Raw genomic sequence first — 1,153,433 nt, 5'->3', positions numbered from 1 at the left:
ATATCTGACTTGTTTTTGAGATAGGGTCTCACTAACTTTTTGCCCAGGGCTTACCTCAAAACATGATTCTTCCATCTCTCAAAGTATCTGCTTTAAATCTATTTTTATCCACAAGATCAGCAAAGATAGTTGGAATGCAGCCATTTTATACCATCATCACTCCTTGACTGAAGGGAGTTCAGATCAATCCCTATTCCTCCAAACACAACAATGGCAAAAGAATTTCCAGTTAACTTTGAGGTTCAGTCATAATCAACTAATAAAATTGCAACTCCACTAAAACTTGGGTACACCCCTTCAAGTAACCTTAGCAGATCTTGAGCTGTAGACAGAGTGTTGGAGAGCTGTTTGTTTGGAACTAGAGAAATGAGAATGTTAATTTAAAAGGTGCCTTTGTCACTTTCAGTACTTTTATTTTTACAAGTCTCTCTTCATTCTTCTAACACCTTGCTCTACTGTGAAGAGCCAGCCTAGGATGATGGAAACCTCACTGAACCTGCAGCCCAAGAACTTAAGTTCGGTCACTCAGGACCCTGTAGGAGCTTGAGCAAAAGCCTTCCTCTTAGCCAGGCACTGGTGGCCCACGCCTATAAATCCTAGCTACTTGGGAGACTCAGACCAGAAGTTTCACAGTTTGAGGTCAGCAAGACAAATAGTTCGTGAGACCCCCACCTCCAGAATAACCAAAGCAAAGTGGATTGGAGGTGTGGCTCAAATAGTAGCGTGTCTGTTTTGTAAGCACAAAGCCTTGAGTTCAAATACCATCCCACCAAAAAAAAAAAAAAGACCCTTCCTCTTTTTATCTCCTTGCTGCATAGAAGAGCAGTTGAAAGCACACATTCTGGGGCCAAACATCCACTGCACCCTCCAACAGATACTTAATTCCTAGTGCCTTGATTTTTCACCTGTGTAAACCAGGGATTGCAATGCTACCTAGCTGGAGAATAACTTAGCTGCTGCATTGGAGGAGCTTAGAAAGAGCAGAGAAAGAATACGAGAAAACTGTTAGGGCTGGTGCTTCCTTCTAGCTCTAGACTCTTGGTCCCGTGGAAGGCTAAATGCTACACCCTGGGGAAAATTACTCTTCCTTAATTTTTTCCTCATTGAGGAAACCAGTGTCAATTTCTTTGTCTTACAGTCACTTGCTACTGTTGCATCATCACGCACACTTGAAGGAGCCAGGCCTCCAGCCTTGGCACAGCACAGATGGCACCAAGTGTCCTCTGTGTGCCTCAGCAACTCTTGGTCAATAAGAATCCATTTTTTTCCAGACCAACCATGGTAACTTCCTTTCCTCTTTGCTGTGTGATAAGAATTTCACTCCCTTTGCCATAACCAACCATTATGGTCTGTCTATAAAAGGAAAAACAAATTTTGTGTTTTGTTTTTAATGAGGAAAGTTTATTATTTGTTTCTTTGTTTTCTTGTGGCATTGGGATTGAACTCAAGACCTTGCATGTGCTAGGCAAGTGCTCTACCTCTGAGCTACATCCCTAGTCTTTGAAAGCCAACCCTTTTAAGTTGACAAATTCTACTGCAAATAACACAAATTGCTATGGAAACCACTCCCAGCCACAGCTGAAATGCGGTTGCTATGTATGTTCTTCAGATGTACATGCTGTAAGCATTGCATTTTAGCACACATTTGACTTCCAATTCCGTTTCCATAGCATTAGAGAGAGCCCAGCAGCTGGCGGTTTCTTTGTTCAGTCTTTGAGGACACTTTGCTATCTGGAAATCAAAAAAATCTTGTGATTCGTTCTGGCTGTGCTACTTCTGCCCTGCCCTTTTCCAACTATCGTGATCCAATAAAATTGCCCATAAATTCTTTGGAGTATAAAAATAATGATTAGAGGTTGAGGGAATAGCTCAGTAGTAAAGCACATCCTCAACATACCCAAGACCTTGGGTCCAACCCCAGTATCAAAAATAATAAGCAAATAAATAAAAATAAAGATGATCTCTCATAAGATGCAGGTGAAGAAATAAAGTGATATGTACCTAAGTATTTTACACAGTATGAAGTGATCTGTAAAGGTAAAATAGTTTCTATTCCAGAAAAGTTACCTACTGAATAAAATGCACATCTCAGATAACCTTTGGAATTCCTGTTTCTTCCTTAGAGTTGGTCATGAGAAGTATGAAGATGTGTAAAATGTATGCAAAGCTAGTGTGATTTAAAAAAAACCCAACAGCTTTACTCACTGTGTCATCTTGCTCAGATTACTTAACGTCTAAGCTTCACTTTCTTCATATTTGAAATGAAATGCTAAATTTATATCCAGAGTTACTACATAGATTAGAAAAAAATTAACCTCCAGACACAGAGCTTGGCAGATAATAAACACATAAAAATGGTACTTACTGGTAAAAACCATGTTGCTGGCCCAAGGTGACAACATCAATGAAATTAGAAACTACTCAGTAATTTGGAACTGGTCTTTACCAAAGGAAAAGACCAGTTCCAAATATTCTATTCTTTTCTCCTGAATATTCTATTCTTTTTTTTTTCCCCAGGATTCTAAACTGGGTTTACTTTATTTATTTATTTATTTTTAATTTTTTTTATTCCTCTGTGCATACAATATTTAGGTCATTTCTTAGTCTCTGTTGATTTCCTGGACTTCAATGGTGTTTGTTGTTATCTCCCCTTTTGCACTCCTGATTCTACTAATTTGGGTTTTTTCTCTCCTCATTTTAGTCAGGTTTGCCAGGGGTCTGTTGATCTTGTTTATTTTTTCAAAGAACCAACTTTTTGTTTCATTAATTCTTTGGTTTTTTTGGTTTCTATTTCATTGATTTCAGCTCTTATTTTTATTATTTCTCTCCTTCTATTTGTTTTGGGATTTGCTTGTTCTTGTTTTTCTAGGAGTTTGAGATGTATCATTAGGTCCTTGATTTGGGATCTTTCATTCTTTTTCATATATGCACTCATGGCTATAAACTTTCCTCTCAGGACTGTCTTTGCTGTGTCCCATAGGTTCTGGTAGGTTGTGTTTTCATTTTCATTGACTTCCAGGAACTTTTTAACTTCCTCTTTTATTTCATAAATGACCCATTGTTCATTAAGTAATGAGTTAGTCAGTTTCCAGCTGTTTGCATGTTTTTTGTCTTTACTTTTGCTGTTGAGTTCTAGTTTTATTGCATTGTGACAGATAGTATGCATGGTATAATTTCTATTTTCTTATATTTGCTGAGGCTTGCTTTGTGACCTAGGCTATGATCTATTTTGGAGAAGGTTCCATGGGCAGCTGAGAAGAATGTATATTGTGTAGAAGTTGGATGAAATGTTCTGTAGACATCTAGTAGGTCCATTTGATCTATTGTATATTTTAGATCTAAGATTTCTTTATTGATTTTTTTGTTTGGATGACTTATCTTTTGATGATAATGGTGTGTTAAAGCCTCCCACAACCACTGTGTTGGAGTTAATATATGCTTTTAGGTCTTTCAGGGTATGTTTGATGAAATTGGGTGCATTGACATTGGGTACATATAGGTTGATAATTGTTATTTCCTTTTGGTCTATTTCCCCTTTTATTAGTATGGAATGTCCTTCTTTATCTCGTTTGATCAATGTAGGTTTGAAGTCTACTTTGTCAGAGGGGCCATTGTCTTGGTAAATCTTCTTCCAGCCTTTCATCCTAAGCATATGCTTATTTCTGTCGGTGAGATGAGTCTCCTGTAAGCAACAAATTGTTGGATCTTCTTTTTTAATCCATTTTGTCAAACGGTGTCTTTTGATGGGTGAATTAAGTCCATTAACATTAATCGCTAGTACTGATAGGTATGTGGTGATTCCTGCCATTTAGTTATCTTAGTTGTTTGAAGGTTTGATTGTGTGTACCTAACTTGATGTTACTCTCTACTGTCTTGCTTTTTCTTATCCTGTGGTTTGGTGCTGCCTGCCTTTTCATGGTTAAGTTGGGTGTCACTTTCTGTGTGCAGGATCCCTTGCAGAATCTTTTGTAATGGTGGCTTTGTGGTCACATATTGTTTTAGTTTCTGCTTATCATGGAAGACTTTTATTGCTCCATCTATTTTGAATGATAGCTTTGCTGGGTAGAGTATCCTGGGGTTGAAGTTATTTTCATTCAGTGCCCGGAAGATCTCACCCCACACTCTTCTTGCTTTTAATGTTTCTGTTGAGAAGTCTGCTGTGATTTTGATGGGTTTACCTTTGTATGTTACTTGTTTTTTCTCTCTTGCAGCCTTCAATATTCTTTCCTTAGTTTCTGAACTTGTTGTTTTAATGATGATATGTCGTGGAGTAGTTCTATTTTGATCTGGTCTGTTTGGTGTCCTGGAGGCCTCTTGCATTTGTATGGGAATATCTTTCTCTAGATTTGGGAAATTTTCCGTTATTATTTTGTTGAATATATTACGCATTCCCTTCGCTTGCACCTCTTCTCCTTCTTCAATGCCCATGATTCTCAAGTTTGGTCTTTTGATGGAGTCAGTGAGTTCTTGCATTTTCTTTTCACAGGTCTTGAGTTGTTTAATTAGTAGTTCTTCAGTTTTTCCTTTAATTACCATTTCATCTTCAAGTTCTGAGATTCTGTCTTCTGTTTGTTCTATTCTGCTAGATTGGCCTTCCGTTTTGTTTTGCAGTTCTGTTTCGTTCTTTTTTCTGAGGTTTTCCATATCCTGGCTGTTTTCTTCTTTATTGTTGTCTATTTTTGTCCTGAGTTCATTTATCCATTTATTCATTGTGTTCTCTCTTTCACTTTGGTGTTTATACAGTGCTTCTATGGTTTCCTTTATTTCTTCTTTTGCTTTTTCAAATTCTCTATTTTTATTGTCTTGGAATTTCTTGAGTGTCTCCTGTACATTTTGGTTGACCCTATCCAGTATCATCTCTATAAAATTCTCATTGAGTACTTGTAGTATGTCTTCTTTTAAATTATTCTTGTAGGCTTCATTGGGTCCTTTGGCATAGTTTATCTTCATTTTGTTGGAGTCTGGCTCTGAGTTTCTGTTCTCTTCATTCCCCTCTGGTTCCTGTACTAATTTTTTGCTGTGGGGAACTGGTTTCCTTGTTTTTTCTGTCTTCCTGTCATTGTCCTTGGTGTTGTTACTGTCCCTGTACTGTGTGTAATTAAGTATTTTCTAGCTTGTAATAATAACAATGGTAATATTGAGAATGGAAGAGTGAGCTGAGATGGAAAGCAAGAAGTTAAAGAAAAGGGGGAAACAAATATACAGACAAGAGGGAGAAAGCAGAACAAGGTATCAGACAAGAGAGTTTCAAAGGTATAAACAGGGAGTGTTAGTGTACTAATCGACAGTAAGCTGAACAGACAATAGAGTGACAGAGAGAGGATTGAAAATCAAAGATAAAAAAAATAAAAAATAAGTATATGAAAGTAATATCTATTTATAAAAATGAATTAAAATAAAATGGAAAATAGAAAATTAAAAAAAACAAAAAAAACCCAAAAAACCAAAAAACTTCCAAGTTTATATGCAATGCAATTTCAGTCTTAATAATTTGGATGTCCGTCTCAATCTCCAGTCCTGGAGTTGGTGCCTCAGATGTTGTTCTGTAGTTGTCTCATCAAAGGGGATGCATAAAGTAGAACAAAACTACACTCACACACACACAGAAGAAAAAAAAAAAAAGCCCCACCAAGTGTCCCCAGTTCAAATGCAATACAGTTTCAGTAAGTTTTTCGGCTTGCAGGTGTAATTCGGTTGTTCTCTCATCAAAGGTAGGGAGAAAAAGAAAAAAAAGCGTCTGGAGGCAGTTCTGAGGGTAGTATCTGCAACTGTGGCCTGCCTGCCTGCTGCTCTCCACCTGTAGCTGGTGGCGTTATTTATGCAGATCTCTGGGGTGAGCTAGCACTCACCTGGTCCCACAGGCTTTGTTTGCTCAGAGTTCTCCTGTGCGGGGGAGGGGGGGCCTCTGCTACAGGCTTTTCCCTTTCCAAGCACTGGGAAAGGCGACACTGCCCCGCGTTGTCAGGCCTGCGTGTTTATTTACAGTTCACGTGGGAAGTGGGTCTTCCCTCCTCTCACAAGCGTCCCGGCTCCTGGTTGCTGGGCGCGCCCCGCTCCCGCCAGAGCCTCTCCGGCCAGCCCGGCTCGTTTATTTACAGTCCCGGGAAGGATTCCCTTCCCCCAATCTTCAGCGCTCAGGGCGCCCCACCCTCTTTCCAGCGTGTCTTAACTGTTCTTATTGCTTAGTACTCAGTTTCTCTTTTTTTCCCGGGTGGAGGTCAGTCTGTCCAGGGGGCTATGCTGCTCTGGCCCAGGCTTGTCTGTGGGGGAACCGCGGTACCGCGAAGCTCACCTGGTCCGCGTCTTCCCAAGCCGTATGGGCGCCGGCCACTGGTGGCCCGGGGGCCTCCTCGGTTCTCCGTTTAACGTGAAGTGGAGATGCTCTGCGCTGTCTGGAGATGTGGAGGGGTCAAAGTTATGCCTTTTCTCGGTGATTATGCCTGCAAAGTGTGTCTCCAGCGTCTCTCCAAGATTTCACTATAGGAGGGTCGCTTTCTGCTTCCTACCTCTAGCCACCATCTTGGAATTCTCGAGGAGTGCTATTGTTATAAAGGATGCCTATGGACCTTATTTCAGCCCAACAACTACCTTTTGTGCTAAGAAAGTCACCAAAACATTCACTTTGGATAGAAGTTGAAAGTATATAGCTTTCTTGGACCAGAACTGACCCTCATTCAAGAAAAGAAATAGGTCTAAATTGAAACAGAACTGCAGTAACTCAAAGAATGTTAAGCCAGAACCAAGAACAAAGGGATGTCTTGTTTGCAGTTTTAGGGAATGTTCAGCTTGGCCTATTTAGTAAATTAAATTTAGCTGTATCTCAGATGTGATGTACATAAGAAGTGCCTTGGCCATGGATCATGTATGATAAATGTCAATAACATTTCTGAGGTACTAGCAAAAACTATGTGTTTATCTGTGTAAGAATACACACACACACATACACACACACACACATGCACACATGCATGCACAACTGGATCCTGGATTAGGGTATGCTCTTTGTAACCCAGAGGATTATTCTTCTCAGGCCAGTAGTATGAAATGGCCTTTTCTTTCCTTCCCTTCCCTCCCCAGAAATTTCTTCCCTTTTCCTTATTCTTTTCTCTATTCCCCTCCTTCTCTTCTTTTTAAATTTGCTTTCCATTCCTAATTTTAAGGACAATATAATGCAAATGGAAGGACAAGTCTGTCACTTAGAACTGGCAAACTTCTCACTCGTATGCCAAGAATCTCATTTGGAATTTTCACCACTGAGATAACCATGGACGGCAGGTCTGCATCTTACAGTGGACTTCCCTTATGGGAGAAAGTTGAGTACTTTTAAGAGCCTCCCCCTGGGAAAATGTCTTGAGGAGTGAAATGACACCAAAAAGAGCTCATAATGCACTCCACAGAGGCTATGTGGAGGCACATTTTGAATAATACTTTTCTTTATAAGAAAATTGAATAAGAATGGGCATTTTTTCTGAGTAAAGTGAATGCAGAGTTGTAGAAACTCAATGAGTACCTGTTGAGTAAAACAATTTAGCAATAAGGAAGGAAGAAGCACCTGTAAAGTCAAAAAGATGGAGTATGAGATAGAAAGATTACTAAGTTCCCAAATGCCCCATATCTGTGTGCCTTTTCCTGCTTGAACTACAGATTCCAGTTTTCCTCCCATAATTGCCTTCCCATACTGCACATGCTCAGTCAGAACTGCATGCACACACAAACCTTTTCACCTTCGCTTAGGATCCCCACGACTGAACCTTGCACCAGGACTAAGTGGACTCCAGTCCCAATAGATATGTCTGGTGTCTGCTTCCAACATTAGAGACCCAGCTGTCAATCATGGAATTCCAACAGACTGACTCTGATTTGCCCATGCAGACCTTTGTGTGATGTTCCCATTTGTCTGGTTTTATGTGAAGGTGAAGGGATTGTGGGGAACCAGGAAAACCCGTTTTCTCAACTCCAATCCATTTCCCGGGGACCCTCTGTTTATAGCTGTTATGCTAACTTAGTCTGCTGAAACCAAGGAGAAGGGCATTTAGATAATGACTATTGGAGTAAAATATGCCAAGAGTGGAGGCTTTCAACTGGATGAGCCAGGATAAAGCTGGTATGTAGAACAGGAGGGCCAAAAAGGCAGACAGGGTCATGGCACCAGATAGTCTGGAAGTGGTTAGATGTAGAAGCTGTAGTTTAAAGAGATCACCGAAGGAAAAGGAATGGGTTAACAGCAAGCCCAAGCTTCATAAAACCCAGGCAAATGCAGGGAAGGCAGGAGAAACATAACAGTCTTGCTTTGTTTATTTATTTCTTTTAAAATCTATCACTCTATAAACTGAGGTACAGTTTACCTTAACCTGTATGCATCTCTCTCTCTCTCTCTCTCTCTCTCTCTCTCTCTCTCTCTCTCTTCTGGAGTAGGGGTCTTTGATTGCTTACTACAGGCACATACAGTCTAGCCCTGGGTATCCCAATGTGAGATAGTACACAGTGGTTAACAGAAAGCAATCTTCTCATCATTCAAACCTCCATTCAAGCACCACCTCCACAATATTTTACTGGCTGTGTGAACTTTGGCAAGTCACTTAACCTTCTTCCAAATTTAGTATCCCTATTCAGAAATGGGGGAATAATAGGTACTACACTGTTTGGTTGTAAGGACTGAATGAGGTGAAATGTGTGAAACACCTGAACCATGTCATGCTCTTTACAGCTGCTATATTGTTGAAACCTACCCATCCCAGCTCTCAGTAGGGCCTGTACATGAATTGCCTCTCCTGGGCAGGGAAGGGAGGCTCAGTCAGGGTAAGCAGCCTCAAGTCCACACTACTTACACTGTCTAAAGACATAGAATGGATCTGGAATTTGGACTGTCTGCCATGGTTTCAGTAATAGTGACAGGTGTCCTTGTTCCTTACAGCTACACCTCAGGAATATCTGGGTGTCAGGAGATGAAGTGAAACTCATAAAACACCTCAACCTCATGCAGTGCTCTAGTCCCATCTTGGTCTGACCTCTTGCCTTTTGTTTTTTCATTCTAGACACACAGCTCCCTGGCTGCCAGCCAAGAAGAGCTTGAGAAGCTCGGAGCAACAATCTAATCTGTAATGATGAAATCTTATGTCCAGCCATTCCCATCTGTCTACAGTGGAAATCTTAGTCTCAGGTAGGAGATTGTGCTCCCATTCAAGTTCATTTTGTAATAAACAATTTTCTGACTTGTTATTGTCTACTGTTGAGCGAAATAAAAAGGGGAAATGCTTTGTTAAATCATGTCTTTGGGATTACAAAATGAAATCCTTTCCAGTGTTTTAGGAAGAAATAAACCAACATCAGCATCACCACCAACATAAAACATAAGACATAGGCAAGGCTCAATAGTAGGTCTTGGTTAGATCTGCAGCTGGTTGGATGAAATGGTAAGAAATAAAATGCAGAAGAATAGAATTACTGTGTGTGACTGTCTGTGTGAAGGACAATAGACCCTCTGTGAGCTGAAGGTAGTCTGCTCCTAGCCTCAGATAAGAGGCAGCAGACAGAAGGCTGGACTCTCATTCCCTTAACCACCAGACCTCAAACACAGGTTTCTGCAGCCTGTGGACCTATTCATGTGCAATCCTATCAATGCTAATAGTGTGATGGTTTGTTACATGTTTTCTTTGAATCTTAGTTATCTTTCTTATCCAATCTTCTAATTCCACTCCAACCTTTATGGACTTGTCTAGCTCAGAACAAGGTACACCTGGGTTTAAGTGCTAGCCCTATATCTGATGATCTGTGATGAAGAACAAATTAGTCTTCTAACCTTTGTTTTCTCATCTGTAAAGAAACACACACTTCAAAGAGTGTTCTTAAATAACATAACATAGGTGAAGTGTCTGAGACACGCAAACAGGTAGACGTTCAGTACCTTAATCCCACTTCTCCACAGAGAACCAGGTGAAATGGCTCTGAATGTCATCTACAATTGGTAATAGTTCCTATTTTGTTTATTTTAAGATACTCTTTTGTCATTTTAACATCTTGCATTTGGTCTTATCTTACAGTTTCAGCCCCTGTGATGACACAGCTATTGTTGCTTACACACATGTGAATTTATTGTTATTCATGAAGGATGACAGGACTACTGCCTTCTTGACCATTGAAGAACAATTTGAGGAAGGAATGTGAGTCTTGGCCATGGGTGTAATTTTTTCTACTTCTGGTAGGATTTTAAAAACAAAACAGTATCCAACTATCAAAGCTTGAAAAATGGGCATCATCAGCAAGAAAGAAAATATCAGAGACAATGATGGAGCACTTCTTCAGAAATTGTTTGAGGTCCTCTCAGGAAAGCACAGCTACTCGTATAAGCTTGACCAAAGAATGGTCCTCCTCTTTGATGGTCCTTTTGAGGAAGGTCATCCTTTTCAACCAAGCATGCACCTTTGGTAGGGACACACATGGAGCAGTAAGGGGGGAAGGGGACCCCACCTAACCAGCCAGGTCAGCCCAATAAACTGTGGTGAAAAATAAAGTAATAGATGTCGCAGCAAGATTGCCCTCACATCCTGGAGCATTACCTAAAAAACAGAAGAATCATCAACGTATTTGATGGTCCAGAGGATGATATTAAGTGCAAAAACTTGGATGTCTTTGTACACATCAATAAGAGTGATTTGGTTGAGTCAAAATCTGAAAATTGAGAAGTTTTCAGAATACCTTAATGCATTTATTTTGTTATATTTTCCTTTCAACATACACACAAAAAGATATATAATAAGCTACTTTTGCATAAGTCTAAGAGAGCCTTTTAGACCCGTACAATAGAATGCTAAGTCATAAGAAAACATTCTGTCAAGATTGAATTAGCAACATTCTTTCAGTCTTAGTGCTTAATAAAATAATGTTCAGCTTATGACCAATGGCATCTTGGGTTCAACAAACTATGGTAAAAGTGGTTCTTGGTTTCTTATGAGAAACTGTGTATATAAGAATGCCTGATATAATAGCTAGCTAACACATGCTAATTGAATCTCATTATGAATTGTCATTCATAGATTCTTAGAGTTAAAAAAAGTAACCTTAAAGGTCATAACTTGGAATGCTTATATTCTTCTGATGGTTATATGGGTACCAACTTTATCTGCAGATGACTTTGGAAAATTGCTCAGACATATGCATCGCATGACACAAGTCCACATTTGGGCACATTTGCTTACAGCAGAGCCTAGATCATCTCCTAAAAGGAAAAGTCAGGGTTATGCAGTTGCTGATCTGGCGCTAGGGCTCAGCCTCACAGAAATGCATTTTTGGATGAGCCTCTCTCACACCCCTGATTCGAGATAATTGAGATGCACAGCCAACAGTAGAGTGGAGAGGAAGCTAAGGGATCTACAAAGAGAACAGAAGTCATCAGACAATACAACTGCCAAGAAGTAGAACCTAAGCAACAAAGCAGCAGAGGAATAAGAAAACCAGGAGAAAGAAGCAGAGACCAAGGAAACCTAAAGAAGCCTAATTAAATCAAATCCAACCTAGTCAGGACTTAGTGTGAAGCATTCCTCAAATTTCCCATTAATTGCAAGATTCTTACAATGAAATAGAATAGATTTTAGTTGTTTATTTATAAGTCTTTTCATCTTAAGTGATTTAGTGGTCTTTCTTCTTAAGACATCTTTGTGAACTATATAGAGGCTAAACGCAGATAATTATAATACCTATGGCAATTAAATAAAGCACTCAGCATTTCCATATGTCTTGCAATTCACAAGAACACAGATCACATTTAATTTTCCAGCATATTGTCTTAGGCAGCAATTCTCTCTTCTCAAAACTACCATTTTGAGAAATGATAATTTTCTTTAATGCATGGCATATTTTGCTATAATTAAAAACATACGTATTTTGTTCTCAGTTTAAGTTTCAAAAACTACAATCTGTGTTATGTTGTCACTGTATTTAACATATACAACATATTTATAATTAAACCTATGTACACTTTGTATGCATTCTCTGTAAGCTTAATATAATTATATTTCTAGCATATGTGCATAGATAAGGAGAAGGGAACTGTCCCACTGAATAATGCCACGTGCAGGCATGGACATAGGTATTTAGTATTTATTATTTCAATCTTCACAAAAGTTGTGAAAAGTATCTCTCTTTTATAACAATTTGATTGTTTCCTTGATTCCTGGAAAATATTTTTTTCCTCTTTTTAGAAGCCATTTCTTGGGCACAGAACAGTGCCAAATCCTTACAGTTGGTATCATCTTTTGTAGTGGACTCCTACTGACCAAGAGGTAAGTAAACTGTGGCCAGTGAAGTGGATGTGAGTTATTGTAATAATTTGCTTATTTCTGAGAAAGACTGAATAGTATCCAATTAATTGGAGAAAGAAGGTATGACATGTCATTATCAACTCTGGCACTGTTCAATTACCCATTCCTTTATTATTGGATGTCTTCAAGTGAGTGTTTGTTAAGGCTTTAAATAGGTCTTATTTCTTTCTGATCAATTTAGGTATTTTTTTTTACACAAAGACACAAAATAATAAAATATGTCCAAGAGTTTTTGCTCATTGAAAATTCTTTAAACTTTCAGGTGTTTTCCTTACTATGTTTTCAGATGTCACAGCATTATTGCATTTTACTTCTTTTTGGAAATGTGAGCTTCCCATCAATCTTTTGAGACACTAGTTTTTAAAATTGGTCAGCTACTACCTTGTTAAAATAATAATTGCTTGCATTTGTAAAGTACAATTGTTTTAAATTTTCATGTTTTTATTTTTATTAGCACATATTACTTATGCTTTTAGTTTTCATTTCTCTTCTTACCTTTATTTAATTGTATTTATGAATTTTCCTTTATTTTGTAATGAGATATTTTTACTCATTTTTTGCTCTTCCTCCTTACATTCTTTTCCTGTTTTTTCTTTTTAAATTCAACCTTGCACCTCTTTCTTTTATCCTTTCCCTGATCCTTCCTAATTTCATTCTTTTATTATTACTATTTTTTTTTATTGTTTTATTATTCATATGTGCATACAAGGATTGGGTCATTTCTCCCCCCTGCCCCCACCCCCTCCCTTACCACCCACTCCACCCCCCTCCCTCTCCCCCCCACCTCCTCAATACCCAGCATAAACTATTTTGCCCTTATCTCTAATTTTGTTGAAGAGAGAGTATAGGCAATAATAGGAAGGAACAAGTGTTCTTGGTTGAGATATTATTGCCACTTTTACCTTCATTAATTTTTAACTTCATAGTTTATTCTACAGTACTTTTATCACTTCTTTTTCTATGGCTATTGATGGTATAGTTACTGTCTTTAATTGATTTTTATTGTATTTATGTACCTTTTTTGTTTTGATATTGTTGCTATTATGGAAAATTGTTTCTCCTCTCTGAGTTGTATTGAGGACTAAGCCCTCAAGAGGAGATTGGTCACTCAGAAGACCCTCCCTATGAAAGACTGGAAGAGATAGTCATCCCAACTGATGTACAAATTACAACATGAGAAGAAATATGAAGAAGCAAGGCAATATAACTCCTCCCAAGTTTCAAAACTTTTTAATAGCTAAATCCAAAAATTGTTGAAATATTACTGAAATGATTGAAGTGCCAAAGACTTCAAAAGTCTAGTTTTAAAAATGATCAACTACTTGTAGGAGAATTCAAATAAACAGACAAATGAAGAAGTAAAGAAGTCAACTTAAGACTTGGATGAGAAATTCAGCAAGGAGATAAAGATTCTGAAAAAAACCCAAACAAATGGAAATTCTGGAAATGGAAAGTTCAATAGATCAAATAAAAAACTCAATGGAAAGCATCACCTATAGACTAGACTCTCATGTCCCACAAGAGCTCGTCCTAGAAGCCTTAACTGGGGGGCAACAGGAGATGCCAGAAAAGACAGACAAAAGACCAAACATGCATAAAGCTGGCATAAAGCCCAGGTAGGCTTGTGTGGTTGGATGGAGACACACCAGCACCCCCACCCCCAGTGTGTTTATTATACACAGTAGCAACATGAGGTGGAGAGGCATTTCTCCGGGGAGGGGGCATGACACCTTGATCCTTGGGAACAGGAGGAACCTGTGACAGCTTGTCTCCAAATGTAAACATTAAAGGAAAAAACAGCTGTACTACAACTTGCCCATTTCTGCAGATGAGGCTGTGCCAATCAAACATGCAATTTTACTGTGCACAACTCTACTTTCTCCCTTCTGTGATTTTGGGCTGTGCCAAACTCAAATGTGCAGCTTATTCAATACACCTGTTGGCTCCCCACATGTCCCCCACTTTTTTTTTCTTAAATGTTCACAATGAAGCCTGTCCCCTTAATCCAAGGAGTTGTCTTTGCACCATGCAGTATTTGACTAAAAAGAAAAAAAAAGAAAACAGGTGAACAATACCAGAAAGAGTACTTTAGCAACTTAAATGGATTGAAACTCTTGAATATAGTTTTTGCAACAGTAGCTGGAGAAACAACACTATCATAAGCCTTTTGCATGGCCAATATTTGTTGTCTTAATAGTCAGAATCCACAGTATCACAGTATCGTTTGCTTCGTTATGGGCACCTCATGTGCCCATAAGGTGACCTTTACCTGTAAAGCTATAGTCACTATATTGAGGCACCAAATGTCCTGAGGGATGACCTCCCATGTGCACCAGATCATCAGTAAAGATAGGTACAAGGTGGCTCTACCAAGTGGTAGGATGCACCATTGGCAGGTTGGGCATGAAAGTCCAGTATCCATCGCCTTGGACAACACCCACCTGCGTTGTAATGATGACCAATGCCACCAGCAATGTGGCTGTGGGATTCCCAGCCATCCTAGGCTACTGATTACCATTGTCACCTTGTCTATTAGTTTCTTAATTTGACCCCATATGGGTGGCTCACTGTCCCGTGTCTGTCTCGCCATCAGCCGTTTCCTTGTCCGCCCTGTGGTCAGTGGAGGAGTCAGCCTTAGCGGCTCCCTGTCCCAGGGTGAGTCTTCTAGGCTTAGCCTCCTCATCTTTGGAACCAGGGGATCCATGAGGCTTGACAAACTGTGATGGTACCCACACTGGGTGTTCTGCATCTTTAGGAAAAACACAAACATGCCCTCAACCCCACATAGCCAAACAGTGAGTGATGACATGCTTAGTGGCCTCACCAGTGTGTGCGGAGGTATAGATATAAATTGCCTACCCAAGGCTAAAGCATTTTGATGGTCATGACTTAGTTGGGCAGCTCTTATGGGTGCTACAGTTTGCATGGGCAAGCCCAAAGCAAGCCCAGAGACTAGATTATCTGCCCAGGCATTACTGTCAGCGAGTGGGCCAGGGAGGTTAGAATGTGAACACAAATGGCTCACAAAACAAGGAAAAAGGTGACTTTGCATCAGACTACACAACTGAAAGAAAAGATTAAATAATTCTTCACTACTAGTATGACCAATATAAGCAGTTTCAATGCAGTGTAAAACACCCACCACATAGTGACTGTCACTGTATAGATTAATAGGTTGTTGTGGGAAGTCCCTTAGGACCATAACGACAGCATATTCAACCTTATGGCAATCTTTGGTGTAATAGGCAGCAGTACCACTCCCAGAAACATCAGTGAAAATTGTCACAGCCTCCAGTAGAGGGGAGGACAGAATAATTTTTGGAAAAACAAACAGATGAAGGGTGGCAAACTGTAAAAGTTTTGGCTGTGGGAGATGTTCCCTGATATGTCCTGGAAAATTAGCCAGTGCAGATGGCCAAAAGTCTGAAAATTGCCATAACCAATGCTGTTATCCTCTGAAAATGGGACAACAGTATGACTGGGCTCATGCCCCAGCAATTCACAGCAATAAGTGTGTCTCTTAGCAATCAGCCTAGCTACAGCTCGTGATATGGTGTAAGAACCTTAGCAGAAGGGTGAACCAAGTATAACCATTCCAACACCCCCTTCCCTATAAAAAGTTGCCCATCGATATCTATTTTTGAGTGACATCCATTTGCCCAATGTTTTCCCCTCTGACATCAAGGACATATCCTGGGGGGGGGGGGGGCGGGTCAAGCCCTGGGCCCATTGGCCGGTTCCAGACCACGAGATACGTAGCTGTGGCTGGGGCTTATTCTGACACTCCCTAGCAAAATGTCCCTCTTTTCCACAGGAAAAACATGCTCCTTTTTTCCTTCCTCCAGGATGAAACACTTCCTTTAAGGGAGCAGCTAAAGCTATACCCTGGATGTGACTAGGCCCAACATCTACACAAATTCAAATCATTTCCTGCAGACTAGCTCTTTGTCTATATGGCTGAAGGGCTGCTTTACAAGCCTTATTAGCATTCTCGAAAGCCAGCTGTTTCACCAGTATGTTTCCAGCTTCCATATCCACCACTATCCTGCCCACATTTTGCAGCAGGCATGCCACAAACTCTTTTTTTTTTTTTCATTTTTCTTTTATTATTCATATGTGCATACAAGGCTTGGTTTATTTCTCCCCCCTGCCCCCACCCCCTCCCTTACCACCCACTCCACCCCCTCCCGCTCCCCCCCTCAATACCCAGCAGAAACTATTTTGCCCTTATCTCTAATTTTGTTGAAGAGAGAGTATAAGCAATAATAGGAAGGAACAAGGGGTTTTGCTGGTTGAGATAAAGATAGCTATACAGGGAGTTGACTCACATTAATTTCCTGTGCGTGGGTGTTACCTTCTAGGTTAATTCTTTTTGATCTAACCTTTTCTCTAGTACCTGGTCCCCTTTTCCTATTGGCCTCAGTTGCTTTAAGGTATCTGCTTTAGTTTCTCTGCATTAAGGGCAACAAATGCTAGCTAGTTTTTTAGGTGTCTTACCTATCCTCACCCCTCCCTTGTGTGCTCTCGCTTTTATCATGTGCTCATAGTCCAATCCCCTTGTTGTGTTTGCCCTTGATCTAATGTCCACATATGAGGGAGAACATACGATTTTTGGTTTTTTGAGCCAGGCTAACCTCACTCAGAATGATGTTCTCCAATTCCATCCATTTACCAGTGAATGATAACATTTCGTTCTTCTTCATGGCTGCATAAAATTCCATTGTGTATAGATACCACATTTTCTTAATCCATTCGTCAGTGCTGGGGCATCTTGGCTGTTTCCATAACTTGGCTATTGTGAATAGTGCCGCAATAAACATGGATGTGCAGGTGCCTCTGGAGTAACAGTCTTTTGGGTATATCCCCAAGAGTGGTATTGCTGGATCAAATGGTAGATCGATGTCCAGCTTTTTAAGTAGCCTCCAAATTTTTTTCCAGAGTGGTTGTACTAGTCTACATTCCCACCAACAGTGTAAGAGGGTTCCTTTTTCCCCGCATCCTCGCCAACACCTGTTGTTGGTGGTGTTGCTGATGATGGCTATTCTAACAGGGGTGAGGTGGAATCTTAGTGTGGTTTTAATTTGCATTTCCTTTATTGCTAGAGATGGTGAGCATTTTTTCATGTGTTTTCTGGCCATTTGAATTTCTTCTTTTGAGAAAGTTCTGTTTAGTTCACTTGCCCATTTCTTTATTGATTCATTAGCCTTGGGAGAATTTAGTTTTTTCAGTTTCCTATATATTATGGTTATCAGTCCTTTGTCTGATGTGTAGCTGGCAAATGTTTTCTCCCACTCTGTGGGTGTTCTCTTCAGTTTAGAGACCACTTCTTTTGATGAATAGAAGCTTTTTAGCTTTATGAGGTCCCATTTATCTATGCTATCTCTTAGTTGCTGTGCTGCTGGGGTTTCATTGAGAAAGTTCTTACCTATACCTACTAACTCCAGAGTATTTCCTACTCTTTCTTGTATCAACTTAAGAGTTTGGGGTCTGATATTAAGATCCTTGATCCATTTTGAGTTAATCTTGGTATAGGGTGATATACATGGATCTAGTTTCAGTTTTTTGCAGACTGCTAACCAGTTTTCCCAGCAGTTTTTGTTGAAGAGGCTGCTATTTCTCCATCGTATATTTTTAGCTCCTTTGTCAAAGATAAGTTGCTCATAGTTGTGTGGCTTCATATCTGGATCCTCTATTCTGTTCCACTGGTCTTCATGTCTGTTTTTGTGCCAGTACCATGCTGTTTTTATTGTTATTGCTTTGTAATATAGTTTGAAGTCAGGTATTCTAATACCTCCTGCATTGTTCTTTTGACTGAGTATTGCCTTGGCTATTCGTGGCCTCTTGTGTTTCCACATAAATTTAACAGTAGATTTTTCAATCTCTTTGATGAATGTCATTGGAATTTTGATGGGAATTGCATTAAACATGTAGATTACTTTTGGGAGTATAGACATTTTTACTATGTTGATTCTACCAATCCATGAGCATGGGAGATCTCTCCACTTTCTATAGTCTTCCTCAATCTCTTTCTTCAGAAGTGTATAGTTTTCCTTGTAGAGGTCTTTCACATCTTTTGTTAGGTTTACACCTAGGTATTTGATTTTGTTTGAGGCTATTGTAAATGGAATTGTTTTCATACATTCTTTTTCCGTTTGCTCATTGTTAGTGTATAGAAATGCTAATGATTTTTCTATGTTGATTTTATATCCTGCTACTTTGCTATAGCTATTGATGATGTCTAGAAGCTTCTGAGTAGAGTTTTTTGGGTCTTTAAGGTATAGGATCATGTCGTCTGCAAATAGGGATATTTTGACAGTTTCTTTACCTATTTGTATTCCTTTTATTCCTTCTTCTTGCCTAATTGCTCTGGCTAGGAATTCCAGTACTATGTTGAATAGGAGTGGAGATAGTGGGCATCCTTGTCTGGTTCCTGATTTTAGAGGGAATGGTTTTAATTTTTCTCCGTTAAGTATAATGCTGGCTGTAGGTTTGTCATATATAGCTTTTATAATGTTGAGGAACTTTCCTTCTATTCCTAGTTTTCTTAGAGCTTTTATCATGAAATGATGTTGGATCTTATCAAAGGCTTTTTCTGCATCTATTGAGATGATCAAGTGGTTTTTGTCTTTGCTTCTGTTAATGTGGTTTATTACGTTTATTGATTTTCGTATGTTGAACCACCCCTGCATCCCTGGGATGAAGCCTACCTGGTCGTGGTGAATAATCTTTTTGATGTGTTGCTGAATTCGATTTGCCATTATTTTGTTGAGGATTTTTGCATCAATGTTCATTAAGGAGATTGGCCTATAGTTCTCCTTTTTGGAGGTGTCTTTGCCTGGTTTTGGGATAAGTGTAATAGTGGCTTCATAAAATGTGTTAGGCAGTTTTCCTTCCCTTTCTATTTCATGGAACAGTTTAAGGAGGGTTGGTATCAGTTCTTCTTTAAAGGTCTGATAGAATTCAGCAGAGAATCCATCAGGTCCTGGACTTTTCTTTTTGGGGAGACTCTTGATTGCTGCTTCAATTTCATTTTGTGTTATAGGTCTATTCAGGTGATTAATTTCCTCTTGGTTCAGTTTTGGATGATCATATGTATCTAGAAATCTGTCCATTTCTTTTAGATTTTCAAATTTATTTGAATATAGGTTCTCAAAATAGTCTCTGATGATTTCCTGGACTTCCATGGTGTTTGTTGTTATCTCCCCTTTTGCATTCCTGATTCTACTAATTTGGGTTTTTTCTCTCCTCATTTTAGTCAGGTTTGTCAGGGGTCTATCAATCTTGTTTATTTTTTCAAAGAACCAACTTTTTGTTTCATTAATTCTTTGTATGGTTTTTTTGGTTTCTATTTCGTTGATTTCAGCTCTTATTTTTATTATTTCTCTCCTTCTATTTGTTTTGGGATTTGCTTGTTCTTGTTTTTCTAGGAGTTTGAGATGTATCATTAGGTCATTGATTTGGGATCTTTCAATCTTTTTAATATATGCACTCATGGCTATAAACTTTCCTCTCAAGACTGCCTTAGCTGTGTCCCATAGGTTCCGGTAGGTTGTGTTTTCATTTTCATTGACTTCCAGGAACATTTTAATTTCCTCTTTTATTGCATCGATGATCCATTCTTCATTAAGTAATGAGTTATTTAGTTTCCAGCTGTTTGCATGTTTTTTGTCTTTACTTTTGTTGTTGAGTTCTACTTTTACTGCATTGTGGTCAGATAGTATGCATGGTATTATTTCTATTTTCTTATATTTGCTGAGACTTGCTTTGTGCCCTAGGATATGATCTATTTTGGAGAAGGTTCCATGGGCTGCTGAGAAGAATGTATATTGTGTAGAGGTTGGATGAAATGTTCTGTAGACATCTACTAGGTCCACTTGATCTATTGCATATTTTAGATCTTGGATTTCTTTATTGAGTTTTTGTTTGGATGACCTATCTATTGATGATAATGGAGTGTTAAAGTCTCCCACAACCACTGTGTTGGCGTTTATATATGCTTTTAGGTCTTTCAGGGTATGTTTGATGAAATTGGGTGCGTTGACATTGGGTGCGTACAGATTGATGATTATTATTTCCTTTTGGTCTATTTCCCCTTTTATTAGTATGGAATGTCCTTCTTTATCTCGTTTGATCAATGTAGGTTTGAAGTCTACTTTGTCAGAGATAAGTATTACTACTCCTGCTTGTTTTCGGGGGCCATTGGCTTGGTAAATCTTCTTCCATCCTTTCATCCTAAGCATATGCTTATTTCTGTCAGTGAGATGAGTCTCCTGTAAGCAACAAATTGTTGGGTCTTCTTTTTTAATCCATTTTGTCAAACGGTGTCTTTTGATGGGTGAATTAAGTCCATTAACATTAAGTGTTAGTACTGATAGGTATGTGGTGATTCCTGCCATTTAGTTATCTTAGTTGTTTGAAGGTTTGATTGTGTGTACCTAACTTGATGTTACTCTCTACTGTCTTGCTTTTTCTTATCCTGTGGTTTGGTGCTGCCTGCCTTTTCATGGTTAAGTTGGGTGTCACTTTCTGTGTGCAGGATCCCTTGCAGAATCTTTTGTAATGGTGGCTTTGTGGTCACATATTGTTTTAGTTTCTGCTTATCATGGAAGACTTTTATTGCTCCATCTATTTTGAATGATAGCTTTGCTGGGTAGAGTATCCTGGGGTTGAAGTTATTTTCATTCAGTGCCCGGAAGATCTCACCCCACGCTCTTCTTGCTTTTAATGTTTCTGTTGAGAAGTCTGCTGTGATTTTGATGGGTTTACCTTTGTATGTTACTTGTTTTTTCTCTCTTGCAGCCTTCAATATTCTTTCCTTAGTTTCTGAACTTGTTGTTTTAATGATGATATGTCGTGGAGTAGTTCTATTTTGATCTGGTCTGTTTGGTGTCCTGGAGGCCTCTTGCATTTGTATGGGAATATCTTTCTCTAGATTTGGGAAATTTTCCGTTATTATTTTGTTGAATATATTACGCATTCCCTTCGCTTGCACCTCTTCTCCTTCTTTGATGCCCATGATTCTCAAGTTTGGTCTTTTGATGGAGTCAGTGAGTTCTTGCATTTTCTTTTCACAGGTCTTGAGTTGTTTAATTAATAGTTCTTCAGTTTTTCCTTTAATTACCATTTCATCTTCAAGTTCTGAGATTCTGTCTTCTGTTTGTTCTATTCTGCTGGATTGGCCTTCCGTTTTGTTTTGCAGTTCTGTTTCGTTCTTTTTTCTGAGGTTTTCCATATCCTGGCTGTTTTCTTCTTTATTGTTGTCTATTTTTGTCCTGAGTTCATTTATCCATTTATTCATTGTGTTCTCTCTTTCACTTTGGTGTTTATACAGTGCTTCTATGGTTTCCTTTATTTCTTCTTTTGCTTTTTCAAATTCTCTATTTTTATTGTCTTGGAATTTCTTGAGTGTCTCCTGTACATTTTGGTTGACCCTATCCAGTATCATCTCTATAAAATTCTCATTGAGTACTTGTAGTATGTCTTCTTTTAAATTATTCTTGTAGGCTTCATTGGGTCCTTTGGCATAGTTTATCTTCATTTTGTTGGAGTCTGGCTCTGAGTTTCTGTTCTCTTCATTCCCCTCTGGTTCCTGTACTAATTTTTTGCTGTGGGGAACTGGTTTCCTTGTTTTTTCTGTCTTCCTGTCATTGTCCTTGGTGTTGTTACTGTCCCTGTACTGTGTGTAATTAAGTATTTTCTAGCTTGTAATAATAACAATGGTAATATTGAGAATGGAAGAGTGAGCTGAGATGGAAAGCAAGAAGTTAAAGAAAAGGGGAAAACAAATATACAGACAAGAGGGAGAAAGCAGAACAAGGTATCAGACAAGAGAGTTTCAAAGGTATAAACAGGGAGTGTTAGTGTACTAATCGACAGTAAACTGAACAGACAATAGAGTGACAGAGAGAGGATTGAAAATCAAAGATAAAAAAAATAAAAAATAAGTATATGAAAGTAATATCTATTTATAAAAATGAATTAAAATAAAATGGAAAATAGAAAATTAAAAAAAACAAAAAAAAACAAAAAACCAAAAAACTTCCAAGTTTATATGCAATGCAATTTCAGTCTTAATAATTTGGATGTCCGTCTCAACCTCCAGTCCTGGAGTTGGTGCCTCAGATGTTGTTCTGTAGTTGTCTCATCAAAGGGGATGCATAAAGTAGAACAAAACTACACTCACACACACACAGAAGATAAAAAAAAAAAAAAAAAGTCCCACCAAGTGTCCCCAGTTCAAATGCAATACAGTTTCAGTAAGTTTTTCGGCTTGCAGGTGTAATTCGGTTGTTCTCTCATCAAAGGTAGGGAGAAAAAGAAAAAAAAGCGTCTGGAGGCAGTTCTGAGGGTGGTATCTGCAACTGTGGCCTGCCTGCCTGCTGCTCTCCACCTGTAGCTGGTGGCGTTATTTATGCAGATCTCTGGGGTGAGCTAGCACTCACCTGGTCCCACAGGCTTTGTTTGCTCAGAGTTCTCCTGTGCGGCAGCCTCTGCTACAGGCTTTCCCCTTTGCAAGCACTGGGAAAGGTGCCACTGCCCCGCGTTGTCAGGCCTGCGTGTTTATTTACAGTTCACGTGGGAAGTGGGTCTTCCCTCCTCTCACAAGCGTCCCGGCTCCTGGTTGCTGGGCGCGCGCCCCGCTCCCGCCAGAGCCTCTCCGGCCCGCCTGGCTCGTTTATTTACAGTCCCGGGAAGGGTTCCCTTCCCCCAATCTTCAGCGCTCAGGGCGCCCCACCCTCTTTCCAGCGTGTCTTAACTGTTCTTATTGCTTAGTACTCAGTTTCTCTTTTTTTCCCGGGTGGAGGTCAGTCTGTCCAGGGGGCTATGCTGCTCTGGCCCAGGCTTGTCTGTGGGGGAACCGCGGTACCGCGAAGCTCACCTGGTCCGCGTCTTCCCAAGCCGTATGGGCGCTGGCCCCTGGCGGCCCCGGGGGCCTCCTCGGTTCTCCGTTTAACGTGAAGTGGAGATTCTCTGCGCCGGCTGGAGGTGTGGAGGGTCAAAGTTATGCCTTTTCTCGGTGATTATGCCTGCAAAGTGTGTCTCCAGCATCTCTCCAAGATTTCACTATAGGAGGCTAGCTTTCTGCTTCCTCCCTCTAGCCGCCATCTTGGAATCTCCCCCCACAAACTCTTTATACGGCTCATCAGGACCTTGGAGCATGCTAGTTAATTCCAAAGTCTTTTCTCCTTACCTGGGTAGTTCTCATCATGCCCTTGTGCCTGTGATGGCACTCTGCAGATATGCCTAAAGGGGATACTCTAACTGATTATCTATGCCTTCAAAAGGTTCTCTTCCTATGAGCATATCTGCAGTGATATGCAGTCCATGGGCCAAATTACAGTTTGCTTGCTCCTGACATAACTCTACAGAACCTGTTTTCCACAGCAAGTAATCATCTGGAGAGAGGCATGCTTTTGCCAGCCCTGTCCAGTCATCTGGAGGCATAGCAGTTATCTCCTGCCACACTCTGCAATAGCCCCAGCGTAAATGGCACTAGAGAGCCATACATTGTGCAGGCTTGTTTCACCTCCTTTAAAGTTTTTAAATGGAATCTTTTCATGAACTCTCTGTTGCATGCCAGGTTTGTTAGGGTCTGGCCTCTTGAACAAGGTCACATTTAAAACCAACTGTATCCTCTCCCTGACTACGAGCTGCCTGCAAGGCAGCCTGCAGGGGACTCTTAGAAAGAGTTGAAAAATTCTTGGCCCATGGAGGGAACCCCAATGCATGGTTCTCTGTGCTTGATGTGCCAGAGCACCCTCCTCATCTGACATTAAACCAGAATCCAAATCGTTGTTGGACTGAATTTTAATTTTATGGGGAAACCTATCTTCATAAGGTGGAGCCTATGGCTCAGTGGCTTCACTGCCCACAGCACGTTTTTCTTTTAAGGGATATTGCCTGGTTGACTGAACCAGGATTCAACCTGGTTAAGTGAACCCCACATCCTAGCTTGAATACCAAAACTTTATGTGAGGAGTAGGCCCCAAACAATCTTTAATCAACGACCACAAAGCAAAAGTAAAAACAGGCATGCATTCCAGTCCCTCAGCCGCACAGCGTGCTCTCAGCCCATCCCCTACCTTGTTCCATGTTTCTAAATTTACAGTGCATTCTTCAGGAAACCATGGGCAGGTATCCTGTATAAAAGCAACCTGCCTCTGCTTCCTCTAATCTTTAACATAGCTTCTAAAGCCTGTGTATAGAGCTCTCGGTCCTTAGATCACCCTGTCCCATGGTTTATACCTGCCTGTACTCAACTCACTCCCCCCACACCTTACTTGTTTCTTATGCGCACTCTTGGAGAGTGTCTCCTTGTCTCAGGTTTTAAGTTCCCCCATTGTTAGTTTCTCATCCAGGTATCACCTCACTCTTAGTTCCCTGTTCAGGCGCCACCTCTCGCATCCTGCACAAGCTTGTCCTAGAAATCTTAACTGGGGGGGGGTGGGGCAACAGGAGATACCAGAAAAGACAGACAAAAGACCAAATGTGCAAAGCTGGGTCCAGGTAGGCTGGGCGCTCAGATGGAGACACACCAACCCCCTCCACCTCCAGTGTGTTTATTATACACAGTAGCAACATGAGGTGGAGAGGCATTTCTCAGGGCAGGGGTGTGACACGTGATCCTAGGGAACAGGAGGAACCTGTGACAGCTTCTCTCCAAATATAAACATTAAAGGAAAAAAACAGCTGTACTGCATCTTGCCCACTTCTGCAGCTGAGGCTGTGCCAATCAAGCATGCAATTTTACTGGGCATAACTCTACTTGTTCCCTTCTGCAGTTTGGGGCTGTGCCAAACTCAAACACGCAGCTTATTCAATACACCTGTCAACTCCCCACACTAGACCAGGTGTAAGAAAGAGGATTAGGGACTGAAGACAAGGTTGAAGAATTATTACATTAAGATAGCAATGAAGAAAAGTATTGCATGACCATAATATTGAAGCCCCTGGGACACACGTAAGAGACCAAACCTATGAATCTGTGGTAAAGAAGAGGGTACTGAGATACAGACTAAAAGCACAGAAAACCTGGTCAATGAAATCACAGAAAATAGGAAAGAAACATATATCTAAGAATAGGAGGCATTTAGAAAACCAAAAATATGTGACCAGGAAAGAACTTCTCCACATCATATTATAGTTAAAATGCCAAGAGTACAACAACAAAGAAAGAATACTGAAAGCTGCAAGAGAGAAGTGCCAAGTTACTTATAAATGCAAACCTATTAGAATAATAGCAGATTTCATAGCGGAAATTCTAAAAACAGGCAAGCACAGATTTATATATTTCAAGCCTGGAAACAAAATAACTGCTAACCAAGACTACTATATCTGGCAAAGTTATCCTTTAAAATTCAAGGAGAAATAAAGACCTTCCACAAGAAGCTTAAAGTAAAGCAATTCATGACCACAAAGCCAGCATTGCAGAAAATACTTAAAGGAACAGTATACACAGAAGAAGAGAAAAAGTTATACACAAGCACAAGAGCTTGGGAAAGAATAAATGCCATTAGAAGAACAGACAAACAAATGAGGAATAGGAAAGGATAAAACATGATTAACTCAGTAAACCAGTAAAGCGCTCAGATAAAGAAGGGAGAAATTATACATATCTTTCAATAATAACCCTAAATGTAAACAGTCTTAACTCTCCAATTAAAAGACACAGACCAGCTGGATGGTGTAAAAAAACATGATCCAACTGATTTCTGTATACACAAAACTGACCTCACTGGCAAAAATTAAAGACTGAAAGTGAAAGAAATGGAAAATGATATTCTGAGCAAATGGAATCTGAAAGCAAGTAGGAGCAGATATACTGATATCTGACAAAGCAGACTTTAAGCCAAAATTAGTCAGAAGGGATAAAGAAGGTCACCACATATTAATAAAGGAACAATCCATCAAGAAGATAAAACAATTGCAAATATATATCCACTGAACTTTGGTGCACGCAATTGCAGAAATACTATTGGATATAAAGGGACAGGTAAGATTAAATACAATAATAGTGGGTGGCCTCAGTAGCCCATTCTTATCAGTATATAGATCATCCAGGCCAAAAAACCAACAAGAAACTTCATAGTAAAACTCATACAGACCCCCAAAAAAAATCAACAGAGAAACTACAGAGTTAAACTGCACCATAGATGAATAGACTTAACAGGAATCTGCAGAATATTCCACCCAACAAATGCAGAATACAGATTCTTCTCTGTAGCCTATGGAACTTTCTCCAAAATAGACCACATTTTAGGTAAAAATTAAGTCTTAATAAATACAAGAAAATTGAAATAATTTCTTCTATCTTGCAAGATCATAATGGCATAAAATTATAAATCAATAACAAAAAAAAACTATACAAACACATAGAGATTGAGAAATACACTTTTGAATAATCAGTGGGTCATTAAAGATATCAGAGGGGAAATTAAAAATCCTTAGAATCAAATAAAAATGAAAACACAACTTACCAGAACCTTTGGAATAAAGAGAAGGCAGTTTTAAGAGGGAAGGTTATAGCTATGATTACTTACATTAGACAATCCGAGTAATCTCAAATAAAGTAGGTTTACTGATGTAATTCAAGGTCTTACCAAAACAAGAGCAAGTCAAACTCCAAATTCGTCAATTAGTAAATGGAAAGAAATAATAAAGACCAGGGTGGAAATTAGTGAAATGGACACTAAAAGAGAAATACAAAGGATCAATGAAAAGGAGTTGGCTCTTTGAAAAGATAAACATGATTAACAAATCCTTAGCCAAACTAACAAAAGGAAAGAGAAAGAAGATAAAAATCAATAAAGTCAGAGATAAAAAGGGTCTACTATAACAGATACAACTGAAATCCAGAGGATCTTTACGGAATATTTTGAAAACTGATATTTCAATAAATTGGAAAATCTAGAAGAAATGGATAAACTTCTAAACACAAGTGATCTACTAAATTGAGCCAACAGAATATAAACAACCTAAACAGGTCTATAAAGAGCAATGAGATGGAAACAGTGATAGTCCCCCCCACAAAAAAGTCTAGGAATGGACTGATTTACTGCTGAATTCTACCAGACTTTTAAACAAAAACTAACACCAGTGCTCCTCAAACTACTCCATAAAACAGAAAAGGAAAGGATGCTTCTAAATTCACTCTACAAAGTATTACACAGTTACCAAAACTGGAAAAGACATAACAAAAACAGAAAGAAAAAACTATCAACCAATTTCCTTGATGAGAATAGGTACAAAAAATTCTCAATAAAATACATGCAAACTGAATTCAACAGCATATTAAAAAAATCATACACCATAATCATATTGGTTTCATTCCAGGGATGCAAAGATAGTTCAACATGTGCATAAATAAATGTAATAGAGCACATCAACAGAATGAAGGACAAAAACCACATGATCACTTCAATAGATGCACAAAAAAAGCTCTTGAAAAAAACTTCAACATTCCCTCATGATAAAAGCTCTGAAGAAACTAGTAAGAGAAGCAACATACCTCAACGTAATAAAGATTATAGTTGACAAACCTCTAGACAACATTATACACAATGGGGAAAATGAAAGCGTTTCTTCTATAATCAGTCCACTCTCTCCACCCTTGAATTCCTAGCTGGAGCAATAAGGCAAGAGAAAGGGAGAGACACAAATAAGAAAGGAAGAAGTAAATTATCCCTGTTTGCAGATGATATGATCCTATACTTAAAAGACCCTTTAGGTCTTTTAAAGTAGTCCAGCTACTTTAAAAGTAGCTCGGCCTTATAAACACTTTTGGCAAAGTAGCAGGATACAAAGTTATCATACAAAAATTGATAGCTTTTCTACATAGTAATAACAAACACGTTGAAGAAAGAAATGAGGAAAATAATCTCATTCACAATAGCTTTTTTAAAAAAAGCTATAGAAATAACCTAACCAAGGAGATAAATGACCACTACAATGAAAACAATAAAACACTGAAGAAAGAAATGGAAGACAACACTAGAAGATGAAAAGACCTTTCGTGTTTATGAATTGACAGAATTAATATTGTAAAAACGATCATGTTATGAAAAGCAGCCAACATATTCAATACAATCCCCATAAAAATTCCAATAACACCCCATATAATGCAAAAAGATCATATAGAAGCACAAAAGAATCCAAGTAGCCAAAGCAATCCTGAGTGAATAAAGTAATTCTGGAGGTATCACAATACCTGACTTCAAATGATCCTACAGAAGCATAGTAACAACAACAACAACAACAACAAAGGCAAAGTATTGGCACAAAAAACAGACACATAAATCAATTGAAAAGAATACAGGACCCAGAAATAAGCCAATTCAGCCATCTCAACCAAGGTGACTAAAATATACATTACAGAAAAGTCAGCCTCTTTAACAAATGGTTCTAGAAAAACTAGATATTCACTTGTAGAAGACTAAAACTAGGTCCCTATCTCCCATCTTATACAAGGATGGATTAGAAATAGATCAAAGACCTTAAGGTAAGATGTGAACATTTGAAACTATTTGAGGAAACCATAGGAGAAACACTTCAAATATAGGCATAACCAACCACTTTCTGGATAGGACTCCAGCAACTTGGGGTATAAGAGTAAGAGTTGACAAGTGGGATTGCATTACATTAAAATGCTTCTGCACAGTAAAGGAAACAAATACCAGGGTAAAGAAACAACCTACCATATAAGAAAATCTTTTCCAGCTATGCATCCAAGAGAGGATTAATATTTAGAAATACAAAGAATTCAAAAACTTAAAAACCAAAAGAACAAATAACACAATCAATAGATGGGCAAATGAAATGAACAGACATTTGCCAAAAGAAGACATTCAAATGGTCAATAAATGCACGAAAAAATGTTCTACATCTTCAGCCATCACAGAAATGCAAATCAAAAGTACATTGAGATTTCATCTCCCCCCAGTCAGAATAGCTACCCTCAAGAAGTCAAAGAACAACAAATACTGGCAAGAATGTGTGGAGGGGGAAAGGAACCCTTATGCACTATTGGTGGGAATGTAAATTAGTGCAGCCACCATGGAAATCAGCATGGAATAGCCTCAAAAAACTAAAAATAGAACTCCCATATGACCCAGCTATATCACTCCTGGGTATAAACCTAAAGGAATCAAAGTGAGCATATATAGTGATATCTGCACATACGTTTATTGTGGGACTGTTTACAACAGCCAAATTATGGAGTCCACCTAGCTGCCCACCAATGGATGAATGGATAAAGAAAGCTGGACATATATACAATGGAAGTTTTTTTCAGATATAAAGAACAAAATTATGCTGTCTTCAAGAAAATGGATGGAACCGGAGAGCATCACATTAAGCAAAATAAGCCAGAACCAGACAAATATTGTATGTTTTCTTTCATATGTGGAATCTTGATTAAAAAATCCACAGAAGTAGAAGGGGAACTATTTGGGATGAGGAAGGGACTAGCAGGAGAGGGAAAGGAGAAGAAGTGAGGGTAACAGGATAAGTTTGATTAAAGTACTCATGTTTATGTACAAAAATGTCACAATAAAACTCATTATTTTGTACAGTTGATATATGCTAATAAAAAGTGTAATGTTTTATAATTTGTAAAGAAATTTCAAATGCTTTGCATGATTTAATCCTTGCTTTATCCCTGTGTTACAAATAGCAAAATAGGTTGAGAAAAGTTGGGGCACTTTCATTTTTGAAATAAAGAAAATGGTAAAGACTTGAGTCTGTCTACTTTGACCTCTCCCTCTTTCATTCTTAACTTTTTGCTTATGCCTTGACATGGAGAGGCTTTGCTAAAGACATCAGCAATCAGTGATCTTGTTGTGTTATGCTAAGTGGTTTTGGTAAAGGGTGGTAAGGGGGATATTCCAGCATACACAGGAGCATAACAGGAAACTTTATGTTAGCTTGGGAATGCATAATCACAGTGAAAAATATCTATTAATTCAAGGCAGCCTTTGATACGTTGCATGAAGACTTAAGCAATAAATGAGGCCTGGGAGCGTATAGGGAAAGGAATGGAAAGATAGCAGTCTGAGCCAGGCAGGAAGCAGACGGCAGATTCAAATTGGGCAATTTAAAGAGAGTTTAAATTTTTTTTTAAGCTATTTACAAGTGTGGGTGCTTCTGGGAAGAAAACCATAGAGAGTTCAGTATTTGAGATAAGGAAGCCAGTCAATGCCACTCATCTTCCTGGGATGCTTAGCAGGCTGGAGGGATGGAGAGGGTAGAGGATGGGTTTGGAGGAATAAATAGAGAAGGGAAAGAATCAGCATATGCTGGAATGTTGGGTTGGGTGGGGGGAGGCTACAAACAGGTGAAGTGGATCTTAACTTTGAAAGAATAGAAATAGAGTGAGAAAGGCTTGGCCTGGACCCAGAAGTTGTGGTTTGAGTCAGTGCTCGGCTGTGTATGAGCTGAACTTTTTCAGTCGATTATCTGGTCTCTCTGAGCCTCCATTCACGTCCTCCAAATTAGTTATTAATCCAATTGTGAGTTCGGTCAGCAAGATCTATGGACTGTAGAGGACCACATAGAGCTGATGTTATGCCTGATGCCTCTGAAAGCTTTGACTCTCTGGGCAGGATGAGTGAAGAAGCTGGATCTTGCCAAAGTATTAGCTTAAGCTCTCATTTCTCTTCCTTGCCAGAGCTGCTCTGTGGGATCAGATCTGATCGATCATTGTAAAACCTCAGCCTCCCTATTATCCCTCCACTGCCGGGTAAGGTAGTACGTTTTTTCCGACATGGCTTTCGGTTAGTTAATTAATTAGTTATTAAATCTTGGCTTATGTTCATTCTCCCAGCTCATGACCCAAATGGTTTTTTTCTGTTCTGCTTCCCGGAGCTTGTCATGGGGCTAGTTTGATTTGAGAACCATTCCTCCCAATGCTTGGTACTTTGGGGCCCATGTATTTTGGGCTACAATGCAAATTGAAGCCACAAGCCCCATTAAGTAAAATGAAATTTGGTCATTTTTACATTTTAAGGTTTCCATGCAGAAGCCTCTATGATTCCCTAATTAAAGCACCACTTTCATTTTTAGGCAATTTTTACATAATAATTAATTTTTCCCTTTCTTCCTGTTAGGAAATGTCTGAAGATCTGAAAGTAGCTATAAAATAGCATAGCCATTTAGAGATGCAGATGCTAAGTAGCTGGCTGGCTGGTCTTACTCATCAGCTGAGGCTCAAAACCATGAAGTCTAAGTTCACACTTCCACAAATTACAAATTGTCTCCGCCAAGGAATTCTAAGTTGGTTTTGAGTAATCAAAACCATGACTTTAATCTCTCTAAAGGCAAGATGTCCTTTAGCCCAGTGTTTCGGCAATGTTTGGGGGTGGGGGTTACAGAAGGAAGTAGTTTATAGCAGACAATGTGAATCTCAGTGTCCTAGTTTTAAAAAATCCTCAATGGTTGATTTTTTTTAATTCAACACAAATTCATAAACATTCACAAAGCCCTAGCCAAACCCAGGACACTGCTAGAAGCTTGGGGAGAAAGGCACAGGCTGACAAGATATGGCTCCTCTCATCTAAGTATGCACGGGGAAGATAAGTCTTAGATCATGAGGATTAATGACTCCATCTTCTGCTGATCTTCCGTCACTTACTCCACAGTTCCACCTTAGACCTGGCATTTCCGTGCGTCCACTCTCACACCTCCTGGTCCTATCTTTCCAGGCTACTTCCTCCAGTACTTCAACAATTCTTCAACTTCACCAAGACCTACAATTCACTCTTTTACTGTCCCTCAGCCCCATAAGGTCTTTACTTCCCTCCCTACTCAGCTTACACTCCCTGGTACATCATTAAAAATCCCTCACTTGGGACTGGGGGTGTAGCTCAGTTGTAGAGCTTACCTAATGTGTGAGGCCCTGGGTTTGATCCCCAGCCCTGCAATATATATGAAGATATATATATTTATCTAACTTGATTTTATACTCAAGTTCACTTTCCTTTTTTTATCATGTATGTTTGGTAAAAATCCTGCTTAAATCTAGCTCCCCTCCTACTCTACACCCTGTACCCCAGCAACTTATTGAAGCTGGAGAAGATCCCCACAACCACACTGACAAGTCTTATTTTAAACTCAAAACTCTCACACTCAATAGGCCCATGGATCTGCTGAAGTCCTTCTGTGTTGTCCTGGTCCATTCAGTCTTCTATTTCTTATAACTGATGTACATGTTCTCTGCACTCTTCAAGTCTGTAACAACTCCTCCATCCTTTCACCACTTCTTATTTCACTGGGCTTTGGAGGTATGTGTGATAGTGCTGGGGGTGGGGAATAGAAGTTCTTAGAAGAGATATTTCTTGTTCTCCAAACTCCCACTGCTCCTGACAGCATCTATGCATATATATCTTGCTTTCCTTCTTGTTGCTATGGATATTCTAGCTGGGTTCCTATCTATGCCAAACCCTTCTACTGTGCACCCAATCCCATCCCCTCTTGCCTATATGACTGATCACTTCATCTTTCTCAAGTGGATTCTTTGCTTGGCTTTCAGGACATCACTCCAGTTTTCCTCCTGGGTTACTTCTCAGTTTCCTTCACTCGTTCCTGTTCATCTTCCCAAATGTGCATACTGGAGGGCCTCAAGACTCACTCTCTCGGCAATATCTCCAGTTTCACAGCCTTAAAGATAATTTAAAGTGTTTGACTCCCAATTTTAGGTTTCCCCCTTAAACTCTATGCTCACATATCCACTGGATCTCTACATTGACATCTAACAGACACCTCAAATTCAACACATGTCAAAATGAACTCAAGATTCCTTCCTACTCAGAGATACTCTGCCCACAATCTTCTCTATCCTTCAGGTTGTTCAGACCAAAAATCTTAGAGTCATCCTTGACTCTTTCTTTCTTTCACACAATTTTCTCAATCCATCACAGAATCTTTTTCATTCCTTCTTTGAAACATGTCCAAACTCAAACCTTTCACTGCCCCCATGACTACATCTTGTCCAGTCTGCCACCATCTCTCACCACAAAAACTCTCTAGCTTTGTCTTTCCTGCTGTCCTTATTCCTCTGAAGTGTATTTTCAATGTACCATATAGCATGAATCTTTTAAAAATTCTAACTAAAATGATACAACTTCTCTGCTGAAAATCTTTCATGGCTTCCTGAGTCACTCAGTAGAAATCAAAGTTCTTCTCCTCACCAGCCAGCTCCTACCTTTCTGACCTCATCTCCCACCACTTCTTCCTTTTGCTTACTCTGCTCAGCCACACTGCTGTCCTTCCTAAAATGTACCAGGCTTGTCCTACCTTGGGGCCTTAGCACTGGTCAGACCTTTTACCCCACAGATCCTTCATGGCTCATTCCCTCTCCTCTAGTGTTACATTAGAGTGGTCTTTCTTGACCACCTGACTCAAAACACTATTTCTCCTCTCATCTTGGCACTCCCTCTTCTTCTTGCCCCATTTGTTTTTCTTCATATCATTTATGGCTATTTGATTTACTACATATTTATTTCTTATTCTTCCTCTTGCTTCACTGTACTATAAGTTCCCTGCTGTATTTCCAGCACCTAGAATAGTTCCTGGTGCAGAGTAGGTACTCAGGAAATATCTTTGAATAAATGAATGAATGAATGAGTGAATGCATTTGAAAAATGAACATGTTTGGCCTGTACAGATATTTCAGAGAAGATAGAAGACCACAGACTGAAGTCAAAAGAAGCTTGATGAGTTTGTAAATCTAGATCCTAAAGGATGAATAGGATTTTCAGGGGGGCAGGAAAAAATATTCGGCTAGGAGCAGGTTAAAAAGTCAAAGAAAGAGAACGCCAGTGTTTATTTATTGAGCATCTACAGCATGCCATGTTCTTTACATTCCTTATCTAATACTATCCTCATAAAGACAATAGTGGAGAGGTATAATTGTATGCATTTTACAAATGAGGAAACTGTGTCAGAGATTTTAAAACAAAGCTTTCCTCAAAACCTCCAGCCAATAAGTTCAAGCTATTCTTGTAATTGAGGTTTAATTCACTCCAGAGCCCATTCTCTTTGTCTTTTTTATTTATCATTATCATCACACCATGTCTAGTGCTATAGCCTTGGTACTGAATATCCCCGCAAAGGTCATTTATTGAAGGCTTGGTCCCCAACCAATGGTACTATTAGGAGGTAGGTTCTTTAGAAGGTAGGGTATAGCAGAAGGAAGTTAGGTCATTGGGACTTGCCCTTGAAGGGGATATTGGGAACCCAGTCTTTCTTCTTCCTATCTTTTCCTTTCCTGACATGGAGGTGAATGGTCTCCTCTGCAACACACTCCCCCCATGATGTGCTGTATCACCATAATCCCAAAGGCAACCCAGCCAGTTGTCATAGGCTGAAACTTCCAAAACTATGGACCAAAACAACCCTTTCCTCTCTGTAAGTTGGCTGTCACAGTCACAGTGATGGAAAACTAACTAATACAACTAGTATTAACTGCAAACATTATCCCCCTTTCATGTTCCCTCCTATGCTACCTGAGGAAGGACGACCTTTGTTGCCCAACCAAGTAATACATAAGAAACAATAGTGAAACAATGTATTCTCAAATTTTCCTAGTTAACCTCATAAAGGTGAAACCTCTTTGAACTTACATTGATGGCAGAACAAGATTTCAGCATGTGGTCAGCATTACCAAGCCATTTCCCCAGTGGTCCTCTCAGCGTGAAACATCTGTTTCTTTATTTTTCTTTGCTAAACCAGAATGGAATGTTCTGTCCCTGGAAAATAAAGCTTCAAGTTTAAGTTTGAAATCTTTATTTCTATATGGCAAATTGGCAATTCCCTCAACAATTTGGAAGGAGATGATGTTTCTGCTGCCATCAACTACAAAGTGTTGGATGCCCACAGTGCTATTTATCAGATTTACATGGATTTCAGGTGAATCTAATTCAGTGGCTACAAAGAGTGAGTATTTAGCTGATTGTTATTCTATTCTCCAAGATATGGAAAAATAAACTGAATATGAATGGAGACAGAAATTGAAATTAGGTTTTGTTAACCACTGAAATTCATATGACTGCCAGAAGCAAGAAGGGCAAATTTCTGTCGTCTTTTATAGTATTTGTAGTCTTTCAGAATAAAGTAAAATACATTTATTAGTCATCTTTGCTGAGGCAACAAGTAATCCTAAAATGTCAATTACTCACCTAAAAAACTAGCTAGCATGTGTTGCCCTTAATGCAGAGAAAGTAAAGCAGATACCTTAAAGCAACTGAGGCCAATAGGAAAAGGGGAACAGGTACTAGAGAAAAGGTTAGATCAAAAAGAATTAACCTAGAAGGTAACACCCACGCACAGAAATCAATGTGAGTCAATGCCCTGTATAGCTATCCTTATCTCAACCAGCAAAAACCCTTGTTCCTTCCTATTATTGCTTATACTCTCTCTACAACAAAATTAGAAATAAGGGCAAAATAGTTTCTGCTGGGTATTGGGGGGGGAGAGGGAGGGGGCGGAGTGGGTGGTAAGGGAGGGGGTGGGGGCAGTGGGGAGAAATGAACCAATCCTTGTATGCACATATGAATAATAAAAGAAAAATGAAAAATAAATAAATAAATAAAATGTCAATTACTTAGAATAATAAAGATTTGTTACTCATGTTATCTGTGAGTTATGTGCCATTGTGGATGCAACTGCGGGGCTGTCCCATGGGTCATGTTTCACTCCATAGTTCAGCCAAAGGATCTACTCTATGGAGTAAGCTACTCTAGTAGCAGAGGAAGAAAAAAAGCAAGAGAGCTTCTGGAAAGGAGGAATGGTCTTAAGGCTTCTACTCAAACATGGCATATGTCATGACTGTCCATATTTATGGCTAAAGCAAGTCACAAGTCCAAAGTCAATGGGGCTTAAATGTGTATTCCTCCTGTAGAAAGCACTGAAAGTTCCATGGCAATGATTCAAGACACATAATTCTTCTACCAGAAGGAAGCTGAAGAGCTGGGAATCATAGTAAAGTCTTAGCATTCAAATTCAGTCAGTCTTATCTTCCCCCATCCCCTATCTCATCTAAGCTCTGTTCACATTGCCTGGTGTTTGTTCCACTGAACACAAGGTCACATACTTTCATGTCTGTTTCCCAAGGTAGAAATTAAATATCCTCTGTTTTCTGCCAACTGAAGTTTTGCTCTCAGCCTGCAACGTCCAGTTCACATTCCACTTCCTTTACTTTCTCAGTTCTCCAGGCAAAATCACACTCCACCCCCACCCCCGCCTTTGAACTCATGGAGCAGACTGGTTGTACATGTATCCAGTTCTAATCTTGTTTGGAAAATCTGATAATTTCCATGGCAAGTTCTTAATTAGGGAGTCTGAATGAAAATATCTTGAAGAGCAGAAACCAGGAATTCCATTATCTTGGAGATCCTCTCTAGCCTCTGGAGGTCATAGACTTGACCATAACAGATGTAGTAAACTCCTTTGAGTGATGAAAGCAAGCTTACCCTTAATGTGAAATTGTGTCTTTTCTGTAACAGGTGCATGTGGCAAAACCACAAAGAGGACTCTTTGGGGATTCCTCAGATGGCAACAGTCACAGAGATTACTTTGTTGGTTCTACAGTCTGGTCTCTACCAGTTTGTGTGTGTGTGTGTGTGTGTGTGTGTGTGAGAGAGAGAGAGAGAGAGAGACAGAGAGAGAGAGAGAGAGAGAGACCTACCTACCTTCCCTATAAAGCATTTGGGGCATCTATTCTAATGGCAACACTCTTTCTCTTGCTGATGACTGTTGGGTTAAAAAGTGGTGTTTCTTTTCATTGCAGCATCATTTTCCACATTTGGCATTCTGTGTGGCGCACTTAGCCATGGCCACACAGCAGGAAGAAGTTGCAGAGTGAGGGTGGGCCACAGGAAGGATGCTGTGATACAGAGAAAGGAGAAGGAGCCTTACTGGCAGAGAACCTGGTTCAGGCTATTGTCTCCGCTCCTTGCAATTCACTTGCCTCTACAAGCCTTTATTAATTTTCTTATTCACTAAAGCAAAAGAAGGACTAGAGGTATGGCTCAAAGAGGTAGAGCACCTGCCTAGCAAGCATGACACCCTGAATTCAAACTCCACTATCATTCCCCCCCCAAAAAAAGAAAGAAAAGAAAAAGAGACTAAAGAAATAAGAAAGGATGTTATGTTGGCAAGAATGTGTGAATAGGGGCTCAGTATCATTGTGGCATATTTTGTGCTTAAAAAGCCATGCTTGAAGAATTCTTTTCTCCATGATAGATCATAGATTTACCTACTGTTACTATATCCAAATGATTTTGGTGTTTTGCCAGTATGGAATGATCCACTTGGTTCTTAACCAGCTTTCTCAGTCTCATCCCATCTGTTTACCCTTGGGCCTTAATAAGCCCACAAGTCAAATGGGGATTTTCTTACTTAATGACCCCATCTTGCTTTACATAGATATGGTAGTGGGAAAAAAAATCAATGTTGTTAGTGCTTGGGAAAGCCAGGCTTCACTGAGAAGCTGGGGAAACACAAGTTCATGATCTTCTCAGCTTTTACTTGAGTGTCAAAAGTGAAAGATCTCGATCAAAAAATCTGACTTTCCCTTTCAATGATGCTTTTTCCTTCTCTTCCCACTCAATAAAGGAGTCTGGAAGGTCCTTTGAATAGGTAAATGTCATATGCAAAACTCTGTCCAGAGTATAGGCAGGAAATCACAGGCCTTATCAGATTTCAGAGGTGTCTAGAGAAATCTAGTTTCAACACCACCACCTTTTTTTCCTCTGTAATTGTACTAGTTAGTGTTCTACAGAGAAGCAGCACCAACAATGTGTGTGTGTGTGTGTAGAGAGAGACAGAGACAGAGAGACAGAGACAGAGAGACAGAGATCTCTTCTTAGGAGTCAGCTCACACTGTTGTGGAGGCCTAAAGAGCCCAAAATCTGATGAGTGGGCCATCAGACTGGAGGCTCGGGGAAGAGGCGCATTTCAAATCCAAAGGGCAGAACCCCTTCTTCTCAGGAGAGGTCAGTCCTTGTTCTATGAGAGCTTTCAACCAATTGGACAAGACCTCCTACCTCATAGAAGGTTATCTGTTTTACTCCATGTACACCCATTTAAGTGTTAATTTTGTCAAAACAAAAAACAAAGAAACACCTTTCCAGAAACATCCAGAATAATGTTTTACCAAATGCCTGTGCACTATGGCCTTGCCAAGTTGACCCATTAGATTAACCTTCATAGTCATGTAAAACAAAACATCCCATTGATATGAGAAGTAGAATCATAGGAACTTAAAACTAAAAAGAATCTTTGAGACTATCTAGTCTGAAATCCCATCTTGCAGATAAGAAAATTGAGACTCAGAGATTGCATACCTCTTCAGCCAGAAAGCAGGAACTAGATGACAGGTCTTCTGATAGAACAATAACGTCACCATTTGTAAATCAGTGGCCATTTTATCCTCAGACCTCACTTGAGAAGCTCCCAAGGAAAGCCCCACCCTTAACAGAAATTCCTGCTCTAAGACAGCCCCTCCCCTACCATGTGCTAACTTCCTTAACCTCCCCCTTCTATAAAAGCCACGCCTGGCCCAGAGTCTGTGCTGCACCATATTTTCCCCCAGACCAGCCTGGCAGTTTGGGCCTGCCATTAAACTTTCTTCTTGGACATGAGACTTTTCTCGTGAGCTTTCTTTGTGAGCGGCGTTTTTCCTAACATTTTGGTGCCATGACTCGGATTGGGTGCGCTCCTGGCACTGACCTTGCTCTCCCAGCCTCCCCCACCCCATTTTGCTCTCTCTCTCAACTCCCATTCCCTTCCTCCAGGATCTGAGCTGCTTTGCTGGAACCCCGATCCTAGAAAACACCACTCCCTCACAGCTCACAGGGAATTTCCTCCACCCCAGCGTGACTCTATTGCCATCCACCACCAGCCAATCTTCCCTCAAGGTCCTCTCTCGGTGAGTCCTCACACGCAGAGCTGTGATCTCTCTCATTTCCTCAAAATCCTAGCTCTAGATCTCAGCTCTCTTCCATCCCTAGGAACTGGGTTCCCTAGGACTGTGGACCCCCGTGGGTACTCCACATCTCTCTCTCTCCTGAGGAACTGATATTTCAGGGACACCTGCCATATCTCTCCTCAAGTCAGGCCTCACCATAGGAGTTGGGCTGTCCCAAATTCCTTCAGACTCCCCAATGGGATGTCTCCTGGCCAACCTTGGGCCCCTCTGCCTAACACCTGATCTTAAGCCACGAAAGCTCATTTTTCTCTGTAATCAGGCATGGCAACAATACCCATTAGACAATGCCTCCAAATGGCCACTTAATGGCACTTTCAATCCCAATATTTTAAGGGATTTATACAATTTCTTTAAGCATGCTGGTAACTGGAAGGAAATACCGTATGCCCAATCTTTTTCCTATCTCCACACCAAACCCTCCCTATGTACTTCCTGTTCCCCTGTGCAGGTTCTGTTAGCCTCTAAACCAAATCGTCTCCTGAACCTCCTCCTTCCCCATGTAAGCAGACTTCCTTGCACTGCCCATGCTGCCTATCTCTTCTTATCTTCCTGAGGGACTTTCCCATCATGGTGTTAAACTAGCCACTCCTTGCCAACTCTGGCCTCAAGGCAATTCCAGCTCTGGGGAGCTCATGCTTCCTCCCTGTGGGCTGAGACCAAGCCTGGGGTTTATTCGGGTACTCCTCATGTTATGTTGGGGGAGTCCTATTTGATTATGGCATCTGATGACTGCTTCTCTACCCCCCTGCCGCCACCATCTAATGCCCCTTTTTCCTGAGACAGCAACCAGAGAGTGGAAGTTTTGTTTTGCTGAAAGTGTCCCAGTACCAGTCAATGGGAGTGACCTAGAGGCACAGGTGATGGCTAATCCCTCTGGTGTGTGTCATGCCTCCAGGCTCTGCCTTTCCCTCCCTTACCTAAGATGTCAGGACACCTTTTCTACTTCCTCTATGGTCTCACCATGTGTCCTTTGTCTCTGTCTGCCTTCCCCTCCCTGGGCTTACTAGGACCCTGCTTCTCATGAAAAACTTGTAGCATGGTACCTCATGACTTAAGTTATTCCAACTTTTAGTTTGCCAGGCCTCTCTGTCTAAAGTAACTTTAAATCAGCTACATGGCAAAAGTGCTTACAAAAAACTGCAGCTGCGATGTTAACGACCTAACTCTGCCCCCACAAGGGGAGGAGGGGAAGCAAATAGTCATGCTTGTGCACAGCGGGAATGCCTGCCATAGCTAAGAGAATCCATAGTCCAACCCAACACCCATCCTAGGCTGCCAGCTGCACGTGGCAGTTGTTGTGGCCCACTGCCACTTCCCCAGAATAAAACACATGCAGAGTACACAGGAAGGGGGGAGGGGCAACAGGCCATGGGATCAGGCCTAGGCAGTCAGGTTTGCTTGTTCTGGGTGTGTGTGGAGGGGGTTGGTGCCTTGCACACGCCCTGCTTCTAGCCCCACCTAACACCTCAGGGCACCAGACCCAGCCCTTGTAAGCCAATTGTTAGCTCAAGGTTATAGTCCCAGAAATCGCAAAATAGACAGTATGGTACTGCTATTGCCCCAGGATGCCCTCTGAATGCCCTTCTCTAACTTTACAGGTGATTTATTCCTTTGTTAAAAAAAGTAGCCTTTATTAAAGAGGCTACCTGCTGTTAGCTAAAAGACAGGATCCTAGCATTTTGTTCTTTCTAGATGGGACCTGCACCTTCCAGTCTTCTGGCTTGTAGATGTTAAAAGCTTTGTACTGAGGCCTGGCCTCAGTATGCCTTGGGTGACCAAGAGAAGTGGCCTTCACAGGATTTCTTAAATTACAATACCATACTCCAATTAGACCTTTTCTATAAGAGGGAAAAAAGTGAACTGAGGTCCCCTATATAAATTTCTACCTTCTAAGCCACCCCAATATTCAGAACCTCCTAATGGGTGCTTCCCCCTTCAATAGATAATGGTAGGAAGAGGGCAAATCTTATGTCCCCTTCCAGCTATCAGATCTAAGGGAAATTTAAAAACATCTGGACAGCTATACTGATGCCCAGACAAGCACATTCAAGCCTTTACCTCTGTAATCCAAACCTTTCAATTGACATGCAAGGATATTATGCTTCTAGTATAACCCATTAGAAAAGCAATGGGCTCTGGCCCAGGCCACTCAGGTTGGAAATGATTACCATTTACAATGATCCCCAATACCAGTGGCACCTGGAAATGAGGGAATGAATGTGCCTACCTACAGGGGCACAAGCAGTCCCCTTGACAGATCCACACCAAAAGGGTCTGGTGATATGGCTCAAGCAGTAAAGTGCTGCTTTGCAGGCATAAAGTCCTGAATTCAAGCCCCAGTACAGCCAAAGGGAAAAAAAAATATATTTGGGGATAAGGACGTAGCTCAGTGGGAGAGTGTCTGCCCAGGATGTGCAAGGTCCTGGGTTCAATTCTCCAACATTGCTAAATCAAAAAAAAAAAAAAAAGGTAAGGAAGATAAGTGGCGTTAATGTCACTTCAGCCATCTCATAGTGGAAGAAAGTAGTTTAACCTAGACCAGATCCCTCATTCTTCAAGTGAGGAAACTGAGGCCCAGAACAGTTCAGAGACCTGCTCTCCAGAGTATCAGGTGTCAATGTGAAATAACAACTTTGCTTTACAGCAACACCCTGAAGAAAATCCCTTTACCTTTCTGCAGCATCTTAAGGATGCTATCAGAAAGCATACCACAGTGGACCCAGAGTCACAGGTGAGAGAGGTTCTCTTCAAAGATAAATTTCTAACAGTCAGCCCCAGATATCTGTAGAAAACTCAGTCTGTGGCTGAAGGAGAAAAGTCATTGGATCAACTAATACAACTAGCCATGTCTGTATACTATAACTGGGACACTACTAAAAGGAGAGGAAAAGATAAGGGACACCATGACCTCATTGCTGCCCCCACCTGACTGAGGCCTGCATCCTGAACTTGCTACCATGGTGGACAGTAGGGGAACTTCTGCAGAGGATGCTCAAAAGGTGGGACAGCATGGGAGACAGCCCTGCCTCCAACTGGGACCCCTGCCCTCTCTGCAAAGGTAACTACTGGAGGTCTAAGTGCTCTCCCCCATCTCCAGATGGAAGGCAAGGTGCCACCTCCTATGAATTGATGGGTCCTGGCCCCCTGTCCACACTCCACTTCTTGGCATAGATGTTGAGGACCCTCATGGTAGCCATTATGGCAGAAAAAACAAAAGATCATTTTCCGGCTAGACAGTGGAGCTCATTTCTCTGTTTTACCTTTCTCTCCTGGTCCCTGGTCCAATGCCAAAAGTTATCATTCGGGACAAATCTGCCTGGCCTCTGGCCTGCTCTTGGGGAGACCTCCTCTTCTGTTATTCTTTCCTCATAGTTCCTGACACTCCAGTGTCCCTGCTGAAACTATCTCAACTAAAAACTCAAATTCTCCTTCCCCCAGGCAGCTACTTCTGCTGCCCCCTCCTTCAGGAACAAATAGATTCCACAGTGTAGACTGATGAGATGAGTGTAGGGCGAGCCTGGGCAGCCTTCCCTATTCAAATAAAACTCAAAAATCCCTCACAATTTCCACACCCAAAACAATATCCCTTCAAGCCTGAGGGACACAAGGCCTTATGCCTATCATAAATTCCTTAAAACAACAGGGGCTACTAATTAGTTGCTTCAGCCCCTAAAATAAATTTAAAATTCTTATAAAAGTTAATTTTAAAATACAAGTTGCAAAGCAAACAACTGGAAAGGATATAGATAGGTAGTGAATGTATTTTTGAGAAGTTAAAGGAAAAAGGAATGTTTTTGGATGAGAAAGGATTTTGTAAAGAAGGGTTTGTTCTAAAGATTGTTTCAAACAGGAGGGATAAGGACAAACCTTCAAAGGGTTTAGTATGTTGTACAAAGGTCTGAGTAAGTTTTAAAAGTGTATAATAAAAGCTTCAGTGTGTGATAAAGTTAAAGTTGACTATAATCTAAGAGTTGCCTAAAAGATTTTTAAGGTCATGTCAAACTAAAATCTAATTCTCTATGTCCATAAAATAATAAGGCTATCTTAATATTGTTCTGCTCTGAGTAACATCTACAAAAAAACTGTTATAGGGAAAATTTTATCAAAGAAATTACTTGTGTTTTCTGCTGATCTTGTCAAGATTTAAGTACTACTAAATCACAGTTCATTTACATATTTGCTCATGAGTCTTAAATGACCACCTTGTAACAGCATTGTGTCTATACTTTATCTAAATATGATACAAACATTTACAGAGTTAGAAGTGTCAATTTATACAAAATAATGAGCTAAAGCTCCTTTTTATCCAAAAGTGTTACATTTAACCTGCACTCTGACAGTTGGCCTCTATTTGCTTTTAAAGGTCCCACAAATGCTTCACAGCAACTAACCTGGTCAGTTTTGCCACAAGAATTTAAAGACAGCCCTCATCTTTGTGGACAGGCCCTAACCAGAGACTTATTAGATTGGCACTACCCAAAAGCCACCCTTCTTCAATATGACTTACTTCAGTGCAGAGCCACAGAGCCCCTCACCTGCAGGGTGACTGAGTCTTTTAAAAAAAAAACTCTTTGGGACAGACTCACTCCCCGAGTCATAAAAGCTTTCTTGGGAGTTACAGGATTTTACAGAATCCAGATCCCTAAATATGCAGCCTTTAGCAGACACCTTTTTATGCTCCTTCTAATATTCTTATTTGGGGCTTAAATAATATATGGCCACCCATTTCTCTTAGAAAACTTGTCTCCAACAGACTCTGCTCCTCTGGCTGACTATCTACCTTATCGTAACCTTCTCAGGGAACTTCTCAGAGAGCATGCAGACCAGATCCTGCCACACCCTATAACAATTTTTGTTAAACCAAGTGATCTTGTTCTCCTAAAGGATCTTCTACCCTCTCCATTGGGACTTCGATGGACCAGCCCTCATCTGGTCATTCTCATGACACCCACTGCTGTCAAGCTCAATGGGATCCCCCAGTGTCAGCACCTCTCAAGGAACAGTTAGAAATATGGAGAAGGGAGTTGGAAGACTCTTGGAATCCTTTAGGGAACAACATTTCACAGTGGTTCTCCTGGCTAATGCCCATCTTAATGCCTATATTTCTTGCTCTCATATTCTTAAGCTTCCTCCCTTGTATCATAAAAACAGTACAAAGATTTCTTTTAGACCGCATGTCTGCTATTGCTAATCAAAAGTGTAAGCAGTTGTACCTCCAGGGATATCAACCTCTCCAAAACCATCCAGAGGACTGCTATGAGGGCCCCCACCAGGACACAGGAATCTGAGGATTTCACCCCATACAACTCCCCCTGCCAGCAGGAAACAGCTAAGAGACTGATGCTTCACCCCAATTCCCGATCCTCAACCCCTACCCTCAGCATTATTAAAGAGAAAATGGGGGAATGATAGAACAATAACGTCACCATTTGTAAATCGGTGGCCATTTTATCCTCAGACCTCACTTGAGAAACTTCCAAGAACAGTCCCACCCTTAAACAGAAATTCCCACTCTAAGACAAGCTCCACCCCCACCAGAGACTACCGCACATGCACTAACTTCCCCACCAGAGACTACCGCACATGCACTAACTTCCTTAACCTCCCCCTTCTATAAAAGCCATGCCTGGCTCAGAGTCTGTGCTGTGCCATCATCTCCCCCCACCCCACCCAGTTTGGGCCTGCCATTAAACTTTGCTCTTGGACGTGAGACTTTCCTCCTAAGCTTTTTTTGTGAGCAGTGTTTTTCCTAACATTTCCTAATTCTTTCTATGACTGCCAATTTCAGTGGTGGTTTTGAAGTTCAGAGTGAGATACAATTTTATACTCTTCCATGAAAACTAGACACAGTCAATTTTAGATTTGGGTTAGTTGTGTGGTCAACTGCAAAGCAAATTACAGTTAGACCTGAGTTGCCTTTTAACACAATGTTTAAAAATATAATTTATGACATAAAACATAAAAAGAATAAGGCTTATGAGAAGCAGAGTTTTTGAATACTATTGAAGTTAAATTGGTATTAACTCAACCCAAGTTATTATATACAATTAGATGTTAATATAATCTGCTCTTTATGAGGTTGTCTAAGTCTCCATGGAAGAAGCTAGTAAGTGAGTTCCTGGGCCAGAAGTATTTGGTTTAAATATATAAGAAAAAATTATGCTTTAATGGAAAACTCTGCCTAGTCTAAGGCATACCTGCCTGGGTTATCTGGTTTAGATTCCATGGGAGCCTTTTAACTCTGCAAATGGTAGATAACCGATAGCAAGGCAAAATAGCTACTTCTATAGAAATGCAAATAAATTATGTTGAAGGAAGGACAACCCTTCCAGACTCCAAGAAAAAGTCAGTTTTACACCTATGTATAATCATTTACTCCATAAAAACTTGAGTACATGTGTCCCATGGTATCCTCAGGAGATTAGTTCCAGGATGCCCAAGTTCTTTATAGAAAATGGTATAGTATTTGCATATCACTTGCACACATCTTCCCACATACTTTAAATCATGTCTAGATTACTTATAATGATAACACCTAATATAATGGAAATTGTTCTCATGCCTTGTATTGTTTAGGAAATAATGACAAGAAAAACTCTGTATATGTTCAGTACAGATGAAATTTTTCCTGAAATATTTTCAATTCAATTGGTTGAACCCATAGGCATTGAACCCAAATACACACAGTCTGACAAATGCGCTTGTTTGTCTTCTCCTCTCAGTCAGTTATAACATCTCAATTAAAGTGTCAAATACATTCTGCAATACACTGGTTTGACATCTCTGAAAATCATGATTTTGTATTTTTGGGGGGAATTATCCTTTAATAAAGGCCACATCTTTACCAGTACATAAAAAGACTGCTCTGAGGAAATAAAACTGATCCTCTGCACAGCATCCATTCATCTCCATTCTGCTCTAAATCCCCACATTTGAAAAAAAAAAAAGTTCTATTTTCTATTGCAATTAGGAGTAAAAAAACTAGAAGTGAAAATAGAAATTCTAATAGCAAAAAAGAGTAAGAGAGGCAAAGGCACATAGATTCTTAACCACTTAGTAAAGGATCTGAAAAATTAGTCTGGAATTGGAGAAAGTAGATAGAGGAAAAAATGATAAACAATGGTTCAGAGCAATTGCCTTCGAGATCTGTCCAAATCATCAGTTATCTTCCCAATAAGCTGTTTCACTCCAACCCACACTCCACATGCACTCTTAAATAGATTATTAGTGTCTGGGACATGATGTCATCTCCGGAATGTATGCTGGTGTGATGTGACTGCCTGAGCTCTACCCTGCCTGGGAAACAGGCAGGGAGAATCTATGAAAGTTCTCAAGAAAATGACAAAGAAATGGGAGAGAAAGGGATTCAATCAGATCCTGACTTACATATCACTTAGTCAAGTCCTCCTTTGCTTCCTCTGTCATTTGGCTGCCAAAGTTCTAGAAAACTGTTGGGTCAGGGAGAGTGGGGCAGGTAACACAAACTCCCAAGCTAAAGCCAGGGCCCCAACTCAGCCTTCTTCAGTCTTCCACACTGTTTGTACAACTGACTGACAGACATTTTTTGTAGTTTCTGTCCCTGCCAGGTTGCTGCACTCCCAGCTTCTTGCTGGCCTTGCTGAAAGTCTGTTGCTATGGCTACAACTTTCTCTTACTGACACCTCTGTCAACAGCTCCATTATCTATCTGGCTACTTGCTTGGGGGTCCTGCTGCTTATTATTTCCAGACATGAAGCCTTCCTTTAACTCAAAGGGCCTTCTTTACTCCTCTCCACTCCTCTGAGAAGAGCACCTGGAGGGCAGTAGCAATTTACCTCTGCTCCTCTTTCCCCTGTGGCTAGATCCCTGAGCCAGCTCCTCATTAATAATTTTCTGGACCTCAAAACAATCTCATAAGTGGATTGTATTAGCTTGTGGGAACAAAATGACCTCAAAATCACAATGACTTAATGTAATAAACATTTAATTCTTGTTGCAAGTTTGGCAAGGTAGCACTCCCTGACAGTCTTTTGGACTCTGGCTGATAGAGACTTTTCTGTGTTCAATAGGTGGCTTCCAGGGCCTCAGTGGGCATCACATTTCAGTCAGCTTGAAAAGGCAATGCAAATGGAAAAATATGTATGAGGGTCCTTTGTGGGCTAGGCCTGCAAGTGGCACACATCCTATACTCTTATTCCATTAGCATAAACACTCACCTGGTCACACCTAAATGCAAGGGACTCTAGGAAAGGTAGACCAAGCATTTGTCCAAAGAAGCCCAAAGAAGGAGAGAATGAGTTTGGGAGACACTGGTAATTTCCACCACAAGGTTCTTCTGCTTCCTGTCCTGTCCAACTCCAGTCCTTTGGGGCAGCCATGCTCCAGAAGTTGAACCTGCCATTTCACAGCTGGCAAGCAGAAGAAGCAGCACCATGCCTGGCTATGTGTGACCCTGAAATCCTGCACTTTCACTACATCTCTTAGCTTCCTGTAACAGCTCTCCCCATCCCAGCTTCACTTCATCTCTTCCTCCTCTTTCAATGAAACCAGTCTCCAGAATGGGGAGGACTGGAGGCAAGGGGACTATTTATTCTCCTTTCTTCTCCCAACTTAAGCCTGGATGAGTGTGGAAATCACATTTCTTTCTCATCTCTTCTCAGCTGTTCCACTGTGCTTTGACCCCCAGGCCTCTTTCTGCTTTCTGCCTCTGCAATCTCACTTTGCAAATCCCAAGTTGTCACTGGATATGTGGAGTAAAGTCAAGCTGTACCTTGGTGACTGAGAGAAGGCTTTCCCCATCACTCTGACCCCCTGAGGTTTGGGTTTCCTATATTGCTTCTGTCTCACTTGCATCCTAATCTCAGGCCTATTGGTCAAAGAAAGTCACAGTCCACTCCAGAGGTCATGTGTAAGGGGAAGTTGACAGCATCTTTTGACAAAAGGTATGACAGTTACAAATAACAACAAAAAATAATAAGCATTTGCACAGTACTTGATAGTTCTGGTACTTTTACAACTATTATCTCATCTCAGAGGGGTAGACTTTATTTTTACTACCATTTTGCAAATGGAAAAGGATGTCATAGCAGAGTTAAATGACTTTCCCAGGACCATTTGTCCAGGAAGTGACAGAAAAGGAACTCATATTAGGTATTCCCCCTGATCTCATCCTGTTCCCACTGCCTCTCATTGTCTAGTTCTGGTCCACAATGGAAAAGATCACTTTCTTTTTTTCCATTTGTGTTTTCATTTGGCATCCCCCAACAAAAATCCTTCATAGCTAATGAAAGAGGTTGAAGAGCTATGAAAAAAAAATAGATTGAGGGAACAGATGAACCAAAACATATACTTAGGACTCTAAATTGTGGCGTTTAAGCTTTTCTGGCTATGCAAAAGGCAAAGCCCTAAGAAAGCTATCAACAGCTTTGGTATAGACGTAGTTCACCTTTATCAAACAAATGATTACAAACATTTCAATGGAAAAAATCATCCAGGAGAGGAAGGATTGATCTTGGTGTGATTTCCCTTTAGCCAATGACTTTACAAGATTAGTACAAGGGTGTAAGTCTCAATGCATTCTTCTGAAATGGCATCTCAGTGCCCCGAATGGGCTACACCAGCCACCTTAGCTTGTGGTGAGAAAAGAAAAAGGAAATAAAGAAAAAGGAGAGACCAGAAGAAGGCAGGAAGAGATGGGCCAGTAGATTATGCAGCCTAGGTCTCATCCAGCTGCATGACTTTCTCCCAGGCCCTCAACCACATTGAGGACACAGGTCTGCTAAGGTCTGTCAGGTACGGTTGAGTAGATTGCTCAGCTAAAGGGTCAATGGGGGCTGAAATCCAGCCTGTACTTTGCTTTTCAAACCATGCACTCTGGATAGCTGTACCTACTCAAGGTGGTGAAAGGAGAGTTCCCTGCCTTTCCCAAGGTTACATCTCTGTCCTGTGTCGTGTGATGGAGGGGGTGTCTTTTTCTAATTTGTCAGGAAGGTGCTTTATATGTCACCAGGGGCTTGACCCCAACAGCAGGTGAGCTGCTTGCGCAAAGAAGGCTTCCGTCTCATAAATTAAAGTCTCACTGGCACCTATTACCCTGTTACCCTGACCTAGACTCTCAGAGGGATCACAAAGTCAGTGGCCTCAAGGTGTGAAGTCCTTACTTCATGGAGAGAAGGGGCTGTTCCCCTGCTTGGACAGGTCCCTTAGCATTTCCATTCCTCTCACCCTTGTCTTAGAAATGAGGGAACTAGACCAGGGACATTGGTGTCCCTCCTAGTTATAATTCCAGGAAAAGCAATATGTCAGAGAATGGCTCAGATTCTCTAGTCTGGTCTGGGCTATTTTTTTTCTGTATGATTTTATGCTTTTTTTTTGACCATTTTGTTATTCCTATCACCTGTGGTGATCAAAGGACCACAGGTAAGCAAAGAAAGAAGATTATTAGATCTCTTCTTCTTATTCAGTTCACCTTTTTATCTAAGCACAGACATATTTATATGCACACACACACACACACACACACACACACACACACACACACACACACATACATTCTGAGCTTCCAACAGTGTCCTTTGTTTCAAAGCATAAACAATGCACTACATTTCCCCACAGGTAATCAGTTAGTGCACTCTACTTCAGTTCTCCAAAGCTCAGAACCAACCAAACTACTGAGAATCTGTACCCCAGGCATTTCTATTTATACTCACTCTATAAAATGTTTGGAGGAAGTATTTCAAATTTATAAATGAGTTGGTTTGCCTCCCCAAGTTTCCTCACAGTAAATGCTATCAAAAATCTCATAAATCATTCCACTACTCCCAGACTTGTCTTTGTAATAAAGGAAGCCCTACTCCACTCTGAAGCCTCTATTCATCTCCCCTTGGACTATGCATTTCCATTCTTTATTATTTTTCACAAAGCAAATGATTCCTCAACTAAGAAAAGCAGATAGGTAGATATTTTGTTACTTGTTATGCAGGTTATAAGGAGTGAAGAAAGTAGAATGGAGGTGGAAAGGCTGGTGGAAAAAGCCAGACTTCTTAGATTACATGTATGAAAATAGAGGAGATGGAAATTTGGGGACAGGAAATGCAAAGGAATTCAATTAACACTGATTTGACATTTATCCAGCACTATAGAGGCCATTGCCTCTTAGAGTGTTTACCAGGATATCCCAGGGGTACATGATAATCAGTACATCTCACAATGAACCCACATCCCCTCTTGCTATATAAATACATTTCTTGTTTCCCCTACACTGTGAACAGGACTCATCTTTCTAGGGACTTTCACATATTGCCTCATTTCATTCTCACATTCATCTATGAAATGGAAACATCACGCTTAGATAGCAGATGATGAAACTGAGGCCCGGAAAGCCTGAGTTTAGTAGTCTGTTTGGGCTTCCATGGTCCGTAACGTGGACTGGGTGGCTAAAACATCTTTTCTAACTCTTCTGGAGGCTGGAAGTTGCAAATCAAGTGTCATCAGGATTCTGACAAGCAGGCCTGTCCTGAGGACTCTGAGAGCCTTTCTCTCTGGCTTATAGTGGCTTGCTCCCCACATATTTTCACATCGTTTTACATGTCTGTGTCCAAACTTCCTCTTTCTATAATGTCACCAGTCATGTTTCATTAGGGCCCATGTTAATGACTTCATTTTAATTTGATTGCATTTGAAAAGAAACTATCCCGAAATAAAGACATATTCTGTGGTATTGGAGGTTAGGAATTCTATATATGAATTTAGGGGTAGGAGCACAAGTCATTCCATCATATTATTTAGCCCACAAGGCTTCTGGGAGGCAGCATTTGAAGAATGGAGTTGACTAAGTGAAAACAGGGGCAGTGAGCATGGAGTAGAGAGAATTCCATGGAGAGGGTACACTGTATGAAGAGCGGGAGAAGGGAAGGAGCAGGACAGAGCTATGTGCAGATAGTGGGAAAGAGTTTGAAGCTGCCAGGGAGGACCTGGGCCTTTTGTCCATAGGCCACTCATAGCTCAGCCAGCTGATTGCCAGGGTCAATCCCAGCACAGCATCCTTGTGCTCTCCATACATGCTTATCCTTGTTGATGGCTGATTGTTTCCAAGTGCACTATAAGGGGAAGAAAGCCAGAAATGGCCCAAAATATACCAAAGGGATCTTTGAGCTCTAAGAAGAGGTAGAGCCATGAAAGCAGTGAAGGTGAAGTGCAGGAATTCCAAGATGGCGGCTAGAGGTAGGAAGCAGAAAGCGACCCTCCTATAGTGAAATCTTGGAGAGACGTTGGAGACACACTTTGCAGGCATAATCACCGAGAAAAGGCATAACTTTGACTCCTCCACATCTCCAGCCGGCGCAGAGAATCTCCACTTCACGTTAAACGGAGAACCGAGGAGGCCCCCGGGCCGCCAGTGGCCGGCGCCCATACGGCTCGGGAAGACGCGGACCAGCTTACTGTCGATTAGTACACTAACACTCCCTGTTTATACCTTTGAAACTCTCTTGTCTGATACCTTGTTCTGCTTTCTCCCTCTTGTCTGTATATTTGTTTTCCCCTTTTCTTTAACTTCTTGCTTTCCATCTCAGCTCACTCTTCCATTCTCAATATTACCATTGTTATTATTACAAGCTAGAAAATACTTAATTACACACAGTACAGGGACAGTAACAACACCAAGGACAATGACTGGAAGACAGAAAAAACAAGGAAACCAGTTTCCCCACAGCAAAAAATTAGTACAGGAACCAGAGGGGAATGAAGAGAACAGAAAAACAGAGCCAGACTCCAACAAAATGAAGATAAACTATGCCAAAGGACCCAATGAAGCCTACAAGAATAATTTAAAAGAAGACATACTACAAGTACTCAATGAGAATTTTATAGAGATGATACTGGATAGGGTCAACCAAAATGTACAGGAGACACTCAAGAAATTCCAAGACAATAAAAATAGAGAATTTGAAAAAGCAAAAGAAGAAATAAAGGAAACCATAGAAGCACTGTATAAACACCAAAATGAAAGAGAGAACACAATGAATAAATGGATAAATGAACTCAGGACAAAAATAGACAACAATAAAGAAGAAAACAGCCAGGATATGGAAAACCTCAGAAAAAAGAACGAAACAGAACTGCAAAACAAAACGGAAGGCCAATCCAGCAGAATAGAACAAACAGAAGACAGAATCTCAGAACTTGAAGATGAAATGGTAATTAAAGGAAAAACTGAAGAACTACTAATTAAACAACTCAAGACCTGTGAAAAGAAAATGCAAGAACTCACCGACTCCATCAAAAGACCAAACTTGAGAATCATGGGCATCGAAGAAGGAGAAGAGGTGCAAGCGAAGGGAATGCGTAATATATTCAACAAAATAATAACGGAAAATTTCCCAAATCTAGAGAAAGATATTCCCATACAAATGCAAGAGGCCTCCAGGACACCAAACAGACCAGATCAAAATAGAACTACTCCACGACATATCATCATTAAAACAACAAGTTCAGAAACTAAGGAAAGAATATTGAAGGCTGCAAGAGAGAAAAAACAAGTAACATACAAAGGTAAACCCATCAAAATCACAGCAGACTTCTCAACAGAAACATTAAAAGCAAGAAGAGCGTGGGGTGAGATCTTCCGGGCACTGAATGAAAATAACTTCAACCCCAGGATACTCTACCCAGCAAAGCTATCATTCAAAATAGATGGAGCAATAAAAGTCTTCCATGATAAGCAGAAACTAAAACAATATGTGACCACAAAGCCACCATTACAAAAGATTCTGCAAGGGATCCTGCACACAGAAAGTGACACCCAACTTAACCATGAAAAGGCAGGCAGCACCAAACCACAGGATAAGAAAAAGCAAGACAGTAGAGAGTAACATCAAGTTAGGTACACACAATCAAACCTTCAAACAACTAAGATAACTAAATGGCAGGAATCACCACATACCTATCAGTACTAACACTTAATGTTAATGGACTTAATTCACCCATCAAAAGACACCGTTTGACAAAATGGATTAAAAAAGAAGACCCAACAATTTGTTGCTTACAGGAGACTCATCTCACCGACAGAAATAAGCATATGCTTAGGATGAAAGGCTGGAAGAAGATTTACCAAGCCAATGGCCCCCGAAAACAAGCAGGAGTAGCAATACTTATCTCTGACAAAGTAGACTTCAAACCTACATTGATCAAACGAGATAAAGAAGGACATTCCATACTAATAAAAGGGGAAATAGACCAAAAGGAAATAATAATCATCAATCTGTACGCACCCAATGTCAACGCACCCAATTTCATCAAACATACCCTGAAAGACCTAAAAGCATATATAAACGCCAACACAGTGGTTGTGGGAGACTTTAACACTCCATTATCATCAATAGATAGGTCATCCAAACAAAAACTCAATAAAGAAATCCAAGATCTAAAATATGCAATAGATCAAGTGGACCTAGTAGATGTCTACAGAACATTTCATCCAACCTCTACACAATATACATTCTTCTCAGCAGCCCATGGAACCTTCTCCAAAATAGATCATATCCTAGGGCACAAAGCAAGCCTCAGCAAATATAAGAAAATAGAAATAATACCATGCATACTATCTGATCACAATGCAGTAAAAGTAGAACTCAACAACAAAAGTAAAGACAAAAAACATGCAAACAGCTGGAAACTAAATAACTCATTACTTAATGAAGAATGGATCATCGATGCAATAAAAGAGGAAATTAAAAAGTTCCTAGAAGTCAATGAAAATGAAAACACAACCTACCGGAACCTATGGGACACAGCTAAGGCAGTCTTGAGAGGAAAGTTTATAGCCATGAGTGCATATATTAAAAAGATTGAAAGATCCCAAATCAATGACCTAATGATACATCTCAAACTCCTAGAAAAACAAGAACAAGCAAATCCCAAAACAAATAGAAGGAGAGAAATAATAAAAATAAGAGCTGAAATCAACGAAATAGAAACCAAAAAAACCATACAAAGAATTAATGAAACAAAAAGTTGGTTCTTTGAAAAAATTAACAAGATCGATAGACCCCTGGCAAACCTGACTAAAATGAGGAGAGAAAAAACCCAAATTAGTAGAATCAGGAATGCAAAAGGGGAGATAACAACAAACACCATGGAAGTCCAGGAAATCATCAGAGACTACTTTGAGAACCTATATTCAAATAAATTTGAAAATCTAAAAGAAATGGACAGATTTCTAGATACATATGATCATCCAAAACTGAACCAAGAGGAAATTAATCACCTGAATAGACCTATAACACAAAATGAAATTGAAGCAGCAATCAAGAGTCTCCCCAAAAAGAAAAGTCCAGGACCTGATGGATTCTCTGCTGAATTCTATCAGACCTTTAAAGAAGAACTGATACCAACCCTCCTTAAACTGTTCCATGAAATAGAAAGGGAAGGAAAACTGCCAAACACATTTTATGAAGCCACTATTACACTTATCCCAAAACCAGGCAAAGACACCTCCAAAAAGGAGAACTATAGGCCAATCTCCTTAATGAACATTGATGCAAAAATCCTCAACAAAATAATGGCAAATCGAATTCAGCAACACATCAAAAAGATTATTCACCACGACCAAGTAGGCTTCATCCCAGGGATGCAGGGGTGGTTCAACATACGAAAATCAATAAACGTAATAAACCACATTAACAGAAGCAAAGACAAAAACCACTTGATCATCTCAATAGATGCAGAAAAAGCCTTTGATAAGATCCAACATCATTTCATGATAAAAGCTCTAAGAAAACTAGGAATAGAAGGAAAGTTCCTCAACATTATAAAAGCTATATATGACAAACCTACAGCCAGCATTATACTTAACGGAGAAAAATTAAAACCATTCCCTCTAGAATCAGGAACCAGACAAGGATGCCCACTATCTCCACTCCTATTCAACATAGTACTGGAATTCCTAGCCAGAGCAATTAGGCAAGAAGAAGGAATAAAAGGAATACAAATAGGTAAAGAAACTGTCAAAATATCCCTATTTGCAGACGACATGATCCTATACCTTAAAGACCCAAAAAACTCTACTCAGAAGCTTCTAGACATCATCAATAGCTATAGCAAGGTAGCAGGATATAAAATCAACATAGAAAAATCGTTAGCATTTCTATACACTAACAATGAGCAAACGGAAAAAGAATGTATGAAAACAATTCCATTTACAATAGCCTCAAAAAAAATCAAATACCTAGGTGTAAACCTAACAAAAGATGTGAAAGACCTCTACAAGGAAAACTATACACTTCTGAAGAAAGAGATTGAGGAAGACTATAGAAAGTGGAGAGATCTCCCATGCTCATGGATTGGTAGAATCAACATAGTAAAAATGTCTATACTCCCAAAAGTAATCTACATGTTTAATGCAATTCCCATCAAAATTCCAATGACATTCATCAAAGAGATTGAAAAATCTACTGTTAAATTTATATGGAAACACAAGAGGCCACGAATAGCCAAGGCAATACTCAGTCAAAAGAACAATGCAGGAGGTATCACAATACCTGACTTCAAACTATATTACAAAGCAATAATAATAAAAACAGCATGGTACTGGCACAAAAACAGACATGAAGACCAGTGGAACAGAATAGAGGATCCAGATATGAAGCCACACAACTATAAGCAACTTATCTTTGACAAAGGAGCTAAAAATATACGATGGAGAAATAGCAGCCTCTTCAACAAAAACTGCTGGGAAAACTGGTTAGCAGTCTGCAAAAAACTGAAACTAGATCCATGTATATCACCCTATACCAAGATTAACTCAAAATGGATCAAGGATCTGAATATCAGACCCCAAACTCTTAAGTTGATACAAGAAAGAGTAGGAAATACTCTGGAGTTAGTAGGTATAGGTAAGAACTTTCTCAATGAAACCCCAGCAGCACAGCAACTAAGAGATAGCATAGATAAATGGGACCTCATAAAACTAAAAAGCTTCTGTTCATCAAAGGAAATGGTCTCTAAACTGAAGAGAACACCCACAGAGTGGGAGAAAATATTTGCCAACTATACATCAGACAAAGGACTGATAACCAGAATATACAGGGAACTTAAAAAACTAAATTCTCCCAAAACTAATGAACCAATAAAGAAATGGGCAGGTGAACTAAACAGAACTTTCTCAAAAGAAGAAATTCAAATGGCCAGAAAACACATGAAAAAATGCTCACCATCTCTAGCAATAAAGGAAATGCAAATTAAAACCACACTAAGATTCCACCTCACCCCTGTTAGAGTAGCCATCATCAGCAACACCACCAACAACAGGTGTTGGCGAGGATGCGGGGAAAAAGGAACCCTCTTACACTGTTGGTGGGAATGTAGACTAGTACAACCACTCTGGAAAAAAATTTGGAGGCTACTTAAAAAGCTGGACATCGATCTACCATTTGATCCAGCAATACCACTCTTGGGGATATACCCAAAAGACTGTTACTCCAGAGGCACCTGCACATCCATGTTTATTGCGGCACTATTCACAATAGCCAAGTTATGGAAACAGCCAAGATGCCCCAGCACTGACGAATGGATTAAGAAAATGTGGTACCTATACACAATGGAATTTTATGCAGCCATGAAGAAGAACGAAATGTTATCATTCGCTGGTAAATGGATGGAATTGGAGAACATCATTCTGAGTGAGGTTAGCCTGGCTCAAAAGACCAAAAATCGTATGTTCTCCCTCATATGTGGACATTAGATCAAGGGCAAACACAACAAGGGGATTGGACTATGAGCACATGATAAAAGCGAGAGCACACAAGGGAGGGGTGAGGATAGGTAAGACACCTAAAAAACTAGCTAGCATTTGTTGCCCTTAATGCAGAGAAACTAAAGCAGATACCTTAAAGCAACTGAGGCCAATAGGAAAAGGAGACCAGGAACTAGAGAAAAGGTTAGATTAAAAACAATTAACCTAGAAGGTAACACCCACGCACAGGAAATCAATGTGAGTCAATGCCCTGTATAGCTATCCTTATCTCAACCAGCAAAACCCCTTGTTCCTTCCTATTATTGCTTATACTCTCTCTTCAACAAAATTAGAGATAAGGGCAAAATAGTTTCTGCTGGGTATTGAGGGGGGGAGCGGGAGGGGGTGGAGTGGGTGGTAAGGGAGGGGGTGGGGTCAGGGGGGAGAAATAAACCAAGCCTTGTATGCACATATGAATAATAAAAGAAAAATGAAAAAAAAAAAAAAAAAAAAGGTGAAGTGCAGTGGTGAAGAACCAGAATGAAGATCAGTACATAGAGAAGAAGTAGGACAGAAGAGGAGCTCCTACTACCACCACCTCACCAGTCAGTGAGGGAAGGGCATGAGGAGGAGGAGAATGGCAGAAGAGGAAGAAAGCTGTATCTCCCTTCCTTCACAGTTTTGCCATTGACTATAAATAGGGGCTTTTAAAACATCAGGTAATGTGAAGTAAAGTGTCAGAGGGAACTGCACCAAAACCTAGAATAAGATTTTCACCAAGTGATGGAGTGGATCTTCATTTTATTCAGAGCCTTTGGCACCAAACATTGTCCAGTGCATGGAAAGAATCTGATGGACACTTGACATTTACTTCCTTGGTTACCTGAGAGGATGCCCTAAGGATACCAAGGGTTTCCAGGTGAATTCTGTGTCTCTCTCCCCAGCCTGGGCGACATGCCTCTGGGAGTGGGATAGTATTACAGTTTGCTCCATTTTAAAATCTCTTCATTGCTGACTTTGTTTTTGGTGGATTTTGTTGCCCAAGGCTTTTTAGTAGGGACATTAGGGTCAGATGAAGCACAGATCTTGGAATTGAACTGCTTGTCTCCAAGAGAGAAGACGTTTGTTCAATCTTTCAGAAAAATATTTAAAATACACAGTTTAATTACATAAGAAGAGCATACTTCATGTGAGGGTGTGGGTATTTTTAGAACACCTGCTTTGAATTTTATATTTTGGGGCATATTTACCTAGTTTAGGTCACATTTTTAACTTATCCCATTTTCTGACTTAAATCCAACTTTAAGTCAGCCTTGAAACCCAATACTTTGAGGACATGTGTCCAGAATTGCACCCAGAGTGCAAATCTCTCTGTCATTAAACTGCTACACTATTTATCAAACCTGTTGTTTGCTGTTTCTTTTATAGAGTGGCGTCATAATATCAAGGAATTGTCAGAGAAACTGTATTAATCATCCCCAAAGGAGAAACTCCAAGTAAATGAATCAGGAAGGAATGCTGGAAGCCTATAAAGTGATTTTTTTTTTTTTGCATCTCCTTTAACTGGCGACTTCAAACACTTTATCAAGAGACCAAAGAGAGAGAGTAGGTTAGGCCTAAAGGTCTACAGGAGCAGGGAAGCAGCTCTAAAAAGGTGAAGGAAGCTGCTGAGAACTCAGAGAAAGTGGCAGAGATGAGTGAAGGACAATTTAATATCTGCCATCTAGGTGCAATTGGGAATATTATGAAATAGATGGACATAAATTGAGGAAAAGATATGTGAAAAGTTTTTGATTTGAGGTTAGACATTGACAATCTTACCTTATTCAACCCTGGATATTTTTATATCAGCTGGCTATAATGAAATATTGGAGGCAGGCTACTTGTGAAGAAAAGAGGTTTATGTGGCTCACAATTATAGAAGTTCAAGGGAATGGTGTTGGCATCAGCTCAGCTCTGGTGAGGGCCCTGTCGGCTGCATCATAGCATGGCAGCTGGCAATGGTAGGAGCATGTACAGAAGCAAGTGATCACATCTCTGTAAAGGAAGCTGAAAAGAGACTAGGTGGGGCCAGGCTCAGCTAATTGCAGCTTGTTCTCATGGGAGATGCAATGCCCTCCATGAATTAAGGACTTCTAATCTGGCTCCACCTCCTAAAGATTCCATCAGCTCCCACATTGCCACACTGGGGACAAATCTCCCAACATCTAAATTCTGTCCAAACCATAGCGTCTTTAAACATTAATGAGATTTATACTGATGCACAATTAATTTATCTAGAAACTGATCCTTCTGGCTTTTAATTTTAAGGTTGTTTTTTTTTTAATGTGGGACGAGATCCATGTTTATTCTAGAGGTTTTTTTCTTTTTCAAATTTTATCGTTTTTACATTTACTTACATACATTATTTGGGCCACCTCCCCCCACCCCATTCTAGAGTTAATTTTGCTTCTTTCTTGAAGCAAAGACGTTTTCAGTATTTTAACCAATGCCCAATAAATGATGAAGTTTTTCACTGTGGCTGGTGGGACCAGAAACAATTGCTGGTTCTCCATGAGCCTCAGCTATGTTTCCGCTAATCCTTTTGGTTGGCTCATTTACTGGACCCATTAGCAGGTTTTCTCCCCTACATGTACCAATTGCTATGAAGCTCAAAACTCAAGGGAAAACTTCTGAAGATCTCTGGAGTACACTGTGTGTACAGCTTTCTCTTCTCTGCCATCCTTCTCTTAGGACTCCAGATGACTTGGCCTTCTCAGGCGCCCTGCTTCATCTCCTCACTCAGCGAGAACAGGGGGCACACTTGGGTTCCAACCTTCTGTGCCACTGTGTGGATATCTCTCCAGGCAGTGAGTGTGGCAATCATAGGACGCACAGTCTTTCACTGCTGATGTCTGTGGCTCTGGTTGTTTCACATATCTTGTCCAGTTGTTTTTTTCAGGTAGAAAGGCAAATTCTGTTCCTGTTACTCCATCCTTGGCCAGAGCAGAAGTCAACTATATATTCACTTGCTTTTATACCCAAGTCAAGAATCATAGAGAGAGACAGCTTAGGTCAGTCTGATTTGATAAAATTTCTTTATTCGCAGCAGTTTTCACTTTCTTAACATTGCCTCATCTTTCTATGTAGGTAATAATGGATAAAAAGTAACCCACAGGATCTCTGCTGATTCTCTTTTCTGCTCATTGTAATACTATTCCTGAAAAGGCTGGTACCAGGTACTAGTGTTTAAGTAATAAAAACAGAGAGTAAGTGTCTTTAGTCAGGCAAACCTGGCTTTCATTACTGACTCTTCCACTTTCTGTGTGACCTTTGCCAAGTGTTTTGATCTCACAGTGACTGTCTCTAGCAGCAAAATGGGCACGGTGAAAGATGAGATGTATTGAGAAAGATATTTGTACTATGCATGCCTCGTACTATATTATAAGGAGAGTGATTTTTTTGAAACCTTAAAAATAACTTAAAATAACCAAATGCAAAATAAATGGTTGTAATAAAATTGAATCTACAGAGCCATCAGTGAGTGGGGCAATCACAAGTATTAATTGAAATCATATTCATGCTCGATAAGGTAGAGATAACCTTTAGCCCCTCTTTCCTTGTTTCAAGAACATAGCAATAATACTTTAAATGGCCAGCTGAGTTTCACAGACAATGAAAGTGTGTCTTCTACAAAGGGTCCAAGTTGCCTTCTTTCTCTTCTACAAAATTCTGAGAGTCCAGTAGCATTTTACAAGAATAGTTTGGAATTCCTTAAATGTATATGGATGTTGCTGTACAGATTTGTGTGTGTGTGTGTGTGTGTGGGTGGGTGTATGGTACTGGGGTTTAAACTCAGGGGCGTCACCTTGAGCCACTCCACCAGCCCCATTTTTGTGAAGGGTTTTTCGAGGTCGGTTCTTGCAAACTATTTGCCCAGGCTGGCTTCAAATCACAATCCTCCTGATCTCTGCCTCCTGAGTAGCAAGATTGTAGACGTGAGCCACTGCTGTACAGATTTTTTTAATGAGCAGACTTCAAAATGTGTTGGCAAAGGAAGACTGTAGGTTATCTTTAAAATGAATGGGGATTTGGATTCATGATGGTAACTCATGGTAGAGACAAAGGAAGGGATATATTAAACTTAGTTAGAAAGTATAAATTAACTTGCGATTAATATCTATTGCCTGAGTGCAATTCATCTTGAACTAATCTTAACCTCTCTTTCTTTGAATTCCTGAGCCATACCTCACTTAGTTTTGTCTGACAGCCCAACTCTTGTACTCCTTCTGACTCTTAAAAAATAGTCTTCTCAACACTCAGTACAGGCAATCAGAATGTTCCCAGTTGGCCTGAAATCTGAACCCTTGTTAGCATCCTATAAAGGTTCATTTAAGAGATTCACCTGATAACCGAGCCCTACAATTTCCAGACCTTAGTTTTTGATGACCTCCTCTCCACTTCAGCCATCTACTCCCACCTTAGAAACTGTCACCAATTAGAAGAGTTGTCTTCATCTCTTTCCATGTGGCAACAATCTTTATTCTTTCATGACCAAATTTCATATGCCCTTATACTTTGATTATATAGGACTATTTTACCCAAAAGTTCCCCTCCTGGTTTCTCTTTCCAATCCTGTATCCTATGATGTGACCCTAAACCACTTTCTACAGTCATCATCTTCAAATTCCTTGACAACCCTTGCTATATCCATCCACAAAACATGGTACAAGGTCAGTATTACAGTTTTCTTTTTCTTTCTGCAAGAAATTGAGGACTGACAGAGAAAAACCCACAACCATACAGATTGATGCAATGCAGACTCATGACCTTGAACCTTGGCCAGGCTCTCAGGGCTGCTAGTCAATTATTATACATGGCTTCGATTTTTCTCAATGACTCACTCACATTTTCTTCATTTTCCTTAGGGCTTTTCATTCATTCACCCTTAGCAAATAATCTTTTCTTTTACTTTATTGAGAAAAAGAAGAAAATATCATTTTTCTGACCTCTTTAGCTTTCTGAACTTTCCCTATAAATGTATCTACTGTGATGCCTGTCCTTGATAGCAATGTACAGATCATGATAAACAAGTCTCCCATTCACTGTTATTCTTAAGCTGTGTACTTGCCAGAGAATCCCCAAAGTTTTTCTGACTGAATCAACCCAAATTCTTTCTTCCAACTTCAACTGGACAGGGACTGCTATCCATAGACTTTGGGGTTTGCCCAGGGTATGTCTCCCTTGCTCAGGTCTCCAAGGGTAGTTTAGCACTTCCTATGTCACTGAAATGAATGGGTCCCTCTGGTTCTCAGCTGTGTTCTTTGGGCCCCTTCTTTTCATTCCTTTAGAGATCTTCCTTTATGCCCACAATAAAGGAAGTAACCCCTCCCTGTGGCAGCCAATGCTGTCACCTATCATTTATAACTCTAGATCTTATTTATCAATTATCTTCTCTATCATCTGTACTTTTCAATCTCTCCATATTTTTCTAGTGAAGTCTCTCACAACTTTAAGAATAAAACAGAATAAAAATTTGAACTGCCTACCCAGTCAAACTTCCTCTTTCTTGTTCCTTCCTTTTATCAGAAAATAGTTTACAAGTCATTATGACTGACCTCCATTTCCTTTAAATTAATTTCTTACCTAACCATTTAAAATGTGGCTTCTATGCTCAATGTCTTACTGAACCTTCTCTCTTAAAGATTAAAGGTGTGTAACCCTCAAACCCAAGAGTCTTTCTTCTGCTGTTATCCAACTAAACCAATAAACCTCATGCTGAAGTACATGTAATTTTTTTACTTTCCACTTCTTAAAAAAGATGGGTTTTACTCTAGAATAGAATATGTATACAACTGTGAATGCCACATAAATACAGATTGGTGCATTGCTATCCATGTAATCCCTTTCCAGGATTAGAAATGAAACAGTGCCAACCTCCCAGGACTGAGCCGTGACTCTTCTAGTCCCTACTCTGCCTCCCAATGACAACCTCTACTCTGATTTTTTACATCAGTTACTTACTTGCTCTTCTTATTCTTTTACCTTTACTGTGCACCCTTCCATACTTAATTTCAATTGTTTGTGAGCATTATATAAATGGAACCACACAGTATATGCATTTTTGGATGTGGCTTATTGTTATACTTGTGAGATTTATTTCACAAATTAGCATTTACCTGTAGTTCATTCTTCACTCAACATTGTATTTGCAATATTTCTCTGTGTTCATTTTTATTATTTTTATAGTGCTCCACAAAATATACCACAAGGTATTTATCCATCCTACAACTGATGGTCATGAGTTATTTCCAGATATAACTAATATGAATTGTGTTGCTATGAAAACTCTTGTTGTCTGTGTCTTTTAATGAGGAGGCATACATCTGATGATATGCCTAAGAATGGAATTACTGACCATTATCTTTCACTTTAGTAAGCAATCCTACTCGGTTCTCCAAAGCATTCATCCTCCTTGACACCCTCACTGGCAGTACATCAGTTTCCACAGCTCTAAATCCTCACCAAATTGATGTAGTCATTCTTATTAATTTTAGCGATAAAGATAGATGTCTATTTTTAATTTGCTTTCCCATAATTACTAATTGAGAGTCTTTCCCATGTTTTGGACATTGGGATATTCCTCTTTTATGAAGTATCTTTTCAGTTCTTTTGCTATTTTCCCTCTGTGTTGCCTTTGATTATCTTATTTATTTGTAGGAATTATTCATATTGTATTCATCATGCTCAGCAGCAGTTAAATATGTTGTTGGTATCTTTCCTCTTTGCAGCTTGCCTTTTCAATCTCTATGATATTGTGACAATGTATTTGGTCTTCCTCTGGTTTCCTGGCATACAACCCCTAATAAGTGGAATCTTGGAAGTGGTGTCTTAATGTATGCTAATGAATTGACTGATGGTTGGCCCCTAGGTAGCTTCAGATTGGGGTTGGTCACTGGAAACACAGGGTTGGAGTGTTGAGACTTTCAGCCCCACACCCCCAACCTCCATGTCGGAAAGAAAGTTGAAGGTTAAGTTGATCACCAATGGCAAATGATTTAATCAATCATGCATATGCAATGAAGTCTTTGAAATGCCCCCAAAGGACTGGGTTCCAAGTGTTTCTGAATGTGTGGTGGTTCCTGTAGAGGATATGGAAGCTCCACACCTCTTCCCCACATGCCTTGCTCCATGCAGCTCTTCATCTCTGTCATTTCTAATACCTTTTATAATAAAACAATCAATAAATATAAGTATTTCCCCAAGTTCTAGGAGCCACTTCAGCAAATTAATCAAACCATGGAAGAGGGTTCTAGGAAGCCTGATTTATAGCCAGGGTCAAAATAACTAGCATAACAACTTGGGGTTTGTGATTGGCATCTGAAGGGGATAGGGGACATTCTTAGGGAATGAGTCCTCAACATGTGAGAACTGATACTATTCCAGGTAGAGTATTGAATTGAATTAGACTACACTCAGCTGGTGTTTGCTCCTTCCAAATTGCTTGTTTGCTTGCTTGCTGGTGAAGAGAAATCACCTCTTTTGAGACACAGAAGTCTTCTGTGTTAGCTGTTGTGGTGTGAAAGGAGCAAAACCATTTATTTTCCTAAGCACTTTCAACATTCACTTTTAAAGGACAAAAGTTGTAACTTTAAACTATTCCATCTTCTCCTTAAACATTCCTTTTGGTGTCCCATTTAAAACATAATCCCCAGCCTTATTTTTAACGTGCTTTCTTCTCAATGTTTCTGGTACCCTGCATATTGAGCTGTACTCTGTGTCTAGTGTGTATGCTTCTTCCTCAACTTTCACCTCTTGTCAGATCCATCCTTCTCCAACACTAGACCAAAGTAGCCATTTGCTGAAGAGTGTCATCCTATAGTTCAGTCCCACAACTCTATTGAGACATTTCTCAATATCAGGCATTGTACTAGGTGCTAGAGAAACTAAGGTGAACATCGCACAACCTCTTCTCTTCAGCAAACCACTGAATGACTTTAGCTAACTGGGAGGAGCTTGATGGAGAGTGACCTGGGGCTGGGGAGAACACTTATTCTTAGCTCTCTCTTCAGACTTCTGCTTAGGAAGTACTGGTGAGAGCATGCATTCCTGGGAGCAAGAACTTTCAGCTAAAAAACTGGAACCAGCCCAGGGCCCAACAACTGATGAATGGATAAATAAAATTATATATATATATATATATATATATTTAATGGAATATTGCTCAGCCACACAGAAAAAAGAAATTATGTTATTTTCAGGAAAATAGAACTGGAAATCATCATACTGAAAGAGATGAGCCAAGCTCAAAAGTCCAAATGTTGCATGTTCTCACTCATTAGTAGAACCTAAACCTAGAATGACAACGATGTTAATAATAATGGGACATGAATACATATGGGTGACCATGGGAGGAGGGGAGAATCAGCAGGACAGGGGAGGGGAAACGGAAAGTATACTGAGAGATAAGAGGAAAGAAGTATACTACATATTTACATATGAAGACAGTATAACAGAACCTACCAAATAGTGTTTGAAAGAGGAGATAAGAGATAGAAGGGGAATGTGAATATAATGGAGAAGGTGAATATTCAAGGTATACTGTATAAATATAAGGAATTATCATAATGAAGTCCCCTTACATTAATACCGTATAAATCAAAAATAAAATTAAAAACATTTTAAAAAGAAATAAATTCCAAATTCACTTAAAAAAATAAAGAATTGACCAAGTCAAAACTTACACTTCCCATGTGGTGACATGGGTGAGAAGAGTGTGGCAGAGGCAGCCAAGCAGAGGAAAGCCTCCAGAGCAGGAGGCTCTCATCCAGCTCTCATCTGCTAAACACTTGCCATTAATGCCATTTAATCTACTCAGTAAACTACCAGTCATAAATCAGAAAATGAACATTAGGTACATTTTGTAATTTCCCCAATGTCACAAAACTGGCAAGTGAGTAGTACGAATTTGAATCCAGGTTTACCTGACCCCAGAGTTGGAGCCTTCCAGGGAAATGCAGGGAGTGAGAAGGAAAGCAGAGTTGGAGGATTTTTTTTGGGGGGGAGTGGTTTGGGTAAGTCATTCCCACAAGGACTAAGGATCCCCCTGAGACTTCTCTCTTACAACATTTGTTTTCAATTCCAAATATCTTCAAGGCTTATTCTGTGTGCCTGGCCCAATGTTTAGTGGTGGTCTTGTAACCAAATATAATGGGTTCACATCTTAGTGACTGCAAAGCCAAAGCAGCCAAGATTTATTGGCTCAGCAGGTAAGGAAAGGAGGGAGTTTATTTCTAAAACAATGGCCTCTTCAAACAAAGGAAGAGGGGGAACCCAGGGATGTTCTTCAGGAAGAATGTACATAGTCATACAGGAAAGCATTTTGTGGGCAGGCACATTCTGGAGCATGCTTCAGAAAGGAAAGATGGCAGACATGGTTTGGGCATGCTTAGCTCAAGGTCATGAAGGCACGTTTGAAAGGTTAAAATGGCAGACTAGAACATCGTGGAGCATGCTTGGCTTGCTTTGTAAAAATGGTGGAATGGCGGACAGGAATGCCTCTCTCCATAAAGTTGTAGCTGAAGAAAAGGAAAGGACACTTAATTAATTCCTATATTGAAGGTCTTTAACATAGGAGTTAATTAAGGACAATATATTTGGGTCCTGTCACCTAGAGCAGGGTCTGGCACATGGCAGTTGTTTCATAACTGTTGGTTAATGAATCAGTGAATGCAGTTCTAGGGATTTCAAAAGCCTGGTGAAAGTAACATGGTGGTGGAATGATGAGTGAGAGAGCAGAAAAAGCTTGGTAGCAATTGTGGGGGCTCCTTCTCCTCCTTTTTCTCTTCCTCCTCCCCTTGAAGTACTGTGGTTTGAGTTCAGGACCTTGCTTGCCATGCACCCCCAGTTCTTTTTGCTCTAGTATTTTTCAAATACGATTTTGCACTTATTCTCAGGCTGGCCTGAACCACAATTCTCCTACTTATATTTCCTATGGAGATGGGAACCAAGGCCAGCTTTTATTGATTTTTGAAATGGAGTCTCATGAATTTTTTGCCTGGGCTATATCTCATGATCCTACTGACTTCTGCCTTCCAAGAGGCTAGGATTACAGGTTTGAGCCACTGTGCCCAGCCCTTTGGGGAGACTTCTGACATCCTGCAAGATCCCTGACTATCATAGGTCCAGATCAGATGTCCAGCTCCCAGAGAGCCCGGCTGTTGCCCATTTCCATGAACAGATGCCCTCTCACAGATGGCATCAGGAGAGCAGGAGGAAAAAAACATATTTTGCCTGAGGTCATTTTTAGAAGATGAGAGAGAATAGAATCATTTCTGTCCTGATGGCTGCTTGTTCAATTAAAATGAGCAAGACTCAGGGATGAGCAAACCATCAGTGTTAAAAAAATATGAAATGCTCTCACAAGATCCTGTGTGATCTTTTGAAAACTTAGTTTAGATGACACGCAAAACTGGTCACTGGTCTGTCTGGAGACGTGGCTCAAGTGGTAGAACACTCACCTAGCAATTGCAAAGTCAAGTTCAAACCCCAATGCCATCCTTCCCCAGAAAAATTAAAAACAAAACACCAAATATCTGGTCACTGATTGGGACATTTTGATGTCCATTTTAGTTCACTTATCTTATTTTGACCTCAAGATAGTACTGAGAAATCTACTACTAGTCAAAGTTTTAGAAAATAAATATCTCATCTTGACTATAAAGCAATTTTGAATATAAAATGATGTGACAGGGTGTCTTTCCTCCCTTAAAGGCATAATAAATTCTGCTTTGTTATTTATAGATTTCATAACCTGTGATTCATGTTCAAAGAGAAAGCAGCAGCCCACCAGGGAGTTGCTCACATGAAAAGCACACTTATTACATTAACTCAATTAGAGCCACATTAGAATCTGTTCTCCATGTGGAAGAAACTGAATAATAGCATATGAAATCACTGTTATTTGAGATCCTGAGCAGCATCCTGGGTTTCAAAATGACTCACAGGAAAATAATGAACAGCCCCAATCTCACAAATGAGGGTTTAAAAAAAATCTCCATAATTCATCCAATGTAGTGATGTAACAAGATTAGTAGTAGCCATAGAAATAATTATTGACTTAAGATGTTTGTGATATGGAGAATGAGAGGAGAAATGACTTATAGCTCCTGAGTCAATTGGTGAAAGTTTGCAATCTATTGAAGATAGATGATTTCAGATCATCATCAAATTATTTTTTCTATTTACTCATTTCCCTTGAAATTTATTAGTATCATTTGTATGTCTATACAAATATATTATCGATGGAAGATAATAACAAATTAATCTGAGGAGCTATGGTAAGGATTTATCCTTTTCATATACATGTATATGTGTATTTGTATATATATACATATACATCTATACAAATATATATTATATATATATATATACACATATATATGTGCACTTTTCTTATCCCAGTCTTTTCTGAAAACATTGTGAAGACAAATTATCCCAGGGAATCTCAGTACAGGAATAACATATGCATGGAGTGTAACAGTATAATTTTACTCAAGTTTTGTTGTCTTATCCTTAGGAACATTCTGGAGGAATTCAATTTGCACACCCAGAATGCTAAGAGATTGCTTAGTTAGAATAAATGGCCATATGAAACCATTGTACTGATAAACTCTGACTTTCTTTTCAGCTTCCTTAATGAAAACAGGAAAGCAGCATTCAGGCATTGGTTTTGCAATTTTGTCACAAATTAAGATCACTCTTTTCTCTCTGGCAGATCTGAAACTTATACAACTCTGACACCTAAATCAGTTTCTGATTGAGATGAATACAAGCAAGCTCTGAGACAGCTCTGTTCCAGGCTGTGGCAAGAAGAAAGTGATCACTTTTTACCCCATGTGGAATATCTATTCTAAAATGTGCTGTTTTGGCCATGGTAATAATTGCTGTGGGTGGAATTGAACCCCTCAAAAGCATATGCTGGAGTCCTAACCCCTGGTACCTGTGATTGTGACTATATTTGGTAGGCAGATACTCTGACCTATGAGTACACCACCAGCCCAACTCTGACTTTATTTGGGATAAGGTCATTGAATTTAGTTAAGATGAAGCCATACTGGGGTAGGGTGGGTCCTTAAACCAATGTGACTGGCGTCCTTATAAAAGAGAAGTGATGAGCCCAGTGCCGGTGGCTCACTCTTGCAATCTTAGCTACTCAGAGATCAAGAGGACTGTGGTTTGAAGCCAGCCACAGGCAAATAGTTCTCAAAACCCTATCTCGATAAAATCCATTACAAAAAAAAGGGCTGGTGGAGTGGCTCAGGTGGAAGAATGCCTGCCTTGCAAACATGATTCAAACCTTAGTACTGCCAAAAAAGTAAGAGAGAGAAATGACACAGACACAGAGGGAAGATGGGCATGTGAAGATGAAGGTAAAGATTGGCCATACGCTGCCGCAAGTCATGATCACCTGGACTACCAGAAGCTGGAAGGAGGCAAACTTCTAAGGGAACATGGTCCTGCTAACACTTTGATTTCAGTTCCTAGCCTCCAGAAGTACGAGACAATAAGTTTCTGCTATTTTACACCATTTAAGTTGTGATACTTTGTTAAGGAAGCCCCAGGAAATGAGCGTAATGATTGTAATAATAATATGAATAGGAACATTACTGTCCTATTTTTTAGTGTTTTCTGTATCAGTAACAATTGCAAGTGCTGTATATGTCCTAACTCATTGGTTTTATGGTCTCATTTTATAGATGAGGAAGCAAGCAGAGAAAGCCAAGAAAAGCCTGATCAAAATATGCAAATTTGTTTGCATATAAGTAAAACAAACCATCTAAGCAGACTTCAAAAGTAGGCATCTTTCCAGCACTGGCCTCCTGGCTGGAGTGTTGGAGAAGATGATAGGAGACACGACCTTGATTTTGTCACACACTACCTTGTAGTGCTTCTTGGGTCTCTATTTCCTTATTTGTAAAATGGGGGAGATTTGGTGATCTCAGAGGTGTCTCCCAGCTTTAAAACTGAAAGACTCCAATGGAAACTTATGTCTCAAGTACAAAATAGTGTATGGTCACTTTTTGGGGGCTAAGAGACACCTTGAAGTCAGGGTTGGACACTTGCATGGAATGTCTGTGCAATTTTTCATGACACAAGGTTTCTGGTTTTCTGCTTGGATCCATAGGCAAGTGTTGAGAGGTGGCTTTGGCCATCTGATCCCGGGCTTGACAGATAAGTGAAACATAGTGCTGGTGACTACTGGCCAGTGTAGGCAACTCCTCCTCCTTAACTTGCTGGAGGAGGGCCTGTGTGACCTCAGGGCCAGGGATTTTCCTAGCAAGGCAGCAAGCACTGATGGCTGAATGGTGATGTGACATCTAAGTCCTGTGATTCTAAAGTGCAAAAAATGGGAGAAAGACTCAAATTCACTGCCCTGGCTGTGCTGCGGCATCAAGTCCCTGTTCTGTGGTACGGTCTTAGGATGCCTCTCCTTCAACCCACTCACCAACAGACAGACCATGCCAAGACCTCAGAAGGTCTACCAGCCATGTATCTACTAGCCATTAACTTGTACTTGTGTAAAGCTAGGGTGTGCAAAGCCAGTCTGGTGAAAGGTATTTAGGGATATAAACCAGACATATGTAGGTAGAATACAGGGCTAAAACTCATATATTGCATCCAGCTTATCTGTGGAGAAGGTAATTTTTAAGGGTTTCTACCCAAGAGTAAAGCCTCAGCTCAGCTCTCCCAGATCAAACTGTTCTAGAAAAGTCTGGGATGTATTTCTACAGTAGCACCCCTCCCCCCCAGCTTCCACAGAGGCAGTAGACACAAGCATGTGGGCTCTAGGACTCTCCATTAGAACCCCAGGTTTAGCACTTCCTAACTTTGGGAGAGTTATGAACTGCTCTGGGCCTCCATTTCTTCATCTTTAAGATGCTCTATGAGCGTTACGGATTAGGTTATCCCCCCTCAGAATTCATTTCTGGAAGCCCCAGTCCTCAGAACCTCAGAATGCCACCTTGTTTGGAGACAGGATTGTTGCAAGTGTAACTGGTTAGGATGAGGTTATACTGAAGTAGGGAAGCCCCTAATCCAATATGACTGCCCTTATGTAAAGAATGTCATGTGATGAGAAGAATGACATACACACAAAGAGAAGGCAATGGAAAGAGACACAGGGAGAAGAAGGATCTCTATGAGCGATAGAGAGGGTCTGGGATCAGAGTGTTGCAGGCCAGTGTCAAGAGTTCTTGCCCTTACGGGCCAAAGAATTGGCCCCTGAGGCAGTGGATTGACTTCTGAGACAACAAGGTCAGCACACAAAGTAGGATTTATTATGGAGAAAGGAAAATCTGCCCTTAGAGATAGACAGGGAGCCCAGAAAATCGATAGCTCCCTGTTGTTTACATGGGGGGGGCGGTTATTTGGTCCTTTTTGTTGGGGAGGGGAGTCAGGAATCAGGGGTGGAGTGGTCTTTTGACATATCTCTACAGGAACATGTACACAGTCTTCTGAAAGCCTCCTGTTCATCAGCCTTGTGGCATTTTTGAGGCATCCCTAGGGGGCCATGAGTTGTGAAACTGCAAGTCCCTTTACAGGATGTGGGGTTCACAGTGCTCTCATGGGGGATGGGGGCACCGGCTCATTTTGTCTTCTGATCCCCCAGACCCAACAAGAGCCTCTCTCACAACTCTCAGGAGGAGCCAATCCTACCAACACATTGACTTTGGACTTGCAGCCTCCAAAACTGTGAAACAATAAATTTCTTTTGTCCACATCATTCAGTTTGTGTACTTTGTTGTGGTAGCACGAGCAAATGATATAATGGGATCCTGGTAAGGATTCAATTACTATATATTGTCAAAGAACAACAACTCAGCAGATCGGATTTAAAGATGTAATTGGCTTTTCTTAACAACTCATGACTTGAGCAGCTTCTCATCTTCCAAATAGAAAGGTGCTCTGATAAGCTGAGCAAAGAAAGGGGCTTTATAGGCAGAAAAGGCTGAGGAAAGTAGAAACAAGGAACAGCAGGGGAACAAGGAACCCTTGTAGGGTTAAAATGGAGAGACATTTTTATCGTACAGGCTCAGGTTGACTGGACAGCTTTGGATTGGTTGCAATAAATCTGTTTTTTTAAAAAATGGCCCATTTCTGAGTTCAGTTTGATTCTGTGGCACCTAGCACAGGTGACTCCATTCTGGTTTGATCTGATCTGGTGGGACCTTGAGCTGGAGCTCAGCACAGCATAATGGCCTTCCACAAATTTTATTTTAAAATATAAAGCACTTATAATAGCTTCTGATACCAAGGCAGAATAGATACATGATGCAATATGGAAATTAAAAATAATAAAAAGTATTTAAAGGGCTAGACTCAGGAACTAAAACAGAACCAGAAAGTAAAGTAAAGGTGAAAAATCAGACCAGCAGGCTTCCTCCCTTTTTGTGAAATCCTTTGAAAGGCTTTTTGTCTTGGATCACGACAAATTCCTGTGAATTTCATGGAAATTGGGTTGCTGAGGCCTTTCCTTTCTTGTAACAGTGTTACACAAGCAATGCACAACTGAAAGCTATTGCTCGTGTTTACACAATGGATTGTTACCTGAGCTACTTCCATTTGATAGTTAGATGCAGATCCCAAAAGCAGCTTCGGGATGCTTCCTGATGCTCTAGTTGACACACCTCCTGGTTCTGGATTTTCTCACACCTTTTGTTGTGAATGTAGTTCAGTTTAGTTTTTAATTAGAAAAATGATTTGTGTTCACTAATGAAAAATATAATCCTCAGAAAGGAGAAAAACATAAAAAACATCTTCCTTTAATTGCACATTGCCAGGGGCAACAAATTCTGCTGTATTTGCTTCTGATCTTTTTGATGCCTTCCTCACAGATCTCTTTTCCAGTAAGCACCATATAGGTTTCCATGCCAAACACCTCATAAGCACAGCTTTTAATACTTGCATAATATTACAGATAGGCACAATTAATTTTTAGTTTTCATCTATGTTGTTCATTTATCTGTATCTTTTCATTACCAAAGAACCTTCTTTTCATGCCTGAAGCTAACATCTGACAGACTAATTTTTTTTCCTCTCTTCTTCTCCCATGGATGACTTTTTCTCTCTCTTTTGGTTCACTCTGCTTCTCCCAATTTCAGCTTTACAGATTTACATTTATAATGTCTTTTCATTAATGCCACTTTTGCACTTGAAAAGTGTTTTCTCATATTTCTTCTTTTTGTTTCCCCTTTGGTGTACTGGGGTTTGAACTCAGAGCCTCGTGCCTGCTAGGTAGGTACTGTATCTCTTGAGCCAACCCCTTTTAGTTTAGTTATTTCAGGTAGGGTATGACTTTTTTTTTTTTTGCCTAAGCCAGCCTGAACCACAATCCTCCTACCTTACACCTCCTGTGTAGCTGGGATGACAGGCTTATACCACTACACCTAGTTTTTTTGAGGAGGTGGGGTCTCACTGTTTGCCCAGGATGGTCTTGAACCACAATCCTCCAATTTCTGCCTCCCAAGCATCTGAGATTACAGATGTGAGCTACAACATCTGGCCTTGTTTTCTCATGGACTTGATTCAGTGACTATACCAGTTCTTTCTTTTTTTTCATTTCATATCATTTTTTAAAAAAAAAAGCATTAGCTCCCAATTCTTTTTTTATAAAAATTATTATCATAGTATTGTTGTATTGAGGTACATTGTGATATTTACAAAAGTGCTTACAATGTATCTTAGTTAAATTCATTTCCTGCATCATTCTCTTTTACCCCCTTTATCCCTTTCTTAGAATAGTTTCAACAGATATCATTTTTCCATTTTGAGTACATAATATTTCTACTATATTCTATTCTCCCTCTTACATTCTTTCCTTATCTTCTCTTCCCTCCCATGGGTACCAACCCTCAGATAGGACCTGTTTTACCTTCCTGTCCTATGATTTTGTAAAAGACACATTTTTGTTTAAGATAGCTATGCAGCCCAACTTAACCATGAAAAGACAGGCAGCACCAAACCACAGGAAAAGAAAAAGCAAGACGGTAGAGAGTAACATCAACTTACATACACACAATCAAACCTTCAAACAACTAAGACAACTAAATGGCAGGAATCACCACACACCTATCAGTACTAACACTTAATGTTAACAGACTTAATTCGCCCATCAAAAGGCACCATTTGACAAAATGGATTAAAAAGGAAGATCCAAAAATTTTTTGCTTTGAGACTCATCTCACCGACAGAAATAAGCATATGCTTAGGATGAAAGGATGGAAGAAGATTTACCAAGTCAATGGCCCCCGAAAACAGGCAAGAGTAGCAATACTTATCTCTGAAAAAGTAGACTTCAAACCTACATTGATCAAACGAGATAAAGAAGGACATTCCATACTAATAAAAGGGGAAATAGACCAAAAGGAAATAATAATCATCAATCTGTACGCACCCAATGTCAACGCACCCAAGTTCATCAAACATACCCTGAAAGACCTAAAAGCATATATAAATGCCAACACAGTGGTTGTGGGAGACTTTAACACCACATTATCATCAATAGATAGGTCATCCAAACAAAAACTCAATAAAGAAATCCAAGATCTAAAATATGCAATAGGTCAAATGGACCTAGTAGATGTCTACAGAACATTTCATTCAACCTCTACACAATATACATTCTTCTCAGCAGCCCATGGAACCTTCTCCAAAATAGATCATATCCTAGGGCACAAAGCAAGCCTCAGCAAATATAAGAAAATAGAAATAATACCGTGCATACTATCTGATCACAATGCAGTAAAAGTAGAACTCAACAACAAAAGTAAAGACAAAAAACATGCAAAGAGCTGGTAACTAAATAACTCATTACTTAATGAAGAATGGATCATCAATGAAATAAAAGAGGAAATTAAAAAGCTCCTGGAAGTCAATGAAAATGAAAACACAACCCACCGGAACCTATGGGACACAGCTAAGGCAGTCCTCAGAGGAAAGTTTATAGCCATGAGTGCATACATTAAAAAGACTGAAAGATCCCAAATCAATGACCTAATGATACATCTCAAACTCCTAGAAAAACAAGAACAAGCAAATCCCAAAACAAATAGAAGGAGAGAAATAATAAAAATAAGAGCTGAAATCAACGAAATAGAAACCAAAAAACCATACAAAGAATTAATGAAACAAAAAGTTGGTTCTTTGAAAAAATAAACAAGATCGATAGACCCCTGGCAAACCTGACTAAAATGAGGAGAGAAAAAACCCAAATTAGTAGAATTAGGAATGCAAAAGGGAAGATAACAACAAACACCATGAAGGTCCAGGAAATCATCAGAGACTACTTTGAGAACCTATATTTAAAGAAATTTGAAAATCTAAAAGAAATGGACAGATTTCTAGATACATATGATCATCCAAAACTGAACCAAGAGGAAATTAATCACCTGAATAGACTAACACAAAATGAAATTGAAGCAGCAACCAAGAGTCTCCCCAAAAAGAAAAGTCCAGGACCTGATGGATTCTCTGCTGAATTCTATCACACCTTTAAAGAACAACTGATACCAACCCTCCTTAAACTATTCCACAAAATAGAAAGGGAAGGAAAACTGCCAAACACATTTTATGAAGCCAGTATTACACTTATCCCAAAACCAGGCAAAGACACCTTCAAAAAGGAGAACTACAGGCCAATCTCCTTAATGAACATTGATGCAAAAATCCTCAACAAAATAATGGCAAACCGAATTCAGCAACACATCAAAAAGATTATTCACCACGACCAGGTAGGCTTCATCCCAGGGATGCAGGGGTGGTTCAACATACAAAAATCAATAAACGTAATAAACCACATTAACAGAAGCAAAGACAAAAACCACTTGATCATCTCAATAGATGCAGAAAAAGCCTTTGATAAGATCCAACATCATTTCATGATAAAAGCTCTAAGAAAACTAGGAATAGAAGGAAAGTTCCTCAATATTATAAAAGCTATATATGACAAACCTACAGCCAGCATTATACTTAACGGAGAAAAATTAAAACCATTCCCTCTAAAATCAGGAACCAGACAAGGATGCCCACTATCTCCACTCCTATTCAACATAGTACTGGAATTCCTAGCCAGAGCAATTAGGCAAGAAGAAGGAATAAAAGGAATACAAATAGGTAAAGAAACTGTCAAAATATCCCTATTTGCAGACGACATGATCCTATACCTTAAAGACCCAAAAAACTCTACTCAGAAGCTTCTAGACATCATCAATAGCTATAGCAAGGTAGCAGGATATAAAATCAACATAGAAAAATCATTAGCATTTCTATACACCAACAATGAGCAAACTGAAAAAGAATGTATGAAAACAATTACATTTACAATAGCCTCAAAAAAAATCAAATACCTAGGTGTAAACCTAACAAAAGATGTGAAAGACCTCTACAAGGAAAACTATACACTTCTGAAGAAAGAGATTGAGGAAGACTATAGAAAGTGGAGAAATCTCCCATGTTCATGGATTGGTAGAATCAACATAGTAAAAATGTGGATACTCCCAAAAGTAATCTACATGTTTAATGCAATTCCCATCAAAATTCCAATGACATTCATTAAAGAGATTGAAAAATCTACTGTTAAATTTATATGGAAACACAAGAGGTCACGAATAGCCAAGGCAATATTCAGTCAAAAGAACAATGCAGGAGGTATCACAATACCTGACTTCAAACTATATTACAAAGCAATAACAATAAAAACAGCATGGTACTGGGAAAAAACAGACATGAAGACCAGTGGAACAGAATAGAGGACCCAGATATGAAGCCACACAACTATAACCAACTTGTCTTTGACAAAGGAGCTAAAAATATATGATGGAGAAATAGCAGCCTCTTCAACAAAAACTGCTGGGAAAACTGGTTAGCAGTCTGCAAAAAACTGAAACTAGATCCATGTATATCACCCTATACCAAGATTAACTCAAAATGGATCAAGGATCTTAATATCAGACCACAAACTCTAAAGTTGATACAGGAAAGAGTAGGAAATACTCTGGAGTTAGTAGGTATAGGTAAGAACTTTCTCAATGAAACCCCAGCAGCACAGCCACTAAGAGATAGCATAGATAAATGGGACCTCATAAAGCTAAAAAGCTTCTGTTCATCAAAAGAAATGGTCTCTAAACTGAAGAGAACACCCACAGAGTGGGAGAAAATATTTGCCAACTATACATCAGACAAAGGACTGATAACCAGAATATATAGGGAACTTAAAAAACTAAATTCTCCCAAAACTAATGAACCAATAAAGAAATGGGCAAGTGAACTAAACAGAACTTTCTCAAAAGAAGAAATTCAAATGGCCAAAAAACACATGAAAAAATGCTCACCATCTCTAGCAATAAAGGAAACGCAAATTAAAACAACACTAAGATTCCACCTTACCCCTGTTAGAATAGCCATCATCAACAACACTACCAACAACAGGTGTTGGCGAGGATGCGGGGAAAAAGGAACCCTCTTACACTGCTGGTGGGAATGTAGACTAGTACAACCACTCTGGAAAAAAATTTGGAGGCTACTTAAAAAGCTAGACACACAACAAGGGGATTGGACTATGAGCACATGATAAAAGCAAGAGCACACAAGGAAGGGGTGAGGATAGGTAAGACACCTAAAAAACTAGCTAGCATTTGTTGCCCTTAACGCAGAGAAACTAAAGCAGATACCTTAAAAGCAACTGAGGCCAATAGGAAAAGGTGACCAGGAACTAGAGAAAAGGTGAGATCAAAAAGAATTAACCTAGAAGGTAACACCCACGCACAGGAAATCAATGTGAGTCAATGCCCTGTATAGCTATCCTTATCTCAACCAGTAAAAACCCTTGTTCCTTCCTATTATTGCTTATACTCTCTCTACAACAAAATTAGAAATAAGGGCAAAATAGTTTCTGCTGGGTATTGGGGGTGGGGGGAGAGGGAGGGGGCGGAGTGGGTGGTAAGGGAGGGGTGGGGGCAGGGAGGAGAAATGACCCAAGCCTTGTATGCACATACGAATAATAAAAGAAAAATGAAAAAAAAAAAAAAAGAAAAATAACTTGGTATGATTTAAGGTTCCTGAAAATTCTGACTATATTAATGTATTAAAATTTGCTTATGAAAATTAAACTATAGCTGGATAAAAAAAAAAAGCTAGACATCGATCTACCATTTGATCCAGCAATACCACTCTTGGGGATATACCCAAAAGACTGTGACACAGGTTACTCCAGAGGCACCTGCACACCCATGTTTATTGCGGCACTATTCACAATAGCCAAGTTATGGAAACAGCCAAGATGCCCACCACTGACAAATGGATTAAGAAAATGTGGTATCTATACACAATGGAATTTTATGCAGCCATGAAGAAGAACGAAATGTTATCATTCGCTGGTAAATTGATGGAATTGGAGAACATCATTCTGAGTGAGGTTAGCCTGGCCCAAAAGACCAAAAATCATATGTTCTCCCTCATATGTGGACATTAAATCAAGGGCAAACACAACAATGGGATTGGACTTTGAGCACATGATAAAAGCGAGAGCACACAAGGGAGAGGTGAGGATAGGTAAGACACCTAAAAAGTTAGCTAGCATTTGTTACCCTTAACGCAGAGAAACTAAAGCAGATACCTTAAAAGCAACTGAGGCCAATAGGAAAAGGTGACCAGGAACTAGAGAAAAGGTGAGATCAAAAAGAATTAACCTAGAAGGCAACACCCACGCACAGGAAATTAATGTGAGCCAATGCCCTGTATAGCTATCCTTATCTCAACCAGCAAAAACCCTTGTTCCCTCCTATTATTGCTTATACTCTCTCTACAACAAAATTAGAAATAAGGGCAAAATAGTTTCTGCTGGGTATTGAGGGGGTGAGAGGGAGAGGGAGGGGTGGAGAGGGTGGTAAGGGAGGGGGTGGGGGCAGGGGGGAGAAATGAACCAAGCCTTGTATGCACATATGAATAATAAAATAATTTTAAAAAAAGATAGCTATGCAGAAGTTTGATTATGACATTTCCAGGTATATATGTATTGTATCCCAAATTATTTGATCTCCTCCATTTTCCTTCCTTTCTACCTTAATCCCCTTCTTACGGCTATTTCAACAGGTTTTAAAATTTTCTATTCATGATAAGGGCAGAATAGTTTCTGCCCAGTAGTGAGGGGTAAGATAGGGGAAGGAGGGGGAGAAGGGGGGGAATGGAGGGGGCAAGGGGAAGGGGGGAGAAATGACCCAATGTATGCACATATGAATAAAATAAAAAAATAAAATTTTTAAAATAAACAAAATAAAATAAAATTCTCTATTCATTCTTGTATAGAAGGTACATCACCCACATTCACCTTCTTAACTTCCTTCTTTTACCCTCCCTCTCCAGTTAGTACCTCCCCTTAGCACGATCTGTTTTCCATTCTTGTCTTTCATTGTTTCAGCATCTGTTCCTTGTTCAGTGGCTTTTTGCCTTGGTTTTGTGCTTCTGCATTAACTGTGCTTAATTCAGTCTAGCCCCCTCCATTATAATTCCTTGGCCTTTTCCCTCTATCCTGTATTGTTTAACAGTTTCCAGCCTGTTTCCTTGTGTCTTGTTCCTATACATGTGTGAGGTATTTCATAATTATTCACTTTCTTTCCTTCTTTTCCTCCTCCTTTGGTATCCTTCTGATGGTCCCATTTTCAATACGTGTTCTGTATATGTTTCTGTGTGTGTAGAGTATTGCTGAATTTGTATTGTGCCTGTATTCCACATTTGAGAGAAAACACACGGCCATTGGCTTTCTGAACCTGGATACCTTCACTTAAGATGATGTTCTCTAGTGCCATCCATTTACCTGCGAATGACAAAATTTCATTCTTATGGTTGAACAAAATTCCATTGTATAGAAATACATTTTTTAACCCATTCATCAATAGTGAGGCATCTTGGCTATTTCCACAGTTAAGTTATTGTGAATAGCACCGCAATAAACATGGGTGTGCAGGTGACTTTATTGTAACCTAACTTACATTCCTCCAGATATATTCCTAGGAGTGGAATTGCTGGATAGTATGGCAGTTCTATTTTTAGTTTTTTGAAGAATCTCCATACTGTTTTCCTAATTTACATTCCCACCAACAGAGTATGAGGTTTCCTTTTTCCCCCAAATCCTCATCAACATTTGTTGCTCTTGATGGAAGCCATTCTAACAGGAGTGAGGAGGAATCTTAACATGTTTTGGATTTGCATTTCCTTTATGGCCGGAGATCGTGAGCATTTCTTCATGTGTTTTTTAGCCATTTGAACTTCTTTAAAAAGCTCATGACAATTCTTTCCAATACATGTTTTTAAAAGCTGTGCAAGATTTACATAAGCTTAATAAAGTAGCTTTTCCTTGTTCATTTTCATTATGTGATTTATACATCTTGCATTCAATAATGGTTATAAGTTCTACCAAAAGTTTAAAATATAAAGAAAGACAAAATAACAAGCACTGTGGAGCTTAGCAAAGGCCTTAAAGAAGCATAAAATATTTTTTCAAATCTTGGCAGCTTCACCAAGCATTGCACTGGCCTCAATATGTAAATACCACCATACTTTTGAATTGACCGCACATTCAAAAATAAATGAAATACTAATTTGCTAATGAGTATATTCTGGGATTGCCTTCTGAGACCCCTAGCTATAGTCAATTCTCTCCCAGAAGGGTGCTAATAACCCTCATAATCTCTCTCTCAGCTCTGTCTTTTTATGTTTACAAAGCTGCCTTGCTCAGCCAAGAGCTGGGGGTCCCCTCCATGCAGGCCCTCCTGGGACACTCCACTTTCCTGTGGAATATGAAAAGAGCTAGGTCACCCGGGATTGCTCCCCTTGTCAGATGGTCTCCCCAAGTCAGCACCATCCCTGGTTTTCTATTTCCTTTTATCAAAGAAATAGAAAGTAACTGAAACATCTTAGTTTACATATGACCAAAGGTTAAACCCTTTGAGTTTATTGGCTTTTCAGGACAATGTTTTAGAAGCCACTATTTATTTCTATCACTGGTATAATTCTGGTACTTTCTGGTAATAACGGCATGTGCCAGACACTGTTCTGAGCAGCTTTTGCTCATTCATTTTATCCTCACAACAACCCTAGAAGGTGGATTTAATAATTGCTCCATTTTACAGATTGATAAATTAAGACACAAAGTTGTGTGACTTGCTCTAAATTATATAGACAGCAAGGGCCTGAGGAAGAATTTGGAGAAGACAATCCATATCCAGCTCCTGCTTGTACTCACTACATTACAGTAACATTTTAGTCACTGTGCTGGTTTACTTTATACACATTATCTTGTTTAACTTTCACACAAAAAATTACATTATTACCTCCATTTTACAGATGAGGAATGAGACCCAAAGGAATTAAGCAGCTTGTCCAGGCTCTACACAGGTAAGCACAATGAGATGGAACCAATTTCCCCTTGTATATATATAGCTATTGACCTAGTGGTGAGGCATCTCTGAGACTGCTCTGAACACTGATCAAAGGATCTTTCTAGAAATCAAGGGGCATGGTCAATAAACAGAAGCTGCAAAGGCTGCTCTGCCACTCTGCTCTGTGCAGCTGCATTTCTCTTTAGAAAAATAACTCCTGCACCACCATACAAAGCTAAGTAAGTCACCAGGGCGCTGAGAAGCAAGAGGAGTTGGTGACCAGCCATCAGATACAGAGGAACACTTTAAGGATGGGATATCATTTTCAGATTAGATATAAATATAGAGATGGTTAGACAACATACAGAAGAGTTCTCTGACCTTTATTTTGGGCAGAAAGCAAAATGCAGTGGGCACTTAATAAAAGGTACTCATGAAAGACACCCAATCTCTGTTACTACAACAGACATCTTGTCCTTGTGGAAAAGCGTGCTTGGTTTCTGAATATTTTTTGAGGGGACAGCACTGGTGTTTGAACTCAGGTCCTGAACCTTGAGCCATTCCACCTTTTTTTTGTGTGTGTGTGTGATGGGTTTTTTTCGAGATAGGGTCTCCCAAACTATTTGCCTGGGTGTCTTTGAACTGTGATCTTCCTGATCTCTGCATCCTGAATGGCTAGGATTACAAATGTGAGCCACTGGAGCCTAGCAGTTTTCGAGTAATTTTAAGCTTACATATTAATGTAATGGGTAGCTTAATTTGGGTGGCAAAGAGACCAACAAAGAAAATTAGAACCATTAACTAAGGCCCAACGAAAGCATGGAGCTGTTGATAAGAGGAAATTATATTTGTAGAACTATGCCATGGGGAGACAATAGATGAAGACAATAGAGGGGAGGTTGACCCTGAGGTTATTTTTCAATTAGTGTCAGGTAGGGTTTCATGAGACAACTTCTCAGATTGGAGATACATTCTTTCTGAAGCACAAATCCTCTGGTTATTTTATTGCACTCTGGGGGTGCATTTTGAAAATAAAAGAAAGTTAGTTTTTTTATGAGCTCATTGGTACTACAGACACTTGGGTATGCATTGTGATTCCAGCCATCATAATTGGACAAGCAGTGGGCTTGTTATTTAATTTTGGAATTTCCTTTCTCTGTCACTTCCTTCCAAAGTACCCCAGGCAGTCACACCTTCCACTCCAGGGAAGCAGGAGGTAATCTTGGCAAATACTGACACTTGTGGAGCTTCTGGGGAAATGGCTGACTAGCGGTGCCTAATATGCTTTTCCGCTCTAAAAAAAAGGACCAAGACAAAGAGTAAACGACAATTGTTCAACAAGAATATTTGTTTTTTTTTTATTTTATTATTCATATGTGCATACAAGGCTTGGGTCATTTCTCCCCCCTGCCCCCACCCCCTCCCTTACCACCCACTCCGCCCCCTCCCTCTCCCCCCCACCCCCTCAATACCCATCAGAAACTATTTTGCCCTTATCTCTAATTTTGTTGTAGAGAGAGTATAAGCAATAATAGGAAGGAACAAGGGTTTTTGCTGGTTGAGATAAGGATAGCTATACAGAGCATTGACTCACATTGATTTCCTGTGCGTGGGTGTTACCTTCTAGGTTAATCCTTTTTGATCTCATCTTTTCTATAGTTCCTGGTCCCCTTTTCCTATTGGCCTCAGTTGCTTTTAAGGTATCTGCTGTAGTTTCTCTGCATTAAGGGCAACAAATGCTAACTAATTTTTTACCTATCCTCTCCTCTCCCTTGTGTGCTCTCGCTTTTATCATGTGCTCAAAGTCCAATCCCATTGTTGTGTTTGCCCTTGATCTAGTGTCCACATATGAGGGAGAACATACGATTTTTGGTCTTTTGGGCCAGGCTAACCTCACTCAGAATGATGTTCTCCAATTCCATCCATTTACCAGCAAATGATAACATTTCGTTCTTCTTCATGGCTGCATAAAATTCCATTGTGTATAGATACCACATTTTCTTAATCCATTCGTCAGTGCTGGGGCATCTTGGCTGTTTCCATAACTTGGCTATTGTGAATAGTGCCGCAATAAACATGGGTGTGCAGGTGCCTCTGGAGTAACCTGTGTCACAGTCTTTTGGGTATATCCCCAAGAGTGGTATTGCTGGATCATATGGTAGATCAATGTTTAGCTTTTTAAGTAGCCTCCAAATTTTTTTCCAGAGTGGTTGTACTAGTTTACATTCCCACCAGCAGCGTAAGAGGGTTCCTTTTTCCCCCCCGCATCCTTGCCAACACCTATTGTTGGTGGTGTTGCTGATGATGGCTATTCTAACAGGGGTGAGGTGGAATCTTAGTGCGGTTTTAATTTGCGTTTCCTTTATTGCTAGAGATGGTGAGCATTTTTTCATGTGTTTTTTGGCCATTTGAATTTCTTCTTTTGAGAAAGTTCTGTTTAGTTCACTTGCCCATTTCTTTATTGATTCATTAGCCTTGGGAGAATTTAGTTTTTTCAGTTTCCTATATATTCTGGTTATCAGTCCTTTGTCTGATGTGTAGCTGGCAAATGTTTTCTCCCACTCTGTGGGTGTTCTCTTCAGTTTAGAGACCACTTCTTTTGATGAATAGGAGCTTTTTAGTTTTATGAGGTCCCATTTATCTATGCTATCTCTTAGTTGCTGTGCTGCTGGGGTTTCATTGAGAAAGTTCTTACCTATACCTACTAACTCCAGAGTATTTCCTACTCTTTCCTGTATCAACTTTAGAGTTTGGGGTCTGATATTAAGATCCTTGATCCATTTTGAGTTAATATTGGTGTAGGGTGACATACACGGATCTAGTTTCAGTTTTTTGCAGACTGCTAACCAGTTTTCCCAGCAGTTTTTGTTGAAGAGGCTGCTATTTCTCCATCGTATATTTTTAGCTCCTTTGTCAAAGACAAGTTGGTTATAGTTGTGGGGCTTCATATCTGGGTCCTCTATTCTGTTCCACTGGTCTTCATGTGTGTTTCTGTGCCAGTACCATGCTGTTTTTATTTTTACTGCTTTGTAATATAGTTTGAAGTCGGGTATCATGATACCTCCAGCATTGTTTTTTTGACTGAGTATTGCCTTGGCTATTTGTGGCTTCTTGTATTTCCATATAAATTTAATGGTAGATTTTTCAATCTCTTTAATGAATGTCATTGGAATTTTGATGGGAATTGCATTAAACATGTAGATTACTTTGGGGAGTATCGACATTTTTACTATGGTGATTCTACCAATCCATGAGCATGGGAGATCTCTCCACTTTCTATAGTCTTCCTCAATCTCTTTCTTCAGAAGTGTATAGTTTTCCTTGTAGAGGTCTTTCACATCTTTTGTTAGGTTTACACCTAGGTATTTGATTTTTTTGAGGCTATTTTAAATGGAATTGTTTTCATACATTCTTTTTCAGTTTGCTGTTTCAACTAGAATATTTGAATGGGTGTGCTGGAATATTGAAAGGAAGAAAATGGAACCGCTGAGGAATGTGGAGACTCAAGATGGCCCTTCAAAGAAAGTGACAAAGCACTTGGATCCGTCACCTTGTCAACCAGTTGAAATCAGCTCCAAACCCAGAGGGACTTTCTAGAGTGGGGAAAGGGTGAGAAGGAGCTCCCCAGCACCCCACTAACACCATGAACATCTGAACTCTTTGGTGTTGGAGAATCCTGCAGCACTCCTAGGTGCTGACTCCACTTTAAGGAGCTTTCTGAGGAAACTGCACCACTGTCTCACTCCAGAGAAGGAGTCCTGCCCATGTTCCTCTCCGTGTGCATTACTTTCCTTCCACCTCTGTAATAATGTTCCTTTACACTGCTGCTCCTGTCCAAATCACAACTATGCCCTATTTCCTCTCACTTCATAACCTGGGTTTTAGAGAGTTCCTTAGCCATCAGGCATTTAGTCTAGGTTTCCAACAAAGTTTCCCTCTGATTATTTTATAGCTAACATGTCAAATTGTGTAGTATTGGTACTGACACACTCAAGAGGCACACTTTCAGTTCAGTTATTTACATTATTCATTAAAAGAATAAGATACTAACTAGGCAGGTATGGTTGTACATGCCTATAGTCCCAGCACTTGGGAAGCTAAAGAGGATCATAAGTTTAAAGCCAGCTCGGGCTACATGGTGAACATAGTCCAACAAAGGACATGTAGTGAGACCCTACCTCAGAAAATAAAGAGGTGCTAGAACTCAGTACTTTCTCCAAAGACAGTCATTATGTTCCCCTTGAAGCTTAACACAAATGTCCAAATTATTACACAAAGCAGTCAGCTTGTAGGTTTCATATTAAAGATAAAATAAAATTTTAAAGAGAGCATAAAGGAAGGAGGAGTTGCATTACAGACAAGTTAATATATGCATAGGAAGATGTGGGGAGTGGTACGAATCCTATATCTTTGGGGAGTTACTATGAAATTTAGTTGTCATTCCATTTTACGCCAAGAGTTGATCAGCAAAGAGAAACATTCATACAGAAAGGAAGTGAAAAATAAGAGCATTTTCCTTCATCAGCAGTAATAACAATGGCTCCCATTTTGGAGAACTTTCTGTATGTTATACAATGTTCCAAGAGCTTTAAGTTACTAATTATGATGGACTAATTAGATAGGAGGCATTTTATTTATAAAGGAGATAATTAGATTAAACAACTTGCACAGTTAGTTACACCATTAATAAGTGGCCAGGCCAGGTTCAACCTCAACTGTGCCTGACTCCAAAGCTCCCCACCACCAGGCTGTTAACACCTATGCTTTCTGGCTGGTAGTATCTTCTTCCATGATTAGCACACGTAACATCAACTTGCTTCAAATAGGTCTTCCCCAAAGAAAATGAACCTGACCTAAGCAGATGTCTTGTGCATTCCAACAACTCAGCAAGCATCCTAGCCCTTGCTTACCCAAGGTGTCAGTTCTCTGAAGCTGGGTACAAGACTGCCATGTAGTCATATCATAGGACGATTTCCCACCAGCACAGACCTTGTCCCTTAGTCATCAAAGGCACACACCCTACCTGCTTACTCTGCTCATGCCCAGAGTCACACGCATCACCTGCAATGCTCTGGCCACCAGAGTCTTCCTCTGCCTTCCCATAGCTACTGGGGAGCCCTCCTGAGGGGCTAATCTAGCTCTGATGACAAGATCCTTAGGGAAAGGAACTGCTGGTTTTGAGTACTACCTGCACACAGGAACTCTACTAGACATTTTCCTTAAGCAATTTCATTTATAGAAACTTATCAGTAATAACAAGATAATGCAGTGCAGGCTTCAGAGCCAGATGTGGTCTTAAATCTAAGCTTCAATTAGTGTAAATTTCATCTGTAAAATGAGTATCGTGTTTCTCGGGTTTGGATCTTTAGTGTCCATCAAAGGACCACGCGATAGAACCGTGGTCCCCAGTTTGGCATTAATGGAAGGTGGTGGAAATTTTAAGAGGTGGGAGCTAGTGGGCAGTCTTTAGGTCATTGGGTGAATGCTTTGAACAGTTTAGTGGAACACGGTCTCTTTCTCTTTCTTCTTAACTTTCCTGCTATGAAGTGAGTGTTTTTTCACCACCATGTACTCCTGTCTTGACACAGGTCTAAAAGCCAGAGGACCAACTCATCATGGACTGGACCCTCCAAAACTGTGCAGTAAAATAAACATATTCTTTTTATAAGTTGATTATCTAAGGTACTTTGTACTGAAAGCTGACAGACACAGGATTGCTGTGAAGACTGAATGAGGCAGTCTAAAACCCTTAGCACTGCATGACCCACAGTATGTACTCAGTAACTGTTGACAATTGAGGATGGAAGAGTCAGAGCTAAAACTGTGATGGAAAAAGGTCTTTTGGAACCCAAATCTCCTAAATTGTAAAGGAAATACTGATTTTTGTTTATATTTTTGTCTAGATATTCAAAAATCACATATAAAATTTACTTTGCAGCTTGGGCCTCTATTTAGAAAAAAATGGCAACATACCTTCACTGATTCTTGTTTACATAAATTCTTATTTACATTCCCCATTCCCTAACCTGGATTCAAAATCTATGTTCATCAGGCTGTCACCTCGTGTCATCCCATATTGACCAGGTGGAAGACAGTGGGAATAGGCACTGGTTCTCCAACTAAGAGCTGTGTATTAAACATTGGGACATAAAAAAAAAAACCTCCTCCACTAATTCTAATAATGAGAAGCCAAGTTTGAGAACCACTGTGTAGGGAGAACACAGAACATAATTCTGGTAACCCAGAATTAGCTACATAATTCTATGTAGCCCAGGTTTGCCTCAAATCTCAATCCTCCTGCCTCAATATCCCTAGTGCGGGGATTACAGTGTGTGCATCCCTGCCCAGCACATAACAGCTATTTTTAAGTTTTATTGAGATGGGATTTTCATCCAACAAAAGTCACCTGCTTTAAATGTAGTTTGATGAGTTTTGACAAGTATATATAGTCTTGTAGCCACCCTTTAATTAAGACATAAGCAGTCCTTTCTTTACACAGTAGCATGGAACTGTAAAAATGACCACGCAAGCTGAGACCATGAAAAGTAGTCTTAATAAATAATAAGGAAAATTTGTGACCCTAAAACTTCTTGTCAAAATACTTAAAACTCTCTTACTGGCAGTTATAAATGAATAAACAAACAACAGTAAAACAAATGTTTGTTTAGTGCACTGTGATTTAAATCATGAGGAACATTAGGGTGAAAGTGTTCATTTACTTGTAGAATCTTATAGAGACTAGTTTGGACAGCTCTTGCCTCTGCTTGCCATATAATTTGCTATTCAGAGTATCATTTCTATGCCTTGGCGAATCCTTTCTAAGTTTAGATCAGTTTCCAACACTGGGTCTTTTGCATTTTCAAGGTTGTGAAATATCTCTCTGAAAATGCTTTTAACTTTAAATCTTTTTCTCCCCAGCACTTGGGATTGAACCCAGGCAAGTGCTCTACCACTTAAGCCACACCCCAAATCCTTTTTCTATTAGATTGTTTTTCAGACAGGAGATCCTCATGTCTCCACCTGGTTTTCAAAACACCATTGCTTTTTTTATCACAACTACTTTCCTCATTTATGCTGGTAAGTTCACTTTCACTGAATCCCTCTGGCTGCATATCTAATCTATTCCTTCAGTAATGTCATTTATGTTTAATTCAAACTTCACATCCAACCTTATCACTTTTGACTTCTTTGCTGAACTCTCATCTTTGTTGGCCAAACCTCTCCTTTGTTTATCCGTTTTTGTAAAACATCATTACTGGGAGAAGAGCAAGCAAATGCAGAGACAATGCTCTGCTGTTTGGGAGTGGCCTGGATGACAGGTGTGCAGTGAACAGCTTGAATCAATAGACTTTGGGCTGTCACTGATCCTGATACACATCTGTTATTTATGTAGTGACTTACACACTGAAGAGCCAGCAGCAGAGTTTGTACTTTACACAGTTACTCACACTTAAAGAGACTGTGGCAACTGAAATTTGGACTATGTTTGTTGGGAGACTTTTTTAACTAAACTGTGATAACTGAAATTATGAGAACTGAAAAATAGAAAACATGCAAAGTAAAGACTGTATTCAACATTTCCAGCTTATTAAAGAACTCCCTGGTGTCATATGCAGCCAGTCTTTCCCCAACCCCCAGGCTCTGACAAACACTGATCTGCCCTCTGTCACTGTAGCTGCGTATTACCTAGAATTCTGTATAGATGGAATCAACAGTGAAGCCTTTTGTGTTTGGCTTCTTTCATTTAGTAGGTGCTTTTGACATTTATTCATTTTGCATACATATGATGGCTATTTTTCTTTCCTTTCTTTTACTCCACTATTACTAGCTGTCATCTTAATTACAAAATACAGTGAAACAAAACCACGCAAACTTCCTTTGCTTTTACAGCCTCCCTTCAGCTGCTCTTATCTGTCTCCTCCACATGAGAGACTTTTTGAAATAATCATCTCTTCACTCTCTCTCTCTCCACTCTTTTTTCAACTCAGTGTTTTGATTTTAGCTCCCACTATACTGCTAATGCTTCCCTTAGCAAGGTACCAAACAACCCCATTTGTATACATCCAGTGGCCATTCCTTTTTTGTTATGCCTTTAGTTGCACTTGGCATAGTTGAGCACTGCTCCTTTAAAAAATCTCCAGGTTGTCTTCTTCCCTCTCTAACCCCTTCTTCTCAGTCACCTTGCAGAGTTCCTTTCCTTTATGGAAGGTTGTAAGGAGTGTATACTCCTAGGACTTCTGTCCTGGTCACTCTGGATCCCTGGACAAGCTCAACTATCCCTGTGGTTTTCTCCAGCTCCAAATGTGTGTCCCAAATTCCAGCCATGTGTATCCTACTGTGCAGTGGGCACTGACTTTCAATGCCAAATAGATACCTCAGAATCAAATGTTCAGCATTAAACTCATCGTTTCAGTTCCCTCTTTCCCTGGAAAGATTTCCTCCACTTACTTCCTAATTTTAGTGAATGATCTCAGTATCAACTCATTTGTCCAAACCCAAAACTAGATTCCTCCTGCTCCCTTACTCCCACGCTCCCCGCCCCACCACATTCAATAAATCAGCGCTGTCTCCCAAGTCTCAGGAATCTGAGCATTTCCCCCCCTCCAGTTCTATCACCATTGTGTCTCCCATGACCCTTTCCTTCCTGTGATCTGTTTTCACCACTGATTTTTTTAAAAACACAAACTGGATCTTTAACCTTCCTGTTTAAAACTATTCAGAATGTCCCCAATCCAAGCTCCTAAACAAAAAGATTTTCCATGACAAAGCCCCTATGACTAGCACCAGCTCAACACTCCAAATTTTAGTGAGAATCAGTATCTTGTGTCTGCCATTTGGGTGACCTCATCTGCTCCTTGGATCCTAAACAGCAGAAACTAGGACTGTAATGAAGTGGTAGGTTCTTGACTACATCTGGCAGGTTGCTATTTGCTTCTGTTTGCTTTCAGGTAGGATAAAACCCCCAGCCCAGAAGGCAGAGGAGCTATGCTCAGGTGATGACAAAACTTCCAAGCAAAAAGAAAGCCAAGACAATGGGGAAAGGAAAGGACCCCAAGTCCTTACAGGCCTTGTCTATAAATGCAGCCCCCACTGCATTGACAGAGCCTTCCTAGCTCTGTGCTTTCTACCACCCATATCCTCAATGATTTGGTCAAAGGACTCCTAATGAGAACAAGAGCATTGCTGATCCCTCATGACAATGCCGAGAATATTCTTAATCATCCAGCTTCTTTGGGGGACATGAGGTCTACTCCACTCCAGTCCCAGTTAGCTGAACCAAAACAAGATCTGAACTTGAGCTGCACCACGGGGTTCTGTTTTCAAGTGTTTACCTTTTGGGATTCCTTTCTGCTCCACACCTCATACCCCAATTTCTGTTCTTTGAGCAGAGTAATCTCTCCTTTGTGGAAGAGACTCAACTATCAGCAAGATCCCTACAGACATAGCAAGACACTTTTCTTGTTTCTGAGTTAAGCAGGAGGCAGCATAAATACACACTAAGACCTCCTGCAAATCAGGGGCACCAAAACAATTATTTTTAAAGAACTTGGTTGATAATCCCAAGAAAAGATTTCAAAACACTCATTGTAGAAAAAATGAGAATTTTACTGCACTTCTGAACACTCACTTTATAGCTTCATAGTGTTTTAATTTTAAGCTGTATTCCAAGGCAAGCAAGAGGTGTTAGAGAGCACTCTGCACTATGAAATCTGTTTGAAGACCAAACTTCCTCAGATAAGCACCTGAAAGAAGTCAGAGTGAAGAATGATGCTCCTGAGCAAGACAGATGCTTTCTGGATAAACTCATAGGCAGGGCCAGAGCAGTAAAGATGACCTTGGAGGTCAACCCATCCATCTCCCATTGCCCACTAAGGAAAATGAGATAAAGTGATTTGTCCAGGGTCAGGTGACTTACCCAGGATCCCACAGTTAGTTAGGCTGGTGTCTAAGCCAAGAGTACAAATCTGGTCTAACACTGAGATACTATTTTTCCTACAGGATCACAAGTAGTTCAACAATCATTCAGAGATCCCTTCCTTACCATTTACCTTCCCTACCTCTACTCCCAAATAGATACATCATACTTGGAACTTGTAAATTGCTTTTGAGTAATCAGAGTCCACGATTCTATCATTTGCAGGGCTGGGCAATGTTCTTCCCCTCTCCTTCTGGGGTGTAGGGCAGAGGGGAGGCTGGTGACCTCACCATAGACCAAGGAGTGAGTCACTGACTAAACCAACTTCCCAGCTTCCAGCTCCCTGATTTTTTTTCTGCTCTGAGTAAACTGAGCTGGTCAGCCTCCCACGATGTAAACACTCCACAGAGAAGGAAAACAAAGAAGCTGCTTGTTTAGAAAAGACCTGCCTCCCTACTGAGTCTTGCTACAGGTCTTTTTTTTACCTACTTGAACAGTCTCTTCCTGCAGGTGGTTGCATAGGAAAGATGCAAGAGGATGACCACAAAATAACCCTCCTCAAGGGTCTTGCTCCATGTCTTCATCAACAAAAAAGCTCACTGAAATCAAGGTGGGAATGCTAACGAGAATCAGAACTGAAGTGGAGGCCTTGGCAAAGATCCAAGCTGTTAAGGCCATTTAGCCACATGTGCCTTTGTTAGATCATTGCTCATAAAACCACATGGTCGGGAAATAAACATTACCCAGAGAGCAAGCTGCCATCTTCCTTAACAAAATCAAACTCCAGCTTACAAAGGAGGCTGGAAGGGAGGGAAAAAGAACCCCACCTCCCCATACTCTTTTCCTTAGGCAGTCCTTCTTAAACTATAGCAAGCACTTCTTTAAAATGCAGATGTTCAGACCTTGCTCCCACAAGGAGGGAGGCAGGTCTGGAGGAGGACAAGAGGACTGGGTATCTGCATTCTTAACAAGCACCCCAGGACCACAAATCTCCATTGCTATTGCTGCACAGAGTGCCTCTGAGGGGCGCTGCTCATCATTTACTGCTCTTACTCTAGTGTGTCCTCTTCCAAACATGGCTGGAATTCTTAAGCAAGACTGTTCTAAAGGCCTTGTCATGAAAACAAAACAAAACAAAATAACAACAGTAGATAGCAGAGAATAATTTGTAAGTAAATAATCTGGTTTAAAAGAGGTGGCTTTCTCATCTTCAGTATAGGATCCCTTACAGAGCTAACTCCCCAGCTGGACTGTAGCCTGTACATGCAAGAGGACATTTTTTTTTTTTTACCACCCAGGCGGACATGCCTTCATGAGTATAGCGCTGCCTAGAAGTCCAGACCCAGGAGAGGAGAGCTCAGGAGAGCATGGAGTTCCCTTTCCAGCCTACCACAAGCTTCCCTGCTGACTTTCACTTTCCTGTCTATGAAACTTCCTACCTCTGTACTCATCAGTTGTTTCTGGAAAAATCTAAATTGGTCAAGGAAGAAGATACACTCCCTTAAATGCTCATGGTTTTGCCTAAGGCAACTCTATATTTACATAAACATCAATTTCAGAAATTAAAATTTGAGGGAATTGAGGAGAGGGTGGCAGTGGTAAAACAGCTCAGTTCCCATCACTGGTTTCCAACAGACCTTGGTGATAAGGTCTTGGTGACATTAAAGGCAACAGCTTGCACACTAGATAAGCTTTGATATACAATTTAGCCATTTGTTCATTCATCAGTATTTTTTGAGCACCTTCTATGTACCAGACATAGTAAATACTGTAAAACAGTAAACAAGAGAGACTTCTGCTCCTGTCTTCACCACACTTAAAACCCAGCAGAGAAGACAACTAAGCTAGGGGTCCGCAGGTCATATCTGGGCTGATGTCACATTGTAACTATCAAGACATTTCCCACAAAAATTTGGATTTCAAGCTTCTTTTTAAAAATCAGAAAAGATGGCAAAAGTGGACTGGTAAGAAGCACTGTCTGTTTAGAGAAGCTTGCGTTTTGTAATTCTCCACACTCTCCACCACTCCTAAAAGTCTCATATTAATCCATTCTGCACCAGAACATGAAAGTTGAAGATGCTTGTGTAGAAGCATACAGAATACATAACCTAGTCTGGAGACCTTAAAGATGAATAGTGGCTTTCCAGGTGATTATGGGCAAAGAAAAGAGTAGGTGGGAAAGGTGAGCAAAGGCCCAGAGGTGAAGTCAGAGAGTGTGGGGGCAAGAGGACAGATGTGTTTGAGGAATCTAAAATGTTGCTCACAACTGGAGCTCTAGGAGAGGGGTAAGAGATGGAGCTAGAAATGTAGGCACCAGATACCTTGTGTTATCAGACTCTGGTCAGGGGCAGTGGTTCAAGACTGTAATCCTAGTTACTTGGGAGATAAAGCTATGGAGGATTGAGGTTTGAAGATAGTCCTGGCAAAAAGTTCGTGAGAACGCACCTCAACCAATGACCTGGTGTGGTGACACAGGCCTGTCATTCTCAGCTATTCGGAGAGGATCCACAAATAGGAGGATCATGTCCAGGCCAGCCTGGTCATAAAGTGAGACCTTATCTCAAAAATAATCAAAGCAAAAAGGGCTGGGGGCATGGCTTCAGTGGAAGTGTTGCAGGAATCTCAAACTGAGCTATGGGCCACTGAGGCAGTTTAGCAGGAAACGTTTTATTGTGCCAGCACAGACTCAGCGGACTTATGTCCAAAGGCTGAGCCCTGAGAACAAAAGGGTCTCACCTTATATACCCTTGCAAGCAGGTTACAGAAGCAAAAAGCAAAGCTTAACTCATATATGGTTGATGTGACTATTTTGGCTATTTCATTCCCCCAGTGCTTTGTGACCTTCTTCATGTTTCACTTCTTTTAAGTTTTATCTCTCTGCTATGCCATCCCTTCCCTCTGCTACACTATCAGAACACAAACTTGTCTGTTTCTTTTCTGGTCCTCCTTCCTGCTACAGTAGAGTGACTGCCTAGCAAGCACAAGACTCTGAGCTCAACCCCCAGTACTGCCAATAAAAAGAAAAACAAACCCAAACTTTATCCTTCACACAGAAGAAGAGGCTCCAAGAATTCAAACAGGACAATGCTCCCCATCTGATTATTTTTGGAAGGCTACTTGGCCTGCTGTATGGATGGCGGGCTCAAAAAGACATGATTGAGTTGGGGTCAAGATTTTAGGACATTCATGAGCAGTGCCTCTGTGCAGATTTGCAGTTCCCCTGAGCAGAAGTTACTCAGGAATGTCAAAGGATTGTGTCTGATCTTTTCTTCCTCTGAGCCCCTGCTGCTGATTTATAGCAGAATTCTGGGCACAGGGCAGGTGCTCAGAGAAGGGGTCTGACTCAAACCTCAATCAGAAACAAGGACAAAAACCTCTCAGTTCAGCAGTCATCTGGCTTTGCACAGAGGATGCTCTGGATTTGCATAGAAATGTGACACTTTCTCCTTGACCCAATAGGAAGAATAAATTTTTTAAAGTAATAACAAAAATTGAAGCTATTCTAAAGCTATTGACCTTCTTTGCCTTCTATTCAACTCATCTTTAATTTGGGTGACCCCTCTGTCTTGGACATGACTTTCCTGAATGTTGCCGAATCTCCCTCAGATATCCATCAAGTTTAAGGAAAAGATATGAAAATACTATAGGCTAATAAGAGGGGAAAGGTGCATATGCAAATAAAGCAGGAAAATGATACAAACAGCCAGAAAAAGACCATAGTTTCTATGTCTGATAGCAGAGGGAGCTAGGCACTTGCTGAGGGTTTTCTATCCATTGTCTCATTCAGTCCTCACAACAACCCCATTATCCTCATTTTGCACATTATTTCATGTTAATTAAGGCCTAGATTTGAACCCACCTCTGGCTCTGAAGGCTGTACTTCTTCACTCATGATCTCATTATTATTATCAATAGATTTTCCAAGAAAAAGTTTTGTTTTTCAGCCTGACACACAGATTGAGCTGGAGGTGTGGAGATCCATTAAAGTCAAATTGATTTAGAGAGAGAAGATACTGTTCATTTCAACAATACAGCTCCTCCCAACCCTCTTGCCACCAAAGTCTCAAATCTCAGCATGGGAGAAACCCATTAGAATTCTACTTTATAGAGCTAAAGTGATCTGCTTAGATTTCATCTACTGGATCATTTTCGTAGAATAAAATGCAAGTTCTCTGTAACAGTCAGGGGGGAATTACAATAGAAGGAAGAAGCATGTTGTTTTGTAGATAAACTCAAATCCCAAGTGTAACATTCTACTTGTTCAATCAACTGACTCTCGAAAGTCCATTCTCTCCTTTGCCTAATCTTAGCTCATCTGTTTTTTACTTTTCTGGTACTTGGGTCAAACCCAAGACCTCGCATGCATAATTATGTTACCACTTGAGCCATGGACCCATACCTTTCGTTTTGTCTTTTATTTCTGAGACAGGATCTTGCTAACTTTGCCAGGGCTGGCCTGGAACTGGTGATCTTCCTGCCTCCACCTCCTAAGTAGCTGGTATAACAGGCATACATCAGCCCTCACACACCCAGAAGCTAATGCCTTTTTAAAATAGATTTTTTTTCTCTCCAAATTATTGCAGAGACAAAGTGAGTTGTAGCTACTCAAATTAAGACATCCACTTACTGTTGGAGTAAGTGGTGAGGACTGGGACCCAAAGAATAAAATGCCCTGTTGCTTGAGCGACATACATCTAGCAAGAATCCTCCGAGAACCTCCATCCATTAAAGGCTCACAGCGCCTGAAAGAGCATAGCCCTGGGGCATTCACACCAAGCTTCTCCTTCATTTATTTCGAGAGGAAAGAAACTTAGCGGCTGGGGAGCATCTGGTGGTCTGTGAACCAGTAGGTGCTTGGCTTGGTCCTAATGGTTAGGTTAGTCTTTCAGCTGAAGACTACAGATTATAGCCTTAATACCTCAGCCCCCATCTTGCTTGCTTTAAATCAGTGGAGTGAGTCCTGGAGACATCAGTAACACTGCACAAAAACCCCTATCCCTAATTTTCATTTAATAAATATTTATGGGGCTTCTGGTATGTTGCCAAGAACTTTTCTGGACACTGAACTGAACAAAATTGGCCAAGTCCCTGCTCACATAGAGCCTGCATATTAGTGTAGGGAAAACAGACAAAAAAGCAGATAAGTAAATAATTACGCAGTGTGTAGGCAGAGGGAAGTAGGAGATGTGAAGAAGAAAGGATGGGGTTACAGGTAGTCCAGAAAAGCCATTCCAAGCAGGCTAACATTGGAGCAGAGACAAAAAAGAGAAAGCCACACACCCATGGAAGAGTACTCTGAAGATAAGAAAGGGCAAGGGCAAAAACTCTCAGGGGAAGATTATATAATTCCTGTTATCCTGTTGTACACACATTCCACATCCTTTTCTCTCCATTTCTCCCTCCCTTTCTTCCTTCTGTCTTCCCTGGTCCAAATCTTCCCTTACTAAATCAGACTCTCCAACCATTTTACTCTGGAGTAAGTACACTAAAGATGACAAATCTCAAGTGCATGTGTGTGTGTGTGTATGTGTGTGTGGTATTGGGTCTTGAACCCAGGGCCTTGCTATATTAGGCAAGTTCTCTACCACTTGAGCCATGCTTCAAGCCCCTTTGTTTTTATTTGGGTTTTGAGATAGAGTCTTGTTAACTTTGCCCAGGCTAGCCTCAAACTCATGATCCTCATGCCGCCACCTACCAAATAGCTAGGATTACAGATGAGTGTCACCACACCTGACATCTTACATGCTTTTGTGGAAGGACAAGTTTCCCTCTTCTGGAACCTGGTGACTCCTACAGCTCACAGAAGAAAGGCATGATAGTTAATCTTGATTGTCAACTTGATTGAATTGATAGACACCTAAAAGATTATTAAAACACACTTCTGGGTGTCTGTGAGGACATTTCCAGAGACAATTAACTAAATGTGGAAAACCTGAATGTGGGCAGCACCATCCAATAGGCTGGGGACCTGATGGAACCAAAGTGGAAAAGAAGGAAACCAACCAGCACAGGCTTTCTCTCTCTTCTCTCCCCCCTCTCCCCTCTCCCTCTCTCTCTGCTCCTGGCTGCCATGAGGTGAGCAGCCCTGCTGTACCACACCCTCCCTGCCATGAGGCTCTGTCCCAGTCCCAGAAACCTTGGACTGACACTTCTGCAACCATGAGCCAAAATAAATCTTTACTCCTTTAAATTGTTTCAGCAAGTATTTGTTACAGCAACAAAAATTGACTAACACAGGCTTTAAGGTTGAGAGAAGCAAGCATTGTCTTAGTACAATAACGTTTATGCTTGTCTAGAAGGAATAGTTTGTAGAGACTTCTCCTGTTCAGAGTCTGAAGAAGATGCCATCACTTCATAGCTTCACAGAGCAGAGAATGGCTGACATGTTACCTTGGGTATCAGAGAAGAGGCTGACCTAGGAAATAGGGAGCTGAAAATGAAGGGGCTTACAAGGGCCAAGGGCCTCTGTATTTGTGTGTGGTGGGACAGGGAAGGTGGGGCAGTACAAGGAAAATAAAAGAGGTAGGATGAGCTCTGCTGACTGAAGGCTTAGCTACAAGGTAGCCCTAGGAATCTACAGTGGTGTTCCTATGTCTATGGATGGATCTGGGGAGAAGATAGTTGGAACAGGAATGGCATCTCTGTACCTCCACCACCTTCTCTAGCTTCATAGCTACCCCCATACCCAGCTCTTGTTAATCCATATGGGTAGGATTATATCTCTTGAACTCAAAGAATTGAAATCAGAATTTTAGAATTTTGTATGTTTGGTTGTTACTGATAATCTGGCCCTTTATTGTAATATTAAGGGGCTGTACCACTTAATAAAGCTTTACAGTTTGGTGCTAGAAGCACAGTCAGTAGTAAAATGCTTTCCTAGCATGCACAAGACCTGGATTTGACCCCAAAATTGCCCAATAAATAAATAAATAAACAACAAGAAGAAAAACACCACACACTTCAGTTTACATGAGTTAACCTAGAAGTTAGCATCCTGTTTTCCCAGAATAGAATGCAATGAGAACCTTTGTTATTTTGCTTCTCTCTCAGTTTTTATCTACCTTTCCCCACCTGCAAGAATCCCATCTGTTCCTTTAAATGAGCTTATAACTCCCTCAGCATTAGTTAGTTGAAAATGCAACACCATTGTCCCTTCTCAGTGCCAGCCTCCAAAATAACTCTAGTCATTTGAATAAGGGGGTAGTAAAGACTTCAACTGAGTTTCACTCTGCATCTTAACAACCTAACTACAGGGCTGGTAAATCTAACTGCTAAATCGGCATCCTAATTTCACTTCTCAGCCTCTTAGCCATTAGCTTACACACACAAAAATCACTGTAGAATTTCCTGTTATTCATTGGAGGAGTGAGAATTCTCATAGGGCACATTCATCTGAAGCTTTTTCCTGCAAAATATAAACTGTAAACAGAGAATTATCAGGCCCAGCCTTGAGTGATCCTTTCTTAGATTTGGACCAGATCATCCCTTCAGTGTTAGATTACAGAGGATAGAATCATTACCTGTCGGATGTCAAGATAGCTCATCTAAATCTGGCATATTTGGATTGCTCACAAGTTTGAGTTATTCTCTTTCAGTAAAAATCTCTTACCTGAGTCCTGATTATGACCTTTTAGTCTTATTCTCTGCTAGGTTATATTACTCCTGTTCTAGCCAGCTTACTCCCAACCATATATTCACCTTGAATGCTGTGTTAAGTAGATTTGTTGCTATGACAAAATACCTGAGATAAACAACTTAAAGGAGGAAAAATTTATTTTGGCACATGATTCCAAAAGAGTTACTGTCCATTTATCTTGGTTTTGTCACTTTAACCTGAGGTGAGGCCAAACATCATAAAATATGTGGTGGAACAAAGCTGCTTACCTCATGGCAGGTGGGGAGAGGGGAAGAAAGAAAGAGAGAGAGAGAGAGCCAGAAGAAAGGGCCAGGGACAAGATATACCTTTTAATGGCATGCCCCAAGTGATCCACCTCCTAGTTCTTCCCAATCAAATAATTCCAATCAAATTATGGGTCTACCAATACATTAATCCACTTATTAAGTCAGAACCCTCACAATATAATCACCTCCCAATAAAAGGATTCACCAGCAGGGCACCAAGCCTTCAACACATAAGCCTAGGTTGTATCCCCAGCACTGTGCCAAAAGAAAAAATTCACAGATCTTACTGCTAGGAGCCTATTCACGTATAAACCTCTGGGGGCCTAAGAGAATTTGGAATTATTAGGTTTAGGATACTAGGCCAAAGGCACAGATTAAAGAAATTGAAAAAAAGGATAAACACATGGACTTCACTCTTACCCCTGGGGAGTTCAATGGATTCCACCAAATTATTCTCTCAGGACTCCACCAAGCCCAGTAAAATCCCATCTAGTCCAAATCAGCTAGCAGCCCTGGGTTACTCCCAGGTATAAAGTGCTGCTCTATTCAGAAAAGATCTTCTTACACCATTCTAGCCACAGGGCCCATCCCAAACCAAATTGAGCCATTTCAGGTACAACAATAAGATTAGAGATAGGGTGAATGACCATCTCAATGGGCACAAGATAGAAGGCGGTTCTGAGATGCAGGATTTTCAGTCCAAAATTGGGGATAGTCTATGCAAATCAAGATGAGGTAATCACCCTATCAGAGTGTAATTAGGTTAGGAATAAGCTTAGGTGCCACTCTTCCACTTCCAGTGATGTCACAGCTATAGATGCTTTACTTGGCTATGGATAGGAAACCATGATACTCATGTATAATCTATATGCACTCTGATGCTTATTTAAATAAAAGATTAGGGTATCTTTTGCAAACACTTAGAACTCAATCAGTGACATTCCAAAATTAGTTTTAAATGATAAAATTTTGTGTAATTATGACATCTCTAAAATAAGTGATTAAGTGCCTCAATAAAAAGGGAGAATATTCTGAAAACAAATTTCTGAGGAATTATAAATATTCTCTAAGATATTTGCCCAATTAAAGCTCTTTGGATCTTGTTTTTACATTTTTTTGCCAACAAAGGTTGCTTAGCAACTGTCAGCAGGCTCTTCTCTTTCATTAGTTTCCTCTCCCACCTTTGCTCCTATAGACTAAAGAAAAGTTAGTGCTCTATGATGTCCTCTTCTTCTCAATGATAAACAGGAAAATTAGAGTTTTTAAGTGTAACAGACCCTAGTACTTACACCAAGATTTTTACAGCCTAAAGGATGTGTTCCTGAAAGAAGATGAATTTTTATAGTGTCTTAACTAATTAAAGCCCATATAAAGGTGAGAAGGATGACTGCACCAACTATTCTGAACGGGCAATTGCTTACTTAGTCTAGTATATGTGTCTATCAAAACTGTAATCCAATTACCAGATCAAAGGGATTGCATTGTTGAGAAACAGCTTTGTGCCATGTGTTGACTAAGTGCTGATTTACTGGACTCTTAAAATTGAATTATCCTGGCTTGGGTGAGGGTTTGTTGGGTGGAGAGGGCAAGATGCAGTTAGGAAGAAGACCAAGATCATACAAGACTCAAGAAGGGGGTCCACAGTAAGACCTGGCCCCCTGGAACCTAAGACCATACTCTGGTCATTCTTGAGGATCTCAGTAGCAAGATTGAACCTATTTTTCCTCTAGTGCTCTGCCTTCACAGGAATCCACCACTCACTCTGCTCTTCTTGTATGGTTCATTAAGTTTCTTTTTGCTTCCTCTTCCTGCCCTGTATCATTACTCTAACCAGATAGCTCAACTTATTCAAATTCAGAGCTGTGCCCCATGTAACTGGTTTATTCAAGGGACTCTTGTCTACCTCAGGGACTCTCTTTTTCTTCTTTGTGTTTCTTTTAGTTTCCACTGTTCTACAAACTTCTTTGGTGTCTCTACACTTCCCAGTGCCTAGGAATGACTTCTCCATTCTGGGCAATGTCATAGACCAATAGCCAACTGTAAATCAACAAGTAACTGACCCTGGCTTAGTCAACTGGTACCAGGATAAAAGAGATATTAGGGTTTAAATTGTGTTCCCCTTCTTCCAAATTTGTATATTAAAATCCTAATTACTAGTACCTTATAATATGACTTTATTTGTAAATAGACATTGCAGAAGTAATTAAGATGAGGTCATAATGAAATATGGTAGGCATCTAATCCAATATGACTGATGTTCTTAAAATAAGGGGAAATTTGGGGGTTGGGGGTATAGTTCAGTGGTAAAGCACTTGCTTAGCATGCACTAGGCTCTGGATTTGATCCCTAGTATTACGAAAAGAGGGGAAATTTGGACATTGGTATGCACATAGGGAGAAAGCTATATGAAGAGAAGGAGAAGACAGACATCTACAAGCAAAGGAAAGAAGCCTGGAACAGAGCCTTCCAAAGGGGACAAACCCTACCAATACCTTAATATTGGACTTCTCTTCTCCAGAACTGTGAGAAAATAAATTGTTTTTGTCTAAACCAGTTTATAGTATTATGTTATGATAGCCCATGAAAATTAGTACAGATTTTGGTACCAGAAAGTGTGATGTTGTTGTTATAACAAAACTATGTGAATGGTCTTAGAATTGGGTAGTAGTCAGAGGTTGGAGGAGTTTTGAGGTGCAATATAGAAAAGGCATAGATTTCTTTGGAGACACTATTGATAGAAATATGAACATTAAAGGAGACTGGTGAAAGCTTAGAAAGAAAAAAGTAAGTAGTAGAGTGTACTGCTAATTTAAAGAATATATTTTTCATCATGAACACAATGTTACTAGAAATTTACTTCTGACAAAGTCTCAGACAGAAATGGGGAACTGCTGTTGGAAACTACAGAAAAGGTGATACCTGTTATAAAGTGATAGGACTTGGCTGAATTGTGTTCTGTTGACAGAAAGTAGAACATGTAAGCAAAGAACTTTGGTTGGGTGTTTGCTTGTTTCTAATCAAAGTACTGAAGGCACAACCTTGTTTCTCTTTTTTTGCTTATAATAAAATGGAGAGGAAAGAAATAAATTGAAGAAGAACTTGCTAAACAGAAAGAAACCGGCATCTGATAATGGTGATGACTCTCAACCTTCCTAGTATGTTCTAAAAAAGGGCCAAAGGTGTGGTTGGGTAACATTTTGCTAAAGAGGTTAGACTTTTAACTCATAGATCCAATCAACCATCTCAGCAAAGTCCAGGAATAGAGATACAGTTTTCAACAGAAGACTCTCTTGACTGAGAGCTTGGATGAGAGCTTAGTGGGGTGGCTGCTGACACTACGGCCCAGAGGGTACAGGTCCAGAGACCAAGGCCATACCCTCCCTGAAAGCAAAGGGTGAGTTGCTGCCAAGAGCCAAAATGAATATAGGAAGCCACAATGTCCTAAAGATGGTGGAATAGTTCCTGTCAGCAGGAAATTTGTGCACAAAATTTACCTTAGGATTCTGGCATGACAAATTTCTAATAGAGAAGCTTTACATGTTATGTAATTTAATCCTCACATCAGTTTTATTCTCACTTTACCAGCTAGGAGACTAAGCAACTTGCTGAAGGTCTTATTACTGGAAAGTGGAAAAACCAGGGTTTAAATCCACATCTGGTTTCAAGGTCTTTTGAGTTCACCAGAGAGGTTATTGAAACTGGGACATGACAACAAAAGGTAAGTAAAATTGCTCAAATTTACTCAATGGTTTGAAAACTAGTACACTTTACTTACTATTCATTTTCCTTAAGCATACGTGTGTGTGTTTGGAAATTTGATGCACAAGAGTACAAAACCAAGAATGCAATGATCCTTACAGGATGGATGTGCATTTATCTATGTGTCCGTATACCATAGCCCTGCTTGACCATAGTTTTACTTTCTGAGGTTTCAGTTACCTGTGATCAGCTGTGATCTGAAAGTATTAAATGGAAAATTCCAAAATTAATTAACAAATTTCAAGTTTCACACATTCTGAGGAACATAATGAAATCTCAGAATATCCAGTTTCACCCTATTCAGGGCTTGAGTCATCCATTTGTCCAGCATATTCTTGTTGTATATACCGCCTTCCTTAGTCACTTAGTAGCTGTCTCCATTTTCAGATTGACTGCCATGATATCACAGTGCTTGTGTTCAGGTGACTCTTATTTGACTTAATGGCCCCAAAGCACAAGAGTAGTGGCCTAGAGATTCAGATGTGCTAAAGAGAAACCAGAAAGTGTTTTTTTTAAGTAAAAATGTGAAAGTTCTCAATTTAATAAAGAGAGAAGAAAACTGTATTTTGAGATTGCTAAGATCTCTAGTACACCTTTATTACAGTATATTGTTACAATTTTTTATTTTATTTGTTATTGTTAACTTCTTACTGTTTGTAATGTATAAAGGTGAATATATGTATATGTGTGTGCATATATATGTATATATATATATACATATATGTATATAAGACTGTATGTGTAATCGTGTACATAAGGTTCAGTATACCCATGGTTTCAAGCATCCACTTGGAGCCTTCAGAAGATAAGGAGGGACTACTGTATGTATATCTCTATGTCTTTATCCATATTTATCTTGATACCCATATCCATATGTATGTATGTATGTATATATGTGTTTAGAAGTCTGATGCAGAAAGGTACAAAATCACTTATACAAGAGCCCTTCCAGAATGAGTGTGTATCTCTATATATCTAACATATCTTTATTTATACCTATATATGTGTCTCTATCTGTATCTATGGGGGGATGTATATTAAAAAAATAAACTGCATAAGGCCTGGGAATTGAACCCAGGGCCTTATACATGCTAAGCAAGTGCTCCACCACTGAGCCACATCCCTTCTTCTTAGCTAGGAGTTGTTGGAACCCTTAATCAAGAGTGTCAAGGGAAATGTCTCTTTTTCATTTACTGCCGAGCTATATTCTTTCCCTTGCTTATGGCATTTACCACTCTTACCATCTGTATTTGAGATGATTTCTTCCTCATAGCTGAGATTTTAATACTCTTCTAGAGAATTCACAAATCTCTTGGCAGCAATGTTTTGTAAAGTTCATTCTATAAGTCCTTATTGCATGCTAGAATTTAAGATTTATTCTTTAATACATTCTGCAAAATGCCAGCTGTAACTGCTTTCCACCTGGGAGATGCCTTGTTTCCATTTAAATTTCAAAGCATCTCTCTTCCCTGTCCTCTTGAACTTTTATTCTGATAGGTTTTGTGCTGTTGTTTGTGGTAACAGGGAGTCTTATAAACATATGGCCTTTGGACTAAACAAATCTCAGAATGATTCTCTCATTTAAAATGTCTCTCCAGCATAATAGTGCCTGGATTTTATGAAATTTCCTGATTCACCTCATAGAATAACCCCTTTGCATGCAGAAACACGGAGTTTCACAATGTATATATTTCATAGCCATTATTATATAGGCTTCATTAATATTAAAACAGCTAAAATAAAATTCCAGAAATTCAAGATCCAACCTCAAATACAGAAAGTTAGTTTCTCCTATTATTTCAGTCCTCCTGTTGCTCTTTTGCTGTGTTCTTTTTTTATGGGTAGATGTTAACTCTATTCTCTTTTGTTTTTGTCTGTCTTTCAATACTGGGCCACTTGCAGATTTTTTTAAAAATCAACCTAAATGTTCCATGGAGTGACAGATACACTTTGTCTGCCTTAAGGCCCTCTGGAGACACTCTCATTCTAATGGAGGTAACACAACAACATCCTATGTAAGCTCCATGAGAATTTCCTGTGTCTGCTTTGTCAGCAGTGTCAGCAAACCAGTTGGCGCATAGCAGGTGCAAAGTAAAGAGAAGAGAAATTAAAAGACAAATATCCTAAGTATAGGCTATAAACTTGGGAAGTCTAAAAAATTCAACTTCCTACAATTGCCATCAGAAGAAAAAAATGTATAGTGCATTTATAATTATACATGTTGTACTATCCAATTCATTCCTGGTGCAAGAGAATTTCTGGGTTGACCAAGTGTTGATGACAATGATCCCTTCATTTATAATTTTACATACCTGATACTTGGAAACTTTCCACAGACTATTATTGGCTCTGTATATTTTAAAACCCCAGGGCCAACTGGACACTTTTATTTACAGTATGATCTTTCACAATGTACCTTCACATGTAACGTGAGTCAAGCCAAAGGCACATTGGAGTATTCCGGGATCCATTTCTGCACCATAATAATGAACAGTGTCTTAATCATACATGGGAGTCATTGAAAATTATGTAAATATATCCCATTAAAGCCAAATCACATGAATGCTCAACTCAGCTCCACCTAGACAGATGCTCATGGTCGTCCAACATTCCTGGACACAGAGGAAGTGTAATGGAGCAAATGTCAGATGGAAAACATAGAAACAATTAAAAGAACTTCTCTTTACTGAATTTTATAATTCAGCTGTATTGACTTCATGGTAAATATAACCCTGATTTATTTAGAGGTGAACATGCCACCCAAAGATTAGGGTAGAGCGGTCATGGAGGGGGCACCCAGTCTTTCCTGGCTTTAGTCTATAGGAGGAGGGAGAATCAATTTCTCCTCTGTGCCTTCTGCTGAGCTTGCTAAACTAGAATAATGTGATGGGCCAGGATGTGAGAGCAAACAAGGCCAAACAGAGAGAGACCAATACAAAACCATTTAGAACTGTGTCTGAATCTCGCCACATCTCTATAATCTCCTTTTCTGTGAAACTTACTTTTTAAATTAAGCTAGTTTGAATTTAGATTTCTGTCATCTGAAGCTATGAGTCCAAGTAGTATTCAGGAAAATAGTGGTCAGCATTGTCTTAACCAATGTGAATCTGAGCTAGCTTTACATTGCTGAGAAAAAAGTAACTTAGGGCCACATAAACAACTTCTTCATTGGAGGCCTGGAACTTAATGATCCCCCTATACTCTGTTTTCTATTCCCTTTACTCGCCTGAACCAGAAAGCACAGGTGTCCCCCAATAATATTTTACATGTACATAGCACTTTAACATTTCAAATTTGCTATCTTATTTCATCATCCCAGGAGATAAATATTGTCATCAAAGTTTTTCAAATGAGGAAACGGAGGCTCAAAGAGATCAAGTGACTCACAGAAGGCCGCACAACTGGCACGGACAGAGCTAGGGCTAAAGCTTCCTAGTCTCCTATACATTCTGTGATGCACCATATATCCCTGAACAAACCTGTGGGCCTAGAACCTTCCATGCCCAGTAGAAAGAGTAATTCAGACCAGAAGACAAACACCTCTGGGGCTAGATATACTACTGGCCAATGGCTACTGCTTCTTTCACATTTGTCACCTTACTTTTTGGATTATTGAGTGCTACAACTAGATTCCAAGCTTCTAAACTTCTTCCCATATCCTAACCGCTGGGATACATGAACTAAATAACTTTTGCCTCAATAGGTAGATATGAAACTCCTATTAAAAGTTTAACTACTAGGATCTTCAAACATGATTTCTGTCCAATTACCTCTGCCCTATCTACCATGTACAATGAGTTCTTGAAGTTTTGACTCAACAGACTCCAATCCTCATCATTATGGCTCTCACCTTCTACTTCGATCCTTTTCTGATCCATTCTGCCCTGTTTTATTTCCGTAACAGAGAGAATCACCCACAAGCCACTGGTGTGTCTGTTCACACTGCCATGTGCTCCTTCTTTTTGTTTGGGATGGAGAATCTATCAGAGCTTATGAATCCACTTTGAGGACTTTGAAATGATGCTTTTCCTTAGGAATGGAATGTCAAGAAATGGCACCAAGTTTCAGAGATGTTTTACTGAAAACATCTCTGAAAGGGAGAGTGTTGACTCTAGAAAACAGGCCATTGATCACCATTTCAGTCATAAACTCCTAGCAGTCTGTATAAAGCAGCATTTCTCTGAGCAGTGTTTCTCTTTGCAGCATGACAGGATCATGAGAAGTCAGCATAGAGTAGCAAAAGTGCCCAAAAATGCTAATGTCACCTCCTATGACCATTTCCCATCTGAGAGCCTTCTGCAAGCACTGGGCGAGAAATACCTTTGTAAATAAAGTGTTTAGCACTGCCCTGAGTCTGAAAGGCAAGACACTGTGAATTCAGCCAGGGACATCTTCAGGAATAGGTAGAAAGCTGAGAGCTGTAATTTAGCAGACATTTAGTAGCACCACAGAAGGAGCTCAGGAACTATGGTTCAGAGACCATGGAAATAAACATTGTGAAAGTTTTGTAAAGCTTTGTAACTTTTCCATAATTCCTTATTAACCCCCTTTGTTTTCTATAATCTAAATGAAGAGAAAAACCTTATAACATGCAGTGGGAGTAAAAGTCCAAGAACTCCAAAGATTTTGGGGGGAACCCAAAGCAAACAATACCAAGGGATAGAATAGAAGGTGACAGTTTCAAAGTCCTTGAGGAGAAGTACATAGACTGTTTATTCTTGAGACACAGTCCTAGGACTTTGTAATAGGAACATGTAAGAGGTCCTTCTAGATGGAATTTTGTTGTCTCTTCCCAATCCCCAACCATACCCAGTATTATTTTTCCATATTTTGTTCCATCCTCTCCCAGGCTAGATCCAATTAGACTAAGCAATCAGAGTGGTCCTGTCCTTATCACTGATTAACTCACTGTTAATGCTTGTTCTGCTGAGTGACATGTGTGAGGAATTCTACTGAGCATCTGGGAAAGTTTTACCTGTGTGTCTTTTTAAGAGCTTACAATCAGAAATAAGACAAAGCTGTTTCTTCACATTCCTTCTATTCCATACTGTCCTGGCAATCCTGAACAGTGCAATAAAAGAAGCAGAAGAATTTAAGAGCATAGAAATTATAGTGGAATGAGTAAAGTTATTTTTATTCACAGATAACATGACTGCCATAATAAAGCTAATAAGTAAATTTAACCATTTCAAAGGACAAAAAAAATTGTATTTTTACAAAACAGCACCAAATAATTTGAATGTGAAAATTAAAACAATGTCATTTATGATAGCGTAGACATAGACATGAAATATTTGGGAATAAGTATCAAAATGTGGACAGAATTCTACAATAAAAACTCAGCACACTGATGGAGAAAATAAAGATTCAAATAAAGAAATGCCACCTTCATAGGTTGTATTACTCAATATTTTTAAGATGTTAATCATCCCTAAATTTACTTAGAGATTCATACATCTTAAGTCATAATTTCACCAGGATTTTTGGAAGAAATGTACAGGTGATTCTAAATTTATATGAAGATTCAAAGAATAAAGCAAAGTGGAATTAAGAAGAATAAAGTATGAAGACCTAACATTTGACTTTAGGACCTTTATACAGCTAGAGTAATCAAAACAAATAGATCCATGGAGCAGAGTCAAGAATGCACAATAAACCCTCACTTTTACAATCATTGAGTTTTCAACAAAACCATCAAAATATTCCAAGGGGAAAAAGAAAACCCTCTCCCCAATTGTTATTGAAAAGAACTAAATCTCCTTCATGCCATTCACAAAAGGTAATTCAAGGTGGACCACAACCCTTAACATCAAAGCTGAAACCATAGAAAAGAAGAACCATAAAAGAAAAAGTTAAAATTTTCTGTTTATCAAATAAAACATTAACAAAATGAATAAACAAAGTGTAGCTCGAGAGAAAATAGTAGCAAAACACATATTGACAAGAAGACTGATATTCTTAACACAGGAAGAATGCATTACAACTCAGTAATAAAATGACAAGCAATCCAGTAGAAATAGGTACACGATTTGAAAGAAAAAAAGAACTTCACAGAAGAAAGATATTCAAATAGCTAGTAAGCAAACAAAAAAGTGCTCAAAGCCACCAGTCATCATGGAAATGTGGATTAAAGTCACATGGCAAATGAGCATTAAGGGAACAGGTAGAATTAAGGTTGCTAATTAGCTGACTTTAAAGTAAGTAGGTTATCCTGGATCACCTGGGTGGGCCCACTATAATCAGCATCCTTTAAACAGAAAGACGACAGAGGCAAAGACAGAGAGTTTAGGAAAACACAATTACAGAAGAAAGATGGAAAAGTTGTAATATTGCTGGCTTCAAAGATGGAGAAAGGCGTTACCAGTCAAGGTCATGGGCACCCTCCAGAAGATGGAAAAGGTAAGGAAATGAGTTCTTTCCTAGAGCTTCCAGAAAGCAGCATAAACTGACAACTTGATTTTGGCTCAGGGATTCCCTGGCTGGATTTCTGACCTACAGACTGTAAGGTAATACATTTGTGTTATTGAAATTGATAACTTTGTAGTAATTTGTTACAATAGAAAGATAATATACTAACAAAGAGAAATGAAAGCATATGTCCACAAAAACCTTGTTCAAAAATGTTCTTGGCATTTTTATTCCTAACAGCCAAAATCTAAAAATAGAATGGATCTCCACCAATAGACTAACAGATAAACTATTGTATATTCATGTAATGAAATATTACTGACCAAGAAAGAGAAATAAACTATATGTATGTGTTATATACAATATGAATGAATCTCAAATGCATACTGAGTAAAAAAAAGCAATGCATGTATTATATGATTATATTTCATTTCATTTTATACGGAGTCCTACAATAGTCAAAAACAATCTATGGTGAAAAAAATAGAGACAGTCATCTCAGAATGAATAAGGAATTGACTAGGAAGTAATCTAAGAAACTTTTTGAGATGCATGCAGATATGGTTCTGCACCTTAATAAGATTTTCAGATATATATATATATATATATATATATATATATATATTTATATTTATACAATGGAGTATTATTCAGTCATATAGATGAAAGAAGTTATGTTATTTGCAGATAAATGGATGGAACTGATGATCATCATGCTAAAAAAAATAAGCCAGAATCATAAAGACAAATATTACTTGTTTTCTCTCATATGCAGAGTCTAGATCTAAAAACATACATGAATATGAAAGGAAGTCTGTTTGGGGGAGTAGGGAACCAATGGGAAGGGAGAAGGTAAAGGTAGGGTGATAGGTGAGCATGACTGAAGTACTTTGTATACATGTATGAAACTAGAATAATTAAACCCACTAAAAATTATTTTTAAAAGAAGGGCGAATAAGAAAGAAAAATAGAGTAGAGGGGTGAATTTGATCAAAGTACATTATGTGCATTATAGACACAACACAATGAAAACTCTTTGTATAATTAATGGACATTCATAAAAAAGAGAAAAGAATTAAAGAATTTTGTGTGCACAGGTGTATATATTTGTAAAATCTCATGCAGTGGGTTGTGTACTTTGTTACGGGTTGAATCATGTTCAGAAAGTTATTTGAAAAGTCCTAACACTTAGGACTCATGACTGATTTTATTTGGAAATAGGATCTTTGCTGGTGTAATCAAGTTAAGATGAAGTCATACTGCCTCAGGGTGGCCCTTAAGTCCAATAACTAATGTCATTATGAGAAGGCCGTGTAAAGATCCAGGGATATGGAAGCTCTAAAGGCGACCAGGTGATGGCAAGCGTGATACATCTGCAACCCAAAGAATGGTAAGGATTGTTGGCACTCACCAGATATTGGAACAGACTCCCTCAGAGCCTCTGGGAGGAACCAACCTTGCCAACACCTTGATTTCAGACTTCTGGCCTTCACTACTAGGAGGTAGACATTTCTGTTGGTCTATGCCACACAATTTGTGGTAGTTTTGGCAGCTCTAGGAAAAAATATACACTTAAATGTGAACATTTCAATATATGTAAATTTTATGTAAAAAAGAGCTATAAAAATATTGAATTCTTCTTTCTTGTATGTATATGAAGCATTCAGTAGTCAAGTGTATGAAACTAAGTTTGGATTATTAAATCTAACTGGAGTATATATGAGTGTTCGGTGAATAATTCTTTCAATTTTATTTATATTGGAAATTTTTCATGATAAAATATTGGGGAAATGATTATCAAACTTGGCTCATAATGGGAGATAAAATCAATGTAGTAGGTTAAGTAATCATTTTTAAAAAGTGAAATGAAGAGAATAGAACAGAACACTCAGGGAAGATGAGTTGCTAATGAAATTTTAATTATATATAGAAAAAATATGTATATATGTAAGTAGTGCATCATGATGTAATATTATCTTCTTTCTGCAAGTTACAACTATTTTAGTCTCCTTGGTTTCCTGACATTTCACCTTTTCTCTTCACACATTGCTTTAATATTTTTATGCCCACATCTAATCCAGGCATTGTTTGCACAGATTCAGAGCTCTTGCTAAGAAATGCTGCACATCCATCTCTCTTTGATCTATTATTACAGTTAATAAACCACGTTCTCCTAAAACAAAGAGTTCCTCTGAGGGACTTCACAGAACTCTTTGCAAGCTGTATTTATATCTTCATAATCCCAGGGTAACAGTGATTTTCTGCATCAGGACACTAAAAGCTTAAAAGAATTAGTAAAACTCTTACCAGATATTGTTCCTCTGTCATTTTTTTTGGAAAGCATAGGCAATAAAAAGTTTAGCCATAAACCTTCAGTGAAAGATCAATTCTGTACAGAAGGTATGTGAACTCATATAGAATCTTGGACAAAGGATACTGATTATTTAGAACTAATTGTTCTAATCTATTATAATGTTATGTTTACATTTTCAATAAGTAATGAGGTGTCCAGTTCACTTAGTTCAAAAAACACTTACTGAGGGGCTGGCAGAGTGGGTCAAGTAGTAGAATGCCTGCCTAGCAATCATGAGGCCCAGAGTTCAAACTCTAATATCGCAAAAAAAAAAAAAAATCACTCATTGAAATCCAGCCGTGTGTCAGGCACAATGCTGTAGGTGCAAAGGACATAATGGTAATTTTGATAAGCCCTAGCTCTTGAAGAGTTGGAGTATGGAAGGACAGACCATAGTTTATTTCAAGAGTCAGGTAAATGCTATTCACAGTTATACATGCAGGCTTCTAGAGGTGCACAGGTATCAAGTTGGTACTGTTAGGACCCGGAATCCTATTCCCCCGAGAGACAGAGAGCCAGGCGTGAATGCAATCTACAAAGCAGAGTTTATTGGGCTGGCTAGCCAGGGTCGAGCTCCCACACGGACACGCAGGACCGGTTAGGAAAAACACGACCCTGAGCCTCTTTAGGGGAAATCTTATATAGACCGCGGTGGCGTGCATATTTTCGTTATCAACATTGGGCAAGCAGGCAGAGCACATCTTGCGCGTACCTCACATCTTGCACGTACCTCACATCTTGCACGTACCTCCCGCTCACATTCCCCACATTCTATATGCCCTAACCGAGCCCTGCCACATTGTTTATCTTATCTACACGGGGTGTTTGGTACTGGTTTCTCCAACAAGGGGGTTGGGGCCCGCTGAGACCTCCTATTCCTTTTATTCCCCCCTTTTCTTACGGCCTAAATTGAGGAATCATTCTCAAGGGGATGAAGAGCCTGATATTGTTGGCGGAGGACCAGAAGTTGGATAGTATTAATTCGACTTTTGACAAAAGTCATAAGTCGGTTTAGAATCCAGGGTCCTATGGTAACAAGTAATAGGATGATTATTATTGGCCCTGCCAGTGCAGATAAAAGGGTAGCCAACCATGGGGACTGGTTAAACCAAGACTCGAACCAGCTTACCCCGGCCTCTTTTTCTCGTTTTCTTTGTTCCAGGCTCTTTCGAAGTTTAGACATGGAGTCACGAACAACTCCGGTATGGTCAGTGTAAAAACAACATTTTTCCCCTAGAGCAACACATAGTCCCCCCTTTTGGAGGAACAACAAGTCCAGACCTTGTCGGTTTTGAAGTACTACCTCAGACAGAGAAGTGAGGGATTTTTCTAGGTGGCTAATGGAGGTTTATATTCTCTCTATATCTTTGTCTATGGCTGCGCGCAGCGAAGACATCCCTTTCTGCTGGGTGGCTAAAGAAGCTATGCCGGTTCCTGCTCCCACTAACCCTAGGCTGAGTAGTGTAGTAATAGTTACTGCGGATATAGGTTTTTTCTTTTTTTTTTTTTAACCATTTTTGTATTCCAGTATGAATATAGACTCTCTTTTGAATGATAGAGGATGCGGGGCAGCACAGCCACTATAACACAGAATTCTTTAGAGCTGTTAAACACCTTAGTTGACAGGCATGGGGTGAGTCCAGACCGCGAGCATAGCCACCACCCATTGTCCTTTGGAATTACCCATTTAATAGCATTTTTCCAGGTAGAACTGGCGTTAATAACAGTACATAAGTCCCGTCTGTTCTTTGGCACTTTTCCTAAGCAGGTTCCTTGGCCGCTTACCTGCTGTATGGTCAGACCTCTCTTACGGTCTCCCCAGGAACATTGAGTAGGGTTTTCTTCAGATGAGGTATCGTGAGTGGTGTTTAGCCCTATTGCCTCATAGAATGGGGGCCTCACATCATAACATAACCAACAGGAGTTAGTCATGTTAGGGTTGGTGTGGTTTAACGTCAGGAAGGCAGCACCCACTAGTTCCCAGAGGGGGTCTTTAGATCCGGTCATGAGACTGGGCCTCACCAGGGGAGGGCTGGTTTCTGATGGTCTTGGAGTTGTAACATTAGCCCGGGCTATGGTTGAGGGAAGGTGATGAGCTGTGGAAGGTCGGGGAGGTGGCTTTACATAGGGTGGCCTAAGTACCTTATTAGGGCCTATTGTTAGAGTAGAGACTGGTTGTCGCACACGCCGCAAGGTAAAAAGGGCTCCTGGATGATTTGTTTTGTAGAGTCTGACTCCCCAGGATTTACCCAATTCCCAATTCGTTGCCTTTTTTTCTAAATCAGTGAAATTTATCATAATGGGATTACAATTGGGGGGAGTTGGGCATCCCTTATTTATAGGTCTAGGTTGGTGGTATGTAATGCCAGATTGAGAGACTCTACTTAATTGAATAAGGTCCCCCTGTTTGGGGGGTGTCCACCATATATCCCCTGAGCTCTCACAACCCCATGACTTACAATAATAGTCTGCGATTTCTCCACATTTTTTTTTGTGGTTGGGTTGGGGAGCGGGACAGACATAGAAGTAACTTTGGCGCAAATCCCATTGTCCCCTGCCAGTGAATAAGGCCCTTAAGTCAAAGTATAATTCTGGGAACCAGGTGCTGGGAGGGGTCACCTTGGAGGTCTGGTTAAGAATGTCTCCTGTGGATACATCTACAATCATCCAGGTCAGGTTAAAAGGTTGATGTGGATTTGTATGCCCCCAGCAAGTGGTGGACAGGGTTAGAAAAAGGAATAAAGTTACCGAGGTCCAGTATGAAGTTTGAGTTTGAAAGAATTGTCCTTGTGGTGGGACACCCTTCTTGTTGGCAGGAAGCCTTTCTTCATAGCTACCGGATCTGCCGGTCTGATGTGGGTGTAGTGGACCCAGGTGATAATCCCATTCTAGGAGGGCTGCGGAGCATCTGGAGTGTTTTTGTTTTTTGGAGCATCCCATATCAGCCGGAGCTTGAGTGGGTTTGTTGGATGCTTTCGTGTAGACCAATTTTCCTGTTTTTTCTCCGGAGGGTGAGCCCGTCTTACATGGGAATGGTGTACCCATGCTGTAATCCCGTCGACCTTGAGGGCAGTAGGGGTAGTAAACAGTACAACATAAGGTCCTTTCCATCTAGGCTCTAGGGTTTTGGACTGATGTCTTTTAACCCATACCATATCCCCAGGGACTATGCCATGCTCCGTGTTTGGGGTCCTCTCTGCAGTATGGTACACTTGAATTAGGGGCCATATTTGTTGTTGTACTTTAGCTAAAGCCTGTAGAGTAACACAATAATTTGGGGCCAGATCACCTAGTCTCGGGCTTAAGGTCCTCTGAATGATGGGGGGTGGAGCCCCATACAGGATCTCAAAGGGAGTTAGCCCGTGGACATATGGAGAGTTCCGGACTCGGAAGATGGCCAAGGGAAGGAGCGTCACCCAATCACCGCCAGTCTCCAGGGCCAATTTGGCTAAGGTCTTCTTTAGTGTCCTATTCATCCTTTCTACTTGCCCTGAGCTCTGGGGGTTATATTTACAATGTAGCTTCCAATTGGCCCCCATAGTCTGGGCTAGTCCCTGCAGGACTTTACTAACAAAAGCCGGACCGTTATCTGACCCAATTGCCTCGGGCACCCCATATCTGGGTATGATTTCCTCTAGCAAAGCCTTTGCCACTACCTGACTCGTCTCCTTCTTTGTAGGAAAAGCCTCCACCCAGCCCAAAAAGGTATCTATGAATACCAGCAAATATTTGTACCCAAACTTTTTCGGTTTTACCTCAGTAAAATCCACTTCCCAACTATTTTTTCGGAGCCCTCCCCCGTTCCCGAGTACCTGTATGGTGCCCCTCCCTTCGTCCTGGTTTCATGACTGTGCAGCTGGCACAATCTTTCACAATTTGGCGGACTGCTATGGTCTGGTTCGGAAATCGGAGCTGCGCAGATGTCAACAAGTCTAGTAATTTTCTCCGCCCCAAATGGGTGGACTTATGTAAGTTAGCCAACAGGAATCGTCCGAGTTTTTCAGGCAGAATTAACTTGCCTTCCAAGTCGCTTTTCCATCCGTCTTCCCCTTCTCTAAAGGGGGAGTGGGCTCTCATCCAAGTGAAATCCTCTGTGGAGTATTCTGGTCGGGGGGGGGGGTAGCGGAGGGAGCTCTGGGACTGGCACGTCTATCGCCGCAACCGTGGAAGGTTGCCCTGTCTCCATGGGAGGACTCACCATTGCTACTCTCTTTGCTTCTTGATCTGCTCTGTTGTTACTGACAGCTTTTGGCGTCTTGGCAGACTGGTGGCCTGGGACATACATCACTGCCACTGCCTTCGGTTTTTCCACTGCCATTAATAGACGCTGGACTTCGGCTAGGTTTTTTAGATGTTTTCCTTCTGCTGTGCGGAATCCTCTTTCGCGATAGATGGCCCCGTGGACATGGATGGTACCGAAAGCATAGCGGCTATCGGTGTAGATATTGACTCGCTTTCCTTTTGCCCTCTCCAGGGCCTCTGCCAAGGCAATTAATTCCACTTTTTGGGCTGATGTTCCGGGTGGGAGGGTGCTGCTCCATACCGTATTTCCTTCTTGGTCGACTACAGCTGCCCCTGCCCTTCGGGCTCCATCTTGGAAAAAACTGCTTCCATCCGTGTACCAGTTTAATTTGCAGCCGGACAGGGGGGTATCCTTTAGGTCAGCCCGTACCTGTGTAACTTTGGAGAGGAATTCTTTGCAGTTATGGACAGGTGTCTGCAGTTCCGGGTTAGGCAACAAGGTGGCAGGGTTCAGGATTACGGGATCTGTGAATGTGATCCGAGGGGAATCCAACAAGAGCCCCTGGTAGTGAGTGAGCCTGGCATTCGTCATCCATTTCCCAGGGGGTTGTTTAAGGATTCCCTCCACCGGGTGAGGGGCCGTTACCCAGAGGGCCTGTCCAAAGGTTAGTTTATCGGCTTCTCTCACCAGCACGGCAATGGCCGCTATGATGCGGAGGCAGGGGGGCCATCCTGCCGCTACTGCGTCTAATTTCTTGGAAAAGTATGCCACTGGTCTCTTCCAGGGACCTAGCTGTTGGGTCAAGACTCCTTTGGCTACTCCCTTTTTCTCATCTATAAACAGAGTGAATGGTCTTGTAGGATCTGGCAAGGCTAAGGCAGGGGCCTGCAAAAGAGCGTCTTTTAGCTGATCAAAGGCCTGTTGTTCTCTCTCTCCCCAACTCCAATCTGGAGCTTCTTTGGTGGCCTCATATAGGGGTCTGGCTATTTCCTCAAATCCTGGAATCCAGAGTCTACAGAACCCCGCGGAGCCCAGGAATTCTCTCACCCCCCTAGTGGATGTCGGGGATGGGATAGCCAGAATAGTCTGTTTCATGGCATCAGTCAGCCATCTTGCCCCATCTGCAATCCGATAATCCAAATATGTCACTGACCTTTTACAGATGTGAGTTTTCTTGGCACTTGCCCGATACCCCAGCTCACCTAATTCCGTTAGCAGGTGTTTAGTAGCCTTGATGCACTCCTCTCGGGTTTCTGCCGCTAACAGTAAGTCATCAACGTACTGTAATAGAGTGACTCGTGGGTGGCTCCGGCAAAAAGGTTCCAGGTCCTGGCTCAGGGCCTCATTAAACAGGGTGGGAGAGTTTTTAAATCCTTGCGGCAGTCTGGTCCAAGTGAGCTGTCCGGATTGGCCCCCATCTTTTTGCCATTCGAAAGCAAATAGCGGCTGACTAATTTCTGACAATGGAATGCTGAAGAAAGCATCTTTTAAATCAAGGGTTGTATACCATACTTGCGAGGGGGGTAGGTGGCTGAGCAAGGTATAGGGATTCGGAACGGTGGGATGAATGTCCTCCGTCCGCTCATTTACCTTTCGTAGGTCTTGCACAGGCCCATAGTCCCCGCTTCCCGGCTTTCGGACGGGGAGCAGAGGAGTATTCCAGGCAGACTGACAAGGCTGCAGTATTCCTTCCTTTATTAGCCTGTGGATATGAGGGGCTATGCCTCTTCGGGCCTCCTCAGGCATAGGATACTGTTTCACCCGAATGGGGAGAGCAGAAGCCTTCAATTGTATAACTACGGGTGGGAGGTGTTTGGCGAGGCCGGTTCCCGCAGTCTCTGCCCAGGCTGTGGGAAATCTTTTTACCCAATGAGTCATGTCCCCTCCTGGTTTCTGTTGACTCTCAAACAGACGATGCTCGTCAGCCAATGATAGGGGCAAGACATGAATTGGGCTCCCTTTTCGATCAGTCACAATTATTCCATCTGGTTTAAAATGGATATGGGCCCCTATTTTGGTGAGTAGGTCCCGTCCGAGCAGGGGAGCGGGGCTCTCAGGGACAACCAGGAAGGAGTGTGTGACCTGGTGTTTTCCTAAGTTCACCTTTCTTTTGGTAGTCCATGTACATAACTGCGTACCGGTGGCCGCCTGAACAACACTTGTTCGTGCCTTGTTCAAAGGTCCATATGCCTTGTTTAAAACCGAATACTGGGCGCCGGTATCCACCATGAACCCCATCGGCTTCCCCTCCACATGTATTGTTACCCAGGACTCGGGGAGGGGGTCTGAGCCCTGTCTCCTTCAGTCCTCTTCTCCGGCTAGGAGGACTCTGGCCTGCTCTACTGCTTGTTCCCTTTCCCTGTTTTCCCCCGGTCTCCTTCCAAACCCTCTTCTTCCCTTTAACTTAGGACATTCTCTCTTCCAATGCCCAGTTTTCTTACAGTAAAAACAGTGTTCCTTATCCGGGGTCCTGGCGTGGCCCCCTCCCCTGGGTTGGTCCCGGACACCCGCTAGGAAAATACGGGCCATTTTTCTCTGTTGCTTTCGGTTTTCCTTAGCCTGGAACTCCCAGTCCTCCTTTCTCAATTTCTCCTGGGCCTCCCTGTCTTCCTTTCTCCGTCTTTTCTCCCTTTCTTTTGGAGTTTCCCTAGCGGTAAAGACCTTTTCCGCTACCTGTAGCATTTCCCTTATAGTCATCTCCCCTAAGTTTTCCTGTTTATTGAGTTTTCTCCTAATATCTGGAGCTGCCTGATTAATGAATGAGAGTACCACAGCAGACCGGTGGAGGTCCGCCTCAGGGTCAATAGGGGTATATTGACGGTATGCCTCATAGAGGCGCTCTAAGAAACCGGCCGGGCTTTCGTTTTCCCTTTGAACGACTGCTTTTACTTTTGCAAAATTGGTGGGTCTTCTAGCGGCCGCTCGGAGACCGGCCATAAGAGTCTGGCGGTAGATCCGAAGACGCTCCCTACCTTCTGTGGTCCTGAAATCCCAATCAGGGCGGCGTAGGGGAAAAGCCTCATCTATGGCCGGTTGGAGAGTTGTGGGTCTCCCATTATCCCCCAAGACGTTCTTCCTCGCTTCATTGAGGATGCGCTCTCGTTCCTCCGTCGTAAAAAGAGTATTGAGCAGCTGATGACAGTCATCCCAAGTGGGACGGTGTGTATGCATGATGGACTCCAAGAGATCTATGAGACACTTGGGGTCTTCAGAAAAGGGCAGGTTCTGCGTCCTCCAGTTATATAGATCACTGGAGGAGAAGGGCCAGTACTGAAACTGTTGCCCTCCTCCCGGTCCCCCTTGGCCCACCGTCCAGACTGGAAGTGTAGGGACAGTTTCCTCCCCCTGTGTTGATGAGGAGGGCCTGTCTTCCCCCTCCCTTTCCCGGATCCCTCGGGGGCGAAGTCTTCGACTCATTCCTCCTCCAGCTGCCAGTCCTATTGAGGTGGATGAGGAAATTTCCTCCTCCGGGGCACTGGCTTGGCCAGGGGGAGTCATATATGGAGGCGGCCGATCTTCCTCTGCCCCTGCGAGGGATGGGTAAAGGGGGGAACTCTCTGGTAAGACCGGAGATGGTGAAGGAGATGCCCTAATTTGAGGACCAGTCAGGGTGGGAAGAGGAAGTTTTTCCTCCTCCTTTATGACCAAGGCGGGCGTGACTGGGGTTTTAGCCCCGGGGGCCAAACTGGAGGGGTGGGTCAGAAAAACTGTTAACCAAGGGGGAGGGTTCCTCACCAGATCCTCCCAAACCAAAATGTAAGGAACTTGGTCTGGATGGCCTCGACTGTCTGGCTGAAAAATGACTGCTTTAACCTTAGTGATCATGTCTAGGGAGAGGGAACCTTGAATGGGCCACCCGACTCCAAAGGTGGGCCACTCTGTAGAACAAAAGGTGTCGAACTTACCTTTCTTGATGACCAGACCTGCATTTAAGGCCCTTTCTTTAACTTCTGAAAAGTGAGAAAGGATCAAAGACTTTGGGGTTGTCTGCCCCTGTCCCATTGTGGAAGGAGAATCAAACACCAGGAGAGAGAGAACAAAAAGGGTGAAGACAACAATAATTCCACACACACAAAACACTCTCCAGCACTCGCTCGGACCGGTCCTTCTCTCACACTGGTGCGCACCCCATTCAACCTCCTCACCGTCCAACTGGGATATCAGGCCAAAAGGCGTCCACTTGATGGGTGATCGGTCGACTAGTTCAATTAGTTCTTCACCTGGCACCAGGGTTCCTAAAATGCTCGAGCCCAAATGAGAGGAAAGCCTCTCCCAATAGGACCCTGTGGTCCTCCTTGCGAGATTCCCAGAATGAATCTCCCTGGGGATTGGCCGAATCCCCGCCGCGGCCCAAATGGAACACTCAAGTTCCTCCAAATGAGGGTCTGGGATCCCCTCCCAACGCCTAGGACTTGGGACCGCCCCTGCTTTCTCGCAGGCAGGTTCTGTCTCTCGAGAAAATGGAATCTCGGTGGAACCTCCAAAAGTTAGGACCCGGAATCCTATTCCCCCGAGAGACAGAGAGCCAGGCGTGAATGCAATCTACAAAGCAGAGTTTATTGGGCTGGCTAGCCAGGGTCGAGCTCCCACATGGACACGCAGGACCGGTTAGGAAAAACACGACCCTGAGCCTCTTTAGGGGAAATCTTATATAGACCGCGGTGGCGTGCTTATTTTCGTTATCAACATTGGGCAAGCAGGCAGCGCACATCTTGTGCGTACCTCACATCTTGCACGTACCTCCCGCTCACATTCCCCACATTCTATATGCCCTAACCGAGCCCTGCCGCATTGCTTATCTTATCTACACGGGGTGTTTGGTACTGGTTTCTCCAACAAGGGGGTTGGGGCCCGCTGAGACCTCCTATTCCTTTCAGTACATGTAACACTTGATGAGTTGGGTCTTAAAGAATGTTGCAGAAGTTACAAAAGAAAGACCTGGGCAGGAGCAGAATGCGTTCCTGATTGAGTTCTACAGAGGGTAGAAGATTTTATTTTGCCAAATGGAGCTTGCAAACTCAGGACCAGAGCTGAAGTGCTCGGGACAATAGAGTCTCAGCCATGTGCTATCTCTGGGACCCTCCATCTCTACCTTCCTTTGTTCCATCAAACACTTGGTCCTCTCTAAATATCAGACAGCAAGTTGTCAAACAAATATTTAATGATGATCAGTTTGAATACCTGACAAATCATTACTTTGTCTAGTTTGTTTACTTATTTCGATACTCTGATAGTAGCAGGATGTTGAAAAAAGCAAACAGAAATATTAGAAAGAACTAGTGCCAAAGACAATGTTGGATTAGGGTTCAGTCACCATTCTGTGGATCAGATAGCAGTAAAGGTAAAACAATTACTTCAAAGAGTTGTCAAGCCCTGCTAGGCAGAACAGGAGACCCTAAGAACCAGAAGTGAAGTGACTTTTCTTCTAATACTGATGCTAAGTAAGGATTCAAGAACCAATGCACATTCTTTCAAGCTAACATGGACCAGAGCAGCAAGGCTTATATTTTTAATCCCGGGATCTAGACCCTTATGAAAACTTTATACATCAAGAATGTAGGACTGTCTATTTTGATTGGGGTGAGCTGGGATAAAGAATATCACATAACAACAACAACAACAACAACAACAAAAATCCTCTACTTTAACTCCTGTTAAATCTTAAAGACTTACTGCAGACACTTTCCTTTAAAAGGCAGAGTTGAGAATTTGTGCAAGGCTATTCTCTTCCCAAAGGTAAAAAACCAGAACTGTTGTTGAGAGGTTTCTATTTCTTCCCTAGTGGAAGGCAGGTAGGCACCAAAGCAAATTCACAGCAGACATTCACAGCAAGCCAGTACAGTAGGCAGAGAAGAGCCAAGTAAGTGCAGCCCAATCACCCTCTGGAGTCAGGACACCCATAAGCATAGAGGAAGGTAAACAGCATTAGCCTCAGGCAGAGTCTTCTATGGATGACAATGACCTTTTGTAAAGGTCTGCCCACATTTGTAAAATGTCATGGAAAGAAACAGCTAGTCCTGGAGCTGACTGTGCTCATCCAGAAAGCTATTAAGTTGGAACTAATCTTGGGCATTGGTGGCTCACACCTATAATCCTAGCTACTCAGGAGGCAAAGATCAGGAGGATCACATTTCGAAGCCAGACTGGGCAAATAGTTTGCGAGACTCTACCTCGAAAATATCTAATGCACACACAAAAAAAAAGACTGAAAATATCCATCACACACAAAAACAGGCCCTGAATTCAAGCCCTGGTACTGCAAAAAAAAAAAAAAAAAAAAAAAAAAAATGGGGACTGGTAAGCAAAGGTAACCAAACTTAGAGAAAGGGAAAACAGGTGACAGCAAGTTCTTCAGTGTTATACTGGAATATTGTTTAGCACACCCATTGAGGATTATTTAATATTTTAGGGAACTCTTTGGTTCATAGGTTGACCATATGTTTTTCAAATGACGTTTTATTGGAACATGGCTACGTTAATTTGTTTATATATTGTCTATGGTCTCTTTCAAGCTATAACAGAAAGATGAGTAGTTGCAACACAATCCAAAGTCTATTTTCTGTCTAGCTCTTTAAGAAAAGTTTGCCAAGCTCTGCTCTCTTAGGAGAATGCACTTTTGTTTGATTTAGTATTTGCTGTTGATTAGGGACCAGACTCTGTGGAGCTGTGAGGTAACATGTAGAAAATTAATATGTTACAGAAGATTTCTGCCAGTGAAAAAATATAACCCCATGGACCCTATTTAATTTTCCTGTAAGATATTAACTAGTTTTGCATCCAATCTTATTCCAATATTGCTTCCTTAATACCTATATATACTTAATATTTTGAGATTTTTTAAATAAATTTTTTTATTTTTAGAACAGTTGGAGAATTATAGAGTTATTGCAAGAATAGTATAAAAAATTTCCTCGTGTGCCATCCCATTTCTTCTATTATTAAAAAAATCCACTAATGACTCAATATTGATTATATTATTAATTAAAGTCCTTACTTTATTCAGATTTCCTCAGTTTTTCCCTCATATCCTTTTTCTATTCCAGGATTCCATAGACATTACTGATTGTGATAGCTTTTCAGATATCCCTTGTGTTTGGTAACTTTTAAGAGCTTTGAGGAATATGTCAGATATTTCATGGTTGTCTCCCAATTGAGATTTGCCTCATGTCTTTCTAATGACTAGACAAGTTATGGATTGGAAGAAAAAGACCAGAGAAATGAAGCATCATTTTCATTATGTTATATCAAGGGTACAAACTATCATGATGATAAGTCATATTTGATAAGTCAACATTGTTGATATTATCATGGTGTTCCTTGTTGGTCACCTGGCTTGAGGCAGCGTTTACCTGGTTTCTCCACTATAAAGTTACCCCCCCATCCAGTCCCTGTCCGTGTTGCTCTGTTTGGAAGGTAGTCTCTATCCATAAACTGCACTTAAAAAGTGAGTTTTATTCTGTCTCCTTAAGCATTGAGTATACGCATAAATTATTTGTAACTCTTTTTATCTATTTTATTTATTTTAACTTAATTGTTTATTTTGTTTTTTATTTAATCATTTAAATGATTTATCTGTTATTCCTCAGTTAATTATTTATGGCAGTATGAAGTTGTAGATATTTATCTTATAGACTTTACGTTATAATCAAATACTACTTTTTTGTTGTTTAGGTTATTCTAGCTTTGGCCAGTAGGAGAGCTTTCAGTTGACTCCTGTGTCCTATTGGTACATTTCCATCATTGTGGGTTTTTAATTTTGATCCTTTCTAGCTTTTTGGCACTATTAGGTGCTCCAGGCACGTCTTGTGTATTTCATGCTTTAGGCCTAGAAGCAACCACGTCTCCAAGGAGACACAGTTCCTTTTATTGTAGAATGTTATTTGAAATCAATATCTGGGCACAAGATGTGTTCATTTATTGGGGGTGTCATTGCTTTTTTGGCCCTGTAAGCTTACAGAAAGCTAGGAGATACATGTGTATATGTTTCTTTGTCTATATATTTTCTTTCATATAAAAACATGTATATAAACATTTCTGTATGTAACCACATGTATCCATATTAAGCTAAATATAAGTTATGCTAATTAATCCATTATTACAAGGGTCTTTCTAGTCTTTTTCACTGCTATCATGGGAAAGATGACCTACCATCTGTCATCCATTTGCTTAAAATTAATTCTAGAATACATGTATAGTGGCTTCATAATTGTTAACCTCTACTTCTGTGGAAAACAATGTTATCAAGCAGAGTACTGTTCTTACGTGAAGTTTATTTTATCTTCAGTCTCACAGATACTACTCATTTCCAAAGTTACTTAGAACATCACTCTTTTCCCCCACCCCTTCAGTGAAGAGGTCTCATACACTTGTAATAAAACTAGATTGTTTCATTATATTCTATATTCCATCTTGAGATCTTAAATTTTTAAAAAAATTTATACATTAAGGTTTATCCTTTGTGCTATAATGTCCTTTGGATTTTCACAAATGCTTAATATCTAATATTCATCATTACCATGTCATACAGAATAGTTTCATTGCCCTAAAAAAACCACCTGTACTTTACCTATTAGACCCCCAATTCCCATCCTCACCCCCTTGCTGAGCCCCTGGTATAATCCACTGATCTTTGACTCATGCTATACTTTTGCCTTTTTCAGAATGTCATGTAGTTGAAACGATATAATATGAAGCCTCTTTTGAAGGGCTTCTTTTGCTTAAAAATAGGCATTAAAGATTCATCTGTGCTTTTACATAGCTTTATACCCTATTCCTTTTTATTATTAAGTAATATTACATTGAGTGAATATACCAGAGTTTATCTCTTCACCTGTTGAAAGACTCTATGGCTACTGCCAGATTTTTGGAGATTATGAATCAAGTTGCTATACATTAACACTCAAGTTTTTATGTAGACATGTTTTGGACATAAGCACCCATTAGCAAGATTACTACATCATATGAAAGACAATTTTTGGTTTTGTAGGAAACAGCCAAAATGCCTTCCCATGTTTCTGTGTCATTTTGTATTCCAACAGCAACTAGTGATAATTCCTGTAGACCTGCATCCCTGCCAGCAAGTGGTAATGTTGCAGGAAATTAAAACTGAGATGTGGGACACTGAGGCAGATTAGCAGGACATTTTTTGTGCCAGCACAGACACAGCAGACTCATGTCCAAAGACTGAGCCCCGGGAACAAGGAGATCTCACCTTATATACACTTGCAAGCAGGTTACAGAAGCAAAAAGCAAAGCTCAACCCACATATGGCTGCATGTGACTTCATTGGCTATTTAATTTCCCCAGTGCTATGTGACCTTCATGTTTCAATTCTTTAAGTTTTATCTTTCTGCTTTGCCACCCCTCCCCCTGGCTCGTTGTCAGAGCACAGCTTCTCTGTTTCTTTTCTGGCCCCTCCTTTCCTTCTATATCATTCTCCCCTTTGAAGCTCAGACCCACCCAGGGTCAAAGAACATCCCCTTGATTGAGGGGTTTGTATTTCCATAACATCATTACATGTGTGGCCATTTTCCTTTCTATAACAGCTTCCATAATAGTCCTGATAGACCATAGCACGAGGGGAACCAGGCAGAGCAGTATTAAGCATGCTCCTAGGATCAGGCCCATTGCCCCTATCAGAGTTTTGAATCCACCTAAAGCAGAGAACCATCCTCCAAACAGGTCATTGGGATCCCATCCTCTCTAAGTCAGGATGGGGATATGGGTAAGCTTCCTCATTCTGTCTGTGATCTCTCTTATGACCTTTCCTTCATCATCAATCTGTAAGCAGGAGTTGCTCAGATTAAATTTCCTACAAACTCCTCCCTCAGAAGTCAGCAAATAGTCTAAAGGCAAGCAGTTCTGATAGATGGCATTGTGCATCTTACTGCTTTGTTTCGACAGCAAATTGAGAGCTCTTGTAGTTTCATTAGTTATGATTTCAACAACAGCCTGCAGCCTGATGATGTGGTTGAGGATATATATAGGGGTATGATAGCCCCAGGACCTGTCTTTTGCCCAGGTGGCAGTACCATAGTACTAGATGATTCAGTCAGGAGGCCATTCGTCATCTTTCCAATTGCCAATTTGTAAGGCACCCTGTTTTTGTCTACCTCATCTTTCTTCATATGTGGGGACTCCCAGTTTTTCACCTTGTCTGAGGGCAAGCAAGAAGAAGGATAGTCCTATTGAGCCTCGCACACAAGATCCAAACCAGCTGCTAGGTAGCACTGTATAAGCTTGTTTCCCACAGATCCAATATAGCCCCCTGGGTACCCACCAATCTATATTTGTGGTAAGATTGTCCCAAGCTTTCCTGAAATTGGAGAAGCTGGCCAGTGGGTGGGGCTGGGGTTCTGTATGGTTAGGAGCTCTGCACCATTGGGTCTCTTGGGCAGTGTCATTGTAAAACTTCTGTCCTAAACAAGTTAAATCTCCCACTGGGGTGGAGAATTGGCCTTCTGGGTGGAAGATACAATAATTTCCGATGATGGAAGTTTTTAGGAGCCAGATGCCTTTCCTGTGTTTTGGAAAAGCAGTCTCATTAACAGGCTCCTATGGGTCCAGCTCTCTTGCTTCCCAAGGCCAATGGTCTCCCATGTTGGAGCCCCCACAAACATAGCATGAAGTGATATTCAGTGTCTGGGCTATAGACTCAGCCAGTGAGAGGAACAAGTTTTTAGCTTTGGCAGAGATGGAAAATTTACTCCTCATCTCCTCACAAAAGGAGGGAAAAACTTGGTGTGAAGATATCTTATGGGTAACAGTTACTAATTTGAGGTGCATCAGACTCCCAGGGTCAAGGCCCTTTCCATCTATCCTTATGCCAATTACATGTCCCTGTGTCCAATCAGATGGCTTAAGTGCAGTGAAATTTACAGGGTTACAAGTGCCACGGGTGCAGCAAGAGGCAGCTTTCCCCTTATGAAGGAGGGCTGCATTTTTAGCCCTCTGCCATGTGGCCCATGAAACAAACGCCAGTAAGGACAATAATAAGAACACACATCATCACATGGCCAAGTGTGTCTCCCCAGCACATATAGTTATCATTTGATGTGTAGGCTCTTTCCCAAGCTAGACCCCCACAGCCACAGCCTATAGCTCCACATCCACCCTTGTCTATGCCTGCACATGCATCAAAAAACACTGATACTGGTTTATCAGGACTAAACACCTGGATGTGGCTGACAAGGTTTCCAGGGTTGTGGATGTTCCTGATCTCTAACCATTGCTCCTGGGGTCAGTAAGTGGGGTTGAAGCAGATATGTTGATTACTGTAGGAACACATTGAATAGATGGTATGGTTGTGAGTGCATGACGTGATGACAGTGCCTGCACAGGAATAGTAAGTATGGAGTAGCAAAGTCCTAGTGACAACACTTTCTGCCCAAGTAGTATGTATAAATAGGTCACAGGAGGAGGGCTCTGGGACCAAGAAGGGAAACCAGATCAATAACAATAAACAGTAATTAGGCATCCTGCCCAAAAGAGACAGAAGAGAGCTAATAAAAACCTTTCACTGTGAGTCCAATCAGTTGGGGCAAATTGGACTGCCAAGCCTATGGCAAACTTATGGCAAAGACTATGGTGAGAACTATAACAACAGATACAAACAAGGGGCGACAATGCATCACAGTGAGATAACTGCTGTAAAAACAGTCAGTGTGTCCTGTTAGAGAGTCAGCTCCTTAAATCTCTGCCGTGCATAGACTAGTCAGCTTCTGGGATGACTAGAGCAGGGCTGCCATCCCACCCTTCTTGATTCCCTGTTGTTTCCTGGGAAGAAGAATCCTGCTAAGGGAGAGCACTCAGGTTACAGAGGGTGATCCTACACAGTAAAGCTGGATCAGGGATGCACTCCCACTCAAGATAAGCTGGCTTGACTCAACTGTAGTGGATCCAAGGAGCAATCGCTGCTACTTTAACTGTGGTGGAAGTAGAAAAAGTAACAAAAGGGTCTCTCTAATGAGGCTTTAATGGTTGGACATTCCATTCCTTTACCCAGATGGCATCTCCTGGCCTGTATGTGTGTGGGGAGTTATCAGGCTAATGGGAATTCTCTTCCAGATCCAGTCATTAATCTTTGAAAGAGTTAACCCAAGAGCCTGCATCTGTTGCCTCAGAGTGAGGTCACCTATTTCCTTAAGGTCCCCCCTTGATTAAGGAGGATGGGTGTCCATAGAAGACTTCAAAGAGTAAGAGCCCCGTCCGTTTTGTGGGGCTAGACCTAATCCTAAATAATGCTATGGGCAATAATTGATTCCATTGTAGATGGGTCTCCTGACACAGTTTCCCTAACTGCGATTTTAGGGTTCTATTCATGTGCTCCACCTTTTCTGAACTCTGGAGGTGGTAGGCCATGTGCAGCTTCCAGGTGATTCCTAAGCCTTTAGCCATTAGTTGTACCACCTCGGCTACAAAGGCTGGCCCATTATCTGACCCAATAGACCGAGGGATGATTTCCTTTAGTAGACATCTGACCACCTCCCAGGCCTTTTCAGTCCATGTGGGGAAGGCTTTCACCCTCCTGAGAAGGTATAAACAAATACCAACAGATATTATATCTTCAAACTCAGTGAAGTCTACGATCAAGAGTTCCACCAACACCAACAGCTCTTGGCCCTTGTCTGGGGTTGTTTTTGGCACATAAGACACATCTCTCACATATTGTCATAGTTATGCTGGAAAGCCTGGGGACATAAAAATGCTGGGCCAGGGTGGTCTCAAGGGCTGTTCACCCTGAATGAGTTCCTTCATGGAACTGCTTGACAAATGTAGGGGCCAGCATCTCAGGGATAGCAATACAATCATCAGTAAATTTCCACCATCCATTTGGTAGAAAATTTCCTCCCTCAGTCTTAAACCATGCTTGTTCTTGTGGTGTGTACCCTGCATCCCATTCAGCGAAGGGCTATGGGAACAAGGCAGGTGTCAGAACAGTTGGGGCTGGTCCGCTTATAAAGGCTGCTTGTTTGACTTCCCTATCAGCCTTTTGGTTTCCCCAAGCAATTGTTGTATCTCCCTTCTGGTGCCCTCAGCAGTGCATAACTGCCACCCATTTAGGGGCCCACACAGCATCTAGCAGTTCAAGGATTTCCTGCCTGTACTTGATACTTTCTCCTCCCAAGTTAATGAGTTCCCTTTCTTTATACAAAGCTCTGTGAACATGAATGGTTGTGAAAGCATATTTAGAATCAGTATATATGTTCGCCTGTATTCCTGCAGTGAGCTGGAGGGTCCACGTGAGAGCCACAGTTCAGCCTTTTGTGCAGAAGTCCCTACCAGCAGTTTATGAGCCTCAATTACTGAGTCCAAAGTTACCACTGCATATCCAGCAAAGCATGTGCTGTCCTGGACAAAGCTGCTGCCATCTGTGAAATACTCAACATCTGGGTTGCTGATTGGCTGATCAGTTAAATCTGCCAGGCTTGAGAAAACCTCATCCATAACCTCTAAACAGTCATGCTCCAGGGATCTGGTGTTAATCGGCAACAGAGTGGCTGGGTTTAGAGTCTTAACAACCTCCATCCTCAGGAAACTGCATCAAGTTGCTTTGATAAATAGGCTACAGGGTGATGCCAGGAACCTGGCAGCTGGTCAAGATTCTGGTCTCTCATGTACATATAGGAAGAAGGGTTTCATCATGTCTGGTAGGCCCAGAGCAGGGGCATTTGTGAGTGCCTTTTTAATTTCTTTAAAGGCTTTTTCTTGTTCCCTTCCTTCCCCATACCAAAGGCTCCTGTTCCCCCCCACCCCCACCCTTTGTGGCCTCATAGAGGGGTTTGGCTAAGAGGGAGTAGTTAGGGATCCAGATTTGACAGAAACCTGTAGCTCCCAAAAATTCTGATTTGCCTGCGGGTCTTAGGGGCTGGAATGGAGTATACAGCCTGTTTCCTTTCAGGGCCGAGCTTGCATTGCCCCTGGGACAAGTGGAAGCCGAGGAATTTGACATTGCTTTGGTAAATCTGGGCCTTTCGAGAAATGAAGTGTTGTTTCTGGCTGACGATGGTGACTCTCAGCTTTAATTCTACTATTATTGGGGGCATATTTGGGGCCAGACCTGAGGGGGTATCTTCACCCTTATACCTGGAAACTTGAAGGGGAATTAAGGAATTTCAAGGAAGCTCCTTTCAGGGGCATAGAGCCACCATTCCTCCTCTTGGGCAACCATGAAGATTAAAGTAGTTTCCTCAGGTCTTCTCAACTTTAAGGCTGCTGTGCCATCTGAATCAAACGTTATCTGTGCCCTCAGTTTGCATAGCAAATCTCTGCATGACAGGCCCACAGGACAATCAGGGAGATAGAGGAATTCATGTTTACTTCATGACTCCCCAGATTGCATGGTTTAGTCATTAGAAGGGGTGGCAGACCTGGTCCCATGTAGCCCCAATAATAGTGGTGTGCTTGTTGGAAAGAGGGCCCACTGGTTGGGTCACAACTGAATGTTCAGCGCCTGTGTTCACCATGAGATCAACGGGGTGACCTCCTATTTTCATTTGGACCATAGGCTCCTGGGGGCCCAGTAGAATGGAGCCTGGTCTGTCCTAGTCTTCCTCATCACCTTCCAGGCCTGCCAGACCAACAATGTTTTCCTCCCAGGGGCTGGGTCCCTTACGGGTGTGCTGATATTTTCCTTCAATGACCTGGCCTTCACCTTTAGTCTTAGGGACTTTTGGGGAGTCCTTGCCTTCTTGGGACATTTATTCTTCCAATGCCCTTCCTGGCAACAGTAGGCACATAGGTTTCACCCCAGTTCCTCCCTAGGGTGGGGGTGTCCTGGAGGCATTTGTCGTTGCCCTCAGGAATTGCCTTTTCCTCTGCCTGGTTTGCTTTCCTGAGCCACCTGACTGTCCAGCAAAGACTGCTGCAAAGAGGTCCATTTTTCTTTTCATCTTCCTGTCAGCCTCCCACTTAGCCTCCTGATCTCGATGATAAAGACCTTAGTGGCCACCTCCAGGAGCTGGCTAGCATTCATTCCAGCAAATCCCTCCAGCTTCTGCAACTTTCATCTTATATCTCCCTGGGTCTGACCAACAAAAGTGACATTTATCATCCTCTGGGTTTCAGTGGCTTTTGGGTCAAAGGGGGTGTATAAATGGAAGGCCTCACACAAATGCTCATAGAACTGGCTGGGACTCTCATCTGGCCCCTGGAGGACTTGTGATATTTTGGTCATGTTCATGGCTTTTTCCCTCCTTCCTTCATGACTCCCAATAATGCCTCCTGTTACCGTTCAAGTTGCTGGTAATCTTGGCTATTATTGGGGTCCCAATGGGGTCTTGTTTGGGGAAATAGGCCTGAGCACATGCTTGAGCATTTAGGGTGCCTTCAGGGGCATGATCTTCTAACAGCTTTAGAGCTGCCAACATTATACAGCACCACTCTTCAGTGTTGAATAGAGTCAGGAGAAGGTGTTGACAGTCTGTCCAGGTGGGTTTGTGAGTCTGGATGACAGACTGCATCAAATCAATCAGAGCCTGAGGCTTTTCCATGAAGGAGGGGGTGTGACGTTTCCAGTTAAGGAGGTCTGTGGTGGTAAAGGGCTGATAGACAATTACCCGTCCTCCTCCTTGTATTTGGTCTTCCTGGTCATAATACATGGGGCTCTGAGCTTAACAGTCTTTTGGAAATTTTAGATGCTAGTTATTTATCAGATGTATATTTATCAGAAGAAAAATATAAATATTTTTCTTTGAGTCTTCATTCTCTTCAAATGTTTTTCTTAGAGTACAGTTTTTATTTTTTAGAAACTTCATCATTTTTTCATTTTTATTGGCATTATATTTCAAAACTCACTACAAACCTAAGGCTATGAAATTTTTCTCTGAGTTTTTTGAGAAGTGTCATACTTTTATATTTTACATTTATGTAGATGATTAATATTTGAACATTGAATTAATATGTTTTGCAAGATCTCTGTGTAGGGTCTTTGGTTTTTTTTTTTTTTTTTTTTGGCTTGTGGACATTCAGTTGTTCTAGCATCATTTCTTTCAAAAAATATTAACCATTCAACCATTCTCCATCTTATTACCTTTGCTTCTTTGCCTCAAATCAGTTAATAATGTTTGTATAGGTCTATATTCTGGATTCTGTTCTGCTTCACTGATCTATATGTCTATCCTTTTGGTAATATTGTGCCAAAAAATAAAATATTTATAAGTAAATCTAACAATATACATGTTAAAATTCTAAATATTCTGAAAAAGATTTAATGAAGAGGAAAGATACACCATATTCATGAATCAGAAAACATAATATTTGTTTTATGTCAATTTTTTTTCCAAATCTATCTTTAGACAGTGTATTCTAATCAAAACCCCAGTACACTTTTGTGGAGAAAGTGGCAAGGTTATCCTTAAATTTATATGGAAATGTCATAGACCTATAATATCCAAAACGATACTGAAAAGGATGAACAAAGTTGGAGTAGTCAGACTTCATCCCAAAATTTAATACAAACCCAAGTTAATAGTATTGCATTGGAAATATGATTGAGAGCTCAGAAATAAACCTTTGCATTTATGATCAACTGATTTTCAAGAAGGGTGCCAAGACCAGTCAATAGGAAAGAACATTTTTTTCAACAAATACAGAGAATAATGACAACAGACCTGTACCTCACAGCATAGACATATAGGGGAAAACTCAAAGTGGATCATAGACCTAAATAAATATAAGAGCTAAACAAATAAAACTAGAGGGAAACATAAGAGCAAATCTTCATGACCTTAGGTTGTATGATGAATTCTTAAATATGACACGAAAAGCACAAGAAAAAAAACAACAAAACCAATAAATTAAACTTCACCACAATTAAAAATGTTTGTGCTTCAAATAATACCATCAAAAAAGTGAAAAGTCAGCTCAGACAAAAATAAAAACACTGACAACACCAAATGCTGCAAGGGTGTGGAACAACAGGAACCTTCATTCATTGCTGGGAAGAATGCAAAATGATTATAACTATCATGCAGACAGTTTGCCAGTTTCTTACAAAACTAAACATACTGTGGGGGAATGACAGAGTGACTCAAGTGGTACAGCACCTTCCCACAAATGTAAGGCCCTGAGTTCAAATCCCAGGACTGCCAAAAAAAAATGAAGTATGCTCTTACCATACAATCCAGTAATCACCATCCTTGGTACTTATCCAAAAGAGATTTTTAAAATATACTTATGTCCGTACAAAAACTTGCATATACATGTTTATAACACTTTTATTCATAATTGCCAAAACCTTGTTGATGTCTTTCAACAACAAAGTGGATAAACCATGGTATCTCTAGGCAGTGAGATATTATCCAGTGCTAAAAAGAAGTGAGCTGTCAATCATGAAAAGACAGAGGAAGCTTACGTGTGTATTATTTGACGAAAGAAACAATCTGAAAGTGCACACTATCTGATTCCAATTGCATGACATTTGTAAAAGATAAACTATGAAGACAACAAAAAAAGTTTAGAGGTTCCAGAAGTTACATGGGAGGAAAGGAAGTACATGTGATTGGAATACAGAGGATTCTTAGGGCAGTGAAACTTCTCTATGTGGTAGTATATTGGTGGGCACATATCACTATATATGTCAAAAACCATAGAATACGGTTTTAGGGTTCATTAAGAGTGAACACTAAGCTGGGTGCAGTGGCCCAAGCCTGTAATCTTAGCTATTTGGGAGGCAAAAATTAGGAGGATCATGGTTGAAGGCTAGACTGGGCAAAAAATTCACAAGATCCCCATCTCAACCAATGGCTGGACACAGTGGTGCACGCCTGTCATCTCAGCTATGCAGGGAAGCACAAATAGGAGGATCATCATTTAGGCTGATCCAGACACAAAGCAAGACCCTATCTCAAAAATAACTCACACTTGCAAAGATAAAGGGGGCTGGAGGTGTGACTCAAGTGATAGAGTGCCTGCCTAGCAAGTATGAGGCCTTGAGTTCAAATCCCAGCGCTGAGAGAGAGAGAGAGAGAGAGAGAGAGAGAGAGAGAGAGAGAGAGAGAGAGAGAACCCTTGTAAACAATGGACTTTGGGTCATAAGGATGTGTCAATTTAAATTTACTAGTTGTAACAAAACTACCCATTGGTTAGGGATGTTGATAGGAAAACTGTGGATGTGTGAAGACAAGGGTTATTATGGGAAATTTTGGTACTTTCTGTTCAATTTTGAACCTAAAATTGCTCCAAGAAATAGTGTATTTTTAAAGGAAAGTCAACCCATAGAATGGGAGAGAATATTTGAAAGTTATATATCTGATATTAGACTTATTTATAGAATATATAATAAACTCATAATTCAACAATGAAGACAAATAACCCAATCAAAAATGGGCAAAAGATTTGAATAGACATTTTTCCAAAGAAAACCTAGATATCCACTAAGCATGTGAAAAGGTGCTCATTACCTCTGGTCATTAGGTTAATGCAAATCAAAATCACATTAAGACAGCACCTCACATCCACTAGAGGATAATACTAAAAACAAGACAATAACCAGTGTTGGTGAAAATGTGGAGAAACTGGAACCCACACACATTGCTGAGGGCAGTGTAAAATGGTGCTGCAGTTTCAGAAAATAAGTTTGACCATTCCTCAAATGTTAAAGATAGAATTGCCATGTTATCTAGAAACTCTTAGTCTGTACCCAACATGCAAAATTGAAAACAGGTGTTCAGACAAACACTTGTACACTCATGTTCATAAAAGCACTATTCACAACAGTAAAAGGTGTAAACAACTCCAGTATCCATCAAATGATTAATGGAAAAACTAAGTGTGATAAATCCATACAATGTAAAATATTCATCAGTAAAAAGATATGACATGGTGCTGGGGTTAACTCAGTGCTAAAGTGCCTGCCTAGCAAAGCACCAGGCCCTGAGTTCTATCTCTAGAACTGAAAAAAAAACAAAAAACAAAAAAACAAACATAGCACTTAATGTATGCTATAACAATGGATAAACCTTGGAAAATTTATGCTTAGCAAAAGAACCCAAACACAAAGGCCACATATTGTAAGATTGATTCAGATGAAATGTCCATAATAGACAAATCCATAGAAACAGAAAATAGATTAGTAGTTGTGGAGGGCCAAGGTGGAGGCGAGAATGAGGAGTGGTAGGTAATATGTGTGAGGTTTCTTTGTAGGCAGATGAAAATGTTCTAAAATTAGGTAATATTGAAGGTTTCACAGTTCTGTGCATAAACTAGAAAATACTGAACTGCACATTTTAAAAGGATGAATCTTATGGCATATTAATTATACTTCAAAAAGTCTGTTATGAAAATGATGAGTCTGGCTGGATAGGCAAAAACTCAATGGCTGGTGCATGATGAGACTTTATTAAGCTTTCCAGAGATTTCCTGGTATTATAAGCATACTTGCCATTTCTAGGAATATGTACATTTTGAGAAAATAAATCAAGTCAATGCTTGATTCGTGTTTTAAAACAAATTAATTAAAAGTCAATAGCCTAGTTCCTTAATTACTTCACAATGGCTATTACTACTTGTCTTGTTCTTTGGCAAAGCTTATTCACATGTTCCTTATCAAAGAGGTTTTCTGGACAGATCTGATAAAGCTGAATATACAGAAAAATTAAATTCCAGTTTATTCCCTAAAATGACCAGCTTGCAGAATATCTAATTCAAAAACTCCTTAATCTGTACTGAGAATGAAGCCATAAAACACAACCAATTTAAGTAACAATTTCCTCTCCACTGAATCTTTCATTCCAGAAAATAATTTGTCGCTTGACTAGCTATATGTATGATCTGGTCACTTTATTAACTGCTTCAAAAATCCCAGGTGGAGTGTTTATCCATAGTTTGCATCTTTTCATTCCATTGTCTCACTTTTGTTGCTAGGATACCATCCATTGGAATATGAAAAATGTATTTTTAATCAAGTTTGTATTCTACATGGCCTTAGGAAAAGAAGAAACCAATGTCCATGCACACTTAAAATAGCTTCCAAAATGGCTTTGAGTCTCTGGTAATATCTCTAAACTCATTTTTAAATTTAAGAATTGAAAATTCTGATTTTATCATTAAAATAGCAGATTTTATGTTTGTGCATTAGTTTAGCCATAGTAGAAGGGAAGTCATAGCTCAGAAACCTTTCTTTGTTCTAAAATGGCTGGTTGGTTTTTGTCTGCTAAAAACAACCTCACTGGGAGGTGCACACCTGTAATCCCAGCACTTGGGATGTTGACACAGGAGACCTGCCTAGTCTACATAAGTGAAGGCTACCTACATGACTAACCCCCATTAACAGCCCTGGACGCTGAGTCTCTAGTGAGACCCTGTATCAAAAAACAAAACAAAGAAAACACCCTCCAGGGCACAGAAAAAAGTCATCCTTTGGAGTGGAATTTCCTTAGCCCTACTTTATTTATTTATTTACTTATTTATTTATGATACTGGGGTTTGACTCAGAGCCTTAGATCTGCTAAGTAGGAGCTCTACTAGTAGAACCATACCTCCATACCTCCAACTGTTTTTGCTTCTTTTTTTTTTTTTTGATGGGACTAGAGTTTGAACTCAGTTTCACATTTATAAAGCAGGGACTCATCACTTGAGCTACACTTCCAGCCCATTTTGCTCCAGTTATTTTGCATTTTTAAGAAACTTCATTTTTTTGTTTTAATTTATTTTATTGTTTTTACATTTACTTACATATGTATACATTATTTGGGCCACCTCACCCCCCACCCCACCTGCTTCCAGGCAGAATCTGTTCCGCCCTCTTATTCTCCGATTTTGTTAAAGAGAAAACATAAGAGATAATAAGAAAAACATAGCATTTTTGCTATTACAATGCAAATTGGCTCATCTCTACCAGACCTCTTCACTACTTCCTAGTCCTCTTCCCATGGAGGCCTCTGTCAGTTTAAGATTACTTTATTCATTCCTCTACAGTGAGCACATCAACCACATTCAAGTTTTAGCTTTCCCTCCCTTTCCCTATTTCTCCTGTGCATGGTCTCCCCATAGTGTGTGACCCATGTCCAATAATATTACTGCACTTGTTTTAGGTCTATAATCTGCATATGAGGGAGAACATGTGATTTTTGACCTTCTAAGCCTGACTAACTTTGCTTAAGATGATGTTCCTCAGTTTCATCCATTTACTTGTGAATGACAAAATTTCATTCTTTAAGGCTGAACAAAATTCCATTATATAGAAATACATTATTTTAATCCATTCATCAATAGTGAGGCATCTTGGCTGTTTCCATAGCTTTGCTATTGTGAATAGTGCTGTAATAAACATGGGTGTGCAGCTTGCTTTGTAGTAACCTGAGTCACATTCCTTCCTGTATATCCCTAGGTGTGGTATTGCTGGATCATATTGGCAGATCTATGTTTAATTTTTTAAGAAGTCTCCATACTGTTTTCATAGTGGTTGTACTAGCTTACATTCCCACCAGCATTATCTGAGGGTTCCTTTTTCCCCACATCCTCACCAGCATTTGTTGTTGATGGTGCTCTTGATGGTGCAAGAGTGCAGTGGAATCTTAGTGTGGTTTTGATTTGCATTGTCTTTATGTCCATGGATGGGAAGCATTTTTTCATATGTTTTTTGGACATTTGGACTTCTTCCCTTGAAAAAGTTCTGTTTAGTTCAGTTGCCCACGTCTTTATTGGTTCATTGATTTGGGGGGAGTTTAGTTTTTTGTGCTCCTTGTATATTCTGGTTATCAGTTCCTTGTCTGATGTATAGCTAGTGAAGATTTTTTCCCATTCTATGGGTAGTGTCTTCAATTTAGAGACCATTTCTTTTACTGTGTAGAAGCTTTTTTGTTTCATGGAATCCCATTTGTCAATCTTTTCTCTTAGTTGCTGGGCTGCTTAAGTTCTACTGAAGAAGTCCTCACCTATACCTATTGCTTCCAGTGTATTTCCTGCTCTTTCCTGTACTAACCTCAGGGTTTCAGTTCTGATGTTAAGGTCCTTAATCCACTTTGAGTTGATACTAGTACAGGGTGATAGGCATGGATCTAGTTTCAGTTTTCTGCAGGCAAATAACCACTTTTCCCACCAACATTTGTTGAAGAGGCTGTCTTTTCTCCATCATGTTTTTGGCACCTTTGGCAAAAATTCGGTGGGCATAGCTGTGTAGATTCATATCTGTGTCCTCTATTCTATTCCACTGGTCTACATATCTGTTTTTGTGCCAGTACCATGCTGTTTTTATTGCTATGGATCTTCAGTATAGTTTGAAGTCAGGTATTGTGATATCTCCAGTGTTGCACTTTTTGCTCAATATTGCCTTGCCTATTCACAGTCTTTTGTGTTTCCAAATGAACTTTGGGTACATTTTTCAATCTCTGTGATTAATTTCTTTGGGATTTTGATGGAAATTGTGTTGAACATATAGATTGCTTTTGTCAGTATAGCCATTTTTACTATGTTGATTGTACCAATCCATGAGCATGGGAGATCTCCCCACCTTCTGTAGTCTTCTTCGATCTCTTTCTTCAATGGTTTGTAGTTCTCCTTGTAGAGGTCAGTCACATCCTTTGTTAAGTTAATTCCTAGGTATTTGATTTTTTTTTGAGGCTATTGTAAATGGAATTGTTTTCTTATATTCTTTCTCAATTTGTTCATTGTTGGTGTATAGAAAGGCTACTGATTTTTGTAAGTTGATTTTGTATCCTGTTACAAAAGCAGGAAGCTGTTTATAGTGTCTGGGAGTTTTTGAGTGGAGTTTTTTTTTGGGTCTTTGAGGTATAAGATCATGTCATATGCAAATAGGGAAAGTCTGACTATTTCTTTACCTATTTGTATTCCTTTTATTTCTTTTTCTTGGCTAATTGCTCCGGCTAGGAATTCCAGGACTATGTTGAATAGGAGTGGGGAAAGTGGGCACCCTTGTCTCGTTCCTGACTTTAAGGGAAATGGTTTCAGTTTTTCCCCATTAAGTATGATATTGGCTTTAGGTTTGTCATATATAGCCTTTATAATATTGAGGTACTTTCCTTTTATTCCTAGTTTTCTTAAAGCTTTTATCATGAAGTGGTGTTGAAGCTTATTGAAGGATTTTTCTGCATCTATTGAGATGATCAAGTGGTTTTTGTCTTTGCTTCTATTAATGTGCTATATTATATTTATTGATATTCATATGTTGAACCACCCCTGCATCTCTGGGATGAAGCTGACTTAGTCATGGTAAATGATCTTTCTGATATGTTATTGGATTCGGTTTCCATTACTTTATTGAGTATTTTTGCATCAATGTTCATTAAGGAGATTGGCCTGTAGTTGATAATTGGTATTTCCTTTTGATGTATTGCCCTTTTTATTAGTATGAAATGTTCTTCTTTGTCTCGTTTAACCAATGTAAGTTTGAAGTCTACTTTGTCTGATGTAAATATTGCTACCCCTGCCTGTTTCTGGAGACCATTAGCTTGGTAATTCTTCTTCCAGCCTTTCACCCTAAGCCAGTGTTTATTTCTGTCAATAAGGTAGGTCTCTTGTAAGCAACGGATTGTCAGAGCTTCCTTTTTATTCCAGTTTCCCAAACAGTGTCTTTTGATGGAGGAGCTGACATTCAGTGTTAATATTGATAGGTATGTGGTGATTCCTGCCATTGAGTTAGTTTTTTTAAGGATTTGAGTGTGTGCAGCTGAATCAATGCTATGCTCTGATTGCTTGTCTTTTCTTCTGCAGTTTAATATTTCCTGACCTCTTGTGGTTTTGTTTGCTTTCATTTTCTGTGTGCAGAATTCCTGGTAGAATCTCCTGTTGTGTTGGCTTGGTGGTCATATATTGTTTTAGTTTCTGTTCATTGTGGAAGACTTTTATCACTCCATCAACTTTGAATGATAGTTTTGCTTGGTAGAGTATCCAAGGGTTGAAATTATTTTCATTCAGTACCCAAAATACCTCACTCCCTGCTCTTATTACTTTTAAGGTTTCCATTGAGAAATCTGCTGTTATTTTGATAGGTTTATCTTTATAAATTATTTGTTTTTTCCTTCTTATAGCCTTCAATATTCTTTATCTGTTCCCTATGCTTTTTGTTTTAATGATAATATGCCGTGGGGAGGTTCTATTTTGGTCAGGTCTATTTGGTATTCCAGTTTCTGAATGAGCAAAATTTTCTAGAGATTTGGGGAATTTTATTGAACATATTATGTATCCCTTTGGCTTGTACCTCTTTTCCTTTCTCAATGCCCATGATTCTTAGGTTTGGTCTTTTGATGGAGTCACTGAGTTCTTGCATATTTCTTTCACAGCTGTAGAGTTGTTTGACTAAGAGTTGTTTTTTATTTAATTTCTATTTTATCTTTGAGCTCTGAGATTCTGTTTTCCATTTGTTCTAGCCTGCTGGAGTGACCTTCCACTGTGTTTTTTGTTTGACTAAAGGGACTTTTTATTTCCAGGATTTCTGTTTGATTCTTTTTCTGAGGTTTTCCACATCTCTGTTCAACTCTTCTTTTATATTTTGTGTTGTCTTCTTTAATTCATATATCTTTTTTTTCTATAATGCCCTTTGTTTCACTTTGGTGTTTGTTGAAGTCCAGTCTGAATTCATTCATTTATTTCTGTGTCTTCTCATGTTCTTTATTTTTGATGTAAATTAGAAATAACAAATTCACAGCCAGACCAGTGTTTACCTATTATATAGAAAACTCCTTTGTGATAATATCTATAAACAGGGGAGTTGGGGGGGTGGTAATGGTTGTTAGACTAGAAATAGAAACTTAGATAATTGTAAAGGTGGCACTAAAATGAAGGACAGATATATGATCCAGCAATACCACTCCTAGAGGTATACTTAAAGAAATGCAACCCCAGTTATTCCAAAGGCACCTGTACAACCATGTTTATTGCAGCCAAGCTATGGAAACAGACAAGATGCCTCACTACCAATGAATGGATTAGGAAAATGTGGTATTTATACACAATGTAATTTTATTCAGCCACAAAGAAAAATGAAATTTTATCATTCACAAGTAAATGGATGGAACTGGGGAACATCATTTAAGCGAAGTTAAGTCAGGCTCAGAAGGCCAAAAATCACATGTTCTCCCTCATATGCAGACTTTAGACCTAAAACAAATGCAGTAATATTATTGGACATGAGTCACACACTATGGGGAGACCACACACAGGAGAAATAGGGAAAGGGAGGGAAACCTAAAACTTGAATGTGGTTGATGTGCTCACTGTAGAGGAATGAATAAAGTAATCTTAAACTGACAGAGGCCTCCATGGGAAGATGACTGAGAAGTAGTGAAGAGGTCTGGTAGAGATGAACCAATTCAGATTGTAATACATATGTACATGGAAGCAATGCTAGGAATCTCTCTGTATAGCTATCTTTATCTCAAGCTAGCAAAAATGCTATGTCTTTCTTATTATCTCTTATGTTTTCTCTTCAACAAAATTAGAGAAGAGGGCAGAATAGGTTCTGCCTGGAAGCAAGGGTGGTGGGGGAAGAGGGAAGGGAAGCAGAGAGCAAGAGAGAGGTGGTCCAAACAATGTATGCACTTATGAATAAATATAAAAACAATAAAAAATAAAGTGGGGAGGCAGAGACAGGGAGAGTGAGGGAAGAGGAATGGGGGCTACTGGGTTTTGTGGTCCTTATGTGTGTTAGGGTGTATTTCCACTGTTATAGTGGAGGGTGCTTGTGTCAGGGATTGCAGGGGGCTGGGGGATGTGTACATTGGTATGGTAAGCTAATCAGTGGGTGGTGAATGTGTAGGGGGTGGGGTAGTATGGTGACAGGTTGGGGAAGGATAGGAGGGGGAGGCAAAGATGGGGGAGAGAGTAGATGAGAAGGTGCAGAAAGAGTAGTTGGGAGGGAGAACAATGGATTGTGGCATAGGAAAAAGAGGGAAATGAAGGAGGTAAGAACAGGGATAAGAAAATAGTGATGATATAGTTAATAATACAAAAAGAAAGAAAGAAAGAAAGAAAAAACACCAGGTACAGCAACAACAAAAAGTTCAGTCTGCTTAGTAAAAGTTCTGGAGTTATTCCTTTGGCACCCAATCTGGGTATTGGTGCTTGGTATTCTGGGCTTTGTGGAGAAGAGTACTGCCCCTCTTGTCAGACAACTGGGGTGGAGACAGCTAGAGGGGTTTTTTTCTTTTTGTTTTTTCTGCTTTCCTTGGTCTTGTGGGCCATGTGTTATAAGCTCTGATGTGGTCTTACCAGGTGACTGGCTTGTGAATAATATTTGGTTCTTTCCATCCACATGGCAGGTTGTAACTGGAGCCTGAGGTAACTCACAGCCAGTTCCTGCAAGGTGTTCAGAACTGTTGTTTTCACCAGGTGGCAGCTGCTTTGTCCTACAGCTGCAATTGTGGTTGGCACCTCCTCCAGCAAGGTGGGGCAATTCAGTTTTGAGTACCATGCTCAGTTCCACAGACCAGCTCAGGGATCCACCACCAGCCCCACTTTGGGAGGTTGGCTTGTTGCCCCACTCCCACTCTCAGTCTTTGTTACTTTTCCTGCCCCATCCCCACTCTCTGAGGCAGGTTCAGTTTTCCAACCCACCTCCGCTGTTCATTCTGAAGGTTTATGCAAGCAGCTTTGGAACTGGCCAGCAGGGATAAATGGTGTGCCACTTTTCTCAGTGCAGTGGGGCATAGGGAGGCTTTTCACAGGGTCTAGGATGTTGCAGAGATCAATTCTGATTGATGCTCTGTCTTCTGCTTATTGAGAGAGAGAGAAAAAAATGAGAAATGGCCAGGGGGGCTTTTTTCCCAGGGCAGATACACCCTGCTGACTGTGCTGTGCCAGGATTTTCCTGGCTGTTAGGTGCAATTAAAAGCTGTTTTAAGGGTCAGTCCTTGAATTTTATGTGCACCTAATGTGATGGTGGTTATTATTTTGGCTAGAAGCAATCAGAATTACCCAAGTGTACCTCGACCTCTCAAGTTGGTTTCTGGAGTCAGGGAGCTCAAGAACTCTGATTCCCTACCCTAACTGCCATCTTGGATCTGCTGCTCCAGTTATTTTGGAGATGGGATCTCAAGAATTATTTGCCCCAGCTGGCCTTGAACTGTGATCCTCCTGATCTCAGCCTCCCATGTAGCTAGAATTACAGGCATGAGCTCGTAATCCAAAGTGCCCGGCTTCTTTGGTTATTTTTGAGATAGGGTCTTGTTTTTATGCCCAGGTCAGCTTGGGTGATAAGTTCTTCAGGCTTCAGAACTTTTGCTGAATTTGGCCTCAAACCATGATCCTCCAGATCTCTGCCTCCTGAGTTTCTAAAATTACATGCATAAACCACTGCAGCAGCTTAGCCTTTGTTTCTCATGATTCCCAGGTTCAAAACTAGAAACTGGAACAATGTATTTTCCTGACTTCTAAAAGTGACAAAGAAGGTTAAAATGTTGGAAGTTGGACTGGCAGAGAGGCTTAAGTGGTAAAGTGCCTGCCAAGCAAGTGTGAGGCCCTAAGCTCAAATCCCACTACTGACAAGAAAGTTAAAATTGTTCCATCCATTTGTTTTCAAGTTAGTTCAATTCAATACTTTGTAGCGAGCCAGGTGCCAGTGGCTTACACCTATAATCCTGGCTATTCAGGAGGCAGAAATCAAGAGGCAGAGATCAAGATTTCCAGATTTGAAGCCAGCCCTGGCAAATAGTTTGTGAAACTCTGTCTTAAAAATATCCAACACAAAACAAAACTGGTGGAGTGGCTCAAGTGGTAGAGTACCTATCTAGCAATCATGAAACTCTGTGTGCAAATCCCAGTACCATAAAAAAATTGTTTTCAAAACTCACTATAGTAACCAACATGGCTAGTGTAAAGGTGAATATGCAATAGTCACTGTCTTCAAGATGGTCACAGTCTAGTGAGGAAATGGATGGGAACCAGGGTTGGTCTCCAGAGAAACAGGGGTCTGAGGTGCTCCATGCCTAAAGTGTAGATTTCCAGCACCTGCTCTGGGGTCTGCAGAAACACAGGTCTAGAGCCTGCATTGATTAGGTGTGAACAATATTCAGCATCCATCTGTATATCAGATTAGCACCACGGTAAGAACATGCAGTGGTACCAAACATGGGAAGACAATGTGTGAAAGAATTCATAAGTTGGGGCTTAGTTGGGCATTCTTTGGTAGTGCCTATGGCTTCCACCCTAACACTGAGGGGAGATGATAAAGAAGTGAGGTAGACTGGTGAGTACTGGAGCACAGGGCAAATTTATCTGTTGGGGAATGGCTGGGGTCCAAGAAACTCTATAAGCTGTATGGCAGTTGTGCTGAACTCTTAACTTTATCAATCAGAAGTAATAAGGAGGGCCACACAAAATACAAGAAAGAGGAAAGCAAAATGTGAAGGTGGGATGAGGTTGCTATATTAAAGCAATGGTTGGTATCAGTGGGCCAGCAGGTAAAATGTTTGCACCTGGGAGACAAAGACTCATTGTAGTAGAAGACAAACCTAGGACCTTGAGCCATGGTAAGGAGGGCCTCAAAATGCCAACCTAAGCAATTTGGACTTTATTCTGTATGTGTAATGAGGATCCAGTCAATGTTGCTGAGTAATGTGATGTTACAAAATATTACTTTTCAGTAAACTGACTTATCAACTTAGTTCAGAAATACTTAAAAATGATTTGTTTTTAAACTTGTCCTAGTAATTCTCTATTTGCCCCATGGGATCCATCTTTACCTTCTCTCTCCTGCTCTGTCTGTGCCATAGAGGTTGATTTCACCAAGGATCTGCCTTCCAGTAAGATGTGGTAAATACAAGGCACCCACAAGATATTGGAAACTAGGAGAAGAGAGGCAGTGCTTGGGCAGTGCTGTGCTTCTCCATAGGCTCTAGTTCTTGTAAATGTCCCTCTTCTGTGTGCATGAGGTATGGTAACTGCATCCTTCTCCTGCCCCTTAAAAATCTTTCCACTGTTGCTAGCCACTGGCTGCCTCCCCATTCTTTCCTGTTTCCCTTACCCTGCTGTTTGAGAGAGGGTCCCTAAAATCATTCCCAGGTAGACGATTCACTAAGAGAACTCATGTGTTTCAACATAGAGTTGTAGTCATGGCTAAGATTTATCACAATGAAAAGGTACAGAGTAAAATCTGCAAGGGTAAAAAGGTCCTGGGATGGCATATGGGTGAAGCCAGGCAAGTGCTCCAAGAATCCTCTCCCAGTGAAGTCTCACATGACATGCTGAATTCTTCCAACAGAGCTGTGACAGCATGGATGTTGTCTCTAGGTTTCTTCATTAAAGACTCAGTGCTCAGAGTTTTGATAGAAGGTTGGTCATGGAGGTACCTTTCCCTAGCACTTGCCAGAATTCCAGGCTCCCAGAAGGAACGCAGGTTTTCAGCACAACTCATATTGTTTGCAAAACACAGTTTAAACATAGTGAGCTATTCCTGTCAAGGCATAGAGGAACCCTCCCCAAGTTTCCAGTTACCAGCCAGGAGTCAAGCTTGTAAGGAAGCCATTCTAAAGATAACAGTGTATGTCACCTCTCCTGCACACCTGCTTGTACTTCTGTAAATAATTTCTTCATTTAAAACCCCTGTAAGTCAAACCTCCATAAGTGCAACACCTGTTTCCTCCTAGAGTTCTGACAAACACAAAACAATTGCTATATTACTATCTATCTATATCTATATCTATCAATCTAGCTAGCTAGCTGTGTGTGTGTATGTGTGTGTGTGTGTGTGTGTGTGTGTGTGTGTGTGTGTGTGTGTGTATAAAAGAATAGTTACTTCTGCAGACTTTCTCTCTCTCCAGTTTTATTTCAGAACTTCCCAGGTCTGATACTCACCAGGGCATGGAAGATCCAAGGCTCATGGTCTACTGAGCTCAGTCTTCCCCGTGAATCCGCCCCTATTTTCACATACCATGTGATTGAGTCTCTGTCTTCATTTGTCCCATAGCTCCCCCATGGAGATGGATTCTGTTCCTGACTTCTAGTCTAGAGCGAGTTTTTCTCAATCCTGTTACTCCTGAACCTAACTGGGCTAACTGGGGGCAATGGGAGATGCAGAAAGGACAAACAATAGATAGACAGACATGCAGAAAGTTGGGGTCAGGTGTGTTGGGTGCTCGGCCAAAAAGCCTCATTGCTTTTTTTCTCTATTATTCTCTTCTTTTACTTTGCTTCTTTTCTTCTCTAAGCTTTAAGGCCTTACTTCTAAAGTCTTTCTTTAAAACCTTGCTTCTAAAGTCGTCTTTTCTGTTCTTTAAAGTCTCTTTCCTTAGACTCACTCTGTCCCATGTTTTCTTTAACTTTTCTTTAGCATAATCTCTCTTAAAGTCTTTGCTCTCAGACTTGCACTGTCCCATGTTCTCTGTTTAGCTTTGTTAACATCTCGGTGCTCAGCCTTGCAAACCACCAGCAGCCGCGTCTAAAAACTGCATATGCATAACTCTTAAAGTCTTGGTCTTAGACTCTCACTGTCCCATGTTCTCTTTAGCTTAGCTTTCTAAAGCCTATGTATAAAGGTCTCAGTGCAGACTTGCACTGTCCCATGTTCCCTTTAATCTCTAGCATAACTCAGCAGCAGCAGCAGTCAGCTGTTTCATTTTTTTGATTTGGCAAGCAGCCAATCAAAAAAAAAAAACCTCCTGTCCTCCTTCAGCAAGTCTTTTATATCAGTGGTAAACAAGGAGGTGGAGCAGCAGTTCTTGGGGAGGGGCCTGACATTGTAACAACAAAAAAGCCCTGTGTTCCTACTTCTCTGAACATAAACAATTTAGGAAAAGCAGCTGTGCTGTATCTTGCCTAGGCTTCTCACTTGTCTGAGGTTCTGAAACTCTCCCATTACATAAAATCTCTTCTTTTGGGGCTGGGCCTGAATAAACCATTCAGAATAGCAGGATCTTGATGAACTCACCTTCTGATTCTGACCTCTTTTTAGAATCTCCTGCCACTCTACCCTTGATACTGTCACTGCCTAGATGTATCTTGAGTTTTTAAAGCCATAGTGGATGCAGTTATTTGAACTTTCAGGCATTTTAACCCCACCCTAGGATGCTCCTCACCCAGCTGGTGAGACTAGTCTTATCTGCTAGTCTCCATCTTTTTTATATCTTCACTCAGGCCCAAGACCACCCCAGCTTCCTTTTCTGCTTATGTAAACATTTTGCTTATCTATTGGCACATTTTAAAATTATCCCAAAATTTAGCAGCTTAAGATAGCAACCATTTTATTATGCTTCATGCTGTAATGGGTCAGAAATTTGGGAAGGGCTTGACTGAACAAGCCTCCTGTTCCACATTGCTATCAATTGGGTCACTCAGTCATATTCAATCAGCAGTTAGACTGTTGGAGGGTCCAAGGCTACTTAACCCTGGCTTGGTACATCCTCTCTCCACCTTCTTGTAGTCTCAAGGCCTCTCCATGTGGTTTCTCTAGCTATATTTCTTACATGACAGCCAAGGTTCTAAGAATGTATGGCCTTTAGCAGCAGACAGGCTCAATGACATCACAGGCGAGCAAGGACTCAGGAGAAAGAAGATAGATTCTACCGCCACTGGGAGGAGTGACAATAATTTATGGCCAAATTTATGGAGGTTCCCAGATATTTCACAGCCCACCATATTCAGAGTATGACCAAAAGGCTCTTTAAACCACCATAAAACCCAACTTCTGTATCCCAATGTGAGAATCATCAGTTAGAAGTGGAAACAACCAATTGACACATGGGCTAGGGAAGCTACAAGCTTTGTTCTTTGATTTCCCTCATCTTCCCTACATTACTGTGCATAGTAACATCTCAGGCTAAAGAATCATTTCCCTCTCTAGGCATTAAAATCTAAGTCTCTCATACCAGAAGGGTTATAAATCACAAATATGAGATTGGATTTTGCAGCAGAACAGGAGCCACAGATCTTTTGGCTGTGACTGTCTCGCCTTGTCCGCTTTTGCAGAGGAGCATCTGTCAGTAGATTTTGGTGTCATTTCTGTGCTGATGGTTTGTTTCCCTTCTGTTTCAGGCCAGGCCACCACCTCCAGGTGTGGAATGTCTATAATCTTCCTGAAGCCATTCCAGGATTCTGTGTTCAGGCCAAGCACCTCTAGGTGAAACCACCATATAGAAATACTCCTGCATTTCTGTATGATCCATGGAGGACATCCTAACAGATTCTGGTTTTAGAAAAGATGGAGCCAGTGAGATTCCAGCATCCACATGCCTTGCCTCTCCAGAAGGCACACTGCTCTCTGCACAAAATCGCCAATGGAAATATAGACCAACACCAATAAGAGAAAGAGAGTAAATTTGGAGAGAGGGGATTGTAAAGGACTTTGAACATATTGTTGAATAATATGGACCTTTACATTTACCGTAAGCAAGTGATAGCATGCACAAAACCTTTCTCAGTTATCGTCCTATGGGAATCTCACTTGATACTCTGTTGAAGTTCAGAACACTTAAATCAACTGCTCAAAAGTCACCTTAGTCTCTTTATAAGCAAATTGTATATGTTGATTTAAAGGAGAAAAAAGATCTTTTTCTCATTTAAGTTTAAAAATAGAACCAGAAGTTAAACCTGGGTTTCTATGCTCTTAAACAGGAATTTCCTATTATTCAACACCTCTTTGTCCATATGTATGTTTTCTGCCAAAGTTGGGAGCACATTGTCATTTTGTACCACGTTGCATGGTTGCTCTGGAGTTCTGGCTGCCAGTTTCAGATTCAGGCTATACTTATAAGATGAGGCCAGTGGCCCCAGAAAGCTCCCTGCTGATCATTTTGTGTACCACTGCTTAAGCTGAGGAACATATCAAGTTTTAGCACAAGAGATGTGCTCAGTACAAGTGGTGGTAACTATCTGGTCCAATCCTATTGGGTTGTTTTTTTTTCTGGAATTTGAACTTGAGGGGTGAGAAGGTCTGCAAAGAGTAGGTGAATAGCAAAGGCCATGAAGAACAGAGGTCATGAGTTGACAGAAGAGTAAGTAAAAGCATTAGAGGAATCAGAAGATATCATTAAAGAGCAAAAAGGAATAAGCAGAGGAGAACAAGGAGATACAAAAAAGAACAAAATTTAAGTAAAGGGATCTTAAGTAAGCAGAAGCTAGGTATATATAGTGGAACGGAGGGTGGGTGGTAGGGCAAATGACAGAGTCAAAGAGCTGAATCCCTGAAGAGCAGCTCAGTTGCAATTGACAGCTCTAACTGCTAAGGGAACATCTGGCTAACTCAGCCTCCAGGACCACACTGGTCTCTGAGTGACCTCTGAATTCACAAACCTTGCCCTACCCTTTCCCCATGAGGCCTGATGAGCAACTCTTCCCATGGTGCTTTGCCATGAAGCTGTTGGTCCTATCATATCTATTCTAAGAATATCTTAATGGTAAATGTCCTATTATTTGAAGATTAAAACAATGGTTGTAATGAAAAAAATCCCAAGTATACACGTCACAGACCAAATACAAGATAAGGAAAATGCCAATGTTCTCTAACGTTTGGTTTATCATTAGAGAGCACCATGTCATTGTGACAATTTACATTTAAGACATTACACATCTAAGAAGCAGTCATTTTTACATTTTCTCTGTACTTCTCCCAATGATGGAAGACACTTATAGCACACCTTTATATAAAGTTTCCAGGTCAAACCTCTAATTCAACCCAGACCCTAAGGCATCGTTCTACATATAAAAAGTGTTTGATAACTGCTGAAGCTTGCAACTTGATAGGCAATGCAAGATACGCTCTGACAGAGGTCATTTGAAAACAAGTTGGGACAGTCTTACTTGTCAATAACTGGGTCTTCTGGTAGTGTTTGATGAGAAAGAGTGACAGATTTCTATAATGCTCACAACAGTCTCATAGAATGAAGAATTATTCCAACAAAAATACAAGCACTGCCATTTTAGGAAGCACTGTATCTTCACACACATACATGTTGTAATCTGCAAACTATAGCCTGATAACATGGTCAGACCCAAGAAAATTCCTAACATAGCTATAGACCAATCCCATGCTAGTGTTCTGGCCTCTATTATGAAAGACAACAAATTCCCTTCAAGGGACACCCTTTCCCAGGGTAATATGCAAGAAGATATACTTGTCAGGGGGCTGGGGAAAAGAAAGAAAAATAAAGGGGGATAATCTGATCAATGTATAATATATACATGTGTGAAACACCATGGTGTAACTTCTTTGTACCATCAATATACACTATTAAAAATGCGTATTAAAAAAATAATAAATAGGATAAATTTATCGAAGTAAGAAGGTAGAACATTTTATTGAGCAATTTGTTGGCTTAATTTACATTACCCCTGAAAATTACTGAGTTTTGATTCCCATGCTTTCAGTTTCCTTCAGGCAACTGTAGTCTGAAAGTATTAAATGGAAAATTCCAGAAATATTTCATAAGTTTAAACTGCAGCCATTCTGAGTAGCATGATGAAATCTCATGTCATCTTGCTTCATCCTCCCAGGATGTAAATGATCCATTTGTCCATCCAATCTATGCTGTAGATCGCCCATTAGTCACTTCTTGATTATCAGACCTACTATCTCAGTAGCACAATGCTTGTGATCAAGTATCACTTATGTAATAGCTTAATACTGCAGCACAACGCCCATGTCACTCACCTCACTTCATGTCATAATGTGGGCATTGTACTATCTCAAATCATCAGAGGAAGAGAAAAGGCAAATATAAAGCAATAGGACATTTTGAGAGAGATGACAGTCAACTAACATTCATTACAGTACATTGATATAATTGTTCTATTTTGTTATTGTTGTTTATCTCTTACTATACCTAACATAAATTAATCTTTATCATAGGTTTAGATGTATAGGAATAGATATACTGTATATGGGTCTGGTTACAAGTATCTACTGGGGGTCATGGAACGTATCTCCAGGTAAGGGAGGACAACTATATTACTGGTGAATGCCTCATGGTACGTGGCACCATGTGTATTGTTGCCCAGGTACTACATAAGTTAGGAGTAGGCTTGTTCACACTCTAGTTTGCTAGCTTGAGTATAACTTAAAGAAATAAAGGCAAGTCATAAGACTCAGGGAAATACTTTTAATTAAATTATTTTAATCTAGAAGTTTAAATTCTCTTCATCTAGAGTTTAAATTCTGTTCCCTTGAGGAAAACTGAGAAGAGAACATTTTCCACATCACATGGACAGATGCCCTCACATTCATGTAGGGAGACCTGTCATTTTTTGGAAGGTTCATGGGTTTTGTAGTTCCCTGGGAATCAGCTATGTCTGTGCCCTTTAAGTCTCTGCTTCTCATCTGAACTTGAGAAAACCAGAGTGTTTTGTTCACAAATGCTCTTATTTTGTGCTAGAAAGTACATGTGCTCTTATTTTGGATAGAGCAGCTACATACCAAACATATTTCCTTTCATCACCCATTCATTACAGCATGCCAGTGGAAAGTCTCATCACTGACTTGCCTTTTAATGGTGTTGAAAAATTTTTCTCAAATGAATAATACAAAGCTTGTTAGTATTTTTTTCCTTTTTCTGGTGCTGGGGATCAAACCCAGGGCCTCAAGAATGCTAGGCAAGCACTCTACCACTAAACCATACCCCCAGCCCACCAAAGCTTAATGTTTCTATTAGAGGAGGGGTGAGGAACAATTTCCTTCCTTCCATTAAGAGCTGGCCTGGTGACCAGAGATATGTATTTCAATTCAGACTCAAGCTGGTAGAGTGACTCAAGTGGTAGAGCACCTGCCTAGCAAGTGTGAGGCCCTGAGTTCAAACTCCAGTACTGGCCAAAGAAAAAAGCCAAAATCAATTCAGACTCAATTTTAGGACAGTTTTTCCTTATGGTTGGTATCAGTTTCTATTTTCTTCTTCTTGATCATCTTGAAGATAGATAAATAGATAGATCAAACAGTATATTTAAATTTTCTTTCTGCTTTGAAGTCTTAATGCACAGAATGTTTTCCCTTCTTCTTTACAAAGCACCTAAAGTGATCCCTTTATAAAAAGTCTAATTGTAGCTTCCACATAATCATTTTGTCTTTTCACCTTTTTTAAAAAACTGTATGTTTTATGACAATCACCTATTTAATTTCAATCAGGCTTTGCATGGAAGATGGGAGTATTTCCTAAGGAACAAGAAGGCTGTTTTGTCCTTGGAGCTGAAAAGGGTGCTGTGTCTATGGTCTGTAGATCAAAGCTAGAACACTGGATAAAGAGTCAGGAGACAGCTCAGACAGTCTCCTTCTTAGAGTGGGAGGACCCAGGCTTTTCAAAGGTCATCATCAGACCAGGAGGTCTGTAATGCCACATGTTGATCCATTCATTCTGGAAGAAATCTATGGGGAATTTCAAAGAGGATCAGTGCAACTCTTCTCCAAGGGAAGCAACAATTTTTCTACTCTGTTTCCTCAGAGAAGTGAAAGCAGAAAGAGATGCATGTAATGTATTATTTCACTACGAAATCTCTCAGAAGTAGAGAGTTCTAATAATAGCAAATGCACATGTAACATCTTCTATGTGCCAGAAACTGTTCCAAGAGCTTTGTGTGTGTTCACACAGTTAATCCTCACTGCAACCCTGTTAGGCAGGTGTATTAGTCAGTTTTTCATTGCTGTGACAAAATACCTGATGTAAGCAATTTAAGGAGGGAAGGATTTATTTTGGCTCACAGGCACCATGGCTGGACTGTAGTGAGGCAAAACGTCACAGCAGGGAACATCTGGTGAAACAAAGCTGTTCTCATGGCAGCCAGGAAACAGAAGGAGCAAAGAGTCCAGGGGCAAGAGATAGCCTTCAATGGCACACTCCCCATGACCTACTTCCTATAAGTGGGCCCCACCTCCTAGTTTCTACCACCTCCAAATAATGCCATCAGATTACGACTCCATCAATGGATTAATCCACTAGTTAGGTCAGAGCCCCATGATCCAATAACTTCCCAAAAGCCCCACCTGTGAGCATTGCACTGTGACCAAGCCTTCAGCCCATGGATTTTGTATGGACATTTCATATCCAAGCCATAAAACAAATTAAAAATAAATAAATAACTGGGCACAGGTGGCTCACATCTGTAATCCTAGCTACTTAAGAGGCAGAGATCAGGAGGATCATGGTTGAAAGACAGCCTCAGAAAATAGTTTGTGAGACTCTACCTTGAAAATATCCAACACAAAACAAGACTGGTAGAGTGGCACAAGTGGTAAAGCACCTGCCTAGCAAGTGTGAGGCCCTGAGTTCAAACCCCAGTACTGCCAAATACATACATATGTACATAAGTAAATAAACAAATACATGGTAATCATTGAACTTTATCTAAATAGGTCCATGCAGAGTGAGTGTTTCACTCAAATATAGCAGTTGCCACGCCACCAATAAACATCCAACAGACATGGAACTAGATGAAGACAAATATTTTCACTGTATAAAATCAACATTAAATGATTGTCCCGTCCTGCAGGACACATCAGCGTGGGTAGCGAACCTAGAAGGGGAAGAATGAAGGGACAAGAGACACGAAGGATGACAGCAAGACAGGAGTTTTGATCAAGCTGCAAAATTTTATTGTTCACACAGGGGTATTTATGTGCTGAGGGAGTGAGGGGTATGAGGAGGTGCAGGCTGGTTGGCTGGTTCTGCTATAGGGTGCCCATTCGCGCCGGCGGCAAGGTAAACTCCCGGAAGAGAAGCAGGGACGGCGCCATCTTGTGCTGGAGATGGAGAAGTTGGGACAAACAACCGCAAAATGTTCCAGGGCAAGGTCAAGACAGAATGGCTCACAAAGGGAGCCTTGTCTCCGACAAATGATGTATCTCTAAGACCCATAACTCACTGAAGAGGAAAACTCCTATATGAGGAAAGCATATTATTATCAAAGAAACACCTATTAAATCAGTATGCTTTTTTTAAAATGACTTCCAATATGTCATAGACTGCTGGCAGCCTCATCAATTGATTTTTTAAAAACGCCTCTGAAAAATCTCTCTCTCTCTCTCTCTCTCTCTCATTCTCACTTTATGACTTATAATCACAATCCTAGGAACTTATCCTAAGGAAGTTATTTTTTTTTAAGGGGAAAAGATAGAAGGCCAGGAGACAGGTTCTAATGCTCACTGAGTGTTCACCATGCACTGCTTCCTCTGCTGGCACTTTACTGTGTCATCTCACTTAATCTTCATAAAAATACTGCAAAGAGATAAGAGTTTTCTTCCATTTAAAAAAAAATGCGGGTGCAAGAATGCTTGCAAGATCAGCATAGGGTTGAACAAAATCATCAAAATCCTTCCAACTATAGAAAAACTTCATGGAGGTGGTTAGAAATCACATGTTAGCTCAGTATGCTTAGAAGAGAAATAAATTCCAGAATGGGAGTCTTGGGTATATCCTAAAAAAAGTCTGAGGTGGACAAGGATACTTGACTCAGGAAGCAGTGGGGACTAGAGTAGAGGTTTTCAACTCTATAAAAGCCAAACTTATAAACAGTATTTCAAATCCAAAGTGCCATTTACAGATAACATAACTTGTTTACCTTTGTATTTATTAAATCAGTGTAATGGACCAATTGTTATATAAGGGAGAAATAAAAGGAAAGTGACTTATAATAAAAGTAATATGCACTGTGTGACACAAACCACTCTAGGGAGAAAAACTTGCCCCCCAAAGTTTCAAAATGTCATTGAGGGGGCAATACTGTGGCCATTACCAATGAATCAGAAATAACAGAGTAATAGATGGATTAGAAACAGGAAGGATAACAGCTGGAGGGGAAGATTTTTGACTGGATTTGATTTGGGTTCCATTCACTGGAGCCCTGAGGTGAACTGCAGATGGATACTGTGGAGCCCAAAGAGGAGACAATGACAGCAGCCTCCCACCAAAGCAAAGACAAATCTCTAGTCATGTGCAGCTTCCCACTGCAGCAAATCTGGCACATCTGAGCTAAATGAAGCTATTGTGACTTCTAGGCCATCCTCCTTGGATTCCTGGTGAGACAAGAGAAATATATTTTCCTATCTCAAAACTGTACTGAAGAAAAGTGTTACCCACTTTCAAGCAAGTTATATAGGATAAATGGACCAAGACAGAATTGAAGCCTACTCTGAAAGTTAGATTTCAGGGAACATCAGGAGCTAGGGGTGATTGTTCCCTGAATAGAGGAAGATGATAGAAAGGTCATACAGAAAACCTTAATCTGCTTGCCTACTCCAGGTTGTGACTGGCAGCACTCTCCAGAGCAATGCATTTAGGCCTTGGAGTTAGACACCTGCATTCAAGTACTAGCCCTGCTGCTTATCACCTGTGTTGCTTCAGGCAAGCCATTTAACTTCCCTAATCTTTATTGCATAGTTAACAAATCAGAAATGCTAATACCCGATCTCATAGAACTGTGATGAAAATTCCAAGAAAATGTGTGTTTGTAAGAGCTTGATAGTACTGGGAAATACTAGAAAAATATCTCCAATGTTTCTTATTATTACCTATTAAATTAATGCCAGTGAATCAACATTACTGAAAGGGAATAGCTCAATGACTTCAGAATAATGAATGATAAAGTGATCAGGTTTTATTGTGAAATTTTCAAAGTATCATTATAAATTAAGATGTCTTACAGAGAATGATGTTCAGGTGATGTCTCCTAGCTGGGTCAGTTGTCCTAAGAACTTCTCTAGGCATTTAGGTGAGAATAAATCAAAAGAAACTTTTCAATATGTCCCTCCCAAGCAAAAGGCTCAGCGTCTTGACAAGTATCTGGGGGAATCAAGGACAGATTACCAAGTCAAGCAGCACTGATTGCCAAACCTAGGCCTTTCTGGCACTGCAGGTGTTCCTGTGATTAATGTCTTTCTTACCAACATCCTTCAAGGAACAACTCTGGGGGAGGCTTTATATGGGAAGCACATAACAGAAGCTTCAGTCAGTACAGTTGCAACCCAAACAGTTCAGTGCTGGAGAGAAACCTTGTTAACTTGCCAAGAATCACTGAGCCCAGGAAAGTGTGGTGCAAATGGTATCAGGTAAGTAATGAACTTCACAGCTGCAAAATTAGCCTCTCCTTGTTTCTTCCCCGAGGAACAGAAATAGATTGTAAGTTAAATTCCTCAGGAAGAAAAGCCATTGGCTGTTCAGCAGTCTTCCCTCCGGAGAAACTGAAGTCAATGCCCAATGGCCAACTTGGCTCTGAAACTGAGTTTGGAAAACCTCTGAGATGCATAAATACTTACTGAAATATGCGGAAGCCATATTTCTTGCTTACCTTGACTCCAGACAGACATCACATAAACAGTGGAGTCTGCTCTAAGACTCAAGTTGGAGAGGACAGGAGCTCCTTGGGAGTGCTGAGCTCTTTTCCTGGTCCTATCTGGCTGTGGTGAGCTACAGAGCAGCAGCTTAATCATCCCATGCTTCATTGTCTTCATCCTGGAAATGGAGGCACCAGTTTATGATACAGGCCTAATTCCACAGAGAAACCCTCCCAAGTATTACACAGAGAGGCCCAATTCTCCTACAGTCATAATTAAGTGGTTTAGAAGCATAATCTGAGTGTCCTCCATAGCCTGGAAAATTCACTGGGCTCCTCCAGGGTGACCTTGAACTCTGGCTATATTCTTTTAAGAGCAACTCAATTTACCTTTAACTCCACAGTTACCATTCCTGTCATTAAGATGGCATCTTTGTCTTTTCTCATCTCTGAGCCCCATTATAAAGGTTTCATTATTTTTTCTTATATCTCCCTTCAGACAGTCTCGCAACCTGTTGCCAAAGGCATTTGCCTCTTTTGCCCTAGTGATATTTCTCTGTTTTCCAGTAAGGATTTCTTTTCCAATCTCCTCTCTCTGTCTCTGTCTCTGTCTCTGTCTCTCTCTCTCTCTCCCTCTCTCTCTAACACACACACACACACACACACACACTCACACACATGTTGCTAGTCTCTATTACAGATAAAAATGTCTAAATATAAGAAAGAAATCTCATTGTCTTGGTTGGGGTGTGGTGGAATTTATTATTGTGATAGCATTACTACATTATAAAACCTATTTTCAAACTAGTGAAAAAAATAAACAGAAGCTACGTGCATAGATCACTAGCACTCATAAATGTGATCCTAGAGGATCCCAGAGCCAAACTACCAGCATTCAAGTCCTGCTTCTATGAGTCATGTGACCTTGGAAGTTAACCTCTGTAAGTTTCCATTTCCATCTCTAAATAATGTCAAGTACCAATGTTAATACATAGAGATATTTTTGAGGGTTGAATAAAATAGCATCCATAAAGTACCTAAAATAGTGTTTGGCATTGTATATACTAGTTATTATTGAAATGAATTTGGCTTAAGAGGCTAATTTGTTTAAGCAAAGATCATTAAAAGCTACTTGAAGATAGCATAAGAAAACATGTATGTGCACATAAGAGATACATGTAAGGTCTTAGCACAGTGGCTGGCACATAGTAAAAGAACACTGTATATCTTGTAACTATCATGACATAGCCAAAACTCACATGACTAGAAGACAGTGCATTAAAAAGCTATTGTCATACATGGCCATAGCTGCTAGACTGTAGGCGGCTACACTTGCAAGAGAGTGATAGTTATATCAACAACCACATAAAAACACCTTGGTTAACGTTAGGACAACGTATTCTCTCTGGAGAGAGAACACTTAAGAAAGCATAGGCAGCTGGTTGGGGCTTATGCCTATAATCCTAGCTACTCAGGAAGCAGAGATCAGGAGGATAGTGGTTCCAAGCCAGCCTGGGCAAATAGTTTGAAAGATCCTATCTTGAAAATAACTAACATAAAAAGGGCTGGTGGAGTGGCTCAAGTAGTAGAGCACCTGCCTAGCAAGCCCCTGAGTTCAAATCCCAGTACCAAAAAAAGAAAATAAAGATATTATATTGCCTATCTCTGGAACGCTCAAGTACAACCCTTCCCCACACATCATAGACAAAGTAGTCAAGTTCTTCATTGTTAAGAGTGAAATGGCTATGCCAGAGGCGTCATCAGATTGTGAGTCTGCTGGTACTTAGAGATGACCTCACAGTCTGTCCCGTTTACTTGATAAGGATGAGGAAGCAGAGGACAGGATGCTGACACAAGAGTTGCCCTCAAGTCACGCAGCCTGCTAGTGGTAGAGCTGGACTGAATGAAGGCCTACTGGTTCTAATTTCACTACAATGCACTGTTGTCTCCCATTCCCACATCCTTTACCACCCACCCGGAATCTTAAACCAGATGGCAAATCTAGCTTCTCCCTGGATCCCTGGAAGGAACTCCTTTCTTGAGATACCACACCCATAGAGTCTCCTGAATACTTGTTCACTGCTGCCACCTAGAGAATTAAAGGGAATTCTCTTTGGGCTGCTCCCTTGGGCAACAGCCTCGCACCCCATCCTCATCAACTAGTACCTGTCTCCTTAAGGAATCACCCAGGACACTGCATGCTCAGCTCACTTTACAGCTATTCATATTCCAGGTATTCAAATGGTACCCATCTGATCCTTGCTTATGAACACATCCAGGTGTTTGTTCTTTATAATATTAGTATTTCCCTAAATATTCAAACTTTTGAGATTTTAAAAATATTATTTCGGAGAGTATGGACTAGTTGCTGAGATCTGATTTGATATCTGACTTTTTTCCAAAGTGCTGGTGAGAAAGGGCTCAATTGCTTCATTCAAACTTTGCAAGGAGAAAACGTCAGAACTACTGACCCAGGTTCAATGTGCCAGGACCTATGAAATCAAGTTCAGTGTTAGCCATAGTTCTACTTTTCCCTAATCACTCCCATTTGTATATGTTTTACAGCCAGATGCTAGAAGTTGGCAATAAAATAGTCAATAAGTCTCTTAACTTTAATTACTTGATGCCATTCATTGAACCAAAAACACCCAAGAACTAGATCCCCAGTGATAAGTCCATGGACTGGTTACATAAATGATGGACTAGGTGCCTGACAAGCAATGACAGTTCAGATTGACTTCCTATGCAATTAAAACCAAACTTCTGGAATTTCCAGAACAGAATAAATGAAAATAATCAGAGTTGATTATTTTTCTAAGCAGGAAAGGTTAGAAAGCTTCCTGTTTTAGCACGTAAGCATTTTTTCCCAGCTGCATCATCGTACCATGCCACATAAAGCTATGACTGCTCCCCTTCTGCTAACTATTGTTTCAGATTTTGAAAGAATCTGATGAATAGTCCTGTAGCCTTGAGTATTTTTCCATAGACCTAATACCCTTACTACATACAATATAACATAGGGGGTTAAGTAGTAGAGTTTAAAGACAGACCTAGATTTAAATCTGAACTTTACCAATGGCTGCCTGTATGACCTTGTGCAAGTATTTTTTTAATATCCCTAAGCTTCAGATGCCTCATCTATGAAATGATGATAATAATACTAACTTCATTGGTAGGGCCCCTATGAGAATTAAGATAGTAAAGGATTGGCGTTTAGCACATTGTTTGGCCTATAATAAGTGATCAATAAAAGTTAACTACTAGCATTGTCATCATTCATGTACTCATTGTCATTATAAGATCCTCAATTTCAAGGAGAAGCCAGAAAGTAGGGAAGAGCTCAAATAGCTCTTTTAAACTAGTTGATTCAGGCTTTGTAGCCAGGACTGGAAAATATATTTTAACTCAAATGATGACTTCAAATCCCAGGTCTGTATGAAGGTATTTAACTTCTCTGGTCCTTGGTTACTTCATCTGCAAAACAGAGGTAGTGCCAGCAACCATGCAGATAATTGTGAAATTTCATGAGACAACGACATTGAAAGAACCAAGACTGCTATCTGACCTACAGTAAGCAAATTTTCCTACTCTTCCCGACAAATGTCTTCAGTCCTTCCCCTTGGTCTAACCTCTGCTATGACTGTTACCTCCTACAGATAAAGGGTGAGTAGCAAGTCCAGATCAAGGGAACCTATCATCACGCTTCTGATCTTCTTATCCCATGATCCTAAATATAAAGAAGACCCATAGAGGTTTGTACCAAATATATGAGTTAAGAAATCTGGTGACGAGCCGAGCACCGTGGCTCATACCTGTAATCCTAGCTACTCAGGAGGAAGAGATCAGGAAGATCATGGCTTGAAGCCAGCCAGGGCAAATAGTATGTGAGACCCTATCTTGAAAAAAACTATCAAAAAATGGGCTGGTAAAATGGCTTAAGGTGTAGGCCCTGAGTTCAAACAAACTCCCCATACCACAAAAAAAAAGAAAGAAAGAAAGTGGGCTACAGAAAGCAGGCCCCAGGGATCATGAGGAATACCAGTAAATCTTGGTGGAGGCTACAAACCACAAATTTGTAGAGGGAGCAGAAAGGATAGGGGATGACTGGGACCTGGGACCTGGTGTTACCTGTAATCAGTGATCCCAGGTTCATCACTCATTCTCCTGGCTTTTGGCAGCCTAGACTGCAATGTCACTGAAGTTAAGTGAAACCTAGGCAGCATTTCCTCTAAAGCTATATTTTTTTTAAATGACAAATTTTGGGGCACAACATATTTTGCAACCTGAAGCAATACCCTGTGTTAATGTAGTTAAGTCAGTAAGAATGTCTGTCCGTGTGTATACCCAAGTGCATAATGTGCTCCCCCTCATGATGTAAAACACACTCACACAAGCATTTGTTTGGGATTTCACAGCCCAGAACTCTCCACCAGCTAACCTACTGGGCCTAATAGGTTCACAGAGGTGAAGGCCAGGTCAATACGCACTGTATCACTACTTGAGTAACTAAGCCTTCAATGCCGCTCACTTTCCAAACCAAACATACCAGCTTCTAACCCCTCTCTCTCCCCAACACCACACTAACAACTCCCAACTCTCTCCCTAGCACCATCTCCCCATAATGATCTCCCTCCCTTTCAGTTCTTCCCAGGAAAAGGAAACCTGAGCTCCCCCTAGTGGTTAACTGGTGGCAATTGCACTCCCAGGCTTTTTGTTTGCATGTTAACCAAGTTTTACCAGGCTGGCTATAGCCAATTTCAAGTGTCAAATTTAAGGACATTTTGGGCTGCAGTATAGAGATTTAGTTACACTTAAAGAGTTTAAAAGTCTTTGGTTCTGTGTGTCATCAGCTCAGATTTCTCTTCTTTATTTTTGTTAGTGTCCCTTTCCTACACAAGTGATAATGCAAGATTTGGTGGTCTCCCCAGGACCTGCCACGTCCTCTCTGACAAGCTGCCTCTCTGCTCTGATCTGTAGGTACAATTGAGGGAATGGTGAAGTGCATGTGAGAGAGATTGTCCCAGATGGCCAAAACCTCAGGACCCCATCAAAATCCTGTGTTTGTAAAGTTCTAGTCTAGTTGCTAGCAACTGCCCAGAAATTCATCTCATTAACACCTTTAAGGGCCTTAATGTGCAACATTACCACACCAAGAAAATAGTTCTACCACAACTCACTCAAAATATTTGTAGAATTAGTCAGCTCAAGGTATACCCATAGCAAGGACACACAGAAATTAACACTTATTGTAAGTCTGTTTCTAGGTACCTCAGTACCTAGAATGGCTCTAGAATCAATCTCTAGAATAGGAGGTCCTTAAATCAGTGGTTACAACATTTTCATAATTACTCCCAATAGCTAGCACAAAGTCCAATACATAATAAGTGATCTAAACTATTTTTGTCAGGGAAAGCATTATGTACTGAATTCTGTCCCCATGATGCCATTAGCAGCTTTATAAGAAGAGGAAGAGAGAGACCCAGTATGGCACACTTGCTCAGTCTTGTGGTGTGGTGTCTCCACCATGTTGTAACACAGCTAGAAGCTCCTTACCAAAGGCAGAGCAGATGCCAGTACCTTGCTCTTGGACTTCCAGCCTTCAGAACCATGAGTTAAATGAAGTCTACTCCTTATAAATTACCCAGTCTGTGGTATTTGATTCAATAGAAAATGTACTAGGGCATCACAACAGAATTCTAAACCCCAAAGGAGGTAAGACAGAAACTATGAAGTATTCAGAGTTGATAAATGTGGCAGCACTGGGTCAACTGCTTCTCAAGGGAATTCACCAATTGTCTTCATATGCAGCACTCCTGGGAGGCGTGTGTGCATCTATCCCAATGGCCGTGGGTGAAGCTTCGCCTTCCCTGTGCTCCCCCGGCCCCTGCTACCTGTACTTCCCCACCTGCTGGCTTTCAATGATCCATGGGTCCATGAGCTAGAAGTCAACTTGCCACCAAGGAAGATGGAGTTAGTCAGCTCTCCTGCTCCCCAGGTGTTGCTTCTGAAAGTCTCCATGAATGTCTGCAAGTACCCAGGAATGAATGTCATGTTTCTCATCCTAAATTGGATTTTATGGACTTCGTTACATTTTGATCAACAAAATTGAATGGGAAAGCTAGGTTTTCTGTGAGGAATGATTCAAAATGTGTCAGGTTTTCATCATGAAACTTTTCTTTCCCTTAAATAATAGATATCTCACCACCTACAAAAACATTACCAATGGTATTTAAATATATATCCGCTATAGATATGTCAGGGAGAGAAGGCTACTACTCCTGGACTTCAAGTGGCCACATCTGCATCTTTGATCATGGAAGATAGGCACATAGGTAAGAATACAGAGCAGTGTGTTGGGGCCACAAACACAAAATACACAATCCTCAATGCCACATCCAAAATGTTAAAATCCTGAAGTATCAAAATCACCAAAAAGTAATTCTAGAAAAATCGATTTTTAAAATTCTTTTTAAAATGTTGATTTAAAATTTTAAAATGGGGTTTATTCGATAACATAAATAATTTTGCAAGCATAAACATTCAGGTATAGTTACAATAGTGCCAATGGCATAACAGTTATAAACAGATGAACCATATTCATAAATAGGTCAAAAAGTGAAATCTGTAAACACACATGGGTAGTTGTGTGCACCCAGCCTTACAACCATGATTATCTGAAACACTGTGATGGACAACCTAAGTTATTTATGGGATGGATTAAAACTGTAATGGGTCAACAATCAATGCACATGCAGTCACCCAAAGAACAGAGATCTTGAGAAAAATTTTGTCTTTCGTAAATGCAGATGTATGAAAAGACATTTCTTCATTCGTTGATGAGAAAGTTTTCACATTCTCAATTTTTACATTCATTTTAAAACAAGCATAGAGCTTACAAAATCAACATTTTAATAATGTTTTTGGTTTTTGGTTTTTTGTAGGACTGGAGTTTGAACTCAGGGCTTCATATTTGCAAAGCAGGCACTGTACCACTTGAGTCACAGCTCCAGTCCATTTTGCTCTAGTTGTTTTGAAAATGGGGTCTCTCAAACCATTTGCCAAGGCTAGTCTGGAACTACAGGTCTCTAGATCTCAACCACCCAAGTAGCTAGGATTATAGGAATGAGACACAGTGCCCAGCTAATAAATGCACTTTTATATAGTCTAATTTGCAAAGATGCACAAAATGAGTTAGATCTTTCTAAAAGTTGTTATATAATTTATACCTCCAATACTGGAAATGATGTAAGGAGCAAATTGTGAAAAAAAAATGCTGACAATTTAAAACTGTGGTGAAAAACACTAAAAAAGAAATGTCAACATGCAAAAGTGCTTTACAGAGATATAGGTTATGGGCAATTGTATGGAGGTAAACCGTAAGAGCTGGGTAATATGCATGACCATTAGTAGATTCTAAGGTCTTTCACCCTGGTGAGGAGTTGCTTCTTTTTTCTTTGGCACTGTGGTTTTACCAGAGATTGCCTTCTCATTCATTTTCCACATGACACTGCTCTTCTTGAAACTTTCTCGTTTGATATATACCCACGTGAGCATTCTCTGTTAAATTTTCCCACCTTCTGTGCCACACATCTATGTGGTTTCAGGTATGTGTAAAACCCTTCTGCACACACCCACAGACAGGCCACAGATGTGGTAGAAATAATACTGACGACTGAACAACAGCGCCCTTGTGTGTCTTCTTATCCTACTGTGCACATAGTTATTTCCAACCCACCAGTAACTTCCCTAGCTTCTTAGACAAACACAGCTTTAATTAAAATCTCCTGGGACTTCATCATCTGGAAGGAATGCCAATGGACTAATGATGCATTTTTAAACTGAATTCTCTATTGCTGCCATATCACACGGCCAATCCCTTCCTCAGAATGCAAATTTCTACCCCTCTTTATTTCTCTTCATGTGAATAGAGGTTTTCAGAATTTGAGTTTTTGCAATTTTAGTATTTTTTAGATGGTGAATTTGGGGATTTAAGACTTTATAGCTGGCATCAAATTCATGGTCCTGTATTTTTCTCAGGCGATGCCCCTGAGTGGTGGACCACACTTTTGAGTATCACAGGCTTACAGATTCGGAAGATGAAGAAGAACCAGAAAAACAAGCATTTTCCCAAGCCATTTAAAATTTTTTAACTATTGTCTTTAATATTTAGGTATCTCAGAGGCCATGTTTCTTCTTAAACATCCTACTGTTGTCATTTAAATCATTTTAAACAATAAAGACAAATCTCTTTGTAATACCTCTTTGTCCCTAACTTTTAAATGAACAACTGATAAAGGAAAATGAAGAAGTGATGGAGCAGGCTCCAATGTAACACAGCCATCTAAGACGCAACCTCCCTACGTGTGCTCAAGCAAGATGAGCAATGTCTCTTACCACTGCTACGGAGTGAGTTGTTCCTTCTTCCCTATCCCTGGAGTTCATAAAGTGACCTGCAGCTCCTTCTGTGAAGTCACTGTATTATTAAATATTTGCCAGGCACCAGTGGTTCACACCTGTAATCCTAGCTACTCAGGAGACAGAGATCAGGAGGATTGCAGTTCAAAGCCAGCCCAGGCAAATAGTTTGTGAGACCCTATCTTGAAAAAAACCCATCACAAAAAAAAAAAAAAAAATGGGGTTGCAGCTTGGGGACAAGGATTTGGGTGTGCCAGTTCTAATACCAAGCACTACCCTCCGCTCAAGTCACGCCTGTATAGAATCACGGGCACCACAATTATAAACAAATCCTGGGATTTGGCCCACACTTCTTGGCTGTTTGGATTTCAGTGCCAGGGGTAGAGGATCTGAAAGACATGAAAAGAAGCAGCTGAATTCCAAGACACTCCTTCAGATAAAGTTTCCTTTAAAATATTTTAACCATTCTTCATCAATATTTATAAAGTGATGACTAGATATAGTCACATTCCTCCTGGGCTATGCCTAGAACACACCCACAGTACTTGATCAAAACACAACTATTGTTTGTTGGGGAAGGGGACACTTTGAGATGGGATATCTCAAACTATTTGCCTAGGATGTCCTCTAACCTCAATCCTCCTGATCTCAGACTCCCAAGTAGCTAGGATTACAGGTGTAAGCCACTGGCATCCAACTAAATGTAATTTTTTTTAAAGGCAACATGGTATGGCAGAAAGATCATGGAATCTGGCATCCAATTCACTTCTTGCTAGAGAGACTCAGAGCAAGTGAACCACCTTAACTTTCAGCTTCTTCCTTGGGGAGTATTATGGAAGTTATGATAAACACAGAGAGAAGCACAAAGTTTAGTTGATATATCTGGTCTCCGTAGAAGGAAGAATGTGAGTAAATATTTGCCAACATGTTGAGGGCTGAGAACCGTTAGGGTCTCATCTGGTATTCATAGTATAATCTTTGAGAAGCACTAGAAAAGCCATCTAACTTCCGAATAAGTCTTTCATTAGGCCACATGGTGCCTGGATTCCTAAATGACTTGTCTTTTGGGTTGAGTGGTTCTCATCCCTTGCTTATATAAGAATTTCCTGAGAAGAATTTTTGAAATGCCAATGCCCAGGCCCCACCTCAGTCAATTAAGGCCCTGCTTTTGTATTGTTTACAAAGCTCTCAGATGATCCTACTGTGTTGCCTGAGCTCAGAACCACTGAGTTACTGTCATCAGACACCAATTAAAAATCTAGGGAGGGAAAACTTACAAGCCACTTTTCTTCCAATGACCCTAATTTCAAGAATTTTGTCAGACTCCCAGACAGTCCCTCAGCAGTGCACCACAGGGACACAAATGGGTGAGTCTGGACATCCAAATGACATGCAAGAGAGAAAAGCAGGGAGCATCATAGAAGCACTGCACCTTCAGTGAGTCAGGGAGAGAAGGGGAGAGCCCATGGTGATAATAAACTTGTTCACCATCAACATCATCCTCAGCCAACATTTACTGGGTCACTAGTTGTCAGGTCCTATATACAAGCATTTCACATTTTCTTCTTACAATACCCCTGGAAAGTGAAAGCAGGGTCAGGGTAGTGGGTGTGGAGTAGCAACAGCGCAACATCTCTAGAAAACAATTCAGCAATGTGTCGAGAGCCCTCGTAATAAATGTCTGCACTGTTTGGCTTAGAATGCCCTGGGGCATCTATCCTGTGGAAAGGGTGACAAATGCAGATTTGTGCACAGGTGTTCATTGCAGCATGATTTATACTTGTAAGAAACTGGGAATATCCTAAATACCCGGCACACGTGTAGTGATTGCACAAATGTTACTACTTCATATACTGGAATATAACGCACACAAAGGATGTTTGCCTTTATAAATACATGTCACCCCAAGGAAATTTTTATGTAATAGAATGTAAAGTAAAACACAATATAGCATCTACATTATGGTTCAAAGTTCTAAGAATGGCAAATAATTGTAAAACTTGTCACTTTACAAAGCTGATTGCAGTTAGCAGGACTCCATTTGTATCGGTATCTTCTTCAGAGATCCACCTTCAAATGATTAAAAAGTATAATACCAAAATGCAAATCTTTTAATAGCAAACAGTCTAACTGATCATGCTGTGGTGCTGTGGAGTCAACCATGTTTTAGTCCCTTACTAAGGCTTCATGCTCCCCTCCTCCACTCCAAATGAAGCCAGGCAGGGAGGCAGATATAAATAGTGAGAAAAAATGGAAAACAAATGACAACTGATTTGTAATACAACCAAAATATTTGTTTCACAAGTTTTCCTCACTATTGGAATCAAATGTCTCTGTGGGTGTGAAAGGAAGAGCAACTGAGAAAGAAGGACGGACTACAGAAGAAAAAGCAAAAGGAAGTAGAGAATGTGGGAGGGGGGAAAAGCAAACAAATGCAGTTCAATTTTCAGGAATTTCAGATCTCCCAGTCCACTGCAGAAAATAGTTTTTCCTCACAGAGCCAGGTCTACAGTGAGGATGTTTCTTGTGTTCTGACATTTTGCTTCTATTCTGGAAACAGCCTGAGCAATGTAGACCCTATCACAGTTTTAGAGCCATATTCTTCTGCTATAAGCATCCTTTTCCACCCCCAGCCCCAAAGCCTAGGCTCCTGCAGCCCTCTGAAGACTTACACCCATCCTCATTTTAGAGCAAGATCCCATTCCCAAGACTGACAGTCCCAACATTTCCAATCTGAGACAACATTTTCATGTTAATAATTTTAAAAGGATAGATGGAGGAGAGGGAGAGGGAGGCATGCCATTTTTAGAGTAGTTGTGCTTTTATCATTCATGGATTGAGACTGTATAGAACGACCAATCTACTATAAATTCAAAATGGATTTTTAATGAAGTTGCATTTTAAGAATTAAAATACTATCCACAGACTTTTGAAGTTTTTGGAATATGTGAAGCATTTGACTTATGTAGCCTACAAAAAATGCTTCAAAAATAGGACTCTACCTACCTAGCACATTCACCTCTATCTATCCTGTTCTCTCAATGCCTGGAGATGAGACTGATCCTTCTGCTCTCATCCTGCCCTTCCTAGTGAGTTAGCTAATAAGCATCCATCCTGTAAGTGCCTATCACCAGAGGGAAGGACACTGACATTTATTGAATTCATGCTGCATGCCAGACCCTGTGCTGTGAAAAGAATAGTCACTCTTACTATCTCCATTTTACAAATGAGGAACCTATGGCTGGGAAGTTTACATTAGTAAATAGTAGCACTGGAATTTTGTGATTCCAGTGGTCTTTCACCCTGCAAACCACCTGAATTGCCTAATGGGTTATCTTCCTGGAAAAATAGCCTTTATAATGAAGTGGAAGTGGAACAACTAAGCAGAACAGTTTCCCCCTTCACACCACTCATGTGGGTATCTGTTTTCTGGGCTTGGTCATTTTGAGCATCCGGGACTGTTGATCAGGGCTATTTTTATTGTAGACACTGATGATATAATACTGAATACAATTATGATATACCGTAAAAAATAGGATAGTAATTTAGTTCTACCATCTGGAAAGGTAGGGTTCAATGAAAGCAGCACAACTAAAATTATGGAAAAGTGAACCTTCTTTGACCCCACTGGAATTTGATTCCATGTCAGGTGACTGTGCATTTGAATGCTAAAATTACTCTCCAAGTATTTCAGCAGCAAACAGATGAATTTTTGTTTAAAAACAAAGTGATTAAATCAAATCTGGCTTTGTGTTCCTTTGAGAATACCAATGCTGTCTAGAGGTTCCTTGTAATCCAGATGTTCAACTCCTCATTCAAATCTCTTTGATCAAGGTGATCCACCTGGGCACAAAACAAAATGCAGCCTTTCCTATGAGGCTTTTCTCTTTCTTCTTCACAGGTTGGTTCCTATTAAGTCAGAAGCCTTCCCGGTGACTTTGCTTTTGCATAATGGCTCTCTTGCTTCAAGACAGATCATATGTACATTTAAATTAGTAAGAAGAATTTGTAAAACTTACTTAAAGAAGCCAAATCCCTTCTCCAACATTGTGGAATCACATTCTCCACCTTCAGGTTCATTGTTTCTTTTAATGGTCAAACAAAATCACTATAATTCGAACTTTAAGAGAACAAGTGCTTTCCACAAAATTTCCAAGAAAACCCTCATTTCCTGGTGCCCACCTGTCACCTCTCACTCCAGACTTCCTCTGCAGACTCACTGCTCTTATGAGCTGTTGTCCTTTCATTATCACTTTATTCCCAGTGACAAACTACTGCTTCCTCACTCACCAAGGCTGCTATTTTGTGGAAGAGACTTTTGCTGCATGTTCAGAGGCAACAATGAAGAATCATTGTACAGATTAAGAAACAACTCAAGATTAAGTACACCATCTCCATGTTCTGGAATTTCCTTGGGCAGCCTGATTTTGCTTTCCTATCTTGCCATATGTTATAATGAGAAAGAAAGAGGGATACATGTGGCTGTACAAAAAAACAGCTATTAGCATTAGTCCAAGGCAGATTCTGTGTCCTAATCCCAGGGCCCACGTGGCCGAAACTCACATGACATTGTAGTCAAAGAAGCAGCTCAGAAATAAAAAGTCACTTCAGTCACATCTGCTGAAGGATATGAAAGGCATTCAGCCCATCATCCATTGACCCTCCCCCACCCCCTTCTCAGCTCCTGGGTTGTTCAGAGCCTCTCCCTCTCCAAAAGAATCTTCGCAATGCCCACCCAAAGTAGACTTTTAACCTCCCCATCTCCCTGTCTATTAACACCAGTTCACATCAGTTTAATCTCTCGGGCTTCCTTTATTTTCTGTATTACCCATTGTGATGATTCAACATAGTAGAAAAGAACCTAGCAGCTGACCATCAACCAAGAGTCTTTCCCCATGAGAAACTGGGGGTAGAAAGAGAAGGGACAGAGGGAGGAGACATTTGAAAATGTATACACTGATCATTCCTTTCCTACTACACATTAATGCAGCCATTCCTAGTGTCATGGGCTAGAGATGTCACGGGGGAATCCATGGACACGCTAATGGATTCTTGCTCTCAGAACACTCTCAAGAATGAGAGGCTAGAGCACTGGAGTTACAGGCAGGAAAAAAACCTTATTGATAGAGAAAAGCTGAGGGGAGAGACACACAGCGGGGTCTGGAAACCGGGTGCCCTGGAGCGCTGGAGTGGGGTGTGTGTGTGTGTGTGTGTGTGTGTGTGTGTGTGTGTTTGTCTTTCACCCTAACCTAAAGAACAGCTCATAGTGGAATCCTGTTCTTGGCACACGTGGGCCTCCAGTATCTCCTGGTCCCCTGGCCGAGCTGCTTCTCCCAGATTGTGGGAGCTTTCTCATTCCTAAAATGTTATGGGGCTGATTTATGTTATGAGACTGCTACAAATCCCCCTTATGAGTTGGAGCCCCTAACTGACATTAGGGAGATGAGATATTGATATCCAGTCTTTAGCTACTTCCTGCTGAGAGGGGGCAAAGAGGGGCTCCCACAGGAGTGAGGGGTCAAAACCCAAGGGGGTGTTCAAAGGTCCAATGGTAGTAAGAGTGGGTGCAGAGTAACAGTTGGAGTTTGATGGAGTCTAGGCAAGAAGAAAGGAAATGCATGAGAAGGTTAAGGAGGCATGGACCAAAGCACAGGACAGGTCCTATGACAGCAATGGGTCCCAGGAGAGGGAAAAGCCATGAGAATCACCCGCCATGCCAATCGTTAGGTTTCCACCCATCCCAAGTTGGTACGGGGACATGGGCAATTTTTCTGATGTTAGTGGCAATGTTTGTTTCCGCTTATCCATTGTCATCAATTTGAAGGCAACAGTCTGAATGGTTGAATTTGCCACATACACCCCCTTCCTCAGCTAAAAGATAGTCTAAGGCCAGGTGGTTTTGATATTTAGTAGCATGCATTTGGGTCTGTTGTCTGGCCAGTAATTCTAAGGCAGAAGCAGTCTGGTTGGTGATAATTTCTACCACTGCTTGTAACCTAATGATTCAATTGAGCATGCAAATGGGAGTCCAGTAACCCCAACTCCCATCTTGTGCCAAGTGCCTGGTTCATAGGGCTCAGTGATCCTCTGGGAAGGCCATTCCTCTTCTCACCTCCAATTTCCCCCTGTGCTGAGACTTTTTGTTCTGGTCCCCAAGGTTTCAAAGAGAAGTCCCAGTTGTTCTACTTGGGAGTTGGGCAAAAGGAAAAACCAAGGCTGGACAGTCCTTGTAGTACAATTTCCAAGTGGGAGGGAGTCTGAAGTAGGCCCATTTTCCACATATCCAGAATAACCATCACCCTGGGGCAGTGCTAGTGAGGTTATCTCAATATTTGCCAATCTCAGGGATACCTCGAAATAGATTTACCTCATTAGTAGTAGGACAATTATAGGCTGTGGTTGGTTAGAGATTTGTAGCATCGGGAGCCATTATTGGGTGGGGACAATGCCCAGTACCAGGTAGACTTTCAGGCCACCAGGTTAGATTTGTCTCATTGTAAGACAGTACCAGTTTACAAGGGATCTCTCCCACCCATTTATCATATATGGGCCCAGACTTTCCTCCCAGATCACTTCTGATGTGAGAATCCAGGATTGGGGTCGATCACTCTCTTTGATAGTTATAGAGTGATTCCGTAATAGAAGTTGGTAAGCATTTAAACTAGACCCTTTCCAAGGCCACTCCTGTCTCATGAAGGCACCTCCACATACCCAACAATTTGAGGCATTTAGTTCTCTGGCGATTTTCTCTGCCAGATCTATGAAGAGATTCTTTCCTATTGCTGGGAACTCTAACCCTCTCCCTATCTCACCTCTGAGTTCATTGTATAAACCGGGGTCTTGAGTGGCCATTGACTTTGGTTGGGATGAAAGCTTTTTTATTGTCTTCTTAACAGGCTGTTCCTGGACTCCTTCACCGTCTGACACTCCCCAGTGTCCAGGTAAGTCCAGCAGACCCATTCTTCTAATCTCTCATTGCAAATATACCCTGCTTTATTTCCCAAATTCCAGGTATATACAAACCTGGTGTATATAAGTAACATCCACTTGGTTGGGTGGGTGTAGGATGTAAAGTAAGAACATCTGGAGCCCCCAGCATAGATGGTTTTAAAACATTCAGTACATGGGGGTGGCTAGGTGAGGGCCACACTGAAAAGCAAGAGTTCAAGTGCGTAGAGGAGAGTCATGGTGAGCCTCATGGTTATCGATCCCAAGTATGTGCGGCCCCAGGGGAGAAAGCAGACAAGGTCATTTATCCTGAAGGACCTTCTTGAAGAGGAGTCAGAGGTCCTCTAGAGGCTTGCAGGAGTACTGTGCTTCATCTGAGTCTGAGTAGTGAAGAGAAGAGTCTTTTGAGGGGTTCTAGCACTTGACTTTGGAGATGTGGAGCCAAGATTCCAGTCCAATCACTTAGACTCCTGTTGAAGTGGAAAGAAGTACAGAGTGTGGTCCCTCCTATAGGGGCTCTGAAGGCTCTTTGGATGCATGAGGAATTTTAACCAGCACCAAATCACTGGGACAAAAGGGTGGAGGAGAAGAGGGGGCATGAGAGATGCCTTGGTGTAACTCAGTTAGAATTTGTTGGAACTTAGCTAGCTGGGTGATAAGGGAGGTAAGTCTAGCTGTTTTCACTATCCAGAATGAGGTCGTTAGTGAGAAATGGATGGCCATAAAGAGACTCAAAATGGGTGATAGCCAGCTTGCCCAGAGTGTTTCTGAGGTGGAAGAGAGCCAAGGGCAGTTTAGGGAAGATGTGTTTTCTGGGCCAGTTTGGATAGATGGTGCTTGAGTAACCCATTGGTCTGTTCCACCTTCCTCAAGGACTGGGGCCTCCAGGCACAGTGGAGGTGATATTTTATGCCTAGGGTGTTGGATACCATGAGTCATTTGGCTCAGAATGCTGGGCCATTGTTGCTTTGGAGGCTGTGAGGGAGAAAGAATCAGGGAATGATTTCCTGAATTAGAACTTTGACCACTTCCAGGGCCTTTTCTGTGGATCAAGGAAAAGCCTCAACCCACCCTGTAAAGGTGTTCACTAGCACTAGAAACAAAAAATGAGGACTCCCTGGCATGTGGGTGAAATCAATGTGCCATTTCTCTCCAGGATAGGAGCCTTGCCTTTGAGTCCCAGAAGGCAGGAGGGATTGGTTGTGAGGATTATTATGCTGACTGATCTCTCATCCTTTAATTATATCTTGTAGGGTCTCCCTAATTTTTACACCCTCAAACATGTGTTTGGCCAAGGACAGGGTGTTTTCTACTCCCAAATGGTAGGTTTGATGTAAAGTTTTGAGGACCTCCCACTGTAGGCTCTGGGGTAGAAAAAGCTTGTCTTCAGAGGAGACACACCATCCTTGGTGGTCTAGGCAGTAGCCCTGAGATGAGGCCACTTGAGCCTCAGAAGGGAAGTGATGAGGTCTCTCAGGTGGGAAAAGAAATTGTTCCCACAAAAGAAGACCCTGGATGTAGGGTTATTGAGCTTCCTCTTTTTCAGCTGTATCTTCATTTTTATTGCCCAGAGCTATGGGGTCATCAGTCTTTTGGTGTACTGGACAGTGGATAACTGCCACTTGTTGGGGCAAGAGGACAGCATCCAAAAGTTTTGGGATTGTCTGAGAATGTTTGATAGGAGACCCAGTGGCAGTGAGCATTTCCCGGTCCCTCCAGATGGCTGCATGGGTGTGTAAGATCAGAAAGGCATATTTGGAGTCAGTATAAATATTGACTCTTTTGCCCTGGGAGAGATGTAAGGCTTTGGTGAAGGCAATAATTTCAGCTAATTGGACACTGGTGTTGGGGGCAGGGGTTCTGGCCACAAATTTTGAGTGGACGTGATTACTGCCACTCCAGCCTATTGCTCTCCATTATTAACCAAGGAGCTCCCATCAGTAAAAAGGGTAAGATCTGGATCTGGTAGAAGCTTATTGAGGAGGTCAGGTGTTGGGGTATAATTTTCAGTCAAGACCTCCTCACAGAAGTTACTAAGGACATCCCCTTCTGTAGGGAGGAGGGAAGCAGGGTTGAGATTAGGGCAGGTTTTGAGGGTTACCCCCAGACATTCCAGGAGCTGTGCCTAGTACCTGAGTAGTTGGTTATCAGACATCCATAATCCTCCCTTAGAGCTTAAGATGCTTCCCAGGTCACGGGGGGTGTAAACAGTAGGAGGTTTTCCTAAAACAAGTTTTTGAGCCTCTGGTATCAGCATGGCCATCCCTTAGCTACATTGTCTAGCTAGTTCCTTGCTTAGATACCCCACAGATAAAGAAGTGTTTCCTCAAAATTGTATGATGACTCTGAGGGCCAGTACCCCCTTTTTCATAGACATATAGCGGGAAAGTATCTTGAGTGGGTAGACTTAAGGCTGGGGCTGAGCCAAAAGACTGCTTGAGCTTAAGAAAGGCAACTTGGCTTTCTTTGTCCCACTCAAGGAGAGATTGAGAGTGTTGTTGAGTCTCTCACTGAAGGCAACATAGGGGGCGAGCAATCTTGGTATAGCTGGGAATCCAGATTTGACAGAATCCAGTGACTCTCAGAAAAGCCCTTATTGTTGAAGAGTTTTAGGGAAAAGGATGGTTTACAATTGGGTGAAGTCACTCTGGGCCTAGGAACCTAGTTTGTTTTTCAAGAACCAACCCAAGGTATTTGACCTTAGGGTACATAACTGAGCTTTTTCCCTGGAGACCTTATAGCCCCAACTGGCCAGGAGGTTTAATAGGGACTCTGTGGCCCTGGAGATAGTGGGTTCAGTTGGACCACAAAGGAGAAGATCATCTCTGTATTGGAGTAAAGTAACCCCCTGAGAGTCCCAGTCCATTAAATCTCATGCCAGTATCTGGCCAAAAATATGAGGGCTATCCCGAAATCCCTGGGGCAGGACTGTCTAAGTTAGTTATCCTGCTGGTTTGGTGGGACCCTCAAAAGCAGAGAGCAGTTGGCTGTCTGGGTGGGGAGGTATGCAGAAGAAGGAATCCTTTAAATCTAGGCCACTTTCAGTGGGCCACTCTCTAGCCTGGACTTCCAGGCTATCAATGTGACTTCTTTATCAAGAAACTAGCATGTAACTTTTGGATATAGCAAGTCTTCATGGCAGTTTTAAAATCCTTTTTGATTCACAACCCTTGCAATTATCCACTGAAGGCCAAGGAATCCTTTCTCCAGAAAAATGCACATAAGCAAACACAGTATTTTACATTCATCACGAAAGGGTTTGCTGGACCAAGAAAAGAACCCTGGTGCCCCAGGCTTTAGGAAGAGAAGGAAGGCTTTTTTCAGCTTCAGGCTGACATTGACCTGCCCTTCCCAGCACTGTCTTGAAATGTTTCTCTTAGCCATTTTCCTAAACATTTGGTTTTTTTTAATGTTTATATTGCTAAAAGATTAAACAAGTCCTAAATATACAAAATATTCCCTGGCACCAGGGAGCCTATACAGTTTCCAAATTTTTTAGCATTGACCATCAAAGAGACTGTCTCTATTATTAATAAATAATATCAGTTCAGATTAGTGAACAGCTAAGAATACTTGTTTCTCTTGGTATCTGAACAAAATGAGATACTTAAAAAAAAAAAAACAATATTAGTGCTCCCTCCTGGTTTGTGGACATAAGAGAAGACTTGAGCTGTTAACAAAAAAATACAAAGGTAAGAAATAGACAGTTTGGTGGTTTCTTTAACCCCAAATGCAACAGAAAAAAAGTGGGAATTAAGAGACAGGAAGTCGTGGGGGGGGGAACATAAGTGAGAGAGAGAGAGAGAGAGAGAGGACACTGAATGTTGATATTTAGAATAATTTGAAATTAACCTTTCGTTTTTTTTTTTATTTTTCTTTTATTATTCATATGTGCATACAAGGCTTGGTTCATTTCTCCCCCCTGCCCCCACCCCCTCCCTTACCACCCACTCCTCCTCCTTCCTCTCCCCCACCTCAATACCCAGCAGAAACTATTTTGCCCTTATTTCTAATTTTGTTGTAGAGAGAGTATAAGCAATAATAGAAAGGAACAAGGGTTTTTGCTGGTTGAGATAAGGATAGCTATACAGGGCATTGACTCACATTGATTTCCTGTGCGTGGGTGTTACCTTCTAGGTTAATTCTTTTTGATCTAACCTTTTCTCTAGTAACTGTTCCCCTTTTCCTATTGGCCTCAGTTGCTTTAAGGTATCTGCTTTAGTTTCTCTGCATTAAGGGCAACAAATGCTAGCTAGTTTTTTAGGTGTCTTACCTATCCTCACCCCTCCCTTGTGTGCTCTCGCTTTTATCATGTGCTCATAGTCCAATCCCCTTGTTGTGTTTGCCCTTGATCTAATGTCCACATATGAGGGAGAACATACGAATTTTGGTCTTTTGGGCCAGGCTAACCTCACTCAGAATGATGTTCTCCAATTCCATCCATTTACCAGCAAATGATAACATTTCGTTCTTCTTCATGGCTGCATAAAATTCCATTGTGTATAGATACCATATTTTTTTAATCCATTCGTCAGTGGTGGGACATCTTGGCTGTTTCCATAACTTGGCTATTGTGAATAGTGCCGCAATAAACATGGATGTGCAGGTGCCTCTGGAGTAACAGTCTTTTGGGTATATCCCCAAGAGTGGTATTGCTGGATCAAATGGTAGAGCGATGTCCAGCTTTTTAAGTAGCCTCCAAATTTTTTTCCAGAGTGGTTGTACTAGTCTACATTCCCACCAACAGTGTAAGAGGGTTCCTTTTTCCCCAAATCCTCGCCAACACCTGTTGTTGGTGGTGTTGCTGATGATGGCTATTCTAACAGGGGTGAGGTGGAATCTTAGCGTGGTTTTAATTTGCATTTCCTTTATTTCTAGAGATGGTGAGCATTTTTTCATGTGTTTTCTGGCCATTTGAATGTCTTCTTTTGAGAAAGTTCTGTTTAGTTCACCTGCCCATTTCTTTATTGGTTCATTAGTTTTGGGAGAATTTAGTTTTTTAAGTTCCCTGTATATTCTGGTTATCAGTCCTTTGTCTGATGTATAGTTGGCAAATATTTTCTCCCACTCTGTGGGTGTTCTCTTCAGTTTAGAGACCATTTCTTTTGATGAACAGAAGCTTTTTAGTTTTATGAGGTCCCATTTATCTATGCTATCTCTTAGTTGCTGTGCTGCTGGGGTTTCATTGAGAAAGTTCTTACCTATACCTACTAACTCCAGAGTATTTCCTACTCTTTCTTGTATCAACTTAAGAGTTTGGGGTCTGATATTAAGATCCTTGATCCATTTTGAGTTAATCTTGGTGTAGGGTGATATACATGGATGTAGTTTCAGTTTTTTGAGACTGCTAACCAGTTTTCCCAGCAGTTTTTGTTGAAGAGGCTGCTATTTCTCCATCGTATATTTTTAGCTCCTTTGTCAAAGATAAGTTGCTTATAGTTGTGTGGCTTCATATCTGGGTCCTCTATTCTGTTCCACTGGTCTTCATGTCTGTTTTTGTGCCAGTACCATGCTGTTTTTATTGTTATTGCTTTGTAATATAGTTTGAAGTCAGGTATTGTGATACCTCCTGCATTGTTCTTTTGACTGAGTATTGCCTTGGCTATTCGTGGCCTCTTGTGTTTCCATATAAATTTCACAGTAGATTTTTCAATCTCTTTAATGAATGTCATTGGAATTTTGATGGGAATTGCATTAAACATGTAGATTACTTTTGGGAGTATCAACATTTTTACTATGTTGATCCTACCAATCCATGAGCATGGGAGATCTCTCCACTTTCTATAGTCTTCCTCAATCTCTTTCTTGAAGTGTATAGTTTTCCTTGTAGAGGTCATTCACATCTTTTGTTAGGTTTACACCTAGGTATTTGATTTTGTTTGAGGCTATTGTAAATGGAATTATTTTCATACATTCTTTTTCCGTTTGCTCATTGTTAGTGTATAGAAATGCTAATGATTTTTCTATGTTGATTTTATATCCTGCTACCTTGCTATAGCTATTGATGATGTCTAGAAGCTTCTGAGTAGAGTTTTTTGGGTCTTTAAGGTATAGGATCATGTCATCTGCAAATAGGGATATTTTGACAGTTTCTTTACCTATTTGCATTCCTTTTATTCCTTTTTGCCTAATTGCTCTGGCTAGGAATTCCAGTATTATGTTGAATAGGAGTGGAGATAGTGGGCATCCTTGTCTGGTTCCTGATTTTAGAGGGAATGGTTTTAGTTTTTCTCTGTTAAGTATAATGCTGGCTGTAGGTTTGTCATATATAGCTTTTATAATGTTGAGGAACTTTCCTTCTATTCCTAGTTTTCTTAGAGCTTTTATCATGAAATGATGTTGGATCTTATCAAAGGCTTTTTCTGCATCTATTGAGATGATCAAGTGGTTTTTGTCTTTGCTTCTGTTAATGTGGTTTATTACATTTATTGATTTTCGTATGTTGAACCACCCCTGCGTCCCTGGGATGAAGCCTACTTGGTCGTGGTGAATAATCTTTTTGATGTGTTGCTGAATTCGGTTTGCCATTATTTTGTTGAGGATTTTTGCATCAATGTTCATTAAGGAGATTGGCCTGTAGTTCTCCTTTTTGGAGGTGTCTTTGCCTGGTTTTGGGATAAGTGTAATACTGGCTTCATAAAATGTGTTTGGCAGTTTTCCTTCCCTTTCTATTTCATGGAACAGTTTAAGGGGGGTTGGTATCAGTTGTTCTTTAAAGTTCTGATAGAATTCAGCAGAGAATCCATCAGGTCCTGGACTTTTCTTTTTGGGGAGACTCTTGATTGCTGCTTCAATTTCATTTTGTGTTATAGGTCTATTCAGGTGATTAACTTCCTCTTGGTTCAGTTTTGGATGATCATATGTATCTAGAAATCTGTCCATTTCTTTTAGATTTTCGAATTTATTTGAATATAGGTTCTCAAAGTAGTCTCTGATGATTTCCTGGACTTCCATGGTGTTTGTTGTTATCTCCCCTTTTGCATTCCTAATTCTACTAATTTGGGTTTTTTCTCTCCTCATTTTAGTCAGGTTTGCCAGGGGTCTATCTTGTTTATTTTTTCAAAGAACCAACTTTTTGTTTCATTAATTCTTTGTATGTTTTTTTTGGTTTCTATTTTGTTGATTTCAGCTCTTATTTTTATTATTTCTCTCCTTCTATTTGTTTTGGGATTTGCTTGTTCTTGTTTTTCTAGGAATGTGAGATGTATCATTAGGTCATTGATTTGGGATCTTTCAATCTTTTTAATATATGCACTCATGGCTGTAAACTTTCCTCTGAGGACTGCCTTAGCTGTATCCCATAGGTTCCAGTAGGTTGTGTTTTCATTTTCATTGACTTCCAGGAACTTTTTAATTTCCTCTTTTATTTCATTGATGATCCATTCTTCATTAAGTAATGAGTTATTTAGTTACCAGCTCTTTGCATGTTTTTTGTCTTTACTTTTGTTGTTGAGTTCTACTTTTACTGCATTGTGGTCAGATAGTATGCATGGTATTTTTTCTATTTTCTTATATTTGCTGAGGCTTGCTTTGTGACCTAGGATATGATCTATTTTGAAGAAGGTTCCATGGGCTGCTGAGAAGAATGTATATTGTGTAGAGGTTAGATGAAATGTTCTATAGACATCTACTAGGTCCATTTGATCTATTGCATATTTAAGATCTTGGATTTCTTTATTGAGTTTTTGTTTGGATGACCTATCTATTGATGATAATGGGGTGTTAAAGTCTCCCACAACCACTGTGTTGGCATTTATATATGCTTTTAGGTCTTTCAGGGTATGTTTGATGAAATTGGGTGCATTGACATTGGGTGCGTACAGATTGATGATTATTATTTCCTTTTGGTCTATTTCCCCTTTTATTAGTATGGAATGTCCTTCTTTATCTCGTTTGATCAATGTAGGTTTGAAGTCTACTTTGTCAGAGGTAAGTATTGCTACTCCTGCCTGTTTTTGGGGGCCATTGGCTTGGTAAATCTTCCAGCCTTTCATCCTAAGCCTATGCTTATTTCTGTCAGTGAGATGGGTCTCCTGTAAGTAACAAATTGTTGGATCTTCCTTTTTAATCCACTTCGTTAAGCGGTGCCTTTTGATGGGTGAATTAAGTCCATTAACATTAAGCGTTAGTACTGATAGGTATGTGGTGATTCCTGTCATTTAGTTGTCTCAGTTGTTTGAAGGTTTGATTGTGTGTACCTAAGTTGAGGTTACTCTCTACTGTTTGCTTTTTCTTTTCCTGTGGTTTGGTGCTGGCTGTCTTTTCATGGTTAAGTTGGGTTTCACTTTCTGTGTGCATAATCTTTTGTAGTGGTGGCTTTGTGGTCACATATTGTTTTAGTTTCTGCTTATCATGGAAGACTTTTATTGCTCCATCTGTTTTGAATGATAGCTTTGCTGGGTAGAGTATCCTGGGGTTGAAGTTATTTTCATTCAGTGCCCGGAAGATCTCACCCCACGCTCTTCTTGCTTTTAATGTTTCAGTTGAGAAGTCTGCTGATATTTTGATGGGTTTACCTTTGTATGTTACTTGTTTTTTCTCTCTTACAGCCTTCAATAGTCTTTCCTTAGTTTCTGAACTTGTTGTTTTAATGATGATATGTCGTGGGGTAGTTCTATTTTGATCTGGTCTGTTTGGTGTCCTGGAGGCCTCTTGCATTTGTATGGGAATATCTTTCTCTAGATTTGGGAAATTTTCCATTATTATTTTGTTGACTATATTATGCATTCCCTTCGCTTGCACCTCTTCTCCTTCTTCGATGCCCATGATTCTCAAGTTTGGTCTTTTGATGGAGTCAGTGAGTTCTTGCATTTTCTTTTCACAGGTCTTGAGTTGTTTAATTAATAGTTCTTCGGTTTTTCCTTTAATTACCATTTCATCTTCAAGTTCTGAGATTCTGTCTTCTGTTTGTTCTATTCTGCTGGATTGGCCTTCCGTTTTGTTTTGCAGTTCTGTTTCGTTCTTTTTTCTGAGGTTTTCCATATCCTGGCAGTTTTCTTCTTTAATGTTGTCTATTTTTGTCCTGAGTTCATTTATCCATTTATTCATTGTGTTCTCTCTTTCACTTTCGTGTTTATACAGTGCTTCTATGGTTTCCTTTATTTCTCCTTTTGCTTTTTCAAATTCTCTATTTTTATTGTCTTGGAATTTCTTGAGTGTCTCCTGTACATTTTGGTTGACCCTATCCAGTATCATCTCTATAAAATTCTCATTGAGTACTTGTAGTATGTCTTCTTTTAAATTATTCTTGTGGGCTTCATTGGGTCCTTTGGCATAGTTTATCTTCATTTTGTTGGAGTCTGGATCTGAGTTTCTGTTCTCTTCATTCCCCTCTGGTTCCTGTACTAATTTTTTGCTGTGGGGAAACTGGTTTCCCTGTTTTTTCTGTCTTCCCGTCATTGTCCTTGGTATTGTTACTGTCCCTGTACTGTGTGTAATTAAGTATTTTCTAGCTTGTAATAATAACAATGGTAATATTTAGAATGGAAGAGTGAGCTGAGATGGAAAGCAAGAAGTTAAAGAAAAGGGGAAAACAAATATACAGACAAGAGGGAGAAAGCAGAACAAGGTATCAGACAAGAGAGTTTCAAAGGTATAAACAGGGAGTGTTAGTGTACTAATCGACAGTAAGCTGAACAGACATTAGAGAGACAGAGAGAGGACTGAAAAATCAAAGATAAAAAAATAAAAAATAAGTAAATGAAAGTAATATCTATATATAAAAATGAATTAAAATAAAATGGAAAATAGAAAATTAAAAAAAAAAAAAACCAAAAAACTTCCAAGTTTATATGCAATGCAGTTTCAGTCTTAATAATTTGGATGTCCATCTCAATCTCCAGTCCTGGAGTTGGTGCCTCAGATGTTGCTCTGTACTTGTCTCATCAAAGGGGATGCATAAAGTAGAACAAAACTATACACTCACACACACACACACACACACACACAAAAAGCCCCACCAAGTGTCCCAAGTTCAAATGCAATACAGTTTCAGTAAGTTTTTCGGCTTGCAGGTGTAATTCGGTTGTTCTCTCATCAAAGGTAGGGAGAAAAAGAAAAAAAAGCGTCTGGAGACAGTTCTAAGAGTGGTATCTGCAACTGTGGCTTGCCTGCCTGCTGCTCTCAGCCTGTAGCTGGTGGCGTTATTTATGCAGATCTCTGGGGTGAGCTAGCACTCACCTGGTCCCACAGGCTTTGTTTGCTCAGAGTTCTCCTGTGTGGGAGCCCCTGCTACAGGCTTTCCCCTTTCCAAGCATTGGGAAAGGTGACACTGCCCCCGCATTGTCAGGCCTGCGTGTTTATTTACAGTTCATGTGAGAGGTGGGTCTTCCCCCCTCTCCTCTGAGGTTTTCCTCCCACTGCCACTTTCAGAAGCTTTCCTGCTCCTGCTTATTGGGCAGTGCTGCTGCTCCTGCCAGCCGCCATGTTTATTTACAGTTGACGTGGGAAGTGGGTCTTCCCTCCTCTCCTGTGGAGTTTTCCTCCCTCCGCCACTCTCACAAGCTTTCCCACTCCTGGTTGCTGGTGCGCGCCCCGCTCCCGCCAGAGCCTCTCCGGCCCACCCAGCTTGTTTATTTACAGTCCCGGGAAGGATTCCCTTCCCCCAATCTTCAGCGCTCAGGGTGCCCCACCCTCTTTCCAGCGTGTCTTAACTGTTCTTATTGCTTATTACTCAGTTTCTCTTTTTTTCCCGGGTGGAGGTCAGTCTGTCCAGGGGGCTATGCTGCTCTGGCCCAGGCTTGTCTGTGGGGGTACCATGGTACCGTGAAGCTCACCTGGTCCACGTCTTCCCAAGCTGTATGGGCACCGGCCACTGGCGGCCCCAGGGGCCCTCCTCGTTTCTCTGTCTAATGTGAAGTGGAGATTCTCTGCACTGGCTGGAGATGTGGAGGGGTCAAAGTTATGCCTTTTCTCAGTGATTATGCCTGTAAAGTGTGTCTCCAGTGTCTCTCCAAGATTTCACTATAGGAGGGTTACTTTCTGCTTCCTACCTCCAGCCGCCATCTTGGAATCCCCCTGAAATTAACCTTTCTTATACATCTTGTAGATCCATGTATGTGCTACCTGACCAGTCATTGGCTCACCTGGGAATTTATTAAAAATGTAAACTCTTGGCCAAGGGCTAGGAATGTAGCTCAATGGTAGAGCACTTGCCTAGTTTGCACAAGACCCTAGGCTCATTCTCCAGTAACAGGATTAAAAAAACAAAAAAAGAATGGACACTTTCAGGCTCCACCCTAGGCTTTCTGGATCAGAAACTCAAGGATTGAGATTTAGTAATCTGGTTTTTTCTTTTCACAAATGAGGTGTTTTTAAAGGCTTTTTTTTTAGAACAGTTTTAGGTTCACAGCAAAATTAGAAGGTCTGGGGATTTCCAATATATCCTCTACCCCCTCACATGCAGAATACAAATACTTAGCCCCACTACTGTATTTGTTAGAACTGATCAACTTACAATGGCACTACATTACCCAAGTCCATAGTTTGTACTAAACTTCACTCTTGGTGAACCCATTTTGCCTGTGGGTATCTGTAATCATATATCAAACAGAATCATCTCACCATCCTAAAAATCTCATGCTCCTCCTACTCATCCCTCCTTCCTGATAGCTCCTGGCAACCAGGAATCTTTGTATTGCTGTCATAGTGTTACCTTTTCCAGAATGTCACAATGTTGGAATCATACAGTGTAGCCTTTCTGATTGACTTCTTTTACTTAGTAAATGCATTCAAGCTTCTTTTATGTCTTTCATAGCTCAGTAGCTCTTCTTTACTTTTTCTTCTTTTTTCTAAGAACTGAATAATATCCCCTCATCTAGAGTACTACAGTTTATCTATTCACCTGCTAAAGGATATCTTGGTACTTTCAAGTTTTGGAAATTGTGAATAAATCTGCTATAAACATCTGTGTGCAAGTTTTTGTTTAGACATGTGTTTTCAGCTCATCTGGGTAAATATCAAGGAGCACAATAGCTGGATTGTATGGATCAGTTTTGTAGGAAACTGATTTTCAAAATGGCCAGTGCCATTTTGTATTCCTGCCAGCAATGAATGAGAGTTTCTATTGCGCCACAGCATTGGGTGCTATGGACTTGGGCCATTCTGAGAGGTGTATAGTGGTCAGCAGTGTTTTTCAGAACCCCCAAGGTCATTCTTGTTGGGTCTAGGAACCTAAAGTTCAGATGAGTGAGTCAGTATCCCATCCTCCATGGACAGCACAAGAGCCCTGCACCCTGAGGAGAAGATACATGGTCTCATAAATCTGCCACAAGGCTGATAGATAGAATGCCCTCAAGGTTGTTTCCCCCTGATAAGGGGCAAATGGACCAACTCATTGAAGACAGTCTGAGAATGCAAATCCACAACCAACAAAAAGAACCCACCTAACCCTTATCCTAACCCAGAGTTAAAGCATCCATAAAAAGCCCCAGCCTTCTCCTGAGCAGGGAGCTACCAGTTTCTGGGCTCCACTGCACTGCTCTAGCAGCAGCCTTTTCTTTTTCTAATAAATCTACCTGTGTGTGCACAATCCGTGTCTTGTGAACTTATTCTTAAGCCGAATGAAGACAAGAACTCACATCACTGGCTCCTTACATTCTGATACACACTAAAGGCTGAGAACCAGTGTAGTGGTGAGATCTCTCACAGAAGTGACCCTCCCAATTGATTCTAAATCAATCCTCTGTCCTGCAGTGAAAGGAGATCATAAAAAGAGAATAGTGAAGAAACTCAAGTTTATACAATAGAAACATGTTTATGTTACCCTTCCATGAGCCTAAGACTTTTACTTTTGTGTCCATGTTAACAATTTTTGAAATGAGATTCCAAGGAATGTGACTATTCAACCTTACAGACCTACTAAATTGTGAGTTCACAATAAGAAATTTGGGAAGTACAAAAGTTATGGAGAAGAATGTGAGAATTACCCACTACCACTTTCAAATCAACCACTATTATCACTTAGTGTGCCTTATAGTATTTTTTTCCTATTAAACTGCTCTAAACTTAAAGGCTATTTTGGTCTCTTGGGTTCAGAGAGGGTTCTGTCCATGAAATCTGAAGACCCAAAACCAAATTCTTCTGCTACCAGCTTTGTTCTGATTGCCTCTAAAAGCAGGTGTTTCTCCCTCTGTCCTTATGGTTAATGACATAGAGAAGTAAGAGCTTAATAAAGTAAACAAGTGAGCTGAAGTGGATGCTGGAAGTTGACATAAAGTGAAGTGGGAGTTAAGACCTGTCCCTAAGACAGAACAGAAATGGATTTTGACCCAGATATGCTATTTATGCTCATTTCTTTAGGAAACTCGTGGAGCTTATTCTGAGACGTGTGTGCCTTGTGCTAGGGGCTGAAGGAGCTGGTTTCTGGAACACACTATAAGTGTCTGTCCTGGGCAGGACATCACCGACTGCACTGCAAGCCAGGCAGGGAATGGAAATCATCAAGATTCTGGATGACGCTCTGTGATGTTTGGATAGTTCTCATTTAACCCCCTGTGGAGGCCTGTGTGTATCTGTTTCATGCCAGACTCAGAGAAAATAGTAAAGAGAAAAGACAAGGGGGTTGGGCTTATAGATATTGTTTCATACAGTGTTTGTTTTCCTTGCTATAAAACCACTTGTCCAAGTAAATCATTTGGGGTTGCATTTTATTAAAGCACCTTAAAAAAAAAAAAAAAAAACACCAAAATGTTTTCACAATCTGTCACTGTGGGTGGCCCAAACATAATGAGCTTCCTCCCTCTGATAAAAAGGAAAGAAAAAAAAAGAAAGAAAGGAAAACTTAGGGCTTTTCCCCCCCAACACTGCCATTGATTCTATGAACCTGGAAGCAATTGCTTCCCTTTGCTCACAAGCCCATAGGTTTCATCCAATGTAAAATGAAAATCAAGATAACCTGGAAGGAATTTGTATGACAGAAATTTGTCATATTCGGCTTGTAGATAATTGAAACTTATAATAAACAATTTTATCAGAATTCCTTTTAGTCCCAGCAGTCCTTTATTATATATGTTAATAGAGCAGTTTAGGATAAAGGCAGGAAATCGGTTCTAAAAAAAAAAACCATCATTTTTATGTAAGTTAAGGAGTAATACAAAATATTCACTTTTGAAAGAGAAATTTTAACCTATTTTTCTTATCTACTTTTGAATAAATAATACATTCATATATTAAAATTAAATAGCACAAAAGGATAAATTGAAATAATCTGTTCACATAGCTATTTTCTACTTCATACATTTCCTCTCTGGGGATAGTCAGAGATTCCAGTCTTTTGTATTCTGTCAGAGATATATTATGCATAAAAAAGCAACACACGTCTGTTCTTACACTCTATTTTTAATGCAAATGGGAACATTCAATAGACTGTTTCACATCTTGTTTTTATGTTTGACAATGAATGTCTCTTCAATTTTTTTTCTTTCTTTCTTTTCTTTTTGTTTTTGAGACAATGTCTCAAACTGGCCTCAAACTTGCCTTCTAGCTCTGCTTTCATTCCAAGTTTTCTTTTCCATTCTTCTTATATTCATCTGGCTTAAAGGAAAACCAGGTCTTTGTGCTGTATTGACCCTAAGCTTCTAAAAACTCTAATAATAGCAGATATGAAGAAAATTCCTGAAGATGGGAGCTTGCACCTTTTCTGAAGAGATAAATATGCGAGAGGAAGTAAAGACCAAGGAGTAGGGACCAGACAGGAAGTGGAGTCATTATTAGACAAAGGCCATGTGAAAGAAATGGGTATTTGCAATAACAAAGAATCTGCATGATTGACCTAGTAAAAGTTGCTTTTCTTTGTGAGGAAACCATGGTAAATGTACAGAGGCAGCTAACTGTTAGGTCCCTGACATTTTTGGGGTGGGTGGAAGGTCCCAAGGCTAGCACTGAAGCCAGAGCCCCTGATTTATGACCACTTGTTTCTCCCCTGCTTATTTCCCTGCCTGATTGTTTCTCGGCTTGCAAACAACTCAGGAACTTCCAGTTACTCAATGAGCCAGGCATATCCGACCTGTTCCATCTGGTGATCGCAGATAATCAGAGACCAGAGACTCTCTCCTTCACCCATGGCTTGGCCTCTCCTATAAAGCCCACTACTCATTTCACTAAGCTGCTTCACTCTGAACCCAAAAGAGTGACAGTCCTGTGGTCTGGTTCCTAATAAATCTTTCTTTTCCACATGTGGCATGGTCTTTATTCGGCAGTATCTTACATCTCATGCTGAAACCCAGGAGAAGTTAACAGGACGCTCTGGCCCAGGGCTGGTCCCTTGGCCTTCGTGTCCTGCCCTCTCCCAAACCCAGACTGCTGAATTGACCCCACATGGCTCCGGGCTGTGGATCTCGGACCTTACTGCCTTGCCAGCTTTCCCATCCATCATTGGCCTTTCTCTTCCACTGCTCTCCACCTGATCTACTCCTCTCCTCAGACTTGGTAAGTGTCACCCTCCTCAGGGCCACCTGCTCTGTCTGGTCTGGTAGTCCTGGCACCATGCCAGGTATGCCTCCTACGCCCGCTCGGGTGCCCCTCTGCTTAGCACGAGGACTAACTCATTGGGCATTCTCCACGAATGGCAACCTAGGCTGGGGACGCCCACCCTTGGGAATCCGTTTGGGTGACACTTCCCCCTCCCTCTCACTCACTGTCTCTCTCTCATTCTCCCTCCCTGTTTTCCTTTCCTCCACCTAGGGTGAGAGCTCGACAGCCCTTCCAGCTTACTTTGACCAAACAGCAACCGGACGATTCTGCTCTCTTTGCCTGAGTCACATAAGGGAGGCCAGATCTTGGCCTAGGTCTATATTGGCCTGAAGGGTAAACTCACCAAGGCACCTGCCTCTCTCTCTCTCTTTCTCTTCTTCTACATTATGGAGACCTCCCACTCTACATTAGACACGTCCACTGGGATGCCTTCTCTGCTCCCTCAGGAACCTTGCTCTCCAAGATGATATAAAACCTAAGTGACTGATCTATTACTGCAACACTGTTTTGCCTCAGTACAAGCTAGACAATCATTCACAATGGCCGGAAAATGGTACTTCTGATTTTCACACACTTCTAGATCTTGACAATTCTGCCATCACAATGGCAAGTGGTCTGAGATTCCATATGTCCAAGCTTTTCTTTCTCTCCACTCTCAACCCTCCCTGCTCCAATCCTGTAATGCTGTCCAAATCCTCCTTGCCAGTGAGAAACTCCCCTCAAAGTCCAAAACTCCTCCTGACCCCTGTCCTGAAGACTCTTCTCTTACTTGTGACCTCACGGGCTCCATCTGTCCTCCTCCCAACTCCTCCCACCAGTCCTCTACTACAATTTCTTCTCCCACCTCATCCTCCCATGACTCAGACCCCCCTTCTTTCACCCCTGCTGGCTCTCCCAAACATCTGCCACCTTATTCCCCTTCTACAGTGGTCACAATTGACCCTGAGCCATCGGTTCCTCAGGAGCCAACACCGCCAGCCTGCATCCCATACCCACTCCCATACCTCCTCCCAAGCACACTCAGCCCACCTGTACCACTCTGGGAGGTGGCAGGAGCTGATGGCATCATCAGAGTTCACGTGCCCTTTACCATGACTGATCTCTCCCAAATTGAAAAGAGACTTGACTTCTTCTCTAATGACTCAGCCTCCTATATTAAAGAATTTAAATACCTAACCAAAGCATATGATATGACTTGGCATGATATATATGTTATTCTTTCCTGCACTTTAACTCCAGATGAAAAGGAAAGAGTTTGATTGGCAGCCCAGGCACATGCTGATGACGTCCACTGCACAGATCTCACTCTCCTGGTGGGATCTGTGGCTGTCCATGTGAGGACCCACATTGGGACTATCAGGACCCTGTCAGGCTAGCCACCCAAAATTATATGCTCACCTACCTCCTTGCGGGCTTACAGACTGCTTCCTACAGGGCAGTCAATTTTGACAAACTTAGAGAAATTATCCAACACCCAACTGAAAACCCCGTTGACTTCTTAGGGCACCTTACTGAACCTTAACCCACTATACTAAGCTAGACCCATCTTCCAAGGATGGAATAATTATTCTCAACTCTCATTTTATTTCCCAATCCTTCCCTGATATTCAAAGAAAACTTAAACAGGCAGAGGGTGGCCCTCAAACCCCCCAGGGAGAACTTGTGAAAATGGCATTTAAGGTATTTAATAACTGAAACAAGGCTTGAGACCAGGGAAAGCCCAGCTCTCGATGTCTGCCCTGAGGTCACCTCCTCCAACTTTGAGACGGCCGAACAACAATGCACACCTCCAGGGGCCTGCCTCAAGTGCAACCAGATGGGACACTGGCCAAAACACTGCCTTTCACCTCACCTGCCACGATGTGGCCAGAGTGAACACTGGAAGGATGACTGCCCCTCTTTGTCTCTGCAAGGTAGGTCAGTCTCCTATTCCCACTCTCAACAGAGTGAAGGCCTCACAGACCTCTTGGGCCTGGCAGCAGAAGACTGATGTGGCCCTGGGACCTCAGCCCCCTTTAAGATCAACTCAGAGGAACCCAGGGTAACCATCCAAGTAGCAGGTAGGCCTCAATCACCTACTTGGTGCTACCTGACTTTTCAGGTAAGCTTTATCCTTCACATATCTCCATCGTGGGGGTTGACGGTCTCATCCACCAGCCAAAAAGGAAAGACAGTTTTATTTAAATAAGACAGTTTTATTTAAATTTAACATTCTTATAAAAGTTAATTTTAAAATACAAGTTACAAAGTAAACAACTGGAAAGGATATAGATGAATAAACTTCAAAATATGATAAGGTTAAAGTTGACTATAATTTAAAGTTGCCTAAAAGATTTTTAAGATCATGTCAAACTAAAATCAAATTCTCTATGTCTATAACATAACAAGTTTATCTTAATATTGTTCTGCTCTGAGTAACATCTACAAAAAGACTGTTGTAGGGACAGATTTTATCAAAGAAATTATTTGTGTTTTCTACTGATCTTGTCGAGCTTTAAGTATACTAAATCAGAGTTCATTTACATATTTGCTCATGTGTCTTAAATGACTACCTTGTAACAGTATTGTGTCTATACTTTATCTAAATATGGTAAAAACATTTACAAAGTTAAAAATGTAAATTTATATAAAATAATGAGCTAAAGCTCTCTTTTATCCATAAGTGTTACATTTAACCTGCATTCTGACAGTCAGCCCAGTTTGCCTTTAAAGATTCCACAAACCCTTCACAGCAACTAACCTGGACAGTTTTGCCACAGGAGTTTAAAGACAGCCCTCATCTTTGTGGACAGACCCTAACCAGAGACTTATTAGATTGACACTACCCAGAGGCCACCCTTCTTCAATGCAGAGCCACAGAGCCCCTTATCTGCAGGCAACTGAGTCCTTTTTAAAACTTTCTGGCCTCCAGGGATACAAAGTCTCTAAGGAGAAGGCTCAATTTTGTCTCCCATAGGTCACCTACCTAAGTGTGTTCTTAAAGGGACAAACTTCCCAAAGCCCTTCCTTCTTGAGCCCCTTTGAAATAATGTATGGCCACCCATTTCTCTTAGCAAACTTGCTTCCAACAGACCCTGCTCCTTTGGCTGACTATCTATCTTATCTTAACCTCCTCCAGGAACTTCTCAGAGAGCATGCAGACCAGATCCTGCCCCAACCCATAACAACTTCTGTTAAACCATGGGTTCTTGTTCTCCCCAAGGATCTTCGACCCTCTCCATTGGGACTGGCCCTCATCTGGTCATCCTCACAACACCCACTGCTGTCAAAGCTCAATGAGACCCCCCAGTGGCAGCACCTTTCAAGGATAAAACATTGCCCACCAACTTCAGACTCTTCCACTACAGCAAAGGATGAGCACTCGTGTGTACTGCTGGGCCCCAAGCAGCTATGCCTCCCCTGCAAACTCTCTCCCTCTTCCACTCCTACATAAGTTCTTAGTTCTCATCTGGCTCTTGATCTGCTTTCCCTTTACAGCCCAGAAATCCAGAAATGTGACCCATGCATGCGCATTGCACAGGCAGGAAGTATTGTTACTAAGACTTTACTGTTCCACACTTAATATTCCTGTGCAGGCTCTGTTATTGGGTCATGCACTCACAATCACACCATCTATCAAGTGTGCTCCCATGATAATCAATTTACCTGCTTCAACCCCACTTATTGCCCTGTGGAGCAGTGGTGTGAATTCAGGAGTGGCCACCTCACTGGGAACATTGTTACTCGAACCCAGGTGTTCGATCCTAAAAAACCAGTGTCATTATTGTTTGATGCATGTGTGGCCATAGACAAACTATGTGGAGGTACAGGGTGTAGCTGTGGGGGCCTGGGTTGGGAAAGGACCTATACATCAAATGAAAAATATATGTGCTGGGGAGACAACTCCTGGCCATGTAATAATGAGGGTTATCATTTTTGTCCTTATTGGAGTTGTGTTTCATGGGTCACATGGCATGGGGCTACACACTTAGCCCTCCTTCAAAAAGACACTACTACCCATAACTGCAGTCAAGGCACCTGTAACCCTGTAAATTTCACTGTACTCAAGTCATCTGATTGGACACAGGGACAGATAATTAGCATAAGGATAGATGGCCAAGGCTTTGACCCTGGGACTCTGTTACACCTTAAGTTAACAACTGTTACCCATGAGAGTTCCCCATACCAGGTGTTCCACTCCATTTATGAGGAAATGCCAGATAAATTCCCCATTTCTGTTACAACTAAAAACTGGTTCCTCACACTGGCCGAATCTATAGCCCAGACACTAAATGTCACTTCATGCTATGTGTGCGGGGGAACCAACATGGGAGACCACTGGCCCTGGGAGGCAAGGGAGTTAGACCCACGAGTGCCATTCAATGAAAGTGCCTTCCCATGACACAGGACAGGCATCTGACTCCTTAAAACTTCCATTATTGGGAATTACTGCATCTCCCACCATGGAAAACAATTCTCTATCCTTGTCTAGGACAAAAGTTTTACAATGACACAGCACAAGAGACTCAGTGGTGGGGTAATCCAAATCATACAGAACCCCAGCCTCACCCACTGGCCAACTTTTCTAATCTCAAAACAGCATGGGACAATCTTACTGCAGATGTAAACTGGCAGGCTCCCAGGGGGCTGTATTGGATCTGTGGGAGGCAGGCCTATACAGTGTTGCCTAGAAACTGGTTTGGGTCTTGTGTGCTGGGCTCCATCAGACCATCCTTCTTCTTGCTCCACCTCAGACAAGGTGAAAACCTGGGAGTCCCCATATATGAACAAAGATTAAATAGAAAAAAATGGGGAAACTTGCAAATAGGCACTTAGAAGGATGACGAATGGCCTCCTGAGCAAATCATCCAATACTATGGTCCTGCCACCTGGGCAGAGGACAGGTCTTGGGGCTACTGCACCCCTATATATATGCTCAACCGCATCATCAGGCTGCAGGCTGCTGTTGAAATTACTACTAATGAGACTGCAAGAGCCCTCAATTTGCTGGCAAAACAAGGCACTAAGATGCACAATGCAATCTACCAAAACTGCTTGGCTTTGGACTATTTGCTAGCCTCTGAGGGAGGAGTTTGTGGAAAATTTAACCTGAGCAACTGCTGCCTGCAGATTGATGATGAAGGACAAGCCATAGAGGAGATCACTGAGGGAATGACAAAGCTTGCCCATGTCCCTGTCCAGGCTTGGAAAAGCTGAGATCCTAATAACTTGTTTGGAGGATGGTTTTCTACCATAGGTGAATTTAAAACACTGGTAGGGGCAGTGGGCCTAATTCTGGGAGCATGCACAATACTTCCCTGCTTCCTTCCCTTGGTTATATGATCTATTAGGTCCTCTATAGAGGCTACTGTCAAAAGAAAAACAGCTGCACATGTAATGATGCTATGGAAATACAAACCCTTAATCCAGGAAAATGCCCTTTAACCCTAGATGCCTCCAGGATCATTCAGGGAACTCAGCAGACAGACTTCCCACCAGATGCTACTACAACCTTCTCCCAACAATTAACCTTGTCTGCAAATGAAGCCTGAGAAAAACCATCAGCCTCCACTCCTGGGGACCCTACAAATTTCCAAATTCCAGCAAAACCCCCCTTAACAACACCCCCATTCAGCACGAAGCAGCTAGATTGATTGGTGTCCATAATACCAACAAAAGGCTGGATGTTAGGTCCGTGACATTCTTAGGGCAGGCAGAAGGTCCCAAGGCTAGCACTGAAACCAGACCTTCTGATTTATGACCACTTATTTCTCCCCTGCTTATTTCCCTGCCTGATTGTTTCTCAGCTTGCAAAACAACTCAGAAACTTCCAGTTACTCAACTAGCCAGGCATGTCGGCCTGTTCCATCTGGTGATCACAGATAATCAGACCAGAGACTCTCTCCCTCCCCCTTGGCTTGGCCCTCCTATAAAGCACACTACCCAATTCAGCCAAGCTGCTTCACTCTGAACCCAAAAGAGTGACAGCCCTGTGTTCTGGTTCCTAATAAATATTTCTTTTCCACACGTGGCATGGTCTTTATTCAGCAGTACCTTACACTAATACGTTAAAGCAGTAGAGGGATCATGCTGGAAGTGCAGACTAAAATGTGGGTGGTTAGTTACAGAAATTCATTCAATCTGTATACATGCAGCTGTGAGTTGATATATTTCAAGAGGCCAATTTGGAAAAAAACAATCTAAAGGATTAAAAATGTACCAACCCTATGGAATTATCCAGAATTTCTAATTATTTTAAGTAAACAAGGAGGAACAAAGTTTAGCAATCAAAAATTTAGAAACAATCTAAATATCTAATTTAAAGGATTAATGTAGTCAATTATGGCATATGCATAAACTGAAATGCTATCAGCTAGAAAATATATTTACAGGTATGGAAAATTGTTCTCTATATGAGGTAGGCTAAGATTAGGGAAAGTTGGGGACTCAGAAAAATATTATATTTTAGATTAACAATGCTTCAGCTTGTTATGTGCTGGTTTGAAGTATTGAGGGCTGTGTCCAGGGTCCTTGCCTTTACAGCCAGAGAACAGGCTGGTGAGGCAGCTGTTTGACTTGTGAGCCAAAGCTGGTATACGAAGTAGGGTTTATCAGAGAGAAAGGAAAGGCTGCAGCTAGAGCACTGCAGCGGAGCCCAGAAACCGGTAGCTAACTGCTCAGGTGAAGGCTGGGGTTTTTATGGACGTTCTAACTCTGGGTTAGGTGGGCTCTTTTCATTGGCCGTGGGTTTGTGGGCTTTCTCAGGTGAACTGGTTTGTTTTGCCTTTTTTGGGGGGAGGGGAAACAATCTTGAGAGCATTTTGCTCATCAGCCCTGTGGCAGATCTCTCAGACCCTGCATCTCCTCTTTAGGATGCAGAAATGCAGACTTACAACTCCTTCTCAGGATGCAGGAATGATAGTTCTCTCCATGGGGGGATGGGATACTCACTTATCTGCCTTAGGCCTCCAGACCCAGCAAGCTCAGGAAACCCCCGTCACCTGGCTGAGAACCCACCCATGCCCCTCCCCCCTCGTTGATTACTGGATAAGAATTACCTGGTTCCTCTTTTCCCACAGGTTAGTGTAGGTTTTGAAAGTACCTGAAGAGCAAAAGCACGTTCTCTTGGCCTCTGGCTTCCACCTGGGCCCCACCATGCTCTCCTTTGTATTTCCCTTCCCTAACTTTTAATAAAACTCTATTACACCCACATGTCCTGTCATGGATTCTTCTATGCAGGACAAAGAATTTGGAAGTCTTCTGATCACAGACTGCATGAGCACTGTTAACATATATATTTCAAAAGCTAAAAATATTAACAAAGTAAAATACATTTCAAAAAGCCTGAAGAAAGAATTTTGAGTGCTTCCAAAATAAAGAAATGACCAGTGTTTGAGGAGACAGATATGTTTACCCTGATGTGAGCGTTGCATGCATATTGAAACACCACATGGTACCTTGTAAATATGTACAATTTTTGCTTTTAATATCAGTTAAATATAAATTTATATAAAAAATGAAAAAAATAAATAGTTGGGCCAGCAGAGTGGTTCAAGTGGTTGAGCACCTGCCTAGCAAGCATGAGGCCCTAAGTTCAAACCCCAGTACCAACCACCAAAAAATAAAATAAAGAAAAAATTATACAGTTATTTCTCAGAATCTGCAGGGAATTGGTTCAAAGACCTCACAGTTACCCAAACACAGACACTCAAGACTCTTATACAAAATGGTGGAGTATTTCAAACTCAGAAACTGTAAAAGCCACAGGAGTTTATTTGAGGCCTTAGGAATTGAATTGAAAGGCACAGGTTTGGATAGCTATGAATCAGTTTTCCAAGAAAGAGAGAGAGAACTTGGGAGCTTAAGTGGGTAAACAGAACCCTTCGTAATAGAACTCTTTTGAAATTGGAAAAGAACAGATGTTATATGACAGGAATTATGCAACCAATAGAAGGTAAATAAAAGAACACATATACTTAGTAGCAATGTCCAAAAAACAAGACTCTGGTGACCTCTTGGTACATCTCAAGTCTCTGAGTACAATGTACTTGTCTATTCATATACCTGCAGTCAAATGTAAGCAAAGTTTACATTCCCAGGTAGCAGCTGCAATCCTGCAAAGTCCTCCTCTGATGGCCCCCAATACTCCTTCTGAAAGGCTCTTTCAATGATGTTTTCATCATAATTTTCCCACATAAAACCTACAATCTCCTCCCATGTACTTTAAATCATCTCTAGATTACTAATATTACCTAATACAATGTTTGCTAAGCAGGCGCTCTACCACTTGAGCCACTCTGCTAGCCCTTACCTAATACAATGTAAAAGCTATTTAAACAGTTGTTACACTAGTGTTTAGAGCATAATGACAAGAAAAAAAAACAGTCTGTATTTGTTCAGTACAATTGTTTTGGAATATTTTTTATCCACAGTTGGCTGGATATAGAGGGCCAACCATATAGCATAAAGGCTCACTCTGTGTATTTATTTTAGTGTGCTAACAATGGCAAATGTTTATTGAGATTCGCTTTACACCAGAAGCTCTTTACAGCATTTTAAATGTAACTCATTAAAGCTTACATTCCATAAATTAGACACTACAAATAATTTCCAGTTTGCCCTCAGGAAAACTGAGGCACAGCAACTTGGACCACAGTCAGAGTCATATGCTTAGCCACATGGGAAAATGCATCCTATGTGCGAGAAACCTAGAAACAAAATGGAGTTAGGTTTCTGAATGGTGACTGGGGGAACATGTGTCCCTGTATGGGGGAGACTCAAGAAAGTAGGTGCAAGAAGTCCATGCTTGTGTTGTAATGGTTCAGCTCTGAGAGCTTCATATGGGAAACTGAAGTCAAGGATAAAAGATAAATTTAATGAACCACCTCATTATCTCAAAGATGATTTAATTTAATCACAAAAGATGGCATGAAGCATTCAGATTTTTAATAAACAACAAACATACAAGTGTTTATAAAGTTGAATTTGCGATGCACTACTTATTTGTTTAATAAGTAATTTTTGTCTATCATTATTGCTTGAGATGTCTTTTGAAAGTGTGCTCTCCTTATGCACTTAAAATTTAAAATATTCAAATAAAATAATAAATGAGGCTCTTTATTATAGAATGGAACAAAGTGCAAAAAATCCCAATGTTCATTTTTACATATTGAATAGTTGTGTAGGAAAAAATTGGTCCTGTTTTATAACTTTTCTTGGATATGCATTCAAAACCACTTCCATTATTCATCATTTTACATTGTTTTTGAACAATCATTTCACCCACACTATTTGCCATAATTGTCACCAAATGACTGTTTTCAGAAGTTCAAACCTACTGACAAATGATGATTTGTCAGCATGGAGGATATTTGAATAAATGGACCCAGCTTTGTAAGACTCAAAGAAATATTCCCATAACACATTTAATAACTTCAACATTGCTGGAATAAGCTGGCTTCTGAGAAATTCCAACATTTTGGGTCAAAAACAAATGTCATATTATTTTATTATCATGTATGCACTTCATGATTATCTGTACATATAGCGTAAATTTGGCTATATTTATTTACACATACTTGAATTGTATCTCAGGGCACAGCTCTAAAAGTACAATAAACACAGTTTTCCTGTTCAGTGCATAATGGCCTGGGGCCTTGAGCAAACTAAAATAAACTACACTAATTTTTCAGTTGTATGTCAAATCCTTAAATCCAACACATAAATATTCCAAAGCAGTAAGCTGATGTCTGAGGGAAGGCACAATCAGATTACTCCTCTCCTTTGAGGGTACAGGGACCGTGGTTCTTGACCTTCTGTACTGAAAGGCTCCTTTTCATCTGGTTTCAATTCTCTTGTTTGTGCACCTTGCCGTATTTATTATTGAATTCCTGATTTCTTCTTCTTGTTTCATGTTCCATGTTCCAATGATTTATGAGAAATTGCTGATCTAGATGTTATCTTTGGCATCCAGAGAGTACACAGAGCCCCTTAAGAATTCTGGGAGAACAAGTGTGATTTGAGCTGCACGATATCCAGGCTGAACAGATGTCCATCAATGCATGAAAAAATGCCAGCTGAATATGCTGTAATAAGATAGATTTTTCTTTTAAACACAGCAGCAGCAAAGATATATTCAAAAATCACATATATTTTTCCCTACTTGGTACAATCCTTTGAAGAGAAATCTGCTCAAAGGTAGATGCTTTCCTTTGTTTAACTAAACATGATATAGCATATCTTCTGCATCCAGAAATTTGTCTTTTTTGATTGGCTAAAAAATGAAATATGGTAATTTCAGTTATTTCTTTTTTTTGAGATGGAGCCTTTCTATGTTGCCCAGGCTTGTTTCAAACTCCTGGGCTGAAGTAAGCCTTCTGCCTGAGCTTCTTGAGTTGCTAAGAGTTGAAGCACAGCCAACTAGCTGGCTCAGTTAATTTTTAAACATCTCTATGAAGATAATTTACAAATGTGTAGGAAAGGGCTTTTTAAAATGGTGACCAGTTTTCTCTTGTGAAAAATACTTAGCAGCCAAATGTGTTTGAAGAAAGTCATCTAATTAGATACATTTTAGAGGTTAATCAAAATGATTAGGGAATTTTCCCTGAACCTCCTCCTCTCCACTAGAGGGGGTTAAACACACTCCAGAAAACATTGCTCTGGCTGAGTTGTTTCTTTTTATGCAGGTCCCTCTGTGATTAAACTCACCAAAACAGTATGGCAAACATTCTAAAGTACACATGTGTACAGATCCTTTGGTGGGTTGGTGTTTTTGTAATATTGTAACTTTTCCCACAGAATTTAATAATTTTTTTTTCTATTTTTTGTTTTTTGCTGTGCTGGTGATTGGACTTCGGGGCTTACACAGGCCAAGCCAGAGTTCTGCTATTGAGCTATAGCCCAGCCAGAATATAACAATTTTAAAGAGTGATACATGTCTATTTAACACATCCTACTTATTTAAAGTTACAGTCTTCATTCGTTTTTATCTTATTTTTCAGAGTTAATTCAGAAAAGCAACACACAGAATAAAAGTAACGTGTAAAGAAGTCAAGAAACACTGAAATAAACTGCACTTGCAATAGAAGGTTTATAATAGTAAAAGGAGAAAAGATGTCCCATTTTTATGATGTTCACAATATTAAGGAAGACAATAGATTCTGCCCTCTGCTCTGTCCCACACATCTATCAGCTATCATAGAACACCTGACCAAGACCTTTCTAAATACTCAAAGAAATTTAACAAGGAAGCAAATAGTTAAAAATGATTTTAATAATCAAATGTTTGTTTCTGAAGTTCTAAACATTTAAATTCTATGGTACTTATGAAATAGTCAAAGTGACTAGACTTCTATAAATTTCAAAGTTGTTTTTTTTTTATTTTGGTGGTACTGGGGTTTGAACCCAGGGCCTTCTGCTAGCTAGGCAAGCGTTGTACCACTTGAGCCATGCCCCAAGCCCTTTTTGCTTTTGTTATTGTTTTGAATAGCATCTCATTTTCATGCCAGGGCGAGCCCTGGACCACCATCCTTCTGTTTGCTTTTCCCATGTCACTGGGGTGACAGGCATATGCCACTTATGCCCAGCTCTTATTATTTGAGATGGGATCTTGTGAACTTTTTCCATAGGCTGGCCTTGAACTATGATTCTACAGATGTCTACCTTCCTAATAGCTAGATTTATAGGCATGAACCACTGTGCCTGACTTCCAGATTTTTAAAGGACATATATACTTTAATCTTGGCTCAGGAAAATCTTTGATTTTCAGGATTGTCTTTTATAGAGCTCACCAATTTCATTTCTGAAATTTATTGTTAAACCTTTCAGATCACAAAATGATTATTTCTAGATGGTGAAATGAAGTATGATTCTCATTTTCTTCCTTATGCTTTCCTGTTTCTATGTTTTCATAGTATTTGTTACTTTCATAATTGGAGAAAAGGAAATTGAAAAAAAATTCTGGGCTACCAGATACACACAGAAGTGCAATGCATAAGTGAATGGGACAGTGATGAAGAAACAACATTTTTGTTTGTTTTTGAATATATAGGAGTTGCTCAGGGCCTCATGTTTCCTAGGCAGGTGCTCTGCCAATTGATCTACAGTGCCAGCCCTTTTTGCTTTGCTTATTTTGGAGATAGGGGCTTGCTTTTTGCCCCAGGTGGCCTGGATCTTGATCCTCTTATTTATACTGCTCTTGTAGCTGGGATGACAGGTGTGCACCACCATGCCTAGATTTTCTATTGGTTGAGATGGAGTCTCACAAACTGTTTGCCTGAGCTGGCCTATAGCTGAGATACTCTGGATCTTCACCTCCTGAGCAGTTAGGATGACAGCTGTAAGCCAATACCCCTGGCCAGCGACAGGTTTTTATAAGGATAACTTCTTATCTGCTCTACATTCTGGGATTCAGAAACTTCGCCATAAATGTATTCATCTAAGGTTCATTACCTAAGTGTCTTTTCCAAGAATTGTATACAAAGTTTAAGAAGAACCAACTAAGATATGATTGATAAAATTAATAAACATTCTGAAAACACAAGAATAATATAAAAAATATACAAATAAAACTGTATTACCTTCACACTGTTCTCCCTGGGATTCTGGAAAAACTGTTAACCATAAATAATTAGAGAAGTTACAGGAGAAGTCTAGATTCTTGTATTCCCTTACAACCTATTCAGGTATCATACATTTGCCACCTCTCTGTGCCCCACAAAGGACCATATCACATGCCACCCTGAGTCCTCACTGTAGGGTTTGAGTTCTTTATACTGTGCTAGTATTCTTAGTTTTTCTGTCTCCAATTGTTCAAATCTCGACTCTAAGAAACAATGTCTTCTTTAACTATATTGTTAGTTGTCAGTGACTTCAGTTTCTAATTGCTGTATCACAGACCATTGGTGTCATAACACTGTTCATTACAAGTGTCCTCTGTTATTCCCTGTTATAAAATATCTTCTCTCACAGACAATGTGTGAAGAGGGTTGTTAGACCCTCTAGACTTAGGGACTGCACTGTTTTCATTTATAACGAAGATAGGAGTTGTTACCTCGCCCTTGTAGGCTAACTCTGTGGTTAGCCCAGGGCCAGTAAGAATTTAGACCTCTGCCTTGTTTTAGAGAAGAAATTAAGTCATTTTCAGCATTTTAAGATTTTTTTAAAATAGATTTTACTAAACATTTCAAAGGGGAAGTAGAAGCTTTCTTAGATCTCAACAACTTCCACAGACATTCTAATCAGAGCAGACTTTCCTTTCCCACTCTAGCTTTTTGCCCCCTGGAGTTTTCCTTTCACCCTTCATCCTCCATGGAGACTCCAGTCCCAGTGGTTCTTTTCTTCTTCCAATCTCTCTCACTTCCAGCCTGCATGTTTAAATGCCCAGTGGTCAGCAAATTAAAAGCCTTCTTTAAGAAAGTGTATGTTGGGCTGGGATGTATCTCCTGTGTGGGGCCCTGGGTTCAATCCCAGAACCAAAAAAGAAATAACATGCTGGGCACCGAAGGCTCATGCCTGTAATCCTAGCTGCTCAGGAGGCAGAGATATGGAGGATCTCAGTTCGAGAGACTCTATCTTGAAAACACCCATCACAAAAAAAGGGCTGGCAACCCCGCTTAAGGTGTAGGCCCTGGGTTCAAGCCCCAGTACTGCCATAAAAAAGAAAGTATGTGTGTAGGGAAGTGTCAATAACAACTTACTTTCTTCTGTCACATTCACACTACTGCTCACAACAAGCTTCTGTGGTAAGTTTCATCATCCTGGTTTGCACTGAGGAAAATCCAGAATACAAGCTCTCCCCAGAGCTTCAAACACTGTGCAGGCTCTATTTCCTTTTACAATTATGAGATGTCTGTATAACCCCCATGCAAGTGAGTGTGCAATGCCCAAACATCAAAATCTATAACAGGTTCTTAGAAATAACTTTTGCTAAGAGGTACTGACTCCTTTCTTGGGCCCACAAGTTAACTAAAAGCAGGAGAAAATCATGCTTCCCTGCCTCTATTTTGCACGTCTTCTTTGCTGAGTCTCACCCTCTGTCACCCTGGATATCAGAATTACAGAACTGACATCTTTACGACAAGGGACCTCAACTATTCCCAAGGAATAGCAAAGCCTCACAGAATAGTCTACGAAATGGGGATGATTACCTAATGATGGTGAGGCTGCACCCTGGAGTAGGAGTAATCATCTCATGGGAAACAGACTGCTCAAGTTCTTAACAGTGATCACAAATTCTCTGCAGCCCCTTGCAGACCCAGATCTGAGATAATGATCAACCAGTCCACACTTTGCCCCTGACTGCTTAATTATGCATTCCACTCTCCCCTGCCCTAATTCTTCCTCAATTTAAGACCTAAAGCTCACATCAGTTCCTTAAGGATGAGCTGAAATGCTTTCTGCTCTTTTCCCACACATGGCTAGTGCATTAACAAATCTCCTTTCTCTGACCCTCACTACTATTCATCTCTTTAATTGGCATATTGGAGTGAGTGGTTCAACCTGAACAGGTTGGAATTGGGGGTGAGAGGGCTCTGGCCTAGGACTCAGGTTACAACTTCAGGCAGCTTTATATAAGGAATGATCTTCTAAAGCAAGACAGAAAATTGCCACAGTATTGCGAGGGACAAACTCTCAAAGTCAACTCAACTTTGGAATTTGCCTCTTTAAAAAAAAAAAAAAAAGCTAGGACAACCTATCCTACCTATCAGTTTCACCCCAAAAGAAGAAGCAATTTCAGCATCGGCCACGTGTTTTTAACCTCAAGCTAAAATAAGAGTTTTGAACCCAAGACCCAAACTCCTGGGATTCCACATTTCAGGTCTGACCACTTACTCTTATACACCAAATATGGAGACTTGGTGAAGGACACAGAAAGGAGACTTATTACCCAGCCTAGGATATGCTATGGAAAGAGGCAGAGTAAGCACTCAGCTCATCTTCAGCGATCTTTGGAGTACAGGCATGAGTTTAAGCTATAAATAGACAACAAATTAGGGTAGGGGACAAAAGGTATGCATAGTTAAACAGATCTAGTCACAGGCATGGCCTGGTTGGTCATCTCAGTCCTTATTCTTAGAGGGTTCCAGAAAAGTTGTTACTGCTGTCTTCACTTGAGGACAGCCATATGGTTCCCACAGGATGATCACTCCTGCTCCAGGGTATAGCCTCATCATCAGTAGGTAACTGTCCTCTTCTGGAGGATAGTCTGTCTTGCAAGGTACCATTGTCCCTTAGGGGTAGTTTTAAGTCCCTTGTCATGAAGAGGTTATCTATCATTCCTGTCCTTTTTTGATTTTAATGTAGCTGCAGGAGAGAATGGCTCAGAGCAAAGGACAATAAGTACAAAAGAAGTAGCAAGCTTTTTTCCTGTTTTTAGTTAATTCTTGGGCCCAAGTAAGGGGTCAGCACTTTTCAGCAAAAGTGGTCTAAGCATCTCTTATACAACATTTGTAAAGATACATGCAGTAACAAATACATTGTGTAGTGGGACCAAAGAAGTAGATTCTGTTGGGCCCCAACTAGGAAAAAAAATAACAGATGTGGGGCCCCGTTTAAAAAATAGCAGGGACATCGTCATTTCAGGCTCAGGCTCCTTTGTTCCTTAGCACTGACCTGAGCACAACCTCTCCCCTGGGATGCACCATAACCTGAGCATGAACCCTCCTCTGGAATGCACCACCTCAGCCCTGATCCAATCATAATTGAGCAAAGCAGGCCTTTGCCCAAGGTGACCAAAAAAAGGAATAACTCTGGCCACACTCCTGATTGATAGAACAATAATGTCGCCATTTTGTGAATCAGCCAAAATGGCAGCCCCGCCCTTAAACAAATTCCCGCGCTCTAAGACAGCCCCACCCCTACCAGAGACTACAGCACCTGTACTAACTTCCTTACCCTCCCCCCTCTATAAAAGCCACTGCTTGCCCAGGCTCTGGGCTGCGCCATCTTTTCCCTGGCCAGCCTGGCATTTTGGGCCTGCCATTAAACCTTGCTCTATGGACGTGAGTTTTCTCGTGAGCTTTCTTTGAGAGTGACGTTTTTCCTAACACCGATGACCAAGACACAATGGAGTAAAAACCAATTCCAATATGCCAAGACCCCCTCACCTGAATAACATCCAATCTGTTTACCCCTAGAGTGGGAAGTCCTGCCTCCTGCCCTTCCCCAATAAAAACCCTGCCGGGGTGAGGCTCAGGACTCTGTGCAGATCCCGCTGTGTCAGTGAGGTTGGAGAGCCCGAGCTTAAGCCCGAATAAAGGCTCTTTGTTTTTGCATGTGACTTCGGACTCCTGAGCGGTCTTTTGGTGTCTCGCGATCTGGGTACAACAGATTCCATACTTTAAAATCTGCATTTGAGAATTTAAAAAAGAGAGAATGAAAGAAATCCACATTTAGATTATTAGTGCTTAACAAAGAAGGGAACTTTGACTTCCTTCAGTTATGAACAGGGAAGTTGTAAAAAGATAACAATGAATGACTCTGAGTGAAGGAAAAGTGAGGGCCATGACCAGTTTTATGAAGATACTGTAAAAATGAGCTATGTTGCAAAATTTCAGTGTCTTCCCTTTCACCACGCTCCCAGCTTTGACCTACATCCCTGCACATAACCAAAAAGAGCTTCCTTTTTCTTGTTTTTAAACAGAGGAAACAAAGGTAATGTTGGGTCTGGAGACCTAAGGCAGATGAGTGAGCATCCCATCCCCCGTGGAGAGCAATATCATTCCTGCATCCTGAGGAGATGGAGGCCTGCATTCCTGCATCCTAAGGGAGAGATACAGATCTGCCACAGGGCTGATGAGCAAAATGCTCTCAAGATTGTTCCCCTCCCCCAATAAAGGTGCAAACCAAACCAGTTCACCTGAGAAAGCCCGTGAATCCATGGCCAATGAGAAAAACCCCCAACCCAGAGTTAAAACGTCCATAAAAACCCCAGCCTTCATCTGTGCAGCAAGCCACCAGTTTCCAGGCTCCGCTGCACTTCTGTAGCTGTAGCCTTTCCTTTCTCTCTAATAAATCCCACTTTACATACCAGCTGTGGCTTATCATTCAGCTGCGTCACGAGCCAGTTCTCTGGCCTGTGAAAGCAAGGGCCCTTGACACCGGCATGTAACAGTAACAAAGGAAAATCTAAGTATAGCACAGGTGACAAAGAAAAATCTAGTTACAGAAAGAGAGATGGCCTATGATCTTTGCAAAAGAAAAGTGCTAGAGAGGAGTTGTAAGTGAAGGCACCTAGAGAGCTTTCCAAATGAGACTGACTACCTATGTTTCCTACTCACACCAAGGCAGGCAAGGAGAAGGGAAAGGAGAAATCACAATGGGACTCTCCTTCCTGTCTCAGCCCAATGCTATCCTGTGCAGTTGTAAATTTCTTTTCAATTATAAATCTTAGCTATTGTAGAGTCCTCTTCAACTATAAATTATTTGCAGTTGTAAGTTTGCCAAAAGGAAGCCTTGGGGGAATTTCATCCTAGGTTATCTGTCAGGTAAAAGCCCTCTGCTTAAAACATGAATATTGGTCACACCTTATAAGCAAAATTAAAATACCTGAGAGTTAGCCTAAGTGCATGTGCAGAGAGTCCCTGTTGTATGACAAGACCTTGTCAATCAAACCTGTCAATCACCTTAGCCCATTCTGCAAAGATCACCCAGATTTTTCCTGCCCCTTCAATATGTAAAGGCCCTTTAAAAGACAGATCAGTGCTTCTATGCCATCTGCCAGGAGCTTTCTCTTGTAGTACCTTCCCTTCACCCTCAAATCACTTTCACTACATTTACATATCCTGCCTGAATTCTTCTCTGAAGGGATGCAAATGCCTAAAGAGCTTCTGATCAAGAGTCTTCAGAGACCATCCACCAGTAACAACCTTAGATTAGGAAAGAGGCCACTCTCCCACCTGCAGCTGGATTGTAAGAAGTGTATCAGTCAGTATGGCTAGATTTTGCTGCAGAAATAAAGAACTTAAACAAAAAATCTCAGGGGTTTAGAATAACAAATTTCCTGTTCATGTTTACATATCCATCACAGATTAGCAAGGCTGTTCTGCTCACTATAATCTCTCAGGGACCCTACTAAAGGAATCTCCATCACAACATGGGCTTCCACAATCACCCAGGCACAAAAAGGGAAAGTGGCAAAATGTGCCAGCTTTTAAAGTTGCCACTCAAACAGAACAACTGTCACTTTCCTCATCCCTTTCATTAACCAAAGATCATCATATGCCACAGTTAACAGCAAAGGGAATTGGGAATGTGCAGACCCCCCCACAGGGGGGTCTACAGATGCATATTTCCTGGGTTTTATTCTATTTCTTCCATAAATTTTAACTCTGCTATGGAAAGGGGAGAGAGAATGAGAGTGGCTCTTTCTCCAGTTATGGCCAAAACAGTAAGTCAATCCATATTCCATTATATATTTTTTTGCCATTTTTCTCTCAATGTGGATAAGTAAGTGAACCCAGAACCAGGCCTTTGACTGAGGCCTCTGGTAACATAAAGAATCATCAAAAGCTCTTACAAAAGAGATGACTCTATTTAGGAGCCTGACAATCACAAGCAGAACTCACTTCTGTATACTGTTGATGAGAATATAATCTGGCACAATCCTTTTGGAAGAAAATGGGGCAATATGTATCCAGAGCCTTAAATTATTTCTCTTTCTTTTAACTGTTGGAACAGCAACTCAACTGTTGGAAATCTATCCTAAAGAATTCCAAATATTGAAAAGCAAAATATGCTCATTGCTATACTGTTTGTGGTACTAAATAATTGAAAAGAAGCTAAATGTCCAACAACAAATGAACTATTTAAACAAATTATGATAAATCCACATGAGATATCTATTAAAACTGTAGTATGTAACTGTTAGGAAAAACACTGCTCTCAAAGAAAGCTCATGAGAGAAGTCTTACGTCCACAAAGCAAAGTTTAATGGCAGGCCCAAACTGCCAGGCTGGCCAGGGAAAAGATGGCACAGCCCCGAGTCTGGGCGAGCGGTGGCTTTTATAGAAGGGGGAGGGTAAGGAAGTTAGTACAGGTGCAGTAGTCTTTGGTGGGGGTGGGGCTGTCTTAGAGCATGGGAATTTGTTTAAGGGTGGGGTTGCCATTTTGGCTGATTCACAAAATGGAGACATTATTGTTCTATCATTCCCCCATTTTTTCTTTAATAATGATGAGGGTAGGGGCTGAGGATCAGGAATTGGGGAGAAGCATCAATCTCTTTAACTGTTTCCTGCTGGCAGGAGGCATTGTATGGGGTGAGATCCTCAGTCTCATGTGGTGTCCTGGATGGGGCCTTCACAGTAGTTTTCTGGGCAGTTTTGGAGAGGTTGGTATCCCTGGAGGAACAACTGGTTAAATTTTTGATTAACAATAGCAGACATGTAATATGATACAAGGGAGGAAGCTTAAGAATAGGAGAGCAAGAAGAAACAGGCATTAGGATGGGCATTGGCCAGGAGAACCAGTGTGAAACTTGTTCCCTAGATAATTTCAAGACTCCTCCAATTCCCTTCTCCATTTTCTAATTGTTTCTTGAGAGGTGCCACCATTGGGGGAACCCATTGAGCTTGACAGCAGTGGGTGTCATGAGAATGACCAGATGAGGGCTGGTCCATTGAAGTCCCAATGGAGAGGGTAGAAGATCCTTTTGGAGAACAAGATGCCCTGGTTTAACAGAAATTGTTATAGGGTGGGGCAGGATCTGGTTTGCATGCTTTCTGAGAAGTTCCCTGAGAACTCTGCCAGAGGAGCAGAGTCTGTTGGAGGCAAGTTTTCTAAGAGAAATGGGTGGCCATACATTATCTAAGACCCAAATAGGAATATTAGGAGGAGCATAAAAAGGTGTCTGTTCAGGGACTACATACCTAGGGATCTAAATTCTGCAAAATCCTATAACTGCCAGGAAAGCTGTAAGCTGTCTTATGGTATGGGGGTTGGGAAACGGAAGATTGGGTTGATGTATTTATGACTCAGGGAGTGAGTCTGTCCCTTTAAGGCCACACCTAGGTAGGTGACCTGTGGGAGTCAGGGGCTGTCAGGATTTAAGTGTAACACTCTTGGGTAAAAGAGAGCTTTAGCTCATTATTTTATATAAATTGACACTTTTGACCTTTTAAATGTTTGTACCATATTTAGATAAAGTATAACATAACACTGTTACAAGGTGGCCATTTAAGACACATAAGCAAATATGTAAATGAACTCTGATTTAGTAGTACTTAAAGCTTGACAAGATCAGCAGAAAACACAAATAATTTCTTGATAAAATCTTTCTCTGTAATGGTTTTTCGTAGATGTTACTCAGAGCAGAACAATACTAAGATAACCTTGTTATTTTATAGACATAGAGGATTTGATTTTAGTTTGGCATGACCCTAAAAATCTTTTAGGCAATTCTTAGATTATATTCAACTTTAACTTTATCACACACCAAAGTTTTTTATTATGCACTTTTAAAACTTACTTAGACCTTTATATAACATACTAAACCCTTTTATGGCTTGTTTTTATCCCTCCTATTTGAAACAATCTTTAGGATAAACCCTTTTTTAGAAAAATCCTTTCTTATCCAAAAACATTTATCTTTCCTTTAACTTTTCAAAAAATACATTTATTACCTATCTATATCCTTTCCAGTTGTTTACTTTGTAACTTGTATTTTAAAATTAACTTTTATAAGAATTTTAAATTTATTATAGGGGCTGAAGCAACTAATTAGTAGCCCTTATTGTTCATCCCTCAGGCTTGAGGGGATATTGTTTTCGGTGTGGAAACTGTGAGGGATTTTTGAGTTTTATTTGAATAGGGAGGGCCATCCTGGCTCACCCTACACTCATCTCATCAGTCCACACTGTGGAATCTATTTGTTCCTGAAGGAGGGGGCAGCAGAGATAGCTGCCTGGGGGGAGGAGAATTTGAGCTTTTAGTTGAGATAGTAAATCCTGTACCAGCAGGGACACTGGAGTTTCAGGTACTATGGGGAAAGAGTGACAGAAGAGGAGGTCTCCCCAGGAGCAGACCAGAGGCCAGATAAACTAGCGCTCTAGGGACTGGCCAGATTTGCCCTGAATGATAACTTTTGTCATTGGACCGGGACCAGGAGAAAAAGGTAAAACAGAGAAACGGGCTCCACTGTCTAGGAGGAAAATGACCTTTTGTTATTCTGCCATTATGGCTCCTCAACATTGATGCCAAGAAGTGGAGTGTGGACAGGAGGCTTGGACCCATCAATCTATAGGAGGTGGCACCTCGACTTCCATCTGGAGCACTTAGACCTCCAGTGGTTATCCTTGCAGAGAGGGCAGGGTCCTGGTTGGGGGGTGGTGCTGTCTCCCGGGCTGTCCCCCCTTAAGCATTCTCTGCAGAAGTGCCCCTTCTGTCCACCATGGTAGCAAGTTCAGGATACAGGCCCCAGTCAGGTGGGGCCCTCTCTGAGAGCAGAAATGAGGTCATGGTGTCTCTTATCTTTTTCTCTCCTGTTAGGAAGGTCCCAGACATACAGACATAGCCATAAATACAGACATGGCTAGCTGTATTACTTGGTTCAGTGACTTTTCCCTTCAGCCACAGTCCAAATTTTTTTATGAATATCTGGGGCTGACTGTTAAATTTATCTTTGAGGAGAACCTCTCTCACCTGTGACTCTACCGTGGTATGCTTTCTGATAGCGTCTTTAAGATGCTGTAGAAAGGTAAGAGGATTTTTTTTTTAGGTTATTGCTGTAAAGAAAAGTTGTTATTTTACATTGACACCTGACACTCTGGAGAGCAGGTCTCTGAACTGTTCTGGGCCTCAGTTTCCTCGCTTGAAGAGTGAGGGATCTGGTCTAGGTTAAACTACATTTTTCTACTATGAGATGGCTGAAGTGACATTAATGCCACTTACCTTCTTTACCATTTTTTTTTTTTTTAGTAATACTGGGGAATTGAACCCAGGGCTTTGCACATGCTGGGCAGACATTCTCCCATTGAGCTACTTCCTCAGCCCCAAATATTATTATTATTTTTTACTTTGGCTTTACTGGGCTTGAACTAAGGACTTTATGCTTGTAAAGTGGCACTCTACTGCTTGAGCCATATAATCATTTCCAACCTGAATGGCCTGGGCCAGAACCCATTGCTTTTCTAATGAGACAAGAATCTGGTCTAGTAGAAGCATAATAATATCCTTTCATGTCAGTTGAAAGGTTTGGATCACAGAGATAAAGGCTTAAGTGTATTTGTCTGGGCATCAGTACAGCTGTTTAGATGTTTTTAAATTTCTCTTAGATCTGATAACTGGAAGGGGACATAAGACTTGCCCTCTTCCTACCATTGCCTGTTGAAGAGGGAAGCTCTTGTTTAGAGGTTCTGAGTATTGGAGTGGCTTAGAAGGTTTACTTTTTTTTTACTTTTATAGAAAAGGTCTAATTGGAGTATGGTATTGTAATTTAAGGAACCCTGTGAAGGCCACTTCTCTTGGTCACCCAAGGCATACTGAGGCCAGGCCTCAGTACAAAGCTTCCAACATCTACTAGCCAGAAGACTGGAAGGTGCAGGTCCCATCTAGAAAGAACAAAACGTTAGGATCCTGTCTTTTAGCTAACAGTAGGCAGCCTCTTTAATAAAGGCTATCTTTTAAACAAAGAAATCATTTGTAAAGTTAGAGAAGGGCATTCAGAGGGCATTTCAGGCCAGGAACAGTGCCATATGGGACAACTAGTGTTAATATTTGGAGGGAAAAATTTATGCTGAGGCCAAAGGTATAGAAAATTCTAAATGAGAAGTTTAGAGACCACAGTAATGTCTATTTAGTTATTTCTGGAACTATAACCTTGAGCTAACAATTGGCTTACAAGGGCTGGATCTGATGCCCTGAGGTGTGAGGTGGGGCTAGGAGCAGGACTTGTGCAAGGCGCCACTCCCTCCACACACACCTGGGACAAATGACCCTGACTGCCTAGGCCTGATCCTGCAGCCTGTCACCCCTCCCCCCTTCCTGTGTACTCTGCGCACGTTTATTCTAGGGGAAGTGGCAGCAGGCCACAGCCATTGCCACGTGTGGCTGGCAGCCCAGGATGTACTGGGTCCTCTCTATGGATTTTCTTAGCTATGGCAGGCATTTTTGCTGTGTCCAGAAGCCGGCATCCTGTGCACAGGTGTGCCTGTTTGCTTTCCTTCCTCCCCTTGTGGAGTGGAGTTACAGCATGAGCGTGGCAGCTGCAGTTTTTTGTAAGTACTTTGGTAAAGCAGCTGATTCAAAGTTACTTTAGACTGAGAGGCCTGGCAAACTAGTTGGAATAACTTAAGTCATAAGGTACCATGCTACAAGTTTTTCATGGGAGGCAGGGTCCCAGTAAGCCCAAGGAGGGGAAGGCAAACAGAGACAAAGGACATGCGGTGAGACCATGGAGGAGGCAGAAAGGTGTGCTGACATCTTAGGTAAGGGACGGGAAGACAGAGCCTGGAGGCATGACACACACTTATGGGATTAGCCATCACCTGTGTCTCTAGGTTGATCCCATTGATTGGTATTGGCATGCTTTTAGCAAAACAAAACCTCCATTCTCCAGTCACCGAATAAATCTGGGGCTTGGTCTCAGCCCACAGGAAGGGAGCATGAGCTCTCCCAGAGCTGGCACCACCTTGAGGCCAGAATTGGCAAGGAGTGGCTTGCTTAACTCCATGACAGGGAAAGTTTTTCAGGAAAATAGGAGGAGATAGGAATGGTAAGCATTGCAAGAAGTCTGTTTACATGGGGAAGGAGGAGATTTGGGAGAGGAATTGGCTGATTTAGAAACTGGTTTACAGGATAATAGAATCTGTGCAGGGGAACAGAAAGTACAGAGGGAGGGTTTGATGCAGAGATAGGGAAAGGATTGGATGTAGGAAAGTTCCTTCCATTTACCAGCACGCTCACAGAGATTGCACAGATCTCTTAAAATATTGGGATTGAAAGTGCCATTAAGTGGCCATTTGGAGGCATTGTCCAATGGATATTGGGATCAGGCCTGATTACAGAGCTTTCGTGGCTTAAGATCAGGCGTTAGGCAGAGGGGCCCAAGGTTGGCCAGGAGACATCCCATTGGGGAGTCTGAAGGAATTTGGAAGGTCCAACACCCATGGTGAAGGCCTGAACTGAGGAGAGATATGGCGGGTGTCCCCGAAATATCAGGTCCTCAGGAGAGAGAGAGAGAAATGTGGAACACAACCCCCAGAAGGAACGTCTTGACCACGGAGGGGGGGTCCACAGTCCCAAGTGGGGAACCCAGTTCCTGGGACGAGAGCAAGCTGTGACCTAGCGCTAGGGTTTTCGAGGAAATGAGAGAGAGACCACAGCTCAGCATGCGAGGAGGACTCACCAAGGGAGAGTGGACCTTAAGGGAAGATTGGCCAGTGGTGGATGGCGGTTGGAGGCACGCTGGGATGGAGGAACTTCCCTGTGAGCTAGTGAGAGAGTGGCGTTTTTTAGATTGGGGGTCCCGGTAAAGCAGGGACAGCAAGGTCAGTGCCGGGAACTCAACCCAATCCCGTGTCTTGGCATCAAATGTTAGGAAAAACGCCGCTCTCAAAGAAAGCTCACGAGAAAAGTCTCATGTCCATAGAGCAAAGTTTAATGGGAGGCCCAAACTGCCAGGCTGGCTGGGGAAAAGATGGTGCAGCCCCGAGTCTGGGCGAGCAGTGGCTTTTATAGAAGGGGGAGGGTAAGGAAGTTAGTACAGGTACAATAGTCTCTGGTGGGGGTGGGGCTGTCTTAGAGTGTGGGAATTTGTTTAAGGGCCAGGCTGCCATTTTGGCTGATTCACAAAATGGCGTGACATTATTGTTCTATCAGTAACTGGGTGCATGTGGCTCACACTTGTAATTCTAGTTACTTGGGAAGCTGACATTGGGAGAATCACAGTTCCAGGCTAGCCCAGCAAAAAAATTTGCAAGACCCCATCTTAAAAGAAGTAAGTTGGGTGTGATGGCACATGACTGTCACACCAGTGATGGTATGAAGTTTAAAATAGGAGGATCCCAGTCCAGCCTGGCCTAGGCAAAAAACAAGACCCTTTCTCGAAAATAAGAAGAGCAAAAAAAGGCTGGAGGCATGACACAAATGGTAGAATGCCTGCCTAGCAAAGATGAAGCCCTGAATTTAAACCCCAGTTGAGTTTGTTGGGAAAATTATTATGCTATTAACTTTAAAAGGATATAAAATTATTCACATCAAACTTGTGATCAAATTTGTGTCGAATATATCTATATTATATAATTTGTACATATGTTGACATTTGTTGTGAACAAAGCATTTCATACAATGGCACTAAACAAGACGTATTTCCCTTTTGGTATGATGCATATTACATAGGCACAACAGTGGATTATTATTCTTCCCTTTTTTTTGTGGTATTGAGGTTTAGACTCACGGCTTACACCTTGAGCCACTTCACCAGCCCTTTTTTATTTTGGTGGGTCTGCAAAACCATTTCTTCAGGCTAGCTTTGAACCATGAAATCCTCCTGATCTCTGCCTCCTGAGTAGCTAAGGTTACAGGCGTGAGCTACTGGCACCTGGCTGCTATTACTTCTTAATTACTGAGAGACCATACACACCTGAGGTTGCTAATATTGTTATCTTGACTGGATTGAGAATCACAAAGGAGATTAGTAAAGCACACCTCTGAGTGTGCCTGTAAGGCACTGCTATTGATTATCTAAGGGGGAAGATCCTCTCTGAATGTGGGTAGCACTGTCCCATAGCCTAGAAGCCCAGATGGCATAAAATGGGAAAAAGGAAAGGGCATACTCCTGACCAACATGGCTGCCGTGAGCTGCTTTGCCACACCTTTCCCACCATGATGGGATGAAACCTCTGAAATCAAATTCCAAAGAAATCCTTCATTCCCTAAGTTGTGTATGTCAGGTATTTTGTCATACTGATGAAGTTCGACTAGTACATTTCTTGATAACGTAATAAGATTATGAGTTGATTTTAGAAAGTTGGAAGAGACAAAATGTGTGTGTGTGTGTGAGAGAGAGATAGAGATGTCCTTGTGCAAGTAAAAGAAAAAAGAGAATATTAGGTAATTCACTTGCATAAACCCATTTTTCCAGCTCAAGTGGCAGAGTGCCTGCCTAGCAAATGCAAGGCCCTGAGTTCAAGCCCCAGTACAGCAAAAGACAAAAAAAATTTCAAAATTGTTAGCAGGAATTGGTTTGTTATAAACAGATATGTCAGGAAGAGACCTAACAGACACATTATAAAGACTGAGACTGTTCTGGAGTATAGTTCTTGGATGTATATAAGAATGAACATCTTATAGAGAGGTAATCCTTCTGTGTTGACCCTTTAATATAACAATGCATACAGGATTAAGGCTACCTTTTTTTTTGAATAATAATAATGTTTGGGAAGTGGTTATGAAGGGAATTGAGGTTATTTAACCTGGAAATAGAAATGTGAGGCGAAAAATCAATAGGTATTTACTAACTTAAAACCATATTTTTGAGAATGCTGGTGAACACTTCCTGTATTTTATATTGTCGTTAACATCGATTCTATTAAATTTCTACAGAGCACAGATTTAAGACTTTCCTAAGTAGCAAATAACAAATAACATTCTTGAATGGAATGTGATGCTAAGAACATTTCAGCAGTCTTTCTCCAGAGGATTTGTTTTCTTTGAAGGAAAGGGAAAATGGCCACCTGTCTGTCAAGGATCTGAGGTGATTTTGCTTTGGCGAATCATAGCAATGGTCTCTCCATCAGTTCTCTCAGTGTTTCCCTTGCTTTTTGGTTTTTTCCCCCTTACTCTTTTGAAGACAACAAAAAATCAAGACTCTTTTAAAAAAGAAATTAGATAGCTATTATTTCAGTCATGTTACCTGTAATGAGCTGGGGTTTTGTGTGTGTGTGTGTGTGTGTGTGTGTGTGTGAGTGGTACTGGGGTTTGTGCTCAGTGCCTACACCTTGAACCACTCCACCACCCTCCCCTTTTTTTTAATGTGATGGGTTTTTTAGCGATAGGGTCCCACGAACTATTTGCTCGGGCTGGCTGCCCAGCTAATAAATTGTTTTGAATTAAAAATTTCTTACAACACTCTCAGAATAGTTTGTATATTTTTCTTTCTTGTTTACGAAATTAAAAAGTTATTATAGGCCCAAACACCTTGGAGAAAACAATATTCTGGAATCAGTACTTCACTCATTTTTAAAAAGATAATATTTGGTGTGGTGGTGCATGCCTGAAAATAGCAGCACCCAGGAGGTGTAGACAGGAGGATTATGAGTTCCAAGTGAGACTGGGATATACAGCAAGTAAGGTCCTGTGTCAAAACAAATAAAAAAATAGTTATCTATCTATCTACACACACACACACACACACACACACACACAGTGGATGGTACAATCAGCATAACACTTCCAATGAAATCTGGGGAAGTATTCATGATCAAACCACTGGTATTTCTGCAATAATACATACAAAAGCTCCTACAAAGTGATGTAAAGACTATAAATAGCACCACCTCAATTTAAGTTAAATTTTACCATCAAACAGTTACAAAAATCTTTAGTTTTTAAACTGAATTGCTCAAAAAACCCCAAGCAAACAAGAATATCTAACTTTTAATTTAATATAAACACCAAGTGTTTTTTTTGTTTTGTTTTGTTTGGGGGGGGGTATATGTGTGTGGGGGGGTGAGGGGTGGGGGAACAAATAATTTTTTTGTATATGTCACAAATATTGCATGGCATACACTGATACTAAAAAAGGAGAATTCAAGTTTTATTTCAATGTCTTATTTTTTTATTTGCTAAATATAGTTTTATGGATTTTTGAATCTCAAATAAGGGATTATGTGTCCATATCTAGAAGTGTCCTAAATTAAATACTATGAACACTGTTTTTTCCAGGAGTAGAGTGTGATTTGGGGCCTTTTGAAAGGACATATAGAAAACAAAGTTTTACTAAGTAAGCTTACATCCGCAATGTATGTGAAATATAAGGCCTGTGTAAAACCAACCAGACTAACAACCTGAGATATTTCAAATGTTTTTCTAAATACAATTTATGGGGTGCATTTTAATAAATGATTCATTTTCACTTTAAAATTCATCATCTATAAGGCATCCCGCTTATAAATTTACAAAATTCTCATGTAACAAAGATCTAGTTCCACCTAATGGGAAAAAATGCAATTGCAGCCCTTCATGGAACTAGGAGTTAATCCAGTAGTTCCATAAGAATTAGTAAGATGACACATCACCATGGTCTAAACACACACATACACAAATATTTGGATATGTTTTGGGTGTTCCTCCTTTTTGGAAGTCAGGATCTGAAAATACTTAGCAATGGCTCTTGCAAGAGTTGCTCTTTTCCTTGGATCCAACTATGAAATATTAATATGTTTTTATTGCATATAACCAGCATTGTAAACTCATTTCTACTTCCTATCCCACATTCACCTAAAAATATAACCATTACAGTGTTTTGGGGCAGAGTCTTGACATACAGTCTCCATCCTCCTGCTTCAACCTCCTGAGTGCTGGGATTACAGACCTGCACCACCACATCCAGCCTAGAGCATTTAATTTTCTGCCTTTGAGGATCTGCCTTTTTGAGGATCAAGGGCTTTAGAGATTAAAGTAGAGGTTCTGTATACTAGCTGAGTATTAGAATCATCTGTGAAGGTTAAAAACAAAATAAACAACAAAAACCCTGCTTGGTCCCACCAACAGAAATTCCTTCTTATTTAACTGGTCTGGGGAAGGGCCAGGCTTCAGTAGTGTGTAAAATCTCTCCAATGAATTCTAAGACCATTTTACATAGAAGAAACCATACCCCACTGAAGGGAAATGATTCTCTATCCTAGAATGTTAGTGACATACAAGAAATCACAATTCTTTCCTTTAAATAACATTGTTCTTACTCACCCTTTTTTTTAATATAAATCTTTCCCCTAAGGAAATATAGTAGAAAAAGTTTTATTTCAAAACTCAAACTCAGTGTCTCAAATCATAAATAAGAATTGTCCTCATTTCTGAGAATCTAGCTTCCAGGTTCAAATTATAGTCAATTTTTTCTCTCTTTTACTTTCATTCTTCTCTTTATTCCATCTTCAAGTCCTGTTACTACTTTTTGTAAGCTTTGTGTGAGCAGTGTGTGAACATTGTTTGGCTCATAGAAATCACTCAATAAATATGTGCAAAATAAACTAAGTAAAATTCACTTACAGCTATCTACTGCTTACTCTTGAGACAAAACTCTCAATTTTTCCTGCCTGGGTAACCAACCATTACTATCGCTTTAATTTTTTTTTTTTTTTTTTTTGTAAATGTCTTTGACTTTTTGAGGATTTCCCAACCTTCAGTCTCTCCCAACTACCACATTACTTTCAGCTTTCATCATTTGGTTCTTCTGCAACAACACCCACATCTGTGTTTGATTTCTTTATTCTCACTCCTCCATGACTATCTAGCATTTTCCCTACTGTCCCCTTCCATTTATGTCACGTTATGGTTCTATTTCTTCTGCTCATTCATAATCAGACCGATAGTAAGTAATTCAGATTCCAACTCTGCTATTTATTGCTCTGAATCTCAATTCACCCATAAAATGTATCAGTAGAAGATAAAATAATACATTTAAAGCAACTAGTACTGTCTTGTACATAGTATTAAGCTAACCCTTCAACAGTCTCTACCAACACCACTCAATCTTGATTCCTGTAGCTTTAAGACTTATATAAGTCTTAAAATCTGCTAGACCGAATCCTCCCATTGTGTTCTTTTCAAAGTGCATTTACCTGTTATAGGTCCTTTGCCTTTTCATGTGAATTTTAGCATCCACTACTTTTTGAGTGACAATGATATACTCCTGATTTCCTTGATGAAGTCACCCCTCCCCAACCCCTATCCCACACAGTTTGGGGGGACTCATCCCTAACTCATACCTTCAGTTCCAGAACTATGTCATGATTGGATTAAACTAATCAGTTTATTCCATCCCCTTTATGTAAGGAATTGGCTTAGGGAAGGACAATTGACTTAGTTCCAACTAAGGAGAACTTAGTCCTGAATTTACTTTTTCCTTACCTCACTTTGGATTGGGTTTTCTGGCATTTGCAACTTAATGAGTCTTAACTCTTGAGAAAGAGACAAGTTGTCAGGAACTGACCTGTCACTCACAGATAAAGCAACATATTCTGTTAAACATAAAACATTTCACAAAACATTAACAACAGACACAGTCACTCTGTGACTGAAAAAGCAAGGCAAAAACCAAGGCAGTTTCATAATCACATTTGAATACAAAAATAAGAATGCTGACAAAAACCACACAAATCCCCCCTTTCCTGGCTAATATAAAGAACTGATGTTGTTTTATATAAGCTTTAACCCTGATTTATTCTTCTCACCTCCTTAACAATTTATAAAGTTAACCACAGAATCACTCCTACTTCCTGATAGCCCCCAACCTTGAGCAAATTCCTGGATGCACAATCTCCTCCCAAATCACCCAAGTCCAAGTTCTATAATTTCCTTTACCACCTATACTGAGATGCCCCCCAAAGGACTAGTCACATTTGCTTCATTGTGTTCCCCAGAATGACCCCAAACTAACCCTACGCCAGAAGTGCTCTCTAAGATTCAGGCTCTGCTCTGCACTTACACTCGGTCTCAACCAAATGTAGATTCACTGTCAAGAAAAAGCCTGATCCACAAGGTATTTTTAACAAGACCTAACAGAGAAGGCAGCAGGGACTGAAGGTAGGGTCAGAGCAAAGAACACTCAAAACTAAAATCCATTCCTTCCAATATTTGACTTCATCAGCCTTCTTGTTAAATAAGGACAATTCAAGTTTTTTGCAGATTTTATTTTTCCAGTGTTATTTATATTTGCTTATTCCACCAGTTAGAAGAGAAAACCTTGAATTCTAGAAGTATTTCAGTTGACATTTCTCTGCACTAATTTTATATTCAAATAAGCCATGCCTTCCTTGTTTAAGATACCTTAGTAAGAAGTTATAATCAAAGGTCAGTTTATTTTGAAAATATCTCCCTCTTGAGGGCATTACTAGTTATGCATCAATATACTATAAACTTGAACCCTCTGACTTAGGTTAATGGGTAGAAGTGGAGGTAAGTGAACACAAAATTGTTGTTAAAAACAATTTAACAACATCTACTAACACTTAAAACCATGAGTGTAAAGACCTCTAGGATAGAACAGAAACTGAAGCACTATTTGGAGTCGTAAAAACTGTAAACTGCCTGAATGTCCCGCACTAAATGACCAGGCAAAAAAAAGTATGGTAATGCACACAATGAACTAACATGTAACTATTAAAAATCAGAATGTTAATATATATTAACATGGACTTATTTCCAAGATGTATTTGAAAATACATACTCATAGCTGCATAAAACACCTCTGATGAATACTGGTAATAGATTTTTGTCTCTGAGAGAAGAAACAGGTCAGTAAGTGGAAGTCAGGGAGAGGAAGACACACATTTTGCTGTATACTCTTACCATATAATAAAAGCTGATTTTTAAACCATTTATTTCCATTACCTGTGAATTAACAATCCAACAAATTAAATATCTTATAAAATTTTGAAATAGGACTTACATACAGAAAGTATACCAATCATAAGTATAGAGGGGACTAAATACTTATAAAGTTAACATACCCATGTAATGAACACTCATATCAAGGAAAAAAGTATTACTGGTATGTATTTAAAAGAAAATCCAAGACATTGGATACTTCAGTATATATCTCTTAACAAATAAAAATATAACCATAATACTATAATCATACCAAATAAAATTAACAATAGCTAAATTTTAAAATATTTAATGCTTATTTTTTTAAGTACCTAGTTCATGTTTATTTTGTTTCCTTGTCTCAAAAATATCTATTTGTATTTGGCTCTTGCTGGAGTATTTTTAGGGGGAGGGCAGTGTTCAGAGTTGGACCCAGAGCTTCTTGCACACAAAGCACCACTGTTCTACAGCCCAGTCCTTCTGCTTATATTTGGTTTGTTTGAATCATTTTCCAAAACACCCATAGATTAGTTACTTTTCTCATTCACTGTGACAAAATACCTGACAGAAACATCCTGAGGGAGGAAGGTTTTATTTTGGCACACAGTTAGAGATTTCAGTGCATAGTCCTTGGCTCCATTGATTCCAGGGGTGTGGTGAGGCAGAACATCATGGTAATGGGAGCATGCAAAGAAAGAGGTTCTTCATGGTGGACAGGAAGCAGAGAGAGAGAAAGGGAGTGGGGATCAGGTGACCCTCAAAGTCATCCCCCAGTGACAGACTTCCTGCACCGAAGCCCCATCTCTAAAGTTTCCAGAACCTCCAAAAATAGCATCACCAATTGGGGACCATGTGTTCAACACATGAACCTGTGGGGGACATTTCATACTCCACCCTAACAGCCCACCTGCTACATGTAGTGGTTTCCCTTAAATTTCTTATTCTGTAACAGTCCCAACCCCTCTGTTAATATGTACTTCTTTGTTGTTGAAAAAACTGGTCACTTATCTTGTAGAATTTCTCACACTGTGGAGATAAGTAGTTGAATCCTCCTGGCATCATTTAGCATATTCTTTAACCACCACATTTTTTGTAAGCCAATAAAGTTAGATCTAGAAAATCTAAATAAAGAATTGTACTGATGAAGAAAACTGGTGTATGACCCAGTACATTTGAAAATAATGTATATTTGGGGAACTCAGTGCATGAAGATTTATAACTAAGACCCAAAAAGTCCTGAGGTGAGAAAATGTTTCATTTTATTTAACTATGCATTTCCCATGTGCTTAGTTGTCATTATACTACCTGCGGTGTTCACATGGAACTAGAGTCCTGTTTAATACACTTGGGTAAACGGGTAACAGGAGATCTGTATGGTCTTCTTAGAATCCTATGGTGCTGTGAGACACATTGCAGGTGCACATAAAATTTTGATAACAGGTTGGCCCAGTAAACACATACAATTATATTTTCTATTTCTGTGCACTGTACTTGACAATACTATTTCTGTTTTTAAGAAGTAAGACTGAGTTTATGATTATGAATCAGCATGCGTCCAGGCAATAAACCATCATGGTCATTCATTTAAAGCACAAGAAAGCAAAAAATCACCTGAATACATTGCAGAGTTGTGCAGTACAGTGGCGTGGTAGGGTTCACCAGGAAGGGGCCAATGGAGAGCTCAGCTTTGAAATTCAGCTACAAGAATTCAAGGTAGGACAGAGCTGAAAAAAATACCAATACAATTTCTTGGTAGGCAAAGTATGTACTTTGGTTTTATTTCCTCTCCCCACTAGAGGTTTTGGGAATTTCTCTTTAGCTTTTGAAGTACTAAAATTTCTTTATGAAGTGTTTAGTTATGAGCTTTTCACTTTTCCCTTCCTGGCCTGTAGTCAGCTGATGGAAATTTTCTACTGTTACTGCAATCTGCTTCTGAGTCAATTGTTTTAATTTGTTTATTCCAATTGTTTGCTTTGCTATTGTTGGTTTTATTCATTTTTGGTGATTTTGGTTGCCTTTCCACATTTGTGAATAAAAGACAATGCTATCAGTTCTCTGACTTAGAATTCTTTTGTAGTTATTTGGGTTTGTTTACCCACAAATGTGCATAAAGATAAATTTGGCCTGTGACACACAAGGGAGATATGAGGATAGGTAAGACACCTAAAAAATTAGCTAGCATTTTTTGCCCTCAATGCAGAGAAACTAAAGCAGATACCTTAAAAGCAACTGAGGCCAATAGGAGAAGAGGACCAGGAACTAGAGAAAAGATTAGATCAAAAAGAATTAACCTAGAAGGTAACACACATACACAGGAAATTAATGTGAGTCAACTCCCTGTATAGCTATCCTTATCTCAACCAGCAAAAACACTTGTTCCTTCCTATTATTGCTTATACTCTCTCTTCAACAAAATTAGAGATAAGGGCAAAATAGTTTCTGCCGGGTAGGGTATCGAGGGGGTTGGGGGGAGAGGGAGGGAGTAGGGTGGGTGGTAAGGGAGGGGGTGGGGGCAGGGGAGAGAAATGACCCAAGCATTGTATGCACATATGAGTAATAAAAAAATTTTAAAAAATTAAAAAATTTGGCCTGTGAAATGTGAGGACTCAAACATAGTCTAGTGAGGGAAAAAAACCAAAATCTCCATCAGTATCAGGATGCTTATGGTGCAGTTTAAATGAAAAGGCAGTGGCATGATTTCGTACACTAGGGACTTCTGAGTATTCCTCTCCAGACTTCAAAAGGCTGCCTCTGACTCCCTAGTTTGGGCTGGAAATGGAGAGGACTGGCCAAGGAAAGGAAGGGGAAATAGGCGCTGACTTAATAGGTACAATTTAGTGATATGGCTCTCTGAACTTGAAGAAAGTTTAAGGCTTATTCCTTCTCTTGAAAAATTCATTTCTAAACTTCTCAAAGATTTGTCACTGAGAAGCTTTCATTGCAACATTTGTTTTTTTTTTTTTTTTTAAATTTTATTATTCATATGTGCATACAAGGCTTGGGTCATTTCTCCCCCCTGCCCCCACCCCCTCCCTTACCACCCACTCCGCCCCCTCCCTCCCCCCCCACCCCCTCAATACCCAGCAGAAACAATTTTGCCCTTATTTCTAATTTTGTTGTAGAGAGTGTATAAGCAATAATAGGAAGGAACAAGGGTTTTTGCTGGTTGAGATAAGGATAGCTATACAGGGCATTGACACACATTGATTTCCTGTGCATGTGTGTTACCTTCTAGGTTAATTCTTTTTGATCTAACCTTTTCTCTAGTTCCTGGTCCCCTTTTCCTATTGGCCTCAGTTGCTTTTAAGGTATCTGCTTTAGTTTCTCTGCGTTAAGGGCAACAAATTCATTGCAACATTTGTGACACAGGCAATGCCTTCTACCTGTAGGCTCTGAGCCTGTGGTGGCCCATTCTTCATAGACTCTCTGTTTGGGGTCCCACCTCTTTTCTAAGCAGTTCTCTCAGGGGATCTAGGCCTGGTGGGTCCCTATGGATCACATCTTCTCCTGGAGCAACATACATGTTTCTTTGCATCTGTGGAAATGAGCTTCTCCTTGCTCTGCTGTGGGCAAACTGCTCCAGCCACTGCCTTTGGCCTTAGTTCCTCAAGGAGAAGTCTAACATTTAGAGTTCTCAACCTCTCCAAGGTCCTGGAAGTATGCAAGGAACTAAAACTGACCAGACTGGAACGTGAGCACCTTTGTGGCAAGCTCAGCACAAATTTAGAAAGTGGAGATATTTGGCACCTTTGATTTTGTTCTCAGTCTTTGGGGGCTCAGCTAGAACAAAAGAGAAAAAGCCTTGTTACATGCCAAAATGAAAGGAACAGGAGTGATCAAATAATGACTCCTCTATACTGTTTCTTAAAGGCAAAGGGCCATCTCCCATGACTATTGACATTACAACAACAAAAGGGTGCCTGACAAACCTCTTTTAAACCAGTTTGTATGTATCAGGCAGGAAATCAATCAATCAATTATCAAAACCAGTTTCCTAAAAAGCTGAATGGTTCATAGACCTTGTTTTCCTAAGGAGTCAGCTGAACATACATTGTTAAGAGAAGGGATTGCCTGGCAGAGAGAAATTTAGAAACACTTGCACACTAGGGCATTTGTAGAACATGAACATTGCAGTCAGACAGACCTGGGGTTTAAGTTCAGTTTGGAACTTATAAGCTGCATGACCATAGACAGACTGGCACTCTGAGAACTTAGTTTTCCGATTTGTATAAGGAAAATACTACCTTGAAGTAAGATGTAATATGGAAAGCCTACAAAACAGAAAGCCCTCAGGGGGTAGTAGCCATCACCACACCCTCAGCCTGGGATCCCTTCTTCCTTCTTTTCTGCTCCATCAGTTGCCACTCTTCCTTAATGTCAGCCACCTCTTCCAGAAGGCCTCCTGGGAGTTCTCTTCCCACTCATATGGTGTAAATGTTTCTGAAGTATTTTATGATGTCTCTCTCATAGCATCAGCCACTCTTATCCACCATTGTCTGTGCCATACTTGCTTTTCACATCAGAACTGGAGGCTCCTTGAGTACAGACAGCACATCTCCATCACCTCCAGGAACACAGAGCCCAGCAGCACAGAAATCAATGATCATATCTCTGTGACACATATGGGGCTATAATTTATACTGTCCCACCTCAGAAAAATAGAGAAAAATTCATCAAAATGCAGATGGCAGATCCCTGATTCCCAGTGTGGTTTTTTGAATCAGAATTTTGGGGCCCCAAAAAAGTTCAGAGAGTGTCTCCTCATAGAAAAAGTATGTCACTCTCAGGGTACCTGCATGTCTTCAAAAAGACATATTTAACATCATAAGTTTATATTACAAAAGTTGTTCAAAAAACCTTACTTTGTTTTGTTTTGGAATACAAAGCTCCTCCTTTGTTGATGGGGCTGTTAATTCATTGGTCATCTCATGGATGGCAAGCAGATCTGGGATCAGGGAAACTTGAGGTATCTGTACATGTCCAGGGGAAGCAGTGAGAAACACACCTATTTCCAAACTTTTGTACATATACGTGAGTAAACTAAGGCCCAGAGGGATGAAGAGGTGTGTCCAGGTCACACAGATGCAAAGACGTAAAAGGGGACACATGACCCCCAGACTAGCAGTCCTCCACTGCAGCAAGCTTGACCATGGCCTGTGTGTAGGAGGAGCCTGGGGTAAGGAGTGAGAGGTGGGTGTCATGGCATGACCTTAGGCAAGCTTGCAACCCTGAATCTCAGATTCCTCATCTGCAAAATGGGGAAGATAATGTTCTGCCACACCAGCCTGCAGAAGGATCAAGAGAAGGGAAAGCTCTTTATTAACAGCAACGTGTTAAATGCCTTCTGGCATTTAAGTCATCCAGCTTGTAAAAGAGCAACACAGTAGACTCTCCAGCCACTTCAGCATAACCACAAACAAGGATTTCCAGACAAGTAGGAAAATCAATGCTAATCAGAACTTCCTGAGTACTTTTAATCAGAGATAATGCTATAAGTGGACTGTCACATGGGATAAGGTAAAATTGGATCCCCTTCTCAAATTGTAAACCAGGATAAATTCAAAAGAAACAGAAATCTCCATTTTAAAAAGTGAACACATACAGACACTACAGGAAAACATCAATGAGTTCTTGTCTAACCTGAGAATAAGGAAAACTTTTCTGATCATGGCTCAAATTTCTGAATCAATCAGGGAAAGATTTAGTAATTAATAGATTAATAATAGATGATTTAATAATCATAGATTCACATATTTAATTACATAAAATAAAATAATGCTTCTATAGCAAAAAACAAAACACCCTAAGTAGAGGAAAAAGACACATGAAAAACTGAAAAAATATTTTTTGGTAACTTGGAATTTATCCTGGTTTACAATTTGGTAACTTATATCACAGAACATGAGTTATTAGCCTTAATACAGAGGGAGCTTCTAAAAAATTTTTTACAAAATGAAAAGATGAGGAATACCACAGATATATATATATTAGATTATATACATATATAATCAGGCAGTTCACAGAAATAAAAGTGTAAATGACCCTTAATTTAATGACGCTAAATGTCACTGAAAAGCAAAATACAAATCCAACTACCCTGAAAAATGTGTCTCACTTGCCAGGTACATTTAAAACCTCAGGACTGGTGGAGTGGCTCAAGCACCTGCCTAGCAAGCATAAGACACTGAGTTCAAACCCCAGTGCCACCAAAAACAAAAATAAAAACAAAAAAAACCCTCAAATTGTGAGCTGATGCAGCTCCTGACCAAAAAGTTCATGAGACCCCCATCTCAAACCAATAAAACTTAGCATGGTGGAACCACATCCCAGCTACTTGGGAAGCCTAAGTAGGAGGATTTTAGTGTAGGCTGACCCTGGCAAAAATGCTAGACCCTATCTCAAAAATAACAAAAGCACAAAGTGTTGGGGGGGGGGGCGGTGTGCCCAGCAAGCACTAAGCCCTGAGTTCAAACCCCAGTATCACAAAAATAAAATAAACCAACCAACCAAATATCCCATCACCACCACCCCAAATTGGACCATATCATCTTTTGGTGAGTCTGTAGGAAAATGGGCATTTTCAAGCATTGTTGGTAGAAGACTAGTGTGAGGGCAAAATGATACAAACCCCCTGGAGAGAAATTTGGAAATCTAGTGAAATTATTTCATTTTTGTTCTGGTTATTTTGGAGATTGGGGTCTCCTGAGCTATTTTCCCTGGCTAGCCTCAAACCTCTATCCTCCCTAGCTCAGCCTCCCAAGTAGTTATGATTACTACTAGGTGTAAGCCACGGGTGTCTGCAACAAAAAGCTCTTAATTGCAGCGCTATTTATATGTAGTAGCAAAAGTCTGGAAACAACTCAGATGCTCCTGAGTAAGGGAATGAGTGAATAAATCATGGAACATCCAGAAGAGAGTGATTGATTCCAAGTCATTAAGTTGCTGTATTTGGATCCCAAATGCTCTCCAAAGGCCCATGTGTTAAAGGCTTGTTTGCCAGACAGGCACTACTAGGAGGTGATGGAATCTTTAAGAGGTAGAGCCCAGTGGGAGGAGGTCTGCCCTTGAAGAGAATTGTGGGATCCCCCCACCGACACACACACACTCCCTCTCTCTCTTTTTCATCCTTACTGATAAGATGGGTGGCTTTGCCCCACTTCCTGCTTCCACCATTATCTGCTACTGCTGCTGGTCCAAGCTACTTGGACCAATTGATCATGTACTGTAACCTCCAAAACTGTGAGCCAAAATAAACCTCTTCTCTCATTAGTTAATTATCTCTGGTATGTCATCATAGTGACAGAAAGCTGACTAACACATAAGTAAAAACAAGTAATGTGGAGAAAAGTGAGTATAGTAAGCTGTCATTTAACTAATGATGTATACATTTTTAAAATGGGTGGATAGGCCGTAATTTTCCCTTTAAATGGCTACCTATAGGACAGGAATTGGACAGAATGGAGAGGACTAATACAGAAGCTGGACTTCTTAAACCACACTTTCTTTTGTAGCTGGAACTTTGGAATCTTGTAAATACTTTACAGAATTACAAAACACAAAACTGGTTTAAGCAAACTTTTAAAATAAAAAAACAAAATAAAATAAATGAATTTGTGTATCACATTTGTGCCACATTCACAGAGATGGGCCATTTTTAGTGACTTTAAACATAAAGCTTTGTTCATTTCTAGTAGGATATACCATAAGGACAAAAGAACTACAAAGCAACCTTAAATGGCAAAGCTATTATATTTTAGGTAGTAATGCTGACATTTTTTTAAAAAGACTATTATATGTAAACTATGAGGTAAAGCAAGTAAACATTTGTACTGGCATCAATGAGAACTTGAATTTTCAGCATGGGAAAAAAGAGATACAACTATAAACTTGATGAAGTAAAACTCTTTTATCCTAATTTTTGCTTGGAATCACTCATATAAATTTCTTAAGTATTCTCTCTCTCCCACCTCTCCTTTGAATGGCCCCAAACTCTGAGGCCCAAGTGATCCCCTGGGCTCAAGTGAGATCCTTCTGTATCAAGTTCCTGAGTAGTTCGGACTATAGGCATCACTACACCTGTCTCTTAAGAAACAAAAATGTATTTCCTTGCTCTGACTGCTGAAAGGGCCTAGAAACAATGACCAATCCAGTCACAGCAAGCATCTCTAGCACTTAAAAATGGTCCAGAGCTCCTTTTAGAAATGGATGGCTCTAGATCTGAGACAAGCCAGAACCAACATCTTATCACACTACAAAGACAAATAAGATGTCAAAAGGCTACAACCCTGATTTGCTCAAAGTTAAAGTATTACCAAATTTAAACACTGACTGGGCATTGGATAATATATCATTGCTAATTTGTTATTGGTGTGATAATGACATGGTAGGCTTTTTGTGTGTCTGCTTTTCTTGAGACAGGGTCTTGCTATGTAGCCCAGGCTGACCTCAAAGTCGTGATCCTCCCGCCTCCATTTTCCAAGTGCTAGGATTACAGGCATACGCCACCATGCCTGGCTCAGTATGGTAATTACGCTTAAAGAATCTTTATCTTTTAGACACTAAAACTTAGATGAAATGATATGATGTAGAAAATTTTCTTTAAAATCAAATAATCTGGGGATGTGGGGAGTAGGCAGAAACATAGTTCTCTATTTTTATATATAATTGAAATGTTCCACAATAAATAAAAAAGTTCAAAAGAAAAAGTAAAAAGTTAAAAATAAAACAACTCCCAGTTGATGAAGACAGAGACCCTGCAAGGTAAGGAAACTGAGACTCTCAGTCCTTCAGAATAAAGCTGGCTTCACAACTATGAAGACACATGCCCAGAATGTACAGACTAAAAGCTTTCTCTGAAGTCCCAAAACTTTTTGTCAGAGACTAACAAAGTACTTCATTATAATCATTTACCTGTAACAGAAGTCAGATCAGGAAACTTCTCTGTTCATGTCTATAGTATTCAGGAAAATAGCTGAAGCGTTAACAGTAGCCTACAAAGCTCTCCCTACTGGATGTCCATTTGGTGGTCACCAGTCTTCAACAGGGCCACATAACGATCCTCCTCCCTGTACTCCAGCTCTGTACAATCCCCTTCCACTCTGCTCCAAGGTTAGACTGTGTAACCAGTAAAACAAAGTGTTAGGTCCCTGGCATTCTTGGGGCAGGTGGAAGGTCCCGAGGTTAGCACTGAAACCAGACTCCCTGATTTATGACTGCTTGCCAACCCCCCTCCCCCATCTGCTTGTTTCTCTGTTTGTTTCTCAGCTTGCAAAACAACTCAGGAACTTCCAGTTACTTAACTAGGCAGGCATGTCGACCTGTTCCATCTGGTGATCACAGATAATCTGAGACCAGAAACTCTCTTCCTCCCCCATGGCCCTTCCTATAAAGCCCACTACCCATTTTAGCCAAGCTGCTGCACTCTGAACCCAAAGAAGTGACAGCCCTGCAGTCTGGTCCCAATAAATCTTTCTTTTCCACACGTGGCGTGGTCTTTACTTGGCAGTACCTTACACAAAGCAGTAGGGGATGAAATGTAGTTTGAGATTAGGTCATAGACGCTGTGGCTTCTATCTTGTTTGCTTTCTTCCTCTTGTTCAGGGTCACTTGCTCTGAGGAAACTTCTTGTAGTGTCCTGAGCAGTCTCTGTGTGACAACATATCATAAGGAACTGAATTGTCCTGCCAATAGCTGAGATCCTCCAGCCCCATTTAAGCCTAAAACAAACTTTTTCTTAAAGGGCTAGATCGATCACAAATAGTTTACACTTTGCAGTCCATATGGTTGCTATTGCAACTACTTAACTCTGCACTGTACAAAATATGAAAGGTAAATGGGCATGGTTGTGTTCCAATAAAACTTCATAGAAACAGGCAGTAGTTTGCCAACTCTGTGGCACTGTAGCCCAGGCCCACAGCTTCACTTCAGATTCATGGAACCCTGAATCCCAACTATATGGCTGGTCTAATTCCAGAGACTCAGTAACTTGCAGGTAAATTTGTTTTAAGCCACTACATTTTTAGCATAATAGATAATTAATACAGAATCTTCCCTTTCCCCCAACACTCACTTCCTTTCACTTCTTAAATTCCAGCTCTAGTCATCACTCAGAGAGCCTTTGCTCTCTGTGCCTGGGATACTCCTCCCCCACATACGTACTTGGTTGGATTCAGTATCTCCTTTACAACTTTACTCAAATAAATCTTCGATGGCACCTCTACTTACAGGTGTAACGCTCTTTCCTCCCTACATTTCATCTTTAAAGGTACTGGGGCTTGAGCTCAGGGCCACTGCTTCAATCATGCCTCTAGCCCCTTTTGCTCTGGTTATTTTGCAGTGTCCCGCAGCTTTCTGCCCAAGCTAGACTCAACTGTGATCCTCCTAGTTCATGCTTCCCACCATAGCAAGGATGAAAGGCATGTGCCACCACACTCAGATTGTTTTCCAGTGAGATGGGGTGGGGAGGGGAGGGTCTCATGAATTTTTTTTTTTGACCCTTTTATCCTGAAACTGTGATCCTCCCAATCTCAGCCTCTTAGAGCAAGCTTTTCCTCACTCCTGGTTATTACCAAACCTAACTGGGGCTATCTGGGGTGGGGGCGGGGGTGACTGGAGATTCAGAAAAGACAAAGGATAGACAGAAAGTTGAGGCCAGGGGTGTTGGATGCTCAGGTGGAGACACACAACCCTCATTGCTTCTTTTCTCTATTATTCTCATTTACTCTGCTTCTTTTCTCTATCTATATTCTTTAAAAGCTTGCTTCTAAAGTCTTTCTTTAAAACTTTGCTTTTAAAGTCTTCTGTTCTTTAAAACTTCTTTCCTTAGACTTGTTCTTAGCTTTTCTTTAGCATAATCTCTCTTAAACAGATTTGCAGTCCCACTTTAGCTTCCTTAAAGCCTTGGTGCTTAGACTTGCAAACAAGAGCTGCACCTAAAAACTGCATATGCATAACTCTTGAAGTCTCAGTTCTTAAACCTGCACTGTCCCATGTTCTCTTTAGCTTTTTCTAAAGCCTATATATAAAGTTCTCAGTGCAGACTTCCTATCAATCCCTCTTTAGCAATTCTTTTCCCTTCTAAAGCCTCCCACATCAAAAAGCCTCCCTTCATCCAAAAGCCAAAAGCCCCAAAGCCAAAAAACCTCACGTCCTCCTTCATTGAGTCTTTTACATCCTGTGGTAAACAGGGTGGAGCAGCAGTTCTCAGGGAGGGGCATGACATTTTAACAAGAGAAACCTGTGTTCCTGCTTCTGTAAACATAAACAACTTAGAAGCAGCTGTTCTGCTTTTCCTCTATTGTGAGTGGGGCTATGGCAATCTCAGCATAAACAGTTTAGGAAAAGCAGTTGAGCTGCATCTCAGCTTGCTTATGTCCAGTTCTCATAGGCTTCTCATAATCCACTCTCCACAGCCTCCCAAGTAGCTAGGATTACAGGTGTGAGCTACGAGCACGAGGTTCTTTCTTCATAGCATTTACTACCACAAAACATACATTCTACTTCTTTTACTGTCTTCCACCACTGGACTTTAAGCTTCATGAAGACAGGACTTTCTACTTATTGCAATATCCCAGATATCTAGCATGCAGCTCTCAATAATACTTGCAAATCCTTAAAGGGACAGATATTTGGCAATGTACCCAGCCCCAGTACATATGTCAAATTTTGAAGAATTTTAAATGTAAACACTAGATGTGTTTTTGAATGCTTGCTGCAGAGGAACAGTTGGTGTTTGCCAATCCTTTATCCTCTCTATAAGCTCCACAGGCAATTTTACTTACCCTATTATTTCTTTGTGCAGGCTAGCAGATCTCTCACCCAGATCCTTACTTCCTGCTTAGTATCTTCTGGGTCTCAGGACACCTCAAATTCTTAACAGCCTGAATTAAAATGCTTTTCCCTGACTCTTCCTTTTCCATTGTGACCAAACTTGGCTAATATCATCTAATGGCATATGAGTCATTTATGAAATTTCTTTCACCAATGGTCCATGCTATGGTATGAATGTCTCTCCCTCTCCCCATTCCTATGTTGAAATCCTATTAGGAATTTAACTATTTGTGACAGCAGTGATAAACAATAAGAGACCTAGCTCATGCCTCCCACCAAATGACTCAAGTAGCAAATCCTTCCTAGCCCCCAGAACGTTGAGAAATTACCTGACTGAAGGTATTTCATTACAGCTAACATACCAAGTCCTACAGACTGTGCTCTAAACATCTCTTGAATCCATCTACTTCTCTCCATTTCCAACATCTTCCACAAGATACAGCAATAGCTTCCTGCACCCAATGAATCTACTGAAAGCTACCCCTGGACAATTTAACTTTCAAAACACCCATCTCCCTGCATACAAGTACTCTGCTTAAAACTGTTTCCCACTGCTCTCAAGATCAAAACAAGGACTTCAGTCCCACACCAGCTGGTTCCTTTCTTCCTGGATTCTCATAATCACATCTATTTCTAGATTATATACTCCATGCCCACCAGACTCCCAATATTCTGAGGACTTCAGTTAGCAGTGTTTGCCTGCTTGAAGCACTTCCTTCATCCAGATTTTGCGAATGTTGTACAGGTCAGCATTTTCAGTTGCCTTCTCTGGTCACATTTCTTTTGTGAACTGCTCTTACTTCCATTAGGGTGAAAAGCACATTGGGCATTTTTACACCCCCAAAATTAGTTTGGCATTAGGTTTCTGGCAAAATCTTCAGGTTGTTGTATAAAAAGGCACATCATTCTGTGTTTGTACTATCTGGATTTTGACATTCTGCATTAAAGAGCTTTCAAAGGCCTCTTTATTTGAAAGATAAGAGTACATCATCTGAAAGTTTACAAAGCGGGGTTAGAGTGGGGGGAGAGACAAGATTTCAAACAATGGACACAGAAGTAGATTTAGTCATAAGAGGCTCAGATTTAAAGTTTTGTTTCCTTTTTTTAAAGTTTATGGTGGCACCAGGCCCAGAATATTTTTAATAGACAATTAAATATCAGCTTAGAACTCACTCAGCCTTTATGCTAATTATCATCCTATGAAGGCAGGAAATAAGTCAGTAACTAAACACCTATGTGCAAGAATTGTTCTAGGCAACCAGGACACTTACAACTGTACAAAAACGAGACTGTTGGTTTTTCTAAATCCCAAAATGTAAGGCTATATATGAAATGTGCTTCAATTTCCTATACATTATATTGAAACGTGTATAAATAAAAATCAGAAATCCTGGCAAATTCTACTAGTTATAAACTTCTAAAATATTGCTACAGAACTCATCAAACGAAAATCAAAATCAAATACTATCTCTTAAATAAAAGAACAAGTTTAAGAGTACACTGTTTTTATTCACTGATAAAAATAAGCCTATTTGTCTCCCTGAAGAAGAGACCAAACTAGTCCTCAGATTCAGATCCATCTTCATCTTGACTAATCTGGAAATAACGAAGTTCGTAAGTCTCCTTGTCAGATGCAACCACACGAAGCCAATCACGAAGATTATTCTTCTTAAGGTACTTCTTGGTAAGGTATTTCAAATACCTTTAAAACAAAAACATGAATTTCATTAGGAAATGCAATCTCTACTATGCCATAACCGCAATTCCCTCTATATATTTCCTCCTTCCATTTATAGGAAGCATTGTACAAGATGGCTAGGGACAAATAAAAACCTAGTACAGTTTATGCTCTATGAAACTACAGTCTTCCATCTTCCTAAGATAATTGTTTATGTTGGAAGTTAGTATATACAGTAATGGTACCTTCCTCTTCATTCTTATTGCCACACACAAATTACTTAATTAAGCAACATGCAATTCCTTCACTGTCGATATCCCTAACCTCAATCTTACCTTGAATCAACTTGAGACAACATGGCAACTGGTGTTTGCCTTATTCTTAAATAAGATCTAAAGCCCTGCTCAGGGTTTAAGAGCTGGTCCTCCAACCAATCTTACACTCTTGAGAAAATACACTAGCTTCCTTACTATAAGTTTAATCTGTTAAGATTATGGCTCATTCTGCTTGAACAGTGGATTTGTTTCCAAACCACTTATACGGCATCTATCACTGTTTGACATTGTACTTCAATGTCTCTCTTTTCAAGTAGAGAAGCTCTTGGTGACGGTGGCTTGGGTTACCTGGTCCTGCTAGTGCTACCAGAGTATTCAATACTAAGTAAATTGGATGAATAAAAATGCCTTTGACTGGCAGTCTCTACTATATAACCCAAAACCTTAACTATTAAGAAAATGTTTGTATCAGAGAGTCAGGACATTTCTCCCAAGTATACATTAGACATCTCTTTGAACATATTCAAATACTAAGCACCCAAAACTAAATTATATATAATCTCATAAAGATTAACAAGGAAGCTTGGACAGGAGCTACCTATATTCTAATAATAAATTAGATACTGATAAACTGCCCTAAGCACTGACACCTACATACTAACTTATTTTCCACTCCTGCAAGTCTTTATTAAGTTCAAAGCACTTTCAAAATACCTCACCACCAACATTTGAGCATTAGACTAAGTGTGAGAATTAAATACTATGTAAAATACTCCACAGCTACTGGAATTTCTTTAGTTTGCAAAAAAAAGTACTAACCTTTTAGAGAACTGTTTTTCAGAAACAACTGTGATTTTATTTTTGAAGCGTTCAATGTGAACAACATTTCCAAGATTACCGGTTTTTCCATTGACTTTAACCTTCTCCCGAAGAAATTGTTCCTGTTGTAAAACAGACAAAATGCAAAACTAGGGAAGAAAACCCTAGATATTCACTAGGGAAGGTACCCTAGGAATACAGCTTACATTAATACCAAATTTTATGTACTTAAATTATCAACAACTACACAAGTACAGAAACAAATGAGAATGATACCTACAAAATTTCCAGAATCAAATATTCCATCTTCTACTGGATGAGTAAGGTCCAAATTAAACTTCCAAGTTGACCTCTTAGGCTTCTTGTCTTTCTGCTATACAAAGTTAATATAATTATAAGACAATTCATTCAGCATACGTATCAAATATATAAGGCTTTATATATACCTAGAAATGGTGAAAATTCTAAACCACTCAATTTTTATTGGACCTAACGTGACTATCTGAAAAGGGCACACTCCTTGATCTGGTTTAAACCAAGTTTTTGTTAATTCTGATGGAAATTTCCCTTTCCTACCACCTAAATGTCTCAGGAGTGCAAAACACAGAAATACTTGAAATACATGGTAAGGTACAATGACCTAAAAAGAATCCAATTTTTACTGCAACTGAAAAAAATTAATCAAGGGATATATTTTCCACTCCAAGTTAAAGCTAAAATAGCATGAACCTCTAACCAAGCCCAATTTGTTCAAGCTGTCAAAAGGCCTTTCCCGAGTTTCTCTTCCCCACTGGAGATGGGTAACAGACCATTCAACCCATAGTCCAAGCTCAGTTACATGCCAGAGTTAGGATTCCATTATGTCTGCAGAATTCAATTCTTATGTGGTTACAGTTAAGGAAAAAAGGGGGCTGGGTAGAGGCTTTATACGGTGATGTTTCTTTGAAATTAATGGCCACAGAGGCAAATGTGGTTAGTAAAAACAATGTAATGAAAACATCCACATTGTTTTTTTGACAGAAAATGTAACCTCCAAATTAGAGTCACCCAAATGGATATCAATTATTCCTCATGACCTTGCAAACTGTGTCACCTCTATTATTCAAAACTTGAAACTGGCAAAAAGATCTGTGAAAATGGTGGGCTTGACTTACTTTTGGCTAAGCGATCCTGGGTCAAGTTAATTTGGGGGATGCAAATAATTTACCCAGCGGAAGTAATAACTTCAGAGGATTTATCCGCCGAAGGAGCATCAATCAATTGTTGGTAAGCTGCCAACACCCACCTAACCTCTTCAAATGCCCTTTGGGTTATTTTAACAGCCTCCTATTGATGCCTTAATTTAAACAGCGCTATCGTAAAGCATTCGCGACTCTTGCTCCATAGAAAACTTCCTCCCAGTTTGGCTCGAAAGATTTCGGAAACTTTAGTAACCGAGGCCATAGCGTTAAGTCCCCCGGACTACGCCATCCCACCAGTCCGATTCCCCACCTCCACCTTCCTCCGGAGCAATGGCGCCTCCCTCCTCCCTGCGTCCCCAGGACCGCGGTCCTAAGCCAATCCCCCGGCCAACTCGAGCTCCTCCGGACCGCATGGCTGCCATGCAGTCTCTCCAGCAACCCCAGATTTTAACCTTTGTAACATTCCCGACTGGGTCTCTATTTCTCCACTCCCTTTATCTCAAATGAGACGTCCCTACCTGCCGCATGCAAAAATCATTCACACTGCCACAAAACCATCCCACCGAGACGGCGCGCACTCACCGGCGCCATCTTAATAGTCAGCCGTGGGATCCGAGAGGAAGTGAACGCCACACGCCGCGCATTTATACCAGAGCGCGTGTGTCACGCTCTGAGAACGTCAGATCGCCGCCTCCCGGAACAGCACGTAGGGAACGAGCCCGTAACCTAGGAAACTGGGGGCGTGGCCCAGGACCCAGAGTATCAGTTGGCACGTTTCCTGTGAGCGCCATCCAGCGGCCATAGTTGGAATGGTTCTCTGCTCTCTGCTGGCTACACAAATACATGGACCGCAGCGGGTCTCTGCAGTTAGTTGGTGGCTGATGCCAGACACACTAAGGATGTAGAAATCATCTTTCACTAATCACCTGGATCTTCTTTCCAATCAGGGCAAGGCAGAATAGCATCAGCTTGCTTTGGGATCTTTTCTCTTATATTGCAATTATAATCCTCCAGCGAAAAAGATATTTCCATATCTGTTTTGTGCAGGGAATCAGCGCTTTGGGATCAAAGATAAACCAGGTTGGAGTTGGGAGAATCTGAGCGAAACACAAGTAGTGCCTATCTCTTTTTTACACGTTGGGTGTAATTATTGTATTTTATCATGGCTTTTAGAGCTAATTCCAGATCTGCTGAGTTCCGTCCAAAATACCTCCCAGTTAAAATTCAGCAAATGGTTGCCATGACCTGACTGCCATGAGGAAGGAGTTGGCTTGATAACAAAAGACAAAAATAGCTTTTGAAGGATTGTAAATTGTCACAAAAGTAAGGTGGCATGTTTCTCAGTTTTTACCAGTAATAAGGTTTTGTGGAGATCAAACTATAGTGGCTAGGAGCTGCGGTGAAGAGTAGGATGGATTTTTGTTGTTAATTTGGAAAATGACCCTAGAAAGTGACAACTGTGTATGTCCCTTACACCCGCAATTAGTAATCGTGGACACTAAGCTTTAATAAAAAATACAACCTGTAGAGTTTGGAAAGAGGGACTTCATTCCTAGAGGAAATCTATTTCAGCAAGAGCTGTTAGTTGTTTACCTCGAGAACCACAATATCATTTCCTTTCCAAACATTAAGAGGGGAAAAGCAATTAGTATGTCCTTCTCAAGGGTTATTCTGACTGCACAGCAGAAATAACCTTTGTGCTATTGAATATTTTTAAATAAGCAGTTAATTGACATATTTACCATTTTGTTTTGCTTATCTTTGTCAGCCTTCCATGTCATGACAATAAACTCCTTAAAAACTATTAGGCCATTTGTACAAAGGGGATATAAAAAACTATGTGCTTCAAAATGGCAATCTCCAAATACCTAACTAGAAACTGTAATGGAGGAAAAAGACTTGTCTCAATTAGAAAAATAATTTTAAAACTTAAGAAAAATATTAACCAGAAATATGCTAATGGGAAGAATTCTTTCCAAATTGTGTGATTCTTTCCACAGAGTATATATTAACATGGTACCACAGAGCAGCTCAAAGTTTTATTTTGACTCTAATTATAAAACATACGAAATAATGAAAAGAGCCAAGAAAAATTAGAGGACTGCCTTTTTAACTATGTGAGGTGCTATAATATATGACATGTATTTATAAATTTCAGGCATTGGATCTATACAATGAATTCTGGATAGATCAATTAAAATGTAGAAGGACAAGGTAGATTAGATTTATAGAAAAATTCTGTAACATGTAGCCACCTAAAAATGGGTAGAATATCACTTATAAATAACTTTTAATGTATGTTTAAGCTTGTAGAAAAGCAAAAGAATATTTTGGAGGTCAAGGTGACTAACAATGGTCATGTGTGTTTGGAGTTTGAGTAAGTTCTGCCCAGATGGCATGAAAAAACTCCAGACAATCCAAGGTTGGATTGTTAGAGCCAGGCAGAGGCAAGTGCAAATGCTCTCTGGAGAAATGTATTTTAAATATAGGTACAAAACCTTTCCTGAGATAAAGTTCCAGAAATATGAACCAACAATTTTAAAAAATCACAAAATACATTGGAAACCAAGCCACTATGAATAAAACTCAATCTCCAAACTTATAAAATCAGACTAAAAGAGACTGCATATATCTGAAAATAAAAGATACAGAACATAAAATAAGTATTCTTAGTATGTTTAAGAACTAAAAATTATTTCAAAACATGATAAAGGGACCAGAGAAAGTCAAAATTTGCCAGCATTAAAAAAATAGAGTTAAAATGAACTTCTAAGAATTAAAAATAGAAAAACTGAAATTAGCAAAGTGGGTGAGTTAAAAGGACAATAGACACAGCTGAAGAGAAAATTAATGAATGGGAAATTACTTAGAATGCAACAGAGAAATAAAGAAAAGAAGTTGGGTATTGTAGGGCATACCTGTAGTCCCAGCTACTCATGAGGCTGAGACAGAAAGAATGCTTGAGCTCATGCTTTTAAGATAAGGCTGAACAACACAGTAAGACCGTGACAGAAAGCAAAGAAGGGGAAGAGAAGAGAAGAGAAGGAAAGGAAAATATGTAAAAGATAGGTTAAAAGACAAGATTTCAGAGCAAGCATATTCTAATCATGTTGGGTGGCAAATCCTGAAGAACATAATAGAGATAGTGGAGAAAAGGCAATATATAGAGGACAATGACTGAATTCTCCAATGGAGGAAGTCCAATAAACTCCAAGTCGGTCAATTTAAAAGAAATGTACACATACACACATTTTAGTGAAACACCAGGACAAAACTGTTCCATAAGAATCCAGAAAGGAAAAGAACAACATATCTAGTACTGGAGCCAAGCCCTGTTGGCTCACACCTAGAGTCCTAGCTACTCAAGAAGCAGAGATCAGGAAGATCTTGGTTCAAAGATAGCTTGGACAACTAGCTCTAGAGACCTTATCTCAAAAATATCCAACACAAAAACAGTGCTAGTGGAATGGCTCAAGTGGTAGATCACCCACCTAGCAAGTGTGAGGCCCTGAGTTCAAACCCCAGTAGTACAACAACAACCACAAATCCACTAAAGGAGTTATACTAACAGCTAACTTCACATCAGCAATAATGGAAACCAGCAACAAGTGAACATTATCTACTTAGCTACAAAATATAAAGCTGTTTCAAGGGGAAAGATGAATTTTAGGTCACAAAACTCAAAGTTCCCTACCAATAGATCCTCAGTAAAGGAATTCTGAAAGACATGCTTCAGGAAGAAAAAAAAAAGTCCTAGCAAGAAGGCCCACGTGGTAAAAGAAATGGTGAACAAAAGAAAAGGACTAATGTATGTAAATTAAATATCACCAATTGTGCACAATGATAATCATGTCTGCTATTGTGGCTTATGGTCTGTTAAGAATTTATTTCTTAAGCTTGATGTTCTATTCTCAAGTATGTTTAGTTTGTGAAAACTCATTAAGCTACAAATCATGATGTGTTCATTTTTCTGATACATGCCAATTAAAATAATAAAACAGTATCAATTACTGTACGTCAAATATAGCAAAGTAGGTGAAATGAAACTCCTAGAGAAATATAACATATCGAATTTACACAAAATAGTCCTATATTTCTTAAATAAATTAAATTTGTAATTAAGATCTTTCCACAAGGAAAACAGATAGCTTCATCAGTGAATTCTTCCAAATGTTCGAGGAAGAAGTAAAGGCAATTGCATCAGTTTTATGTCTGAACTCCCATTCTGTCACTTTAGCTTTTATTACAGAAGAGAGGATCATTTATCCAGTTTCCTGTCTTCCACTGATAAACGCTTCCTTGGGATGTTAACTTCTGTGTACTACCAGGTCGTAAATATATGAGTGTTGGTGGAGAGGTTCCCACCAGTGTCCCATACCTCATGTCAGAGAAACTCTGGGGAAGAGGTGAAAATCGTGTGGGGTTGGAGCCTCAAGGTACAAAACTGGCTGCTGCTCCCTTCTTTGTGTTGAGTGGACAACTCCAAAGGGCATTCTACATGACTGTAGGATTAAGCCTCAGCTGTCCCTTGTACATTTTTGTTTGTTTTTGCTCCTTCCCAGTTCTTCCTAGTTCTGTTAACTAGGATAATTTCCTAAATAAATCAACTGCACACAGCCAATAGGCCACAGCACCAATTTTACACAGACTTTCAAATAATAGAAGATTAGACAGATGAATTCATGGTGATAGGCCAGTATCACCTTTATACTAAAACTTGAAAAGGACCAAGGATATTTTGAGAGAGGAAAATTATAGTCATACTCATGAATATGTGTATACACACACACACACCATAGTCACAGATAAATTATTAGTACCCAGTGTGTCATGCAGCAAGTTGAGCAATAATGTCATTATTTACAGTTGATATAATTATAAATGCACAAAATTTAAAAGAATCTTATACATGACCAGAATTAGTATGTGTTTATCAAGTGCAAATACTAAAACCAATTGCATATATCTAAACCAGGAATAGATTAGAAAATGAAATTTGAAGAAGACCTCCTTTTCAATAACATAAAATATATTAAATGAAAAAGTAAAAATGTACAAGATCTCTATGTTGAATTATCAAATATAATCACAATTAAAGAAAACTAGTAATTAGAAGGACACTCTGTTCATGGATCCAAAGTCCCAGTGTAAGAAAGATGTCAATTCTCTAATGGTGAATTGTAGATCCAATGTGATCTCAACTGGCCTAACAAGTGCCCCCCAAACTAATTTGAAAATATGTACAAAGCACAAGGGTATTGGGGTAACATTTTGTACTATATATATATATATGCATATATATGTTTATGAAAGTTTATAAACAAGCTAATAAACATTTATGTGCCTAAGTATCAATATTTTTAAAATACTGTGTCATTTAGGCAAATAGGAATCTGAATGGAGTACTCTGTTATATAGAGTACTTATTAATTATTAAAATCTACCCTATTTGCTAAAAAATGATTTGTAAAAAGAAAAAGGATTCTTCAAATTTTCCTTTCCTGGAACAAACTTTACCAGTCATCAGTTATGACTGGTTAAACATTGTAAGAACAACATGTGGCAGAAATATAATTATGTGTCACAAAGTGGAGCAGATTGCTCAACATGGGGCATTGCACTACCCGTGTTTAGAAAAAATAGACTTGGATGACACTGAGGGGCAAACAGCATCATGGAAGCAAACTGCACAGCTTTGGCCAAGGATGAGATGCACCCTTTCTGTGCAACAACGATTCAGAGAACAAACCTATTACTAGTAAAGAATGTTGCTACGAAGTTGCAGTCCTATGTATGCCCATGTATGTTCTTTGTTAGATACTCAGTCATGAAAAATTAAGGGAAGCAGGCAGGGCAAATAGGAGCTCAAGTTGCTACTGCTGAAGACTATGATTAAAAAGGTTATGCTGATATATTAAGACTGTCTCAAAAACAGAAGAAATGATTCACGTTCGAGGAGATAGATATGTTTAACCTGATTTAAACATTACACAATGAATAGTGTATCAAAACCTCACATAGTAATTAATAAGTACAACTTTTGTTTTTGTGACATCAGTTCTTCCAGGACTTGTGTAGCCTTACTGTTTCCACTTAGATCTCTATTAAGAGTTTATTTTTAAGTGTGTTACCTAGAATTCATCTTTTAAAATTCTTTTTCCAATTGAAAAATTTCTGTTGTCTCAGCACATTCTATTTAAGCCAATCTTTTTCCAGTGACTTGCAATATTGCTTTTAGCATACACTAAATTCTATGTGCTTGATTTCCTCTGAATTCTTTGTTCTGTTCCATCAGTTTGCTCTCTTGCCTGTACTTCCCTGTACTGATCATGGAGGTGGTATAGTAGGATTGAATTTCTGGTACTGCTAAGCCCATCATAGCTCTTCTAGGTATTTTTCTAGGTATTTTTATATAATTATGCTTCCATATGAACTTTATTAGCAACTTGTTTACTCCGTAAAAACTTGTTGGTATTTTTTTTGAGACTGCATAAAATTTATAAATTGGATTAGGTAGACCCATCATTCTACCAAGAATAAGAACAAATGTCTTTTCATTTGTTCAAGTTGCTTCTGTGCTTTTCAGGAATACTTCATAGTTTTCTTCATGTAGGGTTTGACTATTTCTTGCTAAGTTTATTCACAATATTTTATTTTTTGTTACTATTTTATTTTCCTTCCAATTGTGTCTCCTATGAACTATGAATGATTGCATGTTAATTTTCTATTCTGCTACCTTGCTGAATAATTTCATTGGTAGAGTTAACTTTATCATTGAGTATCTAAGACCTTCCAGATATACTATCAATCATCTGAAAACAAAATAATTTAATTTTTATTCTACTTTTGCACTTTTTTGTTGTTTTGGTTTTTTTTGAGACAGGATCTTGCTATGTATCTCAGGCTGGTTTTAAACTCACAATCCTTCTGCCTTCACCTCCTGAGGGATGGGATTATAGGTATGCACTACTGTATCTGGTGTTACTTTTACTCTTCAAATGTGTCTAATTGTTTACTATTGCCCAACTGCACTAGCTAATCCTTCCAAAACAATGTAGTAGTGGCCAAAATAGTGGATGTGCTGGCCTAGTTATTAATTCCTGTTTTTAACTTGAGAAGCATTTGGTGTTTCTCCATTAAGCAAAAGACTAACGTTGGGATTTTACACACTCATGCACAGGTGTATATATACACACATAGATGGTATAAATGCACGTGTACACATATGCATATACACATACACGTTGTATGTTCCATGTTAACATAAATAAATATACTTATGCTAAATAAGCACTCACTCAACCCTATTTTCTAAAGAGGTTTATGTACAATTTTTTTTTCCTTGTGGTTCTGGGGTTTGAACTCAGGGCTTTGTGTTCTGTTGCTTGAGCCACACCTTCAGCTCTTTTTGCTCTGGTTACTTTGGAGACAGGGTCTTGCTTTTTTCCCAGGTCAGTCTGGACTTCAATCCTCCTATTTTACACTTCCCACCATAGCTGGGATGATAGGCATGCTCCATCATGCCCACCTTTTTTTTCTGTGGGGTAGTGGAGTCTGATGAATTTTTTTTTTTTTTTGCTCTGGCTGGCCTGGAACCACTATCCTCCCAATCTCAGCCTCCAGTATAGCTGAGATGGCAGGTGTACACTACCAGGCCAGCTGTTGGTTATGCTGGAGTCTTGTGAACTTTTTGCCCAGCTGGACTTGAACCACAGTCCTCCTGATCTCAGTCTCCCAACTAGCTAGAATTACAGGTATCAGCCATCTGTACCTGTGACTTTTTCAATTTCTAATGGAGAAAATAATGGTTTATTTCATTTAGACCTACTAATATTATTGAGACTTCTTAATGTATTAACACATACCTGTTAATGTATATATTATTATTAATACATTACTATCTTTCTTATGATAGTGAATTAGTATTTTCTAAAAGTGAACTATTCTTGTTTTCCTGTTGTTAACTCCATGTAGTCATGGGGTATTGTTTTCTTCATGTTGTAGTTGAAGTCTAAAAACTGCATTTAGGATTTTTGCACCAATATGTATTTTTTTAATCAGGTGCAGGTATCACTGTTATACTTGCTTCATAGAATTTAGAAGTTCTCATTTTTTTATGAGCTAAAACAATTTATGTAACATTGGGACATTGGTCTCAAAGGTTTGGTAAAATTCTACTGTGAAACCATTTGGACCTGGTTTCGTTTGTGTTTGGCTTTTTGTGGGAGTGTTTCCTGATAACCTTCTCTGTTTATTCTACTGAAATTATTCTGTTTTAGCTATCTATATGAAGTCAATTTTTTTTTTGTGACAATACTGAAGTTTAAATTTAGGGCTCTGTGCTTGCTAAGCAGGCATGCCTCCAGCCCTTGTGGTCAATTTTTAATGACTATGTTTCTAAGAAATTATATCATGTAAGTTTTCAAATTTTATTTCCATTGTATTGTTATTCTTGTCATTTCTCCTATTTGTGCTTTTTCTTAAATTAGCTACTGACTTTTCCATTTTGTTAACTTTAAGAAAACCCACAATTTAATTTGCTTTTCCTACTTATTTTCTGCTTTCATCTTTGTCATTTCCCCTTCATGCTTCCTTTTAGCTTATTTTTCTAGCGGTTTGATTCAGGAACTTATTTCACTTATGTTCATTGTTTCATTTTTATTGATATGGTGCTTTCATCATATTTCATATAGTTTCTGACATATAGTATATATTCTTTCATGAAATCTTTATGTATTTCCCCTTTCATATATGTATACTTCACACATGTATACTTGTGTAACAGGTTTAAAAATTTCCTGTTAGAAGGCCCGTTTCATTTTTGTTTTGTATTACTTGGAACTGGTATCATAGTGTGTTTTTTTTTGGGGGGCAGCATTGGGGTTTGAAGTCAGGGCTTTACACTTCATGCTTGTTAGGCAGGCACTCTTCCTGCTTGAGCCACTCCACCAGCCCTCAGTGTTATTTTGAATATTTCTTTTTTCTTTGGTTTTCTGAGGTTGAGTCTTATGTAGTCTCGGCTGGATTGAACTCACAATTCTCCTGCCTCAGCCTCTTGAGCACTGACTGGAATTAGTTGTGTGTCACCACACCCACCTAGTTTTAGCATCTCTACTTTATAGAAAACTTAAGTGTTTTCTTTATACTCTGAATATCATTTGTTTGTGGAAGTTCCACATGCCTTTGAAAGAATAGTATATTCCCTAATTCAGAATGCTTCTGCTTAACACATATCCAAAAGATTTCTGTCACTGACTACTACTGTGCAGCCCTGACATGGCTCACAGGTCAGGACAGAGAGGTTCTAGAATGGTACAGTGAGTAAAAGGAAAAAATCACTGAGCCACCTAGGGGTGAAGCTATCCAGGTCATGAGGTTCAGACATAGTGAAGACTGGAAAAGGTGAAGGGTTTGCTTCAAAACTCATCATCCACTTAGGTCACTGTGGAAAAAGAATGGCAATTCTAGCTGGAAGGGTAGGAACCCCTCCAACCCTGGCAGGCCAGCAGTGAGATAGAGGCCATTAATGGCTCTTGTATTAAGTCTCTCTGGAAGGATGCACAGACAATAGGAAGACATTTTTACTCTTTTGTGACTGTTGAATTCTGAACCAAGAGACTATTTTACATATTTTAAAAATTAATAGTCAGGAATGGTGATGCACACCTATAATCCCAGTACTCGGGAGCTGGAGACAGAGAAGCCCATTTGAAGTCAACCTGGGTTACATAGTGAGACCCTGTCTCAAGAAATCAAAATAAAAAAAACTATTATGAATTTACAAATGAAAAAAAATTGTACCTAATCTGGATAAAATTTAGAAATTAACACTCTTAGCTATACAGCTACTACAGTCTATAAAAATCACCTAATAAAATTACAAGTTAGGTTTTCTTTTAAAAGTCTAACTTTAAATAATATACTTTTGTAGCATGAAAACTTTTTAAGAATGCACATACACAAGAATAATGCAAGCTGTTAAATTAACTTTATTTTAATATAATGAAATTAACAAATATTTATTTATTGTAACAAAATGTTATAATTGATAAGATTCATCTACATTTTAAAGGATGTTTTAGTATAGCCAAAGATTTAACATTTGAATTTTACCCATTTTTGAAATGTAAAACAATTATAATATTCATACAACGTATCTTACAATTTTAAAGTTTTAGCTTAAACATTTGAAGTAAATGTCCACAAGTAAAAGCAAGAGTTCTCTTACACCTAAGACAAACAAAATGTATTACTAATAAAGTGCCAATGGATTAGACAATGTCATTTCAGCTCTTTCCTTTTGAGAGAGGATAAAAGTACATAATAGCACAGAAACTAGTCATTTTCATTATACTACATTTGAATTAGTAATTTGCAATATAGTTTATAATATGCACAGGTACTTATAGCAGATATTAACCACAATAGAGTTCCTTCCAAGAAAGAATACAACTATGATTTATGACAAGCTGATCAGTCCTTGCTGAATATAGTTTAGGTCTAGAATTTTAAAAAATGTAGTCTCAAACTAAGATAAACTGAATTCTACCAACATCAAGAAATAGTTTTAGGGACTTCATAGAAATGAAGTAATCTCTCTTTTTTGTTGTAAAATACGATCTTACCTATCCTAAGGAGAGGGGCAAAATTTGGTAATAAGTATGTTTTTAGCAAGTGAAAGCCTGGTATGCATTGCTATAAGATGCATCTTTCACATAAAGAAAATGTATTTATTAAATGTATACAGCACTTTTCAGGCACTTGACCTCACTTGGTAGTTAAGTTGGTGTTCAGATGTTTATTTGATGGAAAAACATCAAATTACATATTGATTTCAAGCCATGTTCCCACAGAACATCTGTGTTCTGTAAACTAAATCCAAATGTTCCCTGCCAAAATCAAATAATGATTCCATATACCCAATTCAAAGAAGAAACTTAATAAAGATTGAATTTTCTCAATTTTAAGATTTTCCATCATGAATTTTTCTTAAATCTTTGTTGCCTATTACTTGTCTGAATGCTAGCAGAAAAAAAGCTTGAAAACTGTAAAATACTATGCCTAAGTGATATTGGAAAATTTGAAACTGATTATCCGCACAATATATTCTAAATGGAAATATGCTTACAATTTTGCTCGTATACTACTTAAGAGCCATATTTTCTCATAGCAATGTGTTCCCAGCTCATATTACAGAATTCAGTATGTAAACATTTTAAGTAAGGTATCCAAAAGAATGTTAAGAACTTTCCGTGTGTGTTTTCCTTAAGTAAGTTTGAGAATCATTATGTCAATGTCTGGCTCCCAAATTATCTTTGGGGTCCATGCTAAAAAAGAATGCTACTAGATACATCACTAAGAATAGGGGTCTAAGAGAAGATCACTCAAGTCTATTCTAAAATGAAGAATATACCAAGATTCCAATATAGCTGCTACTAATGTATGCTTCCATTTTTTTCTTAAATACTTAACCATGTAGTTAAATATGTTGATATTAAGGATTATTTTATCTGCATGTATAACTGTATTACAATTTGGGAAAACTTTGTAATATACTTTCAGACAGTTAGCTTTAAAATAATGAAACTTCACCTCTTACACAAACAGCCCTGAGAATAATGCATTCAAATTACAGCTCAACTAGAAATAATCTAATTGAGAAACCTTAAAGTATAAAATCAAATTCTGGAAAAGTTGTGAGTTAAAAAAAAATTACCAACATTTGAGGCACTACCAGACTACAGTACTTTTAATAGTTGGAAGGACTTTGGAAAAAGAACAAACATACAAAACTATGTGTACACAGACACACACACTGTGCTGTAATGGAAAAAAAGTGTCTCCCAATTCTATAGCCTAAACATTTTACTGCAGCATCTCCTGTTAAAGATATGGTGGTCTGGCTGCAGGAGTTTGATAATTGATATATAAAGCACGGGTGCAGAAATTTGTACAGTAAGGGAAACAGAATAAGAGTGTGGTTGGCAACAATTTCTTTCAGTGGCTGACAGCCCTGGAGGGGCGCATTAAAGAAGCATCACAATTATGGTCATGATGCAGATGCAGTCAGAGCAGCAAGAGTTCATCCACATCGGAAGATACACAATTTTGTAGCAAATAAAGTATAACAAAGTCTTCACAGTAAAAATAAAACATGTTCTAGGAAGAAACAAATATTCAATTTGATAATACTGTCTATAAATTGGTGAAATGTGTACAGACAAAAATGGTGTATAGGTATACACCATCAACATGACAGTCTACATTCTACACATAGTAATTAGGGATATGTAACATTTGCTACAAAAAAGTACAACAAATACTAGGAATCAACTTTTAACATTTCTTTGATCTCAAAAAAGAATGAAGTCACTTCTATTCTATGTTAAAAAATTTATGTTCCCTACTTCCTTATAATACAATTTATAAAGCTTTACTAAATGGAATATTTTGTTCTAGAGAAACATCTATTGATTTATATGAAAATAATCAGTCCCATATCTTTAAAATCTACAATTACATGTTAGAGCATGGACACTTCATATTTATGCATAAATAGCTTTTGCCATTCAAGGTATGGAAACAGAGATGTGTTATATTTTGTACACCTCTGCATTGCAATGGAAATTTATTTATGTGAAGTCTGACAAGTTTAGAAAAACAAGGGCATACTAATCCAGAATTAATACTACATGAGAGCACTAGTACGGTAAACTGGGGCCAGATGAACAACCAGCAAATAGCACAGATTAATAACTTTCTGGAATTCCTCTGGGTAACAACGTCAGCCAGTACAAGTAAGATACACACTAGAATATAAAAAAATCTAGAGCAGTATGCAGTAGATACTTAAATAGAATACTGGGAAGAATTTAGCCTAATTCCTAATTGTGCTTTGATGGGCAAAAGCTAAAATTTCATGCTAAAATCAATTAACTACAATCTCAATATTTCTTGTGCTTTATAATTCTCTTCTTTGCAATTCCAAATTGGTATGCTGAGGCCAAGACAAAGTTTAAAAGTATATACACTAAAACCTTAGGATCTTGTTTTTCTAATGCTATAAGTCACTGATTAGATAAGTTACACTGTCATGTATGTTTTCTTCTAGAAGAAAGATAGGAACAGAGGTCAAGGCATGATGGGAGAGGTCTCAAAACCAGTCTTAGAGAATCAGGCATTACTGAGATAGTAACTTTGTTCTAAGTTTCAGTCCAGTATAATGATTGCTATTAAGTCAAAGTTTCTCACAAACCCTGGAACCATGTCTAAAATTCTGGAAATAATAGAATCCAAAAGACTGAACAGAAATGCAGTGATGTCACCTAAAACAGTTTTAAAAATAATTAAGTTTATATAATTCTTTCTTAGCTATATTTCACATCAGTAACTGAATTAAGTCACAAGACAATGAGAAAAAATACATACACTTAAATAATTTTCAAGTAACATTTTTTTCTACGAATCACTTTTCATTTCACTTTAGAAAAATGTACATAAATTTAACAAGTCAATTTAAAGTCAAGAATTCCAAATCAACTTAAGAATTCAGTTCAGGAGAACAATATTTTAATGTCAAAAATCTACTTAAAATGGTTGGAAAGACATGATTACTATTAATAATCAAAACTCACTCAACATGGTTGGAAAAGAGTACTGCATAGTTTCCTACAAAGCAGGTCAGTCCTTTCAATGCTGGGGATAGGGAACTGGGGGACAAAAGTTAAAAGCAAAAATACAACTAAGAAGGTGCTTTCTATTTTTATGCTGCTAACAAAGGTCTCAGTTTAAAATCTACAGTTTTAACAAGTTTCTTTGCCACTGTCCTTTGTGTCTTCTTTACAATCTAACTTGCTCATATTGACGCAAAAGTTCAATGTTCCTCTGTCAACTAACTGGCAGGGACTAAAACCACCATGTAAAGTTGTATTAAGTCTGCCAACAACTTGGCAAAGAATAGTATGACTGAGGTAATGTATGTGGTTGTACATGGCCACTAAAATAACTGACACTTTTGATCACACAATTTTTATGGATTTCTGTTTGCTACACACTGACTGAAACTGTGACAATTCCAATCCATAATCTACGCATTCTATTACTATGTCTGAAATTAATGCAGAGCAATTCAACTTGAATATGGTACTTCATCACCACTGATGCTACATAGTTTGATTTTAAACCCTGGTTTATTAATTATTTAATTAAAATTCAGGAATGATTTTCTCAGACAAATCACATCTGTTGCAGCTGTCTTGTCTGGTTCTTAGACTCAATGAAAACCACAGGAATGTTATAGGAAATATACCTATACAATTAAAAAAAAAAGAATTATACATCTTGATTTTTTTTTTTAAAGTTACCAACTGCCTGCAAAACTAGCCCAGCACAATTTCAAAAAAAAAAAAAAAAAAAGAAAATGAGGTTGCTTATGAAGGTCATAGCTTTGGCAGCAACTAGAACCAAACTTTAGATCTGCAGTTGATCCAGACCTGAACAGCTTGCTCATGCCTGCTGCTCCCTTTATTTGCAGGGCTTTATGGCGACAGCATATTCTTCACTCATTGCACACATGACAGACACCTAGAAGGAGAAAAACACAGACAAGAAGTTATTCAGAAACACTGTGTACAGGAAGACATATTTTGTTCACCATGAACTTTGTATTTGTGGATATTTTGTGTAGAATGAGTTTGGAAAGAGGTTATCCGAAACAAGCAATCTACTTTATGCTTTTCTGAAGTAGAAATTCTCAGATTATTGTTCAGTAAGACAATTTCCAAGGAACAAGGAGAAGAAGTATTTTCTTTGGTAATGGGTCTTTAAGGGTATCATTACTTTATTGAGATCATTTTCAACATTTTAGCAGTTATTTCTAAGTTACATGTCATAGTAGTATTTTATGCTAACTAGTTTAAGCCAAAGTTTAAATAAAATGGTTTTAAAGGCATAATCTTCCCATAGGTCTTTACCTGTACATCTTCACCTGCATTGTATTTTCCTTCTATTTCTTTGCCAAGTTCACCTTCTGGCAGTTTAAGATCCTCACGAACTTCACCAGTTTCTGTCAGCAGGGAAAGGTAACCATCTTGAATGCATATCAGCTGTCAGAAGAAAATATATCATTTGTACTGACTAGGATATCTACTCCTTTGTAATGTTTACATGATTAAACTGCAGTCCATATTAATTTGTATAAGAACACAGTACATTAATATATTCCCAAATACTAAAATACAAGAATATGACATAAATACAGAATAGAAGTATGAACTCACTCCTCCCTGTATTTTCCCCAACCAATCCCTGTATTACAAAGCAGCTGAGGCTTCTTTTATTTTTATATTTTGGTGGTACTGGGATTTGAACTCAGGGCCTTGTACTTGCTAGACAGGAGCTCTATCATGCCTCCAAGCCCTTGTATGCTTTAGTTATTTTTCAGGTTGGGTTTTGCACTTTTGCCCAGGGACAGCCTCCTGCATAGCTGGGATCACAGGCACAAACCATACTGGCTTATGTATTGAGATGGGGCCTACCTAACTTTTTGCTCAGGCTGGCCTTCAACTGCAATCCTCCTGATCTGCCTCCCAAGTAGCTGGGATTACAAATATGTGCCACCACTTCTAGCAAGCTTAGGCTTCTTTATAGTGTATCCTGAATCATTTATACTTTATGTACATAATACATAATATAGCTGCTTTTAAAGAAAAAACAGAATATAAGTATTTTTCATGAAGCTGTTTTCAATTAGTAGTATGCCTCAGAAATCTTTTCAGATCAGGAAATACAGACCTACCTTAATCTAACCACTGTACAAGTGCATGGGCATATGGTAACTGAATTAAGCATTTTCCCATTAATAAGCATACATGTTAATCTCATTCTTTCATTATGCAAACACTGCATTTTATAACTTGATTATAGCAAAGTTCAGTTGAAAAGTTTTGGTCTCCAGCTCACAACTAAGAACAAATTTAAAAAATCCCAACACTAGCTTATTGATGACATTAATGAAGCTATAAAAAAGCACACTTTTGGTACAACTGAATTCCTTTTATTACAACAATGGGGAAACAGAAAGCCCCTACTCATACTCATTTATTCTAAAGCACACATGCCATCAGTATCCTAGAATTCTAACAGGCTTTATAAAGGACAATACTAGCCGCTAACATACATACAAGGAGCCAAAGACACGGTCTTTGATCCCTTTATCCACCAAGATATAACTCAGTGTGCTTAGAATTTCTAGAGTTTAAAAGTTTCTCTCCACTTAACCAAATCTGGTATGTGACAGTCCACAAAAATTCCACCTACCATGAGACATTCAATCCTTTGCACGTCTAAATTCTCAGAATCAAAAAACAATCCTACAGAGCGACAACATTCTTAATTAACTTCTTAAGTCACTCAAATGTTTGTGAGGTGGTCGGTAGAGGAGTGAAGAGCAAAGAGTTTGAGGTAGAAGTATGAGGTTTAAATAACTAACCATTCTGATTTCTACTCTTTTAGCAATTCCCTGAAGTGTAACTTGACTATTTCAGGAGTTAAAGGTTCCTCGTGCCAATAGTGACTAAAACATAAGAGCCAAATAATACTGGTACTACTGATAATTATTTATAAATGGTGGCATTTTATTTTTAAGTGTTAAGAATTCATAAAATAAGCCAAGCGTCAGTGGCTCACATCTGTAATCCTAGCTACTCAGGAGGCATAGATCAGGAGGATTGTGGTTTGAAGCCAGACCAGGCAAATAGATTGTAAGACCTTATCTTGAAAACACCCAACACAAAAAAAGGACTGGTGGAGTAGCTCAAGGTGTAGGCCCTGAGTTCAAGCCCCAGTACCATTAAAAAAAAAAAATTCATAAAATAATCAGGGATGAAATATATAAAGCATTTCAAAGACAAAAATGTATAACTATCATATAAACATTGACTAAAATATGAACATTTTAGTTATTAAAATAAGTTGCTATATGAAATAACATTTTTCCAAATTAAAACTAAATTATAGGAAAATAAAATATTAAATAAAAATAAATTATTTGATCCTACAAGTTACTAAATCTTAACATTTGTTGAAAAGTTGCAAAAATAATGCAAAAATCCCTTATCCTTTACCAATTATTAACATTTAACCATCTGTGAAAATTTTTTCTTTATATATACATGTAAAATACATTCTTATACACATTCTTATTTTTACTAAATCTCATTTGAGAGTAAGTTTCATAGGTCATGACTTTTCAGCAATAAATATTTCAGTGTGTTCTTCCCTTAAGAACAAGGACATACTCTTACGTAATTAGTTTTTCAAAATTAGGAAATTTAAAATTGATAACCTATTACCTAATATGTAGACCATTTTCAAATTTGTCAATTAGTTTGATATTATCTTTGATAGCAACTTATCTCCCCAATTCCAGAACCACACCCTGCATTTATCTGTTTAGTTCCTTTTAATTTGAAACAGTTCCTCACCCTTTGTCTTTCATGACCTTGATATTTTTTAAGACCTTAGGTTTACTGTTTTACAGAATGTTCTTCAGTTTGTGTTTGTCTCATTCTTTCCTCATGGTTCAGGTAATGTACTTCTGGAAGGAATACTATTAGAAATGCTGTGTCCTCAGAGTATCAATCACACCAGGATACAAATGATGGCAATTTGTCCCATTTTTAGTAATGTTAATTTCGATCACTCAGTTAAGGGATTACCCGCCAGATTTTTCTGCTCTATAGGTATTCTTTCCCCTTGTAATTCACAATCCTAAAAAAAGAAGAAAGCCAATGGCATCACTGTTAAGTTTCAAGCATATTTTGGTGCAAATTTCTCATTTTTTCTCAAAGGCCTTTCTGATTCAGAGTTGAAAGGTGGCAACGGTGAAAAGACTACTGGAAACCACTTCTAAAAATTTCCCTGTGAGCCTTCACCTTTAACCAAACTCATTTGACAACTTTTAGATATTTCTGAGCAATTGCTTTTTTTGGTAGGGAGAGAAATCATTTTGTTAATACCAAGTGGAGAGAAGGCAAAGGTCAGGGTCAGAAAACTTGTAATACAGGTGTTAGCCATGCACTGGCATACCAGGCTCCTGACTAGAATGTGGTATCTTTCATTTCCTACAAAAAGAATCTAGGGTTCCTTGAAAAAAATGAACAATCCAATGCTCCAAGTGGGATATATATACGACAAACCAGGAGTGAGCTGTTATAGTGGAATATAAGAAGCTATTAAAGACCATTAATTAGGTCTATATCAAGGGGACTTAGGTATTAGTTTGAATAAGCTCCCACTGCTCAAAGATAGAACAATTTGAAAATCAGCATGGTGAACAACAATAGATTGAAACACAAATATGTTTAAATGCTCAAGTTCTCAGTGAGGTAGAGCACCTGCCTAGCAAGTATTGAGGTCCTGAGTTCAAACCCCAGTTTTGCAAAAAAAAATCAAGTTCACAGTGAAAAAAATATTTCATTGGTCATCTTCAGTGGATGCTAGGAATCAACTCATTTTGAAAATGGGTAATTAAAGCGAAAGAGTAAACATTTATACTGGCTTTCCTTGCATATGTGTACATACACACAGAGTATATATATCATACCTCAAGGTAAAAAAAAAATTGATGAATGGAACTTCTTATAGAAGTATCCTGGATTGAAAAAAATCATGAAGTGGACTGGAGGTATGGCTCAAGCAGTAGAGCACCTGCTTTGTGAGCAGGAAGCCCTGGGTTCAAACCCCAGTCCCACCAAAAAAAAAAAACAGAAAAAAACACCCCATGAAGCAGTAAGCAGTTAACAGACCATTACTTTTTCTCTTACTAAATTAATGCATTGAGGCAAAGATCACATACATATCTGATAACATTACAAAAACAGAAACATTTTATTAATTTATTGGATATTTGCACAGAATATCACCTACAGAATAGTCTTTAAAAAAAAAGCAGAAAAAAAGAAAAAGATAAACTGAAGCTGACCAAGCTTTTCCATCTTACTATGAAGTTTCAGGAAATACAATGACAGTGAGAAAAGTCTACAGAACAAACAATTCAGTCTCTTCATTGAAAAATTACAGAAACAGGGAGAAAGAGAGCTAGAACCCAAGTGAATGTTTGAGATAAGAAACTGCAGATTAGAATAGATTTATCAAGTAATCTTATTGTGTGGACTTTTTTAGGTCTTGATTTAGATAAACTATAAAATAAAAATAACTATCTTACTCAAAAGAGCTAAACAACTGTCTTAATTAGGCAAATGTAGATATGGATAGGATATATGATCTTTTAAGGAATGACTTTTTATGTGTCTTTTTTTTTTTTTATAGTTCTTAGCTTTTATTTATTTATTTACCGGACTGGGGTTTGAACTCAGGGCCTGTGCCATGAGCCACTTCACCAGCCCTTTTTTTGTGATGGGTTTTTTTTGAGATAGGGTCCTGTGAACTATTTGCCCAGGCTAGATTTGAACTGAAATCTTCCTGATCTCTGCCTCCTGTGTAGCTAGGATTACAGGTGTGAGCCACGAGCACCCAACTAGTTCTTAGCTTTTAGAGATGTATAACAAAATACTTACAAGTGAAATGATATAATACCTGGGATTAGCTTCAAAATAATCAAGAGTCAGAGACTATAGGAAGAAAAAACAAGCATGGGATATAGAGGAAATAAGATTGGCAATGTACTGATAATTGTTGATGCTGGGTGATGTGTATATGAGATTCTGATACTCTGAAAATTCCCACAGTAAAAAATTTTGGGATATATAAAACTCTATAAAGAGCACTATAACCACTAAATGTTAGGAGGCACAGTAAGCTAAAGAAGCAAAGGATGAACTAAAAGGAAGGGTGTAGGGTGAGTTAGTGACTATGAATTCTGTTCATGATATAGCCAGAGTAAGAAATGACACTCAAAGTGGGGAATTACAGGGAAATTTTTTTTGCCTGAATTTGTCACATTGGTGTGTAACAGAAGACTGGAAAAGATAATATTACCACAGGGCTTTCTTAGCCCTAATTTCCGAATTTCAGTTCTCAAAAATCTATTTCAAAAACATCAAACTTGTTTAGGGAAGACTTACATCTTTCTACTTCTTTTCTCCCAGCACTCTTAAGTTACTTCCTTAGAGTTGCTGGTCCTGGTAGAGACTGCGTTCTTGAACATTATTTATACCACCTAAGCAAGTAAGACCATCATCAACTGGGGTGCTGCCTGATTCATCAAGTCACAGCAACCTTCATCAGTAAGCAAAACCTGCAAATATGGGATCAACTAGAGCAGGTGCTAAAGGTACAAATAGCTGTGTAAGAAGCTCAGACACAGAAAGCATCTACTCTCACATTGACACGACCTCAACTCAAACCAATGGCTCAGATGGGAAATTCTCTATGACCAGTTCACAATGCAAGAACAAACTCAGAATGGTTTCTAGGTGAGTTATGCATTATGATGCACCAATTGGAGGTGGCCCTGACAAATTGTGGCAGGGATGGGAAGAGGGAGAATATCAAGCACTAGACCTGAAAGAAGAACCAGAGGTGTGGATTTATACTGATTATGGACAGGAGGTTAAGAGCTGGGCTGGAAGGTCAAGGGTGCTGAAAGAACAAGACAGGAAAATCACTGACAATAGGTTTACTGAAGTGGTATGCAGATAAATGTATCAAATAATATTAAGAGAATGCATCCACATGAATGCTCAGAAATATTCTCAGTAACACAGGCTTTCTCTCACTAAGGCTGACCTGCCATAGAAACTATTGAGAACCTCACAGAAAGAACTAATAGAGAGTCCCTAATATGGCACCTTTTTCCAGAGGAACAACTAGCCACTGGTAACACTGGAAGAGGCAGTGATTTGTACTTACTGCAATATGCTGTTTATCTACATACAGATTTGCCTGTGGTGCTTCTGCTAAAATTCCATCTGGATTTAAAGCATGCTCATTCCTGTTACAGTATCTCACCTGGCATCACTTTTGAATAAAACAGATAAAGTAATGAGACAACAGGATGATGCCCAGAGAATTCACTGGTTCGTGTACCTGGTCATTCCAAAGCAGCTTCCTGTGTGGACTGGCCTACCGAAGACTCACTTATAGTACCTGGTGGGTGATACTTCATTGATCTAACATGCTGTTTTACAGGTTAAAATATATTCTAACATGCAGTGCTATTTTTTCCTATAGGTAGAATACACAGGTCTAGGTACCAAAGATAGTGGCTCTTTTCACTATTACCCTTCTTGTCCCTGAAACATTGAACATGGTTCTGCTGCTTTAGAGGTTTTCTACTCCAAAGAAAGATGGGTTCCATGAGGGAATACAGGATTTCACAGAACATGGTAAAAGTATATAAACACTCTAAGCTCAGGAAAATTCACAGAATCATTTTCTTTGTTGTTATTTTAAGTTGCAACAATAAAGTTTAACTCACATACCTTAATATTCAAAAGAAATGTTACTTATTTGAAGAATATACTTTAATAGTCACAGTTTGGGCAATAATCCAAAGGTCTACAATATATTCTTTATGTGTTCTGTATTAAATAGTTTTCCTTCTGGGAAAGGTCTTCAAACTTTAGTGAATATAGAAAAGGCATTTAATTTGTAGTGGGGTGCACAGCAACACAGAACTTCCTAAAAAATATGATTCCAGAGAATACTGGAGCCTGCACAAGCACTTCCTACATTTAACAACTTGGGAATTCCCAAAGGTGTCTGAATGTTTTTGTGTTTTATACCATCACTGAGCCCCAGACAACTACTTCTAGGAGAAGTATTGGAAATTAGCAATTCTAATCCAAACTACTTTTGGAATGGAGGAGTCAGGAGACAAATTTTCTTTTCTTGTGGACTTATTTTAAGAATACATAAAATTAAAATTGTAAATATTAATGTTTCTTTTCCTAAACAAAGATTTACTTTTTAATTATTACAATGAATAGATGTGCATATTTCACTTTAGCTGACTGCCAAACTGGCACTCAAAATATTGAATTCAGCAAATTCATAGGACTACACATTGCCAAATAACAACAAAGGTAGGAATTTAATCAAGGCATTTGGATAGAAGAGTGCAGACCACCATGCATAATAAATGTAACTGAGAAGGTTCACAGAACTAATTTTATTTTAAATGAACAGAAGTAAGTATTCCAAGTTGACTTGATAAAAAGGAGGATGTGGATAATGAGTATTTACTATGCCAGGTACTGTTCTGAGTATTAACTAAGCCTCAAAATGACCCCATGAGGAATTCATTGTTCACAACCACATTTTGTAAATAAACAAGAGAAGTTAAGTAACTTGGCAACCAAGGTCACACAGCTAGTAAGTGCCGAAGTTGGATCTGGACCCAAACTGTTTAGCTGACATCATCCTTTGCTGTATGGACTACAAACTAAAGGCGGGACAAGGCTGAACCTTGTCTGGGGTACAAATTGAGAAGAACACAGAAAAATTCTCAGTAACCAAATAAATACTTTAATGAAATATCTTAATAGAATGCAAAAACTGCATGATGAACATCAAAATTTTAAATGAAGACAGGATCAGAATTACTGAGTTTTCCTGTTGCCTTAGGTTACTATATGGTTTGACATTGTTACTGGACCTGTCTTTATTTAAACTTTTACACTTAAAGCAAGGGCCTTGTTCACTTTGCTTGCTGAACTCCAGTCTGGTCCTTACACCAAATGATATCCAAACCAAATTTTCCTTTATGTTAAATTCTGAACTCCAATCAATGATTGGCTAATTTGACACAGTAGTAATTATGTCAACTATTGATATATCTTTCTGAAACATGCAACAGGTAAAAGCATTGTATGCTGAATAAATATTATGGAATATAATGACTACTGAATGACTACACTCACATTTTAGGGTGAGAGCCCATTTTTGGCAAAAGAAAATCTATGCTCAGTTGTAGTCTGTTGCACTATTCTTACCACATTGCCATATTGAGTAAACATGTATTCATTTAACAAATGTTTACTGAGCACCTTCTATGGACCACAGGACCATATGGATCACATTCAGTGATCCAACAATAACAGAATAATTAAGTGGAATTAAGGAAAATGGGAATCAGAACAGAAATACTTTTTGGTACACATCTACCTATGGGGTACATTTTCTTATTTCATCCTCATATAATCTTTGTTTTGTAGACTGAAAAACAGAGGCTCAGAGAAGTTGCATAATTTGTCAAAGATCACACAACTAGAAAGTGGCAAGACCAGATTCAAACCCAGGTCTGTGTGACTCAAATAAAGGCTCCCTGTTATATTAAAAAAATGTAAATTTCTACAAAGACTCCAAAGCTGTCTAGAAAACATTCATAAGTGAGAAAGTGAAAATGTTTACTAGATTAAAACTACATATAAAATGTTTGCATGTGGACAGAATAAAAAGAAATCATTAAGTGGGTGTAGCTGATAGCAAAATGCGTTAAAAAATTTATGTAATAAAAGGTATAGAAAGAAATCAGTTTAAGTCACACGAAAAACAGATCTAAGTGTCAAACTTGTATTTCTCATTATGTAAGATGAATAGAGTTGGATATATAATATGCCTCATACAGAAATGGAAGACTTTCAAGAACTGCCTTAGTTATGATTAATTGGAGTTTCCACATTCTGTGAAGTCAATGGTTGGGTTACAATCAATATGCCAGACAAGAAAATACTATCATTAAACATGACCTATTGAAAAGTATAATTAGAAATAAAACTTGAAGTTTATACATATAATTTAATAAAAGGTCACAGCATGGTCACTGAGTATAAATAAACTCATCACAGTTTTTTTATTTTCTTCACCATATTCAGTAACCATGTACTTTATTCTGCAAATTTAAGACTTTCGGATTATTTTCCTACTTAGAATACCTGATTCCCATTCATTAATATAAAAACTTGGTTGGTAAGAACATGAATTCTAATATTCCTTAAAAGTAAAAAGAAATAAAACTTCCAGGAGGTAGTTACTTAAATTTGAAATATTTTACAACAGAGAGAAAAGTTGATTTTTAAAATACTGGACTTAGTCACAATATGCTCAACTTGGTCTGAAAAATATTGAGAAGTGATCAACTTTTTTAAAATGCAAGAATGCTAAAAAAATAAAACATCACTATTTCTCTCCAATTTGTAAGATAGTTGGTGCCTAATCATTAGTTAGAAAAACCTACAAAACTGCTCAGGTTTTGTCAAGTTACTACCGCTAGTGGAACTTATCTTCACCTTTAAAAAACAAGCACTTACTTGATAATCATTCCTCTTAATATTTGGAACATCCATGTTGTGAGTAGAAGGGCAAATATCTTCATATTTCTTGCCTGTAAAAATATCAATTCCAACAAGGTGCACCTAACAGAGGACAAGAGGAAACCTGTTTAATATCTGCCAAGCATATCATTCATTACATACACAAGAGCACAGTACCAACACTGATTATAACAGATTCTTTCTCTTTCCAAGGTCATCCAATTTTACTTTCTCAAAAACCAAAGCAAACCAAAACAAAACCCCAAACTCGTCGTCACAGAATTAAGATTGTAGTAAACAACTAAACAGTCATGACATGTCAATACTCAAAATAGTGTATCATTCAGTAATTCAATTACAAGAAAAATTAAGACAGGTTTCTTAGAGCTGTTATAAGAGGTTTTCTTAACTGTAAACTGAAGAGATGGGCTAGGTCACTAGGATTCTGAAAGTTTCCATTGCCAGCTAATGAACCATTATAAGGGTCCAACAAGGGAATGCTTTCTCTAAATTCAAAGTAACAGCTGATCACTCAGTAACTAGGGGTGGAGGGTAGGAGGAGACAAAGTCTCTTATTACAAACATTTACGTATAGAAACCTTATGATCTGTATTGGAATACAAACGACCGAAATCTCAACACTGGAGCCAAATACTGACTTGGAAGGGCATTTACCTTGGCATGACCGTGCTTTCCAGTTTTGGAAGTTGACATCTCCACTATTTTGCATGGTCGTCCTTTGAGCACCACGAAGCCGTTTTTGCGCAGCGCCGAGCACTGCATAGGGTAAGTGCTGGAAGCGCCAGCATCTCCAGTAGTGAAATCAATTTCATCCGCCATGGTGGGCTGGGGAGATGACAGTTTTTCCGAAGTAACTACGCGAAAAGTTTGAGTTTGCTTTTTAACAATGGGCATTCAGGCAGGAAAGTATCTCATTTTGGGCAGTTTACGTGACAAGCACCATGGGTCCGTTATTTTTGCATTTATACATCACCCACGCTAGACTAGTAAGTACTTTCTAACTCTGGCTGCTGCAAACTTTTCCAGCCGTTGGAGGGGAGGTGGGGATGCGAGCTGCAGAGGAGCTCGCAGGGGGTGGGGACACCCATCTCTAGCGCTCAGGACCTCCTGGCTCCCATCGCCCCACCGCAGAAGCCCGCGCGACCTTCCTGCGCCGCACCGCCCGGCCCTCCGCGCAGCCCCGGTCCCACCGCGCGGTCCAGCCCAGGCCGCACGTCCTCGCCAAGGATGGGGGATAAACAGGACCCAGCAGCACCTGATCCTCGGGCAGCGCCCCCTGTTCTGCTGCCTTCGCGGCCCGGGTCGGCCCGGCCCGGCCCAGCTCCGCAAGGGCCTGAGCCCCGGCGGGTGCCGCGCTCGCCTCCCTTCTCCCATCCATCTTTCCTCCGTCCCTCGCTCAGAGCTCGGCTCTGACTGCCCTCCCCATTCCTGCTTGTTCCAGTGCCCCCAGCCAGCTTCTCCTCCGGTCTTCACCTTTCAGCAGGCACAGAGCGCCTTTCGCCTGCGTACCCGCGCCAGTCCCCTGCAGCTGCAGCGGCGGCGGCGGCGGCGGTGGCGGCCGCAGCAGTTCTAAGAGACGGGGCGGGGCCGCCACACTTTCCACACCCCGGCCTCCCCGCCCTTTCCCGCCCCCACCCCAGCCCAACTTCCGGGATAGGCCCCTGCGCGTCACAGGCACCGCCCTCCACGGCTACCATTGGCTACCCGGTTCCCGAGGCCCCGCCCAATCACGTGAAGCGCGCCCTGGCAACCCCACGTGCTGCGGATTAGTGCACTTCCGGCGTGGAGAGCGTTTTCAGGAGTCCGGTTGCTGAGGTTGGTACACTCGATAGCTGGGCGGGTTGCAAGCTGCGACTTCAGTTCAGGTTTCAGTTGACGTTAAAGGGAGCCAAGCCGCGAGCCCTGTGGCCCCTGTCCTCAGGTGCGTAGCGGTTGTCACGTGATGGTCTTGAGGCCTCGCGAGTTGCGCGAATTCTCCGAGGGTCCCTTGTAGCTGTGGAGGGAAGTTTGGATTCAAGATTTTTGGTACAGCTGGCATCTACTTGGGGTTGGAACCCGTGTTTGTTTCTTGAAGAAAAGCACAGGTGCAGGATTTTATTATGTGGCTTCGCATTGCGGTATCGCAGGTTACACTCCAGACACCCCGTTGGTGCCACCGGGTGCCCCGACAGTCAGCAGTGCTGTGGGGTGGGGAACTCCGGAAGCATGGGAGTTCCTCCCCCAGAGGTTCCTGGAGAGAAGTAGAGAGGGGTGCTCCATCCAGAAGGTGTGCTACTCAGCCCTTCGTGCCTATGGCCTTGGCATTCCCTAGACTTTGGGGTTCGTGCTTACCACCCGAGAGCCATTGGGTTGTCTTCGTAGTCCACCCAGAATGAATAGACTTGAAGAGGATTAAAAGACAAAGGTTCTTAAGCGTTTCCCTCCTCGTTTCGCAGTTCCATTGTGACCACATTTTTTTCCCACCTTGGAACTGTGTTGATCATACATTTCATATGTGTTATCTAATTTAACCATCACAATAAGTAAGTAACTTCCATAAACTGAGCTTAGCCTCTCGTTAATAGAAGAGGTAGATAGAACCTGGTTCATGAGTTCACTCTGTTTTTCCTTACACCACCTAACCTTTTCCTATCATTACAAAGATGTTAATATTTAAAAAGTATATGGGAAGATAGTGTACTAAACGTTTTATTTGCATTGTTTAATCCTGACTACTCTCTTGCTTAACCTCAGGTTTAAGTTATAATTTATATAAAATAAAATTTACTTTCAGTTCTATGAATTTTGAAAATCTAAGCAGTTATGTAAGCCACTACTGGAATCAAGGTATAGAATAGTTTCCCCTTTCCAAAAGTTTGGTGATCAGTCATGTTACCCACCCCCACCTTATCTTCAGATCTTGACATCCATTAACAACTACTCTTTTATCTACATTGGCATTACTTATGGACGAAGGCAGGGAAAATTAAGTAATTTGCCTGAAATCATGCAGCTAGCAAATTTCAGAGCCAAGACTGAAATCTAGGAAGTTTAGCTTTAAAATCACTGCTCCAACTATCACTATATATTGCATTCACATAAGATTTGGATTTAAAATCAAGTAATTGGGTTTCATTAATTCAGCAAATATATTCCATTCTCCTGAAGTCACTAGACCACTGAATTAGCAAATGCTGAGCTAATGCTCTTAGGGGATGTACCGGCTTAGGCACGTGTGAGCTTTTGATCAACAACACTGTCATTAACTGGTCAATGGAAGGGTTTATGGTGTGTTTTTCAGTTTAAAGACACTTTATTTAATATATATTGTTGATTCATTAGCATCAAACTCGACAAGCTACACTATAATTCATGCCTGAAAGGAACTTATCTACACAAATATTTTCTGTATTAGGAACATGATAGCCTTTTGGTGCTTACAGACACTGCAGCTCTTCAGTATGATGTTGGAGGCCATTTTAAGCATTGAAATCAACAAAAGGCATGAAAATGGAAAAAATAAAACATGATAGTAAATAAACTGAAAAGAACACTTTGTTTATAGTTTGACAGTTGAAACAAGAAAGCAGAGCACTTTTGTGTTTGACCTCAGCTAGAGAAATGTGCAAATCTCTGCATGATCACAAATAACCTAGAAAGCAGCACTAAGACTGACTTGGGGTTACCAGTAAATTTTATTGTATGTGCAAATCCTCAAACATGGAATCCAAAAATGAGGACTATTTATTTTAGCACCCTTCTGGAATTACCATATATATTAAGGCAGTCTTGTTCATAAGTTGCTTGCAGTTGAGTGCAAGAAACACTCTTAACAATTTTGAAAGATGAATGCTAGTAACGAAAGAACTATAGGACCTGAATAAAGGATCTCCTCCTTCTCTAGGTGTTGTCCAATTGAAATATATACCAATCCATGTATAATTTTGAGGTTTTTTATAGACATATTAAAAAGATTTTTAGAAGGTGAAGTTAATTTTAGTAATACATTCTACTTAATCCAATAAATATGTCCAAAATATTATTTCACATGTAACTAATACAAACATCATTGTTAAGCTATTTTACATTATTTTTTCCATACTAAGCCTTTAAAATTTGGTGTGTATTTTTCATTTATCAGTACATCTCAGTTCATACTAGCAACATTTCAAATGCTCAGCAGGTGTATATGAGTGATGGCTATCATATTCTCTTTCACACATTAGAAGAGTGTAGAGACTGCTTTTCTTGAATGGCAATCTAATTGGAGATTTGAAAGATGGATAGAAGTTAGCAAATGGAGAGGAATTTGGGAAAGGCATTTTAGCCAAAGAGAATGGGGGTACAAAGGCCTGTCTGTGACAGAATCATGGTATCATCTTATACTGCAAATGACTTAGTTTGACTGGTGTATACTGTAAAGAGAAATGGGTGATTTGAATTTTATCCCAAAGGCAATAAGAAGCACTGAAGCAATACGTAAGAGAAAATGACAAGAACATATATATTTTTTACTTTTTAGGGGAGAAACTTTCAAGTAGGAAATACATAATAAAGAAAACAATTGTTTTGGTGAACAAAGTGGTGACTGTGAGAAGACAGAATCAAGAATTATATGGGAAAACAGAACATCATAATTGAATGTTGGAGGTCAGAATGGGAGGCACAGGATGTAAAGAACTTACTGGTTTATTCCACAAAAATTGGATGAATAGTGGTACCATTTACTGAGATAAATGATGAAGGAGAAGAGAAGCAAGTTTTTAAGGAAAGTTGAGTTTGCTTTTGGGACGGTTGAGTTTAAAATTCCTGTGGGCAAGAGGAATCTTAATTAGAGATACATGTTTGTGAACCATCAGTATATAGATGATGATTAAAGTTTTGGGAGTGGAAAAAATCACTTGGAAGTATGCACAGTGAACCAAAGAGGAGAACCTAAGTGTCATGCTGTGTTTAAGGACTATCTAAGGGAAGAGAATGAGAAAGAACATTGTTACATTGAAACATTCTTAGGATTCTTTTGTGGTAAGCAACAGAAACCAATTCCTACCAATTAGAGTAAGAGGCAAGTGTAAAGGAATGATATGGAAGAGCTCAGGTCTGAAGGGAAGTTTTAAAGGATAGAAACCATGCAGCTTTATAGTTACTATAGAAAGTACTATTGTAATATTCTCATCTGATGCTGTTTGAATGAACTACCTATTTGTCAGTAGAGAGATTCTAAGAGTTAATGTTCTGGAAGTTGGAATTCTAATTGCTCTAGCTTTGACTTCCTGCCTACTCCTTGACAAGACCCCTTGTTACAACAGTCCTATTTCTATCTCTATATTATGTCAAGAAGTTTCGACCATGTTACTTTCCTGTAAAATAGCACTGGGTTCAGAATGACTCAGCATACTGTCTCACCTAGATACATAATGTATTCACTTTCCATTCCTATAACAAATGCTATAGACACTCAGCTTATAAAGAGAAAAAGATTTATTTTGGCTTATAGTTTTGAAGGGTCTAGTGTATAACCACTGGACTCCATTGCCTTTGAGCCTTTGGTGAGACTGCACATAAGGGCAGGAGTGTGTGGTGTAGCAAAACACTCACCTCAAAGCCTGAAAACAAAAGGGAGAGAGGAGAAGAGCCAAGATTCCACAGTCCCATGACACATCCCAGTGACCTAAAGACCTCTCACTAGGCCCCACCTCTTAAAGTTTCCAATACCACCCAAGAATCCCACCAGGGAATTCAAGCTTTTAACACATGGACTTTGAGGGCCATCCAATTTCCAAACTATAGCACAACACATTGACATACATACCCACACCAGCAAATTAAGCCTTTGCTCTGTGGTTGCATATATTCCACTTCCACAGTAATTTCCATTTTTTGTCCAAAGTTTCATTTTCTGCAGTTTTAGTTATCCCCTATAGTCAACCAGGATTGAAAATATTAAATGGAAAATCCCAGAAATAAATAATTCATGAGTTTTAAATTGCATGCTGTTTTAAGTAGCTTGATAAAATCTTATGCCATCCTGCTCTGTTGCATCTAGGACATGAATCATCCCTTTTTCCAGTATATCCATGCTGGACCCATTATTCACCTGTTAGTCACTAGACACCTTCATTTTCAGATGGTAGTGTGGTGGTATCACAGTACATGTTCAAGTAATCCTTGTTTTATTTAAAAATGGCCTCAAAGTGCAAGAATGATAATGCTGGCAAGTTGGATATGCCAAAAAGAAACTGTGAAGTGCTTCCTTTAAGTGTGAAACAAGCTCAGTATTCTTGACTTAATAAGGAAAGAAAAAAATTATATATTCAGTTCACTAAGATCTATGGTAAGAACAAGTCTTCCATCCATGAAATTGTAAAGAAGGAAAGAGAAATCCATGCTAGTTTTGTGGGTTACATCTCAAACTGCAAAATTTATGGTCACAGTGCATGGTAAATGTTGTCACATGGAAAAAGCATTAAATTACAGGGTTTCATACTATCTGTTGTTTCAGACATTCCCTAGGATTCTTTGAACATAATGCCCTGTGAAGAGGGGACAACTATATATGAATCATGAGATGCCTGTAACTGTGCTCAAACTTTCACTTCCAGATAGCCTACTTTTGCCTTCAACTTCCACTGTCCAAATTAGGGTTGGATGCCAGTCTAAGTAACAATGTAGGGTGGGGCATAAGGGAATTATTGCCTTCCTCTTCAGGGAGTGACAGTTTCCTCAGGCAAGGCAGAAATAGCTGATTTAAACAAGAGAAACTTTCCTAGTCAGGTACGTGACTAGTGTTAATAGTGTTTTCAAAGGATTTTGAGCTTTAGAACTTCCAATTCTGTCTTCTCAGATATCCCTGTTCTTCTTATAGGGTCTTTCCATATCAGGTATCAGTGTTCACAAATGAGACCTGTGACTCAAGCAGTTCAAGGCTCAAAGTCTTAAGTTTGCTTTAAAGCAAACCTTAGCTAGGATTTTTTCATCAAGATTTTTTTTCTTGTTTTAATGTAGGGTCTTAAGGTTTTAAAAAATATTGGAGGCTGGAATATAGTTCAGTGATAGAGCACTTGCCTAATGTGTACAGATCCTGGGATTCAGTCCCCAGTCCCACAAAATAATAATAATAAATAATAAATCATTTAGAAGAATTTAATGCATAGAATATTATACATTAAGTTTATTGTATTTACAAGAGTTACATTCATACTTGGAAAGTTTTACTTATTAGACTATTAATGTACTTAAAATTGATTGTGTTGAACTGTTTTTTTGTGGTACTGGGGCTTGAACTCAAGGCCTTCACCTTGAGCCAGTCTGCCAGCCCTTTCTTGTGATGGGTATTTTCGAGATAGGGTCTCATGAACTATTTGCCCAGGCTGACTTTGAACCGCGATCCTCCTGTTCTCTGCCTGCTGAGTAGGACTACAGACATGAGCCACAGATGCCTAGCCGAATGTGTTGAACTTTTAAAATACAATCTATAAAGTTTAAGAATGACTTAGTTGGTATCTGGGATTAATCACTAAGTAAAAGCTTACTTAAAATTGATTATAATTGCTATACTTATAAGTAGGATTGTGAATTTATAAATTTTATTTAAGAAAGTACCCATATGGAAATATAAATCTACTGGAAGGCAGGAAGAACTTCTGAAGTGGCAAATACTTAGGTAAATATAAAACTTTTCCTAGTTTCTTTAAAAATCGTAAGATTGATTAAGGCAAAACTTATAATGCATGTCACACTTTATTCTGGAGTTTATTTATATGTAAATGTATTATATATAATAGCATAAAGGAAAGTAAATGGAACTATATTATTATTACAGGGTCTTTAGATTTTAAAGATATAATATTAACTCTAATTAGTTTGAAACTAGATAAGAATGCATATTATAATCCACAGAATAACCACAAAAAGCAATATAAAGACGAAGAGCCTAACAGCCAATGAAAGAATTAAAATGGAACACTAAAAACAGATTAGATCCCTTCTTCCATAAGTAGAAAAATATAAACAAAGAACCAAAAATCAAAAAGGGCAAATAGCAAAAAGATAGACATAAATTTAATCAAAGCAATAATTATACTAGATATAAGCATCCAATTATATGTTAGCTACAAGAAACACTTTTGAGATGAAGATATATTTAGGCTGAAAGATAAAGGGTTGCAAAACAGGTGTCATTCAAACAGTAAATACTAAAATTTTAGAATTGTTGTATTGACGTCAGGTAAAGTAGACTTCAAGACAAAGAATGTTATCAAAGGAAAAGAGACATTTCATTATGAGTAAAGGATCATATAATCAGGAAAACCTGATTTATTGTGTATGCCTAATAACAAAAGTTAAAAATACATGGAGCAGAAACTGACAGAGCTAAAAGGAAGACATAGACAAGTCCAATATCATAGTTGGATGTTTTGAAATACCCTTCTCAGTTATCTATGAAGCAATAGCTATACCATCATTAAGAATATCATTTATTAGTTTTGTTTTTTAATTTAATTTTATTATATTATTGTTGTACTGGAGACACACTGTGACATTTATAAAAGTGCTTAAAATATATCTCAGTTAAATTCACCCCCTCCATTATCCTCCTTTATCCCCCCAACCCCTTCTTAGAATAGTTTCAACTGGTCTCATTTTTCCATTTTCATACATGAGTACATAATATGTCCACCACATTCACCTCCTACACCCTTTCCTTATATCCTCCCCCTCCCACTGGTGATACCAGTTTGAACTCAGGGTCTCATACTTGCTAGGCAGGCAGTCTACCTCTTGAGTCACTACCCCAGCCCTTTTTTGCTTTAGTTATTTTTTTCAGGCTGGGTCTCATGTTTTTGCCTGGTCCAACCTCAGACTGTGATCCTCCTGCCTATGCCTCCAGCATAGCCTGGAATGGCAGGTGTGTACCACCAGACCTGGATTATTGGTTGAGATGAAGTCTTGCTAATGTTTTGCCTAGGCTGGCCTCATACCATAATCTCCCTGATCTCCATCTCCTGAAACCTGGGATTATAGTGTGAGCCACTATGCCCAGCTAATTTGATAACTTTTGAAAAATATTTACAACCACGTAATATACATTTGATAAGATATAGAATATTTCCATTATCTAGAAAAGTACTCTTATGCCCCTTCCCAGACCATACTTAACCTTCACCCAGAGAAAATAATTTTTCAGATCTTTTTCCCCATAGATTAATTTTGCTCCTTCTGAAACATCATATAATTAAGTAGTTATAGTATGAATTATTTGTGTCTGGCTCCTTCCACTTAGCATAATGTTCTTCTTTCATTCATCCATATGAGAGAAAACATGCAATCTTTTTCTGAACCTGACTAATTTAAGGTGATGTTCTCCAGTTCCATCCATTTGCCTGCAAATGACAAAATTTCATTCTTCTTTATGGCTGAATAAAATTCCACTATATATAAATACCATGTTTTCTTAATCTGTTAATCAATTGTGAGGCATCTTGGCTGTTTTCATAGCTTGGATATTGTGAATAATGTTGCAGTAAACATGGATGTGCAGGTGTCTTTATTATAACTTTTGAGTGTATCCGTAGGAGTGATATTGATGGGTCATATGGCAGTTCTACTTTTAGTTTTCTGAGAAGCCTCCATACTGTTTTCCACAGTGGTTGTACTAATTTACATTCACACCAACAGTGTATGAGGGTTCCTTTTTCCCCACATCTTTGCCAACGTTTGTTGTTTTTTATGTTCTTGTGATAACCATTCTTACAGGAGCGAGGTATAATCTTAATGTGGTTTTGATTTAAGAATAAAATTTATATAAGACCATCAATTACTTTGACCTAATTGATAATTATCAGAGCATTGAATTCCAAAAACTATAGATTATATATTGATAATCATCCAATATATGCCATTTCTATTTTCAGAGCATGTCTTTCAACTCCAGTGGAATTAAATTGGAAAACAATGAAATATATTTAAAAACATCCCATGTTTAGAAATTGAATGATAGCAAAAAACCAACATAGTAAAGTTGTAGACTGGAGTTCAAAGAGCATTAGACAGAAAGCTATTACTAATTTAAAAAGAGAAAAAAAAGAGCTAGAAATCTATACCTTTAAATGTTTATTTTAGAAAAGGCTAAAGTGTTAAATCAATGGCATACGTTTCCTCCTTAAAAGCCTAGTGAAAGAAAATCCTATTTGCAAAACAAGAACCTAGGTGAAATTACACCTTTAAATGTTTATTTTAGAAAAGGAGAGAGGTGTTAAATCAATAGTGCAGGCTTCTGCCTAAAGAACCTAATGAAAGAAGGGCAAAATAAAACCAAAAATAAGGTCTGCAGACTTTTCCTAGGAAGGACCAGATAGCAATTATTTTAGGCTTGGTGGGCCATGCAGTCTCTGTTGCAACTACTGAACTCTGCTGGCGTAGTTTAGCATAAACAATATGTAAATATGAGTATGGCTGTATTCTAATAACATTCTATTTACAAAACGAGATGGGCTATATTATTCTGTGGGTTGTAGTTGTAGAACCATCCCATGGTCTGAATGTCCCCTCCAAAATTCATGTGTCGGACACTTAATCCCCAATGCAACAGTGTTGAGAGGTGTGGCACCTTGGGAGGTACTTGTATCATGAGGACGCCATCCTGATGAATAGGTTAAATCTTTTATGAAAAGGGCTTTTTGAGAGTAGGTTCTCTCCTATTCTTCTGCCATGTGATGACGCATAATTCATTTTCTTTTGCTCTTCCCTTGAGGACCCAGTAAGAAGGCTCTCACCAGATGCCAGTGCCTTGATCTTGGACTTCCCAGCCTTCAGAACTATGAGAGAATAAATTTCTAATTTTTAAAATTACCCAATCTTGGGTATTCTGTTATAGCAGTACAAATTGACTGAGACAGGCACTAATCCACCATGAGGCTCCATACTTATAACCACCTCTCAAAAGCCCTACTTCTGATTTTTATTGAGGCTATTGTAAATGGAATTGTTTTCCTGATTCATTTATCAGCCTATTCATTGTTGGTATATAAGAGAGCTACTGATTTTTATCTGTTAATTTTATATCTCACTTCATTGCTGAAACTGGTTATCAGATCTAGTTTTTTTTTTTTGGTGTGGAATCTTTAGGGTCTTTTAAGTATACAATCATGTCATTTATAAATTGGGATAATTTGATTTCTTCTTTCCTTACTTGAATGCCTTTTCTTTCTGTTTGCCTTATTGCTCTGGCTAGAACTTCCAGCGCTATTTTGAATAAGAGTGAGGAGAATGGACACCCTTGTCCTGACTTTAGAGAAAGTTATTTCAGTTCCCCACCCCATTTAGTATGTCATATGTAGCTTTTACTATGTTGAAGTAGGTTTCTTCTATTCTGAGTTTCTTCAGAGCTTTTGTCATGAAAGAATGTTGAATTTTGTCAAAGGCTTTTTGTGCTTCTATTGAAATGATTATGTGATATTTGTCCTTGATTCTGTTTATATGTTTATTGATTTGCATATGTTGAACCATCTTTGCTTCCCTAGAATGAAGCAAGCTTCATCATGTCATATGATTTTTTTAATGTGTTGTTGAATTTAGTTTGTAAGTATTTTATTGAGAATTTTTGGACCTATGTTCATCAAAGAAATTGGTCTATTTTTTTTGTGGTGTCCTTGTCTGATTTTGGTAACATGGTAATGCTTGCCTCATAGAATGAATTTGGTAATGTTCCTTGCCTTTCTACTTCGTGGAATAGTTTGAGGAACATTGATGTTGTTCTTCTTTAAAGGTTTGGTACAATTCAGCAATCAATCCGTTCAGTCCTCACTCTTCATTGTTGGGAGACTTTATTACTCCTTCAATCTCATTGATTGTTTAAGTGGTTTATGTCTTCTTGGTTCAATTTATTAGGTCAAATGCACCTAGAAATTTATCTCCAGTTTTTAGAATATAAGTTCTCAAAGTATTTCCTGATGATCCTCTAGATTTCTTTTTTTTTAATTGTTTTATTATTCATATGTGCATACAAGGCTTGGGTCATTTCTCCCCCTTGCCCCCACCCCCTCCCTTACTACCCACTCCACCCCCTCCCTCTCCCCCTTACCCCCTCAATACCCAGCAGAAACTATTCTGCCCTTACCTCTAATTTTGTTGAAGAGAGAGTATAAGCAATAATAGGAAAGAACAAGTGTTCCTGGTTGAGATAAGGATAGCTATACAGGGAGTTGACTCACATTAATTTCCTGTGCATGTGTGTTGCCTTCTAGGTTAATTCTTTTTGAACTAACCTTTTCTCTAGTTCCTGGTCCCCTTTTCCTGTTGGCCTCAGTTGCTTTTAAGGTATCTGCTTTAGTTTCTCTGCATTAAGGGCAACAAATGCTAGCTAATTTTTTAGGTGTCTTACCTATCCTCACCTCTCCCTTGTGTGCTCTCGCTTTTATCATGTGCTTGTAGTCCAATCCCATTGTTGTGTTTGCCCTTGATCTAATGTCCACATATGAGGGAGAACATATGATTTTTGGTCTTTTGGGCCAGGCTAACCTCACTCAGAATGATGTTCTCCAATTCCATCCATTTACCAGCGAATGATAACATTTCGTTCTTCTTCATGGCTGCATAAAATTCCATTGTGTATAGATACCACATTTTCTTAATCCATTCGTCAGTGCTGGGGCATCTTGGCTGTTTCCATAACTTGGCTATTGTGAATAGTGCTGCAATAAACGTGTGCAGGTGCCTCTGGAGTAACCTGTGTCACAGTCTTTTGGGTATATCCCCAAGAGTGGTATTGCTGGATCATATGGTAGATCAATATTTAGCTTTTTAAGTAGCCTCCAAATTTTTTTCCAGAGTGGTTGTACTAGTTTACATTCCCACCAACAGTGTAAGAGGGTTCCTTTTTCCCCGCATCCTGGCCAACACCTGTTGGTGGTGTTGCTAATGATGGCTATTCTAAAAATGGGTGAGGGGGAATCTTAGTCTGGTTTTAATTTGCATTTGCTTTATTGCTAGGGATGGTGAGCATTTTTTCAAGTGTTTTTTGGCCATTTGAATTTCTTCTTTTGAGAAAGTTCTGTTTAGTTCACTTGCCCATTTCTTTATTGGTTCATTAGTTTTGGGAGAATTTAGTTTTTTCAGTTCCCTATATATTCTGGTTATCAGTCCTTTGTCTGATGTGTAGCTGGCAAATATTTTCTCCCACTCTGTGGGTGTTCTCTTCAGTTTAGAGGCCACTTCTTTTTGATGAACAGAAGTTTTTTAGTTTTATGAGGTCCCATTTATCTATGCTATCTCTTAGTTGCTGTGCTGCTGGGGTTTCATTGAGAAAGTTCTTGCCTATACCTACAAACTCCAGAGTATTTCCTACTCTTTCCTGTATCAACTTAGTTTGTGGTCTGATATTAAGATCCTTGATCCATTTTGAGTTAATATTGGTATAGGGTGATATACATGGATCTAGTTTCAGTTTTTTGCAGACTGCTAACCAGTTTTCGTTGAAGAGGCTGCTATTTCTCCATCATATATTTTTAGCTCCTTTGTCAAAGACAAGTTGGTTATAGTTGTGTGGCATCATATCTGGGTCCTGTATTCTGTTCCACTGGTCTTCATGTCTGTTTTTGTGCCAGTACCATGCTGTTTTTATCGTTATTGCTTTGTAATATAGTTTGAAGTCAGGTATCGTGATACCTCCAGCATTGTTCTTTTGACTGAGTATTGCCTTGGCTATTCGTGGCCTCTTGTGTTTCCATATAAATTTCACAGTAGATTTTTCAATCTCTTTAATGAATGTCATTGGAATTTTGATGGGAATTGCATTAAACATGTAGATTACTTTGGGGAGTATCGACATTTTTACTATGTTGATTCTACCAATCCATGAACATGGGAGAGCTCTTCACTTTCTATAGTCTTCTTCAGAAGTGTATAGTTTTCCTTGTAGAGGTCATTCACATCTTTTGTTAGGTTTACACCTAGGTATTTGATTTTTTTTGAGGCTATTGCAAATGGAATTGTTTTCATACATTCTTTTTCAGTTTGCTCATTGTTAGTGTATAGAAATGCTAATGATTTTTCTATGTTGGTTTTGTATCCTGCTACCTTGCTGTAGCTATTGATGATGTCTAGGAGCTTCTGAGTTGAGTTTTTTGGGTCTTTAAGGTATAGGATCATGTCGTCTGCAAATAGGGATATTTTGACAGTTTCTTTACCTATTTGTATTCCTTTTATTCCTTTTTCTTGCCTAATTGCTCTGGCTAGGAATTCCAGTAGTATGTTGAATAGGAGTGGGGCTAGTGGGCATCCTTGTCTGGTTCCTGATTTTAGAGGGAATGGTTTCAGTTTTTCATCGTTAAGTATAATGCTGGCTGTAGGTTTGTCATATATAGCTTTTATAATGTTGAGGTACTTTCCTTCTATTCCTAGTTTTCTTAGAGCTTTTATCATGAAATGGTGTTGGATCTTATCAAAGGCTTTTTCTGCATCTATTGAGATGATCAAGTGGTTTTTGTCTTTGCTTCTGTTAATGTGGTTTATTACATTTATTGATTTTCATATGTTGAACCACCCCTGCATCCCTGGGATGAAGCCTACTTGGTCGTGGTGAATAATCTTTTTGATGTGTTGTTGAATTCGGTTTGCCATTATTTTGTTGAGGATTTTTGCATCAGTGGTCATTAAGGAGATTGGCCTATAGTTCTCCTTTTTGGAGGTGTCTTTGCCTGATTTTGGGATAAGTGTAATACTGGCTTCATAAAATGTGTTTGGCAGTTTTCCTTCCCTTTCTATTTCATGGAACAGTTTAAGGAGGGTTGGTATCAGTTCTTCTTTAAAGGTCTGATGGAATTCAGCAGAGAATCCATCAGGTCCTGGACTTTTCTTTTTGGGGAGACTCTTGATTGCTGCTTCAATTTCATTTTGTGTTATAGATCTATTCAGGTGATTAATTTCCTCTTGTTTCAGTTTTGGATGGTCATATGTATCTAGAAATCTGTCCATTTCTTTAATATTTTCCAATTTATTTGAATATAGGTTCTCAAAGTAGTCTCTGATGATTTCCTGGACTTCCATGGTGTTTATTGTTATCTCCCCTTTTGCATTCCTGATTCTGCTAATTTGGGTTTTTTCTCTCCTCATTTTAGTCAGGTTTGCCAGGGGTCTATCGATCTTATTTATTTTTTCAAAGAACCACATTTTTGTTTCATCAATTCTTTGTATGGTTTTTTTGGTTTCTATTTCATTGATTTCAACTCTTATTTTTATTATTTCTCTCCTTCTATTTGTTTTGGGATTTGCTTATTCTTGTTTTTCTAGGAGTTTGAGATGTATCATTAGGTCATTGATTTGGGATCTTTCAGTCTTTTTAATATATGCCCTCATGGCTGTAAACTTTCCTCTGAGGACTGCCTTAGCTGTGTCCCATAGGTTCCGGTAGGTTGTGTTTTCATTTTCTTTGACTTCCAGCAACTTTTTAATTTCCTCTTTAATTTCATCGATGATCCATTCTTCATTAAGTATTGAGTTATTTAGTTTCCAGCCGTTTGCATGTTTTTTGTCTTTACTTTTGTTGTTGAGTTCTACTTTTACTGCATTGTGATCAGATAGTATGCATGGTATAATTTCTATTTTCTTATATTTGCTGAGACTTGCTTTGTGCCCTAGGATATGATCTGTTTTGGAGAAGGTTCCATGGGCTGCTGAGAAGAGTGTATATTGTGTAGAAGTTAGATGAAATGTTCTGTAGACATCAACTAGGTCCATTTGATCTATTGCATATTTTAGATCTTGGATTTCTTTATTGATTTTTTGTTTGGATGACCTATCTATTGATGATAATGGGGTGTTAAAGTCTCCCACAACCACTGTGTTGGCATTTATATATGCTTTTAGGTCTTTCAGGGTATGTTTGATGAAATTGGGTGCGTTGACATTGGGTGCATACAGGTTAATAATTATTAATTTCCTTTTGGTCTATTTCCCCTTTTATTAGTATGGAATGTCTTTCTTTATCTCTTTTGATCAATGTAGGTTTGAAGTCTACCTTGTCAGAGATAAGTATTGCTACTCCTGCCTGTTTTCGGGGGCCATTGTCTTGGTAAATCTTCCAGCCTTTCATCCTTAGCCTATGCTTATTTCTGTCAGTGAGATGGGTCTCCTATAAGCAACAAATTGTTGGATCTTCCTTTTTAATCCATTTCGTCAAGCGGTGCCTTTTGATGGGTGAATTAAGTCCGTTAACATTAAGCGTTAGTACTGATGGGTATGTGGTGATTCCTGTCATTTAGTTGTCTTAGTTGTTTGAAGGTTTGATTGTGTGTACCTGAATTGAGGTTACTCTCTACTGTCTTGCTTTTTCTTTTCCTGTGGTTTGGTGCTGCCTGTCTTTTCATGGTTAAGTTGGGTTTCACGTTCTGTGTGCAGAATCCCTTGAAGAATCCTTTGTAGTGGTGGCTTTGTGGTTACATATTGTTTTAGTTTCTGCTTATCATGGAAGACTTTTATTGCTCCATCTATTTTGAATGATAGCTTTGCTGGGTAGAGTATCCTGGGGTTGAAGTTATTTTCATTCAGTGCCCGGAAGATCTCACCCCACGCTCCTCTTGCTTTTAATGTTTCTGTTGAGAAGTCCGCTGTGATTTTGATGGGTTTACCTTTGTATGTTACTTGATTTTTCTCTCTTACAACCTTCAATATTCTTTCCTTAGTTTCTGAACTTGTTGTTTTAATGATGATATGTCGTGGGGTAGTTCTATTTTGATCTGGTCCGGTTGGTGTCCTGGGGGCCTCTTGCATCTGTATGGGAATATCTTTTTCTAGATTTGGGAAATTTTCCGTTATTATTTTGTTGAATATATTACGCATTCCCTTCGCTTGCACCTCTTCTCCTTCTTCGATGCCCATGATTCTCAAGTTTGGTCTTTTGATGGAGTCAGTGAGTTCTTGCATTTTCTTTTCACAGGTCTTGAGTTGTTTAATTAATAGTTCTTCGGTTTTTCCTTTAATTACCATTTCATCTTCAAGTTCTGAGATTCTGTCTTCTGTTTGTTCTATTCTGCTGGATTGCCCTTCCGTTTTGTTTTGCAGTTCTGTTTCGTTCTTTTTTCTGAGGTTTTCCATATCCTGGGTGGTTTCGTCTTTAATGTTGTCTATTTTTGTCCTGAGTTCATTTATCAGTTTATTCATCGTGTTCTCTCTGTCACTTTGGTATTTATACAGTGCTTCTATGGTTTCCTTTATTTCTTCTTTTGCTTTTTCAAATTCTCTATTTTTGTTGTCTTGGAATTTCTTGAGTGTCTCCTGTACATTTGGTTGACCCTATCCCAGTATCATCTGTATAAAATTCTCATTGAGTACCTGTAGTATGTCTTCTTTTAAATTATTCTTGTGGGCTTCATTGGGTCCTTTGGCATAGTTTATCTTCATTTTGTTGGAATCTGGATCTGAGTACCTGTTTTCTTCATTCCCCTCTGGTTCCTGTACTAATTTTTTGCTGTGGGGAAACTGGTTTCCCTGTTTTTTCTGTCTTCCCATCATTGTCTTTGGTGTTGTTACTGTCCCTGTACTGTGTGCAATTAAGTATTTTCTAGCTTGTAATAATAATGATGGTAATTATTTAGAATGGAAGGGTGAGCTGAGATGGAAAGCAAGAAGTTAAAGAAATGGGAAAAACAAATACACAGACTGGAAGGAGAAAACAGAACAAGGTATCAGACAAGAAGGTTTCAAAGGTATAAACAGAGAGCCTTAGTGTACTAATCGGCAGTAAGCTGAACAGACTTTAGAGAGACAGAGAGAGGATTGAAAATCAAAAATAAAAAAAATAAAGAGAAGAATAAAAATAAAAAATAAGTAAATGAAAGAAAAATCTATATATAAAGATGTATTAAAATAAAATGAAAAAACAGAAAAAATTAAACCCAAGGAACCAAAAAAACCTCCAAGTTCAAATGCAATGAAGTTTCAGTCTTAATAATTTGGGTGTCCGTCTCAGTCTCCAATCCTGGAGATGGTGCCTCAGATGTTGTTCTGTAGTTGTCTCATCAAAGGGGATGCATAAAGTAGAACAAAACTACACACACATGCACGAAAAAAAACCCCACCAAGTGTCCCACCTTCAAATGCAATGTAGTTTCAGTAAGGTTTTTAGCTTGCAGGTGTAATTCGGTTGTTCTCTCATCAAAGGTAGGGAGAAAAATAAAAAAAAGATTCTGGAGACAGTTCTGAGAATAGTATCTGTGGCTGTGGCTTGCCTGCCCGCTCCTGTCAGCCTGCTGTTGCTGGAGGCGTTATTTATGCATATCTCTGGGGTGAGCTTAGCACTCACCTGGTCCCACAGGCTTTGTTTGTTCTGAGTTCTCCTGTGCGGGAGCCTCTGATACAAGCTTTCCCCTTTCCAAGCACTGGGAAAGGTGACACTGCACCCACGTTCTCAGGCCTGTGTGTTTATTTACAGTTCATGTGGGAGGTGGGTCTTCCCCCACTCCTGTGCAGTTTTCCTCCCACCGCCACTTTCACAAGCTTTCCTGCTCCTGATTACTGGGCGGTGCTGCTGCTCCTGCCAGCCACCATGTTTGTTTACAGTTCATGTGGGAAGTCGGTCTTCCCTCCTCTCCTGTGGAGTTTTCCTCCCTCCGCCACTCTCACAAGCTTTCCCGCTCCTGGTTGCTGGGCGTGCTCCCCCACTCCCGCCAGAGGCTCTCCGGCCAGGCTGGCTTGTTTATTTACAGTCCCGGGAAGGGTTCCTTTCCCTCAATCTTCGGTGCTCAGTGCGCCTCACCCTCTTTCCTGCTTGTGTTTATTGTTCTTATTGCTTAGTACTCATTTTCTTTTTTTTCCTTGGGTGGAGTTTGGTCTGTCCAGGGGGCTATGCTGCTCTGGCCCAGGCTTGTCTGTGGGAGTACTGCTTACCGCAAAGCTCACCTGGTCCAAATCTTCCCAAGCCGTCTGGGCGCTGGCGACTGGCCGCCCAGGGGCCCTCCTCGTTTCTCTGTTTAACGTGAAGTGGAGATTCTCTGTGCTGGCTGGATGTGTGGAGGGGTCAAATTATGCTTCTTCTCAGTGATTATGCCTGCAAAGTGTGTCTCCAGCGTCTCTCCAAGATTTCACTGTAGGAGGCTTGCTTTCTGCTTCCTCCCTCTAGCCACCATCTTGGAATCCCTTCAGTGGGAAACTCTTTATTGCTTCTTTGATTTCATTTTGTGTTGTAGATCTATTCAGGTGATTAATATCCTCTTGGTTCAGTTTTGGATGGTCATAAGTATCTAGAAATTTGTCCATTTCTTTAAGATTTTCAAATTTATTGGAATATAGGTTCTCAAAGTAGTCTGATGATTCCCTGAATTTCCATGGTTTTTGTTGTTATTCCCCTTTTGCATTTCTGATTTTACTGATTTGGGTTGTTTTCTTTCCTCATTTTAGTCAAGTTTTACAGGGGCCTGTCAATCTTGTTTATTTTTTAAAAGAACCAACTTTTTGTTTAGTTGATTCTTTGTATGGTCTTTTTTTGTTTGTTTGTTTCTATTTCATTAATTTTGGCCCTTATTTTTATTACTTCTTTCCTCTGCTTGTTTTGGGTTTTGCTTGTTCTTGTTTTTCCAGGACTTTGAGATGTACCATTAGGTCATTGATTTGAAATCTTTCTGTCCTTTTAATATATGCACTCATGGCTATAAACTTTCCTCTTAGGACTGCCTTTGCTGTTTCCCATAGGTTCTAGTAGGTTGTGTTTTCATTTTCATTAACTTCCAGGAACCTTTTAATTTCCTCTTTTATTTCATATGTGACCCACTGATCAATCATTGAGCAATGTGTTGTTTAGCTCCTAATTGTTTGCATGTTTTCTACTGTTGTTTTTGTTGTTCTAGTTTTAATGCATTTTGGTCAGATAGAATGCATGGGATTATTTCTGTTTTCTTATGTTTGCTGAGGCTTGCTTTGTGCTGTAAGATATGATCAATTTTGAAGAAAGGTCCATGGGCTGCTGAGAAGAATGTATATTGTGCAGAAGTTGGGTGAAATATTCTGTAGATATCAGCTAGGTCCATTTGATCTATGGTGTGTTTTAGTTCTAGAATTTCTTTATAGATTTTTTGTTTGGATTGCCTATCTATTAGTGATAGGGGGGTATTAAAGTCTCCCACTACCACTGTGTTAGAGTTTATATGTTTTTAGGTCCTTCAGAGTATGTTTGATGAAATTGGGTGCATTGACGTTGGTTGCATATAGGTTGATAGTTGTTATTTCCTTTTGGTGTATTTCCCCCTTTTATTAGTATGGAATGTCCTTCATGTCATTTGATCAATGTAGGTTTGAAGTCTACTTTGTCAGACGTAAGTGTTGCTATTCCTGCCTGTTTTGGGGGCTTTGGCTTGGTAAATATTCTTCCAACCTTTACCCTAAGCCAGTGCTTGTTTCTGTCAATGAGATGGGTCTCCTGTAGACAACAGATTATTGGATCTTCCTTTTTCATCCAGTTTGCCAAATAGTGTCTTTTGATGGGGGAGTTAAGTCCATTAACATTCAGTGTTAATATTGGTAGGTATGTGGTGATTCCTGTCATTTAGTTGTTTTTGTTGTTTAAGGGTTTGATTGTGTACAGCTGAATAGATGTTACTCTCTGATTCCTTGTCTTTTCTTCTCCTGTGGTTTGGTGCTGCCTGTCCTCTCATGGTTTTGTTTGGTTTCATTTTCTGGGTGCAGAATTCCTTGAAGAATCTTTTGTAGTGGTTGGTTGGTGGTCATATATTGTTTTAGTTTCTGCTTATCATGGAAGACTTTTATTGCTCCATCTATTTTGAATGATAGTTTTGCTGGGTAGAGTATCCCAGGGTTGAAGTTTTCATTCAGTACCTGGAATACCTCACTCCATGTCCTTCTTGCTTTTAAGGTTTCCGTTGAGAAATCTGCTGTGATTTTGATGGGTTTACCTTTGTATGTTATTTGTTTTTTCTCTCTTACAACCTTCAATATTCTTTCTCTGTTGTCTGTGCTTGTTGTTTCAATGATAATATGTCATGGGGTAGTTCTATTTTAGTCAAGTCTATTGAGTGTCCTGGAGGCTTCCTGTACCTGAATGGGCATAGCTTTCTCTAGATTTGGGAAACTTTCTGTTATTATTTTGTTGAATATATTATGAATCCGTTCTGCTTGCACCTACTCTCCTTTCTCAATGCCCATGATTCTTAGGTTTGGTCTTTTGATGGAGTTGGTGAGTTCTTGCATATTCCTTTCATAGGTCATAGTAGTTTGACTAACAACTCTTTAGTTTTTCCTTTAATTTCCATTTTGTCTTCAAGTTCTGAGATTCTGTCTTCTGCTTGTTCTAGTCTGCTGGAGTGGCCTTCCATTTTGTTTTGTATTTCTGCTTCATTCTTTTTTCTGAGGTTTTCCATATCATGGGTCACTTCCTGTTTAATATTGTCTAATTTCATCTTTAATTCATTTATCTCTCTATAGTATTCTCTGTTTCACTTTGGTGTTTATTTAGGGCTCCTATGAGTTCATTTATTTGTTTCCGTGTCTTCTCATATTCTTTATTTTTGGTGTCTTTTAATTTCTTGAGTGCCTCTTGTACGTTTTGTTTAATGTCTAGTAACAGCTCCATGAAATTCTCAGTGATTACTTGCAGGATTTCTTCCTTGAGGTTGTTCTTGTGGGCATCATTGGGTTCCTTGGTGTCATTTATCTTTGTTTTGTTGGAGTCTGGAACTGGTATCCGTTTTCTTCATTTCCCTCTCAATCCTGTACTAAATTATTTTGAAGGGGGGTGGGGCAGAATGGTTTCCATCCCTTTTTTTCTTCCCATTGAGCCACTTGTACTGTGTAACTGTGTTCTTAATAGGCTAGTTGGTGGTTTCAGTCACCTGTTTTCTTTCCCTTGGTTTAATTTTGTTTTGTGGCTATATTGGGTTTTTAGCTAAGTGTGTGTATGTGCTGTTTCTGTCCCTGGTCTGCGTTTTATTTAATATTAACTAATTCACAATAGAAAAACTAATGAAAACAAAAAACCCCAAAGAAATCAATGGAAAGAGATGAACAAACAAACAGGAAACAAAACAAACAAATGAACGACAAAACTTCCAGCTTCAGGAACTGTAGAATTTTAGTCTTAGTTTAAGTTCTGGTGTTACTCCTCCAGCATCCAGTCCTGGTGTTGGTATTTAAGCCAAACCTTTGTTGTAGTCTCGCCAGGTGGTTGGGTAGTTTTTTTTTTTTCTGTTTTTCAGTGGCAGCTGCTTTGTTAGTTCCTCCCTCAGTGCGGTGTGGCAGTTTTCAGTTTGTATGTTGTCCTCAGGTTCCAGAATCAGCTCTGTAGCCCACCAGCTGTCCTGCCGAGTTGTGTTTTTGCTGTACTTGTTTACTGGCAGCTTGCTTCTTTGTCTTGACCCCTTTCTCTGGAGCAAAGTCAGTGATCCGTCAGCCGGCCCCCTGCTGTCAGTGTATTGTGATGGTTTGCTGTTTGTTTTTCAATTTTGCAGTGCCATTTGACTTTGGATGTTGCTCATTGGTTCAGGAGATAAGCTTTGTGGACTGCTACCTGCCCTATTTCAGCCAGTGGCTTACCACTAGCCCTCTGTTGGTCTTCCTGCCTTTCTAGCCTTTGTTTACTGATAGTCCATGTGGAGATTAGCTCCTTGCCCCTTCCCCCTCTTCCAGTGCACTTTTAGCTTCCCGCCTCCTCTACTGTGTGCTAATTTTCAGTTCATTGTTCAGTTTTTGTGTGTGTGTGTGTGTGTGTGTGTGTGTGTGTGTGTGTGTGAGTCTGCCCAGGGTACTATACTGGTTTATCCCAGAGGTGGCTGGGGGAATACCGCGTGATGCTTGGCACTCACCTGTTTGGTCTGCTGAATGTCTCCCAAGCAGGTTTGGAGCCGGTGTCTGGTGGCGGCAGCCCTCCTGTTTTCTCAGTGTAATGTGGCATGGAGAAGCTTTCTAAGGGCTAGGGGTTCAGGGTGTCGAAGTTTTGATTCTCCTTGGTGCTTTATTTCTGCCAAGTGTGGCTCCAGCGTCTCAGCAAGGTTTTTGATTCATGGAGCTCATGCTGTCTGCTTCTGTGCCCTAGTTGCCATCTTGAATCCTCTGTGGTCTGTGTCTTAAGTCTAGTGACTGTTTCTTTTGCTGTGTAGAAGCCTTTTAGTTTGATGAAGTTCCATTTGTCTATCCTTTCTCTTAATTACCGAAACATTGGAGTTATATTTAGGAAGTTATTGCCTATGCCTATATGTTCCAGTATATTTCCTGTATTTATTTCTCACTCTAGTTACAGAGTTTTAAGCCTTTTATATTAAGGTTTTTGGTCCACTTTGAATTGATATTGGTACAGGGTAAAGGACAGGGATTTAGTTTCAGCCTTCTACATGTGGATATCCTGTTTTCCTGCCACCATTAGTTTGTGTGTGTGTGTGTGTGTGTGTGTGTGTGTGTGTGTGTGTGTGTGTGTGTCTGTTGCAGTGCTAGGGATTGGACCCAGGGCTTTGTACATGCTGGGCATGTGCTGTACCTCTGAGCTGTGTCTCCCATCCCTTCCCCCATCTTTTGTTGAAGGGGCTGTCTTTTCTTTACCATATGTTTTGGCTTCCTTTGTCAAAAAATCAGTTGGCTATAACTGCATGGATTTATGTCTGGGGCTTCTATTCCTGTTCCATTGGTCTTCATTATCTGTTTTTGTGCTAATACCATGTTCTTTTTATTGCTATGGCTCTGTAGTGTAGTTTGAAGTCAGATATTGTATCTCCAGCATTGCACTTTTTTGCTCAGAATTGCTTTGTCTACTAGAGGTCTTCTGTGCTTCCTTGTGAACTTTAGGATTGATTTTTCTATCTCTGTGAAGAATGTCATTGGAATTTTGATGAGGATTGAATTAATCATAGATTACTTTGGGTAACATAGCCATTTTCATAATACTGACTCTGCTGATCCATGAGCATGGGAGATCTTTCAGTCTTCTGATGTCTGTTTCGATTTCTTTCTTCAGTGATTTATAGTTTTCATTGAAAAAGTTCTTTCATTTTCTTTGTTAAATTTATTCCTAGGTATTTTTTTATGTTAATTTAAATCAGATTGTTTCTCTGATTTCTTTCTTAGTCTGTTGTTGGTATATTAAAAAGCTATTGATTTTTATACATTGATTTTGTATCCTGTTACTTTATCAAAAGTATTTATGATTTCTAAGAGTTTTTTGGGTCTTTTAGTTATAAGATCATGTCATCTGCAAATAGAGATAATTTGACTTCTTTCTTCCTTATTTTAATCCCTTTTCTTATTTCACCATTCATTTTTTTCTCTTTATTGTGCTGTGTAGGGATACATTATAGTATTTAGACAGGTTCTTACATTATATCAAATATATCATACTTGAATTCTCTCCCCCTTCACCATTCTCCTTTATTCCCCACTCCCTTGATTCCATGGAACAGTTTCAACAGGTATCATTTTTGCATTTACATACATGTGTACCCATTTTTTGCCCTGTATTCACCCTCCTATTTTTAGGTTTTGAAGGAGCCTCCATACAGTTTTCTATAGTGGTTGTACTAGCTTACATTCCCACCAGCAGTGTATAGGAGTTTCGTTTCTCTCCTGCATCCTTGCCAACATTTGTTGTTGCTTGTGTTCTTGATGATAGCCATTCTAACAGGAGTGAGGTGGAATCTTAGTGTGGTTTTGATTTGCATTTCCTTTATAGCCAGGGATGGTGAGCATTTTTTCATGTGTTTTTTAGCAATTTGCTCCTATTTTACTGCTCTGGCTAGGAATTCCAAAACTGTGTTGTATAAGAGCGGGGAAAGTGGGTATCCTTTCCTTGTTCCTGATTTTAACAGAAATGGTTTCAGTTTTTTTCTACTTAGTATAATGCTGGCTATAAGTTTGTCATACATAGCTTTTATTAAATTGAGGAACATTCCTTCTATTCCTACTTTCTTCAGTCATTTTATCATGAAAGGATGTTGAATTTTGTCAAAGCCTTTTCTGTATCTATTGAGATGATCCTGTGATTTTTGTCTTTGTTTCTGTTTATATGCTGTATTACATTTATAGATTTGCATATGTTGAATCATTACATTCCTGAAATGAAACCAGCTTTATCATGGTGTATGATCTTTTTGATGTGTTGTTGAATTCAGTTTACCAGTATTTTATTGAGAATTTTTTTGTCTATATTCATTAAACCTATTGGTCTGTAATTCCCTTTTTTTGGTTGCATCCTTGTTCGGTTTTGGCATGTGTATAATAATGGGGTATAGAATGAGTTTGGTAATGTTCTTTTCCTTTTTATTTCCTGGAAAAGTTTGAGGAGAATTAATATTATTTCTTTAAAGGTCTGGTAGAATTCAGCCCTGAACCCATCTGGTGTTCAGCTCTTTTTTGTTGGGAGATACTTCAATCTCATGACTTTTTGCAGATTTATTTAGGTGGTTTATGTCCTCTTTGTTCAATTTTGGTTGGTTAGATTCATCTAGAAATTTATCCATTTCTTCTAGATTTTGCGATTTACTTGAAAAAGTATTTTAAAAGTATTCCCTAATGATCTCCTGGATGTCATTGCCATTTTTGGTGATGTCCTGTTTTCATTTTTAATTTTGTTAGGGTCTTTTCCCTCCTCTATCTAGTCAAATTGACTAAGGGTTTATTGGTCTTATTAATCTTTTCAAAGAACCAGCTTTTTGTTTCATTAATTCTTTGTAGTTTTTTGGTCTCAATTTCATTGGTCTTGGCTCTGATCTTTATTATTTCTGACTGCTAGTTTTGGGGCTAGCTTGTTGTTGTTTTTCTAAAAGCTTAAGATGCATCATTAGGTTATTTGTTTGAGATATCTCTGCTTTGTTTTGTTTTTTAATTTAGACACTGATAGTTATGAACTTCCACTTACCTTGGTCTTTGCTGTGTCCCACAGGTTCTGATAAGGTTGTGTTTTCATTTTCATTAGATTCTAGGAACTTTTCAATTTCTCTCATTTTTTCCATGATCCATTAGTTATTCAACAATTGAGACCAGTTGTTGAATCTTCATGTTTTTGAATATTTTCTGTAGTTTCTTCTGTTGTTGTGTTCTAGTTTTATTCCATTGTGATCAGCTATGATACTGGAGGTTATTTCAGTTTTCTTAAATTTGTTAAGACTTGTCTTGTGTCCTAGAATATGATCTGTTTTGGAGAAAATTCCATAAGCTACTGAGATGATTGTATATTGTGTAGTAGTTGTATGAAATACTCTGTAGATGTCTATTAAGTCCATTTGGTCTATTGTGTCTGTTAATTCTGATGTTTCTTTGTTGATTTTTTTTGTCTGGATGACCTATCTATTTTTGAAAGTGGGGTTTTAAGGTCTTCCACTATAACTGCGTTAGGGTCTACCTGTGCTTTTAAGACCAGTAGTGTTTTGTTTTTTTACAGTAGATGGGTTCAGTGATGTTTGGTGCATATATGTTAGCAATTATTTCTTTTTGAGGAATTGTTCTTTTATTAATATGAAGTGGCCTTCATTGTCTCTTCTCATTTTAGTCTGAAGTCTACTTTGTCAGATATGAGTATTGCTATTCCTGCCTTTTTTCAGGGTCCATTTGCTCAGAAAATCTTTTTCCATCCTTTCACTCTACGCTAACGGTTTTGTCAGTGAGATGTGTTTCTTGTAAGCAGCAAATGGTTGGGTCTTGCTTTTTAAGCCCCTTGCTATTCTGTGTCTTCTGATTTGGTTGTTGAGGCCATTAATATTCTGTGTTAACATTGAGAGGTTTTTTTCTGATGTTTTATTTTCCCTTATTCCTTGTTTGCTAATCTGCTTCATCAGTGGCATTTAATTCTTTTTTGCGCTTTTCTGGCTGAGTCTTAACTACTTCTTCTGTGTGCAGGATTCCTTTAGGTAGCTGTGCTGGTTTGGTGGTCAGAAATTCCTTTAGTTTTTGTTGTGGAAGGTTTTTATTTCCCCTTAAATTGAGATGGATAGTTTTGGGGGTGAATTCAGCTATGATATATTGTAAGAACTTTTGATAATGTCAGATTGTACCCCCAGTACAACAATAATTTTTTAAAAATTTAAAAATAGAAGGATTCCTCTTAGGGTCTCCTTGCGTTTAGAGTTTGTGTTGAGAAATCTGCTGTTAGTCTAATGGGTTTGCCTTTATATGTGACCTGTTTTTTCTTTTTTGCACCTTTCAAATATTTTCTTGCTCAGTACATTGAGTCTATTGTAATATATCTGAGGGTGGTTTTTTTCTGATCCTACTGATTTGGTGTTCTGTTCCTGGATGTTCCTTCCTTTCTCAAGATTAGGGAAGTTTTCATTTATGGTATTGAGTAAGTTATCTAAGTCTTTAGTTTATATCTTCTCTCCTTCTTCTATACCCATGATTCATAGATTTGGTCTTTTCATAGTGTCCTAGAGGTCTTACATGTTCCATTCATATTTTCCTGGCATTTTTCATGGTCTTTGACTGATTGATTTAATTCCTGTACTTTGTCTTCTGTTCCTGATACTCTGTTTTCAACTTGCTTCACTCTTTTAGCTAAACTTTCAATTGAGGTTTTTATTTGGGATATTGCGCTATTCATTTCAAATTGATTATTTTTCCAGATTTCTATATCTTTATTGATTTCCTCTTTCATGTCCTGCATTGTCTTCCATATTTCATTTGTTTGCTTGAGTTCTCTTTGAGCCCAGCTATTCATATCTTCTTGGAGTTCAATTCACTAGCTTATATATCTCCTCTTTGAGCTCATTGATCATTCTTACTATTATTTTTGTGAAGTTAGTGATTGACATTTACTCCTCTTCACTATTGTTTAAGCCCTTAGTGGTGGAGCTGATTTTTCAGGGAGAGCTGCTGCCTTGGTGCTTCATGTTTCTGCATTTTTTCTGCATTTAGATTTACGCATCTGGGGTGGTTTTTGGTTGGAGAGTCCATTCTCCTGTGTCCCTTTGTTGAGGATTTCTGTAACATTATTTAGGTCTGGGTAGTGTTTCTTATCTCTAGATGGGGGGTGGAGTGTGGCTCAGTAGTCAACCCTTTAGCTTCTTGTTCTTACAGTGCTGGGTGCCACCCCCTATTCTGCACAGGAAGAGGAAGCTTAGCTACTAAGGCTATCACAGTTGCTAAGCTGCAGCCTTGAAATTACAGTGATCTCTAAAGAGGATCAATTATTGCTACTGTTCCAATATCTTCAGTTGTCTATTAGAGCAAAGATAAATCTTCGTGATCCTGGAGGAAGTCTACAGTTATGCATGGACATAGGCTTTTGTTATATTTCTTCACTGGTGGGAGTCTCTGTAGTGGAGTTGGAAGCATAGCTCACTGTTGCCTTGGCCACAGGTGCAGTTGCTGCTGTGTTCTAGGAATGCCACACAGTGCCATATTCTGTGGGATCTCTGTGGGCCACCACTTGTAGTCACTGGGTTCCAGCAGCTTTCCAGGGGCCAGTTTCTGCTCAGACACCAACCTTCTCTGCTGTTAATGCTGCTGCTACTATGAGCTCCAAGCAGCTTCTTTGTTCTAAGATGTGCTATGCAGTGCTATGTTCCTTGGGGTCTCTATGGGCCACCACTTCTACTCACTAGGTCCTAGCAACTTTCCTCAGCAGGTTTCATGGTGGACACTTTTCTCATTTGGGCACCAACCTTCTCTGTGGTTCTTGGAGTGAAGATTTCAACTTCCCTTCCCTCCTGGGAGAGCTGGTGCTTGACTGGAGGGAGTACAAACTTCACCTACTCTGTTGCTTCTATCTGGGTTTGAACAGAGCTTAGGTACTTTCTGGCTGTGGCACCTCATTACATGAACCCCCAGGGCCCTGAGATTCCTCCTCCTTTCAGGTTTGTGAGGGCTCCAGGATATGGTGACTGTCATCAATTCACTGTTTTGCTACCTCTGGTGATTAATTTTAACTGTCAACTTGATTGGGCCATGAGTTCCCCAGACATTTGGCAAAACATCCTTCTAGGTATGTCTACAGAGTAATTCTTGAAATCAGCTAATATTAGCCCTCTAACTTTGGTCTTCTTTAGCAGAGCTTTTTTTTGTTTTTTGGCTCTTTTAAGTTTATTATAAGAAGAATTGACATCTTAACATATTGAGTCCTTCCATCCATGAACAAGATACACCTTTTCATTTATTTAGGTCTTCTTAATTTTGTGGGAGGAATATTCTGTTGTTTTCAGTGTGCAGGTCTTTCATAACTTTCATTAGATTTATCTCTAAATATTTGATATTTTGGTGAGATTTTAAGTAGTGAAGTTAAAATTTCTATTTCAGGTTGTTTGCTCCAAATTTATAAAAATTATGTTAATTTTTGTATATTAATCTTGTGCTACCATGTTACATTAGTTTACTAGTTCCATAAGCTTTCTTTTGAAATTCTGTAACAACTTCATGTTGTATAAAATAAAGCAGTTTTACTTCTTTCCAATATAGATACCTTTTATTTTTATTTTTAATTTTTTTGTTTGATTGTACTAGCTATAAACGCCAGTTCAATGGTGAATAGTGATGATGAGAGTGGAATTCCTGTCTTATTCCTGACCTTAAGAGCAAAATACTCAGAGTTTCACTTTGAAGTATGATATTACCATATATCAGCTTGAGTATTTTCTCTTTTATTTCTAGTTTATTGAGGGTTTTTTTTTTTTTAATTAGAAGTGAACTTCTTTTTTTTTTTGCCATACTGGGATTTGAACTCATGTCTTTTCTTTTTTAAGTTGTTTCTCAGGTTTTTCTTTTTTTGTCACAGGATGGAAAATGACTAACACATCTAACAGCCCATAGTACCTTACACACATGCTGTGAATACTGAGGGAGATCCTGTGCAGATCTTGGGGGCTTTTTCACAAGGTAGCACTCTCTTCTCTGGTATTCTATTCTTTCAACTGGGAACTAAGCTTTTAATACTTGGGCCTTTGGGGCGGTCATTCCAGATCCAAACTCTAGCACTCCTCAGCTCTTGATACCTGTAAACCTGAGTTTGATTGTTTTAGATTCTATATGTAAGTAAGATCATACACTGTTTTTTTGCTGTGCTTGCTTATTTCACACAGCATCATGTCATTGAGGTTCATTCATGTGTAATGAATTCTTAAAATTTTATATTGCCTCAGCATCCATTTTTGTTTTTTGATGATGCTAAGGATGAACCCAGGACCTTTCACATGCTAGGCAGGTGTTCTACTACTGAGTTATACCCCAGCCTCAACACACATTTTGAACATAAGTTTAACTGACCAGAAGCAGGGCTTAGTCTCCACTGATACAGTTTCCAGTTCTACATTACAACCAAATGGCTCAAACTGGTGGCCAGAGGTAGCAACTTCGATGTATCTTTCCTGTTGCTTCCTGTAAGTGGCCATTCTGATGTTTTCCCACTCCTTAGTCTCTTATGTATACTGCTAATTGCCATGTACTCTGGTTTTCTCTGTCTGACAGTGCATTCCTGGAAGGTGGGTATGAAGGCCTGGGGATAGAGGAAGTTCTCCCTCCTCATTATGCCCTCCTTTCCCAGGATAAGTAAGTAAAACTAATTCTTGAACTTGTTTTCTGTTGTGATAATGCATTGAATCTGAAGAACCAGGGACTACAACAGGTTGGGTTTCCCCAAAGACACTGTTTTCTGTTGTGATAATGCATTGAATCTGAAGAACCAGGGACTACAACAGGTTGGGTTTCCCCAAAGACACTGGAGAGAACACAAGGTCAGGTATCCATCATCAGAGTGATGGTCAAGTGGGCATAAATAGAACACAGGTCAGACAAGATCCACAAGGGCATCTTCTAGTTAAATAGGTTTCCCTAGTGAGGGACTTCCTGGTGGCAGGTTTGACAACTTTAGACATTAGGCCATCTGTCAGGTGAAGAACTATCTCATGAAAGGCAGACAGAACTATCTCATGAAAGGCAGACTTTAACATCTTCATCCATCTCTTCTTATTTCAGAGTAGTTAGCTGCTATGGTACTAGAACCCCAGTTTTGCCAGTGGTAGGGAGAAGGATGGTTCTCAAAACACCATGTTGCCACAAATAGCAGAACTTTCTTTGAATATTTCATTGGACATATTTATACCATAGTTCTTTACCTAGTCATCTGAAGGATACCTGGGTGGTTTCCATATCTAGGGTATTATGAATAAAGCTGCAATGAATATTTCTTTGAGATAGTGACTTTATTTCCTTTGAATATGAACCCAGTAGTGATATTGCTGGATCATGTAGTTCTAGCTTTAATTTTTTGAGGGATATCCATACTGTTTTCCACAGTGTCAACACTAATTTACATCCCCACCAAGAATGTATTTCCATTTTCTCCACATCCTTGCCAATGCTTGTTATCGTTTCAGTTTTTGAGAATGACCATCCTAATAAGTATGAAGTAATATCTAATTGTGGTTCGATTCGCATTTCCCAATGACTAGTGATATTGAGCACCATTTGGCCATTTGTATATCTTCTCGGGAAAATGTCTACTTAGTTCATTTGCTCATTCTTTAAATTTAGTTGTTTGTGATTTTTTTGCTATTGACTTGTATGAGTTCCTTATATATTTTGGATATTAATCTCTTAACAGATGTATGGTTTGCAAATATTTTCTTCTATTCCATGGATTACTTTTTTATTTTCTTGATTGTATGCTTTGGTGTGCAGAAACATTTTAGCTTGACATAGTCCCACTTATTTTTGCCTTGGCCTGTTGCCTTGACTTTTGGGGTCATATCCAAAAAATTAATGCCAACATCAACAGCTTGTAGGTTTTGTCTGTGCTGTTTTCTAGGAGTTTTATAGCTTTAGGCATTAAATTTAACTCTGTAATCCATTTTGAGTTGATTTTTGAAAATGATGTAAGATAAGGATATAATTTCACTTTTTTTTACATGTGACTGTCCATTGCTCTTTTCCCATTTTGTTTTCTTGATGACTTTGTCAAATATCAGTTGATCATATGAATTTGTCAGCTTTTCATTGCTGTGACAAAATACCTGAGGAAATAGGGGGAAAGGATTTATTATGTACAGAGGTTTCAGTCCATAGTTTTCTGACTTTATTGCTTAGGGCCTGGGGCAAGGCAGAGCATCATGATCATAGGAGTATGTTACAGCATAAAGCAGCTCACCCCATGGCAGACAGGAGACAGAAAATGAGAACAAAAGAGGAAGGAACTAGGGAAAAGACTTACCCTTTAAAGGCAAAGCTAAATTGCCTACTTTCTACAACTAGTCCCAACTTCCTAATATCCAGTTCAGCTATAAACTCATCAATGGATTGAGCCATTGATGAGATTAGTGCCTTCATGATCCCAGTCAGTTTCTAGGCCCCATTTTTGAATGTTTGGTTCATTGAGGATCAAGTCTTCAATACATAAGTCTTTGAGAGGACACTTCATACTTATACCATAACATCACATATGTGTGGGTTTATTTCTGTACCATTCCACTAGTGTATGTGTCTGTTTTTATGCCAGTACCACACTGCTTTGATTACTATAGACTTATAATTTGAAATTAGTAAATGTGATGCCTCTGGCTTTGTTATTTCTGTGGAAAATGCTATTGGAATTTTAATAGGTGTTGCACTGAATTTTAATTGCTTTGGTAGAATGGACATTTTGACAATATTGAGTCTTCCAATCCATGAATACAGGATATCTTTTTTTTTGTTTCAGTTTGTTTCATTATTGTTGTATATCTTTCATCTCCTTAGTTAAATTTCTTTCTAAGTAAGTAATTCTTTTTGATGCTATTGCAAATGGAATTTTTTCTTTTCTTTTTTTTTATTAGGATATACTCATTGTATAGGGGGGATTCATTGTGACAATTCCAAATAGTCTTACATTGTCCATTGGTTAGATCACCCCTATCATCTCCACCTCTTGATGCCCTCCCCGCCCCAGTTGAAGTAATTAATTGTAAGAGATTTCATCATTCTATTTTGTGTGTATATGAAGTTCATCAACCATATTCCCTTATCTTCATCTCCTTCATTCACTCTCCCATCTTCCACTAGTACCCCTCACACACTGTACCTATTTTACAGTCCTGTGTTTTGTTATTAATTCCTAAGTCAATGTTCAAAGAAATTTCTTGATGTATCCCCACTGTGAGTATATTTTACTTTGGTAAGTTCAACTCCTTCCATCACTCTCCCTTACTCTTTCCCTCGCAACCCCCATTATTCATCAGCTTTCAGTACATATTGTTATATCCTCTACCTGCACAGAGGGATTTGATATTGTTGACACTCTGTCATTCTCCTTTGCTTTCCTTCCTCCCCTCCCAAGTACCATGGACTAGTTCCACTATTACTGACATGTTCTACATATAAGTTTGTATGTGATCATGGTTGTTTTGTGTGTATGTTTATCTTTTGGATCTATCTTTCACATATGAAAGAAAAAATGTGGCCTTTATCTTTCTGAACCTGGTTTACTTCACTTAACACGATGTCTTTTAATTCCATCCATTTACCTTCAAATCACATAGTTTCATTCTTCCTTATGGCTGAATAAAACTCCATTGTGTGTATAAAATATTTTCTTTATCCATTCATCAGTTGTAGGACAACATCTGGCTTGTTTCTATAACTTGGTTATTGTGAACAGTGCTGCAACAAACATTGGTGTGCAAGTGTCTCTATTGTATCTATTTTTAGCAGTTCTAGTCTAAACTTTTTTCCATAGTGGGTGTACTAATTTGCATTCCCACCAGTAGTGTATAAGGGTTCCTGTTTTGCTGTATCCTTGCCAACATTTGTTGTTGACTTTTGGGGCAGGATACAGAAAAAAAAAACAGCTATTAGAAATAGATAAAGTTGAGCTTCATCATAATTAAAAACTGATCACCAAAAGCCTAGAAAATAAATATGGTTTTAGAATGAGAGAAAAGATTCATAAACACATATATGATAATGAGTTGCTCCTCAGAAAATGGAAAGAACTCCTTCAGCTCAGTAATAAGATATACCCCAATTTGAACAGACACTTCATAAAGGGAGAAGTGCAGGTACCTAGAAAGCATATGGAAAATCAAGGTGTGGGTGCTAGATATGATTAGTGAATGGAACAAATAAGTTTTTTCCTTAAATCCTGAGTTCATATTGATATTTCCAATTAAAACATAACACTATAACATCCCTCCTTACCTCACTTTATTTTATGTGTACCTTTTTTCTCTTATAGTGAAATCTTAGTTCCTGCTTTCATGAATATGTTTTTTGCTTTATTCTATTATATATATATATATATATATATATATATATATATATATATATATATATATATATATAATAGTTTCAAAATTATAATGCCTATGTGATTACTGATAATATATCAAATAAGTTTGAAGATTTTCTTTTCGGTTTTACTTTGTCTTTACAATATACTCACTAAAATGTACAGAATACTTTGCTAACATCTATCTGAATCTCGTTTTTTTCTCTTATGTTGTTTTGTCAGTTTGATTTACAGTTAGGTTAATTTGTTTCCATTTAATAATAAATCTTAAAGGGTTGGTATCAATTGAAAATCATTATTTTTCAATTCACAATGTAAAACTGATTCAAATAAGAAACATCAACGTATGTTAAAACATTTGAGAAAAATTTATTGCAGAATAAGATATTCACATTCTCAAAATAACATCCCACAAATGTAAAATAGTTCAGACACTACAGAAATCAATTTGGATGTTTCTCAAGAAACTAAAAATAGAAATACCATATGATCCTGCTGTACCACTCCTGGAATATATCTGAAGGAATGAAAGTCAACATACAACAGAGATACCTGCACATCCATGTTTATAGCAGCACTATTAACAATAGCCAAGCTATAGAATCAGCCTAGGTACTCAGCAACCAAAGACTGGACAAAGAAAATGTGGTAAATACACATAATAGAATATTATTCAGCAATAAAGAAGAATGAAATTATGTCATTTGTTGCAAAATGAGTAGAACCGGGGATGTTGAGCGAGATAAGAAAGAATTATCACACATTTTTACTTACATGTGGAATCTGGACCTAAAAAATGGCATAATTGTGTAGAAGAGGAACTTTGTGGGGAACCAACATTTTCATATATATATACATATATATACACACACACATATATATATAAAAAGAGGATGGGGAAGAGAGAGGGTTATTTAAAAAGAGTAATATAGATGGGGTGGGTTTGATCAAAGTATATTGTATGCGTGCATATAAACATAACATTGAAACCACTTTGTTCAATTAATTTATGCCAATAAAAATTTTAACTTTTTAAATAAATGAATAAACAATCCTATACATGACACTAATTACATAGGGTAAATTTTGAGGTCACTACCTTACCCAAGTATGAAACAGTAATACCAGTAGTAGCACAACCTAACAGTACATTTCTTGAAATGATACAATAAGAAGTACACAAAGTCACTAATGAAGTCTTCCCATCAAAATATTTAATATTAAACATTGGGTAATAATTGGACAAATCCAGAAAGTAGGACATTCTACAGGATGGCTGACCTGGCTACTTCAAAAATGGCAATGTCATGGGAGGACATGAAAAAGTAGTGAGAATTATTCTTGACTAAAAGAGACCTCTGAAGCACACCAAGCAGGCAAAGCGGAAGCTTGATTAGATCCTGAGTTTAAAAATACAAAAGTATTTTAGTGACAACCAGGGAAATTTGAATATGTATGAAGCATATTAGTTGATGGTGTAAAATTGTTAATATTTCAGGTAAGGTGGTGGTACTGTGGTAATGCAGAAGATTTCCTTTTCTTAGGAATTAAAATTTTGGAAGTTGGAATTGAAGTGTATTCATGTCTATAATATATTTTCAACAGTTAGTATATATATATGTGTATGTATGTATACACACATACATAGGAAAAGCTAAAGTAAACGTGGCAAAACATTAACTTGTAATTATAGATTAGGGTATAGAAGTGTTTATTATAGCTTTTATGTAGCTTTTATGTTTCAATTTTTTTTCAAAATAAAAAATTGTCAACCTGTCAATCTGTCCTTTTGTCACCAGGTGGTGCTAGTGCCTTTCAAATAAAGCTAAATGACCCATTTGTGTCACTCAATAGTAGTTTAGGGAAAATTTGGATGGGGGAACTCAGACTATAACTTGAGTTTTAGATTTTATAGTTTTCCATCTTTCTTGCATTATTACATTTTATACAACTTAAAAATTGCAGGTATACACTTTATTTCTCAGTCTGCCTATCCCTTGACCTTTCTCATTTCCAGGCCCTTATTTACTTTTCACAAGGAACGTAAAGTAATTCCCTATACTTTACTCAGATGCCACTGAGTCACACACTATTGATTTCTCTCCTCTTCATTGCTTCCCTGTTTTTCTCTCCAATTAGTTTCCACTCCTTGGCAAAGTATTAAAATTTGACACCAATCTGCTTCCTCTGTGTATCTCTCCTTACTGTGTTACATTAATCCTATTCATGGGACACTGCAAAATTGAATTTCACACACTTTTTTGCCCTTGAGTAGTTTGCTTTTTATATCTCTACACCAGGCCCTTCTGCCCTTCTTTTGCACTCTGAAATTTTCTTATCAAACTAATCACTTTCCGTATTATGTAATAATTATATGCAAGCACTAAATTATAAATGCTTTCAAGGTCAGCAGTTTATAATCTGAGTTGTGTTAATTCTATATGGCATTTACTAAAAGGCAAGTGGAGTTCAATTTCAGGGTTATTCATATTCAGGGCTGTTATATTGGTAAAACACTGGCCAATCATGAACAATTGCCAGTCTTGCTCTGGCTGTTTGACTCACAGGTAAACAATAAAGAGCCATCAGAGTGAGAAATCATCCTGAACGAAGTATGCCCATGGATTAGCAGTCCCCACCTACCAAAAAAGTCATCAATTTGAAGTAAAATCCCATTCAATTTGATTATCTGTCAAAACTCTTAAATTTTTGTATGTCATTTGATGCCTGCATTATACTTCTAGGTGAGAATATGGTAAGAGGGCTTAAAGGTTTGCATAGAGTATTTGGCAGGATATGTTTATAAAAGCTGAAAAAATGGAAGCAGCCTTACTATCCAACAATAAAGGGTTGGCTAAGAAAATTTTAAAGTCCCATATGGTGCATTACAATGAAGCTCTTAGAGATGTTGCTAGAGAATAATATTTACTGGCATAGAATGAGGTCCCAAATGTATTATCAAGTAAAAATATTATAGAGTAATGTTGACATCACAATGACTTTTAATGGAAAAAATACACATAAGTATAGAGAAAGATTGAAAGTGATGAGATGTTTCTAGGTTAAGAGTGTTTTAAATATTCTTTCTTATATTTTTCTTTTAAGTTTAAACTGTGAGCATCTGCATTAATAAAACAAAGTTATTTTTAAGAAATGAATTATGTCCCTAATGTAACTCTGTTGTATACATAAAATTTAGCAATGCAAGGAGAAATTTCAGGCTCTAACACTAGTCCTTAGGCCTACCATAAACCAGGAGATAGGAAAAGCCAAACAGTAACACAGGGGAAGATAGTATTAGAGGCCAGAAAAGGTGAGGAACCCAGGCAGAAACAATAAGGGTTAAGGAGTGGAGTTACCATGTTCAAAAGCAGAAGTAGATACCAGGATTATAATGAAGTGGGAAGGCTACTACACTTAGAGATCTAGGTCCAATATTTAGTATTATTGCTTACTAGATAGATGATTTTGAGCAAATCATTTATACTTTAAAGGTTCAGAAAATACCTGGAAAGTATTTTTATTCCATTTTGCAAATGAGTAAGGTAGTGCTCAGAAATGTAAATGAGATCATATATATGTAAGCCAGGTTTCTCAGTCTTAACAGTGTTGGTATTTTGGACCTGATACTTCTTTGTTTCAGGGAGGGAGTCCTAAACAGACACATTAGTATAGGATAATAAGTGTGACATCAGTTTTAATGGACAGAGAAGGAGTTGCCCCGTGAGAAGGAAAGCTGTAGTGAGCCATTTTATAGTTCATCAAGCAACTAAACATTTACCATTTTACATAAAATCTCCCCAAATATCTCACCAAGGAGTATTTTCCCTTGATAGGGGATTCTAGAGAATGATGATACTTGTAGTTGACACACATACACCCCCAAATTATGCAAAGTCAAGTCACAGCACCAGCACACAGAGCATCTCATGTGATTGATTTTAAGTTTGGGTAGTTTTAAACTTGGATTTTAAGCTGTATAATTTTTTTCTTCGTAGGTGATTTTAATGTGCATACAGCGTTGAGAACTGCTGTATTAAATGAATGAAAGATTAGTGCTACTGTATGCAGCTGAAGCAGAGAGGCCATACGAGGCCAAATAAGAGATACTGGTGCCTACAACTAAGTGATAGTTTGGCTGTAGTTGACATTGGCAGCTAGGAAATGAGAGCAGCAGAAAGGCCACTTAGCCTGCAGCCATCCACAATGGCCTGGCATGGCTAATCATGCCACTATTGCCTGTGGTAAATAATAGTAATTTGGTCAGTAGTAGCTGTAGATATTTTGCAAACAATGGGCAGTCAACAATGGAAGCAGAAATTGCCAGTTATTCTGTTCTTAGTCTAAATGACTACAGTGCCAGAGTTTATCACCAGAATATCATCCTAGTGACCTTTGATAAGACTCCAAAGTGAGCTAAGTACTGGAATGTGTGAAAGGTGCAAAGGTGCTTTGCACTGGCTTCAATATAGCGGGCTTATAATGGGCCCTGGGGGACCTATTTGCACAAAGAATGAGGGAAGTGGGATAGAGGAAATACACTGTAAGATTAGATTTAAGAAAGCATTAGAAAGCCAAGAAAGCCTGTGTAACAGCTATTGCCTGTGGCAAGAGGAGACAATAGAAGGGAGGAAGGTTGCTTCCTCTGTTGAGTTCTCATGAGCTACCTTTACTATAGGGTCTGTCCTCAACTTTGTACCACCCAGAGATGGGACTCTCCAGTAGATAATTAGCTCCCAGGATAGCCACACACAGTATTATTCAGAGTATGAAAGTACTCTCCAGTGACCAGAACCATTTGTGTTCATTACGCAAAAGTCTCCATCTTTCCAAAGTTAGGAAACTGGAAATAATGAGTGAACATTTATTAAAATGTCAATGTCTCAGTCTTTTTATCTTTTAGGATTTTGTTTTCAGATGAGGAAACAAAGGCATGGAGAATGCATCCAAGTTCTCAAAGCTGGTTAGTGTGCTGAGGGCAAGATTCAAACCCTGGTGTCTCTGGCTTCATTTGGAAGGCAGCTTAAAGGACCAAGAAGAGGAAAAGAAATGATCTTGGTGGAAATGTCACGAAGGCCATAAGAATGCTTGCACTATACCTGAATAGTGCTGATGTGAAAATGCTGTTTATGATAGGTTTATTTCAGGTAAGTACCACGAGCACTAGTATACACCTAACTCATGCAATGGTCATGTTAACGGGGAGCTTGTAGTTCAACAAGGCATTTGGACTGTTAGAAAGTCATTGTTTATGACAGGCTGTAATCAGGTCGCTGTAGATTTTACTTGAAAGGTGTTACCACCTGAAAATGGAAGAGACTTCAGTTAGCTAGGTTTCAGTTCAATTTGATGAAGTAGCTTCCAACATTTAGAGCTGCTTAAATGAAATGGACTGCTTCAGGAGAAGTGTTGTTGTTGTTTTCCCCCATAGGCTTTTTTTTTTCACAGCAGTTTTAGATACACAGCAAAATTGAGAGAACTCTGTAAGAGAGTTCTCATATACCTCTTGCTCTTACACATTGCACAGCTTTCCCCTTTTCCAACATCCTCCACCAGAATGATCCATTTGTTATAGTAGATGAACCCATATTGACATATCGGATCACTCAAAGTCCATAGTACCTTAGGGTAAACTTTTGGTGGTGTATATTTTATATTTTGGCATTGTATATTCTATAGTTTTGGACAAATGTAATGAAATTCAACAGTATATTATCATAAAGAATAGATTCACTGTCCTAAAAATTCTCTGAGAGGGATGCTTTTATAAGTCAAAATAACCAGAAACTTACTTAGTTGCACAGTTCTGTAAATAAAATTCATGATTGCAAATTTCAGAGCTTATCTGTGCTACAAGTGGACTCTGAAATGCATTTGGAAAGCACATGAACTACAGCACATTAAACTTTGCCTTTGTTCTACAGTGGCACTGTTATCAACAAGCCAAACTTCAAATTACAGACTTGCATCAGGGCACAAGCATACTGTCTTGCACTGAAAAATTAATATTCCCACAACCCTCAGATTAAATTGGCTCCTTAACACACTCCTTTGCTACTTTTCTATCAGTGTAGTAAAATTTAGATTGTGGTACTCACAATTGAAACTATTAAAGACCCCTCAAAATATTTTTCCTGCAATGAAGATACATTGAAAACAAGACAAAAGGAACCATGCTATATTTTGTTAAACTGATTTCTAAGGCTAAAGTGAAGTAAATGTGCTTGTTATTGAATGAGATTTTCACCATAGGTTTCCTAGTGTGAAAAGTTTTTGACATGTTTTGTACTAATGGAAAACAGCCACACTTCAGAACAGATTTTAAGTGGGAGTTGATGTGTGCTGATCAGTTTTGAATTGATTTACAATTCATGAAGCCCTTAGATGGCAGAAAAGAATGACTACTGAGTGAGGTAGCTTGATGGAGGTCACAAGGATAATCAATGGAGGTCGACAGTGCATCAAGGCTGATAATGGATCCTGGCAGAAGCTCCTGTTATTGTTGTACTGGCCATTTGGTAACAGGGCAGGGCTGACTCTATGATATATGTCTCCTATCTTTTCCTGCATGGCATTTTCATATCCATCAAGACATGAACTATGTATATAACCATGCAGTTTATTCTCAGATGATATAACTCAGATTATTTCTAGGGTAAAACTAATGTAATACTCAGGAACTATTTAGAAATTTACATGGGAAAATTATAGTACAGTATAGTATACCATTATAACGTGGGTTTATAAAACAAGTTTAAGCCCTTCACTTTTAGGATTTTAACTCAGAACTGACTTCCTTACCTTCCTCTTGGAACCTCTTCTCTTTTTCCACTTAAGGTTGACATCATCCACTCAAGCCAGCCAGGTTCAAACCTGAGTCTCAGAACTGTGATGTCCCAAAATTGGAATGGACCTTGAATAGTTCTTAATATAATCACCCATGTGATGTTTGAGTCCTTTACCATCATAGAACTTGCAGTTCCCCAAGTATCTGAGGACATACTCAAGGTTAGGTACTAAGTTTATTCTATTGAATAATAATCTGAAAAATATTGAGCACCTTCTGGAAAAAAAGATTTAATCATAACAAGGCATAGCATGTCCCAGTCGAGGAGATAGCTGAGAACATTTTAATGTGATGTAGTGAATATTTTGTACAGGTAATACTGAGGACTACCAGGAAAAAAAGGAAGGTTACCTTACTGTGTTAGACTTTTCATCACTGTGACAAAATACCTGAAATAAGCAAGAGAAGGATTTATTTTGGATTACATTTCAGAGGTTTCAGTCCATAGTAAATGGGTTCTGTGTTTCTGGGCCTATTGTGAGGTAGTACATCTTGGTGGAATAGAATATTCAACTCAGGGCAGCCAGAGAAGGGAGAGATACAGGAAGGGGCCAGAGCAAGATACAGCCTCAAGGGCCTATTACTTCCAGTGGTGTACTTCCTCCAACCAGGCCTCACTTGCCAAAATTTCCACATCTCCCCAAATAGAACCACTAACTAGGGACCTAGTTTTCAACACATGAGCCTGTGGGGGATATTTCATTTCAACCACAACATTCTGACTATGGTCCTTAATGGATCATGGCCATTTTATAATGCAAAATGTATTTATTCTATCTTCAAGAGTCTCCAAAATGTCACCAGTTCCAGCATTGCTCAAGAGTTAAAGTCCAAAGTCGTCTTGGAGACTCAAGGCAAACTCTTAGCAGTGAGCCCTCATAAAATTTAAAACACAAATTACATACTTCCAACATAACAATGATGCATAGTAAACATTTGCATTATAAAAGGGACAAATGTATTTATGCTTCCCAAGTAGCTGGGATGACAGTCTGTGAACCACTACACCCACCTGTTTGTTGAGATGGGGTTTTATGAACTTTTTGCCTGGGCTGATCTTGAACCACCATCATCCTGCTCTCTGCCTCCTGAATAGCTGGAATTACAGGTGTGAGCTACCACGCCTGGCCAGCATTCTGTTTTTCTGAACTCCCACCAGAATCACTCAATAAGCAATGTTATAGCATTCTAGGGCTTCTCTAGCCCACATCCTCAGACTTTTCCAAAGGCTTCAGAACTACGTGGTCAGTTTTAGTGACAGTCACAGGAATGGCTCCACTCCTCTAGTACCAACTTTCTGTGTTAGTCAGTTCCATGGTCCTGTGACAGAATACCTGTCAGAACAACTTAAGAGAGGTAGGATTTATTTTGGTTCATGGTTTCAGAGGTTCCAGTCTACTATGGTGAGTAGGGGATGGTGTAGCAACTCACATTACAGTGGCCAGGAAGCAGAGGGAAAGAATACTTAAGCTGCAAACTTTCTTCTTTTGCCCCTTAATTCCACTGGGCCCCCAGATAATGGTGCTGCAAACATTCAGAGCTGGTATCTCTTCTCCCCTTGGTTAATCCTTGCTGGAAATCCCTTCACAGATACCCAGAGGTCTGCTTTACTAAGCTTGTAGGCACTTCTCAATCCAATTAAGTTGACCATCAGAATTAATCACACTTGCTCAGGGGAGACTCCATGAAAGATGAATTGGGTTCTGCCTATTGTAAAGGGAGCACTAGAACTGAGTCCTGAGGATGTTTAAGAGTGATCCAAGTGACTGGCAAATGTGTGTGCCAAACAAGGAAACTATAAGGTTAAAATCCCAGACAGACTGTATATCTCTCTTAATCTTGGTTTTCTCATGTGCAAGTCTTTATTTTATTGAAGTATTGTTAGAAATAAATAAGTAATTGTGCTTATAGAGGATCTAGTAAGTGCTTACAAAATTATTATTGTAACTACTACAATAGATACTTCAAACGTGTAAAAAAAAATCAGTATCCCTCAGGTCTGCAATTCTTGCCTTGTAAATTTACTAACATATTTGTAGATGAAATGTCCAATCTGGAACTATCTCAGAGGCTAATACAGCTAGATAATTAAGTTGTAATGATTCCCCTTGCTTGCTGATATTCCACGTTCACCTAGAACCATGTTGATTTGACTTCTCTTGCTCAGGTCAATCAGAGTCGTTCCTCATTGCAAAATAATTTACTCAGCAACTCTTTCCTCATTGCAAAATAATTTACCACTCTGGTATTAAGACTTGTCTCATCAGTTTCGTAAGAACATTCAGATAGCACTATGTGCCAGACACTGATCTTAACACTGTTCAAATATTAACTCATTTAATTCTCATAACAACTTTAGAAGGCAACTCCTACTATCATTATCACTATTTTTAAAATGCAGAAACTGAGGTACAGGGAAGTTAAGTAAGTTGCAGTAAAGAAGCAGCCCAGATTTAAACTGAGATAATGTCGCCAGATCCCTGTTACTTATTTCCACACACACTGCATCCCTGAAGCCTGTTCCCAGGCTGCTCTGGGACTTACCAGAGTGACTTCTGAGCCTACAAGGCTGGGGTTAGATGAACTATGATAAATGCGGCAAGACTGGGTGCCTTTGGGAGCTTGTCTTCCAAAATGTCTGGGTATCAACCTTGAACTATGGATTTTCCAGTCTCTCTTCATCAGACTAAAAAGAATGGTAGGTCATCTCTTGCTTTCAAGATATTACATGCAGGGTTGACAGAGTGGCTCAGGTGGTAGAGCTCCAGCCTAGAAAGTGTGAGGCTTTGAGTTCAAATCCCAGTACCAACACACAGACACAGATACACACACACACACACACACACACATGAAAGGCATTATACTCACTGCCTTTATTATGATTTTAGCTGACTTGCATTCCAAAGTTTTCCCTAATCTAAACTGAAGGGCCCATAAGTAAAACAGTTCTTCCACTGATTTCTGAATGGGAACTTATTCTGAGGCTTAAAAGTGCTTATTCCACTCCTGTAGAGAATGTTGCGGTTTGAATTTATCTCAACTCCCTCAGTACCATCTCCCTGAGGGAGCTATCTGCAGAAGAGAAAGAAAATATCTGCAGGAGAGAAAACATTGCTTATCTCCAACTCTTTTTTTTTTTATTTTATTATTCATATGTGCATACAAGGCTTGGGTCATTTCTCCGCCCTGCCCCCACCCCCTCCCTTACCACCCACTCCGCCCCCTCCCTCTCCCCCCTACCCCCTCAACCCAGCAGAAACTATTTTGCCCTTATTTCTAATTTTGTTGTAGAGAGAGTATAAACCATAATAGGAAGGAAAAAGGGTTTTTGCCGGTTGAGATAAGGATAGCTGTACAGGGAGTTGACTCACATTAATTTCCTGTGTGTGTGTGTGGTACCTTCTAGGTTAATTCTTTTTGATCTCATCTTTTCTCTAGTTCCTGGTCTCCTTTTCCTGTTGGCCTCAGTTGCTTTTAAGGTATCTGCTTTAGTTTCTCTGCATTAAGGGCAACAAATGCTAGCTAATTTTTTAGGTGTCTTACCTATCCTCACCCCTCCCTTGTGTGCTCTCGCTTTTATCATGTGCTCAAAGTCCAATCCCATTGTTGTGTTTGCCCTTGATCTAATGTCCACATATGAGGGAGAACATACGATTTTTGGTCTTTTGGGCCAGGCTAACCTCACTCAGAATGATGTTCTCCAATTCCATCCATTTACCAGCGAATGATAACATTTCGTTCTTCTTCATGGCTGCATAAAATTCCATTGTGTATAGATACCACATTTTCTTAATCCATTCGTCAGTGCTGGGGCATCTTGGCTGTTTCCATAACTTGGCTATTGTGAATAGTGCCGCAATAAACATGGGTGTGCAGGTGCCTCTGGAGTAACCTGTGTCACAAGTCTTTGGGTATATCCCCAAGAGTGGTATTGCTGGATCAAATGGTAAATCAATGTTTAGCTTTTTAAGTAGCCTCCAAATTTTTTTCCAGAGTGGCTGTACTAGTATACATTCCCACCAACAGTGTAAGAGGGTTCCTTTTTCCCCGCATCCTGGCCAACACCTGTTGTTGGTGATGTTGCTAATGATGGCTATTCTAACAGGGGTGAGGTGGAATCTTAGTGTGGTTTTAATTTGCATTTCCTTTATTACTAGAGATGGTGAGCATTTTTTCATGTGTTTTTTGGCCATTTGAATTTCTTCTTGAGAAAGTTCTGTTTAGTTTACTTGCCCATTTCTTTATTGGTTCATTAATTTTGGGAGAATTTAGTTTTTTCAGTTCCCTATATATTCTGGTTATCAGTCCTTTGTCTGATGTATAGCAGGCAAATGTTTTCTCCCACTCTGTGGGTGTTCTCTTCAGTTTAGAGACCATTTCTTTTGATGAACAGAAGCTTTTTAGTTTTATGAGGTCCCATTTATCTATGCTATCTCTTAGTTGCTGTGCTGTTGGGGTTTCATTAAGAAAGTTCTTACCTATACCTACAAACTCCAGAGTATTTCCTACTCTTTCCTGTATCAACTTTAGAGTTTGTGGTCTGATATTAAGATCCTTGATCCATTTTGAGTTAATCTTGGTGTAGGGTGATATACATGGATGTAGTTTCAGTTTTTTGCAGACTGCTAACCAGTTTTCCCAGCAGTTTTTGTTGAAGAGGCTGCTATTTCTCCATCGTATATTTTTAGCACCTTTGTCAAAGACAAGTTGGTTATAGTTGTGTGGCTTCATATCTGGGTCCTCTATTCTGTTCCACTGGTCTTCGTGTCTGTTTTTGTGCCAGTACCATGCTGTTTTTATCATTATTGCTTTGTAATATAGTTTGAAGTCAGGTATCGTGATACCTCCAGCATTGTTCTTTTGACTGAGTATTGCCTTGGCTATTCGTGGCCTCTTGTGTTTCCATATAAATTTCACAGTAGATTTTTCAATCTCTTTAATGAATGTCATTGGAATTTTGATGGGAATTGCATTAAACATGTAGATTACTTTTGGGAGTATCGACATTTTTACTATGTTGATTCTACCAATCCATGAGCATGGGAGATCTCTCCACTTTCTATAGTCTTCCTCAGTCTCTTTCTTCAGAAGTATATAGTTTTCCTTGCAGAGGTCTTTCACATCTTTTGTTCGGTTTACACCTAGGTATTTGATTTTTTTTTTGAGGCTATTGCAAATGGAATTATTTTCATACATTCTTTTTCAGTTTGCTCATTGTTAGTGTATAGAAATGCTAATGATTTTTCTATGTTGATTTTATATCCTGCTACCTTGCTATAGCTATTGATGATGTCTAGAAGCTTCTGAGTAGAGTTTTTTGGGTCTTTAAGGTATAGGATCATGTCATTTGCAAATAGGGATATTTTGACAGTTTCTTTACCTATTTGTATTCCTTTTATTCCTTCTTCTTGCCTAATCGCTCTGGCTAGGAATTCCAGTACTATGTTGAATAGGAGTGGGGCTAGTGGGCATCCTTGTCTGGTTCCTGATTTTAGAGGGAATGGTTTCAGTTTTTCTCCATTAAGTATAATGCTGGCTGTAGGTTTGTCATATATAGCTTTTATAATGTTGAGGTACTTTCCTTCTTTTCCTAGTTTTCTTAGAGCTTTTATCATGAAATGGTGTTGGATCTTATCAAAGGCTTTTTCTGCATCTGTTGAGATGATCAAGTGGTTTTTGTCTTTGCTTCTGTTAATGTGGTTTATTACATTTATTGATTTTCATATGTTGAACCACCCCTGCATCCCTGGGATGAAGCCTACTTGGTCGTGGTGAATAATCTTTTTGATGTGTTGTTGAATTCGGTTTGCCATTATTTTGTTGAGGATTTTTGCGTCAATGGTCATTAAGGAGATTGGCCTATAGTTCTCCTTTTTGGAGGTGTCTTTGCCTGATTTTGGGATAAGTGTAATACTGGCTTCATAAAATGTGTTTGGCAGTTTTCCTTCCCTTTCTATTTCATGGAACAGTTTAAGGAGGGTTGGTATCAGTTCTCCTTTAAAGGTCTGATAGAATTCAGCAGAGAATCCATCAGGTCCTGGACTTTTCTTTTGGGGAGACTCTTGATTGATGCTTCAGTTTCATTTTGTCTTGTAGATCTATTCAGGTGATTAATTTCCTCTTGTTTCAGTTTTGGATTATCACATGTATCTAGAAATCTGTCCATTTCTTTAATATTTTCCAATTTATTTGAATATAGGTTCTCAAAGTAGTCTCTGATGATTTCCTGGACTTCCATGGTGTTTATTGTTATCTCCCCTTTTGCATTCCTGATTCTGCTAATTTGGGTTTTTTCTCTCCTCATTTTAGTCAGGTTTTCCAGGGGTCTATTGATCTTGTTTATTTTTTCAAAGAACCAATTTTTTGTTTCATTAATTCTTTGTATGGTTTTTTTGGTTTCTATTTCGTTGATTTCAACTCTTATTTTTATTATTTCTCTCCTATTTGTTTTGGGATTTGCTTGTTCTTATTTTTCTAGGTATCTCCAACTCTTGTGAGACATTCTCATCTTGCTTCAGCGAGCTGTGCATGCACCAGGACTCCTTTCTAGCTTAATGCGAAATCTGGAAATGGGTTTTATTGTTCATTACTACCCACACTCCATAGTGGACCTCTGAGCTCTTAGATGACAAAATAAGTATGAATAGGTGAATTGGTAAACTTCAAAACAGTTGACTTTAATCTCTCCACCTCCAGACCTTTCCAGGGAAGAAGCACCTACAAGGCAGAGCTCAGACCTATATACATCGGCATCCCACGAGAACAAAGCTAAGAACTGAGAGAAGCATTTCCAGTCCATTGCACTGAAGTAAGGCCTTCTAACCTGCTTCTGACCCACTGACAACTACGACTACAACAGCCTACCCTTACATTGCCTTCCACCAATGCCCCTTGAAGGATGGATGAAATTGTGTTGAGTGAGGATGGAGATGAGAGGGTGCAGGCAGAGATAGGGCTTGAGCTGCCCTAGAAGTCTGTTTGTCCCACAAACACTTTATAAAGGGCAAATAAAATCATGGCTTCATCTTACCTGCTCTTGAAACAGCATTTTGTGGGCGTAAAGAGCAGGGACTTGGCAGTCAAATAACCCAAATTTGAATCCTGCTTTACTGTTTACTAATTGAATGAGTTTGTATAATTTGCTTATCTCCCCATGACAGACTCTTCATTTAAAAAGTGGTCTTAATAGTTGTAGAGTTTAGAGTGACAAAAGTGTTGGAGAGCAGTGTGTATATTGGTAGCACATGTTATACAACTAGACAAATTCACAGTTATATTTGGAAACTTCATTACTTCTCTCTCAGTAAACAGTGGAACAAGTAGACAAAAAACAAAACAAAACAACCAACAACAACCATCAGTAAGGATATAGAAGACCTAAACAGTATTATCAACCAAATTGACCTTTGATTGATATTCGTACAACACCCAATCTCACAGCACAGACTACTCAACTAAACTCTTTACCAAGTGATCCAATGCCAAAGACGCTAATTTGCTTTTTCTTCTTTTGATTTTTTTCATATTTATATCATTTAGACATTTTCTCCCTTCAGGAAATAGTGAGTGAGAGACACATACCCCATTCATCTCTCTTGTACTCCTTCCCCTGGAATGTAAGGTGGTCAAGGGAGGATGACAGAGGTGAGAAGGTGAATTTGAGTATGGACACTGACTTTCCAGAAATATTTGTACATGTGTCCTTATTTGACAGTAATAATATGAGAGAAGAGGGCAGGTGACCATGTTGCAGTTATTACTTGCTGTTTTATTTGAGTTTTACTGAACTGCTCTATTCTTGGAAACCATCATCACCTGTTTCATATTCCAACAAAGTGGTGTTAGGTGATATAATAGTTAATTGTTTAAGATGTATAAGATTAGTTTCCTTATGTACAAAATCAAAATAGACTCTTAACCTATTAAAAATAATGAGACAATGCAAATCTTGTACATAAGAAATAAAAAATTGCATGTGTGTGCGTACACATACACATGTATAAGTTTGTGAGAAGAGGGTGAGATAGTGCAAACAAATGAAGAAATTTATACAGAGGTGAATGAATAATTGTCCTGACTTCCCCTGAGGTTTTGCTGATGCCCTCCTGCTTATAGAGATGTGCTTTTGTAAGGCAGAATTGAAGGTGAGTAAATCAGATTAGGTTTTTCACTTTTATCATCACAGCATCCCACATCAGTTCAAAATAATGCTATAAAGAAAAATGCTATGAATTTTTAGAATTAGTACCTAAATTTTAGAATTAAAAGAATCTAAGAAAGGACAGCACCAGTTACTTATTTGATGAAACAGAAGGGCCTGATAGAGATCATCTTGGTGCATTAGGAAAACAACCACAGGGCTCCCGCTGACAGGACACTTTTCCTAAGTACTATTAATTATAATGCTTTATTAGCTAACTGCAAGGAGTAGACATCCTTTGCATGTTAACTAAAGTGCAACAGCCTTTTAGCTAGTGGGGCTTGCTCAGTCATTACAATTGTCTTAACCATTAGTGAGTTAGTTAAACTATAACATTAAAAGATAAAAATAATCACCAATGTCACTTGGGAACAAGCCTGAATTGGACTGGCTGTCAGAGGTTCTGGGTACACCTGTCCTAGCTGTGTGGATTGATGGGTGACATCTCACACAGCCAGCCTTCACCCTGACCTCTTCAGGGTTGCACAGGATCCATAAGATCATTGTCATGGATTTGATTTCTTCTTCAGAGTTATGGGAGGGTGTAAGGAGAGTGGTACCATAGGCCTTATATTCAATTCTCACTCATTCAGAAATTTATGATGTAGTTAGCAATTTTGAAATTTATGCTCCTTGAAGCATTTTATATTGGAAGTCATAACACTAATTATTAATGATTCCACCTTGGGAGGTCTAGAAATGATGCTGAAACTCAATCAAGCCTCCCTGGCAGTTCTAGGAAGACATTTTGAGTGTCAGCTCAGAGTTTTGATAGTTGGCATGTTCTCTTCTGCCTCTAATAACCCAGATATAACAGAACAAACAAGGCTTAATTGATTTGGTTTTGTTTCATGCTTTAATGACTGACCATAAACAGAAAACATGGAAGAAACATCTCCTTAAGTGAACTCAGAAGAAAAAAAAATAATCAGAGAAGAGTTCATTTTATTAGAAAGTAAAAAAAATTAAATTTACTTTAAAAACTCTACATTTAGTAAAATTCACTCCTTTTGGTAGGTAGATAAACTACAATCAAGAAAAAGAGCTGGCAGAGTGACTAAAGTGGTGGAGTACCTGCCTAGAAAGCATAATGCCCTGAGTTCAAACCACAGTATCACCAAAAAAAAAAAAAAAAAAAGAAAAGAAAAAGAAGAAGAAAGAAATTTAAACGAAAAAGAGCAGTTTCATCACTCCCCAAAATTCTCTTCTGTTGCCCTTTGATAAATTGTCTCCAACTCCTTGCAAGCTCTGCTGTGGCTCTAGTCCTATACTTTTCCATTCTAGATTTCATGTCAATGGAGTGAGATTATGTAGTCTTTTGAGTATAGCTCCTCTCAGTTAGCCTAATGCATTTGAGAGTCATCCATTTTATTGCATGAATCAGTTATTCTTTTTCAATGCAGTGTGGTATTCTATTACTTGTTTGTTTGTTTTCCATTCAGTTCCTTTTTATTCATTTATCTTAATTGTACAAAGTAATGGGTTTTATTATAACATTTTCCTACATGACCCTCTTGTCCTGTCTCCCTCCCACCAGTCTCCTTCCTCTTCCCAGATAGCTCTTCCCTTTTTAAATCTAAATTTCATATATGAGAGAAAACACACAATATTTGTCTTTCTAAGTCTGGTTTATTTTGCTTTATATTTTCCTACAAATAATGTAATTTTGTTTTTCTTCACTGATGAAAAATTCTATTATGTATATATACCACATTTTATTTATCCACTCATCTGTTGATGATCATCTAGGCTGATTCTATAGCTTGGCTGTTATGAATAGTGCTGCAATAAATGTGGATGTCACTAATCTGTATGCATCTATGTTCATTAAGAAAATCGGCCTTTTCTTGTTGCTGCTGTTGTGTCTTTATCTGGCTTTTGTATCAGTGTAGCATGAGTTTGGAGGCATTCTTTCACTTTCTTTTTTGTTTTTTATTTTAGTGGTGCTGGGGAACTCAGGGCTGTGAGCATGGTAGTTGAGTACTCTGCAGTCATCTACATCCTCAGCCCCCTTTCTTTTTTCTTTTTGAGAATAGTGTTATTATTGGTAATAATATTTGAGAATAGTGTAACTATTGGTGTTAGTTCTTTAAAGGTCTGATGAACTCAAAAGTGAATCCATCTGGCTGTGGGCTCTTCTTTGCTTTTTCTATTACTGGTTCTATCCCATTTTTCATAATTGATCTGTTTATGTTTATATACTTGGTTCAATTTTGGTAAGACATTATGTATCTAGAAGTATTTATCTGTTATTTCCAGCTAATTTTTTTACTGGAATATACATTTTCAAAATATTCTCTAACATTACTATGGATTTCAGTCATCCATTGTAGTATTTACTTTTTCTTCTCTAATTTTATTAATTTTGGTCTTCTGCCAGGCACTGGTAGAAGCTCCTGCTGATAATCCTAGCTACTTGGAAGGTAGAGATCAGGAAGATAATGATTTCAAGCCAACCTTGGCAAATAGTTCATGAGACCCTATCTCAAAAATACTCAACACAAAAAAAGAGCTATTAGAGTGACTCAAGTAGTTGTGCTACCTGGCTGAGTAGTCTAAGAAGACACTTGTCCAGAAGACTTGGAGTCCTTTGTGTCATCTGAATAGAGAACTGGACAGAGACGCATATTGCAAAACAGTAGCAAAACTTTATTGAAAGAAAAGGAAAAAAAAAAGTAAGGAAAAACTAAAGAAAAGTACTATCAGAAAGGCAGTGGGCACCTGCCTAATGGCTAGGAGGCATTGATTAGCAAACCTTTATTGAAAGAAAGAAGCACCACAAGGGAAGCAGTTGGCCCTTGCCAGGTGGCACAGAAGCATTAATTTCTTTGTTTAAGTCCAATTTGTAATTTGTAAGGCAGGAAAAATCTAGGTAGTCCTTAGGGAGGGCCTAGGGTGGCTGACAGGTATAATTAACACAGCCTTATCAAATAACAAGGGGTATTCAGCCCATGTGCCTTTGCTAATTTTTAGGCCTTTAATCTTATGTATGAGATGTCACCAATATTCATGAGGCCTTAAGTAAGAGGACTTGGCCTGGTAGATCAAATTGGGGGCAGGCCTTTTTTACAAGTAAGGCAGACCCAAAGGTGCTTCTTCTGGATACTATCTTGCAATGATATTTACAACCACCAGGATATTTACAATTTACAGGGGATTTATTGCTCTAGAGATGGTGCAGGGTGGTGCTGGGTGCCTGTTAACTTTGTTTGCTTAAGAGAACCCCTGGTAAATTATTTTCCCTGCCTGTTAACTTGCCTCAATAGAGCCTGCCTGCCTAGTAAGCCTGAGGCACTAGGTTCAAGCCCCAAGGCTACCAAAAAATAATTGGTCTTCTTTCTCCTTGTTTTGGGTTAGTTTTTGTCTGTGGGTTTGTGAAGCTTGTTTATATATTCAAAGAACCAACTCTTGTTTCATTGTTTGTATTGCTCTTTTTGTCTCCATTTTATTAATTTCCATCTTCAGCTTTATTATTTCTTCCTATCTACTAATTTACTCATTTTGGGTTTGGCTTGTTTTTGTTTTTCTAAGACTTTAAGGGGGATCATTAGGTTATTTAATTGAGATCTCTCTCTTTTTTTTTTTAATGTAAGCACTCATAGATGTATCTTTCTCTTCTGTGTATAGTATTTCTTTTAACTATCTTCTGCACTACTGGCTTAGTAGTCATGAATTGCTTCATTTTTTGCTTATCATAGAAGGTATTTATTTCTCTTTCTGTTTAACTTTGTTGGATATTGTAGTTTTGATTGGAAGTTATTTTGTCTCAGTGCTTGAAGTACGTCCATCTGGGCTTTCCTACTAAGAGGTCTGCTGCTGTTCTGGGAGGTTTGTCTTTGTAAATAACTTGACATTTCTCCCTTGAAACTTTCAGGATTCTTTCTTTGTTCTGTACCCTTTGCATTTTAATTGTAGCATGACATAGTGAAATTCTTTTCTGATTTTACATGGATGTCCATTTTTTTCCCTAGATTTGGGAAATTTTCTGCTATAATTTCACTGTAACATTTTCTATGCTTATTCTGTGTCTTCATTCCGCTTCTATGCTACATATTTGTAAGTTTGCCCTCTTACTCATGTCCCAGAGGTCTTGGATGTTGTTGTCATGTTAGTTGTTTAAAAATTTTTTTTGTTTCATGAATCTTTTTATTAGGATATATTCATTATATGGGGGAGGTTCATAGAGACAATTCTGATTAGACTTATATTGCACATTGTTTTTCTTTATTGCATGTAATTATTCCTCAACCTTGTCTTTGAGCCCTGGTATTCTTCTGCCTGGTCTAGTCTGTTAGTGATGCTTTCCATCGTTCCATTGAGTTTTTAAAATTTGGTTTATTGACCTTTTTTACTTCTAAGATTTCCATTTTTTTTTTTTTTTCAGAATCTCTGTCTCTGTTGAATTTCTCATCTGTTTCTGCTGAATTGCTAGCCAGGTTGTTGAATTTTACACCCAGGTCTTAAACTGACTTCTTTACTTTCTTTGTTCATTTGAATCCTCTTTGTGGTTATTGATCATTTTTATAACTAAAGTTTTTAATTCTTTTGCATTTCAAACCATTTATATGTCTTTGGATTCAGTTATTGAAGAGTTATGACCTTTTGGAGGAATCATGTTTCCTTGCTTTTTAATATTCTTGTGTTTCTAAGTGGTGATTTGTACAATGGACATCTCTTCTGGTTTTATGTGGTGGTCTTAGTGAGCAGTCTTCTCTTGAGGGCTCAATCTGCAATACCACTCAAGGGGGAGAAAACAGACTGCCATAACAGTGATAACACCAAAACTAATCAGATACTGAAATACAATAAAACCAATTAAAGATGGACTACATCACCAATAACCATAATAAAGAAAATGGTAAAATAACTATGAAGTTAAAAATTAATAAAGGTAAAAGTAATAATAATAGATGAATAAAGGAGTGGTTCAGGGAAAAGGAAAAAAGAATGAATAAGGTTAAAGAAAAGGAAATAAAGACTATGAGAAAGAGGAAAAGAGCAAGAGATTTAAAAAATCTGATTACAAATTAAAGAAAAATACATAAATAAAATTAAATAAAGGCAAAAAGAGGACTAAAAAGATTTTTAAAAAATAAAATAAAGCAAAAACAGTCCTAAAAATAGTTTTTTAAGTTCTCAAAAGTTAAAGAACAGAGAAGCTTTTTTCCTTTTTGTCTTCTAATGCTATACTCTGTGAGATGTGGGGAGGAAAAGATTAGTGGGTCATACCTGGAGTCCATTGCAGTTCCTACTGTTAAGGCTGGTGCTATATGCAGGCTGAGGGTGGGGCCAGTTAAGGGTCTGTTGTCAATTTCAGGGCTGCATTCACTGTAGAAGCTTCACTTTTTTGCACATCAGGAGCCAATGTTGGCTCCTGATGTGCTTTGAGGTTCATGGTCTGGGTGGGTTTCCACTTGCCCCTTCCTCCCACATACACACATCAGTTTGTGCATCCAGGATTGACAAATATCCAAGCTGAGGGGTGTCCCCAAGTGTGTTAGAGAATGGGGATAGCAAATGCAGCACTTAGTTCTGTACTGGAGGTGGAGAACCAAGGGAACCCAGCACACTGACTGCTAGTCTCAGTGCTTTCAGATCATACTCAACAGTTAGCCACCTTGTGGGAAGAAAGAGGTTCTGGGAAAACTGAGAGATTGGCTGGACTTGCGCTCAGAGATTTCAGTCCTACCTAGCAGCATACCATACATGGCAGGTAGGTAGCTCAGGAGACCAAAACAATCACAGGCCACAGGTTCTGAGCTCTTAGTCTCTGCAGTGATCCACAGGCAACAGGGCTCACTTCTCACCACAGTGGAGCTACCACCACTGTGCCCTCCACAGACCCAGCTCTCCGCTGCCTAAACCTCTCAGTAGTTCAACATCTAGCCCTCCCCCTCTCTATGACTATCCCTTGTGGTTATTTCCCACATAGACACTGTGGCAAGGTGTACCCAAGTTTCCTGACTTGTGATTGTTCCTTGTTTTCAGGTCCTGAGAGTATCTCAGTATTGAATAATAGGCCCACTTTTAACATGGCACCTATTAGCTCTAGCATTCACTTCATTTCATCACTAAAGTTGATGAAACAGATTTCTTCTCCAATGCTAGCTAGCCTGCCATGCAGGATGAGTCACTGTCATGCAAAATCCCTGCACTGGACTTAAGACTTGCTAGAACTTTGACTTTCTCCTGTATTTAGGACTGCCAGTTTTTTGTCATCAGGGCTGGCTTACCTTGCAGTTGTAGCTTCCAGTCCCCAACCTCCGCATCAGCTAGCTTAGAGCTGTGGGATGTTTCCTACTTTTCTGTTTTTATGTGCTTTTTAGCTTTCCTGTCACCTCTTTTGTTTATTCCTAATGTGTTTCCTCTCTTTCTTCCCTCAGAATACAGTTTGTTCTTTATTACTTTGCCTCTTCTTATTCAACTCATGGAGTTACGGAAATATTGTCCGACAAGAAACCAAGAGACACTCAAGAGAAGTAGGAGAACTCAGATTTTATTTGATGCCAGCAGTCCTAGATGCGCTCACAATCAAAATTCTGGGCCTCAGTCAGTGAAATTATAGGATTCTTATAGGGAAGTACAGGGAATTGGGTTACAGTGAATGTGCTTATTGCTAATAGGTGGGTTCACATTGAGGGCTGGGGATTGGGGCTGTTTAGGCAGGAACAGCGGGGGACCTGTGTTAGGAAGTCTGTTTACAAAAGGAGACAAAGAAAGGCAGGAATGAATGGTTATTGCCATGTGGGCCTTTTATCTTGGCCCTGAACCCATTTTATGGCTTAACTAGCAACTTCTCATGTCCTTACAACCTGCTTTTGGGGTAATCTTCCTGTTCATTCCCCCTTTCAATGCTTTTCCTACTTGTGGACAAGCATTGTTCCTAGGTTCCTGGGATTGTATCAGGTTTCTCTTGTCCCAAGGGTCTGTATTGGGTCACCAGGAGCTATAACTTTATTGCCTCCATTCATGAGTTAATGAAGTGAGTTATGCCATCGAGGATGCAAGGACCAAATAGTAGGGCCAATAGGAGTATGAAAAAGACCAGCCAAGGAGAGAAGCTGTGAGGCCCAATTCCAGATGTTATTCCATTTGTTTCAGGAATTTGCTAATTCTTGTCTCCTATGTGTGACTCAGTCCTGTAACTGTTGGGCCATGTCTCTGACTATTCCTGACTGATCACATAAAAGCAACATTCTTTGTTTAGAAAGAGGCAGAGTCCCCCCTTTTTGTCAGTCAGTAAGTCCAACCCTCTCCGATTTTGGAGGACCACTGATGCTAGGGAGTCCAGTTGGTCTTGCATGGCCACTATGGACCTAGCCACTTGCTCTAGGTCATTTGTTAGGTCCACAGATAATTGATTATAATAGGAAGCTGATGAGGCAGTTCCTCCTATGCCTGTTCCTATTCCAGCTGTTATCCCTAATCTAATTAGTAAAGATATGAATTGGATAGCTCTTTTTGTCTGTGTGTGGGCTGTCAAAGGTACGGGAAGGGTCTGATTGTTAGGCACTATGTTTATCTGGGGTGTGAGGAATGCTAATGTGCGAATGCCCTTCCAGTTAGCTGGCAAGCACTGATAAGCAAGGGTCCCCCATGAAAAGAAATTCCTGGGCTGCTGTACCATGGTCTGCCAACTGTACATCAAATGGCAGTGGTTGTACAGTTTTAGATTTGGGCACATTGGCTAGCAGCCAGGCTCCCCATTGGATAGTTTCCTCTTGAGTTTTAGATACAATTAGGAGCCTCTGAGATAGCTGTAAATTGCTTACTTTGGGATTCATGCAGGTAGAGGTGGGAGTAGCATCATGCACAGTCTGGCTAAGGGGGCTCACCGGGGCTGCTACATAATGGAGGTAACTTGAGGACAGGCAGAAACAACAATCACCCACCAGTGGTGGGTTTGTAAGATTAAGGAAGCGTTGAGTTGCATTTAACAGCCTGTACAGTTGGGATTCCAAGTTAAGGTTCCCTGTCCCGGAAGAAAGCCTTAATGGGGGTCATGGTTGTGGCATATCAATGTCTTTTATAGGCTCATAGCCATCTAGGTAATCATCTTTGGATGGCCTCTCTGTATCTGTGGCTTTTCCCTTTGTAGACTGACATGGGTACAAGGTGGTTAAGAAGGGTGCCCAGACACAATGAGGCTTATTTCCTCACCCTGTTGTTTCATCATTCCATGCTTTTAAGGGGTCCCTGTCTTTCTTCCAGCAAACTCTCTGCCCTATAGTGCCTTTGTTCTTTCACGACCTTGTCAGGCCTGTCAGTTTTCCTTTATAGTAAATTGTCCCCCCTCTGGTATATTCAGAAATTGATGTGCTGCATGGGGGTGACAGGTATTGGTAATAGGTGAAGGGGTACCGCAGTTTTCCCTGGAAGAAGAGAGGTTTTACACAAGCTGTGCAGTTAACCCGGCCTCTAGAGGGGACAACCTTAAAATGTAATAGAGTCAGAAGGCAAATACACATCAGAGGCCTCATGCCAGAGACTGGGGTCTGAGCTACAGGTAGCACTGAACAGCAGTAAGACTTCCTACTATGAGGAGATAGCAGGAGGCTAGCAGTACCCTTTGGCCTGTGTTCCAATCCTGGGGGGCAATGACAGCCAGTCCTAGTGTGAACAATGCTAATCAGTGGGATGGGGTAAAGGTGGCAGAAAGGGGATACATTTATGTCCTGGGAACATATGGTGGGGCACAGGTGGTTCATCTTCTGGATCCCCTTGCAGAACAGGCTTGGTTGGCTTCTGGTCTTTGGGTTTTATTACCTGGGCCATGAAAACTCTGCTCTGTCCCTTTTTGTTGGTGCAGAATTGGACCCAAGGGGGCATGGTCTGAGCCACTTGAAGCCAGGGGTCAATATAGGGGAACTGATCTGGGAGGCCGGGGGTCCCTATTACGGCCTGATAAATGGCCTGACAGTGGGCAATTCTAGGGTGACTTTATGGGGCCAGTTGACCCCAAAAGTGGGCCCCTCCGACTCACACAGTGTGAGCAGCTTTCCAGGAGAGTGTTTGATCCCATAATCTCCCAAGAGTCACCTTCTTAAAATGTTTAAGCATACAATCTAGGACTGTGTGTGGGCTTTGCGGAACTTCTGCCTATGGCAGTTAGACATGTTCTTTGTATCCGCCCTGTGTATTCCCCACTACATTGGTGGTGCAAAGACAAGGGTGGGTGCCCCTTCAAGAGAAGAGACCAATCAGATGTCTGCCTAGCCATGTCCCAAAAGAACGTAGGTGCCTCTTAGCATCAATGGCTAAGTCAACCTTGTGACTCTGGATCGGGTTGCGCTGATGCCTCCCTAAGCCATATGAGGATCACCACAGAACCGCAGGACAGACCCACTCCGACTTTGGTAGCTTTTCAGCCTTGAAGCCACAAACTCCAACCTGAAGTGAGGACAAATCAGGCCACTCAGTCACACACACATTCACACCAGAGGTTATTACAGTTTTTCCTTCCCCTCTTTTGGGGTTCTCCCTGACCTGCGGAATTCCTCTTGGAGATTCCTGGGAGTTGATCAGACTCCCCTTCTGCCCAGTGTGATAGGACCTGACTAAGGGCAGACTTTCTCCCGGGGGCTTAGCGGGTCTGGATGAAATTGCCAGGCGAGTTGGTCCACTTTTCCTTGGAGTCCAGTTGGGGCAATTCTATTCAGAGGGCTGGAACTCTGGGGTGAAGGAGGACCCAGAATACCATTAGGTGGCACGCTGCCTCAATTGGTCCCGAGTCCCTCCCTACTCTGGTGCAGCCCAGCTGCCAGCCAGTGGCTTATGGGGCCAGAAAGGTTGGAATCTTGATGGGGCCTCTAGAAATGTTATGGAAATATTGTCCTATGAGGAACCAAGCGACTCTCAGAGAAGTAGGAGAACTCGGATTTTATTTGATGCTGGTGGTCCCAGAGGAGCTCACACTCAAAATTCTGGGCCCTGAGCAGTGAAATTGCAGGATTCTTATAGGGCAGTGCAGGGAATCAGGTTACGGTGAATGTGGTGGTTGCTAATAGGTGGGCTCACATTGGGGCCTTGGGATCGGGTCTGTTTAGGTGAGAGCAGCAGAGGACCTGTGTTGGGAAGTCTGTTTACAGAAGGAAACAAAGAAAGGCAGGAATGGGTGGTTATCTCCGCCTGGGGCCTTTTATCTTGGCCATGGACCCATTTTGTGACTTAACTAGCAACCTCTCATGTCCTTATAACCTGCTTTTGGGGTGATCTTCCCATTCAGAGTCACATGGAGGAAGCTCCTGATCCACCATCCTATCCCAGAATCCCTATTGTTTGTTTATCCATTCATCAGTTGAATGACATATGGGTGTTTCTAGGTGATTATGAAAAAAGCCACGATAAACATTTATTTATTTATTTATTTATTTAGGCATCATAACAAAAATTCATTTTTTTTATTATTCATTTAGTCACATGTGCATGATAAACATTTATCTATCAGTTTCTATGTAGATGTGAGGTTGTTTTATTGTAAGTGTATGTTTAACTTTCTAAGAAACTGCCAAACTGTTTGCCAAAATGGTTCCACCATTGTACAGTCACATTAGCAATGAATGAGAATTCTGATTATTCTCTATCCTTACCAGCACTTGTTTTAAAAAAATCCTCAATAGCTTCTGGCACTATCCTTACTCAGCCATGATTTTCCTTGTAGGTAAACATTTGGAAATGTTGTAGGATGGCTCAGATAGAGAGGGCACCAAAGCTTTTGGGAAGCAAGTATATTAAGCAGGCTGGCAGTGACTCCGCACAAAGGCTGAGCCCTGAGAACAAAGAGGGCTTTCCTTATATACCAGTTAGAGCAGGTTACAGAAATGGGGGGTGCAGCTTGTCGCATACATAGTCACTGTATTTCATTGGCCATTTTAACTTCTGGGGTGAGACATTCTCTGGTCTCGTCCCAGATGCTGCTTGACATTCCTCAAATCCATTTTTTTGTTTGTTTGTTTCACTGTTGCACTCATTATCTCCCTCGTCTCTCATTATTTCCCTTCCCCCTCCTTGCCTTCCTGCCACAGAAAGTCCTCAGATATTTCTTAAAGCTTTAATTTCTTTTTTTTAAACATTTTTTATTTTTAGGATATATGTGTTGTATGGGGGGGATTCATTATGACATTTCCCAATAGGCTTACATTGTACAATGTTTAGATCGCCCCCACCATCTCTCCCCCTCAACTCCTCCCAACCGACTTAAAGCAATTGCAAGAGGTTTCATTGTTCTATTTCATGTAAGTATCTGAAGTCCATCAACCATATTCCCTCACCTTAATCTCCTTCGTTCACCTTCCCCTCTCCTACAATACCCCTCTTCCCCCACAGTCTACCTATTTTACAGTCCTTTCATTATTAATTTCTAAATTGGTGTTCAAAGAGGTTTCTCTATGTATCTGTGCTGTGAGTATATTTTACTATGGTCAGTTCAACCCCTTCTATTCTCTCCCTTACCCTTTCCCTCCTACCCCCATTTTTCAACAATTAAAACTTTAATTTCTGTGTTCTAATTCATGTGCTGTAGTGTTTAGGCTCCTAATAGAAAGAGATGACCTACTGAGAAACTATGGTTTTTGAAGCTTACTGAAGGGATACATCACTTACAAAGGAGTGGGTCAAGTTTGAAGAACAAGCAAAGATGGTAAAGCACCTAGGTCTAGCAAAGTGGGATGAATAATGGTGGGATGTCATCACCAATTCTAGGATTAAGAGGTATCGTGTCAGTGGAATGATTAACCAGGCAAAAACTGTAGCTGCAGGAAAGGCTGTGCCCTGGAGGAGCTGCTGCCTTGAGAGGAAGAATGTAGCTACTAGCCTGCCAATGGTGGAAGAGAGGGAACTGCAGGAATAACCAGCCCGTTCTCTGTCTCGTCCTGTATTCCCATTTCTTAGCAGTGTATCCCATTTAACAAACCCAAATAGAAGCTAAAGATAAAGAGGCCCTGATGCAACCAAAAGTGATCAGCCTTCTGAGGCACAAACGGATGCAAGGGCAAAAATACATTTGGAGGAACAAAGGAAAAATTACTAGCATACAGGCTTATACTGGTAGTTTTTACTTTATTGATTTTGGTGGTTTGATGTTGACTGTTTATTATAATAAGCAATAATTGAGTTTAGTTTCCCACCCTCTCTTCATATCTCTTAATATAGTGCTACTATAAATTTTATTTGAAAACAAGAATTGTAACAATATCCAGTGTGCTAAACAATTATGTAAGTAATTATACACTACAAAGCCATGTAGGGTAATATGTTTCCTTTCTTATGCCACTCCATGCTGTCTTTCAAGAAGTTAATAATTGACTAATATTTTCATGTGTTTAGGTGTTTTATGTATTTATTACTAATTTGTTTCTCAATGCTCCAAATTATTCTTTATATGGCAAAACACATCTGAGAATCTTTCAGTTTTATTTTCCCCTGGAACTTTCTTTTCCTGGCTTCCATGTGAATTGTTACTTTCTACACCCTGATGCCAGTTGTTTACCCAAAACCTCAGCCTTGGGATTTACCTTCCTGTCTCTCCTTTCAAAGAATTCTTTGTCTTCCTTTCTTGTGTTTTTTCTTCTTTGTTTTGGTAGAATACACTTACTGCTTACTTCATGGGATGGAAAAAGGCAAAAGGCCTTTAGCTTGTCTGGAAATATCTTTATTCTCCTTTTTGTACTCAGTTGATAACATGTCTGGGGGAGATTCTAGGTTGAAAGTCATTTTCCTTCGGCATTTTGACAGCATTGAGCCTTAACCTTTTAGCTTCATCAGTTGCTGTTCAGTTATTGCATGTTATGAATCTTACTCTTTTGTGACCTGCCTTTCCTTTCTAGATGCTTTCAGGTACTGTAATATTTTTTTTAAATCTCTGGTATTCTGAAATTTTGTGATGGAATTTTAGGCTGTTCATTGTGCTTGACACACAAGGAGCTTTCTTGTTCTTAAATTCAGTTTTTTTCTCTTGCAAATTCCCATTGTTTGGATGGTGGTTCTTCTGGGCCTTAAGATTCATTTCTTCCCACAACTCCACTCACCGCAGCAGTGCTGAGCTTGTAAATATGTAGCTGTTTTCAAAGTTGGGTATGCTATTCCTTGTTCGTGGACAGAAGTGTATATATATATTTTCATGCCTGCAGTTGGTGATTAGGCTACATCTTCCAGTACTCTTTCCATAATCCTACTTCTCCCAGTTTACAAAAGAAAGGCATAATTCTTACTGATCTCAATTCTCAGCATGGTGCACTTCACTGGAGTTTTAAACCTTTAGAAGTGCCAAATGAAGGGTAATTGGAAATTGTTTTACCTACTAAGCCTACCTAATTAAGGTAGCATAAGAAAGGGTGTATTTTGACCTAAATGCACACATTTTGATAACCTCAATACAGACCTGGATAATGCCTATTTTGTGTAGCAGAGCTTACCCCATTATTTTCAAATTATTACTTCTGCAAGAAAGACTTGTAAAAGAAAACCTGTAAAGAAGGCATCCATAGGAAATGCAGGAACAGACGTTTGGCAGGGATCCATGCCTCATCTATACTTACCTAAGTAGCCCAGGAATTCAAATAGGAGGTTTTTGTCACAGAAATGAGCATTAAAGCATTATTGGAATTGGAAAATTAAGTCAGACAGAAAGTGACTCTGATTTGGGAAGCTAGTTTGACAATGAGGACTGGATTTTCCCATTAGGTTAAGATAGACATTTTTCACGAATTAATCTAACAAGCTAAATCTGAACTCTGAGCATTTGAAGCAAAGAGTATATGATAAGATAGAAGGATTTTATTATGTATATTAAAATGCATAAAATTAACATTTTGATTGCTCCCACCTATTCTGAGTATTCAGGTTAAGCAAGACTGCTCTAAGTGAAAGATTTGACAGTATAGTTCTTTCATTAAGTCTTAGAAAAGCCTTTTAGGTATATTGCCCAGAAAGTAAGAGAGGGAATGACTGGAACAACCGAATAACAAATCCTTTTGCATTGAAAGTACTTTTATTCAACAAAATTAAAGAAGGGCCAACTAGAGTTATTAGCTATCAGCTAATAACTCTTCTTTTGGGCTGTAACTTAGAAATGGTCATGGAATTAAAGAACATGTTCCTTCCATTCTTATCTATTTATACAAATAAGATTTTTAGTACTTAATAGAATTTATACTGAAAAATACCTTAGCAATAAGAACTATTCATCTATTAATAGATTAATTAATTTAAAAAGAAATAACTCCCTGCTTCTCATTGAGATAAATTTATAAAATGAGTATAATTTGATAAAACTAATTTTATCAAGATTATACATAGGTTTTTCATCAGTTATGCACTAATATTAATGATAATGCTAACTCAATCCAGGAAAAGTATAGCTAGTCATTTTGATCTCTATAGACACAGGAAATTTTAAAAATTAAAATTATAGATATTTTTGTTGTATAAATAACATAATCAAAATATTTTAAAGCATATATATTTATTACCTTAGGATAAAGTCCTTTGGGAAAATAGAATGAAAATATGAGAATAAAAAGATTATAGTAAAATTTTCAGCTATTAAAGTTTCTATACTCATATATAATGATAGCTTTTTAAATGTATATGAAAAGCATAAATATATATAATAAAAATTTATAACATAATATCATTTGTTTTTAGTGGTTAATGGAGAATAACAAATTGCTATGATATTTAAGTTCCATTAGATAAATACAGCAGAATAATTTTTTTTTTTGGTGGCACTAGGACTTAAATTCAGGGGTTCATACTTGCAAAGCAGGTGTGCTTTAGCCACACCTCCATTCCATTTTGGAGATGGTAGTCTTACAAACTATTTTGCTGGGGCTGGCCTCGAACTGTGATCCTTCTGATCTCAGCCTCCCAAATAGCTAGGACTATAGGTGTGACCCACTGAGCCCAGCTGAGCGCAGTAATTTTTAAAAACGTCATTATATACTATATTATGAAAAATTGCATCCTTTCCTCTAATTTAAATATATGATGAAAGATTTTAGATGTCAATTTATAAGCTTAAAAGCCACTGACTTACAGTTCTTTCAATTGTCTTCTTTTGCTATACTATTTATAATACCATATCTTTTTGTTTTTAAATTTTATTCCTTTTATGAAAATGCAGATTGAGAATATTGACCATGTTTCTATTCTTTGTATCTTTCACAGAACTGTAACAAAGTATCTTGTTCATAATAGGAGCTCATTTACTGAATTATTTTTATTTTCATCAAGAGTCATTTGTTCTCTTTTGATTACTCTTATTTAGCCTTTAAGTTAGTTTTTTCTGTTACTGATAACAAAACAGCTACCATATGGAAATTAAATATGGGCTAAAATGAGAATAAGGAAAATATTGTGAGAAAGAAATAAGTATATGCAGTAAACCAATATAAATCTTTAATAATGTGGCTACTTTTTAATAAAAAAGGAAGCACACTAAGCATCCAGAAATATATTTATTGTCACAAAGCAGTAAGGTATATGTGCTCTTAACCAAAACCAACCTCTTTTTTTTTTTTTGATGGGACTGGGATTTGAATACAGGTCTTCATGCTTGCAAAGCAGATGCTCTACCACTTAAGTTACACCTCCAGTCCAAAAAGCTCTATAAAATCAGTTTCTTTTCATGATAATTCTTTTTGAATGTACTTTAAATTAGAAAGTAGTAAAAACATCAGCAGAGTGCACAGAGTAATTGGCAATAAACTTTTTCTCCTCAGGTCACTAATACAGAATTATAATATAAAAAAAAAAAAATATATATATATATATATATATATTGCACTTTGTGCAGCAACTCTGCTTAGGACACTGAAGGCACAGGTATTGTCCAACAATATTTCACTTGTGACATATGCAATAGTTAAGCAAGTAATAAAAAGCAGTTTATGAAGGTACACTGGGTTACATGTAAATAACTCTTGAAATTTTTGAGAATTATCAACAAGGTTTAGTCTTTTCCTATGATTATAATCCTGTTAAGTTTTATCTAAATGTGATTTATAGCATTTGATTTTGCATTTAATCATTTAATATTATTCAAAGAAATAATATTACACACAGACCTCTTGAAATAATAGGCAAAAGCAAATTGTAAAATACAATAAAAATTCTTAAATCCTTCTTTGGAAATACTGTTTGGATTTAGGAATTACATGGACTGATAGTTTCACTGCTTCTTACCATTCCTTTGGAGATTGTTTCTTTGAAGTAAGAAAATACTAACTTTTTTTGTTTGAAAGAAAATTTGGAACTGTCTGATGTATAATAATCCGTTATTCTAATAGCATGTCTGTGAGTACTAGTTCTAGGTAACATTTATTGAGCACCCACTTTATACTATGCACTGTGCTTAGTTAGCACTCCATATTTAATCCTCATGACAGTTCTCAGAGGTAGGTAATATTATTGTCTCCATTTTCCACAAACCTGGTTCTTGGAAGGCAAAAGGCACAGATGAGATATTAATACCCTGGTCTTCCTGAACTTGCTGTTAGACTGTGAGCTCCTTGAAATATGTGCATGTGGCAAAATGCCTTACTATATCTCAGCACACGTGACAGTGCTCACCATGTAGAGGAAAACTGAGAATAAGAAATTAGACAAGATCCTTTCCTGAGTGCCCACTCTCAGGGCGCTCAGGTAGATGTAGCAGGTGAGTGGCCAGACCAAGAATTTTCATCATACTTTAAACAAGCTAAGAAAAAAAAAAATCACATTTGTAAGGACTTTCTAGAATATGAAAATACTTCCACAAAAAAATGACAGTTGGAAAATTAAATGTTCAAAATCACATCTAATTTTCCTGGGATTACATATAAATATAGTCTGTTTTATTGTTTATTATGATGTATACCATTGCAGCTCTAGGGATCTTTATTACATTGATCCAGTTCTTTAGGAACTCAGTGTTTCCAGAAAAATTAAATACGGATTTTGATTAGATCTAAAGTTGAACATTCATAAAGTTTTAGGAGCTTATCCTTAGGAATTTTCCAAGTCCTACTTTTTAAAATTTGTTTAGAAACATAATAATTCAGAAAAATATTTTTAAAAAACAGAGCAATCTTTTACTCCAAATTTCCCTAAGTTATATTGATCCAATTTATTAGAGACTTAAGGCAATATATAGAATGGCTGACTCATGATTGAGTGTATTTTATAACACAGTGCAGACAACCAGGCTATGCTCAATTGAAAAGCAAAACAAAATATAACACAAAGAATTGAGATGATGAGGAATTAACATGGTTTTGTAATAGATATTAATATTAACTGATAATCCAGGCTATATGAATAGGTCTGCCTTAAATGTTTAACCTTGCAAAAACCATTTAGTCATCAAAGGAACTAAAAAAATTTTTTTGAATACTGGAAGGTTTTTGATAGCTACCAAAAAAAAGTCTTCATAAAAATATTTTAGCATACCTAAAAAAATTCCCCCATGAAAATATAGAAAAAATAAAACTTTAAGCAAAATACAAATTCTAATATGTAAGAAAGCAGCTGAGTCTATTATATGGTGAATCTTACTACTACTAGCCACATCTCCATTAGTATCAGATCTGTGGATAAGAAATTCCAATTTAAATATATAAATAGCGGTCATATCCTCAGGTTTCTAGTCACATGCTTAATGAGGCAATAACATGATACAGTGGAAACTCTTAAATTTCAGGTGGGACACTGCAAAAACCAAACCAAAACAAAGAACAAGGGAGACTAGAACATCGCTTTAGAGGAGCAAAAAGAGCTAGCCTTTTTTAGTTCACTTACTGAGTCTTACCATCAAAAATAAATTCTCTAAGTTAAAAAAATACTTTCTATGGTAATATTTCTTGACAATTCTAATCGAAGCCCATAAAACTCTTTCAAAAATAAAGCAATACTTTAAGATGTAGATATAAACTTTTCAAGGAATCATTTACAAAACACATGGTTTCCTTCATGTTTTGCTCATAATTAAGAAGTAGATTATCACTACACAGTCTCTGTAGATCTAAGGAATTCCATTTCTACAGCAGCCTTTGGCCGTTGGGCTGAGCTACTCTTCTTTCGGAATTCTGCAGCAATTTCCTCAAAAGATTTTCCCTTGGTTTCTGGAACTTTAAAAAATGTAAACAGCGTAAAGGCTAGGACCACCCCGGCAAAGAGGAAAAACACATAAGGTCCACAGAAGTCCTGGATTGAGAACAAAGAGTTCCAGTTAGTAGCTATTTGACCTGCCTTCTGTTGGGTAAATTTGAACAGTGTCAGGCCACTTACCGCAATGTACTGGAAACACAGAGCTATAATGAAATTGCAGAACCAGTTGCTGAATGCAGCTAGTGCTAAAGCTGTGGGCCGTGGTCCTTGACTGAAAAACTCAGCCACCATAAACCAGGGGATAGGGCCTGGCCCAATTTCAAAGAAACTGACAAAAAGGAAGATGGCCGTCATGCTCACGTAACTCATCCAAGCAAACTTATCCTAAAGAAAAAGCAAAATAGAAACAGAAGTGGGACTGAGATCATTGACTCCTGTTTCCTTTAGTTAAGTAATCTCTGCCTGAATTCAGAGGTGAGCATAGCTCTCTTCCTAATGTGTTTATCTTCCATCAGGTACAAATTACTGTAATCTGAATCATGCTTAAATCTTTTGAGCTCCTTATAGGTAATCTTCTGGATTAGGACTTTATTTGATCCTTAGTCATCCTTTTCCTGCTCAAGGCAAGGTAAAGATTCAGTATCCTTTGCTCCTACTTGTACTGCATTGGCTAAACAAAGCATATAACTCCCTGTGAAGTGGTGGTTTAGGATGCTGGGCTGAGAGGTTTTTAGGAACTTGCCCAGGGCCACACAAGATGCCAAGTGGCAGAGCTAACATTAGAACCTATGTAGGGCTGACCCCAGAGTCTATGCTCTAACCACATGGCTACATTGCCTCCCTGAATAATAAGCACAAGTGACATGCTGTTATTTATTGTCTAAACCCAAGAAACAAGTCCCCCTTTGTATTATATGCTGTTCCTCTGGCTTTTATTCATAAATTAATCTAAAATGTTTTCGAGACACAAAATACTTTAACCTGGAGCACAGAGATGTTATTATATGGTAACCAAAAATAGCACCAGACTCACCAGCAGCACAAGTCCCACTGACATAAAGATGGCACAGAAAAACATCCCACTCATTCCTATTAGAAACAGAGAGCGTCGCCCTGCCTTTTCCACAAGTAGTACCTAGGAAAGTTTTAAAAAATATTATCTCAATTTTATGAGCTACAGAATATTGCCTTTATATTTCAACCATTTTTACTGATACAAATCACAACTTAAACAGTGGGGAGGAGACAGTTCTGTTATTCCATTTTAAGGTAGGGAGTGACACCTGTCTCAGGTGGCAGGGCTGTTATCACTGAGCAGTGATAATTTAGTGATAATAAGTTAGTTTGGTCACATTGGTCTGAATAGGCCAATCGAGAGCACTATAGAGATGCCACCACTCTAGGATTGTCCCTTTAAGTACAATAGTCAGAGGCAGTACACTGGATCTCTCCTAATAGATTACCTGTACATTTAAAATATGAAAGATCTATATTAACAATGACATCAGTTTCTCTCCTGGTGATTATCTTAAGTTATCATTATAAAGGTTTGTGTACTATAGACATCTGAAATGGCACAGCTGTTCAGAAGTCAACTATTCTCAATTACCTTCTCATCAAATTATGAACACTCACCTGGCAACATAAAGAATTTGATCATTGTACCAAAATAGCCAGCTCTGCATCTTTCTGGTGCTCTTAAATGTACCTGGTGTGGGAGTGAACTATGCATGTGGAAAGAGATTTCAAGGCAAAGGGTTGGAGTGCTTTCTTACCCTAATTGAGGAAATATATCATTGATTCTTTTGAATCTGTGAACCTTGACATTAATGGTTAAGGTTTACTATTAACCAAGACCAATATTTATTGAATAGACCCTTGCCTACCTGATCCATGGAACATTGCCAAGTCATGTCTCACACACACACACACACACACACACACACACACACACACACCTCTATCATAATTCCTCACCTCAGTGAGTAAATTGGCTAGGCTCATGAATCTATCAGTAAATCAATAGCAATCAAATACCCTTAGTGTGGTGAGTTCTGGCTCTAAAGATACCTGAGAACCATTTATCTTCACCTACAGTGAAAAAGCTCTTTTCATCTGATAGACATTCAAATCAGAGTTTCAGATCATTTCAGAAAGGATGAAAAGCAAAGAGCTCACATGTAATTATTGAAGAGGAAGTACAAAGAAACCTTTCTCAAATTTATAAAATTTCTCTATACATCTTGACTCTTTAATTGTGACTTTTAAATTATGACACCATCTCAAGGTACCATGAAAATATACCTTTTCAGGAGTAGGGGCTATTATTATATCTGTTTGTGAAAAATTATTAATTAGATCCTAAATTTTAAAATTATGTGTCTTAAAAACCTAGTTGGACTCTCTCCTTGAGGCTCAGTGTGCACTCAGGATGCATGTGACAAGGAGTGAGGTACCGTCAGTGGCTGAGACGTCTGCGACCACAACCCTCATCTTTGCTCCAGATCTCATAGATCCTGGTGCCTAGATGGAGTCTGTTAGCCACTGCTTCTCTTCTAGAACATCCTGCCTCCCATACCTCCGTAATTCTTCCTGTTTTGTTTTCTCCCTCAAGATTACAGGTTCCTTTCCTATAGCTCATTGGTGTGGAAGAAAACATGGAATGAGAAACATAAATTAGTACATAGTTGGGAAGGACTCTTTTCTCAAACATTCATTCAGAAAAAAAGCCAGATTGTTTATACATTGATAAAAATAGTACATATCCTATTTGCATAATTTATTTGAAAGCAAGCACAGAATTTGGTTTCATTAGTTAATCTGAGGGAAAAAACTAGATGACTAAAGTACTGTCCTTTTTGTGCTTTTGAACTTTAAAGCAACTTTTTGCTTGTTTGATTTTGGTTTTTGAGATAGGTCTTGCTATGAAGCCCAGGGTAGCCTCAAACTTGCTATTTTCCTGCCTCTACATCCCAAGTACTAGAATTAGAGGTATGGGGCACCATGCCTGGCTTAAAACAATTTTTAAAAAGTAAATTAATTAGCCAGGTATGGTGGATCATCCAAACAAAGAAGTTGAGTGTGGTGGCACATCTGTCATCCCAGCTATGTGGGAGGCACAGTAGAAAGATCATCGTCCAGGCAGCCCAGGCAAAAAAACACGAGACCCTACCTGAACAGTAACTAAAGTAATAAAGGTTGGAACATGGCTTAAGTGGTAGAATGCCAAGCACAAAGCAGTTTGTTAAAAAATATTGCCAAAAAAAGATTAAAAATAATTAATTAAAATTTAAATGTTAACTGTAGTCAGAGGGTTAGTGAGATGATTAGAATTGTTCTTTTTAATCATATCAGTCATCTACTTAAAAACTTGCACAGACTAAAATGATGAGCTCTAAAAGAACATATTCAAAATAATGAAGACACTGTTATAAATAAAACAACTCTGCCCACTTGAAAGACGTTAGTTACAGGGTTCAAAAATGAAATTCTGCAGATGTTTCCACTTTAGATTTTTCTCAGAATTTAAGTTATGCGATCTTGACAACTTGTTGCTTTACATAGCAAAACCTATTATAAATAACAAAATATGTTGAAGTGGGATTTGTAAACACATATTATTTCAGGAGGCAAAAACAGCAAATAGTTCCTTGGATTGCATCCTAGTAACAGGCCTTCATTGATTTAGAGTGGCCTTTTGGATTGAACAGGCATTATCTCCAAAGTCATGTCTATAGAGTCACTGGTGTTATGTTGGTATTTGTTCTTCCTCCTCTTTCCAAGGTCCAGCACCGTTTAATGTATCCAGGCTGTAATTTATTGACCACCTCAAGGTAATAGTTAAAAGTCCATGTGCAGAGAATGAAAAACAAGTGTCTAAAATAAATTGAGTATAGTATTCTGACCAAAACTGAAAAGTGTAAGTATCTTAAACATTTTCTATTCGAAGCTAAAAATAAGCATGACTCTCATTTTAGAGTGAATTGTGTTTTCAGGAGCTGTGTCCCACTTCTATCCCTTCTCTCATGTCACACAGACACTTGAAGCTACATACTTGTCAGCTACCTGGAAGTTCTGCCCAGTGACCTAACATCAGAGGAATTTGCCAAGTGTGTTTAATTCTGCTTTTATAAAATATAAAATATCTTAGATATCTATTAGAGAAGACCTCTAATATGTTTAATATTTTTAAATGGTTTTCCAAGGAGTAAGGATGAAAAAAAGTGCTTTAACCATGGAAGGAGAGGAACCTAGGTAAATTATCCAATATTGATAGAAATAACAAGCTGTCAACCAATCCCAAGGAATTTAAATATAGAACAAAGGGGAAGGAATCCAAGCATTTACACAAAGAGAAAGTCCTCTTGGCTCCCAGTTAGTTATTAATTCATCATCGAGTGACTGAATGGCATCCCAGCAGTGGGCGGAGCCAGTGATTCACCCTCTGAGTTATGCCTCATCGCAATGTAGTGGTTGGCTTATTCACAGAGGACTCTTGTCATGACTCATGTAGTTCTACATGCCCAGTGCACGTGGACAAGTCACTGATCACTTTTAAATCACATATTCCCCCTATTTCTGGACCATGGAACAAGCAGAGTATTTATCTAAGGGACTGACTTACAGAGATTGCAGTAAAAATCAGGTTGATGGCACCAACTCCAATGGTTGCATAAACAGGTTGACTGATTCCAGCTGTCTGAAAAATGCTAGTTGAGTAATAAAAGATCTGCAAAGTAAAGATAGGTTAGCCTTCATCAAGAGCCTCACACTGATGCCTCTAAAGCAAGAAATATTTTAGGTTTCTATGGAAGCATATAGTACCTAGAATTTCCTAAGGATTTTTTCCACCATTTCCTTCTAGAAGAAAATCCATCTTCCATTAGTGCTTAAATCTTCTGATTGCTTACAAGTTTTTCTTATAGTTGGGTCAAAACTCTAATAATACCGTATTTTCTTTATTTTTAGTGTCTAATCTTTTTGTTTTAGTAAAACATGCGTATAAAAAAGGTACACATCAGTACACAACTCAGTTTTTGCAAAGTAGTCATACCTGTGTAGTAAACACTCAGATCAAGGAATAAATCATTGCCAACTAGGAAAACTCCTTATTTGTCCCTTTATTATTGTCCCAAGGGAATCACTCTCCCAACATCTGATATCAAATAAATTTTGCCAAGTCTTGTACTTAATATAAATGAAACCACATAATATGTCCTATTTTGCATCTGGCTTCTTTTGCTCAATTTATCTTAGAATCATCTTTATTGTTCCGTGTGTTTGTAGACAGTTTATTATCATTTCTATAAGTATTTTGTTATATTAATATACCACAATTTAGTTACTAATGTATTTCTGATGAGTATTTAAGCACCTGCCACTTAGGGTGATTATGAATACTGCTGCTCTGAGCATTCTAACAATCCTTTAAAAATACGTGTATTTATACCTAGGAATGGAATTGCCGGGCCATAGCATATGCATACATTTAGTTTTGATAGACACTGCCAAAAAGTTATCCAAAGAAGTTGTAACAATTTTGCACTCTCACTAGTGTCTATAATAGTTCTGGTTGCTTATTACATTTAACTCAGAATTTTCCTGTAGTCTCAGTGATGATAAAGAAATTGACTTCACAACCTCTCTAATACTTTTTAAAAAAAAGTTAGTGATATTTATATGTTTCTAATAGTCTTTTAGATCATCCTAAAAGACATTCATTCGCTCCTCACCTAACATGTCCTTGTTGCTGATACCTTTTCCTGCAGACAGACAAATGCAGGATTGTATACACTGTGTCTTGCCACCAGCAGCTTACAGCACAATACACACTATCCCACCATTTTTAGGCTGCTCAGCAGCTTCAGGTTGAACATTTCTTAATGCCTCTTTAAGTTAGACACTGGAGTGAAAACTGAGGCAGAAAGTTCAGAGTGATTAAGTATTGTGCTATTGGATATACAGGAATAGTGAGACAAGGGATGTGAATTTAGTCTGAGACTCAAAGTTATGCAAAGTATTGGATAAAATTAAACATCAAAGACCCCTCAAAGGAAGTCAGAGATCAAAGCAGAGAAAAATTTGGTTTGTGGAGCAAGGTTTATTTCAGGTCTCCTTTTGCTTCAACAGATGGGAAGCTTTTTTGCCTCCCCCCAGACTCTGCTCATTCGTCACCCCAAAGTCTCTCTTGTGGAGCTGGACTGGCTCACTATTTAGAGGTCCAATGTATATTTTTAACAGCAACAAAAGAGGGTAGGTATTTTAATTACTTAGTTTCTTAACAAATGCTTAAATTTCTTGTTAACTAATTGCCAATAGGACCATTTAGTCTTCATGACACAAGGGTTCTAATTCAGAACCTAAAAGCTGGCTAGTTTATTACTCAGCATACTTTTTCAATAATGTCTGGTCCACTACCCTCATTCACCAACCCATTCTGTTCTTTATATTACATGTTATCTTTCCAAATACAGTAGAAGTTTGTTGCTGGGAAGAAACTGTTCTTTGCACTTAGCTTATGTGGTAACTTCATTTAAATAAATAAAGGAAATCGTGGACTCCTTTTCGCCTACATTATCAGAAACCGTAAATTTCACACTCAACTCCTATAATTTAGGCATTTTGGGGAAAGTAGTATAATTTTGCTTCCTTGCATTTATTATAGTTTTTGCCTTTTACATTCATCTTAATAGAACTAAAATACCATTGATTGTTCACATTTTAAAAAGACATTGAAACAAAGTAAGGAAAATTATCAGTTAACAGACATTTGTGTAGTAACACTTGATGTCAGCATTTTAAAAGTCCTCTAGGTATTTAAACTTATTCCTCTTTCCCTGTCACAATTCACTTTGCTTCTTTACAGTTAGAAGATGTTCTTCAACTTACACCATTGACTCCAGAGAACTGCTGAGCCACGTGCAGCATCAGTGCCACTATGATAGGCTGCCGGTAGCTGGAATTGGTGAAGAGTTGAATTATGGAGACTTTCTGTTCACTTGATGCTTCTTCTTTTTCTTTTTTCATATCATTAATATCTTTGGTGACATCATCACTTCCTCTGAGTCTCTTCAAGCCTGCCCCCAAAATGATCAGGTTGAAATAACTCAGATCAAACAAAATAAATTTATTTTTATTATATTCATGAAAGAGCTACAGTTCTGCAAATCCCTTTCTATGATTTAATCACATGGGAGTTGGAAATTCTTTTTTGTTAAATTAAATTCTCTTTAATTTTAAGAAAAGCACAGAATATTTGCCTTTATCTTATGACAGAGAAAATGATGATTCTCGTTATCATAGAATTGTAATGCTTGGAACAGTCTTGTGGAAGCCTTTGGTTAAGTTTAGTACTGTACATGTGATCTTCTGGTTTGAGCTCGAGTGAATGCTTAAAGGTATGAAATGGCATTCACCAATCATATCAAAGTGGTTTGGCACATCCTTCTTATATGTAGTCACTGACTTCATTTGGAAGGCATCAAAACTAATTTCCTGAGCAACTGGTAATTCCAAAACAATAGGAAGATAGAAAAACTAGCTACAGACTTACTTTTCTTTGCTTTGACTTCCTCTTCCAATGTGATATAAAGGTATCTGGGGCTTTCTGGACAGAATAATAGTAGCAGACACTGAAGGAGGGCTGGCACAGCAGACAGGCCAAGCAGGATGTGCCACAGATCATGACTGCCCAGGATAAAGTCTAGGCCAACAATCTGAAAGGATAAGAAGGAAGCATATCAGAGGCATGTACAACACTTTGAGTCTGCTAGTTATTTAATAGTAATTCCTAACAACCTTGGTTCATGAAAGCATAAGATGGAAACTATTAGTGTATCTTACCTTAATGAAATCAGGGACAGTTTGTTTGACAAACAATTCATCTAGGCTTGTTTTCATTAACTCCAATTGGACACTTTAATATAACATTATTCAATCTGATTGCCTAGAGACTATAACTGCATGTTGCTTTAGCTATCAAACATGTTTTTAAAAGCTGGGCTGATTTCCAACCTAAATGTTCAATTGGATGAACCAAGGTTGGTTGGGGCTTTACTTTAAAATTCCTTCTTGATTTCCCAGAATTTTAATAGAATGGAATTACATAGATGAAAAAGTTATGTGATGAGAGCCAGATTTATGATCTTTATTGGAATTGTTTACAGACTTTCTTCTAGATCATCAGGGGTTCCAAAGACTTCTGAGACCACAAGGTAAAAAGAAGGGATACAGTCAGATGAGCAGGAGCTCCTGTGACAATCATCTGCATATTAGATTTCCAGGTAAAATGCTCAAAAAAGAAACAAGGCAGTCAGAATTTTGAAGTTTGTTATTCCATGAAATCTAAATGGAAAATTTTACTTCTGGAATAGTATTGGAAGTTTAATCTCCAGTGCCAATCCTACCAACAACTTCAAGGAGAAAAGTGAGGAGTGGTAATAATTTAAGTTTAAAAGCCTATGTTTCTACAGCACCTCCACTACCACTGTTAGAATTTTTTAAAAATCTGTGCTGATACACAGTGAGAGTGGACAGTCAGGAAGGCAGAGGTCAGATGAAGTAGAAGATGGGTACAGTACGGGATAAGGAGCTTTTACCTGACTTATAAGAATGCCGGTGACAATGGCCAGTTGATGAAGAGTGCCAAGAGCACCCCTGAGCGTGGTTGGAGCAATTTCACCAATATACATTGGAACCAGCCCTGAAATTAGCCCTGCAAGAAACATGAACATACAAATGTTAAAGTGCAGCTAGGAAAATCACAATAACAATAATTTGGTTTAAGTACAACCAGTGTCCTGACTGAAACTCCCCAACTCCCTTGGAAGGAAGAGCTCTTGTCCCAGCCATCGACACAGTTTTTGCAAAAAAAAAAAAAAAAAAAAGTTGATACCCCTTAAATGCTTAGTCATGTATTTGGCAACCCCTCATAGTGTTGTTTTAGTTAGAAAATAGCTCATGTTATTGTTTAGTTTGCCCAATAATGCCTTAGGTTGTCTTGAGAAGAGACTGAAGAATGTTTTAGAAATATTCTTAGTCTGGACTCGAGATTATAGGAAATTAGAACATTAACAGCCAACTTCTTGAGAGAGGTGAGAAATGACTTGCCCACAATCACAGTGCATTAGAGCATTAGCATGAGAACCAAAAGCCTAGCTTAATCTCTGCACGTAGAAGTGTTTTATGGATCACGGTTGGGCTGATGATGGGGGTGAAGAGAGATGGAAGAGGTTAAAGACCTGAAGGAATCCTCCCCAGTTGCTCCAATCAGAGAGACTTAGCTTCTTTATTCCATCCAAATATTAGGAAAGATTTTATTTGATGAAAGGCATTTGGTGCTTAAAGGAACAAACAAAAATAGAAAAGCAGTAGACTGTTCTGTCTTCTGTAGCTTTTTTAAGTGCACACATAATTAGTCATGTTGGGAATGGTGCTGCGTCCAGCCATTTGCTGACAGAGTGTTTGGTGTGGTCTTAAGAATTAAAAAAAAGATCTTCAGAGTTTTCTTCTTGGAGACCAGCATATGGAAGCGGATGGTCATTATGCAAAAGATGCTTTGGGCAATTATCTTTCAAATTTTATATATGACATATAATTCTAATATGTGACCCTATTCAAGGATGTACCGTCTTTGTGTTAATACCCAGTACTATACCTCAAATACAAAATAATACGTAAGCTCCTAGGTTTTAAGTCACAGGAACACATGGTCAAATTATATTTATAATTTTTAGAGGCAAAAATAATTTTTATGGCATTGTGGATTATACCCAGCTCCTTGCACATGCTAGGCAAATGCTCTACCACTAAGCTACATCCACAGCCACAAAACACAATTTTGAAAGTAGTTGTAAAGTCCATGCTGCTTCACAATGCAAGTTCTGCAATATGTTTATAGTGTTTGTTTTCAATTTTGCAAAAAAAAAAAATTGTGATTTTTTTACACTGCATTTTTTTAAAAAGAAAAAGGAAAGAAAGAAGAATCATGATTTGGTCCTCATTCATAGTGTTACTATCTGCATTTTATAGAAACTGAGGCTCAGATTAATTAATCTATATAAGGCCAGGCAGAGAAAGTGCCAGCATTGATTCACTCTGAATCCACAGCTTTTTCATATGTGAGTTGGCTCTTCATCTTGATAAAGCTACCAGGATGTTAAGTTATTTGTATTAACATTGAAAATAATGAAAAGAGACATTTAATTATTAATGTGTGAGTATTTTAGGCTTTTGCTTCAGTTCATCATTGGAGCCACATGGAATTGCAGTCTTTTCTGTAGGTGTGTTAGAAATACTTTCTATGCAAATTCAGTGCCCTCACCATTCCTTCCTCACCCTAGTAGATTAGTGCTTTGAAGGGCAACTCCAATTTATGAAAAATGGGTTAAAAGGTCAGACCATAACCATCAGAACTGAAGATTCATTTGCATTAAGAAGTTAAATATTTGTCCATTTGTTTTACACATTGAATGCCAAGTGGTTGTTTCAGAAAGATTGAAACACTGTCTCCAAGAACTTGCAGTTCAGACATAAAGTTCATAAGAGGGGTACCACTCCTTTATTTTGAATTCTGCTGGCTGTTTCTGCCTGATTCTCTGTCCCTGTAGACACCACTACTTTAATGCTTCACAAAATCATGTCTGCACTCAGACAGGGCTAAGGAAATATGGGATAAGTAAGAGATGGGCCCAGGTTTCCAAGTCTTGTCAGACATGAGAGAAACACAGTCAGCTAAGTCACAGGGGCAGATTTGGGAATCTGAGTTTAGGAGTCTTCTACTGTCTACTGCACCACAAAATAATAGCATTTACTGGAGTCCACCAAATGTCATTCTCACAGTCACCCTGTAGAGTAGATATCATTATCCTCTTCATTTCATTTGTGAAGAATTTGAGAGTCAAAAGTTAAATAATTTGTCTTTGAGATCAGGCTACTAGAAATGATGTTATTGTAGCAGATAGGAATGTAGATAGCATTACAATCCCCACTTAATGGTCTCAGTCCACTGACAGACTATTGCCGTTCCTTCTCTGCTGCCACCCTAGGCTCAAAAATTTCCCTTCATGTTACCACATTGCCTGTAGACAAAATTTCAAAGATTGTGTGTGTGTGTGAGAGAGAAAGAGAGAGAGAGAGAGAGAGAATGAGAGAGAGACAGAGAGAGAAGAGAAACTTACCACAGTAGACTCCTGATATACTTCTTCCTGCAATTATAAGAACATGAGATGGTCCCAATTTGGAAAACCCCATCAAGAGAGCTCCAATTAATGAAAAACTGTTTGCTACCAACAGGGCTTTGATTCTGAAAATTTAAAAAGCAAAGATTATAAATTCAGCATCAAAACTTGATAAAATCATTTTCTTTCAGAGGATGTTGAGATTTTTACCTAAGAAACAATTGTTTTAATTTTGCTTAAAAAGCTAGTTTTTGAACCTTGAACCAAGATTGCTACTTTAACTCATCTGTAGACTAATCTACTAAAAATAAGTAATATTTATGAGAGAAGTTAGCTTTCATACACCTGATTGCCACCTTTAAATAGATGATTCACTTGATGATCACTAATTTGACTTAAGATAACATTTCTGACACTTTTAAAAACAGTTAACTAATTTTTCTACAAGGTGATTGTTTTAAAGAATAATTATGTGGTGATAGATAAATTTAATTCTGTCATTGTAATCCATAACTTGTTTATTTTTTTTCAGTAGTAAAGGTTTTTAGTTGATACAGATAGGAGAACTCTCAAAGTAAATTTCCTTTCCTATCAAGTTTTTGGAAGTAATTAAAACATACTTTTAAAGTATGTTTAAATACTTTCATAATTATAATTATCCTTATTTTAACACTATATGCCAGCATGTTTCCAGAATCTATGAGTTAATGTCAACCAATGTAATATAAATTTTTAAAAATACACAAAAACCTTCATCAAGGTTAGGAAGATATATATGCATATATATATATATATATACTTGTATATACTTATATGTATATACATATATGCATGTATATATATGAATAAAATAAAAGAATCCGAATGAACAGGTATGAAAAAAAAAACTAACTTATTTTGTGGTGGGGTTCAAACCTAGGCTCTCACACATGGAAGGCAAGCAGTCTTCCACTGAGCTACACTGAGTGTAGCCCTGTGAGTTCCATTTACTATATATACCTTCTTTAACTTGTGGTAATATGGATGGCATAGATCACGGTCTTGAATTACAAGTATGCAACTTCTGGAAGAATTGATCTTGGAAGCCCAAATCTATAAAAATGGTTGCCATAGACCTCTACTGACTATGTCACACAATTGTGAGGAAAGTTTTTTTAAGAAACTGATGGAAGGAATATACTTTTATTTATTTAGTGGAGAAGTGGTCATGGCAGTAAGGATAATCATGTTGTTTCTCGTGACTCTCCCTGTAAAAAGATAGTTTTATGGGACACACTGAACTCTGTCTTAATTCTTAAGTTGAAATGATGAGTTTTATGGCTGTTTTCAAGGGAGATAAATCTTTTACTGAGAGTTAGAAGAAGTCTCACTTTCCTTTACAAATAATAGGTCATTTGAGATCATTTGGGTCATTTGAGATCGTTTGCAGTCATAAGACTGCAGAGGATATGCTTTTGGGCTTCATTACTAGGATCCTACTTAAACGTTATGGGTAAGTCATTAAACTGTCAGAAACTCATCTCTGAATGGGGGACAGGGCTTTTAAAATTTTCTTTAGGGATGAGAAGTAGCTTCTAAAAGAATTGTTCATATTTTAAAATTTAGTTTTGCTTAATTTGATTTGCTTTAGAAATAATCTAGAAAATTCTCCATTTACTATTTAAACCAATTTGGTACAAGTTGAAATGATTTTTAGTTTTTAAATGATGAAAGTCAGTTTGTTAATTCTGTTTTTTTTTTACTTATTCTGATTTAAAGTTCAACCAAACACTAGTTAGTTGATAACAATGTAAGAAACTGATTACTTTCTTTTATTGTGATGGAAACTCCTTTCAAATAACAAAAATAAAACTTAGGTTACTATGATACCCTTTAACTAAGAAAACTCCTTATAGTCTTACTATATAACTTTCCAGTACAAGAGGAAGAAATTATTAGAATTTTAATAACTAGAGAGCTAAAACTATAATTTATAGTAGGAATTATAAAAATGGCATGACTTATCATCCAGAATTATTAAGCTAGTTACTATACTTTTACTTACTCCTTCAAAAGTTGTGCATTTCCTAAATTTGCCATATGTGTCATCTATTATTTTTATCATGAGAATGAAAGAAAATTAATACACAAAAGCTGGGCTCAAACATCAAGAAATAAACCTAAGGAAACATTTGATTTTCTAGCTTTATTTCTTCCCTTTATAGGGTAGGAAACCCCAACAGCCTTAGTACATCATATGACTAAATGCAACTCAAGGGTAAAGGAGCTCCACTGATATTTTTAAGCCAAAACAAACATGTAATAGAAGCTGGAGTTGAGAAATGCTTCATCTTGCTTCATCTCTAGTAGATACTTTGAGATAGCAGTGACAGGAGCAGCTAGGAACCCCTAGCATGGGGCTACTGGCGATTTTGACTTGACCTAACAACTTGACTGATCCAAATTCCAGTTTCTAAGTTAAAAATGTAACCTTGATGTCTGAAAAATGGCGTGATTTGATGAAGTAAACAACGGGTTCACAGATTAAAAATTCCAGTGTAGGCTCTTCTACTGAGTTTCTGCATTGACCATTTGTGTAATGGTTTCCTAACACACTTTATAACTTACAAAGCCAGAAGATCAAGGTGATTATCTAGAGATGTACACCAAAACACGTTTTCTGTAAACGCCTCCATAATTAACTAGATTAGTGAAGCAGCATTTGCTACTGATTAGGTCTAACATTTATCTACTTCATAGGATTATGAGTTGAAAAAAACAATGCTGAGACTATTCCATAAAAGGAAAGATGGCATCTTTCTAAACAAATTCTAACATAGAAACACTAAGGGTTCTGTGTTTATGCTTATTTATGAAATTTGCCTACCTTCCAAGCTTGTCTCCAAGCCACCCACCGAAGAATGATGCAACCATGCCACCAACTGCAAAGCTGGACACAGACAGGGACCAGAGCATGGTGACTACACCAACAGATGTCACAGTCTCTTCCTCACCCCAAGGGGTTAGTATTAGGTCTGCTGGTGGTGTGACTGAGGGCAAAGAATCTGTCCTGTTGATAGCATAGTTGTTGGTAGCCTTTCGGTCGTCTAGTGGAACACCCAAAACATGTCTATAGTGGGATATTATTATCTGAGAACATAAAATAAACATAAATCCAGTATTTCAAATGTTCTATATATTTTTGTTCATTTTCCTTTAGAATGTTTGTTAGGTATTTAAACAGGACCATTCCAAATACATGTGTTATAAACATACAAACATGGATAGATTTATTTATGGTTGACCATATCCTATAAAATAGAGGTCACAAATCCAGCCTAAAGAAACCAGGTAGGAACAAATGAGTGAGAAGGCATGGAGTATCTTAATGAACAGGGAGCTCTGAAATGCATTCTCTACTACTTGGGATATGATGACAAGTGCTTAGCTTGTGGAAGGGTAGTATTTGGCCCACCTAAATGAGGAAGCTATAAAGGCAAAACTGTGTTGGATTACCTATAGTTTTTCAAATAGAAGCCAGAAATCTGGGTTTGTTTTTTTTTTGAAAAATGTTTCAAGTTTTAATTGTTGGAAAGTATCTAAATTGAAAATAAAAAGATGTGTTACCTCTGCACAGCAGAATTTAAATTGACTTAAATATTTTAATAGAAGCATAAAAGAAAAAAGATTGGCAAAGATAAAATGAGAGTAAAAAATTAAGGTAGTATTATACAAAATTCAAATACTAGGTGTTGTATACTTGGTAGAGGGGAGATAAGAGTTTAGCCATAAACTTCCTAGCAGATAATGCAAAGTGAGAGAAACAATCAAGTCTATGATTGAAGGATTTCAAAGATAAAACAACACAGTGGACCCTGAGAAGCTATGAAGACTTCTGTGATCCTCACTGAGTTCAGTGCACAAGAGAAGGAACAGTGTTCAAAACTAAGTTTCACAGAGCCATATTTTATAATGCACTTTGGTAGAGGCAAATAGGATACCAAAGTATAATTAAGTAGAAGCACATGCTTCAGACCATCTTTCTCCCACATTCTTCTCAGTGATGGTTTGATCACTGTCCAGCTACAGTGAGCTGGAAGGGCCCTCTCTGACAAGGATCTGGATTATAGCTGTTCTCTGTCACCAGTTATGGCTTTACCTGTTAGGTAAAGCCAGTTGGGTAATAGGGAAAATTGACATTCTCTAATAAAAGAGCTCTGATCAAGACTTTTGCCTTACTAGATGGCTGCTCCGTATGGATAAAATGCATGGAGAAAAGGCTTGAAGGGAAATCTAAAATGTTCTTAGCAGTTTGTTCTATAGTATAGAAAAACTGTGGGTGATTTTTCTTATGTTCTCTGTAATAGAGATCTATGATTTTCATAGCTGTAAAAATTTTAAAATACCGTAAAATAATTCAAATTGTCATTCAATTAATAAACAAAAAATGGAAGACCTGAATGGCCATTCTTATTTAATGATGTTTAAATGGCTCTTTAAACATAGAAGGAAGGCCCTGCAGAGAGGACACTAACCTGAATGTCAGTAGGGGGGTTCCTGTTTTCAACTCTGGCTCAGGGACATGAATTGAAGGAGGGGAGATCTACATTTTCCTTCTAAGACTGGAAAGGATGGCTTAAGTAAGAATATGAAAAGGTATTCCACAAAAATAGGAAGAGGCTGGGTACTGTGGCTTAAACCTGTAATCTCTTATTCAGGAGGTGGAGAGTCAGCCGATCATGGTTCCAGGCCAATCTGGGCAAAAAAATCAGTAAGCCCGCATCTCAACAAAATATGCCTGATGTACTGGTGCACCTGTCATCCCAGCTATGCACGAGACCATAAGTAGGAGGATTGCTGTCTGAGGCTGGCCCTAGGCAAAAAGCAAGACCCTATCTGAAAAATAACATAAAACAAAAAAAGAAAGAGAAGGAGGAGGAGAAAGGAAAGGGAGAAGGAAAAGAAGGATGTTCCACAAGCTACAGTCATAGTGATGATGAGCTGAACGTTAAGCAGCCTGCTAAACTGGCACATACTGTCGTCAACCACAGAAAAAAGATTTGACCCTGGTCTCTGACCCCCAGCATTATTCCCTGGATCTTAGCTAGAGTGAGACCTGTCATATTTCTGATGATGTGCATCTAATGGCTGCATATCTTTTGGCCTGGGAGAGTCCTTTTCAGGTAATGCATAGTGGCCAGCACACATTTCACACATTAACACTGCAGTATCTTGCATTGTCCTTGGGTGTCAATACTGTAAGAGAAGCAGATTAAACATGATGGATTCACAGAAGGCATCCAACAAGAAAAATGCTTGTTCCTTTACCTTATGACATCCCTTCCCCACCAAAGTGCTTTCTCTCTCTCTCTCTCTCTCTCTCTCTCTCTCTCTCTCTCTCAACACATTACTGAGTTCCTGTGCCTGATACAGGCAATAGGAAGAGGAACAAGACATCAATCCTGTGACTTCACAAGACTGAGTTAGAGCATAGGAGAATTAAGTACTGGTTTCCCCAATAATAGGTGAGAGGTGCTGAAAAGAATTAGATCCCTTTCCTGGGTAGGGATCACACAAAATAAATGAGAAAAATGGTAGAAATTATGTGATTAAAAAATTATGCAAATATTCATAATGGAGAAAACCCAGTTTTTTTGGTGAATGACCTACAGAAACAGGAATGGGAGGAAGGAATATAATTCTTTAGTGTTAGGGCTCCTAAAGTTAGGGAGAGCATATGTTAAAGTGCTTGATGCAAATAAGTAGGTATTCAATAAATGTGCACTGAATAAAGCACAATGTGATCTCGTATTCCCAGGCATTTTCCATTTGTCCATGGATAAGGGTTGAGACTGAAGGCTGTAATGTTCTCTTATTTTTAAACATTCCTGAGCACATGGAATTCTAGTTAGGGTTTTCTGTGAGCTCAGCAAACAGCAGAGCCAGAGATGAAGTTATTTATTACTCATCTTTTCTGTGAGAGTTGTTAACTGAGAAGTCAAGGCCAAGTTATCAGCTTTGGAATCATGCACATTGTACTTAGCAGGCTAGGATTACCTCATGTCTCCCACGTGGACAGCCTTTATCTCCATGGGTGAGGAATGTATGCTACCCTCACACAGGAGAAACTGATAGAACTTACCCCCAAAAGAACTTGTACATTTTTCACTTGCCTCTTGAGGTGCATTGATCACACCAATGTCATATCCAAACTGGAAGGAACTCAGCACGGCAGTGAAGACAGTGAAAACCAAGGTTCCAGTAATCTGGGGATGAAACACAGAGCTGGGAAAGTGACACTACACAGTTTAAGTTACCCAACATCCCATCAGGGTGTGACATGAACTTCTAGCAGGCTCCACAGGCTGGCTCTTTACCCTTGATACACATTTACTATATGCCCTGCACTTGGTCAGATGTTATTCATACAAGAATGTGAAAGCCGTTCATCAATTCATCATTGTCTTTATAGTGCTAGAACTGAAATAAGCTTGAAAATTTTTTTTCCAGGGGAGGAATCAAATATCCTTTTACATATATACATTTTAAGATTAAAAATCAGAACTAAGAACTAGAATTGCTGCTAAAGGAACAAAACTGCCAAGATAAAAACATATAAATTCACATACAAGGATATTTAGTACAGCATTATGTGTGTGTGTGCGTGCAAGTGTGTGTACAATAGCAAAAATTACACAATGAGCCTAAGTGTCGTTCAGTGGAAAATGATCAATAGATTCAGATGCACCATGATACATACGTCAGATATATTCAACATGCTATGTAGCAGTTTAAAAGAATGATGTGATTGTATATACTGACTTATTTTTAAGTGGCAAAGGAAGCTTTTAATCAATTTTTAAAGGCTTAAACATGAATGTTCATTGATTTGTACATGTAATTCACAGAATGTTTTCTTGAAGAATAAACATCAAGATAGTGACCTTTGAGAAGGAATGTGAGGTTGGAGAAGGGTGGTAAAGGAATATTTTTTCTTTTATTTGCAGTATTATACATTTTATGACAAATATTTCATGCATAAGTATATAATTTAAAATTTTAAATAAGTAGCATGGAATAAAATGAGCATATTTTTTGGATGAATAAATGAATCAAATTAGCATGGATTCCACTTCCCATTCTTAATCTGAGAATATGCCACACAACTCACTTCCCCTATAGGAGCTTCAGATTTTGTCTAAATTGTAAAATGATTGTAAATCTCTCCCATTCTAGCATGAAGACTCGCTAATTAACTAGAATCTTTAATTCCCAAAACAAAGCTGGAGATCAGAAATTTTAGACTGTCATCCTCAACAAACTACCCTGAGAACTCTAGAAGTTATTTAGTCCAGTTGCTCTAAAATCATATCCTATTCAGAGAGGTCATTACATGTGGAGCTCCAGAGGCTCACACCAGATCTTTTACAAAATTGGAATTGAGGTGGCAATTGGAAATATGCAGATTTACAAATCTCCCTCTCTTTTCATTAATTTTAGGTGGCATTTTTGTGAACTTTTCCTTCTAGCAACTTTGTTCCCTGAAAGAAAGGACTTCAAGCCGACACAAAAGATATGATATAATATATAAATATATATGGTCAATGACCTTGAAGAGGATTCAAACAAATAGATGAATGAAATAAGGGGAAGTCAATTTGACATTGGGCAAGAAAATCAGCAACATGGATGAAAAATTCAGTAAGGAAATTGAGATTCTGAAAAACAAACAAAAAGATGAAAATGTTGGAAGTGAAAAACTCAATAAAGCAAACAAAAATACGGATGAAAGCATCAGCAATAAACTAGATCAAGCTTAAGAGAGTATCAGAGATTGAGGACAAGGTTGATGAAATATTACATTCAGAGAGCAAAAAGAAAGAAAGGAAAAAAAACCAAGCAAGACCACCACTTTCCAGAATGCTAGGTCATGATCAAAATACCAAATCTACAAGTCCATGGGGTGGAAGAAAGAGCTGAGATAAAAAAGTAAAGGCATTGAAAAGAAAACCTATTCAATGATATTGTATCAGAAAACTCCCCCCCAAACAGAAAGAGATAAGAATATTCAAATATATGAGGCATTTAGAACCCCAAAATAGACACGACCAGAAAATAACTTTTTAACATCATATTATACTTAAAATGTCAAGACCATAGAACAAAGAATATTGAGAGCAGCAAGACAAAAATGCCAATTTACTTACAAGAGGCAAACTAATCAGAATTACATCAGACCTCTCAGTAGCAACCAGAAACATATGGAATGAAATATTTCAATCCCTGATAGTAAGTAACAAACAACTAAGAGTACTATATCCACCTAAATTCTCATTTAGATGTAAAAATAAAGACCTGAGATAAGCACAAACTAAAGCTATTTGTGGCCACTAAGCAAGCACTGCAAAAGATATTTAAAGGAATCCTACACATAGATGAGGAGTAAAGACAGTTATAAAAACTAGAGCTCAAGAAAGAAAAATTTCATGACAGGAATAGATGGACACATGAGAATTAGGAAAGAACGAAACATGTTCAACTCAGTAGAGAATTAAGATGAATAAGGGAAAAAGAAAAGAATACACAGTAATTAAATCAACCAGGAAAAAACCCCAACAGGAATCAGAAAATATCTTTTAATAATACCCCTAAAGGTAAGTAGTCTTAACTCTCCAATTAAAAGAAACAGAATAGGACTGGGCATGGTGGCACATACCTGTAATTCCACCTACTCAGGAGGCAAAGATCAGGAGAATCATGGTTTGAGCCCAGCCCCTTATCCTGAAAAAGTGAGACCACATACCAGCTGGGCATGGGGATGTGTGCCTGTGATGCCAGCTGCATGAGAGGCATAGCTAGGAGGATCATGACTTAAGGATAGCTGCAGACAAAATGCAAGAACCCACCTAACATCTAAAGAAAAAAAGGCTGGGTTCATGGCTTAAGTAGTAAAGCATCTGCTGATCAAACATGAGTTCAAACCCCACTGATAACCCCTCTGCCCCCCAAAAAATAAAAACACAGACTGGCTCATTGTATTTAAAAACAAAATCTCCGTATTTATTGTCTGCAAGAAAAACACCTTACCAGTAAACATAGACGAAAAGTAAAAGGATGGAAGATAATATACCAAGTAAATGGAAGACTGGACCAAGCAGGAGTAGCTATGCTCATCTCTGGCAAAGAAGGTTGCAAGCCAAAATCAGTCAGAAGTGATAAATAAGCTCATTATACATTAATAAGGGGAACAATCCATCAGGAAGTTATAGTGCTTGTAAGTACATATGCACCAAATATTGATACACTCAACTTCATAAAGGAACAGAGAGGTCTAGATAAAATAACTGTGGATTACTTCAGTTCACCACCCTAACCAATAGATAGATCATCCAGACCAAAAAAAAAAAAAAAAATCACCAAACTTTATAGTTAAACTGCTCCATAGATCAAAAGGACTTAACAGACATCTACACTTGCAAAATATGCATCCTCAGCAGTCCATGGAGCACATTTTAGGCCATAAAACAAATCTTAGCAAACGCAAAATAATTAACATAATTTCTTTTATCTTACAAAATCCTAATGAAATAAATATGAAGAAATCAATATGAAGAGAAACTATACAAATCCATGGAGACTGAACAATATACTTTTGAATGATCAGTGGGTCACTAAAGAAATCAGGGAGGAAATTAAACACATTCCTAGAATCAAATGAAAATAAGACTTCAACAATGCAGCAAGGGAAGTGTTAAGAGGGAAGTTTATAGCTATGAGTGCTGTAAAAAATATAGAGCTCTTAAGTAAATAATGTAATTATTCACCTCAAGCTCTTAGAAAAATAAGAACAGGCTAAATGCAAAATTAGTAGATAGAAATAATAAACATCAGGGCAGAAATTAGTGAAATGGAGACTACAAGAACAATACAAAGAATCAATGAAACAAAGAGTTGATTCTTTGAAAAGGTAAGATTGACAAACCCTTAGCCAAACTAACCAAAAAGATAGAGAAGACACAAATTAATAAAATTCAAAATGAATATTATAACAGATATTCCTGAAATCCAGGACCATTAGGGAACATGACTCCTATGCAAATCAAAAAATGTAATATAGCACATAGAATCAGAGACAAAAATCACATGATCTGCTTTATACACACAGAACAAGCTTTTGACAAAATCCAACATACCTTACATTCCAATAAACTGGAAAATTTGGAAGAAATGGATAAATTTCTAGACACACATGACCTACCAAATTTGAACAAAGAGGATGTAAACCACCTAAACAGATCCCAGACTTTTTATATAACAAGCAATGAGATTGAAGAGTAATAAAGATTCTCCCAACAAAGAAGGCCAGTATCAGATGGATTCACTGATGAATTCTACCAGGCATTTAAAGAAGAAATAATACCAATGCTCCTCTAACTATTCCATAAAATAGAAAGGGAAGGAGTTCTACCAAACATTGTATGAAGCCACTATTACTCTGATACCAAAAACTGATAAGAACACAACAGCAACAACAACAAAAAACTATAGAACAATTTTCTTGACACAAAAATTCTCAAATACTTGAAACTGAATTCAACAACCTACTAAAAAGATCAGACGTGATCAAATTGGTTTCATTCTAGGGACACAAGGATGGTTCAATATACACAAATCAATGAATGTAACACAGCACATAAAATCAGGGACAAAAATCACATGATCACCTCAATATTTGTAGAACAAGCCTTTGATAAAATCCAACATATCTTCATGATAAAAACTCTGAAGAAACTAGGAATAAAAGGTATGTACCTCAAAATAATAAAGGCTGTATATGAGAAACCTATAGACAACATTGTACTAAATGGGGAAAATTGAAAGCTTTTCCTCTAAAATGAACAAAACAAGGGTGTCCACTCTTTCCACTCTTATTTAACATGGCTCTTGAATTCTTAGAGCCATAAGGAAAGAGAAAGAAATAAAAGGGATGGAAATAGGGAAATAAATAGGGAATGAAGAAGTCAAATTACTCTTATTTGCAGACAATATGATCCTATTCTTAAAGGACCCCAAAACTCCACCAGAAAAACTCTTAGATCTGATAAATGCTTTCAGTTAAGTAGCAGGACATAAAATCAACATGTAAAATTTGATAGGTTTTCTATACACCAATAATGAACAGGCTGAAAAAGAAATCAGGAAAACAATCCTATTCACAATAGCCTGAAAAATAGAATAAATCCAACCCTGTACAACAAAAACATCTTTCCTGAAGAAAATAATTGAAGACACTAGAATATGGAAAGAACTTCTATGTTCATAGATTAGCAGAATTAATATTGTGAAGATGACCAGATTACCAAAAGCAATCTCCAGGTTCAAGGCAATCCCCCCTCAAAGTCCTAATGACACTCTTCAGAGAAATAGACAAACCTTAAATTCATATGGAAGCACATAGAGACCTGAGTAGCCAAAACAACACTGGGCAAAGGATCAGTGCTGGAGTATCATAATACCTGACTTCAAATTATACTACTGAGCCATAGTAACAAAAGCAGCATGAAAACAGACACATAGAACAATGAAATACATTAGAAGATCCAGAAATAATCCCATACAGCTTCAGTCATTTGATTCTTGACAAAGGCACCAAAAACATGTTGGAGAAAAGACAGCCTCTTTAACAAATGGTGCTGGGAAAACTGGATACTCTTGAGTAGAAGACTGAAACTAGATTCCTATCTCTCAACCTGTACAAAAACCAATTCAAAATGGATTGAAGAGTATTATGTAAAACCTGAAACTTTGAAACTACTAGGGGAAAACACTTCAAGATATAAGCATAAGCAATAACTTCCTGAATAGTACTCCAATGGCTCAGGAAAACAGCAAAAAAACTGACAAATGGGATTGTATCAAATAGCTTCTGAACAACAAAGGAAATAATTATAAGAGTGAAGAGACTAATGTCAGAATGGGAGAAAAGTCTTTGAAAGCTGTTCGTCAACAAGGGAATATTATCTACAATGTAGAAAGACTTCAAAAAATTAAAAACCAAAAGAAGAAATACTCCAATCAATAAATGGACAAATGAAGAAACAATTCTCAAAAGAAAGACAATAAAAAATGGCCAATGAATATATGAAAAAAATGTTCACCATCCTTAGCCATAAAGGAAATGCAAATCAAAACTACACTGAGATTCCATCTCATCTCAGTCAGAACGTCTATAATCAAGAAAACAACAACTAATGCTAGCTGGGATGTGGGTAAAATGAGCCCTTATACACTGTTAATAGGAATGTAAATTAGTTCAGCCTCTATAGAAATCAGTATGGAGGCTCTTCAAAAAACTAAAACTAGAACTACCATATGATCCTGCTATATCTCTCACTCCTCTGTATATACCTGAAAGAGCCAGTATCAGCATTCAGTAAAAATATATGCATACCTGTGTTTGTTGCAGTATTGTCTTCAACAGCCAAGTCATGGAATCAGTCTAGGTGCCCATCAGCAGAAGAGTGAATATTGAAAATGTGATCTATCTATCTAAATATATGTATTTATAGATAGATAATGAAAATGTGATACACACAGTGGAGTATTATTTAGTCATGAAGCACATCAAAATTATGTCATTTGCAGGAAAATGGTTGGAATTGGAGATCTTTATGTTAAGCAAAATAAACCAGAACCAGACGGACATATATGGCATGTTTTCCCTCATATGCAGAACCTAGATTTAAAAAAAGACTTGAAAGTAGAAGAAGAACAAGTTGAGGAGGAAGTATGGGCCAGTGGTAGGACAAAGCGGGAGAAGACAGGGTAAAAATCTTTAAAGTACATAGTATGTATGTATGTATGAAAATGCCATAATCTATTATTTTGTACAATTAGTAAATACTAAGTTAAATAATAAACAAGGAAAAAAGATTATATGTGTATATACTCCCAAAGAAGTATGCATACACATATACATATGTCATATAACATTTACTATATGCTTATTAGAAATAAATAATATATAAGCATATTCTGTACAAAATGGGCCCATGCACACATACGTACACACTATAGGGTATATGATGTATAAGATCATGAGATATTTTGAATTATCCTTTAAAATGTAACTAGACATTGAAAACTCCTTTGCTCAGACAGCCAAAGTTAAGATGGGGTTCCATTTACTTGATGAGTGGTTTCTCCTCAGATCCTTCACCCACCTCAAGTTGTGTCCTAGGATAGGAATTTCAGCAATTTTCAGGTAGTAAGCCGCAGCAGCAGTAATGGGTCCAGGTACCTTGGGAGGGCTTTAAGCTACTTGCCTCATACTCTCCATCACTACAATTTGATGTGAGGTGCAGTGCAAACATAGCAGCAAAGCCCAGTACGCAGTATTTATGTTACTGCACACCTGCCCACTGCTGTAAACAGATTATGTTATTTACTCCTGGTGTTACTTTTTTGTTGCTACTGTAACAAATTGCCACCAATTCAGTGGCTTAAAGAATATAAACTTATTTATCTTACAGTTCTGTAGGTAAGAAGTCCAGTATGAGTCTCAGCAGACTGAAATCAAAGTGTTAGGAGGCTATGTTCCTTTCTGGATACTGTAGAAGAAAATTTGGGTTGATGGCAGAATTCAATTCCTCCTGGTTGTAGGATTGAGCTCTGTGTTTTCATACTGGCTGTAAACTGAGGGCCATCATTCTTAGCTCCAGAGGCCACCACATTCCTTGGCTAATGGTGTCCTCCATCTTCACAGCCAGCAATGGCAGGTCAAGTCCTTCTCACGCTGTATCTCTCTGATGCTGACAACAGCCCGGAAATTCTTCCTTTTTAAGAATGCATGACATTAGATTTGACCCCTCTGGATAATCCAGGAAAATCTCCCCATCTCAAGTTTCATAACCTTAATCGTATCTGTAATGTTTTCTATGTGCCATCTATGTGACTTGGCACTAGACTTGGTCCAGGGAAGTTTTGTTATGAGAGGGAAAATTTCTAAAAACTACTAATTCTGAAAAAAAAAATCCCATTGTCCTTTATCTATTCACTGTAATGTCTAAGAGGTTAGCATAGGATGGGTATATAAGAAAGAGTTAATGAAAGTAGGGAGAACTTAGGGCCTTGCTCAGTCCAGGTTTGCATGTTCTCTCAACAACACTGTCGGTAGGAATTCTCATTATCATTTCACACATATATGGAAATGGTAAGTTGGTTGTAGAAAGGCCATATACCAAGGAAATGGCAGATCTTCAAGCCTTTTCTCTAAACTTCTTCATATGCTACAAGGTATAACCTGGCACTTTTAAAACATCTACCATCACTTAGTGCTTTAAAATATGTTCTGGATAAATGTGAAAAGGTAGAATGGGCAAATAGCTGAACATTAACATAAAACAAAATGTGCTCATTTTGTGGCTTGGAGGTCAGATGTGAATAGGGAAAATGTAGGTGTGGAAATCAGAGAGTTTAAAAAAGGGCCCTAGATAGGCAACCACTATCCCTTAGCTTCAGTTTCTTTGCCTATAAAACGGTTATGCACAGGATTATTTAAAAAGTAAGTAAGGTAATGTTGTCTTCCTTTAAACATAAAAGGCATGTGAGACGCATCTCTCCTCACATTGTTATCATCTTATTAATTGCTCCTATCAAACAACCATTTGTCAACTTTTCATATATCACCAGTAATCTTTGCAACAATACTATAAGGTACATGGAATTATTCCCATTTTACAGCTGGGGAAAGCAGGCTCAAAGTATTAAGCGGCATGCCTGACACAACACAGCTAGTCCATGACAGATACCTTAGTGTGGGATCTCAGCTGATGTTCTTAAAACCTCATTGCTTAATAAAAGAATAGATTTTTCAGCAACTATTGATTGACCAGGTAGGAAAAAATCCTATCCACTTTCCTTTAATACACAGTATTCCAAAAAACATGCCGAAGGTGATTTTGCACCCAACTTTAGAAAAGGCCAGGGGCTTCTCAAGACAGAATTTTCAGGCTGAAGAAGTCTAGAGAGTAATGGACGCTTGTCTAACTCCTACATTTTTCAGTTGAAGAAACTGAGTTTCCACAGGCTAAGTCCTTGTCTGAGTTCCGTGTGCATTTGTGATCCTAGCTCTTCTGACCTACAGTCTCATGAGTCTCCTACCCCCTTTAAGTTGTGGATGGATTTGCAAAGCTGAAAAACATTGCACTTTGTGTAGGTTCTCATACTTTCTGGGTTCCATTATTGGGCAATTCCTTGGTTCTCAAGGAAAGTTCTGTAGGCTAATTTCTACAGCCTCTAAGGGAATTTAATTATAGTTCCAAATGAAGCTGGAGCATCTGCTCTATGCTAGCATTCTGTTAAGCATATACCTTCCCTTTTTCAATATCTTCTAACTTTTAGTTATTTGGAAGTTATAATACTTTCATGATTTTGCCAAATCTATATGCCATCTATATAATTATTAAGTTAATATTCATCTATATATTATCAATAAAGTTCTAACTGCTTTACTTTTATCTTGGGATATAATAAAATCATGACATGCTAGCTATATTTTAAATAAACATATAAATACATAACTATTAACATTAAAATGTTTGTCATCTAATTATACTCTAAAGAGAGGTTGAGTATAACCTGAATCTTCATTTAGGGATTACAAGGATAAATCTGAAAAGATCATATTGTATCCTGATATGTTCTTATTTTATCATAGCACAGAAAATCCAAAGCTTAGTTGAGTAGCTTTGCCCAGGTCTCACAGCAGATAAGTAGCATCACTAGAATCCACACCCAAGCCTGGCTGATTCCAAAGCTCACACTCCAGACCATGCCACATAGTAAAATGCAGGGATGCTCAGCCAAGTGAGTCTTACCAGGTCAGACTTAAAGGTCCTATTCTAATAGAGTCATGGATTTATCAACTCTTACTATTGTGTACAGGGAGGGGTGGGTGAGTTTGGTTGGGGGAAACTTATAAGGCAAGAAGAGTAAGTGTGGCATCCTTTTTAAGTTTTTATTTTAAAAAGTATCATATCTGCAGAGAAGTTGAAATGGTGGTGCAATTAACACTATAACCTTCACTTCCATTCACCCATGGTTAACATTTACCACATTTGTTTCACTCTTTGTGTGTTTTGGCAGAACCATTTAAAAATAAGCTACAGATACTTGTGTCACCTCACTCTGACTACTTCTACATATACTAAGACAAAGTCATCTTCCTATATGATTACAATACTATCATCACATCTAGGAATGTAATATTAATTAGTATTAGTTAAGATATAGCTCATATTCACAGTTTCCCAACTGTCCCCATATTGTCCCTTACAGCTGTTTTCTTCTTCCTTCCACAATCTAAGGTCACTTGTTGCATTTTGTTGTCGGTTCTTCTGTCTCTTCTAATCTACCCCAGTCCTTCCATCTCTTTTGTCTTTCATACTTGACACTTTTGAAGATTCCAGATCAGTTTTCATGATTAGATTCAGGTTAATCTTCCCTTCATTCTGGGAAGGGCACATTCCTTCAGTAATATGGCTATGTAGAATTACTTGAAAAACAGTTATGCAGACTGATCAGAAAATAGCAAATATTCTTAAAATCCCAACTGCTGAATAAGAAATAGGTTTTTCATAGCAGTCAAATGAACTACCAACTGGCCAGATAAAGAGAAGTAGCTTTGATTTGTGGCAGCTACATCCAACATCTCCAAAAAGCTTTATGTACTCACTGACTTGAGCAGATTCCCCTGTTCATTTCCTCAAAGCCAGATTCAAAAGGAACTAACTGCTGCTTTACCTTATCTTCTGTCATTGTGTGGATTGGGAGTTGTCCTCTTAATTCCAGGTCCTGTATTGAGTGTGGAATGACTAGCTGACCAGTCTCTCTGTCCCCAGCTCTTCTAGTTATACATTGCAAGAGGAGGAGCAAGGTGTGGGAGGAGCGGGTCTCCTGAGCTAAGAGTCCAAGTCTAATCTTAACAGAGGCTGAATATTGTTGGGAATTAATAAGTCCTTTGCCTCAGCAACCTGTGGCTTCAGTGCCTTTGTTCCATCAGAAAAGAAAATGGGAGCAGGTCCTGTTGGCGTAAGTTACAAACCAGTGGTGGTGATATTTTAAGGCATGTAAGTATGGCAGGAACTGGGGACAAGTGAAAAGAAAAATCTATGGTGTCAATTGCAGTAGATGAGATGTGCCAGGCTGCCATGATGTGTTGTGGGGACAACAAAGATGAGCATGGGAGGCACGATGCACTGTACTCTACAGAGAACCGGTACAGTGGTGTTTGTGCTTTAGAGCTGGGCTCTGTCGCCAGGAACTGCTGGAGACTTGACTGGTTACCTGAGTGAGCTTTGGAGGGTTAAAAACTGGGGTTTGAGTCTCAACATTTTACTGAGGGTGACCTTAAACAAGTGGCTGTGACTTTTCTCTGCTTTAATTTTTTTTAACCTGATAAAATGGAAATAACAGAACATACACTTTGTATTGTTGGGAGGGATTAAATAAGGTAATATATGAAGAGTGTTTAGCAAAGCATCAGTGCTCAGCAAACAATGGTGGTCATTGTTACTACTACTATTATTATTGATTTGGTGTATGTCAAGATGCACTTGCTGGAGGTGATAGTGTTCTCAAATAAATCTGCTCATGTCTTCGGTTTGTGCCTTTCTAGGTATCCTCTATGACATCCAATCCCTATGGGAGTCCAGGAGATATCAAAATTCGTTAAGCTTTAACTGTGCCTGGCAAATAGGGTCGCTGAGGCTCAAATGGAACCAATTTGCAACAAAGTGCGGTAGCAACAAAAGGAGGAGCGTTATGAAAAAACAAGGGAAGAGAAAGTGAAGGGGTAGAGGAAACTCGTATTTCATTTGTCTCCCCACCTCTTCATTTCTACCATTTCTGCAAGGTGACACAACCGAAATGTCTGGTTTCAGAAGGTAAATAACTCAATCCAAATAAGAAACTCTAAGGGAGCCCAGCACAGAGTTATGTTCTGAAATGCACAAGGTAAGACAGCCTACTCTTACTAGGAGTTTATAACGCATAAGGTGAGATGTATGTAAATGCAAACACACAATACAGAAATTTCTTAGTGGAAAAGCATGAACGAATGTTAGAAATAATAGTTAATCTTTATCGAGTTCTTGTCCTAGCCAGGTGTGTGCTTGTCACGGATTAACCCCTTTAATCATCATAGGTGCTCCAGGTCTCAGAGCTAAGCTTTGGGGAGCAGTTTTGAAATCTGCCTCCCCAGAGCAAGGTAGCGCACTGACAACGTTTTGCATCAGTTTCGGCCTCGGGTGCGCACGCCCAATGATCAAAGCGGTCTACCAGCAGGAGAGGTTCCTTGGCTGGCGACTTCCACCGATAGGACGAAAGACAGATATATATCCTCTGCTGTTCATCCACCTTTGTCTTTCGAACTCTCCTTTTTAAGAAGCAGAGCTCGCCTGCTGCGCAGCCTGGAGCCTTACGCTCAGTCCCAGCGCGAGCCTAGCGGCTGCAGGAAAAAACACTCTCCTCTCCCATTGGAAGCGCCACCTGCCACTCATCCTAAACTACCCCGACCAGCTTCCTCTGGTTTAGCCAGTCCTCTCCAGTTTACTAAACCTGCTTCATGGAGGGATGGACTAAAACTGCCTGTAGGGTGGGGTCGAGGGTTGGGAGCCACCCAAACTGCTTTGATTGATTTGGCCCTGGGAATACTGATGCTCCATGCCAACCTATCTGGAGAGTTTGTCTTAGCACCTCCTTGAGGATCTGCGGATCACACCACTCAGGCATTTCGCCTTTCCCGGCTGCGGGGTAAAGTCAGGCTCCTTCACTTTTGCTGTTGGGGTGGATTCATCTAATGATCGTCCAAGATGGCCCAGAGATCCCCGCTGGGTTGGAGAAACCAGTTCTGTGAGATTGCGGGAGCGAGGTGGTGGGGGTGGTGTGTGTATATTTTTTGTCCTGGCTTCAAGCTTTTAAACGTTTCAGGTCACAGTCTGATTATTTCATTGATTAATCTTAGCAGGTGCCGAGAGTTTTAAATGATGACAGTATAGAAAAACAGCGTCCTCCACCGCCCTTTCTACTCATTGTTACCATTTTCTTCAGTAAAATGAGAGGTTTTTTTTGTTTGTTTGTTTTCTGTAAAGGCTTTCTGAGCTGCTGCATTCCTCTCTGGTTGGATCAGGCATAAGGGCGGGCAAAGGCATCTCTTGGGAATTTAATTGAGTTCAAACTTAGCCAAGGCAGGTGTGTAACAGTGTGTAAAGGTCTCCGCCCCTGAAAAATGTCAGTATATTTTAAAATTTTCAAACCAAATTTGTCCCCATTGTAATCTGCCAAAGAGAAAGGGCAAACTCTTTACATCCTCTTCTCACCTTACAGACCCCACTCTGGTCCAAACCAGCATCTCTCCTGTGCATATCTGCAGAGTCCGCTATCTGACTTCCTGGCTGCCATTCTTGTCTTACACTGCCTTCTTTGACAGGGACGTCATGATAGATTTAAAAAGTTAAATACATCATCATATACACTGCCTAAAAGTCTCCAGTGGCCTCCCAATGATCCTTAGGAAGAAACCTACACTCCACACTATGGCCTAAGATTCCTACTCATTGCAGGCCCTGCCTGACTCTGGACTGTCTTTTCTTCTCTTGGTCCTACCTACTGACCGTAAACTTGTCTGTGCTCAGCCCAGCCCCTCTGTACTGGAGGAGCCTCTGCCTGGGGTGCCAGTTTCTGTGGTTCACATAGCTGAAGGCTCACAGGGGACTCCCCCCTCAGGCTGCACACTGTAGATACCACCTATGCCCTCTAACTTACACTCCACCTATAACTCTGCTTTATTTCTTTCTTAGCATTTATGCATGACATTTTATTATTTATTCATCTATTTATAATTGCTTGCCACTTTCCCTACCAAATCTAACTTCTTTGTGGAGAACTTGCCTATGTCATTATCCCAAGGGCCTGTCCTAGGGCCTGGTGCACCATAGACACTCAGTAAGTATTTGCTTGATAAATAAAGTCCATAAGGATTGCCATAGGCTTTCTTGTGGTGGGGGAGAGGGAAGGTATCTGAGGCTGTTGTTGGGACATTTGTTGATTTAACATTCAGTAAGTGTATTATTTACAGGACATTTTGCTAGGCACCAGATACAATAGTGAACGACACAGGGTTTCTGCTCATGGGGGCTATGAAAGAAATAGAAGTGTTGCAGGGGGCACCCACTTCAGAAAAGATGCTGAGGAATGTATAGACTCAAGGACAAAATCACATGATCGTCTCAATTGATGGAGCGAAAGCCTTTTATAAAATTCAGCATCCTTTATGAGTCAAGCTCTGAAGAAACTAGGAACAGAAGGAATGTACCTCATCATAATAAAGCCATATATGACAAACCTACAGCCAACATCACACGACATGAAAGAAAACGTAAATCATTTCCTCTAAAGTTAGGAACAAGACAAAGTTCCATTCTCCCCCTCTTATTCAATACAGTAGTGCAATTTCTATCCTGAGCACGAAGGCAAGAGAAAAAAATAAAAGAGGTTCAAATAGAGAAGGAAGAAGTCAAATTATCCCCACTTGCAGATGATATGATTCTATTCTTAAGGACCCTAAAGATTCTACCAAAAAACTCCAGATCTTATAAACACTTTGAGCAACTTAGCAGGATATTTAATCAACATACAGAAATCCATAGATTTTCTATATACCAATGAACAAACTGAGAAAGAAATCAGGAAAACAATTTCATTTACAGTACCTCAAAAAATAAAATACTTAGGTATGAACTTAACCACAGAGATCAAAGACTTCCGCAATGAAAACTACAAAACCTTTTTTTTTAAATTTATTTTAAAAATTTTTTAAATTGTTTTATTATTCATATGTGCATACAAGGCTTGGGTCATTTCTCCCCCCTGCCCCCACCCCCTTTCTTACCACCCACTCTGCCCCCTCCCTTTCCCTCCCACTCCCTCGATACCTGGCAGAAACTATTTTGCCCTTATCTCTAATTTTGTTGTAGAGAGAGTATAAGCAATAATAGGAAGGAACAAGGGTTTTTGCTAGTTGAGATAAGGATAGCTATACAGGGTGTTGACTCACATTGATTTCCTGTGCATGTGTGTTACCTTCTAGGTTAATTCTTTTTGATCTAACCTTTTCTCTAGTTCCTGGTCCCCTTCTCCTATTGGCCTCAGTTGCTTTTAAGGTATCTGCTTTAGTTTCTCTGCGTTAAGGGCAACAAATGCTAGCTAATTTTTTGGGTGTCTTACTTATCCTCACCCCTCCCTTGTGTGCTCTCGCTTTTATCATGTGCTCAAAGTCCAATCCCATTGTTGTGTTTGCCCTTGATCTAGTGTCCACATATGAGGGAGAACATACGAGTTTTGGTCTTTTGGGCCAGGCTAACCTCACTCAGAATGATGTTCTCCAATTCCATCCATTTAACCTTGAAGAAAGAAATTGAAGAAGGCCAAAAGATAGAAAGACCTCCCATAATCATGGATTGGTAGAATTAATATCGTGAAAATGGTTACATTACTGAAAGCAATCCACAGTTTCAAAGTAATACCCATCAAAGTTCCAATGTCATTCTTCGCAGAAATAGAAAAATCAATCCTAAAATTTCATATGAAAGCATAAAAGAACCTGAATAGCAAAAGTGATCCTAAGCAAAAAGAGCAATGCTGGGGGCATCACAGTTCTGGACTTTAAATTATACTACAGAGCCATAGTAACACAGACAGCAGGTTACTGGCACAAAAACAGACATGAAGACCAACAGAAGAGAATAGAAGATCCAAGAATAAAACCACACAGCTACAACCATCTGATTGTTGACAAAGGATCCAAAATTGGAGAAAAGATAGCTTCTTCAACAAATGACGCTGGGAATCCCACTCTTGGGGATATACCCAAAGGAATGTGACACAGATTACTCCAGAGGCACCTGCACACCCATGTTTATTGCAGTGCCATTCACAATAGCCAAGTTATGGAAACAGCCAAGATGCCTCACCACTGATGAATGGATTAAGAAAATGTGGTATTTATACACAATGGAATTTTATGCAGCCATGAAGAAGAACGAAATGTTATCATTTGCAGGTAAATGGATGGAATTAGAGAACATCATTCTGAGCGAGGTTAGCCAGGCTCAGAAGACCAAAAATCATATGTTCTCTCTCATATGAGGACTTTCGATATAGGGCAAATACAGCAATGTGGTTGGACTTGGGTTACATGATAAGGGGAGAGCACATATGGTAGGTATGGGGATAGGTAGTGAACCCAAAACATGAAAGTGTTTAATGTCTCCACTGTAGAGGAACTAATACAGAAACCTTAAAGCGACTGAGGTCCATATGAGAAGGGGATCAGAAACCGGTGAAAAAGTCAGTTAGAGATGAATCAACTTGGGTTGTAACACATTTGTACATGGAAGCAATGCTAGGATTCTCTCTGTATAGCTATCCTTATCTCAGCTAGCAAAAATGCTTTGTCTTTCTTATTATTGCTTATGTCTTCTGTTCAACAAAATGAGAGATAAGGGCAGAACAGGTTCTGTCTAGAAGCAAGGGGGGGTGGGGAGGAGAGGGAGGGGGCAGAGGTGTAGAGGGTAGAAATGGCCCAAACAATGTATGCACATGTGAATAAATGTATGCACATGTGAATAAATGAATAAAAAAGTGATGCTGGGAAAACTGGTTATCTACATGCAAAAGATTGAATATAGACCCCATCCCCCACCTTGTACAAAATCAACTGCAAATGGATCAAAGATCTTAATATGACTCCCAAACCTTGAAACTATTGGGAAAAAACAGGGAAGATATAGACATAAATAAATATTTTTTTGAATAGGGCTCCAACTGCCCAGGAAAAAGAGCAAGAATTGACAAATTAAAAATTTTCTGCACATCAAAAGAAATTACCAGAATTAAGAGACAACCCACAGAATGGGAGAAAAATCTTTGCCAGCTGTTCATCAGATAAAGGATTAATGTTCAGAGTACACAAACAGCTCAAAACATTAAATGGCTAAAGAACAAATAATCCAATTAGTAAATAGATAAATGAATTGAACAGGTCTCAGAAGAAGAAATGCAAAAGGCTAATAAATGCATGAAGAAACATTTAGCATCTTTAATCATAAAGGAAATGCAAATCAAAACTACCCTAAGATCTGATCTCACTCCAGTCAGATTGGCAATCATCAAGAAAATAAACAACAAATGCTGGCAAGGATGCAGAATAAAGGAACCTTCCTGTACTGCTGGTGGGAATGTAAACTATGGAACCTCTATGGAAATCAGTATGGAAGGTTCTCAAGAAACTAAAGATAGACCTACCTTATGACTCCACCATACCACATAGAAAAGAGATACCTGCATACCCATGTTTATTTATCGAAGCTCTGTTCACAACAGCTAAACTGTGGAATCAGCTGAGATGCCAACAACTGATAAATGGATAAAGAAAATGTTCATGGAATGTATATACATACACATACCATGGAATATGATTTAGTCAAAAAGAAAAATGAAATTATGTCATTTGCAGGAAAATGGGTGGAAGTGGAGGTCATCATGTTGAATGAAATAAGCTAAACTAAAAAAAAAAAGTCACCCATATATTGCCTGTTTTCAGTCATTTGTGCAACCTGGATCTAAAATGATCATGATGGTAATAGGACATGAATGTATCTGGAGGGCCATTTAGGTGGGAGATCAGTGGGAGGGGGAAAGGAAAGGATACTTAGGGGTGAAAAGGATTGAGGTGTGCTACATATATATATATATGTGTGTGTACACACAAAGACAGTATAATGAAACCCACTCAACACTTTGAAAAAGGGGGGAAGAAGGGGAGGGAATGGGAATATAATGGAGGAGGTATATTTGTGTACACATGTATGGGGTTACCACAATGAAACCCCCTTGTATTTTTAATGTATGCTAATTCAAAAATATCATTAAACTATTAAAAAAAGATGCTGGGATAAACTGTAGAGGTGCCTGTTGGTTGAGGCCTGAAGAACTTCAGGAAGGATGGAGGGGGATGGCATGTATAAATTTTTAGGAAGGAAGGATCTTCAGTTGGAGACTAAGGGAAGTTCAGTAAAGCAGGGGAGCAGTAAAAAGTAAAAGAGAATAAATTTGGGGAGACAGACCACAGTCATGGTCATACAGAAGCTTGTAGGTGATGGGAATGAATGGAATGAGTGAAGAGCAATGGAAGTCACTGGCAGGGTTAAGCACGAAAGTGATGTGATCCTACATTACTCCTGCTCTTGGGTGAGGGTGGGTCTGGTGAGGGCATCTCTGAAAGAAGTTAGGCACAATTTCAAGACCATTGTGACAATTCGTGCTTGCTCTTGACCACTAGAACTAATGGTGGTAGTACGGGAAGATTCTCTACAAGCTGCAAATACATTTTTGTGGGTAATGCAGATGGGACTTACAGATAAATGCTTTTAGAAGAGGAGGGAATGGGAGGACTCAAGATGATAGGTCTTCTTGCTTGTTAAACTGAGATCACTGGCTTCCCAGCGTTCCCAGTAATATTACAGGTGTTAGATTAATTATTTGAAGAATAATAAACTTACTTCCTAGACCTCCTGCAGGTCCATTTTTTAAAAATTAAACTTTTTGAGATAATTATAGATTCACATGCAGTTCTAAGAGATAACACAGAGAGCTCATGAACACGTTCCCTAATGGTAACATTTTATAAGGTTATAGAAAAATATCACAACTAGGGTATTAACATCAGAAGTCAAGATACGAAAATTTCTATCACTACAAGGTTCCCTCATTTTGTCCTTTCATAGACATATCTAATTTCCTCTTGCCCTCACAAACTCTTAAATTCAGATAATCACTAATCTGTTTTTCACTGCTATAATTCTGTCATTTCAAGCATGTTTTAAAAAGAATCACATAGTGTGTATTAGACATGGTTCTTCAGAGAGATAGAATACACACATATATATATATGATCTATATATATGAAGAGATTTATTTTAAGGGATTGACTTGCATGATTATGGAGGCTTGATTGTTCTGAAATCTGATGGGAGACGCTGGCAAGCTGGAGACTTGAGAAAGATTTCAGTTTGAGTCCAAAGGCAGTCTGTTGGAAAACCAGGAAGAACAGATGTTATAGATACGAAGTCCAAAGTCAGCCTGTGGGAGAAATCTCTCTTGTTCAAGGGAGATCAACTTTATGTCCTGTTGGGCCTTCAACTGATTGAAGAGATCAGCTTTACTCAAAGTGCACCTAAATCTCATTGAAAACCATCTTCACAGAAAATCCAGAATAATGTTTGACCAAGTATCTGGGCACTTATGGCCCAGTCAAGCTGATATATAGAACTAACCATAATAGTGTGTAACCTTTGAAATTGGCTGTTTTTAAGATGCATCCAAGTTAGGTGTATCAACAACTTATTTTTATTGCTGAGTAGTGTTCCATGGAATGAATGTTCTACACTTTACCCATTTGTCTTTGATGGAGATCTGAGTTGTCGCCAGTGTTTTTCTGTTAGCAATAATGCTGAAAACCCTCTTCATGTGAATATCCATCTGTTTTTCTCTCAGATAACTGCAGTTGTTGGGTTCGTATGTTAGTACTGTATTTTTTTCAGAAATTGATGTACTGTTTTCTGAAAGATGTGTACTAGTTTCTTACCAAAAATGTGTGAGTGGTCTAGTTTCTCCACATCTCCACCAACATTTGACATTCTCATTTTTTACTTTAGTCATTCTTTTTTTTTGGTTATTTATTATTTTACTGAAGTTTTTTTTTGTTTTTTTGTTTTATTATTCATATGTGCATACAAGGCTTGGGTCATTTCTCTCCCCTGCCCCCACCCCCACTTTCATCATTCTTAATGGTGTGTAGTGATCTCATTTTGGTTTTAATGTGCATTTCTTAATAGCCAATGACATTGTATGTATTTTCATTTGCTTATTTGTTATTCTGTGTAACTAATATGGTGAAATGTCTCTTCATGTCTTTTGTTTATTTCCTAATTGGATTTTTAATTTTTGCTATTGTTGGGTGTGTATGTGTATGTGTGTGTGTTTACATTTGAGTTGTTCCTTTTTAAATACTAGTCCTTTATTGGAAATGTGGGTGGCAAATGTATTTTCTAACACTCTGTAGCTTGTCTTTTCATTTTCTTCACATATTTTTCATAGAGCAAATGATTTTTATTTTGATGAAGTCTTATTTATCAATTTTTAAATAGATTTTACTTTTAGTATCAAGTCTAAGAAATTTTTGGTTAGCCCTTGCTTATCTCATTTTCTCCTACATTATTTTTACAAAAGTATTATAATTTTATGTTTAGGTCTATGAGGTATTTTTGGTATAAAATTTGATACCTTGGCTGAAGTGTATTTTTTTCCTATGGATGTCACTGTCTTTTCCCCAGTGAATTGCTTCTGCACTTTCGCCAAAATCAGTTGAGCATTTCTCTTTTTGATGGTGCTGGGTATCGCGCCTGGGCCTTGCACATGCTGGACAAGGATGATGGGCCTCTTTATGTGGTTCTCTTTGTGAAAATGTTGTTCTGTCCTATTGATTTATATGTCTGTCCTTCTGCTAATACCACAGTCTTGATTATTGTACATGTATATAACAAGCCTTAAAATTGGTAGGCTGATTCCTTCAACTTTATTCTTCTTTCTGAAAATTTTAGTTCTTTTGCTTTTCTTTATAAAATTTAGAATAAACTTGCCTATATCTGTGCTGGGATTTTAATAGGAATTTCATTAATCTTATATAGTAATTTGGGGGTATTTGACATCTTTATTATGCTGAGTTTTCCAATCTATAACCATAGTCTTCATTTATTTAGCTCTTTTTGATTTTTTTTGATTAGTGTTTTTCATTTTTAGCATACCAAGTTTTGTGCATATATTGTCAGTTTTAACCTATTTCTTTTTTTTCTTAGTAACCGTAAATGCTACTGTATTTTAAATTTTGGTATCCTTAGGGCTCAGATGTAGCACCAAAAAAAAAAGGAATCCATGTATTCACTGCTACAGTACAAAAGTGTACTTGATTTTTGTGTTTTTGTCATATACTTGATTTTTGTGTATTTTTCATGTATCCTGAAGTTTTGCTGAATTCACTCATTAATTCTTGGAATCTTTGGTAGATTCCTTTGGATTTACTATGTGGACAATCATGTCATTTGTAAAGATAGTGAGTTTTATTTATTCATTTCTGATCTATCTGATTTTTGTTTCCTTTTCTTGACTTATGACACTAGCCACAACTTCTAGCACTTACAGCATCAGTCTTTCACAATTAAGTATAAGGTTACTTGTAGGTTTCTATACATATTCTTTATGAGGTTGAGGAATTTTCCCTCTATTCTTGTTTTTCTAAGCCTTTTTTTAAAAATCATAAATGGGAATTGAATTTTGTTTAATGTTTTTTCTACATAAATTGATATGAGTATGTGCTTTTTTTTTCTTTATTCTATTGATATGGTAGAGTATACTGATTGATTTTCAAATACTGAACTAGCCTTGATTCTCTGAACTAAATCCCCATTGGCCATAGTTTAAATTTTCTTTATATTGCTGAATTCTACTGGTTATTATTTTATTAAGGATTTTTACATCTAAATTAATAAAGGGTATTAGTTCATAGTTTCCTTTTTGCATTGTCTTTATCTGCTTGGTATCAGTGTAATACTAGACTCATGAAATGAACTTGGAAGCCATTCCTTCAGTTTTTTGGAAGGGATTGTGTAAAATTGATGTTTGGAAAGATTCTTCAGTGAAGCAGTCTGAATCTGGAGAGTTCTTCTTGAAGGATTTTAAATTACGAATTCAATATCTTTTAACCAAAGATATTCAGATTATTTCATATTGGATGGGTTGTGGCAGTTTGTATTTTTTGAGGAAATGGTACATTTCATTTAATTTGGCAAATTTATGTATGAAGTTGTTCCTAATATTCCCTTCTAATTATTTTAATGTCTACAGGGTCTATTGTGATATACTCTGTTTTATTACAGACACTGTTGGTTTTGATCTTCTTTCTTTTTTAGAAAGATGATAAATTTATTATTTTTTTAAAGAACTAATTCTTTGTTTCATTCATTTTTTGTGTTGTGTTTTCTATTTTCTGTTTCATTGATTTTTTGCTCTTTTCTTTATTAGTTTCTTCCTTCTGCTTGCTTTGCATTTATCTTGCTCCTTTTTTCTAAGTTTTTGAGATAGGAATTTAAATGAATGATTTGAGATATTTCCTCTTTTCTAGTGTATGCATTTTGTGCTTAATTTTTCCCTTACTCAACACTGGTTTTGTGGTGTCATGTTGTATTTCAATTTTCACTTAACTTTATGTGTTTTTTGCTTCCCTTCAGACTTCCTATGTGCAATGGCTTATTTTAGATGTATTTTGTTTACTTTCTCAATGTTTGGAGATTTTCTGGTTATTGATTTTTAGTTGATTCCATTGTGGTAAGAGAAAAGAATTTGTATGATTTCAGTTTTTTAAACAAACAAACAAACAAACAAACAAAACCTCCATAAATTTGCTGGCATTTGTTTCGGGGCCTGGTGTATGGTCTATTCCATGAACATATGAAAGGAGTATGTATTCTGCTGTTGTGGGGTAGTGTGTTAGGTCATTGTTGATTAGAGCCTGGGTGGTAGTACTGAGGGTTCTGGTTCTTTGGTGTAGTTGTTTTAAAAGTTGTTGAGACAGAGGTGTTGAAGTTTACAATTACAGTCTGTTCTATTTCAGGAATACTGTGTCCCACTTTTCTGTCCCTCCTTCACTTTCTTTTCACATTTCCTTTCAGTTAAAGACTGAGGACTGACTTGCTGCCAGGGAGCTGTCACTGGTCTTTACAGCCTTCTGACATCTCAGAGACCAAACGCTCTTTGTGAAATGTTACTACGGTCTTATTTCAAAGAAATGGGGTACTCTTCACCCACTCATTATCATAGAAAGCACTAGACTGGTAACCAAAACAGGCTGCTTCTTATTTATATTCCATAACTCACCCTAAGTTCTTAATGAGTTATTTCTAACTCTCTGATCCTCAGATCCTCATTTTTTTAAATAAGGGGATTATATAGCATTGACTTCAAAACCGTTTAGTTTGTTTTTCAGACAGAGTCAGTCTCATACTAATTTTTGCCTGGGCTAACCTAAAACTGTGATCCTCTTACCTCCACCTCCAAAGTAGCTAGGATTACAGGTGTGCCCTACCATGCCCAGCTAAAATGTGCTTTTAAAAGAGCACTTTTACAATATAAAAGTCACTTTTGAGTGAACTTTAAGAAGACACGAATAAAATGACCTCCTCTGAAGAGCAGGTATCACAGGTCCTGAGCAAGTTCTTCTGAGCTGAGGTAACATTTAGCAGTGGAGTCTCCAAGTAGGAAGCCCAGCCTCCAATGGGCAGCAAATCTCTAGGCAGAAGGGGTGTGTACCTAGGGAGGAAGCCCACCCAGGAGGGTCAACTGCAGGTGAGGTGTCAGGGCAAAGGCCAGGAGGGTGTCATAGCAGCCCCCAGCCTCTCTTCTCAAAGCCCTAATTGAGATAAGGTGCTAGTTCAGATGCCTGGGCAGTTTGAGAAAGGGATGGTGGCTTGGACACATTTCTACACACTCAGGAAAAACATAAGACAATTTCAGAGGGCAAGAAGGAAAAACTATGCAAATGTAATGTTTCTTCAAGCGTATGAGGGGGTTTTCTGGCCTGTTGACATTGACATGACAGTCCTGCTCACATAGGACCCAGAAGCACTCAGGTGATTATTAAGATCAGGAAAGTTTGGGATAATAGGACCACAGGACAGCTTCATGCCTTGAAGCTGAGGTTCAGTGAGGAAATTTGGGGGCTTAGTTCTACATGAAGCAACTGAAAGAATTCCCATAATTGCAGTCACAAAATTATCCTTTCACAGGACGGGGGTTAGGGGACTGGGAGCAGCTTCCACCAACACAGGAGAATCCTGGCCAGTACTAACAGGTGGTGTTATTCATTCACCATACATTGCCCACCAAGGGCTGGGCAGCTGGCAGCATCAGGTTCTGGAAGCCCCATGGCATGTCAGAAGGATGAGCATAGGGACCAAGAAGTATGCCATACATTCATGTGGTTAGGTGACCTTATCTTTTCAGCTCTACCAGCACTTTCTCCAACCATGCTGAATTATTTGCTGTTTCTGTGCCCACATGCTCTTCTGTTTCTTTTTGCATTTGCTCAAACTGCTCCCACTGGCTAGAAACCCTCCCTCCCTTTTTCCTTTCTTATAGGCTGGTAAAGGCCACCTCCTGAACCCCTTCCAAACCCTTCTCTTCCGTCCCACAGCAGTTTCTGCATCCTTTGTCAATAACAGACCCTGCTTTCCTGTCACCGTCTCTGAGCATGTTTCTTTCCAGCCCCCTGCCTTCTCTCTTTCCCCAGCACTAGGAGCCTATGGCTTCTCCAAGGCAGGAACCATTTCTCTATCAGCTTCTTGATCAGCTGGTTCCACTTCAGCATCCAGTGTGGAGCCTGCTGCAGAACAGGTGGATGATATATAAATGGCTACTTTGCTTCTCTTCCCATGGTCAAGATTGTGGTCAGTGTGCTCTATTGGCTCATCAACAGTCTGATCCTAACTGCCTCAAATACTTTAAACAATAAGAAGGCATATAAACAGGTAAAAAAATTATACTGTGATGCTGTTTTTTGAGTCCTATGACATCTGAAAATGATTAAGGCAGCCTTAGTAAAATGAACTGAACCAATGGTCATTAACATTGCCATAAAACATTGCTGTAAAAAGACACAAATGGGGGTTCTTAGGAAAAGTGTTTGGTTACAATTTCCAAACTCTCTGTTAGCTACCTCTAGGGCCAGGAGTTCCAGCAAGGTGTTCAGCTACACGTGTCCACCAGGCATTGTATGTAGAAAAGAGACTCGTATATGTAAGTATTGTTTTTCAAATGAATGTGGCTCATAACAGACAGTTTTGCTTGAAAGTATTACTGAACTTTTTGTTGCTCTTCAGTATCTTGGGTTTTCATGATAGGAACTCATCACATTTTCAAACCTTGGGGAACCAGTCTTCTTCAGCAGATTAGATGGCTGGGATGCGGTGAGCTGATGATAGTCTTGAAATCGTGTCTTATATCTCATAGCCTGTCCACTCTGTGATGGCACTGACACCTGTAGAGGTGTCTGGAATGCCACACAGGGTTACTGCCACTATCTCGTGAAGACAGCAATATGAGCCCAGTCCTGCACACTAGGCGGCTGCCCACTTTGTTCCAATGCTGGAGGATGGTTTTGCCTCTTTATGTTTGAACCCCCAATTTTGAGATGGACAGTATATTTCTACACTGAAGAAAGGTCTGGACCTTTATGATTATTCTGGAGTAGTTGTTACATATTTTTTGGATTTCACTAACCAGGAAAATAAAAAACAAAACTGAAGCTTTGCTCAACTACTCCAAACCTTGTGACGACTGACAAACAGACTACCAACTTTTCATTTTTCCAAACTAGAACATTTAATAAAATGAACAGCCATGTCTTTTGGCAGGAACTCTCAAATACATCCCAATACAAAAATGAGGGAACAACATCTCCAAATATCTCTATATGAGTTGTGTGAACAACTCACTATATTGTACTTTTGGTCATTTTGCCTAGACTGACTGACTAACTTTGGCCTGCACTAGTTGACAGGCCTCCATTCATGAATAGTTATTCTATGTCTTTTTGCTCTGGTGATACCTTCTAGATTTAAATCTTTTATTAAATGGACTGAAAATAAAAGATAACCATGGATCATGAAGCCTTGGGTACAGGCTGGAAAAATTTGGTCACACCTTGATGCCGCTGATCCCGGTCCTTATGACTTCACTTGGTAAGTTAATTTCAAACTTTGGAAACCAAGATGACTATTTTTTGTAGGGAGTTGACTTTAAATCAAGTTGTCACAAAACACAGACTTAGTTGCTTATGAAAAATGAAAACATGCAGACACACTGCTGAGATACAATTTTAAAGGAAACCAACTTACTGAAAAATTTTCATATAATATTCTTGTTTTGAAAATATTTATTATATCTTAACAACTGGAGTTTGTAATTTCTAGGTTGTTCACAATGACTGTGATACCTTGGGCATTTCTTAGCATCTGTTCCCCATTCTTCATCTGTACCTGGAACCCATGCCTTTATCTTTTTAAAAAGACTTCAGGAATTATAGCTATGCACCATGGAACCCCAAGATGTTTTTTATCTTAGAAAAGATGAAGACCTTAACCCTAGCTATTTGGAATGAATTACACATCATTCTCTCCTTCATCTCCACAGATTTGTGAAAAGACACAGAAAATACTAGGGGAACAAAAAATTCTTTCACTGTTATACTGCTTCATATTATATCATTTCACTATGTTCTTTCTTTATTTTTTAAAATATTTCTTTTATTAAGTGAGCAGGAAGATACATGATTGAACAAATTGAAACTACAAGGTGTGCCCTTTACAAGACTCGGTGAAACAATAAATTCATCAGAAGGCATGTGTTAATATCCTACAATGAGACGTCATGCATCAACAGTCAGTGAAACTGAATATATACAGATGGTAGAGGCTACCTAGGGAGGCCTCAGAACTATTGTCACTTGGAAGATTGGTAAGATCCAAATGTCATTAGGCTTTTTTGAAGCAACATTTGACAGGATGATACTTTTACTGTTGCTTACTTCTTGTTTGAGGAGAAAATTGTGTTTTTTAAACATTTAGATCAGAAAACAAAACTCAGAAGCCTCTCTCTACATCTAAGAACTCACTTATTGCAATGACAATAGCGTAAAATGGATCCTTATTTATATAAATCTAGGAGTTTTGTAATGTTGCTTTTCTTGGACTCTATATGGCAGCCTTCTTCCAGGCTTGCAACTTGGTCTGTGAAGATGATTTATGGAGTGAGAAAGGATAGCCAGGGTCAGAACCAGGTGCCGCCTATCCATAGTAACCTTCCAGGAAAGAAAATCTATAGGTTTTTTTTTTTTTTTTTTGCATGAAAGCAAAGCTACGTTTTTATGATGCAGACTTTGGAGACAGCTTTTTGTTTTGATATTGAAATTAAAATCTCCATATAACTCTATGCCTTTTACAATTCCAACACTGTTGTTTTTATTCATTCATCCAACAAAGCTTACCGAGTGACTCCTTTTGCCAGGTATTCTTCAAAGCACTAGATAGACCAGTGTGCAAAGTAGATGATGATAAGTGCTGTGAAAGGCAATAAGGCCAAAAATGATTGGGGGATTGAAGATTATTTTATATAGCTCTCTTTACAGTAAAGGAATATTTGTGCTCAAGATGTAAAGGAAAGGAGAGAGCAAGTGGGGCAGACATGAGGGAAGAAGTTTCCAGACTGCATAACAGGACAGGCAAAGACCCTGAGACAAGAGTGTGCTTTGAGGGGATTCTGGGTAAAGCAAGGAGGCTGGCATGGCTAGAGCAAAGTGAGCAGGGAAATAGATGAGGTCAAAGAAGTGGTAGTTGTGGCTAGAGTGTGACAAAAGGTAGCATAAATTATTTCTGTGGCCGTAATGGCCATGTAAGGATGTTGTCCTGAATAAGATGGGGAGACATTGAGGGACTTAGCAGAAAGGTGACATATCCTGGCCTATGTTTTAAAAGCATCATGTCAGGCATGACAACTTGTGTCCATATCCTATTACGGATATATTCTGAAGCTAGGGAAAACTGGATTTCTAAAAAATGGATTGGAGTGCAGTATCTGAAAGAGAAAAATTAAGGGTAACAAGATTTTCTATTGTGGAAGAAGGGAGCTTGCCATTTTGCCAATAGAAGAAGGCCTATAATGGGATATATTAGCAGGTGGGGCACAAATAAGTTTTGGACAGGTCAAGTTTGAGATGCCAATCACACATCCACATGAAGGTGCTAAGTAGGGAATTAGACATATAAATGGATCTGGAGATAAAAATGTGGATTTTTCCTAGTACTGGGGCACTCCTGGAACCCAGCAAGAAACTGATGAGTGACCAGGGAGATGACAGAATACAACATGGAAGTCCCAGGGCCAAGAAAATATTTCAAGAAGTAGTTATTAATTGTGTCAGAGACCACAGATAAGTCAAGTATCATGAAGTCAGAAACGTGACCATTGCACTGGACAGCGATATCACTTAGAAAGAGCTACTGTGGTGGGGATGACATCCTGCTTTGAGATGGTTCAAAAGACCAGTGAAAAATTTTAGACAATGAGAAAAGAAATTTAGACAGAATGTACACAATTCCTTCTGGGGAGGTTTTCTCTGATAGGAAGCAGACAAATAAGATATTAGTTAGTGGGGGTAGTGGAACCAGAGAGGGTGTCTATAAGACAGGAGACACTGCGGCATGAATGCAGTGAAGTCCTTCAACAGAATGAGATACATTGGTGATGCAAAAGATAAGGAAATAATGCTGAGTCAATGCCTTTATTTGGAGAGATTGGATAGAATATACCTATTACAAAAGGGAAGAACTGGGCTGCTTAAGGAGCTGATGTAGTAATTGGTAATAATTTTCACTGGACAAGATCAGGAAACTGAGAGGTCAGGATATTTGTAGGAGTGTCTTAAATGGATGCTGAAATCATCAAGAATTAAGAAATGGTGGGGTTGGAGGAAATGACAGGGAACCAAGAGCCAAATACTAGAGTAGTGAGGGGCGTTACCAAGAGCTACACAGGGAGGGACCTAGAGCTGTCAAGCAGGGTGTTAGGAGGAAGGATGAGAGACAACATCTGGAAGTGGCAACGAGGAACAGGCAGGGCCCTACCACCACTAATGACTCATTATTCATATTTTGACAGAGATAATATAACAATATATTTCAGGGAATAAATATGGGAAAATCTTGGCTTAGAGCCAAAGCAGTTCTAACTACACCTTGGAACAACCATAGGAATACTTCATAAAGAATTTTTGTATGTAGGCAGCAAAAGAATATTTGAAAGTAACTGATAAAAGTTTCAGATTAGAAAATATGCTAGGAAGATACACAGGTATGACTATATCCAGTTTCAACAAATTTGTTTTGACAATTTAAAACACTTGAAAACTAAAGACTTAAAAATGTAAATAATTATAGCCACAACAAAATGATAGTATTCCCATCTAATATTGTAAATCTGGCATCTTTCTACAGTTAGGTCAACATTGTAAATAAAACAACTGAAATGTACAAAAAGTTTTACAACATCCAATTTTAAGATTTAGCTGGGCTGTCATCTTTTATTACCTGCTACCACCTACCATTTGAAATTCTGATTCAGGATGATGTCAGAGGTTTCTTAAACAAACCATAATATGTATTATTAGTCCTCAACACTTACCCTGGGAGAAGAGCTAAGGAAAGGAAAATTGGGACATGAATATTTGCTGTGTATAAAGATCTAATGTTGGAAATTAAAACTCACCTTTCTGTCACCATTTGCTCCACCTCAATAGTGCAATGCAACGTGGTGTTGATAAAAATAAACCATCAAAATGAAACCCTCTCACACCAGGAGTGAATTAGTTACACAAAACCAAAACTCTGGAAACTTTAGGACTTGTAAATTTTTTTACCTGTATTTTCTAGATTTCCACCAAATGTTTGGCATCATGGCCACATTGAAATTTTGATATGGCCATAAACTAGCTCAAACTTTATATGGGGATTTTTGTTTGAAAACTACTTTAGAGAGGATCTTTATTTTGGTCCTTTGTGGACTGGCACATATAGAAGAATAAAGTGCAAAGCACAGGGTTGTGATTTCATACTGTTTAATGCTACACAAATCATTGAATATTCTATTTGTCTATGGGAAATTCCCAGAACAGTAATATAATATGGAAATCAAAACAACACTCAAAAAAAGTTGGCAGAAATGTACAAATTGTCAATTTTGAATTGCAAATTCTGAAGAGGTTCTCTTCTTTGCTGGGGCTCCTGAAAAGAGATCATTTTATACCCATTTCATGTGAGACTCATGAAAAGATGGTTTGCTTTAGGGTTCCTGATATTGCTATTATGACTAAGGTCAAATACAGTGATATTTATGAGACATACTAATAGGCAGAGTAAATCAAATTTAGATTTTTGGTTTTAGATTTTATGTTGTAATAGTGTGGTCTCAGGGGAAGCTAGGTTTTGGTTAATTGGTTGGTTTGTATGTTTTATTTGATTTGTTTGGATTAGAAGATTTTGAGGAATGAACTGAAGTTACCTAACCATTTACAAAAACTGTTGAGATGGCTGAACATAGTATCAGAGGAAATTCTGGAAGCATGGTAGGGTGATTCAGAATCATCAACATTTCTTATGTTTTCCTGCAGCAGGTAAAGGTTAATGTTTGACCATTAACTGTATTTTCTTTCTTAAAAATAACACAGCACTTTTACATCTTAAAGCACTCAGCACAAATGCAAGTATGTCCTTCAAGCACACTTTCAAAGACAGCACACACCAGTATAACAAAGAGCTCTTCCACATTTGCAGACTACAGTGACAGGAACTGGTTCACATAAGAGTAGGGAAAGCATTTTTTAAAAATCAGTGGAATGCGAAGTCAGAAGTCAGCCCTTCCTTGTCTGTCAATGGACAAAACCAAAATGGCTCCAGCCTGAATATCTTACTTCTTTCCAGTCTACAACATAGGAGGGACCAGAGACACAATCACTAACGAGTCACAAGAGCAGACAGAAAATGGTTAGTAGGTCATGACAACCAGGAATTAAGATGCTTTTTAAAAATGTGTACGTGATACAAGGTATGTTAGGAGTGTGTCTTACGAAGCAATGTCAAAGTTAGAAAAATTGAGCCCCTGTCTAAGTGGACTTGTGAAATTTCACTCATCTTAGTCTACCCGGTTGAATAAAAAAGAGCTGTAGGTCTTCCTGAAGCATTGTTTAAAAATCTCCAAGAAAAATAATGAGATTTATCTAAACAGAGCCATCAGATTTTAATCAGAACTTAGTGCAAGTTGTCTTCATTTATATTGTGAGCAATGACAATGGTCTGAATGGAACTGGAAAGTGGGAGACTCATACTTCACTCACTAGATTGAAGAATCTAAGCTACAACATCCCTGACCAGTGCCTAGGAATGATAGCCACCTGCCAAACCCCAGACCAAAATTATGGTGTGGTAAATCTCAATTGATTGCTGGGTGATAATCAGTTTGGTGCAGTGAGGCTGACAGATCTAATGAAACTTACTTCAGAGGGAAGGTTCTGCTTCTCTTTGTAGAAAAATAAAAAGGAAATGACCCAATTTCTAGCGACAAAATCCCCTACAGGAAGATCAAAAGTAAAGACAATTTATTGAGATAGGTGAATACCCCCCACAAAAAAAGAAACAAAAAGAATTAAAGCAAACTAAAAAGTTGGGAATTGTAAGGATAAGCAGCAAGGACACAATTCTGATATATTCTACATGACCTAGGATGCACTCTGTCAACGTTTAGGCCTGTCATGAGGGTGGAATATCTGTTTTTGAAGATAAAAGCTTCAAGAAATTCTAAAAATATGCTTTAAGAAGCACAGATTTGTGGGGGCCCTTTTAAATTTGGTTTTGCCTTATACTCAGTGTAAAATATTTGTACAAAAATATAAAAGGCATGGCTTGATGTTTAACATCTGTGTTTTATTTTTGTTGGCACCAGAAAAGCTCATGTTCTATGTTATGTCACTGTACATACTGTAAACAAGACTGCATTAATATTGTTTTATGGTTTTTTTGTTTCAATGAATCTAGATTTTAAAAAATACATTCACAAACTACCTTATGTTTAAACACAATGATTCCCTTTTATTTCTTAACTGTACCCAAAATCCCACAATAAAAAAATCATTTAAAGCTGTGTGTTTCAAACTTATCACTTAGAAATAAAAACAAAACAAAACATAAAAACAAAGATCAGTTTGCAACATAATTTAAAGAAGCTTCTGGTTTAAAATACCACAGCAGCAATATAAAGAGCTGGTGGCAATCACATTTGGGGATGAGACCCAAATCAATGTATTTTGTCCATGTCAGCATCCAATTACAGTAGTTGCTAAGTTCAATCCAAAGTTATTGCTAAATTTGTTGCATGGAATTTGTGAAGACAATATTGTTCAGCAGCATGGTCACAGCAGTAAAAATGAGAACGGGAGGATTTCATTGCTTTTGAGAGCTAAAGGGACCGTGATGAGGCCATCTTGGTGATCACCTTAAGATAATCCTGTTTTGTTCCTGTGTGTTACCTGCATAAAATCAATGAAATGACAATCACCTTTTTGGGGAGGGGGAAGATAATTATCTGGTTCAGAACCCGGACTATTTCCCCTCCCCTTCCCACCTTGCCCAAACCACTGGATTGAAATGGCACCATTTTCCTAATGTGTGCTTCGTTCTCATTAATAGTTCATTAGCTGCTCATGTATTTGGGCAAAATCAGCAGAATCATGTTTGCTTTTTTTTATTTTTTGGGGATCCATTTACAGTATTTGCTTTCTCCAAAAACAAGCCATATTAGTTTTTGTCATTAGATTTCTCCTTCACATTTTTAGGAAGAACAATTTGGCCAACTACTGTTTTGTTTCTAAAATATTAAATACACCTGAGATTGCCAGTTGAGCTCTCTATATGTCTCCTGGAGATAACACTGCTGTGATGAACAGTGAAACAAAAACAAACAAAACGAGGTAGGTTAAAACAGGAAGCGCAACACAGATACTGTTTTGCAACACCTCGATACCACAGGCGGCCATGCTTGTAGCTTTGGAAAAAAAAATCCCAGTCACGTGAAAGCTCAAATCATTCGAGTAAGAGTTTATAAGGACACAAGTCAACCTGAACTAAATACATACATATCTCTGCACAGATGTTGTTTACTGTATGTTGGGAAATTTGGAGGAAGGTAAAGTGATTAGGGTCTTAGAATTTTGGCCAAAGCCTTGCTTTCAAATTCTCTAAAATCTGAGCCAAGGATGCCTACTGTGTCTGTGACAGGCTTAGCAGTCTAGTCTCTTCTCTCACCCACCCAGGGAGTACACAGACAGCTCAGAAACATTTATTATTCATTCTTTTCAGTCACAGTTTTCATCTTGAGAAAGTGGCACCCTCAGGAGAGAGCTGGCAGTGTCCAGAGCCTGGATGTCATGAACTCCCCAGTTCCCAGAAAGAACTCAACAATCTCAGTCCTAATGAAGCCCAAATTAAGTGATCTCTTAGGCTTTGTGCATTTAAAAAAGAAGGTGTGTGTATTTACATAGACGTAGAAGCTTGTTTCCCAGAAGCTCTTTCTAACTGACCCCATCTGTCATCCCATCTTTTGCCCTGATTCGTTGCATAATGGCTGAGGGAAAGTCATGTTACAGAGTCCCCCTCAATCATTAGACCCACTCAACTCACTGGCATTACTACCTCATTCAGCACACTCCATTCTACAAAGGGCCACATAAAAATATGGCCTGTCAGACTCACAAAAGCGGTAGTTGATTTTATTAGACTAAGGCTAGTAGTTTAGCCATTTAAAATCTATTTCCCCAAGAGGGGAAAACTAGTATTTTTCTTCTCTTTTAAAAATTCATTAGCCAGTTGCTATCAAAAAGCAACCTGTTGGGTTGGTGAAGGCAAGAGAGTTCTTAAATTACCCCACTATGTTGTTATGGCCTTCAGTGTAAGGAGATAAGGTACATTTATTGTGCTCTCTCTCACCATTAGAAACGGGAAATTTTACAACATACCATATACTTAAAGCTAGCAGGCAGACAGAATTAAAAACAGACTCATTTTCTTAGTATGCATTCTCTCCCCATTCTTACAAAGTAAGGGGGTAAAGAAAAAAGGTGAAAAAACAAAAATTCGAATACACTCAAAAGCCACCATAACACAGCTTAATCATAGGAGCACACAATATTTGTTTTTATCCCTAACTCCGAAGGGCACAGGGTCCATCTCGGTCCACAGACAACACAGCATCCTTGGGGATCTCCCGGATATTCCTGCCACCTTTTTCTCTCCTTCTCAACCAGGCTGCAACACTGAAAGATGGACTGTATTGGGAGGGGTGGAGGGACAGGAAAAGGGGAAAGCAGTATGTTCAACCAAGCCTTCTGATTCTGCCTCTAGACTGGCATAAGTCCACATGAGTTATGTTCTGTTACATTAGAAATAACGCCATGAAGATAAGTGCCAAGTGCTCTTCTGTTACCAGTTCATCATGGAATTTCTGTTGAGGGTCATGAAAAACACTTGGCTACTTCCTCCAGATCGCACGGATGCAAAAAATACCTGTTTGAAATTAAAAACAAGTTAGTTCAACTGCATGTTTTTTTCCCTTCTTTTTTTTTCAACTGTCCATCCATTTCCTCTCACATGTCCTATCCTTGCCATGTGTCAGCTCTTAAGACTCAATGACCAGTGGTTATAAGGTGACTTTTGAGACACAGCATCTTATGTAAACACTCCTGTCTTCTTTGCTATGGTTGCTATTATTACTTATGACAATACTGGCCCCCAGGGACCCTGCAAGTGGCTATTATCATGAGTTATAGCATCCCTTTGGGTGTTCATATCTAAAGAGGGAACTTCATGCTTGGATAATGAGCTGCATTTCTGGCCCAGGACACTGATCACTTCTAGAAAGGCACAGAGGCGCCCCTTCTCTCCCTCAAAAATGACACAAAGGCAGACTTCAGAATGGAAGGGAATCCTTTCAAATTTCCAAAGTCATGAGAAAAATTTGTGCCAAATGATCATTATACAACTTGAGTCTTTTAGTTTTTAAAACTTAAAATAAATTTAAATGGTTGTGGTCAGCTAAGGTAATGTGTTTAATGCCTACTGGGTCTGGCATTTGGGAGTTAGCACTTAGCTTCTCTGTGGGTGGTAGAAGGTCCTTGGCCAAATGAGATAATGACATTAATAAGCAGAGCCACAGTCCACTAGGTCTGAGTTTGGTCAATCATTTTATCAAACAAATGAGAGAAGGGAACAAAATTTGGATTACTGCTTGCCTTAGCTGAATGTAAATGAACCACTGCACCAAGAAAGCTGTATTTTGGGCTATGGCATAGCCCTTCAGTCAGCAACACCTAAATTTGGTCCGAGGAATTTGCTTTTGTCACTAGTGCAAAGTTTTTGTTACTTCATTTCCACAACTTTTTCAGATGAATGTTCCTTTGTGAAAACGTCTTAAGAATCCTGTGGAAATGTTTGTCATTCAATTAATGCTGCATAGAAAGTAAAGATACTCTTATGGTCAATGAATCAAAATACAGGACAGAGAGGACCTATGGAAAAGCACAATGAGGGAAAGAAAGGGTTGCTGTTCTCTCCAGGTTGTGTCCTGGCCTCTAAATCTTGGATCCCAGATACTGGTGTGGTCCCAGTCTTTTCTTGGGAATGTGGGCCTGGCTTGGAACAAGTCTGCTGGAGTGGGTCAATGGACCAGAGTGTGGGTGTCCATACCAGATCACTCGTAATCATCTGACCTCCATAAATTGGGTAGGTGATAGAGTCTTACTAGTTAGGTCTGTTTTCTGACATACTCTGGTACCATCTTGGTTGCCCACATCTGTTGTCTACCTAGACCAAAGTAGGTCAGAGTAGTTGGCCAGAGTCAAATATAGTCTAGACTCATGCTACCAGGATTGGACAAAGACCGGCCTGGCCTCTGGGGAATTAATATGAGCAAGGAGATGTACAACAGTTCAACTCATCACAAGCTTTTCTCTGAGTGTCTATGTTTGTTGCTTTAGGGACAGCATAGCTGTGTTGGCCATAGCCACAAAGGATGGATTCATAAATGCAGCATAGCTTAGCTTGTGAAAACTCCTGGTTACTCTACAGGGAGGATACTGCTACAGATTTCCCCTCTGAGGTGATCGATCATGCCCGACGGACACAGCCTCTATCATTGGAAAACAGTCCCCCTATGACATGTCAGAAGAAACATGGCTGGAATGACACAGGACATGGCACTAGTTGAGTTTGTGATTGTGCATTTCTTCAGAAGTGGGTGACATTTTAAAAACAGTCCATATTTCTACATGTCAGATGGTTCACATTTAAGGGTGAATACAATGTGAAGGTTAGGTCCTGATAGTGACTTTGTGAAAAGCCTAAAAATGGAAGTACAAAGGTGACCCACTGTGAGATGATTAATGATGGCTCATCTGCTCTAAGTGTGTAGGAAAATATGGGGTATCCACTGACTCACCATAAGGCCTACAGGCCACAACGGTTACTAAGAGTTTATAAGAAATTTCTAGATGTTTTATGTTTGTTTTGATACGTGAAGAATATATTTTGAGTGTTCACATGAATCAAACCAAATAATGCCATTTCAAGATAATACTGACTTTTTGACACAGATGTGATTCAAATTAGTATAAAGGAAAATGAAGGTTTCACAGGTACCTGGTGGTCTCTTAAAATGCAAACACTAATGCAAATGTTGAAACGGATTTACCTTATCATTTCTTTCACATAGAAACTTTAACCTTTGAGCTCGCTTATGCATAAATACTCCATCCAAATGTCCTGTTTCCACTGACCGGATCTCAATAGCTTTCTCGCCCCAGCCCATTATCTGATTGGAATGAATGTAGGCTGTCAAAAGGAATTTCCAAAACTGCATTAAAAACATTAGATGGGCAACACCTCACAGCATTTGTTCACATCTTAACCACAAAAATGACAAACGACTTGAGATAAACAGACAAAGCAAGTCTTACAAGTGTTATTCACAGATTTTTTTTTTTTTTTTGTGGACTCAAATGGTTGTTTCACATTTCTTGACTTTCGTTTCATTTGGGGGGTGTAACTGCTGAAGGAGGTAAGGAATGGTTAACCTACCCACAGACGTGGGCATTTCTCCCCATTGAAGCACCACATCCTTGGTTATCCGGCCATAGGTGTTCACATACACCCCCTCGTCCTCATAGCAAACGAGCATTTCCATTCCATCTGTTTTAGGCAAGATGACAATAGCATGAGGAGTGATATTGCCCTGAATCTAGAAGACAAAGAAAGGCCAAGCATTATTCTTTTGAAAATAAAACACCCTTTGACTTTCATCTCTAAGAATTCCCCCCCAAAAAAATTTCCCCCATTTTTACTCTTGAGATTGAAATTTGCTTGTTTAATTTAACCACTTATCTGCCAAACACCCTCATAAATACAAACTTAGTTACTAGACCAAGAATCCAACCGACTTGCTCCTAAGGACAAGAACACCACATCCATGGAGCATGTGGGATGCAGCGATCACTGGACCATTTACATGTGTGATTTCTAGCCCCCGAACAGCTCCACACTGAGGCTATCATTGTTTACAGTAGGGAAGCCGCATCTAAGGAAGCTGTGTAACCTGACCAAAGCTGTGCCAGTCTTTGGTGGTAGACTTGGGATTGGAGCACACTGACATTGAATTAGAACAACTACTCCCAAAAAAGATGATGCAAATGCCAGCCATCTACCAAATAGGCCCTGAATATGTAATCCAGATTGTTTAGCTGGGTGCCTAAATAAATATCAGAAAAATCCAAATTGATGGTTTATTTTGAAAAAAATTAGAACTGCCACACATTTAAAAAAAATCACATTATTAAATTAAGGGTAGACTGACTAGTGCTAGGGAAAGAGAAGTTGTGCTGTTGTGATTCTCTGTGTTGACATGACATGACATCCCAACTGAGCCTGATGGACAGGAATGTAGGAATCGAGGATGTGGCAGGGATGCTCAAGCTGCCTCACTGATGCACACGTGCAAGAGTAAAAGGCTGCAATGCAGCAAATGAATGCAATGCAACTGAACGACAATTGCACAAATGTGTGCGTACAATGTACTAAAACAACTTTTAAAAATGATCGTGCTTCGTTCAAGTCTTCCAATTCTCAATATTTCTACTCTATGTTAGCCTTGGGATTACATGCAAAACACATGGCTTATACTAAACTAGTTCTAATAAGTGAACCCAGGCAGCATTGCTTTAGGTAATGTGTAATTTGAATCTTATGTTGCTAATAAGAAGAACTACAATTTGTAGGGCCCTGTGCCAAATGCTTAAGGTCTGTTACCTAATTTAATGTCCATGATAACTCTATGGGATAGGCCTCCCACTTTACAGATATGAAAATTGAGGATCGGAGAGGCTGCATGGTGTGTTCATTATTGCAATGTTCACACATGTTAGAAACAGTGTCAGTTCCAGTGTGTCTGACTCTACTATGCCACATGGCTCTCAGGCTGCAAGGGGAACTAAAAATATCAGAAAAGGGATTTTCTCCCAAGAGATTAGAATCTGACCATTGGCCTTCTCTTGCAGAAAATGAACCAATTTCTCTTCAAAAACAGAAAATGGAAACCCATCTACTGTATAATATACCTTTGGAGGGTAAATCTCATTTGCATTTTAATCTAAAATTTAAAAGATAATAAGTAAATATCAAAAATTTATGTTATACATTACCCAGTTGTAGGCAGTAATAGAAATTAGTTAATTTACATGTTTTACTCACTAAAAGCATTCTGTCTACTTAGTGATGGCCCAAATTAATAAATGTTAGCAAGACTTCTACCCAAAATATGCAAAACCAAATGCCTTTCTGCATTTGGCCATTATCCAGAAAGCCCGGGCAGTCTGCTGTGGGCACTTACATGAGATGGTATGTAGATATCATAAGAGTTTCCTGAATCAACGTCAATTACATGGAAACCAGTGTGTGAGCCAAAAATAACCTTTAACCTTTGACCTTCTTCTACAGTGAGATCAACTAGCAGAGGCTTGTGCTGAAGATCTGCAAAAGACTTTAAAAATCACCCCATTAGAACCCACATCATTAAAAGAGGCTATTTTAATAATGTTTTTCCTTTAGCTATTGTCTAGAGAAAGTTAATTTCTGCCTTTCTTCAGGTGAAACGCTAGTAGATGTCTTAGTTTTAAGTCTGTTCATATTCTGGCTCCAGAATGAAGGGACTTGCACCCATTTCTGTCCCTTTTCCCATCTCTTGTCCTCCAGGGCAGAGAAGGTGGTCTGCAGCTATCAATTTTGGCAGTATCATTGTGTATTAAAAACACGGTGCCTGGGTGCTGCTGTCCTTTCTTGTTTATTTCTGGCCTGTGGCCTCTGGAGAATGTCCACCACCTCTCAGTCCCTCTTTTTTCCCATGTTGCAACCAGTTCCAACTGTGGTTGCCAGTTTTCAGAACAGCCTGGATGGGCAACTGGGGTTTGGTCTTGTTGGTAAGCCTGTTCAGGATTAGTGTCATGTTCTGGTTACATGATTAAGTGGATGTCAGAGTAGCATTTTCTCTAAACTTAATATGAGATCTGATCTTTAGATTTGAGCATTAAGAGAAGGAGATGGGGTGAAACATAAGACTGCATTGGCTACTAGAGTTTAACCAGAAAGGAAGAAAGGAGAGCTCTAGTCAAGTTTATCAAGGTTTTGTGTGTTTGGATCCAGGACCCAAGCCACAACTACCTATGAAATATTCCTCTGTTTCCCTTTGCTATTATTTTATCATCCTGTGCTTTCACTGGACCCTGAACTCTAGAGGAAAGTTTGAGAGTCCACAATTGTCTTGGGTTCTAATACCACTGCCTCCTAACACCCTCTCTCGTCATCTGTTGTTAACATAGTTCTCACAGCACAGGAAGCTTGCACTTCCTATCCTTGCTCTACTGGGAAGGCTCTATCTCCTGCCAGCTCCAGGTTTTCCTGTTCAAGTCTTTGCCTTTGCTCTTCCCTCTTTCCAGGCTGGGTCTGGTCTGCTGAACAGAGTATTTTGTACTCTCTTATGGGCTTTGGCTGGTACCCTGACAGCAGTGACCTCAGAATCAGAAAGGGAATAGGATTTTGATTGAAAGCTTTTATGGAGGGAGATTTTGGCAGAACAGCTGCATATATTAGCTTCTGGGAATCATCCCTTAAGTGTTGTTATGAACCTAATGCATTCTAAAAATTTCTTTTCATAAGAGTGGGGTTATGAAGGGGAGCCCATTTCTGTTGGTAATCTGTCACCCACAGCACACCACAAATGAGCCATTTGCACTAAGGGAACAGGATAGAAGTAAGGGAATTCAGTCTCTGACAATATTTCCAGAGAAGCTGTTGCTCTGATATGACATGTGTGGCAGGAAAGAGTAATTAAAGAGCCAAAGGGAGATAACAGTCATAAAAGTAGGGAGAGAAGCTGAGGGCCAATGTGGGACAGAGGTAGAAAGAACAGAAAATAAATTCACACTAGCTATGGGTAGGCTATGTGACTCTGAACCCCATAGGATGCCCCAAAGTACTTGTCCTTCTGGCATTTGGTGGGGGTGGGAGCCTAGTTTTCATGAACTGGGGTCCATGGGTCTACCATATCCTAAACTCACTCTTGTTGAATCTCATGAGTGATCAATCCAACCATGGCAAGTACACACACAGGCAAGGTAAAAAATACAAAGGAAATCAGAATGGAGGAGTGCAGAGAATCCAGGTCCTTCCCATAAGTGACTGCATTCAGTATTCAACTCAGAGACCTCTATTAGTAATGGGGACATATGAATATCAAATGGATTTTAGAGATTTTCTGTACAAAGGTTCATGATGATTAGAAGATTTGGAGACTGTTTAACCTTGAGATTCAGTCTGCCTTTTTCAGACAAAGCATCAGATGGTACTCTACTTTAGGTAGCTTCCCGATAAATATGACTGTGTAATATCATAACTGATGTTTTATCTGGTAACCATTCCATACTTGAAGCCAATGACTCACAGACTTCAAATGGAGGAATTCAAATATAAATTTTAATTTCATAATTTTTATAGCATTTTTAGTACTTTTTACTTAAAAAATTTTTTTTGCTGGTACTGGGGTTTGAACTCAGGACCTCATACTTGCTAAGCAGGTACTTTACCACTTCAGCCACTCTGCCAGCTCTGCTTTTAAAATTTTTGATACTGGGGTTTGAACTCAGGGCCTTGCACTTGCTAGGCAGATGCTCTACCACTTGAGTCATGCCCCTAGCCCTTTTCTGCTTTAGGTGTTTTTCGAATAGGGCTTCCCATTTGTACCTTGACTGGTCTGGATGGTGATCCAGACTGTGAACCTTCTATTCACATCTCCCGCAGAGACAGGATGATATCTGTACACTACCATGCCTGGCTTTTTCTTATTTGAGATAGGGCCTTGGGAAATTTTTGTCCACACAGCCTCAAAATGAGATCTTCCTGATCTCAGCCTCCCAAGTACCTAAAAATGTAGGGCTATCCCACTGCACCTGGCCTTACTGTTTATTTTTAAAATAATAAATCCAAGAAATACTTTTAAAACTGGTTAAATATAGTAAATTGATCTTTTTTATGTGGAAAACAGACCACTGGTAGATACTGAAAATAAAAAAAACAGCCAAGCAAATGCCTGCTTACCTTAAACGCCATAAACTTGTGATATGGTTTAGGAGCCCAGGCATATATCTCCACAGCATTCTTTAAGGCAATCACCAAGAATTTGATCCTTTCATATTTAACTGTAATAAACCATAATAAATAAATAATAAATAAAAAGCACATCAGTTTATTCAAGTTTTGATATTAATGACTATCGAAGCCACATGACATAAGTAGGTATCTGTCTATCTCCATGCGGGTGATGCTCCTGATACAGGATTTTTTTCCATAGACACGGGTTTAACTTCCAAGGGTGCCTGGTAGGCAGAATACTTTACTTTATATTGAAGACTTGTCCTTCATCTAAAGCTATAACTGCTTATCACCATCTTCAACCACGAAGGTGACATGTGAACATTCACTGTGATAAGAATCGGTATAATTTCCTTTATATCACTTTGCTTGGCTTTTATGCTTACTTGAATGTAAGCAGCTGAGAACTGTTATGGTTTGGTGGTAAGAAAATTACCAAATGGGATACCATGTTTCTTATTCAGATTTTGAATTCTAATTATGAAGTAAAATAATTGCTTATTTATGACTAAGTTAATGAAAGATGGAATGTTAGGAGTCCTGGGTTCCCTTAATGACCTATTTTTAAGGACTCTACATACTTCAGCACATCCTTTTACTCTTTCTTTTTTTTTTTTTTGTGGTATTGGGGTTTGAACTCAGGGCCTACCCCTTGAACCAGTCTACCAGCCCTTTTTTGTAAACTGTTTGCCTGGGCTGACTTCAATCTGGGATCCTCCTGATCTCTGCTGCCTGAGTAGCTAGGATTACAGGTGTGAACAACTGGCACCCAGCTCCTTTTACTCTTTAAGAAAAGGAACGTTTAAGCATTTGAAGTTCTGTAGTTAGAAACTTGGTAAAATGATTGAGTATCTACTTAATTATTGCCTTACAAAAGTTGTACTCACAAATGCTCATCTAATGAATGAAGAGAAGAATAGATTTTATTGTCTGACCTTTTTTCTCTTTCTCACTCTTGCTCTCTTTTTTGTTGGGACTGGGGTTTGAACTGAGGGCCTTAAGCCAGATGGTTTGTTGCTTGAGCCCACTTCTAGCCTTTTTACTTTTCAGGTTGTTTTTTAAGATAGAGTCTCACATTTTTGTTTGGGTGGTCTGGACTATGATCCTTCTACCTACGGCCTCCTGTGTAGCTGGGATCATAGGCACACTCCACTAGGCTTGGTTTGTTTGTTGAGATGAGGGTTCCACTAACTTTTTTGCCCAGGCTGGTTTTGAACCTCCATCCTCCAGATCTCCTTCTAAGTAGCTGGGATTATAAGCATGAGAGCTACAATGCCTGGTTTGCATGTTTGATCTTCTCTCACTGTGACCTATGTACCTCTGTTACTATGATGATCATTACTTACAGTGATGAACTTGAGAGGTTACAGAATCTGTTAAATGCCTTCTGGATCTTACTGTATTATCTGAAATCAAATTCTTAGAAAATCTGTAATCCCCAAATGGTAATTTTCCAGTGATTCCCTTCATAAAATATCTGTACAACCAGAACATTCTGTGTCCTAAAGAAACTGGATAGGAAAAATCTAACGTGTTTATATGACAAGTTAGGATTCTAGTTGTCTCCTTCCTAATTTTCATGGCATGAACTCTTTGTGAAACTATTCTCTGATCTCCTCACCTGAAACCTAGGAAAAGATTCACCATGAAAGCTTAGAAAGCTTGAAGGTAAAAACTTATCTAAGTGCAGATAGCTAAGACAAATGAAATATTTGAAATGACTCTTGGATACACAATTTTCTTTTCTGTGTTGTTCTCATTTCGTATTTTTTAAATTTCACACGAATTTGAGTAAACTGGGATAATTATGTGTTGTAAGAACTTCTGGGTTGTCTTGACTGGAATCCTACAAGGAAAACAAAAGAGAGACTGCCCAGTGATTCTTTGGACAACTGAGGTAAAATATTTCCGAAAATCAATCTGGTATTGTCTTCTGATGGATAATCATCAGTTATTGCTCTCTGGTTACAGTTCATTTTTCATGTTCTGGCTATAGGTCAGCCTACTAATGTCACAGAAATGAAAAGAGACAGCAATAATTAGAAGAAAGAGGTCAGAAATGCTAGAAGAGCCAAGGGAAGACCTACAGATTGAACAGGACTTCTGTAGCATCATGGTTTTGAAAAACATTTTCCAGGTGTATGCAAGAGATAAACATTCAGAGATTGTATTATTTCTTGTGATGAATTTTATTGCTTTGTAATCATACCATATTAGTTAATGTGCATTAAATTTGATCACTCTAAGTATTTGGGCTAATACATACCAAGTAATAAAGGTGGACTTAAAGGAAATTCTAAATTGTATTAGAGAAATGTTTAGAAGTGCTGTTAGAATTGTTTCCATAATAGCACTAAGATTATATTGCTTTCCTCTGAAGTTAAGGCCTATTTTCAAAAAACGAAACCCACTATCTCCCAAAGAAGACCACATGTACATATGATTCTGAATTTCACCTGGTGTGAGAATAGTGGATGCATGTTTGATACTGCCAAATAATCAGATTGAAGACAAGAGAAAATTAGTTTTCTAGGGTCTCTTATTAGAAAGTACCAAATAATTCTGCTTCCCAAACAGAAGTGCACAGTAAAGCAGGTAGCAGCTTGCAACTCACTAGCTTGGTATGAAAACCAGTCGCTCAGGTGTGCTGGTTTGTGTGTCCTCTTTAACAAACACTGCTTACCTGGTTTCTAGGTGTCTAGTGCTGGGCGAGACGCTGGGCAGCACAATAAGGCTGTGGCTAAGGGGTGCATGTGTTTACAGGCATCAAATGTTTATTTTTTCCAAAATCTGCTTTAGAGTTACACCAATGAGCCCATTGAGTTGTAAGAATAGGTGCTTCTTTTAAAAAGTAGAACCCAAAAGGCACATTATTAAAAAACAGTGTTGCAGGGGTGGGAGGGTAGGGGAGTGGGAAGGCATGGCCTTCTGGGCACTCAAAACTTGTCAAATAGTAAGGTACCTGGGAAGGTCACTTGGAATAAACTCAGAGGAAAAGAACATGGAGGCTCTGCTCCAGAACACTCCCCTCTGTCACTGGCAGAAGATGACACACTGGTTCTTGCCAGGACAGGTCAGGATAAATGACTGGATTCTTGCTTCCTGAGCTCATCTGTAGAGTGCCCCTTTGTTTGCCCTTTCTGTCTTTAATACACTTCATTAGGTTTCAACCTCTGTCCTGTAACTCACATGATTGGATCAACTCCACTGTTTATAATTTCAAAGCACCATGCTTTTCAGAGGTCACATCATGGGCACCTTTGGAAGGAAGGGGCCTGAAGCCTTTCTGCTACCCCTTTATCATCATTTTAATACTGGATCTTGTCCAGGACATGTTTTAGAAACTTCTAAACATTTTCTTATTTTTATCAGCTCTGAATTAAACACATTTTACAGATACATATTTTTAAAAAGTCAAATAGTTCCACAAGGTTAATGAAAAACATGCTCATCTCAGTCTTTGTTCTACTCTCTACAAACAATCATTGCCAAGTCTTTGACTACTTCTTCAGCAATTGCTTTCCAGGTTCCTAAATAACATGCTTATTCTGTAACTTGTTGAATTTCTTTCAATTGTAGACATTATCTACTGACTTCATACAATGAAAAGGGGACATAGCTTCTTTTTATTTCTTTTGGTAGTACTGGGGTTTGAACTCAGGGCTTCCTGCTTGCTAGTGGCTCTACCACTTGAGCCATGCCCTCAGCATTTTTTTCCCTTTAGTTATTTTTCAGGTAGGGCCTTGCATTTTTGCCCAGGGACAGCCTGACATGGTAATTCTCCTACATATACCTCCTATGTAGCTAGATTCTCAGGAACTCACCACGTGGGGTTTTTGGTCAAAATGGGGTCTTGTTAACTTTTGTCAGGCTAGCCTTGAACCACAATCCTCCCAATCTCTGCTCCCCCTATTGCTGGGATTACAGGTGTGTGCCACTGTGCATACAGGACTTAGTTTCTTATACCATCTTCTTCTCTCTCTAGGTCTCATGCTATACATAGCTTCTTCCCTCACACTCACAATATAGTTATATTTTAAATTTTTGGTTAAAAGAATTCAAAGCATTCAAATTATTCCTATTCACAGATGAGGCACACAGTATACCATGATTACGTTTCCTTTCTTGTTTTCCTTCATTTTTCCCTGCTTTCTTACTTTGTCTGTATCTATCTCTAAAGTACATGTAAATTTTCTCCTAGGAAACACGCTTATGACATGATCAAACATGGCATGTAATCTTAATGAATATCTATTTTAATTTTCTTGGAGGCACTCATCTGGACTCCTGCATTGTCCCACTCTGCTAGGACTGATTTATCTCCAGGCCATGACAGAGTTGTTATCCTAGGTTCCCATCACCATTATTCTGGGTATTTTCTTTATCTTTTCCCTGGATCAGCAGGTTTTAATTCCTTATCTTGGTGGAGCACATCCTCCAGTACCTTCCTGAGAGATGGTGCAGGAGATACAGTTTTTTGAGATCTTGCATGCCTAAAAATGTCTTTATTTCTGTACTCAAAGTTGATGGGTAGTTTGATGGTAAGATGGTTAATTTTATGTGTCAATTTGACAACCACAGGGCGTCCAACACTATTCTAGGTGTGTCTGTAAGGGTGCTTCCAGAAGACAGTAACATCTGAAGCAGTAAGTAAAGCAGACTGGCCTCCTGGATGTGTGTGGACCTTATCTAATCAAATGAAAGACTGATTAGAACAAAAAGGCTGAGTTGGCCTATCTGTTTGAGCGAGGACAACAGTCTACTCTGGCCTGTGGACTCAGGCTGAATTACCACCTCTTTTTGGGTCTTGAGTGTGCTGGTTTTTGGACAGGAACCACACTATCAGTTCTACTGGCTCAGGCCTTTGGACTCCGGCTAGAGTCATACCGCCAGCTCTACTGGCTCTCCACCCTGCTGACTGGAGACCTCAGGATGCTTAGTCACCATAATTGTGTGAGCCAATTCCTTATCATCTCTTTCTCTCTTCACACCACACACACACACACACACACACACACTCTCTGTTGGTTATATTTCTCTGAAGAACTCTAATACTGCATTTTGTAGGTTATAAAGTATTAGTTGGAAATAGTTTTACCTTTGGAATTTTGAAGGCTGAAAAGTCTCAAGCCATTCTGATTCTCTGTCTATTGTGTCCAAACTGTTCATTGATTTACTTATAATCTGAAAACTTTTAAGAGCCTTCTCATTAGAATGGAGGATGAACCAGTTCAGGATATAATACATATACACATAGAAATGTCATAATGAAGTGACCAGGGTAGCTATCTTAAACAAACAGAAATCTCTTTTTTTTTTCTAAAACAAAGGACAAGAAGGTAACACAAGTCCTATCTGGGATGGGTATCAGTATAAGGGGGAGGTGAAGGGAAGGGGTGGAGAAGGTGAATGTGGTGGAAATATTACGCAGTCACGTAAGAAAATGGGAAATGAGACCTGTTGAGACTATTCTAAGAATGGGGAGAGGGGTAAAGGAGAATGATGGAGGGGCGAATTGACTATCAGACGCACGTTGGGGCATAATGTAACAATGTATGCCCAGCACAGCAATAAAACAATAATAAAAATTAAAAAGAAGAACTTCCTTAATTCATGAGTATCGAAATATGACGATGTTTGTTGTCTTGTAAGTCTTCTTTTGATCACTATACTAGGTACTCAGAATTGTTTTAATCTGGGATTTCAAGGTCTTTAGATCTAGAAGGTTTTCTTGTATTCTTTCAACTTTCTTCCAATTCTACTTCTTATTCTCTCTTCTTTTCTAAAACTCACATTTTGCCCCACTTAGACTGATTCATTTTTTATCTTTTCTCTCTTTTTCTCTTTCTTTTTGTTCTGCTTTCTAGGAGATTTTCTCATCTTTGTCTTGCAACACTTGTGTTACATTTTTTATTCCTGCTGATATATTTTACTTTCCAAGATTTTTTCCTTGGTCTGTTAATGACCTCTGCTCTATAGCCCTACTTTCTTATTTTATGGAAACAATTTTTCTAATTTCTTTAAAGTTATAGCTTCTTTCTTTCTTCCTTTCTCTCTTCTCTCTCTTCTTCCTAAATTTTCTTCCATTTCTCATTATCCTTGATTATTCTAATGCCCTTATAAACTTTTAAGTTTCCTTCATATTGGATTTCTCCAATAAGCCTGGGATAGTTGGACTTACAAATTCTGGGCTTTATTTTAGAGTAAGTAGACAACAAGCTTTCTTTTATGAGTTTAAATGTTAGTACCTATGCATCTTTTCTTTCTGACCATTTAATTCCTCCAAAGACAAATCTTTCAAACTCTTCTTTGGGAATATAAGCATGGCTGCTAAGATTCTGGGAGCTGAACAGGCAAAGGAGGTTGTGTGTGTGTGTGTGTGTGTGTGTGTGTGTCCTTGCCAGTATTCCCATCCTCACAGTGGCTGTTTAGACCCTTTTGCTGCAGTGATGGAAGGTAGTGGCATGCTTATTTAGGTGGGGGCCTGGGCTCTGGAGGACTTACTGCTTATCCACTTTCCCATATTCCTTCTATTTCCAGTACTACCCTTCACTTCTGCTTCGAGATTTTCTTGGGGTCTCAGTTCCTGGGCCTTTCTGGATTCTGTGAAATGGTAAAGTTTCCTCTCTATATGTTTAGAATTCAGCATTTCCTGGTCCACTAGGTCTGTCCCCAGTCACCTAGCTACTCTTGTTCAATTTTATTGGCATCTCTCATTTGTTGGCTTTTCTTTTGATCTCCTTGACTTTGTAAGGTTTATGGCATTTTCATTCCTCTGTTGTCATTTTAATGTGTTTTTGGGCAGAAGTACATATGAATTTTTGGACTGGAGCCTGGGACTTTATTCTGATGCATTATTTGAACTTCATCAATCTGACTTCTTCATTTTTTTGGAATTCAAGGTATACTTAATGTTCCAGAAACATCTGAAACTGGTCAAGTCACACACCAAATTTGCAAAGTCTTCAGACTTACCAACTTTGTAATGTATACAGCCTTCCAAGTCCCCAACGGTGATCCAGCCTTGTTTCTTTTCCACTTCTGGGTCATTGTGTAGTATTCTATTTCTTAACCATGAAAGATAGTAAACTCGTAGCTTATTTTTCTTTCCTGTTGAAAAAAGAGAGTTTTAATTTCAAGCTTGTTCTCTCTCCCTTCTTTCCTACATCATTTTGTGGTCTTATTTACATTTGTGTGTATGTACAGACATAAGAACCAGTATCCTTGTTCTTCATCATTAGACTTAACTCTGGCAGGACCTGTGGTTCAGCTTCTAGTGTTTTGAACAAATCACAGAATAACCTTCAAGTGGTTTCTTATTTGAGCAAGCTGTTCTTATTCTCTTTCCAGTGTCTGTTGAATGTAGTGAGACCTAACTCTTCAATAGAATTCCAGAACATTCTAGACCTAATCTCATGAAAAAGTTGACAGGTGGTTATTTTAGCACACTGTCTTTCCCTCACCATTTAACCTGTAGGTGGTCACACAGAGCCTCTCATTCATCTCCTCTATTGCTTCAAAGATGACAACTGTCAGTAGTTATAAATAACTAACAAAAGAATTTTAAGAGGAGACATAGAAACAAATTCAATGAAAGCATTTCTAGGTCTGAAAATGATATTGGACAAATTTATGGTGCTGAGATCACTGACAGGAATATCAAACAAAAACATAAAAGAAGAAAAAGGTATGGATTTGGAGAAAAAGGGCTTAGAAGTTCCCTTTGGTCAAGTGATGCACAGTAAATAATTCATAGGATAATAAGAACACCTGTGATAGTATGGAAGAGTTTACAAGAAGGAAATTTAGTGTATTCGTTACATTATCTGAGTATCAGAGAAGAAAATGGCCACTTTGGGGGTCTTTCTTTAGTAATGAGAAATTTAGGCCTGTGCATTTTATTTCTTGGATACTTGTTTCTCTTTGGCTTCAAAGATATTTTATACTTTACAGATGTGACATATAGCAGAAGAAGAGAAATCATTAAAGCATTGCACACTGGATTTGAGAGAAGAGTGCATTCAGAACTCTTCATGGTGCAGTTGTTACTTATTTTTGTAACCAGAAGCCTAGAATATGTGCTGCTTATAATCACCAGGAGGGCAGGAGAGGGCACACTCCCTCCTTTGTATGCCAGTGCGCAACTGAGGGCAATTCAAGAATCCTTTCCTCCTATTTTCACTTTCTTTTTCCCCATCTGTGCTTCGTAAGACAAGACAGTTACACTCTTAAAAATGAGGATGTGTCACTAACAGAATAATAAGGCCTTAACATGAATCCTCTGGTAGCATTTCTACTTTGGCTAGATGAGTGGCAGATGTGAGGATTCCATTTTAATTTGGTAGGGTAGTAATCAAGAAGGCAATTAGACAGAACAAAGGATTTCACAGAATTAAACTCAAATCATAAAAGAAGAATTTACTTGGTTAACCTTTATTTGGGGATGATAATATTCTAAGCATTCAGTAGAAATGTAAAATAAAGAGGGCACTGTAAGTGCAAAGTAAAACATTTTCTCAAAATGAAAACACTGCAGAAGAGTTAAACTTCTTCTAGGTTCAACCCAGAAGCCCCACGTTGTCTTTTTGTGCCGAGCCTAGAGCCGTGCTTGTAAATTTGGCTGCAAAATAGGAACCCCTCAGAGCTATGGGTACCACTGATACCAGTACCTCACTCTCACAGGTTCTGCCCCAGAGCTTGGACTTTCCTTCTCCCCAGGTGGTTCTAAAGCATAGTAGAAAGACTGATTTCCTAGTTAATGGAAGGAGTAGGGAAGAGGGTCATTGGTTAAACTTCTTTAAATACCTTTGGAAAAGAAAAAAAACCCCAAGTTTCCTTTGAATAGACACAGATGAAGGTTGTATTTTTAATTTGTCAGTATTGAGGCTTAATCTCCATTTAATTAGGCTTTGTCTCCATGTTTTTTTAAGCCCTTTTTGGGAACCAGAAAGTTGAAAAATGTAGCAATAATGATTTCCCCACGCCACTCTCCTTGCAGACTTGGTCCAGGTGCACTTCCCAAAACATCCGTGGACTGTAAGCAGGAGAAGTTTTGTGAGAAGGAAGACCAGAGAAATTTCTGCTGACTAAATCACCCTCCCCAAAGCGTACATTTTGATATTCTCCACCTAAGGTATATGATAATAACTGGGGTGCTGACATCTTAAAAAGATTCTCACTGAGTCCTGACATAGGTAAAAGCCTAGAAATAAACATTTTTTTTGAAACATTTCTGCCTCTTTCAGACTTCAGACAGAAGCAAGCCTCAGAATCTCCAGCACTACAAAAATCTCACCTGGTCACACTGCTATAACTTGTACAATTTGCTAGCTGGAAAGGGTAGAACTTAGTGTTTTTCAGGAATAAGGTGATCACTTTACCCACCTGTGCATAGGCCAGCCTAGTAACATACCTGATATTGTCACAAGAACATTTAATCCCTCTAGCACATCCATCTGCTGAAATCGTCTGCGGTTGATCAGATTATAGACTTTGCCTTGCCCACTTCGGTCCAAAAGCATCAAGCCATTTTCAGTTCCCACCAAAAGGTTTACACCTGGAAATTTAAGAAGCATCCTAAGACTGACTTTTTTATGGGCTTTAACCTTTTACATCTGAGTCCCCAAAAAACCTAAGAAACTATTCCTTATAAATATAAACCAGTGGGCAAGTAGGTACTACGGCAGGAAGTATAGAAGTAGAAGTGCTAACATAGTAATTAAATCACTGTTACTCTGGTAATGGAATTACAATTTTCTTTTATGAAGTGGCAGCAGTGCTCATTACATCTAGCTATTTACTACCTAGTACAGACAGTGTGTGTCAAGAGGAGCCTTAGGCAGAGCTGTGAAGAAAGCATAATTCGTCTTCATTCCCTTTCTGTAAACACCACCTGTTTCCTGGCTCTCCCTATACATCCCATTTCTTTCCCGCTCCAAGGTTCAACCCCACACCTACTTTAGCAGTGACTTCTTAGGGCCTTAACCTATGTACATTCAACATAAAACAACAGAGTTTCCATTTCCATACTACATCAGAAGAAAAGTCCTTCCTCCTCTCACACTAAAATTTAACTACCTTATGTCCCCATACACTCATGGCTCAGATCTGTTAGGGAAATGTTAAACCAGTCCAAGGTGTTCATGGGTTTTAAGAGTCATCAGAAACTTTGTGGCTGTATGATGCTGATGAGGTATCTAATTCTAGCGTGGCCCACCTGTCATACAGTAATCATTATAACAAAAGTGCTGTCAGGTAAGTGATCTTGTCTGAATAGCTATAATTCTAAAAACTTATACCTAAGGAAATTAATCATCTACCCACTGCAACATACATTCTTCAAGATGTTCATTATGCATCTTCATTATTATGAATAAGACTATATTTATGAACGTGTAACTCTCTGACTTATTTGTTGAACTTTTATCTTTTTTCTAACTTCACAGTTGGAAAATTAAGGTCACTTCATGGTTTTGTTTAAACACAGACAAAAACAAAGTCATGATGCCACTTACAAAATACTGAGCTGCACAAAGTATTTCAGAGCTGAATCATTTCTTTCGGTTAAAACAAGTGATTGCTACTTCTTTACCAATTATAGTTTAATCCTCATTTTAATCTGTCATCCTATAGATAATATTTATTGAGATACCCAACCATAGAATTTCCCCTCCTTTCTTTTTGTAAATGTTTTTATTAGTATATGATAGTTATACTGTGACATTTCCATATATACGTATATTGTACTCCGGTTTGATTCATCCTCTCCATTAATCTCCCTCTTCTCCCACAGCCTTTCTTGAAATGACTTTGACAGGTTTCAGTGTTCCATATTCATACATGTATAGAAAGTACCTCAACCATAGTCACCCTCCTTTACCCTCTTCATTTATCCTCCCCCTCCTATGCTATCACCCTCCCCTTAACATGTCCTATATTACATTTCTGTACATCATCGTTTTAGTGTCTGCTCATTGTTCAGTAGGTTTTGCCTTGGTATTTTACCTGTACATATATTGTACTTTATGAACTTGTATCTTCTGAGAACATAAGTGTCTGCCTTTCATCCACATGTCAACCCTTTCGGTATTAAATATGGCTGTGTTGATCGCCTCTGTCTCGTCTCCAGAGGACAGAACCATCACACTGCTCAGGAAGTGATCTACAGGCTTCATACTCTTCTAACGTCTCAAAAGCTTTTAGCCTCTCAAATTATGGTGCTTCAATCCTACTCTAGTATTTTAGATGGCTACAGATGACCCATACCCTGACCCGCCCAGAATGTTACTAGTAACACAGAACAGGACTTTGGTAGAATCTCATCACGCCTAATACTGAGTTTGAGGTTAGCTAAAATCTGCTAGCCTTTTTCCTGAGAACTGCATAGTGATGTTTTGAACTCAACGGGAGGACTCATCATTTGTTGTTCTTCTCAACTTTTACCTGGTTACTTTGATGGTATGGCCTTGGGCAAGTCACTGAAATATGCTAGGCAAGTTTTTCATCTGTGAAATGAAGATAAGATACTACCAGCATTCTCCGTGTAGGACGTATGAATCAGAGACAATGTGAGGTTCATCAAAGTGCTAGAAGCATAGTGGGTGTGCACTGAGTGGTAGCGAGTTCTGCTGTTGCTTTAAGTCTACACTGTAGATGTTGTCCTTGTTATTACGGCATCATAAGCTTTCACATATAAACCTGTTTTTTGTCTCTCTGAGGTTAAGACAGTCCAAGTCAGGTCTGAGGTTTCTAACATCAAGGATTCAACTAGTGACTTCTGATGATGAGATCTTCAGACTTTTTCATGTTGGGGAGCCAATTCATTAATGATTGAAAAAAAAAAAAAGAACCAACACCAACATACCCCACAGTGCTGCACAAAGTATTTCTGAGTTGAATCGTTTCTTGTATTTCCTGATTTCCGGTGTGTCACTATGAGGCCGAATGTTGGTTGGGTTTACGTTCACCACTGAAATCTTTCTTGCTTCATTGAGTTTGGCCTGTTCTTGCCTAAGAAGTTCGCTAGTAAACAGAGCTTTGAGAAAAAGAACCAGAGAAGTCAATTGCATCTTAAAAGGTAACCAGTAGAGATATGGAGAAGGGGCATCAAAACACTATTTCTCCTTGTTTAGTGTGTTTTATAGAAAAGGCACAGAAACTGTGAAACTATATTTATTTTATACTTTTTTTGTAGTAGGATAAAGTATAAGTCATTCATAGAAGCAGTATTTTATTCATTAGCAAAACAGGCCTCCAGACACTACTTGGATGGTTTAGAAAATCAATATTCATCCAATAAAATCAAATAGGCCATCCACAACCCTTGTAAATGTATGCAAGAAAGATTCCCTTTTTGAAATTCCATATTATTAATTGAAAAGTTGGCCTAAGCTGACTTTAATGACTAGTGACTTGCAGAAGGCCAGAAAGCGCTATTCCTCTAAATCAGCCAGACCTTTGTGGTAGGAAGCACACATCTGGAATTCAACACAACTCAACACACACTTAATAAGTGTCTATTGCGTGCATAGCATTGTACCCAGAAATTGTTTTTGGGAAACGTGCTAAGTTTGGCGATCGCTCAGGAGCAGCCTTTTCTAGGGTCCCTGGATACCTCTGGCTTCCTAACAGAAGCAAAATAGAAAAGATGGAGGGAAAAAAAGGAAAAGAAAGAAATTTGTTTTAGGAATCTCACAATTAAAAAAAAAATCCTCCTTATAAGATAGGGCTTAAATATTAAATGGCTTAACTTCTGAACTAATGATGAATTTCTTTATCAGGAAAAACCAGAAAGGAAAGCAAGCTGTTTTTGAAACACTGGGACCTTCTAGCTTACCCGCAGCTGATGATTCTTCATCCTCTTCATCTTCATCAGTGGGAGACGTCTGGTATACTCTGGGGTCCACAAAGGGGGTGAAGGAGGCTTTGGTGGTGCTCCCCATGCCATACTAATCAATAAACAAGACTAAGATGAGCAGATGAAAAAAATACTGCAGGAACAAACAATGCTAACGATTTCTTTCTTGGGATTTATGATGATTGCAGACCCCTCAATTTATTCAGCTGTTTGTATTCCAACCCTCTGGTCAAAAGCATGTGCCTCTCTTCAGTTTCTGCTGGCATTGGTTTCTCACTAGCCAGAGGGCATTTGTAGGGCTTCATTTATTGATGAAGAGTTGCAGCAAGAAAACTGCATTTTGAACACTTGCCACCTAATATGTGTAAGGCAATTGTAGTGTAGTGACAGAATTTATCTCCACGTTTAAGCCAAAGCAATCTCACACTGATCAAATGAACTTAAGAAAAGGAAAATCTAGGTAAGCTTATCTACATAGTAGCATTTCATCCTGAACACACAGTCAACCCAAGGGATTCCTTCTTGGAAGGAAGTGCATTGGGGCCTTTCCACTCTGGCCTGACGGTCCAATGAACTGATGCTAGCTCCAAAAGCTTTAAAATCTGTAATTCAGGAATGAATTCATCCAGGAATTGATTTTCCTTCCCATGGTGGAAAGGATGCTATATTTATGAGCTTTACATGGAGACTTCCTGAAAATTTCGGGTTTGAGGGTAATGTATTTGGAGGGCTTACTTAAAAATAAATCTCCATGGCCTGGACAGCACCATGAAGACATGAAGCTAGAACTAGGCATGGGAATGATACACTCAGGGCTTATTTATGCTGCAGTGTTCCAGATCTGAATTTTTCCAAAAGAGTTTCAATAATCATCACCCCATTTTGTCTGTCATCATCATTTCTCATATTCATCCATTTAACATCACAAACACACCTGTATACAATGTAATAATTGCCCATGGAGGGAGATAAATGTCTTTAACTAAAGGTTTTTAGTTTTCCTTTTAGATTTTTATTAAAAAATAAACCAACATGCCAATACCACTAAACAAATAAAAAAACACAAAGATTATTTAATTCAAGATTTTCCCTCCAGGCTGTGAAATCAAAATCATCTCACCCTCAAGGTGGGATCACCTCTCCCAGTGATAGCAATTTCATATTCATTCTCTTCTTGGATCGTTAGAAGTCCATGAAGGAGGTGGGACAGGTACTAACATCCCTACTTATAGCTGGGTCAGCAGGAGAATCTGGATCAGGATTCCATCCTGTGGAGACCTCTTTGGTGCTGATAAAGGTTTTTAGGCAGAAACTCTCTGCCCAAACTGCACAGAGTTACCATAGGATGCTATAATTTCCAATAGGCCCCTGTGCTCTTTTCCTTGGGGGATGCAAAGCTCATCTGCTGTACAACTGTAGAATCCAAAAGGTGCATCATAAAGATTCAGTATGTGGGCACTGTCAAAACAACAGTGCCCGTTCTTTATAAAAAACATTTAGAGCCTTGCATGATATATGAGGGCCTATTCGTGAAACATGATCATGCTCTTGAACTCGTACAATCAGTCAATGACATCTATAATCTCTGCTTAATCACTTGTGTTCATTCAGGCTCTTTCCTGGAAATGTTTCATTGCAATTTGGTGTGAGAATCTATCTATTAATTTTTATGATTCATAAATGAATCACTTCAATTTCATTTTATTTAAGTCAAACTAAGTTTGACTGAATGTAAATATGAACCTTAACTGTTGGCCTTGAAATCTCAACGTCTGAAGTTTCTATGACTGCACTGTGACATAGGTCTAAGTTCAGGTTCAAGCTCTGTCACAGAACAGCTGTATGCTTTAGGTGGGTCACTGAACCTACCTGAACTCTCATCTATAAAACTGGCCCAGATGATATCTGAGAACTTGTCATTGCTCTGTGTCTGTGATTTCTGTTTGCATATTTATATAAGCAGCTGTACGGTAGAAGCCAACCAAACATTTTTCAGGGTGTGTGGCAAAACCTCATTCTTGAAGAGGGCAGGATTCAGAACCCATGAAAAACAGAACTGTCTTTTCTGCTGCCCAGCACCTACTTCAGTCCCGGGGTCCATCTCCTGAGAATGGGAGGAAACACGCCCCAGGCCTTCAGTGGGTGTCCCAGCAGGGGAATGGCTCTGCTGCACCAGGTCTGGGAGGTTGATGTGGCCAGCAAAGCCATTGCTGTCACTGTGGCCGGATCGCTTCTTCTCTCCAGCTGTCTGAGGGGCACAATACATGGGGACCATTAGAGAAGGAGGAAGAAACCATAGAGCAACATTACTTCTTTTATACATAGATGAAGGGGACTCCAAGCGGATCCAGTGCAGTCTAAGAAGGGAACATTGAAATTTCTATTTTACCTAAGAAAATTTAAAAAGACATTAAGCTTTATTAATATTTAGTAAATGGTTGACCCTGAAGCTGTATGCTTCTGCATACAAGGGACAGTCAGAAGCCATACATGGTTATGTGTGCGTCCCCTGTAGGGAGACAGGGATGTCACAAGGCAGAGGGCTGAGCAGGGCCTACAATGGCATATTTCTCGTTCAGTGTGTGTGTGTACATGCACACTATCAGTCAATTGGGTATACAACCTTATTGCCAAATTACAAGAACACAAACCCACAAAGCAGATATGCAACCTAAAGTTGCTGAAAAGAAGCAGAAGAATGGGATAATACTAATAATCTCTGTACAACTATATTCCAAGAAAATGCAGAGTTGATACCCAACTTAAAGGGCTGTTTGTCATTCACAAGGTCAAAACAATGATTAACTTGATCAGTTATCTGACTGAAATTCCAAAGAAACAATACAATGAAGTAGAAGACTATTTGAAAATATGGATTATATCCACTATCATTAAGGCTCAATCTTTCAATAAGTAACTAGGGTGCTTTGTGGTAGGCGGTAAAGAAATGAAGTCATTGTGACTGGTAAAGGATTAGAAATATTCTTTACATCATCCTTATAAAAATTCTTTAAAGGTATTTTATTCTGTTCATACTCATGCAGTGGGACCGCAGTATGTATGCTGTATGTGTGTGCTCTAAAATTTCTAGTGAAAGGGTGGCATGACCTAATGAATTTGGAAACCACTGCTCTGGAGAGCAGCTTCCTGAGATGGGATAAAAAGACAACTCTGGTCCCCAAAAGCCAGCGTTCACATTGTAGGACTGGCTAGTCTTGCACTTTTTTCCTGGCTCCTATGCAACTGTAACTTACTATGCATTAACCAACCTTCCCCATCCCTCCTCCTTCCCCAGCCTTTGATAACCACTATTCTACTCTCAACTTCTATGAGATCAACTTTTTGACATTCCCCATGTGAATGAAGTCATGTGGTACTTCTCTGTCTGTGCCCGGATTATTTCACTTTCCGTAATGATCGTCAGTTCTACCCATGTTGTCGTAAATGACAGGATTTCCTTCTTTCATGGCTGAATAGTCCATTGTGCATATGTACCACATTTTTTTTTAATTCATCAGTGAATTTAAGTTGTTTTTATTTCACCATATGGATATTCTATTTTTAATTTTTGGTGGAACCTCCATTCTGTGTTCCTTAATAATGACTGGTCTAATTTATATTTCCACCAGCAGTGTGCAAGGGTTTCCTTTTTCTCCACATCCTCACCAGGATAAGATAAGGATACTTCTTATCTTTTATCTTTTTGATAATAATCATTCTTACAGGGTAAGGTAACATTTCATTGTGGTTTTGATTTGCATTTCCTTGATGATTATAGCATTTTTTCATATGTCTGGTAGGCCTTTGTATGTCTTCATTTGAGAATTGTTGATTTAGAGCTATTGCTTATTTTAAAAAATGGGTTGTTTTGCTATTCAGTTTTTTGAGCTCCTTATATATTCTGATTTTAACCTCTTGCTAGATGCATAGTTTGCAAATATTTTTATTTTCTCCCATTCTGATAGTTGTCTCTTCACTGTTGATTATGAGTTTGCTGTGCATAGTCCTGCATTTTTTGATTTAGCATGTGACTAGTTGACTAAGCAGTCTTAGAGCAGATCTGACTAAGCAATGATTTCCCTTTCTTTCTTTCTCTTTCTTTCTTTTCTTTCTTTCTCCATCTCTCTCCATCCATCCTTCCATCCATCTCTTTCTCTTTCTTCCCTCCCTCCCTTCCTTCCTTTGTTCCTTCCTATCTTTCCATCTATTTATCTTCCCCCTCCATTCTTCTGAACATGGAACAGCTAGGAACAAGTCAGGCGCACTTCCTACCACTTTGGGACTGGTGTGGGCAAGAGTTCATGCTATGTCTTTGACCATCTCCCTGAGGCTTCTCTCTTCCAGAGCCTATCTTGGTCTTATAGTTACAGCGCTGCACTTGTCTCTGTCAGGAAGTAAAAGTAGATAAGTTTGTGTGCATGTGCATGTGTGTGTGTGACGAAACAGACTCCTAAGTTCCTGAAGGGGTTCAACTGATGGTCACCAAGAAACTTGAGAAATAATTGGAAAGCCTAGTGTTCTGTTTCTAGGCAACATGATTCTGAACTACAAACTGTCCCAGAAAGGGACTTCTGGATTCATCTGGTCACAGTGCTCTTCTGGAGCTTGTACCAGTGCCTATTCTGAGTTAAACATTTCACTTTCTAAATGATATTTAGAGAGTTCAGTCTGAATTTATCTTATTGGCCCTGCTTTTTATGCGCACTAGGCAGCTTTTCTTTCCCTCTAACTTCTACTGAAAAGCATTTTAACACTTTCCCCAATTCCTCAATAGCAAAAATCACACCTTCTGTTTTAGAATTCTTCACTTTCTCTTGTATCAGTAGCATTCTTCTCCAAGCCAAACGCTGATGCAGACACATTGATTAACAACAACAATAACAAAAGACCTGAAGAGGCTAACCAGAGGAAGTAACCCAGACAGTGAGAAGTGTGAAGTAATGACCCCTGAATCTGCCCACTTCTGAGTCATCACCCCTTGGTTCATTCAACCAGCACCTGTGTATTAGAACATTCCCTGAGCCAGACACTCTAATGTAAGCACAAAGATAAATGAACAACAGTCCTGCCCGTTAGGACCTCATTAACAGAACCCCAACAGTGTCTGATTTTTCTGCTTTCACCATTTCCATGAGGATGGGCATAAAATGTTCTGCAAACAAACATATGCCAGGTACTGTGCTAAAACACTTTGTGTATGGTCTTCCATTTGAATCCTCAAATAGCACCATGAGCTAGCTCCATCCCCATTTTACAGGAGGAAAAACTGCAGTACAACAAAGTCACTTAACTTGTCCCAAGTGACAAAAGCTCTAAGTGGTGAAATCCAGGATCAACTCTGAGCTGTCTGGAGGCAGAGCCCAGGTGCTTTAGGCTGTATTGTTATACTAGGGAATTCAGCTCCTGGTTGGACTAGGAGTGGATACATGAGCTAAATGATATCAAATTCCCATTAAAATTTAACAACAAGGCCTGAGCTAAGAAGTGGAGACCATCCTGCAATGGAGGGAGGAGAGGTGAGAGCACAAGCATGCAGAGAGAGAGAGAGAGAGAGAGAGAGAGAGAGAGAGAGAGGAGAGAGATGAGGAGGAAAGCAGAGGTGAGAAAAGGAGAGACATGAGTGAAATGCACATGCAAAGCTGCCTAACCTCTTGTCACTTCTTAGCTTCTGGTTCCAGTCCTCATGGGGGCCCACTCACCTTCTATTTTTGGGTTTCTCCCATGAAATACCTCTGAATCTTTTTTTTTTTCCTTTTCTTTTTTTACTATTTTTTTTTATTGTGCTGGGGATATATTGTGGCATTTACAAAGTTCTTATAATACACACCCCCATCATTCTCCTTTATCTCCCCTCTCCTCATTCCTGGAGTAGTTTCAACAGGTCTCATTTTTAAATTTGTACACATGTGTACACAATATTTGCACCATATTTACCTTCCCATGGTCTTTCCCCACACCCTCCTTTTCCCATTGGTTCTATCCTCCTGTTTTCTGATTTTGTAAAAGAAAAAAAAATGATGTTTTTGTTAGTTTAAGATAGCTATAGAGGGAGTTTCCTTGTGACACTTTCATATATATATAATAACCTGAATTGGTTCAGCTCCTCTATTTTTCTTCTTTCTACCTTAGTCTCTTTTTTATGGTGATTTCAACAGGTTTAAAAATTCGATATCCATTCTTATATGGAAAGTACATCAACCATAGTCACCTTCTTAACTTTCTTCTGTTACCCTCCTCTCTTGTATGTGACCTCCCCTTAGAGTGACCTATTTTCCATAATATTGCTGTGCTTGTATTAGGTCTGTATTTCACATATGAGAGAACATGTGTGACTTTTGGCCTTCTGAACCCGGCTAACTTCACTTAAGATGATGTTCTTCAGTTCCATTCATTTACCTGCAGATGACAAAATTTCATTCCTCTTTATGACTGAGTAAAATTCCATTGTGTATAAATACCACATTTTCTTGATGCATTCATCAGTAGTGGGGCATCTTGGCTGTTTCTGCAGCTTCGCTATGGTGAATAGTGCTGCAATAAACATGGGTGTGCAGGAACCTTTATTGTAACCTGACTCATATTCCTTGAATACCTCTGAATCTTAACTCCCTTATTTCTGATACCTACCATTCTCCCACATTTTTTCCCCTTAAGCTATGTTAAAGTGGGTTCTTTCTCTCATGTTTTGTAACCAAAAAAGACTTGATGATATAGCGAGTTTTCTGGTTCAGGCATGGACAGACATTTAGAGAGATGCCAGCTGATCCAGGAAGGTGCCATGGACAGAGCCCACTAAGTTCAGTGGAGGTTTTCAGGAGAAAGAGAAGACTGGTCTAGACCCACAGAGATCTGCTGGGTGAAGAACAAGTAAGGCAGAACAGCACTTCCCGCACATGGGCCCCTGTGGACAAAATGGCTGATCACAGCTGGTGTGGAATATTCTAGAATAGAATAGAAAGGGGACCTGGGGAGCTGTAGGATGGGAAAAGTAGCGCTATAGGGAGAACATTATGTACTGCAAGGGAGAATCTGTGCATCTGACAAGACCACGAGTAGCAGAACCAGTATGGTCTGTGGACCATGGAGCTCATTCACATGGGAATGAGTTGAGCGAGTAACTGGTGTTCACCTTGGGAAACTGAATAATACCCAATCTGCTAAATTTTATCATAATGAGTTTTTATTTTCTTTTCTTATTTTGTTAAGGATACACTTTAGTCTGCATTTTTCTTTTTAATATATGTACTTTCAATAGATTTTAACTCAAGGATTGTGTAATGGTTTATTTTATGTTATCACCCTGATTGGGCAATGTGGGCTCAGATTAAACATTATCTTGGAGTGTTTCTGGGGATAATATTAGCCTTCAAATTGGTGGACTCAGTAAGTAAAGTAGATTATCACTCTCAATCTGCTAGGCTTTAACTATCCTACTGAGGTCATGAATAGAACAAAATGCAGAAGAAAGAATTCCCCCACCCCCACCTTTTTTACCTCACTACTAGAGTTGTGACATCTCATTTCATTTTTCACCTACCCTAGCACTGGGATTTATACCACCACCTTTCCTGGGTTTCCAGCTTGCAAATGGTCAATGGCTGGACTTTTTGGTGTCCACAATCACATGATCCACTTTCTCATAATCTCCCCTCTCTCCAAATACAAAAATATTCTATTTCTCATGTGAACCTTAACTAATATAGTTTATGGTTTTATTTAAAAACTCATATTTGGAAAAGGCCAAAATTGGAAACTGAGAGGACAAAACAATTTGAGGGTCCCTTGATGGATTAAATTCATATAAGATACCAGTAGATGCAATTTTCAAAGTGATTGGCTATGGTTGTAGAATACTGGAGAACTTTAGATCATATGGAACCATGGGGATGTGGCTGGCAACTGAATTGAAAATGTGACAACAATGTCTCCTTGGAGGTACTGACTGTCATAAAGGCTTGGGAAACTTTTAAGCCACATCAGGAATTAGAGTCCTTTCATTTGGAGTTAAAGAGTAACTCACTCCAGAACATTTTTCCTATGTTTTCTCAAGTGGCAAGCTGTAGTCACAGAAGTTCTCTACACTTCTATTGAAATGATCCATTCACCACACTGGGAGATTTATATACCAGAGCTACACAATGTCAACTCCAGCAGCCAAGTCTATTTTTCATTCCAGGCATATGTGAAAGGATTCTTTAAAGCTTACTTGAAAGATTCGGCGAGGACATAAAATAAAATTCTAGCAAGTTGCTTTGTGAACCAGTCTTCTTGTTATAGCCCCACTGCCAATTATTACTTCAAAGGCCTTATTCGTCTCTAAACTACAATTCTTTCTTCCTTTCAAAAGAAAGATGCCCTCTGCCTTTTTGGAGACCAAAGTCAGCTCTTGGCGTTTCTCAGATCAATCCTGGTTGAAGAGGAAGAATGACAGATGATATGTGTTTTGGCTTTAGAAGGAAGAGTGAGTTGTGATAAGAAGTAAAAGGAGAATTCAATTTATGGAGAGACTGAAAATAAAATAAAATAATGTTTATTGAACACTTTAAGTTATTAGAATTCTCAACATATTAGAAGTCATATGCTATTATTTCTGAAATTTTATAGATGATAAAACAGAGGCAGGAAGAAGTTACATAACATTTGCCCAGTGTTACTGGACATTACTTTTCTTTCAAATAAAGACCTGTTTTCAAATTTGCATGGTGATGACAAGTGAAAAAAAGACTATGAATTCTGGTTTGTCAGGGCCCTTTGGCTAGCACAGACACGATGGGGAATTACTACATGCAGGAAGGAAAGGTACAAGAGAACAGGTGCTTCCAGCCAATGAAATAATATTCCTAGACTTTAAAAAAATTACCCACATGTGGAGGGCACCCCTATTTTAGGGAGACATGGCAGACAAAAGAATATCAAGGAACAGACAGAATGTGGGAGACGGATCAGGTCTGCTGTGGGTTGGGGTGGGGGCAGACATAGAACATGGAAAGAAAAGCCAAATTTCCAGAGATGGTCCCACAAGAGAAGTTCAAACTTGGTCAGAGGAAGAGACAACCAATCAATAAGGTTTACAGAAAGGGAGACAACTAATTAAAAGTGGCCTAACCTGAGGTATAAAATCTGTTCTCTACACTCCTTTGACTAGCCACCTGCCATTTTCTCTACTTTTAATGGTGTCCTAATAAATCTTTGCTTTCTCCTACTATCAATCTTGATAAATTCTTTCACCAACCTGGGGCTCCCCAAATCCATGACACCAAAGAGTTAAGGTGCACTTTTAAGTAAACCATCTACATGTTTCTTTGTTCTTTCACTAAAATAGCTTTCTGCTTTTTTTTTTTTTAAAGTGTTAATTTCATGACAGAGGATAGCACAAGCTCCTGAGTATTTTTTACATGATAAAACCATGGGGGTTGGGGCGAGGCTAACCAAACCACTGATGCTATTAAGAGAGATCATTCATTTCTGTTTTCCTTTGCAGGGAACATCTAACTTTTGGGTTTTATATCCTCAGGCTCAAAACTTGCATAGTTCTTACTAAAGAATCTGTGCTAATATAATTAAAGGGCTAATATAATTAAGTCACACAGCAAAAGCTTAGAAGAATACAGGAAAGAAGGTGGCAGACAATTAAAATCACTCAACCATTTAGTTTTTCCCTTAGTTTTCATGCTTAAAATACACTCTGTAAGAGCATTCTTTGTGAAAGCTCTAATATAAAAGCCACTTAAGAATCTTCCTCTTCATAGTTGTTACACCAACTTACCTCTCTAATCATCAAGGTCCCTTCTCTTGAAATACTGCTGCTGAAAGTGTCCGCATGAGAGGTCTCCAGCCCATGGGTCCCAACCATTCCCACGTTGTACTGCTCGCTGCTCCCTGGTGCTCCTGTTGGTCTGAGATAGGAGGAACAGTATTCACGGCAAGGTGTGTTTAAGGAATACCACTTCCTGTCTTTATTAGTGATTTTTATTGTGGGAAAATACATATAACATAAAGTTTGTACTGATGTTTGTACTTATTTCAGTAGTCCTAGGTCCATTCCATATTAATTTTAGTGTGCCTGGATTGAGCTTACATCTTGTGTAGCATCTCATCTCAACCTATTCTTTGCCCAGCAACCACAGGGAGTAAGATTCCACTCTCCATAGAAAAAATGCTGAAGTCAGTGCCAAGGTCTCCTAGGCTCTCCATGATCTCCCCCAACTTCCACCTCCTCCTTTGACTAGCAGACATCCTGACCTGCTTCTGTGCTTGTTGTTTTCTGAGCTGGGAAAGTTCTTCTGACCTGGCTCTTGGCTGGCTCCTAGCCATTCACCTGGTTTCATCTTAAATGATACTTTCTCTGAGAAGACTTCTTTCAATCTATAGCTTATCCCATCAGCCCTTCTTCTTTCTCTTCATCATTTCTCTTCAATAGTTTTTGTCACAAAAAGCAATTATTTTCTTTCCATTAGAACATATGCTATGGGGAGGAGTCCTTGTCTCTTTGTTCATCACTACATTCTACCTGCACATCACTACACATCTAGTACACATAGTAGGAGTACAAAAGTAATCATTAGATAAGTGGGTTTTGTGCTATTTATAAAGAAGAGCTATTAATTAGGAACATTCTTGTTCATTGGGGCATCCATGAACTAGGCTGTTTAATTCAAACAGTATTCAGCACTTTTAAGAAAATCCTCTACACTCACTCCACATGGTGCTATGCACTTATTTCCAGGCATTTTTCTTGCTATCATGATTAACATATAACGGGGAAAGGCTACAGGATGGTGACCCAGTCTCTGGGAGCACAGGCTGAGTTTCCTATATGTCCTGTGGCATAAGGCACAGTGCCAGGGCTCACCAGAGGGTAACTGACTATCCACATGAGCTTTACATGGACTACTATAGAAATCTATGAAGTGTCTATGTATGTACATGACACAGAAACTTTCTGATTTGGGGACTTGGGAAACAGAACCAGAAATAAGATGTAGTTTCAGTTTTTAGTGTTGTTTTGTCCTCCTGTTTTAGCATCTTCCGCTTTTTAAAATTAGTTTATTAAAAATAGGAAACCTTTGATACCTTTCTAATTTTACACAACTACTACCTTGTTGGTGTACTGGTTGCAACTTTTGTCATTTTACTTTAAAATTTAATTATTTCTTATATATTTAATGGATATCTTTGGCCTCTTGGATTCTATCAAAGACCAAAGATTTGATGAGATAGTCACTCCACAAATCTGGAAAAAATACTCCAGATTTATGCCACTTCTGGGGCAGAGTAGACATATTTTAAGAATTCTCAACTCATATAGAAGGGCAAGAATATAAGAGTGAGTCCAGACAAGAAAATGCACAGCAAGATATTTACCTCAAAGTAACTGAAGTGAAGCAGTGGATTGAGTGAATCTAAATGTGGGTTAGAGCTGATGTGTTTGGGAAGAAATTTCAAACAAGTATTTTTGTTTTTAATATTTTAGTCCTAGAAACAAGCTATTAGTAGTGTACCAGAGACCTGGAAAAAGCAATTGTTGCAATAATTTCTGGTATACTTATAGATGGATAAATCACAACAGTCCTTAAAACAGTAATTTCTTTGCTTGTTTACTTGAAATTTAATTTTATATCTGTCTTTTCTTTAGTTGTCTTAGATTTGTATTTGGGACAAGTTGATATAAAGTGAATAAATCAATAAATGAAGTATTTATCAAGGGCCTTCCAGAAAAAGGGTTACTTTTTCTCTTCATCAATCAGGCATTCTTTGCCACCATCAGGGGCTCAGGCCCTGGGGGTCTGAGCTGAGGGCCATCACTACATTGACACTGTAGTCAGGCTCTCCATTGCTATAGATAGTCCTATGAAGTCCAAAGGTCATGGATATTTTGTCTTCACTTATTTTCTTTAATCCTGACAATGTTCTGATTCTATTTGAACAGTTTAATAAAAAATGTGAATATGAGCTGGGCTCCAGTGGCTCATGCCTGTATTACTAGTACTTGGGAGGCTGAGATCACGGAGGATCATGGTCTGCAGCCAGCCGGGGAAAACAGTTCACCAGATTCCATCTCCAAATAATCGGAGCAAAATGGACTGGAGGTTTGGTTCAAGCAGATAGTGCCTACTTTGCAAGTGTAAAGCCATGAGTTCAAACTCCAGTCCCACCCCCCAAAAAAAAAATGTGAATATGGATGAATTTTCATTAAAAAGTATTCTTAGAGTTAATTCTAGCAAGATAATTCCTTGATTAATTTCCCATGCATTTCAGTTAAACTTTTTAAGTTTTCATTATTATTTTACTAAAATTATTTATCACTTATCCAATTATTCCCCATGTACATTTTATAGCAAAGACTTGATATAACATTTTTTTGTCCCTATCCTCTTTCAAAGGCTTCAATGGTCATTACTCTATCAAATCCAATTTTTTTTTGATCAGTATTTAAGGTCTGTATTTTATTGAGAAGATTTGATTTGTGTGTCAATTATTAGTCAACAGCAAGTTTTACATAGTGTTATAGTGTTAGCCACTGTTTGTTTTTATAACTTTTGTTGAATATTTTAAACTGACACTATGTTTTTCCTGGGTCGATTTTTTCATGCTTTTAATTTTACGAGCTGAAATTACTTCATCATATTTTGTGGATCTTGTATTAATTTCCCACACCATTCATTTTTTCTATTACCATAAAGTAATGGCTTTTGATTATGGAAAGTTCCCAAAAATTTCTGCATATTTCAAATTACCTCTGTATACATTTCTTTTTAAAAGGCAAAGTACAGCCTACACTTCATGCTTCAGGGACTGCAAAACACTTAAATCACAGAAGGGGAATCCTTATTGTGTCTGTCATTGCTGACAGTCTTTTGTCCTCGGTCCTCTGGCCTTTTGTAAGATGACCTTTCTCTGGTTTCCCTTTCACTCTCTTCCCTTCCCTTCCCTTCCCATTCCTTTCTTGCAAGTGGTCCAGAGGATTCTGCTTCACTCTGCATAATTCTCTTATCTCTGACCATTATTATAATCACCACCCATTTACAGAATTATCCTAAATAAATAAATCTAATCTCTTTACTCAGTAACTTATTTATCCAACATCCTGTTGGATAGTTCTACCTGGGTACCAGTTGAGATCATCACCTTTCTGTGTATCATTGACCTGAAATGAGTGACATTACAGACATTGATTTATTATCTTAGAAACTCCATGGTCATCCTGGACTCCTTTCTCTCATTCTCCCTCATGCTCAATCTAGATCCTTTCTATTGCACCTGCTAAACATGTCCCAAATATTTTCTGTCCTTTGTGTGACTGTCCAGGGGGTCTGCTTCCTCTATTACCTGAACAAATCTTCTGGCTGGTCTCCCAGTATCTAGTTCTGTCTCCTTTATATTCACTCTTCACACCTACAAAGTGACCTCTTGCAGACACAAATCTGACCATGTCACTTCTCTGCTTTCAACCTTCAGTAGCTCCCTGTTGCCTTCAGGATAAACTGAAAGCTCCTTACTGTAGCTTAAAGGCCTTCATTATTTGGTACTTTTCTACCTCTCTGACTGAACTTGAAAATCACACCCTATACCCCATTCTGACTCTAGCAACATTTAACTTAACAGTAGTTTCATATACTATAAAACCCTTGGTGACTTTAGTCTGCCCTCTCTCCCTGGAAGATTTGTTTCTATTGTCTGCCTGTCCTTGGCTAACTCATCTTCTAAGCTAAATTCAGGCATGAACACATCCCAGTCCCACTGAGATGGTTCAATGAGCTCTCCACTCTGCTTGCACATGGTCTTCTGTGCGTCTTCAATGTGTGGCGTATAAGTGGTGCCTAGTGAGTGTTTACTACACTACAGCAGGCTTTACTTCAAAGGTTTTAATGCCCAGAGTAAATCAAGCTCTACTGTGAATTGATGAGTGATCAGCTATAAGGATAATTATCAGCATGTTTAAATGTCCTGAATACTCAATGTGAACTTTTACCATTTTATAACTTAAAAAAAACTCTAACATTAGGTTTACTAGGATGTGTCAAAATAGTTTTAGGAACAGGTCATTATTATGGGAGAACAAAAAATCTATTCGGATATGTCATAGAACTTTACAGTACAAAGAGTAAACTTTATATATAAGTTTTAATAAATCGGTGAGGGCTATTCACAATAGCCAAGTCATGGAATCACCCTAGGTGCCCTTCAACTGATCAATGAATAAAAAAAAAATGGGGTATACATATACATTGAAGTATTATTCAGCCATAAAATGGGAAGTTAGCCAGGCACTGGTTGTTCATACCAGTAATCCTTGCTACTACAGAGGCAGAGATCAGGAGGACTGTGGTTCCAGGCCAGCTCAGGCAAAAAGTTTGCAAGAACCATCTCAACCAGTAGCTAGGTATGGTGGTTCACACCTGTTAACCCAGATATTGTGGGAAGCATAAATGGGAGGATCACAGTCCAGGACAGCCCGGGCAAAAAGTGAAATCCTATCTCAAAAATAATTAGAGCAAAAAGGGCTAGAGGCATGGCTTAAGTGGTAGAGGGCCTGCCTAACAAGTGCAAAGCCCTGAGTTCAACTCCCAATACTGTCCCCTCTCCAAAAAAAGAAATATGTCATTTTCAGGAAAATGGATGGAGCAGGAGATAATCATGATAAGTGAAATAAGTCAGAAAGACAAATATTGAATGTTTTATCTTACATGTAGAATCTAGACCTTAAAAACTTGTGTATATTTACATATATCCATTCACACACATGTGAATGCAATTGTGGGAGAGAGAAAGAATGATGGGGGTAAATAATAAGAAAGTATTGTGTCTATGTATGAAGTGGGCGTGACAAAATCCACTAAAACCTGTTAAAAGTAGGGGGAATGGGGAAAAGAAAGAGCAACAGAGAGGGTTAATCTGATCAAAGTACAACATGTGCACCTACCTAAGTCACCCTGGCAATTCTGATAGAGGGACATTCTACAGTGCATCTCACAAGCACCCCTCAACATTGCAATGCTCCTCAAAATAAGGAAAGTCTGAGCAATTGCCATAGGAGAGCAGAATCCAAGGAGACAGAACAACTAAATGTAATGTGATAACCTAGATGGAATTCTAGATAAGAAAAAGGATATTAGAATAAGAACTAAGAAAATCTGAATAATCCATGGCTTTTAGTGAATAATAATATATCAGAATTGTGTCATTACTTATAACATGTGCCATAAAGTAAGATACTAACACTGGAGGAAAACTGTATGTGGACAGAAAGTGGTGGGAATATTAACAGACTTTCTCTGCCATCTCCTTAACTTTTCTGTAAATTTACAACTATTCTAAAAACAAAGTTTATTAATAATGAAAGAATGGGGAAAGGCAATTAAAAAACCCAATAAGGCTGAAACAACAACTGTAACATTTCACAGTTAAGATAATCCTTTGTTCTAAATACGACTTTTCCAATATATAGGCTGGGTAGGAAAAATTACTTGTCCAAAATCCTAGAAAGAGTCTAAAAAACAAATCAAAACAAAAACAAAAAAACCTCCACTGATTCAAAGGAAAGCAATGGGATATGTAGTATAACTGGGCTGAGGTTTAGAACAATAATTTCCTCTAATTGGATTTGTCAGTTTCCTGGAGGTCTTGATTTAATTCAACCCATTCTTACTGAGCACCTGCTATGTGAAAAGCTCTGGGTTTGACACTGGTAGAAGATTGAAAACAAGAAGATATGACTCCTAAAACTAAAGCGGTTAGCATCCATAAGAACAAAAGAGCATCCCAAATGTACTCAAAAATAAGGCAGGGCATAGTGAAAAAGAACAGAGGGAGGGACTATTCCATTTCCTATGGGAAATTTCCTTTTCAGGGACATTTGGGTGATGGGGGGTCAGTTTGGCTGGAGCATGTTAGAGGAAATCATGAGACCCAGAAGTGTAAAAGACTGTAGGGAGCTAGGTATAAAGCACGATCAGTCTCCTTGTGCAACATGAAGCAATTCAGTGTCTGGACAAGGGCTACAAGGGCAAAGGATTTAAAAGAGGGGCGCACTACACTGCAGTGAAGCGAGCAGTGGGGTCAGAGTCAGAGCTCTTTAACAAGAACAAAAGGAGAGAGCACAAAGGTATGTGGCCTTCATTGTCGGGATGGCATTTTGTGAGACTGCATAAAATTCACCGACTGTGCTAGCAGTAGATTGTTGTGGTGATCCATGTGCCTACCTGTACTGTTCTGCAGCTCGCATTGGGACCCAAGGGAGGGCACTACACAAAAGGACACCATTTCTGCTTGCTCAGTGTGATGCAGATCAACTTCCATGTCTTTCCTTCCCTCTTCCTGTTCTATAAAGCTTTTATTTTTCCTCACTAAAAGTAGTACATACCCATTATATAACTGGGGATATAATTAAAATTAAAGTCCCTAAAAACTGTATTATCTGGAGGTAATCACTTTTAAAATTTTGATTTATTTCCTTCCACTCATTTTTTTCTGTGCATGAGACATTGGGATGTAGTGGAATTAGCTAGAGAGGGAACACAAAACTGGCTATATGTACTCTTACAGGTTATGTCTCATACAATGAATATGAAACTGCCCGTAGGAAAAAGCTTGGAACATTGGAATTCACAGCCGCTTGTCTGAAAGACTGGGCTCCATTTCTTTTTCTTTTTTTTAAAATAGTTTGTTATCTTTTTGAATTAGCGTACATTAATAATACAAAGGGCTTTCCATACAGGCATGAACTGGGGCTCCACTTCTGAGAAACTCTTCTGTGGACATGTCATGAGTGTGAACTATGTGCTACTATCTTTTAATTTTTCTGCTCTAGAGAAACTAAAGCAGATACCTTAAAAGCAACTGAGGCCAATAGGAAAAGGGGACCAGGAACTAGAGAAAAGGTGAGATCAAAAAGAATTAACCTAGAAGGTAACACCCACACACAGGAAATCAACGTGAGACAATGCCCTGTGTAGCTATCCTTATCTCAACCAGCAAAAACCCTTGTTTCTTCCTATTATTGCTTATACTCTCTCTACAACAAAATTAGAAATAAGGGCAAAATAGTTTCTGCCGGGTATCGAGGGGGTGGGGGGGAGATGGAGGGGGCAGAGTGGGTGGTAAGAGAGGGGGTGGGGGCAGGGGGGAGAAATGACCCAAGCATTGTATGCACATATGAATAACAATAAAATTTTTTTTTTCTGCTCTAAAAATGTCAATATTTATCCTAACAAAAGAAAATTAAGGTAGTAAGAGTGTTTATGAAAAGCACTTTAGTTCCCAAACACTCTACTCCTAAAAAAGAAACTATTTGTAATATATTTTTAATGGTGTAAAATTCCTCAGGTATTCAACTAGCATGTTGGCGGGCAGACTGTATCTATTTTATATGCATGTAAAAACACAATCATACTATTGAGCAAATTGGAGTAAACACATACACACAGATATATATTGTGTCTTTTTTCCTGAGTATATCTTGTATGTATTTTAAGTACTCTTTAGGGGATAATCATTTCAGTCTATCTGAAATTTAAGAATCATATCCAAAATTTAAAATTCAAGAACCATGTCAAATCTTGCCTCCACTGTAAGCATTCCGTGGAAGCCTCAGCTTATTTCTTACCTGAATCATTGTAATAGATCTTTTGAATTGCTTTACCAGTAATAATCTCCTTCAAACATAGCACTGATCATGTCACCCTCAACTCAAGACACTTTAATGGTTTCCAATGGCTACAAGATAAAGTGTACATTATTGTCTGTTTTCCCCAATTCAGAACCCCTCTTTCACTGCCCTGAAATCTACATTTCCACCAAACTCAACCTTTTGTGCCTTCCTTCAACTCTTCCTCTGCCTGTCATTCTAGTACTATCTCTTGTTCTTTTCTGTCTTGTGTGTATAATTTAAACATACATCTTTCCTTTGGATGAGGACTTGCAATTTCAATTCAATGTAATTAAACACAGGTATAATGGTCATTGGTGACCATTTCTATTCCAGGCACCATGTAAGGTATTCAGAGTTGAGAGATGGGTAAGACACTATCCCCACCCTCAGGGGACTTACGGTTGATAGAGAGACAGAGAGAGAGTGAGAGAGAGAGAGAGAGAGAGAGAAAGAAAGAGAGAGAGAGAGAGAAAGAGACAGAGACAGAGACAGATGTAGAGAGACAGAGAGAGAGAAAGCCCATATAATAAATAATCCTCTTTCAAGGCGCTCCATGAAAATTCAGGAATACATGAGATACAGTGGCAGCATAGAAGAGGGGATGGCTCTACCTTTGCAGACTGGGCTTTGAGTAGGTGATTCCTAAAGGGACAGGAGCGAGCCACACGACAGAGAAAAGTGCAGTGTGGTTTATTTTGGGAATGTTAAGGAGAACTGAACATCTGTCACAAAATGTCATAGGGGGTTTAAAACTCAAAGGCCATTTAAAATTTCCTCACAAACTATTTTTGGTTTTTCTTTTTTATATTAGCTCCCAATATTCCATGTATTAATTTATCTCTGTCCAACTAGAATATAAATTTTCTGGAAGGCAGAATGTACTTCTCAAATGTCTCAGAGCCCTCAGTAGCGTGTCTAATACATAATGGAAATCTCAGTAATTTTAATTTTGTAATCTCTTGTCATTCTGATAGATGTGGGCTCAGTGCTGAGAGGGAATTCTAAACAGCTGTTAGAAGAATTAAACAATGCTGAGTCAAGACAAAAACCGAAAGGGCCAGCATATTTTGTAGAAATGTTCTGGATTAGTGATTTCTGCCTCTAGAACAATTTTATTTGCTGTTAAAAGAGCAATTTAAAACAATTTGTTTCAAAATGTCATATTTTAGCACATTTATGGTTGTCAATAACTGCTAATCAACAGTAAAATAACAAGTATGGATATTCATCAATGATAATTGGATTTGCTTGTATGTAACAATGGCTAATCATTGTAATATGTAACAATGCTAACCCTGCAGATTGGTTAGGTCTGTCACTCTAATCCCTGTTGAACAGGATAATAATTTGTGGCCTTTTGACATCTCTTCTATGTAGAGTGAATACAGTCTGATAATCAACACAAATAGCTAAGCTAAAGAAATAGAGGTGAATAAAGAGTAAAGTCTGGAGAGTTAGCACTGTGTTCTATCAAAGTCATGGCAAGCCTGTGCAATGACATCTTGTGTTTATTTGGGGAGTGGTTGGGGAAGCAAGACAAGATGGCAGCATCCCCAGAAGATCTATTCTAATGAGAAAAAGCAGTGAATCTCTTATGTTAAAAAAAAAAGATGTAAAGGCTATAACTACTAAGGGGTACATATATATATAGGTATATGTATCTGTGCCTTTATCATTTATCTATCTGTCTATCTACCTGTTATCTATCTATAGCTATAGCGGTAGCTATAGATAAAAACATACAAAAAAGAAGATGGCAAATAGACTAACAGAAAGTATGTGGTGAAGACACTGACCACAGAAAAATGGATCAAGTAAAAGAGATTAAGAAGAGGATGAAACCAGGTGCCCATGACTCATGCCTGTAATCCTAGCTACTTGGGAGGCTATGATCCCAAGGATCACAGTTTCAGGCCAGTCAGGGCAAAAAACCCAAAAAAGTCCATGAGACTCTATCTTAATAGAAAAAAGCTTGGTTGGTGGCCTGCACTTATCATTCCAGCTATGGCAGAAAGTATAAAATAGGAGGATCTCAATCCAGACTGGCTTTGGCAAAAAGAAAGTTCCTGTCTCCAAAATAGCCAGAGCAAAAAGAGCTGGGAGATGTGGCTCAAGAGGTAGAGCACTGCGTAGGCAGCTCAGAGTTCAAACTCCAGTATAGCCAAGAAAGAAGAAAGAGGAGAAGGATGGGGAGGGGAAAAGGAGAGAGAGAGAGGGAAGGGGAGGAGAAGAAGAAAATGATAACAGGGAATAATTAAGTCAAACATTTGGAAGTTTGAGTATTTGACTCATGATTCTTTTGTGAGGATGGTACCTCACAACGCTGCCTGTACATTCCTCTTACTTTTGGTGGCAGTGATGGTGATGGAGTATATTGTGTCCTGTCATTCATTTTAATTTCTGAATGTCATTGTCCTTGATTCACTCTTTTGGTTCTAGGGGAAAAGGCATGTCCCAGTGGTCTAGTTGCCAATATTGTTTACCCTTAAGATGAAAAGAGGCAGAAAGGAGTGACCAAAAGGACAGTCAATCCAAAGGCAATGGGCAGGTAAAGCATACACAGTCCAAAATGCAGCACAGTCTATGTGATGGTGTCTGTGGAGAGAGGTAATTATAGAACAAGGTCCTAACAAGAACCCAAATCCCCAAAGTCTATTTACCTTGCTAGTGACCCATATATGATATATATTTAGCTCATTTTCCCCCTTGTTATTCTGTTTGGTGGCCTCATCCCCTTCTGGTCTACATTTAGGAAGTAATCTAGAGCTGGTACCCTGAGTCTTTAGTCCCAGCTACTCAGGAGGCTGAGGCAGGAAAATTACTCGAGCCTAGGAGTTGGGGTCAGCCTGGACAACATATGGAGACCCTGTCTCAAGAAAAAAAAAGTCTTCTTACATCAGTCTGGGTATGTCGCTGACAGCCACTGTCCCATCATGGGTCTCGCTTTCTCCATCTTCCTCTTCTTCTTCACTGCTCTCTGACTCTTCACTGGAGGACGAGTAATCAGTCACCTTCTTCAGTGGGCGGTTTGTTTCTTCAATTCGGAGTTCTCTCAGTTCTTTGGCTAATGCCGTCAGATCCTACAAAAGAAAAGTTCATTCAGCATATGAATTGTACAGAGGACCGAAGCTACATCTTTCAGCAAGTCAGTGCTCCAGCTTAAGCAACAAGAAAAACAAAAAAAGAAGGAAAGAAAAGAAAAAAAGCTCTATAGAGAACTGTGACAAACAGTTACTGCATGGAACTAAGATAAACGATGTTTGTAGCGTGTAGAAGCTAGAAAAGAAAGATGAAATCCATTTAATCTTTGTTCAAAACCAATAGCTAGACTGAGACTGTCCAGTTCTGATTATATATGTGCATATATGTGTATGCCATGTTGTACATATACACGTATATATAAACATTGTGTTCTCATTTTGTGTTGAAAAGGTGAAGCTGGTCACCTTCAGAGTTAATGGGAAAATATGTGGGATTAGAAATTTCCCCCCAGTATTTTGGAACTCCTTCCCAAGCCACAGTGATGGCCTCCCCCTCTTAGATCTCTATCATGAAAAAATCTAGCATCAGTCACAGAACAGAGCAGTTCCCAGGGTTCATTTGGTGTGTCATCATTCCCCAGAGAGCAGAGGCACACATCAAATGGTGGTTCACCCCAAAGTCTAGTGCTACTGAAATTTATAGCCACAAAGCTGAATTAAAGAAGAGGAACTTAAAAAAAAAGGAGTTCTCTTCCAGAATAATAGGTGTTTTATTTTCTTAGGTTTTAAAGTCCAGTCACCTGGCAGAAACCCTGACGAAGAACACTGAAATGAATGTACAAACACCAAAAGGAAGAGCTAATTGTCCAGTTTTCCATGAGTACGATGGAACCTTAGTCTCATGGATGTGATGATGTGGTACTTGATCACCAGGCACATTGCAGGCAGTGTGCTACATATCTGACTATCTTTTACTTTACATGCTTGCAGAGCAATGCAGAGGGAAGCAGTTCTGCAAAAGCATGGCCGCTCTAATTTGCATGGGTTAAACTGCCCATGGCACACAGCATGCAAATGAGGAAAAAGCAATTTGACATCGGTCTTACCATTTCTCCCTATTTAGTGACCCATGTGGGAATCAGAGCATTCAGTGAGAGACAGGGGATTAGGGAGAAAAAAACTCATTGAAAAATACTAAATCCTACAATTTTCTTATGGCCATATTCTCTCTTTATTTCAGTCCAGAAATGTATTTGTCCAATTCCCCTGATGTAGGATTGATATAATCTAGGTGACCTAGCGATGTTAGATGATTTATCCCAATTGGTGAGAAGAAAATCTGTGATCAGTGTGCATAGTTAAGTTGTAATTATAATTTTATTTGAGACAATAACAAGCCATCATGTTTATATATTGCCAGCTACAAGTCAGGCACCACTGTTTTGGTGACTAAGGGATAAAACACTTCAGGCGTTTCTCTTGAAATTTAGGGAGCTCATGGTGCTAAGTGAATGAGTCATTTCTTTTTAATTTCATGAAAATTTTCATAGGGAAACAATATGACTTTTAAATTTGTCCTGAAGTCACTTGAATGGAAGCCCTTGGAAGAGGGAAGTTTCTGAAAATTTAAAGTGTGCATTATATACACAAACACACTTGCTAGGGCTTTTCCGTCCATACTCGCTCCAATGTGTGGCCTGAGTCTCAGGGGATAGATTCATTCCATCAATGAAAGTGAAAATAGAATTGTATTAAAAAGACCCAATGGTATTTAAATAAAATATACACTATTAAAGAAGAGGGAAGCTACCACACAAACATAGGATAGTATGCAAATTTATTTCTGGTTTCTTTGGCAATGAGCCAAAATAGGAAAAGCTAATATCCAGATTTTAATGTTTTGCTTTTTTCCTCTTGATAATTGCCAAAGCTTATCTTTATTAAATGAAAAGATAGTGAAGAATATGTTCTACTTGAGCACAATGGGAACATAGAATCTAGATATTTGTAATGAAAAAAAAAAACTATGAAGGGAAAAGGGCATTTTAATCTTCCAAATCAGTAAAATATTAAATTAGACAAATTTATTTTGTATTTTGACTTTTATATGTTAAGACCAGGTTAAGTCTCATCAAAGAATATAACTAACACAGAAAATGTTACTTGTCATTAAAAGCTACATTTTATGATTTAAAGAGAGAATATGGTTTAAAAGAATTTATCTCTATTGTCAATTATCCTGAGTAAATATAGTACTATCAGCTAAGACTTACTTAAAATAGTGCTACATTTTCCCCCTGGACATGGTTTTCCTTATCTCTGACATTTCAAAACAAGACAAGAGATTTAAAAAAAATCAAAATTACTTAGAAATATTTAGCTGGTTCATATCCCATAGATTTAAAGATAGTTTTACTCAGTAAAATGACCTATTTTCCTAAACACTATATTTAGAAACACTTTAAAAGTTCTGATCTGCTTTATAATTTTGCTTTTAATCATAATTTTTGTTGCTATGTTATTAAAAAGTTCTTTCCCGAAACATTAGAAATAATTGAAAATTCCTTTTAAGCTTAATTGGTAACAGCTTGGCGAGTGAGACATATATGAAAATCCCAAGGTAACAATAATGAGTAACCCAAAATTAATACCCCGGTAAAAGAAAATTAATCTTCCCTTGCCAACAGGCTACATGTTTAGCTGAAGTTTTGTTTCTTTGCTATCCACTCTGAAAAAATTTACAATGGCAAAGTTAGAGAAAACAGACATAATCTAAATATGATACCATGGGGTTCAGATCCATTCTCATAATTTTATTCTCTGACAATTCCAATTTTCTCCACATAATGAGTCTTTGTAGTAATTTATTGCTTGGCTGTCTCAAGCCTGAAGCTAAAAAGTCTCAAAAAGGGACTTTTTAGCATAAAAATACTTGAGAACGTATAACTAAAAATGAAATATGGTAAAATGATAAGATTGTTTTGACTATAGTGTAAGTAAGAGATAAATTTATCTCTACAGAGATACATTAAGAGGCTTGTATCGAAAGATTTCTTTGATGGAATACTTTTTAGATTCAGATTGATATAATTTTTAATCTAAAGAGCTTATTTAATCTGATAGTTATGCACATCTTGCTTACAAAGGTGCTCTTTTAGATCTCTGGAAATAATATAGTTTATTCAAATTTTAGTTCAATTTCTTGAACCATTATATTGTTAAAGAGTTTTAAGCAGATCTTTTCTTTATGTGTTAAAATAATTTATTTCCTCTTTAGAAAATCTAAAGATATGCACTGAGCAAGTTACTAACTTCAGTATCCTTATCTGAGAGAGAAGGTTTAGACCACCAGTTATTGCTCAAGTTCCATTCCATCCATGGATGTGATCTAGAGTTTTTCAGTTTACTGCATACTAATGAAAGTATAGTGGTAAAGCCAGTGTTTGCTTATACATTTAATTTTCATGTCACATATTTAATTGTGACCAAGAAAAAAGTATTTATTTGTAAGTGCTGTATTAAATAATCAGATTGTTATGAGATCTCATATTTCATGAGAAAATAATGCCAAATTAAAGGGCTGATTCTTATGAAAAGCTAAACAACTAAATTAGCAATAAAAACTAAATTTTCAAAAAAAGTTTTAAGACTTTTCATTTCAATTGTGGTAATTGTTATCTAAATGGCAAAACATCACTGAGAAGGAAGCCACATTAAAATCTAGGAACAGAAAAGGGAGAAAAGTTTAGCTATTTGGGGACAGATAATTCTTTGTCATGGGAGTCTCTTGTGTTTTCTAAGATGTTTAGCTGTATCCCTCTGCTCTATCCCCAAGATACCAGCAGTGCTGCCTCCTACCCCAAAGTGTGACAACCAACACTGTCTCCAGACTTTGTGTCTCTTAAGGATCAAGTCATCCTGTGTTTTCAGAGGTCCAGGTCAGTGAGAGTCAAGGATTGTCAGATCACCTGAAGGGTTTTTCCCAGCCACATATGGCCCCAGAGATTTTGGCATGCAGCTCCATCACCTCAATTACGTATACCTCTGTTGTTCTATCTCATCTCCATCCAGTGTGGTGGAGTACACTAAAATAAACAGAATGATGTTTAAAGCCTAAAAGTACCCAGGCATAACCACATGAAGCTCGCCAGAGTCCTTTCCCTCATGTAGCCATCTTCACACTAATCTCTGGATGTAGGCAGTTTCCCTTGAGCTGTGCACACACACAACCATTTTATTCTCAGCCACTGCACCAAAAACTCATTCTCTTTCTTCACTTGTCCTGGGAGAAAGCTGATGAGAGTTATGACAATCCCCCCATCCTCACTATTGTGAGGGAAAGGAACAAGCAAGGCCACGGCACAGAGCAGTTATAAACATTCCCCTGCTCTCTTCCCATGAGTACCAACCACTCTCTGTAGACATGCGGTCTCGTTCCTTTATTAATGGCAATACTTGAACTAGGATAATAACTTTCTAAACGGTTTGAATGGTAAGGTGGTCATAACTCTGAAAAAAATGCAGTTACTTGGTGAAGACCAGATGCATAGGAACATGCTTTTCCCACCTGCAAAAACAGCTCTATGCCTCTGGCCCAAACCTTAACAATCACCTTGGCTTTCCACAGCACTTTCTGCTTCATGAACTGCTTTTGCCCGTATCACCTGAGTGGTCCTAAACCATCTTGTAAGTGAGGCGGGGCAGGTATTTTAATTTCCATTTTACAAATGAGGAACCTCTGGCACAGAGAGATTATGAGACTCATATAGCCAGCTCTTTATTGGGGGAGCCATGATTTAAGTGCTGCTTGTTGGTCCCCCAAGCCAGTGCTTTTTCCATGTAACTTCACAAAAATCTTGCTCAGCAGAGATACAGTCTTATTGCTATAATGGTAAGTCTTTGGGTTCCACACATTTAAGACTTTTTGCAAGGCCTGGCTCTTAAAAACAATTCCACCATGCTCTATTCGTGCAGGTCTAACAAAAGCAGTAAGGCTGTCATCCTTCTTAGCAAGTTACCTAAAATTGACAAACCCATATGTATTTCTAATGGAAAAATGTCTCCACAGATAAGGAAATGAAGTTACTTAATACCAGGATTCATTAACTAAAGTTGATGCTGTTGCTGCTACTGTAATTAATGTCCCACAAAATTAATCTAACAATGCCCAGTAACTCCTTGTTCACAAATCACACACTATAAATTTGGAGTGTGCTAGAATGATGTCTCTTTTCTATTAGTAAAACCACTGACAGCCATCTCCTAGCAAGGCTCACCAGCGCAGGTTTGCTATTAGAAAGTACTGAAAGGAGAAACTCTGCTGTCAGTAAAGAGGTAGCCAGGCTGGAGCATTGGAAAGTGACATTTTTGCTTAGCAGGAAGCCTTTCATGGGTAGGTCTGAGAGTCTCAGGCTGGTCTCCATGAAGGGGCTCTCTCCCCAGCAGATGACTACACACAAGTGGGCTTTATACCTGTGATCCCACTGGCCGCCTTTCTGAATGTCAACACTGGGAAATCAGTTTAATATTTACATCTTGTAAAAGCATGACCAAGAAAAGGTAATACTAACCTCATCTATCGCTTTCTTATAGCTCTGAGATAAGAAGAACCCAATCCAGAAGAATCCACAGAAGGGGAAAAGCCAGAAGAAAGGAAGCAGGTTAGAAACAAAATTGGAATCGTTAGAAACAAAATTGGAATCGTTAGTACAAAACTGATAAAGACAAAAGAGCAAAGATATCAAATGCAAATTCTCTTTGCTGTGGCTCAGTGTACCTCCTGACTTTAAGTGCACAAATCAGAGAACACCAAAAAGGCTTACTTTCATTTCATAGGAAAGATTCTCAGAAAACTGAAATTAAGTAGATAATAACTCATTCCAAATTAATCTTCCACTTTCAAATTTCATACTCATTTCTTTCTTTAAGGCTACTTGGGGTCCATCATTGTTACAGCAATAGCTCTGGATTTCAAGTTGTCATGCTCCATCACACCATATTTATCAAGTATCAGTTCAAAAAAGACAGTTCATAAAGGCATGAAAAGTAGCAGAAAAACTATATTGTTAATGCATATGGGAAATAATATGGGGAAAGTGCAGAATACATAAAAGAAATCCACAGGAAATGCTCATGTCCTTAAGCACTAGGTTTAACTTCTTTTTGCCAGAGTTGCTGAGCAGAAATTATGAACTATGAATTATTTCTCTTCCTGTTTTATTCTCTAAAGGAGCACTGATGATGAGCAAAATAACCAAAGGCAGAGGAAGCAACCCAAGACCAGATTTTTCCTAATCAGAAATAATTTCCTTCTGGATGCATCTAGCACCCATTCTTCTTATTAAGATCAACAACTTTGTTCACAATCATGTGTATATCCCTAACTACTGGGGGTTGTCTGGTAAAATTAAAAGAGTTAAAAACTCTGAGAGAGAAAAGCACTCACAGCTGGTCGACTGGGCCGGGTAATGTCTCTGGACTCTTCTGGTTTCACCTTGGAAGGCTCATGGGGGAGCACAGGTGATCCTTCTGACTTACTGTTGGCTAGAGGAAAAACAGAAGGCCAAAAAAGACTTGGTATGACTATCAAAAAGCACTGATCCATGTTGTCGGTGAGTCACTTGTGAAGAGCCATTCCTCCAGGATGACCCAGTGTACATGTCATTCTCTTATAGGCAAATCTATAAGCATATTCATAGAAAAATAATAAATGTTCAGGAACCAGAAACAGGCAGATACATTGAGGGCTGTAACCTAGAAGTCGCCAGTATAAGAAGAAAAGTTGTGGAAAGCAACCGTCACCTCCATTTACTGAGCAATTTTTGTGTATCAGGCACAGTGCTTTATTTGTCAATTATCTCAATTAATTTTGCTCCAAATGATGCTGCAGCATTATTTTGCCATTTTATAGTTAAATGCAGATTCGGAGAGATGACACCATTGGCATGAGGTGATCCTGAAATTATGAACCCAATTGGGATTGCTTTTGTCTTCTGAAAGCCCTGTTCTCAATTGAAACCAGCTTCTATATTAAGGTTCCAGACTTTGTTCTTCTTTTACCACCTACTCCGCAGAATAGGTTACTCTGATAGAAATTTGTGGAAAAGAAAGAGAAATTTTATTTTATTTGGTGGAAAGTTTCTTAAATGGAGTAGGGAGTGGCCTGGGCCTTTTAAGGAAGAAAGGATGGATGTTAACGATAGGGGGAAAAGTTCTAGAGTAGAGGTGCTGGCCAAGGGCTGGGGAGGCTCCCTGCAGCTACAGGGTGAATAGATCTATCTAGTTTATGCACTCAGAGGTAGAAGTGAAGTAGACTAGGGTAGGAGAGATTTTTGTTTTAAAGTGGTCTTTCCTAAGTAGAAATATACCAGGGACACAAGAGCAGTTTTCACCCAGAAGAATTAGGGGGCTGAAGGAAAGAATATAAGAATTAATCCTGAGGTAGGCCAGAGAATGATAGGTATAATTTTGGTTCTCCTTAATATTTGCTCTAACAAGGATATGAAGTTGCTTGTGAATAGAAAAAAGGGTAAGGAAATGATAGTTTTCTAAGTTAAGAAGATTTGTGTTTGGATCCCAGCCACAAAGACAATGTGACTCTAGGGTATGCCACAGATGTCAGAAAAATATATACGGGGCAGCCATGGGCTAGTCCATGTCCCACAATACATGTGTGTCAGGTGGCAAGCTTTTCAAAATGGATACACGATATTTTTACTTATTTGAAACCTAAAAAGGAATGTTAGGAGGTAAATTATGGTTGGGTCTACTGAAAGGGCTAAGAAAGAAAAGAGTACAGGTGATTTTCATCAGACAGAGCAATTTATAAGTGTATTAATATGTATTAAACTGCATTTCAAAAAGTACTGGTCTTTATCACTTGGAAGTAAAAAAGTGAATTTTGATTAGCTAGAAACAATGCATTGCTATGCATAGTTACCTGTATAGTACTAATGTTTTCATGGGTTTCCTCACCAGGGACAACTAAACAATGATGAATGATTTGAATTAAATGCTTGGAGAGGCTGATTTTTATCTATCTAATAGGAATACCCTGAAGAGTCAAATATTTTTAAGTCAATGATTTTATTTCTTCCCTTGAGTGTATTTATTCTACAATACTCTTTATAGAATTTCACTTTGAGAAATACCTAGAATTAGGAAGTATGTTTGGAATACTAAAAGGGATTATTGGCACAATGCTAACAGGACATTTGAGAGTACGTGAAATTCTAAGAACAGGAAATCATTTTGGTGACTGGTAAGTATATTTTCAAATAAGACCACTATATAGTGATCTCCTTAGATTAGAGAGGATTTTGTACACACTCTGATGTCACACACATAATTAGAGATGGTGGCCCAGTCCCTTCAGGCAACTGAGGCTGAGAGTACTCAAGGGCTTTTCAGTGGTGGCCACACTGGGACCAGAATCAACCCCTTTTCCCTATTCCAGCTTTCCTCCCCAGACAAAATGTCCAGGGAAGGATAAAAGAATGTGTTACCTCGAACCCTGGTTCTTTCACTGGATCCTGCTTGTGACCCAGGCTGGGAGCCTCCTTGGGAACTGGGCTGGGAGCTGGGGGTGCTGGAGCTGGAGGAGCTGCCACTGCTGGTCCTCTGCAAAGGGCTCTCTAAGATGGGCTCAGTTCTCCGGAGATCAGGGTTGCTGTGTGGACAGCAGAGCACATTGTTTAAACACTCAAGACCTCACCAACTTCACATCTGATCTAATTTTGCATCCATATCCAAAATCCAAACAGATTTTAAAAGGGGGAAGGAACCTAATAGATAGTTTTCAAAGCATTTTTATTTGTTTGTTTGAGAGAGGATCTCTCTATGTAGTGCAAGCTGGCCTTGAACTCCCATTATTATGCTGTGTACTTCCACATCTGGCTTAGAATAATTTTTATTCATGTTTGTTAGTCATTTATAAATCCTCTTCTGTGAATTGCTCAATCAAGTCCTTTGCTCATATAGCTACTGGTGTTTTTGTATTTTTTAGTAATTTTCTTATAGAATTTTTTTTATATGCTTGGGCTATTAGCAAAAAGTTTTTTTAAAAAATAACTTTTAAATGCTAAGTCAGGAAAAATTAGTTTGCTGGAAGGATAGTAGTTCTGACTCTTTAGAAGATTTTTGCTGTATTATTCATCTTCATATCTTTACTGCCCTCAAAATAGCAGTATTTATTTACTCACTCTGTGATCTAATACCAAGTACTGGGTCAGGCATTTGAGATATGGTAATGACAAGACAGCCATGCCCTCTGTGAGACACACAGCCCATTTTATCCTTGCTTTGCTGCAGGGAAGCATGGGATGGTATGGGAACAGGAAGCAGGGCTCCATAGGCCATCATTGTCTCTGTAGGCCACCATCTAGCATTGGTGGTGGGAGGCAGTTGCTGAGATTGCAACGAATTTGTTAACAAACAAAAAGCAGCATTCTCAATGTTTCTACAAAGCTCTTCCTTTTTAATTTATAACTTACAGATCTCTTGTCAATTAGGCTTACACAATGCTGGGTAGGGGAATTCAGTGAGAAATGAAACTCAAATCTTCAATCTATTGCCATCCAGTTGCTGAGGGGGAAAACTGATCTATCATCAACTCTCTCTACATTTCCAACATCTTCAGTTCACCAAACAGAATGTTACATCTTTGTGAATAGTCACCAAAGTGCTATGATTCTAAGGCAGTGGAACATAATATTAAAATGCAATTTTTGCTTACAGGTTTAAGAGTGCCAAGTGTGTACCAGGCAGTCTGCACTGTGTTGGATGTTAGATGTTTTACATATAAATTTGAAAATGGTATGATTCCCTTTCTTGAGACATAAAATGGCCATGCTTGTAAGAAGATACTTTGCGGGAATGTGTCTGCCAACAACAGGATTGAGTAAAAGATGCTGGTGACCCTGATGATGTCTGTGGCAAACATATATAAAAATAACTATGTCCAAAGCATTTATTAATTTTGATAATATATATGTAGAACTTTTGACAATATTTATCCTTGAAGTTTTTATGATAAGGATATTGCTAAGTCAACAGTAAAGCCAACTATAGAGTGACTGGGCTTCAAGAAAACCAGAAGTTGTTGAGTAGTAACTATTTTTGAGAAAAATGTTTGCATCTAATGATTTGAAATAGATTTGGGTTCAAAATGAAATACCCCTCAGATTAGAAAATGCCTAAAATAAAAAAATTACATTTCTTAAATTTTTACATTATAAATTTGTTATTTTTTTTATAAAAAGAATTCTTAAATAAAGACTTCTTCCCCACTGTCCTCTTTTCTTAAGCAGTATTGATCAGGGAATTGTTATGCATAATTAATAAATTCCAAAAATATTTTGCTGTAAAAATTTATTGCTAATCAACTATATTATAGATTAAGAATGATGGGCATATTAAGGTTTCTTAATGCTGATCTCATTTTGTGAAATGGTAATGTAATATTCTTTGTATTAAAAAAAAATCTTTTGAGAGAAGGGCATCTGGTGGTAGATAGCCCCAAAATTTTTCGCTGGGTATGTATGGTAGCAGAATCCAGCTACTTGCTTTAAGTAGCATTCCTTTAATTGTTTATAAGCACTGATTTTGTGAGCCTCACTGGATCAGGATGAGGGCTGGAGATTCACAGGCTACAAAGACTACAGTCAAGTCACAACATAATAGTGACAATGACATATGTAGTAGAGACAACTGGTATTTGGGGAAACTCTGAATGTAAAAGAGATTGTAAATCTCTTTTAAATTGTTTAGGGAACAATTCACACAGGCTGGAGGGACCAGGGGTGGTGTTATGAAGGATAGAAGACTTGACTGGGCCTTGGAACAGTGGCAGGAAAGCTAGACACAGCCTAAGCAAAGACAAGAGCTGGGATTTTCCTGTTGCACATAAATGTAGAGAAGACACCAACAGGTCACAATACCAAGTCTGTATTAGGAAACGTCAGGAGATAATGTCAGGTTGTTCAGCACCAGCCTTTAAAACCTGGCAGGGTCTGTGTCTCTTCTTGTAGGCTTATGCATGCCTGGCCACGGGTGAGGCTGGTGGACCATTTAGGAGGCGGCTGCCATGTTAGGTGATAAGGCCTTGCATCTGAGCTGTCCTGGCATAAAAAAGGAGTATGTGCATGTACAAAACTAGCTGGGATGAGCATGCATCTGATGGATCTTGAAGCCTCTTCCTATGTGACGCTAATTAGATCCCATAGGCATTAGGTCCCTGACCTGGGCCTCATTAGCACAAGGTCTCCCCACTGGAACAAACCAGCCTGGGTGCTGATCTTAATAGGTTGCTATTTTTGCTACTGAAGACTAAAAGAAGTGCTTAGTTTCTATGTAACCACACAGAGAAATAAGGAAAATTTTATGTCTTTTCTACCTTATTATTTCTTTTCAGTAAAACATGAGTAATTTGAGAAAATGTCACACTGATTACACTTTTTCTCTTCTTTATTATATGTGTATGCCCTGGCCATGGGGGTGGAGGGGCATGAGATAAATGCTCTTAAAGGTTCAATTTCAGAATTCCATTAAATCACAGATTTCCCTTGTTCACATATCAATTGAGCCTACTCAGATCCAAACATGTGAAATCTTGAAAACATCCAAATAGGTTTCTTTAAATGCTATGTTTTAATTAAGACAGTGGCCATCTTTTAGACAATGCTGCTTGGTCTCTAAAATAAAAAGTAAAGTAAAAATGTGGCAATTATTCCATCCACTTGAATCATATAAGAAGTCAAAATAGAAAATGAGGATTACAAAGTGATTTCGTGCCCAAGTACTTGGGCCAAGTCTTTAATTAACTGGCTGACTGCCAAAATTCCCTTTACTTTGTTCTTTGATGACACAGCCAGTGAGAACAAACAAGTCATAAGAAGACAGGTTTGGGACAGGACAGAGAATTACTTTTTGAAAATAAGCATTTAGTCTTTGGGTTTTGACTGGGTGTTTCTGGCTTAATTTAAATCTTTTCATATTCTGAATGTACTTGTTTGATTAAATTTTAATTTGCTTTAAAAGAGCACATGAATCAAAGTTAAATATTAAAGTATCTGTTATTGTTTAAAGCAATATTTTTAAATTATTAAATCAAATCTCAATTTAGACTTAACTGGTCACCCTGGTAAGACAAGGCATTTGGGAGTCCAAGAGCAGATGAGAACTGCCTTCTGACCTTGAGGCTTGAGCAATGCCCAACTGCAGACATGAGAAAGAAGGGCAGGGAGAGATGCACGGGGTCATGGTACTATTAAGGAACTGTTGAAAGTACATGATGACACCAGTGACAGTTGGAATGAGCGGGCATTTGAGATGTAAGTAGGTCCCATAGGACCATAACCTTTAAAAGGCAGTATCACAGGACAAAGATCAGAAACCTGAAGATTAGGAGATACGGTTAACAGGCTCACAAACCACAGGGTGAGAAAGAACCAGGCAAAATAGTGCTTTGTCAAAGAAGGGACCCTTCTCCTTGGGAAAATGAGGCAGCAATGCCAGCTGCGTTCATGATAAACTGTACTGCTCTTACAGGTACATGCATGCACACTGCCTACTGTAATTCGAGATTCTTCCATTTAGAGGTACTAAATAGGTTATTAGATTTAAAATATTTTTTTTCAAGTTATCAAAAAATGTCACACATTCTGCAATTACTATAAAACATCTTGTACCTAGTAACTAGGATTCATGAGTACTAAATGCAGGCAGCTAAGTCTGAGCTTCTTAACCATTAGGATCCTCTGAGTGCAATGGCTTGTTTCTCACACACATCATAAGGTACACAGGGAGTCTCCATGCGGTACTTGGGAGCCAGGATTCTTCTCTATTGAAACAGAACTATCTTATACTTGGGGCTCCTAAGTTTGCCACTGATTGAACATAGGGCCTTGATCTTGCTAGGCAAGCCACTTGAGCAATGCCCCAGTCCTTTTGCTCTTAGTTTATTTTTTAGACATGATCAATCTACCGCTTTTGCCTGGGCCAGTCTCAGACTGCAACATGCCTATGTACCTAGTAGCTGGGATTATAGGCATGAAATACCAGGTTTTGCTTCTGCTTTCTTTCAGTTAATTTACAAATTTGCCCCAAAACAAAATAAGAAATTGATGTGAGAAATATAACTTTTGCTCCAGTGACATCTGCTCCACAATGAATAGCGAATAGCAGGTGTAATTTGAACTATGGGTCCTGGAGCCAGGCAGTCTTGGTTGGAGTTACAGGATCCTAAGGCCACATACAGCCCCCCACACAGCACGTCCTTAACATATATTAGCTGAATTTAGTAAACGAATTAAAAATAATATACAACATCCTAAATCTGTTCTTTATTAGCTGTGGAATCAATTTTAACTTTGCTAGTTCTAGCCTTGAGAATCACTTCAAAGAAAAGGATGGGAAGAAAAAAAGGAATATTGGCCAAGTAGCTTAGAAGTTATTGTAAAGAACAAATTATTTAAAAGCAACCTCTTTTTAATAGCTTTGTGGATGAGTGATTGTCTGACAAATGGCACAAAAAAGAATTATGAGGACGTAGGAGAGGCTGTGTGTGCTACGGTGATGGCCCCAGCTAATTGTATCGCCTAGTGTCCACATTCCTCTGTAGCTCCTTTCCACAACACGGGTTGGCCATGGAAGTCCCATAGCCAGTGTGACATCAACAAAGATGATGTAAGTAGAAGGTTCAAAAGTGCTGTGCATTGATGCTTCTTTCTCTTGAAATGGATTTCTGAAAGGGCCAAAGGATAAAGAAGCCCAGGAATGAAAGACCTTGAAGAGGTAGAGGTACAGTCCACCCATCAGCTCAGTGCAACTGAGACCAGTAGGGAACTTCTTAGCCAGCCCACAAAATCATGAAAAGTAACACACTATTACTGTTTCAGGCCACTAGGTTTTGGGGTGATTTATTCCCCAATAAAGGCCAATGAAAGCTGTCTCTATCCAGTAAATCAAATCTTGAAGCTTATAAAAATGCAAACCAATCTGGAACTATGAAGTCTGATTCCCATTTCAAATGCGGTCACATGGAGATACATGCCAGTAAGAAACCAGGGTGTGCTGTAGGATTGTCCCACATCTAGACATGGGATTCTCTACCCCTAATCTTTCTGACTTTCATTATAGGTAAATAATCATTACCTCTTAGCTCACTTCCTCTCTACCTCTGTAAATAGAAAAATGTTAGCTGCCTCTCACAAAGTCTGCATTCTTTGGACAAAATACACTATTAAGTGGTTCTAAGGGTGAAGTTCATAATTTATAAGCCATGATCACTGAATACCCATTATCTTAGGCCCTAATGTCATTAAAATAGCACTTCAGAGGTAATAAAAAGCAGTTCTTTCTTTGGCTATATAATGAGCATTCTTTCTTTTTTGTTGACAGAAGAAAAAATACTTAAAGTTGGGATAATACTTGATCTAAGCAACTACAATTTTAAGCAACTGATCTAATGCACAGAGCCCTGAGGGCAGGGATCAAAAGAACAAGAAGTGCTGGTAATTGGAGGAGGGGGATTGATAAAGTTCAGCTGGCAATCCTGTGCTAGTCTTCCCATGGCTCCCTGGTCACAGTGACTTCCGGTCTTCCTCAGTGCTGCTTAGCAACACCAGCTTGGTGTGAGCCTGATGAGTCACTGGAAAAAAAATGGCTCATTCAGAGCCTCCTGCAGTTGGTAATTCCACTCAGAATGGGCAGTATCTTTGACCTAAAGGGATTCTTGTTCTTATTATAGTTCCAGTTTATTTATGGACTGACCCCTTCCTAAGGCTTTTTATGTGAAGAGGATAATTAAAGCATGAAAGTAAAAAACACTCCATATTTGAAAGATAAGTACAAATGACCACAAGCTTCATTTTCTAGTCTCTCTCTCTCTTTCTCTCTCCACTACCCCCACACAAAGGAGGGTCTTTCTCTTGTGAACACAGTGAAGGAGAAGAAAACAGCCTGCTCAAGTTCATCTTTTTTTTAATAGCTTCAGCAGAGGTCACTTGCTATTTCATTGGCTCCTAAAAGGGATGTATTCATCATGAAAAATCTGAGGGACGCTTGATGAACGACAGCACCATCTGTTACCACACAAAATCTGCTCAGATACTGTAAGAATGCTGTTTACTTTCCAGCTTCTCTTGAGACCTCTGTACTAATCGGTGGGAGTGCATACAACTTCCTGACTGTACATGCATTGTTGATGGAAAATTCTGGGAGAACAGTGAACAGCCATGGAAGCAGAGATGTATTTCAGAGATTTCCAAAATGCCACAGAGAAAATTTCCTCATTGGAGTTGGTTCTTCTGTAATTGTAAGCAAGAGACGCTCTGCCACTATCTCCTTGGCAGTTGCTTTTTAATGTCTCAGTGGTGGCCAGGGCACATTTCATGACCTAATGCTAAAAATCACCTCCCCAAAGCCCATTTTGTTTTACTGACTCTATAAAATGGTGGCTGAAGTCATGGTTTGGGGTATTGCAACCAGATTCATATTTGTAAGTTTTGCAAATTTTAGGAACGGTCAGTTAAGAGGTTCACTCAATTGGCTTCTGGGTTGTCATGTTCATTTATCATTAACTCATTCATTCATAAGCCCTCCACTCAACACTGACTTCTAAAAGTGACTGAAGTCATAGGAGGCATGTATTCTGCCCCACCAAAGGTGACAGTACAGGTGGCAAGTCAACATGCTTCTGATGTGACAAAAGAACAGACTTTTCTTAGGAAAGCAATAATGATGATGAGGGCAACTCCTTTTTTCCCCTTGGCCACTTTCCTCCCCTTACCTTGCTCTGATGGGTTGAGATCCTAGTCTGGGTCCCAAAGCACTACCGTTACCAGGAGAACTCTTTCTGGCTAATGCTGGGGATATAGAAGTTGTTCTTTGAGGCACCTGGAAAGAAAACAGAATTGAGAAATATTTTCCATAAAACAGCTTCTGTATTCCCTTCAGCTACTACCTGAAGAGCCTATTCATTTGCCAACGTTTGCCAGAAGTTACAGAAACTATGAGATAAATGAAAGACCAATCTTTCATTCTTCAGAGAAATATTAAACGCCCAAAACAAAATTCACTGAGAGTGTACTGGCAAAAGGCGATGTCAATGAGGCACATCCAGCAACCGCTAGGGAGGGCCATTGGGATCTGAAAAAATAAAGACAGATTAAGCTGACAGTTATGGCTTATTGAAGTTATAACTTCTCTTGCAGGGGTGAGGCAAGATTGGTAGACATCAGGAACTTCTTTGGGGTCCCATAACCTCTTTGGAATCTGTAGCAGATAAGAACCACCCAGTGAAAGCTAAATTTCATTCTTAGCTCACATCACAGTTAATAAATAGATTATGAAATCTGCTGAGAAATTGGGATATCAGGCTAGAACTTGGGACAAATGAGTCAAATGTTGGTGAACTTAGATAATCTACTAGTAGTCTAGTATGGAAGCATCTAGATGTTTGCATTTACTGACTAACTTGCAATTACTAATTAAAACCCCCAACTAAAAATAACGTGTTTTGGAAGATTAGTCAATGTAATATAAAACAAGATTGATACCGAAAATATTAGAAATGTTTTCAAAAAGCCTGTGTGAATACCAGTAAGAGTTTGAGGTATAGTAGGAAGATGTATTATTAGCTTATCTGGAAAAGCCCAAGGTAGAATATCTTTTATGAAGCATATAGACACTTTCTTATGAAATCAGATATGTGTACCAAAGAGTCCATTACTTAAAAGAATCACACTATGAATCCTAGTACAGAAAATTACTTCAATGTAAGGTGCCATCCTTTATCTGTTTTGAAAAATTAATTTTATTATAATTCATTTTAAAGATGATGCAGGAGGTGAAATAGCACCAAACTGGTGCTACCACCACCTGTTCAAACTAAATATTACTACTGCTATTTTTCTTCTTTTTTTGTAAACATAAATATTTGTAGAGAAGAAAGAGCCCAATGAATTATTAAAACCTGAACCTTAAACTGTCTTAAAGTTTCTTCCCTGCTTTACTTATGCATTTCTGTATGTTTTCAGAGGTAGAACAACAGCTCTTACGCATATCTTATTTTTCCCATTGAACTCTGCTCTTAATAACCTGTGTTGATGGCAGTTCTGCTTGCACAGAGGGACACTAACAAAAAAGCAATTTATTATCAGCTGTTTTCATCATCAAAATAATAGAAATCTGACTCTAACACCCCTTTGAGAGGAAAATGAAGAGCATTTTTAAGTCATTAAAATATTACTTTTTTCTGGAATTAATAATAGCATTGTTTCCTGGAAATCATGTCCCAGCTTCCTATGCTGAATTCCCTATATTAAGGGAATTCCTTAATATAAAAGAATCTAATTAAAAAATTCTTCAGTATTTTGCAGACATCCAGGTTGCTTATAGCCAGATGTTTGGCTATATTTTAGAAGATTTCTTAAACAGTAAAGACTTAGTTTAAGACAAAAGAGGACTTGAACTCAGAACTATTCTGTGCAGTAGGTAGGCTGGTCATTTTACCCTAAAGTTTAATCATCAGTAATTAATTTAGGCTGAAAGTGATTTATGACTTAGCTTAGAAGGAGTGGTCCTTAAGTAAAGCCAATTAAAATGTCCTAAGGGCAATATACTATCTTCTGAACCCCTGAAATCTAGTTTCATTTTATATTGTTAAATTTAAGAATAAATGAACTTTCTACTTTTCATCTGGGAGTTTTCAATTTGTCCAGGTGTAGATTTATTTTCAAAAAAATATCCATTATTCTATTTTTTTTAATGAATAGTAAAATAGTCTGAATGCTTAAGGTTCTAATTCTGGAGGCAAGATATATACTTCCCAATCATTCAAACTCAGTTCCTTTGGGGAAACAAAGATCAGAAATGATAAATGATAACCCAAGCTTAAGCTTGGGAAGGAGGAGGGACAAAGACAAATGTGAAAAGAGTAGATGTGTGGCATTACCATATTCTTCATTCCTTTGAAAGGTCCAGAATAGGGAGGGTAACAAATAATAACAATGATGATGATGGTGGTGGTGGCGATAAAAGCACACCAGTAATACTACCTTTGGTGGAATGTCTTCTTCCTGTCGTAACCAAGAGCTTCTGTCAAACTTCTCAATGCGAGTGGGGAGAGGAGGGTTTTCGGAGGTGGGATCCGAGTTCTGGCGTGGCATCTCGACGCGGTGAGAGGTCACGTTCAGAGCCTCCTGAAACCCAGACAGGCCCTTTGTGGGCTGTTCATGCACTGACTGGGAGGCAGTCAAGGCAGGTCCCTGGGATTTTACAGCTACCAGCTGTGGGATCTAGGCACAAACCAACAATGGAACAGCATTATTAAAAGTAAAGCAGATTCACTAGCACCTCAGTCAGTTGAAGGGGAAAAAGTTCTGAGCCCAAGAACTGGACTACAGAGTCCATCATCATTATCTATAGCATGCTTTTAGGAGCTCTCCAGAATCGTCCATGTAGTTCAATGCATTGTGCTGAACCAGGGTTCCTGGCAACAAGTTAAATGGTTTACTTGGAACTGCTAAGAATCATGTGATGATACTAACAGTAACTATACTTAATGAATGTTTATTGATCAGCAATATATTTTGTAAGCACTTCTCTTCTAGTATTATGTACTATTATGTCCTTCCTCCTTTAAAATCCCTAACTTTGACTTGAGAGCATATAGTTACTCTGTAAAACAAGAACTTCTCCAAATACCTTACTTGTTGGGAAATAGCTGAGTTGACCATGAGGTAGACATAACCACTGCCCTCTTTTTACACACGAGTAAGGTATGAGAGGTGCAGAGAGGCTGACCACACACTAGATTTCACAGGTGATGTGTGCTGGAGCCTGCACTGGAAGAACCCTGGCCTGGCCTCCTATGCCCACAGCCCTACACCTAACCTCTCTAGTGTCCTGGCTTCTGTGGTACTGGCTCTTACCATTGATGGTGTCAACTATCTCTCGACACCAGGACATTTCTTGTAGAATTTTAATTCTCACAATTGGGTATGTAGGGAAATTGTTCTTGCAGGGAAAATATGCATGCTTACAGTAAAATTTTGGGCCTTTAAGAGAAATCATTAAAATCCAGGGTACAAGGTACCCCTTCCCCATAGCACTGCTCACACTTTCATGTCTGTTCACTCTGTAAGCCTGTCTTTCTACTTCAGGAAGCTGAGCTCCCTGGAAACAGAAGTGGCTCATTATTTGTCATATTCATTATAGGATCCCAAGTCTTGCTCTGTGATGGGCCTGAGAGAGGTATTCAATAAATCTCGACTGGGAAAATAAATCTAGAGTGCTTTCTAAATTAAACAAGCATTAATTTAGCATCTGCTTTTTACAAACACCTGTGAAACTCTCTTTGGTCTGCAATTTCAGTTAGACTGCTATTAATGCCAATTCAGAGAAAAGTCCCCAAAGTCCAGTTCTCTAAATGTTATGCCTCAACCAGAACAGAACACATCAAGTTTATAGTAATACTAAGTATTGGGAAAGATATTAAAGAAAATCTAAACAAAGCACATTAAAATAGCTAGTACAAAACAAAGGACTAGTTTAAGAAAGCCAGAAAATAAATAATAAAAATGAAAACTGAAGCAGCTAAAGAATGCTTAACCTATTAGTTGTCACGGGACAGCTGCATTTTCATTCCCTGCTCACTTTCAAAAAGTAAATCCCTTTTACAGGAAAAAATACCCCATAAGGTCAAAGTTAGGTTTTTCAAAAGGATGTTTGTGAGTTAAAAGAGAAAGTCCTCTAAAATCTGTCCTTTTGAAGGGTTGGCACAGAAGACTTGTACATAAATGAAAACAACCAAGGGGAAGGTACGTCGAGTTGGCTGGTGCTGAAAAATCTTGGAATTCATTTAACAGAGGTCAACTTAAAACACAAATAATACTTGATTGTATCACTACTCTTTTAAACTCCAGTTCCAACAGCATTACATTTTCCAAAAGAGACCTCAAAATACGCTGTGGAAGTCTTAACAGAGGTGGATGCCTGAAAGACATACAGGGTGTATGGGTGAAAAAAGCTGCATTGCCTTCATTTTTTTCACGGAATTCCACACTTTATATTTCATTTTTGATATTTCTAATTTAAAAGTCCTGCAGAACTTCCTGAAACTTCCTCTTTTCCTAAAAGTGAAATAATCTCTTTTCCTTACTCACTAGTTTTTGACAGTGGTTCTCAGACTATAAACTGCAGCAAGTCACCAGAAAGGCTTAAAATCAGACTTCAAGGCCCCTCACTGAGTTGCTGGTCAGCAGGTCTGAAGTGAGCCCAAGAGTCTGCATTTCTAGCGGGTTCATGGATGCTGATGCTTCTAGTACCACAATGGAGAACCATGGGCTTAGAAGGCACGATTTTACTTAACCAAGTCAATTTAATTTTTCCAGTTTTAGTCTCCAGCCCAAGTTCCAAGGAACAAAATACATACATGGTATACAAAAGTCTACAAAAAATTTTAATTTTGGTAATTATAACTAAAAGAATGGCTGTCCCCATCCTGAAGAAATTCCTAGGTGTCCCCAAGGTAGCCAGTTTATCAAGAAGTTACTTTGTACTTAATTCACAGTTAAGGGTCGTGTTTTTATTTCTCACCCTTTCCTCTACCCTTCAAATTCAGAGGACTTCTTATATTACTATGAATTCTATTAAGGGTTGTCATTTGATGAGTCAATGTGACAATTCCCTAGGATTTAAGAAGTTTTATTGTGCACTCTACTGGTAGTGAAACAAAGGAGAAGTTGTACCTGGGGGTCTACAGGCCTAAGCATAGGGGGTGTCCGAGCAGGCTGAACTCCACTAATGCTGAAGGACTCCGACCTTGGGGGCAGGTTAGGGTCAGATATCCTGTTGGCAACCTTGTGAGGCATGGCTGGTGAACTCTGCCGGTTGAGCCTTGACCGTTCTTCTACCTAGAAACCAAAGAAAAAGAGAAAAGAGAGCCTCAGTGGATAGAAGTAAATTTATTTCCTGGTAAGGATTTTCTGCACAGCCATTTTTTATGTCCTCTGATCAGGTCAAAAAGTTCAAATTTTCTGCTCTGAAAATTTGCAGGAGTTTGCAAAAAGCTCACCATACTCCTGTATTAGAGCAAACACTAACCAATAAGAACAAAAAATGCCATTACACTTGAGCCATTCCCCTTCCATTCCCCATTATCTTGTGTTATTTCATTTGGCTGGGAATTTGGGGCTTGCTAAGAGTTTATCTTGCATTGATTGATATAATATCTTGTTGACTGGTCACAAAGCTGAGGGGTCAGCCAGGGAGAAAGTCAAAGGGATCTGCAGCAGGCATTAAGACTGCCTGGGAGAAACAAAGCTTGCTTTGGGTTGACTCATGGGACAGAGAGGGAAGAGCCACAGGGAAGGCTGACAGGAGGGGACATTGTGGCACAGTCCCTACCCTTCTTCACTTCTCCAGATAGGCACGTTGGGCGTTCCAGGCTGCCTGTTTAATGAACAAGGCCTATCTTACACGCACTTTCTGTATCATTTTCTTTTCCTCTCTTTAGGGTTCTTTCTTTTCTATTGTCTTTCCTGGTTCCCTAAAATACACTGCTCCTCCTCAGTCTTTCCATTCCCAGCTTAGAGTCCACTGCCTTGCTCTTCCATTTTACCCCTCCTCACCACATGTGGCATTCATTCTGCTTCCCCTCTTCTCTCTCTCCAGCTCTCTCTCCTCTCAGACCATTTAATTTCTTTATCTTCCAGGGGCTCAGCTCAGAGCACGTAATTGATCTCAAGTCCTTCACAGGGAGGTTCACAATACCTGTGGGTACCAGTACTTTTTAAACAGGTAAGATTTCCATCAGTACATATTTACAGCAGATGGAATGTAGTCAAGGACAATTTTAAAGAGAAATGTAGATCAACAAGATGTACACCAAGAGACATGATGGAAGACCTTAGACAACTCCAACAAGTCTATAACTTTTCTTCTAAATCCGTCTTGTCCTATCCTATATTTCTTTAGGGTCAACTTGACTGTGGTGCTTCCCAAACCTGCCAGGGCAATGCAGCTACTCACCTACTCCTCCCCCAAATGACCCATCAGAGTAAGCTCTCAATTCTCTTCTGAAGACTCAATATTCAGGTCTGTCTGCATATTTTTATGTAGCAGTGAAGAGTTTTTATTGTTCTCACTCATTTTACTGCTTTATTTGAAATAAAAATTCAAAAGCATTATTCTTTCCTATCCTCCCTACCCCATGTTGAGTTTTTCTAGAGGAAGGTGCAGTCTCCTGTGTAGAGTAATTCTGGGTTTTTTTTTGTAAACTGTTACATTAGGGCTGGTGGAGTGGCTCAAGTGGTAAGAGCACCTGCCTAGTAAGTGTGAGGCCCTGAGTTCAAAACCCAGTGCTACCAAGAAAACTTGAATAATAAACTGCCACATTAACCTCAAATACTCAAACATGATAAGATAAGTTACAGAATAGAAAACATCTCTCCTGCTTCTACTGAGGGGTAATTTGAACATCTCCTCCCCCACCATGGCTGTGCAGGGTATATACAAATGTTATACAGTTGACTTTAGTTTTGAAATTCCATATTCCAGAAACTCAGCACATACTAACTAAATTAGCTGCAAAAGGTAAGAAATACAAACAATGTGTACACTTTGTGTGTGTACGTGTGCGAAATATGACATCAGCAATAATTATTTGGCTATTGCATTGAGCAAAAGAACAAAGCCAGCTTTGAGATAAGGCCAAAAAGATGAGAAAGCCCTGCAAAGGCTGCAACTGATAAACCAAGACCACGCATGCAGCATACCACTTTCCAAATGCAGACTCTGAAAACAAAGTGAATTGTAGACCAGGAGAATTGGTCAAATATCAGCCATTTTCTTGTTTTCAGGGAATATTTTTAATATAAAAATGACATATGTAATCACCCCTCACTATCTGAACTCCCACTGTCTAAACCATCAATGCCTGAGGTCAGGAACTCAAGAGATCAAATTTCAGATAAACTCTCTAGCTTCCTATTATCCCAAAATCAGGAAACAAATATGTTCAGAGAGTGAAGAATACACATAATCATTACTAGTTTTTAACTGCAAAATACACTCAGCTTTAAATATACACTAAGAGATGGGATATTAAAAAAATAGTAGACAAGTCTGCCATAAAGACTCCAGAAATCCTTTTATTATTTGTGCTGCTAGAGATGGAATCCAGAGCCTTGTGCATGCTAGGCAAGTGCTCTACTATTGAGGTACATCTCCATCCCTGAGAAATCTTTCTTGACATAAAGAATTCTTTTGGCAACTGCTAGCAAAAAGATTTTAGTAAGCAAGCATTCATGCAAATCATAGAGCCATAGGCCATATGGGGCTCTGAAGTTGTCATCAGAAATGAACAGACCGAAATCAGGGTACTGATTTTCATAGGCAATTAGTAGCCTTGGTTAACTGTGCATAGATGTTACTAATGTACTCCAGAAACATTCCCTATGCTTTCTCTTAATTAGTTCACATTCTAAATTCTACCATTAGTATGTCTTGGTCTGTAACATTCTAAAATACATGGTGTAACCAGCTGTTACTCTCCCCAAATTATTTCAGGATGGGTCCGAAGTACTGAAATTTTATGGTTTGTAGTTTGTCCAAAGAAATTTGACTGCAAAACAGAAAGTGAGAGGACCTGAACTCAAATATATCCTGACTATTTCCTTCCAGTTTTCTTTTACATTAAATCTTAAGAAACACAGGCAGAAATTGAGCAATGATAGGAAAACTGAAAAGTCTCTAAACTTGAGAACTTTATATATAAAGAAACTTGCACAAAAAAGAGAAAAAAAAACTACTCATGCAGAGCATAGAAATTTGAACAGAAGAGTTTTTATATACAGGGGTTTCAAAGTCCAATGGGCCAATGGAAAATAAAGAGATATCTTTGCTCTGATAGGATTATTGTTTACCAAGTAAAACTACAGCCAGATAACTATATGCACTGCAGAGAGAGAGCAGGATGGCGTATTAAAAAGTTAAAATACAATCTTAGGCAATATTGATATAAACAGAGCATTCTGTCACTGCTAAGTGCTGGGGCAATTTTTTTTTTTTAAAGTAAGTGGGGTGGTAAATGATGTGAATGCACAGAGTTATAGTCAGGCCCAGATAGTAATATGCCATTTTAAGGTACAGGAGAAAGAAAAAGGAATCCCTATCATTCAAAAAGTGAGAAAAAGACCTTCAAATTATGCTGACAGTCAACAGAATATCACACTGATGCTTTCACTGGACAAATACTATTTCATCCCAATCAGAAATGGTAGAGAAAATGAAAGGGGTGAGCATGCTTCCCCATTCTTTAATTAAGAGACATTTATGTTCTTTTATGGCTGAAATTTGAAAATCAAAGCCAATGCAACATCTAAGCTAGATAGAATAGTCGAAGAAGGGAAGGAAGAGCTCAAAAAAAGATTTACAAATGATTGAGCATTTTCATTTGTTCTTATTGCATCCAACAGATGAATGAGAACGGTCACAGGAAGTGCAGTGAACACGTCTGCTTTATAAAATGAAGAGACAAAAACACAGAGGATAAAGCATTACATCACACTGTTGATGAAAAATTATTGATTTGGAATGAGGAAGATAAAAAGCAGATGGAAGAGAAAATGCAGATGGAAGAGCAATCAAAGAAGGAACAAAGACCTGGACAAGAACGTCCAGAGTTGAATTAGGAAACAAAGGCTGGAGTAGAAGATGGCGGAGAGCATCTTCCTCAGCACACTGGCCACAAACATCACCTGTGTCACAGGACACATTGGCATAGGCATAGCCTCCCACTCTACCCTAGTGAGGATGCTTCCAAATTTATGTTGTATCAGAGGCTACATTTGAAAAAGGCAATGGTACCTCCTTATTCTAATTTCAGGAGTGTTTAACTCAGTTTTTTTCCTTTCAAACAGTTGATCGTTAAGATACTGATAAGCTATAAATTCTGTTCATATGCAAAGTATTGAAATGTAGGTTACTGTTTGGCTACTCTAAGCCTTACCTTCCTCCCTAGTATAAGAAAAGAGTTCTGTAAATAATGCTTCAGAAGAAAAGTTTGCAGTATGCTGATAAGCACTGAAAGATAAGAAGATGGATCCTCACACTTATCTTTATGCCCAATTTAAGAAGTAGATGTTAAAAATGATAAATCAAACCAATGTAGATAATTAGTTGTTTTAATTTATACAAGTTATTCCAATCTCAAAATTAGCACTGTCACTCCTTTTGCTACCTAAATATTAAATCTTTCTTCTAAAATACAATCACGCACTCTAAGTCTTGGGAACATAGATAGTTCTTTCTGTCTGGTGGAAGATGGAACACTTTTGCCAGCTGGAAAGCACATCAGTTGCTGTTTAACAGCATAGTGATTCTGCTTAGCTGGAAGAACAGAGGGACTATTAAGTGTTCATTGCTGTACCTGGGAGTAGAATCACAAAATGAATTATTGATCTAAGAGAAAGAGCAGCTGTTATGGAGGTAATTATGGATCATATTTACAGACGTAAGGGAAAATGATCAAAAAAGTTCTTCGTCACACATCAAAACAATTATCGCTACAGACTTATTTTTCTTAAGTTTTAAAAGGAAAAAGTTATTTTCATTATAACAGTGCATGATCATTTTAAAGGATTTAAATAATACAAAAAGTCACAGAAAGTTTAAAGGAAAGCAATCAATTCTTTCTAACTCTCATAAGCCACCATAATTAACATTAAGACAGTATCATTTAAGCATTTTCTGTACATATGTAAAATAGGTTTGAAAAATTAAAAGAAATGTTTTCATAAAGATAGGATCTTATCTAAGAAATCTGCTTCTGGTAATATTGTAGTCTAGATAACTGGAAAAAAGCATTAGATATAAATACCTAAAGAAGCTAGATAAAAATACAAAATAGCCCAAAACATTCTTTTAAATGACTAGCTATGCTCACAAGGAAGTAAAGAAAATCACTAGGTGTCACAAATAATGACAGGACTGAATCAGGGTCACATACATGAGCTGACAGAGACTCTCTTGGCTATTACTATTTTGTTTGGTTATCTCTTACTATTTTGTTTGGTTATCACTCTTTTTTTTCCTCCCATCTAAATAGTTTTTAGTTAGATGTTTAAATTAGTTTATCACAGAGCCAAGTTCCTGAAAATCCTCTCTTAGTCTAATGGTTGAATGAAGGACCATTACTTTGGAAGTATTTGTGAAATACAAGTGACTGGGTCCTAAAAGTGCATACCACAGTCACAAGCCTGAGTCCCACTGTGCAGCTGTGGGCACCACAGTGAACAAGGTAATTTAGCACTAAAGTGCATGACTAGTAACAGGGTCCAGGAGATGATTCTCCCAGAATCCCCTAAGTCCTAACTCACATTCTTCTAAAGAAAAGACACTGAAAATCTTCATGCCACAAATTCAACTGGATTCATATAAGGGAAGGGATTTCTCTACTTCCTGTTGTTGCCTACAAAAGTCCACCATATCCACAAAGACACACACACAAGAACCACAAGTAGACTAAGTGGTGCTTTGCTATTTCTCTACAGAAATGGCATTGTAGTTCTTCCAGAAGCAAAGCATGGGTCTTTCTTTTTCTTTTTTTTTTTTTGGTAGGCAGTATTCCTTTATTTAATTTAATTTTTAAAAAATTTTTATTGTTTTATTATTCATATGTGCATACAATGCTTGGGTCATTTCTCCCCCCTGCCCCCACTCCCTCCCTTACCACCCACTCCGCCCCCTCCCTCTTCCCCCCACCCCCTCGATACCTGGCAGAAACTATTTTGCCCTTATCTCTAATTTTGTTGAAGAGAGAGTATAAGCAATAATAGGAAGGAACAAGGATTTTTGCTAGTTGAGATAAGGATAGCTATACAGGGAGTTGACTCACATTAATTTGCTGTGCATGTGTGTTACCTTCTAGGTTAATTCTTTTTGATCTCACCTTTTCTCTAGTTCCTGGTCCCCTTCTCCTATTGGCCTCAGTCACTTTAAAGTATCTGCATTAGTTTCTCTGCGTTGAGGGCAACAAATGCTAACTAATTTTTTAGGTGTCTTACCTATCCTCATACCTCCCTTGTGTGTTTTTGCTTTTATCATGAAAGCATGGGTCTTTCAATGAACTGTCTTCTGACTTTGCCACACTGGCTGAACTCTGCATTTCCTACTCGATGAACTCACAATGGAAAGTCTGGTTGACAGCATGTGGCCACTCTTGCTTACTTACCTCCTTGGCCCATGCTGGCTTCTCACTGGGACTCATCCCCTCCTTGTAATGGTACAGTGGCTTCTTCTCTATGGGCCTCTGCTCCTGCCGCTGATGCTGAAGGGAAACCAAATAGTCTCTCTCTTGCTTAAGTTGTCTCTGCAGCCTTTCTGCTTGTCTCTGTTCTTCCAATTGTTTGCGCTTATATTCCTGCCCAGATCAGGAAGGAGAAGCAAAGTAAAGGCCACATTACTACCAGGAAACCATTGGGTAGTACAGAGAAGCATGCAGTGGAGACAAAATGGCACCAAGTAGCAAAAGACCTCACATACTAACAGAAGTACAAGTGGATGTCAGGGTGTGCACAGAAATAAACTCCCACCTGGTGTTAGTATCCATGAAAGAACGTGTCATTTAATGAAAACACTACTGCTTTAATGGCAATCACTACAGAACACCACTACTTGCCAAGTGACTTGTCCCTGATGAATTGCAGCTGAAAAAATGGTGATAATGAGGACATTTGGATGGTTATCACACAACCCTATAAGGAGCATTTCCTTCCTAATTTAGTAATTAAATAATTCAAACATGTATAATTAAGTATAAAACTAAATAAACAGCCACAGACAGTACCCAAATCATCTTTTGTTTAATAAAACTTAGGCCAACAAAAGCCATTAGCAAGCTTATGTACGGTACAGGCGAAAAAAAAATATCAGAATGCCTTTGAATAAAAAGTTCAGTTAAAAAAAAGATACACCAAGAAGCCCATTTGGAGAGCAATGCAATATTAATAAAAAAAAAGGTACTTCAAGTGGACGCCACATGAGCAGGGAGCACAAAATGTTCCCATCGTAAGGCTAACACTAATAGTCTGCAAATGAAATACGACTGCAGAGCCGAGTGGGTTCTTATGGAAGAGGTGCATTTTGCTGTGACTGTATTCCAGCATGTTGCAAATGGCCTTAAAAATTACTCTGCAATAAACACCATGGGTCTCAAAAGCAGTCTGAACTTATAATAAGGCTGGATTCATGCTAAAGTTCCACAAATAGATGGAGCTAATCAAGAATGCATAACAACTGTAATAAATGTATTAGGACTTGGTAAATTGGGTCAGGAAATGTGGTAAGTTTCTATGAGATTTTGCGGTCCCATGAGGCTCAGAGAACCCCAGCTTTGGAATTAGCATGTTAGGAGGAGGGGACACACACACACACACACACACACACACACACACACACACACACGGTGAACACAGCAGGTGAGGGTCAGCAGACTCATGGCTTTCTCGTTACCAGAAGTAGAGCTTGCTCGTGCAGTAGCTGCTGCTGTAAGATCTCTAACTGTCTCTGCTCCTCCTCTAACTGTCGCCTGATGTATTCCTGCAGAGGTCAGCAGCAGAGAAGTCGGAGGAACAGAAAGAGAGAAAGAGAGAGAAAAAGAACCAGTAATTCCAAAGATGATAAGAGCCACCAAGTAAAGTGCAGAGGAAGGAAGGGGAAAAAACCAAAAGCAAAACAAACAAACAAAAAAAACACCCAGGCCACCTCTTCACCAATCAGAAGGCCACACCAAAGCCAAGCCTTTCAATGGAGTCAAAGGCACAAGTCCCACAGCGGCAGACAGGTGGCTCGGCTCAGCATTTACCTGTTACTACATGGCTTTAATAAACCCAGCTACATTTTAAAGCTTTCATTATAGGCTCCTCTCTTTATGGACTACCTGGAATTAACAGTGCTGCAAAGGTCCAAGGCCCCTGTGCAAGCAGCAGGGATAAAATAGTTGTGGAATGTCACCAAGCACTGTCTGCAATGGAACCACCAGCAGTTTCACTTGCTGTCAGCAGGTGATTCTAGCCATGAGACCGGCCCATATCAATGGCTCAAAGTCACAGAGACCAAGAGATTGCTGGAGTGCAAAGTTCTTCTGAAGCCATGGAAGGGTAGGACTTAGTTCGCTTCCCACGCTTCAGTGTTACTTCAAATCAGGTACCCAGGGTTGGGGAGTCAGATCAGTCACTTCAGGGGACTCTGGCCTGGATCAGAAGCAAGGCTGAAGGAAAGGCATTGCCCACTTTGTGCGTTTGACTTTTTGAATAGGTGAGAATAGTTGCTTGCGAAAGAAAACCTTAACAGCGCAGTCCTAAGAGAAAGTAACCCACACCCTATCCCCGCCTCGTGTTGGAGTTCATGGCGGGGCTGTGCGTGGCCCCGCACCCTTTCTACCTGCTCGTGCTCCGCGCGCCTCCTCTCCTCCTCCCGGCGCATCTGCTCCTCGAAGTGCCTGCGCTGCTCCCTCTCCTGCTGCTTCCGCAGCTCCTTCTCTCGCCTTTGTTGCTGTGGGGCAGCAAGCAGACAACCATGAAGACAGTGGACATGGGGTCAGATGGAAGGGTGTGAGGAAAGCAGCAAGGAGAGCTGCCTGGCTACAGATGTGAGCTGCAAGGAGAGATGCCTAAAAGCTCAAGGCTTTCTCTCTTGGGCTGTAGGGGGCACATGGGCAGCAAGGGGGTGACGGGGAGAGATTCTGGGTCCTGCAGAACACCCTGCCATTTACTATGCAAGTGGATTTTCACCAGGAAGCTCCTGTGGCATGTGCTTCCCCAGAGGCAGGTGGGAATTTTCAAACCAGAGGTGGGAAACATCAATGCTTAATAGGCTATTTATTACATATCAAATGATTTCTGAGATTACTTCACAATGCTGGCGTCCTTCAATCATGTTGCCACCAGGTGACACAAAGTTCATAGATGGAGAAGCTTAAGAATATCAGAGAAATGAAGTGACATGCAAGGCCACACAGTAATTAGTGGCTGAAAGTGAAGAGAACTTACTCTCACCAAGGCCACAACCCTTTCTCATGCACAAAGTTGCCTTTCTTGTCAGGAGTATTCATTTGTAAGTGTCTACTTCAACTTCTCCCTCAGAGAAGAAAGACTCTAAGTCAGGAACTGTTCTAAGATCATCTTCCTCATCACCTCAAACACGTACCATGCCCCTGGCAATAGACACTGCCTTCTGAAGTAGGTGTTATCATTCCCATTTTGCATGAGAAAACTGAAGAGCTTAATTGTTCAAGGTCACGCCCCTCTTCAAGGTCATACCCAGCAATGATGTCAAAGCCAGCATTTTGACTCCAGCATCTAACCTCCATCATTACACCAGACTAAGGGGCAAAAGGAGTGACAGAAGGGTCACTTCATTTGACTCTCAGGAAAGATTTGAGGAGACGTTCCAGTCAAGTGGTTATAGAAGCTGATGGCTCTCACGTAGGATTAATGCCATTACTTCATTTCTGGAGCATTTGGAACCATTTTGGGATGTGAGGGACTTTTTTCTGGTTGTCTCAATGACTGGGGGCGGGGGGAGCATGACTGCCATTTAGCATGAGAGGCCAGAAATGGCAAATGTCCTGCAATGTATAGGATCTTCACACAGTACGAAGTATTTCCCCACACAACACGTCCATAGCACCCATTTTCAGAAGGGCTGTAGACCCTTTGTGTCAGATCCTTATACTGGCATTGGAATTTCTTCTTCCGCAAATATGAAGTTCAGAGGGGACACAGCAGGGGCCACTCCCTGTCATATTTTCAATAACAGTGGCTGAGGAAGAATGAGGTGAGGAAATAGACTAGACTACAACTGAATCACACTGAAGCCAATTCTGCATAGCCAGGGTAGGAAAGAGCTTTTGTGTCCACCATAGCCCTGGCTAAACCAACCACAGTCACTCCAAATGTCAAGAAGCCCCCGAGGAATCTTTCCTGTTGTAGCTTTCTCTGCGGCCCTCCAAATCTGCTGTCTTCCAATAACCCCTGAGTCTGGGGAGATAAGCTGTCTTTCGAGACTCAACATCTATCATTTCCAGATTGACAACTGTTGTCCATCTTAGATTGTAGGCGATGGGGAGTCACTGGCTTCATGCAGCCAAATGACTTGACCAGACTTGCATCTTCAAAGGGCTCCCAACAGCTTTGGGAAGAGACAAGACTGGAAGCTGCAAAGTAGTGTGAGGCCTTACTGTGAAATGATTGGGCACTGGTGATGCAGCACAGGCAGGCTGAGTTTGTTCATCCTCATTGCTGAGGATGGAGATGAAGCCAAAAGGGAGAAAGAGTAAAACAATTGAGATTTCCAGTCTCTCTAAGAGGACTGGAGTGGATGCCAATTTAGAAGGAGAACTTAGAAACAGGCCAAAATCAAATGGGTAGAATTTGGTGACAATGAGGCATGTGACAGTGGGTATAGCTCATGGCCAAGGGGCATGTTGGATAGTGTGACAGAGAAAAGCAGAAAAAGCAGGGGCATCTTGGTTGCAGACAAGCAATTATTTGTTTTACAGAAAAATAATTCATGAGGACACAAGGAGAAAACATCATCAGAGAAACTGACTGAATAATTTGGATTACAGACCCAAAACAGAGATATTTCCAACACTCAACTAAAGTGAATCAGTGCCAAGGCAGAGAATAAAATAATTATGTGTACAGATCTGGCTCCTGGCAAGAAATAGCCCTAATTTAGCTAACATTTCAAGTTTTTTACTCCAACCATTTGTCTCTTCCTTAAGGGGGGAAAAAAATCTTTTGAAGATTTAGCTGATTTTTATGTGAGGGATTCATACATTTCACCCCTCTGCCAAGAATCAATACTGTTTTATAATTACTTGCCACTCAGGTCCCCTTGCAAGGTGTATACAGTATTGATTGCAACTCAAGAGGGCCTGTGCTACCAACGTACTCTGCAGTTTCTGAGAAAGACACTCAAAAGTGACTAATAATTAATAATGATCTCACAGATCAGCCACGACTAACACACAGAGGCATCTGCCATGGCTTTGGTTCCTGTGGCGAGACTGGAAAAATAAATTACTTCCCCAACCTTCTGAGGGCACCCTGCCAACTTCCAGATGCTGTGTCTCAATGTTGATAACTTTCCTGGAAAGTGTTTGCTCTTTCTCATCCTGGGCATGGGGCGGTTTGATGGAACATATGAAAACATGTCAAATGAAGACCAAGTCCTTGGCCTCAAGCAGACACATTTACAAAGCTTTAATGACTCTTGCTAGAAGCAGAAATTTGAGGACAAGACCCATGCTTAATTCCCATGCTACCCTCAACCTCTCACACAGGGTCCAGCTTTTGGCGGATGCACATAAATGTGTTAAACTGAACAGAGGAAGACACTAGGGACAAAAGAGGACAGTACCATGCCCTCTTAAATTTCTTTGTGGCATTTTCTTTTTTATCAGTATTTACAGTTTGTAGTACATTATATCTTATAGTATAGATTTTTTTAGTGTGACTCATCAACTTTGCAATCTGGATTGAAAACTATTCTGTGGGTCTCTATTCCATTCCAGTTCATATCTCCCATGTTTTCACATATGGCCGGCACCATCGATAGTTCTTGCACCCCATACGTAGACTGGATAAACAACAGAAGGGCAAAAGCCCTGCAGAATTTGAGAACAGATCTTTGCCCTTTTCTGCTTTTCTTAGACAGTCCTCACAGGCCAGAATGCTCTGTTAAGTTAAGCACATACGGGGCTTGAGGATGTTCGTCTAAAAGGTTTGCTACCTTCAACTGGCTTGATACCTATCAGCCAACTTAGAGAATGGCATGAAAATAAAATACGGGAATAAGAGTTTAAGCTGGAGGGAATGGAAAATGAGAGACTCAAATAGTGTTTTTAGATTATGTTCCATGTCTGCATAATGATTTTGGAGGTCCTACTATTAAAAAGAGTGGTTGGTTGAAGGAACCAACTATGCTAAAACCCTTAGCAGACACACCACTCATGGTAAACCACCTAAGAGTGTATTTTCATCCACATCTTCTTGGAGGCATTGCCAAAATTTAAAATTCAACATTCAATGGGCCTTTAAAAGTGGCTTCATTTTTTCCTAGTTGGAAGATGATTGAAAGCACCTACAGTGTATGTTTTTACTGCCTTACACCAGGAAGTAAGTCAGCAGGGCCTTCCTTTGCCTTTCGTCCTTGGTTGGTATTCACCAAGGATGACCCTTCCTATGGACGTCCACCTCAGGATGCCTCCAGGTAGAGGCTGTGTGACTGTACTTTCAAGTGAACTGGTTGATTAATTTGAATAAAGAAATGTTAATCCTATCGCCCCACTCAGGGGGCCTATAAAGGGAGTACATTTATCTCAAATCACCCATGCAAAATTTCTGCTGTTTATATTCTTGCCATGGGCTCTCCCCTCTACCTTTAAACACTAGTCTTACTAAAGGCCTGGATGTAAGAAGTAATCCTCATGGGATTTTTTTGCATTACTTTACATCACACCTGCACAGGGCTCCTGCTTCTTGCAGAATTGCCGAGTCAACCACTGCCACTGTTCTTACAGCAGGAATATTGCCACAGACACTGTTCACAGCACAACTCAGCCAGTACTAGACAAGTGTGCAGGTTGTCACTTAGCTCAGAAAGTTCTGCCCCAGTAACTGCTCTTCCCCTCTGTAAGGGACAGCGTGAATCCTGATTGCTCTTCTTTGCCTCTTTGTTTGAGTACTGGGATTCTTGGTGCCAGACTAGCGGCCCACCTTGGACAACACTGGACACCAAGTCGTGCAAGTGTTCTCTGAAGCAGCCCTGCTCCTGCTTTCATCTTATTTTTCCCTTCTACTTTATTTCCTCATTTGTTGCATACTTAGTTGCTGTATAACCCCTGTAAATCACCTTATGTCTTTTTGGAATGAAGAAAAGTCATAAAGAAAGATACAAACAGGTGAAAAACAAGCTGCGGCTATGGGTCCACCTTTTACATCCATCCCATTTCCTATTTACAGACCCAGAGGTTACATCCACGTTTGAGAATTTGTCCTTCAGAGCTGCCATGCAGCAAGTCACTGGGGGAAGTAGGTAGGCAAGAGAAGCAGTAGAGCCTAGGAAGGCAGATTCAATTAGAAACAGACTATTTCCTAGACTTGCATAGCAGTGTTCTCTTATAAATATTTGCTTAATGAATGAGCGAATGTCATATGACCCTGAATAAGTCACCTTCATCCAAACTTTCAATGAAGGGGCACTATATTCTAAGAGTCTGAGCAAGTATGTGGTACCTTGCAAACAAAAATCTACCGGCAATTCAGAATGAGATAGAAACAAAGCAGAATTCTGCAGTGCCCTTGAAGGGCTCTTCTCACTTTTCATCCTAGGTGACCTCCTGGAAGTGGTGAGAGGAGCCCCTACTGTGACTGTGGAAGACCTGGCTTGATCTCAAGAGCACAGGAAAGCAGCCAGTGTGGGATCAAGCCAGGCTGCATGGAAAGTACCTCAAACCATCTCCTCAGCATAGGGGCTCTCTGTTCAAACGCACTTGGAATAAAGGACCAGTGTGGTCTTTTGAATTGCCTGTACATCACATGTGGCCCTCACTTTAAATAAGACTGTTCTATACAAGCTTTGCAGGAGCTGTACTTGTAACACATGGAATTTGAATGTCTGAGCATTTTGTTTGTCCATTTAATGTTTGATCAAGTTTCAGTTTTGGAAAAACCATTGTGAACCATCCACTGCAGGCCATGGGCACAATTCCTTGAAACTATGACTGGGATTCCGAAACTTCTTTTATAGATAGGACACAAGAATGATGAAGCAGTCAGGCACCTCTGAATTCATTACACAGCAATGTAATAAACATAACAAAAAGAATAATAGTCATTAATAATAAGAGCAAACACCTCTGTAGTGCTTCCTGAGATGCCAGCATGGCTCTAAACCTGTTATACCTACTAATTCATTTAATGCTACACATAACCCTTTGAGGCAGGTAGTACTATCGTCATTCACCTCGGACAGATAAGGAAACCACAGCACACCTGCACACCTAGCATTTTGCCAAGTTCAGTGAGTTGGTAAGTGCAAACCAGGACATATACTCGGTTGTGGCTGGCATGCCTCTCTGGATTGGAAAGAAGGAAATTGAGACACCTGTCTACACAAAGTGAAAGACAGCCCATGCTTTTACAAGTTGCCACTTTTCCCCTCTTTCTGTCTTCACTTTGTTCCCTCCCTTTTCTTCACAGAAAAGCTACACAGGCCAGACATACTTCATTCCTTTCATTCTACATGTACTCTAATGAGCTGCCTAAAAAGCCTTTTCTTTGCACTCCCAAGACAACTTTTGATCAGTAGGAAGCCTATGGCTGAACACTGTCAAGTACATGGGTACAAGCTGGTCTTTGTGAGCACAGAAAGAGGAATGAAGGTTCTGAGCAGATGGCCTTGAGAAAGCTTAAGGAAGAATTTTGCTCACTGTGGTTATTCACAAGCTCTCCATTATCTCTTAGCCTCAGTTTCCCCAAGGAAAGCAGATATTGGATTTTCTTGGGTATCACACAGAAGAACAAAAAATGGCCTAATAGTTATTTCTAATACCTATGACTCTGTAGGCTAGGGTGAAATTTGAGATGAGACCTTCACATTATTCTGCCATAATTCTGCAGCCTTAGTATGAGACTCTTAAAGTGAGTCCTATGGAATGAAGCACATATAAACCAGTTCATTAATAAAATGTGTGCAGAGAGGGTCACTCCAGCACATCTGAGAGGATAAGAAAGAGCTAAATTATGTCATATATAAAAGGAACAGGTGATATTTGGAGACACTGGCTTCAAACAGTCCTTGGACTGATGTAGAAGGTATTTTAGTTTATTTGGCATAATTTGTACAAATGTAGAGCTATCACAAAGACTTGAATCAATAGAAAAATACATTTTCTAACATTAGGAGTTCAAAAACAGGATGTGTTGCCTCAAGCCTGTGGATGTGTAAGGAAAGATATGTCAAATAGGATAAATGACCCTGTTTGAAGAACATTGTCAAAGGGAGTCTTGCTTTGAGAGAAGGACTGGCTGAGGTCACTTCTGAGTCACGTATGTTCCACAGCCTCTGTGATTCAATAAAACTGCTCACTGAAGAAAACAGCTGAAATGAAAACAACTCAATGTAAATATCACATGAAATAATGCTTTCGGTGAAACATATTTTGTTGTCACAGTTCTTAGGTTAGGACTAACTAAGGAAACTCATGTGTGAGACACAAGAAATGCAGATCGGCTATAATGAAAGAGTCTTTATGAATACTCTGGATGATGGAGGCAAGTGTGTGACCTTCATTCAAGCTGGCTCTGAACATCCAACCCTACTACCACATAAGGCACCTTAAATCCACTGAGGGCCAGCAACTGTCTAACTCTGTATTTTTTCCAGGATGAAATGCGGTAAGTATAAAATACTAGCCTACTCTTCTCATTCCTGGAAAGTGTGGGAAGAGGTCTGGGGAAAAGGACTTCAAATTTTGGTAGCATTTTAAACTACAGCAGAAGAATTTTAGCCTAACCTCATTACAGGACCCAAGGGACAAGGAGGACACAGCCGGACCTCCTCCTGCAAGGCAGGTAAGTGAGAACAAGAAGCCCTTCTGGGATTCACAAGGCAGTAGGGTCCCTTATCTCCATGCAGACTATACACCCACCTGAAGTGCTAGTGTGATTTATCCATATGTGACCATGACCACTGTCGGAAGCCCGTGGGCAGCCACAATTCCGGACAATGGGCATTGGGCCTGCCAGCCTGGTTCCCAGCTGGTTCATAATTTCTGTTCAGGTATTGAAATAGCAGAGCAAAGGCCCAGCAAGGGAGCAGTCATTCTTTACATGGATGCTAATCACATCTAGGAATAAAGGGCTGCTCTGCCGCTGACCAGCCTGGCACAACTCACAAGACACATCAGGATGCCTGTAGTTAATGATTAAGTGGCTTAAAGGCCACTTCTCAGCAGTGCCAGTGAGTTAACACTCCAGGTCCTGAAATAGGGGAAGAAAGCCTGTAGGGCTTTCTTCTGCCTTAGGGCCTAAGTATTTGTCTGGGGGTGGGGGTAGGGGGGCAGCGGGGGGAATGACACACCATTGGAAAGTCTGCACTGATTTTCTTGGCTCTTGCTCTGCCCACCGAGCTTGCCCAATCTGCATTCCACCTGGGGTGCTCACCCCAGAAAGAGATGATGGAAGAGAGCAACAACCAGGAAGTAACAGGGAATAAAGATTTTTCCCTTCATGTATCATATTCTTCTTGAACTTATTCTGGGGTTTACTCTGTGCCAGGTACTGTTCTGAGTGCTTTTTGTGTATTAGCTCATTTAATTCTTTAAACCATTACTATTCTATCTTACAAATGGGCAAACACAGGCATACAGAGGGTAAGTCTTTGCTAAGATTAGAAAAGCAGTAAATGGCAGAGCTGGGATTGGAACCCAGAGAGTCTCTTATTGGACTTTCTTATACCCCACCTTTTTGTTGAAATAGTCACTCTTAAGGCACTATGTCCTAGATGCTCTGAAACTCACTATGCAGACATGACAAGATCTCAATCTTAAGGGTCTTATTTACATATAGCTAGAAGATAAACCTTTATGCAGCCGCTTGGTAGCAATCTTGGATCATAATTACACATTGTTGCAACTGACAGCAAAAAGTGCTGGTAAGAGCATCTATGGAAAGGCAGAGTTCTCCAGGGGAAGGTTCTCTGGGCTTGACTGGGAAGAACAGCCTTCCCAAGGTAGCAATTGACCCTCCTAAACAAGGTGTACCCAGAGGGATGATGAACGGGATGCCTCCTTATGCAGGTAAGACCAGGGCTGATGGCAAAGCTAACAGCAGACAGAAAACCCAGCAAAACATACACAAAAAGGGTGTTCTCAGAGAAAGGCCCTCAAAAAGGGATGGAAAAGTCCAGGTTTTTACAGTAAAGAGGGAATTAAGGTAAACAGAATGGAAAAATGCTATCTATACAGAGAATCATTAAAACAAAAAGTAAACTTAATGGTATTTGGTATGTTATTCTGATCATTGATTCCAGAATAACAATAAAATATTCACACAATCCATTTCTTGTGTCAGATATTGTGCCAGGCCTTCTGTGTATATGGTTTCATTTACTTCTCACAACAATCCTGAAAAATAAAAATATTATTATACTGAGTATACATGTAAGGAAGCTGACATTTAGAAAGGTTAAGAAATTTGCCTAAGACCTTGGCTAATGTTCACAGAGTGTTCACTGAGTTGGTGCTGAGCTAAGGCTTAATACGAATTACTTGATTTAATCTTCAAAATAGACCGTTATCTTATCCCATAAGGTAAAGGCTACAGCTATTCCCAGTTTTACAGATGTGGAAACAGGGCACAGAAAGCTCAGAACTTGTTCACAGTCACACATCTGATAAGAAAGAAAGCCTGGGTTTGGGTCTTGGCAGACCAAGGGCCTACAGTTGCTGGTTTTGACCCAAGCACTACTTTCTTTCAACAGAATTTTATCTCATGCTTGCCATCCAAGGACTTTTCAGAGGTTCACTGATGTCCTGTGTGGTGACTTTCAAAGAGATGTGCAGCTTCTCTCCTTGCTTTTTGGGGGGTTGTTGTCTAAGAGCATCTAGAAGAAATTTAAGTTCAAAGAGCTCTCACTCATACTGGTAGCTTCTCTAGGTTTGGGCTGCAGCTGGATAGCTTCTGGGTGTCTGACCTGTTACCCTAAGTGAAAACTGAATGCTAAGATTGAACAAATGCAGAAGCATGTAACTATGGAAAGTTCTTGAAATGAAAGCACAAGGGATGGGTCCCATTAGCAATATTTGGGATTTGAAGATTTTCACACATCCTTCAAAAGTGAGATCTGTCCAGCTCTTGGCTTATTCATTTTTCTGGTTAATCCTCAAGACAGTTTGACGGGGGAGCAAGTTTGGCTGTTATTTCTCTGTAGAGCCACAGAATGTGGGGTCTGCGGGAGGGGGGAGACTGAAGAGGACAGCTGGGCATGCAAGTAGCACATAGTGCCCTCATGTTACATGTTAAAATTGTACCCCAAGTCCAGGCCCTCTGACTTCCTGAGAGGGTACCTCCCTCCCCCAAACAGAAAGGGAACCAAAGTACTTCAAAAGAACAATACATGGAAACCATGTTTTAAACATCTTCCTTATCACAGAGACCCAAGGATGCTGCTGTCTCATGTGGCCTTTGGGCTGCATTCCACAGAGCTGACCCCGTTTAACGCTTGCATCCTCACCTTTCTTTGCTTCTACAGCATCAGTATCTCCTAGTGTGTCTTCCTTACTAATTTCTTTGCTGGCTTTTCCTCCGCTATTCTGTTCTCAGAGCTTCGTCCCCTATGCTTATCTCTTCTCAATTATGCTTTCATTACCGTGAACCTGTGATTTCCATTTTTTCCCTGTCATCAAGCCCTCTTTAACAGCTACATCCATACAATCTAACTACATCCTTTGTGTCACCACTGGCAACATTCTATGCACCTTAATCTCAGTGCCTTTGAACTGACCTCACCTTTCTCCTAACCAGATGCTCCAGCCTGACACTGGGAACCTTCTGTTGCTGCACACCCTCCCTCATCTCTGAGCATGTTCCACAGGCCAGGGCTCTCCTGATCTCCACTCCACCACTGTCTGCCCCAGGTATTCACCCCTCTGGCCTGGATGAACTTGTCTTCCCCACCTACTCTCACTTCCTTCCAATCTCCTTGCAGTAGCCAAAGTTTAATTTCACAATGTTAGACCTGACTGCATTCTCTTGGTTGAATGGTTTCCCACCCTTTTTCAAATAAAATCCTAAAATAATTAATGCAGGCTGCAGGCCCTGAAGAGACTCTGTGCCTGGGTTTCCCTGTATCTCCATGAGCCCTGCTTCTATCCTGTAGCTGAACTCTGGCCACCTGGCCTCCAAGTTAGACCCAGCTCATGCTGCTGGAAAGATCTGCCTTAGCAAGCAGTGCTTTCTACCAGTGCAGTCACCAACAACGACAGTCAAGGACCGCTGAGGAAAGAGGGAGGGGTTGTCTGTCTAGTGCCTCCTGTCTTCCTCACAGGTTTGATCTTCCTGAGGGAAGTGTCCAGCACAGGGTATACATAACAGAGTACTCACTAAATCTTTGTTGAATGACTGCTGTCAGGCAGAGGAAGAGGATTTCAATTCCACTTTATATTTTCACAAAACGAATGAACCCCTCGTCCTTGAAAGTCTCAGTCATTCACAATGAAAAGTTAGAAGCGTGGAGGACATTCACATTTTTAGACTGCCAGCCTCTATTCTGTACATGGTGCTGCACCACTACTGGCTACTCAGATACAGCTGGTGTTCAGGTAGTAGAACTAACCAGTATATATTATGTTTTAGGTGGATCCTGGTGTTTTTATAACTGACAATGTTGTCATGGTCTTGAAGGGCATTAAAAAAAAAACCTTAATGGCTTGACGCACTTAACACAATTCTTTGAAAACTAAAAATGACTATCTTGGAGTAGGCTGGTGCTTCTTGGGTCAATTTGACCCATTTCTATGATTCAAAGATACTCCCACCATTGAAGTAGAATGCCACCAGCAAGTTGAAATAAATATATAAACCATTAATATCATTTCAAAATTTCTTGAGCAGGCTGGGAGTAGTGCAATCCCAGCTATTCAAGAGGAAAAGATCAGGAGGATGCAGTTCTAGGCCAGCCTGGGCAAAAAAAAAAAAAGAAAAAAGAAAAGAAAAGAAGAAAGGTTAGTGAGACCTCATCTCAACAAATAAGCTGGGCATGTGACTGTGACCTCAACTAGGCAGAGGGCATAGGAAGGAGGACTGCAGTCTGAGGCTGCCCCCGAGGAAAAATGTGAAATCTTCTCCAAAAAATAACTAAACCAAAAAAGGTCTGGGAGCATGGTTTAAGTAGTAGAATGCCTGCCTGGCAAGTGAGGAGGAGGCCTTGAGATCAAACCCCAGAACCACAAAATATGAATATAAATATAAATATAATTCTATCTATCTACTTGGACAAAATCAAATATTACCATGAATCTGCTCAAAATCAGCCTGAGAATACCAGAGTAGGATCCACAACACATCTAGGCCAATTCTTTCACTGTAACTCTGTGACACAGAGTGAAACAAGCTATGCTGGTTTAGGTTTAAGTAGTAGAAATTCTTATTGAACTGAAGAAATCAGGATTGGTTCTCTTTTCTCACTATGGAGGAACTCAACTGAGTTTATTAATCAAGTTCCTGGAGCCTAGTTATAAATTATACTTTATCATTGGTCAAAATCTGGATCCGGTCCCTACCATTTAATCAGCCAGAAGCCATGGTCCTTCAAAAAATATAGACGCAAATTAGAACCTAGTCAAATCCGTATGGTTACCTGTAAGTAGCAAAGGACTTCCTCAGAAACCCTCTGGCCGGAGGTGACATCTCAGGTCATCAAACAGAAGAAGGCTTCAGCCCACACAGGTCTGTGTTATCAGAGGGATGACTAAAGGTCTTTTTGTGGAACTGGGAATGTATTTCTCAGAATGCCTACATCAGCCCATGTGACCCCAAGGAATCTAAATTCTTAAGGTGACCTACAGACTTCAACTCCTGGGAGCCACACAGTCCAAGTTCCTGTTCAGGGCATCAGGAACATAAGCAGTCACCACAGGCTAGGATGGTAGACAAGGATGGTGACCCAGCAGGAGCAGAATGCAGGAGAGAAATCCCTGGTGGCAGAGATTGTCATTGCTAGGGGTTTAGAGTTTACAGCCATTAACTATTTTGTATTTCTTCTCTATGGAGCTCCAGGGCAAGATAAAGGACCACAAGACAAAGCTGGTGTGACTGATGGATGCCTAGTGTCCACATGTGTTTCTGTTTCTGCAAAGAAGGCAGGTCCATGCCTGTTGTCACAGAGCACAGGGCTCTTATTCTAATGCATGTGGGTTCCTTCCAGCCAGGACTTCAGGATGTCTCTGTGGATGCTGTGCCTCACTGAGATGAACTCTGACTGGCAACCATGGAAGAAATACCAGAAAATGCCACAAGAGACAGGAAGAAGGAGGCTTCTCTCTGACTGGGAGCATGAGAGACACAATTCTGCTCAGAACCGAGCACCTGCTCAGCAAGGTTTCTTTGCTGTTGCTCAGAAATCAGGGTCAAAGACTACAGAAGTGCAGGCCAGGTGAGAACCATACGCAGTGACTTGGTTCTTAGGCTCTGCAGTCCAATCTCGTGAACTTGAACTCTGATTACTTCTCAAGCTGGGTAACCTTTAGGAAGTCCTTAATTACTCTAGGACTTGGCTGTATGATCTTTAGACTGGGGATTATTGTGAACATTAAATGAGAGTTCACATAGTGTGCTAAACAGAGTGTCTGTCATATGGTCAGTGCTCATAATCACAAGAAATTATTATTCTCGTAACTCCATGAAGCTCAAATCAATCATAACCAGCTGCAAGGGAAAAAAATCTAAAACATAAATGCAGAAAAAAACAAAACATCCTCTGCAAAAATATTCACACTGATTGAAGATCTTTTTGAAAAAAAAAGAAAAGGAAGGAAACTCCTTTAAGCACAGGTGTGTGTCCACAGGCCCATTCTTGAGAAATTTGACTGCTTTATGGGATGACAGTGGGAATTGTCTGTGGTTACATGCTAAGGGCCTTCAGTCTGAAACAGTAATGAAACAGTAACCAGATGGAGAAGAGGCAAACAGTCAAGGTTAGCAGGCTGTGGTGGCCCAATAAGGGGACCTTGGAAAATGTTCATAATAGGCATGAATGGCCACAGAACAGAAGCAGGAAAGACAGGGTTTGGGGACAGCATCTGAAAGGGTTTGGTCCCAGTCTGAAGGAGTAGCCCTTGGGTCCAAAAGACCCAAGTATTGGTCTTCAGGAGGCCTGAGAGACTAAAGGAAACAGGGCGGCCTTTGGCTGGGTGTCTCAAGTGGCCTGGGTGGGCAGCTGCAAGAACCGACCTGAGAATTTTCACTGCACCTGGGGGGTCACCAGAGGTCACACAGACACCTCCCACTTTGCTCGTCACTGTTGAGAGCTGCCTAACACACACTGCACTTCACCCTGTCTTGCCTGTTCCTTAGAAGACTTCTGCTCACAGCACCACAGGGCCTCTGTCTTCCACATTGTAAACCTCAGAGTGCAAGACAGCAGCAGGTGGACTTTACTCATGGGACAAGCGGTCTGTTCTTTACACTGACAATATTCTAAACTTACTCTGAATTAGAAAGTGCTTTACCTCCCTACTGCTGCTTGCAAAAGCCTCAAGGTCCAGTTTTGAGGTTTACAGTTCAAGGCTCTGATCACACACTCCACATACTGTGTCAGTGAAGATCTGCGTGGACTGGGATCAAGGAGACCAGGGTGCAAATCCTCCCTTTGCACTTACTGGACCTGCAGCATGGATCCAATTAGTCCCCCTTCCTGTACCTCTGTTTGCTTTGTGAAATGGGATCCATAATCACTCTGCATGAGAGATAATGGATTATAAGCAAAATGCTAATGATAATGTAAGATATGAATGTAAGCAAAGCAGCCTGCCTGGTGGTTGGCACATAGAAGTCACTCAATAAATGCACAATTGCAATTGTCCAGTGTTATTGTTGCTGGTCTGAAACTAATACTCCAGGGACATAATGGAGTTGATGGGATTTACGGCAAAGTGGAACTGAGACCTTCAGTGTTTTAAAAACTGGGGATGCAGGACCTTGATGAGCCATTTAAAAAGCAATTTGCTCCTGGTGCCCACAGTTCACCTCCCTCTCATTCTGCAGTGGCCACCTCACAGAGCAAGGCAAATGGAAACGCTGTAAACCCATTAAGAAGGAGCAAGGTGGTATTTGGGCGAGCCATAAAATTACCACCTCATTACTGTACGGTTAGTGAACCTTTTATCTGTTGTGCAATTTCCCCAACAACTAGGCACTCTCTGTTTCCTTCTTGTCTAGAGGCTTTGATTTACCGGGCAGAGGATCGAGGCCTGGAAGATGTGGGTAAGATTCCAGGAAGGAGGCTTGAACCAAGATGTGTAAGGCCACAAGGGTGACAGGCTGTCAGGGACACACCAGGCAGGAAACTGCGGCTGACAGTGTGTTTCTCACACAGATGACTCAAGGCAGGTCTTGCCCACCAGTGGAGGACAAGCCCTGGGCATGAAGGGTGTGTGGGGAAAAGTCTTATGAAATGTTGTTCTCAGTGTTCATGAGAGAAGAAATAGGCAGGCGCTTCTTTTCCATACTTGGCATTTTGCTTATCTGCCTATTTACTGTGGTCCTTGACTCATTCATTTGTATATTAATTCACCCATTCTACCTCTGGAGGAGTGTACTATGTGCTAGACACTGCTCTCTGCACTCAAAATATACCAGGGAATAAGAGAGAAAATTCTGTGCCCTGGAGCTTACATTCTAGCAGGGGGATAGAGACATATATGGCCTGTTTGAAGGTGGTCAGAGTGATGTATAAGCAACAAAGCAAGAAAGGACAATAGAACATGCTAGAGGGAGAGGGCTGCAATTTTAAGAAAGGAGGTTAAAGAAGGCTCACAGACAAGGTGACATATGAGCAAGACTTGCCCGCATTCCTGAAGGGACCACACCACTTTCACAAGCTAGGCAAGTCGTTTGTTTGCAGCAGCATTCAGGCCTCATCTTTCTCTGCAGTCAAGGTGATCGTGGGTCGCATAGGCAGTGGCCCCCAACCTCAAGGGTGGGCTGGTGGCCACAGTGGACACCAGGGAGTGAGCCCAGTTGAAGGGGTCAGCATGGGGGTGGCCTGTGAGGTCCTCACCTCTTCCAGTCGCCGTCGCTGCTCCTTCTGCTCCTCGATGCGCTTCTGGCGCTCAGCCAATAGCTGTCTCTTGTGCTCCTCGTTCTCCCGCTGCTGCTGCTCCAGCTGTTGACGCCGCAGGGCTTCTGATCGCTCCTTGTTGGCCAGCTGCAGCCTCAGGAAGTCCCGCCGCAGCGTCGACTCCCCAGGTAGGTTCAGAATGGAGCTGTGGGTAGGAAAAAGCCATCAGGATCCCAAGTGGCACAGGGCCATCACCACTGTGAGTCCTGGTGAGGACAGCAGGGCCTGAGCACAGGCTCTTAGTGTTACCATTAATTCAATCATTCACCACTCAAGAAACAGGGTCAGGGAAGAAACAAGTGTTCAACTCCCTCCAGTATGACAATTGCACACATAGGCCATCTCCATCCCCAGAGGATTCACTCTCTCGGTCATCCCCTCCTCCAGGATGATCCACACCACTCCATCACCCTGTACATGGCAAATGCTTAAGACTTTAGTGACGGTGCATGTTCCGAGGCCCAGACTTGCTAATCTGTACATAAGAGAATGGAAAGCAAGGAAAATCAGACACTTGTGAGCAGGCAAGGACAGAGCACAGATGCCCTCACACACACCACCTCCTTGGTGGCTCATCTCAAGCCCCAGGGGACAGAGGTCAGGCTGCTCCTATGAAGCCGTGATGAGTCAGTGAGGGAAGGTGCTCAAGTCAAGGTCAGCAAAGAGCTAGAATCTGAACCCAAGTTTGCCAGGTCCAAGGAGTTCAAGGCTTATCTCAACGCCACAGTCAAAGGGCTCAGTTCCAGCTACCAAGCATGCAGCTCTGCACGCAGAGCACAGAATCCTGGATCTCGATTACGGAACAGTCTCCTCATCTGTGCACTTGAGTGTGTGACAAAGAGCAAGAGGACATGAAAAACTTCACCTCTTTTGCTAGCAGTCTAGAGCTGCCCTACTCCTACCTAACTGCAGGTTATAGGGTATAAAGTCGTGAGCCTGTCACAGGCTCTTTGGTTCTGCACAGCCACCTAATAAGGAGGTGGGGAATGGTTTTTGTTTACTTAAACCCAGCAGCAGCCATACAAACAAATTCATTCTCCAGAGTTACTTTCTTATGGGGAAGACAGACAAACAATTATAAATAATAAAATGTCAAGTATTAATATGCCCTATAAATGACAAAAAAAATGGGTAACAGTTTAAAAGTGATAGTGGTAGAGTGCTCAGTGAGGACTAAGGGTTCTGGGAAGGTTAAAAGGACCTCTCCCGGAAGGTGAGACTTACTGGAGAAGAAGAATGACCCAGGAGGAAAGAAAAACAAGTTTGGAACCTATGGTGGGAACAAGTGTGGGCTTTTCTAGGAACAGAACACCAGTCTGTCCTTCTAGGGCAGCAGGAGGGAGAGGAGGCATGGTATACAAGGATGTCAGACAGACAGACTGGAGAAAGCATGGGGGCTGGATGGACATGTACGGAAAGGTTGTCAGAACAGGGGTGACAGGAGCAGGTCTGATGGCTGCAGACTGGGGTCTCCAGGGTACCAGAGGAAACAAAGCTAGCAGTTGGGCTACTGCGGCAATGGGTAGAGTTTTTCACCTGGACAGGAATAGTGGGGACAGAGACTGGAAGAAGCATTTAGGGACAGACTTAATGAGGCCTGTGGGTAGATCTGATGTGTAGAGGAAAGCAAAAGTTGTAGGTTTTGTCTTGGCAGCTCAGTGATGGTGGCAGCAAGAACTGGAATGAAGGGAGCAGGTTTGGTGGCCATTGACAAGAAGGTCAACATTTGCTTTTGGAGAATCATTAGCATCTGTGTGAGATACTGCCATAACTTAATGTCAAAAGGCTTTGTTCATGATGGTTCCATAGACAATCCTGGAGCATTCTAATGAGTCTACTCTAAAACTTCCTGCCTTTGTGTAAACCTCCGAAACAACCCCCAAACGAGGGTGCTGTGTACACAGGTCACTCACTCTGTGCAAAGAGAATGGTATTGGGACCCTGGCCTCGCATGCACACAGGACACCCCATTAATATTAACTGGTGTTGAATCAACGTCAGGAAACCTGACTCAATTATGAACTCTCTGTGTGACCTGGTTGCCATCTTTGAGCTGTTGGCTCGGTTCTAAAATGAGATAATCATTGTCATTTTCTACTTTTTAGGATTTCCTGAGGGTTAATGAGATGTGTACATAAAAACAGGACTTGGTACATTTTCTTCCCTGTGATAGAATGACATAGTACAATTTTAGCTGACTTGGCTCACTAATTGGCCCCTATGAAACAGTTTAGCAAGTGTTGGAAAGACAGGGTTTCTCAGTTTTTCAGAGAATGGTCAGAGGGCTGACACGGCCATCTGGGCAAGCTTTCGAGAAACAGCACAGAACTTCCCTGAAAGCAGGTCGTCCGTGGGTCCTTTCCCCCAGAGGAAAGTTCATCTTCTGTGTACTGCTTGACAATCACCATCATTACACAGCTAAAATGGGGGGTGGTCAACATGTTATATATCAGACAGAAGGAAAGAATTCTCCTTCAGTCTTTGACCTTGAGAAATCCATGGCAGGTGAAGACAGAAAAACCCATGGCCTTGTAAGCTCAGTCCCACTCTCTTCTGGGAGTATAGTGACAATCCTGCTTGGTAGGTCTGAGTTGGCTGGAAAAGAGAACACGTGGTGTCCCTGTTCCAGTCAGGAAGCTTTGTGCCACTGACAGAGGAACTGGTAATTCTTAAGTGAATGGAGAATGGGAACTCGTGTAGCTGAGTAACCCTTCTGCTTGCATTCCCCCCAATAAATCTTACTGCACATTTACGGAGCACAGTCCCCATGGCAAGTGTGCCTGTGACTCCTGACTCTCAAATTGCTATTGGAATTCTCTTATGAAAGAGAATTCTCACACTGGCAAGTGTGAGAGCACCAGCCTTAATTGTTAATAAACACAGACTGGAAGAAGGTCAGAGTCAAAGTCAAGTGAAACTCAAAACGTTTGGATGACAACAGTCACATAGCATTTGATTCTGGGGTCCAATGTGACAACAGGAATGGCATGGAGGTTTCTATTTAGGGCTCACCTCTAGAGTATAATTTGATTTCCTGGAAATCATTTCCTCCTGGATTAGACTGCAGCGAAATGTCAAGGACAGTGGCCATCGGAAAGGGCTTTTCAAAGGGATGAAGTAAGGAGTTGAGCAACTCAAGTCCGACAATATCACTTAGGTCTCAGAAAATTGCAGTTTTAAGTACTTTCAGTCCTGCATTGCAGGGGTAATTGGTTCCTATTCACTTTACATGTTACATATGTGAAGAAACAAGGTCTTGAATAGAGACCATAAATCTTGGGGACAGGGTAAAGAATATGCTGATTTCCATGTTTTCCTAAGAGTCCGCCTAGGGAAAATTTCCCAAATTAATATGTTTGTTGGCAATAAATTAAATAAGATCACCCTTGTGGATTCTTAAAAATGAACCTATAAATCAAAAAGAAAGCGAATTTCACACAGGCACAGTTCAGAACGTGGAAATAAAGACGCTTAGTTTTCACTCTCATACCTGGGCTCCCCTGAGTCATTCTCTTCCTCTTCCTCTTCGCTTCCGCTGTACTCATACTCTGTCTCATCTGCAGAGAGACTCACAGGTTAGTGCACAGGTAGCACTTCTGCTCAGGGCAGTCTGACCTCCCTCCCTTTCCATACATAGCCAAGAGCTACAGAACAACACCGTGCTCAACGATGGACTGAATATACAGCAGTGGTCCCACAAGCTAGCAAAGAGCTGATACATTCAAGCCTACAGACATCATAGCTGTCCTAACTTCATAGCACAATGCATTCCTCACTCACGTGTGTGGTGATGCTGGTGAAACAAACCTAAAAGTACAGCAATACAGTGATGTACAGTGCATAATACTTGATAAGAGTAATAAATGACTATTCCTGATTTATATATTTCCTATACTATATACTTATTCATTATTTTACAATATATATTCTATATATTTTTAAAAGTTTACTATAAATTGTGTGCTGGGCTGGGGGTGTAGCTCAGTGGTAGAGCACTTGCCCAGCAGGTCTGAGGCCCTGGGTTTGATCATCGACATTACAAAAACAACAGAACTGGTGTGCAGTATTATACAAGGATCAACCTCTTACAGTTTACGTTTTCTGCCTCTCTTGATTGCATTTAGCACACATCCAGCTGGATTGTACTGCACAGGTTTTCGTAAGTATACTCTATGATGTTCTCACAATGACAACGTCGCCTGACAACATAAATCTCAGAACACGCCTCTGTCATTCAGCGATGTGTGACTGTATAAGTAAGTTGAGGTCCAAAGAATCATAGTCCCCACTGAACTGGGACAGCCTCTAGCCGCCAACTTGTGATTCAACAGTTTCTGCCAGCTGGATTGAAGTACGTGGGATTAACTGCATTCAAGACTCTCCCAGCTGACGCTACATATCTGTCCCCAACGCCTATGCCTAATGTTCATAAGAGAAAGTAAGGGACTAAAAAAATAACCTTTAAAGGGCTGGTGTAATGGCTCAAGTGACAGAGTGCCTGCCTAGCAAGTGTGAGGCCCTAAGTTCAAACCCCAGTACTGCCAAAAAACAACAACAACAACAACAAAAAAGTCCAAAAAAAATAACCTTTGAGATTAAGGTGAGGGAATATGGTAGATGGACTTCATATACTTATATGAAATAGAACAAAGAAACCTCTTGCAATTGCTTCAAGTGGGGCGGGGGGGCCGAAGGGGAGGGATGGCAGGGGGTGATCTGGAATATAAGCCGATTTGGAATTATCACAGTGAATCCCCCTATACAACAAATATATCCTAATAAAAATTTTTAAAAAGCAATCTTTCTGTTTTTGTTAATCCCAATTTTAGAGCCATCCATATCAAACTTATTGGTCCATTGTTTACTTATCAACTATTAAATGATTAGTCATAATATTAGTCATTTTATTATTAGTATTATATTTATTATTATGACTTACATGGACTCACAAATTGCCTTTCGATCTCTTAAAACATATCGGAAAGAAATTTTGACAATTGGTTCTATTAAGAATATTTAGGGTCATGTATGTAGCTTGGTGGTACAGTACTTGCCTAGCATGCACAAGACCCTTGGTTTGATACCAGGCACCCCCCTCCCACACACAAAATGAATATATAGCTAAAATGCATTTTGATTAATCCACTAGGGACACTCATTTAATGCAGTAAAGTATTAAACAAGTTACTGTGTAAGAATGAATAAGATTGAGCCTTTGCTTTGGAGGTGATCAGAATGCAAGGAGCAAAACAAATAAAAAAATCAGAGCATTCATGAATATGAAGAAAGAGAACAAATATTTGTTGTGTGTCTTCCATGCAAGCAGTGAGTGCTAGATACTTTACCTATGTCCTCTCATTTATTTCTCACAATAATCCTCTGATATAATGAAGATACTAAGTTTACAAGAGGACAAGTGCTATGACCAAGGCCTTCATATTAATCAAAAGTCAACCTGGGATTTGGATTTAGAATTCAATCTAGAACTTTTGCAACCTGAAAACCAATATTCTGTCTAACATATTATATGTTAAAGAGAAGCACATTGAAAAGCAACGAGAAATGAGAGGAAAGAGCAGCTCTTTCTACGGCTCAGAATGGGGGAAAGGGACATTTGAAGAACTGAGGGTGAATGAGCTGGGCTTTGGAAAGTCAGTGACCCTTTCACAGGCAGCTTGCAGCTGGAAGTGGTGGGAAAATAGCACTGCAGGCCGCATGTCCACATGAGTAAGGCTGGCAGTACTACACTGCATGACATACCAGGAAACAGTGAGTCATGAGGAGCTAGGTGTCTAGATGTGGGAAAAGCAGATGGAAGGAGAAAGGTCTGCAGGGTAAAATGGCTCACTGATCCTTAGCCATGCCAGGCTGAGGACTTTTCTGTGGGTGAAGAGGAGCTCTTGGAGGAGCTTTTAAGCAAAGGCAGATGTCACATGACTGCTAGCTCTTCATTACTGTAGGTTCATAATTACATCTTGAAGACATTTGTGTACTCCTAAAAAGGAACTTTAATTGCAATTTGCTTAAGTGACCACCAGGAGACAGCATTCACTGGTTGAAAACTCAGATTGGCTAAAAGGCTTTCTTCCTTTCATACTATTTGGCCATTAAAGAGATATCGAAAGAAACCTAAGTACGATGAGTTCAAGCATATTTTAAAAAATAAGTTAAATTCATACATTTAGATAAATAAGAACTTTTCAGGCTACTTATTTTTTAAAGTATGATTTTACGAAAATGTACAGAACCTGCAAAAGTATCTTCATACCCCACCCTGAAAGTTTAAGATTCCAAACTTTCCTGAAATGGATAAACAGAGAGTTCTAAGTAAAATGAGGAAATGTTCTCTAATAAAGGAAATTACAGCAAGGGAAGAAGCACACAATTATTTCAATTACTTCCACTCTCTAAGGCAACACCTTCACTTGTCAGGCTCAATTTTAATACTTCACCAGAATATGGTTAGATTGCTTTTATATTACTGGGTTAAATTAGTACATGTCAACATATCTTAAGGAAAAATATCAGGTTAAAAAAAATCATAAAGTAAGGCAAAGTAAAATTTCTTGATTCTACCAAAAGCTGGTCATATAGAGAGCTATCAAGAAAGTGAGAAAGTATGAGAATAAGAAAATTAAGTTATTGCCTTGCTTAGAGGACAATAAAAATGAGGACAGAATTGTGATTCTGGTGGCCCTAAGCCTAAACAAGATTAGATCTTTTAAATTAAGACTTACTCTAGAATATATTTCCAAAAGTTTTACTCTTCTACTCTACTGAGAATGAACATATTAAAAGTAGTCTATCTTCATGGCATGGTGAATTCTGTATTACAGACCAAGATCTGTGCCAAAAAATATGAAAACAACTTGAAACACAAATTTTCCCAATCTTATTCATGGGTCATGAGTGCTCAGAAGTTATCCCTGAATTGCACCAAAAAATTGTAAGTCAATAAAGAATTGCCTGCCTGAGAAAGGCTAATATTTACTGAGAGCAACTGTATACCAGACCTTTACATATAGGATTTATATACATTCTCTCTTTGAATCTTTGCAACAATTCCAGGCAATAGATACTCCTAATTCCATGAGAGAAATATGTGAAGTTCCTGTAACTAAAAAGGGGAGAACTAGAATTTGAATCTAAAAACAGAGTCAGAACACTGAACCTTCTCTGAATATCCATAGTACAATAAAGTTTCCTTTTTTAGGGAAGTTGGCATATAACGGATGCATGTTTTGCACAGTGCCCTCAAATACTCTCTTTAAAATTTTGGTTCATGGAGTGGCCCAAGACCATGATGGAAAAAGAGCAGTTGAAAAGTCATTTGTGGAACTTTTAAACTTTGACCTATTGATTTCCTGTAGTCCCTGCTGAGCTGGCCTCCCATCTCCCTGGGGCCCGATTGACATCTTATTCCTCCTACCCACTAGCAACTGGAGATGGGCCTCCGTTGTGGCTTAGCCCATGACCTCCTGCTCCTGAGTCCAAGCTGGTCACACCCTTTCCTCTGAGTCTCCAAGGCTGGCTACAGGAGAAGGAAGCTGTCCCTCGAACTTTCACAACTGATTTCTCCTCCTGCTGTAGCCCTCTGATGATCTTACCTCTCCAATCCAATTTCCTCACTGCCCCACCCCTCAACCTCAGCAGACACACCTTGCTGGGATGTGGGTTAACTGCAGAGGCAAAGAATGAAAATGAAAGAATGAGACTTGTTGAAACTATTCCAGGAATGGGGAGAGGGGAGATAAATGAGAATGATGGAGGGGTGAATTCAACTATGATACATTGTAAGAACTTTTGTAAATGTCACAATGTACCCCCAGCACAACAACAATAAAATAAAAATTAAATTTAAAAAGGGAAATGTACATATGGGAGAGCAACATCTATCCTGAGTTGTCTGTCAGCCACCTTGCACTGCTCCCTCTGCACTGAAGGGGAGAAGAAGGAAGTAAAAAAGAGGCACCCCACCTTGTACGTCCCCTCCCACCCTTGGCCTGTGGTCTTTTGCTCTGCTCTCCTTTCACCACACTGTCAGCGTCCACCTTTCCAGACCCAAATTACCTCTCACTAGCATCCATCAGCTGCTCCTTCCTGCTCTTCACCCAGTAAGTCCTAACTGCTGTCTTCTCCATGTCTCTCTTCCATACCCCAATCTTCCCCACATTATGCTCAGCTGGCCATAAAACTTGCCCCAGATCCTGGGGTCCAAGGGTGCAAGTGGAGGAGTTGCAAGCCTCTGTTCAAACAAGGGGGGGACAGTCTCTGAGCCCCATATCTGCACTCCTTTCATCCCAACGATGCAGTGAAAAGACGTACAAGAGGGGACATTTTGCAGCGAGGAAATAACGAAATGCATTAAATGACCTTCAGCTCAAAATCTGATGTTCTTTATCCCAAGCCTGGCAACGTAGTGAACTTTCATATCGTTACAACTAAAAGAGAGTTCTTTGTGACTTCTAAATGACTGAATTAGAAATGAGCCTCAGAGCACAAAACCTTAAATGCTGAAGACTGGCAGTACAGAAAAATGCCAAGTTGATGAATTTTTTTTTACATTGTCTTTTGTAGAGTTTTAGTCTTCTAAATATGAATATTCATTTGAATTAAGAAAATCAGTTGTCATTTGAAAGTGCTTCGTAGTATCATTCAACATGACTTTGTTCAATGCCCAGAAGAGGTAATATTACTCACAGATCTATTTTTTCATGCAAGATCCCACACTTCAGCAGTGGATTTCTCTCCACTGCTGCCACAGATGGCCCCCTCTCATTACTCCTTAGGAATAATGCAGGCCCCTGTGAAATGGCCAGTCACCTCTGAATACATTGAGAGCCTATGATTCACTCCATCTTTGTTTCTCTTGCTGAAACACAAATGTACATCTAACCTTTTTCTCCTCGCTTCTTCTTTGTCCTATCAATGTGGTCCTTGAGTTGGATGCGGACCTGTCTCTCGTTAGGTTGGTCTCGTATAAATGGATGCTTCATCAATTGTTCTGTTGCTGGTCTCTGGCTGTGATTCTTAACCAAGCAGCTCTCAATAAATGATTGGAATTTTTTTGACCTGCCAAACAAAAGAGATGAATCCACAAATAAAATGGCTACCTATGGAAAAGCAAATATATTTCTTGAAAGGCTGGAATTGGAAAAAAAAAAAAAAAAGGTCCCATTGGTCAGCCTATGAATCAACCAATCACTGAACAGGTCTGGCACTGTATTAGATACAATAGGATCAAAGACATCATCACTATGTCACTATCAACACACAAATGAAGTAACACATGATAGTTTTACATACATGGAAGCATTTTCACAGTGTATACGTAACTTTTCACAGAAGACCAAAAGCAATCAGAGAAGAAAAAGACCTGTTTGGGTATTGTATCTGGAAGGGCTTTTGGAAATGAGGAAGCCAGAGCTGGGCTTTAAAGAAGTAGAAGAAAATCACTCCAGGGAAAGAATTGTTCAGGTAAGTAGGAAGTCAGTGAAAGCTGAAAACTATGAGTGAGAATGCTATTGCCAGGGAACCTAGAGATGAGCTGCCTAAATGAAGCAGAAAACACAAGGTGGAGAAAAGTAAAACCCTATTTCATCAAAGAGAAGTCTTGTGCCAGAGATGCTCCGGGGCAAGGAAGGGCTGGAGAGAGATAACAGGCCAATGATTATAGCAATGTGGTAGAAATTATGGTGAACTTTAGCCATCGTTCATGAATTGAGCACGCATGAGCTTGCTGAAAGTTCCAAGGAATTACTCCACAAGTTCATGACTCTACAGCATGACTTTCCAAGCACTCGCCTGACAGCTCAGCACTTCATCCACCAGACCTTGCTGGAACCCTGATCAGGAGGTCCAGAGCAGGAAGGATCAGTTCCTGCGCTCTGTCGCCCTCCTGTGGCACATTGTAGATCCCAAACACCATTTGGGATCCCATTTTCCAGCAGGCCATTTACATATATTTATCTACATTTTGGGCCTGAGAGATGTCTTCACCACACAGAACACAATGGGAGGTCTGTTCTTCAACATTCAAATGCAGCAGGGCGCTCATATAAACGACAGGCCATTTCTGCCTAGGTCAGAGCAGTTTCTCACCCTCATTCCATGTGTTTCAAGTATTGTGTTGTTTGTATTTTTTTCTCCCTAAATTTCTAAGCTATGTTTATATTTTAAATAAAAAGAAAAGTAATGTACTGTGCTGGGGATCAGCCCAGGATGAACGAGGACTAGTCACAGGAGAGATACTATGCACCTGCCTATATCCCTGCTTCTTTCATACTGGAAGTGTGTCAGGAAGTTCCCAAGCTATCTTTGCACCTTGAACACACTACTTGTTCTGTGTGTTTGATGGATGAATGGATGCACAGGTGGAAGTGCTGGGAGAGGGCCACCTTCAAATCTGTGTTTGTGAGGGACAGAAAAGGGGGTCTGGAGGACTGATATGATTTTGATCAAATAAACATGTGTAGGTGTGAAAATGATATCATCTAAGGAGGACCTTGAAAGAAAAGCATAAAGAAATAATGGGCTCTCCTAAGGAATAGGTGGAAAGAATGAGGTTAAGCTGAATAAGAAAACAAACAAACAAACTCCACTCAGAGCTTCTCTAGCAAGCTAAGTAAGAAAATCAGTATTAAAAAGATGAAAACAAATGCAAATGAAGACAGAAAGCTATTAAATATTCACAAGGAATGCAAATGGAAGTTCTCCTTTTCTTTCTGGCAACTAGAAGGAAGTGCTTATTTTTTATAACGTACTCCACTATTAATTAGACGATGATAAATAAAAGAACTCACATCCAATTTGAAAAATGACATCCAGGCATAACAGACTGTACATTCCATTCTTCAACACTGACATCTAAAAAAAAAGCCAGAGAAATCTCCAGATCTCCAGGATGGAACAGTGTCCTGGGAGTTTTATGAAACACTTTTTCAGACCTTCCTGGAGGAAGGGAGTCAAGAGAAGCCCCTAGGGCCTGAAGGATAGGTTCAGGTGAGAAGAGCTACAAAGCTGGTGGTACGTTCTATCTTTGTCTTCTTCACATGGCATCAGTTGAAGAGAAAATAATGCTTAAAATTCATTTCTGAAGAAAAAGTCACTGTCTTTTATTTAAGTTAGTGTAACCAAAGAATCAATATGCTGAATTGCACATTTAATTATAAGTGAAAATACTTGACCTATGTTGAATATTACCTGACTGTTTGCTGAGTGTTTTAGTGGGTTTAAAGTACATTTATATAACTTTATTGCTTGACTCTCTGCTGCTGGTAACATAGCAATATCCCTTCGGGGGAGGGGGGACAACTAAGCTTAGTAATACTAATTTCCCAAGGGTTAGCACGGACAGGCAAATGTTAATGAAGGTGCTTACAGTCTGAAACACTAGTTTACCACCAGCGTCACTAAACACCTTATCTTCCCGGATTTATCCTGTTTATATATTAAATTATGTTAGGGGAATTCAAAATGCCCAAAAGATGACTGTGTTAACCCTTGTAATCAGGTGGGCTAAATCTTTTTGGTAATCATCAGACTTCCTAAATGCAATTTGACCTTTAAAATTTGCAGTGGCCTTGCCTTATTTCTCAGAACTATCTTTTTTTCTGTACTTTGGTTTCCATCACTTTCTAACTGTGTGGCTTTAGGCAACTTATTTAACTTCTCTATGCCTGCGTCCCTTGCTGCAATATTATTAGTTATCTCAAAAAACTGTTATGATGATTAAATGAGTAAATTAATATAAAATGCTTAGGGCAGTGCTTGGTAACAAAAATGGCATGTGTGCTTTTATTATTACTTTGATGAAAACATCCCAGCCTCTTAGGATTATCACAGGCTCAAAGAAGAGAGCACCTGCCCTTAAGACTGGGGCACAGAAGTCTGAAGTTGATTATTTTCCTAATTCTGTCATGCATGGCTTAATGACACAGACACATTCTGAGAAGTGATTCTGAGGCTGGGTGAACATCACAGAGTGCATCTGCACAAGCTAAAATGGCTACGAAATCAGCACGAGATCCAGTCTTATGCGACCACTGCTGTACCTGTGGCCCACTGCTGATCAAAATGTCATTATGTGACACATGACTGCAGAGGGTTCTTTTGGTTGACTCCAGAGCTTTGCCCATGCTAGTCAAGCACTCTTCTACTTGGACCATGCCTCCAGCCCTTTTGTTTTATATTTTGCTTTTTGAGATAGGTTTTAATAACCTATCTATTAGGTTATTGAGGCTGGTCTCAAACTTGAAATTATATTGGGATTTTAAAGGGAATTATTGTAGGAATTTTTGAATTAGGGAGACTACATGAAAAAGGTTAATTTTAAAAGCTTGTGTAACAATTTTTGTTTTGATTCTAATAAAGTTCACAGTCACACTGTTACTAGCAAATTCAGTAGATTGGAAGTATTTTATGGTATTTGCTTTATAGCATCATTATTTTCTTTAGAATACACACACCAAGAGATTTATCATATCTCAAAACAAAAGTGCCTGACATCACAGCAGGAACAGGAGCTGGCGCCCTGTAAGATAACAGATGAGACTGTAAGTTGTGGAGTCGAAGCAGAAGACTGGGGATCCAGGCTGGCCTTGCAATGAAGAGCCTGGAACTCTGCCTGGTTATGCCATTCGGCCTCCCTTGGGGCTCCAAGTCTTCATCTAGATCACACGGGAGTGGTTTGGACCAGGAGATCTTATATTTATAAGCAGTTATGTTTCTCCAATGATCTCAACCTACCCCTGCGTTCCTGTGTGGATTCTTTCAATTTCAAGGGTACATGAAGAGATCATGACTGACTGTGTGTCTTCAGGAACAGAGCCACCTGTCCTCCAGAATCCCCTGGAGGGCAACCAAGGCACTGAGCCTGCCTCCAAGGGCAGGTGTGTTGGTGAGCCAGGTGGAAAGGGAAGAGAGGAGGAAGCCTTCTGAAAGAGCTAGTTTGCCCATGTGGGTGGCATCCACCCTACACAGAAGACAGAAGGAGGAAGTGGGGGTTCACAGGGCAAAGTGGAAGCATCTCTGATTCTGATTCAGCCACTTCTATCATCACATAGCTGAGCTGCCTAAGCATTTAGTGGCACCCCAACCCCATGACTCCCTTAGCCAGAAGGCCTCTCTTCCTCACTCCCATGGGAGAAAGGGCCAGGCTCTGTTAGAGGCGGTGGCTTCTTTTCCTTCTGCAAGGACTGGGGGAAACAACTGTGCTCACAAAGAGACTGCCTGCTGCTGTGTGTGCTGTACTCAGTAACGTTAGTTGACAATGGCCCTCATTTTCCTTGTAGGATTGCCTACAAGGAAAAGCATTCATGGCCCCGTCTCCACCACAGTGGTACCCACCTGTAGTAATGTGTTGAAACAGATACGAGAAGACTGCACGTGGACAACTCATTTAGGTAGACAACAGCTGGGGATCACAGAACACTTTGCGGTTCTGTTTCTTTTGTTTGGGGAGGGGGGTGAGTGGCTTATTTCCTTCCAAACCTTAGAGCTTATCAAAGCAAACCCTTGCCTATTTCAAATCACTTTGGACCTAATGTTTTAAGAAAAAGTAATCTGAAGTGCTTAAATATTTTCACATAAAAACTGGAACTCTCATGCATGGGGACAGGTCAAGTATCAAGCGCCACCTGGCTGGAGGCAGCTCCATAAACCACATTACAGAGACTGGGATCTAACTGGGAGGTAGTACACTGTGCGGGCATCAGTGCCCGGCTCACTCTCAAACTGCTTTCCCTTTCTCTGTCCCACAGTCCCACCTGGCTTTCCTTACTGGTCAGGAAGTGGGTACATGATGAGACTGGCCTTGCCCCTCGCTGTTTCCGGACTTTTCCAGCATGATCAAAACTAGTTCTCATTGCCAAAGGTTTGAAGCAGAAAACTCAGCCTACATTCCCCCACACTGAGCATTTCTCAAACAAGGGCTGTGCACAGCTGGGCTTTCTTGGGCATATCGGTGAAACCCACCGTGTTGTAGGTTGTTTGTTGCTCAGCTAGGGGTCTGAGGGGAGTTCAGAGGGACCCTGCAGACTGCAGTTAAGTAGAAAGCAGAACAAGTGTGATGCTTGGGCATGGGGAGAAGTGGCAGCTGGAGCAGAAGGACAACTGTATTCCTGAAGGGAGCAGGGGCCGCCCAGCAGAGCGACATTGTGCTCTTTCACAAAAAGGACCCACAATCTAACTATTAGATTTTGAAGCATTAGAGATGAATGTAAATCTCTCAAGAACAAAGTGTGGCCTTGCTGTGCCAGGCAAATAAGATGCATTTGAAGGACTCAAAGCATCTGCCCTGGAGCAGTGAAGAGAGAGGAGGAGAAGGCGGGACAGGGGCCAGGAAGTCAAGTCCAGTGAATACAGCAAGCTCGCCCTGGGAGTCTGGGCACAAGGATAAGCAGAAACCTTGCAGGCAGGGGACTTTGTAGTCCCGCTGTCGCTTTCAGGGAAGGGAACTAAGCTGGCTTCTCTCCCAAAAGCCTGATCCAGGAAGGAGAGAGAAGACTCAGAGGAGAGAGCAATGGGGGCTTCAGGACGCTCGGTGATCACAGGATCACATGAGGTAAGTGGCCAATGGGATGCTGTTGCTGGGGAGAGAACTAGTCTCACTGCGGTGACCCTCTGAGAGGAAGGAGGCGGGGAAGGCGCTGCCTCTCGTTACTAATAGCAACTCCCTCTCCCCTTGCTTGCCTGGCAACTCTGAGGCTGCCTTTGCTTTTCCTGTGGTCTCCTTCCTCTCTGTGCAGCACGCCTTCCCCTTGTTCACCAGGGTTGCTATGTCGTTACTCACTGACTGGTATTAACTTAGCCTGCTCTCTGTGTGGTGGGGTAAACCTGTGGGTGAGAAACTGAGGGCCCCAATAAAGGGCCTGATCATGAAGTGGTATGAAAAGGGACAAAGGGCTTGTCCCTTGCTGGCCTAACTGCCCAGGACTTGTGTCTAGAAAAAAGAAAGCAGGTCACAAGTAGGCAGGAATCTGCCTCTCAGAGCAAGAGGGACCACAGATTCAAGAATGTATCAGGAAATACCACTTCTGTAAGAGAGAAGGAGAAAGCCATGAATTTTTGCTGTAGAATGGTGAGATAGAGATCCCACTATAAGTACACAAGAAAGTGAAAAAGCATAACCAGTAAAACTCCGTTTCTCAAATTTCAGCCAATCATACACGATCTACACAAGCCTTGCCATATCCCCACCCCACTCACTATAGTATTTACATAGTAGCTTTCTTTACAACGAGTCACCTTTTTAATAAGCTTATTAAAAGCAAAGGTAATATCACTACCCCAAATAAGAATTCAATATCACCTGCCATAAAGAGAAAGAAGCACAAGAAATACAATTGCTCATGTTTGTGCTCGAGAGAGCATTTTGAACACTGCCAGGTGAGTGTGTGCACTCAGGGGACCATCGTCTTGAAGAACGGAAGTCAGGCAACCTAACAGACTGTTCCCTTCTCTGATAAGATGCTTCATGCTTCCAGGAAGGATATATTTGGAGTTATAAATCGAAGAGATTTTGTGTCTTCCTTGGGCTTCATTTTGGCTAATAGCTCCTTATCTTGAAGGCGTGGGGCAAACGACTTGCTGTATAAATAGCAGGTAATGAAGCTACTATTCTAAGATGAATGACAGTATATGGAAAAATCATCCACTAAGTCCTAGTATACGTTAGTTGAATCCCATCGGCAGGACTTAGGATCTGAGCTAATTCAAAAGAGAGCCACAGGAAAATTTCACCCTTAGATCCGCAAAACACTGAAGACCAAACTCACCACTTCTTTGACTTCAGCCGAGGTGCTGGGTTCCGGGGGATGAGGAAGAGGGCTCTCATGGGATGCATATCACAGAGAGCTGCAAAAGACCAAAATAACGGCCAAATCCATGCCAAGTCCACCCTGGTTGTGCAGGGACAAAGGTGCCAAATGCCTCCCTGGGTCTACACAGGACCCGTGAGCATGGGGGCAGGAGAGCCGAAAGCTTCATTTGGTAAGCACTGAAAAGACCTGGTGTCTGATTAAAGGCATCTCATAAAGTACCACACCTTTCAAACAGATACTGTTAGCATTTCCAGGGAACATGTTTACTTCATACTTAAGGAGAGTAAGTTAAAGGGCCAATAACCAGTCTTCTTTGTTGTAAATAACCATCTGACATTCCAGATTAACAATGTCAGGAGACAACTACAGTGTTACAGTTATTTTTAGTTAGCAAAAGCTTAAGCCATAAAATAAAAGGCATTTGATAATCTTGTCTGCTTCTTGAATTCTGGAAGCTCACCCGGACACCGTGTTATCTACACAGGGTTCCAGAATCTAAAGTCTTATTCCAGAACACCTTTTCAGGTTTCATGACGGATTTTGTTTTGTTTTACCATTTATTGGCCCTAGGAACAAGAGGATTAAGTCAAATGGAGACCAGCAGAAAAGCAAAGTTATAAAAAATTCTCAACTTGTAAATATTACATTATCGTTTACAGTGAAAGGACTCATACGTTCTTAATTTAATCAAAATATTTTATTAGTTTACTTTTCAAACAGCTGGGAGTCCTTTTCTCTTTGTACCTAGATTAAGAATACATGCTGCATCACAACCAGAAGACTCTGAGGGTACAAGTTTATTCTTAGCCCTGTCTACCACTCAGCAAGACGGTAACATAGTTTTAAGACGAGCATATTGGTTTTCTGATTCACAAATGCCTATTAACATCATGAATGGGGGGAGTTTTGTCAACAAACACTGCAAATCAATCATGCTACAGATGAATTCGACCAAGTCTAGCTGAGAAATAAGAAGACTATGGTAACCCAAAGGTAGACAGCTGCGAGTATAACCACCTGTCATGAAGGGCCTGTTCTGGTCCTGGTCTTTGGAGAGGCAGACACCCAAGGTAGTATTAAATGTGTGAGAACATCACTGAAGAAATTCCTGTGTGAGGAGAACTAGGGAGGGAGCCAGGAAGGGTGAGGATAGTCATCAGAATGCTATGCAAGTCTGACTGTGAGTGCATGAGGAGGAGAAAGGGTAGGTGGAAGTGTTTCAGGCTGTATCGCAGTCCAGGGCAGGTTCGGCAAAGTCTACAAAGCTATCTTGTGTCTTCCAGAAAAGGGTGTGCCTCGGTGTTCCTACCATATTTGATCAATGATGGGGAGTGGCCCCTGGGGGAGGCAGGCTCTGTGCCATAGCAGCAGCTGGGCCATCGGTCAGTTACTCTTCCTGTAGGAAGAGTCTATAAGGGACATGTCATGGCCATCACACCTTGACAAGACACTCGACAGTGCCAGTACTCCAGATCACAAGGAATCTGGGAGGTTCTTAAGACTGCCAGAGTCCTGGCCGCTCTTTCTCAAATAAGAGCTGGAGATCTAAAAACATCAGTATTTTAAGGAGGTGGAAAGCAATTGAGAACAAGTGTTTATATAACTTGTATACTAAAAATCAGCTTTGAATTTTTGTAACTGGAGTTTATAGTCTTTGTGGGTTGCTCACAGTTTTATGTTGAGCAGAGAGGAGTTCAAGAATAAACTGCACACTAAATCTGTAAGACAAACAGGACTCCCTGAATTTGCCTTCCTTTTTTCCTAATAAAAACACACTGCTTTGAAATGAACGGATTCCTGGTTGATTTAAGAAGACTCTGCTTTCTAAATATGCCAGCTCAGACTCATGCAGGGCTCAGCGTAGCAGAAATAAAGCAACTGCAGCTCTTGGAAAGAGGCCTGCAGGGCCTGCAGAGTGGACCAGCAACAGATGTCACCCCAGAGAAAGGTACTTACGGGGAGCACCTTCTGCCATCTCGATGGCGGTGATTCCCAAAGACCACAAGTCACTCTGAAAAACAAGAAGGCACAGACACATGCATAAATTCAATCAACAAAGCACAACTTGGTTAGACCTGGTAATTGCTTCAGAAGTACCTGTGGGAGAGTTGTTCAGTTGTCTGTTTACAAACCTGTGTCTCCCACTGAGCCTCAATGGATATTCATCAATGGATACCCTTCCTGGTACCTGACACATGGGGAGTTTTCAATAAATGTGTGGAAAATGGTTTTAAAAATTCATCCATTCCACTTGTCAACGTGATGATCATTGCTATTTGGTTTAAATGCCTCTATTTGTTAGGTAACAAAACTGTGCCTATATGAAGTGTGCCATTTGGTAAGGTGTGACCCATGACACTCTTGTGAAATCATCACCACAATCAAGATGGTAAACACATCATAATTCCCCAAAATCCCACGGGCCACTTTGTGTCTTCCTGTCTCTAGACAATTTATCTAAAAGATATCATGCAATATGTGGCCTTTTGCATCCAGTTTGTTTCACTTAGCGTGTTCCTGAGGCACCTCCTGGTAGCATGTAGCAGTATTTGCTCTTTTTTACTGCTGAATAGTATTCCACTGCATGGACATACTGGAGTTCAATTCTGCAGTCACTTGTTGACAGACATTTTGATTGTCTCCAGCTTAGGTTATAGAGCTGTTGCAAAACATGTACAAGGCTTTGGGTGCGTGTGTTTTTTCTTTTGAAAAAAATACCTAGGAGTGGAACAGCTGGATCATATAGTTGTTACTGCATTCAGTTTTAAATGTACCAAACCAGCAGGGTCATCTGGCTGAATCTAGTAAGAACAGAGAGAGTCTAATTGTAGCGTGCACTGCCTACCTCCAGTGCTTAGAACAGAGTTGGGTACAGTTACAGATTTCTGGATGGATAAGCAAGTATCCTCTATCTTGTAGGCACACTGCTGTGCAAACAGAGATCGTAAATCCCTTGTATAATTTCTCGTGTGCAGACTGACTTTTATACTCTGATCAGAATTCTCCAGGCAATGCTTCCCCTTTTCCTGTGTACTCGCCACTTCTAACAACGTGTCCGGACTCAATGGTCTCTGAGTTTTGCTCAAGAGATGGGGAAAGCAGGCTAGGAAACCTCAGAAAGAAGCTTGCTGCTTCTGCTTCTCAGCAGAGGGGGAAGAAAACCCAATAGGAAGCTTGGTTCAATGACCTGCATCCTGACATTGACTCAAACTCCCCGCAATTTAAATGACTCATCCATTTTGCACATTATTCAAAATTCTCACCTGCAGCCTCACTCCAGGTAGAAAACAGAAGTTAAGTGTTAGTGCTGTTCCCATCAAACAAATGCCAGGGGTACATGGGGGGCTGTAACGGGAAGACATGCAATTCCTGCTGAGTCATTCTCCACACTGAATTTCTCCGTAGCCTGTGGGTGACGCCCAGCTCTGTGCAGTGTTTGAGCAGAGGTCCGTGCAACATGGAGGGCCCTAGTCTAGCCTCTTGCCTAAAGTGCAGTCTACCTTAGAGCAGGTGGCTGGGCACAGGTTAGCCTGCATGTTACCAGTTCTCAGTTCAACTAGGGACAGCAATACCACTGTCCTTAGATTCCAAGAAACTTCACTGCCTGCGATACAGCTCAGGGAGGCAACTTTTGTTTTCTCTCATCTTTCAAGATGAATTCAAAGGCTTCTTTAAACACATCCGTCCCCAGTGTGTGCACTGCTTAGCAAATGGCTGTCTCCCCCAGGGCCCTGGCCTTGGTTAGTGAGGTCATTTCTGGAGCTAATGGGGAAGACCTGGTCCACCTGTTACAGGTTGGCTCAGGAACACTGACTGGTACAGAGGAACACACAGCTCTCTTGAATTGGGATTTATGGTTGACAGACAGACAATTGTTCGGCAATGTGATGAAAACACTGAGTCACTTGTATGTGGGAGGAACTGTCTGGAAATGGAGGGTCAGCTCAAAAGGTCCCTGAGCTGTTGTGAAAAGACTCCAGTGTCATCAGGCCTCAGTCCTTCTACCAGCATTTCCCTAGGAAGTGAGGGTGTCTGCAACACGAAAGGAGGAGTAGTAAGGTGGAGGCTAGGCTTGGCGCCCTTAACTGCTACAGCAAGGTCAGATTTGAATGGCCTCCAAGGGTCCAGATTGAAAGGAAATGATGGCCCTGGGATAAGAGGGGCTCCAGGTAGGGCCTTATATGGGGAAGACAACGCTGAGAAGGCACACTTGGCCTTTGGGTCTTTGTTCAAGCTCTTCTCTCCACCTGCAGCACCTCCCCAGTGATATGCAGCCTGACACCTCCTTGCCATCATAGAGTCTGTGCTCAAATCCTGTGCTCCCAGGACCACTGCAGCCTCCTCTCAGCACTGTGGGTTCCCCACCCTCTCCTCTCTTCCTTCCCCACTCCACTGATCACCTTCTAACATGCTGGATGTTTACTCACCACTAATTTACTATGTTTTAGGTCTATTTGTATCCGTTGCCTCCAACACACACACACACACACACACACACACACACACTCGAACAAGGGGTAAACCTTTCACATCACAGGACAAGGGAAAGTGACTTACCCAAAATTACAGGGCACTGGAACACCACCTTTGAAAAAGCACTGGATCTCTTGCCACCTAGGCCAGTTTGCTCTTAACTATTATCCTTATTTTAAAACAGGGGTCCATAAAATAATTGTTAAAATTCCTACTCTCTGTGCAGATGACTGGGGTGCTATGCTGGCAATTCAATGAAGGTGCTAAGATTCTGTGAGGTCCCCCAGTTCCACTTTATAAAACTGGCCTCAACTTCCTAGAGGCAGCATGGGTTGGGAGAAGGGCTAGGCTTTTCAATCAGACAGATCTGGATTCAAATTCAGTTTCCTAATTTAGCAACATGCATACTGTTGCAGAGCATAGCTTTTCAGCGGCACAGGTGGTGACTGTAACATGCGTGGATCCAGGAATGCTGCCCAGCACAAAATCTGGCACACAGTGAGACTCAAGATTATTACTTCCTTCTCATTGCAGGCAAGACTGCTTATGCCTGCCAGTTGAGTCTTCATGACTTCCCACCGTTTGACTGTGACAGACACTATCTGTCGGCAAGCCCAACAGGCATCAACTCCTTAGTTCCTACCATTTCTGCGTACAGGAAAGCTGCGCCTCCTCATATTGACTTTCCCGCACCAAGTTTGACATGTGACACAGTTACGGTCAATGAAACACAAGCTAACATCTGTTTCCAAAACAGGGAACTAATGCAGCTGGGGTCTTGCCAACTCCTCTCCACTTCTTAGTGCCTTCAATAAAAATATAATATCTGGAGTTACAGCATCCATCTTGCAACCATGAGGTAATAAGCCAATCAATTAATAATGAAGGGCAGAAAGATAGGAGTCTAGCTTTCTGAAGACATCAGTGTGTATCACATCAACCCTGGACAGCGTCATCTAGACTTCTGGTGACATAAGAAACGTAAGTAACCATCAAACATTCCTAGGTGGTAACATCTATAGAGAAACAATACGAAATAATAACTGACAGTAAGGATATGGGGAGGTCTCACTTGCTGGGTGATCCTGGGTTTACCTCACAGGAGGCAGGGAGAATCAGTGAAGAGACGCCTCGCTTGGGCAGTCTGCCATCCAAAAACCCTCTTCCAACCAGAGGCCACACCACCAAACGACCTCTGTATCCTTCATGAAGTCACATGACCAGGCCAGCTAATGGTGCTTCTTTAAGCCTTCATTTCTCATCATGGTAGGATCTTTTTTTTTGGCTGAGGTTATCTTGTTTTACAAAAAGGAACATTTCTATTCCAGCCATAGGTACCCAAAGGTGCGTGTAGACTACGTTTAACTGCCCGGGTAGAAAGCCACAGACATCCCTGACGAGTCTTGCTGACATTAATGAGTCCCAAAGACATTTCAGAACTTCAAGACAGGAGAAAATGCTCCAGTTACAACAGGAAGACAGATCACAGGAGATGAGAAAGGGGAGAGGGAAGAACAAGATAGGAGAGAGTCAGGGGAGATAAGTTTCCTTCGTGGCCATGGTGTGACTCATTTTGGCAGGAGCTGGGCAATTCATTATTCCAGAGGTTCTGTGAGGTCTGGTCGATGGTGTGACTAACAGCCCAGTCCTGTGTGTATTACAAACAGAAAAGAGACAAATTCTAGTGCCTCTGAGGAGGCAGGCACAAGGCACAACTTCTGGCTGGGGGTGGGGACAGCTGGCACACAGCAACTTGAATAAAACAAGAGAGCATTCCTTTTGGACCAGGCTGCCCGGCACAGAAAAGCATTCTTAGAGGGCCAAAGCAGCCATACAAGGACAAAAGAGGCATGGGAAAGACACCACAAGGCAGAAAAATTTGCATCGGCACAGCCCACTTAGTTTTGACCCTCAGCTCTGACACAACTGGTTGGGTGACAAAGAGCAAGCCACTAACAGTTCTGAGCCCATTTCCTCAGCTGTAATATAAAGAGAACTCACATCCTGCAGAGTTGTGTGGGAATTTGATAAGATAACACGCACCAGTGTCTTACTCCACACATAGCACAAAGTGGATATTGAACAAATAAGGGTGCAGACAGGCTCTCAGGGCCTGGTATCACCCCTGACAATTCACTCAGTACACCCAAGTCAGATAAGATGGCAATGAGTTCTAGAACTCAGTGGTACAAGACAGGCATAAACAGGAAACTGAGAGAAAGCAGACAGGAAATGGCTTAATCTTGTTCCTCTTCTGGCTTTGCAGTCCCCTCTGTCGCCCCCTACTGGTCAGGCAGATCCTGCTCAGAAGTCAGACAGTCAAGCAGAAAAGGCGGGTGAGCCCAATATCCTAAAGCAGGAGGTTGCATGATGTTCTAGACAGATAACAGCTTAATAATGGGAACAACCAGCACAGTGGAGTCTACCAAGTTTCACAGACCTGAAAACAGCTTTTCCTCAGGTAACTTACCTGTACTTAGTTTATTCTTTTTGAAATGTTCCAGTTGGGAAAAGAAATTGTATGCAGTGTGTGTAGTTTCTGCAGACAGCATTTTAATCTAGTGGTACAAGTTACAGAGAAGAAGATTCTGTCTCAACAGGAGACAACGAGAGATGAGAAATACAAATATGAGGTTGAACCAGATAAAATAGTTCAGTTTTTGAGGTCAAAAATGGCCCCCAAATGTAGTGCTTTCATATGAAACATAAACATAAAACTTATATTCAGTACTTACCAAATGCTAGGCACTGTACTAATGTCTTTTTGTATCTTAACTCACTTTATTCTATTATAACCGTGTGACATAAAATTTATTATTCACTTTTTATACAGCTTCAGAAAGGTTAAATAATTCCCTGGAGTTATTATAGCAAATAGACTGAGTCTATGTTTTAATCTGATTTTGTCTGAGTTTAAAAGACTCACTTCATTATGTCACACATTTATACACTGCGAAATGTATAACCAGACCCAAAGTGAGTTCAGAGTCAGCAGGGATGTCCAGGCAGAGGTAGTTGTAATAATCCTATTCCATACACAAAACAAACAGAAGCGAGATACCTGCAGTCATCTGTGTTTGTTAGCTGACCAAAGGGAGACTATAAGAAGAATTATTTTCTTCCTCTGAGATTGGCGTGTTACTTGGAGAAGGAGCTGGCTGGCTGAGCCTGAGGAAAGAATCCTATACAAGCAGGTGTGAACATGAAGCCACAGGAATATGCTCAATGACAGTGTCAGTGTCCCGTTGGTGACACTAACATGGTGTGTTGCCATCTTCCTTCTAAGTGAACAGGGAAGGACCTGTGTTTGGATCTCAGTAGAGGCCTGGGCTTGTTTGCAAGTGTCAGTGTCCCATTCTACAACCTGAATATTGTCCTCCCAGATGGCACCTGCAGTGCAGTGACTCTCCCACTAGCAGCTGCTCACTTTGTCTCCAGCTGAGCTTGTTGCTTAAAGGAGCTATTGCCATCTTGCCTGAATAAAGTCTGTGATACAGCAGAAAGAGCTGAAAGGTTTCTCTGTAGCCAGAAGCCAATATTCCCGCAACACTGGAGGAGACACCTCTGCCTGCAGACAATCCACGGCACCTGTGTGACAATTCTCACAACAGTGTGGGTGGATGATGGCTGGCATGGGGCAGGAAGAAGAGGAAGGATGAGCCATTTCACTGGGCTTCCTTTACTTCCCTGGTTTAATACAAGAGCAAGGCCTGCTGATGGTGAAAACACTAAAACAGGGCAGAAGGAATGTAAAATACGACCGCTAAATTCAGCACCCACATGCCCTGCTCAGAGGCAAAACATCAGGGTTTTCAAAGTCCCTCCTTGATTTCATGTATGTGCGCGTGTCCATCCATGGGGTGGTTGGGATTAAAACCATGAGCACTACACTGTAAGTGGGTTTTGGTACCTACACTTGGGATAGTTTCTTAAGACCTGGGAAATCTAATAGCCACACTACCTAAATGCTTAAGAGTCTGTGTAGTATTCCACTGGACAAATAATCCAGTTTTTATTCAAACACTTTCCTACAGACAGGCATTTGGCCACAGAGAACTTTCTTTTGTGGATGCATCTGCAGGGCTGTAAAATGCCTGGCAGATTCCATCCAACTGAAATAAAATTCAAAGAAAGTTTTTAAAATAACAATTTAAACAGCCTAAGAATTTTGAACTGTTTTATTAATTTCAAATCTTTTGAATGCTTATTATTAAATGGAAAAGCTTTCATTATTGCCCCGCATACTTATCGGGGAAATGAAACCTTTCCTCTCACTTGAAGTGTTTTGACAGAATTTTTGAAAACAAGAAAGGAAGGGCCTCCAGGGGAAAGCCAGCACACCAGGCAAACACAATTCCGGCACTCCTCCTCAGAAGAGGTCTGTTTTCAGTGAGTTACTGCGCCCAGCAGATATCACACAAAACCAGACTGCAATAAAGAGAATGAGCTCTTCCAACTCCTCCCCTGCAGAGGCGCTTATGATGCTGAATTACTTTAAGAAAAAATATTATAGTGGTTTTTGAGGACATCTTAGAAATACCAAATAATAAATAATAAGTCATATAACAAAACCAAACTATACTCTTCTCTTTTGCATTTTCTCTTCATTTTAAAGCAAGAATTTTCATAGCAAGGAATCTCACAAAAATCCAGTGGTCTTCAAGTCATCTTTTATTCTAAACATGGCATCAGGCTGAAAGTGTCTCTGGCACAGGAGTGGTGACATGAGCTGATGAGGCTGGAGTACCCTGCTGGGTCAAATGGACTATCAAACACACAGGACCAAATCCTTGAGCTGTATGGGGTCACAAACGAACTCCCTACTTGGAAACTGCTCATACAGATAGAACTCAGCTAATTCCTTACCCACAGTGGGTATTCAATAAATACACACTGAGTGAATGAATAAACGATTTTCCAAGTCAACTTATGTCAAGTTGTCCCCCAGTGGCAGATCACATTCCCAAGAACACTGAGTGGGGGGAAAAAAAAAGAATATGGTGCCAACAAAGAGGAAGAAAGATTATTTAAAGATTAGCGTCTTCTCCAGCTCACAGTAAAACTGTGAAGTGGTTGAAATAAATCTTCAAAGAACCCCAACCTTCCTTTCTGCCTGGTCTTGCTTATCCATCCTTTGGGTTACTCTCCTTCTTTTTCCCATGGCAGGTGATTAATGAAGCTATGATGTTTTTATTTTTTTCTCTTGGATAACTATACTCATGATAATCCTTGTCAACTAATCGCCACTAAAGTCTAAATGACTGGTATGGTTGAATCTATCCTGTCTATCAGGATTCTTTGTCTTTTTATAAGACACTGAGATAAATCCTTGGTTTTTTTATGTCTCAGAATACTCTCATAGTTACATGAACTTTCCAGTACCTCAGAAGTCACACTGTGCAGTATGACAGGCCCTGAAGCTACTCACCCACCAGGCTTTGTCCATACTAGTTGTGCATTGATCTCACAAATTCTATGTTGATTCCAACAAATATTTCCTCTCTATAATCTAAGGAAAGAAGACAAAATACATTTTCTTTCCAACCTTTGACTTTGAAAATAAGCCAGTCACCGTGGTCTACTTTATGCCACTGAATAATTGTCCTCTAACATCATGTAACCGGTCACAACACTTGAAAGGTTTAGTTGGTGTTGGAAGTTTGAAGCATTTTGACTCCTCATAATATGTTTAAACAAGTGGTTTAAAATATCTGTGGTCCATATGTTGACTGGCTAGCACTTGTTAACTGTAACTACAGTTTGAAGAATTGCTTATGGATAATCATATACAATATGCATATGTGACCTGGGACATAAATTTTGCAGTGGCTCTTCTGAAGGGATTTACAAATGGAGTGATTTAAATGTGCTGATCATTAGCAGTTTAAATAAATGATATTTATTTTGGCAGGACATTAATTTTTAACTGGCAGCTGTTTTTAGACAGATTGTTGTCAGGTTATCACAGGGACTAACTTTGAAGAAAGAAGGACATGCATAGGAGATTATTGTGTTTTCAGACCTTTAGGGTTGCATTTACAATTTTGTTAATGCCCCAATGTCCCAAAGACACTGCAATTGTTGCCTCTTTGTGACCTGATTTCAATAATAACCCCACATGTGGAAGCTAAATGATCATAAAATAAGAATTCTTCAAATATACTCTTCACGTGGCACACTGAAGATTTATATAGAATGGAACGAGATCTTTACAGACAGTTAGGAGACCTAGGTTCAAAAGTTGCAACTTTAAGACAACCAATTGGGTGTGCACATGTGAAGACCTCAAGCCTCAGTTTCCTCTTCTGTAAGACAAGGGTATTTGGAGGGGATCACTGTTCATTTGGGGAAAAGCCCAGGAACCTCTGAAACCAAGCCCAGGTAGTATCAAATGCACAGCCTAAAAACCCACAGAGCCTACCTAGATATCATTGTCCCCAGTTTTACATCTTTTAGCTACCATTTGTGAAAAAGCAATGCCACCAGGTGGTGCAGCTATCAATGGGGCAGCAACCTTGACTCATGTTTGATTATTGGCTAGAGGATTAGAAAAGGGGAGGGCATTGGAAGAAGCCTATTGAACACTGCTTTGAATTGGTTAGCAAATTTGCAGTTTACAATAGAAAGCAATGAGGTGCACAGCAAATTTTTATGAAACACTATGCCATGCTAGCAAAACACCATAAATATCAACATCCCATTGGAGTCTTTCTTATGGAAAAGAAATCCCAAATAATTATACTGTGAATAATGTAGAAATGAGTAAATCTGATTATTCTTAATAGAAAAAGATGATCCAAGACAACAAATTCATATCTTGGTTTCTTTTAACTTAACCAGCTATCAGAATATATTCTCTGGGAGAAAGAGGAATGAGTGAAGACTGATCACTGAGCACTAAGTTACCGTTAGGTAGGAGCAAGATGTTGGGTGTGTTATTGCAGAGTAGAATGAGTATAGATAATAACATGCTGTACATTTGAAAAAGCTAGAAGAAAGGATTTTCATCTTAAAGAAATAATAAATATTTGAAAAATAAATATGCTTCAAACCTGACTTGAACATTACACAGCACATACATGTGTTGAAACATTGCATGGCACCCATATGCACAATTAATTTCCATGTTTTTATGTATCAGCTAAAAAGTAAATTAAAAAAGAGCTAATGCATAAACAAGAGAAAAGAAGAATATAATGCTGCCAAAAATCTAAATCTTATTTATTTTCTAAGAATAAGAAGCAAGAATAAATTCAAAAGAATATAGAAAATGATTTAAACATCATTTATTTAAGTAACTAGACAATCAGATATCACAAATGCATTCATTAAAATGATTCTCACTTGAATGTCTTACAATTTTAAGTTCAAATAATGTTTTTCACTTCTCCCTTTGGGTCACATAAACCACAAATTCAAAATCACGTGAGGATTGCCCCACTGCGACACTCAGGATGCGATGTGAGGTCTAGTTTTAAAGCATAAGGAAGAGGTCCTACCTTGAAATCATATGTGGCATCAGGGTTTTCATCGCAGGCAATGACTTCCGGTGCCATCCAGTAAGGGGTCCCGATGAAAGTGTTCCTCCTGCCCACTGTGCGGTCAAGCTGGGCACTGACTCCAAAGTCCACTAATGAATGAAGACAATTGAATAAAGTCTTACTCAATTGTTCTAACATTGGTCTATAAGAGCTACAATCTTGTATAATGATAAAATGCGTGTTTTATAATATTATAAAATTTACATAAAATTTGGCATTTTAACTATTTTGATGATACTGCTATGGCATTAAAACATTAACATAATACAACCATCACCACTATCCTTTTCCAGAACTTTCTCAACTTCTCCAGTCATACCACTGAGCAGTAGTTCTGCATACCTTACACCAACCCCTGGAAGTTATTATCTTCCTACTTTCTGTTTCTATGAATTTGACTACCCATGTAAATGAGTATTCTTATTATTAATAGTCTTATTTCACATGGATTCTCAAAGTTGACCGGTTTTGAATCAAGTATCAGAATTTCCTTTTTAATTCGGATTAATCTTCCACTGAATATACACTACAATGTAACTATTTAGCCTATACAATGTTGGTTTTATTTTTTAAAGGGAATATTCATGAGACGAAAGTTTGGCTTCAAATGCTAACCAAGAAAAGGAAACCAGCATTTTAACAAAAGGATAGAGCAAATGTTTAAATCTCTTTGAAAATAAACAGTCATATGGACAATAATCTTTTTCTAGATAAACTGTATATCTTCTAGGATATTTGTGAACTCATGCTTTTACTCAAGCAGGCAAAAGTAGGAGATTCTCTACATTGTCTGGACAGTCCCAGACTCACTGTGGCGATGGCTCAAATGGGTACACCAAAGAAAAGGATTCCCCAACTGATAAGTCTGGCAGACAGAAGTGGGGTAGTCAGTATGTACCCAAAGTAGGCTATGGAACATCCATCTTGTTCAGCTGCCCTTGGTAATAATGAAATCACTATAAATACAACTTAAACATAAGGGAATATAGCAGGAATTGATTGGATATATCTAACTGTGGATGAAATGAAAACACTTGATCATTAGTGTTCTGTGATAGCAATAATAAAAACAAACATAGTGGATGACTTCAAGGTCTGTCACTTTCAACTTTACTGAACAAAATCTCAGCCATTTCTACACATGGCTTAAGCACATGGTTCTGTTCACCAAACTATATACAATTCATTTTTCAAAATGTTTTCAGAGATTTTTTTTTTTTTTTTGGTGAGACTGGGGCTTGAACTCAGGGCTTCAAACTTGCAAAGCAGGCACCCTAGCACTTGAGCCATACCTCCAGTCCCAGAGAAATGTTTTTTAAAGCAGGGAAAGAAAACATTTTTCTTTCCATTTTTAGGGAAATGCCCTCCAAATCCACAGTGACAAACTTACATCAATTTTTGAAAAGAGCCATTGACATAATCCTATCAATTCAGCAATTCATAGGCTCTCTGGACTCTGTTCTTACCTAGTTTAACTTCTGCATTTTCAGTCAGCAAGACATTTTGCCCTTTAATATCTCGATGAATCACTTTATGCTGGTGCAGGTGGCTCAGCCCCTGGAGTGATGGAGATGTGAGAGTTACAGGAGCATAAGCAAAGATGCAAACAAACTATTTTGGGGATAATGATCCCCCAGATTAAACTCACCCAGAGATGCTTTCAGAATTACATTCAAGTCTTAGTACTTGTTCTAGACTGTAGGCAAGTAACGAATGTAAGCTGAACTATAACCGCAGCTTTGGCAATGCATGGTGCTATGTTAAATAAAACACTGCGTATCAGACCTTGGTGGTACCAGGTACCACCAAGCCACACACATGATGATATGATTTGGTTCCCATGTGTTCCAGTTGACAAGAGTACTGTGACAACTGAGGATTGCCTGTATTTGCTAGTTTTAATAGAAACTTTGATAGGCTCTGCAAAGAAAACCTGATTTAACTGAATCTTCCCCTTTGGGGGACCAATACTTGAATTTAAAAGTTGAAAGTTATCTTCTATTATATAATTTTAGTTAAGAACAATGAAATATTTTTCAAACCCCAGCTAAGAACGTTCCCACTGATTGTAACCAATGTGGTTTGCACTTTTAAACAAAAGGAAACAATCTCAATTTCCTTAGTTGGCAAGTGTCACTGTCATTTTTGGTACTTTATGGTATTTGTGACTTTTGGCTGATTATCTGAGATCTCATTGACATCCACACCTGACAGTGTACTATCTCTCTATGAATTACTCTGATTTTGGTTTCTTTGTGGTAGAGTAAGTTCTATAAGCTACAGATTTACCCTAAGGTAGTCACACACTTTTTTTTAGATAAATTATAAACTAAAAGGATCTAAAATTAGAGTCTTAAGGCAAAATATTTTGTGCTAGCACTTAATAGCTCAAGGTGCTGTGTACATAATTGTTGTCATTTTATTACCTATGATTTTCTGTTCTTCTAGTTGTTCTCCACAACAAAAAAATCGTGATTTGAAAGATGAGATACACACACACACACACACACACACACACACACATCAATTCTCTTGTGGAAGAAATTCAGCATGAGAATAAAGGAGTTCAAAAGATCCCTATGTTCATTTAGGAATATTGGTAAACATAAACCATGCAAGAGGACAGTCTGAGGCACTGATTTGGGTAAAAAAAAAAAATTACTTTTTTTATCTAGTCAGTTTGGCTCATCATGTAAAAATGCCTGATTTTTTACAACATATAAACATCACATAAATCCCGAAGAAAGAGACCGAGGATCCCTCTGTCCCCTTCAGTACTGAAGTGCTTGGAGTCAGATACCAGAGCACACAAGGGAGCCAGAGGTTGTGCTTACTGACATCACACACTACATGGAAGGCCACCTCTGAAAATTCTTGTGACAGGGCCCACTACGTGATCAAGGAAGATCTCGCAGAAGATCAGGAAGGAGGAAGAAAACCGTTGCTTTCACACATTTTAAAACAAGGTATAAGCTGAACATCTCTGCTGCCTTTAGAACTCTGACATCAAATGTCTAATTCCCCATAGGGTTACCCAAGAGTGTGAATGGGTATAGTGGACAGAACCAGCCTGGAGATCGGAGCAATTGCCCCGCCCTGCCTTGGATTTCTTTAAACAGTCTATCACTCTTTTTCTGAATGAAAAATATTTTAAGTCAAGAATTCAAATTAAGTTAAGGCAACATCAAGACTTGGAGATAAGTGTTAGATGTGATGGAGGTCAGCAGCCAGGCAGCTTCTTCCCCTCAAACTGTGGTTTGTGTTCTGTGTAAGACCTTGTTTGCATTCTCAAGTTAAAGAGGTTTTTTCAGAAGAACTTTAGTTTTCTATCTTTCACAGTTACATTTATCAGAATAAATTTTTAATGTGCTATAAAGCAGGTGTTGATTCCATGTTTTCATGTGAGTAGTTGATTGGCCAAGCACAATTTACTCATGGGAGTACTCTATTCCCATCCACAACAGGATTTGCCTTGTCGTATGTCAGGTGTCCCTATGATGTGGGTCTCCTGATTCTGGGACTCTTGATCCTGTTCCATTGGTCACTACCTAATTTTGTGACAAAAATCATCGTCTTAATTATTTAGCAGCTTTATAATAAATTATGATAACAGGGACAATAAATCTTCCATCTTTGTTCTCCTTTCTTAAGATTGCTTTGATTACTCTGGTCCCTTTATATTTTCATATAATTTCTAAAAATTAGTTTGTTGTTATCCACAAATACACAAGAATTTTGACTGGGTGTTAAAAAAAAAAACCTCATGAATCAAACTGAAGAGAAATGATATCTTTATAATATTGAGTATTATGTCCTACAAAATGGCAGACACCTTAATTTACTGTGGTCTTCTTTAAATCTTTCAGTAATATTTTATAGTTATTAGATCAGAATCATTCACCTCTGTCTGTAAACTTATATGTAGGCATTTTACTTTTTGTGCTATTGTCAATATTAGTCAAAAACTTCATTTTCTATTTTTCTTTTGCTTAATCTTGTTTGCCTTTACTGACTAGACATAATTTTTTTATATCTTTCTGCCTTCTTTCTTAACATTCATTCATCCACCCATCCATTCATTGCACACAATCTATTTCTCAAAGAAATATCCTGGACACATAGTGAAAAGCAATTGTAACTTCTGTTTTCCCTAAATTACGAAGGCTGAGCTTATAAATAAATAATGACCATCAGGCAAGTGTAGTAAGAATGCTCAGCAGACATAATAGCCTCTATATTAGAACCAAGAGAAAATTAACTGAGTGAATTAAAATGTATCCAATTACCTTCTTCTCCCTGAACTGAGCTCAGTAAATATAATACTATTATCATTATTGCTTAATCACGAGATTTGTGGGCAAAACTGGGCAAACAGACATCATCTTATCCAGGTATTTTGACCAATTTAAGTGATTAAGTCTCAGAAATTTTAAATGGTAAAATCACTTAACCTAGCTTGCATGTACAGAAGTGACTAATGTCATATAATCTTTGTGTGGTGGGAAGGCATTAGAACAAAGTTATAATACAAATGGATACTTCAAATGGCCAACCAAAATATCTCTTGACACAATTAATTTTCTAAATAAGACACTATCTTTATGATCTAAAATCATATTTCTAACTGGAAACATCATTCGAAACTGATCCTTTGCTAAGGGAAATCATTTAGTCTCAATCCTCCAATTCTAAATGCACACAGTTTATCCAGAATGGTCTCATTTCCATCAGAGCAGACCTATATGATTAGCCAAACTAGCACAATCACCCCATTACAGTTAGAATAAACCTTTATCTCTTTAAAAGACGTCTCCCCTGTGGTTACAAATTTTGACAGAATAGAACAAAATGTATCCTCTCCAAAGATATCCTGTGTTGTGTGGAGACGCTGGGAGGTAGGTCACTTCCTACTTGTCACCTACCCTTAGGATCTCTCTGCAGATGTATGCAATCCACTCCTCTTTCAACGTGTTGCCTTTTGTGTTCTTGATCAGGTCAGTGACAGAGCCAGCGCCACAAAACTCCATCACCAACTGGGAAAGGAACCGAAGAGTCCATTATTATAATGTCATCTCACAGAATTCACTAGGTCAGATAAGAAAGAGTAATGCACTCTAGTTGGTTGTTTTGAGCAACCATTCCTGTAGAAAAATGTGATCATAAAACCATGTACAAAACATAAAACTTTTATCTTCATTTCTTGCCAAAATGATAGAAAAGATTATTTTGAAAATTTTTAACCTGTAAGAGTTACAAACAGAGGAAAACCTCCATATTCTAAGTATTTTTTTAAATGGGGAGGGTAGGTGGGTCAGACAGAATCAAGAATATCTCTGTGCTTTTACTTAGCAGTTGACCTCATGGTTCCCACAAAAGTAGCATCATTCCCCTGTCAGAAGAACTATGATTTTCTAGGTAGTTCCATGCTAGGACAATGGAAGTTCACACTGTTTATGTTATTGGTTTGTAAGTGGCACTAGAAGCTGTCTGTGTGGGGACTGTTTTTAATTAACTTCTGCAAATGTTCCCAGGAGGTTGGACACATCAAATAAATTCAATAAAAAATAAACTCTAATTTAGTACCTTTCATCCAAAAAGCTCCAAGCACTCTATAAATATAAAGTCATCACGGTACTCAGCAACTTTATAAAACAGGCAGAAAATAAACCTTGCCCATACTTCATGGCAAAGTAGAGGCTAGAAGAAGAAAGGCAATCTCCATGCTCTCACATCTATTTCCCAGACTTAGGAAAGCACATACATTTCGTCCATTCTCCTTCTTCAAATACAGTCTTCAACAAAAGCCACTTGGTTAGGTACTTACATGCATTTTTATAATCATATAAAAAGAATTAATAATAATTAGCAATCAATCCCTACTTGATAATACAGACAGAACTAGAACAGGGGCGTCAGAAAACCATACTGATGGCTTTGTTTTTGTCAAAAGTCCATCTCTGATACCAGTACTGTGTCACTTGGTCATAACCAATGCCTACCAGGGTAAAAACTCTTCAGGCAGAAATTATGCTTTTTCTCTGCATGTCTAATAGAAACTCAATAAAAACTCATGAGTTTCCTGATTGGGTTTTCAATGCCTGTTCTGACTTGCCTTCTTATGATTCCATATAGACTAGGTTTCCTATGAAACCTTCCCATCTTTTCCAAAGAGCCAGTAGAAGTTTCAAGGCATATAAGAAGATTTTCTGAGGAAATTTCAGAAGTACCACAATAGACTACATTCCAACTAGATAAAGTTGGACATATTCCATATGTAATAGCCAGGAAGCTATCAAAGACCACAAAGTCATGTCAAAAAGGACTCAGGACTCAACTTGAAAAGACTCCAAGTGGCCAAAGAGAGGACAATTTAAGCATTGACAAAAATAATAACAGTGTGGTCTAGATACACGTTAAATAGGCTTAAATAAATGCATTAATGAAATCACCCCCCAAAAGAATAAAACTGTCACTATTATTAAGAAAATAAAGAACCAAATTATTATTTTTATAACTGATAAATATAGGGAAAGAATCAAGAGATGATCCTGTCTTTCATATACAAATTTAAACATCGGATAATTAAATAATAAAACATGGAAGGTGCTTATTTATAAAAGTAGGTCTTCTATTTAATAAATGAGGAAGACATGATAGAATCTCACTATTTTGTACCTCTTAATAAACTTAGATAGTGATCATGAATGGCTGCTAACATATAAAAGTAAGAAATAAATATGATCAGCCTCTTGATAAAAGATCACATCCCCTATGAGACAGTCTTGCCAAAAACAAACCAAACAAAAACCCCCAAATCTGCTCAACCTCTAGCTCCAACCCCCCACCAATTTAAGGAAATCAGAGGACTGAGCCAGCAATACGTTGCATCATTGAAATGAAATCAGCAAAAATGAGACAAAGAAACTTGTCTAGGCAAATAGTTTCTTCAAACTTTGAGAGGGAAGAAAAGAGATGGAAGCGAAACCTATGGATGTAAGAGCATTTTAAAAATAAACTAACAAATTGCAATGGATGCACCTTATTTGGACACTGATTTTAAAAAACAGCTGTTAGTTTTTTTGAGACAATTACAGCTTTTAATATAGATTTAGATATATCATGATCCTAAGGAAATATGGTTAGTATTTTTTAAAGTATGATAATGGTTCTGTGGTTATATAAGGAAGTACTCAGTTTTTAGAGAAATATGTTGAAATACTTTTGTGTGTTAAAAGAAATACTGAGAAAGTGAAAAACAACCCATAAAATATGAAAAATTTTCACAAATCATGTATCTGATAAGGGTCTAAATCCAAAATATATGAAGAACTCCTACAATGCCATAACAAAACGATCCAGTTTAAAAATGGGCAAAGGACTTGAATAGACATTTCTTTTAAAAAGATCTACAAATAGCTAACAATCACCTGAAAAAGTGCTCAACATCACTAATGATTAGGAAAATGCAAGCAAAACCCACAATGAGATGTCATTTTACATCTAGTAGAATCATAACAATTTTTTAAAATGTAGAGAAATTGGAACCCCCATACTTTGTTGATAGCAAGGTAAAATGGTACAGTAACTATGGTAAATAGTTTGAAATTCTCCATAAGTGAAATTTGGAGTTGATACAGGACTCTGCTATAACTTTATACCCAGAGAACTGAAAACAGATGTTTTAAAACCCATACAAGGATGTTCAAAGCAGTAGTATTCAAAACAGACAAAAGGTGGAAGAACCAAAATGCCCATCAACAGATAAACAAGATCTGGTATATCCATAAAGGGGAATACTATTTAATCATGGAAAGGAATGAAGTATTGGTGCACGATACAACATGGATGAATCATGAGAATATTATGCTAAGTGAAAGAAGCCAGACAAAAAAGGTCACATATCGTATGGCTCCATTTATATGAAATGCCCAAACTAGACAAATCCGTAGAAACAGAAAGCTGATTGCTGCCTTCTAGGGATAGGGGCAATGGGAAAACTTTGTACCCATTAAGTGGTCACTTAGGATGGTAAAAAATTCTGGAACTAAATATTGGTGTTGACTGTCCAACATTTGTGAATATACAGAATGCCACTAACTGACAAATTTTAAAATGGTTAACATTTAGATAAATCTGATATTATGTTATTCTACCAGAATTTTAAAAATATTCTGAGGAAGATTTGTTTCAAACTAATAGTAGACAAAAGGAATTAGATGGGAAGTGATGACGTGGAATCAGCCCAACTGAATGCTGCTGGTGCTAGTTTTGGGCACCTAAGAATTTATTACACTCTTCTGTCTGCTTTCATGTATTTTGGGGGAATCCTTCATAATATGCAGTTAATGAAAATCCCATGATGTAGCAAATCATGGTTTGATGACAGCAGGATTCTACTTGGGTAGAATGAGAAAAGTATTTTCCGAAGTGAGCAAGACATGTTTGTGCCCTTTCTCTAAATCCCATGTTGAAAAAAAAAGTGACCAGACAGCCTACAAAGGCATCCACTGGTCAGCTGGAGAAAATGTCCCACTGCTGGGCGCCATTAGTCCATGTAATTACCATGCTCAGGGAAAGAGGTGGAAGCCCAGAGAGTCAGTCTTTCACAATTAGGCTGAACAAAATACTTTCAAATATTCAGTAGGAAACAATCCCACTCTAGCCAGGACTAATGTCAGTGATTTCTGTAATTTGCTTCTTCCTTCAGTCCCAAACGAAGGCTGCTAAATTCTTTTCATCTCACTATGGAACAAAATGATTGTTAAATTATGTAATCGGATTTTTTTTTTTTAAAGAAAAAGAAGAAAGAAACCAGCACTCGCTAGCAATAGGTTCCTGCAGCCACACAGCAACACTGAAAATTACTGCTACCACACAGCAGGGACTCTCCCTCACCATTAGTAATCTCATCTCATTAATAAACAGAGGCAAGCCTCAACACGCTAAGCCCAGTGGTGCTAAGTCAGTAACTTCACATCTCACAAGGAAGAAATAAGGCATCATTAATATTCCCCCTAGGGCAATAATACATACTACTTATACTGGGGCCACTTGCTAACTTTTACTGAGCATCTGGCATGTGCCAGGCACTGGGCTAAATCACTTAACGACTTAGTGATTCACAGGAATGGTTATTCTCCTCTTAATTCCTTTGGAAATGGAGGTTAGTTATGGTCTGTAGCCTTATCTACACTGTACACTAATTAAGGAAGTAGAGGAAGGTTGAAAGTACATTGCTCTTTCAATTAGTAGCTTTGTGACTTTGGGTATGTTCCTTAACTACCCTGCCCCTGCCCTACACACTATAATAAAATACAAAATAAAAGCATCAACCTTACAGATTTGATGTGAACCTTGTGTCTATGGATGCAAAACTCTCAGCAGCCAGAAGTCTCAAAATATGTTACTTTTCCATTCTTTGGTCAGTTTCCATTCATAAAAAAGCAATGGAGAAGAGTTTCTGACTTTGGAGTCAGTATTAATAGCTTCTGGAGGGCCACTTTACTTGGATGGTAAAGACATAGGGTGAGAGATATCTGTAAAGGGACGTCAGGCAAGTGTGTAGCTGAAACTTTTGTTAATGAAAGAGTATCAAGGACATATGTCATTTTATCCAAGTTTATATCATACAGAAAGAAGACACACATTGCTACACTCCAGGACAATGGATCTTTTCATTTGCAATGTGGTGGTGAAGGGTGGGGGGAGAAGGGGGCTAAAAGGGATCTTATATTTGAAATTCTTACCAACATCACCTAAGTAACTGGGTCAGAAGCTGAAATACACATGCATGCCAGTAAGGTTGAAGGTGGGGAAGGCAATGAACTCAGGCCTAAAACCTAGTCTGAGGAGGTATTCTAAAAAAAGCACCATGTAATACAACCAGATTACCAGAAAAAAAAAAAATTGCCTGGACATGGGTAGCTATTTCTATCTAAATATAAAAAGGCTCATTTTTAAAAGCAGATTCTAACATATTTTAAAATTCGCATGGCTGATTTTTACATATTTCTGTCAGTTGTCTTAGATTTCTGACAAGTGCGTATTTCCTCTGAGAGGCTGGGGGTTATTTATGTTCTCCAGTGCTCTAGGACAATATTTAAGGAAAAGTCTGTAGCCAGTGCTGATCACAGAGGTGGTTCAGAAGCACTGGGCCAGCCCTGAGCTCACTACTCACAAGGCACACACAGGGCCTTCGGAATGGAATCACGAGGTGTGCTCCCTTCTAACTTTCCCCTTCCAGTCCCAAGAGCCTCTGGGAAAACTTAAAGAGGTTAATTCTCAGAAGCTGAGGTCCCTGAAGAATTCACTCACTTGCTAGTCAATTGATTTTAAGTTCCCATACAAGAAATAAGGCTTTAAGATAGTATTTTAAAAGACAGGCGCTACCCCAGAATAAACTGCCAGGAGCTCATTCCTCCCAAATGTCACCAGTCAGTCACTCACAAGAACAAATGGCTATTAACAGATTCCATCTCTTCAGCAGAAGAGGCAGGAAGAGAAGAGGAAGAGGAGCAGGGCAGATAATGGTCTCTAAAGTGAATCAAGAGTTAGAGAGACACCTGAAGAAAGGGTAGGAAAAAACTTCCCAGATGTCAGAGCTCTGCAAAGGACCAGTCTAGTGACCACCAAGGTTCGGAGGCCCCGTGAAGCACAGATATTTTTACCATGTGTGTTCAGGAATAGTCATGGGTCCCATCTGCATGGTTTATGAAGATGTAAACCAAATCCAAATTCAGCAAATTTGTTTTAAAAAGCTACTTCATTCACCAAGAGTATCTCAGTGTCACAATATAAAACCTGTGTGATAGAAATATAAAATTAAAAAACTGGCCAGTATGCATAGGAAGACATTTATCAATTCAATCAACTGACTGAAGTAAAGTAAAACCTTTGAGAATTTTGAATTTGAAAAGTAGCCACAACAGCCACAACTAAGATGTGTGTGCGTGTGAACTCATTTGACTTCTGAATTATATTTTTAGACTTTTTACAAATTCCAAGTTTTCCAAAGATAAAACGATGAGTCCCAAGGATGTAAAGTGTCCCAAGTTTGTCAACAAGGTTTCTGGACATCCCGAGCCAACCAGTCTTTTTAGCAAGCAGAGACTTGCCCACAGTCACCTGTGCCTAAGGAGACAGGCATCTCCAAGTCAGCACGACAGCAGTCAGGGAAACACCACAGAAGTTAGCTGGGTCTTGTTGACTCAGATTTCACAGGAGGCTTGCAAAATCTTCTCCAGATTTTTTTCTTGATATGAATAAATCATTACATGTGCATTTTGTCCATAGATCCAATTATTAGAACTATCCATAAGGCCAGGCATGGTTGTATACACCTCTAATCCCAATATGCAGAAAGTTGAGACAAGAAGATCACCAATTTAAGGCTAGCCTAAGCTACACAATGAGACCCTATAACAAAAACAAAATGAAAAAAGAAATTCACTATCTTTAAGGATGTAATAATTTCACAACTCTACATCTTGTAATGTTACACCATAATGAAAAAATTGGTGATGAGAATCGGAGAGTAAATTTTCAGATTGGTTAAAAATAGGAAAAGAAGTTGGGCATGTTGTTGCATGCCTGTAATCTTAGCACGTAGGATCAAGATCTGATGCTGGACCCAGGCAAAAGTGTGAGACCTTATCTAAAAAAATAAACTAAACCAAAAAGGGCTGGGGGCATGGCTCAGTCTAGTAAGTATAAGTCTCTGAGTTCAAATCCCGATACTGCTCAAAAACTAGGAAAAGAAAAAAATACTAGCCTTACATGAAGCATCTTGGTAGTTAAGGATTTTTGAGAAGTACAATATAAATAAGAAAACTGCCTCAAATTTAACCTAAAAAAGGAACCAGAAGGCTTGCAAAATACCTTCGGGCACACATAAAATCTTCCTTTTGCTGAGGTGAAAAGCGGTTTAAACACAATTCAAATGAAATTGTTTGGTATAAAGAAGTCAGTTTCACATTCTTGGTAAAGAATCACCCATTAATTCATAAAAATGGTGGTACTGAAGCTGAACTTGGGACCTACTGCACGGTATTAAACAGATGCAGCTTTAGATGTGTGTTCGTATCTAAGTAACTTGTGCTCTGCATTTATAGATCATTCAGTGGTGTGGTCTGATACCAACAGACTGGTCACAATCACTCCTTTACCACTTTAGGAACTCCTGAATTTAACAAATTCAACCTTTTAAAAACTTCTACCAAGCTTCAAACACTTCTCCAGACAAATGACCTCACTTCTAACTATGAAGGGAGTTCTTTACCCATAAAAGTGACAACCACTGATTAAAACATTTTTTAAAAAAGAAAAGCCTTATTTCTGATACACAGAACTAAGAGAAATTTTAATTAGTGTTCAAAAGATTCGGCCACAGGTGACTGAATTTTTAATAGCGTTTTCTGCAGCACCTAACATATAAATCTTAAAACAATGAAAAATGAAGTGGCATAATTTTTGCAAAGTTGCAAAAGCAATATAAATTCAAAATTTAGCAGATTTAGGTCGAAGGGCTGTGGCAACATCAAGGAAAAGTTGTCTGTCTCAGTGATACTTTAATGAGTTCATGTCTTAGGAAATCTTAGCATCTTATTAAGATCTAGGCCTCTAATGCAAGTGCATGAAGTTGAGTGTATACAAAGACATGGGGGGGAGGGGATGGAGCCTGTGGTGCAAAGTGAGTGATGCGCGTCCTCTAAATAGCTGTTATACTGTTGCTAATTAGAATTTCAGGCCCAATATTTCTGGATCATTTGCTTTTTCACAACTTTTCAGGGAATCTAGACTTTAATGTGAAACTGCTCAATTTTTCGAATGTTGGCCTAATTATAACATCACTACCTTGTGAAGTAAACTAAGGATTTAGCCTCTGGGCTGCCAGTTTGCAAACTCAGACCTTGTCCAGACGATCATTTTTATAACTACGAGACCAAATGTCAGACACACTGCCTCTGCCAAGGTTAGAATCCAGATCTCAGGATCTCCAGGCCAGGTCACAGTCAGCAGTTAGAATGTCCCTCAAGTGCAAACCATACAATTTCTTAACTTTCAGCTCTGCAAGTCTACAGTGTTGCAATCTAATGAATGGTTTATTGAGCCATTACAGTTCAATCATCTGCTATCTTACTTGACCACCCTACATTTTGGGAGTTAATTAGAAATTTATTTCCTTTTACAAGATATTCTTGCCCTGTAATTGTTATGGTGGTATCAAAAGCGACAGCAAAATCTGTGTGATTTCATGCTCTAATTTTAGAGAAATGAGTCCGTTTAATGATAGTATTTTTTATTCATTCCTGGTGACTGACTGGCTTACAGCAAAACAGGAGAGCCTCTCTTGCCTGTGATGTGGCAGAATGAAATGGTAATGTTGTGTGTCAAAGCGCCACTTGTTTCCCAGAGATCACAATCTTTATTGAAAGAGCTCCCTTTTTTGATTTCCGGATCAGGCCCGGAGCAGTTGATAAAGGAGAATTACTTGGCCATTATCAGAAGTTGTTGTGTCCCCGCAAAGAGCTGGTACTAAACAAGAGTTTATCTCTACAACAAGACTGATAGAATTCACACAGATTATAATTCAATCAGCTCCTGAAACAGCACATATATTGGCTGGTGAGATATTGTAAACCTCTGACCTCCGACCACCGCCAAAGAGATATGTGGGGAAATATTTCATGTAGTTTAGTCTCTTCCCAGGGAAGAGATGTTAGAAAGTGCTGCTCTTGGTTCAATAGGCTATGTCTCTATATAATCCATAATAATGTTTTTATAGCAGTGTAATCCTAACAAAATGCTGTTAGTCCAAAGAGTCAACTCTGTGACCTTTACAATCATTTGATAAAACATTCCCACAGGTTTAATGCACTTTTCAACATGTATTTCTTAGACTTCACAGAAATCTTATTAATAGCTAGCAGGTCTTACCATCCTCTTTGATAATAGTGAAACTGAGGAATAAAGGTGAAGTGAAAATAAGTTTATTTAGACACAAACCTTCAGTCCTATTTGAAACATGAACCTTTGATAGCAGAATCTTTTTCATGACCCAAAGGAGAAAAGAGGTGAGCTTAAGGGCTTCATTCTGATGGCGGATAGTTTCGTTAGCACTGTGGCTTCACTACTGACAAGCTCCCATACTTTTAGTATACTTCCTAACTTCTCTGAGTCTAATTTGAAAATAATATTTAATTTGTACAGTAGCTATAATGAAATATGATGTTAATAAACACAGTACTTGGCATGTAATAAGCAGGTGATAAACATTATCAGTCTTTGTTTCCATTGACACAGGATGACTCAAATTTAGTGAGTCAGAGGCCTTGGAATAAGAATACAGTATCACATTCCCACCCAGATTGTAATCCTATATAAATTTCCTGACTATTAGCTTTCTTTGTTGCCTTTACTTTTTCCAAGTTCCTTCTTAGTTTGTTGTCACATAGAAGTCCAACTCAAAAGAAAGTGCTTTCTGCCTTATGAGGCCTTTTCTTGCTTTTAGTTCACCTCCAGTAACATAGAAGCTTCTGGACAATTGCTAGTGAGTGGGGCTGGTCAGAACAGCCCTCTGCACGGATCTAAGTCTGCGAAGGCTCTTTGGGCTCTTTGTATCTTCCAAGGCAGCAGAATGTAGAGCTTCTGACTGCCACACTCTGTCACCTGCATTTGCAAGTTTGGAAAAGAGATTTATCTGCATGTGGTCTCTTTGGAAGTGCTCCTTACTTGCAGATCCCCCTTTACCAAGTTTAGGAAGGAGGTTAATTTACTAAAACAATCTCCTAGCTGATCTCCCTGCTTCTACCTGTGTCCCAATCCAGTCTGTTCTCAATCTAAAAATCAAAGTAACCCCTTCATTTTGTGGGTTGATCTCATTACTCCACCTTCAATGCTCTCCAGCTACCTCCTCACTCCATGCAAGAGATGTTCATGACCTGGCTTACATGCCTCTCTCACTCCCTTCCACTCACTCTTCCAGTCACAGTGGCCTCACTGTTGCTCCCAGAAAGCAGCAGGCCTGGAATGCCTTCAAGTTTTCCCCAACAGGGCTCCCCCTGACCATTCTACTTATCACTGCCTTTCTCAGTCAGACCACTATAGCAAAGCACCACAGACCATAGATTGGGTGGCTTATAAACAGAAACTTTTTCTTATAATTCTGGAGGCTGGAAGTCCTTCGTCAAGGTACCAGTATGGTCAGACTCTGGTGAGGGCCCTCTTTTGGATGCAAACTCCAGACTTCTTAAAGAGAGCAGAAAAGCTCTCTGTGTCCCTTGTACAGGGCAGTTATCACATTCATGACAGTCACTTCCCAAAGCCTTGCCTCTCATGGATTGGAGGTGTAGCTCAGTGGTAGAACACTTGCTTACCACACACAAGGCTGGGTTCAGTCCTCCAGCATCCCAAACATGTTCAACCTTCTAACACCATCACACTGGAGTGAGGATTTCGACATGTGAATTTGGGGATGGGAGCAGGATAAACATTCAGTTCACAGCACCCTGATATGAACTGCCCATTAACCTTTTCCTGGTGTAACAGGCACTTACCAGCCTCCAGCATTTTCTTTACTTTTCTTATTTCTTATGTTCATTGTTTGTGATCTCAGCAAGAAAGGATGCTGCATTAAAGTAGGTCACTTTCGTCCATAAACAGATCTATCCGGAGTGCTAAAAGAAACACTTTGTACCTCATGCACCTAGAGAATGTTTGTTATATGTACTCATTGGTTAATAAATAAATAAATGAACATTCATTTATGATGGCTTTACAGGAAGAACAATGGTGAAAACCAGCAGGCCATGACTCACTTCTGTGATACCTCCAACCTCCTGGTAGCTCTAGAAAGGACGCAAAAAAGACTCACTGCTTTCCCAAAATGCCAATCTGAAAATGAACTGAAGATTGTGTTCATTTTTTAAAAACCTCCAGTGGCTTTCGCAGAACTTCAAATCAAGCTACACTGTCACATTTTAGGATGTCTACTTTCTGGTCCTACACCATCCATTAGTGAGCTTTGAGCTCTGAAAAAGTCAATATGAAGCAAAAGAATGGCAATTAATTTTCCTTCCAGTTTAAAAAAATCTAAGGGTTAGGAATAAAATGAAGATGGGTCAAGTCCTAATTAACTACCCCTCTCCTTCCCTCAACCAACAAGTTGTAAATAAATACCCAAATCCAAGAAAATCAACCACTCTGTTTGTTTCATCTAGAAAGCTATATATCTAGAAATATATCTAGAAATAGCTATATTGTCTCCAGTGAGAAGCTAGGAGATGGTTTAAAGCTACCTTAATATGTTCTTTCAATTTGGAACGATAGCCCTGGCCAAATGAAGAACTTCTCCACAACTGCATAAAAGTAGCTGTCACTTGTGTCTATTGTGAATAATGTGGGGTGAGATGTCTCTTGGACATACTGATTTAATTTCTTTTGGATCAATACCAGAAGTGGGACTGCCAGATCTTATGGTAGTGCTACTTCTGATTTTTTTTGAGTGACTGCCATAGTGTTTTCTACAATGGCTGTACTAACTGACATTCCCACTAACAGTGTACAAGGATTCCCTTTTCTCCACATCCTCACTAACGTTATACACTTTTCTTTTTGTCAAGTATACCTCAATAAAACTAGGCGAGAAAGTCAGAATAGGGGTTGGGGATGTAGCTCAATCTAGAGTGCTTGCCTAGCATGGGCATGCCCCACCCCTCAAAAGAAGGTCAGGAGAGTATTCCCTTTTTGGGATGGTGGTGATTGAAGGGAGTACAAAGGGGACCCCCAGTCTGCTGGGCATTAGCTGGGGGTTGGGGAGAATAGCTGTCATTCTCTATGATTTATCTCCTACAGCTCATGGCAATACAGGGGTACTGCTAAGTGCTGGATCCTTGACAATGTGGAATTCCTTTGGGAACACGAAGACATTCCAGCTCATGCAACCTCTTCATGTCCTGTTGAACCTGTAGATCTTAGGGAACCTATACTCTTGAAAATACCTATGACAACCAGGTTTGCATCAATGATAGCATTTTTCATTCACAAGCAAATGGTTTTGTCACCTGATGTTGCCTGGTACCTTCCAAGTGCCAAGGACAGACACAAAAGGTCCAATCCTTGTCCTCAGAGAGATGGTTGTCTTAATGAGGAGCTAGGAGAGTCTGGCAAGAGGCAATTAAAAAAAAAAAAAGAAGAACAAGTGGTTTAGATAATGAACTCAAGAGAAAGACTAGAGTATGAGGATAAAAATGTTTTTAAAATTAAATTACTAAAGTTACTATCCAGAAATAAATATTTTCAACATCATTACTGTGTATTATTCCAACTATATCAATATATGTATATACATATAGTTTCCCTTTCTTTCTTATTTAATAAAAATGAGAAATTACTATTTCTCATTGTAACCTCTAAAGAAGGACTTAAAACCTCACTCTAATAATTACATTCGTCCACTTATAAGAATACATCTGTATCAACTTCAACATCTGTCTAGAGTACCTTAAATGACCTCCTATTAATTAACTTCTACATCCATCTTTATGAAGTAATCCAAATATTTATTTGGAATATATTTCTGTTTGAGGAAATTCTAGTTCAAAAAGGCACTTTCTTTGGAATGCATGTGTATGCATATGCACACAAACATATGTATATGTATGTACACACATTTGTGTATTTCAGTTGCTTTTGGATAAGTTGTACCAACATCCATTTCCATGAGCAAAGGAGGAGTGCCCATTCTGAGTTTTATTATTAAAATTTTTTTTCCACCGGGTGCCGGTGGCTCACGCCTGTAATCCTAGCTACTCAGGAGGCAGAGATCAGAAGGATCATGGTTCGAAGCCAGCCTGAGCAGAGTTCCATGAGCCTTTATCCTGAAAAAATGCTTTACAAAAAAGAGCTGGTAGAGTGGCTCAAGGTGAAGGCCCTGTGTTCAAGACCTGGTACTACAAAAAAAAAATTCCAATCTATTAGGCAAGAAATGGTATTGAATTTTTATGAATTTTTAAATTTATATTTTTAGAAAGAATAACATTTAAAAACATCTTTATCAGTAGCTGATATTTCTTACTTTAGTCACTGCCTTGTCCTTAACTTAATCTCTGTTAGTAGCTCTCTATGTTTTTCTATTGATTTATAAAAATTCTTCATCTTTGAAGATTATTATATTTTGTTTGCCAAGTAAAAAATATTTTTGGCAATGAGGATTTTTAAAAATTAATATAGCTAAGTCTATCAAAATTCTGTTATAGCTTGTGATGTCATGTATTTCTTCTTTAGGATTATACAGTCACATTTATTTTCTTGTACTACTTTTACATTTTTAAATCTTCACATTTACTTCTACTACATTTAGAGACCACAATTAAAATCCAATGTAACATTTTCAGAAATCATAAAAAATATAAAGTCCGTATCATCATTCAAAATGGATTAACCCAAAGTATATTTTTATTTTAAATCTAGAGATGAGTCTTATATGAAAAAACATTCCCAACAGTTCTTTTCACTTCCAAAGATAGAGCATTCAATATCAAATTACATGAAAATCTTGTTGGTTTTTGAACTATTAACATATCATTTTTGATCATCAACTGCATTCACTGGATGTGTCTTGTCTTCTTAGCTGGATGGCATGCGTCACATTCATTAAAAGAGTAACTTCCAACCAAGGCTGAGGTCTTTCAGAATTATCCATGTGTGGCTAGTCACTGGAACTACATAGTTTAGAACAGACTTTGGCATTCACTGAATTTTGTGTGTTAGATACATACCAAGACCTCTGGAAGATGAACTAGACAATAAAGGGCTAAAGGGGCATTTTCAGAGCCATTAATCCAACAGTATCAGTGGGTGAACAGAGATTTAATTGACAGACAGAAGTAGATCAAGTAGAGGCTACTGCACCCTGAACAGGCCTCTGTAAGGAGGGTGATTATAAAATTGTCAAGGGAAGGTTAAGCCAAGATAGCATTATAAGCCTGAGGATGAACTAAATAAATAAAAGTTCCAGTGACAGAAGGCGATCTGTACTGGGCACAGCTGGGAAAAGGGGTAGTGATTTTAGTACTAAACACACTGATATTATTGGTGGACAGTCAATAAGAGCTCCCTTATAGACTGCAAAGATATAGGATTAGGGCACATAGCCAACAGGGACAAGGTATGCAGAAAAGGAAAATAACCTTTGCAGAGTCCATACAATGGTATCAGACACTGTGTTAGGTATTTTACTTATAGAATTGGAATTTATATTTCAGAGTTATCCACACACTAGTGATACCTAAGGAGAAAGAATGTAGAGCTCGGTTAGATCCTAGTTCCACCATTGCTAGGTACATAGATCTTGCAACAGTTTACTCATCCCCACAAACCTTAGTGTCATCTTTCAGGAAATGAAAATAACCTCAATTAATTGGAATAATTTGATATGATTCACACACAGTAAATAGCATGATGTCTACACTTTAATAAAAATGCAATGAAGGATTGTCACTTAGTGGGTAGAAAGGAAGAATTAACAATTGTCTTTGAAGATTGTCCATATTAAGAGATAGAAAAAAGATTTAGAGCACTGAAAAGATGGAGAGGTGTTCAAGGAAATGGAAGAAAATCTTGAAAACACACTGTTATAGAAACCATGGGAGCTAAGAGTTTCAAATTTGAAGTTACTTAATCAAGTCTAGTCATGAGAATGGAGAAATGAACCATTCAGTGCTGAATTTCTTCATATAACAGAAGAAATACTGAACAGTGCTACATACCCAAAGTTGGTCATCCATGCCTGGAGGATTCTTTTTGATAAAAGCACCATAGTATGTAGCAATATTTCGGTGATGAGAGTATTTCTTCAACATGTTAATTTCTTGCTTGATTTCTTCCTCTTCATCCTATATTAGAACAATAGTCAGCATGAAAACTCATTGTTATAAGAAGTCCATTCTTTAATACCATTTATGTCAACTAAATAATAATTCTTTTCTTAAGTTTTTTTCTTCCATGATGATAAAGGAGCATAATTATGATATCTGCCCAAAATGAAAAAATTTACAAAATGAAGTAGTGATTGCCCATAGAAATCTTATTTTTGTACAGCTAACAGGCATGGAATGTAATTTGCTGTAGGGCGGAGGGGAGAGAAATCTCATCTCTCCAGTTAGAGACAATCAAGGTTGTCAGGCTATTAGATGAAATCCACACTAGGCCTCTGGGAACTCCATCCGCCAGTTACCTATCACTGATTGCTATTCACTATGAGAAATTGAGAGAAGCAAAAAGGAAAAACATAGGTTCTCCAATTTAAATTTGTTAGGTTCATTTTCTTTGAAGACTACTTTTATTGAAGTGCCTGACTAAAGACGATAAAAGTCAGATGGGAAAGGGAGCAAGATAAGTTCTCTAGATCTGAAGGAGTTCACAAGGCAGGAGTGCCCACATCACCTTCAGGAAACTAAACATGAAAAGAAAGGGGGGAATGCAGTGAGGATATGAAAAGAGACAACTCTCCTACAGAGTCAGTTCCATGATATGCAGGTTTCATTCATTCTGAGTTCCAACTTAGTCTACCAACCTGCTGCCAGCATGACTGGTGGAGAGTATGTTTCCCATAATTTTCTTTCATTGGTGTGTACACGTTAGTTGGACTGCAAAATGTGTTTTATTTTTGAGGTTGCTGGGGAAAGTTTCTACCCCAAAATAATTGCTTTGTGTGCAACGACAAGCAAAGACTATCCCTGAGTGCAAGATGTTACGTTACATGACCAGAAAGATCGCCCAGGTGTGGGTCCTGTCTGCTCCTTCATTCCCTCCAGCTGGATGGCCTCCTTCTGGTGTATTGGCATTAGTTGGCCTTCCACAGTCTCCCACGCCTTCTCTCCCTTTCCTTTTCTTTGCATAATTTCTACATATCTCTCCTGCTTGAGTTTAGTTGACTCTCTCCAGGAATGTCCTCCCTGATTTCCTCAGGCAATGTAAAGTCCCCTCACTAAATCCTGTCATTTTCCTCTACTCTTCATACTGTATGAAGGCAGGTGTCACACTGTGCCTTAATTGCCCTGCCAGTTGACTTTCATCTCTGTGGATTGTCAGCTGTCCTCTACTTCAGATCTCAGTTTCAGAGTTCCTTTCCAGCAAAGCTCCCAGATCTACTGTCTTTTTTTTTTTTTTTTTTTTTTTTTTTTTTTTATTCATATGTGCATACAAGGCTTGGTTCATTTCTCCCCCCTGCCCCCACCCCCTCCCTTACCACCCACTCCACCCCCTCCTGCTCCCCCCCTCAATACCCAGCAGAAACTATTTTGCCCTTATCTCTAATTTTGTTGTAGAGGATATTCTGTGCATGAGTGGGATAACCTAACATACAAAGTAAGAAGTTAGCATTTTCCAGTACATTCAAAATTGATATATAACATGTAGTGTGTGAAGTCTTCTATTTAAATCACAGTTTATTAAATGTTAAAATGTATTAAAAAATAAATGAGAATTAAGCATGTATGAATCACTTAAAATGACCTCAAGTGGGCCTATGCAATGTGATCTATATTTTCGCAGATCTAACAAGCCCAGAGTGACTCAGTGAGCTCCTAATTCTGCACCTCTTCACTGAAGCATTGATAGAACTCAGGACTGTCGTGAGAGTCACAGGCAGTAATGGATTTGTTGCATATGTTAACTCTAAGCTGAATGAATTCATTTAATAAATATTTATCCATTGCTTACTGTGTCTGAGGCGTGATGCTAAATAATAACATGACAATATAATAACGGGCATAAAAGAGCTCAGCTTTGCCACAATGAAGCTTATTACAAGTGTGGTGGGAGACACAAGCATAAGTCAAAGAACGATACAGATGTATGCAAAATTCCTACCATGCTCTCATGTGAGAGATAGCTGACCTAACCGATCCCAAGAAACCCAAGTTTAGCTGAGTTCTGCCTCCCAGATGAGGGAGAGAAAGAACAAAAAAGCATGGTATGTGTGATTGTGGAAGGAATCATTTTCCTGGCAGAAAAGACCATGTTTGCCAAGTCCCTGTGGCTGGAGGGGGTACCGCATGCTGTTCCCTCTGGAGGACATCGTGCTCTGGAGAGAAAAATGAAAAACTGCCTGCGAGAGACCTAGTAATAGTAACAACAGGCGCTGAACGCCATGTGCTGTACATCCAATGCTTTATGTATTGCTTCTCACCCTAACTTTATGGGAGAAGCTGTATCATCCACATTTATAGATATGGAATAGACAGGGTTAAGTAATAAGGAAGGCATATAGGGTCAAAACTAAGATATACCCCTGGTGAAACTGATAATTTGCAGGACTTTTGTTTATCATTAGGCCAACCTGCTCTCTCTTACAATGAAGTGAAGACCTTATGGGAACAGATGACAAAAGCTCTGATATGAGTCCTTCTCATCCCAAGCCTGCAATGAGGCATGAGTCTTAAGAAAACTGTATTTTTTTTCTTAAAAAAGGTTCAACCTATATGAAAATGGAAAAAATGAGACATGTTGAAACTATTCCAGGATGAGAGGATGGATAAAGGAGAATTGATGGAGGGGATGAATTCAACCATGATATATTGTAAGAACTTTTATAAATGTCATAATGTACCCCCAGTACAACAGTAATATGGTTTAAAGAAAAGGACCAACCTGAAGTGACCCAGAAGCAAACAAGTTTTATGCCTGGCAGTGATGTCATCATTTGGCTAAAAGTTCACCAGAAATGAGGTGGCTGATACCCTCTGGCATCTTAGAGCTACAATCCAGGTAATTGCTACAGAAACTGGAAAGAGTTTGGTTATAAAGAAAGATAACTACCAAGTTTTTTGTGGTCTGTAATTTTGATTTCATCTCCATATGGCCTTATACTCTTTATATTTTCTCTAGTATCTTAGGTTTACATATACATTATTGTTTTGTATAGCACTTCCTATGTGTCAGGTGCCACATTAGCAAGTTCTCTATGGACTACGAAGATGGATAACACACAGTTCCTGTTGCTGGCTTAAGAGCTCATTAAAGTCAGTAGACTTTAAATGAGAGAAGACTTTTCAGAAAGGAAAAACAAAAGAATGAGTTTCAAGTCATTAAGAAGAAAGCCAAATTACCAATGAGGAAGTCAAGCCACAAAAAAGCAACAGTGCTTAACAAGACAGAGCCCAGAAAAGTCAAAAGAGGGACAAAGGAGGAGATGGATCTACAAAAGGAGATCTTCAGGGTCTACCATTGAGGAAGGTCCTTGAAGATTGGGGTTTGAATAGTTCTGACAATGATTCTAAATGTCTCAACTTCCACATGCCAATTTCCTTATCTGCATGCATCTGAACCCCTCCCAAGGGACTAAGATTTTGTTATAATTTTGATCAAATGCTTGTAAATTCACACATGAAAGCTACCACTGAACACAAATCATTATAGTGCAAAACCTTTTTAAAAGCGAGTGTTCATCTTTATTAGTTTGAGGGGGTCTATATACTTTTTATTTAGCTTGCAAGTGATCTCTCTGATATAAGCATACACACATTATTAGCCCAACTTCCAGGCCATAAACTCAGCATGCAAGAATGCATGCAGAGAGTCAGACACACATAAGCCATCCACCAAAGGGGCATAATCTCTACAAAGATAAGGACAGATGCTGAAGTGTGCATGGAGTGGGCAGCTTGGCTGGTCCATTTTTAGAACTCTAGTAGCTTCCCAAGTTGAACACACAGTACAGCATACAGAGCTGAAGCACTGGAAATAGCTCCAAAGTTAGAGAAAATTATGGAAACCAGAAGACATTTGTTCATCTTTTCTGTGTTAAAAGTTCTCATTGTATGCTTTATTGGACTATTTTGTCTGCTAAAGACTCCTACCTGAACATCCCTCTAAAAGAAGTCCTGAGGAGATTCCCAGACTCTGCTTAATCCAGCTGAGGGTGGGCTCCCCCACCTAGGAGTGCCCTCTCCTCCATTTCTCCCCTGCTAACTGTGGTCTCCATGCTGTGGATCTCATGTAGCTGTTACTTTATGTAAGAATATTTTCTGCCCACCCAGCTAAGTTAGTTTTCTCTTAAATTCTCTCTTAACACTTTGTATACTCCTTGAAAGCAAATTAGACCTCTAATTAAAGTTACTGCTTACCTGTTAAATGCATTTCATGCATTCAGGAATGTAACATTCCAGAAGATACTGCCTGTATCTGTCCTGCTCACTATTGTCCCAGAGTACAACACATTCTTTCATTGTTGAATGAATGAATGAATAAAAGAATGAATGAAATCTTGTGATTTCTGCCTTCAGCTTCTGGAAGGTAGTCCTGGTGTCTTTCCTGGATCTTACTCTAGTGCTTACATTTTTAATGGAGTCATATTAAAGGTAAAAGTAACAGCCCTATGGCTGAGGTGGTGAAGACAGAGCTGAGTACAAACTATTCATATATATTAACAATTAAGTAACTTAATGTGGCACACGTCTCATAGGAGGTCACCATTCCATAGACAACCACAGGATTCCAATGCACATTCTGAAATTTCCTTCATTCTTATTGTATATCCCATTCAGTCAATTACTGCATCTTACCAGGACTAATCATTAAAAGACATGTATTCAGGATGTATTGTCACTATTATGTCCCCTTTAGCCTCAAAAACAAAATTGCAACATTTATGTACCCATCTAACAGATAAGAAAATTGAGGCCCAGAAAAGTTAAGAAATTTGCCCTCAGTCACGATCAGCAAGGAGAAGAGTAAGATATGAACGCAGGTCTATCTGAATTTGAAAGCCACACTCTGGCAATACTCCCCCATCTCTATCTCATGAGATGGTGTGATGCAGGAACACCATGTGTGCTGGATTTGAATTCCATCTCTGTCATTTACTGTCGGACTTCAGTAAGTGACTTAGGCACTTTGTGCTTTCAAGTCCTCATTTGTAAAATGAATATAACAGTATTCCCCTAGTGGGAATCATTTGAAGAATTAAGTGAGTTAATGTATATTGAGTATTAAGAACAGAAGTGCCTGGCACTAACGAACACTCAGTCTATGTCAGCCATTTTTATTTTAGTCAGGGCCATCGTTGTTACTACTAATGTTATTATTTGCTGTACTAATGACCACTTCATGGAACTGGAACTGCCTCCTTGTGGGAGAGAGGAGCCAAATGGACTGGGAGCAGTGTGACCCCTTGAGTCAACCAAACAACCCAAGATGGAAACACTTCTTTTTTTCCCTCCAATTTCAGCAAATATTTACTGAGCTCTTTAATATGGGCAAATTCCTCTACCAGAGGCCACTGGGAGAAATCTACTTCCGTACTCTTCAAAAAGAGATGGGACTGGTCCTCAGGAAGACAGCAACAGAAACTCCGTGAAGCAGGGCTTAAGATAAATCCTATCAGGCAAAATGCACTGCACTGTTCTCCTGTTCACCTCTGGCTCTGGCATTGGGTCTAGCAGTGCTTTGGGGGAAAGGAGAGCACTTAAGACCCCCTAATCCTGGTTTAAAAGCAAAGCAAACCTCCTTATAGCTCTTTTATATATTGGGTTGTCCTCAGAACTATTTGATCAAAGTGGTGTATCGGGAATGTAAAAAAATTGAAAACCTTGCAAACTCCTTGTCACAGTATTCAATTCCTTCATGACTGGCCCAAATTTTTTCAGATTTATCTTGTATCAATCCCTCCTTTGCAGTTTTTAACATCAAAACTAAACAACACCGTTTCCAGAACATGTTGTCTCAGTCTCCATGTCTTGGCAAACAGTTTATTTGGATGGGAATGACTTTGTCTGGTTGTCCTTCTGGGTTTAACCAGTGATGACTGTCTGTCCTGTCAAACTTGATAAGTAACTTCATTTTTTATTTTTATCACCTATTACAAAAGTTATTGGATTTGGTTTGTAAATTTTTAGGGTAGGACTGTACTATTGTGAGCTCCTTTTTAGATAAAGGACCCACTTTTCATCTTTCAATTTTCAGTGTCTGTCATAAAGTTAGGTGTTTAGTAGATGTTTGTTGAGTAAGTCAATGAAAAAAGAATCACACTAAAATAAACACTAAATACTCTTCTTCATTAATTGAAGACCTATAGCAATGAGAGTAAGAGGGCAGACTTAAAGAATGGAATAAAATAGCTCAGGCTGAAATACTCACTCTACCAGTTAATGGCCAAGCTACATTGAGCAAGACATTGAACATGGCTGGTTTCACATCTCTAAAATGGACAGATGTAGGTTGTTGAGAGGATCAAATGAATTAAAGTATACACAAAGTATTTAAAGGAGTTCTGGATCATAATAATCACTCCATCAATATTAGCTACCACTGTTATTATTTGGGGCTAGAATATAAAAAATTAACTACAGAGACACTTAAGGACCAAATCAGTTTTGAGCACACTTGCTGTAATGATACGATATGATATATTAATGGAAAGCTCCTGGTTTTGCCTACCCAACATCCTTTCCCCTGGTTTTTCTAATAGCGTTCAGGTTTTTCTTTGAGGAATCAACCCTCCCTATCTCTCAGTCCATATAGTAAGTTCCAGAGACAGGCATCTAAGTCAGACCTCACAGAAGAGTATCAGAGAGAGGATGGGGTCACAACTCGAGCAGGGCCACGATGTGCAGACTGGCCTTCTTCTGGGTCTCATGGTAATGAGGTAATTAGGACACGAGCCTGAAGCTGGAGCCTGGAGCAGTAATGGTCCACTGAGGCTGGTAGTCTACTTAGAAACACTCCTCTAGAAGGTTCAAACCCTCATAGCTGTTGTAGGTAAAGCTACAGTACACAAATTCAGTGAGGAAGGAATCCCCCAAAGCAATGAAATGAGAACATTTCCAGAATGATTTTGGGAACTAAAAGAACTTCAAAGACCAAGTCTGAGTGCAAGTAATAATTCTGAAGCAAATGGCAAATCTGGAAATGGCTCAGTTCTAAAACTGGAAGGAGAAAAGCATTGTATCCAGTTTCTCTATGGTTATTTTCTATAAAAAGAAAGTGGTATAGAATACAAACAATAATTTAAAAATTAATTTCAAGCTTATGGTCTCATCAATTTCATTACAATAAACTATGATAACCGTAGTAGGTCACAGCATACAATCAACAAAGACGACCTTTGAGAATTCATCTCAGTTTTTAGCAGAGCAGCTATAATGAGCACAATTATAATAATTGGTGAGAAGTGTTTGAAGCATTTCATGGTACACAAAAGACAACGTGGCAAAATGGAATAGATTGTTTTCTAAAGGCTCCACATGAGTTTCACAAAGGAAATCTTATGTTGACTGTGATGTGTAAGAGGATGATACAACAGTCAGTTGAAGCTGTATCAGACACCATAGAAATAAGAAAACCATTTCCTGATGTGTATACATGTTTGCCTTTGTTAAGGATCACTGGTTAAATAATAGCCAATGATGTAACTAAGTCACAGAAACTCATTCAGTCCTTCTAAACAGGAGTTCTCTAAGAGAAATGACCCAAACACTATAAAGCATCCATTGTATTTAATGGGTTGACATTCCTACACATGTAAAATTCCATTTGCTCTGTGTCAGTGTTGGGAGAATTGAGAGAAAAGCTCTCAAATCATTTTCTGTGGGGCTTAGCTGCCTATTGAAACCCAGTTAAGAAGGGCACACTGGCACTTCTTAACCTGAAAATGCATATGTAGGATAAGCAACTATTACTTTTTGATTTTAAGAAAGGTGGTCTAGCAACACTGAGTGATTCTCTGAGCAATTCAAAGCCTCAAACATAGAACCAAAGACTAGGAGAGTAATAGTCAATGTTCTCAAGTCACACTTTGTGTATCAGCAAATAACTCTGTGCACTAACATCAATGATGTCAATGATGTCAGTAGAACTCAACTGTAGTTCTGTGGAACCACACAGCAGAACTTACTTTACAGCATGAATGTGTTGGATTCCATCCACAATCATCAGTTGTAAAACTGCCAAGTGCATCTCATTGTGTGGAGAGCCGATCCCATCCAAGGAAAATACAGCAGTAAGAGTTCAGCAGAATTGCAAAAGAAATTCTGTTTTGTTCTGTGGTTGGTGCTTTGTAAAAGGCTGACACATTTACAATGGGTTTCTACATAGAAACTAATCGTATGACTTTTATTCTTGTGTCAGACCCTGATAATTGACCATCCTTTTTTTTTTTTTTAAATTGTTGTGCTGGGTTGGGGTACATTCCATTCTGAAACCCATTCCTCCTTCACTCTGACATATAGAACCTATATTTATAAGTGAACACACTGGGAGAATGAAAGACTACATTTCCCAGGCTCCCTTGCATCTAGACATGGCCAGTGAAAACAGAAGTGGTGACATATACAAGGAGAAAAAAATTTCACTGGACCCTTCTGTATCTTTCTGCTCACCTAGGGCTTTTTTCTTTCTTTCGTTTTAGCCCATCATGCAGTATGATCAATGGAAATTCAACAACCACCTTGAACCATGAAGTGAAGTTAAGTAGGGAGGCTGAGTATCAGAATGACAGAGGAAAAAAGATAAAATCATCCTCCACTCCACCACAATGCTGCATGCAATTCTGGACTATCAACTTCCAGGTCTTTTAACATGAGAGAGCAAGACACTTCTATCATGCTTCATCTTCTGTTTCAAGTGGCACAAGTTGATCTGAATTAACATAATCCACACATGATTTTGTAGTCAGAAAAGGCCAAGTGAGTTAATAAACTAATTAAGATTAATGTCTGAACTGGTTTGCAACCTCTGAAAATGGAATAATGGATTTAAGACAAGTAAAATGAAGTAAAACTTCATCCAAGTGATAATAAACACATAGTAACAGAACGTTTTGCTTCTATTAACTATATTTGAATTTTCATTTTTATTAATCATACAATATTTTAATATAATTTTTATTTGTTGTGGTATCAGAGTTTGAACTTAGGGCCTCATACTTGCTAAGCAGGTGCCCTACTACTTGAGCCACACTCCACAACCTGTTTTTGCTTTAGTTATTTTTCAGACAGGGTCTTGCTTTTTTGCCCAGGATTGGCCTCAGACCTTGATCCTCCTACTTAGGTATCCTGAGTAGCTGGGATTACAGGTGTGAACTACTGTGCCTGGAACCCTGAATAGAATTTAAAGAGATCAATAATAAATAAGGAATAAATAAGTAAACAAGTCAGTACAATGTATGGTACAAATGAAAACAGTGAAATTGGTGTTATGGTAGGTAATAACCATGTAACATATACTTATCAAAGGTAAAAAACTGAGCCTGAAAAGCTATGGCTTAAAGTCTGACATGTAGATATACTGTGTGTTTTTCTTATCTGAATTTTGATTCTTGATACCTTTGTGTGTCTCCTTCATTCTATGTCTGTTTACACTGAGAATGCCACTTCTAGGCCAAATAGAGACTTTGGTCTATTACCTTTCATGTACAGCAGACAGACATAGAAGAATTCCTAGGACAACAGAAAATTATTAGCATGATTTTGATGTCCTGTGAATCCTTTCTAGACTGATTTTTGCTCTATACTCTTGAAAAGGCATTAAAATATTTTAAATAGATCTAGCAAAAGGTGTGAAAGCATTAGATTGTATTTAAAATAAAGTCTGTTCCTTAGATTGCTTTTGATTATCCAGGCAGAAATTGGGTTCAGTGTTGCTCTGTAATAAGTAAGAATTTGTGGTTATGTGATTACTTGATCAAAAATAGTTTGTTTTAGAAACTATTCATGTTAAATATCCATTAGGATTTTAGAGCTATCCAAGCTGTTGTATACTCCACTGTTAGGTAGACCTTTGGGGAAACTGTTAAGACCATCTTTTCTGCGTAATCTGAGTGTTATTCTTTTAATACCTTGAAATCCTTGTCTGCCTTCATATGCAAATATCACTGGTTGTGTTTATGTAAATTTTTGGCGCACATTTCACTCTACCTTCCTAAAGTAGCATATAAGTATTGACTTTCATTAGACTAATTTATCCACAGTCTTTGTGAAGCTGTCACAAACTCACTGTTTATGTGAAGCACAGTGGAAAAAGATCTTAAATAGGAAGATTATTCTTCTGGAAAACAATTATTTTCTATCACTAATTTCTTTGTTACAAACATATAGCTACTGAGATAACAAGATAAAGATACATTACCCCCGTGACATCCATAACCTTGATGGCTGCAAGCTGGCCTGTTTTGACATGACGACCCTGTAAAGAAAAAATAATTTTAAAAGGTTTAGCTCTGATGAACAATATTAGCATTCAGACTCAACCACACACACAAAAAAATGAGACAGACAGACACAGACACACACAGACACACATTAAGAAGACGCATTTCTAGTTAGTATTTATTTTGGAAAACATTCCCCATCACTTGATCTCTTGGGTTTATTTTCACAGGGGTCATCAAGTTAAATAAAAAAAAAAATGCAATGCTTAACAATTTAGGTCTATCTCTGAGGTATTAGATAAGGGCTTGTGAGCCAGGGCTAAATGGAAGAGACACAGATGTATTTTCTCTCAGAAAATAAGAAATGAAGAAACTCAAGTTTCCCTGACTCTTAAAATATTTTGCATAGTAACAAAATCAACTGGATATAATTCTGCAGTAATTCACTTGAGATGGTTGATTCATCTTTATCTTAAAAGGGGACCTGAAATGAAACAGCAACCAATTCAAACAGTGGTCAAGGAGACAGGGCTGAGATTTAGCATCTGCTTCCCCAGGTGGGCACCTTAGATTTTTAAATAAAGCAGCCATCACACAATGTAATCAGAAGAGAATGGGGTGCAGTAAGGGGGCAATGGGAAAAGAGTTTTCTCTTTGCTTTCTCCTTGAGAAAACAATGTATAAGTCAGAATCTCAGACAATACATAGCAAAAAGGACTGTTGCATTACTTCTAAATGTACTGTACACTTGCCTTCCAAAATACATTGTATCTTCTACAAGTTCAGTGTCTCTTATGGGAAAAGCTTGGGACTGGAAGTGTTTAAGATTTTGGATTTTTTTCATATTTTGGAATATTTGCACATACATAATGAGTTTACTTGAGAGGAGACTCCAGCCTAAATATGAAATCTATTTGTTTCCTATACATCTTATACACATAGCTTGAAGGTAATTTTATAGAGTATTTTTAGTTTGCCTTTGTCCTGGCTGTAACCTGTCACGTGGAATTTTCCACTTTGGATGGCATGTTGGCACTGAAACAGTTTCACATTTTGGAGCACTTTGGATTTCAGATTTTTGGATTAAGGCTGCTCAATCAGTAGTAGTATCAGGTGATATATTACAGTATCTAGATCAGCTGGGTTCAATCCCAGCTACATGACCTTAAGCAAGTCCCCTAACCTTTTGAGGCTGTTTCTTTATCTGAAAAATGGAGATAAGAACACCTAACTCAAAGAGTTGTGGTGAGAATGGAATGAAAAAAATGCTTGAGTGTGCTTGGCACACATTAGCTGCTTGCAGATACCAGCTGTCATTACTGATGGACCTGGCCTGTGGTTGATTTTAAATGCTATCTTCCCTGCCAGGCTATGTTTCACGAAAGGAAAGACCATACCTCGCTGTATTTCTAGGACCTGTAACAGAGTTGCTACCCATAGATGGTGCAGAATCCTTAATGAATTACCAACAGCAGTCACGAAGATGTTCCCAACACCTGTGGTTGGGAAAAGGTGATTGGTTTTGTGCCATTTAGATCTAGTATCTGAATTTGGGGGAAACTTGCTAGCTTAGTTGGGCTGATTGTTTTTTAAATCATGGTTAAAAAACCACTTTTAGGCCAATTTTGAGATCGTCATACTCTTGCATCTTTCCTCTGTCTCCTCTCCTGTTGCCCCCTTACACTGCCATTTTCCCTGCTGGCCCTTCCTTTCTCACTTATCTCAGCTTTTAAAACCTATTTGGTCTGGTTCTAATAGTGCTTCTTTCCCCTTTCATCCTTCATTCTCCTCTTTTTCTTTCCTCCCCTGGGGGAAAGAGCACAAAGGAGACATTAAATCAGCAATTCAATATGGTCAGAGGCACAGCCTTCACACTTACCTCAACTTTCACTAACGTAAGGGAAGAGACTGTCGTGGTACATGCAAAGTGCTTTGGACCAGAATTCCAGAGGCCTTGTTCTTCTACAGGCTCTGTCTGTAACTATTAGGCTCATCTAGGTCCTTGTTTCATTTCCCCATCCATAAAAATCTGTGGATACTGCACTTCAGTGGATGGAGGAGATAGAAACTAGGTATCATGGTTACCAAGTCTTCCCATCCCAAGGAGCATTTGGAAATTTAGTTTCCACAGTGACTGATGAGGAGAGCAGGGCCAATGCTACTTAGCACCCAGGACCCTCTGGACTTTCCTGCAGAGCACAGTCAACTTCACACAAGGAAGCAGTGACAGCACCCACTACTGATTCACAGTGAGTGACCTACAGGGACATGGAGGTTCCAGTAAGTCTGTGACCTTTGCAGTTTTCATTAAAGTACGGGCCCTAAATCATACTTCAAAGAGTGGTGTTTCTGTGTTAAAGATTGAAAGACAGTAGGGAAAGTGTAGACAAATGTAGAGGGTTGGTTTGAGAAATGGCTGATCTGCCTTGAAGTTATTTGAAGGATACCAGACACCTGGATAAAAGCAGCCCCTGCATGTGGCTTGCAGGGCTCTCCAAGGGTTGACCTTTCTGCCAAACCACCTTGGTAGGTTCCCACTTGTTCTGACTCTGGTCCACCTGCTTGCAGTTCTCTAAATGTTCTGTATTGTTTTTAGCCTCTCTGATAGTCTGTTTTCTTGGTCTCGGATGTCCTTTGCCCTCTAGATTCAGCTAAAGTACTTCCTTGTGGATCAATCCTCACCTCTGTGCTACCAACAAACATGACCTGTTTCCTTGTGCTCACCATTACAGTGCACACAGAGGACCAGTGGTCCTTCCTTCTCTCTATCCTTCCTCACTCCTTTCCTTCTCCTCTACCTTCATTTGCAGTACAACCTTCCCCCAAATCAACAATGTACTGGAATCCCAGGTCCAAGCAAGGCCTTAACCACCCATCTAGACACTCTGCCTCCCAACTCCCCCTCCCTGTGGGAGTCCTTAAGACACCTCTGCAAACACACATTTGAGAAATACTGAACAAAATTTTTAATTCCTTAAGAAGCCGAAAGTATTCTTTGAGTGAATAATTTGTTCCAAGAACCCCCCAGCACATAGTTTAAGAAGAGCAACCTGGGGAGTATAACTGGCCTACAGACAGTACAGGCCCAAGGCTGGAGAGGAAACAAAAGAAGACCAACCCATGTTACATTTCTAGCACAAGGCACTGGGCAGTTTTGGGTTTGAAATCAATAAAATATGTACTATTTTTTTGAACTCAGAGTACATGATTTTTTCTGTTTCATTTTTTACTAACCAGTATGGTTGTGATAAAGAAAATAACCTCTTGCTCCCCCATTTGAAATTTCACTTCCAAACTGAAATTACAGTTGTTGATGGATCTGACAGGTGAGTGAATACTATATCTTTAGATGGCAGTTTGGGCCTAACTGAGATCCTGCAGGTGGAACAATGAGCGGCTCAGCTCAGTCCCAGGCAAGGGTATCCCTCTGCTCTGGAGCAGATGGCTGCTGAGCTGTCAAACTCTGATGGTCTGGGGAGGGCCACGAAGGACCCTGCTCAGCATGAGCTGCCTTTTATATCACCAGAGGATGTCAAGTCCAGTTAGGATCCAGATTAAGGCAGAGCGTGAGGGAACTGCAAGGAGTCAGCTGATCAAACCCAAGGCACAGTCACGTTTAAGACTATTTTCAAACAGGCAACTTTATAAAAACACAAATGAATTGAGTAGGAACCAACCCCTAATGTACCTAGCAATCCTCTCCTTTTAGAGCCAAGGCCAGACTCTGACAGCCAATGAGACCTCTATCCCTGGACGCACTCTCCACTGTTCCACTTCTGCTACCCAGCTGAATTCAAAATGATTTTTAAACAAACCTTTTCATATTTTACTTAAACATTGAACCATTCATTCTTGCCTCACATAGGATTTAAAAAAAATTTTTTAGAGGGAGCAGGGTAATGACGGTAGATGTTATCACAGGGAAACATTGAAATTTTCCTATTACTAACAATTTTAATTTACTTCCAGTTATAAGAAAAAATACAGATATGTACATCATCCAAATTTGAATTTAAAACGCATGCCCAAATGAGGATTAAAAATTAAATTTCTATGGAAAAAAAAACACTAAAGGGAGACAAAAATATTCTCTAGAAAAATTAGAAAGGTCTTCTTAGATTGTATCTGCCGAGTCATTTCTTAAAAAAATAATGAAATAAGGTTTTCTTCCCCCAACTGAAATAATCAAATGAACAAAAGTTAGCAAACAGTCTATAATACAGAAAACCAAAATTGACCCAAAGCCTAGTGTCAGGTAATATCCTACAACAACAAAAAACCTGTCCATGAGAAAGGAAGAAAAAGGACACCAGCAGGGCATTTGAGGCCATGGGTTCTGGACCACTGTGGGTCAGCCTAGGTCAGACCACTTGAAAACCCACTCTGCTACAATTCTTCCTCTCTTCTACCTCATTTTGAGGTGAAAAACTATGTGGATTCTTTGTCCATATAAAGTAATTCCACACCATCAAGGTAAAACCCAACACAGTCAAGTACTATAGTCCTTTAGCCCTTCCTTCACCACCTCCCAAAAATGAATGCAAGAGGAAAACTATTTTGTCTGAAATAGCCGCAGAAGCCCAAGCTCTCTTATTGCTATTATTTTCTAAGGAACAGCAAGAGAGCTTTCAAGCTGCTAGCCTGAGGCTAGCCTGGAAGAGAGAATGCTTTCATTTCTAGGTCACTGAAATACATTTGTTTCCAGTGAGGCACGCAAGCAAATGCAGGTTGTTGAAAATGCAGGCAGTTCCTCCACCATCCCGCCTTCCCGGCCAAGGTCACTCGCTTAGAATGGTTCATTCTCCTTTGAATTAGCTGAGTGTCAATCTCAATTTTATTGAGGAAGTCTTCAATTTCCTACTTGTAAACTCTCCCCCACAACATTGTATACTAATTAATGCTGTGATTTTTTTTTTCAAATGTGTTATTACCAGAGCCATGAAAATAAATCAAATCAAACCCAGGTGCTGGAGGTGTGACTCAGTGGGTCAGTGGTACAGCATTTGCTTAGTATGCACAAAGCCCTAGGTTCTATCCCTAGCACCAGAAATAAAAAAAAAAAAATCAAATAGAAAGAAATCAGAGTGTGGAACACGTACTGGCAAGTGTGGTTTTATAGATCAACTGCTCTAGTTACATCCGTTTATCTACATCTACCTTCAATCATTGATGCTGTGGTATGCCACCCAGATTCTCTGTTACAAATTGAAGGATCTGACAGCTCTCAACCAGGTCCCTCTGTGGAAACAATCCATAACTGATGGGGCCACCTAACCCAAGGCCCTAGATACAGCTAAAAGATGATGGCAATTTGATGAAGATGAAAGAAGTGGAGAACATGAGAAGTAGAAGACCAAATAGAAGCCTGTAATTCTAGTTATTCAGGAGGTAGAGGTAGCAGGATTAAGGTCTGAGGCCAGCTGGGCAAAAGCACAAGACTCTACTTGAAAACAAACTAAAAGCCAAAGGACTATGGGCGTGGCTCTCACTCAGTGGAGACGCCCCCCTTGGACGAACTGCCTGACTGTTGAGTTCTGAGGCCTGGTTTGCTCTTAATTAATATACAGACTCCTCAGACCTTAAACCTTTTCCTAAGCTTTCTTTACTGCACTGGAGTTCTGACTCCCTTTGAGTTGTGTGTTACTGGGTGGGGAGGGAGGGTCTGTGGGTTTTGTTTTTTGTTTTTGTTTTTTGCTAATCGGTGCATATTCAGGTACCACCTTTGATGTGTGGCTCTCTGTCCCGACCACCATGGGAAGTGTCTGCCAGGTTCCATTTTCTGAAGAGTTTCTGAGGGTGAAGCTCCTATATATATATATTTTAAGGAACTTATCTATTTCCTGCACTTCAAGAAGAATTGAAATGTTCCTGAATTTCAAATACCTCATACAAAATGTCTCCTGAAATAAGGGGAAAAAAAAAAAAAAAAAAACTTTGAAAATCTTAATGTTGAAGTTAACAATGCCAGAAAGGTTTCTGTCTTAAAAAAAAAAAAAATCCTTGTACTTATCAATTTTGCCCCTCAGGCGGTCAGTTCCATGGAGAACTATGTTCTGCGTCTTGACAGGGAAGCATCTAGATTCGTGACCTCTCAACATATTTCAAGGTCAAGGCAGCGTTACCTCCAGATCCTATAGAGTTAGGGCAACGTTTTTCTTATGGTGAAACTCCATTTTGGTGAAAGATGAGTTTGGATATTTGTTTCTTTTTTTGAGAAACGAGAGGTTACAACATAAACAGCTGAAGGAGAACCCAACACACGTATCCATGGAGACAACATGGCTGGGGTCACCTGCGCCTCTTCTGTCCACCACAGCCTCTCTGCACAGGCAAGGGGAGCTGGCGCAGTTAAGGATGAAGATGACGACGTCTACAGTACCAAGGCTGTCATTAGTTTTTCTCTGAAGTGCCTGAAGGTAGGAATGGGCCGGCAGTGGGGACCAGCTGGGCCCCTCTACGGCCACGCCAGGCAAAGCGCCAGCAGCCCTGCATTCCACGCTGGCCAGGAAGGCCTTCCTCCGTGCGGAACGGTCAGACTGCAAAATCCAATGTGCTTCCTTCCCTGCTGCTTCCTTCCACTCCCCAGGGCCGCTGCTCCTCACCCCCTGCACCCCTCGCCTCCTGTCCCCACTACAGAATCTAAGACCTTTCAGCCGGCCAAGCCAGGGGCAGGGGATCCTCAGTGAATGCCTTCCGCGGACATCAGGCCCCGTGGCCTAAAGGGCTCCCAGGGCAAACTTACTTCCCCCAAAACCTAAAGATGGGGAAACTGCGGCTACACATTCCACAAAGTGCTGGCACTTACACCCACAACCCAGGCTGTTGACCGATTCTTATAGGGTGGTGACCTCCCATCATCAAACACTGTCATGGTTTGGAATGTCCATTGTCGCTGAGGACCTGGTTAGAGGTATAAAAACCTTTTTTTCACTGTTACGTGTTTTTTTTCCTTTTTTTTTTTTTTTTTGGTGTGTTGTACAGCAGTATAATTTTTCACTTATTTATTCCATCAGTAGGTATGGTTTGTACAATGTACAATGGTTCCATTTCAGAAAATAAAAAAAGTCAAATCAGGAAAAAAAAAAAGAAAACGAACTAAAAGCCAAAGGACTATGGGCGTGGCTCAAGTGGTAGAGCCCTGAGTTCAATCCTCAGTACTGTGAAAAACCAAAAGCAACAACAACAAAAGAAGGAAGACCAAATCAATAGGACCAGGGGATAGACTGGATATATATACTTCCCCTGTGCCTTCCCCAGTAAGTGGCACAGAAGGAGCTCAGTAAATACTTTGTAAATAACAGACTGAATAAAAGAGTGAGATTTGAAGATTGCACTGGGTTCTTGGTACCAGTCACATGTCCACCTCAGTTTCCCTCACTCTTTTGTATTCTCTATCTAGTCACAATGTGTATGGGACCAGATAGGGTGAGGTGCAAGCAGGCATTACAATTACTTTGCTCATAAATACCAGGCTGGAAGATAAATTTAAGTGGACAAAGTTCTTTTAAACACCACAGAGAAACCAATTTATTTCTCCTTTTCACAGATCACACAGAAACTAGAAATTGTTTTCAGCATTACCTCCCAGTAGCAATGATGAGAACAAAGGTGAACTTAGATTTTCTACTCACAGTTAAGATTAAATCTTGGTTAAGACACCTATCTAGACATCTTTAGGAATGCTATCTTCCTTTGATAAAACATGTCTTGAGGCAGAAGTAGACAGGAGAACTTTATGAAAAGATTCTAAAGATCTTTAAGATTGAGGAACACAACTGTTCACAGAACATTCTCGGCAGTGTCTACTCCTCAAGTCAAAGGGAGTCTCTGTGTTTTCTTGGCAGGCATAGGCATCTGAAAATGCCCTGCTCAGTGTGTGTGCAGAGCTGTGATCCAGACACCATGACCCCCAGAGCGTGGCAAAGGTGAAGTAAGTCCTGACACAGGACTGTTCCCACACAACCGCTCTCTGCCTTGACACCACTTACTGTGAACTCCTCTGCCTGGCACCTCTGAGTGGCACAGGGTGGATGATTTTAGAGACTGTTCAGGGGTGGACCAGCTGAGAGCTGAGGCACACTCAAAGACCCAAGGTGAGGAACAAGAGACTGTTTTCCTCTTTGTTGAAAACTAGGACTCTTCAGTCTTCATGGCTGCCAGCTTGGCTCAGTTTGTAAATCAAAATGGAAGCTTAAAGGGAAGCAAATCAAATAGTCACAATTTTCAGCAGACAATGGTTAATGTATGCAGATTCCGTGGCAGGGAGCCTAATGCCTGTACCCAGGAATGGCACACACAGCTGAAGTGACAGCAGTGATGAGGCAGACAAGCTGAGGGGTGACGAGAGCTCGGAAAGCAGCAGAACCAGTCTCTGGGCATGGCCTTAAGCCAAGAACACATTCCCAGTAAACTCCTCTCAACCCAAAAAGTGAGCACAAAAATCAAAGATCTTACCCACTTTTGTTTAATTCATGCCACAGAATGACCACAATTGTTTGTGGCTCTTACACATGCATTTCTGGGTGCATGAAAAACCCCTACACATGGGGTTCAAAGGATGAGGATGAAATATGCTCAAAGCAACCAGATGTTCTATACAGATATTTTCCCCCACCCCCAGTACAATAGTCTTCCTGTCCCCTGTGTTGGGGGTGGCACCTGGGAAAATGACATTTAAAAGCCCAAGATGAAGCTTATAGCCAACTTCAGTAAAAGGAGAAAAAAAAGGACCCTGTGGTTAATTTTTTTCAGAAAAGAAGAGGCATACACCATAAGTAGTGTTCATTATTTTTAAAATATTTTTATTGTTAAAATATCCATCAATGAAACATTGCTAATTTTCAAAACTTAAAAGTTACAGCAACCTTACATGGGTTTCCAGTAGTGGTTTTGGTTTTCTACCTCGGGTGAGATTTTAATACTCCATGAAATCTTGAGTCCAGGAAAAAATGTTTTAAAAAATATGTGGATATAAGATCGGTAGAGAGGTCAGTGATTCCCTTGAGACACAAAGGTGGTCGCTGTCTGCAAACTTGTAGAAAGTGAAGTGTGGAAGGGTGTAGGCCTTAGTAGGTTCACCGGCTCTGTGACCTGTGTAGAGGCCATGTGCTCTCTGAGTTCCCTAATCCCTTTGACCCTCGAAGTACTGCTCCCTAGGTACAAATAGGAGAACTCCTCCAGGAAGCGACTCTGCCTGACACCTGATTCATCTGATGTTGCCTAGGATGGCATCTTGCCAAGGGAAGGTGCTGAATCATGGTGGGCAACATGGAGTTTCTAGGCCTAGTGAACCCGATCGCCACAAATGACCTTATGCAGAGCCTGTATAAGGTCATCCATCAGGGGCTTAACGTGGGGAAAGCTCGATACAACCTGGGGCAATCCTACTGAAGCACTTCAGGAATTTTTTCTCTTAAGGAACAGGGGACATCAGAACAGCATACACATTGTAACTAGAAGGAGATTGAGGTGATCTAATGTGCTTCCTACTGTCAGCTTTTGATTGAATTAGGCCCTGGGGCTTGAGTGGCCTGTTAGTGTTGCAGTTTTTCATAATCTCATGGGTTCCCCTGAGGAAAGAGTCAGGAGAGAAAGATATAGCAGACAAGTGCAAGGCCACACGCTCCCCTGCCCAAGTCCTCTGCCTTTTCTTCCCCTTTCCTAAGACAGACAATCCAACTGGAGGCAGAAGATGTCTAATCAGTGTCTCCTCCACGGAATCTTTTATGGGGGAACTAGGTCTTCCCCTCAGGACCTCTGGCAGACCCCATGCACACTCCATCACACCTCCCAGCTGCACCATGTCTTCTTTCCTGGCCACACAGCCTTGCCAGTTACTCCTAACACTGGCCCCTGCAGTCTGTGACTTACAACCCCATGGTCCACAGTGGGTAGGGCTGGCACCACAGCAAGGGAGGATAAATGATAGTAATAATAAAAAGACACTTACATTTCTCTGAACTTACGACATGGCTTCCAAAAGAAGCCAGTCCACCCACAGGATGTATCAGTCACTCAGCTGCGGCAAGAGCAGGGCTGCACGTTCAGTGCTGTTTCAGAAAGAAAAAGGACCACAGTGTTCCCAGCTATCATTCTCAGAATGGCAGGAACACAAATGGGGACCCATTTGACTCTTTATCAGGGCTGCTGATGAATAAACCCTCTCCCACAGTGTCCCCAAACCTCCAGAAGTTTTAATTAAAACAAAAGAAATGTCAGTGGGGAAGGCACTGGAATATAATTAGAGCCCAGTAAATCTAAAGTAATATGGAGGGGAAAAAGGATGAGTAATGAAAGGGAAGCTTTCATGTTCTCACTGAATCCCTGTTCTGTTGCCGACACAAAAATCAATTTCAATAGGCTTTAGCTGTCTCTGAGTAGGAACCAGGGTGACAGATGAAATTTAGTGAGCAATTTACCCAAGTGATAATGTTTTTTGAGTTAAAAAAGACCAAAATGAGGGCTCCCAACCAAATGTCTCCTCTGTAAGAACGTGTGTGTGTGTGTGTGTGTGTGTGTGTGTGTGTGTGTTATGTTTCTATGTTAGTGACATGCAAGGACAGGAGAGTGTATGTTTCAGCCTGAAAAAGTGTAGTTAAACTCTTTACCTCACACCCTTTAAGACAGTGGTTTCCAACAGCGCAATTTTGCACCCAATCCCCAGGGGACATGTGACAATGTCTGGAGACAGATGATTGCTGTGGCTGCCTTGGCATCTAGTTGAGTAGAACAGGGATGTTATAAAACCTTCCATAGTGTACAAAATACCCCCATTCCTGCAAGAAAGAATTATTGAGCCCCAAATGTCATTGCAACCAAGTTGAGAAATCCCATTATAAAAGAATTTGACATTTAATGGGTGCGCAATGGATGTTGGGTTCTATGCAAGGTCACCAGTGTTACAAAGATGGAAAGATAAGGCTTTGCCCACAGGGATCTCTTATGGATGGGGGGACAGGACAGAAGAGGGTGGCATTGTTCTTTCTTTGCTTAGAATCATTTTACAAGTGAAATTTTTTTGATGAAGGGAATACTTTCCAAATCTGAAACACCTGCAGTTTTTAGAACACAGGCAATATTAACAGACAATGCAATGGCCCTTGAGACCACTTTCCATCTGGTTTTTCCACAGGTACTAGGCCAATGCCATGGTCTTCATTGTCTCCCAATTAAGCAGCATATTCTAAATTTTTAAAAACACCAATAAAGTGGTACTAGGGCTAAAAAGAATTTGGTTTCTGGCATTTGGACACAGAGGTATGTCTTTTAAAAATGTCCTGCGTTTACTTTTCAACAATGTTTAGGTTTTCTTAACAAATCCTCGTTGTATGTGTGTGTTTGTGTGTGTGTGTGTTCCTTCTGCCCTTTCAAGTTTTTATGGTTTTTCACTATTGGTGGCTTGATGCAGGAATTCGCTATTTTGTCTGATTAAAATATAAATCATGGTGAACCCTTAGCTTAAGATACAATGGTCAATTATAAGAGGATAAACATATTTGCCTTTATCCAATACAAGTCCTTCAAGTGCAGGGATATAAGAATCTTGCAATTGCTGTATGTGATTTGTTTCCAAGAAATAAGGAAAGTACAGAATTCAATGTCACTAACAACCAGTTACAACTCTTCAGTACTTAAGGATTAAAGAACTCAAGTTTCTTGGAGATGGTCAAAGAATAACATCCAAATATGGATCTTTCCCAGTAAGAGAGAAATGATTTGGTCTATTCATTTTTTCATCTGCAATAGCAGAAGACCCAGAACTCTGCAAAGGCTGAAGTTCTCCCCTTTCCCCCTCCAGACTTCTCCTTTGTCAGCACAGACTGCATCAGCAATGGTGCTTTGTAAGCAAAGACCTGCATACTGTTCTGTGGGTAGGAGGGCATGAGGACAAAAAGGACATCAGAACACTGTAAGGTGTTTTATAAATGCAGGATGACTCCTACATATTCATCTTTCAAAGTGATGGACATTACAGACTAGGGCAATCTATCAGCAAACACACTACCTCTGGGAAGTTAGGTGCTGGGAGTAAGGTCTCAAGTACCTCAAAAAACACCCCCCACTCGAAGACAGTAACACTGAAAACGCTTTTGCCTGAAATCTTGGTGGAAGGTAGATGAAATACAATGACACCCTCAGAAAAATGGGGGTTGTTTTAAATAAGTAAGACATGCCCTTAGCTGACTAGTTAGTAAATGCATTGATTTGCAGCTAAATTTAACTGCATCCCACTGGGCCCTTCCAAGTAGCTTCCTCTCCAGAAAGGTTTCCCTGACTCTAGTGAAATATTTCTTTCTATCACCTTTTCATGCCTCCAGCCTAGGTTGAGAGTCAGGGATTATAAATACTCAAGGAAAGCATTTTGCAGCTCTTTTGACAATCTCTTCTCAAGCAGGAATTTTTCCTAGGCCAGGAGACAATCACCAATCTATATCTAGAGCCCACAGAGGAGAATGGAGAGAGAGTAAGTGGAAAAGATCTGGGGGAGGTACAAGATGACCTTGGATGATTTAGTGGGTCTGGAGTTACTTTGGGTCTATAAACACATTTAAAATAATTAGCTCACTGGTTGCCATCTAGATTGAATTAATTTATGTAGAAGCAGTTGGTAAAGTGCCTGGGTAAACGATGGAGATAATGCAGTGTTTTTACTGTATTTTGAAGTCTATTTCCAGTCTTTTTTCCTGCTATCCCCACACCTCTATTCAACATAGAGCCTGGGGTCTTTACTTCTCTTCTTTCTGCTGTACCTACTTGCTCACTGCCTTCAGGTCTGGACTCAAATATTACCAAGAATCCTTCCTTGCACATCGTGTTTAAATTCACCCCACCAGGATTCTTACTACCATTTTCCCTTGCCTTAGGATCATCTAACAAATTAGACAGTGGTTTCATTTATCATGCTTATTGTGCATTTCCTGTCTTGAAGGCAGGGCTTCTCTTGGACTGCTTCAATCCCTCAATCATCAGCAGATCATTACCTGTGATGTGGACACTCATCACGAGCTGGACGGATGAATTCCCTACCTCTTTGTGGAAATACTTTTCCAGGCCTTTCTGTATTCTCACTCTCTCTCCCTTTTAAAATCATAGTATCTCTTACTTGAAGGAATAATAGCTCTGCAGAACAAGCACTGAACCTTTCAAAGCACATTCATTCTTTGCAGGTGGCATTTTTCTTTCATATTGGCCTTGCAACAAAGTAAATGACAGAAGAAGGAATTGTCTCCATCTTTTTATTCTATTTAAATTTTCTCTAAAGCGGAAAGGATAAATTAAAATACTTGGCAATCAAACTATATCTTCTGTCCAGGAAGATCCATTTATGTAAATACATCATGATTTTATTTAAATATTAGCAACACAAATATTGAAAAGTTATAGAGTATTGAAAAGTTGTAAAGTATAGAAGCAGAGGTGACTGCACTGCAAAATTATATTCCTACTAGCACAGTTGACAGATCAACCTTAAAGGTAGCAATTAAGGCTGAGGCAGTGCTTTTAGAGCCAAGAAGAACATTTGATAACCCTTCCTAGACACAAATGTGGACAGATGGATTAGCAACTTTGCTTAAACCTGTCAGAACTCAATCACTAAGGTCACCTGCACAGAAATATGAAGAATTGCCTTTTCTTCTTCTTGTTTCTCATTCCCAGTTGTGGAATAAGAGGAGCACATGGTCAAAGACTCAAAAATACAGTCTCTTCTAATGTCTTATCTGACAGCATCAACCTGACTTCAGCCTGTTGCCAGGACCTGACTTCAATCACTTTAAGCATCAGGTATCTGTCTACTATTCAGATCAAATAGACATTTCCATAGCACTTAACTCAGCAACCTTGCATATGCAATGTTAATGGTTTATTTCTTGATGGCCTCTTTGTATCTTCATAAAAGACATTAAAAAATAAAAGTACTGCTCATTTAAGAACAATAACTGAACTTGCAGGTCTTTAACTATTAAAATGCACCTATGACACCCTGAAATTCCTAACAAAAAAAATCTGTTTTAGATGTAATAAACCAGTATGAGTAATTTTATACCAATAATAAATATATTAACAATAATAAATATGTTAACATATTAACCATTAATGGACATACAACAGGTTTTAGATTTGAAAATTGAAAAATATGTAACAATTATATAGATGATACTTTTAAGAGTTGGGTTGTGTTTTTTAAAACATAATTCTGGTTTTACTTTTTTTCTTATAGTGCTGGGCATGCTAGGCAAAATGGCTCTGCCACTGAGCTATATCCTCAGCTCCCTGGTTTTACATAAAAAAAAAATCTGAGGAGAAAAGACTTCAGAAAACAAATTCAGAAGGCATGAAAAAGCTTTGGAAAATAAATGCAGAGGAGCTGAAGGAATAAAAAAATACATATATTCTGTTTAGAATTTTTTAATTTTTATTTTATTTTTGAATTAGCATGCATTAATAATACAAGGGAGTTTCATTGTGATAATTTCAGAATTTTTATCAGTTTTTAATTTTTCAGTAAAGGTCTAAGTGAGTCTTTATAACTTCTCATGGGTTTTACAAAGAAGGAAAATAGAAATAATTGCTATGCCTTTTTCCCTTAGGAGACTAAAATACGAACAGAAGTGAGTTCTAATGGCTCTCCTTATTGAGTCAACATTTCATTTTTGTTGTCTGTGATAAATTCCACTGCAGCTGTCTAACCTTGACAATTCCTGCCATCATAAATACAACTAGTTCACTATTTCATTACTATGGAAAAACCCGACAGTCAATAAGAAAAGTTTGTGAAAAGGCATCATTTCTATACAACAAAATGGATTTCAGTGCACACTGGAATGTGGGCAAGTTTTTGCAAAGAAAGGAGTTCTGAAGAAAATCTAATTTCACATAAAATAAATACTATATATATATACACACACACACACACACATATATATATATATACACATATATATATTGTGTTATATATATATACACACATATATATATTGTGTTTTATATATATATATATATATATATATACATATATATATATATATATATATACATATATATATATATATATATATATATATATATATATATATATATATATCTCCAGTATCTTTTTATCCTGGTCACAACCCACATTGGTATATGACTCTAAGAAACCACTCTTTCCACTGTTTTCTACATGAATGCATGTCCTGGAGCTGAACATATTAGTAGTCCTGCTAATCAAGATTTAAAGGCACAGAGTGTGTGCATCTCTGAAGGGTCTGAATCATAAGGCTGAAGTTATTACTAAAGTTATTTTAATTTCTTACACAGCTAATTTAATTTCATGTCAACTGATTTTATCCTAAAGGAAGGATAACAGAAATCTAAGGACTTTCATGTTTTACTGTTCCACTTTCAGAGGCCTGTTCAAAATCAATCATGATCAACATCAAATCATGAAGACACCATCAAAAAGAAAATCTCTAATAGATGTGTTCTCTAGGAAATTCAATAGTTACCTCAAAGGAAAACCACAAGAAAATAATCAACCTAGACTATCTCATACAGGAGAACCAAATATTCCTCCCTAATTTATGCTGGAAATCCTCTAAGAACAACCCCATTACAGAAAGCAATCGCAGTCAGTTGGGTTTGAGAAAGGAGGTTTTCTTGGGTCATAATAAGACTTAATTTTTTCTTTTGGTGGTACTAGGGTTTGAACTCAGGACCTCATGCTTGCTAGGTGGGTGTTCTACCACCTGAGCCACTCCACCAGCCCTTTTTTTGTGTGTGTTGAGTATTTTCAAGATAGGGTCTCATAATACATTTGCCTGGGCTAGCCTTAAACCATGATCCTCCTGCTCTCTGCCTCCCAAGTAGCTAGGATTACAGGTATGAGCCACTGGTATCCAGCTGGCCATGATAAGATTTTAAGTTTGGCTACACAATTCTCTGCAGAGAAACTCTTTTACTCAAATAATCCACATTCCAATATTCCTCAGATGTGTTCACTTACAGAGAGTAGGGCTTTTCTCAAATAGTTTCATAAATGATGACAGTGGAAAAAGGGACTTCCTGCATTTCATTTTATATTAATACAAAACCATTCTTCTGTCAGGTCATACGGTATTTCTCCCAGAGCTTCAAGTGAAGATGCTATTAAGAAAACTATCATAGTTTTCAACTTGGAATTTAACCCATTGGCCTCTAAGTTAGAAAGGTCATGTTAGAAAGGAAATGAATTTTATTATTGTATTTCATTAATTGATATACCCATATTTAATATACTTCACATTTTAGAAAAATCAATTCAATAGTGAAAGGATAAAAACTTACTGGTTATCTATCATAGGATTGTGTCTAGATTTGAACAAAATTCATGAAATTACTATGAGATGATGAAAATGGGCAAGGAAACTATTGAGAAAGACATTTAAACTAAATCTTTTTTGTTTAACTATACAGATAATAATTTATCAACAATTTCTTTCTAGACTGCCAGTGTTCTCAGATATTCTTAGGAAGCCCAGTATTGAAGCAAATGATTGTAAAAAGAGACAAAGTTGCTCAGATCTGCTGGAATTTCCTTCTCCATCATGTCTAATGGGGCCCATGAAACAGGGATTTGAGCTGTATAAAAGGAAGCCTTTGGACTTTTACTCCTTAACACTGCACTTAGGTGAGGATGTAATTAACACAAACTCCACACCTTAAATCAAAGTTCAAGGTTTACAAGAGCCTGGGAAAGTGATCTGCAATGGTTGGGTAAACAGAAAGCATAGCTGTCAAAGCCTTGGAAGAGGTGTGGACTAAAGTAGAATAATAGCCATTAAACACATGGATGCTGCCAGAAGAGCTGATTTCCTTTTTACATAAAAATAAGAGAAACAATACATTTAAAGAACAATTTACGAGCTTTAATTTTCCTATAAAATAGATTTGTGACAGTGGCTAAAGGGTCAGAGTTACCTAGGGAGACTGGAAAAACTTTTAAAAATACTTTCACAAAAATATCATCGAACCTAAAAATTTTGGTATGCTGAAGGTGTTCTAGTGATATGATGGAGGAGGGAAAGAACAGATTTGATTTTAAATCTCTGTGTAGCTATTCTTACAGTTTATATTTCTTTCTTATAAATCATCTCCTTTGTTCAGACAACTTTCCTTTAACCAAGGATGCATTTGCTAATTACTGAATTCCTACACTAATATGAATGTGAGTAAATGCTATTTAATGCCCTGATGGAACTTGCAGTCATAGCTTTCTTTTGTTTTGTGTTTTAATACTGTGAATATTTTAATATAAGTAAATGAATATCGTGTCTTGTCAGAAATAGAAAAAAAGAGACCTGGGAATGGGGAGTATAGAAGAAGAAGAGAAGTACATGTCTGTGCAGGGCAGCATTGGAAACATACAGAAAGAAGAGGGAAGGAAAACGTATATTGTGAACTTCAACTTCAAGTGGAGGAAAAACAGCTAAGAGGAAGGGGGAGGGGAGAGGAAGGGGGAAGAAAAAGGAGAGAGACAGAGAATATTGCAGGAGAGGGTGACAAAGCCAGTTTAGACTGTTCGGCCATATTCCCTAGTTTGAACTTGGTTATATAACCCTCAACCCAAACCTTCTTGAGTCAAATTAAAAAGTGCATTTTTGAGGTCACAGTTGAGGTTAAGAGGCCTTAATAATTACAAGCAATAAATTAATAAATAAGATCCCACTGAACATTTGGATAGAGAACCCAGTGCGGAAAAAAAAAGTGTCTTCATATTTATACTTCTAAACAAGAAAGATTCTAATCACTCAGAAAGACAGGAGGCTGGAAATAATACATATAGCTGATAAAAATTAAAATTATTAATAGCTAATACCTACTACATCAGGCAGTGTTGTAAGCATTTCACATACATCTATGCAGCATAGCACACTATGAAGTAGGTATTATTCCTACCCTCATTTTATGGGGAAGGAAACTAAAGCACAAAGAAGTTACCTGACTTATCCCTAATCCCTGGTATTCAATATGAACTGATGGTTCATTTGCGGTCCTGCAGTTTCTTTTCTGCTTCATTTTAGTGTACAATACTTCTCAGGGCTTTCAGTTGATTGAAAAGGAGTTTACTCACAACTTTAATCTTCCTAGCACTAGTTTCTCCCTCAAAACCTTGATTTGTAGCTATGATTCATCAAAATGGAGTTTTCAGAAATGAATTCCCAGGTTGAGAAAGTGATATTGTGATGGACAGGTGCCTCACAATTCCACAGCATTGCATAGGAATGGTACAAAAGTAGCAGTTCAGTTCTGGCCCAGATGATCAGAAGGACTAGATCAGAGAATAACAGGGAAGGACGTTAAAGGCAACGAGTACAAGAGCACTGGCCACAGTACTAAGGAAAGACCTGAATGTGTGTAAGGCTGTGAGATCACACATATATATAGAAAACAGTTAGAAAAGTAGATAGGGTGCTAATCAAGAAGAGCTTCCTGTGTCATGCTAAGGAGCCGGATGGTAAAGGACTTACTATGGGAGTCAGAATGTCATTCTTCTAGAAGTCAACCTAAAATTCACAAGGGAAACACAAAAGACTCTGAATATCCACAGAAACCCTGACCCCCCCCAAAAAAAAATCAATGCTGGATTTATCACAAGATTGACTTCAAATTATAGTACAAAGTCATAGTAACAAAAGCAGCACACACACACACACACACACACAACGACCAATGGACTAGAACAAAAGATCCAGAAATAAGCCCACATAGCTACAGCCATCTGATTTTCAATAAAGTCACCAAAAATATATGTTGGAGGAAAGACAGCCTCTTCAACAAATGGTGTTGGGGAAACTAGATATCTGCATGTAGAGGACTAAAGCTAGACCGTATCTTTCATCTTATGCAAAGGTTAAATTCACAGTGGATCAAAGCTCTAAATGTAGATCTTGAAACTACTAGATGAAAATACAAGGAAGACCCTTGAAGATATTAGGCATAGGTAGTGCCTCTCTATCACTCCCATTGCCCAGGAAATAAAAGCATGAATTGACAAATGGGATTGTATCAAATTAAAAAGCTTCTGCCCAGCAAAAGAATTAATTACCAGAATGAAGAGACAACCTAGAGGATGAAAGAAAATTTTCATTTTCTTTGGATAAAGATTAATATCCATAAGATATAAAAAGCTCCAAAAATTAAATACCAAAAGAACAATCTAATTAGTAAGTGGACAAGTGAATTGAAACAACAGTTCTCAAAAAGGTACAAATGCCCAGTAAATCCACGAAGAAAGCTCAACATACTTAGTCATAAAGGAAAGGCAAATCAAAATCACACTGAGATGAATCTCATCCCAGTCAGAATGGTCCAACATCAAGAAAAGAAACAATTAAAAATATTGGCAAGGATGGAGAAGGAAAAGAAACCCTTGTACACTATTGGTAGGACTATAAATGAGTACAGATTCTATGGAGATTAGTATGGTTCCTGAAAAAAACTAAAGATAGAGCTATCTATCATATGATTCAGTTATACTTTTGGGCATGTATCTAAAGGAATATAAGTCAGCATAAAAGACATACCTGCACATCCATGTTTATAGCAGCACTATTCACAGTAGTCAGATTATGGAATCACACTAGGTATCTATCAACTGATCAATGGATAAAGAAAATGTAGTATATATATATATACACAATTTAGTCATAAACAAGATGAAGTTATGTCATTTGCAGGAAAATAGATGGAAGTGGAAATGATCATGTTAAGTGAAATAAACTAGACTGAGAAAGACAAATGTCACATATTCTCTATCATATGTGGAATTTAGACCCGAAAAACAAAATGAATGGCACAGCTGTAAAACAGAGGAACTTACTGGAGGTAGGAACCAGCAGGAGTTGGGAGGGCCAAAGGAAAAGAGTGAAGGAGTATTTCATACATAGGCATGAAAACAGAGTAATTAAATCTGTTAAAATTGTTTTAAAAGGTGGGGGTAAATAATGAAAGATAGGACTGTACAATCGGTACCGTGTGTGTGTGGGGGGTACTTATGGGGGGGTAAATGGAGATGAAGGTGAAGGAATATAGTTGATGGGCTTCACATACATATATGAAGTAGAATGATGAAACCTCTTGCAATTGCTTTCAGTGGGGTAGGAAGGGGTTTGTGGGAGTGAGGGAGATGCTAGGGGCTATCTAACCAATGTACAGAATTGTCACAATGAATTCCTCCTGTACAATGAATATATCCTAATAAAAATGGGGAAGAAAGAGCATATAAATTAAAAAAATAAAAATAAAGGGGGGATAAGAAAGAGAAATAGAGGAGGTGGATTTGATCAAAGTACATTCTATGCATGCATGGAAATATCACAATGAAACTCCATTTAATATACACTGATTAAAAAGAGAAGGAAAAAAGAGGTAAAAAAAAAAAAAAGGTTGGGGTTAGGATCAGAAAAGGTCACCCAGTCACTATCTTCCCCCACCTTTTTCCCATCTCCCCACCCACAACTACCCACCTCATGCATCCTCCAGTAAGGTTTGAAGACAAGTATAAAGCAGTTAGGATCTGAAACAGAGAGGAAAGAGGTGAAACAAGAAGGTTGTGAGACACTGGAAACAAGAGAGAGGGAAAACTCTTATACCAACATAGGATGGAAGAATGCAGGTAGGTATAGATGAGCTTGTAGAAAGAGAGAGGAATACCTCTGTGCAATATGGGATGCCTGACCAATGGCTCCAATTTTTCTAAGAGGCAGAGGAGAAGGTCACCTGCACATTGGAATGAAGGCAGGCACAGTGAAAGGAAAATGACAGGGGAACTATTCTAGGGAGCAGGAGAAGCAGCTGAGCAGGTTCATGCAATAGGTTATTAAGTAATGCTGAGCTGAATTGCAGAAAAAGATATCAAATGTCCTTCAATAAGGGATCTGCAAGGTGGATATTCTGGAAGAACAAAGTGCAAAGGAGCCAGTGCATATTGACCAGAAATGATTAAATTGAGGAATTATGAAATCTAAAGCTGGAAAGACAAGTTACGAAAATTTCATGAAAACCAAGAAACTGACAAAAGAGACCAGAGGATTTGCTCAACATCAAGGATCAGGTGTGTGGGAGTCTGAGGTAGTATAAACCAAAAGAATCCAAGGCCATCTCCAAGACTGGGATGATGCCAGTTTAATGAATTTAAAAGCAGAATGGACCGGGTCATGAGTGTGCTGTCATTCCAGGTAACAACAATACAACTATAGCATCACTGTTCACCATCCTACAAATAAGCCCAACTCCCAACTAGTTAATGGCAAGGCCAAGATTTCAACACAGGCCTTTGCTGTCAAGTCCTGTGATCTTTTCATATAAAATAGTTTCACTTACTACCTTTTAATTTCAACCTTTGAATATGAAATCATCAGATGGTGATTTTACTCTCTATCGAGGACTAAGGTATAAATGAAAGAAAGCTATAAATCTGATGTAAAATGTAAGTGAAAGTGACAGTTTGATTTTCAGTACTCTTATTACCTGGAGTGTAGAAGCTTATGAAATTCTGCTAAAATGTATCTTTGCATAGTGTTTTCTTATTATCGAAGCATTAAAAGCAACTGGCCAGCTAACACGGTAAAAAAATAGTTAAAAACCATTTTACCTCATAAAACATAAATCAGCCTGAAGTGACATGTCTGCCATTATTTCTCTATATCATATTCCAGTAACTACCAGCTACAACACAACATCAGGATGATTTAGGAAGATAAAGCTATGCTAGACCACATCTTTTCCACCCAGGTACATTTAGGAATGCAAATATGAATATCAGATTCCTTCAGCTGTAAATAGAGCTGTCATTTTCTTTGATTAAGAATCACTCAGGCCCTCTATTACCATTACCAGGCAAGAAAGAACACCTGCTGCCAATCCAGGATGCAGCCAGAGGGTGGAGATAGTAAATTAGGGGCCTCATTTACAGTTGGTTACTACAAAGTTGGTCCTGGGCAGCCTTAGGACATTATAGCTTAAAGACATATTCAAACAGAATAATGGTCATAAACATAAGCACAATTCTGTCTTGAACAATTCATTGCAGAAAAGACAAATGTAAAAAAGGTCAAGTTTGCTACCTATGGTATTGGCTATTATCACCCTTTATTATGTACTAAATGAGGATCTTGCAGGAAAGTGAGTTCTTCCCATTCTCTCACATATGATTATTCCACATTTAATCATTTCATTCTGTCATCCAAACCACCCTTCCAGTTCTGTCCAACTGGCTCTCACTGTCAAGATTCTTCACTAATCTGGTAACAATCTGCTTGCTTTTCCTGAGCTTGGACTTGCCAGGCTAAGATTTTACATGGATTACTACTTGATTCCCCATGTGGATCAGGTACTATTACCACCCCCATTGTACAGGAGAGGAGAGTGAGGTAGTCAAAAAGTCACACAGCTAATACTGACATGCCCCATTCAAAGTTCACCCAATTTCGACTCTGCAGTTCGGATGGCATGTGTTCAGGAGGACTTTCTCTTCCTCAGTGCACACTGAAAGGAGCTCATCCTTGCCTGGATGGAAACTCTGCTTTCTGGTAGCAACAGTCCCTCTAACACGATGGGGCAGGCCTGGGGGCGGGGGTAGCAATTATTTCTGTTCACCTGGGAAGCTGGTGCTGATGGACGGGATGGCTTCTCCACAGAAATGAAGTTTGGGTTAAGTAGTTTGACCCCTTGAAAATTCTAAGATGGAACCCAAGCCCTCATTCCCCAAAGTGTTCAGGAATAGGGATTCCTAAAATCAGAACTAGGTGTTTTCCAACCTCTGTTGCCCAAACCTGGTAGACTTGAAAGTTTAGAAGAAAATACTAGAGCTATTAGAGACATCCGTGCCCAATGAAATTAACACCTTCGATCCTCCTCCTTCAAGGCCATGCAGCTAACTCAGAGGAAAGCAATGACCCCAACTCCATCAGCTGTGGGAGACAGGAGCAGTGCTGCACCTGGCCAGGGATTTTCAGCTCTGTGCTAGGGGCCTCATCACTAGCTGTAAGCAAATCACTCTTACTCGAGTTTCCATCAAAACCAGATTAATACTATTACCAGAGAAATTTTACCATTGCTAAAACTCAATTAGCTAGCACAAAAGTTCTGCAAAATTTAGAATGCTCTAAAAATGCTACAAATTTGTATTATTGCTCCCCACTTGGAATTTCTTACTTTTGTCATAGATTTTTTTTCCTTACAATCCTACATCAGAGCGACCATCAGTTGATAGTGTTTAAAACCATTGTTGGATACAGTGCATATTGTTGCCACCTCCAAATAATAAATGGTAACAAAAGTGTCATGGTGTATATGGAAGTGTGTGCATCACCAGGGAATGGTTGAAGCCCATCCAAACAGCAGAAGAAACCAATATAATACCATAAAGGTATCATCTACATCCATCAACTGTGAGACAGTTAGAGGTGGCCACAAGTCCACTGGAGATAAGACTAAACCAGACATCCATACAGTCAGTGAGAACCTCAAAGACTGCAGAGGCCAGCGCATGCAAGTGAGGAAATTCTAGAGGAGGAAGAAGTGATGTGTTCACTGAAATAGGATGATTTCAAGAACACGGGGAATCTTTTAATCTGTTCCAGAAGGAAGCTGGTCTCTCATGCTGTCAGAGGCCTGAGATGTATGAACACGTTTGGGTAGGCTATGAAATGAGAAATAGAGGATACCATAATAGCCACTCCCCTTCCCGCCACTGTCTTTGGATCATTTTTGCTGGCCTCAAAAGGCTGGCTGGCTATCCAGGGTTGGGGCAGAAGCATGGAACAAGGACCATTACCAGATGCTCCTTAGTATGAGATTTTTTTTTTCCATCTAACTCAGACCCACGGAGTATATGCTCTTAACTGAGACTTAAATTATCAAGAACCTCAATTTCATACACAATTTGATACTTAATATAAATAATGCATCCACTTTTATTTAATAAAACCACCAGGACTGGCTCTCAAAATGGATTTGGTCTCTAGGCATGAATACTATGAAGCTTAAATCATTTTGAAATTGCCATCATCACATTCCTCTGAATTTTGAAAAAGAATTGTGGCCCATCTGTTAGACAATATTTTTGATTTTTTTGCATCTAATATTTTAATCTAGCAAGGAAAGGGAGGGATCAAGTTGGATAAAACCACTGGAAAGTTAAAATGATCAGAGACCAAAAAACAATTTTGTGGCCTGTGCATTTCATCACCAAAAGAAGTTAGATCTCAAATCTACAGGGTCATCACAATATTTTTGAAAGAACTGAGTGCAATTCTCCACTTTGAAGGAAAAGATGTTCAGTTACACAGATAAATTCTGGGGTGTGGAAGGGGAAGAGGGAGAGGGAGATGAGAGAGATCCATACTAAATAGCTCCGCTGGAAAAAAATCTCATTGCCCCTGTCACTGGTCACTGTTTTACCCATAAATATGTCTTTGCTACGAGTGTGTGGGAGAGCCAGAATGCCTCAGAATCTCTCCTTTGCTCCTCAGCTGCTCACAGCCTTAATAAAAGACTGATTAGAACTCAAAACTTTCCTCTATTTCAGTGTTCTGAGCACAAGAACCAGGAAAACACAGGGATCTGGGTAGCTGGTGGAATATTAATATGTTCACTTATAAAGGCAAGTATGATTAAAAATGGGGGCAAAGGAAAGGACAGAGCATAAACAAAACCATCAAAAGAACTGGCATCTTGTACCTGCAAGTGTCAAACATTTTACCAGTTCGAGGTAAATTAGAGCAATATTGTACGTCATTGCATGGAATTGGTTCTTTGATATTCACAATGCAGCTCTGATGTAAGAAAGAGGCTTGGTTAGTGCCATATCTTTACTAGGGAAAAACTAATCTGGATTTTTTCAGAAAGCAAATAAAAATGGTAGTGGTGGGATGGGGGCAGCATTAGGTCCCTGCGACACCACCTAAACCCTAAAAAATCAACAGCTAAGTTTTGCCAAGTAATATAGAAAAAAATAAGTATTTCAGAAAAAATTTAAATGGGGTGGGGGTAGAGAGAGGCATCTCATATTTTAGAGTGCACAGTTTTCCTTGGCTAGAAGGAAACTACTCTCACTCAATTTTGTGAAATAACTGAAGTGTCTGAGAATATTAAATGCTGACTTCAAGGCAGCCCCTCTGGCCATGTGAGTGAGTCTGCGAACATCACTCAGTTCTCTTCCTGCACCCCTGGGTTTGGCCTGACTGATAAATCTAGCTAAAAGCAAAATCTGCAATGAGTCCTCAACTTGTTCCTCCATTACCTCAACTTTTGCTTTGCATTTTGGATCAAAGACCTGAGTTATACTGGGTGTGGTATTTCATGCCTATAATCCCTGTGTTCAGGAGGCTGAGGCAGGAGAATCAAAGTCAGCTTGGGCTACATAGTGAGACCTTGTCCTAAAGAAAAAGAGAAGAGAGGACAGAAGGAAGGGAGGGAAGAAGGGAGGACAAGAAGAAAAAGTCGAGTTAAGCTCATTCCAGAGATCTGATTTCAAGACTGTAAGAAATTAGAAGACAATTTTTTAAAGTTCTCTCAGAAGCAACTAAGATGTTTCCGCTGGCTGGACCACAAAGACCCTAAAGTAAATTCAAACAAATTTATGATCTTTCCCAAAAGGAACCCTGATCAACCAAATGTAGCCACCTTCTCCCTTAAAGGGACAAAACTCACAAAATTAAGTCAAAAATTAAGTCTTGAAGATTGGAAAATAGTAGGAAATGATTTTATGCATTAATTCTTTATTCAAAGGAATAAAGAATGTAACCAGCTTTCCATAGTTTAAATAAAAATACAACTGGCAAAAGTATGAAGTATGTCTTTCAGGATCTGTTTTCTGGATATGGCTCAGACAACCACCCATTTATATCTTTACATTTCATTTTTTTAAGAAAAATCTGTCCTTAAATCTTTAATCACATCAAGATACAAATGACTAATAACTTATATTAAGTTTCCTCTTCTTTTAAGGGTCTGTTCATTTTCTTTTGGCAATGCTGGGGGTTGCACTAAGGCTCTAACCCTTGCTAGGCAGGCAGTCTACCACATGAGCCATTGAGCCACACCTCTAGCCCTTTCTGTGTTGGTTATTTTTAAGGTATGGTCTCACTTTATGCCTGATCTGGCCTGGACTAGATCCTTCTAACTGTGCTTCCCCATGCAGCTGGGATGACAGGTGCACACTACCACACTCAACTTTTGATATGGGGTATTATGAACTTTTTTCCTCGGCTGGTCTCAAGCATCAGTCCTCCTGATCTCAGCCTCCTGAATAGCTAGGATTACAGGTGTAAACCATTGTTCCCAGCTGGGATGTGCTCATTTTCATAAGAAAATAATAGTAACCTCTAGCATTTGTAGAACAATGCAACCAAGACCACCCATCACTCATTTATACTGATCTTTTTAATGTAGGCTGTTATTAAGGAATTTTACAGAATGAAACCTTAGAACACTCTTGAAAGAATGGATTGACTTTATTTACATCCATTTTCCATATTCATGTGACCACCCCCAAAGACCTCACCACACCCCTCATCCATCACATTTCCATAAGATGAAAGGATGATGAACTAATTTTGAGAATTTCACACTTCACCTGCAGTACCAGAAAATGTAATTCTTAGGGCTGTAGTATTTGCTTGCCCCTCCCCACACCTACCAGAGCCCTACAAATAAATTCAGATTCCCTGCCTGTAACTGTAAATTCAGTTTCTAGATACATATATCATCAAATTAAATTAAGTTACATGAAAGTTTTGTACTGTGTTGATGTTAATAATCCCATAAGCCTGCTTTTTTTTTGGGGGGTGGTGTAAAAAAACAAGGATATTAGTGTGATCAAATTTCCATTATTGAATAAAGATTCTTACCTGCTGCTGAATACAGACACATATATCAGCCCATCCCTGCACAGCACTGAAGGGCTAAATGGAAATCCTGGTTTTATAGCATACATCCATCATTTTGTGATAGAGTTTGTAGACAGATAACACAGAAACAGAGACCCATTCTTTTAGTTCTATATCATAATCAAAAAGAAGTGATACGAAAAATATAAAGTACAGAAAAGCTATTTGCAGAAAATAGGATCTGATTTTTCACTGTGTTCGAATAAGCAAGATAAATATGTTCTCATTTGGAGTATGGTAATGGCTTTGGGAATTGTGTTCTGAGCATCAAAATAAAAAGGGATTTAGTATGTAGATTAATTACATGACATTTCCAAAGATTCAAAATGACAAAGCCAATTTTTTTTGGCAAAGCCATTTTTAAAGTGTCTGGAAAATCACATAGAATTTGCAGTGCTACCTCACCTCAGCCTGTCTTCTAATCTTGGTTTATAATCAGATCTTATTCTGCTGGATTTCAACCGATTTTGAGGTAGCCATGTGTTTTATTTTATGCTGATTCAATCTGGAAAATAAAAGAGTGAAGTTCTCAAAAGAAACAACTTGCCAACAAAACCTCATACAGGCAGAGAAAATATTAATCACCACCTTGGGGAATGGAAAGTCCCAGGTTCAAACAGACAAAGAAGATTCCTCAAGATCCTACTCCCTGTGAGGAAACAGTAGATTTTTCTAAAGCTGTCTGGGTGACAAATGCTATCTGGTTACAAACAATGCTCCATGGCTTAGCTATAGCCAAGACAGTTTCAGAATCAAGCTACAAATCATTAGAAGGTGCCCTATTTTGCAAACACCAGATGCAAGCTTTAGCTATTTTCCTATTCACTACTTAGATATCACCTGCCCAGGTAGCCTAAGTATTTACCCACTATACTGCCCCTTCAAAAGCAGCAGAGAGTAAATACAAAGTTGTCTAATTAGGCAGGAGATGAGATGAATTAAAGCAGAAAGTGCCTAAACACAGGCCAAAAAAAAAAATAGAAAAATGTTGTATGCCACAGGTCTAAAGGAACAAAAAACTAGTTTTACTGCACATTCTTATGTATCATGACTGCTGCTCAGAGTGTCAGATATGTTCCTCTGTTGGAAGGACACTGAAAAGCCATAAAAATACTGAAAGAGTTTTCCTCTGTGCTCTATAAGCCCTCTATGGTTTTGGGACACATCTCATTTCTTGGGTTCATAGTCATAAGGGATATGAAGGGGTAGCAGGATGGGGTCTGGTTCCCCAGGAATCTAGAAGGAAGGCAGTTCTACAGAACCACCAGTAATAGAACTCTACTACAAAGTATTCTGAAAGCCACTAAGACAGGCATTTACTGACTTTGTCACAGAGGAAAAGAGAAGAAAACACAGTTCCCAACAAGGCAAAAAGTGTCCAGTACCTCATCCCCTGGCCTGTTTTGAAGCTGTTGCTTTAGAGCTTGTCCAAGTTTTGTATTCTTCCTCAAATATTCCCTCTGCCTTTGATGCCTACTTTACTGTGAACACAAACAAAAAGCAAGCTATTTGAAATTCTCACACTGCCAGAAATTTAACAAATGACTCTACAATCCCCAAGGCCCAGGGCCTAGAGATATACCAGCTGAGAATTAAAATAAGGAGAAGGAAAATCTATAAAGAGGTCAATTAGCTTATGTGGTACAGTCCAGGGAGGCAGAATATTCTGCTGGGAAATAGCCAGGATGCCCAATGGGAAAATGCTATCTTTAACCAAGGGCAATGCCTGAAGAATGATCTTCTGCAATATTTATAAGGCCCAAAAACAAAAGCCACAGACACAAAGGAGAAAGAGCTGGCATGAAGCGTCTTGGGGACCTAGTTTGTGAACACCTCAGGAAATACTACATTCTCCTCCAGGCAATTTCCACTAAGCTTCAAGGTCAGACAGAATGGAGTGAATAGGCCATCTGATTTATTTCCTCTTGACTCAAAAGAGAAGCCACTTATTACCACTGGTAGAAATGGATGAATTCTGAACCATCCTTATTCTGATGGTTAGGCTTATCATGACTCCAGATAGGCACCTGAAAGCTACCTCCCTGGGATTCAGACTGGAGTTGAGGCCAGGGATCAAACTAAACTAAATGCTCACTCAGAGCAGTGCAATAATTTTGAACTTCTTCGTGCTGAGCCCTCCCCTTTCCCAGGGGTGAGTGACTGCGTGTTTTCAGTTTAGTGTGAAAATATCAGCAACAAAAGAACTGCTGCTGAGAGACATGTCTACTTCTCCAGGTCTGCACATTCTTTATCTTTTTCTTTAAACTTGAAAGTAGCCACCAGAAAGTGTTAACTCTGAATTCAACTTGTGCTGGCATGGCAAGAGGCCGGGAGAGGAAGTGTGAGAGGCAGGCTAGGTCAGTTTCTCTCAAAGGAAGGCACCAGTGTGTGGTGCCAGCTGGAGGAATCGAGGAGCCATGCTGGTGGAAACCATAGCCCTAGAACTGGGAACTCATTTTCCACAGGCTCCACATAAACAGAGTTCTAAACAATTACACCTAATTGTCCATTATAGCCGTGTGCAAATTTACTAAGCATCGCAGAAGTCAAAATCCCAGCTCTACCCCCAGCAGCCATGTGACCTTAGCATTTTAACCACTTTTGGTCTCCATCACCTCACCTGAGAATGATAACACCTCCTTTCACAGATAAAAGCTGGGAGATAGAGTAAAATACAAAGCAGATGCTTAAAAAATGGTAACTAACATTGTAACACTAGCTCTCTTTCAACTAACTGTATTTATGCTCATTGCAACCCTCTGTCCTTGTGATCTGGCTTCTCAGAATGGAAAATAACGTTATGATGACAATAAAGCATGCCCGACATGGCGGATACTTGAGAAGTCATGCCATTTGCAAAGCCCAGCTAGGGCTTCCACTGGCAAAAGAGCCTGGGACACCAACTGCCCAGAGCACCATCCCTCAGGACATTAACACCCCATCTACCTTTGCCATAAACTAAGTTGTGATCAATGTGACACTCTGGAAAGGAGCCATCATTACTCTTTCATCCCAGCCCAGGTTGACTGCACTACCCTATGAGAGGGATGGAATCCCACACAGAGAGCTGAAGACACAGCTTCTCCAAACACCTCTGCAAATACCAACTGCTGCTTGGGGTTCTGGTTTCATTGCTTATGAATCTCATTCCCAAGATACAAGTCATAGAGCCTTTTTTGGTTCCTGCATTCAGAGTGTCCCATGGCACTGCAGGCAAACACATTATCTTGTGCTTACACAGAGATGCCTTTTCCCTCATCTTCATTTTTCCACCCCAGTAATGATTGATGCCTCAAGATCTCATGAAGAATAATGGCAGCAAAATGAAAAGTATATGTGTCATCTCTGGGAAGACAATGTGGGCAGTAAAATAGAGCCGTACCAAGGCTTTGAGGCCATAAGTTTTAGTAACTCTGGGCAATTGGACATGATTAAAAAAACTTTATGATTAATATTTTATCTAGAACTCCCACCAATGTGGAGGAACAGAACAAAGAAAATGCACAATCCAAAACCTTCAGCATCAATAAACAAGGAACTCTTACAGAGCTACTCAATCCCAGTAATTATTCCCTACTGACCTGAATCAACATCTGGAGAGAAAAATGCCAATAACAAAGGCATTGGAGATGTGAGGATGACTCATTTGTTTCTCCCTCTAGCTGTTTTCTAATTCCCCTCACCTATTTCCAATGCCCCCTGGCAGTCAAAGAAAAGCAAGCGGACAGGGACCCAGCCCTCAAAACGACTGTCTAACTACAAGCCACCTGTGAAGCATTTAAAGGAAACCTAAGTCCAGGGTCCTCTTGGTTGGGGTCAACCAAGTTCCAAACTACAACAGTTAAAAAGCAAGTTAGGCCCTGTTTAGGATGTCTCTCCAATTTTTCTAAGGACAGCATGCCTAGCCATGCCCCGTTTCTGCCCAGTCTGCATAGTCCCATGATTTCTCTATCTGTTCACCTGACTCCCTCAGAAACTCTGGCATGGTGCCTATCTTCCTGATGAAGTATCAGCTAAGAGAATCTGATGATACTAATCTCATTATAATTTCATAATCAATTACCCCTATTTACTGGTTAGATGGCTTAGGAGCTCACATGGTCTCTATGTACACACTCACACCCCACTTAAATTTGATTTCTCCCTGAAAACCATGGATATGTCAGCCTTGCAATTCATTGTAATAACCTGTGATTCTCATGTGCACAGCCTATGTCCCAACAAAGTCAATGACCATGACCATGTGTTTTAATAGGGGTGTGTGTGTGTGTAAGAGAGAGAAGAGAGACAGAAGCAGAGACACAGAGAGAAGTATACTTGGCACACTGTGTGTGCTTAATAAATGTTTGGATAATCAATCTTAGACCCAGGCCTTTTATTTAGGCAGAGAGGTGACACCAAGTGGCAAGGATAGACCTTAACATTTAAGCATAACACTTTTTTTTTTTTTGTGGTACTGGGGCTTGAACTCAGGACCTTCACCTTGAGCCACTCCGCCAGCCCTTTTTGTGATGGGTATTTTCTAGATAGGGTCTTGCCAACTATTTCCCCTGGCTGGCTTCAAACCTCGATCCTCCTGATCTCTGCCTCCCAAGTAAGTAGGATTATAGTCATGAGCTGCTGGTGCCCATTTTAAGCATAACTTTTAACTAGGAGACAGGCATCTTAGTCTTCAGGGATTACCATAAGGATTCTATCTGATTCATGGCTGATGGGCTATGGCTCAGGTTTTAGGATTAGGGAAGAATCAGCAGTTTTTAACTGGCAGCTGATCACCACTCCTACAAACTGCTTGTAGGCAGTTGGGCTTGGCTAGAAGTTGACCCTTCACAGGAGTCCAACCGAGACCAACAGAGATGTGAAGAGATTCTAACACCAAACCCTTAAACAAGATTTGTGCCTCACAGCTGCTTTACTTACATGCTGGCAATCTAATACCCATAAATGGAAAGGAATAACCCAGTAGATTACTATATAAACAGAGTGGAGAGAGATCCAACCACGTGTCTAACATCATGAGTGAAAGGCAAGGATTCACAAAAATTAGGGCAAAAACTGGAGAGTGGTGTGCACAACTGAAAAGCATTCACTTTTTATACGTATCATCCACCTGTTCTTTACTGCAGCATGGACTCACGGTTATGAACGTTTGCCTCTTTTTTTGTTGCCCTTGCCTTTCACTGAAAGTTCTTCCAAGAGCTTTGCTTTGCATTCTTAATGGGACTTCTATCGTTCTTATGGTTTTATATATATTTTATATTATATATTCTCTATTATATAGTACAGAACTTGGCTGTACCATGCCATGTAAGATTCTTTGTTTGGTCAAACTTTTGTCAGACTTCTGAACCCTCTCATAGACTCATTTGTGCACTTCCTTGTACAATCCAATTTTAGCAAAAGAGTTCTGCTAAGTCAGTTTATCCAGAATCCCACATCTTCAGTATATGATCATCTTCCATGACTAATTAGGTTCCTCATCCCCCAACCTTCCCCAGGTAATGTTTCATCACCCTGGCCTATCTCCAGCAAGAATCCAGTCAGGTCAGTTTGTCCCCTTTGTCCTCCATGTTTCCACTCACTCCCATCCTGCTCTCTACTCTACATTCCTACTTGCCCTTGCTAGATTGGGAAATTGAGCTCATTCTCTCTCCTTTACTGTAAGACTTTGTTACAGTTGTCCTTATAGCAAAGTCTGAGCAAAAGTCCTTAGCAAAGTCTGCCTTATCGTGCTTTAACTATTTTCTTTAACATTAAATATATGCCATCCTATCCACCCTCTCTTTTCACCAAAGACACACACACATTTTACTGACAGCATTAATTTCCAAGAGGGGATGGATGTGCTGCTTTGGCCAGGATGGGTGGAGAGGGTGACTAGGGCACAGAGGCTTCCAGAATTAATAACATCTTTGTACTATGAGTTCTGTAGAGCTAAATTGACATGGACTTTAGAAAACAAGAGAGTTGAGCTCAGCTCACAATGGTGGCTGTGCCATCTGGTTTCCAATGAGTTGTTTTTAGCTAAAATTTTCAGTTAGATTCATTAAAACCTAAGACACTTCAGTGTTTAGTTTAAATAAATGGTCTCACTCAGCCCATTACAAAAAACTCAATAAAACTTTCCTTTAGTGGCTAAAGTGCTTTGCAAAATTCCTTTGGGTCAAATATGGTGTTTTTCCAAAGCCAAGTCTTCAAAAAATATTACTGAATAACTTCTCACTGATAACTAAGACTACCATTAAAATATTGCAGATTTTCATTTTCAAATCTTTTCCTAGATTAAAGGTTTATTTTACATGAGGTATTTAATAAAAATCTAGGACTGCTAATAATAGATTATTTAAGAGTTTATGAGTCATCCTTTGTAGAGATATTGTCTGCTTTTCTTTCTTCCGCCATCAAAGTCCTCCAGTGTGCAGGCACTGTGTGCAAAGGGGAGACTCAGCATGGAGGAATCCACAGTCCCTTTCAGTATGCATGTGTGGAAGAACTAGCAAAGCACCTGGCATCAGAAGCCCTGTCCAGGGTCTTGCCTGTCCCTAGTACATGCCCTTGAGCAGCCTCTTTAAGACTTTGCTTACGAAAGGCAAACTAAGCCACTTCTCCAGCAGTGGTGAGATCTAAATAAGAATGGGTGCAAAGCACTTTTTGAAGGAGGGAGGGGGGATCCAGAGTAGCAGTAATATTTACCAACATTTTCCTTAATGCTACTGTTTTCAGGGCTGGTGGAGTGGCTCTAGTGGTAACAGCACCTGCCTAGCCAGCATAAGGCCCTGAGTTCAAACTCCAGTGCCGCCAAAACCAAACCAAAACAACAACAAAAAAACTACTATTTTCAGGGAAATTTTACGTGGAGATTATCAGCCTGCTCTTTAGTCTACCATATTTCACAAAGAAATGTAGAGGAGAATGATGGATTCAAATAAATGTTTTTATTTATTCAGTTTCACAGAATAATATATGGTCTATAAAAAAAAGGTTACAAATTGTCCTCTACTCAATGCTTAGGAGATAATCTGACAAGTCAGTGTATATAATTTTAACTTTAACCTAAAGTTCCATAATTGCTAGCACTTAAAACTTTCTGTTAGTCTGTCCATCCATATATAAACCCAAACCATTTATCTGTTATCTATGTATTTATGTATGCATGTATCTATCTATATATAGCTATCTATCTTCCTTCTATTTTTTTGTCACTTTAAAAGGATGGTAATTCAAAGGGGAGCTAGACAAATAGTTGTAAAATTCTGGAATATAATTCTGTTGGCTGTTTTTGTGGACACCGTAGCCCTCAAGAGTCCCCAGGAGGCCCAGTTGCTGACTTTGTCTTTCCCATTGCACCCACAGTGCTTTCCTCATTGGAACAGAACAAACAACTGCTCTGAAGTCTCAGAGTTGGATTTAAATTCTTGGCCTGCCAGTTACTAAGCTGTGTGACCCTGGGACATCATTAGTCCACTTTCTGGATCTCAGATCCTCAGCTGAACTCATTTCTGAGAGCTCCTGTGTTCATTAAATGAGTACCAATATAAAGAACCCAGAATGGTTACAGGCACATTTTAGGAAGATTTTAAAGAAGTTAGGTTACTTGTTGTAACTTCACCATAATCACCAACTCCACCAATGGTCACAAATTTGTTTCTTATTTGTGGTATTTTTCTTTCAAAGTTTTCTTGGTTGTGATTTTGGATGTACTGAAGGGAGCATAGTTATTCTGCCTATTATTCACATGACCCAATTACTCTAAAGAAAATTAATCTTTTGTTTGTTTAACTCATTACATACAAATAAGCATTCTCATTGGAGACATTCAACATTAGTACAAATACAGTACTACTTAAGGCAAAGCTCAAGTGGAACACAACTTCTCAGATAATCTCTTGCATGCAATGCAGGGCTGGATATGTATGTACATAGAATCCTATCTCTGAAGTAAATGCTAAGAAGATCTTATTCCACAATTAGCAGTGTTTCCTCTATCACCATGTCTACTACATACAGAGACTTAGAATTAGGGGCCGTGTAGCAACAGAAGACTGACGGTGATGAGGCCACTATTAGTTGAATCTCCCACTCAACATAGGATGTTACCTGGAAGACTAAGGCTCAGACACCACAAGCGTCTTTATAAGGTCACATCATTAAGTTAATAAGCTACTGCTTCCCAACCCAGAGTTACTCCAAAGTCAGTATTCTTCTGACTAAGACTATTTTCCAAAGTAAACATACAAAGGCACCTTAATTTGAGAAACCTGAACAGGAGACATCTTACCAGGACATGAGGGGGTGCTTTATAATCCTTACTATTTGTCCACTCTTTTACATTTTCCCTTGCAGTAGGCAAAATGAAACACACTAATGTACATCCAACAAATACTAATGGATTTGTGTCCTTAACAATGGGAAATAATTCTCCCCAATCCTCAAAGCAGAACGCTTGACACTCAGCAGACACAGTGTATTTCTATTACCTCATTAGAGCTACCTAATGCTTTTCTAAACTCTCTTTCACATGACAGCCTTTCAAACATTTAAGATTATTCTCTGATATCAGATATCTTTTTCCCAGATAATCATCTCCAGTTTATTTAATACTTGTATATCACATGGATCCCATATTCTTCACAATTTCAGTTGTTTTTATCCACTGAAGTAACCCCACATGGTCAATATCCCTACTGAGATTGGAGAACCAAACTTGATTGCTGGGCAGAGCTATCAGAGCTGTTTACTCCCCTCACCAGGATAACATCCAGGCAATCTTCAGAAGAGTCACTACCTTTTTCTGTCTCTTTTTTTTTTTTTTTTTGACTTGTTCAGTAGATTGCAGAGTTACATTTTTCCCCATGTAATGTCACTTTGATTCATATTGTCTTCATATCATTAAGATCATTTTGATTTTGTCAACCCACAGATTAGGGATCACCACCACCTGTGTGTCATTTGTAAATTCCATGCTTAGAACTCTAAAGTCATCATCAATGGCACTAAAGAAAAGAAATGGTCAAATGCTATTAGAAACCTCCTATCAGGTAGAAGGCCCATAAATCAACACAGGACTGTCCTAAGAAGCCAGGAATCGAGCCAGTTTTACTCTTATGAAGCCAGTATATTTTCCTTAACAGCGTCTCTAAAACATAACACTGGAGCCACATTGCCTAGTTTAAATTTTCCTTAATAGCTCTTCATATTCTATGGATAAAAGTTGAAATTCTCTATGTAATGTACAAAACCCTCCCCACAGGACCTTGGCTTAGTCTCCAACTCCACCTTTGGAACTGTGTCCCTCCCTCATTTTCATCTACACAGGGGCCACTCTCTACCTCACGTTTCCCCTGGTTCCATGCTATGTAACATCTCTACACCTTTGTTCATGTGAATTCACGGCCATAATTGCTCTCCCTTTTCTAGCATAACAGACAGACACATATTTTTTCACAATCCAGCCTAAGCTGGATTTCTTCCCAGGTATAATCCTTTTCCTTAGGAGAGCAATTCTAGTTATGACATTTGCATGCATACTTATTTACATGGTTCTCTCCCTTATTAAATGTCAACCCACCTTTAAACAGAGGTCTCAGCACAAAAAGAGTTTCTGGTAAATAATTAAAAAATGTTTGTTGGTTGGATAGATGGGTAATGAGTATCCTCTTGCTAACATCAAGGGAAATGGCCATATCATAATTTCAAGTGTAATCTATTTTGACTTCCTGTCTTCCTTGTATACAGTATGACTCACTCATTCAACAATAAGCGCCTCTCCCACAGGTGATTTTTCTAGATGCAAGTGGGGCAACAGTAATGGGCAGAGGCAGGTAAGGCCTCTCTTTTAATAAGGTTTAAACACACAAATGAAGGTCATTCCAGATAATGATATGTGGCATTCAGAAAATACAAACGGAGTGAAAACACATGGGCAGGATGGTGACATAAAACTTCAGATTTTTGGGTGGGAAAAGGCAAGAGGCACCATCTGAGCTGATTCCTGGATAACAAGAAGTCAGGCAGTAGGAAAAATATGAGTACTAGTATTTATAACCATTTCAATCCCAATCTAACTGTGAGGTCAACAGTAGACCACTCTGGGATTCAATGGAAGAAGACTAGGACATTGGTCTAGCTCTGCTCACCCCACGTCTTTCCAAGGGATTTTTCATGATTGTGTTGATTTAACCACCTTATAACAGCAGTAGACTGACCTACAGTTTACTTTTCCTTAGTGCTGTTTATAAAACTGTCTTCTATGTTTGATTTCACTGACCTTTTAATAAAGCAACCAAATCCAATTTAGCTTCTGCCTATCCTCTTCATGTCCTCCTCCAATCACACCCCACCCCACCCACATCCTCTCCAAAAAGAACCTGAATGTCGTTCTTCATCACTTTGATCTGGACATTGACAGAAAGAACAAAAGCTAGTGTTTCACATCTCAATTCATCTGCTCCTCCTTCCCACGGCTCATAAATAAAACAATTTTACACAACTCCTAAAAATACTCTGGAAGATGGAAGATCAATGTCTAGAAGCAACTTCTCTCAGGCATTCAGGGCAGAATTAACAGGCGAAAAATAAAGTCATCCATTTATAACCTTGGGGTACTTTCACCTGGCCTCCCAAGCTGAGTAGCACCTACAAAGCTCTGCAGTGAAAGCATTGTAGAAAGCAATTTTACTAAAACAACTAAGAACTCAAGTTCGCTAGTAAGGAGTCAGTTGCCTACCAAAAATTTATTCATCCCTTCTTCCTTGAGAAGAGTACCTTAACTTTGTTCTAGTAGCAACCCCTCAATGGTATAACACTATACCCAGTTTTGGCATACATCTTGACCTTTCTTGATAATCTTAGCCCTTTTGCAGGTAACTGGTTTAAAGGTGGGTGTGATGTGATTTGGCCAATGAAGTAGGAAGCAATGGTTCTTGGAGGACTTCGGGGGAAAGTTGCCTTGCTGACAAAACTTCTATCAAAAGAGAAAGCCCCTTTCATGTTGCTGGACAGCAGCACACCTGCATCGGATGCACAGAACTTATTGGGCCAGTCTAAAGACAGACTTAGGGCTTGGGGCATAGCTCAAGTAGTAGGGTGCTTGCCTAGCAAGCATAAGGCCATGGGTTCAATTCCTGGTACCCAGAAAAAAAATCTTCCAGGCATAAGGAAAAGCAGAAAGTCTTCCAGCTGATGATCCCCAGCACCTTGAAAAGTTACCATGCCACTGACAGCCTTAAACACAAGCATATGTAAACTTGAAGTTCTTTCCAGCTCAGAAAGTGTGAGATTATTCTCACTAAGACCTGTTTTAGTGCTGTTTAGGTAATACAGCATTGTTGATGTATACAATGCTACCTATAAAAACAGGAGACTCATTGGGGCTTTGTTCCCAGCAGGATAAGAATTGGGATTTTTGTATGCCTAAAGTCTTTCAAACTTAATGTTTGGAATGAATCAAGAATTGGAGCAGGTTAAGAAACTGACTGCAGCTCTGTTAACAACAGAAACATTTTTGCAGGGAAAAAAAGGGATAGGTCCTTCAAATTTCTATGATTTAAAAATAATTTCAAAGATGTTAACATTTTTAAACCTTTATTTATTCACTTATCTATTCATCAGATATTTAGAGCTCCTACTATTTTGGCAGGCAATGATGAATGAAATACACAATTCCTTTCCCCAAGAACTAAAAAGGACAGTGAAGGTCATAGAGAAGTAAAAACATATTACAGTATGTGTGACAGGAACCATTACTAGAAGAAAGTCTAACAAAGCCTGGGAGGCCAGCCAGGTAGGGAGACTAACCCTAGGCTGAAGCAGGTAGTATGGGGGTTGGGGGCTTCCTGATGAAGCAACACTTGGACTGAGACTTGAAGTAGTAGGGCACAGTGAGAGGGGCAAAAACTCCAGTAGGCTGGAGTACTTGGTATGAGGCAGGGAGTTGTGAAGCTGGAGCTGTACAAGCTGTGGTCAGGTAATGTGAATGAACGGCTTTGTGAGCTTTCCTTAGCACTTGGAAAGACTTTGAAACAGAAGGCAATGTGTCTACAGTATCTTTTCTTCCTAGCCCAAGGATCTTGTTCCTGATTCCATGACACTCTCTGGAGGCTCTAAATTGGAAGAAATCCCATAAGCCAGCTTCTACTATGAAATAAATGAGTGAGCACAGCTTAAAGTACAATTTGGTATTTTAAAGGGGGATAATTCCTTAAGCATGGAAAAAATGAGGTTGCGGTTTAGCAACTGTAAGTGGTTCTTGGAGATAAATGTACATCAGCTACATTTACAGGTGTGGAGACTGAGACCCAGAAATGCTGTGGAATGTTCTGCAAGTAGTTCATCCATGCATTTTAGACTCTGCTATGAGACAGAAGAGCTATATTTGGGGTGGTGGTGGAGTTCCCTTTCAAGGCTGCTGAGTGAGGCCCAGTGGATTGCGGTGTACAGAAAACAGCTTCCCTTATCTTGCCATATACCTCAACCACAGAGCCCATGAGGACAGGAAAATAAATGCTTGGCATGACATGGCATCCAAATGGGAGCCAATAAACATTTATTGGAGGAATCACGGATTCTTGCCTATTTTCCAAGTAATTTAAGAAGGTTAAAATGATTCCAGGCACTATTCAAATGTAGACACCAAAAAGTAGAATATGGTGTTTTTCTAATAGAAGAAAGCCTAGAGGAATTGTGACGTAGGGCCAATTTGGTTAGGATTTCTAAGCAGATAGGATTCAGTTTTAAAAGATGTGTAGACGCACAGTTTCCAGAGTCTCCACTGACTTCTTTTCAGATCAGCCACAGGCTAAAAGAGCTGTATCTCTTTTAGTAAGTCTCACATAGGTTGCCCCAGGTTCTGTCACCTGAGCACACAATGTAGGGCTGGACACCTTTTTATTTGAAGTGCCTATTTGGGGTTCTCTCTGTTCTCATTACTATGCTGATTAGAATGCAGCCCTGCGCCATCACACTCCTTGAGACAAATATGCCAAACGTCTGATCCAACTGCATTGTGAAGTCTGGATGATTGCATGGGAAAACCTGGGCTTAAGCAGGAAAAAGAGGACATTTCACACAAAGGGAACCAAACAGATATTTGGAAAAACAAGCTGAAAAAATTATAGGCTGCCTTGAAAACACTTCCTTCCTCCGGCGTGTTTGAGAAATCAGAAGCCAATGCCTTCCAAGTTGCAAACCCCAGCCAGCTTCAGTTAATTAAACTGGCTTCCTTATGTTCCTTCTGATCACCCTATTGGACTAACCAGAGTCTGTTCAGAACAGCCTGGCCAGTGCAAAATTTTACTCAGATTGTTGGGTAAAATGTCTCTCTTACAATAAAAAGCCTCGATTGAGGCAAATGGCATTTTCAGTTTTTAGTTGATTTTTTTTTCTAGTGATAAAAACTGGCACAGAGAATCCATGGTCTATTTCTTGGCATACACTTAAATTTATTTTTTAAGGATTTTTTTAAAAAGATATATTATTGAGGGTGTAAATTGAAGGAAAGTTTTTGATCAAACCATCTTGGTGTTGCAGTAGTATTTATCCAATGTGGCAGAAAGGAAGCACGGTGTAAGAATCAGTAAATGTAGAATCCACATCTTTCTAGGAGGAGCCAAAAAGTTCTCAGAAAGCCAGCCAAGGCTGTGGGTGTGGGTGGGGCTGCTCTCTTCACCTGGCTTTGTTCAATACAGTACCAAAGAACTCCTAGCTCAGCAGGTTCTGAGAGAACATGGGGTCAACTTCTTCCAAAATGAAATGAGACCCAGCAAAGCAAGTACACTTAATTTAGAAAAGCAGAACGGGCAGGGCTGAAAGGAGCATGAAATCAGAACTCACATACTTCTGGGTCTGATTCACCCCTCGTGCTCCATTGGCTGCAAAGTCACTATCAGAATGTTCCAGTCATGAGTTCAAGTACTCTTCTTTTTAAGGCACTTCACTGCGACAATGTCCCAGCATGACAGCAAAATGCTTTGTCTTCATCTGATTCCAAAGATGGCATCCTTTTATGGCAATCAACCTACTAATAATATGTCACTATATGGGTAAATGACAGTGTCCTTCCTGAGAAAAGTACTGCTAACTATCTAATGACCATAACCTTTAGGTAGAACAGGAAAAATGAAGGTCGTTTTTCACCTGACTGATGTATGAAAGGGAAGAATTCTTCAGCTCCTGTATATGTCAGTTTCCTCATCTGTGAAATCCACTCATTCACCTAACTCACTTACTGAACTCCACTATTTATGCCTCTGTACTAGAGGCAAAGGATTCAACAGGATGCAAGAAAATACCACCCTCTCATCCACTCCCTGTCAATCCGAACTTCGATGATGGCCCCAAGCCCTCAGTTCCCCTTTCCTTCTTCATCAGGAGAAATTCAGCATGGCTCTTCCACTGCACCACAGCAGGACTCCATTCTGAGCTATCCTCCTAGAAGACTATCTCAAACTTGAGCTCATCTGGTATTGACTTCTCCTCTTTTGAAATATACCCCCTCCCTTGGAAAATCATGTTTACCAGTTATAGAGTCTCTCTTTGACTAACCTTCATCAGGTTCCGAATTCTCTTTTCAACTAGACCCCAACTTTTAGGTTTGCATGTCTGTCTTTGCATCATGCAGTTATAGCAAGAGTCCTATCAAGCTGGTTTAGTCAGAATCCCCTACTCTCAGTATTTGATCACCATCCTTATTCCCTACCATCCCCCAGCTAATATTTTATCACCTGAGCCTGTTTTCAGCAGGAATTCTTTAAGGCCAGTTAATAAGATTGCCCATGCCAGGTGCTTGTGCCTCATGCCTGTAATCCTAGCTACTCAGGGGGCAGAGATCAGGAGGATCAGGGTTCGAAGCCAGCCCAGGCAGACAATTCATGAGACCCTGTCTTGAAAAACCCTTCACAAAAAAAAGACTGGTGGAGTGGCTCAAGGTAAAGACTCTGAGTTCAAGCCCAGTACCACAAAAAACAGAAAAAAAAGTTGCCCTTCCTTCTTAGTAAGTTTCCATCTACTGACCTCCCCACTCTGCTCTTTGGCCATAAATCCCCACTTGTTCTTGTATTCAGAATTGAGGCCCAGTTCTATCCTGAGGTCTTTTTTCCCATATTACAGTTGTTCTGAATCTGTCTTCACTGCTTTAACTACTGTTCAGCTCTGGTATTCTTTAAGACCAATATGCAAACCTGAGCATAAATTACTTCAATCATCTCATGAGACATTACCTCAAGCATAGACCAGTTGTGGGAAAGAACTGGAGTTTTCTTTTGAAAGATGGTGAGACAAGGACATAATTATAGCAAGAAGACCTTGGCTATATGCTGCAAGAGAAGACACTGGACACACCAAAGATCCAGGCTCTAGAAAGTAGGAAAGAGGATTGAAAGAACCATGCCAGTGAAGCTATCATTGGCAGCTCTCAAAAGGGTTTCCATAGTCAAGACTACGGCAGGTACGTGAGTGGAGTGATGCAAATACAAAGACATGGCTAAGTCACAGTACTTCATACTTTTGAGGAATAACATCATATCCTGAGTAGAAAATCTACTGTACATTCCTTTTCAGAGGAGTTCAACTTTCATTTGATACAGCCCATTTAAATTACCAAAGTTTCCCATAGACAGCTCAATAGGAAAATGTTTAGGATTCTTCAAAGTTCATCAAAAAGCCCCCAAAATTGCAATTAAATGTAAAAAATGGCATCATTTGGATACTTGAAAAAAATCAAACTATAATTTTTCTTATAATGAGAGGGAGTAATAATGTCTATAATTTAGAGAGTATCTAGTGTAATGTGGACCTGCATATTAAACACTGTTTCATTTCATCTGAATAAATGAATAAATACATTATACCATCCAGACACACAGTTGAAACATTTCCCTGAGTATTCTTCAAACACAATGTACAAGATTGCCATGGCATCATGACTGATAAAAATGACAAAGACGCTGTTAATCAAGTGAATACATGGCAACAGCATAAATTATTTACACCAATAATATTTGTAACCATACAAATTATGTATTGATGTTATACTGGAGTGTTTAGTATTTCAGCCAACATACATCACATAATAGCCTCCCCCGCCTCTATATTTAATTTTCTTGGATAGCTTTAATTCAGTGTTACCACTCAAAGCAGAACCATAGAAATCACATCCATTTTTTGTTGTCCCTAAATGTGATTTTCCTATTATGAAATAGTTACCCACAAACCATTCCCATCATTGGCATTTTCAGAACTTCCCACATAACAAGACCACTGAAATGACCTATATTAAGAAGACCTTCAGAGAGGTGACATGTGACAATCACTGCAGAAATGGTCTTTTTCTTGCACCTGCATAAAGGTCAGAATGAAAACATTTTATGGGAGGGGAAGCTAAGGTGATTCATCTAAGCCCAAGACCACAAAGACTTTCCTTTGTCTGTAATAAGTTACTTCAGAAATACTGAATATCTAGGGAAATTTTATTTTTCCTTCATCTGAGAGATTACTCACACTCATCTAAACCAATTTCTTCACCTCAACACTGACACAATCACACACACATATTCAAACACACACACACACACATTCGCATTCATACTCAACTTAAACAGTTCCATTGCTGCTTGAAAACTGTAAAGATTGTTATCCTTAGATTACCCTGTCTTTCCATGTCTGGAAGGAACTATGCTGGTGCTGTCACAGATGGGCTGGACATTTACCAAATTATAAGTTCCTCAGGGGTTGGAGTCAGGTAGGTCATATAGCATCCACTAATTTAAAACACTAGGTGGTCAGGCACTGATGACTCACGCCTATAATCCTAGCTACTCGGGAGGCAGAAATCAGGAGGATCAAGGTTCAAAGCCAGCCAGGGCAAACAGTTCTCAAGATCCTATCTCAAAAAAAACCTTGACTACAAAGGATGGTGGAGTGGCTCAAGGTGTAGGCCCTGAGTTCAAACTCCAGTACTGCAGAAAAACAAAACCAAAACACTGAAGTGGAGGTTTTTTTTTTTTTCCACTACCGGTAATTGAACTCAAGGCCTTATGCTTGCTAAGCAAGCACTCTACTACTTGAGCCACATACCCTGTCCCTTTTGTTTTTAATTTTCTTTTATGGATATAGTCTCACTCTAACTTTGCCTGGGCTGGTTTCAGACTACAATCTTCCTACTTCTGCCTCCGGAGAAGTTGAGATTACAGACATGAACCATCACATGGCCCTGGAATAGATTCCTAATGAGTAACTGAACATCTTAGAAAGGCTAGAAGGTAGTACCACATCTTCCTCATTGAGAACTTCTTCCTTGTTCGTACAGAGATGAAATATCTACGGTTTGCGCAGTGAGTGTCTTTCAACTTGGAGAGAAAAATGAAGTCAAAGAGGAAATGCCTGATAATTTCTCCAGAAACATCCACTTCCTCTTGAGCGATCCCCAATCTAAGTATCACACCAGTGGTCCAAATCATGCCTAAAGAAAAACTCACCTCTAATCTTCAACTATCTTCCTGAAATTTTCTCCATGCTGTTCCATGTATTGATTTCCACTCCTGAAATGCCCTGCCCTGCTGACCCCCTCTCACCCCTGCCCACTAGCCCAACTCTCTCCTGACAGTGGGGATGGTCACCAGCTGGGAGTCAGGACTGAATCCTGCCTATACTACTGCTTAGTTGAGTGATCTTAGGGAAGTTAATTCATGCTCAGTGCTACAGTTTTTTCACCATCAGAATGGGGATAATAAAAGTTCTAGCTTCACAGGCCTGTCATGAAGATTAAATGAGTTACTAGGTATAAAAAGGTCATAGCCAAGTCTGGCGTATGGCAGGTGGATTTGAAATGATAGTAGTCATCATTCCTGTTAGCTTATCCCACAGCTGTATCTTGCCAGTGGACTTTGTTACAGCGCTCATCTGTTCACCTTTCTCCCTCTGTCATTAAGGTGAATTCAGGGACTTAATCCTTTGGCACAGTGCCTGGTACATGGTAGAGATTCACTGTGTGACGGAGGGAGGATCGGGCTCTGTCTTAGTCTAAAAACAGCCTTATCCTCACCATGTCTGGGTTCAGAATCTAAGCCTTCAAATTCAGTAACTGTAACAATTCTGCCTTTACATGGGTACCTTTCCCACATGTGTTGCCAGCTTGAGTAGTTTGGGCATTTACCCAGCTCTTGCACTTCTGTATTATTCTCAGAATGGGCCTTCCTTCCTCAGCACCTTGTCACTGTTATCTGAAGAATCTTTCTAAGAGTCAATTCTTTTTTAAAAGAAAATGATAATTATTGGCTTTACTCCAGGATCCCTGATGAATTCAGGTGCCCTTCCTTGCTTGGCCCTGAAACTCTTTTGCAATAACATCCTGACTATCATCTTAATATCATCGCCCGTGACCTACCCTAGTACTCATGCTGTAACTCACCTTGGGTTTCCTGTCTGCAAGCCTGTGCGGAAGCTGGGCCTTCATCCTGGAAACACTCATGTCCATCTTTTAAAATCTTACTATTCTTCAAGACCAAAATCAAATGCCATTTGCTCCATGAAAATTCTTTTCAAAATTAATCTTTACCTTCCATGTAGTCCCAAAACCTTCTTTGTAAGACAGCTAATTTTTATGCCTTGTGACTATTTTGACTTTAATTACTTATACATACTAAGTTCTTAGAAGAAAGAGGTCACGTTTTAATCATATCTGTATCCAAGAATGTGCCTAAAGCAGTGTTCCATATCTAGTATATATAGTTATTTAAACTGAGTGAAAAAGAAAAAATAATTGACACCTAGGATGCTGGGACTCATATCTGCCTACAAGCAAATTTACATTTATTTTATACGGTTGATTTACTTCCTATACAAGAATGAATATAGAATTTTTAAACCTGTTGAAATCACTATAAGAAGGGTCTAAGGTAGAAAGGAGAAAAATAAAGGGGATGAACCAGTTCGGGTTATAATGCATATATACATGGATCTGTCACAATGAAACACCCTGTGTCTTAAACAAACAAAAATGTCTTGTTTTTTACAAAAGTGGAGAATAGGAAGGCAAAGCAGGTCTTGTCTGGGAGGCTGGTGCCAGCGGGAGAGGGAGGATGTAAGGGAGGGGCGTGGGAGGGTGGATATGGTGGAAATGTGTACACATGTGTGCAAATGGAAAACGACACCTGTGAAACTGTTCCTGGAATGGGGGATGGAGAAGAAGAATGGTAGAGGGGTGAATTCAACTGATACATTGTAAGAACTTTGTAAATGTCACAGTGTATCCCCAGTACAACAATAAAAATAAACAAATTTATCTTAACTAATGAGATGAACAATGACATTTCTTTCTCAGAATTTCCCTTGACTGTCAGGTACTTGCTGGAACTTCAGTATTTGATTATAAGCCTCCAAATCTCTTTTGTATGCTCTAAAGCATCTTACAACACACACTCAAAATATCTATTGATTGTAATGGTTGAATTGTTTGTCTCTGGAAAGTTCAGGAAATTGGATCACGGTAATGGATTTACATGACTGTAGCCACTGCCTAGTGATAGTAAAGAACTCCAGGGGAAAGAAAAGATGAAATAGCTCCCTTTGCTGATTTCAGGTCACTATACACACACATATATCACTTTCCAGACTGTCCTTGACTTTCCCCCATCCTGCTGGAGCCATATTGGTTTTAGGATTACCAGAATCATTCTGCTGAGTTCTATAATGCAAGGCATAGGTACCAAAGGCTCCACTCAGAGAAGGCAAACCTAATGTCAACTCAGGTCAAGTGCCAGACCTGGAAGCCAGGCTTCAGGCGATAGGAAAGAGATTTTCCATCTCGGACATCAGTTAGAACTCTTCAGCTGTGAATTACCATGCTAAGGGATTTCTGCAAAGATGACATCCTACCTGCAAAAACAGTCAGGGAGATGGGGAGGGAAATCCCTAAAGAAGTTGTTCTCAGAAAAAGAGGGGGAAGGCAAACAATTTCCTTACCTTTTAACCCCAAGTGTATTTCACTCATTTAATTTTCTGATGATTGTCATTTTCTCCCACCCTTTGATAAAGTGTCCTTTCACCATGCTAGCATAGTCTTAAATCATGAACCACTGTGTGATAAGAGAAGCTTCCAGTGGTGTGATGGTAAATGTTCACTATCCAACTCTGTACAGGTAAGACTCCTGTTGCTTGTCAATTTCTGTGATGTTAATCACATGGCCAAACAGAAGCTACTAACATGCTGTCAACAAACTGGAGATGGGAAGCGATGTAAACAATCAGCTCAACACAGTGTAAGTTGGCTTTAGAATACTTTTCTGCCTCCTCCCATAGTAGTACCAAGTCAGTGAAATACTGTCAGCAAACAACTATGGAAAGACCTACACCAGTAAAAGATTCCCCTTCGACACCAACTTCACAGGCATAAACTCCTATTTTTTATTATGGAAGGCAGCATGCATGTGTGCCACACACCCAGTTTCCTAGGGAAGAGAAAGTTTGAGGTGACAAGCCAGCTATAAATTAATACCAAAACTTTTGAAGCCATCCACTTTTGTCTACATAGACTGAAAACACACAAATCTTGTTGAGACAGAAATTGGCTAGGTGTTCTGAAACCTGAAATATAGCTAGACTACAAAACCCTATGTCCTTTTGTAAGGCATAGACACATTTGTCTATCCAAGCAAATGTAAACAGAAGTGACATGTAACACTTCTAGTCTTGGCCAATAATATCCCACCAATGTGGTTTCCCCTATCCTGACTAAGTCTTTTCTCTTTCACTGGCTAGATTCAGACAAGTGCTGTAAGGTATATTTTAAAGATGGCAGAGTCATAAGATGGAAGGAGTTCAGGTCTCCGAATCACTGAGGAAAACATGAGTTTCCAACAAGGAGCTATAAGGAACACCTGATTTGGAATGACACAGACAAGAAACAAACTATTCTCATGTATGAGCCATCTAAGGATTTGTTTGTTTGAGCCTTTGTTTCAGCAGCTAGGGTTAACTAGTACATTTGACAATACATGCCAAGGTCCTGGGTCCCTCCTGTTGGTCATGTATACCCTGGAAAGACCATTCATTTTCCACACAAGAGCTGAAGAAGAATTTAAAAACAGGTATTAGACATGTAACTCAGGTGCTTGGTTCACAAAATGCACTCTATTCATTTTGACTTGGCTACAGGTGGGCTTTCACTAAGAGTTATTTTTCTTATTTTTTAAACAATGACTTCCAGGCTACCTACTATAGATGAGAATAGGAAGGGAAATTAGAAAAGATTCTGAAAGATCCAGGGAATGAGAGCAATGGATCCACGCTCATCGACTACACATGATTTCCTCCGTTGTGTTTGCATTTAAGCTCATGCATATATGCTCACATGCTAATAGTGTTGGCCCATTTCCTGTTACCATATCACATTACACAGACCAGGTGAATTGTGAAGAAAAGAGATTTATTTTGCCTTTCAGTTCCGGAGGTCCAAGGTCAAGAGACCGCATCTGTTGATAGTCCTATTGCAGGCACAGTTCTAAGGAGGTATAGGAATCATGTAGCAAGAGATAGAAAGTGTACGTGTGTGCACATATATGTCTCTTTTGGACTCTTTTCCTCTTCCTATAAAGTCACTATAAAGATTCAATCATGGTGCTCCCCCTAAACACCCATTTCAAATCCTAATTACCTCCATGTCTAAACACCATGGAGGGATTACATTTCTCCCTCTTAAAATCCCCGGTGAGAATTAAATTTCAACCCATGAAGCCTTATCATTAAAAATATAAGTACAAGGAGGTGGGAGGTTGCGGGGAGTTGTGACCCAATCATTGTATGCACATATGAATAAAGGAAATAAAAAAAAATGTAAGTACAGCCTAAAAAAGGTGGCATAGGAGTGATAGAACTGTTCTGTCAATTGACAATGATCCACAAAAACTATTTGTTTTGTTTTTTCAAGAGGGAAACCAGGGTGAGAAAAGGATCTGTGAATGAACAGATTGATTTACTTTAAATTTTCATGAAGTCTGGAACATCAGTACGACATAAATCTTTCTAAGGGGCTTAGCACAGACACCCTGAACACCCAATTTCTCTTCTTTGTCGTGCAGAACACAGACACTGATATCTACATGGGGGCCTGTGTTAACAGCCCCTACTTTCAACAATGTCTGTTTCTGTGTTTAAGGTGAAATAAGCACCTCAGAGCCCTATTTCCCAGAGAGACCAGCCAATCAAAATATAATTTATTGTCAGAGTTACAGAAAAAGTCTTTCTCTCTCTCTCTCTCTCTCTCATTCCTTATGCAGAATGACCCCAGGAAGCACTAGAAGCAGTTCACAGCTATCAGATACCTAAATATTAAGAAGTTCTTTCCTCTAGCCCATCCAGGCCAAGCATTACACAAGCCAGGAGGATAGATTTAAGGAGAGTGAAGTCGTAGAGGGAATATTATAATGTACCATGGAAATTTGGTCTCTAGCATCATGGATTTCAATTAATTCTCACATGAAGCCACAAAATGGACAGCAGAATAAAATACTATCTAATAATAATTCAAAATAAAAGTATAGAAAAGAATAAACTTCTGATTTACCACTCAATTTTATCTTCTCTCTTTCATTCAATCTCACTAAAATGAGAGCCTAAGAGATTAACCATGGTATAAACTCAGAATGATTAAGAGGAATTAAAAAAAACATGCAAAAGACCCTGAGGAGGTCTAATCAAATGTCTTTCTCTGGAAGACAGAGAGAAGGTAGAAGGGCAATAACTCATCACTGAAACAGGGCAAAGGGTATACTATGTAGGAATCTGTGAACAGGACCTAACTGGCCTTGCAGAACTGGACAATACTTCAGATTCCTGGAAGGGCAGAGGATAAGCATGACATGTGGGGCAGGATAAAGAAATTATCTGAAGTCACGTATGTGGAACTACCAATTGCTAACTCCTAACATGTACCCTGCTCCATTCTACTAACCAGTACTCCTTCACGTCACTGCACGTGCACACACACACACACACACACACACACCCAAAAAAGAAAAGAAATTGAGAGCAACCTTTTCTTTCTTTTTTTTTTTAATTATCATGTTGTACTGGGGAGTACATTGTGACATTTACAACAGTTGAGCAATCTTTTCTTAAAAAAAACTGAAAGGCCTCAAGAAAAAATATTCTACATTCAGGTCCCAACCCACTCAATCACCATAAAACAAATCCCACACCAAGAGTTACAAAGCAGCTGGTTTTGCTCTTATTTATGAATGGGCAATTAAGAGTTACCAGACCTATGAGCAAACTTCCAGTAAGAATGGTCACCAGAAAGCTCATTCACCACAACCAAGTAGGCTTCATCCCAGGAATGCAGGGGTGGTTCAACATACGAAGATCAATAAACGTAATAAACCACATTAACAGAAGCAAAGACAAAAACCACTTGATCATCTCAATAGATGCAGAAAAAGCTTTGATAAGATCCAACACCATTTCATGATAAAAGCTCTAAGAAAACTAGGAATAGAAGGAAAGTTCCTCAACATTATAAAAGCTATATATGACAAACCTACAGCCAGCATTATACTTAATGGAGAAAAACTGAAACCATTCCCTCTAAAATCAGGAACCAGACAAGGATGCCCACTATCTCCACTCCTATTCAACATAGTACTGGAATTCCTAGCCAGAGCAATTAGGCAAGAAGAAGGAATAAAAGGAATACAAATAGGTAAATAAACTGTCAAAATATCCCTATTTGCAGATGATATGATCCTATACCTTAAGGACCCAAAACACTCTACTCAGGAGCTCCTAGACACCATCAATAGCTATAGCAAGGTAGCAGGATATAAAATCAACATAGAAAAATCATTAGAATTTCTATACATTTCAGTTTCTATGAACAAACTGAAAAAGAATATATGAAAACAATTCCATTTACAATAGCCTCAAAAAAAATCAAATATCTAGGTGTAAAACTAACAAAGGATGTGAACAACCTGTACAAGGAAAACTATAAACTTGGACTATGAGCACATGATAAAAGCGAGAGCACACAAGGGAGGGGTGAGGATAGGTAAGACACCTAAAAAACTAGCTAGCATTTGTTGCCCTTAATGCAGAGAAACTAAAGCAGATACCTTAAAGCAACTGAGGCCAATAGGAAAAGGGGACCAGGAACTAGAGAAAAGGTTAGATCAAAAAGAATTAACCTAGAAGGTAACACCCACGCACAGGAAATCAATGTGAGTCAATGCCCTGTATAGCTATCCTTATCTCAACCAGCAAAACCCCTTGTTCCTTCCTATTATTGCTTATACTCTCTCTACAACAAAATTAGAGATAAGGGCAAAATAGTTTCTGCTGGGTATTGAGGGGGGGAGCGGGAGGGGGTGGAGTGGGTGGTAAGGGAAGGGGTGGGGGCAGGGGGGAGAAATGAACCAAGCCTTGTATGCACATATGAATAATAAAAGAAAAATGAAAAAAAAAAAATAAACTTCTGAAGAAAGAGATTGAGGAAGACTATAGAAAGTGGAGAGATCTCCCATGCTCATGGATTGGTAGAATCAACATAGTAAAAATGTCTATACTCCCAAAAGTAATCTACATGTTTAATGCAATTCCCATCAAAATTCCAATGACATTCTTTAAAGAGATTGAAAAATCTACCGTTAAATTTATATGGAAACACAAGAGGCCACGAATAGCCAAGGCAATACTCAGTCAAAAGAACAATGCAGGAGGTATCACGATACCTGACTTCAAACTATATTACAAAGCAATAACAATAAAAACAGCATGGTATTGACACAAAAACAGACATGAAGACCAGTGGAACAGAATAGAGGACCCAGATATGAAGCCACACAACTATAACCAACTTGTCTTTGACAAAGGTGCTAAAAATATATGATGAAGAAATAGCAGCCTCTTCAACAAAAACTGCTGGGAAAACTGGTTAGCAGTCTGCAAAAAACTGAAACTAGATCCATGTATATCACCCTATACCAAGATTAACTCAAAATGGATCAAGGATCTTAATATCAGACCACAAACTCTAAAGTTGATACAGGAAAGAGTAGGAAATACTCTGGAGTTAGTAGGTATAGGTAAGAACTTTCTCAACAAAACCCCAGCAGCACAGCAACTAAGAGATAGCATAGATAAATGGGACTTCATAAAACTAAAAAGCTTCTGCTCATCAAAAGAAATGGTCTCTACACTGAAGACACCACCCACAGAGTGGAAGAAAATATTTGCCAGCTACACATCAGACAAAGGACTGATAACCAGAATATACAGGGAACTTAAAAAACTAAATTCTCCCAAAATTAATGAACCAATAAAGAAATGGCCAAGTGAACTAAACAGAACTTTCTCAAAAGAAGAAATTCAAATGGCCAAAAAACACATGAAAAAATGCTCACCATCTCTAGCAATAAAGGAAATGCAAATTAAAACCACACTAAGATTCTACCTCACCCCTGTTGGAATAACCATCATTAGCAACACCACCAGCAACAGGTGTTGGCAAGGATGCCGGGGAGGGGGGTGGGCGGGGAAAGGAACCCTCTTACACTGCTGTTGGGAATGTAAACTAGTACAACCACTCTGGAAAAAAATGGGAGGCTACTTAAAAATCTAAACATTGATCTACCATATGATCCAGCAATACCACTCTTGGGGATATACCCAAAAGACCGTGACACAGGTTACTCCAGAGGCACCTGCACACCCATGTTTATTGCAGCTCTATTCACAATAGCCAAGTTATGGAAACAGCCAAGATGCCCCAGCACTGACGAATGGATTAAGAAAATGTGGTATCTATACACAATGGAATTTTATGCAGCCATGAAGAAGAACGAAATGTTATCATTCGCTGGTAAATGGATGGAATTGGAGAACATCATTCTGAGTGAGGTTGTTAGCCTGGCCCAAAAGACCAAAAATCGTATGTTCTTCCTCATATGTGGACATTAGATCGAGGACAAACACAACAAGGGGATTGGACTTTGATCACATGATAAAGCGAGAGCACACAAGGGAGGGGTGAGGATAGGTAAAACACCCAAAAAACTAGATAGCATTTGTTGCCCTTAACGCAGAGAAACTAAAGCAGATACTTTAAAGCATTTGAGGCCAACAGGAGAAGGAGACCAGAAACTAGCGAAAAGGTTAGATGAAAAAGAATTAACCTAGAAGGTAACACACATGCACAGGAAATTAATGCAAGTCAACTCCCTGTGTAGCTATCCTTATCTCAACCAGCAAAAACCCTTGTTCCTTCCTATTATTGCTTATATTCTCTCTTCAACAAAATTAGAGATAAGGGCAAAATAGTTTCTGCCTGCTAGCGAGGGGTAAGGGGGGGTAAGGGAAGGAGTTGGGGGAAAGGGGGGATGTGGGGGGAAGGGGGGAGAAATGACCCAAACATTATATGCACATATGAATAAAATAAAAATTAAAAAAAAAAGTATGGTCACCAGCAAGATGAATAAATGACAGTGGGGATTGGTCCTGGAAAGAGTCTCAACATTCCCAAATAGCTTTAAGAAAATAGTATAGGACTTTTTAAGAGCAAGGTAGAAGACTGAAAACAGACAAAGAGCCTCAGTCACTCTTCCCTTCCACTCCATCTTACCATTTACCCCAAATACCTAACAACTCAACCTAAGGAGTATAACTTTTATTCTACAATTCTATATTCACCCTAATCATCAATCCAGTATAAGGGTGGAATAAAAATATGTCCAAAGACTCAGAAAAGTTAACCCCTCAACCCTTTCATAGGAAGATAACTGAAGGCAAACACAACCAAAGTGAGGCGTGACCATCAAATGAAGGCAGGGTGGTTTGGGAGAAGCAGTCTATCTGAGGAAGAAAACTTCCAGAGTGACAGGTGAACCGCAGTCCTAGCAAGCAGAAAGATTAAGGAACTTGAAGAAGAATGTGGGGAAAGGAGCTGAAGTGAACCCTGATGTGGAAGAATGTCAAAAATGGACATTGTGATTAAAGGGTCAAAAGGGCAGGGGAAAGAATGGTGTCTGGGAATTTCATGTAAACAGAAAGTTATCCAAATTAGAACATTGAACTATAGCGATCATTAGCTCCACTGTAAACAAGTCACAAATGTTACTGATTTTCAATTTTTAGAATTCACCTTTGACAAAGCACTAGAGACTTAACTGTAGTTATAGAATAAAATGAGATATCGTGAGCCTTGTTAGACAAAAAGTAAAAAGAGGTGGAATATGTAGCATTACCAAAACCCCAATTTAAAAAGTAAGGAATCTAAAAGATGGTGCCTGTTAATGAAAAGTCATCAAACTGTAGAGTTAAGAAATAATCTTTCTGCTATGAATGCTTATTTCAGTAACAAGTTAAGGAAATAAAAATAACAAACATAATTATTTTGAGAGAAATGGGCATTTGAGAGTATTGGGTAACTAAATCCTCATCTGCCTTAGCAAAGGTCAACAGATGTCTAAAACTAATAAATTAGCAAACACAATGAAAGCCTATTACATTGAGATTTGAAGGAAATAGTCAATAGACAGCAAAAAGGAAAAGAAGCAATTGCTTTTAGGGAAGAGATCTGAGAAGTGTTAAGTAGAAATTTGTTGTTGCTTTTGGACATAACCTAACGTATGGTGATTAAAAAATAAATTTTAAAGAAAACAATAATGTAAACGGACCTGTATCAGCAGCTTACCAGATCAGTGTCTGTAAGTTGGTCTGGGAAACAGTTATTTATAGCAAGGGTTAACAATCTCATTCACTGCCTGTCATTGTAAGCAAAGTTTTACTGGAACACAGTCACACTCATTTGTTTACACACTCTCTAGGGCTGCTCTCTGCTGCAACAGAATTGTTGAGTAGCTGCAACAAAGACCATATAGCCTGCAAAGCCTAAAATTATTTACCATCTGGCTCTTTGCCCGATTTATGACATTGATTTTTGGGGAAATTTCAGAAATCTCTCTTTCTCTCTCTCTCCCCCCACCCCCTTCCTCCCTCTCTTCCTCCTACAAACAGAGCTCACCTTCTGAAAACATGAGACATGCCTCAGCACTTGCTATCTGTTTGCTTGTTTGGGCCATGTGCACATGGGATCCCTGCCTCCATTATACAGTGATGGGAAGAGTCTGTTACTCCATTGTAATTCTCCTAACCTTTCAGATAACAATCAGAACTATCCCCTGTGTTTTTATTACTATATGTGAAAAAAGAACAGCCTTTGCATGCTCACATTACAGTGGATCTTGCCTGTACGGCAGTGTGCTACAGAAGGTAGTGTACTTACCACCACCTACCACAAGCATTCAGTACTCTAGGCCAAAGACACTGAGGCTGGGCAGTGAAAGACATATTACAGACATGTGTTTACCCGGTTGGAATGCCATGTCCCTGGCCTTTCTCATCACGATCCTTTAGCGTGTCAAGTTGCCTGGAGGTAAATCCAATTTTAGGGAAGAGCAAATAGAAAAGAAACTAACCGTCTGCTAAAGAAACCATTAAAAAACAGCAATGCCCCCTAAATGACAGGGCTGCCTTTGTCTAAACTGTGTATTCAGAATGAACATCAAACAATCAATCAGACTCTTTAGTATTTCTCCTTTTTAGGAGGAAAAAATCTTCTAACAGGACCTCATGCCGCTCAGTATTTAGATGAAAAGTTTATAGGTGGACATTAATGAACAAAAATGTATAAATAGCCAAAAAAAAAAAAAGAGCAAGCAAATTTTCAAAGTGAGATGTTATCTTATTACCTCTGACTTTAAAGAAAGAAAAAAAAGAACTCCTCGGAATGTATTTATGAAAACACACATACACACACACACACACACACACACACACACACACACACACACACACACACACACACTCCAGCCATTTTGCTCTGTTTATTTTAGAGATGAGATCTCTCCAACTATTTGCCAGGGCTGACCTCAAACCATGATCCTCCTGATCTCCACCTTCCAAGTAGCTAGGATTGCAGGCATGAGCCACTAACACCAAGCCTAAGTCTCAGTTTCTTAATCCACAAATGGAGAACCCACTCCCAGGACCATTGTGAGGATGAAATAAGTGAATGCACGTGCATTAACAGGCACCTCGTTCCAAAACTGAACAAGCAACACATTTCAAATATTATTCATATTTTTGCTACCCCAAAGGTTGACATTAAAGTTAAACATTAGTTTGCTCTCTCTCATGCACAGATACACATTTATATGCCATCTCAGACGATGCTGTGGATTTCAGCATACCTGAAGGTCAATAGAGCAATATTTTCTGGCATTGTATAATTTAAAAACAGTGATTATGTGACCTGGCACCCTCTCCTTCACTCCCAGCACTTGAGATATAATCTAGAGAGTGGGTTTGGGGGTATTCAATCCACAATCAGTGTCTTCGAATCTAGGGCAGAATAAAATCTTTGGTTATCATCGAAATAACATTTTCCTCGAGGCACTGATCCAAGATCTCCATCCTAGTGAATCACAAAGAGGAGAAAGCCGAGCCAGCACGGAGTATTTATAGGTCACCGATTTGGTGCATGGCCAAAAGAATTTTTGTAACCAGCATCGCTGCCAAAGGAACTATCTGTGGATTCTCTTAATGGTATCTTGAAGCTTTTTTAAACTAAATGAAACTGAAGGAAAAATGTATGGTATCAAAACAGTGATACTGAACTTTTCTCCAAAGGTCAGGAACAAATAATGTGAAGTCTTGGAGAGAATAAACTAGTTCTTTCCTTAGGAAGATTCAAAGTAAAATTTAGAATGGAAAACACAAAGGACGACAGGGGGAAGAGCAGCTGTAGGGTGACAAGAGGCCTAAACTTACAACAGACCTGGAGAGCTGCTTTCTTCACTACAGCTGCAGACTGATGTAGTCTGGCTACGTAAAGGTTGGGCCCAGTTTTCCACCTGCACAATAACAGTGGGGCACAGGCTCACAGAGACCCCTTTCTATACCACCTTTCTATGAAAACTCTTATGGATCAGAAAATGTGACCTCTATAAAACAAGCATTTTACTTAAATTGTGTAAACTAGATATTTTTCATAGTTTCTTAAGGGGTGGGAGCAGGGAAGCTGTAGTTTGCACTAACTTCAAAACATCCCATGGAGTGTTTGCAACTGACAAAACTGCCCTCAAACCTCCTAGGTATCAGGAGAAGCAGCTAAGAAAACACACAGCCCTTGAAATATTTCCTGGATTCTTTCCTCTTTTTCCACAAAAATAGAACTACCCTTTTTCTTCTGTTTTCTCTTTTGGATGGGGGTTGAGGATTACATAGGAAATTTGGCAATCTGAACGAACATGTGAGAAAGCCAACTGTATAAGTAGAGGAAGTAGATTCCCCAAATTGTTCTGTTAGGAGAACTTTGGAGGTAAATCTTCTGAATACTAACCATTTCCATAACCAAACGCTCCATCTATCAAAGAGAGAGGAGTTTCAGTCTTGCTGGCTATCAGGTAAAGGCCCTGAAAAAGACAGGCTCCTTGGCAACCATTCAAAGCTAGCCACCTGGGAAAATCCGTTGCTCCTGCCTCCTGCAAACGAAGGAATAGAACTCAATGCAGACAGGAAGAAACCTTGTAGATCCAAAGCTGTGGGGAAGGAAGGTGAGAAGCAGGAATTACCACCATCCCACTGGTGTTTTGGAAGCTATGACAAACTGGCAGCAGCAATGGTACCCCAGTAACTGACTCCCAGAGAACTCCCTGAAGTCACTGGGCCTTTAGAATGCCAGGCAGGCATGGTGCTGCATGAGAATGCAGGAACAATCTCCCAGAACTACTGCGATCTTCCAGGTCTCCTGCAAAGATTCCTTCAAGTGGGACTCACTGGGGTTACTGGTAAGATGGAGTTACCTTATTCAGGGAGGATGAATGAGTATTTCATCTCTACAACCAAAACTTTCTGAGTTTCACTATCATTTTGCCTATTATTCAATGAGAAGCATTAACTTCACCTGGGAACTTGTTCATGAATGCAAATTATCAGACCCAACCTAGACCTTTCTATGAATGTGAAACTCTGAGAAAGGTGCCTACCATTTGTGACATAATGAGTCCTCCTAAAATTTTCATGCTCTCAGAAGTTTGAGAACCGTGAAGCATTCTACAGCAGCACGATCCTGAAAAGTTGGCTTTGAAAACATCTGGGTGTTGGGCATCAGGCAGGTGTCCAAATAGAAAAGACCCTCTCTGTCCACAGTAAGCTTTTATTTCCACAGAATTTTACTGAACAATTCTTTGCAAAAAAATGTCCTCTCACATGAAGTATTTTAAAAGGTACAATCTACTGCAAAAGCTAGTCCAAATAAATCCTTTTGCTTTTGTAGTTTCTCTCACAATCACACATTGTTTAAAGGGTCTGTCTTTTATATTTTTTATGACACATAAAGCAATACAAGTCCTCCATAAGCTCTGGCAAATATGGTCTAGTACAATAATAAGCAATTTTGGGAGCAAGCACTCAAATTAGAAAAGTCTGGTTTCCTGTAGATTACCACAGGGTGGGGAAGGGGAAGGGATCCAGATAAAATGTACATTGACTAAAAGACAGAAAAGAAGCAGAAAATTTATTCTGGACAAATGCCAAGACTTTGCCACTTGCTTACAGTAAGAGAAATGGAGAGCAACGAAAATTATTTTAAAAAGCTTCTTTCCTTGAGAACTAAATTAATCATAGCCCTGCTTTAGGGCTAGATATTAGGTCAATATTTTTTCAATGAAAGATAAAGCAAATACAGAACATTACCATGAAATACACCTTAAATTATTTAAAGGATACAGATTATTCATCTTCCATGGACAAAATCACACGTCCTTCACCATAAAATTCAAGCACATAATTATTTTGATAAAATTATTTGCTTCATAACCTGTTGATGGTGTATCATTTCTCCCAAGGACTGGGGAAGATATATCAGCCACTGAAATCTCTCAGGATGCTGAGTTTATTGGCAGTAGAAATACACATTAGCTTCTTGACTTCAACTGCAGTTACTCAAAAAAAAAAAAAAAGTGGATGAGAAAGTAAGAATGTAGAGTGGAAAATGAAGAACTTCTTTGGAGTAGAGCTGGATTCAAATGTCTGTAGCTATATGGCCATGAGTAAGCAATTTGACATTCAAGGTTGTTTCGTCACCTGTAAAATCAGGACTGCGGTACAATTTAAATGGAGTCATGTGTATGCAGTGACTGTGAGATGGTAAACATTATCAAGTATTATCACTATTATTAGGAAGCACCCATTTTCACTTTCAATTTATTCATTAGATGTTAATAAAATTAGCCCTTTTTTTCTTTGTTCTTTCTTCCACTATTAAGTAGATAAGAAAGCTCTGGCCTAGTAGTTAAAACCCTAGCTTTGCATTACATGGCAACTAGAAAGTTGTTTTTTCTTTTTTAACTACCACCTTATCATACAACCACTGGATCACAGTGTTTAGGGGTGAAACCCAGGCACTGGTGATTTTAGTGCATCTTGAGGGTTGAGAAGCAGTGCTTCAGGTGAATTTTGTTTTGTTTTGTTTTTTAGCAAAAATCATTTCAGGGAAAATTGGCTTTTCTGGGACGTGGTCATTTGGTGGACTAGCTTGATGCATCCTGAAAAATCAGGAGTAGGACATAGCCTTAGCTTATCTTAGCTTCCCTAGAAAGTGGCTAGAATACCTTATGGTTATAAAGGAAAAAGAAACACTTAATTCAATATATCCTTGTTATTCCCCAGTGAGAGGACAGGGGGAACATGTCTGATTATGAACCACTGAAATCGTTCACTCGTATTAACTGGGATGGCAGACAGACAAAGGAAAAGAAGCTGGGGTTAGCTGTTACTCTTAAGTCTTCTTCTGCTCTCCCTTCTCTTCCTCTACCACAATAACAGATGACTAAGGAGTCCCTACTATAGTTCTTAGAACACACACTGAAAATAAGAGGCCAATTCATGAAAGCATTTACTCATTATATTAAATTCAACCAGGAGTGGGGTGCATAAAGGGACGTGGGAGGGACTTATTCAAGTATCTCTGGAAGCAGGCTTGGTCTTCCCATACTTCTCCACAGTTTAAGTCATTCTTTCACAGTAAGAATGCAAGAGTTTATATTGTAAATTGACACATAAACTTTCAGAGACAGAAATGTCATGTTGGAGAACAAATACACGTTTAACATTTGTTGTGACTCAATTGATACCTAGTACCAAATACAAGCTAGGGTCATACAAGATCATTCTATTTACACAGCATTGTTGATGACACAATGCTGTCCTTTGAGGAGTTCTATGTGTGACTTTCTAGTCACGGGGACCTCTGGCAAAAGTCAATTGCTATAGAAGTTGTATGATGTTAGGATTTGATTCTATATATTCCTATCTGTTTCTATGGCTTATTGTTGGTAATATGTTTTTTCTTAGGTCAGAAAAGCTGCTGCACTTCACAGTTCTCATAGAAAAACACAATCAATTTCATAATAAGTCACTTCATGTGCCATTGCTTTCAGGGAGACACTGAGGTAGAAAGCAGGGGCTTTTTACTACTGTCCTCACAGCAAGTCAAGATGATCCTGGATATTATATACCATTGCACATTTTTTTTCTTTCCTAGTCAAAATAAAAAACTGAACAAAATTCTTATTTTCCTTGTTGAGAAAGTTCTTAACTGTATTATCTTTAAGAGCATCTAAGAAGGTCTCCCTAGTTGTGCAGAACTGAAATCCAATAGGATTCTGGGCCAATTGCCTTTAAGTTGAAACATTGACTTTAACTTAGGATAATGGCTTTAATCACTCCTAAAAATTCCTAACAAGTCATGTTTTAAAATGTATTTTGGAAACTGACTGGTGATACAGCTCTAAAAGACTGTTAAGTTTTTATTCCAATCAAAGCTAGCACAGCAGTAGATTAAATAAGGTCACTATTAATGGTACTGACAATACTATTCAAATTTATCAGTTATTGAACTATCTCCTTTGGTTCTTCCCCTCTTCAAGTTCATTGAAAGTCTTTGTGTGATAACTTGTTCCAAGATGGGTTAACAACTTAAGTTGCATCATACATATTTTCATCCTAAGCACTCTTTCAATAGTAGCTCAAGAGGCATAAAAGGAAGCATCATATGAAGCTCATTGCCTCAAGAAGTAGATTAAGAGGGAACGACAAGTAAAACATGGTAAGAAATGCCCCAAACTGGGAGCTAGGCTCAGGGTTCTGGGATGACTTATTGGGTGTCCTGACTCTAGAGTAGACATTAAGCCCTTCTTGGTCTTTGAAAGCACCTATAAAAGAGAACATAAGACTAAGTGTTCTCAAAGACTTCTTCACACCTTTAAGAGACTATGGTGCTAAGTAAACTTGGAGTCTGGTCTTAAAAGCTCTCCTTCTTTACAGCTGCAAATGTTCAGTTTCCTATAAATGTCACTACTGATCTGATATCCTGCCTGACATTCCAGGCATGAGATAGGAGATGTGACTGGCTGATGTAGATTCTATTCCCATCCTTTCACTAGCCTGGCTTTGCCAGGAGCCAGTTCAATTCTGGAACACTTTGAAAAACATGTCCTTACCACTAAATTTCTAGAATAGAGGATTCAAATTTAAAGCGTAAGGAAAGGCCTCAGTTTGGATTTGAGAAGAGACATATAACTTCATGTCCAGCTCCTTTAACACAACTCACTTTGACCCCAGTTTATTCTTCTATGCAGTAGAAAATAACAAATCACAGTGACGAGTGCCAATTTTTGTAGGCTGATGTTTTTAAGACAGGAATAGAGGAGGATGGGGAAAAGAGCTCCTTGCACTTTGAGCTCTTGAGAAGGCATGTACTACCCTTACCATCAACATGGAATCATGTATCTTGTTATTCTGTGGCGCTCAAAAATATCTATGGATGAATGATGGTGACAAAGCAAGTGTTAACATTTAAGTTTGATAAACTTCAAGCAGGAGGAAAAGTGATATGTGGGAAGGAATTCAAATCCAAGCCAACCTGGATTTGAATCCTACCACTACTAAAACCTACATAGCTTAAGACAAATTACTTGATCATCTACAAAATAGGGAAGTAATAATTTTTCTCATTAGTATTATTTTCATCACTAAGTGATATGTGGCATATATTAATACTGGCACTTAATAGGTACATGAGAAATGGTGGTGTTTATTATGTACCAAATATAGACTCTATTATTATGAAGACTCAAATATGCTGGACATCAAATCCCACTTACCCACCACTAATAACATTATAAACCACCTTTTATGTCTCCCACAGTAATCTTTGAATTTTGTTTTGTAGAGTCTTATCTTCAAGAAAAGACAAGCTCTACAGAAGACATGTTAAATATCTTTCTCCATTTGAGACTTCCGAATCTTCATCTCCATCACTACTGATGGAGTGCTTATAATGAAGCACTCCATGAAGTTTACACATTTATGGAAGGTGGGAAAAGACTGTAACAATGTATAGTAGACTCTGTGGGACAAGTTAATTCAATTCCATAGCATCAAAAAATGATCTTAGTATGTTAGTCTATCCTTAACACAAACACTCCAATTATTTTTTTTAAATTCTATTCTAATTTACCCATTGTTTTTAGCTATGCCTCTTTGCATCTTTTTTAGTATTGCTCTAGTTAATATTGCATACATCCTTAACTTTTCACTTCAACTAGAGTCACGTCATACCACTTCATGGAAAACGTCAAACCTTACAACATATATTCCATTTAACACACCCTCAGCACCATGTACTGTACTTTCTGCCACCACTGGCTGTGCTTTACATCTATCTGCATGATAAACTCCACAGTGTCATAGTTTTTCTGTAAAGCACCATGTGTATTTTAAGTAAATTAATTGAAAGCACAGTCTTTTTTATTTACACAGACAATTACTATGTCTAATGCTCTCCATAATTTCCTATGAAATCCAGGCTTCTGTTTGTATAATTTCCTTACAGCTTAATGAACTTTGCTTTGTGTTTCATTGTAGTATAGATCAGCTGACTGTGAAATTTTACTAAAAAATATCTTTGTCTCCATCATCAAAGGATATTTCCACGAGATTTAGACTTCTGGCTTGACAGTTTTTCCCCTTTTTAAGACTTCAACTTTAACCTGTTCAACTCTCTTCTGGTAGTCTTAGCTTCAAAAAGGAACTCATGATCCTTTGAAATCTATCGCCCTGTGGGCAGTGTGCCATGTTGCTCTTTCTTCTTTATTTTTTTCTCTTCATCGTAAGGTTTTAGCAATTTGACTATAAGATGCTCAGTACAGCTTTCTTTGTATTTATCTTACTTGGATTTCATTGAGCTTTTTCAATCTATAAACTTATGTTTTTCATTAAGTTTGGTGAAGCTGGCCATTATCTCCTGAATACTATTTTTCTGCTCCACTCTCTCTTTTCTTTCAGAAACAATAGACACATGTTAGGCCATACAGAGGACGTTTAAATTCCAGATATTACATTTGTTAATTCTAAAATTCTTTCCTTCTTTTTAATATTTTCTAATTTTTATTGAAATTTCTTTACTTTCATTAATTTGTACAAAATATCTTTGTGTATTTCACTTCCTTTAAATGCTTTTGAATTGTTATCCAATTATTTCATCATTTGAATCATCAAATGATGTTGATTTCAGTCTTCTCTTGGGAATGGATCACATTTTCCAGGTTCTTTGTAGGAAAGTTGTTTTGGATTATATCCTAAGCATGGTGAATACTGGTGGAGACATTCTGGATTTCATTATGTTCTTTGAACAGTGTTGATATTAATTTTAAAGTCCAATTCTGTAGCCATTTTTTTTCTTGGTGGTACTGGGGTTTGAACTTAGGGTCTCAAGCTTGATATTTATTTTAGTAGGCAATTAACTGTGTGAAACTGAAAACTCTTATCTTGTCTGCAAGAAACAGCGTCAAATCTCTGTCCAGTTCTTTAATCACTAACTATGCTGCTTTGAGTCTGTCTAATGCATATGTGGTTCAGAATTCAACCAGATACTTTAGCCAGAGTTTATGCCTACAACCTGGGACTCCTCTCTTCAACTCTCTCCTCTCCTCTCACTCTCAGACAGCTATAGCTACTCCAGATCTGCTCTCTTATTACTCAAGAGAGAAAGCTAGTAGAATTTTTCCCCCCACAGTTTCAGCTGTACTGTACTATGCCACAACTGAAGCCTCAAAGCTGCAAAAACAGCCAGGCATGGTGGTGAATGCCTATAATCCCACTTCTGGGTAGGTAGAGATTGTCAGGATCACAATTTGAGGCCAGCCCTGGCAAAAAGTTCGCAAGACTCCATCTCAACCAACAAAAGCTGGGCATGGTTGCATGTACCTGTTCTCCTAGCTTCTCAGAAAGCATAAATAAATAGGAGGATTGCTATCCAGGCCAGTCTAGGCGTAGGTGCAAGACTCAATCTCAAAAATGACCAAATTAAAAAGAGCAAGGGTCATGTCTCAAATGGTAGAGCACCTGCCTAGCAAACACAAGGCCCTAAGTTCAAACCCCAGTACTGCCAAAAGAGGAAAGAAAGAAAGAAAGAAGGAAAGAAAGGAGGAAGGGGAAGGGAGAAAGGGGAAAGGAGGAGGAGAGAGAAGGTGAGGGGGGAGAGAGAGAGAAAAAGAAAGAAAGAAAGCCTGTCAAAACAGGTAACTCACTCTAATATATTTCCTTTTTCTAGGTGCCCACCACTCTACAAAACCTGCTGTCATTTTTCCCCTCTTGAAACCTTCAGGTAGCTGGGATTTTTTTGGTTATTTGCCCTGAGTCCATATTTCTTATCTATAGAAAGGCTAATATGTTTAGAGCTTATTCCATCATATTAGAAGTGAAACTACAAATGCCTTCATTAAATGTAGGTAGATACATAGGTACATAGGTAGATAGATAGACAGACAGACAGATAGACAAATAGATAGGTAAGTGATGGTAAACTGTAGGGTGAAGTCTTTCTGTGCTCACAGAAGTCTCATTTTACCCTGCCCCTACAAGAGCTACGTTGGATTTCCTTACTGTGGCAAATAAGCATCTTCTATAGTGCATTTCAACTAATTTTCGTATATCTAACTAGACCTGCTTAGTAGGTCTGGGTTGCCCAAGTGCAGTTGTATACAATTGATAAGCCAGATGGCTTCAGATGGCCGAGCACAACATTAAACAGCACTGAATCGCACTGGGGCAAAGTTATTTTCAATTATTTTTCAACTCTTCGGATTCTGTCCAGGAATAAGTCTCAGTTTGGTGTTAATATGCCTTTAACACCTTTCTAATAGTGCTTAATTCACTCTTTCAACAGCAGGGCTCATGCAAAGAACCTTCTCCAGGCATTAGCATCTGAGTTAGAAATGAGTGGTATTATTTTGTTTTCACTCAACCTATTTTTAGTTATCTTCTCTTTGTAGTGGTACTGTTTGCCATTTGTGATAATGATACAAAGTTTACTTTTTGAAACAAAATTCACTAAAAGTGAATCCATTTAAGTAGGTCATATATAGATAAGGATGGGAAGAAAGATTTGTTGTAAAACAAATAATAGCTATATCCCCATGCCAAATCTCAATAGGTTAACACGACAGAACTTATTTCTTGCTCATGGAAACTCCAGCAATGCCATTTGTGTTTCTGGTCTGTGGTAGATTTTTCTGTGCTTATTCAAGGGAATAAGATGACAGTTTCTCTTTCTTCAACATGGATTCCAAGATCACTCTGAGCATGTCTGGCCAGCAGACAGGAAAGAGAGACAAAAAAAAAAAAATGCCAGACAATGTGGGAAGTTTTTATGGGCCAGCCTTAGAAAGGATATACATCTTTTTGCTTCTGTTCCTCTGGCTGGAACTCATTCCATGGCAGGCCAGGAAATGAGCATAACTTTGTGCCTGGAAGAAAGAATTGTGAGGTTTTGGAAGAAAAGCCTAAGGTTTGAGAAACTATGCACTAGGTTATGTTCCTTCAAAGCAGAGGGGAAGCCAGGTGTGATGGCACATACCTGAAATCCCAGGTATGGATGCTTGGGAGATAGGAGGATTGTGGTCTGAGGTTGGCATTGGCAAAAGCTCAAGACCCTATCTGAAAAACAACCTAAGAGCAAAAAGGATTGGGTAGCTCAAGTAGTAGAGCACTTGCCTAAGCACGAGGCCCAGAGAAGTGGGGAGAAGAATGGAGCAGGGGAAAGAAGGAGCCACCATTTCTAAGAAACTTTTCCTTTTGTAAGGATGATTTGGGAGGCTCAAATTTCTCTTTCGTGCTTGCCTCTGATCTCCAAGCCTGAGACTTCTATCCAAGAAATGCAGAGACAGCCAGGCAGTCCTCAGAGATGTTCTGTCATTTCAGAAGACAGACATCCCACACAGAACTTGGACATTCACTCCAGTCCAAGCTGCCCAACTCTCCTTCCCTGACTGCCCTTTCCTTCCCAGCTGTTTCATCATCACAATTTCCTAATCCTGCCCTTGCCTTCTCCACGAAGTCTACTTTCTGAGAGTTCAATTAGCTAACTTGAAAAAAGTAACCAGTGTGAATATTAATTGAAAGCTCTTCCTTCCTTCCCTCCAGGGAAATTAATAACATTCCACACAGAAGCTTTCTGGAATCACGCTGTTGTTGTGCATGTGTCCTAGCAAGATACAGCAACCACAGCCCCTGCCTGGGCCACCAAGGACCAGAAGGGAGCCCCATGTGTGAGCGCAGGGCCTTTCTGATGAGATCAGAGTCATTGCATCAATCCCACTTCTAGAATATTTGTCCTCTCCCATAAGAGAGGGTGCCAGCTCTTTCAAAGCAGGAAATTCTCCTCCCCAACATCTAGGTTTGATCTCCACAGATCATGGTGAACCAATGTGAGGTCTGAGCATGAGGTGCTTGAGCTCAGTGATTGTTACTGAATTAAACTCAAAATATTAATAAGCATCAATCCCTGAGCAGTCACTGAGATTGCATTCAATGTACTCATAAAAACAGTATATTTTTAAACAATCAAGAATAGTAAGTGCCATATCTTTGGTCACTCTCAAAATGATATTATTAGATAGTCAACCCCTCACACTTTGTCAGAGCAGAATGAAAGCACCCCACAACTCAAGCCATCACTCAGCTGTGACCTGAGATTGACCCCACTATTTTAAATTCCTGGGAACTGTTGGCAGGAGCACGTGAGCAGATATTATTTTCTATAAATATGTTCGGTAGAGAGGCAGCCCCTGTAATAAACTCATGTTTCATCAGTCTATCAATAAAATGCTTTACTAGCAGAAAGGGCTTCTGTTACTGTGTCCTAAACACCTTTCATACACTCACACTCTTTTTTAAAAAATACGTAAAGCTTCTAGATCAAAGGACTAGAGGTTCCAGGAAAAGACTGTGTTTGCTTTTTGGCTACAATTACGTTTACCACCAACTTCATCTCAGCTGTCTTTGTCCTATTCCCACAGAGGATGTGTCCTGGGGCGTGATTGCAGAGATCTGAATCCTGATTCACCACTTTCCAGTTATGAGATGTGGAGCAAGTTACCTCACACAGTGTTTAAGACTTGCTTTCAAATTCTCCAACCACTTCAACAAATGTTGCTGGGAAAAGTGGTTATCCATCTGCAAGAAACTGAAACTAGATCCATGTCTATCACCCTGTACTAGTACCAACTCAAAATGGACCAAGGACCTAAATATCAGACCTGAAACTCTGAAGTTACTACAGGAAGGAGCAGGAAACACTCTGGAACTAATCGGTATAGGCAAGGACTTCCTCAATTGAACCCCAGCAGCCCAGCAACTAAGAGAAAGGATGAATAAATGGGACTTCATGAAATTAAAAAGCTTCTGCACAACAAAAGAAATGGTCTCTAAACTGAAGACACCACCCACAGAGTGGAAGAAAATATTTGCCACCTATACATCAGACAAGGGACTGATAACCAGAATATACAGGCAACTTAAGAAACTAAACTCTCCTAAAATTAATGGACCAATTAAAAAATGGGCAACTGAACTTAATAGAACTTTCTCAAAAAAAGAAATTCAAATGCAAAAAAACATATGAAAAAATGCTCACCATCTCTAACCATAAAGGAAATGCAAATCAAAACCACACTAAGAGTCCACCTCATCCCTGTTAGAATAACCATCATTAAAAACACCACCAACGACATGTGTTGGCGAGGATGTGGGGAAAAAAGGAACCCTAATCCACTGCTGGTGGGAATGCAAGCTGGTACAATGACTCTGGCAAAAAATTTGGAGACTCCTTAAAAACCTAAACATAGACCTTATGATCCATATGATCCAGCAATCCTACTCCTGGGGATACACCCAAATGAATGCAACACGGGTTACTCTAGAAGCACCTGCACACCCATGTTTATTGCAGCGCTATTCACAATAGCCAAGTTATGGAAACAGCCAAGATGCCCCACTACTGATGAATGGATCAAGAAAATGTGGTATTTGTACACAACGGAATTTTACTCAGCCATGAAGAAGAAGGAAATCTTATCATTTTCAGGTAAATGGATGGAAGTGGAGAACATCATTCTAAGCGAGGTCAGCCAGGCTCAGAAGACCAAAAATCGTATGTTCTCCCTCATATGCAGATTTTAGATCTAGGGCAAATGCAGCAATGTTGTTGGACTTGGATCACATGACAAGGGGAGAGCACATATGGGTGATATAGAAATGGTAGAAAACCCAAAACATGAAAGTGTTTGATGCCCCCACTCCAGAGGAACTAATACAGAAACCTTAAAATGACAGAGGTCATCATGAGAAGGGGATCAGTAACCAGGGTAAAGATCAGTTAGAGATGAATCAACATGGGTCATAACACATGTACATGAAAGCAATGCTAGGAATATTTCTGTGCAGCTATCCTTAACTCAGCTAGCATAAATGCTTTGTCTTCCTTATTATGCTTGTCTCTTTTCTTCAACAAAACTAGTGATAAAGGCAGAACACGACCTGCCTGGAACTGAGATGGGAAGAGGGGAGAGGATGGGGCAGGGGGGCAGAAGGGAGAAATGACCCAAATAATGTATGCACATGTGAATAAAAAAATAAAAAATAAAAAAAACAGCCTCACTTACACCCACCAACAATAACTAAGATATTCATATTGTTTGTGTTCATTATATATAAAAAAAATTCTCCAACCAAAAAACTTAAAGGGGGTGATGATAGAGTAGCTGCAACTAGATGGACAAAACATTGACGATTATTGAAGATGGGAAAGGCACAAATCAGCCCACTCTATCTACTTTCATGGTTGAAATTTTCATAAGCAATTCCTAAATTTTATAATTATCAAAAACTTAAGTAATTTTCCAAGGCCTCCTTTCACAAAAAACTTTCCCCTCCGTTCGAGAGATAAGTGTAGAGGCTAGATTGGGAACTCAATACTTATTTGCAGCTATGAACAACATTTTCTTTTAGTTTTCCTTCTTCTCACAGGTTAATAAAATAACAGGAAGACCCTATTTTCCCTTTTATCTTCAGCTGTTCAAACCTAGCGACCAGTCAAATTTTCTGATGTGTATTTGACTGCAATTCTTGTATAACTCTTACAAGTCAGTCATGATTCTGGGAATACAGTCAGAGTTATAATTTTGTGTCATTCTGAGTGTTCACTGTGAAATCCCAGCCTCTCAATACCTCCCCTTTCCAAAAGGGGAGAGATAGGGGCAGAAGGAAGAGACAAAGAGAGAAAATATACTGCATTCCATCTCAGGCATCACCTTTGGTTCTGTTTTCTCCCCATTGTATGCTGTGCCCAAAGAGGCAGTAAGGACATGTGATGAGTTCATATGTGCTTTTCTTTTGCATCACACCTCCACTTTTACGTCAGTAATGCACTGAGAAAAAGGAATGGCTTGCCACTGGGGTCAAGCAGTACCAATATAAACTGTTGGTTCTCTCAGGTTATATTAATATAACTCAGTTCCTGGCAATCCTGTGAGGCCCGCATGTGATACATATTGAAGAAAAACTGTTAAAAAAGACTTACCCCAAATTACAGATTATCAATTTTAATTCTATCCCAACAACAGGTTGATGTCTCTTTTGTTAATGATAGATCATATGTAACAACAGAACTGCCATTGTATACTTTCTCTTATGCCAATGCTGATATTAACTAGTGTTAAATATATTTTTAACCTTTACTTTGGCAGAATTACTATTACTGATAGATCACATATAAAATTCAGAGATTGTTTTCCTCCAGGTCTTTGAGAAAAATTAAACTTCAATTTTATTACTTCTCTCATATGTCTTCATCAGGTAACTAAACCTGGACCCATTAAGGTATCCTAAATGTAAAAAGTGAAATCCATTTGAAGTTTATACCAAAAATTTAATAATTCAACCAAAGTAAAGGTTCAAATTATATTTAACACTGGTTAATAGCAGCATCGGAGTGAGAGAAAGTATACAATGACAGTTCTAATTATTACATTCTCTTGTTTTGCACTTCTTAAGAGCAGCAATTACATCTCTCCTTTGGCTTGTGTGGAGAGAAATCTTCTATGCCTGCAGCTATAACACTGTCATTTCCTCCAACTGCACAGGGGGTTAGCTCCTCACACTACAGACCTGGGATCAGACTGTGGATTCAAACTGTTTCAGGAACACCACACTGTCTCTGATGATTTAGGATGGCGTTCTAATCACCACTTGATTTCCACTCAGGAGGAACCAGTACACAAAGACCTGCCTGGCCCATGCCCCTATCCCCAAATCAACAAAGGCTCATTGTAGTTTCTTGTTAGGTAATGATACATGGACCATAAGTAATTTCTGAAGTCCAGAACATCATCCATCACTGTTTTGCCTCTGGGCAGTCTCTTCCTCTGAACCTCCAATTTTTTGTCTCTTGCAGGAAATTACTGGACAATCAGTTAGTAAAATGGAAAGCATTCACAAATGGAACTTTTATGGTCATTACTCACTTGCAAAAATACTAAACCAGACTGAAAGGTAGACTTTAGGGAAATACTGCCTGTGCAAAGACAATGATATTCGCTGATTCCACTCGTTTCTTCTCTTTCCAAACCCTTGAAGTTAGGATGGGTCATGTGATAGTTCTGACCAATAAATTGTGGGCAGAAGAAACTGGTGTCACTTTTAGCCTATGTGTAGAAGACTTGGCACTGGATCCTCTGGCTCTGTCTTGTCAAGGTGCACTGAGGGGGCACGAGTAGCAGATGTTACAGCAACAAGATGGTCCAGCTGCAGCCATCAGCCAAGTCTCTTACTGACTGTGAAGTCCAGCACCACCCCAATTCTTGCTGGATATTTAGAATGAACAAGAAACAAACTTTGGTGTGTATGATGCCACCAGAAAGCAGAGTTATTTGCTCCTCTAGCACATCAATCCTGTGCTGAGTAACATAGTGTCTAAAATCCAAAAGTCTTGAAATTTTCACTCAACCAACTTCACAAAACTCCAAATCTTTTATTTCTGCAAACTTCCTTTCATACTGAGAGATGAGAAGGAAGAGCACCATGCAGGGAACAGAAGCATCATGTCATTCCAGATGTCTCCACATGGGTCATGTAGGCAAAGTTTTACCACTCAAGTCCGATCTGACTCTCGAGGGGATACCTTGAAATGTCTCCTGAAATGAAGGGATGTGGCAGGCTTCTAGAGAGCCGACATGAGATCTTTCCCACCCACCTTCCTGGTTTTAGTTGAGCGCAGGATTTTCCTCTTTGAACTCCCCTTCCCTCTGGGGCACAGAGGCAGGCTCTTTTGTTCACAAAGTTACTGGGCTATAACTGAGAAGTGGCTGCTTTAGGGCAAAGTGGACCATCTCTCACCTACCTGTCATCTGGCCCCTCTAGTTTGGGGTCATTCTGTGCAGAATTAGGGAAGGGAGCTGATGTCATGCTGACTTGCTTTTACTGCTTGTGCAAGTAATAAATGTGAGAATTCACTTGGAAATTATCACCTTACTGACCAAATCTAGGGAAGTGAGGAAAGCCAGCCTCGTAGCTGTCCTGGTAGCCATCACACTGCTTCATGGGAAATTCTTGACCACTTGACAGCATAAAAAGTACTTCTATCATAACTATTGGTGCTCAGCCTCTGACTGTTTGTACTGGGTTGCCTTCTTCTGCTGGAAGGAATGAAATCGGGTCTGGCAGGTCTATAACTTTCTGATTTGAAGGCGGAGAACAAACAAGCAAGCTTAGTCTCCAACCACATTAGCTTATTTGACATTTTATAAAACTGAATCAGGTTCACAAATGTTAGGAGTGTCTGACAATCAAGGCCTTATATCTCAGATACTTGGTAGAACCACCTGGTAAAGTCTCCTCGTGCTGAGTGGTGGCTGTGAGTTTTGATGGAACCCGTAAGAGAAAGTCAGCATGTTACCAAACAGACCAAGAAACAATTTGTGGCCATTTTTTTGCCATCCTGGTGAGCCAGAAACATATCACAAGGATGAATAACTTCTTTTAAGCTAAATAATCAACAGTGTGATGCTAACACCAAATTCCCTGAATATTAATAAACACTAATAACATGCAAATGCATTCACTAACTACTAAACACCAGGAATTATGCAAGAAAGTGGAATGGGATTCATCTTCAGACACAAACCTGAAGTTCTCCATGATGGTCAATGTTTCTACCTTAGAAATGAGGTCCAGAAATATGAATCTTTGGATCTGAGCAAATGGGATTGTAACTCTGTGGACCTGCTGTACTTTTCAAAGCGGCCCGACTGCATGTAGCATTCTCTGTTGGCAATTACATAGCATGGCTAAGCCCTACAGGGCTGCAAAGAAGAGTAGCAGTTTTGCCTCCCTCAGGTTTACATATGTCCTACGAAGAGTGAGATCACCACCATCTATTTTGATGGCTGTAATGCAGAGATTTTCTCAGAAAGAGAAAGGAACAGGAATGTAGCATATCTGACATTATTTCTGGAAGAGAGAACATCATTTCCTTACAGAACTTGGAAATATACTGTTTTCAAGATGATTCTGGGCAAAGAATTGTGAGAAACAAATCTGTGCTTTCAATATAAATGATGATGATGAAAGAAATGCTGCATGCTTATAAAAACCACAGTGCATGTTGATGAGGCTCCCGAATTCCCATGCTATTCTCAGAGAAATAACCTAATAACCTAAGCAGAAACAGTTGGAATTACTGAAAAATATCATATCATGTTCTTTTTATTATTTTCTCAACCACAATGTCTATCCAGGCCTTTCTCTGTGCTGGGCATGATGCTAGACAGAAAGACGAAGAGGATACATCTTTGGTCATTCAGTGTCCTGGTGCTGTTTCTGTCTAGAAACTCCACTTCCACACTCTTCTTTTGTTCCCACAGTAGCCAAAAGTGTTTAATGAAAACGTTTTGAGTTTCAGCAACCAAAAAACAATCATGATTCAGGTGTGGATTCTCAATAGATATACAAATCATCAGACCAAAGTTTGGAGGAGAATGGGAGAATCACACAGTCCTTAAAAAAATTACTCCACAGGTTACCTATCAGTTACACAAAAAAGAAAAATCTTCAATATGGAAGAATCTAGTGGAGTACCAGTTTAACCAGGGATTAAATTTAGCGCCACTGATAATGGCACTAGCAAATATTTTGTGGTTCCTGATGCAATGTACAGCCTGCAGGTATACTGGCAATAACTGGTGAATCTGATCATGAGAAAGTAAGCAGACAAATCCAGATGGTGGGACACCTACCTAACAAATTACTTGGACAAATTCAACAACACCCTGCACTGCTATATAAGACAAAACAAATAGGGGGACAACTATTCTAGATAAAAGAAGACAACCACAGAACAGCTAAGGCAATGCATACTCCTTGATCAAAACAAACAGCTATACAGACAATTATCTGAAGTACTGGAGAAATGCCAATATGATCTGTACATTAAATGGCATATTGTTCTGGTGTTAAATTCCTCGCTATTTAATGGTTTAGTGATTGTGTAAGGACAAATCCTTGCTCCTAAGTGATAATGCTTGAGGTACATTGAGGTGAAATAGCATGTTATCAGCAATTTCTTTCAAATAGTTCTGAAAAAATGTTTATAGATATAGGAGGAGATGCAAAGCAAAGAATGGCAAAATATTCACAACTGAAAAATTCACATGAAAAGTCCATGGATATACATTGTACAATTCTCATAACTCTTTTGTTTATTTGAAATTTTTTTCATTAAAAAAATAGTACAATAGAAAAAAAACTGGCAGCTGGTTGGTCATAGCTGAGAGTCATGGAAAACAGAAATGCTAAAGGGCCACTTGGCTGAAGTCTGGGTCCTTGGCCTCATAAGCCCCCCACTAACAGTAGCAGCCTCATCTCAACTACAGGACAGCTTGGAAAGTGCACTGCTAGCTTGGGATGGATCAAGATGATTCAGGGTCATCTGGTTTAGTGTATAAGACACGTAAAATAAGTGTGCTTCAGAAAATGGACACATTTTACTTGCTATGCAGGCCAATGAAATACAACACAAAATTAGTATTGTGAACCACTCAGTAACTACCTTCAGAAACTGTGTTGGTAGTTTTGGGACAATGTAGGTGAGTGTATCACATCTCTGCTTGTGATTATAATTTAACCCTGGCTCTAGTGGGAACCCAAATATCACACTCTAAATTTTTCTTCTGCATTATGAATTTTCTTATGAATAGTCAAGAACATATGCCTTAAATTTTTGGCAGAAATCCACACATGAATGCATCCACTTCATGTTTAAAGGAAAGTCATGAATTCATTGCAAATAACATGTTGGCATCTAGACCAAAAAAAAAACACACCAAAAGAAGTTATGTGTGCATAAAGGAATAAGAACTCAAGGTCCCATATACCACCCTCGCTCACTACCCTTTGCACCTGAAGAAAACATCAAGTTACTTCCATTCTCCATCACCCGCACATTCAGTCAGTCTCTCTTGCTCACATCACCTGGTTTCCTTTTCGTTATCAAGCAGCCCTTCCAGTTGTGTGTACAAGTTACAAAATCAGATTCATACTACAAAGTGATTATTTTTCTTTACAGCTTCTCTGGTAATGATACTATAATAAAATGTCTTATGACAAAGGTGGTAGCACTAGCACAAACCAATATAAAATTCATAAAGTCAAACAAAATGAAGTTTCTGTTTTTATCACACGAATCAAAAGTAACAGTTCTGCTAAAGTTAAGCAGAATCAAAACAAATCTTCCCTTATCTTTTATTGCTCAATTATAGTGCAAAGCAAACAGGCAGTGACTACCAAGAAAAATGTTGAAGTAGGAAAGTCAGCTCTCCCTCCTTTCCATAGACTCTGAGCATTCATCTTCTCCTTCCAACCCCAGACTCCAGATTCTATGTGGCTTAATGTATAGCATCAGCACTACTGAAATAAATTGCTTACGGTATTTTCACATCATAACTTTTATTTGACATTATAAAACACATATTTCAGATATCCAAGTATCTTATATCAGTGTAGAACCGGTCAACGTGAGTAAAAATATTTTTTGTTCTTTATTTAGTAAAAATGTATTTGAAAGCCTTCTGTGCATTCTCATTTTTCTAAATATATAAAATATATTATATGTAACTATATTAATATAGAATATGCAACATTTCAAAACATATTGGTTATATGAAGAAATGCTGTCTTTCTATTAAGAATTTGAGGAAATCATATGGCATAGCCTTTACAAATATGAAGTTTAGAACTGGGCACCCCAAGATTCAACTCCCACATTTTTCCTTTGCATCTCCAGTATGTCAAACATACGAATTTAATTATTCTAATACAAACTCTCCAAAAGCTAGCTTATATGGATAAACACTATTCACTGTCCCCATGGCTCCACCTGAGTCTCTTGGTGGTAGAAAAACATTATTGCTAGTATACAGCCTTGTCCTCAGAGGGAAGTCAACACCAGGACCTGTGTAATGATACTGAGTCACACAGTCTACGGCAAGAATCAGCTTTCTAGAGTGTAGACAAGCTGTGTGCAGAGATGGAGAAGAAGCCAATCAATTTGGACTCACATTGGCTGAGGATGGACCTGGGGAGGAAGTGTGAAATGAGCTGGACCATGCAGGAGAGGATTCTACAGGGAGACAGAGGTGAGATGTAGAAGAAGAGACAGAAAGAACACAACATGTAATGTCTGTAGGAAAGAAAGATGACTCCATTCTGATAAGAATTGAAGAATAGTAGAAAAATACCTGCTGTTAGGTTGGCAGGTGTCAATAATACAAAAGCCTGGCAAGGAAAGCAGTAGAAGAGCCCAGATGACAGGGCTAAGAAAGATGGGGCCATGGACAAGCTTTAAGTGAGAAAGTGGCTTGAGAACATTGTGAACAAGCTAGATTCTCTGCAGAAGTAACTTGGGGAGCTGAAGTATAACTTGGCTTTAATGTGGCCATTATACAGCACACATTATTCCTTTGCTATTCAACCTGACCATGAAAGAAAAAGGCCATGTGGAGTGCAAGGACATTGAGGACCTGAGGCATTCTTTACCCATTAAACAAAACTTCCTTGGAAATCCATTTGGAATTCTTTCACCAGCTTTGCATCACAGATCCGGAAGTGTGGAGTAGAAAGTAATGCTATTTAATAAGAAGACAGGTTATAGATGCCAGCTGTGCTCCTGAGGGCATGCAAAATTACTTGGTAACAATAACTAAGCAAACGTTTTAGTCTTTCCATTTCAGTGACTAATGGTAAGACTTTGGGACATTTGGACTCATTTTAAACTACAACAAAAATTTTTATTTCCATGCCAAACATCTCATTCGAATGGATTTTCATTTAAGAGCAAAATGGCAGGACCAAAATGTAAATACCACGAAAGCCCCAGGAAGTTGGAAAGAAAAACAACCAGTAGGGAAAATGTGCTCTCAGTGGTTAGGAGCAGCAGTAATTCCCAGCAATTCCATGCTTGGCTTTGCTTGCAATAACAAACCCTCCACAGAGAGAAAGCAAGCATGCTCTGCCGTCCTGGTGGTGGGAAAATCTCAGCTGGCAGCCATGGGAACTGACTAGTCCAATCTGGCAGTCACCAGATCTGGGAACCAAGTCAACAGTGAGCTCCTTGCCTTAGGGAGGCTCATTCACAGTGCATCTTAGAAAAAAGATTCAATCAAAGGGAATCACGGCCTCCATCAGAGGCTGACCAGAAGTAGGACAGCTGTCTCAAAACAATCAGGCCAACACCAAACGGTCTTTTCTATAGACTTCCTAAACTCTGCTTCTATTTAATGCTTTTCTATCAAATTTTAAGGGGGAGGAGATAACAAGAACAGGCTGCTTATGGAAGAGTTGTATTTTGTGCTATCAATTTGAGAAGAGCTTGGAAGCTAGAAGTCATGCCAGCCCCTAGCTGTCAAAATCCTGCATCCAGGACTTATAAGACCTCTTCTTAAATGTTTCCCAGTTTGAAGAATGCACACCTGCCGTGTTCACATACTCCAAGGGGAAAAGAAATTCCTTATGTGTTGTGATTAAAATAATTCTCTTCACTCATTTGACTTATAAATGGTAAACTAAAATGCTGAAAAATAACACAAGGCTGGAGGAGTGGCTCAAGTGGTAAAGCACTTGGCGAGCTAGCACAAGGCTCTGAGTTCAAACCCCAGTATTGCCAAAAGTAAAATAAAATACACATAATTACAGAAAAATTAACAACTGAATTATTCTTTTATTACTACATTCTTTCTTCCTCTCTCTCTCTCACTGCCAGCAGAACCAATTCCAGACCACGAAAAAAAATCTATGAAATTCAGCCTTATTTTTAATCCCGTGAGCAAAGCTACTCATCCTGGGAAACGAAGTGAGAAGCAGCATGACCATCCCAATGTTGAGCTCAAAGAGAGTGGATCCCACAGTGGTTTGGGGCCCTCTGAGGGTTGGGAGGGTCTGTGAGGCCCAATCGTCTTTATAATAACACTACGAGATCTTGTGCAGTTTTCACTCTTCCTTCATAGCTACCCATGGAGCTTACCAGAAGCTGCATGCCATTATCACATTATCACTGCAACTGGTGATGTTGTGCCTCTGTATTTTCTCCTTTAAAAACTCTTCATCATGTCAGGCACAGTCACTGGCACCTGTAATCCCAGTTACTCAGGAGGCAGAGATCAAGAAAAAAATCACAGTTCGAAACCAGCCCAGGGAAAAAGTTAGTGTGACCTGATCTCAATCAATAAGCTAGGTATAGTGGCATGTGCCTGTGATCCCAGCTATGCAGGAGACATAAAGAGGGTGATTGTCATCTGAGGCTAACCCCGGGGAAAAAATGTAAAACACTGCAAAAGCAAAAATGGTTGGGAGTGTGGTTTAAGTGATAGACTGCCTGCCTAGCAACTGTGAGGCCCTGAGTTCAAACCCCAGTAACACACACACACATACACACAAAAATCCTTGACTGTAGTTAATAAAACCCCACTTTATTAGCACTACAATAAAGGCTAATAGACATAACCCACAAATACAAAAGCTCTTTGCAGTCCTCAATACAGTAAGAATGTAAGGGATTCTGAGATCAAAGTTTACATGGGGCAGAGGTCTTATTCAGACAGACCTTAGCAGGTATAGTGGTGCACACCTATGGTCCCAAGATGCTGAGGCAGTAGGATCGTGAGTTCAAGGCCAGCTTGGTCTATCTAATGTCTCAGCAAAAGAAATTAGGGAATTTCACCCAATTTCATTTTTTTGCATAAATTTTTCTCAATTCTTTTTCCTACTCCATAGCAATCTCTTGCTAGATATATATGTTTAATATTAAAGTTTTATTTCAAGAGTTACAATACTTGAAAAAATGCTAAAGTGCCACACTGCATATGTCGATAAGCAGAGGAGGAAGTAGATGTCGTGTTCTTCAAAGTGGCTGCCACAATGTAAAGCAAAAAATTCAGTCATCTACTTTCTTCTAGGAGTACGTGAGGAGGTATTTCAGATCATAATCTATTTTTCCAAATGTGAATACCTTGTCAGCTCAAACACAAAGTGACCTCAAATTCCAATTTCCACCTACCACTCCCACTCACTAAAATTTTTGGGGTGAGAGGGCAGTGAGAATATAATAAAAAGATAATTTGCATCCCACGGCAAAGCACAGAAAGGTTGTTTCCGATTCAGTGGTTTTCTCTTACCCAAATCTTGTTACTAGGAAGGAAAGCTCCTATCATAATACACAACGAGAACTTCTCCTCTGATTAACATTTTACACGTGGTTTTGTACAGAGTGTTTATCCGGGTAAATATGAGCATGCCGTTATCACCATTCCCTGATTGTTCTGTGAAATGGATTGCTTCTGCACACATCCCAGAAACCACTGGAGAGACACTAGGCTTACTAGTAGCCCTACTGTGTGCTAGGACCCCCACATTATTTCCACCTTAACTTTAAAAACTTCTAGGAATAATGGGTATTATCCATGGTTCACAGATCAGAAAAACAGACATAGAAGGCAGGTAATATGTTCAAGACCAAAAGAGTGAAAGGAAGCCTAAATTGAATTTCAAGTGTGATTCCAGATCCAGTGCTGTTCCTCTAGGTTCCTTGCTGGCAGCAATCTCAAGAATCTTCCCCCAACAAGCATGTGACCTAGAAACTCACTATAAAGATTCTCTAAGCCTTTTTCCATAGGTTTTCCCATGATTTTAATGGGTTCTGTTAATGGACAGATACGATAAATAATGTCTTTATTACAAAGGATTTTGGAGAATAAAACCTATTGTTAGTATGTTTCACTTCTTCTGTCAACTTTTATACTTCAGATAAGCAAAAGCTCAGCCACCTAGGTCTTTCTAGCTGGGTGACAAGGGTAGGAATGGTTATAACAGCATATATGCAAGGTCAAGAAGTGCCAGAGCCAGAGGGTCCAAGAACACATGTGACTTACCCCAAGAGATGGCTACCCATGCATCCCTAACCTCAGCCTTCTGGCTATGAGGAAAGAAGAGGGGGGGGGAGACAGTTGGTGGCACTGATTTGCACTTTCTCAGCTGTCCCTAATGATACCTCTAAATCAAAAGGGAACAGATGGTGCTTAGCACATCTGATTTTAAAATGTGTATGTAATTATTTATGTGCTGTTTTAAAAATATAGTTTAAAAAAAGACAGGAAGGCAATATACCAAAATGTTAATAAAGGTTATGTCTGGATAGTAGGATTATCAACCATGAGCTGTGTCTGTGTTTTTCTACTTCTTCCAAAATTATCAGATATAATATGAAAAATGTGCAATTATATGAAGTATATAATTTAAAATAATCCTACCATCAAGGTTTTAAAAAGTTGGAGCAAAAGGGTGAGAAGCATAACTATCCAGAACAACCACTTTTTATTTTATTTATTTGTTTATCTGTCTACTTATTTATTTTTCTTTTGGCAGTACTGGGGTTTGAACTCAGGGCCTCACACTTGCTAGTGAGGTGCTTTACCACTTGAGCCACTCCCCCAGTCCTTTTTGCTCTAGTTGTTTCTTTAAGACTAGGGTCTCATTTTATGCCTGGGCTGGCCTAAACTGAAGTCCTCCTACTTATGTTTCCCATGTAGTTGGCATGACATGCATATACCACCACAGCAAGCTTTTATTGGTTGAAATGGGGTCTCATGGACTTTTTTGTCTGACCCTTCTAATCTCTGCTTTCCAAGTAGCTGGGATTACACACTTGGGCCTCATGCCTGGCTCAGAACAACTGCCATCTAATTGCGCGTGCTCCCTGATAAAAGGAGTGATGCTGAGGTTTTAACCACAAGCCATTTTGGATGTGGCTTGTCGAAATTGCCCTCTTCTTGGTGGGCATCCAAGGCAGAAGTTCTATTTAGCTGAGTACTTTCAACCTTTTGTGCCAAGAGTCTTCTTTTAACTAGGGTCTCTGTCCTGTTTCATCATCAATTTAAAATTTTCTAAAACATATCCAGTAAATACACCAGCTTCTTTCAGGTATTGTGTTAAAATTTAATAAATTGCCCTGCTTTCTTCAGCAGAAGTGGCACACTGCCCAGCTGGTTAATTCAGTAGCATCACCTGCACACGTTTGATGACACCAACTACTCTGGCTTTCCCAAATTCTGGTTTATGGCCCCGATCCAGCCCTGCCCACGTACGGGCACCTCCGTGAGCATTCATGGTAAATACTAACGCTTAAAGACAAGGGAATCGGACTGTAGAGTCCCATTAAATGTACTTCTGACCTCCAAGATGGAGTGTGCTTTACTTCTCCACATGGGTCCTGAATTCTCTCAGCATGCTATGTCGAGGGAGAGATTACATTGCTTGGCAGTCACGAGACTGTGTTTTGAAAATGGGGGCGGTAAGAATGCAAATGTTTGGAAATGACTCAAGAGATTCTACCAGCAGGTAGTTTATAAATTCAAAACCAGGAATACTGCTTTTAAGGATCCCAGCTTGTCCAATTTTGAAAAATTTATCTTTGCTATTACTTTGGAACTGTTTGCCAACTCGTAAGGTTTAAAAAAAAAAAGCTACAATTTCATACAGCAAGACTCAGAACAATAGAGGCTGGCAGGGAATTTAGAGATCTCGACTTCAAAGATTAGCAAATTGTGATGTGAAAGGTCAGGGGACTTGATCGAGGTCTCTAGAATTGGTGACCAGATTTCCTTATCTACCAGTCTTAGGAAGCATTCCTTTCATCACTAGATAGTCCATAAGAGAATAGTGTTGTGGGTAAAAAAATAAGTCTGACAAATTCACTTAATGTTAAATAATTGTAACAATGTAAAGTTCACTTACGATTAAATATAAATTAATAGATTATGAAATTAATAGATTATGAAATGTTGCAATATTTATTTCCTCAAAATAAGATTCTAGCTTGGATAAGAAGTGAAGGAAAAAAGAGCCTAACATTTAAACAGGGAGAAAATAACACACAGAAAAAGAATACACCTGTCACCCCGAGAACTGCAACCCATTCTGCTTTTATTGAGAATCAATGTCCATAGAAGTTCTCTCTAAAAATGAATTATTCTTTCTAATAACTCCTAATTAATTTGTTGAGCTAAGTTAACCGCTGAAGACCATCTTTCCTCTCTGCTTTGTGCTGTGATTGAGTGCCCCGAGAACTAGCCATGAAGCATGACATGTATGTTACCATGGGAAAGGCATGAAGCTCCCAAGGAGGAGCTGGGGTAAGATGGGGAAGCAAGAAGAGAAAGGCACAGACTGAAAGGGAGGTGGAGGGGTTAAGACTAATTTAAACACTATCTTGAATGCTTCAGGTACCCATGAGATCACAGGGTACTCATCACTGGAGAGTAAGGAATAGGAGGACACTGGGTCTCATTGTTCAGAGGTGAGGACTGCTTTGCTCCCTGTTGCTAGAGTCACCTAACAATCACTTCCTTAAGGATGCTATAGACTTCGGGCATCAAAGCAAACTCTGAATTGGGAAATACATCTACTTCAACATACTTCAACCTACCCCTCTCTGTTCAAAGCCACAGTCACTGACCTGGCAATGACCTATGACCCTTGGCTTCCACTTGGCAGTAATGACTCAAGAGAAAGGCCTTAAAACATCCAACTCACTTCTCCATTGACAAGAAAACTCAGAGAGCTGTACACAGCCTATAACTGGCCTGGAAGTTCTCCAAGCTGGTGTTGCTGTCCCATTCTTGCCTGTGTGAGTTGCTTAGAGACTTACAGTTTCTAAGCAAGACCATATCCATATGGTAGAAAATAGGAAGTGACCACTAAAAGACTGGGAACTTGCAGACTCACGAAGTGCTAGGAGCTTCCTTCACTCATTCAACTCACTCATTCACTCATTCAAGAGATGGGTCCTCAAAAAACTCAACACAGAAGCTCCTAGACATCATCAATAGCTATAGCAAGGTAGCAGGATATAAAATCAACATAGAAAAATCATTAGCATTTCTACACTAACAATGAGCAAACTGAAAAAGAATGTATGAAAACAATTCCATTTACAATAGCCTCAAAAAAAATCAAATACCTAGGTGTAAACCTAACAAAAGATGTGAATGACCTCTACAAGGAAAACTATACACTTCTGAAGAAAGAGATTGAGGAAGACTATAGAAAGTGGAGAGATCTCCCATGTTCATGGATTGGTAGAATCAACATAGTAAAAATGTCGATACTCCCAAAAGTAATCTACATGTTTAATGCAATTCCCATCAAAATTCCAATGACATTCATTAAAGAGATTGAAAAAATCTACTGATAAATTTATATGGAAACACAAGAGGCCACGAATAGCCAAGGCAATACTCAGTCAAAAGAACAATGCAGGAGGTATCACAATACCTGACTTCAAACTATATTACAAAGCAATAACAATAAAAACAGCATGGTACTGGCACAAAAACAGACATGAAGACCAGTGGAACAGAATAGAGGACCCAGATGTGAAGCCACACAACTATAACCAACTTGTCTTTGACAAAGGAGCTAAAAATATATGATGGAGAAATAGCAGCCTCTTCAACAAAAACTGCTGGGAAAACTGGTTAGCAGTCTGCAAAAACCTGAAACTAGATCCATGTATATCACCCTATACCAATATTAACTCAAAATGGATCAAGGATCTTAATATCAGACCACAAACTCTAAAGTTGATACAGGAAAGAGTAGGAAATACTCTGGAGTTAGTAGGTATAGGCAAGAACTTTCTCAACAAAACCCCAGCAGCACAGCAACTAAGAGATAGCATAGATAAATGGGACCTCATAAAACTAAAAAGCTTCTGTTCATCAAAACAAATGGTCTCTAAACTGAAGAGAACACCCATAGAGTGGGAGAAAATACTTGCCAGCTACACATCAGACAAAGGACTGATAACCAGAATATATAGGGAACTGAAAAAACTAAATTCTCCCAAAATTGATGAACCAATAAAGAAATGGGCAAGTGAACTAAACACAACTTTCTCAAAAGAAGAAATTCAAATGGCCATAAAACACATGAAAAAATGCTCACCATCTCTAGCAATAAAGGAAATGCAAATTAAAACCACACTAAGATTCCACCTCACCCCTGTTGGAATAGCCATCATTAGCAACACCACCAACAACAGGTGTTGGCGAGGATGCGGGGAAAAAAGAACCCTCTTACACTGTTGGTGGGAATGTAAACTAGTACAACCACTCTGGAAAAAAATTTGGAGGCTACTTAAAAAGCTAAACATTGATCTACCATTTGATCCAGCAATACCACTCTTGGGGATATACCCAAAAGACTGTGACACAGTTACTCCAGAGGCACCTGCACACCCATGTTTATTGCGGCACTATTCACAATAGCCAAGTTATGGAAACAGCCAAGATGCCCCACCACTGACAAATGGATTAAAGAAAATATGGAATCTATACATAATGGAATTTTATGCAGCCATGAAGAAGAACGAAATGTTATCATTCGCTGGTAAATGGATGGAATTGGAGAACATCATTCTGAGTGAGGTTAGCCTGGCCCAAAAGACCAAAAATCATATGTTCTCCCTCATATGTGGACATTAGATCAAGGGCAAACACAACAAGGGGATTGGACTTTAAGCACATGATAAAAGCGAGAGCACACAATGGAGGGGTGAGGATAGGTAAGACACCTAAAAAATTAGCTAGCATTTGTTGCCCTTAATGCAGAGAAACTAAAGCAGATACCTTAAAGCAACTGAGGCCAATAGGAAAAGGGGAACAGGTACTAGAGAAAAGGTTAGATCAAAAAGAATTAACCTAGAAGGAAACACCCACACACAGGAAATCAATGTGAGTCAATGCCCTGTATAGCTATCCTTATCTCAACCAGCAAAAACCCTTGTTCCTTCCTATTATTGCTTATACTCTCTCTACAACAAAATTAGAGATAAGGGCAAAATAGTTTCTGCTGGGTATTGGGGGGGAGATGGAGGGGGCAGAGGGGGTAGTAAGGGAGGGGGTGGGGGCAGGGGGGAGAAATGACCCAAGCCTTGTATGCACATATGAATAATAAAATAAGAAAAAAAACGAAATCAAGAATTTCAGGTAACCAGTAGAATTTGGTTACCTGTCCTGTAGGGACACAAATTCCACATTGGGAAAACTCAGGCAAGCAAACTTCATAGACTAAAGTGCGGTGGAGATCTGTGGGATTTGAGGTCACAGAAGCTTTATAGAGGTGGCACTGCACTGAACCTAGAGTAGGGAGGACCCAGAAGGAAGGAGAGGAAGGGCAGCTTCCACTTCTCACTGACATCTCAGTCCTTTCATTGTTATCCCCTTACAAACAAAAAACATTTTAGTACTGTGAATTCTTAAATGCTATGGAACTCAAGCAACAATTGTCAAACACTCTGAAAGTATAAACTGCAACACAAACTCTAATGGTCATAAAAAATAGTAAAACTGTCAGTGTTGCTTCACCTCAAAGTAAACCATTCAACCAGAGAGACAAATTGTCTTAGGCAGGAGGTATTGAGAACTAAGATTCTATTCTGTACAGGGCAGGGAAATAGTTGCTACTATTTCAGTATTTAGTGATTCTAGCTTATTTGTACCCCTCACTAGCCACAGTGACAAAAACACATCTTTATTTCTAAATACAGAGTTCCATGGGCAATTAACTAATTTATTCATCTTCCTCAACTGATGACCATGTTGTTAGCTATGAATCCACACTTTTCCCTCTTAATACAGATGAAACAAAACAAATACCCTGAACTCACCCTGGTCTTGAACCACTGAAGAGAACAAACACAATACTCTATTAACTTGTTCTTCTATTCAAATTCACTCAGAGAAGCAAACATTATTAGTGTACTGTGGTGCTATGCATCCATCCAAGAAATCCCCTCTCAAAGAGTACATTAGTTGCTTGGAGCTGCTGCAACAAAGTGCAACAAACTGGGGGGCCTAAAACAACAGAAATTCATTCTCTCACAGTTCTGGAGGCTGGATGTCTGAAATCCAGGTGTCACCAGGATTGGTTCCTTCCGCAGTACCTGAGGAAGAAACAGTTCCAGGCCTCTCTCTTGGCTTCCAGGGATTGCTTTCATTTCTTAACATTCTTTGGCTTGCAGATTCATCCTTCCAATCCCTGCTTCCATTTTCAGGTAGTAGACTCCCCTGTGTCTGCACCTGTCTTTTCTCCTCTTCTTATTGGATACTAATAGTAGATTAGGGTTTACTCAAATTAAGTATGATCTTATCTTAATTAGATTATACTTATAGAGTCCCTATTTCCAAAAAAGTCATATTCACAGGTACTTGGTATCAGGACTGCCACATATATTTTAGGGGAACAAAATTTGACCATAATAGAGAGCTTGTACCCCATTATGTGGCCTTATTTGGTGCATCCTACTACCTTCCCCACCAACCAACACAGGCATCAGGCAGTCTAGAGAGAGAGAGAGAAATACAGTAGTCTCTATCTTCCTTGCTCTAAACACAGCTACAGTTTTTGTTCTGCACATTTATCTTTCTTCATCTCTACCTGAAGACTGTAAGCTCCCTGAGCACAGGCACCATCTCTATTTTCTGCTCCCCATTTCATCCCTATCTTCTTGCACAGCATCAGGGATAAAGCGTGAAGAAATAATTGCTCAATGCATGCATGGATAGGTGAGTGAATTAACTAGAATCAAACAAGAATGAGGAAGGCCTATATAGGTAAGAGAGGCACACATGATAGGCCAACAGAGAGTAACAGAGAGTTAGAAGTAATTAATTTTGATTAGTAGGAACATGGAAGTGTTCATGAAAGAGGAGGTATTTGAACTCAGTCTTGTGGGATCAGTAGAATTTTATAAGTGAATGAGTAAAAATCATTCCCTGCTGACCAAACAGTATGTGGAAAGGCCTGGAGATACAAAGCCTGGTCTTTAGGGGAACAGTTAATAGACCAGGTAAGCTGGAGCAAAGGGTGCCTAAAGGGATGTGAAAACACTTTTGATGAAAAAGGGAAGAAAGGCAGCTCACAGAAGCCTATGCACCCAGGCTATTCTGAGTATAGTAAGAAGCCACTGAGCCTTGCTGGGAAGGGAAATGACCTGCTCCTACCTGAGCTTCAAAGGGAAAAAATATGTAGAAATGATTCCTGCCTCAGATCCTTCTCTCTCCTCCTACCTGAGTGACAGTTCTTCTATTACTACAAGGAGTGCTTGAGTATTGTTTACTTACCGGATCATCTACTATTTACTTCTCTGATCTGCCCAAAGAACTATGAAGTATATCCAAGTAATCATATCTAATAGTTATGTGATATATATATTTATTACATTTACTATATATTGGTATATAAATTGTATAATTGATTATATGTTTTTTATAATTTAAAGATCATATTAGAGAAGTACTTAAATAAGATGATGCTTCAGGTCACATTCTGTTCTCAGTAGAATGGAATTTAAAGCTTTGGGGAAACATAAATTAATCCCCAAAGTAATGAGGACTTTCACCTGTAACAAAGCATTCCAACTTCCAGGTGAGAGAGATTCTTTGATTTCAAAGAAGACTGACAAATCCACAGACCAATAATATTCATAACTTAGTCGGGGTACTACCAGTTGTTCTCTCCAGGAAGTACTAGGGACCCCCTCCCTCACTTCGGACATCTGGACAGGAACAGATACCTTTATGCTGGACCTGAAGGAGACATCCCAACTATCCAGGGAGATCTGCTCAACAGCTGAGACTCTGTCCAATGGAATATATTTATCATGGTCTTGATGCCTCCAAAAGACTTAAACACTAATGCAACACTCTTAAGAAGGAGTTTCAGCCATTATCTATCGCGAGAGTCAGTATTTGGAAGTGCCAGTCAAGAAAGAACTACTTCACTGTCTGCAGGTGGATAGTGAGGAGTGCACAGAATGGAAATGGAATGAAGGAGAAATAAAACACACTTCGTACTCACAAAATCCTGTCTGACAGACCTCAGAATTTCTGGTTTTCAGTCATGTCTGTTATTTAGAATGTAAGACACCAGAAGGATCAGGACTGTGTTTTTCTGTTCACAGTGGTGTTCGAGTCCCAACACTGTGCAGAGCACACAGTAGGTACCAGACACCTATGTGCTAAAAAGCAGTGGGTATTAGGCAGTGTGTCCCTGTTGCACACCACTTTAGTATGTTTCGCTGAACTTGGGAACACCAGCCAGGCAGTGCACTGATGTACCTTTCCCAAGAAACAGTAACCAGGTTCGTAAGGAGAGTCATAGTCTCTTATTCCTACCATAGTGCTTGGCATTTAAGAAGCATCCTATTCTTAAGGTTCAAGGGAGTTAAAAACTTATATGAACTTAAATTGCCAACAAATAGGAGGCTTAGGGAAAGGTATGGTGGCACCTGCCTGTAATCTCAGCTATTTAGGAGGTAGAGATTGGCAGAATGGAGGTTTGAGGCCAGCCTGGACAAAAGTTTGCAAGCTCTCATCTCAACCAACAAGTCTGGTGTGGCAGCATGCTTCTGTAATTCCAACTAGGTGGAAGGATCACGGTCTGAGGTCAACCCCAGTAAAAATGTGGGACCCTATCTGAAAATAACTAAAAGCAAAAAGGGTTGGGAGAATGGCTCCAGTGGTAGAGCATCTGCCTAACAAGCACAAGGCAATGAATTCAAACCCCAGTACCACCAGCAAAACAAACAAAAAGGCTTAGATTTGAACCAGATCTGTGTCCATCCACAACCTATACTTTTTCAATACTCCTCCCTGTAGAAAAGAAGCATCTTACTGTCCAATTTGCTTGAACCTGGCCTTGTGAAAGAGCAGAAATGTCTTTGGAAACAGGTTTGCTGCTGTTCTATAGCCTTCTAAGATAGACAATATGGGTAGCCATTTACCAGGAGTGTTCAATTGCTTAACACCTGGCCAAAATACAGATGTGACATAATGCACATACACAAAAAGGCATCCTAAACATCAAGTCCAAGAAAATGATTACTTGACTAGGTAGGCGTTTAGTTACAAGTAGTCCCAAATTTCTGTTTAAAGAAAATAAACTTGGATGGACATAGAAAAGTTTGAAAAATGTAAAGCAAAAATTAAAAAGGCAGTTCCTGTTTTTTGAATAATCTAGCTGTCATTAGGAAATATTAAAATCTGCTATTTCCACCCATTCTCCTGAACTTCCTCACTGAGACAGGCAAGAATAAAATTTAAAGGCTAAAAATTTTAAAGCTGTATTTCTTTTCCTGGCCTCTGAACTTTATCTTTTTGCCCACAGAGCAATATGTTTTTAAAACATCAAAAAAAAAGCAACTTCTAAAACGCACTAGGATTAAAACTTTCATAAACTCGAAATTAACATTTTTTAAGTTTAAACACTAATACAATATTTTCATTCTAGTGGATTCCAATGATTAACAATGTACTTACAAATATCCCTATGCGTGCAAAAGAAAATTTACCCTAGACTCAAAATGTTAAAAAAAAAAAAAAATTACAGGCTCAGGTGTAGCTCAGTGGTGGAGCACTTGCCTAGGGTGCCTCAGCATCAAAAAAAAAATTTTTTTAAATTACATGCAAAAACTTCAGAAATGAAATTTTACCTTGAGAAAAGTGTTGGTTTTTTTACTTTAAAGTGTTCCAGAATGAGCAACTTTCTGTAATTTTATTAAAAATGTTTCAACTATAGGCAAAAATTCTGCACAGTTAAACTCTAGCCCTAGTTTATAAGGAATTTAGCATAAAGACAAGTTAAAATGATAGACAATGTTGTTTTTCCCTTACTTATAAATTAACAGGTTTAACTATTATGATTTGTAAGGCACACCTTTGCCATCCTGACTTGGTATTCTTTGAAAGCAGTGGGAAATTTTACAGAAAAAAAGGAGTTCTAAAAAAGACATTCAGTGAGGTTAGCCAGTTGTTTCAGTAATTGATTGAGGGGACAAATAGGTTTTAAATACCTCTCTTGGAGACCTGAACCAATAGAATGGATTTGTGAACAGTTGACCAGAGAATCAGTTCTATGAAAACACCCTTATGTAAATATGTCAAGACATTCAACCAAAAGCCCTGAGATCTCTTTAAGGTACTAGAAATTGACAAGGAAAATGCCCTAAAAAGATCATTAAGATATTTTCCAGGTTATAACCACCTTGTTGTATATTTAAGTACAACTAACAGATGTCCCAAGGATGCCTTCCCAAAGTCTCCTTTGAGAAAACAAGGTCTTAGCTACTTCCTTACAGGAAGTGCCAGTCTCTGAACACTGAATTCGAAGCATTAGCCCCCACCTAACCTTGGAGGGATGCAGAAAGCATCCTGGAGGATAACCTCAGAGAATCAGTGGAGGACAGTCCACCTTGTGGCTTCTTACTATGTCCTTAACCGCCAGGGCCCTCAAAAGGATCCATTCCTAGAGAAAGTTGGCAAGCCTGGTCTACTGGCCCCCACTTTCTGAACAAACCCAGGAAAGGCGGCCTTCCAAGGGCCCTCTGGCTTCTTTCATGTTGGCTCCCTTACACCTGTGCAGCTTACCTGTTCTTTAGTTAGCAGGCATAGCTAATAGAACAAAGATACTTTCACTTAAAATTTCTAAGTTACTCCTGATGGCATTCTAATATGTCTTGTCTTTTATCTATAAATCGGCTAATAAACTTACATAAACTGCTACAGGGACTTCACAGTAATGGCTCACAAATGAACAATTCCATCAGGAAGGTATGATGAAAATACTCAGTGAAATTATCTAAGAAGAGAAACAAAGAAACTGATGTGGCCGCCTCGCTGTCAATTCACTCAGCTTGGAAATGCAACGTGCAAAGAAATGCCAATGCATTTTATGACGTTTAAAAAGGTAAAAAGTGCCTCTGACTTTAGCATGCTTCCTCTTAATTCCATGTTGCTCAAAGATAAGAGTTTCTCATTATTAAGGTTTCCTTCTGGGGTAGAAGTGTAGCTTAGTGGTAACATGAGTGCTTGGCATACAGAAGGCCATGGGTTCAATACCCAGTAGCAGGGTATTGAAAAAAAGGTGGGGGGCACTATTTTTCAAATAGGCGATTTATGAAAATAAATGTTCAATGCATATCTATTGGTTTTGATTCGATAAAAACACTGAACTTACTAATGGTCCTTTAACAACGCACTAATAATTCCATGTGGGCACACTTCCTGCACAGTAATTTCACTGGGCCCTCAGATTTCTTAGAAAGCTTTTGCTGCCTTCACATGACTTTCCAATAGACAGGTCAAGCAATTCAGTATGGTAAAGAGGCTGTCAGAGAGAAGGATGGTTATCAATACTGTACCCTACCCACCCCACCCCTCATCCCCTGGCTTGTTCCACGCAGGGTTGCTGTATTTCCTTACTGCAACACAGAGGAGCAATGGGTCTCTGCAGAACCCAATGAGTCCTGCTCCAACTCTAAGTATCAGATGAAAGGCCAGACACAGGCTATGACATCTATTCCATTCCAATTAAAAGTTAAAAATGAAAGCAACATAAGAATGACAATGTTTAAAACTCTGTTTATTAGTGAGTTAGAAGGTGGGAGAACAATGACTTCTTTGACAACAGCTGTTCTGCTGAACTTTTTTTCAAAATCATTCATATACTTTCCAAAGCATTCAGCCCCAACTGCTGCCTTCACACTGGCAAATCCAAGAAATTCAAGGCATGTAAAAAGGAATAGATTTTCCCCTAAATCCCAAGGTCAAAGACAGCATCTGTTGTTCCAGAAGACAAGAAAGGTTTTCTTTTTGCTGGATAGTTTATTGTGAGTGTTTTTGGTTGTTTTTTGTTTGTATTATTATTGTTTTGTTTTCTCTTAGCAGGAAAAAAAGGTAAATAAAACTGCTCTAGATGTTTTCTTGTAGCATTAGGTGATGCAAGATGGAAAAATCTTGTAAAAGAGGATAAGCATCCATCATTCCGATATTTGAGTTGCACAGACGAAAGGTGGGCCATGCTGTGATTTTTAAAGCTGACAGGAAAATTCATTTTCATACCAAATCCTCCTGATACCATTTGGTCATTAAATTATTCAAGGAATTTCTATGCTTATAAAGATTAAGAATACCAACCCAAGCCCTTTCTGAAATGTACTTTCACCTCCCATCAGAGACAGATGGGCTACAGCAAAACAGGCTATCATATTACAGGCACACAAAAAGACTTCAGATTACCAGATTAGCACACCAGGCAGGAAGGAATGACAGAAGTAGTGAGACATGCATGCAGGCACTGACAAATGGAACCAAATAGTTTTCAGAGCCACCATTTAAAAAATAAACACAATTTGGAGCACATTGCAATTCAGTTTTACCTTTTTCACTCCCGAGCCCAGATAATTAGCGTACATGTCACTTCCAATATAACCAAAAGTCTTTGAAAATCTAGTGAAACCTTATTAAAAAACATTGGTATCAGGGAACAAAGACACCACCTGCTTTCGTGTGGTGTGGTATGTGGGTTGGGTTCATAGGACGGTTAGATTGTGTGATTTCAGTACGCATTTACTTCATTTTGGATAGTGATATACCTGGAAAAGATTCTCGCTCTTACAAAGCCTAAAGCTTCGTATTTGTCAATCCCCTCATAGGAAAGGGATTTCCCAAAGGCTGTATTTCAGTAAGTGTCAATATGAAAAGCTCACAATGTCATTAAAAATCACAGATGAACGACACGTGCAGATTTCAAGAGGCATGCTCAGTATTTGCTTACTCATGAATATCTTTTTAAATTAAATAATTAACTTATTTAATTATACAAATAATGTAAGGATCATTCTTGTTTAAATCACCAAATAATTCAGAAAAAGGTCAAGCCCCCCACACACACACCTTTAATAGTACTAGTCCTAATTCCCATGGGTAACCATGGTGGCCACTTAGTAAATACCTTCCAGAATTTCTTACAAGTACTTTTTGTAAGGTACATTTTTTCATATAATGTGCTTTTCAAAAGAAAACTGGATTATCCTGCATTTTCTGTAATTCTTTCCTCATTCCAAATGGCTAAGAAAAGATATCAAATGTAATCTAAAAACAGTCCTAATTCTACCATGCACACATGGATGCACAAAGCATCCACTATGTGTAGATGAACAAAAAAAAAAAAGGGGGTAAAAATATGCCACTAAGACAAGGCCCGTTTGTCCCTGGTTTTAGTGCTTAGGGAGGACATAAGGTACATAAGCAAAAATACCTTTTCTCAACAAAGCTTTGATGTTGGGATTGGTAGTGGTTTTATTGCAGAGGAATCACCCAACTTTAGCTAAATAGTAGGCCAAATTTGGTCCACTAACTAATTTTACATAGCCAATGAGTTAAGAATGCTTTTACATTGTTAAATGCTTTGGGGAAATATTTTTTAAATGAATATTTCATGCTATGAGAGAAAGTTATAAGAAATTAACATTTCAATCTTCATAAGTGAAGTCTGATTGGAACACAGCCATGGTCTTCCTTTGTGAATTAGCTATGGCTCCTTTGAGTTGTTGTAACAAAGACCACATTTCCAAAAAGACTGGGATAGTTAACTGTGCTGATCAACTTTCTATTACTATCATGCCTGAGATAATAGACGTATAAAGAGAAAAGTTATATTTGGGCTTGCAGTTTGGAAGTTCTAGTCCATGACTGCTTGGCACTATTGCTCTGGCCTGTGGCGAGGCAGCACATCACGGCAAAAGTATGCTGGGGGGGGGGCCTCACGTCATGGGGCAGGATTCCACAATCTCTTTCTAGGACACACCCCTGGGACTTAACAACCTCCCACTAGGCTCTACCTCTCAAAGTTGCTACAACCTCCCAACAGTGCCATCCTGGAGAGTAAGCCTTTGGGGAGCATTTAAGATGAAGCTACAGCATTTTATTTTTGGTCCTTTACTGCACAAGTTTGAAAACCCATTGTAGGATATGAGACTTATTTTCCTAATGTAAATCATTCTTTCCATTTCCTTTAGATACTCTTTCAGTAGGTAAAAATGACCAGAAGAATGCTGAAAAGCAGTAGAAAATCATCTCTTTCTAGATGTTCAGAAAAATGTATTAGTCCTAAGAAACTTCTTACAATCTCTGCTATTAACACAGGGTACCATGGGCTACACTGCTCTACATTCTAATTCTTTCATCTTTCTGGTGAGCATCTACTATGTCCAGGTCTTGACACTTCCAGGGTCAACAGATGAGCTCTCTCTGCCCCCAGGACCTCCCAACACAGTCTGTTTGTTACAACTATAAGAACAAAGAACAGTAGAGTTCAGTGGGGGGTGGGAGGGTGGGGGGGTGAGTGTGGTCTGAGGATTGAGATGGGATTAGACAAGACTGGAAGTAATTTCAGTAGCTTCTGATTGAAAACTCTGAAAAAATAAAGTGTGCAGTGACTACACAAGAGGGCAAGTGGCAATGAGAAAAACCGCCACCATTCACTGCCCCCGTGGCCTCAAACTCTGTTCTCTATAATAAGCTGTGGCTTAGAGCGAAAGGAGCATGTTACACAAGGTTTTCATTCGGTGTTAAGTAATGTTCAATTCTCGGTGCTTTGTACCTTCTTATTTGATTAAATTTCACTTTCTGTGTTTCTAATCCAACCACTATACCCAAGACTCTCCACCAGAGAGAGAGACTACCAACACTTTAGCACATCTAATCATCAACCACTGGCATAAAAAAAAATAATAATCAAACAAAAACACCCTGTCTCATTCCACAGTGTAATTCCAGCTACAAATGCCAATGACAGGTGCTCATTCCTAAGCAGAACTTCATCCAGACAAAAATCAACATGTTTTTAAACACCTGACACACACACACACACACACACACACACACACACACACACACACAAGTGTGAAGAGGAAGGAAGGGAAAAAGGTTTCCACAATCTTCTGCCACCTCCCAACCTCAGGGGAGTTGGAGTAAAACTCTAGCAACGTCAAGGCTGTACCTTTAAAGCTTGAGTTCTTTGGAGTAACTGAACTATGAGGACATTCAAATTAGGTCAGAATCTCTCAGTCCCATGGGCTTCCTTACTGTTCTGTGTTCCTGTTGATCTCATAGAAAGCTAAACAAGCATAACAGGTCTCTAGAGCAAGGCAGTAACTGGGATCTAGGACAAAAGGAACAAAATGACTTTACTCTGCTGCTACCAGGTCTCTGCTATTGTCCCACAGAAGGCTGAGTGAGCCTGTTTAGTTTAGTTCTATCTGACACTGTCTGCACTGGAGTCGCATCAAAACCTGAGTTGGTGGGGTCTGGTGTTCTTACTCATCTAATTATGGGTAATTAGATGGCCTACCTTTACCTCCACAAAGAACCATGTTTGAGAATTAGAGAGGTGTTGTGATTCACCAAAGATTAAAAGAAAAAGTAATTAAAGAAATTGCAGTTAGCTCTGCTTCCAGAAATGCCAGGTTTTTGTTCCACAAATATCCAGATATCATCTAGCTCCAGTTGGAAAGGTGAATCTATTCTTCAGGGAGAGCTGGTTAAAGAGAAGAACTCAGCATGGCTGGTGCTGCCACTACTGGGCCAGCCCTGCTCTCTGTGAGCAGGTGGAGACCAGGAAGGCGACCATGAGAAAGGAGAAAGGAGGGGGTGTCCTCAGTCATGATGACAGCAGTGAATGATGGCTTACTGAAGAATCTAAAGGTAAAAGTTCTTTGCTGACAAGAGGCTATGTCTAAGGATTATTAAGAAGCTCTGGACAGCTCAGCAGCTGTCTCTGCCATAGCCACATGAGTTTTATGGCTAATTAAAATTACTTAACAAGTAATACCTCAGGATGCCCAGTTAAACTCCAATTTCAAATAAACTAATTTCTTAGTGTAAGTATATCCCATAATTATGAGTATGTAATATGGGATATATTTATACTAAGAAAATTATGTTCATTTGAAATTCAAGTGTTTATACTTCTTCTACATTGAAATAGTCAATTTTCTTTTTTGTGTGTGTGGTTTTGGGGCTTGAACTCAGACCTCATACTTGCTAGGCAGGCACTCTACCACTTGAACCTCTCCACCAGTCCTCAATTTATTCAAGTATTATATACTTATAGTTATGGGACATAATTATCCTAAATATTATTTGTTATTTATCTAAAATTCAACTTTAACTGAGAATCCTATGTTTTATCTGGCAGCTTTTTTGAAGCACACAGCAGTAGTCAAGTTTCACAAGAATCTGGGGGAACAGGTAACAGTTCCCTGACATGCTGGAAGACCACTTTGGAAGGGGTTTATTTGGGTTTTGATTCATGAACTAATGTGTGCAAAAGAGCCTGGAGGTCAAGCAAACTGCTTCTACTACTTGTAGAAAAAGAGGCAAACTTTGCAGACATCAAGACTTTATCAGAAGCTGGGTGCCCATGACTAATGCCTGTAATCCTACCTAGCTTCTTGGGAGGCCAAGTTCAGGAGAACCACAGTTCCAGGTCAGCCTGGGCAAAAAAATTTGAGAGACACCATCTCAACTGGAAAAAGCTTGGCATGGTAGCATATGTTCATTATCCCCACTAGGGTGTTCAGGCTGGCCTGGTCAAAAAAAAAAAAATGAGATCCTATCTCAAAAATAATCAGAGGTAAAACGGCTGGAGGCACAGCTCAAGTGTTAGAGCACCTGCCTAGCAAGCACAAAGCCCTGAGTTCAAATCCCAATACTGCCCCCCCAGAAAACAAAACCCAGAGCACTTGCAGGGTTCAGTCTACCCTGTTCCCAAGCCCTACCTCTTCTATTCTCTAGACATCATATCTGAGGTCCAGAGTGACACCCTTGTTCCCCATGGGCTTAATCCATTCAGTGGTATTCACTAAGATGGCAGGTTATGTGGCAGCAAAGGGGAGGAAGAGTTGGAAATGTTTCAAATATTAGAATTATATATTTCAGGTCCTTAAAAAAGTATCCTGCCCAGAGTTCTGTAAAGACAAAGGGGAGAACAGCAAAAAGAAATCAGTAAAATCAAAGGGAAAACTACAAAGGCATTTGAATCAACCTGTGCTTTAAAACGTGTAATGTTTTTAGCCCAGTTCTCTGACTTTATTATGCAGTATTTATGAAAACTATTTGGTAATCTTAGGCACTTGAACTGCTTATGACTATCTTTCTAGCTACTGATTCTCACTTCAGAGTATTGTAAGCCAACACATAAAACAAGCAGGCAGGTAATCCAAAAGAATCAGTTTCCTTAACAAGTGTCTTGAATGGCTTATGTCCATCTTTTTCTCCCACAAGAAGAAAAATTCCCACAAATTCTTTAGATTTAGATAAAGCTACAACCAGCAGGTAAATTGCAGGCTGATAATTCTCAAATATTGGTGTGCATAGGACCCTCCTGGTGGGCTGTCAAAACATAGTTTGCTCCACCCATCCCCAGAATTTCTAATTCTGCAGGTGTGGGATAGAGTTGAGAATTCACTATTTTTAAAGGTTCCTGAATGATACTAATGCTTCTTCTGGTCTGGAGACCATCCTTTGAGAACGATCTCTGTCCATTATAGGTAATGATATTGTTTAATTCATTTTTTACATTAAGTACTCATGATTTGTGCTACCGAAGATGCAAGCCATCTCTGCCGTTCAGTGTGCTTTTCTTAGGACTCATGCCTCGTCTCCTTATTGACTGTCCAGAAAGTCCCTAAATTACAAACATCATCTACAGAATGTCAAATCTGCTGTCAATAACACAAGAAGCATGGTAAAAATGCTGAATTTTCAAGCATCAATGGCAAAGGGAGGAAAGCAGCCAAGATGTCCCCGAGATGTGACTCGTACTTTAAGATTGGGGGGCATGGCATGCAATGACATTCAGTCAGAATGCTTTCTTCCTTGTGCTAATAAAGTGAAGTAGGGTTGGGAGGTAAGTAATCCTCAGCAAGGAGTACCTTAAACTTCAGGGTATACCTGGGTGGGAAAAGACTGGGGATCTACAGAACACAGCATCAGAGTGTGCACCATGTATTGTGGTTTGGATCTGAAATGTCCCCAGAAGGCTCGTGCAGTGAACGCTTGGCCCCCAGCTGATGGGTCTATTGACAGTGATTGGACCATGATAGTGCAAACTTCATCAATGGATTAATCTGTTGTTGAGTTCATGAGTGAATGGGCTATTAGGAGCTGGGGCCTTGTTGGAGGAGGTATGTCACTGGGGATGTACCTTTGAAAGGTTTGCCTTGCCATGTATACTGGCACATGCTTGTACTCCCGGCTACTTGGGAGGTGAAGGCAATAGATTTTAGAGTTTGAGGCTAGCCCTGGGCAAGTTACCCAGACCCGATCTTAAAAAACAAACTTTAGACAAAAAAGAAGATAAAAGAGGCCTGGGGGCACAATTCAAATGGTAGAACATTCCTTTTCCCAACAGCCTCCTCCCTGTCCTGTGACGCACTTTGCTCTATTACAGCCTCCCCACCATGATGTTCTGCCTCACCACACATGTGTCCAGAAGCAGCAGAGCCAAATAACCATGAACTGAAAACCCGGAAACCATGAGCCAAAACAAATCCTTCCTCCTTCGTGTTGTTTATCTCAGGTAATTTGTCACAGTGATGAAAAGCTGACTGACACATCATGGATTAAAATTGCAGGGCCAGTGCTCTGTGGGTACTCACCATTTATCTTGCCTCCGAAGCACACAGGACAACTACCTTTCCCAGTCCCTTGCATCTAAGAGGGGTAAAGAAGTACCCAACAGAATATGGGCAGAAGAGCCCAAAACAACTCACAAAGATGGATACTCTGTCTCTGTCTCTCTCTCTGACTCTGCAGGAGTCACGGAGGAGGACCTAGGGGACACAGTGTGATGGATAAAAGTCACTAGGATGTCCAGGGCATTATCTGAGAGAAGGCTGCCCATCCAAACAGTGGCTCTGGACTTTTTGAGAGAAGGAAATAGAACACAGAGCATGGAAGCACTGAGACTTGGGAATATGTGTTACTGCAGCATAACCTGCCCTTCCCTAGCTAATAGAGTCACAAAAGAAGGCATAACAATGGATTGCCCAATTGCCATCTTAACCACTCCAGACAGATGCTCCACTCCATTCTCCATCATCCCAAACAGGTGGCTCCCAAACCTAGCCCATTAAGAAAATCATGAGTTTGGAAAAAGAAATCTGAGCCCCATTCCAGACCCACTGAATTAGAATCTTTAAGACTAGGCCGGACCATTTCTCAGACACATTGGATGCAATGGACAGAATAAATGTTTGTGGTTCTCCCAAATTCCTATGTCCAACCCTTGGCCCCAATGTGATGGTATTAGGGGGTAGGGCGTTTGAGAGGCAGTGAGGTCATGAGGGCAGAGCTCTCCAGAATGGGGCTACCATGCTTTTAAAAGAGGCCCCAAAGCCCCTTGCCCCTATGAGAACACAATGAGAGGACACAGGAAGAGGGCCCCACTGCTCACTAAATCTTTGCACCTTGGTCTTAGATTCCCCAGCCTCCAGAACCGTGAGAAGTGCTTGTTGTCTAAGCCAGCAGCTTATGGTATTTTTGTAATAGCAGTGCAAGTGGTCTGAAACACTGCAGATTGGTGCTGGTGTTTGAAAGTCCCTTTCAAAGATCACATGGCCCCTATCCAGAGACCAGGCAATGTATCTCCACAGGCACAGTTCAGGACATTTTGGTTGGCTGAACTGATCCTTCTCAAATTATTTTGAAGTGAGGATTTTAAGTTATGTGTTGGCAGAACTCAAATATTCAGGTGTAATGGGCTTAATTCATTTAAAAGCTTCTCTTTTAAGATGATGCAATAATTGGCAATAAAGCTGAATGCCTGAAATACCTATCAGTGAGAAGGATTTAAATGTTCAATCAAAATGATCTCAGCTTTATTGCATATGAGGGAGATATTTAAATATGCAAATTTCATTGCCTTCCCACCCTCTCCAGGTTGGGGAGAATATCTTCCTGCCTCTCCCCCTTAAAGGAATCTCTACCCCATTAAGGACTAGGGTGAAGGCAGTCACACAGCAGACTTGGCTATGACAAGAGGTCACTAAGGAAACCCAGTGGGTCAAGACTGCCACCTCCTTATCCCTCAAATACAGAAGCAGCACCCTACCTCAAGGCCCAGGAACTTGCTATTTCTTCTGTAGTCTTCTCCCAGCTATCTGGAAGACTTGCTCCTCCACTTCCCTTCTGTTGCACTCAAATTTTACAGTGTTCTTGAGGCCTTCTCTGAAGCAAGTACCACACACACACACTCTCTCACATACACTCATGTACACACACTCACACACACATGCAAACACACATATATATAGACACATACACACATGCACACATACACACACGCACACACATATACACAATTATACATACACACATACACACACACACACACACACACACACACACACTCAGATTCTCTATCCCCTATTTTATTTTTCTCTATAGCAGTTTCACCATCTAAAGCGTTAAAATGCTGCTTGATTATTTGTATATTGTCTGTTTCCTCACTCAATGCCTGGTCCATACTAAGTATTCTATTCGAATAAGTGTTTGGTTGTTGCCATTTAAAAAAATAATTTAATATAACAGTATTTTTTCATTTTCTCATAAGACATTAACATTTGGCAATGTGAGTTCAGTTTAATTACTTCCCAGTGATATATTTCAAATATATATGTAAAGATAAAACCATCAATAAGATCAGGGCTTCTAGACAGAGAATTTTTTTTTTGGTTGGCTGAACTGATCCTTCTCAAATTATTTTGAGAAGGATCCAAATCTCAGATCTTTTACTAATGAGCTGTGTGTCCTTGGGCCATTTAACTTAAATTCTATGAGCTTCAGTTCCCTCATACATAAAATGAGGATAAAAATTCCAACTTTCAAGGTTGTTGTGAGGATGAGAAATAAAGTTAAAAGCCGGAGTTCATAGCAGGCCCCACTGATATTCTAAAGGGGTACACATAAGATACAGAAAATAAAAGAATCAATGTCTCCTTATTCATGCCAGTCATTAGCTAACCATCAGCCACTGTGAATGAAAAAAGCCTAGTGAAGGCAATAAAACGTGAGGTGAAGACTACTTCATTTTTACAATATGACCTACTTTCTGCTATTTTTGCCTCACATGAATGACTGAAGATGCAAGGAGCTGATTCTGCAAACACTGTTCATTAAAAGCAACTGAAATGTTCTTTGCTTTTCTTCATGGTTTTCAGCTTGGAGGTATAAGAAAACAGATTTTTCCATTCCAAGCATCCTTTGAAAGACCTTTTGCAGTGAGCCTATACTGTGACTTTCAAAATCTATGCAATGTCAAAGGTTGTTGTAGATGGGGTTGGGGGACCAGAAGAAAAAGTGGTTTTTAATTCCACTCAATTATGCAGCTCCTCTTAGGTGGCTCTGACTGCCCTAAATAGAGAATTTGGATTTTAACATGAGAAGGCAGGCGGACAAAAATACCATTCTGAATGGACTTCTCCCTTCTTAAGAAGTACTGGTGGCTACGTTTAGGAATAGGCTCTGTAGAAAAGGCCTAGCTATGCTGGTTTTCCACTTGGGACACAAATGTGTTTATTAGACACTGAGCCCACACCAGTTAAGTGCCATTGAATCAGACAGCAAAATAACCAAAGGAACAAGTACTTTCAGCTGCTCTAGAGAATCTTTCAAAAGACCACTGTCTTTTCTTTTGTGGACTACAGTATTTCTTAACCAACATACTCATCCTCTACCTGCTAACAAAGATAAAAGAAGGAAGGCTCATTTTCTCAAGGACTGAACCAGGATTAATGATTGCCAAATTATCTGTTAATTTTCTTTTCTTCTCCCTCTCCCCCAGTCTAAAGATGAGGTATATATTTCCCCTTAGTGCTCAGGAGGGAGGCAGCAGGATAGTAATAGCAAAAGAGGGGCTTTGTTTTGTTTTATTTTGTCTTTCAAGTCCCAGGAATCCTGCCTTGGAAGGAGGAGAGGTGAGACATTTTATCATTAGGGAATTCTTAACTAAGCAGATAGGGAACATGGGGAGAAATTCTTGGGTGAATCTCCACCTATGTTATATCTTATGTATATTTTCAGTTTTTAGCAAACTGAACTTAAATGCTCCAAACCACTCTATCCTTCAAAGCAACCAGCCCAAGTACAATCACAGGAAACCCAAGCATCCAGCCCTTTCATCTCCAGTCTTACACCCCTGAACTACAGCACACGCAGGGGTCCTACTCAAGGAAGAGCAGCATGGAGAACAATGTGGAAAATCCTCTAAATACCAAGTGCTGTCATTTCTTAGTATTTCCTGTGATGGCTTGACTTGTTAAAATGACAGGGCTTATTATTTTTAGCTTCCAGCTTTGGTGAGTTGATCAGTCAAAACAAAGGATTAAAATAGCATCTACTTGGTAAATTCAACTTCAGATGACTGCATCTTAATCTCCTATCCACTCTAGGCTCATATAAAACTGGCTTTTATGCAGCTAAGGAAGTTTGAGGAGGAAGAATAAATACCTAGCTCAAAGAGGAGGGGTACACACTTCTTTTGTTTCAAATACACCATTTTGGAATCAAATCCCAAAATAAGCCTAATGATAAATTATAGGTTTATTAAAATCATTTTCAGACAAATATCAAAGTTAAAGTGGGTTTTTGAAAGTTCCAATGTGCCATTCAGGATATGTGAAAAATGCTTGGAATTTTGGTTAATTGTAGCCCTTTAAATAAATAAATAAAGGTCTAAGTCTCAAAAGTCTTTTTTGTTGAAGAATGTAAAATATTTTCCTTTGGATAGCTTCAAGATAAACCTAAATAATTATGAAACATTGTCTTGTGAAAATGTTAGCTATAGAAACATTTGTTTTGTTTTCTTGCTGTGCTAGAGAATCAAACCTAGGGCTTTGTGCATGCCAGACAAGCATTCTACCACTGAGCTACCCCCAGCTTAAAACCTATTTGAAATTATTTTTAAAATAATTTTTATTCTGATTTTTAAAAATAATACAAGTATAGGGGAAACTGGGTGAAGTATCCTAGAAGTCTCTACTACCTTTGCAACAATTTTCTTTGAACAAAAAGTTTATTTTTGAAGAAGTAACACTTATTTTTTATTGTAGTTTGGAAAACAACTGACATATATAAATAAAAACACCTATAAAATAGGTGTGTGTATATATATATATATATAGCTATATTCTCTATCTCCATTTATTTATGTAGTTATAGAGCCTCTTTTCTTTTAGTTAATATGGCATTTTTTCATGTTATTAAAAATTATTCATACATATTCTCTTAAAGGGCCACTTATCATATCATATAGCTAGGTGAAAATTTGCTTAATTGTTCTCCTACTATGGACAGTTGTTTATTTTTGGCTATTGGAAATAGCTTTACAAACAATATAAAGGGTTTTTTTTTCCTATTTCTGATAATTTCTTCATACGTGGTCAAAGTCCTTTCCAGAAGCTAAGCTTTTCCTGAAGAAAATGCATCACCCAACACCACCACTTATGAGGACTTCCAAACTGGCCAGAAAGCTGCCAGTTAGTGCCCTGTGGCGTTTCTTAGGGACAAGAACATCTGCTGTGAGTCAGGGCTACTGTCCCCAAAGAAAAATGAGAGATGCGTAAATGTCATCAGGTAATCCTGTCAGCCAGCCACCTCCTAATTCAGCCACAGTCAAAGGCCAGGTGCATTTACCCAAACAAAGCCCGCTGAAACCAGAATAAGAAGTTTGAATGAAACAAAGATTTTACCAAGTTTGAAGTGTCATATTGGGCCCAAAATTATTCCCAGCAAAGGAAGCACAAATAGAGATGCATAGACATTGTCTACACTGGCACTGGAAAATTCTCAGCTGATAGTAGGAATATTGCTTCCTAGAAGTTATTTGCAATTTTGGGGCAATTTTGTTTGCCAGAATCACAGGAAGGCAATATTGGATGGGACTAACTGGTAGAAACACTAGAAATCTGTGCTGTATGCATGAGTTCCATAGAAAGAAGAGTCATTCTGCCAAAATACCAGTAGCACAGTGACATTCTTTGATGTTGCAGACATAGCTCCTGGGTCGGAGGCTCCCACTAAGCCTCTGAAGTAAATTCTGCTTGAAGACATTTTATTTGATCCTAACAGTAAGTGGGAGGAAAAAGCATTACTGTGTCTTTTCTTAATTTTAAATTCAAATTCAAGACAGCTAAAATGATGATGATGATGATGACAATGATGGGACAAGAATGTAAAAGGGGACCGTGGCAGGGGAGAGGGGAATCAGCAGGAATGGGTAAGGAAAAGGAAAAGGCACTGAGGGGTGAAGAGGATGGAAGTACACTGCATATATACATACAAAGACAACAGAATGAAACCCACCAAAACCATTTGAAAGAAGGGGGAAACGAGAATATACTGGAGGGGTGAACCCATCCAAAGTACACTGTACACATGTATGCAATCATCACAATGAAACCTCCTCATATTATTAATGTAGACTAATTCAAAATAAAATAAAAGCTAAAACAAAAAGAATACCTGGTGAAAAGATCAAAAAAGAACGTGATAACTTCTATGTGAAATCTGGCTTCTTTCCCCCCAAAAAAAAAAATCATAGGACCAGGTAACTCTGAACCCCAATTACCATGGCAACAATTGGTGGGAGATGAGAAGTGACCGAGAGGACTGGCCATTTCACTCATTAGAATTACCAGCCTGGCCCTGTGGGCATCAAATTTGCAACCTTCATTCTAGGCAAAATTTTCCATAATTCCAGACTGGGAAAATGCTAGGAAGGCCCCGAAAGGCCCCGAGCCCTCTTGCCAAAGACAGATTTTACTCTGGGACAGTATGTTTGTCCTCTCCTCCTACCCTGGACAATTGCCCCAAACAATCTAGAAGTCCTCTTCCTTGAGCCTAAGGGCAAGTCTTCAAGGGCCAGGGACTTGGTTCTTCTCCAGCACCGTCACTACCACTATCAGCATCATCACTCCCCACCTTTCTCCAACCCCCCCAAAGAAATCCCCACCCTGACCAGAAGTGAATTTCTCAGGTCCGTCAGAAGCCCAAAACCAAAAATTCTCAGGGGAGCACTAGGCCAAGGAAAAAAAGAAGACCAGATAACATTTAGGATCCTGCCCAGGAAGTGGACCCTGCTAGGCCTTTTCCTCCCCTTTGGCCTTGGCTTTGTCACTTACTTCCTCTAAGCCCTGGCTTCCTCACCTGTATAGTGGGAATAACAAGGTTGCAATGAGGTGTCAATGAGGTCATAAATGTGAAAATGTCCTTCCTGAAGGGCTCTTCACTGGAGGGCTCTGAATATGTGAAGCTAGTTAATGTTGTCACTTTCTGTGACAGCTGCATCTGGAACAATAAAGTATCAATTGCCCTATCTGCTCCTGGGTCTAGGGCACATTAGTTCTTGCCTGTAACTTCTAGTATGAAAGTTTATTTCTTCCATTATTGTTTATTCACTGGTGTATATAATTTGCTAGGTGCCAGTACGCAAAGAAAAAACCAACTTTAAATATATCAAAGTGTAGTGATAGAACTGAGCATATAAACACACAATTAGTGCTATGCCTAATAAATGCTGGTGAGAGATAATCACAGAGCTCAGAGAAGGCAGATAGTGACCATATCCATGTGCAGGAAGCAGAAGAGGTCAGGGAAGACAAGGAGAGGTCTAAGGTCAACTGAAAAACTCACTGGTAATCCACCCAGGAGACAAACAGAGGAGCGGCCTTGCAGATAGCAGGACCTCTGTGCACAAAACAGTGGCCCAGAGAAAGGATTGTATGTGGCTTCCAAGGGAAGGCAAGGGGGTGGCACAGCGATCTTGCCAGGTGACTGAGGACAGGGGACAGTCAAGCATAACACTGAAACGGCTGATCACAAGGACTGTGTACCCTATGGCAGGGAACTTGAGTTTTGTCTTAAGGAACAAATTAAAATGGAAACTTTCTCTCTCTCTCTCTCTCTCTCTCTCTCTCTCTCTCTCTTTCACACACACACACACACACACACACACACACACACACACACACACACACACACACACCCTCCTCTGTGACTATAGGACAGAATGCTGGGGAAAGTGCCTGGGGAGATGAAGAGGAATGACGAAGGAAGGAGGAAGGCACACAGTGCAGTCAGCTTCTGGGCAGACCGGTGGGCATGAGAGATTTATCAGCCCATAGAGCTGATTCATGGCCACACCAGGGCATCCAGAAATGGCCTCTCCCTGAAAGGATCTCAAAAATACGACACTCAGGAGCTGTGTGGAGGAGCCTTCTAAAAACAGTCTACAAGCAAGCCTCCTTCCTGTCCAGTCCTTTTTCTTTCTTTTAAAGATTAACCACCCTTAGGCTGTGCCAAAGCAAATGGGGTGGGAATAGGGAGGGGAGAAGGGAGCCGCCTGAAGTTCTGAACAGGTGCCGCTGTTTACTCACCACCGCTGACGTCACCAGATTGTTTCTGGTGACTACAGCAGGTTTTTAGGTCTGAAAGACTCTAGCAATTTCCTTAGGGAGAAGCAAAGTATAGAAGGAGGACAGCTTGAATTAAATTTTAAAACCCAAATCCTATATAACTGATCTTTACTGCAGAAGCTGTGTTTTACCATATACTGCTGCAATCCCTTTGATGACAGGTCTGTCATTATAGTACTGCTCACAAGAGATCACTGTCATTTGAAGTGACTTTTAGAGCCTTTTTAGAAATACAAGTAATTAGCAATGTGCTCTCTCCCATTTTTTTTCTCCTTAAATTTTCCTAAAAGCTAATCACTAACAAACTTCAATTAGCTTGATTGATACTGGAGAATCTTCCTACTATCTTTCTAATGCAAAATGATCTGGCACTAAAAATGGCCAGGGCAGGGTCACACTTCACATTTCTGCCCCCAGCAACAAGTTCAGTGACTGGTGTCACTGGTATGCAATAATATTTTGCTGAAAAGCTAGACAAATAAAAGAAAAAGAAGAGTTTATTACTTTAGCAATCCAACTTCCCAAGGTTTTATATCTAGGAGTGATTTTTTTCTCTGTTTTATTAGCATACATTAATTGTACACAGGGGTTTCATTATGACATTTCCATACAGAAGCATAATTTATATATAATAAAACATAAGTATGCAGTTTAGAGTGTTGAAAAAAGCATATAGTCATAACCACCACCAATATTAATCCTAAAATGTTCCCTCATGCCCCTCTGTAGTCAAATCCTTCCCCCATAATCCTAGTCCATTGACCTCTTCTCCATCCTAAATAATTTGGCATTTTCTAGAATGTGATATTGATGGAATTACATATGGATTAGGTTTTTGAGGCTGGTTCCTCTTACTTAATGATTTTGTGATTCACTCATGTTACTGGATATATCAGTACTTCATTCATTTTTATTGCTGAGTGATGTACCAAGATTTGTTTTCCCATTCATCAAGTGATAGATAATTTTTCTCAAATTTCTAAAGTCATGATATTGATTTAAAAAAAAGTTGGACTTCACATTTTATGCTTAAAGTTTTGTAATAGTCCCCTCAAATATATTAAAAACTATTACTGTTGTTTTTATTAACTAATATGTACTGACTGAATGCTTACTATCTGTATGTGTCAAGAAATATGCTTGGGTTTTTTTAATCATATTATTTTTGTACTGGGGGTACAATGTAACATTAACAAAAGTGTTTACAGTGTATCTCAGTTAAATTCACCCCTCCATCGTTCTCCCTTCTCTCCCCTCCCGGTTCTTAGAATAGTTTTAACAAGTCTCATCCATCCATTTTCATACATGAGTACATAATATTTTATACATGAGTATACCATATTCACCCCTATACCCTATATCCTTTCTCTATATCCTTCCCTTGTGTTTGGTTCTTTATAAGAGATGTCTAACAACCACAGTGAGGTAAATACTATTATTAGTCCAATTTTCAGGTAAGGAAACTGAGACTTAAATAGATTACACGATCTGTCTAAGGTCACAAAGACAGAGAATGGAAGGTCTAAGATTTTAATTTAGGACTGACTCTTGCTAAGCTCATGACTGTGCTGGATCTACAGTCTTATTTTCTCTCTCCCAAGTCTCCCCCAAAATGTTTCTCTTTCTTTTCTCCTGAAGGGATGCATTCATTCAACAAACCTTTGTTGAGCACCTATTATAACTTAACATGCTGTTCAGGAAGCTACATATGCATTCTTGGCTTCTCTATTTCAGTCACTGGCTCTTAAGTTTCCTTCCATCTCCCACAGACAGGTCTAGCCCTGCTCCCCTTTCCCCCCATATCTACAGGCTGAGTGAGACCTTCACGTGGCCTTGGTCTAGAAATTTGCACTTCTAGGCTCCACTCCATGTCTTGAAGATAAGCAATCCTTGCCCTGAGTTTGGTTCTGGCCTTGGGTCCATTCTGATAACCAGCTCTGTCCCCAAGCTTCTGCCAGCACCTTAGAAGCCAGCACTGATTTCTGCCTATTTCCTTACCTGAGTCTACCTTGGAAGATCCTTGACCTACAGTTCCTCTTGAACCAGAGCTTCAGGTGGCTTTTGTCAGCCTTCATCCGCGGAAGATTTTCCTTATTAGAATATAACTTCAGTGAGGGCCAAGGTCACATCTGTTTGTTTAAGACAGTATCCTAAGCCTCCAGCAGGTGCCTGGTACATAGTTGGTCCTCAGTATCAGCTGTCAGTTGACCAGAATGAGGTCCTTCAGCTGATCCCAGGCTGTGCTGCTGCTGTTAGAATTCTGATACCTACATTCTCTTTCCCAGGCTTAAGACCATCCATCTAAGTGGGCTTCTTGGGGTACCCACTGGATATCATGGATCCCCTGATACCCAATGACTACCGGCACCCAGGACTGTAACTTTCGGATCACATGCCTTACTTGCCAAAGAAGGCCTCTGACAGTACCTGCAAGGTGTATGTACACCAGCTTACGAACTGGTTTTCAGTCCTTCCCAGCCAGCCTTATTTGGCTCTACTAATTAGTCTTTACCTAATTATATCTAAGACACATTTTTATAAAATTCCACATAAAATTTATGTAAAATTTCAGCTATGCATTCAAAGCTGTTCATTCCAGAAAGAATGAACTGTTTAGGTAAGGTATGGTAGATACACACAATGAGATTTCTTTCTGCCATCAAAATATTCAGAAGAACACTTGATGACATAGTAATATGTAATATTTTAAAAGTTACAAGACCCTAACTATAGGAAAACACATTTTTAAAAGGCAACAATTATCTCCAGGCAATTGAATTATGAATGGTTAAGGTTTTACATTTACAGTTTTCTGTGTATTCCTAAATTTTCACAAGAAGCGTACATTACTTTTTCAATATGAAAGAAATAGTAAATGTAATGTTTTAAACACAGCCATAGATATGACTGTGCCTTGACAATACTTAGCTCAATCTTCCCAATCATTAGGATATGAATTAGTAGCCTATGGCTATCAGCAAACCTAATTAAATAAATCTGATGAGTACAGTTTGAATGTTAACTTACTCATTTTATTTCAAGCTAGTGAACAGACCCACAGATTGAAGTAGGGTACATCCTGATCACACAGCAGGCAGCCTAAGTCTGCTGGAATGCCCTACATCCTGCCTTGTTAATTACATTTACTTGTGGACTCACTCATTTCTCCTTCAAGGGTACCAGCTAGCTCCCAAAGGATATTCCTCGAATGCCTAACACAAAACCCTGCGTGGAACTGGTGTGCCACAGATACCTATGCAGAAAATTAATTTTCCAAGGGTATGAATTGGTTTCAAAGCAGTGAGCTTCTTCCAAAGTGATTCTGGAAAAATAGCCAGAATTTTCATTGGTCAAAATGCCCTTCCGCTGTCCCTTGCATCACAATGGCATAGGGACCGTTGGTCTTTAAAAAAAAAAAAATCTACAAATTCAGAAATAAGCAAACTGGCTTTCTCCTTTTGAGGCAGAATAAAATTCTTAGAGAACAGCTATTTGAGAGACAGGTGGGAGTAGGTTAGGTATCTCAGTCAAGTTATTGAGAGAACTGGCTCAGACAATTAGTAATGTGGGCTGTGCCATGGTGACTGCAGGATTCCCTGAGTTCTTTCATCATAACCTCCTCCTTAGCCTTCTCCAACCCCAACGCCACTCAAACATTCCCTGTCCACCAACTAGTAACTGAAGTACCACATGCAGCTGGTAATCCTTTCTTTGAAATGTTTCTCAAAAGAGGTTAGGTGAGTAAGTACTTTAGGTAATATGTGGACTGCTTCTATCCTAATAAATATGCATGGATTTTAATGTTGATTAGAAAATATATAACAAAGAATACAAAGCCATGTGTGCATAGCTACCAATGGCAGTTGTAAGGAAACAAAAACAGTCAATTTAAAAAACACTAATTAGTATGGTATAAGTGCATCTGTAAGACCTCACTACACTTAAGAACTGCATATTTCATTATATGTAAATTTTATTTCAGTTTTCAAAAAGTAACAGAATACCACAAGTAATGTGTAGATGAAGTAGAAATCCCAAAGTATTCTGTGGAAACAAATGTCTGAAAAATAATATGATTGTTTCATAAACATTCACTAACACATACTTTCTGTGTTTCAGGCACTGGTTTAGGTAATGGTGACAGCCTAGTCTTTATCTTTATGGCAGTTACAATCCAACAGGGAAGAGGCTCAACAGAAATATAATCACATCATTTATTCCTGCTCACCATCTCTTTTTTTTCCCCATTGGGACTGAGATTGAACCCAGAGCCTTGCATGTGCTCCGCCACTGAGCTATATACTAGGCCCCCACCGCCTATGGGAGTCTAACAAGGAACCCCTCAAGTTAGCAGAGCTGCAGCTAGAAGTTTGCAGAAAATGGATCCCGTTATATAGCAAGCCCATGTGCCCAGCCTAAGAAATCTTCCTCTACAGTAATGCATTTTCAAGATTTTGTGCATTTTCATCATAAAGAACACTGATCAGCTTGAGTTAAAAGTAATTTTTTTATGTTTTGCTTTGGAACAACATACAATAAATGCATCCTAAAGGTCCACTAAATCTCTTCTGTTACACTCACAAAACTCAAGATCTCTGGATCTCACACAGTGGGTCTTGACCTCATGGTTTCTGAGGGTGGAACAGGAGAATTTGTATATTCACCAAGTTCCCAGGTGCTGCTGCTCCCAGGAAGCATTTTAAGATTTTTGCTCTAGATTAAACTCTGAAACAAGTCTGGAATCTCAGTGACTTAACAAAGTTGTGTCTTCTCAGTAGGAACACATGTTCTCCACAAGCCGGCGGAAAGGCTTTGCTTCTTGCAACCACTCAGAAACCAAGGGTCTGGAGCATCTTGTAGAACCAGAAAGTAGGAACTGCTGGATGGAATGGAAGAAAGAAGGAAGGAGAGAGGGAAGAAGGAGAGAGGCAAAGGGACACAGCTGACAACTGAAAGAGTTAGCTAGACTTGGAACAATTTGAGCAATAGCCCAAAGGATAAAATAAGTTGTCCATGAGTCCATACAGTGTATGAATAAATGACTGAATAAATAAATCTAAGAAAAAAACTATAAAACTCTTATGCAGAAAAATTCAAACAATTTAGGCAGATACTTTGCCCTCAAGGAAAAGTCCAATGCCCCTCTCCTCAAGTGCGGGCTGCACGTAGGGACTTCATTCCAAAGAGGGTAAGCAGCTTTACAGTGGTGAAAGCTGACACTGTCTCAGCCAGGTGATCAAGGTCAATGTCAACAGGGATAAGTCATGTTGACAGTGTGTACCCTCAACAGGATGTAAAGGAAATGGCACTTTACCTCTGTGGTCTTCCCCGCCCCCCAACCCAATCTAACCATGAATAAAACATCCAACTACTGAAGCACTACCTACAAAATACCTCACCAGGCCTCCTCAAAACTGCCAAGGTCGCCAGAAACAAGTAACTCTGAGACACCATTATAATCAAGAGGAACCCAAGGAGATGTGGCAAATAAATGTAATGTGCTCATCCTGGGTAAGATCCTGACAGAGAAAAAGGACAAGAGGAAAAAACTAGTGAAATCCAAATAAAGTATCAGATTTGTTATTTAAAGAAAAGAAAATAAGGTCATTGAGCAGCTGCCATCTTTTAGGCTATTGGTCACTTCTACTGAAAGATCAGGAAGTCTGAAGAAGCAGTATCCATAATTAAATGCTCCACTCCCTAGTCACAGGGCCCATTCAACCATGGCAGACACAAGGACATGTGACCATCACCACATGCCTAGAAAGGAGGAAACATAGAGTACTGACAAACAGTATCAAAGATGGCCACAGCGACTACCAGGAGTCCTCTTGAAGGGAAATCTTGGTTCTGCAGATTCCTTGGAATGAACCCGCCAGGCATCAAGACCTTCCTGCTGCACTGTTTCCACACAGAAATCATTTACTTCTACCGCATCTAATTTCCCTTACTTCTCCAAGTGTCTCCTAGGGGTTATATATCAAAACCCAGGTCTTTATTTTTTTCCTAATCATTTTTTTCCCCCAATGATTCTTTTGATTTGATCTCAGGCCTCATGTATCATCACAACTAAGTACTCTATTAAAGAACTCTTTGGTGGTTACCCAAAAGGCACTAATAATTTTAGATTCCTCACTTGTTTTGATAAAATAAAAGCAACAGCCCCTGCTAGACTAAAGGAATAGCTCAGAGCTCTTGCCTAGCATGTGCAAGGCCCTCAGTTCAATCCCCAAAACCGGAAGGGAAAAAAAAGAAAAACAACCAAAAAAAGACAAAAGGTCTGTTTCGCGCACAACTCTGCTCAACCAATTTACAAACCAAGTCTTTCAAAAATGTATCTAGTCTGAGCAAAAATCAACATTTCAGATCTTAATTTTAATTTTTATCTCTTTGTAGAAATAGAATCATTTTATGTTTCATCTTCTCCATGTCCGCCCCCCCACCAAAAAAAAATTCCTTTAACTACTAGATCTTGCCTGTTTGCATTTTTCTCTACAACTGCAGCACAACTTTAATTTTCACTTTGCATCTCCACATCTGGAAAGTTATAAGCATACAACCCTCAATGTTGATTCTGGTTATCTCCTCCAAAAGAAAATAATAGTTGACTTTGACCTTGAGATTGCTTGCAAACTCCTCAAATATTTCTTTCAATAAATAAGTATTATTAATTTTCCTTATAGGCTATTGGAAAATGACAGGTCTTGCTTGTACGTAGGGGTTTTGCAGTGATAGAAGTTGGGAGTGAGTGTGTATGCGTTCATTTTCCTTTATTCCTAATGCAGCAGTTTTTATGACAGAGAAAAATGACACTTCAGGTGCTAAAACTAACTCTCATGCAAGAAAGAAGTTATTGATGGCCTAATTTGAGCTAAGTAGTGTATGTATTTTGCACAGCTCAGAATTAAGAGCATCACAGGTTAAATCTTGTGAACATTGCCTCAAAATATAATCACACTAAGATCAATCAGTGTTTAACCTACCAAGTGTATTTTTCTTAAATTATCTCTTTTCACACCAAACTTAAGAAATTCTCGTGTTTCCTCCTGCTTGAAACAATCCACGTTTAATTTCAACAAATTTGCTAAGATGGTTTAGGATTTCTAGCCTTGCCAAAATGATGTATTCTATTTTTTTGGAGTGAGAATATGTAACTCTGTGATTTACAATACAGACCTCATGAGGACAAAGTGACTGAGGAGCTACTGAGATTTATAACTCATTTGTGTACGTATCATGGACTTTGGCCTGGGCTCCACCATCATCCACCCTTTTCCTAAATTGGTGTTCCCAATCCCTTTATTAGAGATAATAAAGTCATCTCATGGCCAAGAGCAGACAGCGATTTCCATGGTTCAACTGGTACGAAGCAGCCCTCTCTGGATTGGGAATATGTCTTAATTATATACTTGTTCTTGAACAAAACTACTGCTTCCATTTCATTTCTTCCCCCCTCCACTTACCCAAATGATTTTCATTCTTACCTCACTCATCAACTTGTCAATTGAGGAACAGGAGCTATTTCCTCTCTTTGTTTGGGATTCTGGCTGCAACCCAGGCACCATTTTCCAAGTAATTAATGAGCCCTGCAATGTCCTGGCTTGTGACCACCAGCCTCTTCCTTTGTTATATTACATCTTGCCTGGAGAAGAACTGAATGCAAGATCAGCCAGTAGGCTGTCACTTAATGAAGAGCAAACTGCTATTTTTAGGTAAAAAATAACCCCAATTTTTTTTTCTTTTTTTACTTTTGCCACACAGCAAAGTGGGTGTTGTAGTTGAATGCTAGGCTCAAGAGAAAGCCCCAGAAGCAGCAGAATCTACCAGTCATAGATTTCTAATGGACAGTCAAGAGCTGAAATGGAGCACACTATCTGGAAGGGTGGAAATTCAACCCTCAGTCCTACTCCCACCCCCAGGCTGTTCAGCAAGGAAAGAAAACACCAAGGAACTCAGTTTTTGATGAAGAGCTCAAAAGGGGAGCATCGGCTTTTTTTCCCCCTTCCTTATGCCTTAGGAGTAAAGGAACAAAATACTAAGATCTTCACTATGATTACTAAAGCATTCAGAAAATCTACTTTTAGTGTTATCCAGGTGTTTAACATTGTTCTAGGTATACGGGCAGAGTACTCAATAAATAGAATCCTTACTTTCAAAATATAGTCTAGTAGAAAGCGTGAGTGAGTGAGTAAATGAATGAATGAATGAATGAGTAACAGATGGTAATGACTGCTGTAGGTAATGACTGCTGTAGCATGGAAGGGACTGGAAGGTCAGATGGGAGATTTGTTGTGGATTTTGGAGTCATGGGTTGGTAAAAAAAAATTACTGAGAAAAGGATTTAAGAGAAATCAAAGATTAGGACACCATTTAGAAGGAAAGAAAGTGGGGTGGGGGACACAGCTAGGCAAAGGAGCATAGTCCTATTGTTGTGCTGATATGGAGCATTTATAGAGTTTACTTGGAATTTCACTGATTGGTTTTTGTTTTTTTTTTCATGACCCTTGTTGACTGGTGGTTTTTTGGGTTTCCTGGGATCATGGTTTGAATTTTGCCAGTGCAGGAACATCTGGCCAAGTTGGTCCCTTCTTCATTTAGCTTGGCTCTTTGGTACTTTGCTCCTGCTGTGCCTCTATAAGAGGGAGGTGTTTCCTCCTTAAGGTTTCTTTCCATGAGGTAGTCAGGGAAGGCCTCTCAGGGAGCAGGCGACAGGGTGTCTGGAGAAAATGAATCAAGGCAGATGAAAGAGCAGGTGCAAAGGCACTGCATTCATTACTCTAAAAAGCTTAACAATTTATGCACAATTGAGTCTCTATAAATAAATACTTTCTCTTTAAGTACTTTCTCTTTTAAGTCCCAAAACAAACTTTATAATTTTTCAAGAAAAATCATTGAAAATAGGTTAGGTTATCCTTTACCCTGTTAAGTCATCCTTTACCCTGTTAGATCTATGATGATTTTAATGTGTTCTGTCCTCTCAGGTCCTTTATTCACAGTTATTTAGTTACATCGAGCTACGTTCTGCACTCTACTTATTCTTTTACTTATTCAAAATTAGTTTTTGTGAGACACTGTGCTAGCTACTGAGAATATTACGGTGACCAAAGTACAGAAGTCCTGGCCTCATGGTGCTTATAGTTTGATGAATGTGTCATTCAATGTATCACTATAATCTGAATTCAGCTACAGATTCATAGCTGGGGCTATGAGCGCTCAAAATAGGGCCTGGCAGCTTCTAGAGGGTGAAGAAAGGTTTTTTTAAGGAAGCCACATGGAGTTAAAAAAAGGAGAATATTCCAGGAAGTAGGAATGCACAAAGGTCCTGAGGTGGGAGGGTGTAAATTGGGTTTGCTGTATGAAAAGAAAGAGACGTGTGGATCCCAGAGAGTGAAGAGGAATAGCAACATCATTAAGTCTGGAGAAGGAAGCTGAGGTCAGATTGGACTGATCCTTGTAGCCAAAGTATGGTCTTGATCAAGGGAGTCACCATTTGAAAGGTTTTAGGCAGGAGAGAGACGTGATCAAATAATCATTTTAATATGATCTCACTGGCTGCAGAGTGGGAATGCATGATCTGCAAGAATGATGTTGGGGTCAGCCCATCGCAGGCAGGCATTCGAATGAAAGATATTCATTGCCAGGAGGAGGTCAGGGGCAGAAGAGACAGAAAACAGCAGAGGGAAATCAACAAACACTTAGAAAATAGATGAGCTGGGTGTGGCAACGATTCCAAACATGGGACATGATGGCCTTGTGGGTAAGTCCTACTTGATTTTTGACGTCACATTAATGCTCTCCGTTCATTTGCTGAAAAAAAAAAAGAAGAATGACAAGGCAGTCTAGCTCAGGCACCAACCACACAGCCCACACTATCTCTCTTGGCAGTTAAACTGGTTCTAAGCAGCATCTCAATCCCAGGTATGCAAGGCTTAAAGTGCCCGCAGAGCGGGCCTCAACTGAGAAGCCAGCACAGGCTCCATTAGACTCGGGATAAATGAGCTCCTGGTCCAAATGATTTCTTCTGTTTCAACTCCACTTAGTTGTGGCACTTAGCTGGTCACACCTACAAGGAAATCAGCGAACTGGGTGACTCATTAGGATTTTCTTTTCAAGAGAGCAAAGCATTTAACAAAGATCTTTTTAAAAACACACAGAAGCCACAGGAGCAGTGGCAGCAGCAGCAATTTGGCATTTCTGTTTGAAAGGGGAAGTTAGAAATCAGAGACTGATCTCACAAACAAAGAACTTTTATAATAGCCTGTCCTAGATAAGACAGTAATGAGAGGACAAAGAGGAAAGCCGTCCTCCTCCTAATACCAAGGAGACCTCCAAAGTGACTTCTCAAAAAGGAACAGGTGAAAAGCAGAATGTTAGTGTCTTCGCAGTGACTGTTCTTCCTCTTGGCTAGAAATAGCTGAGTCCAAATCACTCACAAGGCACTGAGAAAGGAGGTATTTATAAATGCTATATGGATTCTTCTACCCTCTTCTAAGAATCCCCACAGAGTTTTGTTCACCCCACAATCACTGGCAGCAGTGCCATGGTAGTATCAGCAGTTTTTGTTTTTGATAATAAGTAAATTTATCATGAACTCAATTCGTGCCCTTGAGCACAGCTTACAAATAAAATCTTTCTATGTCTTCTATGCCTCATGGCTCTGCTTCTAACTAGAATACACTGCCCTGTGCCATGTATCAGTAGGAAGCCACATATGCGTTTTTAACTCTTTCTGTAGAAATTATGTTAAAATAATTTTATACCAAGGCAAAAATTACTATTTCATGGTATAAAAGGAAAAACTATCAGAATGTTAAGGATAAAAAACAAGATTTCAAATGTATTTCATTTTTTGGGTTTTCCACCACCACCCTGGAGAAGCCTCTAGATCCCTGGAGATGGGCAGTTCCAGGCCAGCTTGTGCCTTGGGCACAGTCAGCACTGTGCCTAGAGCCCACAGCACTTCACAGCCAGATATGATGTCCTGTTAATTTTAAAATCAGAAGAAAACATTTAACTCTGAGGTTGAAAAGTTATTTAGTATATGTTGTTAATATATTCACTTAATAAAAAGCCATTGCCAAATCTAATTTTAATTAATCTTTTATGAAGAAGGGATCCACAAATGCTAAAATGTAAAGAACCACACCAGTCATAATATACCCCAGGTAATTCCTTTTTCCTGTTGTGCTGGAAAAACCTCAGAACACAGGTAATGGTGGTATTTCTTAAATATGGTGGTCCAAATACTACCGTTTGGTAAAATAAGGACAAACACTTTCATTTGAAAAAGAATGTACTATATTTTAAGGTGTAGTTGAAAATAATGTGCTTCCTATTCCTGGCAGCAGTAACTTCCTTTTTGAAAATATGAAGTAAATAAAATAATCTCATGAAAATACTTAAGGCTCTAGAAAGAACAACAACAACAAAAAAATCATCCAGCTAGTATGAATCTAACTGAAGTTTGAAAGTGGTAAGATGAGCTAAAATACCAAATTTTTTATAGATCATAAGCTACCTTCATCTCTCAAGAAAAACTATAAGATATTACCAGAATTTTCACTACTGATTTAATGGGAAAATTAAGAGTTTTGGGATAGGGATCTGATCGTTTAATTCTCTTTTGAATCATACATCATAATCGTTTTTAGAATTAGTGGTTCATACCGTTAACAGAGTAAGAAGAATTTGTTGGTTGGGACAAAGCACCATTTCTTCTTAGCCCACAAAACAATTCTGTAATAACTTCTGCATTGCATGGATAGTGGAAGATAATTGATAAAGATTTCCCACAAGAATAAGACATTGACCCAAAAATGAGATCACCAAGCTCAGTCCTACCAGCTGGGATAATTTTACAAAGGTCAGACAGCCAAGGGCATAAACTAATCAGCCTGGGGTCTGCAGGAGGCTGTCTCCTGACTCCCCACAGGCAGTCACACACTATATTGTCTACCCTGCTCTACACACATTTGACACACAGTCCCCAAACTGCCTGTCTGAGGTCCAGTTAAAACAGGATAATGGAAAGTCAGAATAATTTTCTGTCTTTCTATTTCTAATGTTCCTGTAATCATTCCATTTTAGTCATGTTCTGGATGTAGATAAGGAAATTCCATCCCCCATCCCATATTTGCCAGCAATCAATCAATAATTGCTTGCTTTAGTTCCCCATCGCATAAATTCATTCTTAAATTAAAGCAGCCAGTGATATCCAGAGTCCAGTCTCTTTTCTTTCTTGTGGGTCTTAGTAGTCACTAACTCAGAGCAGACTTGACTACTCCCAAAGCAAGAAGGCCTTATGTTGTTTTTAGAAGGCAATGAAGGGCTGGTGAAGTGGCTCAAGCAGTAAGTGCACCAACTAGCAAGCATGTAGGCCCTGAGTTCAAACCCCAGTGTCACCAAAAAGAAGGCAATAAAATCTTCCTGGAGAGCTGGAAGACAGGTTTTCCTTGCCCCCAAATTCTGCGTATTTCTTGTGAACACTTAGAAGAAATCCAAAACAAATAAGACATTGTCTTAGTCCATTTGTGCTACTATAACAAGACACCTGAGTCTGGGTAGTTTACAGATAGAAGAGCTTGATTTCTCAAAGCTCTGGAGGCATGGAAATCCAAGGTCAAGGTGCTGCTGGCTCAGGGTCTGCTGAGGGTGCACTCTAATCTCTTCAGATCTCTGAGGCCCATTCCTGGGAGTTAGTGCTGTTCAGACAACCTTGCCAGGCAGAAGGACAAAAGGAGCCTAGCTAATTCCCTCCAACCTCTTCTTATAAGGTTGTATCCATTCATGAGGATTCTGCCCTTGTGTTTTTAATCATCTCCTAGAGGCCCCGCTTCTTAATAGCACCACATTGGCCATTAAGGTCCAGCACAATTTTTTGGAGGGACATGAGCGAGCATTCAAACCACGGTAGACATAAAATGCATTACTGCAAATGTTTTTGAAGAGACAGAATAAAATTCTCAATTACTTCACTCACCTCTGTCAAACTAGCTTTGCCGTTGTCCTTGTCTAATATTTGCCCAAAGCACTGCAGCTAATAAGCAAAATTGATTTGAACTCGGGTCTGCTTGGACCCAAACTCATGCTCTTAGAGCCATACTAGAACAGTGCCTGAAACTAAGCTGCTAGCTAATACATTATGGGTCAAATCTGAATCTAGGTTAGGAGCCAGGTTGCTCAGGATTCTCAGGTATTTCTGGAGTCACCTTGCAAATAATCTCAACTCTTGAGAATAAGAGCTCCTTCAACAAACAAAAATGCCTTTTTCCAAAAATGAAGGATAGGAAGGTAAAACAGATCCTGGCTGGGAGTTGGTACCAGTGGGAAGGAGGAGGATATAAGGAAAGGGTGAAGGAGGGTGAATGGTGGAATATTATGTACTCATTATGGAAGTTGAATAATGAGACCTGTTGAAATATTCTAAGAAGGGGGAAGGAAGTATAAAGGAGAATGATGGAGGGGTGAATCTAACTAAGATATATTGTAAGTACTTTCCCATATTTCACGATGTACCCCCAGTATAACAATAATACACTAAAAAAGAGTTCTGTTAAGACATCTGAAGAGATTAGAGGACCATATCTGATAATGTCATATTTGAATATTTTCTCCTAATTCTACTCCTTTTTCGATTTCACTTACGGCAAAAATAATTGACCATTAAAATTAAATAAGCAGTAGGAAGTGAAACATTTCCATACATAAGGAGTAAAGTTGCTTTAAAGAGAAAGGAAGGTCCAAAGAAACTCCTGGATTCCAGGTAACAGTATACTACATACATAAAAGCTAGCTGACATTTTCTTATAGTACTTACTGTATACCTGAAACTTCTAAATGTATTTCATGTATTATCTCATTTAATTCTTCTGCGCTAAGAACTATTATTATTCCTGTTTTTCAGAGGGGAAAAAAAGGTACTCCCTGTATTCTAGACCAAGGGCTATTGTATTATCCTCTTAAGCACTCTCTCTCTCTCTCTCTCTCTCTCTCTCTCTCTCTCTCTGTATATATATATATATATATATATATATATATATATATATATATATTCTTAACCACTTTAAGAATATATATATTCTTAACCACTTTACTCTGCTTCTCTCATAACAATTATCTATCACTGACCTACTTGTCCTTCATATCCTTTATACACACTATCTCATTTACTATTCCCCACGACCACAGAAAGAATATATGGCTGGGCACCCATGGCCCATGCCTGTAATTCTGGCTACTCAGGGGATAGAGATCAGGAGGATTGTGGTTCAAAGCCAGCCTGGGCAAACAGTTTGCAAGACCCTATCTCAAAAAACCTACCACAGAAAGGGGGCTGGTGGAGTGGCAGGTTTAGGCCCTGAGTTCAAGCACTAGTACCACACACACACCAAAAAAATGAATGGATATGCACACATGCAGATGCAGGAGTAGGTTGGTGCGTATGTGTGTGAACAGATGTCTTCTATCCCATTGCTGTAAGCACATCTGTCATATCTCTCAACACTTGAAAGAAAGCCATCTTAGATAATCTACCTGGTTAATCACATAAACAAGTGCTCAGACAACAATTGCAGTATGTATCTCCATATTTCCATTAGCTGTATTATATTGATTGGAGCTTATTTCCAAGAAGAACAAAATTCATTTATTAGCAAGTTTGTTTTTCATTTTAATATGAAATATAATAGCACCAGATAAAGCTCTGAAATATCTTGAAGGGCAGAGTTTAGGATGATCATTGAGTTTGTAAGAGTTGGGAGGAAAATTTCCAATGTACAGTAGCCGCCAAATGCCTCAAACCTATCTGCTCTCGCCACTTAAATACTACAGGATTCCACATCACATGTCCTGGTTACCGCCAGAGCCAAAGGATTTGCCTCCTCCTTGTCACTTGTTCAAACATGTGATTTATCTTTGTGGGGTGTGATAAGCCAACCAACACTGGGCAGCCAGGCCTTGCTTTTCCCCTTCTCCGTTCCCAGGGAAACCAACTGTTCAAGTGGAAGATCAATGGTCCATTGCCAGCACTCCGCTCGTCCTGAACTCTGTGTCTATATCATCTCTATATCTCAGACAGGCATTTCACCAATTAAGCTTCTCTGGTTCTCAGGACCAGTGAGATGACCTAGTTTCACACTTCCCTAATGGGCATAACAGTCACCTGAGGAATCTTGTTTAAAAGCACATTTGATCCAGTTGGTTTGGGAGGGCCTGAGATTTGCATTTCTAACAGTCTCCCAAACACTGCTGGGACAGCAGGCCATGTCTGGGGTAGCAAGGGTCTAGCTCATAGATGAATGCAAAATTTTACCTTAAAGGAAAGTATGAGCTTGAATATTTGAAGGATTCATCCTGCATTCTAATCCAAGACGATCCATAAAGTTTTCCCCATCTGTGTGGCATTAAAAACTCTAGACCATTCTTAGAAACATCTATTCACTTTTTAAGCCTTTGGATAGTACAAGGCCACTTCATCCCAAGGAGGGAGAGAGACCATTTTTCCATAAATAATATTACGTTCACTTATCCAAAAAGAAGCAGCAAATGATTTCCAGTTCTCCAAAACAATGAATCCCTAACACGAATGTTCAGCAAAGCCTCACCAACTCAGGCTGCTCTGAATGCAAGCATTGGTACCACTGTGTAAATAAGAAACTATTTTATGGTATAATATAGTGAGGCAAGTACATGCAGAAAATGGATATAAGGAACAAGTATAAATTCCTTAAAGGAAACACTTTAATGTTGAACAATGACTTGTGATTAGCATATCAGTAGGAATAAACAAATAGTAGTTTAAGATACCTGAGGGCACTTAAGGACAGAGGCTTTTCAACAAACTTCTTAAACTTCTGTTTATATTCTTAAAGTGCTTGGTAGTCTTCCTTCAAAGCTACTTTAAAAGGTCAAGTTCAGCCCAAGTCTCCTTTCTGAAAATTAATGAAGTTTTAATGTACTCAGAAATGCAGAAGTGGTGTCAAGGTTATCTGACTGACCCAAGCCAAAGAACTTTCTGGAATAGTAAGATATTTTGAGTGGGTTTCTACCTTTCAGTTACCTTTCCTCTTAAGTGGCATTCTTGTAAAGGACATTTATTTCAACATATGGGTAGCATTACCAGGTCATTTGTGAGCAGCAGAATAACCTTTTTGAAATGGTAAGAAAAGAGAAATAAAGCCCATAAATAATACTAATGGAAAAATGGCTTGCCAGTTGCTTTCTCTATCTTAAAGAGGAACCTAAAAACTAGAAACAGTAGTTCTCAGTTAAACCAGAAAAATTTTCATTAAAGGTTAGATCACTGAGCCCGAGTTGAGCTGGAAGCCTCACCATTCTTTCATCGAGCCAATGAATTACAGCTGTTAAGTCACTGGTGTCAAAGGGTTGTGGGTTCGAGTCCAGCTGTGTCCTTTATTGTCAGTATGACCTAGGGCAAGTCAAACTTCATCCAGAAAGCAGACATAATAAGTACCTACTTAATGTGGTACGGAGGCCAGTCTGGAGCATTTCATGTATGCTATAACACACATGGTACATACATGTTCACTTATTCATGCTGACTGTATTGTTCCCAGATCAAGGCTAGTTAACCCTCGAGCTTTAAAGAGACACACTAATCACAACTTACAAGGGAAGAACCGCCATCAAGCGCATGTTAAATCTATGAAATGCCTAGCTACAGAAGTGGCTCTTTAACAAACTATTAAAAGAGTTCATCCTGGAAAGATAGTTAACATTCCTCCCCAAGGTGACCTTCCACTGGGCCATGCTTTGCCTGTCAGATCCTAGCCTTTGGGTCTTGCACCAGGATGCCCAGGGCTTCACACTGTGTTCAAAGGTTAACATTTTTCTTTCTCTTAGCAATACTGGGCAGTGATGTTTATAGTCCCAGAACTTTGTCAAATTTGATATTTGCAATTCCTTTCAATGATTATTTTGGAGATTGATTTATTCATTTATTTGAGACAAGGTCTCACAATGTAGCTTAGGCTAGCTTCGAACTTAAGACGCCTGTGCCTTAGCCTCGAGTGCTAGGATTACAGACATGCAACATCACACCTGGCTTTGGAGAATTTTCTGTAACTATCTTCTACTCTCCAAACCCACCTTAAAAATGTGTTAGCACAAAGTGCCACTATTCTAGCAGAATCAGCTTTTAAGACCACAGTTATATTTACATTAGGATGAGACACTGCCACTAGGACGAGAACCGTCTTGAACTACTAGCATCATAGAGAAAAATTGAATCCTACTAAAGCCTGGAACTCAGCACAAACGCCAAATGGAGATACAGCAGATGATAGAGATTCAGAGATACACAAATATACTTACCCTTTCCCCTTCTTCTGTGTTGCTGGGAATGGAATCCAGGCTCTTGAACATGGTAGGCAAGCACACACCACTGAGTATGTCCCCAGCACTCCCCCAACTTTTAAAATGCATTCGACATTAGGCACTTCCATTGCTTCTACTCTAACCCAAAACAGAATCTTATTTATTGTGGCAATAAATACTGAAATTTGAGTACCCAGTCTGGTTCCTCATTGATAGCCTCCTGTGCTTTAATCGGGACCTTGGAGCACCAAAGGGGCAGCTTGTTAGCAGGACTAGGTGGGCAGAAGACTAACTGCCTAGGACTCCTGCTCTTTGTGTCTTCCCCCTTGGGCTCTCTGAAAAACAAGATCCTAAGTCCATACTCTCAGTCAGCAATGGGCACCATATCCCAGCTAACCTCTGAATTTGGTTGTTAGAAATGCAAAGATCCTCCCGAGATACTGAGGCACAGAGTAAGAAGTATTCAACATTGATCACGTAGAGCACAGACTGCTGAGGGACAAATAACATGTGATGACTAGGGTACAAAGAGAAAGTCTATCAACACTTATCTTACTTTTAGAGGCTCACAAATACATGGGCGTGAATGACAGTTGTACCATGATGCATAGCACTGGACGAAATTTCAAGAGTCCATTTGACCACGGTGTTACTCATCAACTTAACCAGGTATTCATAAATCAATGCGCCCCGACTAGAAAACAATATTCAAACAAAGAGCTTTTTGTTTTGAAGGTTGCAGGTTGCAATTTGCTCTGGGTTTTTGTTGGCAAGCTTAGTGTGTGTGTGTGTGTGTGTGTGTGTGTGTGTGTGTGTGTGTATGTGTTCCTTCACCCCTTATCAACACTGGTTTCCTGGCCACGCCTTAATTCGTGACATAGTTACACAACTGTAGTTATTGGTCTTGTTCAAGCACGTCTCTTCTCGATCAACAGATAAACTTTGGCGGGAGGATCGTGACTCTGTGTGAAAAATCTCCTTTCCCATCTCCTCATCCTGCTGCTAACCTTGAACACTGGGGTTATTGAGAGGGTTTGGCACCCAGCACCCCTCCTTGGAGCACTCATGGGTAAGATTCACACAGGGAACGGGAGAGGGCTTTGTGGTAGGATTCTTCAGAGAATGATGCTTTGGAAAGTTTTGAAGTATCTCTCGAAGTACCTAAGTGGGTACAAAAAGGTAGAACACAATGTATGAAACATTTAGGTCATAAAACATTCCTTTTCTCCAGCTGAAATCATTAGAGTAGCTGGGGAAATTAGGAAAAGATGCCTAATTTAAAGCTCCTTTTAAGAGCATATATAATCAACTGTGCCTGCTCCCAAGCAAGAGGACATGCTGTCTTGTATTTTCATTAACTTTCACTGTTTTGACACATAACAAGAAAGAATAAGAGGCACCGCTGGTGTTCCTGGGTTGCTGGCACTACATATCTACAGGACATGGTTCTTGAAATGGAGGCAGATATGGAGAGTCTTCCTTTTTTTTTTTTTTTTTTTTTTGCAATGCTGGGATTTGAACTACACCTTGAGCCACTCCACCAGCCCTTTTTTGTAATGGGTTTTTTTCAAGATAGGGTCTTGAGAACCATTTGCTCAGGCTGGCTTCTAACCACAATCCTCTTGATCTCTGCTTCCTGAGTAGCTAGGATTACAGGCATGAGCCACCAGCGTCCAGCTATGGAGAATCTTTACACAAATATTCCTACATGGCAGGCATGACAAATTTTCCAATAAATAGTTTACATCCAGATACCGTAGATAGGTAATCCTCAAATACATTACTCAGAAACTCTTTCCTTCCAGCCTCCGCTTCATTATTCCTGTTCCCCCAACCCCAAACACAAAAACCTAAGGGAGGAAAAAAAAAAAAAAAAGCAAAGAGTAAGCAACTTGCTACAACACCACACCAGGTTCTGGGTAACTGGTCTGATATCTGGTCAGAATAAAGAAAAAATACAAATTATGCACCTGGTAAATATTTGCATGGTCTCCAGAGCAGAAAGATTCATCCATTTGCTCACAAAAGCATAAACTGCAGCTGAGAGAATAAATCAATTCAATTCAACAAACATGTATCAAGCGCCAGTCTGATTGCAGTCTTTGTGGAAAAAAAAAAATCATGCACCTGTCTATTGGAGCTGATTTTTGAAGAAGTCTAGAATTATGCTTTGCCTTCCACTCTCTCCCAAAAACAAATTGTAAGAGACAACAAACTAACTTCCTCAAATGATCAGCACATAAGTATTTCATATGGCAAAATGTAACTAGCTGATGGCATGCTAGTTCCTTTTACAGGCAAGAATTTCCTTCTTATCTTTACTGTTTGTTGTATAAAAGCATAGAGTTTCCACTTTCTAAAAAAATCAATGATTGATTTGTCATCCATCATCCTTCAGTATTTTGTATATAAAGATTAGGAAAAAAAATTATATATTGAAACAAATTATAGTATCACTGCTCTATATCATTTTTTTTAAGTAATGTTTTTTGAGATAGGGTCTCACTATGTAGCCCAGGCTGGCCTCAAACTCATGATCCTCCTGAGTGCTGGAATTACAGATATGTACCACCACATCTAGATGGCTCTATATTTTAAACTTGTACATATCAGGGATCTACTTAAAATGAGTTCTAAATATGCAATGCAAGGGCAGAGCCAAACCAATTCTTGCTAAACAAGTTAAGGAGATTTTTACCTGAGTTTCCTCTTGGAACATTTCCAAGTGAAGCTAGAGAATCTAGACTACTTGACCAAGAATCAGGCTCTACCACTTACCTGGAAACCTACAGAAAGTCATTTCTGAGATCTCTGACCTGTGTCTTTATTATTAAAATAGGAATAATCACCGGGTGCAGTGGTTCATGCCCTTAATCCTAGCTACTGGAGGCTGATATTGAGAGGTTTGGGGTTCAAGGTCAGCCCAAGCAAAAAGTTTGAGAGACTCCATCTCAACCAATAGCTGGGTACAGTGGCATGCACCTGTCATCCTAGCTATGGTGGAAAGTGTAAAATGGGAAGATCATGAGTCAGGTCAGCCTCAGCCTTAAGTGAGCTCCTATCTCAAAACTAACCAATGCAAAAAGGGCTGGAGGTATAGCTCAAATGGTAGAGTCTTGCCCTAGCAAGAACAAACCCCTGAGTTCAAACCACAATACCACAAAAATAAATAGGAATAGTAATAAATCCTTTAACTTGTGGGGTTATTGCAAAGGTTAAATGAAATAACAAATATGAATCATTTCATGAAAACTGCTCTAAACATCGACTTTGATATTTGACTCTACAGTCCCAAAGACACAGCAGCAGGAAATCTGCTACCAAAAGTGTGTAACAGGGTCTTTAGAATTACTATGAGCTATAGCCCCTTATTTGTAGCCACTGGGGACAGTGTCAGAATTATATCCATGAGACCGGTTTTAGAAAGAATGTTTATCTTTATCCTATTCTCTTCCATTATACTAGATGATAGGACAGGTTTACTTATATTATCAGGTATTTAGCTGCTGTTGGCTACTAAATACTGTATTTAGTGTTAGTCTTCTTGATTAATATGCATAAATAGTTGGCATTAAACAAACACTATGCCTATCTCACTGAGATAAGGCATTCCAAACTCAATAAACATAAGACTATTATGCTTTTTGTTGACATTTTTATTCCCCTACTCCATCCTGGCACGAGAGGAACAGTTAGGTAACATCCATTACCTCAGGGAGCTCAGAGTATACAGTGGGAGACACCAGAGAGAGCACTGCAGAGCAGTGAGGTCAGTGAGGGCTGCCAAGAACAGGAAAGGCCATCACACTCCACTCAAGGAGCTACAGTCAGAGCCAAGTGTTAAACACATTGGGTCAAAGGCCAAAAGAAGGTAGAGGGGTGGGAAAGGACACAGCTGGAATAAGCAGACACTGTATACTACATGCACAAATGTACTACCACTGAAACACCCAGTGGGAGTCAGGATGGGCTAAAGAAGTCCTGTCATGACAGCATGGGACTAGAGGTATAGAACTGTGCTCCTTGAAGTGTCAGGACACTGCTTGGATGTGGGGGTCACTCTGTAGATGGATGGGGCCAGGGGAGTGTCAAGAGAGCATGTGTTGGCAAAGGGACGTCTGCATGAGGTACACCCAGCTATCTTCCATCCAGAGCATTCTGCTTTTATATGAAATATTGGGGCTTCCTGTGGAGAAAAATGATTTGCTACTAAAAAAGAAAATAGTTGATATATTGAAAAGTAAAGGAGAATCTCATTTATAAAACTGTAATAAAGATAACCAGAACAAAACATTTTAATATAGAAAACACAATACTCTTTCAGAATTCAATACAGAATGCTTATATGTTTTTGGTTGATTTCTGCCTGAGAAGGATTACTTATTTAGGTGTAAACAGGGCAGAAAAATCAAGAGCTTCAGGCAGTATCAGTTTTTGAAAGCAGGATGCAACCTTAATGATGCTGGATGGTCAGTGACCTGAGGACAGGCGAGCTGTGATGTCACCTGAGGGAATGTCCACATCAGGAAAGATGGAAGTGCAGGCCAATGCCAGAACTGTCGGGAACTCAGTGTTGTGAGACATCATCCAGGAAGCCCCCAACTCTGCAGTTAGATGTACTGGGAATACTTTTAAAGAGGCCAGAGTTGGAAAGGGAGTTGGAGGCAGCAGATTTGGGAAATTAGTGTTAATAGGTATAAGAGTTTCAGGTTGGAAGGATGAAAATGTTCTGGAGATGGATAGTGATGATGGTTGCACAGTGTGAATGTACTAAACAATGGTAATACCACTGAACTGCATCCTAAACAAATGGTTCATTTTTACACTGTGTACATCTTTCTACAGTAAGAGAGAGAAACGTGGTAAGATTTCTAGTAAGATCAATCCAGTGAGGAGGCTCATACTGCTTCCTTGACTATGATGCACAAATCAAAACTGAATTTCACAAGCGATGCTTTAAAGGAAACCATCAACTCCAACATGCTAGACTGTATGTTCCAATGGGCCTTATTATGCAATTATGGGCAAGTTTCCTAAAACTTGCCCATAAACTTTCCAGCATCTTCTTCCTAAAAGAGACTGAACTCATCACATAATTTAGTTCCTTACTTTTTCCTGCAGTGCACACAGATGATATAGTCAATATTATAATTATTGTTGTGGTAGTCCTTTATATTGATTTAGAGTTCTCAGTGATCCAGTGACCCAGCTCAGTGATTCAGCTCCTACCCCTTCCTTCGCTTGTCATAGATGGGACCAAAGTGAACACAGAAGTTCTGTGCATGGTCTTGGGAAGTGAGCAACAGGACCAAGAGCTGAAACCATGCCCAAGGCCACAGCACTCAGCAGCAGAGGTGAACCCAGCCCTGTTTTCAGGTCTCTGCCAGGTTTCCCACTCCAGCTCAGGCCCTCAGCAAGACTTTTACCTCGGGGAGAGTCTATACTGTATTTGCTTGTCAAACAGAAGATATTTCTTCTTGCACATGCAAAATATCCAAGTATATTTAAGAGAATTGCATATGAAGTTAAACTATGAGGATAAGAAATTCAATCTCAGTGCTCCAACTAATTGATTATTCTTTTTTAAATGTCTCAAATGTTTTCCATATACAAAACAGTTAAAACTGTGAATAGCCCTAAATCCTGCACCTGTAATCTTGGCAGAGTTTCATTTTACAGGTTACAAATAATCCAAGAATAATATAATTACACAGTAACTATTGATTATTTAATTACTTGAAAGTACCTTATAATCACCAAGACATTAAAAGTATTACAAGATCTAAAAACTATGTTATGAGAGAGTGTGCATCAAGTTGTTTGGCAACTCATTCATTGATAGGAGATGGAATGAAAGTATTTTGAACTAAAACAATCAAAACACTTCAAGTCAAAGGTGTTGGTCTGTGTGTGGTGTGGCGTTAACAGAAAATCTCATGATCTTTTCATCTGATGTTAAAAGTATGTATCATCATGGGCTGGAGGTAAGAGCACTAGTCTAGCATGTGGGAGACCCTGGGTTTGAACTTTGGTACCACAAAAGAAAAAAATGTATAGATAGATAGATGGATAGATAGATCATTCCTTGAGGCAAAGAGAACCTGCCAAAAGCTTGTGGCTCTTAATTACAAGAGTGATATAAAATGTCCGTATGTCTACACCTTCAACACAGAGTTCCTCCAAGCAATGCCACTAGGACAAACAGTTCTCTTAGTAATGTTCTCAGATATTCAGGATGCATCATATTGCTAATAGTTTAGAATATTTATTTCTATGAAGAGTTTTGTACTTGGAAAAGCAAGGCTGTAAAAGGGTTGGTGGAAGGAACCTGTGAAGGCCACCCAGACTAGTGTTCTACCTACAATTAAAGGATGCTGCTGTACATGGAAGGACTTCTGGAGACCACTGTATCAGAACCTGTTCATTATACTAAGGAATGGATAATGCTTCAGATGCATTATATCTGAATAAACTCATCATAATCCAGAAATGTAATTAATTCAACAAGCATACTGAACATCATCGCTTACTTAGCTCAGAATACTTTAGCACCTGGACAAAATCATCTAACAGAAATCCTATTTTAAGTTAAGTGTTAAATATTCCATGCAATTTATTGAGTATTGTTCTGAAAAGGAAAAACAGAATACTTATAATAATAGTTACAATAATAGCTAACAGTTCACCATCATGAAGTTGAAAAATCGTGAATCAGAGACTATCTGCACATGAAACAAGTCCCAGAAGAACTAAATTACTTGCTTAAGCACACAGTGTAATGAGTGACACAGCCAACACTCCAAGTCAGAAATCTAGAGGGAGTCCTGTCCCTTCATTGACCTGCTTCACCCAGGCAATCAGCAGCAGTCAAGCTTTTGGTAGGACTGCTCCCTACCCCTAGAACATTATTCTAATTCCCCTTTTGCATGCGTCTTCCTATCTTTCGAGACTCAAGAGTCACTTACCAAATGACATCTGCCCTGGCCTCTCCACAGCCCCCACAGAACCAGCTCTACTCTAAACCACTGTCATGGAGCCTGCCATACACTATGAAGGTACTGATCTTTGCTACCCAAAGATTTGAGGGCAGGGCCTATATCACATTCATATCTACAAACACCATCAAGTGTTGGTACAAACTCTGGAGGTCCTGACACCCAGCAGAGAAAGTGACCTTTCTTGGTGCATCTGGTACACCACATAGTCACTCACAAAGGTCCTCCTTTTCTATGCTCACTTCACAGTCACATTAACTCATTGCCTCCAACAGGCCATAGCATGCAGTGGCATGGTCTTGAGCCATATTGCATGCAAACAGCACAGGGACCTACGAGGATGAGTAAATCATCAGGCCAACATATTTCAAAGGTAACAGTCCTCCTACTTATTGGAGAGCAGGAGAAAAATTGTAACCCATAACTGTAGCCACCTGCAAATACAGTACAGTCTGAGATTAAATAACAATCGTAAAGCCTTAGTTGTAGCAAAATGAATCTATGACTAAGAGCAATGCTTCCCATATAGAGCATCTTATGCTCATTTTGTAAATAAACCATTCCTGCATGCCTAGAAAAACACTGCTTGGATATGTTGGAAGTTAAACATTTTTTTATTGAATAAAACCAACTAGTACTCTTAGCCCCATCATTGATCTATTTAAATAGATGAAAGGTGCCACTCTAAAAAGTTCAACATACCAAACCTGGTCTAACAGTCTGGTTTAATAACAAAACAGGAAAAAACAGTCCAGCATCCATATTTTACAGAAACTGCCTCCAGAGGAGGACAGGAGGCTGCAACAATGGAAGTCAACACTCCCCTATGGTGCAGAGACACCATGTATCTGTGTGCTATGGAATAGCTCAAGAGATATTCATAGGAATTCACTGGGGGAGGGAAAGAGGATTCCAAAGTTAAATAAATTGGGAAAATACCGGGTGAAACCAAACAGTACAAAAGCTTTCTGCTCACAGAGCTTTTCTGAACACACTTTGGGAAGTACAGCAAACTAGCAAACGAGTATCAGTGAGGTGAAGTTCAGAAGAAAGCAAAGCCAGAGAGACCTCCCATTCAATCCAGTGACACTTTGCCTGAAAATCCCAACACAAGCAACAGAAAAAGTATAGCAATGAATGTGTAGCTGGAGTCAGGCTAGCCAGAAGGGAGCATCATTTATTTGGTAATGCACAGTACAGTGAGCCTGAAGATGAAAAGAGAGAGAACAGCACAGAAATACAGTTCCCGACACCATGTGTAAAGTACTCTCTCACACGTTGTGGTTTGAATACGAAATGTTCCCCACAAGCTCATGTGTTCAACGCTTAGTCTCAGCTGGTGGTGCTATTTTGGGATTTCTGGAAACTTTAGGGGGTGGAACCTAGTTGGAGGAAGTAGGTTACTGGGGGTATGCCTGGTTCCCTTCCCTTCTCTCTGCTTCCTGTCTACCAAGAGGTGAACAGCCTCCTCCTCCACACCTCCTCTGCCTCACCATAAGCCCAGAATGAATGACAGTAAGGGCTATGGGCTAAAATCTCTGAAACTCTGAGCCAAAATACGTCTTTCCTCCCTGAAATTATTCTCTCATGTATTGCAGTGACAGTCACGAGAAAATTAACTAATACACCTGTCTTGTAATGAATGACAATAGCAATAATAAATCCTTTTATATGCATAAGAGCCTATATTCTACTTTCTCAGGCATTAATTCATTTCAAAGTCACAATGACCTGGTGAGTTGTTATCAGGAAGGCTGTTTTCATTCTCATTTCTTCTCTTTGAAAGCTGAAAGATAAGGCAAGTTGAGAGAAGCACCAAAACCCTAAGACAGATTTTCAACCCCCACAGGAGGCTCATTGTACTTCTTCATACTCCACTAATACCACAATAAAGTCTATTTATAGCTTTTAAGAAAAGGAAATACTGTTGATTCTCTCCCAAATTTACAAATAAATAATTATTCAAAAATTACTCTTGCCATACTTAAGTTCCAGAATGCTGGAGTCAATCCTTATTTTTTCTAATAATCTACCTTTTCTTTACAAATTTTTTGGAAATTGTCTTTTTTTCCAAATATAAGTTCCACTCAAGACCAACTATGGTACCTATGCCATATAAGAAGTATTGAGAATTGGATTCAATACAAATAATGCTGTTCTGAGCATATATTACAAACTAAGCAATCAAATGTGGAAAGTAAAACACAAAGATGTGTGTCTCTGATGTCCTTATTCTACAAATGTCTCTTTCAGGTCATAAAATAGTCTACAAAATCAAGACCATGGGAAGAACTGACTCCTATGTTGAGTACTTCTTAAGTGTTGCACATGGCTCGAGGATTTCCATATATTTTACACTTGAGTTTTCATAACAGCCCTACTCTGTACTATTAATACTGTATGAAGAAATTCAGAGTTGGAGATTAATTATTAATTATTAATTATTAATCTCCAGTTAATAATTGTTAATAATTATTAATTATTGTCAAACTACTACTAGGATAAGACAGAACCAGACTGAGAATCCAGCTCAGGACTGCTCCAAAGCCCCTACCACTTACAAAAACATCAACTTGTACTTCCTGACGTGATCAAATGCCAAGGCTTCTAAGCTCTTCCCAAACCTCCCCGCTGCAGCCCATTCAGGACTCCACTGTCTTGGCAGTATTCGTTACTCTGTGTTCTACAGGCTCTTTGTTTGTATCTCAATTTTAAAGGTTTTGCCAGTTCATCTTATTCTTTGAGCAGTAGTTCTCCACTAGGGGTGATTTTGTCCCTCCTGAGGACAGTGGAAATGTCTGGGAACATTTGGACTGTCACAATGTAGAGCTGTCACTGGTGTCTAGAGGTCAAGGGTACTGCTAAACATTCTGCAATACACAGAGGAGCCTCCATGACCAGGAATTATCCAGCCCAAAATCTCAATAGTGCTGGGGTTGAGAAACACTGCTATAGAGTGATAATTTAATAAGTGTGCTTCCTCCCTGTAAAATGGGAATAACTAAGCAAACAACACAAAATCTGTTAGCATGCTGGGAGCACTCAGAGCCCTAATTAGATCATCTGATTGCATGCTCCTTAAGGGTAGAAACCAACTCGGTTCATTCTGCATTAGTCCTACACAAAGCACAGAGCTTTCATTCACACTCAACAATGGGAAAGAAAGTATTCGTTATTTTGGAAAACTTTTACTAAAAAAAAAAAAATGCCACTATTATCGAAGAAATACAACATTCTCCCATACCAACTGTTTGCCAAACATAATACAGGACTGTGAAAAGCTACATTGCACCCTGGATAATATCACAGAACCTTGTTATGAAGATTATAAATTTACTATTAAAATGCTTTATTTTTTAACATAAGATTAATGAAATCACAGTATCCACATTTGAGGAAATCTCATGCAACAGGCTCTAATTCTTCTCTACCAGGTTAGTTTTGACAATATTGATTTTCAGGTCTTGATCTGAACTGTTCAGGAACAACCTTAAAGCATAATCACAAGCATGTCAAATAAAAACACTGAAAGTCACATCTCTGAGTAAGTCAAAACTGGTTGGTATCACATCTCAGGTCAAGATCGTTATAGCTATTTTTTTTTTAATTTTCTTATTGTATACACTTTGAGTTACCACGAAAATCCTAAAATAAATAATAACAAAAAAGCATTAGGCTTATCATTCACTTTAGTGACCTGCAACAGGATAACAGGCAATCGTTTTTGCGGAGTTTTTTGAGGTATGGTCTCAGAGCCTTCAACCACACACGTATGAAAAGTACAGATTCCTGAGTCATACCCTGACCTACAGAATCAAATTTCAAAGGTGGGAGCAGCATTAGTTGCTCTGTATTCCACAATCTTACCATCTTTGTTTGTATCTGGGGGTCTGGAACTCTACAGTTCTTACTACTTTCCCAAATAGTCATTTCACAGTAGTTTGAGAACCCTGCCAGCACACTGAAATTTTGCAATTTCCTGCATATATATTATTGACCATTTAGCATAAACCCACATTCATCTCTCAGCCTAAAAAACAAGTATTTTGTTTATTACATCTGGGCAATTATGCCTTTCTGAAGCAGGCAAACTAATATTTTATGGGAAATTTTGAAAAAAAAATTGGAAACAAATATAAAAAGAATTATTGAGGAAAGCAGAACCCAGTTTTAGGTCCCACAACTGTCAACAAACACTGTGTGCCAGACTGGGATACTGTCATGGACTAGATAAAATCTCTGACCTTCTTTTTCCTATTTGCATATTGAAATTGTTTCATACATCCACATACAAGGAAGTAAGATAATCCAGAGAGTAGTCATTAAGTGAATACAAGTTGACATGGTTAAGAAAATCTATGGAAGAGGGGAACAGAGGCAGTGGCTGGCTGTGGTCTGTACAGGGTTGGAAAGTGGCTTACTTGAGAAGGAACAACTGAGCAGAGACCTGAAGGAGGAGGAGCCAATATTGAGAGAGTCAGGAGAAAAGTGCTCAAGGCAATGATAAAGCCCAGGATGTGAGAACAAGGTTCTCATGAAATTATGATAAAAATTAAAAATATATATACAAAAAGATTGATGAAATATGAAACAATCGGAGATACTTTTAGTAAACCTATTAGTATAGTTTCGAAATAGAAATTGCAATAGTGAAACCACAGGTCATGTCATATGAGCAATTAATTAAGCCACTGAGGCTGTGGTGCCTGGAGATAAGGGGACACAGTACAAGGTTAGAACTAGGAGGGAGACATCATCAGGTATATGAAGGAGTTAGGTTCTTCTAAAAGATTTAACTTTACATTTTAAGTAGCTCTAAAGGTAGGAAATGGGGTTAAATGGTAAATATTTCAGGAAAGCAGAATTCTAGTTCAGTAGGATAGCAAATGTTCTCTGGAGTTGTAGGAAAATGAATTGAGTGAGAAGTAAGGAGTTCACATGTCCACAGGTGATTATGGGTGAGGTGACCTTTGTCAGCCTTTAAAAATATACACACATTGGCAATATCTCCCCTCAACTACTAAAACCACCAAGATGGCCTCTTTACTTTGCACTTCACAATCTTAAAGAGGACTGAAAAAAGATGTGAGAAATACTTAGGAGTCCATTATACTCCTAATTCACATTGTCACCCTCGGATAAAATATGTCTCCAACTCTGTAATAATGATATTTCAAGAGGGCAATTATGAAGCAGAATAGACCAACATTCATTTTACATAGGCTGTTAATTAGAAGTAGTGTTTTGGCAATAAACATTAAACAATTATTTAGACTTATTAAAATAATTACTCTATTTTACCAAAAACATATCCAGATTCCATTAGGTTCCCAATAGGTGGTATGCCAATAAATAGCCAAAACCTTTAGCAAATGTGGCTTTGTGTTGGCTTGGGTTTTAATGGGTGCAAGAAGACAGTTTTCTCATTTAAAGTCATTAAAAGCAACAGAAAATTGCTATCCTTTATTATCTTTTACCAATTCTGTCTAGTAATAAAGTGAAAGAACACAAAACAAAACAAAAATTAATGCCAAATTGCTTCTTTATTGCCTAGAACCAAAATGCTAAAGATAAGCGAACCTAGCCTTACCAACAGGTTACCATGGGATAGACTTGGGAGTAAGACTAGAGGCAACTTTGAATAGCTAAACATGAATTAATAGCCTATCTGTAAGATATTTATATTTCTAATACAGATGTATCTGGCTCACGTGAAGATATACTTCAGGAAATAGTCTTTTAATGTCTGCATATGTCTTTTATTTAGCAGATAAACTATGATTCTTTTTGAAAATAAAATATACTATGAACCACATTGGGCTGCTTATTAAAAATCTTGTATAATAAATTTTTCCATAAAATAAAGTTTATGTCCGTCTAGTTTTCCATAAAATTATACATCACTTTGTGAAAACCAGGAACGCAGAGATTAATTTGCAAATTAATTTAATTGCAAAATATTAAAACATAAGGCCTAATATTTAATATTCATCATATTCCATTTTTATAAAAGGATCCCCCTGAGGAGATAACATTTCTATTTATACCTGCAGTATTTTAGAAACATACCTACTCCATAAAAATTGCAAAACATATAGTGTGAAAAATCACTTCCTAATTTAATTTTCTTTAGGTTCTCATTTCTTTAAGTCGAATTTTATTATTTCATTAAGCTTTAATCCTTCAGCATTGTGGGCAACAGCAGGATGGGGTTAGTCCTCAAACTAGATAGCATTTGTTGCCCTCAACGCAGAGAAATTAAAGCAGATACTTTAAAGCACCTGAGGCCAATAGGAGAAGGGGACCAGGAACTAGAGAAAAGGTTAGATCAAGAAGAATTAACTTAGAAGGTAACACACACACACAGGAAATCAATGCGAGTCAACTCCCTGTATAGCTATCCTTATCTCAACTAGAAAAAACCCTTGGTCCTCCCTATTATTGCTTATACTCTTTCTTCAACAAAATTAGAGATAAGGGCAAAATAGTTTCTGCCAGGTAGCGAGGGGGTGGAGGGGAGATGGTGGGAGGGTAAGGGAGGGGGTGGGGGGAAGGGGGGAGAAATGACCCAAGCATTGTATGCACATATGAATTAAAAAAAAAAAAGAAATTTAAATGCTTCTGTTCACAAGTAGTATCATCTAACATCACCTGGTTGCCTAGAAACCAAACCCTTAACTAAGTAGGGACTTGCGATACTTTAGATAAATCATCACAAGTCCCTAAAGCATTCTAATTACATTCTCAGTTGACTCCAGCACAGAAAAGATGCAGTGGCCAAAAAACAACACACGGGGCTGGTAAAAGAGACCAAGTCTCCTGTCCCAAAATCAAACGCATCATGGTGACCATTCTCCAGTTTCCCCTCAACTTGGAAGGTGCCAGGTATTGTATCAACCATTAAGAGAACAGAACCCTTTAGAATAACAACTGGTTCCTAAATATCTTCCCCTTGGTAAGAAGGTCTGTAACTTCTTGCCATTTGATTGCTTTTTCTTATTAGATCACATGAAATTAGGGATTATTCTGGATTTTCCAAACGTTCTCCTTTATAATTGAATGCTGTTCTTTCCTCTTGCAAGATTGTATAGTTCTACCTCTTGGATAGTGGACAAAGCTGTAAATTGTCTCCCAAATGTATATCTACAGGTAGAAAGCAGCTTACAATGGAACTGCTATAAATGGCACCAGGAAACCAACAGCAGGCTACTGAATTGTTCCTCCACATTGACAGCAAATCAAGAGTAATTTTCTACCTAAATCAGAGCTTAATTCATTAGCCGCATTACCTCACAAGTTCAATCCAATTTATCAAAATGCAATAACACAATCTCCCAACCTAATTATCTTCATTGAAAGTATTTAAAAGCATTTTCTGAGACACCTTTCTTTCTGTGTCAGACAGGATCAACATCAAATGAACAGCTTAGGTAGACTACATTCTGTCTAATTATAAGGGGTTGACATTTTAGGAAATGATTGTTTCTTCAAAAGGAAAAATTTTTCCCTGGAGTGGACACCAAAGGGTAGCTCCCACTAAATAAAGGCATAAATGTGACTCTACTTGCAATTGTGCTTTAAAAAACAGACCCTCAAGAACACCTTATACATACACAAGTGACATTCGGCAGAATCAGAAATATCAAACACTGGATGAATTCTACAATAATTTTAATCAAGAGAAGTTTAGGACTCAAAGAAATAATCTTTTTTAAAAAACAGAATAATGAGAGCTAATCTGCAATGGAAATGCCATCCCATAGCATAACCACTTCAGAAAGGGATGGCTATTTCCCTGGCAATAATCATGAGGAAACAGCTGGTTTGTTTCAAAGGCATTTCAAAGGCTCCATTACCAAAACCCCCAAAGTTTTAGTCCAAAAACAGTTTATTTCCATTTCCCTCTGGGAATCAAAAGAGGAATCAGCCCATGCTTTCAAAATAGAGGATTTTTTTAGATAATTTCTTAGGGGAAAATAGCTTTTAAAAATATTTTGGGGTGAATTTGTAAAAAGAAAAAAAAAAGCTAGTAAAAAGGACAGGAAGCTCAATTCCAACTCAGGTCGAACTTTTAATTATCCTGTAACTTGTTAAATTCATTGCTGCCATTGAGCCTTTGCTCCTAAAACTGTTCACTAAATTCATTTAACTTGTGCTGTGGGCCAGTAACAAATCTCCTTCTCTACCTGGCTATTATAATAGTCTAATAGCTTAAATTTCTAAAGTAAGCTGTATCCTTTTGTCCTTTGAAAATTAGCTGGCAGTGCTTAACGTAAAGGAAACTAACTACTTAGCAAGTTTCAGCAGGCAGCATCAGAATCCATACTGTAATACATCCTGAAGGGGAGTGAGTGCCCAAGCCATGGAAGCCACGGTAGGCAGCATGACTACAGATGAATTCAAGTAGGTAGAAAGTCGATTAACAAGTGTGCTATTTCATTAACTCTGTTGTGAGGCATTTATGAGCAAGTATGGACGGCCTTGTTACTCAGCGTTCATGAACTGAAATCGCTCGTAGGCAAGGCTCAAGCTCCAAGCACCCACCTTATATACTTGCCCATAGGTTCCATTTCCAACAAGTTCCACCAACTCAAAGATCCCTGCAGGGTCCTGAAAGAAAATAAACAAACAAAGTTCAAAACAATGTTCCAGGCATTATCTTAATCAAAAATTTATTCAAAATAAGCAAATAACTTTAGCTGAGGGAGCTCGCGTGTTAGAATTGAATATTAACAAGATTTTAAAAATTTAGTTCAGAAGCAGCTATGAAGTTTATCAAATTCACTCTGTTTCCAGTCTACAGTTTTGTGAAATGGGCTTAAATCAGACAAAAAAGATGTTTTTTGATTAAAACAATTTTAAAAATTAACATATTTCAAGTGGAAATGGACTTGGAGAAATATCAAGAGAAAACGGAAGGGCTGGCGGTGTGGCTCATGTAACAGAGAGCCTGCCTAGCAAGATGAGGCCCTGAGTTCAAACCCAAGGGCCACCAAAAACATTTTTTTAAGATAAAGATAAAATGGAGAGTCTAACTTTCTAGGCTATTTCTCTGGAAATGTCTGAACTGTTCACTAGAGTAGACAGTAGCGTGAAAAAGGTGTTCCTGCACTATGGGCAATCTTTCCCACGGAGTCCACAGTCTCCAAGAGAAAATGGAACTAACATCTCTCCCCATCTCAGAATGCTATTCCTTGGATTCATCTCTCCCTTCTGCAATGCAGTCCCTGCAGATGTGCTCTTGCAGTCCTATAGGCTAACTACAGGATTTAGAATGCAAACTAAGCTGGAGAATCATACAACTTCTTGCCACCAAACAGGTGTCCACTAACCGCAGGAGTCAGCTAAATGTTACAAGGCTCAGTAAATGTGCAATAATTACTGCTACTATTATTGAATTATAATCCTAAACAGCTCAAAAGAAAAAGCAAAGCCTATCAAATTCAACCGAGAACAGAAATTGACTTTTACCCTTACTGATTCCTGACTGGAAAGAAATTGCTTCTTTAAAGAAATAAATCAAGAGCCACAAACTTCAATGCTTACAGAGGTCAGGCAAACAAGGTAAATGAGTGAAGGGGCCCAGCCAGGGCCCAAACTGGAGAAGCCATGCCTCCTTTGGATGGAGAAATGGGAGGTAGAGGGGGCGGGAGTTTGCTTAGCCAGGACTAATTATTGTCCTGTAGACACAGGAGCACAATAGTGCTAAAGATTTCTCAAGAAAAAACAAAAGTTTTCTTTAGTGTGAGACTTTCTAATTTTTAAGTGTTGGGCACTTAATTTAAAAAAAATACTCTGAAAGATGAAAAAGATTGCAAACTTTAGCCTATTTCTATCCAACACATAGGAGAACACTAACCATATTAGTATGGTGTGTGACTGAAAGGCAGAAGGGGAACAGCCAGAGCCTTGAATTCAGACAACTCTGGATTGAATACCAGCTTTTTCTTGATGGGCTGTGTGATTCTGGGAAAGCCTGGGAGAGCAACTTGGCACCTGAGCCTTTAAACAGGGATTACTTCTACTTTGCATAGCTCTTGCAAAGAGTAAGTGAGGGTCTAGCACATTGCCTTGCACATAGTCGATAACCTAGTAATACCTAATAAGAATAAGGCATGGTGATGAACACCTGTAATCCCAGCTACTCAGGAAGCAGAAGAAGACTATAGTTTAAGGCCTGCAGGGGCAAAAAGTTAGTGAGACCCCCCCCCCCAATAAATAAGCCGGGAGTGCTGGAATTTCTGTAATCCCAGCCATGTAGTATGCAGTGGTAGAAGGATTGAGGCCCGAGGCCAGCCCCAGGCAAAAGCAAGATCCTATCAGAGAGATAAACGAAAGCAAAGAGGGCTGGGGGTATAGCTCAAGCAGTAAAGGCCCTGCCCAGCAAGTGCAAGGACCTGAACTTAAACCCTAGTACTGCCAAAAAAACCAACCTAATAGTAATTACTTTTAACCTGAGGAATTCCACACCAGAAACATTGAAATGGAGTAAAACCTGCATGGCGGGAGCAGCCACTCTGCTATGCATAGAAAAGGAGGGGGGAAAAAATTGATGTAACAACTAAAGAGCTCTTTCAAGTCAGTCTTTAATAAATCAGACCCAAGAAAAGTCCATGGCGATGTGTTTTCAAAGATTCCACACTAAAAAAAAAAAAAACAACAAAAGAAGAAAAGAAAAATCAAACAGTAAGAGTAAGCATTGGTCTGGTCAGTGAGAAAGACTGGCACTGGCATTACCCACTCTTCCACAGGCAGAAAAAGCAAGAAGCCAGAAGCTCCAGCTATGTCCACCTGGTCCAAGTGTTGTGGACCAAGTTCCGACAGAACCAAGACAGGAAAACACTGTAAGGGAACTAGAACTCTGAGTCTACCACTGCCCCATAGCTACAAAACTCTGTCAAGGCCACCTGGGAGGCCTCAGGATGGGAAAGAGAAATTTGTTTAGAAATCTACTAGGCCATTAGAGGAGCAGGTTTTATTACAACCAAAATTAGAAACAAGCAAGAGAAAAAACAGCTCAGAAATGGTGGCAGCTGCTGTTTGTTTCTAAGCTGTGCTTCCCAGGAGTTTGTTTGCTCAGTGGTGTTTCTGCAACATATTTAGGGAGAAGTTCTCCATTTGCTTGAAATATCTCAATTGTGCTTTCAACATTTTTCTTGACTGGATGAAAAGCGAAGGAAAGTGGAGCTGGAGGACGGTGATTATTGGCTGCCTTAGGGAATCCATTAAGGGTGAAAGAGAGGGCAGGTAGAGAGGTAGACTCCCTACCTCCTGGATCTCCTCTTAGGGATGGGGTTAATACCTAGGTTCCAGGAGGATTTAGGCAACTGACTTCTGAGACCTCCACTTTCCCTCTGTGAACGGTCTATTGATGGGCATATAACCCAGCCAATCAGAACCAGGGAGGCTCCATAAGGACACTTTATTTCCAACTACTGAGAGAGAGAAAGGATTTTTGCTGAACACATCCAACAGGCTTAGAAGTGAAGATGAAAGGGACTAATGAATATTCCATTGGTAACTGGCTTGAGGAGGCAACCACACTGGAAACCATCATCATATCCGGGTGGTTCCACAAGAAATAGACTTTGAGAACCTCAGAGATTTACACCAAGTACATTCTTGCAGAATGTCTTGGAATCTGCACCTGTTGGGGAATAAAGAAAGAAGCAATGAACCAGAGAAAAGAGCTGAACTGTGACACAGAGGAAACCAAACTTCGCCTGACGCCACAGAAGCTCGTTCCCAGTCTTCCAATTACCTACATCCAAGTACCTGAAGAGCAAGGTGTTGGTGGCTATTCCAGTACACAAGCACATGTCGTTATTAGCTGCACTCTTGAGGAATAGTGATACAGCTTGAATAGGGAAAGTATCTGGCTTTTTCCTTCACTCTGGCAGTACCTCTAAAGTAACCTATATCCCAAGGTGGCCCATGACCTCAATTCTTATGTGCCCTACTTTGTCCCCTTTGAGGCACTCAGACAGCTGAGCCACTCTGGTTGAAAGTATACATCCTCCTCCACCTTCTGTTACACCACTCAGTCTCTCACACAGATTCCATTTCTTCTGCCCACACCTTCAAGACAGGCTTCCCTCAAGGGTCCATCCTTGGCCTTCCCCTGATTTGCTCACTAAGTGCTTATAATTTATCTCCAAATGTCCATCCTATCCATCTTCTCCACACCACTCATGCAACAGGCCTCACCCTCTCTTCCGGGAATACTTGCTTTCAGTCTGTTCTTTCCTCCTTCCAACCTATTCACCACACTAAGCCTTCTAAAATAAGCATTTCTAATCATGACAACCTGATTTAAAATGCTATACAGTGGAGTTCAAATTGAAAGTCAAGGTCCAGCCTTCATTCTGTGCAGCCATTCAGCTGGGATCTCAAACCACCCACCGTTTCTATGACATACCACACTCGGCTCAGTCCCCTGGTTCATAATGCCTTCCACCAAGGTCATTACTTCAGCACATCTAGCTGGCAAGGCCATCCTCAGAAGCCCAGGTTGCCAACCTCTCTGCGAAGCTTTTTGTAAATCAGTGCACCACTCTCTCTCTGCAACAGCAGCGCTGTGCAGAGCTCTGAGCTCACCACTTTGCATAGTGCTTCCCCGTGAATTTCTGTCCCCTGATGAATTACAAATGCCTGGGAACAGACTGTGAGATTTATATTGGTATTTCCCAAGACTTGATACCTAATTGCTAGGCACAACTTTTACTGAGTAAGGTGATGTCCACCACATGTGTAGAGTCAAAGGTCTACCAAACCTAAGTCATTCATTTTTTTATTTGTTTTTTTATTAGTTTTTATTGGTATACATGAATCGTACAAAGGGGTCTCATTGTGATGTTTTTACATAGGTGCTTTGATCAAATTCACTGCCTCTATTGCTCTTTCTTGTCACCTCCCCCCCTTTTAGCCAGTTTTTAATGGGCTTCATTATTCTGTTTTCATACACGCATATGAACACTTTGATCACAGTCACCCCCTCATCACCTTCTCTGTTTGCCCTCCCTACACCCACTGGTCCTCCTTCCCAAACAATCCCTGCTTTATACTCGTGGCTCACTTATTTTCAATCTAGACAGGCTGTTTCAGCCATTGTCCCCACCCCTGTCCAGCCTCTGCCAATCCCAAACATACAAAGCTGTCACGCAAATAAGCCCTATAGTATTCCCAGTTCTAAAAAATCCCTAAAGCCAGTGGTGTGAGCCCTACCTCACGTGCACTGAGAAGCCAGGGTGTGGCCACAAGCAAAGTCACAAGGACAAGACGCTGAGTCTAATGATCACGTTAGACAGACAAGCTGGGAACCAAGAGGCAGCTTAATTCTCCCCTCATGTTTGCTCAGCTGCTCTTAAAGCCAGGATGGGCGGTACGGAAGAAGGTTTCATACTCCAAGGAGAAAATAGCAAATCACTGACATTTACCAAAGGCAGGAATCCCTGTTGGCTACACATGCCTTTATTCAGATCTCAATCTTTGCTGGGAGGCCAAGAAGAGAATTTAATTCCAAGGTAGAGTAGTTTACATTATTTCCTAATGAAATATAACTACATATCAAAAGGCAGGCTGTTCCCTGAAAGAAAATGTTCCCTTTCAGCAAGTACTGATAAAAGCAAATTTGATTAGTCATTATAATAAAAATCACAATAATACCTAACGTTCCATGTCCACTTATGTGCCAGGGGCTACTCTAGGTATTTTCTAAGGATAGCTGATTTTAATTATCATAACTTCTCCAAGTAGATCTGTGTTTTTTTACAGGTGAGGAAACTGAGGCATGGGAAGAGTAAGCACTTGGGAAAGGTCACACCAGTGATGAGTGGCAGGGCCAGTCTGATCTGACTCCAACCCTAAGCTCTTAACCACTGCACCTTCAGCCTCATGGAATCAGAATTCTCAGCTGGATTCATCGCTTACTAGCTCTCAACCTTGGCCAACTTGCATAACTGCTCTAAGCTTCAGTTTCTTCATCTTTAAAATGGGGACTATCATCTCTGCCCAGAGTTGTTGTAAGTACTAGGAAAGGATCTAAGACATTGGTGGATTTGGGGGCCCATGGCTGTAATATCATGGACTAGGGAGGCAGAGGAAGGAGGATCTGAGTGTGACCAGCCCATATCCCAAAACAAAATGCAAACAAAAGGGCTAGGGGCCCAGTTCAAATGACAGTGCTCGCTTAGCATGCAGGTGGCCCTGTGCTCAATTCCCAGTACTGGGGGAAAAAAAAGGGTCTACGCTAGGTCAGGGTCTGACATACAGTAGAATTTTAATAAATGTTCACTCCTTTCATTCCTTTTCTTCTTTCTCATTGAAAACAAGTTCAATTAAAAAAAAAATCCAGTCTACATTTCATAAATTCTCAACCAAAAACAAGTCTGTAAAACTAATAAGTCAGTAAAAGAAAAGCAATAACAGCACCACATGTTTAGCAGACAGGGTCAGATATTTGTAGACAAACAGATGTCTATTTAGAAAAGTGAAGCAAAAGGGAGGGCACATTAAGTCTTTCAGGCTCGTGGGCTGTTGGAATAAATTCTTCCATCAGCTGATGAAATTTGGGCGGCATTGGCAAACTTGGCCTAACTTCACAGCAAGATAAAGAGATTTAAGATTAGGGATTGATATTCTTCATCACTGAGTTACACTTTAATCTTGCAGTCCCCTGAATGATACTAGATGTGCTGCAATACTAAATAACATCTCAAGACTAAATCCCAAAGATTGGAAAGGCAAACTTAAATCTATACCAACAATGACACTTAGCATCATGAAAGATGCTATATATTCTTCCCTACATCATTCCCTTTTTTAAACTTTTTATTGGCAGTATTGGGGTTTGAACTCAGGACCTCACACTTGCTAGGCACACACTCTACCACTTGAGCCATGCCTCCAGCCCTTCACCCCTTTTAGAAAATGAAATTAAAAGAGGGACTAAAAGGATCATAAGTAATGGCCTAACTCTAGTCACTCCTTCTCCAAAATTCCTCTTATAGATATCCCTTCTGAGACAGGATCTTGAGGTCACCAGTCCTATGAGAGGATGAACAGATGCCCAACAGAACACAAAGGGCTGATACAGCTCCTAGAATGACAGTCTGCCCCCGGATTGCTACTGACATCTGCCACGTAACTGTGCCTACTCTAAACTACCGGCCTGAAAAAGACCAAAATGTTATTTCTCCTAGAACCATATTTTGCAGCTGTCTTGTTCTGTTTCAGCCCTAACTGACAAGCATATGCTTACAAAAGCAAAACAGAACAAAGAAAACAGGAACAGTAGGAGAACTCTCCATATTTATCTTGAATCTTAAGGCTTTTTCGACACCATCCTCTCCCAAAGTAAGTACAGTACAAGAAAGCAATGTACTGACTCAGCGTCCCCGGGACTCCAATCCACGCTGCCCTCATAGGAGGTCTGGGTCCCTCAGAGGCAAGTTTTTATTTACCGTTCCCCTTTCTAGTACAGTGGGAGTCAGAGAAGACAAAGGTCTTGCCTTACAATATGGTTTACTTAATCCCTGATATACACCTGACACCCTCCATAGCCACCTGCTGTGATCTATGCTATTCAAAGTAGAAGCAAGGGGAATGGGGCTCTGACTATGATTTTTCCAATATAAGGAGAGAAATGGACATGCGCAAATACCTACAGGCACAGCCATTAAAGTACCATAGCAACAAGTGATACAGGAATAAGTGCTCCAAGAGCATCTCTAGAATGTAGCCCAGGGGCTTATCTTCACTACACACTGGTCCAAGCCATGCGTCTGAAATATAGGAGATAATTCAAGTAAAAAATATATTAAATAAAATAAAGATAAAACACTGTTGGTTTATCTTACTTGATCATCTGTATAAGACAAATATAAACTATGCAGACCTAAGAAAGGATTGTTCCAAAACAGGGTTCAAGTCTGGAGTCTACTCCTCACTAGTGTTATTGCATTCTCATATTGTGGTTTTCCCATCTGTACAATGGGGGTAATGCCACTTAGCCTCATTTCTTTGCAAGGGTATATCCTGTACATGAACAGGTAGGCCATACTGGGCCACTCCCCAGCCCCAAGTGTCAAGCAGAGTCTTGGGACAAGACAGTCCTGAGTCAGGCTGACCAGGATACCATCTGTCCCATTACAGCTGTACCTGGTTGGTTATTGGTGTCCTTGCATCAATATTGACTCCTAAATGACCAGTCATCCTCTGGCAGTATCAGAACACAGCCATAGACAAGCTTCTAGGAAGACCATTCTCCATGCTGCTAGCTTGCAGCTTGGCTTTCAGCTCTCAGGACAGAGTCTGGCACCTCCCCACCTCCAAGCTGGTTTGCAGTTTGTTTAGTTCCACCTGCTAATGTGGGCAGTGAGACAGTTCTCCAAGCACTCCGCACTGCTCACCTGGTTTACTCACAACTCCACAGCTCAAACCTGTCTGTCCTCACAAAGGCAGCTTTAGAACTGCATTTCAGACCTGGCTCCTCAGATTAACAGCTGCAAGACTGTAAGCTACATAAGAAGCTGTAATGGCCACTACCGCTGTTACTGGCATAGGCAATGGCCTAAATACTTCCTGTCCATTCTTACATTTCACCCTTCTAGCAAGCTGGAAAATAGACATTATTAACTCCAGTTTTCAGATATGAAAGTAAGGCTTCAGGAATTAAGTAACTTGCCCAAGGTTAAATGGTAAATGGTAGAGAGAGCAGCCAAGAGCAAGCTATAAAGTGAGGACAAAAACACTTCCCCTGGAGGGTTGTCCTGAGGATCAAAAACAACATATATAAAGCATTTAGCACAGTGCATAGCAGTGCTTAATAAATAATGAGTATATTGCTATTGCCACTGGTATTATTAAAAGTTGCCTAAGCTAATAATAGCACTAGTCAGTAGTACAGCCAGTATTCAAGTCCAGATATTTTGAATCCAAGTCCATTACTACACATTTCTCTATGAATGGCCAATGCTGAAATTTACTTGGGGCTGTAGAGATGGTGTGATGGCCTTGTGTGGAGCCAGAGAGGGGCAGTGACCTTAAACCAGACAGCCACAACCACAAAGCAGCCAGGAACCTAGAAGTTTGACTGTACCATGATTGCTTCAGGTCTCCCCTCAAGAGCCTGGAGCAGAGAAGGAAACCAAGCACATGCTCAGATTTCTGTCTAAAGCTTGTTTGGGGATTTTTTTATTTTCTTACTTTGCTATCAGGTAGGATGAATAGTAATTGCTTTGAGTTAACCCATTAATTGATAGTAAGAGGCAGTATAGCACAGCACAGCATAGCAGTTAAGACCACAAACTCTGCTGTCAAAAAGCCTGATTCAGACCTCAGCTTCACCACTTAGTACCAAAGAGACTTTAATTTCTCTGTGCCTCACTATGCTTAACTGCAAAAGAGGGATACTCATAGCATTACTTGATAAAATAACTAATATGTATAAAACACTTAAAGAAATATTTGGCATATTCTAAGTGTTCAAAAGTGTTTGCTAAAAATTCTTTATCCAAGAAGGAATAACTTCCATTGATTTTGTTCCTTGTAATTTCCACCATACTAGCTCATGACTGGGACATTGCCAGCACTCAGTGACTATCAGGTGGATGAATCGGGTCCTTGCATCATGGTTCTGCCATCCATAGCCTCAGTGCAGTTACATTTGGAGTAGGAATTTCTGATATCAGATCAGGAGCACCTTTCTCCCTATTTTACAGAAGAGCAACTTGAGACCTAGAATAAGAAACTATGTATTCATAAAGTCACAGGTTTTCCAACAGTAGAGTTTAGTTGACCTGCCCAAGGTCTCAGCTAGTTACAGGGTTTGTGGCAAAGTTAGGTCAACACTTTTGTCCTTAAAATTCTAGTCTTTCCTTCTGGTCAGTGGGCCTGGAAGGGAAGATCCCAGGGGCAAAGGGATATGTGCTTAGGAAGTTGCAAAATGTGGGTGCTTGGTTTGGGAAATTAATTTAATTCATGCCCAAAACTGATAGAACAAGATTTAGCACATGACTAATTTGGTTTCATTGGAATAGTCTATTTAGTAGGTCACACATAAATATCAGCATAAGAGATAAATAAAAATTTTTAAAACATATTTTTCTCCATTCACAGATTTTATATATTCATACTTATTTAGCTCAGTTCCAAATTATTTCCTTACAAATAAAAACAAAGAATTCTACATAAACTGATCATTGTTCACTGGCTTATGTTGGAAAAATGGATACATCAATTAAGACAAGAACAATCGAAGAGGGACTAATTACATTAACTTGAATATATTTTCTGGTTTTGATACACAGCTATTTTAAGCCTTTGTGAGCTGTCAAGAGCCTCACTTTTTGTCCAGGCCAACTTGGACCTCACCCATCCTACTTTATGTTTCCCACCATAGTTCGGATAACAGGTGTATGTCACCTCACTAAGCTATTGGTTGAGATGTGGTCTCACTAATTTTTTGCCCAACTGGCCTCAAATTACAATCCTCCCAATCTCAAGACATATAGACTTATGCCACCATAGCCAGTGCTTTTCAAACTTCATGGTCTGAAGTTCACATGCCATGCCCATAGATTTGCCCATGGACCATGTGGAATGCACAGCCCCCCAATCTGTGTTCAGAGACAATTTTTCCAACAAATCTACGGTCAGAAAAGAAGCACATCAGCTCCATACAGCAGTTTAAAAAATTCTTCGGGATACTAAGCCACAAGGTCAATTTTGGACAAAAATAGCTTATCCTCAACTTTCTCAGTCTCTTCAAGGTCATAGAAAGAAGTTGCTCTACCAGTCAATGCAATATGCACATAGAGGCTGCACCTCACCCCTCCCATCATCAGCTTGCTGAAAAGATGACACAACTGTTTGGGGAAATGCATCACATAGTTTACAGAGATATATAAACATTGGCTCCATCTAGACCTGTCAGGACTGAGTAACTTTCCAGTATTTCCCGAAACGCCAGGTCTAAGCGATGGGACCCACACTAACAAAGATTTTGGCATTTTGCCTTTTCAAAGATGCTTAGATGAAGAAAAAAGATAGCAACTGCAGCAGATGGACTTTAAAGACAAGAACTGATTACCTAAATAATTAAGTAAGAAGGATTAGGAAAACGTCCAAGGTTCTATTTTGTATAGAAGAGCCTTAATAGGACCATTCCCCCAAAGTTACTCATTTACCACCTGCTTACAACAGACCAACGATGTACTTTTGCTTGAATGCATTTTCAGCAGTTCTTCCCACATCTATAAGTAGCCATGCAGCTGATGACAGAGGAAGCAAAGCTAGTAGAAGAGACTCCGCTCCTCTCTAAATCTAACAAGGGTGTGAGCCACCCCTTTACTGACTGCCTGTCCACCCCAGCCCCCTCCCACAGCAGAGGAAATCACCAATGAGGGCACGTGATGTGCAGACTGGAAGGGGCAGAGCCAATGCCTTTTGGCCAGGGATTCAGGCCTTCTCTCTGGAGTCCTCAAGGAGGGAAATACTGGCTAGTTGGATGGTTTGTTTCTCATTTGCAGAGAAAAGGGAGGGGTGGTATGGCCCAAAGCCATGTAGGAACAGCCAAGAGCCCATCGACAGCTACCTAAGGCAGAGTTTGTCATTTGGCACACAGAAATACAAGCCAAATCCAGTCCATCACTTGGTGTCACCATTAATGGCACAGATGGCTGGTTAATATCAAGTCGGATTGTTGATTACAGGGCCTCATTTGCATAGGATCTATTATTTTTTTCAAGGCCATTGTCCCTGTTGCCAAGCTAGCATGAAGTTGGTTTGTTGGTTTGTTCGTTATTTAGTTGATTGGTTTTGCAAGGCAGATGAATTTTGGACTGGGGGCTTTATACCATCTGATCAAGGATCTAAAAGCATTTTGACAAATTTAAGAAGCTGTATCTAAATTTCCCTGGATCCCTGTAGGTTTCCATGGGCATTGATTGAGTTTCCATGGTCGAATAAGTTTTGGAGCACTGTTTTAAAAAGATTAGCAGGTTAGGCGTTTCTTTCCAGTAGGGCGTCTCGAAACTTTAATGTATTAATGTTCCCCGTGAATCTTCAAATAGGGCAAAGTTTGCCACACCTCCAAAACCTGCTGGCCATACTTCACTCTTTTAAGGGAACATTGCATCTCCCCTAAGCACTAGTACTTTGTGGAACACAGGTTCGAAAAATATTGTGTATACAGAAATCTTTCATGTCATTCCCACTTACCAAAACTTGTATCTTATGTTAATGTCCCAGGGATTGTTCAAAGCCATCCAATGATTGTTCCCACCTTGGTCCTTAGTAACAGGAATATCTCAATTTTATTTGGGAAGCAATGCGAACAGCTCAAAAACTCCATATCCCAACTCCCTGAATCTAAGAGTGAATATGTGACTGAGTTCTGGCCAGTGACATGTAAACAGAATTATTGTGTGGGACATTCCAAAGGACTGACTCAGCTGGAGAAGGCATTCCCAAATTTCTCAACTGACTCAGCTGGGAAAAGGGCTATTTTGTCCTCCCCCTTTCCCTCCATCTTCTTGCCTGAAATGCAGATGTGTGGGCTGGAACCCTGCAGCCACTTCTGCTCCTGGGGTGAATTTAAGAATGGAAGCCTTATACTAGATTGTAATTCACAACAATAAAATGATCCTAAGCCTTTGGTGGCCATGGAACTACCTTTTCACCACTGACCTACCTTATGTCTGGACTTCTTTATCATGAGAGAGAAATAAAACTTCCTTAATCCACTAATATTTGGGTTTTTCTGTTGGGTGCAGCTGAATTCTAATTGATCTACTTTGAAGCTCAATGTTCACATATTTTTACTTATTTATGTGCAGCTAACAGACCTTCTTTAAAGTACACTTCTCCGTCAGCTTTTTGGTCTTTAGTAAAAGTGGCAGTCGTTACAGGTCAACAAATATTCCATTTCTCCTCTTGCTGGCATGTTATAAAATGTTACTTCTCTTCCCTTCTTGAAGCTGGTTATGGGAGCATGACTTACTCTGGCCAAAGGAGTGTGAATGGAAGCGATGTGCCATTCCTAAGTGGAATAGTTGCTTGCCAATTTGAGTCACCGTGATGACTCTGGATGCTTACATGAACATGAAGCCTGCATTCATCTGTGTGCTTGGGTAGCTAATGAACAAAGTCCTCTACTCACCCACACTGGGCGTGTGGCAGGGTTAAGAAATAATCTTCACTTGTAGAAAATCTCTAAGATTGCCTGCTACCATACATATCCTAGGTCATCCTGACTGATAGACGTGTTCAAAGATAACAGTAATAGCTACATCCTATGATGCTTTATGGTTTCCCAAACAATATTGGGAAAGGGCTACTTCCCCCTGGTTAGCTCCTGGGCCCCAGACATCATTCAGGATCGTTTCCAAGAGCTATGTTACTTCACTTCTGCACCAACCCTGTGAGGGAGGGTTGCACGTTCTCCCTACCGACTCTAGCCTGCAACGTGTGAAGACAGTCTAGGACAACCCTTACAAAGCTGGCTAACAACACAAGGATTCTGGCAACTCATTTTTATCAAGAGGGGAGCAAAACCTTAAAATTGGCATCTGCTTTCATGCTGACCACATCCCAGCATGGCCTAAGGCAGAGCAGGCTGGAGCTTATAGTCCCTACGTGTCACCGAGGACAGCAGAACTACAAGTCTCCCGACTGCTCATTTGAAGACCTTTGAACTGAAAGCCCACTTTTTGAGCCACTGTCAAGGTAACCTAGCAGCTGAGAATAACTAATTGGGCAACATTCTCTGACTGCTGGCACTTGAAGTTATAATCTCAGCATCACCGTGGCAACCTGACTGGAATGCTGGTTATTCACACAAAGAAAAACCCTCTCCATTCAGGCCAGGATTGCATTCTGTCTCTAGTCCACTTTTCCCATTATAAATTGCTATTGAAAGAACAATGCTTCTTTTAAGAATGTTTATTACTGGTCTGTGGAAAAAACAGACTTTTCTTAGCCTGGAAAAATTGGGAAGGGTGGGGGGAAGTAATTTAGCCTTTATTGCCACAAGCAGAGACTATATTAAGATAGGCTCTATACAAACAGCGGTAAAAGTTGTCATTGAATAATTCCAAGGCTTCTATCTGGGCCACAGAACTCTATGGAGATGTCAGTGATGCAGAGTGAGCAAGGGATGGCTAACAGCTAGTTTACAGTAAATTGAGCGACCTCATTTCCTGGGCACCTACTATGTGCTGTCGTAGACCTCCTCCTCCACATCTTCCAGTGGCTCCCCTTGTCTACCATCCAAGCTCAGCCTGTCATTAATCTATACCCTTACTTTTCCCAGAAGACATCCTGGAAATACTTCAATTCTGGGTTCTTATTCTCTTTTTGCTCCTGCTATCCTGATTGATTCCATCTTTAACAAAGTCTTACGAGTCCTCTGAAGTCCAACACAAATCATATTTCATACCTAAGTCATTCCCACATTAAAGCCATTAAAGCACATCCCAAAGATGGCCATGCACTTTCTGCCTCACTACCCTGGAAGGCAGCTCTCTGAAGGAGCAGGAGCAGGAGTAATGGGGCTTTACCACTTCCAGATGAATAACTTTTGAAAACTTACAAATCTCTTCAAGCCACAGTCTCTTTACCTATAATCAGGACCTCCTCAAAGGGAGGTCCTGACCAGCAGCACCTAAGCCACCTGGGAACCTTGTCAGAAATGCAGACTTGGCCCCACCCAGACCTACTGAACCAGAAGTAACATTTTAACAAGATCCCAGGTGATTCAAATACATATTAATGTTCCAAAAGTATTGGTAAAATTTACTATCAGAGGTATGGTAAGAAAGAGAAAGTTTATGGAAAACACCCAGAGGAGAATCTGATAAATACAGACTCTCACTAAAGGAAGAAACTATTACTCTTTAGTTCTGATTAATGTGTGGTAAACTGAACTGTCTGGTGTTGGAGAGGATCCACATATTTCATCAGGGGCGTATCTAATTAAAACACATGAAATATAAGTGAAAGCAAGCAAAAGGACTGTGGTTTAGAAGAGCATATGACTGAAACTAATTTCACCCCTCACAATTTTTCTGACATTGAACAAATCCACTGAAATCCTCTAGTTCTTGATTTCTTTTCCTGTAAAGTGGAAATAAGAATGTCAGCAGGTTGCCTGCCTCTCACAGCTGTACTAAAATTGAAATAAGATAAAAAGAATGAAAGAATTTTGCCAAATACAAAGCAATGATTAGGTCCCTTTTTATCAGTTAATATTAAATGTGCCCGTCACAAAGTTAACTCTGCTCAAGGGTGGCCACCTTTGAAGGACACATGGATGAAAAATGACATATTAAATTCACTGTGGAGTAACATTCACCACTTTCAGAGTTTCAATGAAGGAATGAAAACAATGCTGTGACTTCCCAGTCACTTGATATGATAAGGAAAGGCTTTGCACATGCTGAGGAAAGGGTGCCAGTGTGGATCCCAGCAGAAAAGTAATTCATCACAGATCTGGGCCCTATCAGCACCAAAGCTACAGAGGGAACTCTGGAAGGAGTCTCAGGCGGCCAAGACAGGAGCCTGAAGTGTGTGGCCAGGTGGGACAGTCGCTCCCATGAGGAATAAGAAGAAAACATTCACGGGAGAGTCTGCTATAACCCATTTCTCAAGAGCTCTGTTCCTAAAAGGAGAGGGTTGACAACTGGGATGCCTGCTTTGTTCAGCCTGCCAGATAGAACACAGTGTAAATGCTAGAAGAGTTCAGACTGGTGGGAAATTGGTACAGACTGACACTGTCAAGGAAGGCTGAGAGGAAAGATGACATAGGCTGGACTTTGAAATACAAGCAGGATTTGGATAAGCAGAGAGAGATCAGTAGAAGAGACAAACTCGCCATTTTAGCAATATTATTGTAAAAGGATACATGCTAATTGCCTGTATCACTTCTGTGGAAAACTACCAAATCCCAGAATCTTGTCACTTAGAAGATGGAACCTCTATTCATCACACTTTAGAGATTTCTAGAAACCAGATTCCATACACATTTCATAAGGCAAATGGTTTCAAATACTAGACACACATGGCTATACAAAATGAAAGACATACATAAAATAATAAATAAATGCCATTCTTTTTTTTAAAACAAAATTCCATGTTTGAAACCTCATTTCTCCCAGCAAAAAAAAGAAAAAGTATATAAAGACTTTGCTGAAATAATGTGTTTATATCAACCTTCTAGTCCTGTTCCCCCAAACCAGGGGTGGGGCTTTCTACATCCTAGTGCAAAATGCCTAGCACCCATCCATGGAGCACTTCATAAATGCTGGTTAAGTAAATAAATAATTCTACCAAGATCAACACAAAAACATATATAAATTCTTTAGTGAAGTAAAGAGATGGAGTGGAAGACATGAATTTGCCTTCCTCTGAGATAGCAGCTGGGTACCAAAGAATCTATGAAGCCACATTCAAATATGGAAAGCCTATTTCCCATAAGGAGTGTGTGTGTGTGTGTGTGTGTGTGTGTGTGTGTGTGTGGTGTGTTTAAAAATACACTGTCATGGAAAATTTTGTATCAATTCTAAAAATACAGCAGAAGGGTGCTTATAAATTTCCAGCTTTCAGCAAGCACTTCTCAGGCAGTACCTCATGTTTCTAGGGTTTCCAATTTCCTCTTCCTCACTAACAGGGATATTTCAACAAAAGTGTCCAGAAGTATGTATATCTAGACCTATACGTATGCCACTGAGAGCACTAGTTTTCAAATTCAGTCACCGTTCTTTATTTTTCCCCTTAATTTACAATTATTAAGATGACAGCTAGATAGTAGTTTAATTTTCTATTGCCCATACAGCACAGGTTTCAGGAAAAGTAATATTGTCTCAAAAAGATAACCAAAGAAATACTTATATTTTTTAAAAAATGTTCATGCAATCACTTGATAATTGCAATCAGGTATCTCTATTAAAACCAGTGTTCTGCACTTAAGCTGGTACGCAGGACCCCTTTAAACAGCTGTGTCTTTCTAAGACTTCTCAGTTATTGCCGAGACCTAAAAGGGAATAAGACTTTATGATTATCATTGTCTTACTTTTCACCAATATAAAATGTCCCCTCCTGCTCCCAATTCTTTGTATTAGTAGGTTGTTCCGTAAAGCGAATAACAGGATCATTATATTTCAGAATGGAGAAATAGTCATAGTAGTGTTAGTTAAGTAAGTGGAAAGTGTTTATTTTGTCCACTTTTCAATATATACGTCACAATTTAAAGGTTTGAAAAATAATTTAGCCAATAAGAGGGCAACTTCAATCTAGAAGAATAAGGAAACAGACATAAGCACTCCAAGGATTAAGATACCAGTTTCCTGTCCAAGGAGTGGTTCAGCTCAGTAACTAAGGCTGTGCTCCATGGACGCAGTAGGTGTCTTTTGGTACAATGCAGAAATTCTTGCACTTACTGTTGAAATGCACTGAGCACAATGCTCAGCGTATACCACTTGTAGATAGAGTATCTGCTTTCCTAAGGTACCAATATCTGCCAGTGGATTTGTACCTAAAATGAGCTATAGCCACATCCCCATAACCCAGTATCACCCCTCATATCTTCCCCTCTGGTTCCAAATCTTTCTAGAGATAGTTTTTTCAAGCATCATGCTAGTATGTCCTTCTCAGCCACTATATTCAAATATTTTTTGACATGAGAAACTTGAGGAGTACATGGCTAAAGATATTGTTAGGAAGAGAAGGAATTTTTTTGCAGCTGATTAAGTCAAATAATGAATTAAGAATAACGATAGCAATACATGTCATTAAACTTTCCCCTCTAAGAAAACACTTTTGGCTTATACCAAAGTCACCTATGACACTCTGAGGTTTAAACCACTGACCGTGAGGCACGTGAAATTGCCCATGAGCACTGGCAAGGAGACACCAGTGTTCCCCTTCTAGTGTTTTACAGGTGAGCAAGGGTGAATCCAAGTTCTCAACAAGAAAAATGTACAGTTGAAAGGGCTCAGTGGCTCAGAACTTGGGCCCCAGCAGAACTAAAGCAATGTCTGTCAAATCAGAGTACACAGAGAAGGGGGCAGTTCTTTCCAGAGATTGCTGCCAACTAACTACTTGATTATTTGGTGTGCTCTTTTTTAAAAAATTTTAACCATATCCAGGAATAATTTTTAAAAGTTAAACAGACTGCATGCATTGTGGTGTCTTCCAGCTACTCTTAAGTACTTGATTATACACACTGGCCAGGAGCAGAGTTGGTGCTGCTCTCAGCACCCAGCTCCTTGTACCATCTCATCCCTCCTGACCTGAAGGCCAGGTCTTCATCTTCTCCTGGCAGAGATGTCTTTGCTTTGCTGGAAAAGACCAACAGATCTCACTTTACCAAAAACAACCATTGTTGAAAGGCACTACTTGGAACCTCACTTACATACTTGAACTTCCCAAAGACATGTTATTAACCAGAGATCCTCTCCTACCCAGGTTCAGGTTCTCAGAGGTAATAAAAGCACACTTAAAAATGTAAGAACTTATATATTTTCAAAGTTAAATTAAAAAGAAGATGCAAAGAGCATTAGCACTGTAGAAATCATTTCAGATCAAAATTCAGGTTCTGCCACTTGACTGTGTGACTTTGAGCAAGGTATATTCCTTTGCTGAGTTTGCTGAATGTGTTGAGAAAGATGTGTGTCTCCCATATAGGGTGATTTCTCCCCTGCCACTTCTGCACGAACATACACACCTTCACACACATGCCACCCCCTCCTCTTCTTTAACAACTTTCAATCATTCTGTTCACAAGCAACTTCCTGAGAAGCAACTTTCATCTTTGAATCAGATTAAGCACCATGTCCACCATGCCCTTCCTAGAACCCACGTCCCTCTGCCCAGGACAGCTTAGTCATTCCTCCCCTATGTTCTTAGCTTATTTGTCCTAGAAAATGACTGGCACCTACCTTGTATTTTAATTATGTATTTAAGTGTCTGACTCCCCTCTAGACTGAGCTACTTGAAGTAGCTACAGTTTCTGCGTCATGTTGGTGTCTCCAACTTCCAACAGCATCAAAACTTATGGTAGGTTTTCAGCAAGGCTTAAATGATTGATCAACCAACTTTTTTGAGTACTGACTCTGTGGTAAAGCACTTGCATGCATTATCTATAATCCTGACAAGAACTCTACAAAATGGACAGTAGTATGTTAATTTCACCAATGAAAAAAAAATGAGGGCAAAATACAGCAAATGGGTAATTAAAGTGAGGTTTTGACTGACCTCCAGTGTGCACACACAGGATCTAACACAACACACAGTACTTATTAGAGCCTCAAAAAAACCCCATCTTCCTTTCTCCTCAAACAACAATGGAAGTGTGACTTCTATAATGCAAGCCCCAGAAACTAGGTCCACTGGTGCTAAGAGTATAACTTAAGACATTTGTTTGTAAAAGCTTATTCCACCAAATTCTGTACCAGTACTCATAAACAGTCTTTTTTTTCATTATACCTTAATCATTCTCAAAATATTTTCTAAATGCCTGCTCTATACCAGCTCTGTACTGTGCATTGGGATGCATAGATGGAAAGTCACCATCTTAGTCAGAAAGAGCAGAGGTAATGGCATTTGTGGAGTGCCTGCTGCAGGAACTCCTGTGTGCCTCCAAGCACATATTCTTAACAGACAGATGTTGCATGCCCATTAAGCCTGCCATTAGGGGGGTCTTGAATCATTTAATGGAACATACAGCAACCTGTTCTGGGTCGTGAATGTGGCCACAGAATATTCTTTTAGAAAGATAATGTCCTCCATTTACCAGCATTCGTGTGAAAACTGGAGAGCAACCACAGATGGACTCCTACAGGGGAGTACTTGGGAAATTCATCAGGGTTCCAGTGAAGTGGTAATAAGGCTGCCACCTAGCAAGAGCATGAGCGTCAAGACATAAAAGTCACTCATTATTGAGACTTTAACCACAAACGCCCCACCAACCTCCCCTGGAGGGAGCCCCTTGTTTCCACCAACCCTTCACATCCATTTTGAGGATGAGAACCTGGGGTGTCTCTATACATAGCCCCAAGAGGCGTCATTCCATACAGCACAACCTGACATAAATACACGTGAATGGTTCCCTCACGCTGTGCGCCAGGGTGGTCCTCACTTGCAAAATAATGAAGGCTCCCAGGAACCTTCAGTGCCAAAGCTTTAGCAGCACTTCTGGCTTTCAGGCGATGTATGTGAAGATCTTTGGGCCTTTCCGGCATTGACCAACCAAAGGGAAGCAAACAAGGTCCTCTTCCTGCCCCAAAGTGCCAGTCCCAAGCCAGTCACATATAAAAGTCACAAAGTAATTACTCTCAGCTCTTTAGTTAGCTATTAAAATGCCACCAATATGCTCCTGTCAGACCTCCACTCAGAGGAGGTTATTATTATAACAGCGCTAATAACTACCACTCCATCTTTGAAAGCAGTACGAATAGGACCCAAAGTGGATAATAAATAATAACGGTGCAAGATTGTGGCCTCATTTCGTGCCTTTATCACAGTAACTGCCATTGATCTCTTTTCTAGGCCTTCTCTTCTCACCATCATTCCCTGGTGGACAGAGCAATTATTGTTTACAAACTCCTCTGAAGAGCCCCTATTTCACAGGCTTTCCCACACAGTCGCTCAATTAACAGAACTAAATGTCTTGATTACGTTCACAGAGGCTGCAAACAACTGCCATGCTGCATTGGGCATTGCTTCTGGGGGAGAACATGATGATGAGTGGTGCTGGGGATCCCCCACTTCTCACATTAGCTTTCAAGTGAGACTCTAAGACCTGCAGCCCGCTTCCCTGCTTGGCTGTGCAGATGCACGTTAACCTCATATCTGCCCTGCATAAAAAGAGCTATGCCAGCTCGTTTTGCTCAGAGACTGTGGCTCTAGTTCTTCACCTGGTTCAGCCTGTCAGCCTCCTAAAACCAGATTCCATGCTTTGTACATATGTGTTTTTAGGGGATAAAGTATAAGAATTGATCATCTGAAAGGACTGTGACATCCAGAAACTTGGGTGAGCCTTCAGCAGTCATTCAACTTAAGTTGGGCATTTATATGGGAAGAAACAAACTCTGAGCAGTGACCTGCCTGAGAATAAGGCAACCTGAGATCAGCCTTCCCTCCGCCTCCTCTCAATATCTTTCCACAGGGTACATCTATCATGTGTAAGACTTACAGACAGATTGCCATGGCTGGGATGACCTATCTTTGATCAACACTGTCAGGCCTGAGAACAGAAACATTTCCATCTGTCTTGTAATGTGTGTGTGTGTGTGTGTGTGTGTGTGTGTGTGTGTGTGTGTGTGTGTGTGTGTGTGTGTGTGGTGGAAGGGGTGTTTCCAATAAGAGGATCAGAATTTGCCATTCCAAAAATATGCCACTTTGGCATAAGGATTATTTTGAGCAGAAGGCAGCAGAAGAGAAACAACAGATGCAAAAAAGAAAAAAAAAAAACCAACTCTGTCCTCTATCTTCCCTTTGTGAAGTGTCTCCCTCTCTCTTCCATACCAAGGAAAAGGGGAGACAACACTTGGTGTCTCTCATTGGTGGTGGCGCTGACCTGGGTCTGCATAAACAAACCTCACTGAAGTAGTCCTTGTCCTTTATTAGTTTCCCACATATTTTTACCATCCTGTAATCTTGTCTATTTTTCTTGTCACATCTCTGTAATTTATCACTTTTTGCAAAGATGGCGCATAAGCCTCACATTCTAACCACTTCCTTGGGTCACATTTCTTTGTAAACTCCCCTGCATGTATGTAATTAAAATGGTCTTTTCTCTTGAAAATCTGTTTTTTCACCTTACTAAAACCAAGATGTAGATAAATAACAATAACTGTGTTTGGTCCATTGGTGCAAAACAACCTTCAGTTTTCAGAAATGTCTGTTTTTGATCTCTATCACAAGACACTTATAGAAAAATATTTTTTTTATTTTGTGATAACTATAGAAAGCCATGAGATATGGGGGGAGGGGCAGAGAGACATATCAAGAAGGAAAATTTGTGAATTCCTGAGATAAAGAGCTTCATGGTCTGGAATTTTTCAACACTCTAAAATTGCTGAAGATTGAAAACTGTCTAGGATTTTAACAGCAGCTCAGAATCTTTCACAAAATCATCTAATTCTCTCTCTCTCTCTCTTTCTCTAAAATAAATAAACAAATATAAACAAAAAAAAATTTAATAACTATCAGGGGTAACTGTGTTTGATCTTAGAACACAAACATTAATGCTTCTTACCCTCAATGAGCTTACATGGAACAGAGCAAGACAAAATTCACACCTGAGTTACACATGGCCTCAAACTGTCCGTTCTCCTGCCTCAGCCTCCCAAGAGCTGGGATTATAGGCGTGTACCACCACACCTGGCTCCCATCCATAGCAACTTCCCAGGAGAAGACTTCTCAAGCAGAATGTTTTGTTTTTCAGAATATATTAATGACTAGCTGTGACACAATGAGGGCAGTTAAGTAGCTCCCCCAAAAATGAAATGAAGTCTTAAAGGGTTATGACAGAACAAATGTCCCACCTGGAGAAGGCAGCTTGACATAACTAGCATTCAGCATTTTCAGCAATTGAAAATAGCACATCTTAGATCCATCCAAAGACCATCAGCCCTGATCCTAACTTCTTGTCAAGAAGCCAGGAATGGTAGCACAGGTCTACAATTCCTTTGTAATTCAGAGTCAGGAAGATCAAGAGTTCAAGGCCAGCCTGGGCTACATAGTAAAACACTGTCTCAAAAAACCATGGGCAGGGGACGTAACTCAAGGTAGATAGAGCACTTGCCTAACACGTATGAGGCCATGGTCTTGATCTCCAGCACTGCAAAAAGAGAGGGGAGGGGAGGGGAGAGAGAAGCTACTTGGCATATGCAAGTATCCTACCAATGTATATGTTTGTCTCCCAGGAGAGAAAATGTTCATCCATTTTACTGGGTTTTAGAATAACCACTCTAGTTTGTCCCCAAAAAAGATGTTGTATAATTTTTCCATCACACTGTCCAACAGGAAGAGCAGCAGCCCTTCTCCTTTTGACACAATACGACATGCCCATAGAAGTCACATTTCTAGGAACTGCCATGAGAGAGGCCACTTGATAGGAGTATCTAAGGGCAGACAGCACTTTCCACCACCTCGTTCACCCTCCCCCCCAGCCCAGTGCACTTTCTCGGGTTGCACAAGTACAAACCCATGGAGAACGCAAAGAATGCATCTAAGCTTAGCTGCCTGCTGCCTTCTGCCAGCACACGTGCCCCCAAATGGTGCAGACTGAAGCAAAACAGCCGCAGAAGCAAACCCAGCTGCCCTTGTCTGTTAGACATTCCTGGCTGCAATCCCACTGAGCAAGTATGGGGAAGAACAACCAGGACAGACCTCGAACCAGGAAATACCCAGCTGCTGTGAGAAAGAACACTCATCAAAAACTCCAGTTTCACTTACAAAGAGCAATTTCCCTCTGAGTAGCTGCAAGGGCTGCCCTCTAAATATCACCAGGTATTTCTTCTCACTTAGGCCATGACCTTGTCCCTGAACCACGTGGTGGGTCCACTGGCAGTCAGTGGACCTCCAAACACAATTTGACCTGAAATCAGAATGAAATAATGTCACCGTCCCACAAAGTGGTTTCCTCGCTCACCCATTTCTCAAATCTATTTTTCCCAAATTCTTTCTATCAAGAGTGATTGTTACACCCACAAAAGGAGAAATATTCAAGGAAAACAATGTGTGGTTTCTTTCAAAATGTGTCACGCTAGGGGAAGCAAGACAACTTTGAATCAAACATAATGTTCGTTTCTTAGGTACTTACTGTGTTAAAAATCTACACTGGACTCTACGTCTCAGGCCCATCTTGCCTGACAAACGAGAATCCTGACTGATGGTCCACATTCCTTTCCATCCTTCAGTTCTGTTACTTATGCTCCAGTACCAACCATTTACTGTTCTATTTCAACTCTTCTGGCACTGGCCAAACAGTGAAGCATCTTCTGGAAGGCAGAGTAACACTCATGTGCTTACACTTCTCAAGGGGTATGTGTGTGTGCGTGTGATGGGAGAGAAGGGAGAGCACGTCAACAATAGCAGGGAAGATAAATACATCACTTGAAAAAAGTATATGTAGTACAATTTTATACCTAGGAAGCAAATCCTCTCTGCCTTACAAACCAAACAATACAAGGCTTGACAAAGCATCATGGCTGGTGGAGAAAGGAAAAAAAAAAGGCTGTGATTCTCAACTGGGTGGGGGGCATGATATTTTCATGAAGCAGGTGCTCCACCGTTTGAGCCATACCTCCAGTCTTTTTTTGCATTATTTTTCGGATAGGGTCTCACACTTGTTGCCTGGGCCAGTCTTGGACAGTGATCTTCCCACCTATTCCTCCTGCAGAGCTGGGATTACAGGCATGTACCTGTCTTGTTTGTTGAGCTGGGAGTCTTGCTAACTTTTTGCTGAGGCTGACCTCAGACTAAGATCTTCCTGGTCTCCACCTTCCAAGTAGCTGGGATTACAGGTGTGCACCATAGGCATTTTAGAATTTCATGAAACACTATTAAAAAGCTAACATATCATCATTGTAAGGCAGTCTCAAGTATTAGGTAGACATGGGTTGAAATGCCAGACCTATGCCTAGCTAGATTCTGATTCTGAACATTTTACTTAATCTCTCCAAGCCTCCATTGTGTCTTGAGCAAACAGGGATTAACAGATACATCTCATAAAGTCATATAGGAATTAAAGATCACATGTAAAGCTCTTCTAACAGTGGCCAGCATTTAATAGTCCCCAAACAAATGGTCATAATTACTACAACTATTACTAATTCCTTCTCCAATCAAACAAAGACCACATTACATGCTCCAAAATATTGCATGGAACACTGCAGATGCACACAGCACTCAAGAAATACTGGAAAATGGTGGTGGTGATAAATGATGAGAGAATGACATTTCATGGGATGACATTTGATTTTTTTTAAATTGTGTATTAAAAACAACCTTTCCCAGGATTCATCAGGGCTTTATTTTTGTGGATCAGAGATTTTTATTTGTGAAATAGATCACAGATACCAAGAGTGTTTATGAAATATGTGTACAATTTAAATAAAAATATTAAATTGAACACTGTGAACATCTGTATACCAACCACCTAGCTTAGAAACAGAACATTACCATTCTGACAGCATCTAAATGTCCCTCCCTGGTGTACCTCTCTCTCATATCCCATGCAAACAGCATGAACTTATTATCACTCCTTGCTATATTTAAATATAGCTTGTTAAGATATAATTTACAAACAAACATTCAATGCTTTTTATTATAGTAGTTATAAATACATACAACCATCACTGGTCAATTTTAGAATAGCTCATCAACTCAAAAAGAAACTTCATCCACTTCTGCTTCACTCTCTGTCCCTTAATCTCTTCCACCCCCAGCCCAAAGCATCCACTAATCTACTTTCTGTCTTTAACAGATTTCCCGGGCCGGACATTTCATTTGAGTGAAATCATACATATGTGACCTTTGGAGGCTGGCTTCTTTCAGTCTCAAATAACATCATGCTTTCCAAGCTCATTCATGCAGTAACACATAACAGTACTTTAATACAGTGAATAAAATGCCAGTGTTTGGAGATACCCAATTTTATTTTCTGTTCTTCAGGTGAGCATTAGGGGCGTGTCCACCTTTTGACTTCATTATGAATAATACTCTAGGAACATTTTTATACAATTTTTTGTGTGAATGTAAGTTTCTATTTCTCTTGGGTACACAATACCCAGAGGTGGAATTGCTCAGTCATTTGCTACCTCTGTTTAATCTGTTGAGGTACTGGACTTACCAGCTTTTACACTAATTACCACGGGACAGAAAGATAAAAGTATACCAGTGACTTAGGGTGTCAAGCTAACCCATTCAGTCAAGGGTGGACCTTCAGTGCCAGTGGAAACGCTTCCTTAACCGAATAAAAAATTAAACATCAATTATTCACGTGTGCAGGCACCATCTTGTCAGAATTGAAATTTTTTAGCTGTTAAAGCAAGACAAGTGGTGGACTTACTAAAATCAAGGCCTCCTCACTTCTTGGCCAGTCTCAGTTGTCTCCTTCCAGTCTGAGATGCCATTTTTAAAGCATTTTTCTTGTAGACTAGGGGCACTGTTGGTGGATAACTGTTTTAATGATGAAAATACCAATGGTGGAATATAAAAATGGAACGACACTGAAGTCCCATGGAAATATCAACCCATGAGGCATGGTCTATTTTTTGGATCAATGATTTCCAGCAGGTATGTTTATAAAAATTAAATCTGCTTCCCACCAAGAGTCTGAATACCAGGATACGTTGACATCAAGGGAAAGTAGGCAAGGTGTGGTAGGAGGAAGACTGAGATGCAGCAGCATCACTGGAGCCTCTGAAATGTGGCATCTGGAAACCCCAACCACACTCACAGATCCTCCCAGGCAAGAGTGCAAAGGGCATCTGTCTCTAATTTTCCTACTGAGAGCCTGCCTTGTTCTCCACGGTTTACTTCACACCTCCATTGTTAGTCTGGTACAGATTGATGGACAGAGTGAGCTGACCCACCAAGAACTACATCACCTACCTTTACGTTAGCTGTGTTGAGGGCATCACAAAGTTGACCAACACAGAAATGCCTCTGAATTTTAATACGGAATTTCTGAATGTCTTTGACTCAAATTCTACCACTGCTCAGAGATCTGTGGGGAGAGCGCCAGGAAGCAGGAGGTCTCAATTCCCTATGAGTGCCATGAAAATATTTTGGCTGCTCAGAGACTCATGTGAACTACAGGTTCTCCTGATCTCAATCAAAGTGCAATTCGTTAAGAACAGAGGGGAAAATACCTCTTGCCAAATGAAAACTTACCAAAAACTGTATTTGTAGTTGAAATCGAGCTATCACTGTCACATATTAATATCTAAAAGAAAACATATATACAGACAAAAGCTTGTATAATTTTCTAAAGTACAAATACATCCAGACAATTCAAATGTTCTAGACAACATGTAGAGTTTATTAATGAAGCTTTCTATAACAAAACATAAACACCTTTTTTTCTTTTCTGTTTAGTCCTGTGGCCTACATTTACATTAACCAAAACAAACACAATAACAAATAATAAAGTACATTGCTGTCTGATGGCCTCTTGAGAAACCTAACTTCTTTTTTTTTTTTTACTTAATCATACTGTTGAAAAATTCTTAGGTCTTAGATATGAAGTAATATGTGATGAATCGAAAATGTTGGAGAAAGCAAATGCAACAGATTTGGTGATATGTGGAGGTTTACACAATTTTCCCATTTACTGATTTTTTTTTCACACCAGTCACAGGAAATAGCACAGCACTTTTGTAGATACCAAAATAACTGACGCTTTACTATTAGCACTTCTCAAATCATTCCTTCTTAGACTGTCACCTTTGGACAACCCAAAGCAGACTTTACAACTGCAAGTTTCTACTGTGTAATTCCAACATTGCAATATTTTCCTCCAAAGAAGTGTGAAACAGGTCAGTGTGCTAATAGCATCAAACTGTTATTAAGCAGAGAATGCATGAGGAGGAGTTGTTAGGACAACAATAGAGGACACTGACTTTGTGTGTTTATAAGCAACTTGAGGACGTGTAACTTTTACCTCCATAGCAGTCTGAAATACAAGAACCGATTGTCCCCAAATAGCTGACAATGGAATCCAAGCTTCATTTGTATGACCCATACAGCCTTCACAATTTGCACTCAGTCTAACTTTCCAACTCAACACTCTATATCCTTCTGCCACACACACAAGTCAGTGTTGTGTGTGCTCCGGCACACAGAGGGAAATGGGCAAACCTACCCAGGGCCTAGGGTTTCCAGTCCCAGGACTGACACAGAACATCAGCTCAAGTACAGCACAGAGATGAGGAAGTTTTGTCCGATGCAACTATGAAAATGTGTTCATGGTCCCCTTGACATGTCACATAGCCGTCACAATTCCATGTTTTACGCATGTTTTTCCTCTCCCTGGAACACTTTCCCTTCTCTACAAAAGAAGTATTCCTTGTTTTTTAAGATTCAGCCCAGGCATCATCTGTGCAGCACAGGTGTTCTTGCCCTGTACTAAGCCCTGAAACCCAAGACGCAGAGACCCTCCTCTATGTTCCCACAGCACTTCTTATCCCCAGTAAGTCTTTCCACCAGGTGTCATCCATGCTGCAAGTGATCCCCTGGAGGCCTTATTTACTTTTGTGTCTCTGAAGGGAAGAACAGTGCCTGACAAGTAATAGATGTTCTGATGCTGCTTTTGAAACTAATAGAGAAATTCTCCAAAGCATGCAAAGAACTGAGAAAATTCAGAACCAGCTTCTAGCAAGAGAGAAATATTCTGAAGCACATGAGCTCAATTTCACCATGGCAGGGCTTCCTAATTATGGATTCCCGGAGAGATGTTTTAAAGCCTCATTCTGAAATCCAGTATGCAGTCTAGAAGATCTCCAGCAGGTATGACTAGAAGCAGGCCAAATCTCCTGATCCCCAAGTCCCTCACCCTCACAGGGGATGGTTTGGCTGGAGGCCAACCAATCACAAGATGCTGGTCTTTCCCTGAAACCCAGCAACGTAAGCATCTAAAAATATGTCCTAAAGAAATAATCAGCAATGCACGGGCAATTATGTTCAAAGTTATTAGATGTAGCATTGTTTATTTATAAGAGCACAAATGAGAAACTGCCTAACAGTTCAACAACAGGGGATTAGTTAAATAAATATGGATATCTCCATGATAGAATATTTGGCAGTCATTAAAAAATATATATCAATAAGAATACCTCATGACATAATAGAGGTCATTACCAAAACAAAACCAAAAACAGAATAAACAACACTACATATAGTTGGAGCCAAAATTTACTTATAAAACATGTACTTGAATAAGTGCAGAAATAAAAGAACAGGAAGAAAATATACCAACATGTTCAGTGGTGTGCATATCTGAGTGATAGAATAGGGGATGATAGCAAAATTAATTTCACTCTTGATTATTTTTCAGTAGTTTCCAGGTTTTCTTTACCAACCATGCTTTACTTTAGAGTGGGAGGGAAGAGAGAAGGAATGGGAAAAATATCAAAGCAGGAAGAAGCAGAGCTCAAATTGCTTAGCTGTCCTGCTCTGGGCTGCACACAGTTATTCATCAGACTCTAGGAATCAGCAGCCTTGTCAATGGCACAGGACAAATCAGCAACAAGGGTATCCCAAGAATAAACAACCACCCTTGACTAGGGATTTGAAGCCTCTCAGAAGTTTACCAGACTCAAAGGATTGGAGGGGTTCCTTGAATTAGTGGAAACCATCCTTGGGAGCCACAATCACCTTGACATTCTAGAAGAAAACCTAAGACTCAAAGCTGTGGATTTTTACATTTGATTAACTGGGGTTTTAAAAAATTATGCCACCTTCATTTCCTGATGTCTTTACTTTCCTCATAGAAAATTCTGGATCCAAACCCCTGCCAGACATTTCTTCTCCAACAATATTCTTCCATATCACATCCTCCTTTTTGTAAATAAAGCAAAATTCTATTTTATTCTTAAAGTTTCTGGGTTTTTTTGTTTTTTGGGTTTTTTTTTGAGAAACACTTAAACCATGGCAGAGATTGTGCAGGAGTACTAGGACATGCTCAGACCAGGAAAGAGAGTGACCTAAATACCATGAAACCCAAAGATGCTGACATGAGGTGGATCCCCCAAAGAATCTGTCTTTATAAGAGAGTTTCAGGGAAGTGTAAAGTCTGAATAACAAAAGGTGAACATTATAAACTCTTCTTTAAGGGGCTGGTCTGATAAAGACAGGAAAACCACAACAGTGCTTGTAGAGTTAAGAAGAAAAATCCAGATTCGTATTTAAAGCTACAGTGAAGGACACAGGAAAGAGGGACTCTGTGGAAATTCAGGAAAAAAGCAGGTCTAGTCCTGGAGAAAAGACAAGAGGGGCTAGGAAGCAGAGCCAAGGTGAGAGGCCACCCTTGGACAAAGAAAACGCTCTGTCTGCTGGACTCGACCCAGGCACTGTTAACTAGGCAGCCCATCGCCATCTCCTGAGGCAATTTTACAACCACCACAGGCCTGGACCCCTACAACAGACCTACTGACCCCTCATCTTCAGGGACAGGACTAGGATGAGTAATTTCTAAAAGCTCTCAGTGTTGGTTAAGAATCAGTGGTTAGGATGGAAGAGAGATTGAGATCAGAAGGAAACACATTCATAGGTATAAGAGGAGGTTGAGGAAGGAGAGGGGTCAAAGATCTCTCAACCAGGAGGAAGGTCATGATGAGGCAGACTTCAGGAACAATAAAGTCTTACAATAGTCTATGGGTGCTGCTTAGGACTAGGGAATGGCAGTCACTTGGCACAGTGTCAAGAAGCACCAAGGTACACTGTAGAGAGTTTTCCCCAATGGTGCTCAGCAAGGTAGATAAGTGAGAAGCAGATGGCCAGATGAATCTGTATATGGGAGTTTCAGAAGGGACCAACCTGAGACAGCAAGAAGCAATTTAATACCAACCTCACTGGGCTGTTGGAAGAATTAAATATTATATTTGAATGGAGCTCAGTGTCTGATACAAAATGAGAACTCAAAAAATATAAGCTGCTATTGTCATCACTGCCACCACTGTTATTTATTTGTAGAACCAAGCAAAATGATCACATCTGTTTCTTAGGGACCTGTAAAATAGAAGTCAGCAGTTACTCCTCAATTAACAGAGGAAAATCCACAAGCTTTTTGGGATGCTAATGTGCTCAAACAAGAGATGCTCAGGACCACATATTTCTATAGGTCCCCACCTACTTACTTTTGAATAGCTACTGTTTGAGCATTCTTGTAACAATGACTACAGATAACTGGTACCATTTTTACTATAAATATGGGAGTACAAAGGATAAAAATAGAATGGAAAATTATGTTCTCTCCAGAAAGCCTGTACTGAGGCTGCTTTGGGGGTAAGACATTGTGAGCCTGTGTTCCATTACTGCTGCCCCCACCTCATTCAAAAAAGACTTATGGAGGCTGCCAATGACACACACAGAACAAAGTTAAGTGAAGAAAGTAGGACAATCACAAGAAAGAAAACTAAAGGGTAGGGGAAAATAAATTTGGTGCCCAATGGACATGGGAATAAATCCCTTTCACAGTGCCAGTAGTATATCTCAACTTTGGCTCTGAACCACCTGGCAGTGAACTGAAGGAGGTAAACAGAATCTGTGGCATAACTCATGGGGGGAACAATGCTATCGCTGTTATTGAGGTTTTATGAAAATTTTTCCTTCATAAATTGAGAGTGACACAGTGAGCAATGTCTCCAAGATCACTCTTTCAGCAGGGCTAAATCACCTGACTAAAACATACCCTTCTTTCATCTTTAGAAAAACACCCTTAATTTCTGATAGAAGGGGTCAGGTACAAGAATCAAAGAGTAGCTGTTTGAAGTTCCAATATTTTTTTTCTATATTGTTTATTATTCCTTTTTGTTCCATAGTAGGCAGAATCATTTTGAAATCTATCCAGTACAAGTAAATGAATGCTCCTGTTTGGAGGAAAATTAAATTACTTACTTAGCCATGACCTAAGTGTGAACACTGGTCCACAAATAAAGTATAACTTCCAACCTAGAGTTCTGTACCAAAAAAAAAAAAAAAAAAAAATCCTGAGTACACAGTAAAGATATGTTCAACCAGGCAACGTATAAAAATTTCTATCCTTTCTCTGAAAGCTACAAAAAGATTTTGTGAAAAATTTTGTGTTTTATGCAAAGAAAGGAGTAAACTAAGAAAGAGGAGAAGGAATCCAGGAAATAGAAGTCAACACAAGGTGCAAAGGGTGACAGTGAAAGGCGATCCCAGAGGGGCAGGCTAGGAGCTTGAGTAAGCCAGACTGGAGTTCAGTGGAAGCTTCTGAACAGGGGACCCCAAGCAGCTGAATACATGGTGAGAACACAGTCCAGGCCCAGGAAGAGTATGAAGACACACTGGTGATAAGCAGAGAAGACTCGGCAACAAACCAATGGACAAGAGCCTCTGTGATAGAAAACAGGGTAAATGGTGGATGGAACAGACCCATCTGTTTACAGAGGGCACCATGGAAGCAGAAGATAGTAAAAATACTATTTACATCAGACAGAGTAGAAGAACGGATAATCAGGACAAGAAGAAAAGTGAAGCTTTTTTAAGTAGCACATCCTTATCTTATTTGAGTTTTTGAACCCACTGAACGTACTATCTATTCAAAACCAAATAACAAGAAAGCAAATTCTGGAAATAATTAGAGGACGTTGTTTCATATTAACAGCGATGAACCAGTGGCTTTCCTTGATCTCTTCATAATAACAGCTGTTGACCTACACCTTGCTTTCAACATTGCACATGTCCACACAGAATCAAAGGCAAAGAGGCACAGAATATGGCTACAGCCTGGAAAATTGTATCATTGAAGATGAGAGAAATGGGAGAAGCATTTTCAACTTGTCGAAACATCAAGTTCAGCCACTTGTTTTCCATAAAAGTGGCACTGACTGGGCATGGGGAGTGTGACTGGTACAGGTATACAGAAATCAGACATCCTTTCTAACTGGAGCTGGGGTGAGAATTCTGAGCAGGACAATTCTTTCTTAAGTTGGTCTGTCCTGTGCATTTCAAAGAGTTTAGGATCTCTGGCCCCTGTTCATCAAATGCCAGCATGACTCCAGTCATTGTAGCCCTCAAAAATTTCCAAAATTTTTTCCAAAAGCCTGACTGAGAACCACTGGGAGGAGTAAATATAAGGAATAAAAATCAACATTTGTCAACTTGTTTCCCTCTCACAACAACCTATTTTCATTAGTTCATTAATTTAATGAATCTTTATAGAACATTTGTTAAGAAATCATGAGCAATCTGATCTTACAAATGTGTGGCTGTTACTAAAGATAGTTTGTGCCTTGAGTTAAAAAAAAAAAACTGAGCTAAAGAAAATCTAAGGAATCTAGAATCCCTGCCAATCTTTAGTCAAGCCTCTGCTTCACTACTGCACAGTGTGCAATTTAATAATTTTGAAAAAGTTCTTGTATATATAGTTCTTTTCATTGATTATGCTAATTAATTCTCTTAAGAGTCCTGTAAGTTTGGCAAGAAGAATATTATTTTCTCTATTTTTATAGACAGGGAGTCTAAAGATCAAAGCAGTTAAGTGGTTTTTCCCCCAAGCTCATAATTGACAGAACTTGGAGTTGGAAAGCAGAACTTTTGGCTACCAATCTACTCAGCTAGAATATTCACTCAAGACAGTAATCGCTCTATGCCAAGCCTCAATTCAAATCTCTAACACAATAATTATAAATTTGAAACCCAGCCGCTTCTTTTTAAATCAGTAAGTCAAATAGAATGGCCCTCAAAACAGTACAATTTGAAAGTCAATGACACCAACTGAGTACTTTGCACATATTGGCTTATTTGAGCCTTTCAATAGCTCTTCCAGACAGGTACAGTTACTATCCCATTGTACAGATGAGGAAACAGAGGCAGATAAAAGGGTAAGCAATGTGTCCCTTAAGGTCACACGCTAATAAGGAAAGATGGGGATTTGTCAGGACTTGGAGATAGAGAGGATCCCAGTCTAAGGCCAGCCAGGGCAAAAGCACAAGACCCTATATAAAGAATAACCGAAAAGTTTGGAGGCATGACTCAAGAGGTAAAGCACCTGCCTAGTAAGGGTGAGGCCCTGAATTCAAACCCTAGTACCACCAGAAAAATAATAAAAATAAAAAAGTGGGGATTTGAAAGTCTACAATCTAATTCAGAGTGGGGTAACTTCTAATAGATTTGATTAAAAGATAAGTCATGAGTATAACTGGAGGGGGGGTGGGCATTGAGACACAGTGTCACTCTTTAGCCCAGGCTGGCCTCGAACTCTTAATTCTTCCTGTCTCAGCCTCCCAAATGCTGAGATTACAGATTTACACCACTATGCTCAGTTAGCTTTTGTATTGGTTTGTAAAACTAACTTCACAATACAAGAACAAGCAAATAATTAACCTTCTGTCAAAATCACCCATATTTGAATTACTCAAGTAATGTACATTTAATAAATTACCAATGTTCTGTTCCAATAACGTTATTTCAGTGGAAACAGAGTGTTCCTGAAATAATCAAGTAAGCTTTAAGACATTTTATTTAGATGACACGAAGGACTTAAAATTTTTCTACACTCAGTTTACCAATTTATATCTTGAGAAGAGTAAAAAAAATACATATGAAGAATTCTCGAACATCAATTTGTTTAAAAAGATCACAACAAAAATAATATGGACACAACACACTGAATAAAACAGCAATCCGGAAAAAAAAAATAGACCCATTTTATTCAAGTAACTTCAAAATAAAGTTGGAGAAGTTGACTCTAGGTAGTCGTTATGATGCCTATGACCAAAACCCAACACAGAACACAGATACCTTTTCTCCTCTACAGAGCATCCTAAAATTCCATTGTTCAACCAAATTTAACCTTCAGGAGTAAGAGTATGATATCTTGCTAAGAAACATTGTTTAAGCTAAAAATTCATAGTCATCAAATAGCACTACTAAGTCAGTAAAACACCAAAAGGGTCACAGTCCTGCCTGAACAACCAGGTAGACAGCAAAAAAACAACCAAAGTGAGGGCAAGTAAGATCTTCAGAAAAAGTGTGAGTGATAGCTTAAAGAAACCATTTTTCTCACTCCTCCAAAGAACCATAGTGGCTAAGGGCACAGCTCTAGTGGTAGAGTGCATACCTAGCAAGCATGAAGCCCTGAGTTCAAACGCCAGTACCACCAAATAAATAAATAAATAACCATATCTCTCTAGAGATAAGAGCAGAAAGGGCTGGAGAAGACATGGCCATCAGTAAAACTATATGGACTATACACTGATAACTCAGGATCCATCTACAATACAGGTTGATAAGCATATCTGGGTGATTAATACCAGGACACACAATGGAATTAATAATGAACTATCTATGACCAAAGAAGAGTTAGAAGAAAAGCATAGCACCTGCAGATATTGCTTAGCCATAGAACTCCATGGCTATTTCACTACACTGCCTCCTGAGGTGATGGAAATCTCTGCCACACTATTGCATGTTGCAGGAGCCAGATCAGTCCAGCATCGGACAATGAGAAGAACCCAGAGCTCTGAGTCTGTACAACTGAGCACTCATCAAACACTGAGCAAACACAGCTTAGAAAAGCTCCCTAACAAATATCCCACAAGTAACTGGTCACAGCAAGAGGCCACGTCCCCATTTTCCAGGTAGCATTCAGAAGTCTGATGGTCCTCAAAACACTGAGTCAATACTGAATGTCAACAATGACACAGAAATGCATCTTCACCATGAGACACACATGGGAATCCCAGAGTTGGGAGCAGCACCCATCCATCTCGTGGGGTTCACACAAGTTTCGAAGCCTTATTTAACAGAAGAGGAGGGAAGCAGTTCAGGTGCCTCGTGGCTGCTTCCCATCTCCAATCTCTTTGGTGATCGTGGCTCTGAGTCAGCTTTCATAATGCACAGCACATAGCACAGCCACTCTGCAGCAAACATTTTGATATCATAATGCCCATAAATGGCTAAAGATGAAAGAAAGAACTCTTAACACAGTAAAATGAGAATCATAACAAGATACAATTTCCACAAATTTTTGTGGCAGCTTCTTCTAAAAAAGATGACAAAATAAGCATAACATCTCATGTCATGTTTATGTTCTGAACCTTGCATAAATTCTACCTTTTCATCACATAGAACGGAGGAAAAAAGTCTACAGAGAAAACTAAAATTCACATTACAGCTTTATTCCCATTTAATTTGAAAATTTTTGCAAAAAAAAAAACATTTATTTTTAGAAGCCTTAATTTTATTTTTATGAAGTGAAGAGACCACAGTGATCATTTAGCACAAAGGAAATCTGTCACAGCGCCAAGACTGTTAAAGAAAGGTCCCCACAACAAGGTGCTTCAGGAAAGCCTATCAGATTCATTCTGCCACAAAGGACTCTTACATGGGGTCAGATGATCAGGATTCTGTCTTGGGACAGAAGACAACAGAAGGCAATGGATCTGGATTGAAGATGAGTTCTGGCACTCATTAACTCTCTCAGCTGTGTCACTTCATCTCCCTGAGCCTTGTTCCTCCCATGGCCAGATGAGGATGATTGTAACTGCACCCGCTCAGGGAGATGTTGTAACATTAAATGAAGTGACATGTTAAGACATGTTAAGAGCTGGTGCATACCAGACATGCAAAGCCTATCAGCCCTCTTCTTCTTGTCTCCCCTCCTGCTGAACCCCAGACCAGCAGTGTGGCAGGCAAAGTACCCCCAAACGTCTCTCTCCTCAACTGCAAATGTGGAAAGATAATGTGAACACACACATTAAGAAATATTGTTATTAGCCCCAATCAGTCATCCTCACTCACAATTACACCTCATGGAACGAGAGGAAGAGCATCACCTAGACAGTGTCTACCACACCTCTTTACTGCTAATTGTGGATATACTTCACATTATGGTCCCCTGGGGGAACGAAACCATGCTTTATAGTTGTTTCCCGTTTCATTTTGTTCATTTAATTAATGCTTTCATTTCTGTGCTCATACCCTGAGGTAAAATTTGAGAAATCCAGAAGCTAAAATTCTAAAAGCATACATTTGCAGCAAGCAACTAGATATTTGCTTATCCTTGGACCAAAATTCCAAAAGGAGTTGACTATCTGGGTAACAGGTAGTAGGTTGAAGAAAAACAAGCATCAGAAACAAACTCTGTGAGTTTTGGGGGCAGGGGGGATCTTCCATATTATCCTCAAACTAGAAAAGTGCCCAGTATGTGGAAGTCACTTGACAGATGACATATGCCAAGTAGAGAAGAGGACCTCATTCTAGCACTGCCTATTAAGAAAAAGAAAACATTTCCACTGACTGATTCCTGGGAGGGCCACTTGTAGTCTGCAGAAGTCCCCTTTACATGAGGTTTCTCTTTCTATGGTTCTAGTTTCCTGTGGTCAATCACTGGCCAAAAATATTAAGTAGAAAATTCCAGAAGTAATTCATGTTTTTAGTAACTTTTATTAGAGTAAATTGTTATCGTTATTGGATTTATTATTAGTTGTTGTTAATCTCCAACTGTCCTGATTTATAAATTAAACTTTATCATGGGGGAAAAAACATAGCATACATAGGGTTCAGTACTATCCAAGGTTTCAGGCATCCACTGGAAGTCTTAAAATGCATTCCTCATGAATTAGGGGACTCTGTATAGGTGGATACAATCTTCAACTACAAATTATTTAAACTCCAACTCCAAGTGATTTAAAATAAACATAACCTGTATAATTCCATTACCATGTGGTTGAGATGATGAGTGTGACAGACAAAGATGAAACAGGATGGGACTTCATCAGTGTGTCTCCTCAGACACACACTGGTTGTCAGAGGGACACCAGTGTACCAGTCACTTTGAGTGTCTTCTCATTCAGGAAACCAAATATCAAGTGATCAAAACCAAAAATCCTGAGATTTTCTCTGTGTTTCTCTCCATTTTTGGTGCAAACAGTATATTACAGGTCACCAATTTATTCCTAATCTAATCATTTCACTCTCTCCTTCCTGCCAAGTTATGAATTCTTCCTATGTATCTAACACAGTGTTTCTTCTGGCCCATGCAACACTATCTTTGCATGGGTGTCATGCCAGAGAAGTGGAAATTTATAACAATTTTGTACAAGCAAGCAAGACAAAATTAAGTAAAAATAAGCAGCATTCAGATGAGATGCAACCATTTATACACCATGATAAGATCAGCCTAAAGAGGTCACAGGAGCTGGCTGCAGAAATAGAAACACACAATTCTAGCCAGCATTCTAGCACTGTTTTCTAATGCTGGAAAACAAATCATACCCAAGGAGGGGGCGGAGTGGGTGGTAAGGGAGGGGGTGGGGGCAGGGGGGAGAAATGACCCAAGCCTTGTATGCACATATGAATAATAAAAGAAAAAAAAGACAAATCATACCCAAAACTTAGTGCCTTAAAGTAATCGTTTTTATTATCATTCATGACTGTAAGGGCTCTTACTTCACAGCCGAAGCTGGAATCATAAACAGGCTGCTTACTCACACGTTTGGCCCTTCCCTGAGATGGCTGCTTGACATCTCTCTCCATCCAACCTTTCCAGGTGAGGCTCTCAGGCTTCCTCACAGCAACCTCACAGGTGGTCTCCAAGAAGTCAGATCTCTTACATGGCAGCTGGTTTCTCACAGAGCACAGAAACATCAGCTGTAATCACTTTGCCCTCAAACTGGTAGAAACTCACTTCAGCCATGTTTCAAATGTCTAACCAGTCACAGAGCCATCCAGAGGCAAAGAGAAAGAGGTTTAAGCCCTACTTCTCAATAGGAGAGCTGAATTTGAAGCCAGCATTAAATACTGAAATAGCCTGACATGGTCTCCACCACAAAGACAAGGCAGGGCAAAGCCCTGCATATCACATTTGTGCACATGTAGACACCCACTCCCCTAGGGCTTCAAGATCTTAACGCTAGGAGACAGAAGGAGGTACTGGTTAACTGTGCTAGTTAGTTACTTAGAGTTATTTCATTTCCCTAACTTCGAAGACTGGGTAAATTATTAGAAAATAAATGAAATAAAAGATGATTTTGATTACTGGAAATAACCAAAGTTACAAACTTATCACATGTATTTTATAATGTTTCTGTTTAAAAAAAATACCACTAGTATTTTCATGGAGGTGCAATAGGTTTAATTTCAACTTCTGATCACTGAAGGATGACACTGCTCATCTTCTAACACTGGTTTTCCAAAGAAAGGAGGATAATTACGAAGAACTGGACATGCAGATTTTCTCAGCATTAACAATGCACACTTGGGTTTGAATTCCTGTTGTGAATATTCATTTAGATGAGCACGATAACTTCAGATTATTTTAGATTAGAACCAGAAATCAATATTACTAGTACCAGAGAATATATCTGCATATAAAACTGCTCATTAAAGCCTAACAAGGAGGAAGTCACTCCTGGAAAGGCCAACTTAGCAATTATACTGAATCTTAGCCCCACCAGTGACTTGTTAATGAGTGTCTGTGGCATTCTAGGCCTTGGAAGAACACACAAAGGACAAGGTAAGAACTTTGCAGTTTTAGATGACTGTGAAGTAAGTTGGTTCTCTCTGAATCTTTTCTCTTCCTTTTCCTGATAATTGCAACCAAGTATGTGGCTTTTTCTTTTTTGGCTGTGATTGTCTGGTTTTATAATAGCCTATTTCAGATCTGCTAAGGGACTTCTTCGCAACCTCAAACCATCCTGCTTAAGTTTGTCCTTGTATCACAAGGTCAAAATTTGATAAGAAAGGTCTTTTCCCTTTGAGAAGAAGCTGTTTCTCCTGCAGAAAGCAAGGCAAGAATGAGAGTGAGGCAGATGTCAATTTCCTCCTTGCTTTACCATCATTAGATATCCAAGGGCCAATCCAAAGCAGCAGTCTAAGAGACTGCTGATGGAAACAGAGAAAAGAAGAAAGTGAGCAGCATCAGTGTGGAAACTGGGTTAAGAAAATCCCAGGGAATAAATAGATAGCTAATTAGAGTTTTCAAATTAATATCCACAAACTGAAATGAATTTTCAAAGATGTTCCTCTTTCCTTTGTGCCAGAATTTAAGCCTTTTTTAAGGACCAGCATGCTACAGTCAACAGAAGGACTTGGTGATCAAAAGCATAATAATTTTTAAAAACCATAGAAGAACTATTGATGAAAGCCTTATGTCAGTTGAGTACCAGGACTATCCCAGTTTTACAGATGAAGAAGGTAAGACACAGATATTTAATGACCTCCTCAAAAGCACTTAACAAACAAGAGCAGGGTCGGCTGACAGTCCCATGCATACTCTTACCACCCTAAAGTAGAGAAGGATCAGGGCTTTCATGACTCATCAAGCTGTTATCTGATCCCAATCTCTAGTTGTGTGACTTCAGTTTATAACTTCACTTCCTTGCCAGTGAAATGGAGATAATTTCATCGATTCTCACAATTACTCTGAACTGTCAAAATATAGTAGGTTTTCAATAAATGGTAGCTATTTTTGTTGTGCAGACCAGAAACAGCACAGCTAAGCAAACAAAAATGAGCGATAAGATAAAGAATAAAACCATTTCACTCCATCCCAGCTCCACAGGAAAAGCAGCTTGGAGAGCATTTCCCCTCCAGAGCCACAACTCTCTGTAACATCATCTGGGATAATTCTGGGACAGTTTGTATAGTCTGTGTTCATAGCTCAAGCAATCAGTGAATGTTCCCCCATTTCTTTTACTTTGATATGCATAAATATGATGACATCATATAAAGGTACATATGTTTACTTATATTTAATCTTTTGCAACTCCAATAGGTCTTTAAATCTGATTCCAAATTGAGTCTTTTCCATCAGTAACACAGTTCTGATTAAATCACCAGCTGGCTTCAGAGACATTTAAAGACCTGTAATATTAATGGAATAAAATCCACACTCTTGGGTCTTCCTTTCTCTACCTTCCAAGTACCTTTCAGGCTTCCATTCTAATTCTCTCTCTCTCTCTCTCTCTCTCTCTCTCTCACACACACACACACACACACACCCCATGCCATGCCATGCCATGCCTCATCAGGAATTTCCTTCTACAAAATACACTGTCTGTCAACTCACCAGTACATGAGCATGTACACCTACACTAGCCAATTCCACCTTAGCACCAATCCCTGACTCATTTTATCTAGTTCAAGTCCAATGTATCCTTTACAGTTCCTTTCCAACAAGCCTCCCATAAGCATTCTCTTCTTCCTCTAAATCTCTACATGTGTAACGTCTTCCTTTCTTATTGCGGTTATACTTGGTTTGGTATTACTGTGTAACTTTCCTTAGAGAGGATTTTTTTCTACTCAATGATACAGTATGCATCTTGAGAGAACACAAGTTAAGCATATGGATTTACAGTCAGGCAGATCTGAAGTCAAATCTAGCTCTGCCATTTTCTGGCTATACGGTCTTGAGTAAACTACTTAATCTCTCTAAATAGAATTTTCCCTTTCCATAAAATGGTATAATAATACTCTATATAGTTTAGGAGAGGATTCATGCCTGGCATATCTAAGTGCTAAATAATGTCAATGCCACATATTACCAATATCAATGTCTCACACATTTCCCCATCTCCCCACAGCACCAGCTGTCTAGTCTATCTACCTAACTAGTTTATTAATCCAGTATTGAAATTCAAGAAGAGTCCCCAAATATGGGCTCACACAGTGCATGCTGATGTCTAGAAGAGTGAAGTGGGAGTGGAAAGAGATCATTTCTTTGGTTCAGATATGCTGGTTTGAGGAATAGCTGAATAATTCATTAGGTGTTTTAAGGTACATTGATCAGACTCTGCTCTTTAAGAAGCATTTTACCTTGAAGTAACTATTTGTCATTCCCCTTTCAAATGAAAGGTAGATAATAGACTGCCCCTGTTTAGCAAAACTGTAATAAAGGTCTAAATGATAATAATATCTTAGGCTCATGGAGTACATTGCAGTTCATATCCATCATGTTATTCGGTCCAGCCAGCAGCCACGCAGAGGCCTGATCTCAATGTGATAAGTGGGACTGCTCAGCCACCAGAAGGTTCAAGAGCTTTCCCACATGCCAGGTTGTTGGCTCAGACATCCTAACTCCTATTTCAATACTCCTTTTAAGGCAGTACAGGATTGAAAACTACTTGCACATCTTTACACAGAGACACCCAGCTGGAAAGAATGGAATCCACTGCTAATTTGCATTTTGGCTAAAATCCTTGTATTATCATATTGGAGAAAGCAGTCAAATTTTATTTAATGTAATTCTATACTACATGAGACTAAGTGGAAGACCTTAGTTGAAAGTCTATTTTTACCAGCCATTTTCAGAGTTTTTCATACTTGTTTTCCTATAAGTAAAATAGAAGTACACAGCTCCAGACCCTGTGATTCCCAGCTCCCACACTCAACATAGACTGCACTTGAATACTCCTCCTATGTTCAGTTTCTACCAGGCTCTCCCTCCCTCACTGCCTTCCAGATGCCCAACCAGCTGCCTGGCTTTTTTTTAGACATACTGAGTTCGTTCCATCTAATACCTGTTCACAGCTCTGCTCCCAGTGCCTGTCTTGCTCTCTTACTTAATTCATTTTTTTTTCAGTACTGGGGTTTGAACTCAAGGCCTACACCTTGAGCCACTCCACCAGCACTTTTTTTGTGATGAGTTTCTTTCAAGATAGGGTCTCACAAACTATTTGCCTGGGGCTGGCTTCAAACCCCAATCCTCCTGATCTTTGCCTCCTGAGTAGTTAGGATTACAGGTGTGAGCCACCAATGCCCGGATATTTCATTCATTTTTGCACAAATATCATTACCGCAGAGCACATCAACTCATCTTATCCCACTAACACCCCCACACACACACACACTCTGCAAACTTTCCCTACTATTTCATCATACACTTATCATTTCATAAATGTTTAATATCTCTGTTTATAACTGGTCTCCACCAGTAGAATATAAGCTTTTTGAGGTCAGGACTTTGTAATTCTCACCACTGTGCCAACAAATACCAAAAGGAAATTTATAAGCTTATACATTTTCCTGATAAAATCACTACTTCCCATTTGAAAAGGTTTTTATACACGAAATTAAAAGAGTAAAAACAGCTGGCATGAAGCTCGGTAGTAGAGCAATTGCCTAGCATGCATAAGGCCTTGGGTTGGATCTGCACTGCAAAAACAAAAGACAAATGCCAAGAAAATTTAGTTCATGGAGACACATAACAAGTGAACAGAATCCCTGAGATCAGAGCAACCATTACTCTAATTGATACATCCATTACTGGAGCTAATGCCATTCAGTTGATAAGAAAAATATTAACAAGCAACAATCCTGTATCACTCCAACCAAGAGAACTCTCTTTGCCTAAGGCAATTCCACCATAGGTCTCAACATAAATGGGAAATCTACAGATAAAGAACAAAGGCTGTACTTTTGGAAAGATGGCCCACCTTGTTTAGTGGATTTTTGCATAAACTGGCAAGTTATGAAGTAGGAAAAAAACTACCTGACATTGTGTGTCCCTAATCTGATGCAATAGCTATTCAACATCAGGCATGAAGCATGCTTGCTAAAAATATTTAACCTAAATGTAGTCATGAGGAAATCATCACATATCCAGAATGTAGGGCATTCTATAAGACATCTGGCTAGGAGTCATCGAAAAAAGTAATGTCAGGAGAAACAAAAGATCAGAAGACTTCGTTAAAAAAAAAAGACTTAAAAAGACACTGGGTTGGATCCTGCACTATAAAGGGGTGAGAGACTATAAAATCTACAACTAGTTGTCAAATATGTACTCTCTAGTTCACCAAAGCTTCATCAACTACACTCATTTGCTCTGGAGTATTTACAGCCAGGATCCAATTTATCATTACTCACTCCTACAAGTTACCAAGGAGCATTTTCCATACATCTACTGTCCTCCTGTAAAATCTATACCCCGAGTTCAACAGGACTTAACCTCCACAAGATATCTTTAGTACTAATTGGACAAGACAGGATTTATAAATCTTTATTTATCAGATGATTCTGAAAACTGTATTTCCTAAGTCTGTCTTTTCGTGTGGCTGTTATATTCCTCCCCGCTCCCATTTGTAAAGTAATATTTAGTAAAGTTCTCAATAAATACTACTCTAGCCACTAAATTCCTTGATTGTAGAGATGATACCTGGCTAATCTTTCCATTCCTAAGTGGTTCAGAAAGAGTGCATAGCGCATAACTGGTTGTTAAATTTTTTAAAATACTATGGCCACACAATGACTACTATTTGCTTGAATTTTTAAATGGCCCTGAATATCTCTGTGCTGCAAAATGTATTGAAGGACTAATACTTATTTTTACTTTTACAACTTTCATACATTTTATGCAATATTTAATAATAAAACCACTCATCACATCACAAAAAATACATTTTTTTAATAAATTGGAAAAACAAGGCATCCTTTCCATGTATAAAAAATTGAATAAGTGATACAATAATTGCCATACTTTATTTCGAATTGAGATGGCAGTAAGAGCATTAGCAAGAGCTTTTGAATGCTTTTCTCTTTCTCTCTCTCTCTCTCTCTCTCTCTCTCTCTCTCTCTCTCTCTCTCTCTCCCTTAACAAGGCTTGTTTTGCCAAGTCACTTGGCAAATCATCCTTGCATCATGATTTATACACCTTTCCCCACACCGCCACCTGAGTCTTCGCTGACCCTCATCAATGAGAATTTTCACAGTGATTTATTTCTTTAGTATTTATTGAGTTGGTTCCAGTATTGTGAAAGGTATCATAATATTTAAAAATCATTTACATTTTTGCTTTATATCTCATACTTTGCTTTTTAAAATTCCATTTGTGAATCTTGACATTTGGAAATGTCCTGGATCATCGAGCTTTTCCCATTCTACCTTACTGGAATCAGACTGGTCACTGAAGTTAAAAAATTATTCACATCTCTTCATGAAAATCCCTCAAAACACCACTTCAACTGGGGCCTCATCCTGCCACCTTCCTAAGATCAAAGTGCTTTGAAAGATAAGCTTTCTCTAAGGCATACCCCAAAGAAGTACCATGACCTAGTTCTAGGATGTCACTCCAGATAGATTTCAGCCAGTAACAAACAATACATGAAACATCTGTCCTTCCACCATCGAGTCTCTTTTCTAAGAACTCCCCCTTGAGAGGAACACACTGCCCTGAAGAAAAAGGGTTCACATGTTGGGTCTGGGTACTGCCAGCACCCAGCAGTGCAACCTGGAAAGGAAGCTTTGCTTTCTTCATCTTTAAAATAAAGTGATAAGAGTAGGTAACCTCTCACTCACCTTGCAATTCTAAGATTTTATAATTCCACTGAGTGTTCTCATATGGAGCATGATCAGGGGAAGACTATCAAATTTCAAAGATAAAGCGTAAACCCTTAGGTAAGTCTATTTTTCTACCCCAATAAATTTTGGGTACTATGGTAACTTCCAAAGAACCTAGAAAACTTAGAGATTACGGGCTGGGATATGACTCAGTGGTAGAGCACATGCTTAGTACATTCAATCCCCAACATGGCAATTTAAAAAAACAAACAAACAAAAAGTCTTAGAGATTAAAATATGCTCCAAATCATAGGACCCAGTAATTCTACTTCTAGGCACACCCAAGAGAAATAAAAACATATGTCTACATAAATAGTGTACACAAATGGTCATAGCAGCATTATTCACAGTAGCCAAAAGGTATAAACAACCCAATGTCCAAGTAACAAACAGATAAACAAATGTTACCATCTTTATACAATGAAATATTACTCACCATAAAATAAATGAAGCACTCCCACCTATTGCATGATTTCATTCATATAATCAAGAATACAGAAATCAATAGAGATAAAAAGTATATAAGCAGTTGCTTAAAGGTGGGGCTGGGAAGAAGGAGAAGATTGGAGGGTGGTGATAGTCAAAAGTACACCTCTGTTAAATAGGTCATCAAACTGAAGTATATCCATACAATACTAAGACTTTCTAGACTAAACATACTACTTAGTCATAGAAAGGAATGAAATACTGATGCATGATATATATTCAACTGCTGTGGCTATGATAACAAAATAACATAGACTGAGTAGCTTAAAGTATATAACTTGTTTGGAATGCTATTAAGTCCAGATAAAGGCCCTGCATGGTCAGTGTTGGGTGAGGACTCTCTTCCTAACTTCCAGATGGACACCTTCCCATTATGTTCTCAAATGGCAGAAAGAAAGAACGCTCTCTTGTGTCTCTTCCTGTAAGGATACTAGTTCTACCAGATTAGGGTCCCACCCCTATGACCTCATTTAAGCTATCTCACCTTCTCACAGGCCCTATCTCCAAAGACAGTCACATTGAGGGTCAAGGATTCAACATATGAATTTTGATAGGACACAAACATTCAGTTCATAAGGTGTTAACAACATGGATAAATCTTGAAAATATGATGCTAATTGAAAGAAGCCACTCTCAAAGATACTGTTCAGTCTATTTGTATGAAATGTCCATAAGAAGCAAATCTACAGAGACAGAAAGTTGATTAGTGGTTGCCTAGGGCTGGGGTGGGGAAAGAACTGAAGGAAAACAGACAGTGACTGATATGTTTATGAGGTTTCTTTTAGGTGATGAGAATGTTCTAACATTGATTGTGATGATGGTTGTGCAACTCTACAAACGTACTAAAATTCATCGAACTATAAACTCAAATGGGTCAGTTGTATGCTACATCTCAACCAAACTTTTAAAATAATTAGCAAGCAGACCAGGCCCAAGATTACTACCTAAGGATGAGAGAACAAAACCTTCTGAAGGAATCCCTGGCTGGATTCAGATCTCCACACTGAGGCTGGGCCAGTCTCTAAGCCTCAGAAGGGGAGAGCTCTGCCATCTTTCTCAGTTGGTATGAGAATGAAATGAGGTAAAGCACAGTGTCCAACATTTCCTGAGCTCTTACTAAGAGGTGGCTATTATTGAGAGTACATTTCACAAGTAGAGCAACGAGCTATCTGTTTTTCTAAGTGAGCCAATTCCAAAGCTGAGACTCCGAATTCGAACACAAGTTTTTAACAGTTACAGCATACACGGAAACACTCATTTGTCATTTACCAACAACATAGTCAGTGCCTCTTACCCATATGCTTGCTGTCCTACAAATGTGTTCGTGACTCAAAGAAAGACAGGTCAGTAAAACCAGTACGGCTTTTAGCATTTCTGGATGCAATGGAGAATGAAAGCAAATTTCCAAGTGATCAACATACTTCAATGACTTGTTCCCAGTGCTGGTCTTTAGTATTTGCTGGCCGGGTAACTTATTGATGCCTGACTTGTGAAGGCTTTTATTTTGACCAGCATTTGGTAAGTGTTGGTGAGGGAGGCCCACCTATCTTTGGGTTTTGGCATCCCTGAGGATAATCAGAAGGAACAGAACTGGTCCCTGCCTTCAGGAGGTCACAGTCCAGCATTTTGTCCCAAACGAATTTAAGATACTACCTCCTTCATTTTGCCAGTGTCAAGCTCTCTAGTGAATAAATAAAGCTGCTGAGTGCCTGAAGGAGGCAGCTGAAAGAAGGAGGTACCCACATCTCCCAACACTTCTGAGACCCAGTTCCACTCCAAATCCAATGGAAAGAACTCCAAGCCAAGAGTGAGAGAGATCAGAGTTCTGTCCCGGCTCTACCATGGAATAGACTCAAGAACAAACCTTACCCCTTTATGTCTGTTTCCGTCACCAAGATATGAAGGGCCTGCTAGACTATAACCTAAGGACGCCCATCATTGATGGCAACTGCATGCACATAAACTGAGTGCCAGGGACAGTTCTAGTTTTCACTGTAAATTAATAAAGGGGCACAATATTCCAAACAGTATGCAGAAACTGCACCCCCTAACACACACACACCCAAGAAAACAGCGTGGTCCCTGAGCGTGAATGGCAGAACTCACCCATCTTGGTGAATCCACCTATCTAAAACCAGTCCTTTTGGGAGATAGCCCACCAGCTCATTCATCATCTGGAAAATGCACACCTCTTTTTTCCATAGCCCTTTCATGTTACCTCGTGTAAGGGACGTGGTGATACAGCTTGGATGCACACTCTCCCGAGATCACAGCACCATCGGCCCTTTTAGGTGCCTGAGATTGTACACTACAATTCTCAGATGTTTAAAAAACATACTCCTGGATTTGTTCATCCCATGTCCAGGTGTACCCTAAGCCCAGTTCACAGGATAACATATAAAGACACTAACCTCAGATTCAGGCTGGTCTACTTACTGCGAAATAAAAAGCAGGGATATTGAATTAGAATATTCAGATCTACTCCTGATTAGCAGGATAAAGTTTCTGAGAAAGACTTAACATTTTTGTGCAGTGTGCTAGCAATGTAACCATGACATTAAATTAAATAACATGATTAAGGCAAAAGAACCTGGTACAGGACCAACCAATTGTTAGACCTTCTGTAAAGTTACTTTGAACCATTGGATGAATCCATTTTATCTATCCTAGGAAACATGGAATTTTGTGCATTCCCCAGAAATGTTAAATAAAATATAAGATAGATTAACAAAGTAATAAAAGGCACATATAAATAAAATATAAAATTTTTTACACATAAACACTCACACATAGACATGTTTATACATCTGCATTCAAACACACACCATTTATAAATGAGCCATCCATTTCTGTTAAGTAGTAAATCAGATTAGTAAATATAAAGATAATATTTATATAATTTTACAAATGAATTAAATGGCTTCAGTTTTAACTCAGTTCACTAATTTGGCTTTGGAACTGTGCCTTCTCAAATGGCCTTGTTTTGTTTTGTGAACACTTTTTGAAAGAATTATAAGAAAGATGGGAAACTGACTTTGGGAAATTTTGCATTCATCCAATATCTAATATATACACTGAAACTTCTGCACTTGGACACAAGATGAATCACATGGGGCCCTAAGTTAGCCTTGAAGAGCTCATAGGCCAGTGAAACAAAAATTTTTTAATCAAACTAATTCTCTTCGTAGCTCCAAAGGACTGAGTTATCCACAATTCTCTAACAAATCCTAGTCCAGTGGCTTTGAGACATCAAAACCTTGGAGCCTTCATCTTCACAAATGAAAATGCTGTACCAAACAGCTCACCAATCCCTGCCCCAACTAAAGCATGCAGCCCAGGCTGAACTTCCCTAAGCTTTTACAAGCTTCCATGGCTACAGCTACAGACGTCTTAGCCAATGTGCAAATGAGTCAATGTGTGACACTGTGTCAACATGTGAATAGATATTTATTGCATAGTTATAAAGGCCTAGGAGCGTTACTAAATAGAGGAAATGACTACAATCACTAAATTATTTAAAGCCAAACTCTTTATAGTTAAAAGAATCTGAGATCAGATAAAGTGATAGATGGGATGTATGTGCACTCTCTTTCAATTTAAAAATGGTTAATCTGTATGTTTTGGAAGAAAATGATGAAATTAATACTTGTTTTTAATAAACCTGTACCAATTTCAAAAACTTCAATTTAAACAACCTGGCAAATACAGAAAGACTGGCATATAAACTAACAATTCTCAGCTAAATGTTAGTAAAGTTATAAATAGTAACATTAATTCATGCCAATATAAATGCCAACTTTTTACACCTCTTCACCTAAATATAAAGATTAACAATGCATAATTGGACTGTCTACAACTTCTAATTTTAAGAAATTATATTTATTACCCATGTTATATTCATTACCCATGCTTACATAACATTTATTCTTAATTCTATGCAGCAAACATCCCCTGATAATTTTTTTCCATATTAAAAAAGGTGTTACTGTGAGCAATATGGATTTTAGTTCTCAAAACAAGAAGGGAGAAATGACAGCACCACGAATTTAAAATACCTGCTTTTTAAATATCAAAATCATCTTAGAGAATACTCAAAAGTACTTTAAAGGAGTGCATATTCTTCAGGTCTACCCTGTCTACAATCTCTGCCCACTTCTGCTCCATCTTCTCTGGATGTTGCAAAGCTTTCTCCACTCCCTGGTCCCTGTCCTTTAAGCCTCTAGCCACATCCTGTCACTGTCAAGTCTTCACTGCTTTCCTGGTAAAACCACAGACTCCTGAAGTCCAGTCACAGGTTCAGAAGCTGAGGAAGGAAGAGGAGAAGGTCATTGAAGGTCAATGAAAAGAAAGTGAGATCCAGGTGTGGGATATCATCTACCTGGACAAATAATTCACTCAAGAATGATGAAGACAAAACACAAAGCATCCAGCAAATGGAAAAGAGATGTAAGACTTTCAAAGATAAGCAGAAGTGACCATGATCCTGGTAGATCACAGACAAGGACACAGTAATAAAAAACAAAAGTTGGGAACTGGATTAAAGATCTCAAAGATGCCATCCATTGTTAACATCTTTTGTTGGTGGATTCATTATTCTGAGTTCTAAACACGGAAAGAATCCTACTATTGGGCTGAAGAGTAACAGCTTAGTGGTAGAGCCCTAGCCCAGCATGTGTGAGGACCTGGGTTCGATTCCTAGCAATGCAACAACAACTAAGTTGAGAATCCTATTGTTGATCACCTGTATCTTCAGCAGACTGCTCAGGCAGGTTACTTCACACATTTCCTGCCCTGTTAAAATCCCACTCACCTTCTCTAGATCTCAACAGGTAAGTAGGCTTCCTCTCTTTCCTAAGAAAAAAAATCAAGGTCATCAGAAAAAAGATGCCTCACACATTCTTTTTTTTTTAATTGATTTTTTTTTATTAATTTATTCACATGTGCATACATTGTTTGGATCATTTCTCCACCCTGATCCCCTCCCCCCACCCTCTCCCCTTACACACATTCTCCTTTCAATCTTCTCCTCCTTTTCTCCTATTTGAGAAACATTCTTCCCAACTTCTAAGATCAAATCTGTGAACTCTATTACTTCATCAGGTGTAGTTGACTGCCTCCAAAACAGGTTATGCAAGGCTCTCGATCTGATAAAAGTTTATTAACCTCCCCAATACTCAGTTTCTTGACTATACAATGGAGCATAATGCCCACCATACAAGTTGACTGCTAGAATTAAACATAACAACATATTAAAGCACCTGCAATATTGATCAGTGAGTACTAAGTTACAGTTAGAAAGGAGCAAGAAGCTCTGGTCCTATTGCACAGTATGGATAACAATTATGCACAAGATAGTTCAAAAATCTAGAAGAAAGGATTCTGAACATTTTTACCACAAAGAAATGATAAATGTTTGAGAAGACTAATATGTCTTAGCTGATGTAAACATTACACAATGTATATATGGTAACCCATTACTATGTACAATCTTTAGATTTTATGTATCTGTTAAAAATAAAAATATTTACATGCAATTTAATAGTAACTTTAATTAAAATAAATAAAGCACCTCCCATAGAGTAATGTGCTTAACAAATATTAGGTATTATTACCACCTGTGGCCTGTCTCCCTCAACTACCATACCCACTGTCTAATCTCTAAATGAATTAAAATTTCATTTACAGCCAACTTTCTAAGAGGTGCTCTAACCACTGAGAATATAGTCATAAGCAAAATCAAGTGGGAACCCCTTATCCCTCTGGAGTTTACAGCCTACAGGCAGAGACAGGTAGTAAAATACTTAAGCAAATTGTATAGTATTAAAAGGTGCTACAGCCTGCAGTTTACAAAGAGCATCTTGGGAGGTCACATTTAACAGATGACAAGTGAGCAAAGACTCAAAAGAGGTTAGATGTTCGAAGAAGGGCATTGCTGTGAAGGCTGAGGCAGACTCATTCTGGAGTATCTGAGGAATGAGGAAGGTGTGTCTGCGTGTGTGTGTGTGTGTGTGTGTGTGTGTGTGTGTGTGTGTGTGTTGGTGGTGGTAGTGTTGAGGGTGGCAAAAGCAGGCCAGACCCGACGGGGCCTTGTAAGCTATTCTAAAGACTTCAGAGTTTATTCTGAGTAAATAAAAGAGAAAGAGTCCATGGTGGGTTTTGTACAGTGGCATGATCTAACTTAAGCGATATTAGGCTCATTCTAGACACTGTTGAGAACAGACTCAGGGTCAAGGAAGGAGGGGGAAGAGTTTGGAGCCTATTTTAACAATTCAGAAGAAAGATGATAGTGGCTGGTTGATATTCGTTGGATTCTGGGTATATTTTTCAAGGAAATATAGGATTTTTTAAGGGAATATCTACCAAAAGGATTTTCTGATAGATCCAATGAGCGGTGCAAAGACAGAGAAATGCCAAATATGGCTCCCAAGGGTCTAGCCTGAGAAAACGGAAAATCAGAGTGGCTCATTACTGAGAAGCACAAGACTATAGGGTAATGTGATTATCTTCTCCCCCAACTGCTTCCTGGCACATATGATCAAAGACTCAAAAGTCTTGCTCACTTTTATAAGAGAAAGGTGGGTCTGATAGTTTTCTGTTGTCCTGATCGCAACTAACCCTTGACACTAAATTTCCTGAACAACTGCTCTGTAGCCACTGCCTTTGCTTACTCAAACTTCCTCTGCCCACCTCACCTCAAAAGATACCATTCCTTCCCTCACAAACAGCACTCTTACAGAGCTACTTGGACATCCCAGTCACTCAGTCCAGTAGCTTCCATTTTCCACTGGGGTACCAGGTGCTGCCAACTACCTCCCTCCTCAAATTCTCTTCATGTTGGAAAGATCTAGTACCTTCTAATTATAGTGGTGGCTGTGGCATTCCTTCCACATTTTTGTCTTCCCTTTTTCTTGTCTCCTTCCTTCTCTTCTCTTCTCTCAAATGCTCCATCCTCTGAATGTTCCTCTCTGTCCCTCTGAGCTACACCTCCAGGACCTCAGCACTAAGTTATTCTTTCTGGTCCTTGAATAGGGATCCAAGCATCCAGTTAAGTGCCTGGAACATTGTTGATTGAACAAATGGATGACTCAATCAGTCAATCATTTTATTTCTCTATTTAGTTTTCATCATCTATGTTCCAGCTCTGTATCTATAACTAAGAGCCACACAGTCCTGTTGGAAGTCATGCTGTCCTGTCAAATGAACCAAGGCTAAACCAAACTCTACCTTAAATGTCCCTGTATGGAGCAAGTTGTTTCATTCTAATGACTCTATTTATACTAGTAATTCTCATATAAAAACTTTCATTTCTTCAAGTCTAGAATTTCTACCCTCTTCAACTGATTTCACAATGTTACCAGCTTAATTTTCTAAAACACCATCTAGTCCCTGTTACTTATTGAATCATAATATTTATGAGTTCTACATTGCTTTCATAAGTTGAGAAAGGGAAAGAGAAGTGAAAGGGAGAGAAAACAAGAGAATTTTAGCTAGGGCCTGACTTTATTTTTGCTTTTCTTTTAAATAAACTTTCTATTAGATAATATTTTTTCCCTTTGAAATTGTGATATACTCCCCAGGCTTTGTGCTCACAGCATGTAACAAAATTCTTTAACTAGATAATAAAGACCCTCAAAATCCAGTCTCTACCAGCCTGTCCCATTTTCTTCCTTACACCATCCAATCAAAGGCATTTCCTTCTTTCAGTTGGCTTCCCCATCCCTCTGACAAAATCTTCCACATTCTCCCTTCTGCACCATGCCCACACAGTTCCCTGGGGTTGCTCATTCCTTATGCTACCCATCCATCAAGGTCTTGATCAAATCCTTCCTTGCCCCAGAAGCCATCCACACACATCCCAGCCAAGATGTATGCAGCATTCCTCCCTGAGCACTCTAGAATTTGCTGTCCTCCCCATACCTGTGCAGCTTATAATAGCAATTCTCACAGTATGGTCCTGGAGCCCAGAGCATCAGAACCACCTTGTTAAATGCAAATTCCCACCCCAGACCTACTGGTTCAGAATCTCTAGAAGGAGAGCCCAGCAATTTGTGATTTCACAAGCTCTGCAGGTAAAGCAAATGCATTCTAAAGTTTGAAAGTCACTGAGTCACTGACTTAGAAAACACTGCCTTATACCATTTGATCTTGCCAAATAAACAATATGCAAAATACCAACTGCAGTATCTAGCACAGAGCTGTCCTTCAGGAAACCAGTTTTGCAGTACTGTTTCTAGTAGTTTCAACACAATAACAGCAACTGAATTTTGCCTCCAAGCATAAATTTTAAAAAACAAAAACAAAAGCCATCACACTAAACAACAAAAGTACTGTTTTTTAACACGAACCAAGAAAATAAACTAATATTGTTGAATTGTTTTAACATTAAATAATGCAAGAATAAATCAGTTTAGTTAATAATAATTTAATATTATGCAAGTTAGCAGAGACTCTCCTTTCGTATTTTTTTTGATATTTCAACTTTGGAAAACCTGTTGCGTTGCAAAGTTTTCAGGTTGCACTTTAATGATGAACACAGGAGCAGATATCTAAATAAAAATGTCTGCAAAGAGAAGACTAGAACTTAATTTTAAGCGATTTGCTTGTTGCAGTCATGAAAGGTAGAACCAAGCCAAGCTGAACCAGGTTCAATATTATGCTTTCAAAAAATCCATTAATAATGAGTTACACACTTATTAATAAGTTTGCTGCTATAGTTTGGATCCTAAACATCTTCCAAAGGCCCATGTCTTAAAGGCTGTTTGGAGTCCTTAAGAGGTGTGACCTACAGAGAGGTCTTCAGGTCACATAAGACATGATGTAGAAGAGAATAGTGAGACCTCAGCCCCATCCTCCTCCTTATTCTTTTTAACTTCCTGTTGGAGGTGAGTAGCTTTGTTCTGCCCTGCACTTTCCTACACAATACACTGCTTCACAACAGGCCCCAACGCAATGAGGACTGAAACTTCTGAAACCATGAGCCAAAATAAACCTGTCTCTTTATAAGTTGATTATCTCAGGTATTCAGAAAAATACATGAGGATTGTCATTAAGGCCACTGACACACCCACGAGGAGGCTGGCAACTTCTACCTTGCCTCTTGGAAAATCTCGTACTGGTTCATTACCCTTTTTGAGACTGTATAAACAGAAACATCAATAGTAACAATAAACCTTTATTTTATTAATTATTTCATTTCTCTTCTTCTATATTATATCCTGATGACTCATAAAAATATAAAAAAACATACACTTATGAAAATTTTAGAATGCACTGTCATGGTATCCTCAAAAAGGACTTCTGTAAGAGAAGGTGGCTTCCTTGGACAAGCATCAAAAGCAAAGAGAAGATTGAGATGACGATAGAAACTGAAGAAAAAAACTAAAGAAAGCCTGAAAATGCAGAGGGAAAACTATGGGCAGTAAAGAACAGAATTGACCCAGGAACACAAAAGAATATCCACACTGTGAAAGACAAACTTGAAACATCTCTGGATGCAATATGGTAGATAGACACAAAAGAGAAGGCAGAAAAATAATACATAGGGAACAGAGGGCACAAAGATACAAATTATGAAAATACTCAACCGGAACAATTCAGCAGTGAAGATCAGAGATAATAATACAAATAATAAAGATAAATATTCGTACATGGACAAAAACCAGCTCTCAGGAGCAAAAGTATACTGATTTCTAAGTAAAACAACTAAAAACAAACCCCACCAGTGCCCCCAAAAGCAATTTCAAATATAGATATATTTAAATTCTAACAACTAACCAGACAGAAAATTATATTGAGCCCTAAACCTCCGTTTCATAAGTAAACACTAAAAGCCTATCAACCATCCACAAAGTTTGGTGAGAAGAGGCTGTGGTTAAATGACTATCAGAAAAATTACTGATCTTGAAAAAAAGGTAAGTGGAAAAAACTAAGGAATGCACGAATTCACAAAACATGACACATATATAACATGTCCACAAAACAAAATCATTTGAGATATACATTCCAGCTAATTGAAAGAAAAGATCAAGATGGAGAACTCAAGTAATGCGGCAGAATTATACTAAATTGCAATTTAGTATAATAACCAATTTAACAAGAAAAGCAAAAACATCCTTGAAAAGCAATGTGTTGTATTTAATGTATTCTTTTGGTTTTGGGTTTGTTTTTTTTTTTCTGGTATTGCTGGCATTCAAACCAAGGGCCTCACGCATGCTATGCAAGCACTCTCCCAAGGAGCTACCCCCCAGCCAGTACCTTCGAATTTCAATTTAAAATTTAAGATTCTTTTAAGAAGTGTATAGTATTAAACTGATAGCACATAATGTAAACAAGCACTGAGAACTGCAGGAGAAGATCAGAGTGGGGGAAATAACATTTCATTCAAATCTATTACACCATTGAGCCATTAAAGAATACTATTTTAATTAATTTGCATAATTATTCAACTACAGGTTTATCCAATTTGATTAGATTTTCAAAATCAACCATATATAGAAAAAGGAAACTCTAAGGAAAGTGGAATAAATGAAGCAACAGTCTAAACATATAATTTATGGCAGTAAAATCTAAACTCTTCCTTTAAAAGAAATCTCTGATTAGGTTAAAAGATAAAATCTTAGTATATATGCAACAAAAAAACATAGAAATAAAAGGAAGATCAAATATATTGAGCAACCATAAATTAAAACCAACATAACAGTACTATGAAAGCAAGCATAATTCCTACTAAAAACCGTAACTTGAAACAGTGTGTTTATATTAACAAAAATCATGATCCACAATGAAGTTATAACTGTCAGGACTTCTATATAGTAAGGATTACAACCCAGACACACACACACACATACAAATGATACACAAATGACAGAAAAACAAATTATAGGAAGCTATTCTCATCTGATAATACACATCTTTACATTACTAAATTGTTCTTTCAGGAACATGAGCTATCTCTGCATTTATTCAAGTCTTCATTATGTCCCCTGACAAGTTTTAATTTTTTTCTTCATATAGTTTGTATATATTTCTAATTAAACTTTTGGCTAAGTATCATAAAATATCTTTTTCCAAACATATTTGCTAATTGTTTATTTTGGCTATCTCAGAAGAATGCTATTGATTTGGGTATACTTATTCTGTATTCAGCAACATTACTGAATTATTACTGTTTTTTTTTTCATTAATTCTCTTAAATATTCAGTATCATCTGTAAATAATGACAATATTGTTCCTCTCATCTAATACTTATAATTCTTGTTTCTTCCATGTCTTGCCTTTTCTCAATGACTAAGATTTCTAGAGCATTATATACTATTATTGGTCCTTATTTAACCCTGACACCCTCTTATTATCCTTTAAAATGAATACGTTTGTAACTTCATTTAAAAGAATATGCAATTAAGGAGGGTTTAAACCATATGAAAATTATATTATGTTATATAATTTGAAGCCTAGAGTCAAGTCAGTTCAAGAATTGATTAATTCAACTGTTCAACAATGGAGAAGCCTACTATGATTTAGACAAGTGTATCCACAGAGATCCAGTGCCAAAAGCTTGCTCCCCTGGATGGTGCAATAGGAAGGTAGTGAAACCTTTGAGAGCTGGGGGCTAGTGGGAGGTCCTTAGGTCACTGTGGACATGCCCTTGAAGAAGACTGTGGGACCCCAGTCTCTCAGTGGCTTTCTGCTTCCTGGCTCATGGTTTAACCACTTTTTCTATGCACTTTTGCTACCATGCGTCACCTTTGTCTAAGGCCCAAAGCAATGGGGCCATTCAATCTGGGACTTGATTCTTCAGAACTATGAACCAAATAATTTTTTTCTCTTTATAAGTTAATTGCTTCAGGTATTTCATTTTAGTAATGTGAAGCTGACTAATACAGAACATGAGTTGATTTTCCTGTGATTCTTCAGGCTTGCCCCCACCCCTCCATGATTGCCAGACAGTTCCAACAAATCTAAGTATCACACACTTATAAACAATATCCAGTTCCAAGACAGGGAAAGTCCCTTTAAAAATCCACATGTAAAAGCAAGGAAAACTTTCCCTGGAGCACCAGTAGAGTCCCTCACATGACTTACTTAAATCAATCATCAACAAAAGAAGTGGAATCTTAACAATTAACTTAGTTTATTCTAGCTCCTCCATACTGAGACTGGGGAGGGGTTCCACTTCCCCCCGACCCTAAGAATGTGGAAGAATAAATACCAAAACCAATTCAGAGCAAGAAAGAGACAGGGATGATTGTTAGGTAGGTAAACAACAGAGCCCACAAGTCTCTGGTGTTTAAAGATTAGCGATGGAGGGTGACTGTTGCTTTAGAGATAGTCTCTGTCAAGTTAACGAAGAATACCCTTACTCCTGTTCTTGTGAAAGTAGTTTTTGTTTGTTTTGTTTAGTGTTTTAATCAAGAATGCTCGCTAAATTTTACCAATGTATTTTTGACATCTGTTGAAATGATTTCAGAGAGAATATCCACTGGCCTAACAATGTACTGTATTAACAATTTCCTAAGAGAAAATTAAGGGTAGTTGAATAACATTTTCTTTGTTTTCATTTTTACACTGTTGATTAGCAATTTTCAGATTTGCTCATAGAAAGCAAGGCACACACATTGTTGCTTATGAATAAATAACACTTCCCATTCATGATTTTTTCCAGCCCCTATGCCAGAAAGATTGAAGAGGGAAAAACTGGAGTCAGGAGGTAGCAGGCAGGAGAGACAGACACATCAGTCCAGGCATGGAATGACATAGCTTATTTTGCATGGAGACAGCAGAGAAGGACAGCACAGGACAGATGCAAAGGCTTTCTCTAAGGAAAAGCTTATTCTGGGTCCATGGCAATATTTTACGTCACTGGTACCACCACATTACTGCAATCACTGAACACTGTTCAAAGTCATTTCAACTCCATGAATCACCCCACTCCTCACCCTGGCACACACTCACCCTCATCTCCCCATCCCAAGGCAGCTAGCCATCTAGCCTGGGGCTCTTACTGAACGTATCTGTTTTATATTTCTCTCTACCATTATACCACAAGTTTCTTGAGGAGAAAACCTAATACCTTGTAAGCTGACGTATACCCACTCACTTGCACCAAATTCAGAGCAGGCTCTCAAATGGTTTGAAAAGTGATGTTGGTATTAAATGTAGTGAACACATATCTGCATTATGGGGAGCACTGTCCTCAGTGCTTTACAGAACTATGCCATTTCAGTTCCTGCAACAGCCCTCCAGGGTCCAAGACTCAAATCCAGAGAGTCTGACCTTGATGTACCCTCTAAGTTACTCTGCTTCCTATGACTCTGAAAACAAATGAGATAAAACCCAAGCTCAGAGATGAGCCCAAATCACTTGATGGTCACCTATCATACAGGTGACTCTCTATGGAACTGCCAAAAAATGGTCTGGCTGAATTCTCTGCCAACATGTGTTCTGAAGAATCCAAGCAGATGCAGGAGCCATCAACATTCATTTATAGTCCTTGACTTTAAAAGGACTGGGAACAGGTTGAAGATTTGAATATTTCAGCATGAATCTGCACTGGAATAGGCACTCTGTCCACCTCACCTGTCCCCTCCTGGTCCTCATACAGAGCCCTGGATGCCTTTGCCCCTTGGGCTCACTTGGCCAGGTTGTCAGGAATCTCAATCCACCTCAAAATAACTAAACCAACAGCAGCAGTATCTGTGCCAATCTCCCTCTTTCTATTACCACCACAAAGCCTATAAAAAAAGCCTGGAATCTATTAATTCTATGTTTATAGCTGGAATTTCTACTCATTATTACCCGAGAAAGGAAGAGTCAATATAATAACCAAAGATTCTATCCAATGAAGTCACAGTCCATTACAGTCATAGCTAATTACTATAAAGTGAAACAGTCTGCATTGGTAAAAGAAAAAAGTGCCCAAGCTTAGCAGGAGAAACTGAGCAGAGAACACGGGAGACATGATGAAAGGCTAAGCTGTATTTTGCAGAGTTGATGAGAAAAGCCCTGTTCTGGAAGTGCCATTAAGCTACCGTGGCCTTCTCTTTCTACAGCCATAAGGAGACCACAGGAGCCAGTGAGCACTCACTAAAGCTCATCGATATTTAGAAGCGAAAAAGAAAGTGAAGAAATATGCAAGTGTCAGCAAGGGCAGGAGAAAGGGACTTTTACCTTGTGTCTCCAAGACCTGCCTCTGAGCTCATACCTGCAACTGTTTCTGAGATTACTCTGAGATTTACAGCTGGGTGGTACACTCAAACACTGGCCAGGAACAGCTTGGCCTTCTCCTCTGTCCCAGATTAGACCAGCCTCATCCAGGCCTCTCTCCTCCAGCAGTAAGGGAAGCAAGAGTGAGTCTGCGCTATCATTCCAACCCATGTCACATAACTGAAATCCCTAAGTGTGCCTTCCACACTGGGACCATCTTTGAACTTCATTTGATGCTCTGCATTAGGGAGAGAGAATCTTTCTGTCATATGCTTCTCAGAAGGTTCCAGATGACCTCACTGAACAGAACTCAGCTCCTACAGTGTAACACTGATGACAGATGCTGAGGAAATCAGAGGTTGATGACCAGCTAACCAGCTAGCTCCTGTCCACACCCTGAGGAAGCACAGTGTCTTTTCCCCTACTTTCCTGCTAGTCCCCAGGGAAGCTGCCCCACAGCTGCCTCTCAAAGTGCCTTTGAGAGTTCAGCAAACTAAATGGGATCACAACCGCTGTGCTTAACCATAGCTTGTCACCAGGAAAAATTCCCTGTATCTGTCTCACTTACTGTTCATGCACCTTACTAACAGGTAAGTCTGCTGGGTTAAGGAACCACTTTAAAGTCAGAAGGGAGACAGAAGCAGCAATAAATGCAAACTCAACGCCCCAGGGGCCTTTCTGCTCCTTGTCATTGAACTTCAGAGACCTAGGAGGTTTCTACCAACACCAACACCCACAGCTGCCTGGGACACCATGATGGGTCTTGCAATTTCTCAAAGCTTGGCTTTCTGCTATTACAATCCTTACTTATAAAGACTGAAAGCACAGAAAATCTGTAGCAGTGCTCTATCAGCTCATAGTGAGGATACAAAACCCAAATAGGATGACCCCTAGAAAGCAGCTCACGCTGAATTATGTATTAGACATACTATGGGACATAAATGTAAACAAAATGCTACTCTCGCCCTTGGGTGACATAACTTAAAGCCACCAGTGGCTATATGGGCAAATGATTCTGAAATTAAACAGAGATGCAAGTGATACAACCAGGGAATCTAGATGATAAAGTAACTATAGTGAGATGCTTTTCCTAAGAGGGTGTTTTAGTAATCAGGGTATTTTGGGGGGTTGATCAGAATCAGAAATTGGGGCTTTATTCAGATCAACTATTGTTCCTATGGTGGATTAGGATTCTGACCTCTTGCTCCAGGCTCAATCCCAGCCTCATTCTGACCCCCAAAGCACATTTCCAGTCCAAATTCCAGAGTCCCAACTTCCTCCAAAATCAAGAATACGCTTCCCTGAAGAGCAGGCAATGATTCTACTATTAAAAAGGTGTTTCCACTGCATATTTTCAAAGCATGTTTAGACAGTAACAATGACACAATGCTTACACTTAATATATTTTAAAATCAGACCAACTCAAGTTCAAAAACAAGTTCCATTATTTCCAATAAGTCAGTTAACCTATGCCTTCTACATCTGTAAAATCAAAGGAACAGTACACATTACAAAATATGGCTGCATTAATAAAACCAAGCTCTTATTAAAATCATTAATCCAGTGCTTGACACTAGCAAGTCACTGCAAAAAATTAGTGTCTTTGCTAACATTATTTATAATAGTATAAATATAAATTGTGTATAATAACAATAATGGAAATAATTACTATTACCCTAATGTTACTATGACTATGACCATTTTTATTTAAGTTATGCTGCAGACCGGTTTCAAGCGTGTGACATAAGACTTTGATTCCCTGGTCATATCACAGTGCAGTTCTAGGTCCTGCAAAGATGAGGAACAAACCCTGGACCACAAATTCCTCCCCAAAATCCCTGTTCTAACCAAACCAGTGTGCACCCAACCCCTCTCTCTGTGCCTGGCACAGGCAGCCCCCAAAAGCTAAGCTCCATCTCCACAGGTTTCATGAACTTTCTACCATGTGTCCCAACTGCTCCAAAGAAGGGCCAAGCTCCATTGCCTTCCCAGCCTCACTGTGACACATGGGAGAAGACTGCAGGCTGCTCCACCTCTGTGTTTATGATGTTCCAAGCCATGCCAGCCTGGAGGACTGTCCACACTATCACTGGTGCTGATGTTGGGAAGTGCAGTTTATCATAGTCTGGAACAAATTTAGGGGTGCAGGGGTGCAAATGTGTGGGTCCCAGGCTTGCTTTACTGAAGTAGGACTTGAAACTTAAAATTCCTCTGCTTGAGTCTTAGCTAGAGTGGGAGCATCAAACTTTTGAGTTCTTATTCCCCATAAGAAATACATTCGAGACCAGGTGTGGTAAGTCACATCTATAATCCCAGCAACTCAGGAGGTAGACATTGGGAAGCACAGTTTGAGGCCAGCTAGGGCAAAAAGTTCATGAGACCCTATCCCTAGCAACATTGGGCACAGTCACACACATCTGTCATCCCAGCTAAAAGTCTGTCTGCAAAGTATAACACGCCCTTCAGAACAAAGGATGGAAGGGAGGTAAGTAGAAGGCAAAAAACCAGACCAGAAATCCCCACTCCCAATGTTGAAGGATGGGGTTCCTAGAAATGCCATTTTGTGGTCTGAATTTGTCTCTGTCGTGTGTGGAGCTGCCCCAACTATGAAGCAATGTGTCTCAGGCATGTTACATTTTAACACCTTTATTGAGGTATAATTTACATGCTATAAAAACCACTCATGTTACTGCCATCTCAGAATTCAGAGCATTTCCATCATCCCAAAGAGATCCATCCTGCCCGCTTACAGTCTCCATTCTGTGTCTATAGATTTGCCTTTTCTGGAAATTTCCTACAAATGGAATCATACAGTATGTGTGCTTTGGATTTGACTTCTTCCCCTTAGCACAGCATTTGTTAGGTTTTTCTAAGTTGCAATATGGCTCAGCATTTCATTCATTTTTATGGCCGAAAAGTATTCCATTGTATGGAAACCCACTGTTTACTTTCTCATCAGCTGACAGACTTGTGATTTGTCTCCACAGTTGGGCCCTCGTAACTGATGCCACTGTGAACATTCAGAGGCAAGTTTTTGCGTGGCCACGTGCTTTCATTTCTTTTGCACAGATACCCAGAAGCAGAATTGCTAGGTCCTAGGAAATTTCTAAATAACTTCTTCAGAAACAAGCCCATTTATTCTCCAAAGCGGTTGACCCACATTACACTCCCAGAGGCAGTATGAGAGTATCACTTAACTTATTAATTAATTAATTAATTAATTGTAACTCAGATTTACATTTATTGTGGATGCATCATACCCTGTGGGCAGATCTGTGAACTGTGGAGCTCACATGGCCTTGTAATTTAGTCCCATTCCAAATTTCACTTAAATTTATTTTAAAAGTTTTTAGACATGTCCATTTGAAATCCTGCTTAAAATCATTCAGTATCAAAAGCCAGGTGTGTTGGGTCCAGCCTGTAATCCTAGCTTCCTGGGAGGCTGAGATAGACAGGATCAAAGTTCAAGGCCAGCCTGAGAGGAAAAAGCTTGCCAGACACCATCTCAGCCAATGGCTGGGTGCAGTGATTAGCATCTGTCATCCCAGCTATTCAGGGAAGCACAAACAGGAGGATCGTGTTCCAAGACAGCCTGGCAGAAAGCAAGACCCTGTCTCAAAAATAACCAATATAGGACTGTGGGTGTGGCTCAAGTGGTAGAGCACCTGTGTGGAAAGTGTAAGGCCCTGAGTTCAACCCCATCCAAAAACCAAAAACATTCAGTATGAAAATGCAATACCATATAAACAATGGTTATAGGAAATTTAACCAAAATATTTGTCAAAGGGGAGTTATCAAGGAACGAATTAAGGCAAAGGAGAATGCACCTTGTACCTGAAAAGTCTCAGCAGGGGCAAAATCCTAATTGGAATCTTACAAGCCAGTGGCAGCTTACAGAAGGTGGGAAGCCTATTTCTTTAAATCTGATGCAATGTGTGCATTGTACCAGGTGATAAGCTATAGAGATTGCCTCCAGAAAAGAAACCAACTGGCCTCAAAGCGACAGAAGGCTACTCTGAAAATCCCAGGTACCCTTTGCAAACATGCACACAAATTAAAGGAGGAGGGAAGGGAGAAGAACTGGCAAGAGATCCCCAGCGACAACAAGCTTTCAAACCCCTTCCTCGAACACTTCCAATCTAGAAAACCCACCCCCTGTCTGGGACCAGATCTCTGGATCTCTGAGACTTTAATCCTAATGTCATATGCATTTCACAGAACAGGGAGAATTTCCACAGAAGGGCTCCCTCCTGGGGAGAGACCCTTTCTGTTCCTAGCAGTGAGGACCTACAGTAATTACCCACTAGCACTTTTTCTGGTGCAATCAGTTAGAGGGAGGTTTGGGTACCCAGCTGGGCAGGTTCCTGGAGATTTCCCCAGTTAATTTTCAGTCACTCAAGGAAAACAAAGGAGTTACTAAAACTGGTTACCAGGATTTAAAGAAATACTGCTTCCTTTCTCCTTGCCTCTTCCCCCAAAAAGTGTAAACACCTTTACATCTGTTCTCCCAAAATAAAAGCTGCTTAGATTCAAGAAATGATGACTACAATGCCAGCACAAATTGCATCTTTAAAATGCCAAGAGAACAGACATACTGTTCAGACCAGCACTTGGGTTCTAAGGTCCAGGAGAGCATCACAGTGTTTCTGCTTATTTGTCTGCATGGACAGAAAACTGAATTCTATCTGACTGCTGCTGGAACTACCTGTTTGAAGAAGAAAGGACAGGGACTTGTGGGAAGAGCAAGGGCTTGGCACAGATCTTGCCAACCAGAAGAGTAGGGCACCAGCACCAAAAACATCAGGCTCCTGCAACCCAGAGTAAGGCCAAGGAGCCTTCAGAGTTCAAGTGGAAAGCCCCAGGCTCCCAAGTGCACAGGGCCCTTCATCCAGGAAAATGGCAACAAATAATATTATCTGAACAGTGTGAGAGAATCTAATGGAAAACCTAAAAAGCCATTTCAAATTCATACTTTCCTTAGACAAAGCCTATGATATCGCCACCACCAAAAGGAAAACCCTCCCTACCTTGGTCCCAGGCAAGGTGATAGACTGGCTCCTTTTAGAAAGTAGGTGACATTCCTGATTAAAATGCTTGACCACTCCCCAATATTTCAATGACATTAGTATGTCTTCAGAGAAACTCACATCTCTCCCTCAAGTTTTCAATATTGGGAAAAACTTAATCATCTTTCACTGAATTACTTTTTATATCTAGCCTAATGATGACTATGGAGCCATTTCTTTTCCCTCTAAAAATAGGTCTTCCAATGGGGGAAAAGGGGTGCCCTTGATTCACTTTTTCAAAAGCATCTTCCCAGCAGTGAGTGTGAAATAAAGTTTGGATACAGGAGCATAATTGAGTTGGATATAGAGTTGCTCTGACAACCACAATCAGCATCAATCTTCCCCCAAATAAATGGAATGCAGCGTGTAAGCATCTTGCTTATCTAAAAATCGTAAATTAAGTAACAATGTGAGACATTTATTGTGGCTGTATAAGAGAATGTGTACGGGTTGTCTCACAGCAAGGAAATCCTTTAGCCTGCTGTCTAGATTGCAAACATCGATCCTACTTCCCAGGTCTCAAAAAGTAACCTAAAGATTTTAGGCTTCAAATCTAAGTATGGCTGAAAGAGTTTATGAATATGGATTTTTTTTTTTCTTTTTAAGCTTCCAGGCAAAACTCAGCATTTTCTGGGGTTATAATTAAAACCCTAGAGGCTGACAAGGGAAAATGCGAAATTAACATGCATCTTCTTAACCATGGGATTGGGACATTTCTACATCCTGAATAAACTTGCTAATAAAAACAAATTGGCAGGATGAAGAGATTAAAGTATGCCAATATACATCATATATACATGCACGTGTATATATAGCATAATGAAACCCACCAAACACTGTTTGGAAAACGCGGGAGGAGGGAACGTGGGGGGAGGGGCGGGGAAGGGGAGAGAACCGAATATAATCGTTCCAAGTACACGGTATGCAGGTACTCATTTATTTACGTCTGCTAATTCAAAACTAAAGTAAAAAGAACAGTCCAGGATTATCAACTGAAAGTTAAAGGCCTGTTTAATTCAAGTATCCCCCTTCCTCACAAACGATTCAAATGCATGGGTGCTAATTTTTAAACTCCGTATTTCTAAACATGTGAACCTTCCGCAATTGCTTTGAGGCCTTCCGCCTTACGAAAGGTCGCTGTTACCTTGTATGAATCCCTAATTCTTACTCTGCAACATTTTCAGGTACACTCGAATTTCTGTAGATAGTCTGTTTTTCCAAAACCAACTTGGATTCGCTATCTCACGGTGTGATTATTTCTTTCCCATTCACGAGCATGATATTTTTATTACTGTATCCTCGGCATGCAACACTGTTGTCCAATAGCAGTTGCTCGATACATATTTGCTGAATGAATGAATAAAGCAAAATGAAAGAAACAAAAAAAGAAAGGTGTCTTTGAAACATTTAGGCCGGTAGTTCTGAGACTCTGTGGATCTGAATTACCAGCTGCTTAATGTTGAGCCCGGCCCCCAAAGCTTCTGATTCGGTAGATCTGACAGGCAGGACCTAAGGTAGGATCCCAAAGCCGCTGGTACAAAGATCTCTCTTTGAGAGCTCTTAGAAAATCTCCTCTCTAGGCGCAGAGGAAATGGGGGCGGGGCCGGGAAAACCGGCGAGCGATTGGCTGTTTGGCAATTGTATGCTAATTATCATGACAGCTTAAATGTCTTCAAAAACTCAAACGTGTTCAAAGTGCTTTGTAAACTCTGATAATGAAAGCTATCTTTAGAAAACATGTCAGTATGCACTTGGGGGGGAGTAGGATTAATTTTGAAAACTCACCATCAGCAAAATGTGTTTGAATTTCGCTCACTCTGGAGAGATACACGGAGAGAGGTTAAGACTATACTTTTAGGGATCATTTCTATAGTTCGTGACTAGAGAAGTTTCTCTGACTGTGTAGAGTACCGGAAACCACGAGGAAGAGGCGCAGTGTTCTTTCCTGAGCGTGAAGCCGGCGTTTGGTGTTGCTTTACTGTAACTACTATCCGCCGTTGATGATCGTTCTTACTCCTCTTTGGGGTGTAAGAGGGAAAGAATGCAGTCTGAGTGGTTTCCGTTCTTTAATATCGGTCAAAAGAAAAGTCACGGCTAGGATATTTATTTTGGTTTTAAACATTCTGCTTTTCTTATGGTTTCGGAACGTTTGTGTTTATTGCTCTGATATCGCTTTCTATGTTACTGCTTTCTTCTCAATACACTAGGTATACATTCTTCCGGTTTAGTGGTGAATGCTTCTCTTTAGCTTTCTGATAAGAGAGAGAATGAAAGTTGTAATAAACTGCAGAGCTCGCTACTTCCTACTGAGTTAGCAACGAGAGTGTGAGGAAACCCGCCGTAAATCTTACTTATGGTGTTTATATTTATTTTAGCATCTCTAAGAATCAAAGTCATGACCAACATTCAGTCTTCAGTGATCAGCAAATCACTCTCAGAAGAGTTCAGGGAGAGGCATCAACGAAGTAGATACAATCCAGTCCCACCAGGGCTGGTGGAGTGTCTCAACTGGTAGAGTGCCTACCTAACAATCCAATCCCACCATCAGGCTGAAAACACAATCCAACAGAACCCCCCAAACTCCTTTTCCCAACACTACATAGGTTGGTGTTTTGTTTCATTTCTCCTTATGGTTCTGATTGAACCCTGAGCCTCAGCCTGCTAGGCAAACACTTAACCACTGAGCTACACCCCCAACCCCTCCATAAGGTTGTGTTGTTGTTGTTTTCTTTTTCTGTACTGGGACTTGAACTCAGGGCCTTGAGCCACTCCACCAGCCCTTTTTGTTAGGTATTTTCAAGATAGGGTAGCACAGTCTATTTGCCTAGGCTGGCTTCGAACTTCAATCCTCCACGTGAGCCACCAACGCCCAACCCTGCATAGGCTTTTAAAGCACAGTTAACATACTTTTCTCATGACCTTGGTCTGGATTTAAGTGCATTTATATCCAGATTATAATCAGAGAGGCTATTTAATTGGATAATGTTTGCAAGTACTTTGAAGATATAAAGTGCTCTATAAATGCTAAGTATTATTATTATTTAAATACAGTTTGCAATGCTGTTTACAACCTATTCCACCCACCACCCTGCTGTAACTTGATTACAGGCAACTCAAAAAAAAAAAAAAAAACCTACAAGTAGAAATGATGAAATCGTATCCATGTGATGCTCTGGAGTGTTACCCTAGGCATAAATGATTTATAGGCATTTTAAATGGAAGGTTGAGTTATAAAATCCAGTAAATCAAGGCAGTTGGCCTTCATGAGATGGACAACCATAAAGTTGTGTCAGTTTTAATAGTTATAAACCAGGTAGAAAGTAGACTGTACTCCAAAATGTGGGGCTTTTTACTAGCTAATTGTAAATTTTTTTTTTCCTTGCAGTACTAGGGATCAACCCAGGGCCTCACATGTTAGGTAAGTGCTCCTCTACTGAGCTACATCCCCAACCCTCCATTGTAATCTTAAAATATCTACATCAATATAAAAATTGTAACAAGATTTTAATTTTAATAGTTTTCTGGCAGATAAAGGCGTGAGAATGGCCTCTGCTATACAGTGGTTTCTGGCTCATTTTGCCATCTTCTGTGATAATCACAAATTTGGTGGTCTCCAATTCTTCAAAAAGAGAAACCTCTTAGCTTGGGTTCACACATCTTCCAAACACACTTGCTGCATGATTTTCTAAAAAGAATGACTGGTTAAATGTAAACATCTCTCTCTACACACTACACAAGGATACCACCAATCTTAAAATGGCACACAAACAATGTTATTAAGTTTTCAGGCAAGAAAAAGAAATGCAATCAACACATTCTAAGCTGACATTGGCTACTTAACAGTATCACAAGGAAGAAATACCTTGGAAATAACATTAAAACACTACTAAGCTAATCTAAGAGAACTTGTGCCCAACACCAAAGGAGAGCCCCAGAGTGATAATGCACTAATTCAGATTTCATGGCAAGGTCCCTATGTATGTCAATGACAGCTTTGTGGTCCTAAGAGCAATGATTATGGGACCGATCAGCCACAACCTGCCATTTAGTAGCTCCATGACTTTACTTTGATAAACTGACTCTCTTAAACCTCTATTCATTTGTAAATGGTACACACCTATCTCACAAAACTTGGAAGGGAATTTGTCAATGTCAAGAGCTTTAGCAATCATTCTGAAGCCCTCTTCTAATAAGTTATCCTAAGGAACAAGGGATGGTGGCACTCAGACTTATATGCAAAGATGTTTATTGAAGCACTATGTATAAGAGTCGAAAAACTAGAAGTAACATCAGGTTCATCAAAAGGAATTACATCTCTGCAATGACATGCTAAGCAGTCTAAAAACACGATTAGAACACTGAACACTGACTAAACGTTTTATTCTACATTAGTGCTTTATGATAACGGTACTGTGCACACTGAAATATTTGCAAATGAAATTATACAATGCTTCAAAATAATAAGGAGCAGAGAGTGGTTAGTATTTTAATGGAATAACTGTTAAGCAGGAGGAATGTTACACTACTCTGTGTTTTTATAGTGGTTTTACTGAGACTTAATTCACATTGCATCTAATTCATTCTTTTGAGGTGTATAGTGGTTTTGGTATATTCACAGAGTTGTACAACAATTGGACTATCTAATTTTAGGTCACTAGCAGTCACTTGCCACTCCTCTCCATCAGCCCCAGCAACCACTAACCCACTTTAAGTCTATGGACTTGCCTCTTCTGGCAATTGATTTGATTTTGTTTTATTTACTTGTTTATTTATTGCTATGCTGGAGACAGATCCACTTGCTAGGCAAGCACTTAACTCTGAGCTACATCTCCGCCTCTCCCTCACCCCTTTTTTTAAATTTTGAGACAAGGTCTCACTAAGCTGCCCAGGCTGGCCCCAAGCTTGCAATCTTCCTGCCTGAGCTTCACAAGTAGCTGAGATTACAGATGTGCACTACTGCTGCCAGCTTAGCTTTTTACTTTCTGCACTGAAAACATTGCTCCTTATCTGTATTTCTTAATTTACTGTGCTTTCCTCTGTCACCTAGTTAAATAGAATTGGCTGCTTCACAATTGAGTATATTCTGCACATGCAAGCAGCTTGATAACCACCTTTATAACCAATCTTTGTCAGGTTTATTCTTGTATGGGGTGTGAGGGACTAATTGTCTCAGATAGCCCAGATGTTAGCAACCCGATTGAATGGTATGGCATAAGAGACCCAGTTCTGTCTTTGGGTGTTCATCCTTCAACAAGACAAGGAACTTTCTTGAGTATAATTTCTACCTAAAAAAGAGGTAAATTGGAACTCTAGACCCTAGAAAGACAGCTAGATAGATAAATGTATAGACAGCTAACTATATAAACACATCCCTTTTTTATTTTACTTTACCCTTCCTTAGCTCAATGCTGTAATGGCTTTATCTTCTTTGAAGCATTTTTCAGAAACTACCACAATCAATATTTTTGAAAGTATGAGGTGTAACAAATAAATAATATCCCTTCTAAATAAATTAATTGATTTAATTCATTCAACTGATATTTAATCGATATTTATCATGTGCCAAGCACAGATGCAAATTCCAGGAAAAATGGTAAACACTAAAGTAATCAAACAAAACTTGGGTTCTAGCGAGACAGAATTCTTTTTTTAAATTTCAGACAGTCATAACTGCTTTCAAGACAATAAATCACTGTGTTAGGTGGCTATCAGGTGGGAGGGAGTGTTATTTTAGAGATATGTAACAAAGGAAAGCCTGCCTATAGGATAGGCAGGCTGCAAGAGGGCCCTCAATGACTTGGGCCTTCTTGTACTAATGTACGGTCCCCTTCACTTTGAACTAGGGACTGACCTGGATCACGAACGGGATGTGGCAAATCATGGTATGTGGTTTCTAAGTCTGGGTCATAAAAGACTGTTGCTGTTGCCTTGTTCCCTTGGGAAGAATGCTCAAGCAGCCTGCAATGGGGTCCCCTGCCACCAACTAGCGCCATATAGTATGTAAATTTGGAAAGAGATTTTCCAGCCCCAGTAGATTCCTCAGAAGAAGTTGACCTTGACAACATTGAATGCAACCTCAGGAGAGACCTCAAGCCAAAACCACCCAAGTATGCCACTTCTGAATTCCTCACCCTTAGGAAAAGTGAGAGCTAATAAATGGTTACTGCTGCTTTTAGCCCCTAAGTCTGGGGGTGATGCAGCAATAGATAAGTACTAATGCAAGCAGCATTGAATCCATACCCAAATAATATAATGGAATCCTCCATGTGAAAATCTTGGTAGTAAAGTTTTTGACATAAGCAATTATAGGTTCACAAAACATAAAAGATCAGTGTGGCTAGGATGAAAGACGTAAAGATGATTTAAGGCTGCTCTCAATCCAACTAGGAGGCCTGTACAGAAGCTGTACCAGTGTCACCGACAGCTTAACCCAGCAACAGTAGCACCCCATGGACATGTTCTGAGGAATGAATACTTGAACAGATGCTGGGGGCTATGTGCATTTCTTCCCTGACAGTTACTCACGTTTCACAGAACGTGACGTGAGGATGTGAGGCTGCAGCCGAATTTACACTGCACCCAGATTTACGTCTTGAACTACTAGAATAATCAAACAAATCTATAACATATTGTTAAGGCCTACAAATTTTCATTTGATCCATACTGCCAAGGTTCTAATTTCACTGATTAGAAAGAGCACTTGAAAATCTACCCTTCTTTCAGAGTCTAACCCAATACTTATCACGTAGGACCCAGCACAAGTCACCATCAACTCCTCATCCTATCATTCTGTCTTTAAAACTCAGAAGATTTTAAATCATAAGTCAGAACATAAATGTTGGGATAAATAATTCACCCGAAAATGACTAAGAGATATCACTTTCAGTGGTAATTCCTAGTTCCATGAGGTGCTTAGTTTGTAATATCTTGGTGTCTCCAAGACCATAGGAAGTGGCTCCCTGTGTCATTAAAACTGTAGAGTAGGTAGGAAGCTCAGCAGAATTATGGCTGGTCTTGACAAACTGCTAAGGAGTAGGCTTTGGTCTATAGACTGAGAAGTCAGAGAAGGCCTTAAAAAAGAAACAAGCAAATGAAAGTGAGCTTTAGGAAGGCTGATGTGCATGCAGCATACGGACGCTGCTCTGGAGAAGACTATGGTGAGGCCATAAGAGGTGGGCCTTGACATAATGCTGCCCAGCAGTTACATGGAAGATTGACGTTCAGGGGAATCCATACAACAGATATTAAGAAAGGACGTTTAAGCTTGCAGTGAAGTAAAATGTATCTTCAGAATTTAGGGGATATCTTCTTGGGACAACTGGTATCAAATCTGGGCATATAGAAAAAGGTGGATTGGAGCCACGTTTCTCTAAGGGCAATAAACCTCCAGCCAAAATGGAAAGAATTCCAAGCAGAATTCATCCAAGCGTTTCCACTTAAGTCCTCCCTCTCTCTCCACCAAGAATCTTATCTTTATATGTATAGCACATTTCACTCAAAGGCTATCAGGGAGATAGTCTTGGAATTCTTAGCATATTGCTAACAAACTAGTTGAGGTCATGTTTCAGAGAGCTATTTCCCCCACTGGATGGAATAGCCAACTTGACATTAAAGCATCTTTCAGACTCAAGTTATCCCAAATTCTATCAGAAACACAATCAGAGACTGGTTGTGCTCAGCAGGGCATGGCAGTCATGATCCTATCACAAATAGCCCTGGTGGGGTGGACGTGAGAACCACTCTCACAGGAATAAAGAAAGGCACAGAAGTGCACGGAAGATTAATTCCAGGTCAGAAAGAAGAAAGGACCAACCAGCAAGACTCAAAATTACAAGATTTCAAAGAGTCTTAGAGATAAGGAGGTTATGTGATACTTCAATAAAGGAAAAGCACTTGGTATTCTTTCATCAACAAAATTTTCCATGACCTCCTAAGTAGATGACTATGCAAACAGCAAACCATGACTTATAGTAGCGTTTGTACTAAACATTAGCGCAGTTAACAATGACTACTAAAAGTGCTCATGCATATTTCTCTGATGTTCTGATAGCTACCAGAACACCTGTTCAATATTTCTAAAAAACAACAAATTCATCTGATGATAAAGTGCCAATTATTGTCATTTTAAGACGTGTTATCTCATCAATTTGTGCAAAATTGTGCTTTACTAAAATCTCAGTTTAGAGCAAATTTAATTAAGTGCTCTGGGATAATGAACAATATTCCAAAATGTCTTTAAAACCCATGAGACCTCTGACCAGGTTTTAAGCACTGGGTTATTAGTGTATTATTTTAGGTGTCCACCCCACCCACCAAGAAAAAGAAGAAAAATTTTGAAAAGGCACAGACATAATAAATGTGGTCGCATGTGAATAATGAATTATGCAGAAAGAAAAAGTTTAAAGAAAAAGTGTTTTTCATAAGTAATGCTGGTAATTGATACTACTTTACAAATATGGTAATCTTCCAAAAGTTTCTGGGCTGAGCCTGCCTACCTCCTATGTAATAAATGGTGATCTTGGAGGAGAGCTCAGCTTAGAATATCAGAGAGGCATATGAGGTCAGAATGGCACATGAAGAGAAGAGGCAGCTAAGGGCTGTTTGAGGTGCTATTTAAAAAGGCACCTTCTGGTATCTTTTCTCAGCACTATTTTCTGTTAGGAGCCACTACTGGGATCAAATATTGGTGGGACCAAGTTTCCTATAAAATCCTATTTAATCATGGAATAGCATAATTATATAATGTCTTATTATTTTTAAACTTTGCCATAAACAGTTTGATTTTTGAAAATAGCACTTTATTCACTTATGTACTCATTCATTCAAATTCAACTAATAAGGCCTTTGGACTCAAAGAGGCTCTGTGAGCCATCAATGAGCTCCCAGTATAGCTGAGGAGACAGAAAGAAAACCTCATAGCAACAATAATCCAGGCATGAAAAGTGTAGCCGAGAGATGTGTGCAAGGCTTCCAGATGAGGACAAATCTAAGTCTAGGTTTTTATGGAAAGAAAAAAAAAGGTGGATCTAGAAGGGAGAGAGGGATATGGGAAGAGATAAGTGTAGGTCATCTAATTTTGTTCCAATAGAAAAGTATGTGTGAGTCCTGGCAGAAGCTGAGGGTATGAGGTCAGCGGTGGCCAAATCTTGGCCTTGATTGCCCTACCCTGTGGGCCATGCGGAGGACAGCCAAGATGCTCAGATTCAGAAATCTGCTAATCTCCAAAAAGCTTTCTGGGCTGAGCTCACCTCATAGGCAATAAAGCATCTTGGTGGCAAGTTTCATCTTTAATATTGTGATATCTTGAAGCAGAAATGACTCAAGCCAAGGTTAGAATGAGTAAATTGTTTGCTGTAGCCTGTGCATGTACACACACATATCCATACATCTACAATATCCGTATCCACATAGATCATACAAAGCACACACAGATTCCAGAAACCTCACATACAGAGACATCTGAATAATGTACACATCTATCATGACCCTTTGGGACAGGTTCAGATGGAAGTGGGTTACTGAGACAGCTTAGCCATGCAGGACAACCATCTGTACACGATTCAGAAAGCCATTTACCTGCAAAGGGGACACTAAGTGGGGAGCTGGACATGATGAATGAAAGCTCTGTGGTTGTCTGCATAGCCAGCTGACTTGTGTGAAGCAGTTTTCCTGTTCTTGATAAATAAAATTCCATGTCCCTGGTGAAATGATTCCTCTTTGCCATTTTTTTTTGTGCTCAGGCAGAAAATACATTATTTATTTCTGATTTGACCACAGACAATGTGACTTAGAGCAAAGAGCACTGATTCAGGAATCAGAACAGCTAGGTTCTCTCCTGAAATCACTCTCCTCATCTCCCCCATGGCTGTGTGACATTGGGCAACAGACTTCAACTCTCTGGGTTTCAGTTTCCCATGTGTTCCATGAAAGCAATGCCAGAATGTTCTACAATTCTCTTCCAGCTCTTCACTATCCGCCCCCTCAAGATTTAGTTTATCTTCATGAGCTTTAAAATCCAGGACTAAACAAACTGAATTCTGATCATCTATTTTCTAACCAAAGATCTGCTTCATTTCACTTTTAAAAACCATCCAAATCTTGCATGAGTTAAATGATTAGTACTGTCACTGGTTGCTGTGGTTTGAATTATGCATTGTTCCTATTTGGGGAAAATTTAGACAGGGTCCAGTCTGGGATCATTGACTGAGAACAATAAGCCCCCAAAGTGGGAAGGATAAAGGCCTCTCCAGACAGGACCTGCTTTTAATGCATTGAGCCCATGGTTTACAAAAAGAGCATTGATTGTGTACATTAAAGAGCCAGGGAAAAAGCAAGGGACTGGTAGGGCTGCAGCAAATTCTCCTAGAAGCCACTGACCTTGGCTGCATTTCAGGGGTCAGGCATTACCCAGGAGGTGCTCAGTAGGCAGGCTTTACTGAGGGCTTAGGAACAAATGAGACAGCTCTCCAGAAACCCACCTCTCCGAATTTGGGGAGGCAGAGATGATCCACCCTCCGATTTGTAGAGATCACCTACTGGCGTTCGGAGCCACTTGGGCCTGCACATCACACCACCACAGACTGGCTGGTGGAAGATCCCAGGCCTTGGAAATACAACTGTCTGCCCATTTGCATTTACCTCTTCCAGCCGGTGGCTCCCCAGTCACTAGGGATAGCTGTTGCCCTAGCTGTTTGTACACCTCTGGGCAAGCAGAAAAACAGAGCAGAGAAGGAAGCAAGCAGCCCAGACCACAAAGAATAATTCTCAGAATCATGCAAAGATACCTTTTTAAAATACAGACTGCAGGGAGCACAGGTTTCCCCATTGTGAATTGTACTGGAGATTGATGGGATAGCCCCCAGGGTTGCTCCCAAGCCTTAAGGCTCTGTGCTTAAAATCTCAGAAAATCTCCAGAAAAAGACCACAAGAAACAAGTCCCACGGCAACTTAAATCACATCGGTGCAATTTCCATTAGAGGAGCAAGGCTGATATTCCGGCTCAGGGAAATCACAAGCATTAACCATTGTTCAGACCCCTTCCCCTTAGCCACTCCCTGCCCTCTTCCCAAGTCTGGGCTATCCATCCACCTGATTAACCGCCGGCAGTAACTCCCTGCGCAGAAAGTAGGACAAATGAGCACACAGTCGGCAAAGCAGGAAGCCAGCCTCGTCTAAAGCACCCACCCTGTTACCAACCCCCAGCTGCCCAGCGGGCATCAGCTTCTGAATGTGGCATTTGGGCACCAGGGAAACAGACAGCTTACTCTAATCATGCATGAATGAGCTCTGGCTGCCCAACTATCAGAACAGCCCGTTTCAAAGGCATTCCTCCTGTCCCTTCTCAACTCAGACACTGCCTGGCTGAAACCTCACCTCTTGGCCCAACAGACTGGGGAGAAGAGGTTAGGAGAAAAAAAAGAGGGAGGAAATGACAAGTTTATAGAGACTAAAGAAAAAAAATACCACTTTGATCAGAGAGGTAGCTCTTTAAAATATCTGGGGAGAAAGAGGTAATGTCAAGAAAAGCATTCGAGATTCAGGTAAATGGTTCCAAGATTTAGCATCCATCTAACAACGTATTCCTCGCGAGGTTGGGTGAACTTCCACCCGTACTGCCAGCCGGTGGAAACCGTCAATTTGCTCTTAGCCACCTTCCGTGCACCAAGTATGTGCACTTGCTTTTATTTTATTTTATTTTATTTATTTTTGGTTTGGGAGGGAAAGAAGCCGTACTCAGATTGGTGTCCAATGTTTTCTTAGATCCCCGCTGCTGCCACCACAATCGCCACCCCTCACCCCTTTCCTGGCAGTCAGCATCTAATTAAAATGGCAAGAACGCTCTGCCCCCTTCCCCGAAGGAGTGTGCTGGGATTGGGGATGGGGGTGGGGAAGCGTCGAGGCTACACTGGGATTCCTGGGATTCTGATCTCCAAACAACAGCAAAATGGATCCTATATCGGTGATGTCTTAGTCAATACAATGAAACGGCGTCTGAGGTGATTCACGAGAAGGTAATCGCGAAGCAGTGAGGCTGGGGGAAGGGAAGTGTTCGACAAAGGACTGGCCACAGACACGGGGAAAACACACACTCCGGGGAGTTCCGGTCTGATTGGGGAAAAGCTGAAAACACATCCCTTTCACCTGCTTAAGTTCAGCCATAAAACTGGAATGTCACAGCCACAAAGTCAGAAAGCACAGGCAGGGCTAAGTTGAAACCATAAATAAAGGTGAGTGGCAGAATGCATTTAAGGGACCGCTGACAGAGGGCCCCAGCGCCGGAGGCAGAAAAGGGGGAGGGGGCGCAGTTGCCATCAACAGGACCCGCATAGCAATAACTGCCCCTTGGAGTGGCAGGTTCGGCAGGCGGGGACAGCCAAGCTCACGATGTCTTCTTGCAGGTACCTGGAAAACGTGAGAGGTCGGTGCCTACTCACGCGGTGGTTCTTTTTGCAAAAAGGGACAGTCGGGTCTCGCGCCTTGGCACGAGACGACTGCCCGGGGCGTGTACACACACACGCGCGCGCGCGCACACTCGCACACACACACATACACACACACACACACACACACACACACACACGCGAGCCTTTCATTTTAATGCTCTTACACTGTTCTAAGATGGTACTGAAATAAGCTCCACGAGCTCTTGGGGAGCATCGGCCACAGCCAAAGGAGCACACGTACCGCACAGCCCCGGCTGGAGGGGATCAGCCAAGAGCACCTCACCATCCCGGATCAAAACCCGAATGCAGGTTCTCTCCCAGTGGCATTCTTCCGCTGCTGCCACCAGCCCCAGCCCCAGACCACTCGTCCTGACCCAGCCTCAAGGAAAGAAATCAGAAAACATGTTCTGCTCACCCTCAGAGCCGAGAGATCGATTTCATCCAGGCTTCGAGCAGGGGAGTCGCTCGCCATGTCTACTTCGCTGGAGAAATGGACCAAAACCACTCCGAAGCTGCTCCCTTGGAAATTCCACCTTGGTCTATTTCGCTCGCGTCCTCATGCGGGTGTCGCACCAGAGGCACCGGGCCCAGCCTCCCCCGCCCACCCCAGCCCCACGAAGTCCGATCCCGATCCTCCGCTCGTCTGTCCGCTGGGTCCGGGAGCCCAACCTGCGCGGATCTCCAAGCTCGGAGCCGCGGTGAGTGTGGGCTGCGCGCCCTGATCAACTAAGGGCGCTAGGGCTGCGTGGGTGTATTTAAATGGGACATGCTTCTTTGCTTTGCGTGGATGGCGGCTGCATTGGCTGTTATAATGAGACACATCAACTCCTCCACTCAGCTGGGGGGGTGGGGGTGGAGAACCACACAGAACTGTCTGTCACCGCTTCCTGGGAGGAGAGACGCGGGAGGAGGGAGGTGGAGAAGGCGTGGTCTCCGACTGGGGAGAGGCCGAGCTTCCTGACCCGGTCCCTCTGCACCAGCGTGGATGGGGGAGGAGCGCGCACCCTTTCCGCTGAGGCTTTTGCGGGCTTATCCGTCTGGATCGGAAGAGCAGTTCCTGAACCTTGACGTGCTTATCGCAGAGAGCCGAGGTCTATTTTTGTATGTCCAATTTGTGCACTGCACCAAAATGGTCCTTCAATCGCATCTTGGGGTTTCTCGATGGGGTTCAAACGTGATAGTGCTGAAAAAAAAAATGGCCGGGGGAGGGGAAGAGTGACGCCCTCCCACCCCCATTAATTATTTGTGGGGCTGGAGTAAGGCGGGCTGGTGCAACCGGTGCATATAAGGACTTGTGTGCAGGGAAGGGGATCCGCCTCCAGGCGCGGAACAAGTAGCGGGGAGAAGCACACACGCACAGTGCGCGCAGCCTGGCGCTTAGACAACGTGCAGTTGCCGCAGGCTCGGGTCCACTCGCTGTCGGCGGGATGCGGGGTGGCGGGCTGGTGATGCCGGTCAGAAGCGCGAAAGCTGGGAGATCAGAGCTCCCTCTTGCCATCGCCACACCCAGGACAGGCTCGTGCCGCAATTCCCCCACGGAAATGACCGAATTGAAACGAGAAGCGTGTTCTCCGGGTGCAGTCACTAGCTAGAATGCTTCAGGTAACTCCAAAACCGACGCTGGTTACGGCCACCCGCGCCGCCTCAGGAGCCAGCATTTCTCTCCCAGGCGCTGTTTCCGCACTGACCTACCCAGATTGATGGGCAAAGTTTGTCTGGGGGATAAAATGGAACCTGGAAGGTGTACGCGAAGAGCGATTTCACTTCGCGGCTCTCATTTACAGGCTGGATGTTTACCATGGTAACATGACATTCTGTAGTCACCTCCCCAGTCCTCGCTCAGCCCCTCCTCTCCGGCCTTGACCACGCGAAAAATACTTCGATAGAAAACGCTAAAACCTCTTCCCCCCACAAATACAGTCGTAGCTCCGAAAGCTTTGTAAAAACAGGGATTTACTTCTGATCAAGTAAAATGAGGGTTTTTTAATCATGTAGAACGCATAAGAGCTTCAGAATAGGCTTTTGAATGAATGAATGGATGAATGGAAGCCAAAGCAGTTAGCTCGTCGCGACTACAGATACTAGAGTTTTAAACAGTATTAGGTGTTTGCTGCTTTTTTTTGCTAATAATATTGTATTTATTCAAATACAATATGGATCATGAGCAAAAAACTTGAAAACTGGAACAGTTTCAAGAGCTTGTGCCTGTAAAGGTTGTATGTCAATTTCTCATTTTACTAGTGAAATTATTCTGCTCAGTATAATAAGGACTGTGCAGTACAGTAAGCCGGAATGACATAAAAACTATTTCTCATCATTTTCATTTTTCTCTTCTGTGTCCTCTTCTTCCCCCATGACAACAGGTTAGTTATCTAGACAACAGGTTAGTATATATGTCTCAATGTGAAAGAAAAATCGTTTAAAATCAGGTATTGAGATCCTTGAGCGAGTGTCTTTAAAACTTCAAACATGAGGAAATGTGAGATAAACATTTTCCCCCATATACAGTCTTCATCAGACTTTACTTGAAACATTAAAGACAGATCCATTCTTTTGACCTTAGTAACCTGCTCATGCCATGCTAATTCTACCCTTGGATTTAGATTTACTTTAGAGAATTATATATGCAGTACAATGACAGATACTAAGTGAAGAAGATCTTCCTTTGAGCCAGAGGATAAGGGGGGAGGGCCTAAGTGGGGGGCTCCAGGAAGCACCACAGAGCAGGGGAGTCCTATAGCCCCTCAGCCAGTAAGGGAAGGAGAGGCAGCTGGCACAGCTGGAGGAGAAGTAAGGATGATGCCACTGGACTGGGGAAGAAAGCAGAGGTCAGGTTAGGAAAAGCTTTTCATGTCCACTTAGGAGCTTGAACTTCATCCTTTAGGTCAAGTATATATGGAGTTTCAGCTATTCCAGTACAAACTAATTTTTTGCCATGTCTGTATGCTGCCTATGCTCTCTTATCATTTAACGTTTTTCTTTAAATTGACACTTTTTATGCCTTATGTTTAGTTTAAAAGAAAGCATAAATCACTACTGTAAGTGGAAATAGAGAAATTTTTTAAGAAGAACCAAAAAAAACAGTAAAATAAATATAATGGAAATAAGGCAATATTTTAAATTCTAGCTAGCTATCACTGCCTAAGAGGTCTGCTCTTAGTTTATTAAAAGAAAATAGTGAGCTGGACATTGTGTTGAACACCTACAATCTCAGGCAGGCCAAGGCAGGAGGGTTATTAGTTTAAAGCCAGCCTAGGCTACATATTGAGAAAGAGAGAGAGAACCAAATGGCAGAAAAAGCATGCAAAACTTGACCAGAGTGAGAGTTTCCTCCTGGCATGATTGGAAGGATTGAGGGAACTGATCACAGTTATGTGCAGAAAGCCTGCAGAACAACTTAATACGCTGTTTATGTGTGTGGTAAATACAGCCATCTATAAAAAGCAAGGACATAGGCAAGAAGGATACAGGTCAACCTCAGGACAGTGAGAAAGGAGGAAGAGGAACAGAATGGGAAGACACAAAGGACCCTCCAAAGGTGATACCTACTTAAATATATCAAATATTGCCAATTGTTTGGAATTGTTAAATCTAGGCGGTTAGTTTGGATATCATTATATCATTCTCTGTATCTTTGTATATTTGAAATATTTTTGTTTTTTAAAATATTTATAAAAGAAAGAGAGAATCCCAAAGGGGGTTATCTTCTACCTAATGTGTTCAATGTTATTTAGTATCAAATCTGTGCACCAACTAAAATCACACTGTGGAATCAGAGACACCACTTAGGGAGTTTCCAAAAGCATACTCCAGACATTTTCTGTCACCACATATTTCAAGATATAGCAGAAAATATGTTTTTAAACATTCATTAAGGTTCTAAAAGATAACATCAGAGGTCTGTGAATACAGAAGTCTTCCTAGACTATATAAAGGCAGGTAGGACTGAATTATCAGTAGAACCATAAACTGTGCGTCAGACTGAGATGAGAATTAAGGCAGCCTCAAGGTCAGAGACAATTATTATGAAAGCAGGCACATTCGTTATGCTGAGTAACCAAAAACAGCATTAATTCTTTCAACAAATATATAGATCATTCTGTATAAGACCCTTACTAGGCTCTGAAGATAAAGCCTTGGTGCTTGCCTTCACAGAAGCAAACAATAAGCTTATAAATAAATAATCAACAATTAAGATTACTTTAGATGCATAGTGATTACTGATGTGAAGAAAAATAAGCAGAGTAATGAGACTCACAACCACCTTCAGCCCTGACACACACTCTCTGTGAGTATGAGTGCTTGGTTCGAGGAAGCAGGACAGCACTCCAGGGTGCTGATCCTCAGTTATGGGAAGAAGTAGGACCACATGTCCCCTCTACTGCTCCATGTCTTGCCCAGCCCCCCTCCCATTACAATCAGCAAAGCAAGGACTCATAATCAGAATCAACACCACAGATAGGCAAATGAGAGTTCCAAACACCAAGATGAGAGGACAACCCAGAGTCACCAATCATTCGTAGAAATCTATTACTAAGAGAAACACCAGCTTCTCTCAACAAACAGAATCAACAAAGTTATAATTAATAGAGCAAAAGTCTTACAAATTTGCATTTTTTTATCCTCAAGGATAATGCAAGAGCCTAAATTCGTAAGACAACAGGTTATTATAAAGACAAGCTAGTTAGAGGGCTAAGAGTATATTTATTGAAATAAATAGATAAAAATAAGTACATAACATTAAAATGATAAATATTATTATCAATATAATAAGTATTACAGTTTCTTCTAAACATTCGCTATGATTCCAAAATTCAAATGTTGAAACTTAGCCTCCAAAATGATGAGATCAGAGGTGATGCCGTTAGGAGATTAGTGCATGAAGGCAGAGCCCTTGTGAATGGAAGTAGTGACCTTATAAAAGAGGCTTTAGGGACCTTGTATGCCCTTCAGCCATATGCATCATCTATGAGGAGTAGACTCTTACCAGATAGCAAGTGTTGGTGACTTGATATTAGACTTTCCAGCCTCTAAAATTATAAGCCAATAATTTCTGTTGCTTAGGCTAAGGCATTTTATTATAGCAGCAGCATTCAGGCATTTTATTATAGCAGCAGCACTCATGTATTTACATTTTTAATATTTATAATCTTGTAAAGTAGACAGTATTAGTATATTCTTTTTCCACACAAGTAAACTGAAGAATAGAAAGGTTTAACTGACGCACAGTAACACAGCAAAAAGTAGCTGAATTCAGGATTTGAATTCAGGCTATACTGATGCAGGATTAACTGAAGGGTGAATTCATAAGATTGAAGATTAGGCCTAATTTTCTTAAAAATTGCAGGAAAAAAAAAAGATTGCAGAAGAAAGGATAAAGCAATGACATAAAAATTTAAGTAAATCCAGAAGTTCCAATATTCATCTAAGGGGAGATCTAGGTAGCACCTGGAAGGAAATTCTCAAAGGAATGAGAAAAAAATGTTACAGTATCTTCAGGTTGAAAGCTCTTATTTGTGCTGAGTCAAATGCAGAAGTATGAAATAGCAATGAACACATGGTGATGGAATTTCAGAGCATGAAAGCTACAAAGAAACTGCTAGCCAGGTTATCTACTTCTTAACACAGTAGATATTAATAGGTAGCAGAACAAAGTTTTCTAAGGGAACTGTTTTAACCTAGAATTCTCTGGTCAACTAAATTAACATTTAAAAGAGTACAAAATAATGACAAATATTCTCAGATACATAAGGATTCAGGTGGTTGACCATTAGAAAATTATAATTTTCTAATTATAATTAGAAAATGTGTTCCACCAAAGAGAAAACTGAATCCCTAAAGAAAATGTGTGATAGAAGATAATGGTAAGCAAAGGCAGCAGACTGTGGTTTTGAGGGGTTTTTTTCTGGGTGGGGAGGGTGATAGGGAACCAACACAGGGCCTGATCCATGCTAGGTAAATGTTCTACCATTGAGCTACCTACCTACTTGTAGCTAAGCAAGCACTATTATTCACTCAAAGTCTTACTCCTTCTTCCTTACTAGTAAACCTGTGACTTTGAGGATTTACCCTCAGTATGTAAAGACTTTGGGCTCTCCCCAGTCCCACCCAGAGTGTGAATGTTGAACAGTTTAAACTCATTACAGCAATCGTATTCTCTCTCCTAATGATTGGTTGAGACATAGCATATCATACAACACTGATAAGAAGTGAAATCCAGTGGGAGGTACTGGAATGGTTTTTCCTCTTTGAAAATTCAAAAGAGAAACAGAAGGGAGGGCTGCCAGGAGGACAAGAGAAGATGAGCAATGGCCCCAAGATGTCTCACCATGAGCTTCACTTCCTGGTATTCATACCCTTCCATTTATCCCTCCAACGCAGAATACAGAGGACTTCCAAAACTGGGAAATAAAAGGCATTTCAAGCTTTCACTTTATTCTTTTAGTTCACTTGCCCTAAGTCAAGGTTTCTCAGCCTTGTTGACACTTTGGGCCTGATAAGTCATGTTGTGGGAGGAGGCTGTCCCAGGCACTATAGGATGTTTAGCAGAGCCATTGGCCCTCTACATGTGAATAACACTTTCCCAGTTTGCAGACATTGCTGAATGTCCCCTGTCGAAAAAAGTCACACAGTGAGAACTCCTGCTCTAGAGGAAGCCATCCACCATGTTTCTCACAGATTCCTGTACCTTACCAGCCATGTGAAAGCACCCTGTGGAAGTGGATTCTCCAGCTTCAGTCAAGCTCTCTGATGCTGTCCCAGCTCATCTGATTGCAATCTCATGAGAGGTCCTGAGTCAGAACCATCCACCCAAGCTGCTCCCACAGAAAACATAAGATAATAAATTTTGTTGTTGTTTTAAGCTATTTGATTTGCTATGCAGCAAGGAATAACAGGGCTGGGTGAGAAAATAATAGCTGGAAAAGCATAAGTCTTCTTCCTACTAGGACAGATGACCTTGAGAAAAAAGCAAAAAGAGGAAAGGCACTTGGATCATTCATGGCATCACTGAATCACTAAATTAACCCACCTGGGAACAAATTATCTGTGAATTTCTTTTTATGCAATATAGGTTTTTCCTGTTTTCGAGCTACCTGTTGTTGGATATGCTGCTATTTGTAGCCAAAGACTTCTTAACAGTCATAGAAAATAAAAATCAAAACTGATTCATAAAATTAAAAAAAGAATGGTAAGTTTAATAAAATGACCACATTTGTAATGGTAAAAAGATAAAGGAAAACATGCTAAGATTTTTTAATTTTATTTGGAGATGTTTATTTTTTTCCTTTTTTTTTTGGTGCTGGGGACCGAACTCAGGACCTTGCACTTGCCAGGCAAGCGCTCTTCCATTGAGCTAAATCCCCAGCCCCTGGAGATATTTATATAGTACTGTCTCTAAGCACAGAATGATGCATAATAATTATATAGATCACCTTTTAAATGCATATAAATTGAATGTTTAAGGTACAAAACCATAAAAATTGCTTGAGTGGAAAAAATGGAACAAGGGTAAGTAACCTTGTGAATGCAATCAAATGAATAAAAGAAAAATATAAGCCAGAATGTACAGTGTTAAGGATATGGTTGCAGGTAGCTGGGCCCACTTAGCATCCATTCTGTTCTTTTATAGTGTAGTAGACAGAATAATGGTTCTCAAATATGTCTACATTCCAATCCTTAAAACCTGTGATTATGTTACATTACAGGCAGAGGGACTTTGCAGGTGTGATTTAGTTAAAAGAATTTGAGATAGGAAGATAATCCTAGACTATCAGAGTGGACCCAAACAAATCACTAGGTTCCTTCAAAGTAAAAAAGAGAAAGAATTTGGAGCAACATTCAATATAGAGAACACACAGAGAAATCCAATATTGCTGGCTTTGAAAAGGAAGGGGCCAGATGCCAAGGAATGTGAGCACCCTCTAGAAGCTGAGAAGGGTAAGGAACTGAGTTCTCTCGGAAAGGAATATATAAAGTCATGTCACTTCCTCTTGCTCATAACTTATATTTAGCCCAGTGAGACCTATGCTGGACTTCTGAACTACACACTATAAGGCAATCAATTTGTGTTGCTTAAAGCCACTAATTTTGAGGCCATTTGTCACAGTAGTGAGACAAAAATCAATACAGGCTTCTTTCATTCACGTTTCCTTTAAACAATTGTCTTGTTTCCTTTGGTTATAGATAATTGAGGCTGTTACTCAGGTTCCAGGTCTCAGTGAGGGGGCCTCACAGTTTTTCAATTTGGATATCAATAAGCAGAAAATTTGAGTGACAGCCGATTGGTTTGCACTCTTAGGATTTCTGCATTCTGTTTCCATACTGGACCACAAAGTATTTAGGAGCCTGAAGGTTAATGTACTATGTTCCACATAATGTATGTGAGGGAAAGAATGAGGTCACTAGGGTTGGATTCTTGAAGTCAAATTCAAAATTGAAAAAGAAAAATAATACAGTTGTTAATAACACAGTTCATTTCTTGTTACCAATAGATAGATAGATTTTTAAAAATCTCATTGCCCCTGGAATGATAATACCAAGTAACTACATCTCTTGTTTTAAATGAGTTTAGAGCAATTTTCTTAATTATCTAGCACTATTGAAGCCCAAAGACAAACACAATACTTTATCTAAAATTCAAGTATTACACTTTTTCTAAATTCAGAAAACTATTTTTACTAAAAACTTGGCAAGCACTTTCAAAACAGCATTTTCTGTTTTCATTCTTTGAGAATTTTCCAACAACACATATGCATAAATTTTAATATAGAGCTATAATCCTTCAATATTTATTATAAAAGTTTACTTGTTTATAATTGTTTTAGAAATTGCATAATCTCCTTAAATCCTAAAGCACTTTTAAATTTAATTGTAATCTGGTCAAATAATGGAATTTTTGGCTTGCTTTTCTCACAATATTTTTAGGACCTAACCTAGTGTCTTGCAACAGTAAACATTCCATACATGTCTGGTCAATGATCAAATGTACTGTAATAGAAATGATGAAAGGACATTTATTCTGACCACCAGGGCCTGTCCAGACCATGTCAAAAGCCTCTAGTGCTTTGCTCCCTGTTGATTATCTCAATTCGTTTCCATTTTTTCCACATAACTTTTCTACAGAACTATGTCCTGTTTAATTTTACACTCAAAAGTTTCTCCTAACCTGCCATACATACAAAATAATTTTCAGTTTCTCACTTCATCTCCACATGTTTGGAATGGCTTGACCCCAGAGGTTAGCACTGCAGGAGAGGGGAGGAGAGCCCAGCTGGATCTATACATGAAGTCATAGGGTAGATAAAACTTTTTATTACTCTATTAATACTAGAAGGGACCTTAGAGATAGCCAAGTTCAACCCCTTATTTTACAGATAAGGAAACCAAGGTCCAGAGATACTATGTGACTTGTTCAGTGCCAGAGTTAACATAGGAAAGACTTTGAAGACTGGATGCTTTGTGCTAAAAAAAAAATACACAACAAACAAACAAAACATAAGCAAGGCTGTATTTATCATTATTGTTTCCCACCAGAGTCCCCAGCCACTGTGCCTACCATGATACCATATTGTGCTTCAGACATTTAAAGTACTATCACTAGTGTTGTGCTTTTTATCTTAAGAAAACTGTAAAATACACAACTGGTCATATTTCCCTTAATGTGTGGGCTTCTTGAGAGCTCCAAACTAAATGAGCTGGTTTACCACACCTGTTACTGGCTCTATTATGGGAGGAAGTGCCAAAATTGGAGTCAAGAAGCTTGGCTGAGTGGGTTCTTATAGCCAGGGAACAAAGTGAAGAATGAGGAATTGTTTAGATCAAATGTTTCCAGAGATTTATCACACTCTTGTCATGGGATGCTATGGATGAATGTAAGGTCTGCATGGAAAAAGGCTTCCTTTCTCTTGGAGCATTTAAGACTACATGGTAGTTGTGGTTTTCTATTCTACCTTGGAGTTGTTGATTACAAAGACCTTTTTTTATGGGGTGGGGGCTAGCTCTATACCTCTGGGGTCTAGCATGATGCTTGCAATATTAAATGCCTTTAGTAAGCACTTGAATGAAAGTAATACTTATTAAGAAATGAATCAATAAATTATGAAGTTTAGTGAAGGAACTGGTAAAGATAGAACTAGCCACTTCGAAGCTAGTAATTCTGGACAAGTCTTAGAAGGCCTCGAAGTGTTACCGTTTTATATTTGTCATTTTGTATGATTAGTTGATTCTAACAATAAACTCACTGAAACTATCAAAAATTGGTTGTAGAAATCAGTTGTAGAGCCAGCTTTCTCATCCATTCATAAGAACTATAAATTGATTTACTCATATCTACATCCATTAATCAAAAACTTGTATTTACAGTGCTGAAATAAACATCTCAAGCAGCAGCAGGTTCAACTCCTGGCAGAAATATGTTTGTTTGTTTTTTGCTTTTTGGCAGTACTGTGGTTTGAACTCAGGACCTGATGCTTGCTAAGCAAGTGCTCTTATGGCTTGAGCCACTCCACCAGCCCAAAACTTCCCTTTGTGCCATTCCGTGTTTTCCCACCAGCCTCTGTTGCCAAAGTTGCTATCCCCACTGAGGATATCTGCTTCTTCCAGAGAAATAAAGTTAGTTTTTATTTTATGTTAAAAAAAAAAACAAAACGAAAAACACTTGTCTTTAATCCAAGGATCATCAGGGTAGTCTCTTCCTTCTAATTTAGGCAGTATTTCTGAAAGTGTGAACCATGGGTCACTTCCATCAGAAAGGATGGCAAGGCTTGATTACCATGTTGAACAGAATACTGGGGAGCAAGACTCAGAACTCTTCACTTTTAAACAAGTATCCTCCCAGACTCTTCTTCCTCATTCCCAAATATTTATAGAGTGCCTGTGGTAAATAAGTAAGGCCCTACTTGATTAGTCTGAATAAATAATGGGAGTAATGGAAGAAGATTTTACCTCTTTATGAGCCCAAATCCAATCTTTTAAGTAAAGATAATGAAATGTAGGTTAAATGCACAGTGGACAAGCTGAGAGAAGTGCAATAGATTTAGGAACAGTGTTTAGGTCATTCAGGAAAAAAAAAAAAGTACCTGAAGCTGGTTGGACAGAGGCTCTAGACTTTTCTCTGGCAGTACTGGGATTTGAACTCGGGTTCACATTTGCTAGGCAGGTGCTCTACCTCTTGAGCCACTTCACCAGCCCTGGCTGCAAAACTCAGGGTCTTCACCTTGAGCCACTCCACCAGCCCTTTTTTGTGATGGGTTGTTTTGTGATAGGGTCTTGCCAACTATTTGCATGGGCTGGCTTGGAACCATGATCCTCATGATCTCTGCCTACTGAGTAGCTAGGATTAGAGGAGTGAGCCAAGACTCTAGATTTTTATAGATAGCGTTGGTGAGTTCTTGGTGAAGCAAACTCTGAAAAATTGCTTGGTCTTTATCTTCCATTCACTCACAGTGGAAGCAGCCTGGTTGCACCATGCCAGAACTTTTGGAAGCTCTAACTGAACCAGACGGATGACTCCTTGTTTCAGACAAATGCTATGGCCTGAAAGTTTGTGTGCCCCTCCCCCACCCCTTTCATATGTTGCATTTGTAAACCTCCTAGATGATAGTTGTAGGAGGTAGGGCCTTATGAGGAGATAATTGGGTCTTAGGGATAGAGACTTCATAAATTGCGGTTCGGGCCCTTGTAAAAGAGACTCCAGATAGGTACTCCTTTCCACTCTATGAAGACACAGCAAGAAGTTTCTCTTATGAGAAATGGGCTTTCCTGAGACCCTGAATCTGCTGGAGCTTCCCAACCTACAGAATTGTAAGAAATAAATTTCTGTTGTTTATAAACCCCTAGCTATGGTATTTTGTTATAGCACCTGAATGCAGTAAGATAGGCTCAGTCAAAGTAAGAGGTCAGCCTTGCTTCAGGGATGTGACAGAGCTCTTGGCTTTTCAGCAATCAGCCGTTCCTACTAAATTGTCCTTTTAGGTAATCCCAGGACTTTCTGCCTTTACCAGAAAACCAAGAGTGTGGAACTTTTGTCAGTAAAACCCATGCTACCCTCTGTCCCTAGACTGACACAAGCTGGACAAAAGTCATGAGCTCATTCTGTTGTGACCTTTTTTGTTAGATCCCCTAGCAGTGACAATATCAGTTCACATTTATCCCCTTGAGTCATGCAGTTGTTCTGTTTTCTGCATGCAGTTGTTCTGTTTTCTGCTGTGTATGTCATGGGACTATGAGCAACCCTCTGCTTAAAATGTCAGTCTAAAAGCCTTCTGCAATTTGGGAAGAAACCCCTCTGGTGATTTTTAAACTTTTATCTGAAAATTCCAAGCGTATGCAAAAATAGAGTTTATCTAACTTCCTTCTATATATCACTATCTTCAACAGCCATCAGCATGTCACCATACTTATTTATTCCTCCCTGCCATGCTTTTATTTTCTTTACCGGGCCATTTTAAGATGAATCTTTGACATCATGTCATTTGCTCTCTAGTATGCATGTCAAAAAAGAAGAAAGGATTTGAATATAGACCGTGCTTCCGAGGTATAGAGTATGGGGCGGGGGCGGGGGAAGGGGCAACAGCTTTATAATGGAGAAACCTAGTAAACAGCAAGTGCTACTTAAGTAGTGACCAAGGCTAGCACCGTCCTTGATGAGTCATGTCCACAGTGTGCACACCCCATCTGATGCAGTGAGGAAAGCACTCGTGAAATCTGCGTGAAGAGGGTGATGCACACTATTGTATCAATGTTGGTCGTGACAAACGTACCAGAGCAAAGTAAGAAGTTTACAGTGGGAGAAACTGGGTACCGAGTGTGTAGGAAACTTGATATTATCTTTGCAACTTTTTAGTTCTATTTTTTTTTAATTTCTTGTTTAAAACAGGAGGGGCAGGATAACTACAATGTCACTATCCCACTTAGCATGAAAAATTATACTAAACCAGATCAGAGACAGAGCATTTTTGCATAATGTAATTTATAACCACTTTTGCAAAGATATTTGCATTCATAGTGCACATTTTAAACAGTTTCTGGTGAACTTTAACAGGATTAAGGCTTATTCTGGAAACCAGTTACTGACCCACCCAATATCCAGCACCTGTCTTCCTACTGGTTTTGGATATCTGACTTTTTTTTTTTTCTTGTGTCACTGGGGGTTTGAACTCAAGGCCTACGCCTTTTTTTGTGTGATGGGTTTTTTCAAGATAGGATCTCTCAAACTATTTGCCTGGGCTGGCTTCAAACCACAGTCTTCCTGATTGCTGCCTCTCAAGTAGCTAGGATTCCAGGCATGAGCCACCAGTGCCTGGCTGGATATCTGACTTCTTAATAAGAACTTGGTAAGCTGCAAAAATGTTTGAAAATCACTGCATTTCACTCTGCTGTCCAGTTTCCACATCTGTGAGAAGAAGATGCACATGAAACAGCTGTGCTAGCTGTTGGGCATTATTCAGCTAGAAGTATTAGTGTAATTACTATATGGCAGTAACAGAATATTTTCTGCTTAAAAATCTCCACTACAATCAACCCACAACCTTGGCAGTTTGTTTCCCACACTTGAGAAAGCGTGTTGGCTTTCAAACAGTTCTTGGGCAGTCGTTTAGACTTGAAAACTCTATTTAAAGGGCGATGCATTTTTGAATGTTTAATTATTAATACACTATTAAATCCATAATCAGATTTTAAGCCACCATGAATACATCTCAAATTTATTTGAATTGATCCACCTTCCATTTAGGATCTTTTTTAAAAAAGCTTATTTAGAATTTCTGAGAAATTTCAGGTAAGATTATCAGACTGATAGCAATTTAAAAATATTATTATTATCTCTAGTTGGAGATTTTGAGACTGGACCTATCTGTCGTTCGTCCAGTTGGTGGGTTGTTGGAACCATGGCCAACTGTAAGTCTGCAGTGGGCGTGGCAGGGGAATGGCCTCCAGGGCTCTGCTGAAGTTTTTATAGCCTGCCATCCAAAGTCAAAGGAGAATCTACTGGTTACTGCCAAGCTGACTTGGGGAGAAACACCTTCTATAACTGAAATGCAGTTGGCCCTCTGTGTCCACTGGTCCCTCATCCCTGGATTCAACCAACTGCAGGTTGAAAATATTTGGAGAAAAATATGCATCTGTACTGAATGTATGCAGACATATTTTTCTTATCACTATTCCCCTGAAACAATGCAGTATAACAACTGCCTACATAGTATTTACATTGTATTACTTATCTATAGTAATCAAGAAAGTATTTAAAGATTACAGGATGCACTGGTCACTTTTTGTCACTGTGACAAAATTCCTGAGAAAACAACTTAAGGGAGGAAGGATTGAGCTAACAGTTTCCCACGGTCAGCGGGCATGGCTTTGGGCCTGAAGTGAGGCAGAAGATCAGGACAGTGGGAGCTCCTGGCAGAGAAGGTTACTGAGCTCATGGAACCAAACACAGAGAAAGAAAGGGCGAGGAAGAGCTTTAACCTTCAAGGACATGTCCCAGTGATCTTCCTCCATTTAGGCTTCATCTAACTCCCTTAGCTAACACCTCCTAACTTCATCTAACTCCCAGTATTACCATCAAGTTATGAATCCATCAGTGGACTGACATTGATTAGTTCAAAACTGTCATGAACCACTCACTTCTCAATGATTGAGTCCACCAGCTGGGGACCAAGCCTTCAACACATGAGCCTTTTAGGGGCACTTCATATCTAAACCATAACATGGGATGATGTGTTTGGGTTATATGCAATACTGCAACATTTCATGTAAGGGACTTAAGGAGCTGTGAATTTTATCCAGAAGGGGTCCTAGAACCAATTCTCCTGGATGCTAACGGACAACGATGTATCCTTTAAGTTGGAAACATGTTCCCATTTCTAATTTTTAAAAAATCAAATACCAAAAAAATAAAACTATTTAAAAGACATTCTCTTGTATGCTTGGAACTTCAAAAACAGTATCACTTTCATCACTGAGTCATCTTAACTTCCTGAGTATGTCTTTTTTAAGTGCAAAGGCCAATCACTAATCTGTTTTCTTTTCCGCCCAACCATCTACAGTAAAAACAACTCACAAGTAGTTTTTGATGAAACTGCAAAGGAGGTGATCTTTCTGTGTGTTTCTTCCAACTTCCTCTCCCTTCCTTCTCCGCCTCTCAAAACTCTCAGTCCCTCTCTATTCTTCTAAGTCCTTAGACACATAAGAGGCACTTTGTCACCCACTTCTGAAGTATGCAGAACCAAAAGGACCATTTCCTCCCTTTCTCATGAGCCAGACCCCTGTTTTCCCCTGCTCCAGACTTCAACTGGGTGCCTCTAAGTTATTGCTTGTTACATTCTCCAGCATCCGTTTCTAATTTTCCCTCCTTCCAACTCCCAGCACACACACAGACCTTGCAATCTTTTTCTAAGTGACTCTGCTGCCACTTGCACTGATGTGACGGGCATCAGTGGGCAGCTGCTTTGCCACCCCTCGGTATCTCTGTAAATTTTGCACCTAGGGTTGGGTGCACAGTGGACACATGAACAAGGCAGAGGGTCCTGGAGGAGGCCATCTCAAGGTGAGGTTCCTCCTCAAGATTCATCTTTGCCTTAATTTCTTCCCTCTTGTTGTCAGTACCTCCCTTTCCTCGTAGAGAACAGGCTTTGAATTGAGATGAAACTGAGTTTGCACAGTGGTTCTGGCACTTTTTTGTTTGTTTGTTTATTCATATGTGCATACAATGTTTGGGTCATTTCTCCCCCTCCCCCTGTCCCCTCCCTTCCCCCGCTCTGGCACTTTCTAGCTATGTGACTTTGGGAAATTAATCAAGTCTTCTAAGTATTATTATTATCATCATCATCAGTGGTAGGGATTGATCCCAGGGCCTCACACATGGAAGGCAAGTGTTCTATCACTGAACTATACCCTCAGCATCTATATTTTTGGTTTTTCTGTTTGTTTTTTGGTGGGACTGGGGTGTGAACTCAGGGTTTTACACTTCAAAACAGGTGCTCTCCTGCTTGAGCCACATCTCCAGTCCATTTTGCTCTGGTTATTTTGGAGATGAGGTCTTGCCAACTATCTGCCCAGGCTAGCTTTGAACCTCCATCCTCCTGATCTCAATCTCTCAAGTAGCTAGGATTATAGGTGTGAGTCACTGAAGCCCAACTTTATGTTTGTGTGTGTGTGTGTGTGTGTGTGTGTGTTTTAAATAGAAAAAAAGGGGACAACACTAACACTTAACCTTATGGTGTTATCATGTGGATTAAATGAGTTAATGTCTGGAGAGTGCTGGCCCAGAGGAATGGTTAGCAGAAAGGAGCTGTTCATATCATTCTTAGGCAAAGTCTCTGCAACCTTTTAGCCATGACCTTCATGTTCTCCTCAACTTGTCATGCAGGTTTTCACTGTTATACACACTTTAAAAAATACATTTTACTATACTGATAGTTGGAATTTAATTAAAGTAGACCTCGGAGCCTTATAATGATCAAATTATTGACAAAGACATGGTCTCTGTAACAAGGCTGTGCCTACTCTCTGCTGTGTTTGAGCCTCTGTGTCTCCCTTTATTGGGGTCGGGGGTTTGAACTCAGGGTCTCACACTTGCTAGGCAGGCACTCTACCACTTGAGTCACTCCACCGGCCCCTTTTAGTGTTGGGTATTTTCAAGATGGGGTCTCACAAACTATTTGCCCAGACTGACCTTGAACCATAATTCTCCTGATCTCTGCCTCCTGAGCATCTAGAATTACAGGTGTGAGCCACCAGCACTGTGCTTCTTTGTCCATAATAATAATCAGAGGAGTAGTCATAATAACACTAATCACCATTTCCTCCATATGCGCTCTGTCAGATGCCTTGCCTACATCTCTCAATTTAGACCCCATGGTGGTTGGTGTTATTATTATTTCCACTGCACAGTTGAGGCAACTTAAATCAACTTAAAATGCCTGCTCAAAGTTTCAAAGATAATAATGCTCCTAAGACCTAGCCCCAGGCAACCATTAATCTACCTTCTGTGACCAGGCATAGAATCTTTATGCATATAACTATGGATTGACTTATCATGGACATTCCCTATAAATGGAATCTTCTAACATGTGACCTTTTGTGACTAGCTTCTCTCACTTAGCTTGATGTTTGCAATGTCCATCTGTGTAATGACATCTTAGTACTTCATTCACTTGATGATTGAATACTGTTCTCTTAGACGTATCACATTCTGTTTATTCATTCATCAAATGATGGACATTTGGGATGTTTTCATTTTTTTCTTACTATGAATAATGATAATAGGACCATTCATGTACATAGGTCTTGTGTGACTGTGCACAGCTACTCCAGAGGCAGAGATCAGAAGAACCTTGGTTTGAGGCCAGCCCAGATAAAAAGTTACTGAGCCCCATCTCAGCCATAAAGCCAGGCATAATGGTGAATGCCTGTCACGCCAGCTAAGCAGGAAGTGTAAGTAGGAGGATCAAGGTCTAAGGTCTGATCACAGACAAAAACACAACACCCTATCTGAAAAGTAACTAAAGCAAAAAACAAAACAAAACAAAACCAAGCAAAAACAGGCTGGCGGCATGAGTCAAGTGGTAGTGCACTTGCCTAGCAAGTGTGAGGCCCTGAGTTCAAACCCCAGCATTATAAAAAAAGAAAAAAGTCTAGCGTGAAGATGTTTCCAATCCTCTTAGTAGGGGCAGAATTGCTGGATCAGATGGGAGCCATAAGTTTAACTTTTTAAGAAACTCCTCCCATTTTCTACAGTGGCCATGCCATTTGTGTTGCTAGCTTTCAGTCTCTTCGGGGCTTTCTGTGCAGCCACAGAAGATTGCTTGGCTGGGTTCTAGAGCCCAGAAGGGTGGGAGAAAGAGAAGAGAGCATGGATTAGAAATCGGTGTCCAGAAGGTTAAGTTGGCAGACACATGCTCTAGTCTCCTACCCTTTGATGAGATAACGCCCGGTCATGGTCTGCTCAGTTCCTAGAAATGCCCAGTAGGTATAAGCTGTAGCTGCTCCTGGTGGAAACTCACCCTTAACAAACACTTCCCTGGCAACCCTTTCCATGCTCTGCTTCCTGGGGTCACCTCAAAAACAAGTCACTCACCTTCTTGAAATCTCTCTAATCAGTTAAGTTTATAGAAATGAAAAATAGCTACATGGATAAAGTCAGCATGAACTTTTCAGTTTCTGTCTGAAAAGTTAGAAACATGTTTTGTTTTGTTTTTTTCCACAGTGAAACTAATGTTTGAAAGACTTTTTCCTACAAAATAGTTTATTTATAAAGTAACAATAAATGTCATTGTTTTCAGGTTAAAGATTGCTTTTAATACTGGCATTTCCTCCATCAAGATAACATCAGTGCTTTGGCAAAAAGCAAGGAGAACTGGAGTTTAACCATAGTGCCTGCTTATTATCCTAGGCTAAATGTGTGTGCCCTATTGGACTTGCTCAACTCTGATTATTATAATATATTATTCATCAAACTGAAACATAGGACAAAGGAGGACTCCAGAAGAATGCTAGCACATTCTTCACATGAAGGACGTTTGGGGATGAGCTGGTGAGATAGTGTCCACCCTTAGGTTCTACCTATCCCATGCTGCCAGAGCTGTGCAAGCCATAAGCATTTTTCAAAAGTCCCTTGCCTATATTTTAAGGCTACACACGTGTAATCCCAGCTAATTGGGAAGTAGGGATCGGGAGGATCAAGGTGTGAGGTCAGTCCAGTTAGTCAGACCCCATCTCAGCAAACAAGCTCAGAATGTTGGTACATACCTGTGATCCCAGCTGCTTGGGAGTCAGAGGCCCAGGATCAAGGTCCAGGGCCAGACCAAGAAAAATCAAGACCTTAGCTGAAGAATAATTAAAACAAAAAGGGCTAGGGGTGCTGTGCAAGACCCTAAGTTCAAGTCCCAGTGTTGCAAAACAAAACACCTGTGGTTTTTCGACTCAACCTAGACTTGGCAACTTGGTGGGATCTTTCTACAAGGGTTTGTTATCCCGTGATCCTGCGTTCTGTCTAAACCACTGTCTTCTGCTAAGCTGAGAGTAGGGAGACTGGCTGACACAGGATAGAACATGTTTGAAGTCCTGGGTCCTGATTCCACCTCTGCCTCTTCCTCGTCTTGAGATACTAAGCAAACCCTAACTTCCCTGAGCTCCAGTTAATGTGAAGATAATACTATCAATCTCGAATCCTCACAGGGTTTGAAAACAAGCAAGCAAGGAAGTTCAGTGGAGTGTGGGTTTTGAGAGAGAAAAATTTCTGTTGGACTTAACCTAAATACCCAAACACAGGGGTCCAGTGAAATAAACCAGGATGTAATCAACAGAATATTTGAAGCCATTAACAATTATGTTGGAGAATAGTTAAATTATTGGAAAATTAAGTGAAAAAAAAAAAGAGTACAAAACCCTATGTGCAAGTACTGGTAACCAGGGACCAGAGGGGGAATGGGAAGTTATTAAATGGAAACAAAGTTTCTCTTGAAGTGAGAAAAAATTTCTGGAAATGGATGGTACTGGTGATCCTACTGTTGTATGCCACAAGCTTAGAAACTATTAAAATTATAACTTTTATGTCCTGTGTATTTTATCACAATAATAAGAAGAAGAACAATAATAAAAGGTAGTTAGAAGGTTGTAAGAAACCAGTGATTTCTTACAGTTTGTGACTGCTCTAATTATCATGGGTATAAAATTGAAGGTGTTATTAAGTTAATTTTCAGCACAAAAGTAAGTGTGATTTTTTTTAAATATGTAAAGAATGATGCATTCATTAAATATTATCTTAGCTATATCACATATACATTTATTTTATATATATACCGTGCATGCATGCATGCTTTTCCAGTTTTCCATGATGCAAGCATATTACTCCTACAACAATGAATTTCACATGAACCACAAGTAAACATGATTATTCCTAGAAGGACGTTGGTCCATCCTAGGGTGTTCAACAATCCTCAGAGAAATGTGTCTCAAGTAGTAGTCTCCAAGAGAGTGGTTGACTTGATTTTCCAGGAAGAGAAAATAATTTTTCTTTTAGAAGCCTTAATTATGTGAGTGGATGGCGTTGGGTAAAAGGACTCAGGTTGAGTCTGGAGAGGTCAACAAGTCACAAGGGGACAAGCTGACCACATGAAAGAGTTTGGATTTACCCTTAGGACAACAGCAAGCCATTATGGGCTTTAAGGCAGTGGGATTATTGGATTTGCATATTAGAAAGTTTTCATCATATTCATGGACATTGTAGACATGGAGCAGAGGGAGACTGGAAACAGTGCTGTGAGGTTGTCACAGTCACCTGGGCATCTGGATTGAGGGTGGTCACGGTGGGAATAAAACAGGTGGGTCTGAGACACATCTAGAAATCACAAATCTTGCAACACTTGGTTCTGATTGGGTGTGGAGAGCTAGGGCAAGAGCGTTCCAGGATATAGCTTGGTCTTGTCCTTGAGCAATCTTTAAGGGGCTGTGTCACCCATTAAGATAGGAGCTTGCACCAGGTGCCAGTGACTCATGCCTGTAATTCCTAATTACTCAGAAGACAGAGATCGGTTTGAAGCCAGCCCAGGCAAATAGTTCAAGAGACCCTATCTTGAAAAACCCCATAACAAAAAAAGGGCTGGTGGAGTGGCTCAAGGTGAAGGCCCTAAGTTCAAGGACCAGTACCAAAAAAAAAAAAAGGATAAGAGTTTGCTTGAGGGTGTGGCATAGTAAAAAGTTTAGCCTGGGACCATGTGGAGTTTGGAATTTGGCCATTTATGCACTTGGGAATCCAGGAAAAGGAAAACTCAGAAAATGTATCAAGAGTTAGTAGCACATGGAGAGTGACTGAAGCTATGTGAGTGAACAAGATTTCCCAGGAAAATAATGTGGAGAAGAGGTTTTTAGTCTTTGTTGAGAATTATGGGTTGAGAATCTGATGAAGCCAAGGAGCCACAAATATCTTCAAAGAGTTTGGCTGTTAAGGGGATGCACAAAATCCAACATAGTTGTAGACTGAAATAAAGAAAGAGCTGCTTGTCAGAAGTGAGAGATGTGACCTCGTTTAGATGAGTAGTCAGGGAAGGGTTAGCGAAACAGGAGGAGGAGGGTTCACTCAGAAGACCCTGCTTTCTAATGGAGAGAAAGGCATGGGTCTTTACGCAGAAGCTTGGGCAATCTTTAAGTCAGGAGCCACGAGTAAGGTGAGGAGAGAATGCAGGTGAGTTTGTGGGTTGCATGGCTTAAACTTAAAGGCTTTGCTATCAGTGGCTTCAGTGGACTCAGTGAATAAGCAAGGTCATCTAATGAAAGTGGCCAGAGTTCAGAGATCTGTGGAGGGACCACTATGGAGATTAGATAAGGAGAGATCGAATTCATTCAGCTACAGAAGCCCAGTTGAATACGAGGACCAGATATTTATAATGACGTCCATCAGGATGGATTTTCTACAGTGATCTTGTGATCCTTAGTGCAAGTGAGAGGTTGCAAAAGTTCAACTCTCTAAAGGATATAGATATGCCAGGAAGTGTGACTAAAAACCATATGGGAAAGGAGAAGAGGAGTCAAATAAGAATTAATCACAGAATACTGGGTCAGCTATCAAATCTGTATAAAAGCAAAATGAGGTCACAGGGAATGAGAGAAAGAACAAATGGAAGTATCTAGGGATTAAAAGGACCAATGTTTACAGGTAGCCAACTTATATGCTTAGCAGCTCATTTTTAAAGGCTTTTATTTTGTGTTATTTTTTTAAATCATCAATTGTCTTTATGTAATGATGCCATAGCTTGGTCATGAATACCTAACTAGGACACTGAAGCAGAAGGAAGCCATTTGAAATCAAATTCCTTTCCCCAACCTAGTAGCAAAGACAAATGTATAGTAATTCATTTACCTTTCAAACACAGGATTCAAATTAGCCAAAAAACTATTTTCCATTCCCAGACTCAAGGCCTGTATTACATGTAAAGGCTATTGACTAGTTATTGGTAACATTGGAGATTTATAAATACTGTCATGTGTGTAATGATAATGCAGTTCTGTAGATCAGTGTCCCTATGTTGAGAAGATGTAATCTAGTATATGGAGGTGTACTGTGAGCTGATATGCACCTTTTTTTTTCTTTTTTTGGCAGCACTGGAGTTTGAACTCAGGTCCTCACACTTGCTAGGCAGGCACTCTTACTACTTGTGTCACTCCACCAACCCTCGACTTCTTTTTAATTGTTTTGTGTGGGGGAGGGAACGTGTCATACAGCAAATATGGCAAATGCTAACCACTGATCTGAGTCAGTGGTTCCCAACAGAAGGCAAGTGATTCTACCCCTAGCTGATATTTGGTAAAGTTAGAGACATGTCTGTCTGTTTCAAGTTGGGGGGAAGGGTTGTGTGTGAGTGTGTGTGTGTGTGTGTGTGTGTGTGTGTGTGTGTGTGTGTGTGCTTGTACTACTGGTATCTAGTGGATAGAAGCCAGGAAGGCTGTTAAACATATTACACTGCACAGGACAACCCTTTCCCCCAACTCCTCAAAAAAGAATCATCCCTCAAAATGTCATATGGCCACAGCTGTGAATCCTTGATCAGAATATTAGCTGTACAGATGATTGTGGTGCTAGTGCTAGTCTTTCTTCTGTCCAAAAATTTTCATGGGCTGGAGGCATGGTTCATCTGGTAGAGCACCTGCTTAGTAAGGGCAAAGCCCTAAATTCAAAACCCCAGGATGGCCTCCCCGACTTTTTTCCATCAAGGAGAGTTTGAATGAAATTGAAATATGAGAAGAAAAGAACACCCATTTTCCAAGTAGTCAATAGTGAATTATTGTTGGTGGAGATCAAATGGTTTGATTGTGATTGTGGTTGCTCTTGACAACCCTGGGTGGATGGCCGGAAACCATTCTTCTTCTTCCTACAGTCACCAAATCAAAAATAGAACACTCTTTTTTCAGGACTTGATTTTTTTTTTTCTTTTCTGCAAAATGTTTTCAAAGGGAGGAAAGGAAGCAAAGGGAGAAAACAGACATTTGTAGATCAATTCCTGTGACCCAGGCATCATGTTGAGCACTTTTCCTACATAATCCTGTCTAGCTTGGAGTCAGCTGATAATAGTTGTGTCATCCTGTGACTAATTTCATTCACCCATTTAATCATTCATTCTTCATTTAGTAAACCTTTATTAGATATCAACTGTGTTTCAGACATGACACTAGACCCTGAAGATAGAGAAACAAAGGTACGTTGCTTGACCTCAGGGAGCATGTGGCTTATAACACGACACAGAAAATTTAACAGTGAGCATGTGACATGGTCCTTCCTAGAGGAATGGGGCAGGTTTGTCTGGGAGCAGGGAAGAGGGCAACAAAGTGAGGAAGACTTCTCAGACCTAGGATGGTTCAGAGTATATCAGTTCAAGGGATGTTGAAGCAAGGATGGGGTGAGTGAGGAGTTAGAAGTATGGGGATGAATGTACAGTTTGGAGGTTGAGACAGGACTGGAAGGCCTTCCATGCAGATGGAGCCCCACTTTAAAGGCCTGGAGGCAGGAGAAGGAGTGGAATGCAGATGGAACTGCTCTAACTTGAGCATGTGTCCGAATCTCCTGGAGGGTTTGTGAAAGCAAGACTACCAGGCCTCCTCCCCTAGTGTCTGACCCAATGGATGTAGGTGCAGCCCAAGAATTTGCACTTCTAAAAAGTTTCCACAGCCAAGATGCCTCAAAACTGATAAATGGATTAAGAATATGTGGTATTTATATACAATGGAATCTTATTCAGTCATAAAGAAGAATGAAATTTTGCCATTTGCAGCTAAATGGATGGAACTGGAGAACATCATCTTAAGTGAGGTTAGCCGGACTCAGAAGACCAAAGGCTGCACGTTTTTTTCTCATATGGGATAGACTCAATACAAATACAGCAGTAATATGAAAAACAAGTCAGGCTAAGGGAGGTCACAAATGATAAAGGGAGGGTAAAAGATGGAAGTTAAGAAGGTGATTATGGTTGATGTACTTTCTATTCACGAATATAGAATTTTTAAACTGTAGAAATCACCATAAAAAGCAGAGTAAGATAGAAAGGAGAAAAATAGAGGGATGAACCAATTCAGGTTATAATATATATATATATACATATATATATATATGGAAATGTCACAAGGAAGCTCCCTGTACAGTTACCTTAAATAAATAAAAATATCTTTTTCTTAAAAACAGAAAACTGGAAGGCAAAACAGGTCCTGTCTGGGGGTTTGGTTCCAGTGGGAGGAGGGGAGGATATAAGGAAAGGATGAAGGAGGGTGAATGTGGTGGAGATATTATGTGCTCATGTATGCAAGTGGAAAAATGAGACCTGTTGAAACTATTCCAGAAATGGGGGTGGTAATAAAGGAGAATGATGGAGGAGGTGATATATTGTAAGAACTTTTGTAAACGTCACAATGTACTCCCAGTACAACAATAATATGATAATAAAAAGTGTAAAAATATTACAAAGTTTTCAAGGTCATACTGATTCATTGCTCCGGGGCCCATACATTGAGAATTACCGTCTTATAGAAATTCTGGGTAGTTTGCATAGGACTGCAGCTGAGATGCAATCAAGAAACTGAGTGAAGGAGTTTGCAGTTGGGAGCTGTTGAAGCATTTTTAGCACTCCAGGGATTTAATGCATAGCCTTCCTTAGCCCATACCCCTTATTGTAACATGGGGGAGTAGTAACTATCAAACCATTCCTCAGCATTCTGTTGAGAATAAAGCCAAGTAATATTATTTATCTAAATTATAAATCACAGTATGTCAGACCAATTATTAAAATTAATTTCACTTTCTAGATCACAAAACTGAGGTTCAGCAGGCACAGATGGTACCAGACAAGCATTTTGGCCCTGACTCCTCACCATTGTGTCACTCTGACCCTTCTTTCCCCTACAGTTAAGATAAAAGATATTCCAGTGCCAGAAATCTCCTCCTCTTCAGCCAGGCACTGCCTCATGCCTGTAATCCTAGCTACTCAGGAGGCAGAGATCAAGAGGATCGAGGTTTGAAGGCAGCCCAGGGAAACAGTTTGTGAGACCCTAACTCGAAAATACTCATCACACACACACACACACACACACACACATGCACACACACACGCACGCACGCACAAGGTGGTAGAGCTTGCCTACCAAGGGCCTTGAGTTCAAACCCTACTACAACCAAAAGAAAGTCTTCCTCGTGCTTTTTGATCATAACCAATTGACTGAGGTGGAAGATAAAGCTGACTGTCTCGGTTTAAAATCTAAGAGGGTGACTCACCACGAGGTTGAATGTTGAGCCCAGCTGTGCTGGGTCAAACAGTCAAACTATGAGCTCGCTGTTGTGCCCCTAGACTGTACTTGAGATCTAAGAACAGGTTCCGGTCATCTTTGCCAGAGGCAATCTGGACTCTGGGGGTGACTGTCAGCAAGCAGATCCCAAAAGGAGAACTCCAGAACTGTTCTGCGAACCTCTGTTGAGGAAAGTAACATAGTGAAAGGAACTGGCATCTTTCTAGTCTTCCTCTTATGAGCGGAGAAAAATCACGCTGATCTTTTTCATTTTTCCATTTGCCTATCAATGTGGATTTGCTTTTGTTTTCACTTTCTTATTTCATTCTCATGGGCAGCCTTATTGTCCCATTTTACAAATGAGAGCCCAATGGCTTTCTCAGGATCACACATCCAGCCAGTCTTTGGATTCCAAATCGTGAGCACTGGACTTTGCCACGTGTTTAAATTTACGTATAATTTTTCTTCTGACAATGCAACCTGGTAATTTCTTCTACATTTTTATAGTTTGCTTTGATTTGTTTTGTTTAACTGCCTATAATCTAGTCAGAGAAATTAGAAAGCATTTTGGGTTGAACTAATTCTTGAAATATTAGGATTTAGAATCATGAGAGTTTGTGATTGGATGGAATGAAATAGAATCAGGGAAACAATGCAGGTTTAGTGGTGAACACGCTTTCTAGTAAATAAAGGGAGCATTCATTCACAAGATCTGTCACTTTTTTTTCCTTTCCTTTTTTTTTTCTCTTGGTTCTGGGAACCTAGGACCTCACATACACTACGTGTGCACTCTACCTCTACACCATTATTATTTGTATTTTAATTAAGGAAACAGAGGTTCACGATCTCCTTGGAATGTCTTCCACAAAGAACCCCCATTGGAGTTAGGGGAGAGCAGAGTGCTAAAATAGTGCAAAGAGAGGCCTTGATGGACTCCCTTCACAGCCACAATAATCCAGTTCAATAAACTGCATAAGACTCAAGGCTGGGTAGAGATCACAGTTCCAATTTCACCCGCCGCCAGAAGCACTAGCTGCAGACTTAACAGTGACAGGGGCCAGCACTGGGAGAGTCGTGGGCTCCAGCACTTGAAGCATTTCTTCCGTCTGAGCAACATCTAACATGCATGAAGACCCTGGTTTTTTTTCCTTTTTCTTTTATTATTCATATGTGCATACAAGGCTTGGTTCATTTCTCCCCCCTCCCCCCACCCCCTCCCTTACCACCCACTCCACCCCCTCCCTCTCCTCCCCCTCAATACCCAGCAGAAACTATTTTGCCCTTATTTCTAATTTTGTTGTAGAGAGAGTATAAGCAATAATAGGAAGGAACAAGGGGTTTTGCTGGTTGAGATAAGGATAGCTATACAGGGCATTGACTCACATTGATTTCCTGTGCGTGGGTGTTACCTTCTAGGTTAATTCTTTTTGATCTAATCTTTTCTCTAGTACCTGTTCCCCTTTTCCTATTGGCCTCAGTTGCTTTTAAGGTATCTGCTTTAGTTTCTCTGCGTTAAGGGCAACAAATGCTAGCTAGTTTTTTAGGTGTCTTACCTATCCTCACCCCTTCCTTGTGTGCTCTCGCTTTTATCATGTGCTCATAGTCCAATCCCCTTGTTGTGTTTGCCCTTGATCTAATGTCCACATATGAGGGAGAACATACGATTTTTGGTCTTTTGGGCCAGGCTAACCTCACTCAGAATGATGTTCTCCAATTCATCCATTTACCAGCGAATGATAACATTTCGTTCTTCTTCATGGCTACATAGAATTCCATTGTGTATAGATACCACATTTTCTTAATCCATTAGTCAGTGGTGGAGCATCTTGGCTGTTTCCATAACTTGGCTATTGTGAATAGTGCTGCAATAAACATGGGTGTGCAGGTGCCTCTGGAGTAACCTGTGTCACAGTCTTTTGGGTATATCCCCAAGAGTGGTATTGCTGGATCAAATGGTAGATCGATGTCTAGCTTTTTAAGTAGCCTCCAAATTTTTTTCCAGAGTGGTTGTACTAGTCTACATTCCCACCAACAGTGTAAGAGGGTTCCTTTTTCCCCGCATCCTCGCCAACGCCTGTTGTGGGTGGTGTTGCTGATGATGGCTATTCTAACAGGGGTGAGGTGGAATCTTAGTGTGGTTTTAATTTGCCTTTCCTTTATTGCTAGAGATGGTGAGCATTTTTTCATGTGTTTTTTGGCCAGTTGAATTTCTTCTTTTGAGAAAGTTCTGTTTAGTTCACTTGCCCATTTCTTTATTGGTTCATTAATTTTGGGAGAATTTAGTTTTTTAAGTTCCCTGTATATTCTGGTTATCAGTCCTTTGTCTGATGTAGAGTTGGCAAATATTTTCTCCCACTCTGTGGGTGTTCTCTTCAGTTTAGAGACCATTTCTTTTGATGAACAGAAGCTTTTTAGCTTTATGAGGTCCCATTTATCTATACTATCTCTTAGTTGCTGTGCTGCTGGGGTTTCATTGAGAAAGGTCTTACCTATACCTACTAACTCCAGAGTATTTCCTACTTTTTCCTGTATCAACTTAAGAGTTTGGGGTTTGATCTTAAGATCCTTGATCCATTTTGAGTTAATCTTGGTATAGGGTGATATACATGGATCTAGTTTCAGGTTTTTGCAGACTGCTAACCAGTTTTCCCAGCAGTTTTTGTTGCATGAAGACCCTTGATGGTCATCCGCCTGTCCTCTTATAAAGATTACACATGCATGAACTTGTGAAAACCTGGGCTTCGCAGAGGATCTCTCGTTTAAATCCAGAGTCTTTTTTTTTTTTTTTAAAGACAACAACCCTGCCTGGAATCATGAGCCTCAGAGGCTGTGCTGAAGGTTGCAGATCGTCCCAAGTAATCTGCCAGCCAGGTGGAACCTAGGAGTCCCGGTTTTCTGCTTTGGTGCTTTGTTATAGTTCTGAGCAAATAAGAGATTAAAGCAGAATAAAAAGAAATAGAATGGTATGGAGAAAATGTTTCTAAGATCGTGTGAAGAAACGCTTATCATACTATGTATCGTGAGATTCTGTTTTTGTAGGAACCAAATGCATGTGTGGTAAGTATGCAAAGCCCGGGGTTGGTTAGCAGGCCTCCTGTGTAGGTGGGGCAGTTTGTAGGAATTGCTCTTTTTCTTTTTTAAATTTTTGTATGCTTTCTAGGTTTTTAGAATGCATACATACAACTTCAATAATGAGAAAGGAATTAGTGCTGTAACTTTTTACCCTTTTTGCACTTAGGTAAGAGCATCCTAAGGTAGGCACATTTCAGGAGCACAGTGACAAGCAGTGTTAGGATCCTTTCTTTTCCGTAGGGTGGGGTGGGAGAGGACTGGGTGAGGAAGTGGAGAATTTGCCAGGGCTGAACTGCAGGATGCTGAGGGCAAATGGACAATCCTTACCCAAGAGCCAAAGCATGGCTGCAAGGCATGGTCCAGAAGGAGGATGACCACGATGGCTTCCCTCGCCCCACCTCCCTTTACTCTGAATGTGCAGATGATTGGGAATATCAGGCCATGAGGCCCTCTGTTCACTTCTCAAGAGACATGGAATGAGGCCTCTGGAGTGAGGTTTTCTGAAGGAAGCCTGTTCTACATCATGAACTGTCTCAGAGCTACTCTATTCTTCTGGCTGGCTTGACTGAGTGGCTGAAAATCAGACCTGGCAAAGAGCAGAAGAAATAAAAGTAGTAGGTAGATTGATGGATGGGTTGATCAACCACCTTCGCTTACAGAGCACCTCCTACTTACTTACTAGGTGCTAATGTGTTATACACTGCACTATTTCTAATACTTGGTGGTGTTGCTAATTTCTAACCTCAACAGGGAGGAATTACTCCCATTTTAGAGGTGGCAAAACTGAGCTGAGGGAGGTTGAGTTACTGAGCAGAGTAGGATTAGAATCCAGGCTTGTTTGACTCTAAGGCCTATGATCCATTCTATGCCACTGTCTCCTCTGTGCCCAAGGGTGGCCCAGGCTTTTGCTCAGTGGGCCCAATCCAGTGCTGTAAGGGAAAGAAGAAACTGTGTCTGGAGCATCCTTACACTGGAGCCAGGCGTAGACAGCTGTCTAAACACACTCCAAAATCGGTCATGCTGAATTGCTCCTGTCTTGGTAGGACATCCCTGCCATGGTTGTTTTTGTTTGTTTGGTGTGCTGACTACACAATTCAGGGAAACAGAAACTTACTAATTCCATGCGTTAAGATGGAACTCAGAACAAAGTGTGTTTTGGAGTCAGGTTTCAGTACATTAGGTAGAGGATAAAAGGGAGGGCAGGGTTTCTGAAAAGCCAACTCCAAAGGCAGAGCCCTGACTGTCAAACTTCCTCTCCTTTTCTCATTTCCTTTTCATTTCATATCACTAGCTCACACAGCCCCATCTTTCTCTGTGGACTGACTGTTGTCAGTCACATCAAGAACCACAGATGTCTTCCTCAGGGCTCTCTTAAGAGGACCAGCCCTAAGGTGGTGGCTGTCTTGTGTAACTAAACAGCCCAACTTTGACACCAGAAAGTTTGTGGTAGGGGTGAGGGGTGGCGGTTGGAGGGAGGAGAAGCAGTTTTGAGGGAAACTTTAAGTAGGACATGTTTCTTCACAAAAGAACATGATCTTAACTGCAGTTGTGTTACCAGCACCTGTCCTGACCACATGTCACACCCTGCTCTCTACACTTGTCCTGCCCGCTGCACTTGGCCTTGGCTTGGGCCTGCAGCGAGTGACGTCATAACAATTCATTGTCCTCTCTCTTGTGGGAAAATCAGTAAGGTTAAGCTCACCAAACCACATAAGAGAAACAGCCCAGGCAACTGAGAAGTCACCTTCTTCATTGTCACCTTTTTCTTTTCTGGGAAACCTGCCCTTCTGCTGGTAACCTCTATGTTTTATATCATAAGCATAGGGAATTTGGTAGCTAATTTTCTTGTGTGTGTGTGTGTGTGTGTGTTTGCTGCAAGAAAGCTCATGGCTAAATTTGGAATCCACTTCTTATAGCACATGTTGGGCCTCCTGACATAATTTGGAACACCTGTGTTACCTCGTTCTCACCTGATCCCTCCTGCAACCTCTTTTCTTTTTCCATTAGGTTTCTACATTTAACTGATACACAGTTTTGTTTTTTTCAAGTCTCGCATTGCTTGTGTCTGTGCAAGCTGACTTATTCTTTAACATATGACACTCTATGTTGTCAAACCACATTTTTAAGTGTCTGCCCAATTGCAATAGTCCCCTCCTTTTTCTGTGAAAACTGCCTGACATGTCACAGGAATCGTACTGTGGGATCTTGGCAGGGCTGACAGGAGCTGAGGTAGGTACCTGATCCAAGCTGAGCCACTGGGCCTGAAAATGCCACCAACTGCTAGACTGGGAATTTGACTATGTAAAAATATCTACAACATGGACTCATAGTCCTGGCTACCACTAGAATCACCTGGGACACTTAGAAAAGTACTGATTCATCTCTGCTTATCAAGGAAATCGAAGACACATACACAAATGACCCGTTAATTCTGCTCCCAGATGTGCAGCCAAATAGATCTGCAATTAGATTTATTTACTGTTATTCCTCTAGGAGTCTGTGACTGGAGAATTGTGAGACCTGATCCTAAAGATTTCCACCTCTCAATGAAAACTGTTACTTAGGAAGTACGTGAAGCCATTCCTCTGCATGATAGACAGAATGTTTTCCTTCATAATTGACACGTGATAATTGTACATATTTTGAGGGCACGATGAGACATAGGTACACATTTCTTTTTCTCATTTCCTTTTCGTTTCATATCGCTAGCTCACACGGCCCCATCTTTCTCTGTGAACTGACTGGTGTCACGTGCAGGTGTACAGGATGTAATGATCAAATTAGGGTAATTTGCATCTCCACCTCCTTGAACATTTATCATTTCTTTGTGCTGGGAGCCTTTAAACTCCTTTTTTTCCTCTAGTTTTTTAAATAAAATAAATTGTTATAAATTGTAGTCACCCTACTGTACTGTGGAACACTAGAACTTAGCCTCCTTATCTAACTGTGTTTTGGTACCTGTTATCTGACTGCTTCTATCTCCCCTCTCCTCTGCCCCTCCTTGCCTCTAGTAACCAGACTATCATTCACATCTTTACTTTTATGAGAGCAAACATTTTAGCTTCTGCACAGGAGTGAAAACATACAGTATTTGTCTTTCTGTGCTTGGCCTATTTCACTTAGCATAACGTCTTCCAGTTCAATCATACTGCTTCAAATAACAGTACTTCATTCTTTTTTATGGCTGAGTAATATTCCATTGTGTATATAAACCACATTGTTTAATCCATTCATCTTTTAATGGATATCTCAGTTGATTCCATATCTTGGTTATTGTGAATAATGCTTAAAGTTGTCCTTTTTTTTTGGTGGCACTGGAGCTTGAACTCAAGGTTTCATGCTTGATAGGGAGACACTTTACCTCTTGAGCCACACCTCCAGCCCTTTCTTTCTCTGGTTATTTTTGAGACAGGTTCTCACTTTTTGCCCACACTTCCCTGGACTGAGATCCTCCTATTTTTATACTTCCTGCTGTTGCTGGGATAATAGGCATGTACCAGCTTTTTTCAGTTGAGATGGGGTCTCGTGAACTTTATGCTCAGACTGACCTTGAACTGCAATCCTCTTAATCTCAGTATCTCAAAGTAACTAGGATTATAAGTGTGAGCCACAAGTGCCCAACTACAGTTGTCTTTTTGATATATTGATTTTCCTTCCTGGGGATATGTGCCCAACAGTGGAATTGCTGGTTCTAATCTTTTGAAGAAACTCCATGCAGTTTTACAAAAATGGTTTGCTAATTTAAATTCCTACTTCTCTGCATCCTTGCCAGCAACTGTTACTTTTTGTCATTTTGATTATGGCATTCTGACTTGAGCAAGATAATGTCTTACTGTAGTTTTGATTTACCTTTCCCTGATGACTAGTGATGTTGACCAGCGTTTTTGTGTTCTGTAGGCCATTTGCTTATGGAAAGATGAAATTTTGAATGACTTGTGGAAATCTCTCAATTGGACTTCATTTCCAATTGCTTTGTTAGGTTTCACTCTTCAAAATGGATTTATTTATTTAATGGACATTTGTTGAACAAATCCTATGTCTAAGGCCCTCTGCTGGGTGCTACGGGGAGGTGTGGTTGGGGCAGAAAATGGGAATCTGTAGTGAACCTGCTCCTGGGGAGACAGGTGACAAGGGAACAGTGGTCATAACTCAGGATGCAGCAGGAGTGAAGGCACCAGAAGCTTGATCCAAGCAGCACAAGACGGTTCTGCTCTTCTTGTTTTTTGTGCAGTTATCTCTTATTCTTTCTGTTTATGGAAATAATCAAAGGTCGACTAACGGGGCATTCAGATATGCCTGTGAAGAGGCGAGATGCAGCCAGCCTCCAGGAACAGCCTCATTTAAATCTAGATAAAGCCTATCAGATACTTCGCATATTACAACTCCCATCTGAATTCCTCACTCAGCACCAATTTTCTCATCTGGCCTTTCTTGCCCTTCTTTTATTGTTTGTCTACCTTTGAAAATAACAAAGAAATGGAGTGGGGAAATGGAAAATAACTCTGTTGGAAAAACCCACCTGCCTAAATGTGAGTTTTCAATGCATTCAGAAACATTCCATAGAATTTCTGACACATACAGATATCCCCACAAGATAGTATAATGGAAATAGTTCCAGGTTAGAGAGAGAAAAATAATACCTACCCGCCAGGCAATGAGGCTAAGGCTCAGATGCAACATCTTCGGTAATACTCAGAAGAGCCTTTGGATAGTTCTGTCTTCTTTGTGTTAAGGAAGAGTAAGTTGAAGCTTAGAGAGGTAACAGAATGTGCCCAAGGTTATTCAGGTCATTCATGGTGGAGCTTGACTCATTACCCTGATTTGTCCACTAGGATCTGAAGACTTTGTTTTTGATAGTTGCTGTATAGTCAGCCCTTCAAGTAGTGTGTGGCATTGGGAAGCATCTGGTAAATATTTATTGACTTGAAGGAATAAATAAGTTATGATCTGGCTCCGGAAGCATACCTCTAGAAGGTGGGTGGTATCACATGACTAATGGGTAAAGACCCTACACCATTGATTCTGGGTTCAAGTTCCATCTACAGTAGAGGTGTCCTCTTTCAGAAATGAGTGACAGAAACAGCACCCCAAAATCCAGAAAATCTAGGCTCTAAACTGGGCTTTCTAGTTGTCACACAGCTAGTGTGACCTGGAGCCTATCATCTTTATGCTTTCCAGAACTGCAGGTGTCTTTTCTGCAAGAGGGGGGCCCTCAGAGTACCTCTGCGTTCTCCTCCAACACCTACAGTTTTCCATTGGCAAGAATGTTACAACAGCCTCTCGCCCGTGCCTCATGCCTGTAATCCAACTACTTGGGAGGCTGAGATTGGGAGGACCACAGTTCAAGGGCAGCCTGTACAAATAGTTTGAGAGACCCCCAACTCCAAAATAACCAAAATGGACTGGAGGTGTGGCTCAAGAGGTAGAGTGCCTGCTTTGCAATCGTAAAGTCCTGAGTTCAAACCCCAGTCCCAGCCGAAAAAGAAAAAAGAAAAGTTGATCTTCTGGATAAGCTACTCCAAGGATAGACATCAAATGGTATCCATAGCTGTTGGAAGAGAATCATTTTCATTCTGAATATGGTACCACTTCCTCTGTTTCCCCAGCCTCCCTGCTGCATACCACACTTGAGTTTTTCTTTTCTTCCCCATTTTCTTTTCAACCTAATTTTGAAGTAACTAAATTCCTCAATACCATTTACCTATCTTCCCTAGATATTAACCTTTTTAGTGAAATGATCAAAATCAGAAAGCTAACAATGATAAAACACCTTCATCTGATCTACATTCTCAAGTTTACCAATTGTCCCATGCAGGTCTTTTTCCTGTCCAGCATTCAACCCAGGTTCATAGGCTGCATCTAGCTGTGCTGTTAGGATGTCTCCTTTAATCTGCAACAGATCTGTAGACTGTCTTTATCTTTGACACCCTTGATTCACTGAAGAATACTGACAAGGGATTTTTAGAATGTCCCTCAATTTGGGTTTGTCCGATGCTGAGTTCAGGGTACACACTTTTAGTAAGAATACCACAGAGGTGCTTTTGTTTCCTGAGTATTTGATTAGGAGCTACACAATGTCAAATTGTCACACTATTCCTGGTGATAACTTTTATTACTCTGTATGTTTTATCATAGAGAGTAATAGTGATACCTGCCTCGCAAGGTTGTTGTGAGGATTAAGTGGAAAGAACGGCATATAAACCACTTAGCACAATTCTTGGGATATGGTAGGATTTAGCAAATCACCGTCAACCTCTGGTCTTCTTTTTTATAGCAGTATTGGGGTTTGAATTCAGGGCTTCATGCTCGATAGGCAGGTGTTCTACCACTTGAGCCACTCCACCAGCCCATTTTTGTGTTGGATATTATTGAGATAGGGTCTCATGAACTATTTGCCTGGGCTGGCTGATGTCTGCTTCCTGAGTAGCTAGGATTACAGATGTGAGCCACCAAACCTCCTGTTTTCTTTTAAAAGCAAATCAAATAATCAGGAAATTGTTTAAGTAGGAATGTGCATTGCTAACAGAGTTGGATTTAGGGAGTTGACAGATGCTCGCTTTGCCTTTGCATTTGCTGCTGCAGCTGTGCTCCCTGAATGAAGTCCAGAGGACCCCAGCAGGCCCACAAGGATCACAGCTCTCAATGCTTCCCTGTAAGGGCAGCAAATGTCACTTTACTATTTGGTTATTGTATACTCAATGCCAGGGGACAAGTCTATTCAGCCCTGGATCTGGCCTACAAGATGTCAGGCAACCTTTTCAAGGCCATGAGACTTTAATAGTCTTTGAAGTGAAGTTACTAGATGTTATGTTTTCCCTGAGCTAAACATACAATTAATGTATAAATCTGGGTTTTACAAGTGATGTCTGCATAGAGTGTTTATTTAACTGCACACTGATTGACACATAGGCATGCTGTACTATTTTTTCTATTAGTCTGTGAACAGTTAGTCCAATGAATTATTTACTGAGCTAACATATCCCAGTCCTTTTTTTTTTTAAAAAAGAACATTTTCTGTTGGAAGTCATGGCCTTGCTTTGTCAATTAACCTTCTCTTGTCCCAATCTCTCTTGAGGAATAAATAATCAGAATCCAAAGCAGCATATGGTGTGCAGAAGAAAGGGTCATGCTCGCTCAAGACCTCAGCAAATCCCTTTCAGGTGTAATCAACCCCAAGTTAAATGTAGAACTTTATTTCTGAGTTGATTGCAAGGGGTGTGATATGCACACACCCATTCACTCTCCTTTTCTAGCAATGAGTAAAACTTCTGTGGCAGAGGGGAACAAGAAATAGCAGACCTCTCTTCCTGCCAGACTCCAGCCTCATTTCCTAAAGATAACTGAGGGTGCTGAGTGTGGGGGGGTGGGGGTGACAAGTGCTGTTGAATCAGAAAGTGTCACTCTATCTTTATACTCTGTTCTCTCTGGTGCTATTCTTTCCCTGTTCTCTCTCCCCCAAATGCTGTTGTGGTTTTTAAACTGAGCCGTGGTCATGGCTAGAACTGGAGTAGCTGAGGCAAGGTAGTAAACAGTACAGGTTGGATACAGAGGTGTATTTTGAAGTTATTGCTGACAAGACTTGCTGATTGGTTGAGGAGTGGAAGTGAAGGAGAAAAGTCAATGACAACTCCAGATTTTGGCCTGAGCAAATTAGGTGAGTGCTGGCACTATTTACTGAGGCAGAGGACCCAGAGAGAGAAGCAGCAGATATGGAGAGGGGGGTTTCAAGAGTTCAGTTTTGTACATATTATATTTGAGATGCCTACTACAGGGCCAAGGAAACATGCTATAAAAGCAATCTGTATTTATAAGCCTGGAATTTATGGGAGAATGTAGTGAAAATAACATGGGATTTTATGGTAATTTGGAGTAATCACCTTAACATAAGAGCCTGACAATGTATTTAACTTCCCTGATCCCCTTTACATATTTGTCAATTGTAAATTATATTACTCACATTTCAGCTGTCTATTGCTATGTTTCAAGCCATCCCAAAGAATAGTGGCTTAAAACAACAATGATTCATTGCTTTTTATTATTCTGTAGGCTGGGATTCAGCTAGGTGGTTCTTCAGCTGGTTTTGTTTATATCTCTTGCTCAACAACATACAATGAGCAGCTTGGCTGAGGTTGGACTGTCCAAGATGGCCTCCAGACCACTCAATCAATGTGATGAGAATCACTGTGGATTCTCATCATTTAGTGATTTAGCCTAAGATTTTTAAATGGCAACTAAGACTTGACAGGACAAAAGTAATTTAAAGATCTATCCAGCCTTTGTATCATGTTGGCTAATGTCTCATTGGCTAAAGTAAATCACAAGGCCACACCCAGAGTCAATATGGGAGAGGACTACCTAAAAGTTTGAACACTCATAGTGTGACTCATTGGGAACCACCATGCAAGAGACTACCACAGCTGACTTGACCAGGTATTGTAAGGGTGAATAAGGTAACATATGCACATTGTTGGCCACATGAGAGGCACTAAATAATCTTAGCTATTTTTTTTTCTTTTATTATTCATATGTGCATACAAGGCTTGGTTCATTTCTCCCCCCTGCCCCCACCCCCTCCCTTACCACCCACTCCGCCCCCTCCCTTCCTCTCCCTCAATACCCATCAGAAACTATTTTGCCCTTATTTCTAATTTTGTTGTAGAGAGAGTATAAGCAATAATAGGAAGGACAAGGGTTTTTGCTGGTTGAGATAAGGATAGCTATACAGGGCATTGACTCACATTGATTTCCTGTGCGTGGGTGTTACCTTCTAGGTTAATTCTTTTTGATCTCACCTTTTCTCTAGTACCTATTCCCCTTTTCCTATTGGCCTCAGTTGCTTTAAGGTATCTGCTTTAGTTTCTCTGCGTTAAGGGCAACAAATGCTAGCTAGTTTTTTAGGTGTCTTACCTATCCTCACCCCTCCCTTGTGTGCTCTCGCTTTTATCATGTGCTCATAGTCCAATCCCCTTGTTGTGTTTGCTCTTGATCTAATGTCCACATATGAGGGAGAACATACGATTTTTGGTCTTTTGGGCCAGGCTAACCTCACTCAGAATGATGTTCTCCAGTTCCATCCATTTACCAGCGAATGATAACATTTCATTCTTCTTCATGGCTGCATAAAATTCCATTGTGTATAGATACCACATTTTCTTAATCCATTCGTCAGTGGTGGGGCATCTTGGCTGTTTCCATAACTTGGCTATTGTGAATAGTGCCGCAATAAACATGGATGTGCAGGTGCCTCTAGAGTAACCTGTGTCACAGTCTTTTGGGTATATCCCCAAGAGTGGTATTGCTGGATCAAATGGTAGATCGATGTCCAGCTTTTTAAGTAGCCTCCAAATTTTTTTCCAGAGTGGTTGTACTAGTCTACATTCCCACCAACAGTGTAAGAGGGTTCCTTTTTCCCCGCATCCTCGCCAACACCTGTTTTTGGTGGTGTTGCTGATGATGGCTATTCTAACAGGGGTGAGGTGGAATCTTAGCATGGTTTTAATTTGCATTTCCTTTATTGCTAGAGATGGTGAGCATTTTTTCATGTGTTTTCTGGCCATTTGAATTTCTTCTTTTGAGAAAGTTCTGTTTAGTTCACCTGCCCATTTCTTTATTGGTTCATTAGTTTTGGGAGAATTTAGTTTTTTAAGTTCCCTGTATATTCTGGTTATCAGGCCTTTGTCTGATGTATAGTTGGCAAATATTTTCTCCCACTCTGTGGGTGTTCTCTTCAGTTTAGAGACCATTTCTTTTGATGAACAGAAGCTTTTTAGTTTTATGAGGTCCCATTTATCTATGCTATCTCTTAGTTGCTGTGCTGCTGGGGTTTCATTGAGAAAGTTCTTACCTATACCTACTAACTCCAGAGTATTTCCTACTCTTTCTAGTATCAACTTAAGAGTTTGGGGTCTGATATTAAGATCCTTGATCCATTTTGAGTTAATCGTGGTATAGGGTGATATACATGGATCTAGTTTCAGTTTTTTGCAGACTGCTAACCAGTTTTCCCAGCAGTTTTTGTTGAAGAGGCTGCTATTTCTCCATCGTATATTTTTAGCTCCTTTGTCAAAGATAAGTTGCTTATAGTTGTGTGGCTTCATATCTGGATCCTCTATTCTGTTCCACTGGTCTTCATGTCTGTTTTTGTGCCAGTACCATGCTGTTTTTATTGTTATTGCTTTGTAATATAGTTTGAAGTCAGGTATTGTGATACCTCCTGCATTGTTCTTTTGACTGAGTATTGCCTTGGCTATTCGTGGCCTCTTGTGTTTCCATATAAATTTAACAGTAGATTTTTCAATCTCTTTAATGAATGTCATTAGAATTTTGATGGGAATTGCATTAAACATGTAGATTACTTTTGGGAGTATACACATTTTTACTATGTTGATTCTACCAATCCATGAGCATGGGAGATCTCTCCACTTTCTATAGTCTTCCTCAATCTCTTTCTTCAGAAGTTTATAGTTTTCCTTGTAGAGGTCTTTCACATCTTTTGTTAGGTTTACACCTAGGTATTTGATTTTGTTTGAGGCTATTGTAAATGGAATTGTTTTCATACATTCTTTTTCCGTTTGCTCATTGTTAGTGTATAGAAATGCTAATGATTTTTCTATGTTGATTTTATATCCTGCTACCTTGCTATAGCTATTGATGATGTCTAGAAGCTTCTGAGTAGAGTTTTTTGGGTCTTTAAGGTATAGGATCATGTCGTCTCCAAATAGGGATATTTTGACAGTTTCTTTACCTATTTGTATTCCTTTTATTCCTTCTTCTTGCCTAATTGCTCTGGCTAGGAATTCCAGTACTATGTTGAGTAGGAGTGGAGATAGTGGGCATCCTTGTCTGGTTCCTGATTTTAGAGGGAATGGTTTCAGTTTTTCTCCATTAAGTATAATGCTGGCTGTAGGTTTGTCATATATAGCTTTTATAATGTTGAGGAACTTTCCTTCTATTCCTAGTTTTCTTAGAGCTTTTATCATGAAATGATGTTGGATCTTATCAAAGGCTTTTTCTGCATCTATTGAGATGATCAAGTGGTTTTTGTCTTTGCTTCTGTTAATGTGGTTTATTACGTTTATTGATTTTCGTATGTTGAACCACCCCTGCATCCCTGGGATGAAGCCTACTTGGTCGTGGTGAATAATCCTTTTGATGTGTTGCTGAATTCGATTTGCCATTATTTTGTTGAGGATTTTTGCATCAATGTTCATTAAGGAGATTGGCCTATAGTTCTCCTTTTTGGAGGTGTCTTTGCCTGGTTTTGGGATAAGTGTAATACTGGCTTCATAAAATGTGTTTGGCAGTTTTCCTTCCCTTTCTATTTCATGGAACAGTTTAAGGAGGGTTGGTATCAGTTCTTCTTTAAAGGTCTGATAGAATTCAGCAGAGAATCCATCAGGTCCTGGACTTTTCTTTTTGGGGAGACTCTTGATTGCTGCTTCAATTTCATTTTGTGTTATAGGTCTATTCAGGTGATTAATTTCCTCTTGGTTCAGTTTTGGATGATCATATGTATCTAGAAATCTGTCCATTTCTTTTAGATTTTCAAATTTATTTGAATATAGGTTCTCAAAGTAGTCTCTGATGATTTCCTGGACTTCCATGGTGTTTGTTGTTATCTCCCCTTTAGCATTCCTGATTCTACTAATTTGGGTTTTTTCTCTCCTCATTTTAGTCAGGTTTGCCAGGGGTCTATTGATCTTGTTTATTTTTTCAAAGAACCAACTTTTTGTTTCATTAATTCTTTGTATGGTTTTTTTGGTTTCTATTTCATTGATTTCAGGTCTTATTTTTATTATTTCTCTCCTTCTATTTGTTTTGGGATTTGCTTGTTCTTGTTTTTCTAGGAGTTTGAGATGTATCATTAGGTCATTGATTTGGGATCTTTCAATCTTTTTAATATATGCACTCATGGCTATAAACTTTCCTCTGAGGACTGCCTTAGCTGTGTCCCATAGGTTCCGGTAGGTTGTGTTTTCATTTTCATTGACTTCCAGGAACTGTTTAATTTCCTCTTTTATTGCATCGATGATCCACTCGTCATTAAGTAATGAGTTATTTAGTTTCCAGCTGTTTGCATGTTTTTTGTCTTTACTTTTGTTGTTGAGTTCTACTTTTACTGCATTGTGGTCAGATAGTATGCACGGTATTATTTCTATTTTCTTATATTTGCTGAGGCTTGCTTTGTGCCCTAGGATATGATCTATTTTGGAGAAGGTTCCATGGGCTGCTGAGAAGAATGTATGTTGTGTAGAGGTTGGATGAAATGTTCTGTAGACATCAACTAGGTCCACTTGATCTATTGCATATTTTAGATCTTGGATTTCTTTGTTGAGTTTTTGTTTGGATGACCTATCTATTGATGATAATGGAGTGTTAAAGTCTCCCACAACCACTGTGTTGGCATTTATATATGCGTTTAGGTCTTTCAGGGTATGTTTGATGAAATTGGGTGCGTTGACATTGGGTGCGTACAGATTGATGATTATTATTTCCTTGTGGTCTATTTCCCCTTTTATTAGTATGGAATGTCCTTCTTTATCTTGTTTGATCAATGTAGGTTTGAAGTCTACTTTGTCAGAGATAAGTATTGCTACTCCTGCTTGTTTTCGGGGGCCATTGGCTTGGTAAATCTTCTTCCAGCCTTTCATCCTAAGCATATGCTTATTGCTGTTGGTGAGATGAGTCTCATGTAAGCAACAAATTGTTGGATCTTCTTTTTTAATCCATTTTGTCAAACGGTGTCTTTTGATGGGTGAATTAAGTCCATTAACATTAAGTGTTAGTACTGATAGGTATGTGGTGATTCCTGCCATTTAGTTGTCTTAGTTGTTTGAAGGTTTGATTGTGTGTACCTAACTTGATGTTACTCTCTACTGTCTTGCTTTTTCTTATCCTGTGGTTTGGTGCTGCCTGCCTTTTCATGGTTAAGTTGGGTGTCACTTTCTGTGTGCAGGATCCTTTGCAGAATCTTTTGTAATGGTGGCTTTGTGGTCACATATTGTTTTAGTTTCTGCTTATCATGGAAGACTTTTATTGCTCCATCTATTTTGAATGATAGCTTTGCTGGGTAGAGTATCCTGGGGTTGAAGTCATTTTCATTCAGTGCCCGGAAAAATCTCACCCCACGCTCTTCTTGCTTTTAATGTTTCTGTTGAGAAGTCTGCTGTGATTTTGATGGGTTTACCTTTGTATGTTACTTGTTTTTTCTCTCTTACAGCCTTCAATATTCTTTCCTTAGTTTCTGAACTTGTTGTTTTAATGATGATATGTCGTGGAGTAGTTCTATTTTGATCTGGTCTGTTTGGTGTCCTGGAGGCCTCTTGCATTTGTATGGGAATATCTTTTTCTAGATTTGGGAAATTTTCCGTTATTATTTTGTTGAATATATTACGCATTCCCTTCGCTTGCACCTCTTCTCCTTCTTTGATGCCCATGATTCTCAAGTTTGATCTTTTGATGGAGTCAGTGAGTTCTTGCATTTTCTTTTCACAGGTCTTGAGTTGTTTAATTAATAGTTCTTCGGTTTTTCCTTTAATTACCATTTCATCTTCAAGTTCTGAGATTCTGTCTTCTGTTTGTTCTATTCTGCTGGATTGGCCTTCCGTTTTGTTTTGCAGTTCTGTTTTGTTCTTTTTTCTGAGGTTTTCCATATCCTGGCAGTTTTCTTCTTTAATGTTGTCTATTTTTGTCCTGAGTTCATTTATCCGTTTATTCATTGTGTTCTCTCTTTCACTTTGGTGTTTATACAGTGCTTCTATGGTTTCCTTTATTTCTTCTTTTGCTTTTTCAAATTCTCTATTTTTATTGTCTTGGAATTTCTTGAGTGTCTCCTGTACATTTTGGTTGACCCTATCCAGTATCATCTCTATAAAATTCTCATTGAGTACTTGTAGTATGTCTTCTTTTAAATTATTCTTGTAGGCTTCATTGGGTCCTTTGGCATAGTTTATCTTCATTTTGTTGGAGTCTGGCTCTGAGTTTCTGTTCTCTTCATTCCCCTCTGGTTCCTGTACTAATTTTTTGCTGTGGGGAAACTGGTTTCCCTGCTTTTTCTGTCTTCCCGTCATTGTCCTTGGTGTTGTTACTGTCCCTGTACTGTGTGCAATTAAGTATTTTCTAGCTTGTAATAATAACAATGGTAATATTTAGAATGGAAGAGTGAGCTGAGATGGAAAGCAAGAAGTTAAAGAAAAGGGGAAAACAAATATACAGACAAGAGGGAGAAAGCAGAACAAGGTATCAGACAAGAGAGTTTCAAAGGTATAAACAGGGAGTGTTAGTGTACTAATCAACAGTAAGCCGAACAGACATTAGAGAGACAGAGAGAGGATTGAAAATCAAAGATAAAAAAAAAAATAAGTAAATGAAAGTAATATCTATATATAAAAATGAATTAAAATAAAATGGAAAATAGAGAATTAAAAAAAAAAACCCAAAAAACTTCCAAGTTTATATGCAATGCAGTTTCAGTCTTAATAATTTGGGTGTCCGTCTCAATCTCTAGTCCTGGAGTTGGTGCCTCAGATGTTGTTCTGTAGTTGTCTCATCAAAGGAGATGCATAAAGTAGAACAAAACTACACACCACACTCACACACACACACACACACACACACACACACACACACAAAGCCCCACCAAGTGTCCCAAGTTCAAATGCAATACAGTCTCAGTAAGTTTTTCGGCTTGCAGGTGTAATTCGGTTGTTCTCTCATCAAAGGTAGGGAGAAAAAGAAAAAAAAGCTTCTGGAGACAGTTCTGAGAGTGGTATCTGCAACTGTGGCATGCCTGCCTGCTGCTCTCAGCCTGTAGCTGGCGGCGTTATTTATGCAGATCTCTGGGGTGAGCTTAGCACTCACCTGGTCCCACAGGCTTTGTTTGCTCAGAGTTCTCCTGTGTGGGAGCCTCTGCTACAGGCTTTCCCCTTTCCAAGCACTGGGAAAGGTGACACTGCTCCCGCATTGTCAGGCCTGCGTGTTTATTTACAGTTCATGTGGGAGGTGGGTCTTCCCCCCTCTCCTCTGAAGTTTTCCTCCCACTGCCACTTTCAGAAGCTTTCCTGCTCCTGCTTACTGGGTGGTGCTGCTGCTCCTGCCTGCTGCCATGTTTGTTTACAGTTCACGTGGGAAGTGGGTCTTCCCTCCTCTCACAAGCTTTCCTGCTCCTGGTTGCTGGGCGCACGCCCCGCTCCCGCCAGAGCCTCTCCGGCCCGCCTGGCTTGTTTATTTACAGTCCCGGGAAGGGTTCCCTTCCCCCAATCTTCAGCGCTCAGGGCGCCCCACCCTCTTTCCAGCGTGTCTTAACTGTTTTTACTGCTTATTACTCAGTTTCTGTTTTTTTTCCTGGGTGGAGGTCAGTCTGTCCAGGGGCTATGCTGCTCTGGCCCAGGCTTGTCTGTGGGGCTACCGCGGTACCGCGAAGCTCACCTGGTCTGCGTCTTCCCAAGCCGTATGGGTGCCAGCCACTGGCGGCCCCGGGGCCCTCCTCGTTTCTCCGTTTAACATGAAGTGGAGATTCTCTGCACCAGCTGGCCTCAGATCCCACTGGCAGAGGAGCGGCTATTATCAATCTTAGCTATTTTTAATGAGACATAAGAACCATCAAAAGCAATCCCCACTTAAAAAGCTAAACATTGATCTACCATTTGATCCAGAAATACTACTCTTGGGGATATACCCAAAAGACTGTGACACAGGTTACTCCAGAGGCACCTGCACACCCATGTTTATTGTGGCACTATTCACAATAGCCAAGTTATGGAAACAGCCAAGATGCCCCACTACTGATGAATGGATCAAGAAAATGTGGTATCTATACACAATGGAATTTTATGCAGCCATGAAGAAGAATAAAATGTTATCATTCGCTGGTGGAATGGAATTGGAGAACATCATTCTGAGTGAGGTTAGCCTGGCCAAAAGACCAAAAATCATATGTTCGCCCTCACATGCGGACATTAGATCAAGGGCAAACATAAAAAGGTGATTGAACTTTGATCACAAGATAAAAGCAAGAGCACACAAGGGAGATATGAGGATAGGTAAGACACCTAAAAAATTAGTTAGCATTTGTTGCCCTCAACGCAGAGAAACTAAAGCAGATATCTTAAAAGCAACTGAGGCCAATAGGAGAAGGGGACCAGGAACTAGAGAAAAGGTGAGATCAAGAAGAATTAACCTAGAGGTAACACACATGCACAGGAAAGCAAGACGAGTTAACTCCTGTATAGCTATCCTATCTCAACTAGCAAAAACCCTTGTTCCTTCCTATTATTGCTTATACTCTCTCTTCAACAAAATTAGAGATAAGGGCAAAATAGTTTCTGCCGGGTATCGAGGGGGTGGGGGGGGAGAAGGAGGGGGCAGGGAGGGTGATAAGGGAGGAGGTGGGGGCAGGGGGGAGGAATGACCCAAGCATTGTATGCACATATGAATAATAAAAATAAATTAATTTTTAAAAAAAAGCAATCCCCAGTACTCATAGATATTATGCCTGCTTTACTTACAGGAAAAGAAATTGAACCTGCATTCTTGTTTCTTTATTATATTCTTCAGAAGTAGAGCTTTGTACTCAATTGCACTACCTAGTATGTTCAGTGAGTATGTAAAATCTAGCGAAGAAGTAATCTAATAATCTGAGTTTCCTTTTCCTTTTCTTTTTTTGCAGTGCTGGGGATCAAGCCAAGTCTCATGAGAGGTCGGCAAGTGCTCTACCACAAGCTGTAGCCCAATAGTCTAGTTTTTGAAAAGCAAAATTTCCTTATATTCTCATTCAAAATGACTTTAAAAGCAAAGTTGAAACAATCTGAATATGCATGTTCTTCCAATATTTCTCTTATATGTAAACATTGTTTGTTGATATTTTAAAAATTCAAGCCCAAGTTCATTACCTATTTCTAACTATAATTCTCCTACAATTTCTTTGTTATTTGATTTTTTTTCTGTATTAGTCACACTGAGGCCTTTATAAATATTTCAACAGCAAATAAACAAATCACTCATGCTTTAGCCACAGCTCTTCACCCCACAAGAACAACACAGAGAAGAGCATCCTTTAGCAGAGACATAAGGTGTAAAGGTGATCGACAGCTATGCTTATGCCGTTCTGGGACCAGAATCTTGACTGTAATAGTCACACAAATAGTCCATCAGTTCAGATATCTTTACACTTCCAGGTAGGCGCTCTTACTACTTGAGCCACTCCACCAGCCCTTTTTTGTGATGGGCTTTTTTTTTTTGAGATAGGGTCTCATGAACTATTTGCCCTGGTTGACTTTTGAAGCACCAGCCTCCTGATCTCTGCCTCCTGAATAGCAAGGATTACAGGTGTGAGTCACTGGCGCACAGCTTTTACATTTCTATATAATAATACCCAGAAAAATTCTGATACTTAGAACTTTTTAAGGATGCCAAAATGATTTTTGAGAGCAATTGTACTTAGACTACGAATACATATAAATGCATATGCACACGTATACCACATTTTATGTATATCCGCAGAGACCACTACATAAGAGAGAATTCTGTTCATGTGTGTGGGTGTGTGTGTTGCGAGTGTGTGTGAGTGTGTGTGTTACTGCAGGTTGAACTCAGGCTTCAAAGCACCCTAGGCAGGCACTCCACCACTTGAGCCACATCTCCAGCCCTGTTAGCAGTTTTTAAGATGTGAGTGCTTTGCTATTTTGGTGTTTCTTTTCTCTTTTCTGTGGGATGTTTGAATTCTGGCCCCAAATCCTAAGCCTACTTGAACTGAGAAGTCCTTCATTGACACCCTTAATTCCTTTGGTAGAATAGCTCTGATCTGTTCAGGAAAGTTCTGGAGGAAAATGTTACCTCCTTGCTGTACCTGTGACCTCTCTTTCCCTGTATGTGTTTCTGCCAGTGTGGCCTTGGGAAAGATAATTTAGTCTCTTCCCTTTGAAAAGTAACTTCCTGTTTGGGATACAAACACAAAATGCTTCATTCATTGGAAGAAACTTACGTTTTAACATGTCTTGTGTAAATCTTCTAAACAGCTTTTCATCATAGCTGCATAGGGACGTGTCTGTTAAATCACATTACCCACAATATTGTCTGGATAACAACAGCAGATGGACACAAAATAAAACAGGAATGGATCAGTTAAGAGTCTCAGAGTTCCTTTTCTTTCTGAACTTGTGGTAGGTATCACTTTCATAAAAATGCATGGTTTAGTCAGATGTGGTGGTGCATGCTTGTAATCCCAGGACTCAGGAGGCAGAGGCAGAAGGATCATAAGTTCAAGACCAGCCTAGGCTATCTAGCAAGACCTTGTCTCAAAAAACCAACCAAACAAACCAACCAACCAAGGACTGGGGCTCTACCAAACACAGTGGTAGGTCTCTTGTCTAACATATGTCAGACACTGGCTTTAATCCTCAGCACCATATTAGAAACAAAGAAACAATAAAATCCCATCATTTACTTTATTCCTATGAGTGAAATAATTTCCTTCCTTCATATTACTTATAGAAATGCATTGCAAAATTATTTTCAAATTGGAAAATCATTGACTTGAAAGCATATGTTTTGCTTCAGAATCAGGCCACATCATGCATTTTTTAAAGTGAAATGACATGATTAGTTTGTTATTTATTGTCATACACAAATGCATAAAACTACTCAGTCAGGATGCTACCAGATATGCAGTAAAACCAACCCAGAATTTTCAGTGATTTCAGTTTTCTGTTCACTCAGGGCATCTCCCAGTGTAGGAGGGTGGGGTTGGGAAGGTGGGGACCCCATCTCAACTCAGGCTTTCATGATCCTACAGGCAGAAATAGGGAACACAGCACATTGTGCACTGACTCTTTAAAGCTCCTAGGCAGAAGCAACATGTCACTTCACTTGCATTTCACAGCTAAAGCAAGTGTCATGGCCCAGACTAATTTCAAAGGGGGAGAAGTCCAAACTTGTTATATTCCTAAAGAGAGATGAATTGGAATGTATGAACAGCCCAGCAACTGTCGTGGCACCTAAGAAAGAATAACCTCACCAGAAATCAAAGTGATCCAAAATGTGCTAATCAAAAACAAAAACAAACAAACAAACAAGACTCAATGTTGACAAAGTAGCTGTGGATATGATTAGGTAAGACTTCTGAAAAGAAATTTGGAAACTTCCATCAAAATCCTCAAATTATAATTAAATCTTAACTATACCTTCAGAATCTAACTTTATAAGAATAAAAATTGAAATATTTAAATGTTTATCAAAGGGCAATCAGTAAATCCACTAACTATAACATAAATAACATGTTTGCAGCCTCCAAAACATATTTTTTAAGAAATTGAAACTACATGATAAAATGCTCTGGATGAAGCATTCTAGGTGAAAACTGTAAGGGTATAATTGACTTTTCAGTATTAATTTGTTGAAAAGACTAATAATGATTATTTCTGGCTGTCAGGTCTAAGGCCTTTGTTTTTATTTTTTTTATATCTTATATTGTTTCTAAAATAAATATGTAAAATTGTTAAAAATATAACTGAACTTAAAAATATATACATTTCTAGTTTATGGCTTCATTGAAGTACAATTTACGTACTCTGACATTCAACCATTTAAAGTGTGCAGTTGTAGGAGGGCCAGACATGGTGGCATACACCTGTAATTCAGCTACTCAGGAGGCAGAGGTAGGAGGATCATAGTTTGGAGACAGCCCAGGCAAAAGTTAGTGAGAAGCTAACTCAAAAACAAGCTTATGAGTTAAATCCCTAGTAAAGTAGTTCACACTTATAATCCCCCTCCTCTGGAGGCAGAGGTAGGAAGATCAGGGTCTGAGGCCAGCCCAGGCAAAGCTAGCTTGAGACCTTATCTGAAAAACAAACTAAAAGAGAAAGACCTAAGGTGTAGGTCAAGTGGAAGAGCACTTGCCTGGTAAGTGTGAGGCCCAGATTTCAATCTCCAGTACTGAAAAAAAAAGTGTAAATTTGGATGAGTTTCAACAAATACATACATTCATGCAACTATCACTCCAATAAAAATTGAGAATTCTCCTAACACCCCACAAAGTTCCCTCAAACCCTTTTGTAGTCTATTACTACTCACACTCCCAGCCATTCAGTCTGGTTTTGTTGCTGTGTGGTGTGGTATTGCCAGAGATTTCCTCTGAAGAGAGCTACATAGTACATATTCTTTTGTGCCTGTTTTCCTTCCCTCAGCACTATGATTTTGAGATTCGCTCATGTTATCACGTGTATCAGTGGTTCCTTCCTTTTCGGCAAGTATGGAAGCATCACATTTTGTTGTCCATTCATCAGTTGATGGGAATTTGGGTTCTTTCTAGACTTTTACTATTATGAATAATGATGCTAAGAAAACTTTTGCATACAAATCTTCATGTGGATAAATTTTTTTTATATCTGAAGGAATGGAATTGCTGGATCCTATGAAACATGTCAGTCTAATTTTTTAAAAAGAAACTGACAATTTATTTCCAAAGTGACTGTGTCATTTTGCATTCCTGCCAGAAAGGTAAGGGAGTTGCAGCTTCCCCACATTTTTTCTTTTTTTTTTTTAGCTTCCCCACATTCTTGCCAACACTTGGTATTGTCTGTCTTTTTAATTTTAGCTCCTCTAGTGGGTTAAAATACATTGCACTTGCACAATTCTCTTACTGGGATTAGCAGCATGGTTGTAAGCTCCAGTCCTATGGTGCCTGGAAGCTCTGGTCTTGGGTTTCCATGACCGCAGGCCTCCAGCATTCTCATCAGAAGTCAGGTCAGTCTTCATCTCCTTGTTACTACAGACTTAGGTCAAGTGTCTTACAGTTACTCATTCTATACAGCTCAACTCATACACAACTGACTAAAATAAATATTTGCTTCTTGAAAACATGTGTGTTGGGGTGGAGGTGGGAATGGAGATAAAATTATGTTATAATATTCTCTTTGCATGAAAGTTAATTAAAGAGCGATCATGCCACTACATTTTTTCTTTTTCCTGTTTTTTTTTTTTTTCTGGATTGATAAGACAATGTGTGGACTGAATTTTAAAACTACTTCCTGATACCTACAAGGCCAGAAAGCAACTGCTCCAGTGTTTAGGGGATCCTTTGGTGAGGGCTGTGCTAGAGAAATAAGATCCATAGGTAAGGGATCTCATAAGAGAGGTAAGGGAGAAAATCCCAAGAGATGCTCTGTAGTGTGTGGTTGGTGTTCAGTGTGAGTGGAGGTGTGCTGGGCTGCTGATAAGAACACTGTGCTTAGAAAAGAAAAGAAAAGAAAATCAAAAAGTAAAAGAATCTTGTATGGGCTCAAATTTTGCTCTTTCATTTATCAGCACTGTCACCTTGGCTGAGTCATTCGATGCTCTGGCTTTGTCATCTATTAAATGAGGAAAATATTATTTCAGCTTCCTACTGCGTGGCAACCTTGGATCCAATGGCACTATGGAACCTATTTGCAGGGCACTTTGCCCTATCTGTACACAGTACATTTGTACTTTTTGTGTCATCTATTGCCTTGTGTGATTGTCAAACACCCAGCCAAGGAGGACAGAGAAGTTATTATCTCCATTTTGCAGATGACTAAACTGTGGCTCAGAGGCTCTGAGAATCACATGGTGAAATTGTTGCAAAAGAAAGACTTCTAATTCCCTAGCCAATAGATTATTGTTTTGTTTTATAATTTTTATATGTTATATATGCACTATAATTCTGAATATTGTCATTTAAAGAGGGTCGTACTTGTTCACTTATGCAAAGATGAGTCATTGCAGGAAACCATATAGCCAGCCAAGCCAAAAATATTTAGGATTCAGCTCCTGTAGAAAATATTTGCTAACTCCTGCCTTAGGTGCTTTTACCATATTTTATCTTATTTAATCCTCCTAACAATCTTACTAGGTGGGTTTAATATGTGCATCTTACACTTGAAGATACTGAGGCATAAAATAAAAGGCAGAGTAGCCAGATCAAAGCCAAACAAGTTGCCGAAGCTTGAACCCAGGTAGTCTGGATCCAGAGCTATCCCCTCAATACTTTTCATGATTGGTTGGCTTCTCCTTCTTGTTGAGATTCAGCCAACAAATGTTCATGGAGCAGCTCTTAGCAGCCAGGCACTATTGTAGGTACTGGGGATAGTATAAAACAAACTCTTAGAGAGTTCATGTTCCAGTTGAGGAATAAGACAATTAACAAGGAACCAAATAAATGAGAAAAATTGTTTTAGAAAGTGATAAAGGCTGTGGGAAAAATAGGCCATAGGTAGTGTTTCACGCCTGTAAGAACTAAGCTACCATGCAGGCTGTGGTGGAAGGATCACTTGAGCCCAGGATCCAGAATTTCCAGACCAGTCTAGGTAGCATAAGGAGATTTAAAATCAAAAAAGAAAAAGAACCATAGTGATCAAGGGTAGGGAAGTGAGTGGAGTAAAAAGGTAGAGAGAAGTTGCTGGACAGGCTGCACAAGTCGGCCATGTTTTGACTATGGTCTTCCCAAGAGAAGACCTTATTCTAATTGCTTATTCTTCTTTGTCTTTCCAGCAGCCGGCACAGAGTCAACCTTTAAAAACTGTGTGAGTAGGTATGATCCATTTTCCTTCCACCTGCTTACTACAGGTCTTTTCCTGCCCCTTCATCTATCTTTGTGTCCACATGTTCACATACATGGCTCTTTCTTCTATACCAAGTATGGACCTCCATCAGTCAAGAACTCTGACTCTTAAAAATCCCACAAGCTTAGTGCAGAGTCCTGCACAGAGAAGGCCCTCAAGAATGATTCATGAACAACATTTTAGAGCCAGGTATTGGCCAGGAGTCTTTCAAAAATAGGCATCTACAGGTTGAATTTTAGGTAAAACTGCATGTGTTTTCTCCCCCTCATCTGAGGTATGGGGAGGAAGCCAAAGCTGTAGATGGTGCAATAGATGGTGTGTTCTTCCCAAGTGTCTTGGGGAGGCCAGTAGCACTTCCACACTGCTGCTCTGCTCACTTTGCTGAAGCCCTGGTGATCCTGGCTACTCAGGGGGGCTTGGGCTCCAACGTTGGGAAATAAGAGGTGGGGAGGAGAGAATGACCCAACGCTATACTGGTATGACACAAACAAGGTGAGGGTGATGCACTAATGGCAGATTGAAGGGTTGGTGCCAGATAGATACAGTAAAACACAAAACACAGCTTTCCAGGAACAATTCAGGTAGAAATTCCAATGCATGCCAAACTGGCCCTTGGTAAGTGAAAGCAAATGCAGAGTCCCCAGGAGACAGGATGAAAGAATGAATCAAACACCTGGCAAGAACCCTATGTGGGCGTTTCCAGTCCTGGTTTGTAACTTGACTTTGTATGACCTTTACAATTGTCGTAGGCAGGCTGATTTCATAGCACCTGTCTTCTGCAGCAGCTGAAATGGCATTCCCACCTGGTTCCGCTCAACTGGAAGCAGGTCTGGCCAACACTGCCGGCTGTTGCCTTGTGGAAGCCCACACTTGCCTTTCTGGTTTCCTTTTGGCTCTCATCTCCTTTTTACCCCCCTTAATCCTCTTTCCCTCCTCCTTCTTTATTCCAATGACAACTAAATTTCATGCTTTTGAAAATGTTCTGTTGCCTGAAGATTTTTTTCTGAATATAAAACTTTTTGCAGGACACACTGAGAACAAATCCTGGAGATTGGGGAGGGGTAAAAAAAAAAACCCCAAAAAACTGTGTATTAGCTTTCAATGGCTAACATATCAAATTACCATAAATGGAGTAGATTCCAACAGAAATTTATTCTCTCACAGTTCTGGCTGCTAGAAGTCTGAAGTCCCAGGTTCAACAGGACCTTGTTTCCTCTGTAGAACCCTTGCTTGCCTCTTCCAGCTTCTGATGGTTGCCAGCAATGGTTGCATTCCTTGGCTTATAGCTGCATCACTCTAATCTCTAAGGCCTCCATTGTTGCTTGGCCTTCTTCCTAGTGTGAATCTGCATCTCTGTGTTCAAATCTCCCTCTTCTTTCTCTTGAAAGAATTCAAGAAGTGGATCTGGGGTGGCCTTGTGTTTTGCTTTGGTCAGCAGAATGTGGCAGAAGTTATACAATGCTCATTCTGACTATAAGCCTTAAGAAGCCTAGCTTGCTTCTCTTCACTCACTTGGAACTCTGCTGTCACCAAGGGATCCAGTCCAGGCTAACCTACCAGATGATAAGGCACAAGAGGGTTGGCCAGCCTGTTCCTCAGCCAGATAGCCACCCAGCAGCAAATGAGCCCATTGAGGACTACAGATGCTTGAGAGTGGTGACTAGGCCAACAGCAAAGCTGTCCATCTGATCCAAAAGGAAATGGCTGCTGGTTTAAGTCACCACAGTTTGGGGTTGGTTCATAAGCAGCAAGAGAGAACTGCTAGACCCTGGAATTTCCCTCCCATTCATCCAGAAAATAGGCACTAGAGCCCACTGTGTGACTTGCTTCATCTTACACATACTTCTTTTTACTACTATCCCTAAGCCTCTCTCACCTCACATTCTTTCTGGCATCTGGTATCTCTAACCCCACACCCAAATAAAGCTACCTTCAGCCTGAGACAATGTGTCTCGCTCCTGATATTTTTCACCCCTTTCCTTCCCAATTCTTTTTCTTTCTTTTTGTTTTATTCTACTTTCTTCCTTCCAGTTGCTTATCATATTCATCCACTGAACCTCTTTTAATCGTCTGTTGCTGATCTTTCTCAATTTCAAAGTAGCCTAGGAACATGTGTGATAGAGAATTGTACCTTTCTTGGAAAGGAAGAACATGAGGGAAAACATTTTATTAGAGAATGTTAGTGCCACCTGAAATGAGAGCAGGTGGGTAGGACTGGGAACATTTCTGTTTCTAGCAACTTTAATGCACCTAGGAGGCTCAATTATTCTATCTATACTTGGTATTATTTAATTTGTCTCTCTCACTTATGAGGGAGTTTTCATTAATCCATAACAAAATGAGAAAAATAAATTAGTATGTTTACCAAAACAATGATTACTAGAAGAGATTTTAAAAACTGTCGTTGAGTGTCTACCTCTTTGGGCTAGTCCTTTGTTTAATAAAATCATGTTGATACAAGATAGGTTTTTGATGTTTTTATTTGCTAAAATAGAAAATTGGCAAGCATATGTAAGTCATCAGTACTAGTCCATAAAGCACTAATATGTGAACCATCAGTTCAGTATTTATTAAGGGGTTATAAAAAAGAAAAGAAAAGATCCTCTGGTCTCCAGCTGAGGGAGAGGAGAAGGACGGGAGGAGGGAGCAGAGGTCGTAAGTTCCAGCAAATATTGTCTTTGCCTCATTCCTGACCTGGAGTTCTGGCCACTGGTAGACCTTCAAAGGTACTGTAATAATAGTCTATGCTATTATCAATATTTGAAAAACTTCAAGGAAAATTTCCCTTTCCCCCAAATTAGTTTATGTAAAGCATAACTAACCTCGTGCTGGGGATGAGGATTCAATATGGTAACCAGGTTGTCTCTTATGCTGATCAGAAGGACTGATTAGTAGCTATAGGTTAAGAGAAAACTAAAAATTATTGATTAACGTGTGTAATTTGAAGCACTTTGATAGTATCTTAGAAGGTTTCCTTATGACCCAGAAATTCCACTTTTAGGTATAAACCCAGGATAACTGAAAACATGTATATCCACAAATACTTGTACACAAATATTCATGGCAGTATTATTTGTAGTACGAAAGAAGAAACCGTTCAAACGTATGCCAGCTAATAAACAGAGGAACAAAATATAGGATATCTGTGTAATGTTATATTATTTGTCAATAGAAAAAGAATGAGAAATGACACAGGCTGCAACATGGATGAGTCTTCAAAACACTACACTAAGTTAAAGAAAAAGGCCACTTATTTTATGATTCCACTGAAATGTAATGTTCAGAATAGGCAAATCCATAGAGACAGAAAATAGATCATTGGTTGCCAAGGACCAAGGGTGAGGGGCTGAGAAGTGACTGCTAATAGTTTTCATTTTGGTGTGATATAAATGTTACAGAATTAGATATAACTAGTATAACTTTGATTAGATTGAATTAGACACTTAAAAAACTTAAAAACTACATTTGTTTCATGGGTAGTCTTATTTAAAACATGGGTCCATGGAAAAGAACTAAAATGAATCCTTAAGAGAAGTTTGGGAACATTGCTGCGCAAGAGTGCAGTCTACATTAGGGGTCAGCTGTTCTGCATCCTGAATTTACCCGCCACCATGCAAACAGGTGGCATTCACATTACTTCTTAGAATTCGAAAGTTCACCATCTCTCCCTATGTAACAACCCTGGTACCCAAGCAGGCTTTTCTGTGCCAACCATAAGGAGTTCCACAAAGAAAAGGAGAAGGTGATCAAATCCTTCTTTGTCTCTCTTTAACACTTGACCCTAAAAGTCACACTGCCTATTCCCCAGAGCACCGCAAAAGCCCTAATGAGTTTGAGTTCTTGCACCTCAACCTGTAGCTTCTGTACCTTCTCCTTGGGTTCAGACCTGGTCGAGTAGCCCAGTGCAGGCCCTATTTGGGCTCTTCTCCATTCCACCCATCTGTGCCTGCAGAACTCTGTTCCAGTTGATTAGACACAGTTGAACTCAAGTTCAAACAGAGGTTCAGCTGTAGCACCCCTCTGTGCTTCTCTAGTATTTCATTCTTAACTCACCTATCTACATCAAGAATTTTGAAGTCAAGGTGGAAAAAAGAAAGAAAGAAAATTAAGGAGTGAATTTAAGATTTTGCTTTTTGTTACTCTGGTGTCTTATTTAGTCCCTGAAAAAATATTAGTTCACCATCATGTGAAAAAAAGAGTGTGTTCTACAGTTAAGGATTATTTCAATTTCCCAAGGAAGCATGTGGTGTCAGAGCACACAGTGTTGAAAAGAGACTCAGAGGGAGTTTGGTACAACATCTCAGAGACTTTAGGGATCACTTCTGGTGCACGTGTGTCTGATGTCCATCGCACTTCAACTTGCACACATCTGAGGAGAGACCATGTAACCTTTCCTGGCTTTGTAATTTCTTCCCAATGAAGGTTAACCATTTATATAATGCTCTGTCACTAACAAGATCAAGCTCACATAACTTGTTTTATTTTTATATCTGTACCAATCCTGTAGGAAGACATTGTTATCTCCTATTGTTATCTTTCAGGATGCCAACTCTCAAAGAGTTAAAGACTTGCCCAAGTTGTAGAATTAAGACTCAAATCTGAGCTTCTAACTCCAGGCCCCATGTTGTTTTCACTCTAAACTTCAGCCTTCTAGAGATTGGAGGATAGAGACATGTTTTGACTGTTTGTACAGTGCCTTAATAGATAATGTTTTATTAAATTAATTCTTTTTCTACAATTTTACTACATAGATTGAGCACAGTACAGTGGAATCAGAGAACCAGATTTGAATACCACCCTGACTGCTTTCAAGGTATTTGATGTTGGACAAATAACCTTACAAAGTCCTAATTCCCTCTTTTGTAACATGATTTGTTATAAAATTTATAATTTATATTTTTACTTTCTTGTCTCCAAAGACAATTTCTTAGTGAGGGATCTTAGAATCAGCACCTTTTTATAAGCTTTATAAGCCCCTTCCTTTGGTGCTGGTCCTGTGATTCATTTTTATTCTTTTTTTTTTTCTGATGGGATTGGGGTTTGAACTCAGGGCTTTGAACTTGCAAAGGCCTCTACTGCTTGAGTCACAACTCCAGTCCATTTGCTGCTCTAGCTATTTTGGAGATGGGGGATCTCAAGAACTGCTGTCCTGACTGGCCTCAAACAGCAATTCTCCAATTTCAGCCTCCCAAGTAGCTAGGATTACAGGTGTGAGCCACCAGCTTCCAGCATCTGTGACTCATTTTTGACCAATATAATGGTAGAAGTGACTCAGCATAACTTCTAAAGCTAGATCAAAAGAAATCTTAACTTTCACCTAATTCTCTTGAAATATTTCATCTAGGGGGAAAAACTGCCATGTAAGGAGTCTAAGAACCTTGAGATTGTAAGAAAGCCACATTGGCCTATGGAGAAGACTGGAGAGATAAGAGATTCCAAGCCGGCCCTAGATGTTCTCACTATCCTAGCTAAGCAGGCAGACATGAATAAAACAGCCAGGGCAGCTGTCAGGCTCAGTTGAGTCATCAAATGTTTCCAGCCCCAGATGCTTCTCATAACCACTGCCTGAAACCCCAAAGAACTGCTCAGTGGAGTCCAGTAACTCACAGAACCATGAGAGATAAGGAATCATTGTGCTAAGCCCTTGAGTTTTGGGGTGGTTTGTCAAACATTAGTAAATAGGCAGAATGCAGGAGGATGACAATTATATTTTCTGTGTAAAATTGGGTGAGAGAGTATTTTTAGGCACCCAGTACATAGCAGGCAGTTAGTAAAATGCAAAGTATTATAATTGCTGCTAAATTTACTTCTAGCCCTTAAAGTCCTGTCTAAGGTAGTTAACTCATGCATTTGTTCTGTATATGCATATTTTAAAACTCTGAGAGCAAAGAAAGTCTTTACCCATAGAAGGCAAACCTTCATTAGCTAACAGCCCTCCAGATTTCTGAACTCCCTGCCCTTTGCTGTTAGTCTTTTTCTCTAATTCTTTATATTGGTTCTGTTGAGATGGTTTCTGCCCACTCCAGTTTCAGCCTGGGACTAGGATCTTACTTGTTATTCTTTGGGTATTCCTTTGATCTACCAATATAAACCACTTAAAATTAATTACTGTGCTGTTGCCTGTTGGCATAAACTCTTTTCTCTGTCTTCCTCTCTTTCCAGACTGGAAAAGAATCTTTAAAAATCTTTTGATATTACTAAAGGCATTTATTAATCAAGCAACCAGAGGCTCTTATTCTGGGACAGTTTAACCCTAATGCAATTTAAGCAGGGCTGTTCCCATGCTTTTAAGAGTACACAAAGATATATTCATAAGTTTGCCCAGGTAGATGGTCCTGAATGGCTGAAGATTGGTTGGACAGCAAGAGTCACAGACTGACGGTGATAAAGTTAGGCCTAGATAAACAAATGCAGCATGCATTTTTTTTTTAATCAGGAAGAATTTTGTAAAGGATACCAACTGAACAGTCAGAAGACTTGGCTCTGATAACTTTATCTGCTGCTTTTATAGTGGTTTCCCATTTCAAAGTGCTCGCCTATCTGAGGTCTCACCCCGTGCTGGAAGAAATTCAGGACTGAAATTTTCATCTCTATTTCCAGATGGGGAAACTGAAGCTCAGAGAAGTTAAGTGACTTCCTTCAGGGATCTCAATTCACAGTCAGGGACTAGTTTCATGACTAAAGTAGATTTTCTTAGACCAATAAGCAAGGTCCAATCAAGTAAGTGAAAGAAATAGGAATAACCAATAGGTTATTGAGCAGGACTTTTTATGATTTTTTAAAACTCTATGGATCTACAATTTGTTTTTCTTTTGGCGTACGCCCACCTCACTCACTCACTTCTTCTCCCTCTTATTCCACCATTCTCTTCTCTTCTCCCTTTCCTGTTTTCCTCACCCCCTCTTTCCTTCCTTCCCTACAATTCCTTATCTATACTCCTGATAAGGAATATAGTATAGTGGTATATTTTGAAGATTTAGAATATTTCAGATAAATACACTTGCACTCCAGCACGGAATACCATGTAACTAAACCTTAAGTTTTTGTAGCACAATGTATGTGTATTTATGCTAAATGAGATAAAGATTATAAAGTTGATAAATAGCTTCGTGCCAGTTCAGATAGATTTTGCTAAATTCGCTACATATCAAATAAGTTGGCCACAAATTTATAAACAAAAGAAACCAAAATAAAGACATATTTCTCCAGCTGCTTAAACTTTAGAACTGTGAGATCTCATGCAGACTGAATATTATCGTTCTCTCTGTGCTTTCTGCTGCAGGGATCACCACGTGTCTGCCTAGCTTTCTGCAGGAAGGATAGCTTGGGCAGTTTGCACCTGCTTGTCTGTGCTTTTTTTTTTTGGTTATACTATAGTTTGAACTCAGGGCCTCAAGCTTGCTAGGCAGGCACTCTAGCACTTGAGCCACTCTGCCAACTTTTGTAGCTGGCATGGTTACAAAGAAACAGCTTCAGCTATGTTTGAAGGATAGTTTCAGGCTTTGGGGAGACAGGCCAGTAAACCCAGCTAATGAACTCTGCTATCCCTAAGGGTGAGAAGAGAAAAGGCAAAGAAATTCAAATGAAACAGCAGCCTGCTTTCAACTCCATGAGAGCTGATCACATGAAGCCACAGGCATCTCATCAAGAAAGTCCACACATGATGAAGCATTAGACTCATCAAACCTGCAAAAACCCCATTATAAGGTCATCAAGATGGGCCCATAGGAGGGGAATCAAGGCACTAAAATGAAGGCAGTAAAATTATGATACCACTCCCCATTTTAGTCCTGCCTTTAAGATAAGGGTTGGTCCTGACCCCATGTCAAGGACACCTAAGGCTTACAGCCTGTTCATAATTGGCTTTTTTCTCAACACATTCCCAGTGGAGCTGTACAAGTTTTGCTCTCTGGTCGTTATCACTTGGACATCATTGTACATCCAGTGTGATGCATCTTCCTGGGGGTGAGTAAATGAGTGGCATGGGGAGGGGGTGAGTCCAGTGCTATACAGCCCCACAGGGATGGCCTATACCCTTCAGTGGTCTGGTGACATGTACTGACAAAGCAGGGGCTGCGTGTGGCTGACTCAGGGTATGACTCAGTGTATTCTGGGATGATTGAGCAACTGCCTGGTAAACAGTGAAAGGAAAATGTTCACCTCTGATAAAGAGAGAGGAAATGCATTTTGAACATAGCTTTTAAAATTAAAACATTTTTTATTCTCCACTCACATTCATTTCCCTTGCCCTTCATCCATGGTCTTTGGAATCTAATCAATTATTTATTTTCTTCCTTCATAGGAAGAAAAAAATATCAGGACCTTGAATCTCCTCAGGTCTAACTTCTTTCACAGAATGTCCTTTTATCCCCTGGTGCACCTGTCTGTGTGTAGTTTGCAAAAGGGCTGTTTTCTGGGCCCTTCTAGGTGCAGAGCTCTGATGCCACAGATAACTGGGCTTGGAGTCCAGGCCTACCACTTCCTAACCACGTGAATCTAGATAAATTACTTGACCATAATGGTATGAAGTTTCTGTCTGTAATGGTAAAATGTCACTTAGCTCATGAAAATTTGCTGTGAGAATCACATGAGCACTAAGAGTGCTTATTATACAAGAGACACCTGAGAGATGGCTACCATAACTGGATGCTAAGGAGGAACGTAAGAGATAATAACACACACAAATTCTTCTTCAGTGCAGGAAAATATGGAAAGGATTTTCTCTAAATTTTTGTCTCTTTTTTGTTAGTGTATATTAATTTCCCAAAGGAATTTCATTTGATATTTCCATACCTGCATATAGTATACTTTAATTAAATTCTATCCCTTCTCGTTGCATATCTTCTTTGTCCCCTTTTAAACAATTTTAATGTTTCATTATCCTAATTTCATACATGCATATAAAGTACTTTGGTCATATTCCATCCCCCCTTCCCCCTCTCCTGTTACCCTCCCCCTTCAGCTGATTCCCACCCCCTGCTTTACATACATGTCATTCACTTTGGTTTTTAGGTATAGATTCCACATATGAGAGAGAACATGCAACATTTGTTTTCCACAGTCTGGTTTATTTCACCTAACATGATGATGTATATTTTCCTTCAAATTATATCATTTCATTCTTCTTTATGGCTAAATAATACTCCACTGTGTATATATACAATGTTTTCTTTATCCATTCATCAGTTGATGGACACCCAGGTTGATTCCACAGTTCAGCTGCTGGGAGTAGTGTTGCTATAAATATAGGTGTGCAGGTATCTCATCATATATATCTTCCATTCCTTCAGATATATGCTCAGAAGTGGTAAAGAAGGATCACATGGCATTCTGTTTTTTTAGTTTTTTGAGGGACCTCCACAGTGATTTTCAGAGTGCCTGCAGTGATTTACATTCTCACCAACAGTGCGTGAGGATTCCTTTTTCCCCTGCATGCTCACCAGCATTTGTCTGTTTTCTTGATGATGGCCATTCTGACTGGGGTGAGACGGAATCTCAGTGTACTTTTGATTTGCATTTCCTTCATGGCTAAGGATGGTGAATATTTCTTCACATTATGGTCATTTGTGTTCCTTCCTTTGAGAACTGTTTGTTCAGTTAATTTGCCCATTTGTTAGTTGTATCATTTGTTTTGGTATTTAATTTTGGGAGCTCTGTACATTCTGGATATTAACCCTTTATCTGAGGAAGAGATGACAAAGATTTTTTTCCCATTATGTAGGTTGTCTCTTCATTCTGATGATTGTTTCTTTGCTGTGCAGAAACATTTTAATATGATACAATTCTGTCAACTCTCGCGCTTATTTTCTGAGTCCTATTCAGAAAGGCATTACCTATTATCTTCAAGGGTCTTCCCTATGTTTTCATCTAGAAGGTTCAAAGTGTGAGACATTTAAGGTATCTGCTTTAGTTTCTCTACATTGAGGGCACAAATGCTATCTAGTTTTTTAGGGGTCTTACCTATCCTCACCCCTCCCTTGTGTGCTCTAGCTTTTATCTTGTGATCAAAGTTCAATCCCCTTGTTGTGTTTGCCCTTGATCTAATGTCTGCATATGAATGAGAACATATGATTTTTGGTCTTTTGGGCCAGGCTAACCTCACTCAGAATGATGTTCTCCAGTTCCATCCATTTACCAGCGAATGATAACATTTCGTTCTTCTTCATGGCTGCATAAAATTCCATTGTGTATAGATACCACATTTTCTTAATCCATTCGTCAGTGGTGGGGCATCTTGGCTGTTTCCATAACTTGGATATTGTGAATAGTGCTGCAATAAACATGGGTGTGCAGGTGCCTCTGGAGTAACCTGTGTCACAGACTTTTGGGTATATAGAAGAAGGGGACCAGGAACTAGAGAATAGGTTAGATCAAGAAGAATTAACCTAGAAGGTAACACACATGCACAGGAAATCAATGCGAGTCAACTCCCTGTGTAGCTATCCTTATCTCAACTAGCAAAAACCCTTGGTCCTTCCTATTATTGCTTATACTCTCTCTTCAACAAAATTAGACATAAGGGCAAAATAGTTTCTGCCAGGTATCGAGGGGGTGGGGGGGAGAGGGAAGGGGCAGAGTGGGTGGTAAGGGAGGGGGTGGGGGAAGGGGGGAGAAATGACCGAAACACTGTATGCACATAGGAATAAAAAAAACAAAAACAAAAAAAAAACAAAGTGTGAGCCTTACTGAAAGTTTGAGCCTTAGGTCTTTGATCCATTTTGAATTACTTTTTGTACAGGGTGAGAGATAGGGATCTAATTTCAGTTTTCTAGATGTAGATACCCAGTTTTCCCAACACTATTTATTGAAGAGGTTGTTATTTCTCAAATATATGTTTTTGATGCCTTCGTCAAAAATCAGTTGGCTGTAGCTGTGTGGGCTCACTTTGGGATCTTCTATTCTATCCCATTGGTCTACAAGTCTGTTCTTGTGTCTGTACCATCCTGGCTCTGTAGCATAATTTGAAGTCTGGTGTTGTGATACCTCCAGATTGCTCTTTTTTTTTTTTTTTTTTTTTTTAAATCGGGATTGCTTTGGCTACTTGGGATCTTTTGTGCTTCATCTGAATTTTAGGGTTGATTTTTCTATTTCAGTAAAGACTGACATTGGAATTTTTATAGGGATTACATTGAATTTGTAGACTGCTTTTGGTAGTGTAGCCATTTTCACAATATTAATTCTATCAATCCCGGAAATGGGAGATCTTCCTATTTTCTAGCATCTTCTTTGATTTCTTTCTTCAAGGTTTTATAGTTTTCATTGTAGAGGTCCTTCACCTCCTTTGTTAGGTTATTCCTAGGAATATGATTTTTTTGAGACTATTGTGAATGATTTCTGATTTCTTCCCCAGCATGTTCATTGGTATATAGAAAAGCTTCTGATTTTTGTAAGTGGACTGGCATCTCAATACTTTGCCAAAAGCGTTTATCAGATCTTGAAGGTTTTTGATGTAGTCTTTGAAGTATAGGATCAAATAATTTGTGAATATGGGTAATTTGACTTCTTTCCTATTTGTATCTCTTTTCTTTCTTTCTCTTGCCTTATTGTTGTAAGAATTCTCGCACTAAATTGAATAAGGCTGGGAAGAGTGGACACCCTTTTCTCATTCCTGATTTGAGAGGAAATGGTTTCAGTTTTTCTTAGTATGGTTTTTATTATGTTTAGGTATGTTCCTTCTACTTCTAGTTTCTTCAGGGCTTTTATCATAAAGGAATGTTGAGTTTTGTCAGAGGCTTTTTCTGCATCTATTGACATGATCATGTAATTTTTGTCCTTATTCTATTTATGTGATATATTTTATTTATTGACTTGTATGTCTTGAACATCCTTTTGTCCCTGGATTAGAACCAACTTGATTTTGATGTATGAGCTTTTTAATGTGTTGTTGAATTCAGTTTGCAAGTATTTTATTGAGAATTCTTATATCTATGTTCATCAAGGAAATTGGTCTGTAATTTTCTCTTTCTGTTGTGTCCCTAACTGGTTTTGGTATTAGGGTAAGCATTACTTCTCTTTCTATTATATGGAATAGTTTGAGGAGCATTGGCTAGTTCCTCAAAGGTCTGGAAAAATTCAGTGAATCCATCTGGCCCTGAGATTTTCTTTGTTGGGAGGCTATTACTACTGCTTCAATTTCATTGCTCACTATAGCTTTTTAGGTGGTATATATCCTTCTGGTTCAATTTTGGTAGGCCATATGCATCTAGAAATTTATCCATTTCTTTTAGACTTTTTAGTTCGTTAAAATATAAGTTTTCAAAGCACTAATATCCTATGGATTTCATTGATGTTTGTTGTGACATCCCATTAAGTTATGGTGGGATTATGATATCTCACCTCTAACTTAATTAATTTGGGTCTCCCCTCCTTCTTTTGATTAGTCTGGTTAAGGGTTTATCAATTTTGTTTATCTTTTCAAAGAACCAACTTTTTATTTCATTGATTCTTTGTATTATTCTTTTAGTCTTCATTTCATTATCTCTTCCTTGATCTTTATTCTTTCTTTCCATCTACTGACTTTTGTGTTTGGCTTGTTATTGTTTTTCTAAGAGCTCATGGTACATCATTAGGTTATTTATTTGGGATCACTGTAATTTTTTAATGAAGACAGTGATAGCTATAAACTTTACTCTTAGCAATGTCTTTGCTGTATCCTAAAGGTTGCAATAATTGATTCTAGGAATTTTTAATTTTTTTCCCTTACTTCTTTGATGACTCACTGATCATTCAAGAGTGCATTGTTCAGTCTCCATGCATTTAGATATTTCCTATAGTTTATCTTGTTATTTATTTCTAGTTTTATTCCATTGTGGTATGAAAGAATATAGGGGGTTATTTCAGTTGTCTTGTATTTGTTAAGACTTTCTGTCTGCTAAGATATGATCTATTTTGGATAAAAGTCTGTGGGCTGCTGAGAAGAATGTGCATTCTGTGGCTGATGGGTGGAATCTTTTTTAGGTATCTGTTGAGTCCATTTGATCTATAGTGTTGTTTAATTCTGAAGTTTCCTTGTTGATTTTTTTTTGTCTAGATGACTTGCCTATTAGTGAGAGTGGATTATTAAAGTCATCCAATATTATTGTGTTAAGGTCTATCCAAGTTTTCGTGTCCAGTTATGTTTGCTTTATGAAATCAGGTATGCCATTGATGAATACAATTGTTACCTCCTTCTGGATTTTTTTCTGTTGTCTCTTTCTTGATTGTTCTCTTTATCAATATGTGATAAAGTTTTTGCTTTGTCAGATATGAATAGCCTGCATGCTTTTCAGGCTCCATTTGCTTGGAAAATCTTTTTCCATTCTTTTGATCTAAGTCTATGCTTGTCTTTGTCAGCAAGGTACATTTCTTGTAGGCAATAAATCGTTGTTTCGTTTTTTAATCCAATCTGCGGTCTGTCTGTGTTTTTTGATTGTAGAGTTGAGACCATTAACATTCAGAGGTATTATTGAAAGATACATTGCAATTCCTTCCATTTTATTGGTTTGTAGTGCTTTATACTTCCTTAGTCCTCATTTGCTTATTTATACATCTGGTGAGATTCATTCTCTCCCGTATTTTCATGGATGTGTTTATCTTTCTCTTCTCTGTGTAGGATTCCTTTAAGTATCTTCTGCAGTGATGGTTTAGTAGTAATGAGTTGCTCTAGTTTTTGTTCACTGTAGAAGGGTTTTACTTCTTCAGTTGTGAAGGAGAGCTTTGCTGAGTACAGTAATCTAGGTTTGTAGCCATTTTCTTTCAGCCTTCAAATACATCATTCTATGTATCCTTTGCTTTTAAATTTCTGTTGAGAAATCTGTTATTCTGATAGGTTTACATTTGTAAGTGTCTAAAAGGTCTTGCATGCTCCATTTGTACTTTTTAAATTTTTTTCTCTGCCTTCATCTGCATGTTCTAACACATCTTCAAATCCTGATATTTTGCCTTCATTTTGATCCATTTTAATGGACAGACTTTCAATGGTGTTTTTTATTTGCATAATTTGGCTTTTCATTTCCAGAATTTCAATTTGATTTTTTTCAGAATTCCTATGTACTTACTGAATTCCTCTTTCATGTTCTACATTTTCTTCTTTATTTCATTCAGCTCTTTGAGTTTTCTTGGAATTCACTCAAGCACTTATTTATGCCCTTTTTAATTTCATTGATCATTGTTATAATCACTTTTGAACTCTTTGTCTGAAATTTCATCCACTTCACTGTCATTAGTGTATGTTAGTTGAAGTTGTTGAATTTTGGTGGAGTCACATTGCCTTGTTCTTTCTTATTTCTTGTGTTTTTGTGTTGGAATTTATACATCTGAGGACAAGTTGTTCATTGGAAGTTTTAATCACCTGGAGTCTTTTAGTTGAAATATTCTCAAGCAGGATTGCGTACTGCCCAGGTCGAGGTGCTATAATGATAGAAGGGGGAATGGCTCAATGTCAAGCATTTGATCACATGCTCAGAGCCCTGGGCTTAATCCCCAGCACTGTTTAGGTCAAGGTAAACTAACTGGAGACTCTTGTAACAGGTTTGGATGTCCACTTCTGGGCTCCTTTCCCTATAGAAGCTTTCCTTTGGGTACTATGAGCCACAGCTGGCTGCAGGGAGCTTTACAGCAGGTAGCTTGGGCAGGTTCCCACTTTCTCTATAAGCCCCCCAGTTTGTATCACCAGGGGTAACAAGCATGCAAATCTTGGTCTAACCCATGAATTGTTAGCGAGTGTGGAGAGCAAATAGAGCACTGAATTCTGCACTGAATGGGAAAGAACCAAGGAACCTAGTCATTCTGCCTGCTGGTCTCAATACTTTCAGCAGCTTACCTCCTGGTTGTGAAGAGCAGGGTGTGGATGTGTGATTCATAGGGTCTGGATTCAGTGCCCTCAGTCCTGCCTGGCAGTAAACACATGCCAAGATGTAGCTCCCAGAGGTGGGTCTCAGAGCTTTCAGGCCCTGACCAGCAGTTGACCTCCCTGTGGAGGGGAGTAGGCTGTGGAGTCACATGATTTAGAGGGTCTGGGATTGGGGCCTTCAGACCTGCCTGGCAGCTCATACACACTGACATACAGTTCCTGGATGTAAGCTTCAGCACTTTCAGACCTGCTCAGCAATTCTCCTCCTTGCTGAGGGCAGCAGGCTGTGGAAATCAGGTGGTTGGGAAGGCCTGGGCTCCATGCCTTGAGTTTCACTTGGCAGTAAACACATGCTAAGGATGAAGTTCACAGAGGTGGGCCTCAGTGCTTTCAGACCTGCCCAGCAGTCCAGCTCCCTGTGGGTGAGAAGAAGATGTGGATATCATGTGATATCCTCTGACCTGCCTTGCCGCCAATGCATGCAGCCAGGAGGCAGACCCTGGAAGCCAAATACTATGCCAGCCGCAGGCTTGGTGCTTTGTTTCCATGGCAACCGTCAGGCAGCAGACGTTGCTTCTTGCCAAGGAGGGCAGAGACTCTGACCACTGTGCTCTCTGCTGTCAAAAATGCTACTGCTTAAACTTCTCTGTCAGACCATTACAGACCCTCCCTTTTTCTATAACTGCCTCTCATGGCCATCTTTCACCCAGAGAAAATCTTGGTATCCCAAGATTCCATGATCTGTGATTGTTCCTTGTTTCAAGCTCCCAGTGTAACTCAGTTTCAAACAATAGGCCCTCTTTCAAGATGGCATCTAGCTAGCCCTCTGGACAAAGGGATTAACAGAATGTCTTTCTTCTCCAGTGCTGACCTTCCACACTGGAGCAGTTGCTGTCTCACTAAATCCTTACACTGGTTTAAAGACTTGCAGGAGGGTAGGCTTATCTTGTAGTTGGAATTGTCAGTCTGTTGCCAGGGCTATCTTCATCTTCCCCTCCCTCTCCCAAGGAGCTCGGGAGAGACTTGAAACTATTTGTTGATTTTCTCTGTTGCCTCAGTTTCTCCATGATTTTCTGCTGTCTTGCCACTGCTTTTGTGATTCCTGATGTTCTCTCTCTCTCTCTTCAGAATATAGTGTCTTCCATTTTATCTGACTCTTCTCATTCACGGAGTCAAAATGGTTGACACTTCTACTCCACCATCTTTCCCCCTCTTCAATGGACAGGATTTTTTTAATGTTTTGAGAGCACAAAGAGCATGGCAATTAATTTGAACTGTGTAATGGAGGGTGGACACTTGGTTTGGACCAGGATAGACACATGGACTATGAATTAGCTGGGTAAAGAGAGTAAGGGGACTAAGGAACTCATAGGTAGCTCTGGGCAGGACAAAAACCATGACTCAGAGGCAGGAAAGAAATGGCAAGGAAAAATTGTATCAGAAGATCCAGACTTTTCTAGTACTGTACAGATTGAAACCATGTTTTCCCAATATCTACATTTATTCCTTAGTTTGTCACAGCAAATATCCCAATTTGGGGTTTGAAAAATAATCATTCTTGACTCTATTCTAGCACTGCAACACCTAATCAGTATGAGGTTACATGAGAGGAGGTTAGTTGATTAAGAGTGCAGAGAGCCTCAAGTGCCACAAAAGGACATGAGACTTCCTTTAATTTATAGTGTGGAGTTCTAGTAGACTTTGGTCCTTCATAACATGAATTTGGGAAGGCTATACCATCAATATGCAGGATGAAATAGAGGAGAAAGAGAAGAGGGGAGGGCAAGATTAATTAGACAGGAAAAAAGAAATAGGAGGGTAGGGAGAGACAAGTTACAGAGGGGTTTATCTCTGCTTATTGAGTAGATGTGGAGAAAAGAAAGGTGTGATGGTTGTCAACTTGGTTGGATTGAGAAATGCCTAGGAGATTAATAAAGGTGTCTGTGACAGCTTTTCCAGAGATAATTAGAGCATGAGGGCTCTGACCTAATGATTGAATTAATCCCTTGATGGATTCATAATATAATAGCATTTTGGGGATGTTGTGAAACGTAGGCAGTGGGGTCTAGTTGGAGGACACTGGGGACATGTCCTTAAGGGTTATATCTTGACCTAGATCTTTCCTATATTCCTTTTTCTTTTCTTCCTGTCTGCTTTGATGAACTGCTCTGCTTCACCATGTTCTGCCCACCATGATGGACTGATGCCATGAACCAAAATAAATAAATCCTCTTTTTAAGTTGTCATCAGGTATTTGGTCACAAATGGTAGTACAAGTAACACTAAGATTTCTAATCCAGGTAATAGAGAGAAGGGGGTCACCTTTATCTGGATAGTAGAGTAAGAAGACATGGGTTCAAGAAGGAGTTTAATTAATTCCATTCTATGTGTTCTGGTTTTGACCTGATAGAGATGTACTTATAAGGTGGTTTGGAGCTCATGAGAGAGTTGGTGACTAGAACTGTAAATATAGACAGCATCTTAATGATGTGATAGGAAGAGTGCAAGGTGGTCAAGTCATGGAGAGAAAGTGGCTAGTACTCAGAGGGAATGATTGAGACAAAACTCCCTCTTCCATAGCTTGGAAATTCTCAACTTAATTCATTCACATCAAAGATTAACTAATTGATGTCATTTTAAGGTGTTACACCTCTTCTGGTGATTTACATTTCACTAGAGATCAAAATGTTGAACTAAGAAATCAAGTAAAAAATGCAAATGTACTAGGAAAAGTGACCAGGTGACCACCACTGAAGTCCTCTAATATGCAAAAGCCAATAGAATAGCCACCTCCCTGCTATTCTGAAAGAGTACAATGAACACAAGAGAGGTTTTCCCAAAGTACAAGTTGTAAGTATGCATACAAGGCAATCCTCACTATTTGCATGGTCCTTATTTGCAAATCCACCCACTCACTAAAAATTTTATAGGCCCCAAATTAATACTTGAGGCACTTCCATGATCATTCTTGGATGGGCACAGAGTGCCGAACATTTCGAGTTGTTCCATAAGTACATTCGCAGCTAATGTCAGGTTAAGATGACTGTGCTTCTTGTTTCAGTTTATACTGTAAACAATGTCCTTTTTTTAGTCTATTTAAGGCTGCATTTTTCATGTTTTTCAGTTCTTGCTGGATATTTTGCTGTTTAAAATGCCCCCTGAGTGTAATGCTGAAGTCTGTATAATGTTCCAAAGTACCAGAGGCTATGGTGTGTCTTATGGAGATGTGTGCATTAGATAAGCTTTGTTTATCCCTGGGGTATAGTGCTGTTTGGCTGTGGTTTCAATGTTAATGAGGCAATGATATATAGTAAAGAGGATACTTTTAAAGAGAAAAATATAAAAACAGGGTTACATATTTATCAGTTAATGAAAGTGTTGGGATCAGAAACTCCCAGAGACCCAGCCCTGCATTTCCCCCAGAAACAATTGCTCAGTATTCACTAACTCTGTGTTTGCAATGATTTTGTAGAGCACAACCACTATAGTGACAGGAATCATCTGTATTTCTATTAGTTTTGTAAAACTATTTCCCAGTTTGAGAAATTAACAAATAAAAATAGTATATAGCGTAGAAAATGGTGTTTGGATACACATACACATTGTGAAAAGATTACCATAATGCAGCTGATTAACATACCCATAAATTCACATATTTGCCATTTTCTAACCATGCTTTAACATGTTTCTAGATATCTATTCTGCCTGGGATAATGCAACTATCCTGCACACAATTAAAAATGCACCATTCCCTTCCTCAGGATTTGGCTTTCTATCCCTTTTATATAGCCTTTTTTTTTTTCCTGTGAGGATTTTGATTTTCAAAATTTTGCTTTTCTCAATTTTAACCTTTGGGATTTCAATCTTTTGGGATTATGCTCAGCACTGCTAACATGAAAATGTCTTACAGATAAGTCTAGAGTAATTGCTACTTCTTGCGCCCTAGTTCCAATCAACATGATGAACCAGTGTGATAGCTTACAGAATCAGGACCTCACACTTGATAGGCAGGCGCCCTACCACTTGAGCCATCCTGCTAGCCCAATATCTTACAGAAGAGAATGACGTGGAGATCCCTGTGACCTAAGTCACAACTCAAGGCTGGAGAGTTGATGTACCTGAGTGAGACAGTGAAAGTATATTGCTGGCCTTGCCAGCTGAAAGCAAGCTATTTCTGGTAGACCTCATAGACTGGTCTGGAGAAGAAGACGTTTGCTTGATCAGTAACTGTATTCCTGCTACCCAGGATGTGTGAATGTGCTCGTGCAATGAATTCATACTTAGGACAAAGGTGAGTTTGGAGTCACATCTGGTTGAGCTTACAGTAATTCGCTGTCCATGATCCATCTGTCTTCTACACAAGTCAAGTAGATGAGTTGTGTGGGGATGTGATGATAGCACTATGCCTGTGTCTTTTAAGACCTTGGTGGCAGCACTAATGCCTACAATCCCTCCAGAAATGTGGTATTAGTTTTGGTTTATTGTTTTTCTAGGTAGAGGCAGTTGTGATGATGTCCACCTGGATTTTCCCACAAAAATAGCCCTCACTCCCCAGGGCAGGGAGCAATGATGAGATTCTGCTGGCTGCTAAGATGTCTATTCCAATTGTATATCCTGGAACCGGGAAAATAACCACAGAAGTGGCTTGGTGAATTAGAAGGAATATGATTTGGAAAACTGATGACAAAGAAATTTTGAGAGACAGAATGAGAGAGATCCTTACCAGTTGCCCATCTGTCTTGCCCCTAGGAACATCACGTTCTATTTGTCATTTCTATTGATTGCTGTGGGTCAGAGATGCCTGGCTTCCATTCTGACCTTGCTGTCTGTTATATTCGTTATGTTCACCTTGTTCTGATGGTTAAGCGTTTTCATTTGGCTCTGCTTTTCTGAATCTGTTGTTACTAGGAAACCCAGTACTATAAAGGGTTGTACTATAAAACCCAGTACTCCACAGGGCAGCTGCTACTGATCTTTTCCATAATGCTGGCAGCTCTCTGACCATGCTATTTTCTCTTGCCTTTTTGAAGTCAGAGTATTCTCTAGGCCCTCTGTATCAGTTTGCAAGGGCTGCCATAACAAAATACCACAGATTAAATGGCTTGAACAGAAATTTATGTTCTCATAGTTCTTGAGATTAGAAGCCCAAGATCAAGGGTTTGTTTTTAAGTGAGGCCTCTGTTCCTGGCTTGCAACCTGTTGGCTTTTCATTGTATCCTCAAATGCCTTTTCCCTGTGTGTACATGCAGAAACAGGTCTCTGCTATCTCTTCTTGTAAGGGCATCAGTCCTATCAGATTAGAACCCTTCTGTTCTGACCTCATCTATCATTAATTACCTCCTTGAAGCCCTTCTTCCAAACAAAGTCACACTGGGGTCAGTGTTTCGACAAATGAATTTGGAAAGGACAAAATTCAGTTTATCACAACTGCCCAAAGAGCTTGTCAGTTAGTTCTTTTTCTGGTTTTATATAGTAGATCTTGGCTCACGGTTCTGGGGTTTTTGGTCCCTTCCTTCAAGCCACACTTTAAATGTGAGTCACTACTTTTTTACACAATTCCAGGGCCTCCATATCAGCAGATTAATAAGAGCACACTTCTGAGGCCGTGCCAGAGTATTCAGTGCCTGCTTCATGGGAAATTGGTCATATGTGCTCCCCATTTTGTAGCTTTAAATTTCACTCTATTCCCCTGAACATGGCACCCTCCAGACCCTCCCAGGGAAAATGCTCCTGATCCTGCTGGTCTGTGGCATATGGGTTTTTCGCCTCTCTTGGCATGTAACATTTTCCCCTTCTTTTGCAGGCCCAGTACCTCCCCAGTCAGGTTTATCCTTAGCTTAGGCCCTAAGGATTAGTCTCAATGCCAGAAGGGGAAATGGGGCAGAGATACTAAGGAGGAAAAGCATTTGGCTTTAACTGGGGTTTTTGCATAGTGTTCAAGCAAGAAGGAGAAGTAGCAAAGCCAGAATAATTGAGGTGGATCAAGAGTCCCAAGGGCCTCTACCTAGCTACCTCCACCCTAATGTTTGGATTCCCAGCCCTTTAACACCACAACTTTGACTTTGGCATATGGTTTGTCTACAGTGAAAATTCATTTTCTTTTCAAGCTCTCTTTCTCTTACAAGGATTGGGTGTGTCTCCCCTCAGCTCACTCTGCCCCTTCTGGGAGAAGGAAATGAGGGTGTCATTAATGCTGGATCTCCCTTTGGCATGTCCATTTTGCTTTAATGTGGCCACTCAGTTTTGCATTATTTAGAGTCAATTTTCCTCATGTCTTTCAAATGTGAGAGACATTCCATGAATGAGTGCATGCCCCTCCTCCTGTATACTATCCTTGTTCTCTACAAGTGAAATTTGGCAGTTGCTCTATTACAGGATGATAGGAATTATGTGTGCCCACCACCAGCAAAGAAATCCTCATTGTCATCTGGTGGGTGAATGAACCAATTTCCAGAATTCCATCAGTAGAGTCACTCTTGCTTTTGGTCAGTTTCCCTCAGTGACTCACTCCTAAGAAGAGGTTTCTTAAATAAGTGACTTAGTAAGGGTGTGCTCTTAGGTGAAACTGAGAGGGAAGCAGGACACACCAGGGGAAGAAGCCCCAGCTGGGCTCAGCTAAAACCTAGCTTTAGCTCAGTCCCATGGAGGCGCTCCAGAATGTGAATGGCACCATAGATTATCACACTTTGAGCAAAAGGGCTGAGCACTTACAGCAGACAGTCAATGATTGCACACTCCATCCTGGGAGGGTGGTGGTTTAACTTCCTATGGACAAAAGGGAGTTCCTGTGAAAGGGTGCAACCATGAGCCAACATCAGCTACCATTCAGAACTGGTGGTTGAAGGCTCTTGCACAGGGTGTCTTAGGGTCTAGGAGGTCTTTGTAGAACCTGTTGTATTTTTCATCTATGCTCACTGTCTTACATATTGAGAGAACATCACATTACTTTTCCAAAGTATCATATTGTTAGCACTTCCTAATGGCATTATTTTTTTCTAGCTTGTATATCTCCTGGATATATAAATATCTTCAATTATTTATTCTTCTGTTGATAGGTCATTTCAAAGTTTGCTACAGTAAATAGTGACAGAATAATTATCATTAGTCTTCATGAATTCTTATTTTCCTAATTGTTGGGTTTGATTTGATTAGATTTTGATAATTTTTGCACTTATATCTAAAAGAGAGATTGGCCAGTAAGTTTGTTTTCTTTTAATGGCTTTGACTAGTTTTAGTATCAGGGTAATGCTATATTTATAAAATGAGCTTGGGAGTTGAATTTCATCAGGTTTTTTTTCTTTTTAAAAAATATTTGTTTGTTTTGAGACAGGGTCTCACTATGTAGCCCCATCTGGCCTTGAACTCAAGTTCCTCCTCTCTAGCTCCCTGAGTGCTGGAATTACAGATGTGCGCTGCCAAACCTGGCTTATATCTTTCTCCTTGACTAAGATTTGTAAATCGTGACTTTGGAGAAATTTTTCTATGCCTTGTAAATTATGGAATATATATATATGTATATATATATATATATATATACATATATATATATAAAATATATATATATTTTGTGTGTGTGTGTGTTACTGGGGTTTGAACTCAGGCCTTTGCAATCTACCACTTGAGGCACACCTCTAGCCTTCTTGCTCTGGTTATTTTGGAGATACAGTCCTGTGTTTTGCACAGGCAGGCCTGGTCCACAATCCTATTTTGTGCTTTCCACCATTGTTGGGATGACAGTTGAGCACACCTGTGCCCAGCTGTTGGTCTAGATGGGATCTTGTGAACTATTTGCCTGAGCTGGCCTGAAACCTTGATCCTCCCAGTCTCAGCCTTCCAAGTAGCTAGGATTATAGGCTTGCACTATGGTACCCAGCTAAGTTATGGAATTTTTTGTCATAAATTTATTTATAGAATTCATTTATTACTTTTAATAACTGCAAACTCTGCAGTGATGGCCCCTGATGCTGATATGTTGTGTCTTCTCTTTTTTTTCTTGATCAGTCTGATTAGGAGTTTATAATAGCATTGATATTTTCCAAAGAGCTGACTTTTAGGGTCATTGATTTTATCTGTTATTTTTGTTTTCCATCTCCATGGTCTCTGTTATTGTCATTATCATTTTTTCCTTCTTTTTACCTTGAGTTTAATTTGTTCTTATTTTTCTAAATTCTTAAAGAGGACACAGAGACCATTGACTTGAGACTTTCTCTTCTAATTTGAGCAATTAATGCTATAAATTTCTTTCTCAGCACTATTTTGGTAGAAACCGCAGATTTTGATGTGTTGTATTTTTTATTTCAGCCCATTAAAACATTTTCTAATTTCTGTTTGTGATTTTTTTCTTTGAGCCATGGGTTATTTAAAAGTGTTATTTTCCCACATATTTGAGAATTTTCCAGATGGCTTGCTGTTGGTTTCTAAAGTAATTTCACTTTTGTCAGAAAACATACTCTGTATGATTTTAATTGATTTAATTTATTGAGATTTCTACTTTTTAGCATAGAGTATGGTCTATAATTGTAAATTGTTCTACTGTTGTTGGGTGAAACATTCTATAAAATATCAGTCAAGTTGGTTGGTAGTGTTGCTCAAGTATTTTATTTGCTGACTGATTTTTGCCAACTTGTTCTCTCAGTTTCAAAGGAAGGAATAATGGAATCTCTAAATATAATTGTGAATTTATCCATTCTTTCCAGTTTTATCACTTTTTGCTTCATGCATTTTGCAATTATATTATTAAAAGCAAACATACGAAGGATTTCTATGACTTTTTAAATAAATTTCCTTATCATTATATATCATTCTTTTTTTGTCACCAGTGCAGCCCTTATTCAGAAGTCTACTTTGATATTAATAGTCACTCTAGCTTTTTTTCTTAGTGTTTGCATAGTCATCTTTTATTGTCTTCTTTCAATTTGGCTATCTCGTTTTATATAAATTGACTTCCTTATGGACTATATATAATAAATCTTTTTTTAAAAAATCCAACCTGACAGTCTCTTTTAAATAGATTGTTTAGATAGCTTATATCTGGTATAATAGTTGATCTGGTTAGGTTTAAACATACCATATTGCAGTTTGTTTCTTTTCCTTTTTTTTTTGATCCTTTTTTATTGTCACTATGAGGTTATTATCTGTACTTCTTTAGTTTTAATGTTGTTGATTTATTTTTAGTGCTTGCTCTAGGATTTACATTATACATCTTTAGCTGATTATATGTATGGTGTGAGAATCTTTCATCTAGTTCCCTGTTGGTCCCTGATGCTAATATTGTTGCTCATATTACTTTTACATATGGTAGAAACCACACAATAAAGAATGAGAAAAATGTTTTAAAAACAGTATTTTCCTGGCCCAACACCAGTGACTCACACCTGTAATCCTAGTTACTCAGGAGGATTTCAGTTTAAAGCTAGCCTTGGGCAAAGAGTTCATGAGACCCTATTTCAAATTATCCAACACCAAAAGCACTGGCAGAGTGGCTCAAGTGGTAGGGTGCCTGTGTGAGGCCCTGAGTTCAAACCCCAGTGCCGCTGAAAAGAAAAAAAATTTTTCCACCATTTCCAGTGTTTTTTACTCCTCTGCTAGATTAAAACTTCCCACTGAGATTAGTTTCCTTCTGGCTCAAGAACTCCCATTAGCAATTCTGTAGTAGGGATCTATATGCTTTTTTTATATGAAAAAAACTTTACTTTGTCTTTGAAAGACACTGGGAATGGAATTCTAGATTGATGTTTTCTTTTGCACTTTTAAGTTTTTATTCCATTGTTTTCTGGTTTGCATAATTTCTGACCAAAAATATGCTCTAATTCTTTTTTGTTCCTCAGTATGTAAAGGTGTTTCTTTTCCCTGGTCGCTCTTTATTGGTTTTTCAGCAAATTAAATATAATGCACTTTCATATATTTTTTTCTTGTTAAATCTGTTGGAAATTTGTTGAGATTCTTGTTTCTAAATGTTTGCCTTTTTAATTAAATTTTGGAAATTCTCAGCCATCATTTCTTCAAGTCCTTGCCTTTTAGTATTCAATTTATCACTTGATATTTCTCAAAATGTTATTTCTTTTATTTTTTTTCCTCCCTGCACTTCATTTTTGAGTAATTTGTGTTCTTGGGTCTATACGTTCACTAATTTTTATTTTGTACTGTTAATCTGCTGCTACTTCTATTCAGTGTGTTTTTTATTTAATACATTGCATTTTCATCTGTAGGTATTTCAATTGGGTTTTTAAGAAATCTTCTCCAGTTCTCTTATTACTAATTTGTGTTTTCTTTTATAGTCTTGGCATATAGTGAATATTTCTGGTAATAGTTTTGTAAGAAGTGCTGAAACTGCTTTTGCTGAAAAGTATTGACTCCTACTTGGGCCCACAAATTAACTACTAGCAAAATAAATGCATGGCATCTGTCTTCCACTCTGTCTTTGCTCTAAGCCATTCTCTTTGCAATCACCTTGGATTCCAGCAAAGACAGATGATAGATAACATCTTCATGACAAGGGACAGAAACTACGCTCAACAGTAGACCTTCCTCAGGATGGACCACTTGCCTGTTGACAATGAATCCAGATAACAAATTCCCAGAACCTCTCAGAACAAGAACTGAGATAATGGTCAACCAGAGCACACATGTGACGGGGACTGTTTAACTATACATACCTTTGTCCCCTGCCCCCAGTTCTTTTGTCTACTTAAACCTATAGCTCATGTCTGTACCCCGAAGATGGCTGAAGATGAGCTGAGTGTTTACTATGTCTCTTCCCACAGCGTGTCCCCTGTCATGTAATAAATCTCTTTTCTCTGCCTTCACCATGCCTCTTTATTTGGCTTTTGGAGTGTGGCTGGACCTGGCATGTGGAATCCCAGGAGTTTGGGCCTTGGGTCCAAAACTCTGGTTTCAACTCATGGCCTTTTTTCTCCAATTCTATCATCTCTGTAACCACTCCATTTGTTTGTGCACGCATATGAGAGTTCAATGATTGTTATTCTTAGTGTGAGTCCTATTTTCGTGCTTGTGTTTATGTCTGCTAATTTTTTTTTAATTAGGTGATAGACACTGGATATTTTTTGCCTGTTTGTTTTATTTGTGGGGGTCTGACTTTGCTGTATTCTCTGAAGTAATTGTGGACTGTGTTCTGACATGCAGTTAAGTTTCTTGGGAATAATTTAGTTTTTTAAAGCCTTGTTTTTTAAGCTTCAGTAGGTTGGATTCAGAGAAGCTTTTGTTTCAGGGTTAATTTAGCCCCACAAGGAGGCATTATCTTTTGAGGGACGGCCCTGCCAATGAATACCTGTGTATTATGGGGACTTTTTTCTATGACTGATGGGAAAGTGAACATCTCCCAGTTTTTCCAGCCTCATGGTTTGCACCCCACACAAGCCCATGTCAGTATCAGCCACCTTATCAGCCCTTCTGCAGAGCCCCACTTTCTGTCTCTCTCTGACCCTCTCCCCTCTATCTTTTCTCTCATTTGTACTTCTCTTTTTTGTTTTTCTGAAAACTGCCCTCCATCTCCTCACTCAGAAACTCTGTATTCTGCTTGGAAGGGTCTCCTGCTGGTGCTACCCCAGGCAGTAGCTACGGTGGTCAGGGCTGCAGAGATCATTCAACAGAAGCAATGTGGTAGTGTGTCCTTTCTCTCAGAAGTTGCAGTCCTGCTTTGCTTTTGGTCCAAGTCTAAAAGTTGTCTCATGAGTCTTGTCAGATTTTCCACTTTTATATGTCAAGGGGCAATTCCAATGGCAGTTAATTCTTCATGGACAAAATCACAAACCTATTTACACTTTTTAGGCATTTTCCACCACTGTCTTCAAGTGATTTTTAGTGTTCTTGGCATTATTTTAAATATAATTATATGAGACCTATGTGTTTTGTGTGCATGTGTGTATCTGTGTGTTTATAATCATTACCCAAAATTTGTTAGATTTCTGAGTTCAGATGGAAATATTCTTGACAGAGATTTTAAATAGATGACAACTTATCTAGATCAATTTGTTTCTTAATTTTGAGAAAGTTGGGAGGAGACAAGTATCTCTGTCAAGTTCTGCCTTGGCCCAGCCAGAAAAAAGAGAGAAGTCAAAGTGTTTAATAAAAGAAAAGTAAAGAAAAAACATGATTTTGAGATCAGTGGTCAAGAAAGATTTAGAGAACCAATAAGAATTCAAACACTCCTACCAATGGGAAGCAGTTTATACATCTAGTCCTAATGTGAGCAGTCTCCATGACAACTATAATCCTAAAAGAACTGTTGCCCAATCAGATCTGTGTCAGAGGGGCTCAGCCACTGTCAGTTGTGGCCTGGTTCTGAGGGCAAGGCATGGGGCAGATTGTAGGTAAGATTGTTTAAAAGCAGACCCTGAGTAAATGGATAATCAAGACGTGAATAAGACAATAGAGGAGCCAAGATAGGCAAAGCGATGCAAGAGTGCAAATTCAAGCAAACACGACCCAGCCCAACCCCACAGGGCCACAGTGAAACTGATATGTAAACTGTTGCACATTGGCTTGTCCCACCTCAAAGCAAGGTAACTGGGCTTTCGTCTTTTGTACTAGTCATTGGCTAATCTTCAGGGAGACCTGAGCTCTTGGGTACTCCCAGCTTTCTGTGGGCACTGGGTGAAGTTGCTCCAGTTGCCTAAATGTGGTTTCTGAGGAAAGCTGCAAGTGTCACCCAACAGAAGCAAAGGACATAGAAACTGGGAAGTAAGCCTTCAGAAACAGGCATGTGAGTGTGGCACCATAGTGTTTACACAGAGGAGGGAAATAGGTACCCCCAAACACTAGTCATTGATCTCCCGTTGGCCATACTCAACTGTGAAGCTGGGGGACGGAGCAGCCCTGTGATGCAGCCATAGGCTCAGCCTCTTGAGGCATAAGGTAGGGACTGGAGTGTGGAAGATGAATCTGGAGAGCAAAGCGAGAGTAATTAGAACAGGAGAGATAGATCCAAAATTGTATACTTATCTATTTGGCCCATGAGTTCAAACAGTGATAGTTTGAGTGGATACCAATATGTGTGTGCTATGTCTGTAACTAAATTTACTGGGCTAATAGCCATAATATAACAGCATGGATTATACCTTTAATGTTTCTTTTCCTATTGTGCAACAGCCTCTCTGAATTAATTCCTCATTTATGAAAATTTTTAACACAAAAGTTGGAGTCTTCTGCTAAGCAGGGAATGATTGTGACAAAAACATGCCAAGTGGATGGGATGAAAAGAACTCCCTCTGTCTCTTACTTAGCACTTGAAAACATCTCACAATTTTTTGTGTGTGAACTCAAGTCCCATGTACTGATGAGGTAGCAATAAAAAGGAACCCTGGTAAAATCTTTAAGGAGTTTGGATCCTAAAAATGAATTTAACAAAAAGGCATTGATACTTGGGATCTAAAGAAAGCCTGAATAAAATCATTGCTACCACTTAAATGGGATTAAGTAATTGACTAGAAATCAAATAAGACCTCAGAAACAAGATTCCAGCCAAGTCCAAAAGCAGCACATTTCCTCCATTTACCTGAGGAGTTAGTGTGGCCTCTCACCTCAGAGTGTTACATCACGCATGGCTCCAAACTGGACTTGGGAAACTGGTCTGTCACTCACTCATTCAGTCAGTCAACCAGTGTTCACTTAGCATCTGCTGTCGCAGACCCTGTGCTCTGCATGGTGTTTGATATTTATCTATCAAAAGACTGTCTCTGCTCAATGGAAAAACAGAAGATCCTCAGATTTTGGGTAAAGTGCAGTTGAAGAGGAAGCCTCCTAAAATCTGTATAATCTGACAAGATTCTCCTTGAAACCACACAAGGGAATTTGAAAAAGCTTTCAAGGATAGGAAATTATAAATGAAAATTAAGTATGTAGTATCCATTGTTACTAACTCATGATTTCTAAAAATATCAATGATATTCTCTTAAAAGCACAAAGTACACTGTTTTGCATTGGACAAAACTCCCACAAGCAAATTACCAACAGAACACTTCTGGGAAAATAGCTGATGTATCATGTGAGTGAAGCCTCACTTGAAAACCTTCAAAGACTGCCATTACACACATATTGATGGGTATTCATTAATTATAATAATATTTTCTGGACTCTTCAATCCTTTCATCCCTAATTTTCAAAGTGCTTTACATCTAGTAATTAATTCCTCCTACATCCTGGGGACAAATTGAAAGGGAACTTTCAGCAAACCACTAATGCTCAAAACCCTTTCTCAGACGTTTTAGGTCCAGGTTGTGGTTTAATGTTGCCAGACGTCTTATTCTGAGGAGGAGCTCGTTCCCAAATTGTACCAAAAGGTGATTCAACAGAGAGAACCTCTTCATATGCTGTCAAAGGAAGAGACTCTGAGTGTGACAAAGGCCATAAAATGGTGGCTGCATTTACAACTGGCATGTCTTGTTAGGTAAACCAGAATCTAGTTGGAATTGCTGGCATAAGTTCCCTGGATCTCACTAAAATGCCCAACATCAGCTTTCATAATGGGGAAGAGGCGCTTTCTCTACTGACCCAACTTCACCCATGGTGCAGGACAGAGGTGGCATGGTATAGTGGGGATAGACCTAGCATGAGAGTCTGGGCTGCCATTACTGGTTCTGCTGCTACTTCAATGAGTCTTTCCACTTCTCTGGGCTTCTATTTCTTTGTTCTCAAAATTAGGTTGGATTATTTATGTTGCAAATGGGCAATCCAAGCAACAATGACTAGAGGCTGTATTTTCTTTGGCTCACATGGCATTTCAAAAAATGCACGTGCTTTCTGGTTTAGTGCAGCCCCTACCATTCCTTGTTATGTCCAGTCTTCTTCATCTTTTATGTCACTTCTTTGGTCCCTGTAGGCCTTTGAGTTTGCAATCATCTCTGACGCTGCTTCTAAGTCTGATCCCCAGAGAGTCTAGGTCAGAGGGCTACTGAACCTCAATAGTCCCATCTGAGAAGCCCAGGACAGTGAAGCTTTGGAGTTCTTTTTTTATACATTGCAGACTCTTCCATCTGGGACCTGATGATGTAATTGCCTAGGCCTCTTCCTACAAATCCCCTGAAGCCAGGCTCTACATTCTAGTCACAGAAGAACCTTTTCTATCTCTTGTTCACAGTAAGTGATACCACATGGCTTAGGTCTCTCACTTATTTTCTAATTCTTTCTCTTGGTTCTTGAATACCAGTTAATGGCAAAGAAACTCTTATCAGGAGAAAGGCTTGAATCAATAATGGGTTAAAGAGAGAAGAGAAAGAAAAGATAAATGTAATGGGTGACTTTATTCTCCCAAATTTAAGTTTGAAAGGAGTCTGAAAGACAGTTTGGCTATTTCTAGCATTCTTTTCTATAGATTCCTGAACTTTTTGACTCTTTTTAGCTGAACCAGCTGTTAATGAACACATTCTTAGTCTCACATCCATTTTATGTTGCTGTCTGGTGGGGCTCTCTCTCCACAGAGGATTTGTTCGTGTTGACCTAAGGGCACACAGCTGCTGTGGGCGTCCCCGGCCCAGGCTGTCCTTACAAAGCAGCCCTGTATTGTAGGATCTTAACCTGCACATGTCCTCATACAAGAGTTCTGTCATTAATGTGGTCTTGGTCACTGGGTGAAATTCATGAAGGGTGGGGAAAATAGTTTTATTCTCAAACGCTTTCTTTTTGTAAGCTTTGGCTCCCTGACAGATGGAATTTTCTTTTGTAGCTGAAAAAAACATATTTCTCTCACACATACCCCAGGCAGATGTATGTACTCAAAGATCTGCTGACCAAACAGGTAAGTAAGACATGAATTGAGGAAGACCTAACTTCTGAGTAATTTTCTTCAGCGTACAGTTTTCTGACTATAAAATCAGGAAGCTGATTCCATAAGCCACATAAAAATTATAGTTTAAGGTTGGGCACAGTGAATGCTGTTATGTAATCCCAATTACAAAGGATGAAAAGGTAGGAGGATAGCGGTCAGAGGCTGGCCTGAGCAAAAATGTGAGACTATCTGAAAATAACTAAAGTAAAAAGGGCTTGAGGAACGCCTTAACTAGTAGAATACTTGCCTAGCAAGCTCAAGGCTCTGAGTTCAAACCCCAGAAATGCTGAAAAACAAAAACCCCCCAAAATTGTAGTTTAACAATTGCCTCTCCTTTCTTAGCTAATTTCCCTCAAACAAGAAAGCCAATCATTCCCACTGGAAAACAGAGGCAGTAAAGAGCAATCACCAATAACCTTATCACCCAAAGATTTCATTTCAGCACATTTTACAGAGAGTTTTTACTATGCATAAACATATCTGTTACAATGTGGTTGAGATCATTCTAGTCTTATCTCTTAAAGTCACACTACCTTTTCAATACATGATGAACTCTCTCTGAGGGAAGATGGAAGACTTATGTAATTTAATTCATTCCTAATAAACTTTTTAGTGGTCTAGGGGAGAAGGGAATGTCTGTCCAGGACAACAAAGTTTTGGCCATTGAGAGAGTAGATTCAACACTAGTAGAAAATAATTCCATGGATTAGAGTTTTATTGGAATTAAGTCATGCAATGAAAATCTCAATTTCTTGTTCATGTACATCTTAGATGTGACTTCTAGGCATCTGTTCAGATTTACCACTAATAAAAATACTTAGGCAAACTTCTCTATTTTATTATACCTGTTATTATCTCCTAGAACATTTCTGATATTTGACTTAGCATCTCTACATCTTAAAGCTGTCTTGGGACAGTTCCAATGTAACCCCAACATCCCAAGGATTTTTGCCCTGGGATTATAAACAAGTGGTTTTTATGAGAGTGTGGGTCTCCACTAGGGAAAACAAATCTGATTGTTTTCAGTGTTAAAAATAAATGAAAAAAACCTCCATACTAAATGACCACATTTAAGCTTTAAATAGACAAAGCAGCACCATCTAGAAAGCACATGCTTCAGCAAAGAAAGCCAATGCCCCATAAATACATTGTGCCTGATGTATTCATCTTCTAAGTGCAGACTCCCAGATGAACACTGGGTGAGGAACTCTGCAAGATGAATGGGCAACCATAGCAGCTGTACAGTTCTTGTTCTGACCCAGCCTGGCCAGATTCAAGGCTTAGGGACTGCAAATGCTGTGTCATGCAATACAGCTCTCAAAAGTGCAAATGTATTCAGGGTTCTTGTCTCTGATTAGAACATGCATCAGAGCTGTACTGATGGCTAGTCCTCCATGCAGTAGTTAGAGAGATGAGCAATTCTGACCTCTTAAGCAGTTTAAAGCAAAAACAGGGAGTCAGAGAAAATGAAATGCTTTTCTTGTGTCAGGAAAGTAGCTATGTCCAATTATGTGAACTTTCTTGATAGCCCAGATAGATGACAGCTTTCAGAATTCTTAGCACCTAATTTATTGAGGTGTTGGAAAAGAAGTGATTTATCTGAAATTGAGCATGTACTAGATGGACATAGTGCTCTAGGGAAAGAATGCTTACGAGCGTTGCTGAAATATACATGATGGTTATTTTTGATTTACTATGTCCAACTGGCATTAAGACTAAAATTCTCATCACCCAGAATTCAACTATTCAGAATTCATTAACTAAAACTCTGGTATTATGCTGATTTTAGGTGAAGAGTGCATAATAAGAAAACCAAGGCTTGCTTATATATAAAAATATTCTAATATTATTACATATGTCCTGAGACTAGAATAAAAATCAGTGATGGTCTTCTTACCTAGATCTGAGGCAGCATGAAGTGGGAATGTCCCTTAATTTATTTTGAATATGGAAACTGTGTCCTTTCCTTCTCTTTCCTTCTCATCAACCAACAATAAACGCCTGTTGTATTAGTCAGACATTTTCATCACTGTGACAAATACCTGAAAGAAATGGTTTGAAGGAGGAAAGATTTATTTTGGTTCAGGGTTTGGGGGGTTTGAGTCCATCATGGAGCGGAAGATGCAATAGTTCATATATCACAGCAACCAGGAAGCAAAAAGAGGAGTGCCTGTGCTCATGGGTTTCCTCCTTCTTTCCATTTTATTCCTTCTGGGCCTCCAGCCTATTGCATGATGCCTTCCCCCTTAGTTGACACTCTGAAAATGCTATCACAGACATACCCAGAAGTGTGCTCTCTATTACTCTCCTAAGGGCTTCTCAATCAAATCAAGGGTAAAAATGAAGACTGGCCATCACATTTGTTGATTAAAAGTGGTAGCTTTGTTTCACATTTAACTAGGACTTGGAACTCTCTTAGCAACCATCATGGCCAGAAAGCATACCATGTTTCAGTTCTGAGGTTTGTGAGACCTTAACAAACCTCTGGCCTCTGCTGTGTTGAACTCCATCTGTTTATGTGGGGCTAAGCACCTCACAGCCCTCTCTGAGCCAACAACTGACTTAGGCAGGAATGCTACAGCAGGTTTGCTCTTGGGAGACTCCAGAACTCCCCTTTGGCCTTGTTGAAATGCTCTTAGAACTGCCAAGTGTGATAAGAGGAATTTTTTCTACCTAACTTTCTTTCCTCTGCTCTCTCCTCCACAGGCCTCAGACCTGCATTTTGGCTTGATGACTTTCCAAACTCTCCTGACTTCCACCCTTTTTCTCTTGGGTGCTTTCCTCAATAAATCACCTACAGGTCTTGGGAATCCCAAACTAATATACCCTATTTGACAGCCATCATCTGAAGTAGATAGACAGATTCTCAACTTTTCACCTTATAATAAGTTGACAATGGATTTTGAGAGGGATATTAATGGGTTATATCATAGTTTTTCTCTTGAACCTGTAAGTAGTTATTAAGACACCCTCATATTTAAAAATAATTTACTTGACCCTACAGTCTCAGTCCTTATCTGACTAGACTTCTTATATCCACTTGGTAGGTTGGCTACATATTGCTTTGTGCTCCTGTGAATCACTTTGTTGAAATCTTTTTCCTAATCTAGTCTTACATGTTGACATTACACAAGGGTTCTTCTTTGTCTTTTCCTTCTTCCATTCTTCCTTACCCATGATTTCAGCTGTTGCCTACACACTGACCACCTCTTGATCCATAGCTTCTGTTGTATAGAATGAATAAGTGTTGTAAATAGTACTGAAGTTCAATTTTGGCTAAGAGATCCATCTTCTTTCCATGTAGTTGTTTGATTGGTTACAATAACCCCGATTTGCTACAAGATGTCCAGTTATCTGAAAAATGCTGCTCATACACAATATACTATAAAGCAGGAAAAAATGCTGATTTTTTAGTAAGCTTTTTTTTATCAAGATTTGCCAAGTGATGAAATAAGAGATTGTAAAGTGTTAAATAATCTATTAAGAATATATTTCAAATGTTAACTCTGTAAATGCTAAAGACTATTCTACAAGCAGAAAATACTGTAATGGACAAGATAGTTAAAACTGCTCTCATTAAAACAAATGTGTACACAAGATAATTCCAGGAAGTAAGAAGTGGTATGAAGACAGTAGAAAAGGCACATGTCACAGAGAATGGTAAAAGGTATAGAGAATGAACTCATCAAGGATGGTGGTCAGGGAAGACCTTGTTGAGGAGTGAGATTTGAATTGAGACTTGAACCATGAAAAGTCAAATATGCAAATATCTAGGAGAACACTCCAGGTAAAGGGGAAAGCAGGAGCAAATACCCTGATCTTGAAACAAGCTTAACACCTTACAGTAATAGGAAGTAGCCATTTTAGAGTAATAGAAAGTAGCCAATGTGAGTGAAATAGAGAGAGAGAGAGAGAGACAGAAACAGAGAGAGAAAGAGGGGAGAGAGAGAGAGAGAGAGAGAGAGAGAGAGAGAGAGAGAGAGAGAGTAATATAAAATAATTGTGTGCTTTGTGTGTCTGCGAAGCATCCACACATTAAAGGCTTGATTCCCAATGTGATGGTATTGGGAGGTGGCAGAACATTTAAGAGGTAGGAGCTCCTTGATTCACCAGTGGGGTGCCTTTGAGAAGAATTAAGGCAGCTCTCAGGTGATTCTTGCCCCCTTGGCAGCTCTCCAGAGGATAAAAGGAGCAAGCTTGAGCCCTCCTTTCCCTGCTTTCTGGCTCCAGATGTAAGGCTTCCTCCCCCACAGGCTCCATCAGCTGTCACAGGGCCCTCACCAGAACCTATGCTAACTTTCTGCCTCCAAAAAATGTGAGCTAAATAAGCCTTTTTATTTTATAAAGTTGGGCTGTGTTGAGTATTCCATTATAGTGATGAAAAACTTACTATTATAGAAAATGACTCCTCTTCCTCCCTTATGGAATGGGAAAGTTTATCATGTGCTTACCCCACTGCCTTAAATTGGAAAGGAATGACTTATTTTGATTTTATAGGCTCAAACTGCCAGACATTTGTCTTGAGTCTCAGATGAGGCTTTGGAGTTTAAACTCCAAAGTGCTGGAGTGAGTTGGGAGTTTGCAACTATTTGGATGGAGTGATTGTCTGTTGTATGTGAGAAGGACATTACTTTCAGGAAGCCAGGGATGGAATGCTATGGTTTGGAGTTTAATCCCCAAAGTTTTATCTTAATGGTATAAAGAGGGTGGAAAATTAATCTATAGTGTTAAAAGATAGGGCCAGCTGGGTGCCAGTGGCTCACACCTGTAATTCTAGCTACCCATGAGGCAGAGATCAGGAGGTTCGCAGTTTGAAGCCAGCCCCAGAAAAATAGTTCACAAGACCCTATCTCAAAAAAACTCATCACAAAAATAGGGCTGGTGGAGTGGCTCAAGAAGAAGGATCTGAGTTCAAACACCAGTACCACAAAAAAAAAAAAAAAAAAGAAAGAAAAAAGAGATGGAGCCTTTAGGAAGTGATTAGGATAAAGTTTAGGAAGTGATTAGGATAAAATCATTAGGGTAGAACCCTGTGATTGAATCCTGGTGGCTTTATAATCTCTCTCTCTCTCTCTCTTTCTCTTTCTCACCCCCTCCCACACACATCCTGTCTCTTAGCACTGTCTCTGCCCTGCCTCTCACTCTGATAGCAAGAAGGCCATCACCAGATGAGGCCCTTAGACCTTGGACCTCTAGAGCTGTGAGCGAAGATATGCCCACTCTCCGCCCCCCTTTTTTATGAAGTAGCCAAAGATGCAGTGAAGATCCAGGAAGTTGGAGATCCCTGGAATGTATAGCTTCTGCCGAGAAAAGAGGCAGGCAATTGATGGAGGCAGCCCAAGAGAGTGACCAGGTGGGCTTCAGTCAGCAAGGCCATAGGGGAGGTTACCCAACCCCTTGGGAGTTCACAGTCTATCACCATGTACCCTAGATAGCGCCAGACATGAATCTACAGAATTTAACGTTCACCCTTCTGGGTTTTAGTCTTGCTTTGGTCTAATCCTTCCTTGCTATCCTCCCATTTCTCCCTTTTGAAATGGGAATGTGTATAGGTGCCATTTTATCTTTGAAGTATATAACTTGTTTTTGATTTTATAGTTATTCACAGCTAAGACTTTTTGTCTTGCATCTCAGAAGAGATTTTGGACTCAGACTATTGAGCAGTTCTGGAACTGTTAAGACTCTAGGGACTCTTGGAGATTAACTGAATGCATTTTGCATCAGGAGATGGGTAGGAGGCTTTGGGGGCCAGAGGTGGAATGCTATGGTTTTATGGAGATGTGTTTGGGTGTCAAGCTGATGAGAGTGGTTAATCAAGATGGTTAATCCTGATTGTCAACCTAATTGCTTCAAGAAACCACTAAGAGATTAGTAAAGCACATCTGTGATGTGTCTGTGAAGGCATTTCCAGAAAGGATTGACTAAGGGGGAAATACCTGCCCTGATTGTCGGCAGCACCATCATTAGGCTTGGGGCCTGGATGGGCTAAAAAAGGGGAAAAGGAGAAAGCCTGTTGGTACTGGCAGTCTATCTGCTTCCTAGTCACCATGATGTGAACTACTCTGTTTCCTTAGCCTCCCCACCATGATGAAACTGAGTCAAAATAGGTTTTTACTTCCTTAAATTGCTTTGCTCAAATATTTGTCAAATGATGGAAAGTCTGACCAATATACCATTAGAAATCCTGTAATAGATTTTGTGTATACTTGTCAGATAGGAGGTTGGTGTTGAGAAAGACCAGGGTTGAGAATGGATGAGCATGTCTTGAATTGAAAAGGCAGCCAACATTTAGAAGCACAGAAGGAAGAATCAAAAGGGAGACAGAGGAGTAGCCAGTGAATTTTGAGGAATATTTAGAATGGTCACATAATACCAAGTGTTCTAGAACTGTTCCAGTAAGGAAATAATGGACCACTGTGTCAAACAGTGCTTGAGAGGTTGCTGAAAGGAGGTTTGAGGTAAGCCTCTTGCTCATGACTTGTTGTAAATTCCAGAGTGATTCACTTTTTGTGGTACAGGGGTTTGAACTCAGAGCCTACACCTTTAGCCAATCTACCAGCCCTTTTTTGTGATTTTTCTTTTTTGAGATAGGGTCTTATGAACTATATTCCCAAGCTGACTCTGAACCATGATCCTCCTGATCTCTGCTTCCTGAGTAGTTAGGATTACAGGTGTGAGCCACCAGCACCCAGAAGAATGAGAACTTCTGGAAGTATTTCTTTGGCATCTTTTGCAGTCCTCATAGAGGAAGGCTTTCTTTTTCCCTTTTTTTTTTCTTTTTTGTGGGGAAGGGGCGGTACTGGGGCTTGGATTTAGGGCCTCACACTTGCTAGGCTTGCTAGGCTTGCTAGGCTTGCTAGGCTTGCTGGGCATTCCTTTGCCTTTTGAGACAGGGTCTTGCTATGTAGCCCAGGCTAGCTTTGAACTCACAATCCTATTGCCTTGGCCTCACCAATGCGGAGATTACAAGTGTGTGCCACCATGCTTAGTGGAGGAAGGTTTTCAATGAGTGGAGACATGCAGGTGGAGCAAAGAGTATCGAACTATGCACACAACTGGTATTTGTAGAAAACAGTGTTTGTGGCTAAGGAGATAGAGAACAGGAAGATTATTTTATTTAATTTTGTTTTTGTGGTGTTGGGGATTGAATGTAGGGCTACGTGTATGCTATGCAAGCACTTTACTACTTGACCCATGTGCCAGTCCTTTGTCTTTACTTTGTTTTTGATACTCGGCTTGCTGTGATTGAGCTGACATCAAATTCACTATCCTCCTGCTTCTGCCTACTGAATAGCTGGGATTACAGACATGATTCACCACACCTAGCTTGGGAGTGATCATTTTAAACCAGTTCCTTGAAGAAATGCTTATAAAGCTCCTTACTCCTTATGATAAGGAGACTACCAAGGGAAAGCAGGAACCCTTTGCCAGCTGCTCAGATGGTTCTCCCATTCCTCAGAACGGAGACTACTGCTGTTCCTACTCTGCAGTTTTGGTTGCCAAAAAGTGATTAAGGCAGAAAACCCATGAGCCTCATCCCAAGAATTGCCTATACCTGACTAGCTCCTTTGGTGTCAGTCATGGCTGACATGGGATGAAACCTGGACACCGACTGCTGGGCCTGTGCCACAGTGCTCTAACTGCTGGTCTTGATGCCATCCCAGCATCCCCTGCTCACCTGTCCCATCTTGTCAAGAGTGGAACCTCATGCCGTGTATCTGAAACCCTAGCTATGCTAGTCCATCTTCCTTCTGGATTACTAACCCAAACTTCCTTTTCCCAGAAAATTATTTATTGAGGTTATTTATTTATTTGGAAAACTTAAAATATATTTTGGTTATATTTTCTTCTCACCAAAACATTGTAGAAAATTTAGAAAATACAGGTACGTACCAGGGAGGAAAACTCTACTCACTTATCAGAGATAACCACTATAAATATTAATATTTATCCTTTTAATCCTTTTTTAAACATATTTGTTGGCACGTGTTTATACCATAATGTTAATTATTTTGTAGCCTATATTTTATTGTTAATAATGTAGAAAGATGATCAATGTATGTTAAATATCCAGTTCGCCAAAAGAGCACTTTTTCACACTTCCAAATGGCTGACTCATGAGGTCACCAACTCCGACAACGCTGCATGCTTTTGCCCCAATCTTGAGAAGACTATTGAGTTGCCAAGGAGAGGTGTCCAGGCACCTCAACACATTCTGGACCCTCACAGATGAACACAAAATGAAATATAGACCTAAGAAGTGCATATGCTTCTTATGAGAGACTATGTGGCAGAAAATAAGGCAAGAATGGTGGAGAATCACGGAAAGACTCATGACTCAAAGCCAATACATGTGACAGTCAAGACCCAGGACAGAGACAGCGGCAGAAAAGGCTGCTCATTGTCAGGGAATTGTCTTGCTCAGGGAGGTGGAAGCAGGGGAAGCTGCTTTTGTTCCGGTCAAGCTATGCCCGCTGGCACAAGTCTGCAGTGATGTACCATTTCTCCATCTCTTCCTCTGCCCCTCTGGAAGTTAGCAGAAAAGGCCCACTGCCTCTGGAAATGTGTCAGAAAGATTACAGAGTCTTTACCAAGGAACAAAACTGTTGAGGGAGAGACAAGAGGCAAGGCAAGCCCTGCACAGAGGTAGAAACCCAGAGCCTCTGATCAATGACACTGTAGCGTAATCCTTGGATTTCTAGCGACATTTAAACCTATCAGAATGAATCATGGCTGCTCTTGAAGTACACCAAACACTCTGCCTTCCCATGGCAACAGTCTTCTTGCTGAAAGGTAAACCAGGGTTTCTGTTTTTGTTTCTGTACAGTGCTTAACCCGTGTGCTCCATGGCTGAATGCCTAGAAAGTGTTCTTTTAGCCTACCTTTTTAGCGCTCATAGAGGAAAGGCTTCAATGAATGGGGATGTCAAGATGGAGCAGAAAGTATTTCACTCCCTACATAATTTTGTCCAGGCAGAAGGTATCTCTCCCAACTTTGGAATCAAGCTAAGCCAGCAGCTGTAACTTGGACTTCCATGATTCCAACAAGTGTTTCCTAGAAAGTCACTTCTTGATTCTTACTTTGTTTCGCAAGAGAAACTGCTAGTGCTTAGCTGTCCATTGTGTTGTTGAAGGTGAAAGTTAGCAACAAAACTTGTTGTTTTCGTCTATATTTTGTTACTTAAAGCACAGATTCTATGGAAATGGTATGGGACAGTGTTCTACTGACACCTCATCCTTGAGTTCTAATCTCTGCTTTCCATCTGGCCTGATTTTTAGAGTAAAGTTAGCAATATTTTGCTTAAAAAAAAAACAGTTGGTTTTAAAAATCAACTTTTATTTTTCTTGTATGGACTTTTTTTGTTTGTTTGTTTGGTGGCACTGGGAGTTGAACTCAAGGCCTTTTGATCTACTTCTCCAGCCCTTTTTGTATTTTTGAGATGGGTTTTGCTTTAAGCCCAGGCCAGTTTGAACTGGGATTCTCCTATTTACTCTTCCTGTGCAGCTGGGATGACAGGCCCACACCATGGCACCCAGTGATTGGTTGAGATAGTGTAAGGGGAGCAATGACAAAAGTGACATCATTTTGGATAAGATGCACTTTAAAAGCAGACATCTAAAGAGGTGTGGGAAACTATGGGCTTCTCAGAAACATAACAAGCCTTTCACCCAAGTAACAAGATGCAACTGCACAAGGTGATTAGTGGGTCCAAGGCCAGGACAAGTTGGGCAAACTTCCAAGGTCAGGAAAAGCTGACCAAACCCTTCTGGAATGTTCAGTTTGATAAGAAGAGGAACGGACAGGTAGTTGGATTTAATGAGAAGGTGCCAACCAATCACAAATACAGTTTCAAGGTAGAATAGTTGGACAAAAGCCAGTTAATGCACTATATATCTCCTAAACTTCAGCCATTCTTTGGCTAAGCTCTTTCACTAAGTCCCACTTGTCAGGATGCTTTGCTGTCCTTTCAATAAACTTTGTGCTTGCTTTAACCCTTGATTCCTGGTCTGATGTCTTCACACCAAGTACACTAGGACACGAACTCAAGAATAGCACTCCAGTATCATTGGGAATTTGCAAACTTCACTTGGGCTGGCCTTGAACTGTGATCCTGCTGATCTCTACCTCCCACGTATGAAAATCAACTTTTAGAAAAACACTTTGGTTTTTATGTGAATTCATTCATTCAACAACTGTGTATCAAATTTTGCTGTTGTGTGGAGTTCTGTAGGAAATGCAATGATGTAAAAAGACAGGTCTGTCCTCCTATTGTCTACTAAGATGAATACAAAACATGCTCACAAGAAAATGTATAATTTAATAAGAACTGTAAGAGAAATACAGGCAAATCCTATGAGTGATACTTAGAAGTACTTAGAAAGATAAAGGAAGATGCATGGTTTGATGACATGGGAGCTGGACCTTGTAACGTGTGGAGGGAATGCAGGACGCTGCATAAGCAAAGGCACAGAGAGAGCAAGCTTGAATCTGGAGCACATTCAGTTTTGTATGATTTGAGTATCAGATACATAAAGGTAAGAGTAAGAAAAAAGATTAAAAATAAAATCTGGGTGGATGCATATTTTCAGAGCTCTTGAACATCAAGTTAAAGAGTTGGGACTCTAGGGTGGATACCCCCGTGGCGATGGCCGGTACTCGGGCTGTGGGGGTGCGGGCGCGGGCCGGGGGTCGCAGGGATGCTGATCAGGGACAAGCTGTACTCGGGTGTGCTCATCACCTTGGAGAATTGCCAAGCTCCGCTTCACACCGTCCATGATGATCAAGCCGTCTCGACACCAACACGGAGACCGGACTCCGCATGGTGGGCTGCGAACTCAGCCAGGCTGCCGGCATCCTGCTCTGCCTGCTGTAGGTGGCCATGGCTGCCGGGGAGGTGTTGTTCCAGCGGTTCTTTTACACCAAGTCCTCTGTAAAGCATTCCATGGAGCATGCGTCCATGCCCTGTGTACACCTCGCCTCCAAAATCGAAGAGGCTCCAAGAGGAATCCTGGATGTCACCAATGTGTTTCATCGCCTTAGACGTCTGATGGAGAAAAAGAAACCTGTGCCTTTACTCCTGGATCAAGAGTTAACGTAGAGAACCAGATCTTAAAGGCAGAGAGACGTGTCCTTAAGGAGCTGGGCTTCTGTGTCCACATGAAGCACCTTCACAAGATAATCGTTATGTACCTTCCGGTGTTAGAATGCGAGTGTAATCAACACTGGTCCCGACTGCATGGACATAAAGGACAGCCTTTGCACAGATGTCTGCCTGTGGTTCCGGCCTGAGAGCATTTGCCTATGTCTGCATCTTCCTTGCTGCCTGGATGCTGGAGACTCCTCTACCCAATCATCCACATTGGTTTCTTTTGTTTGGAGCAACTGAAGAAGTAATTCAAGAAACCTGCTTAAAAATCCCGCAGCTTTATACATGGAAAAAGGCCAATCTGACACCTGGAAAGTGAAGTGGGAAAGAGAAGCCATGCCACGGAAGAGGTGAAGGCAGGAGCCAGGGGCCTGCTGCCCGGGGGCCCTCCAGTGCTGAACAGCTCTGCACGGTTCTCCCCTGTCCCCAAACTGGTAGAATCCCTCAAAGAATGGAAAGGAATCAAGGCTTCCCACTCTCTGCGAAGAATGCCAAGAGGAAAGTGGAGGGTAGGAAGAAAGCTAAGCCTGACAGCCCTGTGAATGGCTTGCCAAAAGGGTGAGAGAGTTGAAGCCATAGCAGGAGCCAGGAGCAGAGCTACTCAAGGTGCCCATCACGATCTGCCTCTCCTAAGAGGACGTGTGTGCCTGGGGCTCATCGAAAAAGTGACAGTGGCTCTACCTTGGGTGGGTCCAAGTCACAGAGCCGAGGCAGGTGCCCCGTCGCACTCCCTGCAAAGGCTCTGAGGTGAGGGGCTCTCAGAAATCCAAGCACTGCAAGTACCCCACCCAGAAGCCACACAAGTGTGGCAGCCGGAGCTCGTCCCTCTGTCGAAGCTGGTCACTGAGCGGTTGGATAATTCTAGAAAACACAAGAAGAAAAGTTATTACTATAGAGATCAGTTACTCGAGCGCTCAAGGTCATATGACAGCACTGGCCATCGCTCTGAGCCAGACCATCCTGGGCACAGCATCGAGGTGAGATAGTGTCCTTGGGGGCTGCCCTTGCCCCCTCTCCATCAGGCAAACCTTGGCTTGAGTGGCCTTATAGCACGATTCTTTGTGGAAATGGTTTTTACTCTGGACCCTGAGGTGAATTTGGAAATGGAATTGGGGGGATAGACAGCCAGGTGCCCTTCAGGTTGACCTGGGGCGTGGCACATGCCTGTGCAGGTTGAAGGGCCACCTCAGCTGAAGCTAAGGGCTTCTTGATGGAAATGTAGTGGTACACATCCCTGTTGGTGTGGCTTGGTCTATGAACAAGCTGTGTCTTCACTCCTGTACTGATACTCATTTACCTTAAGTCAAGAAAGATGATTTTGAGAATCTTTGCCTATATTAGGTTGTACTTAGGTGCATGTTTTTCAGTGTTTCACAATGAGAAAATGGGCTTAGTAGCCCCTTATTCTCTATCCACGTTGTAAATAAACATGTGTTCAATACAAATGAAAGCTATATATAAAAACTCAGAACTTGAATTCTGCCAGCTGAAAACCTGTGTAGAGAATTCTGATTTTTAAAATATGAAGGTATTTAGGTCTGTGTTATTTTTATCTGTGCAATGCTGAGTGCAGGCCACCAGCTCCTAAATAGAAAATTTCCTATATATGCATTTTATGTGGTTGAATAAACACAATGCTCTTCTCAGGGAAAAAAAAAAGTTGGGAATTTATTCCACTAGCTGCATGATGGCAGAAGGCGATGCGGATTGGAAGAAACGGAAGCATGAGAGGGAGGGGAGTGTGGAGGTAGGAATGGAGAGTGATGTACAGTAGAGGCATGAGTTAACAGGATCTGAACCAGGACAAAGGCAGGTCAACTAGAGGAGGCAGAGGAAGAATTTGCAGAATTTAACAACTAGTTAGATGGAGGGGTAGACTAAAGATTTCTGCCAATGGCATTCCTAGGTCTGTGATTCTTAAGCTTTAGTGCATCAGAGTCACTTGGATGATTGGTTAAAATACAGCTTGTATATTTTAAGAAATTGAATTCTTCCTGACATGGTGGCTCAAGCCTGTAATCCTAGCTACTTGGGAGGCAGAGAGTGGAAGGATCAACGTTACAGGCCAGCCCTGGCAAAAAGTTTGCTAGACCCTATTTTAACCAGTGACTGGTTATGGTGGTGTGAGCCTGTCATCCTCAACTACCCATGGAAACACAAATAAGATTGCAGTCCAGGCCAGCCTGGAATAAAGCAAGGCTCTATCTCAAAAATAACCAATGTAAAAAGGGCCAGCGGAGCAGCTCAAGTCAGTGGTAGTACAACTGCTCAGCGAGTGCAAGATCCTGAGTTCAACCCCCAATGCCCTAACCCCTCAAAAAAATATTGGATTCCAAAAATTTCCAGGAGATAAAATATCATCGATCTGAAGGCCAAATTTTGAGAACCTCTGCTCCAGGTCCACTGTGGCTTACCTCTGTGACTGTGTGGAGCAGCAATGGGACACGCAAGGCAGAGGAAGAAAAAAAGTCAATGCAAGTGAATTCGAGGAGACTTTGTTTATCCTTTGAATTTACATTATTCCAGATGCCTAGGGCAAAAAGGATTCTTGCTGCATAATGAACAGTTCACCTTGAAGCTGAAGTATAGCAGGACACTTAGGAGCTCAGCTTTTTTTTTTCTCTGAAAACATGCAGGTCCTAATCTTATGAGGCAGCAGCATTATGATGTAACATTACAATCAACAGCCATAGGTTCAAATCCTGGCTCTTCCCCTTGGGCTGATGACTTTACTGGGCTATGAACTCAGGGTTTGCACTTACTAGGTAAGCCCCCTACCACTTGAGCCACACTTCCAACTCAATGACTTATCTTCTTGAAATCTCAGTTATTCTATATCAAAATCAGGATGACACTGACTTGTGTAGAGTATTGTGAAGAATAAAAGTGGAAACCCACAGAAAGTACCTGGCACTATGCCCAGCACACTGTGGGGCTCAGTGAATTTCGGTTTCTTTCCTACACCAACCCTTCCTGTGGGAGCGAAGATGCCACAGCCTCTGGGGAAAGCTTTGCAGGCACCAGTTGATCAAACAACCCCTCAGGGACACTGGAGGTGCCACAGTTGGTCATATCTTTGGATTAAACACTGCCCCTTCATAGCTCTCTACAAATGTCAGCATGTCAGATACCAAAGAATATGGGAAATTCAGATGTTTTCTGCCTGCTGAGAGAGCTCTGGGAAGGATGGAAATGGGGATGGGAAATGGGACAAGGACCCACAGGGAGGAGATACCGGAACAAAGGGAAGTTTTGTCCTCTTTGGAATTTTGTTCTGGCCAGAAGGCCCTGACCAGAGTGGTTGTCCTTGCTATTCTTGTGGGCCAGAAGACTTTGATCCTGGAGGGGAGGATGTGTGAACCTCAGAGGATTTTCAGAGTGCAACTGTGTAGCTTTTGTCTCCAGTAAAGAAATGAGCTGTAAGCATTTTTTCTTTAAGCAGCTAAGTCTAGTGTCACACCATCCCCAGACAGGAAAGCAGAATGCAGACTTGGCAGTGAATCGCAGAGGGGGGAGCATCACAGGTTTAGCCTGTGCCATGGGAACTGGATGACAAACGTGACTCTGAGTTCTCTCTTCTACCCACCCTACAGAAAGGGCTTGGGAAACACACACCCCTTCAATTCAGCCTGGAGAAGAGGGAAGGCTGAGGGAGCCTGGAGGAGAGGAGGGTGACACACCCTGGCTCTCCAGCAAGCAAAAAGTTAATTTTAATAGGAAGGCCAGGACTCTGCTCATCTGCTTATTAGGGAGCTGGCAGTTTAGGACAGATGATTCTTTGTTGGGAGGAGGTGCTGACCTTGGCAAGCTGGAATGTTTACCAATATCCTTTACTTTTACCTGCTAGATGGCCAAAGCATTTCCCTGCCCCCAGCTGTAATAACCAAAGATGTCTTTAAATGTGGCCAGTATCCCAGGGGACAAATATCATCTGGATGAGGACCACAGTTCTATGGTACTGTTCTCCAGTGACAACACTTTCACTCCTTACTGCTGGGAAGGAACTAAAACATCTCCTGAAAGAGGAAATTGGAAGAGAACATCTGCATGCAGTTTATGGAATACAGTTTCCAAACAGTCAGGTGCTGAAAGGCAGGGAGGGAAAATGATAAAATAAAGCCCATTTTTCAGATAAAGAAACTGAGACAACAAATGTATAATTTGCCTCGGGCACTAAGTTGAGTCAGAGAGAAGCCAGTAAGAGAAGCATGAAATTAGGCTCTGATTTTAAGAAGAAGAAAAACAATTTTTATCAGTAGCTCCTCCCCCACTTCACTTCTGGATCTTTGTGAGAACAAAGAAAGAAAGGTTTATTCCTTCTGGAGGCTGATGAAACATCAGGAATTGAATGCAACATTTAGAAATGTTGCTTTTCAATGAAGGACAAAAGTTGAAGGTGGAAAGAACTAAGACGCTAACAAGAAAAATAGCCATTGTGGGCCAAACACTGTAAAGTCTTTCACTCATGTTATCTCCTCAACTCCTCCCATCTGTTCCTGGCCCTTTTATTGCGGACACATGTGGAGTTGAGGGTCTGAAGTTGCCTGAGTCCTTACATCCAAACAATGAAGACCAAATTTCAAACTAGGCCTCCTGATTCTCAGGCAGGGCAGGTACCTCTTGGCTTCCTGTCTCTACACCATCAACAAAGCCCATTTCTGTAAGAATGTCACTGTCTCATTTCAGAGTGTTTTCTGAGAAACCTCTCTGATCACCTCAACATGGACATGGGTAAGAATCCCCATCACTCTCTGGAACAGGGCGTCCAACCCAAAGCTTATCCTGGAGGGGGTCCCTTGTATCCTAACAGTGCAGGAAAGTCAACAAAATCTTGCTGTGGAGTTAGACCACATGTCAAGCAGGGCTGTCACTGAACCATACAGGTGACTCCCTTTGGGCTTCTCCTGGTACATAGTGACTGCCTCCCACCCTGCCCCCACAGCCCTCTGGCTGTTTTGCTTTCTTTCTTTCACTAACACAGTAAGGCAGGGCACCACTGTCAGGTATTTTTTTTTAAAGAAAAAACAATTTTCTTTCTTTTTTTTTTTTTTTTTTTGCAGTACTGGGGTTTGAACTCAGGGCCTACACCTTGAGCCACTCCCCCAGTCCTTTTTGTGACTTTTTTTTTTGAGAAAGGGTCTCTTGACCCTTTTTTTGAGAAAGGGTCAAAGGATGGCTTTGAACTGCCATCCTCCTGATCTCTGCCTGCTGAGTAGCTAGGGTTATAGGTACCAGCCACCACTGCCAGACTTTTAAAGAAATTTCTTGATATTATATTTGATATTCTTAAAAGGGGATTTTATAATAAAAGTCAGTTTGTTTTCAACAAAAGGAGGACTTTAGGAGACAGGTGCTGTTTTCAAATTTCCCCTTGTGTAAAAATACTTTGTGAATTATTTGACCATGTAAGACAGATGTTACATGCCTCCCCTTTACCCTCAGGATGACAAATAATTATAACAATGATAACAAATGGTATAATCTATGTACTCTGAACTATGCACTATGAATGAACCATGCCCTTTAACACTTTTAAACATGAGGCCCAGAGAAGTGAAGGGACTTGTCCAAGGTCACACACTTAAAAAGCATAAAACCTTAAAAAATAAAAGAGTGGCAATTTTTCAATATGATTAAAAAGAATTTCTGCTTTCACCACAAACTGCAAATAGATAGTTCTGAGAGTGCAGACTTGCTTCCTTCCACAAATACTTATTAAAATCCTACAATAAGCTCTTCCTAGGAAGGCAGTGCCTCAGATAAGATTAGAACTCCTAGACTATGGTTTCAGCACTGGGTAGACATACGATGCTATGGAAAGTCTCTGCTCTATGAAAAGCCTCTTTCCTATCTAATCCCTCCCCTCCACATGGCGATACCTCTCTCATCTCCCTTCCCTTCACAGCAGCAGACAGTGAGGCCAGCACCCATTGTCTGTTCATCCTCAGGTCTCAACACAGGACTTTGAAACTGCCTTCCAAGGCCCCTAAAGGTTGCGCTCAGTGGGCACCAGAGGTCTTACCCTACTCGTCTCTGTGGCATTTGACACTCTTAAACTACTTTTTCCTTGAAACTCCCTTTCTTGGAACTCTGGCAACTTCTAAGGCCACCTTGGTCCCAATTCCCTTTCCACTCCTGAGTTGCTCTTCAGTTTCTTTCATTATAATTATTCAAAACTTGGGATTTTTAAATGTGCTCTGGGCAAAATTAACTCATAATAGTTTTGAGTAACAAAAAATCAGCACCATGCTCACCATCGTGATGGGAAAGAGGGAGGAAGACCCACTGTGGATCAGAGTTTGCCTGGTGATTCAATGAGAAGCCAGGCTCCAGCTTTGGCACAGTAACACATTTGGCTGTGTCTTGTGGGCACTCACTGTCAACCTTCAAGGCAGGAACTGTTCATGGGTTTCTATGTACTGTATTTAAGAAGGACAAAGTCCAGTGGCTGATTTGTGTGGAAGGTTGAGCTTAAAGCCCTAGACATGTGAACATTGTCTAGTTCCTCAGGTGTCAATTTAAGTGTACGCTTCTGCTAACTCTGTTAGCCCCAGTTTCTGTTAGCCCTGAGGGTTACAGGTTTTCCTTCCTGGTGACAGATTGCTCAGCTACATTCCAGAAGATATAAAACTCTTTCCAGTCGTCCCAGAATTAGGTCCATAGATTTCCAGTTACAGAAAAGTGCCATTCTGGGTAACACAGAAGATGTAAATTATGTGCCTGAATTGATTCTGCATTAATTTCTTGTAGGCTACTTCCATGCTGGTTAAATACCACTTTTTAAAGCTACTGCAGTATTGTATTTTAAAAAGTTGATTTGTTTCTATTGCAGAAAGGACTCCAGGAGGCAAGAGCTGTTTTCTAAACCCTTCCTCTTGTACAAAAGTACTTTCACCAGTAAACAGTTCTCATAATGAGCTGTGTGTTTGCACAACTTGCAAGTATGTGTGCTCATGCTGTATCAGTATTCCTCCTTTTGCATGACCCATCATGGGACACAAACTTTGGCTTTCATACTTCCTGGAAGGACCAGCCCAACCACCCACTGCAACGGAGCGAGGCGGTCATGTGGAACACAGGGGTGCAGATACGGCACTGCATGACCTTGCTGCACAGCAGAGCCTACGTGCCTCGTGCTGCTTGGACTTTTTGCTCTACTGTCTTGATTTTGAGAAACATCGGGTGAAGGACAAAAAGACAATCTATAACCACCCCCCCCCACCCTGCTCCCACTTCCTTCCTCTCTACTTTTCTTTCTTTCTTTCTTTCCTTTCTTTCTCTCTCCTTCCTTCCTTCCTTCCTTCCTTCCTTCCTTCCTTCCTTCCTTCCTTCCTTCCTTCTTTCCTTCCTTCCTTCTTTCTTTCTTTTTGTAGAGGACTAGAACTGGGCTCACATTGAAGTCCTGAACACCATATAGAAGCTCTTATTTCCACATTGGATGCATGGACTTTCTTATATAATCAGCTATACAGCATGGCTGGGAATGCTCTCAGTGGTAGAGCCTGTGCTTAGCAGGCCCTGTGTCTAATCCCCAGCACCAAAACAGTTGGCATGGGCGACGGCACTTTGGTTGCATTTCTTCATTGATGTGGCCAATGTGTTCTATGCTTGGGTTTGTTTGTAAGATATTTTACAAGTAGTTTGACGAGCTGACCACCTCAACTCCACTTCAGTACTCAAGTACTGAGTGTATTGAAAATGCAACTAAAAAGAAATGTGCGATTCTGATAGAAATTAAAGCCATGAAAGCCAAAAGAAATGGATGATGAATGTCACACAACAGGACGAAGAGGAAGCCACACAGCATGGAATACGCAATTGACAATTTCAAGTTTGTGTGTGGTGCTCATATTGAGATACCTGTCTGCGGTGCTGATGCTGCAGCTGGCCTTGCCATCTGGTCTAAAGTGGATCTGGATCACCACAGTTCCAATATGCAGCTGGCTTTCAGCTGACCTGGAGCAGGAGGCTGAAGAGTGAAGCTGACGGCAGGTTATACAACAGCCCATCATGAATCAGGAGAAGTCAGAGTCCACTGTGGCCATGTCTCCATCTTCTAGAAGTGGTAGAGTATATGCCTCTTGGAACCATGACCCACCAGGCACCCAACACTTTCCTCAGGGCACAGAAATGTCAAGGATTCATTTGGTGTCTGCTGAGGCACCCAGGCAGGTTGTGGGTGAAATGAGGTCATAGTTCAGCATGTCATTTTCTGAGCATGGTGTGAGCTTCTGCCTCCCTCCCCACCAGCAACTCTCCTTCCTTCCTAGATTTGCTGTGAGGGAGTGTCTTCCTCTTAGCCTGGTATGATGATGTGCAAGGATCCTCCAATGATGGCCTTAGAATAGCTTGGTATTCCAGGAATGGTTATGACCTTCAGAGAATATAGGAACGCCACCCAGAAGGCTGATGTTCTCAGCTTTCAGTGAAATCTTAGTGATGTCCCACACCAGGACTCCAACAGGACCTCCTACCAGGCCTCAGCCACTGGCCCAGGCTATGGTTCCCTCCATGGCTTGGATGTTGCTCCCCAGAGATCCCTTCAACCTTGGGGTGACTCTAGCTGGCTGTCAATAATTGCTGGCTTTAGAATTCCACACCTCTCTTGTGAACCAGTCAGACTCCCAGGAAGGCCCCTTCTATCTGGGCACACCTGCTCCACAAACAGCAGAAAACTTGGGGCACAGGAAGGAACACCCAAGCGGAAATTCCCAGTTTCAAATCCTGACCTGTGCCAATAGAACAACTGTGGAAAAGCTTACAGCAAGCGCTCCCCTTGTGAGTCACCAGTGCAAACACACAGGTGTGAAGCCCTAGAGATGTAGCTAGGAAGACTGTAGATGGTTTTTCTTTCTTTCTGATGAGCTTGGATGACATATGCGGATATACACCAAATATTGACCACACAGATGTCATCTCTGTGTCTGACAGTTAATGAGATCTGACTATCTCAGGCAACACCAAAAGGATTCACCTATGAATCCCCAGAGCCTTAGGCCAACAGTGGGCAGACTGCCTTCTGGCTTTTAAGACCCTTTCCATTTCCTCTCATTTTCATTTCTGTACCTACATATTGTCTGCCTGTGGCTAGTTTGTCACTTTAGTCTAGATGGAGACAGAGGAAGATTAGGAGGCAGTGCTAAAGCCCAAAATGAAGCTCTGGATCTTGTCAGGGATTCCCCCAAACTCTTAAAAATTGTCTTGGATCCCTCACCTCTCTACTGCTTCCATTTATCCAAATGGGAAACACAGAGATAGATTTATTAAAAACCTCTTCACCTCATGTCACTCCCCAGCTTACCCTGAGTGTAACATAAATCTAAGTTGTCTTGTGCGTGTGTGAGTGGTATGGGGCTTGAACTCAGGGCCTATATCTTGAGCCACTTTTTTGTGATGAGTATTTTTGAGATAGGGTCTTGCCAACTCTTCCCCCATGCTGGTTTCAAATTCGATCCTCCTGATCTCTGCCTCCTGAGTAGTTAGGGTTACAGGTGTGCGCCACTGGCGCCCAGCAAAATCTAACTTCTTTATCTTAGTCTTCCACATTTTCCAGAGCCAGACTAATATTCAAATCTTGAACTTACCACTCACTGTGACCTTGGGAAAGGACTTTGGTCACTAAGCTTCATTTCATCTTCTGGAAAATGAGAAAATGGTACTTGACTGTATCAGATACATCATATGTGCCACATCAGATTTTCCCTGCCACTTACCATCTACATGGCTAGAGTTTCTTTCTCTTCCCAACAGTCTTGGGATAGAATATCCCATCTCAGGACATGGGATCTGGTGTCCTATGTAACCATAGCAACCTAGAAGTGTGGTGGAGTTAATATTCATGGGGCAAAATTTGAGTGATACGAATGGGTGATAGGAGTCAAGCAGACAAATTTCTGCCTTCTTGTTAGGCGCTGGTGGCTCATGTTTGTAATCCTACCTATTTGGGAGACTAAGATCAGGAGGAGCAGTTTGAGGTCAGTCCAAAAGTAGTTTGTGAGACTCCATCTCCAAAATAATCATAGGAAAATGAATTGGAGGTGTGGCTCAAGCAGTAGAGTACCTGTTTTGCAAGCATGATTAAACCCTAGTCCCAAGAAAAAAAAAAACCTAAAAAAATTTTCTGCCTTCATTTCCTTTTCATGCATTGCTGCAAGGCATTGTTTCTCCCCAGCCTGTGGGGGACTTCTTCTCCAAGTGCCCAGATTGGAAACCTATCAGTTTGCATTCTTGCCCATTCTTTCCTGCCTCACTTGCACTTTCTCCTAATTCCTTGGGTTTATACCTCTCAAATTAAATATAGATATTTAGTTCTTGTTTCAGGCTCTGTTTTCTAAGTGGCTTGGGGTTAGAAGGCGAGGAGGACAACCTGCACTGTAACTTCCCCTCTTCCCCCACCTTATCCCAGGCATCTGGACCACTCAGATCCAGGTATCAGCTATTAAGGGGCCTATCCCACCTGGGCTTGAGGGATAGTCACTATCCTGTAACTCATCCATGAAGTTTAGAACACAGCAGGCCATTTTACTGAGCAGCAAACTCACAGTAAGAAAGGAATTTGACCAAGCCATCAAGTAGCAGAGCCAGGATCTCAACCAGGATATGTCTGTCCCAGAGATGAGCCTTTTTCCAAAGAGATGGTGCCTTCTATAGGTGTTGACTTGAGCCTAGTCCAGTGCCAAGAACTGTCAAGTAATGGCCACAGAGGGATGACTCAGGTCTGATTCCTATGTTCAAGGACCCTGTGGTCTAGGGGCAGAGAGGTCTGGAACCTAGGTGCAGTGACAATGGGGAAGAGAAGCCTGAAAAAGGAAAGTCAGAGAGGTCTTTTGGAGGAGATGAATCTCCTCCAGTAAGAGTGTAGCATCTACTAATCCCTCAAGTGTTGAAGCAAACTGGCAAGAGGATGAAGAGGGAAGGCTATCCAGAAAGAGGGAATACTGGAAAGTACTCAGGGGCGTCATCCTGCACAGTTCCACAGTGCAGAGCCAAGGCTGCATAGACCCATGGTGAGGAGCACAGAGACAACTAAAAGATGCATCAGGGAAGAAAAGACTTCCTGAAGAGGTGCCTGAGTCATGCCTGAAGGACTCTTGAGATTAACTGTGCTTCCCATTTCCTGAACATACATTCCTGGTAGTGCTCTGTGCTGGGCACTAAGGATTCAGAGTCACATGAAGGCACCCCACCTCTATTACAGATAGGAAAGATCATGGAGAAAGACTCTGAAGGTGTTCAGTGCTACCACGGAGAGAGGCCAGACCTCTGCAGGCTTAAACTTATTCTGGCTTCCAGGAAAGCTCCACAGCCTTGGCTGTGCTGGTCCCTGATCTCATTTCCCTACCTGACCCTGCTCTGCATGGCTGCATGGCTGTGTTGTTAATGGTCCCACACACTTGGGGTGATCATGTAGATGCCTTTTATTCAAACTCAGAGTTGATATTACTCAATCACTGACTCCAAGGACTGAGGTCTAGGGTGCTGAAAAATCTTTCATTCCCAGCTGGACACTAGGTTTCTTCCATGGAGCAAACTGGAGCTGATCTCTGTCTTTTGTCCCACCTACTCTGGGAGTAGAGCCTGCAAGCCAGATTGCTTGTTGGGATGAAAAATGAGTGACCGTTCGTTTGCATATACAGGGTCTGGTTGGTGACCCATCGTTTGGATGTAGGGAGGAACCAGAATGGACAATGTGGTCAAAACAGGACTCTGCCTTTACCCAGTGGAGGAGGGATGTTATTAGAAATAGTTGTGTTATAAGTAACAGAAGAGTGGAAGAACTTCATTAACTAATTTTCTGTTTATTATGGTATCTATTATATCATATATGCAAATTTTTGGTATATAAGCAATTTACAAAATAGTAAATACTTATTTATGCTGTAGGTCAATTGAGTAAAAGCATTTACTAATATATTTAAAACTTGTTCATCCTTCTCCCCAAATGTAACCCCTATCCTGAATTTTGGTAAATCATGCCTTTACTATTTATTGTTTTTATCATATATGTATGTATTCTTAAATAATACTATGATTAGTTTTTCATAGTTTTATTTGTGTTTATTTTGTCTGGGGTTCATTGAACTTTAATCTGAAGATTTATGCTCTTAATAAAACTTAGACAAATTTGAAAAAAAATGAGTGTGGCTAGAAGTCTGAAACAGATTGAATGTCTGTTATCCTAAGGTTACTTCAGGAGAAAACTCTGGGCTCAAAGACAATTGGGCGGAAAATCCCTTTAGGGTTGTAATCACTTAGGGAAAGGATTTCTATAAAGCTGCTGCTTTTATTAGGACCTGCTCATTTTTAGATTCTAGCACCACCTAGAGGACAAAATGAGATAATTTTCATTCTCTGCTGGGTGGATGGACTCTCATTGTTTTTGTTTTCAAAGCACTTTAATATCTCTTTCAATATTCAGGTAACTGTCTTTGAGGCAGGAATTTCTATCTTCATTATACTAATGAAGAAACTAATCCCTCAACAGCTTACTATGAAAGAATTTGACCAATGTTTGTGTAATTGAAGTGTTATCCATGAACTGATTGTTTTTTAAATTAGAGTATATTAATTGTACAAAGGAGTTTCATGGTGATAGTTCCATAGATGTGCAGATGTGCATAATGTACTTTGATCAGAGTCACCCCCCTATATTATTCTCTCTTAACTCCATCCCTCCTCTCCTCCTCTTCAAATAGTATTTAGTGGGTTTCATTATGCTGTCTTCATATATATATATATATATATATATATATATATATATACACACACACACATATAGATAGATAGATCTTTAGATACATGATCTATATATATGGATCTCTCTATAGATAGATAGATAGATCATGTTCACCCAGTAACCTCTCCAGAGTTCCCTTTTTATGCCATGTCCTATTATTATTATTATTAGTGGCAGTAGTAGTAGTATTTAGATCTAGATTCTGCAGACAAGTCTAGATTTAGCAGTAATATTTAACGTTTAGATTCTGCATATGAGTGAAAATGTGATATTTGGCTTTTTGAGCTTGGATTATCTCATTCATTGTGATAATCTCCAATTCCATCCATATTCCTACAAATAGCATAATTTCATTCTTCCTTTTGGCTCCACTGTATATATATACCACATTTGCTTTATGTATTCATTGCTTTGGAGGCATCTAGGCTTATTCCATAGCACGGATGTTGGGAGTAGTGCTGTAATAAACACAGTAAACATGGGTGTGCAGGTATCTGTCTTGGCTATATGACCAAGGGTGGTCTAGCAGAATCAGATCCTATCTAGCTCTACTTTTAGTTTTCCATGAACTTCCATACTGATTTTCACAGTAGTTACACCAGTTTACCAACACCAACAGTGTGTAAGGGTTCCTTTCTCCTGCGTCCTCACCAGCATTTGTTGTTTTCTTGATGATGGCCATTATGACTGGTGTGAGATGAAATCTCAGGATCACTGTGATTTGCATTTCTTTTATGACTAATGATGTTGAACATTTCCTCATGTATTTATTAGCCATTTGTACTTCTTCTCTGAGAACTGTTTGTTCAATTCATCTGCCAATTTATTAATTGGATTATTTGTTCTTTTGCTGTTTAATTTTTTGATCTTCTTGGCTATTTCAGATATTAAACCTTTATCTGATGAATAGCTGGGGAAGATTTCTCTCCCATTCCGTAGCTTGTCTGTTCATAGTGGTAATTGTTTCCTTTGATGTGCAGAAGGTTTTTAATTCGATACAATCCCAATTTTTGGTCCTTTCTCTTATTTCCTTGCCAATTAGAGTCCTATTCAAAAAATAGTTGTCTCTGCTTTTATCTTCAACTGTTTCCCCATTTTTCCTGTAATAGTTTCAAAGTTTCAGATCTTACATTAAGATCTTTGATCCATTTTGAATTATTTTTGTACAGAGCCAAAGAAAGGGGTTTAGTTTCAGTCTTTTACATGTGAAAATGCATTTTTCCAGCACTATCTTTTCAACAACATGTATTTTCAACTTCTTTCTTAAAAATGAGATGACTGTAGCTGTGTAGGTTTATTTCTGGGTCTTCTACCCTATTCAAGTGATCTACACATCTGTTTTTGTTCCAGTACCATGTTTTGTTTTTTTAAACCATGGCTCTGTAGTATAATTTGAAGGCAGGTAGTATTGTGATCAGCATTGATCTTTTTGCTCAGAATTTCTTTTGTTATTAGGGGTCTTTTATGTTTTCATATGATTTTTAGGATTGATTTTTTTATTTCTGTGAAGAATGACATTGAAATTCATTGTAGACTGCTTTCTGTAGTATAGCCATTTTCATGACATTAATTCTGTTGATTCATGAACATGGGAAGGGCTTTCCATCTTCTAGGGTCTTCTTCAGTTTTTTTCTTCAGTGTCTTACAGGTTTTGTTGTAGAGGTCTTTCACCTCCTTAGTTAGATTTATTCCTAGGATATTTTTTTGAGGGTATTTTGAATGTGAGTGTTTACCTGGTTTCTTTCTTAGCCTGTTCATTATTAATATATAGAAAAACTATTGCTTTTTATATATTGATTTTTTTATCTTGATACTTTTCCAAAGGTGTTTATCAGACCTAGAAGCTTTTTGGTGGCTTTCTTAGGGTCTTTTAGGTATAGGATTATATTATCTGTAAACAGGAATAATTTGACTTCTTGCTTTCTTGTTTGTATCCCTTTTATTTCTTTCTCTTGACTTATTGCTCTGGTTAGGAATTCAAGTGCTGTATTGAATATGAATAGGAATAGGGACTCCCTTGTCTTCTTCCTGACTTAAGAGGAAATGGTTTTAATTTTTCCATTTAGTATGATATTAGCTATATGTTTGGTGTACTTCCTGTACCTAGCTAACCCTCCCTTTTCCACGATTGGGGGAATTTTCTGCTATTATTTTATTAAATATGTTATCCATGCCTTTAGCTTGCATCTCTTCTTTTATTCCCATGATTCATAGATTTGGTCTTTTAATGTTGCCCCAAAGGTCTTGCATGTTCTTTTTGTTCTTTCTTAGTATTTTTTTCTTTGTCTTTCTCCTGAGTGTTCTAATTCTTCTATTTTATCTTCAAGCCCTGATACCCTGTTTTTATCTTGTTCCATTCTATTATCAAGGCTTTCAACTGAGTTTTTTTTTAATTTGTATTAATGAGCTTTTTTATTTCCAGAATTTCAATTTGATTTTTTTAAGGATTTATTTATTTTTATTGAATTCCTCTTTCATATCCTAGATTGTCTTCCTTATTTCATTCAGCTGTTTATTTAAATTCTCCTTGAGTTAATTCAGGTGCTTATATAGATCATTTTTAATTTTGTTTATCATTTTCATCACCATTCTTTTGAGTTCATTGTTTGAGATTTTATCCACTTCACTATCATTTAGGTTCTTTATTGTTAAATTGTTAGCTTTCGGAGGAGATATGTTTCTTACTTTTTCATAATACTTGTGTTTCTATGTTGGGATCTATACATCTGAGGCCAATTTTTTTGGTTGCAGGTTTTAATATCCTGTGTCATTTCAGTTGAAGTATTCACAATGTTTAGGCAATGGGTAATGCCTGGGTTGTTGTATGTTTTCTTTTGTCACTGGACTGTACCCAAACAGTCACTCACAGTGCTCAAAACACTGAAAGGAAAAACAGTATTTTGTTCATCCTCTCCAGAAGAGGTTTTTCCCTTTAATCTGAGCCAGTTGTCTGGTTGGAGATTTAGCTCTGTGGGAGAATAGCCTCTCAGGTACCTGAGCCAGGGCCTCATGACGGAAAAGTAGACTTAAACATTCTGATTGCAAGTTCCCATGCTCTCTCCCAGAGAGAGGTGAGGCTCCTTAACTTCCAGAATCTCCACTTGACCTGTGGCATCCTCCTGTCTCCAGACCCACACCAACTCACAGGCTGTTCTCTAAACAACACGGTTCACTTCTCAGGTCACAGACTGCACTGCTGGACTCTGGGTTTGCTGACTCTTTCTGTGATCCACCAGTGACTACAACAGTTGGTGTGGTATCGTCAGTTGGAAATTCCCTGCCACAAAGCTGACCATGCTGGCTTGGGATGTCAGCTGCAGGGCTTCACTCACCAGGTTCCCTCAACAGCCTCCAGACTCAGGGCTCCTTCTGTGCCTGCCGGAGTGCTTGTGAGACACAGGTGAAATCAAATCTACTGTGCTGCCAGCCCTGGCTTCCTTAGCTCTTCTGAAGTGAGTTTGGTGTGAGAATAGCTGTCCAATCTGGTGTGTCCAAGGAGAGGTGCCAGGGATGTCACTCAACCACCATCTTCTGTTGATTATTCTTAAAACAACTTTATTCAGCTATCATTTACATACTGTAAAAGTTTAAGTGTACAATGGTATTCTTTATGAAAATTATTGAGTTGTGCAACTATCACACAGTCCAGTGTCAGAACATTTTCATCACACCAACAAGATCTCTTCTGCCCTTCACAGCTGTCCCCTTTCCCACCCAGATATCAGTCTGTTTTCTGTCTGCATAAAGCCTTTCATATTTGCATTTTCTGGGCATTTTGTATAAATGGAATCACAGATGTGCTTTTTTGGGGCCTTGATACTTTCACTTAGCATGATATTTTTGAGATTAATCTGTGTGTAGCATTTATCAACATTTCATTCTTTTTTCTTGCTGACTAGTATTCTATTGTATCGATAGACTACAATATTTGTCCATTTGCCAGTTGATGGACACTGGGTTGTTTCAGTGCTTTGCTACTCTAAATAATGTTGCTATGAACAGGTGAGTGGTAATTGTCTTTCTAGGCAAAAGCTCTCAAAAGCTCTCATAAACAAGGCAGGAGCAACATATGTGGGAAAACAGGCTTACATAAATTATGTGTGTGAGGGAGAAAATTAGGACAAGCAACGGGACTTGTGTTGGGTATGTAAACCTGGGGACTTGCAGAAATGAAGTGCATAGAAATTATTTAGGATATGCTCTGATGGAATAGCAGCATTCACAGACTGTTGTGACGGGATTTCTTCTTATTGGACCATGCATATGTAGCTGATGCAGACTTGGTAACACTTCTGGGGCTGGGAATTGGAGTCTCATTGTAATCCCTTCTCACACGAAGAAAGGGGTCAAGTGGATCCTTCAAAAGTAAAAACCCATGGGATCAGAAGCATCTGAGTCCAAATCCAATGTCCATAAGACTTGGGCAGCTCAGAGTTCTCATCGGTAGCTAGGAGGCCATGGTGCCTTCTTCACAGGACTCTTAATGAGATTTTTCCAGGACAGTGTATGCATGGTACTTGGCACAGATGCACTTAGCATGGAGCCTGATGCACAGTGAGTTCTGATGTTGTTTTTGTAGGATGGGATGATGCCCATGTGACCCAGAAACAATGACCTTGACCTTGTTTTATTCCTAAGAACCTTTTACATTTTTTTCACTGGATGTGTCTGGCCCATGATTCTATCAAATAGATGTATAAATTTCCTTTAGAGGTGATATAATATTTGTGGAAGTGGAACCTCATAAAAAAACATTACTGCTTATTACCCAGAATGCCATGGGCTGGTAGAAAGATTTAGTGCAAATCTGGAGGGAGAAGTTAGGACTTGGGGGGATAAACACAGAATAATTAGCGTGATAAGTTAGTAACTCATTTTGCATATAAAATATTGCCTAGGACTCTACAGAATTCCTCCTATTTATGGAAGACAGTCAGAGGTCCTTGGGTTTAATCAAAATTTAATACCCTGTAAGGAGAAAGATGAAGAATACAAATTCTCAGTAATAGACAGTATGTCAAATGCAGCAATTACCAGTTTTAAACAGTCTTTCCTGCCATCCTCCTTCTTGTCAGCCTCTGAAGCTTCATTTGCAGTAAGGAAGACATGGCTGGAACCTTATTAAGATCCCAGGAAAACAAAGGAATGAGATACATATTCTGTTGTAGGAAAACAAAACAAAACATTGAAGACTTAACAAAACCACTAGCTTTAAAATGACAAAATGATATATTCAAAAGTATTTAAATCAAGGAATTTTTTCCCCAGGAAAGATTGAAGGCTCTTATTTTATTTGGAGCCAGGCAGATGAGCTGCTCATGCCTGGATATTCACCCAAGCAATAAATGAAGAAGACCAAAGTGACATTGAGTCTCAGAAATTTTTCAGTGGAGGAAAGTTGGAATCTGAGGAGGAAGAGTCACCGAATGTCCTTGTATGTCACCAGCTAAGTTGTGGTAGATTGGCAGTGTCACAGGAACCTTAAGGCAAACCATATAGAACTGACTCAGTGACATTTCCTGTTAGTGTAAGGAAGAGCAATGCTGTCAGACCCTTTGATATACTGATTTGTCTATTATATCTTGTCACTATAGCAGTTGCTATGTGACTTGCACTTTCCCCTCTAGAGGAGAGGCATCCATTTTGGCTTTCAATACATGGCACACTGTGGCCAAAGGCATGTGTATAAAGAGACAATGTGCCAGTTCCAGGCTCAGTCCTCAAGAGACATTGTGTTTTCCATTCCTTGCTTGCGCTTCTGCTATGGTCAGAAGAAGAAAATGCTCCACCCAGTCCAGCAACACAAGTTAGAGAATGAGAGACACCTGAAAACACAAGGACACACTTAGCCTCTATCAGTTACTCCTAGGCAGTCCACAGGTACACAAGCAAGAATAAATAATCTTTGCTGAAAGCCACTGGACTTCAGAGTTGTCAAGCAGCATTACTGTGACAACAAGGGGCTGATATAGATTACTATTTTATAGGACTAGTTGAAAAGGGGAGGCTGAGAGAATTAGTCTAAGAACTAGAAGTTCCTTAGAATATAATCGTATGGATTCTTTATAAATAGTTGAAACCCAAAATTTCTAAAATTGATTGGACCATTTGGGACCCAAAAAACAGTTTCTCCATAATTTATGTGGGATGGGGACTAGAAAAGATGTGGATCCTAGTTTTTATTTATATAATGAATTCTATCTCATACATCACACTCTTAAAAATCAAAAACAAAAACGCTTTTTTTCACCCTCCTCCCCAAATGACAAAGGACTAGGGTGAGAATATTTGTTTCTCATTTGAAGTTCTGTCTTTATAAAGCTAGCTGGTTTTGAGTTGCATTAATTCTCATTCTTCCTTATTGAAGAAATCTGGAGCATTCCAAGAATTGGTGGAACCTTCTTGATTAAAACAAGAGGGGAGGGTGTCAAGAGCCATATTACACCCCAAGGAATTCCCAGAATTTGGGAATTCACAAGAATTTGGTCAAAAATATGAATCAGATCTGAGTTGGAATGCTATTCATTTCTTTTACCAGTTGCTTGTGAGGCAAGCTCTTCCAAATTTTCTATCCCACTTACCCACGGAGATCAAGATCTCAGATTCCAAGCTGAAGTCCCAGAAGCCTGGCTTGGGTGTGAGATTGACATGAACTGGTGGACTGCAGAAGTACTAAACAACAACCAGTCCTAAGCACTGAGGAGAATGGACTGGACAGAAAGATGTCAGACCAGGCTGGGACAGAGAGCAGGCAGGACCGCAGCCTGCAGAAGTGCTCTGGGCTACTCTGTATGGCTGAGGTGTCTTCATCAGGCCTGCTGGCTCTTCCCGGCTAGGGCTCCTGTCCAGTTTGGAAAGAAGCTCTGAGAGATTTAGAGGTGAGAAATTAGACTCATCTAAGCCTCCAACCACTCTTCCAACTTTATACTTGTTTTCTTATCTAAATTCTTATTTCTTTTCGAACAAGATGAGTTATTAAGAAAGAATTGAAAAAAAAAAGGATACCTCTCATGGTCCAGTTTTTTGGCCACTTTCAACTCACTAGAGAAAGGTCTTCTTCTACTCCCACCCACGAAGTTTTGTACTTCAAAATGTCTGTTCTCCTTCTTTCATCTCTCTCCCTTGCTTTGCACTGCTGTATGGCACCACCATCTTTTCTTTCCTTGGGAGACAATTAGGGCTGACCACTGCACATGGCAATAGAGGCTACAACACCCTCAAGTCTAGAGGCCTAGGTTTTCTGGATTGTCTAAGCTTCCCAAGTTTCTTAAAGAGGCTTGGGAGAGGGAGGGATCTCCTTAATAGTGAACCATACTGGCCTTCTAGCACATTGGCAAGATGACGCTTGGGATTTTTGTTGTCTGTGGTACTGAGATCTGAGTTAAGGGCCTCCCACTTGAGCCACACCTCCACCCGCGGTTTGGAATTTAGTTTGATTTAAAAAAACAAAACATGATTATTATTTCCTTTTGGTCTATTTCCCCTTTTATTAGTATGGAATGTCCTTCTTTATCTCATTTGATCAATGTAGGTTTGAAGTCTACTTTGTCAGAGATAAGTATTGCTACTCCTGCTTGTTTTCGGATGCCATTGGCTTGGTAAATCTTCTTCCAGCCTTTCATCCTAAGCATATGCTTATTTCTGTCGGTGAGATGAGTCTCCTGTAAGCAACAAATTGTTGGATCTTCTTTTTTAATCCATTTTGTCAAACGGTGTCTTTTGATGGGTGAATTAAGTCCATTAACATTAAGTGTTAGTACTGATAGGTATGTGGTGATTCCTGCCATTTAGTTATCTTAGTTATTTGAAGGTTTGATTGTGTGTACCTAACTTGATGTTACTCTCTACTGTCTTGCTTTTTCTTATCCTGTGGTTTGGTGCTGCCTGCCTTTTCATGGTTAAGTTGGGTGTCACTTTCTGTGTGCAGGATCCCTTGCAGAATCTTTTGTAATGGTGGCTTTGTGGTCACATATTGTTTTAGTTTCTGCTTATCATGGAAGACTTTTATTGCTCCATCTATTTTGAATGATAGCTTTGCTGGGTAGAGTATCCTGGGGTTGAAGTTATTTTCATTCAGTGCCCGGAAGATCTCACCCCACGCTCTTCTTGCTTTTAATGTTTCTGTTGAGAAGTCTGCTGTGATTTTGATGGGTTTACCTTTGTATGTTACTTGTTTTTTCTCTCTTGCAGCCTTCAATATTCTTTCCTTAGTTTCTGAACTTGTTGTTTTAATGATGATATGTCGTAGAGTAGTTCTATTTTGATCTGGTCTGTTTGGTGTCCTGGAGGCCTCTTGCATCTGTATGGGAATATCTTTCTCTAGATTTGGGAAATTTTCCGTTATTATTTTGTTGAATATATTACGCATTCTTTTCGCTTGCACCTCTTCTCCTTCTTCGATGCCCATGATTCTCAAGTTTGGTCTTTTGATGGAGTCAGTGAGTTCTTGCATTTTCTTTTCACAGGTCTTGAGTTGTTTAATTAATAGTTCTTCGGTTTTTCCTTTAATTACCATTTCATCTTCAAGTTCTGAGATTCTGTCTTCTGTTTGTTCTATTCTGCTGGATTGGCCTTCCGTTTTGTTTTGCAGTTCTGTTTCGTTCTTTTTTCTGAGGTTTTCCATATCCTGGCTGTTTTCTTCTTTGTTGTTGTCTATTTTTGTCCTGAGTTCATTTATCCATTTATTCATTGTGTTCTCTCTTTCACTTTGGTGTTTATACAGTGCTTCTATGGTTTCCTTTATTTCTTCTTTTGCTTTTTCAAATTCTCTATTTTTATTGTCTTGGAATTTCTTGAGTGTCTCCTGTACATTTTGGTTGACCCTATCCAGTATCATCTCTATAAAATTCTCATTGAGTACTTGTAGTATGTCTTCTTTTAAATTATTCTTGTAGGCTTCATTCGGTCCTTTGGCATAGTTTATCTTCATTTTGTTGGAGTCTGGCTCTGAGTTTCTGTTCTCTTCATTCCTCTCTGGTTCCTGTACTAATTTTTTGCTGTGGGGAAACTGGTTTCCTTGTTTTTTCTGTCTTCCTGTCATTGTCCTTGGTGTTGTTACTGTCCCTGTACTCTGTGTAATTAAGTATTTTCTAGCTTGTAATAATAACAATGGTAATATTGAGAATGGAAGAGTGAGCTGAGATGGAAAGCAAGAAGTTAAAGAAAAGGGGAAAACAAATATACAGACAAGCGGGAGAAAGCAGAACAAGGTATCAGACAAGAGAGTTTCAAAGGTATAAACAGGGAGTGTTAGTGTACTAATCGACAGTAAGCTGAACAGACAATAGAGTGACAGAGAGAGGATTGAAAATCAAAGATAAAAAAAATAAAAAATAAGTATATGAAAGTAATATCTATTTATAAAAATGAATTAAAATAAAATGGAAAATAGAAAATTAAAAAAAAAAAAAACAAAAAACCAAAAAACTTCCAAGTTTATATGCAATGCAATTTCAGTCTTAATAATTTGGATGTCCGTCTCAATCTCCAGTCCTGGAGTTGGTGCCTCAGATGTTGTTCTGTAGTTGTCTCATCAAAGGGGATGCATAAAGTAGAACAAAACTACACACTCACACACACACACACACACACACACACAAAAAGCCCCACCAAGCAATAAAGGAAATGCAAATTAAAACCACACTAAGATTCCACCTCACCCCTGTTAGAATAGCCATCATCAGCAACACCACCAACAACAGGTGTTGGCGAGGATGCGGGGAAAAAGGAACCCTCTTACACTGTTGGTGGGAATGTAGACTAGTACAACCACTCTGGAAAAAAATTTGGAGGCTACTTAAAAAGCTGGACATCGATCTACCATTTGATCCAGCAATACCACTCTTGGGGATATACCCAAAAGACTGTTACTCCAGTGGCACCTGCACATCCATGTTTATTGCAGCACTATTCACAATAGCCAAGTTATGGAAACAGCCAAGATGCCCCAGCACTGACGAATGGATTAAGAAAATGTGGTATCTATACACAATGGAATTTTATGCATCCATGAAGAAGAACAAAATGTTATCATTCGCTGGTAAATGGATGGAATTGGAGAACATCATTCTGAGTGAGGTTAGCCTGGCTCAAAAGACCAAAAATCGTATGTTCTCCCTCATATGTGGACATTAGATCAAGGGCAAACACAACAAGGGGATTGGACTATGAGCACATGATAAAAGCGAGAGCACACAAGGAAGGGGTGAGGATAGGTAAGACACCTAAAAAACTAGCTAGCATTTGTTGTCCTTAATGCAGAGAAACTAAAGCAGATACCTTAAAGCAACTGAGGCCAATAGGAAAAGGGGACCAGGAACTAGAGAAAAGGTTAGATCAAAAAGAATTAACCTAGAAGGTACACATGCACAGGAAATCAATGTGAGTCAATGCCCTGTATAGCTATCCTTATCTCAACCAGCAAAACCCCTTGTTCCTTCCTATTATTGCTTATACTCTCTCTACAACAAAATTAGAGATAAGGGCAAAATAGTTTCTGCTGGGTATTTGGGGGGGGAGCGGGAGGGGGCGGAGTGGGTGGTAAGGGAGGGGGTGGGGGCAGGGGGGAGAAATGAACCAAGCCTTGTATGCACATATGAATAATAAAAGAAAAATGAAAAAAAAATAAAAATAAAAATAAAAATAAAAAGAAAAACATAAAAAAAAAAAACAAAACAAAACATGAGACTGAGCAGTAATATCATGCTGACTACAGTTTTACTGGGATCTTGAGGATTTGAACTCATATTCTGCTCCCTCTCCTCATGACCTCTGGAAAAGCCCTTTGTAGCTTTTCCTTGCAGTCTTTTTACTTAACCTGGGCAGTGAAATTCCACTTAGACAAGCACCTGCTCTGGCACGACTGTCATTGAAGTACCAGCATCAGAACCTTTTAGTCTAAAAAAAGAATAAATGCTTGGAATTTTAAATTAAAAAGTAACAAAAATAATGAAAATTTCATAAGGAAAACAAATATAAATTCTGAATAATGGGGGAGAGACAGGAGCAGTAGGGGCAGAAGAAAGAAGCATGGTGCTCCTTTTCAGTTATTACCCAGACTCAGGTATTAGGTTAGAGAAAAAGAACTTTTTAAAGTCAGTGTTGTGAATTAGCCAGATGTAGCAGTGCATCTCAGTAAAGTACCAGCACTTGGGAGATTGAGGCAGGAGGACTGTGAGTTCAAGGCCAGCCTAGGTTACATAGTGAGACCCTATCTCCATTAGGTATAAGTAGCCTTCTACCACTGGAGTTTTGGAACAGCCATAGGTCTCAAACACATGCACAAGCAGCCATGCCTGTTCTTTTTTTTTTTTTTTCTTTACTAGTATTTTTTTACTAGTATTTTTTATATAAATTTTTTATTAGGATATATTTGTTATGCAGGGTGGGAGTCATAGTGACAATTCTGATTAGACTAATATTGTACATTAGTTACATCGCCCCAATCATCTCTCCCAACCCTCTCCCCATGCCTGCTCTTGAAGCTCAGAAAAGAGTTCATGCCCTCTTGCATGGCTGAAGGCTCCACTAACATTCTGACAGCAAGATTGTATTATTTTTAGCTTAAAAGTAACAAGCACAACGTTTAGCTTAAAGCTAAAAAGACAGTCTTCATTGGATCAGGCCCCAGGATCATTCCCTAAGTGCTGGAATTCAGAGCCTAATAGTCATAAATTTGGAGCATTGCTTTGAAAAATGTGACACATTAGAGATAACACTAAAATCTCCTTTATGACATCCTACCAGTCTCACTTAATTCCCAGAGGCAATTCTGTGAGCATTGTCATACAACTTTTCTATGTGTTATATCTAAATGACTTACTATGGAGTTATATCTATATAAACGCAAAATGTATTTAACACACCTAACTTATGGAATAGCGTAGCTTAAGCAACACAGCACACTGTACAGTGTTGGTTTTTTACCTTTGTGATCTCATGGCTGATGTGACCTGTAGTTCACTGCAGCCACCATTTCCACTACCAGAGAGAGTATCATATTGCGAATTGCTACCCTGGGAAAGGAGCAAAATCCAACCCAGAGTATTGTTTCTATGAATGTGTAAAAATTCCACACCATTGGAAAGCCAAAAAATTATTGAACTATCAGAAGTTAGGGACCATTTGTACTCAGATACATATTTTTAGACATTTTATACAATGGTTTCATGTTGTCAGAATGTTCCAAAATGAGTTTTTAAAATTTTTTATCTCTCCATCTTTTTATTAGGAAAAATTTCAAGCATAGTAAAATTGAAAAAGTAGTAAAAGTAATCTTCATATATTGTACTCACCTATGTTCAATGGCTGCCATATTTGCTCTAATTTTCTCTACAAATATGCTAATTGCATACCTTTTAAAAGCAAGGTGCAAATAATACTATATTTCATCCTTAAATACTTGCGTGCAGTTCTGGAAAACATTTCAATATTTTAACATAACTGATAAGCCCTCTAATTTTAGTCCTGAAAGTATTATAAAATCTTTAGGAAGTCAAAAAAGTATAAAGAAGAAAAGACCACCACTCAGAGATAAACTCTACTAACATTTTGCTAATCTTTTTTTCCCTTCTTTTACAGATGCATATTTCTTAAAGTTGATTTTTTGAAGATCATTTCCTTATTTTGATATAAAAATCAACTGCTTAACCTGTAAAGTGTCACTTATTTTTATACCATTGTAGAACAGCAATGGAACAGGAACATCTGCTACTAGCTCCAAAGATATCACGTATGCTTTAGAAAAAGCTGTTTGATATTTTTACTTATTTTTCATTGCTATTTGGAGTCAAACAGTAGGAAAGGCAGATTAATTATCATCCTCACCCGATTTCCCATAATTTTACTGAGTCATTACAGGGAAACCCAGTAGTTGGGATAGCTCCTAATTCTGCTAGAGTCTGGTTAGGATGTGAAACTAGCCACCTGAGCCCAGCTAAAGTATAAAAATACTTTTTCTTCTCTCCTGTTTCTAAGGAAGGAGAGCTTTCTTTTATATCCCTCACAGGCCAGGAGCAGTCTTGAGTTTACAACAAGGAGGTTCTCTTTGGTTACAGCTGCAAAAGCACTTACTAAATTCTTGAGGTTTTGACATCTCTTGGAAAGAAGCAAACAAAGAGACAGACATCATCTGGATTTGCTTAGACAGATAACACTTACACCAGGAGTCCAGTTGAAATTGCCATGCCTGTGCTCATCAGCAAGTTCAGTCACCTCATTGGGACACCCCTCAAATCTTTAAGTGACACATTTGAACTGCGTTCTCACTGTAGAGTCATGCATGGCCTTTGCTCTATCAGCTATTGTTATCTTTTTTGATCTGAATGCCTCAGTCCTTTCCAGCTGTAGCAGCCAAGGTAAAACTTTCATGGTAAAACTTTGTCACGAAGTCTGGCTCACTGACCTCCAGCTGCCTGATGAATTCATTGAGCTCCTGTTCAGCCTAGCCTCTAAACCACTGATCCCAAAGACGTAGCTGGCACTCAAAAAAACAAGGTGGTGGTTTGCCTCAGATATGCTAAGCTGCTCCAGACCATCCAGCAGTGGCTGTAATTTTCCTGGCACTGCCTTCGCTACTAGGTCTTGTAGAAAACGTTCACATTGGTGACCTGACCAACTGGCAAACCAGTGAAGAATGCACTTCATCTCCTGGGAAGTGATGTAAGACCTTGGGGGAGGGGAAGGGTTGGCAATGTTGTCTGGCACTGAGGGTAAAGGAGAAGAGAAGGATAGTGGCAGCATGAGGAAGATGAGTCTAGTGGCATCCTCCCCTCTCAGAGGGCACCAAGAGGCCATCACAAATCCTTCAATTCCAACTATTGCCACAGATTCCATGATTCCTGAAAACCTTAAATAGCACCAGCCGGGCAGCCCACACATTTCCCTAAAGTTGATTTTTAAGGAAAAATCAGCATTCCTTAAGGTGCATTTCCTGAGCCATTATCTGTGATAAAAAAAAATTCCATGATCCATTAATGAAAACACTGTGTTTCATGTTCATCTCTTGGAGATTAATAATCTCGGAATCATGGTAAGTTTCTGTGAACATTTAAAGTAAATTTTAAGCCCTAAATTTTCTTTTTAAATGAAAACTTACTAAAATCTCATGGGATTCAGTAGACTGCCTGTTTGGAAACATTGGTTTCAGACATAAACATACCTTAATTTATTTTTCCTGATGGTTAACAAGTTGACCTTTCAATTTACTTTTTGTCAGAATTTTTGTTTAGAGGTTCAGGTCCAAATGTTTACTTTTTTGGCAGTATTTGTCTGTTTGGATTTTATTGTCATTGTTATTTGAAAGTGTTAGCTTTTTATTTTTTATTATCATGCTATGATTGTACTGGGGGTGCACTGTGACATTTACAAAGATGCTTACAATGTATCCTGGCTAAATTCACCCCGCCATCATTCTCCCAGTATTAGGGTTCAAACTCCGTTTTTGATGCTCGCTAGGCAGGTGCTCCACTTTTTTAATAGTTAAAAACTTGTATTTAAAGTTTAATATTTTGTTTATAACTCTCTTTCACTGAGTTAGAATAAAGAATTAAAAACTAGCTCCACGGAAGAAGATGAACCTTGGGATGGGTGTGAACCCGGCAAACACAGCAACCTGAAAAATGTCTACATTTTTCCTAATGGAAAAGAAGAACCTGGCATCTATCCAGCATTTCCTGACATGCTTCCAAATAATTATCCATCCCTGACCCTTGGGCATGCCTTTCCATACAGAACAGTTAAATGCATGCAGAAAACAATTGCATTGGAAAATCAATGTAGGCATAATTATACGTATGCAAGACACAGAGAGTTCAGGCCATGCACAGTATTCCTGCTCCAAAGATATAGTAGGAATCTTTAGTATGACTTAGAAAAGAGTTTCTGTTGGGGTCCAGATTATTTATGTTGAAGAGCATTGCCTAGCTCTGTTGACTCCTTTCTGTCAAGTCTCCTTTCTGTGAGACTTGCTGTCTTTCCTGAGATGTTGCACCTTTTATCAGGGCCTTTATTATACACAGATTTTATAGCTCCAGATACTCCCAGATTACCTGGGTATTGTTTTTCAAATTTGATTTCAAAGTTATCTTTGGCTCTCTCAGTTAGGCCTCTTGTTGCTCTCAAAGCAAGTTCTCTGTCCTTTGTTTGCTATTTGCACATCTTTCTCTGCTCCTTGCTTTTTAATCTCTGCTCTCTTTCACAGTCACATAGACTATGGTAATGCTCAAATTAGGCTTTTGACATAAGGAATTATTTCGTCATAGACACAGACTGAAAAAGCAATTTCTCAAATGTGAAACAACCCCAGCAAGAGCTCAAAGGCATGATTATATCACCATGTCATCCAGTGTCACATGAGCTTCATGGGCATTTTGTATTTCTGCCCATAGGAGATTGAAGAGAGCTTTGATGACAACAGCAGGCATAGCTTAAGGTTTACTGTCTCAAACCATAATGCCAAGATACTCTTGTTTTGAAAAGCAGATTAGTGGCACTCTTTTTCAATGTTTACTCTCTTCTTCAAAGCAGCATGACATTACAGAATAAAGTTTAAAGTAGAACAATTTCTAGGCACAAAATAGCTGACTGCAATCTGTTATTACTTCCTATGAGCTAAATATTTATGTTGATCTGATTATCTTTGTTTCTCTTCTGGTCCCCGGATGCTCAGTCACATATCTAACCTCATGTACTTCATTTTGCTCTCTAGTCATTTTAAGGTAGGGTTGTTGGATAAAATGCAGGTGCTCAGTTAAATTTGGTTTTTAGATAAACAATAATATTTAGTAAAATGTGTCCCATACTTTAAGTGTACATGAAGGATGCTTATATTTAAAACATATGCATTGTTAATTTAGTAAGAGTTAACTCTGCAGACTCCAACTCGTTTCCAAAAGAAGATATGAATAAATGGAAAAACATCTCTTGTTCATGGATCAAAAAGTTTAATATTGTTAAAATGGTTAATACTCTCCAAATTGATCTATAGATTTAATGTAATCTATTTCTGAGTACCAGCTGGTTCTTGTGGAAACTGAACTGCTATTCCTAAAATTTATATGGAACCCAATGATTCTGGAATAGCTAAAATAATCTTGGGAAAATAACCAGTTGAAGGGCTCTCTTCACAATTTCCAAACTTCTACAAAGCAACAATAATTAAGGCAATGGAGTATTGGCCTAAGGATAACTAATGAAATTAATTAATGGAATAAATTGAAAGCCGAGGAATAAACTCATGTATCTATGACAATTGATTTTCCATAAGAGTCCAAGACTATGGGAGAAAAGAATGGTTTTTTGGGACTCAGAAATTGATACCCCAAGGTATGGGCTGGGTGTGCTGAGTAGTTTGAACTAACAGACTTAGAGGCCTCAGAGGCAAAGTCTCTGATCTTCTGCCCTGCTTTCTTTCCCACAAAGCAGTTCACAGAAATGAGAATTCATCTTCCCCAGAATGGGTATAATGGTGAATCTTAATTATCACTTGATTGGATTCAGAAGCCCCTAGGGGATTAGTAAAGCCCACTTCTGGGTATGTCTGTGACAGTGTTTCCAAAGAGGATTAATAAAGAGGAGGGATACTTGCTTTGAGTGTGGTTGGTACCAACCCTAGACTGGGGCCCCGATGGAATAAAAGGGGGAAAGAGTGAGAGATAGCTTGGCATACTCTCTCTCTCTCTTTCCACTCAGCTATGAGGTGAGCAGCCCTGTCTGCCACACCTCCCCACCATGATGGACCAAAAACCTCTGAAAATGTAATAAAAAATAAACCACCTTTAAATTCTTTTTCTCAGGTATTCATGACAGAAAAAAACCCTAACACAGGGGTCGTACAAACTAGAAATGGTGCTCTAGACTTCCCCTGCTCTTCTGGTAGGAGTTGACAATAAATTTTCTGAGCTATTTCTGAGCTATCCAGAATGGGTCCTCCCCTATTCCCAAAAGGAAGGAATGCTACGCAGAGAGGCCAAGAAGAATTTGAACAGACAGGCCTTGCTTGTCTCCCCTCAGTCTATTACCATTAATCGGACCCTTTTGTCTAAGCACGTATCAAGAAACCTGTTTGTTCCTTATTAAACCTAAGCATAGCATTAAATAGTTTTCTTTTGGCCTTTGGGTCTTCATTTCTGAAGGCTTCCATGTCACAAAAATCTTCGATTAAATAAATTTGTTATACTTTTTTCTTGCTAACACATCTTTTGCTGGAGAAGATTGGCCATGATACTTGATACATTTCCTTCCCATAATATCTTGGGGAAAGGTATCACACTCTTCGGCCCCTATACTCCTTTCAACAAATGGTGTTGAGACAAAGAACAACCACATGCAAAAGAGTGAAGTTGGATTCTTGTATCACCCCATGTGCAAAAATTAACTACAAATGAATTAAAGTCCTAAATGTAAGAGCCAACATAAAAATCTTTCACACATACACACAATACAGCAATCTAAACCCTCTTCATTTCTGACAGGTGGTGTTCCTATACAATGACAACACAGGTATGGTCATGTAGAAAGCACTTATTTTGCCAAGAAAATTGGAGCCTTAGAATTTAAGAAAAATTTATCAAGAGAAGAAAGAAAAAGTCTTTTTGGTATGCAAAATGGGAAACGATCAATTAGGAATTTTGTTTAGTAGGAAATAGTACTCTCATTTTTAATTTTATATATATTATTATATTTTGAATTGGTATGTATTAACAATACAAGGGGGTTTCAGTGTGGTAAGTCTAAACAAGTTTACCCCTTCCATTATTTTCCCACTTCTCTCTCCCCTTCTCCCCATTTTTTATACAGTGTTTGGTGGGTTTCATTATTCTGTCTTCAAATATGAATATATTTCAGTCCTTTCTCCCCCTCGGTATCCTTTCCTTCCCTCCTCACTCCTCCATTGATTACCCACTCAGACCATCTACTTTTCACATTAATGTCCCGTCATCATCATCATTTTAGGTCTAGGTTCTACAGATGAGCAAGAGCATGCAATATTAGGCTTTTTGAGCTTGGCTTATCTCACTCAATATGATGACCTCCAGTTCCATCCATTTTCCAGCAAATGACATTATTTCATTTTTCTTTATGGCTGAGTAATATTCTGTTATATATATATATAATATTATATATAAATATTATATTTTTTTCTTTATTCATTTATCAGTTTTGAGGCACCTTCACTGATTCCACAATTTAGCTATAACTTCTGTAATAAACATGGGTATACAAATACCTCTCTTGTACATTGATTTACATTCCTTTGGATATATGCCCAAAAGTGGTATGGCAGCATCATAAGGTAAGTCTATTTTTGGTTTGAGGAACTCCATACTGATTTCCATAGTGGTTATACCAGTTTACATCCCCACCAACAGTTCTCGACAGCATTTGTGGTTGTTTGTTTTCTTGATGATTGTCAATCTAACTGGAATGAGATAGAATCTCAGTGTAGTTTTGATTGGCACTTCCTTTATGACTAAGGAGACCAAGCATTGCTTCATGTATTTATTAACCATTTGAATTTTTTCTTCTGAGAACTGTCCAATTTATTCACCCATTTATTAATTGAACTATTTGTTCTTTTGATGTTTAGTTTTTTGAGCTCTTTGTATGTTCTAGATATTAATCCTTTATCTGTTGAGTAGCTAAGATTTTCTCCCATTCTGTAGGTTGTCTTTTGATTCTGGTAACTGTTTATTTCAATGTGCAGAAACTTTTTTAATTGAGGCAGTCCCATTTGTCAAAGTTTTGCTTTAATTTCCTGGGCATTTGGTGTCCTATTCAGAGAATAATTATCCAGGCCTGTATCTTCCAGAGTTTTCCCTATTTTTTCTCACAGTAGTGTCAAAGTTGCAGATCTTACCTTATAGTCGTTCATCTACGTGGAGTTGATTTTTGTGCAACGTCTTTTGCATGTAGATAACCAGTTCTCCTAGAACCATTTGTTAAAGAGGCTGTCATTTCTCCAATGCATGTTTTTGAGGAGCCAATATTATAAAAATCTTAGAAAAAAAAAAAACATTGAGAAAGCAGAGTGTTGTGTACATGCCTATAATCCCAAGCACTTGGGAGGCTGAAAGAAGAGGATCATGAGATCGAGACCAGCATTGGCTCCATAACAAGACTCTGTCTCAAAACAAAACAAAAAAATCATTGAAATAAATCTTAATGACCTTGGATTTGGCAATGGATTCTCAGATATGATACTAAAAACACAACAACAGTGAAAAGTTAAACTGGATTTCATCAAAATTACAAACTTTTGAGCTACAAAGAGCACAATTGAGAAACTGAACCCATAGAATAGAAGAAAATATTTTCAAATTATAGATTTGAGAAGGGAAATATATCTAGAATACATAAATAATTTTATACCTCAATAATTAAAAGAAAACAAGTCTTAAAAATGGGCAAAGGCTCTGAATAGTTATTTCTCCAAAGAAGATATTTAAATGTTAAATAAGTTTATGAAAAGATGCTGGACATCACTGCCACCAAGAAAATGCAAATGAAAACTCCAATGAGATACTATGTCGCCCCACTAAGCTAGCTGTAATAAGGTCAGTTGGTAACAAGTGTTGGTGAGGATGTAGAATACATCTTGATAGGGATGTAAAATGATATAGACACTTTGAAAAACAGTGTGGCACTCATCAAAAATTTAAACATTGAGTAACCATATGACCTAGCAATTCTACCTTTAGGACTATACCAATATCCACACCAAAACTTGTATATAAATATTCACAGTAGCATTATTCATATTAGCTAGAAGGTATAAACATTCAAATGTGTATCAATTGACAAATGATAAAATTTGGTATATCCATTCAACGGAGTATTACTTAGCCACAAAAATGAATGAAATAATTAAGCATGCCACAACAGGGATGAACATTGAAAACATTATGCTAAAAGAAGTCAGCCATAAAATCCTGTACTATAGGATTCCATTTATATGAAATGTCCAGAAAAGACAAACCTATGCAGATGGGAAGTAGGTAAGTGGTTGGTTAGGGTGAGAGGATGTTTGCAGGGGGGAATGGTAGGGAGTTTGACAGAAAAAGGGCACTGGTTTTCAGATGGAGGTGATGAAAGTATTCTAAAGTTGACTATGGCGATTGCTGCACACATCTGAGTATACTAAAAAAACATTCATTGTACACTCTAAGTGGATGAGGTGTATGCTATTATATTAAAACAAAGGTGTTATAAAAATTATTTGAAGTTCAAATTTAACTGAGGGTCCTATATTTTTATGTGCTAAATCTGGCAATTATATTTTGAGGAAAAATTGTTAATTACCACCTTAGAAATTGCAACTCCTACTACTCAGCAATGCCTACTCTTCTTCTGTCTTCTTTGGGCCTCGCCCCAGTCATACTTGTCTTGCTGGTCAGAACAACCTGCTCCTCTCATACTTTGTGGCTAGACCACCATTCTTGTGGGATGGCAGGTTAGTTTATGTTCTGCTATTGTGAGGATTGATGTTCTTTTTACCTTATAACATTTAAAACTTTTCAAGCTGAATAGAAAATCTTTAGAGCAATCCTATATATGGTATCTTACTGGTCTAAAGTAATAATGTTTTCTGTTTTGACTGTACTAGGACCTCATGATTGCTAGGCAGGCACTCTATCACTTGAGTCATTCCACCAGCCCTTTTTTGTGCTGGGTATTTTTGAGATAGGATCTCAGGAACTATTTGCCCTAGCTGGCCTCAAACCATGGTCCTTCTGATCTTGACCTCCTGTAGCTAGGATTATAGGTGTGAGCCACTGGTACCTGGGCAATATTGTTTTTTAATGGGAGGTTAGCAGATTAACAGAAATGTTGAGGGTTTTTATTTTTCCCCATTTTTCTTTTAAACCAGTGTCTTTCAAACATTACTGCATATCAACAGCACATGGGGAGATGTCCCCAAGCCACATTCAAAGTCACTTAAATAAGAAGCACTAGGGCTGAGACCCTAGTACAGGAATTTTTAAGACTTTTTGTGTGACCCCAATGTGCTTCTCAAAATACAATGTCCATACAAATCACCTAGGTGCTTGTTGGAGTTCCAGTCCTGACTCAGTGGGGTCAAACATCCTGCATTTCTAGCACCTTTCCATTTGAGGCTGAAGCTTTTGGTTCATCAGTCTTTGAGACTACAGCAACTACAGTAGGATGACGGGTAGCAGATGGGACCTAAATTAGGGGATCACTCTGAGCAACTCTGCTATCGCTGCCTGAAGGCTGCTGCTTAAAAAGTCGAAGGTTATAAGTTTAGTAATAATAACAACCAGCACCCTTGATAGAGTGATCACTATATGTAATGTGCTATGAGACATGGACTGTGCCTCAGAACTTCCCCATGGAGTGGTGCAGCAGACACTGTTAATGCCTTGCCTTGCATCCACTTCCATGTTCATCTGAAATCATGTTGGATAGTTCTTATATAAGCTTCCTACCTTCAGCACCTGAGTCCCTTACTATTCTGCCTGAGGGCTTTCTCCAGAGTCACAGGACAGCCCCGAGAAAGCCAGGGAAGCCAGGAGCACTGTGCACTGTACTATCATGGTTGATTTCTAATCCACTGTTTAAATGCAAGAAGGTTCACTGCAGTCTTACTCATAATAGTCCCAAGCGGGAAACAACTCAAATGTCCATCAGCAGGAGAGTAGATGAATAACTTATAGTTTATTCATAGAATGGAATACCACAGAGCAGTAAAAAGTTAATGAATTACTGCCACGTGTAACAACATGAACACGTTTCACAGATACTATGTTAAGCAAAAGACACCCAATACTGTATATGAAATTATATGACATATTTGACATATTGTAAGAACTTATGGAAATGCCACAATGTACCGCCACCCAGAACAACAGTAAAAATAAAAAAGTAGCTTTGATTTTCAGGGGAAGGACAGCAGGACACATTGACTTTCTTATTCCAGGGCTAGGCTAACTTTCCTACCCTCCTGGATAAAAGATAGTCCAAAAGGTGTTACTTGTTTTTTATTGGCAGAATATTCATCATACTATATTATATTGACCACATCAAGTTAAGCAGAGTTGGTGAGCAGAAAATGGCAAGTTCTCTGCATGCTCTGGTAAGAATGCCAAAGAGAGTGAGAAAACCCTCACCACACTCCAGAGGCTTGTGACAGCTGTGAAGTTGTTAAAAATCCAATAGTTTGAGGCATGCCAGGACATCCCCTCCAAGAAATGGACAAATTGCTGATCTACATTAAGCAAGATGAGCACCTGTCAAGCCCCTTTAGTGATCCCATCACCAACAGTGCCATGCCACCTCCTCAGAGGTCTGGACCCAGCTATGTGGGCCCTCTCCTTTACACTTCTGAATTAAAAACGACAACGAGAAAAAGATCTTTCTTTTGTTCCTCCAGCCCCAGGGGTAGTAGCTGCTTCCTGCTGGTATTACAGCTATGCTACACCAGGGCTCCATACTTTCTGCCTACTTAGTCCTCCAGTGACCTTAGCTGATCCTTACAGTAAATGCAGGAATCTTTCTTCCTATTGGTCAAAAGTCTGCCAGGGAAACAGAACTGGTAAGAGATTTGTTGCAAAGAATAAAAGGATTTATTGAAAGGATTTGTTTATGCAACTGTGGGGCATGACAATATATATCTAAAATCCACAGGACAAACTCTTTTTCTAGTGTGGGCTGCAGCTCAATCCAAAGGTGGAATTTCTTTTCCTCAGGGAAGCCCAGCCCTGCTCTTAAAGCCTTTCACCTGATTGAAACAGGGCCTCTCAGATTATTTAAAATAACCTCCCTCATGGAAGGCCAGCTGGTTATGAACCTCAATCACCTCTGCAGATCTCCAGCGAGTTCTAGTTGAACAGCCAGAGACTCCAGCCTAACCACACTGCCCCCAAACTGATGGAGGCAGTGAAATGAGCTTGCCTCTGAGTTCCCCCAAAATGGTGGCAGACAGTTCCATGTATACCAAGAGTGTCTCATGTCAAGTGACAAAGCATCTCTGTTGCTTCCCTTCAGGCTTTCTCAGGCCACAGGAGTCTCCATTTCATGTGATACCTCTGAAGTGGATTGAGCTCATTGTGCATTGTGGTAGCCTGTTTATCAATGCACTCTTCATTGGCATTTCTCTCTTCTCTGCCTCACTTTCCCCACTCCTCCACTTGTGCTTTCTGGGATCAACTCCCAAACAAATTAGCTGCACCTCAGTCCAATTATTCGGGGTCTGCTTTAAAGCAAACATCAAGTATGACAACTAAGGATCCTGATCAACTCTTTGTCTTCCTTCTCTCATACCAGCCAATGATCAGATGACCTTCTAACAATGTAATCGCATCAAGTCACCCCTCCCAAACCCTCTCATGGCTTCTTAGTCATTAGAAAAAAATTCCAACTCCTAACCAAGACTTAGAAACCCTACCTGGCTGGCCCATGTCTCCAGTGCTATTTCTCATTATTGCAGACACACACACACACACACACAAACACACACACACAAACACAGAGAAAAAGAAATATAAAATTAAAGAATTAGATTTTTTTTTTAAAGCTCCGAAGTCCCCTACCTAACATCCACTATGTGGTCTATTCCAATAGCAATTCAATAGTCATTGTTCCTTGTTGGTTTCCTTCAATAGTTTATCTCACACATAGAATAGACCTCACACCTACAATATACCGCCCATGTCCTCTGACACCTTGATTTCTCCTGGCCCTGTACCTTGGTGATAAGTAAAATAGATATATTTACATATGAATTTCAGGGTGCTTGGGTTTGGTAAACATCTGGAATTGCCAAACTCAAGACAATAATCCTGAAGTAATCTGAACCTATTTCTGGCCTTGGGCACAGACTTTGCTATTGTTTAGATCTTTTTTCTTTCTTTATATTACTCATATGTGCATTTAATGCTTGGGTCATTTCTCCCCCCTGCCCCCACCCCCTCTCTTGCCATCCACCCCACCCCCTCCCTCTCCCCCCAACCCCCTCAATACCCAGCAGAAACTATTTTGCCCTTATCTCTAATTTTGTTGTAGAGAGAGTATAAGCAATAATAGGAAGGAACAAGTGTTTTTGCCAGTTGAGATAAGGATAGCTATACAGGGAGTTGACTCACATTGATTTCCTGTGCATGTGTGTTACCTTCTAGGTTAATTCTTCTTGATCTAAACTTTTCTCTAGTTCCTGATCCCCTTCTTCTATTGGCCTCAGTTGCTTTCAAGGTATCTGCTTTAGTTTCTCTGTGTTGAGGGCAGCAAATGCTAACTAATTTTTTAGGTGTCTTGCCTATCCTCACCCCTCCCTTGTGTGCTCTCACTTTTATCTTGTGATCAAAGTTCAATCACCTTGTTGTGTTTGCCCTTGATCTAATGTCCACATATGAGGGAGAACATATGATTTTTGGTCTTTTGGGCCAGGCTAACCTCACTCAGAATGATGTTCTCCAATTCCATCCATTTACCAGCGAATGATAACATTTCGTTCTTCTTCATGGCTGCATAAAATTCCATTGTGTATAGATACCACATTTTCTTGATCCATTCGTTAGTGGGGCATCTTGGTTGTTTCCATAACTTGGCTATTGTGAATAGTGCCGCAATAAACATGGGTGTGCAGGTGCCTCTGGAGTAACCTGTGTCACAGTCTTTTGGGTATATCCCCAAGAGTGGTATTGCTGGATCAAATGGTAGATCAACGTTTAGCTTTTTAAGTAGCCTCCAAATTTTTTTTCAGAGTGGTTGTACTAGTTTACATTCCCACCAACAGTGTAAGAAGGTTCCTTTTTCCACTGCAACCTCACCAACACCTGTTATTGGTGGTGTTGCTAATGATGGTTATTCTAACAGGGGTAAGGTGGAATCTTAGTGTGGTTTTAATTTGCATTTCCTTTATTGCTAGAGATGGTGAGCATTTTTTCATGTGTTTTTTGGCCATTTGAATTTCTTCTTTTGAGAAAGTTCTGCTTAGTTCACTTGCCCGTTTCTTTATTGGTTCATTAGTTTTGGGAGAATTTAGTTTTTTCAGTTCCCTATATATTCTGGTTATCAGTCCTTTGTCTGATGTATAGCTGGCAAATATTGTCTCCCACTCTGTGGGTGTTCTCTTCAGTTTAGAGACCATTTTTTTTGATGAGCAGAAGCTTTTTAGTTTTATGAAGTCCCAATTATCTATGCTATCTCTTAGTTGTTGTGCTGCTGGGGTTCCGTTGAGAAAGTTCTTACCTATACCTACTAACTCCAGAGTAGTTCCTACTCTTTCCTGTATCAACTTTAGAGTTTGTGGTCTGATATTAAGATCCTTGATCCATTTTGAGTTAATCTTGGTATAGGGTGATATACATGAATCTAGTTTCAGTTTTTGCAGACTGCTAACCAGTTTTCCCAGCAGTTTTTGCAGAAGAAGCTGCTTTTTTCTCCATCGTACATTTTTAGCGCCTTTGTCAAAGATAAGTAGGTTATAGTTGTGTGGCTTCATATCTGGGTCCTCTATTTTGTCCCACTGGTCTTCATGTCTATTTTTGTGCCAGTACCATGCTGTTTTTATTGTAATTGCTTTGTAATATAGTTTGAAGTCGGATATCGTGATACCTCCAGCATTGTTCTTTTAACTGAGTATTGCCTTGGCTATTCGTGGCCTCTTGTGTTTCCATATAAATTTCACGGTAGATTTTTCAATCTCTTTAATGTATGTCATTGGAATTTTGGTGGGAATTGCATTAAACATGTAGATTACTTTGGGGAGTATAGACATTTTTACTATGTTGATTCTACCAATCCATGAGCATGGGAGATCTCTCCACTTTCTATAGTCTTCCTCAATCTCTTTCTTCAGAAGTTTATAGTTTTCCTTGTAAAGGTCATTCACATCCTTTGTTAGGTTTACACCTAGGTATTTGATTTTTTTTTTTTGAGGCTATTGTAAATGGAATTGTTTCATATATTCTTTTTTAGTTTGTTCATTATTAGTGTATAGAAATGCTAATGATTTTTCTATGTTGATTTTATATCCTGCTACCTTGCTATAGCTATTGATGGTGTCTAGGAGCTTCTGAGTAGAGTTTTTTGGGTCTTTAAGGTATAGGATCATGTCGTCTGTAAATAGGGATATTTTGACAGTTTCTTTACCTATTTGTATTCCTTTTATTCCTTCTTCTTGCCTAATTGCTCTGGCTAGGAATTCCAGTACTATGTTGAATAAGAGTGGAGATAGTGGGCATCCTTGTCTGGTTCCTGATTTTAGAGGGAATGGTTTCAGTTTTTCTCCATTAAGTATAATGCTGGCTGTAGGATTGTCATATATAGCTTTTATAATGTTGAGGAACTTTCCTTCTATTCCTAGTTTTCTTAGAGCTTTTATCATGAAATGATGTTGGATCTTATCAAAGGCTTTTTCTGCATCTATTGAGATGATCAAGTGGTTTTTGTCTTTGCTTCTGTTAATGTGGTTTATTATGTTTAATGATTTTCATATTTGAACGACCCATGCATTCTTGGGATGAAGCCTACTTGGTCATGGTGAATAATCTTTTTGATGTGTTGTTGAATTCGGTTTGCCATTATTTTATTGAGGATTTTTGCATCAGTGTTCATTAAGGAGATTGGCCTATAGTTCTCCTTTTTGAAGGTATCTTTGCCTGGTTTTGGGATAAGTGTAATACTGGCTTCATAAAATGTGTTTGGCAGTTTTCCTTCCTTTTCTATTTCATGGAACAGTTTAAGGAGGGTTGGTATCAGTTCTTCTTTAAAGGTCTGATAGAATTCAGCAGAGACTCCATCAGGTCCTGGACTTTTCTTTTTTGGGGAGACTCTTGATTGCTGCTTCAATTTTATTTTGTGTTACAGATCTATTCAGGTGATTAATATCCTCTTGGTTCAGTTTTGGATGATCATATGTATCTAGAAATCTGTCCATTTCTTTAAGATTTTCAAATTTATTTGAATATAGGTTCTTGAAGTAGTCTCTGATGATTTCCTGGATGTCCATGGTGTTTGCTGTTATCTCCCCTTTTACATTCCTGATTCTACTAGTTTGGGCTTTTTCTCTCCTCATTTTAGTCAGATTTGCCAGGGGTCTGTCGATCTTGTTTATTTTTTCAAAGAACCAACTTTTTGTTTCATTAATTCTTTGTATGGTTGTTTTGGTTTCTATTTCGTTGATTTCAGCTCTTATTTTTATTATTTCTCTCCTTCTATTTGTTTTGGGATTTGGTTGTTCTTGTTTTTCTAGGAGTTTGAGATGTATCATTAGGTCATTGATTTGGGATCTTTCAGTCTTTTTAATATATGCACTCATGGCTATAAACGTTCCTCAAAGGACTGCCTTTGCTGTGTCTCATAGTTCTGGTAGGTTGTGTTTTCATTTTCATTGACTTCCAGGAATTTTTTAATTTCCTCTTTTATTTCATCAATTACTCATTGTTCATTAAGTATTGAGTTATTTAGTTTCCAGCTGTTTGCATGTTTTTTGTCTTTACTTTTGTTGTTGAGTTCTAGTTTTACTGCATTGTGATCAGATAGTATGCACGGTATAATTTCTATTTTCTTATATTTGCTGAGGCTTGCTTTGTGCCCTAGGATATGATCTATTTTGGAGAAGGTTCCATGGGCTGCTGAGAAGAATGTATGTTGTGTAGAGGTTGGATGAAATGTTCTGTAGACATCAACTAGGTCCATTTGATCTATTGCATATTTTAGATCTTGGATTTCTTTATTGATTTTTTGTTTGGATGACCTATCTATTGATGATAATGGGGTGTTGAAGTCTCCCACAACCACTGTGTTGGAGTTAATATATGCTTTTAAGTCTTTCAGGGTATGTTTGATGAAATTGGGTGCGTTGACATTGGGTGCATATAGGTTGATAATTATTATTTCCTTTTGGTCTATTTCCCCTTTTATTAGTATGGAATGTCCTTCTTTATCTCGTTTGATCATTGTAGGTTTGAAGTCTACTTTGTCAGAGATAAGTATTGCTACTCCTGCTTGTTTTCGGGAGCCATTGGCTTGGTAAATCTTCTTCCAGCCTTTCATCCTAAGCCTATGCTTATTTCTGTTGGTCTCCTGTAAGCAACAAATTGTTGGATCTTCCTTTTTAATCCATTTCATCAAATGGTGCCTTTTGATGGGTGAATTAAGTCCGTTAACATTAAGTGTTAGTACTGATAGGTATGTGGTGATTCCTGTCATTTAGTTGTCTTAGTTGTTTGAAGGTTTGATTGTGTGTACCTAAGTTGAGGTTACTCTCTACTTTCTTGCTTTTTCTTTTCCTATAGTTTGGTGCTGCCTGTCCTTTCATGGTTGTGTTGGATATCACTTTCTATGTGCAGAATCTCTTGAAGAATCTTTTGTAGTGGTGGCTTTGTGGTCACATATTGTTTTAGTTTCTGCTTATCATGGAAGACTTTTATTGCTCCATCTATTTTGAATGATAGTTTTGCTGGGTAGAGTTCCTGGGGTTGAAGTTATTTTCAGGCACCTTCAGTGCCTGGAAGATCTCTCCCCATGCTCTTCTTGCTTTTAATGTTTCTGTTGAGAAGTCTGCTGTGATTTTGATGGGCTTACCTTTGTATGTTACTTGTTTTTTCTCTCTTACAGCCTTCAATATTCTTTCCCTAGTTTCTGAACTTGTTGTTTTAATAATGATATGCCATGGGGCAGTTCTATTTTGATCTGGTCTGTTTGGTGTTTTGGAGGCCTCTTGCATCTGTATGGGAATATCTTTCTCTAGATTTGGGAAATTTTCTGTTATTATTTTGTTGAATATATTACGCATTCCCTTTGCTTGCAACTCTTCTCCTTCTTCAATGCCCATGATTCTCAGGTTTGGTCTTTTGATGGATTTGGTGAGCTCTTGCATTTTCTTTTCACAGGTCTTGAGTTGTTTAATTAGTAGTCCTTCAGTTTTTCCTTTAATTACCATTTCATCTTCGAGTTCTGAGATTCTGTCTTCTGTTTGTTCTGTTCTGCTGGATTGGCCTTCCATTTTGTTTTTCAATTCTGTTTCGTTCTTTTTTCTGAGGTTTTCCATATACTGGGCCATTTCCTCTTTAATGCTATTTTTGTCCTGAGTTCATTTATCTCTTTATTAATCGTGTTCTTTGTTTCACTTTGCTTCTATGGTTTCTTTTATTTCTTCTTTTGCTTTTTCAAAATCTCTGTTTTTGTTGTCTTGGAATTTCTTGAGTGTCTCCTGTACATTTTGGTTGACCATATCCAGTATCATCTCTATAAAATTCTCATTGAGTACCTGTAGTATGTCTTCATTTAAATTATTCTTGTGGGCTTCATTGGGTTCTTTGGCATAGTTTATCTTCACTTTGTTTGAGTATGGATCTGAGTATCTATTTTCTTCATTTCCCTCTGGTTCCTGTACTAATTTTTTGCTGTGGGGAAACTTGTTCCCTGTTTTTTCTGTCTTCCTGTTGCCCTTGGTGTTGTTTTTGTCCCTGTACTGTGTACAATTAAGTATTTTCTGGCTTGTAATAATAGCACTAGTGATATTTAGAATGGAAGGGTGAGAGGAGATGGAAAGCAAAGAAGTTAAAGGAAAAGGGAAAAACAAATAAACAAGTAGAAAAGACAAAACAAAGAAACAAACAAAAAAGTTTCAAAGATATAAACAGGGAGAGACAGTGTACTAATCAACCATAAGATTGAAAAGGCATTAGAGAGACAGAGAAAGGACTGAAAATAAAAAATAAAAAAGTAAAAGTGAATAAATTAAAAAAATATATGTAATAAAAAAAAAGAAAAAAAATCTCCAAGTTCAAATGCAATAAACTTTCATTCTTAATAATTTTGGTGTTTGTCCCTCAGCCTCCAGTCCTGGAGATGGTGCCTCAGATGTTGTTCTGTAGTGTCTCATCAAAGGGGAAAAATGAAATAAAACAAAACCACACAAAACAAAAAAAAAACCCACAAAGTGTCCCAAGTTCAAATGCAATACAGTTTCAGTAAGTTTTTCAGCATGCAGGTGTAGTTTGGTTGTTGTCTCATCAAAGGTAGGGAGAGAGAAAAAAAAAAAAAAAGAAGAGTCTGGAGACAGTTCTGAGAATGGTATCTGCAGCTGTGGCTAGCCTGTCCGCTGCTGTCAGCCTGCTGTAGCTGGAGATGTTATTTATGCAGATCTCAGGGGTGAGCTTTGTTTATTCAGAGTTCTGTGTGCGAGCCACTGCTACAAACTTTCCCAAGCACACTGGGGGAGGTGACACTGCACCTGCTTTCTCAGGCCTGTGTGTTTATTTACAGTTCACATGGGAAGTGGGTCTTCCCCCTCTCCTGTAGAATTTTCCTCCTACCACCACTCTCACAAGCTTTCCCACTCCTGGTTGCTGGGTGTGCGCCCCCGCTCCCGTCCTCTCTGGCCAGACTTGGCTTGTTTATTTACAGTTCCGGGAGGGATTCCCCTCCCCTCCCTTTGGTGCTCAGGGCACCCTACCCTCTTTGCTATGTGTCTTTATTGTTCTTATTGCTTATTACTTAGTTTCTCTTTTTTCCCTGGGTGGGGGTCAGTCTGTCCAGGGGGCTATGCCAATCTGGCCCAGGGTTGTCTGTGGGAGTACCGCATGCCACTTAGCTTACCTTGTCCATGTCTTCCCAAGCCATCTGGGTGCAGGTGTCTGGCAGCGGCCTGGGGGTCCTCCTGGTTTCTTCATTTAACATGAAGTGGAGATGCTCTGTGCAGACTGGAGGTGTGGAGGGGTCAAAGTTTTGCCTCTTCTTGGTGGTTTTTCCAGTAAGGTGCATCTCCAGCATCTCTCCAAGATTTTACTTTATGAGGCATGCTTTCTGCTTCCTCCCTTTAGCCACCGTCTTGGAATCCTCTCTATAGTTTAGATCTTGAATGTCCCTCAAAGTCTTGTGTGTTAAAGACTTTGTCCCCAGCTTGGTGCTATGGGAAGTGATGGAATCTTTAGGAGATGGGGCCTAGTGAAAAGAAATTAGACCATTGAGGACAAGTCCTTGAAAGTGGTGTTGGGATCCTAGCTCCCTCCTCTTCATTTCTCTTTGCTTCCTAGCCACCATGAGGTCAGCACCTTGCTCTACCACCCACTTTCGCCATGATGTGCTGTCTCACTGCAGGCCCAAATGCCATGGGCCAATGGGCCTTGGACTGAAACTTCCAAAATTCTAAGCCAAAATAAGCCTTTCTTCCAATTAAGCGGATTGATGTCAGGTATTTGCTACAATGACAGAAGGCTAGCACAGGCTTTCTAGTGTATGAATTTTCACAATTTTCATAGTCCTTTTCATATTAACTCATGTATTTCTTACCCTAAGCCCTAGCCTCAGGTCCTTTAACCATAAATTAGAAGGTTGGCCTGTAATGGATGTTCAATTAATACTGTCCACTTTTGATTCCTTGAAATTTCTTTTGTAATTACATTTTACAAATGACATTGGTAACTACAAAACTCTAGAAATACCAGAAAAGCAAAAAAAAAAAAAAAAAATCTCTGTAGTCTGGCTTGAGGCTGACTAGCTTTGGTGACATCTACAAAGGGCATAAATTGGTAGTCTCTTGACTGTGTCTTTCTCAAGTCAGACACAGGTTGAGCAGCATGGACTATGTTCACCTACAGGCAGGTTTCCCTTAGGTGGCTGTTAATGGCCCTTCATGTACTTACTTCAGCACTTTGAAGCCTTCACACATGCTGGGTGCCTCAAAATAGAAGGAATGAGTAGCCAAGGTACAAATTATGCTGCAGCAATTTGCTTTTGTATTAAGGGTTTTCATTGTGGTAACTGTACAAACTTAGGTGAGCTTCTCAGTCAGTAATTTGTCTCTTTGGTCCACATCGTGGAAGAAACACTTGGGTTAAGTCTCTTTTCCCTTGGACTCTCCATTCTCATATATATCCCACCATGAATTGGTAATGGATGCATTTGTGGTGAATGGCATTTTTGCTTCCACAAATTAAAAACAGCAGGCATAGATTTGCATGCCTTTTTACTTTTTCTAATGAAAAAATGAATATTTGGTTCACATTGTTTTGCTGTTATTCATGACCCTTAATCTTTTATTTGATATACATCAATGTCTACATTGGTGAAAAAATTAGAGGGCAATAACTAACAGAAACAAAAAAAATTATTATTTTTGTTTTTTCCTGCAGTATCATTTCAGAGCTATTGTAATGACCATTTCTTATCTGAAAAAAAAAATTGCTGTTAGAAACCATCTCTTTGTTGCAGCTCTCTCTGACCTATAAGAGCATCAAGAGGATACTTCTCCTTTTCTATGTAAATTTTGGCATCTAAAAAGAGGTTTATTAATATATATGGTATTTGAAAATACATTTAAAAAATGAAATCAAGTAAAACAAAAGCCACTACTTACCACAATGAAAAGAGTTGTAATTGGCAGAAGTAAAAATACAATGATATATTGAAATTCAGGGTCCTGAGTTTAATGGACTTCTTTTCCAGGTGCTGGAAATCTATCATATTTTTCCATTTTATGAAAAGCATTTGTTGACCATTTGACAATTCTTATAATTGGCTCAGTATGAATATGAAGATAAAAGTCTTCAGAGTTTTCCCAAGCACAGGACAGTAATGTCCATCTCCTGGGAAGCAGAGTTATCACAACAAATAATCAACTCATGCAAACAGCAGAGGAAAAATACATATGTACCTGGAAAAATAAGAAATCTGAAGGAGAACGGCCAATGTGTATGGCACCTAACCTCCAAGAAGATTCCAAGGCTACCTCTCCTGGTACTCACAGTACTGCGTATAGTCTCTCCCACTGAATAAAGATGACTGGTGTGATCAATAGAATGTCAATGTTGTGATGATTTGTGATTCCAAGGCTAGGTAATAAAAGTCATATGGCTTCTCCTCATCCTGCTAGGATCACTCACTCTGGGGAAAGCCAGCTATCATGTTGTGAGATCACTCAAGCTGCCCTTTGGTCAGAGGATTCTCACCTCACCACGCTCACAATGTCATGATGTTAGGTAGTTAGAAGTGACATGGGTGTCAATTTTGGAAAAGTCTGAGTGAAATGTGATTGTACAACATAAGCCAATTAATTAATTCAAGAAATTAGAGCTACTTACCTGAATATGGTTGGATTTTAAGACAGTGCTATGTCATAAAAAGAATGCAACATACATTATTTGGGTAAAAAAAATTTCAAAACAACAATGCACATTTTGCAAGAACACATTGAAGTGAAAATATGTACATAAAATACACTAAATTGCTTGTTTATGGCAAGGAGGGGAAAATGAATGGGGTATGGACATGAAAAAATTTAAGCAAGAGAAGGAATCTTAATAGGCCTTACACTGAAGTCTATGATTAACTCAAGGTTCTGAACTAAAAGAAAAAAGGTTGGAAAAAAGATGCAAACAGTGAAAAGAAGGACATCTGAAAAGTAATAGAAAAAGAGAAGACTGGTATCCAGCGACACCTAAGACAGTTTGAAAACAGACGAGTCTGTATAGAGCCAGGTCCTTGATTGTCTGGACAAAAGCAGGTAATTAGTGGAGTGAGGAGAAGGAGGTTTAATCTGACACACAAGAACTTTCTGATTTTGATTTCCCACCATGGGATCCCTGCTTCTTTATCTGGGGGATGCATTGCAATGTTGAGTTTCTTGTGAATGAAGAAAGGTTATGAAAAAGAGCCCCAGAAAATAATATGTCTTTATTTTCAAGTACTCTTTTTGTTGTTTCTCATAAATCACCAAGTGTTTGCCTACTGAGTTATCTGGTACAATTCCAAACTGGCTCTTTTGTCTATTGTCTACATAGTGAATAGCCAAATATCATGGGAAAACTATTTAATTTTAATTTTCTATAATCATTCAAATAAGATTTTGACCCTACATTTAGTTCTATTATCACAACTCCGGTGGTATTTTATATTTAAAAAATCATGACTGAGACTTTATAAATGCCAAAGAAAGATTTAGAAGTCCCTCACCCTTACATGAAAACAGCTTTTATTTCTTTGTGTTCTCCTCCAAGCTTTGTGAATTGGCCTAATGAATCTCACATCACATAAGCACAGAAAGTCGTTCCTTTTCTTAGATATCCTGAACAATTCAGAATTGTGATTAAACTCAATATAGAGTAGGAAAAAGGTTAGAATATTTTTATCTTCAGGGAAATTATACACTTCTAGAATGTAGAAGAATTACTGTATCATGAATTACCCCCCAGCTTTATGGAGGTATAGTTGACAATTAAAAATTGTACATATTTAAGGTATAGTGTGACGATTTGATATACAATGTGAAAAGAACACCGTAATAAAGCTCAGTAACATATACATCACCTCACAAGTTACTTTTTTGTGCATGCATGGCGAGAGCATATATAAATATGTATGTGTGTGTATACGTGCACATATATATACATATATTATACATGTGCACGTATATGCCGTGTTTTCTTTGTTCATTCATCTGTTGATGGATGTTTAGGTTGCCTCTATATCTTAGTTCTTGTGAATAATGGAGCAGTATCTCTTTGGCATACTGATTGCATATCCTTTGTGTATATAGTGTACCAGATGGGATTGCCAGATCATATGTTACTTTTGTACTAATTTTTTGAGGAACATCCCTAATATTTACTATGCTGACTGTAGTATCAGGGGAAACTAGAGGCTCGTTCTGCCTGGTGATCCTGATGCCCACGTGCAAAAGCCTTCAGCCTGCCTCTGAGTTTACCTGTAGCTACAGAAGGCAGTTAGCATATTGGCAGCTTCACCCTTGACAGACTTCTGTCTGCTTCTCCATCCCCTCTCTCTGATCCATGTCAGTCAGTTCAATCTGTATTCAGAGACACTCCAGAAGTGCTGGGAATTTGCCACACCAAGGACAACCTTCAACCTCAGTTTCCCCAATCTTCAGATACTCTGTGGGATTGAGCCCCGTTGCCTTTAGAGGTAACTTGCCCTTTAATGAACCCACTATTGGCCTGGCCCTTGACTCTCTGGCTTTACCCACCCTTCTTATGTGCTTCCTGAAATCAAATCCTAATTAAACGCCTTCAGTCAAGTCACTGTTGTGAAGTTTGCCTTGGGGGAGCCCAAATAAGACATATCAGACAGAATATAGTCAAATACCAGCATGTGTAAAAACAAGATGCATAAAAATGAGAATTTTTTATCAGCAGCCCATGGCTCTTTCCTTCCCTTTCCTCTCCAGCTCTTCCACTCTTTCCCAACTCCTTAGTAACAGAGTAAGACAAAAAAAAAAAAAAAAAAAAAAAAAATCCATGCAATTGACACAGGTTCCCACTTGCCTAACTTGTAGGTTTCCTTGGACCATTTGTGAGGTGGGCTGAGAATGAGGTTGCATGGCTGACAGCCCCTACACTTCTCCTTTCCATAGTCAATTTAAATTTGGCTTTTATTAAGGAAATGCAAGTCAAAATCACACTAAGATTCCACCTCACCCCTGTTAGAATAGCCATCATCAAAAATACCACGAACAACAGGTGTTGGCGAGGATGTAGGGAAAAAGGAACCCTCTTACACTGCTGGTGGGAATGCAAACCAGTACAACTACTATGGAAAAAAAATTGGAGGCTACTTAAAAATGTAAACATTGATCTACCATATGATCCAGCAATACCACTCTTGGGGATATACCCAAAGGAATGTGACTCAGGTTACTCCAAAGGCACTTGCACACCCATGTTTATTGCAGCACTATTCACAATAGCCAAGTTATGCAAACAGCCAAGATGCCCCACTATCGATGAATGGATTAAGAAAATGTGGTATTTATACACAATGGAATACTACAGCCATGAAGAAGAATGAAATCTTATCATTTGCAGGTAAATGGATGGAATTGGAGAACATCATTTTGAGTGAGGTTAGTCTGGCCCAAAAGACCAAAAATCATATGTTCTCCCTCATATGCGGACATTAGATCAAGGGCAAACACAACAAGGGAATTGGACTTTGATCGCATGATAAGGAGAGAGCACACAAGGGAGGTATGAGGATAGGCAAGAAACCCCCAAAAAACAAAAAAAAACTAGATAGCATTTGATGTCCTCAATGCAAAGGAACTAATGCAGAAACTTTAAAGTGACAGAGGCCAATAGGAGAAGGGGACCAGGAACTAGAGAAAAGGTTAGCTCGAGAAGAATTAATTTAGAATGTAGCACATATGTACATGAAATCAATGCAAGTAAGCTCCCTGTGTAGCTATCCTTATCTCAACTAGCAAAAACCCTTGGTCCTTCCTATTATTGCTTATATGCTCTCTTCAACAAAATTAGACATAAGGGCAAAATAGTTTCTGCCTGGTAGCGAGGGGGATTGGGGGGAGAGAGAGGGGATGGGGGAAAGGGAGGGGGCAGGGGAAGGGGGGAGAAATGACCCAAACCTTGTATGCACATATGAATAAAAGAAAAAAAAAATTTGGCTTTTGTAGCTCTGGCAGTGACACAGTTTAAACACATCTATTTTTGATAGATCTTGGCAGGTATCCAGCAATCTTCTTTGTTTTTTCCCATCTATTTTTTTCAGATTTATTAATTTTCTTTATAACTATCTATTGTGTGTCTAGTACATCTATAGAACATTAGGGTCTCAGGATGCCTTAATACATAAGACAATCACTGCGCATGCTCTCTTATTGCTTAGGCTCAGAGAATTACTCTAGCAGCCTTTACATGTCAGTGGAAATGCCATGAGGTGTACAGCAGGCTGTGGAAGCATCCAGGAAGCCATGGCACTAAGCCAGAATTGAGGAGGTCAAAGAAAGCATTTCAGCAGGAAAAATTGCCTTTGTGAAAACCTGAAGCAAAGGGTATGAAAGAAGTAAATTGAGAATTGCTTAAAGGAAGAGTGGCAACTGGGAGAGATTTAGGTGGAGAGTTAAGGCGGGGCTGGATGATAAGAAGCCTTGTAAAACTTATTAGGACTTTATCCTATAAAGAGTCTCTTAAAAGGATTTAAGCTGGAAAGATATGACTGAATTTGCATTTAAAAATTATCTCTGACTGTAATGAATGGATTTGGAAAGGACCAAAATTGGTAGAGTAGTCAATCCAGATGAGGTGATGGTGATGGTGAATAAAGTGAAATAAGAAGTAGCATTGGAAGGAAGGAGAAGTGAATGAAAGTGGAGGCATTTAGACAGTGGAATCAATAGACTCAATGACTGTAGAGGCGGGGTGAGGTGGGAGAAAAGGGAGGAGTCAAGGATAATAGTTATTTTCAAGTTGGTAGTTAATGGAGCTGTTCCGTAATATGAACAACAGATGGAGCATTGGGAGAGCATCTGGTTGGTGCTGGAATGGATGTTGATGAAAGCTGCCATTTTGAAAAGACTATGTCGTTGAGCTGCCTGTGGGAAAAGAAAATAGATATGCCCTTTTAGGCATATCTATGCCCAAAGCTCAGGAGAGAGGCTGGGGCTAAAGGTGAGCATATGGATGGCAGTGAAAACCTGGGACTCCTTTGGGATGGCCCAAGCATCTCATAGAATGAGATGGAACAAAAACCAGAACCTAAAAAGGTGAAATGGAGCCCATCACTATGGGAACCTAAAAAGGTGAAATGAAGCCCATCACTATGGGAACCTAAAAAGGTGAAATGGAGCCCATCACTATGGGAACCCAGGAAGTTGCCAAGAGGACCAGTGACATAAAGACTGAATGTGTCCTAATTGATCAAGTTGGTGAGGTACAAAAAGAGCTAAACAGACTATGGTGTCTTGGACAACTCATGCCCATGTAAAGGGGACAGTTGTTCATCTCCAGTACAAATTGATGCATACAGTCCATTGCTTCTAGATATTCTGATTTTTCCATAAAAGTCAGAAAATCCAATTTTTCTTTGTGAAATCTCCCAATTTTTTTGGTTGGCAACTAATACACAACATTATGTTGTCCAAACAAACATGCCTGGTACAGCCTCTAAGCCTCAAACTTACAAATTTTGTACCAGATAAAATGTAAGTAACAGAAACTCCCATTCTTCAGCTAAAAGTGAAAAGATGGGCTGGAGATGTAGCTCAGAGGTAGAGTATTTGCCTAGCATGTGTCAGGCTCTGGGTTTTAACTCCAGCACTGAAAAAAGGGAAAGAATTTCAAAAATTCATTCTCGTTCTTTGGCCTGTGAAGTTTCAGTTTAGACTTTTCATTTGCTTCTCTTGTATTGGAAACCAGCTTAGACAAAAGCCTCTAGTTTCTTCTCTGAGACACCTTTCTCTGCTCTCCTTCCAGCTTAGAACCTACACCTAGAAACAACTATCATTTGACTGCTTTCTCATTACATTTTTTTTTTGCTGCGAGAAACAAAATACCATAGACTGAATAATTTATAAAAAATAAAAACTTATTTGGTTCACAATTCTGGAGGCTGTGAAATTTAGGAACACATGCAGGCTTCTGGTGAGGGCCTCCAGGCTGCAGCAGTGGGCACACTTGAAACAGGAAGAGAAAACCAGGCTGAACTCATCTTCTTATCAGCAATTCACTCCTGTGACAACTGACCCACTCCTGAGATAATGGCATTAATCCATTTAATCACCTCATAAAGATCTTGTCTCATAAGAATGTTACAATGCAAATTAAATGTCAACCTGAGTGTTGGAGGGGGCATTGAAACCACCGCAATTGTCTTCTGGCCACACCAAGGATGTGGGCATGGAGTGTGTGTCTTATTTGTTCACGACGCCCAGATGCTCACAGAGTAAATGAAAGGCAGCTCCTGCAGCCAGCATTACTTGGTTAGAGCACCTGCCATGGGCCAGGTGTTGTGCTTTTGCCTTGGTTTCTCAGGACTTCACTACCACGCATTTGAAGACCTCAGGAGAGGCTCTCTTCTCTTCCTCAAGAGAGACTCAGCAGGAGTCCCCCTGCTGCATGGGCAGGGATGTGCTCTTAGGTGAGCTGAATTGCAGCCCATGATTTTCCTATGGGACTTTCTGGTGAGATCTACACCTATACCTTACAAGTCCGGGACTGAATGTAAGGCTGCAGGGGTTTGGAGATGGGGTAAAGATAATCTGAGGACCATGAACATGTCCAGAGAGCAAGTGTGGTGTCTTGAACTGCAGAACTATTGAATGAACTAAAATGTGAAGCTCTTAGAAGAGGCTGTGGCCAAGAGAGTCACTAGTATTAACTGTTATTGCTATGGTTAGTGGCAACGTTTTTCCCTGGTTCCTACTCTGGAACCAGAGAATAGTGTTGGTCATATTCCAGTCTTTGTTGTTCTCTCTAATTGGAATTTCCCACACTTGCATACAATAGTCTTTTATTTCAGGCACTTTAATTTGAGAATGGAAATAGTTTTGCATGGTTTATTTTCTAAAATAAGAGCACCATGAAGGTGGGGAACCTGGTCTGACTTGGTCACCGATGCACCCCAGCACCCTGACTGGGCATTGCTCAGTGTGTGCTCATTGAATGACATATTGGTCTTTTAGAAGGAATTCACTGACTCACTGTATCATTGCACCTCACATAGGAGAGAAGCCCATGGGAGTAGATGTCCCGGTAATTTTGTAATTGTCCTTCACAGGGGCCTCACTCATGTGATTGGATTGCCAGAGGCATACACTGCTGTCTCCATCTTAGACATACAGTACATTGGCTCTAAAAATCTCACACACAAATAAGGAATCACTTTCAAATAGAGGGATACAGCTATTTCATAATTTTAGTAATTCAGTTAGTGGATATATCTAAGAACAAAAGCAACTACGGCAACAGGTATGGAAGCAGTGGTTGTGAAGCAGAGAAGTGATACATGTGTCATTCCCAATGCTTCACAGAAGGGAAACTCAGGGCACCAGACTTTTTGATTTCATAATTCTTGTGAATGTAAACATGCAGACCCTTCCATCCTCATTCATGTAACACTGTAGTTACAAACACTTCCAGCCATGCTGTTTATGAGTGTTCAGTAGGAGAACCCTGTTCTTGCTGACTGTGTCTCTTCCCAGAACCAAAACCCATGTGATTTTCATTCCCCAAAAGACTTGGCTATGTTCTTGGGATAAAAACACATTGTAGGAGTTTGGGGCCTGGAATAGAGAGACTTGACAACTCTGCTGCTGGAGGAAATTAAAACTCCCTGAATCTGTTTGGTAGAGGTACTCTGTCTGGATATTCTCTAGAATGATCAGCAGGATTTTTCTTGAAGACAGAAAATATTTTTTTAAAAGATTTATGGGATAGATGGTTCTAAAAGCTTGTAGGGGGTAAGCATGACTGTGTTGTAACAAAACTTTATTTACAAAAACAGGAGGACAGCATTGAGTCATCAAAGTTTGTTCCAGAGGACTGGCTGGGACCGTTTTCTCTGCAATATCCAGACATTCCGAACGATATCCATCACTCCACATTTGTTTTTTGTGCAACAGGGTGTGTGTGCTTCTAACTGCAGTACTTTGACATGAATTTTTTTAAGTAGAGAGAATCAGTGCTTTAACCCTGTTTTATGTGATGAATCCAAGTTGAATATACCTTAGGAGGGCAGGATGTTATATTTTGTAGTCAAGCAGAGCTAGAATGATGATTGCTTAAGTGCATTTATCTAGAATAAAGTGAACAATTATTGCTGTTTGGAAATAGGACAAAGTAACTAGGCTCATATTTTGGTTGGACTGCTATCCAAACTGACTTTAAAACTTAAAAGTTAAACTTTAAAATAATGACTGTGATTATTTACATTTATTCAAGGTTTAATTGCTTTTTAAGCTAAAATCATAAATGGTGTAAAGGAAAAATAAAATAACTTATAGAAATTGAGCCATGACATTTTTTATTCCTTTAATTGGTCTTTTCAATCTCAAGTGATAGCTAGGAAGATCTTGCTTGTGAATGGAATTGCCATTGGGGATCATAATATTAGGGTATTCTCCCTTCTTTAAAAATAGCACAAATTTGGGCTTAGAGTGTGGCTCAATTTGATAGAGAGCCTGCCTACTAAGCATGAGGCCCTGAGTTCAAACCCCGTGCCACGAAATAGTAATAACAATGACAACAACCCATTGATTCTTCTCCCTGCATGTTATTGGAAGATGCTGATGGATTCTTATTCCAGCAAATTTCTAAATTCAAGAATTTTTCAATATTTAGATCTGGTCAACTCATCTTCAGTCTCCAAACTGCCAGGAATAACTGACAGCAGAGAATCTAGAAATCACTTGAAAGTATGAATTAACCAGAAGACTTGATGTTGAAGTGTGTTGTACACTGAATGCCTGTATGTCTTTGTGGAAACCCCAACCCCCAATGTATTGGTGTTCAGAGGTGGGGTCTTCGGAAGGAAATTAGTTCCACAAGGTCATGACTGTGGGGTCCTCATGAGAGACTACTGCCTCACAAGAAGAGACACCAAATTATTTTCTCTCTCTCTCTGTCTCCCCCACTCACACCAAGAGGTCACACAGTGACAAGGTGACCTTTGACAAGCCAGGAAGAAAGCACTCACTAGAAACAGACCACACTAGTACCTGGAGTTTGAACTCAGTGCCTTGCTCTCTAGGCAAGTGCTCTATGACTTGGGCCATGATCCCAGCCCTTTTTGCTTTAGTTTGTTTTTCAGATAGGGTCTCACTTTTGCCCTGGGCCAGTCTCAGGCCATGATCCTCCTCCCTCCTGTGGTGCTCTGATTGGAGATAAGGAATGAGGAAGAAGGAGCTGCAGAGAGAAGTGCAGGTTCTTTATTATTCATCCATAAAATTATTCTCCCAGTCTCACATCTGCAAAACTACTTCCCAGCTTGCTGTTGTCATCAATAAGACTGTTAATTCCCAGCACAGTTTCCCAAGTTCTTACATAAGAAATTAACTGTCCATATTTTGAGTACCTACAGACAAAATTTTCTTGGAAAGGCACTTTGCAAATCAGCATTTTGCTTCACAATATGCCACACAATCATCTCTCTGTGCCCCTCTGTGATGCATTAGAGTGCAGAATTAAGAACATTGCATTGAAGGGCGAATCACCAGAAAATCTGATTCAGAACCAAAGCCTGTGCTAGTCTGGCTGTGTGAAAGTTGTCCTACAATGACAAAGTTTAGGTATTCCATCTGAACATCTTCATCAGACCATGGCCACTCCCTACCCTTCATCTCTTGTAATAACAGACTTTTCCCTTTTTTGAAAACAAAAATTATCACAGAGATTAGCAGGATGTCAGGTATAGCATTTATAGGCATTTTAAAAAATTATACTCAATTTGAAGTGTTGAGCAGATTCAGAAGAGTTTTTCACTGTTACACTTTAAAGGTTTTTTCAATCAGACATGGCAATGTTATGAGAGATGGTTTGCACTTCTGGCAGAGAGTAATAGTGTCAGAGAACGACAGGTAATTGGGTCATGCAGTACTTCTCACGTCCACATCCCAAGCAATCTTTGCAGAATGCTGCACTATGTGAACTGCTATTGCAAAAAGAGGCGATTATTGCACTGAATTTTCTATAAGATGGCTCTAAGTAAATCTTGTCACCTCTTGGTAGATAAGCATCTTGCCTTTGAGAAGATGCAGTAGAAAAATTTGTCACAGAAACCAGCAGTAAGACTTCTTGCCTGTTTTTCATCTCATTAGTTTTCTCCTCTACCTTGTTTATTCATTCCACAAACATTTATTGACTTCTCCTATAAGCTAGGCACTGTTCGGGGCTCTTGGGATGCACTATGAACAACATACAGACAGGTCCCTGCTCTGCAGAGCTTCCATTCTAGTAGGGGGAGACAGACAAACACATAAACATATGGTGCCACAGGGTTCAAAACAGCTTAAAGATATCCTGTCTGAAATCTACTTGCTGCATGCCCTCATTTGTGGGCATTGAGGAAGTGAGGAGAGGCTAACAGGATGCAGTAATTTTGTTGGTTCCAGTTCCACCATCCAGATATTGGGTAGGTTTAATTCATTCGTTCATCCAATCTGAGCCTCAGTGTCTCAGCTATAACATGGGGAGGAGCTGGGTCAAATGACTTAGTAAGGGTCCTTTCAGGACCATTTATTTTTTATGAGAACATCTTGCACAAAACCAAGAGCCAGTTTGTTGACTGTTCTAAGGTTTAAAAATATTGTGAAATAAAATATAAGAAATCCTTAGGTATTCCACATACATTCAATACTTCAAATGCAATCCAACCTTCTTTTGTCAATATAAAATGTCTAATTTACAACAGCTATGAATGAAGTCATTCTATCATCTTCAGTCATATGAGAAATAAGTTATTCATAAAAACATTCATTTCCATTGTTGGTTTCAAAATCCCACTTCATTTGTGAAATGTTCCCTAGTTGTGAAATCCTCTCTTGAGAGTGACACTGTCTCTCTCTTCCACTAATCCATTCCACTGGCTTTGTGGTGCCTGTATACTCATGGCTGGCATACTAGTTCATGAAAATAGGGGTTGTGTGCATTGAAGAACAGCCCAAAGGAGATTCTGTCCAGCTAGTCCCTTACTGTATGTGATCACCACCCCTACACCATGTTTACTGGTCCTGGACCTCCTGGGAACCCACCTGAGCTCTTCGGCTTGTGAGAGTAGTTCTGCTTAGAAGGACTAGAGGTTCGGTCTGTCAAAAGTTACCATGCTATCTGGATAAGAAAATGGGTTCCAGAACAATTCATAGACTAGGACAATGTGAATAATTATCCTAACTTCTTCAGAAGTTCTGGTGGAATGTTAGTATATATTTAGCAATGCAAGCAAGGTACCAAATAGTTTATAGTCGATTACTCTTTTCTTAAAGAAGATAACACAGTGGGAGAGCTGAATTTCAAATAAGGTTAGACTTGACTTATTAACTTGGAGTCACAAAGTCTCTTGAAAGACAAATTGCATTCACTGGTTTCTGCAATGAAAAAATTCAAATTTCAGTCAATCCAGTGACTAAGAATGACAGGAAATTTTACAGAACTGTAAGTCATCTTCTTATTTGTAGCAGAGATCCACTGACTCCTAGGAGATTTCTGAAGGCTGTGTGCTCTATCTGAGTTTTCTCTGGTTACTGTGTAATCAAATATCCAAATGTGTTTTCCAATTTGATCAGGTGGGCTCAATCTTGGCAGTGCTTTTGGGAACAAAGTGAAATCTCTGCTTCAGTACTGGAATTTAGTTTCTTCCCCTTGCCCTGTGGTGTTGAGTTATAGTGTCAATGTTATCAGAAGTGCGTAACATGGGCTGCTGTGTAAAGTCTGCTCTGTCCCTACAGTAATTGAAAAGGAACAATGACAATGCCCTTGGTCAGGTGAACCCTCCTACTTCAGGACCAGATGGAGCGGAATCCCATGTAACCTTGAGGAATATTGAAGCAGCTCCACAGCTGTTACGGTAAATGGTAGGTAGTCGAAACAGTGTTACCTGGATTACAAGATGAGGACGAATCAGGCAGACACTGACTGCATAAATGAAGGTCACAAAAGAACAAGCAAGTTCAGGCAACTTTTGGCAACCTGGATCTCAGTTACAGGTAGATTCTACATTATTATTATTATTTTTTGTAGTAGTGGGGCTTGAACTCAGGGCCTTCACCTTGAGCCACTCCACCAGCCCTATTTTTGTGGTGGGTTTTTCAAGATAGGGTCTCAGGAATTATTTGCCTGGGCTGGCTTCGAACCATGATCCTCCTGATCTCTGCCTCCTGAGTAGTTAGGATTACAGGCGTGAGCCACCGGCACAGGTAGATTCTTGTTAGCAAAGGAAAGAAATTTTGGTAAGTATCGTGGAATTTGCTCATATGTTTTAAGTTGTTCAGTACATGCTGGCAAAAAGAAAGAAGCCCCTTGCGCAAGGACAGGCAGTCTTGCTGACGTTCACTGTTCTTACACCAGTATGATCACAGCCCTTCCCAGCCATTGGAAAAGGTCCATGTGTTAGACCTAAGAGTGTCTCAGGCCTGGCTTTGGTGTAAGATCCCAGGAAGTCACTGTGTACAATATGGTCTTCAGAATGGAAGTCCTTGAGTTGCAAACGTGTCTATCTGCTAAGTCCAAACCTCCATGGGCACTATGGCTTCTTTGGTTCCAACAGAAGGCAGCAGGCTTTCTTCAGAAAGGAAATAAAAGGGAAATTGCACCAAGAACCCACGGATCTTTTTTAGTTCTTCCTCAGCTCTAATGGGATCTTCCCTTGCTAAGATAGGCTTGGTTATAAAGTCTCTCAGTTGCATTAAATTGTGTACTTCGTCATTAGGAAGGCACCGGAACACCTGATTAAAACACAAATTGAAAATTGAGTGATTTGTTTAAAAGAGAGCACGTACTCTTTATGATAAATACTCATTCCAACAGGCAAAAGCTTTATTTTATGAAATACATTAGTGTTTTATGTTAAGGCTTAAGAGTTGGTGCTCTTATTTACCACAAAGCAACAGCTATATTTGCTTCCATTAAAAAGAAATCATAGCGAGGTTCTTTTAGCTCATCTGCACAGGTTACTAACTGCAGCATGAATTAGCACGAAGGTTAATTCTTTTTTGGATATTAATCACCCCTAAATTTCGCTGGAGGTTCTGGTCTAGAGGGAAGTTGCAGTAGTATATTTCCCCTGGCTTTCTGATTTTGAAAGATGCTCATATAGGCACCTTTACTTAATGCTATCAATTGTCGACACTTTGCCCATTGAAAATAAGCTTCAGACATCATAATACCTCATTGCTGCATATGTCAGCGTGTGTTTCTTAAGAATAAGGACATATGTCTATACAATCACAATTCCATTCTCCCACCTAAGCAAATTAATTCCACAATATCATTTAAGATAGGGTTCATATCTGAATTCATCCAATTATTCCCCAAATGTCTTTTACCACTATCCCTTTGCCTCCAATTCAGGACCCAGATAAGACATACAATGCATTTGTAAAATTATATTTCAAAAGACTCTATGCACATGGACTATTTGATCATGGCTTTGAGTCCTCAATATGAAAAGAGCAATATAGATAATTATCATGTGTGATTAAGAAAGATGAAAGCTCCTTGCTGGAAGTGACTCAGAGTCACGAGGAAGAAGGTAGTCTCACTCAGCTTCCTGTAGGTAGTCAACAGATCTCAGCTTCAGTATTTTCCATCATTGGAAGTTGGTTACTTCATTAGGTAACCTGTTCTACTATCTACTTACCTCTTGAACAGTCCTTATAATAACAATGGTGAGAACTCACCAGGAGATATATTTGCTATGAATCAAATGAAGCTGGGTTTAAGACACTTTTCTAAAATTACAGCACTCCAGCAAAGGACATGTCTTGTTACTTTGAAACTTTATCAAAAGGATAGATACTATTTTATATGCATTACATGTTGAATACATTTAATAGATTCTTTTTTTTATCCTTGTAACCAGTCTGATGAACATCCTTTCAATTTAGGAGGAAAGGAAGTCTCAGAAAGCCAAGTCCCTGTACACAGTTATATCACCAGCCACTGGGGGAACTGGGCTGAACTTAGGTCTGATCATTTTGGATCCCTTGTCTTTGTCACTAAACTCATTCAAAGCTAAGGATGCATATGATGAGACTCCCGGATCAGGTGAGAGGGCGGATGTCACTAAATCCTCTTCCAGACTGTAATTCATGATGCCTTTCAACTTTGCTTTTCAATGTCTGCGAAGGGGCATTCTTTTATGCTCATTAAGAATATTCACTATCAACAAAATGCAGAAATAATGATGGCTTTTTGTGATAAGATTTAATGAAGAGAGAGAGAGAGAGAGAGAGAGAAGAAATTGGAAAACCTTACCTTATCATAAATTGTAGCATTTCGAGCTGCTGTTGAGACCCACACCTCCTTGAAGAATTTGTCACTCACTGGATCCTGAATGTCCTCACTTGGGTCAGAAATATAGCCAAGGACAACTCTGAAATATAAGTAACCTCCAAGTTGAGTAACTGAGACAAAGAAGTTTGCTGACCATGTTATTTCTAATGATAACAGCAATTCATGCACTCAACCATAGGAGTCAAAGGGGTTTTTTTTGGGGGGAGGATGGGGATCAAAGAAACCATTAAAACTAAAACTAAATATATATTCCATCTATCTATCAATCTATCTACCTACTATCTATATGTCTGTCTATTTATCTATATTCTAGCACTCAAACATGTGCCAGATCCCTTTCCAAGGACTGCAAGGACTTTGTGAAAAAACAATTGTTCTTATATTCGTTTTGTAGATAAAGGAATCAAAGCATAGAGAGTTAAAAAAAAAAAACAAAAACGTGTTTGAAGTCATACAGACCTCAAGTGATAAGTGTTAGAGTTGCGACTCCAACCAGGGCCAACTGTCTCCAAAACCTGTGCTTTTAAACATGCCATGGCCTTCTTTCCTTCCGTCTTTCCCTCCTTCCCTTCCTTCTTTGCCTCACCCCCTTTCTTCTCTTCCCTTCCTTTGGGCCAAACACTATGCTGAACTCTTGGATACAGAAATAAATAAGAAGAATGTGCAATTCCTTGGGTAGTTAAATTTGGTAAGTGAGACCAAAAGTGAAGAAAAAAACCACCCAAAAAGTAATGAATTATAATTGTCAGACATAACAGAGTATGCTTTAAGAAAATGAAATTGGTGTGGTCAGGGAGATTTTGCTTTTCCCCCACCTGCTTACCTAATTCTCCCTACCATCATTTTAAGATTCAATACAAGGTCAGCTCTACAAAGCTTTCTTTTCCCTCAGATACTGGGGATTGGAACCAGGGTTTGTGTGTACTAGATAAGAACTCTACTACTTGAGCCACCCTACCACACCAGCTAGATAAAATTGTTTATAACTCTCCCTTCTCCTATCTTCCAGTTAATCCAGGGAAATTTTAACATTCTTCCATTCTTCCCAGCTGTGCTTCATATATGCTTTGTTTTGTTGGTGGTATTGGGATTTTGAATTCAGGGCTTCACACTTGCTACACAGGTACTTCACTGCTTGAGCCATGCCTCCAGCCCTTTTGCTTTGGTTATTTTGGAGATAAGGTCTTGCTTTTTGCCCAGGCCAGTCTGGACCTTGATCCTCTTATTTTAACAAGTTTCCTGCCTTCACTGGGATGACAGGGATGCACCACCACAGCCAGCTTTCTCCCATTGAAATGTGGTCTCATGAAGTTTTTTTTTGCCAGGGGTTGTCCTGGAACTGCTATCCTCCTGATCTCAGCCTCCCAAGTAGCTAGGATTACAGGTGTGAGCCACTGGTGCCTGGCTTATGCTTTGTTTTTCATCAGAGCACTCACAATATTTTATGTACTCTCTTTTTAACAGGCTCACTTTCCACTACTGGAATGTAATTTCTTTGAGAAACCACAACCTGGCTACTCTCATATCCCTAGAGTACCTGGCATAAAAGAAACCACATACTAGATGTTGACTGACTTCATCATATATAAACAGGAGGCTAGAAATAGTAAGAAACCATCAAGCAAGTGAGACAAGTTTTAGAAATCATATTTGAGAATCATAATAACTCTTGTTCTTAAAGAGGGCTCTAGAATTAAAAAGCACTTCCATTTTTATCCTGTGAAGTAGAATGGGGAAGATGATTCCCATTTTGTAGATAGGAAACTAAAGTTTGGAAATATACTAGTAATTAAGGTAAAATGAGACCAAAGCCTTTTCTCACAGGACTTGTAGGTTCAAAAAAGATCAGAAAGGCTTGTACTACTGGAAAGAGCAATGGGAAAACAGGCCATATAAAGACTTTGGGTGTTACACTGAGCGAGATGGAGACTCCCTGTAGACAGCAGACACAGGAGTAACAGCATCTGACTTACATGTCAACATAGTTGCTGGATTTAAAGTAGACTGTGGGGGGCAAGGGATAAAACAGGGAGGCTAGTTAGGAGCCATGGCAGTAAGAGAGAGTGGCTCTAGTCTGGGTGGTACTGAAGGCGAAGATAGAGCCAACTGATTTTACTGAGTGGAAAGGATCTGAGATAAAAATGGGACATCAAGGATGACTAACAGATTACTGTCCTGATCAACTAGAAGAATGTTGTGCCATTGGCTAATGGAGATTTCTGTGGGTACACCCAGTGTGTGGGAGAAGACCAGGAATTCAATTTGAGCCTTCTGAGTTATCTATTAAATATGCAAGTGGCAATGCTGAGTAGGCAGTGGGATAAACTGATCTGGAGTTTACTACAGAAAGCTTGGCTAGAGATAGAAATCTGAGAATTGCCCTCATCTTTGTGCTTATAAAATCATATACTTTTTACTGAGTTCACCAGAGGAGTGAATGTAAACAAAGACAAGGACCTAGGTAGGGTAGCTCAATGATAGGGAGAGGAACAACCAGCAAGGCTGGAGGACAGCCAGAGGATGGGGTGTCCTGCAGTCCATGGAGATAAAAACTCACCAATGGGTTAACTAATATGGACATCATTAGGCTTTATCCTCTATTTATTTATTATTTAAATAAATGTAGATTTACATCATCAGTTTTATTGTCTGAAGAGTTTTCTGGCATGTGAAATTTATGTCACCAATTATTTTATTATGGATATTTGTGTGGTTTCTAATTTTTCATTTTTTTGAACAATGCTACAATGAACATAATCTATTCATCAGATATAATATTTGTGAATTTCTGTGGTTATTTCATTAGGAGAAATTCTAGAATTAAAATTTCTGAGTCAAAGAATAAGCAACATTACTCCAGGAAAGGCTGTACCAACCCAATGCCCTTCACTCTGCATTTCTTTCCAGTTGCCTCCAAAGTTATTAACTTGTGAAAAAACTCAATTTTATAGGGATTAAAGGAAACTCATTTTAGTTTTAGTCTTCACTTTTTCTACTATATAAAAATTCTTTGAAAGAAATGGAGCTGGTACCATAGGCTCAGTGGGATTCATGACTTTTATAACCTCAACACTTCCATTTCCACTTCAAAAAATACCTCCTTCAGACAGTATGGGAATAATTTAAAAATAAAGATTTAAGGGTTGCTGTTTGCACCTAGATGCTGGCTATTAACTGAAACTCAAAGCAAAATGTTACTGCATCAAATGTGAAGCAGAGTGCATTATGACAAAAAGTCAATTATGATAGTAGTTTTAATCTGGGCCAGGTCTAAGGAGCTGAAAACATAACTGAGAGTATTTCTGTCATGTTTCTTTTAAAATAAAACAACAGGCAAGGCAATGTACCCACCAAGTTATCAGTAAAGGGTGTGTTTGTAGGAAAACTATGTAAATAAGTCTATAAGGGAAATATTTTGCAATGAATTATTTTCCTTGTCAGTTTTTTAATTGTGAGAAAATTACATTAAAATGCACAGTAAAAATAACATGAAGTACTCTTTTTTGGGGGCACAGAACTAGGGTTTGAACTCATGACCTTATGCCTGCCACTCCTCCAGCCCAAACACTACTTTGATTTTATGCTGATGTGTATTTAGGATTTAACTGTAAAAAGTAGGAAGGTAGAAAAACTGCAGAAAGTTATTTCTGTTCTTTCCATTCCTCATGTCTATCACTTTAAATGGTCCTGAGCTCTACTTGGGTGGGTAACTGTTTCTGTTGAGTGATGGTTTTATCAGTAAAGTTTGGATAATTTTCTAGGACTTAATGAACTGTTCAGCTCACAGTTGTGACATTCAGTGCAGTACTCTGATGGTTGACTCTGTCTGTATTTAGAGTTGATTTCACGTTGAAATGTGTCTCTCGATTTCTATTCAAAAATAGCCCAGATGGAAAATGGATTGAAGCTGCATTTTTTAAAGTGAGAAAATGGCTGTGCTCTAGGCCACAATATTTATCTTTGAGAACATTTCCTAATAAAGAAAGGCTAAAATTGACATGAGGTTTCTGTGGTGCTTTGTCATTGGATAAAGCAAAAATAATTGTTCAAGCACAATTGCCTTTTTAAGACAGTGTGAAAATTGCCAGGAAAAATGAAAGTACCTAGAAATACACTTCTCATAAAATGCAAAGGATCAGCATAAAAGAAAAAAACGAGTGATTTACTGGCCATAATGAAAAGTCTAAAGGCTTACTGAAGAACAAAAGAATTGAATAAATTGAAGCCCGTACATTGTTTTTTGGTTGGATGACTCAATATTGGAAAGGTAGCAATTCTTTTTATATTGATCTAGAAATCTGCCACAATCCCAATTTTTAAAAAAACTAATAAGGATGTGACAGAACTTGAGTAAATAATTCTAAGGTTCAAGTTCAAGAATGAATACTTAAAAATTGTCAAAATTATTAAGAAAAGAAACACTAATTTGAGGAACCAGTATGGCAAAAATAGTAATGAACTGCACAGCCGCAGTAGTGAAAGGGGTACCATGATGGCAGGCAAGTGAACAGACTTTTAATATCATTTAATAGAGCGAGGGAAAGTTGAAATACACGGCAATTCCATATATCATAAAGAGGCACTGACGCTTAAACAGGGAGGGTACTGTCACACATGATAAAACTCTGGGTCACTTGGTTCACTGGGGAGAAAAGTTAAAGCCCCTGCCTTGTTTCTTACATGAAAATAAACCTCCCTCCTGGGCATGGTGGTACATGCCTGCAATCCCAGCATTTAGGAGGTTGAGTCAGGTCCATGAATTCTATGGCAGCCTGAGCTACATAGGAGATGCTGCCTCAAAAAACAAACAAACAAAAAACTGCCCATGTTATAAGAAAAAGGTAAACTCAAACAGATACTAGAAAAACCATGAGTAAATGTTTGATCTTGGGCTGAAGAAACTATTATAAGGATATAAGAAAAGGGGAATATTTGATACATTTGTTTAATAAGACTTGAGAAGTTCTCCTCCAAAACTCTATTAAATAGGATTAAAAGGCAATTGACCAACCATATTTGTAGCATATTCAACAAAGGAATTAACATCATATGTAAAGTATTCATAGGTCATTAAAAGATAGTAAAACAGATAGGCACTTGTGGCTCATGCCCGCAATCCTAGCTACTCAGGAAGCAGAGATTAGGAGGATCACAGTTCAAAGCCAGCCAGAGGAAAATAGTTCATGAGACCCTATCTTGAAAAAATCCATCACAAAAAAGGGCTCATGGAGTGGCTCAAGGTGTAGGCCCTGAGTTCAAACCCTAATACCACACACACACACACACACACACACACACACACACACACAAAGACAGTAAAACATTCCAAAAAATGGGCAAAGGTCATGAACAGACCAGGTAATTTGCAAAAGAACAATTATTCATGACTAAAAACCACATTTTTATAAAACCAAAAAAAATGCAGATTACAATAATTCCCACTTGAAATCCAACAAATTGGCAAAGATTAACTAAGATAATGGAACTCAGTAAAAATAGAAGGAATAAAGATGGCTAGTTATAAAACAAGAAGTAAGAGGGAAAGGATTATGGAAACAAGAAGCAAACAAGATTGTCCCTAAGAACATAAGCATTTTTTATATTGGCCAAAAATCTACCAAACAGTAAGGTATTCATCTAAGGAAATATAGTACATACATACAATGCAGTATGATGCAGCCATTGGAATGTTGTACAAGAAGGGCACCTGCCTGTAATCCTAGCTATTCAGTAGGCAGAGACAGGAGGATCACAGTTCAAGGCCAGCCCAGGCAAAAGTTAGTGAGAGGAGATGATCAGCCTTGATTCCAACAATGCTTGGAAGCCTTTACTTTCTAACGTTCATCTCCCTCTTTCCCTTTTTGTTTTGTTTTATAGAAAAGGTAATGGATCGCCTACAGTGATGAAGTACAGAATGAGCTCCTAGGGGATGATGGGAATTCCTCAGAGAACCAGAGGGCACATCTGCTTGATAATATAGAGAGGCTGGAAAGGTCATCTCAGAGGCTAGAGGCTGGATACCAAATAGCAGTGGAAACCAAGGCAGAGATTCCAAGATGGCGGCTAGAGGGAGGAAGCAGAAAGTGTGCCTCCTAAAGTAAAATCTTGGAGAGATGCTGGAGATACACCTTACAGGAAAAACCACCGAGAAGAGGCAAAACTTTGACTCCTCTACACCTCCAGCCTGCACATAGCATCTCCACTTCACATTAAACAGAAAAACCAGGAGGGTCCCCGGGCTGCCAGATGCCCACGCCCAGACAGCTTGGGAAGACAAGGACAAGGTGAGCTAAGCGGTACGTGGTACCCCCACAGACAACCCTGGGCCAGATCAGCATAGCCCCCTGGACAGACCGACCTCCACCCAGGGAAAAAAAGAGAAAAAAACAAACTGAAATAAACAACAACAATAAAAAAGACACATAGCAAAGAGGGCGGGCACCCTGAGTGCTGAAGGGGGGGAGGGGAATCCCTCTGGGAACTGTAAACACACACGGCCTGAGAAGGCAGGAGCAGCAGCACATGCCCAGCAATCAGGAGCAGGAAAGCTTGTAAAAGCGTGGTGGGAGGAAAACTCCACAGGAGAGGGGGGAAGATCCACTTCCCATGTGAACTGTAAATAAACATGCAGGCCTGAGAAAGTGGGTGCAGTGTCACCTCCCCCAGTGTGCTTGGAAAGGGGAAAGCTTGTATCAGAGGCTCCCACACAGGAGAACTCAGAACAAACAAAGCCTGTGGGGCCAGGTGAGTGTTAAGCTCACCCCAGAGATCTGCATAAATAACGCCTCCAGGCACAGCAGGCTGATAGCCATTCACAGACCTGTCTCCAGACTTTTTTTTTCTCTCTCCCTACCTTTGATGAGAAAACAACCAAACTACACCTGCATGCTGAAAAACTTACTGAAACTGTATTGCACTTGAACTTGAGACACTTTGTGGGTTTTTTTTTTTTTGTTTTGTTTTGTGTTTTGTTTTAGCTTTTTTCCCCTTTGATGAGACAATGAGAGAACTACTTCTGAGGCACCATCTCCAGGAATGGAGGCTGAGGAACCAACATCAAAATTATTAAGACTGAAACTTTGTTGCATTTGAACTTGGAGATTTTTTTTCCATTTATTTATTTATTTAATTTATTTTATTTTTTATTTTCAATCCTCTCTCTGTCTCTCTAATGCCTGTTCAGCTTACTGTTGATTAGTACACTATCGCTCCCTGTTTATATCTTTGAAACTTTTGTTTGTTTGGTTGGTTTTTTTTTCTACTTGTTTATTTGTTTTTCCCTTTTTCTTTAACTTCTTTGCTTTCCCTCTCCTCTCACCCTTCCATTCTAAATATCTCCATTGTTATTATTACAAGCTAGAAAATACTTACTTACACACAGTACAGGGACAATACCAACACCAAGGGCAATGACAGGAAGACAGAAAAAACAGGGAAACCAGTTTCCCCACAGCAAAAAATTAGTACAGGAACCAGAGGGAAATGAAGAAAACAGATATTCAGATCCAGACTCCAACAAAATGAAGATAAACTATGCCAAAGAACCCAATGAAACCACAAGACCAATCTAAAAGAAGAAATACTACAGGTAATCAATGAGAATTTTATAGAGATGATACTGAATATGGTCAACCAAAATGTACAGGAGACACTCAAGAACTTCCAAGACAACAAAAATAGAGAATTTGAAAAAGCACAAGAAGAAATAAAAGAAACCATAGAAGCACTGTATAAACACGAAAGTGAAACAAAGAACATGATAAATAAAGAAATAAATGAACTCAGGACAAAAATAGACAACATTAAAGAGGAAATGGCCCAGTATATGGAAAACCTCAGAAAAAAGAACGAAACAGAATTGAAAAACAAAATGGAAGGCCAATCCAGCAGAACAGAACAAACAGAAGACAGAATCTCAGAACTCAAAGATGAAATGATAATTAAAGGAAAAACAGAAGAACTATTAATTAAACAACTCAAGACCTGTGAAAAGAAAAGGCAAGAACTCACCAACTCCATCAAAAGACCAAACCTGAGAATCATGGGCATTGAAGAAGGAGAAGAGGTACAAGCAAAGGGAATGTGTAATATATTCGACAAAATAATTACAGAAAATTTCCCGAATCTAGAGAAATCTATTCCCATACAGATGCATTTCTATACACTAATAATGAACAAACTGAAAAAGAATATATGAAAACAATTCCATTTACAATAGCCTCAAAAAAAATCAAATACCTAGGTGTAAACCTAACAATGGATGTGAACGACCTCTACAAGGAAAACTATAAACTTCTGAAGAAAGAGATTGAGGAAGACTATAGAAAGTGGAGAGATCTCCCATGCTCATGGATTGGTAGAATCAACATAGTAAAAATGTCTATACTCCCAAAAGTAATCTACATGTTTAATGCAATTCCCATCAAAATTCCAATGACATTCATTAAAGACATTGAAAAATATACCGTGAAATTTGTATGGAAACACAAGAGGCCACGAATAGCCAAGGCAATACTCAGTCAAAAGAACAATGCTGGAGATATCACGATACCCAACTTCAAATTATATTATTCATATTACGTATGTTATATATCAAACATTAAAATTGTTAACACACTAGCTAGGATGTGGAGAGAAGGGATCCCTTACACCATGTTAGTAAGAATGTAAAGTGGTACAGCCATATGGAAAACCATACGGAGGTCCACAAAAAATTAAAATGCAAACTTCCCCATGATCCAGCAATCCCACTACTGGGCATGGCCAAAGGAAACAAAACCCACATGTCAAAGACACATCTGCGCTCCTATTTTCACTATACTACTATTCATAGTAGCCAAAACATGCAGCAACCTAAGTGATGAGTGGATAAAGAAAGTGTGGTACATTTACTTACTGAAAAACTATTCAGCCACAAAGAGGATGAAATGTTCATGACAGCATGGAAGTAACTGTTGCTATGAGTTATGTGAAGAAGACAGGCACAGGAAGAAAAGCACTACCTGATCTCACTCATGCAGGAATGTATAAAAGGCAGTCTCATAGATGAGAGCAGAATGGTGGCCACCAGTGCTGGCGAGAGTTGGGGCAAAGGAGGGATGAAGGAAGGCTGGTGAGTAGTTACTAAGGTTTAGTTGGGTGGGAAAATTTTCTAGTGTCCTATTGCACAGTAGGGGGGGGGCTACAGAAAGTGATGAAATACTATGTTTCAAAGAAGCTAGTAGAAGGAATTTTGAATGTTTTCATCACAAAGAAATGTTGAATGTTTGAGTAGGTACATATGCTTATCCTGATTTGAACATTATACAGTGAGAAGATACAGCGTGACATCACATGGTACCTTGGAAATATGTGTAATTTGTGTGTCAGTTGTAAAATAAAATTTAAAAATTGTTAGCACTGGATGGTGGTATTACAGATGAATTGTTCTTTTTTTTTTTGTATTGGCCAAATTTCTACAACAAAAGAGTTACAAATCAGAATTCTCTCCTTCTATAAGTAGTATAGATTTAAAGAGTAGAAAGAAGGCTGCCACTTTAAAGAGAATATGTAAGTCCTTCTAGAACTGAAAAGAACTATTTGCTTCCTTATATGTAGGCAGTCATGGGTTGATTAGCAGGGTCATAATTTAAAATTCTCCCCTGTTAAACAAAACAAACTAACATTAGCAGTTCATTGAAACACCAATGGTTTGAAACCAAAAATCGTATGTTCTCCCTCATATGTGGACATTAGATCAAGGGCAAACACAACAAGGGGATTGGACTATGAGCACATGATAAAAGCGAGAGCACACAAGGAAGGGGTGAGGATAGGTAAGACACCTAAAAAACTAGCTAGCATTTGTTGCCCTTAACGCAGAGAAACTAAAGCAGATACCTTAAAGCAACTGAGGCCAATAGGAAAAGGGGAACAGGTACTAGAGAAAAGGTTAGATCAAAAAGAATTAACCTAGAAGGTAACACCCACACACAGGAAATCAATGTGAGTCAATGCCCTGTATAGCTATCCTTATCTCAACCAGCAAAAACCCTTGTTCCTTCCTATTATTGCTTATATTCTCTCTACAACAAAATTAGAGATAAGGGCAAAATAGTTTCTGCTGGGTATTGAGGGGGTGGGGGGGGAGGGAGGGGGCGGAGTGGGTGGTAAGGGAGGGGGTGGGGGCAGGGGGGAGAAATGAACCAAGCCTTGTATGCACATATGAATAATAAAAGAAAAATGAAAAAAAAAAAAAAGAAAAAATTCTTACTTAGCAAGACAATGAGTAACAGAGGCACTAAGTGCAGCAATAAAAGCTGTCAGAAGATATTGACAGACACACAGATTTGGGGAGATGGCTTTGCAGAGCTCTTTGAATAAAGATTACAGAATGAATGTCTCTGGAATGGAAGCTTCTCTTGGTCTGGAAAGCTAGGTTGGGACTGGTAAGAACGAGGGAAATGGGTGCCGTCTCTGCAGGGTTGGATGTGCTCAGTAATGTGCCTCTCTGCTGCAAGTGATCCAGTTTCCAAACAAGACCATTAATACAAGATTAAAACAACCGTGTGACAGTGCAGTGACCTTCCCCAAGCAACACAAAGCATAGCCTTAGCTCTGTGAGGGGCACTTGCTGTATCTCACTGTAGTGCCGCAGTCAAGGCGCCATGGCCAGGATAGGTCTAGAGTCATACAGGATAGAACTAGAGTCGTCATACAGGATAGGTCTAGAGTCACACAAGATAGGTCTAGAGTCATACAGGATAGGTCTAGAGTCAGAACACTACTTCCTGACCAGGCCTGAGGTGGGAGAGTGATCAGGGTGTTGCACAGACAGGGGGAAAAGCAGTATGTCTCTATGGATTTTACTTCTTCCTTGCTTATTTCTGAGGCAAGAAGTCATCAGACAGTACTGAGCAGAGGAGTGACATGATCTGGAAGGTTCTAGAAGGATCACTGCAGACAAGAATGACTTCAGGAGCTGGGGGCAGGGAGAACCCAGCCTTCTGGGATCCTCAGCAGCCCCTGCTTCCTGGCCCGGCGTTCCCTCTGCCTGACTACGCGTTTGTTCAAATCGCCATCCTCTTGTTTGGGATTACAGATTTGTTCAAAACACACAGCCTCTTGCTTGCGATCGGGATCGTTCATATCTGGAGTCATCTTAAACTTGAGCATGAGGTTTCCTCATTTAAATCTGACATCAGCAGTCACTGGCATAACCTTATACTAATTCACACTATATCCCTGTATTACTGAACCATTCTGATTTTTACAAATGAACTTTATAAACTTAAATAGGTCCTAGATGGTTTGAACTGGCCTGGCTCTAAATCAATTAATATATTTAAAATGTTAGTTTGTTCTATAACACATAAAAACAATAGCGCACTGGGCTGGCAGAGTGGCTCAAGTGGTAGAGCACCTGCCTTGCAAGTGTGAAGCCCTGAGTTCAAGGCCCTTGTACTACAAAAAAAAAAAAAACAAACTAGAGTATTAAAACAAAAAATGTTTGTGTACTTTGTAGTCATTTTGCACACTAACGTATACATTATTTACTGTGGGAAACACTGTTCTCGACAAGAATCTGGCATGGCAGGAGTGCTAAGGACAAGAGGTCACCCTGGGCGCCAGTGCCCCCGATCCCGAAGGCGAGAGAGGCAGATCTTTGGAGAGCTGACCTAAAGCACTGCAGCCGAAGTCCATGAGCAAAGCGGCCGGCCTCGTACTCTTTTCCATCCATCACGGCAGGCACTGTCTCCGTGTCCTGCACGATGACAGCCATTTCACTGTCACGTTTCCCCAGCAGGCTGCGGTCATTGATGTTGGCAGAGCCTGAAAGGAGAAGCAGTTAATGTGAGGGGCCTTCTCATGGCAGACACGGGTGGGTGTCCTCCACACTCAATTCCTCCTGCTAATAAAACCCTGATTTAGTTCAGATTATCTAGGGAAGATGCGTCTTAGGGAGGTGGGGCCTTCCCTATCCAAGTGGTGAATGTGCATCAGCCTCAGCCAGTCTCCAGAAGTTCGTTAGCTAGTCACTGGCTAAAGAATTGGCACTGGCATAGTTCTGGCCAATGGAGCATGAAGGAAAGTCTTCCAGGGGTTTCTGAGGAAGTTCTTCTTTGCATAAAAGAGCAGAAGGCATGGGTACTATCTTTTCCAGCCTTTGGATATTGTCTTGAAGTACTGCATGAGGTCATGATTCTGGGAACTGTTGCAGCCATTTTGCAACCACAAAGGAACAAACAGACAAGCTGAGGATGGAGAAGAGAAAGAGGAAAAACTCTGGTCTTTAGGTCACTAAGCTAGCCACACCAGATCTTTCTGGCCTTCTATTATATGAAATAATACATTTTCCTCATTGTTTTGCACACTTACTAAGTTTTCTCTCTGTGGCTCAAAGGACTCTGATACAACACAAGCACTTGAAGAAAAAGGCATGCTTACCAGCTTAGTACAGGAGATGGCTTTGCTTTAGGGTCAAGATTCAGGCTGAAGAGACTTTAACTCTTTTGAATGTTAAAGCCAAAGAGAACATTTCAGAGCTATCAGTCTAATCTCAAATGCAGCTTGCCACAGTTGCTGTGGATTTTCCCTTCTCTTGCCTCACTTGTGAAGTATGCCAACTGCTTCTATCAACTTCCCTCCATCCTATTTTTAAATCCAAATGAGCTGAGATGTTGACTTTCATGTGTGAAGGGCAAATCTTCATATTAGTTCAACCTGAGTTTTCTGCCTGTTCTCTGCTGCATATTCAGAAACCCCAGCACGTTTTCTGCATTAATAACTGCAAATCCATGGTTTTGAATCCTTGAGGTGTCCTACAAAGTACAGAAGGGGCTCCAGTGGCTTTTCCCCTCTTGTTCCTCTTGTCCTGGCTTCTGCAGAGCTGGAGTTGAGGGGTCAGACTGGGCTAGGTGCCCTGGCTGCCCTTCCTGACCAGGGCAGCTGGAGTGGTATGTGATAACAGCCCTGCATTACAGAAAGTTCCCCACAAGATTTAATTGCCCTGTGCCAGAATATTGTCACAGAGTTGATAACTATGGCCATGAACAGTCATGACCCCAGGTGACAGGAAAATATTGAGCACCCACCAGAAATTTGGGAGCGCTACTGGAGTGCTGTAAGGTGGAAATCTTAAAACATTCTGATCTGTAAGCAAGAAATCATCCTTTTATTCATACACTTACATTTTAATTAAGCTATAAAATTTGCAACCATATTTTTGGACTTCACAGTTGACCAGCACTAATTGGGCAAGTCATCTAATCCTTCTCAGCTTTAATTTGATCTTTCATGAAAGGAGATGATAAAATAGACCTTGTAGGGTTGTAAGAATTAAGTAAGACCTCGTGAGAGCCCTTGCTGTTCTACAGATGTTACCATTCCTGGCATTATTTTCAGGTATGTATTAGCCCTAGAATGTCTGTATCAGGACACAGTGCCCAAGGAAGGGGGAATTTGCTGGAATGCAGCATTTGTATCAAAACCTCCTCTCTGGTTTAATCTCTCCTCACTCTGGTGTGAGAGTTGTAGGGACCCTAAGAATAAAGTTCTCATAGTGCCACTTTGGGGTTTCATTCTCCACCTCCTACAGCAGCTGAATGGAGACATCCCTGCTCTGTTTACGGGCAGGAAAACTGGGATGGAAGCAAGCCTGGAAAACCTCCACATGCATACAATCTTACACTGAGCCCTAAACCCTCCCATCACACTGGGCCCCACATTCTCCAGTGTAGGGACGCAATTCTGGCATTCTGATCTGGAATTCTTAGAGACAGGGTTTGGTTCTTGTCTTTCACGAGCTGATCTGGAGTTGCTCAGAGCACTGACTCTCAATTATATCAGATAAATGAGTGGGTTACTGCGTAATGGGAAAAAAGGGATGAAAAACTTTTGGACGCACTTAGTAAACGTGATACAGATAATGGGATATTGGTGGATGTCGATGCGATCTCCAGTCGTGTTGGTAAGTATTCCTGTATTCTGAAAACCATATTAGAACAGCAGATACAGTATTTGGGCATGCTCTCATTTCTATATAACACCTGCAGAAGAAGAGACTAGGATGCACACGAACCGTTAGTGAGGGGTGCTTTCTAGAGAACACACAGGGACAATAGGGGAATTTTGACCTTTTACTTAATACATGTCCACAGAGTCCAACTGTTTACAGCAAATATGCATCATCTTCATGTATTACTTTTTATGGTAACTGCATGCCTTGTTTTTATCAGGCCCTTGCCTTCATCATTTAAAACCACTTAATCTTTAGAAAACGGTCTTATTCTGGGTCAGATGTTAGGAAACCTTGTAATTTTTGGAAATACAGAAAAACCACAAAGAGTTTATGAAAAAAATATAAGTGTACTTAAGCATCCCTGAATTCATCACCTAGGCTGGAAAGGCCATTAGCACATCCCAGAATCCCTCAGGCTGTTTCCCATGCATGCCCACCTCTCTCCAAGAGGGAGACTTGTGTTTCTCAGGTTCTGCCTGTTTTCCTAAACAAACAATGCTTTACTTAATTTATATAAATGAAATCAGATTGCAAATGATGTTATGAAATCTTTCATTTGGTATTATGTCTTTGGGATTTGTCTATATAACTTTAATGCATTTATTTTCCTTCAATAGAAACACCAGGGGTTTATTTATTTTTTCTACTATTGATGGATGTTCGGGGAGCCTCCAGACTTTGGTGTGCCACACAGTTCTGGGCTTCATAGTTGACTGTTTGTGTCTTGGCTTGCACGGTAAGAATTGATCTAGGCTCTGTGGACTGCTGAGATGTAGGGCGTGAGATTTTACTAGGTAAGACCCGAATATTTTCCACAAGTGGTTTCCAACTTGTGCTCCCTCCAGCTGTGGGTGGGACTCCCTATTGCTCCACAGCCTTGCCAATACTTAGATCGCCCAACTTTTTAATCTTTGCCAGTCTAGGTATTTCAAATATTGTTATTTGTGTGATTAGGTGAAAGAGCATAAATATGTTTTCACGTGTTTATGGGCCTAGGGCCTATGGATATGTTCTTCTGATGAAGTTCCTATACAATTCCCTTGTTCATTTTCCTTCAGTATTTGTCTTTTCTTATTGACTTGTAGGAGTTCTTTATGTGTTTTGAATATTAAGCATGTAGCACCTGTATTCTTTCAGTTTGTGGTTTATCTTCTTATTCTCTTTATAGTAGCTCTTAATGAATACAGTTCTGAATTTTAATGCAGTTGGCTTTACCTGTCTTTTCCTTTGTGGTTTGTGCTTTTTGTTGTATCTAGTTCAAGGCATTGTGGATCCTTTTGTGACAGGAAGAATAATATCCCCCAAGGATGTCTATGATCTGATGCCGAACTCCGTCAATATGCAGCATGGCAAAAGGGAATTAAGGCAGCACGTGGAATTAAGATTGCTGATCAGCTAACCCTAAAATCAGGGGATGGTTCTGGATTATTCAGGTGGGCCCATACAATTATAAGGGTCATTAGAACTGAAGAATAGTCACAAGGAGATGTGATTACAGAAGAATGGGTTGAGACTTTTGGGAATTTTCAAGATGTGACCTTCACAGCTTCAAAGATGGAGGAAGGGAAACAGGAGGCAAGGAATGCAGGTAACTTCTAGAAAACTTCTAGAAGGAATGAATTTTCCCCTAGAGTCTTTGGAAAGAAATGCAACAGTCCTGTTGACGCCCTGATTTTAGACCCACCGCAGACTTCAAGTCTACAGAAATATCACATTATAACTGGTGCTTTAAGCCACTAAGCTTGTGGCTGTTTGTCACAGCAGAATAGAAACTAACACACCAACTCTAACCTGTTTTAGTTTGTTTTAAAGGCAAACTGGTTCTTCTACTGAGCCCAAATGGGCTACCTTGTGGTCTCCACCCACTTGCATTCTCTCTGCCTGAAATCATCTCAGCTTGGCGTTCTTTACCTAGGAAGCTTTATCCAAAACACCAAACCTTCCAGTTCCTGGGCCCCAAACCATACCAACTAGATGAAAATTACTGGAAGCAGAATCCAGGCCTTGGTATATAGCTCTTTCCCTGTATCCATCGTCAATCTATCATTCTGCTTTTTGTTTGTTTGATCCATTGTGAAGTACTACGCCTACATGAGTAAGAACTCACCTAGACGATGCACGTATTTTAAAGCTTCCCAGGTAATTCCAATGCAGCCAGGGTTGGGAACCAAAGGACTAGATCTTTTTTAAATAAGTATGATCCCTCTTTACCAGGGAAGACTTTCAACTATAAACCCTATGTGCCACTCTCAAGCTTCCCTAAAAATACTAATTCTCATAGCTCCCTCATAGCTTTCCCACCCATCCACGTTGGCTGATCCAGCAGTATCCACGCTGGCATTTCTGGTGAGAAGGAGAAGAAACACCTGTCTCTCCTCTACTCATGAGCTCCGTGAAGGCCACAGCCCTCTGTTACGAATGTTTTACTCATGGTTTGCTTCTCCCTACAGGGCTTTGCAGTGGATTAGGAAGCATAAGAAATAACTGTTTCACTTAGCCAACAGGATGCACTTAAATTCTACTTAAAAGACAGCCTTGATTTGTTCAGGAGAGCAAGTAGATGTTATCTTAGTGAAGTGCTAAAGTTAAAAGCAGATGAAAAGACTGGATTTGGTCACAGATTTCATAACTAGAAGGGCTACCCAGGGCATCAGGTAATCAAACCTATATAAAAAAGATATTTATGAGAGAATAAATATTTCCTTGTGAGGAAAATATTAGGGTTAAAAACTAGTATAATCTTTCTTTTGTCAGTCACTCGATAATTCTGGCATAAGTTTGCATGTTAGAAAAATTAATTACAAGTTACTTCTGCTTTCTTTAAGCTCTTAAATAGTTACTTAACATTTGTAAAAAAAAAAAAATTTTTTTCCTGTGGTATTTGGGGTTTGATTTCTGTTTCTTGAGCGTGATAGCAGGAGCTTAGTTCCTCGAGTCATGCCATCAGCTCTTTTTGCTTTAGCTACTTTTTGGATAGGGTCTTGCTTTTGCCCTGAGGGGGGCTTCAAACCTAGAACATCCCAAATTCCACCTTCTGAGTGGCTGAGATTACAAATGTGAGCCACTATACTCAGCCTCTAAAATGTTCCTGAGGCAGGACAGCTAGGGTAAGGTGATAGAAAAATTAGGAAACATGTCAAAATAATAATAATAAGTGGGTCCAGGAGCTAAGGCAGACCAGAACTAAGGCTGAAAAATCACCGGAGCAGCAAGAAATTGATCAGCTTTGGAGAACGAACAGATCTGCATTCCTTCCATCACCCTCTCTGTCTCTCTTCGATGTTAAATGGGAGATATGCTGCCCCCAGGTGAGTGAGTCTAAGAATAGAAAGTGCCTGGTTTTTGTAAATCTGTGGCCAGGAAAAATACCTAAAACAAGACCACAAAGAGAAGATACCTTTTGATTGTGATGCCATCACAGACCCTTGTCTCCATGCTTGGGTGATGGTAACAAGACAGGATAACTGGCAAGCTGCTATGTGACCGGACACCCAGGTGACCACTGGAAAACCCCAGCCTACTTAGGGGATATAAATCCCTTGGGAGGAAGACTGCCCATTGAGCCTTAGCTTATTCTTCCTTTTCCTTCTCTCCCTGCTGTGTGTTCCTCCACTAAATAAATCTCTGATGGCCTGCTACCTTGCCTGCCTCCTCTGTGGGTTGTTTTAAATTCATTTCATCATTACCCCAAGTTCCTGGATTTTCGGTGGAGGATTGCAAAACTGAGTAGAGTTCCCTTCTTCTCCTGGGAAAATCTCCTCTTTTCCAAATACCTTCCCAGTGACTTTCTCAAGACACTTCTCAAACTGTTCTGAGGACTTTTAAACATTGTTTCCTGTGTTATAAACTTAAACAGGGCTGACATGTTAGAGAAATCACAACAAACCTGTTTTCTTTTTTTTCCACTGTGATAAAATGAACAAAAGAACCGGGGAGAATCTCCTGGGGAGAAATCTGTTCTTTAAGGTGCAATGCCCTTAGGAAAGGATAAAAAAGAAATGCAGTCTCCAGGGACTGGCAAGCCCTCTTCACAGTCTCAGGCCTTCTTGCATCTTTAGTTTCAAAAGAGTTGATAAGAATTCTGTGCAAAACAGATCAATTATTTGCAGCCTAAATAAACTATAGCCTTCAAGGACTCGGAGACCTTTCTGGAAAACAAGCCAATTAAAAAACTCAACAAACTTGTTAGCTCTGTGAGTGAACACTGCTTTGCATTTACACTTTATGTAAAGTAAAGGGGGCTGAAAGTCAAACCGACCTTTCAAAGGAAAATATTTACATCTGCCAGTTTTTACTTCAAGAGTTCTGAAATCTTGCAAAAGAGATCAACTGAATTTTACTATGTTTATGTTTACCATTTCAGCAAACATCAATATTCCTCTCTTCCTGTTGCAATTGCCAAAATTAATATAAAAATATTCTGGGGATGGCTTTTGAAGAAAAGGCCAGAACAGCTTGGGGAAAAGAAGAGAAACATTGTGTGTTGATGGAATAACAAATCTCTAAAGAGCAGTGAATGGAAAAAAGAAAAGATGATTTTCTTAAATGCCCTGCATAAATAGTAAAAGCATCAATCTCTCCAGTGCTTTTTCCATACTCGTGTGTGTGTGTGTGTGTGTGTGTGTGTGTGTGTGTGTGTGTATACATACACTGTGGTCTACACATTTTCTGGCTTCAGAACTACTTTTCCTTTCTTTTCAAATCAAACTCCAGACAAGACAATACCATTACTTCTAGATACAAGATTTTCTTTTCTCAGTGGAGGACAGAGATGGAAAAGGCATATTAACTGCCAAAAAATTTTATAACACTTATGACATTTAGTTTCTTAAAGAATAGGGAATTTTCTTATTGCAGCTGAGAAATGACATTTTATTTAAAACAGATGAGCAGAATTCCCCATAGTAGGCTACATCATATCTCCCAGCAACATGCCTTTGCCCTCATCAACTCAGTTATCTGACTGGTTATTAATTCTCTCTCTCTCATCCTGGTCTTCCAGTGTTAATGTAACACACTATTAAAAGGCAAAACAATTCAATGATGTTTGAATAAAGCTTTCAGTGTGTATAAAATTGGGATGAAGCCAAACATCTACCTTTCTGGCCAAGTAGCTTTGATCTGAGTAGAATGTATAACTGGTGCCTCTCTCCTGAGTCAGCAGAAAAAGGCCTTTGTAGAAATTCACTGTGTATCCTTGATAGGAAAAGACTGTTGACCTTAGCATAGGCCTACATCACATCATTAATACACAACCCCCTCACACACCAACAAAGCTGGTCAGCTCCACCCTGATTAGACACCCAAAACACAGACATCAGAAAAATAACAGCAAGCATATCGGCAGCAATATTTTAATATCCACCTGACTTTGACATACCTTCCGGCTTATGGTAATGGTTACACAGATGTGGTGTAAACACATACAAATTACCATGAAGTGTTCTTTCATGATACACTTTCTCTGCCCACTTTGCTCCCTCCAACCTCAGAAATCTAGAAACTTGGACTCAAAATAAAAATAAGGGAATAATGAAGGTAATGAGATCAGGAAGGTTATTAAATTACTGGGTTAAACCACTGCCTTGAATACTGTAATTTGAACTGCATCTCTGATTCTTTATAGATTTTAGAAAGGATGCAAGAGAAAGTGACCGTGCAGAAATGTTTTAGATGTTATATATTATATTACTGTATTTCTCTCAACTGCACAGGAAGTACAAGAAAAGCAGTACGAAAGAGTGAGGCATGGGATAAGCCAACTGGCTAGGACATACTTACCAATAATGACAGTGTTATCATCAGCAATTAGCAGCTTGCTGTGGACATAGATAAGTTCAGTGACTAGATTTCCTTCTAGCTCTGCGTGTGTTCTAAGACCACAGAATGAAATGTAGTTTATCCACTGATTACCAACTGTAAATTAAAAAAGAGATTACTAAAATTAATATTGTAAGAGGTGCTTAAACTGCTTTTGCTGCAAGGCACTGACTCCTTAATTGGGCACATGAATTAACTAAACACATGAGAAAAGCTTGGCACCCCATCTCCATTTTGTACCTGTTGTCCTTTGTTCTGAGCTATTCTCTCCTGCAGCCACCTTGAAATCAAGAAAGGACGGGAAAGTTGGCAGAGTGACTCAAGTGATAGAGTGCCTGCCTATCAAGCGTGAGGCCCTGAGTTCAAACCCCATACAGCCAAAAAAAAAAAGGGACCAGGAATGATTGATAACATCTTTATGACAAGGGACTGAAACTTCCTGTAAGGAATAGTGAAGACTTGCAGGACAGACCACTCTCCAAATGAGGACAATTACCTATAATGATGAAGATGCACCCTGGAGCAGGAGTAATCATCTCATGGGAACCAGATTGCTCCCCTCAAGTGATAACAGTGATAAAAACTTCTCTAGAATCTCTGTAGGAACCCTCAGACTGAGATAATGGTCAACCAGAACACACCTGGGACTGGGACTGGGACTGTTTAACTATGCATACCTTTGGCCCCTGCCCCCAGTTCTTTTGTCTACTTAAACCTATAGCTCATGTCTGTACCCCGAAGATGGCTGAAGATGAGCTGAGTGCTTACTATGTCTCTTCCCACAGCGTGTCCCCAGTCATGTAATAAATCTCTTTCCTCTGCCTATGCCATGCCTCTTTATTTGGCATATAGAGGTGCAGTGGCTGGACCTGGCATGTGGAATCCCAGGAGTTTGGGCCTTGGGTTCAATATGACTATGTTTAACAAAGTCACATTAAACTTTATTGTTTTTCAAAACAAACTTAAACAGGCTGCTTAGAACACACTATAATATAATATACTACACACACACACACACACATACACACACATTTCAGAATTCACCCAGGATCTTTTTTCACTATGTGGGGAGTTTTATATTGTTGGATGGCTGTACATTAAAAAAATCATATTGGAATGTTTTCTGTCTTCCTACTCCTGAGGCAGTCCAAAAATTGTATTCAGATATGAATTAAAAAAATTTTATTTTCATGATTTAACCACCAGTGGAAAGTGATGATTAAAGCTGAAGCAGAACAGATAACCCAAGACATCAATGTGACTTCAGCTTCCATCTCAGTTGACTGGGTTGCAGTTCAAGTCAAAGACAGGGTATGTGCTGAAGCCACCTGATGTCACACAGTGTAAGCACATTCAACAGCAGTTACATTTGACTGCTGTTGGGTAAGTAAAAACACTGGTAATTTAAAGACCCTTCCCCTTTTAGATCATCAAAATGAGGAAATGAAGGACCCTTACTACATTTGACTTACGGGGATTTTCTGCAGAGCAAGAGGTACCAGGTTTGTACCTTAAAGTGAAGGCCATTCATGTGACAAAGAAATTGATTCCATACCAGGCCAATGCATAATCATTATCCTGGCTTGAGTGTTAGCCACAGAATATTATGGTTTCTCTCCCACACTGCAGCTGTCCTGGATAGGTGAGTTCTGATAACAAGAACAAATGGAGTGAAACCAAACTGTCACAAATTCTAACAGGAAGACAGTACAAGTCATGCTCTGTTTAGTGAACTTTCTGTTTATCACTGTTTGGATATTTTGGAAAGAAACTCATTCATTGGTTACACGAAGAGCTTCTTCCATAGATAGACAACCTTGCTCAGATGTATAGGAGTGATCTTATACAGCCGTGTTGGACAAGAGTTGATGTGTTTGTGTACTAGTGCATGGTATGGAAAAGTCATTTCTAATCTTGAAGTTTAATCTAAAGTTCCATATAATGAGATTTTTGGAAATTAATTTCTTCCCCTGCATGTTAATGTTATCCCCTTTTAAAGTCGTCTCTGATCTAGAACACTTCTTTGAAGTCCTCTATGCCCATAAAATTCTTGGAAAACATTTCTAATATGATGCCTAATTTTGATAAATATTTATATAATCCTCCATTTCTCCTACAACAGTACAGGCACTGGATCTTCACAGCTTGATATCCATATCCTTGCAGAGTACTAAGAAAAGCAAAAAGGTTGAATAAATGAGTGAAAGGATCAGTGGAAAAGTATTCAAGTGACAGATAGTATTTCAAGCTTTTGATTTCTCTGTACCATCCACAGCTGGCTTGTGACCTACAACCTACAACTTGAAGACACAAAGCAGCTATTTAAAGGAATCATGGAGGAAATCTGTGGGGGTAAAGTAAGTATTTTTTGCAGTAATTTCTGATTAAAAATTCACATCGAACCATGTAGTAACCAGTGGTTCTCAGTGTGTTTAAGGAGCACCTCTGAGGGATTTGTTAAAAGCAGAGTCCTGGGCTGGGGGGTGACTCAGTGACAGAGTGCTTGCCTAGCATGCATTTAGCACTGAAAGTAAACAAAACAAAACAAAAATCCAGCAGACTACTGTGACCCTGCTCTGAACTGTGACTCAGCAGAAGTCAATTCAGTAAGTGCTTTAGGGAATACTGCCTGTGAGTGACACTGCTGTAGACCTTTGGTATTTACATGCTTAAGATTAGTAATACACATTCAGAAAATATTACACTATGACCAAGTGAGATGCCTTACAGGGAGGCACGTCTGCTCAACATGAGGAAATGCATTAACATAAGGCATCCTATTGATGAATCTAGGGAGAAAAGTCATATGATCATTTTAGTATATGCTGAAAAGCTTTTGACACCATTCAGCATCCTAAAAACACAAAAAAGAAGGAAATTACTTTTCAATATGATTAAAAATATATAATATATATGGACATAATATGTCTATGCATGTGTGTGCATATAATCAATGCTATTTAATTTTTATTTGGAAGTATCAGCCAATGCAGTCAGTCAAGCGAAATCAATTACATAAGCAGTAAAACCATCTCCACTTGCAGAGAAAATCAGTGATAAAATGATCTCTGACAACAAAAGAATCACATATAACAGGATATAAATTAACATATAGAAATCTATATGTTAAATAAATGCTAAATCTATTGCCCTTATACACACACAAAATAACTATTCAGAGAATCACAAACAGAATCCCATTTTAAAAGACTTAAAGAAGGACTGATGGAGTGCTCAAATGGTAAAGCACCTGCTTAGCAAATCCGATGCCCTGAATCCAAACCCCAGTACAGGCAAAAAAAAAAAAAAAAAAAAATTAAAATACTTAAAGAAAAAAAATTAATGGAATATGTACTAAATTTCATGAAGAAAAATTTTGAACACTATCAAGATGCAAGAATAGACAAATAAAGAGGAACCCCTTATACAAGGACAGAACAAGTTAACACTAAAAGGTGTCAACTTTTCCCAGGTTAACTTATAAATTTCATGTGATCTCAATAAAAATACCAACAACTTTTTATGGAATTAGACTGCTTGATATTATAGCTCATAAACATACAGAAATAACTAGGGAAAGTTGAAAGAAAAGCTATGAGGAGGCATTAGTCTTATTAGATATTAACACATGCTATAAGTCTATTTAATTATAACAGTGCAGAACACAAACAGACAGATAAGCCTGTGAATGCAATAATAGTAAGTCCAAAAATAAACTGAAGTACATATGGAATTTGGTATATGATAAAACCACATCTCAGGTATCTGCTTTAGTTTCTCTGCGTTGAGGGCAACAAATGCTATCTAGTTTTTAATGTGTCTTACCTATCCTCATACCTCCCTTGTGTGCTCTCGCTTTTATCATGTGCTCATAGTCCAATCCCCTTGTTGTGTTTGCCCTTGATCTAGTGTCCACATATGAGGGAGAACATACAATTTAGGACACGGATTCTTAAGTAAGTGGTGTACTACAGTAAGATAGCCACTTGAAAAAGTTAAACTTCAAGAATTTTAGCAAGAATAAACTCCAAACTGATCAGAGATAGAAATGTAAGCATACAAAACCAGACAACTATTATAAGAAAACAAGAGTGAATCTTCTAGAACCTAAGTACAGGGAAGATTTTGTTAGTATCCAGTCAATAAAAGACTGACAGTGTTGACTAGATTACAAACAACACCACCTTTGCTTGATGCAAAATACCACAGGCAAAACTAAAAGGCAAAATACAAACTGGGAGAAAGTATTTGTAGTATACACCACAGATAAAGTGCTAGGAGTACATATGTTCTTTGAAACACATGTATGATTCTTAAGAACTGAAGTTTTATGAGGTCCCATTTATCTATGCTATCTCACGAATGGATTAAGAAAATGTGGTATCTATACACAATGGAATTTTATGCAGCCATGAAGAAGAACGAAATGTTATCATTCGCTGGTAAATGGATGGAATTGGAGAACATCATTCTGAGTGAGGTTAGCCTGGCCCAAAAGACCAAAAATCTTATGTTCTCCCTCATATGTGGACATTAGATCAAGGGCAAACACAACAATGGGATTGGACTATGAACACATGATAAAAGCAAGAGCACACAAGGAAGGGGTGAGGATAGGTAAGACACCTAAAAAACTAGCTAGCATTTGTTGCCCTTAACGCAGAGAAACTAAAGCAGATACCTTAAAGCAACTGAGGCCAATAGGAAAAGGGGAACAGGAACTAGAGAAAAGGTTGGATCAAGAAGAATTAACCTAGAAGGTAACACCCACACACAGGAAATCAATGTGAGTCAATGCCCTGTATAGCTATCCTTATCTCAATCAGCAAAAACCCTTGTTCCTTCCTATTATTGCTTATACTCTCTCTACAACAAAATTAGAAATAAGGGCAAAATAGTTTCTGCTGGGTATTGAGGCGGGGGAGAGGGAAGGGGGTGGAGTGGGTGGTAAGGGAGGGAGTGGGGGCAGGGGGGAGAAATGAACCAAGCCTTGTATGCACATATGAATAATAAAAGAAAAATGAAAAAAAAAAAGAACTGAAGTAAAAAAGATCAAAATCTTGATAGAAAAATGGGCAACAGACAGTGACAACTCACACACATGAGAGATATATTTGAAAAGGTGCTCATCTTCACATGGTAGAAGTGTGAGTCAAACTATAGGGAAAAACCATTTCTTTTAGTATTCACTGCTAAGAGCATCAACCAGTGATACCTAACAAAGCTATTAGGCACAGTTTTCCACTCAGCAATCCCACTCTAGAAATTTACCCTAATCTGTACCTCCAACAAGTAAGAATGTACTTGCACAATGTTATCAGCCACCCATGCATGACTCTTGGGAAGCATGTGAGTATCTGTAATTGAAAATAATGGGAACAATCTAAATGCCCACACACCGGAGGGAATGAATGGACGACTCTGCAGAGGTGGAAAGGAATGAAAACTCTCCAAACTGACATGGAGAGATTTCCAGAACATGTTAAATGAAAACAAGAGAATGCATGTTCGCTATTTTGTGAAAGAACAGGGAGAAATAAGAAAATATGCATGTGTTTGCTCATCTATGCCCAAAGAAATACAAGCTTAATCTAGAAACTGCTGAATTGGCTGCCAACAGGGGACGGCTGGGAACAAGGTGAGGCAGAAGCTGAAAGGGAGTAAGTGAGTGGCATTTATCTAATATGCCTTTTGTATAGTTTTGACTAGCACAACCATATTTCACACACTCAAGAGAAAAATTTGGAAAAACTCTAAAATGTAAACCAAACTGAAGCAAAGAATCTAACTGTATTTCAAATTAATACAATCCACATAACTTGCTCAGAGACGTTTGAGTATCTACCCTTAGGCATAAAACAAAGAACTATAAGAAAATACTGAATTGTTATAAGTAGATTTATTTCTCATAGTAGCATGGGATAGCATTGTGGTACTACTCTCTGTGCATTATGAGGTTGAACAAATACATAAATATGCATGGGTATGGGGCCAGATTTCTTACTGTGAGAGAAAGGAGCTATAAAAATAGAAACAGGGATAGACAGAAGGAATCTTGTGGTGGTATCAGTAGGAAGAAGGAAAGAAGGAAAGAAGGAAGGAAGGAAAGGAGAAAAGAATAAAGGGAAGAAGGAAGGAAAGGAAAGAAAGATGGGAGGAAGGAAGGAAAGAAAGAAAGGAGGAAGGGAGGAACAAGAAAGGGAGGAAGAAGGAAGAAAGGAAGGAAGGGAGGGAGGGAGGGAGAGAAATATGTATATACTACATACATACTTTAGGGAGGCCTAGAATAGTGGTGTTTTAGTAACAGTGATCATTCTTAGCACCCAGATTTTCGTTTCTAAATACTACCATTTTTCACTAAAAGAACCTAGGTTCCTTGGAAAAGAATAAGTTTTCTGGGCTAGTGCTGAAAATGTATGAATTTTGAATACCTTATGGTATCTGATTATTTCAAGATTTGAAAATGAAGACTAGTTATTAACAACCTTAAGTCATACTGCAATTTTCTAAAGCACAGTTTGCATCACTCCACAGCAAGCCTAGAGAGCACAGGCAAAAGTCTGTCAGAGACCACCTGGCCCTCCACCCACACCCACCTGCCACCCATCCTCTCCTATCAGTAACTCTTATGAAGTGATAAAACCTTTCTCCTTTAGAGGAAAGCTAATGCCATCAGTAACAGAATGCAAAAGAAAGGTAATGATGCCTCACCAGGAAGCGGGCATTTTGGATAAATCAAAGTGTAGCCTGCCAAATGCAATGGTGTACCTATCTCCAACATGAGTGAATATACTGAGTGCTGTGTGGGAAATTGAGAACCAGTTCTTTATTCTGTGAAGAAAAATGGGGCTGTATGTAATAAGTACAGCTAGTCATGCTCACTTGCTGTGAGGATATAATGGGGAAATATGTGCCTTTTGAAGAAAGAAAATACAGAAACCCAAGCACAGACACAAGTGTCAGTATTTAGCAAGAAGTGACAAATATTGGAGAAATTTCCAAGGTACATGCAAAGAGATATTGGAGGATCTGGAGACTTATGCAGGTCCCAGGACACAGCTGATACCAGCATGGGTTTATGAGTACCTTGAAAGAAGCCAAGTTCAACACAATAAGTGCAATGTTTATAAGGAAGCTTTGTGAAAGGACATCAAAAGTTATTATGGCTTTTGTTACTTAAAAAATTGCAACACTGGATTTATGTGCATTTCTAATCCTGATTGAATAGCTCTAGCCCTTATGTGAAATTATGTTAACTTGGCTTTCAAATGCTATAATTCTCAAAAATTATAAAAATTGTAAAGAAATGCTTTAAACTAAACATTAAATCCTTGAAGACTGGAGTTATCAGTTAATTATACACTAATAGCTGCTGGATTCCTTTTGAGGAATTTTAACATATTCACAGTGGCAGTTTTGTTATTCTAAATAATTGAAACAGTAGAGAACTATATTCCTCTATTCAATTTGAGATTAGCTACTTCATGTCTTTAAAAAACCCACTACATATTAACAAAAACAAAACCAACAATACAGCCGTACAGTTCACAGAGGGTGCTATGTAATTAATCTTTTCTCTCTATGTTTAGAACATGAACATTTTACCCACTAAGATGCTTTACTTTTACTTGTTCCCAGGGTACTTGGAAATCTCTTCACAAGCAGGCTTACCACCAAAATTGCTTCTTATGTTAAAATCCAATTTATTTCCCCTGAATGGCAAAGGCAAGAAAAGGTGCCAAAGCCAAAGAAAATGCTGTACATTAAACCCAGGGCATTTTTACAGTTGAGAAACTAAATAATAAGCTTGTTTTGATTTTTTATTCTACTATAAGCTCTCACCCTTGTATTTTATAAGCCATTGCCAGCCAGCAATGGTTTTCCCAATTTTGTTTTATCAATATATCTTATATAGATTGATTTATCCAGTGTCATTTCATTTTAAGCCATTAGAAAACAGAGACTGAGTGAGACAGTGCTGTGGTGAATCCTCTCTGTCCTGGATACAATTAGAGACAACATATGGTGATGTGCATAACTTATGCCTAGATTTGTTTTCTAAAATATTATAGATTGAACTGACAATTAGTGAAAAATTACTGAGCATACAACATCAATATGTGTGTATATATATAATATACATGTAGTGAAAGTTTGTGTCATTATTTTTAAAGCTTCCAACACTTAAAAATTCATAAATTTAACCAAAAATTATAGCATAAATTTCACACTTTTAAAGTATACAATTCAGGGCTGGGGATGTAGCTTAGCTTACTGGTATATCACTTGCTTAGTATGTGTAAGGTCCTGGGTTCTAATCCCAGCATTGCAAAATTAAAAATTAATAAGGTGCATTATTCAGTACATTTTTTTGCTCATGTGTGTGTGTATGAATTCTTTAGAATTTTCTATTATATGATCACATCATCTGCAGAGAGACAGTTTTACTCTTACCTTTTTTTAAAATTTATTTTTCTTTTATTTTTTATTGCCTTGGTTAAAACCTCCATTACAATGTTTGCCAAGAGTGGCCACTCATTTTGTTATTGATCATGGGGGGAAAGCTTTCAGTCTTTCACTATTAATTGTGATGCCAGTTGTGGGTATTTGGAGATGCCCTTTACAAGATGGTGTTTATTCCTAGTTTGCTGAATTTTTTGCTTATTTGTTTTTCTTCATGAAAGGATTTTGGATTTTGTTAAATGCTTTTTCTGTGTCTATTAAGATAAACCTGTATAGTCTTTGTCCTTTAGTCTATTCACATGGCATACATTGATTGACTTTCAGAAGTTAAACCAACCATGCAGTCTTAGGATAAATCTCATGTGGTCATGATTCATAATCCTTTTTATATTATGAGATTCAGTTTAGTAATATTTCAGTGTGGACTTTTATGTATATTCTGTTTCTCTAGAGGACCCTGCCCTAACGGAGTGTCTGAGGACAGGGAGATGAGTATATGACAAGTAAAAATGCTCCCAAGATTCAGCTGCTTTTCTTGTCTCAGCACTCCTTGAATTGGTAAACTTCCTGAAAAGAGTCTGAAAAGATGACTTTGACAATTTTTGTCCATGTTTTTGTTGTCTTTATTGAGGAATATATACTTGGAGAGCTTTACTCTGCCACTCCTGCTGCTCTAATTTCTTATTTTCAAGTTGAAATTAGGCACACTTGGAAGAGCTAATATTTTCTCCCCACATTCCAGCACACCATCCAGTGGACCCCATCCAGGAGGCTGCCGGAGAAAATAAAACCTCCCCTCAAAAACACTCAGGCAAGATTTACGTAGTATTTCTGAAGGTCACATCGCATGGCTGCACAGGATTGTGATGGCTCCTTCTGACTTTTCAGACCCTCTCATGGCAGTTCCATTCTCCTGGGCCAGGGGAGCAGGATCACCTGACATGTCCCCTATTCTCATGCTCCCACACCCTTCAAGCCTTCTTTCACAGCCCCCTTTTCCATTACCAGTGCACCTGCCATCAGTCCCTCTGTGCCCTGCTTGCCAACAGGAAACAAAGCTTCACATAAACACCACTTTGATGAGCTCACCCCAGAGTTCAGTGCCTCCCACCAACCTCATCTTGTCTCCTAGATAACATCTGGTCTTTCTCCTGTGACTGTCCAGGTTTTCGTAATTAGGACCCAACTTGACCTGGAAGCCAGACAGCAGTTCTGACTCCAGCTTAGTTCCGTGGAACCTTAGGTACCTATCTCACAGATATACAGAACAGCATTGAGCACCCACTATGTGCGTAACTTACAGTTCATTCAAGGAGATCTGGATGAGTAAACCTGCAGCTACAATATATCCTAACAAAGAACTGGGTAGGAGGGTCGTTGAAGAGGGCCTCTGAGAATGTGCCTTAGAAAAACGTGAAGGACTAGAGGACAGAAAGAGCCGTGGGCTCTTTCTTGTCTGTCTACTTTTAGTACAGTACTCACAAAGGTTCAGCATGTGTTATAGTGACAAAATGGTTATGTAATAGGCTTTCCTTACCAAATGCAGGAAAGTGTTGCAGGAACCCTGAGACTCTGCGTTCACTGGAGGCCATAATCTCTGTTGACCTTGTAGCATTTGCTTCCTCACTATTTGTTTATTTATTAGTTGGCAGTTCTATAGCTTGAACTCAGGGCCTGTGCTTGCTGGACAGGCACTTGAACTACACCCCTAATCCCTTTTAGCATTTTTTAGATAGGGTCTTGTATTTATGTCTGGGCTGGTCTGGATCCCCATCCTACTATTTATGCTTTCTACATATCTGGGATGACAGGCATGCCTCACCATGTCCAGCTTTTTAGTAGTTGAGATGGGGGTCTCACAAACTTTTTGTCTGAGCTGGCCTTGATCCATGATTCTCCCAATCTCCACCTGCCAAGTAGCTAGGATTATAGGCATGAGCCATGACATCTGGCTTGTTTCCTCACTGTTAAAGCAGGCATGATCCCTGTCCTGCCCATTCTCTAGGACTGTGGTGGAAGATGAACACAAAGTACATGTATACATTCTTTGTGAAGTTTCTTACTAATATTAGTTGTTATTAAAACAACTGGTATAAATAAATACAAATAGTAAATAAAAATTATAAAGACACTCTCATTTTTATTACTTATGCATCTCAAGTCTTTTTTTACTCCTTGGTGGTACTGATATTTGAACTCAGGGCCTTGTGTTTGCTAGGCAGGAGGAGCTCTATGTGTCATGCCCCCAGCCTTTTTTTGCTTTAGTTGAAGGGCCTTGTGTTTTTTTGCCTGGGCTGGCCTGGGAGCATGATCTTCCTACATATGGCTCCTATGCAGCTGGGATCACAGCTACCCAGCTAATTGATTGAGATGGGGGTCTCACTAATGCACTGCCCAGGCAGGCCTTGAATTACTATCCTCCTGATCTCCATCTCAGATCTTTTTTTTTTTTTGTGGCAGTACTAGGGTGTTGAACTCAGGGCCTCACACTCGCTAGGTAGGCACTCTATTGCGTGAGCCACTCCAGCCCTCAAGTCACCATCTGAACACTGGTTTGGGCGATTTAATGAGGATAAATAATATATATCAGTTGAGGGTTTTGTGAAGAAACTTTTGTGATAGAGTTCTGTGAAAACACGGTGAACACACTATGAAAGCTGATATTTTTTTTACCTTCAGAACTAATTTTACTGATTCCTTTATGCTTCATTAAAAACAACCACAGAGGGAAAGAAAACCAGTTACTTACGCATTGGTTTTAACTGTCCAAGGATGGAATTTTCTCCTCTGCACATAGTTCTGAAAATGTGTAAAGAAATAATAGTGAAAATTTCAAAACAATGAATCCCATTCCCAGTGTCTGTGGATATAATACTAACCCAAGTGACAATGGAAGAACTGCTTCTATGACAAGATCCTTCATATATTTTTAAAAACTAAAATCATATGAACATAGCTTTTGTAATGTTTTATAATGTTACTAGTGGGGTAAAATCGTTGTTTTGAGGTGGGTACATGGAAAAGCTATAAAACTGATGTCAAATTTCAGAAAGAGAAACTGCCTTTTCTTTAAAGATGGGCCATGAGTGAACTGTCCATCTTACAAAATGTGGCAACAGGAAAGATAGATTTAGAATGCCTCGGTACATAAGAATACTTACAGATTGCCCTGAAGTGCAAAGGGCAAACTCTTGGCACAGTAATTTAGGAATTAAGCAAACTATCACACTGGATTATCTCTATAAAGTCATCAAAATCCTGTCAATGTGAAAAATACAGTCTCAAATAACTGACTCTGTTAATGGTTTTGTTTCTTAAGACTCTGAGAATAGTTGATGAATTCTAAAGACTGAAAAAAACAAAAAGTCTATGTGCCATCTGCTTGCTCTATGAAAGTAATTAAAAATACAGTTATGCCTGGAAAATGCTGATATTATTAAAGTTGATGCCAGCAAATAGATATATTTTTGCATAGTAAAAGGTTATGGTTTTGGTTGCTGAATGAAAGCCAAACATGGATTTCATTCAGCTGGTTCAAACTCAAGAAAACATTCATAGGAAATAATTACAATTGACAATATTCCAAAAATAATATTATAATAGCAAATGAAACAGCTGAAATCCAATTAAACTTTATGTTAGTGACTTAAATAATTAATTGAAAAGCTTTGTTTGTCCTATTATATATCAGATAACATTGAAGTGGGGAAGTCTTCAATTCATGTATATAGACCAAAGCACAGTTAAAGTCCTTTCAGACTAACTCGGCAAAATTACCCCAGGGAGCAGGTTATCTTTACTTGAAACCCTGGCAGATAAACATACAGGTTTGAAAAGTCAGCAAGCAACAAGAGGACTTAAGCCTCTCCCAGAGGCACTCAGCCTTCACACCCTGCAGACCCCCTTCCCCCAAAGAGTTCAATTAGAAGGAAAGAGAACACAGACGCTTTAAAAATAGGAGCTATTTAAAGCAGATCTCCAGGCTGTAGTCTCTGCTCTGTCTCATTAAGAGCATGACCCCGTGTGGGGCTTTTTGGTATCTCTGGTCACAGACCTGATAACTGGGAGTCAGGCTCATGTCCAGGCCTGTACACTCACCTCCTTGCTTCTATCCTCTTTTCCAAGAGAGTGACCCAGGAAGAAAGAAGGTCAAGGGTGGTTTCTATCAATCTTCCATGCTTCCCACCTCCAACCCTCTCACAAGGCTCTGTGGCCAAGGCTGAAGGCTAGGGGGATGCAAGTGTGCCTTTCTGAGTGAATATGGAGACTTGAATTTTTTAAATAGCAAGCATAAGACTCACCACTTTTTCTTAAATTTTAACAAAGATGTAGTGAAAAGTTAAAATTTAGGCTGGACACCAGCAGCTCATGCTTGTAATCCTGTCTGCTCAGAGGGCAAAGACTGAGAGGAGGGCAGTCCAGGCCAACCTAGGCAAAAAGTTCTCAAGACCTCATCTCAACAGAAAAAGTTCGACATGGTGACGCACACCTGTCATCCCAGCTACTGAGGGAGGCTTAAAATAGGAGAATCACAGTCCAGGTCAGCTTTAGCAAAAAAGGAGACCCTATCTCAAAAATAACCAAAGCAAAAAGGGCTGGATTCATGGCTCAAGCAGTAGGTCCCTTGCCTAGCAAGTGCAAAGCCTTGAGTTCAAATCCCAGAACTGCCAAAAAATTCTAGGAGCCATGAATTTTCATTTTCTAACAGAAATTATTATTACCATCCTTATTGGAAGACTTGCTACCTAAGGTACTCAAACCATACTATTTTAGGCATTTGATTTCTTGTTTTTTACTTACTGAAAAGAACATGTAAGATTCAATTACTATTTAGTGGCTTAAAGATAATTTTAATCAATATTACATATGTATAAGTAATGATATAATAAAAAAGGACTTATATTTTAGCTCCTTTATACTTGCCATGTGTCCTAAGCATCATTTATGATTTTAGGCTCCCTTTGAATTTTACCAACTAGTAAACAGGCTAAGATTTGAAAGAGCAACAAGTGAATGTTCATTTGTCTGACCAGCCACGTAAAGAAGGCTCAGATCCAGTTTCCATGCTCGAGTGACTGGAAGCTCAAAACAGACCATGTGAACTCGAGTACCTGTAGTTGAAGTGCATTATTGCCTGCAGAGCGTTTCCTCCACCCGTGGAAATGTCTCCTTCAAAGCCTGGCAAAAGTGGTATTATAATGTATGCCCGGTATCTCTGGCCTTCCCTGCAAAAGTCAGAGACACAGAAATTTACCAAAAGAAAGTCAGAGGAGACACAGAAATTTACCAAAAAAAAGGCAAAACACAGGTAAAAATGACAGCCGAGAGTTGTGGTTTTAAAGGTTGGGTGAATAGCTTCTCACACGACATTCTACATATTTCAGGTCTTGGGAGTGCTGCTAGATTGGAGGCTAGAAGCCAGATCCAGGCTATCAATTCAGAACTTGAACCATAAGCTGAATTTGGCAGTAAAGTGGGAATAGCACTCTCTGTGTCTCTGCAATATAGTCCTTTGCAGGGCAAAATTCAGTGTACAAAAGTGTACAAAAGCCCATGGAGGTGGGCTGTGATGAGTGGGTTATAGCAAAGTTTTGAAAAAGATGTTTTATTAACCAATAAGTTATACAGAGAGAGTTACATCCATTCTGGCAAACAGGCTGTCCACTCCTAGGTATCGAGTAACCAAGAGCCCACACCTGGGTTTCAGGGGTAGACAGGCACTTAGGATCCATTATAGAAAACATCATTGTTAGCTGGGTGTGATGGCTTACTCCTGTAATCCCAGCTACTCGAGAGGCAAAGAACAGGAGGACTACAGTTCAAGGCCAGCCTGGGCAAAAAGTTAGCCTCAACAAAAAAGCTGAGCATGGTGGCATATGCCTGTCTTCCCAGTGATGCTGTAGGCATAAGTAGAAGGACTGAGATCTAGACCAGTATGTGTCTGAAAATTAACTGAAGAACTTCAGTGGCAGAGCACCTGCCTAACAAGAGCAAGGCTCTGAGTTTAAACCTCAGTGCTTCTCACCCCACCCCGCAAAGTCATCATTGTTTAGGAACTCTGAGTTTCCAGCCACAAAATGTTATCTGGGACGCTAAGAATTCGGAGTGAGTAATGTTTATTTTTAAACCTCCTGGACTTAACCATGCAGTGGACCCCTTGCAGGGAGTGGGTCTCGCCAGTACATCTGAGAGGTCTATATTCACACAGAGGTGTTGCTACAGGTTAATTTTCAAGTCTCATCCTACTTAAACGTTCCCTAATACTGAATTTCAAGGCTCATCTCCTAAAGAACTAAATTTTTCTTTTGTGCGGGTGTTATTAGCACTCCAAGAGCTCATATTTCATTGCTGCAAGTCTGAAGGTTGGTGTCTGTATCAGGCATGTGCAATGCCTGATGTTGGCTGACTGCCAACAGGGTGGAACCTGGAAGCCAGTGAGCTCCGCCATGGTGCCGGGAAACAAAGAATCTCAAGGAGGTTGCTGTAATGGCAAGGATTAATCACTAGATGGCAAACACACTTTGAGTTGGAGAGAAACACAAAAAATGTAAATCAAGTTCTCTGCTTAATAAGGATAAAAGAAAAACCCTAACATGGGAGACGGAAGAGTGGAACGAGCTCTTTCCTCTAGCCAGCATGAAAGGGCCAAGTGAACTACCCCGGCCATTTAGAGTGGACACCATTGCCCCTCCAGAATCATCTTCCAGCGTGACCCACCCAAACTCAGCCAGTGGTGGGAGACAGGCCCTTCGCTCCCTACTAATGAGATGTGGCTTGTCAGCTTTGAGCCAGGAAAGGACACACTTCTTCCAGGTCACCTTAGTGGCCACCTCCCCTGTCACCTGAATCTTCGGTCAGAACTGGGTTACTCCTAACTCTGCCTCCCCAGTGCATGGCCAGGAAGTCTATTTGGTACCTTTTCTGATGGACATGTTATATACACACCGGCTGCCCAGCTAAGGCATGAACCTCCTGAATCACAGGACGGATGTCCACAGAACTTTCTGTTTTCGGCAGTGCCCAGTACTAGTGGCCCTTGCACTCGGTGTGCACTCAGGACTGTTTCCCTTGAGAAAGAAGGGTCAAGCTGGAAGAATGTGTGTTGGCGAGAAACTGCTCAGAAGAGGTTAAGCTGCACAGAGCTTCTGTTCTTTAATTACATTTTATTTGAATTTTAATTGTGGTGAGATACATATGTATATATATATCTCACCACAATTTTATGATATATAAAATTTGGCATTTTTAAGTGTATAATTCAGTGCCATTCACAATGTTGTGCAATCATAATAATTTACAAAACTTTTTTATCACCCAAACAGAAATTCCATGTCTAGTGTGTGATAATCACCCCTTTCCCCCTCCCCATGGCCCCTGGTAACCTCTAACCTACTTTCTGTCTTTATGAATTTGTCCATTCTAGATTTTGCATGCAAGTGCTACCATGCAATATTTGTCCTTCTGGGTCTGGCTTATTTCACTTAGCATGACCCTCTCAAGTTCATCCATGTAGCACATGTCAGAACTCTTCCTTTTTACGGCTGAGTAATATTCATGCATATCACATTCATCTGTTGATGGGCACCTGGGTCATTTCTACCTTCTGGCTATCATGAATGGCACTGGGGTCAATGTTGGTTGGTAGTATGTGTTTGACTATTTGAGTCCTTGTCTTCAGGTCCTTTGGTATATATCCAGGAGTGGAATGGTTGGGTCAGATGGTTCTTCTATGTTCAGAATTTTGAGGAAATTCCAAATAAATTAGACTTTCTGATGGCTAACATGTATTCCTAGAACAAATTTAAGGAGTAAAAGATTACATGATGAAACAACTTCTCTTTTACTCCTTCACCTCAGCCCCGTTTCTCCTTCCTCAGGGCCACTTTTGTCACTAGCTCCCCCAGTGTTCTTTCAGAAGTACTCTATGAGTTTATAAGCAGATGCATTCTTCCTCCTGCACTAACGTTAGCATTAGAATATTTTTCTGAACATTATTTTCTTTACCATTTATCAATGTGTCATGGAACTCCTTCCACATCAGAACATAAAGACGTCAGGGACGTAGTATTCTGCCACATATCTGTATCCTAAGCCAGTTCTCCCTTCATAGGCATTAAGACGTTTTCTAATTTTTTTTTTGCTATTTTGAAATAACTAACTATATATATACATATATATGCTGATCCACATAAGTCATTTTTGACCTTTGTTGGAAAAATCTTAGACATGGTATGCTGGTCATAAACACTCAATCTTTGTGATGCTGTTATAGGAGATAGCTTCATTTTACCCTTGTGGGTTTTGTTTGGCAGTACTGGGGGGTTGAACTCACGGCCTTGCTCTTGCTGGGCAGGCACACTGCCACTTTAGTCACTCTGCCAGCCATTTTTGTGCGGTAACTTCTGAGATAGGATCTTACTCTATGCCAGGGCCGACCTGGACCATGATTTGTGTACAGCTGGGATGACAGGCACATGCAAGCATGCCCAGCTGTTGGTTATGATAGGGTCATTTGAACTTTTTGTCCAGGTTGGCCTTGAACCATGATCCTCTCTTGATCTCTGTCTCCCAAGTAGCTAGTATTACAGGCCACTATGCCTGGCCTATTCTTGTGTTTTTTAAAAGAAAAAATGACTTCAAAATGGAGAACATGTATGTAGAATGTTAAGATACGTCCTGTAAAAACCTTACACAGCATTCTTGCAAACTGTGGTTTACGAGTCTCACAATTTTTGTTATTTTAGGGACTCTCTGAGCTCTATATCCAAACCTTGGCTTCTTTTTTTGTTTTGTTTGTTTTTTGGTGCTACTGGAGCTTAAACTCAGGGCCTACACCTTGAGCCACTCCACCAACCCTTTTTGCGATGGGTTTTTTTGAGATAGGGTCTCACAAACTATTTGCCCAAGACTAATTTCGAACTGTAATCCTCCTGATCTCTGCCTCCTGAGTAGCTAGGATTATAGGAATGAGCCACGGGCGCCCAGCCAGACCTTTGCTGTTTTATGACGGAAAGTTCAATTTTCTGAATGATGAAAATGTTAAACTGTGTTCAGCAAACCAGCAGAAACAACTTAGATATCACTGCTACTGAAAAGGGGCTCTGGAATTTCAAACCATAAAACTGTGGTTGAATGGGAGCCAAGGAAGAGAATGTTCTATGTGACAGGATGTCCAATCTCCCTCTATTTGGTTCACAGAATCCCAGCAGCTGGGGGTCTAATCTCCTCCAGAAACATGGCACCCACATAGCATTGAGGTTGTGCAAGTAACAACCATCAGTTTAGGGGAAGAACCTGGGCCCATAATGTGAAAAATTATTTATGGTCTGAAAGGCAGGAGGGCAAAGAGCCATGAGTCACTACCCATCAATTAGACAAATGCTTTATCCACTTGAGTTCAGAACAATTTCATAAAATATTCATTCTCAGGCTTCTTGTTAAAATAAATTTTTCTCTCAAAATCCATGAGCTTGTGTGGCAATGCTATGTGTAAGAGCTAAAAATTGGAAATAAATGTCCAAGAATAGAGAGAGGCTAACCAGCTTATGTTACAGCCACTCAGTACAACGCTCATCTTGCAGACATTAAAAATGACCACTGGGAGTGCTCAGGAGAGAAATACTTCTGGCACTGTGTTAAAAATGGCCTCAATGCCAAGTTATTACACAGTACAAAAGTGGCAGCTGATATCATGAAATAGTAAATCATTTTTCCTGTTCCGCACCTGGAGCTCTGACACAGGCACTGCTTGTAGGGTGGCACCCCACAAAGCAATCAGGGCACAAAGATGTCAACTTTTAGGTGGAGAGAAATACAGATTCTGTGACCTGATGCTGAAGTAGAAGGAAGTAAGAGTGAGATGGTGTAGAGATGCTATCCTTCAATCTTGAGAAAAATTCCAGGGAAAATGGGGCAACCCCACTTTTTTGAAGTATGAGGATATGAGAGCCATAAGGCTCTCAGCCTTGGTTCCAGGTGAACCCCCAAAGAAAACAGCGCAGTCCAGAAGCCCATGTGAAGTGGCAGCAGAAGGAGAAATGGCACAAAGGCAGCTCTGAAAGGAGAAGGCCAAAGTCCCCAAGTTACATGAAACAAATGCCAGACCAAGCATAAGAGAGACTGACACTAAGGCTTGGAAGTCCCTTCCAAAGATCCCTGGCCCCTTAGATCCTAACCAAAGATGGGAGTGCAAAGGCCAGGGAAGCAGGGCAAAGCTCAGACAATGAAATATGGAGGAGAAATAATAAGAAATCACTGAATTTGGCCACATTTATCAAGAAACACCTAAATGAAATTTCCCATAGAAACAGGACCTAGAAATTCAAGGTAAGTTATAGGAAAAGAAAATAAATGACAATTCAACAGAAAATTGAAGTATGTATATTTACATGGACAAAAAAAAGAAATATAAAAAGAGAAAGTGAGTTTTAGGGTGGTTACAGTGTGGGATTCTTAAAATTAATATTTTAAAGTTTTGTGATTGCTACGAGGCAGCTTGCTCCGTTAAACGAGGGTACCAATTCCCTGTGTAGCTGGGTCAGCATGGCGACAGGCCTCTACGTTCCCCTTCCAGCTCTCTCTTGCAGATCCCTTTCTTCCCTCACCTCTGTGTCCCTCCTCCCTCTCCCATGAGACCCCATTCCCTCACCCCTGAAATCCTTCTCCCTCACTCCTAGACCCCTTCTCCCTCACCCATGTCCCTCCTCCATGATCCATGGGACCCCTCCTCCCTCACTCCGTCTCTCTCCACGGCATGAAGGTCAGAAGGAGAGACAGATATGCTCACAACTGGTTCTCAGAGTCCATAAGAAAACCTAAAGAAGCTTCATATGCTTCTCTAATGGTGAGACTTTTTCTTTTTGAGAATTTGAGATTTACAGGTCAAATTTCATTACTGTAAACTCCAAGAACTGCTATGAATTTTCTCATTGTTGGAGACTTATGTTCAGAAGTAAGAATAATTGCAGTTGAGGATTAGGTTTTTTGTGGAGAGAACGTTATAGCATGGTGGTATCAGTTACGTTGGACCAGGATCTGTAGATTCTTGGTGGTTTGGGATATAAACCTCTTAATTTTGTGTTTGAAAAATCTCTTAAAATGCAGTAAATCTTTCTGAGTTTCAGCTTTCTTGTTTGTGTCTGAGGAATTGCTAAAATTATGACTAGTTCACTAGAAATGTCGATCCTATTTGAAACTGATTTTTATCTAGTATGTGTGACTTTATAAACTGACAGTATATATCGTGCACAAAAACAATAGTACGTACTGTGCACAGTAAACTTTTCTCATTGTTCATCTTTGAAGATGGCAAGCTTTCATATGGAAGAATGTTGGGTTAGCCAAGTGTGTTTGACTTAGACTTACCCTGAAGTTGATAACCTTCGACAGACATATCCCTTAGCGCCCCCAAATAAGATTCTACAAAACCTTTGGTTAAGCTGTTTCTGTTTTGTCCCAGCCACCATTTTCATTCTCTCTCTCCCTCTCTCTCTCCCCACTTTCTCTTTTCCTTCCTGGCTCAGGCTCAAAATGATTGCTGGCCCCTGCCCTGTGCTAATTTTTACATATCTTTATCTTCTGTGATGACTCTTTATATAAATTTTGGAATAAAATAAAAGGATTAAAATGATCTAATTCAAAAGTTCTCCTGCCATAATCTCCTGTCATCTGTGCCCCAATGTGACCTCTTTTCCAGGAATTTTGTAGAGCTTGGAAGACATCCCACAAGAAAGAATGTGGAACTAGCAATTGGCATAGTTAAAATGTCCTTCATGCTTTTTATACTAACTGCAGCTTGAATTTCCTCAAGACAGTGCTTCTGCAACATGCCCAGCAGGTCTTTTTAACTTGGTACAAAATTATAGGATATCAAAAATTACAGGATATAGATATATTTTAAATCTATAAAATTCAACGTACCAAATTTTTTTAAAAAATAAAATATTTATCAGATTTTATTATTATTATTTTGGTGGTACTGGGGTTTGAACTCATGACTTCAGGCTTTCAAGGCAGGAGCTCAACACTTGAGGCACACCTCCAGTCTGAATTTTAAATTAAAAAAAAAAAAACTCATGTTGTCTGAGAAGCTTAACGCTTGCAAATTTCTACTTCCCTAGAAATGAGGGATGCTTGTAACTTAGTGGTGAAGAGCACAAGGTCAAGTCCCGAGGGCATGGTTTGTGTCCTAGTTCCCTCATCAGTAGTCCTGAATGACTGTGTAAGTCACTTGCCCCCAGCTGCTTTATCTATAGAAAGGGAGTAAATATGCATCCGAGCCTAAGAGGTTGAAGATTGAATGAAGTAATGCATGCAAAACACCTGTTATGTGGCAAGACATAAAAATCTACCTGGTAACATCTTTATTCAATTGATGAAGAGTGATTTCCAATTAGGAAGCTTATACACCTCACAAGAACAAAGGAAATAGTGCTAAAATTAAAGCCATTAAAATGAAACTGAGCCCATATAATGCTTCAGAATACCTTTTATCTTATAACGTTTGGAAGTGTGCTATCAAATCAATAATGGGGAATCCCAAAATTGAACCCGCTGTAGCTCTGGCAGGACACCCCTAGGTTAAGAGTGAATGCTTCTGTTTTTAAGTTTAGCAGGGATTTATTTAGCATTTTAGTAGAGCAGGGAAAAGAAAAGGAAGAAAGATGTGCTTCCCCTCACACACACACCCCCAACAGGAGATGGGAGCAAGAGGCTCCCTGGACAGAGAGTTTTATCCTGCGTCCATACCTGCCCAAGGGCCAGTGGTGGGAAGCCAAAGCAAGTTTTTCTTTTCTTTTTTTTTTTTTTTTTTCAAAGCAAGTTTTCCTTACTCTGCAGTATTCATCTCATAATTTAAAATAGGAATGTTTAACATCCTTTTAATTGAAACTTTTGTTTCTGGCATAAATATTAGTTCTGTGTTGGATGTTAGCTTCTCCATGCTTGCTTGCACCTACAGCGTGCAGCATTATTTCAGAGGAGGAATGTTCTGGAAATGCTACAAGAATTTCTTACATTGATGGGTGCTTTAGAATTTGCAAACCTCTTTCATATAAAACCATATTATGTGATAGTATTCTCTTTGCTAGTGAAGAAACAGTGTCATAAACAAACCGATAAGGACTCAAAAGGTCACAACTATGCGGCTAACAGATCTGGAGAGAGCCCAGGTCTCGGGACATCTGGTCCCAATAATGTCAGAGTTCACAGTGGGTGCTCCACAGGTCACCCAGCTAAGAGAAAACTGCAGCAATTTCACAATTCAGTCAGTCACAGGTGACCTGAACAGTTTTTAAAGTCGTGTAGTTTAACGCAGTTTAATGGTATATTTTTCACTGCAGTTTAATGTTCTAACACAGAGACATTTAGTCAGCTGTCTGTTTTCCTTGAAGGTGTCAAGTTTTGGGTGATAACAGTAAAGTTTTGGCTGATAGCAGACTCTCATTTCTTGACTTCTATCAAGGCAGAAAACTTTTGTGCATCAGATTTCCACAAGCAAAGAGCTGGGATCATCTTCAAAAACCATTACTTCATAGTTCATGGTGCTTTAAACTGACTCTACATGGATCAAGTGTCCTATTCCATCTCTTGGCTTATTCAAACATGGTATGAAACAGTTGATTTTAGACTGTGGGTTGTGATTTCCCTCTCTGGTCACCAGTCACATTTGAGTTGTCAAAGGCATGTCACAAGTGGGTTGGGAGCTGATCTCAACTCAGTCAGTTTTACTTATTAAGGCAGACACATTTTCTACAGTGACTCTCCCAGCTGCTCTCAGTTCAATGTGCAGTGAGGCTCCGGGCCATGGATCAGTACATGGAGACTTTGCAAAAACCTGTTTCTGTAGAGAATTATGGCTGTTGAGAAGAAACCAGAAAGAAGTGAGGGGGGCAGAGAAATTGCTTAGGAGAACTGGTGTGAGGCTGAGTTCCAGCGCTGGCAGAAAAATAAAGGCTTAGCCCAGTTGGGGGAGTTGGCAATTTAAAGACTCAGATCCCTTCAGGGAGGGAGGGACCTGGACGAGGGCCCATGTTCCCTGGTCAGGCCTGGCTGACTGCAGACTGTCATTTTCCTCCATCTGCTTTGTGTGCATTCTATTATTTTTCCAACAGCTAAATTATACTTGTTGCTAAGAATGTGACTTTGGCAGAAAAATTCTGAGTCTGGGGAGAGTAGAGAACAGAGAAGCCTATGAAGAAAAAGAGAAGTAAGCTTGGGCGTGACACGTCATGGCCTCTAATTAGAGAAAAGGAGACGCCTCACTGCAGGCAGCTTGCAAGATGAGCTTTCTAATTTTGCCTTGACCTTGCCTAAGAATACAAGCTCACAGATTTCAAGTTATTAAGTGAAAAAATATGTTACTGCTGCAATTAACATAAGAGGGGAATGATGATGTGGGGTGCAGAGAAAGGGAAAAGCATTAAAATATGTTTCAGGATGCCCATGTGTCCGCTGAATTCCTGGCACATGAACCATCACGAATGTGACTGTCAGAGAAAGCAAGACATTGAGAGACCGAAGCTCAATGGCACACAGTTAATCTGAAATTCGGTGGACTCACTTATTTTCTACATAGTACCTTGAAATTGCCAGAGTATTTAATGTGCCCTCTGAACCTCTAAGCATGAAATACAGTCTTTGAATCTTGTGACAGATGCTATCTTACCATTCTCTTTTGTCATGGATCCTTTTTCTTCCAGGAGCAGATCATAGGATCCCTGGGAAATGTTTAATCAGAAAATATCTTAAAGCTCCTTTTTGTTCTTAAATGCTACTATTTTATGATTTTTAGAAGATCTCCAGAGTTTTATAGACAAATTAATGTTGGATAAAAATATTTTTTAGGCTCTCAAACACTGAAAATCAAATCTCACAGGTACATATTAAGCCATACTCTATGGCAATTAATAAGGGAGATAAGTGAAGTTCAAGTTCACCCTACTGTACTGACTAGCTGACCACAGTTCCAAAATTCACAATTCACTGCTCAGCCCAAGGAATTCATTTGCAAACTTAATGTATTTTTGTGACTTACTTAATTTCATTAAAAAAGGTTTTTTTTTTTCTATTTTGCCAAATGTGTTTCATAAATAAAGCAGAGGCCCTGCATCAATGAAATGCAAGAGTTGGCAGAAAGATAAGGTAATGTTGTAATTCAGACATAAACTACCCCATACTAGTGGGAGGCTGGAAAGGATGCAAGAAATCCCTGTGTGCACATCTATGTTTAATGTAAACATGGCTATTTTTAAGTGATTTCAGAAACAGATCTAATGGTGACTTTCTTTAAAATGTACATGAGAAGAGAAAAGCACAGACCATCATTGCTTCTCATAGCCCTACATGCTACTCCAGAGGAGAATTAAGCAAACTTAGCTGTGCCCTAGAGTCACTTTAGACCCGTTATAAAATGTGAGTTGTGAGTGCCTGGGACTCATTCTAGGGAATTACGATCCAGAAGCCTAGAGTTGAGTAAGCTCTCTGTAGTTTTGTAAACGTCCAACAGGGATTAGGATGTGAAGTCAAGTGTGAGACCCACTGTGCAGACGGGATGCTGTGCCATGCTGCCAAGACCTCTTAGCATGGGGTCAAGATAGAGTGTTGGCTGCTGACTACCAGGTCACAGTGAAGTCCTGCTACAAATATTCCCTCCACAGGCCAAAGGGTCTTCCTTCTCCCACTCCCGGGGATCAGTATGCACCCAATAATTGGTCGAAGTGGAGAGTGAACCACAAAGGTCCAACACACTTGCCTCAACTTGGAGGAAACCCTGAATGTTGAATGGGTCTTTATTATTTTCCAAAATGGAAAATTATTATTAGCTGCTTTTAATAAAAAATGTATCTATTATATTGACATGCATTGCTTAAAAATACGTTTATGAGAGTAGAAATCAAGTCTAGAACCCACCTTAAAAATGCAGGATTGAATGTGATCAAAAGACATTATATGCAGGTGTGGAATTTTATGATCAGCCAGGCATGGTGGTACACAGCTATAATCCCAGTTTCTTAGGATGTGGACAGTGAATTCAAGGCTATCTTGAGCAAAGTCAGTGAGACCTTACCCCAAAAACAAAATAAAAAAACGAAAGGGCTAGGGACATGACTCAAGTGGTAGAGTCCCTGGGTTCAATCCCCAGTACCCCCCAAAGGAAATATGATAATGAAACCCATTATTTTGTACAATCTATGACAATAAAAATCACAACAGAGAATGCAGCATTGATAGAGGCAGTACTTTTATAACATTTCCTTCACGTTGTGAATTTTCTCCAGGATTCTAGATGAATTAATTTGTATCAGGTTTAATTTAATGCATTTATTTCCAGTGGGGATTTCTACATGACTTTAAAAGTATTTATAATTGAAATCTTTCCTGTAGTTTTAATATTTTTGGGCTTTGCAACTGTGCATTCTCATCACACTTATGTAAAAAGGTGCCAAATGGGTCCTCCTTCTAACCATCTACGAGCCAGATTTCCGTGGGGTTTGAGGTCAGAAGTCCATTAGGCTCCATTTGGTCAAAAGGTCCCATTGGATCAAAGTCCAGAGACTGGGGCTCAGAGCTGTTTTTGCTGATTGCTGAAAGTAGCCTAGACAAGCCACATAACTTTGTGAATCTCAGTTTCTTAATTCCGAAAACTGGGACAGTAACAACTACAGGTATTGGACCTACTCTCATGAGTAGTTGTAAAGATTCATTAAGATGATGTAGATATAAACTGTGGATCAGATAAAAATGTCGATAGTTACTACTGAAGATGTCTTTAAGTCTAAAAATTTCCACATATTATGTGAAAGATATCAAAGTACCACAAGACACTGCAAGTCAACAGTTTTAATTCCCAAGTGATTGTATATGTAAACATTCTTTACTATATGTACAAAATGACTTAAAATAGTGAGGGATAATGGTTTTGTTTATTTTCTTACTTTTACAATCAGCCATAAAAAGAAACAGTCCCAGGTTCCAAAACAACTCTGCTAGGACAGAATAATCTTTTTAACAAATTGTGCTGGAATAAATCTGTATCCACATGCAAAAGAATAAAGGTGGACTCCTATCTTACACAAAATTTAAAAAACCTCAAAGTGAATCAGAGATCCAAATGTAAGAGCAAAACCTGTAAAATTCCAAGAAGAAAATAGGCTTATTGATTTATTTATTTTTTTTTTTGGTGCTCGGAAGTGAATCTAGGGTCTCATGTATGCTAAGCAAGCATTCTACCACTGAGCTATACCACCAGTGCAGGAAAACATTTATGATAGTGGATCAAGTGGTACATATGACACCGAATGCACAAGTAATAAAAGAAAAAAAGATAAATTAGACCAACAATGTTTGTGTTTCAAAAGACATCACCAAAAAGGTAAATCACTGAATGGGAAAAAATATTCGTAAATCACATATCAATATGAAACTAGTACCTAAAATATATAGAAAACTCTTGCAACCCAACAATACGAAGTCAAATAATTCAATGTGGAAATGGGCAAGAGATCTGAATAGATATTTCTCTACAGGTAACAGGTAAATGCCAATAAGCACACAAAAAACACACTTAATCTCACTGGTCACTAGGGAACTTCCAATTAAACCCCAAGATGATACTATTTTGCACCCAACAGGGTGACTACAATGAAAGTATTGGCAACAATAGACATGGGAGCTCTCACCCACTGTAGGAATGTAAAATGGTGTAGTTACTTTGAAAGATATTCTGACAGTTCCTCAAAATGTTAAACAGAAAGTTTACCATGTGGCCCAGTAATTCTACCTCTAGAGAAATGAAAACATGTTTGAATAAAATTGAGTATAGAATGTTTATAGCAACATCATTCATAATAGCCAAAAAAAGCGGGAACAATCCAAATATCCACAACTGATAAATGGGTAAATAAAATGTGGTGTATCCACAGAATGGAGTATTAGCTGACAAGATAAAAGAAATGAAATACTGACATATGCTACAACATCGATGAACCTTGAAAATACTGAGCTAAGTGAAAGTTGTCAGTCATATGAAAGGTCCAGACCAAAATCTATAGAAAAAACAAAGTAGATTAATGGTTGCTGAGGGCTCCAGGAAGGAGCGGATGGGTAATGACTGCTAATGGGTTTGGGGGTTTCTTTCTGGGGTGATGAAAATGGGTTAGGTGGTGGTTGCACAAGACTGTAAATTCATCAAAAATAATTGAAGTATAAAGTTTAAGTGGGTAGATTGTATAACATGTGGAGTCTATCTCAATAAAAAGTGCTATTTAAAAAATCATCCCAGGAGCTGAAAAAATGACAGACAAAAGCAAGAATTTAAATATAACCAGAACAAAATTTTATGTCTATTTTGCTTTGTTTATACATGAACATAATTCACTGTCTGCCATTAAATAAATCAAACCACAAACCTCATGCATGGGAAAGAGACTGGCCAGAAAAAACTGATTATGTCCTGGAAAGAATTCAGATTCCCACCAAAATGGACTGGAAAAATTCTTAGCAATTGACTTAGATTAAAGGACTCCATAACCTAAAACTGGATGCGCCATCATTCAAGCCTGCTAGGAAAGGACAGTACTTTAAAAGTGGACTTCCCATTGTCATTTTAGTAGTAAACACAAGAATAAGTGCAGTGACTATGTCACACAGAACCTTACTCACAAGCTGCAAATTACCTGTGAGCCTTCAGGATCCTCTGGGCAATGGCATCGCCCACCTTGTTGAACACGACTTTGTCATCAGCACAGCTTATGAAAAATTGGTTCTACGAGAAAAAACAGGACAGTCATGTAAAGCTTTCTTTTCTCAGTACTGTATAGGCTGTATAAGGAAAATGTGGAACTAACAAAAAGTACACTGGTATTTTCAAAAAATGTTTCACCCAGCAGACATGATCTGACTACCAAATCCCACAGGAAAGTAAACAACACAGAAAAAAATAAAGGCTCAGCTGACTCCAGGTCCCCTGCATGTCCAGATTGCTGTCACGCATAGCAGCCTGGACATGTGGAAGCCTACACTGTTATCTCACCACTCAAACTTCTAAATTATGTTCTTAGAACACTAAGTTCATTCCAAAATTAGCTGTTTTCTGATCCACATATTATGTAAATGCTTATGATTAAAAATTCTATATTGGCAAACATCATATCTCATGCTAAGTGTACTCTTTGACAGGAATGTGGCAGAAGCCTGGTGAAATTTTCTCCAGCCTTTTTCCAATATTTCCTACAATCTGCTTTCACCATGTCTCCTTTCAGTCTCTGATTATCTGGGAATTTCTGCTTAAGTACAATTGAATCTTTTTTGTAAGTATGTTGTATATACCTAAGAGAAGATGTTTTTATTTCTTCTTTTCTGCTTTTCATGTATTTTTAAAACTGTTACTAGAAAACTGCTATATTGTAATATGGTGTACAAGATTTTGTTTCTGTATGAAAGAATGTTAAAAATGAGACATAAATATTATGAATACTAGAGATTGTTATAATACAGCTATAATTTCAAAGGTCGTTAGCTAATCATCTCAAGATACTAAGACATATAAGCAGTAACTCAAATTAGAATTATCATTCTTTTGCAGCAATATCATTTTTATGACCACATGTGTTTTTATACTTAAGTTCACAAATCTGCAATACGCCCGCAGAAGACAGACTTCCAGGAAGACCTGGTGCAGAAGCTCATTCTAGAATGTGGCTCCCCTTATGGTATCAAACAATTGAAATCTCAGTGGCAACCAAACCATGCTTTGTTTTTTCTGAATTCATATTGCAAAGCAGCTTAGCACTCCCCAGCAGCTGTCAATGCACACTGGCCATATGTCCGATCCTGTCCTTTTCTTCTCTTTTTGGAAGAGTAGGGTGACTGCTGATTACTTACCATAGCTAGATGAGTGTCACCCAGGAATATGTCCACGGCCATATGTAGCTATATGGCATGACCAACCTCATTTAATGCTATGCTAGTGTGAAAAATAAAAGCTGTTACTAATGCCAATAAACAGAGATGAAGCAAAACGATTTTGGGTAAGGAATGAGCCAGTCTTAACAACTTACACATCTAAGTATAATTGTCAAAGTTAATAGTACTAACAGTGTTACTAAATTCCTGACTTTATTCAAAGTTCATTAATGTTTCCACTAATGCCTTTTATCTATTGCATAATCCAATCCAGTTTACCACATTGCATCTAGCCTGCTAAGATTTGTAATTAGCCTTCTTTCTCCAGGCCTGAGAAATAAATAAAGCTGCAATTTCTTGCTGTTTGCCTTTAATCAATTGTCACTGCATGGATGGAGACAGAGTCGGGACTCAAGGGAAGGAAAATAGGGCTAGAATACTTTTCCCCAGCTAATCCAGCTAGACACTGTTTTTATTCAATGGGAAAGAAAAGGCTAGAATAAAAAAAGAGAGGGGTTCTGGTTTATTTTTCCCATTATCATGATTATCCATTTTTTTTCTCAGGGTTTTTCATGTGCTCTGGATTATTTTTACATCCATTTTGAAGTGCAATTAAAATTCCCCAACTAAATTCAATATTCTCAGATTTTCTCATGTACTCTGAACAAAGTCTGGGAATCTGAAAAGCTTTATAATAAATGGTAGTTCACACAGGATTGTAGAAAGGTAGTTCCTGCCTTAATATTCTCACATCTTCTGTGTTCTTCCCTGTACTCTCCCTCCTTCCACTTCCCATGGTCTCTATTTTAATATGTGCCCCAGGCTAACAGCCTCCAACCAAGGCCCAACCATGTTGGGATGTTCTGGCAAATAACATCAAAGTAAGTTGATGCATTTTAATAGCAACGATTGAGGAGACTCCCACTAGGGTCTTGAGTGAATGACAATGCAGGGTGAATTTCAGGTACACTGCAGAGGTCAAACTTCAGGTGCTAAGAATCAGCATTTCTCCAGCACTCTTCATACCTCAGCACACATTTATTCGTATGAAAATCCTGAACTGGGGACTGACCATGCAGTCTCTGTGTGATATTTATGGGGAGGCAGGTCTCCACACTAATTTCCATGAGGACTTACTTCAATATAGATGTAGTGCTTGCTGTTCTCTATCACATGGATGTAAGCAGAGTGGATGGACTCTTCATGGTACTTTATACCAGCAGACCAATCAGCAGCAGAGCGGAGCAACTACAAGACAGCAATCAGCAATGAGCAAACATGAGACAACGAAGATGAACCAGATGGATTATGTGATGAAGTCATTACTTTTTCTTCTAAACAACTGTGTGGTTACAGTGACTTGAGTCACATGTAGGCAAGAGAGAGGGTAGGGAATGCTGCTGAGAAAGATGGAGGGTAAAAGACTGGTGGACACAGGCCATAAGGAAGGATACTAGCTGGAAAGAATATCACAAATATATCTGCTTCCACCCAGGATTATTTTCATTTCAAACTGGGAAACATTAGGCATGGTTTCTATAGGGAGTATTCCAAAAGTTCCTCTGCTGGTGGCTGCAAGTTACATAACCATCAATATCTTTTCCTGTGACAGTCCCATAACCACAGCACAATGCCTGTTGGTCCAATGTATTTACTAAGAGCATCCACTTTCTCAGAAGTGTCCTGGCTTGAAGCATATGGTGTGGTTGTCCCAGCTCTGACTTAATAATGTGATAATTAATAATTCCTTTTCCCTCAAATAAACATTAATTAGATGAATACATTCTAAAAGATGGGTCGTGTAGGAACATAACCAGGATTCTGTCTTTAAGTAGCCCTTAATCTTTGGCATATCATTATTTCTATATTTTCTCATGGTGATTATGATGGGAATCAAACTGCAGGTAAGAAAACTGAGGTTCAGAGACGTGAAGCAACTTGCATGGTGTCCTGGGGGTACTAACACAGGCACCAGCACCTGAATTTGCCTCTCCTCCTGCCACATCCTAAACTTGCTGCCATGCCATTTCAGCACATCTGGGTGTGTCATACAATCAAAGGGGAGTTCACCTCATCACCTCAGGTTAAATAGATCAAAGCTGGGCTTACAGCTGTTTCCCCGTCTCAAATATTCCAACCACCAGGGGCATGCCATCATTTATCAGTCTTTAATGCTAGTGACCTTTGTGGGTTCTTCTGCCTCTTCTCAGAGTCCATATCTAAATACCGAGTTCTATTTGTTCTTTGGAGGATTTATCAGATTCTCACATTTCTTACCACTCATACTGCATCCTTCTATTCCACCACTAACGTACTCCCTCCTGGATTGCAAAGTAGTCTACTCAGATACTTCAGTGTCTGATACAGAGCAGAACTACCTAGGTTCAAAGCTCACCTCAGTCACTTAGACTTTTTCTTGGTCACATTTCTTAACCTTTGACTCACGTTTCTGTTCTGCAAAACTGAGTATGAATTTTCCAGGGTTGAGGAGAGGTAAATGAATTATTGTGAGCTGGGTAGTAAGAGAGTGGCATCTAATAAGAGAGTGGGTTTTTTTTTTACATTATTGTACTGGGGTTTGTTGTGACATTTTGATATATGCATACAACATCCCCCAGTTATGTTCATCCCTCCATTGTTTTCCTTCTTCCCCTCCCCTTTCTTACAGTGACTTCAACAGGCTTCAATATTCCACTCATACGTGTACAGAAAATACATCAACCATATTCACCCTCCTTTACCCTCTTCATTTACCCCCGTTAACAGGACTTGTTTTATGTTCCTGCCCTTCCTTGTTTTAGTGTCTGTTCAATGTTCAGAGGGTTTTGCCTTGTATTTCATCTGTAAGTATGTTGTGTTTTAATCATTCTGACTCTCTCTGTTACTCTTCCTTACCCTTTCCCCCACCCTCCATTATTCAACAGCTTTCAGTGCATTTCCTTGTGCCTTGTTCCTATAATGATGCAATGTATTTCAATATTATTCACTGTCATTCTCTTCTTCTTTCTCTCCTACCCTAGTCTCTTCTAACAGTCTCACTGTTGGGTACATGTTCTGTATAATGTGTACATATAGATGTATTTGTGTGTGATTACATATATACACATACATATATGATAATGCCTATGTTTGTATTTGGATCTACTGCATATAAGAGAAGGCAAGAGTTATTATTATGAACTACATGAGAGGATGCATTTGAGCTGCAACAGATCATGACAGAGACGCTGTAGTGCACACTGTGGCATGCATAGCAGGGTAGGCTGGAGGACATGGAGGCCATTCTTTTCAGCATTCTAACTAGTATTGCAGTATGATGTTGGCATATAGTAAGTGCTCAATAAATGCTTATGGCTTATCTTAAACCACAGCAAGATATACAGAAGAATCACTATAAAAACAGATTTGCAATTTCTGATTTAAAATAAATCTAATACAAAATCAGTTTCTTGTCTATTGTACACACACATACATACACACACACACACACACACACATATATAAAGTTGGGTGACATTAATGCTCTAATTGATAGTTTTTAAAATTGTATGTGTAAGCCTAGTAAGATTCAAAATTGATACGTGCAAAAAATCATTGACTAACCCATCTCAATTATGATGTCTTTATCCTGTATGAGGTATTTACTATGAAATATCTCCCCTCAGACCACTTTATTTAATTTTATCAGATAAACATTTGCAATGAATTGGAAAATTTAGTCATGAACAGAAATAGGCAAATATCAGAGCAGAAAACTCAAGGAAAACATCAGTAAAAAAGATCAAGTCTGCAAAAAATATCTTGATTTTTACATCATTTCTCAGGAACTGCATTATTGATCATCAGGTAGAAATAACAAAGGTTGAACAAATAGAAGTTTCCATTTTTAGTCCATTCAAATTAATGTTGAATCCTGTTGCTAGCTAAGAAGCATCAACCTGAAAACATAGGCTACCTTGAGAAGAGTCCTATGGTGCACATCCTGATCTAATTCTGTACACCTCTGTCAACAACAGATACAACTGCAGGATATACGGGACAGCAGGTCTTTGAGATGTGTGTTACAACTTTGCACTACACTAACCAGCTCTTTCAGCCAACACATCATTTCAGTGTCACGGAAGCTCCATTTCTACGCTGTACAATTGAGAGATCTGTCTCTTTCTCTCTGCCCCACCTCCATTTTCTCTCCCAAAGCTGCTGTGAAGAAAGAATGGCACAACAAACACATGGTGCTAATAATGCTATGTGGCACTGAGCGGTAGATATTCTACCTGTGCTAGTCTGTCTCTGTAAAGTTACAGGCAAAGGCACACACCACCCTTGGTGGTGACATCTTAGTCTTCCCCTCAAACCCAGAAACCTTACACTTTCTTTCCTTTCTCACTCTCGAAATTTGCTCTGATTCAAAGACTCAATAAACTCACTCACAGAAGGTCATGAATAAGAATGTGGGGTTAGGTGTCAAGTCTCAGGTCTCTCATCAATTTAGATCAGTTTCCTGGACAGCTTTGTTGGAGAGAGGATTCCTGAGCAGGGCATAGTGGGGAAGAACTTGAGGCTGATTCCCCACAGCTGTCATGGAGCATGGAGGTCACCTACTTGCCATTCCTACTTGTCACCTACCCTTGCCATGGCCAGGGTAACCATTTCCCTTTCTAATGACATTTAAATGTCTAAAAATAAGTAACACCATTCCCTGTACCAACCTATGGCAGTGCACAAGCAAAAGTGGACGGTATGCAGCGTGTAGTGATAGACGGTACCTCTTCCCTGCGGGCCTCGGCGTTCTCTACCCAGTTGTCTTAGTGCAAACCCATGCCCTTTACTCATGGTGAAAACTCACTTAACTGAAAAAAGTCATCATTTTTGGTCAAACTTGAAGGATGTCTTTTAAGGAACACAGGAAAACAAAATCACATGGGATTATTATTCATTTACTATTCTAAGTTAAAATTTGCCTATCCCCGCACGATAAATTGAAAATAATCAATTTCCTTTTTGTTGTGCCTGCACCCTTGAATCATGAGACCCTGGAGTTAACATGGAAATCACCTTAACTGCATTAAATGACTGATGGCCTAGAAAGTTTTATCAATAGTCAAATAAGTCACATCCATTTTGTTGACTTTCTTTTGCTACTAATTAAGGTTTACTGTTTTTTTTTCTCACTGACCTGATTGACTTGTCTTGCATTTCTATTTTAAACCAGTGCAATTGAGATAAACCTTAGATGCCTCCCCCGACAAGCAGAAATGTGGCCTATCTTATTGTCCCAAGTGTACCAGAAATCAAATGTAGCCCATACTTTTCAAACCTCATTTAGAACACACAATTTTAAAATATATGGAAATGGCATATTTCTGATTTTGTAGTGTGGCCTCAAAATTGTTACTAGGACCAGTTATTTTCCTTTGTACTGTGTCCTATGTTTTAACTTAAAATATAGCCTTTCTCTCTACCCACAAGCCCTAATCCCCTTACATACAATGGGCTTACGTCAAATATATGGCCTAAATAACAGAGATCTTTCTCTTTCTCTCTCTCTCTTTTCTTCTTGGCAGGACTGGAGTTTGAATCTGGGGCCTTGAGCTTGCTAGGCAGGCTTTCTATCTCTTGAGCCACTCCATCAACCCCAGAAATCTCTTCTTAAAAGAAAACTTTCAGAACTTTCTTAGTATTTGTCACAGGTTTCTTCTTTTGTTTTGTCACTAGGATGCTTTTGCCCCTATAAACTCTATGCTTATCTTAATTTCTTCCCTGTTTGTTTTTGAGACAGGGTCTCACGCTGTAGCCCAGGCTGGCTTAGAACTCAAGGCCTTAGCCTACCCACTCTTGGCCCTCTGGTATGTGCAACCACAACTGGCTAACTTAATTCCTTTTTGTTTCCCTAAGCTTCCAAGTGAATCATGGAGCAAAGACTGTTTAGGACAAAAGCATTTTTTACATGTCCCTCAAGCAGAAGCTGGCATCAGTATAGAAGCCCCAGGTGGTGGTGTTTGGGCAAAGAAGGAAGTGCTTTTGTTGGGTTTCACTTTTCCAGTCTGTACTGAGACAACAGCAGGCAAGGAAGATCAACAAGTTGGCCTATCAAGCACTTTCTGTTAACAACCACTTTTCTTTTCTTTGTGGTACTGGGTTTGAACCCAGGGCTTCACACTTTTTACACAGTTATTCTACCACTTGAGCCATGCCTTCAACCCCCAACTACTCTTCTTTAATTGAGTGTCATATTATGGTGTACAATTATTCACTTAGGATGATCCTTCTGCCTAAACAAAAGGAAGTTGTTAACCTTTAGGCTGAAGGAGAGAAAGAGAAGGAAATTTTACATTATTATTATGAACTAAGCTCCTAGTTCATTCACAATTCCTTAGCATTTAGCTAAAGCTGAAAAGATAGTTTTTGAATAATGAGACAGACTTAAGGGGAGTGAAGTCATAGGAACAAATGTCTAGCTGGGGGCTCTCGGGAGTCAGAAAGCAATACAAGGAGATGGGCAACCACAGATGATGCCAAGGCAAAGACAGTATAGACTTTTGTTTTGCTGCAACCTAAGTGGTTACAATTACCCTGGGTCTTCCCAGAAACAGTCTCTGCCATCACCAGTTATAAACTCAGGTGCAGATGCCAGACTGCTTAGAATCGAGTCATTTCCAGAATACTCTCACTCTTATTTTAATCTCTCAGCAGTTTGGTTTCCTCATCTGTGAAAATATAAACTGCACAGGAGTGCAGCTCATATGCTGATGAACGTGAGTGAGGTAATATATGAAAGTTTAGCACAGGGCTGGTCATGGAGTAAGGCTTCCTGTTCTGTATTGCTTCTGCCAGCCAAGACCCATTCACATATGTGTTACTCCATGAAGACCTGGTCCATAAGTAGAAAATCGCTTCCATGATAAGTAAGTTCCTTTACCTGCCTTACCCTCTCCCATCAATCTGCAACACAAAACATTTGCTGGCCTTTGGCAGATACTTTGGAGGGAGAGTCATTTGGACATTTATCTTAAGTGTGAGAACAGCTTTTTCCAGTAGCCTAATTTGGATGTCAGTTACTTGTCTACAATTTTCTTTTCCTCTTTTATTCTTTTCCTCCTTTCTCCCTCCTTCCTTCCTTTCATACCATCAGGATTGAAGACATGACTCCAGTGGAGTTATTTCTCTCCCTTGGGTAGGGATTCCCCCAGTGTGCCCAATTTAATAAAAAGGGTGCTCCCAAGTTTTGAATCATGTTGATGCTGACATGCATTTGCTTTCACCTTAAAGACCCTGAGAAATCTTCTTTTAGTAACATGTCCTAAGTGGCAATGAGAGCATTCAGACCCTCAGAGTCACCTCTCCCTCCTCCTCCCATACCCATGCCACTTCTTGCTGCCTTCCCTGTGTGGTCTTGGCAGGTTTCTGAGAATGTCTAGCACTGAAGGGGAAAATGCAAGAATATTTTAAAAGTGGTTGTGAAGGCTGCAGAAGTCACTCTCAGATCTGGGTGACTTTTTCAGATGCAGCAATTCCTGTTGGTGGTACAGGCCGCCATGCTACCTGATGTAGCTCCCCTATCCCTGGCTTCGGTGTTACCTCTATAGAAGGATGTGCGCAATGATTTGATATTAAAAATTTAAATAACTGGGTTCTCTTCTGCAGATGAAAGAGTGATATAAGTTGTTTATTATTTATTATGTCATGTCAAATGCCCTTCTCCTCCATGGCAATAAGCATGTGGTATAAAGATTTTTATCTAGAGCCAGTCTAGTGACTCCCTCCAGAGATATGTCAATGTCTTTGCTGCGAACTTTCGAAAGGCAAGGGAGAGTGTGTAAGTGCCGATCCTTACAGAGCACAGACCAGTGCGTTCTTCTCGGTGCTTGGCATGCTTTTCTTACCCTTGATCACCCATGGGGCACGCACTATGATTAACCCTGATTTGCAGATGGAGAGAACAGAAACAGAGAAGGGAGGCCAGTCCTCCAAAGTAAACAAAACCAGTAGGCAGCAGAGCTTGGATTTTAATACAGCCTGACTCTAGAATCTATCTCTTAATTGTCACATCATATTGATTCTTTATGATTAAGTAAGCTTATGACCTGTAAATTATATTATGAAAGAAACTATGCTAGAAATCAATGAATCTAATAATTACTAAATAATTTATTTTTAATAATTATTATTTAATAATTTTAATAATTATTTATTGTGTTTATATATTACATTATATTGCATATATACATTATATATTATATATTATATTTACATTAAACATTATTAATAATTTATTATTTAATAATTTATTAAATTTGTCAATGGAGTATATAACAGTCATTTGGCCATTGTTATATGGTAGCTAAGAGAGTGAGAGGCCAGCCATCTATCTCCTTGTGCCTTTCTGGATTCTTTGGAAAACTGGAGATTGGTCTATATTACTGTTCTCACCCTCTAAGCACTATTTATATTCATGACTTAAAAAAATAATGGCTGGAACAGTGTAAGTGCTTAGAGCCAGCGAGCAATGTAAGGAAAATTAAATATTATAGTCAGAATTGACAATGAAGGAGAAACAAAACAGGGTTAATACCCTGCTTTGCTTTGTTTTGTTTTTTCCTAAGTTTCTGACTTTCTTGTCTTCAAAACAGATGCACTTCCTGATTGTGTCAACTGCTTTCACAACTATTTATTTCAGCCATTTCTAAAAACACCTACTGAAAGCCAGTAAAGTTCCAGATTTTGCTAGGTTTAACACTTGAAAAATTAGAGGGAAGGGCTCTTTAAAAAAATAATAATTTGCTGGACTGGCAGTGTGGCCCAATGGTAGCCTGCCTAGCAAACAATCGTGAAGTCCTGAATTCAAACCTCACAACTGCAAAAAACAAATAAACGAAAAAAGACTTGTAGTTTAAAAAATAATAATTTGTAAAAAATTATAAATACAAAATTAAGCCTAAATCTTGAGAGAGGCCTGGGTAGGAGAAGGGGCCAAACCCTACACTAAGGCCCAAAGCTGGCAACTGATGTGGGATCCTGAAAGTAGCCAGCTCATTCCCTACCTCGTGGCCTTCACTTCCTTCAGACTGGAGGTAGACTGTACTTTGGGGACTGAGATGACAAAAGTTAATTATAGAAATATCAGGTTTTGAGGACCAAGAGGATAAAAGCAATTATAATCCTATAATCTTGGAAGTACAGCGCTCACTAACGAGTTCGTTTTGTAATTTACTCTTCCTCACAATTTTAACCTTCTTTTTCAGTACCATGTACTAAATGCATCTATGACGTTTTAATCTGCCTAGATATTTTCATTTTCTCTCAAAGATCCATAGAAACAACTTTAATTATCAAGGTACAAATTCTGCACAGTGGCTTCTAATATTTTAAGATTAAGAGGTGTATCTGTGGTGGACATTTATTTAAGTTTTATCTTATGAGGAATCGTAAGTATATCAAGAGGAGTGAATAAAGGGTAATTGATACAACTATAATGATTCCTCCTTATTAAAGATGTTCAATTAAAAGATTCCACTTAAATATCTGACAGGAGCTCAGCTATGAGTCACACCAGCCATAAAACTTTAAGATGAGAAAACGGAGGCTTAGGGAAGGGAGATGACTGACTGAGGTCACATGCTGTTCTAGAATCTTTTGTTGTGTGTGGTGGGACTGAGGTTTGAGCTTGCAAAGCCATAGCGTCAGTTCATTTTGCTCTGCTTATTTTGGATATGGGGGTCTCACGGACTATTTGCCCAAGCTGGCCTTGAATCACCATCCTCCTCATCTCAACCTCCCAAGTAGTTAGGATTAAAAGCGTGAGCCACAGCACCCATCATGCTATCTATTAGAATCTTCATACCACGCTCCATTGTGCTTTTCTGATCTGATAGTTTGAGAATTTATTTTATTTTATTCAGCTGGACAATTTTCCTATGTTTCCAGAAGTGCTGCCTAGCAACACTTTTAGATTCTTTATTATACCCACTATCACACTGCAAAATTTGTATCACCCAGAGCAGACTGCTCAGCTCCCTGAGGTCCTCAGTGACATTTGTGTCCTATTTATCTCTGAGGCTCCACCAATGACATTGAGCTAATTAACTTTTCCTCTGCCCCTAGTTTTCAGTCAGTTTCTAGTCACCATGTCCCTTTATCTCTTTCCTCAAAAAATATTTCCTATTTTTCCCTTCCTTCCATTTATACTTTGGCCCTGCAGTGTTACTTAAACAGCCTCTCTCCTTGTTGCTTGATTTCATCCTCTGACTAGTCTAATAAACTCTTCCTATGTACAAACTTCAGGTACCAGAGTGTTTGTTCAGAGAGAAACAGATGAGTATAAATAAAATGAGAGGTCCTCTCAAATAAACTTGGGGAACACTCCCACACATTCCCACTTAGTGGTTTGTAACACACTAGCTTAACAAAGGCACTAAACCATCCTATATTAAGTAAATCTGCCAAAACTTATTGTCCCTGGAAACCTTTTCTATGGAATATTTAGGAGCTCTATATTTCACAGGCAAAATTCAGTTTAGGAAACTCTCTTAGGTTAATTGTTATAAAACGTTTATGTATCAGGTTTCTTCCAGGGCCAGGTTGAAATTCACCAGGCTAGCATTCCCGCCACCTTATCTGACCTCTTCTGTCTATCTTCATTATTGCTCTCCAAGAGCAAAGGATTTTCAACTGTGGTCCTCCTGTGTCCTGAGCAGGTGGTCTTATTCCTTAGAGAAGAGACCCAGCTCTTCCCTCCTGTTCAGCAAACTCTCATAGCATGCAAGTCCATACTTTCAGAACCTACACCTTGCACCACTAAGTGACAACATGGTTTCCTCTCCCCAGCCAATTAACTATCCAGAGGCAGAGAAATCCTTTTGTGTGGATTTCCTCAACACTCAAGGATGCTTTGATGACTTCACTGTGTAAACAGGTGGCACTTAATAAACCTATGTTGGCTGAATCAATGGATGAATGTGTCTTGGTAAATGCTCCTTTAAATTAGTTGCTTTCTAGATGCAGAGTCCAGGGCACATGAACTTAGTGGAGACGAACATACGGGCTCAGCAGAAAAGGTCCTCTGAGCCACTCCCATCCCTAAGCCAACACCCACTGAGGCAGGAGCAAATGAAGAGGCATCTCGTAGAGTATGGGTCTGCCTTACCAGGACAGCAGCAGAGGGCTGGGCCAACACCCTGAGCAAGGGCAAGTTCAAATCTTAAGTCATCTTATTTTCTTAATACCAAGGTTCTTAGTTCATCTTCTAGCGTAAGTATTTTTCCTCCTCCATACAAAATAAAATTAAACAGTTTCATGAGATTTTCAGCAACTCGAGTGTAAATGCACAACTGCCAGTGCCTCCAAATTGAAATTAGCTGTCTTCTTAGACTGGGATTACTAACTATGTTAGAGGTAGTTTTATCAAGTGGCTTTTTTTTTGTTATTGTTTTGCCATTTTATTTCTGGTCTGAAATGTCTTTCTTTCTTTCTCTCTTTCTTTGCAGTACTGGGATTCGAACTCAGGATTTCATGCTTTTGAGGCAGGCGCTCTACCACTTGAGCCATGCCTTCAGCCCTGAAATACCTTTATTTCTTATATGCATACATGTCTACTTGTACATAATGCAAAGTAATGGATTTGGGCATTTCGTTTATAAAATCACATTCACTAGAATCCTTGTCTGAGCAATTTAAGGCCATGTCGGTAAGGTGAGTAACAGACTGCTGGATCTTCACCTATGTGGTGCTTTTGATGCTGATAGGGAAGACTTGGAACCAAAGCACTGGCAAAGGTGGCTCCTCTTCACTCTGACCCTACATTATCTCAAGACACTTGGGAGCTGTCCTGGAGGAAGCAGACTGGCTAACACTCAACAATTTTAGGATTGCAAGCTCTGCCTCTGTCAATAACTAGCTGGGTGGCCTGATAAACCTCAGTGCCACACTGAGTCTGAATTTTCTTACTTGAAACTTGAAATGATTGGCCTGGGTGTGGTAAAATTGTGTGACTCTATTAAGCAAATTCCTATTCCATTAAAAGAACCTCTGAAAGGTATTTGGGGAGCTGGGTGTGGTGGTGCATGCCTGTAATCCCAGCTACATGGGAAGTGGAAGTAGGAGCATTGAGATCAGCAGGGGCAAAACGGTCGAGAGCCTATTTGAGAAACAAATTAAAGCAAAAAGGGGCTACGGTCATAGCTCAAGTGGAGAACGTCTGCCTAGCAAGCGTGAGGCCCTGAGATTAAACAAACAACAAGAAAAAAAAGCATTTAGTTAATTAAGAACTAAAATTAGATCAAACAATAACCAGCTTCCCAGGTGCAAAGTTTCACCACACTCCTGGGGCTTAAGCAGAGTCAACCCCGGGTTTACTGTGTATCCTGTTGCTAGTGTGACTTTACAAGGAATTATGGGAACAGTCATTCCTTGACTCTGGCATCTTCTGAGGACATATCTGCCAAAATGAATTTTAGAAAGACTGTGAACTGAACCCATATAACATACACAAATATGAAAAATAAGACTATAGTTTAAAGAGCCAGTCAGATTTGCTTTGGGAAAGGTGTCCTTTTGAAAAATCTGAAGCCAGTAGAATGTGCACTTAGTCCAGTGTCAGCAAGGCTACCTCGTAGCACGTGGCAGAAAGCAAAGCCGAGCTTACCTGCACAGTGGCGCGGACAGCCCCAGGCACCTGGTACCTCAGCTCATGGGCTGTGGTTTGAGACTTCGGAAGCAGAAAAGGATAAGAAAGGGACCGGTATTTTGGTTTCATAATCTTTAAACAAAGAAAGAAAAACATATTTAAAAAACAATTCAAATGAACAAGAGGTTCATTCTTCCCTGCTTTGTAATTACAAAAGCAAATTCAGGTTCATTTGAAAAAGTAAAAGTGTCTATCGATGGACGTTTCTAAGTGAAAGGCTGTGCATCACTGATTTTTGTTTTCTGTCTTCCATATTTCCTTCTTTTACCTTTTGCAATAAGCAAGCATTGTTTCATAGTTCTAAAGAAATATTAAATGTAATTTATAGTTATATTGGCACATAACTGCAAAAATGGAATTGTTATTTTGAAAACTAATATTCCATGTTGCTGTGGCTTTGTCACCATAGGAAGACAGCACTATTTCATTTTTAAGAGCAAATTTTATTTTGAGCAGTTTTATTTCTAACAAGTCAAACAGTATGAAGAATCTTCATTTGTTTAAGAAATTCCTATTAATGAATATTTTATCTGCTTCCAATTATATTTGAATTATTAGAAGCAATGTCAAAATCAGTTACCATATTAGATTATTTCTCTAGTTTAAATACTTGGAAATAGTTTTTGTGGGTTGGAGACTACATGCTTAAAAAACAAACAAACAAACAAACAAACAACTGATTGGTGTTGTACCAATTTATTCTCCCCAGGACTAGGGCATAGAAGTATAAAAAAAATCCAATTTAGCCAGGCATCGGCTGCTCACACCTGTAACCCCAGCTACTCAGGAGGCAGCAATCAGGAGGATCTCAGCTCGAAGCCAACACTGAGCAAATAGCTCCTGAGACCCCATCTTGAAAATACTCAACACCAAAAAGGGCTGGTGGAGTGGGTTAAGTGACAGAGTGCTTGCCTAGCAAGTGTCAAACCTCAGCACAACAACAACAACAACAACAACAAAATCCAAGTTCAATTGCAGATTTTAACTTTCTTTTTTATCTTTGATAGTACAATTAAAAGTAGTATCACTTTGTTTATCCCACATTCTCTAAATTTTTGTTTAAAATATTTCCACTAGTGCATCCACTAAATGTTACATTTATGTGAGTAATAAAGTAAGACTCTTAGTTGTTCATATAACTAAGTGATGGGGAAATAATGCCTCATTATTTCAAGTAACTAGCATGGGTTCTAACAACACTGGGTGATAAGCACTGAATTTAAGAATGTGAGGGTAAGTTCTGAGCAGTGATGGTGTAGTACAGAGGTCACCATCTGAGAAAAGAAAAGCGCACCTCATGCTGCTCTCCTTGCTCAGAACCAACTCTCAGCACTGGGTCCTAGTATAAGGGCAGCACGATGCCAGGATGGGAGGGGCTTTATAGTTCGAGCTCTTATCTAACCAAGGGTCCTAGGCCCTGCAGTAGCCTTCCCCATAACTACTGATCCCAACCCAGTAAGTGCTCAATCAATACTGTAAGCCCAAGAGGTCGAAAGGATTAAAACCATAGGCCCTGACGCAGCTCTGAACTGTCCCTCTGCACTCTGAACTGTCCGGGCTGTGGAAGTTCAGGGGTGCTTGCTTTTCTTCTTCTTTTTTAACGCTGGTAGGCATTAAAACACTGGGCATTCTGACGATGAAGAACCAACAGCAGTTGTGTCACAGCTGTGGCCACAGAGGCCCCTTCTTCCCAACCCTCAGGGTTTCTGCCCCTCATCACGTGGACAGAGTCAAGGTAACAATGTCCAGTACCTTTGTGAAGTTCCAGCGTTGGATGAAGTGTCTTGCAACATCGCGAGCCGCCTTCCCGTGGACCACAGAGCTAATATCATGCCAGGGCATCCGGGGAGTGGAGTACCTGTCAATGAAATCTGCCCAGGTGCACCAGGCAGCCATCTGTCACTAACTTCTGTGATAGGGACAGACTCCACTGTGCTATGTAAAAGGAAATGAGTTAGTGCCAACTATGAGCATATTTCTTGGCTTGGCTGGAAAATCAGCTTTATAATCAAGGGAGGCAGAGATCTCACATGGAGGAACATAGTCCTCCATGCACTGTCCCCAAATAGGGCTCCATTTTACCCAGTATGAATCACTAGACAAGGCAGGATGTGAGTGGGTAAAAATTGTCTAAGGCTGTGTAGTTGATAGATTTTTCTGTTTTGTTCTGGCAGGCCACATCTGTAGTGTCATCTTTACCTCCTCTTAGCACAATGCAATGAGAAAAGACGCCATTCTAATGCTAGAAAGTGGGGAGAATAAGCATAAAAGAAGATGATCCAAGAAAGGCAGCTTCTCTCAGAAAATTACAGATTGTTAGTCCAAACTATGTTTTAGGACACCTGGAGGTTTCAAACAGGTCAGCTTCCTATTCCTTTTTATTGTAATTTCAAGGAAAAGTCCTTAAATAAATGACCAAATCATGTTTCCAAAATTTTACTGAAGTTTCCAAAAAAAGCAAAAACCACCCCACAAAAGGCACTGAGAACACACACGCACTACTTTTTAAGATGCTCAAAAGTAAAAGACGAAACTCAACATGCAGTCAGCCCCACGATACTCACCAGCAAAAGGCTTGTCCAGCTGAACCCAGTCTTTGAAGACAAAATTGCAGTAGTCCTTTCCGTGCCAGAACCGGGTCTCCCCATGCAGCTCCCCCACACCTGTCTGTAAGCTGCGGATGGAGCCGGTGTCTGTGGATGCAGCAAGATGGACTCAGAGACCCTGGGTCAGGGCAGAGAGGGAGGCCCCCTCTCACTTACTAAACACCTACACGTGGCTTAGCTTCTATTCCTGAGACTTGTAACTAGGGCGACCTGTGTCCACTTGATTACAGGCTGTGGGCTGACAAGTTTCACAGCTCCAGCATGTTTCTTTTTAGTACACATTTGGGGCCACAGCCAGGGTCATCAGTGGACAATGAAATTTAACATTCTCAGGCAGCTGGCCAGCCACCAGATCTCCAGAAGACGTGGTCACAGGGCTAAATGGGAAGAAAGAACTCCCTTGGTGGGACATCCAGAGACCACTACAGTCAGATAAGAGCCAAAAAGCACAAGACACAGAGGCAAAGACAAAAAACCTCATGTTCACAGACAGTCCGTGTGCCAGCCCTGGCATTAACTAGTTATGTGACACTGACCTTCACCTTTGGGGTCATAAATCCCTTATGTGTAAAAGGAGGAATTTGACCTAGACGGCTGCTATGATGTTTTGGTCTCTAACATTTTATATTTCTAAAATCACAGTTGGCATCCATAAAACCCAACAAACAGAAGCTTACAGTCAAGGCACAAAAGCAGCAGTTCACAAGGCTTCACAAAGAACTTTACTGACCATTTTACATAAGGGCAAGTGCCTTGAGTTCAGTAGTTTGTAAGTTTAAGGGTTATGTCAACCACTGAGGCAACAAAGCAGGAAGACCAGCAGAACTACAAATCACAAACAGCGCTTGGGCAAAAGAGGCACTTGATGAATAGATGTGGGGTGCAGAAGTACTTGTTGCATGAATAAATGATACTGTTTGAAGAAGCTAGTGAGAGGTCTACAGTGGCCACCCCCTCCCCACCGCCACCACACTGTCCCAGAACTGTCTTTATAAGATGCAAACTTGTTGCTTAAAAGCCTTCTAGGATCACCCACTGTCTTTAGGAGGTTCAAGTCCTAAGGGTTTTGTGAGCACACAAGGCTCCTTCCTAAACCCAAGCCAATGTATCTTTCTGGTCCTCTTTCCCCCCACCCAGCCCCAGGCCCCACCAGGCCGCATTTTTTCTACTGTGCTTCAACAGGTCCAGTGTGCCTTGCCAACATCTGGCTTGCACATTATTCTTTTTGCCTGGAATGCTCTTCCCTCCCCTTGGCCTGATCTCCTAGGCATTCTTCAAAAGCCATATCAGCTGTCGCCTGTCCTAGAGAGATCTCCCAGATCTCTGTAGGGAGAGGTGGTCACTAGCACTGTTCTTGTCCCATTGAGAAGTGCACCCCCAAGGCCTCTGACTCTGTGACACAATTGCATAAGGATGCAATAAACTCCTCAAGAGTGGGGACTGTACCCACTGTCTGATGTAGCAACTGACATCCAGGAGGCGATGAATAAATATCTGCAGAACACAACATTGTGCAATCACCACACACAAACTGATATTATATCTCAAACTGAATAATTAACCTTCCAAAAGTATTGAAATTGTCTATAAAAGAAAAATGGCTTAAATGCCCACAGCTAACAAGACTAAGGTGAACAGTACATTTCTACTGACTTCTCCTGTGGTTTCTTTTCCTGCTGTGATTTCTTTTGGACTGAGAGACCAAAGCACTGGCAGGTCTGTTTGTCACCTGTTGCTGCTTAATAGCAAGGATGGCACATTGTTAACAGAAAAGGAATAACAAATGAGAGAGTAAAAAAAAGAAATTAAAGGGGAGCAAATACAATGGTTCAAATTCCAAATTAAAAATAAATACATGTACATATATAAATGCATATACATAAAATTTGTTTTCAACAATTGACAAACTAAGCTATGGTTGTCGACACTCATTTGTTTAAAAATTTAATTTTCATGTAATAATTGGTTATAAGGAAAACAAAAAAAAGCAACTTCCTAAGTCTCAGAAAATTCTCTTGGTTCTAGCTGAATTCAACTGCTCATAATTCCAACAGGTGTTTGTTTCTAGCCAAGACCTAAACTTTTATTTCAAATATCTGAGTGTTCTCATCTGTGAGCAGACCCAGGGCTCCCCTGGCATCAGCGACGCTGAGCCCAGGGCCTTCATTAGGCTGAATCTAGCTCCCAAATGACTTCATAATTGCATCTGCCTTGTCTTTGGGTGTCTCATGCTAATTTTTCCTCTGTCAGCAGCTCAGATTTTGGCTGCTGAACTTTAAGACAAGGGTATCTTCCTGCTCTTGCCCTGCGGACTTACCAGGCCCTCTTGGCCTCCAAGGCTCTATTCTTCTACCAGTTCTCCAGCTTTCCCCTCTTTACCTTCTTTCCTGGTTCCTGCTCACTTCCACATTTCCCCCAAGTTTCTCTTATCTTTTCCTATAACACTCCTAATTGCACCTGTAGGCAGGCTTCTCTTTTGGGCACCAGATCTATAGTCAATTCCAGCACCTTGTTTGACATGGTTAACCTTGAAAACTTTAAAATCACACCCACCACAAAGTCCTGAGCATCCCCATAACATCGAGTCCTCCCAGGAAGCTTCTGCTTCCTCTTCTCAGTTAATCAACCTCTCAATTGCCTTTGCTCCTCTCCTCCCCACTGTCTTCTCCACGCCCTTCCCAACCATGTTGGAATGTTGCTGACTCTTGTTTTAGAAAAAGTGCTTCTCATTCTCTTGAATCTTGGGCCCACTGGCACAGCCCAGCCAGACTCACTTTGTCTATTGCATAAGCAACATAAAATCCCACCCTTACTTCACACACACACACACACACACACACACACACACACCCTGCCATGAGGATGCTCTAACATTTAGTGCAGGAGGGCACCATGTCAGCCAGACTTGCAGAGCCCACCAGAAATTGGTCTAGGTAGACCTCACCTCCCAATCTACACAAAATAATCTTTAACCACAATCCAAAGCTTTGAAAATACAATTTTTCCAAAGTTCACCTGTTAGCATAACCTCACCTGAACTGACAAGAAATTATTCACTATCTTTATGGATCCCTCTTGGTGTTGCACGAATGTAAATGGTTTGCTTCCATTCCACATATTCCAGGGATCCTCCTGGGAGTGCAGCACAGTAGAGGGTATGATGTCTCTCTAAAATCCAGAACCTTCTGGCTTCTGAAGCCCATCTGACCCAAGGATTCCATCCAAGAGAATGTACATCTCTATGTGTTCTATGTGTTACCTTGCTCCATACATAGGTCTGGGGTGTTGAAATAAATACTTTTGGCATTTCCCATGTCTGTGCCTTAAGATGCAAGGTCAGCCTGAAATGCCTGTTTTCTGCCTTTGTAGTCTCTTATCTTCTGAGTATGTATCTATATTCAAGGTCAGTTTCAATAATGGTCCTGTATGAGGTATTTGTTTTTAAAAAATCTTCTGGTTTTAAAATTTTTTGGATTTTCAAGTTATGGACAAGGGTTATGGACTTACATCTAGAAGGCTTCACCTGCAGGAAAGGTATTGACACTTGGTGAAACAATGTGGTACTATGTGATAAAATTTTAAATATTTAATATTAAAATATTAAGTCATGCTCACTATTAGATAATCTGTTTTTTGCCAGCACAAGATAAGTCTTACATCCTATACACTGAATCCCTCAGAAGAGTTTAGAGGTGGCTTAACTTACTATTCATTATCTCCTGCTTGCATATTGGAATTTGAAAAACCTAAACTGCAAACCTGAATTGCAAAAATGACTTTCCTGCTCACTTATTTATTTACTATTGCTTATAAAGAAAAGATCATCAAACAGTTGCTGAGTATAAGAGGAGTAAAATTCAACCCTTTTAAAATAGTGTCAAGCAAAGCAATGTCAACCTGAAATTCTCCCTCTTACAACATAATTCTGAAAGAAAAGCAACTCTTGACAATGGCTGAGTAGCTCTGAATTAAAATCTATATTACAGAAATCTACCATGGTCACCAAGCATTCTCAAAATGAATTGATGTAGTGCAGGCTTTCTGTTTAAAGCCCTGCAGTGGTCCTGCATGTACTGGAGACCGATTTCTCCCTGTTATAGGGAGCTGAGTGTGGAGGCTGGCCTCCACATGGCCTTCTGCACTCAGGGGAGGCGCAGTGCAGAGAGGAGGCCTGCTCGTTCTCAGGAGGAGGAGCCACTAACTCAAGGGAATGTGCACGCTCACATTTTCAACCGAGGGTCACCCCATGCTTCATTTAGGGTTGAGTTAACATCATCACACTATTTAAACACAGAGCCATGCTCCTAAATTGTCCTTCTGCAAGGAACTCCAATATATAAAACAGATAGAGGCGGGAGTTTTGTGGTTGAAGCAAGTGCCAACAGAGGTGGGGGGGGTCCTGGGACCACCGACTCTATTCTAAGGAATAGAATTTGAGAAGCATTGCTTTAGGGGGAAAACTATCTTTTGGTTTTTCTCTTTAAACCAACTGATTTTTCTTGTATTAAAAAACCTACTTTACATGTATGTTTGAGTATAAAAGCAATCTGTAAACAACGCCAACAATATGGGAAGGAGAGAAACCAGCTCAAGACTCAGCTTCCTAGTATAGCCAGCAATGTTTAATGTCCTTCATCAGCCTCTGTCGGAGTGCATTTGGACACCACGGCAGTCAGTCTCAAACTCAGGATCTCCTCTCTCCTACATAGCCTCCCCAGGTCAGCCCAGACCCATGGCATCAGCAAACACTGCCAGCTCTGCTATGGGAAAGTATCCAGTACCTGCTCTGTCACTATTTGCCACATGGTCTGCTCGGAGGAATGAACCTGTAAAAACCTAACCTTTTCTGCCTTTGCTTAAGACCATCAGTGGCTTCCTCAGAAGCCAAATTCTTCCAGCAGACAGCAAAATGCCTAGAATCCACCCAGTCCTCCACGTCCCTGACTTTTCCTAACATTCTCCCTCATCCCTGCCACAGTCCTAGAACACACCAACCCCTTCCTGCCTTAGTGCTTTTGCACTTGCTGTTCCTTCTCCCAGGACCTCCTCCTCCCGCAGCCTCTCATTCTCATTCTTCCTTTTTTTTTTTTTTTAATGATACTGAGGTTTGAACTCAGGGCCTAAACCTTGAGCCACTCTACGAGCCATTTATGTGTTGGGTTTTTTCAAGATAGAGTCTCTTGAACCATTTGCCTGGACTGGCTTTGAACTGTGATCCTCCTGATCTCCGCCTCCTGAGTAGCTAGGATTACAGGCAGGAGCCACTGGTGCCAGCTCAGTCTTCTTTGGTCTCTGCTGAAAACTCACTTCACTAGAGCAGCATTCTCTGACCACACTACATACAATGGTAACTCTTTCCCTCTGCCTTTCCCGTTTGCTGCTCTTCGTCCTCCATGGTAATTATCATTGCCTGATAAACGGCGTTTGATCTACTTGTGTATACAGTTTCCATCTTTGTTCCTCAAGTAGTTAGCTGCATTTTACCTGTTACGCTCACGGCATTCCTAGTTCCTACAACAGTGATTAGCCTATCTCAGGAGCTCAACCACACTTACATGATTAAACAACTAAATCTTTTTTGCTTATTTTTGTATCCACACTTAGGTTTTAATGGTTCCACAATTCCATCAAGGGACAAACCATCCATGATGTTCTTCCTTATTCCCCTACTGTGACATTGGGTCATTTCCATTCTGTTTGTCTCTTACTATAAACAACGTGGCATTAGACACAAAGCCAGTTTGTCGGTGAGGGGGTTGTGAATGGAACTCAAGGATACTTTCTACCCGAAACAGAAAATCCAATGTGTCCATGTCCTCAGATCACCAGTAGACATCACCCCTCGGCCTGGGGCTGGCCTGAGCTAACCTGCAGATTCAGTTTCTGACTCCCATCTTTTCCACTCGCTCCGTTCCTGTGGTTGGCAAGGCTAAATCATAACAGTCTGAGAGTGAGGAAGGCTCTGGAGAGGCAGAGGCAGAGGCCGAGCCGGGGGACAGGGTTGCAGGTCTAAGAGCAAGGAGTTGGGAGCAGGTCCCAGGACACCTGTGATTCCAGTGTGGGCTTCGCTGCTTTAGAATCCAAGTTACAAATGCGTCTCCCTGAAGCCACATATGTATCCCGTACTAGCTGATGCTAAAGAAATGAGACAGCCCCCCATAGACGGCTTCCATTTTTAAATGTGTACCGATGATGTTGTGATTTACAAAATACAAATTTACTTAACAGTTTCTTCGTGATTTAGTTCATTATGTGTGGCTTATTAATGCATTTTTTGCGATACTAAGGATGGAGCTCAGGTCCTTGCACTTGCTAGGCGAGGTTCTGTCACTTCAGCCATGCACCCAGTCTTTTGCTTTCAGTTTGATTTTCAGATAGGCTGTCATGCTTTTGCCCAGGTTGGCCTTGGATCTTGACCTTCCTATCCCCACCTCCTGAGTCACTGGGAATAGCTGAGATTACAGGCATGACCCACCAAACCTGGCCCAATTAATGCACTTAGAAAACAAACAACAAAAAACCCCTGGTTCCCTACAAAATGCTGGGAGCCACTGCTGAGTCTGACCTAGTTTATCAAGTGCACTAGTGTTTGCTGGCCTCAGTGACTCACGTCCAGGCAAGTTAGTTGGGCTCTACCTCGCTCATCTTCTAATCAATGTCAGAGAACCTTGGCCTTGGGAGTAACCTGCATTAGTGCCACATCACAAATCTGAACCCTGAGCACTGAAATGCTGGCAGACTGCGGCTTCCCTGGGCAGGTGGCTGAGTTTCCACATCTGCGAGTGAGGTAACAACCCCCCCAGGAGGCATGGCCAGCCCATGGCAGGGGCTGAGCACAAGGAAGGTTAACTTCTGGAGGTCCACTGCCATATGACAGCTGCCTATCATCAGCCTATCCCTACGTCACACCAGCTGCTGAGTCCCTCACTCCGTCCACTACAATTTAGGCCCTGATTAATTAATTCCTCACTATCTGATTCTCCTCACATGGAGAGTGTGACATCTCCATCCAAGGGCTTTCAAGGTTGTTAACCAAATAAAGGTCTCCCCAACTTTGTTAGGAACTCCAAAGGTGACTGTGTGTATCTTCCCACTCTACAGCACACCCTGCCTCCTACCTGAATGAGGTATTTCCTACTGATGTTTTCCTTCACTGCGGGGCCTTCCTATCCTCACCTCCCCCATTAAATGACTTCCAGACCTGCCTTACAAAGCCCCCACTCAAAAGGGCTGTCTGGACCAGCAGAGAGGAAGTCTTCCATCCTCCAGAGCTGAGCAACACCACTGGGGCACATGGCAAGCACTGAGAGAGCGTTCGGTTTGATGTTCTCCCTGTACTGCTGCAGTGCAGGTTCCTAGGGAGCGGGGTCTTGGGCTTTGCACAGAGCGGGCTCTTCACAACACATGTGGCCACAAGAACCGTGGGACAGAAAGCCAGTCTGCAAACACACCCAGTGCCCATGCAGCAGACGATGTGATGACAGCTGAAGCCTGTGGGTTCGGCCACGCACACGTCACTTACCAACACTGGGTCTAGTGAGTCCCTGTTCAGGCTCACTGGAAGGGCGAAAGAGTTTCAAGTGGGGCTTTAAACCATGGATTAAGTTCTGGTGGCTTCTGTAGTGATTACAGTCACCTGGAGAAAGTTGAGAGGGCCTTTTTTTTTTTTTTTTAACAAAGGAATGTATTTTTCATATGAATTATCTATGCATCAACTTTTCCGTACTGGAAGGCACATTTAATCATTTTTAAAAGAAGCAGGCTCATGGAAGCAGTTAAACGATTCTTTGCAACGGAAAATTGCAGGGCTTTAAAAGATCTGCCAAGAATAGTAAATTCATAACATAGAGAACACCTGATGCTGGTGTTCATATATTTCTGGATGGGAAGAAAAATGAAATTTCTTTTCTTTTTTTGGTGGTGGGACCGTGGTTTGAACTTACGGCCTTCTGTTGGCTAGGCAGGTGCTCTATCACTTGGGCCACATCGTCAGCCCTTTTTCACTCTAGTTTTTGCATAAGGTCTTGTGGTTTGGCCCAGGCCCACCTCTGACTGTAATCCTCCTTCCTCTGCCTCCTAAGCAGCTGCGCTGACAGGAGCACAGCACCACATCCAACTTGTTGATTGAAATGGGGTCTTGCTAAGTTTTTGCCCTGACTAGCCTCAAACCACAATCCTCCCAATTTCTGCCTTCCCTAGTGGCTGAGATTATAGTTATGCTCCACCACTCCTAGACTGAGGAATGAAATTTCTAAGAAAAGTTTATAAAGCACATCTAAATTATTTTCTTTTTCCTTTATAGCTTAGCACATTTTAGAAACCTTTTGTCATCCTGCTACCATTAAAATGTGAATATTGGTTGTTAAGACTACTTTGTGAGAGTAAAACCATAAATCGGTTCAAAAATGAGGCAAACAAAGCCATGATGGCATGTTGTTGAACAGAATGATACAGCAACCTTTCCAGCTGGCTCGTTTTACTCCATTACAGAAGGATGGATTTAAAAAACAAGACTGCAATCTGGGCATGGTGGTACATGCCTGTAATCCCAGCTACTCAGGAGGTTGAGGGAGGAGGATCAAAACGTCAAGGCCAGTCCAGGCAAAGTTAGTGAGACCCTATGCTAAAAAATCAAACTAACAAAAGGGCTGGGGGTATAGCACAAGGGGTAGAGCATTTGTCTAGCAACCATGAGGTCCTGGGTTCAATCCCCAATACTGCCCCAAAATTCCCCACAGAGACTGTGACTCACTGGAGGCGCTGTCGACGCTGCTGATGCTGTCTGTGTTGTGCAGGTGATGTTTGTACAGCTGTCGGTAGAGGCTAAATTTGGAGAACTTTCTGGGCTTTCCGATTCCTTTCAGTTTGGAATCAGCATCATTCACACTCTTCAGGACAGGCCCATCTTTAATGGGTTCGTTTTTACCTCTGAGGCTTAAGGATTCCATAGACTCTGTCATTGCAGCCTGAGAAAATGATTTAAAGGACAAAAGACCTTGCATAAGATGGGCTGCACTGTAAAGCTGTAGTTCAAGGACAGATGTCAAGGACAGTTGACAAAAGGTGGCAGCCCGAGGACAGACTCAGCATGTCTGAGGCCAGCCACAGGGTGGGGTGGACTCCTGTGCGTCCTCCAAATCCCCCAAAGAACCCAGGGCTTCCAGGTGACTCCTTCAGCAGGACAAATTCCTGAGATTACATTCCAATTGGCCCTTTTATCTTAAGTACAATGACAAGAGCTACACTCACAGCAGAGCTGGGAATGTCTTCCTCTGATGAACACAAAGCATTTCCTAGGTCAATCAGTTTCCCTGTTACCTGCCACTAAATTGCAGTTTTCCCAGAAAAGCCACAATACATTCAGCAGTAAGATGGAGCCTGTCACAATTTTTCACACGTGCGCTGACACACTGGAGTACTGAGCCGGGATGGCGAGCACACGGGTGTGCGCCTGTACATATTTGGGCAGCTCTCGGTTTGATGGGTACTTTGAGAAGTTATTGTTAACATTCTGCTCAAACAGAATTACCTCTAGGTGACCCCAAAGTCACCTACTCTATTTTGGTGTACCTTTACGTGGAAAAGTCCTAAAATCCTTGGCTAAGGCTGTGCTCCCACCCCAGCTCTAGTTGCTACTTTTAATGAGGTTTTTTTTTTTTTTTTGCAGTACTGGGGCTTGAACTCAGGGCCTTCACCTTGAGCCACTCCACCAGCCCTATTTTTGTGAAGGGTTTTTTGAGATAGGGTCTCATGAACTATTTGCCCAGGCTGGCTTTGAACCACGATCCTCCTGATCTCTGCCTCCTGAGTAGCTAGGATTACAGGCGTGAACCACTGGCGCCCAGCAGCAATAAGGCTTTTTCTGTGGCTTCACCTAAATCTTGATTGCCACACATTTTGTTCACCAGCTTTTGTTTGTGAACTTTCTTTTCCAAATAGAAAATAAATCTTCAATTGAAATGGAAAGTTAAGTTGGTGACTCTGAGACAGCAAACTCCATTGGATGTGTTTTCTTAGGAGAGAAGCAGCTGGGATGATGAGGTGCTGGGCTACTCCTGCCAGGTAGTGAGGCTGGCACATGAAACCAGGTCCATCTGACACATGGCCCCCCAGGGAGATGCCACCCTCATTCAGTCCATTGCTCAGTCATGTTATTAACACGTACTTGGACAAATTGTGCTCATTCAATGCAATTCCTCAAGGGTAACATTTACTTACTGTGAGAGAGCCCAGAGACGGCCCTGAGGTGATCCTCTTCACACTGCCCACGTCTGTGAGCCTGTGCTCATTGTCGTCCCATCTCCCGTAGGCCAGGTCAATGCCACCCACGAAGGCTATTGACTGATCTATGATGACAAGTTTCTCGTGATGAGCCCACAGGTAGACGCTGGATGACACATGATCCGGGTGCCTCATCACCTTGAGAGGAAAGAAAACCCACATATAACACATTTTTAAAAATGACTTCCATGTCATAATAAAATAGGTCAGATAGCAGTTTCCTTGGTCGGGCACAGTAGCTAATGTCTGTAATCCCAGCTATTTAAGAGATGGAGCTTGTAGGAAGGGATGACAGTTTTGAGGCCAGCCTGGGCAAAAAGTTATTGAAATTCCATCTACACAGATAAACCAGGCATGGTGGTGTATGTCTGTAATCCCAGCTATGTGGGAGGTATAGGTAGGAGGGCTGTGACTATGGTCCTTGGCCACCCTTTGCCAAAAAGTGGGAGCCCTTATCAGAAAAATAACTAAAAGCAAGTACCAAAATGTGCCATATATATACAAATATTATAGATATATCATTTTCCAATAATCAACTTTTAGTTTAGTTGATGTTCCACATTCTATTTTTCTATCCTCTGTTTAACCATCTCTGCTCTATTTTTTATTTCCTTCCTTCTACTGGCTTTGGATCTAGTTTGTTCTTCTTTTTCTAGTTCCCTAAGTGGAAAAGTTAGGTGGTTATTTCGAAACCTTACTTTCCTTTTTAATACAGCATTTATAGTTACAAAGTTCCCCCTAAGCATTGCTTTTGCTGTGTCCTATAAATTTTGGTATGCCATTTTATTTTCATTTGTTTATATGTTGTTTAATTACCACAAATTTTGTGGCTATTCCCATTTTCTTTCTGCTCCTGCTTTCTAATTTCGTCCTATTGTGTTTGCAAAGATGCTTCATGATATCCACTTTTCCAAACCCATTAGGACTGAGTTCCTGGGTAGCAGATGGTCTTGCCTGGAAATGTCCCACGTGCTCTTGAGACCACATGGGCTGCTGTTGTCGGGTGCACTGTTTTGCACACGTGGTGAGATCTGTGAGTTTACTAAGTAAGTCTCTGTTCCCTTACTTATCTCCTGTCTGGTTGTTCCACCCAGTGTGGAGAGTTGGATATTTTAAGTCTCCAACTATTATTGTTAAAACTGTCTTTTTTCCCTTTCAATTCTGTTTTCCTTCATAAATTTTGATGGTCTATTATTTGATACATAAATGTTTATAATTTTTACATCCATCTTCTTACTGTATTGAAACTCTTTTAATATATAATATCCTGATTTGTATTTTATAATCCATTTTTGATTTAAAATCTTTTTTGTCTCATCTAGCTTAGTCACCTTTGCCCTTTTTTGGTTACAATTTGCATGGAATACCCTTTCATCCTTCTACTTCCATCTACTTGTGTCTTTGCATCTCGAGCGAGTGCATCCACATGACAGTGGAGACGCTGCACACTTGGATTGTGTTTGTTAAATCCATTCTGCCAATCTCTGTCTTTTAATTAGACAATTCAATCCATTTACATTTAAATTAGCTTGGTTTAAAGGGACTTATTTCTGTCATTTGCTATTTATTTTCTATTTGGTGTTTAGATTTTTTTTATCCCTCATTTCCCATATTTGTTTTCTTTGCATTTAATTGATTATTTTCTCATGGTTGTTGCTGAGGCAAGCTGGTATTGAACTCACGATGGAGCTCAGGCTGGCCTCAAACACTCAGTCTTCCTGCCTCAGTCCCCTGAATGCTGGGATTACAGGTGTGTATCACCACCCCTGCCTTAGTTGACTTTTTGTAATGGAATACTTAAATTATTTTCTCTTTTTCTTTTGTATATATTCTACAGCTATTTTCTGTGTGGTTACCATGGGGATTATATTTAACACCCTAAAGTTGTTAACACTCTAATTGGAATTAATACCTGTTTAATTTCAGTAACATATAAAAACTGTGCCTTTAATAGCTCCATCCTCACCTTCCTCAGTTGCTGATCTCAAAAAATTACATCCTTAGTAGATACTGGATAGAAATCTCATGAATGAACGTTTATTCATTTCTTGGGAGAATTTTTAACTAAAAAACACCTAAGTATATATATTTTAAGCCTGCTGAAGATTTGCTAATGCATTAAGTCTCAGTGTATCTCAATAAGTAGGTGATATTTATTGATAGGTTTCAGGCCTTTGGTGAAATTTCAAACTGCTTATCATGTTTCTTTCTGAATATTTTGTACTAGGTACCACTGACTTTTTAAAAAGCATTTTAAGTCCTAGAGCAGATATCGACTGCTAACAGCAATCAGAGAATTCCACAGCAAAATCACATGTCAGTGGTTCTGGGAGTATCTTAATGGCAGGTGTGAGAACCTGACATAGTTCTTGAATGCTGAAACAACTGTATGAAGGATGCTCTTGGCTAAACTATTACCTTCAGCTCTCAGAGCCAAAGATACAGCAATGTGAGCTAAGCTGACCCCCATCAATGAGAGGCATATAGAGGACTCAATTTCATTTAGTCAAAATAAACATCGGGAAAGTCTACAGACTGGGGACTGCTTGGAGAAGAACCAATCTGAAAACCTCCTCCAGAATGTAAAGATACTGGTCTCCAGGACGCCTGGGAATACCTTTATGTTGGGGTGCAGCCGCATCAGTGTCTTCTTGCTGTACTCACTGTTGATCCCCAGTGCGAGCTCCACCTCCTTGTATAGCATGACGAAGATACGCACACCCTGCTGCTGTCAGGGGAGAGAGCACACAGACTGAGTTCTCTGGAGGGTGTCATGATTTCCTTCCCTTCCTCTTTTCTCTGTGTTGTATTTTCTTTCCTCTGTAAACTGCCATAATGAAAGACTTAATATGGAAGGTGACACAAAGAGGTGAAACATAACTGTATATTAAGACACAAATATAAAAATAAAAATTCATCTCCCTTCCATTCTTACAATTTCTATCAAGAGTGCAAATATTGGACTCACTTCAGAATGCAATAGCTTATGCTAAATAATCTTTCAATGTCTCAGGGAGAATTTTTCTTAGAATTTTTTCTTTATTGAAAAAAATTACTTAAGGGGAGAAAATATTTCTCAGTCTGCAGAGGTGAATGTATCAGTTCACACTCTTCACTCACAATTAGATTTTCACTGTCTACTTCACTAGTGAAAGAACTGCTTCACAAGGAAACTTCTTATGAAGAACAAGATGGCGGCTAGAGGTAGGAAGCAGAAAACGACCCTCCTATAGTGAAATCTTGGAGAGATGCTGGAGACACACTTTGCAGGCATAATCACTGAGAAAAGGCATAACTTTGACCCCTCCACATCTCCAGCTGGTGCAGAAAATCTCCACTTCACGTTAAACGGAGAAACGAGGAGGCCCCCGGGGCTGCCAGTGGCCGGCGCCCATACGGCTTGGGAAGACGTGGACCAAGTGAGCTTCACAGTACCGTGGTACTCCCACAGACAAGCCTGGGCCAGAGCAGCATAGCCCCCTGGACAGACTGACCTCCACCCAGGAAAAAAAGAGAAACTGAGTAATAAGCAATAAGAACAGTTAAGACGCTGGAAAGAGGGTGGGGCACCCTGAGCACTGAAGATTGGGGGAAGGGAACCCTTCCCGGGACTGTAAATAAACAAGCCGGGCGGGCCGGAGAGGCTCTGGCGGGAGCGGGGTGCACGCCCAGCAACCAGGAGCGGGGACGCTTGTGAGAGGAGGGAAGACCCACTTCCCACGTGAACTGTAAACAAACATGGCGGCCGGCAGGAGCAGCAGCACCACCCAGTAAGCAGGAGCAGGAAAGCTGCTGAAAGTGGCAGTGGGAGGAAAACTTCAGAGGAGAGGGGGGAAGACCCACCTCCCACATGAACTGTAAATAAACACGCAGGCCTGACAACGTGGGGCAGTGTCACCTTTCCCAGTGCTTGGAAAGGGGAAAGCCTGTAGCAGAGGCTCCCACACAGGAGAACTCTGAGCAAACAAAGCCTGTGGGACCAGGTGAGTGCTAAGCTCACCCCAGAGATCTGCATAAATAACGCCGCCAGCTACAGGCTGAGAGCAGCAGGCAGGCGAGCCACAGTTGCAGATACCACTCTCAGAACTGTCTCCAGACGCTTTTTTTTTTTTTCTTTTTCTCCCTACCTTTGATGAGAGAACAACCAAATTACACCTGCAAGCTGAAAAACTTACTGAAACTGTATTGCATTTGAACTGGGGACACTTGGTGGGGCTTTTTGTGTGTGTGTGTGTGTGTGTGTGTGTGTGTGTGTGTGTGTGTGTGTGTGAGTGTGTAGTTTTGTTCTACTTTATGCATCCCCTTTGATGAGACAACTACAGAACAACATCTGAGGCACCAACTCCAGGACTGGAGATTGAGACAGACACCCAAATTATTAAGACTGAAACTGCATTGCATATAAACTTGGAAGTTTTTTGTTTTTTTTTTTTTTTATTTTCTATTTTCCATTTTATTTTAATTCATTTTTATATATAGATATTACTTTCATTTACTTATTTTTTATTTTTTTTATCTTTGATTTTCAATCCTCTCTCTGTCTCTCTAATGTCTGTTCGGCTTACTGTTGATTAGTACACTAACACTCCCTGTTTATACCTTTGAAACTCTCTTGTTTGATACCTTGTTCTGCTTTCTCCGTCTTGTCTGTATATTTGTTTTCCCCTTTTCTTTAACTTCTTGCTTACCATCTCAGCTCACTCTTCCATTCTAAATATTACCATTATTATTATTACAAGCTAGAAAATACTTAATTACACACAGTACAGGGATAGTAACAACACCAAGGACAATGACGGGAAGACAGAAAAAACAGGGAAACCAGTTTCCCCACAGCAAAAAATTAGTACAGGAACCAGAGGGGAATGAAGAGAACAGAAATTCAGAGCCAGACTCAAACAAAATGAAGATAAACTATGCCAAAGGACCCAATGAAGCCCACAAGAATAATTTAAAAGAAGACATACTACAAGTACTCAATGAGAATTTTATAGAGATGATACTGGATAGGGTCAACCAAAATGTACAGGAGACACTCAAGAAATTCCGACAATAAAAATAGAGAATTTGAAAAAGCAAAAGAAGAAATAAAGGAAACCATAGAAGCACTGTATAAACACCAAAGTGAAAGAGAGAACACAATGAATAAATGGCTAAATGAACTCAGGACAAAAATAGACAACAATAAAAAAGAAAACTGCCAGGATATGGAAAACCTCAGAAAAAAGAACGAAACAGAACTGCAAAACAAAATGGAAGGCCAATCCAGCAGAATAGAACAAACAGAAGACAGAATCTCAGAACTTGAAGATGAAATGGTAATTAAAGGAAAAACAGAAGAACTATTAATTAAACAACTCAAAACCTGTGAAAAGAAAATGCAAGAACTCACTGACTCCATCAAAAGACCAAACTTGAGAATCATGGGCATCGAAGAAGGAGAAGAGGTGCAAGCGAAGGGAATGCGTAATATATTCAACAAAATAATAACGGAAAATTTCCCAAATCTAGAGAAAGATATTCCCATACAAATGCAAGAGGCTTCCAGGACACCAAACAGACCAGATCAAAATAGAACTACTCCACGACATATCATCATTAAAACAACAAGTTCAGAAACTAAGGAAAGAATATTGAAGGCTGCAAGAGAGAAAAAACAAGTAACATACAAAGGTAAACCCATCAAAATCACAGCAGACTTCTCAACAGAAACATTAAAAGCAAGAAGAGCGTGGGGTGAGATCTTCTGGGCACTGAATGAAAATAACTTCAACCCCAGGATACTCTACCCAGCAAAGCTATCATTCAAAATAGATGGAGCAATAAAAGTCTTCCATGATAAGCAGAAACTAAAACAATATGTGACCACAAAGCCACCATTACAAAAGATTCTGCAAGGGATCCTGCACACAGAAAGTGACACCCAACTTAACCATGAAAAGGCAGGCAGCACCAAACCACAGGATAAGAAAAAGCAAGACAGTAGAGAGTAACATCAAGTTAGGTACACACAATCAAACCTTCAAATAACTAAGACAACTAAATGGCAGGAATCACCACATACCTATCAGTACTAACACTTAATGTTAATGGACTTAATTCACCCATCAAAAGACACCGTTTGACAAAATGGATTAAAAAAGAAGATCCAACAATTTGTTGCTTACAGGACACTCATCTCACCAACAGAAATAAGCATATGCTTAGGATGAAAGGCTGGAAGAAGATTTACCAAGCCAATGGCCCTGAAAACAAGCAGGAGTAGCAATACTTATCTCTGACAAAGTAGACTTCAAACCTACATTGATCAAATGAGATAAAGAAGGACATTCCATACTAATAAAAGGGGAAATAGACCAAAAGGAAATAATAATCATCAATCTGTACGCACCCAATGTCAACGCACCCAATTTCATCAAACATACCCTGAAAGACCTAAAAGCATATATAAACGCCAACACAGTGGTTGTGGGAGACTTTAACACTCCATTATCATCAATAGATAGGTCATCCAAACAAAAACTCAATAAAGAAATCCAAGATCTAAAATATGCAATAGATCAAGTGGACCTAGTAGATGTCTACAGAACATTTCATCCAACCTCTACACAATATACATTCTTCTCAGCAGCCCATGGAACCTTCTCCAAAATAGATCATATCCTAGGGCACAAAGCAAGCCTCAGCAAATATAAGAAAATAGAAATAATACCGTGCATACTATCTGACCACAATGCAGTAAAAGTAGAACTCAACAACAAAAGTAAAGACAAAAAACATGCAAACAGCTGGAAACTAAATAACTCATTACTTAATGAAGAGTGGATCATCGATGCAATAAAAGAGGAAATTAAACAGTTCCTGGAAGTCAATGAAAATGAAAACACAACCTACCGGAACCTATGGGACACAGCTAAGGCAGTCTTGACAGGAAAGTTTATAGCCAAGAGTGCATATATTAAAAAGATTGAAAGATCCCAAATCAATGACCTAATGATACATCTCAAACTCCTAGAAAAACAAGAACAAGCAAATCCCAAAACAAATAGAAGGAGAGAAATAATAAAAATAAGACCTGAAATCAACGAAATAGAAACCAAAAAAACCATACAAAGAATTAATGAAACAAAAAGTTGGTTCTTTGAAAAAATAAACAAGATCGATAGACCCCTGGCAAACCTGACTAAAATGAGGAGAGAAAAAACCCAAATTAGTAGAATTAGGAATGCAAAAGGGGAGATAACAACAAACACCATGGAAGTCCAGGAAATCATCAGAGACTACTTTGAGAACCTATATTCAAATAAATTTGAAAATCTTAAAGAAATGGACAGATTTCTAGATACATATGATCATCCAAAACTGAACCAAGAGGAAATTAATCACCTGAATAGACCTTTAACACAAAATGAAATTGAAGCAGCAATCAAGAGTCTCCCCAAAAAGAAAAGTCCAGGACCTGATGGATTCTCTGCTGAATTCTATCAGACCTTTAAAGAAGAACTGATACCAACCCTCCTTAAACTGTTCCACGAAATAGAAAGGGAAGGAAAACTGCCAAACACATTTTATGAAGCCAGTATTACACTTATCCCAAAACCAGGCAAAGACACCTCCAAAAAGGAGAACTATAGGCCAATCTCCTTAATGAACATTGATGCAAAAATCCTCAACAAAATAATGGCAAACCGAATTCAGCAACACATCAAAAAGATTATTCACTACGACCAAGTAGGCTTCATCCCAGGGATGCAGGGGTGGTTCAACATACGAAAATCAATAAACGTAATAAACCACATTAACAGAAGCAAAGACAAAAACCACTTGATCATCTCAATAGATGCAGAAAAAGCCTTTGATAAGATCCAACATCATTTCATGATAAAAGCTCTAAGAAAACTAGGAATAGAAGGAAAGTTCCTCAACATTATAAAAGCTATATATGACAAACCTACAGCCAGCATTATACTTAATGGAGAAAAACTGAAACCATTCCCTCTAAACTCAGGAACCAGACAAGGATGCCCACTATCTCCACTCCTATTCAACATAGTACTGGAATTCCTAGCCAGAGCAATTAGGCAAGAAGAAGGAATAAAAGGAATACAAATAGGTAAAGAAACTGTCAAAATATCCCTGTTTGCAGACGACATGATCCTATACCTTAAAGACCCAAAAAACTCTACTCAGAAGCTTCTAGACATCATCAATAGCTATAGCAAGGTAGCAGGATATAAAATCAACATAGAAAAATCATTAGCATTTCTATACACTAATAATGAACAAACTGAAAAAGAATATATGAAAACAATTCCATTTACAATAGCCTCAAACAAAATCAAATACCTAGGTGTAAACCTAACAAAAGATGTGAAAGACCTCTACAAGGAAAACTATAAACTTCTGAAGAAAGAGATTGAGGAAGACTATAGAAAGTGGAGAGATCTCCCATGCTCATGGATTGGTAGAATCAACATAGTAAAAATGTCGATACTCCCCAAAGTAATCTACATGTTTAATGCAATTCCCATCAAAATTCCAATGACATTCATTAAAGAGATTGAAAAATCTACTGTGAAATTTATATGGAAACACAAGAGGCCACGAATAGCCAAGGCAATACTCAGTCAAAAGAACTATGCAGGAGGTATCACAATACCTGACTTCAAACTATATTACAAAGCAATAACAATAAAAACAGCATGGTACTGGCACAAAAACAGACATGAAGACCAGTGGAACAGAATAGAAGATCCAGATATGAAGCCACACAACTATAAGCAACTTATCTTTGACAAAGGAGCTAAAAATATACGATGGAGAAATAGCAGCCTCTTCAACAAAAACTGCTGGGAAAACTGGTTAGCAGTCTGCAAAAAACTGAAACTAGATCCATGTATATCACCCTATACCAAGATTAACTCAAAATGGATCAAGGATCTTAATATCAGACCCCAAACTCTTAAGTTGATACAAGAAAGAGTAGGAAATACTCTGGAGTTAGTAGGTATAGGTAAGAACTTTCTCAATGAATCCCCAGCAGCACAGCAACTAAGAGATAGCATAGATAAATGGGACCTCATAAAACTAAAAAGCTTCTGTTCATCAAAAGAAATGGTCTCTAAACTGAAGAGAACACCCACAGAGTGGGAGAAAATATTTGCCAACTATACATCAGACAAAGGACTGATAACCAGAATATATAGGGAACTTAAAAAACTAAATTCTCCCAAAACTAATGAACCAATAAAGAAATGGGCAAGTGAACTAAACAGAACTTTCTCAAAAGAAGAAATTCAAATGGCCAGAAAACACATGAAAAAATGCTCACCATCTCTAGCAATAAAGGAAATGCAAATTAAAACCACGCTAAGATTCCACCTCACCCCTGTTAGAATAGCCATCATCAGCAACACCACCAACAACAGGTGTTTGCGAGGATTTGGGGAAAAAGGAACCCTCTTACACTGTTGGTGGGAATGTAGACTAGTACAACCACTCTGGAAAAAAATTTGGAGGCTACTTAAAAAGCTGGACATCGCTCTACCATTTGATCCAGCAATACCACTCTTGGGGATATACCCAAAAGACTGTTACTCCAGAGGCACCTGCACATCCATGTTTATTGCGGCACTATTCACAATAGCCAAGTTATGGAAACAGCCAAGATGTCCCACCACTGACGAATGGATTAAAAAAATATGGTATCTATACACAATGGAATTTTATGCAGCCATGAAAAAGAACGAAATGTTATCATTCGCTGGTAAATGGATGGAATTAGAGAACATCATTCTGAGTGAGGTTAGCTTGGCTCAAAAAACCAAAAATCGTATGTTCTCCCTCATATGTGGACATTAGATCAAGGGCAAACACAACAAGGGGATTGGACTATGAGCACATGATAAAAGCGAGAGCACACAAGGGAGGGATGAGGATAGGTAAGACCTAAAAAACTAGCTAGCATTTGTTGCCCTTAACGCAGACAAACTAAAGCAGATACCTTAAAGCAACTGAGGCCAATAGGAAAAGGGGAACAGGTACTAGAGAAAAGGTTAGATCAAAAAGAATTAACCTAGAAGGTAACACCCACGCACAGGAAATCAATGTGAGTCAATGCCCTGTATAGCTATCCTTATCTCAACCAGCAAAAACTCTTGTTCCTTCCTATTATTGCTTATACTCTCTCTACAACAAAATTAGAAATAAGGGCAAAATAGTTTCTGCTGGGTATTGGCGGGGGGAGAGGGAGGGGGCAGAGTGGGGGGTAAGGGAGGGGGTGGGGACAGTGGGGAGAAATGAACCAATCCTTGTATGCACATATGAATAATAAAAGAAAAATGAAAAAAAAAAAAAAAACAAGGAAACTTCTTTAGCATTTGCAAATCCCAGAGTTTTAGCAGGAATTAGCATTTAGCATAACATGGACATGCAAGCTCACACTCATTCCTCCTTAGACCTTGGATCGAAAAAAAAAAGAGACAAATCTAGTTGTGACCTATTTAGTTGTACCAAATTAAATCAAAAAGTGCTTAGTAAACTCTAACGTGCTATAAAATGATATTACTAATATTAATCATCAAAAGACAATGGCTGGTAGTACGGAGAAGCAACAGCATCTTCTTTTCTACTTCTGGTGCATGACAGGCTTTTGGCCTGGGCTACACTGTCCCCACCTGAACACTCTTCTCCTTCTCCCCATCCACTCACAGGGACCCCTTCCAACATGCAGCTCACAATCCACTTCCTTTAGGAAACTCTCTCCTCTTCATCCACACGTGGTGGATTGCCTTTTTACTATTTTTTTTGTATCCTCAGAATTTCTTCCCTACTTTTCAGACCTATTTTGTTATTTGAGTATTTGTATGATTCAGTACTGAATAATGAGAGACCAAAAAAAAAAAAAAAACCTCTCATTCAAAAGTATTATACAAAGTTTAAAACTCCAAATTTCAACCTAAAGTTAGAACATTACACCTGACATCTTCCATCATGGTTCATTTGTTTCAAATGGATGGAATTCTGCTTCTTACGCTTAAGCCATTATTACTCATGAAGGGCACTAGTAGCAAATTAGAAATTTGGCCTGAATCCTATAGTTTTCCACTTACCTGCATAAGTAATGGGTTTTTGAAATAATAGGGATGTTAACACTAATGGATGATAGTATTACTTTCCATTTGTTAATACCTGACATTTTCTTCTACACTGTCTTTTCTCATTTAAATAAATTAACTTTAAAGGAAATAGTTTATAGAGACTTTAAGCTTTTTAATCTTAGATACAAATGACTAATAAGGAAGCAATTAAATATAAAAAGGTCATTTTTAAAGTGGTTTACAATTATTTACTTAAACCTATAGCCACCATAAACAGTTAATTCATGACAAGATTCCTGTGATAGAAAAGCAATAAATTCTCCTTTTGGTCATGGGTTTCCAAACTATCATAAACTCTGTAAATGGCAAAGGAAAATCATTTCTTTGGGACAAAGGGCATTTGCTTCCTTGTGCTAGTGCAGGCTTATAAAAACTTGAGGAATATTCCTGCAAATCAAGGCCAAATTTACAAAAACACACTGATGCAAATTTTGTTAATTAAAAATCACACTTTTGAAACATCTCATGTCTTACCAACACCTTCGAGTGACCTTGGAGGAAACATTTTTTTGCTTAGAGAAGAGGAAGGAAAACATTAATAGGGAAGCAAGGAGAGTTCCCTGGAGTCATGTCTGCACAACATCACATTTCTTACCTCTACTGAGTTCAACCAACACAAAGGTTCCAAAAAATAAACTTCATGAAACATGACTTCCAGCAGATGAACGTTCTGCCCACTCCCCTAACAGGTTTCTCATAAGTACAGCAGAAACATGATAAACAGCAGGATTTTCTAGGAGCTTTAGATTCACAAAATACATGGGAAGATAATGAAAAAATTTGTAATGGAAATCAAAGACTTTGTTTCTTAGCCAGCTTTTTCCCTGCTTCTCCAAAGAAGTGTGGTCCAAATATTTTCCAAATGCTGCTAAGTTTGACCAGTGCCTGAGTACAACTTACCTTACCCCCACACCAGGGTAATCAGTAATTTTAGCATTGCAAGAACTTCCCCAAGGGTGCAGTATACTAAGAAAATGAAAGAGAAAGGATAACAAGGAAATCATATCTTCATTGTTTCTTCATTATTAAAAGCAAGAGGCACTGTGCTGTCAATAGCACAAATGTGTGTGTGCCATTTTTATGACCAGTTTTTGTTTAAGACATGGTTAAAGATATCTTCTCCCCTTTCCTGCAAGCCATCCCAGCCCACCACTTTGACAAGATTTCATTGGTTTTTCTGTGCAGAGATGTGATTCTTTGTTGCATTTCTCAAACGGGTAGATCTTTCCTTTTCATTGACTGCTGATTGCAACTCTGCATGTGCCCTGACTCCATGAGCGAAGAAAAGTTGGCCTGAAGTCAAATTCAATATGAAAACAAAAGCCTTTCCCTGACAGTCTCCAGTTTACTGCACTGGAAAATTGCTTTAGTGTAAATCTTGTATTTCTAAGGTGGAATCACATACAGCCAGTGGGCAGGGGTTACCAGTACCATGATACAACTTATCTTATCGCCGGTTAGTACTGATCACGAGGAACTGGAAAACCCAGAGAGCATCATTTGAACTGTAAACAATCTGCTTCAGACTGGTTCACGCTATTTTCAATGGTGACACTGCATGTCAGAAAGCCAAGGGAAACGGAAAAATATCAACTTGGTCATTACCAGAGAAGCAAAATATTGTATTTCCTCCCACAGAAATGGCTATTATAAGAGATGTTTGCGTATACATTGGCTATGAGACAGAAACATTTTCTAAATTCCTCTCAAAAAAACTGTATAGGGCTGGTGGAGTGGCTCAAGTGGTAGAGCGACTGACTGCTTAGCAAGCGTGAAGCCCTGAGTTCAAACCCCAGTACGACCAAAAAAGAAAAAAGAAAAAATCTGTACAATCAGGCCAGGTGCTAGTGGCTCACACCTGTAATCCTAGCTACTCAGGAGGCAGAGATCAGGAGGATTGCAGTTTAAAGAACTCAGGTAAATAGTTTGTGAGGCCCTATTCTTGAAAATAGCCAACACAAAACAGGGCTGGTAGAGTAGCTGAAGTGAAAGAGTGCCTGCCTAGCAAGTGTGGGGTCCTGAGTTTAAATCTCAGTACTGGAAAAAAAAATAAACTAAAAAATCTGTACAATCAGATAAAAGGAAAAAAACATTCATTTTAATCAACTTTGTGGACCTCTGGGCCCCATTAATGCAAAAATAAATATTATGTTTCAACCCCTTCCTTTGCAAAGATAGTATGTGGCTTTCAGATTCTAAATTATTTATGCAAAGCAGTATTTACGTGCATATGAATTGTCAAATTGGAATGATCTGAGCATTAAAAAATTTATGACCAAAGTAAGAATATGGCACACTGAGATGAAGGAAGAACATTCTTCTAAATGTATCACTGAGACATTAATCTTTAATAGTATTGGTATTTCCTTAGGAAATTTTAAAAAATCATTATCCATAATTTAAAAATTACAAGCTTCAGAAAGTGGATGAGCTGGAAATGAAGCACCATTATCGAACAATAATATTTACCTGGCCACAGTATTCACCAGAGACCTCCCCAGGGTTCCCAGGCCATAAAAGCAGAGAAGCCACAGAGAAGTCATAGAAAAGGGAACCTGGCAGGCCCACTGCCAGTTAATGAGAGGTGGAGGACCAGGCCTGCAGGTCTTTCCCCTTAGCCCTGCTCAGGCATCACTGGCTTTTTCAAGTTCACTTAGGTTCCTGCAGACCCCTCACACTTTGGGATCTAAAATTTAGCTTTCTAGGATTGGAGGGCTCAGGAGTAGTGAGCTTGCCTGGCAGACATGAGGCCTTGGGTTCAATTCCAAGTACTACAAATAAATACATTGAAGCTGAGTTCTCTCTCACTACCAGATTCACTTTCCCAACATGCTGTCCCACTCTCTCCTTTACACCCCACAGAACCTCCTCACTGCTTCCCATTCAGTAATCATACACTAATTGCTTAAGGTATATGGGAATAAAGTTTTTCAGGATCAGAATTTCCAAGTTTGTGAATGGAACAAATTAGACCATCCATCAAAATGACGGCAGAACACGTGTCTGAAATAAAGAGTTTCCACTTCTGGCCACAGTAGTAGCAGTAAGGGCTCTCTATGGATATCTGTGGAACCCCAATGTGACGGCAGAGGACATTGAGAGGAGGGGAAAGTCAGTGGGATAAAGAGGATAGGAAGAAGGAATGAGTGAAGGCTGTGAGCTACAGAATTGATGTCCTGTGGCTGCTCAGGATCCATTAATCTCATGAAATGTTTAATGATAGCAAAAAAAAAAAAAATGAAGGGTTTCAAATAACTGTGACTATGTTAGCATTCCCTAATTTGGGCAGAATTAATAATAAATCCAGATCTATTCTAACTTGACTTAATTTGGGTAGGGTTCACTACACGAACAGGATTCATTAGCAATATAAGTGTAGTCAGTGGTGAGACTATACTCACCAACTTTTTATATATATAAAAAAAAAGACCACACTCAATGTTCACCCAGAATCGACAGGGCCAACTGAAGAGGAAATGTTTCACATTATTACTATGGATGGTCCCCAAATTGGAACCAAAAATCCACCAATTATTATCATCCCTCTCTGCTAGACTTCTCCACCAGCTGGCCTTCATCTGACTGAAGCCAGTCTCCAGACTCCTTTGTCTCCTGCTTACCTGACAGAATAATGAGCAAAACAAAGCACTGTGTTCTATTTCACCATTTATTAGTCAATGATGTAATTTTACTACAATTTTTACCTATAAAATTAACTGGCTATCATTAGTTAATAAACAAAAATTAGACATGCTAATATAATTCATGCCGTGAATTAGGCTAAAATAGCTATCCATGCAAAAGAAAGGCTAGAACCACACAAAGTAGAAAACAGTAATAATCCTGTTTTCTTTTTTTTGACAAACTCTAAAGTAAAAAGTTGTAAGTATACATGAAGGGCTTCAGAAAAGAAAGGACATCTTAGAGGTAACAAACGTTAAGGAATTCTATCAGCATTTGCTGGGAAGATACATACTGCTTTTCGTTTAAGAATGCAGTCCAACCGCCAACGATTTCCTTCAACCACTGGGCGTTTCAGGAAGATCTCTGGACTTAACCTGAAGTCACAAAAACCAGAGTTCATGTAAACGAAATGTAAACTTCTGATTATGTCATAAACATGAAAGATAGTTTAGTCCAAATGTTGTCACCATGTGGTTACTATCATAGTTCTGGTAACCCTATCCCTATACCCTGATTGTGTGTGATTCGACCTTCCCACCATGCCAGGTCATCTTGGTTATGATATGAGTCTAGGTACAGCTTCATATACAAAAAAGAAACTTTATCCATATAGAAAATTTATCTCAATGGGAGTATAGCTCAGTGATAGAGCACACACTTAGATGCCTGAGGTGCTGGGTTCAATACCCAGCACCAAAAGAACCACAAACAATCTTATCTGAATTCCTCAATTTCTTGCTCTCCTCTCTTTTATACACATATGCACACATATATAAGCGAATGCCGCTGTCTAGACAACAGTCATTCTCCACCTCTCCTTCTGTACTGTCAGAGTCTACTTCCCACTATAGAATCTGCAAGTTCTAAACACTAGTTTTCCTGGATCCCTGTGAGCTGGAGCAAGATGTGACATGTCCTAGACAATGAGAGGTATGAGGAAGTACATGCACTTAGTGAGAAAGTTTCCCGTTTGATAGAAGACACACACATGTGCGAGCACACACATACCATACACACCAGGAGAAGGCCTGGACATCTACGGGGCCAGGATACTTGACGAAGTGCAGTTGTATTGAAATTCTAAGGGGAAGACCAGAACTGAGAAATTACTAGACCACTTCCCCAGTCTTAGGATTGCCCAATTTTGGCTTTCTCATTAAATGAGACAAATCATCAGTGTTTAAGCCCTCTTCTAGTGAGCATCCTGTTACTCCAAGCCCAAAGTATTCTGAGAGGCATGCACACTGACTTCCTGTGCCAGCTGCAAGCAGTGTCTGTGGGAGGCTGAGGCTTTCTGAGCAGGAAAGGAGGAAGGTGTGTTGACATATGAAATTCTCCAAATGCTAGAGCAGTCCCCTGGGCTCTTCTTTCTTAGGAGAGCTACAAGACAGCTAAGAGTAGAATAGAGTCACATTTTCCCCCAGGGTTGGGCTCTACAGTTAGTATAAGTTATGTAGGTATTCGATGTAACTTCCCTGTAATGAGGAAAAACAAACAAGCAGTAAAACCATGGACTGTCTTCTGAAATGTGAGGCCTACCAGAGGAGAAGGAGACTGGGTAAGGATTAAAGCCTCAGAATTCTGGACTGGAACACTGCCCTGCTAGGGAGTCCTCTACACATGAGAAAACAGCAGGGGTTGCAGGAGCTAAAGAGATTAGAAGAAATCATTTGTATACTCTATTTCATTTAGTTAAAATTAAAAGATGAGGTTTCTAAAGGAATGCAAATTGGACAGGACCAATAAGAAAACAGAGGACGGAGATTATTAGTATTTACATATTAAATTTAGAGTAGGAAAAAGCTGGAAGGTAATCTATGTCAAAACAAATGGCATAACAATAATAAAAAAAGATCAAAAAAGAATGAGAAAGAAGTCTGTTTTCAGTAGGAAAGTACATCGCTGTGCTCTGTTAGTTCACTGGAGTAGTGGAGCCTAATATCACATCCACACTGGCAATGGCTTTGATGTATACATTATAAACTCAGAGAGTTTCAGTTGTGGGAACATTTTTAATGGTGTACTTTAAAACTAAGTCCTTCATTTTATTTAACCAAAAGCATTGCATAACTTGGAAGCAGAACATTCTACTAGACAGGTTAAAAGATCTTAAGAGAGCTCTAAAGTAGCCCTAAATTTAAAAATAATGCATAAAAATATGGAAGAGGGATATTCAACTTATACACAAAATGTAAATGACAGCCATATGGCAAAAAGAAAGCAGCTGTGACTCACCAGATATTGTTGTATCAGTATCTTTACCGAGCAATAAACAAAGTTCAAAAGAACTGTGTAATATGGAATTTTGCTGAACCTTGGACACCAGTGATAAGATGGATTATTACTACAGGTACCAGTAAGGAAAATATGGTGACAATTACAACTGTAAGATGTTACTGAATGCAGAATGCATCCAGATTTCAGAGATCAGAGGTGTTAAGATGTACCTTTGAATAAATTTACCTCTTAGAAGATTTTACAGCTCTAAAAGTTTATATGGCAAGATAAAAAGGACCAGAGCTCTCACCTTTAAGAAGACAGAAAAATAACAAATTACATTCACAGTGAGAAGAAAGATGAGAATGATAAGGATAAAAGTGAAATTCAGTGAAATATAAAACTGAAAAAGTAAAAATATAAAAATGAAAAACAGGCATGAATCATGCCTATAATCCCAGTAACTTGGGAAGTGGAGATCAGAAGGACTGGAGTTTGAGGACTGGCCAGGCAAAAAGCTAGCAAGACCCAATCTTAATCAAAAATCTAGGCATGGTATACACCTGTGACCCCAGTTACCCAGGAGGCCATAGGTAGGAGAATTGTGTTTGAGTCTGGTCCAGGCAAAAATGAGAAACCCTACCTGAAAAATAACTAAACAAAGAAGGGCTGGAGGTGTGACTCATGTAGTACATGAGTACCTGCCTTGCAAGTGAGCCCTGAGTTCAAATGCCAGCACCACCAAAAAAAAAAAAAAAAGGAAGAAATAAAAGAAGAAATATGATAGAGAAAATTCAATGAAATGAAAAGCTGACATTGAGAAAAAATGAATCAAAGACAGAAAATCACTATAAGTCCTACAGACATTAAAATAATATTAGATAATAAGAAAATACTATAAAACTTTATGTCAATATTTGTGATAATTTAGACAAAATGAACAAATTCCTTGAAAAAAATTTTTAGAATGAAAACAGAAAGAAACCGAAACTCTAATCTTATATCTATTTTAAAAGTGAATTTAAAATTTAAAATCATCTCAGAAGGAAAACTTCAGACTCTGACAACTTTACAGATGAAGTTTATTAAATATTTAAGGAAGAAGTATCACTCCTATTCAAATTCTTTCAGGAAACAAACAAGAAATAAGCATTTACTAATTCACTTAATGAGGCAGATATCAAGTAAAAATAATATATTTTACTCAAGTAAAATAAAGAAAACTGCAGAAATATATCCCTTATGATCATAAAAGTAAAGACTAAAAACCTGCTGGCTTATAAAAAGGATAACAGGTCATGACCAAGTGGGGTTATCCTAGGAATGCAAGGTTGGTTTAACAGCTGGAAATCAATCAATGTAATATACCACATTAAGGGAGAAAAAAGACCATTTTAAAACCTGTAAGCTGAGTACCAGTGGCTCAGACCTATAATCCTAGCTACTCAGGAGACAGAGATCAGGAGGATCGCAGTTTGAAGCCAGCCAGAGGAAAATAGTTCACAAGACCCTATCTTGAAAAAGCTCATCACAAAAATAGGGCTGGTGGAGTGGCTCAAGGTGAAGGCCCTAAGTTCAAGCTCCAGTACTGAAAAAAAAAAAAAAATTGCAGAAAAATTGACAAAATTCAATACCTATTGAGAATAAAAATTCTTAACAAATTACAAATAGGAATGAACTTGCTCAGTAAAAGGCATCTATAAAAACATACCTCTAATGTCATACAGAGTTATAAAAGACTTAGCTTTTCTTTAATGCTTTGATCACTGAGATCCATGTTACTACTTCTATTTGATAGTTTCTCTATGATTTCTGCCAATGCAATAAGGCAAGACAATAAACTTAAGACATAACAATTTGAAAGGAAAAAAATAAAATGTCTTCATTCAAAGGTCACATGGCCATATAGGAAGACAAATCCTAAGGAATCTATAAAAAAGCTACTAGCTCTAATAAATGAATTTAGCAAGATCCCAAGATGCATGATCAATACACAAAAATCAACTGTATTTCTAGTTCTTTATGCTCTCAGAAAATTAATTTTAAAGTACCATTTATAGTAACATAAAGAATATGAAGTATTTAGCAACAAATTTAACAAAATAAAAACTCTACACAGAAAAGAACAAACTGTGTGGTGAAAAGTGAAATAAGAGCTAAAGAACTGGAGAAGGATGTAGTGTTCATGAATCGAAGCATCATGTGTCAGTGGTGAGTTCACTGCCTTTCTTCCTTGGTCTGGAGAGACAATCTGGAAATGGGACTGCAACAGAGAGACCTGCGGAAGTCATCTGGTTCAGACATGAAGAAGAAAATAATTTTATTCCCAAAGTCACAAAGCCTTTGTGGGGGAACTTTCCTCTCCTGTTGGAAAAGCAGTGATCTCAGGAAGTACCAATGGCTAGCTCTGTATGTGAGACTACCAAAGAAATCACATGGCAGAGCAGGGTAAACCGAAACTCATCTTTCTAGCCAGAGCACTAGGAGGGAAGGTGCAGGGAAGCAGAAGGCAGCTGAGAGATTGTGGAGAGGGATGAGCCCAGGAAAGCAGTCCCATAAGCTTGTTTATAATCTCTTGGCTCATTTACATGAATTTGATCCTGAGCTTCACACTACAGAGCTTAACTGAACTAAGCCCCACGCAAGTCCCAGACTGGGCACTAGGTAGTGTGCTTCATATGGAACAAATGTGGGAGGCAGCTGTGCTCACCACTATACCACCAATGCTATGGAACAGAGCTAAATAGCACTGCAGTCTTTAAAAACAAAGTAACCTTGAAACCACACCCCTGGAGGACTCATTGGAATTTTCTGCTTCAACCATTGTAACCGAATTACCTACTAAAATAAAAGTAACAATGCTCCCCATAAACTTAAACAAATTCTTTATTATATTAAGTAATAATAGTAAACAGAAGTAATAGACTTTTCTAATATTAAAATTTTTCTAGAATACAATAAAAAAGTACTGGGCATACAAAGAACCATAAAAAATGTCAACCTGCATGGAAACAGCAAGATGGCAAGGATACTAGAATTTTCATTATCTAGTTTGATTCCTTGCCAGATGTTATAAAAAATACTACAATAAGGGTGAACATTCATGAAATGTGTGGAAATACAGAAAGTCTCACTGAAGAGAGGGAAGATCTAAAGAGAATCAAATAGAATATTTCAAAATGAAAAACACAATTACCACAAACAGAAAAACAAAAAAACAAATTTCATTGGATAGACTAAATGCCAGAATGAAGATTACAGAGAAGCAAATAAATAAACTTGAAGATGGCTAAATAGAAATTATCCAATCTGAATGAGAAAAAAAAATATTTTGAAAAATGAACAGACCTCCAGTAACCCATGAAACCATATTTAAAAGACACTTTTTGCGTCACTGGAGACCTAGAAGAAGAAATTTCAAAAAAAAAAATCAAAAGAAATAATGATGAGAATTTTTCAAATTGTGCTAAAGATATAAAAACAAAAATTCAATAACTGCTCAAAGTACCCCAAACAGGATAACCACAAATAGCATAACAAAATTTCTGAAAATCAAACACAGAGGAAGAATTTTGAAAGCACTCAGAAGAAAAATAAAATACTAAGTAGAGGGGAACAATGATTAAGTGACTGAAAATTTCTCATCAGAAACCAAGGAAGCCAAGGTGAAATGGAACAACTACTTTAACTACAATGTACAAAGATCTACAACTGCCTATATAAAGGCAGCCAAACCTAATTTAAAAAGGAAAAATAGGGGGAAAGTTTTGGATTCAATCTTGAGCATCACAAGAAAAAATATTTTTAAAGGAGGAAGGAAAGGAGAAGAAAGAGGGGAAAGAGAAGAAGAGTTGAATGTATATTTTCCAAAAGGATTAAGCAAATGTCCAAAAAGCACATGAAAATTTGTTCATCATAACAAGACATTACGGATACCATATAAAACCACAATGAAATACTACTGTATACTCTTTGGAGTTATGACTGACAAAACCAAGAATTTTCCTCACTTGTTAAGAGGGAAGTCACTGTGAAGGTTTTATTTCAAAAGTGTGTGTTGTAATAAGATATTATCCTAGTGCAGTTATGAACAGAAATAACCTGATTCATTCTCTAGCTGAAAGCAGAAGAGAAAACATTTCTTTAGATGTTTAAATGAGCCTAAATTTAAGTGTTCAGAACCTTTGAAAGAGATAGTATTTTCTTACATAAAACATGAAAATCAGGCTCAATGGGAAAACTATTTTCATTCTCTCTGATGTCTTTGCCAACTTCCAGAAATACTTTTTGAAGGGATATGGTGCTGTGTTAAGTTTGAATTTACTCTCGTGTTTAGAAAGAGGTATCAACAAGGGAATTGGACTTTGAGCACATGATAAAAGCGAGAGCACACAAGGGAGGGGTGAGGATAGGTAAGACACCTAAAAAATTAGCTATCATTTGTTGACCTTAACGCAGAGAAACTAAAGCAGATACCTTAAAAGCAACTGAGGCCAATAGGAAAAGGGGACCAGGAACTAGAGAAAAGGTGAGATATAAAAGAATTAACCTAGAAAGTAACACACACGCACAGGAAATTAATGTGAGTCAACTCCCTGTATAGCTATCCTTATCTCAACCAGCAAAACCCCTTGTTCCTTCCTATTATTGCTTATACTCTCTCTTCAACAAAATTAGAGATAAGGGCAAAATAGTTTCTGCTGGGTATTGAGGGGGTAGGGGGGAGAGGGAGGGGGCGGAGTGGGTGTTAAGGGAGGGGGTGGGGGCAGGGGGGAGAAATGACCCAAGCCTTGTATGCACATATGAAGAATAATAAAAAATAAAAAAAAAAAGAAAGAGGTGTCATTTGGAAGGAAATAGGATAGACATAAATAAGGGACATTTCAGGCAACTAAGTTCCGAAAAGGGAAACATATTGTAGACATTTTATTTCCATCGCCACCAATGTTGGCATCTATCATAGGTCTTAACTGTGTAGGCACATGGACAATTGGTACTGAAGTCAGATGACAAAGCTACACCAACTCCAAGAGCTCATGAGTTTTAGATATGAGACTTCCGGTGGCTGTATAAGCACCACGACTCCCGTATGTTTTTAAAGAGGATCAGAAAGTGAGACCTGATGTATCTTCAGAAGAGCTGGCCAGACCTGGTCATTACAGAGGACATTTGAACAGTAACAGGCAAATGGAACTATTTGACCATCAAAGGACCAACCCAGAAGCAGGTCACTGGACCTCAGGACAGACATGCCAAGAGGAGAAAGATATCCAGGGAGGATAATCACAATGTTTACTAAAATGAATATTTAGGTGTCTACCTCCTAATGCAAAGATTAAAAAACAAAATTGTTCAAGCTAAATATTTTAAGAATATATTTGGAGGTCAAGTGTTTTGAAAATTAGGTATTATTAGTTAATTGGTTGAGACTTTGGCCAAACCATCTCTGAATACTGCTAGTTTTCATAACGTCTGATTACACAGATGTATGTTTCTAAACACAGAAACCTCCAGACAAAATTCTCATGGACAAATACTAACCACCAATCTGTGATGAAAATCTCTTCTTCTGCCTCTTCTATGGCATTCGCCACGTCTTCAAAATATCCTTTGGCATTAACATACCTGAAAAACACATTTTCTGTTCCATTTTTTGGTTTTGAATTTGTTAAACAAAACAAGACAATGTTTACAATGGTAAAGCAAAACATGAATGGCACTGGCCAGTGTCTCATCACCACCAGTTCACTTTGTGTAAATGGAAAACGAGGATTACAATTGTGGTATTCTGTCTGTTACTAGGAAGGGCAGTAAGCAGTCATCCCAAGCAGCCTCACTCTTACCTGCTTAGAAAGCAACAGATTAGCTGAGCCTCATGACCAGATGGGGCCAGAAGAATTCCCCTGTCCTGCTGAACTCACACATGGTTTTTCTTCTGAGATTAAAAACAGGCCAGATTCCAGTCTGTGGTAGTCATGCTCACCATGACTGTATTTAAAAGAAACATCTAGCAAGTAAATGCTTTTTCCTAAATTAATGCTAATGACTTAAGTAAACCTTCCATTTGTGTCTAAGAAAATGTGTGAAGTTAGTGTTAAAAAAAGATCAAACTTTAAAATATAAAGCTCACTGTGAAAAACTTTAGAAACGAATCTATGATCAGGTCATCCTCCAAGGGTCTCAGAAAAAGAGGCACTTGTTAAATACAATGCATATTCTCTTTTTTACAGTTTTGAAATTTGATTCCAGCTGAATTTAAACCACTATAATTTCAGATGCTACACATACCTGGACAGCCTAAGAGCAAAAATATCTTACCACTTAGCCAGAGTGTCCTCCTGGATAGCAGCATAGGATCCAAATCGGTGATCTTTGAGGAAGTTGGTGCCGTGTTTCTGGATGAATTCTTCTATAGCCCCTCCCCACCACCGAGCATGTCTGTAACTGTTGCATTTTAAAATAAGTGTCCTTTAAAGAAAGGCAAAAATGTGAAAAAACAACAGTTACTGTGGTTTTTTTTTTTAATTTTAATTAAACATGCCCTGATTTATTTGGTATTATAGCAAACATAAATTGAAAAATTTAGGCAAAGAATATAAAAAAAAGCAGGCTTCTAAAAATCTTTGGTAGAATTTCTAAAAATAATCAATTTCTCAAAAATAAATTTTTAGGTTTCTTTTTCACTTGCTCATTCATGCAAACATGCATCAAGGCAACTACCACAGACACTGGACTATGCTGAGCTACAGGGAGGGCCGAGAAAGAGGTTTAAGTTGATGTCCTACTTCTAAGTGTCAGAGTCTTTGGTTCCTTTAGAGGACATTTCCCTTTGTGCTGTCTAGTGTCCTCTCCCTTGGTGTCTGGGACAGTCATCCCTTCCCAAAACGGCATACTGCAGCCCTTGTTCCCAGAGCTGGTTTGGGAATAAGTGCACCAGTCAGTTCCACCCTGCATGAGCAACTCTCAGGACTTGCTCCAGAATGCCAGGAAGAGAAACTCTCCCTCCCATTGAATGTGGTGTGAGGATGGGAGCAGCCATCTTGCCTCCATGAGGAGACTAGTCTTAAGGATGGGACAGCTCAACAAAGACAAGCTAAGAAAAACAGGAAAAATGTGTCTTATTGACATAATCTGAGCTTCACAATCAGCGCAACATGGCTGATTAATTCCCTCTGGCATACATGATGCCTAAACTATCCTAAACCTCTGAAGATTTATAAACACTGAAAACAAATGCAGAAACCTTTTTTGGATGCCAAGTGTCAGAATTGGTCACTATCATCAAGAGGTGAAAATAAGCTACACAAATCTAAATTTGAAAGGATACTAGGTGCTGAGTCCATAAGTGAACGTATAAAATCTGTCAGTGGGGTATATGTATCTATGTTGTAACTGTGTAAACAGAGAAAAAATATATATTCACATAGATGAGGGTAAAATACACACATAGAAACAAATGTACACACACATACATGGTATGATTACAAACTTCCAGAAAGAAACATATCAACACACACGTACTCACTAATAAAATATATAAGAATATATTTGAGGGTCTTTTCAAGATAGTGTTCTCAAAATCTGTGTGTAAACAGGATTTCTGTAAATCAAAATTTGGGGGTGTTTTTCTAATTAAAGGATATTGATTTATAAAGTGAAACTTTATTGCATTTAAATGTAAACTACACTCTGGTTAATTTGGTTAAGTATCTACATATGGGATAATTAATTATGACTGTCACATAAATAATACTCTATTCTTAAAAATATATACAAGGCAATCAGGTGTGGTGACTATAATTTCAGCACTCAGCAGGCTAAGGCAGGAAAATCACAAGTTCGAAGTCAGCCTGGGGTTACATAGTGAGACCCTGTCTCATAAAACATCTCCTGGCTGGGGATATAGGGCACTTGCCTAGTGTGCCCAAGGCCTTGGAGTCAATTCCCAGCACTGAAAACAGAACAATACAAAACAGAAAAGAAAGTAGATGTATAATACATGTATAAGGAAAAAGTGGTTTTATTACTTCTGACTGAGGATGAGCTTTAAATAACAATTTTTTCAATGTTTAAATTAGTTTACTCTTTTCTCACTTTTTTTTTCTTTTATGCATATGTGCATACAATGTTTGGGTCATTTCTCCCCCCTTCCCCAATCCCATTCCCTTTCCCCGCCCCCTCCCTCTCCCCCCACCCCCTTGATACCCGGCAGAAACTATTTTTCCCTTATTTCTAATTTTGTTGTAGAGAGAGTATAAGCAATAATAGGAAGGAACAAGGGTTTTTGCTGGTTGAGATAAGGATAGCTATACAGGGAGTTGACTCACATTGATTTCCTGTGCGTGGGTGTTACCTTCTAGGTTAATTCTTTCTGATCTCACCTTTTCTCTAGTTCCTGGTTCCCTTCTCCTATTGGCCTCAGTTGCTTTAAAGTATCTGCTTTAGTTTCTCTGCATTGAGGGCAACAGTTTTCTCATTTAATGCTGAGAGAAGACCTTTGCTTTTAAGAGATTTTGGTAGAATTTTTTTTCAGTATTTGAAATTTCTACCTTGAAAGATTATCAATTCGAAGACCGTATTTCGTCTCTGTCTCTTTCTTCCCCACCTTAATTCTGAATTCTTTATCTACCAGCAGGACAAAGGCAATGGCACCGCTGTCTGGCTTCATGTACAGTAAAAAGGAATCTTTCACAATTAGCCACCTGTAAGAAGGTAAAAAGAAGTTTTAAAATTGTATTGAAGTACCAAAACACAAAGAATAAATTATTATGGCAAGTGTTATTAAGTAAACACTCTAGCAGACTGCTCACTTAATTTCATGTTTTCTATGGAGGTTTATTTTTTTTAAATTACTATGAAACAATGGCTGAAGATGTGGCCCAATGGTAGAGCACTTGCCTAGCATGCACGAGGTACTGGGAATTACTATAAAGCAAAATAGTAGTCCCCCCACCCCCAACCCTTCATTATCTTTCTTTAACTACTGGCACGAAGCAATTAAAAGTAATTCATTAGTTCTTTAAACACTAAGCCTGGAAGAATGTCCCTGATGCTAGCAGAATGCACAGAGGACCCCAGGGGTTGGAAGAATGGAATGGACTGGTGTTTGCTAATGTAACCTGTCGTGAATGAAGCAAATCCATCTATTGGTAAGGGGAATCCCCATTTGCAAAACCCAGTAAGCACCCAGTACTCCACGTATCCTATTGATGACTTCAAATTACTTGTGACTTAAGGACTTTTAGTAAATGATGCTCAATGGAACAGGGCTGCTTTGAATTGAATTTCACTCAATTCAATACACATTTGAGAGCTTCATGATGGAAAAAGTACACTGATAAATCAACTGGGAGTTAGGATAGAGCTAGCTGTGGAAAGAGCTCAAAGATAACTGAGACTGGGAAGTCCATTCTTAGAAGGGCACACCAGGCTACTGAGGGCACAGTGAAAATTCTAGGCCAAATAGTATAGGTACTAGAAAAGAGTAATAAAAAATAATGGCTACCAGGAAGTCCTTAGTTCTGGCTATGAAAAGGTGATGTCTGGGCGAGACCAGAAAGGAAGCCAATGAGTAGAACCCAAAGGGGGTCAGGTCAATGTACATATCCCACACAGAAAGGCACCAAAGGCACTACCATGTGGACATAATTCATGTGTTGGGAGAACTGTTTGGGTATCAGAGTCTTGAGGAGGGTGGTAAGTCAGGGAAGGGAGGGGAAAATGGGCAAAGCCACACTGAGGAGGTCTAAAAGCTAATGAGGCTGATTTTGTACCAAGGAACCAGTGTTTCCTAAACCCACCTCCCCATGACCACAATCTCTCGGAGGCTTCTGAAAAACAACAGACTCATTGGCCCCATGCCAGACCCATTCAAAAGGCCTGAGAGTCTGTGTTTTTAATTAAAATGCCATGGAGATTGTTAACAATTAGTTAAATTAATAAGTTATTAAGGGACTCCTCATGCTTTCAAGACAAGTCAACAATAACATCATCGAGTCTGCTTTAGAAAGGAAGTATGAAGCAAATGAGGGATGTTGTGTGGCAGGTTAGCAAACCCCTGCACTACGCAGAACAGCTCTCCTCTGCCAGGCATGCGCACAGACAAAGCCTTGGACCCTAAGTGAATACGGATTCTCAGTGACTGGGGTGGGGCCTGAGTCCCTGTATTTCCAGCCAGCTCAGAGATGATGGCCATAGTAGGACCACATTCTAAGTAGTTAAGTATGAAGATGACAGACTAACACTGACAGTGTCACTACGTTCTTAGAAGAGCACTCTAGATTAGTAGGGACACCAACAATGATAGTTCTAGACCAAATAGCATATGTACTATGACATTTGCAGAATACCAAATGAAGTGACAACAGGGATGATGTCACAAACCACACACAGAAAAGTGCTAGAGGTGACTCCACATTACAGAACAGGTGAGGGTAGAATACGTGAATATAAATTAAGTGATATGTACACTCAGTATTTAAATCAATCTTTACTGAAACTGCTAGCCACATTATGGTTTAATGGCTTTATAACTTGGAATCTAACGTAGACAAATCCAACATCAATTTCTATATAGCTTGTTTCATTTATTTGTTTTTTAATAGACAGGCTATCTCCTTCTCACTAAAAGGAAGCGGAGTGGGTAACTTTCAGTAAAGGACATGCATGTGATATGGTTAACAAAAGGAAAAACATCAAGGTCACAAAAAGCAAATAGCTAACCACAGAGACTGATATGATTAGCGAGATGACAGGTCACGGTGGGTCTACGCTTCCTGGTGAAATGAATTAAGTTGAAGAAAGAAAGGAGTCCCACCAAAACTAAATTTCAAAGGAAGCTTCTATTTGGGGACCTATTCTATCACAACTGAGCCTGAGCCTGAGTCAGTGACAATTTTCAGCTAATTCAGACATAAGACATTTTGTAAGAAATCTTGTAACATTCCTGGGCATAAGTGCCCTGATATCAAAGAAAAGCTCAGAGGATACTGAGGTAGGACTCTAAACACATGGCCACCAGTTGATAAAATCTGGTTAAGGCTAAAAGAGAGTTGACAGATTACACATCTGTTAAAGTTCCTTCTTTCTCATGGCTTGTGATGCAATCCGGAGCAGACAGCAGGGCACAGGCCCAGCTGTCTGGCACTGTGAACTGTGCTGCTGGCCAGGAAGGGGCCCCAGGCAGACAGGACTGACAATCTTAGAAGTTTATGTCAAATGTTCCAGTCCTGTGGCTTTGCTTGCCTGGAAGACAAGGATATGCCATCAGAGCCAGCTCAAGCCAGAGCTCCACAGCAGAGAGCATGGTACAGGTGACAGTAGGATGGCCATATTTTCCTGCAACAAACTCCCCAACATCAGCAATAAAAACAAAACTGAGAAATGGTCCTAACAGCACAAGCTCCTACAATAACTCCAGGGACCAAAGACTGTTAAGTCTTGGTAGAGGTCACCAGGTGCCACTGTGCTGATGTGCCCTGCACGTGGTACCTGCTACAGAGGCTCTGAGGCAGGCTGGCTCCACCTGCAGGAATGGGGTACTTTTCTCTAATTCTACAGATACTGGAGTAGGCAACAGTCTTGTTTGACTACAGAAACAAAATGGCTGTGGACTGCCAGGGCACCGTCCCACTGCAAGGGTGACTTATGTCTTAGCTGAACCAGTCCTCTCCTGCTTCCCCACCGTGGCAGCCTGAAAGTATGGAACTGTTTGTACTGACAAAAGGATTGTGAAAACTGAATGCAAAACTGAGTGGTTTCTGTTTAGACAATGATGATGTGCTCTTTATAGTCATCAGACATCAGATAAACTGCCTTTATTAAAGCTTTTTAATTATGCCATATGTTAAAACCCTTCTGATTTCAACCTTTCTCTTTTTATGTCAATACATTTTTTTTTCTTTAACAGGAGGATATGCATCAAGAAAGGAATCAGGCAGAGGGGTGAGCACCTGCTTGCCCTAGGCTGGTCTCCCTGGGCTCCAGTTCCAGCTCTGCCCTCCCAGCCTCATCTTCTGATCTCTCCTTCCACGCCCGACTCTCTGTGCATCACACCCACCACAGCTGTCCTTCTGCCTAGAAACTCTTTCTTCTACATCCTCCCTTGGATGGTCTCTACCATCCTGCTACAGGGAGGCTCCTTCCATCTAAAGAGCTATCTTCAACACCCTGCCTCACCTTCCTCACAGGGCAGCTGCACGCATTAACTTGTTCACTGGCTTGGTTTTGTCTCCTGCAGTCTTTCTCTACCTTTCCTTGCTGCTACTTCTCATAGTGGTTATAACTCAAAAGTCAACTCCTCAAGGAGCCTTTTCTTGGTCAGGCCTTGTGGTGTACACCTGAACCCCAGCTACTCAGGAGGCAGAGATTGGGAGAATGGAGGTTCAGACCCAGCCCAGGCAAAAAGTTAGCAAACCCCATTTCAACAAACTGGGTGGAGTGGTGCACGCCTGTAATCCCTATTACATAGGAGGCATAAGTAGGAGGATTATGGTTGGAAGCTGGCCCCCAGGCAAAAATGTGAGACCCTACCTGAAAAATAACTAAAAGGGAAAAGAGCTGGGGTATGGCTCAAGTAGTAGTGTCTGCCTAGAAAGCATGATGCTCTGGATTCAATCCCCAGCACCTCCAGAAAATAAATTAAAAAGGAGCCTTTCCTTGACTCCTGGAGCTAAAGCCACCTGCTCTGTTCCTTGCTATCCCATTTCTTATTTTCTTCAAAATTCTTATGCTTTTTACATCACTTCCATGCCCTGTCCACCTAGGTATTGCCTGCACTTCCCTCACACAGCTTCCTGAGGGCAGGATTTTGTTTCCATGCTGGCCAGAACACAATATGGTAGACATGCAGCATTCCATATGTGACTGAATTTATGACCACTGCTTCCATTCCTTAAGAAGTTGCCTCAGGTTGGGCTGCCCAGAGGTAGGCTCTGAGATAGGATGTGGGCAGATGGATTGGAAAGGAGCTCACAGGGAGGGATGCCGGGGAGCAGCCCTAGGGAGACAGGAGGAGAGAGCCATGAAGGGGGCTCTGAAGGATGTGCTGCCCGCAGGGTGCTGTGACAACCAGGCTGGGACCTGCAGGGACTGCAGGAGACAGCACAGAACCTGCTGCAGTACCATCCAGACCCAGGGAACAGTGGACAGCAGTCAGGAGCAACCATGGGCTCTGCAAGCACTTCTAGTCTGCTCTGTGCAGGGCCAGGGGCTGCTGGCAGCCCAGAGAGCCCAGGTACAAGGAGTGGTCTCAAATACTGCAGTTGCAAGAGCAGCTGACTGAGACAGCTGATGACTGGGGAAGACTGAGCGGAAGGAGTTTGTGCAGGGCCACAGAGAGGCCTGGGCTGGGGACAGGCTGACTGGCCCTCCATCCTCTTCCAGCCTGGTTTGGGCACCTGCTTCCCCGCAGGCTTGCAGCTCGGTTGTCCATAATGATGCAGAGACAGTACAGCCTTTTGGGCTTTTCTGCCTGCCCTTCCTGTCCTTCCCTCTGGTCCACCTGGTGCCACCCCTCCAGCAGGCTGCGTTCTAAACCGCTTTGCACACTCACATCCTCATCTAGGCACAATTTGGGGTGAGAAGACACCTCAAGTGGAAGTGTCTGGATTTCCTGTATCCCAAGCTTATTCAAGTCAGAAGAGTTTATTTAGAAACAAATACTTTTTCTTTTTTTGTAATTATATTATTTTCCTTTTTAGTTTAGTCATTTTTTTTTAAAGAACAGGCATTTTCCATTTTCTTTACTTTAATCTTCAGATCTTTCCCTTGTAATTTCTTCTTTCTTCTCTAATTCAAAAAGTAAAAGCCCAATTTAATGACTTGTTTTTGTTGACCATGTATTTTAAATAACTATGTTTGAAGGTAGATCACTGTTTTTCTTTTATATACTGTGAATGTACCTATAGCTGTTCTGCATGTACGTGTGAGCTCACTTATAATTTTCAAGTTGGGGAAATATTATATAGAGGTAAAATATGTATATGATTTCCTAATAATGTTTTAATAGTTTGAGGCAAGGTCTTGTTATGTAGTCCAGGCCGGCCTTGAACTCACAATCCTACTGCCAAGGCCTGCTGAGGCTTGGGATTGCAGGCAGGTACCATGATGCTCAGCGAGGTTTCTTTAAAGTATAGAGTTCAGTGGCTTTGTGATGTATTTGCAAAGTTATATAACCATCACTAGTACCGAACAGTAGAATGCTTTCATAACTATAAAGAAGCCCTATTCTGCCATCAGCAGAATTAAAGTAGAAAAAGTAACATGCACCAGCCTCTAGAAACCCCTTATCTATTTTTGTCTCAAACTGTTCTGGACAGTTCATATAAATGAAACCATATAATATGTAGCCTTATCTTTTTTCACTTAGGTTTTTAAGGATCATGCATATTATAGCTTATATCAGTACTTCACTCCCTTTATTTTTTTTCTTTTTTAAATTATCATATTGCTGCTGCACTGGGTGTACATTGTGACATTTACAAAAGTTCTTATGATACATCATAGTTGAATTCACCCCTCCACCATTCCCCTTAATCCCCCACCCCCATTCCTGGAACAGTTTCAACAGGCCTCATTTTTCCATTTTCCTTCATGAGTACATACTATTTCCACTATATTCACCCTCCTACACCCTTTCCTTCTATTCTCCCCGCTTCCCTTTAAATTTCACTCTCATATAATTCACATACTATAAAACTTGTCTTTTAAAAACACAGTTCAATGCTCTCATATTTACAAAACTTTGCATCACTTCCATCTAATTCCAAACCATTTCCACCACCCTCAAAGAAACTTTATACCCACCAGCAGTTTACTGTTCTTTTTATGGCTGAATAATATCCCTTTGTATGCAAATACCTCATTTATACACTTATCAACTGATGGACGCTTGAGTTGTTTCTACTTTTTTGGCTATTATGAATATTGTCACTATGGACAAATATATATATATGTACACCAAAACATGGTGTCTGATGAATATCTAGGAGCAGAATTACTAAGCCATATGGTAACTGTATGTTTAACAGTGTAAGGAGTTACCAATGCTTTCTCAAAGTGGCTGCGCCATTTCACGTTTCTACCAGAAATATACAAGGGTTCCAATTTCTCTGCATCATCACCAACATTTGCTATTGTCCATGTTTTTACTATAGCCATCCTAATCTGTGTGAAGTTATATCTTAAGGCGGATTTGATTTATATCAAATGACTAATGACGTCATGCACCTTCATCTTTTCATATGACTATTGCCCATATTACCTCTTCTTTGGCTGACCAATTTTGAGTCTCCTTTTCTCCCTCCCTCCCTTTCTTTCCTTCCTTCCTCCCTTCTTCCCCCTTCTTTCCTCCATTCCTCCCTCCCTTCCTTTCTTTCTCCATTCCTCCCCCTTCCTTCTTTCCTTCCTTCCTCCATTCTTCCCCTCCTTTCCTCCCTCCCCTCTTTCCTCTCTTCCTCCCATCCTTCCTTCCTCCTCTTTCTTTTTTGCTGGAGATGGAACCCAGGGCCTGTACATGCCAGATATACACTCTACCAAAGCTCTACCCCTGACCCCCCACTGGCTTTGTAGATATATTTTTTATACAATCTGCCTACTAGTATACTTCTGAATAGAATATTTAAATACATGCTGAAACTTGAATTTTAAAATATAATTAAAAATGTTTTTTCTGCCATGCTTTTCAAGTAATTTATCATTTAAAACTAGCATATAAATCCCCTCAAATACCCAGTTTATCAAAACAAACAAACACTCACTCATACGCACAGCTCCCAAATCATACCTTTTTGACCACCGGTAGCAGGCTCTTCCCTGACCACAGCAATTCAAGCCTGGTACTCTGTGTCCCCCAGATCTTTTCATGATCATACCTTCTCTGAAAGAGACATCAAGTTAACTCACCATCTTCAAAGTTTCCTGGTCAGCTTTATAACTTGGCACTAAATAAGCCATCTTCTCACATAGCTTTCTCCTCACTCTTTCTTCTTCCACCCTCAACTCTCTTACTGTTATATTTTTAGGCTGGCTAATCTGGCAATGAATCTGGAAGGCACCCTTGTCAGTTACAGCCCTTTTGGCATTGGAGGCTGCATAATTCTGTTGGGCAAAATGCAGGATCTTAACACATCCTGGCCCTCAATACTAAGTGCTCCCTCCCATTATGGTGACAACCTAAAACAGAGCTAATGCAGCCTATGGGTATGAAAATGTCACAATGAAACCAATTATTTTGTACAATTAATACATACTAATTAAAGACCCTGAGCATTTCTACATGGTACAGCTCCTATCAAGCCATGGGAGGGTCCATCATGGATTCACCACACTCATGTATCCTTCACACACAGTCTAACACCTGAGCCATGCCAAAGGAAGAGGAGCAAAGCTACTCGCTTTGAAGGTGCTGATATCTTGATTTTGAAAGATGTGACAAGAAAGAGCAATAACAATGGCCAAACAAAAGAAAACAGTCTTGAAACAAGTATAACAATGCTCTTAAGGAATAAAAATTTAAAAACTTAAGTGCTTTATATGATCAAGTTCTAATATGGTGAAGGAAATAGTCACTAAATAAGTTCCCTTCTATATATACAGCACATATTTAGGCAGTATTATTTTTCAATAGTTAACAAAATAAATGACCATCAGTTAACTTGCATACGCGCTCAGAAGGAGGGCTCTTACACATCAGCATTCTAGTGTGTTCTCCCACAGCTCAGGCCTGCTGTGTGTACTCAACACTTCCCCTGTTGGGGTAGAGGGAATCAGTGCTGTCAGCATATGAGAAAGATGGAGGGATCCCACTGCCATTGTGGGATCCCTTCAGCCACCCTAAGTCTGCTGGGGAGAAAGGCTAACACCAATTGTTAATGCTCATAGCTTTTCACACTTCTCCTTGAAGATCCAACAATGGAACTTACAGGCCCTTTGGTCCCAAATCTCGGATGAAAGACAGCTGGCTTATATCAAGGAATTCTGTCTGAAAAGAAATTAAAAAAAAAAAACAAAAACACATACCTTAGAAAACAAAAAAGAGAAAAGGAACAAAAGAAATGTATGCATTACAAAAACATGTATTACGTACTACTACGTGTTAACACTGATACTCTACAGGCTATGCAGGTCAATAACAGTGGGATTGCCCTGAGAAAGTGAGTGCACTCCTGGATGTAGAGATGAAAAGTGAGTTTAATTCCAATATTTTGTGTGTTTCTTTTTGTTGTTAGGGGACAGAGTTACATGGCCTAGTGTACACAAAATAATAAAAAGCATTCGCGAAGGGAGAGATGCTGGTGCAATACCATGGACTGGCCCTGGGCGGAAGGGAAAAGAACAGAAGGTGTAGGAAGGCAACAGCTGGGCTACAGGGAGTAAGATGAAGGAAGGCAATGGGAAATTAAATGTGTAGTAGGTTGCAGAGAGATTGGAGAGCACTGGGCAGAATTAAGATTTTTTTTTTTTTTTTGCAGTACTGGAGTTTGAACTCAGGGCCTACACCTTGAGCCACTCCACCAGCCCTTTTTTTTTTATTTATTTATTCACATATGCATACAATATTTGGGTCATTTCTCCCCCCTCCCCCCACCCACAGTGGATTCGATTTCCTGACCTCCTGCCTCAGCCTTCCCGGTGTTGGTTTTATAGGCGTGCACCATCAAGCCTAAACACTGAGTTGCTTGCATATTCTAGCAAGGTGGGGGCTAGATGCAAATGTGGGGGCATGGAAGGAAAAACAAATCCTCAGTATGTAATGTTTAACAAATGCAAGGGCCTCGCCTCAAGTAATCCATGAATGTCTAGAGTTAGACATTTGCAGATTATTTTTTTTTCAAGCAGTCAACAGTAAATCCACTTCTGCCAGTGGTCTGCAGTACATATTTGTAACCCCCTCCATAGAAAAACAAAGACAGCAAAGATATTCTCCCAGTATCAGAAGCAGAGGGAGAGATTAAGGAAACTAAATTCTGTGGGAGGAGTCAGGCCAGTTAGGAGTGAAAGTAGTGACAAAGTTACAGACCTTGTCCTGGCTACTGTGACTCCAGAGGAAGTAGCATCCAGGCTTATAAAATAAGCGAGATTAACAAAATGAAATAAATCTTCCTTGAAAATTTTGTAAGTAATTGGAAACGGCTAATACTAACCTTGTAAAAGATTACAGAAATCACAGAGCTGGAAGTTCTTATGAGGTTCAACTTCCTTTTCTTATAAATATTTGCAGAAAGTTTTTTTTTATTATTTAAAAGGAGTTAAATAACTTTTAAAGATCTCAAATTAAACATATCTTCACATGGCTCTTTTAAAAATAAGGATTCTAAAAGCAAGGTCTTTAAATTTCATTTCTTACATAAAATATGGATTATTCAGACCCACACATTTTTAACTGATTTATGAAAATACTTTCTAATTGGAAACTATAGTATTAGAAATGACATTCAGACTGCCAATCATAAAATCTTAAACCAAAATGTCTTAAAATCCTAAACCATAACTTCCCATTTTACCTTCAAGGAGCAGACAGGTAATTTGTTAATCCCAGTTTACATTTAAAGAAACTATTACAGAGGTGTAACTAATTTATACAATTGAACAGAGGAATAAGAAATAAGACAAAAATCAAGGAAACCATGCATGTAATATTTACATATTTTCTATTCACACAGCTCTTATCATCAAATAACTGACAACAGAAATAGTCTCTGAAATAATTCTGCCATCATTGCATGGGATGATAACAAAATTGCTAAGTGTAAAAGCATTTCATCCAAATAAAAAAAAATACATTAGTAATACGGAAAATTACAAGTTGCATATTAATGTAAATTTGAATTTATTTTAATGGCTTAGAACAGTTTGACTATAGAGAGATTTCAAGGAGGAACCACCAGAAAAGAAACACCCAGCACCATTCTAACACAGATTTATCAGATTGAAAATAAATGTATCAAGGTCAACTGAGAAGCAAAGCCAATTAACAAAACGTGCAGTTTCACAGTGCTTATGTTAACAAAGATCCCAGTACATTGCCCATGCTAAGAATTCCAGTCTCCACGAGCACAGGTGCCGCTCGTGCGTAAGGATTTAAAATCAATTTAAACTAGCGTGCGTCTACTGAGCTTGCTAAGGGAAGTGCTAATCACTGTCTTGTTTTTGTTCTGGAAAAGATCAAGGCAATGAAATAATGTTCTTAGCACATGGAGAGTGGTCTCAAGCAGAAAATTCCATTGTGACTTACCAATTGTATACTTAAAACGTTAAAGAAACAGAAGCAAAAGATTTCCAAGCCAAGAGGCAGACAAGAAACCTTGGGGTAGCAAGTAACCCCAGAAACTACTTGGCAATCACGTCCATGCTGTCCTGCCCACTCATTCTTGCATTGCAAGAAGCCTATTTCACTCTTCATGTAGCAAAAATTCATTCAAGCCAATGGCCAGATAGGAAACTGAGACACAGGGAAGACCAGAGGTTCAGATAGGGCCATTTCCTGGGGGCGGGGGTGAGGAGCAGGATGGGGACTCCAGGAATGGCTGCTGCTAACACAGCTACAGGGGACTAAGACATCCGATCTATGGAAGGAACAGGAGGCTGGACTACCGACTAAAGTCCCTCTGGAATCTGGGATTCAAGATTGAGACAGAAAACACCTCCCTAATTCCCAGGCACAGACTTTGAACTCAGTACACTTCTCTCTGTTGGAATAGAAACTCTGCATCTTTATTCAAACGTACTCAAATTAATGTCATTTATCCTACAAAATGAGGGACAGATGAAGCCAGCATTATTGATCTGCAGAATGTTCTGTGCAAGCTTTTCAAGCTAATCACCATTTTGGAGATAAGGAACCTGAGCCACAGGAGTTAACTGATTGACTCTGGGTAGGATGGAGATACAATCTTATCTGGACCTTTTCTTGGAAACTGTGCATTTTGTCCCATGTATAGATTTTAATCTCAAGTAAGAAAAATACGTTTATTGTTCCTTATTCCTCTTCCCTCTAATTCTCTGGAAGATAAGTATTTTCCTGTTACCAATTAAAATACCCATTCTGTGGGTTTTGTAAGACAGCCAGAACTAGTACAATTCCATAACACAAAAGGAATTCTTGTATGGGATTTTCTTGTATGTAATGCACAAATTAGCTAGATATTGCTGTTTTTTTTTTTAATACTTACATCAAGAGAAAAGGTGAAATACCCGCATACCCATTTTACAGCTAAGTAAGGAAAACTGAATGAATTATCAACAATCTCTGAACGAACTGCCTGCTGCTAAACCCACTAAAACACAAGGATGCTCTGCTTGACAGAGCTACAAGGAGGAAAAAGGGAAATAAAAACAAAGGAAGTCCTCCTAGTCCTGGAAGAAAAGGCAGTTGTCTGAGTTTAAGTTTAACCATCAAGTATATAAAAGGAAGAGGAATGACCTTCCACCAGTTAATTTCAAATGTCATTTCAGAAAGTAGACAGTCAGTGCTTCGAAGTCTAGACCAGCTCCTTCTGGGTAAATCCTAGTATACAAATACCATAACGTAGATCTTTCTCCAGTCTTTAATGGAGTCTGACCGTGCCAAGGTATGGTCGTTTCTAAGACAACCATAGCATTTTAGCTTCGTTCTCAGGTTTCTCCTGAAGGAACTTGAAAATCAAAACTTACAGGGTCCAAACAAAGATCTGGACAATCCAGGGCTTAAGGACATAATCTGTCCATTCCCTTGACCCATGAACCATCATTCTATCGTTTAAAGACCCGAATAACTGCAAATAGGCTTGTTATATACTCTTAAGGGTTAAACTGGTTAACATATAAATAAAAATAACTTTATGTGTTCTTTGCAGGCAGGGGTTTAAATATCTCTCACAATTATTGAAAGAAATCTAGTCTTTAGGCCAGATTAAATTTAGTATAAAAGGAAAATAATGTCAGGGAATTAATAAATATCAAATTATATCCCATGCTTCAATCATTTTGGGGAATTCAGCTGCTGAAGAGAATATCTTAGGGCAATAATAGGTCCAGTAAGTGGCTAATTGAATTTTCTCCTCAGAAGAAAATGTTTATAAGGCACCATGGGATTTCTAAACACAAGATGGCCTAACTTTGAAAAGATTTGTATGACTGGAAAAGTAATTAAAATTAAAATTTTCAAAACAAACATTCTTAAGTAGACACCAGAATTTAAAGTGTAATAATGTGTGTGGAAAGGAAAGATCGAACTCACCAAGCACTGTTTGAAAGCCAAAAGAAACAGTACAAGAAAAGTCACAGGCAGGCAGAAAAGCAAGAGAGATAGGAGATTATTTCATGTGAGTATTAGCACACATTTAAATAATCCTCTGCTAGAGGGAATATCATGTCTGATTTCAGAGAACACAACTGGAGGAATAACAGTATTTGTATTCACTATGCTGTTTCAACAACACGTGGTCCTGAGTCCTAGACAGGATGACACTCCCCCCGCCCGTCATCTGTCTCTTGACATTATCTGGTTGTCTTCCCTAAGAAAACACTTCTCCGGGATTCCCAAGCTATGGAAGCTACTGCAAGTCCTTTGAACGTCTCAGCGTAAGCTGCCAAAGAAGGTAGCCTCATGAGAGTTGTGTTGTGTGTAAGGCAACTAACTAGCCAAATGCATATTTGGACTAGTCCCCAAATAACCCGCCAGCAGGCAGCAGTCAGAGGGCAGCTCCCACCTCAAAGAAATTCAGAGAGCCAGGCATTCTCACTTCCTCTCCTAAAGGCACTGAGGGCTTCCCTCTTCTGTGCATGTGTTTGTAGGACGACATTCTCTAGCCTAGGGTCCAAGTCACAACTGCACCCACTCTTAAATTCTGCACTTGCATCGTGCATATGCATACAACCCTACAGCAACACAGTCTAGACATGCACAGACATAAATACAATAATCCAGACATTCTCAGTTATCCACTGGATAGCCAAGGTCTCTCAAGGGCAGAACTCTTTGTTTGCTGACACAGGAAACCCATTTCCTCCTGCTTGCTGGCTGCCTGCCACCCAAGCTTAATCTCTATGGCTGTTTCTAAGTCCTGCCACCCTCTTTTCTTGGATTTCTCAAGAGTTTTTCTTTTCCTAGCTTTTCCCATGCATCTCACTTTCACATGAAAAGCCAGGCCAATCAGACAGCAACAGAAGTATATTCCTATAATCTTGGGATATTCAACTCTGCTTAACAGTTTTCATCACTCACTACTCAATAGGTTTTTCTTTGCAGCTAGAAAGACTTTTGGCCTCATTCTAGAAACCTGACGGGAGATGAGAGTTGATTTCTGATAATCTAGCCTACAATAGCATGTCAAATTCATTTAAATCTGTTGCTACAGACTACTTGAAGTTCTATTCAATATTTTAAAAGTGGAACATCAACATAAACTGGATCGTTGCTGTCAAATCAACTTATTGTGATTCAGGGACTAATGTAAACATGTTAAGTATTTATGTTAATAAAACTATCCAAAATTTAGCTCACAACTTGTTATTTTGTAAATTACTTCGAAATCACCAAATAGTACTTACTGTGGCATGATAGTTTCTATACATGGGCATTTTTAGTATTTTTGTCAAGTAATCTTCCAGTTGTTTCTGCAATGCAAATATTTTAGATAAGAATTAGCATGGTCATATTAGTAGAAAACTTTAAACAGTGGCAATGATGAGATAACCATTTCATCTTAACTTCTGGAAGCTAGTTATTCAGTTATTCACTAATATTAGCAGTGGCAAGGGAATGCTAGAAGTATTAGGTGCTTTATTCTTGCCAGAGTTCTCTTGAATTATTATTTTAAATCTCTTCCTGCTGTCTAATTTTGAACATGTTGAAGTCTTCTCAAAATAGCTGGCAAGGCCTGACTACATGTTTTTTAATCTTTCTTAACTATTAGAGCAGGACTTGCCCATAGTAGGTAATTTTGAAGCATTGGTTGATTTTATAAAAACCTGTACATTTTCAAGTCTAACATTCAGTTTAGACACTTAGCAATTTCAAAGTAGTTTTTTTTTAAAAAAAGTAGCAGATGGTAAAAGAAAAAGAAAGACTTTGTAGTGAGATATACCCTGGATTTCCTATGTTAAGATGCTATGTGTGTATGATGAGAGTGGAGCTGTAGGATTAGGGCTCTGAGGCATCGTATGTCAATCATATTGACTGATGCAAAATCCCCTGTGCCTTTTTGCTAAGTCACTAAGGGTTAATTGCTGTAATCATCTTCAGTTGGATTCATATATGTGTTCACAGAAATCCAAAATTGTATAACTTTTGTATCTAGGTAGTTTGGAAAATACTTAATCCAAATCCCAAAAGGATTTTAGACAAGAAACAACTACAAGATTCAAATATTTCCCCTAAAGCATAAAATCTTCCAATTACAAAACAGAACTGATAAAATGATCAAATTACTTATGTGCTAATAAAAAAAAAAAAAGCCTCATCCCCCCAGCCTGGGCAGATCAGTTACTACAGCAGAGTGGGCAGAGATGTCCCTGGTCCTGAGCCTTCTGTTCTAGAGTGTGTGTCTATGCTCCACCCTACTCTTCTAACTGCCCCACCTATAGCATAGGGATGCGATTTTACATATATTAAAATGAGCTACTGAAAATACATGGGATATGTAGATTTAAAAGACTAGACCTCAAGACCCATGACAATGTGCTCAGTCTCCAATCCATCGCAAGCCCAGGGCTGTTCCAGTGGAGAGGACGCTTCTTCATGCCCCAACTCCTAACAAGCGCTCTGCCTCTCCCAGGACAGCACACCTCTCCACGCCTCGGGGGACAAGAGGGACTAGCTCCAGAGAAGCTGATCCATCCAGGTGTGAGAGAGGTTGCAGTCAGACCCCCACCCTCATTAGATGCCACATTATGGTGCTGTGAACTTGTGTTCCCAACAACAGAACAGTGCAAGGACTCACCCTTCTGCCAAAGAACTGTTCTTCCCGAATCCTGTTTTCAGATGACCGGGGCAAACTGGGCATCTCTTGGGGCTCCTCCCCTTTGACATTTTGTCTCCTGAATGTGTGTCTAAAACATATACATACACACAGTGCAAACATTTGTTACATTATTCTGTGATTATAACTCTCGTACTATCTTTCATGAGATGGTTCTTTGAAAAAAGCTATTTAATTGAATATATCTACCAACGATGGACAAGATGGCCTATAAAATGAATGATATACACTTTCTATCCAACTTGAATACTTGGATAATTTTGTATTAATTCTGAACTAGTTACCTTCTGGTGGGAATGGGGATTCGGATAAAGGCTTTGTACTTGAGCAGCTCTCTGTGAAATTCTTGAAAGTGCTTAAATTTCCTCTTAACTTGCCACTTAAACTCCCCATGTGTTAATTCAATAGTGTACAAGTTGATACTTGGTACCTACAGAGAGAGATAAAAATGGTTGGTGTTTGTATATAAGATATAAAATTCTGAAAGCTCTCAATAAGCAACATCAAAATATACTTAAGCTCAGCCAACTTACTTTATATAACTACTTAAGTAAAATTTTTGAAACAGTTAATTACAGAAACAATATTCTCTTAAATGTTCACCTGATAAATTATAGAATACAAACTTTGAATCAGACCAGACAACTCTTACAAACCCTATCCTTTCAACACACACACACACACACACACACACACAGGGGAACCCAGAAACTAGGTAAAGGAGACAATGAGCGTCTAATCCATACCCATAAGCAGTGAACAGACAACTGGAGGAGCTGAGAGGGAAGCAGGAGGTGACAGACACCTCCTTAGCCCTTTTCATCCTAAACAAATGCCACGACATGCTTTCTTTCCTTCTTCTGAAACACATTCCAAGGTCCAGCTTTATCTATACCACCTCCCTGGTACCGAGGCGCCACCAGTGCTCAGGAAGGGTAGGTGGAAAAGGTCGCACAGTATTGCGTGTATAGTGCATACTTTTATAATATGAGCACAATAATATGTATTAGTATTATCACTAAATCCTCAAAATAAATGTGAGGTAAGCACTACCATACCCATTACTCAGATGAGGAAATGGAGAAACAGAGAGGTTAAGTAACTTGTTGAGATGTCCAAGCTAAGAGAGGAAGTAAAGCAGGCAGTCTGGTTCTAGTCTGTACATTAACCCCTCCACGTTATTGCCTATCAGTCTAAAAGCTGGCAAGCAAAACAAGAAGCAAAGATCATCTTCAGTTTATCAGGGTTTACCAGGGGCCATGGACCAAAAATATAAGAAAAGCCTGAAGCAAAGACTAGACCCTTCTAGGTGTCAGCACACAAACAAGTACCAGGACACAGCATGAACAGAGCCATCAGGAAACCAAGGCTGGCTGCCCCATCACCTTCCAGGAGACAAGGAGGGAGGAGAGGTGAGGCTGCCCGTGACTGAAGGTTATTATGTTCTGTGTCCCCTGAGGCAGGAATCAGTGGAAGCCTTACTCTGCCACGGCTATGGCTTAACCTGAGGGACAAAGGCCACCACCCTGCAGCAGCTGACTGTGCCTGCCAGACCTGACAGCTATGAATTGCAACCAGCAACAGAGCAAACACAGCCACCTAACCAGCTTCTGCTGGTCTAATCTGCTTCCAAGGGCTTAGCTCTGCCTGGTGAAGGCATTTCACCCTGAAGCCTTCCCAGTGTTCTGTAAAAGTGCATGTGCTTGGGGACTGAAGGATGGGGTGCCAGGAGCACATTAGAAAGGCAGAACCTGCAGCAGAATCTCTCAGCAGAGTGTTTAGATAATAGTACTGGTCAATCCAGCGTCCTGGCATTTATCCTTCTCCTTCCTTCCTTCCTTCCTTCCTTGTCAATCCAGTGTTCCAGCATTTATTCTGTCCGTCCTTCTTCCTTCCTTCCTTTCTTCCTCCTTCCTTCCTTCCTTCCCTTCCTGTCTTTCTTTCTTTCTTGGCATTACTGGGGTTTGAAGTCAGGGCCTTATGCTTGTTAGGCAGGCACTCTACCACTTGAGCCACATCGCCAGCCCTTTTTGCCTTAGTTATTTTCTGAATAGGGCTTCACATTTTTGCCCTGATCCTCCTATTTATACCTCTAACATAGCTACTAGGATGACAGGCGTGTGCCACCATGCCCAGCTATTGGTTGAGATAGGGTCTTGGTAACCTTTTGCCCAGGTTCGCTGTGAACTGTGATCAAGTCACCACCTCCTGCACCCAGCTTGTATTTAGTCTTTTAAAAGCCAAGTACCACCAACATTCTCCTGCTAAAAAAAGCACTAAGGAAGTAAATTTTTCTTTGATTTACACTTGGCATTCTAGCTGGAATGGAAATGCCCCAAGAGTCCCAAATGAAATAGAAAACTGGGGAGAGAAGCAGGGTAGAAGAGTGACATTGGCTTACATGTCTTAAGAAAAAAAAAAAAAAAGCACTGTGAAGAAAGGGGGAAGAGAGGAGTAGGAGAATAAAGATCAAATGAGAAGAAAGCAAAATCTTGAGAGGTGGTGAGAACTTGCCAGGGACAAATAAAAACAAAACCCTGAAGAATGCGGCCCTGGCTAGGGAAGGAAAATAGAAGTCTGTGTGTTAATTCAGATATCTTGACCCAAAAGCGGTGGGGGGGGGGGAGTACATAAGCTCTCTGACCCTTGTTGTGAAGCGCTCCACTTCCAGGACTTGTGCTTTTATTGGACAGCCGGAGAGATACGTCTGAATGTTAGGCTCCTTAAATCCTTGAGTGTTATAAATAGCGGAGAAAGGGATACACACTGAAAAATAAGTAAGGAAATGCGGTTATTCCAATACATGATGGTAGCATGCCTTGCCCCTTACAGGCATCCCTGTAAGAATCCTAACTGGTAAAGTAAGCCAGACTCTTAGGAGCCCATCCTCAGCCTTGCATTATGATCTCTGCAAGAAAGGCCCAGTGTTTGCTGGTCACTTCATACTGTGTTCTGCCCGTCCACCCTGACAAACTCTGCCCTGCTCCGATGACCAGACTTTACCTTCCTGAGTCTTGGGGTCACTGGGAGACACATCACATTCTACCTCCTCTCCCTCGAAATGGAGCTCCCGCGTGTCTAGATTTTCAATCAAATTGCTCATGTCAGCAGCGATTTTCTGCAGTGCAGAGGTGTTTACTCTGGGCTCCTTTTGCAGAGACATGTTAACTTCGGACAGGGTAAAAGCAGAGGGGCTGAGAAAGAAGAGAAGGGTTACACAGACTTAGATTTGGGTCAAGGAAAACTCTATTGCACAAATTAAGTACAGGCTCAGATGCAGCACAGGAAACAAGCCAAGTACCTGTCTAGTCCCAATCTCTCCAAAAACTTTTCAGTTGACTTTCCTGTTAAAGGATTCCTAGCTGGAATGGAATAATTAAGCATAAACAAAAAAGGAAAAGCAACACCACACTGAATAAATGTCAACATTTCTCTCCTCTAATTTTATGAACTTGGATAAATGACAGATTTAAGGTAAATTAATTTGGGAATGCCTATTCAATGAAAAGAAATTCCTTCTTCACTATAATAAATACATGAAACAATACATGTAAAAATGTATAATTCAAGTAAAATAAGCAATTTTCATTATTTCCTAAAGAAAATTTAGAGTATTTCACATATGTAAATATGCAGATTTAGAAATATTTTTATAAATCATAATCTTTTGACATTTTCTCTGTAGGAGATATCCTAAGCAAAGATTATATTACCTCTCTGAGAGATGAGATCTCATCCATGACTTTGCATGAGGTATAATGGTATATGTGTCTTGAAATTGATTAATATACCTGTTTCTAAAGATATCTGAGGTGCTGGAATTATACTTTTCTCTCTTTTTTTAGGAAAACTGGTTCTATTTCATTCTGACATTTAATAACACAAGTCGTTGCACATAAGTACCTAGGGAAGAAGAGTTCATACAGATTTTATTTTTCATTTAAAATACTGAGATTTAAACCTTGAGCACTGTCACTGGAACTGGATGAAAAGTCTATGTTGCCTGATGTAGAAACAGTCCCTCTGTTATAGTCAGGCCCTAAACCAGAAGGGCTCTCTTACCAGAACTTTCTCTGCAGTGTTCATTTATTACTGCAAATCATAAACATTAACTGAGCCTCCACCATGTGTGAGATGCACTGAATGAAGATGTGAAGACAAATAAGGCTGATCCCTATGGTTACAGAGCACCTGGTGTGGTGAGCGAAATAGCGCCATTACCCCAAGTTCATCCGGCCTCATCCAGAGTCATAATTGAGCTTCCTGAGAATGCAGTGTACTGAGGGGAAAACACTTAGTGGGGTTCTGCTATCAATTCCCATGTGGGAATGCTAATGAGTCTCAGACAAACTGGGGCAGCCCACAGGATAACTCACTAAGTCTCTAAAATTTACACTGCTGTGTAAAAAGAGACCTTGTTCAGAAATTCGAAACAGGCAGGTCTGGTTTAGTCATATTATATACACACATGTGTGTGTGTGTGTGTGTGTGTGTGTATCTCACTCACATGTTATATATATATATATCACATCCATGTGTTCATATATACATGCATATAATTAATAAACCTAAGTTCCCTGTGAACTGTGTCAATCGTGTTTCTTTCTCTATGTTGGCTGTAAGGAAGCCAAAGCCAAATTTGTAGTCTACTACTAGCAAAATATCAGCCTATCTTTGCCTGTATCTCTTTCCTTAAACTGCATCTCCACTCCTAATTTCTATTATACTAATAGTTAACGGGAACTGATGCTTAGTTGAGGGGCTGGCTGGTGAGAACCCTTTACATATAATTACACTGATCATAAGAATAAGTCTGTGAAGGTTTGCTATTTCTATTCTGAAGAAAGGACTATGTCATCCCCTCATTGTAGAGAAGGAAACTGAGGCACAGAGAGATTAGACAACCTGATCAATGCTTAGGACAAGCTATCCAATGCCATGCCAGTGGCACGTGATAAAGCAAGGATTTGAATCCCAGTTTCTCAGACTCCAAAGCCAATATTTTCAAGCAGTCTTTACCTTGCTGTCTGGTTTTTTTTGGAGCTATGTAAGCATCCTGGAATAGAGGAAAGGGTGAATATCAACAAGTACCCTGGGGCAAGTCCTTGTAAGCGCTACCTCTGTGGAAAGAACCAGAAATGACTTCCTCCACGGGATCAAGCCATTCAATTCTTAGCATCTTGGTTTCCTCACCTATAAACTAAAGGGTTTGAGTCATTTCATCTCTAGGGTCCCTTTAAGAATAAAACCCTAATTGCTGAGAAGAGACACTATCCAATGGCTCAACTTCCCTGACACTTTAATTTAGTCCTTCTCTCCTAAGAAATTAATCCGAGTACTTTTGCATTTAAGAGAAATAGGTGGCAGATTGCTTTCTAACCTGAACATTTAATTAAGGTCTAGTCTGCCCACATTGAGGAGCTTTTGCCTCTGTCACAAACTACTTATTTATTTCCCTTGTCTTAATTCAACAAAGAAACACTTACTAAATGCCAACCATGAGCCAAGTTTTTCTTTATTTGAAATACAAGGTAATAAAAAGTTTAGAGGAAATAAGACAAGGAAAAACAAGTCAGAAATTGCATCATATCATTGTTGCCTGTTAACTTTTAAGGATTTTAGTATTTTTATTGATTAAACAGATTTATGGTTAACTTTGCCAACCTTCTCCGCATAGGGAGGAGAAACAAAGGCTATTCCAAATAACCTCCCTTTTGGACAAAGTGTTAATGTTAAAAATGCATGCTAATTTTCAGAATCACATGAACCAATTCAGGCTATAATACATATATATATGGATATGTCACAATGAAACTCCCTGTACGGCTATCTTATACAAACTAAAATGTGTTTTTTCAAAAACCAAGGATAAGAAGGTAAAACAGTTCCTGTCTGGGGAGAGGGGTTCCTGTGGGAGGCAGGAGGAGATGGGGAAGGGTGTGGAGGATGAATATCATGGAAATATTATGTACTCATGTATGTGGAAAACTGAGACCTGTTGAAATAATTCCAGGCATGGGTGGAGGGGGAGATAAAGGAGAATGATGGAGGGGTGAATTCAACTATGACATATTGTAAGAACTTCTGTAAATGTCACAATGCACCCCATACAACAATAATAAAAAAATTTAAGAATCACAGAGACTAATCCTACACATGGAGCTCAATGATACAGAACCAGTGGATCAAGCTAAAATAAATACTTATTTTAGACAGAGAGAAAAGAGCCATATTGACCTGTGAAAACTTCAAGAAGAGTGAGAAAAGAAACAGAAAGTTTAAAAGATTCAACATCAAGCAGTTATGTGTTATTCAATACCCTTTTTTTCTTTTGCAGTACTGGTAATGAACACTGGGCCTCATGAATGCCATGAAAGCACAGAAGTATTTATTCACCCAGACCTTTTGTTTTTGAGGCAGAATCTCACTACTACCTTTGCTCAGTCTGGCCTGGAACTCAAGACCCACCATCTTCTCCCTCCAAAGTAGCTGGGATTACAGATATGCACCACCATGCCCAGCTTATCTAATACTCTTAGCAGACCCCACCTCATAGGTACCTTTACTGTTAGAGATTTAGTTAAGTAAATTTAGTAAATTTGTCCAAGATCATTCAAGTTGTATCAAGGTTGAGTTTTTTAAAGTAGATTTAACTGACTCTAAAACAGTTATAGAGGTTCATAAGTATTGATTTTATTTCCTGCTCTTGAGTGTCTATAAATTTAAAATCTTTTGTAAGAAGTTTACATTCTGTGACAAGAGGAGATGTCCTGGAAAGGATCATCAATGTAACCCTGGAAAGGGTTACATTGTAATGTAACCCCATTACAATGATGGAAATGACATATCCTGAGGACTTTCTGAATTTTTATGATTCAAAACAATAAGATCACATGGAACTTCAGGAGATCCAAAGGATCATCAGCTTTAAATAAATGTGGGCCTGGGAAAACTTTATCACCTAACAATGGAAAATGGATCAAATGATTTATCCATTACTACCTTCACTATGTTCTTCACACTGTTTCATGAGGAATTTTTATCCAACAATTATATTGCTGGTATCATTTCTGAATATCAAGCTGTAAAGCCATGTTGTCAAATCTTCACTTATTCAATGTGTTCTTTCATCTTTTTTTTTTCATTTTTCTTTTATTATTCATATGTGCATACAAGGATTGGTTCATTTCTCCCCACTGCCCTCACCCCCTCCCTTACCACCCGCTCCGCCCCCTCCCTCTCCCCCCCCAATACCCAGCAGAAACTATTTTGCCCTTATTTCTAATTTTGTTGTAGAGAGAGTATAAGCAATAATAGGAAGGAACAAGAGTTTTTGCTGGTTGAGACAAGGATAGCTATACAGGGCATTGACTCACATTGATTTCCTGTACGTGGGTGTTACCTTCTAGGTTAATTCTTTTTGATCTAACCTTTTCTCTAGTACCTGTTCCCCTTTTCCTATTGGCCTCAGTTGCTTTAAGGTATCTGCTTTAGTTTCTCTGCGTTAAGGGCAACAAATGCTAGCTAGTTTTTTAGGTGTCTTACCTATCCTCGTCCCTCCCTTGTGTGCTCTCGCTTTTATCATGTGCTCATAGTCCAATCCCCTTGTTGTGTTTGCCCTTGATCTAATGTCCACATATGAGGGAGAACATACGATTTTTGGTTTTTTGAGCCAGGCTAACCTCACTCAGAATGATGTTCTCCAATTCCATCCATTTACCAGCGAATGATAACATTTCGTTCTTCTTCATGGCTGCATAAAGTTCCATTGTGTATAGATACCACATTTTCTTAATCCATTCGTCAGTGCTGGGGCATCTTGGCTGTTTCCATAACTTGGCTATTGTGAATAGTGCCGCAATAAACATGGATGTGCAGGTGCCTCTGGAGTAACAGTCTTTTGGGTATATCCCCAAGAGTGGTATTGTTGGATCAAATGGTAGATCGATGTCCAGCTTTTTAAGTAGCCTCCAAATTTTTTTCCAGAGTGGTTGTACTAGTCTACATTCCCACCAACAGTGTAAGAGGGTTCCTTTTTCCCCGCATCCTCGCCAACACCTGTTGGTGGTGGTGTTGCTGATGATGGCTATTCTAACAGGGGTGAGGTGGAATCTTAGCGTGGTTTTAATTTGCATTTCCTTTATTGCTAGAGATGGTGAGCATTTTTTCATGTGTTTTCTGGCCATTTGAATTTCTTCTTTTGAGAAAGTTCTGTTTAGTTCACTTGCCCATTTCTTTATTGGTTCATTAGTTTTGGGAGAATTTAGTTTTTTAAGTTCCCTGTATATTCTGGTTATCAGTCCTTTGTCTGATGTATAGTTGGCAAATATTTTCTCCCACTCTGTGGGTGTTCTCTTCAGTTTAGAGACCATTTCTTTTGATGAACAGAAGCTTTTTAGTTTTATGAGGTCCCATTTATCTATGCTATCTCTTAGTTGCTGTGCTGCTGGGGTTTCATTGAGAAAGTTCTTACCTATACCTACTAACTCCAGAGTATTTCCTACTCTTTCTTGTATCAACTTAAGAGTTTGGGGTCTGATATTAAGATCCTTGATCCATTTTGAGTTAATCTTGGTATAGGGTGATATACATGGATCTAGTTTCAGTTTTTTGCAGACCGCTAACCAGTTTTCCCAGCTGTTTTTGTTGAAAAGGCTGCTGTTTCTCCATCGTATATTTTTAGCTCCTTTGTCAAAGATAAGTTGCTTATAGTTGTGTGGCTTCATATCTGGATCTTCTATTCTGTTCCACTGGTCTTCATGTCTGTTTTTGTGCCAGTACCATGCTGTTTTTATTGTTATTGCTTTGTAATATAGTTTGAAGTCAGGTATTGTGATACCTCCTGCATAGTTCTTTTGAGTATTGCCTTGGCTATTCGTGGCCTCTTGTGTTTCCATATAAATTTCACAGTAGATTTTTCAATCTCTTTAATGAATGTCATTGGAATTTTGATGGGAATTGCATTAAACATGTAGATTACTTTGGGGAGTATCGACATTTTTACTATGTTGATTCTACCAATCCATGAGCATGGGAGATCTCTCCACTTTCTATAGTCTTCCTCAATCTCTTTCTTCAGAAGTTTATAGTTTTCCTTGTAGAGGTCTTTCACATCTTTTGTTAGGTTTACACCTAGGTATTTGATTTTTTTTGAGGCTATTGTAAATGGAATTGTTTTCATATATTCTTTTTCAGTTTGTTCATTATTAGTGTATAGAAATGCTAATGATTTTTCTATGTTGATTTTACATCCTGCTACCTTGCTATAGCTATTGATGATGTCTAGAAGCTTCTGAGTAGAGTTTTTTGGGTCTTTAAGGTATAGGATCATGTCGTCTGCAAATAGGGATATTTTGACAGTTTCTTTACCTATTTGTATTCCTTTTATTCCTTCTTCTTGCCTAATTGCTCTGGCTAGGAATTCCAGTACTATGTTGAATAGGAGTGGAGATAGTGGGCATCCTTGTCTGGTTCCTGATTTTAGAGGGAATGGTTTTAATTTTTCTCCGTTAAGTATAATGCTGGCTGTAGGTTTGTCATATATAGCTTTTATAATGTTGAGGAACTTTCCTTCTATTCCTAGTTTTCTTAGAGCTTTTATCATGAAATGATGTTGGATCTTATCAAAGGCTTTTCCTGCATCTATTGAGATGATCAAGTGGTTTTTGTCTTTGCTTCTGTTAACGTGCTTTATTACGTTTATTGATTTTTGTATGTTGAACCACCCCTGCATCCCTGGGACGGAGCCTACTTGGTCGTGGTGAATAATCTTTTTGATGTGTTGCTGAATTCGGTTTGCCATTATTTTGTTGAGGATTTTTGCATCAATGTTCATTAAGGAGATTGGCCTATAGTTCTCCTTTTTGGAGGTGTCTTTGCCTGGTTTTGGGATAAGTGTAATACTGGCTTCATAAAATGTGTTTGGCAGTTTTCCTTCCCTTTCTATTTCATGGAACAGTTTAAGGAGGGTTGGTATCAGTTCTTCTTTAAAGGTCTGATAGAATTCAGCAGAGAATCCATCAGGTCCTGGACTTTTCTTTTTGGGGAGACTCTTGATTGCTGCTTCAATTTCATTTTGTGTTATAGGTCTATTCAGGTGATTAATTTCCTCTTGGTTCAGTTTTGGATGATCATATGTATCTAGAAATCTGTCCATTTCTTTAAGATTTTCAAATTTATTTGAATATAGGTTCTTGAAGTAGTCTCTGATGATTTCCTGGACTTCCATGGTGTTTGTTGTTATCTCCCCTTTTGCATTCCTAATTCTACTAATTTGGGTTTTTTCTCTCCTCATTTTAGTCAGGTTTGCCAGGGGTCTATCGATCTTGTTTATTTTTTCAAAGAACCAACTTTTTGTTTCATTAATTCTTTGTATGGTTTTTTTGGTTTCTATTTCGTTGATTTCAGCTCTTATTTTTGTTCTTTCATCTAAAACAATCCACCCTGGGGGTAGCGGTTGGCACCTCCGCAGTGATGTTACCAGCAGCGGGATAAGGTCTTCAATGTTTACACTTGGATAACGCAATTCAAGTTACCTCCTTATAAAACTATACTGCAAGATCTTTATCTCTTTTGGTACCAGGAAGCGATGGTGCCATGGACAGATAAGAGCAGCTGTGTTTTACTTCTGTTTGCATCTGTATCTGGGAAGTAAATAGAGTTGGCTTTTTTCTTTTGCTTTTTTTTTATTTCTGGTTTTAAATACCAGAATTAAAAATCATTCAAGGGACACTTAGTAGCCTCCTGTTACTGTGATGAAGTCAGAGAAATAGCATTTTCTTCAGATCTCAATTTTCAACAAGACTAGCAAGTAGAAGAACAAAGAAGCAGATATTTTCCTTCTTGAATAATAAATACATAAATATTCCCTTAGTCAAAATAACAGTAATAAGATTACCAACTGTAACTATTGATATTAAAGCAAGTATTAAGTTAACATTTCTGATCTGATTTAATTCTCACAGCAATCTTAGGAGCAGAATCTCACTATGAGACACACTTTAAGGAGAAGGTAGGAAACTTGCCCATGCCCCATGGCTGGGAGGTGAGGGAACTGGCCCTGACACTACTGGTCAGATTCCAAAGTGCAGCTACTTAACAAATAGTGGTGAGAGTGGATGGGGGAGAAATAGTCACTGGAGGATCCATACCATGTAACCCCCCCAAAATACATCATATAGAAATTATTATCTGAACAGATGTGATGTTCTCTAAAGCACTAAATCATAAATGTGGATTCAAGAACTCAATCTCTAGTGTGTAGTAAGCCTTGAATAAATATTGTTTTTTGTTTAGCTGACTTTGAGTAAAGCAAATGGTATTACGATCTTTAACCTTCTGAACTATATATTTTGTGAAAATAGCACATTTTTAATGGTAGTACTGCAGTGTGCACTCAGGGCCTCACGTTTTCTAGGCAAGTGTTCTACTAGTTGAGCTATTCTGCCAGCCCCCCAAAAATAACACATTAAAAAAAAAAAAACTTTTGATTTGTTTTGGTTCTTTGACATTTTTAAAAAGAACATCACTTCCACAAATATCAGTGGAAGATCTATTATGTATCCTGATGAGAAAACGAAACATGAGTCATGTGAGAAAGGTGGATGACCAGGCTAGCTCCATCCTCACTATCACATAACCTAGGAAACTACAGTTCTAGAGGCTCAGTGTCCCCTCTGTGAACTGGAAATAGTGCCACGTGGGTCTTCCATCTTAGAAGCTGTGAGGAGCAGATGTGATCATGAATACACATCTCCAGGCAAAGGTAATCTGAGTTGCCAGAATAACCAATGATTCAAGTAAAAGGCGAATCCTAAAAAATAACACTGACTCATACCTGCTCAGGAAGTGGAGATCAGGGGGACAGCAGTTCAAGGCCAACCCAGGCAAAAAGTTAGCAAGACCTGTCTCAACAAATAAGGTAGGTGTGGTCGCAGGCACCTGTGGTCCCAGCTATAGGGGATGCCATAGGTGTGAGGCTGGCCTTAGGGAAAATGCAAGACCCCATCTGAAAAATAGTTGCTTTAGTTAAAACAAAAAAAAGAGCTGGGAACATGGCTCAAGTGTAGAGTGCTTGCTGAGTAAGTACAAGGCCCTGAGACCAAAACCTCAGCACTGTCAAAAACATTTTAATAAAAATAAAATAATAACCATGGGTGAGTTTCTTTCATCTGGGCATTCATTCTTCAGGACTGACATGCTAGACAGTATCTTGCCATTCACCTCTAGCTCCCAGAACGAGCAAACTATCTAGCAGCTGTCTTTCTGGTTGGGCTACTCTTAAGAATGGGGGTCCCCTGCTCTGCCAGTCCTGCAATTTATGGACTACACTGAAGTAATGGTAGAGAAATCAGCCAGCCTTCCCTTGCAAACCCAATCATGGAGTGCTTTACCCAGTCAGACCCAGCTGCCCTTCCTTCTCCCTGTGCATCTCCTGTCCTAGGCCTGTTGCCCTGCTCCCATGCAATTCTTCCTTTGCACCTGCACGACACTGTCCACATTTGTTTCCACTACAAGGATCCTGGCTCCCTTTATGATTTTGATAAAAACTTTGAACTTACAACTCCAGGGGAAAAAATCCACGTGTTCATGACAACATTTTACATATATTTTCATAGGCCCGTGGATGTCCTCTTGTGACCCTTAGGTTAAGAAGCTGTCTACTGGCCTGCAGCCATGTTCTGATGGACTGACAGTATCCTGTAAGATGGGACACTCCTGGGGAAGGAAGGTTAGCACCATGACCATTCACTATGACACCTCACTGAGCACCTGCTCTGCAAATATTTATTTTTAAGTGACCTAATCAGCGAGGTGTCAATACAGAAACCTGTCAGTGCAGAGTGCCACAAAGAGTTATTGTCTCCCTCCTAGCCTGCAGATGCTCTTAGGTGTAAATGCCTTCTGGCTGGGTGAAGCCCCAAGAGGAAGGACCATCACAAAGCCATTTCAACAAACATAACCAACTACTTTGGAAACCCAGTGTGTGGGCCTTTGCCACTGGATTCCCATGCAGCATTCTGGGTAGGCCTGGTGACAGCTCCCTGAGCAGGTACTACGGATATTCTTACTCTACAGATAAGGACACAAGCTGCCAGAGGGGACAGCCAGAAAGTCAGGGGGCCAGCTCTGTCTGACTTGAAAGCCACAAGCCTGTTCCACCTCTGTCCCTGACTAGCATCCGTGCCAAGGAAAGCACGGGGCTGATATGGGGCCGCGCAGCCTCTGTCCTGCCCAGGCCTGCACAGCCAGCTTGTTGTAGGGCTATGGTTCTAAGGCAGAAGTTTAATCCCAAACACTGCCCTCCCACAGGAGCCCGGAGCCTGGCAACGTTGTATTTATTTTTCCTCTCCTGGCTTCATATCAAGCCCTCCATTTGGCCTAACAATGACCCTGCTTTTCTACCTGAGGCATCGAGACAGAGGTCAAGATGCTAAATATTCTGGATCCACAGCACCCACAGACTGTTGCTGCATGCCATGTTCTCTCTTGTCCTCAGTTAAAAACAAAAATAAATCTATAGTGACATAAAATAATCCATGGGTCTTGAAATTTCCATAATTTTTGCAATTAGCGAAGCTCCACTGTATCCTGTAATTAGCACATTGTGATACTGACCTCTCAGAGCCATTTCTAATGTGGACCTAAGAAACCAGCGCAGCTTCCACATGGCAGCACCAGTGAGTCCCTGAGATGTTATTGTTTCTGGAGGGGACAACGTCCCACACAGCAGTTTCTCAGCCCAGTACGGAATTAGGATACAGCTCACACCTTCTTAGCATCAAAAGTCATTTCTTGATTCACATCATTTTCCCTAAGTCCTTTTACCTCCTTGGAGAGCTTGGTTTATTTTTTTGGTGGTACTAGGATTTGAACTCAGGGTTTTGCACTTGCTAGGCAAGTGTTCTACTGCTTGAGCCATGTCTCCAGCCCATGGTTAGCTTTTAAAAATATCTGTAGTGTCTGCTACCTGGCATGAGCTTTCTTAGTCATTTCTCCTGGTAGGTCCTAGAGTTGAATATTACCCTCTCTGCAGTGGAAACAGCTGCCTCTAGTTCATCTCAGTCACAGCTCTGAATTAAGACTGTTTCCAGAGGCAAACACAAGTGCTAAGGGAAACTGATCTCAAATATTGGTGTTAGGAATATATTATCTATCAGTCATTCATTTATGCCTACTCTGGGTCAACTGCTGAAAGGCACATTACAGGCATTATACATACTACTTTTCTCCATTTTTAATTAATGTATATTAATGTACCAAGGGGTCTCATTGTGATATTTCCACAAATGTATATAATGTACTTTAGGAAAAGCCACTCCCTCTATTACTCTTTCTTATTCCTTCCCCCCAATTTTTAAAACAATTTTAATGGACTTAATTACTCTATTTTCGTATAAAGAGCTTAGATCATTTTCACTCCTACACATGCTCTCCTTTTGCCCTCATGGTTTCCTCCTAATGGTTCCCTCCCCGAAACAGTCCCCATTTTATGTGTAGTTTGAGTGGAGGGGGGGACTAGATTCTGCATATAGAGAGCACATTGATATTTATCTTTTTGAGTCTGGAATATTTTGCTCAACATCATGATCTCCAGTTCATCCATTTTCCTGTAAATGATAAATTTCATTCCCCTTTCTGGCTGAATAATTGTGTATATATACCACATTTTCTTTATCCATTTATCAGGCAATAGGCATCTAGGCTAATTCCACAGCCTGGCTATTGTGAACAGTGCTGCTATAAACTGGGTGTGCTGATATCTCTGAGGTTTGTTTTCCTTTCCTTTCCTTTCCTTCCCTTCCCTTTCTTTTCTTTTCAGTACTGGGCTTTGAACTCAGGGTTTTGAGCTTGTTAGGCAGATAGGTAGGTGCCCTACCATTTGAATCACACCCTCAGCTCTTGTTTTCTTTGGTTGTTTTTCAGGCAGGGTCCTGGTCCTTTGCTGGGATTCCAGGCATGTTCACCACGGTCTGGCCTTCAGGTCTCTCTTGTGTTGTATGCTGACTTACATTCCTTCGTATACATGCCCAGCAGTGGCATAGCAGAGGAGCCTCCACGTTGATTTCCACATGCATTCACTGTATGTGTTACTTGTAATCCTCACTGCAGTCTCATCTGAGAATCCACGATCTGGGGCCACAGTAGCACAATGGGACTGCATAGCTGTGAGTGATGGATGGGGACCCAGTGAGTGGGCCATCCCATCCCATGTGATCAGTCCCACCTGTCTCTCTGGCCTCCACTTAGTGGAGATTCCCCAGTCACAGGAACTCTCACTTTTTCTCCTAAGGTCACTGGCCATCCCTCCCCTCCCCCACTACCACCACCCAGGGCCAGGGCAGGGCTTCAGCACAACCTCCAAAGCATCCAACAGAGCACTCTGCTCCACTCCTCTCTGACCAGACCCCAAGGAACCTAGGTTTATCCCAATGTTCCTGGATTCTAAGGAGGGTCTGCTTCCTGTCAGATGCCTGCCTCTCCCCTTTCCTCCTCACCCTAACTAACTGAAACACACTCGTACCCCACAGGCCATATGGAAGGAGACCTTTGTGGCTGAGCAACTGGCTGCTTTTCCGAGGACGCTGTAGCCAGCTGGGGAAAGCACTGTTGTGTATCCTTCCCAGCTGCTCTTCTCTTGGTATTTCACTTTGGCTGCCTTGGAATTATACCTACCCCCCCCCACCCCTTAAAACCCACCATGCAACCTTCGCTCAGGTTCTAGGCAGGACCTCAGGCTGGCAGAGCACTGGAATCAGATATTCAAAGCCCATGTTTTCCCACCGAGCCATCTTGGCCTTCTGCAGAAATCCAGCAAATTTGCATCGTGCCTACGATGTACCAGGCAGGAACTCAGACACTGGGCTGCATTAATTCAGTCTTGCCTGACAACAGACCTATGAAGTGCCATTATTCTTAACCCTTTTTCATAGGCAAGGAAGCTGAGGGTACAGATAGGTTCAGGGATTTCCTCATGGTCACATAGCCACCAGATGGGTGTCAACTACCTACTTGGCTGACTTTTTTGCCTTGACCCATATAGGCAAAGTCACTGTAGTTAGTGCTCAGCTTCCTCATCTAAAACCTGAAAAGAAGAATATGTGCTTTACACGAATACACAGTTGTCTGTGTTTAGGCCTTTACAATAGACACATCACTATATGAAAACTTCCTTCCTCAGCATCATTAAAGGTTGGGAAAAGCAACACATTTTAAGTGATCCTACCTGGAAGATGCAAACCTAGCCCAAAAGCCAGAGATCTTTAGATAGACTGAGCCAACACCTAACCAGACTCACTCCAACATCTATTAGGGTCAGTATACATATAAACATGTATATTTAAAGAGAAAACATGGGAGGCCCACTCCTATTCCAAAGCATATTAATAAGTTAATTATGTGTGAGTGAGATGCTGTGTATAACCACTGAATTGACCTCAAGCAAAAAGAATCCCCAAGGGAAGCCAGGCATGGTGTCACACTCAGAACTCAGGAGGCTGAGGCAGGAGGATCACATGCTCAAAGCCTGCTTGTGCTATATATCAAGACCCTGTCTAAAAACAAAACAAAATTTCAAAGGGAAATTCCTTATAGAAAGAAAGAAGTTGGAAATGAAAAAAAAAAAAAACTGTTAGACTTCAAAAAATCACATCCTTCAATTCCAAATGAATATTCAACTTTTCATGGAGAAGAACAGAATATTCTTCAGAAGATGATTGACTGTCTATGAAGTTATGGGAACACACTTTGTTTTGGTTGACAAAATATACTAAGCAAAGTAAAATAGATATATTTCATGTAAGGCAAAGTGAGGCTACCAATGATTCAGTGAGTAAGCAAAACAGGGACAAAATAAATGTTTTCCCCAGAGTAGGGTTCATCTGTATTAAAATGATAATAAGACAATTTTTCTTTCACTGGTCCAGCATGCTAAATAAAATGTTTTATGGAACATAGGTTACTTTTGGTAAGAACGCATAGGATCAAGAAACTATAATACCCAAATTTTAATTTTATCATGTCTACTATCATTGTTCCTTTTTCTTAAAACCAGTCTTGCATCTTGTGATGGCAGCTCCATTTAGCTAAAAGAACCTCCATTCCCTCATAGACTGTCTATCATTAAAATCCATGAGCCCTTTCTTTAGCTTCCCTACAAAGGAATGAGCAAATAACCTGAGTTAGTGGGAGTTTAGGCAGCACAGAGAGCATTTTCCATAACCTTGACATTCACCTAGGTGAAGGACAAAGCTGGCAAAGTTACATGCATAGTCTCCTCCAGTGCTAATTAACTCTCAAAGTTTGTCACAAGTGCTGTCAGACATAGCAAAATATCCATTTTAACCCGTTTACATCATTATAAGAAAGGTTTGCTGGGGCAGCATAGCGCCATCACAAAGACGTGATTTTTGAGTCTAACTTGAACTCTGACTCTTCATAAACTGAAGCAAATTTCTTACATCTCCCCAGCCTCAGTTTCCTAATGTGTTAAGTAGAGCTTAAACTGTACTGGATGCTAAGATAATGTTAAATACTCCTGATTTCAGATGGCTGATCCCAAGTTGGATCTGAGCATAGTCAGTGAATGAAGACACAGGACCAGGAGTCAAGAACCAAGCAAATGCAAGGTTTATTTAAAGACGACAAAGGTCACACACAGGAGGGGCTTAGGGAAAAGCTAAGCAGTAGTATAGCTGGAGTCTGGGAGTGATATCGGGCTCTGCCTGGCGTAGGTTTCTATGTTGAAACTACATTTGTGATTAGCTGGCGCCTAGTCAACTTCCTGCTAAACCTGGTCACCTGCCCATCCCCATCCTTATCAAGAAGAACATTCCGAGAAGGTCTGGTCAGCTCATCCTGGCCGTGGGGCCCACCGCCCACATCTTGCAGCTGTATTCTGTTATCTCTGTAAGAGGCCAGCTATTTCTCTGAGAAGTCTGTTGTTTCTTACGCCCCTTGTAATGTCTGCTTCTACAATGTCTCCCTCATCCAAAATGGAGTCATCACTGTCATTCTTTCCCCTCACACTCCTATCCTCCAGCTTTTCTAAGAGCTGTAAGACTGCTGCCCAAAGTTCATACATCCAGACCAGAGCCAACTGTCCCCTAATCACAGCAAGGGTTGGGTCCTGGGGATAGTGTGATGTTGCCTACTACAGAAAACACTGCTAGAAACTTCTGGAATCAAAATGAACTAAGCAAATACATATGCCCCCTTTTCACTTCAAACATAGAATTGCTGAATAAATTGCAATTGTTTTTAGGAAATATTCAGCCATGCACAATAGCACTGGCAGTTGTGGCCACAAAAACAATGATGAAAGGAAATCGCCAGCATCCAAGAGCGGAGAAGTGAATTAAAGTCAGGTGGGTGCCCTGCGACTGAAGCTGGAGGGGCCCAAAGAAGTTTGGATCTCAGATGCAGAGCTGGGATTACAGTTCTGTTCCCAACCTGACTGTTAGGAGATAGACTCCCAGGATGATGGAAGGCAGAAGCATGGAAATGAAGCCCCTACCAAAACCTACAACACCAAAGAGCTACATCATCTGCTGAAGAGACCTGACCAGCCATATCCATCAGTCCTGGCAAGAAATTCCATGCAATTACAGTAACTACACAGTGAAAATCTTTTCATAACAATTATCCAGGATCACGACTCCCAGATCAACCATACCACAGATAATACCTATAAATCCTAGACAAAATATTAAAAAATAACTGCCTAAAGAACAACCTAGATCAAGCAGAAACTACAGAGGACATACAGTCAATGGAAGAAGTGCCATTGTTTTTTATCTAAGGGCTACTAACTTGAGTTATTAAAACACAGACAGAAAAAATCCATTAAAGACCTCAATATGAAGAACAAAATTTTGAACCTTTGAAATAAAATACAGAAGAATGGTGTTAGGACCTTAGAGTCAGGAAGGGCTATCAACATGGCATGAAAAGCACAACCCATAAAGGAAAGCTAGTAAGTTCAAGTACACTGAAGCTGAAAACTTCTATTACACAAATGGCAAAATTAAGAGAAGCCCAGACTGGGAGAGACCATAAGTAGACATATAGAAAGTACGTCTTAGATACATAAGAAAAAGATCCAAAACACAATGCACAAGAAGACTGGGAGATACATAAATTCCAAATTGCCAGTGAGCCTTTAAATCTGCTCAAATTTTCCAGTAATCAGGAAATTCATACTGAGACAATGAGATGACATTTCACATCCATAGGGTTGAAAATTCTATAGTGAGTCTAAAGTTACATGGAGTTGGTGAGGAAATGGGACTCTCCTGTACTTATAGTAGGAATGTGAATTGAAAGGACCTTTCAGGAAGCAGTTTGGTGATATCCAGTAACCTCAAAGATGGTAGAATGTACCACCTGGCCCTTCTTCCTCTAAGTATATTTACAACAAACTCCCCCACAGGAACATAAAGCGACATATATTCAAATAGGCACTGAGACTATTCAAAACAAAGGAAACTGGACAACTAAAATATCCCCCTGTCAGAGAATGGATAAATTAATTATATTTTAATGAAATACTATACAGCAGAGAAAATAAATGTATTAAAACTTCATGTGTCAACTTGAATAAATCTCAACCCAAAGTTTAGTGGGAAAAAAGCTAGCTTATAGTTTTTGTTTCAGATTTAAAAATACAGAGCAATCATGCATGTTGTCTGTGGACACACATATGTAGAAGTATAACATAAAAAGCAACTGAGAGGGTTGGTGGAGTGGCTCAAGTAGTAAATGCACCTGCCTAGCAAGTGTGAGGCCCTCAGTTCAAATCCTAGTGCTTCCCCAAAAAAAAGCAACTGAGAAAATGATTTACAACAACTTCAGAAGAGCAGTTACCTTTTGGAAGAGAGGGGAGAAGAGACTGTACAAAGAGGACTTAGTACAGCAGTAACAATTTCTTATTTAGAATCTGAATTTTAAAATCTGCTAAATCTGAGTATCATAGTTACACAGATTTTTAATTCCTAACGATGAACCTCTATTAAAATATTTCATGTCATATACATAAATTTTTTAGAACCTGATACCAAGTATAAGTGACATTTTACTAATTCCTCAAATTCAATCCTAGTTGATGATTTCTGCATTCCTCGCAAACAAATACAGTTCATTTTTCTTTCTAAATTCAGCTGATATTCATGACCCACTAGCAAGAAAAAGAGAAAGCTACTGCGAACTGTTTTGTCACCCACTATTCAGTCCATCCTGGGGATATCATATATATACATACATATATATTTGTACAATCTGCAGTTGGCATAACAAATGTTGGCATAGCTGGGAATTCAATGCTTAGTAAAAGATGAGGCTAAATGGGCCCACAGAGAGACTGAGTGCAAACTTGACCTCTTTTGAGACAACTACGTTAATCTCCCAAGTTAACCTTGGGAGATTAGACCAGAGTGGGTCTGGTCTACAAAGCTGGGGCATCCACAATTAATGGTAGCGATACTGCAGGCGAAGGGAAAACGGTCTCAAAATTGAGGTCATGTTTGCCTTTCCTCTCCTAGGAGTGAATTAAAATTGCCTTAATTTAACTTCTCAAAGAGGAAGAACCTGACATATTCATGTGAAACTTTCCTCTCTTTAACACCAGGCAATCTAACAATTTAAATTAGGACATTTCTTTAAGAGTCCAAGAATTTCACATATAATAAAGTTCATTCCACAAATTTTCCCTAAATGTATAAGTACAGAAATAATAATTCATCTTAAAATTATAACCAAGACATAACATTTTACTTTTTTTAATGAAGTCTCATGTGCTTGATGACATATCTTATAAAGGAGGTTTTATTCTCACAATAGAGGCTCCAGGAGAGGCCCTGTGTCAGGTTACCTGGCTGTCGTGTGCAGTGAGCCATGGCTCAAACACAAGCCTTCGTGGAATAAGGCAAACATAACTCAGGCTGAAGACAGACATGCGGCCTCCTACATGGACCCCGATGAGAAGCAGCTGGTACAGGAGTGTGACTACCTCAGTTCAATCTTCCTCTACCCCTTGCAGCTCTGTAAATGTCAGCAAGTAACTTAGCCTCTCTGTGCCTCAGTTTCCACATTCACAAAGTGGGAGAGTAACATTACCTGCTTTAGTGGCTTGCTGTGAAGATTGTTAGTTAATTTATAAAAACTGCTAAAAGGAATACATGGTCTAAAGTGAATACTATCTGCATGTCAGCTGCTATTATTGTAAATGGGCTTCTTACTTTTTGAGAAGCAAAACAAGGTGAACAATGAAACCAAGAAGTTCCTCAAGACTAAGAATTAGTACTTGAGGAACCACTGCCTGTTTAATTTCCAGCAGTGGTCACAGTTTTCAATGAGCCATTTAGAGAAATAATGAGCAATTTTTGGACTTTGTTAAGTAAAGTAAGTTCAAATTGCTCTCTTTTTCAACAGACAGCTCTCTTACATTTGTTCCTTTTACATATTTCAATTTAAGACCATTGTGTTTCTTTGTCAGGATTTTTTTTTTTAATGACAGTACTGGGGTTTGAACACAGGGCCTCACACTTGCTAGGCAGGTACTCTACTCCTTGAGCCACTCCACTAGCCCCAAGATCTATGGATTTCTCCCTAGACTTACAAGATTTATAATACTGTTCACAAAGGCATTTCTCTGAATTTATCATTAATAGTTTTGCTTACAAAGCCTTTATAGAAAATTCTTAGCAACCTTATATCATAATGCTATAAAGATGGAAAGCATATTATTTCAAGGTTTCACACTTATTAGTTCGTCCCTATAACATGGTGACCAATAGAGTCACTCCTGTGCAGACATGTGGGTGGAAAGCAGACCTGCAAAGAAGCTGTTGCTGGGATCGAAAACCTACAAAATTGGCTCCCTAAAGTCTCTGCCACACATGTGCATGCATGCGTGCACACACACACACACGCACGCACACACACACACACACGCCCACACAAACACACACACACACACAGAGGCAGATCAGTGTCCAATTTCCCTATTAATACATTCAAGACACTTTCTGAGCTGGCCTCAACATGCCTACACAGCTCTCCCACCTCATGATTTTCAACTCATTCCCTGCTATCAGTCAGACTGGTTCAGAGGATGGAGCCTGGGTCTGTCAGGTCTCTGGATCCAGCTGGCAATTTGCAGGAAATACAGAGGACAGAGGGACACACTAAACTGCACTAAGAGGAGGTAATCAGCAAAACCCAGAAAGTGGGCAACTCTAGAGATTGACAGAAAAATGAGAAAGAAAAAAAGAAAGAAAGGATACAAGAGAACCCAGATTAAAAGTGGCTCAAAGCACACCTCAAATAAGACAATGAGGCAAATTTAAGTGCTAGTGTCCAGGGACGCACATTCAGGTGATAAAACTATAAAGAAATCCAACAAGAGTGATGACTTTGGGTGCCAAGAGGGTTAGGTGAGGTGGCACTTGGGGAGAGGGGCTCCTGGCGGGCCTGGCACAGGCTGTTTCTTGGTCTGCGGAGATTATACACGATTGATTTATCGTTATTCATTAAGCTCTCCATGTGCTTCCTGGTCTTTCTCCCACACATTTACCTTCTGTCTGTTTATTTAATTGATTGATTGTTTGATTTGTTTATTCATTCATTTATTTATTTCGGTCCTAAGAATTGAATACAGGACCTCGCATTTGCTAGGCAAGGACTATTCCACTTGAATTATGCCCCAACCCTTTTGTTTTCTGATTCTTCCCTATTCATTCTCCAAAAGCAGGTGTAACATGTCTCTTTACTAAGCTTTATACCACATGGTTTGTAAGTGTTTGGTGACATTTGTCTTTCAGCTATTTGGGGGCATGCCTCATCTCCTCTATAAACGCTTTGGGACAGGCAGCTGGATCATCCCCACAGATGTGCACAGTAAGCACTGTTTGCTGAATAAAAACATATCAGCCAATTACAAATTAGGTGAGAACTTCACTGGGTTTATAACCCTTCCTCATTCCTTGACTTCCCTATAACCAATGCACAGACTCTGCGTGCTCAGCTAGGTTGAGAGCACCGGCTTCTAAGCCTAACAATGTCACTTACTAGTCTTATAACTAGCGATCTTTACTTACATTACTTAACTTCTCTGAGCCTCAGTTTTTTTCATCTGAATATAATCCGACCGCAGAGGATGGTGGAACACTGCATTTAAAGTGTTTAACACAAAGTTAAATCCCAATACATTATCAATATCATAAATATAACTGTTAACTACTAGTATCATTAATGGGAAAGGCATGTCAGTCATCAGGCAGATAGTCCAGCCCAGTGAAGTGAAAAACTAAAATGCAGTACAGCCATGGTTACTCAATGCCAAACCAAGTGTGGAGATTTGTCATTCCTTCAGTCTCCGTCACACAAAGCTGACAAGTTTTGCTACACTAAAGTTACCTGTTCATGGCCCTGTCCTTCGTGCAGCTGTGAGCTCCTTGGGAACTCAAAACGACAGTAAATTGAACTTGTGTCTAGACTCCCCATTTTCATTTCTGTGGCAGACTTCACTGTGTGATTGCAGTCCATTTTCTTCTCTGAGTCTAGAAATACCTCCAAAGTCTTCTTACCCAGACTAGAGGCTTCTACTCTGAAAAAGTAAGCCAGTCTGATCTACCTCATATCCTTGGTGGTATTTGTTGAGAAGAAATGAATTAAATAAGGAAAGTGAATTATCCAATCCATGGACTGACTCTCTCTCTCTCTCTCTCTCTCTCTCCCTCTCTCTCTCTCTCTCTCTCTCTCTCTCTCTCTCTCTCTCTCTCGTGTGTGTGTGTGTGTGTGTGTGTGTGTTTGTGTATGGAAAAGGAGGAACAGAAGTTAATGCAATTCAATTCAATAAACCTGTATTGCACATGCACTTGGTGACAGACACTGGTAAATCCTGAGGATACAATCTTTAGACTAAGGAAACTGGATGCAACACTTGGGCAGTAACACCCAGTACACATGATGATGACAAAGAGAAATGGGTGTTCATTTGACCCAGCTCCCTCCAGTGCAATGAGAAAACCAGAGTTACTCAGAGTTACTCAGAGATGAGTCTAGATAGAACTCCAACCTCTGCACCCGGCCTGTCCCTACTCGACTGGGGAGGGGCAGTTTCTTTCCATACAATGCCACTTTGAACCACATCTGCAATGTATAAGAAAGACAACCAGACAGGCAGGAAAAACCACCTTTGTCTGAGCTGCCACCAGACTCTGCCCAGTGGGTGTGGACAGGCTGCTTACTGAGAAAGAACTAGTTGGTCCTTATTCAAAAAACTACATTCCCCGTGCATGGTGCTAAGGATCAGAGTTATTCTGGGGATACCTGACACCTGTGACATCCCCAAAGGGTTCACACTGGGTTGCACCAGTGTGAACAAGAAATGCAAGTTGAAAGGCTGCCAGACTTCAACGAACTGGAAACAGTCACCGTGCAGCAGCTGACACACCATCTTGCTTCCCAGTCAGCTGCTTTGCAGGATCTGTAAAGCAGCCTCTCAGGATGACAGCAATTCACTCAGTAGGTGTTTGGTGAGCACCCACTAAGTGTTGAGCACATTCTTGGCGATGGGACTGGGGCTTTGGCAACTGAGGCCAATAGGAAAAGGGGAACAGGTACTAGAGAAAAGGTTAGATCAAAAAGAATTAACCTAGAAGGTAACACCCACGCACAGGAAATCAATGTGAGTCAATGCCCTGTATAGCTATCCTTATCTCAACCAGCAAAAACCCTTGTTCCTTCCTATTATTGCTTATACTCTCTCTACAACAAAATTAGAAATAAGGGCAAAATAGTTTCTGCTGGGTATTGGGGGGGAGAGGGAGGGGGCGGAGTGGGTGGTAAGGGAGGGGGTGGGGGCAGGGGGGAGAAATGGACCAAGCCTTGTATGCACATATGAATAATAAAAGAAAAATGAAAAAAAAAAAGAGGGGGGGCTTTGGGAAGGATCCCTCCCCATATTTCTCATCTTACTTGTGCTTTGCCTCTTTTTTCCCCAAATCCCCAGAAGAGGCCCCTCTCCTGCCTCTTCTGTCTCCTGTCTGTGCCTATCTCTAACCCTCCTCACTGCTCCATCAACTCTTTCACCAAATTCTCCTGGCCCTGTGGTTTCCCCATCATCACTTAAAATATTCTCAAGCAGCTCACTTCACCTCAAAGAAGCACTGCTCTCACTGTGACGTCATGGTCAGGCTTTTGAAAGTACCATCCCCAACCTCATCCCCAACTCAGCTGGAATGCACAAGCATGCTCCACTCTCTCCAGCCTCTCGTCTTCTGATAGACCGCTCCCTCTGTGGCTTTGCCTTCTTCCAATCCCCTTCTTTGTCTGATGGGCTCAAATAATCCAGCTGGACTCATTTCAGATGCCACCTCCTCCAGGAGGCCTCCCCTGGCCTCCCAGGCTGGGTTTGACACATTTCCTTAATGCTTCTTGGCATCCCAATGACTTCACCAAGTACATTACTTTCCATTTGTCTATCTGTTCCAGAAGCTTCTGAATTCCCTGAAGCCAGAAGCTGTTTCTAGGTCCCAAGTCACTATTGTCTGCTGCTCTCAGTCACTTTGGTGTGCAAATCAAATAATGAATGGATGTGAATAAGACTTAGAACAGCTCACAGTATGAGCAGAACAGAGAATGGATGCATAATGCTTTCTAGATGACAAAGCATTCTTCACATGTACATGTAACTTAATTTTCCTAATAATCCTACAGGAAAAACATTGTTTTAACTCTCTTTTCATTTGAACAAACAATGACACTCAACATGACTAAGGAGAAACTGTATAACTGGCAGACCTGAGACTCAAATCTTGACTCTAACTCCTCCACTTGCATATCCCATTGTCATTCTGTCACAATCATTTAGAAAAACCTAATCCTGGCATAATCCAACTATCTGCCTTTGCAGCTGTCTCTTTCACCCTCTCTCAAGACCAACTTCCTAACAAGTTAAGCTCCTAAGAAGTCAAGAAGGATCCATTTGATCATTATACTTCAGCAGTCCTCCACTGCAACCGGCCTCCAGTCTCCACCAAACTCCAGGAGCACTGGTATATTGCAAAATCTGAAGGTCGCCTCCCATTCTTATCTCACTTGCTCTTTCTGTTGCATAAACTTTGGCTCCACCCTTCTTGTCTCTTCCCTTGGCTTCCATGTCTCCATACCCTTCGGGTTTTTCACTCCCTCTCTGGCAACTGAAATCGAGTCTTCTTGTGCTCAACATTTACATACTAGTCTAATTCGGGATCCTGGGATCATTCTTTCTCACTCTTCATACTTCTTGGAAGATCTCTTCCATTCTAATGGTTAAAATACATGCTGATGTTTCCTTTCCTTGGTGCTTTCAGGGCTTCTACCACGGAGTACATTTCTTTCCACCTGGACTCTGTGTCCCCCAGCAGACTAGCAACTTCCTGGAGATAGAGGCCATCTGCCCTGCCAACCACTAGTGGCTACTGATCTCTCACTAACTGTTCCAACCATGTTCTCTTTTCTGAGCTTCGAACCTGTTTATCCAACTGCCTGTGAATTTCCCCACTGGGTGATCCCATAGATCCCAACTTAATGTGCTCAAAACAGATATTTCACTGCCTTAACCATTTCCTCTCTCTATGCTCCCTTGCTGAATAAATTGGAAACATCTACTCAGCTATGCAAACCAGAATCCTGGAACTCATCCTTAGCAATTCTCTTTCCCTAATTCTCTATATCCATTCAATTAGTAAGTCCTGCCAAATTCTAAATAACTCTTTCATCCAACCACTATATATTATATCCAAAACCATGGCAGGTTGAAGAAATGGAAAAAGTTGCAGTGCAGCTAGGCATGGGTTAGGACACAGGATGGTAAGGCATTTCATCTTTATCCTCAATGTCGTATCCCTCAGTGTGGTCTTGCTTCTGAGGACTTAGAGCTAAAAAGTTGTCAGTAAAAAGGTTTGGGCTGCTCAAAACAGGATTTTGTAGGATAACTAACATCACTAGTTTATTTATTACCCCACTACACAGTGATGCTCACTCACAAATATAAAAAATTATCTGCTAAATAGAAAACCAGCTCTTTTCTCCTTACCAAGTTACTACCGGAACCAGTTCCAGATGAGTTTACTGTGTAAAGTAATTCCTTAATGGGACCATCAGAGCTGGGCTCTGTCACTTTTGAGAGACAATACCATCTTTAAGGTAAACAAGCTAAAGTTGGTGGGTGTGGCCCTGAGGTTTAGGGGAAGGAAAGAATTGGAGCAGTACCTAGCTGACAGGTTATCGATTTATCATTAAAATAGCACATTAAAATTTAAAAAACATGAAGTAATTAGAAAACACCATAAATTAGTACTTTTAAAAAGTTCATTGCTATTGGATCTATATCTGCCCAAATATATAAGCAGTAAAAAAAAAAAAAAAAAACTCATTTTAGAAATGGAGAGGTTCGAGCACACACAGTGCAGAGAACAGAAACTGGAGCTAAGATCATTCCAACAATATACTAAAAACCACTGACCTGTACACTTAAAATGGCCTAATTTTATGATTTACGAATTATATTCCAAAAAATGTTTTTAAGTAAGCAGTTGTCAAGATCAATAAACATACAATATTTAAAGGAAAAGAGGGTAATTTTCCTTGATCCTACAGAAGGATAATCAGCAACAAAGAAATCATTTTTACATTTTTTCCTAACAAAAACAAATTACTATTTATAGCCAAAAAAGGGTTAAAGACATTGTGGAACTACCTAAAGAAAGCAATCTGCAAATGCCCATATTCAATACTGCCTTTACTTCCACTATTTCTACTGCTTGAAGATTCTGCTCAGTGAGATAATTGTTTTCAAAAACATAAAAGTCACACTGTGGGAGTCTTAGCAAACTATTGTATCTTCTTAAAAAATTACAAAAGTATGTTATCACAAAGAGAACTATTATGAGTTAAGAAAAAGCATACAAGTCTCGATAACTAGAAAAAACAGAATTAAAGGAAAATAACTTCTGGGTCCAAAATTATTTCCTTTGCAAGACAGGATTCCAAAGAAAGGTATAGAAGATGGGTAAAAACACCCAGCTCCTGAAAGGCACGAATGTTTGTGCACGAGTGTTTGCCTGTTTGACAGAAAACAAGCGAGATGCAACATTTTTAGTCTGTATTGGAAAAACAAGTCAGGTCGTGCGAAAGTGCAGTCCTTTTGCACTCTCTTTAAAGGTAGATACGAAAGTGGAAGGCGAGCGTCTCAGAGCCTAATCCACAACACAGAAACTGCTTATGCCCGTCCTTTGAGATCACTCAGTTCCTGGTGGTCACGCAAAACAGTCCCACAGATGAAGAAACAACACCAAGCAAGCCCCGCCCTTTAGTGTCCATCCTTGGAGAAAACTCAGCTCAAGCACCAGGAAGCAACTGTAAGAGCCACTGGTTTTAACAGTTACAACATGGTGAGTCCACTGTAACTTGACATGCTGGTTTCACTTAATTAAAACTGGCCAACCCCCAGTTTTGTTTCAATATGTCACAAGAAGCTTCCAATAAGCATCTAAACGGAAATAGGCAGGAAGAGTTTTAGGTTTGACTTGGGAGGCTGAGGCAAGAAGATCACAAGTTTGTAGCCAGCCTGGACTACATACTGAGACTCTGTCTCAAACAAAACAAAACCAAGAAAAAGTTTTATATCTAATTTTTATTCTGGTGAAACACCACCCCCTCAAATCAACCAGTCAAAATTCCATTGAAATTAAATAAAGAGTTGAGTTTTAATCTTTACATACCTATCTCACTAGGCCAGGTATGCAGTGGGTGTTCAATAAATGCTTCCTGAATTATTACTACTGATAACTACCATCTAGCAAGGGCTTACTAGGTATTTTATACGCATAGTCTTATTTAATTATCACAACTCTATAAAGAATGTTTTCAAGTTATTTCCTTATCTCACATTCAGAAACTGAGGTTTATTGGGGCTAGTAACAAGGGGCTGTGATTCAGCTGCTGGCAGAAGGAGGCCTGGAGGACATGAGTTCTTAATGTAACTGCTGCCCATCTGAACTTACCTGGGCCCTGGTCAAATTAATCACAGCGATCAATGAACACAGGAGGCTCCTCTCCTCTTGTTGGTTTTACTGCTTGTCTTCTCCCAGCACCTCCTTCCAGGGAGCGTGGACAGAGAACACCTAGAGATCAGTCACTCCGGCCCAGGGACTAGCTGCGCAGGCAGCATCCAGGAGCTTGTGGGAAATGCGGAATTTGGGCCACAGTCCAGAAATGATCTGCATGTTCACAAGACACCCAGGGGCTTCATGTGCACATTAGTTTGAGAGATACTGATTCAGACTAGCTCTGAAGTGATACACTTCCTTTGTGACAGGAGGAAAGAAGTTCTGAGAAGGACAATGTGACAGAAGCGCTGTCCTCAGTGAAAACAAAGCCAGCCTGTGAGGCTGTGTCAGGATCTTCCCGTGCCTTGTGGCATGCGAGTTCCCTAGGGAACTGATGACAGAGGTGATACCTGAGTCCATAGGAAGTGCATCTCCAGCAGATTCAGAAATTTCCATGTCTTTGGAAGCATGCATCATGAAGCAAATAAAAATACGCAATGTTTTGGGCAAATACTGACTCACTCATAAAACAGAGGAGAGCTATCCTATGAACCGACAAGACATCTGCCTGGTATTTCCACCTTCCTTCAATCCCAGGACTTCCTTCTTATCGAAGGTCATTTCATCTTTTTAGACATGACACTTTCTTTTGGTAGTACTACGGTTTGAACTCAGGGCCTTGCTAGGCAGGCCCTTCACCACCTGAGCCTATTATTTTTTCAATAGGATCTCACTTATTATGCCTGGCTAGGCCAGCCTGGACCACAATCCTTCTATTATGCTTCCCCTATAGCTGGGATGAAAGGAAGGTACTACCACACCCAAGATTTTATTGATTGAGATGGAATCTTGTGAATTTTTTGCCCGGGCTAGCCTCAAACCACGATCCTCCCAATCTCAGCCACCAGAATAGCTAGGATTACAGGCACGAGGCACAACATTCAGCCTGAATATTAACTCATTTTTTCAACACTAAAGTTAATTTAGATGAGTTTACACTGGATTGAAACCTGAGGTTTTTCAATAAGGTTCATGGTTCTCTTTTTAAGTGGCAAGCTGTATTCAGAAAGTGATTACTTTTTAAGCTTCAAAGTGCAGACCCATACCCACGTTTCACAACAGATCTGAGCCAGGCTGGACCATGACTCAGAAGGGAAGGAAGCACCTGACAGAGTGCCTTTTTCTCAATACTTTGCACCTATTCAAGTAGTCATGAAACCCTGGTAGTTCTACCTGTGAAAGCCAGGCACCTAAGTAAAAGGGGTCTCAGTAAAAGCTAACGATGTGTGTTTGAACTCCTTATTCCCACTTTAAAAATAAAAAATGAATCATAATTACTTCTTAGTTACCAGAGTAAGAGAATGGGGTAGCATGTAGGTAGAAATTCTTTCTTTTGTTTTATCCTTTTGTCATTTGCTACTCAAAGCCTTCAGTTTGACATTCTATGCCCCTTTTAGTCCCTTTCCTTGCCTTCTAGGAAGAGCCAGAGTTAGAATGTATTTACAGTGAATTTGTCACCCAGATGTCTCCTAGACAGTTTGCTACACGTCCCTTCTTAAACCACCATGTATGTAAAAATAAATAGCTTTTAATTCTCAACAGTCTTATTCTGCTCCTGTCACAAATTATCCTCTGGATTCAGAGATTTTTTTATAAAGTGCATCAAATACTAAAAGTTACACAATAAAGGAAAAAGAAGGAGTGAGCCTGCTCAAAGCTGAGGAATGAGGGGGAAGCAGAGCAAAGTTTAGGTCAGCATGGCCCCAAGGAGTCTGACTAAAGCCAAGTCCAGAGATGACTGCAACTGGAGGTATATATTAACTAGCAATGGAGCCCTGAACCAGTAGCTCACAGGCCAAGGAATCCAGGAGTAGGTCACATGCATGAGTTTCCACACAGTCCAAATAAATCCAGTAAGGGACTAATATTAAAATCTAGTAGCCAGGTACAAGTGGCTCAAGCCTGTAATCCTGGCTACTTGGGAGGCTGAGATCAGAGGATAATAGTTCAAGACCAGCCCAGGCAAAAAGTTTGCAAGCCCCCCCTCCACACCATCTTAACCAATAAAAAGCTGGGCATGGTGGCCTGCACCTATCAGCGATCCTATCTCCAAAATAGCCAGAGCAAAAAGGGCTGGAAGTGTGTCTCTCATGGCACAGCACTTGCCTAGCAAGCACCAAGCCCTGAATTCAAACCCCAGTATCACCACAAAATAAAAAACTAGTAACAGTTGCACTAAACCAACCTCAATGTTGGTAGCATTCTTAATGCATACACCATGTTCAGGTATAACTTAGTAGTATGTTTGGAGAACCACAAAAACAGGTACACATTTTGACCTGATGATCACATTTTAAAATATGGAGAAAGGGACATATACAAAATTGTTCATTGGCAAACGAAAGAGACAACACCTAACAGCACGAATCCAGATAGCTGCACTGAAGCTGAAACACACACACAAGTACAGGCCAGCATGTACACCCCAGATTGCAGCTGCTCTTGTGAGATGCCCTGGGGACTTTGCAGGGCAGGGGCACTTGGAGGGAGCAGAGAGATGACAGGAGCACATGGCAAGGTCAGGCTGGGTCTGAATGTAGCTCTGCCTCTGACAGTGGGTGGCAAGTTACTCAAACTCTCAAGCCTTGGTTTCCTTGTCTGGAAAGTGGGAACACCGTATTTCTTCAGTTGTAAGATGTACTTTGTGTCACCCTCTCCCCAAGACACATTTATGTTAACTTCCCTAAAACCAGCATGCAGTTGCATTTTATGTCTGCGTTTAATGTGATTTCCTCTAAAATCATGTATCTTGCCATTAGAAGTGTCTTAGAATCAAGGAAATAAAAGAGTAATGTCAATCTTGGCATTGTTGAGAACATAAAACAACATAACATATACAAGGCACTTTGGCACAATGAATGCCTTGAAAATAGTAACAGTCAAAAAGTGGCACGTGTTAATGTCATTATACTTTAAGATCTCACGCACTCTTAGGGTACATTCTGAGAAAAGCAGTATCCCAGGAAAGCAGCTGAAAACCTCAGGCTGCAAGTCAGTCTGCTTTGGAGCACTATGTTCAGTCGGATGACCACAGAACAGCGGTGAGGGCAAAACTCAGATAATTTGAGAATAGAGACCAAGTTGAAGAAAAATCAGAAAAATCATGATATTCTAAGAAACGGTAGCCAGAATCCGAGGGCTTTAGGCTAAACAAAAATGAGAGACTGTCAAACACCCCCAGACCTGTGGGTGTAAGTAGAGATTTCCTCTGGCTCCAGAGGATAAAACTGGAACCCAGGGTAGATACTTCAGGGAGGCCCACATAACTTTAGCATAGAAGAGAAACTGTCTAACACACTGACCCATCCAATGGTGAAAGACCTCAAGAAATGCAGCATTTCCTAAAATATGGGTACTCCATCGGTCTCTGCTTTACCCTGTGTCCATGCCCTTCAGGAGTGCCCCTCCTTGGGCTCAGAAAATACCCCTTGCATCTACTTCAGCTTAGAATTCCACACCTGGCTTGACCTCTAGACCTGGGCCAGACCTCCAGGGACCACTGAGAACGAAGTGACCTGCATGTCTTGCACCAGCACAAAACCAGCATAAAGGGAAGAAGATAGATTTACTGGGGGGTCTGGTGTTCAAACAAACTATCTAGAAGACAATGGTTTAAGTTCCATGGAAAAGACTAGCGGATTCAAGTTCAGGTCAAGATAAGCCCGGATGTGGCCTCCCAGGACACGGAGGGGCATGTGTTAAGTCCAGCTCTCAGAGTCCCCCAGCACCAGGCGCATTGTATGTAGAATGTACAGCTGGACTCTAACTGATTCACTGAAGATGCGGACTCATTTTTATGAAGTACAGCAACCACGGGTAGAGACTGCATTCTCTACTTCAGATAGAGACTACCCCCTCTGTTGCCCCAATAATATGCTTTTTCTTAAATTAATACTGTATCCCTACTTTAAGGAACAAGCTCTATCTGTACTCCATGAAAAACTGTCAAAGTCTCAGATTATATATAACTTTGGACTGTATCTTCTTATCAGCGTTTATTTAAACACTAGCATTAAGTCTACTGTGAACTTTGCTACTCAGCTACATCAAATATTACAATCATTTTATGAAACTGTCTGGGAAAAGGTGGTAGGAATCAATCTTGCCAACAGACAAAGCCTTTGCTTCCATTAGGATACAAGTGGACACTTTCATCCAGCGAAGGTCAACAGCACAGTAACCAATATCTTGGTCCCTAAGTGTTGCTGCTTTGAGTCTAGGAAGAGCCACAGACTTTTTCATTATCTGTGTCAGCCTTCAAAGTATGTCTAGATATTCTAGAGGAGAAGGGAGATAGGAGAGAGAAGAGGAGAAAGGAGAGAGAGGAAAGGGGAGAAAGGAAAGAGGAGAGAAAGGGAGAGAGGAGAGAGAAAGAAGAAAGAAGGAAAGAGAAATGGAGGTAGGGAGGGAGAGAGAGAGGAAAAGAAAAAACTGATATATAAATGTTAGCTGTCATTGCTTTTATTTATATTTCCTCTGACATCTTTCTTCTCACACTACCATTCATAATCCCTGATTATAATGTTTAGTGTGGATGTGTATTTGATGGCATGAAAATATTCTTATAAGTCAATAAAATCCCTAGTAGAGCATAAGTAAACCCATAAAAATGAAACAAAATAACATTTAACATTTTTTTCCAATGAATTATAGCATTCATAATGCATAAGAACTGAGGTAGGTCTTTTATATTTATATATTTGCATTTTATTTGTTTATTTCATTTATGAGAACCCTCCAAAGTAAATACAGTACTCGTACTACCTCCCTATTTTACAGACAAGGAAATTTAGTCTTAGAGAAGTCAGGTAATTCACTCAAGGTCACAACTAATAATCAATGCTTTACTCAACAATTTACAACCTATAACCATCTCACATTAATGAGTATGTACTCCCATATTTATTTTTAGTTTGGAAAAGGAACTCTTGAAGACAAAAATAAGTTATTTAATCTAATAAGACAGGTGACAACACTGACTAGATTCAATTGGTCCTATTCTCACACTTCAGGACACTGTTGAGAAAAAAAGGGCCCCACACAAATGGCCAGGTCATATGGCCATTGAGCATCAAACTGAAATTTCCAGAATTCTCACTTACTGATTCCATTTATATGAAATGTTCAGCATGGTAAATCTAAACAGCAGAAAATAGAATAATGGCTGCCTAGGTCTTGGGGAGAACAAGCAGGAGGATTTTCTTTTAAATATTCAAAAAAATGGATTATGGTGATAGGTAATTCTAAATATACTGAACACCATTGAATTGCATACTTTGAAGGGGTTAGTTTTATAATATGTAAATTATAAATATCAATAAAGCTGACACAAAGTAACTTTTAAGCTTCAGTATCAAGCGTCCTCTAGTCACTCCATGTGGTGCTATCTTCCAGAACAAACACGGGAACCAGATGTGCGTTAAATAAGCCGGTACCCAAGAACAAAATGTTCAAACAACAACCGTGAGAGTGACTATGCTTGCAGAGTGGACTGGTTTTCCTTGGAAGTAGTAATTGGCCTTCTGCCTCTTGTCCTTCTGCTCAAATGCCATTTTAAGTGCTGTGCAGCATTAGCTGTTGATTTGTGGCAACCTAGATAGATGGAAATAGAATTAACTCATCACTTCTAAAATGTACTAATATGGACAGGTGAGAATATTACAACGAACAGCAATGGAGAATCAAAGAAGCCCAGAGGCTCCAATGCAGTCCATTAGAACCTGTGGCCTTGGGGACTCAATCATCCTGGGCCTCAGAGACTTCGTAAAATGAGGAGAAGGGAGAAGGAAGCCAACTATTCTAAAATTTCTTGCGTCTTCATTATTTCAGTCAAATCCTCTCCTTAAGATTGACTTAGTGTGTTGACTTGTTCTATGCAGCATCAACTGCTTTTAGACCAAAAAACTGTCATGAAGAAGATACTTGGATTTATTGGAAATCCACCCAAGTGTCTTTCCTGGGCTGATGTTTCAAGTATTTAAATGAGCTTCTTCTCACATCCCTTACTACATAAACTGTCTACCTTACAACTGATCAGCTATTATATCTGATTAAAATATTAGGCTTACTGTGAAAAAGAGCCTAGCTTCTGAATAGGATGCATAAGTGCAGGAAAATAATTGTTTTCCAAAGTAAAATTATCCTATTCTTCCTAAAAATTGAACTTGCTTTAACTTTAACCTGTCAGTCCTAAACTATTTTAATTTTATTATAAAAAAAATTCTTATTCTTAAGTTTCTAAAAACAAAAATGTGGAAATTAAAATCATTCGTAGCTGGGTGCCAGGGGCTCATGCCTGTAATCCTAGCTACTCAGGAGGCAGAGATTAGGGTTGCTGTTCAAAGCCTGCCTGAACAAAAATAGTTCACGAGACCCTGTTTCAAAAAAACCCTTTACAAAAAGGGGCTGGTGGAGTGGCTCAATGTGTAAGCCCTGAGTTCAAACCCTAAAAAAAAAAAATCATTCTTAAAGCTACTATTGTAAATATAAATTATGAGCTTTGTTAGTCTTAAGCTTTGGTTTATTTTGTCCTCTTATTTTTCTCCAAGAAAGCATTTTTCCCTTTTACTTTTTCTAAGTATAAAGCAAGCATGTTTTAAAAGGGAGAAAAGTGTAAGGAGAAAATATAAGCCACCAGAAATCCCCTCTTTAAAATAACCCCTTAACCCTGATTTAAGGTGATCCTTGTGTGTGGTCTCACTAAGTGCACACACACACACACACACACACACACACACACACACACACACACATACACACCACGACACATATGTTTTAAATACACCTGAGTATGTGACGCACAGTTAGAAAGCCAGCACTTTAATTTAAAATCTACCATCACCATTTCCCCCATCACAATTTCTCAGAAATAAATGATAACGGTCCATTGTACAATTTTCTTTTGCCACTGTGTGTCTTAATTTCCAGTGTTTCATGATAATATAATGCTTCAATAACATTTTTGTACTTAAAACTTTCACACTCCTACCTGGAATATTCAAATTTATTTATTTTTTGAGGTTTCCTCTATTGACTTTGGGAAGAGAAACTGTGGCCCATCCAAAGATCAGAATTTTCATTGTTTGATTTCTTTTCTTTATTTTTAACTTAGCTCCTTAATCTGCCTGAACTAAATTGTCATACATTGTTAAAATTTCCAAACTTACTTGTCACATGTTTGTATTTTAGTCCAATTTAGAGTAAGTTATTTGCCCAAGCATATTTATGTTTTTAAAGGAAATTCAGGTCAATACTCTTGACTTTCCTCAGAGCACCAGAAAGCCCTTAGGACTGATAAAATTATCAGTGTTTTTACCATCAGAAGGAAGTCATACTGGGTAGGAAAGAAGAGGACTCGAAAACTAAGCAATCAGAACGTCCAAGTTCCTAGCTTTAGTGGGTTTTATTATTTTAGCCTCAAAAAGTGTCTCAAGTTCTAAGACTAGCTTTAGAAGATAGTAGACAGCATTTGGGCAGTGGGCTTATTCTCCATGTGACCTGGACACCTCTGATCTTATTTACTGGTCACAGGCAACCTCTACATGCTGTGACTCGTCATCAGGTTTTTGACATTGGTCACCAGAGAACAGGTGGGAAAACACAAGACAAGGTCTTCCCCAGCAGAGAAAGGAGACAAAGGTCATGACTTTCTGGTTGTCAGGGGGTTAACCCAGGGCTTTTGGTAGGAAGAGCCGCACAGAGGTCAGTATTTACATGGACGCCTCTCACTAATAATAAACACTAGACTGTATTTTCAAAAAAAGGCAAAACTATCAGTGTTTTCCCCACCACAGCACCCCTCAAAGGCATAGTACTAGCTGCCACTCCCTAGCTGTTCTGATGTGGATCAACTTACTTGACCTTTCTGAGATAATTCAACCTTAAAGTGGGGAGAGTAAAGACAGTTGAGCTCTTGTGAGCGTTGAGTAAGAGTCTTAGAACTGCGGTTGCACTAAGGAGTTGCCTTTGGAGTGGTCACTATTTTTGCTGGGACTGCTACTCTACTATTGCTGCTATGACCACTCTACTACCTCCCCCAGACATGCTAGGTTAAACTTAAGTTGGGTTCTCCAGCATGAAACAGAGACCTGGGGAGGGTGTGGTTCACTGATCTCCAAGAGAGAGATCTATCCTCAGCCTTTGCAATCTGTCTGGGAAATTAACACCATCATTACAGGGACAGTGAATTTCCAGGGTGGATGGCATTACGGTCTCCTCCACTTTCTGATACTCAAGCATGAGACCCTGCACACGAGCAACCTCAAGTAAGCAGGGTTAAGGGCAAAAAACAGGGGGTTAAGAATGGAAAAGGCAGGTCTGCACTGCTCCTTATAGTCACTGAATGGGTCAAGCCACAAACTGCAGATCAAGAGCCTACCTCGCCTCCCAAACTGTACTGCGAAGACCGAGAGACTGTGGAATGGGGAGTGACCCTGGGTGTGAATGAGACCAGTCAGCAGCCAGAAATCCCTTTGATATCATAACTACTCCAAGTTACACATTTCTTTCCTCAGCGGTCTTATCTTCTACAACCGTTCAGTTTTCCCAGTGTTTCAGAACTGGGCCAATTCAAGTGAAATAGTTTGCCTAAGAATTTGTCTCCAACTTCAAAACTCAGATTCATTTGAAAAGAAAGTTGGCCTCATGTGTCTCTGGATAATAGGCTAGGCTCATAAACAATCTCAGAAGAAAGCATACTGGATACAAATTAATTAGCTCAAGACTCAACTTGAAATTGGATGTTATAGAATGAACAAAATGCTGGTCCCTACTTGAGGCCTGAGCCAGAAAGCAGTGACATAATGATACGGAACCAGTCCAGCTAGATGAGAACAAAATCTGCAATGCGTGCTCCACACCTGACACTGGGGACAATCTTGATTTGCTTAGATATTTTAGCCCAGTTTAACATATCTTGAACACTCTGCATAGCCTTTCTTTTTGCCTCATGCTCAGAGAAAACTGATTTTTTTTTTTTTGTCCTTTCTTTTTTGGGGCTGGGATCGAATCCAGGCCCTCGTGCATGCTAGGCAAACGCTGTACCACAGAGCTACAACCCAGCCCGAGAAAACTGATTTTAATGTGTATATTCTCTGGGAAAACCCCCAAACACTGGTTTTTAAGTAGTTTTCCTTTTATTCTATTTCTCGCCACATAGTTTAGCTCTGGTTTTCACCAGTAGCATTTTGCTTCGTTATCGTCTCTAGACGAAAAAGCTCTGAGGCGCTTGGGAACGCAGAAATGGAGATTGCCCTGGCACAAATGAGCTTTTCAAGATTTTATCCATCCCCACTAAGCACAAGCAACTAGTCAGTGAGTAAAAGTCTTTAATATTTCTTTAAAGTCATCAGGGAATTATAATCAGGTTGACAAATGCCCTCATTTAAGTTAATTGTACTTAATAATTAATAATCACATAATAGTATAGATATACACAGCGATAGTGTGTATGTTATATATTTAAAGCACAGCAAAGTCCTAGTTATCTTTGTACCTTTTGGAAAGCTAAAATCGCCTATTGGATCTGCTGTTACAGAAAATATCTGCCGAGGTGGGGGCAATAATGTGCCATAGGACCATGTCTCAGGGTTTAAATTACAATTCCACAATCCTGAAATGACATGCAGCCATAACTTTACAGCTTCAACTCTAGCACAGATGAAATATGGGATGATTAAAGTTTAGCAAATTACCTTAAACAATTTTTCTTTTCGTGTGTGTGTGTGTGTGCCTATTTCTGTCTTTCTGTCTCCATCTCTCAGGGGTTTTTTTTGAGAACATGAGAGAGAAACAAGAGAACATGAAAAGACAGTCCCTTTCTGAGTCACTGCACTTCCCATTGGGGGAAAGAGAGAAGAAAGAAAGTGGCAGTAACAGAAGCATATCTGTGTGTATTAAAATCCTGCACGTCCCCTTGAACTGCAGCTGCTTGGGCGCAGAAGCAAGAGAAGCTATCTTCCATAAAATGGTGCAGACCTGGCGATAGCATCAAATTGATCCATCCTACAGAACAATCTGTCAGATTGCTTTCGTGGTAAATTCACAAAGGCAAAATTGCTCTGCAGATCTTTAACTTAACAAAATTAACGTAGATATCCTCCCAGTACTTAATTTTATTGACTTAATTTCTTTATTACCATTAACAACACTTTCATGTTTTACAAGTCACACTCCATTTTTATGGTTGTTATTTATACCAAGGGTAATCTTGTATTCTAAGGAGTCATTTGTGAATAAAAACCGACATGTGAGGACAGGACTCGGTTCTGCTTAACCCACCTATACACTCTGCCCAAATTGATGGCTATGTAAATATTTTATGAAACATTCCAGAAAAGTGCCAGTTTTCAAAGCAAAAATTAAAATGATGTTCTGACACACGGTACTGCTGAGGAGTAGGCCCGAAGGAAAACTGCACCAGCCAAGCACGCCTCAGGTGTCATAAGTGACAACTGGGCTCACTAGGATGCAATGTGCTGCTGCTTAATGCTCAGAAATAAAATAAAACCATCTATGTATAAAATTATTGCCGTACCTGGAAGATCTAATGGGAGGACACAAAGTAATTCCCAACAAGGAACTAAAAATGCTTACCAGCAAGTACAAACTTATAGATTGTAAATTCAGTGCACATATATCATTTCCTCTTGGCTTCCACTTGGATTGGATGTTGTCAAACAATGCATATGTCACAAGGAGAACCAGAACTCCCAAAAGAACACAGCAATAGCACAACCCTTCCTGTTGTCACACCATCACCCCATGAGCACAGAAAGAAAATCTGACACAGGCAACAGAAAATTAAAAATGTTACTACTAACCTGGTGCCCCTGGGGGAGTAGTCCCTTCATCTTACTCTGGAGAAGGAATCCTTTTCTATGAAACTGATCTCCAAGGCAGCTGATAGCCAAGAGGGGAAGAGAACTGACTAGCCCGAGAAGTCAAATAAACAAGGACTGCAGTCTTGTTCCCAAGATCAGTTTTGGCTGCCTCCCTAAAGGCAACTTCAGTCAGCCAAACCCACGAAGCACTTCAGCCTATAAGCTTCAGTAGTGAACTTGAAACCACTCCCCTTATGTTAAACAGACACCGGTCTGCTGTGAGAAAGAAAATCCATGCACAGAATGAGCTAAGGCTTCATTTTTGTAATTGCTGCCTGAGAAAACCATCACATAAACTTAAACAAAGAGAACTCTCACTCTCTTCTCTCCCCTCAGACGCTGTATTAAAAGTGACTGATTCACTTTAAACAAGGGAAATGCAGTCTGGCCTCTCTGAGGGCCATGAAATGGCTTTTATAGTGCTGCCCAAGTTGGGTGGGGGTCATAGAACACACGGCACTGTAATTTCACATTGCATAAGAAGAACATATGACATTATGGTCTCTCCAAATCAAACTCACATACTGTCACTAGTTTCAGATTGTTGCATGGCATTAAGTAAGCCTAAAGTCTCACTAATCACTAAAATTAAAACATTAACATAAGTTCAAGAGGAAAATTTGTCAAACAGCCTTCTAACTTCTTATTCTGACTCAATGGCTGTAAATCTTAAAATCATTTCTCTAATTGAGCTTTGTCACATATATTTAAGATATATTTATAAGACAGAAATCTCTTTTATCAAGTGGATTCTTTCTTGCTATTTGAAATGGAATTTATCCCACACCATGGTTTCACAGCAAGGAATTGAAGTTTAGTTTTCATTCTAGAAAAATGTAATTGATAATTTCCGTAAGGCAGTTAAATCCTGAAACACAGTCAATAATGTCTGAATATTGCTTAGGAAAGAATATGAACCCATGCTCCATTTTTTAGCATAACGTGCCCACAGGGCACACAATTTTCCCCTAGTTTTCAATTCCAAGAACAGTTTCCTTTTTTTTGTTTTTTTTAAGTGGGACTGGGGCTTGAACTCAGGGCATCACACTTGCAATGCGGGCGCTCTATCGCTTGAGCCACATCTCTAGTCCATTTTGCTCTGGTTATCTTGGAGATGGAAGCTCTCATGGTCTCAAATCTCAGTCCTCTGGAACCCAGCCTCCCAGGTAGCTAGGATTACAGGCATGCGCCACTAGTGCCTGGCCCATGAACAATCTTAACTCCAGTGACTTGTTTCCATTTTATTTAAATGAAGTTTCATTTCATTTAAATAAGATCTATTTTAAGACAATGGTCAAGGATTCCTAACTTTATTGTTCATTGTAAACCATAATCTTTTGTCAAACCTACTAAGAAAAACTTGACTCACTTGTTGCCACATAGGCTTACATGCATTTCTGGTAAATTTTAATTTACTCAAAACCTATGAAGCTCAAGCAATTAACTCAACAATGTCAGACAACAAAATCTTGACGACCACCTCAGACTAATACTCACCCTGCCCACCTCCGCTATCCACTCCCGGGTCAGGGTCAACGGTTTCTCTTAGGGTCACTGTGGCATAAGCCCACCAAGACAATCACAGCAGTGAGAAAAGAACTCAACCTGGAGGGAGGTGGTCCACGAGTTTAAAAGGAGCCAGTACCCCACCTGCTGGCAGAACCAGAGAAGACTGGACTGCTTGACGGAACCTCTGACATTGGAAGAAAAACAAACAATGGGAAAAAATTGGTTCTAAGAGCACATTAATCTTACATGTAATGTGTAGTTAAGAATTAAAAAACCTTCCCCCTATAAAAGTAGACTGTTTCTAGAGTATATGAAAATATTTATGCAAAAAAAATTAAATTCAAAACCATCTCTTTATGAGTATCTGGTTTGCAACCACATATGACGATCTGCATTTCCAAAGAAGATCCTCTGATAAACAATATTAATCTCTCTTTTGTGCAAACAACTACAAGAAATATTCCTGTCATTTTATTCAGCCATAAAATAGAATGAAATTTTGTCATTTGCAGGTAAATGGATGGAACTGGAGAACTTCATTGTAAGTGAAGGTAGCCAGGCTCAGAAAGCCAAAGGCTACATGTTTTCTCTCATATGTGGAAGATTGATCCAATACAATAATAACCAATATTATGAAAAACAGACCACACTAAGGGGAAGTCATTAACAGGAGAGGAGGAAAAAAAAAGAAATATTCCTGCAACATCAACACAATCTCTGGAATGGAAGAAATATAGGTAAATTCCTAAGTCAGGCAGATAAACTAGTGGTGAGACTGTGTTCATCATTCTGATAAAAGTCTCTCTCCTAGGGATTTCTCTTATCTTTTTGTCAAAAATTATTTCCCTTTGGCTAATATAAATTAACTACTAAAATCAAGATCTGGTATCAACCTCAATGAAGATGAAAAATAGTCAAATATTAGACCCAAATTACACTACACTTTAAAAAAAAACAGCAAAAATAAAAGTATAGAATGATAGGACTTTTAAATGAGCTGGAGCATTTAACCAAAATGAATATGGATGGCTGCTAGTTAAGCTCTTAGCGAGAGCTAGCAAGCTTTTATCCACTCACTTAAGCCTCATGGTTCCGTGATTACCCAGGCGTAAACGAGAAACCTGAGCTGTCCACGGGTAAGTACCTTACCAAGATCACACAGGTAGCACAGAATCAGGACTAGGACCCCAGTCATGGCTCCTAACCACGTATCCATGGATTTAACCAACCTCAGATGGAAAATACTGGGAAAAAAAACTGTACTGAACATGTTCAGACATTTTTCTTGTCATTACCCCCTAAACAATTATAGTCCAAGGGTATAATTACTATTATATTGTGCAATAGTTATTATGCAGCAATAGCAAGTATTTATATACCATTTACATTACATTAAATATTATAAGTCATCTAGAGGTGACAAAGTATATGGGAGCACATGAGTAGTTAGTAACAAATAGTAGCCATTTTCTATAGAGGGCTTGAGCACCTGTGGATTTTGGTAACTGAGGCCACCAACGGCTACCTCGGGTACCAAGGACTGGCTGTGTACTAACTCTGTCGTTCTGGGCACACACTTATGATGGGAAGCCTAGCCAGGCTATGTCAATGCAAAGGAGGAGGTGTTAAGGAGACAAGGACTGAACTGTGACCGGAGAAGGAGCCACAGAACTGAGACCTGGGGTGACATGGGAGTAAGGGATCCCCAGACAGAAGGAACTTGCTCAGTCTGCCAGGGCACCAGAAGGACATCCTGAGGGAGCACGTTCAGGCCCCTAGCTCTCTGGTCCTGCACCCAGGCAGGAAGGCAGATAACAGAGGAGTTATAAACGCAGAAAGGTCAGCACAGCTGGGGTCAGTGGAGCACAATCATCGCCCTGGAGATGCACAGCCCAAAAGGAAAGGATGAAGGTTTAAGACAAGGGGTGCTGAGCATCTCAGACAGAATTCAGAATGTGGATGTGAAAACTTTTCAGTTTCATTACTAACTTTTAACTGAAATTTAGTATTTCCTTCAATGACAAATTTAGGCACTCTCTGCAATAAAAATGGTCTTTTTGTGACTTGTCACCGATAGTAATGAAAGATGTTTTCACATCACATTACAGATATGGCAAACATCTCAGAGTATCATTTCCACTCATGAAAATTATAGACCTTATTAGACCTGCTACTAGATCCAGGTTTGTGATGTTTTTATCAAAGGATGGAATAATGACGGTGCATACTTACTTCATAGCATATTTATAACTGTCATTGTAATTTGGTGTTCTTTGTAATTCTATCCACTGTAATTTTATGTGGTAAACATTATTCTTTTGTTAAGAGATTTACTGCCTTCATTAGAATGTCAAAGCAATCCCTGTGGCTCACAGAAAGTAAAGAACATCTGATTGGGGCAGGGGGAGCCACAGAGAGACTCTTTAACATGGCATTCAGAAAAGGACCCTTAATATGAGATGAAGCCAACATTCAAATCTAGATTCAAACCCAGGACTTCCGACTTGTGTTCTTTCCTACACCTGACTCCACACCCTAAAATAATAAAAACAAACAGTAATCGCTTCATTTGTGCAAGCAAAGTGCTTTCACATGCATAGGTCATTTGTTCATCACAGTGACCCAGATCAGAAGGCAGGCAACCCCAGCCTGCCTCCAGCCTCAGCGGGGGCCATCTTCTAAGAAGACACAACTCCCAGACATCACACTGGTCAGTCCCAGATGGCTTACAGTATCTGTCACCCACTGTGTGGAGCCATACCCATGAGACCAGAGGAATGTGGCCAGGAAGAGCCTGTTTCTACCTATACCACACCAGTAGAACCACACAGGGACAAGAAGGTCCAGTGAACACAGAACCAAATGACTGAACCACACTTCTCTCTGGGCTTCTATCTTCAGGCCAGGCTCACGCTTGAACTGAATTGTTGGCTCAAAGCTCCTTTTATTTAGCTCTGATTGGCAGATGACCCAGGGTGAATTGTGAGATTTACAATATATCATCTGGTTTCATTTTCCATCAGCCATAACCAATGCAGAAGACTAGTGAAGCAATTAGTGTGAAATTCGACAGATGAGCTGACGCTAGGGCTATGTCCTTTCCTCACTGTGCCAACCAATGGCATTCGTTATTCAGTCTGCATTGATAACAAGGATGCTTACGGTCCTTACGTCCACTCCCTGACCTGTTCCAGCTGCCACAGCTCTATGCAGTTGTTTCGCTTCTCTTACTTGTACGGGGTTATTTTCTTAATTATTCTAAATTACTCAAGATCTAGTCTAGCCTCCAAAATGTAACAACATTTTGAAAACTGGTAATAACAAAACATTTAAAAGGTACCTGCACTGCCACCCTTTAATATTCCTGTCATTTTACACAAAATGGTATAATTTCAAGCAAATTGTATCTCAAAATTGACTAGGTAAACTGTCTTTTAAAATAACTTGCTCAGTTTTGACCACTATTTAGCCCTCCCCACATAATTAATGCATGCTTTCTTTTCATACACTAAAGAGCACAGAGCTGTATATGCTTAGTCTAACACAATATAATCTGATAAAAAACAAGTGGAGTATCTGCTAATATGCATGTCAGATGCAAATTATGTTCATTGATTGACCCTTAATTTCTAGGTTTTTCTACGTTTTTTTTTTCAATAAGGAGCTGTAGTGACAACTGCCACTTGCCTTCTACTCATAGTCACCTAAAAATTAGAGAATTCTTGAGATTAAGAATAAAAATTCAAAATTGGTCTTTAGGTCCTAGAAGGGAAAAACTCGGCCGTTCTGCTACCACCTGCCTCTGCGTGGCACAGGATCCACTGTATAGGAAGTAAGCATAACACCCAGGGCCACACCTTGTCAGGAAGAAGAGACTCAGCAGGCAGCAACAAGGCCAGGGTAATTTACCTTCTTAGCTAGTCACCCAGAAATATTTCCTTCCTTCCCTTAAGTAATGAAGATGCCTGGCAGTTCCTTTAGCCTGAAGCCACTTTTAGCTCCTGCCATGTCTTCTTTGCAAGGCTCACACATTGCTTTATCACAAGACCACTTCTTCCAGCCAAACTGGTTTATTCCAGTTTTTCAAAACACCTGAACTTAAGGTTTTCGCCACTGTTGTCCACCAACTCCTACCCAGTGTTTCAGAGAGCAGTCTAGACCCACGTCCCCGTCCCCACAGAGCCTTTTCTGAACACCATGGTTTTCAAACAATCACACACCTACAGCAATCAGCAGCAACAAATTCACTCCACAACTAATTATAACCTTATGACATTTGCTCTATTGTTGTCTGGACTGGCTATTCAAATGTGTCATGGTATTTAACTTTCATGCATCAGATACAAATTGATCTGCCACCTGGTTACATCCAGATAACTCAGTTAAATTGGAAATACAGAAAGTAATACACTAAAACTCCCAAACACCATAATTTAATCTAGCCTACCTTAAAGGTGCTCAGAACACTTAACATTAGCCAAGAGTTGGGGGAAATCATCTAATACAAAGTCTATTTTATAATAAAGTGCTGAATATCTCATGTGGTTTGTTGAATTCTATACTGAAAATGAAAACCAGAATGGTTGTAAGGGTACACCTTGACAGCACTGTAAAGTTAAAAAATTGTAAAGGCAAACCACTACAGATCAGGGATCATCTCTACTTATATTTCCTTCTTCTAAGTTATCAACAACTATGGGTTACAAGGTATGTCTCTGAAATCGATCACTGCCAAAAGTGTAGTACAGTGGCATTCATAAACATCTCTTGATTATAAGAAATTTAAATCATTTAGACTGCTTAGTGATAATCATACAACCACAGACAATGCCATTGTCACAATATCTTATTACACCCAATATCTTTTTTCCCATTCACACCTGTCCTGTAAGGTAGACTGTACTATTTTTCCCTTTCTCAGATCAAGGAAATAGGACCAGAAAGGTGAACTTACCCAAGGTCACTCAGTCAACTACATTTATTGAGCACTTACTGTGTGGCAAGCATTATTACCAGAATCAAAGCTCAAAGCAGAAATCCCCTATCTTCAGGGACAGACTATCAAAAATTAAAACAAAATACATCTTAAACACAGACTGAATGGAGACAGCAAGCCATGTAATTTTCTGGGGAAAAGGTTCCAGGCAGAAGAAATAGAAATTGCAAAGGTCCTGAGGCCAAAACAAATTTGACCGGTTCAAGGACAACGAAAAGACCAGTGTAGTTGGAGTGGCGTGAAAGAAAGAACAACAGTAGAGGATGAAATCAGCAAGGGAGCAGGCAGGTCTGAGCATGCCAAGCTTTGAGTATCACTGCCCAGTTCTGGTTGGCTTTTTCTAAATACAATCGAACAGCCCTGAAAAGTTTTAATCAGGCAGTGAGACATTTTAAAAGACTATCAAGTTATGTAGGTATAGTCAGAGAATGAAGATGACTTAGGCAAATGTGACCCAGGTGAGAGGAGATGGCGAGGAGTTAGCTCTATGATACACTGTGAAGACAGAAACAAACACCTTTCTCGTGTGGCCTGTGATGCATGGTGGAAAATAGACAGGCATCAAAGACTTGAAGACTGGCAGATGAGCAACAAGGAGAAAGGTCCAGTTTTCGAGGAGCATGGTGGGTAGTGAGGAACAGAGAAACAGGTTTAGGGGCAAATCAAAAGTGCCATTTTGGATGGGTTAAGTTTGAGATAACTCTTAAATACTTAGAATGAAGATCAGAGGGGATGGAATTCAGGACTAAGTACAGAGATATAAAATCTGGAGTAAGAATGTTTTAAACACAGTAGTTGGCTTAAACATATTTTCTCCATGAAGCTGACTGAGGAGAGAAAAAAGAGGGTGTGTATGGACTGAAGCTCAGGACTCTCCAACAGTCAAATGTCAACAAGAAGAGAAGTCTTCAGTGAAGGAGGCCAAAAAGGAGCTGCCAGCAAGGTAGGAAGGACACCAGGAAAGTGTTGTGATAGAAGAGGCAAGTGAATGAAAGACTTCAAGGCTAGAGGGGTCAATTATGTCAAAGATAGCTGAGAAATGGAGAAAGAGGGAAACTGAGAGCTAGGTACAGAAATGAGAAGGTCTCTGATGGCCTAGACAAGAGTGAGTGCAGGGACATTTTAGATACAAAAGCCTAAAAAGTATGTCAAAATGAGACTTTGACTCCAAGACTTTCTGAGAGAAATAAAAGACCTGAAGAGTCTAGACCATGATTATGTATTAAAAGACTATTGTTAAATTGTTCTCTACAAACTGATCCAAATTATAGTCTCAGTCTATGTGTGTAAACCGAGAAGCACTCTAAAATGTGTACAGAAATTCAAAGAATTAGAATATCCAAAGCAATCTGAAAAAAATAAAACAAATTTAGAGGACTCACACAACCTAACTTCAAGACTTTATAATAAGTCTCAGTATTCAAAATAATGTAGAATCTACAAATTGATTGATAAGCCAGAATAGAGAGCTTAGAAATAGATTGACACTTACATGGTCATTTGATTTTCATAAAGGTTACAGAGAAATCCAATTGAGAATGAAGACGTTCAACAAATGGTGCCAAAACAACTAAATCACTACATGGCAAAAGTAAATAAATCTCAATTCTGACCTCACACCTTGATACACAAAAATTAATTTGAGAAAGATAATAGATCAAAATTCAAAAGCTAACACTATAAAGTTTTTAGATATGACACAGAAGGCAATAAACATAAACATAAAAAATCAGACTCAGTCAAAATTTCAAATTTCTGTTCATTAAGTAAATGAAGGGCTGGGGCAGTGGCTCAAGTGATGAAGTACCTGCTTAGCAAGCACTCGGCCCTGAGTTCAAACTCCAGTACCACTGCCAAAAAAAAAAGAAGTGAGCTACAATGTTGGAGAAAACATATGCAAATCATGTTTTCTGGGATACATCTAAGTGCCAAAAATTCAGTAAAAAGTAAGCAAAGGAAAACAAACTATGATCAATAAGCACTTGAAGAAGTGCTACAAGCTAACATTCACCAGGGAAATTAAAACACACAAATGAAATTCTCCCCCTATCAAAATGACAAACACTAAAAAAAACTATTAAATCCAAATGGTGGCACAGATGCAGAGCAAGCCTAACTCTCATCCACTGTTGGTTGGGGTACAAAACTAACCATTTGAATAAAAGTTCTTATCATTTCCTATAAAAATACACATTTTGCTACCCTATAACTTTGCAATTTCATTTCTAAGTATTTACTCAAGAGAAAAGAAAACAAATATCTACAGAAAGACTTTGTGTTTGTTCCTGGCAAGTTTATTCATAATAGCCTCAAGCTGGAAACAACCAGCTATCCATTCATAGCAAACAAATAAACAAACTGTTGTGCAGTCAAACATGGAACGATACTCGGCAATAAAAAAGAATGAATTACACACGACATGGATCAGTCTGAATATTGTGCTGAGTGAAAGAAGCCTGATGCAGAAGAGGACACACCGTATGATTTGATTTTCATAATCTTTCAAAAAAGTAAAAATAATATACGGTGAGAAATCTGTCAAAACTGTTGCCTCTGGGAGGATGGTGCGAGGACTGACTGATAAGCAGCATAAGAGAACTTTCTGTGATGATATTCAGGTCTTGTACCTTGGCAAGGTCCGGTGGTGCATACTTTCATCAGAACTGTGAGTGGTCTATTTAAGATTTCATTTCAGCGTGTATAAATTTTACTCCAAGTGACAGAACTATAAACAAATATGGAACTGGAATTAATAATAGGCACACTGACTTGCTTAGGAGTGAGAGCACTGGTGCCTGCACCTTATGTAAAATGTACTAAAACATAAGGTTGAAAGGATAAAGGGACGGATGGATAGAAGACAAGATGTATGTCAAAACGGCCAAGCAAAACATTAACTGTAGAGTCTAGGTGGTGGTTTACAGGTATTCACTTTAAGCTTTCATCAACTTTCCAGTGTTTGCAATGTATATAATAAGATGTCATGGGTGAGAGTGTATGGGTAAGGAATTAGAGACAGTGAAAACAGATTCACTAATTCAAAGAGTTTGGCTTTAAAAAGGAAAGGAGGTATGGGATAAAGCAGAGGGAGAGAAGGAACCATTAGATCTTTTAATGCATGCATGGTAATTATGCATATTAATGAGTACAGTGTGCAGTTTAATACACATGCCCCATGTGTAATGATCAGACGGGTAATTAGCTTATCCATCACCTCGAAACTTTATCATTCTTCTGTATTGGAAATATTCAAAATCTTCTCTACTAGCTATTTGGAAATGCACTCATAATTGTTGGTCATAGTGATCCTGCTGTGATTAGAGTGACTCTTCCCATCCAACTGCACCCCAGCACCTGTTCACCATGCTGTCTCCATCCTTCCTCCTCCACAACCTTCCCAGGCTCAGGTAGTCACTTTTACTTTCTACTTCTATGAGATCAACTTTTTAACTTCCACATGTAAGTGAGAACGTCAGCCTGACTTATTTCACTTCACACTATGAAAAAGGGTATCATTAAAGAAGATAGTATGGAATGCTTGAATGATAAGAATGACCCAGTGCAAAAAGGAACTTCATGATGCTAGTGAGAGGATGCTATGGAAGCGAGTTCTAAATAGGCAGGAACAGATCGATCGGGTGCACCAAGGGTAAGATGGACAACACAATCCATCCATAAAGAGCAAGGTGTGGGGGACAAAATGGTGGGAGAATGTGATCATAAAGAGATGGGGTAGTTCTCTGCTGACTACTTCTAGTTTGCCCATATAGTCCTGACATATAAGCAGTGAGGTTATTCCTGAGAATTGGGAAGGGAGGTTGTAGGTTTTCAGGAAGAGATAAAGAGGTAAAAGTCATTTGGGAGATAAGGGATGAATTTACTAGAGAATGTGGTAGGGCTGCCTAAGAGTGCTGAGTGTCCATAGAGTGAAGGGGAAGCAGGGAGATCAACTTCAAGTCATCAGAGCTCAGTTGTGTGGAGGAAAAGTGCAGTTATGCCTGCATAACCCTGATGTTAACAGGGATGGGTTTTGCAGCAGAGTGAGAGAGTGGGAGGAGAGAGGTATGTGGATCACAACAATGGACCATGAGTAGAGGGAAAAGTTAGACTACATGGAAAGAAAAGAGGTAGCCGAGCCAAAGAACTACAGGTAAATTTGTTGATCTCGAGATATTAGAAGTAATGAGCAGAGAAGTTGGTAGTAGATGGTGAAGTCTGGATTTGAGTCCAATTGTTGTCTCATAAGTCCATCCCCTTTTCTTTTCTTTTCTTTCCCTCCCTGCCTCCCTCTCTCTTTCTCTCTTTCCTTTTTAAGACAACATCTTGCTCAAGTTCTGGGATTACAGGCATACCCCACACCTAACCACATTCTTAACTATAATACTCCCCAGCATTTTCAGAGCTGCTGGCCTCTATAGTACTCTATGTTTGGACAATTTGTGTGCCAATTTAGTCTTTCTAAGAAAGGGCATCATTTGCCTCTGTGTCCTAAAAAATCATTTTACAGGGGTGGGTTTTTTTTTTTTTTCGTGAAATGGGAAATATGAGGTATAAAGAGCTGGTGCATTTTTCAAACATCTCAACAAACTGGATGCAAGAGAAAAATGTGTCATTTTGTCTCTCTCAGCACATCTTTGTGCCTTATATTTCTTACTCCTAAAGAGAACATGTTGCTACTTGGAACAAAACAAATCCCATGTTCAGAAGATCTGAAAAAAATGGACTCAGAGCAATTATTTCAAAAGAAATTATTTTTTATATATTTAAGCACTAAGTTGCCTCACTTTCAGAAAAAAGAAAAAACACATTAGCACTCTTTCAGGAATTCAGATTTTAAAAGGGACTGCCAATTGAGTACTTCAGGAACTGTTTTAAGAACCACGTTTAGAAATGAATGCATCCTGTGGTAAAAGGTGATTGAAATTTCTAAGTTCCTTTTTTTTTTTTGAAATTTCTAAGTTCTTAATATGAAAAATACTTAGTTACTTAAACTACTCATTTTTAAATTTAAGTGTTTATAGAAAACATTTTAATATAGAGAAAACTTTGACAAAATTCAACATAGATGATAATAAAAATATAATAGTATATCCCAGCATCAGTGTTAAAGTTCTCAGTGACTAAGTTAGACTTTGACTTTGGAAACACAGATGATGTAAGATTCCAAGGAACTGTGTATACCTCAGATATAATGGCTTCCTCTGGGAGGAGCTGAGCAGCCTGAGGCAACACTCACTTCACCATCCCTTTCTCATCCTTTTTATCCTTGTCCCTTCTTTTTTAGTCTTGTGTGTTTCTTTTCTTATCTCTTCCTTCTATGCCCTACTAGTATTTTTTGTAAATTTCCTTTTGTGCCAATTACTTTACTTAAATGTAATTTATATATGTCTTAAAGGCACACAAATCAAAATTGTATAGCTTAAACAATTTTGACATGCATGTATGACAAGGTATATTTAATAGACCCTAGAAAGGGATAAAAGTGAAGGATACCGGTGGCTCATGCCTGTAATCCTAGCTATTCAGGAGGTGGAGATCAGGAGGATTGAAGTTCAAAGCCAGGCTGGGCAAATAGTTTGAGAGACCTTAGCTCAAAAGAAACCATTACAAAAAAAGGGCTGGCGGAGTAGCTTATGGTATAGGCCCTGAGTTCAAAGCGCAGTACTGCCAAAAAAAAAAAAAAAGTAATAGATAATTGAAATAAAAATAAATTTCCCTTCTGTTATACAAATGGCAAAAGAGAGAGAGAGAGAGAGAGAGAGAGAGAGAGAGAGAACCACGTTTAAGTACTTAGGAAAAAGTTCGGGGGTGGGTGGTGGCACAGGCCTGTAATCCTAGCACTCAGGAAGTTAAGGCAGGAAGATCTTGAGTTCCAGGCCAGGTTGGCCTGCCCAGCAAGACCCTGTGTCAAAGAAACACAAACCAAAAAGTCCAGATCTCCTCACCAGCCTTCCACTATTAAGTCCAACCCCTTACTATAGCCCTTCATGCATCCCATGTCCCAGACAAATGAGCTACCTCAGTTCCTCCTAAACACACTCCTCTGTCACCTCCAGGCTTGTGCTCTGGCTGTTCCCTCCCACTAAGTCATCCCTTCCACGGCAAATCTTTGTGATACACATCCTACCATCCTTTAGGCTCCAGCTCAAACACATATTCCAAACCAAAGACTCCTCTGCAACCCCAAAGCTGGAAAGTCACTTATCACCTTGTATCTGGTATCACAGCTATTGGGTACCTCTAGAAACTCTCTCCTGAGAGGGAATCTGCTAATATTTGAGTCTAGAATGCCTCATGACTTACTTTTGTCCTGGATGCCTCACAGTGCCTGAGATATTCAGCTGGTCAGCAAACAGCTAGTGCACTAAAATTTTAAGCTAGTGCTGCTTGTGTGCAGCACTCCGTGTGTGATGCCAAGGTCACTCTACATGAGTAAGGAATGCTGAGATGATACCAAGTTATCCTTCAAAAGTTTCTGCCAATTTACATTGGGACAACAGATGGGCATGTGGAGAAAAGAATTCAATGCCTTCTTAAGACATGATCACTATCTAAATTACAAGTAGATCAGAAATACTTGTGATTAAAAAAGTAAGTTATACATGCAACGTGCACACCTTATCTCTCTGTAAGAGCACCATCCAATAGAACACATCGAGTTACAAATATGAGCCATATTAAATTCAAACTAAATTTTCCAGTAGCCACATGAAAAAGTAAAAGGTAAAGATAATTTTAATGACATTTTATTTACCCCCAATCAATCCAAAAATGATATCATTTCAACACGTGATTTAGATAAAATTATTAATGAAATGTATTACTTATTAAGTTTTAGAAACCCAGGGTGTCTGTTATACTTAGAACCCATTTTAGTTGCCCGAGTGGCTCCCGGACATCATGCTGACAGTGCAGATCTAGACTGTTCTGAGGAGCAGAAGCTGCTTTTTCTCAGCCCCATCCTCTCCCCAGGGATTTGCCCATTAAATGAGATTCAATGCATCAAGTATGTAAAAACAAGTGTGTGAAAGTTCTAAGCCCTGCGCTCACCGTGTAGAAAGGTTCCACAACTGCTTGCTTCCTTCTTTTCCATGCAGCAGGCACTCAAATGCTATGGGATTGAATTTCCAAGATGGGAACGTGCTTCAGGATTAGGCTATCAGGCTCTCTTGATTCTCTGTACTGTCCAAGCAGCCTTGTGACCTTAAGGTAGCTTCCTAGCCCATTTTCTCAGCAGAAGAATGTTTAACTCACAAGTAAACTACCCCAGACTACTTGGAAATGGTAATTTTTCAGAACAAATAAGCTATCATCCTGGATTTCATCAATCCTCAGTGAGTTTGATTTTAAACAAGGGCATGGGATTCATTCATCCCTGGCTGAATTAATAAAAGTGAATTTCTTATGCTAAAAAGATGATAAAAAGACCCAAGGAGGGGCCACATACACCTGAGTGCATCTGGAAATGGGGATCACACAAATTCTTCATTATAGAATTCTGACTGCCCAGAGCCAGTAAGTAATCAAACAAGGAAGCTGAAATAACACAGATGCTCAAAATATAATTTTTATGGTAACATCCTATTAAAATTTATGATTAAATATTATTTGAGGCTCCTGTGTGTTTACTTACTCAAAATAGAAATCAACAAGATTTTATGCTACATATGTAACAAGTACAGCAAAATATTTAACCTGTCAAAATTTCACATAGAACAAGTAACATGGGAATTTTCCCACCTATTCTCATCTCTCAGGCAAACATTTTAGTCATTCAAATACAGATGGTCCTGACATACATGGTTAAGTCATAATTTTTCAAGTTTACCATGATCTGAAGGTAATATGCATTCAATAGAAGCTGTACTTCAAATTTCAGATTTTGATCTTTTCCTGGGTTAGTGGTAAGTGGTACAAGAGTCACTGATGCTGGGCAGGAGCAGCAAGTCACAGCTCGTCAGTCACACAATCACAGGGGTGAGCAATCAGTGCTCCACAGTGTCCTGTGTTGCTAAGCTGTGATGTCCAGTAAGTTAGGTGTGATAAATGCCTTTTTGACTCATGAAATTTTCAACTTACAATAGGTTTTCCAGGATATAACTCTACCATAAGTCAGGGAGCATCTGTGTATCTTTCAACACATGCAGTACCTCCTAGATACAATTCATATTAATTCCCTTCACTGAAAAGTTGTCATCACTTTAACCCTTCTAGTCTCCATCCACACATTCCTCATTAGATTCCTTGTACTAATCACCCAATTCATCTGTCTAGCCAGGCATTAAACACGTATTACTGAGTGCCTACCTCCAGCAGAGTACCAGGCACCCAGCCCAGTGGCAGGTGTGAGCCCTGCCCTGGGGAGAAGCTGGCACTGCTCGTTCTGCTTTCCCACCTCTGATGTCCTCTAAGGTCCCTAAGGATGTATGTCTGTGCAGAAGTACCCACAAACAGCCACCTGGCCTGGGTTCACTGACTCTGTATGGTAAATTGGACTTCCTTATGATATGATCATTTGTCTTCAACACAGGCATCCTGTCTGGGTTTATAATATCAGAATGGACTACCTGCACTGAGGCTTTTTCTCAGTGCCTCTGTTTTCTTCATTAAGTAAATACCTTGGTGCCCCCAAGTGGTCAATGCTTCTCTCACACTGCAAGATTTGGTTGTACAAAATGCAACCAATACTCAAGGAAAGCCTCTTCTTTCTTGACCATGATGTTACCCTAAAGAAATGTGCATCTGGAAGAACTCTAAAATCGATCTGCAGGGGCTATAACTCATTTAGATGTCACCAGCCCCAGAAAATAAAATAAAGGCCACTCTCCCCTGTTAATATTCATGGTGTGGTGTGCCCACGTGTGGGAGGGGGGAAGGGAGAGTATCACAAGAATTTTTGGTGTAAGTTAGCAAACAGACCGCCTTGCTGCAAGCAAGTATGTCATCCCTGGATTATTATTTAGAAAGATGGACTATTTTTCCTTGATAATTTAAAAAATTAGATAATATAAGAATTAAATTGGCTTTTTAAATAGGAAAATGATTTTTTAAAAGAAACTATTGTGATTGTCAGACTCAAGAACAAAATGAGCTTTTGTGCTTCAAGGGTATCTGCCATTTCTTTTTGTGAGGACTGAAAGGAAAGCTTGAAACAGGATGATCATGTTACCAGCTGCTGAAAACACACAGCCAAGTTCACCAACTTGAACACCATGGGTGGGGTGGGGGACAGATGAGTTCTTCCTTAGTGCACAGGATCCCTGGATGACTCCTACAACTGAACTCATTTGGTTGGGACCTCAGTGAACCAAGCAGCATGTTACTGGTTTTCTAACAGCCCCTCCATCAGCTTCCCAGGTAAAAATCAAAACCACATTTTTTTTTTCATATTTTTTTTCACATTTTTTTTTATTCATATTTTTGCCACAATAGACACTGTGGCAAAAACAAAAACAATATAACAATTTCTTATTATATTCTTGTTAGATGGTTCTAAAAACTTTTTCTGTCTCCTAAAAGCTGACCCAGGAAAGTAACTGTCAAGGTGATGATGAAACTTAATTTATTCCTGAGACAAAAGAGCTTTGACACATTCGCCTGTGGTTCTCCACATTTAGAAAAACACCCCACTGTCAGAGATGGCTTAAGAAGACAAGGAAGAGCATTTACTTCAGTTCCAGCTACATGCCTCTATTGCCAACTCTACTGATTTGCTTAGAGATTCTCTGCTGTCTTTAGAGGGGTTGCTTTGTATCTGTTCGTGAAGCAGCTTATTTGACAATTATTCCTTTACTCCAATATCTACTGAATACCTACTTACTGTGGCTATGTAGTCTTCTAGGCACTGAGGATGCAAGCATGAATAGGACAATGGCCTCAGAAAGCTGGCACAGTCAATAGAGGAGGCAGTCCATGTGCCCCAACCAACAAAAGTATACTGTGTACAAACAGAGCTACCCAAACATGGAGGGGAGTAGAAATGATGCAGCATTCAGGGAAAATGGTGGTCAGGGCAGACTCCACCTGGTATAGGATGCTTCTGTCTATAGGGGAAGAAGAGCATCCCATTGGATGGGCCCCAAAGCAGGAGGGCACATGGCATGTTCTGGCACTGAAAAGCCAGAAAAAGAGAGAGAGAAAGAGAAAGGGGGTAGGGATAGAATGAGAAGGAACTTGTATATTATACACAGATACATTGGGAAGGCTAGAAAGACAAGAAGTGTCTTGAGTCTGGTGAGTTTGGATCCAGTCTGGTTGGACAATTCAAAGGCCATGGATGATCCCAGGCAGTTCCAGGAGACTACAGGAGAGAACTCTGGCACACACTAGGAGGTCACAACCCACAGCTTCTTCCAAAAAGGCTGGCCAAAACAGGGAAGAAAAGCAAGCAGTAAGCTGTGCAGAGAAGAAGTCTGGACACTGGGAAATACTAGCGCATTCAGTAAGCCAGAAGAAAAGTTTTAATAGCAATTAAATGGTTTCATATCTAAAATGGGAAGATCCCACAGAAAGTTCAATAAAAGAAAAACACAGAGAACTTCCGAGCAGTCTGGAACAGATAAGGAACAAGGGCAGATGGAACTTGCTAGGGGGGATGCTGAGGGAGTTCATTCCTGTGGCCTGTTTTCTTGGAGAAGCAAGAAGCAAGGTCTGTCACAGAGAAAGAGAGTAGAATTTTGCTGCCTACTGTGTGCCAGGCATCGTTCCAGACTTTGGAAATAGAAAAGTGAACAGACAACCCTACTGCTCCCAGGAAGATTACATTCCAATTATCATTTTAAATTAGCCCAATTAACAGTCTCCACTGGCCTCAGCTTCCTCCTGAGAGTGAGAAACAGAAAAGGTAAAATGGATTCAAATTGCAGTCTGTTGCTTTGCAACAAGAGGTCAGCCCCACTTAAAATCCTCCTCAAATAAATATACGCTTAAAGATCTGGAGTACTTATTAAGAAAATTAATTACTACTTGCATGAGGGAACCATTTAAACAGAATTCTATCATTTTCAATCTTTCATTCATGCACGCCACAAGCTTTTGTCGGCACTTACCACCTGCTAGACATCATACTACGAAGAGCACAGCAAACAAGACAACAAATATATCTGCTCTCTCAGGGCTTTCATTTGGACAGCATTGTGGGTAAGAACGAGAGCTGCAATAACATGTATAGCACATCAGAGCTCAGAAAAAGCGGAAAGTAGAGCAAAATGATAGAGCAGGGCAGGAGTCTGCTTTTTTTTTTTTTTTGACAGTACTGGGGTTTGAACTCAGGGTTTTGAGCTTTCGAGGCAGGTGCTTTATGGCTTGAGCCACGCCTCCAGCCCTGGATTCCATTTTTAATACTTGGTCGGGGAAGGCATCTCTGCTAGGCAATATTGAAGGAATGATCCGAAGGAAGTGAGGGTGCAAACCACACTGCAGTGGGATCCCTGCAGTTTGTATCTCAGAACAGGCAGCGACAGTCACTGAGCTTCTCAGAATCTACAGCCACTTCTTAGAAGAGTTTAGCAATTTCTCCTATGCATGCTGTGAGACCAACCCCCAAGAAGACCTGGGTTTCTTCCTCAAACTCGTTCTCAGAATCTTTTTTTTATAGATGTGGTCACTTCCCTCCTGTGAATTCATAGACAGGGAATCCCACACAGATATATCGCAGCTCTGGGTGACTTCGTGTTTCCTGAGCATACAGTTAAGATGGTATCATGAACTCCAGAGTGGCTTTACCAATTTCTTCACCCACATGACCATAAGGTTTCTGAGACGGTCTCCTTGACTTGGACTGGCAGTGCCTAGCATTGAGCCTGCACAAAGAAAAGGTTGAAGAACTAATTGCTGAACAAATGAAAGAAAGCCCTGATTGCAAATGACATCCGAAAGAACCTACATAAGTGTGGTAGAAAATTCTGTAATAAAGGTCCTATTGTGTGCTCCTAAAAAACTGAGACAAACATTTGCAACTCTGACCTTACCAAAAGTTATTAATTTCTGTTTTCAAGAATTTAAAAGAGACAACAGAATTAAGTTTCTTAAAATCTTCAATTTTTTTAAACATCAACATCTATAACAGGATGAGCATCCCTAATTTGAAAAATGCAAAGTTAGAAGTGCTCCAAAATCTGATGTCACAAGTGGAATTCCACAAACTGAATTCATGTGTAGCATAACACAGACTCAGGGAATAGTGGAGGAGATGAACCAAACCAGGGTACATTGTACGAAAGTATGGAAACGTCACAAGGAAAGCCACTGCACAACTATTATATAGTAATAAAAACACTTTAAAAAACCAGACTCACTAACGTATAGAATTATCCTTATATTATGTGCTTAAGGTGTACATGATTACATAACTGAATCTTGTGTTTATATTTGGGTCCTATTCCCAATATATCTCATTATGAATATAAGAATATTCCAAGATCCAAAACACTTCTAAGCATTTCAGATAAGGGACATTCAACCTGTATTAATGTAAAAGAATATAGAAGTCCTATAACTAGATAGTGTTTATCAAAGTACAGGTTTGCAAATAAGCTAAACACCACTGAATTGTCCACTCTAAAAGAGTGAACTAGAGGACTCTTTCAAAAAAGATTATTAGTCACCTGGTCTCATTAACAAAAACGGACTTGCAATGCTACTAATTATTGCTCAAATTATAAAAGCTATTATTGGTTTGATAAAGTAGGAAAAGGTCCATTAGAATCTGTACACGGACAGGAAAAGATACCAATGAGAAAAAATGTGCTATTAAAAACTTAAATGTCTTTCTATTAGTTGTAAAAGCAAATAATAGTACCATTAACTCTGATGAATTTATAATTGCCAATGAGCCTTAAAACTCTTCACTTACCTAATGAAAACATCAAAAATAGGCCTAACTATTGCTGATAAATAGAAAGGGAGAAGAAAGTAGAAAAAAATAATGAGCTTCACAGCTAGTACCACATTCCCATATGAGTCAGTAATTATAACATCCATCCATCCTAATCAGATACCAGAAATGAAGACACACTGACTTGTTTTTTCCCCATGTCTTTCCTGCCATTACAGCAACTAAATAATAATATGTGATGTGTTAGCTTGGCTGGGCTGAACATCAGTCCCCAGGACCCCTTTTCTTATGTGTGTCCAGTCAAGGTCAGCTACAAGGGACACTCCTTCCTGAGAGCTGGAGAAAAGAAGGAAGCAGCATTTTATGGCACACAGACATTTTCCTAGTTATTCAGTCAAATATCAGCATGGTGCTGCTGTGAAGGAGCTTGCAGATGTAAGGTGTGTGAGCATTGGCCTTAGTCAGAAGGGAGATTCTTCTTTTGGTTAGGACTCTAGTATTCATTCAAAGTCCTTGAAAAAAGGGTTTAATGTGCCACCCCCATTTGTAGACACTCCTGCTCATGGTGGTCCAGCCTGACTGCTTGCCCTAGGGATTTCAGGTCTGCTTATCTAGTCCACAGATGAGTGAGCAAGTCCTTGTAACCAATGCCTGAATACGTATCATTGACCTCTGCAGAAAACCTGGCCGATTTCCAACATTATAGTTATTACTGGGGACAGGACAGTCCCCAGAGGAAGATGTCCTGGTGTGGAATCATCCAGAAAGACACTGAAGACTCTCATTTTTGCAAGGGCCCTTTCCCAATCTCACAATAATGGCCATGAGAAAACAAGATTAATTAATTTGTTGAAAAATGAGATTTGTAATAACTTAGCGATGTGGAGGGAGTGATAGCTAATACTGCAGCTAGCTTATGTGACTAAGCTCTAGCCTGTGAGATTTAAGTAGGAGTGTTAGAACTAGGAGGCAGGTCCTTCAAGGGGAGATTGTACAGCTTTCTTCCCTTCTTCCTCCATTCCCTGCCCATAGGTGAATATGACTGCTTTTCTGAGACAGGTCTCACTATATAGTTCAGGTCGGCCTTGAATTCCTTATCCTCCTGCTTCCACCTCCTAAGTGCCGGAATTACAAGCATGTGCCACCACGCTGGCTTGAATATGACATTTTGAGCACCAGCATCCATCTCAGACAAGGCCATATCCTGGAGATGTCATGTTGGAGAGCTACAAGAGGTAGCTGAATCCCAGAGCTACCGTGCCAGCTCTCAACTGTTGACTCCCTGACTGCTTTTACAGGAGAAATAATCCACTCCCTGGGGGATACAAGAGAAAACGAGTTGTCTCTACTTTTCCTGTTCCTTAACAATAAACTTCTACATCTAAGTCACTATACTATAAGGAATAGCAATATTTAATTTCACCGCTATGCACACTAAATGTTTAAGAGGATTACAGCAGACAAACAGCAGGAGTAAAAGCCCATCCTTATTTCTCCATGCTTCCATGCTTTGGCAAAAGAACATGAGAAAAGTTTTTACAGACTGCAATAAATGCCTTCGCAAAGCCACAGACCTTAATTCCCATGGACTAGCGTTTCATATGACCAGCCTGTAGTTACATCCAAATCCACTGACTCAACAGATTTGTGCTGGAGAAAATTGACTCTGCTATCTCTTCCAATAGGCTCTGTCCTTTCATGTTGGAGTCATCTAATTCCCCCAATCAACAACCCTTCACATGTCTAGGGTATACTTTTTGAATGCAAACCATATCATCATTTTGAAGCCTGTCATTCAGCTCAGTAGCACTGGCTTTTCTGAGTGTTCGTGAACATAACCGCCAAGAGTGACACATACTCTGGACAGTAACCATGCCAGTTGGAGCTCTATTGTGTCACTAAATCCCAGTGAAAAACTGTCTGACACGCCAGGCAGCTGACAACTGTGAAAGGAAAAAAAAAAAAAATCAGGCCTGTGACCAAAGGGAAAATAAAGTGATTAATATGGAAAACAGAGTGAGAAACATCAAACAGGAAAAAGCTGGACTTCCCAAACCTTCAGCTTCAAGTAAATTTTTCTCCTCACCCTGACTATAAGAGTCTGGATCAAAGTATTGACCTGGTACCAAAGTGTCAGATGTCTGCCTGTCCCGGGGCCATGTGTGATACTGCAGAGAATCTGATGTTTCAGAGGAAGGTTACCATCATCATGAGTCTGAATAGATACTTTGGAAACCACGTGTAAACACGCAGCTCCCTGTTTACAGTGTGAGCCACAATGCCGTGCTCGGGCAACTCTGTGCACACCATTTCCTTCCTTTCACAGCTCCCCCAATCCTCCTTTCTGGTAGGTTCTGGCCTCCTTTTTACACCATCCCTATCACACAGAGGCTGTGAGACAGGCTTAACACATATGAGAAGGGCTTTTTAGGGTTCTGACATCAACCTAAGTCTCTTCTCATTCTATATCCCCAGAGGGATGAGAGTCTGGGAGACATTCATAGATTTGCTCACAGTTTCACTCTTCCCAACACCACCGCTCCTCTCTTCTCTTCTTCCCGATGCACAGGACCCACTAAATTGTCCCACAGGCAGCTATTTCTGCACATTCAAGACCAAGCACGATTAAACTTCCTTACCTCACACCTCAGTGCTGTTCTTGCTTTCTGCTCCACTGCCCAGGCCATGTTCCATAGTCACTACTGGCCCTACCATGCACCCGGGGTCACTTCCATCATTGCATCCACTCCTCTATATTTCATCTCTTAGGAGTACAGGGGGCTGGGTAGCCTAAAATGAGATTCTTACCCTCTGGGAGTGGAGATGGATTGAGGGTTCCTGGCCTTCGGTATTGAACTGCTTCAGTGGGTCTGCAAAGGAAGGAGGGGGCTTCAGAGCCACAGCCTTTGAACTTGTAGGAGAGGGATGAGGGGCTGTTTTCCTGAACAGCCCCAGACTGATGAGGCAGCAATAGCAAGTAGCTCAGGAAGAGGTAAGGAGGGCTGACTTTCCCCTGACCTCAGAATCACAGAAAAACAAACCCAGCAATTTCAGAATCCTGGTGACAAAGGGAGCCAGAGACATTTCTGCAGAGTGCACACCAGGTTCCAGCATTTTTCTAGAGCCCCCTGCCCCAGATTCACTTGAGGTCTTGAGAAAACAAGTCCTGACACCTGACATCCTTGGCTTGGGTTCCTTCCTCCAGGAGGGCACCAGCTACTTGTGATGAGGCCTCACCCACAGAGCTCTTTGCCCGCAGTCATCAACCAGGAAGCAAAGCAGAGGACTATGGATGGGTGGGGCTCTGAAAACACACATGAGATAGCTCTGACATACGGTGAAGGATATGTGGAAGAGACTTTCATTAAAGGCTCTACATAGTTACATGGGAACATGAGCCAGTGAGATCTACACGCACTCTGTTAACCTGACTTATCCTCAGGACATTTTGCAAATCCACTTCTACTGCTCAGCCCTGCTACACCTTTAGTTCAAGAACTTTTTCCCTGCCTTCTCACCCTTTCCCTTCAAAACACTTCTACAGATGGCCACCAAAGTGAACTTGTGAAAATGTAACTTCAGTGGTATCCTGGAAGAGCTCATATAGGCTCCTGAAGACTGAATGTTAAATGTTCAGGAATTTTATGAGTTTACTGAAAATTAAATGAATTCTATTAAATCCAAAGGTAATAAATACTCAAAATGTATCACTTCTTATGACCTTACTATATTCTACTAATATCTATTTTATATCTGTATGGAAACACTACGTATTGTTGTAGTATGCATCTCTTTCCAATTTCCCATACAATGACATTGACCATGAAAGGAGTATTTTCACATAGAAATTGACAAGTACTACAAATCACAGATTGACGAGGAAAGTGATGGATAAAATGTTAGTAAAATGCATTATGCTTGTTAATAGTCACATTGTGGATAAACAAAAGAGAAAGAAAATACCCTTCTAAATAAGAACTCTGTAGTTCATAAGAAGATGGCTTAATAAACAAGTGAAATTCTGGGTATTGTTGTTCCACTCTCATCTTACTCCACACTGGGAAGGAACATTTCAGCTACCCTCTCTCACCAATTGTTAACCTGTGGTTAACAGCAAAATCACCTGTAGAATCAACTAGCATATAGCTTGTTGTGAAGTCCATATACTATTTGTAAATTGCGTGCTACATATCTAAGTAACTTTATAATCGACACGTGTGACCACATATGTACACCACTCTTCCGCAATAAGCCAGACTTTGAATTCTCAGTCTCCTTTGACCCTTTGCTCACCCTCATCCCCAGAAGCAAGTCAACTACCAAAGCTATAGCTTCTGCTATAGGTACACCACACAACTCTATCCTTCCCACCATGCCCTCTTCAGCCCATCCCTGTTTCTAGACAGGAATGCCCCAATAATTGGTAATTGCTCTCCTGAAATACCTTTTGTCTTTCCAAGCCTGTCACAATGCCAGAGCTGCCCTTCCTCATTGCAGTTGAAATCCAACCCCACGAACACATTAGCTTAAATTTCCAACTCTCTCATTCTCAATTCCACCTGTATCCCCACACCAACCCTACACTCTACTGACCCTACACCATATTGCTTCTCCCATATGCACTCCTCGCTCTCCTTCCAGCAGGAGTCGTCATGCTCCAAACACCCTACCTGTCCAGACCTTGTCCACCTTCAAGATCCCACTGAACCTTTCTCTTCTATTAGAGTTTCTCAGGTCTTCAGTTGTTCACATGGCTTTTGCCAGCCTCTCCATGCCCTGCTTCCCACTGCTTGTTACTTGTACTTATTTCACAGCATTTAATCTTTGAATTGTGGTTCCTGATGTGTCAGCCAAGCCACTAGGGCAGTGGTTCTCAAATTGTAGTCCCCAAACCAGCAGCATCAGCAGCCTCTGGGAACTTGTTAGAAATGCAAATTCTCTGCCTACCCGGGCCTACTGAATCAGACACTCTCAGGTCAGGCCCAGCAGTCTGTATTCTGATGAGCCCTCCAGAGGATTTAGTGGGTAACCACTCCACCAGAGTGCAAAGCCAAGGGCAGAGGACAGGACCAAGGTTACTTCATTTCCAGTTCCACAGTAGGGCTAAAACAGACCAGAGTGCTGGAAGGACTCCCAGATACAGATTGCTTGGGGTCACACTAAATTAGTCACAAATCCAAATCAGAGCTCTGGTTATCCTGACTACCAAACTAGGATTCTCTTTAATAAACTACAACCATTTGAATATATGAATAAAGACCTATAGAAAGTAGAACATGCATTTAAATTATTAAATAATGATAGATTGTACAATTAACAAATCAGAATATTTTTCAATCAGTGATTTCAAAAGGATGAATTAATTTAGTTGATCAGAGAACTGAAGAAATCGGCCACTGGATTTGGGATGTTCAAATGCCTCACAGCATTCACTACAAGCAACGGTAAATTATGTTCCTAGAATGGCTTCATAGGCAAATCAGAAGGTTGTCAGGTTGTCTTTTTTAAACATACAATTTGGATATATGAATATCTTTTTTTTGAATGTATGTATTTTTAACCAATTAGCATTTGACCAAAATATATGCACATATCTTTTTGTGTGTGTGTGTGTGGTCCTGGAGTTGGAACTCAGAGCCTCACACTTGCTCAGCAGCTCTCCTTCACCTTTAGAATTTTTAGAGGCTTTTACTCCTTAACTGCCACTCTCCCTTACACAGTTCATGATGGCTGTCATGACAGAAGAATTTTCAAGTACATTTTCCACGACTCATTTGTGAAACAATATATTAACATAAAACTGATTCTTTTTCGTTTGTTTTTTTGCTCTTTTTGAGACACTGCATAGCCCAATCTAGCTTCCAACTGGTGTCTCTGCCTCCTAAGTAGTAGGATTACAGGCATGTACCACAATACCTGACCCATCACTGACCCTTAAAATTTGAAATCCAAACAAGCTTTAAAGGCTAGGGAAAAGTTCTCAGGCCACTGAATCCATGTAATATTCATGAGTACTTACATAAAATTGTCCTGTTATATAACCGGCAATGGCAGGAAATTGAGTTAGACAAGACTAAAGTAGACAGATCCTAAAACTCTGTGGGATACAGTACCAAGCTAAATGATAAGGGAGTGCCCAGGGAATTACAATCACTAATATCCTCTCTATCAACTCTAAACCCAGTTGTGCAGCACTAAGCAAGGGGTCTATGATTTGAAGAAAACCAGGCCTCTGTTTTGGGAAACCATCTCTTCCGGGCCTATCCTTTGAGGGAAAGAGGCCTGGCCAAGGGCAGCTGAGGAGTCCAGGGGTCAGTTCAGGGCCAGAGGACCCCAGCAGGGTGGAGACCTTTCTCCTGGGCTATGATGTTACTCCACATCAACTCTGAGGACTGTGGCCAGATGGACTGTAAGGCCAAATGACACCCAGGCCTTATCAAAGCACAACCTCTTCTTGTACTGGACCATCTTGGCTTGTATGCCATGACTTAGAAGTGCAATTATATTCATCAATTCTAGTCATTCCTGCTCATTAAACATATGGTCATTTTAAATGATGAGTGATTTTTTACAGACCCCCCTGAGTCCTTGACCCTAGAAAATCAGCCTGTGAGGAAACTTTTGCTCAATATAGAATTTGTCCCTAGTAGAGCCTTACTTAAAACTAATAAACTGAGATGTAAACTCTAGTTGGAACCAGGATTAAAATGTCAAACGGGCCCAGGTGGGACATGAGAAAGACAAAGAAGGTAAATTTTTGCCTTGGTGTGTTAAAACAATATTGATTCCAGTCAGTTATGCAAAGTATTTATCCTTTATGCCTAGCCTGTGTCAATGACCGTGCAATGAGTTCCCAACCTGTTCCACATTAGCACTGTTTTTGTTGTTGTCTTGATGTCAGCGATTGATTAAACCCTGGGTCTCCAGCATGCTAAGTGTGCACCATACCACCAAGCTACACTCAAGCCCTTGTTATTGTCTGATGCTACGGAAAATTCCTGAGGTCTACCTAGCTAGGTCCCATGGCCCAAGCATATATTACCTATCCTACTTCGAGCTGACTCATCCCAGGCCCAGGTGACTTTGATTTCTAATTTCAGTCATGCTGAGAAGTGTCTCTGCCTCTCTATACACAACTGAGTCCTCAAAGCCCATCACATTCTCAGCTACTAGCTCACAGCTGATTCAGGAACATCTGTCTGGACCATTTGGCCCCATCATTTGGTCTCTGAGTATAATTGTCTGACCATAACTCATAAAAAAGAAGGCAACATAGCCACTCTCAGAGTGTCTCTATGTTTATGAGCTGGTACAAAAACAAGAACCATTAAGAGCACTAGATTTTAAAACAAAATTAATGAACTACAAAAGAAAATCTCTAAATTTAAGAGAAGCAAAGAGAATTTGGGGACGGCTTCCCTCTCTGTTAAGCAAGGTCAATAATAAAACAAGTCAGCATCTACTATATGTTATGCTTTAAGATGCTTTAAAAAGAAGTGAAATGTAAGTTTACACACGGTTCAGTTAATTATATTCTTTAGGAGAGAAAACAATTGCACAAAGGAAATTTGTCTTAGAATCAGAAAGCACAGAAGGCTGACTTGGGGGCTCTGGCACCAAGTCTACATTCTTCCAGTGGTAAGAATAAATAGAGCACATAAGCAGCTTTCAAGGTCTCTAACTTTTTTGTGTGTTTTGTTCTTTTTTGTGGTGCTGGGGAACTAACCCAAAGCCTCCTGCACTCCAGGCAAGTGCTCTACCGCAGTGCTACACCCCCAGTCCCCAAAGTTTTTATCTCATTTAAGGAAAATCTGAAGAAAAAATACAGAAAGCCAAAGATTATTCTTTTAGTTTTTTTCTGGTGGTACTGGGGCTTGAACTCAGGGCCTATACCTGAGTCACTCCACCTGTCCTTTTTGTGAAGGGTTTTTCAAGATAGGGTCACGCAGACTCTTTGCCTGAGCTGGCTTTGAACTGTGATCCTCCTGATCTCTGCCTCCTGAGTAGTTAGGATTAAAGTAGTGAGCCACTGGTGCTGGCAATAATTATTCTTAACTCTCCATATGTTATGGAACTTCCTATGGGGTTTAGGAAAGACAGATGATTATAAATCCCTCAATAGGGGATCGCAGCAATAACTTAAAATACTGAGTGCATACACAGTATACAATGGGGGAACATGCCTGTAGATCTCTGCCTTTCCAAAAACAATGCAAATACTTGTATTTGTAATGATGCCTACAAAAAAATAGTTAAAATCTAAATAGTAATTTGCTTTTCATAGTTCCCAAAGAATAAGTAAGTAGGTTATTTGAAGAAAGAAGGGGGATATAAATATACTGAACGACTTTTTCTAACATTGGTAAACAGTAGGAATTGGGGATATAGCTCAATGTAGAGTTCTTGTGTAGGATGTGAGAGGTCCTGGGTTCCATCCCCAGCATTGTACATACACACACAGCCATTACACACACACACACACACAAATACATACACAAAGCACAATTTTCTGTTCAAATAAAAATTACCGAAAAGCCAAATATAAATAAATAACACTGGATTATAACTCAAAGTATAAGATAACTATCCTTGAGTCCATACTGGTATAAATAAATAATAATTGAACAAATAAATAAATGGGGATGAAAAGACAAATCTGTCATGCAGAAGAATTCAAATAATTCCTGTAGTTACTCCCATCCCAAAAATGTGACTTTCTTTCAAAAGAGTACAATGTTGATGGAAAAAGTAACTTCACAATAGAAAAATATAGTAAATGCTACTTCAGCCAGGCGATCAAGGCCAGGGTCAACAGTGATGTCATGCTGCTCATATGTACTCCTGATGCTACATGATAACAATGGTTTTCCTCCCCAAACCCGTAATCCCCATCTAATCATGAGAAAACACAAAAATCCTAGCTGAGGAACATTCAACAAAATACCTAACCAGTATGCCTCAAAATAAGGGAAGCCTGAGAAACCATCACAGCCACCATGAGCCCAAAAGTAAATGCAACCGGTATCCTGGAGGGGATACTGGAGCAGGAATGGACAATAGGCAAAACTAGGCAAGCCTGAAGAAAGTATGGAGTTTAGTTACTATGCATCCATATTGGTTCATTACCTGTAACAAATGCACCATACAGACAGACAGAGTGGCTCAAGAGGCAAGAGCACCTGCCTAGCAAATGTGAGGCCCTGAGTTCAAACCCCAGTGCCACAGAAGAAAAAAAAAAAAAAAACACAAATGTACCATACACCAAAGTAAGATGCTAGTGGTAGGGAATACCAGGCACCCCATGGGAACTTTCTATCTTCTAACTCTTCTATAAATCTAAAACAAACAGCTAATTTTTCTTTAAAAAAAAAAAAAAGCAAGTATATAAAAGCATATAAGTAGATAAGATGCTCTGCTGAACATGGAGTCTGGAGATATTCCAGAATTTTGCTCTCTCCACCCCTGGCCCCAGGCATTACTCTGGTCCTAGCCTGCCTGTCTTAGTCAGATTAGGCTGCTATATCAAAATGCCTTAGATTGAGTGGCTTGTACAAAATAATTTATTTCTCACAGTTCTGGAGACTGCGAAGTTCAACATCAGGTGCTAGCAGGTTCAGTTGTCTAGTGGGGACCCACCTCCAATCCCATTTCCCAGATGGCCGGATGGCTGTCTTTCCACTGTCACCTCACTTGGAAGAAACACCTCTTTCTTCTGCACTAATCCCATTCATGAGGACAGAACCATCACGACTTAATCAGCTCCTAAAAGCCCCACTTTGTAGTGGCATCACCTTGGAGTGAAGATTTTAACATATGAGCATAAATATTAACACCACAGCACTGCCCCTGAAATAGAGCAGTGTGAAAGTTACTATCACAGAAAACTGAATTATACCATGACAAAATACCAGCCCATTTTAGGTGGCCTGGCAAGACTCCGCTGAGCAAGTTAGTCCTGGTTCCGATGACTGCACTAGATCGTAAGCTCTGTGCAACTGGAACCACATCTCAGACTAGCACATGCTGAGCACTGTGTTGGCACCAAAGACTGTGCTTGATGGACTCTCCATCACCAGCACGAGCAGGGGCTATCGCAAAGATGAGATGAAGGCTTTCACCACCAACCTTCCACCTTCCTGGCAACCAACCTACAGAAACCACTCCATCATTAGTCAAATCCATCTCACATCCTCTGGTGAGATGAGACAGGGCAGGCATCTATCTCCACATGCATTTCTGGCTTCCCGGGGTCTCACAAAGTGATGACTGGCCCCTAACCCCCACCACCCACCAAAAACTACTCTTGGTAAAATTCAAAACAGAAAGTTAGCAAGAGTTTCCCCAAATTGATATTTATTTTTTATATTACTTTCACATTTAGTTGACCCATGTATCACAGACTACTCACCCAGAGGACAAATAGGTATGACTGAATCAAGTCCTTTGTAAGTTTTCTGCAAATGAAAGGCGATGTTCGCCTAAGAAGCTGCAGGTTTTATCTCTCGCTGGATGAGAGCAGCACGTGATCCAAATTGCAGTAGTATCTCAAAATAAATCATTGGCATTGAAGTCTGTGGAGTTGGAGAAGGAGAATCAGGAAAACAGATGGATCGCTGAGGATCCCAGGGTGCTCACCAATATTAAATATGTTTAATAATTCAGAGAAGCATTCATTTAACAAGTAGTTAACAAGATCTTACTATGTTCCAAGTACATCCCTGCTCTCACAGAGCTCACATTCTTGTGTAGAAAATCCAGTAAATAAGAAAGCAAGACAAGAAGAAGAACTTCAGTGGCAAGTGTCAGCATGGAAATAATCCAAGGAAAAAGCTAGAAAAGAATATGGCTACAGTGGACAAGAAAAGCCTTTCCAGGGAGGTCACATTTGATCATTTTGTCATTGATCCAAATGAAAAATAGCAGGCCACCCAAAGACTTGAGAAAAGGTGTTCCAGGCACAGAGGATGGCACAGCGTGAAGGCTGAGGAACAGAGCCCTCCTGGACAATTGCAGGAGATGGGCAGCTTTCGTCCAGAAAGGTGAAAATCAAGTTCTCCCAAGGTCATACAGAGGCTGAAGTGCACATCAGACCCAGCACACCTGACTCCCCTACTAGTCTCCCTGCACTTCACAGAGCCAGTACCAAAGGTAGGAACACAAGCCCCAAAGGAACTAGACCCAGGGAATCAGGTCCAATATAAATGACAGGGTAATAGGACGAAGAATGACCTCTGATTGCAATTTCTCACAACCAGAATTTGAATTCAAAGATAAAAATCAAGGCTACTGTGCATGATAACCAAGGCCCAGCAGCCCAAATGACCTAGGCATCAAGGGTGGGCAGTAAGAACCCATGGGAGGGGTTGCACAGGTTTGTGTGGTGACCACCAAAGTCTCAAGGGAACTGCAAAGCACCATTTTGAGACCCTTCCCCCAAGAATCCCAGCTTAGTCAGTACATGATGGAACCTGGGAACCTATTCTAATAAGCTCCCAGATGATTTGTTTAGCCAGACCTTAGAACCACAGTGATGGGAGGGAGGGAGGGTGGGCAAGCTCTTGCTGAGGGAGTATCAGAAGAATTCTATTCTACAACAGAAGAAATGAAATGTTAAATCAATGCAGGTGAGATAGAAAACATTTAGTTCCAACCACAACTGTACAAGACAATAGGAAAAGAGAGACAAGAACACTGCATCATTAAATGTGTAACATTCACCCCTAATGACCTCTGCAAATTCAGAACCATTGTGACAGGAGCAAGAAAAGAACAGAGCAAATCTTGAGAGAAGGGAGTGGAATAGCTCCAGTGTTCCACAGGGGCAAAGGCTGGGGCATGCTCACAAATGCTAACAACCAGCTGCAGAAGGAAAAGCCCTCACTGTGGTGTTTGCCAATTTCCATGGTAGAAATATGCCCACCATTGCTAAGTTCAAGCTACCAACGTCACTGTATGAAAACAAGAGAAATTAATAACTTCAAGAGCATAGACAGCAGTAGATGTAATATAATAATTAGTAAAAGATGAGTTTGGGAATTTATTACTTTTGTTTTCAATGTAACTTAATGAAGTTTAAAACCTAAACTTTAGAAATTTTAATTTTTAATAATGGCATGCTTAATAACTGGCGCTTAAGAGCTTAAAAATCAGCTCTGATAGGAACCAGCCTTAGCACAAACTTGCAAAAGCTTCAAAAAAAAAATTATTGGGCTTGAGGCATGACTCAAGTGGTAGAGTGCCTGCCTGGTAAGCATAGACCCTGAGTTAAACTCCCAGAACTGCCAAAAAAAAAAAAATTGTTATAGAATTGTTATATAATGTTGCAATAAATATGTCCCATATATTTTTATTTCTTTAAAATTATTCCCACAGGACAAATTCTCTTATTCAAAATGTTTTTCTATATTAAACATACTGCCAAGTTTCCTTTTGAAATTATCATATCGAGTTGTTCTTTTTTTTTTATTCACATTTGTTAAAAAGATGAATCAATAATGCTTTGTTCTCTAAAAAAAAATGAAAGCCAAAAAGACAGTTGGCTGCCTTTCCCCTCCCCTGTTCTGGTCTTGATCCTCTCTTTCTACCACAAGGGTGTGTCATCTGCTCCTGGAGCTGAGGTTCCAGCTGAGGCCTGGAGAGGGTGGACGGAGGCAGGGACTCACTGTGCCTCCCCAGAAATCTTCAAGAACAGCTTTGCTTTTAGATGTTTTGTGTACTGGATTTCACCATTCAGAAAAGGAGTTCTTAGGGTATAGAAGGGAATGACAACCATGATTTTCTTTTAAAAGAGTCTGGTCTTGATGCTGAACAGTCCATTCTTCCATCCATGAATATATTGCCCACACCCCTATAAAGCTGAGAGAGCCAGGGGAACTCTTCTATTTACTGTGAAACTACAGAATATGATGGAAGGGGCTTTTTCCAACACAGCACTAGCTGGTTCACTCTTAACTTGACAGTACACCTATCGTTTTTAATTCTAAATACATTTAATTTATTTTTAATTAAATACATTGCTCTTCATTAGTGTAAAGAGCAATGATCATACTTCTCCAATTAAAAGCTATGCTATGTTTATGGATTAAGAAAAATCAAAGTTTCTGACTGATATCAACATATATCCTAAAATTATAATTATCAAAGGCATGCAGTTCCCTGTCTCTGGTTGTAACCAGCTCCATTGCCAGGTCTCTTCTCATGCCTCCCATCACTGAGATCCCACGGAATCCCACTCTCACTCAAGATTCCTCCACACGAAACTAACTTCTCCTGCATCCATATTCCCACAGGGCCACACCTCACTGTCTACTCTAGTGCTGATTCCAGCTTGCTTGGTTTTTATGGATGTCACTTCTGCGGCATTTGGGGCAGAGAGAGGAAGACAGTATATAAACAAGTAGAACCTTATGCTTGTTTTGTCATTTCGATGTCCCAGGCTCTATGCTAACCACTTTACACATGTTATTTCCTTCAGTCTCCACAAGAATCCAGTGAAGTAGGTACTATTTTATCTCCATCTTGCAGGTGGGGAAACTGAGGCATAGAAAAATTAAGTTATTTGTCATATTGTGCGAGAGCCCTCAGTTTCTGAGCCCAAGCTAATCAATTGTTAGAGCAAGGCTGTATTCATTGCTCCTTCAAGCGAGTCCCTGGGAACCCACTGTGCTTTACAAGCTCACAGATGTGGTTCACCTAGTCACCAGCCCATCCACCTGCATTTCCGGCCCAGACAGTGGCAGGTTTGAGGTTGGGATTAGGGTTGTGGCCTTTGCTAAAAGTGCCTAGCTTTACGATTTTTACCATCTTAAATATCCAAACTTGTAGACTCCCCCAGAGGATTCTAGCTGGATTTCTAACACATTCCTTTCTTCTTTTTTTAAAAAATTTTTGACAGCCCTGACATTAGGGCCAAAAATACACTTACTTTATCCCCAAATTCCATACCCTGCCCTACCTTAGCTTATATATTTGTATTCTAAAGTGGGAATAATGGCAAAACTTTTTAAACAATACATAAAAAGCTCATCTTCAATACACCTTTTTCTTCTCCTGGCCCATTTAGGTGAAAGTTTCTACTTTTGGCTCTGTGTCTTCATACAAACCACAGCTGTTGCATACTTCTGGAATTGGTCTTCTGCTCCAAGCCATGGAGTCCCAACCCCTACCCTTTGCTCCCTACATAATTTCCTTATTTCTAAGGACACTTTCATCAGAACAATGAAATGAGTACAGCTGCTAATCAAAATGTTAGACTGTCCCCTCTGCATCTATAAACTTATCTTTAAGCAGGCAGTAGTTAGATGGCACAAAAGAAACAAACAGGTAAGTGAAACACCACCCTCAAAAATCTTTCCTGGAAATATCGAATAAAATGAATCCCACCATCTCCCTCCATCCGTTAAATGGACCTGTTCACTCAGCTGTACACTACTGTCTACTGGAGACACAAGGATGACAAAAACACAACCTGTGGCCTGGAGGACCTTGCCTTCTTCCAAAAGACAGATAGTAATCAAAACAATTACAAATCCAATGATTCTGTTATCAGGCCAGCTATAAAATCCACCTGACAAAAGTGGTGTAAACCAGACGAGACTGCTGGGAGTGCTCCCCTATATCTTATTGCCCCCAAGTTCTGTTGGTGAGAAACAGTTTAAACATTAAGATCACGTCAAGATAAACATGAAGAGAGATCGCTGAGATCCCTTTGGACTTTGGGCAGGCATTGCCCTTAGGTAACATATTGAGTCCCAGGCTTTTTGCCTACAAAGGTGTTAGCACTGCCCACCTCTTCTCCCCCCCCCACTCCTACCCCCACCCCACACTGTCTTCCCTCTTCTGTTTCCCCCTCCCTTCCCATCACTGTCCTTTTCCCCATTCTTCTTCCTCTTCTTCCTGTTCCAAATGTACTGCCTGTAGAAGCCTGCTTTGAAAAAAATCACTGTTGGATGCAAAAAACTTATTTTCCCATTTTTAATATAAAGTTTATAAGTTCATACCCTTAGAACCCTTCCCCACCCCTTGCTCCCAAAGAACCAACTAAAGTTAATTATTTTTATTTCCATGTTGCTTTTGGCTGATTCTCTTTTTTACATCAGAGGCTTTCGAAAGTTCCCCAACTCTAGATCCAAAATGCTAAAAAATGACTGAGAACAAAATCAGATTCTCCCCTCCTGCTGAGGGGACCCAGGGACTTGAGCCTCAGGGGCTAGGGAGGAATGGGGGTCCTGAGCCCAAAACAGCACAGTGTCCATGGCTGCTCTGCCCACCTGGGACAAACCTGGGCCCTTATTTAGCAGACTGGCTTCAGTGTGATCCTAGCACCCTCCTTATCAGCAAATACTTCCTGCCCCTCCTAAATAAAGCCTGGTCTCCCCAGATCCTCCCAGGATCCCTGCCCCAACCTCCTCTTAGCAGATGGTTTCTAGGTCCTGCTGGACACAACCATGCAATACTTCGTCTTCCTCATGATTGCAATTAGATCAAATTATTTATCCCTAAGGACAAAATGGGAGCAAAAACCAAGGAAAAGGTCATTTATTAGAGGGGTAGAATCGCAGGATATGTTTTTTGGGGGACAGACAGCAATACAAAAACTCTGAGATCAGGCTGCTGGAATGGAACCACAGCTCATGTGCTAGTTGTGTGATCAATAAATGGGTATAAATCAATAAAATGGGTATAATAAAATTACTTACTTCATGGTGTTGTTTTAAGCATGAAACATTCACAATTGTAAAATGCTTAGAATAAGTGTCTAGCACAAGCAAGCACCACATAAGTGTTTATTAAATAAACAATTCATCTTTCTTGGTCACTGCAAAGTTTATTCAATACATTTAAAAATTAAGAAAGTTTCTTAACAGAAAGATTTAAAAAAAAAAAAAAACTGTGACAATGTGAAAGTTACATAACATACACTGCTGTTTAATAACCCAGCACTAAAACATCTGGGACCCAGATTTTACCCAGCACTCTGAATTTAGGAAAACCAACACGTGGTAATGCATTCCCATGGACACATACAATGCAATTTATATGATCCCCTTTCTAATCAGAAATGTCACAGGCTTATGGGAAGCTGAGGTTGCTTGTTTTTTGTTTAAACCCTGCAACAACTTTTAACCACACCCCGGAAGATATGTTTTATATTGTGGTGCTAAGACTTAAAGGATTGTAAACATAAAACCAGGCCTGGGAGAGATATAGACCTTCCCCTGCACACAGTGACTCAGCCTAACTATAAGTTTAAAGACCTGTGTCTCATGTGCTGGGTCCTGCAGCGGGGACCTTTAGTAAGCACCTGGGGTGGACAGGAAATTGCTAAACCCAGCAGCTAGCTTCATCCAAATTGCCTTTACTCACTAAAAAATGCATGACAATGTGAGTTTAAACATAATTTAGAAAGGTGTCTGCTTCTAAAGGAAACAAAAGTACTGTATTTGTGTTAGATCCTCAGAGAAGGAAGCATTAACAGTAACTCCCTTCCCTGTTTCTACCTCTTGATCGCTAAACTCACACTGCTCCTATGTACAAATTCAAAGAGTTCACAAACTGACCCTCACAAGATTTACTAAACCACACCTGGCCCTGGCTTTTCACCCCTCCCCTTTAAAAGTGCATTTCTCTAAAGCTATGAAAAGAGACTCAGACTTTGCTTAGCGAGAAAAGGAAAGCCAGCAAGACTCATTATCATTAAAATGTTACTCAAACCTCTAGGAAGGACAGGGAGTGTGGGGAAAGGAGCGTGACCAGTGGTAGTGCGATGGCATGAATGTACTTAATGACACTGAGCAAACACTTAAAATGGTTAAAATGGTGAAGTTCGTTGTATTTTCAAAGTAAAATTAATAGAATGCCTGTCTAACAAGCACAAGGCTGAGCTCAAATGCTAGTTCCTCCAAAAAAGTAAAAGTGTAAATTTTTTAAGAAGTGTAGAAGTTAAAGGTAAATGAATTTTATAACTATAATTTTAAATGAAGAAAAAAACTGAATAGGCAGACAACTTGTCAGGAGCAGGAATTTGCACATCTAGTTATCAGAGGATCAGTAAAACCTAACTGGGCATGTAAGTACCTATCACCATGGTGTATAAATACTCTGACATGGCCTCAACACGGTAAAGATATTTTCCTCAAAACCATCACTACTCACACTTTTTATATGGAAAGTTAATTGTACTTGGTCTTAAGAAGCCAGACTGGAAGTTTGTACAATTAGTTAAAAGGTCTCTCCCCAAACATTCAAAGGCTGCGTGCAAATTCAAGCTGAAAGGTTGTGTACAAAATTCACTTGTATGTGTATCACAAAATATCCAGTGCTGAAAGATTCTTATGCAAATAGGCAGTATGCAAATGTGGTGTCTGATAGCAGCTCAAAGTGTGCATTCCCTTCATTCTTTAAGTTTTCATTTAACTAACCTACTTAACATACCTCAGAGGTGTCAGGGTGCCTAGTCTCCAGGGCCCTTGGAGGCACATAAAAGGTGAGCTAAGACAAATTGGCAGGCCTGGCTGATAAAGTACACACAACTCCCCCTTCCTTCTGGGGAGAAACCGGCGGATGATCAAACGCAGGACCGCCCCCCGGGGCCCTTAAAATTTTACTTGCATTAGAGTTTCATGAAGGAAGCAAAGAAGGCAATAATCCGAGATTAGGAGCAAACATAGGCGGGGCCGTAACTCTGGATTGACTCTAAAATGGTTCTGATGGGCATCACAAAATCCTAGGGCAGCCTTGGAGAATGGCACTCCTGGAAATGAGATCTAGATCCCAAACATTCTGAACTGGAACGAGAAGAACAACTCACGCCCTGCTCTGGCAGGTCCCGGTCCCCTTCGCCCCACCCCCGCGTCATCACATCACAATTTGGGCTCTGCAGCGAGCAGCTGTGTGGCCACATGCCCAGGACAGTGCTCCGGGAGGGCTGGACTCGAAGCCCCGGAATGCAGCACTTCCTGGTTGGTCCGGGATGTTGGTGCCATCACGACCGCCATCCCTCTCATGCCGCAGCGCACGCGACCCGAGGGAGCGCGGGATGACTTGGGGGCACAGAACACACTGGGGGCCCCGCGGGCGTGGAGAGAGGAGGAGGGTGGGTGCTGCCGGGGACGCGCGGGATCTTGGCTTCTGCGTGCGCTTCAGGCAGCCATCCGCCCCTTCGGCAAAAGTGCCGAAGTTGCCAGCGTGGACTCTGCAGGAATTGGGCCGGGAGGCGGGTACCTGAGCCGCGGGGACCGCCAGGGACTCCGCCGCCGCCGCCGCGCCTAAGATCCGGTCCAGGCTGGGCTGTTTGCTGCCAGCTGCCAGGCGGGGGCTGGTGGGAGGAAGGACGGGCGGACGGCCAGACGGACGGCCAGGGCCACGGAAGCTCGGCTTCCACCGAAGCCCCGCAAGCCCCGACCCCCGCGCAGCTCCTACCTGAGGCCGGGGGCGCTGCTGGCTCCTGCGCGGTGATGGCGACTCTCGGGGCTCCGGCGCAGCTGGCACAGCTGGGGCGCGGGAGGAGGCGGGAGGGGACCGCGCGCCGCGCCGCCGCCCGGAACTCGCCGCCCCGCTGCGCCCGGATCGGCAGGGGTGGGGCGAGGTGGTGGCGCCGGGGCCGCGCGTGGCAGCGCAGGCTGGTGGCCCGGCCGCGCTCCGGGCCCCGGCTTCTTACTCTCTTTTCTCCCAAAGTTTCAAATCTCAATGGCAGCAGCCCAGCGAGTGCCCGCTCGCATCGTCATCCAGACCAAGTACCCGGAGCCATCAAGTGCTCAAGCCGCAGGCTTTGTGCACAGCCTCGTCTATTGGAGCTGCATGCCAAGACTGGCTCGGTTTTATAAGTAAGAAAACAGCGGGCCAAAGGGTGAAATGGCTTGCCTGGGGTGACACCCTTATGTAGGAGCTTTGTTGATGTCATCTACAAGCCTTATTGTAACTCCCTCGTGTAGGTGTTATCTCCAATTTACAGGTAAGGAAACTGAGGCTGGGAGGAGTGAAGCAACCACCCTAGGGTCACCGGCTTAGGGGGAGACAGGAATCTGTTTCTGGATGTCTCTAAAGCTGGACTAATTCAGGAATCTTAGCAAAAATTAAGGAATCAAGTAAAACGGAAAAGTTCCATTCCACCCAAAGAAACTGTCCAAATAGCAAGTTTGCCATTTTTAGGCCACTTGGAATAGTCTTAAAAAAAAGAAAACCAGTTGTCATGTGGCATGAATAGCAACCTTTTCGGAATATAAATTTGAATATAGGCCAGTTCCACTCCCATTACACAAAATTGCATCCCGCCAACGCTGAAGGGAGCAATGGCCTCCCCCGTGAGCCAAACTGCTAATAACGTCAGCCACTTGAAAGTATTTAGTGGCAATTATACAGCCAAGACTAACCGAGTTACATAATGTCTTACTGCACACATGGCACTACATGAAATAAAAAATAAAAGATTTCAGTCCAAAATGGGGGGGGGGAGGAATTATAGTCTGGAACTGAGCTTTCCTGTAACCTATAGTTGTTCAGCCCTCCCTAAACTGCATTTTTCTGTCTTGAGCACATCTTTTCCTAATGACTGAAGAGCCACACAGCCGTCACTCTTTCCTTGTTGACAGAAATAATTGATGTCTTTCGAATCCTATGATACTGACAGATTTTTACAATTAAACACATGGCCCTCTGAGCAAACAGAGTATTGCCTAAGAAGAGTTTGGCAAGATTACAAGCATGTTACTGAAAGGCTGAATTCCCTCCTTCCTCCCTTTTCTCAAGTTTTATTAGTTACAGATGATTTGATAAGTGCTATGCACACAACCAAGCCCACTCTTCTTACAAGCTTGTCTTTAGAAATTGTAAACTTTTGGTTGAGAAGCAGCAGGTTTTAAAACTGCATCCCAGTTTCTTAAAAGTCACCATGAAAACATTTGGCACTCACCTACAACAATAGGTCTATTAAGTATAATTAGAAATAAAACTAGTGAAGCGCCCTCACTAAATAACTGAATTTCTTCCTCTCTGAAGTGGAGAAATAAAACAAAAATGTCAAATGCTGTTCAAAGATGAATTTAAGATACACATTTTAGAAGTAGTGCTGATTCTGCAGCACAATTCTGTTTTCCTGACAGATTTTGTGATTGTTTCTTCTTCAGAGAGGTCAAGAAAAAATGACTAAGAAATCTTGCTATATATCTATCTCAATATTCCTCTGACATTTTTATCCTTTCTTCTGAGTATAAAAGTAATATGCATTCATTTTTGTAATGTTGCATTCAGATACAAAAAATACAAAGTTTTGGAGAGCATAGGAAAAAGATTTTTTAATTAAAATCACCTCTAATCCCTATGCACACATTCATTGTTAGCATTTTGGTATATTTCCTTTTATTTTTGTCTATGCATAAATATGCATACACAGCAACACAACACTATAACACAAGACTATATATAAACTTCATAATTCTCTTTATCTCACTAAATACTTGTAAGTTGAGTTTTAATTGTTAACAAACTGTCTTTAAAATATAATTTTTAGTGGTTGAAGAATATTATTTATATATGGATGACTTTGGGGATCTTTTCAAATTTCTTCTCAGTTTACAAATTATGCTGGAATGAACGCTGGCTCTATCATTTTGTTGAGCTCTCTTAATTCTTAGGACAGATTCCTAAAAGTGGATCAACATTTATAAACACTTTTAAGGCTCTTTGTGATGCTAAAAAATGCTTTCCCATGTTAAATATTATCTTGCTTAGAACTTGAAAATGTGATGATCCAAATCATAACTTGCTTTAATCAGCATTTGGTGGGAGGGTGTGGTATTGGGGTTTGAACTCAGGACTTTCTACTCACTAGGCAGGTGCTGTGTGACTTAAACCACTCCACCAGCCCACAATCAGCTTTTCTTTGATACTCAGGAATGCCAGTCATTATGTTTTCATGTTTATTGATTCTTTGCATTATTTACTGATAACAATCTATTCATGTCCACTAAATCTATAGTGATTATTACTCTTTTTGTTAATTTGCAATAATGCTTTCAGTAAGAAAATCACTTGCCTATGAAATTTATATATATTGCTCCCTCAGAGTTTCTCTCTTTTGGATCAGCTGTCTTTTGGATCACCTACATCATTTGGGAATACTGGTATCTACCATCCTTTAAGGCAGTTTCATTTTCTAACAGAAGATTACCTCTCCACCAATGGGCATGGTCCAGGCAGGAGGGCAATTTCAGGCAAACCCTCAAGGCCAGGGCAGATGCTTTCTCTGTGTTCCCACCACCACTCCATTTACCTGATTGGCCAGGTGGACCCATCTCAAGGAATTCTGGGACTGGAGTATTCAGATTGGGCTCACTGAGCTGAGGCAGGTGCAGTCCCAGCAGCTGCCTTATCCTGACCAGGATGATCAGCCAGAAACTGTTTCCCACTCCCCGGTTTCATTTTAACATCTTGGTGCTTCCCTGATTCCACTATTTCCTTCATGTCGCCTTGATTCTGAAGGTCCCTGGAGCCCTTTTCCTTCAGAAAATGAGAGTCTGCATCGTTGCTTGCTCGCAAAACCCATCATCCAAATAATCTTCATGACTTCTGAGTCCTTCAGTCTACCAGATTATCGACCATTCATATCATTCATTCATTCACAAACATTTACTTATTACTGTCAACTATCCACTGAACACATGTTTGTCTGGAGACACAGAGTATAGACCAAGATATTTTATCCCCAGACACCTGCTGACATAAATCATTTCAGCCTCCATAACAGTGACAGAATCAAAGATGAGAACAGTGTAGTTAGGTTAAAATTTTTTTTTTTAAAAAATGACCTTGACAAAGACCAAAAATCTCAAGAAAAAAGGAGGAACAGAACAGATATTGACGAGGTGTACAGCGTCATCAGGCCTCCATAGCCTCATTTTAGCTTCCTGTGGATCATCTGTACATTTCATAATTTTTCCCTGTAACAGTCAGCTTGTAGCTGTCTACCTTGTGACACACTGATAGCTTGCACAGCCCCAATTGCAACACCAGTGGGAAGTCTTCTCAGTCACTGCCCACCCCCCATCTTCTGAGGAGCTTTTTCATATCCAAAGGTCCAAAGGGATCCTCTACTTAATTATTTATATAGGCTATCGCTGTATTTTCAATGTTTACAAAGTTTTTGAATTGCTGTTTTGTGGATTTGCATATTTATATAAATTAATGTGATTGTTAGAAAAGCAAATGTTCAAAAGGACATTTAAAAATGAGTAATTTTTCGAGACTGGAGGTGTGGCTCAAGTGGTAAAGTGCCTGCTTTGTAAGCACAAAGCCCTCAGTTCAAACCCCAGTCCTACCAAAAAAAAAAAGACTAATTTTTAGAATAATACATTCATATGCCAGTTGTTTGCTACAATTGTATTAAAGTAACTACAAAACCATCAGTAATCTGTCCTTCTCCTTTAAAAAAAAATCTATAAATTGAGCAGCTAAAAAATAAGCTAAAGAAAGTAATGGCTTTAGGAACCCAAAATAAAGAAAAACTAAATATTTTTTCAAAGCTGAAATATTTTATCTGAACATAGTAATATTATGGACTTTTAGACTCATAAAGTGTAAGCACTCATTCATTCATGAAAGCCCATTATATTGTGGGTACTTGTTTTAGTAGCTAAGGATACTGCATGAGTAAAAACAGATGACTCCCCTGCTTTTCTGAAATGTGACAGGCGTGTCAGGAGGCAATGAGTCCTATAAAGAAATAGGAACTGGGTGGGCATGCATACAATCTCAGCACTCTAGAGGATGAGGCAGGAGAATTACAAGTTCCTGGCCACTCTGGGTTATATAGTAAGACACTGTCTCAAAAAACTGAAGCAGATAAAAAGAGAAAAAGAAAAGAAACCTAAGTAAAGTAAAAAAGGTAGGGGTGTGTGTGTGTGTGTGTGTGTGTGTGTGTGTGTGTGTGTGGAGAGTACAGAGAAGGCTTCTCTGATAAAGTGACATTAAAGCAGAAGAAAAGGAGCAAACCTTGCAAATGTCTTAGGAAAGAGTACCCATGCAGAAAGACCAGGAGCTACAAGAGGTAGGAATTTGTGTTATGTGCCAGAAGTATGGACACAAAGGAGACTAGGACAGGGTAAATACAAACAGTGACAGGAAATGGACTCAGGTCTGGGCAGGAACAAGTCCCTAAGATAAGAATCTAATATTAATTGACATGGAGAACACTGAGCAGACAAGTGACTTAACCTACCTTTGTTTTAGAAGAGCCATACAGACTACTGGATGAGTGGGACAAAGGTGAAAGTTGTGGTCCAAGCATGGTAGTCACGGAGGTGTTAGTGGTCAGGCTCTGTAAGTATTTTGTCATGAACACATTCATGAAAGTCAAAGTCAATCACATATTAAAGAGAGCCCCATTCAGCCAGGGCATTAGTCCTTGATGATACAAAGTTGATGGGTAGAGTAGTGAACGCATCATCATCGGGCCCTGTAAGTTGCATTACTGTTGCATTTCTAAACTTTAGCTAAATGCTGTTCTATTTGTTTATAAAATGTAACTTTGAGCTACTGCAAGTTCACCCTGTAGGATTCGGTGGTACCACCATTAAACCAGGTCCTGGGTCACACAGATTCCCATGTCAAAATTAAAGATAATTTTTCTTTTCCATAACTTATGCCTCAGTCTTCACCTAAATAAACCTACAACCAACTAAGCTTTTAAGATCATGACTTCTGTGATGACTGCAATCAAATTTTATAGGTCTAGTCTCAAAATCACCTAGCTGCAGACCCTATTTGTTACAAATTAGCACTCTGCGTTTTCCAAATAAAATGTTGCCACAAACAATTATTTGGTTTTACACCTTCCAGGATCACTTTAGATTTAGAAAGTTATGTTTATTGTATCAGGAGTGTTTTCAATTAAAACAAAAGACTAGGAGCAAAAAAGACTCGTTACAAAGGTTTCTTTAATGATAGTAAGAATGGTAAAAATTCCCAGAGTAAGGGCCACTTGGATCCTTTAGAACCTCCAGAGAATTAAGGAAGTGCTTTCTTGGCAAACGTTTGCTAATGGTCAAGGGACTTGGAAAAGATTCTCATCTCCCAGCATAATTTTTCAATTTCTGGTAGAAAGGTTGTCCTGTGAACACACACTAAACTGTTGATGGTATCATTTTTTACACTTGTAAAACCTGTTAATTAAAGGTATACTTTTTTTTTCATTTTTCTTTTATTATTCATATGTGCATACAAGGCTTGGTTCATTTCTCCCCCCTGCCCCCACCCCCTCCCTTACCACCCACTCCACACCCTCCCTCTCCTCCCCCAATACCCAGCAGAAACTATTTTGCCCTTATTTCTAATTTTGTTGTAGACAGAGTATAAGCAATAATAGGAAGGAACAAGGGTTTTTGCTGGTTGAGATAAGGATAGCTATACAGGGCATTGACTCACATTGATTTCCTGTGCGTGGGTGTTATTAAAGGTATACTTTTAAACTCATGACTTAAGCTAGTTCATAAGGTGATCATGAAAGCCTCCTCCCACCCCAGATGAAGCAAAAGCATCTCTGATACCTCTTAGCCTCAGATGAGCTCAGGGTGCCCCTCCCCTCAAAGTCAGAAATTCCCTGTAAGGACAAAATGAGGGAAACAAATATGTATACACACATATGCACATAAATATACATATATATTTTCATGAACATATACGTGTGTATGCATATTTGTCTTTCCAGTGGGACAATCTGCTTCACTTACATTTTGATTCTGAATTACAGATCCTACTCGCAGATCCTACCAATAGGATCTAGACATATATAAAATAGGGACTTGTTATGAGGAATTGTCTTATGTAAAGATGGAGGCTGAGAAGTTCCATACTTGGCTAACTGCAAGCTGGAAGCCCAGTAAAGCTGGTGGACTAGTTCCAGGCCAAGCCTAAACAATGGTATGAGTGCAAATCCAAGTCCCAAGGTCTGAGAACAAGTAGCTCAGATGCTCAAGGGCTAAAGATAGACACCTTGGCTCAAACAGAGAAAGAAAATTTGCATTTTTCTCTGTCTTATTCTTTTTGGACCCTCAATGTTTTGTTGCCCAACCACATTGATGAGAGCAACCTTCACTCAAGTCTACAGATTCAAATGCAAATATCTCTTCCAAAAATACCCTCACAAACACAACCAGAAACAATGTTTTGCTGACTATCTTGGTACCCCTCAGCCTGGTCAAGATGACACCTAAAATTAAACATCACACTCTATCAATAAGCTCTTGTAACAATTTGTGCACTTTTAGCTTCAACTTCTTTGCTGCCAGAACTTCTTGTCTTTAATAAAAGCAATTAAAAACATGATGATTTGGGAGCTATTTCTGTATTCTTATCCCGGAATCCAAGTTTTAGTCCAGCCAAAGCACTGTTACATGAGTGATTCCATTGCCATCATTTTGGCATAAAACCTTGTTTTATTATGGAAATCTATGCACTGGTAATATATTTTTCTCCTTCAGTACATCTCTCCTTTATTCACTAGTTCTCAACCCTATCAGACCAATATGTCCTTTTAATTGTTGTAATAATCCCTTCATTATCTTAAATAAAATTGATGATAATTTCAAAAATATATCCTATATTAATGATAAAAGAGAGAAAAATATGTAAAATTCTCAAACAAACCACACTATATATCACAAAGGAGCTAGATGTTTGTACTACCTCTGACTAATATGTTTTGGAGAAGTGTAACAATTTTCACCAAATTATTTTCTGCACTATTGCTTCTTAAACTTTGATGTTTATACAACAAAGCCTGTGTGAGTCTTGTTAAAATATGAATTCTCATTTCATAGGTCTGGGTTCAGCCACTTCTAGTAAGTTCATAAGTGATTTCAATAGTCTGGTCCATGGAGCACATTTTTATTGTATTTTATTATTTATTTATTTTATATCTATTTATTTATGTTTTATGGCTGGGGGGTTGCAAACAGAGGCCTCACATATGTTAGGCAAGTACTCTCCCATTCAGCAACACCCTTAGTACCATGGACCACGTTTTGAAGACAAAATGTCGACCCCATATTTTTTCTTTGCATTGCATTTGAATGTGACTGTTACAACTATATAGTGATAACAATATTACTTCAGTGAGGTGGTTTTTTAAATAGTCTCAAACTAACTCGGGTCTTGTTCAACTGCTAAGTGAGGTCTGAATAGTCAGGATTGTTAAATGAACAAGAGTTGAAAAGCAACTCTCAGCAAAATTCCAAACAAATAAAGTGCAGTTTTCCCACCTCCACCCCATTAGAGTATTTGAAAAGTGTGCAAATGATAACTGGGGTTCGTATGTAAAGCAGAATTAGTTTCTAGGCTCGGCATTAGGTTTTCTCTTGCATGGATGGGAAGTTAATGTAGGATAAAGGACAGTTCCTCTTTGAACGTCACCATTTCATGCCTAGCAGGATTTGTAGCATCCTTGGCATCCACTAAGTGCCAGTGATAAGTACCCCCAATCACTGGGCTGATCAACAATGTTAACCCCCATTTCCAGAATGTTCCAAGGGAGCAATATGTCCTCTGCTGATCACCACTGCTTAAGTGAAACACAGACATTGCTTAATATTTCTAGTATTTAATTAAAGGCAGAATCCAGCAAAAGTCCACTGTGGAGACACCATTCTTCCCTCCAACTGTAGAAGCACCTCATGCTGTGTTGTTGGTTCTTGCACTTCGTCCTTAAATTCTTCTACAATGTGCTTTACATATCTTCTAAAATTATTTGCAAATGTTTGATTCTTACACTGTTTTCTTTATGTTATCTTTATTTAACCATTTTTGCTGTGGCAAGAAAAGCTTGAGGGAAGATACCTGTGTCCATCAAAATGTCTCATTAAAATTTAATTTCTTTCATATTTAAAAAAATAATGATTTAATATTTTTTCCACATTCTTCAGGGAATTGTGAGATCTGCTTTTTCCTTTGGGTTGTACAGTTTAACATTTGCTGCTAGAAATTCAAACTTTACAGTTAACAAAATAGAGGATCTGGCATGGCAGCTCTAAAGGGCTTGGGCTGTGTGTCACTAGGGTATGAATTGGAACCGTTTTATGATTATTGTGATATAAAAATGTTAACCCAAAACTCTTGATTCCTGAAATGCAAGGGTTTATTGAGCCACTATAGACATTAGCCAAAAAGGACTAGGTTCTGGTGTGAGCAGAGATCAATGGCAGCTGTTGGTCCCTGTGAAGAAAGAATTCAGGGGAAGACATACAAAGGAGTTTTGACAGAACAGATGATTTGAGCAAAACCTAGATTCACCAGAAGTGATTGTAAAGCAGCAGTCTAGGACTGGAGGTGTGGCTCCAGTGGTAGAGTGCCAGATTTGCAAGCGTGAAGCCCTCCTTTCCAAAAGCAAAGAAAACTGAAAGTAGACAAAGTCAAGTGCATCGAGCTCTCAGGACCGAGACAGTTTTATGGATAAGGTGTAGTGATTATATACCTCAGTGATGCTGAGGATACATACCTAGTTGTGAAGATTTCCTAAAAACGGGAGGACATTTCCAAGGGGGCATGATTTACCCAAGTATCCCGAGACTCAAGACGGTGACCTGACGGGAGGTGCGTGCATGAAACCACAATGAGATGCAGATGGTGTAGGTGCTGGTGCCTAACCTCGAAGGTTGGGAAGATCCCTGCTGGAGTTGTTGGGGAGCTGTTGGCTGCAGTACCAAGAAGTAGCCTCAACATAATTAACCATTACTCCAGGGCAATGGTGGAACAGAATGTTTGGCAAAATGTACCCAGCTTCAGTACAGGAACGCGTTCCTACCACTTCCAGCAGCAAAGATACATAGCTATTAGAAAATTTCCATTGGACCATAGCTGAAATCATTATTTTATAACAAAAAAATGGGGGAAGGAAAGCAAAGTTATTTACATTGAACCTGTATGTGCTATTGATAAAAAGCTTGGATTACACAGAATCAACCAGGAAAGGCTTGGTTAGGAGGAAAGTCCTAAGTAGCGAGGGATCATTACCTCTGGATTGGTTGGGGCTATAGGCAGGGTTCAGGGACACCTAGGCATATGGGATATTAGTTAAGGATTTAATGCACATCCAGGAGTGGTTCTTCCTGACTTGGTTGTTAACTTATTAACTCCCTCATCTCTCCTCCCTTCCATCCTCTGGCCCTTGTAATTAAATTTAGCACATTTCAGAATTTTTCTCTTTTAACTATAAAAAAAACCTTTTAAAATAGGGCTGGCAGGGGGAAGGAGATATAATTCAATTGTAGGAACATTTGCCTAGCATGCAGGAGGCTCTGGGTTCAATTCCCAGCAGGAGGGGAGATCGTCTTTAAAGTTACCATTTGAAGCCAGGTGTGGTCTTCCATGCTCTAATCCCAGGTACTCAGTAGACAGAGATTGGGTGATCACACTTTGAGGCCAGCCTGAACAAAAAGTTCACGAGATCCTGTCTCAACCAACATAAGGCTGGGTGTGGTGGCATATTCCCATCACCCAGTTATGAGGAAGCACAATTATAGAATCACAGTCCGGGCCAGACTGGGCATAAGTGCAAGACCCTATTTGAAAAAGGAAAACTAAAGGAAAACAAGTTGGGGCATGGCTCAAGTAGTAGAGCACTGGCCTCTCTCAAGTGGTAGAGAGCCTGCCTAGCAAGCACATAAGGCCCTGAGTTCAAACGCTAGTACTGCAAAAATAAATAAGTATTTAAATGACCATTTGTGGTTGTTGGACTATGATTCTGATCACGATTGTGCAAGCTGAGCCACACAGAGCCCCGAGATTTATTAAGGTTTAATAATTTTGGTGAAAGAGTTACTATAATGGGAGTTCCATGCATTAAGGCGACATGAGTCAGCCATTTATGTCTACCAATATGTGTGTATACACATACACATATATATCTAATTTTTGTTTTTCAGTCTCATGGGGGAATTAGTAAAGCTCTTCTGTGACCTCAGGGGGATGTAAACTGTAAAGGGATTATTCCTTAACTAGTTGAAAAAAAAAAAGTTTCCTTGTAATTTGAAGGTGCATAAAAGAACACAGCAAAAAATGAGCTATAAAACCAGTTTGCAAGAGAACAAATAAAATGACAAACAAGTAAATGAAAAATTTCCTCACCTGGAGTTTTAAAAATTAAAACAAAGCACAATAATATTGCATTTTTTTACTCATTAAGTCTAAAAACTTTTTTGCTTGTAATTATAACACATATGTTAAGAAGCATGGGGTGGAGAGATAGCAAGCAGTCATCATTATCTTGGGGAGGGTCATAAGGATATGTACTGAAAGCTGTTGCAAAATAGAGGGTGGTGGAAGGGAAGGGGTAGGGGAGAGTAATGGAAGGGGTTGAATGGGTCAAAATAAAGTATCCCAGAGCAAGGATACACTGAAACCCCTCTGAACATCAACTCAAATATTAATAATGAAAACCAATTCTGTAAAGTATGTGGGGGGGTAACAAGTGGGTAGGGGGAAGGTGAATTAAGGAGATTAAGGTGACTTCATATACCTGTATGAAGTAGAACAAAGAAACCTCTTGCAAATGTTTTAAGTGGGGTGGGGAGGTGGTTGAGGGAACAGATCATGGGTGCAACATAACTAGTGTACAATATAAGCCTAATTGGAATTGTAATTATGACCTCCTCCTGTATAATGAATATATCATAATAAAAAATTTTCTTGGGATAATTTGGCAATACATAGTAATATATTTATATGGATATTTATATCCATATAAATATAAAAACATATACCAATATATTTATATTTCTTATCCTGTGACCTAAAAAAATCTTGATTGTGGGATTTTAATCTTTAGGTAACAATTATTATTTTTTAGCATTTTTATTAGTATATAATAGTTGTATAGGGGGTTCTTTGTGACCTTTACATATATACATATATTGTACCCCATTTGGTTCATCCCTTCCACAATTCTCCCTCTTCCTCTGCCCCTTGTTAAAATGGCTTGAGCAGGTTTCAATATTCCATACTCATACCTGTATAGAAAATACATTGACCATATTCACCCTTCTTTACCCTCTTCACTTACCCTCCTCCTAAGGAAACAATTATTGATTCATAAGAGAGCTTAAGAATATTAATGACAGTATTGTTTGTAATAAAGAACAGAAACTACATAAAAATCTTTTAATTGTATTCATTATAAATTATGGTACAACTACATGATAAAATACTATGACGTTATTAAAATAATGTTTTTAATGGTATTTAGCAATGTAAAAAATAATAAAAAGTTAATCTTGAATTTAAAAATCAAGACACTAAACCTGAAGGCTAGAGGCATGGCTCAAGTGATAGAGCACCTGCCTAGCAAGTGCAAGGCCTTATTGCCACCACCACCACCCCCAACAAAGAAAAGATACAAAACCTGTTTGACATGGGGCTCAGAGTTGCCACTGAGTTAAATGAACAAATAAATAACCTTGTGAGGAAAAGTATCTGTACCACATCCACATTAGGGGTCAGATCTACCAGTCATGTCCAGCAGACTCACAGAGGACAGGATGGGTGGGACAGGAAGATGCTTGCAGGGAAGGGCTTTAGGGCCCCTGGGTGAGAATATGTCATCCAGCAAATAGGAGATTAAGAAATTCAGCTGAATTTAGCAACAGTTCTAGGCACAGGAGAAAAAGGATCTCACGTTTTTATCCCAAGTCTTCCCACAACTAAGGAGAGCAAACACAGACCTCAGCATGATGTTGGAGGTGACAGTGTATAGTTTGAGAATTAGATGTAATCAAATTGCTTTTAAGCTTGATATTTTATCATAGTTTTTAATTCATATTTTGCCTTCTTATCCTCAATATAATTCTTAATTCTTATAACATAAAGCCAATGTTCCATCTCTCCTCTCTTTACATTACATTGGTGCTCCAAAAAATGAAGCACCTCTAAGATCACAGGAGTCTGATCTAAAGAAACATCTGAGCTGGGCCTAGTGGCATACACCTGCAGTCACAATACTTGGCAGAAGAAGGAGAGGAGGAGGAGACAAAGAAGCACCCTATGGAACATCTGTCCTAGTCTTGTGGGTACACAAAGAAAAGCAATCTAACTAGACACTGTTAGATCCAGACACTAGGAGGGCTGAGGGCATCAAGACCCAGAGCAATGGAAGAAGTTGATCTTTGAGGGTGAAGCACCACAGAGGACAAAGGCTTCAGTACATTTCTGCTTTGGCAGAAACCAGGGGTCTGTGTTGACATAGAGACACCCCAAAATACATACTGTGGAGGAGAGATTTTACTTGGGATTCAGACTCATTCAACGTAGGTAGGGCTTTGAAATAACCTCATATCTTCTCATGATAAAATTTGAAGACAGGCCTATGTCAAGTAGGACAAAGCCTTGGTCACTGATGATGACTGAGTAGACTTCATTGGCTAGTGGTTTTCACTGGACACCAAAAAGAACTGCAGGGCACTGACTTGTGTCATGTGGCCCCCTGGCACAGTTGATGGGTGGTGCTTCCAATAGCTGGGGCTGTGTTCTCTTGACCGTGGTTGCTCCTGGCTGGGATTCCTCTGTCCATAGCTCACTCTTCCTTGACTTCTCTAAAGTGGTGTTGAGAATGGTTACTCTACAAGTACCTATGCAACAGGTTTCTATTTTATGATTAATTTTGCCGCTTTTGACCTTAAAGACCTAAATTCTCCCACCGGGTTTTCCTGGTTTTGTTGTATCCATATCCCCTCAATGTTTGAGCCAAGGGGAAGGAAGACACTGAGTGATCTGTTAAGGGGATTCCATAAAGTGTGGGGGTTGGATGAGAGTAGGAAGGGCAGTAGGGAAGTGGGGAGGTAGGGAGTGGTGGAAAACCAGAGGAAGCAAACTGAAAGAAAATAAACCAAAATATATACAGTGGTAGATGGCTGAGCTTCTATGCAGCTTTTATTTTCTTCTTTATGCATTTATTTTAAAGACATGTTTCTTTTAAAAGCAGCTTTATAGAGCTGGCATGCCTATAGTTTCAGCTACTTGAGAGGCTTGAACCCAGGAGTTCAAAGCTAGAAACATAGTGAGAGCCTATCTTAACAACAGCAAAGGTTTCCAAAGAACCACTTATAACTTTAATAAAGAAAACAAATTATGAATGGTATAATTTTTCTAAGATGATGAAGACTCACAATGAGCCAGCACAAATTCCCCAAAATAATTAGTTATCACAAACAAGACACATGTAACATTTGCACAGAGCTACTGGCCTGCTAAATCAGGACATGGATTTCTGAGTACCTTATGTAGAACCCAAATTGATTGAATACGCATATTCAAAAAATGTTTATTATGACATGTGAATACAAACCTTTACAGAATTGCCACAGGAGTTCATGTAGTTGCATCTAATAACTTAGATGAAAAAAATTAAAAGTTGTGGTTATTCAATTTGCAGTAAGAAACCAAGGGAGAAATACCAGAATTAATATTCTCAGTAGAACAGAAAAGTAGGTTAAAATGGCCAAGAAGTTAAATAGCACTAAGCGTGAATTTGACAGATGAACTCCACATATCTGAGATGGGAAAGATCTGCTTTAACAAGATCTGACACAATGCAAGACCTGAGAGCTTCAGTTTACTGCAAGCTCAGTGACATCTAAGAGTGTGACCTGCCCGCAATGACACTACTGTGATGTTGGGGGCATCAGCACAACATAGCAGCAGGAACGAGATGGTATTCCCCATTTTCTGGTGGGATGACAAGCTTTACTACTGTGTATTGGCGCCCTTTCTGGGGGCCCCCTACACTGAGTGGAGAGAGAGACTTTTGGAAACATTCCTTGGTAACAGTGGCTCAATGCTATGGCTGAGGTGTCCTCAGAGTTCACACACATCTCTGGGCCCAATACTTAGATCCACTAGAATAGAAATAGTACACAATTTCCCTAACTTGTAACTTTGTCCTCCATGAAAGGATTTGTGAAAATAAAATTGCACAAGGACTTTAAAAAATTGTTACAGCTGAACCCTTTTTTTTTTCCTGAAGTCTAGAACACAACTGAATTTGAGGTGGATGGTTAGAAGAAGTTTTCTACTTTCATTTACTAAAACCGTGAACTTGGATTTGGTTCTGGGAAGAGAAAGTGTTTCTTGCAATGACTTCTCCTATAAGATAGTTTGCTGACTAGATTGATTGCTGTTGGTAGACTGCTTGGCAGAAGTTTTAAAGACGGCCTCTAGCTAAGTTCTCTGCTTTAGTTAACTTATTATGCAGTGTCAAGTAATTTTACCCAAGTAAGAAACAAAATTCTTACAGGCAGGAAATACATACCTTTTAGGATTTTTTATTCCTAGTGGTTTTTAATTCCCTTCCTTCTTTCCTCTCTTCCTTCCTTCCTTCCTTCCCCTCCTCCTCCTCCTCCTTCTTCTCTTTCTCTTTCTCTCATCTCTGTCTCTCTCACGCACTTTCACTTTTTTCCTGTTTTCTAAAACATTGTCAAATAGTGCTTAAACCATGTATTGGTGGTTGATTGACAGTGATAATCCCAGGCCAGCCTAAACTGTTGCAAAATCAGACAAGCCAAGCACAGCTGTATTTATATGAGGCTGATGAGTCCCTTGGACGAAAAAAATGAAACAAAACAAAAAACAAACAAAAAAACTTCCCAAGGAAAGTGAGTCAAGGCCAGTGGCCTCCTCCAAGATAGAGGGCCAAACCATACTGTGACCATCTGCCGAACACAAGTGGCGGAGGGCCATGGGGGAATCACCTCAGCTGGAGGAAGGCACAGGACACTAGGCGCCCAGAGGCAGCTGGAGGAAATGAGTGTGGGAGCCTGAGCTGAGGCAAGCAGACTCCCAAAGGGAGCCAAGAGACAATCCCTGGAATGTACAGTTGGGACAGTCTGGCCACTCTGTAGAGTGGTGTGGCCTCATGTGTCTTGAACTAGCTTGAAAAAAATCGGAAGAGAACACTGGTGTACTTCCTGTGAGCATATTCCGATCTCCTTCCTTATGAAGAGATGTGACAAAAGGTCGGCCCTCCCTGCACCTTAAGGGTGCTTACAGTTTACAAACATCACGTTCAGATTGCAGAGAGTTTACCACTGCTCATTCCGAGGTACTTTAATGTGGGTATTGAAAAGGAAGTCTTGGACTTGCTAATATGGCATAAAAATTGTTACAAATCTCTCTTCTAAGGACGTCGATTATGAGTTTTGCCCAACTGAAATAATTATGTTTTTCAAAGATGTAATTAAATCTATGTTGTAAATACTTCTTTTACTTAACAAATCCATATGTGGGCCCTGAAACTCTTTTCTTTACAAATAAAATCTGTTGTCTTCTCTAGCCAGGGATCAATAAGGAAAACTGAAATAGATTTGTTTTGAGAATTTTAATTGTCATCATTATCATTATAGTTAAACACACAAAATTAATTCTTCACAGTGGGCTGACTGTCTTAAAAATATTTCTAGTACTTTAATAATGCTAAGCTTTAATAAGTTTTTCAAGCAGGACCTTCTGATAATGCAGTTTGCTCTCACCATTAAATTTTCTGATTTGTGGATATCATACCTGTATATCATTGAGCAACCCCTAGGCAGGCCAACTCAGACCCTGCTGTGGGCATTACAAGGCCATGGCTGGGCTGGGGGTACAGCTCAGTGGTAGAGTACATCCATGAGGTTCTGGCTGAAGGAAAAAAAAAAGGCCATGTTTATCACTTGCCCCAAAATGTATATAGTTAGATTTTGTAATGTTTTCCAGGTACCTCTTTCCCCCATCCCCACCCCCCTCCCCCCCCCCGCCCCACACCTCCTATAGAGAAAGAAGAAAATCAGGTAAATTGTACCTGGCCTGAAATGGATGTTTTCTGGGACTTGAAACGCATGTTTAAATGGCAGGCCTAGCCCTGCTTCTGCAACAGAGAATACATTTACTTTTCAATATTCAAAAATGTATCATTAGGAAACAGAATAATAAGACACAAAATGAGGCAACGGGATAGGAATTTGGCTTTACTTTGCTGTTACCAACAGGCATTTTGTCTCAATTTTGGAACAAACTTGAGAAGTAGAAGCTGTTAGACTAGAATGGAGGTCATTTTTAAGCAAGAATAAGACTCAAAGTTACCCTTTTGGAATTCTTTAAATGAAACTTGCTTGGAGCATAGAAAGAAATGGAAAAGATTAGTAGATGACATGAGAAAAACACATGTACCAGTACTATTTTATAACTTTTGACCAATTTATCATAAAGAAAACCCAAGAGTTAAGTATTTGGTAATCTGTGTGTGTGTGCATGCATGTGCGTGTATGTGTGAGTGGTATTTTCATAAGTTTTATTATTTTTTTTCTCCTATGCAGATGCCTATAGACTTACCTATGTAGAAGTGGCTTTACCAAAGATGGCACAAACTTCCTCAATGTCTACTACGGTTTCTCTCCTTCCTTCCCATACACTGAACATGTATTTCCAAAATGGATTCTTCCAAAACTCTTCTCTCCATCCTTGTAGGAAATAGACAATCCATTTGTCACACAAACACCTCTTATCCCAAGTTTGTTAGAACATAGGTCAGGAGCTTGACATATTTCGTTTAATATGGAGATAACAAAAGAAGTATATAAATAGTTTGCAGTGCTTCCTATTATCATTGAGTTATGAGGGGCAGGGAAAGGAAGACCCCTGTGAAAATGTAAAGTTCACACTGTTTTTAAATATACTAAGTGAACATGGCATAAAAGTCACAGAGTTATCTTCAAAGGAGCTAAAGGAACAGAATCTTCAGAAAAGAAGGGCCATATTTATGTGTGGGAGAGAGAGAGCCGAGAACATTTTGTAAGAAAGTCAAATTCTATGGTTTCGTGGTGTAGCTCAAGTGGTAGAGTACCTGCCTAATGAGTGTGAGACCCTGAGTTCAAATTCCAATATCAACAAAAAAAAGTCAAATTTCAGCCTAGTATTTAGCTTATCAGCCAGAGAGTGAAACTATAAAAATTAAGAGGAAACCCTCTCTTTAGGACTAGATCAAAGGGTTTTTTATTATCGATTCTATTGCCTAAAGTTATCAACTTTTTCCTTCCATTTTACTCCAAGCTCTGTAATACAGTCGAGATACTTCCACTGTGGGCTTTAGTATTCCCACTTTTCTTTTTGCAAAAAACCTTGGGGGACTGTGAGTGTACCTTAATGGAAAAATGCACAAAGCTCTGGGTTCAACCCCAGCACTAAAACAACAGCAACAACAAAAACCAAGGACTGCTGTTAGCATCACTGACTGACTGTTGCTATAATAAATATTTATAGTAAATAACCAAAATGGGAAAAAAGTTAACCCAGATAGCAATGCCACACTAGACATTGTTTAGTTGCATATGTGAGAAAAGTTTCAAACTTAGTGTGACATAAGTATGGCACATGCAACTTGTACAACTTGAACATTTATGCTAAGCGTGCACCAAATTTATCTAAGTTTATCAAAGTTTAATGAGCCAAGTAATGATGTTGAGGACTTATATTTAATAACTGAGTTTTTGATCCTTTAAAACTTAAAGATGAATTGAAAATTTGCCTTCTTCCTAAACTTTATGTTTCTTGACATGAGTTGCTTCTCCCTTTGGTATTATCACTCAAATTTGGAAGAACTGCACTAATCTAAGTAACGACTCGTCTGTCACTAGATGGGGTTAAAGCTTTCCTGTTCTGTGTGACCAGGGGGAAAGTTCTAGAAGGTCATCCTTTCTCCAGCACAGTATGTGTGGGAGTATTAAACCCTAAATAGACCAGGGCTAACCGTTTTTTCCATATTTTGTTTTTCTATAAACAAACTTTATCTATGGCCTTGTGGCAGACAGTCAGTTCCAGGAAACACACAGCTAACAATGTCATTCCCCTTGAATTGCACATAATATAAAAAGAGTTTATGTAAATATTTGAATTAGGACAATTAGAAAAATTTAACTTCGGAGGAGCCTTTCCTAGCACATATTGATCACTTCTTCCCAGGGCTGTTGTGTCATTGTGTTAAATCCACCATACTGGGACCATTTAAAGGAAGGTAGTTCTACGTGGCACACAAAAGAATAGCAGAGGATCATAGAGGAAACAGCGTTTGCAGAATGGAGCTCAAATTAGGAGGTTAGGTTCCTGCTGCCTATCAAAGAAAAAAGGGTCTATAAATAGCAGTATAGCAACACCTAGTGCTAGACACAGACATAGCACAGGGACAATCAGTCACAGCACACTTGTTAAAGGTTAGGTTACTGTGGCAACTGGATTCTTTTTATTGGTGTTTTAGCTGAGGAGTCATTCTGTGAAATGACAGGGTTAGCTTGGTTGGTCCTTGCGGGCTCTGTCTGTCCAGGATTCTCTAATTGGGCTGTGTCCGTGTGGTTTTCATTGTTACTGCCTCACAGTTTTTTTAATGAACATATCCACGAGATTAAGTGGCTTTGCTTGGCCCCAGCTTTTATCTTTCACATCCATTAGTGTTGTGTGGATTGTGAGGAAGAAATGGAAGGAGTTTTGTAGTGGAACAAAGTGATATATAAGTTGTGCAAATGTCCTCTTCTCCCATCGTGCCTCTGTAAAAGAAAATAGAAGTAAAAACAAGGGTAGTACATCTAGGCTCTTGAAAGGAGAAAAGAAAGAGTGAACAAAAGTGTGTAGAAGTGATGCCAGTGACCTACCATCAGCAGCGATGTCCACAGGGTGGTGTCCAGCTCCTTCCATCACGATGATGCACTCAGTCTATCAATGATCCTAGTTCACAAAAGATCACCCTATCATCTCTGTGGAAATGCAAGAAGAGCATGAGTTTGCATGGCCCAGATTCTACTAAGTAAAAACTATTTTTTTATTGAAAGTGATAGTAAAGTTTATTAGGAAAGGAATACACTTTCAAGAGACCAAAAGTGGATCATCTCTAGAGAGACAAAATAAGAATGACCAAAACTTTTAATGTCTTTGTTATTTCCTTTTTCTGCAGAATTGGGGGAAAATGTTTATTAGCTATAGAAAGCAGTCAGATGACATAGATAAGATCTTTGAATATGTAGAGATACATAAAACCACAGGCCAAGTATCATATTCACTAAATTAGATCATACAGCATAATCTGATTTAAAAGGTAGCATTTCCAGTGGATTGAAAAGGTGCATGTCAGAGTTTTCTCCCACAGGCACAAGCAGAAGGTCAGCCTGTGACCTCATGTCTTCCTCTGTTTAACACAGAGTCATATGGCAGTGTGTCAAGTGCCATTATAGCCAGGCCAAGACAATGTCAGTCACAGATCACTCCATCTAGATGCATGACACACACATACGTTTACAGGGTAGTTTAACCACTGGCTGAGATAGCCTAGGAGATCTTCTTTGTGTTTCAATGTACATTTTGAGGCAGAAGAGGGCTAGGGGTTTAAGTTACCGTGGTAGCACATTTCTCAGGAAAGACCTGATGAGCTTGCTTTCACAGCAAATGACCAGTGGACTCAAGTGACTATAATAAGCCATGGCTTTCATTCATTATTTCATTCATTTAGCCATACTTCCCAAGCAAGGCCAGGCATTGTTCTTGGCTCTGGGATGCAGCAGGAAATAAAACAGTATCCTTACTTTCATGGAGTGTTTATTCTAGTTGGGAACACATAGTAGACACTTAGCTAAGAGCTCTGAGAAGAAAATTAGGTGGTGAGCAGGCCATAAAGAACAAAAAAGTCGGCGATTCCAAGATGGCGGCTAGAGGGAGGAAGCAGAAAGTGACCCTCCTATAGTGAAATCTTGGAGAGACGCTGGAGACACACTTTGCAGGCATAATCACCGAGAAAAGGCATAACTTTGACTCCTCCACATCTCCAGCCGGCGCAGAGAATCTCCACTTCACGTTAAACGGAGAAACGAGGAGGCCCCCGGGCCGCCAGTGGCCGGCGCCCATACGGCTTGGGAAGACGCGGACCAGGTGAGCTTCGTGGTACCGCGGATCCCCCACAGACAAGCCTGGGCCAGAGCATCATAGCCCCCTGGACAGACTGACCTCCACCCGGGAAAAAAAAAAAGAGAAACTGAGTACTAAGCAATAAGAACAGTTAAGACACGCTGGAAAGAGGGTGGGGCGCCCTGAGCGCTGAAGATTGGGGGAAGGGAACCCTTCCCGGGACTGTAAATAAACGAGCCGGGCGGGCCGGAGAGGCTCTGGCGGGAGCGGGGCGCGCCAGCAACCAGGAGCGGGACACTTGTGAGAGGAGGGAAGACCCACTTCCCACGTGAACTGTAAATAAACACGCAGGCCTGACAACGCGGGGCAGTGGCACCTTTCCCAGTGCTTGGAAAGGGGAAAGCCTGTGGCAGAGGCCGCTGCACAGGAGAACTCTGAGCAAACAAAGCCTGTGGGACCAGGTGAGCGCTAGCTCACCCCAGAGATCTGCATAAATAACGCCGCCAGCTACAGGCTGAGAGCAGCAGGCAGGCAAACCACAGTTGCAGATAACACTCTCAGAACTGCCTCCAGACGCTTTTTTTTCTTTTTCTCCCTACCTTTCATGAGAGAACAACCGAATTACACCTGCAAGCCGAAAAACTTACTGAAACTGTATTGCATTTGAACTGGGGACACTTGGTGGGTTTTTTTTTTTTTTCTTCTGTGTGTGTGTGAGTGTAGTTTTGTTCTACTTTATGCATCCCCTTTGATGAGACAACTACAGAACAACATCTGAGGCACCAACTCCAGGACTGGAGATTGAGACGGACATCCAAATTATTAAGACTGAAATTGCATTGCATATAAACTTGGAAGTTTTTTGTTTTTTTTTTTAATTTTCTATTTTCCATTTTATTTTAATTCATTTTTATATATAGATATTACTTTCATTTACTTATTTTTTATTTTTTTAATCTTTGATTTTCAATCCTCTCTCTGTCACTCTATTGTCTGTTCAGCTTACTGTCGATTAGTACACTAACACTCCCTGTTTATACCTTTGAAACTCTCTTGTCTGATACCTTGTTCTGCTTTCTCCCTCTTGTCTGTATATTTGTTTTCCCCTTTTCTTTAACTTCTTGCTTTCCATCTCAGCTCACTCTTCCATTCTCAATATTACCATTGTTATTATTACAAGCTAGAAAATACTTAATTACACACAGTACAGGGACAGTAACAACACCAAGGACAATGACAGGAAGACAGAAAAAACAAGGAAACCAGTTTCCCCACAGCAAAAAATTAGTACAGGAACCAGAGGGGAATGAAGAGAACAGAAACTCAGAGCCAGACTCCAACAAAATGAAGATAAACTATGCCAAAGGACCCAATGAAGCCTACAAGAATAATTTAAAAGAAGACATACTACAAGTACTCAATGAGAATTTTATAGAGATGATACTGGATAGGGTCAACCAAAATGTACAGGAGACACTCAAGAAATTCCAAGACAATAAAAATAGAGAATTTGAAAAAGCAAAAGAAGAAATAAAGGAAACCATAGAAGCACTGTATAAACACCAAAGAGAAAGAGAGAACACAATGAATAAATGGATAAATGAACTCAGGACAAAAATAGACAACAATAAAGAAGAAAACAGCCAGGATATGGAAAACCTCAGAAAAAAGAACGAAACAGAACTGCAAAACAAAACGGAAGGCCAATCCAGCAGAATAGAACAAACAGAAGACAGAATCTCAGAACTTGAAGATGAAATGGTAATTAAAGGAAAAACTGAAGAACTATTAATTAAACAACTCAAGACCTGTGAAAAGAAAATGCAAGAACTCACTGACTCCATCAAAAGACCAAACTTGAGAATCATGGGCATCGAAGAAGGAGAAGAGGTGCAAGCGAAGGGAATGCGTAATATATTCAACAAAATAATAACGGAAAATTTCCCAAATCTAGAGAAAGATATTCCCATACAAATGCAAGAGGCCTCCAGGACACCAAACAGACCAGATCAAAATAGAACTACTCCACGACATATCATCATTAAAACAACAAGTTCAGAAACTAAGGAAAGAATATTGAAGGCTGCAAGAGAGAAAAAACAAGTAACATACAAAGGTAAACCCATCAAAATCACAGCAGACTTCTCAACAGAAACATTAAAAGCAAGAAGAGCGTGGGGTGAGATCTTCCGGGCACTGAATGAAAATAACTTCAACCCCAGGATACTCTACCCAGCAAAGCTATCATTCAAAATAGATGGAGCAATAAAAGTCTTCCATGATAAGCAGAAACTAAAACAATATGTGACCACAAAGCCACCATTACAAAAGATTCTGCAAGGGATCCTGCACACAGAAAGTGACACCCAACTTAACCATGAAAAGGCAGGCAGCACCAAACCACAGGATAAGAAAAAGCAAGACAGTAGAGAGTAACATCAAGTTAGGTACACACAATCAAACCTTCAAACAACTAAGATAACTAAATGGCAGGAATCACCACATACCTATCAGTACTAACGCTTAATGTTAATGGACTTAATTCACCCATCAAAAGACACCGTTTGACAAAATGGATTAAAAAAGAAGATCCAACAATTTGTTGCTTACAGGAGACTCATCTCACCGACAGAAATAAGCATATGCTTAGGATGAAAGGCTGGAAGAAGATTTACCAAGCCAATGGCCCCCGAAAACAAGCAGGAGTAGCAATACTTATCTCTGACAAAGTAGACCTCAAACCTACATTGATCAAACGAGATAAAGAAGGACATTCCATACTAATAAAAGGGGAAATAGACCACAAGGAAATAATAATCATCAATCTGTACGCACCCAATGTCAACGCACCCAATTTCATCAAACATACCCTGAAAGACCTAAAAGCATATATAAACGCCAACACAGTGGTTGTGGGAGACTTTAACACTCCATTATCATCAATAGATAGGTCATCCAAACAAAAACTCAATAAAGAAATCCAAGATCTAAAATATGCAATAGATCAAGTGGACCTAGTAGATGTCTACAGAACATTTCATCCAACTTCTACACAATATACATTCTTCTCAGCAGCCCATGGAACCTTCTCCAAAATAGATCATATCCTAGGGCACAAAGCAAGCCTCAGCAAATATAAGAAAATAGAAATAATACCATGCATACTATCTGACCACAATGCAGTAAAAGTAGAACTCAACAACAAAAGTAAAGACAAAAAACATGCAAACAGCTGGAAACTAAATAACTCATTACTTAATGAAGAATGGATCATCGATGCAATAAAAGAGGAAATTAAAAAGTTCCTAGAAGTCAATGAAAATGAAAACACAACCTACCGGAACCTATGGGACACAGCTAAGGCAGTCTTGAGAGGAAAGTTTATAGCCATGAGTGCATATATTAAAAAGATTGAAAGATCCCAAATCAATGACCTAATGATACATCTCAAACTCCTAGAAAAACAAGAACAAGCAAATCCCAAAACAAATAGAAGGAGAGAAATAATAAAAATAAGAGCTGAAATCAACGAAATAGAAACCAAAAAAACCATACAAAGAATTAATGAAACAAAAAGTTGGTTCTTTGAAAAAATAAACAAGATTGATAGACCCCTGGCAAACCTGACTAAAATGAGGAGAGAAAAAACCCAAATTAGTAGAATTAGGAATGCAAAAGGGGAGATAACAACAAACACCATGGAAGTCCAGGAAATCATCAGAGACTACTTTGAGAACCTATATTCAAATAAATTTGAAAATCTTAAAGAAACGGACAGATTTCTAGATACATATGATCATCCAAAACTGAACCAAGAGGAAATTAATCACCTGAATAGACCTATAACACAAAATGAAATTGAAGCAGCAATCAAGAGTCTCCCCAAAAAGAAAAGTCCAGGACCTGATGGATTCTCTGCTGAATTCTATCAGACCTTTAAAGAAGAACTGATACCAACCCTCCTTAAACTGTTCCATGAAATAGAAAGGGAAGGAAAACTGCCAAACACATTTTATGAAGCCAGTATTACACTTATCCCCAAACCAGGCAAAGACACCTCCAAAAAGGAGAACTATAGGCCAATCTCCTTAATGAACATTGATGCAAAAATCCTCAACAAAATAATGGCAAATCGAATTCAGCACCACATCAAAAAGATTATTCACCACGACCAAGTAGGCTTCATCCCAGGGATGCAGGGGTGGTTCAACATACGAAAATCAATAAACATAATAAGCCACATTAACAGAAGCAAAGACAAAAACCACTTGATCATCTCAATAGATGCAGAAAAAGCCTTTGATAAGATCCAACATTATTTCATGATAAAAGCTCTAAGAAAACTAGGAATAGAAGGAAAGTTCCTCAACATTATAAAAGCTATATATGACAAACCTACAGCCAGCATTATACTTAACGGAGAAAAATTAAAACCATTCCCTCTAAACTCAGGAACCAGACAAGGATGCCCACTATCTCCACTCCTATTCAACATAGTACTGGAATTCCTAGCCAGAGCAATTAGGCAAGAAGAAGGAATAAAAGGAATACAAATAGGTAAAGAAACTGTCAAAATATCCCTATTTGCAGACGACATGATCCTATACCTTAAAGACCCAAAAAACTCTACTCAGAAGCTTCTAGACATCATCAATAGCTATAGCAAAGTAGCAGGATATAAAATCAACATAGAAAAATCATTAGCATTTCTATACACTAACAATGAGCAAATGGAAAAAGAATGTATGAAAACAATTCCATTTACAATAGCCTCAAAAAAAATCAAATACCTAGGTGTAAACCTAACAAAAGATGTGAAAGACCTCTACAAGGAAAACTATACAATTCTGAAGAAAGAGATTGAGGAAGACTATAGAAAGTGGAGAGATCTCCCATGCTCATGGATTGGTAGAATCAACATAGTAAAAATGTCGATACTCCCCAAAGTAATCTACATGTTTAATGCAATTCCCATCAAAATTCCAATGACATTCATTAAAGAGATTGAAAAATCTACTGTGAAATTTATATGGAAACACAAGAGGCCACGAATAGCCAAGGCAATACTCAGTCAAAAGAACAATGCAGGAGGTATCACAATACCTGACTTCAAACTATATTACAAAGCAATAACAATAAAAACAGCATGGTACTGGCACAAAAACAGACATGAAGACCAGTGGAACAGAATAGAGGATCCAGATATGAAGCCACACAACTATGAGCAACTTATCTTTGACAAAGGAGCTAAAAATATACGATGGAGAAATAGCAGCCTCTTCAACAAAAACTGCTGGGAAAACTGGTTAGCAGTCTGCAAAAAACTGAAACTAGATCCATGTATATCACCCTATACCAAGATTAACTCAAAATGGATCAAGGATCTTAATATCAGACCCCAAACTCTTAAGTTGATACAAGAAAGAGTAGGAAATACTCTGGAGTTAGTAGGTATAGGTAAGAACTTTCTCAATGAAACCCCAGCAGCACAGCAACTAAGAGATAGCATAGATAAATGGGACCTCATAAAACTAAAAAGCTTCTGTTCATCAAAAGAAATGGTCTCTAAACTGAAGAGAACACCCACAGAGTGGGAGAAAATATTTGCCAATTACACATCAGACAAAGGACTGATAACCAGAATATACAGGGAACTTAAAAAACTAAATTCTCCCAAAACTAATGAACCAATAAAGAAATGGGCATGTGAACTAAACAGAACTTTCTCAAAAGAAGAAATTCAAATGGCCAGAAAACACATGAAAAAATGCTCACCATCTCTAGCAATAAAGGAAATGCAAATTAAAACCACGCTAAGATTCCACCTCACCCCTGTTAGAATAGCCATCATCAGCAACACCACCAACAACAGGTGTTGGCGAGGATGCGGGGAAAAAGGAACCCTCTTACACTGTTGGTGGGAATGTAGACTAGTACAACCACTCTCGAAAAAAATTTGGAGGCTACTTAAAAAGATGGACATCGATCTACCATTTGATCCAGCAATACCACTCTTGGGGATATACCCAAAAGACTGTTACTCCAGAGGCACTTGCACATCCATGTTTATTGCAGCACTATTCACAATAGCCAAGTTATGGAAACAGCCAAGATGCCCCACCACTGACGAATGGATTAAGAAAATGTGGTATCTGTACACAATGGAATTTTATGCAGCCATGAAGAAGAACGAAATGTTATCATTCGCTGGTAAATGGATGGAATTGGAGAACATCATTCTGAGTGAGGTTAGCCTGGCTCAAAAGACCAAAAATCGTATGTTCTCCCTCATATGTGGACATTAGATCAAGGGCAAACACAACAAGGGGATTGGACTATGAGCACATGATAAAAGCGAGAGCACACAAGGGAGGGGTGAGGATAGGTAAGACACCTAAAAAACTAGCTAGCATTTGTTGCCCTTAATGCAGAGAAACTAAAGCAGATACCTTAAAGCAACTGAGGCCAATAGGAAAAGGGGACCAGGAACTAGAGAAAAGGTTAGATCAAAAAGAATTAACCTAGAAGGTAACACCCACACACAGGAAATCAATGTGAGTCAATGCCCTGTATAGCTATCCTTATCTCAACCAGCAAAACCCCTTGTTCCTTCCTATTATTGCTTATACTCTCTCTACAACAAAATTAGAGATAAGAGCAAAATAGTTTCTGCTGGGTATTGAGGGGGGGAGCGGGAGGGGGTGGAGTGGGTGGTAAGGGAGGGGGTGGGGGCAGGGGGGAGAAATGAACCAAGCCTTGTATGCACATATGAATAATAAAAGAAAAATGAAAAAAAAAAAAAAAGAACAAAAAAGTCTGGACAAAGGGGTGGAAAGAGAAGGTCTGTGAACAGAGGCCCTGTGAGTGTGACATCAAGAACTGAGGGGAGGAACCAAACCATTCATGCTCGCTTTGCTTTCCCATGTGCTAAAATATATGAGAAACTGAGGCTCCTGATGTTTTTGACACTTTGAAAAACACAGAGAAAGGACTTTGTTGCCTGATGGGTCAGAACTAATTTCTAGAGGTCCATTCTACCTCTTCTTGGCAGTGATAGGAATTTATCTTTGAGCTGTCTGCCATGCTAGGTCTAGACTGAACTCCATCTCTCCATCCATCTACACTAGGAAACCCATGCCTACAAACTTCCTCCCCGGCTTTTCATCCCTTTTCAAGAAGGAGATAGTGGAGCGATTCCTCTTTATATTCCTTCTTCCCTTGGCCATCTAGGTGTCTGCTGTGTTTGTTAACAAGTTTTAATTGGTTTGTGGCCAGCCCCCAGGAGCTGGAATACAATCACCAATCTGTTACTCCCAGCCTGCTGAATATTTATCTAGTAGCCACTGCCTCCCAGTGACTGCCTTTTTGTGTTCTACTTGGACCGAAGGGAAGCTTCTTTCCAGGAATACTGGATAAAATTTCTCAAGAAAATTCAATTAGCCAAAATCACAGTGTGCAGGGTTTCTGATGTGCCCTTTGCTCGCACCACATAGAGGACATTGGTGACATGGTCTCAGCCTTCAAGACCACATTCTAGTGGGTCTTGGGTAAAAGTTGTAATGGGTGAAGGTTCAGACGGACAGGCAACTGGCAACACAGGTACTTTTGCTCCTTTGGAATCTAAATCATGAAGATTTAGAAGTAAAAGGAGTCTTGAGAGGGGCTGGCAGAGTGGCTCAAGCAGTAAGAATGCCTGCCTAGCAAGTTTGAGGCCCTTAATTCAAACCCCAGTTCCCCCTCCCCCCCAAAAAAGAGGCTAGACATGGTAGCACATGCCAGTGATTCCAGTTACTCAGGAGGTGGAGATAGGAGGATCATGGTCCCAGAGGGCAGGCCAAAAAATTAAAACCATGAGACCCTATCTGAAAAATAAAACTTGGCTCAAGAGGTAGAACACCTCCCTAACAAGCACAAGGCCCTCAATTCAACCCCAATACCACAAAAAATGCTGAAAAGTCTTAGAAATTATCCAGTGCAACCTCCATATTTTACTGAGAAGGACACCAAGATTGGGAGAGGTTTTCATTTACCCAAGGTCAGTAGCCCCTTGCTGCTGCTGACTGTTCCTTGCCTGTGTAGTAACCTTGCATACCTCTCCATGTCAAGGGCAGAAGCCCAAGCACGGAGCACGGAAAAACAAAAAACTCTTTGCAGCTATGCTCTAGGTAGAAATTCTTGAATTTTTAAATCAATGCATAGAAACAAAACTTTGGTTTGTTCTCTCTTTTGGGCTAATTAAAAAAAAAATAGCAAGGAGTTTCTTCATTCAGTTCTTCTTTTTTTAAACAACTGAGTGTAAAATCAGATACACATATATCTTCAAAGATATATAGTACAGCTATATACTGACCTAGTGGGGAAAAATAAAAATACAACCTACAGAGTCAAGCATTCCTGGGTGCAAAATCAGCACTTGACATTTCTGAGTTGTGTTACTAGTAGCATTTAACAGTGGAGGCTCAGCTGTATCATCTGTAAAATGGGAACAGTAAGTACTGATAACTGTTGAGAGATTTACCAATACATCTGCACCATTCTCCCTTTCTTTTGCCTTTTACCTGGATATAACTGGAGCAAAAGGTTTGCCGAGTTTTACTAAGGACAATTTGGTTCTTTCTTTTTTCAAAAATGTTAAGAAGGCACTAGATGAACATACACATTCTATTTAAAAGGAATCAAATTGCTCCTAGAGACAGTTTTTAAAAAACAAGCACAATCTAAAAATATTCTGGAATACTTGGAGTTTCTCCTTTCTCATTCTGATTTTTTGCCCTTTCCCTTTGTTCTTCCTACAGCCATCTTTTGTGAAATGTACATGATTGGCCTGTAGCTTGCTTCCCTGGTTCTTCGGTCCCCAAATCAACTCTGTCCAGATCTAGGCTTTGGATCTATGAGTGACACAGAAAAGCTGTTTTTGGCTCCAGAAATGTTTTCCTCCGGGTTCTGACTCCTTTCCAGTTGTCTTTCTCTCCTCACCATCTTTTCTCCACCTCTCTTCCCCAGACACCCCTACTGTTGCTCTCTTCCTGTTTGCTTAGTTTCTTCCCCTCTTCCTTGGTGGTCAAAGCGCCGATCCATCACAATGGCTGTCACAATCCCAGCCCTATCTGCGGCCCCTCTATCTCCATGATAAAACAAGATAGGAGTGGCCTTTCCAAACGACACACAGTCTCCTCAGTAGCCTGGTGTGGACCAGTCGGCCAATCAGAGCGCTTCCTTGCAGCTGCAAGGTCTGGGCTAAGGAACCAACAGCAAGCTGAGCAAGTTTGCCAGTGACACAATGAAGTTGTTTTGCCCTGCAAAAACATGGGAAAATGCTGATAAATTCCAGATGATTTCAAAACACACTCGAGGGTCAGATCTACGAAAGGCAGATAGTCGGAATTAGGTAAGTACAAGTGGGTGCACCAGTCTCTAGTTAAGTCCAAACGTCTTGCCAATTGGAAGGCTTTACATTTGACAAGTCCCAGTGAGGGATGATAAAAATTGAACTTTGCTCTCCTTAAGCCCCAAGCCACTATGAGAAGAGAGGGGTCACTCAGAGTTGAAGCTGAAGAGCCAGTGGAAAGCAGGGGGTGAGCACTGGAGAGGGTTGAAGTGGGCTGTTTGGAAAGACACAGAGGTATATAAAAAATTGTGGTGCAGCTTCACAAGCAAACCTACTACACCTGCTCCATCTTTCCTGTGCTAGGAGGCGGGCTCTTTGTGGGTACTGAGGGAACAAAAGCTTGTGTGAGCTGTGTTTCCCCTGCATCATGCCCATATCATCAATATGGTCGTGAGTCATTGGGCCTGCACCACCATGTGACTGAGTTTAACTCTGGCCTTTCATTTTATGCCACTAATAAATCTAAATCTTTTTTCTTCTCTCTCTCTCACACACACACACACACACACACACAAACACACACACACACACACACACACACACACAGTTTGCTGTCTGTGTTGGGACCATCGAATCCAGGGCCTTACACAGTCGAGGTAGGTGCTTTACCTCGGAGTTGAATCTCCCGTCCCTCTTCTGCCAAATGTATGACTTGAAGTTTTTAAACCTACAGAAAAGCTGGAAGAAAGCACAAAGCACACTGGTCTCACTGAGTTTAACCAACAGCACATTCTCATATCAATACGATGCCATTTGTACTCCCAAGATCTTAACATGGGTGTACTAGTGCCATCTAATATCAACTCCCTGCTTAAACTTCCCAAAGTTTTATTGTCTTTTATGACTTGCACAATTTTGAAGAGTTCAGGCCAGTGCTTTGTAAAATTAGATAAATATGAATTTATCTAATTTTTTAAAAATTAGATTCATGCCAAATGTTTTTTGCCAAAAATGTTATAAAGGGCTGGCTCAAGTGGTAGAAGCATCTACCCAGCAGTTGTAAGGCCCTGAGTTCAAATTCCAATACCACCACCAAAAAACAAAAAACAGGCCATCTGGTTTCATGACAGTAACTGTCTTTTGGGCTGGGGATATGAGTCAAATGGCAGAATCCCTGCTAACAAGTGCAAGGCCCTGAGTTCAATCCTCAGTACTGAAAAAAAAAAAAGGTGTGCACCTGTATTCCATCCTATCAGGAGGCACTGACGATAGCTTGTCCTGTGATTGTGTAAAGTTTGGTCACTTGGTTAAGTGTCCACACTGACATGTTGCTACGTGGTAATTTCCCCCCTTTCATCCAGTAGTTTAAAACATCCATTCACGATTCTTGCCTGAAACAATTACTGCACCGGTGCTAGTAGGATGTTATTTTCTCTAATTTTTTTCATTCCATTTTTATATATCAGATGGAAACTTCTGTATCAAATCCGGGCCTTTCTGACACTAAAGCTTATGCTTTTTCTGCTGTGTGAGCTATCTTCTAATATGTAAACAAATGGAACTTGGCATCTGAAGCTGCTAGGAAAAGAAGACATTTTAATTTCACCTATTTTTATGAGGATAGTGTTACATTCAAACTCAGGGCCTTGAGTGTTTAGGCAGGTGCTCTCCCTTAGAGCCATACCCTACCCCTTTTGCTTTAGTTATCTATGATTATTGTTGTTGTTGTACTGGGGGCACATTGTGACATTTACCAAAGTTGTTATACTAGATCATAGTTGAATTCACCCCTCCATCGTTCTCTTTATCCCCCTCCCCATTCCTGGAATAGTTTCAACAGTCTCACTGTTCCATTTTCATGCCTGAGTACATACTGCTTCCACCATATTCACCCACCTCACCCTTCCTTATGTCCTCCCCTTCCCACTGGCACCAACCCCCCTTCCTAGTCTCCATTTTTGAAAAAAGACATTTTTTTTGTATAAGATAGCTATATAGGGAGTTTCCTTGTGACATTTCCATGTATATATGTATTATAACCCGAATTGGTTCATCCCCTCTATTTTTTTCCTTTCTCCCTTAGTCTCCTTCTTATGGTGATTTCAACAAGTTTAAAAACTTCTATATTCATTCTTGTATAGGAAGTACTATATTCACCATATTCACCTTCTGAACTTCCTTCTTTTATTCTCCCTCTCTCATATGTGACTGCCCATTAGCGTGACCTGTTTTTCATGATATTGCTGTATTTATATTAGGTCTATATTCCACATTTGAGAGGAAACATGTGGCTTTGGCCTTCTGAACCTAGCTAACTTCACTTAAGCTGATGTTCTCCAGTTCCACCATTTACCTGCAAATGAGAAAATTTCATTCTCCTTTATGGCTGAATAAATTTCCATTGTATATAAACACCACATTTTCTTAGTCCATTCATCAGTAGTGGGGCATCTTAGCTGTTTCCATGCTTGGCTATTGTGAATAGTGCTGCAGTAAACATGGTTGTGCAGGTGCCTTTATTGTAACCTGACTCACATTCCTTTGGGTATACCCTAGGAGTGGTATTGCTGGATCATATGGCAGTTCTATTTTTAGTTTTTAAGGAGCCTTCATACTGTTTTCCATAGTGGCTATACTAATTTACACCAGCAGTGTATAGGGTTCCTTTCCCCACCTCCTCACCAACACTTGTTGTTTGTGATATTGATGATTTGCTTTAGTTATTTTTCAGGTAGGGTCTCATGTTTTATGCCCAGGCAGCCTGGACAGTGATCCTTCTATTTAGGCTTCCCAAGTAGCTGGGAGATGTGAACCACCATGCCCAGCCTATTTGTTGAGATGGGGTCTCACTAATTTTTTGCCCTGCCTGGTCTTGAACCTTAATCTTCCTGATCTCTCCTGAGTAGCTGGGATGACTGATGTGAGCCACCTCACCCAAAGAACTCCATCTATCTTTGAGAGCTGCATTTTCTTTCTTTTTCTTTTTGTTTGTTTCTTTTCTTGATAAAAATGAATCCTTCTGTAACTTTGAAACATTTTTAAACCCAAAGACTATAGTACCTACTGAGCTTGCTTGTTTTTTCCTTTTCATTGGTATACATTACTTGTACAAAGGGGTTTCATTGTGATATTTCCATACACAAATACAATGTACCCCAATCTAATTCACCCCCTCTACTCCTCTCCTTCCTTCTTCCTCCCCCCGTTCTTAAAACAATTTCAACAGGTTTCATTGTTCTATTTTCATACATGGGTAAACAGTGTTACTTTTAGGGCTCACATATGAAGGATAGGATAAAAAGGTAGAGGAAGTCCAAATCAGGTTTTGTCCCTCTGCATCCCTGGCGTCCCCCACCTCCTTGAGGAACCAGGCTTGACCCAATGGTTGATTACTGGGTGTGTGTGTGTTTGTGTGTGTGTGTGTTGGAGTCAAAATATTAGTCTGGGCTTTTTGCTGTTTGTGTCTCATGTTTAGTGGCCAAGAAGGGTTGAAGAGTTTGGCGGAGCTTCTGCCTTTCTTTCTTGCACCAAGATCTAGGGGTTCCTGAAGGTGAAATCTTGCAAAGACTTTGAGTCAGATGCCTCCAAGGGAAACTGACAGACACCTTCCAGTAAGTTAGTGGCAAACACAAGTGTCTGAGGAGCAAGGCCCTTCCAGCCATGCTGGTATTGGACTGAGGGAAAAGCAGCCAGGACAGGAGTAGGTGACATCTTTTCTTCCTTTCCAGTGGCTGCTCCCACTGAAACTGTCCTCACTTTAATGAAATCAGTGTGAATTACTTTCCTGTGGGAAAACATGAATGAAGAAATATCTATTTTTCTACCCCTTCTCTTTGTTATATTAATTGGTGACATCCCCATGAATAAATTCGGGTTTCCAAGTTACACTGACAGTGCTGGGTTTAGCCAAAAAGTGTTAAAAGCACTTAAAATTCCCTCTAAATTAAAGCAAAAAATACTCTCTCCTTGTTTGCCATCTCTGTACTGTTTAACACAAGTATTTCAACAGTCTGTGTTTTCCAAACATGCAAACAGGGGAGAGTGATGTGACCCACAGATGTTGACATACCATGGAGCTATAACCTTGAGATAAGAAGTACTGGAAAAAAGTCAAAACAGCGCAAACCAAATACTCACAAACAAGTCTGCCTTTACTCCACACCCCTTCCCTGCATCAAGGAAACACTGACAACACTGGCAATGGTGGGACCTATCCTAGCGTGGCTCCACAGGGATCCAAACGAGTTGCTGGAAAATCCAACATATTCACCAATTAACTCAACAAATATTTAATAGCATGTATAGCTGTACAAGTGCCAGACACAGTTCTAGAAGCCTTGTATGTTTAATGAATGCAGAAAAACATCAGAGAATTTAGGGCACAGTGTTTAAAGATGGGGACTAGCAGCTATTCCAAAAAGCCTCAGGTGGTCTCCAGGATTCTGAATAAATATTCAGGAACACAGCTGCTTCAAAATCAGGGTCAACCTGTGGAACGCCTCATACAGGTAGACTGTTGGAAAGAAAATGCAGAATCAGAAATAGTTCTCCCCAACACATGGGAGGGTCCTTTGGGTGTCTTACCTAATTGATCAGAAGAGTCAAACCTAATGCTTCAAAGATGATGGCTAAAAGAAGCAGTAATGACCTTGTCTTTGTCCAATGCCAAAAGAACTCTGAAGGCAGAAGGTCCCAATGTAATAACAGGAACTTGCTGAACAACCTTGCTGAGCTGAGCTCAGTGATAAGTTACATTGATTGGCTCATTTGATCCTCTCAACCAATCACCTGCTGAGGTAAATGCTAATGTTATTCCCATTTCCCATGTGAAGAAATGGAGAGAAAAGTAAAGTAGCCTACCCTTCCCGAAAGACACAAACTTGGTAGAGTGGAACCAGAACTAGATCCCAGCTCTGCCCCACTCAAAATCCATGCTCTCAACTATCACATTTCCACACCTAAATTGTCTTTGTCATTGTGTCCTAGAAAAAGGTATTAATATTGAATAAAAAATTGTTCAGGCAAGTTTAGAACATGTTCTGTGTCTTCAAGATACATTTTGGGTCTGGTGCAGTGTCTCAAGTCTGGAAATTGGGAGAATCGCAGATCGAGGTAAGCCCAGATTAAAAGTTCAAGAGATCCCATCTCAATCAATCACTGGGCACAGTAACAAGTTCCTGTCATCCCCCAGCTACACGGAGAAGCACAAATAGTAGGATGAAAGACCAAGCATAAAGTAAGACCTGATCTCAAAAATAGCCAACACAGAAAGAGCTGACAGAGTGGCCCAAGTGACAGATCACCAGCCTAGCAAGTGCAAGGCCCAGAGTTTAATCCCCAGTACCACCAAACAAAAGATGTTTACTTGGAGCCAGGCAAGGTGGTAGTGTCTGTAATCCTAGCACGTGGGAGGCTGAGGCAGAATGATCACAAGTTCCAGGCCGGTCTGGGCCGCATAGTGAGGCCTTGACTCATAACAAAACAAAACAAAAAATTGGAAGGCAGATTCAGACTTACTCTATTCATCAAAATGAAGTACACACTGCTTTCTCAAAAGCATGAAAAGTTAAAGGATGAAAACTTGCAGCTGCTTAAATGTGCATAGCTTAACCTCTCAAATTAGAACAACCGAAGAATGAATTGAGATCAGTATTTCATTCAGCTGATGAACTGCTTCTCCAAGCTTATTTTATTTCACAAGTACATATGCTCATCTTTGCACTTACTCGAAAATTGAATTAATAATAAAATAACTAAGGTGAAGCAAGCTAGCTTAGTACAAACAATGCTGAACTGTGTAACGAACCTCAGGCCTATCTGGGGATAAAGCATATCAACCATCTTTATCAAAAATTCAAGAATAATTGTACTGGAATTAAACTTTGAAAGGAGAAGAAAGTCTTGGTTATGCTTTAAATCATTGAAATTAAATGTAATGAAAAGTGATCCGGGTGCTTATTTTTACTTTGTTTTGTGGGAAATTGTGCTGGGAATGTGGCTCTATTGTGCAAAGGATGTCGGCTTTATGCTACAACCACCATGCAGGTTGAGCTGAGAAACAATTAGCTCAGTCAGCAGGGCTTTGAATCCGGTTAAGCCAGGAAGTGGTCACTCCCCAGGACAGGACAGGACAGAACAGAATGAAGAGCATCAAAGCAGCAACTCCAAGAGTACAAGGAGTGACCACTCTGAAATAGTATTAGAATTTATTGTGCCTAACTTATGTCAAAGATTATGTCATGTGTTTCACCGAAGGTGAAACAAGTAGAATCTTGTTTCCAAGTAGATCAACAGTCCACATGTGTCATGGCGACTGTCTCTAAGAAACTTGTGTTTATTGAGGACTGTCGTGCCCTCATGTTTTGGTAACAAAACATCTTTGAGATCAAGCACCCAAGTCACTGAGGACAATGAAGGGCCTATACCAAGCTGCTGGCTGCATTCTTGTGACTCTGGGGAGTCTGAGTGTGTTTTCTGGAGTTATTGCTTTCTTCCCTGTCTTTTCTTACAAGCTTTGGTTTACGGGATGGAGTGTGTGGATCGCTTGTCCCATCTGGAATGGAGCTTTGGTAGGAACATATTTTCTTAAATACATTGATAAAGGAAGGTGGGAGGGAAGGAGATGCAAAATGATGTCTTTTTAAAATTTTCCAAAAATACTAAGAAACCAGAATTCTGCAGAAAATCAGAATTCTGATTTTAGAACATGGATTTTTATTAGCTGATTTTAAGTATAGATTATTTTCTTTCTTTTTTGGGGGGGTACTGGGGTTTAAACTGAGGACCTGGCACTTGCCAGGAGGTGCTCCACCACTTGAGCCACTCCACCAGCTCTTTTAGCTCTGTTTTTTGAACTCCTAGGATCTCATGTTTTTGCCTAGGCCAGCCTGGACCACAATCCTCCTACCTATGCCTCCTAAATAAATGGGATTACAGGTGTGAGCCACTGCACCCTTGCTTATTTTCTTAGTATTATTTTATCATGTATTTTTTTTATCATGTTGGCCATAAGTGCAACTCTGAGGGTTCCAGTATGTCAGGTCCAGTCACTTGCCCCAAAGAAAACAGGCAGAAATAGTAGTGAAAAGGCAGGAAAAGATTTTAATCAACATAGCTATGTTAGGAAGAGGCATCTCGGCCCATCTTTGTAATGACACAAACTTTAGATTTAAAGGAGGAAGAACTGGAGCAGGGAAAAGAGATATGCAGAATTAAGCAGTTTTGGTGAAGATGGTCTGGTGGACCATTATTCTCAGTGCTGGTTGTTCAAGGTCACTTGAAGTCCTTATTCCTTGGGACAACTGGGTTCCCATGAGATGATTGATCAGGAATGGCGGTGATGTCATCATGAGGTGTTCTGTCTGTGAGGCTCTGCTCTTCCTGGAATCCAAGGTGACTGCATGGAGACAATGGATGGAGACTTTTGAGCACATGTTCAGAGGCTGGGGACAGGACACTGTAAAAGCTGACAGTAAGATGCCTCTTATCTCTGTTGCTTTTATCTCTGTACCTTTAACCTTGAAGGAGAATGAGCTAGGTTAGGTATCACTGGCTTTATTCAGACACTCAGAGTGATTACCAGGAGGAATCTGACCCAAAGTTTTAAGACAAAGGAGGCAAATGCAAAAAAGGTGGGAAGCCAGGTTTTTCTCCTGCTCTTAGTTACCTTGTGGGCCCAAGTGAGGAGTCAATCAATGCTTTTTAGCAAAAACAGTTTCTAAGTGCTTGCTATATACATTTATACCATGTATACCATAATGAGATGTTAAAGAAATTCTTGCAGGATATGGTGGTACACTTCTATAATCCCAACACTTCGGAAGTAGAGGAAGAGGATGGATTTAAAGGCCAGCCTGGGCTATATAGTGAGACCCTGTCTCAAAAAAACCCGAAAGAAATCCTTAGAAAGTTATTTTGTTTTAGTCCTCTCACCTTAATATCCTGAGAATTCAAATCTACCTTTTTTTATTTGATTTTTGAACTTAGAGAAAGACAAAAATCATTATATAATTTAAAAATGTACAACAAAGTAAAATAATTTTTGAAACTAATACTTTCATTAGAAATACTGAGGTATATGTCCCCAAAATTTGCAGCCCCAAGTCTTTGTCTTCCTATCTTTTTTTTTTTCTTTTTGCATGCAACTATTCAAACTGAAAATAATTCTAACAGTGGGGTATTTGACTCCACCATTCACTAGGACTGTGCATGTGACATGTACAATGCAGGCACTAGGGAGACACTCAATGTGTGCAGGTGAGTGATGGCACCGGAAACCACGGGCCTGGCATCTCAGCTGCCCAGCCAAGGAAAGGAGCACATCTAGCCTCGGAGTAAGGGGCCTCCATCACAGTGTAATTTAAGAACAGTTCCGGAGGCCCCTGCCTACCAAACAAATCCTCTCAGCGTTTCCCATGATGCTGACAGTCACTGCCAGAGACTGGAGAATTTGAGTTTGAAGATTTTTGATCTTAAGGAATCTTCTATCAAAATGTAACCACTCTTGGGGAGAGGTGAGGGGTTGCTGCCACTCTTAAGTCTTTAATTAAAACTTTAGGATACCAACTAAAAGCAAGACCACAGGAAATACATTTTAAACCTACTTATGAAGTAAATATTTTATAGCCTACTATATTTTGGGGCATCCATGGACGATACAATGAGGTCTTGATCTTAAAGGAACTCAGTCTAGATAGGTTACTATAGTGATGGTGTTCCCATGGCGGGAATGGGATGGTAGGAGGGAGACTGAAACATATGGATGCTGCTTTTCTTTCTTTCTTTCTCTTTCTTCCTTTCTTTCTTTCTTTCTTTCTTTCTTTCTTTCTTTCTCTCTCTATCTCTCTCTCTTTCTTTCTTTCTCTCTCTTCCTCTCTCCCTTGCTCCCTCCCTCCCTCTCTTCCTTCCTTCTTTTTCTTTTGATTATACTGGGGTTTGAACTTACAGCCTCACATTTGCTAAGCAGGCATTCTACTGCTTGAGCCACACCCCTGGTACTTTTCTCTTCAGTTACTTTTGACATAGGGTCTCGTTTTATGTCCAGGCCAGTCTAGACCCCAGTCCTCCTATTTATGTAGCTGGGGATGATAAGCTCGTACTACTGCACCCAGCCATTGGTTGAGATAGTGTCCTTTTCCTTGGGTTGTCCTCGAACTGTAATCCTCCTGCTCTCCATCTCCCAAGTAGCTGGAATTACAGTTTAAGCCACCATGACTGGCCTCTAGTAAAAGGTGTTCTTTTTTAAATACATTCTTTTATATGTGCCACTCCTGTCTTGACCTTCCCTTCTTTTGCCCAATACTACATAATATTCATTAAACTTCTACTAGCATTCAGTGATGGCAACTGCATTTATTCAAGCAGCTTCCAAATTATTGTTGGTGATCCAGAGTAAAAAAATTATCTTACATCAGGACTAGAATGTACATAAATATATTTATGTACTTCTGGATAAATATCCATATGTGTATCAAAAGCTTCACAAAATAATACTTAGTCCCCTGTGAAATATTTTCTTTTGGTGGCACTGGGGTTTGAACTCAGGACTTTACTCTTGCTAGGCAGGTGCTCTACCATTTGAGCCACTCCACCAGTCAGGTGAAAGGTATTCTGATAATTTCTATTCCACGACCAATGCAAGGTTTAAGAAAACCAGGATTACAATCCAACCCTTAAAACTTTTCTTTTAACTCTTTGCCTCTCCCTGCAGTCTGTCATCACCCAATCAACAAATATTGGCACATTATGATTAAGTTATAGATGCTGAATACTGTAGGCTTGTTCTAGACCAATCATCCATTATCCGTAGGCCCAGAGAAATGATGCCATGGGTCTCCAGCACACAGCTTTTGGGTGGCTAGTAGACTTTAGGGGTAGCAATGGATACAGAATTTGAGGAGGTGGACCTGTGTTCAAGTTCTGATTTAATGTTCTTGTTGTGATCCAAAGCAGGACCCTTCCTCCAGTTTCTCTTTGCCTTTTCCTACAGTCAGGGTATTTTGACAAGTGAAGAGCCCACGTGTGAACCTGCCCAACCCTGGGATGCTCAGTGAGAACATGTGCAGTTTGAACAAGGATTGTGTAAGAAAGAGCTTGACCAGTGTTAAAGTCCTCCTCAAATACTCGCTAACACCATGCCTTTCACTTGTGCCCTGCTCTTTGTCCAAACTCTATTCTTAATCCCTTTCCACCTGCCTCTCTCTCCTACCCTAGTCCCCTGATGACCTGCTGAGTCCCCACCTGTTACCTCCTAGGCTTCATCTCCCCCCACATTTCTCTTAGCTCATTTTGCTCCCTTCACATTGACTGCTGCCTTCAAGCCTGTCAATGTGTGTTTCTGCCTCAGGGCCTTTGCCCTGAGCTCTCTTTGGTTGAAGCCTCTTCTTGAAGTTGGCTCACTCCCAGACAGCCAAATATCACTTGATGAAATGTCACTTTTCACTAAGGTCTTCCCTTATTGCCCTATTTAAAATTGCAATCCCTGTTCTAATCTGGCAGTCCCAGTCTCTCATGGGTATGAGAGACTGTATTTTTTCCCTATATAAACCTTATCCCCATCTAAGATACTGTATCATTTACTTACTTATTGCTGTGTATGGTACAAGGGCAGGGATTTTTTTTTCTTCTATTTTGTTTACTGCTGTATCTTCCTAACATGGAACAAAGAGTCACTAGGCTTTGAACAGAGTTTGATGCACATTGTTGAATGACTGAATGAAGCTTATGCCCTCCCTTCAGGCGGTGCAGAATTCTTACCCAGTTGAACTCTGATTAGGTTGCAAACACTAAAGATCAAGCTGCTATTTATACTAAAGCAGGAAAAAATCCTCCTGAGAAGGAAAGCAATAAGAAGGCTCAGTCTTTCAATAATGTCTAAATTTGGAACAACGTGAATTTTCTCCAAGTGAGTTTCCTACCGAGCTACAGGTTTGTCTGATCAAGGTCAGCTTCAAAAGGTCTCTCTGCCTTATTCCTGTGCCAATGGTTTTCTCACTTCCATCTTCAAAGTGGGTCTTCCTCCAGTGAAAAGATAATTTGTACATTTCAATCATATTAACATTTCCTTTGGCAAATGATTCCATATTTCTTTTGAGCCCTGTGTGAGAGATTTTCATATGAGATACAACACCCCATATTTGTTTAAGGCCTTTCTAAGTAGTTCTCAAATATTGGTCCACAGACTCGCTCAACTCCATTCTGACAGCCACATGACATGCAGTTTTCCTAGAATTTCTGAGCTGTGTTATTTAAAGCCATCAGCTGCTAGAAAGTGCACAGTGAGGAGGTCATAATCCATTACGGGCTGAGCCCTATTAATCTGGAAAACGTGGCTTGCAGGTCAGGCTCTGATGAGGAGACTGGAGTACAGGGAATTCAATCACAAGACTGAAGAGCCCAGTGGTTCAGCCAATAGCAAGCAGCAACAGTGAGGCCACAGCCTTGCTGACAGACAGGGATTTGGGAGAGAGGTCAGGGCTCTACTTAGCTGTGCAGGCCCTCCTCACCTCAACTGTGAGAGAAGGGTCTTGATTATACAGTGCTCAAAACAGTTTCATCAGTCATGTGACTCCAAACTACCCGCCCATGTCAAAGAAAAACCAGAGTCTGGAAGCAGATGCAGCAGAACAAACAGGTTTTATTCAGTACTACTGCAGTGGGGAAGGCAACCCTCAGTAGAGAACTGGGTTCCATCCCAAGTATAGCATGGGCAACTGGGAATTTATAGTCAGAAAGCAGGGTGGGGGTCAGAGGATGGAAAATTACTACAAGGATGCGTCAGGGACAAAGGAGATTGTGGCTAAACTAACCTTCCAGGCCAGGGTGATCAGATATCAGCTGGGCGAGGATGACGAAAAGCGAATAGATATTGAGAGTGAACAGGTATCACAGGTATTGAGAGTGGGAGTTTCTTGCCAAATTGATCTAGCAGAGTTCTTATTAAAATAGATTTTTTTTTTTTTTTGGTGGTACTGGGGTTTGAACTCAAAGCACCTTGCTAGGCAGGTGCTTTCTCACTTGATCCACTCCTTTCTCCCTGACTTTACAAGAAAGTATGCAGATTGGCCGAGAACGTTCAGGAACCTCACTAAATTTTGGTCAAGCAAAGAATCTTCATCACTGGTCATTTTCTACTTATAGCCCAAGCTTCTTTATGGTCAGCTTGTCTAAAACCAAATTAATCATCTTGTCACCAAAATCAATTCTTTGTTCTCCAACTTCCCTGTCCTTGTCTTGGGAACTCAACTTCAAACCTGGATAGCTTTTGATTCAGTGTCTTCCTCTGAACCAGCCCTTCGTGATTTGTATGTTAATCCAAATCATGGCATGGGGAGGGGTGTCTTGTTGAAATATGGGTCTAATTCAGTAGGTTTGGGAGGAGTCTGAGGGTCTGCATGGCTAAGCATCTCCCAGTGGATCCCATGCCATTGGCCCTAGGACTGCACCATGGGCAGCAGTGCCCTCAGCCAGCCCAACCCCAGCCCCGCTCCAAACAGCTGCTGGGTAACTTGGAATTTCCCTGCCAGACATGGCCCAGCATTCCTTCCTTTTCCTGTGCACTGTACACCCTTTTTGCTCCTTCCAACTTCCATCCCCTGCTCAGGTTTGATATGTGTTAGTGGATTATAAAAAGAAATTTAATGGCACTTACAATGAATAGAACAGACTAGGGAATATGGGGAGTTCATCACACATAGTGACAGTTAAGCATTCTTTTTGTTACATGTAAAGAGATATGTAACTAGGCCATGATGGCAGATGTCTTTCTCATTGTGAATAGAGTTAAAAGAAACCTGAAGACCCGAATCCTACAGAGATCTGGAGGCCTCACTCCATTCCAGTCAGGCATGCATGGGATATGTGGCTCACCTTTCTAAACTTTTCTTGGGAGTCAGGCTGGCTCCTTCTTCAAAAGCCTTTGGTGTCAGTTTATTAACCTCAGATAAAACCTAGACGTGCTGACCTGACTTTTGAGAACTCCTCATGTGACCCTGGTGTCACATGACTTTTAACACTGATTTTCTTCTCTCCTCTACCAAGAGGTGACTCTGCTTTGGATCTGGGCTTCTCCTTGCTGGCATGTACCCACTGAACCTTTGCACATGCTGCTCCCTTGGCTGAGACTGCCCACCCTCTGTCACCTCCCACTGAAATAACATCCGCCCTCCAAACTGGCTCCAGAACCTATTTGCCTGGGGTGTCTTTGTCATCAGTTTTTCCCCTGGAAGGGCATCTTAGCACCCAAGCTCTCCTCTTGTAGAAAGCACTCATGCTTGTCTAATTTGTGGACATTCTTATATGTGCATTACTTTCAGTTCTGGACTGGAAATTTCAGATTAGAACATGACTAGTGCAGTTTTTACTCGATGGTCTTCTCATTCAGCCTCTCTGTGTTTCTCTGTCATAGGCTCATCACGAGGACAGATCAAGCCAGGAACCTCATGTATGCATCAATTATTGTGTTATGTGTATTAACCACTGAGTGAATGGGAACAGTTATTATCATTATTTTATGTGTGTGGTGCCTACCACATCCCTGGTTTGTAGTGGACCCACACTACGTGCCTGGAAGGAAATAAATGATCCCATATTAATGATGCTTCTAGGGATTTCTATTTCTGTCCTGACTGCACCCTGCTTCCTTCAATTCATCTGCTTCTGGGAACTGTATCCTTTACTTAAGCAATTTAAAGATTTAGTGGGAGGGCTCACAATTATCCTGCAATTAAAGTGTTAGCAGCAATTGTTGCAAAACCTAAGCAACTTCCCGGAAGTGCCTGGAAGCAAGTCAATAGCATGTGGAGAGCAGCTGGGAGGGAGGGGGATGCTTTTCCTACCCCTTGCCAGGCACCTCTCCACCCCATCCTTCCCCACAAGCCACTGCTTCACCCACCCATCACCTCTCAGACCCTCTCTCACACTTCGTTTTCTGTCTTGATATGTCTTCCTTATTCTCAACTCTCTTCCTTTTTCCTTCTTTTGCCCTCCCTATCTGAAAATAAAATTTACAAAAAGAAATAGAAGAAAGAAAAGGGGACAACTGTGACTTTTGGGGAAAACACCCTGCACGTATCTCCTGTGCATAGTAGGGGCACCAGTGAAGATGGCTGGGCCTGCTCAGCTCTGTTGCCACCAGCCCTCAAGCACAGTGGATTTCACAGGTTGCTGAAATGCATTCATACTAGGCCTACTCCATGAAAGATCTTTTTCAAAGTTTTGTGTAAACAAAGCAAAATTTAAGCTGGCAGCTACAACCCAAAGAGTAGAGAACTGCAATTCTGCAGCATTTTTCAACTTTTGAAAGTAAAGAAATAGCTCATGCCAATGTAATCAAGGCAACCTGGAATCTAAGCTTTGGAGAACGGCAGCTATCCTCTCCCAGCTAAGCCAATAAAGTGTGTGTGTGTATGGGGGGGGGGGGGGTCCTGTGCTTTTGTCTCGCTTCCTTGTTTCTCTCTGATTAATGACACAGGAGTGATGTGTCAATTGAGAGCCTGCCTCGGAAAGCCCGGCCAGCCCCCAGCTTCCCACACGGCATCGGTGACAGTTGCTCGTATTAATTCCTCTGTTTCACTGTACTATTTATGCTGGTTCAAGCTCCATAGAGTCTCTTGGAAACTTTCTTCTTGCAGAATCAAGCCAGGAACCTCTTTTGCCTACAGATGGTTCTGTTTTTATCCATGGGAGTTTTATGGTATAGCAAATGCCAAGTCAGAACTTCAGGCTCAGCTACAGCAGAAGTTTGGTGTGAGTGTATGTGCAAGTGTGTTTCCCGCTCTCGAATTCTCTAAATCCAGCATTGAAAATAAAATAGGCCAGCAAAATGAAAAGCCAAGTCTCAAAAGACTGAATGCGCCAAACTCAGAGCTACGAAAGCAATGCACCACAAAACCATGTTGGCAAACGTAATGATTTTTCCTCTTAAATTTGTTGATTCTATACATACAGTCATTTTGTTCTCTATCAAAACCCCAAATTGTGCTATTTTTAAACCTGTCCATATGCTGAATATGGACAGGCATTATTTCAGGCATACCTCTTCCTGGTTTTCTCCAACCTCAAAGCATTCCTTGCCACCAGGAACAAATGATGTCTGTGGATTAGGAAGAAGTGATTTCTAGTCTCAGTGACCACAAAGCTCTCCTTTATCAGTCCTGGGCCTGAATCAAAGATGAGCTCAGAGATTTTTTTTTTTTTTTTTTGTTATCTGTTGCTCAATTCTGGTGATACCATTCCTTTCTTTGTTAACTATTTTCATTCGGCACTTTGGGCCTTTTCCTTCAATGGTGACTATGAAGAAAAACCCTTTTGAAAAGCTGGATACCACTGCACGCAGAACAGTCAGTGCGAGATCACACATCCATTCTGATGGGAAAGCTTTGTTATTTGAGACACAGAGATCATGTATTTGTATCCCACCAGCAGGCTGAAGCTGCAGAATCTCAAAAGAAAGCAAGTAGCGAAAGATCAAGCCTCTGCTAGAAGGGATTTCAGGGTCCAGTGACAGGTCTCCATTCCACTTCTACTCATCTGCAACCTTAGCAATAAACTAGACAATTGGTCAACATAAAACACAAAGCTAGGGCTAGTGAGCCAAGATTCCTTGTTGTGACGCCTTATAGAAACAGACCTGGTGATCGTGGTGGCAAAGGCAGCATAGAGAATCCAAAGCGAGCTGGCATGAATCATGTATCTATGACACTAACGGCTTCTTTTCCTCATCGTCATCACAGTTCCTTCCACAGATGAAGAGGACATCAGAACCATAAATCCATTTAGCCATCCGCTGCTCCTTCTAGTTCGTGATAAAGTTGTCAAACTGTGAGACAGATTGAACTCTTTCCAGCGGTATCTTCTATTGTGGGTGTTATTTTTTCAATTTTCTTTCCACAGGCCATCACAGCTGGTGTGTTTCTCCTATTGGCTCACAAAGAGTGGACCCAGAGACACTTGGTAAATATAGAGACGTCATGTGGGGAGGTGGAGCGATTTGAAGGTCAAATCGCTTCTAAATTAGGATGGAACATAAAGAATATGATTTCCAGTTATAATTGGATTTGATCTAACTTAGGTCTTACTATGATGGATTTCTATAGTAAACTGTATTTTAAATGAATAATTTTTATCTGATTCCTACTCTAAGCAATTGCTACAAGTTCCTGTGATTTTTATTTCCTTTTGGGAGGACAGAGCCAATGTTAAGTGCTCCTGAAGTTAATTTTGAAGGAAAGGATCTACACACTCCTCTGCTTTTAATAATTTTACATTTAAATTATTTTTTGCAGAGTTAGGGGTTGAACCAGGACCTCACACCTGCTAGGCAAGCACTTTCACACTGAGCTATGCACTCAGTCCTTAAGCATGCAGTTTTAAGTTTCAACTCAATCCAAAATCTCCTCACTGTCTCTCTGTTACCGCTCCCACTGAAAAAAAGATGGAAACTATAACATCTTGCACTTCAACAATACAGAGCCAGGCAATTCTATGATACAGAAAGTCTACCTTATCTGGAAGCTGATGGCTCACGCCTGTAATCCTAGCTACTCAGGAGGCAGAGATCAGGAGGATCAAGGTTCAAAGTCAGCCCATGGCAAATAATTTTCAAGACCTTATCTTGAAAAAAACCCACCACCAAAAAGGACTGACGGAGTGGCTCAAGAGGTAAGAATGCCTGCTTAGCAAGTATGAGGCCCTGAGTTCAAACCCCGGTGCCACCAAAAAAAAATAAAAGAAGAGCAAACACTACCCTGTCTGATTACAGGCTTTTTTTTTTCCCCCGATGGTGGTGGTACTGGGGTTTGAACCCAGGGCCGTAGGCTTGCCAGGCAGATATTCTACTACTTGAGCTATGCCCTTATTCCTTTTTATGACCTCGGTCATTTTTGAGATAGGGACTTACATTCATACCCAGGACTGGCCTGGATTGGGATCCTCTTATTTACACTTCCCATGTTGCAGGGATGACAGGTACTTGCCCCCGTGTCCAGTCATTGATTGAAATTGAGCCCCAAGAACCCCTCCTCCCCCGCTCCCTGGACTGGCCTTGAGCATTCATCCACCTCATCTTCACCTCCCAAGTAGCTAGCTTAATAGGCTTGAGCTACCACTCCTGTCCTGATTACAGACTTTATACCCATGGCTAAGACTGTGCTTCTCAAAATCCAGTGTATGTGTACATCAGCTGCAGAGTGGGTTGAATTGCAGATTCTGACTCAGTTGACCTGGGTGAGGTCTGAGAGTTAACATTTCTGACAGGCTTCTGGGGGCAGTCAGTGCTCCTGGACCATGGGTCACACCCTTGGTCCTAGAGAAGGGACTCTTTTGTGCATCTTTGTTTTCCCATCCCAGACTGGCTCACTACACATGTGAGGAGATAAACAAACAAAAATGTGCTGAATAGAACTGATTTCATTTCCTCCCCGGTTGGCTGACATGTTTTCCTCCTATGACACAGATTAGAGGCAAGTCTAGCAGGGTCTAAAGAGAAGGTGCTGGCCAGTGTCCTTTCCTTCCCAATGGGAGAGGATGCCCAGCATCTTCCTCCATTGCTAAGAAGCTTTTGTAATATCTCACCTCCAAAGTTAACAATTTGCTTCTGCTTTCTTTTCAGTGGGAAGCTAGTTTCACCTTTGTGATTCTGAGCCTTATGGGATGTCCACTGCATTTTGCAATAACCTTGGAATCTGCTCTTCTCGGCCCATACTGCTTCTAGTCCTTTTCAGGGATTGCGGGGACCAACTACCTTGGCTATGCAGTGGCCTTCCCCTTCCCATATGCAAAACTCTCCTCAGTCTGTGTGGACCCGCTCCACTATGAAGAGTTCCACCTGGTGTTGCAAGCCCTCGACCCGGGTCTAAGCTTTGCCCTGTTCTGTGTGTCCCTGACGGTGTTCGTCAAGCTTTTTGCAAGACTTATCCAGAACGGACACATAAATGTAAGTTTCAGCAAAGGGGAAGGTGGTGCTTGCTCAATCCTGAATGGTAAAGTGGAAAGTCTGCATAGAAATACTTAATCCTTCTCTGTTATTTGCCACTGCATCCTGTCTGACTGCACTATCCAGTGTCTGGCTCATTATAGTTGATCGATATCTGGTTTTGAATGAATGAATGGAAGTATGTTGATGTGCTAACTGAAAGTACAGCTGTAGGGAGCACTAGCCAATTTTTATCTCAATTTATAATTTGAAAAATAATTCATAGGAACAATACAAAAGTACATACTCTTACCACTTTTACTCAACATAGTATTAGAAGACCTAGCCAGAGCTATTAAGCAAGAAAAAGAAAAGTCATCCAATCCAAAAGGAAAAAGTAACACTGTCTCTGTGAAGATGGCATGATCTTATTTATAGGAAACACTAAAGACAGCCCCAAACAGTTAGAACTGACAAATAAATTCATTAAACTTGCAGCATACAAAATCAGCATCCCCAAATCAGCTGTATTTTTATGCTCTAACAGCAAGTAACCTGAAAAAGAGATTGTGAAAACAATCTCATTTACAGTAGCATCAAGAAGAATAAAATATGTAAGAAATTTAATCCCGGAGGTAAAAAGGTCCGTATACTGAAAACTATAAAATATTGAGGGGAGAAATTAAAGACACAAAGTGTGTATTCACAGACAAATGCATAAAGAGGAGGACATGGCATATATATGGAAGGAAATATTACTCAGCCTTGAAAAAGAAGGAAATCCTCAGGTGTCCAACGTGTCATCTGCAGTGATCATGTAAGGTGTAGATAAGCTAACTCGACTGTGGCAAACATTTCAAATAATCATGTGGTAGATCTTAAATTGAGATAATTTTATTTCTCAATGATACCTCAATTAATCTGAAAAATACAATAAAAAAGAAAGCAGGATGTTGAACTTGCGTAAGTAACGAGTGTATATCCTTTCGCTCTAAGGTTGAGAGGTCATAAGAATATAGTATGTTTTTCTCCTGGGACGTGTTATGGTACACTAACTTTGAATTTCAAATATGAGCTTTTCCATAATGCTTTCCCAGGTTATTTTGCAGTTTGTAGTGTTGACTTAAAGTTGATGGCTTGCTTTATTTTATCCAATTAAATTTTGCACTATAAAAATTTCTAATAGGGACAAACACTAATAGCGTTTTGTGAAAGCTGATTATGGCAACATCTTTACTGTTTTTAATATTAGTCAAATATCTTAATTTAGCTTCTGTCCCACAAGTTCCAACAGGCTTACATGCTCTGTGTCTAGGTAATAAATAGAAGAAATTCTCCCACTGCGTCCACTCATGTCCCAACATTGAGCTTAGCTTTCTAACCTTTTCCAGGAGGGCGAATAATAATTCTAGCAATATGATAATTTGAGAGTGCTTACTATGTGTCAGTGTGCTTCTGACATTTTACAGGTAGTATACCGAGGCTAAAGACTTTATGTAACTTACCAAAGGTCATGAATAGTAGGGCTAGGTTCAGAACCCAGCCCCACTTCTCCTGATTAGGCCAGGCTCGCCCGGGCTATCCTCATCACCTACCCTGTGGCTCCTCCTACTCTGATACCTCTGGTCTCCAGCAGGATCTCTGGTAGAAGAGCACAAGTGACCTCTGATCCAATGTCTCAGGGCTGTTGCTCGTGCAAGCCCTTTGTGGATCAAGCAGGCTTCCCATGTTGATTTTATGATTCAGATTCATATTATATTAGGGTCAAGTGAGCTTGGGTAACATTAGCCAGTGTTTTCCAGGCTGATTTTATCCACCCCAAGATGCAAAGCTGGAGTACAAGAATGTGGCACTCTGGTGGTCTTTTGTGGTCGATCTGTCCTCTTTAACTTCTACATAAGTCTGCAGAGGAAATCCTATGCTTTCTTAGGAGCTTAGGGTGGATTTGAGAAGGAGACCTGACAAGAGGGGAGGCAAGCAGACAGACAGCTCCTCCCCTACTGCACTGCCAAGGGCATCTGGACATCAGCACTTGCCATTTGTCCCTCGTGGTGAGCAGCCCACACTTTCCAGAGCTCTTTGTTAGAAGGGGCAAAGACCTCTCACTGAAGTATTGGCAGTCATAACCTCCCCAACCCCGACACGGGGTATCTTGTTAGACATCTGGCTGTCAACTTTTGCATGGCACACATAAGGCCTATGTTTATCGTGGGATGGAGGAGAGAGAGAAAGGAAGGAAAAACTGCATGCAGAGCTTGGTAGGTCAGTGCCCAAGACTGCACAATGAGGCCACTCAAAGTCCCTGGGGAGACAAAAACTGAACCGAAAACAAGTGAGCTGCAGTCAGAGGCAAAGTGTTCCAAGTGCCATAGCTCTGCCTTTGCATGTGTGGCTCGACACGGCCTCCCGGTGTGTGACTTCTCAGCTAGGCCCAGGGCACCCAGCACCAGTGCACTCTCAAAGTACATCAGAGACATCAGAGTCACCCAGGGGTCCTATAATCTGAGCCCTAATATGTCGGAAATTCTGGGCTTGGAGACTCAGAGTGTGCATTTTAACACATACCCCAACGCATGCCAATGGCCACAGAAGTTTAAGAGTTAGAATTAGAATTCTTTAACAACTCTCTTCCTTAGCAGAAGACTTTCTTAGTGACATTTCTAAGCAGAATACCCATTTCCCTATCTATAGAAAATGCAGCACTAATTTGAGTAAAAAGTCTAGATAAATTTAATCAGGAGCATTTCCTTCGTGAGCACTTTTGGGTGACTTGACATGGCTTAATCCATAATGGCGGCAGGCCATGTTTCACTAGTGAGGATGAGGAGATAACACGATAAGGCATGATGTTCTGCATTAATATCCCAGCCCTGCCCGAGCTCAGGAGGCCCAATGGCAGCCTGGGCAGACCTTTGTCACAGGTAGAAAGCTCAGCCTTATCAGCACAATTTCCACCAGTGAAATAAGTGTATTATTTATCAAAATTTGAGAAAATATGTAATACTCTCAGATGAAAAAGTGAATCTGTTCAAATATGGAGTTCTTTTTTTTTCTTTTTTCTTAGCATATATTAGATTGTACAAAGTACGAGATTTCATTATGACTGTTTCCTACACACATACAACATATTTTGATCCTGTATTCCCTCTATTACTCTTTCTTACCACACTCTTCCCGCTCTCTTTTCCATCCCCCCTCAATTTTCATGATCTTGGGGCTTTTCCCCCTTACCTTCCACAAAGGAAAGAATATATGCAATACTTACTTGTTTTGTGGGACTGGCTTATTCCACTTAACTTGATGATCTCCAGTTCCATCCATTTCAAGAAAAGAACATAATTTCATTCTTAATGGCTGAGTAATGCCCCATTGTGTACATGTACCACATATTCTTTATCCATTTATCTGTTGATGGGTACTGAGACTGGTTCCATAACTTGGCTATTATGAATAGTGCCGCAATAAACATGGGTCAACCAGGTACCTTCCTAGTAATTTTGATTCTTTTGTGGATATTTTTAGCTTCTTAAGGAACCTCCAGACTGATTTCCATAGTGACTGCACTAACTTACACCCCCACCAACGGTGTGCAAGAGTTTCTTTTTCCCCTACATCCTAGCCAGCGTTTGCAGTTGGTTTTCTTGATGATAGTCATTCTGACTAGAGTGAGGTGGAACCTCAGTATACTTTTCCTCCCCGTCCCACCTCCCAGCAGTGCTGGTCTTTGAACTCAGGGCTTTGTGCTTGCTGGCAGAAGCTGTACCACTTAAGTCACACCTCAGCCCTTTGTGCTTCTGTTGTTTTTCAGAAAGTGTCTTGAGTTGCATCCTCAGACCGTAATCCTCCTATCTATTGACTCCTGCGTAGTGGGGTTTACAAACACATCCCACCATGCTTGGTTTATGGGTTGAGTTGTGGTCTTACCAACTTTTTGCATAGACTGACCTCGAATCAATGTTTTGTCTCCAGTTCAACTGGGTGGCATGAGCCACCACGCCCTGCCTTCAATGTGCTTTTGGTAAGCTACAGAATTCTACATATTGATTCCACCTGTAATGAACCCATATACAGTTATGTTTGATAGTTCCTAAATACTCAATAGGATAAGCACTGTTTTAAAAATTTCATTTGAACTATAATAAGTATTGTAAAGCATGCTAATGATTAATACCTCTCCTTTCTCTTATAATCAAAATACAATGTTTTTAAAATAGCACCTTTAAGTGTCACTCTGAAAATTAATATTCTTTTATGCAAACATAGTACTATCAGGAAATTCAAGCAGCATAAGGATGTGCCAAAAGAGAAAGGTTGAAGGAAGACTGGAGGAAAAGGCAGGTCTTGTCTTGCATTGAAATGAATTATAGAGCAAATTTGATATTTTTAAAGATCCATATGCAATGATGGAAAATATCACTTCTAAGAGTTATTGTTTTTACAAGTTCAAAAATACAGTTCCAGAAATGAATTATGCACCCTCTAAAGAGTCACCACAGCCGTTATTTCTTTCCTCCCTGTGCTGCCTTCGGTAGACTCAAGGTCATCTTGTTAAAGGTCACGCAGTGAATGGTGTATGTGCTCAGTTGCTTAGTACCCAACTGAACCACAGTGAGAAATGCTTTTAGTGAGACCCGAAGGGTTTAGTGACTGTGAGAAACACAAGGGCACACATGAGGCCTTCTGGCTGTCAGGAGCCTGGTAAGAAGTGACACTGCAGAAATACTAAGAGCCATCTGAATGCTTGCTTAGGAGACTCAAGGCAGGACCCTGAAGTGACCTCTGGGACTTGGTGCAGGACACAGAACTTAAGAAGAGAAACAAAACACCAATAAGCATAGCTAGAATCATCCACATTCTTAGGCAGCAAGTAAGTAATAAGCTATGGGGAAAGTAAGAGTCAGAACGCCAGACACTGGCTATTCCCTGCGGCGACCCGGCCCCTCCTCCTGAGAAGGAATGGCTCCCTTTATTTTTCTTTCATTATTTGTTGTCATGTTTTGTGGCTTTTTTTTTTTAATGAGAAGGGAAAGGAAAATATTTTCTCCTTTGTCATGTGAGACAATGGTTTTACTTTTTTCAACACTGGGAAAAGTTTGTGTCATATAAAAGATGTAGGTAACCCATTTAAATGCAATTTGAAAACGTGTAGGCAGAATATTTTTCTTCCTCCACACAGAAGACAAATTAACAGCACTATACTAGCCCAAATCTTTGAATAGACTTCTGCTGCATCATTAGACATTGAATGTACTTTGAAGGAAATTCATCCAGAGCACTTGTCTTAAGGATCGAGGCCTTGGGTTGGTCCTCAGTAAGATATTTCTACTAAGTCCCCTTGGGTGAATCCAAGTAGGACCCATGCAGTAAGAATCCACTACATTTCTTCCTCACAAATTCGGTTCTCTGGTCTCCTCAAGTTATCAGTAGGGAATCAGAATTTAGAAAAATAATCACGATGAAGTCCAATAGCAGTTCTGTTTTCTCTATTTTCTCTGAAATAGCAGTGACATTAAACTGGGTAACAGAAGAGTAATTGTGGGTGCTATTTGCTGCGTACTCCCTATCTGTAACACCTGTCAGGCATTTTACTCCTTTATTCTGATACTGTGACATTCATTGTGCCCACTTCACAGATGGGAACATTGAGAGAACTGCACGGAGACAAGAATTTGGCCCCCAGTCTTGCAGAGTCTGCAGTGTAGGTTTTCCTGGCTTCTGGGACATATCACCTCTCATGCCTGCCTACTCAGTGCCACCTTACACTTCTCTCACTTCTCCCTGACAATCTTTCTTACACTTCCCACAGACAAAAATTACCTTTTGTATTTTAGAAGTGTAAACTATTTTTCCAGGATATTTGCGTTTCATTTAATCAGTGGGACCACACAATGGGTGACAATATTGATCTGGGAGAAGAAATGAGACTTAAGTGTTTCTTGCAACTTCTTTAAGTGGGACCAATAGAGGAAGGGTGGATGGTGGGGGAGCAAGGATTCTTAGAACTGTTTGTTGCCAATTTTCACTTTATAAATTATCATGAGTTTCAACTTATTTACCTCTTGACATTAGTCAATTTCATCTTTTAATATAAAATATTCTAGTAGACTTATTTTTCCTTGCTTCTTAATCATAATCTAAAATGTTACCATTAATGAATACGTTTTTGAACAGATATCATATTTGAAGGAAATATGAAATGTGTTTAAAATACAACTTTTTATGTTATAGAAGAGCAGAATCTTGAATAAAACCAGAAGCTTCCATTCTCTATAGCCACAGAAGAATGCAAAGGGCACGCATTTGTACCGATAGATGTTTCTGGATGACTGCAATGTGTTAATATGTTACAATGCCATTTAGTGGTGTGGGTTTGATGCTTCACATTTTATTTATTAAAGAGGAGATTACTTGATGGCTTTTATTGGATGTCTGGGTTCAGTCCCCATAGCAGAGGAGGGAGAGGAACAGAGAAAGTAATTATGGTGAGAAGGAGGGGATGGGTGTGAGGGTGACGCTGTGACCTCCCCTGCATGCTGTGGGTGGCAAAGGCTCAGCCCAGCACCTGTCAGCCATTGAGGGCTTGCCTGCCTCCTCTCCAGGATCACATGATTGGACCAACGGCCCTAAAGGACCTTTCCAGATCTGTCTCAGCCTGTGACTTTGAAATGAAAACTCCAGTCCATTTGAGAAAAGCATGAAGGAGGGAGGAATGCATGAAGCAGGTGATAAAGATTTTTTTAAAAAACTGGAATGACTGGCTCTTTACCTGTTTGAAGTCACACTGGTGTGTCACCAGGGTTTGCCACATGACTGCGTTACTATGCTATTTCAAGATGTAAAACATGCTGGTAACATTACTCATGTTAGACAGTATCCACTAAGTCTCAGATCCCAGCTGACTTTAACCAGTGGTAGCTACACTCTCCCTTGCCTGATCTTCAATCTATCATATCAACCAACGAGACTTATCTTCTTGTCTGGCTTTGAAAAAAACTTTCCATTGTATTATTGAATAGGTAAGGTACTTACCACTAGTCTATATGCAAAAAAATATTGTTTTAAAATTTTTTTCTAGGCTGGACAGGATGGCACATGTCTTTAATTCCAGCACTCAGGAGTCTGAGAGAGGAGGATGGCAAGTTCAAGGTCAACCTGGGCTTTAAGTGAGACCTTGTCTAAAAAAAAAAAAAAACAAAAAATGTTTCTCTTCTCTTACCTTGTAATTAACCCAGTGTCACAGGTGAAAGGGAAAACTGCTAGCTCAAGTAATGAAATAGATGCTGGACTAGCAGTAAGGAATGCCTCTTTGACAAGAGTATCTTCTATTTACTGGAATGTGACTTTTCTCTTGTGACATGTCAAGGATCCTAAACCAAAGCCCTAAATGCTCAGTAAATATTGAGAGTAAGTGTAAATCATATTCTCAATATTTTCTGAGCATATATTATGTACCAGATCTAATGCTAGTGTTATAAGGATGAACAGGATACACTCCTGCCCTCTATTGACTAACAGGGACTAAAGGGACATGAGAGTTGGCCCAAGAGGACCAAAAAACCAGAAGAGGAATTGTTGGATCTGAATTAGGCAGTGATAGTAGGCTTGGGGAGGAGGTGACACATTTGCGAGATTGTAATCATCAGGGTATTCAGGAGAACAAAATCAACAGAATACTTGTAATTATAAAAGGGGATTCATTGGATTGATGCACAAGTTTGGAGGCTGAATAGTCCCACACTGGCCATCTGCAAGTTGGACAACTGGGGAAAACAATAACTGTTCAGTTCAAGAAGTTGGAAGCCTCAGAACAAGAGTGACCAGTGATGCAGCTCTAGTCTGAGACTGAAGGTCTTGAAGCCTGCTGGAGAGTACCTTGTGCAAGTCACATTCAAAGGCTGAAAACCTGAGTTTGACGTCGTTCATGGGCAACAGCAGCAGTAAAGAACATACCCTGCCAAAAAGGGCCAAGTGTGTGCATGTGAGCTTCCCCTTTCTTCGGCTTTCTTGGTTCCAGTCCATTGGATGGTGTTGCCCACATGCAGGACAGATCGTCCCCTCTCACCTTGCAGACTCAGTTGCCAGTGTTCTCTGGAAACACCCTCACAGTCACGCCGAGACGTGGGCTTTACCAATTTTTAGACATCTCTTCAAATAGTCAAGATGACAACCAAGATTAACCATCTCAGAGATATTTAGGAGGTAGAATCAGCAGGACTTATTAACAGTTACCATGTGAGACAATGGAGGAGCCCAGAAAGATGCAAAAGGATTTCTGGCACACAAGATACAAGGCAGAGTGCTAGGATTTGATCTGTGAGTCCCCATCTTGTCAGTTAGGGTAGATTTTCAGTTGCACATCTCACCATTAATGAAAATCCATTGTAAGTACTTAAGAAATCCGAGGCTTTTGGCCTGCAATTCTAGCCAAAGGAGCACTGGAGCTCGCCATTGGACACTTCAGGCCTTCAGTTGGTCACATGTCAGATACAAATGGAACCTTACTTTGACTTTGTAATAAATCTAGTGCTGAATGGCATAGGCAGTTTTAATCTAAGTCAATATGATTGAACAACTTATCGCCACTTTTCTTTCATTAAACCTTCCATGGCAAAGATTGCCTGTGAGTGGCCTGTAGACAGCTAAGCCCTTGGGACCCTTCTCAATCTGCTTTTTCCTTGACCTTCTCAGCCTTTGAAACTGTTGAGCACTTTTTCTGTGGAACCTTCTCCCCTCACTTCCATGCACCCCTCCTTGGTTCTCTTCTTTCTTTGTGGCCTTGCCTTCTTAATCTCCTCTCTATTTATTCTGCTTACCTCTTAAAGATTGCTGGCCATTGAGCTGATGTTACAAACATCCATATCTATGGCCAAATCCACTGTGCTGCTCTTATGAGCCCTGCACCTGTGTGTTTTCTGGATATTTGCCCTCGGGGTGCCACAGACACATAACTACTACTCGAGATGTGAATGATGGAGTCCATTGTCTTTTTCTCCCCAACACCTGATCTTCCTGAATCCCAGTTCAGTTGTCAACATTCATGACATTCAGCCAGGGACTCAGAGTCGGCCCAGATGCCTTACACCCTTGTCAGTCACCAAATCCTGACAACGGTAACTCTTAAAGATTTCTCCACAGTGTCCCCTTTCTCTCTATTGACTGCATGATTCTGCTCTAATCTTCTCTCACTCAAACCACTTTGCCATCAGCTTTTCTGTTTTAAGAAATGTCCTCTGCACAGGTTCCAGAATGAGCTGTCTACAGTTCAAATCTGCTTTTATTGCTCCCTGGCTTTCAGTCCCCCTAAGACTTCTCTTCACGCTCAGGATACAACTCAAGCTCCTTCCAGGAATATCCAGCTGCTTCCAGCTCCCCTCTAAGGCTGTGAGCTCCTGCCCCAGCACTGACGAATGGATTAAGAAAATGTGGTATCTATACCCAATGGAACTTTATGCAGCCATGAAGAAGAACGAAATGTTATCATTCGCTGGTAAATGGATGGAATTGGAGAACATCATTCTGAGTGAGGTTAGCCTGGCCCAAAAGACCAAAAATCGTATGTTCTCCCTCATATGTGGACATTAGATCAAGGGCAAACACAACAAGGGGATTGGACTATGAGCACATGATAAAAGCGAGAGCACACAAGGGAGGGGTGAGGATAGGTAAGACACCTAAAAAACTAGCTAGCATTTGTTGCCCTTAATGCAGAGAAACTAAAGCAGATACCTTAAAGCAACTGAGGCCAATAGGAAAAGGAGACCAGGAACTAGAGAAAAGGTTAGATCAAAAAGAATTAACCTAGAAGGTAACACCCACGCACAGGAAATCAATGTGAGTCAATGCCCTGTATAGCTATCCTTATCTCAACCAGCAAAACCCCTTGTTCCTTCCTATTATTGCTTATACTCTCTCTACAACAAAATTAGAGATAAGGGCAAAATAGTTTCTGCTGGGTATTGAGGGGGGGGAGCGGGAGGGGGTGGAGTGGGTGGTAAGGGAGGGGGTGGGGGCAGGGGGGAGAAATGAACCAAGCCTTGTATGCACATATGAATAAAAAAAAATAATAAAATAAAATCCAGTAAAAAAAAAAAAAATCAGAGGCCACAGTTTAAATGTAAGATTTTCTACATTTATTACTCTGAACTTTTCCCCCACAATTTCTACCCATTCATTGGAGATTTCTCAAGTTGGTTTAAGAAGATAAAAAGAGGAATAAAGTTGCCCTTAACGCAGAGAAACTAAAAGCAGATACCTTAAAAGCAACTGAGGCCAACAGGAAAAGGGGAACAGGAACTAGAGAAAAGGTGAGATCAAAAAGAATTAACCTAGAAGGTAACACACATGCACAGGAAATTAATGTAAGTCAACTCCCTGTGTAGCTATCCTTATCTCAACTAGCAAAAACACTTATTCCTTCCTATTATTGCTTATATTCTCTCTTCAACAAAATTAGAGATAAGGGCAAAATAGTTTCTGCTGGATATTGAGGGGGTGCGGGGGAGAGGGAAGGGGAGGAGTGGGTGGTAAGGGAGGGGGTGGGGGCATGGGGGAGAAATGACCCAAGCCTTGTATGCACATATGAATAATAAAACAATAAAAAAAAATGTAAGGCTAAATATAGTTTGAAAAATAAGTTTGATGTGTAAGAAGTTAATATTTATGCACGCCTTAATAAAGTATTTGCATTAAAAAAAAAAAAAAAGAACTAAATTATCCCCTCAAGAAGGCTTTTTTCCTTTCAAGCAGCCCTGGACACAGCAGATTACATCTTCCCCTGTGCCAACTCTGCATTCTGTGCAAACCTTAATACTGCACCCTTAATACTTTCTTGATGTTTTGTTTCCTGATACAGTTCAAACTTTATGAGAGCAGAGATCATCACAATTCAATTCTGCTTTCTCGTCCCCAGCATTAAGACCTGATTTAAAACAAAAAACAAAATAGGATCCCACTGACTGCTAAGTGAACTAATGCTTCTCTATAGCTTTTCTCAACTGGGCCTTACATTTTAAAAAAATGAGAAATTACCCATCTTACCAATAATATAAATATAGTTGATCCTCTTTAACCATGGGTTCCAAATACTCATATTCAACCAATCTTGGATCAAAATATTTGGAAAAATGCATCTGTGACAAGCCATTTATATAAGGCACTTGAGCATTCACTGACTATGCCATCCAAGAGGAGCCCTGAACCAGTCCTGTTGGATCCCACGGGATGACTGTGTATTGATAACTTAGAAAGTGTCTAAGTAAGAGCAAAAGGAAAGGATTTCTACTGATTCAAGATTGCGCAACTGCAAGCCAAGGTCATTGCATTGCCCAACTCTGGCCCATCAAACTTCTTGAAGTCTGTGTAAATGGCACCAAAATTACACAATATGAAACCGACGCTTAATTCTTCCAAACTAAGCCATTGTCTTCCTTTTCCAGGGCTGCCATCTCCTCGCCTAAAAAAGAATGTGGGCTACATTAATCTGTGGAAGCCCCTTTCACAGTAAGAAATCATCTCATAAACACTCAAACATCAACAATAATAAAATAATGTTAGTTTTATTTTCTCAAACAATATAATCTCATCATTTTGTTATGGTTTAAAGTTGCTTTTTCCTTTTTAAATTATATTATTGTTGTACTGGGAGTACAGACTATATTACAACATGTAATTTAATATAAGCTTTATAATATTCCTAATATCATTAGGGAAATTTTGATATGTGACATTTAACAAGTGGCATTCTACTTAATTTACATTAAATTGCATGTGTAGAATTCAGTAGGATTTTTGGACAAATTTTATAGTGACATATAGTTTTAAGTTTGAAGGTCAAAGTGGACTAAAATTTAGAATTAGATGTAATGGTGTATTATGCTCAACCAACTGAAACTTCTTATATGATTTAAAATTTGGTTAAATATTTACATTTGATTTATTTTTATAAATAGGAACATTAGAAGAAATCAAGTTAATATTTGTGAGTGCTTCTATACAAACAGCATATTGTGTTGGGTTTGCTGAATTTCACTGACAAGGAGAGAGAAACTAAACTGTGTACGTGCTTCAATACACTTTTTTTTGACGTAGAACTACGGGCTGCATCCTGACGTGCTCCATAGGAATGTTCAGCAGATGAATGCAATTTAGGGATTTGGTGAAAGCAATCTTAAGCCGTATTGGCAAAATTATTATCATTTTTATGATAATAAAATGAAACTTGGATTTCAGCATCAGTGTCCTTTATATCATCAGTTTTTTTCCAAAGACCGTTGTGGTTATATAAATTCAGTGATGTAGCCAATTAAAAATGAGCAATAGTTTAAAACAGTCACAGCACATAGCAATACTCATATGAGAGATAAACCAGCCTCCCTTCAGATGTTCCCAAACAGTTCTATTTAAAAAGAACAATATTGGTTTCTTTTTTTTTTTTTTTTTGAGGCGAAGTCTCACTATGAAGCCCAGGCTGGCCTTGAACTCACCATCTTCTTGCCCCTGCCTCCAATAGCTGGAATTATAGGTGTACACCACTGCACCCAGCCAAAGCAGATTATTTTATTGAAATGTTTTAGATGAAATTGAAGTAGACATCCCAAATATTTTGATGAAGCAATGGCTTCGTTGTAGGTGTTCTCAGTCTCCCTGGGGTGTGGACACTACCAGTTGGGAGGTGCTAATCATTGCCCCAGGGTTCTTCTAGTACAGGCATTCTGCACTCTAGTGGATTCACCCTGCTTTTTAGCAGCAGCAATTGCCATAAATTTGGGGGGTGGAGTCAGTTGCCTAAGCTGGCTGTTCTGCTCCTGAGATAGGGAGTTAGTAGCAGATGCAGCAGGATCTGGCGATGTAATGTTTATCGTTGGTACAATCCCAATAAATTCCATTTTCTGACCACCCACTATACACCAGGCCCTATTTTCTAGACCAGAGGTTGGTGAGCTATGGCCCAAAACTGGCCTCTTTTTGTATGATCTTAAAGCTAAGTATAGTTTTTGTATTTTTAAATGGTTTGGGAAAAAGCAAAATTTTAAGACACTTGAAAATTATATCATACCCAAATTTCCATGTCCATAAGTAGTCTTTGCTCGTTTGTGTCTAGTCCTCTGTGTCTGCTCTCACCCTGCAAAGGAAGAGCTAAGTACTGAGCATGTGACAGAACACATGACCCATAAAACATAAAATCTAAAACATTTATTAGCTGGCCTGTTACAGAAAGATTTGCTGATCCCTCTTCTAAACACTGATATGCATCCATGAAGAAAGACAGGCAAAAAATGGGGTATCCACATTCAAGTGAGGTAGAGAATAAATAACAAACATAATTTAAAAAATAGCACGTAGTAGGTGGAAATGCAAAAACAATAAATAAATAAAATGGTATTCAGGAAAGGTGGGACTGGGGGTGGAGGGGTCAAGAGAGTAATAGGTGGCTGTATTAAATTTCCTTTTATATCTGCCTAGCCACAGCTAAAATGTTGCTTAAACCTAAAACAGTAGTATTCCAAGTCTAAAGACAATTCATGTGTCACAGGGAATTTATTGCTGTCAAAGAATCCAAGAAGAATCTCCAGGGAGGAATATAGAGGAAAACTGGGTTTGAATTCCCATGACAAGGGACAGTGGTAGTTTGAAGAAGAGCTGTTTCACAATTCTTTATGTACTTGGAGAAGCCAAGGTGCACTGGTACTTTTGAATTCAGACAGTGTGAGGCTTAATTGTCTCCTCTTTCCCTTACCATCTGAGTTGTCTTGAGAAAATCAGTGTTAAACCTCTCTGAGCCTAGGCTCCCCACTTGCAAAATGGAGACGGCCCCCGCCTCACACTTTGCAGAAGGGAACTGCTATTGTTCTGGTAAGAGTCTGACACAGGACATGGCACTTGGTAGGTATATTCCTTCTCCTCACTTCTAATCAAATATAAAATTTTGGCTTCCAGTTACAGATTTCAGGGTTTCCGTTAATCTTCAGTTCATTTTTAAAAGCCTCAACCCTATCCAATCCAGACAAAACAAATAGCAAACAATCAAAGGGAATCCTTGACAGATCCCCGACTTCTTCACAAAAGGAATGGCTCTCCCTGTTTTTTGTTTATGCCAGAGCTTCTATTACACATATATTTGTTTTTCCTACCTTTCTGACACCCTCGTTCACTACAACCATCAATTTTTGTTCTCTGTTAATTCCTCTGAAATCCTTAAGTGGAACCATGGTACTATATGTGAGTCATCCATCCTTCAGTGGGTTTCTGTGACATAAGAAAGGCTAAATTAAATGTCAAAAGTGACACTATTTTCCTTGATAAACTATAGAAATAAATGTTTCTTTTTTTCTTCCTAGGGTCAAAAGAATGGACAGTAAATTTGGAGCTGTGTTCCTCTTCAGTTTGCTTATTGGTAGTAATTATTTTGAAATATTGATGAAATAATTTTGATCTTTAAGCTTTTGTCCTCTATATACTTATGAAATAAAACTGAAACAACTGTACTTTTTGGCTCTTTCTAAATTATTAACATTCTAAATTTGTATGTTATGTTATAAAAATTAAAATTATATGTCCTAGAAGTGTTAAAATCTACAATAAAAATTTACAGTGATGAACTTTTTTTATATTCTCTTGCTCCCTGTGTGGGTTTTTTGTTTTTCTATTTAACTTCAATTGCATCTTACCTAAATTCAGGAAACGTTTTCCTCAGCTTTTCTTCTTTGCCATCACCAGAGTGACTCTAAATCTTCAAGGCACAAAACACTGAATTGTGGCCATAATGAGGAGGCCTCTGCTGCAGAGACAGCATGACCCTCTCTCATTGCCTCCCTATCTCTTATCTTTGGCACAAATAGCAAACCATTTAATTGTTAGAAGAGACCACAGATGCCTGTTTGGTCGACTTCTCATCAAATGTTCCAAGATCTGTATGCTGCTTACAGTAAAGCATTCCCAAGAGACAACCCCATCCAGCCACTGAGAGCTGTAAATGAAGGTGCTCTCTCAGATGAATCAGAGGTCTGCTTCTTAGATCTTTTATTCCTGGTCCTGTATCTGTAAGGCTTCATAGTGTAGAGTAATGGTTCCCAAATTGTAGACCCCAGCTCAGCAGCATCAGCACAGCCTGGGAACTTGTAAGGACAGGAAATGGGTTAGATCCCAGCAATGTGGTCCAGGAAGCTCTTCTGTAGGTGATTCTGATGCACGTTGCAGTTTGAGACATACTGGTGCAGTATACCAGAAAATAGATGGGGCTTTGGGATGAAGAACAGCTGGCCATTGGTTCTGGTTCTCTATCATTTAGGCGCGAGCCTCTGTTTCCTCCTCATTAAATGGAGCAGATGAGAGCAGCTAATTCGTAGGCTGAGAGAACTCAGTGATACTCCACAGGTAAAGCATGTAGCAGAAAGTCCAGCACATCTTGAACACTAAAAAAATAGTGTCAGGTGATACGGACTCATTCAACACATTTATTGGATATCTTTGAATATCAGTCAATATGGTGCCTACTCATTTGAAAATGGACATGTTCAGAATGAACATTTTAGACATAACACTTCGGGCATAAGACCATTAAATACCTCCATTTCACAGATGCAAAGTCTGATATTGAGAGAGGCTAAGTGACACCAGAACACACAGAAGGCATGACTCAAGTGGTAGAGCACCTGCTCAGCAAGTGTCAAGCCCTGAATTCAAACCCCAGGACTGCAAAAAGCAAACAAACAAAATCCCATACAGCTCAATTGTTGATTTCTGGAAGAAATCCTGTACAAGCCTCTCAGGCCCTCGCTCTTGGATGAACATTTAATGGAGTGGTATAGTATCTAGTCCTGGACCTGGTGATTGTACATGTAGGGATTTCAAACTTGTCAGTATAATGTGTGAATGAACTTTAATATAATTTGAGCGTTCTCACTTAGTACTGGGTACCCTGGTTATTTATTTACCTACACTTTGCTTTCTTGTTTACATCCCACTCTATGTTGGTAACCATTGGGTATTTTTCAAAAGCTGGAGTCCTGGCTGCTAAGGACCAACTGTTGGACAAACGAAGTCCAATAATTGTTTCCCAGACTGCAGCAAGAAGCTCTCAGCAAAATGCACAGAATCCTGAGCATCCTAAATGGATAAGTGATTTTCATGGCACTCGGGGAAGTTGTGCTTAGGTTAACCAGAATCCCATGTAAAATCTTAAAAATTATATTCAGATATCAAGAAATATGTAAAGTTAGTCACAAAGAAGTGAGCAGACATTTGGCTATGCCTTTGCCTAGGAGAACTAAATGGTTAATTCTCTCCATTATGTGCCAAAAAAGTCTATTTTGCAGACCGGAAGGAATAAGCACCTTTGCTCCAAACATCCTATAGTTAGTGTTGTGTGGCTGTGTACCGAGCTAGTGACAGAGGCCAAGCAGGAAAATGGGCTGAGTTACTCTTTAAATGTGGACATATCAACTTGTGGGAAGGAAACTATTTAAAATGGGGCTTAGGGAAGGGGAAAAAAAAATCCCCTTTCCCCAGATGAGATTCTTCCCCAATGCTGTCACGCAATCTCAAAACCCTCCATAGAACAGTAGATCACTCTCATTGGATATATGCAAATTCTCTGAGACCAGTGGTTTCCTGGCAGGGGAAAACTTATAATAACAGAGCAAGAATGCAATCTGAGCCCTTGCTCTCTGAAATCCCTGAAAGAACAGAGTTGTTCTTGACAGGGCAATTTCAGCCCTTGACATTCCAGGAAATAGCTTCATAATGTTATTTGGGCTGGGGTTTAACCAATCCTAAGACATGGAGACACAAATACAGTATGTAAGATTTAAAATACCGGTTTGGGGACCATTATTCATTATCACACAGAGTCGAAGAACAGAAACCACCACAAGAACAAAAAACAAGCAAGGTATCTTAATGAAACTTAACATTGTCACTACTAATTAAATCCAATATAGGAAAAGGAAGGTTTCCCCACAAGAACTGGCAAGCACATCCTGAAGCCTATTTCCTCTCCATTTCCTAGGTATGAGGTTCACGCCATGTCCAGGGCGTGACACCCAAACAAGACTGTATTTTGACCATTAATATGCATGCAGAAGTTAACCCACCCCAGGGCTCACAGGACTTTCTGAGACACACTGGCCTTTACATTTAGCGTGTTTCATTTTCCTCTGGGTGCAGTACGGTTGAAAAAGGTTACACGACTTAGGTTAAAAGTCAGGAAGTGGAGCAGGGCCCCACTCTATGACATCATTTTCTTGCAATGCAATGAAGCAATGACATTTCCTGGAGGGAACAATTATTAGAGATGACAGGCGGCAGCAGGGAGCCCCAGGGTTTGCTGTAGAAGGTGTCAGGCCCGCCTGACTCCCTTCTGGCCTCTTCACTCCTTTTCCTTTGCTAGAGCTTAGCAGAAGGAGAAAGAGAAAAACAAACAAACAAATATAGCATGCAATGTAATTTTACCATTTACACAGTAGTTTCCAGATTTATTTTTAGAAGTGATGATTTTAGAAGATATGATTGTACAGATGGGTCAAGGAGAAGAATGGGGATTAAAATCTGGCTCAGTCTCCAATTGCCCAACTTGGCACAGGGCTATATGTATCTTTTCCTGAATCACACAAATGTCCCATGACCAGTAACAGGTGGCCTTGTAATGAGACACGGCTTTAAGTGAGTGATGAGCAGTTCTCTGCTTTCAACCCTAAGAAGCTCCATGACTACAGGGATAGCAGCTTTTGGGGGAATCTCCAGAAATGTAATTGAGGATCTTCCAGATAGTGAGTCCAGGTCCAAATAGCCTACTGGGTGGATAACCCCAAGCATACTGGGAACACTTTGGGGAATTTATTTAAAAAAATGTTGCCAATGCCCCAACTCAGGATGTACAAAACAATGACATGGTGAGCAAGAGTGCTGGGGAAAGCACCAGCCTGGCCACGTGATTTTGTGCAAATGACACAATGGTAGTGGCACTCCAAGCTCCCATGAGGTAGACCTTCACCTGGATTCCATATGCAGACAAGCCAGGTCCAGCCCTTAAGTCTAATTCAGAGACCTGAATCAAGGCAGGAAGAATCTACAGATTCTGTTCAGCATACTGAGACCGCAGGTCAAGCTGCCCCTGCCTCTCCACCTCTGGCCTGGTGGCTTGATTTGGATAACTGCACTTTTGCCGTGGACCTCTGTTTACTTCCTGGATGTCTGGTGGGTATGGTCTATAACTGAGAATCTGTTCCCTTTGTCATACTTCTTTCTGGGGCCGTAGGATACTCCATACATAAGACTAAGGGGTCCAGCCTTGGAACTCTCTGCCATTTTTCCTTCGACTTGTCTCCCCACTTCAGTCCTCCTGGGAGTTAGCAGAATCCTCCAAATACTGATAGCAGGGAGGACAGAAGGGAATATCACCTGACATTTCTTTTGTCTGTTTCAAAACAAAATTGATACTGTCACTTGTACTTCAGCAGAGGAGAGTGATCAGGAGTGAGAAATTCTACTAAAAAAACCCGGAACAGTTATATCTGCAAAGTCGAAAATTCCTAGCATCCATAGGTTAGAAACAATGTTTTCAGAAATTGTACCAAACAGATTTAAGCTCTCTGTGGCAACTGAGTAGTAGCTGGGTAGTGTCAACACATACAATCTGGGTGCTTCTATGAATTATTTTACAGTAACTGGTAGATCTTACTGAGACAAATATATCATCTCTGGAAAAAATAGCAAATAGCAAAAAAGCATATCCACCTCTCCAGGATGGGTGAAAACATAAACCGTCTCCTCACACCTTTTCCTTGTTACCTGTGGGTGTTCTCTTAAATGTTGTGGGTCTTTAAATGACTCACTGTTTCCATGATCAGCCAAAAGCATCAGTTGTTACAAGGCCAGAAAATATACCAAGCCTGGAAGGAAATACAGACAGAACTTTAAGTTATAAGCTAGAATGTAAAATGTCTAAAATTACTGGGGTTTTATTACTCTGCCAAATTTGCCTTCTTAAACTATCTCATCACTCCCTTTAAGTGTTTATTATTCTATAGGCTTAACTATAGGGAAAAAAAAGGAATTTAAACCTATTAGAGAAAAAAGGAATTTATTTTACGTTTGGTATATTTGTTCACAAAATCTGGAGTCTGTATTTTTACCATTTGAATAAGCCTTCCTCTGCCCATACTTGTTGGAAGTGTTTTAACTTAAACACACAGATCAGACTTGTTTAAGACTACCCTTTCACCTTGCTCTAGGCAAGGAGAAAGATCAAAGCTTCCTGTATTTTCCAGGGATGACCCCTTCTTTGTTCTGAACACTTCTCACATCTCCTGTTTGTAGAAGCTCCTACAAAGACAGTCTTGTTTTCCTATTCTATAAATCTCCTTTTTATAAACAAGACTCTCACTGCCCATTTGGCACCCTAAAAGGGTGAACTTACCTTTGTGGATGGATTGTTTGCTTGGTGATGGTTTAAAATTTTTTTTAGAATCAATTAGAAATTTTTTAAATTTAAAAATAATAGCATTGAATCAGATATTTTCAGTAGAAAGAGTTATCAAAATTAGTAGATGAAGAAAGATAACTATAACAGATGTACTAATTTAGAACAATGAAAAAAAACCTCACTTGTTATCATTTCTGTCTTGAAATAGCCAAGTGGACAAACAATTTTATTTTTACTTTAAAGTAACCCTAATTTACTAATTCATTAATTCCTGTCAGATGGGAGTAGACTATAAAATAAAAAATTATCACTTACTTCATTTAGTTCATAAATTATTATCAACTAAAAATATTACAAGGGCCAGACAAAAGACAGAGGGTGATGAGTTGGGAGGTGACATCTCCCAGTTCACAAAAGAGAGGTAATACAGAAAAAAAAAGAAACAAACCAAACCAAAACAAAAACACACTTCAGAGAAGTTTGAGCAAATGAACTACTTACCAAGAAAAGAACTAAAAATTAAGTCATTTCATCTTTCTGGATCTTAGTTTTCTCACACAGAAAACAAAGGAGCCACAATTAATTGTCATGTTCAAAATTCTGGGCCTAAAAGGAAGCTGTGTCAGTGTGAAAAGTAAATTGAAAGTGTGCAAGCCTTCACATGCTACTCTTGAGTGAATTGCACAAGGAACATAAGCTCAAAATTGAATTCCAATTTCAGAGAGGGAGATGGATGCTTGCACAGACAAAGCGTGGCCGCCAATAGGACGAAAGGCCTAGCTGAGTGCACAGCCTGAGCAGGAGGGAGCCAGGGATGAGCTGCAAAGCAAGATTGGGCTGAGTGCCTGCATAGCTCAGCTCCATCAGTCAACAAGGACTTTATTCTACTCAGGTTACTTTATTTGTTAAGGGACTTTTAAGGGGTGCCTGAGATAACATGGCCAAGGATTATATGCTTGCTAAGTATAGTGACTGCAAAAATATCCTAGCTTCTAGCTTTATAAGACTAGCAAAGGAAGGGCATGAGTAGCTACGGAGGGCTTAGGAAATATTCCAAGAATGCTCTGAGGTTCAGCTTAAAGAATGGGTCCTGGATGAGGAGTGCAAAGAAACAGCAGCTGCAGGCAACCAGAGGATGGCCACGGAAATGGAGCTACCTTCTTTGAGTACAGTTGCAACCCCACTCAGGAGGGGGACTACAAAACTGTTGCCAACAATCACTTTGACCAAAAACCAAGGGATAATCTTCAGATGTCCTTAAGATATTGGGGACATTTTGGTGTGGTAAGAGGTTTTCCCATATGACTCATGTTTCCAGAGATGTTAGGAAATTATGTGTTGCCCTAGAAGGCTGTGTTCTTTCATACAATGAAACCTAGATGAAGCTCAGTGCATTGCCCTTCTTGCCTTGCCTGCCAGGAAGCTGAAACAGAAGTCAGATTCAATTTGAGGACTCAAATGTCTAACCCTGTCTTTTATTCTTAAATTCCAACTTTATGTTTTGTTCTCATGTTTATAATTATATCATAATCTTATCTCTCATTATAGGCTATCTCCTTCATTCATATACTTCAAAGATACTTATTGAGCACTTACTTTTTGCCAGGCACATCAAGTCCTTTAGAGAATAATGGAATGTGGCTCTGGACTGGCAGGCAGGAAACTCCAGCTCTAAGACCAGTTCTGCCACTGACTCATGCTATGTTTAGGTCTTAAGCTTGCTGTTTATACTTGGGATATAGTTCAGGCATTTTCCACATGAACAAGGGCTCTGGGGCATATAGCTGATTTTTCTAATAACTTACCCGGTCCTCATCTTGTTTAAGAATGGATTTTTCCTCTGAGGGTCTTTGATCCTCCAGCTGTAGACATTCTGGCACCAGGGAGCCTTAAAGGTCAAGGATAGAAGACATGCAAAGGTCGATGAAATCAGGGGACATCTTAGCAACCATTGCAAACCTATGGGGGCGAGCCCTGTGGCTTAGGAGATGGAGGGATGATGTCATTTGTGATATAAATAATTGCACACTTACTAAGCTCTGACTGTGACCCAACAGGTGTGTTCTGGAATGCTCTGCTGAAAAGAGACCCTAGAAGAAAAGCAGCCACTAAACTGGGCTTCCCTTAATCCATGAGCTCTCCTTTCTGATTTTAGGATCCCAAAGAATAAGCATCGTGAAGTACAAAGGCAAGAATATGAACTTGAGCCTCAGTTTCCTCATCTGTAGCATAAAAGACCTGGACCCATAGTCTTCTAGTTCCTGCTGGCTCTAATTGTCTCTGGTCCAATTCTACTTCCAGCCTTTTGGCTGCACCACTCCACCCTGGTAGTCATTCTATCATTCTCTTCAAGTTCAATGCAAGACAATATGCAAATAAATCCAGTGGGAAGATTGTATAGAATGGGAATACCGAAGGGCAAGTTTGCGACCTAAGGATATCATTACAGCAAAGGCTTGCTAGATGCTGTTATTTCTTTTTGGTATATATCATTTCCTTCATGGCATCTCTAAGCTCATGACAAATCTGAATATAAATGCATATATGGTCCTATATTCACATGTTTCTCAGCACAGTGATATGTATATATACATAATGAATGAGAAAATTATCTCAATAGCTTTTGAACCCAGGAAATAGGTCGCAAGTATTTTTATTTCAAGTGATTTATGTCGGAAAACAAGTATCTGGGAGAATAAAAGACACAAATATACAGAATTCACAATTTATGCCCCTAAAGAGTTTATTTTTTTAGTGGAAGTGCTTAAAGGTGTAACCAGCATCATGTATGAGATGTTTCAAGAGGAAAAGCTTTAAATGTATTTACAGTAAATATATACACTACCCACAATGCTAAATGCTGACTGAAAATACAAAAAGGTAGCAAAATCCTGACACATTCTAGCTTATAATCTTCAAAATGATGTACAGTCAATCATTCATCCATTGTGCAGTTATTGAGTGGCTTGCTAGGGGAAAAGCACTGTGAGGGGCACTTTGGAGGACAGCGGTATGATGGTGGCATAGCTCCTGTCTTCAAAGATACTAAAATTCCATGGGAGTGATGGTGGAGTGGCTCAAGTGATAGAGCTCCTGCCTATCACACAAGAGGCACTAATTCAAAACTCAGTACCGCCAAAATAATAATTTAAAAAAGTAAAAAATTCTATGGGAGTGAGGAAACAGCCAGCAAAGCAAAGTGGAAAAGAGCTATCAGTAAAGAGCCACAGAGAGCAAGGACAGAATAATTATGCCCTGGGATTCAGAATGGTTTTGCAGTGAAGTGGCACTTGAGCAAGACCTGCAAAAATGAATAGCGTTTAATGCTGGGAACAAAGGGAAGGCATCTCAGAAAGAAACCAGTGCGAATAAAAGCACAGAAGCAAGAAAACTAATGCTCTCAGAATAGCAAGTAGGCTGGTATAGCTGGAGCCTGGAATCTGAAAAGGGTCAAGGGAGATGAGGCCAAGAGGTTGGGATGGAGTCAGAACACGGAGGGCCACTAAGGCCACTGAGCTAACACTGTGGTGTCAGTAGAGGAGTAAAAGCACAAGAAAAAAATCAGAGGCTGTATATTTAATATCATATACATAACTTCTGAAATGAATAACTGCTACCAAGCAATCAAGGAGAGTGAGAAGATGAGAAATTAAAGCACCAAGATTAACTGATGAATAAAATGCATGGAAAGTGGTGGTTTGTGATTTCCAAGGCTAGAGCACAGCTATTTGGTCCTTTTGAGATGTGTGGACTGTGAGAAGCCAGCTGTTGTGTACAATGTTTGACCACTCTAAGACCACCAGACTGGAGAGACCACCATGCTGGAACAGCCATCTATAGGCACCCATAGATGGTGGTGCAATAAGACAATTGTTTTCTGCCAGCAAATTTGGCATAATTTATTACACAAGAACAGCAGCTTGGACGTCAACCAATGGTTCAAAAGAACCCTCTCTCCCTTCCCCAACCTCCTATAACAGCTGAGGAAACTGAGGTCCAGAGAAATCGGCTCATTTATCCATGGTTTACCCTGGGAGCTAGAAAGCAAGAATTAGGAACCAGTCTTCGAACCCCCAGGCTATTGCATTTTTCTTTCTAATATATGATAGTACATTAAGAAAACTTCTTCATAATTTATTCAGGGTCCAAAGACCAACTCTTTGTCATGCTACATTTTTATCCCCAGTGATACTTTTATTCCTATTGATAATTAATAGGATTAACCAAACTGCTTGACATATAAACAAAAAGTGAACTGTGGCCTTACATGTGCAGAGCTTACAAATGCTGTAAGGCGTTTGGACACTTGAATGCAATTAGAGGGAAAAAACGCTCATGGGTATCAAACAATGCCATTTCTTCTTAAGTTTGTGCCATTGGAATTCTCAGTTTCCTAGGATAAAAGCTGTCAGCTTCCAACTCACTCAAAGATCTTTTCTGCTGAAAGAAAAATGCTGCCTCTATTAATATCGGCCTTTTCCTCCTCAGAACACTTGCTTGCTGGTGATTTATTATGAACAAGCTTCTTCCTGCTCCTTTTGAAAGTTAGGTGCTTTTTTTTTCTTTTAAATTCTGCAAATGGAGAAGCAATTCCTCATCTCTTGGCCTCAGGGTAACTTTGTTAAGTCTGATGTTTAGGAGAGAGCCTGACTATTTACAGCTCACAAATTGATGCTGCCTGATAGCACACAAAAGAGGAAAGGATCTCTAGCTGCTGTGTGTGATGGCAATCAGGAACTAATCCAAAGACAAATAAGGAAGTCCAGTATGCAGCGTGTGTGTGTGTGTGTGGCAAAGAGCCTTTTTCAGTCTTGGAACCTTGCAATTATATTAGAAAGATGGAAAAATTTTAATTTCAAAAGATCAAAGATATTATCCTTTTGTTAGTGGCAATGTCATTATGCTCTTAAAATGAGTCCCTTTGAGGAAAACAACTGAATAACCTAATGCAC

General features: G+C 39.7%; 6 protein-coding genes, 5 long non-coding RNA genes, 1 other non-coding gene and 2 pseudogenes across 39 annotated transcripts; 6 read left to right on the top strand and 8 right to left on the bottom strand.

Moving 5' to 3' along the window:
- Window positions 1-9,033: 9,033 nt before the first annotated feature.
- LOC141423089 (uncharacterized) lies at window positions 9,034-12,782 on the top strand. Its single transcript, XR_012447744.1, has 3 exons — window positions 9,034-9,160; window positions 10,041-10,160; window positions 12,198-12,782. It is a non-coding gene; the product is annotated as an uncharacterized lncRNA (long non-coding RNA).
- Window positions 12,783-231,792: 219,010 nt separating this feature from the next.
- Window positions 231,793-234,910, bottom strand: Rpl22l1 (ribosomal protein L22 like 1). 3 transcript variants are annotated; one of them, XM_020187629.2, is made up of 4 exons: window positions 234,840-234,910; window positions 233,357-233,449; window positions 233,077-233,198; window positions 231,793-232,006 (listed from the first exon to the last, which is right to left on the bottom strand). In XM_020187629.2, the coding sequence occupies exons 1-4, from the start codon at window positions 234,846-234,848 to the stop codon at window positions 231,862-231,864; spliced, it is 369 nt and encodes a 122-aa protein (XP_020043218.1). In that variant the 5' UTR covers window positions 234,849-234,910; the 3' UTR covers window positions 231,793-231,861. The 3 variants fall into 3 exon arrangements, with proteins under 3 accessions (XP_020043218.1, XP_020043220.1, XP_020043219.1); XM_020187631.2 differs by having other exon boundaries at window positions 233,357-233,446; window positions 234,840-234,906; XM_020187630.2 differs by lacking the exon at window positions 234,840-234,910 and adding an exon at window positions 234,776-234,799.
- Window positions 234,911-244,233: 9,323 nt separating this feature from the next.
- On the bottom strand, window positions 244,234-260,158 carry Eif5a2 (eukaryotic translation initiation factor 5A2). Of its 2 annotated transcripts, none has more exons than XM_020187632.2 (5): window positions 260,027-260,158; window positions 259,208-259,407; window positions 258,530-258,634; window positions 249,230-249,361; window positions 244,234-248,840 (listed from the first exon to the last, which is right to left on the bottom strand). In XM_020187632.2, exons 2-5 carry the CDS (start codon window positions 259,370-259,372, stop codon window positions 248,781-248,783), a joined length of 462 nt encoding a protein of 153 aa, XP_020043221.1. In that variant the 5' UTR covers window positions 259,373-259,407; window positions 260,027-260,158; the 3' UTR covers window positions 244,234-248,780. The 2 variants fall into 2 exon arrangements, with proteins under 2 accessions (XP_020043221.1, XP_073929898.1); XM_074073797.1 differs by having other exon boundaries at window positions 259,208-259,378; window positions 260,027-260,156.
- Window positions 260,159-260,271: 113 nt separating this feature from the next.
- LOC141423296 (uncharacterized) lies at window positions 260,272-346,442 on the top strand. Of its 8 annotated transcripts, XR_012448038.1 has the most exons (8): window positions 260,336-260,368; window positions 288,222-288,322; window positions 288,911-288,991; window positions 297,607-297,850; window positions 299,541-299,711; window positions 306,247-306,358; window positions 308,768-332,086; window positions 332,700-332,983. It is a non-coding gene; the product is annotated as an uncharacterized lncRNA (long non-coding RNA). The 8 variants fall into 8 exon arrangements; XR_012448034.1 differs by lacking the exons at window positions 288,222-288,322; window positions 288,911-288,991 and adding an exon at window positions 344,491-346,442 and having other exon boundaries at window positions 260,272-260,368; window positions 332,700-334,116; XR_012448036.1 differs by lacking the exons at window positions 288,222-288,322; window positions 288,911-288,991 and having other exon boundaries at window positions 260,272-260,368; window positions 308,768-329,943; window positions 331,964-332,086.
- LOC141423298 (uncharacterized) lies at window positions 297,621-299,627 on the bottom strand. The gene is made up of 2 exons (XR_012448042.1): window positions 299,505-299,627; window positions 297,621-298,006 (listed from the first exon to the last, which is right to left on the bottom strand). It is a non-coding gene; the product is annotated as an uncharacterized lncRNA (long non-coding RNA).
- On the bottom strand, window positions 323,117-353,932 carry Slc2a2 (solute carrier family 2 member 2). 6 transcript variants are annotated; one of them, XM_074073793.1, is made up of 12 exons: window positions 353,794-353,927; window positions 350,521-350,825; window positions 343,133-343,256; window positions 339,878-340,140; window positions 337,012-337,136; window positions 334,432-334,547; window positions 333,387-333,549; window positions 332,723-332,910; window positions 330,459-330,563; window positions 326,868-326,969; window positions 326,015-326,218; window positions 323,117-325,930 (listed from the first exon to the last, which is right to left on the bottom strand). In XM_074073793.1, exons 3-12 carry the CDS (start codon window positions 343,175-343,177, stop codon window positions 325,730-325,732), a joined length of 1,512 nt encoding a protein of 503 aa, XP_073929894.1. In that variant the 5' UTR covers window positions 343,178-343,256; window positions 350,521-350,825; window positions 353,794-353,927; the 3' UTR covers window positions 323,117-325,729. The 6 variants fall into 6 exon arrangements, with proteins under 6 accessions (XP_073929894.1, XP_073929895.1, XP_073929891.1 ...); XM_074073794.1 differs by having other exon boundaries at window positions 350,521-350,821; window positions 353,794-353,818; XM_074073790.1 differs by lacking the exon at window positions 350,521-350,825 and having other exon boundaries at window positions 343,164-343,256; window positions 353,794-353,932.
- Window positions 353,893-375,867, top strand: LOC141423297 (uncharacterized). 2 transcript variants are annotated; one of them, XR_012448041.1, is made up of 2 exons: window positions 353,893-368,900; window positions 369,473-375,867. It is a non-coding gene; the product is annotated as an uncharacterized lncRNA (long non-coding RNA). The 2 variants fall into 2 exon arrangements; XR_012448040.1 differs by having other exon boundaries at window positions 369,132-375,867.
- Tnik (TRAF2 and NCK interacting kinase) lies at window positions 375,467-737,551 on the bottom strand. Of its 7 annotated transcripts, XM_074073783.1 has the most exons (33): window positions 737,077-737,536; window positions 659,978-660,043; window positions 520,868-520,924; window positions 510,511-510,636; window positions 495,667-495,777; window positions 492,211-492,301; window positions 490,703-490,833; window positions 480,687-480,741; window positions 478,686-478,764; window positions 471,806-471,981; window positions 466,400-466,466; window positions 462,850-463,054; window positions 447,442-447,552; window positions 446,512-446,598; window positions 445,232-445,420; window positions 438,747-438,911; window positions 436,053-436,292; window positions 433,784-433,890; window positions 426,501-426,664; window positions 424,442-424,539; window positions 423,567-423,590; window positions 417,911-418,095; window positions 407,132-407,261; window positions 399,449-399,613; window positions 397,345-397,456; window positions 396,373-396,543; window positions 393,922-394,065; window positions 391,485-391,619; window positions 384,456-384,556; window positions 381,697-381,846; window positions 379,893-380,052; window positions 379,507-379,646; window positions 375,467-377,324 (listed from the first exon to the last, which is right to left on the bottom strand). In XM_074073783.1, exons 1-33 carry the CDS (start codon window positions 737,131-737,133, stop codon window positions 377,241-377,243), a joined length of 4,083 nt encoding a protein of 1,360 aa, XP_073929884.1. In that variant the 5' UTR covers window positions 737,134-737,536; the 3' UTR covers window positions 375,467-377,240. The 7 variants fall into 7 exon arrangements, with proteins under 7 accessions (XP_073929884.1, XP_073929888.1, XP_073929886.1 ...); XM_074073787.1 differs by lacking the exon at window positions 379,507-379,646 and having other exon boundaries at window positions 737,077-737,537; XM_074073785.1 differs by lacking the exon at window positions 446,512-446,598.
- On the top strand, window positions 726,061-726,275 carry LOC141423538 (small nucleolar RNA U3). Its single transcript, XR_012448388.1, has one exon. It is a non-coding gene; the product is annotated as a small nucleolar RNA U3 (small nucleolar RNA).
- Window positions 737,552-828,881: 91,330 nt separating the features above from the next.
- On the top strand, window positions 828,882-830,571 carry LOC109682260 (cyclin-L2 pseudogene; annotated as a pseudogene).
- A 24,822-nt stretch (window positions 830,572-855,393) lies between these two features.
- Window positions 855,394-855,829, bottom strand: LOC109694737 (uncharacterized protein C14orf119 homolog; annotated as a pseudogene).
- Window positions 855,830-883,685: 27,856 nt separating this feature from the next.
- On the bottom strand, window positions 883,686-1,081,502 carry Pld1 (phospholipase D1). Of its 6 annotated transcripts, XM_074073780.1 has the most exons (28): window positions 1,081,351-1,081,484; window positions 1,073,339-1,073,501; window positions 1,006,564-1,006,754; window positions 1,006,205-1,006,326; window positions 1,003,845-1,003,990; window positions 1,003,522-1,003,630; window positions 1,002,131-1,002,196; window positions 996,523-996,581; window positions 995,385-995,477; window positions 988,150-988,302; window positions 985,919-986,068; window positions 985,142-985,225; window positions 977,676-977,757; window positions 965,158-965,268; window positions 962,478-962,678; window positions 961,012-961,225; window positions 959,782-959,895; window positions 952,218-952,346; window positions 951,406-951,524; window positions 949,612-949,725; window positions 938,109-938,219; window positions 935,744-935,832; window positions 922,181-922,294; window positions 919,819-919,868; window positions 908,568-908,702; window positions 900,445-900,598; window positions 888,749-888,866; window positions 883,686-887,217 (listed from the first exon to the last, which is right to left on the bottom strand). In XM_074073780.1, exons 3-28 carry the CDS (start codon window positions 1,006,721-1,006,723, stop codon window positions 886,993-886,995), a joined length of 3,222 nt encoding a protein of 1,073 aa, XP_073929881.1. In that variant the 5' UTR covers window positions 1,006,724-1,006,754; window positions 1,073,339-1,073,501; window positions 1,081,351-1,081,484; the 3' UTR covers window positions 883,686-886,992. The 6 variants fall into 6 exon arrangements, with proteins under 6 accessions (XP_073929881.1, XP_073929880.1, XP_073929879.1 ...); XM_074073779.1 differs by lacking the exon at window positions 1,073,339-1,073,501 and having other exon boundaries at window positions 1,081,351-1,081,502; XM_074073778.1 differs by lacking the exons at window positions 1,073,339-1,073,501; window positions 1,081,351-1,081,484 and adding an exon at window positions 1,043,531-1,046,419.
- An 18,681-nt stretch (window positions 1,081,503-1,100,183) lies between these two features.
- On the bottom strand, window positions 1,100,184-1,115,843 carry LOC141423295 (uncharacterized). Its single transcript, XR_012448031.1, has 3 exons — window positions 1,115,735-1,115,843; window positions 1,100,580-1,100,681; window positions 1,100,184-1,100,474 (listed from the first exon to the last, which is right to left on the bottom strand). It is a non-coding gene; the product is annotated as an uncharacterized lncRNA (long non-coding RNA).
- A 1,701-nt stretch (window positions 1,115,844-1,117,544) lies between these two features.
- Window positions 1,117,545-1,143,630, top strand: Tmem212 (transmembrane protein 212). The gene is given in 5 exon segments (XM_074073775.1): window positions 1,117,545-1,117,719; window positions 1,127,042-1,127,101; window positions 1,128,759-1,129,082; window positions 1,135,661-1,135,783; window positions 1,143,398-1,143,630. Coding segments are annotated over 4 exon segments (642 nt in total). The 5' UTR covers window positions 1,117,545-1,117,560; the 3' UTR covers window positions 1,135,760-1,135,783; window positions 1,143,398-1,143,630.
- The last annotated feature ends 9,803 nt before the right edge of the window (window positions 1,143,631-1,153,433 follow it).

The sequence above is a fragment of the Castor canadensis genome, chromosome 5 (assembly GCF_047511655.1).
Source record: "Castor canadensis chromosome 5, mCasCan1.hap1v2, whole genome shotgun sequence".
In the NCBI taxonomy this organism is placed as follows: domain Eukaryota; kingdom Metazoa; phylum Chordata; class Mammalia; order Rodentia; family Castoridae; genus Castor; species Castor canadensis.
This window is presented reverse-complemented; position numbering and strand designations above follow the sequence as displayed.

What these genes read in the sequence shown, in the direction of transcription:
- Eif5a2 (XM_020187632.2), bottom strand. Translation starts at nt 259,372, where the DNA reads ATGGCGGATGAAATTGATTTCACTACTGGAGATGCTGGCGCTTCCAGC. An exon ending in GAAAGCACGGTCATGCCAAG is followed by an intron (nt 258,635 to 259,207) that starts GTAAATGCCCTT and finishes GTCCTCTGTTAG; the next exon opens with GTGCACCTTGTTGGAATTGA. An exon ending in TTAAGAGGAATGATTATCAA is followed by an intron (nt 249,362 to 258,529) that starts GTAAGTGCTTGT and finishes TTCTTCTGACAG; the next exon opens with CTGATATGCATTCAAGATGG.
- Pld1 (XM_074073776.1), bottom strand. Translation starts at nt 1,006,989, where the DNA reads ATGTTGACATTTATTCAGTGTGGTGTTGCTTTTCCTTTTTTGTTTATG. An exon ending in CGTCTCTGGGCTCTCTCACA is followed by an intron (nt 961,226 to 962,477) that starts GTAAGTAAATGT and finishes TCATTTTCTCAG; the next exon opens with GCTGCAATGACAGAGTCTAT. An exon ending in TGGACAGTTAAAACCAATGC is followed by an intron (nt 908,703 to 919,818) that starts GTAAGTAACTGG and finishes TTTAATTTACAG; the next exon opens with TTGGTAATCAGTGGATAAAC.
- Tnik (XM_074073783.1), bottom strand. Translation starts at nt 737,133, where the DNA reads ATGGCGAGCGACTCCCCTGCTCGAAGCCTGGATGAAATCGATCTCTCG. An exon ending in TCGATCTCTCGGCTCTGAGG is followed by an intron (nt 660,044 to 737,076) that starts GTGAGCAGAACA and finishes ATTTTCTTTCAG; the next exon opens with GACCCTGCAGGGATCTTTGA. An exon ending in GGCGCGCGGAGCACGAGCAG is followed by an intron (nt 446,599 to 447,441) that starts GTAGAAAGGGTG and finishes TGACCTCTGCAG; the next exon opens with GAATACATCAGGCGACAGTT.
- Rpl22l1 (XM_020187629.2), bottom strand. An exon ending in TATTTGATTCTGGAAATTTT is followed by an intron (nt 233,199 to 233,356) that starts GTAGGTATCATT and finishes GTTTTACAACAG; the next exon opens with GAACAATTTCTTCGGGAGAA. An exon ending in GAAAAACAGTTCTCTAAAAG is followed by an intron (nt 232,007 to 233,076) that starts GTTAGTACTTTT and finishes TTTGTTTTAAAG; the next exon opens with GTATTTGAAATACCTTACCA.
- Slc2a2 (XM_074073789.1), bottom strand. Translation starts at nt 349,480, where the DNA reads ATGACTTGGCTGTTGAAGACAATACTGCAACAAACACAG. An exon ending in TGATCAATGCACCTCAAGAG is followed by an intron (nt 340,141 to 343,163) that starts GCAAGTGAAAAA and finishes TTATGTTCTCAG; the next exon opens with ATAATAATATCCCACTATAG. An exon ending in GGAAGTCAAAGCAAAGAAAA is followed by an intron (nt 332,911 to 333,386) that starts GTAAGTCTGTAG and finishes TTTTGGGGGCAG; the next exon opens with GCTTGAAGAGACTCAGAGGA.